The 1,014,195-nt window shown below is 44.0% G+C and overlaps 2 protein-coding genes and 1 long non-coding RNA gene across 4 annotated transcripts in view; 2 read left to right on the top strand and 1 right to left on the bottom strand.

Moving 5' to 3' along the window:
* Window positions 1-42,545: 42,545 nt before the first annotated feature.
* On the top strand, window positions 42,546-658,617 carry GALNT1 (polypeptide N-acetylgalactosaminyltransferase 1). The gene is made up of 12 exons (XM_040431282.1): window positions 42,546-42,743; window positions 212,616-212,845; window positions 266,226-266,400; window positions 325,518-325,684; window positions 380,775-380,982; window positions 513,293-513,463; window positions 522,131-522,248; window positions 530,626-530,806; window positions 557,719-557,858; window positions 579,015-579,113; window positions 580,817-580,951; window positions 657,534-658,617. Exons 2-12 carry the CDS (start codon window positions 212,710-212,712, stop codon window positions 657,678-657,680), a joined length of 1,677 nt encoding a protein of 558 aa, XP_040287216.1. The 5' UTR covers window positions 42,546-42,743; window positions 212,616-212,709; the 3' UTR covers window positions 657,681-658,617.
* Window positions 658,618-707,983: 49,366 nt separating this feature from the next.
* LOC121001488 lies at window positions 707,984-723,981 on the bottom strand. The gene is made up of 3 exons (XR_005779071.1): window positions 723,871-723,981; window positions 723,524-723,525; window positions 707,984-708,000 (listed from the first exon to the last, which is right to left on the bottom strand). It is a non-coding gene; the product is annotated as an uncharacterized LOC121001488 (long non-coding RNA).
* A 247,512-nt stretch (window positions 723,982-971,493) lies between these two features.
* MTRR (5-methyltetrahydrofolate-homocysteine methyltransferase reductase) overlaps window positions 971,494-1,014,195 on the top strand; it is a 1,123,497-nt gene continuing 1,080,795 nt past the window's right edge. The window contains exon 1 of one of the 2 annotated variants that reach the window (XM_040431866.1): window positions 971,494-971,573. In XM_040431866.1, coding sequence (XP_040287800.1) covers window positions 971,500-971,573 — 74 coding nt within the window. In that variant the 5' untranslated portion in view covers window positions 971,494-971,499. Of the gene's footprint in view, window positions 971,599-1,014,195 lie in introns of both variants that reach the window. The other variant, XM_040431867.1, reaches the window with a different exon arrangement.

The following is a 1,014,195-nucleotide window of genomic DNA, read 5'->3' as shown; positions in this document are numbered from 1 at the left end:
CTTCTTTCCGCAAGTTATACAGTCCTTGGTAATATTCCGTGAAAACCTTAGATATCTCTGAGACATCTGTAGTAGTTTGACCCTCTGGGGTCCTCATTTGTTTAATATATGTTTGTTCGATTTGTTTTTTAATCATAGCAGACATTACTTTGCTACCCCTATTACCATGAATATAGTGTTTATGTTTAGCTCTTAAGAACGCCTTAGCAGCCTTAATGTTAAGTAAGGACTTGAGTTCCTGTCTAAGTTCCACTAACTGCTTATGATCTTTGAGCGCTAGGAATTGTTTGTGTGTTCTATCAAGTAGGGAAATGCGGGTCAATAATTCCTGCATCTGTTTTGTTCTCTCCCTTTTTACATGTGAACCCAGGGCTATGAATTCCCCCCTAATGACCGCTTTGTGTGCCTCCCACGTGATTGCAGGCGTAGTTGCTGTATTCACATTCACATCAAAATACTCCTGCAATTTCTGCGAGATCATATCTACTTTTGACTGGGTATCCAATAGTGTGTGATTCAGCCTCCAAGACCATTCCCTACTGCTCAGACTCGGGAATTGCATGGCGCAATGAACCATCGCGTGATCAGAGACTGTTATACAATCTATCGCAGTCGACCGTATCAAATCTAAATGGTTCTCTTGTATCATAAGGTAGTCTAACCTCTGGTAAGATCTGTGAGGATTTGAATAAAAAGTGAAGTCTTTTCTATCCCCATGTACAGATCGCCAAATATCTACAATATGGATATCCCTCATACGTGTGTGAAGTGCCTTCAGCGCCCTGAACGAGATAGCCGTCTTCCCACTTGAGGAGTCTAGTAAGGGATTGAGGGTTAAGTTAAAATCGCCTCCAATTAGAAGCCAACCAAAGGCAAAAGCAGCTATCTTGTCCAGGGTTTCAAGCAACCAATGAACCGTTTTAATATTTGGTGCGTATAAGTTACATAAGGTAACTTTAGTATGTCCTATCTCACAGTTGACCAATAAATACCTGCCCTCTGGATCCACTAGTTGTGAATGGAAGGTAAATGGGACACTTTTCTTAAGTCCAATGCTAACCCCTCTCGCTGAAGATGTATTTGAACAGGAATGGTACCAATAATGAAAGGATGAGTTACCCAGGTTCGGTATATGGTGAGTAGCGAAATGTGTCTCCTGTAGCATAATGATATCTATGGATTCTTTTTTAATAGACCTAAAAATATGACTTCTCTTAACGGGGCTATTGCAGCCATGTACGTTATAGGTGGCGACATTAAGTATTAACGGTGCCATTTTTGTGTTAGTGATAAATAAAGTAACCTTGCAATTACCAGTAGTACCAGGAGATGGAGCAAAAACAAAAAACTATATAACTCATTGCGAATTATGCATAATAGGGGTAACACTAAAAACCCCCATGCATCTTTCTTTATGGGGGGGGGGGGGGAAACATTTTCCATAAGTATTTCCTGATCGGCCTAGATTTCGACTACAGCCCAATGAATATGAAGTTAAGCTAATAGACTACCCATAACTACATATTCTCGAGTATTAATCCTCAGGTGTTAGGCGTTAGACCCTTCTAACTGAACATATAAAATGTGCTGAAAAGTATAAAAACATCAGAAACACACGTGAAATAATGATGTGGGTCTCACTGATCGTATGAAAAGTGAACATGCGGGCACCTGAGGAGTTAAAGTAAAGCAAAAGGATACCCTGATAGGTTGACGGATACACCGCCGATAATTAAATGACTGTCAAGTCTCAGGCGTCTGTCCCTCTGTTTGCTCCTCTTCTACCTCGGACGTTTCGCTGTTGTTTCGGCTTCAGCCATGTTGAGGCCTGTGGCAAGGGAGGTAAATCTTCTTCTGGAGGTACTGGTAGCCAGGATGGAACATCTACCGGAGTAAGGTCCAGCATTTCCCAGACTGGTGGTAAATCAGTGGGAGTACGAACAGTGAACCTGCGATTCCCGGCAGTAATCAGGATGCCAAATGGAAATAGCCACCTGTAAGGAATCTTGGAAGAACGGAGGAGATCTGTAAGTGGTTTCAATATTCTTCTCTTCTGAAGTGTAGAGGCCGCAAGATCTTGATATATTTGCACGCTTCTCCCCAGTAAGTGAATCTCTTTCTTTTCTCTCGCTTTTTGTAATACTTCTTCTGTATCTCTAAAGCTCAGGATACCACATATAATGTCCCTCGGATTTTCAGAAGAACTAGGCTTTGGCCGAAGTGCTCTGTGCACTCTCTCTACAGTGACATCTTTAGCCCTCTCTGGACCGAGTAGTGAGGAAAATAGTAGGCCCATTACATTCATCAGATCTTCCTTCTCTTCCGCTTCTGGGAGCCCTCTTATTCGTATGTTTCGACGACGGTTCCTATTTTCTTGATCCTCCATTTGTGAGAGCAGGCTGTTCATGGCCCTATTATGAGCCCCTAACGATTCTCTAACCGCCGCATTAAAGGTCAACATGGAGTCTTGTACCGTCTCAAGGGATTCGACCCTGTCCCCAATATGGCGGACGTCTGCCTTTATAGTTGCTAAGTCAGCAGCGATCGGGGCCAGCGCTCTGTAAAGTGCCTTCTCTAAGAAGTCGCGGGTAAGTGCTGTCGCTTCATTTCCGACTTGCGGTTCGCTCACCTCCTCTGTGTCAGCTGGCAGTGTATCCAGGCTCTGGCCTCCATGAGCTCCTTCTTCCTCATTCCGCTTCAGCGCCATTTTGCTAGTACGTGCTGGCGTCTGGGAAGCTTGCTTCTGAAGGTATTTCTCCATGTGTAAATGCTGAGACGAGTCTCTCTTGTGATCAGACAAGACTCTGGGGGGATCTTTAGGGTGAATTTTCCTCGCTGCTCGTGGGTAGTGCTTTAAAACAGGCTGTAGTGAAAACTAGTAGCGGGAGCTCCGCACTCAAGCAGCCGCCATAGAGCTCGGTCAGGCCACGCCCCCCGGGAGCCAGCGTTTTTTTAACCATCTCCCCGTTCGAAAAATCTATTCAATAAATGGACCCCAGATTGGGGATGTAACAGGGATTAAACTGATGAGAAGAGAACTACAGAAAATACCACTCATATCGGGTGTGACAGTAAATTGCACGGCGCAGACGCAGTGACCGTGGATTCAAACAAAGGGGAGGGAGCCAGCGTTTTTTTAACCATCTCCCCGTTCGAAAAATCAATTCAATAAATGGACCCCAGATTGGGGACGTAACAGGGATTAAACTGATGAGAATAGTACTACAGAAAATACCACTCATATCGGGTGTGACAGTAAATTGCACGACGCAGACGCAGTGACCGTGGATTCAAACAAAGGGGAGGGAGCCAGCGTTTTTTTTAACCATCTCCCCGTTCGAAAAATCAATTCAATAAATGGACCCCAGATTGGGGACGTAACAGGGATTAAACTGATGAGAAGAGAACTACAGAAAATACCACTCATATCGGGTGTGACAGTAAATTGCACGGCGCAGACGCAGTGACCGTGGATTCAAACAAAGGGGAGGGAGCCAGCGTTTTTTTAACCATCTCCCCGTTCGAAAAATCAATTCAATAAATGGACCCCAGATTGGGGACGTAACAGGGATTAAACTGATGAGAAGAGAACTGCAGAAAATACCACTCATATCGGGTGTGACAGTAAATTGCACGGCGCAGACTCAGTGACCGTGGATTCAAACAAAGGGGAGGGAGCCAGCGTTTTTTTAACCATCTCTCCGTTCGAAAAATCTATTCAATAAATGGACCCCAGATTAAGGACGTAACAGGGATTAAACTGATGAGAAGAGAACTACAGAAAATACCACTCATATCGGGTGTGACAGTAAATTGCACGGCGCAGACGCAGTGAGCGTGGATTAAAACAAAGGGGAGGGAGCCAGCGTTTTTTTAACCATCTCCCCGTTCGAAAAATCAATTCAATAAATGGACCCCAGATTGGGGACGTAACAGGGATTAAACTGATGAGAAGAGAACTACAGAAAATACCACTCGTATCGGGTGTGACAGTAAATTGCAGGGTGCAGACGCAGTGACCGTGGATTCAAACAAAGGGGAGGGAGCCAGCGTTTTTTTTTTTGTTTTTTTTCAAATTTTTATCAATACAAAACAGTACAATATAGTAGAACAACATCATAACTGCTCCATATGTAATACATATCATCACTGGCCATTTGAGTCAATAATTGAGTATACATGCAAGGGTACAATACAATTAGGTATAAAAGCAAATGACAACCTATTTCCATCAAATCCTATCCACTCCAGTACATGGTGAAGAAGCTTCATTAATAATAATGTATTCTTAACTCCCATCTCAGATATTCAACTATCTCATAATGAGGATGTGAGTTTGCTAGTCCCTTACTACTCCTATAACTTTCATAAGACGTAAGCTAGGGTTCTACTACTCTAGAGCTCCTTGGGGAGTTCTCCTCTCTATTCTCCGTCCGATGCAGTTTTATACCATTCTTTCCACTTTCCCCAAGTTAAAAGGAATTTGTCATGGGACAACGATTCCCAGCTCGTTAATTCTTCAAGTTGGCACAATTCTTGAACTTTATACTTCCATTCCTGCATATTAGCGGTTTCCTTGGCCAGCCAGTATTTTGGGATCAACAATTTAGCTGCTGAAATCAGGTGTGCTGAAAGAGAATGTGCAGATAACTTGTAATTGCAGTCTGGTACATTAAGAATGGCTACTAGTGAAGTGATAGGAGCCCCTATCTTGCAAATATTTTGCACCCTACTAGACACCTTATCCCAAAAGACCTTTATTAGTGGACAGGACCACCATATGTGAAACATAGTGCCTCTAGCAGCCCCGCATCTCCAGCAGTCTGCGGATACAGAGGGAGAGATTTTATGTAGTTTATCAGGGGTCTTGTACCACCTGGTTACAATCTTAAAGGAGTTCTCTTGTATTTTTATGCACCTTGAAAATCCATGAGTATGGTTGAGTATTTTTTCTGATGTTATATTATCAATAGGAACTCCTATATCCTTGGCCCATTGCTCTACGAACAGCGGTTTGGAGTCAGGATTAAATTCTAGGATTTTGTTGTACAGACGGGAGATTGCACCTTTATTACTTGCTGACTGACTCCAAATTGCATCATACCATGTAGAAACATAGTTTCCCTGAGTGATATCAAGATAATTCTTACAAATCTTGGTGAACTGTGAGATATGTGATAAGGACCAAGGAACCCTATTAAAGGATTCTTTTAAAAATGCTACTTCTGGAATCTGACGATGAGTTAATAGATCACCTATTGCTATATCTCCCAAGGCCTCCCATAATCCCATGTCATCCCTATATCCATCTATAATTAAGTAAGGCAAAAGTCTAATAGGTGTCATGGGAGAAATCATTCTAGAGGGATACAGAAATGGGGATAATTTACTCCAAGAGTCAACGACACCCATTAATGTAGCAGGTATGTTTTCTTTATGTGTCATTTTCCTACCAACTTTCCATAACAGAGCTAGACCCTTGGATCCTAGTTGTTTCCTCGCTATCTGACATCCTAACTTGTTAATTTTAGGGTTTATTAATTCTGAGTGGAGTCTCAATTGTATGGCCCTATAGTATCCACTTACGTCCGGTAAACCAAAACCACCCTTATGTTTTGGTAAAACTAATCTCCGATAAGCAATTCTGGGTTTGGCTTGGTTCCATACAAAACAGGAGAAAGTTCTCCTAATCTGTCCCAAAAATTGACGGGGTAAAGCTACTGGCAAGGCCTGCATTAAATATAATAGTTTGGGTAGAACATACGTTTTAATAACATTCTTTCTCCCCAACCATGTTAAGAAAGGTATCTTAAGGTCTTTTAGTTGTTTTTTGAGGTCATCTAACAATTTGGGGTAATTCTGGGAGAAAAGTTGTTCCGGATTCTTAGTTATTTGGACTCCTAAGTAGGTGATATGGTCTGATTGCCATTGGAACGGGTAATTGGTTTTGAGGTGAGATATGGTCGACTGCGGGGTATTAACTCCTAAGGCTACACACTTGGCTAAATTAATTTTAAAATTGGATAGTGCCCCGAAGTGCTCTAGTTGCTCAAGAAGCGCAGGAAAAGCCACTCTCGGGTTAGAAAGCAAAAGAAGCATGTCATCAGCGAAGGCTGCAACAGTATGCATTTGAGAACCTACTCTAAGTCCCTGAATGTCTTCATCTTGTCTAATAGCTTGTAAGAAAGTTTCTAAACACAATATGAATAGGGTGGGGGATAGTGGACATCCCTGCCTGGTCCCGTTTCTGATAATAAAAGGAGAGGTGAGATTCCCATTAACTTGAATCCTCGCCGTAGGGGAGGAGTATAGGGACAGCACAGCCGCAACAAATTGAGACGGAAAGCCAAACTTGTTAAGGGTGGCTGCCATGAATTGCCAGTCCACCCTATCAAACGCTTTTTCAGCGTCAGTACTTAATAAGGTATTTTTTTTACCATGAGATAAGGCATATTGTTGAGCTAGAATAACTCGGAGTGTGCTATCCCTACACTCCCTGCCCCCCACAAAACCAGATTGCTCCTGCGAGATCAAGTTTACCAGAAAGGATGAAGTTCTGTGAGCCAGAATCTTCGCCCAAAGCTTGATATCAGCATTGAGCAAAGAGATTGGGCGATAACTGGAAGGTAAGTTGGGGTCTTTACCCTGTTTCGGCAGGATCGTTATGTGGGCCTCTAATGACTGCTTGGGAAGGGGGGAACCACTTAACAGAGAATTGAAAAGCGACTCCATCTGTGGTCCTAAAATTGGGAGGAATTTTTTATAATAAGCTATAGTCAATCCGTCGGGACCTGGACTTTTCCCATTTGGAATCGACTTAAGTACCTTGCGAATTTCCCCAAGGGTTATTGGGGCGACTAAGCTCTCTTTCTCTACCTCTGATAGTACCGGTAGATTTAAGTCCTGCAAGTAAGAGGAAATCTTATCTTGTCTAATCCGTAATTCCTCACTATTTTCTTCTTTCCGCAAGTTATACAGTCCTTGGTAATATTCCGTGAAAACCTTAGATATCTCTGAGACATCTGTAGTAGTTTGACCCTCTGGGGTCCTCATTTGTTTAATATATGTTTGTTCGATTTGTTTTTTAATCATAGCAGACATTACTTTGCTACCCCTATTACCATGAATATAGTGTTTATGTTTAGCTCTTAAGAACGCCTTAGCAGCCTTAATGTTAAGTAAGGACTTGAGTTCCTGTCTAAGTTCCACTAACTGCTTATGATCTTTGAGCGCTAGGAATTGTTTGTGTGTTCTATCAAGTAAGGAAATGCGGGTCAATAATTCCTGCATCTGTTTTGTTCTCTCCCTTTTTACATGTGAACCCAGGGCTATGAATTCCCCCCTAATGACCGCTTTGTGTGCCTCCCACGTGATTGCAGGCGTAGTTGCTGTATTCACATTCACATCAAAATACTCCTGCAATTTCTGCGAGATCATATCTACTTTTGACTGGGTATCCAATAGTGTGTGATTCAGCCTCCAAGACCATTCCCTACTGCTCAGACTCGGGAATTGCATGGCGCAATGAACCATCGCGTGATCAGAGACTGTTATACAATCTATCGCAGTCGACCGTATCAAATCTAAATGGTTCTCTTGTATCATAAGGTAGTCTAACCTCTGGTAAGATCTGTGAGGATTTGAATAAAAAGTGAAGTCTTTTCTATCCCCATGTACAGATCGCCAAATATCTACAATATGGATATCCCTCATACGTGTGTGAAGTGCCTTCAGCGCCCTGAACGAGATAGCCGTCTTCCCACTTGAGGAGTCTAGTAAGGGATTGAGGGTTAAGTTAAAATCGCCTCCAATTAGAAGCCAACCAAAGGCAAAAGCAGCTATCTTGTCCAGGGTTTCAAGCAACCAATGAACCGTTTTAATATTTGGTGCGTATAAGTTACATAAGGTAACTTTAGTATGTCCTATCTCACAGTTGACCAATAAATACCTGCCCTCTGGATCCACTAGTTGTGAATGGAAGGTAAATGGGACACTTTTCTTAAGTCCAATGCTAACCCCTCTCGCTGAAGATGTATTTGAACAGGAATGGTACCAATAATGAAAGGATGAGTTACCCAGGTTCGGTATATGGTGAGTAGCGAAATGTGTCTCCTGTAGCATAATGATATCTATGGATTCTTTTTTAATAGACCTAAAAATATGACTTCTCTTAACGGGGCTATTGCAGCCATGTACGTTATAGGTGGCGACATTAAGTATTAACGGTGCCATTTTTGTGTTAGTGATAAATAAAGTAACCTTGCAATTACCAGTAGTACCAGGAGATGGAGCAAAAACAAAAAACTATATAACTCATTGCGAATTATGCATAATAGGGGTAACACTAAAAACCCCCATGCATCTTTCTTTATGGGGGGGGGTGGGGGAAACATTTTCCATAAGTATTTCCTGATCGGCCTAGATTTCGACTACAGCCCAATGAATATGAAGTTAAGCTAATAGACTACCCATAACTACATATTCTCGAGTATTAATCGTCAGGTGTTAGGCGTTAGACCCTTCTAACTGAACATATAAAATGTGCTGAAAAGTATAAAAACATCAGAAACACACGTGAAATAATGATGTGGGTCTCACTGATCGTATGAAAAGTGAACATGCGGGCACCTGAGGAGTTAAAGTAAAGCAAAAGGATACCCTGATAGGTTGACGGATACACCGCCGATAATTAAATGACTGTCAAGTCTCAGGCGTCTGTCCCTCTGTTTGCTCCTCTTCTACCTCGGACGTTTCGCTGTTGTTTCGGCTTCAGCCATGTTGAGGCCTGTGGCAAGGGAGGTAAATCTTCTTCTGGAGGTACTGGTAGCCAGGATGGAACATCTACCGGAGTAAGGTCCAGCATTTCCCAGACTGGTGGTAAATCAGTGGGAGTACGAACAGTGAACCTGCGATTCCCGGCAGTAATCAGGATGCCAAATGGAAATAGCCACCTGTAAGGAATCTTGGAAGAACGGAGGAGATCTGTAAGTGGTTTCAATATTCTTCTCTTCTGAAGTGTAGAGGCCGCAAGATCTTGATATATTTGCACGCTTCTCCCCAGTAAGTGAATCTCTTTCTTTTCTCTCGCTTTTTGTAATACTTCTTCTGTATCTCTAAAGCTCAGGATACCACATATAATGTCCCTCGGATTTTCAGAAGAACTAGGCTTTGGCCGAAGTGCTCTGTGCACTCTCTCTACAGTGACATCTTTAGCCCTCTCTGGACCGAGTAGTGAGGAAAATAGTAGGCCCATTACATTCATCAGATCTTCCTTCTCTTCCGCTTCTGGGAGCCCTCTTATTCGTATGTTTCGACGACGGTTCCTATTTTCTTGATCCTCCATTTGTGAGAGCAGGCTGTTCATGGCCCTATTATGAGCCCCTAACGATTCTCTAACCGCCGCATTAAAGGTCAACATGGAGTCTTGTACCGTCTCAAGGGATTCGACCCTGTCCCCAATATGGCGGACGTCTGCCTTTATAGTTGCTAAGTCAGCAGCGATCGGGGCCAGCGCTCTGTAAAGTGCCTTCTCTAAGAAGTCGCGGGTAAGTGCTGTCGCTTCATTTCCGACTTGCGGTTCGCTCACCTCCTCTGTGTCAGCTGGCAGTGTATCCAGGCTCTGGCCTCCATGAGCTCCTTCTTCCTCATTCCGCTTCAGCGCCATTTTGCTAGTACGTGCTGGCGTCTGGGAAGCTTGCTTCTGAAGGTATTTCTCCATGTGTAAATGCTGAGACGAGTCTCTCTTGTGATCAGACAAGACTCTGGGGGGATCTTTAGGGTGAATTTTCCTCGCTGCTCGTGGGTAGTGCTTTAAAACAGGCTGTAGTGAAAACTAGTAGCGGGAGCTCCGCACTCAAGCAGCCGCCATAGAGCTCGGTCAGGCCACGCCCCCCGGGAGCCAGCGTTTTTTTAACCATCTCCCCGTTCGAAAAATCTATTCAATAAATGGACCCCAGATTGGGGATGTAACAGGGATTAAACTGATGAGAAGAGAACTACAGAAAATACCACTCATATCGGGTGTGACAGTAAATTGCACGGTGCAGACGCAGTGACCGTGGATTCAAACAAAGGGGAGGGAGCCAGCGTTTTTTAAACCATCTCCCCGTTCGAAAAATCAATTCAATAAATAGGCCCCCCAGATTGGGGACGTAACAGGGATTAAACTGATGAGAAAAGAACTACAGAAAATACCACTCATATCGGGTGTGACAGTAAATTGCACGGTGCAGACGCAGTGACCGTGGATTCAAACAAAGGGGAGGGAGCCAGCGTTTTTTTAACCATCTCCCCGTTAGAAAAATCTATTCAATAAATGGACCCCAGATTGGGGACGTAACAGGGATTAAACTGATGAGAAGAGAACTACAGAAAATACCACTCATATCGGGTGTGACAGTAAATTGCACGGCGCAGACTCAGTGACCGTGGATTCAAACAAAGGGGAGGGAGCCAGCGTTTTTTTAACCATCTCCCCGTTCAAAAAATCAATTCAATAAATGGACCCCAGATTGGGGACGTAACAGGGATTAAACTGATGAGAAGAGAACTACAGAAAATACCACTCATATCGGGTGTGACAGTAAATTGCACGGCGCAGACACAGTGACCGTGGATTCAAACAAAGGGGAGGGAGCCAGCATTTTTTTAACCATCTCCCGGTTCGAAAAATCAATTCAATAAATGGACCCCAGATTGGGGACGTAACAGGGATTAAACTGATGAGAATAGTACTACAGAAAATACCACTCATATCGGGTGTGACAGTAAATTGCACGGCGCAGATGCAGTGACCGTGGATTCAAACAAAGGGGAGGGAGCCAGCGTTTTTTTAACCATCTCCCCGTTCGAAAAATCAATTCAATAAATGGACCCCAGATTGGGCACGTGACAGGGATTAAACTGATGAGAAGAGAACTACAGAAAATACCATTCATATCGGGTGTGACAGTAAATTGCACGGCGCAGACGCAGTGACCGTGGATTCAAACAAAGGGGAGGGAGCCAGCGTTTTTTTAACCATCTCCACGTTCGAAAAATCAATTCAATAAATGGACCCCAGATTGGGGACGTAACAGGGATTAAACTGATGAGAAGAGAACTACAGAAAATACCACTCATATCGGGTGTGACAGTAAATTGCAAGGCGCAGACGCAGTGACCGTAGATTCAAACAAAGGGGAGGGAGCCAACGTTTTTTTAACCATCTCCCGATTCGAAAAATCTATTCAATAAATGGACCCCAGATTGGGGACGTAACAGGGATTAAACTGATGAGAAGAGAACTACAGAAAATACCACTCATATCGGGTGTGACAGTAAATAGACGCAGTGAACGTGGATTAAAACAAAGGGGAGGGAGCCAGCGTTTTTTTTAACCATCTCCCCGTTCGAAAAATCTATTCAATAAATGGACCCCAGATTGGAGACGTAACAGGGATTAAACTGATGAGAAGAGAACTACAGAAAATACCACTCATATCGGGTGTGACAGTAAATTGCACGGCGCAGACGCAGAGACCGTGGATTCAAACAAAGGGGAGGGAGCCAACTTTTTTTAACCATCTCCCCGTTCGAAAAATCAATTCAATAAATGGACCCCAGATTGGGGACGTAATAGGGATTAAACTGATGAGAATAGTACTACAGAAAATACCACTCATATCGGGTGTGACAGTAAATTGCACGGCGCAGATGCAGTGACCGTGGATTCAAACAAAGGGGAGGGAGCCAGCGTTTTTTTAACCATCTCCCCGTTCAAAAAATCAATTCAATAAATGGACCCCAGATTGGAGACGTAACAGGGATTAAACTGATGAGAAGAGAACTACAGAAAATACCACTCATATCGGGTGTGACAGTAAATTGCACGGCGCAGACGCAGAGACCGTGGATTCAAACAAAGGGGAGGGAGCCAACTTTTTTTAACCATCTCCCCGTTCGAAAAATCAATTCAATAAATGGACCCCAGATTGGGGACGTAATAGGGATTAAACTGATGAGAATAGTACTACAGAAAATACCACTCATATCGGGTGTGACAGTAAATTGCACGGCGCAGATGCAGTGACCGTGGATTCAAACAAAGGGGAGGGAGCCAGCGTTTTTTTAACCATCTCCCCGATCGAAAAATCAATTCAATAAATGGACCCAAGATTGGGCACGTAACAGGGATTTAACTGATGAGAAGAGAACTACAGAAAATACCACTCATATCGGGTGTGACAGTAAATTGCACGGCGCAGACGCAGTGACCGTGGATTCAAACAAAGGAAAGGGAGCCAGCGTTTTTTTTAACCATCTCCACGTTCGAAAAATCAATTCAATAAATGGACCCCAGATTGGGGACGTAACAGGGATTAAACTGATGAGAAGAGAACTACAGAAAATACCACTCATATCGGGTGTGACAGTAAATTGCAAGGCGCAGACGCAGTGACCGTGGATTCAAACAAAGGGGAGGGAGCCAACGTTTTTTTAACCATCTCCCGGTTCGAAAAATCTATTCAATAAATGGACCCCAGATTGGGGACGTAACAGGTATTAAACTGATGAGAAGAGAACTACAGAAAATACCACTCATATCGGGTGTGACAGTAAATAGACGCAGTGACCGTGGATTAAAACAAAGGAGAGGGAGCCAGCGTTTTTTTAACCATCTCCACGTTCGAAAAATCAATTCAATAAATGGACCCCAGATTGGGGACGTAACAGGGATTAAACTGATGAGAAGAGAACTACAGAAAATACCACTCATATCGGGTGTGACAGTAAATTGCAAGGCGCAGACGCAGTGACCGTGGATTCAAACAAAGGGGAGGGAGCCAACGTTTTTTTAACCATCTCCCGGTTCGAAAAATCTATTCAATAAATGGACCCCAGATTGGGGACGTAACAGGGATTAAACTGATGAGAATAGTACTACAGAAAATACCACTCATATCGGGTGTGACAGTAAATTGCACGGCGCAGACGCAGTGACCGTGGATTCAAACAAAGGGGAGGGAGCCAGCGTTTTTTTAGCCATCTCCCCGTTCGAAAAATCAATTCAATAAATGGACCCTAGATTGGGGACGTAACAGGGATTAAACTGATGAGAAGAGAACTACAGAAAATACCATTCATATCGGGTGTAACAGTAAATTGCACGGCGCAGACGCAGTAACCGTGGATTCAAACAAAGGAGAGGGAGCCAGCGTTTTTTTAACCATCTCCCGGTTCGAAAAATCTATTCAATAAATGGATCCCAGATTGGGGAAGTAACAGGGATTAAACTGATGAGAAGAGAACTACAGAAAATACCATTCATATCGGGTGTAACAGTAAATTGCACGGCGCAGACGCAGTGACCGTGGATTCAAACAAAGGGGAGGGAGCCAGCGTTTTTTTAACCATCTCCCCGTTCGAAAAATCAATTCAATAAATGGACCCTAGATTGGGGACGTAACAGGGATTAAACTGATGAGAAGAGAACTACAGAAAATACCATTCATATCGGGTGTGACAGTAAATTGCACGGCGCAGACGCAGTGACCGTGGATTCAAACAAAGGGGAGGGAGCCAGAGTTTTTTTAACCATCTCCCCGATCGAAAAATCAATTCAATAAATGGACCCAAGATTGGGCACGTAACAGGGATTAAACTGATGAGAAGAGAACTACAGAAAATACCACTCATATCGGGTGTGACAGTAAATTGCACGGCGCAGACGCAGTGACCGTGGATTCAAACAAAGGAAAGGGAGCCAGCGTTTTTTTAACCATCTCCACGTTCGAAAAATCAATTCAATAAATGGACCCCAGATTGGGGACGTAACAGGGATTAAACTGATGAGAAGAGAACTACAGAAAATACCACTCATATCGGGTGTGACAGTAAATTGCAAGGCGCAGACGCAGTGACCGTGGATTCAAACAAAGGGGAGGGAGCCAACGTTTTTTAAAAAATCTCCCGGTTCGAAAAATCTATTCAATAAATGGACCCCAGATTGGGGACGTAACAGGTATTAAACTGATGAGAAGAGAACTACAGAAAATACCACTCATATCGGGTGTGACAGTAAATAGACGCAGTGAACGTGGATTAAAACAAAGGGGAGGGAGCCAGCATTTTTTTTAACCATCTCCCGGTTCGAAAAATCTATTCAATAAATGGACCCCAGATTGGGGACGTAACAGGGATTAAACTGATGAGAATAGTACTACAGAAAATACCACTCATATCGGGTGTGACAGTAAATTGCACGGCGCAGACGCAGTGACCGTGGATTCAAACAAAGGGGAGGGAGCCAGCGTTTTTTTAGCCATCTCCCCGTTCGAAAAATCAATTCAATAAATGGACCCTAGATTGGGGACGTAACAGGGATTAAACTGATGAGAAGAGAACTACAGAAAATACCATTCATATCGGGTGTAACAGTAAATTGCACGGCGCAGACGCAGTGACCGTGGATTCAAACAAAGGAGAGGGAGCCAGCGTTTTTTTAACCATCTCCCGGTTCGAAAAATCTATTCAATAAATGGATCCTAGATTGGGGAAGTAACAGGGATTAAACTGATGAGAAGAGAACTACAGAAAATACCATTCATATCGGGTGTAACAGTAAATTGCACGGCGCAGACGCAGTGACCGTGGATTCAAACAAAGGGGAGGGAGCCAGCGTTTTTTTAACCATCTCCCCGTTCGAAAAATCAATTCAATAAATGGACCCTAGATTGGGGACGTAACAGGGATTAAACTGATGAGAAGAGAACTACAGAAAATACCACTCATATCGGGTGTGACAGTAAATTGCACGGCGCAGACGCAGTGACAGTGGATTCAAACAAAGGGGAGGGAGCCAGCGTTTTTTTAGCCATCTCCCCGTTCGAAAAATCTATTCAATAAATGGACCCTAGATTGGGGACGTAACAGGGATTAAACTGATGAGAAGAGAACGACAGAAAATACCACTCATATCGGGTGTGACAGTAAATTGCATGGCGCAGACGCAGTGACCGTGGATTCAAACAAAGGAGAGGGAGCCAGCGTTTTTTTAACCATCTCCCGGTTTGAAAAATCAATTCAATAAATGGACCCTAGATTGGGGACGTAACAGGGATTAAACTGATGAGAAGAGAACTACAGAAAATACCACTCATATCGGGTGTGACAGTAAATTGCACGGCGCAGACGCAGTGACAGTGGATTCAAACAAAGGGGAGTGAGCCAGCGTTTTTTTAGCCATCTCCCCGTTCGAAAAATCTATTCAATAAATGGACCCTAGATTGGGGACGTAACAGGGATTAAACTGATGAGAAGAGAACGACAGAAAATACCACTCATATCGGGTGTGACAGTAAATTGCATGGCGCAGACGCAGTGACCGTGGATTCAAACAAAGGAGAGGGAGCCAGCGTTTTTTTAACCATCTCCCGGTTCGAAAAATCAATTCAATAAATGGATCCCAGATTGGGGAAGTAACAGGGATTAAACTGATGAGAAGAGAACTACAGAAAATACCATTCATATCGGGTGTGACAGTAAATTGCACGGCGCAGACGCAGTGACCGTGGATTCAAACAAAGGGGAGGGAGCCAGCGTTTTTTTAACCATCTCCCCGTTCGAAAAATCAATTCAATAAATGGACCCTAGATTGGGGACGTAACAGGGATTAAACTGATGAGAAGAGAACTACAGAAAATACCACTCATATCGGGTGTGACAGTAAATTGCACGGCGCAGACGCAGTGACCGTGGATTCAAACAAAGGGGAGGGAGCCAGCGTTTTTTTAACCATCTCCCTGTTCAAAAAATCAATTCAATAAATGGACCCCAGATTGGGGACGTAACAGGGATTAAACTGATGAGAAGAGAACTACAGAAAATACCACACATATCGGGTGTGACAGTAAATTGCACGGCGCAGACGCAGTGACCGTGGATTAAAACAAAGGGGAGGGAGCCAGCGTTTTTTTAACCATCTCCCCGTTCGAAAAATCAATTCAATAAATGGACCCCAGATTGGGGACGTAACAGGGATTAAACTGATGAGAAGAGAACTAAAGAAAATACCACTCATATCGGGTGTGACAGTAAATTGCACGGTGCAGACGCAGTGACCGTGGATTCAAACAAAGGGGAGGGAGCCAGCGTTTTTTTAACCATCTCCCCGTTCGAAAAATCAATTCAATAAATGGACCCTAGATTGGGGACGTAACAGGGATTAAACTGATGAGAAGAGAACTACAGAAAATACCACTCATATCGGGTGTGACAGTAAATTGCACGGCGCAGACGCAGTGACAGTGGATTCAAACAAAGGGGAGGGAGCCAGCGTTTTTTTTAGCCATCTCCCCGTTCGAAAAATCTATTCAATAAATGGACCCTAGATTGGGGACGTAACAGGGATTAAACTGATGAGAAGAGAACGACAGAAAATACCACTCATATCGGGTGTGACAGTAAATTGCATGGCGCAGACGCAGTGACCGTGGATTCAAACAAAGGAGAGGGAGCCAGCGTTTTTTTAACCATCTCCCGGTTCGAAAAATCTATTCAATAAATGGATCCCAGATTGGGGAAGTAACAGGGATTAAACTGATGAGAAGAGAACTACAGAAAATACCATTCATATCGGGTGTAACAGTAAATTGCACGGCGCAGACGCAGTGACCGTGGATTCAAACAAAGGGGAGGGAGCCAGCGTTTTTTTAACCATCTCCCCGTTCGAAAAATCAATTCTATAAATGGACCCTAGATTGGGGACGTAACAGGGATTAAACTGATGAGAAGAGAACTACAGAAAATACCACTGATATCGGGTGTGACAGTAAATTGCACGGCGCAGACGCAGTGACAGTGGATTCAAACAAAGGGGAGGGAGCCAGCGTTTTTTTAGCCATCTCCCCGTTCGAAAAATCTATTCAATAAATGGACCCTAGATTGGGGACGTAACAGGGATTAAACTGATGAGAAGAGAACTACAGAAAATAGCACTCATATCGGGTGTGACAGTAAATTGCATGGTGCAGACGCAGTGACCGTGGATTCAAACAAAGGAGAGGGAGCCAGCGTTTTTTTAACCATCTCCCGGTTCGAAAAATCAATTCAATAAATTGATCCCAGATTGGGGAAGTAACAGGGATTAAACTGATGAGAAGAGAACTACAGAAAATACCATTCATATCGGGTGTGACAGTAAATTGTAAGGCGCAGACGCAGTGACCGTGGATTCAAACAAAGGGGAGGGAGCCAACGTTTTTTTAACCATCTCCCGGTTCGAAAAATCTATTCAATAAATGGACCCCAGATTGGGGACGTAACAGGGATTAAACTGATGAGAATAGTACTACAGAAAATACCACTCATATCGGGTGTGACAGTAAATTGCACGGCGCAGACGCAGTGACCGTGGATTCAAACAAAGGGGAGGGAGCCAGCGTTTTTTTAGCCATCTCCCCGTTCGAAAAATCAATTCAATAAATGGACCCTAGATTGGGGACGTAACAGGGATTAAACTGATGAGAAGAGAACTACAGAAAATACCACTCATATCGGGTGTGACAGTAAATTGCATGGCGCAGACGCAGTGACCGTGGATTCAAACAAAGGAGAGGGAGCCAGCGTTTTTTTAACCATCTCCCGGTTCGAAAAATCTATTCAATAAATGGATCCCAGATTGGGGAAGTAACAGGGATTAAACTGATGAGAAGAGAACTACAGAAAATACCATTCATATCGGGTGTAACAGTAAATTGCACGGCGCAGACGCAGTGACCGTGGATTCAAACAAAGGGGAGGGAGCCAGCGTTTTTTTAACCATCTCCCCGTTCGAAAAATCAATTCAATAAATGGACCCTAGATTGGGGACGTAACAGGGATTAAACTGATGAGAAGAGAACTACAGAAAATACCACTCATATCGGGTGTGACAGTAAATTGCACGGCGCAGACGCAGTGACAGTGGATTCAAACAAAGGGGAGGGAGCCAGCGTTTTTTTAGCCATCTCCCCGTTCGAAAAATCTATTCAATAAATGGACCCTAGATTGGGGACGTAACAGGGATTAAACTGATGAGAAGAGAACTACAGAAAATACCACTCATATCGGGTGTGACAGTAAATTGCACGGCGCAGACGCAGTGACCGTGGATTCAAACAAAGGGGAGGGAGCCAGCGTTTTTTTAACCATCTCCCCGTTCAAAAAATCTATTCAATAAATGGACCCCAGATTGGGGACGTAACAGGGATTAAACTGATGAGAAGAGAACTACAGAAAATACCACACATATCGGGTGTGACAGTAAATTGCACGGTGCAGACGCAGTGACCGTGGATTAAAACAAAGGGGAGGGAGCCAGCGTTTTTTTAACCATTTCCCCGTTCGAAAAATCAATTCAATAAATGGACCCCAGATTGGGGACGTAACAGGGATTAAACTGATGAGAATAGTACTACAGAAAATACCACTCATATCGGGTGTGACAGTAAATTGCAAGGCGCAGATGCAGTGACCGTAGATTCAAACAAAGGGGAGGGAGCCAACGTTTTTTTAACCATCTCCCGGTTTGAAAAATCTATTCAATAAATGGACCCCAGATTGGGGACGTAACAGGGATTAAACTGATGAGAAGAGAACTATAGAAAATACCACTCATATCGGGTGTGACAGTAAATTGCACGGCGCAGATGCAGTGACCGTGGATTCAAACAAAGGGGAGGGAGCCAGCGTTTTTTTAACCATCTCCCCGTTCAAAAAATCAATTCAATAAATGGACCCCAGATTGGAGACGTAACAGGGATTAAACTGATGAGAAGAGAACTACAGAAAATACCACTCATATCGGGTGTGACAGTAAATTGCACGGCGCAGACGCAGTGACCATGGATTCAAACAAAGGGGAGGGAGCCAGCGTTTTGTTAACCATCTCCCGGTTCAAAAAATCAATTCAATAAATGGATCCCAGATTTAGGATGTAACAGGGATTAAACTGATGAGAAGAGAACTACAGAAAATACCACTCATATCGGGTGTGACAGTAAATTGCACGGCGCAGACGCAGAGACCGTGGATTCAAACAAAGGGGAGGGAGCTAACGTTTTTTTAACCATCTCCCCGTTCGAAAAATCAATTCAATAAATGGACCCCAGATTGGGCACGTAACAGGGATTAAACTGATGAGAAGAGAACTACAGAAAATACCACTCATATCGGGTGTGACAGTAAATTGCACGGCGCAGACGCAGTGACCGTGAATTCAAACAAAGGGGAGGGAGCCAGCGTTTTTTTAACCATCTCCCCGTTCAAAAAATCAATTCAATAAATGGACCCCAGATTGGGGACGTAACAGGGATTAAACTGATGAGAAGAGAACTACAGAAAATACCACACATATCGGGTGTGACAGTAAATTGCACGGCGCAGATGCAGTGACCGTGGATTAAAACAAAGGGGAGGGAGCCAGCGTTTTTTTAACCATTTCCCCGTTCGAAAAATCAATTCAATAAATGGACCCCAGATTGGGGACGTAACAGGGATTAAACTGATGAGAATAGTACTACAGAAAATACCACTCATATCGGGTGTGACAGTAAATTGCACGGCGCAGACGCAGTGACCGTGGATTAAAACAAAGGGGAGGGAGCCAGCGTTTTTTTAATCATCTCCCCGTTCGAAAAATCAATTCAATAAATGGACCCCAGATTGGGGACGTAACAGGGATTAAACTGATAAGAAGAGAACTACAGAAAATACCACTCATATCGGGTGTGACAGTAAATTGCACGGCGCAGACGCAGTGACCGTGGATTCAAACAAAGGGGAGGGAGCCAGCGTTTTTTTAACCATCTCCCCGTTCGAAAAATCAATTCAATAAATGGACCCCAGATTGGGGACGTAACAGGGATTAAACTGATGAGAAGAGAACTACAGAAAATACCACTCATATCGGGTGTGAAAGTAAATTGCAAGGCGCAGATGCAGTGACCGTAGATTCAAACAAAGGGGAGGGAGCCAACGTTTTTTTAACCATCTCCCGGTTCGAAAAATCTATTCAATAAATGGACCCCAGATTGGGGACGTAACAGGGATTAAACTGATGAGAAGAGAACTATAGAAAATACCACTCATATCGGGTGTGACAGTAAATTGCACGGCGCAGATGCAGTGACCGTGGATTCAAACAAAGGGGAGGGAGCCAGCGTTTTTTTAACCATCTCCCCGTTCAAAAAATCAATTCAATAAATGGACCCCAGATTGGAGACGTAACAGGGATTAAACTGATGAGAAGAGAACTACAGAAAATACCACTCATATCGGGTGTGACAGTAAATTGCACGGCGCAGACGCAGTGACCATGGATTCAAACAAAGGGGAGGGAGCCAGCGTTTTGTTAACCATCTCCCGGTTCAAAAAATCGATTCAATAAATGGATCCCAGATTGGGGATGTAACAGGGATTAAACTGATGAGAAGAGAACAACAGAAAATACCACTCATATCGGGTGTGACAGTAAATTGCACGGCGCAGACGCAGAGACCGTGGATTCAAACAAAGGGGAGGAAGCTAACGTTTTTTTAACCATCTCCCCGTTCGAAAAATCAATTCAATAAATGGACCCCAGATTGGGGACGTAACAGGGATTAAACTGATGAGAATAGTACTACAGAAAATACCACTCATATCGGGTGTGACAGTAAATTGCACGGCGCAGATGCAGTGACCGTGGATTCAAACAAAGGAGAGGGAGCCAGCGTTTTTTTAACCATCTCCCCGTTCAAAAAATCAATTCAATAAATGGACCCCAGATTGGGCACGTAACAGGGATTAAACTGATGAGAAGAGAACTACAGAAAATACCACTCATATCGGGTGTGACAGTAAATTGCACGGCGCAGACGCAGTGACCGTGGATTCAAACAAAGGGGAGGGAGCCAGCGTTTTTTTAACCATCTCACCGATCGAAAAATCAATTCAATAAATGGACCCCAGATTGGGGACGTAACAGGGATTAAACTGATGAGAATAGTACTACAGAAAATACCACTCATATCGGGTGTGACAGTAAATTGCAAGGCGCAGACGCAGTGACCGTGGATTCAAACAAAGGGGAGGGAGCCAACGTTTTTTTAACCATCTCCCGGTTCGAAAAAATCTATTCAATAAATGGACCCCAGATTGGGGACGTAACAGGGATTAAACTGATGAAAATAGTACTACAGAAAATACCACTCATATCGGGTGTGACAGTAAATTGCACGGCGCAGACGCAGTGACCGTGGATTCAAACAAAGGGGAGGGAGCCAGCGTTTTTTTAGCCATCTCCCCGTTCGAAAAATCAATTCAATAAATGGACCCTAGATTGGGGACGTAACAGGGATTAAACTGATGAGAAGAGAACTACAGAAAATACCACTCATATCGGGTGTGACAGTAAATTGCATGGCGCAGACGCAGTGACCGTGGATTCAAACAAAGGAGAGGGAGCCAGCGTTTTTTTAACCATCTCCCGGTTCGAAAAATCTATTCAATAAATGGATCCCAGATTGGGGAAGTAACAGGGATTAAACTGATGAGAAGAGAACTACAGAAAATACCATTCATATCGGGTGTAACAGTAAATTGCACGGCGCAGACGCAGTGACCGTGGATTCAAACAAAGGGGAGGGAGCCAGCGTTTTTTTAACCATCTCCCCGTTCGAAAAATCAATTCAATAAATGGACCCTAGATTAGGGACGTAACAGGGATTAAACTGATGAGAAGAGAACTACAGAAAATACCACTCATATCGGGTGTGATAGTAAATTGCATGGCGCAGACGCAGTGACCGTGGATTCAAACAAAGGAGAGGGAGCCAGCGTTTTTTTAACCATCTCCCGGTTCGAAAAATCAATTCAATAAATGGATCCCAGATTGGGGAAGTAACAGGGATTAAACTGATGAGAAGAGAACTACAGAAAATACCATTCATATCGGGTGTGACAGTAAATTGCACGGCGCAGACGCAGTGACCGTGGATTCAAACAAAGGGGAGGGAGCCAGCGTTTTTTTAACCATCTCCCCGTTCGAAAAATCAATTCAATAAATGGACCCTAGATTGGGGACGTAACAGGGATTAAACTGATGAGAAGAGAACTACAGAAAATACCACTCATATCGGGTGTGACAGTAAATTGCAAGGCGCAGACGCAGTGACCGTGGATTCAAACAAAGGGGAGGGAGCCAACGTTTTTTTAACCATCTCCCGGTTTGAAAAATCTATTTAATAAATGGACCCCAGATTGGGGACGTAACAGGGATTAAACTGATGAGAATAGTACTACAGAAAATACCACTCATATCGGGTGTGACAGTAAATTGCACGGCGCAGACGCAGTGACCGTGGATTCAAACAAAGGGGAGGGAGCCAGCGTTTTTTTAGCCATCTCCCCGTTCGAAAAATCAATTCAATAAATGGACCCTAGATTGGGGACGTAACAGGGATTAAACTGATGAGAAGAGAACTACAGAAAATACCACTCATATCGGGTGTGACAGTAAATTGCATGGCGCAGACGCAGTGACCGTGGATTCAAACAAAGGAGAGGGAGCCAGCATTTTTTTTAACCATTTCCCGGTTCGAAAAATCTATTCAATAAATGGATCCCAGATTGGGGAAGTAACAGGGATTAAACTGATGAGAAGAGAACTACAGAAAATACCATTCATATCGGGTGTGACAGTAAATTGCACGGTGCAGACGCAGTGACCGTGGATTCAAACAAAGGGGAGGGAGCCAGCGTTTTTGTTAACCATTTCCCCGTTCGAAAAATCAATTCAATAAATGGACCCTAGATTGGGGACGTAACAGGGATTAAACTGATGAGAAGAGAACTACAGAAAATACCACTCATATCGGGTGTGACAGTAAATTGCACGGCGCAGACGCAGTGACAGTGGATTCAAACAAAGGGGAGGGAGCCAGCGTTTTTTTAACCATCTCCCCGTTCGAAAAATCAATTCAATAAATGGACCCCAGATTAGGGACGTAACAGGGATTAAACTGATGAGAAGAGAACTACAGAAAATACCACTCATATCGGGTGTGACAGTAAATTGCAAGGCGCAGACGCAGTGACCGTAGATTCAAACAAAGGGGAGGGAGCCAACGTTTTTTTTAACCATCTCCCGGTTCGAAAAATCTATTCAATAAATGGACCCCAGATTGGGGACGTAACAGGGATTAAACTGATGAGAAGAGAACTACAGAAAATACCACTCATATCGGGTGTGACAGTAAATAGACGCAGTGACCGTGGATTAAAACAAAGGGGAGGGAGCCAGCGTTTTTTTTAACCATCTCCCCGTTCGAAAAATCTATTCAATAAATGGACCCCAGATTGGGGACGTAACAGGGATTAAACTGATGAGAAGAGAACTATAGAAAATACCACTCATATCGGGTGTGACAGTAAATTGCACGGCGCAGATGCAGTGACCGTGGATTCAAACAAAGGGGAGGGAGCCAGCGTTTTTTTAACCATCTCCCCTTTCAAAAAATCAATTCAATAAATGGACCCCAGATTGGAGACGTAACAGGGATTAAACTGATGAGAAGAGAACTACAGAAAATACCACTCATATCGGGTGTGACAGTAAATTGCACGGTGCAGACGCAGTGACCATGGATTCAAACAAAGGGGAGGGAGCCAGCGTTTTGTTAACCATCTCCCGGTTCAAAAAATCAATTCAATAAATGGATCCCAGATTGGGGATGTAACAGGGATTAAACTGATGAGAAGAGAACTACAGAAAATACCACTCATATCGGGTGTGACAGTAAATTGCACGGCGCAGACGCAGAGACCGTGGATTCAAACAAAGGGGAGGGAGCCAACGTTTTTTTAACCATCTCCCTGTTCGAAAAATCAATTCAATAAATGGACCCCAGATTGGGGACGTAACAGGGATTAAACTGATGAGAATAGTACTACAGAAAATACCACTCATATCGGGTGTGACAGTAAATTGCACGGCGCAGATGCAGTGACCGTGGATTCAAACAAAGGGGAGGGAGCCAGCGTTTTTTTAACCATCTCCCCGTTCGAAAAATCAATTCAATAAATGGACCCCAGATTGGGCACGTAACAGGGATTAAACTGATGAGAAGAGAACTACAGAAAATACCACTCATATCGGGTGTGACAGTAAATTGCAAGGCGCAGACGCAGTGACCGTGGATTCAAACAAAGGAGAGGGAGCCAACGTTTTTTTAACCATCTCCCGGTTCGAAAAATCTATTCAATAAATGGACCCCAGATTAGGGACGTAACAGGGATTAAACTGATGAGAATAGTACTACAGAAAATACCACTCATATCGGGTGTGACAGTAAATTGCACGGCGCAGACGCAGTGACCGTGGATTAAAACAAAGGGGAGGGAGCCAGCGTTTTTTTAGCCATCTCCCCGTTCGAAAAATCAATTCAATAAATGGACCCTAGATTGGGGACGTAACAGGGATTAAACTGATGAGAAGAGAACTACAGAAAATACCACTCATATCGGGTGTGACAGTAAATTGCATGGCGCAGACGCAGTGACCGTGGATTCAAACAAAGGAGAGGGAGCCAGCGTTTTTTTAACCATCTCCCGGTTCGAAAAATCTATTCAATAAATGGATCCCAGATTGGGGAAGTAACAGGGATTAAACTGATGAGAAGAGAACTACAGAAAATACCATTCATATCGGGTGTAACAGTAAATTGCACGGCGCAGACGCAGTGACCGTGGATTCAAACAAAGGGTAGGGAGCCAGCGTTTTTTTAACCATCTCCCTGTTCGAAAAATCAATTCAATAAATGGACCCCAGATTGGGGACGTAACAGGGATTAAACTGATGAGAAGAGAACTACAGAAAATACCACTTATATCGGGTGTGACATAAATTGCACGGTGCAGACGCAGTGACCGTGGATTCAAACAAAGGGGAGAGAGCCAGCGTTTTTTTAACCATCTCCCCGTTCGAAAAATCTATTCAATAAATGGACCCCAGATTAAGGACGTAACAGGGATTAAACTGATGAGAAGAAAACTACAGAAAATAACACTCATATCGGGAGTGATAGTAAATTGCACGGCGCAGACACAGTGACCGTGGATTCAAACAAAGGGGAGGGAGCCAGCGTTTTTTTAACCATCTCGCGGTTCGAAAAATCAATTCAATAAATGGATCCCAGATTGGGGACGTAACAGGGATTAAATTGATGAGAAGAGAACTACAGAAAATACCACTCATATCGGGTGTGACAGTAAATTGCACGGCGCAGACGCAGTGACCGTGGATTAAAACAAAGGGGAGGGAGCCAGCGTTTTTTTAACCATCTCCCCGTTCGAAAAATCAATTCAATAAATGGACCCCAGATTAAGGACGTAACAGGGATTAAACTGATGAGAAGAAAACTACAGAAAATAACACTCATATCGGGAGTGATAGTAAATTGCACGGCGCAGACACAGTGACCGTGGATTCAAACAAAGGGGAGGGAGCCAGCGTTTTTTTAACCATCTCGCGGTTCGAAAAATCAATTCAATAAATGGATCCCAGATTGGGGACGTAACAGGGATTAAATTGATGAGAAGAGATCTACAGAAAATACCACTCATATCGGGTGTGACAGTAAATTGCACGGCGCAGACGCAGTGACCGTGGATTCAAACAAAGGGGAGGGAGCCAGCGTTTTTTTAACCATCTCCCCGTGCGAAAAATCAATTCAATAAATGGACCCCAGATTGGGGACGTAACAGGGATTAAACTGATGAGAAGAGAACTGCAGAAAATACCACTCATATCGGGTGTGACAGTAAATTGCACGGCGCAGACTCAGTGACCGTGGATTCAAACAAAGGGGAGGGAGCCAGCGTTTTTTTAACCATCTCTCCGTTCGAAAAATCTATTCAATAAATGGACCCCAGATTAAGGACGTAACAGGGATTAAACTGATGAGAAGAGAACTACAGAAAATACCACTCATATCGGGTGTGACAGTAAATTGCACGGCGCAGACGCAGTGAGCGTGGATTAAAACAAAGGGGAGGGAGCCAGCGTTTTTTTAACCATCTCCCCGTTCGAAAAATCAATTCAATAAATGGACCCCAGATTGGGGACGTAACAGGGATTAAACTGATGAGAAGAGAACTACAGAAAATACCACTCGTATCGGGTGTGACAGTAAATTGCAGGGTGCAGACGCAGTGACCGTGGATTCAAACAAAGGGGAGGGAGCCAGCGTTTTTTTTTTTTTTTTTCAAATCTTTATTTTCAAATTTTTATCAATACAAAACAGTACAATATAGTAGAACAACATCATAACTGCTCCATATGTAATACATATCATCACTGGCCATTTGAGTCAATAATTGAGTATACATGCAAGGGTACAATACAATTAGGTATAAAAGCAAATGACAACCTAATTCCATCAAATCCTATCCACTCCAGTACATGGTGAAGAAGCTTCATTAATAATAATGTATTCTTAACTCCCATCTCAGATATTTAACTATCTCATAATGAGGATGTGAGTTTGCTAGTCCCTTACTACTCCTATAACTTTCATAAGACGTAAGCTAGGGTTCTACTACTCTAGAGCTCCTTGGGGAGTTCTCCTCTCTATTCTCCGTCCGATGCAGTTTTATACCATTCTTTCCACTTTCCCCAAGTTAAAAGGAATTTGTCATGGGACAACGATTCCCAGCTCGTTAATTCTTCAAGTTGGCACAATTCTTGAACTTTATACTTCCATTCCTGCATATTAGCGGTTTCCTTGGCCAGCCAGTATTTTGGGATCAACAATTTAGCTGCTGAAATCAGGTGTGCTGAAAGAGAATGTGCAGATAACTTGTAATTGCAGTCTGGTACATTAAGAATGGCTACTAGTGAAGTGATAGGAGCCCCTATCTTGCAAATATTTTGCACCCTACTAGACACCTTATCCCAAAAGACCTTTATTAGTGGACAGGACCACCATATGTGAAACATAGTGCCTCTAGCAGCCCCGCATCTCCAGCAGTCTGCGGATACAGAGGGAGAGATTTTATGTAGTTTATCAGGGGTCTTGTACCACCTGGTTACAATCTTAAAGGAGTTCTCTTGTATTTTTATGCACCTTGAAAATCCATGAGTATGGTTGAGTATTTTTTCTGATGTTATATTATCAATAGGAACTCCTATATCCTTGGCCCATTGCTCTACGAACAGCGGTTTGGAGTCAGGATTAAATTCTAGGATTTTGTTGTACAGACGGGAGATTGCACCTTTATTACTTGCTGACTGACTCCAAATTGCATCATACCATGTAGAAACATAGTTTCCCTGAGTGATATCAAGATAATTCTTACAAATCTTGGTGAACTGTGAGATATGTGATAAGGACCAAGGAACCCTATTAAAGGATTCTTTTAAAAATGCTACTTCTGGAATCTGACGATGAGTTAATAGATCACCTATTGCTATATCTCCCAAGGCCTCCCATAATCCCATGTCATCCCTATATCCATCTATAATTAAGTAAGGCAAAAGTCTAATAGGTGTCATGGGAGAAATCATTCTGGAGGGATACAGAAATGGGGATAATTTACTCCAAGAGTCAACGACACCCATTAATGTAGCAGGTATGTTTTCTTTATGTGTCATTTTCCTACCAACTTTCCATAACAGAGCTAGACCCTTGGATCCTAGTTGTTTCCTCGCTACCTGACATCCTAACTTGTTAATTTTAGGGTTTATTAATTCTGAGTGGAGTCTCAATTGTATGGCCCTATAGTATCCACTTACGTCCGGTAAACCAAAACCACCCTTATGTTTTGGTAAAACTAATCTCCGATAAGCAATTCTGGGTTTGGCTTGGTTCCATACAAAACAGGAGAAAGTTCCCCTAATCTGTCCCAAAAATTGACGGGGTAAAGCTACTGGCAAGGCCTGCATTAAATATAATAGTTTGGGTAGAACATACGTTTTAATAACATTCTTTCTCCCCAACCATGTTAAGAAAGGTATCTTAAGGTCTTTTAGTTGTTTTTTGAGGTCATCTAACAATTTGGGGTAATTCTGGGAGAAAAGTTGTTCCGGATTCTTAGTTATTTGGACTCCTAAGTAGGTGATATGGTCTGATTGCCATTGAAACGGGTAATTGGTTTTGAGGTGAGATATGGTCGACTGCGGGGTATTAACTCCTAAGGCTACACACTTGGCTAAATTAATTTTAAAATTGGATAGTGCCCCGAAGTGCTCTAGTTGCTCAAGAAGCGCAGGAAAAGCCACTCTCGGGTTAGAAAGCAAAAGAAGCATGTCATCAGCGAAGGCTGCAACAGTATGCATTTGAGAACCTACTCTAAGTCCCTGAATGTCTTCATCTTGTCTAATAGCTTGTAAGAAAGTTTCTAAACACAATATGAATAGGGTGGGGGATAGTGGACATCCCTGCCTGGTCCCGTTTCTGATAATAAAAGGAGAGGTGAGATTCCCATTAACTTGAATCCTCGCCGTAGGGGAGGAGTATAGGGACAGCACAGCCGCAACAAATTGAGACGGAAAGCCAAACTTGTTAAGGGTGGCTGCCATGAATTGCCAGTCCACCCTATCAAACGCTTTTTCAGCGTCAGTACTTAATAAGGTATTTTTTTTACCATGAGATAAGGCATATTGTTGAGCTAGAATAACTCGGAGTGTGCTATCCCTACACTCCCTGCCCCCCACAAAACCAGATTGCTCCTGCGAGATCAAGTTTACCAGAAAGGATGAAGTTCTGTGAGCCAGAATCTTCGCCCAAAGCTTGATATCAGCATTGAGCAAAGAGATTGGGCGATAACTGGAAGGTAAGTTGGGGTCTTTACCCTGTTTCGGCAGGATCGTTATGTGGGCCTCTAATGACTGCTTGGGAAGGGGGGAACCACTTAACAGAGAATTGAAAAGCGACTCCATCTGTGGTCCTAAAATTGGGAGGAATTTTTTATAATAAGCTATAGTCAATCCGTCGGGACCTGGACTTTTCCCATTTGGAATCGACTTAAGTACCTTGCGAATTTCCCCAAGGGTTATTGGGGCGACTAAGCTCTCTTTCTCTACCTCTGATAGTACCGGTAGATTTAAGTCCTGCAAGTAAGAGGAAATCTTATCTTGTCTAATCCGTAATTCCTCACTATTTTCTTCTTTCCGCAAGTTATACAGTCCTTGGTAATATTCCGTGAAAACCTTAGATATCTCTGAGACATCTGTAGTAGTTTGACCCTCTGGGGTCCTCATTTGTTTAATATATGTTTGTTCGATTTGTTTTTTAATCATAGCAGACATTACTTTGCTACCCCTATTACCATGAATATAGTGTTTATGTTTAGCTCTTAAGAACGCCTTAGCAGCCTTAATGTTAAGTAAGGACTTGAGTTCCTGTCTAAGTTCCACTAACTGCTTATGATCTTTGAGCGCTAGGAATTGTTTGTGTGTTCTATCAAGTAGGGAAATGCGGGTCAATAATTCCTGCATCTGTTTTGTTCTCTCCCTTTTTACATGTGAACCCAGGGCTATGAATTCCCCCCTAATGACCGCTTTGTGTGCCTCCCACGTGATTGCAGGCGTAGTTGCTGTATTCACATTCACATCAAAATACTCCTGCAATTTCTGCGAGATCATATCTACTTTTGACTGGGTATCCAATAGTGTGTGATTCAGCCTCCAAGACCATTCCCTACTGCTCAGACTCGGGAATTGCATGGCGCAATGAACCATCGCGTGATCAGAGACTGTTATACAATCTATCGCAGTCGACCGTATGAAATCTAAATGGTTCTCTTGTATCATAAGGTAGTCTAACCTCTGGTAAGATCTGTGAGGATTTGAATAAAAAGTGAAGTCTTTTCTATCCCCATGTACAGATCGCCAAATATCTACAATATGGATATCCCTCATACGTGTGTGCAGTGCCTTCAGCGCCCTGAACGAGATAGCCGTCTTCCCACTTGAGGAGTCTAGTAAGGGATTGAGGGTTAAGTTAAAATCGCCTCCAATTAGAAGCCAACCAAAGGCAAAAGCAGCTATCTTGTCCAGGGTTTCAAGCAACCAATGAACCGTTTTAATATTTGGTGCGTATAAGTTACATAAGGTAACTTTAGTATGTCCTATCTCACAGTTGACCAATAAATACCTGCCCTCTGGATCCACTAGTTGTGAATGGAAGGTAAATGGGACACTTTTCTTAAGTCCAATGCTAACCCCTCTCGCTGAAGATGTATTTGAACAGGAATGGTACCAATAATGAAAGGATGAGTTACCCAGGTTCGGTATATGGTGAGTAGCGAAATGTGTCTCCTGTAGCATAATGATATCTATGGATTCTTTTTTAATAGACCTAAAAATATGACTTCTCTTAACGGGGCTATTGCAGCCATGTACGTTATAGGTGGCGACATTAAGTATTAACGGTGCCATTTTTGTGTTAGTGATAAATAAAGTAACCTTGCAATTACCAGTAGTACCAGGAGATGGAGCAAAAACAAAAAACTATATAACTCATTGCGAATTATGCATAATAGGGGTAACACTAAAAACCCCCATGCATCTTTCTTTATGGGGGGGGGGGGGAACATTTTCCATAAGTATTTCCTGATCGGCCTAGATTTCGACTACAGCCCAATGAATATGAAGTTAAGCTAATAGACTACCCATAACTACATATTCTCGAGTATTAATCGTCAGGTGTTAGGCGTTAGACCCTTCTAACTGAACATATAAAATGTGCTGAAAAGTATAAAAACATCAGAAACACATGTGAAATAATGATGTGGGTCTCACTGATCGTATGAAAAGTGAACATGCGGGCACCTGAGGAGTTAAAGTAAAGCAAAAGGATACCCTGATAGGTTGACGGATACACCGCCGATAATTAAATGACTGTCAAGTCTCAGGCGTCTGTCCCTCTGTTTGCTCCTCTTCTACCTCGGACGTTTCGCTGTTGTTTCGGCTTCAGCCATGTTGAGGCCTGTGGCAAGGGAGGTAAATCTTCTTCTGGAGGTACTGGTAGCCAGGATGGAACATCTACCGGAGTAAGGTCCAGCATTTCCCAGACTGGTGGTAAATCAGTGGGAGTACGAACAGTGAACCTGCGATTCCCGGCAGTAATCAGGATGCCAAATGGAAATAGCCACCTGTAAGGAATCTTGGAAGAACGGAGGAGATCTGTAAGTGGTTTCAATATTCTTCTCTTCTGAAGTGTAGAGGCCGCAAGATCTTGATATATTTGCACGCTTCTCCCCAGTAAGTGAATCTCTTTCTTTTCTCTCGCTTTTTGTAATACTTCTTCTGTATCTCTAAAGCTCAGGATACCACATATAATGTCCCTCGGATTTTCAGAAGAACTAGGCTTTGGCCGAAGTGCTCTGTGCACTCTCTCTACAGTGACATCTTTAGCCCTCTCTGGACCGAGTAGTGAGGAAAATAGTAGGCCCATTACATTCATCAGATCTTCCTTCTCTTCCGCTTCTGGGAGCCCTCTTATTCGTATGTTTCGCCGACGGTTCCTATTTTCTTGATCCTCCATTTGTGAGAGCAGGCTGTTCATGGCCCTATTATGAGCCCCTAACGATTCTCTAACCGCCGCATTAAAGGTCAACATGGAGTCTTGTACCGTCTCAAGGGATTCGACCCTGTCCCCAATATGGCGGACGTCTGCCTTTATAGTTGCTAAGTCAGCAGCGATCGGGGCCAGCGCTCTGTAAAGTGCCTCTGTAAAGTGCCTTCTCTAAGAAGTCGCGGGTAAGTGCTGTCGCTTCATTTCCGACTTGCGGTTCGCTCACCTCCTACGTGCTGGCGTCTGGGAAGCTTGCTTCTGAAGGTATTTCTCCATGTGTAAATGCTGAGACGAGTCTCTCTTGTGATCTGACAAGACTCTGGGGGGATCTTTAGGGTGAATTTTCCTCGCTGCTCGTGGGTAGTGCTTTAAAACAGGCTGTAGTGAAAACTAGTAGCGGGAGCTCCGCACTCAAGCAGCCGCCATAGAGCTCGGTCAGGCCACGCCCCCCGGGAGCCAGCGTTTTTTTAACCATCTCCCCGTTCGAAAAATCTATTCAATAAATGGACCCCAGATTGGGGACGTAACAGGGATTAAACTGATGAGAATAGTACTACAGAAAATACCACTCATATCGGGTGTGACAGTAAATTGCACGGCGCAGACGCAGTGACCGTGGATTCAAACAAAGGGGAGGGAGCCAGCGTTTTTTTAGCCATCTCCCCGTTCGAAAAATCAATTCAATAAATGGACCCTAGATTGGGGACGTAACAGGGATTAAACTGATGAGAAGAGAACTACAGAAAATACCATTCATATCGGGTGTAACAGTAAATTGCACGGCGCAGACGCAGTGACCGTGGATTCAAACAAAGGAGAGGGAGCCAGCGTTTTTTTAACCATCTCCCGGTTCGAAAAATCTATTCAATAAATGGATCCCAGATTGGGGAAGTAACAGGGATTAAACTGATGAGAAGAGAACTACAGAAAATACCATTCATATCGGGTGTAACAGTAAATTGCACGGCGCAGACGCAGTGACCGTGGATTCAAACAAAGGGGAGGGAGCCAGCGTTTTTTTAACCATCTCCCCGTTCGAAAAATCAATTCTATAAATGGACCCTAGATTGGGGACGTAACAGGGATTAAACTGATGAGAAGAGAACTACAGAAAATACCACTCATATCGGGTGTGACAGTAAATTGCACGGCGCAGACTCAGTGACCGTGGATTCAAACAAAGGGGAGGGAGCCAGCGTTTTTTTAACCATCTCCCCGTTCAAAAAATCAATTCAATAAATGGACCCCAGATTGGGGACGTAACAGGGATTAAACTGATGAGAAGAGAACTACAGAAAATACCACTCATATCGGGTGTGACAGTAAATTGCACGGCGCAGACACAGTGACCGTGGATTCAAACAAAGGGGAGGGAGCCAGCGTTTTTTTAACCATCTCCCGGTTCGAAAAATCAATTCAATAAATGGACCCCAGATTGGGGACGTAACAGGGATTAAACTGATGAGAAGAGAAGTACAGAAAATACTACTCATATCGGGTGTGACCGTAAATTGCACGGTGCAGACGCAGTGACCGTGGATTCAAACAAAGGGGAGGGAGCCAGCGTTTTTTTTAACCATCTCCCCGTTAGAAAAATCTATTCAATAAATGGACCCCAGATTGGGGACGTAACAGGGATTAAACTGATGAGAATAGTACTACAGAAAATACCACTCATATCGGGTGTGACAGTAAATTGCACGGCGCAGACACAGTGACCGTGGATTCAAACAAAGGGGAGGGAGCCAGCGTTTTTTTAACCATCTCCCCGTTCGAAAAATCAATTCAATAAATGGACCCCAGATTGGGGACGCAACAGGGATTAAACTGATGAGAAGAGAACTACAGAAAATACCACTCATATCGGGTGTGACAGTAAATTGCACGGCGCAGACTCAGTGACCGTGGATTCAAACAAAGGGGACGGAGCCAGCGTTTTTTTAACCATCTCCCCGTTCAAAAAATCAATTCAATAAATGGACCCCAGATTGGGGACGTAACAGGGATTAAACTGATGAGAAGAGAACTACAGAAAATAACACTCATATCGGGTGTGACAGTAAATTGCACGGCGCAGACACAGTGACTGTGGATTCAAACAAAGGGGAGGGAGCCAACGTTTTTTTAACCATCGCCCGGTTCGAAAAATCAATTCAATAAATGGACCCCAGATTGGGGACGTAACAGGGATTAAACTGATGAGAAGAGAACTACAGAAAATACCACTCATATCGGGTGTGACAGTAAATTGCACGGTGCAGACGCAGTGACCGTGGATTTAAACAAAGTGGAGGGAGCCAGCGTTTTTTTAACCATCTCGTGGTTCGAAAAATCAATTCAATAAATGGATCCCAGATTGGGGACGTAACAGGGATTAAACTGATGAGAAGAGAACTACAGAAAATACCACTCATATCGGATGTGACAGTAAATTGCACAGCGCAGACGCAGTGACCGTGGATTCAAACAAAGGGGAGGGAGCCAGCGTTTTTTTAACCATCTACCCGTTCAAAAAATCTATTCAATTCACCTTTCGGGGACCCTTGGTGTTGTATGTGGCTGGGTGGAGGAAGAAACCTTCAATGACATCAACGGGACATGGCTAGCTTGGTATCCAACCTTGTGCAAATGGGGAGTTTGCGGTTGGGCAAATGGACTGTTTGCGGTTGTTTGCGGTGCATTAAAAGGGGAGTTTGGTCTGTCAATGTCTGAGAAGCGGGCGTAACCCTTACACTACCTGATCGATACAACATCATACCTGATCGTATACACACACTGGATGTTTTAAACCACGTTGTTCAAAAAAATGTAGGATTGTTAGGTGATTTATGGATTAAAACCCAACTCTGCGTCAACTATGTAATTTTCCATGGGAGTTTTGCCATGGATCCCCCTCCGGCATGCTACAGTCCAGATGTTAGTCCCCTTGAAACAACTTTTCCATCACTACTTTGGCTAGAAAGAGTCCCTGTGGGTTTTAAAATGGCGGTTTACCCGTTCGCGAACATTTGCAAAAAATCGCGTTTTGCCATTCGCAAACGGAAAATTTTATGTTCGCGACATCTGTAGTTCCGATCACCACCCGCCGCGCGGCGGTGATCGAAAATACACAGGGCGTACAGGTACGACCTGTGTTCTTAAGTACCAGGACATAAGGGCGTACCTGTACGCCCTATGTCTGGAAGAGGTTAAGAAAAAACTCCCGATACCAGAGTGCGACAACATCGCCGGCACAACGCAGGGAGTGACAATATCCCAAGGTTCGGTAAAGTCTGATTCGATGGAAGCTGGATTAAAGGTAAACAAATAATCGCTTGCAAGCTGTTAAGTAGCGGGACGCCGCTACCCATCCTGTTTTAGCGGGTTGCACCTCGGATAAATGCGCAGGGGGGTCCCGTGACCACCCCCCCGTGTCGGCGATCGCAGCAAACCGCAGGTCAATTCAGACCTGTGGTTTGCTGCGCTTTCTGCAGTTTCTGATCCCCGTGTCCCTAACCGCGGGGATCAGAGACTTTAATATGCCGAAATTATAGATTATTCACCCCCCCTGCACCCCTGAATGATTTCATGCCGGCGGGTGGTGCAGGGGGGGTGTTGCAGGCGGTGCGGGAGGCGGGATTGTGATCCCGCGCCCGCCTCCTCTTGAATATTCATTGGTGTCCAGTGGTTATACCAGAGTGTCAGCACATTGCTGACACTCTGGTATAAATGGCTGACATCTGTGCTGCGATGTCAGCCGTTTAACCCTTTCCATACCGCGGTCCGTACAGACCGCTGTATGGAAAGGGTTAACAGTCAGGGAGCTCCCTCCCTCTCCCATTGGGGGGCTGCTTTGCCTTTGCAGCCCCCAGACAGGATTGGGTCACAGAGGGAGGGAGCCCCCCTCATTACCCTTCCTTGTCTGCTCAGTTGTGGCAGACGGGGAAAGTTCCCATGGCAACAGGACGCCTGCTGTCCATGGTGCTGAACAGATCTGTGCTAAAGGCATAGATCTGTTCAGACAAAGTGTAAGTAAAATACAGTACAATACACTATATAGTGTACTGTACTGTATTATACAGACATCATAATACAGATCTTCAAGAACCAAGTGGGTTTGGGTCCAATTTTTTTTTAAAAAGTGAAAAAAGTAAAGATAAAAAAAACACATTTATCACTGAATAAAAATTAAAAAAATAAAATACACTACACATATTAGGTATCGCCGTGTCCGTAACGACCTGATCTATAAAACGGTCATGTTACTTTCCCCGCACGGTGAACGCCATAAAAATAAAAAAATAAAAACTATGAGTAAATTGAAATTTTGCCCATCTTACTTCCCAAAAATGGTAATAAAAGTGATCAAAAAAGTCGCATGTACGCCGACATAGTACCAATCAAACTGTCATCTCATCCCGCAATAATCATTTCGCCCAAAAACTGAAAAAACTAAGGCTCTTAGACTATGGAAACACTAAAACATGATTTTTTTTTGTTTCAAAAAGGAAATCATTGTGTAAAACTTACATAAATAAAAAAAAGTATACATATTAGGTATCCCCGCGTCCGTATCGACCGGCTCTATAAAAATATCACATGACCTAACCCCTCAGGTGACCACCGTAAAAAATAAAAATAAAAACGGTGTAAAAAAAGCCATTTTTTGTCATTTTACGTCACAAAAGGTGTAATAGCAAGCGATCAAAAAGTCATATGCACCCCAAAATAGTGCCAATCAAACCGTCATCTCATCCCACATAAAATTAGACTCTACCTAAGATAATCGCCCAAAAACTGAAAAAACTATGGCTCTCAGACTATGGAGACACTAAAACATGATTTTTTTTTGCTTCAAAAATGAAATCATTGTGTAAAACTTACATAAATAAAAAAATTGTATACATATTAGGTATCGCTGCGTCCGTGACAACCTGCTCTATAAAAATACCACATGATCTAACCTGTCAGATGAATGTTGTAAATAACAAAAAAAAAAAACGGTGCCAAAAAAGCTATTTCTTGTTACCTTGCCTCACAAAAAGTGTAATATAGAGCAACCAAAAATCATATGTACCCTAAACTAGTACCAACAAAACTTCCACCCTATCCCGTAGTTTCTAAAATAGGGTAACTTTTTTAGAGTTTCTACTCTAGGGGTGCATCGGGGGGCTTCAAATGGGACATGGTGCCAAAAAAACCAGTCCAGCAAAATCTGCCTTCCAAAAACCGTATGGCATTCCTTTCCTTCTGTGCCCTACCGTGTGCCCATACAGCAGTTTACAACCACATATGGGGTGTTTCTGTAAACTACAGAATCAGGGCCATAAATAATGAGTTTTGTTTGGCTGTTAACCCTTGCTTTGCAACTGGAAAAAAAATATTAAGATGGAAAATCTGCCAAAAAAGTGAAATTTTTAAATTGGATCTCTATTTTCCATTAAATCTTGTGCAACACTTAAAGGGTTAACAAAGTTTGTAAAATCTGTTTTGAATACCTTGAGGGGTGTAGTTTCTTAGATGGGGTCACTTTTATGGAGTTTCTACTCTAGGAGTGCATCAGGGGGGCTTCAAATGGGACATGGTGTAAATAAACCAGTCCAGCAAAATCTGCCTTCCAAAAACCATACGGCGCACCTTTCCCTCTACGCCCTACTGTGTGCCAGTACAGTAGTTTACGGCCACATATGGGGTGTTTCTGCAAACTACAGAATCGAGGCAATAAATATAGCATTTTGTTTGGCTGTTAACCCTTGCTTTGTTACTGGAAAAAATTGATTAAAATGGAAAATTTGCCAAAATATCTAAATTCTGAAATTTTATCACCATTTGCCATTAACTCTTGTGGAACACCTAAAGGGTTAACGATGTTTGTAAAATCAGTTTTGAATACCTTGAGGAAGCATTTTGCGAAACGATCGTCGGGCGGCTGTTTCAGACCAGGGTCAGTAGGTATTCATTGCACTTGCACTTTAAACTGTGTTTTCTCCCCCCCCTCTTCCCTTGCAGTCTCTGCTTGGTGTGGGCGGCACCCAGGCTTACACTCCCTTAAATGTTTGGAGTGTTTGTTTATGTATGCTCTGGATGCTATTATTGCTATATGCGCCCCACCAGGCTGATACTGCTTTATTGTGTATGGGGGGATACTAGTCCCTTATTGGTTTGGAGCTTACTCTGTTTTTATACATTTATTGTAACACCGTTGTGTTCCCAGTATGTGCTGTTTTTGTATATGTTTTAATTGATATACCATATAATGTGTTGGATATCCAATAAAGAATAATTAATGAGAATTGCTCTCTGTGTGGTTGCTCTTTGAGCTGTGTAGGTGATAATACCTTGAGGGGTGTAATTTCTAGAATGGGGTCATTTTTGGGTGGTTTCTATTATGTAAGCCTCACAAAGTGACTTCAGACCTGAACTGGTCCCTAAAAAGTGGGTTTTTGAAAATTTCAGAAGAATTTCAAGATTTGCTTCTAAACTTCTAAGCCTTGTAACATCCCCCAAAAATAAAATATATAACTATTTTTGTAGGTATTACTATGTATTATAGAAGTAGAGAAATTGAAACTTGGAAATTTGCAATTTTTTACAAATTTTTGGTAAATTTGGTATATTTTTATAAATAAAAATTATAATTTTTTTTACTTCATTTTACCAGTGTCTGAAGTACAATATGTGACGAAAAAACTATCTCAGAATGGCCTGGATAAGTCAAAGTGTTTTAAAGTTATCACCACTGACAGGCTGAGGCAGCAGCCGCACAAAACACACACACTGTGATCTACGAGACCCTGGTGTATTTAAATCTCATTTAGCATGTCTTTCAGAAAAGTTTCTCCTGGGATTGGAACTCACGACCTTTCACTGGTCAGATTTGCAAAAAATGGCCTGGTCCTTAAGGTGAAATAAGACTGTGTCCTTAAGGGGTTAATTGCGGCCTAGTCTGGATCTGTACATGTGAGATACACACTTGAGATACTGTGGTTATATTCTTCAATTAATAAAACAACCTTTTTGGGCAATACACAATTTTACAGCCCTTGCTGCATCAGCACGTGTGAAATTCAAACGTTATATACAGCTTTCAAATTCTGTTAGTAAAAAACACACTTTTTTGGCAATATACATTTTGCATGATTAGACAGTGTGCAATTTAAGCTAGAATCACAGCCATAATTTTCTGGGTTTTTAAAAACACCCTTTTTGTGCAAAATACACTATTTTACAGCCCTTGCTGCATCAGAACGTGTGAAATTAAAGGTTTATATACTGCTGTCTTATTCTGTTATTAAACAAACACCCATTTTGGGCCATAAACTTAATTTTGTAGCCTTTGCTGCATATGTCATTGTGAGATACACACTTTAAATACTGTGGTTATATTCTTCTATTAATAAAACACCCTTTTAGGGCAAAATACACAATTTTACAGCCCTTGCTACATCAGCACGTCTGAAATTCAAGGGTTATATACTGCTGTCATATTCAGTTATTAAGCAAACACCCATTTTGGGCCATAAACTTAATTTTGTAGCCTTTGCTACATATGTCATTGTGAGATACACACTTTAGATACTGTGGTTCTATTCAGTTATTTGAAAAACAGCCATTTTGGGCAAAAAACTTTAATTGCGTGCAAGTATCTTTGTCAACACAAGCGAATCTACATTTTGGCGCCCCCCCCCCCCTTTCCCCATCATTTCACATTTCTGCCCCTCATGATTCATATCCATTTCTTGCCCCCCCACCATCATTTCACATTTCTGCCCCTCATGATTCATGTCCATTTCTTAGCCCCCCGCCATCATTTTAGATTTCTGCCTCTCATGATTCCTGTCCATTTCTTTCCCCCCCCATATGCCAATATCATAGTGCCATCCTCTCCCCCTGCCCCCTAATGTGCCAGTATCAAGTGCCTCTCTCCTCCCCCCTCCATGTGCCAGTATCATGGCCCCCCTACCCCGTGGCAGTAAAGTAACAGTCCGGTATTAAAAAAAAAAAAAAAAACACTTTTATACTTACCTCCATGTCAGCGATGCGATGCAGGCCTCTTCCGGCCTGTGTTCCCACCAGCTTCTAGTGTTGAAGATTTGGTGCTTGTGTTCTTATTTAGCCTGTCTTTGTGAAAAGTTTATGCTGGGATTCGAACCCATGACCTTCTGTATCAGAGGCAAGGCACTTACCCACAGAGCTATTAGAGCTATATAGCTAGTTGCTTAAAAAAATATAAATATAAGACTTCTACTGTAGATAACTTTCATACCTAGTGTACATCCATACACATGTCAGCTACCCCAGCACACTGTGTATGGATGTAGCAGAGCTGGGTGTGTTGGGGCAGCTGTCATGTGTATGGATGTACAGTACAGACCAAAAGTTTGGACACACCTTCTCATTCAAAGAGTTTTCTTTACTTTCATGACTATGAAAATTGTAGATTCACACTGAAGGCATTAAAACTATGAATTAACACATGTGGAATTATATACATAACAAACAAGTGTGAAACAACTGAAAATATGTCATATTCTAGGTTCTTCAAAGTAGCCACCTTTTGCTTTGATTACTGCTTTGCACACTCTTGGCATTCTCTTGATGAGCTTCAAGAGGTAGTCCCCTGAAATGGTTTTCACTTCACAGGTGTGCCCTGACAGGTTTATTAAGTGGGATTTCTTGCCTTATAAATGGGGTTGGGAAAATCAGTTGCGTTGAGGAGAAGTCAGGTGGATACACAGCTGATAGTCCTACTGAATAGACTGTTAGAATTTGTATTATGGCAAGAAAAAAGCAGCTAAGTAAAGAAAAACGAGTGGCCATCTGTCACGAGGGTATCAAGAGCCACGTCTGACTCCGTTATACCCGGGGTCAGGAGGTCGCAGCGGGTGGCTGCGCGCTCTATATCTAAAGATCACGTTGTTTCTTAGTGATTGTTTTCTGTGTTTGCCTTGCTATCCTTTTTGTCTCAATCAGGGATCCGTAGCTTCTCCTCCTCAGCTGTTTCTTGTCTGCCACTCCCAACCTCCTTATATTCTCCCCTCACACTTCTCTAGTTGCCAGTTATAGAGCTTCCAGCCTGGACATCTATACTGACCCACTGGAGTTGTGAATCCTGGTTGTCGTTCCAGATTGCTACCCTCCGGATCCCTGTTGGGCTTCTTGTTGTCTCCTGTTGTCGCCCACCTGGGATTATATGTTGAGTTTGTATTGTCTGTCCTTCCCTTGGTGTTTTCCTTTAGAGCTAGTGGTGCGGACTAGTGTTCCCACCGCCCTGTTCACTATCTAGGGCTCAGCTTAGGGAAAGCCAGGGCTTTAGGCACGTGATCGGCGTACGGGTGAGGAACCCGTCTAGGGACGTCAGGGCAGCCAGGTGCCAGCCTCTAGGTGAGTCAGGGGTCACCACCTTCCCTCTCACTTGGGCAGGGCCTTCCTTGTTCCCTCCCTCTGCGTCACGTATGTGATAGTCACGCCGACCGTGATACCATCATTACTTTAAGAAATGAAGGTCAGTCAGTCAGCCGAAAAATTGGGAAAACTTTGAAAGTAAGGGCTATTTGACCATGAACGAGAGTGATGGGGTGCTGCGCCAGATGACCTGGCCTCCACAGTCACCGGACCTGAACCCAATCGAGATGGTTTGGGGTGAGCTGGACCGCAGAGTGAAGGCAAAAGGGCCAACAAGTGCTAAGCATCTCTGGGAACTCCTTCAAGACTGTTGGAAGACCATTTCAGGGGACTACCTCTTGAAGCTCATCAAGAGAATGCCAAGAGTGTGCAAAGCAATAATCAAAGCAAAAGGTGGCTACTTTGAAGAACCTAGAATATGACATATTTTCAGTTGTTTCACTCTTGTTTGTTATGTATATAATTCCACATGTGTTAATTCATAGTTTTGATGCCTTCATAGTCATGAAAATAAAGAAAACTCTTTGAATGAAAAGGTGTGTCCAAACTTTTGGTCTGTACTGTACACTAGGTATCAAAGTTACCTACAGTAGAAGTTATATATATATATATATATATATATTTTTAAGTATTTGGCTATACAGCTCTCATATCTGTGTGGGTAAGTGCTTTGCCTCTGATATGAAAGGTCGTTAGTTCCAATCCCAGGAGAAACTTTTCTGAAAGACATGCTAAATGAGATTTAAATACACCAGGGTCTCGTAGATCACAGTGTGTGTGTTTTGTGCAGCTGCTGCCTCAGCCTGTCAGCTGCGCGCCGCTCGCTCTGTGACTGAGACAGCGAGGGGCGGCCGGTCTGCGTCGTGGCACACAGGCTCAGCGGAGCAAGTGTAAGTTACTTGTTTTCCGCCCAGGCGCCCCCTTCTCTGCGCCCTCAAGCAGCAGCTTGGGCTGCCTTATGATAGAGCCGACCCTGGACATAAATCATGAGGGGCAGAAATGTGCAATGATGGGGAAAGTGGGGGGGGGGGGGCAAAATGTAGATTCGCTTGTGTTGACAAAAATCCTTGCACCGACCCTGCTCCCAGCTTTCTGCTATCACAGTTCAATAACCAGACCAGGTACAGAAAAGGTGCCTACAAATAATGGGAAACAGCCAGCTCCTGTACAGTCCACTATTTCCATACTCCATGTAGAAGGGCTATATACTATTTCAGTTCAGGACCTGACCACTAGGGGGCAAAAAGGTCTTTCCCAGTGATGGGAAATAGCTCACACTGAATTGGCTATTTCCCGTCAGTGGTAAGGACCAGGTCCTTACCGAGTATAGCATTTAGTCAATAAACATGCTTTCTCTGGGCCTGATACCGCCAGTTATAAGCGCCTCAGAACTATGAAGTTTCCGCCTCTGACTCTATAGACACCACGCCGCAGCATGATCTCACGCCAGTGCTCGACACAAGTGACGTCACCGCGCCCATCCCTCGTAGCTGGTGGTCAGTAACGTGCCATTCACGCCCCTTGTAGGAGGGCTTGAGAGCGTGTTCTCTTGTGATGCGTTGCTAGGACAGGCGGAGGTAGTGTGTCCTGTGGGGCGCACCGTATGGGGGGTGGGGACAGGAAGTAGTCGGGATTTCTGTACGGCTTGCTTGGCTTTTCAAGGGAAAGTAATTGTGTGTGTTCCTCGGCGAACTGCATATGGACTACGGGAAACCACGGAAAGTGTGTCCGGAGTGAGAAGAGAGGGCGCGGATTATGGCAGTGCTGCGGGAACAGTTACAGGTGAGCGGAGTTCTATTCTGTCACTTGCTGGGTCTACCGTCTAGAGCCCTAGTCACCATCACTTTTGTGTGTAACACAAGGGGCGTCCTGCGGCTGCTTCACTCAGTCTTCACCCAGGCTGTGTGTCTAATAAAGCTGTGTGCCCGGGAACCTGGATGTAAATGGCTTGTTGTAGGCAGCCGGCCGTCGAATGTTGCGGGGTTTGTCCACACACAAGCTGAGGTTTGTGTCCACCACGGTTCTGTGTGACCTGCTGTGCATTGCCTCTGCCCTGGGGTGGCCTTCTCGTCTTTATTTTCAGGATGTTTTGCATATTTGATACAGTTTAGTGCGAGTTCCATTAGCTCCATTGGGTTGTGTCCTATAGCTGCGGTATGTTGCTTCCTCTTCTCTCTTGTCCTAGGAGACGTCATAGACTGGGCTTTAAATGACTCCTGATTGTATCTTGGGCGTGATCGGCCTGCATCAAAATGCTGTTTGTGGTGATCACTGCATAAGAGAAGAAATACGTTTGTCTGGTAACACCCCATTAATAAAGTGCTTAAGGGCTCTTTCACACTTGCGTTGTTCTGTTCCGGCATAGAGTTCCGTCGTCGGGGCTCTATGCCGGAAGAATCCTGATCAGGATTATCCCCATGCATTCTGAATGGAGAGAAATCCGTTCAGGATGCATCAGGATGTCTTCAGTTCCGGAACGTAACGTTTTTTGTCCGGAGAAATTACCGCAGCATGCTGCGCTTTTTGCTCCGGTCAAAAATCCTGAACACTTGCCTCAAGGCCGGATCCAGAATTAATGCCCATTGAAAGGCATTAATCCGGATCCGGCCTTAAGCTAAATGTCGATTCGGCGCATTACCGGATCCGACGTTTAGCTTTTTCTGAATGGTTACCATGGCTGCCAGGACGCTAAAGTCCTGTTTGCCATGGTAAAGTGTAGTGGGGAGCAGTATACTTACCGTCCGTGCGGCTCCCGGGGCACTTCAGAGTGACGTCAGGGCGCCCCACGCGCATGGATGACGTGATCGCATGGATCACGTCATCCATGGGCATGGGGCGCCCTGACGTCATTCTGGAGCGCCCCGGGAGCCGCACGGACGGTAAGTATACTGCTCCCCCGATCCCCACTACTACTATGGCAACCAGGACTTTAATAGCGTCCTGGGTGCCATAGTAACACTGAACGCATTTTGAAGACGGATCTGTCTTCAAATGCTTTCAGTTCACTTGCGGTGTTACGGATCCGGCGGGCACCTCCGGCAAATGGAGTACACGACGGATCCAGACAACGCAAGTGTGAAATAGGCTTAATAGAGACATTATCCATAGGGATCCTATATAGACGCTAGTTTTCAGTTATTCCCCATAAGCATACGCCTTTGGCTTGTTTAACAGGTTTATGAAACTTCCTTCTTAGAAATCATAGTATACCAGAACTAGATGTTATTACTGAAGGCAGAATTCTGCACCTTAACGTTCTAACATTACAGTAGTGAAAATACACTGGTAAAATAGTTTTCTGCTTGACATATCTCCTCCGAAGCAGATGTAGTGTGTGTATATATTAGCCATCAAAGAGGGATTCCAGGACCCCAACCACCACAGACTAAAACAGTAGGTCATTTTCTGTTGACACGTTCCTTTTATACAGAAGTACAGAAGAAGGCCCCATGTGCGTACCCATTACAGCCCTGTAAAGAACAAGGTCACATTATGTTTTCACGTTGTAGGGTACATTTACATGCATCTTTCCATTATCTTCCACTTTGTTTTGCATTACAAAATACTGACTAAAATACTCAAATATAAAAGGCAGGAAGCAAGTGGAGGATGGTAATGCTACATAACTACACAGATGTAGAGAACTGCGTATCAACTTTTATTGGCCAAAAAAACAAACTCCCAAATTAAATATTTCAAGACGTGTTATATATGTGCAGTTTCTTTGTACTTATGGTGTGACACATTTTCTGTTGCCTGTTACCATTTTTTTTTTTTTTCCTTTTCCATATTGCATTACTACACTGAACAAAAATATAAACGCAACACTTTTTCGGTTTTGCTCCTATTTTGCATTAGCTTAACTCAAAGATCTGAAACCTTTTCTACATACACAAAAGACCCATTACTCTCAAATATTGTTCGCAAATCTGTCTAAATCTGTTTTAGTGAGCACTTCTCCTTTGCCGAGATAATCCATCCAACCTCACAGATGTGGCATATCAAGGTGCTGATTAGACAGCATGAATATTGCACTGGTATGCCTTAGACTGCCCACAATAAAAAGCCACTCTGAATTGTGCACAATTGCCTTACTGGTGGCGGGGTCACTATCTGGTGTGGCCACCATTTGCCTCACGCAGTGCAACACATCTCCGTCGCATAGAGTTGATCAGGGTGTTGATAGTGGCCTGTGGAATGTCGGTCCACTTCTCTTCAATAGCTGTGCGCAGTTGCAGAATATTGACAGGAACTGGAACACGCTGACATATACGCTGATCCCCCAACACGCTCAATGGGTGACCTGTCCGGTGAGTATGCTGGCCATACAAGAACTGGAATGTTTTCAGCTTCCAGGAATTGTGTACAGATCCTTGCAATATGGGGCCTTGCATTATCATTCTGCAACATGAAGTGATGGTCGTGGATGAATGGCACAACAATGGGCCTCAGGATCTCGTCACGGTAACTCTGTGCATTCAAAACGTCGTCAATAAAATGCACCTCTGTTCTTTGTCCATAACATACGCCTGCCCATGCTATAACCCCACCGCCACCATGGGCCACTCGATACACAACGCTTACATCGGCAAACCGCTCACCCACACATGCTGTCTGCCATCTGCCCTGGACAGTGAAAGTCAGAGGGCGAGAAGAAAAGGAGAGGGTTAATCACCAGATCTTCGGATCGAGGGTCCGAGAAAAACTTTGCAGGGCGCCAAAGGAGGGCAAAAAGGGGGGTTGCTAATAATAGATAATGAAAAGCAAAGATCAAGTGGATGGGCAGGCTGCCACTGGTCACAACCTAACCCTGATGACCACAGGGTAGGTGATTGGGAAGGAAAATGGTAGTGCGTCAGAACGCTTAAAGACCAGGCAGAGGGCGCCAAAACCCTTGAATACGAATACAGGATAAAAGTGGGTCCCTTTTTAAGGCTAAACCCGCCAAGTATGTAAACTTGCCCAACAAGTATGTAAAATCAGATGTTAAAAGTAAATAGTTTCATATAAAATCACCTATAATCACATATAAAGTCGAAAAAACATAATATAAATCAAAAAATATATATAAAAAGATATATTATTGATGACACACTTCACCCAGGAGGGTAATGTGGGATAAAGCTCAAGACACCCACACCACACCTCGTGCGCCTGGGTCGCACGTAGAGATGTCAGAATCGGACAGAGACACACTCAGGAGTCTTTTTTTCCTTTTTTTTTCTTTTATTCCAAAGCCAGGGTGGGGGGAGTGGACAGCTCAACGCGTTTCGGGGCCTCTAAAAGGGTCCCCTTCATCAGGAGAAGATACAATCAGAGTGGCAGGCACTCATGTTTAAATAACAAACAAGAACCGCCAAAAAACACTTACAATTATGTCACTTCCGGTGTCCATGTGCGTTCCACGGTGGAATGCACCAGAAGTGACACTCACAGATGATTCAGTCAAAACATACCAAGTTGGGGTTAATAAATTCTAGCAAATCAGAACAACACAAACATGTAAAAAAGAAAAACATATAGGGATGTAGCATGACCCTTAATGTCTAGGGTACCGTCTGCTGGAGCCTTCTGTTATCTCCAAAGCTCATATTCGTTTGCGCTCCCTGTGGAACGCACCCGGACTTCCGATGCATTCCAGTGTGGAACGCGACCGGAAGTAAACTCAGAGCGATCGCAAAACTTAGAGGGATAGTAGTTCCTTCTTTCTATATAAATGACTGATGACGGTCACCAAGGTTGAATGGTCTAATATCTCCAAAAGAAGAACAGTCACACTGGTATCTCCAGTGCTCATATTCATTTGTGTACCCTATACTTCCGGTGGGTTCCACAGTGGAACGCACCCAGACCGGAAGTGCACTCCAAGAGATAATAAAACCTTCTTATTACCTAATTGACCAATAGCGGTCAGCAAGAGTGGATAGTCAAGTGTATTAGAGAGAGGGTTCTAGTTAGAAAAGCTCGTCAGTGGAAAATACTGGGCATAAAGTCACGTGATCGGGAGCCAGCATCCCCACTCACGGCCTTGTTAGTAATGGACTATGATGTTATAGGTTTCATTAATAAAAATTAAAAATTAATGTTCAACTGATAATCATTGGGACTCTAGGGGGCTGGCCTTAGGTAGACAAATATTAAATAATATACACAATACATATACAGTACAGACCTAAAGTTTGGACACACCTTCTCATTCATAGAGTTTTCTTTATTTTCATGACTATGAAGGCATCAAAACTATGAATTAACACATGTGGAATTATATACATAACAAACAAGTGTGAAACCACTGAAAATATGTCATATTCTAGGTTCTTCAAAGTAGCCACCTTTTTGCTTTGATTATTTCTTGGCATTCTCTTGATGAGCTTCAAGAGGTAGTCCCCTGAAATGGTCTTCCAACAGTCTTGAAGGAGTTCCCAGAGATGCTTAGCACTTGTTGGCCCTTTTGCCTTCACTCTGCGGTCCAGCTCACCCCAAACCATCTCGATTGGGTTCAGGTCCGGTGACTGTGGAGGCCAGGTCATCTGGCGCAGCACCCCATCACTCTCGTTCATGGTCAAATAGCCCTTACTTTCAAAGTTTTCCCAATTTTTCGGCTGACTGACTGACCTTCATTTCTTAAAGTAATGATGGCCACTCGTTTTTCTTTACTTAGCTGCTTTTTTCTTGCCATAATACAAATTCTAACAGTCTATTCAGTAGGACTATCAGCTGTGTATCCACCTGACTTCTCCTCAACGCAACTGATTTTCCCAACCCCATTTATAAGGCAAGAAATCCCACTTATTAAACCTGTCAGGGCACACCTGTGAAGTGAAAACCATTTCAGGGGACTACCTCTTGAAGCTCATCAAGAGTGTGCAAAGCAGTAATCAAAGCAAAAGGTGGCTACTTTGAAGAACCTAGAATATGACATATTTTCAGTTGTTTCACACTTGTTTGTTATGTATATAATTCCACATGTTCATAGTTCATAGTTTTGATGCCTTCAGTGTGAATCTACAATTGTCATAGTCATGAAAATAAAGAAAACTCTTTGAATGAGAAGGTGTGGCCAAACTTTTGGTCTGTACTGTATATGTATTATGTATATTATTTAATGTTTGTATACTTAAAGCCAGCCCCCTAGAGTCCCAATGATTATCAGTTGAACATTAATAAATTTTTATTAATGAAACCTATAACCTCATAGTCCATTACTAACAAGGCCGTGAGTGGGGATGCTGGCTCCCGATCACGTGACTTTATGCCCAGTATTTTCCACTGACGAGCTTTTCTAACTAGAACCCTCTCTGTAATACACTTGACTATCCACTCTTGCTGACCGCTATTGGTTAATTAGGTAATAAGAAGGTTTTATTATCTCTTGGAGTGCACCTCCGGTCCGGATGCGTTCCACAGGAGCGCAAACTAATATGAGCTTTGGAGATAACAGAAGGCTCCAGCAGACGGTACCCTAGACATTAAGGGTCATGCTACATCCCTATATGTTTTTCTTTTTTACATGTTTGTGTTGTTCTTATTTGCTAGAATTTATTAACCCCAACTTGGTATGTTTTGACTGAATCATCTGTGAGTGTCACTTCCGGTGCGTTCCACCGTGGAACGCACATGGACACCGGAAGTGACATAATTGTAAGTGTTTTTTGGCGGTTCTTGTTTGTTATTTAAACATGATTGCTTGCCACTCTGATTGTATCTGCTCCTGATGAAGGGGACCCTTTTAGAGGCCCCGAAACTCATTGAGCTGTCCACTCCCCCTACCATGGCTTTGGAATAAAAGGAAAGAAAAAGGAAAAAGACTCCTGAGTGTGTCTCTGTCCCGATTCTGACATCTCTACGGGCGACCCAGGCGCAGGAGGTGTGGTGTGGGTGTCATGAGCTTTATCCCACATTACCCTCCTGGGTGAAGTGAGTTATCAATAATATATCTTTTTATATTATGTTTTCCCCCCTCGCCTATGACAGCACCCATGGATAGCATCCGCCCCCTTCCTCAGGACAGGAAACAGGAAGCACAGCTTCTTCAAAAGGGAGGTACAACCCCCAACATGCCAGTTCTGTTTCCTGTCCTAAGGGACAGGGTGGATGCACAGCATTAAGAGACGGAGCTGCGGGAGCCCCTTGGTTTTGTTACCCGTGGGAGGAGGGCCTACCCGAGCGGCGTAAGCCTTCCTTGGAAGCCGCTGCTGAAGCCTGGACCTCTGGACTCCCCCTCGTTCCGGTCACTCCCCCGTCGGGGCCGCCCTGTGTGTCCCCAGCGCGGCGAACCGCTGCGGCCGTGCTGTATGTTCGGCTGCGGTTGGCGTTCGCGTGGAGCGCGACGCCATCACTTCCGGGTAGGTCAGGCCGGCGCTGACGTCATTAGTTGGCGCCGGATCCTGGCCTCCGGATTCTGCAGTGGGAGGAGGCGTGGCCTTGGGCCGGAAGAGGAGGGTGCCGGTTCGCGCCCGGCAAGTTCAAATCCAGCCAGCTCTCACTACAGGCTGGTGTTTTGGCCTGCAGTGACCTCCATAGATGAAAGCCAGTGGCAGAAAATGGAGCCCACACAGCGCGCAGAACCCACTGAAACCACCAACGATTCCTTGGTACCGGTGGGGGTAAGAGGGGTGAATGCCCTGTTTTCTTTCATTCATTTCAGATCTTGATGGGAGTCTTTTGTTTATTTTATATGTTTTAGACTTCCAAAGAGAAAAGGGGGTCAAGGTCCAAGGAACGGGGCTGTGCTATTTGCAAAGGAAAGCTACCGTCCGGTTGGGGTAAACCTGCCTGCCAGGCCTGCGTAAGCAAATTGCTGGAGGATGAGGCCCCTTCTCTCTTGTCAAGCCTAAAAAAGATTATCAAGGATGAGGTTAAAGAATCAGTGAAGAAGTCCTTGAGTAATCTACTTGAAGATCGCCCTTGCACTTCCACTGCTGTCTCTAATCCCGCTTCAAGTGATCAGGAGTTGTTATCGGGATTAGAGGAGGAAGGAGAACTTCCGTCCTCGGATCACTCCCAGGATGAGCAACTGGCAGGGAGACCTCTGTTCCTTCCAGAGAACATTAATTCCCTAGTTGGGATTGTCAGGGCAACTATGGGGCTTGACGATCAGGCAGAACCCCAGTCCATGAGAGATTCCATGTTTGAGGGCTTAGGGCCTAGGAGGCTGAAGTGTTTTGATCTACATGAAAACATAACTTCAGTAATTAAGAGTGAATGGAGTAGGCCAGATAGAAAATTTTTTGTGCCGTCTGCCTTAAAAAGGAAGTATCCCTTCGAAGACAAAGCCTCAGCTGACTGGGATAGAGCCCCGAAGCTAGATGCTCCGGTAGCAAAAATCTCTAAGAAAGCAGCACTCCCGTTTGAAGACTCGGGTACTCTGAAGGATCCAATGGACAGAAGAGCCGAGGTTTATTTAAAAAAGAACTGGGAGGCTACAGCTGGCTCATTCAGGCCCGCTATAGCCGCCACTTCTGTTGCTAGGTCTTTGAAGGTGTGGATGAAAGAGATGGAAGAGCAAATAAGGATGGGAGCGCCCGTGGAACAATTGCTCTCGTCATTTCCAACTCTGTATAGCGCCATGGACTTTTTAGCAGATGCCTCAGTGGACTCCCTGAAGCTGTCAGCGAGAGCCGCAGCTCTTTCAAATTCCGCCCGCAGGGCGATTTGGTTAAAGGATTGGAAGGGAGATGCAGGTTCAAAGGCGAAATTGTGTGCTATTCCCTGTCAGGGAGAATTCCTCTTCGGGCCCACGTTGGACGATCTGCTGGAAAAGGCTTCTGACAGAAAGAAGGGTTTCCCTTCTATGTATCAGCAGCCTCCTAAGAAGCCCTTTCGTTCTCAGGCATCCAGATTTAACTTCAAGAGAAGAGAAGCCCCTAGACAATCTGGTAACGCGGCTAGAAGAAACAAGGGGTTTCTTTTTTCAGGAGGAGAGGCCTCTAAAAAACCTCCACAATGACGCCAGACCCCCGGTTGGAGGTCGCCTCTCCCTCTTCACAGAGCAGTGGCGGAAGATCTCGAACAGCCCTTGGATTCTTTCAATCATTTCAGAGGGCTATTGCCTGAACTTCCTAAGAACTCCTCCAGAGAGATTCGTTTTGACGGACTATCGCTCCAGCCCAGAGAAGCTAGAAGCATTAAGTCTGGAGATTTCGGATTTACTGAAGAAAAGGGTCCTGCAGGAGGTCCCAGCTCAAGAGAGGGAGACGGGATACTATTCAACGCTTTTCCTTGTAAAAAAGCCAAATGGCACCTTCCGTGCTATAATAAATCTGAGGTTGCTCAACAAATACCTGGTGTACGAGAGGTTTCGTATGGAGACTATCAGTTCCATAATCCCAAATTTATTTCCAGGCTGCTACATGGCGACCCTGGATCTCAGGGACGCTTATTACCACGTTCCAATCCATCCCAGTCACCAGAGGTATCTAAGAGTAGCAGTTCAGTTCCCGGACAGACTCCTTCATGTACAGTTTCGGGCCCTGCCGTTTGGGTTGTCTCAGGCACCCAGGCTTTTCACAAAGATCGTAGCAGAGATGATGGCTCATCTGAGGGAGAAGGACCTGATTGTCATTCCCTATCTAGACGATTTCCTCCTTCTCTCTCGAGAACCAGATCAATTAATCAATCAGATTTCCTGGTTCAGGGAGGTGCTGGGGAAGTTGGGTTGGGAGTTAAATCTCCAGAAATCCAATCTTGTGCCAAGCCAGATATGCACCTTTCTGGGGCTACTCCTCGACTCCCAGAAGCAAACATGTTTTCTTCCAGCGCGGAAGATTTCTCTGCTAGTCTCCAGGGTTCAGGACATGGTAGCCCGCCACTCCATCTCTTTAAGAGAGGCTATGTCAGTTCTAGGCCTAATGACGGCCGCAATCCCGGGGGTGGAATGGGCCCACTTCCATTCGAGGTCACTTCAATTGCAGATCCTGGGGGTTTGGGACAAAGATCCCCAATCCTTGGATTCTCTCTTTTTCCTTTCAACCCAAACGTTAAACGATCTAGAATGGTGGACGGTACCTTCCAACCTTCAAAAAGGAGTCCCTTGGTCAAGGAAGGATTCCCTTACTCTGACTACAGATGCAAGCCCTTGGGGTTGGGGAGCTCACACAGATTCTCTACTTCTGCAGGGGCAGTGGAATCAGGAGATAGTTCCCAAATCTCACAATTTCAAGGAGCTTCTAGCGATCCTCATGGCCTTGAAGAGGAGCCTCCACCTCTTAAAAGGCAGAAATATTTTGGTCTACTCAGACAACATGACGGCAGTAGCTCATATCAATCGTCAGGGGGGGACCAGATCTCCAGACCTAATGTCCCTCTCCAAAGAGATTTTCGGGTTAGCAGAGATTTTCCTTCCATCAATCAGAGCAGTACACTTAAAGGGAAAGGAGAATGTGACGGCGGATTTTTTGAGCAGGCATTGTGTTCGACAGGGGGAATGGTCCCTGAATCAACAGGTCTTCAGCGACATTGTGGCTCTTTGGGGTCTCCCGGTGGTAGATCTCTTTGCCACAAGGGGAAACAGAAAAGTGAAAAGTTTCTTCTCTCTGTCCCCATCAGAGCGGCCCGCGGCAGTGGACGCATTGGCCCAATCATGGAGAGTAGGCCTCCTGTACGCCTTCCCTCCTATAAAACTACTCCCAAGGGTCCTGAGGAAGATTCGGGAGGAGAAGGCCCTAGTAATTACTATAGCCCCCTTTTGGCCCAGGAGGGTCTGGTTTTCCTGGCTAAGGAGGATGTCAGTAGCGGATCCCTGGGTACTTCCTGTCTTCCCGGGGCTACTAGTGCAGGGGCCGATACTTCATCCAGAATTAGAGAGCCTGCACTTGACAGCCTGGCTGTTGAGAGGCGGATCCTAGAGATGAAGGGTCTCTCTGGGGAAGTGATAAACACCCTCTTGTCCAGTAGGAAAGCTGTCACTTCTAAAATCTATTTGAGGGTTTGGAGGGCCTTCCTTAGATTTGCAGATAAGCCAGTTAATGTCTTGGAGCCCCCTGAATTACCTCTAGTCCTTAACTTCCTCCAGGAGGGCTGGAATAAAAAACTAAGGCCTAGTACTTTGAAGGTTCATATCTCTGCCTTAAGTGCTCTCTTTGAGTATAAGTTAGCAGACCACCCCTGGATTAAAAGATTTGTAATTGCCATTTCTAAACTTGCTCCCGTCCAGAAGTCTAGAGTTCCCCCCTGGGATCTAAATTTAGTCTTGTCTGCCTTAACCAGGGATCCCTTTGAGCCTATTGAGGATATCTCATTGAAGATCCTAACCTATAAATTAGTTTTTTTGCTAGCCATTACTTCAGCTAGAAGAGTGAGTGAGATATCGGCCTTCTCAATCGAGAGACCATATCTTAATATTTTAGATGATAGGGTTATTTTATCTCCTGACCCTGCCTTCCTTCCAAAGGTTTCATCATCCTTTCACCGGTCTCAAGATATAGTTTTGCCTTCCTTCTGTTCCTCACCCAGGAATCAGAAGGAAAGGGAATTCCACTGCCTTGATGTTAGAAGGTGTCTAATTCAATACCTTTCTGCCACTCAGGACTGGAGGTCGTCCTCTAAACTGGTGGTTTCCTTTCAGGGACAGAAGAAGGGCTCCCCTGCTTCCTCTCAGTCCATTGCCAGATATATAAAGCAAGCCATTTATCTTGCATATTCCTCTAAAGGGGTTCCTCCTCCTGCCGGGTTTGGAGCACACTCAACAAGAGCGGTGTCTACAACCTGGGCAGAAAGAGCTTCCGCTTCTATTGACCAGATTTGTAGAGCTGCTACGTGGAGCTCTTCTCATACCTTCTTTAAGCACTATAGACTGCAGCTTCCTTCACAGGAAGGTTTAGGGTTTGGGCGTAAAGTCCTCCAAGCAGTTGTCCCACCCTAGATAATCTCGCCTAGATATCCATGGGTGCTGTCATAGGCGAGGGGGGAAATATAGGATTACACTTACCGGTAACCATTTTTCCTTGAGCCTATGACAGCACCCGCCTAATTCCCTCCCAAATAAGGAAATAAATAAATAAATAAATAAATAAATAAAAAAAAAAAAAAAGAAATTAAAAAAAAAAAAAAAAATATATATATATTTATATATATATAGAGATGTACGTGTGTGTTTACATATACTTCTATATACACACGGATATAAGCATTTGTTCTGTTGTAGATTTGTTGCGGTGTAGTCTGGTTTTTTGTCTCCTTAGTTCTTGGAATAGGACTGGCATGTTGGGGGTTGTACCTCCCTTTTGAAGAAGCTGTGCTTCCTGTTTCCTGTCCTGAGGAAGGGGGCGGATGCTATCCATGGGTGCTGTCATAGGCTCAAGGAAAAATGATTACCGGTAAGTGTAATCCTATATTTTTCGACTTTTTATGTGATTATAGGTGATTTTATATGATACTATTTACTTTTAACATCTGATTTTACATACTTGGTGGGTTCAGTCTTAAAAGGGACCCACTTTTATCCCGTATTCGTATTCAAGGGTTTTGGCGCCCTCCACCTGGTCTTTTAGCGATCTCACGCACTACCATTTTCCTGAACAGTGAAAACCGGGAATCATCCATGAACAGAACGCCTCTCCAACGTGCCAGACGCCAATGAATGTGAGCATTTGCCCACTCAAGACGGTTACGACGAGGAACTGCAGGCAGGTACAGACCCGATGAGGACATCGAGCATGCAGATGAGCTTCCCTGAGACTGTTTCTGACAGTTTGTGCTAGGGTTGTTGTGGGTATCTAAATTTCGATATCCAATCAATACTTTTGTCCCGGTATAGATATGATACCAGGATTTCTTTTTCAATACTGGGCTGCGCAGTCTAGTATCACAGAACATGAGCGCGCTGCTGTCAGCACGCTCATGTTCCCTCAGCAGCACAGGGGAGAAGGAAGCAGTCTCTCCCTCCCCTCTGTGCCGCGCTGCCAATAAAGAGAGAGGGGCGGAGAAGGGGCGGGCGTACTGTGCCACCAATGATAAGAGGACATTTCATAGGTCTGGACTTTAAGTAGCAGGCTACATAGAGCGGCACCCAGGGATCTCCCTGTACTTACTATTATTCCTGGGCGCTGCTCCGTTCGGCCGCTGTGGGCCAGTTACCGTCTCTTGGTCCGTTTGCTAATTACTACTATCGGAGCAATGGGCAGGAGACAGCGCTACAGGCAGGGAGAAGGAATACCCAGGAGAGAAGTTGATGTCTCCTCCCCATTGCTCCTATGGTAGTAATTAGCATACGGAGCAGGAGACGGTAACGGGGACACAGTGGGCGAACGGAGCGGCGCCCAGGAATAATAGTAAGTGCAGGGAGATCCCTGGGTGCCGCTCTATGTAGTCCGAACCCATGAACGGTCCTCTAACTTTTAATACAGGAGGCAGGTGCCGGCAGCAGAATCGCATAGCCGGCACCCTGCCGCTGACAGGAAGCTGCGATCAGCGGCAGTAAAAACCCCTCAGGTGTGGTACCTGAGGTGAACTGCCATTGATCTTCTGCCGGGACCTGCCTCCTGTATTAAAGGTTAATTGGAGACTGCTTATAGTAGAGAAATTAACATTCATTGCACGGGCAACAGCCCTGGTAGACATTGCTGCAGTCAGCATGACTATTGCATGCTCCCTCAAACGTTGCGAAATCTGTGGCATTGTGCTGTGTGATCAAACTGCACATTTCAGAGTGGTCTTTTATTGTGGGCAGTCTAAGGCACACCTGTGCAATATTCATGCTGTCTAATCAGCACCTTGATATGCCACACCTATGAGGTGGGATGGATTATCTCGGCAAAGGAGAAGTGCTCACTAAGGCCTCTTTCACACGACAGTATGGCTTTTTCAGTGTTTTGCGGTCCCTTTTAAACGGATACGTTCCGTTTTTTGTTTCCGTTCTGTTTTTCTGTATGGCATATACAGTAATTTCATAGAAAAAATTGGGCTGGGCATAACATTTTCAATAGATGGCTTTGCAAAAAACGGAATGGATACGGAAGACATACGGATGCATTTCCGTATGTGTTACATTTTTTTGCGGGCCCATTGACTTAAATGGAGCCACGGAACGTGATTTGCGGGCAATAGGAGGACATGTTCTATCTTTTAACGGAACGGAAAAACGGCAGTACGGAAACGGAATGCATACGGAGTACGTTCCGTTTTTTTTGCGGACCATTGAAATAAATGGTTCCGTATACGGAACGCAAAAAACGGCCTGCAAAACGGAAAAAAAAAAACTGTTGTGTGAAAGAGGCTTGACAGATTTAGACAGATTTGTGAAGAATATTTGAGAGTAATGGGTCTTTTGTGTATGTAGAAAATGTTTCAGATCTTTGAGTTAAGCTAATGCAAAATGGGAGCAAAACCGAAAGTGTTGAGTTTTATTTTTTTTGTTCAGTGTAGTTGGAGGATGAGTGGGAGAGCAGGAAAATGTGTTAAGTGTGGTCTGCGTTTAACAAATCTCACCATTCCATGACAACATGCATGTGCTAAGAGAGTTTGTTAAAAGCACCACTTTACAAAGCGTTGGTGCGGCCTCATCTGGAATATGCAGTTCAGTTCTGGGCACTAGTTCATAGAAAGGACGCACTGCAGCTGTAAAAAGTACAGAGGAGAGCGACTATACTGATAAGGGACATGGAGGGTCTTGGTTATAAATTCATTTCTTTTAAGTCTTGAGAAGAGACGTCTAAGGGGGGACATGATTAACCTATACAAATATATAAATGGGCCATACAAAATATACGGTGAAAAACTGTTCTATGTCAAATGCCCTCAAAAGACAAGGGGGCACTGTCTCCGACTGGATAAGATAGTTTAGTCTCCAGAAGCGTCATAGCTTCTTTACTGTAAGAACTGTGAATCTGTGGAATAGACTTCCTCAGGACGTGGTCACAGCAGGAACAGTGGACGGTTTTAAAAAGGGTTTTAGATGAATTCTTAAAAGTAAACAACATTATTGCTAATAAAAATGTGTAGAAATCTGAGTCTCACTTCCTTCTGGGATTCCCGTCCCCACCCATCCCTTGGTTGAACTTGATGGACTAAGGGCTCTTTCACACTTGCGTTGTTCTGTTCCGGCATAGAGTTCCGTCGTCGGGGCTCCTATGCCGGAAGAATCCTGATAAGGATTATCCCCATGCATTCTGAATGGAGATAAATCCGTTCAGGATGCATCAAGATGTCTTCAGTTCCGGAACGGAACGTTTTTTGGCCGGAGAAAATACCGCAGCATGCTGCGCTTTTTGCTAAGGTCAAAAATCCTGAACACTTGCCGCAAGGCCGGATCCGGAATTAATTCCCATTGAAAGGCATTAATCCGGATCCGGCCTTAAGCTAAACGTCGTTTCGGCGCATTACCGGATCCGACGTTTAGCTTTTTCTGAATGGTTACCATGGCTGCCAGGATGCTAAAGTCCTGGTTGCCATGGTAAAGTGTAGTGGGGAGCGGGGGAGCAGTATACTTACCGTCCGTGCGGCTCCCTGGGCGCTTCAGAGTGACGTCAGGGCGCCCCACGCGCATGGATGACGTGTCGCATTGATCACGTCATCCATGCGCATGGGGCGCCCTGACGTCATTCTGGAGCGCCCCGGGAGCCGCGCGGACGGTAAGTATACTGCTCCCCACTACTACTATGGCAACCAGGACTTCAATAGCGTCCTGGGTGCCATAGTAACACTGAACGCATTTTGAAGACGGATCTGTCTTCAAATGCTTTCAGTTCACTTGCGGTGTTACGGATCCGGCGGGCACTTCCGGCAAATGGAGTACACGACGGATCCGGACAACGCAAGTGTGAAAGAGGCCTTATGTTGTTGTGTGTTCTTTATTTATTATTTTATTTTTTATTAACCGTATCAACTATGTAACACACATGACTGTCAGATTTCACCTATATAAATTTGCAGGACTTTGTCTTCCGCATGAGAAGCAGCTGGAAACCTTGCCTTCTGAACGATTAAGTCCTCATTCACACGGCCGTGTGAAAGAGACCTAACATTGATTAAGTGTGTAGCTGAAAGTTTTAAAAAAGCCGGTCCTGTGTACAATGACCTCCTCACTGTGACACTATTTATTGTGTGGCTGGGGATATATATATATATATATACAGGGAGTGCAGAATTATTAGGCAAGTTGTATTTTTGAGGATTAATTTTATTATTGAACAACAACCATGTTCACAATGAACCCAAAAAACTCATTAATATCAAAGCTGAATATTTCTGGAAGTAGTTTTTAGTTTGTTTTTAGTTTTAGCTATTTTAGGGGGATATCTGTGTGTGCAGGTGACTATTACTGTGCATAATTATTAGGCAACTTAACAAAAAACAAATATATACCCATTTCATTTTTCTTTTTACCAGTGAAACCAATATAACATCTCAACATTCACAAATATACATTTCTGACATTCAAAAACAAAACAAAAACAAATCAGTGACCAATATAGCCACCTTTCTTTGCAAGGACACTCAAAAGCCTGCCATCCATGGATTCTGTCAGTGTTTTGATCTGTTCACCATCAACATTGCGTGCAGCAGCAACCACAGCCTCCCAGACACTGTTCAGAGAGGTGTACTGTTTTCCCTCCTTGTAAATCTCACATTTGATGGACCACAGGTTCTCAATGGGGTTCAGATCATGTGAACAAGGAGGCCATGTCATTAGATTTTCTTTTTATACCCTTTCTTGCCAGCCACGCTGTGGAGTACTTGGACGCGTGTGATGGAGCATTGTCCTGCATGAAAATCATGTTTTTCTTGAAGGATGCAGACTTCTTCCTGTACCACTGCTTGAAGAAGGTGTCTTCCAGAAACTGGCAGTAGGACTGGGAGTTGAGCTTGACTCCATCCTCAACCCGAAAAAAGGCCCCACAAGCTCATCTTTGATGATACCAGCCCAAACCAGTACTCCACCTCCACCTTGCTGGTGTCTGAGTCGGACTGGAGCTTTCTGCCCTTTACCAATCCAGCCACGGGCCCATCCATCTGGCCCATCAAGACTCACTCTCATTTCATCAGTCCATAAAACCTTAGAAAAATCAGTCTTGAGATATTTCTTGGCCCAGTCTTGACGTTTCAGCTTGTGTGTCTTGTTCAGTGGTGGTCGTCTTTCAGCCTTTCTTACCTTGGCTATGTCTCTGAGTATTGCACACACCTTGTGCTTTTGGGCACTCCAGTGATGTTGCAGCTCTGAAATATGGCCAAACTGGTGGCATCTTGGCAGCTGCACGCTTGACTTTTCTCAGTTCATGGGCAGTTATTTTGCGCCTTGGTTTTTCCACACGCTTCTTGCGACCCTGTTGACTATTTTGAATGAAACGCTTGATTGTTTGATGATCACGCTTCAGAAGCTTTGCAATTTTAAGAGTGCTGCATCCCTCTGCAAGATATCTCACTATTTTTGACTTTTTTGAGCCTGTCAAGTCCTTCTTTTGACCCATTTTGCCAAAGGAAAGGAAGTTGCCTAATAATTATGCACACCTAATAGAGTGTTGATGTCATTAGACCACACCCCTTCTCATTACAGAGATGCACATCACCTAATATGCTTAATTGGTAGTAGGCTTTCGAGCCTATACAGCTTGGAGTAAGACAACATGCATAAAGAGGATGATGTGGTCAAAATACTCATTTGCCTAATAATTCTGCACGCAGTGTGTATGTGTGTGTGTATGTATGTATATATATATATATATATTTTTTTTTTTTTTGGGCTGCACGATACATCAAAAAAATAATCTCATCGCGATAATCGCCTATGGCGATTTGGCCGACTTGAAAATGCCGCGATTATATATGAAGGGGCCCCTATTGATAAAATGGCCTCTCTCCTATTGATAAAATGGCCAGCCTCTGTACTCGCTTTCACGATGAATGCACTGCAGCGAGCGAGCCGGCCGGCGCGTGACTGACGTCACTTAGTCACGCTACCGTGCATTCATAGTGAAAATGAGTACAGAGGCTGGCCATTTTATCAATAGGAGAGTTATGTGCGCAGTTTAGGACACATAGGGCCATGAGGGGGACCAGCATAAGATGCTATATGTGTGTGTTATGCTGGCCCCCCTCATGGCCCTATGTGTCATAGCACACATCCCCTATAACGGCGCCATCCCCAGATCCCCCACATAACGGCGCCATCCCCAGATCCCCCACATAACGGCGCCATCCCCAGATCCCCCACATAACGGCGCCATCCCCAGATCCCCGACATAACGGCGCCATCCCCAGATCCCCCACATAACGGCGCCATCCCCAGATCCCCCACTTAACGGCGCCATCCCCAGATCCCCCACTTAACGGCGCCATCCCCAGATCCCCCACTTAACGGCGCCATCCCCAGATCCCCCACATAACGGCGCCATCCCCAGCCGCGTCAGCGGCTCATATGGGAAAATCTAAGCTAATAGACCTCTAGCACAATTCCCTTTTAAAATATTGCATCGCATATCGTTATCGCAATTTTTAGGGCCCTAATCGCACAAAATTCCCATATCGTGCAGACCTTATAGAGATCTAGCTATCTCTATCTAGATTTGATTTCCAGCCATTATCCGTGTTACCTTGATATGGAATGCTGAAGGAAATTCTAGCTTTTCTGCAAAATGTAGACAAGAAAAAAGACAAAAAACACAGCGCCTCATGTCACAACAGCTGTATATGCCTTAGCACCAGCATCAGGGAATGCTGCCTGGGCCTCTTCCTTTCTCGGTAGTTCCAGGAAAGTAAGTATGCAGAAAATCATAAAAATATCAGACCACTATCCGGCGCTGCTGGCATATAAATCAGTCCTTGGGATGAATAATATTCTTTTATTTAAAGTCAACGCGTTTCAAGGGCGAAGTGCCCCCTTCGTCAGGACAATTTAAATTTTCTGCAAAATGCAGCTGCCCCATTTTCTGCAAAATGTGTGATTTCACTCGACAGAAAATAAATGTGAAGATCATTTGTTCCCCCAGCCATCATGACTGCTTTCAATCTAGAAACCACAGTTTACACATGTGCTGTGAGTGTGTGTCAGATAGCCTTATTTGCTTTCACTTTATGTTGCCGCTGTGTGTAGTATACTTGAGTTATAGATTTACTGCTGTATGTCACAAGCAGCTGACACATGAATTTGGCTTACCTGCTAGGTTCTTGCCCTCAAAGGTTTGCTTAACCACCTCACATCCGCCCATAGGCTATAAACGTCCTATGGGTGGATGTTTAAGGCTCCATTCACACGTCCGCAAAATGGGTCCGCATCCTTTCCGCAATTTTGCGGAAAGGGTGCGGACCCATTCATTCTCTATGGGGATGGAATGGATGCGGACAGCACACAGTGTGCTTTCTGCAGCCGCAATTGCGGAGCGCGGCCCCGATTTTGGCTCCGCAAAAAGATAGAGCATGTCCTATTCTTGTCCGCAGCTTGCGGACAAGAATAGGCATTTCTATGGGGGTGACGGGCGGGTGTGTTGCGGACCCGCAATTTGCGGGTCCGCAACACACCACGGACGTGTGAATGTAGCCTAACTCTGGACGTTCTGGAACGTCCATTCTGAGATCGCAGCAGCAGGGCAACCCAGAGAGAAGGCAGGGACAGCGCTATGCGCTTCCTGTCCCGCCCGGTGGTCATGTGACTGCCGGGGCCGGGAGAGTGTAGGAGCTGTGTCGGGTCTTTCACAGACCTTGATTAGCCCTGGACTGAGGCTGTACATCCCTGTATTGCGCTGTACAGCCTCTTTGGAGGGGGGGGGGGCTACTATGTCAGCCTCAGTTACAGGAGAAATCAATAGTGGAAAAAAAAAAAATGTTCCCCAGAGGTCTTGTATGACCTTTTTATGGGGGACACAAAGTGTAAAATAAAAAAATAAAGTGTTTTAAAAAAAATAATAATAAAGAAATAAATCCCCAATTAAGTAATTTTTTTAATTAAAAATAGAAAGAAAGAAATAAAATAGACATATTTGGTATTGTAACGGCCGGCTCTATAAATATATCACATGATCCACCCTGTCCAATAAAAATCATAAAAAATAAAAACTGTGTTTAAAAAAAAAAAAGCTATTTTTGTCACCTTACATCACAAAGTGCAACACCAAGTGATCAAAAAGGCGTATGTCCCACAAAATCCAGAGGAAAAAACAGGCTGGTTTTGAGAGCTTCATTTATATAAGCAGGCATATAACGCGAGTTTGCGCGTCGCGTGTTTGATTTGTGTGTGTTGTATAAGTGTGTGACTTTAGATTAAGTGACCTCAGATTCAGGGACTTCAGTGGGGGACTGCAGTAAATCAGTTTCTGATTACTGCATTCTATTGTATTTTTCGCTTTCGTTGTGTAATCCCCATCTAGTATGTCTTCCATTATTGACAGCGCAGTCCAGTGCACATCCTGTCTGATGTATGCAGTCTTGGAACAGCCGTTCGAGGGTGTATATCATTGTTAAAAATGTGAGAAAATTACCTGTTTGGAATGGCACATCAAGTATTTAAACGGGCACGTTTCAACACTGAGAGGCGTTAACAATTTGGAAAAGAGTTTGCTGCTCTCTGAGCAAGCACTCTATGGGGTAGATGAGGGGGAGGGTGATGGCGAGAAGGCTGAGGAAAGTGAGGTAACTAGCAGGGTAACAGAAAGCAGGGTAGAGTGCCAGGGAGGCTAGCCCTGATCAGTCATGCCCCAACAAGTTTGCACGGTTGGCAGATGAGGGGGATGTTGGTTCAGGGACAGCACTGCTGCAGCCGTACACTTCCTCTGCCAGTCAGGGGAATGTCCGCTCCAGTGAGCAGGAGAGCAAGGCAGGGCAGACAGGTGCTGTAGTGGGAGACTCTATTATTAGGGGTACAGAAAGGGCAATCTGTCACAAAGACCGTGATCGCCGAACAGTGTGTTGTCTTCCTGGTGCTAGAGTTTGACACACCGCGGATCAGGTTGACAGATTACTGGGAGGGGCTGGAGAAAATCCAGCGGTCATGGTTCATATCGGACCAATGACATTTAGAGGAAGGTGGAGAGTCCTTAAAAATGATATTAGGGATTTAGGTCGAAAGCTTAGGGCATGGATCTCAAAGGTAGTGTTTTCCGAAATACTGCCTGTACAACGAGCTACACAAGGCTGCAGGAGATTAGGGAGGTTAACAATTGGCTCAAGGACTGGTGTAGGAAGGGGAGGTTTGGGTACCTGGAGAACTGGGCCGACTTTTGTCAGCTACAGGCTCTATCGTAGGGATGGGCTGCACCTCAATAGGGAAGGGGCAGCTGTGTTGGGGCGGGGGGGGGGAGATGGCTAGAAAGTTGGAGGAGTGTTTAAACTAGGGCCTGGGGGAGGGTAATTAAGTTATAGGATGGGAAGATGGTGCAGATAGAGACCGGGGGAAAGGTAGTGGGACTGGGGGAGGAATGGAAGGAGGGACTAGAACAGTTCAGAAGGAAAGGTGTAGGGTAAAAAATATACATAAACCTCTTAAATGTATGTATACTAATGCCAGAAGCCTGACTAATAAAACCGGGGAACTGGAATTAGTGATGTGTGAGGAGGACTAGGACATAGTGGGAATAACCGAGATATGGCTGGATAAATAACTATGACTGGGTAGTTAATGTACAAGGCTACAGTCTGTTTAGAAAGGAACGTCAAAACCGGAGAGGGGAAGGGGTCTCCCTTTAAATAAAGTCCTGTCTAAAGCCCACTGTCCGAGAAGATAGAAGTGATGGACATGAACATGTAGAGTCACTGTGGGTAGAAATATATTGGAGGCAAAAATAATAAATTACTAATAGGAGTTTATTATAAACCACCTAATATACCAGAGTCCACAGAAAATCTACTACCAAACGAGATAGACGAGGCGGCAAATCATAATGAGGTGGTTATTATGGGGGACTTCAACTACCCAGATATAGACAAGGAAACTGAAAGCTGTACATCTCATGAAGGAAACAGGTTCTTGGCAATTATTAAAGACAATTACCTTTCCCAACTGGTTCAGAACCCGACTAGAGGAACGGCCATACTGGACTTGGTATTAACCAATAGATCTGCAGGTAGGGGGACACCTGGGAAATAGTGACCATAAAGTAATAACCTTCCAATTATCCTTCAAACAAGCGTTTCTACAGGGAGGAACAAAAATGCCAAACTTCAAAAAAGCTAAATTTAACCAACTAAGAGAGGCCATAGGCCTAACTAACTGGGACAAAGTCCTCAAAAATAAAAATACTGCCACAAAATGGGATATTTTTAAAAGCATCCTAAAATCTAATTGTGAGAGGTACATACCTTTTTATAGGAATAAAGGATTAAGGAATAAGAAGAAACCGATGTGGATAAATAGAACTGTAAAGAAAGCAATAAATGACAAAAAGAAAGCATTTAAATCACTAAAACAGGAGGGAAGACAGGAAGCACTCAAAAACTGTAAGGAAAAAAATGTGTAAAAAACTAATAAGATCAGCCAAACTAGAGACCGAGAGATTCATTGCCAAAGAGAGCAAAACTAACCCAAAAATGTTCTTCAATTATATAAATGGTAAAAGGTATAAAGCTGAAGGTGTAGGCCCTCTCCAAAGTAATGAGGGGATAGTTACAGAGAGCGACGCGAAGAAAGCAAAGCTATTAAAAAAAAAAAATCTCTCCATTGTATTCACTGAGGAAAATAAACTGTCAGATAAAATGTAGAATGTAAAAGTAAATTGCCCATTGAAAGTGCCCTGTCTGTCCCAAGAAGAAGTACAAAAGCGACTTAAAAAGATTAAAATAGACAAATTGCCAGGACCAGATGGCATACACCCCCGTATCCTAAGAGAATTATGTAATGTCGTAGCCAGACCCTTATTTCTGATATTTGCAGACTCTATACTGACAGGGAGTGTTCCACAGGATTGGCACATACCAAATGTGGTGCCAATATTCAAAAAGGGTGCAAAAACAGAGCCTGGAAACTAAAGGCCGGTAAGTTTAACATCTGTTGTGGGTAAACTGTTTGAAGGTTTTCTAAGAGATGCTATCTTGGAGGATCTCAATGAAGATAAGAAAATAACATCATATCAGCATCGCTTCATGAGGGGTTCGGTCATATCAAACTAATTTAACCAGTTACAATGAGGAGGTAAGTTCTAGACTTGAAAATGGTGAATCAATGGATGTCATATATCTGGACTTCTCCAAAGCATTTGACACTGTACCACATAAAAGGTTAGTATATAAAATGAGAATGCTCGGACTGGGAGAAAATGTCTGTATGTGGGTATGTAACTGGCTCAGTAATAGAAAACTGTGGTTATTAACAGTACACACTCAGATTGGGTCACTGTCACTAGTGGTGTACCTCAGGGGTCAGTATCGGGCCCTATTCTCCAATATATTTATTAATGATCTTGTAGAAGGCTTGCAGAGTAAAATATCAATTTTTGCAGATGACACTAAACTGTGTAAACAAAGTAATTAACACTGAAGAGGCCAAATATAATGGATCTGGTTAGATTAGAGGCTTGGGCAGAGAAGTGGCAGATTATGTTTAACAGTGACAAATGAAAGGTTATGGGAAGGAATAATGCAAATCACCTGTACATGCTAAATGCTAAATGGTAAAACACTGGGTAAGGGTCCATTCACACGTCCGTTTTTTCTTTCCTGATCTGTTCCGTTTTATGCGGAACAGATCTGGACCAGTTCTACACCTATTCATTTTCAATGGGTCCTGGAAAAAAATCGGACAACACAATGTGTGCTGTCCGTTTCCGTTGTTCCGTTCCGCATGTCTGAAAAAATATAAAACTTGTCCTATTCTTTTCCGCAAAAATCGGATCCTGGACCAATACAAAGTCAATGGATCCGCAAAAAACGGAAGACATTCGTATGTCATTACGTATGTCATCCGTTTTATACGGATTCCGTTCCTGGAAATTAAATGGCACCTGAGGTAACACATAACTAGACTTTTATTCACTTTTTTTTCAAAGAAATCCAAACAACTTTATTTGCTTATTGAAATTTATACATGTTTCCGTTTTTTGCGGATCCTCAAAAAACGGATGACATACGGAAACATTTTCAGGAACAACGGATCCGCAAAAAAACGGACAGAAAATCGGGATATAGAAAAATACTGACGTGTGAATGTAACCTAACACTGACATGGAAAAGAACCTAGGAATTTTAACAGCAAACTAGGCAGTAAAGACCAGTGTCAGGCAGGTGCTGCCAAGGCCACTAAGATAATAGGTTGCATCAAAAGGGGCATAGATGCCTGTGATGAGAACATAGTCCTACCACTTTACAAATCGCTAGTCAGACCATACATGGAGTATTGTGTACAGTTCTAGGCTCCTTTGAAAAAGGCAGACGTAGCAGAGCTGGAGAGGGTTCAGAGGAGGGCAACTAAAGTAATAACTGGAATGGTTATTACTTTCCCTCTCCCTCTCCCTCTTCAATACATATGGTAAGTGACATGGCATCCTCCAGAGAAACAGGAGTTTCATGAAATGCCAAAGTTTCCTTCAGCCTCCCTGATAACCCCTGACAAAACGCTACGGAGAGCCGGATCTTTCCACTCAGTATCCGTAGCCCACCTTCTAAACTCGGAGCAATAAATCTCAGCAGAACGATCTCCCTGACGAAGGCAACACAGCTTAGTTTCGGCCAGGGATGTCTGATTCGGGTCGTCATAAATAAGACCCAAATTTTAAGCAATTAAATAACCACACAGACTTGCCGTTTCTGATTCCCCAGATGAGTTTGGATGTAGCCGAAAATACAGTTTGCATGGCTCCCTAAACAAAATGAAATTATCACGTCCCCCACAGAATCTGTCCGGGAGGGTAACTTTAGGCTCCAGATAGGTCTGGTGTCTTCTACCACCACCAGGACCCAACAGCCTGTGGGCTCTGCATCTGCGAGAGAGTCGTACGGAGGCCAGCTACTTCCAAAGACAGCCCTTGCAACTGTCCTGCGGTGCAGCAATTTTGTCTATGGCTGGACTTAAACTGCCAAAACCATCTTTTTTTTTTCTTATCATGTCACGCTCTAGTGTGGGAGGGAAACCCCCCACCGGACATAGGAGGGAAAGGGGAAAATAAATAAGGCCTTAAAACTAGGGAGGGAAGATGGACACATCCTAGTGAAAACCCTAACCAAAGCCCTGACTGACTTCCAGTATGAACAGACCCCAAAGGTAGGTGAATTCATACATAGGAATACCTAAAGTCCTTTCTAACCATAAAGGACCCTGGTACTAATGACAGGAATGAGACAACCTGTTCCTCCAAAAGTTAGAGAAATATTTAGGTTACAACATTGCTACAAAAATGCGCAATCCCAGTGTAGAGCAGCCTATAATGACGCCCTAAAAAATGCTAACTCACTGGAAACAGATAAACCTACAGCGAAACAAAGGAGTCCTTAGACGGCAATATATACAAAAATAAAAATACATTTTATTGAATACATAAATATAAAACGACGCACAAAATGTGTGACACTTCCCAGTGGACAGAGTATACATAAGCCAATAAATGCAAAGTGAGCACAGAGCCTGCAAGTGTCTATATACTGAGCAGTTTATAAAGTGCCAAGTGCAACAAGTATACAGCCTAAAAAAGCAGGGACCAATCAAGGTTTTATGATGGCACCCACATTAAGTGAAATATATGCATATACTGTAACTACAGCTTACCCATAATGATGCTGTTACCACAAGGAGGACCACACTCCCCAGCGCGCGTTTCGGCAGAAACACCTTCTGGGGGCGTGGTTCTCCCCAATGGCGAAAGTCATTTAAATAGTAATCCACCAATCGGAAACCAAACGCTTTAATAAAGATAACTCATTACCGGTGTGTTGATATGAGGAACAAGGAAGCATGTTGTATAATGGCAGTTTACTGGGGTAAGCGCCGCCCAACATGATGACCAGTTCAATGGGCGGGCACTGACTAGCCTATAAAAGCAGCACTCCAAGTTCATAAAGCTGTGTAGTTCGTAAATGTCAGACACAAAGTGTGTGGGGTGGGGGCCGAACTCCACCCCGTGATGGCCAGTCACAAGGGCAAGCGTCCGCCCCCGTGTGCCCGACTTAAAAAAGAGGCCGCGATGGCCAGTCACGTGGGTCAGCGCACACCCTCGGTTGCCTGGAGACATTACAGCATTGCATCATGTGGACGGAAGCGATGCTCGGCCACATGATGGCCGGTCACGTGACCTGTGGCGCACCCCGGCCACAGATTACATGGAAAGAGGAGCATAATTAGATCACCACATGATCCGAAAAAATGCTTAACATAACAAGTGTAATAAATGGTGATGAGTGGTAAGTGCGAAACAACGCTCAGTCAGTCACACTCCTCCCACTTCATTAATGAAGCAGAAGCGCGACTGACTGAAGTCATGCACCGGCCGGCCTGCTCGTTGCAGTGCATTCATAGTGAGTACAGAGTTTCAATAGGAGAGGGATTGTTTCAGCAGTAAAGAAAGACTTTGTATGTATGCAAAGACAGTTATGTGTGCGGGGCCTGCCACGACTTGCCTCCAGCCCCTCCCCGCACTGTAACTGATGTATCGCCGGCCGCGCTGTGCAGCACAGTGGCCGGTGATACATCAGTGTCAGCCACTTAAAAAGTCAACCTTCGCTTTGAGACTCACAGCGTGTCTTTTTATAAAGCGAAAAATAATCGCAGCATTTCGGGTCGGCCAAATCGCCATATTGCGATTATCGAGATACGATTGCTTTGGCGATTATATCGTGCAGGCCTAGTGGGGACGCAAATCCCAGAAGGAATTGAGACTCAGATTTCTACACATTTTCATAAGCATTCATGTCATTTACTTTTAAGAATTCATCTAAACCCTTTTTAAAACTGTCCACTGTTCCTGCTATTCCACAGATTCACAGTTCTTGCAGTAAAGAAGTTTTGACGCTTCGGTAAACTAAACTTTTTCTTCTCCAGTTGGAGGCAGTGCCCCCTTTGTCTTTTGAGCGTATTTGACATGGAACAGTTTTTCACCGTATATTTTGTGTGACCCATTTATATATTTGTATAGGTTAATCATGTCCCCCCTTAGACATCTCTTCTCAAGACTAAATAAATTTAATTATTTTAATCTTTCTTAATAACTAAGACCCTCCATGTCCCTTTATCTATTTAGTCGCTCTCCTGTGTACTTTTTCCAGCTGCAGAGCGTCCTTTCTATGGACTGGTGTCCAGAACTGAGCTGCATATTCCAGATGAGGCCGCACCAATGCTTTGTAAAGTGGTAGTATTATATCCCTGTCCCGCGAGTCCATGCCTTGTTTAATGCATGACAATATCCTGGTAGCCTTAGAAGCAGCTGATTGTCTTTATATGCTGTTCTTTAATCTACCATCTACAAGGACACCCAAATCCTTGTTTGGTTATAGAGAATTAAGTGACTCTCCCAGTGTTACATCCCCTAGGACATATGATGCACGGAGATTATTACTACCAAGATGCATTACTTTACATTTGTCCACATTGAACCTAATTTGCCAAGTTGATGCCCAATCACTACACCGCTTAGTGTCATCTGCAAAATTGGAAATGGTGTTAATAATCCCATCCTCAATATTGTTAATAAATGCATTAAATAATCGAGGGCCCAGCACTGAACCTTGGGGTACTCCACTTATAACCCAGGTCCATTCTGAATAGGAATCATTGACTACAACTCTCTGGACATGGTCCTTCAACCAGTTTTCAATCTAATTACAAACTATACTTTCCAAGCCTACATACCTTACTTTACCTATTAAATATCTATGAAGGACAGTATCAAAAGCCTTTACAAAATCCAGAAACGCTACATCCACAGCTGCCCCTCTGTCCAGGCTTCTACTCACCTCCTCATAAAAACAAATCAGGTTTGTCTGAAAACTTCTGTCCTTGGTAAACCCATGTTGGTTATCGCTTATAATATTTATTCCCTTACGAGTCCTTCAAACATTTTTCCCACAACAGAAGTTAGGGTACTTTCACACTTGCGTTTATCTTTTCCGGCATAGAGTCCCGTGCCAGGGGCTCTATACCGGAAAAGAACTGATCAGTTTTATCCCCATGCATTCTGAATGGAGAGTAATCTGTTCAGTTTGCATCAGGATGTCTTCAGTTCAGTTGTTTTGACTGATCAGGCAAAAGAGAAAACCGCAGCATGCTACGGTTTTATCTCCGGCGAAAAAAACTGAAGACTTGCCTGAATGCCGGATCCGGCATTTTTTCCCATAGGAATGTATTAGTGCCAGATCCGGCATTCAGAATGCCGGATCCGTCCTTCCGGTATGCGCGTATGCGCAGACTGAAAAAAAGGTGAAAAAAATAAATGCCGGATCCGTTTTGCTGGATGACACCGAAAAGACGGATCCGACATTTCCATGCATTTTTTTTCGACTGATCAGGCATTTTTAACACTGATAAGGATCCTGATCAGTCTTACTAATGCCATCAGTTGGCATACATTTTGCCTGATCCGGCAGGCAGTTCCAGCGACGGAACTGCTTGCCGGACCTCTCTGCCGCAAGTGTGTAAGTACCCTTAATTATTACTGGATGTCCTAACAGCTCCAGCACCACACATCTGCTCCTTTCTCTCTTTCTTTCTTTTTTTTTTTTTTGTATATACAGAGCTAAAAAAAAACATTTAGTATCTCTGCCTTTTCCTTCTCTTCAGTGACTAATGCCCTTTTACCAATTTTATATATTTACATTTTTTGGGGATTTGTTTTGCTCTTTTGCCACCTGCTGTTCCTTTTTGTATTTTTGCTAATTTTATCTCCTTTTCTACAGATTTTCTTAAGCCCTTTGTAAATTTCAAAGGCTACATCTGACCGCTCAGATTTGTATTTTTTAACTGCCCTTTTTTTTTGTCATTTATTGCCTTTTTATGTAGCTTTTTATTAGTTTATACTTGTTACCTAAAGGAAATTTTTATTGCAATTTGTACTGTGGATTTCAGTAAAAACTTATTCCTTTAGGTAACAAGTATAAATGGCTAAAATTAACCCTGTCCCATGGCTTATAGCTACTGTAAAAAGGTCAAATAAAACACATAGGCATGGGTCCGCGCTAATTGTTTTTCCCTAGAGGAATGTTCAAAAGCAGTCACTCTCCTGGAGCAGTCAGAAACCTTTTCTTCCTTCAAAAGGACATAAATATATTACAGACCCGCTAAAAAGCCAGGTTCACAGTGCTTTTATTGTACTTACAAGAACATTTCTTACCACATCACATATAAAAGTTTTTAGTTTTTTTTTTTTTTGGATCTTTGCCCGACCCGGGTTTCGCTACCAGCTTCGTCTGGGGCGTTCTGATTTCACATTCATTGGGGTGGTATTTATTATCCGTCCCACTAATCACGTATTCCACGTGTTCTCCCAACCCCCTTTATCAACGGGATTTGGCTTTGATACATTCGCTATCCATAAAAAAACAACTCGCACATATCCATTTCAACATTAAAAATAGACATTACAATTATGAATACATATCGATCTCCCACAAAAAACTCATATCTAATGCAATTTAGGCTACTTTCACACTTGCGTTCAGAGAGGATCCGTCTGGTGTCTGCACAGACGGATCCTCTCCTATAATGCAGACGTTTGGATCCGTTCAGAACTGATCCGTCTGCATTATAGTTTAGAAAAAATTCTAAGTGCGAAAGTAGTTAAGACCATCCGTCCAGACTTTCCATTGAAAGTCAATGGGGACGGATCCGTTTGAAAATTGAGCCATATTGTGTCATCTACAAACGGATCCGTCCCCGTTGACTTACATTGTAAGTCTGGACGGATCCGTTTGCCTCCGCACGGCCAGGCGGACACCCCAACGCTGCAAGCAGCGTTCGGGTGTCCGCTTGCTGAGCGGAGGCTGAACGCTGCCAGACTGATGCATTCTGAGCAGATCCGCATCCACTCAGAATGCATTGGGGCAGTACAAGCGGAGCCCCGAACGCTAGTGTGAAAGTAGCCTTAGCATTCTCCCGATTTTCTTTTCAAACCACTCTTCTTCCACACCTACTTCCTTTAAACTTCTTACAATTTAAAACATCCCTTATAAAGGTATATATAAAACGATAATAAAATAAACATTTTATTCTAGATCTTCCGTCTGACTCACGAGCTCTCGTCTCCTCACGGGCCATACCATATTCTCCTTAATAGCAGTCCCCTCAACAAGAGCCAACCTTATTTCTTCTAATAGGGCACCTATCCTCGGATGTCTGCTCCACGTTTTCCAGAGCTTATTTCTGGACATGCGTGCAGAACAATTTAAAGGTAAGATAACTACACACCTCCTATATTTAAACCCTAAACACCTAACCTTTTTATAATCGAGTTAAAATCAAAGTATACTCTCTTCATCCCTTTACTAGCTTCCTTAAAAAGGAATACGCATTCCTTTGCCTTTAGAATCTTTAGATCATACAGACTAACTTTATATCCCATTCAATATACATACCTGCGGACTGTAAGGTATTTATACCAATTCTACCACCATAAATTTCAGACCTGCCGGGTTTTTCTGATGTACTTTCTTAAAATGACGCACTACTTTTAAGAAAGTACATGAGAAAAACCTGGCAGGTCTGAAATTTATGGGGATAGAATTGGTACAGAAAAAATGGAGGGAAGGAGACCCGGTAAAGCAGATTAATAAAGTAGAAGCCCAGTGGATATATAATATGAAGGAATACCTTACAGCCCGCAGGTATGAATATTGAATGGGATATAAAGTTTGTCTGTATGATCTAAATTTCAATTTCTCTACTTTTACAATAGACAGTAATAACTCCAAATATAGTTATTACTTTACATTCCCAATATATCTACTTTAATTTTTTTGAGACGTTAGAAGGCTTAGAAGCAAATCTGAACATTTTTAAGAATCCAAACCCCAATTTTCCATTTCGTCCACCATGACTGCTCTACTATGAGATTGACCCTTGACCTCTGTAGGGGCAGGAACACAGAGTTTAAAAGGCCACCACCCACTCTCACCGTCAGTGTTTTCCTGTCCCTAGGGGGTCAACTCACAGAGAGCCCTCCTGATGGAGGTGAACAACGTTTTATTATTTTAAAAATACCTGAGGATTTGTGTCCTCTTCCTCTGCCCTCCTGCGGTCCAGTCAAAAGCTGGGCAGAGGATACATGTGGAGCCGATCTCGTTCCTGTCTGCAGGAGCCTGTATCTCTCCCACAGTGTCGGTCCCCCTTCCCTATATTGAGGAAGCTGACCGCACGAAAGCAGAAGCATGCTGCACGCCGACTCCTGTAGAAAGCCTCAGCACTACACTCTGCTCTCGGCTGGCAGGAGGCGGAAAGGGCGGAGCTTGGATCAGAGCGCACTGTGATGACGACAGACGCCGTGCTGACTATTTGAAGCAGCGGTTTCAAACGAGCAGTGGCACACACCGGTCTTTCTCCTGGAGCATACACGCACAGATGTCTGCCCCCGAAGCTCCTGAAGCCCCCTCGGCTACTCCCAACAGTGAGTTCCCCTGTGGGGAAAGGACAAATGATGTATCATTTTTTTCTTGACTTGTTTGATTATCTTGTCTATTGATACCTGGCTGCTCCTCTCTTATAGGGAGTTAAAGAGCCCAGAACAAGAAATAAAGTTCAGAGATGTGTGACTTGTAGCAAGAGGCTTCCTGAGAATTATAAAAAGAAGCTCTGCCAAGGTTGCATAAATGATCTTATAAAAGAGGAGCAACCGTCCATTTAGTCAGAGGTCAAATCACTAATTCAAAATGAAATTAAGTCTTCTCTGGTCTCCCTCAGATCAATCCCGCCTACACCTCCGGCGAAAAAACCTAGATTGTCGGTCCCATCCTCCTCTGTTTCAGAGGATATGGACGAGGAGGCCTCCACCTCTACACAGAATGTTGATCTGACGCTCTATCAGAGGGTGAAATCATGGAAGATAGTAAATACTTTTTTTTCCCCTCCCCACGACAGCACCGCTGAGAGATGGCTCCGCCTCCATGGACAGGAAACCTGTAGCATAAAAAAAGGTGGAGCCACTCTCCCACCTCAGTGAGGTTTCTTATCCTGGAGCAGGAGACTTGTAGCAAGTTTTTCTTCTAGGGACCCATGGCTTGGAAATCCTAGGAAAGCCTAGAGAGCCATGGGTCATGCCAGTCTTAACCAGGTGCAGAGTTTACCTGAGGGATGGGGGTTGGTCCAGGCCAGCCGTTCGTTCTGAGACTCAAGACACCGGTCCCTCAAAGGAGTGTGACCGCGTGGGGCCGCGATGCAGAGCGGCTGATGGAGGACACTCCAGAGGGCGGCTGTCCCAGGCGCGCACCCCGGAGGGACTGCAGGCTGAAGCCGGAGCAGTGGAGCACGCTGGAGCGCCAAACCGGAAGTCGCGGGAATGACGTCAGGTAAGACGTGCGTTCCACAGTGGGGTTCCGGTCAGGTGACTGGAAATAAAAGGATGATGTCTCAGTTCGGCAGTTCTCGGAGCGCATTGAGGTCGGCGGACCTCACTACAACTCTGGGCCACCAGTTTTTCTCCTCCTCAGCGTCTCTAGGCGGATCAGAAGGGTGAGAGACAGACCACTTCGGTTTCAGGCAAAGCGCTCCCAGGGAACATGTGGAACTCTCAGAGGAGAGGTGCTGTTCCCTGCGACATATTTACTATTATCCTCTATGCCTCCAGGATGGAAGAGGATAAGAGACCAGAGGAAGCAGAAACTGAAAAACAGACGCCGGTATAGAAGATGCTTCTAAAGGGGTAAGACACAGGATTTTAATGAAGATGCTAATGTATGTCATTCGTATCTATCGTTTGGTTTTTTAGATGGCACCTAAAAAAGTTGTATCAAAAAAGAAATATAAGGAATGTGCATTGTGTAAATGCCCCTTGTCTACTTCTTATACCAAAAAATTATGCCAGGATTGTATTGAGAAGACCCTGGCGGAAGAATCCCCAAATTTCATGAAGGACATTAGAGAGCTAATTAAAACGGAGGTTAAGGAATCCCTTAAACATCTAAAAAGGCTAAAAGATCAGTAGAAAAGACGGATTCAGATGTAGAGTCTATAGGTATTAGGGAGGAGGATAGGGATGAGAGGTCGGAAGATTTATCCTTAGAGGAAGAGGAACAAGAGAAAAAATGTATATTTCCGGTAACTGATACGGAAAAATTGCTTAAAACTATTAGGGCTACGCTAGAGCTAGAGGACATCAGAGAAGACACGTCTATGGCGCACACAGTCTTTGAGGGATTGCGTGAAAAGAAAAGAAGTTGTTTTCCCTTACATAAGAGCATATCGGCTTTAGTTGAAAAGGAATGGAAAAAGCCGGACAAAAAAGCCTTTATTAGTAAAAATTTTAAGAGAAAGTACCCCTTTGAAGAGGAGGCTACTGCTTCATGGGATAAAGCACCTAAATTAGACGTGGCCATTTCTAAAGTTTCCAGGAGATCTTCTTTACCATTTGATGACATGGGATTTTTAAAGGACCCACTAGACAAAAAGATAGACTCTTGCCTCAAGAATACTTGGGAAGCATCTACAGCTTCTTTTAGACCTAACATAGCAGCTACAGTTACGGTCAGTTCCTTAGCCTTGTGGATGGAGAGACTAGAGGGACAGTTAAGAGATAAGTGTCCTAGGGAACAAATTTTAAATTCATTGCCAACCCTGCAGAAGGCGGCGGATTTCCTATCTGATGCTTCCGTTGAGGCGGTTCGGTTGGCAGCCAGATCTGCTTCAACTTCAAACTCTCCCCGTAGAGCCCTTTGGCTTAAGAACTGGAGGGGAGGCGACATGGCCTCTAAACAACAGTTGTGTAGTATCCCCTGTCAGGGGCAGTTTTTGTTTGGCCCAGAGCTGGATGCCCTCTTAGAAAAAGCAGCAGATAGAAAAAAGAGAATCCTTCTCACAGTTTAGACCTTACAGACGTCCCTTTCAGAATACCTCCAGGTTTCAGGGAAAGAGACAACCGGGGGATAGAGATCAGTTTCCCAGACCAAGGGGATCAGGCGGTAGAGGCTTCATGTTTGGAAGTTCCTCCTCCTCCCAGAAGGACAAGCTGTCGAAAAAATGACGCCAGACTACAGGTAGGAGGGAGACTAAAATTCTTTCCCTCCGCCTGGAGAGAAATTGCAGGAAAATGGGTGACTGGAATTGTAACAGAGGGTTTAAAACTGCAGTTCAGAGGACATTGTCGTCAAAGATTTGTGGTTACAGAAAAATCAAAAAAATTGTCAAATGAGGTGGATAAGCTGATAGAGAAAAAAGTGTTATTACCGGTACCAAGGGCAGAACAGGGGGAGAGCTTCTACTCTACTCTGTTCTTAGTCAAAAAACCGGACTGCTCCTACCGAACAATTATAAATTTAAAACAACTAAACAAAAATCTGGTGATAAAAATATTCAAGCTGGAAACCATAAAGTCTGCAATTAATTTTAGTTTTTCAGGGATGTTTCATGGCGGTGTTAGATTTGAAAGACGCATATCTTGATTATAGCAAAAACATGAGAGAAATGTCGGAATTCTGTCCAGACTGTAATTCAGATCCTAGAGCATCTGGGCTGGATAATCAACTTAAAGAAATCCAAGTTAGAACCCAGCACAAGCCAGACATTCTTGGGATTACAGCTGGACTCTGTGCAACAAAGGACGCTTCTTCCATCAGAAAAGATAGCCAGAATCCAGAACGAAGCCCGAAGAGCTCAGGAGAATCCGAGTATGTCAGTCCGAAAGGCAATGTCTCTATTAGGATTAATGACTGCCTGCATCCCAGCAGTACGATGGGCACAGTTTCATTCAAGAGTATTACAGGGGGAAATATTGAATACAACAAGACTAAGGAAAATAACCCTGGACTCCCAGATGTATCTCAGCCAGAAAACCCTTATCTCCCTCAACTGGTGGTTGGAGGTCGAAAACTTAGACCAGGGTATACCGTGGAATTACCCCGATCCAGTAGTGATTACAACAGACGCCAGCCCATGGGGGTGGGGCGCACATTTCCGGGGTCAGTTGAGGCAGGGAATCTGGTCCCCATTACAGAGGCAGTTCTCTTCCAACAGGAAAGAATTAAGAGCAGTATTATTAGCCTTAAGGACAGCCCTTCCAGAACTGCAGCACCAGCATGTCGGGATCATGTCTGACAACAGAACGGTGGTGTCATACCTAAACCGTCAGGGAGGTACCAAATCCCGATCTTTAAAGAGGGAAACAGAGATGATATTCTCAGTGATAGAAGGGGGTTTAACTCACATATCCGCTCTGCATATAAAGGGGAAGGAGAATGTCCAGGCCGACTTTTTAAGCCGTCATCGTTTGAAACAGGGAGAATGGTCCCTGGACCCATCAGTATTTGCGAAAATCGTGGATCTATGGGGGTTACCAGAAATAGATCTTTTTGCCACCAGGTAGAACAGACAGGTAGCAAGGTTTTGCTCCCTCAGCCCTTACGAATCCCCATTTGGGGTGGATGCCTTCCTCCTAGAATGGAAATTTCATCTGGTATATGCCTTTCCCCCTCTTCAACTCCTTCCCAGAGTATCAAAAAAAATAAGGGAAGAAAAATCAAACATGATAGTGATTGCCCCCTTTTGGCCAAGGAGGGCATGGTTCTCTCTTCTCAGGTCTATGTCGGTAGCAGAACCATGGGTTCTTCCCGAGATTCCGAATCTCCTGAGGCAGGGCCCAGTAATGCACCCAGAGGTAGAATCTTTACATCTTACGGCATGGAGATTGAGACGGCACACTTAATTAAGGAGGGATTCTCAGAAGCACTAATTTCTACTATTCTTAGTAGCAGGAAAAAAGTGACTAACACTATTTATGCCAGAATATGGAAGAGATTCCTATCCTTTGCAGGTCTTGACACCAGTATTTGGCCAGAGAGGATTTCCACCAGACAGGTCTTAGAATTTTTACAGAGAGGGTTATCTTTAGGATTAGCAAAAAGTACCCTGAAGGTTCAGGTTTCGGCCCTCTCAGGTTTAAGCAGTAGGAGCCTGGCCATGGATCCCTGGATAGTCCGCTTCTTCAGGGCAGTGGATAGGGTTGCACCATTCAAGGGACCCAGATTTCCCCCCCTGGGACTTGAACTTGGTTTTAAAAGCCTTGACCACTCGTCCATTTGAGCCCATTGAAGATTGCTCGATTAAAAATCTCACGTTAAAGTTGGTTATGTTGATGGCTCTTATTTCAGCACGTAGAGTTAGCGAGCTTCAGGCCATATCTATTAATCCCCCGTTTATGACCATACGCGAGGATAGGGTGATACTAAGACAAGATCCAAAGTTCATTCCTAAAGTACCTTCTAAAACTAACAGGTTGCAGGAGATAGTTCTCCCAGTCTTTTTTCCAGAGCCAAAATCTGAGGATGAAGAAAGATGGCACTTATTAGACGTAAGAAGGTGCCTGATCCAGTACCTAGGGAGATCCAAGGACTGGAGAAAATCCTCATCCTTGTTAGTCTTGTACGCTGGGGCTAGGAAAGGTAATGCTGCCTCCAAAAGTACCATCGCCTGGTGGATTCGGGAGCTAATTTCTTTAGCCTACTCCTGTTCTGGTCTTTCTTCTCCACTATCTTTGAAGGCTCACTCTACTAGGGCGGTGTCTACCTCCTGGGCAGAAAGGTCTAGTGTTTCTATTGACCAAATCTGCAGGGCGGCCACGTGGGCTTCTCCCTCTACCTTCTATAAGCACTATAGACTTAAACTTGACTCCATCTCTGACCTACTTTTTGGTACTAAGGTATTAGAGGTTGTCACCCACCCTTGAATTCTACGTAATCTCTCAATGGTGCTGTCGTGGGGGAGGGGAAAAATTATGATTACACTTACCGGTAATCTGATTTTCCTGACCCCATGACAGCACCCGTCTAATTCCCTCCCTAAGGTGGTGGTGGTTGGTGTTAAATTTCACGAGGTGAGATGCAAAAAAATATATAGATATTGTATTAACCAAAAGGGAGTCCCTCTCATACTCTGTAAACCCACTGAGGTAGGAGAGTGGCTCCACATTTTTTATGCTACAGGTTTCCTGTCCATGGAGGCGGAGCAATCTCTCAGTGGTGCTGTCGTGGGGTCAGGAAAATCTGATTACCGGTAAGTGTAATCATCATTTTCTTCCGAGGACATGGAGGAGCTATTGGGAGCTGTTAGAGCAACCATGGGGATTGAGGAGGTGAAAAAACCAAGATCCGTCCTGGATGAAATGTTTGGGGGACTCTGATCCAAAAAATTTAAAGTTCTCCCAATGAATGAGAACCTAAAAGATATGATACTGGATGAATGGACCGACCCCGAGAGAAGACTGGGGGTATCCAGAGAATTCAGAAATAGGCTGTTATTCGACCCAGCGGATGTCAAACTATTTAACGAAACCCCCAAAATTGACATCCAGGTAGCAAAAGTAGTGAAAAAGACTTCCCTCCCATTTAAGGACTCTTCACAGCTACAGGACCCAATGGAAAGGAAGGCAGACTCTCTCCTAAAAAAAAATCCTGGGAGGCATCTATGTTTGGGGTTAAAACCAACATAGCCGCGACGTTGGTTGCTAGATCGATGTGTTTTTGGCTTAACGAGTTAGAAGAACATATCAAAAACAAAACCCCTAGAGAGGAAATATCCCACTCCTCAGATCTGCCACTGCCTTTTTGGCGGAGTCGGTGAGGTTCGCCGTTAAGGATGCGGCCCTCACCAATTCTGCTAGAAGGGCATTGTGGATGAAAGCCTGGGGAGGGGATAGAGCATCAAAAGCTAAGCTATGCTCTATAGCAGTGATGGCGAACCTATGGCACGGGTGCCAGAGGCGGCACTCAGAGCCCTCTCTGTGGGCACCCGCACCCTGGAAAAAGTCTATGGTGTACCAAATTGCCTTAGATGTTTTCTGCCATCATCAGCGCAGGGCGTACTATGAACAGCACAGGCAGCGCATTGAATGTAGGCAGGCTATTATAGCTAAATGATAAAGTACATATAAGATATACTACATTAGACTGTAGTATTCAGGTTACATTGCTGTGTTGCCACTTAACGATAAATAAGTGGGTTTTAGGTTGCAGTTTGGGCACTCTGTCTCTAAAAGGTTCGCCATCACTGCTCTATAGCTTTTTCTGGGGAATACGTCTTTGGACCAGTATTGGACTCTATCCTGGAAAAGGCTGCAGATAAAAAGAAGGGGTTTCCGGAAGAAACTAAAAAGAAGCCCCTTCGTTCCTTCAATTCCCAGACTAGACCCTATAGGGTCAAAGGGAAGGGGGGTAGGTGGAGTTACCAAAAAGGGGGGAAAAGGCAGAGGGTTCCTTCTTAACCCCCAGAATAAGCAGTCAGATAAACAATGACGCCAGAGTGGGGGGAGGGAAGACGGGGGAATTTTCTGTCCCGGTGGGAATCCATCACCAAAAATCCATGGGCCTTAAACATCATACGTGATGGCTACCGGATAGAATTCTCCTCAGCCCCTCCAAAAAAGTTCAGAATAACTTCACACAGCCCAGGAAAAAACTAGCAAGGGGTAGTGACCGAAGTCCCAAGTATGGAAAGAGGAAGGGGCTACTACTCCAGTTTATTTCTGGTGCAAAAACCAGATGGTACCTTCCGCACCATTATAAATTTAAAGGGACTAAACAAAGCGGTCACATACAGAAAGTTCAGGATGGAATCCATAACATCCATCATTCCCTTGATCAAAGCAGGAGACTTCATGACGTACATAGACTTAAAGGACGCTTACTATCTCGTCTCCATAAACAAGTCCTCTCAAAAATTCCTTAGATTCGCCCTAGTGGACAGTTTAGGAGAAGTAAAACACTTCCAGTTCACAGTGTTACCCTTTGGAATCTCATCTGCGCCAAGGGTATTCACGAAGCTCGTAGTAGAAATGATATCCCCCCTGAGAGCAGAAGGAATAAAAATATTCCCATACTTGGACGATTTTCTGGTCCTAGGACCCTCGGAGCAAGAAACAACCAGCATTACCAAAGATCTGATGCGCAGATTTTCAGACCTAGGTTGGGTAATAAACCTAAAAAAATCATGTATAATCCCTTCAACCAAAATGAAATTTCTGGGAGTGATCCTGGATTCAGTCTCCCAGTTTATATCCCTCCCTTAGGAGAAAATAACATCCTTTGTGGACAAAACAAAAAAAATTCCAAAGTCAATCTCAGTGCTCCATTCGCAGTGCCATGAGCCTCCTGGGTATGATGACTTCCTGTATAACAGCAGTATCTTGGTCTCAGGCTCACACCAGGGTTGTCCAGTCGTGGATCCTGAGAAATTGGGACAAGAGACAGTGCTTTCTAGAAAAAAGAATCCCCATTCCAAATCACGTAAGATCAGATTTAAACTGGTGGACGAAAGAGAGAAACCTGCTAAAAGGGATACCCTGGGTAAAAAATCCAGAGATACAAATAAACACGGATGCAAGCGGTACAGGATGGGGAGTAGAAAATCGGCTCGCTAAATTACCAGGGCACTTGGTCAGGCACCATGACAAAAAGATCATCAAACCACAGAGAACTGAGGGCGATCTGGGAGGTGCTGAAGGTGTCACAAGACAAGGTCTCCGGAAAACACCTGAAAATCTTTTCGGACAATGTAACAGCTGTCGCATATCTGAAACATCAAGGGGGCACAAGATCAACAAGCTTAAAAGAACTGGCGGAAAAAAATATTCTCCTGGGCCGAAAAGAATGTTCTCTCCATCACAGCTATCCATTTAAAGGGTACAGAAAACATACAGGCGGACTTCCTCAGCAGGATGACCATAGATCCGGGAGAATGGGCCCTAAACTCAGACGTATTCCATCAGATCACCAGGAGATGGGGGACCCCCCAGATAGACATGTTTGCGTCAAGAAAAAACGCAAAGGTCCATCCGTTTTTCTCCCTGAACCCAAGGGACAACCCTTGGGCAACAGATGCATTCTCAATCAGGTGGACTTGGGATCTAGCCTACGCCTTTCCCCCTTGGCCGCTAATACCCAGAGTACTGCAGAAAATAAGGTCGGACCCAAACCCAGGGTTTGTCCCATACTGGACAAAAAGAAATTGGTTCCCAGTACTAAAAGAGCTAGCTCTGGAAGAACCCTGGAGAATCCCCCCCCAGGAGAACATTTATTTCTCAGGGCCCAATTCTTCACCAGAATCCAGGTCTGTTCAAATTATCAGCCTGGATCCTGAATGCGAGGTCCTAAATAGCAGAGAAGGTTATAAATACCCTTAAATCTAGCAAGAAAGAAGTCACCTCTGCGATATATTTTAAAATATGGAAGAAATACTGTAGTTGGCTGGGCCAGAGCCCTCCGGTACACTCTTCCCCAAATATTGAGAAAATACTAGATTTTCTCCAACAAGGTTTAGATCTGGGCCTCAGACAAAGTACTCTTAAAGTACAGGTCTCGGCCTTGGGGGCTTGCTATGATACGGACCTAGCCAGCCATAGGTGGATAAGGAGGTTTATAAGAGCTGCCTCCAGGTTAAGGCCATCCCTAACCCCTAGGACGCCTCAATGGGACTTAAACTTGGTCCTGAGAACTCTTACAAGTTCACCATTTCCTCCTATCCAGGATATCTCACTCAAACACCTAGCATTAAAAGCAGCTTTCCTAGTGGCGATTACTTCAGCCAAACGACTGGGCGAAAATCAGGCACTGTCCTGCCGGGAACCATACCTTACTATCTTCCCAGACAGAATAGTTTTACGTTTGGATCCGGGTTTCCTCTCGAAAGTGGTGTCGGACTTACACAGAGATCAGGAAATTATTCTAACATCCTTTCCCAAAGACTGTCCATCACAAGATCAGTTCCAGCTCCTGGATGTTCGGGATACTATCATACAATACCTAGATTCAACAAAGGAATTTAGGAAGGATGACAATCTTTTTGTTCAATACGCAGGTCCAAACAAGGGGGAAAAAAGGCATCCAAAGCCACCATTGGAAGATTGATCAGATCTACCATTCTTTCTTGCTATCATAAGTCGGGTCTAAACAGCCTCACAAATATAAAAGCTCACTCTACAAGAGCTATGGCTTCTTCGTGAGCAGAGAAAGGGGGTGTCTCCTTAGACAAAATTTGTAGAGCGGCCACCTGGTCGAGTATAAATACCTTTTTATAAAACATTACCGAATTAATGTTTCGGCTTCTGCGGACTTAACCTTCGGTCAGAAGGTTCTGCAAGCAGTTGCCCACCCTATTTAATAATCTGGTAGTTCTCATAGTAGAGCCGTCCTGGTGGACGAAATGGAAAAAACGTAATTAGACTTACTGGTATTTCCGGTATTAAAAAAAAAAATATATATATATATATATGGACAAAAAATGGGCAGCACTCCGGACTTGTAGAAATTCAGTGATGTTTATTCAGTGCAATGCAGCATTTCAGCCCTCACAATGGAGCCTTTGTCAAGCTAATGGACTAGTGCTCTCAAACATATTTAAATAGGTGCTTCTCATTACAATTACATAATTGGTCATTAAAACATATTTCACAAATATCAATACAAAACATGATTATACATATCATTGAAATACATCAGTGTACATGAATCATCATTACATCAGCATGGTATACACATAGTGAAAAAACGACTTTATCACATGCCCAAACCCGTGCCCCATGTCACCTGCTCCTACATCCATCAACCACACCTAGCCTCCTCTGCCCCATCAAAAACACTGCAAAATCTCTGACAAATGCCATGCAATTCATTGGTCTCGGATCCTAAGTCATGAAAAAGAAGAAGAAAAAATATGGAAATGGAGAGGTTTATACAAAAAGTGAAAAATACATTCAAAGGACATATACAATGATCGCAGGAGGATTTCATGTTGGGCACTGTCCTCTCAATTAAGATCAAATTCTCCATCATGGTGATCTATAGAGAGGGAAGACAAAAAGAGAAAATAAATGGAGAGCACAATCTTAACCTATACACTCTCAGATAAAAGACACGCATCCCACCGGTACCAAGCTAAGTCACCCTAAAATCAACATTAAGTCTGCGGGGTTTCAAGGTTTGCAATTGGAAAATCCAATATAATTCCCGCTGCTTCAGCATCACCGACCTGTCACCCCCCCCCGTCGTGGCATGGCGATCTGGTCAATGACCCTGAAGCGCAGGTCTTTTTCAGTATGTGATGCTTCCGTGAAGTGTTTAGACACCGGTAGATCTAACCTCTTTTTCCTGATGGTGTATCTGTGATGATTCAATCTCGTCTTGACGTCCCATGTAGTCTCCCCTACATAGAGGAGACGACAGGGACACTCCAACAAGTATACTACATAGGAGGAGTCGCAAGTCAAATGATGTTTAATCATGTACTCCTCTCCTGTCTGTGGGTGCACAAAGTGTGAGCCCCTTAACATGAGTGGACAGTTCACACACCCATGACAGGGGAAACAGCCTTTCCTGGATGCACCAAAGTATGTACTGAATGCAATCTTTTTAGTCCCAATGTCAGCCCGTACAAGATGATCTTTGATATTACGTGTACGTTTATATGACATCATTGGAGGATTGGCAAACTCGGGAATATTTCTGAAGTTACTGCCCAATATGGGCCAATGTCCCTTCAGAATATTGCCGATTTTGTCACTGAGGGGTTAAAACCGGGTTATGAACGGGATACGTTTTGTGTCCTTCACCTCATTTATCCCCTTTTCCAAGAGGGTTTTCCTAGGCTGTTGCATAGCCCTCACCTTATGCTGTTCTATCAGTTTTTTAGGGTATCCTCTTTTGATAAACTTCTCACCCATTACGGTGAGTCTATCAATAGTATCTTCCTCCCCTTGCACTATTCTCCTGACCCTAAGCAGCTGGCTATAGGGTAATGATTTCACCATGCTTCTAGGGTGACAACTGTTGTATTGAAGTAATGTATTTTTGTCTGTTTTTTTAAATGAAGAGATCAGTATGTAGAGAGTCTCCTCGTCTACACACTGCCACATCAAGGAACTCGATACGGGTTTCAGAAGACACCAATGTAAATTTGACCTCAGGATCAATCCCATTGAGGAAGTCACCAAATTGATGCAACCCCTCAATGGAGCCTGTCCACAGCAGGAAGATGTCGTCTATGTAACGCCACCACCCCAGCACTTGTCTGAAGTGGTGGCTAACATAGACGTACACCTCCTCAAGATGGGCCATGTAGATGTTTGCGTAATTTGGCGCCACATTCGAGCCCATTGCGGTCCCACGCAATTGGATAAAGAACTCATCCTGAAACAAAAAATAGTTGCAGGTGAGCACAATATCCAAGAGCGTGATCAGAAACTCTCTACATTCCATTGAGTATGGTGAATCAGCCAGACAATTTCTGACTGCATCCACCCCTCTAACATGTGAAATGGATGTGTACAAACTCACAACATCAAATGATGCTAAGATAACATGTGCCGGGAGTTGTACATTGCTGATTTCATTTAGGAAGTGTGTAGTATCCCTTATGTATGATTTTGCCTTCAAAACATAAGGTGACAGAATTCTGTCTAGAAAGATGGCAATCTGAGAAAATGGTGAGCCAATGCCCGATACTATCGGCCGACCGGGTGGAGAAACCAATGACTTGTGGATTTTTGGTAGCACATATATTACCGGAGTTCTTGGTCGTTCCACATAGAGGAAAGAATGCAATTTGTCATCAATTACACCCTTCTCCCTAGCGGAATCCAGGACCCTACAGATTTTCTTCAGAAACTCAAACTTAGGGTCACCTGGAAGCTTGCGATAAACATTTTCATCATTCAGTTGGCGATATATCTCATCCACATAGTCAGTTGAATTCATAACCACCACAGCCCCACCCTTGTCTGCCGGTTTAATGGTCAGACAAGGGTTAGTAGAAAGTTCCTTAAGGGCTTTGGTCTCCTCTGCTTTCATATTTCCCTTCACACACATCCCTTCAACCCCGGATGCTTTCAAGGACTCTAAATCTAACCTTACTGCATTCATGAATGTATCCAAGGCCACATGGTTAACAATAGGTGTAAAATCACTTTTAAGGTGGAGCTGTACATCATTAAGTGTAAGTTCTGATCTACTGATGGACCCAGCTGCTGGAACCTCAGTGGACTGTTTATTGAACCAGATCTTCAACTTAATGGCTCTAAAGAATCTATACAGATCTAACTCTAGTTGAAACCAGTCGATGTTCCTAAATGGACAAAAAGAAGGTCCTTTCTCCAAAACAGACAATTGTACAGGGGTAAGCACAATGGATGATATATTTACCACAGTTGTCTCTTCCGCATGGTTCTTTGCGGTTTCATCTGCCCTGCTTTTGCGCCACCTCTGTTGTCTCCTCCCACCTCGTCTGGTCCGGTGGGATCTAGACCCAGACCTAAAAAAGAGGTAGTTGCAGTAGGGGTATTAGCGCCAGTTGCTGTGGTCATATCTGGAAGATTGTCCATTTCTGGAACTATAGGGTCAGCCCTTCGATTGGAATATCCCGTTTTTTTACTCCCCGGGGAAGGTCGTTCCATCCTTTTGAGGCCTTTTTTAACAGTCATTTGGTGACTTCCTCAATGGGATTGATCCTGAGTTCAAATTTACATTGGTGTCTTCTGAAACCCGTATCGAGTTCCTTGATGTGGCAGTGTGTAGACGAGGAGACTCTCTACATACTGATCTCTTCATTTAAAAAAACAGACAAAAATACATTACTTCAATACAACAGTTGTCACCCTAGAAGCATGGTGAAATCATTACCCTATAGCCAGCTGCTTAGGGTCAGGAGAATAGTGCAAGGGGAGGAAGATACTATTGATAGACTCACCGTAATGGGTGAGAAGTTTATCAAAAGAGGATACCCTAAAAAACTGATAGAACAGCATAAGGTGAGGGCTATGCAACAGCCTAGGAAAACCCTCTTGGAAAAGGGGATAAATGAGGTGAAGGACACAAAACGTATCCCGTTCATAACCCGGTTTTAACCCCTCAGTGACAAAATCGGCAATATTCTGAAGGGACATTGGCCCATATTGGGCAGTAACTTCAGAAATATTCCCGAGTTTGCCAATCCTCCAATGATGTCATATAAACGTACACGTAATATCAAAGATCATCTTGTACGGGCTGACATTGGGACTAAAAAGATTGCATTCAGTACATACTTTGGTGCATCCAGGAAAGGCTGTTTCCCCTGTCATGGGTGTGTGAACTGTCCACTCATGTTAAGGGGCTCACACTTTGTGCACCCACAGACAGGAGAGGAGTACATGATTAAACATCATTTGACTTGCGACTCCTCCTATGTAGTATACTTGTTGGAGTGTCCCTGTCGTCTCCTCTATGTAGGGGAGACTACATGGGACGTCAAGACGAGATTGAATCATCACAGATACACCATCAGGAAAAAGAGGTTAGATCTACCGGTGTCTAAACACTTCACGGAAGCATCACATACTGCAAAAGACCTGCGCTTCAGGGTCATTGACCAGATCGCCATGCCACGACGGGGGGGGGGGGGGGTGACAGGTCGGTGATGCTGAAGCAGCGGGAATTATATTGGATTTTCCAATTGCAAACCTTGAAACCCCGCAGACTTAATGTTGATTTTAGGGTGACTTAGCTTGGTACCGGTGGGATGCGTGTCTTTTATCTGAGAGTGTATAGGTTAAGATTGTGCTCTCCATTTATTTTCTCTTTTTGTCTTCCCTCTCTATAGATCACCATGATGGAGAATTTGATCTTAATTGAGAGGACAGTGCCCAACATGAAATCCTCCTGCGATCATTGTATATGTCCTTTGAATGTATTTTTCACTTTTTGTATAAACCTCTCCATTTACATATTTTTTCTTCTTCTTTTTCATGACTTAGGATCCGAGACCAATGAATTGCATGGCATTTGTCAGAGATTTTGCAGTGTTTTTGATGGGGCAGAGGAGGCTAGGTGTGGTTGATGGATGTAGGAGCAGGTGACATGGGGCACGGGTTTGGGCATGTGATAGTCGTTTTTTCACTATGTGTATACCATGCTGATGTAATGATGATTCATGTACACTGATGTATTTCAATGATATGTATAATCATGTTTTGTATTGATATTTGTGAAATATGTTTTAATGACCAATTATGTAATTGTAATGAGAAGCACCTATTTCAATATTTTTAAGAGCACTAGTCCATTAGCTTTACAAAGACTCCATTGTGACGGCTGAAATGCTGCATTGCACTGAATAAACATCATTGAATTTCAACAAGTCCTGAATGCTGCCCCTTATTTTTCCTTTTTATTAATGCTATTCCTTGTCCAGGAGCATTTGTGGATTTGCACCCGGCAACCTTAGAGTGCTGCTGATTACTTTTATATATATATATATAAAAAAAAAGAAAAACAATGGCGGCACCGGAGGAACAACACAGAAGTCCAGGGATGTAGCAGCTTACCCCGTAAATAAAAGATGAAAAACGGACAGCACTCCAGGTAAAAGTAGATGGTGTTTATTCACCCATGTGGATGGCAACGTTTCAGCTCATACAAGAGGCTCTTGTATGAGCTGAAACGTTGCCATCCACATGGGTGAATAAACACCATCTACTTTTACCTGGAGTGCTGTCCGTTTTTCATATATATATATATATATATATATATATATATATATATATATAATAGATTTTTTTTTTTATTTATTAATCCTAAATTAAGGCTGCACCCATTTGGTTATTTGGAAAGCACTGAGGGTGAGAGTGGGTGGTGGCCTTTTAAACGGTGTGTTCCTGACCCTACAGAGGTCAAGGGTCAATCTCATAGTAGAGCCGTCATGGTGGACTCAAGGAAACAGAATTACCGGTAAGTCTAATTACGGGATTTTGCAGGACCAGTTCAGTTATGAAGTCACTTTCTGGGGCTTACATATTAGAAACCACCCATAAATCACCCCATTTTAGAACTACACCCCTCAAGCTATTCAAAACTGATTTTACAAACTTTATTAACCCTTTAGGTGGCCCAGCTATGTCGCATATGAAGACACCTTGAGGTGGCCCTACCCCCAAAAAGTGACCCCATTCTGGAAACTGCACCCATCAAGGAATATTTCAAGGTGTGTAGTGAGAAAAGTGAATTCATGGAATTGGCTTTGAAAATGAAAAAAAAAATAAAAAAATTTCCAGAAAAAGTTGTTTTAGACCCACATTTTTCACTTTCACCCCCCATTTTTCACTTTCACCCCCCATTTTGTTCCCCATTCCCACCTTCCCCTGAATACGCCAACACCCTATATGTGCTCAAAAAATTATGTATAAGTGCACAGCAGGGCTCTAGAGTCAAACGGCTAAATATGGATTTTGCTGACCTGAATTGACAGACATTTATTTTAGGTGCCATGTCGCATTCAATAAATTTCTAAGGTCCCCAGAAATGGAAAAACCCCAAGTAGTGACCCCATTTCGGAAAGAGCACCCCTGGAAAGGGTACTTCTTAGCAAACGGGTGTCTCACAGAAGGCAGAAATACCAGAGAAAGCATTTCAAAGCACACATTTGTAAAAATTACTAGCAGACCCCAATTTTTCACTTTCACAAGGGTTTAAAGGAGAAAATGCACCCCCGTATATGTTCCCCATTTTGAAAACACACCATATGTGCTTGTAGCCTGTTGTATTGGCGCACAGCAGGTCTCTAGAGGCAAAGTGCAAAAAAATTTTTTTTGCAGACATGTATTTTAGGTGCTATGTCGCATTAAATACATTTCCTGAGGTCCCCAGAAATGAAAAACCCCAAGAAGTGACCCCATTTTGGAAAGAGCACCCCCCTACAAACGTTTTAAGATGTGAAAAGGGCACTTTTGACCTAAGGCCTCTTTCACACTTGCGTTGTCCGGATCCGGCGTGTACTCCACTTGCCGGAATTACACGCCGGATCCGGAAAAACGCAAGTGTACTGAAAGCATTTGAAGACGGAGCCGTCTTCAAATTGCTTTCAGTGTTACTATGGCAGCCAGGATTCTATTAAAGTCCTGGTTGCCATAGTAGGAGCGGGGAGCGGTAAACTTACAGTCCGTGCGGCTCCCGGGGCGCTCCAGAATGACGTCAGAGCGCCCCATGCGCATGGATGACGTGATCCATGCGATCACGTGATCCATGCGATTGGGGCGCCCTGACGTCACTCTGGAGCGCCCCGGGAGCCGCACGGATGGTAAGTATGCTGCTCCCCCGCTCCCTGCTACACTTTACCATGGCTGCCAGGACTTTAGCGTCCCGGCAGCCATGGTAACCATTCAGAAAAAGCTAAATGTCTGGTCCGGCAATGCGCCAAAACGACGTTTAGCTTAAGGCCGGATCCGGATCAATGCCTTTCAATGGGCATTAATTCCGGATCCGGCCTTGCGGCAAGTCTTCAGGATTTTTGGCCGGAGCAAAACGCAGCATGCTGCGGTATTTTCTCCGGCCAAAAAACTTTCCGTTCGGGAACTGAAGACATCCTGATGCATCCTGAACGGATTTCTGTCCATTCAGAATGCATTAGGATAAAACTGATCAGGATTCTTCCGGCATAGAGCCCCGACGACGGAACTCTATGCCGGAAGAAAAGAACGCAGGTGTGAAAGAGCACTTACAGGTCTTTCAAAGAAATGAATATGTAGTGGTTGGTGAAAAGTGGATATGTAAGTTATGCAGACTAAATCAGATATAGGGTGGTAAAACTACAGGGTACATCAAGGATGAATCTAAATGAATGCTCCATGGATGAATGGTAGACTCTTAAGCAATCTTTGATACACAGGCCAAGTTTTTCTGGGCAGGTTTCACAATGGTAAATGGTGTCTTTCTTTATCCCGCTTTTTTGGAACACGCCCTGCATCTTTTTGGGGTCCTTCCCTTCCTCGCTGTTTGGGGGACTTCACCAGGGAAATGTTGCCCTGGTACAACTCGGGCACCGTAACTTGCTGAAGTACTGGGGCCCTCCATTGCTTGATTTGGAAGAATTAGGGCTTTTATCACCACCTCTTGAAATTGTAGGAATGTTCTTGTCTGGCCTCTAGATCTAAATATTACTTATGCATTGTACAGCACTATTTGTACGAGGTGCACGGCCAGCTTTTTGTACCACACTTTTTCGTTCTTTGTTTGGCACTTTAGTGCTTCAGAACTTGATCTGAAAAATCAACCCCACCCATCTGCCTGTTGTAGTCCAGAATGCAGTCTGGTTTGGGGACAGTGGTAGTGGTACTACGTACAGCGGCAGGGGAGCTGGTGTTACTGTGAATAGTGGTCAGTACAAGGACATCCCTTTTGTACTTAACCACCAACATGTTCCCATTGAGGAGAGCATGGCTGTCTCCTTTTCTTAGTGGGTGCCCTACCAGGGATCTAGGGTGGCCTCTCTGATTTTTGCCTACTGTGCCGCACGCCACAGTACCTCTGGAACTTAATAACCGGAACAGTGGTAGACTCGTGTAGTAATTACCCGCGTATACAGTTGCAAGAAAAAGTATGTGAACCCTTTGGAATTATATGGATTTCTGCACAAATTGGGCATAAAATGTGATCTGATCTTCATGTAAGTCACAACAATAGACACTCAGTCTGCTTAAACTAATAACACACAAATAATTAAATGTTACCATGTTTTTATTGAACACACCATGTAAACATTCACAGTGCAGGTGGAAAAAGTATGTGAACCCTTGGATTTAAGAACTGGTTGAACCTATTTTGGCAGCAATAACTTCAACCAAACGTTTCCTGTAGTTGCAGATCAGACGTGCACAGAATTATTGACCATTCCTCTTTACAGAACTGTTTCAGTTTAGCAATATTCTTGGGATGTCTGGAGTGAATCGCTTTCTTGAGGTCATGCCACAGCATCTCAATTGGGTTGAGGTCAGGACTCTGACTGGGCCACTCCAGAAGGCGTATTTTCTTCTTTTTAAGCCATTCTGTTGATGATTTGCTTTATGCTTTGGGTCGTTTTCCTGCAAAATGTCTTTATAAACTTGGGAATTAATTTTTCCTTTGATGATGGCAATCCGTCCAGGCCTTGACGCAGCAAAGCAGCCCCAAACCATGATGCCCCTACCACCATACTTCACAGTTGGGATGAGGTTTTGATGTTGGTGTGCTGTGCCTCTTTCTCCACACATAGTGTTGTGTGTTTATTGCCAAACAACTCAACTTTTGGTTTCATCTGTCCACAGAATATTTTGCCAGTACTGCTGTGGAACATCCAGGTGCTCTTGTGCAAACTGTAAACGTGCAGCAATGTTTTTTTTGGACAGCAGTGGCTTCCTCTGTGGTATCCTCCCATGAAATCCATTCTTGTTTAGGCCTAGTTCACACGACCGTATGTCTTTTTCTGTGTTTTCCGGTCCGTTTTTCCGTATGGCATATACAGTATACAGTAATTACATAGAAAAAATTGGGCTAGGCATAAAATTTTCAATAGATGGTTCAGCAAAAACGGAACGTATACGGAAGACATACGGATACGGAAGACATACGGAAGGGACAGGGATGGAGGGTGGTTTAAGAATCTGGAACAGCTGCAAATGAAGAAAAAAAGTCAGTGCATCTTTTCCTGATATTCTTCCTCCTTTTGTTCTTTTCTTCTTTCAGCAGGAAAGGGTTAAATCACAGTGGTGGTGCACCACAAGTCCCAGAAAGCCAACAGCTGCCCAGAAAGACACAGAACCTCTCTGCACGCAGTCACCAGCTACAATGGCTGCATTTGGGAAAGTTTTGCCTCTTCCTGTGCAGCTCTAGCGCTGCCATTGGCTGGAGCGTTGTTCCAGCTAATAGCAGTGCTGGCAGGGGACCCAAAACACTGGTGTCCCCTGCCTGACCTAGGAGGAGACAGGTGCTGACTTGTTCAGTACCGGTCACCTCCACATGACACCACCCGCACCCAGACCCCCCTCCTCCCACCCCTCCCTGCTCCGTATTGCAGCCGGAGCTGCGATGTGCATGTCTGCGGAATCCAGCCAATAGCAGCGATCGGGGCTGCAAGGGGGGCAGAAATGCCTCCCTGTCCCCCTAGGAAACATGGCTGCCTGCCGTACAGAGAAGCCATTGTACCCCGGTCACCGAGCGATTTCGCTCAGGGACTGGGTGTACACAGCGCTGTAGCTCTACAGCGCTGGGATTTCAGACCCTGCTTCCAGCTCCGTACATGTACGGCGCTGGTATCCTAAGGGTTAAGGACTCTTTCACACGAGCATGTCCGGATGCGTTGCGGCAAACCCGCGCGAGTAGGTACACAATTGCAGTCCGTTTTGACTGCGATTGCGTTCCGTTGTTAAGTTTTTATCGCGCGGGTGCAATGCGTTTTGCACGCGCGGGATAAAAAACTGAATGTGGTACCCAGACCTGAACTTCTTCACAGAAGTTTGGGTTCAAGGTTGTGTAGATTGTATTATTTCCCCTTATAACATGGTTATAAGGGAAAATAATAGCCTTCTGAATACAGAATGCATAGGGCAATAGGGCTGGAGGGGTTAAAAAAAATAATTTAACTTTCCTTAATCCATTTGTTTGCGCAGCCGGCATCTCTTCTGTCTTCTTCTTTGAGGAATAGGACCTTTCACGTCAATACGCTCATCACATGGTCCGTCATATGATCCATCACCATGGTAAAAGATCATGTGACGGACCATGTGATTAGCGTAGTGACGTCATCAAAGGTCCTATTCGTCAAAGAAGACAGAAGAGATGCCGGCTGCGTGAACAAGTGGATTAAGGTAAGTTAAATTAATTATTTTTTTTTTTAACCCCCTCCAGCCCTATTGTACTATGCATTCTGTATTCAGAATGCTATTATTTTTCCTTTATAACCATGTTATAAGGGAAAATAATAAAGATCGGGTCCCCATCCCGATCGTCTCCTAGCAACTGTGCGTGAAAATCGCACAAAATAGAGCTTGCTGCGATTTTCACGCAACGCACAAGTGATGCGTTAAAATCAGCGCTCATGTGCACAGCCCCATAGAAATGAATGTGTCCGGATTCAGTGCGGGTGCAATGCGTTCAACTCAGGCATTGCACCCGCGCGGAAAACTCACCTGTGGGAAAGGGGCCTAAGAATAAAATATTAAGGCTGTATGAACCTCTAAGAATCTTATGACCCTCTTAGAATCTTTAAGAATAAAATCAGTAAAATAAAAGACTGACAAAATTTAAAAGCTTTATTAATCACCATCAGTATGTATAATTTAATGTAATAAAAACAATATTTCCAGTCCGTAGTTAGATGGAATGTGCAGCGAGTCTCCAAAGTGATGTGGGTTCAATTCACACAGAGGGTCAATGGGTAATTGAGACTGCGCATGTTTCAATCCTCCCAAATACAGGTATGATCACTCACCACGCCATGAAGAAACCAGGATCCACAGACGTCCTTTGCTTTAAAACATCCTGTGGAACATCAAAGTGTGCTGATGGTGAAGCACCGCTATTTTGATCTTAATAAAATTGCACTGTTATACTCGCGCATCAAGTGAATTCAAGTCTCCTTTTATCTTTAATATCGGCTCAAACGATTTATCATCCTAGGAAAAAAGGTTGCTTCCATAGTGAAATACCATCAATCACTATATATAAAAGAGGTTTATTGTACTCTCAAGCGTCTTTAAAAACAAGCGTTCACAACATAAGTCCCGCTCCCTCAAACAGTCCTGTTTGAGGATGCGGGACTTATGTTGTAAACCATTGTTGCTGACAACCGTAGAGGGGATATTTAACTCTGCCATCGCCTGCATAAATGTGTCCCATCCAGTCGGTATATTCCTTTTGGTCATGCTGTGGTTTTGTGTTGTATTACCCAGTAAGTCCAACATATTAAGCTACTTTCACACTTGCGTCAGAGGATTCCGGCAATCAGTTCCGTTGCTGGCACTGCCTGCCGGATGCGGCAATCCGGACGCAAACGGATGCGTTTCTTAGACGGATCCGGAGTTGGATCCGTCTGACAAATGCATTAAAATACCGGATCCATCTCTCCGGTGTCATCCGGTATTTTTTTTTTTTCACAGATTTAACCACTTCAGCCCCCATAGCTTCAACACCCTTAAAGACCAGGCCACTTTTTACACTTCTGACCTATACTACTTTCACCGTTTATTGCTCGGTCATGCAACTTACCACCCAAATGAATTTTACCTCCTTTTCTTCTCACTAATAGAGCTTTCATTTGGTGGTATTTCATTGCTGCTGACATTTTTACTTTTTTTTGTTATTAATCGAAATTTACCGTTTTTTTTTTTTTTTTGCAAAAAAATGACATTTTTCACTTTCAGTTGTAAAATTTTGCAAAAAATACGACATCCATATATAAATTTTTCTCTAAATTTATTGTTCTACATGTCTTTGATAAAAATAAAAAAATGTTTGGGTAAAAAAAAAATGGTTTGGGTAAAAGTTATAGCGTTTACAAACTATGGTACAAAAATGTGAATTTCCGCTTTTTGAAGCAGCTCTGACTTTCTGAGCACCTGTCATGTTTCCTGAGGTTCTACAATGCCTAGACCAGGGGTGTCCAAACTTTTTTCGAGGAGGGCCAGATTTGATGAAGTGAACATGTGCGAGGGCCGACCATTTTGCCCAACAGTCTTTGAACCATTAAAATTACATGCAAATTAACTATTTTATGCAAATTTTATTGCAAACGGCATACCTTTCATTTTGTGACTTGGATGACAAATCTAAACAGGTGTTAAATCACTCTGCCTTCAATATAAAAAACAGGAGGCAGAAATATGTTGGAAACAGTACATTACAAGGTTGTCTGTTTACTTTTAAATTCCAAAAATGTGAACAGGAACATAACACCAAGTATACACATATGTTCAAATATATTTATAACTGATTGACCAACTGACATTAAAGGGAACCTGTCAACTTTATTCCGCCCATACTATACTAAAGGCAGAATAAAGCAGAGACAGGTGAGTTGATTTCAGCGGTCTGTCATTTATAAGTTAAAAGTAAGTGGTTGCCGAGAACCAACATCACAATCATTGCAGCCTGGGCCTGGAGAAGAGTCCCGGCCACCTGAGAAAAGTCCTGGTTATTAATAGATTCCTGCTCTCCTGCTGATGACTGACAGGCTTCTACCTAGTTCCCTTTTTCTCTAGGAGAGAACTGCCAATCATCAGCAGATGGGTGAGAGAGCAGGACAATATGAATAACCAGGACTCTTTTCTCAGGTAGATTTGACTCTTTTCCAGGCTCAGTCTGCAATGATTATGATGGTGGTTCTCAGCAACCACTTACTTGTAGCTCATGAGGGGCACACCGCTGAAATCAGCATTTCTGTCACTAATTTATGCTGCCCTCAGTGAGATTAGCATAAAGTTGATGACAGGTTCCCTTTAACTGAGATTTTACAACGTATTCATCTCAACTGAAAAAAATCTTGCCTGCACTAATGTGAAGGGTGAAACTGAGATCTGGACTGCAGCAGATAGGCTAGATCTGGTTCAAAGGCTGTGGTTTTGATGCACAAAATATCACGCAAGTGAGACTCACTTAGTCTTGTCCGCATGCGATTCTTGTTAAGGTTCATAACAGAGAATGTCTTCTCACACAAATATGTTGAGCCAAACAAGCTCAGCATTTTCTTTGCCAATGTTCGAATCTCTTTAAAACGGCTCTTATCCAGTTGGCTGTAAAACTTCACAAGAGAGAGCTGTTGGTGCCGACTGCGTAGCTCACTGTCACAATGCAGGTCAATGAGCTCGAGCTGCAGCTGATCTGGAGCATTGTCGGGGTCAACAGAGAATGGAGAGGAGAAAAGGGTGATCTCCTTTTCAATAGCTGCAAAATCTTGAAAGCGCCGTCTAAACTCCCCAGCAAGAGATACGATGTCTGCTGCATACCTGCTCGCTTGTGCACTGATATCATCCTGTGGAAAACTGTTCATTATTTCCTGCAACGCTGAAAAATGAATGGTATTGGGCGGTGTTTGTGACAAATGCTTTTGGAAAAGTTGCAGCTTTGTTCCAAAGGCTTTGAGGTGTGACTAAAGCTGGTTCACCGCTGCATCTTTGCCCTGAAGACTCGTGTTCAGTACATTCAGATGCTTTGTTATGTCGACTAGAAACCCTAAGGGCTGTTTCACACGAGCGGATGCCGTGCGTGACATCCGCTCCATGAATGACAGCCAAGACCCGATGCAGACTGCAGAAGCACGGAGCATTAACATGATTGATAATGCTCCGTGCCTCTCTGTGATGTCTTTACTACGAAATCACAGTGACAACTTTATCTCACTGTGATTTCTTAGTAAAGAGATCACAGAGAGGCACGGAGCATTATCAATCATGTTAATGCTCCGTGCTTCTGCAGTCTGCATCGGGTCTTGGCTGTCATTCACGGAGCGGATGTCACGCACGGCATCCGCTCGTGTGAAACAGCCCTAAATCAGCCAGCCAAATAGGATCAGATAGTTCTCGCATCGGTTGTCCCTTTGTTTCAAAGAATTCTCCAATTTCTTTTCTGAGAGAGTAGAAACGCTGCAGTGCAGACCCTCGTCTGAGCCATCTTACTTCGTTATGATATAAAACATCTTCGTATTCAGCCTGGATATCCAGTAGAAACTGTTTAAACTGGCGGTGGCACAGGGCTCTAGAGCGAATAAAATTAATGGTCTTTAACACCGGTTTCATAACATGGTCATATTTGAGATGTTTAGCTTGTTCATGAATGATACAATGCAGTTTAATAGCTTTGCCTCCTTCTTTGATCACCTTGTTACAGATTAGGGTTGATAATCCACTTCGTTCACCAGCCATGGCAGGTGCCCCATCAGTAATTATCCCAGTAACTTTGTTCCAAGGCAGTTTCATGTCATCTATGGCAGAACTAACAGAAACAAATAAATCTGTTCTTCTTGTTTGGTCCTTAAGGCTCTGGAGGTCAAGTAGCTCTTCAGTCACATTCATTTCATCGTCCACCCCTCTCAGAAAAAATCAGCAACTGAGCTGTGTCGGAGAGGTCCGTGCTTTCATCACAGGCTATTGAAAAGAAGTCAAAATCAACTCCTTTTGACGTTAACTGTCTCTTAATATCTGATGAAATTTCTTCTACTCTCCGTGCTACAGTGTTACGAGCCAGGCAAATGTTGGAAAACTCTGACTTCTTCTCGGGACAGATATTCTGCACCATTTTCATAACGCAAAAGATTTGCAATTTTTAGCAATTAACGTTGCTACCTCATAGCTAGCCCTTGTGGCATTTTCATTTGACTCACGTGCTCTTGTAAAAAAAATCGCTGTTGTGACATTAAAACAGCTTCAAGTTGCTGCACCTTGTCACTGCGGTCGCGCCCTGTTAGCTTAACGTATGTGCTGTGTCTCGACTGGTAGTGTCTTTTGACATTAAATTCCTTATTAACAGCCACAGTCTCTTGGCATATTAGACAAACACAGTGATTCCGTATTTCAGTGAAAAAATATTCCGCTTTCCACCTGTCCTGGAAGCGGCGTCCCTCACTGTCAACTTTTCGTTTCTTATTTGTAGTTGCCATTATTAAAATTGGCCAGATGGGGAGAAGTTATTTGTAGAGAGTACTAGGAGCACAATCAGATAATCAGATTCTAGCCCAGTGACGTACAGTGAGGGGTTAATGAAGGGTATGACAGCTTGCTACCACTGATTCGGATTGCCCCCTTTTCTGCTTTAGTTCACAGCCCAGCCTGCAAGTGTGTGTTTTTTTTCCTCAATAGACTCAAATAGGCTCAATAGCCCTTATGGTCGCCCTGGCCTTGTGGCTGTAAGTGTGGAGGCGCAGGGAGAAGGAAAGGCGACGTTAATTGGTGATGACTTTGATTATGATGTTTGGACTTGGAACTCAGCCAGAAACGTTTTAATAAATTTTTTCTTCTACATTTGTGACCTTCACACTGAATAAATGTCCTCTGGGGGTAATGTGATCCGTGGAGGTAGGAGACCTCAACAAACTGCTACTTAACCGATCACAATTATGTTTTATGTGCAGTAAGATAATTTGGGCCGATATTCTGGCCTTACAAGAGAAGAAAAGCCGAGATCTCGAGATGTCCGAGATCTTGTGACGTCAGAGATCTCGTGACATCTGAGATTTGGGCTTTCCTTCTCCCTGAGCCCAAATCCCGCGAGATCTCGGACGTTGTGAGATCTCGGCTTTCCTTCTCTGTGAAGGCAAAGACCAAATCCCGCGTGATCTCGGACGTTGCCGCGAGATTTGGCCTTTGCTGATGCAGCCTCTTCCTGTGAAGCTGTGGGCTCCCGATGAGTAGCTGGCGGTGACTGGTGAGAGGGGCCGGGGGCCGGAATACCCATGATTTAATCAAACCTCTGGGGGGCCGTTTTACTCCGGACTGCGGGCCACAATTGGCCCGCGGGCCGGACTTTGGACATGCCTGGCCTAGACAGTACAAACACCCCACAAATGACCCCATTTTGGAAAGTAGACACCCTAAGGTATTCGCTGATGGGCATAGTGAGTTCATGGAAGTTTTTATTTTTTGTCACAAGTTAGTGGAATATGAGACTTTGTAAGAAAAAAAAAAAATCATCATTTTCCGCTAACTTGTGACAAAAAATAATAAATTCTAGGAACTCGCCATGCCCCTCACGGAATACCTTGGGGTGTCTTCTTTCCAAAATGGGGTCACTTGTGGGGTAGTTATACTGCCCTGGCATTCTAGGGGCCCAAATGTGTGGTAAGGAGTTTGAAATCTAAATCTGTAAAAAATGGCCGGTGAAATCCGAAAGGTGCTCTTTGGAATGTGGGCCCCTTTGCCCACCTAGGCTGCAAAAAAGTGTCACATATGTGGTATCTCCGTACTCAGGAGAAGTTGGGCAATGTGTTTTGTGGTGTCATTTTACATATACCCATGCTGGGTGAGAGAAATATCTTGGCAAAAGACAACTTTTCCCATTTTTTTATACAAAGTTGGCATTTCTCTCACCCAGCATGGGTATATGTAAAATGACACCCCAAAACACATTCCCCAACTTCTCCTGAATACGGCGATACCACATGTGTGACACTTTTTTGCAGCCTAGATGCGCAAAGGGGCCCACATTCCTTTTAGGGGGGCATTTTTAGACATTTGGATCCCAGATTTCTTCTCGCGCTTTAGGGCCCCTAAAATGCCAGGGCAGTATAAATACCCCACATGTGACCCCATTTTGGAAAGAAGACACCCAAGGTATTCAATGAGGGGCATGGGGAGTTCATAGAAAAAAAAATTTTTTGCCACAAGTTAGCGGAAATGGATTTTTGGGGTTTTTTTCTCACAAAGTCTCCCTTTCCGCTAACTTGGGACAAAAATTTCAATCTTTCATGGACTCAATATGCCCCTCAGTGAATACCTTGGGGTGTCTTCTTTCCAAAATGGGGTCATTTGTGGGGTGTTTGTACTGCCCTGGCATTTGAGGGTCTCCGCAATCATTACATGTATGGCCAGCATTAGGAGTTTCTGCTATTCTCCTTATATTGAGCATACGGGTAATGAGATTTTTTTTTTTTCGTTCAGCCTCTGGGCTGAAAGAAAAAATGAACGGCACAGATTTCTTCATTCGCATCGATCAATGTGGATGAACAAATCTCTGCAAAAAAAAAAAAAGGAGGGGAAAGGCGTCTGCCAGGACATAGGAGCTCCACCCAACATCCATACCCACTTAGCTCGTATGCCCTGGCAAACCAGATTTCTCCATTCACATCAATCGATGTGAATGAATAAATCATTGCCGGGATTTTTTTTTTATATATATATACAAAGTGTTTGCCAAAGTATATGAACACCGCCACCTCCTCAGCTCATATGCCTCGGCAAACGTATTTTTTACTGCAGAGGAGAAATCTCGTCTTGCAGCGCCGCATACACCGACTTTTGTGTAATCTGACAGCAGCGCAATGCTTCTGTCAGAATGCACATCAGTGCTGCAGCTAGTCGATCGGTTGGTCCACCTGGAAGGTAAAAAAAAAAAAAAAAAAAAAGGAAAAACCAGGCCGCAACGCAATAAATTTATTAACTTTATAATAACTTTTGAACAGAACATATAAACTTTTTTTTTAACTTTTTTAACTGAACGTTAACTTTTTTACTTGCCGGTAATTTTTTTTTTTTTTTTTTTACCTTTATAGAACAAACCTCTCCTTCCCCATGGGACAATGTGCAAAGCGCAAATCGCCCAAAGATGTGGCGAAGTACGTTATGCACTTTATCCCAGGTGAAAGGAGAGGTTTGCAGCAGCTGTGAGTAAAAGGGCCCTAATAGCCCTGTGTGCCTGTCCTGTCAGATGCAATCCCTATGCTAAGTGTACCTGGGTGTGGTACTTCCGGAAACACTCTCCAAAGCATAGGGCAGGGTGGTCAGGACAGAAATAGCGGGTGTCACGCCTTATTCCACTCCTGCTACAGACACTACCTCTTTTTCGGGGTGACAATTGGGTTGAGGTACCAGGAACGACACTGGGGAAATGTCGCTCGTGTAGACGGCTAACTACACTGGTGGATGGGGCCACGGAACCTCCTGGATACAGGAGGTTCTCTATGATCTCTTCCTGGAATTTGAGGAAGGATCCTGTTCTCCCAGCCTTACTGTAGAGAACAAAACTATTATAGGCAGCCAATTGAATCAAATATACAGACACCTTCTTATACCAGCGTCTGGTGCGTCGGGAAACTAAATAGGGAGCCAACATCTGGTCATTGAAGTCCACCCCTCCCATGAGCGTATTATAGTCGTGGACTGAGAGGGGCTTTTCAATGAGACGGGTTGCCCTTTCAATTTGTATGGTCGTGTCTGCGTGAATGGAGGAGAGCATGTAAACGTCACGCTTGTCTCTCCATTTCACCGCGAGCAGTTCTTCGTTACACAAGGCAACCCTCTCCCCCCTTGCAAGACGGGTGGTAACGAGCCGTTGGGGGAAGCCCACGCGACTAGTTCGCGCGGTGCCACAGGCGCCAATCTGTTCTAGAAACAAATGCCTGAAGAGGGCCACACTTGTGTAAAAATTGTCCACCTAAAGATGGTACCCCTTGCCAAATAAGGGTGACACCAAGTTCCAGACTATCTTCCCACTGCTCCCCAGGTAGTCAGGGCAACCGGCCGGCTCCAGGGTCTGATCTTTTCCCTCATAGATCCGAAATTTGTGGGTATAGCCTGTGGCCCTTTCACAGAGCTTATACAATTTGACCCCATACCGGGCACGCTTGCTTGGGATGTATTGTTTGAAGCCAAGGCGCCCGGTAAAATGTATTAGGGACTCGTCTACGCAGATGTTTTGCTCGGGGGTATACATATCTGCAAATTTCTGGTTGAAGTGGTCTATGAGGGGCCGAATTTTGTGGAGCCGGTCAAAAGCTGGGTGGCATCTGGGACGAGAGGTGCTGTTGTCGCTAAAGTGCAGGAAACGCAGGATGGTCTCAAAACGTGCCCTGGACATAGCAGCAGAGAACATGGGCATGTGATGAATCGGGTTCGTGGACCAATATGACCGCAATTCATGCTGTTTAGTTAGACCCATGTTGAGGAGAAGGCCCAGAAAAATTTTAAGTTCGGAAACTTGGACTGGTTTCCACTGGAAAGGCTGGGCATAATAGCTTCCCGGGTTGGCGGATATAAATTGTGTGGCATACCGGTTTGTCTCTGCCACGACTAAGTCCAAGTGCTCCGCAGTCAAGAACAGCTCAAAAATATCCCAGGGCCGAACCGATCTGAGCTGTCTCAACCCGAACTCCAGACTGGGCGGTGAAAGGGGGAACTACAGGTGCGGCTGAAGTTGGTGACTGCCAATCAGGGTTTGCCAGCACCTCAGGGACTCTAGGGGCTCTACGGGCCTGTCTTTGCGGTGGCTGCGACGGGGTAACTATTGCACGTGCCACCGTACCAGCTTAAACTGCCCTTCTGGTGCTCGCCACTTCACCATGTTGTACGGCAGTGCTGGTACTAGGTCCAGGGAGGGCTGCGCTGCTGGTGTATGCCTCACCACGTGATCCGACAGCGCCAACCCCACTCTGCTGCCCTTGAAACGGATCCTGCACAACCTGTGGTCTAGCGACACGGGGCCTGGTACGCCTGGTGCTATCGGGGACCTCAACCTCCTCGTCCGAACTTTGGGTCAGACTGCCACTGCTTTCTACAGGTTCATATTCTGACCCGCTAGATTCGTCAGATGAGGGTTCCCATTTCTCATCTGACTGGGTCAGAATCCTGTAGGCCTCTTCAGAAGAATACCCCTTGTTTGACATTTGGACTACTAAATTTAGGGGTATTCCCTGAGACTACCCAAGAAAAAAAGCAAGCCTGTCTTACAAAGGGGAGGCTAGCGAAGTACCGGAGGCCGCTGCGGTTGATAAAAAATATCAAAACTGATTTTTTTTTTATCGCCGCAGTGCGTGTAAAGTGATTGTGCAGTGATCAAAAAATATAATATTTTTTGGCACTGCGGTGGGGCGGAGCGTGGGTGAACGCACGTGTGGGCGACCGATCAGGCCTGATCGGGCAAACACTGCGTTTTGGGTGGAGGGCGAGCTAAGGTGACACTAATACAATTATAGATCTGACCGTGATCAGTTTTGATCACTTACAGATACTATAAAAGTACAAATGCTGATTAGCGATAGGCTGACTGCGGTGCGGTGGGCTGGGCGCTAACCGATCGCTAACTACCTAACCAAGGGGCCTAAACTATCCTAAAACCTAACAGCCAATACTAGTGACAGTTTACACTGATCACTTTTTGTCTTTCACTAAGTGATTGACAGGGGCCATCAAAGGGGTGATCAAAGGGTTAATTGGGGTTCAGGGGGTGATCTGGGGCTAAAGTGTAGTGTTTGTGCTACTCACTGTGAAGCCTGCTCCTCTGCTGGATCCAACCGACGAAAAGGACCAGCAGAGGAGCAGACAAGCCATATAACAGATCATATTTACTAATATGATCTGTTATATGGCTTGTGATTATTTTTTTTTTTTTATCGCCAGCCTGCCAGCCAATGATCGTTGCTGGCAGGCTGGTGACGAACTTGTCCTCTAACTTTTGCCGGCCCGCAATGCGCATGCGCGGGCCGGCTTTGAGCGAAATCTCGCGTCTCGCGAGATGACGCGTATATGCGTGACTCTGCGCAGCACTGCCACCTCCGGAACGCGATCCTGCGTTAGGCGGTCCGGAGGTGGTTAAAAAGCTGCGCATGCGCGGAACGGAAGAACTGATTCGTCAATGCGTCAATTTTAATGCCAGATCCGGCACAAATACATTTCAAGGAAATTAATGCTGGATCCGGCATTCCGGCAAGTGTTCAGGATTTTTGGAGAGAAAAATACAGCATGCTGCAGTATTTTCTCCAGCCCAAAAAAACATAAGATTGACTGAACTGATGCATACTGAACGGTATGCTCTCCATTCAGAATGCATTAGGATAAAACTGATCAGTTTTTTTTCCGGTTTTGAGCCCCTAGGACAGAACTCAATACCGGAAAAGAAAAACGCTAGTGTGAAGGTTCCCTTAGATCAGGCATCCTCAAACTGTGGCCCTCCATCTGTTGTAAAACTACAACTCCCACAATGCCCTGATGTAGGCTGATACCTGTAGGCTGTTCAGGCATGCTGGGAGTTTTGCAACAGCTGGAGGGCCGCAGTTTGAGGATGCCTGCCTTAGATCTAGGAATCGCATCATCCTTGTAAATAAATTCTTCGTTATCATTCCACAATGTGATTATCAGGCTTTTGTAGCATCCGGTTTAATAAAAATTCAGCATTTTATATATATTTTTTTAATGTGTTTTAGGCATTCACATGACCATATGTGTATTGTCGCCCGCAAAACACTGATACCAGCCGTGTGAATGTAGCCGGCCCTATGATAGAAGTGCCTACTCTTGTCCGCGATTGCAGACAAGAATAGGACATGGTCGATCTTTTTTGCGGGGCCACGGAACGGATCTATGGATGCTGACCGCACAGCGCATCTTTACGGCCCCATTGAAATGAATGACTCCGCATGCGGAGCCAAAAATACGGTCGTGTGAATGCACCCTTAACCTGATTTTACAAATTCATGGGTGGCATCAGACTTTTCAGGTATTGAACTTGGCTGCTGCTAATGATTAGAAGTTGGAGAAGCAACAAGATTTAAAGTCGCTAGTTTTGTGTCCTGTTTAGCATGAACCAAGTATCTTTGCAGAACATCTGTGTATCTTTTAATTGTAACATTGTCAGGAAAGTTTCTTCTCTGTAAAATCCTATTAATTTCATCATAAAGAGCTTGAATAGCGCTCCTACGAATGTTGGGTTTTCGCGTAAGGATCGGTTTTAAATTGTTCAGCTCACTTTTGGGGACCTGGAACGTTTTTTCTGCATGTTCTGCTGATGATTTTGCAAAATTCACTTAGAGACAAGTTTTACACAAAGTAGTAAGCAGATGGCTCACTCTGATTTATCACGACAGGTGCACAAGTTCAAAGAAACACCCCCTGATTCTGATTGGTATAAATGTAGATTGGATGGAACCGGCACTCAAACAATAGGAATTCACGTGGAACTTGAACAATATTAAAATATTTATTAAACAGTAAATAATGTATCCTATGTGCACAAGGTTAAAATTAATCTAAAAAGCATATACAATCATGTGTATCAATCAGATGTCTATAGCTGGAACACAAAAACCTGTAAACTACGACACAGAGGGATGCATCCGTGTCCCCCAAATTGGGTTTGGCTGTTAGATCCCACTGAGGAAGAGATAAGATATCTCGAAACGTGTCTGGACGTACTACCTGTGAAGTAACTATCTCAGCGGTGCATGGCCATGTACTAAAGGACGAAAAGATTCATCCACTTCCAACTCACGTAAGACCAAGTTTGGCTGTAGGACTCACGAAAGTGAAATTCCTGATACAGGTCTCCCGCGAGAATAGAGACGGGATCTAAACCTAGACCTGACCTGATACAAATCAAGCGGAGAAAGGCTGAAGCGTGGAACGCCACGAGAAGTAACCCTTCCACGGAATCTATTCAGTGAGCCTACTTGGGACACAGTGAGTAAAGATACAACACAAATCTAAGTGAAGCTGTACTGAATCGCTGAATAATAGGCGATATAAGTACGGAAGCAACATACTTGCTGGACAATTGACTTTTTCACACATGGCGTACTCAGACCTTTGAGACGACCCTAACAAACAGATAATTCACACATAGTGTGAACTACGGACTTACTCCGAATATCTTATATCCTACATCCTATAAGGTGGCATAAGATTTTATTGATATGCATTATTAAGTATGTGAAATCTGTATGAAAACTACATGCAATTGACTATATCCGGAACACAACTATATAGTTTATCCTGTCTTGCTCTGCCACAGACGGCTGCGATCTAACAGCCAAACCCAATTTGGGGGACACGGATGCATCCCTCTGTGTCGTAGTTTACAGGTTTTTGTGTTCCAGCTATAGACATCTGATTGATACACATGATTGTATATGCTTTTTATATGTTTTTTAGATTAATTTTAACCTTGTGCACATAGGATACATTATTTACTGTTTAATAAATATTTTAATATTATTCAAGTTCCACGTGAACTCCTATTGTTTGAGTGCCGGTTCCATCCAATCTTCACTTAGAGACAATTTTCTTTTGTATGCAGCTGGTAAATCTGGGGGGAACAATCCTGTTATTAATCGCAGCTCCTCTGGAGTGGGGGGCTCTCAAATCTACTAAGGCTACTTTCACACTCGTATTTTGTGCGGATCCGTCATGGATGGATCAGTTCAGATAATACAGCCGTCTGCATCCATTCAGAACTGATCAGTTTGTATTATCTTTAACATAGCCAAGACTGATCTGTCTTGAACACCATTGAAAGTCAATGGAGGACAGATCCGTTTTCTATTGTCTGTGAAAACTGATCCGTCCCCATTGACTTAAATTGTGTGCCAAGACCGATCCGTTTAGCTCAGTTTCATCGGACGGACACCAAAACGCTGCAAGCAGCGTTTTGGTGTCCGTCTCCAAAGTGGAATGGAGACTGAACTGATGCATTCTGAGCGGATCCTTTTCCATTCAGAATGCAAACTGATCTAGAGTTGTTGCAATACCAAATTTTTTATTAGGTTCCAATACCATAAAAAAGTATTGCGATACTCTATAGCATTCGATACAACGTAAAAAAAAAAAAAAAAAAAGCCACGTGCATTCCGCATTTTAAAAATGTCGAATTGCGCAGTTTATATTTTTATTTTCTGTTCCGGCATTCACTGTGACGGGTTGTGTGTTTTTTTTTTTTTTTTTTGTTGTTGTTGTTTTTTTCACTTGCCAATATGTGATATGTTTATTTATAATTTATATGTAAAATTAGGAAAGGGGGTGATTTATACTTATACTTAAAGGGGTTCTGCACTTTGTTTGTTTAAACTGATGATCTATCCTCTGGATAGATCATCAGCATCTGAGAAGCATCAGCTGTTTGAGAAGGCAGCGGCGCTCCAGCAGCGCTGCGGCCTTCTCACTGTTTACCGCTGGCCAAGTGACGTCACGACTTGTATTAACTGGCCTGGGCGGGGCTAAGCTCCATTCAAGGGAACGGAGCTTAGCTGCTCCCAGGCCAGTGATGCTAGTCGTGACGTTACTGGGCCAGCGGTAAACAGTGAGAAGGCCATGGTGCTGCTGGAGCGCCTCTGCCTTCTCAAACAGCTGATGGGCAGGGGTCCCAGGTGTCAGACCCCCGCTGATCAGATGCTGATGATCTATCCAGAGGATAGATCATCAGTTTAAACAAAGTGCAGGACCCCTTTTAATATTTTGGTGTGGTATTTTATTTAATAACAATTTCCCCTCTTAGGGGCTAGAACCTGGGATATTTTCATCCCTTGTCCTATTGTCCTGATAGAACTCTATTAGGATGAATAGGACCTCACACTCTCATTGCTGCCCTGTGCTCTGTTCACACAGCAGCAAGGAGCTGACCATGGCAGCCAGGGCTTCAGGGCTGCCATGGTAACCAGTCGGAGCCCCAGGATTACACTGCTGGGGCTCCAATCAGAAGCGGCCACTGCCACCAATGAAGAGGGGACCCTGTGGCCACTGCCACCAATGAGAAGGGGAGGGGACCCTGTGGCCACTGCCACCAATGATTTTAATACTGGGGGGGGGGGGGGGGGGGGTGGCGCACTGCGCCACCAGTGATAATTAACCTTTAATACAGGAGGCGGGTGCCGGCAGCAGATCAGCGGCAGTTAACCCCTCAGGTGCCGCAGCTGAGGGGTTAACTGCCGTTGATCGCAGCTCCCTGTCAGAGGCAGGTTGCCGGCTATGTGATTTTGCTGCCGGCACCTGCCTCCTGTATTAAAAGTTAAAGATGACCTTTCATGAGTCCGAACTTAGTTAAGTTAGCAGGCTACATAGAGCGGCACCCAGGGATCTAACTGCACTTACTATTATTCTGGGGCGCCGTTCCGTTAGCCCGCTGTGTCCCTCTGTATTTTCGGTCTCTTGGTAAAACTGGGAGGAGCCTGCCCTTTTTCTCCCTGGGCGTTCCTTCTCTGCGCTGAGATTGAACAGCGCTACAGCCTGGGAGAAGGAACGCCCAGGGAGAAATAGGGCAGTCTCCTCCCAGTTTTACCAAGAGAACGAAAATACCGAGGGACACAGCGGGCGAACGGAGCGGCGCCCCGGAATAATAAGTGCAGTGAGATCCCGAGGCGCAGCTATACACAGCCTGATGGTTACTTTTTCAATGTTCAGACCGATGAAAGGTCCTATTTAACTTTCATTGGTGGCGCAGTGCGCCCGCCCCATCTCTCCTCATTGGTGGCAGTGACTGCACAGGGGGGAGGGAGAGAGTGACTCCTTCTCCCCTGTGCTGCTGAGGAGAACACGGAGCGCACTGACAGCAGTGCGCTCCATGCTGTGATATTAGGCTGCGCAATAGTGAAGCCTAGTTTCGAAAATTGTCAAATCCTGGTATCGAGGTCGATACTGGACAAAAGTATTGATTGGGTATTGAAAATTCGATGTCCGCAACAACCCTAAACTGATCCGTTTAGGACAGCTTGTGAGAGCCCTGAATGGATCTCACAAACAAAGCCAAAACGTGAGTATGAAAGTAGACTAACAAATATCCGTAAGGAGCACATTTGGCATTCTCAAACACTTCTAAAAAGAAGCACGATTTCCCCATAGACATCTGTCTCGCTAATGTCACAATCTGTAATTTATCACGGGGGTTATTAAAAAAGTACCAGTGTTCTAGGTAGATTATGCTTAGATTTACTTGGTAAATACTTTTTCTATTTTGCAATTTTCACTAGCGCTTTCCATGAGATCATCATCAACAGTCAAATTTACCTTGTCGGGTTGAAAGAGGCCATCGTCTACAAATGTATGCGGGAGGCCTTCAATAAACCTGATGTTGTGAAAATTTTGAGACCGTTCATCATACTGTATAGTTTTTGCCAGCATGCATAAAACCAAACAATATTATCGCGTTTGTACGATAAAAGAACATCAGCATTGTGTAACAGTTGTTTCACAAATTAACTTTTTCCAGAATTTGACGGTCCTGCTAAAATACATGAGAAAGGGTTCTGTAAGCATATTTCCATGTTACTTATAACCTAAAGGCCCCTTTCACACGAGTGAGTTTTCCGCGCTGGTGCATTGCGTGACGTGAACATTTAATTTCAATGGGTCTGTGTACATGAGTGTTGTTTTTCCCTTTCATCCTCCATGACTGCATACCATGAGATGACCCGCCTCCAACCAGGTAGGGACAGGAAGTATAAATTAGACCCTCCTCCAGCTCTTCCTCAGTGTCTTCCTGTCCCTCCAGGTAGATGGATCATCCTCATGGCACATGCTATGAGCCCGTTTCTGTTTCAGGCAGGCAGAGGCGGTAAGAAGAAAATAAATACCTAGCACATGAGGGAAGCAGACAGCACCCGTGCCCTAGTTGGGTATTGTGGGGCTGTAAAGACTGTCAGGACCCCTGCTCCTTACCTCCCGCATGGTTTGTCGGGCGTGGAGGTCCATGTGCTACCGGACACTCAGGGAGTCCCTCCGGTCTGTCCAACAGCTCCGCATTGCGATCTGATAGTTTCGGCTCTCGTAAAGAACGCCACCAGAAGTCCTATGCGGTTCACGTGCGTTCCAATCGAAACTTCTGCTCTTTGGAGCGCACGCGGTGGGGGCGGAGCAGCACATCGGCACGCTGATCATTGTGGAAGTCGCCCATTGATCTGAGGTCTGCAGGTGAGAGTATTTAAGGGGAGTTTTGTAGAGCAGGTTGCTGCAACATGTCTAAACAACCTGGCCAGATGGAAACCTCTCAGGGACCCTCTATTGTAAGTAAGGTGCTGGGGGTTGGGTGAGTGCTGGTTGTTTTACCTTGCTAACCCCAGTATGCGCCTCTCATCTCTTTCCCCCTCTATGGCTCTCTCTGTATGAATGCAGAGTGACAAGGATATAGCTCAGAAAAAAGTTAGTCCAAAAACTAAAAAAATGTGTTGTGTTCAGCTAAATTGCCCAACGCTTATAACAAAAAACTTTGCAAAAAATGTACCTGGTGAAGGACTTGGTAACGTCAATTAGAGAGGAGCTACGAGATGTTATACGGGAAGAAATGAGATCTGCTATGGCAGAAAGTCCGGTCGTTACTCCTTGGACATCTAGCTCTAAACACAGAGATCCTAAATTGAGCATCTCCGTGCCATCCTCTGACTCAGAGCCTGAGTCTGATTCGGAGGATGAAGATTCCGAAATCTCTTCTGGGTCTGACTCGGAATATAAAAACTTCCTTTTTTCCTCTGAGGACACGAAAGAGTTAGTAAAAGCCATTAGGGCTACTATGGGGCTCTCACATGAGAAAGTGCAGAGGTCTGTCCAGGACCAAATGTATAGTGGTCTAAAACAAAGGAAAAAGAGGGTATTTCCGGTCCATAAAAACATGATGGAACTAATTAAAAGAGAATTGAAATCCCCAGATAAAAAACTATTTGTCCCAAAAACAATGAAACGTCGCCTCCCATTCTGTAAAGAAGACGAGGCCCTATTAACAACTTGCCCCAAAGTGGATGTATCTCTATCTAAACTATTGAAAGGGGCTAATGCTCTCCCATTTGAAGATATGGGGACCTTAAGGGATCCCATGGACAAAAAAAACTGATCAGGTCCTTAAAAAAATCTGGGAGGCCAGCACAGCACTATTCAAGCCTAATCTGGCGGCCACATCTGTATCAAGGTCTTTAAAACAGTGGCTGTTACAGTTAGAGATTCTCCTGAAAGAAAGAAAGAGAAAGAAAAAACTCCTTTCCCCTACTAGTGAAAGCAGTTGATTTCCTGTCAGACTCCACGGCAGAGTCAGTCAGAATGGCCGCTAAGACTTCGGGCCTAGCAGTTGCAGCTAGGAGAGCTCTCTGGTTAAAATCCTGGTCCGGTGATACCGGTTCAAAAACAATGCTTTGTAGTTTGCCCTTTCATGGGAACCTACTGTTCGGCCAAGATCTTGAATCCATCTTGGAGAAGGCTGCGGACTCAAAAAAATCATTTCCCAAAGATACAAATAAAAGGAAATTTCTCTTTCGTAGGAATAAAAAAGGGAGTTCTTTCCAGGCCAAGAGAACCTATAACAATCTGTTTTCGACTTGCCAAACTCTGTACCATACAGGGTGGCTAATAAACTGGAAAAAGTCAAATCCTTGCCCATCCCAGAACCTAACCTTCCTGGGGGTTCGTCTAGATACCAAGAGACAGTTCTTACAGACCAGAAGGTAATGGGGATAAGCGAAAAGGTAACAAATTTCCAAAATCAACCTGTATGTACGGTCAGAGAAGCAATGAAACTACTGGGCTCTATGACATCATGCATCCCGGCCGTAAGATGGGCTCAGTTCCACACCCGGATCCTGCAACAATGGATTTTAGAGAGTTGAAACAGGAGCCTGGAGTCTCTAGAGGAAATAATTAAAATTCCCGGACCAATGTTTCAGTCGCTACAGTGGTGGAAACAATCAAACCATCTGTTAAAGGGAGTTCCTTGGAACCCCGAACACTTAGTTGTTATCACCACGGACGCAAGTCTTTGGGGATGGGGAGCGCATTGTTCTCATCTCTATTCCCAAGGAGAGTGGTCTGGCACTCAAAAATCTGTCGTCAAATCAAAAAGAACTCACGGCAGTCTGGGAAGCGATAAAGGCGTTTTCCCACCTTGTACAAAACAAAGACGTTCAGGTAAGAACGGACAAAACAACAGTCGTCGCTTACCTGAACCATCAAGGCGGGACAAGAAGCTTGGCATTGGACAAACTAACAGAAAAAATATTCTCCTGGGCGGAGATTCATTTAAGATCCCCATCATCAATCCATCTAAAAGGATCCCTAAACATAGAAGCAGACTTTTTAAGCAGAACTTCCTTAAAAACAACAGAATGGAGCCTAGAAAGACAAGTCTTTCTCCAAATCACAAAATTGTGGGGAAGCACACAAGTAGATCTTTTTGCTTCAGCCTCAAACACAAAACGAAAGTTTTTTTTTCTCTAAATCCATTCGACTGAAACATAGGGGTAGATGCACTGTCCCAAAAATGGGACTTTCAACTAGCATATGCCTTCCCCCCCCTTTTCAATTAATTCCTAGGGTCCTAAAAAAGATTCGGCTAGACAGGGCTCATGTGATACTAATAGTCCCCCTATGGCCAAAAAAAACATGGTTTCCGTTACTGAAAACTCTTGCAGTCCAGGGCCCATGGATCCTTCCTTGGCAACAGGATCTACTATCCCAGGGCCTGATCTACCATCCCCAGATAGAAAGGTTACACCTAACGGCTTGGAACCTGAAAGGATGATTTTGAGGGCTAAGGGCCTATCAGAAGCCATAATTAACACTGTCAGCCAGCAGAAAAGACGTAACTACTAAAATTTACCGTAAGGTGTGGAATAAATTTTGCCGTTGGTGCATCCAGGAAAAAACTTCTTCACAGAAATTCTCAGTCCAAGCAGTTCTAGGTTTCCTGCAGTCCGGCTTTGAAAAAGGCTTACGCCCAAACACACTAAGAGTTCATATATCATCCTTAAGCGCAGTGTTCGGTGAAAAAATTGCAGAACATCCTTGGGTGATCCGGTTTCTAAAAGGAGCAGATAGGTTAAGACCGTTCTAATACCTACAGTTTCCCCTTGGGATCTCAATGTAGTGCTATTAGGTTTGACAAACGCCCCGTTTGAACCTCTGTCAGAAACCTTGTTGATATATTTATCTCTAAAGACTTTATTCCTGGTATCAATCACCTCAGCGCGAAGAGTGAGTGAGATCCAAGCACTAAAAATAGCAGAACCTTTTTGCACTATATTTCCGGACAGAATTGTATTCACCCTGGACAATTCTTTTCTTCCTAAAGTGGTATCAAACTTCCACAGGCAGGAGGAGATTATTGTCCCATCATTCTGCTCAAACCCAAAAACAGAAGGGGAAAGGAAATTTCACAATTTAGATGTACGTAGGGCTGTGTTACTCTATCTAGAGGTTACAAAAACACTCAGGAAAACGAACTATCTATTTGTCCAGTTCAGCGGAACACACAAAGGGCAAAAAGCCACAAAAAACTCATTATCCAGATGGATAAAAATGGCAATTTCAGAGTCATATAAAGTATCAAATATGCCTCCACCAAAGTCCTTTTACAGCACATTCCACAAGATCTGTGGCTGCATCCTGGGCAGAGAGGGCAAGTGCCTCATTAGAACAGATATGCAAAGCAGCGACATGTGCAAGTCCTCATACATTTATTAAACATTATAGAGTGGATACTACAGCTAGTCAGGAGCTTGCTTTCGGCAGGAAGGTGCTTCAGGCCATAGCCCCCCCCCCCCCCCCCTCCCTATAATAAGAATTTTAATCTGTTATATCTCATGGTATGCCGTCATGCAGGATGAAAGGGAAAAACCAAATTACTTAACGGTAATTCCCTTTTAATGAATCCTCCATGACGCCACGGATTTCCCACCCTAATTACGTACAGTACAGACCAAAAGTTTGGACACACCTTCTCATTCAAAGAGTTTTCTTTATTTTCATGACTATGAAGGCATCAAAACTATGAATTAACACATGTGGAATTATATACATAACAAACAAGTGTGAAACAACTGAAAATATGTCATATTCTAGGTTCTTCAAAGTAGCCACCTTTTGCTTTGATTATTTCTTGGCATTCTCTTGATGAGCTTCAAGAGGTAGTCCCCTGAAATGGTTTTCCAACAGTCTTGAAGGAGTTCCCAGAGATGCTTAGCACTTGTTGGCCCTTTTGCCTTCACTCTGCGGTCCAGCTCACCCCAAACCATCTTGATTGGTTTCAGGTCCGGTGACTGTGGAGGCCAGGTCATCTGGCGCAGCACCCCATCACTCTCGTTCATGGTCAAATAGCCCTTACTTTCAAAGTTTTCCCAATTTTTCGGCTGACTGACTGACCTTCATTTCTTAAAGTAATGATAGCCACTCGTTTTTCTTTACTTAGCTGCTTTTTTCTTGCCATAATACAAATTCTAACAGTCTATTCAGTAGGACTATCAGCTGTGTATCCACCTGACTTCTCCTCAACGCAACTGATGGTCCCAACCCCATTTATAAGGCAAGAAATCCCACTTATTAAACCTGACAGGGCACACCTGTGAAGTAAAAACCATTTCAGGTGACTACCTCTTGAAGCTCATCAAAAGAATGCCAAGAGTGTGCAAAGCAGTAATCAAAGCAAAAGGTGGCTACTTTGAAGAACCTAGAATATGACATATTTTCAGTTGTTTCACACTTGTTTGTTATGTATATAATTCCACATGTGTTAATTCATAGTTTTGATGCCTTCAGTGTGAATCTACAATTTTCATAGTCATGAAAATAAAGAAAACTCTTTGAATGAGAAGGTGTCCAAACTTTTGGTCTGTACTGTATATGAATAAATATATGTAGGAATATGTACATACAGGCCCACATATAGGCCCAAAAATTAGGTGAAGGTGTGTGTGGGTGTGAATGCAAAAATAAATAATATAATTGTAGATATATAATAATCCTTTATATGTGAGGATAAGACTCTCTAGGCTATCGGTCCAGAAAGACACTGAGGAAGAGCTGGAGGAGGGTCTAATTTATACTTCCTGTCCCTACCTGGTTGGAGGCGGGTCATCTCCTGGTATGCCGTCATGGAGGATTCATGAAAAGGGAATTACCGGTAAGAAATTTGGTTTTTCACGCATCACTTCTGCGTTGCGTGAAAATCGCAGCATGTTCTATATTCTGTGTTTTTCACGCAGCCCTGGCTCCATAGAAATGAATGGGGCTGCGTGACTAACGCATTGCATCCGCAAGCAGGTGCTGTTGCAATGCGTTTTTCACTGATGGTTGCTAAGAGAGCTTGTTAGTAAACCTTCAGTTTATCACGCGTGTGAAAAACACATCAAAACGCATTGCTGCTGCGCTGAAAAAAACTGAACTGAATGCAATCGCAGACAAAACTGACGGAACTTACTCTTAAAATCTTGTGCGTTTCACTGAACGCACTCTGCACGCATCTGGACCTAATCTGTATCGTTCGTGTGAAAGAGGCCAAAGGCCTTGTAAATCCCTCTAAAAAGAGACTCCTTACAAGCAATGCACAATAACGCTTTTTTTTTTCCCATTTCATCCTCCTCTACAGCATATCATGAGAGATGACCCTCCTCCAACCAGGTAGGGACAGGAAGTTTAATAGTAGGCCCTCCTCGATCTTACCTTGTGTCGGCTTGTCCCTCCAGGTGGGGAGAGGCCAACTCTCATGGCATTTGCTATTGGACCTCTCAGGGGACAGTGAAAAAAAGAAGAAAATCTGCCCACCTGCATGGAGGCAGACGGCAGCCCAAACCCCTAGCTTAGGGTACATGGTGCCCGTTCGGCGTCTGTTCTTTCCTTCCTGCAGGCGAGGCAGGAAGCCTCATGCAGTGACGGTCACTCAAGGAGTGCCTCCGGTTGAGACGTGAAGCTCCCCCTGCCATCCATTAGGTTGGCTCTGGCAGTGATCCACTGGGGAGAAGGCCATGTGAATCCGGCCTGCAGCGGTCCCGGTGTGTGGCCGTGCGCATTATGTGTGGGCGGACCTAAAAGATTTGACAAAAGCGCGCCAGCCTGGAAGGAAGCCCAGCTGAGGTCTGTAAGTAGAGGGGTATACACTCACCTAAAGAATTATTAGGAACACCTGTTCTATTTCTCATTAAAGGGAACCTGTCACCGGGTTTTTGTGTATAGACCTGAGGACATGGGTTGATAGATGGCCGCTAGCACATCCACAATACCCAGTCCCCATAGCTCTCTGTGCTTTTATTGTGTAAAAAAACCGATTTGATACATATGCAAATTAACATAAGTCATATCTTACTTGTGTGACCAGAGAAGAGTCATATTTTCAAGCTCTGACTCATCTCAGGTTAATTTGCATATGTATCAAATCCGTTTTTATACACCATAAAAGCACACAGAGCTATGGGGACTGGGTATTGCGGATGTGCTAGCGGCCATCTAGCAACCCATGTCCTCAGCTCTATACCCAAAATCCCGGTGACAGGTTCCCTTTAATGCAATTATCTAGTCAACTAATCACATGGCAGTTGCTTCAGTGCATTTAGGGTTGTGGTCCTGGTCAAGACAATCTCCTGAACTCCAAACTGAATGTCAGAATGGGAAAGAAAGGTGATTTAAGCAATTTTGAGCGTGGCATGGTTGTTGGTGCCAGACGGGCCGGTCTGAGTATTTCACAATCTGCTCAGTTACTGGGATTTTCACGCACAACCATTTCTAGGGTTTACAAAGAATGGTGTGAAAAGGGAAAAACATCCAGTATGCGGCAGTCCTGTGGGCAAAAATGCCTTGTGGATGCTAGAGGTCAGAGGAGAATGGGCCGACTGATTCAAGCTGATAGAAGAGCAACGTTGACTGAAATAACTACTCGTTACAACCGAGGTATGCAGCAAAGCATTTGTGAAGCCACAACACGCGCAACCTTGAGGCGGATGGGCTACAACAGCAGAAGACCCCACCGGGTACCACTCATCTCCACTACAAATAGGAAAAAGAGGCTACAATTTGCGTTAGCTCACCAAAATTGGACTGTTGAAGACTGGAAAAATGTTGCCTGGTCTGATGAGTCTCGATTTCTGTTGAGACATTCAAATGGTAGAGTCCGAATTTGGCGTAAACAGAATGAGAACATGTATCCATCCTCTGGCTACTTCCAGCAGGATAATGCACCATGTCACAAAGCTCGAATAATTTCGAATTGGTTTCTTGAACATGACAATGAGTTCACTGTACTAAAATGGCCCCCACAGTCACCAGATCTCAACTTAATAGAGCATCTTTGGGATGTGGTGGAACTGGAGCTTCGTGCCCTGGATGTGCATCCCTCAAATCTCCATCAACTGCAAAATGCTATCCTATCAATATGGGCCAACATTTCTAAAGAATGCTATCAGCACCTTGTTGAATCAATGCCACGTAGAATTAAGGCAGTTCTGAAGGCAAAACTTTAGGTGAGTGTATATTCTGGCTTCATTTCAGCTCCCTGCAAATGTGAGGATGACTGATCTTGGAGCTGGAGCCATGGAGACCCCTGTGGGCCCTTCTGCTGTGAGTTTTTTTATTTTTTTAAGGGGATATGCACTATTTATTATGTACAAATAATTTTTTTTTTTTTCTCGGTTTAGCACATCTACCACTTTTTTTATTTATATTTTTTCTCTCTCTCCATGTGTGCGTGTAGAGTGATAGAGTGCTTATAAGTCTAAGGCAACTGCTAAAATAAGGAAATGTGCAGTATGATCTTCTAAATTGTCAGAATCTTCCCTAAGCATATGTTCCAGGTGTACTAGTAACATCACTAAAGATATTGTTTCTTCCCTTAAGGAAGAACTTGGGGAAGTCATTTAACAAGAAATGTGGTCTGCCCTGGAAGGTTTTTCAGTTTCTGAGCCCTCTCCCTCTTGTTCGGTTAAAAAGAGAGTCAAAAATAGTGATTTCTGACTTTTTGGACTTAAACTGTGATTCAGAGATAGTCGGTTGACACAGACGATTCATCTGCATCTTACTCTGAGTTTAAGCGCTATTTGTTTTCTTCTGAGGACACCAGAAAGCCGTCAGAACCACTATGAATCTTTCAGACGAAAAGATACATAGATCTATACATGACGAGATGTTTAGTGGCATAGAACAAAAGAAAAGGAAGGTTTTTCCTGTTCAGAAAAGCCTACATGCTTTGATAAAACCTGAATGGAAAGTTCTGGATAGAAGACTTTTTGTTCCGAAAACTTAGACGTAGACTCCCCTTTAGTGATGAGGATAAGACAATACTAACCCAATGCCCTAAAGTGGACGTTTCCTTAACTAAACTAGTTAAAAGCGCTAATGCTCTTCCCTTTGAGGATATGGGTTCACTGAATGATACCATGGATAAGAAGGTGGATGCATGCCTTAAAAGACCTTAGGATGCTGCGGCAGCATTGTTTAAACCAAATCTAGCTGCCACTTCGGTAGCCAGATCGTTAAAAAAGCGGTTGTACCAACTAGAAACCCTTTTAAAGGTTAATACCCCCTTTGACTCTCTCAAAGACTATTTTCCGTTACTCATTAAAGCTGTTGATTTTATATCGGTCAGGATGACCGCTAGATCTACGGCACTAACAGTTTCAGCTAGGAGAGCTCTCTGACTGAAATCTTGGGCAGGAGATTTGTCATCTAAAATTAAATTATGTAGTATCCCCTTCTACGGCGAGATGTTGTTTGGTCAGGATCCTTAAAAAAAATCCTGTAAAAAGCCTCAGATACAAATGTTTTCCCTTGGGAAAGCGGAAATTTTATTTTTGTAAATATAGGAGGAATTTCTTTCAATCCAAAAAATAGACAAAAATAAGAACCACAAGTCCAGGAAAAGTATATGTTTTCTGTTCAACACCAAAACCACTGAGTCGTCTAAGCAATGACGCCAAATATGCAGTGGGGGAAAGATTAAAAGCTTTTTTCCACGAATGGGGAAAAAATTATATTGAATCCCTGGGTTCTAGACATTGTAAAATCAGGTTATGGAATTTCCTTCAGCCGTCCCACTCCATTAAATGTATTTCAGATAACTCCAGTCCAAAAATCCTCTCTTCTTCAAAACGAGTTTAAAACGAGCATAAGGGAGCTTTTAGATCTAGGCGCGATCGCCCGGTCCAGTGAAAAATAGCGCCTCATAATAAATCTAAAAAATTAAACAAATTCATCAAGTATCAGAAATTCTAAATGGGAACTCTATCTTCCACGTTGAATCTTCTAAAATAAAAATTGGACTTTATAGCGTCTCTAGACTTGAGAGACGCCTATTAACATATTCCAGTCTGTTATGCAGACCAAAAATAATAAGGAATGGCTGTATTCCTGGACGGGAGGATGCTCCATAATTTCCGATTTCAAGTCCTCCCTTTCGGAATAATGTCCGCACCCGGTGTGGTCACAAAAGTAATAAAGTAATGATAGAGGTTGTCACTCATTTACGAAGGCAGAATATTATCCCTGTTTCGTATTTGGACTATTTGCTGGTAATCGAAAACTCCTGCAGTACTATTGGAACAAAACCTGTTTCTGTCCTGTCAACTACTTTATCAGCTGAGGTGGCTAATACACTGCGAAAAATCCAATCCATTTTCCTCTCGGCAGATAAAGTTTCTGGGGGTGTTGCTGGATACCACCAAATAGAAAACTTTTTTGCCTCCCCAAAAAGTAGATTCCTTAATTTCCAAGGTATCCAGTTTCCAGAAACTCCCGTTCTGCCCAGTCACAGAGGCCATGTCCTTACTGGGGTCACTGGCAGCGTGCATCTCTGCCGTCAGATGGGCTCAGTTGCACGCCCTTATTTTTCAAGATTTGTTGCTGAAAAGCTGGGACAGGGATCAAAACTCCCTGGAGGAAAATATTGCAATTCCCAGTTGTGTAAAATACTCCCTATTCTGGTGGCTTAATCCTGTCCACCTACGGAAAGGAGTTCCTTGGATCTCCAAAGACCTAATAGTAGTTACTGCAGATGCAAGTCTGGGACTGGGGGGCTCACTGCCTGCAATTCTCTGTCCAAGGTCAGTGGCTTACCTATCAGAAGATCTAAGAGATTGGCTGCATGTGATGTGATCTGACAGCCTCTTAGATTTCATTTGTTTGTGTTGTTGCAGGTTATGACCACACCTCTTGTCTCGGGTGTAGCTTAAATGGTCATTCCAACTCCTCTATTTAGTCTGGTCTCACCCATAATGCTATGCGGTTGATAGCCCCTTTCTGGTTGTGGAACTACTGGTGTTTGGTTCTCCACTGATTTCCTGCTTGTCCGTGTACTTCGGAGTTAAAGAGGACCTTTCATCAGGCTAGCTCTAGTCTAATTATTATCCTACCTTTTTATAGGGCTGCCCCCACTGATGCAATGGCACATTTTTTTTTTCTACTGAACCCCTTGTTATACTAGGCGGAGACTTGTATTTTCCTTTGGAATGGTTATCTTCAACCTGGCTGTGAGTGCATCCAATCAAAGCGCCCCGCTCTTAGCCAGGGAGAATGAGCTCAAGTTCTCACGAGAATTGCAATAACTTGAGCGTGTAGACATCCTTGAGCTCATTCTCCCTGGCTAAGAGCGGGGCGCTCTGATTGGATGCGCTCTCAGCCAGGAGAAGATAACCACTCCCAGGGAAAATATAAGTCTCCTCCTAGTATAACAGAGTCTCCTCATTATAATATAAGACGCCAAAATATATACGGGGCCAACAGCGGATGAACGGGGGTTCTGTAGGAAAAAAAAAGTGCCGTGGCATCAGTGGGGGCTAGCCTGATGAAAGGTCCTCTTTAAGTGTATTTTCCGATTTCTAGTTTGTTGTATTCCCCTATCTTTTGGTATTAGGCCTGAGGGAGTCTCCTGTACCTTCAGCTGGAAAGGAACAGGACACCTTTGTCCTGACACTTTTTCCAGGGCCCTTTAGGGTCAGATAGGGCTCTAGGTTCCAGCGTATGAACATTCTTACCATCGAGGTCTGTTCATACTGATGATGGTCAGGGCTTGGTTTAGGGATTCACTAGGTGGTGACCTTTCCCCTTTCACTAGTTTCCAGGCCTAGTACCTTTTTCTCTTCCCTCCTGTGTTCGGTGTGGAGTTTACCTCCCACACCGCGCTGTGACATTACTCTTCTGAACGACCTCGCCTCAAATCAAAAAGAGCTCTGGGAGGCACTAAAAATCTGGTCTGATCTGCGGTCGGGAGTTCAGATAAGATCAGACAACACCTCGGTTGTTGCTTATCTAAATCGACGGGGGGGGGGGGGGAAGTCAGATATCGGAAAATATTTTTTTCTGGGCAGAAACATCTGAGGTACCAGTCAGCAGTTCATCTAAAGGGGAAGTTATACTTAAAAGCGTTTTTTTTTTTCTCAGCATGGTTCAGTTGCTGTCAGGAGAGTGGAACTTGCATCAGGAAGTGTTCCATCAGATCTGTGTAAAATGGGGATTTCCTCAGATAGGTCTGTTCACGAAATATCTAAACGCAAAAGTTCTGAGATTCTTTTCCCTAGACCCAAGAGACGGGAATGTAGGAGTAGGTGCCCTCTCGCAGACATGGAACTTCTCCCTAGGCTATGTGTTTCCTCCCCTTCCGCTAATCCCAAGGGCGTTGAGGAAAATTGGGGAGGAAAAAACACAGCTGATCTTGATTGCTCCCCTGTGGCCAAAAAAGCCCTGGTTTCCGTTGCTAAAAATCATGTTGTAGAGCAGCCCCAGGGTTCTTCCATGGAGGAATGATCTTCTGAACCAGGGTCCAGTTTTCCATCCATATGTGGAAAGCTTACACCTTGCTGCTTGGAATATGAGGTTAACATAAACATATTGGCTGCTAGCAGATAATTTACTCTAAAGTTTGGAAGCGGTTCTTTTCTTTTCCTGGTGTTTAGTCTGTTATCCCTGTCTTTTTCCATCCAGACAGTTTTGGGGTTCCTTCAGGCTGGGTTTAGCAAAGGCAGACGTCCCAACACTTTGAGAGTCCATATCGCAGCGTTATGCTCAGTGTTTGTCAAAATAGCTGACCATCAGTGGATAATCAGGTTTCTCAGAGGAGCAGACAGACTTCGTCCCACACTAAGGGCTCATGCACACGAATGTTTTTTGCGTTCCGTATACGGACCGTATTTTGATTCCATATACGGTCTGTATACAGAACAATTCATTTCAATGGGTGCGCAAAAGATGCGGACAGCACTCTGTCTGTTGCTCCGTTCCGTGATCCCGCAAAAATTATGAGACCTGTCCTATTCTTGTCTGTTTTGCGGACAAGAATAGGCATCTCTATAATGGGCAATTATAGGCAAATTGCGGAAGTCACACGGGTGGCATCCGTTTTTTGCGGATCCACAATTTACGGACTGCAAAAAAAATGCACGGCCGTGTGCATGAGCCCTAAGACCTATAGTGCCCCCCTGGGACCTAAATATAGTTTTGTCAGGCCTCACAGAATCCCTGTTTGAACCTCTGTCTAAGGCCTCTCTTCATTTGGTTACACTCAAAGCTGTTTTTCTGGTAGCCCTCACCTCAGCCCGTAGAGTCTGTGAAATCCAGGCTTTAAAAATGATTGAGCCATTTTTGCAGGGTTTTCCTTGACAAAATAGTATTCTGCTTGGATACCTCCTTTCTTCCAAAGGTCGTGTCCAAATTCCATAGACAGGAGAAGATCTTCATTTCCTCGTTTTGTGAGAATCCTAGATTCTCTGGGGAATGTAGATTTCACTCCCTTGATGTGAGATGGGCAGTATACCAGTACTTTGAATCTAAAGGTCCATTTAGGGAGTTTGATTTCCTTTTTATCCAGTTCCAGGATGGCAATCAAGGGAGGGGAAAAAGCTACGAAAGGGTCTATTTCTAGATGGGTAAAATCCGCCATTTCTGAGGAATACAAAACTGGGAAAGATCCACCTTGTTTTCTCGAAGTTCACTCTACCAGATCCTGCGTTAGACGGTCCGGAGGCGGTTAAGGACCAGGCCATTTTTTGCAAATCTGACCAGTGTCACTTTAAGAAGTGATAACTTTAAAACGCTTTTACTTATCCAAGCCATTCTGAGATTGTTTTTTCGTCACATATTGTACTTCATGGCACTGGTAAAATGAAGTAAAAAAAAAACATTTTTATTTATAAAAAAAAATACCAAATTTGCCCAAAAATTTGGATAAATTAGCAAATTTCCAAGTTTCAATTTCTCTACTTCTATAATACATTGTAATACCTCCAAAAATAGTTATTACTTTACATTCCCCATATGTCTACTTCATGTTTGGATAATTTTGGGAATTACATTTTATTTTTGGGGGATGTTACAAGGCTTAGAGAATTTCTCAGAAATTTTCAAAAACCAACTTTTTAAGGACCAGTTCAGGTCTGAAGTCACTTTGTAAGGCTTACATAATAGAAACCACCCAATAATGACCCTATTCTAGAAACTACACCCCTCAAGGTATTCAAAACTGATTTTACAAACGTTGTTAACCCTTTAGGTGTTCCACAAGAATGAATGGAAAATAGAGATACAATTTCAAAATTTCACTTTTTTGGGCAGATTTTCCATTTTAATATTTTTTTTCCAGTTACAAAGCAAGGGTTAACAGCCAAACAAAACTCTATATTTATGGCCCTGATTCTGTTACTTACAGAAACACCCCATATGTGGTCGTAAACTGCTCTACGGGTATACGGCAGGGCGCAGAAGGAAAGGAATGCCATACGGTTTTTGCTGGACTGGTTTTTTGACACCATGTCCCATTTGAAGCCCCCTGATGCACCCCTAGAGTAGAAACTCCCAAAAAGTTACCCTATTTTATAAACTACGGGATAGGGTGGAAGTTTTGTTGGTACTAGTTTAGGGTACATATGATTTTTGGTTGCTCTATATTACACTTTTTGTGAGGCAAGGTAACAAGAAATAGCTGTTTTGGCACCGTTTTTTTTGTTCACAACATTCATCTCACAGGTTAGATCATGTGGTATTTTTATAGAGCAGGTTGTCACTTATTTATGTAAGTTTTACACAATGATTTCATTTTTGAAACAAATAAAATGATGTTTTAGTGTCTCCATAGTCTGAGAGCCATAGTTTTTTTTTAGTTTTTGGGGGATTATCTTAGGTAGGGTCTCATTTTTTTGCGGGATGAGATGACTGTTTGATTGGCACTATTTTAGGGTGCATATGAATTTTTGATCGCTTGCTATTACACTTTTTGTCATGTAAGGTGACAAAAAATGGTTTATTTAGCACCGTTTTTATTTTTTACGGTGTTCATCTGAGGGGTTAGGTCATGTAATATGTTTATATATCCGGTCAATACGGACACGGCGATACCTAATGTCTACTTTTTTTTACAACTTTTACTTTTTTTTTTGTCCCACTTTGGGACTTCAACTTTTGGGGGTCTAATCCCTTTTACAATGCATTCCAATAATTCTGTATTGGAATGCTTTGGCTGTATGAGTAATACTGTGTGTTACTCGTAAAGCTTCCTGCCTGTGAGATCCAGGGGGCTGGATCTCACAGGCTCGTCACCGGAAGGCAGCGCTGATGCCTAAGGAAGGCATCGCGCTGCCTTCCATGCCATCGGGTCCCCCCTACAGTCGCATGGGGTTCCAATGGCATCGCCATCCCCGCATAAGGTAAAAGCCGCAAACTGCAGGTCTGAATTGACCTGCAATTTGCGGCAATCGCCGACAAGGGGGGGGGTCATGGGAACCCCCCTCGCATTTAGCCAAGGTGCCTGCTCAATGATTTGAGCTGGCACAGGGTTCTGATCACCACCCGCCGAGTGGCGGTGATCGGAAATACATAGGACGTACCGGTACGCCTTGTGTGCTTAAGGACCGGGACATCAGAGCGTACCGATATGCCTTATGTCCGGAGCAGGTTAAATATTGTAAAATAAATCTATAGTGGCTCTCCCTCTCTTTCAAACGTGGTGCTGGTGCACTGTTTTGAGAGACTCGCCCTGTCACAACCAAAAATTCGTATAAAAAGGAAGAAGAAAAACAGGCACTCGCCATCTGGATTTTGAGTAAAAATGTATAGATATCTTTATTATACTTGTCCACATAAAATAAAAATTTAAATATCGAGCTACTGCTTTTTATGATCACTTGTAGAGGTAGTTTCTCGTTCCTGGACTGAAGATCACTAATATACAGTACAGACCAAAAGTTTGGACACACCTTCTCATTCAAAGAGTTTTTTCTTTATTTTTATGACTGAAAATTGTAGATTCACACTGAAGGCATCAAAACTATGAATTAACACATGTGGAATTATACACATAACAAACAAGTGTGAAACAACTGAAAATATGTCATATTCTAGGTTCTTAAAAGTAGCCACCTTTTGCTTTGATTACTGCTTTGCACACTCTTGGCATTCTCTTGATGAGCTTCAAGAGGTAGTCCCCTGAAATGGTTTTCACTTCACAGGTGTGCCCGGTCAGGTTTAATAAGTGGGATTTCTTGCCTTATAAATGGGGTTGGCACCATCAGTTGCGTTGAGGAGAAGTCAGGTGGATACACAGCTGATAGTCCTACTGAATAGACTGTTAGAATTTGTATTATGGCAAGAAAAAAGCAGCTAAGTAAAGAAAAACAAGTGGCCATCATTACTTTAAGAAATGAAGGTCAGTCAGCTGAAAAATTGGGAAAACTTTGAAAGTAAGGGCTATTTGACCATGAAGGAAAGTGATGGGGTGCTACGCCAGAGTGAAGGCAAAAGGGCCAACAAGTGCTAAGCATCTCTGGGAACTCCTTCAAGACTGTTGGAAGACCATTTCAGGGGACTACCTCTTGAACCTCATCAAGAGAATGCCAAGAGTGTGCAAAGCAGTAATCAAAGCAAAAGGTGGCTACTTTGAAGAACCTAGAATATGACATATTTTCAGTGTTTTCACACTTGTTTGTTATGTATATAATTCCACATGTGTTAATTCATAGTTTTGATGCCTTCATAGTCATGAAAATAAAGAAAACTCTTTGAATGAGAAGGTGTCCAAACTTTTGGTCTGTACTGTATATTAATACAAATGTGTATTGCCAATATGTATATACTCTTAGGGAAATAAATCTACGTATATAACCTAAAATCTCATAAATATTGTGCCTATATTCACACCATGAATTATAAATGCTTGATTGCTGAGTACATAATACAAAGCTGAATACATATAATTTAGTGCATAAAAGGTTGAGTAGATTCACCGTGAATTATGAGTGTTGAATAGCTGAGTACATAGTTAAAAAACTGAATAAATATAATATGTACAAAAAACGCTGAGTACATACACTGTAAATTAGTAGCATTTGATAGCTGGGTACATAATTGTAAGCCATTTGCTTATATTGTACATAAGGTAAAGGCTGAATACATATAATAAATAGATAATTGTCACTAACCTAGATGACCACATATTTTGTTGAACTAACTTTGACGTCAAACACTGTCTAACTACAAGATGGGATTTTGTGGTATCTGACAACTGAGAATGTGTATCTATGATTACAACTAGGAGATTGATCATTGCATGACCTGTCTGACTTTTTTTTCTATTACTTTGCGTGGTATATTTGTTTTTTGTTTTTCCTGTATCTTTAGTCGCTAGCTATCATCATAATGACTAACCAATAGGATAGTATATATTAGGTACCAAGGACATTCCGACTCAGGGCCATCCGAGGGTGCTCAGGAGGTTCCTGATTCAGGATCACCCCCATCAGGCGGCTATTCAGTTTATAGGCAGGGCACTAATAGTGACAGGGTCAGCTGTAGGAATAGAGCCCATAGATAAATATCAGGCCCAGCATTGGCCTTTCTAAGCCCAAAAATCAAGCATAAACCTATTATTATGTAACTTTTGTTTTAGAGGGTCTTTTTGTTTTAAACTTTAAAGTTTTATGGGTGCTAGCCTGTGAATATGGTGTGAATATAGGCACAATATTTGAGATTTTAGGTTATATACGTAGATTTATTCCCCTAAGAGTATATACATATTGGCAATATACATATTTGTATTAATATAATGGCCTGAAGATCACTAATATTTTCTATATTTTCTATATATATATATATATATATATATATATATATATATATATATATAATATAATAATTTTTTTAAAAAAATATTAGTGATCTTCAGTCCAGGAATGAGACACTACCTCCGCCAGTGATCATGATAATTCATGAAGCAGCAGCCGGCTCACTGCGCACAGTGCTTCTACTTCCAGCGGCTGCTTCATGAATTATTATCACAGGGATCGCAGGTCAGTGAATGTAACGGAGCATTAGATTGCATAGAAAGGGGCAATATAAATGTAATTTTCAAAGAAGGAAAAAAATGGAAGGCTCAAAACACCTTAATGGAAGTTAACAGTGGGTGCTCTATTCTCTGGGTCACCTACCCAGTATGAAAGTTATAGAATAAAAAGCAAAGGATAAGTAGGCACAACCACTTTCTGGAGTGTATACTAGAGATTTATTCAGCGCACAGGTATTATAACCTAAAAGATAAAACACACATATAATAAAATGGCAATCTTAAAATAGTAGTATACAGCAATATAGCACAGCAAATAATCAATGGATAACAATACACAGCAAATAATCAATGAATAACAATGGTAAAATCGCAGCAATCAATGATAAAATATATAGTAGCAATCGATATATAGTAGAATTGTAGCAGCCAAAGTCTCTAGATGTAGCAGCAAATATATGACAGTCAAGAAATTCCCAATATGTTAAGATATAGGTGAGGAAGAAAAATGCCCAGTGTGTATGACACTTATATCCGTATGTCACGTAGAATGTAGTCACATCAGTCTTCACTAGTATGTGTACAAAGTATCCGTGCTTATTGTAGCCATGCCTGATTATAGCACAAAGTCATTCACCGCTCCTTCTCTCTGCTTTGTAAATATATATGGCATATAATGCCTACTCACATGTATCGCAGTCCAAGAGGTGCGGGCACTTGGTTTTTCGTATGAACTCTCAAGACGCTGGAGACACGTGTGTCCTAAGCAGTCGTGCCGTCAAGGACCTTCTGCTGTGTCATCCAGTGGGAGTGTCCTTGATGATATGTTCAGTCAGATGATCCAGGTCCTAGGCCGATATAGACAGAACACTTTGGATTCTCACAGGTCCTTTATATAATTCTAATTTCTTTTAAAGGGGTTATCCGACTTAAATAAATCTATTCTAATTGCATTTATTGTAGACCAGTGAAAGATTCTTAAAATCACTTTCATTACCTATCTATCACTGTTTGGCCAGTTCAGTTCAGGGTCATGTTACACCTGACGTCAGTACCTTTCATTTACAAGCTTCTCCCTGCTTGAGGGAGTGTCCAGGCTGTGTAAACTAGACGTCAGAGCCTCTGGTGCCCTTCCCCCTCCCCCTCCAGCTCTCCTCACACTGCCCGGCTCTGCTCTGCTGCTGATGTCTCATTTACAGCCGTCTCCCTGCTTGAGGGAGTGTCCAGGTTGTGTAAACGAGACGTCAGAGCCTCTGGTGCCCTCCCCCCTCCAGCTCTTGTCACTGCCTCAGCTCTGCTATGCGATCTCTTCTCCAGCAGCACAGGGTATGTTTGTCCCTCCTGCATTCACTGGGGCTAGAGGTGGCAGTTTGTAAACGTTCCCCTCTGCATCTGGGGTTTGTTATTACAGCCCTGGTCCCCCCCCCCCCCACACTAGTACACATTGAACACCCCCTGGGAAATATAAATAAATTATTGGCCATCATTATTATCATCATCATCATCATCATCATTATTCAGCTATATAAAATCCTTATCTGCCACCAATATATGGATTTATCTAAGCAATATCCATATTGAATATATATTTGAATAATATAGATATTGCTTAGATACAGATAATGCTAATGATATTTTCACACTAGCGGCAGGACGTATCCGACAGGCTGTTCACCCTGTCGGATCCGCCTGCCGCTATTTGCCCGTGCCGCTGGACGGATCCGTTATTGCAATGCATTTCTAGATGGATCCGCACCTGGATCCGTCTACAAATGCTGTCACTTGTCACACTGATCGGCGGATCCAGCAGGCACGCAGCATCAGACGGATCCGCTCCGAACGCTAGTGTGAAAGTAGCCTTACACTGTGCAGCTGCAATGTGACAGGAAGATCTTCTGCCCTGTGTGTGTATTTATTTATTTTTATGCAAAGTGCAGAGCAGGGTGGGGGGAAGGTCAGGTTGTTCACGCCCAGAAATATTCATGAGGCAGAGCTCAGGCTTTGTTGTTATACGCCCCCTCACCTTGTACTGCAGCATGTAAACAAAGCAATGACAGGACCATGAAAAGGTGCAAATATGGGTTTTAACTTGATGAAATCAAGCTTAACCAAATTATATGTATATCCTGATGGATTTTAAGTGTTTTTTTTTTATTTATTTTTTTTAATTAACTCGGATAACCCCTTTTAATGGAATTTTCTGTGCGCACATATACTCCTGTTGAATCCGCTACCGCAGTTACCTGGACTAGACGCGTTTCGAGGCTACTTGCCTCTTCCTCAGTAGATCCAGCACTGCGGTTTTCTAATCCTTTATATAGGGCGTCTTCTAATTAAGGGTAGGGTGGAAAACATGACTCCAGATCCATACACATTGGGAATGAGTCTTAATTTTGTCCTATATACAGGGAGTGCAGAATTATTAGGCAAGTTGTATTTTTGAGGATTAATTTTATTATTGAACGACAACCATGTTCTCAATGAACCCAAAAAACTCTAATATCAAAGCTGAATATTTTTGGAAGTAGTTTTTAGTTTGTTTTTAATTTTAGCTATTTTAGGGGGATATCTGTGTGTGCAGGTGACTATTACTGTGCATAATTATTAGGCAACTTAACAAAAAACAAATATATACCCATTTCAATTATTTATTTTTACCAGTGAAACCAATATAACATCTCAACATTCACAAATATAAATTTCTGACATTCAAAAACAAAACAAAAACAAATCAGTGACCAAGATAGCCACCTTTCTTTGCAAGGACACTCAAAAGCCTGCCATCCATGGATTCTGTCAGTGTTTTGATCTGTTCACCATCAACATTGCGTGCAGCAGCAACCACAGCCTCCCAGACACTGTTCAGAGAGGTGTACTGTTTTCCCTCCTTGTAAATCTCACATTTGATGATGGACCACAGGTTCTCAATGGGGTTCAGATCAGGTGAACAAGGAAGCCATGTCATTAGATTTTTTTCTTTTATACCCTTTCTTGCCAGCCACGCTGTGGAGTACTTGGACGCGTGTGATGGAGCATTGTCCTGCATGAAAATCATGTTTTTCTTGAAGGATGCAGACTTCTTCCTGTACCAATGCTTGAAGAAGGTGTCTTCCAGAAACTGGCAGTAGGACTGGGAGTTGAGCTTGACTCCATCCTCAACCTGAAAAGGCCCCACAAGCTCATCTTTGATGATACCAGCCCAAACCAGTACTCCACCTCCACCTTGCTGGCGTCTGAGTCGGACTGGAGCTCTCTGCCCTTTACCAATCCAGCCACGGGCCCATCCATCTGGCCCATCAAGACTCACTCTCATTTCATCAGTCCATAAAACCTTAGAAAAATCAGTCTTGAGATATTTCTTGGCCCAGTCTTGACGTTTCAGCTTGTGTGTCTTGTTCAGTGGTGGTCGTCTTTCAGCCTTTCTTACCTTGGCCATGTCTCTGAGTATTGCACACCTTGTGCTTTTGGGCACTCCAGTGATGTTGCAGCTCTGAAATATGGCCAAACTGGTGGCAAGTGGCATCTTGGCAGCTGCACGCTTGACTTTTCTCAGTTCATGGGCAGTTATGTTGCGCCTTGGTTTTTCCACACGCTTCTTGCGACCCTGTTGACTATTTTGAATGAAACGCTTGATTGTTCGATGATCACTCTTCAGAAGCTTTGCAATTTTAAGAGTGCTGCATCCCTCTGCAAGATATCTCACTATTTTTGACTTTTCTGAGCCTGTCAAGTCCTTCTTTTGACCCATTTTGCCAAAGGAAAGGAAGTTGCCTAATAATTATGCACACCTAATATAGGGTGTTTATGTCATTAGACCACACCCCTTCTCATTACAGAGATGCACATCACCTAATATGCTTAATTGGTAGTAGGCTTTCGAGCCTATACAGCTTGGAGTAAGGCTGGGTTCAGACCTGAGCGTTCGGGATGTCGCGCTCTGTATGTGCGATTCTACGGGCGTCTGACATACGCGGCTCCGGAACAAGCGAACGCCTATTGTCGCGCGTTCCCGCTATGTCTATGTACGGGAACGCGCGACAAGACGCCCCAAAGAAGCTCAAGAACTTTTTTGAGCGTCGGGCGTTTTACAGCGCGATCGTACGCGCTGTAAAACGCTCAGGTGAGAACCCTTCCCATAGGGAAACATTGGTTCTTGCCTGTTGAGCGTTTTACAGCGCGTAGGAACGCGCTGTAAAACGCTCAGGTCTGAACCCAGCCTAAGACAACATGCATAAAGAGGATGATGTGGTCAAAATACTCATTTGCCTAATAATTCTGCACGCAGTGTATATTAAACTCTTGCGATGCTGCATAGGTTCTACTTACACATACATGAATACATTATAATATGCCTTTTTTCAAAAAAATACATAAAAAGTTAAAAGTTTAAAATAATTGGGAATATATCTCTGTCACTTGCGGTTTCATTGCGTTTTCTCTAAAGTCCCATATGGTATAATAGATGGAGTTGTGTGCTGAATAAATCTCTAGTATACACTCCAGAAAGTGGTTGTGCCTACTTATCCTTTGCTTTTTATTCTATAAATGTAATTTTAACTCCTAAGACTCCTGTGCCCGGCCTTCTTTCTCCCAGGGAAGCACGGGAGGCAGAAGCACAGCGTCTGCACAGCCTGTCTCCCCCCTTTTTTTAATAGGAGACGGATGGCCCTTAGCAACGCTTTTTTGAAGAGTGCTGCTACGGGCCATTTCAGCCTGGTTTCTACCAAAAATAAATGTTTTGGCTAAATAAAGTCTATTGCAAAATTGTTACTTATCACTTGTCCTACACTTTAGAAAAAATAAATAAAAAATATGACAGTTATCCTTTAAGATTCACATCTAATTAGGGCTGCAGTAAACTATTATTTCAGTAATCGAGTCTTCTATTGATTATTTTTTTACGGTTAATCGAGTAATCTAATAGGAAAAAATGAATTGATAGACTGTTTTCCTTTATAAAAACTCATCAGACCCCCTGCCATCAGTCCCCAACACCCTTCGTTCCCCCATGTGTGATCACCACAAGTGCATCAGTGCCATCAGTTCCCCCCCCATCCCAGTGCCATCAGCTCTCCCCACCCCAGTGCCTTCTGCTCCATTCCCCCAGTGCCATCAGCCCCTCCATGCCATCCATTACCATGTCCCCCAGTGCCATCAGATCAGCCCCTCCATGCCATCAATTGCCAGCTGTCCCCCTTCAGTGCCATGTCCCCAGCGCCAGTGAAATAAAATACTTATCTTTCCTGTAGGGGCGCTGCTCCACAGCTCCTTCCTCTTCTTCTCCGCGCGCTGCACTGGATCCTGACATCAGTCGGGTTATAGTGCGCGCTTACGTGCACTATGACCTGACTATGTATCAGGATCCAGTGCAGCGTGGTACGGGCCAGTGGGTGACCACAGAGCAGTAAGTAATAGCAAGCGCTTCACTTCTGCTCTGTGGTCACATGACACAAACGAATCCTCGATGCAAATTTTTTGCATCGAGGTTTATTTTTGTCTACTCGATTTCAATCGAGTAATCGTTTCAGCCCTACATCCAATATAAGCAAGCAGTCAATACAATTCTTGAACCTGAATATAGAAGTTGCTTCAGCACCTAGAGGCTCGGTCTACTCGCCCTTTGGCACACACAGGTCCCGTTGATTGACTGTCGAGTTCTCCTTATCGTCACGTAAATTCCGCGCCTGCGCCGTCCCGTTTAGTATTCGGCGCAGAGAGTGAAGGACGCGCTCCTGGTGCCGACTTCCTCACTGCGTCTGCGCCGAAGGAAGGAAGCCAGCACTAGGAGCTCGTCCTTCACTCACTGCACCTGCGCCGAATACTGCGCAGGCGCCGCATTTACGTGACTATGAGGAGAACTCGACAGTCAATCAACAGGACCTGGGCGTGCCAAAGGTTGAGTAGACCGAGCCTCTAGGTCAGTGATGGTGAACCTTTTACAGACCGAGTGCCAAAAGTGTAACCCAAAATCCCACAACTTTATCGCAAAGTGCCAACGCGGCAATTTAACCTGAATACTACAGTCCAATATAGTATATCTTCCATGTACTTTATCCTTTAGCTATAATAGCCTGCCTGCATTCAGTGCGCAGCCTGTGCTGTTCATAGTGCACCCTGCGCTGATGAATGGCATATTGGTACACCATAGACCTTTTACAGGGTGCGGGTGCCCACAGAGAGGGCTCTGAGTGCCGCCTCTGGCACCAGTGCCATAGGTTCGCCACCACTGCTCTAGGTGCTGAAGCAACGCCCCAGTAGCGCCTAGATGTTTATTAGCATATTTTAAAAGTCTTTATTTAACCACCTCAGCTCCCCTAGCTTAAACCCCCTTAATGACCAGACCACTTTTTACAATTCTGCACTACACTATTTTCACGGTTTATTGCTCGGTCATACAATTTACCACCCAAATGAATTTTACCTCCTTTTCGTCTCACTAATAGAGCTTTCATTTGTTGGTATTTCATTGCTGCTGACATTTTTACTTTTTTTTGTTATTAATCGAAATTTAACGAAATTTTTGCAAAAAAATAACATTTTTCACTTTCAGTTGTAATTTTTTTTTTAAAAAACGACATCCATATATAAATTTTTCTCTAAATTTATTGTTCTACCTGTCTTTAATTAAAAAAAAAATGTTTGGGTAAAAAAAAAATGGTTTGGGTAAAAGTTATAGCGTTTACAAACTATGGTACAAAAATGTGAATTTCCGCTTTTTGAAGCAGCTCTGACTTTCTGAGCACCTGTCATGTTTCCTGAGGTTCTACTATGCCCAGACAGTAGAAAAAAAACCCAAATGACCCCATTTCGGAAAGTAGACACTAGGGATCGACCGATATTGATTTTTTAGGGCCGATACCAATAATTTGTGAACTTTCAGGCCAATAGCCGATAATTTATACCGATATTCTGGGTATTTTTAATTTTGAGAAAAAAACAATTTCCTACACAAATCTGCAGAAAATTTATATATTTATTGTTAACATGTATTATATATATATTTTTTGTAAATCTTTTTCATTTATACTTAAAATTTTAGTGTTTTTCCCCTTAGGGACTAGAACCCTTGTCCTATTCACCCTGATAGATCTTTATCAGGGTGAATAGGACCTCACACTGTCCCTGCTGCTCTGTGCTCTGTGCACACAGCAGCATGGAGCTCAACATGGCAGCCAGGGCTTCAATAGCGTCCTGGCTGCCATGGTAACCGATCGGAGCCCCAGGATTACACAGCTGGGGCTCCGATCGGGGGAGCAGGGGAGAGGGGATCCTGTGGCCACTGCCACCAATGATTAATACTGGGTGGGGGGGCGCACTGCGCCACCAATGTTTTTACTATTGGGATTGGGATGGGGGTGGGGGGGCGCACTGCGCCACCAATGATTAATATTGGGGGGGGGGGGGGCGCACTGCGCCACCAATGAAGATAAGTCTCTCAATCATTCATATATAGGAGGCGGGAGCTGGCTGTAGAATCACATAGCCGGCTCCCGACCTCTATGAGCGGTAGCTGCGATCCGCGGCACCTAAGGGGTTAACTACCGCGGATCGCAGCTACCGCTCATAGAGGTCGGGAGCCGGCTATGTGATTCTGCAGCCAGCTCCCGCCTCCTGTATATGAATTAATGAAGGACTTATCTTCATTGGTGGAGCGGTGGCCACAGCCCCTCCCCTCCTCTTGTTCTCCCTCCTCTCATTTGCGGCAGCATCAGCACAGGGAGAGGGAGACACTGCTTCTTTCTCCCCTGTGCTGCGGAGGGAACACAGAGAGCGCTGAGAGCAGCGCGTTCTGTGTTCCCAATACGTTATCGGTATATCGGCAAAATAGATGCCGATACCGATAACTGTCAAAATCCTCAATATCGGCCGATAATATCGGTAAAACCGATAATCGGTCGATCCCTAGTAGACACCCTAAGGTATTCGCAGATGGGCATAGTGAGTTCATAGAACTTATTATTTTTTGTCACAAGTTAGCGGAAAATGATTTATTTTATTTTTTTTCCTTACAAAGTCTCATATTCCACTAACTTGTGACAAAAAATAAAAACTTCCATGAACTCACTATGCCCATCACGAAATACCTTGGGGTGTCTTCTTTCCAAAATAGGGTCACTTGTGGGGTAGTTATACTGCCCTGGCATTTTAGGGGCCCTAATGTGTGAGAAGTAGTTTGAAATCAAAATGTGTAAAAAAAAAATGCCCTGTGAAATCCTAAAGGTGCTCTTTGGAATGTGGGCCCCTTTGCCCACCTAGGCTACAAAAAAAGTGTCACACATCTGGTATCGCCGTACTCAGGAGAAGTTGGGCAATATGTTTTGGGGTGTCATTTTACATATACCCAATGCTGGGTGAGAAAAATATCTCGGTCAAATGCCAACTTTGTATTAAAAAATGGGAAAAGTTGTCTTCTGCCGAGATATTTCTCTCACCCAGCATGGGTATATGTAAAATGACACCCCAAAACACATTGCCCAACTTCTCCTGAGTACGGCGATACCAGATGTGTGACACTTTTTTTGCAGCCTAGATGCGCAAAGGGCCCAAATTCCTTTTGGGAGGGCATTTTTAGACATTTGGATCCCAGACTTCTTCTCACGCTTTAGGGCCCCTAAAATGCCAGGGCAGTATAAATACCCCACATGTGACCCCATTTTGGAAAGAAGACACCCCAAGGTATTCAATGAGGGGCATAGCGAGTTCATAGAATTTTTATATTTTTTTTGGCACAATTTAGCGGAAATTTTTTTTTTTTTGTTTTGTTTTTTTCTCACAAAGTCTCCCTTTCCGCTAACTTGTGACAAAAAATTTAATTTTACATGAACTCTCCATGCCCTTCACAAAATACCTTGAGGTGTTTTCTTTCCAAAATGGGGTCACATGTGGGGTATTTATACTGCCCTGGCATTTTAGGGGCCCTAAAGCGTGAGAAGAAGTCTGGAATAGAAATGTCTAAAAAATTTTACGCATTTGGATTCTGTGAGGGGTATGGTGAGTTCATGTGAGATTTTATTTTTTGTCACAAGTTAGTGGAATATGAGACTTTGTAAGAAAAATAAATAAATAAAAAAATAAATAAAAAAATATCAATTTCTGCTAACTTGTGCCAAAAAAATGTCTGAATGGAGCCTTACAGGGGGGTGATCAATGACAGGGGGGGGTGATCACCCCCCTGTAAGGCTCCATTCAGAGGACCGTATGTGTTTTGCGGATCCACGGATCCATGGATCGGATCCGCAAAACACATACGGACGTCTGAATGGAGCCTTACAGGTGGGTGATCAATGAAGGGGGTGATCAATGAAGGGGGTGATCAATGAAGGGGGTGATCAATGACAGGGGGGTGATCAGGGAGTCTATATGGGGTGATCACCCCCCCTGTAAGGCTCCATTCAGACGTCCGTATGTGTTTTGCGGATACGCAAAACATATACGGACCTCTGAATGGAACCAGCCTTACAGGGGGGTGATCAATGACAGGGGGGTGATCAGGGAGTCTATATGGGCTATATGTCATTGATCACCCCCCCTGTAAGGCTCCATTCAGAAGTCCGTATGTGTTTTGCGGATCCATGGATCGGATACGCAAAACACATACGGACGTCTGAATGGAGCTTTACAGGGGGGTGATCAACGACAGGGGGGTGATCAGGGAGTCTATATAAGGTGATCAGGGGTTAATAAGTGACGGGGGGGGGTGTAGTGTAGTGGTGTTTGGTGCTACTTATTACAGAGCTGCCTGTGTCCTCTGGTGGTCGATCCAAGCAAAAGGGACCACCAGAGGACCAGGTAGCGGGTATATTAGACGCTGTTATCAAAACAGCGTCTAATATACCTTTTATAGGGGTTAAAAAAATCGCATCTACAGCCTGCCAGCGAACGATCGCCGCTGGCAGGCTGTAGATCCACTCACTCACCTTCCAATCCTGTGTGCGCGTGTTCACAGAAAATCTCGCCTCTCGCGAGAGGACGCGTATATGCGTCCACCCAGAATAGCAGGGCCGCCGCCAGGACGCAATCCTGCGTACGGCGGTCTGGGGCGGTTAAAAGAAACTGTACCACAGGAGGATCAAATTGAAAAATAGGCAGCATCTATGAAGGCCCTATTTCTGGAGAAATGATTCATTAAACAAAGTAAGAAAATTGAGAAGACAAACAATAGAAAAACCAGACAAGGAAGCAGAACATATATCTAAATTAATATTACTAAGAAAAGACCAAGGCAGCACACAAATATCCGTGAAAAAAAGGGTATTTTATTCACCCATGTGTAGACAGCAACGTTTCAGCTCACTCCATGGAGCCTTTGTCAAGCCACGGATATTTGTGTGCTGCCTTGGCCTTTTCTTACATATATCTAGTAGGATCAAGTCCGTGATCCCCCTCAAGGTATTGCACCGCTTTTTTGGGGGTTTTGTGTGCTGCTTGTGTGCTGCTTTTTCTATACATAAATTAATATTACCCTTTAACCCCTTAAGGACTCAGCCCTATTTCACCTTAAAGAGGACCTTTCACCGATTCTTACCCTATGAACTAACTATACAGATATGTAGAGTGGCGCCCGGGGATCTCACTGCACTTACTATTATCCCCGGGCGCCGCTCCGTTCTCCCGTTATGCCCTCCGGTATCTCCGCTCACTAAGTTATAGTAGGCGGAGATACCAGTCCCTAAGTTATGGTAGGCGTAGTCTGCCCTAGCGCTGGCCAATCGCAGCGCAGAGCTCACAGCCTGGGAGGTTATTTTCTCCCAGGCTGTGAGCTCTGCAATGCGATTGGCCAGCGCTAGGGCAGACTCCGCCTACCATAACTTAGGGAACGGAGATACCGGAGGGCATAGCAGGAGAACGGAGCGGCGCCCGGGGATAATAGTAAGTGCAGAGAGATCCCCGGGCGCCGCTCCACATGTCTGTATAGTTAGTTCATAGGGTAAGAATCGGTGAAAGGTCCTCTTTAAGGACTTGGCCATTTTTTGCAAATCTGACCAGTGTCACTTTAAGTGCTGATAACTTTAAAACGCTTTGACTTATCCAGGCCGTTCTGAGATTGTTTTTTCGTCACATATTGTACTTCATGACACTGCTAAAATTGGGTCAAAAAAGTTAATTTTTTTGCATAAAAAAATACCATATTTACCAAAAATTTTGAAAAATTTGCAAATTTCAAAGTTTCAGTTTCTCTACTTCTGTAATACATAGTAATACCCCCAAAAATTTTGATGACTTTACATTCCCCATATGTCTACTTCATGTTTGTAGCATTTTGGGATTGATATTTTATTTTTTGGGGATGTTACAAGGCTTAGAAGTTTAGAAGCAAATCTTGAAATTTTTCAGAAATTTACAAAAACCAAATTTTTAGGGACCACTACAGGTCTGAAGTCACTTTGCGAGGCTTACATAATAGAAACCACCCAAAAATGACCCCATTCTATAAACTACACCCCTCAAGGTATTCAAAACTGATTTTACAAGCTTCGTTAACCCTTTAGGTATTGCACAAGAGTTATTGGCAAATGGGGATGAAATTTGAGAATTTCATTTTTTTGCCTAATTTTCCATTTTAACCCATTTTTTCCACTAACAAAGCAAGGGTTAACGGCTAAACAAGACTGTATCTTTATTGCCCTGACTCTGCCGTTTACAGAAACACCCCATATGTGGCCGTAAACTACTGTACGGCCACACAGCGGGGCGTAGAGTGAAAGGTGCGCCGTTTGGTTTTTGAAGGGCTGATTTTGCTGGACTGTTTTTTTGACACCATGTCCCATTTGAAGCCCCCCTGATGCACCCCTAGAGTAGAAACTCCAAAAAAGTGACCCCATTTTAGAAAGTACGGAATAAGGTGGCAGCTTTGTTGGTACTAGTTTAGGGTACATATGATTTTTGGTTTCTCTATATTACACTTTTTGTGCGGCAAGGTAACAAGAAATAGCTTTTTTGGCACGTTTTTTTTTTTTGTTATTTACAACATTCATCTGACAGGTTTTATCATGTGGTAATTTTATAGAGCAGGTTGTCACGGACGCGGCGATACCTAATATGTATACTATTTTTTTTATTTATGTAAGTTTTATACAATAACTTCATTTTTAAAACCAAAAAAATGTTTTATTGTCTCCATAGTCTAAGAGCCATAGTTTTTTCAGTTTTTGGGCGATTATCTTGAGTAGGGTCTCATTTTTTGCGGGATGAGATGACGGTTTGATTGGCACTATTTTGGGGTGCATATGACTTTTTGATCGCTCGCTATTACACTTTTTGTGACGTAAGATGGCAAAAAATGGCTTTTTTTACACCGTTTTTGTTTTTATTTTTTTACAGTGGTCACCTGAGGGGTTAGGTCATGTGATATTTTTATAGAGCCGGTCGATACGGACGCGGCGATACCTAATAATATGTATACTTTTTTTTTATTTATGTAACTTTTACACAATGATTTCATTTTTGAAACAAAAAAAATCATGTTTTAGTGTTTCCATAGTCTGAGAGCCATAGTTTTTTCAGTTTTTGGGCGATTATCTTGAATAGGGTATGATTTTTTGCGGGATGAGATGACAGTTTGATTGGTACTATTTTGGCGTACATGCAACTTATTTGATCACTTATTACCTTTTTTGGGAAGTAAGGTGGGCAAAATTTCAATTTTCTCATAGTTTTTATTTTTTTATTTTTATGGCGTTCACCGTGTGGGGAAAGTAACATGACCGTTTTATAGATCAGGTCGTTACGGACGCGGCGATACCTAATATGTGTAGTGTATTTTATTTTTTTAATTTTTATTCAGTGATGATAAATGTTTTTTTTTTTTTCTTAACTTTTTTCACTTTTTTTTTGACCCAGACCCACTTGGTTCTGGAAAATCCAGTGGGTCTGATGTCTGTATAATACAGTACAGTACAATATATATTGTTCTGTACTGTATTTTACTTACACTGAACAGATCTATGCTTTCAGCACAGATCTGTTCAGCACCATGGACAGCAGGACGCCTGAGCAGGCGTCCTGTTGCCATGGGAACCTTCCCCGTCTGCTCAGAACTTCGCAGACGGGGAAGGGTAAGCACAGGGCTGAGGGGGGCTCTCTGGGGGCTCTCTCCCTCTCCATCGGGGGGCTGCAAAGGCACAGCAGCCCCCCGATGGAGAGGGAGGGAGCTCCCTGACCGATGACAGTTAACTTTTTCCATACAGCGGTCCGTACGGACCGCGGTATGGAAAGGGTTAAACGGCTGACATCTGCACAGATGTCAGCCGTTTATACCAGGGTGCCAGCAATGTGCTGGCACCCTGGTATAACCACTAGAAGCCAACGATCATTCATGGGGAGGCCGGCGGGGGATCGCGATCCCGCCTGCCGCACCGCCCGCCTCCCGCAATGCCCCCACCGCATGCGACACCCCCAAAAATATTGATTATAGGCACTCAAAAGTTTCTGATCGCCGCGGTCAGGGACCGCGGGGATCAGAAACTGCAAAAAGCGCAGCAAACCGCAGATCTGAATTGATCTGCGGTTTGCTGCGATCGCCGACACGGGGGGGGGTCACATGACCCCCCCTGGCGTTGTCACATGACCCCCCCTGGCGTTGTCACAGGATGCCGGCTGAAGGATTTCAGCCGAAATCCCGTTCTGATTAACCCCTGGGGTGCCGGAATACTGATTTCAAGTTAGGACGTACCGGTGCGCCCTGAGTCCTTAAGGACTCGGGAAATAGGGCGTACCGATACGCCCTGCGTCCTTAAGGGGTTAAAGGGAATCTGTCACCTGCTTTTAGCATTTTAAGCTGTCACCATTGCCGTGTTCACTAAAGTACCTTATTTCCTGCAGTCTGATTACTTTATTTCGTTTTGTCATTTTGATAAAAAAAAAAAGCCCTTTTTATGATATGCTAATGAAGCTCCAAGGTGCCCAGAGGAGCGTTTTTTTTCCTCTGGTGCCCAGTGACGCCCCCCTGCAGTGCCCAGCCCGACTTAATTTGAATCCCAAGAACGCCTCCTGATCCTGAAATAATCTCCCACAGCCCCGGCAAACGGTTCCTCCCCCTCCCCACGTCCTCTTCTACCTTCTAGAAATGCCCCGTCCTTCTTCCTGTCGGCGGCCAGAAATCTCGCACAGGCGCAGTACCGCCTGCGCGATCATCAAGCTCCTAAAGGGCAACAGTCTCAAAAGTCTCACTGGGCATGCGCCGAGCCCAGTGACATAATCTGAGCGCTCTTGCCCTGAGGAGGTTGATGATCGCGCAGGTCGCAGGTGGTACTGCGCCTGCGCGAGATTTCTGGCCTCCGACAGGAAGAAGGACGGGGCATTTCTAGAAGGTAGAAGATGACGTGGGGAGGGGGCGGAACCGTTGCCGGGGCTGTGGGAGGTTATTTCAGGATCAGGAGGTTATTCCGGAACACTTGTTGAAATGCCGGATACAGCATTCATTTCCGTTGAAATGTATTAATGCCAGATCTGGTACCAATGTTCTCAAAACATGCGCAGACCTTTTAAAAATGTGAAAAAAAATAATAATTCTGCATCCGTTTTTCCGGATGACACAGAGAGACTGATCCGGTATTTCAATGCATTTGTCAGATGGATCCGGAAACAAATACTATCCGTTTGCACACGGATTTCCGACAACTGAACTGCCTGCCGGATTCCTCTAATGCTAGTGTGAAAGTCCCCTAAGCCGTCAACATCATGACCTGTTCGACTATAGTGCACAGTATCTGCATTATTTGCTAAGTATAACAAATAGAGACTAAAACCACCTGACCACTGTTGGGGCAAAGACCCCAGTGCCGGATGAGCGGTGGACTCCAAATTAGAAGTTATGAGTACTCCTAGAGAAACTGACAACAGTGCTTTGTATCAAGTGTTTCTAACTTTATTAAAAGTAAGCAGAGGCTAAGGGTCTATTCACACGTCCGCAATTTAGTTCCGCACTTTGCGGAACGGAATTGCGGACCCATTCATTTCTATAGGGCAGCACTATGTGCTGCCCGGATCCGGTATTGCGGATCCGCACTTCGGGGTCCGCAATACCGATCCCGAAAAAAATAGAACATGTCCTATTCTATAGAATAGGCATTTTCTATTAAGTGCCGGCGATGTGCGGTCCGCAAAATGCGCACCGCGCATCGCCTATGTCTGTGTTTTGCGGATCCGTGGATCCGCAAAATGCACATGCACATGGACGTGTGAATGGACCCTTATATAGCATTTTTCTGGATAATTTCCAACTGGAGGCATAGTTAACCATTTACATCATAAAACTCATTAAAACCACAATCTGAAATGAGCATCTCCTGGCTTCATGCCTGGAGCGTCTCCTTGATTCTAACACTGGGTGTTAACCACTTCCCATCTGAGCCATTTGTCCCCTTCCTTACCAGGCCTAATTTTGCAAAACTGACATCTCACTTTGTGGTAATAACGTTGGAACGCCTTTACTTATCCAAGTCATTCAGAGATTGTTTTCTCGTGACACATTGTACTTCATGATTAGTCATAAATTTGAGGCAATATATTTCACCTTTTTATTTATGATTTTTTTTTTTCTTAATTTAAATTTCTCTGCTTTTAAAACAAAGTGATACCTCATTACATTTTTATTACTTAACATTCCCCATATGTCTAGTTTTATGTTGGCATCATTTTGGAAATGTCATTTAATTTTTTTAGGACGTTAGAAGGCTTAGAAGTTTAGAAGCAATTCTTCAAATTTTTTAAGAAAATTGCCAAAACCCACTTTTTAAGGACCAGTTTAGGTCGGAAGTCACTTTGTGGGGCCTACATAGTTGATACCCCCATAAATGACCCCATTGTAGAAACTACACCCCTCAAGTTACTTAAAACCGATTTTACAAACTTTGTTAACCCTTTAGGCGTTCCACAAGAATCAAAGGAAAATTGAGATCAAATTTTTAAATTTCACTTTTTTGGCAGATTTTCCATTTTAATCCAATTTTTTCTTGAACACATCGATGATTAACAGCCAAACAAAACTCAATATTTATTACCCAGATTCTGCCGTTTACAGAAACACCCCACATGTGGTCATAAACTGCTGTATGGGCACACGGCAGGGCGCAGAAGAAAAGGAACTCCAAATGGGACATGGCATCTAAAAACCATGTGAAGCCCCCCTGATGCACCCTTACAGTAGAAACTCTCAAGAAGTGATCCCATTTTAGAAACTAGAGGATAAGGTGCCAGTTTTATTGGTACTATTTTTGGGTACATATGATTTTTTGATCATTCATTATAACACTTTATGGGGCAAGGTGACCAAAAAATTGGTTGTTTTAGCACAGTTTTTATTTATTTATTTTTACAGCGTTCACCCGAGGGGTTAGGTCATGTTATTTTTTTATAGAGCTGGTTTTTACGGACGCGGCAATACCTAATATGTATACTTTTTTATTTTTTTTTATTTATTTCACTTTAACACAATAATAGCATTTTTGAAACAAAAAAATGATGTTTTAGTGTCTCCATGTTCTAAGAGCTATAGTTTTTTTTTATTTTTTGAGAGATTTTCTAATATAGGGGCTAATTTTTTGCTGGATGAGGTGACTGTTTTATTGGTACCATTTTGTGGGACATACGCCTTTTTGATCACTTGGTGTTGCACTTTTTGTGATGTAAGGTGACAAAAATGGCTTTTTTTGACAGTTATTTATTATTATTTTTTTATGGTGTTTTTTGGACTGGGTCGATTATGTCATATATTTATAGAGCCGACTGTCACGGACGCGGCAATACCAAATATGTCTATTTTATTTTTTCTATTAACTTTTTTCTTTTACATGTGAAACCTTTTTTTTATTTAATTTTTTTAACACATTTTTTATTTTACACTTTTCGTCCCCCATAAGGTCGGGATCTTTCTCTGCTGGCCCTGTTTGCATTCAAAATCTGGCGCCTGCGCCGTACCTGTCTTCAGTCGGCGCAGGCGCACTGAGAGGACGACACTCGCTCGGCGCTCCTTCCTCAATGCGCCTGCGCTGGGTGTAGATGTGACGTCATCGTTGCAGGCTCATTTAGGATGGAGCGGCCGAGCGAGCGGCCTCCTCTCAGTGCACCTGCGCCGAATGAAGACAGGTACGGCGCAGGCGCCAGATTTTGAATGCAAACAGGACCAGCAGAGAAAGATCCTGTCCGCTGGCCCTGTCAATCAACATGCGGAGGGGGCGTCTTTAGGATAGGAGGATGCGGCTGCTACCAGCAAGTAGCCTCCCTACTTGCTGGTAGCAAGGTAATTTGCATATTTTAAAAGTACGTTTTTAACATAATCTGCTGAACCCAAATCAAATAGCTGCAAGTAACAAAATGGCCACAAGTAACAATGTAGCTACAATTAAAACAATACTGTCAAATAGGTAAATGGGTACCAATTGATATATAATCCCAAACGTAATTGATACTTGCAAAAATATCCTGGAAAAAAATCAATATATGTTCCTGGTATAATGTCACAAATAGTATCCTGTAAGCCAAATGGAAACAGTGTGTGCATACACACAGAGGTAGCGGCGTCTTGCTATATGATGTCACCAGCGGTGTCCCACTGGGGAAAACTTTCTTGTGCTTCTTGTGACAGCCTGCCCGAAGAATAAGAACGGTCTTACCGTGTAAGTGAATGTCCCACAAATGCTCGGCTAGGTGGTCCTGTGTTTGTCAGGCCAGTACTCACGAGAGTCTCTCGTCCCCGTTCTCCCGCGCTGATGGTTTGCCACGTGCAGCTGGACTCCGGCTTGTATGGTTAGTCTTGCGCTGTATAGTTCAACCTTCCATTCGCGCGGCAGACTGTATTAAAATCTACGGCAGGCTGGTCACAACAACTGGGGTCCTGTTCCTCAGTAGCTGTCGGACCCTTTGGATAACCCTCTCTTTTATAGTCCATGGGCTACTTCAAAACCCGGCATGGATTTTGGGCAAATAGATGGTCTTTCCGCTTATTCTTCATAATCTTGAGTATTTGTAAATTAAAGAGGTCCTCCTCCCATAGTAAATTATCACGTAGTGGACTTTTCTAATATAAATTCCACCTCATGACAGTCGTATGCATATATCTCCCAAAATAGCATCAACGCAACCTTCTGCATAAAAAACCTCCCATACAACTGTTTATGGGTATCCATTACTGCCATACCACTCAAACACATCAACGCCGATGCGGTTCCGTCGCGTTTTTTCATATCATCACCCTAAAATCAATCCTATATCCGTTTGGTATTATGTTAGGTAATTAGAAATAAATACCTTTTATTATACAGAATACTCCTAAAACTCTCTTTTTTCCCATAGAATATCCTAGTTATAAATATATATGTATAATGCCTAAATCTAAAATAAATCATGACTGGATAAAATCTGAATAACTATATAAAAAAAACTATATGACAAAAAAGGAAACTATAAAAAAGGCTATAAAAAGTATTAAGTATTAAAGTGCTTCATACAACTGGATACAACAATACTCTTAGAATTCTTCAGATCAATAGGGAATTGGATATAGGTGGAAGCCTATAAGGCCTCTTTCACACGGGCATTGCGGGAAAATGTGCGGGTGCGTTGTGAAAACACCCGTGATTTTTCCGCGCAAGTGCAAAACATTGTAATGCGTTTTGCACTCGTGTGAGAAAAATCACGCATGTTTGGTACCCAGACCCGAACCCGGACTTCTTCACAGAAGTTCGGGCTTGGGTTAGGTGTTCTGTAGATTTTATTATTTTCCCTTATAACATGGTTATAAGGGAAAATAATAGCATTCTGAATACAGAATGCTTAGTAGGTGATCAATTGAGGGTTAAAAAAAAAATAAAAAAAATTAACTCACCTTCTCCTCTTGTTCGCGGGGTTCCCGGTCTCTACTTTACTTTAATGATGAGCTGTGGGCTAAAGGACCTTTGGTGACGTCAGATCACATGCTCCAATCACATGGTCCATCACCGTGGTGATGGACCATGTGATTGGAGCATGTGATCTGACGTCACCACAGGTCCTAGCCGATAGTTCATCTTTTGAGAAGTAAAGAAGAGACCGGGAACTACGCGAACAAGAGGAGAAGGTGAGTTAATTTTTTTATTTTTTTTAACCCTCAATTGATCACCTACTAAGCATTCTGTATTCAGAATGCTATTATTTTCCCATATAACGATGTTATAAGGGAAAATAATACAGTGAATAGACTGTCACCTAGCAACCATGCGTGAAAATCGCACCGCATCCGCACTTGCTTGCGGATGCTTGCGATTTTCACGCAACCCCATTCACTTCTATGAGGCCTGTGTTGCGTGAAAAACGCAGAATATAGAGCATGCTGCGATTTTCACGCAACGCACAAGTGATGCGTGAAAATCACCGCTCATGTGAACAGCCCCATAGAAATGAATGGGTCGGTATTCAGTGCGGGTGCAATGCGTTCACCTCACGCATCGCATCCGAGCGGAATACTCGCCCGTGTGAAAGGGGCCTAAAAGAGAGGGTTATCCAAGGGGTCTGACAGCTACTGAGGAAGCGGTGACCAGATACTATGAAAGGCATTTAGCCAGGACCCCAGTTGTTGTGACCAGCCTGCCGTAGATTTTTAATACAGTCTGCCGCGCGAATGGAAGGTTGAACTATACAGCGCAAGACTAACCATACAAGCCGGAGTCCAGCTGCACGTGGCAAACAGGACCACCTAGCAGAGCATTTGTGGGACATTCACTTACACGGTAAGACCGTTCTTAGTCTTTCGGCAGGCTGTCACAAGGAGCACAAGAAAGTTTTCCACAGTGGGACACCGCTGGTGATATCATATAGCGGGACGCCGCTACCTCTATGTGTATGCACACACTGTTTCCATTTGGCTTACAGGATACTATTCGTGACATTATACCAGGAACATTTATTGATTTTTTTTTTTTCCAGGATATTTTTGCATATAGATTACGTTTGGGACTATATATCAATTGGTAGGTACACATTTACCTCAAATAACAGTATTGTTTTATTTGTAGCTACATTTTGTTATTTGTGGCCATTTTGTTACTTGTGGCTATTTGATTTGGATTTTGCATTTATCCCCATATTTTAACCACTTCCCATCTGGGCCCTTTGCCCCCTTCCTGACCAGGCCAAATTTTGCAAAACTGACATATCTCACTTTATGTGGTAATAACTTTGGAACGCCTTTATTTATCCAAGTCATTCAGAGATTGTTTTCTCGTGACACATTGTACTTCATGATAGTCATAAATTTGAGTCAAAATATTTCACCTTTATTTATGAAAAAATCCCAAATTTACCCAAAAATTGGAAAAATTCGCAATTTTCTAAATTTCAATTTCTCTGCTTTTAAAACAGAAAGTGATACCTCATAAAATATTTATTATTTAACATTCCCCATATGTCTACTTTATGTTGGCATCATTTTGGAAATGTCATTTTATTTTTTTAGGACGTTAGAAGGCTTAGAAGTTTAGAAGGAATTCTTCAAATTTTTAAGAAAATTGCCAAAATCCACTTTATAAGGACCAGTTCAGGTCTGAAGTCACTTTGTGGGGCCTACATAGTGGATACCCCCATAAATGACCCCATTGTAGAAACTACACCCCTCAAGGTATTCAAAACCGATTTTACAAACTGTTAACCCTTTAGGCGTTCCACAAGAATTAAAGGAAAATAGAGATCAAATTTCTAAATTTCACTTTTTTGGCAGATTTTCCATTTTAATCAATTTTTTTCTTTAACACATCGATGGTTAACAGCCAAACAAAACTCAATATTTATTACCCAGATTCTGCGGTTTACAGAAACACCCCACATGTGGTCATAAACTGCTGTATGGGCACACGGCAGGGCGCAGAAGAAAAGGAACTCCACATGGTTTTCAGATGCCATGTCCCATTTGAAGCCCCCTGATGCACCCTTACAGTAGAAACTCCCAAGAAGTGACCCCATTTTGGAAACTAGGGGATAAGGTGCCAGTTTTATTAGTACTATTTTTGGGTACATATGATTTTTTGATCATTCATTATAACACTTTATGGGGCAAGGTGACCAAAAAATTGGTTGTTTTAGCACAGTTTGTATTTATTTATTTTTACAGCGTTCACCTGAGGGGTTCAGTCAAGTGACATTTTTATAGAGCAGATTGTTACGGACGTGGCGATAACTAATATGTATACTTTTTCTCATTTATTAAAGTTTTACACAATAATAGCATTTTTGAAACAAAAAAAATTTGTTTTAATGTGTCCATGTTCTGAGAGCTATAGTTTTTTTATTTTTTGAGAGATTTTCTTATGTAGGGGCTCATTTTTTGCGGGATGAGGTGACGGTTTTATTGGTACTATTTTGTGGGACATACGCATTTTTGATCACTTGGTGTTGCACCTTTTGTGATGCAAGGTGACAAAAATTGCTTGTTTTGACACAGTTTTTTTTTTTTACGGTGTTCACCCGAGGGGTTAGGTCATGTGATACTTTTATAGAGCTGGTTTTTACGGACGCGGCGATACCTAATATGTCTATTTTATTTTATTTTTTTTCTATTTTTTTTTTTTTTTTTTATTCCTTACTTGGGAACTTTTTTTTTTTTACATTTCAAACTTTATTTTATTTTATTTTTTCAACCCTTTATTTTTTTTTTTTTTTTTTTTTTTTTTTTTACACTTTTCGTCCCCCATAAGGTCATACAAGACCTCTGGGGGACATTTGCTTCACTTTTTCTTTTTTTTTTCACTGTTGATTTCTCCTGTAACTGGGGCTGATATAGTAGCCCCAGTTACAGGACAAATGCACCGCTAGAGAGGCTGTACAGCAGCAATCCAGCGCTGTACAGCCTCACAGCAGGGCTGAGCGAGGTCTCTGAGAGACCTCACACAGCCCCTGCACTCTCCGGTCACGGCGGTCACATGACCGCCGGGCCGGAACAGGAAGCGCACAGCGCTTCCTTCTCTGCAGACACAGCGCTCGGTGAGCGCTGTGTCTGCAGCGATCGTGAAGGCAGGGACACCTGGGCACTGTCCCTGCCTTGTCTTAGGGTTGCCCTGCTTTCACTGACAGCGGGCAACCCGATCAGCAGCTGCACGATTAGCGTGCAGCTGCTATTTCTGACAGGACGTTCTAAAACGTGCTGTCAGAAATAGACGTCCACCCATAGGACGTTTATAGTCTATGGGCGGACGTGAAGCGGTTAAGGATATTTTAGGATTTTCTTGTTGATATTAATATTCCTGTCTTTTAGGAGAATTTATGGGTAGCGGATATTTCAGAAATTTGTATTACACTAATTTGTGTTTTAATCTATTTGTGTAGCAATAAATTCTTTATGGTCTGATTAGCTTGAGAGTGCCCAGGTTCCCCTTTTGTTACACGTATAAATTAGCACGACTGTAAAATTACCTTATTCTCTGCCCGACCCCTGAACAAGACAAATGCTAGACAGGGAGGTAGAGACTACTTGTAAGAAAAAGCTCTTACCTAAGCGCTGATTTTCGTCTGTTTGTCCCGGTATGACATGTCCAAGTTTCGGGAGTCTCAGCAGGAAGGACTTAGTGCCCCACGTTTTTGGGCACCAAGTTTCTGTTGGGGCAAGAGCCCTAGTGCTGGATGAGCGATGGACTCCGAATTAGAAGTTATATGAGTACTCAGATAAACTGACAACAGGCGCAGTGCTATGTATCAAGTGTTTCTAACTTTATTGAAAGTAAGCAGTGGCTAATATAGCATTTTTCTGGATCATTTCCAACTGGAGGCATAGTTAACCATTTACATCATATAACTCAATAAAGCTATAATCTGATATGAGCATCTCTTGTCTTTATGCCTGGAGTGTCTCCTTGATTCTAACTGTGGGTGTAAATCACTTACTAGTCTTTCTAGTAATTATAGAAATTCCTTACTAGACCAGGTTGGTGGGGGCTAGGAGTCACCTTGAGGTTATAGCAACTAAACATATTAGGATTATCAAGCCCCAAGGAACCGGATCAGATTATTTCAACTACAAGAAATATTTCTCTATCATCCTAATGGCCATCGCATTTGCCCAATATCGTTTTTTTGCCGTCAACGTAGGTGCCTATGGACGCACCAATGATCAAAGGTATTTATTTATTTTTTTATATAGGCCGCAGTCTACAGTATATTTCGCCCTATAAGACGCAGTTGCCCATAAGACGCACCTAGGTTTTTGAGGAGGAAAATAAGATTTTTTTTTTTTTTTTTTTTTTTTTTTTAACCAATAGATGTGCTTTTGGTGGGTTTTGAACTAATGGGGATCTGTGGGTGACACTGTTATGGGGGATCTGTGGGTGACACTGTTATGGGGGATCTGTGGGTGACACTGTTATGGGGGACCTGTGGGTGACACATATTTAGCATCTTATGCTATGTGTCATACACAGATCCCCTCCATAAGTGTCCTTTATGGAGGGGATCTGTGTATGACAGGGGGTGGGGGTCGCATCTGGTTTTATAATGACAACGGGGCCCGTGCAGTGACTGTATTCTACTACACGGGCCCTGCTCACTGTATATAATCTTATCTATAATTGTAGGCATTGTTAATATATAAAAATTCAGGGTAATCAGCGCCTGTATTACTTACAAGCGCTCAGTAGCAGAGAGGAGGAAGGAGGCAGGCCGGGAGGATGGGTGCTGGCAGCGTGAGTCACTACGTCACGCGCCTGCGCCGCCCACTTTATAAATGAAGCAGACGGGGTGGGCAGATGCCGACCCCCAGCCCCTCCTCCCTCTCAGCTGATACACGCGCGGCATCGCGGCACGACGTATCATTTAACACTGCCAGGTACAGATGCCCCATCCATGCCGTTTGTGTTGGTTGGTGATGAGGCCTTCCAAATCATATTCCATCCTCAGATTAAATAAATTTAAAAAAACGCGCATTCAACTACCCATTGACCAGGGCTCGAAGGATGGTGGAATGCACATTCGGGCTTTTGGTTGCAAAATGGAGGATTTTCACTAAACCCATTCATATGAAAGTTTAAACGGCAACGAGGTAAAGTCTGCTGTTGTGTTACATAACTACCTCCTTAAAAAAGAGCACCTAAATTTGGAGCACATACCGGAGGACAGCGAGATGGCCAGCATTCAAAATTTTGGACTGTGGTCAAGTGTAGCGGTTGCAAGGTTGAGAGACTCTTTAGCAGATTATTTCTTCTCTGATGCTGGAAGAATGGACTGGCAGGACCGATTTGTATAAACCATTTGTGATTCATTTTCCATGAACCGTTAATGTGATTGTTTGGTTGCCTGTTTATGTGGGTGGTTACAGTGGGGTGTATTGTATATTTAATTTTTTGTTCATTAAATTTTATCACCGTACATTGAATCTTGTTTCGTATATTCATGTCCCCACGCTTGAGGAGCGACACATACTTGTGTCGCTCCACTGGCGCTGGGAGATTGTCAGGCCGGTTATACACACTATTGTTTATCTCCCAGTGCTGGTGGAGCGACACAAGTATTGGTCGCTCCAAAAGCGATGTGAGCTGTTAATTCGTTGTATACACTTAAAAAAAAAAAAAAAAAAAAAAGACAAAAACAAATACATTTTCAAAACTAAATAACTTTTATTTTTAAATACAATTTTTGTAAAAAAATATAAATAAAAAGGAAACAAAAAAAACTACAAATGCCTATATGAAGGCCTAGTAGGAGTAGAAGGTTGGGGGGTGGAGGGCAGAACACATTTTGGTCCCCCTCTGTCCTGTTCTTGTGCCCCTGTGGACATATAACTGTGTTGTGGGAAGTACAACAGGAGGAGTGTGCAATCTTGAGGATGGGGCAGGAGAAGGAGTTGACCAAGCAAGAGTTGAGGGAGTGGTGAAAGTGTTGAGTAAAGAGCTCATTGGTTTGGGGAAGGGAATGCTGGGATGGGGGCTGAGGAGGTTGGTATGGGGAACGAGGAGGTTGGGAAGGGGGATAGGTAGTTTTGGAACGGGATGTTGAGGTTGGCATGGGTGATAGGGCATGGACAGGGGATAGGGCTGGGGCATGGGAAGGGATGTGGGGCGGTGTTGTACTTGCCACAAGACTCTGTCCATCTGTCTTCGGGCCTCAAACAGCTGGTCGGATGTAAACCTTTCCATCACTGGGAGCAACGATAACCAATAGTGATGCACCAGACCCAACTGCGAGGTCAGCACCGCTCGTAAACGAGCCTTGTGAGATCCTCGTAGTCCGCCTGACGGCTCCTACTAGTCCTCTGGCGATGCATGAGGGCCTCAAAAAGCGGTGCTAATGTATCTATCGTTGCGTCGCCAGAGGGCACATGTAGGGGAACATTGAGGTCCTGACCAGCGGTTAGAGTAGGACCCGCGGTGGGCAGCTTTTCAGGGACTGCCTCTGGTTGGACTTCGCGAGGAGCGCCGAGCGCCCGAGTACTGCTTGATGTGCTGTAAAGCAAACAAAAAACTAATTCATGTAAAAATTTGAGAACCTCAGGATAGAGGCGAGCAAGGAGACTTGGGATGATGCATGTAAAGTTGCATACCAAAAAAAAAACAAAAACATACTGTACAAAGATAAAGCCCATACATTGTAGTGGTGTACAGAGAAGTGTCTACAGTCGTGGCCAAAAGTTTTGAGAGTGACACAAATATTAGTTTTCCCCTCACCCATGACGGCACCCCATGCGACCAGGGAGCTCCCATCCAGGACAGGAAACCTGAGAAGATAAAAGGTTCCCACCCCCACCAAGCACCAGTTCAGGTTTCCTGTCCTCAGGATAGGAAGTTCCTGGGAAGTTCTTAAGGATGGTTCTCACCTGCAGCTGGGGGTAGGCCCAGGTTCTGATCCGGTAGGTGGCTTCCCCCAGGTGGCTAAAGGCTCTCCGGTGCTGCCTATAGTCTGCCTTTACCCCGCATTCCGACGCCGATCCCGAGGGAGCCGCTGTGGCTGTGTTTAGGCGGCTTCCCTCATGCTGTTCGGCGTCTCTGCCCGGCTTCCTGTTGGCGTCAGGGAGGCATCTGCGCATGCGCGCGCTTCCGACGCAGCGGGGTGGGGCTTAACCCGGAAGTAGGGAAAAAAGCGCCGAAATAGCCTAGGCGTGTCCTTTTAAAATATAAATGTGGCTGCGGGGGGAATCCAGCCAGCTGATGTAGCACACAGTGCTGTGCTGAAGAGGCTCTTTTTCTTGCAAAAATGTCTGAGCCAGCAGATGGACGCGCAGAACCCCTGGAACCCTCGAGACCTGCCAGTCCGGTACCAGTCCTGAGGAGTGGGGACAAAGATCAGTGGTGAGGTGGATCTTTTTTATTAATGGGGTGGTGTTTGTTTGGCTTGTTTTAGGTTGCAAACACCCCCAAAAAAGCGGCTTCAAAAACGAAACATAAGGAGTGTGCGGGTTGCAGAGTGGCCCTGGCATCCTCTTATTCTAAACCATTATGCACGCCGTGTATTGATAAGTTGGTGGCGGAGGAATCTCAGAGCCTCTCCAAAAATATGAGGTCCTTAATAAGATCCGAGGTCAGTGCCTCCTTAAAGTCTTTGAATAAAGGCCGCCATAGGTCACTAGAGAAGTCCCTGGAGGTTAGGGATTCTGATATAGACCTCTCTGACGGGGAGGAAAGAGAAGCGGGTCAGTTATTTTCTAACGACGCTACATCGTCAGAAGATGAGGAAGCAGGGAGTTCCTTTTTTTCACCTGAGGACACCCAAAACCTTTTTAAAGCTGTCAGAGCGACAATGCAACTGGAAGATGTGAAACAGGCTAAGTCAACAGCAGATCTAGCTTTTCAGGGATTAGGCCCCAGGAAGCATAGGGTTTTCACCATTCACGAAAACGTCCAAGCATTAATTAGAAAGGAATGGAAAAATCCTGATAGGAAGTTTTTTTTTATCCCAAATTCAGTTAAAAGGAAATATCCCTTTGATGAGAAAGTAGCAGCTATTTGGGACAAGGCCCCTATAGTAGACGCCCCGGTAGCAAAGATCGCCAAGAAGTCTGCTCTACCGTTTGATGATTTGGGTAGCCTGTCTGACCCTTTTAGACAAAAAAGCTGATTTTTATTTGAAGAAAGCGTGGGAATCGTCCTCTACCTGCCTGAGACCTGCTGTTGCAGCATCATGGGTTTCAAGATCACTGCATATCTGGTTGGAACAGTTAGAACAGCATCTCAGTGAAAAAAAGCCAAGAGAGGAAGTTTTGGCCTCCCTTCCTACCTTTTTTAAGGCCGCTGACTTTCTAGCAGATGCCTCCACGGATATGATTAGGTTTTCGGCCAGATCATCCGCCATGTCCAATGCGGCTAGGAGAGCGATTTTGGCTGAAATCCTGGAAAGCAGATCAGGGCTCGAAGGCCAGACTGTGCTCCATCCCTTGTGAGGGTGACAGGCTTTTTGGGTCGTCTCTTGACGACATACTTGAAAAAGCCTCATACAAAAAGAAGGGCTTTCCGGTTTCTCAACGCCCCCCCTTTTTTCGTAGATACCAGAATAAAAAACAAAGGAGTAGACAGTACGACAGAAGGGAAAAGGATAGATTTTCTAAAAAATCTGTCGGTTTCCTTTTTAAGCCCCAGGACCCAAGACCTAAGGATAAGCAATGACGCCGAATCCCAGGTAGGGGGAAGATTCTCTTTTTCTCCCAGCCTGGAAAATGGTAACCAAAAACGGTTGGATCCTATGAGGGATTGGAGAAGGGTTCTGGTTGGAGTTTCTGACCCGTCCCCGGGATTCATTCGTTCAGACAGACTGCCCCAAGGAGCAAATCAAAAGACAGGCCTTAGAGTCAGAGGTGTTGCTTCTTCTACGAAAGGGGGTAGTAGTCCCGGTTCCACAGGCAGAGAGGGGCAAGGGATTTTACTCTCCTCTTTTCTTTTTTTTTTTTGTGACAAAACCCAATGGCTCCTTCTGAGTAATCCTAAACTTAAAGAAACTAAACAGGTTCCTCAAATACAAGAAGTTTCGCATGGAGACCATAAAATCAACCATAGATCTCCTAGCAAGAGATTGCTGGATGGCGACTCTGGACTTAGATGACGCATATTACCATGTGCCAATTCATGTGTCCTCCCAAAAAATTTTAAGGACAGCTGTCTGGGTCCAAGGAGAGTGTCTACACCTGCAGTACAAAGCCCTACCTTTTGGGGTTTCACAAGCTTCCAGAATCTTTACAAAAGTGATTGCGGAGGTGGCTTCCTTTCTAAGATTGTCAGGGGTTCCGTTGCTGCCATATCTAGACGACTTCCTGTTTATTTCCCAGACCAAAGAAAAGTTAAACCAAAACATCAGTGTTTCCTGCTCCCTGTTAAAAAAAAAAAACCTGGGCTGGAAAATAAATTGGAAAAAGTCTTGCCTGTCACCATCTCAGACTTGTGTGTTTTTAGGCATCCTGTAAGATTCTCGGGTAGAAAAAACATTCCTCCCGTCCACCAAAATAATCTCCATCAGGGAACATGTTTGGGATCTTTTCAGGTCTTGCCTCTGCTCGTTCAGAAGGGCGATGGCAGTACTGGGCCACCTGACTGCAACAATTCCGGCTGTCCCATATGTGCAGGCCCATACGAGGAAGCTACAGTCATGCATCCTGCACCAATGGGACGGCTGCAAACAGTCGTTAGACCAGTCTTTCCATTTATCTGCGGAAGCGAGGATGTCTTTTCTTTGGTGGACAGTGCAAGAGAATCTTTCATTAGGGGTACCCTGGTCTTTTCAGGATCCGATACTAATAACTACGGATGCCAGCCCATGGGGGTGGGGGGCTCACTCGGAGAACAAAGGCTGGCAAGGGAGGTGGGATTTGAACACGAGGAAAGCCACCTCAAACTTCAAATAACTAAAGGCAGTGGAAATGGCGTTAAAAGCGATAGTTCCGGATATATCCCACAAGAAAATAATTCTATACTCGGACAACTCAACAGTCGCATACGTCAACCATTAAGGTGGAACAAGGGTACCTTCTCTGGCAATACTCTGTCACCAGATTTTTCAGCTAGCAGAACAGAAACATCTATTCCTGTCGGCAGTCCACATAAAAGGGAAGGAGAACATAGTGGCCGATTTTCTGAGCCGCGTCCAGCTAAAACAGGGAGATTGGTGTCTAAACCCAGATGTATTCTCCCAGTTAACTCAAAAATTCGGCCTCCCCACGGTAGACCTGTTTGCCTCTAGGAAGAACAAGAAAGTAGAGAGATTCTTCTCCCTAAATCGTTTGGACGATCCAACAGCCCTAGACGGATTGGCTCAGGACTGGTCTCAGGAGGAGGGTTATGCCTTCCCTCCTTTTTCCCTAATTCCACAGGTCCTAAAGAAAGTATAGAGGGAGAAAGCGATAATTACCCTAGTTGCCCCAGTATGGCCGAAAAGGTTCTGGTACTCCTGCCTCCTAGACTTAGCGATAGCCCCTCCATGGATTCTGCCTACCTGGGAGGATCTATTCTATCAAGGCCCAATCCTGCATCCCAATCCAAAAATCTTGCACCTGGCAGTGTGGAGACTGAAAGGGGGATTTGGTTAGGTCGGGGTCTGTCCCAATCAGTAGTGACCACCATTCTGGGAAGTAGGAAAGCTACTACAGCTAGGAAATATAATAAGATCTGGGAGGTCTTCTCCTCCTTCTTAGGGATCAATTCTGACCCCTTCTCTCCTCCAAATGTCTCAAGAGTCCTAGACTTTCTACAAGCTGGTCTGGATAAGGGGCTTAGGGCTTCCACCCTGAGAGTGCATGTGGCAGCTTTAAGTTACTTTTTAGATATGCAGCTGGCCCTTCATCCTTGGGTAAAAAGGTTTCTTTCAGTGGCCTCCAGGATCCACCCTTCGATAAGACCTTTGTCCCCTCCTTGGGACTTAAACACTGTCTTGACGGCCCTGTCACAGAAACCTTTTTAACCCCTGTCAGAAATCCCCATAGATATGCTCTCCTTTAAAATGTCCTTTTTACTGGCCATTACTTCAGCTAGAAGTATTTCAGAGATTCAAGCCTTTTCGGCTTTTCCACCGTATACCCAGATCTTAGATGACAAAGTTATTATTAGGCCTCTCCCGTCCTTCCAGCCAAAAGTGGTTACGGACTTCCACAGAAGTTAAGATGTTGTTCTTCCATCTTTCTGCACAAATCCTTCCAATAATTTAGAAAGGGAGTATCATTGCCTGGACGTCAAAAGATGTCTGTTAACTTATTTGGAGTCTACCTCGGCCTGGAGGTTGGAAGAAAACCTCCTTATTCAGTTTTGGGGTAGAAATAAGGGGCGTAAAGTGTCCACTGCAGTCATTGCTAGATGGGTCAAAAGGGCCATTTCCGAAGCCTACCTAGCACAGGGTCTCTCACCCCTTTCAGGGTTTGGAGCTCACTCCACCCGAGCGGTGGCTACGTCCTGGGCCGAGAAGGCGGATGCCTCTCTGGCTCAAATTTGTAGAGCAGCAACGTGGAGTTCTCCACATACATTTTTAAAGCATTACAGGCTCCAACTTCACGCGGATACCGCCTTTGGTAGGAAGGTGCTTCAGGCGGTGGTCCTTCCCTAATTTTCTCATTAATAGTCTATCTCGCATGGGTGAGGGGAAAACAACATTGCTTACCGGTAATTGGTTTTCTTGATACCCATGACGGCACCCCCAAAATTTTTCCCTTCCCCAAAAATAAATAAATGATTTATAGGTATTATAGTTACCTTAATAGGTTTAATATGGAGTAGCCTGCTACTCCTCGGCAAGATTCTTAGGGAAATTCCCTAATGAACAGTCTTGTTCAGAAGAGATATAATGTACCGTATTGGGTCTCTGTCTCTGTCTTCACCTCCGGAGTACTGTTTATTACTATCACTGGTGCTTGGTGGGGGTGTGAACCTTTTATCTTCTCAGGTTTCCTGTCCCGAATGGGAGGTCCCTGGTCGCATGGGGTGCCGTCATGGGTATCGAGAAAACCAATTACGTGTAAGCAATGTTGTTTTCACAAAGATCTTTTGTTTCAGTTGTTTCTGTGATGTAGTGAAATATAATTACACGCACTTCATACGTTTCAAAGGCTTTTATCGACAATTACATGACATTTATGCAAAGAGTCAGTATTTGCAGTGTTGGCCCTTCTTTTTCAGGACCTCTGCAATTCGACTGGGCATGCTCTCAATCAACTTCTGGGCCAATTCCTGACTGATAGCAACCCATTCTTTCATAATCACTTCTTGGAGTTTGTCAGAATTAGTGGGTTTTTGTTTGTCCACCCGCCTCTTGAGGATTGACCAAGTTCTCAATGGGATTAAGATCTGGGGAGTTTCCAGGCCATGGACCCAAAATGTCAACGTTTTGGTCCCCGAGCCACTTGATTATCACTTTTGCCTTATGGCATGGTGCTCCATCGTGCTGGAAAATGCATTGTTCTTTACCAAACTGTTGTTGGATTGTTGGAAGAAGTTGCTGTTGGAGGGTGTTTTGGTACCATTCTTTATTCATGCTGTGTTTTTGGGCAAAATTGTGAGTGAGCCCACTCCCTTGGATGAGAAGCAACCCCACACATGAATGGTCTCAGGATGCTTTACTGTTGGCATGACACAGGACTGATGGTAGCGCTCACCTTTTCTTCTCCGGACAAGCCTTTTTCCAGATGCCCCAAACAATCGGAAAGAGGCTTCATCGGAGAATATGACTTTGCCCCAGTCCTCAGCAGTCCATTCACCAAACTTTCTGCAGAAGATCAGTCTGTCCCTGATGTTTTTTTTTGGAGAGAAGTGGCTTCTTTGCTGCCCTTCTTGACACCAGGCCATCTTCCAAAAGTCTTCGCCTCACTGTGCGTGCAGATACGCTCACACCTGTCTGCTGCCATTCCTGAGCAAGCTCTGCACTGGTGGCACTCCGATCCCGCAGCTGAATCCTCTTTAGGAGATGATCCTGGCGCTTGCTGGACTTTCTTGGACGCCCTGAAGCCTTCTTAACAAGCATTGAACCTCTTTCCTTGATTTTCTTGATGATTCTATAAATTGTTGATTGAGGTGCAATCTTAGTAACCACAATATCCTTGCCTGTGAAGCCCTTTTTATGCAACGCAATGATGGCTGCACGCGTTTTTTTGCAGGTCACCATGGTTAACAATGGAAGAACAATGATTTCAAGCATCACCCTCCTTTTAACATGTCAAGTCTGCCATTTTAACCCAATCAGCCTGACATAATGATCTCCAGCCTTGTGCTCGTCAACATTCTCACCTGAGTAAACAAGACGATTACTGAAATTATCTCAGCAGGTCTTTTAATGACAGCAATGAAATGCAGTGGAAAGTTGTTTTTTTTGGGATTAAGTTAATTTTCATGGCAAAGGACTATGCAATTCATCTGCTCACTCTTCATAACATTCTGGAGTATATGCAAATTGCTATTATAAAAACTTAAGCAGCAACTTTTCCAATTTCAAATATTTATGTAATTCTCAAAACTTTTGGCCACGACTCTATGTACAGTAGTTTTTTTTTTTTTAGGACACTTTTTGCAAATCTGACCAGTGTCCCTTTAAGTGGTGATAACTTTAAAACGCTTTGACTTATCCAGGCCATTCTGGGATTGTTTTTTTCGTCATATATTGTACTTCATGACACTGGTAAAATGAAGTAAAAAAAATTCATTTTTATCTCTGAAAAAAATGCCAAATTTACCCAAAATTTGTTAAAAAAACAATTGCAAATTTCCAAGTTTCAATTTCTCTACTTCTATAATACATAGTAATACCTACAAAAATAGTTATTACTTTACATTCCCCATATGTCTACTTCATGTTTGGATCATTTTGGTTATGATATTTTATTTTTTTGGGGATGTTACAAGGTTTAGAAGTTTAGAAGCAAATCTTTAAATTTTCCAGAAACCCTTTAGGTGTTCCATAAGAATTAATTTTTTAATTCTTTTTTTTTTTTTTTTTTTTTTTTTTTACACTATATTATCTTTTTATAAACAAAAAAATAAAACATTTTAGTATCTCCATAGTCTGAGTCTTTTTAGCCAATTATCTTAGGTAAGGGCTAATTTTTTGCGGGATGAGAGGACGGTTTTATTGGCACTATTTTGGTGGGCATATGACTTTTTAAAAGCTTGCTATTACAATTTTTGTGATGTAAGGTGGGGGGGGGGGAGTATTTTTATAGAGCAGATTATTACGGACTTGGCGATACCTAATATTTCTATTTGTATATATGTCTATGTATATATATTTTTATTTTTACGAAATATTTTTGAAAAGTTTTTTGTTTTAGTGTCAAGTCTGAGAACCAGTTTTTTATCCGATTGTCAGTGGCTAAATTGGGATATAAATTTAGTACTCCATGGAAGTGTGGTACTCCCTGAAGCAACCAATAATGCAGAGGCCCGGATGATCGGGGCACGTGTCACATTGAGTAGTGGTGTCCTTCCGCATCCCCCTCCTGTGACACACTCTGCACTTTTTTTGGGTCCGTCCCTTCTTTCCAGTATGGGGGACCACACCTGGAAAGTGTTGGCCAGGGACGATCCGGGCGCCTAAAGTTCCTGAGGTACTCCGGCCTGCTCTTTACCGGTCAGAAAAGATCAGGGCCTTGAGGACTGCCTCATAGAACTGAAGGAATGTCCCTGTGTTGCCAGCGCTCTGGGACAGCACAATTGAGTTGTACAAGGCAAACCTGTACCAAGTAGACTGCAACTTTTTTGTACCATGCCTGTTTTTTGCGCATGGCTTTATATGGCTTGAGGACTTGATCAGAGAGATCAACTCCTCCCATATACCGATTGTAGTCGACGCTACAATTGGGCTTGAGGACAGTTGCCGCGGTACCTCGCACAGGGACAGGGGTGATGCCATTACCATGAATTGTGTACAGTACAAGGACATGCCTCTTGTCCTTATAGCTGACCAGCAACAGGTTTCCAGTGGTAAGGGCACGGGTCTCACCCCTGGAGATGGGTACCTGGAGGGGGTGGGTTGGGAGGCCGCATTGATTTTTCCGCATGGTCCCACAAGTGGACGTGGATCTGGCGGCAAGGGACTGGAACAAGGGGATACTAGTGTAAAAGTTATCCACGTACAGGTGGTAACCCTCAACTAGCAGTGGGTGCATAAGGTCCCACACAAGTTTCCCGCTAACACCCAGAGTGGGGGGACATTCTGGGGGTTGAATACGGGAATCTCGCCCCTCGTACAAACGAAACTTGTAAGTGTACCCTGAGGTACTCTCACAAAGTTTGTACAGCTTCACGCCATACCTCGCCCGCTTAGAGGGAACATACTGACGGAAAAGGAGTCTTCCCTTGAACGCAATGAGAGACTCATCAACCGCGACCTCCCTTCCAGGTACATAGGCCTGTACAAATTTGGCCCCAAAGTGATCGATGACCGGCCTGATTTTGTACAGATGGTCATAGGCAGGATCACCTCGGGAAGGGGACATGCTGCAATAATGCAGGCATTACCAGATTACCTCAAACCGAGAGCGTTTCATGGCCGTACAGTAAAGTGGAGCCTGGTAGAGGACGTCCCCACTCCAGTAATGCCTGACACTAGTTTTCTTGACTAGGCCCATATGCAGCACGAGGCCCCAAAATGTCCTCATCACGGCTGCACTGACCGGAGTCCAGCTACCGGGCCTAGCCAAAAAGGAGCACGGGTGTTGAGCAACAAACTTTTGGGCGTACAGGTTTGTTTGCTCCACCATTAGATTTACAAAGTGGTCACTGAAGAAGACTAAAAAAGTCATATTCAGTGTAGCCCACTGTGGAAATCAGGAATCACGGGCTCATAACGCTCTGTGGTATACCAGACAAGTTCACCGGCAGGGGGCTCCGGTGGGTTTAACTGGTGGGCCGGAAAACTAGTACGAGCCCCAGAGCTGCTCGTACTAGTGTGGGCCACAGGATCCCTAGCATGGCGGTCCCCTTTCTCCACCTGGCCACGTCTTCGCCGCCTTGGGGGCTCATCATCATCGCTAGATGATGAGGAGGACGCGGATGACAAAAGGAAAGTGGGGTCATCCTCTAACTTACTGGGACTCTCGGACTCAGAGGCACTCTGGGCGTATGCCTCCTCGGCCGAGAACATCCGGCGGGCCATAGGGGAGTGTGTGTCTACGTGTGTGTAAATCTTTTTTTGGTGTGCATGTGTGTGGGGGCACGGGTGTTCGCGAACTCACCCTAAACCTAACAGACAAAAAAAAAAAGACAATAAAAGGGTAAAATGTAAAAAAAAAAAAAAAAAGTTCGAAGTTGATCAGCGGTGGGGTGTATGATGCTCTAACAGTGGCCGGACGCTAAGAGTGCTGGCCACATTCAGCGTATGCACAAAAAAATGCCTGCACCCCAAGAAAGTTGTGAAGGGGGGGGGGGGGGCAGTGGGGCACGCTGCAGCACTCCTGGGGGTCTAGGGTCACACAGCGGTGCTGTGGACCCCAGACACCCAGTTTAGGGTGATGCAACCAAAACCTTTTTTTTTTTTTTTCAACTAACTTTTCCGAAATATCCCTGCCTAATCTAACTTGTCCCTAGCCTTTACCTAAATACCTGGGGGTGCTGGTGCACAGATGGGGTGCTGGATTCTGGGCTCTGAACAGATGGTGGGTGCTGGCTCTGAGACACAATCCAGCCCTCCTCTCTCCTCGGGCTCCGGACTGAAAAGGAGGAGGAGAGGAGCGCTGCGATAATTTGAATGAACCAGCCGACCAATGAGAGCGATCCTGAGAGGTGATGTCACCATCACCTCTCAGGATCTAAGGATGGTGATTGGTGGTGTATTATCACACCACCGATCACCATCCTTTTCCGGGTTATTGGGTCCCCAGAGACCCGAATAACCCGGAAACGCATCAAACCGGAGGTCTGAATTGACCTGCGGTTTGCTGCGATCGCCTACCAGGTTCCCCCTCCCCCTCGCTTTTAGCCAAGGTGCCTGCTCAATGATTTGAGCAGGCATCGGGTTCTGATCACCGCCCTGTGTCCTTAACGATCAGGAAATCAGGGCGTACCAGTACGCCCTATGTCCGGAACAGGTTAAAGCAACTTCAGATGTATCATCTCAAGCACGCTTTGCTCATCTCTACTCCACCCAATCCATATGTGGATGTCCCGGACAGAGTGCCAAATGACAGTCTGCCTGGGCCGCACACATACATTGGAGATCAAAATTCATAATTGGTATAAACATTATATCTTACCTTCGCAGCTGTCTTGGGAACCCCAATGCGGATGAATATATGTATGGCCGCTTTCGTGTACCTAAAAAAATAAAATTGATGTTAACTATCTGTAGCAGTGAACCACTTCAACCAGACAGAAAACCAATTTTGGCTAAAAAGCAGACGTAAGCAGTATACAAATTAAATACGATATATTTAGGGCACTCCTCCCGTTGACTTTCACTGATTTCGTCCCAATTAGGCACTATCGCCTCACAAATCTGGAGCCAGAGGAGCCGGGTTGCGTGATGGTCTGCGTGGCAGCGGTCTGTGTGGTCCCACAATGATGGTCGGTCCTCCACAATCTGGATGAGGAGGTCGTTGTTGATGTCCTCCTCATCCGTTCTGGTGGAGCCTCGGGAACCCTAAAAAAAAAAAATAAAGTTTTATCATAATCTTTGAAACATTTGGAATTAAAAAGACTGTTTGAAAATACTCACACGACCATGACCGCCGCTTGCTCCCCGACTTCATCTGGCTGAGGCTCGACGACCTCTCTCTGAGTCAACAGGACGAGCTGACTGTTCTAAGGCCCCTTTCACACGAGCGAGTATTCCGCGCGGATGCGATGCGGGAGGTGAACGCATTGCACCTGCACTGAATACCAACCCATTCATTTCTATGGGGCTGTTCACATGAGCGGTGATTTTCACGCATCACTTGTGCGTTGCGTGAAAATAGCAGCATGCTCCTCTTTGTGCGTTTTTCACGTAACACAGGCCCCATAGAAATGAATAGGGTTGCGTGAAAATCGCAAGCATCCGCAAGCAAGTGCGGATGCGGTGCGATTTTCACGCACGGTTGCTAGGAGACGATCCGGATGGGGACCCGATCATTATTATTTTCCCTTATAACATGGTTATAAGGGAAAATAATAGCGTTCTGAATACAGAATGCATAGTAAAACATCGCTGGAGGGGTTAAAGAATAAATAAATGCCGGGCATGACGTCATTCCGGTCATCACATGATCCATCACCAATGGTAAAAGATCATGTGATGACCGGAATGTCGTCACCAAAGGTCCTGTTGCTGCACAGAGATCAGATGAAGCCAGAAGGAGATGCCGGGCCGCGAACAAGTGGACTAAGGCGAGTTAAATTATTTTTTTTTAATTTTTTTTTTAACCCCTCCAGCGATGTTTTACTATGCATTCTGTATTCAGAATGCTATTATTTTCCCTTATAACCATGTTATAAGGGAAAATAATACTATTTACAGAACACCGATCCCAAGCCCGAACTTCTGTGAAGAAGTTCGGGTTTGGGTACCAAACACGCGCGATTTTTCTCACACGAGTGCAAAACGCATTACAATGTTTTGCACTCGTGCGGAAAAATCACGGGTGTTCCCGTAACGCACCCGCACATTTTCCGGCAACGCCCGTGTGAAAGAGGCCTAAAAGAAAAATTTTTTTTAACTTACATACACAACATATTTATGAGATTAAAAAAAAAAAGACAAAAAAAGACAAAAAAAAAATATACCACTTGCTGTCCTCCACCCACGACTTCCTCCTCTCCTGCCATCCCTTGGCCGGGAAGAATCTACTCCACAGACGATGACTATGAAATAAAAAATGAAAATTTTTACAATACTGTCATAATATTACAATGGGGAATGGTTCAAAACTTGACATACCGTATCATATCGACGACGTCGTGTTGCAGGAGAGCTCTTGGCCTCACTTGAAGATGATGTGCGTGTAGAAAAAAAAAAATTACTTGATTTAAGCTATTCATAATGCAACACACCCACAAAAATATTACTTTATTATTTTTGTATTGAGTTGCAAAAAATGTGGCGGTCAGGCTGTCTATTTCGCAGGCAAGCTTGGTTGCAATTAGTCTTTAGAGCAGGCTGGCAAGGGTGCTTGCGGGCATGGCAGTCGTGCAGGGTGTTCTGCTTCAGAATTATATATTTTTTTTCTTTGGCCTACATTAGAAAAAAATAATAGGAGTGTTATTCATGTTTTAAGACTACTACTCCTATCATCCACTATGTACTTGCACCACCTGCAGTTTCTATGCAAAAGTACATGGGGCCCGCAGGTAGTACAAGTACATAGTGGATGCTAGGAGTAGTAGTCAACATGACTACTACCCCTATCATCCACTATTTACTAGAACCACCTGCAGTGCCTATGCAAAAGTACATGGGGCCTGCAGGTGGCACAAGTACATAGTGGATGCTAGGAGTGGTAGTAAACAGGACTACTACCCCTAGCATCAACTATGTACTTGAACCACTTGCAGTCCCTATGCAAAAGTACATAGTCCCCGCAGGTGGTACAAGTACATAGGTGATGCTAGGAGGAGTAGTCCTGTTGACTACCACTCCTAGCATCCACTATGTACTTGTGCCACCTGCGGGCCCTATGTACTTTTGCATAGGGACTGCAAGTGGTTCAAGTACATAGTTGATGCTAGGGGTAGTAGTCCTGTTGACTACCACTCCTAGCATCCACTATGTCATACAGCTCCTATGTATAAGCACATAGGAGCTGCTTATATTTATTTATTGTTCACCAACATAAAAAAAAATAAAAAAATGAGTTGTACTCCCCTTTAATGGCGTCCTCCCTTCTCCCTCGCAGGCTGGAACGAAGAGACAAACAGGAAGTAGACTGCGCCCACAGCTCCTCCTATTTGATTGCGCAGACTGCAAATCCGGATCCGGCAAACGACGGAACTCTTTTGGATGGATCCGGCATTAATGCCGGATCCGTCGTTCCGGCAACCTTTTATCTTTTGCCTGATCAGTCACAAAGACTGAACTGAAGACATCCTGATGCATCCTGAACGAAATGCTCTCCATTCAGAATGCATGGGGATATAACTGATCAGTTATTTTCCGGCATTGAGCCCTTTTGATGGAACTCGGTGCCGAAAAAAAAAAACACAAGTGTGAAAGTACCCTTATAAGAGACTGTTTCAACAAGTGGTAACTGTAGGACTTCATTACTACATTTGATACATCTAATGGCTACAATATCCTTACGACAAAGTAACTAACAACATCAAAGTGAGAGTCCGTATGAGCAAGTTACCGGATTAGCCTCTCCTAATTTTGCTGTGGAATACACTTATTTTGAAGTAGTGTGTGAGCTCCACACTACCTGTTCATAGAGGGACAGTGACTGTACATCATTTTATTTTTGTTTAGCTTTTGTATTTTTATATAGATTATAGTGTTCATTGTATATTCTATGAAATTTTTTATTTGGTAATAAATGTGGATGCATGATTGATAAATAGCCGACTATTTATTACTAATTAGATTAATTTTTTTTACATACAGCTATGACAGCACCCTTGTGAGAAACTCTCCATCCAGCAAATGAAACGGGAACTTCCGTGGAGAGCTTTGAGGAAGGGCTCTGCCCCTGTAACACCAGTTCTTGTTACCTGTCCTATGGGATAAGACATACTGTGGAGAGCTGTGTGTAAGGCTGCAGGAGCCCCTTGTTTGTTATACATGTGGTGGTTACCTGGTGCGGTGCAAGTCTCCACTAGGAGCCGCTAGCAAAGTCTGGGGCACTCCCTCTGGATCCTGAACCTGTGTCGGGCCGGCGTTCCTAGGCAGTGCCAGCATGACTGTGAGGTTGTGCTGTCACTGAAGATCCTCCTTGCAGTGTTGAGGAGGTCCGGGGCCTTTCTTTTCTCTTCACCTGCCTGCCTGTACTTTCCTCTAGGCAGGGGGCGGGCTGAGAGTTTACTTGCGTAGCTGTGTGTGGTTGCCGGAAGTTGCACGACACGTGACTGCTGGCATTTGGAACGAATGTGGTTTCGAGTAAAATGCGTTCTGGAAGTGAAAACTGCTCCTTCAGGTTTTTGGCCGCATGGGAACACTGGTAGGGACTCGGCTTATTTTTTATTTTTTTTTAAAAGCCTTAAATAATCAACAGCATGCTGCCAGAAGGATCCCAGCCAGCCTGTGAGTGTCTAATGAAAATTGGAAGGCAGGCAGAGCGCTTATGTCCATGAGGGTCTTTGAGTCTATTAGGGCTTATTCTTTTATTTTAGAATACCAAAGAGGGCCTTAGGAAGGTCACAGCTAATTCTAAGGGAACAGTGTGCAGTATGCAAGAAAAACTCGCTCTTTGCTGGTCCAAAATGTCATGTCAGCATTGTGTTAACAAAGTGGTTGAGGAGGAATCCCCATCTCTGCTTACAGTATTAAGGACATTGTTAAATCTGAAGTCTCTGATTCAATTAAAGCCTTTAAAAATGCCTCCCTTCCATGTCTGTGGACAAGCAGGGTCACTGCAGAATGAGCAGAGAGAAATCCTGGATGATTCAAGCTCGTCCTCTGATGAAGAATCCAGGGGTAGAACATTATTTTCCCCTGAGGATACATATTCCTTGCTCAAAGCTATTAGAGCCACTATGAAGATGGATGAGACCAGAGAGCAAAAATCTATTTAAGACATAATGTTTAGAGTTTTTCCCTGAAATGAAAATATTTAATTCAAAAGGATTGGAAAAAAAATCTGCTAAGAAATTTTTTTTATTCCAGAAAATACCCTTTTCCCTGGCCCCTCCACAATGCCACTCTCAGGAGGATTTCCCCGCCTCCCCTGAATTGGAAACAAGGTGAGGAGTTTTGTTTTTAAGTTCGCACGGCCTGTTTGTTTTTTGCCCCATTTGGAAGGGCCGGTGCAGAGGACGTGAGCTTGGGAGGTCTTTGACCTTTGCTCCGCTTTTTTTTGGCTTAAGTCCTTCAGTGAAGGCAGCCCTGGGCACCCGCTTCCCAGCGTAAATCTGCTGTGGGGAGCGATGGGTCGCGCGCATGCGCAGTACAGGCTAGGATTCTCTGGGCCGAGAATTTCGTTAGCAGGTCTCTGTTCGTCACTTCCATCAGTACATGACGTCTGAGGTCTGGCGGATATGAAATGGGAGTGTCGGGAGCATGGAGCGCAGCAATTCGGCATGCATAATGTCGGCTCCTTTGGATTCCTCTGACATGCCCCGCAAGCCTGTACTGCCGCCCAGAGCCTGGTAAGCCTCTTTCTAAACTGGTGCCAGCAGCTATTACCTCTTCCTATTTGGAGGGGGGAAGGGGGTTGCACGGTTTTCATGGAAGAAGTTTTGTTTTTCCCCCCCCACTGGTTTTTGGTGCTGGACCTTTTTTAGATCATTACTATCTTAAGCCCTGATTTACTATTAATGAATTATTGGGCAGAGAGGCCAGCACCATAAAATCCTCTGGCAGAGAATCTGGGCAAAAAAAAAAAAAGCCATTTGTAAGTAAACACTGCCGTCAAAAACGAAAAAGTCGCTTTGTCCCAGATGTACGGATGAAGTAATGATGGAGGAATCCCTTTCCTTGCTAGAGTCTATTAAAAAGCTAATTGAAGGGGTTGTCCAGGTTCAGAGCTGAACCTGGACATACTCTTATTTTCACCCAGGAAGCCTTCCTGAGGCTAGAATCGGAGCATCTCCTGCTCCGATGCTCTCCCTTGCCCTGCGCTAAATCGCGCAGGGCACGGGCTCTTTTATTTATTATAACACACTGCCAGGCAGAAACTTCCGCCCGGCTGTGTGTTCGGTGACGTCACCGGCTCTGATGGGCAGGCTTTAGCGCTGCCCTAGCCGTTTTACTGGATAGGGCAGCGCTAAATCCTGCCCATCAGTGTAGGTGACATCACCGGGCTTCCTGGCAGCCCCATGGAGAGCCCCGGTACTTCACCGTATCTCCAAAAAATGCTTTTGCCCTGCACGATTTAGCGCAGGGCAAAGGAGAGCATCGGAGCATGAACTGCTCCGATGCTCAAGTCAGGGGGGCTGCCAAGGTGAAAATGGAGGTATGTCTGGGTTCAGCTCTGAACCCGGACAACCCCTTTAAGGAAGAAGTAAAAGCGGTAATAGATTCAAGGTTACCGCCGTGCTCCCCCCAACCATCAACCTCGCATAAATCGCAGGTGTCAGATTTTTTTTTAGGGAAAACCAGACTCTGATGATGATGAAATATTTTCAGATACATACAGTACAGACCCAAAGTTTGCACACACCTTCTCATTCAAAGAGTTTTCTTTATTTTCATGACTATGAAAATTGTAGATTCACACTGAAGGCATCAAAACTATGAATTAACACATGTGGAATTATATACATAACAAACAAGTGTGAAACAACTGAAAATATGTCATATTCTAGGTTCTTCAAAGTAGCCACCTTTTGCTTTGATTACTGCTTTGCACACTCTTGGCATTCTCTTGATGAGCTTCAAGAGGTAGTCCCCTGAAATGGTTTTCACTTCACAGGTGTACCCTGTCAGGTTTAATAAGTGGGATTTCTTGCCTTATAAATGGGGTTGGGACCATCAGTGGTGTTGAGGAGAAGTCAGGTGGATACACAGCTGATAGTCCTACTGAATAGACTGTTAGAATTTGTATTATGGCAAGAAAAAAGCAGCTAAGTAAAGAAGAACTAGTGGCTATCATTACTTTAAGAAATGAAGTTCAGTCAGTCAGCCGAAAAATTGGGAAAACTTTGAAAGTAAGGGCTATTTGACCATGAAGGAGAGTGATGGGGTGCTGCGCCAGATGACCTGGCCTCCACAATCACCGGACCTGAACCCAATCGAGATGGTTTGGGGTGAGCTGGACCGCAGAGTGAAGGCAAAAGGGCCAACAAGTGCTAAGCATCTCTGGGAACTCCTTCAAGACCATTTCAGGGGACTACCTCTTGAAGCTCATTAAGAGAATGCCAAGAGTGTGCAAAGCAGTAATCTAAGCAAAAGGTGGCTACTTTGAAGAACCTAGAATATGACATATTTTCTGTTTTTTCACACTTGTTTGTTATGTATATAATTCCACATGTGTTAATTCATAGTTTTGATGCCTTCATAGTCATGAAAATAAAGAAAACTCTTTGAATGAGAAGGTGTGTCCAAACTTTTGGTCTGTACTGTATTCTGAATCCTCAGAAGACGGTTCGGGGAAACCTTTGTGTCTTCCAGAGGATACAGAACAATTATTAAAGACCATCAGAGCCACTATGAAGATTGAGGATGTACAGTGAGGAACAGAAGTATTTGAACACCTGAGAAACAGCAAGAATTCTGGCTCTCAAAGACTTGTTACTGTGCCTTTTAAAAAGTCAACCTCTACTCCACTCATTAATCTAACTTAGTAGCACCTGTCTGAGCTCTTTAAAGACCCCTGTCCACTCCACAGTCAGTCAGACGCCAACTATTACCATGGGCAAGACGAAAGAGCTGTCAACAGACGCCAGAGGCAAAATTGTGGACCTCCACAAGGCTGAAAGGGGCTACGGGGCAATTGCCAAGCAGCTTGGTGAAAATAGACCAACTGTTGGAGCAATTGTTAGAAAATTGAAGAGGCTTAAGACAACTGTCAGTCTCCCTCGGACTGGGGCTCCATGCAAGATCTCACTTCGTAGGGTATCACTGATGATAAGAAAGGTGAGAAATCAGCCCAGAACTTCAAGGAAGGAACTGGTCAATGAGATGGAGAGCTGGGACCACAGTTTTAAAGGTCACTGTCGGTAGAACACTACGCCGTCATGTTTTCAAATCATGCATTCCACGGAATGTTCCCCTGCTCAAGTCATCACATGTCCAGGCCCGTCTGAAGATTGCCAATGACCATCTGGATGATACAGAGGAGGCATGGGATAAAGTCATGTGGTCACATGAGACCAATGTAGAAATTTTTGGTCTAAACTTCACTTGTCGTGTTTGGAGGTAAAAGAAGGACGAGTAGCATCCCAAGAACACCATCCCTACTGTGAAACATGGAGGTGATAAAATTATGCTTTGGGGGTGTTTTTCTGCAAAGAGAACAGGACAACTGCACTGTATTAAGGAGAGGATGAATGGGGACATTGTTTGTGAAACTTTGAGCAACAACCTCCTTCCCTCAGTCAGAGCATTGAAGATGGGTCCTGGGTTCTTCCAACATGACAACGACCCGAAGCACACAGCCAGGATAACCAAGGACTCCCACAATCTTATGTCCCATCTTCCTCAAGATAAACAGACTTCCCTCTCTGAGAGTCTCGCTATTTTGAGAATCCAGGATAATATCCACGAAGAACATCATGACCCCGTAGGCCATCTAACTTCCTTCATTTCAGCAGTCAGGTGGGCTCAACACCACACAAGAATGCTACAGGCATGTCTTCTAAACGCCTGGGATGGAAATCATAACACTCTTGACAAAAAAAGTTAAAATTACTTTAAAAGTAAAAGTCTCTTTTTTTAGTGGAAGATCAGAAGAAATCTTCAGAGAGGAGTGTTTGGCGACATTCAAATAAAGTCGTTATTACCACAGACGCCGGCAGTCGATCTTTGGTGTGGCCCCCCCACCCCCAAGTGGTGTGAGGAATATGGAGTTCAAAAGGTTGCAGCAGCATCCTCCAACTTAAAAGAATTGATGGAAGTTTTCAAAGAACTTCTTTCTCGGCAGTCGGCCATAACATCCCAGCATGTAAAAATTCTGTCCGACAACTCCACCACCATGGCCCATCTAAATCAACAAGTAGGAACAAAGAGCAAAGTGCTACGGGAACTTTCAGGAAAAATCTTTCTCTGGGCAGAAAGGAACTTGTCTTCATTAACTGCTGTTCATTTGAAAGGCTGAGAAAACATAGTAGCGGACTTCCTCAGCAGAGAACGTTTGAGAAGAGGAGAATGGTCACTAGATCCCAACATGTTCAAAGAAATATCAGAAAAATGGGGTACCCCAATAGTGGACCTTTTTGCAGATCGAAAGAACAGACAAATAGAAAAGTTCTGTTCCCTCTCCATTTGGGATCAACCTCTGATGGTAGACACTCCATCTTCTCCATGGCCAGGGGGTCTACTTTACGCTTTTCCACCCTTTAGCTTAATTCCAAGGGTACTGATGAAGGCAATAGAGGAAAAGCACAATTGCTGCTGATTGCACCCTTCTGGCCAAAAAGATCCTGGTTTCCTCTCCTATTCGATCTTGTGGCAGGGGAGTTCTGCCTCTCCCCTCGTATCCAGGTCTACTGCATAAGGACCCAGAGTCCCATCCAAGCATATCCCAATTACATCTAACAGCTTGGAGACTGAACAAGTTATGTTAGAACAGAAGGGTCTGTCTAAGCCAGTGATTTCCACTCTTTTATTGAGTAAAAAAGACACGACTTCCAAAATTTATTTAAGAAATAGGAAAGCCTTCTTAAAATTTGCAGGGGATAGATGGTATCACAGCCTGGATTCTGATATACTCCTTATGTTAGATTTTCTCCAATCAGGCCTAGATAAGGGTCTCAGACCAAGCACCCTCAAGGTTCAAGTATCAGCATTCAAGTATGAGCATTAAGTAAGTTCCTGGAAATAACATTGGCAGACTTGGGGGTTCCTAAAAGCACAGCAAGACGGTTTCCATATTTTCATTCTACCATCCCTCCTTGGGATTTAAACCTTGTGCTTGAAGTTCTAATGGGTCTGCCCTTTGAACATTTTACAGAGCATTCCTCGGAAACTTTTAACATACTAAACCACCTTTTTATTGGCAATCACATTAGCCAGAAGAGTGGGGGGGGGGGGGGGGGGGGGAGATCCAGGCTTTTTCTTGTAGATCTCCTTACCTCAAAGTTTTGTATGACCGTATGATTCTTAGACATACCCCTATGTTTCTGTCTAAAATCCTATCCAGGTTTCATTGCCATCTTCAGAAACAGATAAAAAATATCATAATCTGGATGTAAGCCGATGCATACTAACTTAACAGGAAGTCTCTAAAGAATTAAGGAATCTTCTTCAATATCAAGGCCATCATAAGGGTTCAGCAGCAAGCAAGAATACCATCATAAGATGGATAAGAAGTACCGTTGAGTTGTGTTACCTTCAAAGGGACTTGACTCCCCCTAGGAGTCAGATGCGATTGGTAGACGGGCGGAGGTGTACCTTAAAAATGTTTGGGAAGCTTCTACCCAGGGTTTCAAGGCAAATATAGCAGCAACTTCTATAGCTAGATCCTTAAAGCTATGGTTGCAGGAATTAGAGACCCATGTCCAGAATAAAACTTCCAGAGATCAGCTTCTAGCAGTTTTTCCCACAATCTTCAAAGCAGTAGACTTTTTCTCTGATGCCTCGGCGCATGCAATAAGATTAAACGCCAGATCAGCAGCTCTGTCTCCAGTTGGTTACCACCCCTCTGTACCCTTACTGCAGACTGCTAGCTATTCATTTATAACTTCTAGTAGAAATAATAAAGGTATAGCGCAACCTAAGAATAGATGTTTCAGTTATTGCATGGGTGTCACTCTTTGGTGTGGGAGGGAAACACCACACCGAGCATAGGAGGGAAGGGGGGTACAGGGAATCAGGCAGAAGATGGACACCTCCTAGTTAAAAAACCCTAATCAAAATCCTGACTTGACTACCAGTATGAACAGACCCCAAAGGTAGGTGAGTTTATACGCAGGAATACCTAGAGTCCTATCTTGCTCTATAGGACCCTGGTACTAATGGCAGGGACAAGACTACCTGTTCCTCCAAAAGGAAGGACGAACAGGAGTCTCCTTCAGGCATAATACAAACAATAGGGAAATACAACACACAACCCGAACAAAATACAAAAGGGAAAGGAAAGACAACTTCAAAGGGGCTATGGAAGAACCAGGAACTCAGCAGAGATCCAACCACAAACTATCCACAGGTCCAACAGAAGCTATAAACCGCACAGAAATGTGGGAGAAGCAACTATAAATAAGGAAGGTTAAATGACAACATTAGCAACACCTGGAGGCAAGGAGTGTGGCCATTAGCAGAAACAACACAGACCCCTATTGATCGACGAGGAAAACCTGCCAGATCAAACCATGCGTTGCCAGTCTGACAGATCTCCTGCCACTCACTGTCGCCAGGGCGTCCATATGTCTCGGTACGTCTATGACCATGGGGAATGCATAAAGCTATTAAAACAGGCATGACAGGAGTGATGAAAGGTCCTCTTTAACTCCCAATCTGCATCAGGGCCGAAGTCTAGCCAGCAATGACATTTACTATCCTGTGGGGGAAGACTATCTCTCTTTTTTTTGCGGGCTTGGGGGAACATTGCCGCAAGCCCTTGGATAAGAGGTATTTAAAAAGATGGTTTTCGTCTACAGTTTGTCTCCCCTCCACAGGAAAGATTCAGAATCACATATCTAACTCCAATTTCTGCGAAAAACTCTGCTTTAAAAGAAGAAAAACTAAAGAAATGAAGCTCAAAATACCAAAGAATAAAAACATATTTAAAAGAAGAAGTTTTTTCAGTTAGGGAAAAAGGTTTTCGTTCCAGTCCCGGACTCAGAAAAAGGAAAGAGGTTCTACTCCTCTCTCTTTCTAGTACCCAAACCATACAGATCTTTCCGAATAATCATAAACTTAAGAGACTTAAATAAGTATCTCGAATACAAAAAATTAAAGATGGAATCCATTCATTCCATGATAAAACATATTTTCAAAGACTGTGTAATGACCACTATAGACATAAAGGACGCGTACAGTACTCTCATCGATTTTAAGAAGTACTGTATCTGAGGATAGCAGTATGTATAGAGGGTCAGATGCTTCATCTACAATACTGGGCCCTACCATTCGGACTCTCACAAGCTCCCAGACTGTTCACAAAGTTGATGTCAGAAGTAATAGCTCATATTGTTCCGTATTTGGACGACCTGTTGGTGGTAGCAGAATCTCCAGGACTTCTTTTATTCTCATCTTTTTAGAAGTGATGGAAATTCAAAAAAAAAAACTGGGATGACAGATAAACTGGGAAAAATCAAACCTTGTCCGTACCTAAAGGTGTGTCTTCCTGGGGATTATCCTGGACTCAGTAAAATAGCAATGTGTTCTTCCTCAGGGCAAAGCATCTCACCTGAGGGAGAAGATGCAGAGCCTTGTTGCTTCAAGAAAACAGACTATCATAGAAACATAGAATGTGTCGGCAGATAAGAACAGTTTGGCCCATCTAGTCCAATATACTGAATACTATGAATAGCCCTTGGCCCTATCTTATATGAAGGATGGCCTTATGCCTATCCCATGCATGCTTAAGCTCCTTCACTGTATTTGCAGCTACCACTTCTGCAGGAAGGTTATTCCATGCATCCACTACTCTCTCAGTAAAGTAGTACTTCCTGATATTACTTTTAAACCTTTGCCCCTCTAATTTAAAACTATGTCCTCTTGTAGCAGTTTTTCTTCTTTTAAATATTCTCTCCTCTTTTACCTTGTTGATTCCCTTTATGTATTTAAAAGTTTCTATCATATCCCCTGTCTCGTCTTTCTTCCAAACTATACATGTTAAGGTCCTTTTAATCTTTCCTGGTAAGTTTTATCCTGCAATCCATGTAGGATTCATTAGCTGCAAGTACTACCATGTAGGATTCATTAGCTAATTCATTAGCTGCAAGTACTACCTTCAAGTACTACATTAAGTACAGTGAAGAGATATTGCAGGAGACTGAAGAGATTGAAGAGATACTGCAAGAGATTGGCTTGGAGTTTGCAACTGGCTCATCTGTTTTTTTTTTTTGCTGACCATTGCTTGAGAAGAGGAAAGGAATTTGGTCAGGTGTTTGCTATTGTGCGTTTGCTAATGACCCTAGCACATTAAGGTGTTACATTTGTTGCTGGGGGAGGAGCTTGTGAAGGAGTGTGTATATATAGAGACAGACTCATTAGCTGGCCTAATTCATTAGCTGCAAGTACTACCTTCAAGTACTACATTAAGTACAGTGAAGAGATATTGCAGGAGATAGTCAGGAGGTAGGCTGGAAGGTGGAAACAATACAAAAAAAAAAAGGTAAGATTTGTTTGATTTGATTTTTTCTTTTTTTTTCTTTCTCTTTAAAATGGCAGACTTGGTTCAGTGCAGGAATTGTTGTGCATTTATTTCATGTTCCACTCTTTGGAGATTCGGATGCTGTCAGATCTGTAGACAGTTCTCCTTACTTTAGCAGGAAATTGCATTTTTGAAATCTGAGATATTTAAATTATCTGTTAAACAAACTCCCGCTAGGACTGCTGCAATGCCACTGCCACAGAGGACCCCCAGAAATGGCAGATGGGTTACTGTAGGTTCTGGAAGACTTAGAGTGGAGGATAGAAGACATGTCCCACAGTCGGTGGTTCTCCATAATTCATTTGCAGCACTCTCAGAATGTAAGGACAACATGGATATGGACTCAAGCACAGAGGGTGAGAAACCATTGACTCCTATATCTAATGTATGCAAGACTGCAGCCAAGGACAAAAAAGATAAAGTGAAGTCTCAAAGGAAGCAGCTGTTGCTGGGTGATTAAATCATAAGAAGTGTGGAGCTTAAAGAAAATGGTTTTGTGAGATGTCTCCCTGGGGCTACTGCTAGAAGAGATAGAAGACGTATTATTAATATTGTTAAGCAAGCAAAGCGGGAAGGGGACGTGGATGTTCTTGTCCATCTAGGGACAAATGACCTGGCTTGCAATGAAGTGTCAGAGGTGAAAAAATCTTTTATCACACTCGGTAATGACGTACAGGATTTTGCATCCACCATTTCATTTTCTGAAGTTCTGCCTGTGCATAATGTTCAGAATGATAGGCAGAGGCGCATAAAGGAGTTCAACATATGGCTTGGTAAATGGTGTCAAGAGCAAGGATTTGGCTTTGTTTCTCATGATAGCTCTACTTGGAATAGAAAGGAACTGTACAAAAAAGATGGTTTGCATCTTTCTCTCAAAGGAACAAATGTACTTAGTGAACAACTCCAAGAATTTGCAAAAGAGTATTTAAACTAGGAAGGGGGGGCAAAAGAGTGAAAATAAAAGAGTCCAATTGCCCCCCGAAACAATGCCAGAACAGGTCAGAAGCACAGAGGTTAAGAAATGATAAGCTCAGAGTCCTGTCTACAAATGCTCGCAGTTTAGGTAAAAAAATCAATGAACTTGGGTCAATAATGGCATCTGAGAATGTAGATTTAGTGGCTGTTACGGAGACATGGTTTAATGAAAGAAATGACTGGGACATAACCATACCAGAGTACTTTTTATACAGAAGAGACAGAGAAGGCAAGAAAGGAGGAGGAGTGGCCCTGTATGTGAAAGATAGCATTAAATCTAACCTAATACAAGTTGGTGAGGCCAACATAGAGTCAGTTTGGGTTACGTTGCAGTTTGCTAATCATGCAGTAACTCGTGTAGGTGTGATATATAGACCACCTGGTCAAGTTAAAGAACTAGATGATCTACTAGTTGAAGAAATAGCTAAAATGACAATGAAAGGAGAAGTTATCATTATGGGAGATTTCAATCTTCCAGATATAAACTGGAAAACCAAAATAGCAAGTTCTACCAGGAGTACAGATATTCTAAATTCCCTACTGGGGTTATCTCTACAACAAGTGGTTGAGGAGCCAACCTGGAGGGAGGCCATTTTGGATTTGGTATTCACAAATGGGGATTCGGTATATGTCATTGTAGGCGAAACCTTGGGATCTAGTGATCACCAGTCAGTGTGGTTTAATATAAGAACTGTGAAAGAGTCCCACCACACAAAAACAAAAGTTTTAGATTTTAGAAAAACAGACTTTTCAAAAATGAAATTAGTCATAAATGAGTCCTTATCAGACTGGAACGGATTACATGGAGTCCGGGAGAAATGGGACTACTTAAAAGGTGCATTATTGAAGGCAACAGAAAATTGCATTAGACTTGTCAGTAAAAGCAAAAAAAGGAAGAGACCACTGTGGTACTCAGCAGAAGTGGCCCAAATCATTAAAAATAAAAAGCTAGCATTTTGTAATTATAAAAAAAAACAGAGCAATGAAGATGAGGAAATCTACAAGATTAGGCAGAAAGAGGCCAAGCAAGTTATAAGAACTTCTAAAGCGCAGGCAGAAGAAAAACTAGCTCAGTCTATGAAAAAAGAGGATAAGACATTCTTCAGATATATAAATGAAAAAAGGAAATTAAAACAAGGAATAACTAAATTAAAAACAAAGGACGGAAGGTATGTAGAAGAGAATAAAGGGCTAGCCGACTGCCTTAATGAATATTTCTGTTCAGTTTTTACAAAAGAAAAAGGACCTCCACTAGAAAGGATGACTAATAAATCGTTTGATGCATGTGTCTTTACAGAGGAAGATGTTCTAAGTTTGCTGTCTAAAGTGAAGACAAATAAGTCACAGGGGCCTGATGAGATACACCCAAAATTATTAAAAGAGCTTAGTGGTGAGCTGGCAAAACCGCTAACAGATTTATTTAACCAATCATTAGTAACAGGAGTCGTCCCGGAAGATTGGAAATTGGCAAATGTCGTGCCCATTCACAAGAAAGGTAGTAGGGAGGAATCGAGCAACTATAGACCAGTGAATCTGACATCAATAGTAGGCAAATTAATGGAAACCCTATTAAAGGATAGAATTGTGGAACATCTAAAATCCCATGGATTGCAAGATGAAAAACAACATTGGTTTACTTCAGGGAGATCATGTCAAACAAATCTTACAGATTTTTTTGACTGGGTGACTAAAATAATAGACGGTGGAGGTGCAGTAGACATCTTACTAGATTTTAGTAAGGCTTTTGACACTGTCCCACATAGAAGACTTATCAATAAACTGCAGTCATTGAGCATGGACTCCCATATTGTTGAGTGGATTAGGCAGTGGCTGAGTGACAGACAACAGAGGGTTGTAGTCAATGGAGAACATTCAAAACAAGGTCATGTTACCAGTGGGGTTCCACAGGGATCTGTACTGGGACCAATTTTGTTTAATATCTTAAGTGATATTGCAAAAGGCCTCGATGGTAAGGTTTGTCTTTTTGCTGATGACACAAAGATATGTAACAGGGTTGATGTTCCTGGAGGGAAACGCCAAATGGAAAAGGATTTAGGAAAACTAGAAGAATGGTCAGAACTCTGGCAACTGAAATTTAATGTGGTTAAGTGCAAGATAATGCACCTGGGGCGTAAAAACCCAAGGGCAGAATATAGAATATTTGACACAGTCCTGACCTCAGTATCTGAGGAAAGGGATTTAGGAGTAATTATTTCAGAAGACTTAAAGGTGGGAAGACAATGTAATAGGGCAGCACGAAATGCCAGCAGAATGCTTGGATGTATAGGGAGAGGTATAAGCAGTAGAAAGAGTGAAGTGCTTATGCCGCTGTACAGAACACTGGTGAGACCTCACTTGGAGTATTGTGCGCAGTACTGGAGGCCATATCTCCAGAAGGATATAGATACTCTAGAGAGAGTTCAGAGAAGAGCTACTAAACTAGTACATGGATTGCAGGATAAAACTTACCAGGAAAGGTTAAAGGACCTTAATATGTATAGCTTGGAAGAAAGAAGAGACAGAGGGGATATGATAGAAACTTTTAAATACTTTAAGGGAATCAACTCGGTAAAGGAGGAGAGCATATTTAAAAGAAGAAAAACTACCACAAGAGGACACAGTTTTAAATTAGAGGGGCAAAGGTTTAAAAGTAATATAAGGAAGTATTACTTTACTGAGAAAGTAGTGGATGCATGGAATAGCCTTCCTGCAGAAGTGGTAGCTGCAAATACAGTGAAGGAGTTTAAGCATGCATGGGATAGGCATAAGGCTATCCTTCATATAAGATAGGGCCAGGGACTATTCATAGGATTCAGATATATTGGGCAGACTAGATGGGCCAAATAGTTCTTATCTGCCGACACATTCTTTGTTTCTATGTACTAGTTTAGTAGCTCTTCTCTGAACTCTCTCCAAAGTATCAATATCCTTCTGGAGATATGGTCTCCAGTACTGTGCACAATACTCCATATGAGGTCTCACTAGTGCTCTGTAGAGAAGCATGAGCACCTCCCTCTTTCTACTGGTAATGCCTCTCCCTTTACACCCAAGCATTCTGCTAGCATTTCCTGCTGCTCTGACATTGTCTGCCTACCTTTTAAGTCTTCTGAAATAATGACCCCCTAAATCCCTTTCCTCAGATACTGATGTTAGGACTATATCACTGATTTTATATTATGCTCTTGGGTTTTTACGCCCCAGGTGCATTATCTTGCACTTATCAACATTAAATTTTAGTTGCCATATTTTTGACCATAGTTTTCCTAAATCCTTTTCCATTTGGTGTATCCGTCCAGGAACATCAACCCTGTTAAAAATCTTTGTGTCATCAACAAAGAGACACACCTTACCATCGAGGCCTTCTGCAATTTTGCTGATAAAGATATTAAACAATATCGGTCCCAGAACATATCCCTGAGGTACCCCACTGGTAACAAGAGCATGGTCTGAATATACTCCATTGACTACAACCCTCTGTTGTCTGTCCCTCAGCCACTGCCTAAATCATTCAACAATATGGGAGTCCAAGCACAAAGACTGCAATTTATTGATAAGCCTTCTATGTGGGACAGTATCAAAAGCCTTACTAAAGTCTAGATAAGCGATGTCTACTGCACCTACGGAATCTATTATTTTAGTCACCCAATCAAAAAAAATCAATAAGATTAGTTTGACATGATCTCCCTGAAGTAAACCCATGCTGTTTTTCATCTTTCAATCCATGGGATTTTAGATGTTCCACAATCCTCTCCTTAAGTATGGTTTCCATTAATTTCCCCACTATTGATGTCAGGCTTACTGGCCCATAGTTGCCCGATTCCTCCCTACTACCTTTCTTGTGAAGGGAAATGAGCAAATGTTGTGCCCAATCTTCTGGGACGACTGGTTAACTCAGACACCTCCTCCCCTGCTGCACTCTCTTATAGTGGATTTCAATTCACTCACACCCCCCGCCCCGGCTGCAAACATGGTGGAGGAGTTGGTCTTCTCCTATCAGACACCTGCTCCTACAGCCCAACTCCACTGCCACCCTCCATTACGCTCACCTCATTTGAAGTACACTCTGTTCGCATCTACTCTCCCTCCAACCTTCAAGTAGCAGTCATTTACCGCCCTCCAGGCCCAGCCACCATCTTTCTTGACCACTTTAACACCTGCCTACTACACTTTCTTTCTTCCGACATCCCCACTATCATAATGGGTGACTTCAACATCCCTATTGACACATACCACTCGGCCGCCCCTAAACTCCTGTCACTCTCTTCCTCCTTCAGCCTATCCCAGTGGTCTTCAGCTCCCACCCACAGAGATGGTCACACTCTGGATCTGATCTTTACCCGCCTCTGCTCCCTATCTAACCTTTCTAATTCGCCTCTCCCCCTATCCGACCACAACCTACTCACCTTCTTTTCACTGGTCTCTTCTGCAGCTCCCCCGGTCCACACACTGGCACACCCCCGCAGGAACCTCAAACATCTCGACTTTCACTTGCTTTCTGACTCTCTTCTCCCACTCTCTACCATCTGTTGCCTCCAAGACCCAGATGCTGCTACCACCCTATATAACACCACAATAAGTACAGCTCTCGACACTGTTGCCCCCCTCACACACAACAAAATCCAGAAAATCAACAGACAACCCTGGCACACCAACTTGTCCAAAAAACTCAGACAAGCTTCCAGGGCTGCTGAGCGGCAATGGAAGAAATCCCATTCAAATGATCATTTCACCGCATACAAGCAATCCCTCCTCATATTCACATCCTCACTCGCTAATGCAAAACAGGCCTACTTTTCATCTCTCATATTTTCCCTGTCACACAGCCCTAAACAACTTTTTAACACTTTTAACTCCCTTCTCCGTCCCCCAGTGCCCCCACCCTCTCCACTCTTCTCAGCTGAGGACTTTGCCAAATATTTAAAACAAAAGATAGTCCACATCAGAGAAAGCTTTACTGCACAGTCCCCACAGACCCTCTACACAACTGCTCGGTCCTCTTCTCCCAAAACCCGCTTCTCCACCATTACAGAAGAAAAACTCTCCACTCTACTCTCCAAATCTCATCTGACCACCTGTGCACTTGACCCAATCCCATCCCACCTCATCCCTAACCTCACCACAGTGTTTATCCCAGTCCTAACTCATCTCTTCAACCTATCACTAAACTCTGGTGTCTTCCCCTCTGCTTTTAAACATGCTACCATTACACCCAAATCCTTCACTTGACCCATCTTCCTTGTCCAGTTATCGCCCCATATCACTTCTTCCGTATGCCTCAAAGCTACTTGAACAACATGTCCATTCAGAACTGTCCTCCCACCTCTCCTCCTGCTCCCTCTTTGACCGCCTACAATCTGGCTTCCGACCCCACCACTCGACCGAGACTGCCCTTACCAAAGTCACCAATGACCTACTGACAACCAAAACCAAGAAACAATACTCTGTCCTCCTTCTCCTTGACCTGTCCTCTGCCTTCGACACTGTTGACCACTCCCTCATCTCAAGATTCATTAGTCTTCTTTCCTAACTGAGGTCCTTTTTCTTAATTTTACTTTGTAAAAACTGAACAGAAGTATTCATTGAGGCAGTCAGCTAGTTCTTTATCTTCTTCCATATACCTTCCTTCTTTTGTTTTTAATTTAATTCCTTGTTTTAGTTTCCTTTTTTTTATTTATGTATCTGAAGAATGTCTTATCGCCTTTTTTCACTGACTGAGCTCATTTCTCTTCTGCCTGTGCTGTAGAAGCTCTTATAATTTGTTTGGCCTCTCTCTGCCTAATCTTATAAATTTTGCCTGTCATCCTAGTTTTTTTTAATTTTTATAATTACTAAATGCTATCTTTTTGTTTTTAATGATTTTGGCCACTTCTGAGTACCACAGTGGTCTCTTCCTTTTTTTTTTGCTTTTACTGACGAGCCTAATGCAATTATCTGTTGCCTTCAATAGTGCTACTTTTAAGTAGTCCCATTTCTTCTGGACTCCATTGAAACTGTTCCAATCTGATAGGGACTTGTATACCACTAATCTAATTTTTGAAAAGTAAGTTTTTCTAAAACTGTACTTATAGTAAACCACACTGACTGGTGATCACTAGATCCCAAGCTTTCCCCTACATCAATATCACATACCAAAATCCCATTTCTGAATACTAAATCTAAAATGGCCTCCTTCCGGGTTGGTTCCTTCACTACTTGCTGTAGAGATAATCCCAGTAGAGAATTTAGAATATCTGTACTCCTGGCAGAACTAGCTATTTTGGTTTTCCAGTTTACATCAGGAAGATTAAAGTCTCCCATAATGATAACTTCCCCTTTCAATGTCATTTTAGCTATTTCCTCAACTAGTAGATCTAATTCTTTGACTTGGCTATGATTATCAAGCTGCAAGGTAACCCAAACTGACTCTAAATTGGTCTTGCTAACTTGTATTAAATTAGATTTTCTGCTATCTTTCACATACAGGGCCACCTCTCCCCCTTTCTTGCCTTCTCTGTCTTTCCTATATAGAGAGAACTCTGTTAAATCCCAGTCATTACTCCCATTGAACCATGTCTCAGTAACAGCCTATATTCCCAGATGCCGTTATAGACTCAAGTTCATTGATCTTATTCGCTAAACTGCGAGCATTTGTAGACAAGACTGAGCTACTTAACCTATGTGCTACTGGCATCTTCTGGCATTCGTCCGGGGGACAGTCAAACTGCTGGATTATCACTCTTTTGCCCCCCTTTCCTAGTTTAAATGCTCCTTAGCAAATACTTTGAACTGTTCACTGAGGACATTCGTTCCCTTGAGAGAAAGATGCAAACCATCTTTCTTGTACAGTTCTTTTCCATTCCAACGAGAGCTAACATGAGACACAAAGCCAAACCCTTGGTTCAGACACCATTCACAAAGCCATACATTGAATTCCTTAATGCGCATCTTTCTGTCATGATGAAGGTTATACACAAGCAAAACTGCAGAGAATGAAACAGTTGATGCAACCTCCCGTATATCATTTCCAAGTGTGTGAAAAGCTTCCTTCACCTTTGAAACCTCATTGTAAGCCAGATCATTTGTCCCAAGATGGACAATAATATCCTCCTCCCTTTCCTGCTATGCTTGCCTAACAATATTAATGATGTGTTGTCTGTCCCTGCTAGCGGTAGCACCAGGGAGACATCTCACAAAACAATTTGCCTCAAACTTCACACCTCTTATGATAGAATCGCCCACCAACAGCTGCTTACTATCAGTCCTCATCTTATCCTTTTTGTCTTTGGCTGCAGTATTGCATACTTTAGGCATGGGAGATGATTGTTTCTCACCCACTGTACCTGAGCCATCCTCCATGTTGCTCTTGCGCTCTGAAAGTGCTGCAAATGAATTATGGATAGACACCGACTGTGGGACATTGTCTTCTATCAACAACTCTGTCTACCATAACCTGTAGTAACCCATCTTCCATTTCTAGGGGGCCTCTGTGGCAGTGGCATTGCAACATTCCCAGTCTGAGTTTAACAGTTAATTTACAAATCTCAGATTACAAAAATGCAATATCCTGCTGCATTATGGAGAGCTGTCTACAGATCAGACAACATCCAAACCTCCGAAGAGTGGAACCTGAAATAAAAGCACAACAATTCCTGCACAGAACCAGACAGGAAATGTTGGTCTTGGGCAGAATGACACATACAATTCCAGTGGTGAATTGGTCTCTTTCATTCCAGGATGCTTTAATGGCAGATTCTGAAAGAGTGGCAGGGTTAATTGTTTTCCACTTCATTCCCCACTTCTTACAATTCCGGTCATACAGTCCCTAAACTGGTGGCTAAACCCATCAAATCTGACTCCGGGTTTTCCATGGATACTGCAAGAACAGATAGTTATCACCATGGATGCCCTGGGAGTTCTGCAGGGAGTTTGGAGCTTAGCAGAAAGTCGGATTTTCCAAAACATGAAACAATTAAGAGCAGTCCTTCTAGCTTTAAAAGGTTTCTGGCCCAGATTACAAGGAAAATGGATAACAAATTTTATCACACAACGCTACAGTAGTAGTAATGTCCTTAACCACAGAAATGTTTTCACTAGTTATGCCTCTTGTTCCTTTTATCAAGACATCATCTGATAGACCTATTTGCAAGCAGACAAAACAAAGTGCAATCTTTGCTTTTCCCTAAATCCCAAGGACCTTCTGTTAGGGTTAGACACCTTATCACTTCCTTGGCCGGATCAACTTCTGTATGCTATTCCACCTCTAAGACTACTTCCAATAGTATTGCAGAAGTTGAGGCAGGAACGGACAAGGCTGATTTTAATCGCCCCTTTTTGGCCAAGGAGAAACTGGTTCACTTGGCTGAGGAAGCTGTCTCTTTCAGAACCCCAAATCCTTCTGACCAGGCAGGACCTTTTTTATTTCAGGGCCCTTTTTTACACCCAGAAGGGGAAAACCTTTACCTAACAGTCTGGTATTTGAGAGGGAAATCTTAAAACAAAGAGGTTTATCAAATGAAGTAATTCCTACCCTTTTGTCCTGCAGAAAGATTTAAGAGTTGTGTGATAGCCAGACCCTTATTTCTAATATTTAAAGACTCTATACTAACAGAGTTTTCCACTGGATAGGCGCATAGCAAACGTGGTGCCAATATTCAAAAAGGGTCCAAAAACAGAGCCCGGAAACTATAGGCCGGTTAGTTTAACATCTGTTGTGGGTAAACAGTTTGAAGTAACATATTATATAAGGCCAAAAAAGACATTTGTCCATCCAGTTCGGCCTGTTATCCTGCAAGTTGATCCAGAGGAAGGCAAAAAATAATAATAAACTGAGGTACTAGCCAATTTTCCCCACTTAAGGGGGAAAAAATTCCTTCCCGACTCAAATCAGGCAATTAGAATAACTCCTGTACTGTCCCCTGAAATATTTATACATAGTAATTAGATCTCCCCTCAGTTGTCTTTTTTCTAAAGTGAATAAACCTAATGTTGATCGTTCAGGGTACTGTAGTTGCCCCATTCCAGTTATTACTTTAGTTGCCCTCCTCTGAACACTCTCCAGCTCTGCTATGTCAGGTTTTCTAAGAGATGCTATCTTGGAGTACCTCAATGAAAATAGTCAAATAACACCAGCATGGCTTCATGAGGGATCGGTCATGTCAAACTAACTGAATCAGTTTCTATGAGGAGGTAAGTTCTAGACTTGACCGCCGCGAATCAATGGATGTCGTATATTTGTAAGCACTTGACACTGTACCACATAAGGCTCCATTCACACGTCCGCAACGTGTTGATCCGCAAAACACGGAAAGCGGCAATGTGTGTTCCGCATTTTGCGGACCGCACATTGCCGGTACTAATAGAATATGCCTGTTCTTGTCCGCAATTGCTATGTTCTATTTTTTTGCGGAACGGAAGTGCGGACCCGGAAGTGCGGAACGATGTGCTGCCCCATAGAAATTAATGGGTCCGCAATTCCATTCCGCAAAATGCGGAACGAAATTGCTGACGTGTGAATGGAGCCTAAAAGGGTAGTATATAAAATGAGAATGCTTGGACTGGGAGAAAATGTCTGTATGTGGGTAAAAAACTCGCTCAGTGATAGAAAACAGAGGATGGTTATTAACTGTACACACACAGATTGGGTCACTGTCACTAGTGGAGTACCATAAGGGTCAGTATTGGGCCCTATTCTGTAATATATTTATGATCTTGTTGAAGGATTTCACAGTAAAATATCAACTATTGCAGATGAGGACAGTATACTGCTACAAAGGGGTCTGGATAGATTGGAGGCTTAGGCAGAGAAGTGGCAGATGTAAGGTTATGCACATGGGAAGGAAAAATACAGGTCACCCGTACATACTAAATGGTACAACACTGGGTAACACTGACATGGAAAAAGGACTTAGAAATTCTAGTGAACAGCAAACTAAGCTGTAGAAAGCAGTGTCAGGTAGATAATGGGTTGCATCAGAAGGGCCATAGATGCCTGTGATGAGAAGATAGTCCTGCCACTTTACTAATCACTAATTAGACCACACATGGAGTACTGTGTACAGTTGTGGGCTTCTGTGAACAAGCTGAGAGATGATTCAGAGAATGGCACCTGAAGCAATAATTGGAATGAGTGCATTATAGTACCCAGATAGATTATCAAAATGAGGGTTATTAATGTTAGAAAAAAGACGAGTAAGGTGAGATCTAATCACTATGTATAAATATATTAGGGGTCAGTCCAGAGATCTCTCCCATCATCTACAGTCATGTGAAAAAATTAGGACACCCTTTGAAAGCATGTGGTTTTTTGTAACATTTTTAATAAATGGTTATTTCATCTCCGTTTCAACAATACAGAGAGATTAAAGTAATCCAACTAAACAAAGAAAACTGAAGAAAAGTCTTTTCAAGATCTTCTGTAAATGTCATTCTACAAAAATGCCTATTCTAACTGAGGAAAAAGATAGGACACCCTCACATGTATTCCCTCTTAAATTGGCTCAGATCTCACACAGGTATATCACACCAGGTGCACATAATTAGTAGATCGTTACTCTGCATGTTGAATGAGGCTTGCCCTATTTAAACCTCAGACATTTAGTTTGGTGTGCTCCTGACTGTTGAAGTGAGAGTGAGCACCATGGTGAGAGCAAAAGAGCTGTCAGAGGACTTCAGAAAAAAGATTGTAGCAGCCTATGAGTCTGGGAAGGGATTTAAAAAGATCTCAAAAGATTTTGAAATCAGCCATTCCACTGTCCGGAAGATAGTCTACAAGTGGAGGGCTTTCAAAACAACTGCCAACATGCCCAGGACTGGTCGCCCCAGCAAGTTCACCCCAAGAGCAGACCGCAAGATGCTAAAAGAGGTATCCAAAAACCCTAAAGTGTCATCTCGAGAACTACAGCAGGCTCTGGCTACTGTTGATGTAGAAGTACATGCCTCTACAATCAGAAAGAGACTGTACAAGTTTAACTTGCATGGGAGGTGTGCAAGGAGGAAACCTTTGCTTTCCAAGAGAAACATCGAGGCCAGACTGACATTTGCCAGCGATAAAGTTGACAAAGACCAGGACTTCTGGAATAATGTTCTTTGGACAGATGAGTCCAAAATTGAATTATTTGGACACAACAGCAGAGGACATGTTTGGCGTAAACCAAACACAGCATTCCAAGAAAAGAACCTCATACCAACTGTGAAGCATGGAGGTGGAAGTGTCATGGTTTGGGGCTGCTTTGCTGCAGCAGGACCTGGTCAGCTCACCATCATAGAATCCACGATGAATTCTACTGTGTATCAGAAGGTGCTTGAAGAACATGTGAGACCATCAGTTAGAAAATTAAAGCTGAAGCGGAACTGGACCATGCAACATGACAATGACCCAAAACATACTAGTAAATCAACCAAAGATTGGCTGAAAAAGAAGAAATGGAGAGTCCTGGAATGGCCAAGTCAAAGTCCAGATTTGAATCCCATTGAGATGCTGTGGGGTGACTTGAAAAGGGCTGTACGTGCAAGAAACCCCTCAAACATCTCACAGCTGAAAAAGTTCTGCATTGAGGAGTGGGGTAAAATTTCCTCAGACCGATGTCGAAGACTGGTAGATGGCTACAAGAACCGTCTCACTGCAGTTATTTCAGCCAAAGGAGGTAACACTCGCTATTAGGGGCAAGGGTGTCCTATCTTTTTCCTCAGTTAGAATAGGCATTTTTGTAGAATGACATTTACAGAAGATCTTGAAAAGACTTTTCTTCAGTTTTCTTTGTTTAGTCGGATTACTTTAATCTCTCTGTATTGTTGAAACGGAGATGAAATAACCATTTATTAAAAATGTTACAAAAAACCACATGCTTTCAAAGGGTGTCCTAATTTTTTCACAAGACTGTATTTATCCCCAGGACTGTGATGAGGGGACATCCTCTACATGTAGTGGAAAAAAAGTTTCTACACAAACATAGAAGATGTTTCTTTACGGTAAGAGCAGTGAGACTTTGGAACTCTCTGCCTGAGGAGGTGGTGATGGTGAATTCACTAAAAGAGTTCAAGAGGGGCCTAGATGTATTTCTATAGTTACTAGAGATGGGTTATTGATCCAGGGAGTTATTCTCATTGCCTGATTGGAGTCGGGAAGGAATTTATTTGGGGTGGGGGGCCAGATGGATAGTGGGGGCTATTTCATTAGCTTATTCTTCAGCGGGTGAGTCTCCACCTTTTGGGATTTGGAGCACACTCGACAAGATCCATCTCTACCACCTGGGCAGAAAGGACTGATGCTTCTATAGAACAAATTTGTAAGGTTGCCACCTGGAAGTCTCCATGTAACTTTTTCCGGCACTATAGATTCGATTTGTACTCTAATGACCTTTTATCCTTTTGGAAGGGAGGACTTACAAGCAGTTGTTACCCCCCTAAAATAAAGTTACTATTCTAGTCGTCTCTCAAGGGTGCTGTCATGGGCTCATGCAAAAACGATTACCGGTAAGTGTAATTCTAAATTTGCATCATGTTATACACTGCTCGTTTCCATGATTACGACCACTCTGCAATCCATCAGTGGTGGTCTTGCTTTCACACTATAGGAGAAGGTTCTGGCCTCTCTGGTGGACCTGGACCATGGGAACTCACATAGGCTGGTGCTTTTTCCTATATTGTGCAAGCATGGGCACTGCTGCTTGATTGCAGGGTAGTCGTAACCTTGGAAACAAGCAGTGTATAATGTAATGCAATAATAATTCACCCAGCAAAGGAAGCAATATGGATAATAACAATACATTAGTAAGTGACTTTTATTAACTTCCTCTTCATAATGAATGCTATTTTCTGAAGTGAGACAACGCTTTAAGCATACAACCTAATTGGTTTTCTTCGATAAAATCACCTCCACCCTCTCCAAGACTTTAGCTAAATCCTTAGCATCCAGATTAATAAGAGATATTGGCCTACAGGAGCTACAATAGTCTGGCGGTTTCCCTGATGTATGAATCACTACAATTGTAGCCTCAGAGAACGGCTGAGGCAGTGTCTGTCAAAGGCATATTCAAACAAATGTAACATGAAGACATATGAGCTTTTATTATCTTGGCTTGGAAAAGCCAACATACTGTTATTCGTTGGTGGTTCAGCTTATGTTGGCTTGGAAAAGCCAACATACTGTTATTCGTTGGTGGTTCAGCTTATTATTATGTTGATTTGGAAAAGCCAACATACTGTTATAAGTTGGTGGTTCAGCTTATTATGTTGGCGTGAAAAAGCAAACATACTGTAATTCGTTGGTGGTTCAGCTTATTATTATGTTGGCTTGAAAAAGCCAACATACTGTTATTTGTTGGTGGTTCAGCTTATTATGTTGGCTTGGCCTGGGAGAAGGAGCTAGGTCAGTCCTTCTCTCTCACCCAATGGTCTACTGCCATTAGAGTCGCCATGTCTCACCTCCACTGTGCTACCCATTTAGAATCATATATGAAAACGGTGTTGAGATGGTACTTTACTCCTCTCAGACTTAGGCTAATTTACCCTGGTGTTTCCCATACCTGCTGGAGGGGATGTGGCGGAAAAGGATCCTTGCTTCATATCTTATGGGATTGTCCCTATCTTAGAGATCTATGGTCCCAGGTCTTTCAAAAAGTTTCTTTACTGACTAAAGTCCCAATTTTGCCTGATCCTGCTCTCGCACTTTTATTCTTAAAGATAAATGAGATCCCCAGAGAGGCAAGAGCGATCAGCTTACACATTTTTCTAGCTACAAAGTTACGCATAGTGACCTACTGGAAAAGCACGAGAATACCATCCCTTTCTGAAATAATAAAATCAGTGGCCACTACTTCTGTTTATGAAAAAATGATGGCGTACAAGGATTCTAGGATACATAAATATGAGATAGAATAGGCCAAATGGGAGGTTATACAGGCTCGCCCCGAGAGCCCATCCTGATCCCCAATCCATTCCATTCTATATGGTGCACTCATGTAGGTCAAATTATCCTTATTTAAGCTTTATCATAATGGCTGGTGTAATGTAATGTGATTATATTTGTATGCAATGATGTGACTTACGGATATGTTTACTCTACTCAGATACCCCAATCCCTTCTCCTCCCTTTCCCTCCCCCCCTCTTTTCATCCCCTACCCCCCTCTTTTCATCCCCTACCCTCTTTTATATCTAGTTTATATATCATTTGATTTATGATGTAAAACTCAATTGAGATGGAGTATATGTTATCTGTACTGCTTTTTCCTGAATAATAAAAAAAACATTGACAAGTAAAATTTATTACGTGGGCAGAGTCTACAACGGCCAATTTAATTTTAGTCAGTTGTTTAAATGGGGAAATTTAAAACTGCCGCTGATCTTACACTGTTAATGGCAGGGTCCCAAAACTTGGTACAGTTGGACAATTTAGGATTAGGATTCTTTAAAGTGGGCGGGGCCAAAAACAACCAATCAGATTTCTTTGATTTCAATGGGAAAATTGAAAAATCCTTTAAATTGAAAAATGCTGCCATTATTAATGTCAGGGGCTTGAAATATCAGAAATCAGGTCATAGATTACTTCGGCTTAAAAATTTTTAAAAGTGGGCGGAGCCAACAACAACCAATCAGATTTTCCCTATTGACTTTAATGAGAAACCTTTAAAAAGCTGTCATTCTCACAGTATTTAAGCCACAGCACCCAAACTCGGCAGGGTGGGTCAGTGTGTGACAAAGGTTAAAATTTATAAAAAGTGGGCGGAGACTACAACGGCCAATCAAATTTTAGACAGTTGTTTTAATAGGAAAATTTAAAACTGCCGCTGCTCTTAGACTTTTATTGGCACAGTCTTCAAAGTTGGCACAGTCGGTCATTGGAGGACTGGGATTCAAATTCAAAAAAGTGGGTGGAGCCACCCCGACCATTAGGTGCACCCACCCCGACCATTAGGTGCAACCACCCCGACCCTTAGGTGCACCCACTCCGACCCTTAGGTGCAACCACCCCAACGATTTAGGTGCACCCACCCCGACCCTTAGGTGCAACCACCCCGACCCTTAGGTGCACCCACTCCGATCCTTAGGTGCAACCACCCCAACGATTAGGTGCACCCACCCCGACCCTTAGGTGCACCCACCCCGACCCTTAGGTGCACCCACCCCGACTTTTAGGTGCAACCACCCCGACTTTTAGGTGCAACCACCCCGACTTTTAGGTGCAACCACCCCGACCCTTAGGTGCACCCACCCCGACCCTTAGGTGCACCCACCCCGACCCTTAGGTGCACCCACTCCGACCTTAGGTGCACCCACCCCGACCCTTAGGTCTACCTACTCCGACCTTTAGGTGCACCCACCCCGACCCTTAGGTGCACCCACCCCGACCCTTAGGTGCACCCACTCCGACCCTTAGGTGCACCTGACCCTTAGGTGCACCCACCCCGACCCTTGGGTGCAGCCACCAACAGCCAATCAGATTTTAAGCAAACATCCTGTGATTTCTTCAGAAACGACACTTTCTAGTTATTATTATTCTTGGCGCCCCCTCACTTTCTAAACGCTACTCCTCCTACAGTTTTGGGTGTACTTACCCCAAACTTTCCACACTTCTTTGCCCTATAGCAAACTTCGTTGCTTGTGCTTTAACCTCCTCAGGACCGCCGTACGCAGGATTGTGTCTTTGCGGCGGTCCTGTTGTTCTGGGTGGACGCGCCGGTGCGTCCTCTCGCGAGACGCGAGATTTCGTGCATTGCCGGCCCGCGCATGCGCATCGCGGGCCGGCAAAATTCAAAGAACAAGTTCGTCACCAGCCTGCCAGCAACGATCATTGGCTGGCAGGCTGGCGATTTTCAAAAAATCCAATCAAAAGTCATATAACAGATCATATTAGTAAATATGATCTGTTATATGGCTTGTCTGCTCCTCTGCTGGTCCTTTTCGTTGGTTGGATCCAGCAGAGGAGCAGACTGAACTGTGAGTACACCAAACACTACACCTTAGCCCCAGATCACCCCCCTGCACCCCAATTAACCCTTTGATCGCCCCTGTCAATCACTATTGAAAGGAAAAAAAGTGATCAGTGTACCTAAGGGTCGGGGTGGTTGCACCTAAGGGTCGGGGTGGTTGCACCTAAGGGTCGGGGTGGTTGCACCTAAGGGTCGGGGTGGTTGCACCTAAGGGTCGGGGTGGTTGCACCTAAGGGTCGGGGTGGTTACACCAACTGTGCCAAGTTTGAAGACTGTGCCAATAAAAGTCTAAGAGCAGCGGCAGTTTTAAATTTTCCTATTAACCCCTTAAGGACCGGGCTCATTTTCACCTTAAGGACCAGGCCATTTTTTGGAAATCTGACCAGTGTCACTTTAAGTGCTCATAACTTTAAAACGCTTTGACTTACCCAGGCCGTTCTGAGATTGTTTTTTCGTCACATATTGTACTTCATGTCACTGCTAAAATTGGGTCAAAAAATTTAATTTTTTTGCATAAAAAAATACAATTTTTACCAAAAATTTTGAAAAATTAGCAAATTTCAAACTTTCAGTTTCTCTACTTCTGTAATACATAGTAATACCCCCAAAAATTATGATGATTTTACATTCCCCATATGTCTACTTCATGTTTGAATTGTTTTGGGAATGATATTTTATTTTTTGGGGATGTTACAAGGCTTAGAAGTTTAGAAGCAAATTTTGAAATTTTCAGAAATCTTCAAAATCCCACTTTTTATGGACCAGTTCAGGTTTGAAGTCACTTTGTGAGGCTTAGATAATAGAAACCTCCCAAAAATGACCCCATTCTAGAAACTACACCCCTCAAGGTATTCAAAACTGTTTTTTCAAACTTTATTAACCCTTTAGGTCTTCCACAAGAGTTAATGGCAGATGGAGAAACAATTTTGAAATTTCTAGTTTTTGGAAAATTTTCCAATATAATCAATTTTTTCCAGGAGTAAAACAAGGGTTAACTGCCAAACAACACTCAAAATGGGTTGCCCTGATTCTGTAGTTTGCAAAAACACCCCATATGTGGTCGTAAACTACTGTTTGGCCGAACGGTAGCACATAGAAGGAGGGGAACACCATATGGGTTTTGGAAGGCAGATTTGGCAGGACTGGTTTTGTTTATACCATGTCCCATTTGAAGCCCCCTGTTGCACCCCTAGAATAGAAATTTCAAAAAAGTGACTCCATCTAAGAAAGTACACCCCTCAAGGTATTCAAAACTGGGTTTACAAACTTTGTTAACCCTTTAGGTGTTCCACAAGAGTTAATGGCAGATGGAGAAACAATTTTGAAATTTCTATTTTTTGGAAAAGTTTCCAATATAATACATTTTTTCCAGGAGTAAAACAAGGGTTAACTGCCAAACAACACTCAAAATGGGTTGCCCTGAATCTGTAGTTTGCAAAAACACCCCATATGTGGTCGTAAACTACTGTTTGGCCGAACGGTAGCACATAGAAGGAGGGGAACGCCATATGGGTTTTGGAAGGCAGATTTGGCAGGACTGGTTTTGTTTATACCATGTCCCATTTGAAGCCCCCTGTTGCACCCCTAGAATAGAAATTTCAAAAAAGTGACTCCATCTAAGAAAGTACACCCCTCAAGGTATTCAAAACTGGGTTTACAAACTTTGTTAACCCTTTAGGTGTTCCACAAGAGTTAATGGCAGATGGAGAAACAATTTTGAAATTTCTATTTTTTGGAAAAGTTTCCAATATAATCAATTTTTTCCAGGAGTAAAACAAGGGTTAACTGCCAAACAACACTCAAAATGGGTTGCCCTGATTCTGTAGTTTGCAAAAACACCCCATATGTGGTCGTAAACTACTGTTTGGCCGAACGGTAGCACATAGAAGGAGGGGAATGCCATATGGGTTTTGGAAGGCAGATTTGGCAGGACTGGTTTTGTTTATACCATGTCCCATTTGAAGCCCCCTGTTGCACCCCTAGAATAGAAATTTCAAAAAAGTGACTCCATCTAAGAAAGTACACCCCTCAAGGTATTCAAAACTGGGTTTACAAACTTTGTTAACCCTTTAGGTGTTCCACAAGAGTTAATGGCAGATGGAGAAACAATTTTGAAATTTCTATTTTTTGGAAAAGTTTCCAATATAATCAATTTTTTCCAGGAGTAAAACAAGGGTTAACTGCCAAACAACACTCAAAATGGGTTGCCCTGATTCTGTAGTTTGCAAAAACACCCCATATGTGGTCGTAAACTACTGTTTGGCCGAACGGTAGCACATAGAAGGAGGGGAACGCCATATGGGTTTTGGAAGGCAGATTTGGCAGGACTGGTTTTGTTTATACCATGTCCCATTTGAAGCCCCCTGTTGCACCCCTAGAATAGAAATTTCAAAAAAGTGACTCCATCTAAGAAAGTACACCCCTCAAGGTATTCAAAACTGGGTTTACAAACTTTGTTAACCCTTTAGGTGTTCCACAAGAGTTAATGGCAGATGGAGAAACAATTTTGAAATTTCTATTTTTTGGAAAAGTTTCCAATATAATACATTTTTTCCAGGAGTAAAACAAGGGTTAACTGCCAAACAACACTCAAAATGGGTTGCCCTGATTCTGTAGTTTGCAAAAACACCCCATATGTGGTCGTAAACTACTGTTTGGCTAAACGGCAGGACATAGAAGAAGGGGAACGTCATATGGTTTTTGGAAGGCAGATTTTGCTGGACTGGTTTATTGACACCATGTACCCTTTCAAGCCCCCTGATGCACCCCTAGAGTAGAAACTCCATAAAAGTGACCCCATCTAGGAAACTATGGGATAAGGTGGTTGTTGTTTTGGGACTATTTTAGGGGTAAATTAGATTTTTGGTTGCTCTATATTACTCTTTTTGAGGCAATGTAACAAAAAAATTAAATTCTAAAATTGTTTCTACATTCGCTATTTAGTTTTGTGGAACACCTAAAGGGTTAACGTAGTTTGTAAAGTAACTTTTGAATACCTTGAGGGGTGTAGTTTCTTAGATGGGGTCACTTTTTTGGAGTTTCTAGTCTAGGCTACATCAGGGGGGGCTTCTAATGGGACATGGTGTCAAAAAAAAAACTGTCCATCAAAATCTGCCTTCCAGAAACCATATGGAGTTCCCTTCGTTCTATGCCCTGCCGTGCGGCTATATAGCCATTTACGACCACATATGGGGTGTTTCTGCAAACTACAGAATCAGGGCCATAAATATTGAGTTTTGTTTGGCTGTTAACCCTAGCTTTATTACCGGCAAAAAGGATTCAAATGGAAATTTTGCCCAAAAATGGGTGTTTTGGCACCGTTTTTATTTTATATTTTTAACACCGTTCATCCGAGGCGTTTGGGCAAAAGTTATTTTTATAGCGACGACTTTTACGCACGCGACGATGCCCAATATGTATGGCTCTCAGACTTTGGAGACACTAAGCAGGCATCCTAAAAACTGCGGCCCTCCAGATGTTGTAAAACTACAATTCCCACCATGCCCTGCTGATGGCTGTAGGTTGTCTGGGCATGCTGGGAGTTATAGTTTTACAACATCTGGAGGGCTGCAGTTTGAGGATGCCTGCACTAAAACTAATATTTTTTTGGGAAAAAAAAAATGTTTCCGTGTCTCCAAAGTCTGAGAGCCATAGTTTTTTATGTTCTCTAGTGGACTGTTGGGGATTATAAAAATTTAGTACTCCATGGAAGTGTGATACTCCCTGAAGCAATCGATAATGCAGAGGCCCGGATGATCGGGGCACGTGTCACACTGAGTGGTGGTGTCCTTCCGTATCCCCCTCTTGTGACACACTCTGCACTTTTTTTGGGTTCGTCCCTTCTTTCCAGTAAGGGGGACCACACCTGGAAAGTGTTGGCCAGGGACGATCCGGGCGCCTCCAATTCCCGAGGTACTCCGGCCTGCTCTTTCCCGGTCCGAAAAGATCAGGGCCTTGAGGACTGCCTCATAGAATTGGAGGAATGTCCCTGTGCTGCCAGCGCTTCGGGATAGTACAAAAGAGTTGTACATGGCAACCTGTACCAAGTAGACCGCAACTTTTTTGTACCATGCCCGGGTTTTGCGCATGGCGTTATATGGCTTGAGGACTTGATCAGAGAGATCAACTCCTCCCATATACCGATTGTAGTCGACGATACAATCGGGCTTGAGGACCGTTGCCGCGGTACCTCGCACAGGGACTGGGGTGGTGCTGTTACTGTGGATTGTGGACAGCATAAGGACATCCCTCTTGTCCTTATACCTGACCAGCAACAGGTTTCCACTGGTAAGGGCACAGGTCTCACCCCTGGGGATAGGTACCTGGAGGGGGTAGGCAGGGAGGCCGCGTTGATTTTTCCGCACGGTCCCACAAGCGAACGTGGATCTGGCGGCAAGGGACCTGAACAAGGGGATACTGGTATAAAAGTTGTCCACGTACAAGTGGTAACCGTTATCCAGCAGTGGGTACATAAGGTCCCACACGAGTTTCCCGGTAACACCCAGAGTGGGGGGACATTCTGGGGGTTGAATACGGGAATCTCGCCCCTCGTACACACGAAATTTGTAAGTGTACCCTGAGGTACTCTCACAAATTTTGTATAGCTTCACGCCATACCTCGCCCGCTTTGTGGGAATGTATTGGCGGAAACTGAGTCTCCCCTTGAACGCAACGAGAGACTCATCAACCGCGACCTCCCTTCCAGGTACGTAGGCCTCCATGAATTTGGCCCCAAAGTGATCGATGACCGGCCGTATCTTATACAGCCGGTCATAGGCAGAATCACCTCGGGGTGGACATGCTGCATTATCGGAATAATGCAGACATTTCCGGACGGCCTCAAACCGGGAGCGTGTCATGACCATACTGTACAGTTGTGTCTGGTATAGGACGTCCCCACTCCAGTATTGCCTGACACTGGGTTTTTGGACTAGACCCATATGCAGCACGAGGCCCCAAAATGTCCTCATCTCGGCTGCACTGACCGGCGTCCAGCCACCGGGTCTAGCCAAAAATGAGCCTGGGTTTTGAGCGACGAACTGTTGGGCGTACAGATTCGTCTGCTCCACCATCAGATTCACCAGTGGGTTACTGAAAAAAAAACTAAAATAGTCAATTTCAGTAAACCCCACTGTGGGAATCTGGATTCCAGGATTGCCAGCAAAATCCGGAATCTCAGGCTCAAAGTCCACTGGGGGACACCAACTAAGTTCATCGGCAGGGGGCTCCGGTGGACTTATTTGGTGGGCCGGGAAACCAGTACGAACCCCAGGGCGGCTCGTACTAGGGTGGGCCACAGGATCCCTAGCATGTGGGGCCCCTGGCTCCGCCTGGCGGCGTCTCCGCCGCCTCGGTGGCTCATCATCATCCGATGATGATGAGGAGGATGCGGATGACAAAAGGAACGTGGGGTCATCCTCATCCTCACTGGGGCTCTCAGAGTCGGAGGCAATCTGGGCGTATGCCTCCTCGGCCGAGAACATCCGGCGGGCCATGGGTGTGTGTGCGTGTAAGTGTGCGTGTGTGGAAACCTTTATTATATGTGCGTGTGTGTGGGGGCAACGGGTGTTCACGTACTAAAAAAGGCAAAAAAAGAAAGGGCAAGTGTTAGGAAAAAAAAGTTCAAATTTGCTGATCAGCGGTACAACGCTGATCAGCGGTCGGTGGGGTGGTGCGGTGGTGGGGTGGGCGATGCGCTAACAGTGGACGGACGCTAAAAAGTGCCGGCCAGTCAGCGCACGCAGAAAAAAAAAAAAAAAGTGGGGGTGAGGGGAAGGGGGGCTGGTGGGGGGTGGGGGGGCTGGTGGGGGAAGGGGGGCTGGTGGGGGTGGGGGGGGGGGGCGGGGCTGGTGGGGGGGTCTGGGGTCTGATGGATCAAAAAAAGTTTTGAAATAAAAGAACTTTTTTTTTTTTCTAACTTTTCCCTTCTTTCCCTGCCTAACGGTGCCTCTCCCTCACTGACCCTAACCTACCTGGGTGGCGATGGGTGCAGGAGGGTGATGGATGGCGATTAGGGGGACGCAGGAGCTGGTGCCGAACGGTGCTGCACGGTCAGGGTGCTGGACAGGAAGAGGAGGGGAGAGAGGAGCGCAGGAAGTTTGAATCTCGCGCCTCTCTCCCCTGCTCCAATCAGCACCCTGGACAGCGGCGTTCAGCACCAGGGCCAGCAACGCCTCTCCAAATCCTCGGACTGCGATAGGTGGTGTATAATTACGCCACCGATCGCAGTCTTTTTCCGGTTCATCGGGTCACAGGACACCCGAATGGACCGGAAACGCAGAAAACCGCAGGTCTGAATTGACCTGCGGTTTTCTGCGATCGTCGATACGGGGGGGTCAAATGACCCCCCCCTGCATTGTTACGGGATGCCGGCTGAATGATTTCAGCCGGCATCCCGTTCCGATTAACCCCCGCGGCGCCGGAATGCCGATTTTAAGTCAGGACGTACCGGTACGTCCTGTGTCCTTAAGGACTCGGGAAATAGGGCGTACCGGTACGTCCTATGTCCTTAAGGGGTTAAAACAGCTGACTAAAATATGATTGGCCGTTGTAGACTCCGCCCACTTTTTTATAATTTTTAACCTTTGTCACACAGACCCACCCTACCGAGTTTGGGTGCGGTGGCTTAAATACTGTGAGAATCACAGCTTTTTAAAGGTTTCTCATTGAAGTCAATAAGGAAAATCTGATTGGTTGTTGTAGACTCCGCCCACTTTTTAATGTCCCCAAAATGTGACACAAATTTTCAGGTTGACCCCATGACTAAGTGACCCAAGTTTGGTGAGTTTCACTCTGAAGCTGTATGAGTGACAAACGTTTGCATTTTTCCAATAAAACTCTATGGGGAAAAAAAGAGGTTTTCGGGGGCCCGCCCCAGGGGCCCGGAGGGTGGGATCGGTTAACAAAGCACAAGCAAGATACTCGGGTATGTGCTGACCAAGATTGCAAAGTTCGGTATTTATACTCCTAAATCTGTGGGAGGAGTAGCAATTTGAATGTCTCATTATAGTCAATGGGGAGAATTTGATTGGTTCTGTGTGGCCCCGCCCACATTTTAGGGTATCCGAAATGTTCTAACAAATTGCGCGTTGACCCCATGACTAAGTGACCCAAGTTTGGTGACTTTAGTTTCAAATCTGTGCGACTGGGAGCGATTTGAAAATTTTCCCTGTCAAAGTCAATGGGAAAAACGTGGATTTTGGGGGCCCGTCCCAGGGGCCCGGAGGGTGGGATCGGTTAACAAAGCACAAGCAGGGTACTAGGGTGGGTGCCGACCAAGTCTGCAAAGTTTGGAATTTGTTCTCCTAAAAATGCGGGAGGAGTAGCAATTTGAACGTCTCATTACAGTCAATTGGGAGATTTTGATTGGCTCTGTGTGGCCCCGCCCACTTTTTGGGGTCCCCAAAATGTGCCAAAAATTTTCGGGGTGACCCAAGTTTGGTGACTTTAGCGTCAAAGCCTGGCGAGTGGGAGCGATTTGAAAATGTACCCTGTCAAAGTCTATGGGAAAAAAGGGGGCTTCCGGGGCCCGCCACGGGGGCCCCGGGGGTGGGATCGCTTATAAAAGCACAAGCAACTCGAGTCGCTATAGGTCGAAGAAGTGTAGAAAGTTTGGGGTATGTAGCCCCAAAACTGTAGGAGGAGTAGCGTATAGAAAACGCGGCTAAGAATAATAATAATAAAAATAATAATAATAAGAAGAATAAGCTGAAACGCTTTTTGACTATCGAATAACAGTATGTTGGCTTTTTCAAGCCAACATAATAAGAAGAATAAGCTGAAACGCTTTTTGACTATCGAATAACAATGTTGGCTTTTACAAGCCAACATAATAATAATAATAAGAAGAATAAGCTGAAACGCTTTTTGACTATCGAATAACAGTATGTTGGCTTTTTCAAGCCAACATAATAAAAATAGGAATAAGAATAAGCTGAAACGCTTTTTGACTATCGAATAACAATATGTTGGCTTTTTAAAGCCAACATAATAATAATAAGAATAAGCTGAAACGCTGTTTGACTATCGAATAACAGTATGTTGGCTTTTACAAGCCAACATAATAAGAAGAATAAGCTGAAACGCTTTTTGACTATCGAATAACAGTATGTTGGCTTTTTCAAGCCAACATAATAATAAGCTGAAACGCTTTTTGACTATCGAATAACAATATGTTTGCTTTTTCAAGCCAACATAATAATAGCGGTCTATCCAACACTACTGTAACACAATGTATACTGGATTAGAGCCAGGTTACATGACAAGATAATCGCTGTACATGTAATTTATATGGGGGAGGGGGGGGCGTTCTGAGACCAATCCACTTAAGGTGTAGCACCATTCCAGATCAGCCACAACCACAGATATCATATGTGGCTATAATGTCGGTGCTGCGGTCACGAGTCCTGAAGGCCAGACTGAGGTGTGTTCCACATCCTGTTGGGCAAAAGTGATCATATACCAATGTCAGTGCGATGTTCAACAGTATTATACATCAAAATGGCTATGATATAGTGCACACTCAGTGTGAAGGTATAATACACCCCAATCAGACAGCGTTCCTGTCTTCTCACTGTGAAAAGTCTTGATAAGACCCACACTAGGATCAGAAAGACAGGGTCACCACTAATAGATCGATAGGTGCGTACTGGTCCATTCAATGCATTTAGTCAATTCAACTTACATCTTACAGGCTTACCTTCGATTCACGCTCCCCCTGGTAAGCGATATGCTGACATGCTGCAGGTGTATTTAAAGCGCTACCAATTAGCGCCACTGAAACCATTGGTGGACAGCAGGGCTTCCGGGATGACATCTCTTCCCGGTCTTGGAACGCAAAAGCGTTCCAAGAAGTAGTTTCCGGTCCCCGGGTGGCAAGTTCCGGCCTTTGGAACGCATTGCATTCCAGGTCATACATCCGGTATGCAGATACCCCCAGCCACATGTCCCAATCACATGAGCCATCCAGATTCCTGTTGGTGAGCCGCAAATTTAGCTCCTATCATCTGCATCTTGCGTTCCACATGCATCTAATCGCTTATTGAAGATGCAAGCGGTGCTGATTCATAGATGCATCCTGTCGTGGGTGATATAATCACTAGTCAAACCCCATTTATTTCAGAGCAGATCAACCAGGCATCTATGCGGTCATGTGATCGCGAAATATGGTTCAAAATTACAAAGTAGCTTAAATACAGTTATGCCACAGTTATGTAATTTTTCTTAAAGACTATCAACAGTCAGTGCTCATCTGAGGACAATGACAAATAAAAGTCACTAATGTCCATTCCGATATATCAAATTTTAATGCTTCACGCATCAGGCCTAATTTTTTGAAACGCTTCAAAATTCACAATGAAGCTAAGCCGTCAATCAACAGACAAAAACATCACAGGGACAGTCACACTCATAAGAAACAGGAGAAGGTCAGTCTTTCATTTATGCCCATTGGGGCCTGGGATCTAAACGATGGATCCATGTGCATTCTTTCTGTAATATTTTCCTGTACCAGTCCCCGCCCCTCGGTGACGGTTGGACCAGTTCCAGGATGGAGAATTTCAGGCATCCAGGATTCCCCCCCGTGAGTTTCATTGACATGTGAGGCTACTGGAGTGATGTTCTTTTTAATAACATCATTCACATGTTCGCATACTCTCCTCCGTACCTCTCTAATTGTCTTGCCTATGTAATCCTTTGGACAAGGACACTGGCAGATATATATTGCTCCCTTGCTACGACAATTACAGAAATCCCTAATTGTGAAAACTTGTCCAGTGACCGTGCATGTTATTGTCTTGGAGGTTAAAATGTACTTGCATGATCCACACCTAAACATCCCCGCAGGTTTGCGGTCAAGCCACGTACCTTCCCTAATGGGGGGGTATAGTGGCTGTGGACAAGGCGGTCCTTGAGACTCTTACCACGTCTATAACTAACGCTCGGTCTCTGTCATGATGTCACATAGATCTGGGTCCACCCGAAGTATGGGCCAATATCTATTGAGTGTCATCACGACTTGTTCGTTAGCTGAGTCAACGGTGGATACAATTCGGGGTGGTTGATTCTTGTCATGATCTCTATGCTTAGGGACTAGGAGGCTAGTTCGATCCTGGTGTGCTGCATTTTTAAAGGCTTTATTTAGATGCTTCTGAGGATAACACCTCTCTCTGAACCTCATTTGCAGTTTCTTCGCTTCATTATAGAAAGTTTGATTGTCCGAGCAATTCCGTCGTACACTGAGATATTGTCCCCCGTTTGAGGGGCACGGGGTGATGACTCTCCCAGTGTAAAGGGAATTAGTGGCAGTCGCCTTTCTATGGATGTCAGCAGTTAGTTTGTCACCAATCATCGTAACACGGACATCCAGAAAGGCGATCGTCTTAGGATCAATCTCAAATGTAAATTTGAGGCCAATTTGGTTGTCTTTGAGCTCAGTTACAAACTTTCTGTATTCATCTGACCCACCTTTCCAGACCACAAAAATCTTGTCGATATAACGTGTCCAGACAATGATTTTGTCTGTCCACCACACAGTCTGGTCTGGAGAGATACAGGCAGTGGCGTACCGCCAATAGAGGCAGGGTACGCCACTGCTATGGGGCCCGCGGCACCGGGGGGACTGGAGCGCTCGGAAGGCCCTACCCCCTGCAACTGCGCTCACTGCAGGCTCAGAGGCGGTCTGCACACTTATAATTGGCTCCCAGCGCCGCCGATAATACACGCCCCACCCGTCTGACTTCTCATTGACTGTGTGCTAGGACCCAGCCGCGCTCCCTCGGCTCGTGCGTCTGCTGCGCCTGCACTGCTTCACATACTGGGCCAATCAGCATTAGCAGTGTGTTAAGATCCTGCTGCTGATTGGCCCAGCCAGTGCAGGCAGCAGGCGCGCACCCAGCATGGAAGAACTTTTAGAGTGAGTTGTGCTGCCCGCCCGCTGGCCGCGACAGACGCCAGTGCCACCCAAAACCAGCATCTCACAGCCAGTCCGGACCTGTGCCACTGCCAGTCCGTCCACACAGTAGGACTATATCTTTACAACCGGGATCATTAATGAAAAAAATGTCTGTACTAATAACAGTCTGTACTAATAACAGTCTCTCTTAGCACTGGCGTAACTAGAAATGACTGGGCAGTGGGCCCCACAGGAAATTTTTGAACGGGCCCCCCCCAGCTGTTTGGCACCTCTGACCGGCAGAGACACTTGACTTCTTCCCTAATACAATCCAAATTCTAATTATTGTCCAAAAGACAAGTCATGGAAATATATGTATACTGTAGTATGATATTTTGACAGTAAAGGTAAGAATAAAGGTCTTCTGGTTAGTACAGTATACTTTCTATATTTCCATGACTTGTCTATTGGACGATAATTGGACTGTATTAGGGAAGTCAAGTGTCTCTGCTGGTCAGAGGTGCCGGACAGCTGGGAGGGGGGCAATTCAAAAATTTCCTGTGGGGCCCGTTCAAAAATTTCCTGTGGGGCCCAGTCATTTCTAATTACGCTAGTGCTAATAGAGACTGTATAAAACGTTCCAGTTCCAGAACTTCATGTATAGGACTTTCTGAGGGCAGCAGCAAGCAGAGTTCCTGTGGGGGTGGGCGGTACTGTAGGCTCATAGAGGACTCAGGAATGTGCCACCCCCCTCGCCCCCCCATGAACTCTGCTTGCTGTTAAAGGGAACCTGTCACCTCAAAAACACAAATAAAACTGCCAGCATTAGTCGTCCCCAGTCTGTTCATAATTAGAGATGAGCAAATTTCATATTTTAAAATTCGTTCACGCTTCGTTTGGTGGTAAATAGTGAATTGCATTATGGATTCCGTTACCATGGACCATAATGCAATTCCATGACGGAATGCATAACTGAATGCCTTTATAGGCAGTTTTATAGGCATTCTATAATTCATTTTGTCATAATATAAGTCTAGGGCCTGCATAACGGATCCGTCCGGTTTGCGTTATGCTGGAGTCCTCAGTAGGTCATGTATACATTTCTTTATTGGCAAATGGGGGTGTGGCAGGGCAGGAGCCAGGGCAGGTGGGATGGGCCAAGGTAGTGGGCGAGGTTAAGGGGCCCAATTCAGATTCTTGCTATGGGGCCCAATGATTTCTATGTACGCCCCTGGATACAGGTGTCCTCCCACCAGCCCAGGAAGAGGTTGGCATAGGTAGGGGCACAAGGGCTCCCCATCGCTGCCCCCCTGAGCTGGTGGAAGAAACGCCCATTAAATAAAAAAAAGTTGTGGGTCAGTATGAATTCAAGAAGCCTCAGGATAAAGCCTTGTCGGTCTTACAATGTGTCCCCCTGGTCTTAAGAAAGTATTCCACTGCAAGGAGCCCTCTTTCATGCGTTATTGAACTATAAAGGGACTCGACGTCAATACTCACTAGGAGGCATCCCGGGTCGAGACTGATGGTGTCAATTTTGTTGAGAAAGTCCATTGTGTCCCTCGTGTATGCTGGTAGGGACACGACGAACTGGCTCAAAACACGGTCAACATATTTGCCACTATTCTGAGTAAGGGAGTCCACGCCCGAAATGATTGGTCTACCCTTCAATGGGTTGGTCCCCTTTATGGACTTTTGGTAGTCCTGTAAAAAGTGGCAGTACAGGGATAAGTGGGAAGGAGAAAATCATACTCCGCTGGAGAGATCACCTTTTCAAGAATGCCTACATCTAAGATGCTCTTAAGCTCCGTCCTAAACTGAGTGGTAGGGTTCGCTGATAGTATACTATATCCCCCTTTGTCCTCAAGTAGATCCATACATATTCGGATATACAGTGATTGATCTAATATCACTAAATTGCCTCCCTTGTCAGAAGGTTTAATGATTAGTGATTGATCACGTTCCATTGACTGTAGTGCATGCATCTCTGTTTGTGAGAGATTGTACTTATTGGGATGTATATTCTCCAATTTCTCCAAATCCGAGGTCACCATTTGGAGAAAGATGTCCATGCATTCATAGTTAAACGGCGGGGGCATCCTTTTACTCTTTTGTTTCAGATCAGTGTATGGACCCTGACCTGGGTCTCGTCTCCCCTCCTCCTCGAGGTCCATAAGTGCTCGAAAATCGGCATAATCTGCTACATCAAGTCCCAGGCTCTCACATGTTTGTCTATTAGAATGTTTGAAAAATTTCTGCCATTTCAGACGTCTACCAAATAATTGTAGATCTTTACATTCCCCAAACTCGGATCACATATTGTTAGTGTCACCCCGAACAAAACTGTGAATTTTGGGGGGACACCCCAAAGTGGGCGGAGCTAGCAACGGCCAATGAAAATGTAGCCATTTTCTATACGCTACTCCTTCCACAGTTTTAGGAGTACAATTACCAAACTTTGAACACTTGTTCGGCACATACCCGAATAGGTTGCTTGTGCTTTAAGCGATTCCACCCTACGGGCCCCTGGGGTGGCCCCCGAAGATCCAATTTTTTCCCATAGAATTTCATTGGAAACTTTTAAACTTTTGCCACTCGTACAGCTTTTAAGTTAAATTTGCCAAACTTGGGTCACTTAGTCATGGGGTCAACCTGAAAATTTCTGTCACATTTTGGTGACTCTAAAAAGTGGGCGGAGCCACAACAACCAATCAGAATTTCCATATTGACTTCAATGAGAAAATTGAAATTGCTGTCATTCTCACAGTATTTAAGCCAAAGTACCCAAACTTTGCTCCATTGTTCAATGGGTGATTGAAGTTAAAATGTATGAAAAGTGGGCGGAGTCTACAACGGCCAATCAAATTTCAGCCATTAGTTTAAAGGGGAAAATTTAAAACTGCAGCTGCTCTTAGACTGTTAATGGCAGAGTCCTGAAACTTGGCACAGTTGGTCACTGGAGGACTGTGAGAATGTCTGTCTCATTTTGGGGACGCTAAAAAGTGGCAGGAGCCATAAACAACCAATCAGATTTTACCTATTGACTTCTATGAGAAACCTTTAAAAAGCTGTCCTCACAGTATTTAAGCCACAGCACCCAAACTCGGCAGGGTGGGTCAGTGTGTGACAAAGGAGTCTACAACGGCCAATCAAATTTTTGTCAGTTGTTTAAATAGGGAAATTTAAAACTGCTGCTGCTCTTAGACTTTTATTGGCACAGTCTTCAAACTTGGCACAGTTGGTTCCTGGAGGACTGGGATTAAAATTCAAAAAAGTGGGTGGAGCCATCAACAGCCAATCAGATTTCAAGCCAACATCCTGTGGTTTCTTCAGAAACAACACAGTCTAGTATTAAGTTTTTACCCTTCCACCGGAAAGCCATCTGGATCTAGAGACTTCTGTAAGGCCGTATACTGTAATTAATAGCACTCTGAATCTCAGTTATGGTAAGGGGAGAAGCTAACTCCCGACTAGCCTCCCTGGTTAGAACAGGGAGCACAATGCCACTTAAGTAGTGACTGAAATCTTCCTGAGAAAAGGACATTTTTTTAGGCATATTGGTCTGTGTAGTGAGATAAAAATTGTTCAAAGGAAAAGAGAAGTCCAGCTCAGGTCAGGTGTGAATACGTGGCTTCTTTATTTCAGTTGTTGTAAAATTCCACATAGCAAGGTGCATGTTTTGTCATGCATGACCCTGATGTTATAGAGGTCTGAAACGCGTCACTTGTTGCACCTTGCTATGTGGAATTTTACAACCGCTGAAATAAAGAAGCCACGTATTCAAACCTGACCTGAGCTGGATTGTCTTTTCCTTTGAACTGCTTGTACATTTCTGCATCCAGGTGCGGTGTCCGTGGCCGGAGGGTGTCGTGGAGCAGGTGAGAGCTGCCTTACACCTAATTATTAAGATACAAATTGATTACAAACATCCTTGGGATTTCTGAATCTCTCTCCTTGAGCTGGCAGAATACTCAAAAGCACAGTTTAGTGTCTCCATTCTAGCCAGTTAAGCTAGGACCCTCTCATTTTTGTCCCTTTCTAAAAAAAAAAACACGTTTTTGTGCTAACAGTTTTGTTTTGTGTGTACTTAGATGTAAAGTTAAACTTCTTTGGGCTTGCAAACCAGTGTTTCTGATTGTTGTCCCCCGGAACCACCAGGAAGGCAGCTACCCTCAACGAGACCTCCCTTTCCAGTGTTGCCCGCATGACTCTATGCTCAGTTCGATGTGCCGCAATCACATTCATAAAAACATCACGCTTAATGGCTTTAAATGGACCCCACTCAAGGGATTAGAAGTCCTTTCATTGTCACTTTAAAATTCCTCTATTTTCTGCTGGTTTCCACTCAATATAGGCACTATATCAAGCCTGGTGCCATTGTCTTATTGGGCAGTCCACTGACTGGGTGATTACTACTGTCAAGGGTGCATGGTCTGAAATACCTCTCGGGAGATGGTTCTTAAAGTCATAAAACCCCTTAACATTTCCATAGAAGTTAAGACTAGACCTACTCTCGATAAGGAGTCTGCAGGTGCATTATGACAAGAAAACTGTTGCAAAGTAGGGTGAACTCTCCTCCATGCTTACAATAAATTGTGCCTCTGCCCAGCATCCGGTTATGGTCAACAGAGGGCACAAACTATCCAAGTGAGGGTCTAAAGTAACAGAATATCTGGAAACATAACAATTTTCCATAGTATTTTATCTAAGACTCCCCTATGAAAAGGATGAGGGATATAGATGTGCAGTAAGCCGGATTGGGGTTATGCACACTGACGCTATAATATGCAATGACTGGGTCAGGTGTAAGAAAAATAAACGAACTAGCACCTCCATAATAAGTGAATATGAGAACGCAGGTCCACGCTACCTTGGCTGAAACACAATTGGATTAGTAGAACTACAGGTAACAGCACTCTGCTAGTCAATTGCACAAAGATATAAGCAAACACTGAAAGAATAAATGCTTGGTGGTCATACTTGGCAGTCACTGCCACTAGGGGGGTGGCTCCCCCTGGTGGTGAGATTGAACCGTGCACCACCAGCCCATTTACCATGTGCTTTTAATTAGATAGCTTGTACAGCTGTATTCTACTCAGCCCATACTGCAGGCTCACATCCTGGGAGAGGCATGTGTAGGATACAGCTTGGTACTACTTTGCCCAGATTGTAGTCTGTAAGCCTAGGAGAGGCATGTTAGAGTAGGACCCATCTGATTAGAAGCTACCTTGTCGACTGGTAGATGGGCCCGAAATATTTTTGATAAATTATATTCGCAAAGAGCTTCTAGCTGCATTTGCAGTAAGTATGACCACCAAGCATTTATTCTTTCAGTGTTTGCTTATATCTTTGTGCAATTGACTAGCAGAGTGCTGTTACCTGTAGTTTTACTAATCTAATTGGGTCAGGTGTAAATGATAGTTACGTTTTTGTTTGTGACGCCAATTGCAGCGTGCGCAGGGTACAGTCTCAGGGCCCTTTAAGGCGTTGCAACTCACGTACCAGGTTAGGAATGCCAGAGTGGGGTAATGTGTCTGTGTAGTAGTAGGTCAACGGTGTCTCCTACCTGGGTACGGCTGGACTCATGGATCCTGGCTCACTTTCAATAAATGAGTGTGTTGCTAGTAGGAGTAATTGAGGAACTTGGTAGCAATGAATGAGATCCAGACTTGGAATATAATTCAAACTGATCTTTACTGGATGCAGCAGTAATCCATATGAGCTTCAGCAATAGTCTTTGATCCCAGCAGGTATTGGCAATGTATGGCAGGAATCTGTCTTCTGCTTCTATCTATCTTCTGCTGTATTGGGACTGGCTAGCTGAGGAGGAATTTGGCTTCTCCTGGTCTCTGGATGTTACTCAGTTAGCTCACAGGGTATTGTTCTTCCTGGAGTTCTGGAGGTGGCTGCTTCCTTGTCACCAGCTGAGGCTGAAGGCTCAGACTGGGAATGATGATCTTTGGTCTCAGCCGAGACACGGTCCTGGTCTGGGATCCCTATATCTGGGAGCTCCTACCAGCACATCCTTCCCCTAGCTGGGGTGGCTGGCACACTAACTGAACTTCCTTCTCCACCCATGAGGCAGGATGTGAGCACATTCCACACCTCCTCAAAGAGTGGGGAGCTAAACTGGAATGTACTATTCCAGTCTAGAAATACTAAACTGTTACTAAAGCCCTGCTGACACATTGCTGCCACCTGCTGGTGTACATGGAAATGACAGCAAAATACATGTAACAGGCTTAGAATATGCACATTTGTGAGAATATAAGATAAATCACATTAGATGACCGTACGAATACACTTAACAGGTTATAGCGGGGTAAAAGAGTTTAGTAACATAACTCTGGGATGTTACAGATGCACCACAATCAAGTACTCTTTTCCCCTGATAACATATTTACCTGACCTGTCTATATGAACCGATCTAATCTGGAAAGCGAGAGACTTTGCAACTAGAACAGAAACTTCCCACACAAAACTAGAGTACACTGCATGATAGGCATGTCTCACCGATGGGCATTTAAGTGACAGTACCTTCTGACCCCTCTGATGTGCTTCTTGAAAAATATTAGGACTTTCAAATTATTAAATACCATGGGACTGTTCATAGAGTAGCCATGGTTGGCATAAAAATAGTTAGCATTCACACGTATTCAAAGAAACCAAATACAAACCTTGTCCCCCACCCTGCCCAAACCTACCCAATTTGTTTGAGCTCAAGATCCCGAACTTGAAAATATACAGTACCATGTTACCACAAATCAAAGAGTATATAACTGGAGAATATTTTCAGTCAGGAGAACAAAGGAGAACAAAGCACAACACAAGTTAAAAAGAAAACAGTGTAGGATTGATTTAGGCCTAACCCCCCCCCCCCCCCCCCCCCCCCCCCCCACCCCAGAGTTAAGCTAGGTACGGTCGGGTCGAAATAGAATAGCTGCATCATGATACATTTCAGGGACTCCTATCAAGCCAGTACAAGGCCATCCTGCACTCTGTCTCATTGGATAAAGCATGGCATATTTTATCATCTTTTCCTAAAGGCGGGTCTGCACTTGGGTACACTGGTCTCTTTTCCTCTGAACTTCGATTGTGAAATCTGGGTGAAGGAGAGCCTGGTGTTAAATTTAATCTAGCCTTTTTCCATGCTGAAATAAGAATAGTATCTCTGTCTCTGTAATTCAATTCACAGAGGTTTGGTAGGTATTCTATGTGCTCTTTCAACAACAAAACATAAGTTGAGGGTAATATGCCTGGGTCATAATTCTCTACCTGTTCCAGCACACAAGAATATGGAGATATTTCGCTATCATGTTTTTTGGTGTCCTGTGGCCTGTAAAAGATTCAGCTGCTGTTGAAACGTGTGGGTGGCATGTTTCCCTGCATGTACCAGATCTTCCACGTCATTGAGCCTGCACTCCACCTTTGTGGTCCTATCTCTTATTTTATCAATGCCTAAGGCAATTAGCATCTTTAAATGGTCAATTTGGTAGTTAAAATAGCTTGGCAGAAGGCTATGGCAGCCATGATTTTACCATTTTCAGAAACATGTCCTATAGGAGGCTGCTCTTTATAGTCACCCTCTGACTAGAGTCTAAGTGCATCTAGGCTTAGGTGCCATGTTAGTTTTGTGGCCCATACAGTCAAAATCTCACTGTAACATCAAGCACACAACCCCTCACAGAATATGGCATTCGATACACAGGTTCTTAGTACTACAAGTTCAAGTGAAACTGTGTCAGTTTAAACTGTTGGAAAGTATAGGTAAGGGTCCATTCACACGTCCGTTGTTTCTTTCCTGATCTGTTCCGTTTTTTGCGGAACAGATCTGGACCAGTTCTGTACCCATTCATTTGCCATTCAATTCAGACATTGAGCTGTCCGATTTTTTTTTTTTCAGTACCCATTGAAAATGAATGGGTACAGAACTGGTCCAGATCTGTTCCGCAAAAAAAACGGAACAGATCAGGAAAGAAACAACAAACGTGTGAATGGACCCTAAGAGGAGACAGCGCAGGAGTACTGAAAGTGCCAGCAAGCAATAGCAGCTGTAATTCACCATTCGCCCACAGTGCCAGCTCAGTCCCAGTTTGTATCCAGTAATGTTATTGAGAGATTGTAGGCCGTGGCAATATTGTAAGCGTCTAGCAGCCTGAAGCAAGATGGCTGCTGCCACGAGTTGCAGGCTAGGGAGATCTGTCAGTAATCGGAGCAGAGGAGCAGAGATCCACCGGAGGGTTCACAGCAAGATCACTTCACTCCAAAAATCTTTTTGGCTAAAATATATCCTGTAGGGTTCTAAAAAACTTTTTTCAATTTAGAATGGAAGAATGCTGGGCAACCCTTTGTGTCTTACAGTCTGTGTATATAGATTCATTTTTGACTGTACAACCCTTACAATCTATAGATTAAAGGGGTTGTCTGGTTAAAAAAGAAAAATCACCTAATGAAGGTGACTACTCCTGGTCTACTCATTTGACCTCTGGCACTTATGTGGGAGCAGCATGTAATCACTTAGTGCCCAGTTCAGATGGTAGCTGTAGCGCTGGATTAGTGGGATCTTCATAAAGTGAATTTTTTTTATATATTTTTTTTAATACCCCCTTCTCTCACCCTACAGGTTGGTTGCACAACCCTATTAAACTTTTTGTTAAACATTACTGTTTATGAATATATTTTTTTCTGTTCTTACAGTGAAATTCGTTTTTTTGTTTTTTCTTTGTTTCAGTTTATAGAAGACTAATGAAGCTGGATTCCTAGTTCACACCTGTTTATTTTTGTGACAGTTTTTTTATATATATATTTTATTTTATTTTTTTACTATGAAGAAATTTGCCTATTTTAAGGTGGTCTTGGCCACCTCATTGGTTTGGGTCTTCTTGGATATATTTCTATTGCTGTACTTCAGTGAATGCAACAAATGCGAGGATAAGGAGCGGGGCCTTCCTGCTGGAGATGGTAAGTGTACTTAGTTTCATTTTCTCTTCTTGTAGCCTGTTGCCTTTACCTGATCCCCCTCAGCTGTGTAAGCGATTTGACCGGTGATGTTTTATGTTAAATATGCTTGTTGCTTATTATAATGGTAGTATAACTGGTCTGTGAAAGCATCAAATGACAAGTGCAATCTATCTGATGCTTGGGTAATGATAAAACACTACTTTGATGTGGGAAAAAGGGGGTAAAAACAGACTGAGCAGCCACTGCTTGTGTCTGAAACCCTGCTAAGGACCAGTTCCTATCACTGTTATTTTTTCGTTCTTCTGATCTGTCAGAAGAAAAAACAAACCAACAAAAAAAAAAATGCATCCCATAACATAAAGGGTCTATGATGGAGGTGGCTCAAACAGAGGCCAAATGTGCTTAACTGATACTCAGGATCTGTGTTGTAGTGCATGTCACGGTGGTTTTTCTCACTGCCTCAAGGCAAGTGGAAAATCGCTAATATATAAAGGAACACATTATAGTCAGTGGGTAAGTTGAACATGGACAGCACCTATCCGTGATTCACTTCTGTGTAAAAGAACTCTAATGCTGGGCTTCATGTCACCATGTAGCTTGTGCTTTTGCATCTAATATTTTTATAAAAGAAATCACGATCTGACAAATAGAAAAAACTTAAAGGGCTTCTGTCAGCCCACTAAACCATATTTTTTTTTTGTTTACTAATAATCCCTATACTGCGAGCTCTGCATACATAAGTTAAATAATCATTTTGGTTCAGTAGAATTTGATAAAAAGCTATTTTTAAAATATGCAAATTACCTTGCTACCAGCAAGTAGGGCGGCTACTTGCTGGTAGCAGCCGCATCCTCCGATCCTAATGACGCCCCCTCCGCATTGTGATTGACAGGGCCAGTGAACGGAATCGTTCTCTGCTGGCCCTGCCTGTTGGCATTCAAAATCTGGCGCCTGCGCCGCGGCCGTACGTATCTTCAATCTGCGCAGGCGCACTGAGAGGCGGCCGCTCGCTTCCTCAATGCGCCTGAGCCGGGTGTAGATGTGACGTCATCGGCGCAGGCGCATTGAGGATGGAGCGGCCGAGCGAGTGGCTGCCTCTCAGTGCGCCTGCGCAGATTGAAGATAGGTACGGCCGCGGCACCGGCGCGAGATTTTGAATGCTAAAATTAAATTTTTTTATTTTCAGAAAAAGTTGCTTTACACCCACATTTTACACTTTCACAAGGGAAAACAGGACAAAATGCACACCACATTTTGTTCCCCATTTACCCCCGAACATGCCAACACCCCATATGTGCTGAAAAAATGATGTATGGATGCATGGCGGGGTTCAAAAGGGAAGTAGCTCCATAGGGCTTTTGGAGGACAGATTTTGCAGGATTGGCTTTTGGGAGCTATGTCGCATATAAAGACACCCTGAAGTACCTCTACAGTTGAAACCCTCCAAAAGTGACCCTATTCTGGAAACTACACCCCTCAGGAACATTTCAAGATGTGTAGTGAGAGCTTTGTCCTCCAAGGTGATTCATGGAATTGGCTGTGAAAATGAAAAATTGCAATTTTTTCCAGAAAAATTTACTTTAGGCCCATATTTTTCACCTTCACAAGGGGGAACTGGACAAAATGCACCCCACATTTTGTCGTTCCCCCCCCCCCCCCCCCCCTGAATATGCCAACACCCCATATATGCTCAAAAAATGATGCAGGCTACAGAGTGGAAGGAGCACCATATGGCTGTTAGGAGAGAGGACTTGGCTAGAATGGTAATTGGGAGCTATGTCGCATATGAAGACACCCTGAGGTGGCCCTACAGTGGAAACACCCAAAAAGTGACCCCATTCTGGAAACTGCACCCTTCAAGGAATATTTCAAGGTGTGTAGTGAGCACTTAGACCCATCGGGCGTTTCACAGAATTAGGAAATGCTTGGCTATGAAAATAAAAAATGACAATTTTTCCCAGAAAAAGTTGCTTTACACATTTTTCACTTTCACAAGGGGTAACGGGACAAAATGCACCCCACAGTTTGTTCCCCATTTCCCCCCGAATACGCCAACACCCCATATGTGCTCAAAAAATTATGTATGGGCGCATGGCAGGGCCCTAGATACAAACAGCTAAATATGGATTCTGCTGACCTGAACTGGCAGACATGGATTGTAATGCATTACATTAATGTCGCATTACATAAATTCCTGAGGTTCTCAGAAATGAAAAACTCCAAGAAGTGACTCCATTTTGGAAAGAGCACCCGCGTACGAACATTTTAAGTGGTAGAAAGGGTACTTTTTAGCAAACAGGTTTTTCACAGAAGGCAGAATTTTTCACTTTCACAAGGAGAAAATGCACCTCAGTATATGTTCCCTATTTTCTCCCCATTTTGTGAACACCTCATATGTGCTCGTAGCCTGCTGTATTGGCGCAAAGTGCAAAATATGTTTTTTGCAGGCTTGAATAAATAGACATGGATTTTAGCTGCTATGTCACATTTAAAAAATTTCCTGAGGTCCCCAGAAATGAAAAACCCCAAGAAGTGACCTTATTTTGGAAAGTGTACCCCTGTACGAACATTTTTTGACCTAACAGGTGTTTCATAGAAATGAATATGTAGTAGTATGTGAAAAGTGGATATGTAAGTTATGCGGACTAAATGAGAGGTATAAGGTGGTAAAATTACAGGGTACATCAAGGATGAAATTAATACTCCATGGATGTGTGGTAGATTCTAAAACACTCCTGCATGCACAGGCCAGGTTTTTCAGGGCAGGTTTCGCAGTGGTAAATGGTGTCTTTCCTTATCCCCTTTTTGGAACACACCCTGCATCTTTTTTTGGGTCCTTACCTACCTTGCTGTCTGGGGGACTTGACCTGGAAAATGTTGCCCTGGTACGACGCGGGCACCATGACTTCCAGAAGTACTGGGACCCTCCCTGGCCTGGCTTTGAAAAATTAGGGCCTTGATAACCACCTCTTGGAACTGGAGGAAAGTTCCTGTGTGGCCTGCAGATTCAAATAGCACGTACGCATTGTACATTGCCACCTGTACAATGTGTACAGACAGCTTTTTGTATCACACCTTTTGTTTTTCCTGTGGGCTTCAGAACTTGATCTGAAAGATCAACCCCTCCCATGTGCGTTTTGTAGTCCAGGATGCAAACTGGTTTGGGGACAGTGGTACCTCGCACATGAGCAGGGGAGCTGGTATTTGTGTGAACGGTGGTCAGTAAAATGACATCCCTCTTGTCCTTGTACTTAACCGCCTATCATGGAGGATAGCTCTGCTTTCACCCATTCTCAGTGGTTGCCCTACCAGGGATCTAGGAAGGCTTCTCTGATTTTTGCGCACTGTGCCGCAAGCCACAGTACTTCTGGCAGTTAGGGACCTGAATAGGGGTATGCTGGTATAATAGTTATCCACATAGAGGTGGTAACCCTTATCCAGCAGTGGGTGCAACAAATCCCACACAATCTTTCCACTAACTCCTAGGATGGGGGGGCATTCTAAGGGTTCTATGCAGGAATCTTTCCCTTCATAAACGCGGAGCTTGTTTGTATACCCAGAGCTACTCTCACAAAGTTAGTAATTTTTCTATGCCATACCTTGCCCGTTTTCTAGGCAGGTACTGACTGAATCTAACCCTCCCTTTGAAAAGTAAAAGGGACTCATCTACATATACATTTTTATCAGGGGTGTACACTTCAGCAAACTTGGTGTTAAAGTGGTCAAGGACGGGCCTAACATGGAACAGATGGTCAAATGTCGGGTCATTTTGGGGTTGGCACTGTGTATTGTCGTTGTAGTGTAGGAATTTCCGAATTGAATTAAAACACTTCCGGGTCATAGAAACATAGAAACATAGAATGTGTCGGCAAATAAGAACCATTTGGCCCATCTAGTCTGCCCAATATACTAAATACTATGGATAGCCCCTGGCCCTATCTTATATGAAGGATGACCTTATGCCTATCCCATGCATGCTTAAACTCCTCCACTGTATTTGCAGCTACCACTTCTGCAGGAAGGCTATTCCATGCATCCACTACTCTCTCAGTAAAGTAATACTTCATTACTTACTGGCCGACTCAGTATCAGAGGCAAGATAGGCGTCTGCCTCTTCAGCTGAGTAAACTCGTTGGGACGGATGGGCCATTTTTATTTTATTGGGGTGTTTTGTGTAAAATGTATAAAACTTTATTTAGTATGGGGTGTGTATGTTTTATTTTCACACGTGAAGGGGCTTGTTATAAATTTGAAATAATAGAGAAAAGAGTAGAAAAAATTTAATAAAAAATTTGATAGATGCACGCATAAACCTACACTAACACTACCTAACAAAAATTGATTTCAATATATATGTATATGGAGATTTATATATATCGATAAAACTAACTACACAAAAAAATAAAACAAAAAATGTGCACAGTAAACTGAGCAGAACGATTAAAAAAATGGATGTTTCTGATCAGCGCTCAACAGGTGCAGGACGCATGCATGCACACAGATATTATGTGCGTGTAAAAATCTACACTAACCATACCTAACTAAAATTGATTTCTATATATATTTATATGGAAATACATATGATTTTTATATATATATATATATATATATATATATATAATAGTGTGTGTGTGTGTGTATATATATATATATATATATATATATATATATATATATATATACACATACATACATATATACACTGCTCAAAAAAATAAAGGGAACACTTAAACAACACAATGTAACTCCAAGTCAATCACACTTGTGTGAAATCAAACTGTCCACTTAGGAAGCAACACTGAGTGACAATCAATTTCACATGCTGTTGTGCAAATGGGATAGACAACAGGTGGAAATTATAGGCAATTAGCAAGACACCCCCAATAAAAAAAGTGGTTCTGCAGGTGGTGGTAATCACAGACCACTTCTCAGTTCCTATGCTTCCTGGCTGATGTTTTGGTCACTTTTGAATGCTGGCGGTGCTTTCACTCTAGTGGTAGCATGAGACGGAGTCTACAACCCACACAAGTGGCTCAGGTAGTGCAGCTTATCCAGGATGGCACATCAATGCGAGCTGTGGCAAGAAGGTTTGCTGTGTCTGTCAGCGTAGTGTCCAGAGCATGGAGGCGCTACCAGGAGATAGGCCAGTACATCAGGAGACGTAGAGGAGGCCGTAGGAGGGCAACAACCCAGCAGCAGGACCGCTACCTCCGCCTTTGTGCAAGAAGGAACATGAGGAGCACTGCCAGAGCCCTGCAAAATGACCTCCAGCAGGCCACAAATGTGCATGTGTCTGCTCAAATGGTCAGAAACAGACTCCATGAGGGTGATATGAGGGCCCGACGTCCACAGGTGGGGGTTGTGCTTACAGCCCAACACTGTGCAGGACGTTTGGCATTTGCCAGAGAACACCAAGATTGGCAAATTCGCCACTGGCACTGTGCTCTTCACAGATGAAAGCAGGTTCACACTGAGCACATGTGACAGACGTGACAGAGTCTGGAGACACCGTGGAGAACGTTCTGCTGCCTGCAACATCCTCCAGCATGACCGGTTTGGCATTGGGTCAGTAATGGTGTGGGGTGGCATTTCTTTGGAGGGCCGCACAGTCCTCCATGTGCTCGCCAGAGGTAGCCTGACTGCCATTAGGTACCGAGATGAGATACTCAGACCCCTTGTGAGACCATATGCTGGTGCGGTTGGCCCTGGGTTCCTCCTAATGCAAGACAATGCTAGACCTCATGTGGCTGGAGTGTGTCAGCAGTTCCTGCAAGACGAAGGCATTGATGCTATGGACTGGCCCGCCCGTTCCCCAGACCTGAATCCAATTGAGCACATCTGGGACATCATGTCTCGCTCTATCCACCAACGTCACGTTGCACCACAGACTGTCCAGGAGTTGGCAGATGCTTTAGTCCAGGTCTGGGAGGAGATCCCTCAGGAGACCGTCCGCCACCTCATCAGGAGCATGCACAGGCGTTGTAGGGAGGTCATACAGGCACGTGGAGGCCACACACACTACTGAGCCTCATTTTGACTTGTTTTAAGGACATTACATCAAAGTTGGATCAGCCTGTAGTGTGTTTTTCCACTTTAATTTTGAGTGGGACTCCAAATCCAGACCTCCATGGGTTGAAAAATGTGATTTCCATTTTTTATTTTTGTGTGATTTTGTTGTCAGCACATTCAACTATGTAAAGAACTTATTTTTGTGTTCCCTTTATTTTTTTGAGCAGTGTGTATATGTGTATATATATATATATATATATATATATATATATATATATATATATATATATATATATATATATATTCTAATATTATATATATATATATATATATATATATATATATATACACACTGCTCAAAAAAATAAAGGGAACACAAAAATAACACATCCTAGATCTGAATTAATTAAATATTTTTCTGAAATACTTTGTTCTTTACATAGTTGAATGTGCTGACAACAAAATCACACAAAAATTAAAAAATGGAAATCAAATTTTTAAACCTATGGAGGTCTGGATTTGGAGTCACACTCAAAATTAAAGTGGAAAAACACACTACAGGCTGATCCAACTTTGATGTAATGTCCTTAAAACAAGTCAAAATGAGGCTCAGTAGTGTGTGTGGCCTCCACGTGCCTGTATGACCTCCCTACAATGCCTGTGCATGCTCCTGATGAGGTGGCGGACGGTCTCCTGAGGGATCTCCAACCAGACCTGGACTAAAGCATCTGCCAACTCCTGGACAGTCTGTGGTGCAACGTGACGTTGGTGGATAGAGCGAGACATGATGTCCTAGATGTGCTCAATTGGATTCAGGTCTGGGGAACGGGCGGGCCAGTCCATAGCATCAATGCCTTCGTCTTGCAGGAACTGCTGACACACTCCAGCCACATGAGGTCTAGCATTGTCTTGCATTAGGAGGAACCCAGGGCCAACCGCACCAGCATATGGTCTCACAAGGGGTCTGAGGATCTCATCTCGGTACCTAATGGCAGTCAGGCTACCTCTGGCGAGCACATGGAGGGCTGTGCGGCCCTCTAAAGAAATGCCACCCCACACCATTACTGACCCAATGCCAAAACGGTCATGCTGGAGGATGTTGCAGGCAGCAGAACGTTCTCCACGGCGTCTCCAGACTCTGTCACGTCTGTCATATGTGCTCAGTGTGAACCTGCTTTCATCTGTGAAGAGCACAGGGCGCCAGTGGCGAATTTGCCAATCTTGGTGTTCTCTGGCAAATGCCAAACATCCTGCACGGTGTTGGGCTGTAAGCACAACCCCCACCTGTGGACGTTGGGCCCTCCTATCACCCTCATGGAGTCTGTTTATGACCGTTTGAGCAGACACATGCACATTTCTGGCCTGCTGGAGGTCATTTTGCAGGGCTCTGGCAGTGCTCCTCCTGTTCCTCCTTGCACAAAGGCGGAGATAGCGGTCCTGCTGCTGGGTTGTTGCCCTCCTACGGCCTCCTCCACGTCTCCTGATGTACTGGCCTGTCTCCTGGTAGCGCCTCCATGCTCTGGACACTACGCTGACAGATGCTCGCATTGATGTGCCATCCTGGATAAGCTGCACTACCTGAGCCACTTGTGTGGGTTGTAGACTCCGTCTCTTGCTACCACTAGAGTGAAAGCACCGCCAGCATTCAAAAGTCACCAAAACATCAGCCAGGAAGCATAGGAACTGAGAAGTGTCTGTGGTCACCACCTGCAGAACCACTCCTTTATTGGGGGTGTCTTGCTAATTGCCTATAATTTCCACCTGTTGTCTATCCCATTTGCACAACAGCATGTGAAATTGATTGTCACTCAGTGTTGCTTCCTAAGTGGACAGTTTGATTTCACAGAAGTGTAATTGACTTGGAGTTATATTGTGTTGTTTAAGTGTTCCCTTTATTTTTTTGAGCAGTGTATATATGTGTGTGTATATATATGTGTATGTGTGTGTGTATATATGTATATGTATATGTATGTATATATATATATATATATATATATATATGTATATATATATATATATATATATGTATATATATATAATATACTCACCTAAAGTATTATTAGGAACACCTGTTCTATTTCTCATTAATGCAATTATTTAGTCAACCAATCACATGGCAGTTGCTTCAATGCATGTAGGGTTGTGGTCCTGGTCAAGACAATCTCCTGAACTCCAAACTGAATGTCAGAATGGGAAAGAAAGGGGATTTAAGCAATTTTGAGCGTGGCATGGTTGTTGGTGCCAGACGGGCCGGTCTGAGTATTTCACAATCTGCTCAGTTACTGGGATTTTCACGCACAACCATTTCTGGGGTTTACAAAGAATGGTGTTAAAAGGGAAAAACCTCCAGTATGCGGCAGTTCTGTGGGCGAAAATGCCTTGTTGATGCTGGAGGTCAGAGGAGAATGGGCCGACTGATTCAAGCTGATTGAAGAGCAACGTTGACTGAAATAACCACTCGTTACAACCGAGGTATGCAGCAAAGCATTTGTGAAGCCATAACACGCATAACCTTGAGGCGGATGGGCTACAACAGCAGAAGACCCCACCGGGTACCACTCATATCCACTACAAATAGGAAAGAGAGGCTACAATTTGCACGAGCTCACCAAAATTGGACTGCTGAAGACTGGAAAAATATTGCCTGGTCTGATGAGTCTCGATTTCTGTTGAGACATTCAAATGGTAGAGTCCGAATTTGGCGTAAACAGAATGAGAACATGTATCCATCATGCCTTGTTACCACTGTGCAGGCTGGTGGTGGTGGTGTAATGGAGTGGGGGATGTTTTCTGGGCACACTTTAGGCACCTTAGTGCCAATTGGCCATCGTTTAAATGCCACGGGCTACCTGAGCATTGTTTCTGACCATGTCCATCCCTTCATGCCCACCATGTACCCATTCTCTGATGGCTACTTCCAGCAGGATAATGCACCATGTCACAAAGCTCGAATAATTTCAAATTGGTTTCTTGAACATGACAATGAGTTCACTGTACTAAAAATGGCCCCACAGTCACCAGATCTCAACCCAATAGAGCATCTTTGGGATGTGGTGGAACGGGAGCTTCGTGCCCTGGATGTGCATCCCTCAAATCTCCATCAAGATGTAAGATGCTATCCTATCAATATGGGCCAACATTTCTAAAGAATGCTATCAGCACCTTGTTGAATCAATGCCATGTAGAATTAAGGCAGTTCTAAAGGCAAGAGGGTCCAACACCGTATTAGTATGGTGTTCCTAATAATTCTTTAGGTGAGAGTGTGTGTGTGTGTGTGTATATATATATATATATATATATATGTATGTATGTGTGTGTGTGTGTGTGTGTGTGTGTGTGTGTGTGTGTGTATATATATATATATATATATGTGTAGGTATTTCAAAGAAGAGGCAGCACTCCAGAATAAGGTGAAAAACGACCCGCTTTATTTCCCCTGTGCAACGTTTCAACTGCTCATTGCAGTCTTATATGTGTATATATATGTATATATGTGTGTGTATATGTGTGTGTGTGTGTATATATGTATATGTGGTGTGTGTGTGTGTGTATATATATATATATATATATATGTGTATATATGTGTGTATGTGTATATATATATATATGTGTATATATATATATATATATATATATTTCAAACTATTACTTCTTAAAAAAAAAATATGTATCTGCGCCAAACAAAATAGAGCCCAGGTGCTGAGCAGTGAAGTATGGACTTGGTGCAGAGCAGGAAATTTTAATTTTATTTATAAAAGTGACAAAAAAAAAAAATCTAAATTTCTTTACCACAGGCAAAATTGGACGGAAGGGGGGGGAGGAGGGAGAGTGGGGGATAGGGACAGGGATTGGGGGGGGGTGGATTAGGGATCTGGAACTTCTGCTGCAGAAAAAATAAATAAAAAATCACTGCAGCAGATGTGCCAGATGTTATTCTTCTTCTATCCAGTTCGTCTTCTATGTTTGTGTACAAACCTTCTTTCTTTCAGACGCAGAGGATGTCCCCTCGTCACAGTCACAGTCCTGGGGATAAATAGATGATGGGATAGATCTCTGTACTGACCCCTGATCTATTTATCCATAGTAATTAGATGTCCCCTCAGTCGTCTTTTTTCTAAAGTGAATAACCCTAATTTTGATAATCTTTCAGGGTACTGTAGTTGCCCCATTCCAGTTATTACTTTAGTTGCCCTCCTCTGGACCCTCTCCAGCTCTGCTATGTTTGCCTTGTTCACAGGAGCCCAGAACTGTACACAATACTCCATGTGTGGTCTGACTAGCGATTGGCCTTGGCAGCAGCTGCCTGACACTGGATTTTGCAGCTTAGTTTGCTGTTTATTAAAATTCCTAGATCCTTTTCCATGTCAGTGTTACCGAGTGGTTTACCATTTAGTATGTACGGGTGACTTGCATTATTCCTTCCCATGTGCATAACTTTACAGGAGCAGTAAAGGCAGTGAAAGCTTTGGTAGAACCACAAATCCCAGCAGATCGGGCACAGAGACTCTCAGCATGCAGTCACCGGCTAGAATGGCTGCATGCAGGTAGTTTCTGCCCTTTCCTGTGCAGCTTTAGCACTGCCATTGGCTGGAACGTTGTTTCTACCAATCGCAGCGCTTTTAGGGCACCCAAAACACTGGTGTCCCCTGCCTCACCTCGGAGCTGATCGTTGCAGACCAGTTCAGCATCGGCGACCTCCCCCCGCCCTGCCCCGCAGCTTACATGTGCTTTCGGCGCTGCGATGTGCCGTTATCACTGATCGGCCAATCACAGCACTTGGAGCATCAGGGGGGCCAAAACAGCCGATGCTGCACTTACCCGGCATGGCTGCCTGTCAGTAAGAACAGTCATTGCGCCCCGAATCCCCCGCGATTTTCTCACAGAGCCCGTTAAGTCAGAGCCCGTTAAGTCACATCCTGTAGCGCTGTACATGTACGGTGCGGGTCCTCTATGGGTTAAATGAATGGCCATTCATTTGGATGCCTAGCATGCTCAATTTCACTTGTGAAATCTGCTGCAGAGTAAATGCATAGTGACATAAGTTTTCTCCCAGTGATAAAGCTCCTTTTTAAATTTCTTGTGTTTAGGCTGGGTTTACATGTTAAGGTTTTTAAATACAATTTCAGAAGGCAAAACCAGGTGGAGAGCATGTAAAGGACAGATATAATTTTTCTTTTTTTCCTGTTAGTCACTGGTTTTGGATTCAAAAACTGCATCCAAAATCATGAACATGTGAGCCTAGCCTTAACAAATTTGGCCGCAGCTTATTTTGATACTTAGAGTATTACCTGTGTAATAGCAAATCTGGATCATCTATTCTTATGACTCTGTTGTGGAATTCCTTTTTTACTCCTGTTAGAAGTTATGAATGAATTACTACCAGTTTGCAATGAAGGTCCAGATGGGTGTTACCAGTTAGGTCTGTGTCCCTGCTCAGTGTATCTAGTCAGTACTACCAACGTCATACTGTTCAGACCCCCCTTCCCCCCCTCAACTGTTAAAGGGGTTCTTCGGGCTCTCTTATATTGATGACCTATCCTGAGGATAGTTCATCAATATCAAATCGGTGGGGGTCCGACACCCGGCACCTCTGCTGATCAGCTGTATTAGGAGATGGTCTGCGCACATCCCGCCTCCCTTCTCTCTTCCCGCTCTGTTGCTGCTTTGCTATAGACAGCAGCCTTGAGCAGGATGAGAGACTAGAGACTGCACGTTCAGTCTCCTCATACAGCTGATCTGATATTGATGCCCTTTCCTGAGGATAGGTCATCAATATAGAAGAGCCCAGAGAACTCTTTTAGCACCCATCTGGACCTTCATTGAAAAGTGCTAGCAGGAATAATAAAGGAATGGTACAACATGGAGTCATGAGAATAGATGCTCCCGTATTATTACATGGGGAATGCAAGTAGTTACTAAAACAGACATGTCAGGAGAGGATAGAGGATACAGGATCTCTAATTCCACTGTAATTTTTTTTTTTGAGTTTTTGATATGGTTTCACATAGGTTTTACTTATCAAAAAGTGCAATGCAGGATAAGCAAATAAATAAAAAATGCCTATTTAACCTATTCTGTGAAATGTACAATGTTGGATCTGCTACATGTTCTTCCTTTTTCTATTTATTTTTTAAGCCACCCTTGCCACCGTTGATATTTTAACCCCTTCAGGACCCTGACATTTTTCACCTTAACCCCGTAAGGACTCAGCCCTATTTCACCTTAAGGACTTGGCCATTTTTTGCAAATCTGACCAGTGTCACTTTAAGGCTGGGTTCACACTTGAGCGTTTTACAGCGCGTTCAAACGCGCTGTAAAACGCTCAACACATGAAAACCAATGCTTCCCTATGGCCCTGGTTATCACTTGAGCGTTTTACAGCGCGTTTGAACGCGCTGAAAAACGCCCTACGCTCAAACAAGTTCTTGAGCTTCTTTGGGGCGTTTTGACGCGCGTTTGTGGTCATAGGACACTGCAGTCAATCACACAAACGCGCGTCAAACGCGCGTTTACTATTGCAAAACACGCGCGACAAAAACGCGCGTTAAACGCGCATATCAAATACGCTCAGGTCTGAACCCAGCCTAAGTGCTGATAACTTTAAAAGGCTTTGACTTATCCAGGCTATTCTGAGATTGTTTTTTCGTCACATATTATACTTCATGACACTGGTAAAATGAAGTAAAAAAAATTCATTTTTATTTATAAAAAAAAAAAACAAATTTACCAAGAATTTGTAAAAAATTGCAAATTTCCAAGTTTCAATTTCTCTACTACTATAATACATAGTAATACCTCCAAAAATAGTTATTACTTTACATTCCCCATATGTCTACTTCATGTTTGGATCATTTTGGGAATGATATTTTATTTTTTGGGGATGTTACAAGGCTTAGAAGTTTAGAAGCAAATCTTGAAATTTTTCAGAAATTTTCAAAAACCCAATTTTTAGCGACCAGTTCAGGTCTGAAGTCACTTTGCGAGGCTTACATAATAGAAACCACCCAAAAATGACCCCATTCTATAAACTACACCACTCAAGGTATTCAAAACTGATTTTTACAAACTTTAACCCTTTAGGTGTTCCACAAGAGTTAATGGCAAATGGTGTTAAAATTTCAGATTTTAGATTTTTTGGCAAATTTTACATTTTAATCCATTTTTTCCAGTAACAAAGCAAGGGTTAACAGCCAAACAAAATGCTATATTTATTCCCCCGATTCTGTAGTTTGCAGAAACACCCCATATGTGGCCGTAAACTACTGTACGGGCACACAGTAGGGCGTAGAGGGAAAGGTGCGCTGTATGGTTTTTAGAAGGCAGGTTTTGCTGGACTGTTTTTTTTGACACCATGTCCCATTTGAAGCCCCCCTGATGCACCCCTAGAGTAGAAACTCCATAAAAGTGACCCCATCTAAGAAACTACACCCTTCAAGGTATTCAAAACTGATTTTACAAACTTTAACCCTTTAGGTGTTGCACAAGATTTAATTGAAAATAGAGATACAATTTCAAAATTTCACATTTTAATATTTTTTTCAGTTACAAAGCAAGGGTTAACAGCCAAACAAAACTCATTATTTATAGCCCTGATTCTGTAGTTTACAGAAACACCCCATATGTGGTCGTAAACCGCTGTACGGGCACACGGCAGGGGGCAGAAGGAAAAAAATGCCATACGGTTTTTGAAAGGCTGATTTTGCTGGGCTGTTTTTTTTGACACCATATCCCATTTGAAGCCCCCCTGATGCACCCCTAGAGTAGAAAACTCCAAAAAAAGTAACCCCATTTTAGAAACTACGGGATAGGGTGGCAATCTTGTTGGTACTAGTTTAGGGTACATATGATTTTTGGGTGCTCTATATTACACTTTTGTCACGGACGCGGTGATACCTAATATGTATACAATTTTTTTTATTTATGTAAGTTTTACACAATGATTTCATTTTTGAAACAAAAAAAATCATGTTTTAGTGTTTCCATAGTCTGAGAGCCATAGTTTGTTCAGTTTTTGGGCGATTATCTTAGCTAGGGTCTCATTTTTTGTGGGATGAGATGACTGTATTATTGGCACTATTTTGGGGTGCATATGACCTTTTGATCGCTTGCTATTACACTTTTTGTGAAGTAAGATGGCAAAAAATGGCTACGGACGCGGCGATACCCAATATGTGTACTTTATTTTTATTTGTGTAAGTTTTACACATTTTTGAAACCAAAAAAATCATGTTTTAGTGTTTCCATAGACTAAGAGCCATAGTTTTTTCAGTTTTTGGGCGATTATCTTGGGTATGGTATGATTTTTGCGGGATTAGATGACTGATTGGTACTATTTTGGCGTACATGCAACTTTTTTGATCACTTTTATTATCTTTTTTGGGAAGTAAGGTGGGCAAAATTTCAAGTTTTAATTTTTTTATTTTTATGGCGTTCACCGTGCGGGGAAAGTAACATGACCGTTTTATAGATCAGGTCGTTACGGACACGGCGATACCTAATATGTGTAGTGTATTTTATTTTTAATATTTTTATTCAGTGATAAATGTGTTTTTTTTTTTTTTTTTTTTTTTTATCTGAACTTTTTTCAATTTTTTTTTTTTGACCCAGACCCACTTGGTTCTTGAAGATCCAGTGGGTCTGATGTCTGTATAATACAGTACAGTACACTATATAGTGTTTTGTACTGTATTTTACGTACACTTTGTCTGAACAGATCTATGCCTTTAGCACAGATCTGTTAAGCACCATGGACAGCAGGATGCCTGAGAAGGTGTCCTGTTGCCATGGGAACCTTCCCCGTCTGCTCAGTTGAGGCGACAACTTCGCAGACGGGGAAGGGTAAGGAGGGGGGCTCCCTCCCTCTGTGACCCCATCCTGTCTGGGGGCTGCAAAGGCACAGCAGCCCCCCGATGGGATAGGGAGGGAGCTCCCTGACCCTGACAGTTAACCTTTTCCATACAGCGGTCCGTACGGACCGTGGTATGGAACGGGTTAAATGGCTGATAGCTGCACAGATGTCAGCCATTTATACCAGAGTGTCAGCAATGTGCTGAAACTCTGGTATACCACTGGCCACCAACGAATTTTCAAGAGGAGGCGGGCGGGGATCAGAAACTGCAGAAAGCGCAGCAAACCGCAGGTCTGATTTGACCTGCGGTTTGCTGCGATCGCCGATACGGGGGGGTCATATGACCCCCCCCCCCCGGCGTTGTGACAGGATGCCGTCTGAATGATTTCAGCCGGCATCCTGTTCGGATTAACCCCCGGGGCGCTGCAATCGCGATTTAAACTTAGGACGTACCGGTACGCCCTGAGTCCTTAAGGATTTGGGAAATAGGGCGTACCGGTATGCCCTAAGTTCTTAAGGGGTTAAAGGGAACCTGTCACCTGGACTTTGTGTATAGAGCTGAGGACCTGGGCTGCTAGATGGCCGCTAGCACATCCGCAATACCTAGTCCCCATAGCTCTGTGTGCTTTTATTGTGTAAAAAAACCGCTTTGATACATATGCAAATTAACCTGAGATGAGTCCTGTCCCTGACTCATCTCACATACAGGACTCATCTCAGGTTAATTTGCATATGTATCAAATAGTTTTTTTTACACAATAAAAGCACACAGAGCTATGGGGACTAGATATTCCCGGTGACAGGTTCCCTTTAAGGACCAGGCCGTTTTTTGGGAATTTTTGCATTTGTCACTTTAGGCTACTTTCACGCTCGCGTTCAGAACGGATCCGTTTGTATTATCTTTAACATAGCCAAGTCGGATCCGTCTTTAACACCATTGAAAGTTAATGGAGGACGGATCCGTTTTCTATTGTGCCAGATTGTGTCAGTGAAAACGGACCCGTCCCCATTGACTTACATTTTTTTGGCGTCCGTCTCCAAAGCGGAATGGAGACTGACCTGATGCATTCTGAGCGGATCCTTTTCCATTCAGAATGCTTTAGTGCAAAACTTATCTGTTTTGGACCGCTGTGAGAGCCCTGAATGGATCTCATAAACGGAAAGCCAAAATGCAAGCGTGAAAGTAGACTTATGTGGTAATAACTTTGGAACGCTTTTACTTATCCAAACCATTCTGAGATGTTTTTCTCGTAACACATTGTACTTCGTGATAGTGGTAAATTTCAGTCAATATTATTAAATTGTACAATTTTTTAAAACTTTTTTTTTCACTTTTTATTTTTGTCCCACTCTGGGACTTCAACTTTTGGGGTCTGATCCCCTCTGCAATGCATTACAATACATCCTGTATTGTAATGCATTGGCTATCAACTTGTACACCCTGTTCTAAATTATTATTCATGATGATATTTTTCTCATTTACCTAAATAATTGATGTAACTAACAGTCAGCATAATTCTTATCAACTATTAAGAGTACAACTCAAATTTTATTGAACAAACCTCCTAATGATAACCGTATATATTTTTTTTAAACATAATAAAAGTACAATGCACTGTTCCAAATTATTACTTACAGTAAGTTTCAAAACACTTTATAGCTTGTAAAGAACTGAAAATTGTCATTTGTTGTGTTTGCAGCTTATTTACTGAAATCAAAAGCTTTCAATCAAACTTTTAACAACATTTTAACTTTTTAAACATTTTATCAGGTCACGTTACATTTTAACATAGGACCCCTTATTTGATAGCAGCTTCACAAGTCTTGCATCCATTGAACTTGTGAGTTTTTGAACAGTTTCTGCTTAAATTTGTTTCCAAGATGTCAGAATAGCCTCCCAGAGCTGATGTTTGGATTTAAACTGCTCTCACCCTCATAGCTCTTTTGATTGAGGATGCTCCAAAGGTTCTCAATAAGACTGAGGTCAGGGGAGGATGGAGGCCACACTATGACTTTCTCTCCTTTTATCCCCATAGCAGCCATTGATGAAGAGGTATTCTTTGCAGCATGAGATGGTGCATTGTCATGCATGAAGATGATTTTATTACAGAAAGCATAGTTCTTCCTTCTGTACCAGGGAAGAAAGTGGTCAGTCAGAAACTCCACATACTTTAAAGAAATTATCTTTACACCTTTGGGGACCCTAAGGCCCCTTTCACACGGGCGAGATTTCCGCACGGGTGCAATGCGTGAGGTGAATGCATTGCACCCGCACTGAATCCGAACCCATTCATTTCTATGGGGCTGTGCACATGCGTTTTTCACGCAACGCAGGCCCCATAGAAGTGAATGGGGCTGCGTGAAAATCGCAAACATCCGCAAGCAAGTGTGGATGCAGTGCGATTTTCACGCACGGTTGCTAGGAGACGATCGGAACCCGATCATTATTATTTTCCCTTATAACTTGGTTATAAGGGAAAATAATAACATTCTCAATACAGAATGAATAGTACAATAGGGCTGGAGGGGTTAAAATAATAATAATAATTTAACTTCTCTTAATCCACTTGTTCGCGCAGCTGTGCAGGAAAAGAACCTGTGGTGACGTCACTACGCTCATTACATGGTCCGCCACATGATCCATCACCATGGTGATGGATCATGTGATGGACCATGTGATGAGTGCAGTGACGTCACCACATGTCCTTTTCCTGCACAGCAAAGATGAAGACAGAAGAGAAGCCGGGCTGCGAGAACAAGTGGATTAAGGTGAGTTAAATTATTATTTTTTATTTTATTTTTTTAACCCCTAACCCCTATTGTACTAAGCATTCTGTATTAAGAATGCTATTATTTTACCTTATAACCATGTTATAAGGGAAAATAATAAAATCTACACAACACCTAACCCAAACCTGACCTTCTGTGAAGAAGTCTGGGTTCGGGTCTGGGTACCAAACATGCCGATTTTTCTCATGCGCGTGCAAAACGCATTACAATGTTTTGCAATCGCACGGAAAAATCACGCATTTTCCTGCGACGCACCCGCATCTTATCCGGGCCAAAAACATGACGCTTGTGTGAAAGAGGCCTAAAAGGGCCGACCAGCTCTCTTCCCCTGATTCCGGCCCAAAACATGACTCAATTACCGCCTTGCTGACGTCGCAGCCTTGTTGGAACAGGGTGGCCGTTCACCAACCATCCACTACTCCACCCATCTGGACCATCCAGGGTTGCACGGTTCTCATCAGTGAACAGGACTGTTTGAGAATTAGTCTTCATGTATTTTTCTGCCCAATGCAGCCGTTTATGCTTGTGAGCATTGGTTAGTGGTGGCCGAATAGGTTTATGCACAGTTGCAAGACTCTGGAGGACTCTACACCTTGATGTCTGTGGGACTCCAGAGGCACCAGCAGCTTCAAAAATCAGTTTGCTGCTATGTAATGCTATTTTAGCAGCTGCTCTCTTGAGCCGATGCATGGATCTGGCAGAAATCTTCCTCAATGTTCTTTTATCTGCATGAACCAGTCTGTGCTCTGAATCCGCCACAAATCTCTTAATAGTGCGATGATCACACTTAAGTTTTCGTGAAATATCTAATGTTTTCATACCTCGTCCAAGGCATTGAACTAGTTCTCTCTTTTCGGCAGCAGAGAGATCCTTTTTCTTCCCCATACTGCTTGAAAATGGTGCTCTACTTATTAATGTGGAACACCCTCCTTCAGTAGTTTTTCCTTAAATTGGGCTTAACTTCAAATCTAATTATCCCAGGTGTCCGCGATTGTTTTCATTGATCAAAGGAGCTGTGAGACACAATGCCATCCATGAGTTAAACTGAAAAACTAAATATTGAATCATGGTGACACTTAAATAGAATTGCATAATAATTTGGAACAGGGTGTATGCTGACAGCCTGCCTGTGAGACCCAGCCTTAGGTTCCATTCAGATGTAGAATGGGTCCGGATCCGTTCCACAACGTTGCGGAATGGATCCGGACCCATTCATGTTCAATGGGGACGGAAAGGATGCGGCCAGCACACAGTGTGCTGTCCACATTTCCGGTCCGCTGCCCTGAACTTTTGGTCCGCTGCCCTGAACTTTTGGTCCGCAGCTCAGGAAAAAAAATAAAGCATGCCCTATTCTTGTCCGCAGCTTTGACTGCGACATACAAGGGGTTAATACGCCGGCATATGTGTTTTCACCGATGTCAGCGTATGCAGCAGGGACCCGGCTGTCAGTGACTGCCGGGTCCGTGCCGCTGATCGGGCGCAGCTGCGGCACCCGCCCGTCAGCCCGCTGTACATGTACGGCGCTGGTCTTTAACCTCCTCAGGACCGCCGTACGCAGGATTGCGTCTTTGCGGCGGTCCTGTTGTTCTGGGTGGACGCGCCGGTGCGTCCTCTCGCTAGACGCGAGATTTCCTGTGAACGCGCGCACACAGGCGCGCACGTTCACAGGATCGGAAGGTAAGCGAGTGGATCTCCAGCCTGCCAGCGGCGATCGTTCGCTGGCAGGTTGGAGATGTGATTTTTTTAACCCCTAACAGGTATATTAGACGCTGTTTTGATAACAGCGTCTAATATACCTGCTACCTGGTCCTCTGGTGGTCCCCTTTGTTTGGATCGACCACCAGAGGACACAGGCAGCTCAGTAATATGTTGCACCAAGCACCACTACACTACACCCCCCCCCCCTGTCACTTATTAACCCCTTATTCACCCTTGATCACCCCTGATCACCCCATATAGACTCCCTGATCACTCCCTGTCATTGATTACCCCCCTGTCATTGATCACCCCCCTGTAAAGCTCCATTCAGATGTCCGCATGATTTTTACGGATGCACTGATAGACTGATCGGATCCGTAAAAATCATACGGACGTCTGAATGCAGCCTTACAGGGGAGTGATCAATGACGGAGGTGATCACCCCATATAGACTCCCTGATCACCCCCCTGTCATTGATCACCCCCCTGTAAAGCTCCATTCAGATGTCCGCATGATTTTTACGGATCCACTGATAGACTGATCGGATCCGTAAAAATCATACGGACGTCTGAATGCAGCCTTACAGGGGAGTGATCAATGACTGTGGTGATCACCCCATATAGACTCCCTGATCACCCCCCTGTCATTGATTACCCCTCTGTCATTGATCACCCCCCTGTAAAGCTCCATTCAGATGTCCGCATGATTTTTACGGATCCACTGATAGACTGATCGGATCCGTAAAAATCATACGGACGTCTGAATGGAGCCTTACAGGGGGGTGATCAATGACAGTTGGGTGATCACCCCATATAGACTCCCTGATCACCCCCCTGTCATTGATCACCCCCCTGTCATTGATCCCCCCCCCCCCCCCTGTAAGGCTGCATTCAGTCATTTTTTTGGCCCAAGTTAGCGGAATTTTTTTTTTTTTTCTTACAAAGTCACATATTCCACTAACTTGTGACAAAAAATTAAATCTCACATGAACTCACCATACCCCTCACGGAATCCAAATGCGTAAAATTTTTTAGACATTTATATTCCAGACTTCTTCTCACGCTTTAGGGCCCCTAGAATGCCAGGGCAGTATAAATACCCCACATGTGACCCCATTTCGGAAAGAAGACACCCCCAGGTATTCCGTGAGGGGCATATTGAGTCCATGAAAGATTGAAATTTTTGTCCCAAGTTAGCGGAACGGGAGACTTTGTGAGAAAAAAATAAAAAATATCAATTTCCGCTAACTTGTGCCAAAAAAAAAAAATTTCTATGAACTCGCCATGCCCCTCATTGAATACCTTGGGGTGTCTTCTTTCCAAAATGGGGTCACATGTGGGGTATTTATACTGCCCTGGCATTCTAGGGGCCCCAAAGCGTGAGAAGAAGTCTGGTATCCAAATGTCTAAAAATGCCCTCCTAAAAGGAATTTGGGCCCCTTTGCGCATCTAGGCTGCAAAAAAGTGTCACACATCTGGTATCGCCGTACTCAGGAGAAGTTGGGCAATGTGTTTTGGGGTGTCATTTTACATATACCCATGCTGGGTGAGATAAATATCTTGGTCAAATGCCAACTTTGTATAAAAAAAATGGAAAAAGTTGTCTTTTGCCAAGATATTTCTCTCACCCAGCATGGGTATATGTAAAAAGACACCCCAAAACACATTCCCCAACGTCTCCTGAACACGGCGATACCAGATGTGTGACACTTTTTTGCAGCCTAGGTGGGCAAAGGGGCCCATATTCCAAAGAGCACCTTTCGGATTTCACTGGTCATTTACCTACTTACCACACATTAGGGCCCCTGGAAAATGCCAGGGCAGTATAACTACCCCACAAGTGACCCCATTTTGGAAAGAAGACACCCCAAGGTATTCCGTGAGGGGCATGGCGAGTTCCTAGAATTTTTTATTTTTTGTCACAAGTTAGTGGAAAATGCTGATTTATTTTTTTTTTTTTTTTTTCATACAAAGTCTCATATTCCACTAACTTGTGACAAAAAATAAAAACTTCCATGAACTCACTATGCCCATCAGCGAATACCTTGGGGTCTCTTCTTTCCAAAATGGGGTCACTTGTGGGGTAGTTATACTGCCCTGGCATTCTAGGGGCCCAAATGTGTGGTAAGGAGTTTGAAATCAAATTCTGTAAAAAATGACGAGTGAAATCCGAAAGGTGCTCTTTGGAATATGGGCCCCTTTGCCCACCTAGGCTGCAAAAAAGTGTCACACATCTGGTATCTCCGTACTCAGGAGAAGGTGGGGAATGTGTTTTGGGGTGTCATTTTACATATACCCATGCTGGGTGAGAGAAATATCTTGGCAAAAGACAACTTTTCCCATTTTTTTATACAAAGTTGTCATTTGACCAAGATATTTATCTCACCTAGCATGGGTATATGTAAAAAGACACCCCAAAACACATTCCCCAACTTCTACTGAATACGGAGATACCAGATGTGTGACACTTTTTTGCAGCCTAGGTGGGCAAAGGGGCCCACATTCCAAAGAGCACCTTTCGGATTTCACTCGTCATTTTTTACAGAATTTGATTTCAAACTCCTTACCACACATTTGGGCCCCTAGAATGCCAGGGCAGTATAACTACCCCACAAGTGACCCCATTTTGGAAAGAAGAGACCCCAAGGTATTCGCTGATGGGCATAGTGAGTTCATGGAAGTTTTTATTTTTTGTCACAAGTTAGTGGAATATGAGACTTTGTATGAAAAAAAAATAAAAAAAATAAATCAGCATTTTCCACTAACTTGCGACAAAAAATAAAAAATTCTAGGAACTCGCCATGCCCCTCACGGAATACCTTGGGGTGTCTTCTTTCCAAAATGGGGTCACTTGTGGGGTAGTTATACTGCCCTGGCATTCTAGGGGCCCAAATGTGTGGTAAGGAGTTTGAAATCAAATTCTGTAAAAAATGACCTGTGAAATCCGAAAGGTGCTCTTTGGAATATGGGCCCCTTTGCCCACCTAGGCTGCAAAAAAGTGTCACACATCTGGTATCTCTGTATTCAGGAGAAGTTGAGGAATGTGTTTTGGGGTGTCTTTTTACATATACCCATGCTGGGTGAGATAAATATCTTGGTCAAATGCCAACTTTGTATAAAAAAATGGGAAAAGTTGTCTTTTGCCAAGATATTTCTCTCACCCAGCATAGGTATATGTAAAATGACACCCCAAAACACATTCCCCACCTTCTCCTGAGTACGGAGATACCAGATGTGTGACACTTTTTTGCAGCCTAGGTGGGCAAAGGGGCCCATATTCCAAAGAGCACCTTTCGGATTTCACAGGTCATTTTTTACAGAATTTGATTTCAAACTCCTTACCACACATTTGGGCCCCTAGAATGCCAGGGCAGTATAACTACCCCACAAGTGACCCCATTTTGGAAAGAAGAGACCCCAAGGTATTTCGTGATGGGCATAGTGAGTTCATGGAAGTTTTTATTTTTTGTCACAAGTTAGTGGAATATGAGACTTTGTAAGAAAAAAAAAAAAAAAGAAAAAAATCATCCTTTTCCGCTAACTTGTGACAAAAAATAAAAAGTTCTATGAACTCACTATGCCCATCAGCGAATACCTTAGGGTGTGTACTTTCCGAAATGGGGTCATTTGTGGGGTGTTTGTACTGTCTGGCCATTGTAGAACCTCAGGAAACATGACAGGTGCTCAGAAAGTCAGAGCTGCTTCAAAAAGCGGAAATTCACATTTTTGTACCATAGTTTGTAAACGCTATAACTTTTACCCAAACCATTTTTTTTTTTTACCCAAACATTTTTTTTTTATCAAAGACATGTAGAACTATAAATTTAGAGCAAAATTTATATATGGATGTCGTTTTTTTTTGCAAAATTTTACAACTGAAAGTGAAAAATGTCATTTTTTTGCAAAAAAATCGTTAAATTTCGATTAATAACAAAAAAAGTAAAAATGTCAGCAGCAATGAAATACCACCAAATGAAAGCTCTATTAGTGAGAAGAAAAGGAGGTAAAATTCATTTGGGTGGTAAGTTGCATGACCGAGCAATAAACGGTGAAAGTAGTGTAGGTCAGAAGTGTAAAAAGTGGCCTGGTCTTTCAGGGTGTTTAAGCACTGGGGGCTGAGGTGGTTAAAGGGCTTCTGTCAGCCCACTAAACCGTTTTTTTTTTTTTTTTTGTTTACTAATAATCCCTACACTGCGATCTCTGCATACATAAGTAAAATTATAATTTTTTCGCAAAATCGCCTAGCCCTATGCAGAGATAAAGATTTTTGGTGAGATAGGAACATTTCAAGGATCCTGTTGCTACTTACCAAATCCATCAAGTCAGCTATGAGCCTACGGTTTTGTCCCCTCCTCCACAGGAAGGCTAGCATGAATACAAAATGGCAAAGACGAATCACATTAAGGACGAAAAAAAATTAGCATTCACCTTAATGGAGCTTGCAGAAATCCATGTGCTTGCTGCCTCATTCATATATATGGAACTGATTTTCAATCTCAGAATCTGCCGTGTGTGAAGACACCCTTACTATGACCTTCCAGCACCGATCTCTCTATATGGCAAGTATTCAGCGTACAATACTGATGGCAAGGGAGGACATGAACATGATTAGTATTAACCCCTTAAGGACCCCCACCATACATGTACGGCGCTGGTGGATGTGACTTAGGCTACTTTCACACTAGCGTTCGGAGCGGATCCGTCTGATGTTTCATCAGACGGATCCGCTCCGATAATGCAGACGTTTGCATCCGTTCAGAACGCATCCGTCTGCATTATAACTTAGAAAATTTTCTAAGTGTGAAAGTAGCCTGAGCGGATCCGTCCTGACTTTACATTGAAAGTCAATGGGGAACGGATCCGCTTGAAGATTGAGCCATATGGTGTCATCTTCAAGCGGATCCGTCCCCATTGACTTACATTGTAAGTGTGGACGGATCCGCTCGCCTCCGCACGGCCAGGCGGACACCCGAACGCTGCAAGCAGCGTTCAGGTGTCCGCTCACTGAGCGGAGCGGAGGCTGAACGCTGGCAGGCGGATGCATTCTCAGTGGATCCGCCTCCACTGAGAATGCATTGGGGCCAGACGGATGCGTTCGGGACCGCTCGAGCGGACACCCGAATGCTAGTGTGAAAGTAGTCTTAAAGGGCTTCTGTCAGCCCACTAAACCGTTTTTTTTTTTTTTTTGTTTAATAATAATCCTTACACTGCGATCTCTGCATACATAAGTAAAATAATAATTTTCGTTCAGTAGAATTTGATAAAACGTTATTTTTATAATATGTAAATTACCTTGCTACCAGAAAGTAGGGGGGCTACTTGCTGGTAGCAGCCGCATCCTCCGATCCTAATGACGCCCCCTCCGCATTGTGATTGACAGGGCCAGGGAACGGAATCGTTCTCTGCTGGCCCTGCCTGTTTTCATTCAATATCTGGCGCCTGCGCCGCGGCCGTACCTATCTTCAATCTGCGCAGGCGCACTGAGAGGCGGCCACTCACTCGGCCGCTCCATCCTCAATGCGTCTGCGCCGGGTGTAGATGTGACGTCATCGGCGCAGGCGCATTGAGGATGGAGCGGCCGAGTGAGTGGCCGCCTCTCAGTGCGCCTGCGCAGATTGAAGATAGGTGCGGGATTTTTTTTCAACCCTATAGACTATTTTCGATTTGAATCTCAATTTTCTTATTTTCGTTAATTCAACATAATATTAATTAGATCGGCAGTGCAGGGGTTACTATATATAACATATATTGCACTACTCACAAAAAGTTAGGGATATTTGGCTTGTGGGTGAAATTTTAGGATGAACCTAAAATGCACTCTAACCTTTTACAGGTGAAGTTAATGTGACCTTCTCTAAACTTTTGAATAGGGTTGTTTCGGGTATCGAATTTTCAATACTCATTCAATACTTTTGTCTGGTAGCGACCTCCGTGCCGGGATTTGACATTTTTCGATACTAGGATGCGCTACTGCGCAGTCTAGTATCCCAAAGCATGGAGCGCACTGCTATCAGTGCGTGCCATGTTCCCTCAGCAGCACGGGGGAGAAGGAGTCACTCTCTCCCTCCCCCTGTGCCGCCGCTGCCACCAATGAGGAGAGAGAGGGGCAGAGGAGGGGAGGGCGCCCTGCGCCACCAATGAAATTTAACGTTTAATACTAATACAGGAGGCTGTGTGCAGCATCACCCCTTCCGCTGATCGCAGCTTCCTGTCATAGAAGCTGGGTGACGGCTATGTGATTCTGCTGCCCGCACCAATCCTCCTGTGTTAAACGTTAATTATCATTGGTGGCGCAGTGTGCCTCCCCCCCCCCCCTCCCTTCTCCCCAGTATTAAATAATTGGTGGCGCAGTGCGCCCTCCCCCCTCCTTCCCAGTATTAAAATCATTGGTGGCGCCCCCAACCCCCCCAGTATTAAAATCATTGGTGGCAGTGGCCACAGGGTCCCCCCTCCTCCTCCTCATTGGTGGCAGTGGCAGCTTCTGATCGGTTACCATGGCAGCCAGGACGCTACCAAAGCCCTGGCTGCCATGGTAAACTCCCTGCTGCTGTGTGTACTATGCAGAGGGGAGCAGGGAGAGTGTGAGATCCTATTCACCCTAATAGAGCTCTATTAGGGTGAATTGGACAAGGGATCAAAAGATCCTAGATTCTAGCCCCTAAGGAGGGAAATGGTTATTAAATAAACAGTAAAAAATAAAATAAAAAGTTTAAAAAAAACACCAATATTAAGTATAAATCACCCCCTTTCCCAATTGTACATATAAAATCTATAACTAATAAATAAATAAACATATTACTGGTACATATTGCCACGTCTGAAAAGTCCAAACTATTAAAATATAAAAAAAATCTATGTGGTGCCGTAACAGAAAAAAAAAACTGCATGATTCGCCATTTTTTTTGGTCGCCCTGTTCGATTATGGTCCGGACGTTCCATAAAATGAGGAACGCACGCCTCTTTTTTTCGGTGTTTTTATTTTTTTTGCGTGGTATGGAGTATACTTTTTTTATGGTATCGAAACCGAATCAAAATTTTGGTATCGAAACAACCCTACTTTTGATTGCAGTTGTCCAACTGTTCAATGTTTTAGTACTTTTTGCACAACTTGCTGTTCTCTAACAATAAATGTCCTGGTTCAATTAGAATTAGTATTTAAACAATCCTCCTCATCATGCTGTTCATATTTTGACAGGGATGAGCGAAGTTGTGTTTTACAAGTTCGAGTTCGGGGTTCGGATCCGTTATGCGGCCCATAGACTTCTATTATGACGGTATGCAAAATAGAATGCTTCTTAACCCTTTTGCTACCAGTGCCGTACATGTATGGCGCTAGAGCGATAGGCAAACATGACGCCCACTCTCACGTGCAGCGGGCGCCATGGCCGACAGATCTCTGCTGTTTCAAACAGCAGAGACCTGCGGCTAATTACTGTGATTGGCAATCACAGTAATTGAAGGCTTTAGATGCCGTTTAAATGCCACACAACTCCAGACACATTTAAGGGAGGGGAGAGGCACCCAAGTGTCACGTCAGACCAGTCAAAACCGTTTACATCAGCATGGTCTGAGTGCTAGACGGCTTGCAATGTTACATGACCACACCACCAGGCACAAGCGTCATTGTCTTTCATGGGCCAGGGAGCATCTACGCTGGATGAGGGACCAGTGGGCCACCGTGCTTTTCACTGATGAAAGTCTATTCACGCTGAGCAGAAATGATGGCCGCCAACTATGTTGCAGATGTCAAGGAGTGCGCTAACTGTTGTCACCAAACGAGCCTTTGGTGGTGGTGGCGTTAGAGTGTGGGCAGGTGTGTTTAGTCAATACCGAACTGAACTTCACTTTGTGAATAGTACAGTGACTAGCCCGGAGGTGGGCAAACTTTTTGACTCGTGGGCCACAGTGGGTTCATATATTGGACCCGGGGCCCGGACCAAGAGTAGATGGATGGGGCGTTTGTGTGAATTAATATAAATTAAATAAAAATTTCGGAACATTAAAGGTTTAGTTTAATTCAAGGTGGAAAAGCATAAAAAAAAGTTATTGTACAAAACTTTTATGCAATGTATTACTTTCACAACTTACTATGTATAACTCACCTTCAATTTTAGTGAAAACAGTGTTGTTGGTCTCCCTTTTTTGCTGAAGCATCAAAGTCTGAAGTTAGCTTTGTTGTTGCAATTCGCAGAATAGATACTGTTCCAGTATATAGGGCCCCCATAGTGCCCCCCATAATGTGCCAGTATATAGGGCCCCCATAGTGCTTCCCCTCTTCTCCATAGTGCCCCCCATATTGTGCCAGTATATCCTGCCCCCATAGTGCTTCTACTCTTCTCTATAGTGCCCCCCGTATTGTGCCAGTATATAGGGCCACCATACTGCTTCCCCTCTTCTTTATAGTGGCCCCCATAGTGCTTCCCCTCTTCTCCATAGTATCAATCCATATTGTGCCAGTATATAGGGCCCCCACCCCCCTTCTTGCCACAGTATACTGTACTATAAATAATCAAAACAATAAACACATATACTTACCTTATGCTGCTGTCAGTGATGCGATGCAGGCCTCTTCCGGCCTGTGTCCCGCTCTGTACGGCTCAGGCGGCGTGATGACGTCATTGCGCCGCCTCCACCGGCCTCTGATAGGCAACAGGCCTAGTGCCTGTAGCCTATTAGGGGAATGGGCAAGGGAAGCGCCTCTCCCCTGCTCCTCCGCACCATTCATCTGTATCGTATTAAATGGAAGCGCTCATCGCCACTCCTGCTGCCTCCGGACAACTCTGCGAGCCGGATAAAAAGGTCATGTGACGCAAGGAGAGCAGGTCACTGCTGTGGCCATCAATTGGCTGCGGCGATGTCAAACCTGGAAGTTTACAATGAGAAACCCGAGCTAAAGGCCAGAGAGGGAAGGAGCTGGGAGCCAGTGTCTAGAAGCAGGTAAGGCCAAGTTTACACTTCAGGTATTTGATCAGTTATTTCCATCGGTTACTGTGAGTTCAAAAAAACAGAACAGTTGCAGATCTTTCCATTATCTTATCTCTGTGTAGACTTGACTACAGGTTTTGGCTCACAATAACTGATGGAAATAACTGATCAAATAATTGAAGTCTGCCCCAGCCCCCCTCCCGTCCCAAATGTGCACAACCCCTTTAAGGCTGGTTCTCAAGTATCGCCTGTGGAGAAAATAAGGTGCACCCGATAACTGTGTAGTTTTATGGCAAATTGGTACAGAATTGCCAACAGCTGTGAGGTTTTGTGGTCATTGGCTTTATTTTCTAGCCATAGTTTTTCTCTTCGTGTGATCAACCTGTTGTTCCATGTGAAATATAGAAATGTTAAGGCCGCCTTCATACAAACTATTTTTTTCAGCACCATGAATTTCAAGCATGTTTCATAATGTTTTTGTGGCATTCTTTATTTTGTATTATTTTAAACATATGTTCTGCTGCTTTTCAAGGCCTATAAATATTGTCTATGAGAACAATTACATTCAAGGTTTTGTGCTGTAGATTGGTCCTATGCACCAAATGGATGTTTTTCTGGGGTAATGCATACTAGCATATGGTCACGGATGGTGTTACCGAAAACTAGAAGACACAAATGAAGATCTGACTGACTTGATCAAAAACTAAGGAACAAAAGGGTAAGCCCTGTAACGACGCTAGCTCTCTCCCTTACTGCTCAGCCTATGCAAAAATCTCAATGGTAGAAATTTGCATACCCTCGTTCCTCGACTGTATGACACCTGAACACCCTATAATAGTGAGGGGACACGACCACCGGCTCCCTACACTTAATACGGAGGGAGTCAGGGTCACCTAAGATCAAGCCCACAGGAAAACAGAAATAAAGAAACAGACTTATCTTGTGGATGCAGTATTAACAGCTTCTAGCATCAGCACACTCCAGGAAGTTGTATAAACCGCAAAGTGATGCAGTATGGGAGCGGATTTAAAGGGATGCAATCAGTGCAACTAGATGACAGCTGAGAGAGGGAAACGAGATGACAAAAGAAAAGCAAAACAAAAGAACCTCAAGCAGGAGGTTCTGAAGAACGTCTGTCAGAGCTTCTCAGATGTCTGGCGAGTGGACTCCGGACACTCAGAGCCCACCTTCTCAGGATGGGACCTATGGAAAGCCCTGATGAGACGAGTGGCCTTAATGTCCGTCACTGGGACCCACATCCTCTCCTCAGGACCATAACCCTCCCAATGAACGAGGTACTGGAGAGAACCGCGGACAACACGAGAATCCACAATCCTAGAGACCTGAAATTCAAGATTACCATCAACCACAATCGGAGGAGGCAAAGAGGAGGGTATAATGGGTTGGACATAAGGTTTTAATAGGGACTTATGAAAAACATTATGGATCTTCCAAGTCTGAGGAAGATCAAGACAGTAGGCAACAGGATTGATGACGAACAAGATTTTGTAAGGCCCAATAAACTTCCAGGAGGGAACCTTCAATTTGATATTCTTAGTAGACGACCACACCAGATCACCAACATTCAGGTCCGGACCAGGCACACGTCTCTTATCCGCCACACGCTTATATCTCTCACTCATGCTCTTTAGATTATCCTGAATCTTTTGCCAAATAGATGACAAAGACGAGGAGAATCTGTCCTCATCAGGCAAACCAGAAGACCCCTCTCCCGAGAAAGTCCCAAACTGCGGATGAAACCCATATGCACCAAAAAATTGGGACTTATCAGAGGACTCCTGACGACGGTTATTTAAAGCAAACTCAGCAAGGGAGAGAAAAGAACACCAATCCTCCTGATTCTCCGCCACAAAACAGAGCAGATATGTCTGCAGATTCTGATTGATGCGCTCCGTCTGGCCATTCGACTGTGGGTGGAAAGCAGAAGAGAATGACAACCGAACCCCCAAGCGAGAACAGAAAGCCTTCCAGAATCTGGAAACAAACTGCGTGCCCCTATCAGAGACTATGTCTGAAGGAATACCATGCAATTTGACAATGTGATCAATAAATGCCTGCGCCAGCGTCTTAGCATTGGGCAACCCAGGAAAAGGAATGAAATGCGCCATTTTGCTAAAACGGTCCACCACCAGAATCACAGTCTTCCCCGAGGAACGAGGCAGGTCTGTAATGATGTCCATGGACACATGTGTCCAAGGACGGGAAGGAATGGGTAACGGGAGGAGAGGACCTGATGGCCGTGAATGAGGGACTTTGGCACGAGCGCAGGTCTGGCAGGCTGCCACAAAACCCTCAACCGACTTACGAAGCGCCGGCCACCAGAATCTCTGAGTGATGAGATCCACTGTGGCTCTACCCCCCGGGTGCCGAGCAAGGACAGTATCGTGATGCTCCTTAAAAACCTTGTGTCTTAAAGCGAGAGGCACAAACAAACTCCCAGGAGGACAAAGATCAGGAGCCTCTGCCTGGGCTGCCTGAACCTCTGCCTCCAATTCAGGATAAAGAGCAGAGACCACCACACCTTCAGCCAAAATGGCACCCGGGTCTTCAAAATTCCCACTTCCCAGAAAACAACGTGACAGGGCATCCGCCTTCACATTCTTAACCCCAGGGCGGAACGTGACAACAAAATTAAACCTTGAAGAGAACAAAGACCATCTGGCCTGTCTCGGGTTCAGACGCTTGGCTGACTCCAAGTAGGCCAGATTCTTATGGTCGGTAAACACGGTAATAGGGTGTCTGGCTCCCTCTAGCCAATGGCGCCATTCCTCAAAAGCTAACTTGATGGCCAACAACTCTCTATCTCCCACATCGTAATTTCTCTCTGCGGAGGAGAGTTTCTTCGAGAAAAAGGCACACGGTCGCCATTTGGCAGGAGAGGGACCCTGAGACAAGACCGTACCCACACCCACCTCAGAAGCGTCCACCTCAACTATGAAGGGCAGAGAGATATCAGGTTGTACCAAGATGGGAGCGGAAGCAAAACTCTCCTTGATACTACAAACCGGATTCCAAAAAAGTTGGGACACTATACAAATTGTGAATAAAAACTGAATGCAATGATGTGGAGATGCCAACATAATGATGTGGAGGTGCCAACATAAATCACGGAACAAAAGTTTAAACTGAGAAAATGTACCATTTTAAGGGAAAAATATGTTGAATCAGAATTTCATGGTGTCAACATATCCCAAAAAAGTTGGGACAAGGCCATTTTCACCACTGTGTGGCATCTCCCCTTCTTCTTACAACACTCAACAGACGTCTGGGGACCGAGAAGACCAGTTTCTCAAGTTTAGAAATAGGAATGCTCTCCCATTCTTGTCTAATACAGGCCTCTAACTGTTCAATCGTCTTGGGCCTTCTTTGTTGCACCTTCCTCTTTATGATGCGCCAAATGTTCTCTATAGGTGAAAGATCTGGACTGCAGACTGGCCATTTCAGTACCCGGATCCTTCTCCTACGCAGCCATGATGTTGTGATTGATGCAGAATGTGGTCTGGCATTATCTTGTTGAAAAATGCAGGGTCTTCCCTGAAAAAGATGACGTCTGGATGGGAGCATATGTTGTTCTAGACCCTGAATATATTTTTCTGCATTGATGATGCCTTTCCAGACATGCAAGCTGCCCATGCCACACGCACTCATGCAACCCCCTACCATCAGAGATGCAGGCTTCTGAACTGAGCGTTGATAACAACTTGGGTTGTCCTTGTCCTCTTTGGTCCGGATGACATGGCGTCCCAGATTTCCAAAAAGAACTTCGAATCGTGACTCGTCTGACCACAGAACAGTCTTCCATTTTGCCACACTCCATTTTAAATGATCCCTGGCCCAGTGAAAACGCCTGAGCTTGTGGATCTTGCTTAGAAATGGCTTCTTCTTTGCACTGTAGAGTTTCAGCTGGCAACAGCTGATGGCACGGTGGATTGTGTTCACTGACAATGGTTTCTGGAAGTATTCCTGAGCCCATTCTGTGATTTCCTTTACAGTAGCATTCCTGTTTGTGGTGCAGTGTCGTTTAAGGGCCCGGAGATCACGGGCATCCAGTATGGTTTTACGGCCTTGACCCTTACGCACAGAGATTGTTCCAAATTCTCTGAATCTTCGGATGATGTTATGCATAGTTGATGATGATAGATGCAAAGTCTTTGCAATTTTTCGCTGGGTAACACCTTTCTGATATTGCTCCACTATCTTTCTGCGCAACATTGTGGGAATTGGTGATCCTCTACCCATCTTGGCTTCTGAGAGACACTGCCACTCTGAGAAGCTCTTTTTATACCCAATCATGTTGCCAATTGACCTAATTAGTGTTAATTGGTCTTCCAGCTCTTCGTTATGCTCAAATTTACTTTTTCTAGCCTCTTATTGCTACTTGTCCCAACTTTTTTGGGATTTGTTGACACCGTGAAAATTGGAATCAACTTATTTTTCCTTTAAAATGATACATTTACTCGGATTAAACGTTTGATCTGTCATCTACGTTCTATTACAAATAAAATATTGACATTTGCCATTACCACATCATTGCATTCAGTTTTTATTCACAATTTGTTTAGTGTCCCAACTTTTTTGGAATCCGGTTTGTAGAAAAGGCCTTACGCGCCTCTACCGACCAGGAGGAAAAATCTACCCCCTTTCTAGTCATATCAGTGAGTGGTTTAACAACAGAGGAATAATTCTAAATAAACTTCCTGTAATAATTGGCAAAACCCAAAAGCTCCCACTCAAGCACAGCGCGGACCTTCTCTGGGTCCATGCGAAAACCAGAAGAGGAGAGAAGAAACCCCAGAAATTGAATTTCTGGAACCGCAAACACACATTTTTCCAGTTTAGCGTACAATTTATTCTCCCGCAGGATGAGCAAGACCTGACGTAGGTGGTCCTTATGAGTTTTGAAATCAGGAGAAAAAAACAAAATGTCATCTAGATACACTAGTACAAATTTACTCATTAAATGATAAAAAATGCTGTTCGCAAAATGCTGAAAGACGGCTGGAGCATTCATCAAACCAAAACGCATAACCAAATTCTCAAAATGGCCCTCAGGGGTATTGAAGGCCGTTTTTCATTCGTCTCCTTCTCTGACCCTGACCAGGTTGTATGCCCCTCTTAGATCCAACTTGGAAAAAACTTTAGCCCCAACAATCTGGTTAAACCGGTCCGACATCAGAGGAAGCGGATAAGGGTCACGAATTGAGATACTGTTCAGCTCCCTGAAATCCAGACATGGTCTTAAAGAACCATCTTTTTTCTTAACAAAGAAAAAACCAGCGGCAACAGGTGACTTCGAGGGTCGTATGTGTCCCTTTCTCAGGCTCTCAGATATAAGCATGCATAGCGACCCTTTCAGGTTGGGAGAGATTGTATAAACGAGATTTAGGCAGCTTGGCGCCTGGGATGAGATTAATAGGGCAATCGTACTCCATGTGAGGGGGCAGCTCCTGAACACCACTCTCAGAAAACACATCCAAAAATTCAGAGAGAAAAGATGGTACAGTCTTAGTAGAAACCTCTGAAACAGATGTCGTGAGGCAATGCTCTCTGCAAAAGTCACTCCAACCATTTATTTGCCTCGCTTGCCAATCAATGGTGGGGTTATGTTTAGTGAGCCAGGGTAGCCCCAACACTAGAGGAGTAGGCAACCCGCTTAGGACGAAACATGACACCTCCTCAACATGAGTATCACTCACAATCAAACGGATATTGTGAACTATGCCCTTTAACGATTTCTGAGAAAGTGGAGCTGAATCAATAGAAAAAACAGGTATATCCTTTCCCAAAGTGCATACCTGGAAACCATGTGTTATAGCAAATTGATTATCAATGAGATTGACAGCTGCTCCACTATCTACAAAAATCTCACAAAAAATGTTCTTGCTCTCTAGCCAATAGTAACAGATGGAATGTTTTTAGAGGATTTTTTTCTTTTTGTTTCTTTATTACTCTAAAAAAAAACTGCCTGAATCTCCTAGAGGGACAAACATTTGCCAAATGATTTATACCTCCACAACAGAAACAAACCCTACTCTGAGAGCTGAATCTTCTATTGTCAGAGGCAAGCAAACCCAGCTGCATGGGCTCCTGCTCAGAGGGGATTGAGAGAGACTGAGACCCCTGCGCACTGAAAGTTCATCCGACGCGTTTCTGAGCCGTCTGGCCTGATGAAGGAGCCCGACGGCTCAGAAACGCGTCGGATGAACTTTGATCTCTGGGAGCACCAGTAGTACTTCGCGGTGACGTCACACGCACAGAAAATCCTGGACGCCGAACCCATAGTCTGCTCCCTCGCACCACGCAGCTACCGGCCGGAGCAGTGTGAATGCTAGCAGGTGAGCAGTGAAGTTTTTGCCTCTCTTCACACCCCTCTACACACAGGAACGGGAACCGTGCAAATATTTAAAGAACTTAGACTATTTCTCCAGCCCACATCCAGAGAAAAGGTAATTATCATTGCGGTGATTAATTCATTGGATTGTCAATGATATCCATCTTTTACTATAGCGGAATATTCATCCAGCCACTGTATTTTATGTGTCACATTTCTACCTACCAGCGCCAGTGTAAGCTTTTACCGTAAGGTAAATCAACATTTAAACAACCTAGGAAAGTGATGGTAAAAAAGAAAAATAGAGTGTGTTCTTTGTAAAACTGGGCTGCCATCTGAATGGGAGAAGAGGATGTGTCAATATTGTATTAATAAAACGGTGGCTGAGGAATCGCCATAATTTTATAAATGTCCACAGGCACTGGTCAGATCTGAAGTTAATTCCTCCTTATCATCTAAAAAAGTCTCTGGGACAGAAGATCCTAAGTTGAGAAGATTTGATACTACACAGGCGCATATTCTATCTGATTCTGAAGAAGATGACATACACTCCTCGTTAGGAAAGAAGACTAATGAATCTTTTGATGCATGTGTCTTTACAGAGGAAGAGGTTCTAAGTCAGCTGTCTAAAAGTAATACAAATAAGTCACAGGGGCCTGATGGGATACACCCAAAGCTATTAAAAGAGCTCAGCGGCGAACTAGCAAAACCATTAACAGATTTATTTAACAAATCACTGGCAACAGGAGTCGTCCCAGAAGATTGGAAATTGGCAAATGTTGTGCCCATTCACAAGAAAGGTAGTAGGGAGCAATCGGGCAACTATGGGCCAGTAAGCCTGACATCAATAGTGGGGAAATTAATGGAAACCATAATTAAGGAGAGGATTGTGGAACATCTAAAATCCCATGGATTGAAAGATGAAAAACAGCATGGGTTTACTTCAGGGAGATCATGTCAAACTAATCTTATTGATTTTTTGATTGTGTGACTAAAATAATAGATGGCGGAGGTGCAGTAGACATCGCTTATCTGGACTTTAGTAAGGCGTTTGATACTGTCCCACATAGAAGGCTTATCAATAAATTGCAGTCTTTGTACGTGGACTCCCATATTGTTGAATGATTTAGGCAGTGGCTGAGGGACAGACAACAGATTGTTGTAGTCAATGGAGTATATTCAGACCATGGTCTTGTTACCAGTGGGATACCTCAGGGATCTGTTCTGGGACCCATATTGTTTAATATCTTTATCAGCGAAATTGCAGAAGGCCTCGATGGTAAGGTGTCTTTTTGCTGATGACACAAAGATTTGTAACCGGGTTGATGTTCCTGGAGGGATACACCAAATGGAAAAGGATTTAGGAAAACTAGAGGAATGGTCAAAAATCTGACAACTAAAATTTAATGTTGATAAGTGCAAGATAATGCACCTGGGGCGTAAAAACCCAAGAGCAGAACATAAAATCAGTGATACAGTCCTAACCTCAGTATCTGAGGAAAGGGATTTTGGGGTCATTATTTCAGAAGACTTAAAGGTAGGCAGACAATGTCATAGAGCAGAAGGAAATTCTAGCAGAATGCTTGGGTGTAAAGGGAGAGGCATTACCAGTAGAAAGAGGGAGGTGCTCATGCCTCTCGACAGAGCACTAGTGAGACCTCATTTGGAGTATTGTGTGCAGTACTGGAGACCATATCTCCAGAAGGATATTGATACTTTGGAGAGAGTTCAGAGAAGAGCTACTAAACTAGTACATGGATTGCAGGACAAAACTTACCAGGAAAGATTAAAGGACCTTAACATGTATAGCTTGGAAGAAAGACGAGACAGAGGGGATGTGATAGAAACTTTTAAAGACATAAAGGAAATCGACAAGGTAAAAGAGGAGAGAATATTTAAAAGAAGAAAAACTGCTACAAGAGGACATAGTTTTAAATTAGATGGGGCAAAGGTTTAAAAGTAATATCAGGAAGTACTACTTTACTGAGAGAGTAGTGGATGCATGGAATAAACTTCCTGCAGAAGTGGTAGCTGCAAATACAGTGAAGGAGCTTAAGCATGCATGGGATAGGCATAAGGCCATCCTTCATATAAGATAGGGCCAGGGGCTATGTTATATTGGCATTCTGACGATTCATCCCTATCTTTGGAAGAAGGAGAAATCAGTGGTAGACCATGTTTTTGTGATACCACAATGTATTGTGGTATCATGCTGTAGTTCCTTTTAATAGACTGGCAGTATCATTTACTTTTATTCGCTCCTAGGTGGTGCAGGAACCACTTAGATATATAGCTGGGGGGGGGGGGGGTGTAAAGTTAGTGTGTCCGATGTTAAAGAAGAGATGAGGAAGTTAATGGAGAAGGTGGAATTAATTCACAAAAGATTTTACCGAATATCAGTGCAGCGCTTAATGCCAAATACAAGATTTTTTTCCACCCAAATATTTCAAAAGAGATTTTAGCGCATATTAGTGCAGTGCTTAACGCAGAATACAAGATTTTTTTCTCAAGTGAACGGGACATAGCGGAGGAAGTAGGTCCGAGCTGAAAGAGCGATAAGCGGACCTTATGCGGTTTCTGTGCTGCAGAAAAGTCCCCGTAGTGTCCAGTAAGCGGTTTCTGTGCTGCAGAAAAGTCCCCGTAGTGTCCAGTAAGCAATACCGTAGATGGATGCGGGCTGGTGTGAATTATTTCGCATTTTTGTGCAGGGTTAGTGCATAGTCTATTCACCTGTATTGGGTGCGCCGCTCTTATGGACGTCGTCACATAAGTGCGTAGTGTGTGAAACGTAAATACAAAATTTCAACACAACGTAATTCAGTCCATACCGCAAAAAAGACTTTCCCACATATAACTGAACGCTGAATATATCTTGATTTTTGTAAGGAAATACGCCACTAAAGGCTTTACCTCATATAAATGCAACTTGGAGAACGGAATATATTTTTATTTTTTTACGGATATACGTCAATAAATGTTTTTCAAGATATAAATGCAGCAGCGAATGTATATTTCTTTTTATACTGCAATACGCCAGTAAAGGTTTCACCAGATATAACTGCAACAGTGAACTGAGAATATATATTTTTTGTAGTACTGAAATACTCCCCTATACGCTTTCACCAGAAATAACTGCGCAAGTGACCTGAGAATATATATTTCTTGTTGGACTCAAATAGGCCACTATACGCTTTCAACAGAAATAACTGCAGAAGTGAACTGAAAATGTATTTTTCTTGTTGGACTGAATTAGGCCACTATACACTTTCAACAGAAATAACTGCAAAAGTGAACTGAGAATATATTTTTCTTTGTTTACTGAAATATGTCCCTATACGCTTTCACCAGAAATAACTGCAAAAGTGAACTGAAAATATATATTTCTTCTTGGACTGAAATAGGCAACTATATGCTTTTACCAGAAATGAATGCAACTGTGCAGTGCGTTTAAATGTTTTGTGTAGTATTGAAATTCCGCCCTATGCTCTTTCACAAGAAATTACTGCAAATGATTTTAACATAAATAACAACAAAAGTGACCTGCATATATATTTTTTGTATTGTATTGAAATAGGCCACTAAATTATATCAGCGCAGTTAACAGGGAAAGTGACCTGCGTATATATTTCTTTTTCCACAGATAAAAGCCAATAAAGGCATAGCATAGCATTTGCACCCCAATAACTAATTGCTGGAATGACAGAGGTATTAGGAGACTATCTGGATCCCCATGTAATGTTTCCCTGCACTTGTAAATCGATTGTTTTCACAATGAGGAATTTACTATAACTCTCCCTAGCATCTGCACATGTCTCTCCCTGACTGAAATGATTCCTCTCACTCCTTTCCCTGCACTTGTAAATCGCTGGTTTTCACAATGAGGAAATTCCAATGACTCTCCCTACTAGCATCTGCACATGTCTCTCCCTGACTGTGAAATGATTCATCTCACTTATTATAAATGATATTATAGGTATATCACACCCCTGCCTCAATCAGTTTTTTGGGGGGGCAACTGGTATATCACACCAATAGAAATTATTTGTTCCAATGGCGTTTGTCACTCTGTGGAGCTGAGGTAACACACCAAAACCGCAAACAAATGCTGCACTACCCAAATGCACTATATAGAAAGTATATTATTGGTATATAACACCACTGCCTCTATTTATTTTTTGGGGGGGAGGGGGGGCAACTGGTAAATCACACCAGTAGAAATTATTTGTTCCAATAGCGTTTGGCACTGTGTGGCTGCAGTATCGGAGCAGAACCCTACACAACTGCTGCACAATACAATTGCACTATAATATACTTTCTATGTTAGAAAGTATATCATAAGTATATTACACCCCTCAGTATGTCACACCTATCGATAGCACACCCATACCAGTCATTAAAAGGACTTTTGTGGCCCTATTAGCTAGCGTTTTGTGTCCCTAACAGTCTGTCCCTGCTCCACACAGCAACCTCTCCCTACACTGGCAAAAGACTGAATGTAAAATGGTGCCCAGATCAGGTTTATTTATAAGGTATGTCCATATGCTGAAACGTCTCAATTGGCTGTCCTGTACCACCTGATGGTTGTGTCATGGGTCAAAGTTCTTTACAATGTAAAAGAATATGGCGGGCGCGAATATCGCCATATGTTCACCCGTTGGGCGAATGAGCAAAGTTTGCCGCGAAACGACCGCCGGGTGAACTGCAAGGCCATCTCTAATGATGAGGGGAGGTGACCCTGTGGCCACTGCCACCAATGATTTTAATACTGTGGGGGTTTGGAGGGGCGCACTGCGCCACCAATAATTTTAATACTGGGGAGGAGGGGGGAGGACGCACTGTGCCACCAATGATAATATAATTAACATTTAATACAGGATGCGGATGCGGCACCTAAGGGGTTAACTGCCGCTAATCGCAGCTCCCCGCCTGCACCCGCCTCCGGTATTTGTATTAAAGAGGACCTTTCACCTGGCAAAAAATTCTGAACGAAGTATCATGATATGTACAGTGGCGCCCAGTATTCACAGAAGCAGACTATCCATTCACCAAATACATCACATATTGGGGCCGTTATATTGATGACGTTATTATTTTGTGGGAAGGCACTGAAGAAGAATTTAATGAATTCACTAAAATCCTTAATATAAATACAATAGGACTTAAATTCACTGGAAAAATTCACAAAACCAGACTCAACTTTCTGGATTTAGCCCTTAGTCTATCAGAAGATGGTACTATAACAACAGAAATTTATAGAAAGCCCACGTCAAGCAATAGCCTTCTCCACTGGACAAGCTACCACCCAACACCTCTAAAAAGAGGTATCCCAGTGGGTCAGTATGTAAGAGCCAGAAGGAACTGTTCTACAGAGGAGGGATATGAACGTGAAAGTAAAATCCTATATCACAAATTTCTTGAACGAGGATATCCAAAAAAAAAAAAAAAAAAAAAAAAGTACTACATAAAGCCTATAGGAAGGCAAAGGAAATAGATGGAAACAACCTTCTAATGGATTGAAAAACAACAAGTACTGAAAAAACCGTGCGCTGCATAGGCACATATGACATTAAACATCAAGAAGTAAGTAAGATCCTCAGCAAATATTGGAATATCCTAAGACTAGATAAAGACATTGAGAGTGTAATAACAAAATATCCTTCAATAACATACCGAAGAGGACAAAATCTCAGAGAACAGCTAGTACATAGCCATTTTCAGTGGAATTATCAAGCAGTAGAAAAAACCACATGGCTAACTACCAAAGGGTCCAACCCATGTGGTAACTGCCAATTTTGCTGTAAAATGCAAGTCTGTAAAGAATTCGTCAATCCGGTAGACCAAAAAATGTATAAAATTGCCCATTACATTAATTGTAAAACGACTGGGGTAGTATATGCGATCCAATGCAGCTGCCCCAAAATTTATGTAGGCAAAACTATACAAGAGCTCCGGAGACTAATTTAAAAACATTTTAGTGACCTTAATCTAAAAACAGACACTACTCTATCAAGACATATACTAGCAGAACACAATGGAAAAAGTGACAGCCTAAAAATATGGGGGATAACTAAAATCAAATCAGGCCTCAGACAAGGGGACATAGACAGAAAACTTCAGCAGGAAGAAACCCGCTGGATATACAGGCTAAAAAGCCTTTCACCTCTAGGCCTCAATGAAGGTTTCACCTATGCATCATTCCTGTAAAATCCAATAGTAAAGAAAGCATGGTACTAAAAACCAAAAATACATAAATTAATCTAATTGACCTCTTTGAATAAAATAATAGAGAAACGGCAAATAACTAGTATGTTAAAAAATTATAAAACTAAGAAAAATATAAATATATTCCATTACCTCCCATCAGATCCAGCAAAGTGAATCAACCTGCAGAAAAATGAGAAAAGAGGAAAAAGAAAGGAAAAAAATAAAATAATTATAGTGACATCAAACAGTTTACATAGAGGATAATATCAGCTAGAATGAGCATTAAAACCCCTAATTAAATATAAATGTACATTAAACAAATATAAATAAAATTTAAAAAAATCTTATGCTATAATAGAAAAAATGTGGTAGACAATAACCTAAATGAGCAGTAGTTCTGCACCAAATAAGTGCAGAGGTCTATAATAATAATCTTCAGATCCAAGGTATCAATAAATACACATAAATGAATATCATTGCTATTATAACAATATGTAAACATTCGGAATAGCGAGTGGCAACTAGTAAACATGCCATTTGAAATAAAGTCACTGATATTTTGAAATACCTGCAAGTCATCTAACTGATCTACTCTGGCAAAAAATTCTAAGTGCAGAGACATGCACAGGAAAACGGAACCACTACGAGGATTCAACAGGCCAGAAATCAAAAGAGCGATCAATTAAAAGATCCAAGTGTCAAGACATGCGCGAGATTACGGCAATATCGCGCGATCTTTGACGCCACCACAGAGTGAGCTAAAACAGCCAATAGAATCATGTGTAACAACTACACATTTAAAAAGAGCCAAATTCATAGGCTGTCAAACAATGATGTCACAAAACCGGAGGTAATAAATACAACCAACTACGCCGATCTCAGCGCAGACTGCCCGATCCCCTGAAGACTCCATGTATATGGCGAAACATGTCGGGGGGCAGTAATTCGATTTTAGATCACAGCCGATCCTAAAACTGTGTGCTAGCTACTGAGTAGCTGTTAGGTAGGATAACAAGTGAACGCGCCGCTATTAGTGATTAAACAGACAAGCTGAATAAGCAAAGAAGGCATACAGACCACAGCCAGTGTAGCGCATCAACCGCCGTCAGCTACAGAGTAGCATTACATGTTGTAACAATAAGTCAGTAAGCCTAGAGACAGCTAGCAGGCAGCATAGTTAGCAATGTGCTATCAATACAGCTCGTGAGCGTATACAGAGACACATAGAGAAAAGATAGGTAGCCATGCAATATACTGCCACTCTAATAAAAGCAAAGACTACAAAAGAATAAATATAAGTACAGCACACAAATGGTCGACTGTTGAAAGTTTTAAACATTGTAGGTTAGGATCAAGTATTCACTAAATATAAAAAAATAACTAATAAAAGTTACATTTTAAGCTATAATCACAATGCACATGTCAAGAGTAGGCAACCAATAGTCATCTGACTAAATGTAAATACAGGGATCTCAGTGCACTTATTATCCCTGGGCACCGCTCTATTCTCCCGCTATGTCCTCCGGCATCTTCGGGGACTTAGTTATACTGGGTGGAGACTGCCCTTGTTATCCTGGGCGTCTCCTTCTCCCAGGCTGTAGCGCTGGCCAATCGCAGCGCAGAGCTCACAGCCTGCGAGAAGGAGATGCCCAGGAGAACAAGGGCAGTCTCCGCCCAGTATAACCAAGTCCCTGAAGATACCGGAGGACATAGCGGGAGAACGGAGCGACGCCCAGGGATAATAGTGATTGCAGTGAGATCCCTGGGCGCCGCTGTACATATGATACCTAGTTCAGAATTTTTTGCCAGATGAAAGGTCCTCTTTAAACATTTACTTTCATTGATGGCGCAGTGCACCTTCCCCTCTCTCCTCATGGGTGGCAGCAGGGGCACAGGGGGGAGAGAGAGACTGCTTCCTTCTCCCCAGTGCTGCTGAGGAGAACACGGAGCGCGCTGAGAGCAGCGAGCTCATGTTCTCTGATACTAGACTGCTCAATAGCGAAGCCTAGTATCGAAAAAAGGCAAATCCTGGTATCGAGGTTGATACCAGGCAAAAGTATCGATTGGGTATCGAAAATTCGATACCCGAAACAACCCTAGTAAGTTCTAGACTTGACTGGGAATAGACAATGATTGTCATATATCAGTGGTAACAGTCCCAGCCACTCTCCTGTAGCTGTGTGGTCTCTAATCCTGGTCTCTGTCTAATTATCTCCTAGATGCCGCTGTCCTTGATGAGTCTTGGGAAACTCTTTGCAATCTTTCCAGACTCTCCTCTCATAACTCTCCATATGATTTCCTCACAGCCCTACATCGTGTAGGCACCAAGCTCTGCCCCTCCTTTCTACAATGTTTGACACAGGCTGTCTGAGCATGCTCAGTACACTCAGTCACATATAGTAATATATTTTTTCTACATAGATATATGACTTAAAGCCAACCTCGGTTACATTTTCAACATAGTAAACAGCGGGTATACAAATGTTAAGATCAGCTGCAATATATACACTACAGACGTGTTTACCCCATGTGTAACTGATTCCAACTGACTCAGTATCTTTTGTGTGAACAGGAAGTAAGTTTCTCTTTTTTATCAATGTGGGAGCTTCAGTTTCATTCTTAAAGGAAACTGACTTCCTGTCCACACATAAGACACTGTGTAAGTAGGAGAGTCAGAGTGTTGGTCACATGACGCAGTTAAAGACCAGATGGGAGATGATAAATCACAGCTACAGTCACAGTTAATAATATTACCTTCACTAGCGTTTACATCATGCACCTTTCTAAGATCAGATACACACAAGCAAATTGAATGCGATAAACTCGCAGCATGTGTCAAAGTGAGGTCTGGTTCTGGCTTCCGCTCCTCTGACAGTAGCGCACAGCATTGTACGTATTTATAATGCTGTGTGCCCCTGAGAGTCCTGGAATTTATTGTATTGCACGGACACCATTGTTCAGTAGATACCTGCATTATAAAGCAGTATAAGGGTCCATTCACACGTCCGTTTTGGTGTTCCGCATCCGTTCCGATTAAAAACGGAACGTTATGCGGATCCATTCATTTTCAATGGAATCCGCAAATAATCGGACAGCACTTATGGTGCTCTCCGATTCCGTGATTCCGTTCCGTGGGTTCTGTTATTCGGATCCTGGAAAAAAAATACCCTGTCCTACTATTTGTCCGATTTTGTGTTCAGTCATCCCATTCTAGTCAATGGATCCGTCAAAAATGCGGATGACATGCTAAAAGCATCCTCATGTCATCCAGATTTTCGGATCCGCAAAAAAACAGGAACGTTTATCTGGAAAGGTAAAAATACTGACGTGTGAATGCACCCTAATGCTGTGTGATCCTGTTATAGGTGCCGCACGGTGGCTCAATGGTTAGTACTGTTGCCTTTCAGCACTGGGTTCCTGGGTTTGAATCCAACGAAGGACATCTGCATGGAGTTTGTGTCACGACCGCTAGCCCAGCAGCAGTCGTGTCGCACCAGACGGAGGGGAAGGGGGACCCTTATCTACGGATGGGAAATAGAATGGCCACCCCTGACTAACCCTAAACTGGCACCTGTCTGCCCTGATACCCTAGACGGGGTGTGAACCCGTGCGGCGAGCAGGATGCCTAAACCCTCAGTCGCCTTAACAAGACTGGACTGGGGAAAGGCCGATGGGAGCGCTAGTCACCATCACTCACGTCTAGGAAAACAACAGGGGAAGACAGCAACAAACAAACAACAGCAGAGATAGACTTATCCAGTCACGAGCAGAGAAGGCGATCCCAAACACGACAGTCCACGCCGGACAAGAGCTCCACAGCAACACCATCAAACTATCTCCTTCCAAGGTCAGAGTAGCACTGGAAGTAAGGACTATATCTGGCAATGGCTGCAAGTGAAACTGAAACTAATATAGTAGCTGGGAGTGGCAGACAGGACTCACCTGAGAAGGATGCCTACAAACTCCCAGTCAGGACAAAAAGGTTCACAAGGCAAAACCCAGATGACATACCCTGAACCACGGAGCAAACTCACAAGCTATCGCGAGTAGCAAGTCGCTGAGACCTTCTCCTCCCAGACCTGTCTGGATCAGTCACAGTCGTGACAGTTTGTGTGTTCTCCCTGTGTTTGCATGGGATTCCTCCGGGTGCTCAAGTTTCCTCCCACATTCAAAAGACATACTGATAGGGAACTCAGATTGTGAGCCTCATTGGGCACAAAGTGATGCTAATGTCTGTAAATGGCTGCGGAATATATCAGCGCTATATAAATGAGTATAATAAATAGGAGCCGAGGCCAGAACGGAACCTCACACTGACTCGCTGCAAGTTTATCGCATTGAACTCGCTTGTGTGTTTGACCTAACTGGGTAGAGAATAAAAATGTTTGTGGGAGTGCTTATTAATGGTGAGGGCTGCAGAGACCGAACTCTATTTCTGGTGTCCGGTGCAGTTTTGCATCCTACGCAGGATGTTATGATTCATCTAGTAGTAAAAGATATGGCACTCATATACCTGGAGGACTGCTTAAACACTCGACTTTATTAAGTTCAACTAATGCAATATTTCATATGTCACAATATTTAAAAAGTCATAATATTAAAAGGTCATACAAGATACGTAAATTGTACAGAAATTAAAAAAGTCCTGGCTTGTTCCGGTCAATGTAAGAATGGAACTGTATCACTCCAGGGAGTTCTATAGTGAGCACTGATTCTTATATGGGAAGGATCTGTCTCTCAGATGGTTGATGGTAAGGAGGTAAAAATATAGGTGTTCTGCGTACGCAAGATTGGTGGTGTTTGTTCAATATATAATCGATAACCAGGTTTTATCATGGTGAATACGCCAAGTACTTACATGCTGCCTGACTTATGTGATTAATTAGTCATCCCATGCCTTAGTGCTTTTCATTCTTTATCGTCATTTTAGTGATGTTTTAATCCATTTGTTTTTTAATTTCTGTACAATTTACGTATCTTGTATGACCTTTTAATATTATGACTTTTTAAATATTGTGACATATGAAATATTGTATTAGTTGAACTTAATAAAGTCAAGTGTTTAAGCAGTCTTCCAGGTATATGAGTGCCATATCTTTTACTACTATTTAATTTAACCCTATGGTGTGTTGGAGTTAACACATAGATATTGAGCACCACTCCATCCTACTGATTGGTAGAGCCACCCCATTCTGTTAACGTTATGATTCATCTGTCTGTACCAATGAGACTTTTTGTAAAGTAAAGACATCTGGGACGCCTAAACAAACATTATTGCATTTCTGGAAACAAACATTCACAACTGTGTAAATTTGCCGGAAGGGGCAGCTGTGTTGGGGGATTAGATGGCTAGAAGGTTGGAGGAGTGCTTAAACTAGGGACTGGGGGGTGGGGAGGGTAATTACGTTATAGGATGGGAAGATAGTACAGATAGAGACCGGGGGCAAGGTAATGCGACTGGGGGAGCAATGGAAAGAGGGACTAGAACAGTTCAGAAGGAAATGTGTAGAGTAAAAAATATACATAAACCTCTTAATTGTATGTACAGTTGCAAGAAAAAGTATTTGAACCCTTTGTAATGATATGGATTTCTGCACAAATTGGTCATAAAATGTGATCTTATCTTCATCTAAGTCACAACAATAGACAATCGCAGTCTGCTTAAACTAAACACACAAATGTTACCATGTTTTTTATTGAACACCCCATGTAAACATTCACAGTGCAGGTGGAAAAAGTATGTGAACCCCTAGACTAATGACATCTCCAAGAGCTAATTGGAGTGAGGTGTCAGCCAACTGGAGTCCAATCAATGAGATGAGATTGTAGGTGTTGGTTACAGCTGTCCTGCTCTATAAAAAACACACACCAGTTCTGGGTTTGCTTTTCACAAGAAGCATTGCCTGATGTGAATGATGCCTCGCACAAAAGAGCTCTCAGAAGACCTACGATTAAGAATTGTTGACTTGCATAAAGCTGGAAAGGGTTATAAAAGTATCTCCAAAAGCCTTGCTGTTCATCAGTCCACAGTAAGACAAATTGTCTATAAATGGAGAATGTTCAGCACTGTTGCTACCTTCCCTAGGAATGGCCGTCCTGTAAAGATGACTGCAAGAGCACAGCGCAGACTGCTCAATGAGGTGAAGAAGAATCCTAGAGTGTCAGCTAAAGACTTACAAAAGTCTCTGGCATATGCTAACCTCCCTGTTAGCGAATCTATGATACGTAAAACTCTAAACAAGAATGGATTTCATGGGAGGATACCACAGAGGAAGCCACTGCTATCCAAAAAAAAACCATTGCTGCACGTTTACAGTTTGCACAAGAGCACCTGGATGTTCCACAGCAGTACTGGCAAAATATTCTGTGGACAAATTAAACCAAAGTTGAGTTGTTTGGAAGAAACACACAACACTATGTGTGGAGAAAAAGAGGCACAGCACACAAACATCAAAACCTCATCCCAACTGTGAAGTATGGTGGTGGGGGCGTCATGGTTTGGGGCTGCTTTGCTGCGTCAGGGCCTGGACGGATTGCTATCATCGAAGGAGAAATGAATTCCCAAGTTTATCAAGACATTTTGCAGGAGAACTTAAGGCCATCTGTCCACCAGCTGAAGCTCAACAGAAGATGGGTGTTGCAACAGGACAACGACCCAACCACAGCATAGAAGTAAATCAAAAACAGAATGGCTTAAACATAAGAAAATACGCCTTCTGGAGTGGCCCAGTCAGAGTCCTGACCTCAACCCAATTGAGATGCTGTTGCATGACCTGAAGAAAGCGATTCACACCAGACATCCCAAGAATATTGCTGAACTGAAACAGTTCTGTAAAGAGGAATGGTCAAGAATTACTCCTGACTGTTATGCACATCTGACCTGCAGCTACAGGAAACGTTTGGTTGAAGTTCTTGTTGGCAAAAGAGGTTCAACCAGTTATTAAATCCAAGGGTTCACATACTTTTCCCACCTGCACTGTGAATGTTTACATGGTGTGTTCAATAAAAACATGGTAACATTTAATTCTTTGTGTGTTATTAGTTTAAGCAGACTGTGATTGTCTATTGTTGTGACTTAGATGAAGATCAGATCACATTTTATGACCAATTTGTGAAGAAATCCATATCATTCCAAAGGGTTCACATACTTTTTCTTGCAACTGTATACTAATGCCAGAAGCATTGTGATGTGTGAGGAGGAATATGACAATACAGTCACAAAATGGGATATTTTAAAAGCATCCTAAAATCTAATTGTGAGAGGTGCATACCTTATGGGAATAAAAGGTTAAGGAAGAAGAAAAAAAATGTGGATAAATAGAATTGTAAAGAAAGCAATAAATGACAAAAAGAAAGCATTTTAATCACTAAAACTGGAGGGTAGCGAGAAAGCACTGAAAAACCTTAAGGAAAAAAATAGAATATGTAAAAAAACAAATAAAAGCAGCCAAACTAGAGACCGAGAGATTCCCAAAGAGAGCAAAAATAACCTTAAAATGTTCTTCAATTATATAAATGGTAAAAAGTATAAAACTGAAGGTGTCAGCCCTCTACAAAGTTATGAGGGGGGAGTTGCAGAGAGCAATGTATTACACTGTATTCACTGAGGAAAATAAACTGTCAGATGAAATGCAGAATGTAAAAGTAAATTCCCCATTAAAAGTTCCCTGTCTGACCCAGGAAGAAGTACAGCGGCATCTTAAAAAGATTAAAATAGACAAATCGCCAGGACCAGATGGCATACGTCTCCGTAGCCTAAGAGAATTATGTAATGTCATAGCCAGACCCTTATTTCTGATATTTAAAGGGTTTCTACCACCTCATTTTGACCTAATTAGCTCTCAGACACTAGCGATCTGTTAGTGTCTGATCTACCTAACAATGCTATTCTCAGACCTGTGTGTGGATCCCTTTCACTAAAAAACGAACTTTTATTAATATGCTAATGAGCCTCTAGGTGCTATGGGGGCGTCTTTTCAGCACCTAGAGGCTCGGTCTACTCACATTGTATGCCGCCCCGCTCGTCCGTTAAGCCAGCCCATCTCCTCTTGCATGCCATCCTCCATCTGAGCCAGCGGACGAATTCTCGCGCCGTGCACGTCTGTATTTGGCGCAGGTGCAGTAAATGTCTGACAGCTGCCTGCACAGACATCTCGGTCATTGGCGCAGGCGCAGTGGAGATGTCTGTGCAGGGAGCGGTCAGACATGCGCCGAATACAGACTCGCACGGCGCAGGCGCGAGAGTTCGTCCGCTGGCTCAGATGGAGGATGGCATTCAAGAGGAGATGGGCGGGCTTAACGGACGAGCGGGGCGGCATACAATGTGAGTAGACCGAGCCTCTAGGTGCTGAAAAGACACCCCCATAGCACCTAGAGGCTCATTAGCATATTAATAAAAGTTAGTTTTTTAGTGAAACGGATCCACACACAGGTTTGAGAATAGCATTGTTAGGTAGATCAGACACTAGCAGATCGCTAGTGTCTGAGAGCTAATTAGGTCAAATTGAGGTGGTAGAAACCCTTTAAGGACTCTATACTGACAGGAAGTGTTCCACAGGATTGGCGCATAGCAAATGTGGTGCCAATATTCAAAAAGGGTCCAAAAACAGAGCCTGAAATATAGGCCGGTAAGTTTAACATCTGTTGTGGGCAAACAGTTTGAAGGTTTTCTAAGAGATGCTATCTTGGAGTACCTCAATGAAAATAAGCAAATAATGCCATATCAGCATGGGTTTTATGAGGGATCGTCATGTCAAACTAATTCAATCAATTTTTTATGAGGAGGTAATTTGTAGACTTGACTGTGGCGAATTAATGGATGTCATATATCTGGACTTCTCCAAAGCATTTTACACTGTACCGCATGAAAGGTTAGTATATAAAATGAGAATGCTTGGACTGGGAGAAAATGTCTGTATGTGGGTAAGTAACTGGCTCAGTAATAGAAAACAGAGGGTTTTTATTAATGGTACACAGATTTGGGTCACTGTCACTATTGGAGTACCTCAGGTGTCAGTATTGGGCCCTATTCTCCAATATATTTTTTAATGATCTTGTAGAAGGCTTGCACAATAAAATATCAATTTTTGCAGATGACACTAAACTGTGTAAAGTAATTAACACGGAAGAGGACAGTATACTACTACAGAGCGATCTGGATAAATTGGAGGCTGTGGCAGATGAGGTTTAACACTGACAAATGTAAGGTTATGCACATGGGAAGGAATAAAGAAAGTCACCCGTACATACTAAATGGTAAAACACTGGGTAACACTGACATAGAAAAGGACCTAGGAATTTTAGTGAACAGCAAACTAAGCTGTAGAAACCAGTGTCAGGCACAGAGGTCGCAATAACGCCTGTACAAGCGTCATAGACGCCTGTTCAGGCCATTTTACTCCCTGGAAAAAGTCTAAGGCGTACCGATACGCCTTAGACTTTTCCCTGCCATTCATAAGTGTAGTGAATGCTGTGAACGGCGCAGGCAGCGCAGCGATGCTGCTGCTGCCTGAGACAACCAATAACAAGGCTCCTTACAGTAAGGAGCTTTGTTATTGGTCAGTTTGAGCGGGCTGCCGGAGCTTAGGACACACCGCTCTGAAGAGGGAGGAAGGAGGCGCGCGATCCTTACTGGCGGGGTAAGTGGTGGTCTGAGCACCTTGTTTTTACCCTATAGTAATGAGTCTGAAGCGCTCAGCCGAGCGCTCCTCCCTGCTGAGCGCGGTAGTGAAGACGGCCTCAATAGAAGGTCTAGGGGACCGTCTTCACTACCGCAGTCAGCAGTGAGGAAAAGTGGCTGAGCGCTTCAGACTCCTGCTTATAGAAGTCAGTGGGGGTCCCAGCGCTGGACGCGCCAACAGGAGACCTCCATAATGACAGACCGGTCACCCGTAGACCTCTGTCACCTGTCAACTTTCTTATGAATCCATCAAGGATTCATTGCAGCATGTTCCATCAGATGCTTATAAGGATTTCTTCTGTAATGCGGTGCCGCATGTGGCCATTTACAGCCTCCAGGACATAGTCCCTCTGCCAAGCACATGAAGTACTTCACTGTAAAACGGTATAATCCAATAACCACAGCGGTGGTGGCTTTTTTTGTGGAATTAGATAGGGCAATGGGTCATGGAAGACAAACTCCCCTTTATAGCAAGATCAAGCATAACACAAAATGACAGCCTCTAGATCAGGGATAAGCAACCTCCGGCACTCCAGCTGTGCTGAAACTACAACTCCCAGTATCCTCCTTTTACTTCTTTGGGAGTTACAAGAACAGCTGAGCAAGTGTGCATGCTGGAAGTTGTAGTTTCACAGCAGCGCTGGAGTGCCAAAGGTTGCTGCTCCCTAGATCAGTGGTTATCACTGCGTGATGTCATCATCCAGATCCACAACATGTGACTGTGGCCCTGCAAGGTATGTGCCCGGGTCTTTCGCTTGTGCCCTTGGCACCAGCATGCACCACCATCCATTGTACCTGTGTCCTGCTCCGCCAGTGCCTCAGGTCTCTTCAGAGTCTACCAACAGCCCCGGTGGCACGACATACTCACCTGAGAGCTCATCTACAAGGACGTAACTTTGGTGGGCAGCAATGGCCACGTGATGGATGGCAAACCCCAGTGACTAGCAGCACAGAAACAGCAGCACAAATTAAAGGGATTGTCCCAAGATCAACACTATTTACCTATCCATACTTGACCCAGGGAACACTAGAACATGGTAACCAAGGTGGGACCCCCAGCGATCATGTACTTGAAGGGGACATGTCTGTTTTAGTAACGACTTGCATTTCCCATGCAATAACAATTCTGGGGAGTCAATTCTTGTGACTCTATATTGTACCATTACTCTATTATTCCTACTAGAACTTATGAACTAATTGCTAGTAGTCTGCAATAAAGGTCCAGCTGGATGTTACCAGTTGACAGCACTGATTGAATAATATCAGGCTGTGCGGTGACACCCCCATCTGGACCTTCACTGCAAACTACCAGCAAATCATTCATAACTAATAACAGAAGAATGGTGCAACATAAAGTCATAAGAATAGATCCTCCAGGATTGTTATTACATGTGGGGCTGCAAGTAGTTACCAAAACAGACAAATCAGGAGAGGTGAGGGGTCCTTTGTTAACGACAGGTGATAAATATCGATCTTAGGAAAAACCCTTTAAACCTCATAAAATCACTGCAACAGTGACCTCAGCGGTGCCATCAGAGCAACAGGGACCTCAGCTAAATGTATAATGGTCTAAATTTGCCATTTATGCATGGAAGACAGTTCTAGAGTACTAGTAATGGTTTTAGTGCATAAATAGCAACCCCTTAATGTTATGTAGGCCTTCGTATTAACCATTTGAATTACTGTAACTTTCGTACTCCTCATCGGCTGAAAATACTCCTCAGAAATGGTAAGAGGAGTATTTTTACTCTTCCAGAAAAAATGTAGCGCGACCTCTGGTCAGGCAGCTGCTGCCAAGGCCAGTAAGATAATGGGTTGCATCAAAAGGGGCATAGATGCCCGTGATGAGAATATAGTCTTACCACTTTACAAATCACTAGTCAGACCACACATGGAGTACTGTGTATAGCTCTGGGCTCCTGTGAACAAAAGTAAAAAACTAAAGTAATAACTGGAATGGGGGGACTACAGTCCCCTGAAATATTATCAAAATTAGGGTTATTCACTTTAGAAAAAAGACGATTGAGGGGAGATCTAATTAATATGTATGAATATATCAGGGGTCAGTACAGAGATCTATCCCATCATCTATTTATCCCCAGGACTGTGACTGTGACAAGGGGACATCCTCTACATCTGGAGCAAAGAAGGTTTGCACACAAACAGAAGAGGATTCTTTACGGTAAGGGCAGTGAGACTATGGAACTCTCTGCCTGAGGAGGTGGTTATGATGAGTACACTAAAAGAGTTAAAGAGGGGCCTGGATGTATTTCTGGAGTGTAATAATATTGCAGGCTATACCTACTAGAGATGGGTGGTTGATCCAGGGAGTTATGCCTCAGTCAGTTTTCAGTCAGTGATTTCCATCAGCGATTTTGAGCCAAAACCAGGTGTGGCTCTAACCAAAGAACAGATGCAGATCTTTCCCTTATACCTTTTTTCTTCGGAGGCTCCAATCCTGGTTTTGGCTCATAATCACTGATGGAAATCACTGACCAGAACACTGACATGTGAATAAGGTTTTATTCTGATTGCCTGATTGGAGTCTGAAATGAATTGGATTCTACCTCACGTGTTTTTTTTTGCCTTCCTCTGGATCAACTTGCAGGATAACAGGCCAAACTGAATGGACAGATGTCTTTTTTTTCGGCCTTATAAACTATGTTACTACATATGTCCTCACACGCAAAGTGTCCCTTGCCGCATTTTTTTTGGGGGCACAAGACTGTCTTTCCTGGGATTGTTGAGGCTCCCAGCAGAAATATCCTAACTGATCCAATACTAATACTCTAACTGGGATCCCAAATACCTAAGACTTCGTAGAGCTTTTCCACATATCTTGTCCTTAGTCAGATTTCTTTTCTTTTTCTTTTAGGTCCTGGTGTCATTCAGAAGGTACATGAGGGTCCTGGAGAAATGGGGAAACCTGTTGTCCTTTCTAAAGAAGATCAAGAGAAGATGAAGGAGATGTTTAAAATCAATCAGTTCAATTTAATGGCCAGTGAGATGATTGCGCTGAACAGATCTTTACCTGATGTCCGTCTGGAAGGGTAAGTGAGTTGCAGCGTTTATCAGGATAAAAGCGGCTTGTAGTTGAAAAGGACACTACTTTGAGAAGATTGGTTGCCAAGTGCTCATTACATATGAAATTATTTTTGCTGGAGACGTCAGGCAATGCGACCTGTAAATTGCTTAAACTAAAAGGGAGTTCACGTCTGAGAAATCTATAATGTAGCATTCTTCACACAAAAAGAAATTCTGTTCACATTGTACATTGCTTAAAAGATGACTGCTGTTTGCAACATGTCTAGAAAATAAGCATCTTAAAGGAAATGTGTCATCAGAAAACCATAAAGTCCTGTAGTTATCGCCCTGGCAACTAAGGCTACTTTCAAACGGTTTCCGTTTGTGAGATCTGTTCAGGGATCTCACAAGCGGTCCAAAACGGATCAGTTTTGCCCTTAATGCATTCTGAATGGATAAGGATCCACTCAGAATGCATCATTTTGGCTCCGTAATGCCTCCATTCTGCATTGGAGGCGGACACCCAAACGTTTGCAGCGTTTTGGTGTCCGTCTGACGAAACTGAGCCAAACGGATCCATTCTGACACACAATGTAAGTCAATGGGAACGGATCCGTTTTCACTGACACAATATGGCACAATTGAAAACGGATCCGTCCCCCATTGACTTTCAATGGTGTTCAAGACGGATCAGTTTTAGCAATGTTAAAGATAATACAAATGGATCTGTTCTGAACGGATGCATGCGTTGTATTAGGCTACTTTCACACTTGCTTTTGGGGTTCCGCTTGTGAGATCCGTTTGAGGGCTCTCACAAGCGGCCCCGAACTAATCCATTCATCCCCAATGCATTCTGAATGGATAAGGATCCGTTCAGAATGCATCAGTTTCGCTCTGTTCCGCCTCCATTCCGCTCTGGAGGCGGACACCAAAACGCAGCTTGCAGCGTTTTGGTGTCCGCCTGGCCGTGCAGAGCCAAACGGATCCGTCCTGACTTAAAATGCAAGTCAATGGGGACGGATCCGTTTGACGTTGACACAATATGGTGCAATTGCAAATGGATCCGTCCGCCATTGACTTTCAGTGTAAAGTCAGGAGTCCCTATGAATATACCATCGGATCGGAGTTTTCTCCAATCCGATGGTATATGTTAACTTGAAGCGTCCCCATCACCATGGAAACGCCTCTGTTAGAATATACCATCGGATTTCAGTTAGAGCGTGAAAACTCAGATCCGACAGTATATTCTAACACAGAGGCGTTCCCATAGTGATGGGGACGCTTCAAGTTAGATTATACTAAGAACTGTGTACATAACTGCCCCCTGCTGCCTGGCAGCACCCGATCTCTTGCAGGGGGCTGTGATCCGCACAATTAACCCCTCAGGTGCTGCACCTGAGGGGTTAATTGTGCGTTAATAGCCCCCTGTAAGAGATCAGTTGCTGTCAGGCAGCAGGGGCCAGACCCCCCTGCCCCTCCAGTTTTAAATTCATTGGTGGCCAGTGCGGCCCCCCTCCCTCCCTCCCCAGTATTAAATTCATTGTTGGCCAGTGCGGCCCCCCCCCCTCCTTCCCTCCCTAGTATTAAATTCATTGGTGGCCAGTGTGGCCCCCCTCCCTCCCTCCCCAGTATTAAATTCATTGGTGGCCAGTGCGGCCTCCCCTTTTCCCCCACCCTAATTAAAATCACCCCCCCCCCCATCATTGGTGGCAGCGGAGAGTTCCGATCGGAGTCCCAGTTCAATCGCTGGGGCTCCGATCGGTTACCATGGCTGCCATGGTTACTTAGCAATTTTAGAAGCATTATACTTACCTGCGCTGTCTGTGGCCGGCCGGGCGCTCCTCCTACTGGTAAGTGACAGGTCTGTGCTATAAGCAATGCGGCACACAGACCTGTCACTTACCAGTAGGAGGAGAGCCTGGCCGGCCACAGACAGCGCAGGTAAGTATAATGCTTCTAAAATTGCTAAGTAACCATGGCAGCCAGGACTGCAGTAGCGTCCTGGCTGCCATGGTAACTGATCGGAGCCCGAGCGATTAAACTGGGACGCCGATCGGAAATCTCCGCTGCCACCAATGATGGGGGGGTGGGGGGGGGCAGAGGTGATTTTAATTAGGGTGGGGGGAAAGGGGAGGCCGCACTCGCCACCAATGAATTTAATACTGGGGAGGGAGGGGGGGCCGCACTGGCCACCAATGAATTTAATACTGGGGAGGGAGGGGAGTCTGGCCCCTGCTGCCTGGCAGCACCTGATCTCTTACAGGGGGCTATGATACACACAATTAACCCCTCAGGTGCAGCACCTGAGGGGTTAATTGTGCGGATCACATCCCCCTGTAAGAGATCGGGTGCTGCCAGGCAGCAGGGGGCAGTTATGTACACAGTTCTTAGTATAATCCAGTGTTTCTCAAATAGTGGGGCGCCAGGCTCCGTGAAGGGGGGCTTGTTCAGGGCCGGCCTTTGGGGTGTGCGAATTTCTTCTGTATAATGGCGGCAGGCAGGCCGGGCGGCCGGCGCGTCCCTCAGTGATGTCACGTGCCTGCGCCGCCTGCTTTATGAATGAAGCAGGCGGCGCAGACAAGTGACGTCACTGAGGGACGCGCCGGCCCGCCTGCCGGCATTATACAGAAGATATACGGTACTTTTAGAAGTGAGGGGGGCATGTTTAATAACTTTAAATGGCGGCGGCGGGCACACGGAATCGGTGGATGGCACAGTTAAGGGGTGGGGGTCTGTGGATGGCACATATATAACAGTGCCAGCCACAGATCCCCCTGTAACAGTGCCAGCCACAGATCCCCCCCATAAGTGTCCGTCATCCACAGATCCCCCCATAAGTGTCCGTCATCCACAGATCCCCCCCATAAGTGTCCGTCATCCACAGATCCCCCCATAAGTGTCCGTCATCCACAGATCCCCCCATAAGTGTCCGTCATCCACAGATCCCCCCATAAGTGTGTGTCCGATCCACATTTCTTTCTTTTTTTATTCTCTTATACGTTAATAAGGATACAGTGTTATGCAGAGGTGTACGTATAACAATTTTATAGACAAATGATACTATTTACAGTCGCGCGGGGGGCGCGAAATGTTTTCTTCTTCCTAGGGGGGGCATGACAGAAAATAATTGAGAAGCACTGGTATAATCTAACTTGAAGCGTCCCCATCACTATAGGAACGCCTCTGTGTTAGAATATACTGTCGGATCTGAGTTTTCACTATGTGATAACCCGGATCTGAAAAAGCTGTTATGCAGACGGATCCGTTCCGAACGGATACCATCGTTTGCATTATAGGTGCGGATCCGTCTGTGCAGATACCAGAAGGATCCGCACCGAACGCAAGTGTTAAAGTAGCCTTATCTGAACGGATGCGTTTGTGCAGATCCATGACGGATCCGCACTAAATGCGAGTGTGAAAGTAGCCTAAGCCTAATATGTGCCACTTCGTGGTCTGTACAGATCACTTTATTGTAGTTACCTGCTTATTTGTCATACTAATCCTGCCTGTAATGTGAATGGTGGATCCTGCCATATCAAGAGGTGATTGTCAAAGATTATCTATGCTTTCTCATACATTGACCTCTGCACAGGTAAAGGCATATTTACATGCACTAAGCAGCAGCAGATTGTTGAAGGAATGGTTCTTTCTTGACACCTCCACATTATGAGGATGAGGGATCACTATTGGGATCTCTCATACAGCTGCATTGTTTCTGGGCAGCAGATGGCAGTTTAGACAGCATGGTTTATGATAATTTAGGTGCCCAGATTGTCGGGAATGAGCATTTGCAGGAATGTTTGTTCCCGATAATGTGCCAGAATATCTGGGCATCTAAATCCACCTTAAGGAAGGTTTCACATCACGTTTTTGCCATTAGTTTAACCCCTTCCCGCAATATCACATACATGTATGTTGGGGAATCTGGTGCCTTACTGCATTCTCACGTGAATGTACGTGATGTGATCAGGTGGGTCCAAGAGCTGCACTCATCCGATCCGCAGCACGGGCCTGGCTGTTACTGATAGCCTGGCCCCTGCTGCATCCGCCGGCATCACTGTATGCGGTTATGCTGGCGGATTAACCCTTTCACGTGTGCAGAGTTTACAGAGGAAGGGGGCTCCATTTGACTCCATCGGCCCCCCGCGCTGCACTGACAGCGTGCCGATGGTAGTCATGGCAACTCCGATGCCTTACACAGGCATCGGAGCCTGCCAGCCACGGAAGCCTAGGAGATCCAGCCTGAGGGCTTGGTCTCCTAGGCAACTGTCAGCGTCTTACTGTGTAAGATGCTGACAATTCAATTCAATACAATACAGAATGTATTGTACTGAATTGAAACAGGGATCAAACCTTGAAAAGGTGAAGTCCCACAGTGGGACAAATATAAAAAGTGGAAAAAAAAGTGTTTTTTAATAATAAAAAAATGTAAGTTTCAATAAAAAAAAGACCCCCATAACATAAAATAGTGTTTAAAACAATAAATAAATAAGACATATTAGGTATCACCGCGTCTGTAACAACGTGCTCTATAAGAATGTCACATAATTTACCACCTCAGGTGAACGCCGTAAAAAAAAAAAATTGACCGCACCCAGCAGAGCGATTGATTAAAATTAAGTTTTTGGGGATTTCTTTGCACAAACCACTTGGACCACCAATGTTTTACCTACTAGTGACCCTTATTTAAATATTATTTTAATTTGCATGCCACATCACATGCACAGTACTGGACATGTGGAGGGGTCAGGACCTCCCCTTCCACTCCCCCATCTGTGCCTTTTTGGTGTTTTTTATGTTTTTAAGTGTGTCTAGAAGATGTTTGTATTGTATGAGCAGTCTGTACCTGATGAAGGGGTGCTTCCTGCCCCGAAACGTGTTGTACCATCTGCTAAGCCATTGATGTCCAACCTGCCCTCCAGGTGTTGCAAAACTACAACTCCCAGCATGCTCGGACAGCACACAGCTATCAGCCTACAGCAGGGCATGGTGAGAGTTGTAGTTTCCCAACAGCTGGAGGGCCGCAGGTTGAGCATCCCTGTGCTAAGCTATTAATTCAAGTTTGTGTCGTCATCAAAAATTGGTTCTTTGCGCCGTGGGAGTCTCTTCTTTCTATTTGGATCTATCCGCCTTCTTAGGGAATCCAGGCATCCCTACGTGGAAGTGCGTACATCCCTGGCTGCATGACCAGCTGCTTTGGGGGTCCATTACACCCCTTTTAAGCCTTCAGTAGTGTTGTGCCTATTGATCGCACAACCCATTAAGGTGAGCCTCCAATTTGGAGTACTTTGTTTATTTATCTGGACTGTACTAGCCTATGGTGCGCCTATTGTGTTTTTCATAGAGAAACACCGCCTGTTACTCTGTACAAAACAAAACAAAAACTCAGCAAAAAATGCCATTTTTAAAATGTCTCCTTACATTGCAAAAAGTGTAATTCCAAGTGATCAAAAAGTCAAACGCACCCCAATTCATACTAATCAAACCGTCATCTCATTCCGCAAAAAATGAGACCCTACCTAAGACAATCGCCCAAAAAACACTTGCGTTGTTCTGTTCCGGCATAGAGTTCCGTCGTCGGGGCTCTATGCCGGAAGATTCCTGATCAGGATTATCCCCATGCATTCTGAATGGAGAGAAATCCGTTCAGGATGCATCAGGATGTCTTCAGTTCCGGAACGGAACGTTTTTTGGCCGGAGAAAATACCGCAGCATGCTGCGTTTTTTGCTACGGTCAAAAATCCTGAACACTTGCCGCAAGGCCTGATCCAGAATTAATGCCCATTGAAAGGCATTAATCCGGATCCGGCCTTAAGCTAAACGTCGTTTCGACGCATTACCGGATCTGACGTTTAGCTATTTCTGAATGGTAACCATGGCTGCCAGGACGCTAAAGTCCTGTTTGCCATGGTAAAGTGTAGTGGGGAGCGGGGGAGTAGTATACTTACCGTCCGTGCGGCTCCCGGGGCGCTTCAGAGTGACGTCAGGGCGCTCCACGCGCATGGATCACGTGATCCATACGCATGGGGCGCCCTGATGTCATTCTGGAGCGCCCCGGGAGCCGCACGGACGGTAAGTATACTGCTCCCCCGCTCCCCACTACTACTATGGCAACCAGGACTTTAATAGCGTCCTGGGTGCCATAGTAACACTGAACGCATTTTGAAGACGCATCAGTCTTCAAATGCTTTCAGTTCACTTGCGGTGTTAGGTATCCGGCGGGCACTTCCGGCAAATGGAGTACACGACGGATCCGGACAACGCAAGTGTGAAAGAGGCCTAAAACATGATTTTTTTTTTTGTTTCAAAAATGCTGTTATTGTGTAAAACTTAACCAATATGTATCCTTTTTTAGATTCATTTATCACCGCGTCCGTAAGAACCTGCTGTATAAAAATATCACATGACCTAACCCCTCAGATGAACATTTTTTTTGTCACCTTACATCACAAAAAGGGTAATTCCAAGCGATCAAAAAGTCATATACAGCCTAAAATAGTACCCCATCAAACAGTCATTTCATCCCGAAAAAAAATAAGCACCTACATAAGAAAGTCGCTCAAAAAAAAAAAAAAAAATGGCTTTCAGAATATGGAGACACTAAAAAAAATCATGTTTTTTTAAATGCTTTATTATGTAAAACTGAAAAAAAAAAAAAAAGTTGCCATATTTGGTATTGTCGCGTCCAAAACAACCTGCTCTATAAAAATAGCACATGATCTAACCTGTCAGATAGACATTGTAAAGACAGAAGAATAAAAATTGTGCCAAAACAGCTATTTTTTGTCACCTTACCTCAGAAAAAGTGTAATATAGAGCAACCAAAAATCATATGTACCCTAAAATAGTACCAACAAAACTGCCACCTTATCCCATTGTTTCCAAAATGGGGTAACTTTTTGGGAGTTTCTACTCTAGGGGTGCATCAGGGGGTCTTCATATGTGACCTGTCAACTTAAAATTATCCCAGTTAAATCTGCCCTCCAAAAACCATACGGCGTTCCTTTCCTTTTGTGCCCTGCCATGTGCCCGTACAGCAGTTTACGACCACATATGTGGTAATAAATATTGAATTTTGTTTGGCTGTTAACCTTTGCTTTGTTACTGGAAAAAATTGATTAAAATGAAATATCTGCCAAAAAGTAAATTCTGAAATTTTATCTCCATTTTCCTTTAATTCTTGTGGAATACCTAAAGGGTTAACAAAATTCGTAAAATCAGTTTTGAATACCTTAAGGGGTGTAGTTTCTAAAATGTGGCCATTTATTTGGGTGGTTTCTATTATGTAAGCCCCACAAAGTGACTTCAGACCTGAACTGGTCCTTAAAAATTGGGTTTTGGAAAATTCTTCTAAGCCTTCTAACGTCCCAAAAAAAAGAAAATTGAATTTACAAAATGATCCAAACATGAAGTAGACATGTGGGAAATGTAAACAAATTACTATTTTAGGAGGTATCACGATCTGTTTTAAAAGCAGAAAAATTGCAAATTTTTCTAAATTCTTGGTAAATTGGGTATTTTTTTTTATAAATAAAATTTGACTCAAATTTATTGTCATGAAGTACAATATGTGATGAGAAAACCATCTCAGAATGGCCTGGATAAGTAAAGCGTTTTAAAGTTATCACCACATAAAGTGACACGTGTCAGATTTGCAAAAAATGGCCTAGTCCTGAAGGTGAAAAATTGCAGGGTCCCGAAGGGGTTCACCTATACGTTAATGGATGCCTCCAACTGATGCCATACAGTGTTATCTGTTCACCATAGAGTTCCATTTTGAAAAAAACTGCTATGTTTTTCCCCCCACGTATACGTAAAGTTGCATTCACACTTGCATTGTTAATTCTGGTATTGAGATCTGGCAGAGGATTCCTTTATCGGAAATTAACCACCTCCGGACCGCCTAACGCAGATTCGCGTTCCGGTGGTGGCAGCCCTGTGCTCAGCGACGCATATACGCGTCATCTCGCGATGGCCGAGATTTCCTGTGAACGCGCGCACACAGGCGCGCGTACTCACAGGAATAGAAGGTAAGAGAGTGTATCTCCAGCCTGCCAGCGGCGATCGTTCGCTGGCAGGCTGGAGATGTGATTTTTTTAACCCCTAACAGGTATATTAGACGCTGTTTTGATAACAGCGTCTAATATACCTGCTACCTGGTCCTCTGGTGGTCCCCTTTGTTTGGATCGACCACCAGAGGACACAGGCAGCTCAGTAATATGTTGCACCAAGCACCACTACACTACACCCCCCCCTATCACTTATTAACCCCTTATTCACCCTTGATCACCCCTGATCACCCCATATAGACTCCCTGATCACCCCCCTGTCATTGATTACCCCTTTGTCATTGATCACGCCCCTGTAAAGCTCCATTCAGATGTCCGCATGATTTTTACGGATCCACTGATAGATGGATCGGATCCGCAAAACGCATACGGACGTCTGAATGGAGCCTTACAGGGGCGTGATCAATGACTGTGGTGATCACCCCATATAGACTCCCTGATCACCCCCGTCATTGATGACCCCCCTGTCATTGATGACCCCCCTGTCATTGATCACCCCCCTGTCATTGATCACCCCCCTGTCATTGATCACCCCCCTGTAAAGCTCCATTCAGATGTCCGCATGATTTTTACGGATCCACTGATAGATGGATCGGATCCGCAAAACGCATACGGACGTCTGACTGGAGCCTTACAGGGGCGTGATCAATGACTGTGGTGATCACCCCATATAGACTCCCTGATCACCCCCCTGTCATTGATCACCCCCCTGTCATTGATCACCCCCCTGTCATTGATCACCCCTCTGTAAGGCTCCATTCAGACATTTTTTTGGGCCCAAGTTAGCGGAAATTATTATTTTTTTCTTACAAAGTCTCATATTCCACTAACTTGTGTCAAAAAATTAAATCTCACATGAACTCCTCATACCCCTCACGGAATCCAAATGCGTAAAATTTTTTAGACATTTATATTCCAGACTTCTTCTTACGCTTTAGGGCCCCTAGAATGCCAGGGCAGTATAAATACCCCACATGTGACCCCATTTCGGAAAAAAGACACCCCCAGGTATTCCGTGAGGGGCATATTGAGTCCATGAAAGATTGAAATTTTTGTCCCAAGTTAGCGGAAAGGGAGACTTTGTGAGAAAAAAATAAATAAAATCAATTTCCGCTAACTTGTGCCAAAAAAAAAATTTCTATGAACTCGCCATGCCCCTCATTGAATACCTTGGGGTGTCTTCTTTCCAAAATGGGGTCACATGTGGGGTATTTATACTGCCCTGGCATTTTAGGGGCCCTAAAGCGTGAGAAGAAGTCTGGGATCCAAATGTCTAAAAATGCCCTCATAAAAGGAATGTGGGCCCCTTTGCGCACCTAGGCTGCAAAAAAGTGTCACACATCAGGTATCGCCGTACTCAGGAGAAGTTGGGCAATGTGTTTTGGGGTGTCATTTTACATATACCCATGCTGGGTGAGATAAATATCTTGGTCAAATGCCAACTTTGTATAAAAAAATGGGAAAAGTTGTCTTTTGCCGAGATATTTCTCTCACCCAGCATGAGTATATGTACAAAGACACCCCAAAACACATTGCCCAACTCGTCCTGAATACGGCGATACCACATGTGTGACACTTTTTTGCAGCCTAGGTGGGCAAAGGGGCCCACATTCCAAAGAGCACCTTTAGGATTTCACAGGTCATTTACCTACTTACCACACATTAGGGCCCCTGGAAAATGCCAGGGCAGTATAACTACCCGACAAGTGACCCCATTTTGGAAAGAAGACACCCCAAGGTATTCCGTGAGGGGCATGGCGAGTTCCTAGAATTTTATATTTTTTGTCACAAGTTAGCGGAAAATTATGATTTATTTTTTATTTATTTTTTTCCTTACAAAGTCTCATATTCCACTAACTTGTGACAAAAAATAAAAACTTCCATGAACTCACTATGCCCATCAGCGAATACCTTGGGGGGTCTTCTTTCCAAAATGGGGTCACTTGTGGGGTAGTTATACTGCCCTGGCATTCTAGGGGCCCAAATGTGTGGTAAGAAGTTTGAAATCAAAATGTGTAAAAAATGACCAGTGAAATCCGAAAGGTGCTCTTTGGAATATGGGCCCCTTTGCCCACCTAGGCTGCAAAAAAGTGTCACACATGTGATATCTCCGTACTCAGGAGAAGTTGGGGAATGTGTTTTGGGGTGTCATTTTACATATACCCATGCTGGGTGAGAGAAATATCTTGGCAAAAGACAACTTTTCCCATTTTTTTTATACAAAGTTGGCATTTGACCAAGATATTTATCTCACCCAGCATGGGTATATGTAAAATGACACCCCAAAACACATTCCCCAACTTCTCCTAAATACGGAGATACCAGATGTGTGACACTTTTTTGCAGCCTAGGTGGGCAAAGGGGCCCAAATTCCAAAGAGCACCTTTCGGATTTCACAGGTCATTTTTTACAGAATTTGATTTCAAACTCCATACCACACATTTGGGCCCCTAGAATGCCAGGGCAGTATAACTACCCCACAAGTGACCCCATTTTGGAAAGAAGACACCCCAAGGTATTCCGTGAGGGGCATGGCGAGTTCCTAGAATATTTTATTTTTTGTCACAAGTTAGTGGAATATGAGACTTTGTAAGAAAAGAAAAAAAAAAAAAATCATCATTTTCCGCTAACTTGTGACAAAAAATAAAAAGTTCTATGAACTCACTATGCCCATCAGCGAATACCTTAGGGTGTCTACTTTCCGAAATGGGGTCATTTGTGGGGTGTTTGTACTGTCTGGCCATTGTAGAACCTCAGGAAACATGACAGGTGCTCAGAAAGTCAGAGCTGCTTCAAAAAGCGGAAATTCACATTTTTGTACCATAGTTTGTAAACGCTATAACTTTTACCCAAACCATTTTTTTTTTACCCAAACATTTTTTTTTTATCAAAGATATGTAGAACAATAAATTTAGAGCAAAATTTATATATGGATCTCGTTTTTTTTGCAAAATTTTACATCTGAAAAATGTCATTTTTTTGCAAAAAAATCGTTAAATTTCGATTAATAACAAAAAAAGTAAAAATGTCAGCAGCAATGAAATACCACCAAATGAAAGCTCTATTAGTGAGAAGAAAAGGAGGTAAAATTCATTTGGGTGGTAAGTTGCATGACCGAGGAATAAACGGTGAAAGTAGTGCAGGTCAGAAGTGTAAAAAGTGGCCTGGTCTTTCAGGGTGTTTAAGCCATGGGGGCTGAGGTGGTTAAACTAATCCATTTTGATTATTCACATCACGTTAGGATGCGGTTGTGTGAAATCAAAACGGAAAAAAAAGAGATCCATCACTAAATACATAGGCTCCTAAAAAACAGATCAGTCTCCATTCACTTACATTGTTTTCAGTGCGTTCAGTTTTTTTCAGTTTTTTTGACTGGACACAAAAACCACTGCCTGCAGCGGTTTTGTGTCCGGTCACGAAACGGAATGCTGCCGGAACGGAAGACATCCTGATGCATCCTGAATGGATATCTCTCAGAATGCATGAGGACTGAACAGAAATGTTTTTTTCCGATATTGAGATCCTCTGCCAAAACAAGTGTGAAAGTAGCCTTAAACAGATGGCAAAAACGTCATGTGAACCCACCATAACAGAGCATGCCTAGAAAACTCTCCCATAGAAGTCAACGAGACCTCTAGACCATTGTGTCTGTGGCAGTTTTCTTTAATACAGTCGTGGCCAAAAGTTTTGAGAATTACATAAATATTGGAAATTGGAAAAGTTGCTGCTTAAGTTTTTATAATAGCAATTTGCATATACTCCAGAATGTTATGACGAGTGATCAGATGAATTGCATAGTCCTTCTTTGCCATGAAAATTAACTTAATCCCCAAAAAACCTTTCCACTGCATTTCATTGCGGTCATTAACGGACCTGCTGAGATCATTTCAGTAATCGTCTTGTTAACTCAGGTGAGAATGTTGACGAGCACAAGGCTGGAGATCATTATGTCAGGCTGATTGGGTTAAAATGGCAGACTTGACATGTTAAAAGGAGGGTGATGCTTGAAATCATTGCAGGTCACCATGGTTAACAATGGAAGAACAAAGAAACGCGTGCAGCCATCATTGCGTTGCATAAAAATGGCTTCACAGGCAAGGATATTATGGCTACTAAGATTGCACCCCAATCAACAATTTATAGGATCATGAAGAACTTCAAGGAAAGAGGTTCATTTCTTGTTAAGAAAGCTTCAGGGCGTCCAAGAAAGTCCAGCAAGCGCCAGGATCGTCTCCTAAAGAGGATTCAGCTGCGGGATCGGAGTGCCACCAGTGCAGAGCTTGCTCAGGAATGGCAGCAGGCAGGTGTGAGCGCATCTGCACGCACAGTGAGGCGAAGACTTTTGGAAGATGGCCTGGTGTCAAGAAGGGCAGCAAAGAAGCCACTTCTCTCCAAAAAAAAAACATCAGGGACAGATTGATCTTCTGCAGAAAGTTTGGTGAATGGACTGCTGAGGACTGGGGCAAAGTCATATTCTCCGATGAAGCCTCTTTCCGATTGTTTGGGGCATCTGGAAAAAGGCTTGTCCAGAGAAGAAAAGGTGAGCGCTACCATCAGTCCTGTGTCATGCCAACAGTAAAGCATCCTGAGACCATTCATGTGTGGGGTTGCTTCTCATCCAAGGGAGTGGGCTCACTCACAATTTTGCCCAAAAACACAGCCATGAATAAAGAATGGTACCAAAACACCCTCCAACAGCAACTTCTTCCAACAATCCAACAACAGTTTGGTGAAGAACAATGCATTTTCCAGCACGAAGGAGCACCGTGCCATAAGGCAAAAGTGATAACTAAGTGGCTCGGGGACCAAAATGTTGACATTTTGGGTCCATGGCCTGGAAACTCCCCAGATCTTAATCCCATTGAGAACTTGTGGTCAATCCTCAAGAGGCGGGTGGACAAACAAAAACCCACTAATTCTGACAAACTCCAAGAAGTGATTATGAAAGAATTGGCCCAGAAGTTGATGCCCAGTCGAATTGCAGAGGTCCTGAAAAAGAAGGGCCAACACTGCAAATACTGACTCTTTGCATAAATGTCATGTAATTGTCGATAATAGCCTTTGAAACGTATGAAGTGCGTGTAATTATATTTTACTACATCACAGAAACAACTGAAACAAAGATCTAAAAGCAGTTTAGCAGCAAACTTTGTGAAAACTAATATTTTTTTTAAATCAGATAATTTTTATTAACAGAGCGACTGTAAGCATACAGCAAAAATACATACATCAAGGTACAATAAAGTATAAGTACTACAACGTGCAATAAAACATTAGTTTCATTTTACTTAGCAGATAGTGAAAACCACCTGCTTGCCAAAGAAATCATGGCTGTAAGCTTATGCTCTTATTTCTTGCTTTAATAAATTTTTATTTGAAAAATTAAACCTGCTGCGTATGCGCACCAGCTTGGCACAAGAAGCAGCAACCCCCCCCCCCCAAAAAACCCCCCCCCACAATTAACTACCCCCTCCCTCCCTCTGTGCAGTGTCCACCATGTTGTTCGCTATAACTATAGTTGACCTCAACCTACCTATGTAACCCTAAAATGGGCCCAACATTGACATATTATCTCGCACCCAGAGTCTTCTCAAATCTTGTGAAGCCAGACCAGATTGTGTAACCCAGCACTCCCATTGTTTCCTAATTTTCTTGATAGCCCCTCTCTTTTTGTATATACCCCTTTCCAACCCAACCAAGGCGTTGACGGACCCCACCCATTCTTGTTTATTCGGGCCAATGGGCTGGATCCAATGTTTTGCAATCAGACGCCTAGCACAATAAAGTGTCTTAGCAATTGCTAGCTTGCACCCTTTATCTATCCCTAGCTCCTGAACATATCCTGATACACTAATCACCGATTCCCTTGGGGTAATAATACTATATGTCAGGGATCAGCAACCTTCGGCACTCCAGCTGTTGTGAAACTACAATTCCCAGCATGCTCCATTCATTTCGATGTGAGTTCTAAGAAGAGCAGAACAAGAATGCATGCTGGGAGTTGTAGTTTCTCAACAGCTGGAGTGCCGGAGGTTGCCTACCCCTGCTATATGTATTATCTATGGTATCAAAGACATCCGTCCAAAATACACTTAGCTCCCTACAGAGCCACATCATGTGAATAAGATCTGCGTCCTCCTCTATGCATCTAGGGCACTTCGCATCAGGACGAACGCCCATTTTACATAACACTGAGGGTGTTCTATACACCCTGTGCAATAAGAAAAGCTGTGGGCGTCGCTGAGCCTCGCTGATGGACATTTTTTTTTTTTTAAACTCGTTTTATTGAAGTTTAACAACAGGCATGAATCATGACATCGTGAAGTAGTTACATCCCACGCAGGGGAGTTCCTGACTTCTCAACATATTGCATGGGTTCATATGGTAGAAAACAGCTTCCGAAACAATATTCCTTCGTATTAAATCATCAGGCATTCTAGTGCTATATATCTAATTATTTAAACATCCGTTACCACCTTGTAAGTCATCAAGCAGTGGGATATTTTATCAAGGTTCATCCGTCACAGAGTGTAAGTGAGTGTGATGCAGGGATTGAGTAGAGGAGCGCCATTCCCCCCATACCTTCTGAAATTTCTGCGGGCACTTCCTATGGGTGTAAACCACTTTTTCCATAGACATAGCATAATTTACTAATACTTTCCATTGATTGACTGTAGGGGACCTGTCCGCCATCCATCTCAAAGCTATCGCTTTTCTGGCTAGAAACAAAGTTTCTCCTAAAAAGACCCTCTGATGATGTGTCCATAGTTCCTCATCTATTACTCCTAGAATACATATTTTGGGGCAAATTATCGGGGAAGGTACCATTGTTGACAGGATCTCCACCACTCTTTCCCAAAAAGTCTGCACGTAGTTACAGCTCCATATTAAATGCCAGAAGTCAGCTCCCTCCTCATGACATCTGTGGCATCTGCTGCTCGGTGATCTTCCCATTTTATATAACCTAAGCGGAGATGGGTAACTTCTATGCAATATAAACAGCTGAGTTAATCTATTGTTTACTGAGGGGGAAACCTTAGTGGGGACTAGCAGAGCCTCCTCCCATTCTTCAGCATCAAGTGTAGGAATGGTAGTTTTCCATTTTGCTTCCACCTCCAATGGTTGGAGTAACATGCGATCCCCTAGCAGCTGTGTATATAATATAGATATGATACCCTTAGGTCCTTGAGATCTTAACACACCTATCAAGGGATACTTGGAGATGCTACGGCTCACTCCACTAAATTGCGCGTCTAAGGCGTGTCTCAACTGGAGATACTCTAGAAGAGGGTATGGGGAATCTCAAACTTCTCCTGTAATTGCTGCAAAGACCTAAATACTCCCCCGACATACAATTCTTCCAATGACACAATCCCACATCCTTTCCAAATCGTCGATCCCTCCAGGTTTACTAAGTGCGGAAACATGCGATTGTCCCCAACAGGAACAGCATCGGGCAGATCTTTGTATGCGTTTAATTTGGCGGCCTTCCAAACTTGATTTGCCAATTTATGAGCAGGAAGTAGTCTCCCAGGGACTGAACCCGGGGACTCCAACACCGGCCACAGGGTAGAAAGATGGAGATACTCCCTTAGCCAATATTCTGGCCCGGCCAACTCCCCCTTTTTCACCCATGGCGCTATATACTTCAGCTGACCAGCTAAGTAGTATAAGAAAAAATCCGGTAAAGCTGCCCCACCTTGAAGCTTAGATCTCTGCAACACCCTCAAGGAAAGCTTTCTCCTGGCCTTGCCCCAAACAAAAGCAGTCGTTAAAGAGTGCAGTCTGTCGAAAAAAGCCTTGGATACCGGAGCACATGCATGTGACAGGAGGTATAGGCCCTTAGGGAGCAGTATCATTTTAACTAAATTTAGTCTCCCCATCACGGATAGCGGTAAGGACTTCCATGTCTAAAACTTATCAATAAACAGAGATTCTATAGGGTCTATATTTCTCACCACCGATACAAGTGGATCCCTTGTGATTATAATCCCAAGATATTTAAACTGGTCTACTACTGGTAAATTATGAAAACTCTCCGGCCAGTTATGAACCCAGAGAGGCATAATAGCTGATTTCGTCCAGTTTATGTGCAAGCCCCGAAAATATACCAAACTTCTCTATCACAGCTATTGCACTCGGAAGAGTCCGCTCAGGCTCATCCATAAACAGGAGGAGATCATCCGCATATAGGCCTATCTTCTCCTCTCTATTCCCTTTAGAGATTCCCTTAAAAGTCTCATCCTGTCTGAAACGCCGGGCCAAATGTTCTATCACCACAGCAAACAACAGTGGGGAAAGGGGGCATCCCTGTCTGGTTCCCCTGTGAAGCGTGAATTAATTCGATTGGGTACCATTAACTAGTATATTAGCTTTGGGTCTCTGGTATAAGATTTCAACCCATCTCATAAACTTTGGCCCGAATCCAAATTCTTTTAAGATTTGCAGAAGGAAAGGCCACTCAACAGAGTCAAAGGCCTTAGCCGTGTCGAGAGATGCCAAGGCCCACCTTCTCCCTACCGCTACCCCTATCTGGGCTATGATCTGCACTCTTCTAATATTGTCAGAGGTATTCCTACCCGGTATAAATACAGCTTGATCTTGATGTACTATAGAAGTTATCACTTTATTCAAGCGGGAGGCCAATAGTCTAGTCAGAATCTTGTAGTCTAAATTTAATAATGAGATTGGCCTATAAGAGCCACATTCATTCGGGTCTTTGTCTGGTTTTAATATTACTACAATAGTAGCATCGTATAAGGTTTCAGGTAGCTGATGCCTCAGAAGGGAAGCCGAGTACAATTTAAGAAGTTGGGGGCTTAGATTCTCACTATATCTAGAATAGATTTCTATAGAGATCCCATCCGGGCCCGGCGCCTTCCCAGCAGGGAGATCATGAATAGCAAGCTGGATTTTTTCCAAGGATATGTCTTTATCTAGTAAATTTTTATCAACTATGCTAAGTCTAGGATGAGTCACCTCGGCTATATAATCGCTCAGCTCCCCTTCAGAGTAATGGGCTGCAGAACTATATAGTAATTGGTAGAATCGCTTGAAACCATCTAATATTCCATCTACGGATTCTACCACTTGTCCCTCTGGGTTTAGTATACGTAATACTGGGGGGGGGGGGGATTGATTGGCTCTGGCAATATGTGCTAGGAGCTTACCCGCCCTGTCTCCAGATTCAAACGACTGCTGCTTCATGAAGAATATTCTGCGTTCACTTTTTTCTTTGAGGTGCAGCATATAGGATCTGCCCCTAGCCATCCATTCTATTCTATTCACTTCCGTGGGGTCAGAGCAAAAAAAGGCCTCAGCCTCTCTACATTTGGTATGCAAATCTAATTCCTGTCGAGCCGTATCCCTCTTTACATAAGATATTGAGGACTTTAGGCAGCCCCTCAGGTACGCTTTTAGGGTGTCCCATAGTATTAAACTCTCAGTCTCATCACCTTGCATATCCAGAAAAACATGCAGCTGGTCAGGGATTCTATCATTCTGGGTTAGGAGAGAAAGCCAGAAAGGGTGGATTCTCATCTTTCCCCCTCTAGAGGCGGCCCCGGGAATATTCGGACGCGCCACAACCGCAGCGTGGTCCGAGGGTCCCTGTGGCTCATAAGTAATATCAGTTAGGTCCGTATATACTACAGCATTGCCCAGTATATAGTCAATTCTCGACAGCGCGCCTCTAGCGGGGGTAAAACAGGAGTATTCTCTTAACTGCGGATTTCTAAGTCTCCACAGATCCAGCCATCCCATCTCTGCAGCAATTCTAAATAGTGTGGTGGTCGACAGGGTCTCAACTACTCTCAGATCAGGTGAGCGGTGTCTGTCTAACTCCTCCTGCATAACCATATTAAAGTCCCCTATACAGAGTAGCCGGGCCAATGGGTATTGTGCTGCAAATCCCAATGCTATCTGAAGTAGTGAGATTCTAGCCGGAGGAGGGTTATATATATTAATAATAACATAAGGTATATGACTAATGAATCCGTATACCATCAGGTATTGGCCTTCAGGATCTACTACAGTCTGCTGTGGCTCCCATATGAGACCCTTACGGACCAAAATGGCTGCTCCTCTAGAATGTGAAGTACCGTATGTCTGTAGCGACCATTGGACCCAATGTTTAACAATTCTATGACCAGTATCAGCTGTCAAATGAGTTTCTTGAAGTCCTAAAATGTGAGGGCTATATCTTCTTACATGCGAAAATACCGCAATTCTCTTATTCGGAGCACCCAAGCCTCTCACATTCCAGGACATCACCACCAAGGACCCCATGATGTAGACATGGGGTTTTCCCCTACATAATTCAGGATTTTACTGGAAGAAAGGAGGGGTTCCCTCCGCATCATAAGGGTTCGCTTCTCATTCCCAATCTCCTCAGAATTCTGAGATGACCATGCCTTCAATAACACAATAAACATATAAGGCTACTTTCACACTAGCGTTCTGCTGTCCGCTCGTGAGCTCCGTTTGAAGGGGCTCACGAGCGGAGCAGAACGCTTCCGTCCAGCCCTGATGCAGTCTGAATGGATGCGGATCCGCTCAGACTGCATCAGTCTGGCGGCGTTCAGCCTCCGCTCCGCTCGCCTCCGCACGGCCAGGCGGACAGCTGAACGCTGCTTGCAGCGTTCGGGTGTCCGCCTGGCCGTGCGGAGGCGAGCGGATCCGTCCACACTTACAATGTAAGTCAATGGGGACGGATCCGCTTGAAGATGACACAATATGGCTCAATCTTCAAGCGGATCCGTTCCCCATTGACTTTCAATGTAAAGTCTGAACGGATCCGCTCAGGCTACTTTCACACTTAGAAAATTTTCTAAGTTTTAATGCAGACGGATCCGTTCTGAACGGATGCGAACGTCTGCATTATCGGAGCGGATCCGTCTGATGAAACATCAGACGGATCCGCTCCGAACGCTAGTGTGAAAGTAGCCTTACATAACATGTGAAGAACCAACATTTCTAAATACACATCCAGTGCATACATTATAGTGTTAGTTCTGTGGCAATGTATTCGGGGACCGGTACGGGAAAAAAAAAGGAGTGTTAAGCCCGTACTGGTGGCCGAACATTCCCTGTATATTGCAATAATACAGCTGCAGGTGCAAATAATAGCAAATATGTGAGTGTATGTATATCTAGACCATCCTTAGCTTATATACCAGCAACATGAACTAGCTTAAGGGACTCAGTGGTCTGATACTAAAAAACATCACATTTTAAGCAAATGAGGTAGAAGATTGCACCATAAAATAAGTATAAACGTAGTGGCAAGGCACCTATATTATTCGATTAAGCACCGGAAAATACTTGCGACTCAGATCTAATAGCACAATTAGCGAGGCCTTGGGCGCCTGGAGATCCAGTCCTCGGCTTTTTTCGGATCTGTAAAAAATACTGGTCTGTCCCTATCAATCACACAAAGGCGTGCCGGGTAGGCCATTGAATACTGTAAGTTCAGTTCTCTGAGACGTCTCTTAACTGAAACGAAAGTGGCCCTCTTCTTTTGCAAATCCGCCGAAAAGTCCGGGAATAGTGACACATTAGCATTATCATGCATCAGCGCTCCCTTGTTCCTCGCTTGACTAAGGATTAAGTCCTGGTCTGTCCAGTTTAGTATACGTGCCAGCAAGGGCCTCGGAGGGGCACCTGGGGGAGGTGGTCTGGCAGGGACCCTGTGCGCTCTTTCAACAGCGTAGGCCGCAGAAAACGCGGCATCGGGGAATTGGGCCTTAAACCATACCTCCAGGAAGTTAGCAGGATCTCGCCCCTCCGCTCTTTCAGGTAACCCCAGGATCCTCACATTATTGCGCCGAGCACGGTTCTCTAAGGCTACTTTCACACTAGCGTTCGGAGCGGATCCGTCTGATGTTTCATCAGACGGATCCGCTCCGATAATGCAGACGTTCGCATCCGTTCAGAACGGATCCGTCTGCATTAAAACTTAGAAAATTTTCTAAGTATGAAAGTAGCTATTTTCTAAGTATGAAAGTAGCCTGAGCGGATCCGTTCAGACTTTACATTGTAAGTCAATGGGGAACGGATCCGCTTGAAGATTGAGCCATATGGTGTCATCTTCAAGCGGATCCGTCCCCATTGACTAACATTGTAAGTCTGGACGGATCCGCTCGCCTCCGCACGGCCAGGCGGACACCCGAACGCTGCAAGCAGCGTTCAGGTGTCCGCTCACTGAGCGGAGCGGAGGCTGAGCGCTGGCAGGCGGATGCATTCTCAGTGGATCCGCCTCCACTGAGAATGCATTGGGGCCAGACGGATGCGTTCGGGGCCGCTCGTGAGCCCCTTCAAACGGAGCGCACGAGCGGACACCCGAACGCTCGTGTGAAAGTAGCCTAAGTCGTCGCACTTCTGCCTCCATAGCCCGACAGCTCTCTCAACATCCTGTAGTCTCGAGTCCAGCAGCCTAGTGTAGTCCTCCAGTGCCGACACTCGATCCTCTGTCTGTTTCACTCTCTCCCTAAGTTGATGTACGTCCTGCCTCAGCAGGCCTAAGTCCACCCGCACCTCCTCAATTTTACATGTAAGGGAGGATTGGCATGAGGAGATTGCCGTTAGGAGCTGCTCCGACATCACCTTCAGCGTAATCTCTGGTTCCCCAGTATCATCAGGTTCTGTCTGCTGTGCAGCCTGCCCGCGCATCACCGCCGCACGTGGAGTGGCGGGAGCCGCGGCGCCATTCTGATTTTCCTGGCGGGCATACTCCTTGAGCTTTTCAGCCGCCGATTGGGCCTTGCTAGGACCCATTTCTTGTTGCCTGGGCTTCCTCCTTCTCCTCTGCACTTGCCACTCAAAATTTAAAGTAGGCAGCTTGGCAGGATTAGTCAGGATTCAATACAGGGAACAGAGACGCTCTCAAGTGCGTGCGCTCATGTCGGCAGTTATCCACGCCCCCCGCTGATGGACAGTTTTGGTGTGTTCCCAAGGATGTCTTGCCACTTGGCATCATTGAGAGCTCCTATATCTTTTTCCCACTTTTCTTTAAGACCGTTTATCGGGTCTCCCAGGCATTTTCCCTTGAGAAAGCTGTACGCAAAATAAATGAGCTTATAAGACGCCGAGGCCCGCACCACATGATCAAATAAAGCTGTTTTGGCAATAGTCATGGGGGAATAGCTTCTCTTGGCATTGTGCCGCGTGCCTCAACTGTAAGAACGCATAGAACATAGGCCTGTGCAGGCCAAATTCCTGCTGAAGTTGCTGGAAGGATTTGAGGACCCCCTCATCAAATATCTGCGAAACATACTTAATTCCTTTCCTCGCCCAATCCTCCGAGCCCTCCAGCATAGATATCTCCCTCAGTTGAGAGTTGTGCCACAGAGGGGTATATTTGGAACATCCCTTAATTTCTAGCAAGTCTCTAACGGTCCACCACACTTTGTGCATGAGTTGTAGCGTAGGCATAATAGGTAAGCGTGATTTAAATGCATGTGCCTCCAACGCCCCTAAGGGAGTGTGATGGCCTGCCAGAACCTCGATCATGCCTCTCCTAGAATCTTGTATGCCTTCTTGCCCCCATCCCTGCATATGCTGGAGCTGCGCAGCCAAAAAATATGACCACGGGTGCTGCAGGGCTACTCCACCCTTATCTTTGGCCAGCTGCAATTTGCTTAATTTGATCCTAGCCACTCCCCTCTTCCACAACAGAACTCTGAACACCCCCTCTATTCTTTTAAAAAAGTGTCTGGGGATCCATATTGTAGAGTTCTGCAGGATGTACAACAGCTGAGGCATCACTATCATCTTTATCAAATTCACCCGTCTTATCAAGGAAATCGGAAGTTTACACCACTCTTCGATTTTAGGCTTCAGCTTATCTAAAAGGGGTATTAAATTGAGACTGATATATGTTTTGACATCCCTCGTGACCCATACTCCTAAATATTTAAATTTATGCACCCACGGAATTGGTATTCTGGCTAAACTAGCCAGGGCCTCACGGGAAGTCAATGGGAGCAATGCAGATTTGGACCAATTGATGGACAACCCTGAGAGAACCCCAAAGCTGTCAATGATACTCATTACTGAGGGCAGACATTCCGTTATTTTATCCACAAATAATAAAAGATCATCTGCGTAAAGGGCCACCTTCTCTTCCAAACCTTCATGTTTGAATCCCTGAACTCTGTTGGAGCCTCTTAAAATCGCCGCCAAAGGTTCTATTGCAACTGCGAATAGAAGCTGGGATAACGGGCACCCCTGCCTGGTTCCTCTCCCCAGACGAAAGGTAATGGATAACTCGTTGTTAACTCTGATTCTAGCAACCGGGGAGGAGTACAAAAGCTGAACCCATCCTGTGAAGACGGGTCCAAATCCCATTTTATTAAGTACTGCCCATAAATACCTCCACTCCACACTATCAAATGCTTTGGCAGCATCGAGGGAGAGGACCGCCTTATCTTCCACCTCCCCTGTTGTGGCCTGCAGGTTTAGGAAGAGTCTTAAGTTGATCGCCGTGGACTTTGCGGGCATGAAGCCAGACTGATCTGGGTGCACTACGGTCCCCACCACCCGGGATAGTCTTATCGCTAAGGCTTTTGCTAATATCTTTGTCAGATGTGAGGAGAGAGATGGGGCGGTAAGACTCAGGTAATGCATGGTCTTTATCTGGCTTGGGCAGCACCACAATGGTAGCTTCATACATAGAAGGAGGTAAACTTCCCGTTGCTAGGGCCTGGTCAAATACTTTGAGAAGATTTGATAGCAGCTCCTCACCAAATTCCTTGTAAATTTCAATAGGTAGCCCATCAGGGCCAGGGGCCTTATCATTTGGCATCGCACTTATTGCCCTTTGTAATTCCTCCACCGTAAGGGGAGACTCCAGCCGCTCTCTCTCCTCCGCCAACAAAGTAGGCAACTCCACTCCCCCCAAGTAAGCCTCCAGATCCCTGTCAGAATACTTGATTAACTACGGAAAAAGTAATTCGACTGGAGGCGCGGAGTTCCTCCTCGGATCCATTGAGTCCATCCATTGCGACGCAGCTTTCGGCGTGTCGAACATGTGGACTCTTCCTTCCGCTACCACCCGCAGTTTGGACGGATAAATCATGGAATATTGTAGTAGACGTTCCCTCAGGCGTCGCTTTACTTCCACAAACTTCGCCCTTTTCCGCTGAACCTCCGCAGAGAAATCAGGAAATTATGAGCACCTTCCTGCCATCTATTATCAGATCCTCATGATTTCGTGCTGAACGCAGGATGGTATCTCTATCCTTGAAGTGCAGCAGCTTGATGAGAACTGGTCTTGGAGGGGCACCCGGTGGTGGGGAGCAGAACGGCACCCTATGGGCCCGCTCAATGGCAAACATTTTAGATAGTGATTCTGTGCCAAACTTCACGGTCAGCCACTGCTCAAAAAAGGCCACCGCATCGCCTCCTTCAACTTTCTCCGGTATGCCCACCAGGCGCAGATTATTCCTGCGTAGCCTGTTCTCCAGGTCATCAGCTTATTGCCCTTTGTAATTCCTCCACCGTAAGGGGAGACTCCAGCCCCTCTCTCTCCTCCGCAGACAAAGTAGGCAACTCCACTCCCCCCAAGTAAGCCTCCAGATCCCTGTCAGAATACATAGCTCTACTTTTATATAGTGAACTATAAAATCCCTTAAACACCTCAAGAATCTCATGAGGATCGCTCACCATCCTACCTTCCGAATTCCTGAGGGTTGACACATAAGTGGACTCATGTTGGGCCTTGGCTATCATTGCTAACATGTGACCCGCCTTTTCCCCCTCAAAGTATTATTGTTTCAAAAATAGCCTCTTATTGTTGGCCTGCTCCAACACGTGAGTATTGAGTGCCTCCTGTGCTGCTTTCCAAGCTCTTAACGATAACTGAGGAATTTTTAATATACACAGCTTCTGCACTGGATACTTGATTCTGCAATTCCAGACCCAGTGCCCCCGTGCGCGTTTTGACTACGCTTATGCCTTTGCTAAGTACACCCCTCAGAAATGCTTTCATTGAGTCCCAGACTGTATTCACAGAAGCTGACCCCACATTAAATTGATGATACTCATCTATCTGCTTTTTGATCTGGCCAAGGTCAATGATCCTAAACCAGAAAGGATTCAGGCGCCACAAGTTGAGGCTCCTCACCCCTGTACCCCCCAGATTCAAAGAGATCTGCAGCGGCGAGTGATCAGATAAGGTTCTATAGTGGAATTTCACCTCTCCTACCAGACATGCAGCTTTTGTGTTACCTAATGCCAAGCATTGGCGGATCCAGAGCCTGGTCTCGGGAGGGGCACTTTCAGATTATTTTCTGTCCGCCGCCATAAAACAATGGTGCTTATAGAACACTACACTACACAGTGTATAGACTACACAGTGTAGAGGTATACTGTATATTGTGTGGCACAGTGTAGGCTATATGTGTATAACAAACATATTTCACATGAAAAAACTTACAATTACTTGGCTTGGCCCTTGGGGATCTCGGGCACCACTTCAACACTTTGGCCAGGGGCTCGGCGGAGCTGTCGTGTTTTATCCTAATGAGAGAGATTTCATAATAAGGATTTGGAGAAGGGGCAGAGGAATAGCAGAGCAGGGAGAGGCTGGTGCTGCTACTAGGGGGTCATACCATGGGGGAGTAATAAAGACCACCATAATGTCCCCCCCAGTAGAAATAATTCTCCTTATAATGTGACAGTGCAAAAAATACCCCCTTGTAATGCCCCCAGTTGAGCTAATGTCCCCATAGTGCCCCCATAATGTGCCAGTATAAAACACCCCTATATAGTGCCCCTAGTAAATGCCCCCATAGTGCTCCACACCTTCCTTCCTCCTAGTGCCCCCCATAATGTACCAGTATAAAATGCTCCAGTAGATGCCCTCAGTGTCCCCCATAGTACTCCTCTCCCCCCTTCCCCATAGTACCCACCATAATGTGTCCCAGTATAAAATTGTACTGTACAGAGCGCCCATATAAAATACCCCTTCTTTGTGGCCTCAGTAGATGCCCCTATAGTGCCCCCAATCATGTGCCAGTATTAACAGCCCCCCATGTGCCAGTATTAATAACAGCCCCCCATGTGCCAGTATTAATAACAGCCCCCCATGTGCCAGTATTAATAACAGCCCCCCATGTGCCAGTATTAATAACAGCCCCCCATGTGCCAGTATTAATAACAGCCCCCCATGTGCCAGTATTAATAACAGCCCCCCATGTGCCAGTATTAATAACAGCCCCCCATGTGCCAGTATTAATAACAGCCCCCCATGTGCCAGTATTAATAGCGGCCCCCCTGTGCCAGTATTAATAATGGCCCCCCTGTGCCAGCAATAATGGCCCCCCTGTGCCAGCAATAACGGCCCCCCTGTGCCAGCAATAACGGCCCCCCTGTGCCAGCAATAACGGCCCCCCTGTGCCAGCAATAACGGCCCCCCTGTGCCAGCAATAACGGCCCCCCTGTGCCAGCAATAACGGCCCCCCTGTGCCAGCAATAACGGCCCCCCTGTGCCAGCAATAACGGCCCCCCTGTGCCAGCAATAACGGCCCCCCTGTGCCAGCAATAACAGCCCCCGCCAGTAAAAGTATTGTATATATTTAAAAAAAAAACACATACTTACCTCCATGTCAGCGGTGCGATGCAGGCCTCTTCCGGCCTGTGTCCCGCGCTGCATGGCTCAGGCGGCGCGATGGAGCTGCCGGCCTAGTGCCTGCAGCCTATCAGAGGAAGGGAAAGGGACACGCCTCTCCCTCCCCTGCCGCAACACAGGCATCTGTATCGCTGCCCTGAGGACGGCGATACAGATGACTGGAGATGAACGCTTCCACAATGGAAGCGCTCATCTCCCTGTGCCCCCCCGCCGCCGCCAGCCTGGGGGGGGGCAATTGCCCCGTTACCCCCCCCCCCCCCTGGATCCGCCACTGATGCCAGGTCTATTCTGGACAGAGAGGAGTATGTAGCAGATGCACAGGAATATTCCTTTAATACCGTGTTCTTCAGCTTCCAAATATCGGACAAGCCCAGTTCAGTAATTAGCCTGCCAAAAGCAGTTATGGTGCATAAGGGAAGTGGAGCCCTCACCGGATGCTTGTCAACAGCTAAATCAGGATAAGAGTTAAAGTCCCCCATAATTAACAGCGGTATATGCGGACAGTCTGCTACAAACTGCATCACCGTACTCGGCCTAGAGTGTGAAAAAGGCGGTGGAAAGTACACAAGGATAATAACACATTCTACATTTAGTAAAAGACAGTGCACCGCGACATAAGAACCCTCCCTGTCCACCTGTGACCTGATGGGAACAAAAGGTACATTTTTGTGGATCAATAGGCTCACTCCCCTAGAGTAAGAGGAATATACCGAGTGATATTCCCAACCCACCCATGGCTTATGAAGACAGCTGGTAGTGTCAGAGGTCATATGCGTTTCCTGAAGACCCACCAATGCGGGCGGCAATTTTTTCAGATACTCAAATAGGGCAAAACGCTTAGTGACATCACGGGCTCCCCTGACATTCCACTATATAATATCTATGTTCCCCATTTTACATTTTCCAAGAACATATAACACTCCTTACCACCCACAAGGGTCCGCGTTATTATCAAATAACTGCCAGCCAACCATACTTCCTTCCCAGGGACGTATTAAGAACACTGCAGAGGTACTGACCCCCCACCCCAAAACTTTTGAAGACAACTTCAGCTCTCCGAGGAGAGACAGGGCTGTGAATTGGCACCCAGCCCGGAATAATAAAAGCAAACATTAACAATATTAACTTTTGCATTTGTGACATTAACTCCATGCTGATATGCCTGTATCGCGACTCATAGGAGATAGACACTACCGTAGCGGGAGGCAGTGCGCCCCAAATTGAGTGCAGCTGAGAGCTACTACTCAACTCCCCCGCCACAACCGTGCCCTCCCCCGGGACTCGCCTCATAGAGACCATCAGGATGTAGAACCCATCCTTTATAATAGCTGTCATTTGTAACCGTCATAAGTATGTTGAGCGACAATTAAACATATCCGTAACCTATACAGAACCTGCTTATAAGAATTCCTACGGCAACCAATGGATAAGCACCTTCCTGCCATCTATTATCAGATCCTCATGATTTTGTGCTGAACGCAGGATGGTATCCCTATCCTTGAAGTGCAGCAGCTTGATGAGGACTGGTCTTGGAGGGGCGACCGGTGGTGGGGAGCGGAACGGCACCCTATGGGCCCGCTCAATGGCAAACATTTTAGATAGTGATTCTGTGCCAAACTTCACGATCAGCCACTGCTCAAAAAAGGCTACCGCATAGCCTCCTTCAACTTTCTCCGGTATGCCCACCAGGCGCAGATTATTCCTGCGTAGCCTGTTCTCCAGGTAATCAGCTTTTTGAAGCAGGTATGAGACGTCCTGAGTAACTTTACCCAGGTCTTTCTGTATAGTGTGTATGGTGTCTTCCAGATGGCTTACCCGGTTCTCCACTTCTTTGATCTTCTCAGACACTTTCTTGAGGTCATTTCTGATAAAAGACATGCTTTCTTGTAAATGTCCTATTTGAGTATTGAGAGCGACTAGCGCTGTACTGCAGTTTGTGACCGCATTAAAGACATCTGTTATGGTAGGCACAGATTGCACCTGTGCAGGGCCTGTCACAACCTCCTCCCCTTCAGCCGCCATAGGCATGGATCCCCCAGCAGCAGCTATTCGGCCACTCTCTTCACTCAAGCCATCCACACTCTGGGCAGCAGAGACAGACCCCTCTCCGGTGCCTCAGGAGCCACCCTGGCATATTGTTCCAGGCGCGCCGCCACATAGAAACATAGAAACATAGAATGTGTCGGCAGATAAGAACCATTTGGCCCATCTAGTCTGCCCAATATATCTGAATCCTATGAATAGTCCCTGGCCCTATCTTATATGAAGGATAGCCTTATGCCTATCCCATGCATGCTTAAACTCCTTCACTGTATTTGCAGCTACCACTTCTGCAGGAAGGCTATTCCATGCATCCACTACTCTCTCAGTAAAGTAATACTTCCTTATATTACTTTTAAACCTTTGCCCCTCTAATTTAAAACTGTGTCCTCTTGTGGTAGTTTTTCTTCTTTTAAATATGCTCTCCTGCTTTACCGAGTTGATTCCCTTTATGTATTTAAAAGTTTCTATCATATCCCCTCTCTCTTCTTTCTTCCAAGCTATACATATTAAGGTCCTTTAACCTTTCCTGGTAAGTTTTATCCTGCAATCCATGTACTAGTTTAGTAGCTCTTCTCTGAACTCTCCCTAGAGTATCTATATCCTTCTGGAGATATGGCCTCCAGTACTGCGCACAATACTCCAAGTGAGGTCTCACCAGTGTTCTGTACAGCGGCATAAGCATTTCACTCTTTCTACTGCTTATACCTCTCCCTATACATCCAAGCATTCTGCTGGCATTTCGTGCTGCCCTATTACATTGTCTTCCCACCTTTAAGTCTTCTGAAATAATTACTCCTAAATCCCTTTCCTCAGATACTGAGGTCAGGACTGTGTCAAATATTCTATATTCTGCCCTTGGGTTTTTACGCCCCAGGTGCATTATCTTGCACTTAACCACATTAAATTTCAGTTGCCAGAGTTCTGACCATTCTTCTAGTTTTCCTAAATCCTTTTCCATTTGGCGTTTCCCTCCAGGAACATCAACCCTGTTACATATCTTTGTGTCATCAGCAAAAAAGACAAACCTTCCCATCGAGGCCTTTTGCAATATCACTTATGAAGATATTAAACAAAATTGGTCCCAGTACAGATCCCTGTGGAACCCCACTGGTAACATGACCTTGTTTTGAATGTTCTCCATTGACTACAACCCTCTGCTGTCTGTCACTCAGCCACTGCCTAATCCACTCAACGATATGGGAGTCCATGCTCAATGACTGCAGTTTATTGATAAGTCTTCTATGTGGGACAGTGTCAAAAGCCTTACTAAAATCTAGATATGCGATGTCTACTGCACCTCCACCGTCTATTATTTTAGACACCCAGTCAAAAAAATCTAAGATTTGTTTGACATGATCTCCCTGAAGTAAACCCATGTTGTTTTTCATCTTGCAATCCATGGGATTTTAGATGTTCCACAATCCTATCCTTTAATAGGGTTTCCATTAATTTGCCTACTATTGATGTCAGACTCACTGGTCTATAGTTGCTCAATTCCTCCCTACTACCTTTCTTGTGAATGGGCACGACATTTGCCAATTTCCAATCTTCCGGGACGACTCCTGTTACTAATGATTGGTTAAATAAATCTGTTAACGGTTTTGCCAGCTTCACCACTAAGCTCTTTTAAGAATTTTGGGTGTATCTCATCAGGCCCCTGTGACTTATTTGTCTTCACTTTAGACAGCAAACTTAGAACATCTTCCTCTGTAAAGACACATGCATCAAACGATTTATTAGTCATCCTTTCTAGTGGAGGTCCTTCTCCTTTTTCTTTTGTAAAAACTGAACAGAAATATTCATTAAGGCAGTCGGCTAGCCCTTTATTCTCTTCTACATACCTTCCGTCCTTTGTTTTTAATTTAGTTATTCCTTGTTTTAATTTCCTTTTTTCATTTATATATCTGAAGAATGTCTTATCCCCTTTTTTCATAGACTGAGCTAGTTTTTCTTCTGCCTGCGCTTTAGAAGTTCTTATAACTTGCTTGGCCTCTTTCTGCCTAATCTTGTAGATTTCCTTATCTTCATTGCTCTGGGTTTTTTTAGAATTACAAAATGCTAGCCTTTTATTTTTAATGATTTGGGCCACTTCTGCTGAGTACCACAGTGGTCTCTTCCTTTTTTTGCTTTTACTGACAAGTCTAATGCAATTTTTTGTTGCCTTCAATAATGCACCTTTTAAGTAGTCCCATTTCTCCTGGACTCCATGTAATCCGTTCCAGTCTGATAAGGACTCATTTATGACTAATTTCATTTTTGAAAAGTCTGTGTTTCTAAAATCTAAAACTTTTGTTTTTGTGTGGTGGGACTCTTTCACAGTTCTTATATTAAACCACACTGACTGGTGATCACTAGATCCCAAGGTTTCGCCTACAATGACATCATATACCAAATCCCCATTTGTGAATACCAAATCCAAAATGGCCTCCCTCCGAGTTGGCTCCTCAACCACTTGTTGTAGAGATAACCCCAGTAGGGAATTTAGAATATCTGTACTCCTGGTAGAACTTGCTATTTTGGTTTTCCAGTTTATATCTGGAAGATTGAAATCTCCCATAATAATAACTTCTCCTTTCATTGTCATTTTAGCTATTTCTTCAACTAGTAGATCATCTAGTTCTTTAACTTGACCAGGTGGTCTATATATCACACCTACACGAGTTACTGCATGGTTAGAAAACTGCAACGTAACCCAAACTGACTCTATGTTGGCCTCACCAACTTGTATTAGGTTAGATTTAATGCTATCTTTTACATACAGGGCCACTCCTCCTCCTTTCTTGCCTTCTCTGTCTCTTCTGTATAAAGAGTACCCTGGTATGGTTATGTCCCAGTCATTTCTTTCATTAAACCATGTCTCCGTAACAGCCACTAAATCTACATTCTCAGATGCCATTATTGACGCAAGTTCATTGATTTTTTTACCTAAATTGCGAGCATTTGTAGACAGGACTCTGAGCTTATCATTTCTTAACCTCTGTGCTTCTGACCTGTTCTGGCATTGTTTCGGGGGGCAATTGGACTCTTTTATTTTCACTCTTTTGCCCCCCCTTCCTAGTTTAAATACTCTTTCGCAAATTCTTGGAGTTGTTCACTAAGTACATTTGTTCCTTTGAGAGAAAGATGCAAACCATCTTTTTTGTACAGTTCCTTTCTATTCCAAGTAGAGCTATCATGAGAAACAAAGCCAAATCCTTGCTCTTGACACCATTTACCAAGCCATATGTTGAACTCCTTTATGCGCCTCTGCCTATCATTCTGAACATTATGCACAGGCAGAACTTCAGAAAATGAAATGGTGGATGCAAAATCCTGTACGTCATTACCGAGTGTGATAAAAGATTTTTTCACCTCTGACACTTCATTGCAAGCCAGGTCATTTGTCCCTAGATGGACAAGAACATCCACGTCCCCTTCCTGCTTTGCTTGCTTAACAATATTAATAATACGTCTTCTAACTCTTCTAGCAGTAGCCCCAGGGAGACATCTCACAAAACCATTTTCTTTAAGCTCCACACTTCTTATGATTGAATCACCCAGCAACAGCTGCTTCCTTTGAGACTTCACTTTATCTTTTTTGTTGCATACATTAGACATAGGAGTCGATGGTTTCTCACCCTCTGTGCTTGAGTCCATATCCATGTTGTCCTTACATTCTGAGAGTGCTGCAAATGAATTATGGAGAACCACCGACTGTGGGACATGTCTTCTATCCTCCACTCTAAGTCTTCCAGAACTTACATTAACCCATCTGCCATTTCTGGGGGTCCTCTGTGGCAGTGGCATTGCAGCAGTCCTAGCTGGAGTTTGTTTAACAGATAATTTAAATATCTCAGATTTCAAAAATGCAATTTCCTGCTAAAGTAAGGAGAACTGTCTACAGATCTGACAGCATCCGAATCTCCAAAGAGTGGAACATGAAATAAATGCACAACAATTCCTGCACTGAACCAAGTCTGCCATTTTAAAGAGGGAAAAAAAATAATAATTGTAAATTTAAATTTGAACAAATTTTACCTTTTTTTTTTTTGTATTGTTTCCACCTTCCAGCCTACCTCCTGACTATCTCCTGCAATATCTCTTCACTGTACTTAATGTAGTACTTGCAGCTAATGAATTAGGCCAGCTAATGAGTCTGTCTCTATATATACACACTCCTTCACAAGCTCCTCCCCCAGCAACAAATGTACCACCTTAATGTGCTAGGCTCATTAGCAAACGCACAATAGCAAACACCTGACCAAATTCCTTTCCTCTTCTCAAGCAATGGTCAGCAAAAAACACAGATGAGCCAGTTGCAAACTCCAAGCCAATCTCTTGCAGTATCTCTTCAGTCTCCTGCAATATCTCTTAACTGTACTTAATGTAGTACTTGAAGGTAGTACTTGCAGCTAATGAATTGAAACGTATGTAGCTTTAAGCCCAGAGCTGGTGCCATATTGCTTAGAGCGCGGTACAGGCCCACTTTCTTTGCACTCCTTCTCCTTTCTCCCTTGGCGCGTCATGACCGGGATCAACGGCTCGCTCAGCCTCCGGTGAGTACAGTCGTGGCCAAAAGTTTTGAGAATGACACAAATATTAGTTTTCACAAAGTTTGCTGCTAAACTGCTTTTAGATCTTTGTTTCAGTTGTTTCTGTGATGTAGTGAAATATAATTACACGCACTTCATACGTTTCAAAGGCTTTTATCGACAATTACATGACATTTATGCAAAGAGTCAGTATTTGCAGTGTTGGCCCTTCTTTTTCAGGACCTCTGCATTTCGACTGGGCATGCTCTCAATCAACTTCTGGGCCAATTCCTGACTGATAGCAACCCATTCTTTCATAATCACTTCTTGGAATTTGTCAGAATTAGTGGGTTTTTGTTTGTCCACCCGCCTCTTGAGGATTGACCACAAGTTCTCAATGGGATTAAGATCTGGGGACTTTCCAGGCCATGGACCCAAAATGTCAACGTTTTGGTCCCGAGCCACTTCGTTATCACTTTTGCCTTATGGCACGGTGCTCCATCGTGCTGGAAAATGCATTGTTTTTCACCAAACTGTTGTTGGATTGTTGGATGAAGTTGCTGTTGGAGGGTGTTTTGGTACCATTCTTTATTCATGGCTGTGTTTTTGGGCAAAATTGTGAGTGAGCCCACTCCCTTGGATGAGAAGCAACCCCACACATGAATGGTCTCAGGATGCTTTACTGTTGGCATGACACAGGACTGATGGTAGCGCTCACCTTTTCTTCTCCGGAAAAACCTTTTTCCAGATGCCCCAAACAATCGGAAAGAGGTTTCCTCGGAGAATATGACTTTGCCCCAGCCCTCAGCAGTCCATTCACCAAACTTTCTACAGAAGATCAGTCTGTCCCTGATGTTTTTTTGGAGAGAAGTGGCTTCTTTACTGCCCTTCTTGACACCAGGCCATCTTCCAAAAGTCTTCGCCTCACTGTGCGTGCAGATGCACTCACACCTGCCTGCTGTCATTCCTGAGCAAGCTCTGCACTGGTGGCACTCCGATCCAGCAGCTGAATCCTCTTTAGGAGACTATCCTGGCGCTTGCTGGACTTTCTTAGACGCCCTGAAGCCTTCTTAACAAGAATTGAACCTCTTTCCTTGAAGTTCTTGATGATCCTATAAATTGTTGATTGAGGTGCAATCTTAGTAGCCACAATATCCTTGCCTGTGAAGCCATTTTTATGCAACGCAATGATGGCTGCACGCGTTTCTTTGCAGGTCACCATGGTTAACAACGGAAGAACAATGATTTCAAGCATCACCCTCCTTTTAACATGTCAAGTCTGCCATTTTAACCCAATCAGCCTGCGATAATGATCTCCAGCCTTGTGCTAGTCAACATTCTCAACTGAGTTAACAAGACGATTACTGAAATTATCTCAACAGGTCCTTTAAAGACAGCAATGAAATGCAGTGGAAAGTTTTTTTTGGGATTAAGTTAATTTTCATGGCAAAGAAGGACTATGCAATTCATCTGATCACTCTTCATAACATTCTGGAGTATATGCAAATTGCTATTATAAAATCTTAAGCAGCAACTTTTCCAATTTCCAATATTTATGTAATTCTCAAAACTTTTGGCCACGACTGTATATTCTCCTAGCAGTGAGGCTTTAACAGCCGCGTAGGCGATGGATGCAGGAGGATTACAGGAGACTCGTCCGGGAGAGTGCGATTCAGCGTCTAACTATATGCCGCGCTAGGCCACGCCCCCGTGAAAACTAATATTTGTGTCATTCTCAAAACTTTTGGCCACGACTGTGTTTCTCTAAATGCTGATAAGAACAGCTCAGGCAAGATGGCAGCTCCCATAATCATGTTCAAAAATAGAAAAAAATAAAACATCAGAAAATAAAAATTGATTAAAAAAAAAAAGGATGTGTACTGCTATCTGGTTTTAACTGGCAGACATTTTTGACACATTTCCTTCAAATTTTCACTTCAAATGTTCTGTTTAAATGCTGGTTGTTCTGGCTCAGTCATCTGCAGTATTTGTCTGGATTGGATGTCAATAGATATTATTTTGGTTAAACGGTTTCCTCTTATTAGGAAGTGCCTGATCTACTTGTTTAAGATGTCCATACCTATTAGAGTAATTTCAGTTAGCCCTGCTGACAATCTAATGTTTAAGAGGTCCTCCCAATTGTTATCTGGTTGCAGGGGGAACAAGGATTGGGCATGTTACTTATAATTTCTGCTATAGGCTTAATTAGTTACCGGGAAGAAGTATTCCTAGGAACGCTTGTTAATGATTGCATCAGCGATGTGTTCACCTGATGAACAAGCAGCTTTACACAGGACAGTCACCAGACGGTCTCGTTAGTGAGGCCCACACAATTTGTTCTTGTTAATTGCCTACTCGGCAGCATGGGTCAGAGCTTTGTTTATATGCAGCAATCCCTTCTGCTGTATATAGATGAGGGATCGCAACTGCAGTTGTTCATACCCTAGAGAATCATTGTTTTTGGACAGAAGATCGCTGTTTACACAGCCCACATTGCTGCCCAGAAACAGTGATTTAGGTGACTGCATAAGCCATGCTTTTACCCAATGACCCAGGTGATCGGCGTTACCTTTTTACACAGGGCAATTATCTGGAATAACTGGGTACCCAGAAGTGTGGTGATGCATACACAGTCAGCATCTCTACTGCTCAGGTTACAAGAGTAGAGCCTCTATGGTTGCTTTGCCACTCAAAGCAACGGCACGGGCATGAAATGTCTGGCCCTGTCAATTAAGGGAGAGGGCAGAGCTTCTTTTGAAACTGGGCCAGCCCATCATTGTGCAAGAAGTGTGTTTTGATGAACAAATCTATTTGCACAAATTGATTAGCTCATCTCTTGGCATTCTATTGGGTTCTATTGTTGTCTGTTATTTTGATAGGAAGGATAGTTATTTTTGAAGGGCTGTTCCTCACATCAAGTATCAGGGAATTTGTGAATGGGGCCTTAGGGTGGGTTTGCGTCATGTTTTTCCCATCTGCTTAACATATACAACAAACTCAAACAGATGCCATACAGTGGCATGTGTTCACCAAAGAGTTCATTTGTAAAAAAAAAAATATATATATAAATATATATATATATATATATATATATATATATATATATATATACTGTATATATGTAAAGGATTTTTCTTTCTAAGTTTACTTTAACACTCGCGTTTCGGCTTTCCGTTTGTGAGATCCTTTCAGGACTCTCACAAGCGGTCCAAAACAGATCAGTTTGCATTCTAATGCATTCGGAATGGAAAAGGATCCGCTCAGAATGCATCAGTTTGCATCAGTTCAGTCTCCATTCCGCCTTGGAGACTGATACCAAAACGCTGCTTGCAGCGTTTTGCTGTTCGCCTGATGAAACTGATCCTGACACACAATGTAAGTCAATAGGGACAGATCAGTTTTTACTGAAAGAATCTAGCACAATAGAAAACAGATCCATCCTCGATTTGACTTTCAATAGTGTTCAAGACGGATCCGTCTTGGCTATGTTAAAGATAATACAAACTGAACCATTCAGAATGGATACAGACGGCTGTATTTTCTGAACGGATCCGTCTGTGCAGATCCATGACGGATCCGCACAAAACGTGAGTGTGAAAGTAGCCTTATGTATGCATAAAACTTCATGTGAACCCACCCTTAGAGATTTTTCTGAAAATCACACCCCGTGCTTTCTGTTAAGTCTGTGTTAGGCTTTTTGGTTATAAACATTGGTCAGGGAGGAGTAAGAGAGCACCAGCTTGATCCAATATTTACAGGAGATTGGTCTTGGACTACATAACTCTCCCTGTAGGTACCGTAGCTAAACTGTTGTAGATAACAGTTCTGCCCTAATGGAGCTGAGCTATACAGCTGTGTGGCAGGATATGTTGACAATAAATGGCCTATAAGCAACACACAAAGGTTAATGACAGTGGTCATTTTTGCATCGAGAATCTGTTTGTGCCATGTGACCATAGAGCATGAGTGAAGTGCTTGCTATTACTCACCGCTCCGTGGTCTCCCAAGGGCCCACACCACTCTGCACTGTATCCTGACATACACACATCGTCAGGATATAGTGCACGTAAGTGCCCACTGTGACCTGACGCTGTGTGAAGTAAAGTCCCAGTGCAGGGCGTGAAGAAGAGGATGGAAGATCCGTGGACTGTCGGCGGCGCCCCTTCAGGAAAGGTAGGTATTTGAATTTACTTGCGCTGCGGCCAGGGAATTGTTGGCTAGGAGGGGGAGTGGGTGAACTGATGGCTTGGAGGAGTTCATGGCAGTGGGGTGAGCTGGTGTCACTGGGGGAGGGAGCAACTGATGGCATGAGGGAGAGCAATTGATGGCATTGGTGAGCTGATGGCACTGGGGAGGGGTAACTGATGACACAAGGGTGGTGGAAACTGATGACACAAGGGTGGTGGAAACTGATGACACAAGGGTGGTGGAAACTGATGACACAAGGGTGGTGGAAACTGATGGCCCTTTGGAGGGAGGAGTTGAAGGCGTGGGGGGAGACTGATGGCATCGGGGGGACTGATGGCAGGGGCGATGGGACTGATAGCATGGGGGGCTGGCGATGGCATGAGGGGCTGATGAGTTTTTATACAAAACGTTCTTTTAATTCGTTTTTTTCTTACTAGAGTACTCGATTAATCTTTGGATTAATCTGTACAATACTTGATTACTAAAATAATCGATAGCTGCAGCCATACATATGACTAACACCGTGTGTCATGGTGTTGTGGCACAATTAGTTACCATGTCCGTTCCCATCTGTTATTCATGGAGGGAACATTGACCAACCTTTATGTCCAGGACATAATGAGATTTGTTCTACTGCTTTAGTTAGGAGACGTGGTGTTCCAACAAAATAAGACCCACCCACACACTGCCTGCAATGCACAACATTCCCTTCAGGGTATCCAGCAGCACCCCTTGGCGAGCTTGATTTCCCTCTCTCTCCCCCATGGAGAGTGTCTGGAATTGGATGGAGCAACAGATCTCCCATGCACAGCAGCCAGCTACTACTGCTACCTCGGTTAAAATATGGGTCCAAGTTGAATGAGATACCACAAGAGGATATCCAGCATCTGTATGACCGTTACCATGACAGAGTGACAGCCTGTATCGCAGCAAGCAGAGATCCCACTCAATATTAATGTGACCCTGCCTCAACATATATACCCTGCTGCAGAACCCAAAAAATATGCACCACCTTGGTTGTGTGATAATTGACCAAACACTACCCCAACAGCTTATACTTTGTCAATCTAGGCTTAATTACATTATTTTCTTTTTTCTATTTTCCGCTAATTTAAGATATTTTAATGTTTTTGTCGAGTTGGATTGATTTCATATTCTATATTTATCTGCCTACTAGACCTGTTTTAAATATATTCTGTAGTCCTATGCCTGTTTTAGTGGTTTTCTAATGCTATCATTTTTATTGATGCCTTCTAAACACAATTAGAAGTTATTGCATTTCCATTGCATTTATGGCACTATCTTCAAGAATATGCTAAAGTAAAACTATCCACACTAATGTGATCCCCGTCTTTCATTGAATCCTGTCTTGTGCATACACAATTAAATGTTCAAGTCTTCTGTTAATGGGAAGTCTGAACTTTAGATCAATACAGCTTGGATTGTAATACTATCCTTGTTCAGTCCTGATCAAAAGTTTAAGACCACTTGAAAAATTGCAAAAAATCATATTTAGCATGGCTGGATCTTAACAAGGTTCCAAGTAGAGCTTCAACATGCAACAAGAAGAAATGGGAGTGAGCCAAAACATTTTTTGAGCATTCAATTTAATGAAAACAACGAATAAACTGAAACTGGCTGTTTTCCAGCTGATCAAAAGTTTAGGACCACACCTCCAAAAAAAAAATAAAAACCCCCAAAACAGAAATCCAACTTCCAAACATGAACTCAGTAATGAGTAGCTCCGCCGTTATTGTTTATCAATTCGTTTTGGCATGCTTGATGCAAGCGTTTCCATGAGGTGGGTGGGAACATGTTGTCCATTTTTGTAAACTTCCCTTGCCATCCATCCCCAAAGGTTCTCAATTGTATTTAGATCAGGGGAACACGCAGGATGGCCCAAAAGAGTGATGTTATTCTCCTGGAAGAAGTCCCTTGTCCTGCGGCCATTGTGTACTGTAGCGTTGTCCTGTTGAAAAACCCAGTCGTTACCACACAGACGAGGGCCCTCAGTCATGAGGAATGCTCTCTGCAACATCTGGACATAGCCAGCTGCCGTTTGACGCCCCTGCACTTCCTGAAGCTCCATTGTTCCACTGAAGGAAAAAGCACCCCAGATCAAATTTTTTGGGGTCTTCCACTCGACTTTTTTGTTCCATAACCCTCAGGATCATTTAAGAAATTCCAAATGACTGTCTTACTGTGTCCCACCTCAGCAGCGATGGCGCGCTGTGAGAGACCCTGCTTATGCAGTTTAACAACCCGACCACGTTCAAAAAGGGAGAATTTTTTTGCCTTTGCCATCACAACGTGTGACTACCTGACAGAAAATGACAATGAATCCACATCTTTGCACAGATTTGACCTTTTAAAGGCATGTGGTCCTAAAATTTGGATCAGCTGAAAAACAGCCTGTTTCAGTTTAAAGGGATTCTGTCACCTCCCTTAACCGAAATTCCGATTTTAAAGCATTCATGTAGCACAGCTTACCTTGAATAGGCTGTGCTCTTTTATCTTCTAATCCGTCCAGTAGTTTTTGATAAAATCGACTTTTATCTTTATGTAAATTATCCCTGAAGGTGCCCAGAGGGGCGTTATGTTTGCTTTAGTGTGCCCAGTACCGCCCCTCATTCGGTGCACAAAACGCCTTCCTTCTGACTTGCTAACCGCCCCACAGCCTCTCCTCCCTCTCCTCCCCCTCCCTCACGGCCGAACGTACTCTCGCGCAGGCGCAGTACCCACTGAGGGCTGCGCCAGTGCGATCTGCAGGAGACTAAGGGCATGAGCTTCATCTTTGTCACTGGGCATGCGCCGAGCCCAGTGACGTCAGACGCTCGCTCTTCCCTCAGTCAGCCTGGTGAGGAAGCGCAGAGGATTGCCGATCGGCTGATGCACCCTGCGTTTTCTCCAGCCTGTCTGCCTGCCAGCGATTTCCTTCCCCTCCCTCCCTCCTGGAAAGAAATCAGTATTTTTTTTGAGAAAATAGGTATTCTATGAACAAAAGGTTTGTTTATCGGCAATCCTCTGCGCTTCCTCACCAGGCTGACTGAGGGAAGAGCGAGCGTCTGACGTCACTGGGCTCGGCGCATGCCCAGTGACAAAGATGAAGCTCATGCCCTCAGTCTACTGCAGATCGCACTGGCGCAGCCCTCAGTGGGTACTGCGCCTGCGCGAGAGTACGTTCGGCCGTGAGGGAGAGGGAGGAGAGGCTGTGGGGCGGTTAGCAAGTCAGAAGGAAGGCGTTTTGTGCACCGAATGAGGGGCGGTACTGGGCACACTAAAGCAAACATAACGCCCCTCTGGGCACCTTCAGGGATAATTTACATAAAGATAAAAGTCGATTTTATCAAAAACTACTGTACGGATTAGAAGATAAAAGAGCACAGCCTATTCAAGGTAAGCTGTGCTACATGAATGCTTTAAAATCGGATTTTCGGTTAAGGGAGGTGACAGAATCCCTTTAATCGTTATTTTCAATTAATTGAATGCTCAAAAAATGTTTTGTCTCCCATTTCTTCTTGTTGCATGTTGAAGCTCTACTTGGAACCTTGTTAACCGCCTCTGGACCGCAGGATCGCCTTCCGGAGGCGGCAGCTGCAGGCAGAGTCACGCATATACCCGTCATCTCGCGAGACCCAAGATTTCGCTCAAAGCCGGCCCGTGCATGCGCATCGCGGGCCGGCAAAAGTTCAAGGAGTATTTCGTCAGCAACCTGCCAGCCAATGATCGTTGCTGGCAGGTTGCTGATTTTTAAAAAATCGAATCAGAAGCCATCTAACACCTTATATTTATAAATATAAGGTGTTAAATGGCTTCTCTGCTCCTCTGCTGGTCCTTTTGGTCGGTTGGTTCCAGCAGAGGAGCAGACATCACAGTGAGTACACCCAACACCACACTTAGCCCCCAGATCACTCCCCATCACCCCAATTAACCCCTTGATCACCCCTGTCAATCACTAGTGAAAGGGAAAAAAGTGATCAGTGTAAACTGTCACTTTTTTTCCCCACTAGTATTGACTGTTAGGTTTTAGGATAGTTTAGGTCCCTTGGTTAGGTAGTTAGCGTCAGTTAGCGCCCAGCCCACCGCACCGCAGTCACTTATTCGCTGATTAGCGTATCGCTAATAAGCATTTGTACTTTTATAGTATCTGTAAGTGATCAAAACTGATCACAGTAAGATCTATAATTGTATTAGTGTCACCTTAGTTCACCCTCCACCCAAAACGCAGTGTTTGCCCCGATCGGTCGCCCACACGTGCGTTCACCCACGCCCGCCCCACCGCAGTGACAAAAAAATATATATTTTTTTTGATCACTGCACAATCACTTTACAAGCGCTGCGGCGATAAAAAAAAATCAGTTTTGATATTTTTTATCAATCGCAGCGGCCTCCGGTACTTCGCTAGCCTCCCATTTGTAAGACAGGCTTGCTTTTTTTCTTGGTAGTCTCAGGGAATACCCCTAAATTTAGTAGTCCAAATGTCAAACAGGGGGTATTCTTCTGAAGAGGCCTACAGGCTTCTGACCCAGTCGGATGAGGAATGGGAACCCATATCTGACGAATCTAGCGGGTCAGAATATGAACCTGCAGAAAGCAGTGGCAGTCTGACCCAAAGTTCGGACGAGGAGGTTGAGGTCCCTGATAGCACCAGGCGTACCCGGCCCCTTTTGCTAGACCACAGGTTGCGCAGGATCCACTTCAAGAGTGGGGCTGGCGCTGTCGGATTACGTGGTGAGGCATACACCAGCAGCGCAGCCCTCCCTGGACCTAGTACCAGCACTGCTGTACAACATGGTGAAGTGGCGAGCACCAGAAGGGCAGTTGAAGCTGGTACGGTGGCACGTGCAATAGTTACCCCGTCGCAGTCACCGCACAGACAGGCCCGTAGAGCCCCTAGAGTCCCTGAGGTGCTGGCAAACCCTGATTGGCAGTCCCCAACCTCAGCCGCACCTGTAGTTCCCCCTTTCACCGCCCAGTCTGGAGTTCGGGTTGAGACAGCTCAGATCGGTTCGGCACTGGGATTTTTTGAGCTGTTCTTTACTGCGGAGCTGTTGGACTTAGTCGTGGCAGAAACAAATCAGTATGCCACTCAATTTATAGCCGCCAACCCGGGAAGCTATTATGCCCAGCCTTTCCGGTGGAAACCAGTCCAAGTTTCCGAATTAAAAAAAATTCTGGGCCTTCTCCTCAACATGGGTCTAACCAAAAAGCATGAATTGTGGTCATATTGGTCCACGAACCCAATTCATCACATGCCCATGTTCTCTGCTGCTATGTCCAGGGCACGATTTGAGGCCATCCTGCGTTTCCTGCACTTTAGCGACAACACCACCTCCCGTCCCAGAAGCCACCCAGCTTTTGACCGGCTCTACAAAATTCGGCCCCTCATAGACCACTTCAACAACAAATTTGCAGATTTGTATACCCCTGATCAAAACATCTGCATAGACAAGTCCCTTATACATTTTACCGGGCGCCTTGGCTTCAAACAATACATCCCAAGCAAGCGCGCCCGGTATGGGGTCAAATTGTATAAGCTCTGTGAAAGGGCCACAGGCTATACCCACAGATTTCGGATCTATGAGGGAAAAAATCAGACCCTGGAGCCGGTCGGTTGCCCTGACTACCTGGGGAGCAGTGGGAAGACAGTCTGGGACTTGGTGTCACCCTTAGTTGGCAAGGGGTACCATCTTTATGTGGACAATTTTTACACAAGTGTGCCCCTCTTCAGGCATTTGTTCCTAGAACAGATTGGCTGCTGTGGCACCGTGCGACCTAGTCGCCGGGGCTTCCCCCAACGGCTCGTTACCACCCGTCTTGCAAGGGGGGAGAGGGCTGCCTTGTGTAACCAAGAACTGCTCGCGGTGAAATGGAGAGACAAGCGTGACTTTTACATGCTCTCCTCCATTCACGCAGACACGACAATACAAATTGAACGGGCAACCAGTGTCATTGAAAAGCCCCTCTCAGTCCACGACTATAATGCGCTCATGGGAGGGGTGGACTTCAATGACCAGATGTTGGCTCCCTATTTAGTTTCCCGATGCACCAGACACTGGTATAAGAAGGTGTCTGTATATTTGATTCAATTGGCGATGTACAATAGTTTTGTTCTCTACAGTAAGGCTGGGAGAACAGGATCCTTCCTCAAATTTCAGGAAGAGATCATCGTGAACCTCCTGTATCCAGGAGGTTCCGTGGCCCCAACCACCAGTATAGTGAGCAGTCTACACGAGCAACATTTCCCTAATGTCGTTGCTGGTACCTCAACCCAACCGTCACCTCGAAAAATATGTTGTGTCTGTAGCAGGAGTGGAATAAGGCGTGACACCCGCTATTTCTGTCCTGACTGCCCTGACCACCCTGCCCTATGCTTAGGGGAGTGTTTCCGGAAGTACCACACACAGGTACACTTAGCATAGGGATTGCATCTAACAGGACAGGCACACAGGGCTATTAGGGCCCTTTCACTCACAGCTGCTGCAAACCTCTCCTTTCACCTGGGATAAAGTGCATAATGTACTTCGCCACATCTTTGGGCGATTTGCGCTTTGCACATTGTCCCATGGGGAAGGAGAGGTTTGCCCTATAAAGGTAAAAAAAAAAAAAAAAACACCGGTAAGCAAAAAAGTTAACGTTCAGTTCAAAAAGTGAAATAAAGTTTATATGTTCCGTTCAAATGTTATTATAAAGTTAATAAATTTATTGCGTTGCGGCCTGTTTTTTTTTTTTTTTTACCTTCCATTTGGACCAACCGATCAACTAGCTGCAGCACTGATGTGCATTCTGACAGAAGCATTGCGCTGCTGTCAGATTACACAAAAGTCAGTGTATGCGGCGCTGCAAGACGAGATTTCTCCTCTGCAGTAAAAGATACGTTTGCCGAGGCATATGAGCTGAGGAGGTGGCGGTGTTCATATACTTTGGCAAACACTTTGTATATAAAAAAAATAAAAAATCCCGGCAATGATTTATTCATCCACATCGATTGATGTGAATGGAGAAATCGGGTTTGCCAGGGAATACGAGCTAAGTGGGTATGGATGTTGGGCGGAGCTCCTATGTCCTGGCAGACGCCTTTCCCGTCCTTTTTTTTTTTTTTGGCAGAGATTTTTTCATCAACATTGATCGATGCGAATGAAGAAATCTGTGCCGTTCATTTTTTCTTTCAGCCCAGAGGCTGAACGGAAAAAAAAAAATCTCATTACCCGTATGCTCAATATAAGGAGAATAGCAGAAACTCCTAATGCTGGCCATACATGTAATGATTGCGGAGACCCTCAAATGCCAGGGCAGTACAAACACCCTACAAATGACCCCATTTTGGAAAGACGACACCCCAAGGTATTCACTGAGGGGCATATTGAGTCCATGAAAGATTGAAATTTTTGTCCCAAGTTAGCGGAAAGGGAGACTTTGTGAGAAAAAACAAAAAAAAATCAATTTCCGCCATGCCCCTCATTGAATACCTTAAGGTGTCTTCTTTCCAAAATGGGGTCACATGTGGGGTATTTATACTGCCCTGGCATTTTAGGGGCCCTAAAGCGTGAGAAGTAGTCTGGGATCCAAATGTCTAAAAATGCCCTCCTAAAAGGAATGTGGGCCCCTTTGCCCACCTAGGCTGTAAAAAAGTGTCACACGTGGTATCGCCGTACTCAGGAGAAGTTGGGGAATGTGTTTTGGGGTGTCATTTTACATATACCCATGCTAGGTGAGAGAAATATCTCGGTCAAATGTCAACTTTGTATAAAAAAAATGGGAAAAGTTGTCTTTTGCCGAGATATTTCTCTCACCCAGCATGGGTATATGTAAAATGACACCCCAAAACACATTGCCCAACTTCTCCTGAGTACGGAGATACCAGATGTGTGACACTTTTTTGCAGCCTAGGTGGGCAAAGGGGCCCACATTCCAAAGAGCACCTTTAGGATTTCACAGGTCATTTTTTACACATTTTGATTTCAAACTACTTACCACATATTAGGGCCCCTAAAATGCCAAGGCAGTAAAACTACCCCACAAGTGACCCCATTTTGGAAAGAAGACATCCCAAGGACTTTGTGATGGGCATAGTGAGTTCATGGAGGTTTTTAGTTTTTGTCACAAGTTAGTGGAATATGAGACTTTGTAAGGAAAAAATAAAAAATAAAAAATCATCATTTTCCGCTAACTTGTGACAAAAAATAAAAACTTCCATGAACTCACTATGCCCATCAGCGAATACCTTAGGGTGTCTACTTTCCGAAATGGGGTCATTTGTGGGGTTTTTCTACTGTCTGGGCATTGTAGAACCTCGGGAAACATGATAGGTGCTCAGAAAGTCAGAGCTGCTTCAAAAAGCGGAAATTCACATTTTTGTACCATCGTTTGTAAACGCTATAACTTTTACCCAAACCATTTTTTTTTTACCCAAACTTTTTTTTTATTAAAGACATGTAGAACAATAAATTTAGAGAAAAATGTATATATGGATGTCGTTTTTTTGAAAAATTTTACAACTGAAAGTGAAAAATTACATTTTTTTGCAAAAATTTCGTTAAATTTCGATCAATAACAAAAAAAGTAAAAATGTCAGCAGCAATGAAATACCACCAAATGAAAGCTCTATTAGTGAGAAGAAAAGGAGGTAAAATTCATTTGGGTGGTAAGTTGTATGACCGAGCAATAAACGGTGAAAGTAGTGTAGGTCAGAAGTGTAAAAAGTGGCCTGGTCATTAAGGGTGTTTAAGCTAGGGGGGCTGAGGTGGTTAAGATCCAACAATGTAAAATATAATTTTTTTTGCCATTTTTCAAGTGGTCTTAAACCTTTTGATCAGGACTGTATTATCTACTTAAAGAGCCAGATCCTTTGCTTAGCTCTTTCTAGTATATGTGCTGCTTGCATTTTATAATCGCTGGCGATAATATACCCCTGAAATGTTTCAGGTGTGAGATGTATAAATGAGTTTAATGAAGCTAGTTATTTTTTATCATATTTTTTTATTGACTTTAGTCAAGGAAGTTTTGTCTATGGTCTAATTGCTGCAAAGAACCTCTACTGAGGAACAAGAGACTGAAAAGAATGGTTTCTACATGTGTGGTCCGACTGTGAAGCCTAGAGGAGGAGTTGTGATGATATAGGGTGACACTGATGATTTTATTCAAAATTCAAGGCAAACTTAATCAGCATGCCATCCCATCCCATCTGATTTACTCATTGTTTGTTTTTCAACAGGACAGCAACCCTCAAACACACTTAAAGGGAATGTGTCATCTGAAAATGACCTATTGTTTAAATCATGTATTTTTTACATGTTTTTAATTTTCCATATGAACATCTGTTTAAACAAAAACCATAAAATCCTGAAGTTTTTTCACTAGCTTATAGCTACATAATAACAGACACTATTTCTTGGTTTACCGGTATAAAGATCACTTTACTGCAGTTACCTATTTCTGTCATTCTAATCCTGCCTGTGGTATCACTTCTGTGTATAGATAAGACAGGGTCCACCATTCACAATAAGTGATTGTCAAAGCTTTCTATTCTTTCCTTTTACAATGACCTGCACAGGTCACAGAGCATGCCTAGACAACTGTCCCATAGAAGTCAATTAAGTCCCCTTCTGACCACTATCTATGGCCCATGGGGCTGCCATAAAGCAAATTTATTTAATGCTGTGTAAGTGCTGCTAAAGGGGTTATCTGAAACTATAAACTGCCCCCCCTCCCCCCCATGTGCCGTGACCCTCTCACGGAATATACTTACCCCTCTCCCTGCGTCGCTCCTGGTCCCCGCACTGCCGCTACTGATTCTCCCCGTGTGCAGGGAGAAGCAGCAGCGGTGGTGTGGGGACCAGGAGCGGCACAGGGAGCGGAGAAAGTATATTCTGTGTGAGGGGCTCGGCACGTGGGGGCCAGTTTTATAGCTTAGGATAACACCTTTAAGAACAGCTCAGACAAGATGGCAGCCCCCATAATCATGTTCAGGAAATGGAATAAAAAAACTGCAATCAGAAAATAAAAACAGATTAGATAAAAAGGATATGTGTCACTGTCTGGGTTTAACTGGCAGATACAATTTTTGGTGACCCATTCCCTTGTAAAGCTATCTAAGGGCTATCTGACCAAGCAGGAGAGTGATGGAGTGCTGCATCAGATGACATGGCCTCCACAATCGCCCATCCTTAACCCAGTTGAGATGGTTTGGGATAAGTTGGACTGCAAAGTGAAGTAGTCACTGCACCTCTGGGAACTCCTTCAGGAAAACCACTCAAGGCGGTTACTTCATGAAGCTGATTGAGAAAATGCAAAGCAAAGAGTGTGCAAAGCTGTCATCAAAGCAAAAACTTTAAAGAATATAAAACATAAAATATATAACGCTTCTTTAACACTTTTTTTGTTTAAAAATGTAAAGTTATACCCTATCCACAGAATAGGTGGGGTTCTTACCGCTGGGACTCCACCAATCATGAGAACGGGCACCATGTACCCTGTGAAGACCCACTACAATAAATGAAGAAGAAGGTTGCTTTATTAGTTTCTATGGGAGTGGAGATAGCAGAGTACAGTGTTCATTTCAGGGGACCTCCATGGGGTAGGGGACAGATTCTGATCTAATTGTTATCCCGTTATGTACATAGGGGATAATGTTACATAACTGTGATACCCTTTTTATTCAATGTGTGTGCCTTCATCTTTTTTATGTCATCTGTGGGTAGATTTATTAAAACTGATGTAAAGGACACCTGACTTAGTTGCCCCTAGCAACCAATCATATTCTACCTTTCATTTTTTCAGAGGAACTCTGAAAAATGAAATGTGGAATCTAATTGGTTGCTATGGGCAACTAAGCCATTATTTTTTTCTTTACACCAGTTTTGATAAATGTACCCCGTTGTGTTTTCATTATATAGTTTAACAGACCTGTAATGTGCATGGATTGCCTATACATTGTAATTGTACCGGTAGATGCATTTGGTCTGATATAATAAATTGGTACATTTACCAGGTAATTTCCTTTTGGGAAAAAAACCTCCTCTGATTTTTGTGCGATTTTCCTATAAGAATAATGTTGCAGCTACACATTTCCCCTGCAGTAGTGATAGAAACCTATCATTCCATGTCAGCCATCCAACTGTATGGGCGTCCTCGTGATCTATAGATGCTCTAAGCCTCCAGGGTTGGAGTGAGTAGCCTTTTTGTGATGTCAATATTTCTTAAAGACGACCTTTCATCTGTTTAGCCCTAGTCTAATTAGGGTCTTACCTTATAGGGCGATGACATCACACTTTTTTTTTTTTCAAAAGCTCATTCTCCCTGGCTATGAGCGGTGCGCTCTGATTGGATGCTCTCACAGCCAGGGAGAAGAGAACTGCTCCAGTCTCCGCCTAGTATAACCAAGTTGGATAATTAGAATATAAGGTGCCGAAATCAACGGGGGACAACAGCGGACGAACTGGTCTTTGAAGAAAAAAAAAAAGTGTGATGACATCAGTGGGGGCTGCCCTATAAGGTAAGACCCTAATTAGACTAGGGTTAAACAGATGTGTGAGGAATATGGATTATCATTACTGGCAGCCCTGATTGTCATTTGATTCACCTTTTGGCTTGTACACAGTCAGTGTACATGCAAAATATGTTCTCACCCCCCAGTCATCGGCTGTCAGCTAGCAAGGGAGAAAGCCCCAGGGGTCCAGGCTTCATGGAGGCCCCAGGTGGATAGTAACACCTCAACCAGCCATTTTGGGGGCAAGCTAATCCTGCAGGAGATCTCACACTTTGCCCAGGATCAATGATACCTCCCAGACATCTTGGCACCTACATTTCATACGGAATTATGAATCGTCTGTCCATCCTAGGCATAATTAGGTTATCTTTTTGCCATCCTGGGGCAAAGCCAAACATCCACGTAGCCCTGGCTTTGATGCTAGGATGCCCCGGGAGGGGAGATATACCTATCTCCCCACAGAAACCAAATAATGGTACCATGCTTGGACTCTAGTTGTAGCCGGAACCCAGGCGGATTTGGGCCCAGGACCATCTTCCTGCAACATTCTGTTCCGGGGCTATGAGCCCTAAGGGGTTTTATTGGTCTTTTGCTGCCAGCACCAGAGAAGGAGGGGTGGACACCTACCCATAGGCGAGCAGGGGAGCGGCCAGCTACAGGTCATAAGCCCATGCAAGCCAGCGGACGGTGTCTTTTCTGAAGGGGGTCACATCGTGCCAATGTGTTTGGAGAGACCGGGAACCAGCTGACCTCACTGCCCCCACGTGACTGCAGCCAAGGACTATTCCACCATTCTAACCTAAAGGAACTTTATTCTTACCCGGTAACTGCATTTTGCTCTGCTTAACCCTGTTGTACCTATATCACCGGTATCTGTAACCACAGACCACTGTATATATTCTCTGTGTATATTGTGTTATATCTAGTGTGCCCTTAAGGCGATTTAAATAAATAATTTAATCTTGTGCTACCTTTTTCTCGATCACGAATCCCCATGTCCGTGTTTCGGCCTAGTTATAAGCTACTGCGGGTCGGTTTCTCACCCTATATAATCCCATTAGTGGACCGGGATTATATCAGACGAGAAGCTGGTGGCAGCTTTCCCAGGCTGAGAAGTCGCTGTTTCACGGCGGAGGTGAAATGGCTCTCTCAGCTTGTTGACTCTCTGTGCCCGAGTGGACAGGAGGTGTCTGTGTAAACTGTACCAAGCTGACCTTAACAGCTTCTCTGGAGGGCGTAACGTCACGCTTGGGTAACCCGTGACCATACTGCGTCTTGTGAGACGTAAGCGGGCACGAGGCGTGGTATTCGTCACAAGATGAAAGGTCCTCTTTAAAAGGTGTGTGTGTGTGTGGTTCCGGTAATAATTAATTTTTATCTAATTCCTTCCTCATGAAACAGAAAATGTATACTTACCTGCTCCCCAACACATCAGTCCTCTGCGCTGTTTCTGCTGCATCCATTTTCCCATCCCCACAGTGTTTACCTGCAGCGCTGCATGGTCACATGCACTGCTACTGCCAATAACTGGCTTCAGTGGTTATGTGCCGACTTCTCAACATTGAAATTGTGACACAAAGAAAAGGCACATGCAGAAATATGTGTACGTACTTGCCTTTGCAAGCTTAAAATTGAATTGGGCTGCTTTTCTGAGGAATGCTAAAGGCACTTGGGCATGCATAATATAAGAATCCTTTGCTGGCAGTTCCCTTTGCAATTGCCAACCAATGACATCCCAGATATGCTTGATAGGAGACAAATCCAGAGACACTGCAGACCATGGTAACGCGTTTAGCCCAAGCAAGCTGCTCACTGTAGCACAAGCAACATGCAGCCTGGCCTTGTTCAGTTGAAAAACGGCTCCTGGGACATTTTGGATAAATCAATGTAATACCGAGCAGTAAGTGTATGTAAGGGTACTTTCACACTTGCGTTAGAGGAATCCGGCAGGCAGTTCTGTTGCAGGAACTGCCTGCCGGATCCGGAAATCAGTGTGCAAACGGATAGCCTTTGTATCCGGATGCGGATCCGTCTAACACATGCATTGAAATACCGGATCCGTCTCTCTGGTGTCATCTGGAAAAACGGATCAGGTATTTATTTAAACATTTTTAAAGGTCTGCGCATGCATTAATACATTTCAATGAAAAATAATGCCGGAAGCGGCATTATGGCAAATGTTCTGACTGACTTAACTGAAGACATCCTGATGCATACTGAACTGAATGCTTTCAATTCAGAATGCATTAGGACAAAACTGCAGAGTTTTTTTTCCGGTATTGAGCCCCTAGGACTGAACGTAATACCGGAAAACTTTAACACTAGTGTGAAAGTACACTTAAAAGAAGAGTCCAGAGTAGGACCAGTGTGATGTTCTTTTGTGAAGTCGTCTTCATGGCTTTGCCCACGTGTTCTACATTCCAATCTGTCATTGCATCTAACACAAAAATGGGACTCATTGCTGATAACTTTTTGAAAGTAGTGGCTTGAGGTCAATGGAACACCTGTCTCTGGACATCTGGTTCGTAGCACACTGTCGTTCTAACGACTGTCGTTTATGTAGACACTGCTGCCGTAGGCTCGCGATATGACTTCCAATTTCACTTGCAGTGCAGAATGGATCACTGCGCGCACAATTCTTCTAATCAAATGATCTGTCTGTGCAGAGGTTCGCGTCTGTGCATCTCTTGTCATTCCAGTTGGACTGTGACTGTGCATACTGCGAAACAGAAAGAGAAACAAGCTGAAGTAAAGGATTGCACAGTAGTGGTTAAAATGTGAATCCAAGGTGTTAGTCACGTAAAGGTGTAGTGTCAGCCACAACACTTATGTACAGAGGCTTAGTACGTATGTGTATATCTCTGACTGCTGCCCAGAAGGAGCAGGAATTTAACCCCTTAACCGCCTCCGGACCGCCTAACGCAGGATTGCGTTCCGGAGGCGGTCGATTCATTCCTCCTTGACACGTCGGCGCGTCATCTCGCGAGAGGCGATATTTCCTTTGAACGCGCGCATACAGGAGCGCGCGATCACAGGAACCGGAGGTAAACGAGCTGATCTACAGTCTGCCAGCGGCGATCATTTGCTGGCAGGCTGTAGATGAGATTATTTTTTTTAACCCCTGAAAGGTATATTAGACGCTGTTTTGTTAACAGCATCTAATATACCTGCTACCTGGTCCTCTGGTGGTCCCTTTTGCTTGGATCGACCACCAGAGGACACAGGCAGCTCTGTAAAGTAGCACCAAACACCACTACACTAAACCCCCCCGTCACTTATTAACCCCTTATTAACCCCTGATCACCCCATATAGACTCCCTGATCACCCCCCTGTCATTGATCACCCCCCTGTAAGGCTCCATTCAGACGTCCGTATGTGTTTTGCGGATCTGTGGATCCGCAAAACACTGACACCGCGGATCCGCAAAACACGGACACCGGCAATGTGCTTTCCGCATTTTGTGGATCCGCACATTGCCAGAACTATATAGAAAATGCCTTTTCTTGTCCGCAATTGCAGACAAGAATAGGACATGTTCTATAGGCTCTACAAAAAACGCAGTGTTCGCCCGATCAGGCCTGATCTTGTGCGCACGCTTGCGTTCAGTCCGCCCCACCGCAGTGACAGAATTTTTTTTTCTGATCACTGCAAAAACACTGTAAAATCGCTGCGGCGCTATAAAAAGATCACTTTTGAGGGGCATGGCGAGTTCACAGAAGATTTTTTTTTTTTTTTGGGCACAAGTTAGCGAAAATTTCCTTTTTTTTTTTTTCTTTCTTCTTACAAAGTCTCATGTTCCACTAACTTGTGACAAAAAATAAAATCTCACATGAATTCACCATACCCCTCACGGAATCCAAATGCGTAAAATTTTTTAGACATTTATATTACAGACTTCTTCTCACGCTTTAGGGCCCCTAAAATGCCAGGGCAGAATAAATACCCCACATTTGACCCCATTTTGGAAAGTAGACACCCCAAGGTATTCGCTGAGGGGCATATTGAGACCATGAAAGATTAAACTTTTTGTCACAAGTTAGCGGAAAGGGAAACTTTGAGAAAAAACAAAAAAAATCATTTTCTGCTAACTTGTGCCAAAAACAAAAATCTTCTATGAACTCGCCATGCCCCTCACGGAATACCTTGGGGTGTCTTCTTTCCAAAATGGGGTCACATGTGGGGTATTTATACTGCCCTGGCATTTTAGGGGCCCTAAAGCGTGAGAAGAAGTCTGGAATATAAATGTCTAAAAATGCCCTCCTAAAGGGTACTCATTGGAATTTGGGCCCCTTTGCGCACCTAGGCTGCTAAAAAGTGTCACACGTGGTATCGCCGTACTCCGGAGAAGTAGGGCAATGTGTTTTGGGGTGTATTTTTACATATACCCATGCTGGGTGAGAGAAATATCTCTCTAAAATGACAACTTTGTATAAAAAAATGGGAAAAGTTGACTTTTAGAGAGATATTTCTCTCACCCAGCATGGGTATATGTAAAAAAAACAAAAAAAAAAACCACATTGCCCTACTTCTTCTGAGTACGGCGATACCACATGTGTGACACTTTTTTGCAGCCTAGGTGCGCAAAGGGGCCCAAATTCCAATGAGCATCTTTACGATTTCACAGGGCATTTTTTGCGCATTAGGATTCCAAACTACTTCTCATGCTTTAGGTCCCCTAAAATACCAGGGCAGTATAAATACCCCACAAGTGACCCCATTTTGGAAAGAAGATACCCCAAGGTATTCCGTGAGGGGTATGGTGAGTTCATGTAAAAAAAAAAAAAAAATGTCACAAGTTAGTGGATTATGAGACTTTGTAAGAAAAAATAATTTAAAAAAATAAATCATTTCCCGCTAACTTGTGACAAAAAATAAAAACTTCCATGAACTCACTATGCTCATCAGCGAATACCTTAGGGTGTCTACTTTCCGAAATGGGGTCATTTGTGGGGTGTTTCTACTGTCTGGGCATTGTAGAACCTCAGGAAACATGACAGGTGCTCAGAAAGTCAGAGCTGCTTCAAAATGCGTAAATTCACATTTTTGTACCATAGTTTGTAAACGCTATAACTTTTACCCAAACCAATAAATATACACTTATTGCATTTTTTTTTTAATCAAAGACATGTAGAACAATACATTTTGAGGAAAATTTATATAGAAATGTAGTTTTATTAGAAAAATTTTACAACCGAAAGTCAAAAATTTCATTTTTTTTGCAAAAATTTCGGTCAATTTCGATTTAATAACAAAAAAAGTAAAAATGTCAGCAGCAATGAAATACCACCAAATGAAAGCTTTATTAGTGAGAAGAAAAGGAGGTAAAATTCATTTGGGTGGTAAGTTGTATGACCAAGCAATAAACGGTGAAAGTAGTGTAGTGCAGAATTGGAAAAAGTGGTCTGGTCATTAAGGGGGTTTAAGCTAGGGGAGCTGAGGTGAGTACCATGCCCATTTTTATTTTTGCATTTAGTTTTTTTTCCCCTCCCTGTGTTCCAATAGCCATAACCTGTTTAATTTTCTATTCATATAGCCATATGAGGTCTTATTTTTTGTGGGGTAATTTGTAATTTTTTAATGGCACGATTTAATTTACCATGTCTTTGTACTGAAAAAAAGGGGGGGAGGGGGAGAAATATTTGTGGGGTTAAATTGAAAAAAAAATGACCACGGTTCCGACAAGGTTTTTTGGGGTTTTGATATTACAACGTTCACTGCATGCAAAAACGACATGACGTCCTTATTCTGTGGCTGAATTGGAGTACAGCGATGTAAATGTGTACACTTATTTTTTTTTTTTTTTTTTTTTTACTACTTTAAAAAAAATAACCTTTTGAAAAAAATCTTCATTTTCTTTGCATACTCATTTTCTGTCAGCCATACTTTTTTTTTGTTTCTATCCACAGAGGGCTGTATGAGGGCTTGTTTTTTAGCGTGATGACCTGTAGTTTTTATTGGTATCATTTTTGGGGTGCATACAACTTTTTGATCACTGTACATGTGGAGGCCATTTGGGTTTGTTTGAGGGAGACAGTGGCAGAAAGGCTTGTGTCCTGTTGTGGTTCCCAGACCTATTTGCAGTTCTTTCACAGTCATAGGAAATGATAGCAGAGTCTGGAGCTAGTCGCTATATGTGTGTGTGTGTATGACAAGTCATCGGATCCACTGGTGTGGACAAGGAGAGGGTCACAGTGCTAATGGTGTCATAGTACACACAGATGCCTGTAGCTCCCTTGGAACTCTGTGCAGCTCTATGCCACCTGTAGCCAGAAGGCTGTTGCGGGCCTATTCATTCTTTCAGTGGAGTCTTTGCTTTTATGACCTCTCTGACTTGTCATAAATGTCAGTGATTAAGTACAGGGAAGATGCACTATATTGGACTGTACATTATCACTTCGCTATAATTGCCTGCTGTGCATTCACTCCAGCCCCCCCTCCCTGAGTCTTATTGGCCATATGCTGAAGCGTGGGGTTGATGTTATTTACCTGGGACTGTATGTTGGAAGAGCTGGAGGGATGGAGTGATGTTGTTTACATGGGATTATATGTTGGAGGAGGTTGAAGGCATGGAGAATCCCGTTTGGGATCTTGTCTTTTGCCTTCATCTCTGGGACCCAACCCTATCTCAAGAAAAAGGCTGTGCCATGAATGATGAGCCACATCATGCCTGCATCCTCTCTATTCACTGCTATGGGACTTGGCTATTTTTAAAAGTCCCTTATAGGTGAATGGAGGTTTGAGGCCCCTTTCTAATATAGGAGTGGGTCCGTGTGGCGGGCTCCGCATCTGTTGGACATTTATTTCATATCCCATCATCTCATAAATGTCCCAGATGGGAATAAAATGGACCCATTCCCAAGTCCCTTGCTGTATTTAATTTGCCCTGTATGACCTGGGAGAAAATAATTTTTCTGGAATATATTATCCACAGTTAAGGAACGTTCACCTCTGTGCTTGTTGTTGCCTTTCTACTCATTAGAGGAGCAGGAGAATAAACATAAAATTATAATAACATAAGATTTAGCACAGAACTGAAACCAACAGAGCCAAACAGATCCCATTGATTATAATGGTGCCCAATTAATTTCCATTTGGGTGTCTGCTTTTTTTTTTACTGGAAAAAAAGTTCTGCAGGCAGGACTTTTTTTGTTCGCTATTTTTGTCGAAATCTGCAAAAGAGGCCCCGAATGGAGACTCCAATGCGTATATGAACATGCTCTTAGGCAGCTGCTTGTGCTAAGGAGATTGTCCTCTTGGAACTGAACTTGCATATCTTGTGTATGTTGGACAGAATCAATGTGTTCACTGTTGACACAACTGCTTACATTGTTGAACTCTGGGTGCTAAACAACAAATATTGTGGTTGTTCTCCAGACGTTGTGCGGACTGTGGCAATAAGCTTGCAGGAAGCCGTGAGGAAGTATTTGCGTGTGTTCCAACGTTTGCTGATATTTTTCCAGGCTTCCTCACCACTGGCAAAACAAATAAACCTCCCGCATCTGTTATTTTATCATACCACTTGGTATTGCTCATTTCCAGGAGATCTCGAATGTCAGCTGTGTAAGTTTTTTTTTTTTTTTAAGTAGATCAGTAATTTTTTCTTTTTACTTTAACTTTGTGTTGTGCAGGTCATCTAACAAACCTTATGTCTAAAAAAAATAAAAAATAAAAATTATTTAAGCTATATTCTTATCAGTAAGATAAGAATTTAGCTACATTGAGTGTTTATAAGGTCAGAGATTAGAGATAAGGAGCTATCAGCTGAGCTGCCTGACAGAACAGAAAATTCTGATCTTGCTACTAGAGAAGCTCAGCCCTGTACAGAGAAAAGGGTTCAGATTATTTAATAAATACCAATTGAAAAAATCATTTTAGCTCAAAATGAGTACAATGTAATAATCTAAAAATAATTTCCCTCAAATGTGTCTTTAACTGTTAACTTTTTACTTTATGACTGCATAGTTCCATACCAGGCCAATTGGCCATTTTGACCAGGGGTGCCCAAACTTACAGTAGGACAAAGGGAGCAGTGAATACAGCACTCCCTGTGCTGACTCTACTCACCGCTGATAGGTGTTCTTCTGCAGGTGTCACACGCTGTGCAGTTACTGTGAACAGAGTGAGGACAAAAGCTTGCTCTGTGACCTCATGCTGCGCAATGTTGGGTCACAGCGCAGCAGGAAGAGCACTGGATCTCGGGAGCGGCAGTGGTGTTTGGAACAGGAGAGGTTGGGGGACTGAGTTGAGGTGTGATTAACATGGGGGGGCGGGTCTGCTTAGGCCTCTGAGGTATGAATAACATTAATTACCTTTAATTAACAAAAATATTTTTCTCTACTAAAACCTACGTGCCTCTTATTTTGTATATGATGAGCTGTGTTTCTCATATTTGCTTTCTTTTTTGCTGGTTATGTTGTGTTTCAGCACATATAGACACCCCATGATTGGTCAGTTACTTGACATTGAATTGGTGGTTCCCTCTCTCTCTCTTAACAATTAGGATATGGCTTCTTCTTTTTATGATACAGCTTTAACCTGCATTTGTGGATTGCACAGAAAACTGTTTTCACAGACAATGATTTGTGGAGATGTTCCTGAGCCTATGCAGTGATTTCTAGTACAGAATCATGACTGTTTTAATGTCTCCTGAGGGCCTCTACATCACGAGCATCCAAAAATCGGCCTTGTCTGTTGTGAACATTGATTTCTCCAGATTATCTGACTCTTTTGATGATACTATGTACTGTAGATGGTGGGATATGAAAAAAGTATTTGCAATTTCATATTGAGGAACATTCTTCTGAAATAGTTCCACAAGTTTTTAATTTTTTTTGCAGATTTGTGAATCTCTGCCTGTCTTTGCTTCTGAGAGACTCTTGCTCTCTAAAATGCTTTTTTATATCATATATGTGTTTATTTTTTATTTATTTTTTATCACCACTTTTCCAGCCTTTCGCATCTCTTGAAACATCTGATGTGTTCTATGATCTATTGTGATTAAAATGTGAGTCTCATTGCATTTGGTTATTATTTACATATATTTACATTTTACATAGCATCCAACCTTTTTTTTGCAATTGGGGTTGTATATTAAATACACTGCTCAAAAAAAAATAAAGGGAACACTTAAACAACACAATGTAACTCCAAGTCAATCACACTTCTGTGAAATCAAACTGTCCACTTAGGAAGCAACACTGAGTGACAATCAATTTCACATGCTGTTGTGCAAATGGGATAGACAACAGGTGGAAATTATAAGCAATTAGCAAGACACCCCCAATAAAGGAGTGGTTCTGCAGGTGGTGATCACAGACCACTTCTCAGTTCCTATGCTTCCTGGCTGATGTTTTGGTCACTTTTGAATGCTGGCTGTGCTTTCACTCTAGTGGTAGCATGAGACGGAGTCTACAACCCACACAAGTGGCTCAGGTAGTGCAGCTTATCCAGGATGCCACATCAATGCGAGCTGTGGCAAGAAGGTTTGCTGTGTCTGTCAGCGTAGTGTCCTGAGCATGGAGGCGCTACCAGGAGACAGGCCAGTACATCAGGAGACGTGGAGGAGGCCGTAGGAGGGCAACAACCCAGCAGCAGGACCGCTACCTCCACCTTTGTGCAAGGAGGAACAGGAGAAGCACTGCCAGAGCCCTGCAAAATGACCTCCAGCAGGCCACAAATGTGCATGTGTCTGCTCAAATGGTCAGAAACAGATTCCATGAGGGTGATATGAGGGCCCGATGTCCACAGGTGGGGGTTGTGCTTACAGCCCAACACCGTGCAGGACGTTTGGCATTTGCCAGAGAACACCAAGATTGGCAAATTCGCCACTGGCGCCCTGTGCTCTTCACAGATGAAAGCAGGTTCACACTGAGCACATGTGACAGACGTGACAGAGTCTGGAGACACCGTGGAGAACTTTCTGCTGCCTGCAACATCCTCCAGCATGACGGTTTGGCATTGGCTCAGTAATAGTGTGGGGTGGCATTTCTTTGTAGGGCCACACAGCCCTCCATGTGCTCGCCAGAGGTAGCCTGACTGCCATTAGGTACCGAGATGAGATCCTCAGACCCCTTGTGAGACCATATGCTGGTGCGGTTGGCCCTGGGTTCCTCCTAATGCAAGACAATGCTAGACCTCATGTGGCTGGAGTGTGTCAGCAGTTCCTGCAAGATGAAGGCATTGATGCTATGGACTGGCCCGCCCGTTCCCCAGACCTGAATCCAATTGAGCACATCTGGGACATCATGTCTCGCTCTATCCACCAGCGACACGTTGCACCACAGACTTAGAAAAAATTCTAAGTGTGAAAGTTGTTCAGACGGATCTGTCCAGACTTTACATTGAAAGTCAATGGGGGACGGATCCGTTTGAAAATTGAGCCATATTGTGTCAACTTCAAATGGATCCGTACCCATTGACTTACATTGTAAGTCAGGATGGATCAGTTTGCCTCCGCACGGATCCCTCAGGAGACTGTCCGCCACCTCATCAGGAGCATGCACAGGCGTTGTAGGGAGGTCATACAGGCACGTGGAGGCCACACACACTACTGAGCCTCATTTTGACTTGTTTTAAGGACATTACATCAAAGTTGGATCAGCCTGTACTGTGTTTTTCCACTTTAATTTTGAGTGTGACTCCAAATCCAGACCTCCATGGTTTGAAAAATTTGATTTCCATTTTTTTTATTTTTGCGTGATTTTGTTGTCAGCACATTCAACTATGTAAAGAACAAAGTATTTCAGAAGAATATTTAATTAATTCAGATCTAGGATGTGTTATTTTTGTGTTCCCTTTAATTTTTTGAGCAGTGTACCTGTAGCCTGACCACGATCAGTTTCCATGGTCATAAGACTCTTGCATTAAATAAGGAACATGAACCATTGCATGGATCCTTCTGTATTCAACCCATAGACCCTTGCTGCCATCTGCTTCCTGATGTGGCTTTCCTCTGTTTCTGTTACAGCTAGTCAGCCATTTCGTGTTAAAATGTACTTGCCAAATGATCTGTTTGTTCTTCGGAATACTTTAGTTGGACATTCAGACATCTGGACATTCAGACATCTTTCCGGTTTCATTTTTACAAATCTCGTTTTATACTGGGATGTAAATGTCTTTGTCATGCTAGTGATCAATAGTGTTAGATCAATTTTAAACTTTTAATTGTAAACTTGTTCTAAAATTTGATTTATTCATTTTTGGTTTTCTCTTCAGATGTAAAACAAAGGTCTATCCAGATAATTTACCAACCACAAGTGTTGTGATAGTGTTCCACAATGAAGCCTGGACAACCTTATTAAGGACTGTGCACAGTGTTATTAATAGGTCACCGCAACATCTTCTTGAAGAGATTGTACTTGTGGACGATGCCAGTGAGAGAGGTTAGTGTCAGAAAACAGATCTATCATCCAGTCTTAGAAGCAGTACCTCCAGAAAGGCAGCCATCAGAGAAAAATTTAAAGTTGTAGCCTCCTCTGTATAGATAACACTCTGTGACTTTTGTTTTTAAGGAGTGGTATCTCTCCCACACTAGCATAGTTTAGTACAATACTAAAGAACAAGTTCACCCTTGTTCCAGATGTCCCTGGATGGAGCACTCTGACCTGGTGCCAGGTTTTCTTTAAAGATGGTTTTCACCCAAAAATGTTACAAACTGATCATATACCAGTAAAGCAGACATTAGAGCAGCAAACATTTGGTATCTGTTTGCCTTATTTAGTGCTATTGGCATTTTATTGCTTTGTTGTACGTGCCATTTTTGCTAGTGTCAAAAGGAAGTGTAGCTATAGTGATTGTTACATCTGAAGTGAGATTGTCACTGTGATATCAGTAATTTTGACAGTCACCACTGGGCTTTGAGTATTGGGATGACATATAATCAGTGGATACATGTAAACAATGACTAGCAGTGTCTAATGAACTGATGGAATTGAGTAGTTGATTTGAAAGGTGACTAAGGCTACTTTCACATCTGCATTTTTAATTCAGGCTTTGAGATTCGGCAGGGGATCTCAAAACATGAATTAAACTTAACAGTTTTGTCCCCATTCATTGTCCATAAAGACAGAACTAATCAGTATGCATCAGTTCAATTGTGTTTTGGGCTGGAGACAAAACTGCTGCAAGCAGTGTTTTTGTGTCTGGTTTGCAAAATGCAACAAACCGGATCTGGCATGAAAATCAATGTAAGTCGATGGTGGTGGATCCGTTTTTTTTTTTTCATTACCTAAAAAACTGGATCCGGTACCCATTGACTTAAAACGATTTTCATACCGGATCCGTTTTGTTGCGTTTTGATTTAATACAACCGGATCTGGCTGAAACGGAGCCATCTGCATGTATTAAATGCACCGGATAAGTTTAATTCAGGTTTTGAGATCCTCTTCTGGATTTCAAAACCTGAATTAAAAATGCAGATGTGAAAGCAACCTAAATCTTTTTGTCTGTAATTAGGGATGAGCGAATTGACTTCGGATGAAACATCCGAAGTCGATTCGCATAAAACTTTTTTCCAATACTGTACGAAGCAGGAGCTCCGTACAGTATTAGAATGTATTGGCACCGATGAGCCAAAGTTATTACTTTGCAAAGTCTCACAAGACTTTGTGTAATAACTTCATAAATTAATTTGTACTGTAAAAAAACATTTCCCGAACACTGGTTAGGTTCCAAGGACTTCATCCAAAGTCGATTCGCTCATCCCTATCTGTAATACATGTGTAATGTATTTAAAATGTAGGGCAGAAAAACCCTTTTAAGCTAAACGCTTAAAGTGTAACTGCCATTTCACTACCAAAAATGAAATTCCTAACATATGTGATACTGAAGGGAAGATATTCATGAAGCTGCATTTTTCAGCTATGGATGTAACATGGTTAGCACTCCTTTTCTCTGAGATTTCTGAGTTTGGTTATCTAATCTAAGCAAACACCTTTAATTGCTTTTCAATGGCTTTTGTCTCAAGATAATGAAATGAGTTAACTACTTCAGCCCCCCTAGCTTAAACACCCTTAATGACCAGGCCACTTTTTACACTTCTGACCTACCCTACTTTCACGGTTTATTGCTCGGTCGTGCAACTTACCACCCAAATGAATTTTACCTCCTTTTCTTCTCACTAATAGAGCTTTCATTTGGTGGTATTTCATTGCTGCTGACATTTTAACTTTTTTTGTTATTAATCAAAATTTAACGATTTTTTTTGCAAAAAAATGACATTTTTCACTTTCAGTTGTAAAATTTTGCAAAAAAAACGACATCCATATATAAATTTTTCGCTAAATTTATTGTTCTACATGTCTTTGATAAAAAAAAATGTTTGGGTAAAAAAAAAATGGTTTGGGTTAGGCTACTTTAACATTTGCGTTCGGGGCTCCGCTTGTGAGCTCCGTTTGAAGGCTCTCACAAGCTGCCCCGAACGCATCCGTACCTCCCCAATGCATTCTGAGTGGATGCGGATCCGCTCAGAATGCATCAGTCTGGCAGCGTTCAGCCTCCGCTCTGCTCAGCAGGTGTTCGCCTGGCTGTGCGGAGGCAAACTGATCCATCCTGACTTACAATGTAAGTCAATGGGGACGGATCCATTTGAAGTTGACACAATATGGCTAAATTTTCAAACGGATCCGTCCCCCATTGACTTTCAATGTAAAGTCTGGACGGTTCCGTCTGAACAACTTTCACACTTAGAATTTTTTTTAAACTATAATGCAGACGGATCCGTTCTGAACGGATCCAAACGTCTGCATTATAGGAGAGGATCCGTCTGTGCAGACACCAGACGGATCCTCTCTGAACGCTAGTGTGAAAGTAGCCTAAAAGTTATAGCGTTTACAAACTATGGTACAAAAATGTGAATTTCCGCTTTTTGAAGCAGCTCTGACTTTCTGAGCACCTGTCATGTTTCCTGAGGTTCTACAATGGCCAGACAGTACAAACACCCCACAAATGACCCCATTTCAGAAATAGACATCCTAAGGTATTCGCTGATGGGCATAGTGAGTTCATAGAACTTTTTATTTTTTGTCACAAGTTAGCGAAAAATGATTTTTTTTTTTTTTTTTCTTACAAAGTCTCATATTCCACTAACTTGTGACAAAAAATAAAAACTTCTATGAACTCACTATGCCCATCAGTGAATACCTTGGGGTGTCTTCTTTCCAAAATCGGGTCACTTGTGAGGTAGTTATACTGCCCTGGCATTCTAGGGGCCCTAATGTGTAGTAAGTAGTTTGAAATCAAAATCTGTAAAAAAATGGCCGGTAAAATCCAAAAGGTGCTCTTTGGAATGTGGGCCCCTTTGCCCACCTAGGCTGCAAAAAAGTGTCACACATGTGGTATCTCCGTACTCAGGAGAAGTTGGGCAATGTGTTTTGTGGTGTCATTTTACATATACCCATGCTGGGTGAGATAAATATCTCGGTCAAAATGCCAACTTTGTATAAAAAAATGGGAAAAGTTGTCTTTTGCCAAGATATTTCTCTCACCCAGCATGGGTATATGTAAAATGACACCCCAAAACACATTGCCCAACTTCTCCTGAGTACGGAGATACCAGATGTGTGACACTTTTTTGCAGCCTAGGTGGGCAAAGGGGCCCACATTCTAAAGAGCACCTTTCGGATTTCAACGGCCATTTTTTACAGATTTTGATTTCAAACTACTTACCACACATTAGGGCCCCTAGAATGCCAGGGCAGTATAACTACCCCACAAGTGACCCCATTTTGGAAAGAAGACACCTCAAGGTATTCCGTGAGGGCATGGCGAGTTCCTAGAATTTTTTTATTTTTTGTCACAAGTTAACGGAAAAAGATTTTTTTTTTCTCTTACAAAGTCTCATATTCCACTAACTTGTGACAAAAAATAAAAACTTCTATGAACTCACTATGCCCATCAGTGAATACCTTGGGGTGTCTTCTTTCCAAAATGGGGTCCCTTGTGGGGTAGTTAAACTGCCCTGGCATTTTAGGGGCCCAAATGCGTGCAAAGTAGTTTGAAAACAAAATCTGTAAAAAATGGCCGGTGAAATCCGAAAGGTACTCTTTGGAATGTGGGCCCCTTTGCCCACCTAGGCTGCAAAAAAGTGTCACACATGTGGTATCGCCGTATTCAGGAGAAGTTGGTCAATGTGTTTTGGGGTGTCTTTTTACATATACCCATGCTGGGTGAGATAAATATCTCGGCAAAAGACAACTTTTCCCATTTTTTATACAAAGTTGGCATTTGACTAAGATATTTATCTCACCCAGCATCGGTATATGTAAAATGACACCCCAAAACACATTGCCCAACTTCTGCTGAGTACGGCGATACCAGATGTGTGACACTTTTTTGCAGCCTAGATGCGCAAAGGGGCCCACATTCCTTTTATGAGGGCATTTTCAGACATTTGGATCCCAGACTTCTTCTCACGCTTTAGGGCCCCTAAAATGCCAGGGCAGCATAAATACCCCACATGTGACCCCATTTTGGAAAGAAGACACCCCAAGGTATTCAATGAGGGGCATGGCGAGTTCATAGAAATTTTTTTTTTTTGGCACAAGTTAGCGGAAATTGTTTTTTTTTTTTTTTTCTCACAAAGTCTCCCTTTCCGCTAACTTGGGACAAAAATTTCAATCTTTCATGGACTCAATATGCCCCTCAGCGAATACCTTGGAGTGTCTTCTTTCCGAAATGGGGTCACATGTGGGGTATTTATACTGCCTTGGCATTCTAGGGGCCCTAAAGCGTGAGAAGAAGTCTGGAATATAAATGTCAATTTTTTTTTTACGCATTTGGATTCCGTGAGGGGTATGGGGAGTTCATGTGAGATTTTATTTTTTGACACAAGTTAGTGGAATATGAGACTTTGTAAGAAAAAAAAATAAAATTCTGCTAACTTGGGCCAAAAAAAATGTCTGAATGGAGCCTTACAGGGGGGTGATCAATGACAGGGGGGTGATCAGGGAGTCTATATGGGGTGATCACCCCCCTGTCATTGATCACCCCCCTATAAGGCTCCATTCAGACGTTCGTATGTTTTTTGCGGATCCGATCCATGTATCAGTGGATTCGTAAAAATCATACGGACGTCTGAATGGAGCCTTACAAGAGGGTGATCAATGACAGGGGGGTGATCAATGACAGGGGGGTGATCAATGACAGGGGGGTGATCAATGACAGGGGGGTGATCAGGGAGTCTATATGGGGTGATCACCCCCCTGTCATTGATCACCCCCCTATAAGGCTCCATTCAGACGTTCGTATGTTTTTTGCGGATCCGATCCATGTATCAGTGGATTCGTAAAAATCATACGGACGTCTGAATGGAGCCTTACAAGAGGGTGATCAATGACAGGGGGGTGATCAATGACAGGGGGGTGATCAGGGAGTCTATATGGGGTGATCAGGGGTTAATAAGGGGTTAATAAGTGACAGGGGGGGGGTGTAGTGTAGTGTGGTGCTTGGTGCTACTTATTACTGAGCTACCTGTGTCCTCTGGTGGTCGATCCAAACAAAAGGGACCACCAGAGGACCAGGTAGCAGGTATATTAGACGCTGTTATCAAAACAGCGTCTAATATACCTGTTAGGGGTTAAAAAAATCGCATCTCCAGCCTGCCAGCGAACGATCGCCGCTGGCAGGCTGGAGATCCACTCGCTTACCTTCCGATCCTGTGAACGCGCGCGCCTGTGTGTGCGCGCGTTCACAGGAAATCTCGCGTCTCGCGAGATGACGCATATATGCGTGACTCTGTGCAGGGCTGCCGCCTCCGGAACACGATCCTGCGTTAGGCGGTCCGGAGGCGGTTAAGAAATTTGAGTTAACAGCGGGAATGCTAACCCTGCTACATCTGTAATTTTACCTTTCTGATGTCTGTATTCAGCCCTTAGCAACCATATTTCTCTGTGCCTCTATTTCAGCAACTTCCTAAGATGGCCTCTGCTGCTCTTCCTGTGATGATCTTTGCCCTTCCTTGAGACCATCCTGTATTTCCCCCGCTTCCCATAAGCCCTTGCTCTCCTCACATGAACTAGCAAGACAAATCAGAACGCAGATAACTTTCCACAGTACCCAGAGCAGTGTGTATCCTCACATACAGCTAACCAGAGACAAGCCCTGCAATTACATTAACCCTTTAACGCAAAACACAGTGCATGTACAGCGGGGGATGCATTGCCAGAAGGCATTCTGCCGTACATGTACGGCGGGCTGATCAGGCGGGTGCAGGAGCTGCGCCCACCCGATAACTGCAGGGGTCTTGCAGTCCCTGGTAGCCGGGCCCCTGCTGTATCCGCCGACATCACTGTTTACAGCGATGCCGGTGGATTAACCCCTTCTATGCTGCTGTCAGCACTGATCGCAACATAGAAGTGGTTTGCGGCGGGTGAAGGAACACATCGAGTCCCCACTCTGCTGTGGCGGGGACCCGATGCGTGACGAGGCAGCCCTATGCCGTGCAGAGGCTGCCCAATGCGTTGCACGGCATCAGGACCTGCCTTCTTCGGGTGCCCAGGAGATCCAGCCTCAGGCTAGGTCTCCTAGGCAACCTGTTAGTGTATTACTCTGTGTAATACACTAGCAGGCAATGCATTACAATACAGATGTATTGTAATGCATTGCAGAGGGGATCAGACACCCAAAAGTTGAAGTACCAAAGTGGGACAGAAATAAAGTATAAATAAAAAAAGTTAAGTGTTTTCAATAAAAAAAAATAGTTTCAAGTTAAAAAAAAGATAAAAAACGCCCCTTTCCCCTGATTTTATAAGAAAAAAGAAAAAATTCACGTTGGGTATCGCCGCATCCGTAACGACCGGCTCTATAAATATATCACATGATCCACCCCCTCCGATAAACACCATAAAAAATTAAAAATAAAAACTGTGTGAAAAAAAAGTCATTTTTGTCACCTTACATCACTAAAAGTGCAACACCAAGCGATCAAAAAGGCGTATGCCCCCAAAAATAGTACCAATCTAACCGTCACCTCATCCCACAAAAATGAGCCCCAACATAGGACAATTGCCCAAAAAAAACAAAATAAAAACTATGGCTCTCAGACTATGGTGACACAAAAATATTGTTTTTGTTTAAAAAATGCTGTTATAATGTAAAACTTGTACAAATGTACATAACATCTTGATTCTGACATAGTTAGCATTGGTATCTTACAATTACAAGTATATTTGTATAACTAGAAAAGCTACAATTTCTGGGGAAATTGTGTGAAGTGTTCTTGCCTCCACCAGTAGCTTACAACTGGAGTGGGCGGAGTAACTGGGTGGATTGGCTGGAGTAACTGTGGAAAGGTTGGACTGGGCAGAGTAACTTTATGGACCTAAGGGTCGGGGTGGGTGCACCTAATCGTTGGGGTGGTTGCACCTAAGGGTCGGAGTGGGTGCACCTAAGGGTCGGGGTTGTTGCACCTAAAAGTCGGGGTGGGTGCACCTAATCGTTGGGGTGGTTGCACCTAAGTGTCGGAGTGGGTGCACCTGAGGGTCGGGGTGGGTGCACCTAATCGTTGGGGTGGTTGCACCTAAGGGAAGGAGTGGGTGCACCTAATCGTTGGGGTGGTTGCACCTAAAAGTCGGGGTGGGTGCACCTAAAAGTCGGGGTGGGTGCACCTAATCGTTAGGGTGGTTGCACCGAAGGGTCGGAGTGGGTGCACCTAATCGTTGGGGTGGTTGCACCTAAGGGTCGGGGTGGTTGCACCTAAAAGTCGGGGTGAGACCTATTTCATTATTAAATGCAGATTTAAAGCTTTTTGCAAAAATTTTGGCATCTCGTATTAATACTTATCTCCCATGTTTAGTAGATCCGGACCAGGTGGGCTTCGTTCCTGGGAGGCAATGTCGAGATGGAACCAGAAGAATGCTTGACTTGATCCAGCTTGCGGACAGTTCCAGGAGCCCCACATTGTTTCTCTCTCTTGATGCTGAAAAAGCATTTGACAGGGTGCATTGGGGGTTCCTGGAAAAAGTTCTAGGTAAATTTGGGTTTCACGGACCTATATATGAGGCGATATTAGGATTATACTCTGTGCCTTCTGCAAGAGTCTTGGCTTCTGGTTTCATCTCCGACCCGTTCCCAATAACGAATGATACTCGTCAGGGGTGCCCCTTGTCCCCGCTCATATTTTCTCTGGTTATAGAGCCCCTAGCATCCCGTATACGCACCTGTCCTCAAAAACGAGGAGTTTCAGATGGCAATTCATAGGACTTTATGCTGATGATGTAATCCTGACCATAACAAATTTAGAAGGCTCGTTAGCTGCTTTGTCAAACGTTCTCCAGCAATATTCACAATGCTCCTTCTACAAACTGAATGAGAAGAAAACCAATGTTTTGGATTTCCATGTTAATGACGAGACCAGATCTGACCTTCAACTGCGATATCCCTTTCAGTGGGCTGCCACTTCAATTACTTAACTTGGAGTGGAGCTGGCACGCTCTGTTCCCAAAACCCTCTCCATTAATTTGTCCAACTTGAGGGCTGATCTCAAGAAGGATTATATGAAAATGTCCCAAGTCCACTTATCGTGGATAGCTAGAATTAATGCTGCTAAGATGCTATCCCTTCCCAAAATATTGTATTGTTTCAGGTGCTTACCAGTACTGGTCCCCAAAGCCCAGATTGCTCAGCTCCAGCGTGACCTTATGGCGTTTATCTGGGAAGGTAAAAAACCCAGAATATCTAAAGATGCATTGCACCCCCCTATTAGAAGTGGAGGACTAGGAGTACCTGACCTATACAAATATTACCTGGCAAGCCTGGCGGAACAGGCATTTGAATCCTGGTCCCCTACCTCCCCCCAAAAATGGCATGAGATAGAAGAATCCTTTGTAAAATCCCGCTCTTTGAGAGCTTTGCTTGCAGCCTGTAGTCTGAAAGCTGTTCAATTTTCCCCCCTACTCTGCACCACTCGGGCTATGATGCATATTTGGAAGCAGCTCATAGATTCTTTCCAGTTATTCAATGTGCCCCTAACTGCTGCCCCTTTAACTGCGCTGGAATATCATATTCCTGAAATGTCCCTAGAAATATGGAGGGCTAGGGGTATCAAGCACCTTGGTTGCTTGTACTCTAGGACTGTTCTAGTGGAATTTACCACTCTACACACCAAGTACGCGCTCCCAAATACCTGCTTTTATCAATTCTTGCAAATCCGGCATTTTCTAAACTCATTGGCCAACCGCCAACTGCCCACTCCTAATTCCTTCCAGCTCTTTATCAGGGAGTCTTGCCCCCTTAGGCCCAAAATCTCTACATTTTATGCTGCCATTCTTCCTGCGGAATTGGCGTTTAAGCAACCCTTTGCCCATCGGTGGGAATTGGAATTGGGGAAAGTATTCTCTGTACGGCAATGGAACGCAGCTTTACATTGGTCCTACAAATGCACCAGATGTATTAACCATGTTGAGCAGGCCAGGCGGATTCAATTACGCTGGTACCTGACGCCCAATAGACTGGCCCACCTGGTTCCAGGTTACTCCCCCCTTTGCTGGAGAGGTTGCAGGATGGTGGGCACCCCCTTGCACATGTGGTGGTCATGTCCCTCAGTCACCTCTTTTTGGTCAGATGTTGGATCCCTCCTTAGAGAAGTCACTGCCACACAAATAGATCTCTCCCCTGAACTGTCAATCCTAGGTATAGGATTGGAAAACTCCCCTCCCAAGATAAAGGAGACTGTAGCGCATGTACTTAGCGCTTCCAGGAATGTTATAGCCCGCCAATGGAAGTTGGCGAAGTCTCCGGAGATAGCTGCGGTGGTGCAATCTGTTAATGAACATATGCATTGTGAAATGGTTTATGCAGAAAATGTACGTTCCAGAATACGAATACATAATCAATGGGTTACGTGGTTATCCAGTCACTTTGCTACTCCTCTAACGGCCTCTATACTTTGATAGTGTTGCATTGTTACTGAAGTTCTCACTGTCTGTCGCTCCATATATATGTACTTAGACTGTGCTGCACATGTTTTATCATGTACGCCTTTTCTTTTCTTTTGCACTATATTGTTATTATTTGTAATACTGTAATTGCGCTATTCGCGCCTATGTATACTGTGCTGTCCTTTTTTTTGTTATAACTCAATAAAAACTTATTGAACACCTAAAAGTCGGGGTGGGTGCACCTAATCGTCGGAGTGGGTGTACCTAAGGGTCGGAGTGGGTGTACCTAAGGGTCGGAGTGGGTGTACCTAAGGGTCGGAGTGGGTGCACCTAAGGGTCGGGGTGGTTGCACCTAAAAGTCGGGGTGGGTGCACCTAATCGTTGGGGTGGTTGCACCTAAGGGTCGGGGTGGGTGCACCTAAGGTTTGGGGTGGTTGCACCTAAAAGTCGGGGTGGGTGCACCTAATCGTTGGGGTGGTTGCACCTAAGGGTCGGAGTGGGTGTTTCCAAGTTTAGTGACTTTGCCATTGACCCTCTAAGAGCAGCGGCAGTTTTAAATTTTCCCATTAAAACATATGGCTAAAATTTGATTGGCCGTTGTAGACTCCGCCCACTTTTAAACATTTGAATTCTAGTCACCTATTAACCGAATATATTAAGTTTAACAACCCTGCCATTAACATTGTTGAAATGGCAGCAATTAAAAATTTTCTCATTGAAGTCAATAGGGAAAATCTGATTGGTTGTTTGTAGCTCCGCCCACTTTTTAATGTCCCCAAAATGTGACAGAAATTTTGAGGTTGACCCCATGACTAAGTGACCCAAGTTTGGTCAGTTTCACTCCGAAGCTGTATGAGTGACAAATGTTTGCATTTTTCCAATTAAACTCTATGGGAGAAAAAAAGAGGTTTTCGGGGGTCCGCCCCAGGGGCCCGGAGGGTGGGATCGGTTAACAAAGCACAAGCAAGATACTCGGGTATGTGCCGACCAAGAGTGCAAAGTTCGGTATTTATACTCCTAAATCTGTGGGAGGAGTAACAATTTAAACATCTCATTATAGTCAATGGGGAGAATTTGATTGGTTCTGTGTGGCCCCGCCCACATTTTAGGGTCTCCGAAATGTTCTAACAAATTGCGCGTTGACCCCATGACTATGTGACCCAAGTTTGGTGACTTTAGTTTCAAATCTGTGCGACTGGGAGCGATTTGAAAATTTTCCCTGTCAAAGTCAATAGGAAAAACGTGGATTTTGGGGGCCCGTCCCAGGGGCCCGGAAGGTGGGATCGGTTAACAAAGCACAAGTAAGGTACTCGGGTGGGTGCCGACCAAGACTGCAAAGTTTGGAATTTGTACTCCTAAAAATGTGGGAGGAGTAGCAATTTGAACGTCTCATTACAGTCAATGGGGAGATTTTGATTGGTTCTGTGTGGCCCCGCCCACTTTTCAGGGTCCCCGAAATGTGCCCAAAAATTTCGGGTTGACCCCATGACTAAGTGACCCAAGTGGGAGCCTGGCGAGTGGGAGCGATTTGAAAATTTACCCTGTCAAAGTCTATGGGAAAAAAGGGGGCTTCCGGGGCCCGCCACGGGGGCCCCGGGGGTGGGATCGCTCCACAAAGTAATAGCAATCCGATCGGGAACAATCTGCACGTTTTGGTAAATTTTTGTCTATGTAGTGTAAAAACTGTGGGAGGAGTTATGGTGGCAAATTTGGCTATAATAAGAATAATAAGAATAACTAGAAAAGCTACAATTTCTGGGGAAATTGTGTGAAGTGTTCTTGCCTCCACCAGTAGCTTACAACTGGAGTGGGCGGAGTAACTGGGTAACCTAATCGTTGTGGTGGTTGCACCTAAGGGTCGGAGTGGGTGCACCTAAGGGTCGGGGTGGTTGCACCTAAAAGTCGGGGTGGTTGCACCTAAAAGTCGGGGTGGGTGCACCTAATCGTTGGGGTGGTTGCACCTAAGGGTGGGAGTGGGTGCACCTAAGGGTCGGGGTGGTTGCACCTAAAAGTCGGGGTGGGTGCACCTAAGGGTCGGTGTGGGTGCACCTAATCGTTGGGGTGGTTGCACCTAAGGGTCGGAGTGGGTGCACCTAAGGGCTAGGGCAGGTGCACCTAAGGGCTAGGGCTGTTCACCTGGTAGTCCGGGGGGGGGGGGGTCACCTGGTGGTCTAAGTTAAATGGCTGAAATTTGATTGGCTATTTTTGGCTCCGCCCACTTTTTAAAATTTGAATCCCAGTCACCCATTGACCAACTGTTCCAAGTTTAGTGACTTTGCCATTGACCCTCTAAGAGCAGCGGCAGTTTTAAATTTTCCCATTAAAACATATGGCTGAAATTTGATTGGCCTTTGTAGACTCCGCCCACTTTTAAACATTTGAATTCTAGTCACCTATTAACCGAATATATTAAGTTTAACAACCCTGCCATTAACATTGTTGAAATGGCAGCAATTAAAAATTTTCTCATTGAAGTCAATAGGGAAAATCTGATTGGTTGTTTGTAGCTCCGCCCCCTTTTTAATGTCCCCAAAATGTGACAAATTTTGAGGTTGACCCCATGACTAAGTGACCCAAGTTTGGTGACTTTAATTTCAAATCTGTGCGACTGGGAGCGATTTGAAAATTTTCCCTGTCAAAGTCAATGGGAAAAACGTGGATTTTGGGGGCCCGCCCCAGGGGCCCGGAGGGTGGGTTCGGTTAACAAAGCACAAGTAAGGTACTCGGGTGGGTGCCGACCAAGTCTGCAAAGTTTGGAATTTGTACTCCTAAAAATGTGGGAGGAGTAGCAATTTAAACGTCTCATTACAGTCAATGGGGAGATTTTGATTGGTTCTGTGTGGCCCCGCCCACTTTTCGGGGTCCCCGAAATGTGCCAAAAATTTTCGGGTTGATCCCATGACTAAGTGACCCAAGTTTGGTGACTTTAGCGTCAAAGCCTGGCGAGTGGGAGCGATTTGAAAATGTACCCTGTCAAAGTCTATGGGAAAAAAGGGGGCTTCTGGGGCCCGCCACGGGGGTGGGATCGCTCCACAAAGTAATAGCAATCCGATCGGGAACAATCTGCACGTTTTGGTAAATTTTTGTCTATGTGGTGTAAAAACTGTGGGAGGAGTTAGGGTGGTAAATTTGGCTATAATAAGAATAATAAGAATAATATATATGTGAGATAACATTAAGTGGTCTTGCTATGCAAGAACACTTAATAATAAGAATAATATATATGTGAGATAACATTAAGTGGTCTTGCTATGCAAGAACACTTAATAATAATATATATGTGAGATAACATTAAGTGGTCTTGCTATGCAAGAACACTTAATAATATATATGTGAGATAACATTAAGTGGTCTTGCTATGCAAGAACACTTAATAATAATAATAATAATAATATATGTGAGATAACATTAAAGAGGACCTTTCACTGATTCTTACCCTATGAACTAACTATACAGACATGTGGAGCGGCACCCGGGGATCTCACTGCACTTACTATTATCCCCGGGCGCCGCTCCGTTCTCCTGTTATGCCCTCCGGTATCTCCGCTCACTAAGTTATAGTAGGCGGAGATACCAGTCCCTAAGTTATGGTAGGCGGAGTCTGCCCTAGCGCTGGCCAATCGCAGCGCAGAGCTCACAGCCTGGGAGGTTATTTTCTCCCAGGCTGTGAGCTCTGCAATGCGATTGGCCAGCGCTAGGGCAGACTCCGCCTACCATAACTTAGGGAACGGAGATACCGGAGGACATAGCAGAAGAACGGAGCGGCGCCCGGGGATAATAGTAAGTGCAGAGAGATCCCCGGGCGCCGCTCTACATGTATGTATACTTAGTTCATAGGGTAAGAATCGGTGAAAGGTCCTCTTTAAGTGGTCTTGCTATGCAAGAACACTTAATAAGAATAATAATAATAATATATATGTGAGATAACATTAAGTGGTCTTGCTATGCAAGAACACTTAATAATAATAATAATATATATGTGAGATAACATTAAGTGGTCTTGCTATGCAAGAACACTTAATAATAATAATATATATGTGAGATAACATTAAGTGGTCTTGCTATGCAAGAACATTTAATAATATATATGTGAGATAACATTAACCCCTTAAGGACCAGGCCATTTTTTGCAAATCTGACCAGTGTCACTTTAAGTGCTCATAACTTTAAAACGCTTTGACTTATCCAGGCCATTCTGAGATTGTTTTTTCGTCACATATTGTACTTCATGACACTGGTAAAATGAAGTCAAAACCTTTTTTTTTTTTTGCACAGAAAAATACCTAATTTACCAAAAATTTGAAAAAAATTAGCAAATTTCAAAGTTTCAGTTTCTCTACTTCTGTAATACATAGTAATACCCCAAAAAATTGTGATGACTTTACATTCCCAATATGTCTACTTCATGTTTGAATTGTTTTGGGAATGATATTTTATTTTTTGGGGATGTTATAAGGCTTAGAAGTTTAGAAGCAAATCTTGAAATTTTTCAGAAATTTACAAAAACTCAATTTTTAGGGGCCAGTTCAGGTCTGAAGTCACTTTGCGAGGCTTACATAATAGAAACCACCCAAAAATGACCCCATCTAAGAAACTACACCCCTCAAGGTATTCAAAACTGATTTTGCATACATTGTTAACTTTTTAGGTGTTGCACAAGAGTTATTGGCAAATGGGGAGGAAATTTGAGAATTTCATATTTTTGTCAAATTTTTCATTTTAACCCATTTTTTCCACTAACAAAGCAAGGGTTAACAGCCAAACAAGATTGTATCTTTATTGCCCTGACTCTGCCGTTTACAGAAACACCCAATATGTGGCCGTAAACTACTGTACGGCCACACAGCGGGGCGTAGAGTGAAAGGTGCGCCGTTTGGTTTTTGGAAGGCTGATTTTTATGGACTGGTTTTTTGACACCATGTCCCATTTGAAGCCCCCCTGATGCACCCCTAGAGGAGAAACTCCCTAAAAGTGACCCCATCTAAGAAACTACACCCCTCAAGGTATTCAAAACTGATTTTACATACGTCGTTAACCCTTTAGGTGTTGCACAAGATTTAATGGAAAATAGAGACACAATTTCAAAATTTCACATTTTTGGCAGATTTTCCATTTTAATATTTTTTTTCCAGTTACAAAGCAAGGGTTAACAGCCAAACAAAACTCAATATTTATGGCCCTTATTCTGTAGTTTACAGAAACACCCCATATGTGGTCGTAAACCGCTGTACGGGCACACGGCAGGGCACAGAAGGAAAGGAATGCCATACGGTTTTTGGAAGGCAGGTTTTGCTGGACTGTTTTTTTTTTACACCATGTCCCATTTGAAGCCCCCCTGATGCACCCCTAGAGTAGAAACTCCAAAAAAGTGACTCCATTTTAGAAACTACGGGATAGGGTGGCAGTTTTGTTGGTACTAGTTTAGGGTACATATGATTTTTGGTTGCTCTATATTACACTTTTTGTGCAGCAAGGTAACAAGAAATAGCTTTTTTGGCACGTTTTTTTTTTTTGTTATTTACAACATTCATCTGACAGGTTTTATCATGTGGTAATTTTATAGAGCAGGTTGTCACGGACGCGGCGATACCTAATATGTATACAATTTTTTTTATTTATGTAATTTTTATACAATAACTTGTTTTAGTGTCTCCATAGTCTAAGAGCCATAGTTTTTTCAGTTTTTGGGCGATTATCTTGAGTAGGGTCTCATTTTTTGCGGGAGGAGATGACGGTTTGATTGGCACTATTTTGGGGTGCATATGACTTTTTGATCGCTCGCTATTACACTTTTTGTGACGTAAGATGGCAAAAAATGGCTTTTTTTACACCGTTTTTGTTTTTATTTTTTTACGGTGGTCACCTGAGGGGTTAGGTCATGTGATATTTTTATAGAGCCGGTCGATACGGACGCGGCGATACCTAATACTTTTTATTTAATTTATGTAAGTTTTACACAATGATTTCATTTTTGTAACAAAAAAAAACATGTTTTAGTGTTTCCATAGTCTAAGAGCCGTAGTTTTTTCAGTTTTTGGGCGATTATCTTGAGTAGGGTATGATTTTTTGCGGGATGAGATGACGGTTTGATTGGTACTATTTTGGCGTACATGCAACTTTTTTGATCACTTTTATTACCTTTTTTGGGAAGTAAGGTGGGCAAAATTTCAATTTTCTCATAGTTTTTATTTTTTTATTTTTATGGCGTTCACAGTGCGGGGAAAGTAACATGACCGTTTTATAGATCAGGTCGTTACGGACGCGGCGATACCTAATATGTGTAGTGTATTTTATTTTTTTTATTTTTATTCAGTGATAAATGTTTTTTTTTTTATCTTAACTTTTTTCACTTTTTTTTACATTTTTGTGACCCAGACCCACTTGGTTCTTGAAAATCCAGTGGGTCTGATGTCTGTATAATACAGTACAGTACAATATATATAGTTCTGTACTGTATTTTACTTACACTGAACAGATCTATGCTTTTAGCACAGATCTGTTCAGCACCATGGACAGCAGGACGCCTGAGCAGGCATCCTGTTGCCATGGGAACCTTCTCCGTCTGCCACAACTTCGCAGACGGGGAAGGGTAAGCACAGGGCTGAGGGGGGCTCTCTGGGGGCTCTCTCCATCGGGGGGCTGCAAAGGCACAGCAGCCCCCCGATAGGGAGGGAGCTCCCTGACCGATGACAGTTAACTTTTTCCATACAGCGGTCCGTACGGACCGCGGTATGGAAAGGGTTAAACGGCTGACATCTTCACAGATGTCAGCCGTTTATACCAGGGTGCCAGCAATGTGCTGGCACCCTGGTATACCCACTAGAAGCCAACGATCGTTCATGGGGAGGCGGGCGGGGGATCGCGATCCCGCCTGCCGCACCGCCCGCCTCCCGCAACGCCCCCACCGCATGCGACATTATTGATTTTAGCCACTCTAAAGTTTCTGATCCCCGCGGTCAGGGCCCGCGGGGATCAGAAACTGCAAAAAGCGCAGCAAACCGCAGGTCTGAATTGACCTGCGGTTTGCTGCGATCGCCGATACGGGGGGGTCAAATGACCCCCCCCTGCATTGTTACGGGATGCCGGCTGAATGATTTCAGCCGAAATCCCGTTCCAATTAACCCCTGGGGCGCCGGAATACAGATTTTAAGTCAGGACGTACCGGTACGTCCTGGGTCCTTAAGGACTCGGGAAATAGGGCGTACCGGTACGTCCTGGGTCCTTAAGGGGTTAAGTGGTCTTGCTATGCAAGAACACTTAATAATAATAATAATAATAATATATATGTGAGATAACATTAAGTGGTCTTGCTATGCAAGAACACTTAATAATAATATATATGTGAGATAACATTAAGTGGTCTTGCTATGCAAGAACACTTAATTACAAATTTAAGCCTTAAATTGTAATGGCATCATTTTTTAGCTTAAATATTTGAACTAATAAGCTTCCTGTTCACATTGTAGTAGTAATAGTTACTGTAAAGTGCATATGCTTTTTTTTTCTGCCTGAATGATCTCTATAAATGTTTAGAAACCATGGCCCAGATTTACTAATGTCTGTGCCAAATATCTGTCTAAAAAAGTGGTAGTTGTATCTATGTTTATTCAATATGTTGTCCAATGTTGTCAATCACTGAAGATAGAAATGAGGGTGCTTCTCCTTTATATACATCCTACTCATAACTATATGCGATTTGGCAAATAGCAGAGCTCAGAAAATGACACATTTTTCTTTTGTCCTGTTTTGGCTATAGTACGGACCTGTAGCTACAATATGCTGCCTTACATAGGACAACATACTGTACTCTGCTGACAGATTAGCGTAATGCTTCTACATGCTTTCTTATTTCATCTGCGTAGGAAGGTGTCGGACAACAAAGTACTGCTGCTTGATCATTTGTTTATGCACAGATGGATGATTATTTTGGGTGGTTTAGTTTGTATTGTCATTAGGAGTGATTATTATTAAGCAGATTTTCTCTGTGCTTGAAAACGTATTTTGAATGCAGAAAAAAAGATGGGATCAAATGCAATATAGATTTATTCTTTTACAGGTTTAAAAGTTTTTTGTTTGTTTTTTTAACCCCTTCAGTACAAAGCCACTTTTCACCTTAAAGACCTGGGCAAATTTTGGAAGTCTGACATGTCACTTTGTGGTAATAACTTTGGAACGCTTTTACTTATCCAACTAATTCTAAGATTGTTTTTCCGTGAAACGTCATACTTCATCTGAGTCGATAGGTTTTACCTTTATTTTATTTTAAAAATCCTGAATTTACAAAGTATTTATCAATTTTCTAAATTTGAAATTCTCTGCTTTCAAGATGGATAGTAATACGTCCTAAAATACTTATTACTAGTGTTGAGTGAAGCGATCTTCGGATGCTACATCCAAAATCTCTTCGCTCAAAACTTTTGATTAAGGCCGAATGCACACGGCCGTGTTTCACGGCCGTGAGTGGTCCATGGTAACACAGGCTGGATTGCCGTGCGCTCCTGCTCTAAGCAGGAATCCAGGCCGTGTTCCCACGGACCGCTCACGGCCGTGTGCATTCGGCCTAATGCTGTAAGGAGATCCGTCTCCATACAGCATTAAAATGTTCCTAGCTCCGATGAGCCAAAATCAGTTATTCACAAAATCGTGCGAGATTTCATTGAATAACTTCGGTAGTTGATTTTTTAAACCACTTTAAAACTTGGAACCGAACTCTGCTTCGGTTCTGAGGTACCAGTTTTTAAAGTTGTTTTCCACTTTAAAAATCAACTACCGAAGTTATTCAACCAAGTCTCGCATGACTCATCGGAGCCCATACATTTTAATGCTGTATGGAGACTGATCTCTGTACAGCATTAATCCGAATTTTGAGTGAAGCGAATTTGGATGTAGCATGGGCAGTCTTCTTAACCTGTTCCGGACACATGACGTACCGGTACGGCATGTTGTCCCAGTACTTAAAGGGAACCTGTCATGTGGATATTTGATTATAATCTAACTAATTATATACAATCATTAACTACTAAAAAGTACCTTAGATGTATTCACTTACTGGTGTGACAGATGGTTATCTCATAATATACACGCAAAGATGCCGCATGCTAATGAGCTGATTGGAGTCCGGCGTGATGTCATTGAGTCCAGTGTATATTTAATTCAGAGCTATAGCCACTCCCCTGCCCACCTGCTGCTGGTTCATATGGAAACAAACTGTCATTCAGCAGCAGGTGGGCGGGGAGAGTCAGGAGCTCATGAATATTCATGACTCATCATTATCTCTTCCTGGGCTGGTGGGAGGACACCTGCGTGTTTCCAGATGCTGTGACTTGGTGGTCCGACAAGATCACCTTCTGGACACGCTATATAGATGACATTTTCGTGATTTGGAAGGGTGGGTCAGAGGAACTCCGGGAGTTTGTCGGGTCCCTCAACAGCAACGACTGTGGTTTGCGGTTCACCTTTGAGTTTGACCTTCACTCTATCCCTTTCCTTGATGTACGGGTAACCAGGGAGGGGGAAAAACTTATTGCCAACATGTTTAGGAAGGACACCGCAACCAACTCGTTGCTGCATTGGGAAAGCCACCACCCCATACCGCTCAAGCGCGGTATACCAAGGGGCCAATATTTGAGGACCCGGAGAAACTGTTCTGGGGGTGAAGCGTTCTACAGTGAGGCCAAGAAGTTACAGATGAGATTCAGGGAGAGGGGGTACCCCCAAACGGTCCTTGGGGGCGCGTTCCAGAATGCTTTAAGCAAGGAACGTACTGAACTCCTTGTCCCCAAACTTAAGCCACAGAGTGGACAACAACCGATACGCCTGATATCTGTGTTTGACTGCGCAAATATGGAAGTAATGTCAGTCCTGAAAAGGTACTGGCCAATCCTTCACATAGACCCTGACCTGAAGGACGTTTTAACTAAGCAGCCGAGTGTCACCTACAGGCGGGGGAGGAGCCTAAGAGACCGCCTGGTCCATAGCCACTACACTACACCAAGTGGAGTGGGGACCTGGCTGGACCGTAATCCCTGCGGTATGTTTAAGTGTGGCTCCTGTAAAGCATGTGCTTTCATTTCCACCGCAAAATCAATTATTTGCTCAGTCACTGGTCAAGCCTACCAAATCAGGGATTTTTTATAACTGTAGGAGCAAGGGTGCGGTGTATATATGCCAGTGCCCTTGCCCTATGGATTACATAGGCAAAACCATAAGAGAGGTCAGGCGTCGGATCTGTGAACATGTGAACGACGTGGTTAAGAAAAAGATCACACCGGTCGCGTCACATGTAATCGACGTCCATGGCGGCGATCCCAGTTGTCTGCGATTTTCGGTCCTTGAAACCATCCCTCTTTCACCAAGGGGTGGAGACTGGGACCGGAAAATCCTTCAAAAGGAATGCGTCTGGATTCATCGTTTTCGATCACAGGCACCACGTGGGATCAATGAGAGACTCACTTTCTCTTGTTTTCTGTGATCAGCAGGAGTTGGCCCTGTATGTGTATGCTCCTCCTATCTTTCTGTTTAAGAATAACGCCATTTCGGTAATTTTATCTAGGTCCAGATGAAATAATTAGGATACATTCTGTATCCAGACAGCACATTTAAATATCTAATGTGCACTAGGTGTCACCTTTATCACAGGGAACACACCTGAGTGAAAGAATATGATAATGAATATTTATGTATCATCTTTTCACACTCAATTCCCTTTACCCTTATCAACAGCTTTGTATAATTATATAGCTCTATACCTGACGATTATTGCTGATGTAAATCTCCATATTCAATATCGCCTGGGTTGTGGGACCGCCTCCTATGACAGAGCATTTCGATGCCCTGTGAATGGTACCGCCTACATGCCGGACGTGACGCAATCGTGCGTTTCACAGGACCGGATGTGGCCGTTCTGTGCGTTCCACCTGGATCAAACGTCGCACAGACCGGAAGTGACGCAAGTATGCGTTCCACCTGACCGGATATGCGTTCCACCTGACCGGATATGACGGACTAGTGCGTTCCACCTCACTCAGGCGGCGCTCGGCACTGTTAGGAACGCCTCTCTTCTCTGCAGGGTTCGGTAGCCACACGTGCATGTGACGCACGTACCGGCAGTGACGCCGGCGGTGGCGCCTTACTTCCGGACATGCCCTGATCTATGGACTAATCAGCGCGAATTTTGAACAGGTGGCAAGTGGGTATATAGGGGGCGTGAGAGTGAGTGTGAATGACGAGAGGAACAGGACGCTATTGGGACGCAGTCTAACTGTAAGTAAGGACCGTTTAGTGATAGCTGCATATGATCATCTTGATATGCAATGTGCTTCATAGTGTATATAAAACTTTGTTTGCTCACAGCTTTATGGGTGAAGTATTGGCCCGTATCCCTTTGGGCCCTCTGGCTTCCTGATTGCACAGGACATTAAGTAAGTGCTGATTTACAGGAGTCTCAGGGTATATTGTATACCTGACACCCACGTTTACAATGTCTTTATTCTCTACAGGTGGGACATATCAAATTGGTCCTTTGGTCCTATGCTCATCATTACCTGCGTCTCTGGTCCTGTGTCCTCCACTAATATCTTAAGTATAGTTTATTTATCCTGTTATTTGACGATGGTTGTATCCCTGACCGCTAATGCCCCCTGATGAACCTAGCAATAGGGGAAACGCGTAGGGGCTTATGGGGAACCAGCCTGGGAACGCACTCCTTGTTGCCCCTGTGCTTGGCTCCTTAGTATAGGTGATATTTATCCTATTCACCACAATTTATTTGGTCTATATATATGTATTGGTGTCCCTTAGGGTATCAAATTACTAGGGACGCCCTACTACACCCGTCAGCTGTCTGGGGAGCCTATTTATTGTTGGAGAGGAGGGTAAACGCAGGGCAGTCAGCCCAGGCACGAGGACAGGGAGTCTCCACGATCAGGGGACGTCCCTGGGCTGAGGTTTTAGCCAGGGTGAGTGTAGGGATAGGACAGTTTCACCCACTGCTCCCCTTAGCTGCCGTGTGTTTACTCACCACCTAACCAGTCTATTTACGGCTGGCTCCCAGGAGCATTTTTGTATCTGTAATTATTTTGTTCGTCTCACTATTTTTCACTGGTGAACCACCACTGTGGTAATATTTTATAAGATTATAAGTAAAAGTTACGTTTTAAAGGGATCAATACTGCTGGACACTACATGATTCTATGATCCTTTCATTAATGTATATTGATTTAGCTGGACAATCTCATCATTATCAGCTGGAGCTTTTCAATACAAGATGTTGGCAGATTGACTGGGTCAGTTAAAGAAAGTGACCCAGCATTGTGCTAAGAGAATCAATCACTTATTTATGTTGCCCTTAGTTAGGACACCATAAAACTGGTGACAGGTTCCCTTTAAGGACACATGACGTACCGGTACGTCATGTGTATTTCCGATCACCGCCGGTGATCGGAACAAGATGCCTGCTCAAATCATTGAGCAGGCACCTTGGCTAAATGTGCGGGGTGGTCCCGTGACCACCCCGTGTCGGCGATCGCTGCAAACCGCAGGTCAATTCAGACCTGCAGTTTGCGGCTTTTACATACGGCGGCGGTTGCGGTCGGCGGTGCCATCTGGTCCCCATGCGACTGTAGGGGGGACCCGATGGCATGGAAGGCAGCGCGATGCCTTCCTGAGGCATCTGCGCTGCCTTCCGGTGAAGAGCCTGTGAGATCCAGCCCCCTGGATCTCACAGGCAGGAAGCTGTATGAGTAATACTCACTGTATTACTCATTCAGCCAATGCATTCCAATACAGAACTATTGGAATGCATTGTAAAGGATTAGACCACCGAAAGTTGAAGTCCCAAAGTGGGACAAAAAATAAAGTGAAAAAAAGTTGAAAAAATTAAGTTTTCCCCCAAAAATTTTCAAGTAAAAATAAACAAAAACATAATTTCCCCCAAATAAAGTTAAAAAAAAATTGGTAAAAAAAAGTATACATATTAGGTATCGCTGCGTCCGTATCGACCGGCTCTATAAACATATCACATGACCTAACCCCTCAGATCAAAACCGTAAAAAATAAAAACTGTGCTAAATAAACCATTTTTTGTCACCTTACATCACAAAAAGTACAACAGCAAGCAATCAAAAAAGGCGTTTTACCACCAAAATAGTACCAATCTAACCGTCACCTCATCCCGCCAAAAATAAGCCCCTACCTGAGACAATCGCCCAAAAAATAAAAAAAAACTATGGTTTAGAATATGGAGACACTAAAACATCATTTTTTTTGTTTTAAAAAAGCTGTTATTGTGTAAAACTTACATAAATAAAAAAAAGTATACATATTAGGTATCGCCGCGTCCGTATTGACCGGCTCTATAAAAATATCACATGACCTATTGCCTCAGATGAACACCGTAAAAAATAAAAACTGTGCTAAATAAACCATTTTTTGTCACCTTACATCACAAAAAGTGTAATAGCAAGCCATCAAAAAATCATATGCACCCCAAAATAGTGCCAATCAAACCGTCATCTCATCCCGCAAAAATCATACCCTACCCAAGATAATCGCCCAAAAACTATAAAAATTATGGCTCTCAGACTATGTAAACACTAAAACATGATTTTTTGGGCTTCAAAAATTAAATCATTGTGTAAAACTTACATAAATAAAAAGTATACACATTAGGTATCGCAGTATCCGTAATAACTTGCTCTATAAAAATATCACATGACCTAACCCCTCAGGAGAATAACGTAAAAGAATAAAAACTGTAAAAAAAAGCCGTTTTTGTCACCTTACATCACAAAAAGTGTAATAGCAAACGATCAAAAAGTCACATGCACCCCAAAATAGTGCCAATTAAACCGTCATCTCATCCATCAAAATCATACCCTACCCAAGATAATCGCCGAAAAAACTGAAAAAATTATGGCTCTCAGACTATGTAAACACTAAAACATGATATTTTATTTTTGTTTAAAAAAAGAAATCCTTGTGTACAACTTAAATTAAAAAAATTTATACATATTGGGTATCGCCGCGTCCGTGACAACCTGGTCAGATGAATGTTGTAAATAACAAAAAATAAAAACGGTGCCAAAACAGCTATTTCTTGTTACCTTGCCTCACAAAAAGTGTAATATAGAGCAACAAAAATCATATGTACCCTAAAATAGTACCAACAAACTGCCACCCTATCCCGTAGTTTCTAAAATGGGCTCACTTTTTTGGAGTTTCTACTCTAGGGGTGCATCAGGGGGGCTTCAAATGGGACAAGGTGTCAAAAAACCAGTCCAGCAAAATCTGCCTTCCAAAAACCGTATGGCATTCCTTTCCGTCTGCGCCCTGCCATGTGCCCGTACAGCGGTTTACGACCACATATGGGGTGTTTCTGTAAAGTACAGAATCAGAGCCATAAATATTGCGTTTTGGTTGGCTGCTTTGTAACTTGCCTTTCTTTGTAACTGGAAAAAAATTATTAAAATGGAAAATCTGCCAAAAAAGTGAAATTTTGAAATTGTATCTCTATTTTCCATTTATTCTTGTGGAACACCTAAAGGGTTAACGACGTTTGTAAAATCAGTTTTGAATAGATTGAGGGGTGTAGTTTATAGAATGGGGTCATTTTTGGGTGGTTTCTATTATGTAAGCCTCACAAAGTGACTTCAGACTTGAACTGGTCCTTGAAAAGTGGGTTTTTGAATTTGAATTTGAAATTTGATTTGCTTCTAAACGTCTAAGCCTTGTAACATCCCCAAAAAATAAAATGTCTTTCCCAAAATGATCGAAACATGAAGTAGACATATGGGGACTGTAAAGTATAGGCTATTTTTGTAGGTATTACTATGTATTATAGAAGTAGAGAAATTGAAACTTGGAAATTTGCTAATTTTTCCAAATTTTTGGCAAATTTTGTATTTTTTATAAATAAAAATGTTTTTTTTTACTCCATTTTACCAGTGTCATGAAGTACAATATGTGACGAAAAAACAATCTCAGTATGGCCAAAGCGTTTCAAAGCGTTTTAAAGTTGTCACCACATAAAGTGACACTGGTCAGATTTGCGAAAAAAAATGGCCTGGTCCTTAAGGACCGGGCTCATTTTCACCTTAGGCTACTTTCACACTTGCGTTCAGAGCGGATCCGTTTGGTGTCTGCCCAGACGGATCCGCTCATATAATGCAGACTTTGGATCCGTTCAGAACGGATCCGTCTGCATTATATTGTAAAAAAAATTCTAATTGTGAAAGTAGCTTCAGACGGATCCGTCCAGACTTTACATTGAAAGTCAATGGGGGACGGATCCATTTGAAAATTGAGCCATATAGTGTCAAATTCAAACGGATCCGTCCCCATTGACTTACATTATAAGTCTGGACGGATCCGTTTGCCTCCGCACGGCCAGGCGGACACCCGAACGCTGCAAGCAGCGTTCAGGTGTCCGCTTGCTGAGCGGAGCGGAGGCTGAACGCTGCCAGACTGATGCATTCTGAGCGGATCCGCATCCACTCAGAATGCATTAGTAGCTGGACGGATGCGTTCGGGGCCGCTTGTGAGACTCTTCAAACGGAGCTCACAAGCGGAGCCCCGACGCTAGTGTGAAAGTAGCCTTAAAGGAGTTAACTGAACTAGCAGCTGACTGCCGGGAAGGAACACTAAATCCACCTTAATTTTCTTGGCCCATGTTGCATTTGAAGACCTCTTGATGCACCCCTAGAGTGGAAACCCCTAAAAAGTGACTTCATGTTGGAAACTACACCCCCAAAGAATATGTGGGGGTTTTTTTGTACCATTTTGGGGTACATATGACTTTTTTTTTATCACTACTTATACCATTTTTTGGGAGGTGAGGTGGGCAAAAATTGCAGTTCTATCAGTGTTTTTTTTTTTTATGGGGTTCTCCATGTGCTATATATTATATGATAACTTTATGCTGTGGGTCAATGAAGTTATGGCGATACCACATTTATGTATAATTTTTTTCATGTTTTACCAACTTTTTAGAGTAGAATAATATTATTATTTTTTTATTAAAAAGAAGTTATATTTTGCATCCACACATTCTAACATCCAAAATATTTTTATTTTTCTGCCATCCTGATGGCTTGTTTTCTGCCGGATGAGCTGCAGCTTTCTGCTGAATGAGCTGCAGGTTTTATTGGCACCATTTAGGGGTACATTTAGGGGTTTTTGATAACTTTTTTTAAACAATTTTTTTGTAAGGCTACTTTCACACTGGCGTTTTGGCTTTACGTTTGTGAGAGCCGTAATGGGCTCTCACAAGCGGTCCAAAACTGATCAGTTTTGCCCTAATGAATTCTGAATGGAAAAGTATCCGCTCAGAATACATCAGTTTGCCTTAGTTTGCCTCCGTTCAATTTCCATTCCGAGGTGGACACCAAAACGCTGCTTGCAGCTGCTTTCATACTGAGCCAAACGGATCCGTTCTGACACACAATCTAAGTCAATAAGGATGGATCCGTTTTTTATGACACAATCTGGCACAATAGAAAACTGATCCGTCCTCCATTGACTTTCAATGGTGTCCAAGACGTCTTGGCTATGTTAAAGATAATACAAACGGATCCATTCTGAACGGATGCAGATGGTTGTATTATCTGAACGGATCCATCTGTGCTGATCCATGACGGATCCACACAAAACGCGAGTGTGAAAGTAGCCTTAGTGAGGTGGTCAAAATTGCAGTTCCGTCAGTTTTTAAAAAATTTTTATGACAGTCACTGTGCAGGAAAAGTAACATGATCCTTTTATAGATCAGCTCATTACAGACTCGATGATACCAATCATGTGTAGTGTCATTTATTTATTTTTTAACTAATTATAAATTTCGGATATCGGAAAATTATTGGATTTTTTTTTTTAAACACTTATTGTACCCAGACCCACTTGGTTCTTCAAGATCCAGTGGGTCTAATGGCTCTACAATACACTGCAATAGTCAGGAAGGATCTGTTATGCTTTGGGTAAGGAATCCAGTTGCCATGGTGACCATCAGGACACTACCAGGGCAGCGTGATGGGCGAGGGAGCTCCTTCTCTCTGTTAACCCCTCAACCATCGTGACACTGCCATGGCAGCACAGTGGCCCAATGGGAGAGGGAGCTCCCTCCCTCTGTTAACCTGTTACATATAGCGGTCTCTATGGATCGCAGCATGGAAAGGTTAAATGGTTAAATCTGTTCTAGCACCGATGTCGGCCGTTGCAGCAGTGTGTCGGCTGTCTTACATATGACACTCGCTGCTGAGGCCACCAGCCATGCTGAAACTGGGGGACAGCAGGGGAACATTGGGGGCTTTATTTGGAGGATCAGGGCACATTGGGGGCTGCAGCGGGTGAATCGGGGTACAATGGGAAACACATGGGACTGCAGGGGAGGCCATCTGGACATTTGACCAGTTTCTGATCCCCACAGTCACGAAATGTGTTGATCAGAACCTTTTAGCCGGCATTACAATCCTCTGATTGGCTAGTCTGTACTGACTAGCCAGTCAGAGCGATTACCAGTTCTGGACTGCCCTCATTGGTTCCGGGCTAGTTAGCTGAGATCCCTGGCAATCTCAGCAAGGTCACTATGTATAAAGTAATGTCAAAACTGTATGTCTTAGTGAATTAATGCACTGCAGTCAATGACGTACAGGTATGTCATGGTGGATTAAGGGGTTAATAGGTAAACCAAAATTCAGTCTAAAACAACCACTAACCTTTTTTACTGTGAGATACACATTTCCAATGTATAATATCTACAAATATCAGCAGGACCACATGTCTGTATGAATTGATAATTTATTAAAGCTTATCTGAGTTTTCAAACAAGTTTGCACAATGGCTGTGTACAATCATAAACGTGCTGCTAAGGAGGGAGACATCAGATTTAAAGACACACAGGAGCTTCTCTGCTCTTCAGAAGCAGTGTGTAGGCAGTGCTTGTATTGGGCTTAGGAGCTCAGCTAGCTCTGACACTTCCTCTCAGCCGTTGTCTCTGTTACCATGAAGCAATCTTGCCTGACAACGGGCATGGACTGCAAATTAGCTTTTTTTCAGGTTGATGCAGGCATATTTTTAAACAAAATTATTTAGAAATTTGTTAGTTGCCCCATTCTCTATTAAATTATGTGAAAATACAGTGACTCTTAAAATCCACACTTGTCTATGGATCCTCAAGAATGACAGGGCACATACTGATAATGAAAATATCAGTTCATAAAGTGCAAACCTGCCAGCCTGGATCCCAACAAACAACCGCACTATAACTATGTAACCAATGGAGGCAAATATAGTTAATGCCTGGATACCTGGTGTCTGTCCTGTGTGTCTCCACACTGTGCATAATGAAGTAGGTGCTCTCCAGCCCTCAAGCAAACTGTGATGCTGTCATCATTAGTACCAAGGCAGAACCTGCTTTTATCACTGAACACTATTGTTTGCCATCGATAGCAGCATTAGAGGTCGCAGTGGGGCTGGAACTGGAGACCGCTTACTGCCATAATACACAGTGTGGTGACACACAGGATCAACACCAGGTATCATGGTGTAGGGGCACCATTAGCTACCATGGACATTTCTGTCTGGTATTCATGAAAGGAATATTGACTAGCCTGGGTTTCGCAGTACACAGCATGCCCTTCAGGGTATCCATCAGCTCTCCTGTCCAGCTAAGTCGACAGATCTTTCCCCCCTTGTGAATGTCTGGGACTGTTCTCCCATGCACAGCAGCCAACAACCACCTTGGCTGAACTACGCATCCAAGTTGAAAGAGCTTGTAATAACATACCATGGAGGATATCCAGCATTTGTATGACTGTTACTAGTGTTGAGTGAATCGGGTTTGGAATGCTCTATCTGGACCCGATTAGCTTCAAAACTTTGTTTATAATATGCTCCATACCGCAGTAAAATGTATAAGCTCCGTGGAGGGCTTCTAGCCACAAGTAATGTTAGACTTGCTTAGTCTCGTTCCTGGGACGTTACAGTTCGATTCTGCACATACATTACTGTTTCAAAATCCAAAGCCAAACAAAGTTTTTTGCCTCATTAACGAAGCAGAGTTCGGCTTCGGATTTTGAAATGATAATGTATCCGCAGAACTGAACTGTAATGTCACAGGCATGAGACTAAGCAAGTCTCGCGTTACTTGTGGTTAGAAGGAGGCCTCAGCAAAGCCAATACTTTTTACTGCATTACTGAGCGCATATTATAAATAAAGTTTTCCCCGGCGCCTCCACAATGGCAGTTACATAAGAGGAGTTCCCACCTCCCGAGGACAGGAAACAACACGGAAGCCCACATTTAAAAGCCTCCTTCTTTTTACCTGGTTCAGTTTGTTGTTTTCTGTCCTCACGGGATGCGTGGAAGTCCTCTTCCTAACATCAGGTCCGCAACAGCCTTGATATTAACACCGATCAGGAGGGCTGTTGCAGGGAACAGGATTGCGGGGTCGCATTTGCATCCCTCCCTAGTTCCTTGGCACAAGCCCTACTATGTAGGCAGCCCCGGGCTTTACCATGCTGGAACTCCAAGGGATCTTTCTCATCGCGAGACTTCAGATGGGATTATTGTCACAGGCAAGGCCAGGAACTGGATATTAGGGGCAGAGGAGCTCATTCATGGCGCCACTAGCGTGCAGTTCGCAGCGTTTCTGCATCTGGTGATGTCGCTGATACTCCTCGCAGGTCTAGGCATCCTTGTTAAGCCATTAGCCTGGTAAGACTCCTCCATTTACTGTATACTTAAATATCTCACTTCAGAGTGTTGTGTGCAATTTGAATCACCTAGTGGGTCCATAGACACGAATCCTGCATAGTATCTTATCCTATAACAAATCTGTTCTGGGGGAAAGAGTTGGCCTCTAAGTCAGAGGCAATAGTCTCAAAGAAAAAATGTGGTTTCTGCAAAAAAGCCCTACCTCCTGACTATAGGAAACCAAATGTTCTGAAAAAGTTGCATCAGAGGAGACACCGTCCCTCCTGGATTCAATGAGAACTCCTGATTAAAGAAGAAGTTAACTCTGAAATAGATTTAAAATTGCCTACAGTGTTGCCACTTCCATCCACATCTAGTAATGCTAGATGACGGTGAAGTGTTTTCTGATCTAGACTCAGATTCCTCTGAATATGGTTCAGGTTGACCCCTTTGTCTACTTGAAGAAACAGACTCTTTATTAAAAACTGTTAGAGCGATGATGCAAATTGAAGATAACAAGGAGCCTCAGGATCACATGTTTCAGGGGCTAGGTGAAAGGAAAAGAAGAGTTTTCCCAATCCATAACAATATTAAAACCCTAATATCCAAAGAATGGAGGCACCCCACGAAAAGAACAGCCATCTCTGGATCATTTAGATACCCTTTTATGGATCAGGATTCTGCGCTCTGTGATAAAACACTGAAAATTGATGCCCCTGTAGCCTGTCTCTCCAAAAAATCCTTATTACCCTTTGAAGACATGGGCCTACTCAAAGATCCCATGGATAAAAAAGGTGAAAGTCTCCTAAAACACTCCTGGTAAATCCACACAGCCGCCACCTGTACAGCAAGAACTTTGTTGGTTTGGCTTGGGGAATAGGAAAATCACCTGGCCTCAGGTACTCCTAGGGAAGAATTCCTGGCTTCCATTCCTACCCTCAAACAAGCATCCAATTTTTTATCCGATGCCTCTGCTGACTTAGTTAGGTTATACGCTAGATCTGCGGCTCTCTCAAATGCTACCCGCTGTGCTGGTCAGGAGATGCTGGCTCAAAATAACGTCTTTGATCCATCCCCTGTGGAGGTGACCATCTGTTTAGCTCCACTCTTGATGACATCCTTGACAAAGCCTCAGATAAAAAGGGATTTCCCCAAGAGACAAGGTTTTACAACTCCAGGAAGAATTTTCGTAAACAAACAAGACCAAGACAGGACCTCAAAAAGAAGGGAAATTCTGCCAGATGGCAACAATCTAAAGGCAGAGAGAAATGGTTTATTTTTAATCCTAAAAACAATACATGACGCCAGAATTCAGGTAGGAGGCAGATTAAGATTTTTTTTCTTCAGCTCGGGAATCTATTACTTCTTCCCCATGGGTCCTAAATACACTTAAAAATGTTTTTTTTTATTGCGTTTGCCTCCCCTCCTTTTAATCGGTAACTGTCAAACAATCTTTTGTCCACTCCTCAGCATCAGTTAGCTTTGGAATTGGGCCTGCTGCTAGAAAAACCAGTCCTGATCTCTGTTCCTCTGAGCAAACAGGGATCAGGATTTTATTCTCCATTTTTTCTAGTAACAAAACCTAATTGTGCTTTTAGATTAATTATTTAAAAACCTTGAATAAATGTGTAAAATATAAAAAGTTTAAAATGAAGTCTATTAAATCCACCACTAACGTCCTGGGGAAAGACTGGTTTAGGGTAAACATGGACTTATCAGATGCCTACTATCATGTTCCCATCTCTCCAGAACACCAGAAATATTTAAGGATAATGTAATGTTTAAAATCAAATTGGGCCATTTCCAGTTCCAGGCACTTCCCTTTGGCCTCTCCTCAGCTCCCAGATAAAAAAAAATAATAATTATGGCCGAAATTACTGGATACCTACATCTACAAAGAATTCTCATTATCTCCTACCTGGATGCTCTTCTGATTGCAGCTCCTACCCAAGAGTCTATTCAAAAGCAGATTAATGTTGTCCAAGGTAAGATGGATCATTAACCTGGAAAAATCTGATCTCATTCCAAGCTGACAAACCTTTTTAGTAATAGTTCTGGATACTCACCTCTCAATGTCCTTCCTTCCACAGGAAAAGGCCTCATGCACATGAACGTATGGATTCCGTTTCTGTATTGCGGACCGCATATGCAGATCTGCAATAAACGGTCACTATTCCGTGTGCGTTCCGCATCACTGATGCGGACCCATTAACTTGAATGGGTCCGCAAAACTGGAGATGCGGATCGGTTCAGAACGGAACCCTACAGAAGCACTACGGAGTGCTTCTGTGGGATTCCGTTCCGCAAAAAGATAGAACATGTCCTATCTTTTTGCGGAACAGACGAATGCAGACCCATTCAAGTTGAATGGGTCTGTATTCATCCCGGCGGCCGTACGGAGGTTGTCCGTGCATTGGGGACAGCAAATTGCGGTCCCCAATGCACGGAACGGCCCACCTCCGGCCGTGTGAATGAGCCCAAAGAAAAAGATTTTCCAGAAAGTGTCATCCTTCCGCCAGCTAAGAATCAGCTCTATTCGCAACATAATGAAACTTCTAGGTCTTCTCACTTCTACTATTCCAGCCGTAAGATCGGCCCAGTCACATACAAGAATACTTCAAACATTTCTGCTGTCGTCTTGGGATGGAGCAATCTACTCCCTAGAGAAGAAGGTAAGAATCCCGGCTTCGGTAAAGTCATCTTTCTGTTGGTGGTTGATTCACAAACATCTCCCAACAGGAGTTTTTTTTATCATTTCAAGAACCAAATTATAATCTCTACGGATGCCAGCAGCACAGGCTGGGGTGCACACACTTCTGACCAGGTAGTCAAAGGCAGCTGGGACACACATCTATCTATAGATATCTATAGAGCCTCATCCAATGTCAGAGAACTCTCTGCGGTTTTTCAGGCTTTGTCTTCCTTTCAGTCCTCATTAAGAGGCCAGCGTGTAAAAATATTTTCTGATAATACCACCACAGTGGCTTATATAAACAGACAAGATGGAACCAAAAGTAAGACTTTATCAGAAGTAGCAAGAAAAATGGTCTTCTGTGCAGAAAAAAAATTATTATCCATTTCAGCGGTCTACCTAAAAGGTGAAGAAAATATGGTTGCTGATTTCTTAAGTAGAAAATTACTTAAAGGGATTCTGTCACCTCGTTTTAGCCTATAGAGCTGCGGACATGCACGGCTAGATCACCGCTAGCATGTCCGCAATATACCTGTCCCATAGCGCTGTGTCCTTTTATTGTGTTTAAAAAATGATTTAATAGATATGTAAATGAGCCTGGTAAGGAGCCCAAGCGGCTGTACTAACCTTTTTGGAGCTCAGCCACGCCCCCTGTGAAGGAGCCCAGCACCGCCTGTGTCCTCCGAATCTCCTCCTTGCTCACAGTTAGATCGCCGTAATCTCGCGATGTGCAAACTCGCGCATGCGCAGTTCCTTCCCTGAGGCTGATGCCAGCACAGGGAAGGAACACTATGCCGGCACTGCGCATGCGCGAGCTTTTGCATCGCGAGATTAGGGTGATCTAACTGTGAGCAAGGAGGAGATTCGGAGGACGCAGGTGGTGCTGGGCTCCTTCACAGGAGGCGTGGCTGGGCTCCAAGAAGGTTAGTACAGCCGCTTGGGCTCCTTAACAGGCTCATTTACATATCTTTAAAATTATTTTTTAAACACAATAAAAGGACACAGCGCTATGGGACAGGTATATTGCGGACATGCTAGCGGCGATCTAGCCGTACATTTCCGCAGCTCTATAGGCTAAAACGAGGTGACAGAATCCCTTTAAAGAAGGTGAATGGTCCTTAAATACAGTGTAACGTAGTTTAGGCAGCACTCCAAACCCAAATAGGGTACAGTTCATTTAAAAAAAAAACTCTACTTGGTACATGGTGAAGGTCCATGGGGTAGGTGGTGCACGCGGGTGGAGACCAAGGCTCAGTGGTCCCAACAGACAAATTAGATGTAGTGAATCCACAGCACTCAGTATTTCCAAATGATCTTGTGGTTTATTGAAGAGCAACAGACATGTCTTTTGCTCTTCAATAAACCACAAGATAATTTGGAAAATACTGAGTGCTGTGAATTTACTACATCTACTTGGTCCTTAAATACAGACATATTTCGACAGATATGCTCAAAATGGGGTCAACCTATATTGGATTTATTTGCATCTAGAGAAAATAGGAAAGTTTTAGATTCTTCTCTTTTTCCTCAGGATCATCCAGAACAAATAGATGCCTTAAAGGGATTCTGTCACCAGGTTTGACCCCTGTCAGCTAAACATATGCTGATGTTCAGGGCGTCTTCACGATTCCTAATGTGGGCTTATAAATGTCATCTGTGGGCTTATTTAGCTAAAAAACAGCTATTACTAACCTGTCAGTCAAACAAATAAGGTGCCCAAGGGGATGTTAATGGGTGCAAGATGCCCGCCGTGCCCAGCGCCGCCTTTCTCGACTTCTGCGCCGCCTCCTAATCCTCTGTGCCGCCTCTAGCTCTCCCTCCTTCCCCCCTCCTTCTGCTGTAAGATCTCGCGCTTGCTTACAGGGCTCTGCCTGATGCGCCCGTGCAGACTTCTCCATTTGGCTTCTTACAGCGAAGTGCGCATGCGCCGGCACTTCGCTTAACCCCTGTATGCGCGAGATCTTACAGCAGGAGGAGGGGGGAGGGAGGCAGAGCGAGAGGCGGCACAGAGGATTAGGAGGCGGCGCAGAAGTCTGGAAAGGCGGCGCTGGGCACGAACGGCGGTGGGTGCGGCGGGCATCTTGCACCCATTAACATCCCCTTGGGCACCTTATTTGTTTGACTGACAGGTTAGTAATAGCTGTTTTTTAGCTAAATAAGCCCACAGATGACATTTATAAGCCCACATTAGGAATCGTGAAGATGCCCTGAACATCAGCATATGTTTAGCTGACAGGGGTCAAACCTGGTGACAGAATCCCTTTAACTGCTCATTGGCCGACAGGCCTCCTATATGCTTTTCCTCCACTTTGCCTAATCTCAAAGACTCAAATGATCTTCTTTGCTTTTTACTGGCCAAAAAGATTGTGGTTTCTGCTTCTCCTCTGGCTGTTTCAGTGCCAGTTCTGGATTTTCCCACAATCAAAGCATCTCCTACACAAGGGGCCTGTTTCTCACCCAAATTATGTGGGTCTTCACCTCAAAGCTTGGAAGCTGAACGCTTGTGTTTAAAGGGTAAAGGCCTTTCTGAACCAGTAATCACTATTCTTCTGGCTAGCCGTAAACCCATAACTTCTAAAATATACCTTGGGACCTGGACATTTTTTGTCCTTTTCTGAGGGAAGCTGTGATCACTCTACTAGACCTCCTGAAATATCTTTGATCCTAGATTTCTTACAGCAAGGATTAAATAAGGGTCTTAAGCCTAATACCCTGAAGGTAGAGATTGCAGCATTAGGGGCCTTCCTAGATACTAAACTTTCAGGTCATCCCTTAATCCAAAGATTCATTAAGGACGTTATTAGGTTATGTCCTACAGTAAGATCCTCAATTCCCTCATGGGATCTTATCTAGTCCGGTCTGTCTTAATGGATCCCCCATTCGACCCCATAGCCGCGATAGGGTTAAAATTACTCTCATATAAAATGTCCTGTCTCTTAGATCACTATGGCTAAAAGAATTGGGGAAATCCAGGCCCTCTTCTGTAAAGCTCCCTATCTCAGAATATTTGATCACAAAGGCATATTAAAACATTCTCCTAATTTCCTTCCTAATGTTGTGTCTAAGTTTCATTGTGGGGAAGAAATTTCCTTACCCTCCTTTTTTCCAAATCCCTCTTCAGCCCAAGAAGTAAAATATCACAATATTGATGTCCATAGATGTGCCCTTGCCTATCTGGAGGTCAACAAATCCTTTAGGAAGTCAGATCATCTCCTCCTACAGTTCCAAGGAAAGAATAAAGGCCAAAAAGCCAGTAAAGCTACTATTGCCCATTGGATTAAAACCACAATTTTCTTTTGCTACGAACATAGGGACCTTTTTCCCTCCATTAGGACTTAAAGCTCACTCCACTAGTGCTATTTCCACATCTTGGGCTGAAGGATCTTTGGACGTAAGGTCCTGTCAGTAGTTGTTCCTCCCCCTAATATTTTTTTTACTCTGTTAAATCTCATGTAACTGCCATTGTGGAGGCATCGGGGAAAAGAGCAAATTACTCTTAACTGGTAATTGGATTTTCCAGTAGCCTCCACAATGGCACTGGTAATTATTTCGTTTTTGGTTATTGATTTGTCTAATACAAGCATATGTTTTTAAACTCCCGTGTTCTTTGTAATTAACTGAAGCAATTAAAGGAGAGGAGGCTTTTAAATGTTGGCTTCCGCGTTGTTTCCTGTCCTTGGGTGGAGAGGACTCCTCTCATTTAAGGCTGAGTTCACACGGGCGTTGCGGGAAAATGTGCGGGTGCGTTACGGGAACACCCGCGATTTTCCCGTGCGAGTGCATAGAAACATAGAAACATAGAATGTGTCGGCAGATAAGAACCATTTGGCCCATCCAGTCTGCCCAATATACTAAATACTATGGATAGCCCCTGGCCCTATCTTATATGAAGGATGGCCTTATGCCTATCCCATGCATGCTTAAACTCCTCCACTGTATTTGCAGCTACCACTTCTGCAGGAAGGCTATTCCATGCATCCACTACTCTCTCAGTAAAGTAATACTTCCTGATATTACTTTTAAACCTTTGCCCCTCTAATTTAAAACTATGTCCTCTTGTAGCAGTTTTTCTTCTTTTAAATATTCTCTCCTCTTTTACCTTGTTGATTCCCTTTATGTATTTAAAAGTTTCTATCATATCCCCTCTGTCTCGTCCTTCTTCCAAGCTATACATGTTAAGGTCCTTTAATCTTTCCTGGTAAGTTTTATCCTGCAATCCATTTACCAGTTTAGTAGCTCTTCTCTGAACTCTCTCCAAAGTATCAATATCCTTCTGGAGATATGGTCTCCAGTACTGAGCACAATACTCCAAATGAGGTCTCACTAGTGCTCTGTAGAGCTGCATGAGCACCTCCCTCTTTCTACTGGTAATTCCTCTCCCTATACACCCAAGCATTCTGCTAGCATTTCCTGCTGCTCTATGACATTGTCTGCCTACCTTTAAGTCTTCTGAAATAATGACCCCTAAATCCCTTTCCTCAGATACTGAGGTTAGGACTGTATCACTGATTTTATATTCTGCTCTTGGGTTTTTACGTCCCAGGTGCATTATCTTGCACTTATCAACATTAAATTTTAGTTGCCATATTTTTGACCATTCCTCTAGTTTTCCTAAGTCCTTTTCCATTTGGTGTATCCCTCCAGGAACATCAACCCTGTTACAAATCTTTGTGTCATCAGCAAAAAGACACACCTTACCATCGAGGCCTTCTGCAATTTCGCTGATAAAGATATTAAACAATATGGGTCCCAGAACAGATCCCTGAGGTACCCCACTGGTAACAAGACCTTGGTCTGAATATACTCCATTGACTACAACCCTCTGTTGCCTGTCCCTCAGCCACTGCCTAATCCATTCAACAATATGGGAGTCCAAGCCCAAAGACTGCAATTTATTGATAAGCTTTCTATGTGGGACAGTATCAAAAGCCTTACTAAAGTCTAGATAAGCGATGTCTACTGCACCTCCTCCATCTATTATTTTAGTCACCCAATTGAAAAAATCAATAAGATTAGTTTGACATGATCTCCCTGAAGTAAACCCATGCTGTTTTTCATCTTTCAATCCATGGGATTTTAGATGTTCCACAATCATCTCCTTAAGTATGGTTTCCATTAATTTCCCCACTATTGATGTCAGGCTTACTGGCCTATAGTTGCCCGATTCCTCCCTACTACCTTTCTTGTGAATGGGCACAACATTTGCTAATTTCCAATCTTCTGGGACGACTCCTGTTGCCAGCGATTGGTTAAATAAATCTGTTAATGGTTTTGCTAGTTCAACGCTGAGCTCTTTTAATAGCTTTGGGTGTATCCCATCAGGCCCCTGTGACTTATTTGTATTAATTTTAGACAGCTGACTTAGAACCTCTTCCTCTGTAAAGACAAATGCATCAAAAGATTCATTAGTCTTCTTTCCTAACTGAGGTCCTTCTCCTTCATTTTCCTTTGTAAAAACTGAACAGAAATATTCATTGAGGCAGTCAGCTAGTTCTTTATCTTCTATATACCGTCCTTTTGTTTTTAATTTGGTAATTCCTTGTTTTAGTTTCCTTTTTTCATTTATGTATCTGAAGAATGCCTTCTGGCCTTTTTTCCCTGACTGAGCTAATTTCTCTTCTGCCTGTGCTTTGGAAGCTCTTATAACTTGTTTGGCCTCTCTCTGCCTAATCTTATAAATTTGTCTGTCATCCTCCTTTTTTTTTTTTTTTATAATTCCTAAATGCTATCTTTTTGTTTTTAATGATTTTGGCCACTTCTGCTGAGTACCACAGTGGTCTCTTCCTTTTTTTGCTTTTACTGACAAGCCTAATGCAATTTTCTGTTGCCTTCAATAGTGCCACTTTTAAGTAGTCCCATTTCTCCTGGACTCCAATGAAACTGTTCCAGTCTGATAGGGACTTGTATACCACTAATCTAATTTTAGAAAAGTCTGTTTTTCTAAAATCTAAAACTTTTGTTTTTGTGTGGTGTGACTCAGTCACTGTACTTATAGTAAACCACACTGACTGGTGATCACTAGATCCCAAGCTTTCCCCTACAGTAATATCAGATACCAAATTCCCATTTGTGAATACTAAATCTAAAATGGCCTCCTTCCGAGTTGGCTCTTCCACTACTTGCTGTAGAGATAATCCCAGTAGGGAATTTAGAATATCTGTACTCCTGGCAGAACTAGCTATTTTGGTTTTCCATTTTACATCTGGAAGATTGAAGTCTCCCATAATGATAACTTCCCCCTTCAATGTCATTTTAGCTATTTCCTCAACTAGTAGATCATCTAATTCTTTGACTTGGCTAGGTGGTCTATATATCACACCTACACTAGTTACCTTAAGATTATCAAGCTGCACGGTAACCCAAACTGACTCTAAATTGTTCTCGCTAACTTGTATCAAATTAGATTTTATGTTATCTTTCACATACAGGGCCACCCCTCCCCCCTTCTTGCCTTCTCTGTCTTTCCTGTATAGAGCGAACCCTGGTATTGATATATCCCAGTCATTACTCCCCTTGAACCACGTCTCAGTAACAGCCACTACATCTATATTCTCAGATGCCATTATAGCCTCAAGTTCATTGATCTTATTCCCTAGACTGCGAGCATTTGTAGACAAGACTCTGAGCTTGTCATTCCTTAACCTTTGTGCTACTGGCCTCTTCTGGCATTGTTCCGGGGGGCAGTTGGACTGCTGGATTATCACTCTTGCGGTCATCATGTGATGACCGGAGTGACGTCACTACAGGTCCTGTAAAGCAAAGGAGACAGAAGGAGATGCCGGGCTGCGCGATCAAGTGGACTAAGGTGAGTTAAATTATTTTTTGTACTATGCATTCTGTATTCAGAATGCTATTATTTTCCCTTATAAACATGTTATAAGGGAAAATAATAATGGTCGGGTCTCCATCCCGATCGTCTCCTAGCAACCGTGCGTGAAAATCGCACCGCATCCGCACTTGCTTGCGGATGCTTGCGATTTTCACGCAACCCCATTCACTTCTATGGGGCCTGCGTTGTGTGAAAAACGCAGAATATAGAGCATGCTGCGATTCACGCAACGCACAAGTGATGCGTTTAAATCACCGCTCATGTGAACAGCCCCATAGAAATGAATGGGTCGGTATTCAGTGCGGGTGCAATGCGTTCAACTCACGCATCGCATCCACGCGGAATACTCGCCCGTGTGAACTCAGCCTAACTGTCATTGTGAAGGCTATTGGAAAATCCAAATACCAGGTAAGAGTAATTTGCTCTTTTGAAACTAATCTGGTTGAGATAGAGCAGTCCGAACCAGAGAGTGGTAGCGTGCATCACGGCAAGGATGCGATCCAGTATTATTGTGACCCTGCATCAACATTTACCCTGCTGTAGAACCCAAAACAAAGAGTGCAGTATCTGGGCAATGATCATGCAAGCAAAACACCCCTAGCAGTTTATACTTTGTCGATCTCAGCTCAATCGCATTAAGTTTTTTTTAAATTTTCCAGTATTGTGTATAAATTTCAGCACAAGAACATAGTAATATCCCATTGAATGATATATATATATATATCTACAGTATATGTAGTTGGCAGTGAAAGAATTTGAACACTAGTTACAACTTACGAAATATATTAGAATATGAACATCAGGAATCTGAAGATACAAGTAATATCCAGCAATTTGATACAGCGCATAAACACTTGTTTGCAAGAATATTTTTGTCTGCTGATTAGAGATGTTGCGAACATAAAATTTTCCGTTTGCAAATGGCGAACGCGATTTTACGCAAATGTTCACGAACAGGCGAACCGCCTTCGACTTTAATAGGCAGGTGAATTTTAAAACCCACAGGGACTCTTTCTGGCCATAGTGATAGATGGAAAAGTTGTTTCAAAGGGACGAACACCTGGACAGTGGCATGCCGGAGGGGGATCCATGTCAAAACTCCCATGGAAAATTACGTAGTTGACGCACAGTCTGGTTTTAATCCATAAAGGGCATAAATCACCTAACATTCCTAAATTGTTTGGAATAACGTGCTTTAAAACATCCAGTGTGTGTATACGATCATGTATGATGTTGTATCGATCAGGTAGTGCAAGGGTTACGCCCGCTTCACAGTGACGGACCAAACTCTGACAAACCAAACTCCCCCTTTAACACACCACAAACAACCGCAAACAGTCCATTTGCACAACCGCAAACTCCCCATTTGCACAAAGTTGGATACCAAGCTAGCCATGTCCCGTTCCTTGTCCACACTGATGTCATTAAAGGTCTCTTCCTCCACCCAGCCATGTACAACACCAAGGGTCCCCGAAAGGTGACAACAAGCCCCCTGGGATGCCTGCTGTGGTTGGTCTTCCACCTCCTCAAAGCCACCTTCCTCCTCTGACTCCTCTTCTTCAGACTCCTCTCTCTGCGTTGCCGCCGGTACAGCAATCGACGACAACAAGGCTGCTTCTGGTGGTGATGGTGACCACAACTCTTCCTCTTCATGCTCATCTACGGCCTGATCCAGCACTCTTAGTAGGGCACGCTACAGAAAAAACGCATATGGGATGAGGTCGATGATGTTGCCTTGGGTTTGACTGACCAGGTTTGTCACCTCCGCAAAAGGACGCATGAGCCTACAGCCATTGTGCATGAGCGTTCAGTAACGCGGCCAAAAAATACCCAACTCCGCAGAGGCTGTCCTTTTTTTTTTTTTTTTATAAAAAAAAAATCGGTTCTTACCAGTTTAATCTCTGTTTTGTCCCCTATCAGGGGCCGGTCTATGGAATAGATTTTAGGAACCGGGAGATGGATAAAGATGCTTGGTTGGTCCTCCTACTACAAATTTGGGGCACGGCGCGTGCGCCGTGCAATGTACTGTGCCACCAGATATGAGTGGTGTGTTAATTAGTTCTATTCCTATCAGTTTAATCCTTGTTACGTCCCCTATCAGGGGATGTGTATGGAATAGATTTTAGACAACCGCAAAGAGTTGTCAATAGTTGACACACTCATGACATAAATTTTATTCCTCTATGCGTCAATCTTGGTGTAGTGATGACTGTGCTCGTGCGCACGTTTGGGAGATTGCAGGTGATGGCGGTTTTTCAAAGCCTATGGTCGTGCTGAGGTAGTTCAGTGACAGTAAGTGACCCAGAAAACAATGATTCTGCAGTGTGGGCCCATTGTTGGCCTAGTAGGCTTTAATGATCACCTTAGATGATCACAAAGAAAATTAATGTTTTTTCTATGCAAAATTATCCAGCCGATCGCTTTTGGTCTGTTCACAATGAAGCAACGACCTTATCATCTGGGGTGTGCCAACATTGCCATTGCCAATACACTCAAAGAGGTGGTCGCTTCATTGTGATACGCAAGCCCCTTCACCACAACAAGGTAACGATCACGAAGGGGAATTGACACATGTATGTGCCATTTTTTTTGTTTTGTTTTTGCAGCCACAGTGCAGCACCAGAGGCCAGAAAAATTAGGCATGTACACATGCCTGAAAAATTAGGTATTGTTGCAGCCGCTGCACACCCAGTAGTCAAGGGGTTCATCGCTCCTCAGAGTGTCAATATCTGCAGTTAAGGCGAGGTAGGCGACCTGTCGGTCGAATCGTTCTCTAAGGGTGGACCCCAAAGGGATGTGGCTATGCGTAGGACTTAAAAAGCTCTGCATGTCCTCCATCAACAACACGTCTGTAAAGCGTCCTGTCCTTGCCGATGTGGTCGTGGTAGGAGGAGGATTACTTTCACCTCTTCCCCTGTTAGATTCCCGTTGTGCTGTGACATCACCCTTATACGCTGTGTAAAGCATACTTTTTAATTTATTTTGGAACTGCTGCATCCTTTCCGACTTCCGGTAATTCGGTAACATTTCAGGCACTTTCTGCTTATACCGGGGGTCTAGTAGCGTGGCCACCCAGTACAGGTCGTTCTCCTTCAGCCTTTTTATACGAGGGTCCCTCAACAGGCACGACAGCATGAAAGACCCCATTTGCACAAGGTTGGATGCCGAGCTACTCATGTCCCGTTCCTCGTACTCACTGATCTCACTGAAGGTCTGTTCTTCCCCCCCAGCCACGTACAACACCACGGGTACCAGATAGGTGACAACGAGCACCCTGGTGTTGCCTGCTGTGGTTGGTCTTCCTCCTCCTCAAAGCCACATTCCTCCTCTGACTCCTCTTCCTCAGACTCCTCTTCCAGCGTTGCCGCAGGTCCTGCAAGCGATGCTGATAAGGCTGTTTCTGGTGGTGATGGTGACCACAACTCTTCCTCTTCCACTTCACGCTCATCTACGGCCTGATCCAGCACTCTTCGCAGGGCACGCTCCAGGAAGAAAACAAATGGGATGATGTCGCTGATGGTGTCTTCAGTGCGACTGACTAGGTTTGTCACCTCCTCAAAAGGATGCATGAGCCTACAGGCATTGCGCATGAGCGTCCAGTAACGTGGCAAAAAAATTCCCAACTCCGCAGAGGGTGTCCTAGCACCCCGGTCATACAAATACTCGTTGACTGCTTTTTCTTGTTGGAGCAGGCGGTCAAACATTAGGAGTGTTGAATTCCAACGTGTCGGCTGTTGCAAATCAAGCACCTCACTGGCATGTTGTTTCGCCGCTTAATATCTGAAAAGTGCGCCATGGCCGTGTAGGAACGCCTGAAATGGCCACACACCTTCCTGGCCTGCTTGAGGACGTCCTGTAAGCCTGGGTACTTATGCACAAAGCGTTGTACAATCAGATTCAACACATGTGCCATACACGGCACATGTGTCAACTTGCCCAAATTCAATGCTGCCAACAAATTGCTTCCGTTGTCACACACTACTTTGCCGATCTCCAGTTGGTGCAGAGTCAGCCACTGATCCACCTGTGTGTTCAGGGCGGACAGGAGTGCTGGTCCGGTGTGACTCTCTGCCCTTAGGCAAGTCAACTTCAAGACTGCGTGACACTGTCTTATCCGGGATGTGGAATAGCCCCTGGGGAGCTGGGGAGTGCAGTTGATGTGGGGCAAGACGCAGCAGCAGAAGAGGACTCAGCCGAGGAGGTTATCGAAGAGGATGGAGTAGGAGGAGTAGAGGAGGTGGCAGCAGGCCTGCCTGCAAGTCGTGGCGGTGTCACCAACTCCTCTGCAGAGCCACGCATTCCATGCTTGGCAGCCGTCAGCAGGTTTACCCAATGCGCAGTGTACGTGATATACCTGCCATGACCGTGCTTTGCAGACCAGGTATCAGTAGTCAGATGGACCCTTGCCCCAACACTGTGTGCCAGACATGCCATGACTTCCTTTTCCACAATAGAGTACTGGTTAGGGATTGCCTTTTGTGAAAAGAAATTTCGGCCGGGTACCTTCCACTGCGGTGTCCCAATAGCTACAAATTTTATGAAGGCCTCAGACTCCACCAACTTGTATGGTAAAAGCTGGCGGGCTAAGAGTTCCGACAAGCCAGCTGTCAGATGCCGGGCAAGGGGGTGACTCTGTGACATTGGCTTCTTACGCTCAAACATTTCCTTGACAGACACCTGACTGTGGGCAGATGAGCAGGAACTGCTCAAGGCGAGAGACGGAGTGGCGGATGGTTGAGAGGGGGCAAGGAGGACAGCAGTGGTTGACGTGGCTGAAGATGCTGGACCAGGAGGAGGATGGTGGCTTTGAGTTTGTGTGCTGCTTGTACTCTCACTGGCAGGCAACTGCAATTAAATTAGAGGAAAAATTAAATAAATTTTTTAACAGCAAGATGCTGTGCTGCCCTATATGGGCATGTGGCCTTGCTATGAGCACCAAAAATAGAATTGCGCAAAAAAGAATATGTCCAATGGCTATGAAATAGGCCAGATTGGGAATATGGATGAAGTCCCATTAACCTTTGATGTTCCATCGAACAGAGGCGCCTAAACCGTAATGTTGAAGACTTCAGGACACAAGAAAACCCATTACGCGGTTGGATGGGACCAAACTGCCACCAATGCTGATTTTCAAGAGGAAAAACATGCCAAAAGAGGCAATTCCAAGAGGCGTAATCAGGGCTGGCCTTAGGTGTTCAGGCGCCCTGTGCGAGCTAATCTTGTGCCCCCCCCCCCGGTTAACCTAAACATACCCAAAGAGGAAAACAATCTTTGTAACAAACAGTTTTTTTTTATTACAGATAATTTAAGTGCAAGTGCAAATAAGTACAGTCATACCCAGTGTCACCCATAGCCAGTCTCCTGCCCCCCTTAAAGGGAACCTGTCACCGGGATTTTGGGTATAGAGCTGAGGACATGGGTTGCTAGATGGCCGCTAGCACATCTGCAATACCCAGTCCCCATAGCTCTGTGTGCTTTCATTGTGTAAAAGAACTGATTTGATACATATGCAAATTAACATAAAAGAGTCATATCTTACTTGTGTGACCAGAGAAGAGTCATATTTTCAAGCTCTGACTCATCTCAGGTTAATTTGTATATGTATCAAGTCGGGTTTTATACACAATAAAAGCACACAGAGCTATGGGGGACTGGGTATTACGGACATGCTAGCGGCCATCTAGCAACCCATGTCCTCAGCTCTATACCCAAAATCCAGGTGACAGGTTCCCTTTAAGCATACCCTGTCACCTTTGCCCAGTCCCCTGCCCCCCTTTAATCATACCCAGTGTCACACATAGCCAGTCCCCTGCCCTTCTTAATCATACCCAGCTTCAGCCTTACCCAGTCCCCTGCCCCCTCAATTAGACCCTGCCCCCCTTAATCATACCCAGTGTCAACCAAAACCAGTCCCCTGCCCCTTAATCATATCCAGTGTCACCCTTATCCAGTTCCCTGCCCTCTTAATCATACCCAGTGTCTGTCACCCTTATCCAGTCCCCTGCCCCCCTTAATTAGACCCTGCCCCATTTAATGAAATATATTTGGTAAAAAAACTAAAACAATAAGAACAGGTACTCACTATTTGAAGTCTTCTGCTCCCTCCCTGTCTGCAGAGCACCGGCCGCCGCCCTCACACATTGAGCGGATCCTTCCGCAGCTCTCTGTGAAGGCGCAGCACTTGGACGCTGCGCCTGCGCCCTTAAGCTCCTCCTCCACACTCCTGAACCTGACCTGGCAGCTGCAGCGGCTCAGCTCGTCAGGCTCGCCTCACACAATCTCGGGCCAAACTGCTGTAAGAGACCGACTGCGAGCTGTGTCGGCCGCCAGCCGCCCCTGTTGCCATGGCGCCCTGTGCGGCCGCACAGCTCGCACACCCCAAAGGCCGGCCCGGGGCGTAATTGTGCATGTACACGACAAAGGGTGGATGGAGGGCTTCTGAAGAAACCGGCCCTACTTGTGCTTGACCATTTTAGGGCATATATCGGTGAACCCACAAAAAAGAGGTTCAAGGACGTGAACACTCATCTAGCGGTAATTCCTGGGGGACTTACCAGCCAGTTGCAACTTCTGGATGTTTAAATCAACAAGCCATTTAAAGTTTTTATGAGAGAGGAGTGGAATAAATGGATGGCTGTTGGGAATCACAATCTCACACCCAGTGGACGGATGAAAAGGCCCACTGGCAGGCAACTGCAATTATATTACAGAGGAAAAAATTTGATGAATTTAACAGCAAGGTGCTGTGCCACCCTATAGGAGTAGTGGGCACACAGTACAGTCTGTGGGCCTGTGGCCTCTCACACACGGGCAGGCAACTGCAATATATATATAGAAAAAAATAAATAAAAGCAGACTGATGTACCAGCCCTAAAAAGGGCTTTTTGGGGTGCTGTCAGGACGCTGTCCTTACAGCAGATGAGTCTTTGAGGACTGGAGTGGACACAGAACACTGGCCTAGCTAACTATTTCCCTATTAATTCAGCAGCAGCACTCTCCCTGTTCTAACTAACACTGCAGCTTCAGAATGAATCTAAGAGGGCTGCCGTCCTTGCTTTTTTAGAGGAGGTGGGAGGGTCTGGGAGGGAGGGTATGCTGATTGGCTGGAATGTGTCTGCTGACTGTTAGGTACAGGGTCAAAGTTTGCTCAATGATGATGTATAGGGGGCGGACCGAACATCGCATATGTTCGCCCACCGCGGCGAACAAGCGATGTTTGCCGGGAACTGTTCGCCGGCGAATAGTTCGGGACCTCTCTACTGCTGATGTACATGTTATTAAGCGATAGAATAATTAGAAAAATCCTTGTATTTATTTCAGCAATGATATCTATTCCAAGTTAAAGAATGATTCATGTGGCAGCTCCTTTTTCTAGATAAAGCTTGGCAAATTACAATTGCATTTAAAGGGCTTCTGTCACCCCACAAAAGTAATTATTTTTTTTTTGGATAGTTACATTCCTTATAGCGCGATATAGGAGAATATAATCTTATCACTTACTTTCATGCGGCCGTTTCTTTAGAAAACGAAGTTTTATAATATGTAAATCCGGTCTCTACCAGCAAGTAGGGCGTCTACTTGCTGGTAGCCGCAGCAGAAAACCGCCCCCTCGCCGTGTTGATTGACAGGGCCAGCCGCGATCTCCTCCTCCGGCCGGCCCTGTCAGTATTTCAGAAATCGCGCGCCTCTGTTCATTCGGCGCAGGCGCTCTGAGATGAGGAGGATCGTCTCCTCAGAACTCCCTCAGTGCGCCTGCGCCGATGACATCACCTAAAGAGAAGACGTCATCGGGGCAGGCGCACTGAGGGAGTTCTGAGCGCCTGCGCCGAATGAACAGAGGCGCGCGATTTTTGAAATACTGACAGGGCCGGCCGGAGGAGGAGATCGCGGCTGGCCCTGTCAATCAACACGGCGAGGGGGCGGTTTTCTGCTGCGGCTACCAGCAAGTTGACGCCCTACTTGCTGGTAGAGACCGGATTTACATATTATAAAACTTCGTTTTCTAAAGAAACGGCCGCATGAAAGTAAGTGATAAGATTATATTCTCCTATATCGCGCTATAGGGAATGTAACTATCCAAAAAAAAATATATTACTTTTGTGGGGTGACAGAAGCCCTTTAAGCAAAGTAGAAAGAATTGTATTTTCAAAATAAACTTGTGTATGTCTTGCATCTTTTGACATACTAACATGAACCCAGCCTCAGATTTGGCCATTTTTGAAATAAAAAGCATTTCAGCTGTCTCAAGGGCTCCTTTTCCTGAAATCATGTCTCATGGCTCCTGTTTCATTCTTAGACGAGAGTTTATCACTTAAGCTGCTTTCACATCTGCATTTTGAAATCCAACAGGCTGTTCCGGCTGTTTAGGTAAAAAAAATATAAATTTCTGCCTTCCCTGGATCATGGACTCTAGAAATCTAGTAACTGTAACACGTAATAAAATTACACTCCAGAAATGCATCCAGGCCCTGCTTGAACTCTTTGTGAGTTTACCATCACCACCTCCTCTGGCAGAGAGTTCTATATTTGCACTGCTGTTACAGTAAGGAATCCTCTTCTATGTGTAGAAATTAGAGTTGAGCGGACACCTGGCTGTACGGGTTCGGTCAAACGTCAAAAAAAAAGTTCGAATTCGGGACCGGAACTTGACCCCGAACCCCATTAAAGTAAATAGGAACCCGAACTTTTAAGCACTAAAATGGCTCTAAAAAAGTCATGGGAAAGGCTAGAGGGCTGCAAATGGCAGCAACATGTGGTTAAGAGCATGGCAAGTGCTCTGCAAACAAATATGGATAGGGATATAACTTAAAATAACACAAAATACGCAAAAATAAAAAATAATAATCTTGATCTAGGAGGATCGTCCATATGGAGTAGGAGGTTGAAAAGGCAGTGGATGTGGCGGTGTAGGTGGAAGAGGAGAAGGTAGCCAACACTGGTTTTTAGTTTTATTTATTTTTGTTTAAATTAGGCTACACCCCAAAACATTTTATAATCTAACCTGTGATAACCGCCTCCAGCCGTGCTAAACAAACTTTCAGACTATACACTGGCTGCAGGTCAGGCCAGCACCTCCAAGGCGTAAAGGGCAAGCTCAGGCTATGTGCCCAATTTTAAGACCCAGAAGTTGAAGGGGGGAGACCCATCAGTCAGTACGTGTAGGCATGTGCACACATACTGCTCCACCATGTCGCACGTCCCCTTGATGTCCACAATCCAATTGGATATCTGCTCTATCAACTTTCGATGTTCTTTTACCATGTTGCTCACGGGTAACGGGGAATCGGGGTTCCAGGCCGGAGAGGGAGCCTAAGAAAGGGATACCGCATCCAAGGGAGGTCAATGGAGGAAATGTGATTGAGCGGAAATATGGGAGAAGTTATCAAAGTGGAAGGATCGAATGAAAGGAGGGTGCGCACGGCAATTACCCACTCCCTACTTGGGGAGGTAGTGACGATAAATAACAATAAAGGACTCTTAAGAAGCCCTGTTATTGGAATGATTAATAAAAAATTATAGGAAATGTCACTGGGGTATTTTGGATTTGGAAACGTTAGACCAGAGAGGCCCTGCTGCCGCTTTGTTGACTCTAGATGACTTCTGCCTGATCGCACGTGTCATGATCCAATTGGATATCTTGTCTATCAAGTTTCGATGTTGTTTTCTGCGCCTACCATGTTGATTACGATACCAAACACAGCGCTGTACATGATAGTGCTGTGCTTGGTATCGCAGCTCAGCCTCATTTACTTCAATGAGACTGAGCTGCACCTGGGTCATATGACTTAAAAAGATTAAAATGGAGAAATTGCCAGGACCGGATGGCATTTACTCGCGTATCCTAAGAGAATTACCGTATTTTTCGTTTTATAAGGTGCACTTTTTTCCATCCAAAGTGGGGGGAAAAAGTCACTGCGTCTTATACAACGAACATGACGCAAATTAGGTGGCTCAGGAGCTCTCACTAAAAGCTCCTGAGCCTGCCATTAACTGGTGGGCCAGCCGGTGGCTTCACTGAAGGTTTCTGCCGCCAGCCTGCGCTTCCTTAACAAGTCCGAACCACGGGCGATTTAGCGTCTTCACTTAATGTGCTCTGCGTGCCGCCAGCCTGCACGTCCATTGAGCTCCCCTATGGTTGTAAAGTGTTGGGCGGACTGGCGGCCTAACGTACTGCGCTCCACTACTGCAAGCCCGCACATCTATCTTACCAAAGAACTCCTGAGGCCATGGTTGGGGGGGGGGGGGGTTGGTGGCTTAACTTACTGCGCCAGCCCGCGCTTTATTACTTCAGCTGATTGCTGAGTGCATCCGGCAGTTTTGTGGATCTAGTCCCTGGGTGAGTCGAGCTCAAGGGCTATAAATGTGTGTCATAAATGACTAGAACTACCCTCATCCATAGGTATCCACTCATATACTGCAGTATATGAGTGGATTCCTATGGATGAGGGGGGTTATAGTCCTATTTAATATAAACACTAGGGACAGTTCTGTAATTGGCATGTGTTTATATTAAATATGACTATAAACCCCCTCTTCCATTGGAATCCACTCCTATACTGCAGTACATGGGTGGATTCCTTTGGATGAGGGGAGTTATAGTCATATGCCAATTACAGAACAGTCCATGCACAGTGTTTATATTAAATATGACTATAACGGTGGGTCATCCACAGATCCCCCCCCCATAACGGTGGGTCATCCACAGATCCCCCCTTCATAACGGTGGGTCATCCACAGATCCCCCCCCCCCATAACGGTGGGTCATCCACAGATCCCCCCCCCATAACGGTGGGTCATCCACAGATCCCCCCCCCCCATAACGGTGGGTCATCCACAGATCCCCCCCCCATAACGGTGGGTCATCCACAGATCCCCCCCCCCCCCATAACGGTGCTTCATCCTCCACAGATCTCCCCCCCCCCCCCCCCCCCCCATAACGGTGCTTCATCCACAGATCCCCCCCCCCCCAATAACGGTGCGTCATCCACTGATATTCTCACCTACAGTGTCCCCATGACTATGAAGGACACAATGTTGACAGTTCTTTTATTACTGTATTTTGTTGTAGAAAACTACCGTACTGTAGTCTCCTGCTGCATCCAAATTTAGAAAGATGTCAAAGCAGAAAAGGTTTTCTTATAAGATCCCTTTCTAAACTGGAGGTAATAAAATGCACCAAAGAACATGGAAGCGGGGCAGCTGGGAGACATTTCGGGCCGCCTCCAACTGAAAAAATGATACGGGAGTGGAGGAAGCAGGAGGATCAACTGCAAAAAGCAGATAAAAGCAAACACACTTTTCGTGGGCGTACTGCAAAATGGCTACAGATTGACGTGGAAATTAAAGAGTGGATCACACGTCACAAACAACGGCTTCTCAGTATCTACAAAAATGATCATATATGAAGCCAAGCGTCTAGCTGTAGAGAAAGGCATTGATGAGTTCACTGGATCCCCATCATGGTGCTTACAGATTCATGAGGGCATGTGGCCTTGCTATGAGCACCAAAAATAGAATTGCGCAAAAAAGAATATGTCCAATGGCTATGAAATAGGCCAGATTGGGAATATGGATGAAGTCCCATTAACCTTTGATGTTCCATCGAACAGAGGCGCCTAAACCGTAATGTTGAAGACTTCAGGACACAAGAAAACCCATTACGCGGTTGGATGGGACCAAACTGCCACCAATGCTGATTTTCAAGAGGAAAAACATGCCAAAAGAGGCAATTCCAAGAGGCGTAATCAGGGCTGGCCTTAGGTGTTCAGGCGCCCTGTGCGAGCTAATCTTGTGCCCCCCCCGGTTAACCTAAACATACCCAAAGAGGAAAACAATCTTTGTAACAAACAGTTTTTTTTTATTACAGATAATTTAAGTGCAAGTGCAAATAAGTACAGTCATACCCAGTGTCACCCATAGCCAGTCTCCTGCCCCCCTTAAAGGGAACCTGTCACCGGGATTTTGGGTATAGAGCTGAGGACATGGGTTGCTAGATGGCCGCTAGCACATCTGCAATACCCAGTCCCCATAGCTCTGTGTGCTTTTATTGTGTAAAAGAACTGATTTGATACATATGCAAATTAACATAAAAGAGTCATATCTTACTTGTGTGACCAGAGAAGAGTCATATTTTCAAGCTCTGACTCATCTCAGGTTAATTTGCATATGTATCAAGTCGGGTTTTATACACAATAAAAGCACACAGAGCTATGGGGGACTGGGTATTACGGACATGCTAGCGGCCATCTAGCAACCCATGTCCTCAGCTCTATACCCAAAATCCAGGTGACAGGTTCCCTTTAAGCATACCCTGTCACCTTTGCCCAGTCCCCTGCCCCCCTTTAATCATACCCAGTGTCACACATAGCCAGTCCCCTGCCCTTCTTAATCATACCCAGCTTCAGCCTTACCCAGTCCCCTGCCCCCTCAATTAGACCCTGCCCCCCTTAATCATACCCAGTGTCAACCAAAGCCAGTCCCCTGCCCCTTAATCATATCCAGTGTCACCCTTATCCAGTTCCCTGCCCTCTTAATCATACCCAGTGTCTGTCACCCTTATCCAGTCCCCTGCCCCCCTTAATTAGACCCTGCCCCATTTAATGAAAGATATTTGGTAAAAAAACTAAAACAATAAGAACAGGTACTCACTATTTGAAGTCTTCTGCTCCCTCCCTGTCTGCAGAGCACCGGCCGCCGCCCTCACACATTGAGCGGATCCTTCCGCAGCTCTCTGTGAAGGCGCAGCACTTGGACGCTGCGCCTGTGCCCTTAAGCTCCTCCTCCACACTCCTGAACCTGACCTGGCAGCTGCAGCGGCTCAGCTCGTCAGGCTCGCCTCACACAATCTCGGGCCAAACTGCTGTAAGAGACCGACTGCGAGCTGTGTCGGCCGCCAGCCGCCCCTGTTGCCATGGCGCCCTGTGCGGCCGCACAGCTCGCACACCCCAAAGGCCGGCCCGGGGCGTAATTGTGCATGTACACGACAAAGGGTGGATGGAGGGCTTCTGAAGAAACCGGCCCTACTTGTGCTTGACCATTTTAGGGCATATATCGGTGAACCCACAAAAAAGAGGTTCAAGGACGTGAACACTCATCTAGCGGTAATTCCTGGGGGACTTACCAGCCAGTTGCAACTTCTGGATGTTTAAATCAACAAGCCATTTAAAGTTTTTATAAGAGAGGAGTGGAATAAATGGATGGCTGTTGGGAATCACAATCTCACACCCAGTGGACGGATGAAAAGGCCCACTATCACCCAAGTCTGTGAGTGGGTGAAGTCTTCATGGCTGTCAGTGAAAGATGAAACAGTTCTAAAATCCTTCAAAAAATGTGGCATCAGTAATGCCTTGGATGGTTCTGAGAATGGTGTCCTGTATAAATACACTAGTGATAGTGATGCCACTGAGCTTGAGTTTGGACAGTAGTGAGGAGTTTTTGGTGTTTCCAGATGACTAGAGGTGTATTGTTCTAAATCTTTTCTCATCTGTTAGCGTTAATTACAGTAATAATGGTTCTAAAGAAAGCCATATCAGCATAGCTTATTGAGGGATCAGTACTGTCAAACCAATTTCATCAGTTTCTATGAGGAGGTAAGTTCTAGACTTGACTGGGGTGATTCAATGGATGTCATTTATCTTGACTTCTCCAAAGCGTTTTGGTACAGTGCCTCATAAAAGGCTAGTATATAAAATGAGAATGCTTGGACTGGGTGAGAATGTCTGTATGTGGTAAGTAACTTGCTCAGTGATGGAAAACAGGGGGTAGTTATTAACAGTACACACTCAGATTGGGTCACTGTCACTAGTGGGGTACCTCAGGGGTCAATGTTGGGCCCTATTCTTTTCAATATTTTTATTATCTTGTAGAAGGCTTGCACAGTAAAATAAAATTTTTTGCAGATAACACTAAACTCTATAAAGTAATCAACACAGAAGAAGAGAGTATACTACTCACTTGAATGGGTCTGCAAATATGGAAGATACGGTTCGGTGCGGAACGGAGGCACGGATCGGAAGCCCACTGAAGCACTATGGAGTGCTTTCGTGGGTTTTCTATCCGTGCCTCTGCACCGTAAAAAAGTAGTGCGTGCAGTACTTTTTAGCAGTGCGCACCATCTGATGCAGAACGCGGACCCCATTCAGTCGTGTGCATGAGGCCTAATACTGACATGGAAAAGTACTTAGTTGTTTAAGTGGGCAGCAAACTTAAAGGGGTTGTCTGGGATTGGAGACATGGGTTTACATGTACAATGGTCCCCTAAATATAATATAAATATTCATGCCTGTGCTTCCCTTACCAGACATTTCTGATGGCCCTTTTTCACTTCACAAATTTTCAGGCGGAGGTATAGTTGCGGCAGGAGGCGGTATATGATTTAGGGGGGTGGCTGCATGGAGGAGCAGGCACACACTCGAAACAACGCGATGCTGCGCTGAGACCCAGAAAGCATCAAGACAGGAAGTTACCGCACACAAACAGAGAGGTAAACAATCAGTGGGGGACTGTAGGAGCCCTGCTGAAGTGTAAAAATAGCTAAAAACATCTGGGGGGACCTTCAAACCGCTATTAATAGTGATTTAACTGTTTTTTTAAAAAAAATCTTTATCCCGGACAACCCCTTTAACTGAGACCAGTGCAAGATAGCTGCTGCCTAGGCCAAATGATTATGGGGTGCATCAAAAGGGACATAGATGCACACGATGAGAACATAGTCCTGCCAATTTACAAATCAGTAGTCTGACTACACATGGAGTATTGTGTACAGTTCTGGGCTCTTGTGAACAAGACAGACATAGCAGATTTAGAGAGGGTTCAGAGGAGGGCAACAAAAGTAATAACTGGAACGGGTGGGCTACAGGGACGAGAAAGATTATCAAAATTGGGGTTATTCACTTTAGAAAAAGGAAGACTGAGGGGAGATCTAAAAACCATGTATAAATATATCAGGGGTCAGTACAGAGGTCTCTCCCATCATCTATTTATAAGCAGAACTGTGACATTATCTGCTTCTGGAGGAAAGAAGGTTTGAACTCAAACATAGAAGAGGATTCTTTACTGTAAGAGCAGTGAGACTATGGAACTATGTCTGAGGAGGTGGTGATGCTGAATTCACTAAAAGAGTTTGAGGGGCCTGGATGTATTTCTGGAGTGTAATAATATTACAGGTTATAGTTATTAGGCTAGTTTCACACTAGCGGCAGGGGACGCCGGCAGGCTGTTCGGGCGGGTGAACAGCCTGTCGGATCCGTTCCGCTGCTAGTTCACGTGTGCCACCCGGACTGGCTGAAGTGGATGGACAGGTGTCTTTTTTCAGCCTTACACACTATGTTACTATGTTAGGGTCCATTCACACGTCCGTTGTTTCTTTCCTGATCTGTTCCGTTTTTTGCTGAACAGATCTGGACCAGATCTGGACCCATTCATTTTCAATGGGTCCTGAAAAAAATCAGACATTGAGCTGTTCGTTTTTTTCCAGGACCCATTGAAAATGAATGGGTCCAGATCTGGTCCAGATCTGTTCAGCAAAAAACGGAACAGATCAGGAAAGAAAAAACGGACGTGTGAATGGACCCTTACTCTCCCGTGTTCCTAGGTTGCCTTCTATATTATATTGTCTGGTTATACCTGTTTTCCATCTGCTTAGTCTGCAGCCATAGTTCCAGGAGATTTACATTTGTTGTTCAGTAAAATACAGTAGCATTAGCATGCGGATAAACATTAGTTGTTGCCAACTGATTTATGCAGTATCTTAAAAGTATGCCTCATATTTTATACCATTATGTGTATGTTGTACTACTGCAGTATATTATCCTCTAAAAGCATTGATCTAGGGGAAAATGCCCCATGGAGGGATTATACATCTCCACATGGAATGTCTATGATTTTAATGTATGGACCTCTAGTGACTCCATATACCACTGCACAAGGTCACTTCATGAAACTTTTCAAAAATGAATGATTAGTTATTAATACTTTGCCAAGCTCCTGCTTTCTGTTCAAAGGGGGTATCCAGGTAAATATATTAATGACTTCTCCTCAGAATAGGTCATTATTATCACGTCAACGGGGGTCCAAGTCCCAGAACCCCCGCCAATTATCTGTTTCAGGGAACTGCTGTGCTCACGGCAGCTTTCCAAGCACAGTGCTTTATGCTGTATAGCGGCTGTGCTTAATAGCCCCATTGATATGATAGGAGCTGAGCTGCAACTATGCGGAGGGTAGGTCATCAATATCTTTTCCTGGATAATCCCTTTAAGATTGTTATTTTAAGTACCTAACTCCTTAAACATGGTGTCTGCTTTGTTAAATCTGTATGCACAGTGCTTATATTTTGATTAGTTATGTTGTATCTAGTTATCTAATTTTTCATTGAGGCAGTATTCATTGTTTTCCAGATTTTTTGAAAAGGCCACTAGAAATATATGTCAGAAAATTAAAAGTACCAATACATGTCATTCGCATGGACCAGCGATCAGGGCTGATCAGAGCCAGGCTTCGAGGTGCAGCTGCTTCCAAAGGACAGGTCATCACATTTCTGGATGCTCATTGTGAATGTACAGTAGGATGGCTTGAACCATTGCTGACACGAATCAAGCATGACAGGTATTCATAATACTCATGGTTTATGTTGGCTCCTTTCATTGATCAGAATTATTTCACGGTTTTGCATCTTGAGACTTTACTTCAGTAAGCGTACAGCCACATGGTCAAGTTTCTGCATGCAGTTTTGGTAAACAAAACCAGGAGTGAATAAAAAAAAAAAAAGAAAGAGAAATATCTGTTTATACTTTTTATCCCTTTGTGATACACTGCTGATTTTGGCTTCCAACACTGCATGCATCTACCTGACCGTGTGAATGTACCCTAAGTGGAAACATTTATATCCATTTGCTATCAGTCTGATCTGATTGTGTGCAACTGATACAGTTTGCATGACATGTTAGAGTTTATCCAGGTATATAAAAAGTATTTTTTCGTTCTAGACTGCACTGCAGTTTTCCATGTGTTTTTGCCAGTCAGCGTGGTGATCTTGAGGTCCATAACTTAGTATAGAAGATTAAAGGAATTTCAAGATCTTAAATATTGATGGTCCGTTTTTGGAATAGGCCATCAATATTTAATCAGTGAAGTTCTAACTTGTGCTGATCAGCAGAATGAAGACTTCTACATTTGTACTGTATAGCAGCTCAATCTCATTCAAGTGAATGCAATGAGCTGCTGTAAACATAAACATGATTGGCTAAAAACAGACAATTCAAAAAAGTTAACACATATAGTGGTGGTCTGGAGGCAGGATAAACATATGTAAAGTGCTAGTGCAATAATAAGGTAACTGGCGGTAACGTTATGTAAAAGAACAGTGTTGCTATAAATCACAGCTATTGAATATATGTGACTGAAAAAAGGCTAATATAAACATGGTTTACTTGGAACCTATGGGCATATATGAGTAGATAAATAAGTAATATAAATCACATAATCAAAATAATAATACCATCCAAAAATGAATGATCCGGCACTACAGCAGGCCACCACCATGCCCCGACGCATGTTTCTCAGTCAGCTTTCTCAAGGGTAACCGTTTTTATATCACCATATTCTGACCCCCATAACTTTTTTTTATAGTTATGTCTACTGAGCTGTGTAGGGGCTCATTTTCTGCTTTATAATCTGTACTTTTTATTCATACCATTTTGCCGTGTTTGTGACTTTTTGATCACGCTTTATTAAATTTTTTTGAGTAAGATAACTAATGAAAAAATGGCAAATTGCCCATTTTGACAGTTTTTCCCGTTACGCCATTCACCGTATTGGAAAAATATTTTTATATTTGAATAGTACGTGTGTTTTCAGTTGCGGTGATACACATTATTTTTATATTTGTTATTTAGGTAATATATATTTTTTTGTAATGATTTTGAAGTTCATATGAGCCTATAAAAATCTTTTCTTTTTTTTTTTTTGTTTTCATCATTCTCTTTTTATTTATCAAAACAAAGAGCAAATGAATATATAAACAGATGATCTTCAGGAAAGGCAGGACCAGTGCAACTGGTCAAAAGGCATTACATTGAGATTCACAAATATGACATATAGCAATATCTGGACTATGGGTCAGCTGACCTTGCTTATCACGCATCATGAATCTTAGGATTTCTAAAACAGTCTCGTTTCCAAGATCTGAGCAGACCAGAAATCAACAAAAAGCACAAATAAACAGAAAAAGGGAAATAGTCGGACATGTTCACATCTTAATCTTAACTGACATTGACATATATTGTGTTACTACTTGGTGTTGTATCTACAGTCGTGGCCAAAAGTTTTGAGAATGACATAAATATTGGAAAAGTTGCTGCTTAAGTTTTTATAATAGCAATTTTCATATACTCCAGAATGTTATGAAGAGTGATCAGATGAATTGCATAGTCCTTCTTTGCCATGAAAATTAACTTAATCCCAAAAAAAACTTTCCACTGCATTTCATTGCTGTCATTAAAGGACCTGCTGAGATCATTTCATTAATCGTCTTGTTAACTCAGGTGAGAATGATGACGAGCACAAGGCTGGCGATCATTATGTCAGGCTGATTGGGTTAAAATGGCAGACTTGACATGTTAAAAGGAGGGTGATGCTTGAAATCATTGTTCTGCAAAGAAACGCGAGCAGCCATCATTGCGTTGCATAAAAATGGCTTCACAGGCAAGGATATTGTGGCTACTAAGATTGCACCTCAATCAACAATTTATAGGATCATCAAGAACTTCAAGGAAAGAGGTTCAATTCTTGTTTAGAAGGCTTCAGGGCATCCAAGAAAGTCCAGCAAGCGCCAGGATCATCTCCTAAAGAGGATTCAGCTGCGGGATCGGAGTGCCACCAGTGCAGAGCTTGCTCAGGAATGGCAGCTGGCAGGTGTGAGCGCATCTGCACGCACAGTGAGGCGAAGACTTTTGGAAGATGGCCTGGTGTCAAGAAGGCCAGCAAAGAAGCCACTTCTCTCCAAAAAAAACATCAGGGACAGATTGATCTTCTGCAGAAAGTATGGTGAATGGACTGCTGAGGACTGGGGCAAAGTCATATTCTCTGATGAAGCCTCTTTCCGATTGTTTGGGGCATCTGGAAAAAGGCTTGTCCGGAGAAGAAAAGGTGAGCGCTACCATCAGTCCTGTGTCATGCCAACAGTAAAGCCTCCTGAGACCATTCATGTGTGGGGTTGCTTCTCATCCAAGTGAGTGGGCGCACTCACAATTTTGCCCCAAAACACAGCCATGAATAAAGAATGGTACCAAAACACCCTCCAATAGCAACTTCTTCCAACAACAGTTTGGTGAAAAACATTGCATTTTCCAGCACGATGGAGCACCGTGCCATAAGGCAAAAGTGATAACTAAGTGGCTCGGGGACCAAAACGTTGACATATTGGGTCCATGGCCTGGAAACTCCCCAGATCTTAATCCCATTGAGAACTTGTGGTCAATCCTCAAGAGGCGGGTGGACAAACAAAAACCCACTAATTCTGACAAACTCCAAGAAGTGATTATGAAAGAATGGGTTGCTATCAGTCAGGAATTGGCCCAGAAGTTGATTAAGAGCATGCCCAGTCGAATTGCAGAGGTCCTGAAAAAGGCAAAACCACCAAATGTGGGATAAGCTGCCTGTGTCCTCGAGGCACCTCCAACACTTACTTGATTTACTTAAGTGAATTGTTTACAGGAATTCAGGCGTGCGGTACCATCTAGTAAGGGTTTTAAGTGAATTCTCTTGTACCCGGGCACATCTGGAGAACCTATGTGAGTGGGACAATATGAAAGATCTACTAGACTCTTCTAATCTGATGCCTAGCTCGTGTTCCCAATCCCTCAAGTAAGAAGGAGGTTGATTGTCTCTTTTCGCCATGATCTGTCTGTATATCAGTGAGAGACTCTTAGGTGGCAACTTTGGTAATAGGACCATGGTCTCCAGCTAAGTGGGATCCGTCATCAGAAGATGTTTGGATGACTTAAACCTCTTGCACGTGGCCTCAAAGTCCCATCTTTGTATAGCAGTACCTACCCTCGTTGCCTCGCCAAGGAGGGACTTGTAATAATCAGAGGAGGCTAACAACCTCGAGAGATCACCCAATCTGAGCTCCGAAACGGAGTCCCACACCAGATTAGTCTCAACCACTCTGTCAGAGAGCACATGAGGCAACGCGTCCAGTGCGGTTACTGGGGACAAGCGGCTGTTACTTAGATTCAGCGCAGGGGACTTCTGGCACCAAATAATAGTGCTTCTGGTAATTTCACTTATAAGCCCTGAGGTGCCTGGTGTAGGAACTTTGTGCCATAGCAAATGCTCACTCTGCTTCCCTAGAACCGCTCTTTCCATACGCACATGCAAGAGTGCATCTCTCGGTCTGACCAAAGCTAGCCATCTCTCCAAATGTATAGCCTGGATATAGGCATATATATCTGTAAGTGAAATCCCTCCCTGTTTCCTCTTCCGCATGAGTAGAGAGTAGGGTAATCTAGCTTTCCTATTGGCCCACAGGTATTTCCCCATAATGGACCTCAACTTGTCTAGAAAAGATTTAGATACGGAGATTGGCAGGGAACTAAGTACATATAACAGCTACGGAAGGATGTATGTAGTTAACATGTTTTTCCTACCTATCCAGGATATCCTGGGTATCAAGGATTTGTTCAAAAATGTTTGTACTTTCGCTACTAGGGGAGAGTAGTTTAAACGAATCATATGGGCGGGGTTAGCTGATATCAACACCCCTAGATATTTAATAGCAGAGGTAGGCCATTTGAATGGGGATATTTCTTTAATCCATCTCAGTTGGGTGGGAGTTAATGAGACGCCCAAGGCCTCAGATTTCTCAAGGTTAATTTTAAAATTAGAGATCTCTCCAAAGGCCGTGAAGGTATCTAATACCCGTGGCATGGCTTCACTAGGATTGGTGATCATCAGTAACAAGTCATCGGCAAAGGCCGCCATCTTGTGCATGAAGCCCCCTAGTTGGACTCCTTTGATGGCAGAGTCCTGTCTAAATTTCAGCAGCAATGTTTCTAGGACTAATATGAAAAGAGTTGGAGAGAGGGGGCATCCCTGTCTTGTACCGTTTCTAATTATGAAAGGGTCGGACAGGGACCCATTTACCATAATGCAGGCCGTGGGAGCTGAGTACAAAGAGAAAATAGCTGCTATGAATTCCGATGGGAAACCAAAAGCCATTAACGCGCTACGCATGTAAGTACAACTTACTCTGTCGAATGTCTTTTCGGCATCGGTCCCCAGTAGGACTAAATGCATGTTTTTCTTCCTAGCATAACAGACAGCGTTCACCACCCGACTAATATTATGTCTCCCCTCTCTACCTTGCATGAATCCCACTTGTTTCTCTCCCACAAGCCCAGGTAACAAACCGGATATGCGGTGACTTAACATCTTAGCCCACCACTTTAGATCCGTATTAAGGAGCGAAATCGGTCGGTAGCTTCCACAAGCCTCTCGATCTTTCCCCTCCTTGGGGATAACAGTAATATTTGCCTCCTGGGCCTGTGGAGGAAGATCTGAACCACGCAGTAGGGAATTACATTGAGCCCATACTTTACTAAGTTGTGTATCTGCAAATTTTTTATTGTATACTATAGGGAGACCATCAGGCCCTGGGCTTTTCCCTAATGGAATACTATGGAGAACCTTAGCAACTTAATCTTCTGTAAACGGTTTTAATAGGTCTGTTTTATCCTCGACAGATAAGGTAGGTATGGCAATGGATTTTAAAAAATCATCAATGCGGGATTACAAATGAAGATTCTCATGGGTTCTAGTCCCATCATTCTCCAAGTTATAAAGAGAATTATAGAACCTACAGAATTCCTTCGCAATTGCCGGGGTTGCGGTTAATCTAAGTCCTTCTTTAGACTTAATTACTGGGATAAAGGATTTATTTCTCTGAGACTTCAACAGGTTCGACATTAATTTGGAACTCTTGTCCCCATGGGAGTAATATTTAAAACACAATGCCTGAAGTATTTTAGCAGATTTAACATTCAGTTTATCCTTCAGTTGAGACCTAAGGGATTTAAGCTGATTCAATACCTCGGCAGTCTGAGCTTCTTTATGTAATTTTTCTAAAGTGGAAATTTCCAAGAGCAGGGAGTCTATAATCTCGGTCCTATGTCGTTTAACTTTAGTTCCTAAGCTGATAAGTTCTCCTCTTACTACCGCCTTGTGGGCTTCCCACAAAATCCGGTCCGAAGTCTGGGGAGACTCATTGAGACTAATGTAATCCAAGAGTACCTTATTAACACGTTCCCTGTGTGCATTCTCCTCTAACAGATTGGTGTTCAACCTCCAAGACCAGGACTTCCCAGGGATGTCTCTAATTTGTAACTTCATGCTCACAGGGGCGTGATCCGAAATTGTGATAGACCCTATGGAGGTATTCAAAACCGAAAATATAGCGTTATTAGAGAAAAATAAATAATCTAGGCGCTGGTAAGTGCCATGGACTTTGGAGAAGAAAGTAAAGTCTTTAACCTCTGGGTGAAATTATCTCCATTCATCAGATAATCCCATGTCTGCCAGAGCCGTCTGAAGTCTGCGCTTTTGTTTCTCTGATAGATGGGGTGTGACAGACGTGGAATCAACCACATGATCCAACGGGAGATTGAAATCACCTCCTAATATTAAGATGCCTTTCAGTGAAGCTTTTCAAGGAATCAAACATCTGAAGGAGCCATTTAATCTGTCCCTTATTCGGGGCGTAAATAGCAGCCAAAGTGACCATTGTATTTAGGATTTTCCCTTTAAGAAACAAAAACCTTCCATTGGGGTCTATCAATTTCGCTGTTACCTGAAGGGGGAGGATTTTACTCAGGCCAATGGAGACGACTCTTGATGCCGAGGAGTGAGTGCTGCCATTCTGGGAAATGCTTACTAGTCATATTGGGAAAATGGTTGTGTCTATAATGTGTCTCTTGTAAAAATACTATGTGGCGAAACCAACCTCGCCACTGTGTTTTGGAGGGGGCTGTTTGCCAGCCTCCTGCCCCAGGATTATGGCCCATACTAACTTTGAAGGAGAAGACAGACCGGCCATGCTTGCGGCCGGCCAAATGTGACTTCCATGGAATTCGGGAACCCCTGCTTGGATCTGGGTGATTTTTGGGATATGTTGTTCACCCAGATCAGAGCTATCCATGGATGTATACATTATGGGGATGTGTGGGGTTTTGAGGTGTTTTCTGTGTGTTGGGAAAAATGTGTGTTTTCTGTCTGGTAGTGATTAAGTTAGCCCATTACGTTTGGTAATTGTATTTTGTGGATTGCGTCTCAGACAATGCTAGTGTGTTAGTTAATTGCGTCTCAGACAATGCTCATTGTATTTTGTTGATTGCGTTACAGACAGAGGGAAGGGGATTTTGTGTACAATTGCTGGGAGGGTTTCAATACTATAAATGCATGTGATTGGCTAAAATATTAACTGTCAGTCTTTTACAAGGGCCCCAGGGGGAGTGTCCCTTGCTAGGAGACCTGCATAAAAGGCTGAAAAATAACCCATTAAATAGTTCCTGCTTTGCCCCTTTATGAAGTCTTGGCTTATGTTTGGGGGATGGGATAACTACACTCTTGGGGATTGCTATATCATAATACTCCCCTGAGTATAAGCTCTTGTAAGAGCTGGTTCCTGTCTCTGCATTTAGGAGAGGTTCACCCACTGGAGCCTTGGCGTAGGTCCAGGGTGGGTAGGAGACGGCGAGACCTCCACCAAGCTTCAGCGGTTCGTGGGGTCTGCAGTGCTGACGGTGTCAATTGGAGTGCTTGGAGTCCTCTGGAAGCACTAGGAGCATTTATCAACGGAGGTACCCGGTCGGAGTGCTAGGTGTTCCGTTACATACTATATCTGGATTTTCCTTCCTAAGCGTATGATAAACCTGACTAAGTTTCTGTGGAATATTCATTCCATTCACATTAAGCGAGAAAAGTGTGATGTGCGCCATGTCATTGTATCATTGCACAAGCACCTAATTCCATTCTATTGGTTGTGAACCATGTTACTCGACTCAGAAAAACTAAGTAACAAGACAATAAAACAGTTATTAACAAGGTGAAAGGGCACAGGGGCCCCATAGGCGCAACATAGCGCAGTAGAGCCGAGAATTACTGAAGATAAGAGATTATGGGACATAGGTAGAGTCTTCTATAAAAATCGAGTTCTTCCATTCACCCGATCTCTTATGTTAAATCATATATTTTGACCAATCTGATTCAAAAAGCTAAGCTTAGGAACTGATAGGCGGGAGGTGTGAGCTGGTCAAGACTGCTGTCCTACCATCTCATGAGAACATGTGGCAATGCTAAAGCACCAAAACCGCCCCTCACTTCCAAAGCATATCATATTAAGCATTTGAGCAAAGTGCAACAAGAAATGTGAGCACTGGCAACCCCTAAATCTAAACAACATAAGGCACTTTTATAGCAAAGTGGAGATAACTTATCTCACTAGAACTAGGAACGTCATTGAGGAAAGCTGGACCTGAGAACGTTAAACACAATAACCTCCGGATTCAATAACTCAGTCCCCTGCCTGCGGCTTCTTCTTCGGTTGCTTTTGCTTGGACATTGCTTGCCATGGCGCCAGGGCAGTAACCTTTCCATGTTGGCAGAAGGAAACCATGATGGGACATCAAGCGGGGAGATCTCAAGTGCCTCCCAAATCTTGGGAAGGTTATCTGGGTGGCGGATGACTATCTGTCGGCTGTTAATTGTGGTGCTAAGGCCAAAGGGGAAAAGCCACCTCATGGGGAGCCTCCTCTCCCTCTATTCAGCTGTAATGGGCTTCAGCACTTTACGTTTAGCTAGGGTGCTAGCGGCTAAGTCCTGAAACAGCAGGATTTTGTTTCCTTCAAATAGGACATCTTCCCGTTCTCTCGCTGCTTTGAGTACCGCAGCTGTGTCGAGGTAATTCAAGAGGGCACATATTGTATCCCTAGGCGGGTCACTTGCTGCAAGTTTCAGCCTGTGCGCTCTTTCTATGGTGATGTTTTCGGCCCGCTCTGCACCCACAAGTATGGCGAATATCTGCCTTACACTGTCTGTCAGTGCCTCCGCTGCTACAGATTCGTGAATGCCCCTTAGCCTCACATTTTTTATTCTTCCTCTATTCTCCTGGTCTTCCAGGTGAAGAAAAACGCTGTTAACTTGGAAGCTGAGTGATCTTATTTGGGTTTGGCGTCCCTTACTGTGCTGCACCAACACTGTCTGAAAGTCCTCCAGCGCCTCTACCCAGGGCCGGCGCCACCTGTAAGGCGACCTAGGCAGCCGCCGTGCGGTTTAAAAAAAAAGCGTTGCCGCAAGTTTTTTTTTTTTTTTTTTTTTAATTTATAAGTACGGCGGGCCTTTACCCTTACCCTTTATTTATAAGTACGGCGGGGGAATGAGAGTGACAAAGGAGGGGGAAAATGAGAGTGACAAGGAAGGGGGGAGAGAGTGACAAGGGAGGGGGGGGGGGGGAGAGAGTGACAGGGAGGGGGGGGGGGGGGAAGAGAGTGACCAGGGAGTCCCCAGAGCCAGACTGCAGCCAGAGACCAGATCATCTTATTGTCCTGGTGGTAAGTAGACAATGCAAAATGTTTTTTATTTAATTGTTTAGTTATTAATACTACATTGGAAACTAATTTACCTCACATTAAGGCTCCATTCACACGTCCGCAACGTGTTTTGTGGATACACGGAGCCGCGGATCCGCAAAACACGGAAAGCGGCAATGGCGTTCCGCATTTTGCGGACCGCACATTACCGGCACTAATAGAATATGCCTGTTCTTGTCCGCAATTGCGGACAAGAATAGGACGTGTTCGATTTTTTTGCGGAACGGAAGTGCAGACCCGGAAGTGCGGATCCACAAATCCGTGTCCGGTCAGCACATCATGCTGCCCCATAGGAATGAATGGGTCCGCAATTCCGTTCCGCAAAATGCAGAACGAAATTGCGGACGTGTGAATGGAGCCTAAAAGGACACTATAGTCCCAGAACCAGTACAGTTTAATGTAGTGGTACTGGTGTCTATAGCCTGTTCCTGCAGAGAAAAGACACTGTGCAGTACTGGTGGTAAAGGAGCACTATAGTGCCAGGAAAACAAACTCATTTTCCTGGCACTATATAGTTGTTAAAAGTGGGGCACCCTCGTGTCCCCCTCCCACTGGGCTGAAGGGGTTAAAACCCCTTCAGCCACTTACCTTTCTCCAGCGCCGGCACTGGGAACTCTTCTCTTCGATCCTCCGCTCAGCTGCGAATGCGCATACGCACGCATTCAAAACTATGTTCCGCGTCTTCCCACTGTAATTTTCACAGTGAGAATCGCGAAAGCACCTCTAGCAGCTGTCAGGGAGACAGCTACAAGAAGCTTGATTAACCCTAAGGGAAACATAGCAGTTCTTTTAATTTAACCCCTTAAGGACTCAGCCCTAATTCACCTTAAGGACTTGGCCATTTTTTGCAAATCTGATCAGTGTCACTTTAAGTGCTGATAACTTTAAAACGCTTTGACTTATCAAGGCCATTCTGAGATTGTTTTTTCGTCACATATTGTACTTCATGACACTGGTAAAATGAAGTCAAAAAAATTAATTTTTATTTATAAAAAAATACCTTATTTACCAAACATTTGTAAAAAAATGGCAAATTTCCAAGTTTCAATTTCTCTACTTTTATAATACATAGTAATACCTCCAAAAATAGTTATTACTTTACATTCGTCATATGTCTACTTCATGTTTGGATCATTTTGGGAATGATATTTTATTTTTTGGGGATGTTACAAGGCTTAGAAGTTTAGAAGCAAATCTTGAAATTTTTCAGAAATTTTCAAAAACCCAATTTTTAGGGACCAGTTCAGGTCTGAAGTCACTTTGCGAGGCTTACATAATAGAAACCACCCAAAAATGACCCCATTCTATAAACTACACCCCTCAAGGTATTTAAAACTGATTTTACAAACGTCGTTAACCCTTTAGGTGTTCCACAAGAATTAATCGAAAATAGAGATATAATTTCAAAATTTCACTTTTTTGGCAGATTTTCCATTTTAATAATTTTTCCAGTTACAAAGCAAGGGTTAACAGCCAAACAAAACTCATTATTTATGGCCCTGATTCTGTGGTTTACAGAAACACCCCATATGTGGTGGTAAACAGCTGTACGGGCACATGGCAGGGCGCAGAAGGAAAGGAATGCCATACGGTTTTTGGAAGGCAGGTTTTGCTGGACTGTTTTTTTTTTTTGACACCATGTCCCATTTGAAGCCCCCCTGATGCACCCCTAGAGTAGAAACTCCATAAAAGTGACCCCATGTAATAAACTACACCCCTCAAGGTATTCAAAACTGATTTTACAAATGTTGTTAACCCTTTAGGTGTTCCACAAGAATTAATGGAAAATAGAGATACAATTTCAAAATTTCACTTTTTTGGCAGATTTTCCATTTTAATATTTTTTTTTCCAGTTACAAAGCAAGGGTTAACAACCAAACTCATTATTTATGGCCCTGATTCTGTGGTTTACAGAAACACCCCATATGTGGTCGTAAACAGCTGTACGGGCACACGGCAGGGCGCAGAAGGAAAGGAATGCCATACGGTTTTTGGAAGGCAGATTTTGCTGGACTGTTTTTTTTTTCTTTTTTTTACACCATGTCCCATTTGAAGCCCCCCTGACGCACCCCTAGAGTAGAAACTCCAAAAAAAGCGCCCCATTTTAGAAACTACGGGATAGGGTGGCAGTATTGTTGGTAATAGTTTAGGGTACATATGATTTTTGGTTGCTCTATATTACACTTTTTGTGAGGCAAGATAACAAGAAATAGCTGTTTTTGCACAGTTTTTATTTTTTGTTATTTACAACACTCATCTGACAGGTTAGATCATGTGATATTTTTATAGACCAGGTTGTCACGGATGCGGCGATACCTAATATGTATACTTTTTTTTTATTTATGTAAGTTTTACACAATGATTTCTTTTTTGAAACAAAAAAAATCATGTTAGTGTTTCCATATTCTGAGAGCCATAATTTTTTCTGTTTTTGGGTGATTACCTTGGGTAGGGTATGATTTTTGCGGGATGAGATGACGGTTTTATTGGCACTATTTTGGGGTGCATGTGACTTTTTGATCGCTTGCTATTACACTTTTTGTGATATAAGGTGACAAAAAATGGTTTATTTAGCACAGTTTTTATTTAAAAATTTTTACGATGTTCATCTGAGGGGTTAGGTCGATACGAACGCGGCGATACCAAATATGTATACTTTTTATTTTATTTATGTAAGTTTTACACTAACAGCTTTTTTAAAACAAAAAAAATGATGTTTTAGTGTCTCCATATTCTTTTTTATTTTTTGGGCGATTCTCAGGTAGGGGCTCATTTTTTGCGGGATGAGGTGACGGTTAGATTGGTACTATTCTGGTGGGCAAACGCCTTTTTGATCGCTTGCTGTTGTACTTTTTGTGATTTAAGGTGACAAAAAAATTGTTTATTTAGCACAGTTTTTATTTTTTATTTTTTACGGTGTTCATCTGAGGGGTTAGGTCATGTGATATGTTTATAGAGCCAGTCGATATGGACGTGGTGATAACGAATATGTATACTTCCCCCCTATTTTTTACCAATTATTTTTTACTTTATTTGGGGAAAATGACGTTTGTTTATTTTTACTTGAAACTTTAAATTTTTTGGGGGAAAACTTTATTTTTTAAACTTTTTTTCCACTTTATTTTTTGTCCCACTTTGGGACTTGAACTTTTGGGGGTCTAATCCTTTACAATGCATTCCAATACTTCTGTATTGGAATGCATTGGCTGTATGAGTAATACTGTGTGTATTACTCATACAGCTTCCTGGGCCTGTGAGATCCAGGGGGCTGGATCTCACAGGCTCTTCACCGGAAGGCAGCGCAAATGCCTCAGAAAGGCATCGCGCTGCCTTCCATGCCATCGGGTCCCCCCCCCCCCCCCACAACCCCATGGGGACCCGATGGCACCGCCGCCCGCACAGTAAAAAGCCACAAACCGCAGGTCTGAATTGATCCCGGGACCCCCCCGCGCGCATTTAGCCGTGTTGCCTGCTCAGTGCCTGCTAAATAGAATTAAAATTGGGGAAGGGGATTCTAAATTTAGTACTCCATGGAAGTGTGGTACTCCCTGAAGCAACCGTCAATGCAGAGGCCCGGATGATCGGGGCACATGTAACACTGAGTGGTGGTGTCCTTCTGTATCCCCCTCCTGTGACACACTCTGCACTTTTTTGGGGTCCGTCCCTTCTTTCCAATATGGGGGACCACACCTGGAAAGTATTGGCCAGGGACGATCCGGGCGCCTACAGTTCCCGAGGTACTCCGGCCTGCTCTTTCCCGGTCAGAAAAGATCAGGGCTTTGAGGACTGCCTTATAGAACTGGAGGAATTTCCCTATGTAGCCAGCTCTTTGGGAAACACAAAATAGATGTACAAGGCAACCTGTACCAAGTAGACCGCAACTTTTTTGTACCATGCCCAGGTTTTGCATATGGTTTTTTATGGCTCGAGGACTTGATCAGAGAGATCAACTCCTCCCATATACTGATTGCAGTCTACGATACAATCGGGCTTGAGGACCTCTCACAGGGACTGGGGCGATGCCTTTACTGTGAATTGTGGACAGTACAAGGACATCCCTTTTGTCCTTATATCTGACCAGCAACAAGTTTCCACTGGTAAGGGCATGGGTCTCACCCCTGGGGATAGGTACCTGGAGGGGGTGGGTAGGGAGGCCGCGTTGACTTTTCCGCACGGTCCCACAAGTGGACGTGGATCTGGCGGCGAGGGATTGGAACAAGGGGATACTACACTGCTCAAAAAAATAAAGGTAACACTTAAACAACACAATGTAACTCCAAGTCAATCACACTTTTGTGAAATCAAACTGTCCACTTAGGAAGCAACACTGTGACAATCAATTTCACATGCTGTTGTGCAAATGGGATAGACAACAGGTGGAAATTTATAGGCAATTAGCAAGACACCCCCAATAAAGGAGTGGTTCTGCAGGTGGTGACTACAGACCACTTCTCAGTTCCTATGCTTCCTGGCTGATGATTTGGTCACTTTTGAATGCTGGCGGTGCTTTCACTCTAGTGGTAGCATGAGACTGAGTCTACAACCCACACAAGTGGCTCAGGTAGTGCAGCTTATCCAGGATGGCACATCAATGCGAGCTGTGGCAAGAAGGTTTGCTGTGTCTGTCAGCGTAGTGTCCAGAGCATGGAGGCGCTACCACAAGACAGACCAGTACATCAGGAGACGTGGAGGAGGCCGTAGGAGGGCAACAACCCAGCAGCAGGACCGCTACCTCCGCCTATGTGCAAGGAGGAACAGGAGGAGCACTGCCAGAGCCCTGCAAAATGACCTCCAGCAGGCCACAAATGTGCATGTGTCTGCTCAAACGGTCAGAAACAGACTCCATGAGGGTGATATGAGGGCCCGATGTCCACAGGTGGGGGTTGTGCTTTACAGCCCAACACCGTGCAGGACTTTTGGCATTTGCCAGAGAACACCAAGATTGGCAAATTCGCCACTGGCGCCCTGTGCTCTTCACAGATGAAAGCAGGTTCACACTGAGCACATGTGACAGACGTGACAGAGTCTTGAGACGCCTTGGAGAACGTTCTGCTGCCTGCAACATCCTCCAGCATGACCGGTTTGGCATTGGGTCAGTAATGGTGCATTTCTATAGCGTTTTTTTTTGTTTTTTTTTTGTTAGTGTTCACCGCACAGGAATAAAAAATAAAAAAAAATTGAAATTTTTATAGTTCAGACCTTTTCGGATGCGGCGATGCCCAATATGTTAATTATTTTTATTGTTTATACCCTGAACAAAAATATAAACGCAACACTTTAGGTTTTGCTCCCATTTTGCATGAGCTAAACTCAAAGATCTATCGTTTACAAAAAAGGGGTGAGGGGACTATCTCTTATTCACTATATCTGCAGAGCGTGAACATAGGGGGGCAATGTGTGGATAGACTAATGTAAGCAAACTACCTGTAGTTCACTGCAAATACTGATTAAATGGAATAGGTAACTGTGCTCCTACACACAAAAGTTCACAGCACACTTGTCTGACACTACGTCAGTAGCAGTTAAGACGCATTCACCCACTGCACACACGCTGCTAATCGCTCCACCTAATTCTGCCAAAACCCCTGAAGAAGCCAGTGATCTAGTGAAACATGTTGGGGGGCAGTTGATTTTTTTAAACAATTGTTGTCCACTCCAATATTGCTTATTAACTTAGTCCTTGTGTAGGACATTTCATTCAATATAGAAAGGTTTTTTGAGCTAGGTGGAGTGCTTAACAGCGTGTGTGCAGTGGGTGAATGCGTCTTGACAGTATATTTATATTTATATATATATATATATATATATATATATTATTTTTTTTTTAACAAAAAGGATTTTTATTGTGGAAAAGTAGTAGAGCTATATGTATTTGGTATCACTGTAATCGTACTGACCCAGAGAATAAAGCTGTAGTCATTATGCTGAAAAACCAACGCCACAAATTTATACCGTAAAAATTCAGTGGCAGTGTTGCTGTTTATTCCCATCCCCCAGACAGAGTTAATAAAAGTTAAATGGATTGTCTGGGTTCAGAGATGAACCCAGATATAGCCTCCTCTTTACTAATTTACTATATATGAGTGAAGCATGGGAGCATTTTCTTGCTCTGATGATCCCCTTTGCCTTGCGCTGCATTGCGCAGGGCAAGGTCTATTTGTTTATTGCTGGTGACTTAGTCTCTTGACTATGCTAGACAGAGACTTCACCAGTAAATGACATGAAAACAACCCAGAAACAATAGTGCAGGACCACTCCATGGTCAGCCGCGGATCCAATCGGCCAGAGAATACGTGAAAATCAAACAGCGGTGGCAGCATCTCCCATCATTCCATCTTTATTAGGTCTTCACAGCATACAAAAAATCCGCAAAGTCAGCAACGTTTCGGCTGTACAACAGCCTTTGTCAAGCATAAAAAACATATGGCAAAATTGCATATAAATACCCACACCCAGGAACACCCACAATTGTCAGAACCAATTAAACATAGCCATATCATCCACCCATCCCAATACCTCTCTGCACACAGACTCCCATACTAATCACATCACCTGTAGTTACCCTCTCCTTATCCGCGATGGTTTCAGCTGTCCGCGGTCCCAACTCACTGACGCTTCTGCATTCCCTAGGTAACGCAACGCCTAGCTCCATGTCTGCGCGGGCGGGCGGAGTCTCTGTGACGCTGTGGTCAGTTGTTTCTGACATCGGCTATCGCGGTACTTCGCTCCGGGCGCGCGTGTGTGACGTGGAGCGGGGCCAGTCAATACATGGACATGCGCAGTGTGATTTTGAGGACGCCGACCACAGCTGAAACCATCACGGATAAGGAGAGGGTAACTACAGGTGATGTGATTAGTATGGGAGTCTGTGTGCAGAGAGGTAATGGGAAGGGTGGATGATATGGCTATGTTTAATTGGTTCTGACAATTGTGGGTGTTCCTGGGTGTGGGTATTTATATGCAATTTTGCCATATGCTTGACAAAGGCTGTTGTACAGCCGAAACGTTGCTGACTTTGCTGATTTTTTTTTTTAATGCTGTGAAGCCCTAATAAAGATGGAATGATGGGAGATGCTGCAACCGCATTTTGATTTTCATGAAAACAACCCAGGTGACAGTGGTGCACAGCAGAATCTTTAGCAGTCCTGCTGAAGAGCCTCACGCTAGCTTCTCAAGAGTAGGGAAGAGCAAACCTGGACTGCCATGTTTGGAACCGTACCGGACATTTGAGTGTCCGTATCCAGGTTTGTTGTTCGTACTTTAAATAAAGCTTGTTGAAAGGCTGCAGTGCAGCCAATCAACAAGCAATTAAGATGTGGGCATTTGGAAGCCATCACAGTCATGCCTAGTATTGGCATGGCTGTGATTGGTCGGCGCACCATGTGTCCATGCATGCATAAGTGCTGGATCACATGGTGTGCCGCCGTTCTGCTCTGACTATTGTAGGGACAGGATGCTGTTGCAGGCAGGGGAAGTGTTAGGCTTTTATTATTTTTAAAAAGTCTGCTGGTGACCTGTAGGCATTCTTAATTGGTGCAATACAGCTCCTTTGCACCAGTGAGACAGAAATACCATACTTAATTGTGCTGTTCAGTCTGAGGGTGACCTGTTGGCATTTTTTTCGGTGCAATCCTACTCCTTTGCACCAGTGACGAGGAAATATAATAGTTAATTGGGTTGGTGTGAGCTACCTATTTTATTATTTTTTTGTTTACACTGTACTTGCCACTGTCACAGGGATATATAATATTCAGCCAGTAAATTGGGTTCGTGTGACCTACCTATTTTTTTGGTTGAAAAAAGACTGTACTTGCCACCATCACAGGGATATATATAATAGTTTTTCAGCCGATTAATTGGGTCAGTGTGACTTACCTATTTGTTTTTTGCTAAACACCTCTTTTGCATATCTGACACGTGTATACAATTGTTTGTCTGTCATGCAATTTTGTGGATGACTGTAACAAAATGAGGAGCGCATCAACTAGGGGCCGTGGTCGTGGTGGTGTTGGTGGTGGAGCTCCTTCTGCAGGGAGAGTACATTGTCGATCTGTGCCAGCTACACTCCCAAATGAAATGCCTTCCTCTGGTGCACGAAGGCGACAGAACGCTCTGTGACATTTTGTAGACCCGAATACCGCTCTAAGAATGGTGAGGTCAGAACAAGTAGAGGTGGTAGTAGATTGGATGGCTGAGGTCAACCAAGCAGTCTGAGCCCCAAGTCATGCAGCAGTCATTTATGCTTTTTGGTGACTCTGCTGGCGGTGTTTTTGTAGCCCATCCACCTAGCCCTGCCCCAGAAGTGACAGATTGAGTGCACTGATGACCAACCACTTATGTTTGAGGATGAGGACGTGGGAGAACCACCGCAGCACATCTCTAATGACGATGACGAAAAACATGTGTCAACTGTTGGGGCTTTCTGCAATGTGCAGACCGGCCAGGAGGGCAGTGGTGATGAGTGGGTTGATGGGGAGGATGATGAGGTCCTAGATCTTACATGGCATCCAGGTCATGCCAGTGGCATGTGCAGTTCGGCGTAAGAAGAGGGGGGCACGCATCACCAGCCGCACAGCAAAAGAGGAAGCAGGGTGAAAAAGCAAAGCGGCCGTCCCTTAGCCAGTACACCTGCAACTGCCCAACGCGCCAAGACACACCAAAGCCGGCACAAAGGAGTTTACTGGCATGGCATTTATTCAGGCAGTGTACTGATGACAGGACACGGGTGGTTTGCATGCTGTGCAGTCAGAGCCAGAAGCAAGGCATAAATGTTCTAAACCTGAGCACCACCTGCATGATCCGGCATCTAACTGCAAAGCATGAGCTGCAGTGGAGTCGACACCTCAATAACCACGAAAGATCAGAGACTCCTCCTGCTCCCTCTTCTGCTGCGGTCTCGGCCTCTTCCTCCCCCTCTGGAGCGACAGGGGCACCTGCCACCCCGCAAACAGAGGATGCGGCAGCAGCACCACAGTCACTGTCAGCCAGCATCTCCACACTGTCCGCCAGCATCTCCACACTGTCCCATGGAAGCGTTCAGCTGTCCATCCCACAAACACTGGAGAGAAAGAGGAAGTACCCCCCACCACCACCCACCCGTGAGCCCTGAATGCCAGCATTTCAAAATTGCTGGCCTTTGAAATCCTGGCATTCCATCTGGTGGAAACTGACAGTTTTAAAAATGTAATAACTAGCCACGTTTTAGGGCGCGTTATCCCTGCGCAGTGCCATCAGTGGCAAGGTCCTTATAACCAACAACACGTGGACCAGTAAGTACAGGCAGGGACGTTATATCTCCCTAACTGCCCACTGGGTAAATGTAGTGTTGCCTGGACCTGAGGCGGACAGTGGTTTGGCGCATATCCTTTGGCCACCAAGGATTGCTGGACGTTTCTCCTGTTGCCTCCTCCTCCTACTCCGGTTCCTCCTCTACCGCCTCCTCATCACATCAGCACAACACCTGCACAGCCAGGGGGAAACGGCAAATTCATATATTTGGGGAAAAGACCCCACACTGCGCAAGAGCTGTGGGCGGGCATGGAAGAATAGACTAATGAGTGGTTGGTGCCACTGAGCCTCAAGCCCGCCCTTTTGGTGTTCGACAAAGGGCGAAATCTCGTAGTGGCTCTAGGGCTAGCCAGTTCGAAGCACATCCCTTGCCTGGCGCATGTGCTGAACTTGGTGGTGCAGAGGTTCCTGAAGAATTACCCCGATATGTCAGAGCTGCTGCAGAAAGTGAGGGCCGTCTGTGCGTGCTTTCTGTGTTCTTACCCTGCTGCTGCTAGATTGTCTGCAGTGCAGCGTAACTTCGGCCTTCCCGCTCACTGCCTCATATGCAACGTACCCACAAGGTGGAACTCCATCTTGCACATGCTGGCCAGACTGTGTGAGCAGCAGCAGGCGATAGTGGAGTTTTAGCTGCAGCACGCATGGGTGAGTCGCTCTGCAGAATAGCACCACTTCACCACCAATGAGTGGGCCTCCATGCGAGACCTGTGTGCCTTGTTGCGCTGTTTCGAATACTTCACCAACATGGCCAGCGGTTATGACGCCGTCATGAGCCTTATTATCCCACTTCTATGTTTCCTTGAAAAAACGCTTCAGGGGGCTGATGGATGAGGATGTGGAAAAGGAGCAAGAGGAGGAGGAACAGGGATCATTCCCACTGTTATCAGGCCAGTCGTCCACAGGTGGCTCAGAGGGTGGGTTCCTGCCCCAACAGCAGCCAGGTACTGAACTGTCTAGCCAGGGCACAGTTTTGGAAGATGATGATGAGGATCGACCGCCATTCTAACTGGTGCAGATTACTGGGTGGCTACCCTGCTGTATCCCCGCTACAAGGATAACGTGCTGTCCCTACTTCCATCACTGAAGCTTAAACTGAAAATGCGCAAGTACAAGCGAACACTGGTAGAGGCGCCACTGATGGCGTTCCCACCTGACAGCAGGGCTCAGTGAAAGCACAAGGCGGAGGAGGAGGAAGTCGCCAGCGCAGCAGGGGCACAGTCAGCACCTCAGAAAGGAGGGTTAGCATGGCCAAAATGTGGAAAAGCTTTGTCTGCACGCCACAATATATAGCACCACCATCTGATACAGACCGTCTTAGCAGGAGGCAGTGTTTCAGCAACATGGTGGAACAGTACTTGTCCACATGTCTGCACGTACTGACTGATGGGTCTGCCCCATTTAACTTCTGAATCTTCAAATTGGGCACATGGCCTGAGCTTGCCCTTTATGCCTTGGAGGTGCTGGCCTGCCCTGCGGAAAGTGTATTGTCCAAACATGTGTTTAGCAAGACTGGTGGTGATCACGGACAGGCGCATCCGCCTGTCCACAACCAACGTTGACAAGCACACGTTTATTAAAATGAGCCTGGCATGGATCCCACAGGACTTGTCCGTACATTGGCCAGAGTAGAGAGGTATACCAGCCATACCCAGCATTTGTTATATTACAGCGCAGCTTCTGCGTTCTGTTTTGGGGCCTACACAAACCAAAAAAAAAAGCTTGTGGCCTCTTCAGTCTGCACCGCCACGTCCGTCTCTTTCGTCTGCACCGCCATGTCTGCCTGCACAGCCACTGGAACCTCCGCCTCCAGGCTCAAAATTATTATAGAGAAGTATACCGGGCGCACCTAGCCATTTCTCTTCTTTTATAATAGATAATAATGCCTCCAAAAATTATTACTTTACATTCCCCATATGTCTACTTCATGTTAGGATCATTTTGTAAATGCCTTTTTTTTTTTTGGGGACGTTAGAAGGCTTAGAAGTTTAGAAGCAAATCTTGAAACTCTTGAAACTTTTAAAATTTACAAAACCCACTTTTTAACGACAACTTCAGGTCTGAAGTCACTTTGTGAGGCTTACATAATAGTAAACACCCAAAAATGATCCCATTTTAGAAACTACACCCCTCAAAACTGATTTTACAAACTTTGTTAACCCTTTAGGTGTTCCACAAGAATTAATGGAAAATGGAAATGCAATTTCAGATTTTCCATTTTAATCCATTTTTTTCCAGTAACAAAGCAAGGGTTAACAGCCAAACAAAACTCACTATTTATTGCCCTGATTCTGTAGTTTACAGAAACCCCATATGTGGTCGTAAACTACTGTACGGGCACACGGCAGGGCGCAGAAGGAAAGGAATGCCATATGGTTTTTGGAAGGCAGATTTTGCTGGACTGGTTTTTTGACACCATGTCCCATTTGAAGCCCCCTGATGCACCCCTAGAGTAGAAACTCCAAAAAAGTGACCCCATTTTAGAAACTACGGGATAAGTTGGCAGTTTTGTTGGTACTATTTTAGGGTACATATGATTTTTGGTTGTTCTATATTAGGCCTGCACAATATATCGCCAAAGCAATCGCAATAAATCGCCATATCGCAATCGCCAATTGGCCGACCCAAAAAATGCTGCAATTGTATTACCATATTTTTCGCTTTATAAGACCAACTTTTTTTCCCCCAAAAGTGGGGGGAAAATGGCAGTGCCTCTTATAAAGCGATGGTTTACTTTTTACGTGGCTGACACGGATGTATTGTCTGCCGCTATGTTGCACAGCGCGGCCGGCGATACATCAGTTACAGTGCGGGGAGGGAGGAGGGGCTGGAGGCAAGTTGTTATTTTAATGAACAAATGTTCTTCTATTTATTCTGTTTATCTGTTCTGTGCAGTGCTATTAAGAAAATGGCAAGTTTTGTATTTTGTACTTTTGCAGTAATGCAAATATGTTATTTAATTTAGTAAAAGATGTTTTATTTTGAAAAACTCTGTGCATTTCAGTTCTTGAGTTAAGCATAACTACATTTCAGCATTATCCGTAATTTCTGTGTGCTTTTGCCTTGAAAATCCAAGCAAATAGACCTCTAGCACAATTCCCTTAAAATATCGCATCGCATATCGTTATCGCAATTTTTAGGGCCCTAATCGCAATCGCACAGCCCTATTCTATATTACACTTTTTGTGAGGCAGGGTAACAAAAAATAGCTGTTTTGGCACCGTTTAAATTTTTTGTTATTTGCAACATTTATCTGACAGGTTAGATCATGTGCTATTTTTATAGAGCAGGTTGTTACAGACGCGACAATACCAAATATGACTAATGATTTTTTTGTGTCTCCACATTCTGAAAGCAGTATTTTTTTTTTTTGGGCTACTGTCTTAGGGCTCTTTTACACTTGCGTTCTTTTCTTCCGGCATAGAGTTCCGTCGTCGGGGCTCTATGCCGGAAGAATCCTGATCAGTTTTATCCTAATGCATTCTGAATGGAGAGAAATCCGTTCAGGATGCATCTGTATGTCTTCAGTTCCGGACCGGAACGTTTTTTGGCCGGAGAAAATACCGCAGCATGCTGCGCTTTTTGCTCCGGCCAAAAATCCTGAACACTTGCCGCAAGGCCGGATCCGGAATTAATGCCCATTGAAAGGCATTAATCCGGATCCGGCCTTAAGCTAAACGTCGTTTCGGCGCATTGCCGGATCCGACGTTTAGCTTTTTCTGAATGGTTACCATGGCTGCCAGGAAGCTAAAGTCCTGGCAGCCATGGTAAAATGTAGTGGGGAGCGGGGGAGCGGGGGAGCAGTATACTTACTGTCCGTGCGGCTCCCCGGGCGCTCCAAAGTGACGTCAGGGCGCCCCACGCGCATGGGTGACGTGATCACATGGATCACGTCATCCATGCGCATGGGGCGCTCTGACGTCATTCTGGAGCACCCCGGGAGCCGCACGGACGGTAAGTATACTGCTCCCCCGCTCCCCACTACTACTATGGCAGCCAGGACTTTAATAGCGCCCTGGGTGCCATAGTAACACTGAACGCATTTTGAAGACGGATCCGTCTTCAAATGCTTTTAGTTCACTTGCGTTTTTCCGGATCCGGCGGGCACCTCCGGCAAATGGAGTGCACGACTGATCCGGACAACGCAAGTGTGAAAGAGCCCTTATGTAGGGGCTCATTTTTTTCAGTATGAGATGACAGTTTGATTGGTACTATTATAGGGTTTATAGGACTTTTTGATCGCTTGGTACACTTTTTGTGATGTATGGTAACACAAATTTTTTTTTTTTTACGGTGTTCACCTGAGGGGTTGGGTCATGTGATATTTTTATACAGGAGGTTCTTAAAGACACTGCGATACCGAATATGTCTACTTTATATTTATTTAAGTTTTACACAATAATATTTTGTAACAACAAAAAATTATTTTAGTCTCCATAGTCTGAGAGCCACAGTTTTTTTATTTTTTGGGTGATTGTCTTAGGTAGGGGCTCATTTTTTGTGGGATGAGGTGACTGTTAGATTAGTACTATTTTTTGGGGGAATGCACCTTTTTGATCGCTTGGTGTTGCACTTTTAGTGATGTAAAGTGACAACATTTTTATTTTTTTAGCACAGTTTTTATTTACATTTTTTGACCGTGTTCACCTGAGGGGGATAGGTCATGTGATATTTTTATAGAGCAGGTCATTACGGACGTGGCAATACCAAATTTATGCATATTTTTTTTAAAGTTTTACACAATGATTTCATTTTCTAAACCAAAAAAATCATGTTTTAGTGTCTCCATAGTCTGAGAGCCATTGTTTTTTTATGTTTTGGGGCGATTGTCTTACGTAACTAGGGGCTTTTTTGCGGGATGAGGTGATGGTTAGATTGGTATGATTTTGGGCGGCATATGCCTTTTTGATCGCTTGGTGTTGCACTTTGTTATGTAAGGTGACACAATTTTTTTTTTTAGCACAGTTATTGTTTAAAAAAAAATTTATGTTCAACTGAGGGGTTAGGTCATGTGATATTTTTATAGAGCCGGTCGATAATGTCTACTTTTCTTTTTATTCCTATTTTTTACAATTTTATTATTTTTTGGGAAAAGGACGCTTTTTTATTTTTACTTGAAACGTTGTTGTTTTTAGTAAAACTTAATTTTTTTTTTTTTACTTTTTTTTACGCTTTTTTTTTTTGTCCTACTCTGGGACTTCAACTTTTGGGGGTCTGATCCCCTTTACAATGCATCACAATACTTCTGTATTGTTATGCATTGTTTGTAAGTGTATTACACACAACCTGCTTGCCTGTGAGATCCAGGGGGCTGGATCTCACATGCTCTCCCGGAAGGCAGCCACGATGCCTAAGGAAGGCATCGGGCTGCCTTCCATGCCATCGGGTCCCCGTCACAGTAGCACGGGGACCCGATGAAAGCTCCAATCCCTGCACGGACATCGCATGTAACGCGGTCAGCGCTGACCGCGGCACATCATGGGTTAATGCGCCGGCATCAGGGATTTCACTGATTTCAACACATGCAGCAGGGGTCCACCTATTAGTGACTGATGGACCTCTGCCACGGAACTGGCGTGCGCGTCTCCTGCACCAGCTTGGTCACAGCGCTGTACATGTACGGCGCTGGTCCATAAGTCACAGATATCTGAGCTGTACATGTACAGCGTGGGTCCACTATGGGTTAAGTCATGTCCCTATCCACATTTGTTTGCAGGGCAATTGTACTGCTTTTATGCCCACTTTGGAGCCTTTTGCAGCCCTCTAGCCCTTTCTATGACTTTTAGTGCCCCAAAGTTCGGGTCCCCATTGACTTTAATGGGGTTCGTTGTTCGGAGTCAAGTTCGGAACCCGAATTGAACTTTGAAACGAAGTTCAGCCGAACCCCTCGAACTCAGACCGCTCATCCCTACTCAAGAGCTACGCGTGAGCTATGTGCTACTTGTTGGGGAATTTGGGCTTAAAGTAAATAAATTCCTAGATAAATTTAATTTGGTGAAATTTTAACTTTGCTGAAACTTGTTGTGCAGATGAATAGCACTTATTGATTTTGGCTAAAGCAGACGCCGCTCTTCCTATAGTTCTGACAGAAATCATGTTTGCATTTTGTCTAAACCAGATCTCTTATGTATTGCCTATTCTTGGCATGTTGCCAAACTGAAGCTGGAATCAATAAGACAATGTTAAAATTGTACTTCAATGACTACCATATGGGTTATGTGGGTTTGGCGCGTTTTTCTGTTTGAGGCGGTCCCCATTCCTGAGAGAAGGGGCGACTGGGACCAGAAGATCCTCCAAAAAGAAACAGCATGGATCTATCGATTCCAGTCCCAGTCCCCCCTTGGTCTCAATGAAAGACTAAATTTGATGTGTTTTATTTGAATCCCTGGTCCATTTAATATATATCCTGATTCAGTAATCGTATGTGGCCTTCTGACTGGCAATATAGATGCGTAAAGCATCTTGTAATTGGCGAACAAATATCAGTTCGCCATATCTTAACAATTTGGTGTCCTCTCCCCTTCTTTGTTGTTATCAAGGGGGTGACCCAAGTGCATGACATCCTTCTGTGATTATCTATTACAATTATGGGAGACATTTGTTAGTGTATGTCCCACTATTTTCCTGGCCTTTTTCAGTTGCTAATGTTAAAACATGGATTTTATCTATGATCAATACCTTGTTTCTAAGACCATAGTTAAATAATGAATACATCATCGCTACACTATCCTTGGCGTCTTTGAACGCAATTTGCGTATCAGTATGCGTTCCACCGTAAAACCGGAAGTGATATACAAGAACTTCCGGTCTCTGGGTCTGACACACAGTAACAATGTGCGGTTCACGGAGCGTTCCATTTCACCGGAAGTTACCTAGAAAGTAAGGTGTGCGCACCGGTCTGAATAAATGGCACGACTGCGGCCAGGTATACTATGACTCAAGCAAATTGGTTTTGGGACTGTATCATTCGTCCACATGTGAGTAGGTCTTTCTTTCTGATTGGATATACTCTGGCTTTCTATGAATATATATCTTCTCTAGATGATGCCGATTCATTACTGACTGAATACATATATCCTCTATAAGTACCTACAGTAGGACAGCCATATTTTTGGTGGTCAACAAAACCATCTATATTCATCATTGAGCTAAGTATCATATTTCTATCTTTATGACCTGTTTTGAGATCACCCCCTGATGAGCCTAAAAAGTTCTAGGTGAAACGCGTCGGAATCTCCTTTTTCTATTTGGAATGTTTTAGTGGTACCCATTTGCTGGGATAACCATTGACACCCGTTATTGAATTATCTTCCCCTTTCTAGGGTATAACAGGGGGTCGCCCTGGGCTAAGAAGTCTGTAGGGCAATTAGGGTGAGATTTATCTACCCCTGCCGATTCTATAGACATTGGTTTCTCCCTCGAATCTTCTCTATCCTGTCACTATGGATGTCTTCTTGGGGGTTTTTACTCCCCTGTAAGAAATTAAAGTTTTTGCACGTCTCTTTGCACATTGTATGTGGTAAATATATACCTATACCCTTTCTAGTATAATAAAGGTAATTTTAAAAAGTCACTTTTTTTAGATGATTAATCTAAAATTGCACATCTCGTTGTCCATGCTATCATGAATTTGTGATTTGACAATGAGTGCTTAACCTTAGCAAACTACTTCTAAAACTTGATTGTAATTATTAGCAGGTACTTAAAGAAAGGTCACGACTGCCATCAATTATAGCTGCTGAGAAAAGGCTGCAGAGTGCCTTTTTTGTGTTACTTAAGACAAGTGGCAGTGGACCTTCATAGTCTAAAATTTCAAGTTTAAAAAGTAGTATTCCCTTCACATGAATCATTTCCTTGACCTGTGGCTTCTGAGTCCCAAAGTGGCATTTGGATAAATATTACGGCTCATTTTTCATTTAAAAACAGTGTCCCAGATTCACTAATGCGTCTTTGTCAAAAAACTGTCTAAGGCTACTTTCACACTTGCGATGTTGTTTTCCAGTATTGAGATCCGGCAGATCTCAATACGGGAAAAAAAAGTTTTACGTTTAGTCCCCGTGCTTTCTGAATGGAAAGAGAATCATTCAGGATGTATCTGGATGCCTTCCGTTCCATCAGCATTCCTTTTTGTGACCGGACAAAGGAAAAAAACGCATCCATCACCATTGACTGACATTGTTTTCAGTGACGGATCAGTTTTTTTTTGTTGATTTCACACAACCGCATTCCTAACGGAACGGATATATTCTTACATGCAAAATCAAAACAGATCCGTTTAATTCAGGCATTAAAATCCTCTGCCAGATCGCAATATCGGAATTAACAACGCAAGTGTGAAAGTAGCCTAAAAGGTGGTTCAAATTGGTGTAGTTTAACACATCTAGGAATCCTACACAGAATGTCATATCTTCACGGGGAAGGTTGTGGGGCCTAAGATGTGCCATTTTGCTCCAAAATTGTGCCACAATTCTTGCATAAAAATCTGTCTCAAAAAAAGCCAACCAATAGTTGGTAGAGGTTCTGAGAAAAATCTACCCCTACGACAGATTTATCATCCAGCCTGAGCCAATGTAATAAATCTGGTCTAGGTCTAGACAACTTATCTAAGCTTACCCCAGAAGCTGTGTCTGCTTGATCCAGGCCTCTGCTGTAACTGCCGCCATCAGAGAGAACTTCGATGTCAGTGGTTTAACCCCTTAGATGTGGTTGGGTTATCGCGGAATCTAAGTGGTTTGCAGAGGGAAGGGGCTCTATATCACAACATTGATTCCCCACAATTTGATCGCTAGGATGCCAGTGGTTGCTTTGGCAACCAGGGGCCTTACATAGGCCTTTGGCCTGCCAGCTACGGGAGTCTGTGAGGCCAAGCCACTGGATGATGGTGATGATAATGTCTGTAATGCTCTGCGGTATGTCAGCGCTATATGTGAGTAAAATTAATAACCTTTCACCACTCCTGAAATGCCTATTTTAATAGGTTCATGCATTCCCCATGTAATAATAATTCTGGCGCATTTATTCTTCTGTCTCTGTGTTGTGACGTTGTTTTATTATTTCAACTAGAAGTTATGAATGAATTGCTAGCAGTTTGCAGTAAGGGTACAGAGGGGTGGTAACCCGTTGGGGGGGGGGGGGGGGTACCTGCACAGTCTTAAAATGGCAGCACTGATTGGATAGAGTGAGTCGTTGCAGGTACACTCCCCCAACTGGTTACCACCCCTCTGTACCCTTACTACAGACTGCTTGCAATTCATTCATAACTTCTAGAAGGACTAATAATGTAATGGCACAACATAGAGCCATAAGAATATACGCTCCAGAATTGTTATTACATAGGGAATGCATGAAGCTATTAAAACTGGCATGTCAGGAGGGGTGAAGGTTCCACTCTGAAGGAATTTTCCCATCTCGGACAATGGACGCATATCGCTAGGTTATGCACCCGTTGTCTGATAGGTGCGGATCTCTGAGTCACCTACACCGATAACGGAGCCCTGAAAGTGGTGGAGCACGCACTGCGCTGGCTCAGCTGTTTCCGTCAGCCCCATAGAAATTAATGGGAGCGGTGGCCGTTCAAGCGCGGTGTGCTCCCATTTACTTCTAGGGGAAGCCAGTATAAATAGACCCCGTTAACGGAGGGCAAAACTCATTAGAGATATTACTATAAACTTGCCATTTGTCTACCTTGCCCAACTTGCCCCTAACGTTTACAGTAATTAAAAAAACAACCTTTATTACAATAATATTAAAACACTGTAATACTGAATGTGCGTTCAGATTAACCCTTTAAGGACTTAGGACGCCCTATTTTCCGAATCCTTAAGGACTCAGGGCATACCGGTACGCCCTAAGTTTAAATCGCGATTGCGGCGCGGTGGGGGTTAATTGTGACAGGATGCCGGCTGAAATCATTCAGCGGGCATCCTGTCACAATGCCGGGGGGTCCCGTGACCCCCCGTGTCGGCGATCGCCGCAAACCGCAGGTCAATTCAGACCTGCGGTTTTTCGGCTTTTACCTGCGGTTGCTGCGATGATCGGCGGTGCCATCGGGTTCCCATGCGGCTGTAGGGGGGACCCGATAGCATGTAAGGCAGCGCGATGTCTAAGGAAGGCATCGCGCTGCCTTCCGGTGACGAGCCTGTGAGATCCAGCCCCCTGGATCTCACAGGCAGGAAGCTGTATGAGTAATACACAGTGTATTACTCATACAGCCAATGCATTCCAATACAGAAGTATTGGAATGCATTGTAAAAGGGATTAGACCCCCAAAAGTTGAAATCCCAAAGTGGGACAAAAAATAAAGTAAAATAAAAAAGTTAAAAAAAGAAAGTTTTCCCCCCCAAAAATTAAAAGTTTCAAGTAAAAATAAACAAAAACTTCATTTTCCCCAAATAAAGTTAAAAAAAAAATTGGTCAAAAATAGGGGGAAAAAAAAGTATACATATTAGGTATCGCCGCGTTCGTATCGACCGGCTCTATAAAAATATCACATGACCTAACCTCAGATAAACACTGTAAAAAATAAAAACTGTGCTAAATAAACCATTTTTTTGTCACTTTTTTTTTTTTTTTTAATATATATATTTTTATTTTCCACATCATGATATTAGTACATAAAACAGTAATAGTCACAACGGTATGCCTAACATGGCAATCATAAACGTCCTTACAAAAAGAAAAAATCTATACAACATCCTAAGAACACCCTCACGACAATATATAATATCTATATCCTCCCCCCCCCCCCCCCATTGGCTGCCGTCCACTCCATTCATCAATGTGTAAAATAATATTAATTATGGCTATGTAGATCTGCGTGTAATTCTCCGTTTCCTTTCAATGTCCTCATAGACTCAAATTTTTTGAAGATATGACCCCCACTCCCTTGTTGAGGGCGGGGAGACAGAGCCCCAATACTTTATCAATATAGCTTTAGCGACCATCATTTCCCGCATCCAAATCCGTCTGACCTGGGCCAGGACTTCCACTTCTGACCCGGGCCAGGACTTCCACTTCTGACCCACATTCTCCAAAAAGCACTATCAAAACCCCCGGGTTATAATTCATTGAGCTCTCCCTTTGTAGGGTAGCGAAAACCTCATCCCAATAGCTTCTTATTTTGCTGCAGCTCCAAAGCAAGTGGACATAGTCCGCATTAATATATCCACATTTGGAGCAGCAGCAATCCCGATCTTTATTTTGGGGAAATTTTCCTTGGATTTTAGGCGTATAATAAAGTCTGTGGAGGATCTTAAATTGGATTAACCTGTGCGCACTGGAAACTGACGCCTTTCTCACATTCCTATAAATAGTAGACCACTGTAGTGGGGGGCAATTCAGCTCTTGCTCCCACTTATTTGTGCTTTTGAAAGGTGTTACAGTTGCCAGTGATATTCAGAGTTTTGCATAAAGTCTGGATAACTTCACTTTTTCATACTTCTGAGCGTCACAAAAATCAAAAAATATATTCTCTCGTGGATAAAAGGGGCCTCTATTCCTAGAGGCTTCAAATATATGTTTCAAACGTGAATACATAAATAAATCTAATGGTGAACTATCAGTAAAACCAAATTCCAAAAGTGATTTAAACCGACCCATATAAAAAAGGTCAGACACCCTATTGATACCATTACGTACCCAATAACCAAAATCTGTAATTTTGAAGAACTCCTCCAGCTCCCTGTTCTCCCACAGAGGGGTGAAAACAAACGGACCGGAAGATTTAAGGATCTTCTTCAGTCTGTTCCAAACCCTCTGCAGTGAGCACGGGATCAGCAGGGACCTCCTCATTCCCATAAACCCAGTCTCCAAACATGCAAAAATATTATCAACTGGTTTATCAAAAACTTTAGTCAAATATAGTGAAAGTAAACTCTCCTTAGGGCTCTTTCACACCTGCGTTATTGTCTTCCGGCATAGAGTTCCGTCGTCGGGGCTCTATGCCGGAAGAATCCTGATCAGGATTATCCTAATGCATTCTGAATGGAGAGTAATCCGTTCAGGATGCATCAGGATGTCTTCAGTTCCGGTACGGAACGTTTGTTGGCCGGAGAAAATACCGCAGCATGCTGCGCTTTTTGCTCCGGCCAAAAATCCGGAACACTTGCCGCAAGGCCGGATCCGGAATTAATGCCCATTGGAAGGCATTGATCCGGATCCGGCCTTAAGCTAAACGTCGTTTCGGCGCATTGCCGGAGCCGACATTTAGCTTTTTCAGAGTGGTTACCATGGCTGCCGGGACGCTAAAGTCCTGGCAGCCATGGTAAGTGTAGCGGGGAGCGGGGGAGCAGTGTACTTACCGTCCGTGCGGCTCCCCGGGCGCTCCAGAGTGACGTCAGGGCGCCCCAAGCGCATGGATCACGTGATCGCATGGATCACGTCATCCATGCGCATGGGGCGCTCTGACGTCATTCTGGAGCGCCCCGGGAGCCGCACGGACTGTAAGTACACTGCTCCCCCGCTCCCCGCTCCTACTATGGCAACCAGGACTTTAATAGCGTCCTGGGTGCCATAGTAACACTGAAAGCATTTGGAAGACGGTTCCGTCTTCAAATGCTTTCAGTACACTTGCGTTTTTCCGGATCCGGAGTGTAATTCCGGCAAGTGGAGTACACGCCGGATCCGGACAACGCAAGTGTGAAAGAGGCCTTAGAACAGCAACAACGCTGAATCTGTGCACACAAATAATAACCTTGAAAAAAGGGTAATGACAGCCCACCATCTGCCTCCGACAACCATAGATATCTCTGCTTTATGCGAACCCTCTTCCTTCCCCAAATTAAATCATTGATCATAGCCTCTAACCTATGAAAGAAAATATCTTCTATCCAGATGGGGGAGGCTAACAACGGAAATAAAACTATCGGGAGGATAATCATTTTAATCAGGGCTATTCGATCCACCTGTGCCAGTATCAGCTTCCGCCAAGCGCAGATTTTGTCCCTGACTTTATTCAGAACAGGGGCCAGATTAAGATCATAAAACCTATTTATAGGGAGGCCAATCTTAACCCCCAAATAATCTAATGTGTCATTGGGGACCAAAACACGGACTCGCCTCCCCTCGTCTACAGCTTTCCGGTTTAGCGGGAGGAGCGATGATTTTGACCAGTTGATTCTATAGCCTGATAGTTTACCATAATCTTCTATTACCTCTATGACGTACGGGAGAATTTTCCACCCCTGATCCAGAAACAGAATCACGTCATCAGCATATAGACTTATTTTATCGCCCGCTCCCGCTACTCCAAAACCGTCTATACGGCTATCCCAGCGAATCCGAGAAGCCAATGGTTCAATAAAGAGAGCGAAAAGGAGAGAGGGGGCAACCCTGTCGCATCCCTCTTTGCATCGTAACGGGGGAAGATCTAATACCATTGACACTAATACATGCAACAGGATGTGCATATAGCATTTGAGTCATTTCCAAAAAGGGATTCCCAATGCCAAAATGGGACATTGTAGCCCACAAAAAAGGCCACTCCATCCTGTCAAACGCCTTTGCGGCGTCCAAAGACAGAATGGAGTGGTCTATACTACCCCCAACAGACAGATTCAAGTAAACCCTATATAGACTCATCTGTATTTACCGTCCCGGAATAAATCCCGTCTGATTGGGGTGAACCAAACCCGCTATAACCCTCTTTAGGCGATTAGACAAAATTTTGGCGAAAATCTTATAATCCGTATTCAGAAGTGATATGGGTCTATATGATCCCATATCACACGGATCCTTGTCCTTTTTCAAGACCAAAATAATCACTGCTTCCCCAAATGATGGAGGTAAAGAACCGCATGCGCGAGATTCATTCAGGACTAGAAGCAGGATTGTCAAGAGTGCGCTAGCGTGGTACCTATATAGATCAAACGGCAATCCATCTGATCCAGGGGCTGATTTATATTTTAGAGAGGAAAGAGTCGCCTGGAGTTCCTCTAACAGAATAGGGGAGTCCAAGCGCTCTCTATCTTGAGAACATAACTGGGGGAGCTCTAATTTTTGAAGATATTGATCCATAACGGTGCGACTAAACATAGACTCAGATTTATAGAGGGTAGAGTAATATCTCCCAAATTCCTCCCTTATCTCCTCTGCAGAGTTCACCCCAACACCCTGTGAGTTCCTGATTTCTCTTATACTGGTAGACTCTCTCTGGTTGGCCACCAGACGAGCCAGAAACCTGCCCGTTTTACCAGATTCGCAAAAACGATTCTGGCCTTGATATAGGAGCTTATGTTGTGCTTTTTTATAAAGGAGCGTCTTAAGCTGTAAATTGGCCTCTTTTAACTGTTTAATAGATTGCTCCGTATAGGAGTCAATTAATGCGGCGCGTAAACTCCTTATTAAGTCTGTCAATTGTTGTTCCCTGCGCCGCACTTCCGTTCTAAACCTATTAATTTTACTAAAGTATAAGCCCCTTATATGAGCCTTCAAAGCGTCCCACACATAGTGAATATGTGCCGATCCTACATTAAGGTCCCAAAATTCCCGAATATCTTGGTCTATTCGGGATTGCTCCTCTATCACATCAAACCAGTGCGGGTTCAGTTTAAAAGTTCTACCTATATTTGGAGCCTCCTTAAACACAACAAGAACTGGGGAGTGATCCGAGATTCCGTGGGGCTCATATCTCATTCTCAGGACTCGACCGCAAAGATCACGACTTGCGAATGCCAGATCTATACGGGACATTGACCCGAATGACTGGCTAAAACATGAAAAGATTTTTTTTATTGCCATATAGGTGGCGCCAGATATCGACCAGCGCCAGCTCCTGGCATACAGCAGTCAAGGGGGATCCCGCGCGCCCGCGCCCGGAGAACGACGAGAACCGGTGCAACTCAGGATCAGGTACTGCATTAAAGTCACCTGCCACTAAAAGCGCGCATTGATTTTTTGTGGATATATATTGAACTAGCAGTGCAAACACCGTTGCTTTAAATGGTGGGGGGATATAAATAAAAGCCAGTATGACCTCCTGCCCTTTCCAATACCCATGGAGAAATACAAATCTTCCCTCTTTATCAATCAAATTATCTAGCGGTTGATACTCCATCCCGTGATGAATATATACGCTAATCCCTCTTGCATAAGAGGAGTAGCAAGCGTGGTACTCAAGAGAAGCCCATTTCCTTTTCAGTGTGTAGATCCTATCTACTGTAGCGTGGGTCTCCAGTAGTACCACAATCGCCGGCAGGTGGCGGACTACAAGGTCAAACACCACTGTCCTCTTCACCCTGTCTCCCAGCCCTCTCACATTCCAAAATAGAATGTTGCACGGCATATCCTATGAATAAAAATTTCCAAAACCCCCTTCCTTAACGGAGAAGCATATCCACACAGCAAACGACGGCAGCCAATCCCTCCCTTGAACCCCCCATCCCAAAAAATAAAAAAAACCCTACTTGGTTGACAGTGCATTCCACAATACCAATCAACCTCTTTCCTTCCTCCAAACCTCCCCCCCACCATCACTCCTCATCAACCTCCCCCCTCGGGATTTATTTATATTTTTATTTTATTTTATTTATTTATTTATTTTTTATATATATATATATTTTTTTTTTTTCCTTCCATTACTCTTCCGTTATTCTTCTTTCATAGGCCCATCGAATCCAACCATTGCACAGCCTCTGCCTGTGTAGAGAAAAACCTAACAGAGTCCTTATAAACCACCCTTAGTTTGGCAGGGTATAACATCGCATAGCTAATTTTGGCTAGAATTAATCTTTTTTTTTCACATCTACAAAGGATCTCCTTCTAAGTTGGGTCTCTCGTGAGAAGTCAGGGAATATTAATATAAGATTACCATCAAAATGTATATCTGCCACTTCTCTTTTGCGTCTAAGAACCCAGTCTCGATCCTTTGAGCAGAGGAACTTTACCAAAATAGATCTAGGTGACGCCCCTGGAGGGGGTTTTTTAAAAGGTATTCTATGAGCCCTTTCCACACAGAAGGTAGATGAATTGACACCTGGCCCTAAATTTTCAAGGAACCATTTTTGAATAAAATTTACAGGGTTATCCTGTTCTACCCCTTCTGGAAACCCTACCAGGCGCAAATTATATCTACGAGACCTATCCTCCATTTCTACCACTTTCTTTTTTAACCACCCATGCTCCTCATCTACTTCTTCTAATCTCTTTTTTAAAACACCGTTCTCTAAAGTGACAGAATTGACTACCATTTCTAGTTCCTTCACTTTTGTTCTCAACTTTGTCATTTCGTCTCGTATTATCGTGACATCTCCCTGTGCTACTGCCAGGGAGGAAGTCAATTCTGCAACTGAGTTACTGGTTAGGTTTACTACTCCCAATATATCCTCGAGTTTTTTGTTTATATTCTCAAGGCCTTCACTCTGGGGCAAGCTGGTTTTTACTGAGCTCTGTTCTAAATGGTCCATTCTATCTGACCCAGATTCGGTCTGTGGGGCATCCCTCTGTACACCTCCTCTAGTTTTTGGAGGCGGTGACTTCAGGAATTTATCTAATCGGGTCTGTGGGCTCCCCCCAGAACCACTTTTTGGGGAAGTCACACCACCCGATTTACGATACTTTGGTGGCATTTTTATAGAATTTTGACTGCAAAACGGTGGGTACAAGCTATAAAACTGGTGACCAATAATAATTTCACTACTGGTACGGGTCTATCTACACCAATAGCTTATTTAACTCTGAGCCCGCAACCAGTTTTGTTACATACATATACATGGAAAAGGATAAATGCATAAGTAATCAGTAAATACAAATCAGATAGACATAAATAGTAAAATCGACATGATTGTGAAAGAATAAAGACTGCGAACCAGACAATATAATATAATACGGTCGCCGTCCCGCATACCAAAATGTCATTGACACAGATATGGCCTTTCCAGCCACGTAACTAAGTTATCGAAGGCCCCAGAAAGCCTGACCCCCCAGGACAAGATAGCTGGAGATCATCACACAACGCAAACATAAACCCCCCAAATACTCAGGGTAGTTCAGCTTTTCAGAGGTTGAAGCGTGGCGACGGAGACAGGGAAAAGTAGATGCAGGTGCTTGTTGGAGTCAGAGTTATAAGTTATAACATAGGCATCCAATGCAATAAATGCAGTAGCGGTCTTTTTACACAGTCCCCCATCCAGCAGCCGAAAGAAGGGCCCCTCAGATATAAACTTCCCATCCAAGTGCTGAATTGACCACAGGCCTAACTGAATACCCACCCTAGCACCCAGTGTCTTGCAGGGGGATAAGCCCGGTTGATGGTCACCTTGGCGTGCACCGCCAATCACAGGAGGTCATTTGGGGGGTTGCGAACAAGGACCAGTACCTCAAACTCCTTGGGATCAGCCACCAACCTCCACGGAATGCTTCAACACGGCCAAAGCCGGGATTCTGGGCCAACGGCGACCACCATCCTCCACGGCAGGCTTCACAGGGAGATTCACAGCAGACTCAGCCGGCGCTCAGGGTGCGTAGCAGATCGTCAGATCATCGTGACACCACTCCACTGGTGCCTCAGGAGGAGCAGAAAGAGGGAGAACCCCACATCAATCGACACCGCAGGCTCGGATCCACTTCTCCTCCCACGGAACACAGGTGAGTGCCGACGAGGGTCCTACCCCAGCAGCAAAACGCCACGCCACGCTCCGGCGTCTCAGGTCAAAGAAAGCAGAGACAGCGAGTAACAAGGCTCGGCTACTCACAGGTGAGCTAGAATCAGCCGCGCCTCACATCGGGAAGTCAGCTGTGCGTCGGGCCAGGGAATCAGCTGTCCCATAATCGGCTGTGCCTCACATCACAGCTGAGGGTGGAGAGAGAGGGGGAGAGGAAGGCAGGAGGAGGAGCGCGGCACACCTACACCATGCCGCTAGTGATCAAAAAGGCATTTTCCCACCAAAATAGTACCAATCTAACCGTCACCTCATCCCGCAAAAATCATACCCTACCCAAAGTAATCGCCCAAAAACTGAAAAATTTATGGCTTAGACTATGGAAACACTAAAACATTTTTTTTTGCTTCAAAAATGAAATCATTGTGTAAAACTTACATAAATAAAAAAAAAAGTATACATCTTAGGTATTGCAGTGTCTGTAATAACTTGCTCTATAAAAATATCACATGACCTAACCCTTCAGGTGAATACCGTAAAAAAATAAAAATAAAAACGGTGTAAAAAAAAGCCATTTTTTGTCACCTTAAAACACAAAAAGTGTAATAGCAAGCGATCAAAAAGTCACACGCACCCCAAAATAGTGCCAATAAAACAGTCATCTCATCCCGCAAAAAATCAAACCTTACCCAAGGTAATCGCCCAAAAACAGAAAAAATTATGGCTCTCAGACTATGGAAACACTAAAACATGATTTGTTTTGTTTAAAAAAAGAAATCATTGTGTAAAACTTACATAAATAAAAAAAAAAGTATACATATTAGGTATCGCCGCATCCGTGACAACCTGGTCTATAAAAATATCACATGATCTAACCTGTCAGATGAATGTTGTAAATAACAAAAAATAAAAACTGTGCCAAAACAGCTATTTCTTGTTACCTTGCCTCACAAAAACTGTAATATAGAGCAACCAAAAATCATATGTACCCTAAACTAGTACCAACAAAACTGCCACCCTATCCCGTAGTTTCTAAAATGGGGTCACTTTTTTGGAGTTTCTACTCTAGGGGTGCATCAGGGGGACTTCAAATGGGACCTGGTGTAAAAAAAAAAGAAGCAAAATCTGCCTTCCAAAAACCGTATGGCATTCCTTTCCTTCTGCGCCCTGCAGTGTGCCCATACAGTGGTTTACGACCACGTATGGGGTGTTTCTGTAAACTACAGAATCAGGGCCATAAATAGGAGGATGCGGCTGCTACCAGCAAGTAGCCGCCCTACTTGCTGGTAGAGAGGTAATTTACATATTATACTGAACGAAAAAGAGTAAGAGGACTCTATATTGATAGATCGCAGTATAAGGAATTTAAGTAGTCAAAAAATGAAAAATTACTTTAGTGGGGTGACAGAAGCCCTTTAAGGGGTTAAAAATTTGCCAGGCTAAATGCATTTCCTTCAGTGGATGCAGCTAGGAATAGCAGGTGTGCACTACCTGTATAATCCCTATACTGCTGCATATAATGCTTATTTGACTCACAATTCAGTTCACTTCACTGACTGGATAAATATATAACTAGCATCAGCGTGGCACCTGTAACTTAACCACTGCCCCCCAACATTTTTTGACAGCTGCACAGGCTTCATCAGGGGTAACGGGTAGAAATGGTAAGGACGCAGTGAAGCTAACTTATAAAGCCAACTAACTATTCTCCTCCCTACTAACTGAATAACCTATAGGAATAGAGCAACGTCATCTGGTTGGCAAAAAATGTGACGTCCCCTATGTTGTGCTTATCTAATGATGACCAGTATAGACTGTATGAACCCACCTGAACTAATGATGCTGTGGGCAGGTGCCAAATGACAGCGTGCACAGAGGATGCCTGCGCTTCAACTTAGAGTAGTGAGCGAGGCTCTTTTACAGTGCAGCTGCACATGGACTTTGCTCTGTAAGTACCACTTACTTGAACAAGTGCGGCTGCACTGGGACTTAAAACCGAAGTCCTGCTTGCTAGAAGAGATGCGAACGCGTGAAAACTTAGAATTAAGAGTCTCACTTGCTATAGAAAATGCGGCTGCGCAAGGACTTAGAACTTTTGGGCATTAGATCATATAGGTAAAGAAACTACGCTGCAACTTAAAAAAGATTGACATTGCATTTCTCCCTTTCTATAGCACACATACTTAGAAATAAATCCGCTGTATAGTGCACTTTATATTAATAAAATGAGAATAATGTTAGGCTAACATGCGCTTATTATGAAAAAGAGAGATGGATTTAAATATTACAACCTACTAGTGGGATATGCAAACAAAATAGAATTTAATGTATAAAGTTGTACTAGGTTACCTCTCCTTGGTCCCAGGGATCACAGTAGTGCCATCATTCTAAAATATAACTTTTAATGTTAGCGTATAAAAGTCAAAACACCCTTATAATTGTTAGATAATGAGAAAAATACATAAGGAAAAAATAGAGAAAATAATAGAATCTGGGGTCAAATAGAGGTCCCTAGTGCAGGATGTCTGCAGTATGATTAATTGATGTTAATGGGGCCTAATGGGAAGATGTCCCTAATTTTAACCCTGATGTTAGTAGAGCCCTGCCTGGATACGGAATAGCCGCCCCGATAGGGGCGATCCCGTTTCTCGTACCTCCTGGTGTCCCTGGTTAACCCCTAGCAAGGAGTGGATACCTATACAGGGGGAGGGGGACCCTGAAGGATTGCCAGAGCTATTCTACACAATAGAAAATAAAAAGTGATTAAGGTGAATACCCAAGGTGGATAAACAGACAACACCATACAGAGATATGTGAAATACAATAAAATCAATTGTCCATAAAGGTCCCTATGCGTTTCGCCTGGTTGGTGTCAGGCTCATCAGGGGACATACATGGCAAAAGAGTGCCTATCACCAAAGAGAATCACCTAAGTGATACGAATATTTCTATAAACATCCAGATTGAGTTAGATAGTATTTTTCTCTCTTTTATGGTAATTAGAGAGGTTTGGGCACATATGCAGAAAAAATGCCGATAATACACAATGCTAGTCAATCCCAGATTGAGTTAGATAGTATTTTTCTCTCTTTTATGATAATTAAAGAGGTTAGGGCACATATGCAGAAAAAATGCCGATAATACACAATGTTAGTCAATCACTAGATGAAAGAATCAACGTGGTTACTGTACCAGAAAGCATTAACTAAATATAAAATGATCCATGATAGTCCAGAACCATTAATGTATCTCGTACAGTTGGTACCGGCCCGTGTTGTATATACCAATTAATATATTCTAGGTATATCACCAACACATAAGAAGATAATCAGATTCTACCCAATCGGTATACAACAGACCACAGATAGAGCCAATGGAGTATGCTCTAATGTAACAACACCACCCCCCGCTGGTGTAGGTGGTTTAATAATTATTCAAATAGCCCATGTATAATAACATCAATCATATATAGCAACCATGATCAGTATTGACTGTTAAGGAATGGTTTAGGGCGATACTTGCGTGCCCGTCCATGGCTAATTGCGTGGCCCAGTGGTAATGTGATGGAGATGTGGATGCCGAAGTGGATAGCGGCGTCACGGGCCCCAGAATCTGGTTTTGTCCGGTAGGTAGGCGGCGCGATCTTACCGGCGTTGCTGCCTCTTAAAGCATTGCTATTTCCGGGTAGGACGTCACGTGAAGGGATCACATGATGTGAATGCCCAAATCGCGTCTGACGTCAGACGCCGGAGACGTAACTGATGTGAATGTCCGAATAGCGTCTCACGTCAGACCCCGGAGACATGGACACGTGATCAGCTGGTGATGGTGTGTCGCGTCTGACGTCTCCGCTGTATGGGCACATCGGTCGGATGATTCTATGTTAAGGCCGGTCACATGATCATGATGTAGATCCGGTTACACAGAGTGTCCCAACAAGAAAAAGGGGGGGGGGGGGCGGGGGAGCAGAACCGGAGAAAAATAATAGGATTACTTAATAGGTACTATTTAAGTATATCCCACTTGATTAAATCTGTGGCCATATAGTTAGAATATTATATATAAATAAGCACACAATGGGGTTACTAAATGTACAACTATTCAACTTTACCACATTGATCAATTGTTACCGATTGGATAAATAATTTGGGTAATATAAGGGTGATTGGCAAATATACAGTTGGGGTCCATTGTCAAAACGGCTATCCCCAATATTGATAAACAAAATGATATAAAGGATATGATGATCCTCAGACATAATAGAATAGGACGTCTTAAATAAAGCACGCAAAATCTATGGATTCATTTAGACCCGTTGGTGTAACGGTGCCCAGTCTAAAGATCCACCTAGATTCCTTTTGTTTCAATAGTTTGTCTAAGTCCCCGCCCCTTTTAGATATTTTAATTGCCTCAATCATAGAGAAATGTATGGTATTTACAGATCCAGCATGTTTAATCCATACATGTCTTGAAATTGGTTTATCGCGTTTGTTGCGAATGTCACCAATATGTTCAAGGATCCGTTGGTCCCAGCATTTTTTGCATACACCCCAAAATCTTAAACTACGAAGATTACCCTCATGGTATTGTCTCACGTTTCTGGAAATTGTCCGATCAGCTTTCGTTCTGATACTACTGAGATGTTGACAGATTTGTCTACAAAATTCTTGCGTGGTCTTGCCAACATAGATTTTTGGGCAAGGGCATTGAGCGATGTAAACTATACCCGTTGTTTGGCAATTAATAAATTGCTTTATTGGATATTTTTTGTTATCCACCGGATTGATAAATTCCTTGGTTTTGTAGATGTACAAAGTGTCTTTAAGATTTTTGCCTTTCCTGTAAGTAATACTGGGTTGGGTGGCTAATACCTCCCTCAGATCAGATTCCTATTCAGTTATTCAGTTAATAGGGAGAATAGTTGGCTTTATAAGGCTACTTTCACACTACAGTTTTGGCTTTCCGTTTGTGAGATCCGTTCAGGGCTCTCAAAAGTGGTCCAAAACGGATCAGTTTTACCCTAATGCATTCTGAATGGAAAAGGATCCGCTCAAAATCAGTTTGCCTCCGTTCAGTCACCATTCTGCTCTGGAAGCAGACACCAAAACGCTGCCTGCAGTGGAGCCATACGGGGGACGGATAAGTTTTCTATTGTGCCAAATTGTGTCAGAGAAAACTGATCTGTCCCCATTGACTTACATTGTGTTCCAGGACGGATTCGTTTTCTCTGACACAATCTGGCACAATAGAAAATGGATCTGTCCCCCATTGACTTTCAATGGTGTTCAAGACGGATCCGTCATAGCTATAAAATACATAATACAAACTGATCCATTCATGACGGATGCACGTGCTTGTATTATTGTAACAGAAGCGTTTTTGCAGATCCATGACGAATCCGCAAAAAAAATAGCCTAAGTTAGTTTCACGGCCTCCTTACCATTTCTGCCCGTTACACTTGATAAAGCCAATGTAAATGGCGAAACATGGCAGTGGTTAGGTTTTAGGTGCCACGTTGAAGCTAGTTATATATTTATCCAGTCAGTGAAGTAAACTGAATTGTGAGTCAAATAAGCATTATATGCAGCAGTTGGGTTTATACAGGTAGTGCACACCTGCTATTCCTAGCTGCATCCACTGAAGGAAATGCATTTAGCCTGGCGATTTTTTTTTTTTTTTTTTTTATCTAAACGCACATTCAGTATTACCACGTTTTAATATTATTGTATTAAAGTTTTTTTTGTTTTTTTATTACTGTAAAGGTTAGGGCCAAGAGTTGGGCAAGGTTGCCAAATGGCAAGATTTCAGTAATACTTCTAGGGGAAGAGCACTTGGTGGTCCTCCGGCCACCACCTTCCCCATGCCGCTCCCCATATATGTGCGGGTCACAGCGGTGGGACCAGCACATCAGACAATGGGGACATATGCTACTGATAATCCCCCATTGTCTCAGATGGGAATACCCTTTTAAGTTCTTTAAATCTCTCCTGATGTTTTATGCTTCAGACCGTCCACCGTTTTTGTAGCCCGCATTTGCACTTGTCCATTTGATTTATATCTTTTTGTGCATGGGGGGTCTCCAGAACTGGTCACAATATTTCAGATATAGTGTCACTAGCGCTCCATGCTCCCGCATCACAATTTCTGTTTTCTTACTGGTTATACCTTTAGCTATACAGCTAAGCATTCTACTTGCTTTTCCATCTGCCTGCCAACATTGTGCTCATTTTGAAGCTGTCTGAAAGCAGGAGCCCTAGAAAAATAGTTATAGCTCTGGGAAGGTAGGGAGTGAAAAATGAAAACATAAAATAGCCACGTCAGGAAAGGGTTAAAAAGCATGTGATCAGTGATGTCACAAACCTCCTCCTAACAAATCCTTTCTAGCTTCTACCCAGCAGTGTGGTAAGAAGGTGGAGGCGCACTAGGTTCTCACTCCTCACAGAAGGTCCTGACGCTAGCGTCCTGATGTTTTGAGCACTGACTAAGGTTGGACTTGCTGCATTGAGCAGGCCTATAGATGTCCTGAGCGAGTTAGGGTTAGCATATTTCCCAACAAAAAATACTAGCCAAGTTTACAGAAGTTATAAAGGTTGGTGTGGGTTAAACACAGGTTTGATCATATTTTACATTTTGCTGCTCTTTTTTTTTTTTTCCCAATAAAGTCAACCTTTTCACTGTTTGAGACACCCTGTGTATTTAAGTTTTACTTAGACTTTAGTTTGTAGAGCTTTAGAGCTCAATGTTAAACTGTTGCACATACAGTGCTGCCCATAATTATTCATACCCCTGGCAAATTTTGACTTAAAGTTACTTTTATTCAACCAGCAAGTAATTTTTTGATTGGAAATGACATAGGTGTCTCCCAAAAGATAATAAGACGATGTACAAGAGGCATTATTGTGGGGGAAAAAAAAAAACATTTCTCAGCTTTTATTTACATTTGAGCAAAAAATACAAGATGTTCCACACTGTGGAAAATCTCAGAGGACGTGGTCGGAAGCCAAAAGTGACACCTGTGCTGGCAAGGAGGATAGTTAGAGAGGTGAAAAAGAATCCAAGGATCACTACCAAGGCCATCCTGGTGAATCTGGACTCTGCTGGTGGCAATGTCTCAAGGCAGACAATGCAACGGACTCTTCACACTGCTGGGTTCCACTTCTCCAGATAAGGCACACGAAAGCTTGCTTGGCCTTTGCAAAAGCTCATCTGGACAAAGAAGAAGACTTGTGGTCTTCTGTGTTATGGTCAGATGAAACAAAGATTTAATTGTTTGGTCACAATGATGTTTCCTTCATTTGGCGTAAAAAAGGAGAAGCCTTCAACCCAAAGAACACCATCCCCACTGTCAAACATGGTGGTGGGAACCTAAAGCTTTGGGGGTGTTTTTCAGCCAATGGACCAGGGAACCTAATCACAGTAAACCGCACCATGAAAAAAGAGCAATACATGAGGATTCTCAACGACAACATCAGGCAGTCTGCAGAGAAACTTGGCCTTGGGCACCAGTGGACATTAAAGCATGACAATGACCCAAAACACACAGCAAAAGTGGTGAAGAAATGGTTAGCAGACAACTAATGTTGAATCCAATTGAGAATCTGTGGAGGGAGGTAAAGATCAGGGTGATGGCAAGAAGACCCTCCAACCTGAAAGATTTGGAGCTCATTGCTAAAGATTAATGAGCAAAAATACCTGTGGAGACATGCAAAAAGCTGGTCTGCAATTATAGGAAGCGTTTGATTGCTGTAATAGCCAATAAAGCCTTTTCTATTGATTATTGAGAAGGGTATGAATAATTTTGGACTAGACACTTTTTGCTCAAATGTAAATAAAAGCTGAGAATTTTTTTTTTTCCGACAATAATGTACATCGTCTTATTATTCATGCTAGTTGAATAAAAGTAACGAAGTCTAAATTTGCCAGGGATATGAATAATTATGGGCAGCACTGTATGTTATGGCTAAAAAGCTCATAGTAGTTTCTCATGTATTATGTATTCATATATATCAGAAGCATTTTTTTTGTAACTACATATTCTGTGCCATGCATTTTATATTTTTTTTAATTACTAAAAAAATATGATGATTCTTCTGCTGCATATGAATATCTAATACATGAGAATCTACTATGAGGTATCTCTACAGCACTTTTTAACATTGAGCTCTAGAGCTACGTGGTTAAGGTTCTCGCCTTTTAATGTAGATGTTTGTAAGTTCGATTTCCCACAGAAACATTTCAAAAATAGAGGCTAAATAAAACTTAAATACACAGTGTGTGTGTCCCCCCCACCCCCCAAGCATACTGACAATGCTTGGGGAGATACCCCTTTCATAGCACAGACTCCATATATGGACATAGAGCAGGGACTCCCAAGCCATACATTGAGTCAGAGCACGGACTCCTAAGCCGAAACTGAACACTGCCAGAGTCCTGACTCCCTCGTATTTAACCCCTTCTCGCATTATCACGTACATGTGGGAATGTGGTGCATTACCGCATTCCCACGTGCATGTACGTGATGGGATCGGGTGGATGCAGGAGCTGCACCCACCCGATCCGCAGCACGTGCCCGGCTGTTACTGATAGGCATCTGCCGGCATCGCTGTATGTGGTGATTCCAGTGGATTAACCCTTTCACATGCAGGGTTTACAGTGGGAGGTGGCTCCCTCTGACTCCATCGGCCCCCTGCGCTGGCAGGGGGCCGATGTTTGCCATGGCAGCTCCGATGCCTTACACAGGGCTCGGTCTCCTAAGCAACTGTCAGCGTCTTACTGTGTAATATAATGTATTGTACTGAATTGAAACAGGGATCAAACCCTGAAAAGGTGAGACAAATCAAAAAAGTGAAAAAAGTTTTTTTTTTATAATTAAAAAAATTTAAGTTTCAAGTAAACAAAACAAAAAGCGTCCTTTTCCCAAAATAAAGTAAAAATTTGGAAATAAGAAAAGTTGACATATTAGGTATTTCCACGTCCGTATCAACCGGCTCTATAAAAATATCACATGACCTAACCCCTCAATAAAATTAAAACTGTGCTAACAAAAAACATTTTTTGTCACCTTACATCACTAAAAGTGCAATATCAAGCGATCAAAAAGGCGTATGCCCCTTGAATAGTACGAATCTAACAGATACCTCATCCCGCAAAAAATGAGCCCCTACCTAAGACAGTTGCCCCTAAAATAAAAAAACTATAGCTCTCAGACTATGGAGACACTAAAACATGATTTTTTCCATTACGCCCCATGACAGCACCTGTGAGAGATCCTCCCCCTTCCGGACAGGAAACAGGAACTTCCCAGATCTTTAAATTGGTCCCTTGCCTTCCATTGCTCAGTTCTTTCCTGTTTCCTGTCCAGGGACAGGAGGATTTCTTTCCAGGTCTATTTTCCGGCTGCAGGACCTCTAGGGTTAAAGAGAAACCTAGTGGAGGTACCTGTCGGCGTAAGTCTCCACTAGGAGCCGCTGAGAAGCCCGGCGTCTGCTGTTTTTTCCCTGCTTCTGTAGCCATGGGGGGATGCCTGTAGCTGCCTTGTGACCCTGCCTGCCCGCGAAGTTGCGGCGTCTTCTCCTCTCATTGAGGCTGGCTGAGCTGGGCGTGCGTGTCGCACCGGAGTGACGCGTGCGTTCCAGCGGCCGAAGGGGGAGGAGCTTAACATGGCGGGCGCTGCGCGGCCCATTTGAAAAAGGGAACGCCGACCAGCCAACGTGGAGGGAGCAGCAGCAGGCAGATACTGACCGGACGCCGGGCGGCACCTGCAGCCCTCCATTGGCCCCCCTTGAAGCAGCATTATCATGCAAGAAAAGGGGGAAGTACAACAACGCACCGACAGACAGTAGCAGCTTTCCGAATCCAGCATGGTACTCCTGGGGGTAAGAGGGGTTAACCCCCACCATCTCCCTTTGGGGAGTTTATTATTATGGTCAGATTAGACTGATTAGGCTGTTTTTATTATATGCAGGTTAAAAAAGCCCCAAGAAAAGCTTTCCCCAAACGAGAGCTAAGGAGTGTGGAATTTGCAAGCGGAAGTTGAATCCATCTTACCCCAAAACATGTTCTCAACCATGTCTGGATAAGTTAGTGGCAGAGGAGTCGCCATCTTTATTGCAAAGTATCCAAGATTTAGTTAAAAATGAAGTCCGTTCTTCTGCGGAGGAGCTTAAAAAATTCCTGCTTAGCTCATCCAGACATAAGAGGGCCCAGGCGATAGTGGAGGATACCATGGACTCTGGGTCCGAGGAGGGCACTATTGCAGACTCAGATTCCTCCTCTGAGGATTTGACAGGGAAGCCGTTATTTAGAGCGGAAGATACTGATCTGCTATTGAAGGCGGTTAGATCCCCGATGGAGCTTGAGGAAGAAAAGGAGTCCAGGTCTAGACCAGAGCTAATGTTTGAGAGCCTAAAGAGTCTAGGGTGTTCTCCATTCAGGACTGTATCAAGGACCTGATTAAACGTGAATGGGAGGAGCCCGATAAAAAATTATTTATCCCTAGAGCGGTCAAGAGAAAGTACCCCTTTGACGATCAAGAAATATCAGCTTGGCAGGAGGTACCGAGGGTAGACGCTCCCATAGCTAAAATAAATAAGAAGTCAGCTCTCCCGTTTGAGGATTTAGTGTCCCTTGAAGATCCCATGGACAGAAAGGCTGATGCATACTTAGGGAAGAATTGGGAAGCTTCCACTTCTGCCTTTAAACCAAATATAGCGACTACCTTGGTGGCAAGGTCATTAAAGCTCTGGTTAGAGGAATTAGAGTCTCCTATAGAGAACAAGACTCCTAGAGATCAGCTGCTGGAGGCTATATCAACTATGTCCAGTGCAGTGGACTTTATCTCTGATGCCTCCGCTAACGCTTTGAGGCTTTCCGCTAGGGCGGTTGCACTGTCCAATTCAGCCAGAAGGTTGTTATGGTTGAAGGGGTAGAAGGGCGATGTAGCTTCAAAATCTAAGCTTTGTGCCCTCCCTTGCCAAGGAGATTTTTTGTTTGGGTCAGCCTTAGATGGCATTTTAGATAAGGCATCTGATAAGAAAAAAGGATTTCCAGCACCGTCCTTTCCTAAACAAGGGAAGCCATTTCGGAGTAATGAAAGAAGGAAAGGTTTTGGGGATCAAAAGGACAGGAGGGAGTGGAGATCTGATAAATCAAAAAAGTGCTGTTTAAATCCAGTCCTCAAACATCAAGTTCCACTCAACAATGACACCAGACCCCAAGTGGGCGGTCGTCTTTCTTTGTTTTTTCCGGCCTGGCTAAATATTACCGCAAGCGCCTGGGTAAAGGATATTATAAAGGAAGGCTATCGCCTAGACTTCAAGAGACTACCACCCAGGACATTCAAAATTACTTCATTAAACCAAAATTCTCCTAAACAGGTGGCATTTTCGGAGGAAATAAACAACCTCCTGGAAAAGGCAGTCCTTGTTCCAGTCCCAAAGGATGAACAAGGAGAGGGTTTTTATTCAACCCTATTTCTGGTCCCCAAGCCCAACGGTACGTTCAGGCTGATAATAAACCTGAAGGGTCTTAACCAGTATCTGTCCTACCAGAAATTCAGGATGGAATCCATCTCCTCCACGGTCCTCCATCTGTTCCCCAACTGCGTGATGGCTTCAATAGACATAAAAGATGCCTACTATCACGTGCCCATTCATCCTTTGTCCCAAAGATACCTGAGGGTAGCAGTGAAGATGGGAGAATCAATTGTCCATTTGCAGTTTAGAGCACTTCCTTTTGGGATATCGCAGGCGCCGAGGCTCTTCACAAAGCTGATGGTGGAGGTAATGGCAGAAGTAGGAAGGTCAGACATCATTATAATCTCCTACCTGGAAGACCTTCTCTTGGTAGGGCAGTCCCCAGAGCTGTTGAAATCTCAGATACAGAAGGTCCTGGGGATCCTGATGAGCCTGGGCTGGTTAATAAATTGGGACAAATCATCCCTGATTCCAACATCCAAATGCGTTTTTCTAGGCATTCTATTAGATTCTCAGACTCAGAAATCTTATCTTCGGGCAGACAAGAAGGAGGGTATTCAGCAGAAGATCAGGTCTTTCAGCAAAACCAAGGAAGTCTCCCTAAGGAAAGCTATGTCTATTCTGGGTCTGATGACGGCTTGTATTCCGGCTGTGAGGTGGGCCCAATTCAGGTCCAGAATACTTCAATGGCTCATTTTGTCCAAATGGGACGGGAGGTCGCTATCCCTGGATCACAAGATTGTGGTCCCGGGGTCAGTAACCCGGTCCCTAGCTTGGTCGCTAAAAACTTCAAACCTCAGTCAGGGGGTAGACATGACCCCTTAATAATAACCACCGACGCAAGTCCTTGGGGATGGGGGGCCCATTCAGTTTTGTTTTTTTTTCCCAAGGTCCTTGGTCAAGTGACCAGAGTGCTCAGTCAAAAAAATGCCAGGGAGTTAAGAGCAGTCCTGTGCGCACTAAAGGAAAGTCTCCCATTTTTGTCTCAAAAACATGTCGGGATCCTATCAGACAACACCTCGGTGGTAGCTTATATAAACAAACAAGGCGGAACAAGATCCTATCAACTAATGCAGCTGGCATCCAGGACTTTCTTGTTAATACAGGGGAAAGCTTTCTCTCTCAGCGGTTCATTTGAAAGGCTCAGAGAATCACCAGGCGGACTTTCTCAGTAGACACAGATTCAGTCAGGCGAATTGGTGTCTGAATCAGGAAGTGTTTCACCAAATACAGGCCCTATGGGGATCCCCTACGATGGATCTATTCGCTATTTCTCTCAGCAGGGAGGATCAGTCGATAGGCACAGACGCGCTCTCACAGACATGGGGGAAGGGCCTAGTCTATGCCTTCCCTCCCATCAGCCTTTTGCCCAGAGTGATCCAGAAGATCAGGGGGGAACAGGCAACAGTGATACTAATAGCACCATTCTGGCCAAGAAGAGTCTGGTTTGCTTGGTTGAGGAGGCTATCAATAGCCGATCCCTGGGTGCTTCCAGAAAGACAGGACCTATTGTATCAGGGCCCTCTACATCATCCAGAAGTCAAGAACCTCCACCTGACAGCTTGGATTTTGAGAGGACATTCCTTTGGGAGAAAGGTGCTGCAGGCTGTAGTCCCTCCCTAATAGTTATCTAGTCTAGTCTCTCACAGGTGCTGTCTTGGGGCGTAATGGAAATACTTCAATTACTCTTACCGGTAATATGTTTTCCATGAGCCCATGACAGCACCTACATAATTCCCTCCCTAAAAAAAAAAAAAAAAGATAGATAGATAGATATATATATATATATATATATATATATATATATATATATGTATAATGATAAAAAAAAGGAAAATCTATTCTTTAGTATTGTGCCAAAGAGGAGGTATGCCGGGCATATATTTGACACAGAGTTTTTTTCTGGTATGCTTTCTCGATTGGGTTTTTAGTTTTCACTATATATAGGTGCATTGCTGGTCCCAGGAATCTTGTCAAATACTGAGCGGTGGAAGGCAAGGGACCAATTTAAAGATCTGGGAAGTTCCTGTCCGGAAGGGGGAGGATCTCTCACAGGTGCTGTCATGGGCTCATGGAAAACATATTACCGGTAAGAATAATTGAAGTATTTTTGTTTCAAAAATGCTTTTATTGTGTTAAATGTAAAAAAAAAAAAAAGAGAGATATTAGGTATCAATGCATCCGTAAAAACCTGCTCTATAAAAATACCACATGACCTAACCCCTCAGATGAACACCATAAAAAAGATAACAAAAACAGTGTCAAAAAAGCCATTTTTTGGTCACCTTACATCACAAAAAGTGTAATAACAACCGATCAAAAAGTCATATGCACCCAAAATGGTGCTAATCAAACCGTCATCTCACATGATACCCTACATAAGACAATCGCGCCCCCCCCAAAAAAAATAAAAAACTTTGGAGACACTAAAACATGATTTATTTATTTTTGTTTCAAAAATATTGTGTAAATAAACAAACAAAAGTATACATATTAGGTATTGCCATGTCTGAAACTACCTGCTCTATAATCCCTCAGGTGAACACCGTAAAAAAAAAAAAAAAAAAGTCTTTTTTTGTCACCATACATCACAAAAAGTGTAATATAGAACAACCAAAAATCATATGTACATTAAAATAGTACCAACAAAACTGCCACCTTATCCCATAGTTTCCAAAATGGGGTAATTTTTTTTGGAGTTTCTGCTCAAGGGTGCATCAAATGTGAAATGGCAACTTAAAATTATCCCAGTGAAATCTGCCTTCCAAAAACCATATTGCATTCCTTTCCTTCTGCACCCTGCCATGTGCCCATACAGCAGTTTAGGACCACATATGGGGTGTTTCTGTAAACTACAGAATCAGGGTAATAAATATTGAGTTTTGCCTGGCTGTTAACCCTTGCTTTGTTAGCGGAAAAAATGGATTAAAATAGAAAATCTGCCCAAAAATTGAAATTCTGTAATACACAGTATTACTCATACAGCCAATGCATTCCAATACAGAAGTAACCCCTCAGATGAACACAATAAAAAATAAAAACTGTGCTAAAGAAACAATTTTTTTTTGTCACCTTACATCACAAAAAGTACAACAGCAAGCGATCAAAAAGGCATTTGCCCACCAAAATAGTACCAATCTAACAGTCACCTCATCCCGCAAAAAATGAGCCCCTACTCGAGACAATCGCCCAAAAAATAAAAAAAAATATGGCTTAGAATATGGGAGACACTAAAACATATTTATTTTTGTTTTAAAAAAGCTGTTATTGTGTAAAACTTACATAAATAAAAAAAAGTATACATATTGGGTATCGCCGGTTCCGTATCGACCGGCTCTATAAAAATATCACACGACCTAACCCCTCAGATGAACACCGTAAAAAAAGTAAAATAAAAACTCTGCTAAATAAACCATTTTTTGTCACCTTACATCACAAAATATCTAATAGCAAGCGATCAAAAAGTCACACGCACCCCAAAATAGTGCCAATGAAACAGTCATCTCATCCCGCAAAAATCATACCCTACCCGAGGTAATCTCCCAAAAACTGAAAAAATTATGGCTCTCCGACTATGGAAACACTAAAACATGATTTTTTTTTTTTGCTTCAAAAATTAAATCATTGTGTAAAACTTACATAAATTAAAAAAAAGTATACATATTAGGTATCGCCACGTCCGTGACAACCTGGTCTATAAAAATACCACATGATCTAACCTGTCAGATGAATTTTGTAAATAACAAAAAATAAAAACTGTGCCAAAACAGCTATTTCTTGTTATCTTGCCTCACAAAAGTGTAATATAGAGCAACCAAAAATCATTGTACCCTAAACTAGTACGAAAAAAAATTCCACCCTATCCCGTAGTTTCTAAAATGGGGTAAATTTTTTGGGGTTTCTACTCTAGGGGTGCATTAGGGGGGCTTCAAATGGGACATGGTGGGAAAAAAAAACAGTCCAGCAAAATCTGCCTTCCAAAAACCGTATGGCATTCCTTTCCTTCTGCGCCCTGCCGTGTGCCCGTACAGCAGTTTACGACCACATATGAGGTGTTTCTGTAAACTACAGAATCTGGGCAATAAATATTGAGTTTTGTTTGGCTATTAACCCTTGCTTTGTTACTGGAAAAAATGGATTAAAATGGAAAATGTGCCCAAAAATTTAAATTCTGAAATTGTATCTCTATTTTCCATTAACTCTTGTGGAACACCTAAAGGGTTAACAAAGTTTGTAAAATCAGTTTTGAATACCTTGAGGGGTGTAGTTTCTTAGATGGGGTCACTTTTATGGAGTTTCTACTCTAGGGGTTCATCAGGGGGGCTTCAAATGGGACATGGTGTTCAAAAAAACAGTCCAGCAAAACCTGCCTTCCAGAAACCGTATGGCATTGCTTTCCTTCTGCGCCCTGCCGTGTGCCCGTACAACGGTTTACCACCACATATGGGGTGTTTCTGTAAACTACAGAATCGGGGCCATAAATTTTGAGTGTTCTTTGGCTGTTAACCCTTGCTTTGTAACTGAAAAAAAATGATTAAAATGGAAAATCTGCCAAAAAAGTGAAATTTTGAAATTATATCTCTATTTTCCATTAACTCTTGTGGAACACCTACAGGGTTAACAAAGTTTGTAAAATCAGTTTTGAATACCTTGAGGGGTGTAGTTTCTAGAATGGGGTCATTTTTGGGTGGTTTCTATTATGTAAGCCTCGCAAAGTGACTTCAGACCTGAACTGGTCCCTAAAAATTGGGTTTTTGAAAATTTGCTTCTAAACTTCTAAGCCTTGTAACATCCCCAAAAAATAAAATATCATTCCCAAAATGATCCAAACATGAAGTAGACATATGGGGAATGTAAAGTAATAACTATTTTTGGAGGTATTACTATGTATTATAGAAGTAGAGAAATTGAAACTTTTATTTTTTCAACTTTTTTTTTTCACTTTATTTTTTGTCCTACTTTGGGACTTGAACTTTTGGGGGTCTAATCCTTTACAATGCATTCCAATACATCTGTATTGGAATGCTTTGGCTGTATGAGTAATACTGTGTGTATTACTCATACATCTTCCGGGGCCGGTGAGATCCAGGGGGCTGGATCTCACAGGCTCTTTACCGGAAGGCAGCGCGATGCCTTCCTTAAACATCGCGCTGCCTTCCATGCCATCGGGTCCCCCCCACAGCCGCATGGGGACCCGATGGCGCCGCCGGATAAGGTAAAAGTCGCAAACCGCAAGTCTGAATTGACCTGCGGTTTGCGGCGATCGCCGATACGCGGGGGTCACGGGACCTCCCCCCGGCGTTGACAGGATGCCCGCTGAATGATTTCAGCAGGCATCCTGTTCCTATTAACCCCCGCCGCAATGAAGTCCTTAATGGGTTAATGGCCCCTGAATAACTGCCATAAAAAAAAAAAATAGGACATGTCCTATTTTGACTGTTTTCACGGACCGACAACCCTTATACAGTTCAAGAGCGGGCATTTTTAATTACATGTTTTCAGAAAGACATCTGTGAAAAACGAACGTAAAAAATGGACTGTTTTGCCATTTTTAATGACTGTTTTGTTTTTTTCCCCTGTCATGTGAATGTAGCTTTATTAACGTCTGTATGCAAATTGAATGCATATAATCCTGTCATACTGCCATTTTTACTGTCCCATATCTGTTTTACTACAATTATGTTTTTATTTCCACTATGGCAAGAACTTATACAGTGATCCCTCAGGGCGCACTATGAACAGTACAGGCAGCTACTGAATGTAGGCAGGCTTTTATAGCTAAATGATAAAGTATATGGAAGGTATACTAGACTATAGTATTCAGGTTAAATTGCTGTGTTGGCACTTTGCGATAAAGCGTTTTGGGTCGCAGCTTGGACACTCGGTCTGTAAAAGGTTCGCCATCACTGCAATAGTGTTTTATGACTTATCGTAAGTTGTAACTAGACTCGGCATACAATGCCACAGATTTAGATCCAACCAATGAAGGCCACTTCTCTGGTAAACTAGCTGTATTAGTTGCTAGTTAGCAGCTATTCCTGGCTGTTATAGGTTAGGACTGTCTTGGTTATCTGCTTGTTTTATGTGTACAACTAAAAGTCCCAGCTGTACAATGACACCGCTGATACACACAGAATCTTCCACCTACCAGTTCTTGTGCAATGCTCTGCAGAACTCCTCTAGTCTGTCAGCTCCTGTGCCCAGCATTTGTCTCCTCACTGCCTGCAGCTACTCAGTAAAGTCTTCAGCCCTGAGTCTGTGCTACTGAAGGGGTTAAAGTTTTTCCTGAAGTATCCGGAGAGAGAGCAGACGGCAGTGCAGGCGGGCGTGGCCAGCACAGTAATGTCTCGTGTACAGACACATCTGCTCTCTCAGGCTTGTGCACGAAACATCATCAGAACAGGGAGAGAAGCTGACATCACAGGTCATGTGACCCTCAGTGAAATCTGACAAAGTAGCAACTGTAGATGCAGTAAGTGCATGGTAAAGCTGTTACATTTGATTTAGTTAGAAACCTACAAAGAACAAAAAAATAACTCGGACAACCCCTTTAACCACCTCAGCTCCCCTAGCTTAAACCCCCTTAATGACCAGACCACTTTCACGGTTTATTGCTCGGTTATACAACTTACCACCCAAATGAATTTTACCTCCTTTTCTTCTCACTAATAGAGCTTTCATTTGGTGGTATTTCATTGCTGCTGACATTTTTACTTTTTTTGATATTAATCAAAATTGACCGAAATTGTTGCAAAAAAATGAAATTTTTCACTTTTTCCGGTAAAATTGTTCAAATATAATTACATTTCTATACAAGTTTGTGTAAGAATTTATTGTGCTACATGTCTTTGATTAAAAAAAATCCAATAAGTGTATATTTATTGGTTTGCTTACAAAATAAGGACAATAAACATTTATCAATAAAATCAACAATCCAACATTTAAAAAATCGATAGAATTCGATAAAAAACAATATATCGATAAAACGTATTAATCTATTATACCAAAAATGTCGATGGTGCGTTTTTTTAGACTGAGATTTGGGACTATTGTAAGAGCAAGTGTATGGAAGGTTTTTTATTTTAGAGACTGCTAAATACTGAATATGCAAGATTTAAAATGTATTGACATTTGTATGCCCATAAGAATAATTGTGAGGTTCTTTGATGTATGATCGGACATACAGTGGGGGAAATAATTATTTGACCCCTCACTGATTTTGTAAGTTTGTCCAATGACAAAGAAATGAAAAGTCTCAGAACAGTATCATTTCAATGGTATGTTTATTGTAACAGTGGCAGATAGCACATCAAAAGGAAAATCGAAAAAATAACTTTAAATAAAAGATAGCAACTGATTTGCATTTCATTGAGTGAAATAAGTATTTGAACCCCTACCAACCATTAAGAGTTCTGGCTCCCACAGAGTGGTTAGACACTTCTACTCAATTAGTCACCCTCATTAAGGACACCTGTCTTAACTAGTCACCTGTATAAAAGACACCTGTCCACAGAATCAATCAATCAAGCAGACTCCAAACTCTCCAACATGGGAAAGACCAAAGAGCTGTCCAAGGATGTCAGAGACAAAATTGTAGACCTGCACAAGGCTGGAATGGGCTACAAAACCATTAGCAAGAAGCTGGGAGAGAAGGTGACAACTGTTGGTGCGATTGTTCGAAAATGGAAGGAGCACAAAATGAACATCAATCGACCTCGCTCTGGGGCTCCACGCAAGATCTCACCTCGTGGGGTGTCAATGGTTCTGAGAAAGGTGAAAAAGCATCCTAGAACTACACGGGAGGAGTTAGTTAATGACCTCAAATTAGCAGGGACCACAGTCACCAAGAAAACCATTGGAAACACATTACACCGCAATGGATTAAAATCCTGCAGGGCTCGCAAGGTCCCCCTGCTCAGGAAGGCACATGTGCAGGCCCGTCTGAAGTTTGCCAATGAACACCTGAATGATTCAGAGAGTGACTGGGAGAAGGTGCTGTGGTCTGATGAGACCAAAATAGAGCTCTTTGGCATTAACTCAACTCGCTGTGTTTGGAGGAAGAAAAATGCTGCCTATGACCCCCAAAACACCGTCCCCACCGTCAAGCATGGGGGTGGAAACATTTTGCTTTGGGGGTGTTTTTCTGCTAAGGGCACAGGACAACTTATTCGCATAAACGGGAAAATGGACGGAGCCATGTATCGTGAAATCCTGAGCGACAACCTCCTTCCCTCTGCCAGGAAACTGAAAATGGGTCGTGGATGGGTGTTCCAGCACGACAATGACCCAAAACATACAGCAAAGGCAACAAAGGAGTGGCTCAAGAAGAAGCACATTAAGGTCATGGAGTGGCCTAGTCAGTCTCCGGACCTTAATCCAATCGAAAACCTATGGAGGGAGCTCAAGCTCAGAGTTGCACAGAGACAGCCTCGAAACCTTAGGGATTTAGAGATGATCTGCAAAGAGGAGTGGACCAACATTCCTCCTAAAATGTGCGCAAACTTGGTCATCAATTACAAGAAACGTTTGACCTCTGTGCTTGCAAACAAGGGTTTTTCCACCAAGTATTAAGTCTTTTTTTGTTAGAGGGTTCAAATACTTATTTCACTCAATGAAATGCAAATCAGTTGCTATCTTTTATTTAAAGTTATTTTTTCGATTTTCCTTTTGATGTGCTATCTGCCACTGTTACAATAAACCTACCATTGAAATGATACTGTTCTGAGACTTTTCATTTCTTTGTCATTGGACAAACTTACAAAATCAGTGAGGGGTCAAATAATTATTTCCCCCACTGTATACAATCAAACATAATAACTATTTGCTCTGGTTAAGATTTCCACAGAGTCTCAGAATATTTATAATTCGAAGTATCTAAAAATTCGGATGATCCGTGACCAGGATTTGCCAATAATTAGTAGCCCTATAAAGGAGGAGCTACAACAGGGGGACATTAGCCACTGATGAAGGGGTCAACTGCTCTAACCCCGAAACGCATATGGTAAACAGACCCCACACTTGGAATAGAGATTGAGACTTTCGGTCGATTTTGGAGGCAAATGTTTTAACATCAAAACGATCCTGTCAACGCCCGCTGTAGGAGGTCTTTGCTGGACAAGGGAAACTCACCTTCAGCGAGACTACGTGAACTTCCGGGGGTGGCATGGGATTCTCTTGAGGAACAAACAGAGCTCATGATCGAGGCACCGATTAAAACCAAACAGGTGCAGCGAGACGAGGGTAGGAGACCCCTACTAAAAATCCTCCGGGTAAGACCGAACTGTCTTTGAATTAAGCGATCGCTTTTGAAAATTACAGCTGGATGCCACTGTAGCAGGCTAAGGAGCAGGACGCCGCTCTATACATAACTGCTAATTAATCGAGATTCAAATATTGGAGTGTTAAACAATCGAGAACTGAGATTGAGATTCAATATTAGACTGGAGTGTTATTACCAATGTGGATTTCCAGAGCTTAAAGCAATTTTTGGTATATTCGATTAATACGTTTTATCGATATATTGTTTATCGAATTCTATCGATTTTTTAAATGTTGGATTGTTGATTTTATTGATGAATGTTTATTGTCCTTATTTTGTGAACTAGTCCACAATGGCGTTTTAATTTATGCTGCTATACAAACAACATTGTGATCCTTTACTGTTGAGCCACATATTTTAAAGATACCAATAAATTTGCATGTTCTAATATCCGCTGTTCCCATTACTTCAGAGAGTGCCCTTCTACTTTTTATTACATATTATACCCTCCTTTCAGATTTGGTGATCTGTGAGTTGGTGCACCTCACGTGGTTCCCTGTTCATTCTAGTGCGACATATCTTTTTGTCAGATTTATTGGTTTGCGCAAAAGTTATAGTGTTTACAAACTATGGTGCAAAAATGTGAATTTCCGCATTTTAAAGCAGCTCTGACTTTCTGAGCACCTGTCATGTTTCTTGAGGTGCTAGAATGCCAGGATAGTATAAATACCCCCCAAATGACCCCATTTTAGAAAGAAGACACCCCAAAGTATTCGCGGAGGGGCATGGTGAGTTCATGTATGATTTAATTTTTTGTTCACAAGTTAGCGGAAAATGACACTTTCTGAGGAAAAAAAAAAAATAATAAAGTTTCCATTTCTGCTAACTTCTGTCCAAAAAAAAAATAAATCTCCCACGTACTCACTATGCCCCTCATTGAATACCTTTGGGTGTCTACTTTCTGAAATGGGGTCATTTGTGGGGTGTGTTTACGGTTCTGGCATTTTGGGCGGGGCTAAATTGTGAGCAACCCTGTAAAGCCTAAAGGTACTCGTTGGACTTTCGGCCCCTTTGCGCATCTTGGCTGCAAAAAAGTGTCACACATGTGGTATCGCCGTACTCAGGAAAAGTAGGGCAATGTGTTTTGGGGTGTATTTTTGCATATAGCCATGCTGGATGAGGTAAATATCTCTGTAAAAGACAACTTTTCCCATTTTTTATACAAAGTTGTCCTTTTACAGAGATATTTCTCTCACCCAGCATGGGTGTATGTAAAAATACACCCCAAAACACATTGCCCTACTTCTCCTGAGTACGGCGATACCACATGTGTGACACTTTTTTGCAGCCTAGGTGCACAAAGGGGCCCAAATTCCAATGAGTATCTTTAGGATTTCACAGGGCATTTTTTATGCATTTGGATTCCAAACTATAGCAGTATAAATACCACACAAGTGACCCCATTTGGAAAGAAGACACCCCAAGGTATTCCGTGAGGGGCATGGCAAGTTCCCAGAATATATATTTTTTTGGCACAAGTTAGCGGAAATTGATTTATTTTTTATTTTTATTTTTTTTCTTACAAAGTCTCATATTCCACTAACTTGTGACAAAAAATTTAATTTTACATGAACTCACCATACCCCTCACGGAATACCTTGGGGTGTCTTCTTTCTAAAATGGGGTCACTTGTGGGGTATTTATACTGCCCTGGCATTTTAGGGGACCTAAAGCGTGAGAAGTAGTTTGGAATCCAAATGCTTAAAAATGCCCTATGAAATCCTAAAAGTACTCATTGGAATTTGGGTCCCTTTGCGCACCTAGGCTGCAAAAAAGTGTCACACATGTGGTATCGCCGTACTCAGAAGAAGTAGGGCAATGTGTTTTGGGGTGTATTTTTACATATACCCATACTGTGTGTGAGAAATATCTCTGTAAATGACAACTTTTTAAATTTTTTTATACAAGGTTGTCAATTTACAGAGATTTTTCTCTCACCCAGCATGGGTATATGTAAAACCCCAAAACACATTGCCCTACTTCTCCTGAGTACGGCGATACCAAATGTGACACTTTTTTGCAACCTAGGTGCGCAAAAAATGGCAAATGTGGTGCCAATATTGGCAAATGTGGTGCCAATATTGGCAAATGTGGTGCCAATTTTCAAAAAGGGTCCAAAAACAGAGCCTGGAAACTATAGGCCGGTAAGTTTAACATCTGTTGTGGGTAAACTGTTTGAAGGTTTTCTGAGAGATGCTATCTTAGAGCATCTCAAGGGAAATAAGCAAATAACACCATATCAGCATGGCTTCGTGAGGGATCGGTCATGCCAAACTTATTTAATCAGTTTCTATGAGGAGGTAAGTTCTAGACTTGACAGCGGCGAATCAATGGATGTCGTATATCTGGACTTCTCCAAAGCATTTGACACTGTACCACATAAAAGGTTAGTATATAAAATGAGAATGCTCGGACTGGGAGAAAACGTCTGTATGTGGGTAAGTATCTGGCTCAATGATAGAAAACAGAGGGTGGTTATTAACGGTACACACTCAGATTGGGTCGCTGTCACTAGTGGGGTACCTCAGGGGTCAGTATTGGGCCCTATTCTCTCCAATATATTTATTAATGATCTTGTAGAAGGCTTGCATAGTAAAGTATCAATTTTCGCAGATGACACTAAACTGTAAAGTAATTTACACTGAAGAGGACAGTATACTACTACAGAGGGATCTGGATAGATTGGAGGCTTGGGCAGATAAGTGGCAGATGAGGTTTAACACTGACAAATGTAAAGTTATGCACATGGGAAGGAATAATGCAAGTCACCTGTACATACTAAATGATAAAATACTCGGTAACACTGACATGGAAAAGGATCTAGGAATTTTAATAAACAGCAAACTAAGCTGCAAAAACCAGTGTCAGGCAGCTGCTGGCAAGGCCAATAAGATAATGGTTTGCATCAGAAGGGGCATAGATGCCCGTGATAAGAACATAGTCCTACCACTTTACAAATCGCTAGTCAGACCACACATGGAGTACTGTGAACAGTTCTGGGCTCCTGTAAACAAGGCAGACATAGCAGAGCTGGAGAGGGTCCAGAGGAGGGCAACTAAAGTAATAACTGGAATGGGCAACTACAGTACCCTGGAAGATTATCAAAATTAGGTTATTCACTTTAGAAAAAAGACGACTGAGGGGAGATCTAATTAATATGTATAAATATATCAGGGGTCAGTACAGAGATCTATCCCATCATCTATTTATCCCCAGAACTGTGACTGTGACGAGGGGACATCCTCTGCGTCTGGAGGAAAGAAGGTTTGTACACAAACATAGAAAAGGATTCTTTACGGTAAGAGCAGTGAGACTATGGAACTCTCTGCCTGAGGAGGTGGTGATGGTGAGTACAATAAAGGAATTCAAGAGGGCCCTGGATGTATTTCTGTAATAATATTACAGGCTATAGCTACTAGAGGGGGGTCGTTGATCCAGGGAGTTGTTCTGATTGCCTGATTGGAGTCGGGAAGGAATTTTTTATTCCCCTGAAGTGGGGAAAATTGGCTTCTACCTCACGGGTTTTTTTTTTGCCTTCCTCTGGATCAACTTGCAGGATAACAGGCCGAACTGGATGGACAAATGTCTTTTTTTGGCCTTATGTACTATGTTACTATGTAAAGGGGCCCAAATTCCAACGAGTACCTTTTAGGAGGGCATTTTTAGGCATTTGGATTCCAGACTTCTTCTCACGCTTTAGGGCCCCTAAAATGCCAGGGCAGTAGAAATACCCCACATGTGACCCCATTTTGCAAAGAAGACACCCCAAGGTATTCCGTGAGGGGCATGGTGAGTTCATAGAAGTTTTTTTTTTTTTGGGCACAAGTTAGCGGAAATGGATTTTTTTTTTTTTTTGTTTTTTCTCACAAAGTCTCCCTTTCCTCTAACTTGTGACAAAAAGTTCAATCTTTCATGGACTCAATATGCCTGTCAGCGAATACCTTGGGGTGTCTACTTTCTGAAATGGGGTCATTTGTGAGGTGTGTTTACTGTTCTGGCATTTTGGGCGGGGCTAAATTGTGAGCAACCCTGTAAAGCCTAAAAGGTACTCGTTGGACTTTCGGCCCAGTTACGCATCTAGGCTGCAAAAAAGTGTCACGTGGTATCGCCGTACTCAGGAGAAGTAGGGCAATGTGTTTTGAAGTGTATTTTTACATATACCCATGCTGGGTGAGAGAAATATCTCTGTAAATTGACAATTTTGTATAAAAAAAAATTAAAAGTTGTCATTTACAGAGATATTTCTCACACACAGTACGGGTATATGTAAAAATACACCCCGAAACACATTGCCCTACTTCTTCTGAGTCCGGCGATACCACATGTGTGACACTTTTTTGCAGCCTAGGTGCTTAAAGGGTCACAAATTCCAATGAGTACTTTTAGGATTTCACAGGGCATTTTTTACGCATTTGGATTCCAAACTACTTCTCACGCTTTAGGGCCCCTAAAATACCAGGGCAGTATAAATACCCCACAAGTGACCCCATTTTGGAAAGAAGACACCCCAAGGTATTCCGTGAGGGGCATGGCGAGTTCCTAGAATATTTATTTTTTGGCACAAGTTAGCGGAAAATGATTTATTTATTTATAATTATTTATTTATAATATTTATAAATTTTACTTGAACTCGCCATGCCCTTCACGGAATACCTTGGGGTGTCTTCTTTCCAAAATGGGGTCACATGTGGGGTATTTATACTGCCCTGGCATTTTAGGGACCCTAAAGCGTGAGAAGAAGTTTGGAATATAAATGTCTAAAACATTTTACGCATTTGGATTCCGTGAGGGGTATGGTGAGTTCATGTGAGATTTTGTTTTTTGTCACAAGTTAGTGGAATATGAGACTTTGTAAGAAAAAACAAAAAAAAAAAATTTCCGCTAACTTGTGCCAAAAAAAAAAAAAAGCTTCTATGAACTCGCCATGCCCCTCAAAAGTGATCTTTATAGCGCCGCAGCGATTTTACGGTGTTTTTGCATTCATCCGAAAAAAAATTATTTCGGTCACTGTGGTAAAGCGCACTGAACACAAGTGTGCGCACAAGATCAGGCCTGATTGGGCTAACACTGCGTTTTTTGTAGAGCCTATAGAACATGTACTATTCCCGTCCGTAATTGCGGACAAGAAAAGGCATTTTCTATATAGTTCTGGCAATGTGCGGATCCGCAAAATGCGGAAAGCACATTGCCGGTGTCCGTGTTTTGCCGATCCGCGGTGTCCGTGTTTTGCCGATTCGCAAAACACATACGTACGTCTGAATGGAGCCTGACAGGGGGGTAATCAGGGAGTCTATATGGGGTGATCAGGGGTTAATAAGTGACAGGGGGGGGTGTAGTGTAGTGTGGTGATTGGTGCTACTTATAGAGCTGCCTGTGTCCTCTGGTTGTCGATCCAAGCAAAAGGGACCACCAGAGGACCAGGTAGCAGGTATATTAGACGCTGTTAACAAAACAGCGTCTAATATACCTTTTTGGGGTTATTATGGGGGCTGACATCTTGCCTGAGCTATTCCTAATAGCCTTTACAAAGCATTAAAAAATTGCTTTACGGAAGCCCCATGGGCCTTAAACAAAATGGACAGGAAGGGACCCTTTTGACTCACATGGGAACGTTTTCTAGTCATGCTCTGTGATATGTGCAAAGGACATTGTACAAGGAAAGAATCAATACGATTTGACAATGACCTATTGTGAATGGTGGATCCTGTCTTATCTATACACAAAGGTGAGATCATTACAGGCAGGATTAGAATGAGTTAACTGCAGTAATGTAATTTGTACAAACTAAGAATTGGCGCCAATTATTATTAGACATAGTGGCCAGTGCAAAAACTGCAGGGTTTTTGTTTGTTTAGTGTTAAAAAATAACATCAAGAATTATTTTAAAATATGCTGTTACTGGAGAATATGGTTCCCAGCTAGAGTCTCAGTCCAAGACCACTCAAATATGATATGGCATATACTGATATTTTTCTGTGAGTTTCACCCATTGAGTGATATCAGTATGGCCAGAAGCCATTTGGTCATTGTGTCCCTTGTTAGCATATCAAAAGGCAGGAAGGGCACATTGTAAAAGCAGTTGGACAACATTCTCTTGGCCAACAGATTGGGAAGATATTTGGGTGGTCATAGGGTGGAGTCCATGGGGGGGGCTGGGACACAGGAACATACACTGCGTGCAGAATTATTAGGCAAATTAGTATTTGGACCACATCATCCTCTTTATGCATGTTGTCTTACTCCAAGCTGTATAGGCTCGAAAGCCTACTACCAATTAAACATATTAGGTGATGTGTATCTCTGTAATGAGAAGGGGTGTGGTCTAATGACATCAACACCCTATATTAGGTGTGCATAATTATTAGGCAACTTCCTTTCCTTTGGCAAAATGGGTCAAAAGAAGGACTTGACAGGCTCAGAAAAGTCAAAAATAGTGAGATATCTTGCAGAGGGATGCAGCACTCTTAAAATTGCAAAGCTTCTGAAGCGTGATCATCGAACAATCAAGCGTTTCATTCAAAATAGTCAACAGGGTCGCAAGAAGCGTGTGGAAAAACCAAGGCGCAAAATAACTGCCCATGAACTGAGAAAAGTCAAGCGTGCAGCTGCCAAGATGCCACTTGCCACCAGTTTGGCCATATTTCAGAGCTGCAACATCACTGGAGTGCCCAAAAGCACAAGGTGTGCAATACTCAGAGACATGGCCAAGGTAAGAAAGGCTGAAAGACGACCACCACTGAACAAGGCACACAAGCTGAAACGTCAAGACTGGGCCAAGAAATATCTCAAGACTGATTTTTCTAAGGTTTTATGGACTGATGAAATGAGAGTGAGTCTTGATGGGCCAGATGGATGGGCCCGTGGCTGGATTGGTAAAGGGCAGAGAGCTCCAGTCCGACTCAGACGCCAGCAAGGTGGAGGTGGAGTACTGGTTTGGGCTGGTATCATCAAAGATGAGCTTGTGGGGCCTTTTCAGGTTGAGGATGGAGTCAAGCTCAACTCCCAGTCCTACTGCCAGTTTCTGGAAGACACCTTCTTCAAGCAGTGGTACAGGAAGAAGTCTGCATCCTTCAAGAAAAACATGATTTTCATGCAGGACAATGCTCCATCACACGCGTCCAAGTACTCCACAGCGTGGCTGGCAAGAAAGGGTATAAAAGAAGAAAATCTAATGACATGGCCTCCTTGTTCACCTGATCTGAACCCCATTGAGAACCTGTGGTCCATCATCAAATGTGAGATTTACAAGGAGGGAAAACAGTACACCTCTCTGAACAGTGTCTGGGAGGCTGTGGTTGCTGCTGCACGCAATGTTGATGGTGAACAGATCAAAACACTGACAGAATCCATGGATGGCAGGCTTTTGAGTGTCCTTGCAAAGAAAGGTGGCTATATTGGTCACTGATTTGTTTTTGTTTTGTTTTTGAATGTCAGAAATGTATATTTGTGAATGTTGAGATGTTATATTGGTTTCACTGGTAAAAATAAATAATTGAAATGGGTATATATTTGTTTTTTGTTAAGTTGCCTAATAATTATGCACAGTAATAGTCACCTGCACACACAGATATCCCCCTAAAATAGCTAAAACTAAAAACAAACTAAAAACTACTTCCAAAAATATTCAGCTTTGATATTAATGAGTTTTTTGGGTTCATTGAGAACATGGTTGTTGTTCAATAATAAAATTAATCCTCAAAAATACAACTTGCCTAATAATTCTGCACAACCTGTATATCCGAGGTGAAACTTGGGGGTCTCTCTCTTCCTGACACCCTCTGGACTAACAGCACTTCAGGAGCAAGCTAAGTTATATCATATGTGTGCTTTCTGTGTATGTATATAAATATAATATCCCAGTAGACTTTATATGTGTACATATAGATATTTGTAGTCTGCAATTGTATACCATTATATGTGTTTACAGATGTGTAGATTAAATGCGCTATTTATGTATGAGTCTCTATATGTACATGTACTAATGGTCAGGTACTGGATGTGAGTTGGGTTGAAGTGTAGATCCAGTAGACTGTATATTGGTGGACTCTGGATATACTTTATGTACATACTGTACTTATTATTAGCGACATTTGTTTAGCATCCAGGGAGGGCAAGAACGGAGGCAGCTGTGTGTGGTGGTGTCCTCTATGTATTGTGTTATAATGTCTGTATCTTTATGTATAATGCCCATTGCTTTGTCATCTCTATGTTGTCAGTAAACAATTTTTTTATATAAGTATCTGCAAGGGTTGTATGTTGCTCCTGGGGTGTATGAAGGACTGGAGAGGGTGTATATAATACACAAAGTAATCGAGTTATAAAGTGAATAAGGGCAACAGTCTAGGAACAGAATAGAAGGGACGGAATACAGGGATAGATGTCGTACTTTTATTCCGGCCGCCTCTCGGCATGTTTGCCGTGCTGTCGCCGGAACTCAGGCCCGCCCCCATTATAGTCAATGGGGCCAGAGCGGTAGTCCGGGGCACGCGTGCACTAGAGGCAGAACGGATCAGACAGGCTGTTCACCCAGTGGAACAGCATGCCGGAGTTCCATGCCGCTAGTGTGAAACTAGCCTTATTCTGATGGAAAACGGCTACTAAATGCTCAAAGCAAACCAGACTGAAGAGGGGAGGGCTGCTTTAGCTGCTCATATCTTAGGATTGGTACAAGCTAGAAATATGGTGGCTGACGTTTCAACCTTTCAAACTATACCAGAACCACAGCATTATATGCACTATATCAGAAGATATAGCCGTTAGAAATCGAGTCAGGAGTGAAAGCTGTTTTTAGTTTCACTTTCAGATGCGCTCACAGGATCGCAAGGTAAACTAGTTGATCTACAGCCTGCCAGCGAATGATCACCGCTGGCAGGCTGTAGATCAACTAGTTTACCTTGCGATCCTGTGAACGCGCGCTCCTGTGAGCGCGTGTTCACAGGAAGTCTCGCATCTCGCGAGATGACGCGCCGATGGGTCAACGAGGAATAACCCGGCCGCCCGCAGGACGCATCCCTGCGTTAGGTGGTCGAGAGCTGGTTAAGTTACAATGGTTTCAAAATACAATGGTTATCCTGGAACCAATTAATTTTGTAACTTGAGGGACCACTGTATTGTGTTTGGATGTTATTATCCATGATTAATGGAATCCAGCAAATATTTAGTAAGATCTGTTCAGCTGAGCTCTCTTGTTCACACATATTAAGGTAATAAGCAGATTGATTATTATATGCACCAACATTATTACTTTCTCATTTGAATAAATTGGATACTGTGATTGGCTATGTATCTGTATTCCATGTCCAGGAAAAGCACTTTTGGGGTGTATTCACACATCCATAGTGCAATGCGGATCCGCAATACACCCGGCCGGCACCCCCATAGAAATGCCTATTCTTGTCTGCAATTGCGGACAAGAATAGAACATGTTATATTTTTTTCGGGGGCCGCGGAACGTATGCGGACCCATTATGACGGATGTGTGAATGGAGCCTAATTCTGCTGAAAAACAGCTCCCAAGTGCCCATCTGAAAGTGAAACTAAAAACAGCTTTCACTCCTGACTCGATTTCTAACGGCTATATCTTCTGATATAGTGCATATAATGCTGTGGTTCTGGTATAGTTTGAAAGGTTGAAACGTCAGCCACCATATTTCTAGCTTGTACCAATCCTAAGATATGAGCAGCTAAAGCAGCCCTCCCCTCTTCAGTCTGGTTTGCTTTGAGCATTTAGTAGCCGTTTTCCATCAGAATAAGGCTAGTTTCACACTAGCGGCATGGAACTCCGGCATGCTGTTCCACTGGGTGAACAGCCTGTCTGATCCGTTCTGCCTCTAGTGCACGCGTGCCCCGGACTACCGCTCTGGCCCCATTGACTATAATGGGGGCGGGCCTGAGTTCCGGCGACAGCACGGCAAACATGCCGAGAGGCGGCCGGAATAAAAGTACGACATCTATCCCTGTATTCCGTCCCTTCTATTCTGTTCCTAGACTGTTGCCCTTATTCACTTTATAACTCGATTACTTTGTGTATTATATACACCCTCTCCAGTCCTTCATACACCCCAGGAGCAACATACAACCCTTGCAGATACTTATATAAAAAAATTGTTTACTGATAACATAGAGATGACAAAGCAATGGGCATTATACATAAAGATACAGACATTATAACACAATACATAGAGGACACCACCACACACAGCTGCCTCCGTTCTTGCCCTCCCTGGATGCTAAACAAATGTCGCTAATAATATGTACAGTATGTACATAAAGTATATCCAGAGTCCACCAATATACAGTCTACTGGATCCACACTTCAACCCAACTCACATCCAGTACCTGACCATTAGTACATGTACATATAGAGACTCATACATAAATAGCGCATTTAACCACTTAAGGACCACAGGTTTATACCCCCCTAAAGACCAGGCCCTTTTTTACAAATCGGCACTACACTACTTTCACCGTTTATTGCTCGGTCATGCAACTTACCACCCAAATGAATTTTACCTCCTTTTCTTCTCACTAATAGAGCTTTCATTTGGTGGTATTTCATTGCTGCTGACATTTTTACTTTTTTTGTTATTAATCGAAATTTAATGATTTTTTTGCAAAAAAATGACATTTTTCACTTTCAGTTGTAAAATTTTGCAAAAAAAACGAGATCCATATAGAAATTTTGCTCTAAATTTATAGTTCTACATGTCTTTGATAAAAAAAAAATGTTTGGGTAAAAAAAAAATGGTTTGGGTAAAAGTTATAGCGTTTACAAACTATGGTACAAAAATGTGAATTTCCGCTTTTTGAAGCAGCTCTGACTTTCTGAGCACCTGTCATGTTTCCTGAGGTTCTACAATGCCCAGACAGTACAAACACCCCACAAATGACCCCATTTCGGAAAGTACACACCCTAAGGTATTCGCTGATGGGCATAGTGAGTTCATAGAACTTTTTATTTTTTGTCACAAGTTAGCGGAAAATGATGATTTTTATTTTTTATTTTTTTTTCTTACAAAGTCTCATATTCCACTAACTTGTGACAAAAAATAAAAACTTCTATGAACTCACTATGCCCATCACGAAATACCTTGGGGTCTCTTCTTTCTAAAATGGGGTCACTTGTGGGGTAGTTATACTGCCCTGGCATTCTAGGGGCCCAAATGTGTGGTAAGGAGTTTGAAATCAAATTCTGTAAAAAATGACCAGTGAAATCCGAAAGGTGCTCTTTGGAATATGGGCCCCTTTGCCCACCTAGGCTGCAAAAAAGTGTCACACATCTGGTATCTCCGTACTCAGGAGAAGTTGAGGAATGTGTTTTGGGGTGTCATTTTACATATACCCATGCTGGGTGAGATAAATATCTTGGTCAAATGCCAACTTTGTATAAAAAAATGGGAAAAGTTGTCTTTTGCCAAGATATTTCTCTCACCCAGCATGGGTATATGTAAAATGACACCCCAAAACACATTCCCCACCTTCTCCTGAGTACGGCAATACCAGATGTGTGACACTTTTTTGCAGCCTAGGTGGGCAAAGGGGCCCATATTCCAAAGAGCACCTTTCGGATTTCACAGGTCATTTTTTACAGAATTTGATTTCAAACTCCTTACCACACATTCGGGCCCCTAGAATGCCAGGGCAGTATAACTACCCCACAAGTGACCCCATTTTGGAAAGAAGACACCCCAAGGTATTCCGTGAGGGGCATGGCAAGTTCCTAGAATTTTTTATTTTTTGTCACAAGTTAGTGGAAAATGATGATTTTTTTTTTTTTTTTTTTTTTTCATACAAAGTCTCATATTCCACTAACTTGTGACAAAAAATAAAAACTTCCATTAACTCACTATGCCCATCAGCGAATACCTTGGGGTCTCTTCTTTCCAAAATGGGGTCACTTGTGGGGTAGTTATACTGCCCTGGCATTCTAGGGGCCCGAATGTGTGGTAAGGAGTTTGAAATCAAATTCTGTAAAAAATGACCTGTGAAATCCGAAAGGTGCTCTTTGGAATATGGGCCCCTTTGCCCACCTAGGCTGCAAAAAAGTGTCACACATCTGGTATCTCTGTATTCAGGAGAAGTTGAGGAATGTGTTTTGGGGTGTCTTTTTACATATACCCATGCTGGGTGAGATAAATATCTTGGTCAAATGCCAACTTTGTATAAAAAAATGGGAAAAGTTGTCTTTTGCCAAGATATTTCTCTCACCCAGCAGGGGTATATGTAAAATGACACCCCAAAACACATTCCCCACCTTCTCCTGAGTACGGGGATACCAGATGTGTGACACTTTTTTGCAGCCTAGGTGGGCAAAGGGGCCCATATTCCAAAGAGCACCTTTCGGATTTCACAGGTCATTTTTTACAGAATTTGATTTCAAACTCCTTACCACACATTTGGGCCCCTAGAATGCCAGGGCAGTATAACTACCCCACAAGTGACCCCATTTTGGAAAGAGGAGACCCCAAGGTATTCGCTGATGGGCATAGTGAGTTCATGGAAATTTTTATTTTTTGTCACAAGTTAGTGGAATATAAGACTTTGTATGAAAAAAAAAATAAAAAAAAAATCAGCATTTTCCACTAACTTGTGACAAAAAATAAAAAATTCTAGGAACTTGCCATGCCCCTCACGGAATACCTTGGGGTGTCTTCTTTCCAAAATGGGGTCACTTGTGGGGTAGTTATACTGCCCTGGCATTTTCCAGGGGCCCTAATGTGTGGTAAGTAGGTAAATGACCTGTGAAATCCTAAAGGTGCTCTTTGGAACATGGGCCCCTTTGCCCACCTAGGCTGCAAAAAAGTGTCACAGATGTGGTATCGCCGTATTCAGGAGAAGTTGGGGAATGTGTTTTGGGGTGTCATTTTACATATACCCATGCTGGATGAGAGTAATATTTCGGCAAAAGACAACTTTTCCCATTTTTTTATACAAAGTTGGCATTTGACCAAGATATTTCTCTCACCCAGCATGGGTATATGTAAAATGACACCCCAAAACACATTCCCCAACTTCTCCTGAGTACGGCGATACCAGATGTGTGACACTTTTTTGCAGCCTAGATGCGCAAAGGTGCCCAAATTCCTTTTAGGAGGGCATTTTTAGACATTTGGATACCAGACTTCTTCTCACGCTTTGGGGCCCCTAGAATGCCAGGGCAGTATAAATACCCCACATGTGACCCCATTTTGGAAAGAAGACACCCCAAGGTATTCAATGAGGGGCATGGCGAGTTCATAGAAATTTTTTTTTTTTGGCACAAGTTAGCGGAAATTGATATTTTTAATTTTTTTCTCACAAAGTCTCCCGTTCCGCTAACTTGGGACAAAAATTTCAATCTTTCATGGACTCAATATGCCCCTCACGGAATACCTGGCGGTGTCTTCTTTCCGAAATGGGGTCACATGTGGGGTATTTATACTGCCCTGGCATTCTAGGTGCCCTAAAGCGTGAGAAGAAGTCTGGAATATAAATGTCTAAAAAATTTTACGCATTTGGTTTCCGTGAGGGGTATGGTGAGTTCATGTGAGATTTTATTTTTTGACACAAGTTAGTGGAATATGAGACTTTGTAAGAAAAAAATAATAATAATTCCGCTAACTTGGGCCAAAAAAATGTCTGAATGGAGCCTTACAGAGGGGTGATCAATGACAGGGGGGTGATCAATGACAGGGGGGGTGATCAATGACAGGGGGGTTGATCAATGACAGGGGTGGTGATCAATGACAGGGGGGTGATCAGGGAGTCTATATGGGGTGATAACCACAGTCATTGATCATGCCCCTGTAAGGCTTCATTCAGACGTCCAGATGCGTTTTGCGGATCCGATCCATCTATCAGTGCATCCGTAAAAATCATGCGGACATCTGAATGGAGCTTTACAGGGGGGTAATCAATGACAGGGGGGTAATCAATGACAGGGGGGTGATCAGGGAGTCTTTATGGGGTGATCACCACAGTCATTGATCACGCCCCTGTAAGGCTTCATTCAGACGTCCGGATGCGTTTTGCGGATCCGATCCATCTATCAGTGGATCCGTAAAAATCATGCGGACATCTGAATGGAGCTTTACAGGGGGGTGATCAATGACAGGGGGGTGATCAGGGAGTCTATATGGGGTGATAACCACAGTCATTGATCACGCCCCTGTAAGGCTTCATTCAGACGTCCGGATGCGTTTTGCGGATCCGATCCATCTATCAGTGCATCCGTAAAAATCATGCGGACATCTGAATGGAGCTTTACAGGGGGGTAATCAATGACAGCGGGGTGATCAGGGAGTCTATATGGGGTGATCACCACAGTCATTGATCATGCCCCTGTAAGGCTTCATTCAGACGTCCGGATGCGTTTTGCGGATCCGATCCATCTATCAGTGGATCCGTAAAAATCATGCGGACGTCTGAATGGAGCTTTACAGGGGGGGTAATCAATGACAGGGGGGTCATCACTGACAGGGGGGTGATCAGGGAGTCTATATGGGGTGATCACCACAGTCATTGATCACGCCCCTGTAAGGCTTCATTCAGATGTCCGGATGCGTTTTGCGGATCCGATCCATCTATCAGTGCATCCGTAAAAATCATGCAGACATCTGAATGGAGCTTTACAGGGGGGTGATCAGGGAGTCTATATGGGGTGATCACCACAGTCATTGATCATGCCCCTGTAAGGCTTCATTCAGACGTCCGGATGCGTTTTGCGGATCCGATCCATCTATCAGTGGATCCGTAAAAATCATGCGGACGTCTGAATGGAGCTTTACAGGGGAGTAATCAATGACAGGGGGGTAATCAATGACAGGGGGGTGATCAGGGAGTCTATATGGGGTGATCACCACAGTCATTGATCATGCCCCTGTAAGGCTTCATTCAGACGTCCGGATGCGTTTTGCGGATCCGATCCATCTATCAGTGGATCCGTAAAAATCATGCGGACGTCTGAATGGAGCTTTACAGGGGGGTAATCAATGACAGGGGGGTAATCAATGACAGGGGGGTGATCAGGGAGTCTATATGGGGTGATCAGGGGCTAATAAGGGGTTAATAAGTGACGGGGGGGGGTGTAGTGTAGTGTAGTGGTGCTTGGTGCTACTTTACTGAGCTACCTGTGTCCTCTGGTGGTCGATCCAAACAAAGGGGACCACCAGAGGACCAGGTAGCAGGTATATTAGACGCTGTTATCAAAACACCGTCTAATATACCTGTTAGGGGTTAAAAAAAACACATCTCCAGCCTGCCAGCGAACGATCGCCGCTGGCAGGCTGGAGATCAACTCTCTTACCTTCCGTTCCTGTGAGCGCGCGCGCCTGTGTGCGCGCGTTCACAGGAAATCTCGGCTCACGCGAGATGACGCCTATTGGCGTTAGTGTGACCTGGGAGCGCCGCAGAAATGACGCCTTTCGGCGTTAGCGTGGCGGCAAGAGGTTAATCTACACATCTGTAAACACATATAATGGTATACAATTGCAGACTACAAATATCTATATGTACACATATAAAGTCTACTGGGATATTATATTTATATACATACACAGAAAGCACACATATGATATAACTTAGCTTGCTCCTGAAGTGCTGTTAGTCCAGAGGGTGCAGGAAGAGAGAGACCCCCAAGTTTCACATAGGATATATGTTCCTGTGTCCCAGCCCCCACCATGGACTCCACCCTATGACCACCCAAATATCTTCCCAATCTGTTGGCCAAGAGAATGTTGTCCAACTGCTTTTACAATGTGCCCTTCCTGCCTTTTGATATGCTAACAAGGGACACAATGACCAAATGGCTTCTGGCCATACTGATATCACTCAATGGGGGAATCTCACAGAAAAATATCAGTATATGCCATATCATATTTGAGTGGTCTTGGACTGAGGCTCTAGCTGGGAACCATATTCTCCAGTAACAGCATATTTTAAAATAATTCTTGATGATGTTATTTTTTAACACTAAACAAACAAAAACCCTGCAGTTTTTGCACTGGCCACTATGTCTAATAATAATTGGCGCCAATTCTTAGTTTGTACAGATTACATTACTGCAGTTAACTCATTCTAATCCTGCCTGTAATGATCTCACCTTTGTGTATAGATAAGACAGGATCCACCATTCACAATAGGTCATTGTCAAATCGTATTGATTCTTTCCTTGTACAATGTCCTTTGCACATGTCACAGAGCATGACTAGAAAACGTTCCCATTTGAGTCAAAAGGGTCCCTTCCTGTCCATTTTGTCTAAGGCCCATGGGGCTTCCGTAAAGCAATTTTTTAATGCTTTGTAAAGGCTATTCGGAATAGCTCAGGCAAGATGTCAGCCCCCATAATAAGTTTCAGGAAATAAAATAAAATAAAGAAATCTGTAATGAGAAAATTAGATTAGAAAAATCAAACATCATATTGTACATGACAATTAGAAAAAAGATGATGTGTTACTATCTGGTTTTAACTGGCAGATAAAAATTTTGGTGACACATTTCCTTTAACCCCTTCCCGACACATGACGCACTATTACGTCATGGAAGCCACTGCGTTCCCTCAATTTGACGTAATAGTACGTCATGGTGATTGGACCGACACCGGAGCGTGTGCGCGCGCCATCACTGCAGGAGCCCGGCAGTCCTTGGTAGCCGGGCCCCTGCTGTATCCGCCGGCATCGCTGTAAAAGCTGATGCCGGAGGATTAACCCCTTCTATGCCATGATCCGTGCTGACCGCAACATAGAAGGAGTTTGTGTCAGGTGAGGGAGCACATTGAGTCGCCGCGCTGCTGTGGCGGGGACTCGATGTGTCAGAAGGCAGCCCAATGCCGTGCAGAGGCTGCCCAATGCCTTGCATGGCATCAGGGCCTGCCTTCTACGGGTGCCAAGGAGATCCAGCCTCAGGCTGGGTCTCCTAAGCAACCTGTTAGTGTGCTACTCACTGTAGTACATGAACAGGCAATGCATTACAATACAGATGTATTGTAATGCATTGCAGACGGGATCAGACCCCCAAAAGTGAACATCAGAAATAAAGTAAAGAAAAAAAAAAGTGTTTTTCTCGCCCATATTCATTGGGGGACACAGGAACCGTGGTATAGCTATGTCTTCTAGGAGGCGTTGACACTAGTAAAAGCTGTTAGCTCCTCCCCTGGCAGCTATACCCCCTCCAGCCTGGAAAGAGAGCTCCAGTTTTTTGTAGTGTCAATAGGAGGCAAGACCTCGCTGCTCAGGGTACCTCCTGAAGATTTTTAATTTTATTTTTATTTTTTTATTTCTTTCCGGTGGGAAACGGTGGTCGCCTAGCCTCCCTGTTCTCCCGGGGGAGCACACCAGCGTTGGTCTGCCACACTGCCTCCTCCCCCACAAGAAGACAAGGTGGACCAGGGCAGCCTCGCTCCCCTGCATCCCGCCAGCAGAAGGGTCACCCATCCAAGCCCCCTTCCAGCGTCCTGCCACTACGGTGCCAGTAGCTGAAGAGGTGACCCTGCTGGAGAAGAGGAAGGGTGAAGATGGCGGCAGGACAGAAGATGAGGTGAGTACACAGGACTAGGTAGGTATTCACCTCTTCCCCCTCCATCCCTCTTGGCATAGTTCTCACCTGGTGCCCTTAACCATCCCTCCCTCCCTCTTGGCATAGTTTTCTCCTGGTGCCCTCAAGGGTTAACTGAGGGGGACACAGCAAGGCAAAAAGCTGCCAGGGGCCTTTATTATCATAGGATGGATGGCATTCCAAGACCCCTAAAACAGTCCCTCTCACTCCCCCTCTAGGCCTACGGACAGCTCCTAGGGGGTTAATATGGCAGACTACTACTAAATCAGCGGGAGAGAGAGGAGCGCACGGCTCCTGCTCCCCACTATCCAGCTCCATATTCCGCCCCTGTCAGGAGCGGGCGCCAAGCGCTCCGCTCCGATAGGGTTAATGGCGGACAAGACAATCGCTGACGCCTCGTGCGCCGCATGGCTCCTTACCGCATGGGGGACTCCGGCTGCAGGGGTGACTACCTCTGCCCGACCTGCATCCAACGGCAGTGTCAGTTTCCTCCCGGGGGCGGGCACCGGTGGGGGGGATGCACGCGGAAGATCTGCTCCGCTCCAGGCCCCCTTTTCCCCTGGGCCATCCGGCAGTGCTCCCGGCAGCCGCGTGTTAATTTAGGCCCCGGTTTTGCGGCAGACTAGGCCGCAACTCTCCCCTGGTGTGTGCGGGAGGGGGCGGCGAGCTGGCGCAAATTCTTCCCGCCTAGCTTTTCCCCTCCCCCAGAAGCCAGCTAAGCACCGCCCCTGTTCTCTGCACTTTTAACCCTTCGTGGCCAGCCATTTCTTTTAGCCGGTGCCGGGTCTTCAAGGAGTTAGAAAACTGTGCAGTTACTTACTCAAGAAGTAACCCTTACTCTTCTCCAGTATTAAGAAAGAAGCATTTAATACGGTCCCCGGTCCCCTCAGCACACATTCTGGGAAAGTGGTTATGCATAACCGTGCGGTACCAGACTGGGCCCGTACCCTGTCCCGGTCACAGGAGGACCTCTCATAGTGCCAATCCGCCCTTCACGGCCGCTTGGTTGATACTTCTGCATACACCTGCGCAAAACAGGGTACCCTGAAGGATTCCCTATACGCGCTCCGGGGCCGTTGGCTGACAATCCTCCACCTGTTCAATCAAAGAAGGACCTCTGACATTCTCAATCCACCCTCTCGGGTCGTTTGGTTAATAATTCTCCGCCTGCGCAATTTAATAGAGGACCTCTGACATTCCCAATCCACCCTTCTGCGTCGTTTGGTTGATCTGAATGATTCCCAATCCACCCTTCTGGGTCGGTTGGTTGATTTTTTTCCACCAGTGCAATTCATTACAGGACCTCTGACTTCCCAATCCTCCCTTCCGGGTCGTTTTGTTGATAATGCACCGACTGCGCAATCCGGTGGACGGACCTCTAGAAGTTCCCACTCCACCCCCTGGGTAGTTTGGTTGATAAGTCCCCACCTGCGCAGTCCGCTACTGCCAGGGGCGAGATTCTGAGGGGTAGACCTACGCGCAAGCGGACCACAGCAGGACATCTTCTCCTTGAATATCTCCGCACCCCCACCCTTCCTCCCTGGGTCATGCTCAGACCCCCCCTACCTCCCCGGAGAGGGTCAGTCTAAGTGGGGGAGGGGGAAGGGAATCACTGATTCAGACCCTGACATGATTCCAAAGCAATCTCCCAGGATTGCATCTACGGTGGCCAGCAGTACTTGTCGTATGCATTGCCCCCTTCCATGGGCGGAGTAATTGCACTACTTTGGGACACAGTACTTGCCTTATACATGGTCCGGTGCCATAGGTGGACTAAGTACCGGTACACTGGTTTCAGTGCCGGGTGTATACATTCCCCCTTCTGTAGGTGGTGGAATTGCATCTCCATTGGGTTCAGTGCCTGCCGTATGCATTAGCTCTTTCCATAGGTGGCGCAGTGACATTATCTCTGGTTACATTGTGTGCTGTAGGCATTACCCCCTTACGTAGGTGCAATAATTGCACTCCCAGGACTCGCCATATGCACTAGTTCTCGCTGTAGGCATTGACCCCCCTTCATAGGTGGAGTATTTTCCCTACCACTGGCTTAAGTACTTGCCGTATGCATTCCACCTTCCATAGGTAGAGCAATTGCACTACCATTGCATATGGTCCCGACTGTCGCGCTATCCCTTCCATAGGCGGAGTGTTGCACTTCATCGTGCTTCCTGTTGCATTAACTCCTTCCGCAAGTGATCCACTAGCGGGGAATAACTAAACATCTTGGGATGTTGCAACTCAACTACGCCACGGCTCTAGGTGCCTTCGCTTTCACAAGGGGGCGTGGCAGGTTGGTACTCCTACTCTAGTGGTATACTGGTGCCGCCAGTGGATAGGGTGAATATTCCTTCCTTCTTTTGGTGTGGTTTTGGACATGCTCATCCTCAGTCTTTCCAGGGAGTTGCCTAGTCACTTATGTGTCCCAGAGACCCCCCCATCTCCTCGGGCCTCCACCATTCCGGTGGGTCATGAATTGTCCGCATGCATGCACCAATGTACATATTTGGTGAGTACGTACCAGCGAGTCGAGTGTTTCATTGACTTTGTATTCTCTATCCACCACTCCTCCTTCTCTGGGAAAGTGGTTATGCTGGCGCACTCTTTGGCAGTTGCTCCTGTTAAGCGCCCTTCCAGGTAGAGTTTTTAAGTTAGCTCTACTTAACTCGGGCAGTATGGTACGTGGCTTCTACGGATAGTCTCAGGCCTCCCCCTCAGTTCTGCGCTCACGGGAAAGTGTTGACTACTACTGTGGGAGTGGTATTTGCGTTACCACTACATACTTCGGTTCTTCTGCAGCTCATTCTTCAGGTGGTGGACTCTTTTAGCACTGAATTCGGTGACCTCTGCGGGTGACCCCCTCCTCTGCTTGGGTATGGGGCTAGCAATACAGTGTGACTCCTCTTGCCTGGCTTCCTCCTCAGGCAGTGTTTTTGCACAGCAACTTAATCTTTGGCTACTCTGTATAGCGCCGGTCTCAGATCGGGAATGGACTTAGACCTAGCCTATTCTTCTCCGGTCTTTTTCCTCCTCTGGCTCATGGTTCATAGTCACCCCACATGCCTTGGTAGTTCCCACATTACTACCTTCCCTCATCTGCATTTTCACAGGGTATTCGTTTGGTGGCCTTCCATTTCCAGGCACAATCTGGTCCCGACTGGTGGGCTGTGGCGCCCTCCACATCCCTCCTTCTACAGGAACTTCTTCCATTGTCCAGTTGTGCTAACCACTTTTCTCTCCCGAACAAGAGTTCCGGAAGCATGCGGCGTGGACCCCCTGATATCTCCTTGGCGGGAGTTCTCCCTTACGTGTTTTTTCCCCTTCCTCTCCTACCCAGCTTTCTACGGAAGAGCAAGATGCAGGGCATTCCGACGAATCCTAGTTGCTCAGGATTGGCCCCGTCACGCGTGGTACGCCGACCTCGTTCTCCTTCTAGGAGACCTCCCTTGATCACTGCACTCAGAGACGACCTTCTTCACAGGGTCCAGTCCTACATCAGCATTTAGAGTCTTTGGTTGACGGCGTAGCTATTGAAACCGCCATTCTGACGTGGAGAGGGTTTTTGACGGACGTCATCCACACTATGATTCAGGCCAGGAAGCCTGCATCGCCCAGGATTAGGGTTGAGCGAACCCGAACTGGAAAGTTCGGGTTCATACCGAACTTTCGGATTTTTGGATTCTGGACCCGAACCTAAACATTTCAGTAAAAGTTCGGTGTTCAGCGATTTCTTGGCGCTTTTTGAAAGGCTGCAGAGCAGCCAATCAACAAGCGGTTAACTGTCTGACCTTAGAAGCCATCACAGCCATGCCTACTAATGGCATGGCTGTGATTGGCCAGTGTAGCATGTGACCCAGCCTCTATATAAGCTGGAGTCACATGGCACTGCACGTCACTCTGCTGTGCTTAGTGTAGGGAGAGGATGCTGCTGGTGATATCAGGGAGAGAATAGAACTGATTCTTTGCTCAAACTCTGAATCAAACTCAGCGATCTACATACATTGTGTTTTGTGGGTGCAGTGCACAACTTTTTTATCCTGCCCTGAGCCCAGTGACCGAAAAAAAAGAACTTTAATAAGTCTGCTAGGTGGGCGGCGGCGGCCATTTCATGCAAGCTCCGTGCACTAGCACTGCATCTGAGCTTTTGGGACATTAAAAATCCAAATTTTTAGGGCAATTTACAACATCTGGTGCATTTGCAGGCTTAGTCAGTGTGCAATTTAAGCTAGAAATACAACCATCATTTTCTGAGTTTTTAAAAACACACTTTTTGTGCCAAAAACCACTATTTTCCAGATCTGCAAGTGTTAAATTCAAGTTTAATATATACAGCTTTCATATTCTGTTACCAAAAAAAAACACTTTTTTGGCAATATACAGTACAGACCAAAAGTTTGGACACACCTTCTCATTCAAAGAGTTTTCTTTATTTTCATGACTATGAAAATTGTAGATTCACACTGAAGGCATCAAAACTATGAATTAACACATGTGGAATTATATACATAACAAACAAGTGTGAAACAACTGAAAATATGTCATATTCTAGGTTCTTCAAAGTAGCCACCTTTTGCTTTGATTACTGCTTTGCACACTCTTGGCATTTTCTTGATGAGCTTCAAGAGGTAGTCCCCTGAAATGGTTTTCACTTCACAGGTGTGCCCTGTCAGGTTTAATAAGTGGTTGTAGACAAAAAAAAGGGAGAAGGCGCTCATAGGGTGAGTATGTAAATGATTATTTCCCCTTTCTTACGGGAGGTAATATGCTTACCTGTCAGAGTTGCACCAATTGGGTGCAACTACAATGAAGGCTAAGTACTCGTGGGGGTTGGTTGGTGCCGCCGGCTTTGTCCAAACACCCTTCGGTCGGTGAGTACGCGCCTTTTTTGTGAACACCGATCGCATCAGATGCCCCACGTGCTGGGAAACGAGCGGCCTCCACTGTGATCCACCAGACTTGACAAAGGGGTCATGTACCCCGAAACGCGTTGTCCTGATTAAACCAAACTGTTTTCTACCATTGGTTGTGGATTTGCGCCCGTTACTCTGTCCGTTCCTTTTGGACTTTCTTGGTCCACCAAACTCACAGGTTTAATAAGTGGGATTTCTTGCCTTATAAATGGGGTTGGGACCATCAATTGCGTTGAGGAGAAGTCAGGTGGATACACAGCTGATAGTCCTACTAAATAGACTGTTATAATTTGTATTATGGCAAGAAAAAAGCAGCTAAGTAAAGAAAAACTAGTGGCCATCATTACTTTAAGAAATGAAGGTCAGTCAGTCAGTCGAAAAATTGGGAAAACTTTGGCCTCCACAGTCACCGGACCTGAACCCAATCGAGATGGTTTGGGGTGAGCTGGACCGCAGAGTGAAGGCAAAAGGGCCAACAAGTGCTAATCATCTCTGGGAACTCCTTCAAGACTGTTGGAAGACCACTTCAGGGGACTACCTCTTGAAGCTCATCAAGAGAATGCCAAGAGTGTGCAAAGCAGTAATCAAAGCAAAAGGTGGCTACTTTGAAGAACCTAGAATATGACATATTTTCAGTTGTTTCGCACTTGTTTGTTATGTATATAATTCCACATGTGTTAATTCATAGTTTTGATGCCTTCATAGTCATGAAAATAAAGAAAACTCTTTGAGAAGGTGTCCAAACTTTTGGTCTGTACTGTACATCTGGATTAGTCAGTGTGCAATTTAAGCTAGAAATACAGCCATCATTTTCTGGGGTTTTTTTTGCCAAAAACCACTATTTTCAGGCCTTGCAGCATCAGCACGTGTGAAATTACAGGGTTATATACTGCTGTTAATTTCAGTTATTAAACAAACACCTGTTTGCGCAAAAAAAAAATTAGTTGGCAGCCTTTGCTGCAGATGTCATTGTGAGATATCTCCTTTACATACTGTCTTTCTATTCAGTTATTTGAAATAAAGCCATTTTGGTAACAATTCTTTGATAGCGTCCTAGTGTGGATCAGGCTGTGTGAGATACACCTTTTAAATACAGGGGTTTGATTCAGGTATTTGAAATACAGCCATTTTGGGCAAAGAAATCTTTAATTGAGACCTACTGTGGGTCAGGCCGTGTAAGATACTGTCACTGATATAGTAGGGGAGAACACCAAAAGACAACAAGAAGGAAGGGGAAAGACACTAGGCCTCACCGCTAGGGAAGGAAAAGGGTCACCACCTATAAAACCCTGCTCCTGGCCCTAACTCCTATCCGTATGGGCACCTCTCGATGGTAGAGATACCCATACACAGGAACCTAGAAAACCCTGGTGACCCTCAGATGCCCTAAAGATAATGACAGGGCAGAGACCACTAATTCCTTTCCTGGTGAAGGAACTAGCGTTTCACTGAGGCCTAGTAAACAACCGGGGGGTGGGGGATACAAAACACAACAAGCGGAACACTTAACTTCAGAGGATGATAGATGAACAGCACTTTAGCACGAACCACACTCCAGCTCTTCCAAGACCAAGTGAAGCTATCCCAAGCAAGGAGTGATGGGAAAAGTCAGACTAAATAGGGCGAGGTAAAGGTCACATGATCCACACCTGAACAGGAGGTGTGGACATACCAGCAACACACAGACAAAGTGAAACCGAAAGAGGCTGTCAGATCACTAATCCGTAGATAATCTTTCAGACCTTCTGAGACCTGTCACAGATGTGACAGTACCCCCCTTCTACGGGTGACCTCCGGGCACCCAGGACCAACCTTATCAGGATGAGCTCTGTGGAATGCTCTCACTAGACGACTAGCATTAACATCAGTCGCTGGAATCCACATCCTTTCCTCTGGTCCGTACCCTCTCCAATGAACGAGATACTGGAGGGATCTCCGGAGAACTCGGGAGTCCACAATCTTGCTGATCTGAAATTCTAAATTGCCGTCCACCATGACAGGAGCTGGAGGCAAGGAGGACGGCTCAACAGGTTTGACACATTTCTTTAGCAACGATTTATGAATTACGTTATGGATTTACAATGCCTGAGGAAGTTCAAGACGGAAGGCTACAGGGTTAACAATGGCAGTGATCTTATATGGACCAATAAATCTTGGGCCCAACTTCCAAGAAGGTACCTTAAGTTTTTAATGTTTCTTGTAGACAACCACACAGAATCACCCACTCTCAGGTCCGGACCACTCGTACGTCTCCTGTCTTTCCGCCAAATAGAAGACAAAGAAGAGGAAAATCGTTCCTCCTCAGGAATGCCGGAATTTTGAGCACCAGAAAATGTACCAAACTGTGGATGGAACCCATATGCCCCAAAAAATGGCGACTTATCAGTGGACTACTGTCTACGGTTATTTATAGCAAACCCCGCTAACTACAAAAATAAAGACCACTCTTTCTGATTCTCTGAAAAAAACATCTCAAGTAAGTCTCCAGATTCTGATTTAGTGCGCTCCGTCTGTCCGTTCGACTAAGGATGAAAAGCCGAAAAGAAGGACAATTGTACACCCAGATGAGTACATAGTTTGTTTCCAGATTCTGGAAAGCGTTGAGTCCCTCTATCAGACACCACATCAGAGGGAATGCCATGTAGTTTCACGATGATGTCGAAAAACACCTGTGCAAGAGTTTTAGCATTGGGTAGACTAGGTAATGCAATTAAGTGTGCCATTTTACTAAAACCACCAGAATCACAGTTTTTCCCGAAGAATTCGGTAAATCCGTGATAAAATCCATGGACGAATGGGTCCAAGGTCTGGACGGGATGGGCAATGGAAGCAGAGATCCGGAAGGCCGAGTATATGTCACCTTAGCACGTGCACAGGTACCACAGGCTAACACATAGTCCTCAACACACTTACGCAACCCTGGCCACCAAAATCTGCGAGAGATGAGATCGACAGTCGATCTGCTCCCAGGGTGCCCAGCAAGCACCGTACAGTGATGTTCCTCAAACACCTTGTGACGTAATTCGGAGGGAACAAACAACTTTCCCGGAGGACAATAGTCCGGAGCATCCTCCTGTGCCTCCAACACCCTGGCCTCGAGATCGGGATAAAGAGCGGATATGACTACCCCTTCAGATAAAATGGGACTAAGGTCATTAGACTCACCCCCCCCCCCCCCCCCCCAGGAAAGCTACGCGACAAAGCGTACGCCTTCACGTTCTTAACCCCAGGGCGGAAAGTGACGATGAAGTTAAATCTGGTGAAAAACAATGACCATCTGGCCTGCCTTGGGTTCAGTTGCTTAGCCGACTCCAGGTAGGCTAGATTCTTGTGATCCGTAATTCCAACCAATGCCGCCATTCCTCGAACGCCAACTTAATGGCCAGCAATTCCCTATTCCCCACATCATAATTCCTTTCATCAGTAGAGAGTTTTTTTTAGAGAAAAATGCACATGGGCACCATTTACTAGGTGAAGGACCTTGCGACAAGATTTCTCCTACCCCTACCTCGGACGTTTCAACCTCAACAATAAATGGCTGAGTCACGTCCGGTTGCAGCAGAATAGGGGCCGAAGCAAAACATTCTTTCACAGCAGAAAAGGCCTGTAATGCCGCATCAGACCAGACAGAAATATCCGCACCCTTCCTAGTCATGTCTGTTAAAGGTTTAACCACCGATGAATAGTTCAAAATACATTTACGGTAGTAGTTGGTAAACCCCAAAAACTGCATAAGCGCTTTCAGATTTTCGGGTCGATCCCAGTCCAACACGGCACGGACCTTCTCGGGATCCATACGAAAACCTGAGGATGAGAGAAGGTAACCCAGAAATTGCACTTCCTGTACAGCAAATACACACTTTTCCATCTTAGCATACAACTTATTCTCTCTTAGGATCTGTAACACCTGTCTCACATGATCCTGATGAGTCTCCATATTAGGCGAATAAATTAGTATGTCATTAAGGTATACAACGACAAACCTCCCCACCAGATGATGAAAGATGTCATTGACAAAGTGTTGAAAAACCGCAGGAGCATTGGTTAACCCAAAGGGCATGACCAGGTTTTCAAAATGACCCTCAGGGGTATTAAATGCGGTCTTCCACTCATCCCCCTCCTTGATCCTTACCAGATTATATGCCCCCCTCAGATCCAACTTAGAGAACACCTTGGCACCGACAATCTGACTAAACAAATCCAAAATCAAAGGAAGGGGGTAAGGATCATGGACGGCAATACGATTGAGCTCATGGAAGTCCAGGCATGGTCTCGGGGTACCATCTTTTTTCTTTACAAAGAAAAACCCAGCAGCCACTGGGGACTTGGATGGTCTAATATGTCCCTTTGCCAAACTCTCGGTAATATACTCTCGCATGGCCTTTCTTTCGGGTTCCGATAGATTATACAACCGAGATTTGGGCAATTTAGCTCCGGGAATAAGATTGACGGGACAGTCATACTCCCAGTGCGGAGGCAACTCCTGATTACCAAATCAGAAAATTCTGAAATGGACGAGAGTACAGTTTTAGTGGTCACTAAGAATGATGCATTAAGACAGTTGTCCATGCAAAAATAACTCTAATCGAGAATCTGTCTCACTTGCCAGTCAATGTTAGGGGTATGTTTGTTTAACCATTGTAAGCCCAACACCAACAGAGCAGGCAGACCCTCCAACACATAACAGGAGATAGATTCCTGATGCAAATCACCCACTTTTAAATGAATGTCATTCACTACCTGCGAGAGGCATTTTTGGGTGAGAGGTGCTGAGTCAATTGCAAAGACAGAAATACTTTTCTCTAATGCATTAGTAGTCAACCCATGAATGCGTACAAACTGTCCATCAATCAAGTTAACTTTTGGCCACTGTCGATAAATGCTTGGATTTTCATAGTTTTGGACTGTAACGCCACCTCAGCAGACAGGAGATAACGAGTACTACCAGTAAAAGACAAAAGTAGGTTTTCTTGCTCCCCATCCACACCACCAATAGTAATTTGAGGATTAAAAGTTTTTTCCTTTTTGTTTACACCTTGATGCTGCAAGTACGGACTAATATTCACAAAATTTCCCTTCTTGCCACAATAAAAGCAGATTCCTTTCACATGACCCAAGCTTTTGCCAGGAGTAGCTCATCCTAACTGCATAGGCTCATCACAAGGCGCAACTACCAGTGTCTCTCCACCATAAGTGTCAAAGGAAGCAGTACCCTTATTGGACAGTACGTCCTGAAGGTGAGGACCCCTAGATCTCTCCCTCAGGCATCTATCTAGATGTACAGCAAGGGACATAGCTGCCTCCAAGGACACAAGATTTTCATGAAAAGCCAACACGTCCTGCAGTCAGAGAGACCCTGACAGAATTGGCTGCGAAGAGCAGGATTGTTCCACTCAGTATCTGTAGCCCATCTCCTAAATTCAGAGCAATAGGTCTCCACGTAACGCTCTCCCTGCCGCAAACTCCGTAACTTGGTTTCGGCCTGAGAGATCCGACTCGGGTCATCGTAGATGAGACCCAAGGCTCTAAAGAATTCATCTTCCGACCGGAGGGACAGTGATCAGGTCGGCAGAGAAAAAGCCCAAGATTGGGCGTCCTCTTTAAGCAATGAAATAATCATACCCACACGTTGACACTCATCCCCAGAAGATTATGAATGCAGCTTAAAGTATAATTTACATGACTGCCTGAACCGGATGAAATTGTCACTACCCCCGGAAAACCTGTCCGGGAGAGCCACCTTCGGTTCAAGGACAGGCCTGGGACCCACCACCGGAACCAGCAGCCTGTGGACTCTGAATCTGCAAGACAGTTGTGCTGAGGTCTGCTACCTCCAAAGTCAGATTCTGCAGCTGTTCGACCAGTGCAGACATAGTATCCATAGCTGCACAGATCAGAACAAAAATGGCGGTATTGGCTCTTCCAAGACCAAATGAAGCTATCCCAAGCAAGGAGTGATGGGAAAGTCAGACTAAATAGGGCGAGGTAAAGGTCACATGATCCACACCTGAACAGGAGGTGTGGACATACCAGCAACACACAGACAAAGTGAAACCGAAAGAGACTGTCAGATCACTAATCCGTAGATAATCTTTCTGACCTTCTGAGACCTGTCACAGATGTGACAGATACACCCTTTAAATACAGGGGTTGGATTCAGGCATTTGAAATACAGCCATTTTGGGCAAACAAATCTTTAATTGAGGCCTACTGTGGGTCAGGCCGTGTGAGATACACCCTGTATATACAGGGCTTATATTCTTTCATTAATATAACACCCTTTTTGGGGCAAAATACACAATATTTTAGTCCTTGCAGAATCTTGACGTTTGAAATTCCTGGATTATATACTGCTGCCATATTCAGTTATTAAACAAACACCCGTTTGGGCAAAAAAAGTTTATTTGGCAACCTTTGCTGCATATGTCATTTTGAGATACACCCTTTATACATTTGGGTTATATTCAGATATTTGAAATACCGCCATTTGGTGCACAAATCTTTAATTGAGGCCTACTGTGGGTCAGGCTGTGTGAGATACACTCTTTAAATACAGGGGTTTGATTCAGGCATTTGAAATACAGCAATTTGGTGCACAAATTTTTAATTGAGGCCTATTGTGGGTCAGGTGTGTGAGATACACCTTTAAATACAGGGGTTTGATTCAGGCATTTGAAATACAGCCATTTTGGGCAAAGAAATCTTTCATTGAGGCCAACTGTGGGTCAGGCTGTGTCAGATACACCCTTTAAATAGAGGTTTGATTTAGGTATTTGAAATACAACAATTTTGGGCAAACAAATTTAATTGAGTCCTAGTCTGTTTCAGGTCGTGTGAGATACACCCTTTAAATACAGGGGTTTGAATCAGGTATTTGAAATACAGCCATTTTGGGCAAACAAATCTTTAAAGGGTTTCTATCACTTCGTATGACATAATTAGCTCTCAGACACTAGCGATCCGCTAGTGTCTGCTCTGGCCAACCATCCTAATATAACTGTTTATTGGGCAGCCGTTTTGCTAAAAAGATAACTTTTATAAATATGCTAATGAGCCTCTAGGTGCTATGTGGGCGTCATTAGCACCTAGAGGCTCCGTCTACCTTCATACACAGCCACCGCCCAGCGCGTCCCTCCAGCCCGCCCATCTCCTGCTGAATGCGATCCTCCGTGTGACGCAACGGACGAATTCTCGCGCATGCGCCGTGCGCGGCTGTATTCGGCGCATGCGCAGTGAATGTCTGACCGCTTCCCTGCTCAGACATCTCCACTGCGCCTGTTCCTTGGAGCACTATGACGTCATCGGCGCAGGCGCAGTGGAGATGTCTGAGCAGGGAAGCGGTCAGACATTCACTGCGCATGCGCCGAATACAGCCGCGCACGGCGCATGCGCGAGAATTTGTCCGTTGCGTCACACGGAGGATCGCATTCAGCAGGAGATGGGCGGGCTGGAGGGACGCGCTGGGCGGTGGCTGTGTATGAAGGTAGACGGAGCCTCTAGGTGCTAATGACGCCCACATAGCACCTAGAGGCTCATTAGCATATTTATAAAAGTTATCTTTTTAGCAAAACGGCTGCCCAATAAACAGTTATATTAGGATGGTTGGCCAGAGCAGACACTAGCGGATCGCTAGTGTCTGAGAGCTAATTATGTCATACGAAGTGATAGAAACCCTTTAAATGAGGCCTTGTCTGGTTCAGGCCGTGTGAGATACACCCTTTACATACTGTCATTCTGTTCTACTATTAATTAAACACCCATTTAGGGCAAGATCCTAAATTCGAGAAATATGAGGAGAGCGTCAAATAAGGTCCGTCATGGCCCAGGTCGTGGTGCTGCTGGTGGAAGTCTTGGTGAATAAACCCCTGCTCTGCATAGGTGACTGGGAATAAAATTTCTGAAATGCTTCTTTAACCAGCTCCGGACCGCCGTACGCAGGATTGCGTCCTGGCGGCGGCCCTGTTATTCCTCCTGGACGCATATACGCGTCCTCTCGCGAGAGGCGAGATGTCCTGTGAACGCGCGCACACAGGCACCGAAGGTAAGCGAGTGGTTCTGCAGCCTGCCAGCGGCGATCGTTCGCTGGCAGGCTGTAGATGCGATTTTTTTAACCCCTAACAGGTATATTCGACGCTGTTTTGATAACAGCGTCTAATATACCTGCTCCCTGGTCATCTGGTGGTCCCTTTTGCTTGGATCGACCACCAGGGGACACAGGCAGCTCTGTAATAAGTAGTACCAAACACCACTACACTACACCCCCCCTGACACTTATTAACCCCTTATTAACCCCTGATCACCCCATATTAGACTCCCTGATCATCCCCCTGTCATTGATCACCCCCCTGTGTGTTTTGCGGATCCGCAAAACACATACGGACGTCTGAATGGAGCCTTACAGGGGGGTGATCAATGACAGGGGGGTTATCACCCCATATAGACTCCCTGATCACCCCCTGTCAGTGATCACCCTCCTGTAAGGCTCCATTCAGACGTCCGTATGTGTTTTGCGGATCCGATCCGTGGATCCGCAAAACACATACGGACCTCTGAATGGAGCCTTACAGGGGGGTGATCACCCCATATAGACTCCCTGATCACCCCCCTGTCATTGATCACCCCCCTGTTAGGCTCCATTCAGACGTCCGTATGTGTTTTGCGTATCCGATCCGTGGATCCGCAAAACACATACGGACCTCTGAATGGAGCCTTACAGGGGGGTGATCAATGACAGGGTGGTGATCACCCCATATAGACTCCCTGATCACCCCCCTGTCATTGATCACCCCACTGTAAGGCTCCATTCAGACATTTTTTTGGCACAAGTTAGCGGAAATTGATATTTTTTTATTTTTTTTGTTTTTTCTTACAAAGTCTCATATTCCACTAACTTGTGACCCCATTTTGGAAAGAAGACACCTCAAGGTATTTTGTGAAGGGCATGGCGAGTTCATGTAAAATTTTATTTTTTGTCACAAGTTAGCGGAAAGGGAGACTTTGTGAGAAAAAAATAAAATAAGAAAAATTTCCGCTAACTTGTGCCAAAAAAAAAAAAAACTTCTATGAACTCGCTATGCCCCTTACGGAATACCTTGGGGTGTCTTCTTTGCAAAATGGGGTCACATGTGGGGTTTTTATACTGCCCTGGCATTTTAGGGGCCCTAAAGCGTGAGAAGAAGTCTGGAATCCAAATGCCCTCCTAAAAGATACTCATTGGAATTTCGGCCCCTTTGCGCACCTAGACTGCAAAAAAGTGTCACACATGTGGTATCGCTGTACTCATGAGAAGTTGGGCAATGTGTTTTGGGGTGTCTTTTTACATATACCCATGCTGGGTGAGAGAAATATCTCTCTATAATGACAACTTTGTATAAAAAAATGGGAAAAGTTGACTTTTAGAGAGATATTTCTCTCACCAAGCATGGGTATATGTAAAAATACACCCCAAAAGACATTGCCCTACTTCTCCTGAGTACGGCGATACCACGTGTGACACTTTTTTGCAGCCTAGGTGGGCAAAGAGGCCCAAATTCCAATGAGTACTTTTAGGATTTTACAGGGCATTTGGATTCCAGACTTATATGTAAAAATACACCCCAAAAGACATTGCCCTACTTCTCCTGAGTATGGCGATACCACATGTGTGACACTTTTTTGCAGCTTGGTGGGCAAAGGGGTCCAAATTCCAATGAGTACTTTTAGGATTTTACAGGGCATTTTTTACTCATTTGGATTTCAGACTTCTTCTCACGCATTAGGGCCCCTAAAATGCCAGGGCAGTATAACTACCCCACAAGGGACCCCATTTTGGAAAGAAGTCACCCCAAGGTATTTCGTGATGGCCATAGTTAGTTCATGGAAGTTTTTATTTTTTGTCAGAAGTTAGTGGAATATGAGACTTTGTAAGGAAAAAAAAATAAAAAATCATTTTACGCTAACTTGTGACAAAAAATAAAAGTTCTATGAACTCACTATGCCCATCAACGAATACCTTAACGTGTCTACTTTCCGAAATGGGGTCATTTGTAGGGTGTTTGTACTGTCTGGGCATTGTAGAACCTCAGGAAACATGACAGGTGCTCAGAAAGTCAGAGTTGCTTCAAAATGCGGAAATTCACATTTTTGTACCATAGTTTGTAAATGCTGTAACTTTTACCCAAACCATTTTTTTTTTTACCCAAATTTTTTTTTTTATCAAAGACATGTAGAACAATAGATTTAGAGAAAAATTTATATAGAAATTGAGTTTTTTTTTTAAAAATTTTACAACTGAAAGTGAAAAATTTCATTTTTTTGCAAAAATTTATATCAATTTCGATTAATAACAAAAAAAGTAAAAATGTCAGCAGCAATGAAATACCACCAAATGAAAGCTCTATTAGTGAGAAGAAAAGGAGGTAAAATTAATTTGGGTGGTAAGTTGTATGACCGAGTAATAAACCGTGAAAGTAGTGTAGTGCAGAATTGTAAAAAGTGGTCTGGTCATTAAGGGTGTTTAAGCTAGGGGGGCTGAAGTGGTTAATTGATGCGCGCCACCTCCTTTGATTCAATGCTTAAACTTAAACAAGTTGTACCACATTTGCACTTCAATAATTTGTCCCACATTTCCACTATAATCTTTTGGCCAACATTTGCGCCTCAATAGCTTTTCCCACATTTCCGCTTGACTCTTTTGGCCCACATTTGGACATCTGTAATTTGTACAACATTTGCGCCTTAATAGTTTTCCCCCCATTTCCGCTTGACTCTTTTGGCCCACATTTGGGCTTCTGTAATTTGTCCCACATTTGCCCCTCAATAGCTTTTCCCACATATCTGCTCGATCACAAATTTTTTAAATAAATTTTATCTCCCTTAAATTTGGTCTCTCTTTCTTACGCGCTCTCTCTGCCTTGAAACCCTGATTCCAACATCGAAAGTTGATAGAGCAGATATCAAATTGGATCGTGAACATCACGCCTACACGAACTGACTGACAGGGGTCAGCCCCTGCAACTTCTGGGTCTCCAAATTGGGCACATGGCCTGAGCTTGCCCTTTTTCCCCTTGGAAGTGCTGGCCTGCCCTGCACCCAGTGTATTGTCTGAACGTGTGTTTAGCACGACTGGAGGGTTATATTTCCCAATGTTTTGGGGTGTCCCCTAATTTAAAAAATAAAATTTAAAACCAAAAACCAGTGTAGGCTACTTCCTCCTCCACCGCCGCTTCCACCTACACCGCCACATCCACCGCCTCCTCAACCTCCTACTCCATATGAACCTTGTCCTCCTAGATCAAGATTATAATTTTTTTTTTTGTCATTTTAAGTCATATCCCTATTTGTTTGCAGAGCACTTGCCATGCTCTAAACCACATTTTGATGACATTTGCAGCCCTCTAGTCCTTTCCATGACATTTTTACAGTCATTTTAGTGCTCAAAAGTTCGGGTCCCCATTGACTTCAATAGGGTTCAGGTTCGGGATCAAGTTCGGTTCCCAAACTCAAGCTTTTTTCTGAAGTTCGGCCGAACCCGTCAAACCCGAACATCCAGGTGTCCGCTCAACTCTACCCAGGATCTATTAGGACCTGGAGGTCCTTCCTGGGCTCCTGTGAAAGCCGGGACATCCCCTCACTCCGTTTTTTTCTTTCCCCGCGGTCCTATCCGTTCTACAATCAGGGTTGGACCTGGTTTTGTCACGAGGGTGTCAAGAGCCACGCCTGACTCCGTTATACCCGGGGTCAGTAAGTCGCAGCGGGTGGCTGCGCGCTCCATGTCTAAAGACAGTGCTGTTTATTAATGGTAGCTTTCTGGGTTTGCCTTGCAATCCTTTTTGGCTCACTCAGGGATCCGTAGCTTCTCCTCCTCAGCTGTTTCTTGTCCAGCAATCCCAACCTCCTTATATTCCCATCTCTCACTTCTCTGGTTGCCAGATATAGAGCTTCCTGCCTGGACTTCTATACTGACCCACTGGAGCTGTGTAGCTGTGTTCCCTGGTTGTTGTTCCAGAACGTTACCCTCCGGATCCCTGTTGGGCCTTGGTGGTCTGCTGTTGTCGCCCACCTGGGATTATATGTTTGTCTGTATTGTCTGTCCTCTCCTTGGTGTTTTCCTCTTAGTGTCAGTGGTGCGGACTAGTGACCCCACCGCCCCGTTCACTACATAGGGCTCATCTTAGGGAAAGCCAGGGTTTAGGCACGTGATCGGCGTATGGGTGAGCAACCCGTCTAGGGACGTCAGGGCAGTCAGGTGCCAGTCGCAAGGTGAGTCAGGGGTCACCATCTTTCCCTCTCCCTTGGACAGGGCCTTCCCATTTCCCTCCCTTTGCGTGACATCGGTCATTACAGGTTTCCAGTGTACTCTGGCTTCCCTGATGCCCATGGAAACCTTCCTTCACGGAGTGGCACATATGGTTCCTCCGTACCATCCTTTACCGCCTTGGGATCTGAATATAGTTCTCCTAGCATTCCAGTCTTCTCCCTTTAAGCCCTTGCGGGAGATCTCACTCCAGCTCCTGTCCTAGAAGGTAGTCTTTCTTGTGGTTATCACATCCATCAGACGAGCGTCCGAGTTGGGGGCGCTCTCTTGCAGAAAACCCTTCTTGGTTCTTTACAAGGATAAGGCGGTTCTCCGGCCCATTCCTTCTTCTCCTGAAGGTGGGCTCTGACTTCCATATCAATGAAGAAATTGTCCTTCCTTCACTGTTCCTCCCCTTCACACCCTACGGAAGGGAGTTGCATTATTGGATGTTGTCAGAGCTCCGATCATTATTTGGCAGCCTCCAGTCTCTACCGGCTTACGGAACCCCTTTTTGTCTTCCGAAGGGTCCTCACTAGGGATTGGCAGCCTCCAAGGTGGCCATTGCACGTTGGATTCGGTCTGCAATTGCTGAAGCATACCGCTCCCGGAGCAGGGTTCCGCCCTTAGGTGTCACGGCTCACTCCACAGAGCGGTGGGCGCTTCTTGGGCTCTGAGGAATCGTGCTTCGGTTGCTCAGTTGTGTAAGGCGGCTACTGGTCCTCCTTACACACGTTCACAAAATTTAACCAGGTACAGTCAGGTCCATAAATATTGGAAAATCGACACAATTCTAAAATTTTTGGCTCTATACACCACCACAATGGATTTGAAATGAAACAAACAAGATGTGCTTTAACTGCAGACTGTCAGCTTTAATTTGAGGGTATTTACATCCAAATGAGGTGACCGATGTAGGAATCACAATAGTTTGCATATGTGCCTCCCACTTGTTAAGGGACCAAAAGTAATGGGACAATTGGCTTCTCAGCTGTTCCATGGCCAGGTGTGTGTTATTCCCTCATTATCCCAATTACAATGAGCAGATAAAAGGTCCAGAGTTCATTTCAATTGTGCTATTTGCATTTGGAATCTGTTGCTGTCAACTCTCAAGATGAGATCCAAAGAGCTGTCACTATCAGTGAAGCAAGCCATCATTAAGCTGAAAAAACAAAACAAACTTATCAGAGATAGCAAAAACATTAGGCGTGGCCAAAACAACTGTTTGGAACATTCTTAAAAAGAAGGAACGCACCGGTGAGCTCAGTAACACCAAAAGACCCGGAAGACCACGGAAAACAACTGTGGTGGAAGACCGAAGAATTCTTTCCTGGTGAAGAAAACACCCTTAACAACAATTGGCCAGATCAAGAACACTCTCCAGGAGGTAGGTGTATGTGTGTCAAAGTCAACAATCAAGAGAAGACTTCACCAGAGTGAATACAGAGGGTTTACCACAAGATGTAAAACATTGATGAGCCTCAAAAACAGGAAGGCCAGATTAGAGTTTGCCAAACGACAGCTAAAAAAGCCTTCACAGTTCCGGAACAATATCCTATGGACAGATGATACCTAGATCAACTTGTACCAGAGTGATGGGAAGAGAAGAGTATGGAGAAGAAAAGGAACTGCTCATGATCCTAAGCATACCACCTCATCAGTGAAGCATGGTGGTGGTAGTGTCATGGCGTGGGCATGTATGGCTGCCAATGGAACTGGTTCTCTTGTATTTTTTGATGATGTGACTGCTGACAAAAGCAGCAGGATGAATTCTGAAGTGTTTCGGGCAATATTATCTGCTCATATTCAGCCAAATGCTTCAGAATTCATTGGACGGCGCTTCACAGTGCAGATGGACAATCACCCAAAGCATACTGCAAAAGCAACCAAAGAGTTTTTTAAGGGAAAGAAGTGGAATGTTATGCAATGGCTAAGTCAATTACCTGAACTTAATCCGATTGAGCATGCATTTCACTTGCTGAAGACAAAACTGAAGGGAAAATGCCCAAGAACAAGCAGGAACTGAAGACACTTGCAGTAGAGGCCTGGCAGAGCATCACCAGGGATGAAACCCAGCGTCTGGTGATGTCTATGCGTTCCAGATTTCAGACTGTAATTGACTGCAAAGGATTTGCAACCAAGTATTAAAAAGTGAAAGTTTGATTAATGATTTGTATTCTGTCCCATTACTTTTGGTCCCGTAACAAGTGGGAATCGCATATGCAAACTGTTGTAATTCCTTCACTGTTTACCTGATTTGGATGTAAATACCCTCAAATTAAAGCTGACAGTCTGCAGTTAAAGCACATCTTGTTCGTTTCATTTCAAATCCATTGTGGTGGTGTATAGAGCCAAAAATGTTAGAATTGTGTCGATGTCCCAATATTTATGGACCTGACTGTACATATTTATGCATTTGCGGTCGCTGCCTTGGGCCGCGTGGTCTTGCAGGTGACAGTTCTTAGATGCCTGCAGGGACGCTTGCTCCCATGGGTCTGTGGTTTTTCCTTCACTGTTGACTGCTTTTGGACGTCCCACGGTTCCTGTGTCCCCCAATAAATATGGGCGAGAAAAGGAGATTTTTGTATAACTTAACAGTAAAATCTCTTTCTCTTCATTGGGGGACACAGCACTCACCCAGTATTGTTTTTCGACCACAGTTGTAGCTGTTGCTGGTAAGAACCCCGTTGGGTCTTTTGGAATGGTTGGTGTTCCATGTTTTTTCTTTGGTTGGCTTGCTTCTCCTACTGCTTGTACACAAACTAAAGCTCTCTCTCCAGGCTGGAGGGGGTATAGCTGCCAAGGGAGAAGCTAACAGCTTTTGCTAGTGTCAACGCCTCCTAGAGGACATAGCTATACCACGGTTCCTGTGTCCCCCAATGAAGAGCGAGAAAGAGATTTTACTGGTAAGTTATACAAAAATCTCCTTTTAATAAAATTAATAACGTTTTTAAGTTTAAAAAAACAACACCACATATTCGGTATCGCCGCGTCCGTAATGACCGGCTCTATAATTATATCACATGGTCCACTATGTCCGATAAACAACATTAAAAAAAAGTGTAAAAAAAGAAATTTTTGTCACCTTACATAGCAAAAAGTGCAACACCAAGCTATCAAAAAGTCATATGTCTTACAAAATGGTATCAATAAAACTGTCACCTCATCCCGCAAAAAATGAGCCCCTACATAAGACAATCGCCCAAAAAATAAAAAATTAACTATAGCTCTCAGAACATGGAGACACTAAAATATAATTTTTTTGTTTCAAAACTGCTATTATTGTGCTAACGTGAAATACATAATAAAAAAATATATACATATTAGGTATCACCACTTCCGTAACAACCAGCTCTATAGAAATATCACATGACCTGACCCCTCAGATGAACAGCGTAAAATAAATAAAATAAAAACAGTGTAAAAAGAAAATCCATTTTTGTCACCTTACATCACACAAATTGCAGCAGCAAGCGATCAAAAAGGCCTATGCCCCCCAAAATAGTACCAATCAAACTGTCGCCTCATCCCGCAAAAAATAATACCCTACCTAAGACATCCGGTCAAAAAATAAAAAAGCTATGACTCTCAGACAATGGAAACACTAAAATATGATTATTTTTTGCTTCAAAACTGCTATTATTCTGCTAAAGTTAAATAAAAATAAAAAAAGTATACATATTAGGTATCGCCACGTCCGTAACAACCAGCTCTATAAAAATATCACATGACCTAACCCCACAGGTGAACACCGTAAAAAAGAAAGAAAGAAAAAAATGGTGTAAAAAATACGCCTATAAAAGGCATATACCCCTAAAATAGTACTAATCAAACAGTCCCGCAAAAAATGACAACTTACCTAAGACAATCTGTCAAAAAATAAATAAGCTATAGCTCTCAGACTATGGAGACACTAAATTATCATTATTTATTTCAGTTTAAAAAATGCTATTATTGTGTAAAACTTAAATAAGAAAAAGTGTACATATTAGGTAATGCCACGTCCGTAACGATCTGCTCTATAAAAAAGTCACATGACCTAATCTCTCAGGTAAACGCTGTAAAAATAAACAAGTAAAAACAAATTTTTTGTTTTCAAAAATGCTTTATTATGTAAAACTGAAACAAACATCATAGATAGTAGACATATTTGATATCATTGCGTTCATAACAACCTGCTCTATAAAAATAGCGCATGATTTAGCCTGTCAGATGAATGTTGTTAAAAATTAAAACTGTGCCAAAACATTCATTTTTTGGTTACCTTGCCTCACAAAAAGCGTTATATAGAGCAATTAAAAATCATATGTACCCCAAAATAGTACCAATAAAATGGGCACCTTATCTCGTAGTTTCCAAAATGTGGTCACTTTTTTGAGTTTCTACTGTAGGGGTGCATCACGGGGGCTTCAAATGGGACATGGCATCTAAAACCAGTTAAGCTAAATCTGCCTTCCAAAAACCATATGGCGTTCATTTACTACTGCGCCCTGCCGTGTGGCCATACAGCAGTTTAAGACCACATGTGGGGTGTTTCTGTAAACCGCAGAATCAAGGTAATAAATATTGAGTTTTGTTTGACTGTTAACACTGGCTTTGCTACTGGAAAAAAATGGATTAAAATGTAGAATCTGCCAAAAAAGTGAAATTCTGAAATTTCATCTCCATTTTCCATAAATTTTTGTGGAACACCTAAAGGGTTAACAGAGTTAGTAAAATCAGTTTTGAATACCTTGAGGGGTGTAGTTTCTAAAATGGAGTCATTTTTGGGTGGTTTCTATCATGTAAGCCTCGCAAAATGATTTCAGACCTGAACTGGTCCTTAACCCCTTAACCACCTCCGGACCGCCTAACGCAGGATCGCGTTCCGGAGGTGGCAGCGCTGCGCACAGTCACGCATATACGCGTCATCTCGCGAGACGCGAGATTTCCTGTGAACGCGCGCACACAGGCGCGCGCGCTCACAGGAACGGAAGGTAAGAGAGTTGATCTCCAGCCTGCCAGCGGCGATCGTTCGCTGGCAGGCTGGAGATGTGTTTTTTTTAACCCCTAACAGGTATATTAGACGCTGTTTTGATAACAGCGTCTAATATACCTGCTACCTGGTCCTCTGGTGGTCCCATTTGTTTGGATCGACCACCAGAGGACACAGGTAGCTCAGTAAAGTAGCACCAAGCACCACTACACTACACTACACCCCCCCCCCCCATCACTTATTAACCCCTTATTAGCCCCTGATCACCCCTAATCACCCCTGATCACCCCATATAGACTCCCTGATCACCCCCCTGTCATTGATTACCCCCCTGTCATTGATCAACCCCCTGTAAAGCTCCATTCAGACGTCCGCATGATTTTTACGGATCCACTGATAGATGGATCGGATCCGCAAAACGCATCCGGACGTCTGAATGAAGCCTTACAGGGGCATGATCAATGACTGTGGTGATCACCCCATATAGACTCCCTGATCACCCCCCTGTCATTGATTACCCCCCTGTCATTGATTACCCCCCTGTAAAGCTCCATTCAGATGTCCGCATGATTTTTACGGATGCACTGATACATGGATCGGATCCGCAAAACGCATCCGGTCGTCTGAATGAAGCCTTACAGGGGCATGATCAATGACTGTGGTGATCACCCCCCTGTCATTGATCACCCCCCTGTAAAGCTCCATTCAGATGTCCGCATGATTTTTACGGATGCACTGATAGATGGATCGGATCCGCAAAACGCATCCGGACGTCTGAATGAAGCCTTACAGGGGCATGATCAATGACTGTGGTGATCACCCCATATAGACTCCCTGATCACCCCCCTGTCATTGATTACCCCCCTGTCATTGATTACCCCCCTGTAAAGCTCCATTCAGATGTCCGCATGATTTTTACGGATGCACTGATAGATGGATCGGATCCGCAAAACGCATCCGGACGTCTGAATGAAGCCTTACAGGGGCATGATCAATGACTGTGGTTATCACCCCATATAGACTCCCTGATCACCCCCCTGTAAAGCTCCATTCAGATGTCCGCATGATTTTTACGGATGCACTGATACATGGATCGGATCCGCAAAACGCATCCGGTCGTCTGAATGAAGCCTTACAGGGGCATGATCAATGACTGTGGTGATCACCCCCCTGTCATTGATTACCCCCCTGTAAAGCTCCATTCAGATGTCCGCATGATTTTTACGGATGCACTGATAGATGGATCCGATCCGCAAAACGCATCCGGACGTCTGAATGAAGCCTTACAGGGGCATGATCAATGACTGTGGTGATCACCCCATATAGACTCCCTGATCACCCCCCTGTCATTGATCACCCCCCTGTCATTGATTACCCCCCTGTAAAGCTCCATTCAGATGTCCGCATGATTTTTACGGATGCACTGATAGATGGATCGGATCCGCAAAACGCATCCGGACGTCTGAATGAAGCCTTACAGGGGCATGATCAATGACTGTGGTGATCACCCCATATAGACTCCCTGATCACCCCCCTGTCATTGATCACCCCCCTGTCATTGATTACCCCCCTGTAAAGCTCCATTCAGATGTCCGCATGATTTTTACGGATGCACTGATAGATGGATCGGATCCGCAAAACGCATCCGGACGTCTGAATGAAGCCTTACACGGGCGTGATCAATGACTGTGGTTATCACCCCATATAGACTCCCTGATCACCCCCCTGTCATTGATCACCCCCCTGTCATTGATCACCCCCCCTGTCATTGATCACCCCCCCTGTCATTGATCACCCCTCTGTAAGGCTCCATTCAGATATTTTTTTGGCCCAAGTTAGCAGAATTTTTTTTTTTTTTTTCTTACAAAGTCTCATATTCCACTAACTTGTGTCAAAAAATAAAATCTCACATGAACTCACCATACCCCTCACGGAATCCAAATGCGTAAAATTTTTTAGACATTTATATTCCAGACTTCTTCTCACGCTTTAGGGCCCCTAGAATGCCAGGGCAGTATAAATACCCCACATGTGACCCCATTTCGGAAAGAAGACACCCCCAGGTATTCCGTGAGGGGCATATTGAGTCAATGAAAGATTGAAATTTTTGTCCCAAGTTAGCGGAACGGGAGACTTTGTGAGAAAAAAATTAAAAATATCAATTTCCGCTAACTTGTGCCAAAAAAAAAAAAATTTCTATGAACTCGCCATGCCCCTCATTGAATACCTTGGGGTGTCTTCTTTCCAAAATGGGGTCACATGTGGGGTATTTATACTGCCCTGGCATTCTAGGGGCCCCAAAGCGTGAGAAGAAGTCTGGTATCCAAATGTCTAAAAATGCCCTCCTAAAAGGAATTTGGGCACCTTTGCGCATCTAGGCTGCAAAAAAGTGTCACACATCTGGTATCGCCGTACTCAGGAGAAGTTGGGGAATGTGTTTTGGGGTGTCATTTTACATATACCCATGCTGGGTGAGAGAAATATCTTGGTCAAATGCCAACTTTGTATAAAAAAATGGGAAAAGTTGTCTTTTGCCAAGATATTTCTCTCACCCAGCATGGGTATATGTAAAATGACACCCCAAAACACATTCCCCAACTTCTCCTGAATACGGCGATACCACATGTGTGACACTTTTTTGCAGCCTAGGTGGGCAAAGGGGCCCATATTCCAAAGAGCACCTTTAGGATTTCACAGGTCATTTACCTACTTACCACACATTAGGGCCCCTGGAAAATGCCAGGGCAGTATAACTACCCCACAAGTGACCCCATTTTGGAAAGAAGACACCCCAAGGTATTCCGTGAGGGGCATGGCGAGTTCCTAGAATTTTTTATTTTTTGTCACAAGTTAGTGGAAAATGCTTATTTTTTTTTTTTTTTTTTTTTTCATACAAAGTCTCATATTCCACTAACTTGTGACAAAAAATAAAAACTTCCATGAACTCACTTTGCCCATCAGCGAATACCTTGGGGTCTCTTCTTTCCAAAATGGGGTCACTTGTGGGGTAGTTATACTGCCCTGGCATTCTAGGGGCCCAAATGTGTGGTAAGGAGTTTGAAATCAAATTCTGTAAAAAATGACCTGTGAAATCCGAAAGGTGCTCTTTTGAATATGGGCCCCTTTGCCCACCTCGGCTGCAAAAAAGTGTCACACATCTGGTATCTCCGTAATCGGGAGAAGTTGGGGAATGTGTTTTGGGGTGTCATTTTACATATACCCATGCTGGGTAAGAGAAATATCTTGGCAAAAGACAACTTTTCCCATTTTTTTATACAAAGTTGGCATTTGACCAAGATATTTATCTCACCCAGCATGGGTATATGTAAAAAGACACCCCAAAACACATTCCTCAACTTCTCCTGAATACAGAGATACCAGATGTGTGACACTTTTTTGCAGCCTAGGTGGGCAAAGGGGCCCACATTCCAAAGAGCACCTTTCGGATTTCACAGGTCATTTACCTACTTACCACACATTTGGGCCCCTAGAATGCCAGGGCAGTATAACTACCCCACAAGTGACCCCATTTTGGAAAGAAGAGACCCCAAGGTATTCGCTGATGGGCATAGTGAGTTCATGGAAGTTTTTATTTTTTGTCACAAGTTTGTGGAATATGAGACTTTGTATGAAAAAAAAAAAAAAAAAAAAAAATCATCATTTTCCACTAACTTGTGACAAAAAATAAAAAATTCTAGGAACTCGCCATGCCCCTCACGGAATACCTTGGGGTGTCTTCTTTCCAAAATGGGGTCACTTGTGGGGTAGTTATACTGCCCTGGTATTCTAGGGGCCCAAATGTGTGGTAAGGAGTTTGAAATCAAATTCAGGAAAAAATGAGGAGTGAAATCCGAAAGGTGCTCTTTGGAATATGGGCCCCTTTGCCCACCTAGGCTGCAAAAAAGTGTCACACATCTGGTATCCCCGTACTCAGGAGAAGTTGAGGAATGTGTTTTGGGGTGTCTTTTTACATATACCCATGCTGGGTGAGATAAATATCTTGGTCAAATGACAACTTTGTATAAAAAAATGGGAAAAGTTGTCTTTTGCCAAGATATTTCTCTCACCCAGCATGGGTATATATAAAATGACACCCCAAAACACATTCCCCACCTTCTCCTGAGTACGGAGATACCAGATGTGTGACACTTTTTTGCAGCCTAGGTGGGCAAAGGGGCCCATATTCCAAAGAGCACCTTTCGGATTTCACAGGTCATTTTTTACAGAATTTGATTTCAAACTCCTTACCACACATTTGGGCCCCTAGAATGCCAGGGCAGTATAACTACCCCACAAGTGACCCCATTTTGGAAAGAAGAGACCCCAAGGTATTCGCTGATGGGCATAGTGAGTTCATAGAAGTTTTTATTTTTTGTCACAAGTTAGTGGAATATGAGACTTTGTAAGGAAAAAAAAAAAAAAAAAAAAAAATCATCATTTTCCGCTAACTTGTGACAAAAAATAAAAAGTTCTATGAACTCACTATGCCCATCAGCGAATACCTTAGGGTGTGTACTTTCAGAAATGGGGTCATTTGTGGGGTGTTTGTACTGTCTGGGCATTGTAGAACCTCAGGAAACATGACAGGTGCTCAAAAAGTCAGAGCTGCTTCAAAAAGCGGAAATTCACATTTTTGTACCATAGTTTGTAAACGCTATAACTTTTACCCAAACCATTTTTTTTTTACCCAAACATTTTTTTTTTATCAAAGACATGTAGAACTATAAATTTAGAGCAAAATTTCTATATGGATGTCGTTTTTTTTGCAAAATTTTACAACTGAAAGTGAAAAATGTCATTTTTTTGCAAAAAAAAACGTTAAATTTCGATTAATAACAAAAAAAGTAAAAATGTCAGCAGCAATGAAATACCACCAAATGAAAGCTCTATTAGTGAGAAGAAAAGGAGGTAAAATTCATTTGGGTGGTAAGTTGCATGACCGAGCAATAAACGGTGAAAGTAGTGTAGGTCAGAAGTGTAAAAAGTGGCCTGGTCTTTCAGGGTGTTTAAGCACTGGGGGCTGAGGTGGTTAAGGACCCGGCTCATTTTCACCTTAACCACCTCCGGACGCGTCCTGGAGGTGGTTGATTGATTCCTCCTGGACGCGCCGGCGCGTCCTCTCGCGAGACGCGAGATTTCCTGTGAACGCGCGCACACAGGCGCGCGCGTTCACAGGAACGGAAGGTAAGAGAGTGGATCTCCAGCCTGCCAGCGGCGATCGTTCGCTGGCAGGCTGGAGATGTGTTTTTTTTAACCCCTAACAGGTATATTAGACGCTGTTTTGATAACAGCGTCTAATATACCTGCTACCTGGTCCTCTGGTGGTCCCCTTTGTTTGGATCGACCACCAGAGGACACAGGTAGCTCAGTAATATGTAGCACCAAGCACCACACTACACTACACCCCCCCCCCCCCCGTCACTTATTAACCCCTTATTCACCCCAGATCACCCCATATAGACTCCCTGATCACCCCCCTGTCATTGATCACCCCCCTGTCATTGATAACCCCCTGTAAGGCTACATTCAGACATCCGTATGATTTTTACGGATCCACTGATAGATGGATCGGATCCGCAAATCACATACGGACGTCTGAATGGAGCCTTACAGGGGAGTGATCAATGACGGAGGTGATCACCCCATATAGACTCCCTGATCACCCCCCTGTCTAAAGCTCCATTCAGATGTCCGCATGATTTTTACGGATGCACTGATACATGGATCGGATCCGCAAAACGCATCCGGTCGTCTGAATGAAGCCTTACAGGGGCATGATCAATGACTGTGGTGATCACCCCCCTGTCATTGATTACCCCCCTGTAAAGCTCCATTCAGATGTCCGCATGATTTTTACGGATGCACTGATAGATGGATCCGATCCGCAAAACGCATCCGGACGTCTGAATGAAGCCTTACAGGGGCATGATCAATGACTGTGGTGATCACCCCATATAGACTCCCTGATCACCCCCCTGTCATTGATCACCCCCCTGTCATTGATTACCCCCCTGTAAAGCTCCATTCAGATGTCCGCATGATTTTTACGGATGCACTGATAGATGGATCGGATCCGCAAAACGCATCCGGACGTCTGAATGAAGCCTTACAGGGGCATGATCAATGACTGTGGTGATCACCCCATATAGACTCCCTGATCACCCCCTGTCATTGATCACCCCCCTGTCATTGATCACCCCCCCTGTAAAGCTCCATTCAGATGTCCGCATGATTTTTACGGATGCACTGATAGATGGATCGGATCCGCAAAACGCATCCGGACGTCTGAATGAAGCCTTACACGGGCGTGATCAATGACTGTGGTTATCACCCCATATAGACTCCCTGATCACCCCCCTGTCATTGATCACCCCCCTGTCATTGATCACCCCCCCTGTCATTGATCACCCCCCCTGTCATTGATCACCCCTCTGTAAGGCTCCATTCAGATATTTTTTTGGCCCAAGTTAGCAGAATTTTTTTTTTTTTTTTCTTACAAAGTCTCATATTCCACTAACTTGTGTCAAAAAATAAAATCTCACATGAACTCACCATACCCCTCACGGAATCCAAATGCGTAAAATTTTTTAGACATTTATATTCCAGACTTCTTCTCACGCTTTAGGGCCCCTAGAATGCCAGGGCAGTATAAATACCCCACATGTGACCCCATTTCGGAAAGAAGACACCCCCAGGTATTCCGTGAGGGGCATATTGAGTCCATGAAAGATTGAAATTTTTGTCCCAAGTTAGCGGAACGGGAGACTTTGTGAGAAAAAAATTAAAAATATCAATTTCCGCTAACTTGTGCCAAAAAAAAAAAATTTCTATGAACTCGCCATGCCCCTCATTGAATACCTTGGGGTGTCTTCTTTCCAAAATGGGGTCACATGTGGGGTATTTATACTGCCCTGGCATTCTAGGGGCCCCAAAGCGTGAGAAGAAGTCTGGTATCCAAATGTCTAAAAATGCCCTCCTAAAAGGAATTTGGGCACCTTTGCGCATCTAGGCTGCAAAAAAGTGTCACACATCTGGTATCGCCGTACTCAGGAGAAGTTGGGGAATGTGTTTTGGGGTGTCATTTTACATATACCCATGCTGGGTGAGAGAAATATCTTGGTCAAATGCCAACTTTGTATAAAAAAATGGGAAAAGTTGTCTTTTGCCAAGATATTTCTCTCACCCAGCATGGGTATATGTAAAATGACACCCCAAAACACATTCCCCAACTTCTCCTGAATACGGCGATACCACATGTGTGACACTTTTTTGCAGCCTAGGTGGGCAAAGGGGCCCATATTCCAAAGAGCACCTTTAGGATTTCACAGGTCATTTACCTACTTACCACACATTAGGGCCCCTGGAAAATGCCAGGGCAGTATAACTACCCCACAAGTGACCCCATTTTGGAAAGAAGACACCCCAAGGTATTCCGTGAGGGGCATGGCGAGTTCCTAGAATTTTTTATTTTTTGTCACAAGTTAGTGGAAAATGCTTATTTTTTTTTTTTTTTTTTTTTTCATACAAAGTCTCATATTCCACTAACTTGTGACAAAAAATAAAAACTTCCATGAACTCACTTTGCCCATCAGCGAATACCTTGGGGTCTCTTCTTTCCAAAATGGGGTCACTTGTGGGGTAGTTATACTGCCCTGGCATTCTAGGGGCCCAAATGTGTGGTAAGGAGTTTGAAATCAAATTCTGTAAAAAATGACCTGTGAAATCCGAAAGGTGCTCTTTTGAATATGGGCCCCTTTGCCCACCTCGGCTGCAAAAAAGTGTCACACATCTGGTATCTCCGTAATCGGGAGAAGTTGGGGAATGTGTTTTGGGGTGTCATTTTACATATACCCATGCTGGGTAAGAGAAATATCTTGGCAAAAGACAACTTTTCCCATTTTTTTATACAAAGTTGGCATTTGACCAAGATATTTATCTCACCCAGCATGGGTATATGTAAAAAGACACCCCAAAACACATTCCTCAACTTCTCCTGAATACAGAGATACCAGATGTGTGACACTTTTTTGCAGCCTAGGTGGGCAAAGGGGCCCACATTCCAAAGAGCACCTTTCGGATTTCACAGGTCATTTACCTACTTACCACACATTTGGGCCCCTAGAATGCCAGGGCAGTATAACTACCCCACAAGTGACCCCATTTTGGAAAGAAGAGACCCCAAGGTATTCGCTGATGGGCATAGTGAGTTCATGGAAGTTTTTATTTTTTGTCACAAGTTTGTGGAATATGAGACTTTGAATGAAAAAAAAAAAAAAAAAAAAAATCATCATTTTCCACTAACTTGTGACAAAAAATAAAAAATTCTAGGAACTCGCCATGCCCCTCACGGAATACCTTGGGGTGTCTTCTTTCCAAAATGGGGTCACTTGTGGGGTAGTTATACTGCCCTGGTATTCTAGGGGCCCAAATGTGTGGTAAGGAGTTTGAAATCAAATTCAGGAAAAAATGAGGAGTGAAATCCGAAAGGTGCTCTTTGGAATATGGGCCCCTTTGCCCACCTAGGCTGCAAAAAAGTGTCACACATCTGGTATCCCCGTACTCAGGAGAAGTTGAGGAATGTGTTTTGGGGTGTCTTTTTACATATACCCATGCTGGGTGAGATAAATATCTTGGTCAAATGACAACTTTGTATAAAAAAATGGGAAAAGTTGTCTTTTGCCAAGATATTTCTCTCACCCAGCATGGGTATATATAAAATGACACCCCAAAACACATTCCCCACCTTCTCCTGAGTACGGAGATACCAGATGTGTGACACTTTTTTGCAGCCTAGGTGGGCAAAGGGGCCCATATTCCAAAGAGCACCTTTCGGATTTCACAGGTCATTTTTTACAGAATTTGATTTCAAACTCCTTACCACACATTTGGGCCCCTAGAATGCCAGGGCAGTATAACTACCCCACAAGTGACCCCATTTTGGAAAGAAGAGACCCCAAGGTATTCGCTGATGGGCATAGTGAGTTCATGGAAGTTTTTATTTTTTGTCACAAGTTAGTGGAATATGAGACTTTGTAAGGAAAAAAAAAAAAAAAAAAAAAAATCATCATTTTCCGCTAACTTGTGACAAAAAATAAAAAGTTCTATGAACTCACTATGCCCATCAGCGAATACCTTAGGGTGTGTACTTTCAGAAATGGGGTCATTTGTGGGGTGTTTGTACTGTCTGGGCATTGTAGAACCTCAGGAAACATGACAGGTGCTCAAAAAGTCAGAGCTGCTTCAAAAAGCGGAAATTCACATTTTTGTACCATAGTTTGTAAACGCTATAACTTTTACCCAAACCATTTTTTTTTTACCCAAACATTTTTTTTTTATCAAAGACATGTAGAACTATAAATTTAGAGCAAAATTTCTATATGGATGTCGTTTTTTTTGCAAAATTTTACAACTGAAAGTGAAAAATGTCATTTTTTTGCAAAAAAAACGTTAAATTTCGATTAATAACAAAAAAAGTAAAAATGTCAGCAGCAATGAAATACCACCAAATGAAAGCTCTATTAGTGAGAAGAAAAGGAGGTAAAATTCATTTGGGTGGTAAGTTGCATGACCGAGCAATAAACGGTGAAAGTAGTGTAGGTCAGAAGTGTAAAAAGTGGCCTGGTCTTTCAGGGTGTTTAAGCACTGGGGGCTGAGGTGGTTAAGGACCCGGCTCATTTTCACCTTAACCACCTCCGGACGCGTCCTGGAGGTGGTTGATTGATTCCTCCTGGACGCGCCGGCGCGTCCTCTCGCGAGACGCGAGATTTCCTGTGAACGCGCGCACACAGGCGCGCGCGTTCACAGGAACGGAAGGTAAGAGAGTGGATCTCCAGCCTGCCAGCGGCGATCGTTCGCTGGCAGGCTGGAGATGTGTTTTTTTTAACCCCTAACAGGTATATTAGACGCTGTTTTGATAACAGCGTCTAATATACCTGCTACCTGGTCCTCTGGTGGTCCCCTTTGTTTGGATCGACCACCAGAGGACACAGGTAGCTCAGTAATATGTAGCACCAAGCACCACACTACACTACACCCCCCCCCCCCCCCGTCACTTATTAACCCCTTATTCACCCCAGATCACCCCATATAGACTCCCTGATCACCCCCCTGTCATTGATCATCCCCCTGTCATTGATAACCCCCTGTAAGGCTACATTCAGACATCCGTATGATTTTTACGGATCCACTGATAGATGGATCGGATCCGCAAATCACATACGGACGTCTGAATGGAGCCTTACAGGGGAGTGATCAATGACGGAGGTGATCACCCCATATAGACTCCCTGATCACCCCCCTGTCATTGATCACCCCCCTGTAAGGCTGCATTCAGATGTCCGTATGATTTTTACGGATCCACTGATACATGGATCGGATCCGCAAAACGCATACAGACATCTGAATGCAGCCTTACAGGGGGGTGTTCAATGACGGGGGTAATCACCCCATATAGACTCCCTGATCACCCCCCTGTCATTGATCACCCCCCTGTAAGGCTGCATTCAGATGTCCGTATGATTTTTACGGATCCACTGATACATGGATCGGATCCGCAAAACGCATACGGACATCTGAATGCAGCCTTACAGGGGGGTGATCAATGACAGGGGGTGATCACCCCATATAGACTCCCTGATCACCCCCCTGTCATTGATCACCCCCCTGTCATTGATCACCCCCCTGTCATTGATCACCCCCCTGTCAGGCTCCATTCAGACATATTTTTTTGGCCCAAGTTAGCGGAAATATATATATTTTTTTCTTACAAAGTCTCATATGCCACTAACTTGTGTCAAAAAATAAAATCTCACATGAACTCACCATACCCCTCACGGAATCCAAATGCGTAAAATTTTTTAGACATTTATATTCCAGACTTCTTCTCACGCTTTAGGGCCCCTAGAATGCCCGGGCAGTATAAATACCCCACATGTGACCCCATTTCGTAAAGAAGACACCCAGAGGTATTCCGTGAGGGGCATATTGAGTCCATGAAAGATTGAAATTTTTGTCCCAAGTTAGCGGAACGGGAGACTTTGTGAGAAAAAAATAAAAATATCAATTTCCGCTAACTTGTGCCAAAAAAAAAAAAATTTCTATGAACTCGCCATGCCCCTCATTGAATACCTTGGGTGTCTTCTTTCCAAAATGGGGTCACATGTGGGGTATTTATACTGCCCTGGCATTCTAGGGGCCCTAAAGCGTGAGAAGAAGTCTGGGATCCAAATGTCTAAAAATGCCCTCATAAAAGGAATGTGGGCCCCTTTGCGCATCTAGGCTGCAAAAAAGTGTCACACATCTGGTATCGCCGTACTCAGGAGAAGTTGGGCAATGTGTTTTGGGGTGTCATTTTACATATACCCATGCTGGGTGAGATAAATATCTTGGTCAAATGCCAACTTTGTATAAAAAATTGGAAAAGTTGTCTTTTGCTGAGATATTTCTCTCACCCAGCATGAGTATATGTAAAAAGACACCCCAAAACACATTGCCCAACTTCTCCTGAATACGGCGATACCACATGTGTGACACTTTTTTGCAGCCTAGGTGGGCAAAGGGGCCCACTTTCCAAAGAGCACCTTTCGGATTTCACAGTTCATTTACCTACTTACCACACATTAGGGCCCCTAGAATGCCAGGGCAGTATAACTACCCCACAAGTGACCCTATTTTGGAAAGAAGACACCCCAAGGTATTCCGTGAGGGGCATGGCGAGTTCCTAGAATTTTTTATTTTTTGTCACAAGTTAGCGGAAAATGATGAATTTTTTTTTTCCCTTACAGAGTCTCATATTCCACTAACTTGTGAAAAAAAAAAAAAACTTCCATGAACTCACTATGCCCATCACGAAATACCTTGGGGTGTCTTCTTTCCAAAATGGGGTCACTTGTGGGGTAGTTATACTGCCCTGGCATTTTAGGGGCCGAATGCGTGAGAAGTGGTTTGAAATCAAAATGTGTAAAAAATGGCCGGTGATATCCGAAAGGTGCTCTTTGGAATGTGGGCCCCTTTGCCCACCTAGGCTGCAAAAAAGTGTCACACATGTGGTATCTCCGTACTCAGGAGAAGTTGGGCAATGTGTTTTGGGGTGTCTTTTTACATATACCCATGCTGGGTGAGAGAAATATCTTGGCAAAAGACAACTTTTCCAATTTTTTTTATACAAAGTTGGCATTTGGCCAAGATATTTATCTCACCCAGCATGGGTATATGTAAAATGACACCCCAAAACACATTGCCCAACTTCTCCTGAGTACGGAGATACCACATGTGTGACACTTTTTTGCAGCCCAAGTGGGCAAAGGGGCCCACATTCCAAAGAGCACCTTTCGGATTTCACCGGCCATTTTTTACAGACTTTGATTTCAAACCACTTCTCACGCATTCGGCCCCTAAAATGCCAGGGCAGTATAACTACCCCACAAGTGACCCCATTTTGGAAAGAAGACACCCCAAGGTATTTCGTGATGGGCATAGTGAGTTCATGGAAGTTTTTATTTTTTGTCACAAGTTAGTGGAATTTGAGACTTTGTAAGGGAAAAAAAAAAAAAAACATCATTTTCCGCTAACTTGTGACAAAAAATTAAAAATTCTAGTAACTCGCCATGCCCCTCACGGAATACCTTGGGGTGTCCTCTTTCCAAAATGGGGTCACTTGTGGGGTAGTTATACTGCCCTGGCATTCTAGGGGCCCAAATGTGTGGGAAGTATTTTGAAATCAAAATGTGTAAAAAATGGCCGGTGAAATCCGAAAGGTGCTCTTTGGAATGTGGGCCCCTTTGCCCACCTAGGCTGCAATAAAGTGTCACACATGTGGTATCTCCGTACTCAGGAGAGGTTGGGCAATGTGTTTTGGGGTTTCATTTTACATATACCCATGCTGGGTGAGATAAATATCTTGGTCAAATGCCAACTTTGTATAAAAAAATTGGAAAAGTTGTCTTTTGCCAAGATTTTTATCTCACCCAGCATGGGTATATGTAAAATGACACCCCAAAACACATTGCCCAACTTCTCCTGAGTACGGAGATACCACATGTGTGACAATTTTTTGCAGCCTAGGTGGGCAAAGGGGCCCACATTCCAAAGAGCACCTTTCGGATTTCACCGGCCATTTTTTACACATTTTGATTTCAAACTACTTCTCACACATTTGGGCCCCTAGAATGCCAGGGCAGTATAACTACCCCACAAGTGACCCCATTTTGGAAAGAAGACACCCCAAGGTATTCGCTGATGGGCATAGTGAGTTCATGGAAGTTTTTATTTTTTGTCACAAGTTAGTGGAATATGAGACTTTGTAAGAAAAAAAATCATCATTTTCCACTAACTTGTGACAAAAAATAAAAAGTTCTAGGAACTCACTATGCCCATCAGCGAATACCTTAGGGTGTCTACTTTCCGAAATGGGGTCATTTGTGGGGTGTTTGTACTGTCTGGGCATTGTAGAACCTCAGGAAACATGACAGGTGCTCAGAAAGTCAGAGCTGCTTCAAAAAGCGGAAATTCACATTTTTGTACCATAGTTTGTAAACGCTATAACTTTTACCCAAACCATTTTTTTTTTTACCCAAACATTTTTTTTTTTTATCAAAGACATGTAGAACAATAAATTTAGAGCAAAATTTATATATGGATGTCGTTTTTTTTTGCAAAATTTTATAACTGAAAGTGAAAAATGTCATTTTTTTGCAAAAAAATCGTTACATTTCAATTAATAACAAAAAAAAGTAAAATGTCAGCAGCAATGAAATACCACCAAATGAAAGCTCTATTAGTGAGAAGAAAAGGAGGTAAAATTCATTTGGGTGGTAAGTTGCATGACCGAGCAATAAACGGTTAAAGTAGGGTAGGTCAGAAGTGTAAAAAGTGGCCTGGTCATTAAGGGTGTTTAAGCTATAGGGGCTGAGGTGGTTAAGGACCAGGCCTGTTTTTGCAAATCTGACCAGTGTCACTTTATGTGGTGATAACTTTAAAACGCTTTGACTTATCCAAGCCATTCTGAGATCGTTTTTTTCGTCACATATTGTACTTCGTGACACTGATAAAATGGAGTAAATTTTTTTATTATTATTTATTAAAAAAATACCAAATTTACCAAAAATTTTGAAAAATTAGCAAGTTTCAATTTCTCTACTTCTATAGTACATAGTAATTCCTCCAAAAATAGTTATTAATTTACATTCCCTATATGTCTACTTCATGTTTGGATCATTTTGTGAATGCCATTTTATTTTTTGGGGATGTTACAAAGCTTAGAAGTTTAGAAGCAAATCTTGAAATTTTTCAGAAATTTTCCAAAACACACTTTTTAAGGATCAGTTCAGGTCTGAAGTCACTTTGTGAGGCTTATATAATAGAAACCACCCAAAAATGACCCCATTCTAGAAACTACACCACTCAAGGTATTCAAAACTGATTTTACAAACTTTGTTAACCTTTTAGGTGTTTTATTTATTGCCCTGATTCTGTAGTTTGCAGAAACCCCATATGTGGTCGTAAACTGCTGTACAGGCACACGGCAGGGCACAGAAGGAAGGGAACGCCATATGGTTTTTGGAAGGCAGATTTTGCTTGACTGGTTTATTTATACCATGTCCCATTTGAAGCCCCCCTGATGTACCCCTACAGTAGAAACTCCCAAAAAGTGACACCATTTTGCGGGATGAGATGTCGGTTTGATTGGCACTATCTTGGGGTGCATATGACATTTTGGTTGCTTGCTATTACACTTTTTGTGATGTAAGGTGACAAAAATGGCTTTTGACACCGTTTTTATATTTTTTTTTTTTTTGCTGTGTTCACCTGAGGTTTTAGGACATGTTTTATTTTTATAGAGCAGGTTTTTACAGACGCGGCTATACCTAATATGTATACTTTTTTATTTATTTAAGTTTAACACAATAATATCATTTTTGAAATTTAAAATAAAATCATGTTTTAATGTCTCCATAGTCTGAGAGCCATATTTTATTTATTTTTTTGGTCGATTATCCTATGTATGGGCTCATTTTTTTGCGGTATGAGATTGCGGTTTGATTGGTACTATTTTGGGAGGCATATAACTTTTTGATAGTTTGCATTACACTTTTTGTGATGTGATGTGAGGTGACAAAAATGGCTTTTTTGACAGTTTTTATAAAAAAAAAAAACGTATTGTATTTACCTGAGGGGTTAGGTCATGTGATATTTTTATAGAGCAGGTTCTTACGGATGCGGCGATACCTAATGTGTATAGTTTTTTTATTTATTTTACTTTAACACAATAACAGCATTTTAGGGGGAAAAAATCATGTTTTAGTGTCTCCATAGTCTGAGAGGCTTATTTTTTTTTAAACTTTTTGGTGATTATCTCATGTAGGGGCTTTTTTGCGGGATGAGGTGCCGATTTGATTGGTACTATTTTGGCGTACATATGACTTTTTTTATTACTTTTATTACCTTTTTTTGGGAAGTAAGGTGGGCAAAATGTAAATTTCATCATAGTTTTTATTTTTTTTATTTTTTATGGCGTTCACCGTGCGTGGAAAGTAACATGACCGTTTCATAGATCAGGTCATTATGGACGCGGTGATATCAAACATGTGTAGTGCATTTTATTTTTATTTTTTTTAATCAGTAATAAATGTGTTTTTTTATTTTTCCTTTTTTTTCACTTTTATTAAAAAAATTGGACCCAGACCCACTTGGTTCTTGAAGATCCAGTGGGTCTGATGTCTGTATAATACAATACAGAACACTATATAGTGTACTGTACTGTATTTTCACTTTACACTTAGTCTGATCAGACTTCTGCCTTTAGCAAAAGTCTGATCAGACTTAGCCTTCCCATGGCAATCCGGAAGCCTGTGAAGGTGCCCAGTTACCATGGTAACCATCACCCGCTGCCACAACAGAGCAGCGGGTGATGGGGAGGGAGGGGGCCTCCTCCCTCTGTGATCCCATCAAGAATCGGGGGCTGAAACGGCACAGCAGCCCCCGATGGGAGAGGGAGGGAGCTCCCTTCCTGTTAACCCCTTCCATACAGGGGTCCCTACGGACAGCGGCATGGAAGGGGTTAAACGGCTGACATCACAACACAGATTTCAGCCGTTTCAAGCAGTGTGTCAGCAATGTGCTGACGCTCTGCTAAAACTGCTCGGCTATCCTGGAAATAATGAGGGCGGGGGGTGGGCGGGATGATGACGCCCCCGCACAGCACGATGTTCAGATCAGAAACTCCCGAAATGCCCCCCTTGGCATTGTCACAGAGTGCCTGCTGAATGATTTTAGCAGGCACTCTGTTCCGATCCTTGCCTGCCGCACGGCGGTGATTGGAAATACACAGAGCGTACCTATATGCACTGTGTCCCCAAGAGGTTAAAAAGTGGGTTTTGGAAATTTTCTGATAAATTTCAAGAAAATAAAGTGGCATTCACAAAATGATCTAAACATGTATTAAACATATGGGAAATGTGAAGTTATAACTATTTTTGGAGGTATTACTATCTGTTCTAAAAGTAAAGAAATAGAAATTTGGAAATTATGCTAATTTTTTCAATTTTTTTGACACAATTTTACCACTGTCATGAAGTTCAATATGTGACGAGAAAACAATCTCAGAACGGCCTGGATAAGTATAAGCGTTTTAAAATGATCATTACATAAAGTGGCGCATGTCAGATTTGCAAAAAATGGCCTGGTCCTTAAAGGGAGTCTGTCACCACATTTGAGCCTATTAGACAGATCCAATAGCGTTAATAGTGCCACCCAGAAGTTTAAAACGGTACCTTTGTTGCATATACCGGAGTCTTGTTTGAGCCAAAAATGAACTTTGTAGGTTCTGTAAATGCGCCGTCTCAAGTGCCCAGGGCGGCGTCTCAATCTTCCGAGCCCAAGACCGGACCTCCCCAACGGCTCATAACCCCGCCCTCCTTGTGCCTCTGCCCGCCCGTTTACACTCCTCCTCTCTCCTTTTCCACTGCGCCGCAGGAGAGAGGAGGAGTGTAAACGGGCGGGCAGAGGCACAAGGAGGGTGGGGTTATGAGCCGTTGGGGAGGTCCGGTCTTGGGCTCGGAAGATTGAGACGCCGCCCTGGGCACTTGAGACGGCGCATTTACAGAACCTACAAAGTTAATTTTTGGCTCAAACAAGACTCCGGTATATGCAACAAAGGTACCGTTTTAAACTTCTGGGTGGCACTATTAACGCTATTGGATCTGTCTAATAGGCTCAAATGTGGTGACAGACTCCCTTTAAGGTGAAAAATGGCAGGGTCCTAAAGGGGTTAAGATAATTTGGGGACAGCCTCAGCATTATTGAATCCTGGGGGTGGAGACCTCCTCCACTAAACTATTTTATAGGAACAGAAGACAGGCAGGCATCGGGGACGGACGGCGCATGCGCGATTCAGTTACAGGATCGCGCTGCTACTGAGGCCGACGGCGCATGCGCCGCCTGTACAAGCGCGGTACCGGCGACTGAGCCGGGTGTCAGTTACACTGCTTAGAGGAGGGGTTAGGGCAGGGGAGTTACAGCCCGGAGTGAGGGAAGGGCTACCCCCTTGACTTCTAGCGTGACTTCAGGAGCTGGAGACGAGGACTTTATAAGTCGTTTTTTTCATCAATATACATCCCAGGAAAGCGGCACAAGAATGCATTGAAACAGAATGAGGATAATCTATAAGGTACTGGAAATAGTTTATCAAGTGAAATCCAGGTGAAAGGTTCGCTTTAAAAATATGATAGGCATTACTGGCTTTTGTGATGCTACCCCTTTATGGCGTAACCCTCAATTGTCTGAGATATTTCGTCTGGAAGGTTTTTCTTCATGGGAAAGGATGGGTCTATTGTTCTTTGGACAACTTCAATCAGATGGAGTTTTTAAATACTTTACGCAGTTGCAGGAGGAGTTTAGCTTGCCCAACAAGTTTTTTTTACAGTATTTACAATTGAGGCATGCGTTTCAAACACAATTTCCCAAGGGAGTGCGGATTTTTGACTCTCCCCCTGTGGTTAAGCATTTATTAAATGACTCCTTCACTAAAGGCCTCATATCTTTGCTATATAGACATATTATTGATACTTCCTCCTCTTCTACTACCATTAGGGCAAAGGTCCAGTGGGAAAAGGATCTTGGAGTGTTGTCCCAGGAACAATGGACAGATATTCTGGCCCTTACTCCTTCTTTGACGGTTAGTGAATCCCAGCGACTATCACAACTGTACCTTATCCATAGAGTATATAGAACCCCACAATTTCTATTCAGGATCGGTGTGCGTTCAGATTCAAAGTGCCCTAGATGTGGGGAAGAGGATGCGACATTGCTCCATATGATTTGGAGCTGCCCACGGCTGCGATCCTATTGGGAGGATGTCAGAAGTATTATAGTGACGGCAACTCGCATACGTTTACCTGATGACCCTAGGGTCTGTATACTGGGGCTACTCGATTTTCCGGGACAGGTTGACAGGAACTCCTTATGTATTCATAGACTCCTGTTCCAGGCAAGGGTACTGATAGCTAAACACTGGATATGAGAGGCTCTGCCCACAAGGCAAGAGTTTGTTAATAGGATTAATGTAATCCTGAGATTAGAAAGGGGCGTATATACTAAACAAAATTGTCCAAATAAGTTCTTATCTTTATGGCAAGGGTGGGTTGAGTCAGCGCAACTAGCTTCACAGGCGTTCGTTCAAGATTGTATACGGGGACAATACAAATGTCCTTCGTACACTCCCTCTTCAGGGGATCTACATAGTTACTGTGTAATGTTTGAACGGCTGAGCCATCATATCTAGACAGAACTGTCTTGATGCCCAAACGTATGATTGTCCTTAAATTTACAGACATTGATGTCTCTCTGCTCAAGTTGGGAAGGGGTGGGGGGGAGGGTGTTATTGTGTTATTGAATACAATGTTACGGTACTTCGATCATTTCAATGCTGTATTGTTCATATAAACCTTGACTTTCCATAATTGTCTTTTGTGTGTGCGTACACCCCTATCTTTGTATCTTGTTGAACTTATTTTCAACTGTACAAAAAACTAAGAACTCCTTTTTGATGTTCATGTGATAATGGTTATTTCAATAAAAATAAACTGATTTAAAAAAAGAATGATGAAACTGGGCATGTGCAGCCATCTCAGTGAGCTCGACAAAGGAATAAGAAAAAAACACCAGGTGAGCAGGTGAGGCTATATAGATAGATTTCAGTGAACAGCTCGGTCGCTATGCTAAATTTTTAATTACATGTGATGAGGTGTATAGTGAGGTGCTAAATCAAATAAGTCAAAGTTAAAATACAGTCCTGATCAAAAGTTTAAGACCACTTGAAAAATGGCAAAAAATCATATTTAGCATGGCTGGATCTTTACAAGGTTCCAAGTAGAGCTTCAACATGCAACAGGAAGAAATGGGAGTGAGACAAAACATTTTTTGAGCATTCAATTTAATGAAAACAACGAATAAACTAAAACAAGCTGTTTTTCAGCTGATCAAAAGTTTAGGACCACACCTCCAAAAAAAACTAACCCCCCCCCCTCCCCAAAACAGAAATCAAACTTCCAAACATGAACTCAGTAATGAGTAGCTCCGCCATTATTGTTTCACTTCCAAAATTCGTTTCGGCATGCTTGATGCAAGCGTTTCCATGAGGTGATTGGGAACATTTCTCCAAGTGGTGAAGACGGCCGCACGAAGGCCATCTACTGTCTGGAACTGTTGTCCATTTTTGTAAACTTCCATTGCCATCCATCCCCAAAGGTTCTCAATTGGATTTAGATCAGGGGAACACGCAGGATGGGCCAAAAGAGTGATGTTATTCTCCTGGAAGAAGTCCCTTATCCTGCGGGCATTGTGTAATGTAGCGTTGTCCTGTTGAAAAACCCAGTCGTTACCACACAGACGAGGGCCTTCAGTCATGAGGAATGCTCTCTGCAACATCTGGACATAGCCAGCGGCCGTTTGACGCCCCTGCACTTCCGGAAGCTTCATTGTTCCACTGAAGGAAAAAGCACCCCAGACCATTATGGCGTACCCTCCACTGTGGCGCGTAGAAAACATCTCAGTTGGGATCTGCTTGTCATGCCAGTAACGTTGGAAACCATCAGGACCATCAAGGTTACATTTTTTCTCATCAGAGAATAAAACTTTCTTCCACCTTTGAATGTCCCATGTTTGGTGCTCTCTTGCAAAGTCCAAACGAGCAGTTCTGTGGCGTTCAAGAAGACGAGGTCTTTGAAAACGTTTTTTGTTTTTGAAGCCCTTCAGTCTGATGCCGTCTGATGGTTATGGGGCTGCAGTCAGCCCCAGTAAGGGCCTTAATTTGCGTTGAGGATCGTCCAGTGTCTTGACGGACAGCCAATTGGATCCGCCGGCTTTTTTGGGTCTTCCACTTGACTATTTTGTTCCATAACCCTCAGGATCTTTTAAGAAATTCCAAATGACTGTCTTGCTGCGTCCCACCTCAGCAGCGATGGTGTGCTGTGAGAGACCCTGCTTAAGCAGTTCAACAACCCGACCACGTTCAAAAAGGGAGAGTTTTTTTGCCTTTGCCATCACAACGTGTGACTACCTGACAGAAAATGACAATGAATCCACATCTTTGCACAGATTTGGCCTTTTAACCACCTCAGCTCCCCTAGCTTAAACAGACTAAAACAAACAAGTGGAAGTAATGTATCAAAATATAATTTATCATAAAATATAAAGTATGGGGAGACAACAGGATGGTATACAGTGTACGGAGAAGCACAGGGTCAATGACACCAAAAAACTACCAGTCAACCTGTGCAGTGTAAAACACAGGTAAGTACAACCAAATAAATCAAAGCGTTAGCTCAAGGATAACCAGGATAGTATGACACGAGAGGGTCGCCACAATAGGGCTATGTACACAAGGTACAAATGACCATACCTGGTAAACCATGAGCTATCACACACATACCAAAATGCATAGGCGCCGAGACTAACCAATAAAATTGATAAATCCTGAATAGGAATCAATATCTGAATCTCAAAGATAACATGCACCTAGATATAAGGGACCCACTATGGACATATATACGGAGGTACCCTATAGGAAATGTGAGGCTGTACTAATGACAGGACGTACCTGAAGACATGGTAATGAAGTGGATGCCAGACCCTGAGCGCGAGACCTCGACGCGCGTTTCACCTCAGCGGCTTCGTCAGGACTAGCTTAAACACCCTTAATGACCAGACCACTTTTTACAATTCTGCACTACACTACTTTCACGGTTCATTGCTCGGTCATACAACTTACCACCCAAATTAATTTTACCTCCTTTTCTTCTCACTAATAGAGCTTTCATTTGGTGGTATTTCATTGCTGCTGACATTTTTACTTTTTTTGTTATTAATCGAAATTGACATTTTTCACTTTCAGTTGTATTTTTTTTTTAAAAACTACATTTCTATATAAATTTTTCTCAAAATTTATTGTTCTACATGTCTTTGATTAAAAAAAATGCAATAAGTGTATATTTATTGGTTTGCGCAAAAGTTATAGCGTTTACAAACTATGGTACAAAAATGTGAATTTCTGCATTTTGAAGCAGCTCTGACTTTCTGAGCACCTGTCATGTTTCCTGAGGTTCTACAATGGCCAGACAGTACAAACATCCCACAAATGAGCCCATTTCAGAAAGTAGACACCCTAAGGTATTCGTTGATGGGCATAGTGAGTTCATCGAACTTTTTATTTTTTGTCACAAGTTAGCGGAAAATATTTATTTATTTATTTATTTTCTTACAAAGTCTCATATTCCACTAACTTGTGACAAAAAATAAAAATTTCCATGAACTCAGTATGCCCATCACGAAATACCTTGGGGTGTCTTCTTTCCAAAATGGGGTCACTTGTGGGGTAGTTATACTGCCCTGGCATTTTAGGGGCCCTAATGCGTGAGAAGTAGTGTGAAATCCAAATGTGTTAAAAATGCCCTGTGAAATCCTAAAGGTGCTCTTTAGAATTTGGGCCCCTTTGCCCACCTAGGCTGCAAAAAAGTGTCACACATGTGGTATTGCCATACTCGGGAGAAGTAGGGAAATGTGTTTTGGGGTGTATTTTTAGATATACCCATGCTGGGTGAGAGAAATATCTCTCTAAAAGACAACTTTTCCCATTTTTTTTATACAAAGTTGTCATTTGACCGAGATATTTATCTCACCCAGCATGGGTATATGTAAAAATACACCCCAAAACACATTGCCCTACTTCTCCTGAGTATGGCGATACCACATGTGTGACACTTTTTTGCAGCCTAGGTGGGAAAAGGGGCCCAAATTCTAAAGAGCACCTTTAGGATTTCACAGGGCATTTTTAACACATTTGGATTCCAGACTTCTTCTCACGCATTCGGGCCCCTAAAATGCCAGGACAGTATAAATACCCCACAAGTGACCCCATTTTGGAAAAAAGTAACCCCAAGGTATTTTGTGATGGGCATAGTGAGTTCATGGAAGTTTTTATTTTTTGTCACAAGTTAGTGGAATATGAGACTTTGTAAGAATTTTTTTTTTTTTTAAATCATCATTTTCCGCTAACTTGTGCCAAAAAAAAAAAAAATTCTAGGAACTCGCCATGCCCATCACGGAAAACCTTGGGGTGTCCTCTGTCCAAAATGGGGTCACTTGTGGGGTATTTATACTGCCCTGGCATTTTAGGGGCCCTAATGCGTGAGAAGTAGTTTGAAATCCAAATGTGTTAAAAATGCCCTGTGAAATTCTAAGGGTGCTCTTTAGAATTTGGGCCCCTTTGCCCACCTAGGCAGCAAAAAAGTGTCACACATGTGGTATCTCCATACTCAGAAGAAGTAGGGCAATGTGCTTTGGGGTGTATTTTTATTTTTTTTTATTCGCTTTATTGAACACACAAAGCCAAATATAATGACAATCATTGTACATATTCCACTTCATAGTGTACATCAGTATAGTCCATTAGTTATATAAAAAAAGTACATGACTTTGCATAGCAAACAATACAATAAACAATGTGCTGTATCCTCTTGCATGCCTTTTTTTCTTTGTCCAAACATGAGGTAATTGTCTAAATGAACAAAACATTCTAGATATGGCTTCACCTACTTGGCCAGTTCTTTCACCTACACCCCCTGTTTCTCATTATCAAAGTGAGCATCTATTCAATTTGTTCTGCATTCAAAGCTCCAGTCAACCCTCGAACAGAATACGCAGTCCTAGGAGACGCGCACCATGCCCCCCACACTTTTTGAAACTTGGTCGAGCAGCCTCTGTTTTTGTACACTATGTTTTCGTATGGAATGATAGTGTTAACCAGTTGTTTCCACTGCGTCAAGGTAGGTGTCCTATCACCCATCCATCTCAAGGCTATTGCCTTCCGCGCTAAGAACAAAGTCTCCCTCAGAAATATCCTAGTGTGATGAGAGTATGTAGTTTCATCCAATATTCCGAAAAGACAGGTTTTCGGGTGTAATGAGATTGTGCTTTCTAGTAAATCAGAAAGCAATTTCGTTACTTCATCCCAAAATGATTGTATAACTGGACATGCCCAAATAAGGTGCCAGAAATCAGCACCCTCTGATGTGCATCTATGGCACTCGGGATGAGTACGTCTACCCATCTTGAATAGTCTGGATGGAGTTAGGTAACTTTGATGTATCATACATACTTGTATAAATTTATTATTTATGGCCGGAGACACAAGTGTGGGAGATTCCAGTACGCCCTCCAGATCTTCATTGGAGAGATCGGGAATCAGGACTTTCCATTTATCTAATACTAGCATCGGGGAACCTTTCAGCTTGGCATCTAAGAGGTGAGTATATAGTGTTGATATGAAGCCACGTGGTCCTTGAGAGCGTATTACACCAATCATTGGGAATGAGGACAAGAGGACCGGGGTGTGTCTATAGTGCGTCTGCATAGCGTGTCTCAATTGTAGGTATCTAGAAAATGCTTGTCTCGGAAGTTCATATTTACGGCTCATGGATTCGAAATCACCGAAAACATTATCACTATAGATATTTCCCATTGCGATAACCCCATGTTCCTTCCAGAATGTCCTGCCTTGCAATGTCATCAGATCGGGGAACATGGGGTTATCCCAAATCGGGGTCTCCAGCAGTTCCGTCTCCATTTTATGTAGCCGTTTGCATGCTGTCCACACCTGAACTGCCACTCTATGAATTGGCAACAGTCTACGTGGGAATAACTTTGGCCGTTCCAGAACCGGCCATAGGTTAGTGAGTCCCAGATAGTCAGCAAGTTGTTTTTCCTGCCTACAGAGAGAACCTGCCGGGTTTAACCATGACTTGATATTCCTCAATTGCCCCGCAAGGTAATACATGTGAATGTCTGGCAGGGACATCCCCCCTTCTTTTTTAAAGCGAGTTAAGTTCAACATTGACAGCTTGGGCCTGTTTGCCCCCCAGATGAAAGGCGATATCAGAGAGGTAAGTTTCTGAAAAAATACTTTTGGAATCAAGTAGGGAGCGTGCTGTAGGATATACAGACACTTTGGCAATATAATTAGTTTTATCAGATTTATTCTCCCTGACACTGACAGAGGCAATCCCTGCCACACCCTACATTTATCTTTGCAGTATGTTATAAGTGGCTGAATATTTAAGGCATGATAGGATGTGACATCTTTTGTTATGTATATCCCTAGGTATTTATAACTTTCTACAATAGGTAGATCCTGTCGGCCCACAACATCCCCCATCTGATATAGTGGGCACAGAGTCGACTTGGACCAGTTTATCCGTAATCTGGAGAATTGGCTGAACTGTTCAATTATAGCTATCGCCCTAGGGAGTGTGGTTTCCGTCTGTGACATGAAGAGCACCATGTCATCAGCGTACAAACCCACTCTATCTTCCTGTTCCCCTATTCTGGTGCCATGGAACTGCGAGTCTGCCCTGATTCGTATAGCCAACGGCTCTATAGCTAAGGCGCACAATAATGGCGATAGGGGACATCCCTGCCTGGTACCTCGTCCTAATCTAAAACTTTCAGAAAGCATTCCATTCACCAATATATCCGCTCTTGGATGTTTGTACAACATTTCCACCCATTGTATAAATTTAGGTCCAAAACCAAATTTCTTAAGAACCAGGAATAAATAAGGCCATTCAACAGAATCGAACGCCTTTGCTGTGTCCAAAGACGCTAAGGCCCATTTTTCTTGCCTTTGGAGCCCAATCTGTGTCACTACTTGCACTCTCCTAATGTTATCGGTGGTGGATCTCCCTGGTAAAAACCCGGATTGATCAGGATGGACCAAGGTGCAGGCTACCTTGCCGAGTTGTATAGCTAAAATCTTTGCAATGATCTTATAGTCAATATTTAATAAAGATATCGGGCGATAAGATCCACACTCATCCGCATCCTTTCCCGGTTTCAACAATACAACTATAGTTGCGTCATATAGTGACGGTGGGAAACATCTATTTTTAAATGCGTCTGTATACATACTTAACAGCACCGGATTGATATGGGAGGCATATTTAATATAGACTTCAAGTGGAAGTCCATCGGGACCAGAAGCTTTCCCCCTTGCTAACTGTGTTATGGATTCCTGTAACTCTAGGGCAGTTATTGGGGCTTCCAGGTTCTCCACTGCCTCCTGTGTCAGAGTAGGGAATTCCAGGTCCTCAAGATATTGTGTGACATCTTCTATCTCGTAGTTTACCCTAGACTCGTATAGATCCCTGTAATATTCCTGAAATCTATTCGATATAGATTCCGGCTCAGACAGTATCTGTCCATCTTGTGCCTTGACTCGTAATACCGCAGGGGAATTCTGATTTTGTTTAACAATGTGAGCCAAAAGCTTACTTGATTGATTACCCAGTTCAAAGTATGTTTGTTTTGTAAAAAACATTTTCCTTTGAGCTTTTTCTCTGAGTAAGGCTAAGTATTGTCTCCCCATTGTCAGCCGAGCATCTCTGTTCACATCGCTTGGATCAGCTATGTATGCTGTTTCTAACCTTGTGCATTCTTTTGCTAATCCTTCCTCCTGTCTAGCCGCCGACTTTTTAATATATGATATAGTGGACCGCAAGCAGCCTCTAAGGTAGGCCTTCATGGTTTCCCATAATAACATATTATCTGTTTCTTCTCCATGGCCCTCCAGAAACACCGCTAATTGATCGGGAATGCGGTCAGACGGTCCAAACAGGGTCAGCCAAAAAGGATTGATCCGTGTTGAGCGTCTGACCGCACCCCCACCCAACATCAGTCTCAGCAGCACTGGCGCATGATCGGATATACCTCTAGATCCGTATTCATGGTGCGTTTTCTCGCCGTCCCCAATCCTCTCACGTTCCAGGACATTACTCGCAGCTCTGACATGGTGATTTGGTTCTAAGGACCTCATTTACCTCTCGCCCCTCTTCCTTCACAACAGCATGACTGACACAGCACATAACGGATAACGAGTAAACTGTCAGGATTCTCCTGACATGAACTGTGAGTGCCCACATGGTGTACCCTTGAAGCATACACTGCACTCTTGGCATGTAACAAGCAAATCTATACCACGTTTGTTAGGTGGCACCACAAGTAAACGGGGTGTGCATTTGGTAATTTCCCAGTAGCACTATAAATCTAATAACTGATATGAGAGTGAACCGTGTCTAACTCGGGAACTCATTCCCTAACTTCTAGCGGGAGCCGGTCTATGCCCAGGATAACTTAGTCAGCGGGAGACTATACCCCTGTCCGGGTCTCTCAGCTCGTTTGATCAACTTCCAACACATGGGAAATAATAGACCTGTTCTCTTAATTCTTTTCCTATCGCTTTTCCTTTCCCCCTCTCTAACCCTGTCCGGGTATGAACATGTATGCGAGAGATAACAAAGGAGAAATACTATAACAGCAAATAAGAGTATCCTAGCTTTCCCAAAGCTGAGTTCATACACATGCATATAACTTTACCGCTGACAGTATGTTTAAGTCCCCGGCTCTCCTTGCCATGCCGACAACAAATCTTCAGTGTCCATAGCTTCATCTGGGAGCTCTTGCATTTCTCCCCCTTCCGTCCAGCCAGTCAGTGGCCTCTTCAGGGTTGTTGAAGAAGCGGCTCACCTCCCCATCCACCACTCTTAAACGGGCCGTGTATACCATAGAATAGGGCAGATTCCTCTCTCTTAGCCTCCTTTTCACTGAACTAAACGTCGCCCTTCTTTTCTGCAATTCAGACGAAAAGTCCGGGAAAACCATGATGTTGCTGTTTTCGTACTTGAGTTCCCGCTTGGTACGTGCCATCTGCAACACATAGTCTCTGTCCATTGAGTTTAGAAGCCGTGCAAGCAGTGGTCTCGGTGGGGCCCCCGGTGGAAGAGGTTTGGCAGGTACGCGGTGTGCTCGCTCTATAATAAATGCTCCTGAGAAGGTCGCCTCTGGAAAAGAGCTGCGCAGCCATGTAGTGACGAATTCACATGGATTGTTGCCCTCTGCTTTTTCGGGCATTCCGATAATCCGTAAGTTATTGCGGCGTGTACGATTCTCATAATCGTCACACTTTTGTTGCCAGAAGCTGACTTTCTGCTCCAGCTCTTGCATTTTCGTGGGTATTGGTTGTAGGCCATCCTCCACATCAGATATTCTGGTCTCAGCTTCTTTTACGTGATCCCGGATAGCCTGCATGTCATGGCGGAGTAGGCCTATGTCCACCTTCACCTCCTCCAGTTTCCCCACCATCGATGTACGACAGGTAGCTATTGCGTGCAGTAGTTGTTCAGTAACTTGCTTTAGGGATGGTTCGGTGGTCGCTTGCTCCACTCCAACTTGCGCAGGATCCTCCGTTACCACCTCTGCTGATGAGGTGCGTGCGCCCGCGCCATCTTGGTCATCTTCGCGGGCAAATTCTCGGAGACGATCTACAGCGGACTGCGCTTTGTTCCTGGACATATTTATGTTACGGGTCTTTCCCGACCTCCTGCTGGTTTTGGAAGTAATTTTTGCGGCAGGTATGTATCAGGATAAAGTAGAAGTTAGGGATTTGGGTCCGGAGTTCTTCTACATGCGTCCGCTCATATCAGCTTCCGGACACGCCCCCCTTTGGGGTGTATTTTTACATATACCCATGCTGGGTGAGAGAAATATCTCTCTAAAAGACAACTTTTCCAATTTTTTTATACAAAGTTGTCATTTGACAGAGATATTTATCTCACCCAGCATGGGTATATGTAAAAATACACCCCAAAACACATTGCCCTATTTCTCCTGAGTACGGCAATACCACATGTATGACACTTTTTTGCAGCCTAGGTGGGCAAAGGGGCCCAAATTCCTTTTAGGAGGGCATTTTTAGACATTTGGATTCCAGACTTCTTCTCACGCTTTAGGGCCCCTAAAATGCCAGGGCAGTATAAATACCCCACATGTAACCCCATTTTGGAAAGAAGACACCCCAAGGTATTCCATGAGGGGCATGGCGAGTTCATAGAAGTTTTTTTTTTTTTGGCACAAGTTAGCGGAAATTGATTTTTTTTTGTTTTTTTCTCAGTGTCTCCATTTCCGCTAACTTGGCACAAAAATTTCAATCTTTCATGGACTCAATATGCCCCTCAGCGAATACCTTGGGGTGTATTCTTTCCAAAATGGGGTCATTTGTGGGGTGTTTGTACTGCCCTGGCATTTGAGGGTCTCCACAATCATTACATGTATGGCCAGCATTAGGAGTTTCTGCTATTCTCCTTATATTGAGCATACGGGTAATGAGATTTTCTTTTTCCATTCAGCCTCATGGCTGAAAGAAAAAATGAACCGCACAGATTTTTTCATTCGCATCGATCAATGTGGATGAAAAAATCTCTGCCAAAAAAAGGAGGGGAAAGGCGTCTGCCAGGACATAGGAGCTCCGCCCAACATCCAAACCCACTCAGCTCGTATGCCCTGGCAAACCCGATTTCTCCATTCACATCAATCGATGTGGTTGAATAAATCATTGCCGGGATTTTTATTTTTATTTTTTTTATGTACAAAGTGTTTGCCAAAGCATATGAACACCGCCCCTCAGCTCATATGCCTCGGCAAGCGTATCTTTTTTACTGCAGAGGAGAAATCTCGCCTTGCAGCGCCGCATACACCGACTTTTGTGTAATCTGACAGCAGCGCAATGCTTCTGTCAGAATGCACATCAGTGCTGCAGTTCGTTCATCGGTTGGTCCACCTAGAAGGTAAAAAAAAAAACAGGCCGCAAAGCAGTAAATTTATTAACATTAAGTTTATATAACATTTGAACAGAACATTAACTTTTTTGCTTACCGTGATTTTTTTTTTTTTTTTTTACCTTTATAGGACAAACCTCTCCTTCCCCATGGGACAATGTGCAAAGCGCAAATCGCCCAGAGATGTGGCGAAGTACATTATGCACTTTGTCCCAGGTGAAAGGAGAGGTTTGCAGCAGCTGTGAGTGAAAGGGCCCTAAAAGCCCTGTGTGCTTGTCCTGTGAAACGCAATCCCTATGCTAAGTGTACCTGTGTGTGGTACTTCCGGAAACACTCCCCTAAGCATAGGTCAGGGCAGTCAGGACAGAAATAGCGGGTGTCACGCCTTATTCCACTCCTGCTACAGACACAACATTATTTTCGGGGTGGCGGTCGGTTTGAGGTACCAGCAACGACACTGGGGAAATATCGCTCGTGTAGACGGCTCACTACACTGGTGGATGGGGCCACGGAACCAGGAGGTTCTCGATGATCTCTTCCTGAAATTTGAGGAAGGATCATGTTCTCCCAGCCTTACTGTAGAGAACAAAACTATTGTATATAGTCAATTGAATCAAATATACAGACACCTTCTTATACCAGCGTCTGGTGCATCGGGAAAGTAAATAAGGAGCCAACATCTGGTCATTGAAGTCCACCCCTCCCATGAGCGAATTATAGTCGTGGACACAGAGGGGCTTTTCAATGACACTGGTTGCTCGTTCAATTTCGATTGTCGTGTCTGCGTGAATGGAGGAGAGCATGTAAACGTCACGCTTGTCTCTCCATTTCACCGCGAGCAATTCTTGGTTACACAAGGCAGCCCTCTCCCCCCTTGCAAGACGGGTGGTAACGAGCCGTTGGGGGAAGCCCCGGCGACTAGGTTGCGCGGTACCACAGCAGCCAATCTGTTCTAGGAACAAATGCCTGAAGAGGGGCACACTTGTGTAAAAATTGTCCACATAAAGATGGTACCCCTTGCCAACTAAGGGTGACACCAAGTTCCAGACTGTCTTCCCACTGCTCCCCAGGTAGTCAGGGCAACCGACCGGCTCCAGGGTCTGATCTTTACCCTCATAGACACAAAATTTGTGCGTATAGCCTGTGGCCCTTTCACAGAGCTTTTACAATTTGACCCCATACCGGGCACGCTTGCTTGGGATGTATTGTTTGAAGCCAAGGCGCCCGGTAAAATGTATAAGGGACTCGTCTACGCAGATGTTTTGCTCAGGGGTATACAAATCTGCAAATTTGGTGTTAAAGTGGTCTATGAGGGGCTGAATTTTGTGGAGCCGGTCAAAAGCTGGGTGGCCTCTGGGACGAGAGGTGCTGTTGTCGCTAAAGTGCAGGAAACGCAGGATGGTCTCAAATCGTGTCCTGGACATGGCAGCAGAGAACATGGGCATGTGATGAATTGGGTTCGTGGACCAATATGACCGCAATTCATGTTTTTTTGTTAGGCCCATGTTGACGAGAAGGCCCAGAAATTTTTTTAATTCGGAAACTTGGACGGGTTTCCACCGGAAAGACTGGGCATAAAAGCTTCCCGGGTTGGCGGCTATAAATTCAGTGGCATACCGATTTGTTTCTGCCACGACTAAGTCCAAGAGCTCCGCAGTCAAGAACAGCTCAAAAAACCCCATTGCCGAACCGATCTGAGCTGTCTCAACCCGAACTCCAGACTGGGCGGTGAAAGGGGGAACTACAGGTGCGGCTGAAGTTGGGGGCTGCCAATCAGGGTTTGCCAGCACCTCAGGGACTCTAGGGGCTCTACGGGCCTGTTTGTGCGGTGGCTGCGACGGGGGAACTAATGCACGTGCCACCGTACCAGCTTCAACTGCCCTTCTGGTGCTCGATACTTCACCATGTTGTACGGCAGTGCTGGTACTAGGTCCAGGATGGGCTGCGCTGCTGGTGTATGCCTCACCACGTAATCCGACAGCGCCAGCCCCACTCTGCTGCCCTTGAAGCGGATCCTGCGCAACCTGTGGTCTAGCAACTCGGGGCCGGGTACGCCTGGTGCTATCAGGGACCTCAACCTCCTCGTCCGAACTTTGGGTCAGACTGCCACTGCTTTTTACAAGTTCATATTCTGACCCGCTGGATTCGTCAGATGAGGGTTCCCATTCCTCATCCGACTTGGTCAGAATCCTGTAGGCCTCTTCAGAAGAATACCCCTTATTTGCCATTTGGTCAACTAAATTTAGGGGGTATTCCCTGAGACTACCCAAGAAAAAAAGCAAACCTGTCTTACAAATGGGAGGCTAGCGAAGTGAAGTGATTGTGCAGTGATCAAAAAAATATATATTTTTTGTCACTGCGGCTGGGCGGCGTGGGTGAACGCACGTGTGGGCGACCGGTCAGGCCTGATCGGGCAAACACTGCGTTTTGGGTGGAGGGCGAACTAAGGTGACACTAATACTATTATAGATCTGACTGTGATCAGTTCTGATCACTTACAGATACTATAAAAGTACCAATGCTGATTAGCGATACGCTAATCAGCGACTGCGGTGGGCTTGGCGCTAACCGACGCTAACTACCTAACAAAGGGGCCTAAACTATCCTAAAACCTAACTGTCAATACTAGTGGGAAAAAAAACTTTTTTCCCTTTCACTAGGTGATTGACAGGGGTGATCAAGGGGTTAATTGGGGTGATGGGGGGTGATCTGGGGGCTAAGTGTACTGTTTGGTGTACTCACTGTGATGTGTGCTCCTCTGCTGGGACGAACCGACGAAAAGGACCAGCAGAGGAGCACAGAAGTCATTTAACACCTTATATTTATAAATACAGTGGGGGAAATAATTATTTGACCCCTCACTGATTTTGTAAGTTTGTCCAATGACAAAGAAATGAAAAGTCTCAGAACAGTATCATTTCAATGGTAGGTTTATTGTAACAGTGGCAGATAGCACATCAAAAGGAAAATCGAAAAAATAACTTTAAATAAAAGATAGCAACTGATTTGCATTTCATTGAGTGAAATAAGTATTTGAACCCTCTAACAAAAAAAGACTTAATACTTGGTGGAAAAACCCTTGTTTGCAAGCACAGAGGTCAAACGTTTCTTGTAATTGATGACCAAGTTTGCGCACATTTTAGGAGGAATGTTGGTCCACTCCTCTTTGCAGATCATCTCTAAATCCCTAAGGTTTCGAGGCTGTCTCTGTGCAACTCTGAGCTTGAGCTCCCTCCATAGGTTTTCGATTGGATTAAGGTCCGGAGACTGACTAGGCCACTCCATGACCTTAATGTGCTTCTTCTTGAGCCACTCCTTTGTTGCCTTTGCTGTATGTTTTGGGTCATTGTCGTGCTGGAACACCCATCCACGACCCATTTTCAGTTTCCTGGCAGAGGGAAGGAGGTTGTCGCTCAGGATTTCACGATACATGGCTCCGTCCTTTTTCCCGTTTATGCGAATAAGTTGTCCTGTGCCCTTAGCAGAAAAACACCCCCAAAGCAAAATGTTTCCACCCCCATGCTTGACGGTGGGGACGGTGTTTTGGGGGTCATAGGCAGCATTTTTCTTCCTCCAAACACAGCGAGTTGAGTTAATGCCAAAGAGCTCTATTTTGGTCTCATCAGACCACAGCACCTTCTCCCAGTCACTCTCTGAATCATTCAGGTGTTCATTGGCAAACTTCAGACGGGCCTGCACATGTGCCTTCCTGAGCAGGGGGACCTTGCGAGCCCTGCAGGATTTTAATCCATTGCGGTGTAATGTGTTTCCAATGGTTTTCTTGGTGACTGTGGTCCCTGCTAATTTGAGGTCATTAACTAACTCCTCCCGTGTAGTTCTAGGATGCTTTTTCACCTTTCTCAGAACCATTGACACCCCACGAGGTGAGATCTTGCGTGGAGCCCCAGAGCGAGGTCGATTGATGTTCATTTTGTGCTCCTTCCATTTTCGAACAATCGCACCAACAGTTGTCACCTTCTCTCCCAGCTTCTTGCTAATGGTTTTGTAGCCCATTCCAGCCTTGTGCAGGTCTACAATTTTGTCTCTGACATCCTTGGACAGCTCTTTGGTCTTTCCCATGTTGGAGAGTTTGGAGTCTGCTTGATTGATTGATTCTGTGGACAGGTGTCTTTTATACAGGTGACTAGTTAAGACAGGTGTCCTTAATGAGGGTGACTAATTGAGTAGAAGTGTCTAACCACTCTGTGGGAGCCAGAACTCTTAATGGTTGGTAGGGGTTCAAATACTTATTTCACTCAATGAAATGCAAATCAGTTGCTATCTTTTATTTAAAGTTTTTTTTTCGATTTTCCTTTTGATGTGCTATCTGCCACTGTTACAATAAACCTACCATTGAAATGATACTGTTCTGAGACTTTTCATTTCTTTGTCATTGGACAAACTTACAAAATCAGTGAGGGGTCAAATAATTATTTCCCCCACTGTATAAGGTGTCAGATGGCTTCTGATTAGATTTTTTGAAAATCGCCAGCCTGCCAGCGATGATCATTGGCTGGCAGGCTGGTGACTAAACGCTCCTTTAACTTTTGCCGGCCCGCAATGCGCATGCGCGGGCCGGCTCTGACCGAAATCTCGCGTCTCGCGAGAGGACGCGCCTGCGCGTCCAGGAGGAATAACAGGGCCGCCGCAAAGACGCAATCCTGCATACGGCGGTCCTGTAGTGGTTAAAGGCATGTGGTCCTAAAATTTGGATCAGCTGAAAAACTGCCTGTTTCAGTTTAATCGTTATTTTCAATTAATTAAATGCTCAAAAAATGTTTTGTCTCGCTCTCATTTCTTCTTGTTGCATGTTAAACCTTGTTAAGATCCGACAATGTAAAATATGATTTTTTGCCATGGTCTTCAACTTTTGATCAGGACTGTACCATCTTTATTATGAAATTATGTCAAAAACACATGAATCACTCAAAAGAGCCAATACATGATAAAAATTCACGAGGGGTGGGCCAGCAACAACCATACATACACAACCTGTGCAAAGCCAGTTAGTACATAGATCACAAGGCAACACCAATAACAATGTGTAAGAAGCACAATATGTACAGGTACGTATTATACTCAAAGGCAGATCTTGGTGGTCAGAACTGCAGATATTTAAATGACCAAAAGCCAATGACATTGTTCAGATGATTTACTACATATACCACATGTAGCCAGCAATTAATTAAACTTGGAAGACCTTCAGACAAAGCAGTTGGCGAAAAGTGATTCAAGTTTGGTGAGTGAGCTCTGCCTTTGAGTACATGATGTACCTGTACACTTTGTGCTTCTTGCAAATTATAATAGCGCTTGCTATTGTGATCCATGTACTAATTGGATTTACACAGGTTGTGTATGTGTATGACGTTTGTGGGTTCACCCGCTGTGGATTTTTATCATGTATTGCCTCTTTTGTGCGAGTCATGTGCATGGGTGGATTGAAAAATCACAGAATAGAGTGAGGGTGGATTGGCCTTAGACTCTACAGAGAAATAACCCAGTGGGCTGATGCCCAGGGGCCACTTAATCCCTCCTCTTAGCCGTCAGCAAGGTACATAAAGATCTGATGCTCTCAGCATTAATTAATGTAGGAGCATCGGGCACAGCTTCATACTGTGGAGTGGGCGGAACAGTGGCGGATCCAGAGCCTGGTCTCGGGAGGGGCACAGTCTGTCAGACTGTCATTGGCACCACCGCAGTTGTGGTGTGGTCCCATCCCTGTACTGACTCCCGCGCGGCGCTCCGCTGTTCCAGACTTCTAGTTCCTGGGCCCTGAACTTGGTGGGCGGGCCTAATTAGAACGGCGCCGGGTTGTACCGGCTTGATTCTGGTTGGCTGACAGTAAGGTGCTTTGGGGGGAGTGTAAGGGACAGGACGGGCCACCAATGTCGCCGCAGCGCCAGTCTATGTGAAGGGGCCCTAAAAAACTTATTAAAGAGGATCTTTCATGGGTGCAAACATTGTAAGATAACGATATGTTTATGTAGCGCGTTGCCCAGGGATCTCACTGCACTTAGTATTATCCCTGGGCGCTGCTCCGTTCGTCTGATGTGGCCCCGTTACCTTCTCTATCAGCTGTATGGTAATTGCTACTATCGGAACACCAGGGAGGAGTCTGCCCTGTTTCTCTCTGGGCGTTCCTTCTCCCTTGCTGTAGCGCTGTTCAATCGCAGCGCAGAGCTCACAGCCTGGGAGGTTTTTTTCTCCCTGGCTGTGAGCTCTGCGCTACGATTGGACAGCGCTTCTCCCAGGGAGAAACAGGGCAGACTCCTCCCTGGTGTTCAGATAGTAGCATTTACCATACAGCGCAGGGGAAAGTAATGGGGCCACAGCGGGCGAATGGAGCGGCGCCCACTCTCACTATATTCTGACCTGGATCCACCAGTGGGGCGGAAGTATGTATATTGTGCTGGACTTTGGTATTTGGTTCTGCTGGGGTGGTATTTCGTCCTGCACTACGGTACTGATGGCCTCACCACCCTGTCCCACCTTCTATAAATTGTGACCCTCCTACAACATAGGGCAACTTTTAGTGTTTTTTCCAGGGCCACTTTAAGTTCCCAGTGTGCCCCTGGTCATTTGTTTATAATGTAATTTCATAAAATTTTGACTTAAGTCTAGAACCTCTTCAGTTTTTGGTGGTCTATTTGCTATCTGGTGCATTGTGGCTTGTCATGCAAGCAGAGGGGTATTTCTTTGTTTGATTTATTTATCCACTATGTCTCTAAAATTTCTAATGTTTTTCTGTTTACACAGGAGTACTGTGGTTTGTCCCATCATTGATGTCATTAGTGATGATACATTTGAGTACATGGCAGGTTCGGACATGACCTATGGTGGTTTCAACTGGAAATTGAATTTCAGATGGTACCCTGTTCCCCAACGAGAAATGGATCGGAGGAGAGGAGATCGAACTCTCCCTGTTAGGTGAGGTGGTGGATTGATTTAGTTGATTTGGTTTTGCTTTGCATTAGAGTTGCACTGGGTACCGAATTATCAATACCCAATACATTTTGCATCGGTATCAATTCGATACCAGGATTTGCCTTTTACCGATACTAGGCTGCGCTGCTGCGCAGCCTAGTATCTGAGAACATGGTGTGCGCTGCTCTCAGTGCACGCCATGTTCCCTCAGCAGCACAGTGGAGAAGGAGTGTCTCTCTCCCTCCCCACTGTGCTGCTGTCGCTGCCACCAATGGCAGGAGAGAGGGGATGGGTTGTGTCCACTGTGCCACCAATAAAGATAACTAAACATTAATACAAATACAGGGGGCGGGTGCTGGCGGCAGAATCACATAGCTCTATAACAAGGCGCTGCAATCCGCGGCACCTGAGAGGTTAACTGCCGCTGATCACAGATCCCTGTCATAGAGGTTGGGTGCCGGCTATGTAATTCTGCCGCTGGCATCCGCCCCCCTGTGTTTGTATTAATGGTTTACTTATCTTAGTTGGTGGCGCAGTGCCCCCAACCCCAGTATTAAAAACATTGGTGGCGCAGTGGCCACAGGATCCCCCCACCTTCATTGGTGGTGCAGCAGCAGTGTAATTGCGGGCCTCCGATCGGTACCCATGGCAGCCAGGACGCTACTGAAGCCCTGGCTGCCATGGTAAGCTCCCTGCTGCTGTGTGCACAAAGCACAGGGCAGCAGGGACAGTGTAATCTCCTATTCACCCTAATAGAGCTCTATTATGGTGAATAGGACAAGGGATTAAAAGATCCCCAATTCTAACCCCTTAAGGGAGGAAATAGTTATTAAATAAAAAAATAATAATATTAAGTATAAATCACCCCCTTTCCCAATTTTACATATAAAATATATAAACAATAAATAAACATATTACATATTGCCATGTCCAAATATCCCAAGTCCAAACTATTAAAATATAAAAATATATCTCCAATGCAGTGAACGCCATAATAGAATTTTTTTTTTATAAAAACTGCGCGATTCACAATTTTTTTTATCACCTTGTCCCCCAAAAAATAGGATAGGACTGTTTGATTATGAGCTGGATTTTTCTGCATGGTATTGAGTATCGCAATACTTTTTTATGGTAGCGAAATAGAATCAAAATTTTGGTATTTTGACAACCCTACTTTGCATTCAATGAATTCAGATGTGCTTTGTACAGTATATTGACAGTTATTGAAATGGGAATAGTGGCTTAAATTATATGGAGTATAATTTAAATTATACCAAATATGCTCCATCATGCAGTAACATTTTATGCACATATGAAATAACTTTAACACATATGCAAAATTAGAAGACAATACTTTTCTCAGCATTTTCATGTTGGTGTCACAGGTGTTTTTTTCTCCTTTTTTTCTCCTATTTGTACAAATGTAAATTTACCATACTGCTCTGAGAGGAAATGACATCACAGGGGGTGCATAATTTCCTATATACAGTAAATGCACAATGTGCAGAAAGCCATAAGAAAAAAAAAACTGTGCTCAGACATACTGTTTGGCCAAAAATGCCTATGCTTAGGTGGGTTTTTTTTTTTGCGTTTCAGGCATGGTCCAGAATGCCCAGAGTCAGCATTGTATTGAATCTGGCTGATTAATTTTTGTAGTTTCCAGTGCCTGCATACTGCAGCTTGGCTCCCATTCACTTGGAGAGGAGCTGGGTGCAGTACACCATCACGGCCACTACACAGTGGAAAGAGCCTTCTGCTTCTGTATCTGTCCTCTATGTAGTTTCTGGCTGCTCCCAAATGTTGGACACCCATCTATTTGATATTGATGACCTATCCTTTAGATAGGTCTTCAATATCTAAGTCTCGGAACGCCCCTTTTACCTTTTAAGCTAGAAGTGTAATTCTCTTCCAGTGTGTAGAGATTGATGATGTGATATATACCATGTCATAGACCCCCCAAGACACACAGACCAAGAAGTCTGTATATAAAATGTGTCAAATGCTGTAGACTAGTGGCTGCAGGCCAAAGCTTACATACTGTATTTTTCGCCCCATAAGACGCACTCCCCCCCTTCCCCCCAAAAGTGGGGGGAAAATGCCCCTGCGTCTTATGGGGCGAATGCTGCCATTTTACATCACAGTCTGCGATGCTGCAGCATCACAGACTGCAAAAGTATCAGGGGGAGGGAGGAGGGGCCGGTGTCATGCAAATGCGGCGGGGCTGGTGCGGTCACTGTACTCCGCCCCCGCCGCTCACTCACTGCTTTATTGCCTAAACCTTTTATAATAATAACTTTAAATGAAGTTCTGATCCCCATCTGTACTACTTACTAAATGTCCAGTAGCAGGCAGAGCAGGGGGGCGGCCGGCCGTAACTCACTGATGTCACGTGCTTGCGCCGCCTACTTCATTCATAAAGTAGGCGGTGCAGGCACGTGACATCAGTGAGTTACTGCCGGCCGCCCGCCCTGCTCTGCCTGCTACAGGACATTTAGTAAGTAGTACAGATGGGGCTGGGGATTGGAACTTCAATCAAAGTTATTATTATAAAAGGTTTAGGCAATAAAGCAGTGAGTGAGCGGTGGGGCCGGAGTACAGTGACCGCACCGGCCCCGCCACATTTGCATGCCACTGGTCCCTCACACAGGTTTAGCTCTGGCATATTAGGGCATCTGTGGATGCCACTATTATGGGGTGGGGGATATGTGGATGGCACTGTTATGGGGTGGGGGGTCTGTGGGTGACACATATATACAGTAGCAGTGCCATCCACAGATCCCCCCTCCATAACCGTGCCATCCACAGATCACCCCCCCATAACAGTGCCATCCATAGATCACCCCCCCATAACAGTGCCATCCACAGATCACCCCCCCATAACAGTGCCTTCCACAGATCACCCCCCCATAACAGTGCCATCCACAGATCACCCCCCATAACAGTGCCATCCACAGATCACCCCCCCATAACAGTGTCATCCACAGATCACCCCCCCCATAACAGTGTCATCCACAGATCCCCCTCGTAGCAGTGCCACCCACAGATCCCCCATAACAATGCCACCCACAGATTCCCCCCCCCCAACAATCCACCCACAGATCCCCCCCATAACAGTGCCATCCACAGATCCCCCATAGTAGTGTCACACACAGACCACCATTAATTCAAAACTCACCAAAAGCACACCTTTTGGTTAAAAATATTTTTTTTCTTATTTTCCTCCTCAAAAACCTAGGTGCGTTCTATGGGCCGGTGCGTCTTATAGGGCGGAAAATACGGTAATAATCACTGCTGCAAGAGAGGAGGGTTTCATGTCTGCTTATTGTAAGGACAGTGCATGCATTGTTTCTTGGATGCTGTAGATGTGTGAGCACAAATTAGTAGCAGCACACAAGTATAAAGAGATTCGATGTCTTGGGAAAATGTGGCGCACTAAATTGCGATTCGAAAATAACGACGTTTGCTTAGTTTTTTTTTCCCGGATTGAAAACCCACAGTAATATAAATATTTTATTCTGGTTCTGAAAAGAGATTTTTTTTTTTCCATTAACTTCCAGTCATGTGACTTCTACTTGCAATACCACCTTTGTAGGTGCCTGTCCACACACAACGCAATTTCTGCATATTTGCTGTCCAGATATGCATTAAAGTACCTGTAAAATTAATTAGATTTTTGCTAATTGCTTCCATGTGCTGCATATGTTCTGTAGGGAAAAATTATCTGTTGTGCAGTTTTTTTTTATTCCACAGATGTCCATTTTTGACTAGCAATTGTCACTGGATTGTTGGTCCTTTTTCCTATTGACTTCAACAGGGAAGTTAAAATTTGCAGCAAACCCCAATTATTGCAAATATTCCTGTGGACTACCACATGTGGATATCGTTGCGAGAGGCCAGTTGTACAGAAATTGACATGGGACCAGGCAGGGGAGCCTTGGAAGTACCACGGTAGCGGAGTATAGTGTTTCTAAGTATTTTTACTGCTAAACTGTTTTCGGCAGATGATCTTAAGCAAATTCTGTCAGGAATATGATAGATGCAGCAATTTTGGTATTCAGGTCCTATGCCGGAACAGGATACCCAAATTTAAATGGTAATGTGAGCTTAGCCTTAGGTACTTCTAAATGTACATGGTCTATAAATTCAGTCAGAGATATATATATATATATATATATATATATATATATATATATATATATATATATATATATACAGTACAGACCAAAAGTTTGGACACACCTTCTCTTTGAAAGAGTTTTCTTTATTTTCATGACTATGAAGGCATCAAAACTATGAATTAACACATGTGGAATTATATACATAAACAAGTGTGAAACAACTGAAAATATGTCATATTCTAGGTTCTTCAAAGTAGACACCTTTTGCTTTGAATACTGCTTTGCACACTCTTGGCATTCTCTTGATGAGCTTCAAGAGGTAGTCACCTGAAATGGTCTTCCAACAGTCTTGAAGGAGTTCCCAGAGATGCTTAGCACTTGTTGGCCCTTTTGCCCTCACTCTGCGGTCCAGCTCACCCCAAACCATCTCGATTGGGTTCAGGTCCGGTGACTGTGGAGGCCAGGTCATCTGGCGCAGCACCCCCATCACTCTCCTTCATGGTCAAATAGCCCTTACTTTCAAAGTTTTCCCAATTTTTCGGCTGACTGACTGACCTTCATTTCTTAACCACTTCCCATCTGGGCCCTTTGCCCCCTTCCTGACCAGGCCAAATTTTGCAAAACTGACATATCTCACTTTATGTGGTAATAACTTTGGAACACCTTTATTTATCCAAGTCATTCAGAGATTGTTTTCTCGTGACACATTGTACTTCATGATAGTCATAAATTTGAGTCAAAATATTTCACCTTTATTTATGAAAAAATCCCAAATTTACCCAAAAATTTGAAAAATTCGCAATTTTCTAAATTTCAATTTCTCTGCTTTCAAAACAGTAAGTGATACCTCATAAAATAGTTATTATTTAACATTTCCCATATGTCTACTTTATGTTGGCATCATTTTGGAAATGTCATTTTATTTTTTTAGGACGTTAGAAGGCTTAGAAGTTTAGAAGCAATTCTTCAAATTTGTAAGAAAATTGCCAAAACCCACTTTATAAGGACCAGTTCAGGTCTGAAGTCACTTTGTGGGGCCTACATAGTGGATACCCCCATAAATGACCCCATTGTAGAAACTACACCCCTCAAGGTATTCAAAACCGATTTTACAAACTTTGTTAACCCTTTAGGCGTTCCACAAGAATTAAAGGAAAATGGAGATCAAATTTTTAAATTTCACTTTTTTGGCAGATTTTCCATTTTAATCAATTTTTTTCTTTAACACATCGATGGTTAACAGCCAAACAAAACTCAATATTTATTACCCAGATTCTGCGGTTTACAGAAACACCCCACATGTGGTCGTAAACTGCTGTATGGGCACACGGCAGGGCGCAGAAGGAAAGGAACTCCACATGGTTTTTAGATGCCATGTCCCATTTGAAGCCCCCTGATGCACCCTTACAGTAGAAACTCCCAAGAAGTGACCCCATTTTGGAAACTAGGGGATAAGGTGCCAGTTTTATTAGTACTATTTTTGGGTACATATGATTTTTTGATCATTCATTATAACACTTTATTGGGCAAGGTGACCAAAAAATTGGTTCTTTTAGCACAGTTTCTATTTATTTATTTTTACAGCGTTCACCTGAGGGGTTCAGTCAAGTGACATTTTTATAGAGCAGATTGTTACGGACGTGGCGATACCTAATATGTATACTTTTTCTCATTTATTAAAGTTTTACACAATAATAGCATTTTTGAAACCAAAAAATTATGTTTTAATGTGTCCATGTTCTGAGAGCTATAGTTTTTTTATTTTTTGAGAGATTTTCTTATGTAGGGGCTCATTTTTTGCGGGATGAGGTGACGGTTTTATTGGTACTGTTTTGTGGGACATACGCGTTTTTGATCACTTGGTGTTGCACCTTTTGTGATGCAAGGTGACAAAAATTGCTTGTTTTGACACAGTTTTTTTTATTTATTTTTTACGGTGTTCACCCGAGGGGTTAGGTCATGGGATATTTTTATAGAGCTGGTTTTTACGGACGCGGCAATACCTAATATGTATACTTTTTTTTATTTGTTTCACTTTAACACAATAATAGCATTTTTGAAACCAAAAAAATGATGTTTTAGTGTCTCCATGTTCTAAGAGCTATAGTTTTTTTATTTTTTGAGAGATTTTCTTATGTAGGGGCTCATTTTTTGCGGGATGAGGTGACGGTTTTATTGGTACCATTTTGTGGGACATACGCGTTTTTGATCACTTGGTGTTGCACCTTTTGTGATGCAAGGTGACAAAAATTGCTTGTTTTGACACAGTTTTTTTTATTTATTTTTTACGGTGTTCACCCGAGGGGTTAGGTCATGTGATATTTTTATAGAGCTGGTTTTTACGGACGCGGCAATACTAAATATGTCTATTTTATTTTTTCTATTTTTTTTTTTTTTTTTTTTATTCCTTACTTGGGATTTTTTTTTTTTTTACATGTGAACCTTTTTTTTATTTTATTTTTTCAACACTTTATTTTATTTTTATTTTATTTTACACTTTTCGTCCCCCATAAGGTCATACAAGACCTCTGGGGGACATTTACTTCACTTTTTTTTTTTTTTTTTCACTGTTGATTTCTTCTGTAACTGGGGCTGACATAGTAGCCCCAGTTACAGTGGAAATGCACCCCTATAGAGGCTATACAGCAGCAATCCTGCGCTGTACAGCCTCACAGCAGGGCTGATCGAGGTCTCTGAGAGACCTCACACAGCCCCTGCACTCTCCGGTCCCGGCGGTCACATGACCGCCGGGCCGGAACAGGAAGCGCACAGCGCTTCCTGCTCTGCAGACACAGCGCTCGGCGAGCGCTGTGTCTGCAGCGATCGTGAAGGCAGGGACACCTGGGCACTGTCCCTGCCTTATCTCTGGGTTGCCCTGCTGTCACTGACAGCGGGCAACCCGATCAGCAGCTGCACGATTAGCGTGCAGCTGCTATTTCTGACAGGACGTTTTAAAACGTGCTGTCAGAAATAGACGTCCACCCATAGGACGTTTATATCCTATGGGCGGACGTGAGGCGGTTAAAGTAATGATGGCCACTCGTTTTTCTTTACTTAGCTGCTTTTTTCTTGCCATAATACAAATTCTAAGGCCCCTTTCACACGGGTGAGTATTCCGCGCGGATGCGATGCATGAGGTGAACGCATTGCACCCGCACTGAATACCGACCCATTCATTTCTATGGGGCTGTTCACATGAGCGGTGATTTTCACGCATCACTTATGCGTTGCGTGAAAATCGCAGCATGCTCTATATTCTGCGTTTTTCACGCAACGCAGGCCCCATAGAAGTAAATGGGGTTGCATGAAAATCGCAAGCATCCGCAAGCAAGTGCGGATGCGGTTCGATTTTCACGCACGGTTGCTAGTAGAAGATCGGGATGGAGACCCGATCTTTATTATTTTCCCTTATAACATGGTTATAAGGGAAAATAATAGCATTCTGAATACAGAATGCATAGTAAAACCGCTCTGGAGGGGGTTAAAAAAAAAGAAAAAATAATTTAACTCACCTTAGTCCACTTGATCGCGTAGCCCGGCATCTCCTTCTGTCTCCTTTGTTGAATAGGACCTGTGGGGAGCATTAAATACAGGAACAGGACCTTTGATGACGTCACTCCGGTCATCACATGATCCATCACATGATCTTTTACCATGGTGATGGATCATGTGATGACCGGAGTGACGTCATCAAAGGTCCTTGACCTGTAATGGACGCTCACTACAGGTCCTGTTCAGCAAAGGAGACAGAAGGAGATGCCGGCATCGCGATCAAGTGGACTAAGGTGAGTTTAAATTTTTTATTTTTTTAACCCCTCCAGCGCTGTTTTACTAAGCATTCTGTATTCAGAATGTTATTATTTTCCCTTATAACCATGTTATAAGGGAAAATAATACAATCTACAGAACACCGATCCCAAGCCCGAACTTCTGTGAAGAAGTTCGGGTTTGGGTACCAAACATGCGCGATTTTTCTCACGCGAGTGCAAAACGCATTACAATGTTTTGCACTCGCGCAGAAAAATCGCGGGTGTTCCCGCAACGTACCTGCACATTTTCCCGCGACGCCTGTGTGAACCCAGCCTTACAGTCTATTCAGTAGGACTATCAGCTGTGTATCCACCTGACTTCTCCTCAACGCAACTGATGGTCCCAACCCCATTTATAAGGCAAGAAATCCCACTTATTAAACCTGACAGGGCACACCTGTGAAGTGAAAACCATTTCAGGTGACTACCTCTTGAAGCTCATCAAGAGAATGCCAAGAGTGTGCAAAGCAGTAATCAAAGCAAAAGGTGGCTACTTTGAAGAACCTAGAATATGACATATTTTCAGTTGTTTCACACTTTTTTGTTATGTATATAATTCCACATGTGTTAATTCATAGTTTTGATGCCTTCAGTGTGAATCTACAATTTTAATAGTCATGAAAATAAAGAAAACTCTTTGAATGAGAAGGTGTGTCCAAACTTTTGGTCTGTACTGTATATATATATATATATATATATATATATATATATATATATATATAAAAATTGTTTTTGTTTTGCAGGACTCCTACAATGGCAGGGGGCCTTTTTTCAATCGACAGAGATTATTTCCAGGAGATTGGGACATATGATGCTGGAATGGATATCTGGGGAGGGGAGAATTTAGAAATTTCATTTAGGGTACGTATAATTGTATTAACATCATCCTACAGTGTGGTAAGATATCCATGATTTGTTTTCCCCTGATTTAACCTAAAGATACATTTAGGTCCATATATATTCGGACACTGACACAAATTTTTATTACCTGTTTACTAAAATATATTCAAGTTATAGTTATATAATGGACATAAATTTCAGACTTTTAGCTTTCATTTGAGGGTATCCACATTAAAATTGGATGAAGGGTTTGGGAGTTTCAGCTCCTTTACATGAGGCACCCTTATTTTTAAAGGGACCAAAAGTAATTGGATAATTGACTCAAAGGCTGTTTCATGGGCAGGTGTCAGCAATTCCTTCATTATTTCATTCTAAATTAAGCACATAAAAGGCCTGGCATTGATTTGAGGTGTGGTGCTTGCATTTTGAATATTTTGCTGAGAAGTAAACATGCTGTCAAGGGAGCTCTCCATGCAGGTGAAACAAGCCATCCTTCATCTGCGAAAACAGAAAAAAAAACATCCGAGAAATTGCTATACTTTTAGGCCTCTTTCACACGGGCGTTGCGGGAACCTGCGCGATTTTTCCGCACGAGTGCAAAACATTGTAATGCGTTTTGCATGCGTGAGAAAAATCAGCATGTTTGGTACCCAAACCCGAACTTCTTCACAGAAGTTCGGGCTTGGGATCGGTGTTCTGTAGATTGTATTATTTTCCCTTATAACATGGTTATAAGGGAAAATAATAGCATTCTGAATACAGAATGCATAGTACAATAGCGCTGGAGGGGTTAAAAAAATAATAATAATAATTTAACTCACCTTAATCCACTTGCTCGAGCAGCCCGGCTTCTCTTCTGTGCACAGGAAAAGGACCTGTGGTGATGTCACTCCGGTCATCACATGGTCCGTCACATGATCCATCACCATGGTAAAAGATCCTGTGATGGACCATGTGATGACTGGAGTGACGTCACCACAGGTCCTTTTCCTGTACACAGCACAGAAGAGAAGCCGGGCTGCGCGAGCAAGTGGATTAAGGTGAGTTAAATTTTTATTTTTATTTTTTTAACCCCTCCAGCGCTATTTTACTTAGCATTCTGTATTCAGAATGCTATTATTTTCCCTTATAACCATGTTATAAGGGAAAATAATAAAGATCAGGTCCCCATCCCGATCGTCTCCAGCCCCATAGAAATGAATGGGTCCTGATTCAGTGCGGGTGCAATGCGTTCAACTCACGCATTGCACCCGCGCGGAAAACTCGCCCGTGTGAAAGGGGCCTTAGGAGTGGCAAAATCTACAGTTTGGTACATCCTGAGAAAGAAAGCAAGCACTGGTGACCTCAACAATGCAAAAAGACCTGGACGCCCACTGAAGACAACAGTGGTGGATGATTGCAGAATAATTACCATGGTGAAGAGAAACCCCTTCACAACAGCCAACGAAGTGAGCAGCACTCTCCAGGTATAGGCGTATCAATATCCAAATCTACTATAAAGAGAAGACTGCATGAAAAATAAATACAGAGGGTTGACTGCACAGTGCAAGCCACTCATAAGCCTCAAGAATAAGAAGGCTAGATTGGACTTTGCTAAAAAAAAAAAAAAAAAAACATCTTAAAAAAACAGCACAGTTCTGAAAGAACATTCTTTGGACAGATGAATCCAAGATCAATCTCTACCAGATTGATGGAAAGAATAAAGTATGGCGAAGGCATGGTACAGCTCATGATCCAAAGCATACCACATCATCTCTAAAACACGGCGGAGGCAGTGTGATGGCTTATGCATGCATGGCTGCCAGTGGCACTGGGTCCCTAGTGTTTATTGATGATGTGTCACAGGACAGAAGCAGCCGGATGAATTCTGGGGTTTTCAAAGACCATACTGTGTGCTCAAATGCAGCCAAATTGATTGGTCGGCGCAGTGCAGTTTCTAGGTAAAATTTCTCTCAGGGCGAGTGTCAAAAAAAACTCCCCCCCCCCCCCCCCCCCCCCCCTCCCGTCCTTCCCAAAACTGCTCGATAAAATCATATCAGAAGAGTACTTGCAACCGTCTCACCATATATATATATATATATATATATATATATTTTTTTTTTTTTTATGCAAATTGCGGGTCCACAACACCCGCCCGGCACCCCTATAGAAATGCAGCTGCGGACAAGAATAGGACATGTTCTATCTTTTGCGGAGCTGCGGACCCGAAGATCGGGGCCGCGCTCCGCAATTGCAGATGCAGACAGCACACTCTGTGCTGTCCGCATCCATTTCGTCCCCATAGAGAATGAATAAGTCCGCACCCGTTCCGCAAAATTGCGGAACAGATGCGGACCCATTTTGTGGACGTGTGAATGGAGCCTAACCCCTACACAGTGTAGAGGTATACTGTATATTGTGTGGCACAGTGTATGTTATGTAGGCTATGTGTGTATAACAAACATATTTCACATGAAAACTTACAATTACTTGGCTTGGCCCTTGGGGATCTCGGACGCCACTTCCACACTTGGCCGGGGGCTCGGCAGAGCTGATGTGTTTTATCCTAATGAGAGAGATTTCATAATAAGGATTTGGAGAAGGGGCAGAGGAATAGCAGAGCAGGGGGAGTAATAAAGCCCACCATAATGCCCCCCAGTAGAAATAATTCTCCTTTTAATGTGACAGTGCAAAAAATACCCCCTTGTAATGCCCCCAGTTGAGCTAATGTCCCCATAGTGCCCCCATAATGTCCCAGTATAAAATACCCCTATATAGTGCCCCCAGTAAATTCCCCCATAGTGCTCCTCTCCCCCCTTCCTGCTAGTGCCCCCCATAATGTACCAGTATAAAATGCCCCATATATAGTGCCCCAGTAGATGCCTTCAGGGTCCGGCCTCTGATAGGCTGCCGGTTTAGTGTCCCCCATAATGACCCCCAATAATGTGCCAGTAAGTGTCCCCATAGATGCCCCCCCATCTTGTGCCAGTATCAAGTGCCCCTCTCCTCCCCCCCCCAAATGTCCCATTATCATAGTGCCATCTCCCCCCCAATGTGCCAGTATCAAGTGCCTCTCTCCTTCCCACCCCCCATGTGCCAATATCATAGTGCCAAACCCCCCATGTGCCAGTATCAAGTGCTTCTCTCTTCCCCCCCATGTACCAGTATCATAGTGCCATCTCCCCCCCCAAAAAAAGTGCCAGTATCAAGTGCCTCTTCCCCCCCATGTGCCAGTTTCATAGTGCCATCCCCCCCAAAAGTGCCAGTATCAAGTGCCTCTCACCCCCCCCCCATGTGCCAGTATCAAGTGCCTCTCTCCTTCCCCCCATGTGCCAGTATCATAGTGCCATCTCCCCCCCAATGTGCCAGTATCAAGTGACTCTCTCCTTCCCACCCCCCATGTGCCGGTATCAAGTGCCTCTCCCCCCCATGTGCCAGTATCATAGTGCCAAACCCACCCATGTGCCAGTATCAAGTGCCAACCCCCCTACGTGCCAGTATCAAGTGGCTCTCTCCTCCACCCCCATGTCCCAGTATCAAGTGCCGCTCTCCTTCCCCCCATGTGCCAGTATCATAGTGCCAACCCCCCCATGTGCCAGTATCAGGTGCCAACCCCCCTCCCCCCCCCCCATGTGCCAGTATCAGGTGCCTCCGTCCTTCCCCCCATGTGCCAGTATCATAGTGCCAACCCCCCCATGTGCCAGTATCAGGTGCCAACCCCCCTCCTGTGCCAGTTTCAGGTGCCAACCCCCCCCCCCCCCATCAAGTGACTCCCGCTCCCCTCCATGGCAGTAACAGTCGAATATAAAAAAAAAAAAACACTTATGCTTACCTGTGTCGCCCTGTATGTCCATATATGGAGTCAGTGCTTGTGTATTCTAATTTAGCCTGTATTTCAGAAAAGTTTCTGCTGGGATTCGAACCCAGAGGCAAATCACCTAACCACACGGCCATAAGAGCTGCCTTGCTACTGACTGAAAAAATATGAGACTTCTACTGTTATAGCTGGCTAAGTGTACATCTATACACATGACAGCTGCCCTAACACACCCAGCACTGCTATATCTCTATATGACAGCTGTCCCAGCACACTCAGTTCTGCTACATCTAGTACACATGACAGCTGCACCAGCACACTCAGCTCTACTATATCTCTATATGCCAGCTGTCCCAGCACACTCAGCTCTGCTATATCTCTATATATGATAACTGCCCCAGCACACCCAGCTCTGCTACATCTATATATCTCTAAGTATTGCTATTCAGTAGATAGATACACTGCTCAAAAAAATAAAGGGGACACAAAAATAACACATCCTAGATCTGAGTTAATTAAATATTCTTCTGAAATACTTTGTTCTTTACATAGTTGAATGTGCTGACAACAAAATCACACAAAAAAAAAAAATGGAAATAAAAATTTTAATCCATGGAGGTCTGGATTTGGAGTCACACTTAAAATTAAAGTGGAAAAACACACTACAGGCTGATCCAACTTTGATGTAATGTCCTTAAAACAAGTCAAAATGAGGCTCAGTAGTGTGTGTGGCCTCCACGTGCCTGTATGACCGCCCTACAACGCCTGTGCATGCTCCTGATGAGGTGGCGGACAGTCTCCTGAGGGATCTCCTCCCAGACCTGGACTAAAGCATCTGCCAACTCCTGGACAGTCTGTGGTGCAACGTGACGTTGGTGGATAGAGCAAGACATGATGTCCCAGATGTGCTCAATTGGATTCAGGTCTGGGGAACAGGCGGGCCAGTCCATAGCATTAATGCCTTCGTCTTGCAGGAACTGCTGACACACTCTAGCCACATTAGGTCTAGTATTGTCTTGCATTAGGAGGAACCCAGGGCCAACCGCACCAGCATATGGTCTCACAAGGGGTCTGAGGAGCTCATCTCGGTACCTAATGGCAGTCAGGCTACCTCTGGCGAGCACATGGAGGGCTGTGCGGCCCTCCAAAGAAATGCCACCCCACACCATTACTGACCCAATGCCAAACCGGTCATGCTGGAGGATGTTGCAGGCAGCAGAACGTTCTCCACGGCGTCTCCAGACTCTGTCACGTCTGTCACATGTGCTCAGTGTGAACCTGCTTTCATCTGTGAAGAGCACAGGGCGCCAGTGGCGAATTTGCCAATCTTGGTGTTCTCTGGCAAATGCCAAACGTCCTGCACGGTGTTGGGCTGTAAGCACAACCCCCACCTGTGGACATCGGGCCCTCAAATCACCCTCATGGAGTCTGTTTCTGACCGTTTGAGCAGAAAAATGCACATTTGTGGCCTGCTGGAGGTCATTTTGCAGGGCTCTGGCAGTGCTCCTCCTGTTCCTCCTTGCACAAAGGCGGAGGTAGCGGTCCTGCTGCTGGGTTGTTGCCCTCCTATGGCCTCCTCCACGTCTCCTGATGTACTGGCCTGTCTCCTGGTAGCCCCTCCATGCTCTGGACACTACGCTGACAGACACAGCAAACCTTCTTGCCACAGCTCGCATTGATGTGCCATCCTGGATAAGCTGCACTACCTGAGCCACTTGTGTGTTTTGTAGACAACGTCTCATGCTACCACTAGAGTGAAAGCACCGCCAGCATTCAAAAGTGACCAAAACATCAGCCAGGAAGCATAGGAACTGAGAAATGGTCTGTGGTCACCACCTGCAGAACCACTCCTTTATTGGGGGTGTCTTGCTAATTGCCTATAATTTCCACCTGTTGTTTATCCCATTTGCACAACAGCATGTGAAATTGATTGTCACTCAGTGTTGCTTCCTAAGTGGACAGTTTGATTTCACAGAAGTGTGATTGACTTGGAGTTACATTGTGTTGTTTAAGTGTTCCCTTTATTTTTTTGAGCAGTGTATATAGAGATATAGCAGAGCTGAGTGTGCTGGGGCAGCTGTCATGTGTATAGATGTAGCAGAGCTGGGTGTGTTTGGGCAGCTGTCATGTGTATAGATGTAGCAGAGCTGGGTTTTCTGGGGCAGCTGTCATATATAGAGATATAGTAGAGCTGAGTGTGCTGGTGCAGCTGTCATGTGTACTAGATGTAGCAGAGCTGGGTGTGCTGGGGCAGCTATCATATATAGAGATATAGCAGTGCTGGGTGTGTAAATGCTTTGCCTCTGATACTGAAGGTCATGGGTTCGAATCCCAGACAGGTCGGCAATACAAATGACTATACCTGGGATTCGTAAATGCCGGCAGCAGCGCTCATCTCCTGCTGTGTCTTGCCAGCGCCCCCCTTCTGACAGCGCCCCGGGCAGCTGCCCAGCCCGCCCGCCCCAAGAAACGGCCCTGGGTCGGCGTTTCATAATACAGATGGACAATGACCCAAAACATTAAAGCCAATGCGACCCAGGAGTTTATTGCCGCTGCAGTAAAGGCCTGGCAGAGAATTAAAAAGGAGGAGACACAGCATCTGGTGATGTCCGTGAGTTCAAGACTTCAGGCAACCAAAGGTTTTCAAGCAAGTATTAGAAATTAACATTTTATTTACAATTATTTAATTTGTCCAATTACTTTTGAGCCCCTGAAATGTTGCTTTAGTTCCTCACATTTTTATGCAATCATTTTGTTCAACCCACTGAATTAAAGCTGAAAGTCTGAACTTCAACTGCATCTGAATTGTTTTGTTCAAAATCCATTGTGGTAATGTACAGAAAACAAAACAAAATTAGAAAAATGTTGTCTCTGTCCAAATATACATTTGCAAGAAAAAGTATGTGAACCTTTTGGAATGATATGGTTTCTGCACAAATTGGTCATAAAATGTGATCTGATCTTCATCTAAGTCATAACAATAGACCATCACAGTCTGCTTAAACTAATAACACACAAATAATTAAATGTTAGCATGTTTTTATTGAACACACCATGTAAACATTCACAGTGCAGGTGGAAAAAGTATGTGAACCCCTAGACTAATGACATCTCTAAGAGCTAATTGGAGTGAGGTGTCAGCCAACTGGAGTCCAATCTATGAGATGAGATTGGAGGTGTTGGTTACAGCTGCCCTGCCCTATAAAAAAAAAAAAACACAAGTTCTGGGTTTGCTTTTCACAAGAAGCATTGCCTGATATGAATGATGCCTCGCACAAAAGAGCTCTTAGAAGACCTGTGATTAAGAATTGTTGACTTGCATAAAGCTGGAAAGGGTTATAAAAGTATCTCCAAAAGCCTTGCTGTTAATCAGTTCATGGTAAGACAAATTGTCTATAAATGGAGAAAGTTCAGCACTGCTGCTACTCTCCCTAGGAGTAGCCATCCTGCAAAGATGATTGCAAGAGCACAGTGCAGACTGCTCAATGAGGTAAAGAAGAATCCTAGAGTGTCAGCTAAAGACTTATAAAAGTCTCTGGCATATGCTAACATCCCTGTTAGCGAATCTATGATATGTAAAACACTAAACAAGAATGGATTTCATGGGAGAATACCACAGAGGAAGCCACTGCTGTCCAAAAAAAACATCGCTGCACGTTTACAGTTTGCACAAGAGCACCTGGATGTTCCACAGCAGTACTGGCAAAATATTCTGTGGACAGATGAAAACAAAGTTGAGTTGTTTGGAAGAAACACATAACAGTATGTGTGGAGAAAAAGAGGTACAGCACACCAACATCAAACCCTCATCCCAACTGGGAAGTATGGTGGTGGGGGCATCATGGTTTTGGGCTGCTTTGCCGCGTCAGGGCCTGGACGGATTGCTATCATCGAAGGAAAAATTAATTCCCAAGTTTATCAAGACATTTTGCAGGAGTGTCCACCAGCTGAAGCTCAACAGAAGATGGGTGTTGCAACAGGACAACGACCCAAAGCATAGAAGTAAATAATGAACAGAATGGCTTAAACAGAAGAAATTACGCCTTCTGGAGTGGCCCAGTCAGAGTCCTTACCTCAACCCGATTGAGATGCTGTAGCATGACCTCAAGAAAGCGAAGACCTCAAGAAAGCGATTCACACCAGATATCCCAAGAATATTGCTAAACTGAAACCGTTCTGTAAAGAGGAATGGTCAAGAATTACTCCTGACCGTTGTGCACGTCTGATCTGCAACTACAGGAAACGTTTGGTTGAAGGTTTTGCAGCCAAAGGAGGTTCAACCAGTTATTAAATCCAAGGGTTCACATACTTTTTCCACCTGCACTGTGAATGTTTACATGGTGTGTTCAATAAAAACATGGTAACATTTAATTCTTTGTGTGTTTTTAGTTTAAGTAGACTGTGATTGTCTATTGTTGTGACTTAGATAAAGATCAGATCACATTTTCTGACCAATTTGTGCAGAAATCCATATCATTCCAAAGGGTTCACATACTTTTTCTTGCTATTGTATATGGACCTAACTGTACATGTAATATTTGTTGTAGTTATTAAACAAGTCATCATGGTTTGGTTCATGTTCTGTACAATTTCTTCCTTTAGATATGGCAGTGCGGAGGAACACTTGAAATAGTTACTTGTTCACATGTCGGTCATGTTTTTCGCAAAGCTACTCCATATACCTTCCCAGGTGGTACAGGGCAAATTATCAATAAAAACAATCGAAGGTTGGCAGAAGTTTGGATGGATGAATTCAAGAACTTCTTTTATATCATTTCACCTGGTAAGAATATTTTTATTATAATAATTGTAGAGTGTGTCTCATTACAAATTACAGTCATGCTAAATGGTTCATACATAATGTAATTATTTAAAGGGAACCTGTCATGTGGATATTTGATTATAATCGAACTAATTATATACAATTATTAACTACTAAAAAGTACCTTAGATGTATTCACTTACTGGTGTGACAGATAGTTACCTCATAATATACACACAAAGATGGCACATGCCGCATGCTAATGAGCTGATTTGAGTCCAGCATGACATCACTGAGTCCAGTGTTTTTTTTAATTTAGAGCTATAGCCACTCCCCTGCCCACCTGCTGCTGATTCATATGGAAAATAACTGTCAATCAACAGCAGGTAGGCGGGGAGAGTAAGGAGCTCATGAATATTCAGGACTCACCATTATAAGCTGGAGCTTTTCAATACAAGATGTTGGCAGATTGACTGGGTCAATTAAAGAAAGTGAGCCAGCATTTCGCTAGGAGAATCAGTCACTTATTTATGTTGCCCTTAGTTAGGACACCATAAAACTGGTGACAGGTTCCCTTTAATATGTTCAGCAAAAAGACAGCTGGTAATGAGTGTAGCCATGCTTTTAATCAAATCACCTTTTTTCAAATTACCATATTTTTTGCTCTATAAGATGCACCTGCCCATAAGACGCACCTAGGTTTTAGAGGAGGAAAATAAGAAAAAAAAAAATTCATCAGCACACCAATGTTAATAAAAACCACTGCTCAGACCCCAGATCAGACAAAAATAAATAAACTCTCCTTTCCTATTCCAGACACAGCGACCATCATTAGTATTTGTTCTATAAGACACATTGCCATTTTCCCCCACTTGGAAAAATAAAGCAAAATATTTATAGTCTTATAGGGCAAAAAATAAAGCATTTTTAGACATATTTTGACAAATTGGAATAAAATAAATACACACATACTTTGCAATTATGTATTTCATTGATCATGGTAGTATTTATTTTAAAGGCTATGGACACCTTTGCATTGTACTCATTTAGAGCTATAATCATTTTTTTTCAGTTGGTATTTATTAAAAATTGTTGTCTCCTTTTTCTGGATAGCCTTGAAATTCTCTAGTAACATGCTATGTGTTTTTACTGTGTTCCGTCAGGTACATCATCTGACAGCTTCTTATCCCTATTCTCTGAGCTTATAAGCACCCATTATAGCTCTATTCTTATCCTCCTTAATTAAGTATTTTTGAGCTATTAGTTCGAGATTAGGGTTATTAGATGACCGCACAAAGTGAAAGTAATTTTTTCACAGCTGTTAATCCTTCATGACAAAGGTACTGAATATTTTTTAGTAAAGACCAATTGAAAAAATCATTTTAAGACCAAGATGAGTAAAATGCAAATATAAAAATAAAAAATGCCCCCAAAGGTATGCAAAGCCTTTAAGCTTGGTTTCCTGAGTTGTTGTTTTCTCATGACACATTGTACTTCATGACAGTGGTAAATTTGAGTCGATATATTTCACCTTTATTTATAAAATAATGCAACATTTATGAAAGTTTTATTAAGATATTAATACCTCATAAAATTGTTAACAGTCAACATTCTCCATAAGTCTGCTTTATGTTGGCATAATTTAGTAAATGTCAATTTATTTTTTTAGGTCGTTAGAAGGCTTAGAATTTTAGAAGCAATTTTTCAAATTTAATTTTTTTGTATAATTTTTTCATAATCAATTTTTTTCTTTCAACACAGCAAGGGTTTACAGCGAAATAAACCTCAATTAACATTATTTTGATTCTGCGGTGGTAGTAAACTGCTTGTCGGGGCACATGGCAGTAGTCAGAAGAAAAGGAGCGCCATATGGTTTTTGGGCACTACTTTGTATTTGAAGCGACCCTGATGTACCCCTACAGTGGAACCCCTTAAAAAAGTGACCCCATTTTGGAAACTACACCCCTACAAAAATATATTAAGAGGTGTACTGAGCACTTTGACCCCATAAGCATTTTACAGAATTTGGAAACACTTGGCTGTGAAAATGAAAAGTTTAATTAATTCTAATAAAGTGTTGCTTTAGCCCCAAATTTTTCATTTTTACAATGGTTAACAGGACAAAAAGCAACCCATAATTTGTTGCCCATTTTCTCCTGAATATGGCAACACCCTATATGTAGTGGAAAAAAGCTACTGCACATGGCAGGACTCAGAAAAGAAGGAGCGCCATATGGCTTTTGCAGTACAGATTTTCATGGATTGGTTTACGGGTGCCATTGGTTTTTATTTTTTGAGTGATTGTCTTGTGTGGGGGTTCATTTTTTGTGGGATGAGGTGACTTTTTCATTGGTACCATTTTGGGGTATACTGTATTTTTCGCCCCATAAGACGCAATGTTTTTTCCCCCAAAGTGGGGAAAAATGCCCCTGCGTCTTATGGGGCAAATACTAATGAAGCGCTTCCATTTTGGAAGCGCTTTATTAGTACCTCTGCTTGACTGTCTGCTGTGCAGGGCTGCGCACCATGTGACCTCACTGTGTGCAGCCTTCAAAGCAGCCGAGAACCAGGAAAAAGATAGAGATTATTGGTGGTGAGGAGCGGTGGCGTCCAGGAGCAGGAGAGGCAAGTTATTTTTATTTTATTTTATTTGCGCTGATGGCTGACATGGGGGGTGCCTGATGGCTGACATGGGGGGGGCTGATTAACATTGGGGGTCAGATTGCTGGTCTGACCTGAGGTGTAATGGAAAATATTTTTTTCTTATTATCCTCCTCTAAAACCTAGGTGCGTCTTATAGGGCAAAAAATACAGTAAATGACTTTTCGATCACTCGATATTGTGCATTTTGTAAGGCGAGGTGACAAAAAATTACTGTTCTGGCATAGTTTTTATTTATTTTATTTTTACAGCATTCACCTAAGGGGTCATGGCAATACCGAATGCATGCATTATTTTTATTTTTAGGTTTTACACAGTAAAATATTGTTTTTGTGTTGCCATTTTTTATAAAAAAATTTCAGGCGATTTTCTTTGGTAGAGGCTCTTTTTGTTGTTGGATGAAATGACTGTTTGAATGGGACCATTTTGGGCTACATACACCTTTTTGATCGCTTGGTATTACACTTTTTGTGAGGCAAGGTGACCAGAAAATGGCTGTTTTGGCACTTTTTTTTTTTTTTTACGGTGTTCACCTGACTAGGTGGATCATGTGATATTTTTATATAGCCGGTCGATATGTACACGACGATACAAATATGTCTACTTTTCTTTTTTTTCTCTATCTTTTACAAAAAAAAAATTGTGCTGACCGCGGCATAGCGAGGGTTAATGCTCTGGCATCGGTGTGTTCACTGATGCAGGGGCTCGGCTATCAGTGACTGCCGGACCCCTGCCGCTGATCAGTTGCACCTTAGCTGTATGGTGCTAGTATCCTATGGGTTAAATGGAGTTTATCATGGATGCTTACTGTATAAACACTAAAAGTGGTCAAATACCTTGCACAGCTGTCGGCAAAACTCTCATTCGGCCCCCAGCTATCACTTCCAACTCACACATACACACTCTGTCGAGCATTTGGGGCAAAAGGATCGGGTGAAAAATTTCAGTTTGCCTCATCCTTATCTCCCAGACATCAGGGCTTTAGTACACTGCCTGCACTGTGATATAGATGAGGAAAGGAGAGTGACAGCCCAGGCAGGTATCAGACTAAGGGTCCGTTCACATGTCCGCAAAATGGGTCCGCATCCGTTCCATTGCCCATTACGGGTGCGGACCCATTCATTTTCAATGGGGCTGAAAAAGATGCAGATAGCACACTATGTGCTGTCCGCATTCCCATTCTGCGGCCCGCAGAAAAATAGAACATGTCCTATTCTTATCCGCAGGCACGGACAAGAAAAGGTATTTCTATCATAGTGTCGGCAATTTGCAGACCGCAAAACAATTGTGGATGTGTGAATGGACCCTAATATCCTGAGATAAAGGCAGTCACAATGTGACTCACGTTAAACTCAATGTTGCTGTGATATGGGATAAATGATTGGGTTACTTTATTATTAATGTGAGACACATGGTGTTATTAATGTAGTACCTCCATGTGTCTCACATTCATAGTAAGTATCCCCATCTTGTACCTCCCACATTAACCCCAAGATAGTAAGGTGCATTACTTAGCAGGTTAAAGACCTAGGACAAGAATGTTCGCCCTAAACAACTGTTACTTTGCACCCCAGGACGAGCATTCTTGTCCTGCGGTCTGTCCCCTGCCCCATGTGCGGTGCCGCAATCAGCTGCAGGTGCCCGGCTGTTACTGACAGCTGGACCCCTGCTGCATCCACCAGCATTAGTGATAACGCCGGGGGATTAACCTTTCATATGCCGCGGTCAGCGCTCCCTCTCCTGATCCATCAGGTCCCATTGTTGTGGTGGCGGGGACCCAATGGTTGCCATGGCACCCCCAAGCCTTTCAAAGGCATTGGGGTCCGGCAGCTATGGAGACCTATGAGGGCCAGCCCCCAGGATGGGTCTCATAAGCAAACTATCAGTGTATTACGCTGTGTAATACACTGATAGTCAATGTAGTACAATACAGATGTATTGTACAGCATTGAAACAGGGATCAGACCCTGTAATTTTGAAGTGCCATAGTGGGACAAAAAAAAAAGTGTTTTTAACAATAAAAAAAAGTAAAGTTTCAAGTAGAAAAAAAATATGCAGTCCATAATGACCGGTTCTATAAAAATATCACATGATCCACCCCGTCTGGTCAACAGCGTAAAAAATAAAAACGGTGCCCAGAAAAGCCTTTTTTGAGACCCTACATAAGACAATCTTTCAGAAAATGGAGACACTAAAACATAAATTTTTTTGTTTCAAAATAACTATAAAAAATAGACAAATTGGGTATCGCCGCGTCCAACTTGCTCTATAAAAAATATCACATAAATTACCTTGTCAGGTCAAAAAAAAAATATATTTTTATAAAAACCGTGCCAAAAAAGTGTAATACAAAACCATCAAAAATTTGTATGTACCTCAAAAGAGTACTAATCAAACAGTCACCTCACGACGCAAAAACTGAGCCCCTACATAAGATAATCCTCTAAAAAATAAAAATAAATATGGCTTTCTGAAAAAAGACAAAACATGATTTTATTTATTTAAATTCTTTATTATATAAAACTGAAACAAAATAAAAATAAAAGTAGACATATTTGATATTGTCGCTTATGTAACAACCTTCTCTATAAAAATATCACATGATCTAACCTGCCAGATGAACACCGTTTTTAACAAAAAATAAAAACTGTGCCAGAACCTTGCCTCACGAAAAGCGTAATATAGAGCAATCAAAAATAATATTTTCCCCAAAATAGTACCAATAAAACCTCATCCAGTTATTTCCAAAATGGGGTCACTTTTTTGGAGTTTTTACTCTAGGGGTGCATCAGCGGGGCTTCAAATGTCATATGGTAGCTTAAAGAGGACCTTTCATGGGTCCAGACATTATGAAATAATTACCAGGATATTTAGGGCATAGTGCATTGATGTAATATTGCTTACTATTTTTTCTGGGTGCCGCTCCGTGCCCCCCTGCAGTTTTCCCGGCTGGTATGCTAATGAATAGTATCGGTACAGGGAGGAGGAGACTGCCCTGTTTCTCAGTGGGAGTCTCCATCTCCCTGGCTGTAGTGCTGTCCAATCACAGCAGAGAGCGTCACAGGGAGAAAAAAAAACCTCACCTTCTCCCTGGCTGTGACGCTCTCTGCTGCGATTGGATGCTATTCATTTGCATACCAGCCAGGAAAACTGCAGGGGGGCACAGCGGGCGAACGGAGCGGTGCCCCCAAAAAAATAGTAAACAATATTACATCAGTGCACTACGCTCTATATATCCTGCTAGTTATTTCCTCATGTCTGGACCTATGAAAGGTCCTTTTTAAAATTATCCCAGTGAAATCTGCCCTCCAAAATCCATATGGCGCTCCTTTCCCTCTGCGCCCTGCTGTGCGCCCATACAGCAGTTTACAACCACATGTGGGATGTTTATGTAAACTGCAGAAGGGTAATAAATATTAAGTTTTCTTTGGCTGTTAACCCTTGATGTATTACAGGAAAAAATGAATTAAAATGGATAATCTGCCAAAAAAGTGAAATTTATAAATGTAATCTCCTTTTTCCTTTAATTCTTGTGGAACACCTAAATGGTTAGCAAAGTTTGTAAAATCAGTTTTTGAATAACTTGAGGGGTGTAGTTTCTACAATGGTGTCATTTATGGGTGGTTTCCACTACGTAAGCCCCACAAAATGACTTCAGAATTGAAGTGATCCTTAAAGTGGCTTTCAGACATATTTTTTTAAAAATGTAAACATTTGCTTCTAAAATTATAAGCCTTATAAGATCCTAAAAAATGTAAATGAAATTTATAAAATGATGCAAACTTGAAAGTGGACATATGCGGAATGTGAAGTAATGACTCTTTAATCTAATCTTTTAAAAGGCGAGAAATTAAAATTTTTAAAATTGCAATTTTTCCCAATTTTCGGTTAATTTTAGATTTTTTAATAAAGTTGAATTATATCGACAAAAATTTTCCACTACTATGAAGTACAATATATCACGATAAAACAGTCTCAGAATGGTTTGGATAAGTAATAGCATTTCGAAGTTATTACCACATAAAGTGACACGGGAATTTCCAAACAACTGCCTGGTCCTTAATGTTACATAGTTAATACGACTCAAAAAAGACATACGTCCATCAAGTTCAACCAAGGGATAGGTGGTGATGCGAATCCCAAAAGGAATTGAGACTCAGATTTCTACACGTTTTCATAAGCATTAATTAGTTTTTTACTTTTAAGAATTCGTCTAAACCCTTTTTGAAACTACTGTTCCTGCTGTGACCACATCCTGAGGAAGTCTATTCCACAGCTTCACAGTTCTTACAGTAAAGAAGCTTTGACGCTTCTGGAGACTGAACTTTTTCCTCTCCAATTGGAGGCAGTGCCCCCTTGTCTTTTGAGCGCATTTTACATGTAACAGCTTTTCACCGTATTTTTTTGTATGGCCCATTTATATATTTGTATAGGTTAATCATGTCCCCCCTTAGAAGTCTCTTCTCAAGACTAAATAATTTCAATTCTTTAAATATTTCTTTATAACTAAGACCCTCCATTCCCCTTATCAGTTCAGTCCTTTAAAAATGGCAAGGTCCTTAACCTGATGTCCCGATACTTAAGGACACAGGGCGTACCTGTACCGGGGCGGATCGGAACTGGGTGCCTGCTGAAATCAATCAGCAGGCACCCTGGTTCAATACCGAGGGGGGTCCTGTTACCCCCCCCCCCCTTCCCCGTATCGGCGATCGCTACCGCGGCATAGAAGGGGTTTGTGTTTGAGGGAGCCCATCGAGTCCCCGCGCTGCTGTGGCGGGAACTCTGTCTCAGAAGGTAGCCCGATGCCGTGCAGAGGCTGCCCAATGCCTTTTACGGGAGCCGAGGAGATTATACTCTGTGTAATACACTAACAGGCAATGCATTACAATACATATGTATTATAATGCATTGCATAGGGGATCAGACTTCCCCCAAAAGTGAACGACGTTTCGACCTTCATCGGTCTTTCTCAAGCATTGCTTGAGAAAGACCGATGAAGATCAAAACGGTGCTTTTACCATGCTGATTTGTGAATAAATCACCACTTGATTTTCCACACTGGCGAGTGCTGCAGATTTTTGCATTTTCCTAGACGTTGGGACCACTGGCCAGGATCCCCATCTGCATGCACCAGCACCTTTAAAGGTACCTTTAATGTTTTTCCCATCATGGGATCAGTAGTGCTGCCAAAACCTCTAAGTATCATAAGCAGGTCACACACAGTACGTGGATGAGCGCATCAGCGTGCACCATTATTAGACTCAGTTCAAACTTCACTTACTTGGTCGTTACTGGTCCAAAACACAGAACAGGTGCAGATCTTATTATGATTCGTTATCTGTGAGTAGGATTGGCTCCTGATTTTGGCTCGCCATACAGTAACTGCTGGAATTAACTGACCAAATAACTGTAGGGTCAATGTTTGCATCAGGTATAGTGTACTTAACCATCTGTGGCCCAAGATTCTACTATTGAGTAAAAGAGCGGTCTCATTTTACACCATATGCTGTTTCCACATAGATTGGTAGTTAACCTGTTAGCCACTTATTCTATTAAATTGTGAAATAGCTGTCTCATTTCACCCATGACAGAGTGGGAAGGGTGTCAGTAGTAAGTTTGTGTTGACATACATGTTTATTTTTCCCTTCTTCTGATCCGTCAGAAGAACAACCCAAAAGAAAACGTATCCTGTCTTGAGTATCCGCCTTCACATGGTCAGTATGTGGTCAGTAATTGATCAGTATTGGTAAGACAAAAACAGGAGTGGGTCCAAATCAGAGATGACACGTGAAGGATGAAGGAAATATTTGTATGTCTTCTGTATTTTGTACCCACTCCTGCGTTTGACTTCCAAATCATGATCAAATCTTGATGCAAAATACTGACCATGTGATAGAGACCTAATGCTCAATTTACATGAGTTTTGGTCATTTATGTCTGGCATCGGTTTTACTCAGATGTAAAAGAAGTCCTGCATGTAGGACTTTAATGGCTTCTATCACATGGTCAGTATTTGGGTCCAAAACAGAGATGACAAGTGATGGAAATATTTGCATGTCTTCTGTGTTTTGCGCCCACTCCTGCTTTTGCCTTTCAAATCATGATACAAAATATTGACCATGTGATAGAGGCCTTATAGATGCTCCAAAAACAGGATCAGTTGTGTTTTTCATTTTATGGTTCTTCTGACATATCGGGAAAAAGGTAAAATAAACTGTGATGTCAACAAGACCAATCTAGTGTCCCCAGAACTGACTGGCGAGGGTGGCAACAGCATGAGGAGTCAACATAGTGGCCCAGTCACAGAGTGGGGAGGTGGAGAGCAACAGCAATGGCAGTAACAGCACAAGATGGTGGCAGTAGGAGATGATGGCAGCAAGTGTGTGACTTCAGCCGGGTGGCAGCATCAGAATAGTGGCTAAAGCACGTGGCCAGAAGTAACGGGACATTTTACACAATGTTCTGGTCAGAACATTACTGCCAGAATGATCTAGTCCAGGGCTGGGGAACCGTTTTGCGAGGGCCATTTGGATATTTAAAAACAACCAAAAAAACTAACACACATAAATGATGAATAATTATATCTTTATTATTACAAAATATTCATTAAAGTATGAAATATAAAAACAGCAATGTTGGAGGTACTGATCAACACAGGTGTGTCACAGCGATACTCCCAGTACATAATATGACCTAACCAAATAGACACTGGTGAATATCATTGAACATATTACACAATAGATATATGTTAATGGTATATCCGCGCAGGCTCTTATTAATTCAGGCAGTGTATAACCTCCCTCACAAGTTCCTCTAAATACGCATGTACAATCGTGTCGCTTCCTACCTTTACAGTGTAGCGATTTCTTGTTGCAATTCCTTATTCTTCTGTATGGACATGCGCCGGGAGCTTGTTGCGGGCTGTTTTAATCTTCAGCTCAACTGCTGTTTCACGTGCTGCCCTGGCCGGTGGCAGACGCGCGCGCGCAGGAGCTGCTGTGTACCTGGAAAGCGTGTGACGTCACACTCGTTCCTACTGATACCTCCGTGGGACAATTCTCACCCTACACGTTTCGGGGCCTATGGGCTCCTTCGTCAGGGATGTTCGGGTATTGTTGTCCTGCGGGGTATATAAGCATTCTGTCCCCATGGTAACCGCTTGATTTACCAACACTCCCTTTGCATTCTGCCATTCAATTGCCTTTAGTATCCATTTATTTAATGTTCATTCCCTATAATTCAATGTCCATTTTCTGTCAGCTCCGCTTTCATTATTTATTGGAATGCAAAGAGTTCCATCTCCTGGTTTAGTCCTTTCGGGGCAAGGCTGTCTAGTCTAAAAATCCACTTGCTTTCGTTTCTTGACATTTGTTTTATAAAGTCTCCACCCCTCATATTGATTTTAACCTTTTCTATTCCTCCAAAGTCTGAGCCAATTAATTTTCCTTCATGATACTCTGCATAGTGGCACGATAGCGGATGTCCTTTATAGGACAGTGTATTACATTTATTCTAAGACATAATTATTTTAAATACGAAAATGCTTTTTACCTCCAGACGTGGGGGACCGCGATAGGGACCCGATTCACACCAAGTTTCGCTAACCTGTATGTTGGGAGATGGGAGGAGTCCACCATCTTTCCATCTAGTGAGCTCGGTGCAGGTGTGGTCCTCTGGCGGAGATTCATAGATGATATTGTTTTTATTTGGAAGGGTGGGGAGACCACGCTGATACAATTTTTAGACATATTAAATAAAAATGACTTATTTGCATTTTACTTGTAACTGGAGCCAAAAAGTGAGAAACTTTTTAGATTAAACTATATTCATTGAAAATGGGAAAATACAAACTAAGATGTTCCATAAACCAACAGACAGCAACAGCTATTTACCTTTAGATAGCTGTCACTTATCCACTTGGCTAACTAACATACCCCGCAGTCAGTACATAAGGATCCGGAGAAATTGCAGTAGCATAACACACTTTGAAGAAGAAACAGAGGAACTGAATAAGAAATTTATGGAGAAAGGATTCAAACTGAGGGACTTGACACCAACTGTAAAAAGGGTGAAGGGGATGGACCGCAATTAATTATTGCGGGACAAAAAAAAGAAAGGAATAGGATGGATCAGTTGAAAGAAGAGGATGATAGTGACGAATTAAAAATCCCAATAATAACCAAATATAGTGAAGGGGTAGGTAAATTTAAAAGAATTGTGAGAAATCACTGGGAAATATTAACGCAAGATAAACTGATTGGCGACAAAATTCCCACACACCCTACCTTTACATTTAGGAAGGCACGAAATTTAGGTAATTTAATAGCACCCTCTATAAAATTGGAAAAACGCCAAAAGAAAACGGGTATGAATATGAAAAAAGGGTTTTATCCATGTAAAATGTGCAAAAACTGCAAAATTACGAAAAATCCGATACTTGAGATAAACTGAGGCACTGATAAATATACAATAGAGGACTATATTACATCTAGTACGAGGGGAGTGATCTATATTACATTCCCATGCAAAAAAATCTACGCGGGGAGGACTAAACGTCTATTAAAAATCTGTATTAATGAACATATTAACAATATCCGAAAAAAATTTGAGGGCCATCCGTTATCGCGGCACTATGCAGAGTATCATGAAGGAAAATTCATTGGCTCAGACTTTGGAGTAATAGAAAAGGTTAAAAACAATATGAGGGGTGGAGACTTTATAAAACAAATGTCAAGAAACGAAAGCAAGTGGATTTTTAGACTAGACAGCCTTGCCCCGAAATTACTAAACCAGGAGATGGAACTCTTTGCATTTCAATAAATAATGAGAGCGGAGCTGACAGAAATTGGACATTGAATTAATAGGGAATGAACATTAAATGAATGGATACTGAAGGCAATTGAATGGCAGAATGCAAAGGGAGCGTTGGTAAATCAAGCGGTTACCATGGGAACAGAATGCTTATATACCCCGCAGGGCAACAATACCCGAACATCCCTGACGAAGGAGCCTGTAGGCCCCAAAACGCGTTGGATGAGAATTGTCCCACGGAGGCATCAGTAGGAGCGAGTGTGACATCACACGCTTACCATGTACACAGCGACTCCTGCGCGCGCATCTGCCACCGGCTGGGGAGGCACGTGAAACAGCAGTTGAGCTGAAGATTAAAACAGCCCGCAACAAGCTCCCGGCGCATGTCCATACAGAAGAATAAGGAATCGCAACAAGAAATCACTACACTGTAAGGTAGGAAGCGACACGATTATACATGCGTATTTAGAGGAACTTGTAAGGGAGGTTATACACTGCCTGAATTAATAAGAGCCCGCGGATATACCATTAACATATATATAAATACAGTACAGACCAAAAGTTTGGACACACCTTCTCATTCAAAGAGTTTTCTTTATTTTCATGACTATGAAAATTGTAGATTCACACTGAAGGCATCAAAACTATGAATTAACACATGTGGAATTATATACATAACAACTAAGTGTGAAACAACTGAAAATATGTCATTCTAGGTTCTTAAAAGTAGCCACCTTTTGCTTTGATTACTGCTTTGCACACTCTTGGCATTCTCTTGATGAGCTTCAAGAGGTATTCACCTGAAATGGTTTTCACTTCACAGCTGTGCCCTGTCAGGTTTAATAAGTGGGATTTCTTGCCTTATGAATGGGGTTGGGACCATCAGTTGCGTTGAGGAGAAGTCAGGTGGATACACAGATGATAGTCCTACTGAATACACTGTTCGAATTTGTATTAGAAAGAAAAACGAGTGGCCATCATTACTTTAAGAAATGAAGGTCAGTCAGTCAGCCGAAAAATTGGGAAAACTTTGAAAGTAAGGGCTATTTCACCATGAAGGAGAGTGATGGGGTGTTGCGGCAGATGACCTGGCCTCCACAGTCACCGGACCTGAACCCAATCGAGATGGTTTGGGGTGAGCTGGACCGCAGAGTGAAGGCAAAAGGGTCAACAAGTGCTAAGCATCTCTGGGAACTCCTTCAAGACTGTTGGAAGACCATTTCAGGGGACTACCTCTTGAAGCTCATCAAGAGAATGCCAAGAGTGTGCAAAGCAGTAATCCAATCAAAAGGTGGCTACTTTGGAGAACCTAGAATATGACATATTTTCTATTGTTTCACACTTGTTTGTTATGTATATAATTCCACATGTGTTAATTCATAGTTTTGATGCCTTCATAGTCATGAAAATAAAGAAAACTCTTTGAATGAGAAGGTGTGTCCAAACTTTTGGTCTGTACTGTGTGTGTGTGTGTATATATATATATATATATATATATATATATATAAAAGAAAGCGTATGGCAGCACCAATTCACACCATGTAGATAGGGTGCTATGTCCAGGGAATTCACTGCTTACCCTTGCATATAGTCGGAAACGGACAGCAACTCCAAAGGTACAAAAAATAGAAATTTATTGGGCCACAGTGGCACAGAGGCGACGTTTCGGCTCAAAATCCAGAGCCTTTCTCAAGCATCAAAACACAAGTGCAAGTGCACATATATAAATGGGTGTACATGATTGGAACATACCAATAATCAATATTAACAATTAGTGTATACAAGAATAAATAAACCGTGCATGGTACATATAGCAGTGACAGCATATAAAAACAAATCCAGTGATACATGATTATGTATACGATTTACAGCAAATTAATGTAAACTGACATAATCCAAAATATAAATATAAGTGGCTCCAATATATATCAGCTGCTTCAAATATCTTTAATGACATTACATAAAAACAAGGAGGAGCAAGAGGGGACAATGGTCACATACCACAGAGTCAGCGTGTGTCCACAGCTCCGCAATGGCTACAGTTGGCGTCTAGTTCATTCAAGTGCGCAGGCGTCGAGATGCATCCGGCGAAATCGCGTCATGTTACGCCAAAATCCGGCGTCACACGTCACAACCTGCGCCGCGGAGTGTACAATGCCCACCGGTCTTCAGTGCGCATGCTCACAGCATTATGACTGCAAGCACGCCATATTTGATATTGGACAGGTTGCCCATAGTTGGTTTAATACATATAATACGTGGCAAAATAGAGGCGAAACAAGGGAACCACACCACCCTATCAAGGGGTCATGGTACCCTATATTGGGCATGCAGTATGAGCCAGATCCGCACCTCCGTGCCGATCGTGCACCAAATGCCGCCCCAATAACGCCTCCTAAAGCTGCCACAAACAGGGTTCTCCTTATAGATATATGTTATTGAAAGAGATTTTCTGCCGGAACACAGTCCGGTATGTGACCATCGTCCCCTCTTGCTCCTCCTTGTTTTTATGTAATGTCATTAAAGATATTTGAAGCAGCTGATATATATTGGAGCCACTTATATTTATATTTTGGATTATGTCAGTTTACATTAATTTGCTGTAAATCGTATACATAATCATGTATCACTGGATTTGTTTTTATATGCTGTCACTGCTATATGTACCATGCACTGTTAATTTATTCTTGTATACACTAATTGTTAATATTGATTATTGGTATGTTCCAATCATGTACACCCATTTATATATGTGCACTTACACTTGTGTTTTGATGCTTGAGAAAGGCTCTGGATTTTGAGCCGAAATGTCGCCTCTGTTCCACTGTGGCCCAATAAATTTCTATTTTTTGTACCTTTGGAGTTGCTGTCCGTTTCCGACTATATATATATATATATATATATATATATATATATATATATATATATATATTATTTTTTTTTTTTTTTTTTTATTCCACTGCCAGCCCTATCAGGGGGACTGGAATCCATATCCAGCAGCGGCATCCTGCTAGCGTTAGCAGGATACAACATAGGATTTGTAAAACGGGAGCGCAGAGGTGTATTTTTAAACCAATATTACACATTATAATCCAGGCCTTTTTTGTCTTATAAGTAGCTACCACACCATGTCATTAAATTCATCAATTGCCATACAGATTAGTTGCACTGTTGTAAACATATACACAAGGAGCAAACGTCCTCAAAATGCGCACCACAGTACAAGTAAAAATACCAAGGCAATACTCTTGCCTATGATGCATGTGCGAAAAAGCTATGGGACACAATCTCCCACAGGTAATTCCCACACCATGTCACTGATTGTATATAGTATCATACAAATCAATTGTACCGCTGTAAGCATATATGTTTGGATATTTGTAACATTGTTTGCGGGCCGTACAAAATTCTCAACTTAAAGGATAACTGTCGCACTTAGACCCTAATTTCAATTTTCATATATGTAGTTACTAATAACATGATATTCCAGAATCAGTTACTATTAGACTGACTTACCCCATATTAATGAGATTCAGCCCTTTGCAACCAGTCTGCATAAAACTGCAATTTCACTATTCAGTTAAGATGGCCGCCACTGCCCTCCCCCTGAGGCTAATCCCGCCTGCCCTTACTAGCCAGTAACAATAGCCCCCCAAAAGTGTCAGTAACCAGAGCCCTCCCCCCTAAAGGGTTAATCTCCTGCAGCACAAAGGGGTCCTCTTACCACATGTTGCTTTCATTTATACACTAAGCATATGGCAGATCTCCTTTCCCTTGTCTGCTCTGCTCCAACTCTGCATTCTCCAGCTCTGCTGAGTGAGGGAGCGTCTGCCAAGCACAGGGACTGGGAGAAGTGCACACAGCCCAGGCACTGTTATCAGCTGCTGGGGAGGACCTGGCTTTAATCATTTACTTAGTCCCTGGCTGTCAGTAATGTGACCTTGCACGCAGCCTGCTTCTGCATCCTCCGTTCTTCAACAGATAGACGACCATGCCTAGCAACCCTATTTTAAGCACAGGTAAAAGTAGGCAGTACAGGGAACAAAAATGTGGAATTAGGGGGTAATTGAATACACAGTGAAAAGTTTAAATAGGGCCACCAAGGAGATATTAATCACCACAATCCAATACTCCAAAAACTAAAAAATACGACAGTTATACTTAAAAAATTTGACTGCTATATTAGGGGTAAGTTATAGAAATTGCACTTTAATAAAAAAAAAAAAATCTAGAGCGCTGTATTTTTGCAGCACAAACTGGCGCCTGCACTATACAGTTGCAAGAAAAAGTATGTGAACCCTTTGGAATTATATGGATTTCTGCACAAATTGGTCATAAAATGTGATCTGATCTTCATCTAAGTCACAACAATAGACAATCACAGTCTGCTTAAACTAATAACACACAAAGAATTAAATGTTACCATGTTTTTATCGAACACCCCATGTAAACATTCACAGTGCAGGTGGAAAAAGTATGTGAACCCCTAGATTAATGACATCTCCAAGAGCTAATTGGGGTGAGGTGTCATCCAACTGGAGTCCAATCTATGAGATTGGAGGTGTTGGTTACAGCTGCCCTGCCCTATAAAAAAACACGCACCAGTTCTGGGTTTGCTTTTCACAAGAAGCATTGCCTGACGTGAATGATGCCTTGCACAAAAGAGCTCTCAGAACACCTACGATTAAGAATTGTTGACTTGCATAAAGCTGGAAAGGGTTATAAAAGTATCTCCAAAAGCCTTGCTGTTCATCAGTCCAAGGTAAGACAAATTGTCTATAAATGGAGAAAGTTCAGCACTGCTGCTACTCTCCCTAGGAGTGGGCGTCCTGTAAAGATGACTGCAAGAGCACAGCGCAGACTGCTCAATGAGGTGAAGAAGAATCCTAGAGTGTCAGCTAAAGACTTATAAAAGTCTCTGGCATATGCTAACATCCCTGTTAGCGAATCTACGATATGTAAAACTCTAAACAAGAATGGATTTCATGGGAGGATACCACAGAGGAAGCCACTGCTGTCCAAAAAAAACATTGCTGCACGTTTACAGTTGTCACAAGAGCACCTGGATTTTCCACAGCAGTACTGGCAAAATATTCTGTGGACAGATTAAACCAAAGTTGAGTTGTTTGGAAGAAACACACAACACTGTGTGGAGACAACATCAAAACCTCATCCCAACTGTGAAGTATGGTGGTGGGGGCATCATGGTTTGGGGCTGCTTTGCTGCGTCAGGGCCTGGACGGATTGCTATCATTGAAGGAAAAATGAATTCCCAAGTTTATCAAGACATTTTGCAGGAGAACTTAAGGCCATCTGTCCACCAGCTGAAGCTCAACAGAAGATGAGTGTTGCAACAGGACAACAACCCAAAGCATAGAAGTAAATCAACAACAGAATGGCTTAAACAGAAGAAAATACGCCTTCTGGAGTGGCCCAGTCAGAGTCCTGACCTCAACCCGATTTGAGATGCTGTGGCATGACCTCAAGAAAGCGATTCACACCAGACATCCCAAGAATATTGCTGAACTGAAACAGTTCTGTAAAGAGGAATGGTCAAGAATTACTCCTGACCGTTGTGCACGTCTGATCTGCAACTACAGGAAACGTTTGGTTGAAGTTATTGCTGCCAAAGGAGGTTCAACCAGTTATTAAATCCAAGGGTTCACATACTTTTTCCACCTGTACTGTGAATGTTTACATGGTGTGTTCAATAAAAACATGGTAACATTTAATTCTTTGTGTGTTATTAGTTTAAAGGGATTCTGTCACCAGTTTTCAACCCTGTCAGCTAAACATATGCTGATGTTCAGGGCCTCATCACGATTCCTAATGTGTGCTTATAAATGTAGTCTGTGGGCTTATTTAGCTAAAAAACAGCTTTTACTAACCTGTCAGTCAAACAAATAAGGTGCCCAAGGGGATGTGAAGCGATGCCAGGTGCCGGCCGCACCCGCCGCCGTTCGTGCCCAGCGCCGCCTTTCCGGACTTCTGCGCCGCCTCCTAATCCTCTGTGCCACCTCTCGCTCTCCCTCCCCGTCCTCCTGCTGTAAGATCTCGCGCATACAGGGGTTGAGCGAAGTGCCGGCGCATGCGCACTTCGCTGGAAGAAGCCAAATGGAGAAGTCCGCACGGGCGCATCAGGCAGAGGCATGTGCGCACGCGCGAGATCTTATAAGCCCACATTAGGAATCGTGATGAGGCCTTGAACATCAGCATATGTTTAGCTGACAGGGTTGAAAACTGGTGACAGAATCCCTTTAAGCAGACTGTGATTTTCTATTGTTGTGACTTAGATGAAGATCAGATCACATTTTATGACAAACTTTTGCAGAAATCCATATCATTCCAAAGGGTTCACATACTTTTTCTTGCAACTGTATATATTACATATAGTACAGGCACATATAGCAGTCTAATTTTTATGTTCAGAATGTTATATATTTAGTTCTTTATTTGGCGTTAATGGCAGCCAAGTTCATCCCAGGGGATCCAGAGAGGGGTTCACCCAACTTTCACTCTCCCTACCTTTGTACCTTTTTTTTCAGCCTCAGATCTGCCCCCAACCTCCATCAGCCTCCTATCAGACCCCCCAGCCTACATCAGACTCCCATCAGACCTTCCAGCCTCAGATTAGACCCTAATCAGACCCTCCATAGCATCAGATCAGCCCCCCATCAGACCTTCCAGCCTCAGATCAGACCCTCCCTGGCCTCAGATTAGCCCCCATCAGACCCCCCAGCTTTAGATCCGACCCTCCCCACCCTCCATTAGCCTCAGATCAGCCCCAATCAGACCTCAGATAAGACATTTAAATAAATACTTATCTCTCCAGCTCCGAATGGCACTGCCTCTTGGCAGATTCACTTACCCTTCCTGGTCTTCTTCCGGCTGCTCTGTACTGTGACCTGACAGCGCACAGCGTCAGGTCATAGTGCATGTCTATGAGCACTACGTCCTGACGCTGTATGTGTCAGGACACAGTGCAGGGCTGGAAGAAGGCCAGGGAAGGTGAGTACAGACAGTGCAGTTCTCGCCTTACTGTGCCTCCCAACGCTTCGAAAAATGTTCTGGCCGAGGAACACGTGAGCCAGAGGTTCCCGACCCCTGATCTAGTTTGATGCATCATGTACCAGTGTATGGAAATCCTGGCTGATCCACGCCAAAAGTTAATCTCTCAACATTTGTGTTTGAAAGTCAAGTTCTCTTTGGGGTAACTATGCACCCCGCTGCATTAAACAACCGCTCTGATGCCACACTAAAGGCCGGGCAGGAAAGCTTGCCCAAGGCAAACTCTACCAGTTGCGGCCACAATTCAAGTTTGCCTGCCCAGTAGTCCAGGGGATCTTGGATGTGGAGTGACAGGGTGCACTCCAAGTAATCCAACACCTGCTGGTTCATGTTCTGCTCCATGTCTTTCATCTGCTGGGTGGTTTCTTCAGTAGGCAGGTAAAGAAACATGTTAATCAGAGACTGAAGACTCAAGTTATTGCTGACTGAACTGGTGCTGCTCCTGCTCCTGCTCCACCACCCCTATCCAGAAGTCATGGCAGTGGATCGTGAGTGCAGAGGGTTCCCTCCGGTCAGACCTTCGTGAGGATGGGCAATGGCGCACATAGTGTTCCTAAGAGCAGGAGTCCTAGGATAGAGCCTTGCGGGACGACTCCTGAAGAAGCAAACGCGAAACGTAGAGGGGCACGCCAGCCAGCAACAGCTCATCCTGATTCACATACACCTGGGGCATCGGGTAAGAGAGGTTTAGATCGATATACCACATTCCCTGGACACAGCTCTGATTGGTGTCAGTTCTGACCTTGATGTATATGGTGCTTTCCATTCCACTTTTAGGGAATGCTTGGGTGGTAGCTAGTAAGCTTTGCAGCATGTTATACCGGATGCCCGTTAGGTCAGCATTATGTTTGATTGTTAGGACTCATTGAGAGGAGATATATATCTATATGTAGATGGTCATGCTCTGTTTATGGTAGTCCACATTCTATGTTGTATGTGACATCATAGGATTTATATGAGCTGTCGCCCCTGGCTCTTTATGTTGTTTCCACGTGTCTGTATATGTGTGTGTATGTTTTTTATGTATATTTAATAAATCTTGATATATTGGGTATTATCGGTACTTGATCTCTTTGTTGATTATAATTTAGGAAGTACACCCTTGCATGCACTGGTGGTGTTGATACAGTTGAATAATATTATACAGTATGTCAGACTGACAGTTGACAGGCCCTTCAAAGGTAACGGGCAGTGGGCAAAATGTTTGTCGCAGGCAGCAGAAGGAGGGGGGTGGCAGTAGGAGTCGCAGCGAGAGGCCTGAGCTCCTGGTGCTTTTTAGCGGTCATGTCTTGACCAGCAACTCAGCGGTGCTTGAATGGTTGACTCTGTTTTCTACCTCGTCATCAGACACCCCTAGCCAAGAAGAAAGAAAAACAAACGAACCAGCACCTCCATAATAAGTAAATTTTAGAACGCAGGTGCACGCTTCCTTGGCTGAAACACAATGTGATTAGTAGAACTACAAGTAACAGCACACTGCTAGTCAATTGCACAAAGATATAAGCAAATACTAAATGAAAAATAAGCTGCTTTGTGGCCATACTTACTGCAAGGGCAGTTGTGCTTTTAATTAGAAAGATGGTATAGCTGTATTCTACTTTGCCCATATTGCAGGCTGACAGCCTGCGAGAGGCATGTGTAGGATATAGCTGGGTGCTACTTTGCCCAGATTGTAGTCTGTAAGCCCAGGAGCGGCATGTTAGAGTAGGCCCCATCTGATGAGAAGCCACCTTGTCATTCGGTAGATGGGCCTGACCAATTTTTGATCAATTATATGCGCAAAGAGATTCTAACTGCCCTTGCAGTAAGTATGGCCACCAAGCAGCTTATTTTTCATTTAGTATTTGCTTATATCTTTGTGCAATTGACTAGCAGTGTGCTGTTACTTGTAGTTCTACTAATCACCCCTAGCCAAGAGTCGGTGGGTTCCTCTGACACGACGCTTAATTGGCATGGGCCGGGCGCAGGCTCTGTGCTCCCACCTGTCCTGAACCTTCCTCTGTCATTTTCAGTTCCCTCAGGGCGAGAAGTATTATATGCCATAGTCTCGCCTCCACTTTTCAGCGAGGACGAGCTACTAGAGGACAGTCAGCAGCTACTGCCCAGCCAAGATCTGGAGGAGACATTCGCCGCTTCCTCCAGTAGACAGGCAAGTAGTGATGATGTAAGTCGCATGGGAGCAGGTGTTGTGAGCGGTCAGGCTCCTGGCCCTGAGACCGTTGAGGGGGACTTCAGTGACTTTCAGACAGTAGCGGATTATGATGATGATGATCGCACTTGGGAACTGGGTGAAGATGGGGCTTCATCAGGAAAGAGGGTGGCAAATTGCGTGCAAGGCAGCGTGCGTGGCAGTGAGTCAGCAAGGTGGCAGCAGTGGGAGGAGCCAAACGTGCTCTGGGTAGACCACCAGCCGAGCTGAGGTGGAGAGTCCCAAGCCGTCATTTCTTTGCGAATTAGGCAGTACCAGCCCTGCACACATATGTAGAACAGAAGGTGGGCCAGACCTTGAGCCTGTCGGTGTCTGCCAAAGTGTACGGCAATGCCAACGTGTGGAGCTGTAACTATGGTCAAGGACAATATATGTCCTTTACGGCCCACTGGGTAAATGTGGTTCCCGTCCAGCCACACCAGCAACTTGGCCAGGTGATGCCGCTTCCCCCTCCACATTGTCACGCTGTTGGTCCTGCGACAATGTCCGCCTCTGCCTCCTCATCCTCCACCGTGTCCTCATCCTCCACTGCATGGACAATTCACAGTGCCCCTCCAGCATACCACATGTGCAGGGCACGGCTGTTCTGCACCTAGTTTGCCTGCATGGTGCACGTGTTCAATCTGGTTGTAAAGCGGTTTCTGAAGTCTTCACCCCATCTGCAAGACATCCTAAAAATCTCCAGGATACTTTGCATGCACTTCAGCCACTCGTACACCACAAAGTACACCCTCATTGAGCTACATCGGCAGAATGGCGTCCCCCAACATACGCTGGTATGTGACGTTTCGACCCGTTGGAATTCCACCCTCCATATGTTGAATCGAATATATGAACAGAGAGAGGCCATAAACGATTTCTTAATGATAAAGGCGGACAGAGGTACTCCCCTGTGTAACTGCGATGTTAGCCAGTGGCAGCTCATGCGTGACACCTCCCATTTGCTCGGGCCTTTTGAGGAGGCCACTTTATTTGTCAGCCGCCAGTACTACGGATGAACAGTGTCAATCCACTGCTTCATATCCTGGAACAGATGCTGCTAAATCTGGCTGGCCAGGGGACAGGAGACTTGGCTACTACATCTCACAGCCACATGAGTCCTGTGGGGGCTGAACTAGAGGAGGAGGAGGACATTGGAGCACAAGCAATGTGTAGCGAAATGGGTGGTTTTTCTACACAGGTGACAGGAGAGGAGGAGCAGGACCAGCCAGAGGAGCTACAGGACGATGAGGCAGAGGACTCAGACACACCATGGCAGTATGCAGTGGAGATGGAGGCAGGGAGTCCCTCCGAGTCACTTGCACAAATGGCTCGATGTATGCTTACTTGCTTGCGTAGTGACAGCCGAATTGTCACCATTCGGCAAAGGGATGACTACTGGCTCTCCACCATGTTAGAACCTCGCTACCGGTCGAAAATGGGGGCCTTTTTTACACCCGCTGAGAGCGAGGACAAACTGAACTACATCCTATGTAGTCAGTTAGCCGCTGCCTATGTGCGCCATCGCCCATCCTCACGCAAGTCTGACTGGGGGGGGCCCTCTGCGCTCACGTTACACTCACATGGCTTTTGGGGGAGGGGGCAGGAGCAGTACTAGCTCCATCAGCAGCAACTTAAGTCTAGAGTCGCTGATGAGCAGCTTTCTTCACCCGCCTACTAAAGAAACTACTCACCAGCAGCAGCAGAACCTGAACCAGCAGGTTGTGGCATACTTGGAGTGCAACCTGCCACCCCACATCGAAAATCCCCTGGACTACTGGGCAGCCAAACTCGATTTGTGGCCGCAACTGGCAGAGTTTGCCCTGGACAAGCTTTTCTGTCCGGCCAGCAGTGTGGCATCAGAGCGGGTGTTTAGTGCTGCGGGGGCCATAGTTACCCAAAGGAGAACTCGCCTTTTCACCCAAAATGTGGAGAAACTGACCTTTGTGAAGATGAATCAGGCCAGGATTTTCAAATACCAGTGCCTGATGCATCAGACTAGATCATCCATGGTGCCACACCAACACTTTGACAAAAGAGACCTGTTTCTTCTGGCTACCTGCTTCAGCTACTATTCTGATGCTGCCACCCAGCTGATGCCTCACCTGCTGCCAGGTGCTCCTACTGCCAGCCACTATCTTCATCTGCTGCCACCTCACCACACTGTGGTCTCCTCATGCTGCTGCCACAACACTACTCTGGTCTCCTTATGCTGCTGCCACATGACTACTCTGTGGTCTCCTCATGCGGCTGCCACATCACCACTCTGTTCTCCTCATGCGGCTGCCACATCTCTACTCTGTGGTCTCCTCATGCTGCTGCTACCTTAACACTATGTCACTGGGCCACTTTGTCGTCTTCTCATGCTGCTGCCAATTCACCTCCTGTGGCCTCCTCATGCTGCTGCCACATCACCACTATTTCACTGGGCCACTCTTTAGTCTCCTCATCCTGATGCCACCTCCCCCACTATGTTACTGAGCCACTATGTTGTCTCCTGTTGCTGCTGCCACATCACTACTCTGTAATCTCCTAACGCTGCTGCCACTTCTCCCTCTGTGGTCTCCTCATAAATACTCCATAAACCCATCAGGGAAATAGAGACATTAAAGTTTAGCACAGACATACAGTATTTTACAAAAGTGAGTACACCCCTCACACTTTTGTAAATATCTTATTATAGATATTCATGGAACAACACTGAAGACATGACACTTTGATACAATGTAAAGTACTCAGTGTACAGCTTGTAGAACAGTGTTAATTTGGTGTGCCCTCAAAATACCTCAACACATAGCAATTAATGTTTAAACCGCTGGCAACAGAAGTGTGTACACCCATAAGTGAAAATGACCAAATTGTGCCCAAACTGTCAATATTTTGTGTGGCCACCATTATTTTCCAGCACTGCCTTAACTCTTTGGCATGGAGTTTACTAGAGCTTCACAGGTTGCCACTGGAATCCTCTTCCACTCCTCCATGATGACATCATGATGCTGGTGGATTTTAGAGAGAGACCTTGCACTTCTCCACCTTCCGTTTGAGGATGCCCCACAGATGCTCAATAGGGTTTAGGTCTGGGGACTTGCTTGCCCAGTCCAGCACCTTTACCCTCAGTTTCTTTAGCAAAGCAGTGGCCTTCTTGGAGGTGTGTTTGGGTTCGTTACCATGTTGGAATACTGCCCTGCGGCCCAGTTTCCGAAGGGAGGAGATCATGCTCTGCTTCAGTATGTCGCAGTACATTTTGGTATTCATGGTTCTTTCAATGAACTGTAGCTCCCCACAGCTGGTAGCAATCGTGCAACCCCAAACCATGACACTCCCACCACCATACTTGACGGTAGGCAAGACACATCTGTCTTTGTTCTCCTCACCTGGTTGCCGCCACACATGCTTCACACCATTTGAACCAAATAAGTTTGTTGGTTTCATCAGACCACAGGACATTGTTCCAGTAATCTGCTTGTCTTCAGCAAACTCCGAGCTTTCTTGTGCATCATCTTTAGAAGAAGCTTCCTTCTGGGTGTATGGTATGAGCACTGTTCTGTTCTCACAACATGTACCCCTGGGGTCTATATGCAGTTCAACAGGCAGATATCACCATTCTACTAGTTAAAAAGATGAGACTTGTTTCTGTAGTCTGTGGTTTTTATTAACCGGCAGTAGATAAGGTAAACTATAAGAAAATGAACATACAAGTACTGAATATACAGCACAATGTACACAAAACTTATGCAAAATCATTAATTAATCCCTTACCGACGATGCTTTAGTAAGAGACACACAATGTGCAGCTGCTCCTTCCATGAGGTGAAGGGAAAAGGAAGAAGTTGCCTGTCTCTTTCCCGGAAAGCACTGTGAGCAGGAAGTCAGGTGACCTAATGAATATGCATAGTTTAACAAGGCAGAAGATGCACTTACAGCTAAAGGTCACTAGATGGTGCTGAAGGCACACATATGAACACACACATTAACAACTATGCAATAGTTAGTAAAGAGAAGACGGTACAAGCACTGACAGGCTGACCCCCCACCTCTTTAACCTCTGCAGCAATGCTGGCAGCACTCATATGTCTATTTTGAAAAGACAACCTCTGGATACGGATGCTGAACATGTGCAAGGTCGACCATGGCAAGGCCTATTCTGAGTGGAACCTGTCTTTTTAAAATGCTGTATGGTCTTTGCCACCAAGCTGCATCTCAGTTCCAGGGTGTTGGCAATCTTCTTATAGCCTAGGCGATCTTTACATAGAGCAACAATTGTTTTTATCAGATCCTCAGAGAGTTCTTTTGCCATGAGGTGCCATGTTGAACTTCCAGTGACGAGTATGAGAGTGTGAGAGGTATAACACCTAATTTAACACACCTGCTTCCTATTCACACCTGAGTCCTTGTAACACTAACAGGGAGGGAAAATGGCTAATTGGGCACTGCATTATGGGGGATCCCTTGTTCCCGGGCTTCTTACTTTCATTTGTAACACATATAGCCGCCATTTTGGGGAAAAAATCGATTTGTTACAACAAATCACCAGGCAATTCAGATTCGTTGTGAATCAAATTTTTCCTAAAAATTCAGATCGAATTCCTCTTCAGATGCATGTATTCTCTCAACACTAGATACAATACGTCATTATAATGCTCATTGATCAGATAGTGATCTTACAGCACACAAGTCGTTACTAAAAGCACATGGATAATCTTGGTGATGTCACAATGCTGGGATAAAGCACACACCATACATTTATAATAAAGAGTGTGTTTGCAGTATATCACAGAATGGGTTATGGAAAAAGTAATGGTGCATAACGTATATAATAATGTGGAGTCATATGATTAGGTTATTGACTACAGCAGTGTCACTGTGTTGTAATAATATGTGCTTATTAATGCCATACATGTGAATAAGTAACACAGATCCATAATGCAAGGATAATGGTCACAGTGTCACTGTATGAAAACTGATGCTTCCTTTTGTGTCATAGAAGCTATTGCACACTTGCATCATAGTACCCAACTGCAGCTGCTGCTGCTTCTGCACCCCTATAGTTATGACTCTGGTTTTGTGTTGACTGCTTCTATTCAGATCTCCTTTTTTTTTTTTTTTTACTAAAACAAAAGAAAACTTGGGTTTTGTGATCATGCAGCATATTTTCTTCAGTCTGCTCCCTACTTCTTGTTACCATAAATTAATAAGATTAACAAGATGTTTAAAAACGATAAAACCAAATATACAATATATTATTTTGCTTTTGGTATCCACCAGTTGGACTTTGATTTTGGGACAAAAAACATAAAAAAAATCATGCCTGTTTTCTTTACCTTGGATCGTATGAATGTCATATAGCCTTTAGCTTCATATACACTCCTCAACATTCAAATTGCAACACAATAAGGGAGAAGCCGTAAACTTATGCCAATCGAGGATGTAGCAGGTGTTAAGGTCTGCAAATAACCACATTTTCAAGCACCTAGCTTAAATCTGTGGCATTTGGAAGAGTGTAAAAGCCTTTTTGAAAGCAAAGAGTTTTTTTTTAGCTACATGAAATCTAAAAAAATCATGTGGGATGATTGTGTTATGCCTTGATGTGACAGTTATTGTCACTTTCAGCAAACTGAGGTGGACAGAATCCTTGAATTGAGAGTCCTTGGTTTTTCACTCTGTCAGATCGCTCGCTACCCGCCTAGGCTGAGATGTCAGCAGTGTTCAATGTTGTGAATCCTGGTCTTTGTGTGAAAAATGACGAACTGGAATGATAGCAAGAGGTGCACAGAGGGGAACTGGTATGTTGTGATCCATTCTATACTGCTAGTGAATTTGGACATCACATTCAAGACTAGGGAGGCAAACAGTATCTACACAAAACATCAGAAGGCTTTTGCACATGAACCAGTGATGACGTGCCATATGTGTTGTGCATGTGTCCCCATCCCCGACCGTGGCAACCAGGTGTCAGCAGTATTACACACCAGCTGTACATGTTGCAAAATCCATGCTTTCCTCCTCCAGGTACTTTTATTACAGCCTTCTGGCTCTCTTCATAAGGTTGAAAATAGTTACGACAACAGAAACAGTGCAACAAATAATGTCTCTTCTACAAACATACATCTAAATTTACACCTAGCTAAAGCAGACAAGGCCTTACCTTTCAGCTCATGGTTAGCATTTGATACCAAGCTAATTGTAGTACATCTTATATTTTCAGGAGTGACTAAAGTAGACTATGGGGACATATCTTCAAGAGCTGGCTTGAGATTCAAACTTCAATGCAAACCATTTTCTTGGTACTTAGAAAATGTATATCCTGATTCCCAGATACCTCGCCATTATTTTTCTTTGGGAGAGGTAAGATCTATAAAATGTTGTTATACATAGAAATCTTGATGCCTATAGAAAAATTTAATGTTCGCGAATATTAAACCTAAAATGCATTGTAATAGGAAAAGTTTCCATGTCATCCTGTGTTGGTTTTGGACTGACATGTCTATCCAACTGATCTACATTGATTAGTTTTCTTTTCATCTGTCCAGTTATCTATACACAAAGATGTAAATTTCCTTTAAAGGAAATGTGTCATCAGAAAATGACATATTGTTTAACTCACGAATTTATGTTTAACATTTTTTAAGAATTTTTTATATTTTTCATTTTCCATGTCTATCTATAGTTAAACAAAAAACATAAGCCTAATAATAGACACCACTTCTTGGTCTGTACAGATCACTTTACTACAGTTACCTGCTTATCTATAATAATATCATCATTGGCAGGATTAGAATAATGGTGTCTATGGACCATCGGGCTGCCGTAAAGCAATTTCTTTAATGCTTTCTAAATGCTGTTGAGAACACCTCAGGCAAGATGGCAGCCCCCATAATCCTGTTCAGGAAATACAGTGAAAAAATAGGAGATGTGTTACTATCTGGTTTTAAAGGGCTTCTGTCAGCCCACTAAACCGTTTTTTTTTTTTTTTGGTTTACTAATAATCCCTATACTGTGAGCTCTGCATACATAAGTTAAATAATCATTTTGGTTCAGTAGAATTTGATAAAAAGCTATTTTTAAAATATGCAAATTACCTTGCTACCAGCAAGTAGGGCGGCTACTTGCTGGTAGCAGCCGCATCCTCCAATCCTAATGACGCCCCCTCCACATTGTGATTGACAGGGCCAGGGAACGGAATCGTTCTCTGCTGGCCCTGCCTGTTAGCATTCAAAATCTGGCGCCTGCGCAGCGGCAGTACCTATCTTCAATCTGCGCAGGCGCACTGAGAGGCGGCCACTCGCCATGACGTCACATCTACACCCGGCGCAGGCGCATTGAGGAGCAAGCGGCCGGCTCTCAGTGCGCCTGCGCAGATTGAAGATACGTACGGCCGCGGCGCAGGCGCCAGATTTTAAATGCTTAACAGGCAGGGCCAGCAGAGAACGATTCCGTTCCCTGGCCCTGTCAATTACAATGCGGAGGGGGCGTCATTAGGATCGGAGGATGCAGCTGCTACCAGCAAGTAGCCGCCCTACTTGCTGGTAGCAAGGTAATTTGCATATTTTAAAAATAGCTTTTTATAAAATTCTACTGAACCAAAATGATTATTTAACTTATGTATGCAGAGCTCGCAGTATAGGGATTATTAGTAAACAAAAACAAAAAAAACGGTTTAGTGGGCTGACAGAAGCCCTTTAACTGGAAGAAAAAATATTTGGGTGACACATTTTCTTTAAATATACTTTATACTTGAGTATGACCACATGTGTCATGAGCAATGTGGCTAAAAAAAATGTCAAATCTGATTTGCACACTGCAAAACTTTCTTCAAAAAATCTGCAGATAACTTGACATGCTGTTTTTAAATTCGTATCATGCCAATTTATTTGCAGTACAAACTGAAATTTGCGTCATTTCTGCAATGAATTATGCAACATGTATTGTGTTGCATAATTCATTGCAGAAATTACGCAGATTTCACAGTTTGTACTGCAAATAAATTGGCATGATGCGAATTTAAAAACCGCATGTCAAGTTATCTTCAGATAACCATATGGTGTGGATTTTGCTGCTGTGGAATATTGCTACATATGCTGCATACCCGTTGCGTGTGAGGGTCTTAAAGGGCACATGTCCAACTGTTAAATGTTTTTATAGATATATTTATATATATGTAGTTAAGGCTGCCGTGCAGCCTGTATTTGTGGGAGGGGCATAGGCCCCGGCCCCTTGGCTATAAGACCCACGGAGTGCAAGGGACGGGACGTGCAGCCAGTTACCTGGTACTTCTGGTTCACGTCTGACTCCTGCACGTCCCGCTCTTTTTTGTCTCGGTCTGGGTGAGTATTGGTCGGCGTCGGCTCGTCGCGTGCTGTCGGTCAGGTAAGCGGGGGGTATCCGATGCCGGTGCGGCAACATGGTGACCGCACGGCGTGTCGGGTCCTCACCCCAGGGGGGGGCAGCGCTCGGCTGGCCATGTTCTTACCGCGGGCAGGCACGTTGCGGGGATGCCGTTGCCGGGCAGCGTGGGCTTGTTTGTGCGGGCGGGCGTTCCGGGGGCAGCCGCATATGCCGGTTGCTAGGCACGCTCTGCGGCTCCACCCCTTGGTAACGCTCGCACCGTGTTGGGAATCCCGCCCACAATGTTGTTCAAAGTACCGGCTGGCTCCATAGTACAACGTTATTACTTTTACTAAATAGTCAAGATAGCCGACAGTTCCTGGTGATATACCTGTAGATTATGATTACTGTTGAGCAAGATGTAATTGCGCTTGCATATATGTTGTTACCACATATATATATTTTTTAGTCCCCTCTGAGGACTAGAACCTGCAATCTTTGATCACTTATGTTGCACTTCTGTATTCCAGTGCATAGTAATTTTGAAAGGCAGGATGTATTAGTGGCCAGGATATGGGAGGCCTAGGGTCCTTTGAAGTTCCCTGGTTGCCATGCCAAGTCCTTGGCACCCCACGATTCTGTTCTAAGAGCGATGTGCTTAGAGCAGAGGGGACTCCCTCCCATTGCCTTTCCACTCAGATGCCGCAGTTGCTATTGTCTGGTGCTGGAACGGCAGGGTTCAGACCCTGCTTCATTACTGTGACGTTCTATTATGGCACAGGGTATTAAAGACCAGCCTGGGACGTAATGGTACGTCACAGAGTGGGAATGGGAATTTACATTTGGGTCCTTGCTCTTCTATTTCGGATATCAGTCGGCAGACCTATGTGGGGTTCCATAGTTCCTGGTTATATGTGGCCACTGGGACAGAGGCGCATGCGCATCAGCACGTGCACTTGGTGGGGTACGTGGCTGGGTGTTCATGGGAGCGGTTACCCAGTCACCTTTTTTCTGGCTGTAAGTGTCATATGGTATATCGCAAGATTCTAGAGTCTTTTGCTTTCCTGCTCTAGAGCGGCGTTGTTGGGCTCTCCGTGCGGGAGCAGCAGTGCCGGTGTTCTGAAAAAAAAAAAAAAAAAACTTTACCTTTTTTGTCTTGCATCATCATATTGCAGTGTCTGCTTCTGGTCGGTTATCGGTCGCTCCACTCCGGCTCAAGGATTCATTACTTGCAGTAGGTAATACGTCCTGTCTTCTATACGGGTATGGTATGTGTCAGGGGGGTTTGGGCCGCAGGCACTTTCACATGTTCCATATGTGATGTCCACCACACCCATGGCAGGTGGTTCCTCGTGGCACATCCAGGTGGTCATACCTCTCTCTCTCCCTCGTTGCTCGTCTGCTTGAGACGTTCAGGCGCCATTCTGTCAGCCACCCCGGTGGCACATGATTTTTCCTGAAACATCTAGGGGGTCACCTTGTCTTTTGTGGTACGTCTGCTTGAAACGTTCAGGCTTTGTGGCGTCAAAGGTTGTCTTCTTGTCCCTTGTTACACGTTTGTCTGAAGCGTTCAGGCAATGTCGCGTCAGCCGCCCCGGTGGCATGGTGTCCTGTCTAAGTACGTCCTAGGGTTTTTTTTGTTTCACCAATCTTGGCACACCTCCGCCCATAGCAGCATGCTTGACCTAGCAGCACGCCCAGGGGGCACGTCGTCCTAGTATTTTGGCTCTTCTGTCCTCAGCATTGTTGCCAAAAAAAAGATTTTCATACTTGTTCTTTGTTTATACGGCAGCACGTTTGGGGTTTTGGTGCCAGCAGTTTTCCATAAGCAAGGCCTCCACCTCAATTGGTGGTACGAGCCTCCGGTACGGTATCGTTGTCATTTTCACCAAATTCCATAACCAGGTGAGTATCAATTCAGGTTCGTTAGGCTGGCCAGAATCTAGGGGCGGTTTTTAAAAAAAAAAAAAAGGGCCCATCGGGTTGTCCTAGACACACCTGGGTCCGCATAAGTAACAAAGGTTTTGTCCTCAGGTCTTATCCAGGACGTAGAGGTGTACAGCGCGGTCAACATGTCCCAGGCCTCAGACATCAACGATGCCTCGTCCATCTCCGGGTCCATGGTTTCCGGTCTGGCTGGTCATGGATCTCTGAGGAGCTGGACAATTCCAAAACTGGTGGCCGAATTAAGTAGAAGGGGCATTAGTCACCCGGCTTCGGCCAGGAAAGCCGAACTTTATAGGCTACTGGTATCTAGCCCGGTTCCAGGTAGTGCCTTCTATCCAGTCATCACTGGCTCAATTAAATGCCACTATGGGGAGTCTGGCTGCCTCGGTAGCGGACATCCAGCACAGGGTCGTGGAGCTGGAGTCCAGGGCCTCCACCTCGCCGCAGTCAGTAGCGACCATGTCGGCAGTATCGGGGCCGTTGGCAGGTTCCCTAGGTATGTCTTCTACTCCGCCGGCCATTGTCCCAGCTCATTTTGTGGCAGAAAATATCAGGAGGGATATACTGGCAGGCAAAGAAGTCAACCTGGCATCTATCCTCATAGCTTCCCACGATGCTAGTGAGCACAGAACCATTGATTGCGGGGAGGTGTCAGTGGTGATGAAGTCTAAAGATGCCAGGTTGAATCGCAAGCTGTCTATTCCAGAATTTGTTCTCGCTTTTAGCTTGTTCAGAGACGTCATCTGCTCGGCGCAGCCTAATAAGAGGGAGGAGCTGGACGCCTATTTGTATCAGGTTACTGATTTGGGTCACAAGTATGGGGGCTCGGTTTTCTATGACTATCACCGATCCTAAGCGGCTAAAGCCGCTGCCTCCTTAACACAGTTCCAGTTTATGACTAATTGGGCTGTGCTGGATATGGAGCTCTTCTGCAGGCACTTTGCTGGTCTCCGAGCCCCCACTTGTGGCTCATGCCAGTCCATTTTCCATGCCACGGAATGGTGCCCCAACGAGGCGTCTGCCCGTCCGGACAGAGCCCTTCCAGGTACATCGGGTGTCCCCAGGGGCCCGGCCCTCATGGACAAGTTTGGCAGGCCTATTGTGTATCTGGGCAAAAGCCAGATATGCAATAACTTCAACTTCGGTCACTGCATGTTCAGCGGGTGCAGGGCCCTTCATGTGTGCACGGTCTGCTTTCGGGCACATCCCAGGTCCTCCTGTCCCAAAAAATCTGCCAAACAAGCATGACTGACCGACGTCAACGTGGATCTCCTGGAGGCACTCCTGGAAAGTCATGTCGACCGGCAGTTCGTGCAACACTTGGTCACTGGCCTGTCACTAGGGTTCCACACAGGATTGGTGGCCCTGCCACATTCGAATTGGGAGTGTGAGAACCTCCTCTCGGCCAGACAAGATCCTGAGGCGGTGCAAGCAGTATTATCCTCGGAATTGGAAAAAGGCTTCATCATCGGCCCTTTTGACTCGATTCCTTTTGAAGTTTGGAGGGTCAACCCAATTGGTGTGGTGTCAAAGAGAGGCTCAAATAAAAAAAGGCTGATCTATGATCTCTCGGCTCCTCATTCCTCACACATTCCTAGTATTAACTCGCTCATACCATCAGAAGAGTTCAGCATGAAGTACTCCTCTATCGATGAGGCCATTCAGTTCATTCTCAAGGCAGGCAGGGGGGCCTGGTTGTCTAAAACTGATATTGCCGATGCCTTTAAATTGTTCCCAATCCTCCCGCAACTGTGGCAATATTATGGCATCAAATGGGCAGGAAGATATTACTTTGCCAATCGTCTTACGTTTGGCTCTAAAAGCAGCCCATGGCTGTTTGACCAGCTGGCCCAGGCCCTGCATTGGATTCTGGTCGAACATGGGCAGGCTCCTATGTGTATCCACTACCTGGATGATTTCCTGCTGGTGGAGCACCCCTCCAGTCAGCCCTCCGGTTTATCCTCTCTGCTGGAGTTGTTCTCGGCGCTCCAGGTTCCTGTCGCCACGGGGAAGACGGTCGGTCCTTCCTCAACGATCACCTTCCTAGGGGTCATTCTGGATTCTGTGAAGTTGGAAGCAAGGCTCCCGGAGGAGAAGTTACAGCAGATCCGGTTAGCCATCCAGGAGGCTGCCAAATCCTGCTTCCTGACCAGAACGAGTCTCCAATCCTTGCTGGGCCGGCTGAATTTCGCCATGAGGGTCATGCTCCAGGGGCGCACCTTCGTGTCTCGGCTCTTGTTGCTCCTGCCATCAGCCCCGGAACAAGACAGTATCATTCGTCTAGACCAACAGGCCATGGCGGACCTGTCCATGTGGAGCACGTTCATGTCCTCTTGGAATGGCGTCAGGTTGTTTATTCCCCCCCGGGACTCATCCTCTCCCACGGTCTATTCCGACGCGGCCGCATCCAAGGGCTTTGCAGCCATATTTTGCAACCACTGGCTGGCCGGTGCCTGGCCGTCTCAGATTATGCTGGACGGGCAGGCCCTCAGGTCTTCTCCCTTCTTGGAGTTGTATCCAGTGGTGGCAGCGGCCCATGTATGGGGCCACGTTTGGTCTAACTCAAGGGTATTATTCATTACTGATAGTCAGGACTTGGTCGACATCATCCGCAATGGCAGAGCTAAATCCCCAAAAATCATGGCTCTTATGCGTAGGCTGGTGTGGTTATCCATGGTACACAATTTCTGCATTGAGTGCTCCCACATACAGGGTTCCAAGAATACGGCTGCTGATGCGCTGTCCAGGTTTAACGTCGATGTCTTCTTTCAGAACATGCCGCTCGCGGACGCAACGGGGGCAGACGTTCCGGCGTACAGCGACCTGCTGTGGGACTGGCATCTTTAATCACCAAGGCAAAGGACCTGTTGCACCAGAGCCTGTCTGAGAATACAGTCAGGAACTATCGGACGGGCTGGAATCTGTTTAAGAAATTCACCGAGAGTCATCAACAGGGCGACGTGGATGACGTGTCGTTCATCATGGCCTTCATCGCGCATTGTCATGCCAACCTCGGGCTCGCTCACAATACCATCCGCCTGTATTTAGCAGGGGTGCAACATCAATTCACGTTGGACAATCCGGCCCGGATCTCTTTCTTAACTTCACAGGCAATCAAGGCCACACTCCGGGGCATTGAGAAAGCCGGTGCAAGCAGGCCGGTGGTCCGGCAACCAATGACCGGCTCCTTATTTAGGCTATTGTCCTTGGCTCTGGATGGTGATCCTTTTGGGCCCTTCATTAGCACAATCATTAAGGCCGCCCTTTACCTGGGGTTTTACGGGTTCCTTCGTCCAGGGGAATTCACCACCTCCGTCCGCAGCGGTCGTCATCTCCAGAAGCAGCACTTGACCTGGCATCAAGACCAGTTTGTTCTGAGCATTCCATCTACCAAGACCGCTCAGACAGGACCTCCAACCTTGGTTTCCTTCTACCCCTCGCACAACGACTGGTGCCCGGTCAAGGTGCTGCGGCAGTTGGCGGTGGCTCTGCAGGCGGCAGCAGCTGATAGTCCCCTACTCCCTTTCAAAGGGGGGCCATTGTCCACGCCCCAGTTCATGTCACATGTGCGGTCATTGGTGGCGGGGTTAGGTCAAGACCCAAAGAGCATCTCGGGACACTCTTTTCGTATTGGGGCAGCCTCTGCGGCATCAAGGCACCAGATACCTCCTCATGTCATCAGGAGCATGGGGCGCTGGAGGTCGTCATGTTTTTCTAGATACATTCCTAACCCTCAATCAGAGATCCGTGAGGCTTTCTGTTCTCTTGCCCTGTAACAGTGCAATAAAGAATCTGTCCGTATGTTTGTCTCCTTTTTGGCCCCTTTTAGGCCTATCCTCGTTACAGGCTTCCGGCATTTCCAAGCCAGATGTTGGCGCTAGCTCCTACGTCCAGGGACCGGCGCCCTGACCACAAGTAGTTAAGGCTGCCGTGCAGCCTGTATTTGTGGGAGGGGCATAGGCCCCGCCCCCTTGGCTATAAGACCCACGGAGTGCAAGGGACGGGACGTGCAGCCAGTTACCCCCACCCTCCCTTCCCTTTTTCTTAGCTCTTCCTTAAGGATAGGCCCCCTTTTAGGCCTATCCTCGTTACAGGCTTCCGGCATTTCCAAGCCAGATGTTGGCGCTAGCTCCTACGTCCAGGGACCGGCGCCCTGACCACAAATATATATATATATATATATATATATATATATATATATACACACTGCTAAAAAAAATAAAGGGAACACTTAAACAACACAATGTAACTCCAAGTCAATCACACTTCTGTGAAATCAAACTGTCCACTTAGGAAGCAACACTGAGTGACAATCAATTTCACATGCTGTTGTGCAAATGGGATAGACAACAGGTGGAAATTATAGGCAATTAGCAAGACACCCCCAATAAAGGAGTGGTTCTGGAGTGGTAACCACAGACCACTTCTCAGTTCCTATGCTTCCTGGCTGATATTTTGGTCACTTTTGAATGCTGGCGGTGCTTTCACTCTAGTGGTAGCATGAGACGGAGTCTATAACCCACACAAGTGGTTCAGGTAGTGCAGCTTATCCAGGATGGCACATCAATGCGAGCTGTGGCAAGAAGGTTTGCTGTGTCTGTCAGCGTAGTGTCCAGAGCATGGAGGCGCTACCAGGAGACAGGCCAGTACATCAGGAGACGTAGAGGAGGCCGTAGGAGGGCAACAACCCAGCTGCAGGACCGCCACCTCCGCCTTTGTGCAAGGAGGAACAGGAGGAACACTGCCAGAGCCCTGCAAAATGACCTTACAGCAGGCCACAAATGTGCATGTGTCTGCTCAAACGGTCAGAAACAGACTCCATGAGGTTGATATGAGGGCCCGACGTCCACAGGTGGGGGTTGCGCTTACAGCCCAACACCGTGCAGGACGTTTGGCATTTGCCAGAGAACACCAAGATTGGCAAATTCGCCACTGGCGCCCTGTGCGTCTGGAGACGCCGTGGAGAACGTTCTGCTGCCTGCAACATCCTCCAGCATGACCGGTTTGGCATTGGGTCAGTAATGGTGTAGGGTGGCATTTCTTTGGAGGGCCGCACAGCCCTCCATGTGCTCGCCAGAGGTAGCCTGACTGCCATTAGGCACCGAGATGAGATCCTCAGACCCCTCGTGAGACCATATGCTGGTGCGGTTGGCCCTGGGTTCCTCCTAATGCAAGACAATGCTAGACCTCATGTGGCTGGAGTGTGTCAGCAGTTCCTGCAAGACGAAGGCATTGATGCTATGGACTGGCCCGCATGTTCCCCAGACCTAAATCCAATTGAGCACATCTGGGACATTATGTCTCGCTCTATCCACCAACGTCACGTTGCACCACAGACTGTCCAGGAGTTGGCAGATGATTTAGTCCAGGTCTGGGAGGAGATCCCTCAGGAGACCGTCCGCCACCTCATCAGGAGCATGCACAGGCGTTGTAGGGAGGTCATACAGGCACGTGGAGGCCACACACACTACTGAGCCTCATTTTGACTTGTTTTAAGGACATTACATCAAAGTTGGATCAGCCTGTAGTGTGTTTTTCCACTTTAATTTTGAGTGTGACTCCAAATCCAGACCTCCATGGGTTAAAAAATTTGATTTCCATTTTTTAATTTTTGTGTGATTTTGTTGTCAGCACATTCAACTATGTAAAAAACAAAGTATTTCAGAAAAATATTTAATTAATTCAGATCTAGGATGTGTTATTTTTGTGTTCCCTTTATTATTTTGAGCAGTGTATATATATATATATAAATATAAATCCAGAAAATGGACGGCACTCCAGTCAGATGAAAAAAATGTGTGATTCCTTTTTTCAACCATCTGGTGCAACGTTTCGGCTCTAAATGAGCCTTTTTCAAGCAGAGATACAATGTGAATGAGAACAATTTTATAGGTGAATCAATTAGTGAACAAATCATAAAGACACACCCCACTCTGGGTGTGTTTTTACAAAGATACCAAAGAAATGTGAACAAATCTTAAAGACACATCCCACACTGGGTGTGTTCACAAAAAATGTCAGTGCAGCAATGACAGGTGAAAATGAACAAAACAGAACAATAAATAATAATGCAAAAAGAGGGAACATGCATGTCCTATAATTGCATATTACAAGTGCGTTACATATTCCATATTTCATGTGGATATAGGGACAGACCCATCGATCGGGCACATAGGGCTAATCGATGCGTGTGTCCGGTACCATGTGTGAACAGAGGGCGGAACAGGGAGACAATCGTGTGGACATACCAGACATCAGCTGGAGACGTATTCCATGCGGCTGTTCGGCGTTGTGTACGCCCCAGTGCCCAGGCGCGGCGTTACACCCATCAGGGACTTACAGCATCATCAGAGCTTGCCAGCATCATTACGCCATCAAGACGCCCTTCAATACAGCCTCAATGTATTAAAGCGCATGCCCAGTGTCGATCTTATTTACAAAGCACCATCTTGGATACTGGAGGAATGCCCTGTACCCATGTAACTGTATGTATAAGCATCGAACCTGTGTGAAACTAGAGTATAGCGATCAAGACAAGTAGGGACAACCTGGTAGACTAGTGTGTCCACATACTATACCCAAGTGTCAACCCATGACACGCACGGAAAACCGCAGTGTGAAAACAGGTATATAACAAGGGTGTCATATCGCAACCATACTCAAGAGGGCTCTCCTCTTACAGGTATACAGATGCCACAGGGGGCAAATCCAACCAGCCAAAATGGAAAATCTGGGCAGCACCACCAAAGGCTAATATAACGGAATATATATATAGGTCCCAGGGTGTTCGCCGGGTCCGGCAATAAAAAATTTGCAAATAAAAAAACAATAAGAGAATAATGATGTCACAAAACACATAGCCCATAGGAATAAAGCTCCTGCATATGATGCTGCGTCCATTTGATCCACTTGCTCCTGTCCAGAAAGTGCTGAGTGTGAGTGAAGTGTAGAAAAGTAATCTGAGAATTAAAAAGAGAAATATAGGAGTATATATTTTAAAAAAAATCTTGAAATAGATAATAATCTCATAGTGTATACACAAGACACAGAACATTAACCCGACGATCAGTGGACGCAAGCCACCCCTCATACCACATCACCAAAATTGAATTCAATGTTTAATCCTTTTGGTTTTAAGCTGTCCAGCCTGTGGATCCAGCTTAGTTCCCTGCGTTTAAGCATCTTAGACCTATCACCCCCATGTCTGGGCTGGGGTATGTGATCGAGAATCCAGCACTTCAGATCACTCTCTTTGTGTCTGGCCTCAGAGAAATGCTTGGATACCGGTAGATCCAAACGTTTCTTCCGAATACTCAGACGGTGGTTGTTCAACCAGGTCTTAAGGTCAGTCGTCGTTTCACCCACATACAGCAGGTTACACGGGCAAGATAACACATAAATGACATAGCTTGAGTTGCATGTAAGGTGAAACAGAATGTCGTGAGGTACACCTGTGCTGGGATGCACAAATGTTTTCCCTTTTCGAATGTATCTACAATTGACACACCCCAGGCAAGGAAAACACCCCAAGCCGGGTTGTGTCAAAGTAGTCTGTCTAGAGGACCCCTTCGGACCTATGTCGGCTCTAACCAACTGCCAACTGGTCCCGTAAATTTCTTGAGCGCCGATAGGAGAAAAGTGGTGGACATTGGAACTCCGGGATACCCTTAAAACAAGAGCCCGGGAGGTCCCAGTGTCTCCTAAGTACCCTGTTAATCTGAGGGCTGAGTTCACTGTATATAGACACAAAAGGAATCCTGCCAGTTTTCTTAGTTTTACGCTGTGACAGTAATTCACCCCGGTTTAACCCGCAAACCCTGTCCATGTGCTCATTCAATAGTCGTTTCGGGTATCCCCTGTTACGAAACCTATTGGCCATGCATTCAAGGGTCGCGTTGGACACGTGTTCGTCGGACACAATACGTTTCACCCTAAGAAACTGGGAGAACGGCAATGACTCAACCATTCTCCTAGGGTGAGAACTGTTATAACACAGAAAGGTATTGGTGTCGGTGGGCTTGACATATAACTCTGTGTGTAACACACCCCCTGTGACCTTGGTGTCTAAAAATTGAATGTCAGTTTTCGAATGGACGAGAGTGAATTGTAGACTGGAGTCATGGCTGTTCAAAAAGCCATGGAAGTCAATCAACTCCTCCTCACTACCAGTCCATATGAGGAAGATGTCATCAATGTATCGCCACCACCTCAGCACATGTCTGAAGTGGTGGGATAGAAAGACGACATCTTCCTCAAAACCCCGCATAAAAATATTTGCGTACGTGGGGGCCACGTGGGACCCCATGGCCACACCACGCAACTGCAAATAAAATGCATCTTGAAAAAGGAAATAATTGTGACGAAGAACAATGTTAAGTAAAGTGATGATGAACTCAGAAGCATGAGGGGTATATGATGATGTCAGTAACATTTTCTTAACTGCCTGGATACCACTTTCATGTACTATGGATGTGTACAGTGAAGTTACATCAAATGATGCTAGTGTCAAGGAGGACTCATGCGACACATCAGTGTCCCGTAATTTAACGAGAAAATCTGATGTATCTTGTATGTAGGAGGACCCCCCAATGGAAAACTCCCGCAATATTTTGTCAAGAAAGATGGCTATGTTACTGGAGATGGAATCCGACCCCGAGACGATGGGACGTCCCGGGGGTTCGATGAGGGTCTTGTGAATCTTGGGCAGCACATAAATCACCGGAGTGACCGGATGTGCCACCTCAAGAAATTCACACAGACCCCCATCGATAATACCAGAAACCACAGCATCTCTCAAGCAACTGCGTATGGTAGCAGCTATTTTGAATCTAGGGTCAGAATCCAAGACTCTGTACACCTGTGGATCCCCTAATTGCCGCATGATCTCCTTGACGTATTTGTGGGTATTTATAACTACGACCGCCCCACCCTTGCCTGCTGGTTTCAGAACAAGGGTGGGGTCGGATCTAAGTGCGTCAAGGGCCTCGATCTCAGCGCTAGTCAGATTGGGGCGCCTGAACTTCAAATCTCCCTGAACGGAAGACCGGAGCTCAGACAGCCCCCGTCGGACAGCACTGATATAAGCTTCTACCGCAGGTTCATTGATATTAGGTGAAAAATTGCTCCTCTGAAATAAATTGAGAGAGCCCAGAGTGAACTCACTGGTCTGGGGTCTCTCAACACTAATCCTGTTATGGAACCAAATTTTCAATTTAATGCGGCGGAAAAACGAAAATAAACTGGACTCCAATTCGAACCAGTTCACAGTGGAACTGGGACAGAATGAAAAACCTTTTGATAGGACACTCACTTGTATGGGGGTCAAGTCCTGGGAAGACAGATTGACAACGGTCACTTTTTCTTCCCCACATTGGTTTTGGATGTCGCAGGCCGAGCCTTGTTGCTGCGTAGCCTGCCTGTGCCCTCTGTGTCCGCGACCGCCTCTTCTGATACCTCGCCGCGTCTCTTTGGTATCTGTGGGGCCTTGTCTAAAAAAGAAGCCTGTTCACCATTGGAAGATGACTGTGTTATCTTCCTTCTCTTTCTGACGTCCCTCTGTTGTGTGTTGTACTGTCTCTCTGACTGCCAATTGTAGATATTGCCCTTTTTATAATCTTCGGTGTCTCTACACCACTTGATTCTTTTATTCTCCTCGGAATCCGCTTGAAACAGCTTCATTTGTATAGATATGTCTATATCTATACAAATGAAGCTGTTTCAAGCCGATTCCGAGGAGAATAAAAGAATCAAGTGGTGTAGAGACACCGAAGATTATAAAAAGGGCAATATCTACAATTGGCAGTCAGAGAGACAGTACAACACACAACAGAGGGACGTCAGAAAGAGAAGGAAGATAACACAGTCATCTTCCAATGGTGAACAGGCTTCTTTTTTAGACAAGGTCCCACAGACCACCAGAGAGACACGGCGAGGTATCAGAAGAGGCGGTCGCGGACACAGAGGGCACAGGCAGGCTACGCAGCAACAAGGCTCGGCCTGCGACATCCAAAACCAATGTGGGGAAGAAAAAGTGACCGTTGTCAATCTGTCTTCCCAGGACTTGACCCCCATACAAGTGAGTGTCCTATCAAAACGTTTTTCATTTTGTCCCAGTTCCACTGTGAACTGGTTCGAATTGGAGTCCAGTTTATTTTCGTTTTTCCGCCGCATTAAATTGAAAATTTGGTTCCATAACAGGATTGGTGTTGAGAGACCCCAGACCAGTGAGTTCACTCTGGGCTCTCTCAATTTATTTCAGAGGAGCAATTTTTCACCTAATATCAATGAACCTGCGGTAGAAGCTTATATCAGTGCTGTCCGACGGGGGCTGTCTGAGATTTGAAGTTCAGGCGCCCCAATCTGACTAGCGCTGAGATCGAGGCCCTTGACGCACTTAGATATGACCCCACCCTTGTTCTGAAACCAGCAGACAAGGGTGAGGCGGTCGTAGTTATGGATACCCACAAATACGTCAAGGGGATCCACAGGTGTACAGAGTCTTGGATTCTGACCCTAGATTCAAAATAGCTGCTACCATACGCAGTTGCTTGAGAGATGCTGTGGTTGCTGGTATTATCGATGGGGGTCTGTGTGAATTTCTTGAGGTGGCACATCCGGTCACTCCGGTGATTTTATGTGCTGCCCAAGATTCACAAGACCCTCATCGATCCCCCGGGACGTCCCATCGTCTCGGGGTCGGATTCCATCTCCAGTAACATAGCCATCTTTCTTGACAAAATATTGCGGGAGTTTTCCATTGGGGGGTCCTCCTACATACAAGATACATCAGATTTTCTCGTTAAATTACGGGACACTGATGTGTCGCATGAGTCCTCCTTGACACTAGCATCATTTGATGTAACTTCACTGTACACATCCATAGTACATGAAAGTGGTATCCAGGCAGTTAAGAAAATGTTACTGACATCATCATATACCCCTCATGCTTCTGAGTTCATCATCACTTTACTTAACATTGTTCTTCGTCACAATTATTTCCTTTTTCAAGATGCATTTTATTTGCAGTTGCGTGGTGTGGCCATGGGGTCCCACGTGGCCCCCACATACGCAAATATTTTTATGCAGGGTTTTGAGGAAGATGTCGTCTTTCTATCCCACCACTTCAGACATGTGCTGAGGTGGTGGCGATACATTGACGACATCTTCCTCATATGGACTGGTAGTGAGGAGGAGTTGATTGACTTCCATGGCTTTTTGAACAGCCATGACTCCAGTCTACAATTCACTCTCGTCCATTCGAAAACTGACATTCAATTTTTGGACACCAAGGTCACACTCAGTGGGGGTGTGTTACACACAGAGTTATATGTCAAGCCCACCGGCACCAATACCTTTATGTGTTATAACAGTTCTCACCCTAGGAGAATGGTTGAGTCATTGCCGTTCTCCCAGTTTCTTAGGGTGAAACGTATTGTGTCCGACGAACACGTGTCCAACGCGACCCTTGAATCCATGGCCAAAAGGTTTCGTAACGGGATAACCGAAACGACTATTGAATGAGCACATGGACAGGGTTCGCGGGTTAAACCGGGGTGAATTACTGTCACAGCGTAAAACTACTCAGAAAACTGACAGGATTCCATTTGTGTCTATATACAGTGAACTCAGCCCTCAGATTAACAGGGTACTTAGGAGACACTGGGACCTCCTGGGCTCTTGTTTTAAGGGTATCCCGGAGTTCCAATGTCCACCACTTTTCTCCTATCGGCGCTCAAGAAATTTACGGGACCAGTTGGTTAGAGCCGACATAGGTCCGAAGGGGTCCTCTAGACAGACTACTTTGACACAACCCGGCTTGGGGTGTTTTCCTTGCCTGGGGTGTGTCAATTGTAGATACGTTCGAAAAGGGAAAACATTTGTGCATCCCAGCACAGGTGTACCTCACAACATTCTGTTTCACCTTACATGCAACTCAAGGTATGTCATTTATGTGTTCTCTTGCCCGTGTAACCTGCTGTATGTGGGTGAAACGACGACTGACCTTAACCACCTCAGCCCCCCTAGCTTAAACACCCTTAATGACCAGGCCACTTTTTACACTTCTGACCTACACTACTTTAACCGTTTATTGCTCGGTCATGCAACTTACCACCCAAATGAATTTTACCTCCTTTTCTTCTCACTAATAGAGCTTTCATTTGGTGGTATTTCATTGCTGCTGACATTTTAACTTTTTTTGTTATTAATCGAAATTTAACGATTTTTTTGCAAACAAAGGACATTTTTTACTTTCAGTTGTAAAATTTTGCAAAAAAAACGACATCCATATATAAATTTTTCTCTAAATTTATTGTTCTACATGTCTTTGATAAAAAAAAAATGTTTGGGTAAAAAAAAAAAATGGTTTGGGTAAAAGTTATAGCGTTTACAAACTATGGTACAAAAATGTGAATTTCCGCTTTTTGAAGCAGCTCTGACTTTCTGAGCACCTGTCATGTTTCCTGAGGTTCTACAATGGCCAGACAGTAGAAAAAACCCACAAATGACCCCATTTCGGAAAGTAGACACCCTAAGGTATTCGCTGATGGGCATAGTGAGTTCATAGAACTTTTTATTTTTTGTCACAAGTTAGTGGAGTTACAGTCTCATATTCCACTAACTTGTGACAAAAAATAAAAACTTCCATGAACTCACTATGCCCATCACGAAATACCTGGGGGTGTCTTCTTTCCAAAATGGGGTCACTTGTGGGGTAGTTATACTGCCCTGGCATTTTAGGGGCCCGAATGCGTGAGAAGTAGTTTGAAATCAAAATCTGTAAAAAATGGCCAGTGAAATCCGAAAGGTGCTCTTTGGAATGTGGGCCCCTTTGCCCACCTAGGCTGCAAAAAATTGTCACACATCTGGTATTGCCGTACTCAGGAGAAGTTGGGCAATGTGTTTTGGGGTGTCATTTTACATATACCCATGCTGGGTGAGATAAATATCTCGGTCAAATGCCAACTTTGTATAAAAAAATGGGAAAAGTTGTCTTTTGCCAAGATATTTCTCTCACCCAGCATGGGTATATGTAAAAAGACACCCCAAAACACATTGCCCAACTTCTCCTGAGTACGGTGATACCAGAGGTGTGACACTTTTTTGCAGCCTAGATGCGCAAAGTGCACCTTTCGGATTTCACCGGCCATTTTTTACAGATTTTGATTTCAAACCACTTCTCACGCATTCGGGCCCCTAAAATGCCAGGGCAGTATAACTACCCCACAAGTGACCCCATTTTGGAAAGAAGACACCCCAAGGTATTTCGTGAGTTCATGGAAGTTTTTATTTTTTGTCACAAGTTAGTGGAATATGAGACTTTGTAAGAAAAAAAAAATAATCATCATATTCCGCTAACTTGTGACAAAAAATAAAAAATTCTAGGAACTCGCCATGCCCCTCACGGAATACCTTGGGGTGTCTTCTTTCCAAAATGGGGTCACTTGTGGGGTAGTTATACTGCCCTGGCATTCTAGGGGCCCTAATGTGTGGTAAGTAGGTAAATGACCTGTGAAATCCTAAAGGTGCTCTTTGGAATGTGGGCCCCTTTGCCCACCTAGGCTGCAAAAAAGTGTCACACGTGGTATCGCCGTATCCAGGAGAAGTTGGGCAATGTGTTTTGGGGTGTCTTTTTACATATACTCATGCTGGGTGAGAGAAATATCTCGGCAAAAGACAACTTTTCCCATTTTTTTATACAAAGTTGGCATTTGACCAAGATATTTATCTCACCCAGCATGGGTATATGTAAAATGACACCCCAAAACACATTGCCCAACTTCTGCTGAGTACGGCGATACCAGATGTTTGACACTTTTTTGCAGCCTAGATGCGCAAAGGGGCCCACATTCCTTTTATGAGGGCATTTTTAGACATTTGGATCCCAGACTTCTTCTCACGCTTTAGGGCCCCTAAAATGCCAGGGCAGTATAAATACCCCACATGTGACGCCATTTTGGAAAGAAGACACCCCAAGGTATTCAATGAGGGGCATGGCGAGTTCATAGAAATTTTTTATTTTTGGCACAAGTTAGCGGAAATTGATTTATTTTTATTTTTTTTCTCACAAAGTCTCCCTTTCCGCTAACTTGGGACAAAAATTTCAATCTTTCATGGACTCAATATGCCCCTCACGGAATACCTTGGGGTGTCTTCTTTCCGAAATGGTGTCACATGTGGGGTATTTTTACTGCCCTGGCATTCTAGGGGCCCTAAAGCGTGAGAAAAAGTCTGGAATATAAATGTCTAAAAAATTTTACGCATTTGGATTCCGTGAGGGGTATGGTGAGTTCATGTGAGATTTTATTTTTTGACACAAGTTAGTGGAATATGAGAAAAAATAAGAAAAAAAAATAATAATTTACGCTAACTTGGGCCAAAAAAATGTCTGACTGGAGCCTTACAGGGGGGTGATCAATGACAGGGGGGTGATCAGAGAGTCTATATGGGGTGATCACCCCCCTGTCATTGATCACCCCCCTATCATTGATCACCCCCCTATAAGGCTCCATTCAGATGTCCGTATGTGTTTTGCGGATCCGATCCATCTATCAGTGGATCCGTAAAAATCATGCGGACGTCTGAATGGAGCTTTACAGGGGGGTGATCAAAGACAGGGGGGTAATCAATGACAGGGGGGTGATAAGGGAGTCTATATGGGGTGATCACCACAGTCATTGATCACGCCCCTGTAAGGCTCTATTCAGACGTCCGTATGCGTTTTGCGGATCCGATCCATCTATCAGTGGATCCGTAAAAATCATGCGGACGTCTGAATGGAGCTTTACAGGGGGGTGATCAAAGACAGGGGGGTAATCAATGACAGGGGGGTGATCAGGGAGTCTATATGGGGTGATCACCACAGTCATTGATCACGCCCCTGTAAGGCTCTATTCAGACGTCCGTATGCGTTTTGCGGATCCGATCCATCTATCAGTGGATCCGTAAAAATCATGCGGACGTCTGAATGGAGCTTTACAGGGGGGTGATCAAAGACAGGGGGGTAATCAATGACAGGGGGGTGATCAGGGAGTCTATATGGGGTGATCACCACAGTCATTGATCACGCCCCTGTAAGGCTCTATTCAGACGTCCGTATGCGTTTTGCGGATCCGATCCATCTATCAGTGGATCCGTAAAAATCATGCGGACATCTGAATGGAGCTTTACAGGGGTGTGATCAATGACAGGGGGGTAATCAATGACAGGGGGGTGATCAGGGAGTCTATATGGGGTGATCAGGGGTTAATAAGTGACGGGGGGGGGTGTAGTGTAGTGTAGTGGTGCTTGGTGCTACTTTACTGAGCTACCTGTGTCCTCTGGTGGTCGATCCAAACAAAGAGGACCACCAGAGGACCAGGTAGCAGGTATATTAGACGCTGTTATCAAAACAGCGTCTAATATACCTGTTAGGGGTTAAAAAAAATCACATCTCCAGCCTGCCAGCGAACGATCGCCGCTGGCAGGCTGGAGATCAACTCTCTTACCTTCCGTTCCTGTGAGCGCGCGCGCCTGTGTGCGCGCGTTCACAGGAAATCTCGGCTCACGCGAGATGACGCCAATCGGCGTTAGCGTAGCCTGAGGGAGCCGCCGCGATGACGCCTTTCGGCGTTACAGTTGCGGCAACTGGTTAAAATGCATAAATAAGAAAAAAAAATTGGGCTGTATCTTTAAAGGGAACCTGTCACCGGGATTTTGTCTATAGAGCTGAGGACATGGGTTGCTAGATGGCCGCTAGCGTATCCGCAATACCCAGTCCCCATAGCTCTCTGTGCTTTTATTGTCTAAAAAAAAAAACATTTGATACATATGCAAATTAACCTGAGATGAGTCCAATATGAAGGAGCCCAGCCCCCCCCCCCGCATCCTCAGAATCTCCTCCTTGCTCCCTAACGTCAGAAAGCTAGAGCGCCGTAATCTCGCGAGCTGGAGCATGCGCAGTGTCGTCATAGTGTTCCTTCCCTGTGCTGGCATCAGCCTCAGGGAACGAACTGCGCATACGCTAGCTCTCTCATTGCGAGATTACGGCGCTCTAGCTTTCTGACGTCGGGGAGCAAGGAGGAGATTCAGAGTATGCGGGGTGGTGCTGGGCTCCTTCACGCTGGACTCATCTCAGGGACAGGACTCATCCCAGGTTAATTTGCATATGTATCAAATTGTTTTTTTTTTTTGCCCAATAAAAGCACCCAGAGCTATGGGGACTGGGTATTGCGGATGTGCTAGCGGCCATCTAGCAACCCATGTCCTCAGCTCTATACACAAAATCCCTTTTGTGTTAAAGAATCTTAAAAATTCCTATATAGTAGGTGTTGGAAAAAAATCTCACTCTCTGCTATTTCAAAATGGATTTTGAAGTAAACAAATATACTTTGTCTAAACAACTAATATTAGCTAAACGTTCATTCTCCGTCACTGCCTTTGTATATTTTCTCCTTGTTCTTAGGAGAAATGCTTATCGTTATGCTTCATTTCTGTCATTAATGGGGAGCGCTTGATAATAAAATAGTCCTTCTCGCTACCTAAGGGGTTTTCTCATCAAGTGCAACTCTTTAATTATGGGAGCCACTGATTCAGGTTTCGAAAGCTACAGCAGACAGCTTATTTTGTGAGCCTGAGATTTTTCCAGCAGCAGACACTGGCTGCTCATAAAGACAGGATCCTGAGGTAGAAGGCCCCAATTTTGATGTCCATATTTAAGTCATCGTCTAGGACTGGGAAAAAGTTGTTGTCTGCAGAGATTGTCCAGCATTACAAAAGTACCATTCCTGTCTGGCTGTTTTTGCTACTTTGGCCTTGTCTCATTCAATTGAAAGGCAAATCCATACACATTTCTCAGAGGGAAAAACGCAGACTATCTTTTGTAATCCTGGCCAATCCATGCAAGCATATATATGACATATATGCTTGAATGGATTGGCCAGGATTACAAAAGATAGTCTGCGTTTTTCCCTCTGAGAAATGTGTATGGATTTCCCTGTCAATTAAATATATGTGTATAGTGCTTCAACAAAAAAAATTCATTTTAAGAGATTACACCACACTCATCAGAGCCACAGCTGTCTCATTCCTGTCGATCCAGTAAGCTTTGGCAGTAGGTAGATTGCATACCATAAGTGTTGGCACTGTTTAATGTTAGATACAGTCTCCTAGTCTTATTAGGCTTTTGCATATAGTTGAATTATCGTAAACTGTTTGTATATTAGTCTGCTTACTCTGATCTTTTCTACCCAGATCAGAAATGTTGAAACAAATCAGTGTTTGGACAACATGGCAAGGAAAGAGAATGAAAAAGTTGGTATTTTCAACTGCCATGGAATGGGAGGAAACCAGGTATTATTTGCATTTTTTGCGACCCTGGGTCCAAGTGTGATCCGTAAAAAATGTGGATCAGACACGGACTGTAAATATAGTCATGTGAATGCACCCTAACTATATTTTTGCTACTGATTATATTCTACACTGCTCAAAAAAATAAAGGGAACACAAAAATAACACATCCTAGATCAGAATTAATTAAATATTCTTCTGAAATACTTGGTTCTTTACATAGTTGAATGTGCTGACAACAAAATCACACAAAAATTTAAAAATGGAAATCAAATTTTTCAACCCATGGAGGTCTGGATTTGGAGTCACCCTCAAAATGACCTCCCTACAACGCCTGTGCATGCTCCTGATGAGGTGGCGGACGGTCTCCTGAGGGATCTCTTCCCAGACCTGGACTAAAGCATCTGCCAACTCCTGGACAGTGTTGGTGGATCGAGCGAGACATGATGTTCCAGATGTGCTCAATTGGATTCAGGTCTGGGGAACGGGCGGGCCAGTCCATAGCATCAATGCCTTTGTCTTGCAGGAACTGCTGACACACTCCAGCCACATGAGGTCTAGCATTGTCTTGCATTAGGAGGAACCCAGGGCCAACCGCACCAGCATATGGTCTCACAAGGGGTCTGAGGATCTCATCTCGGTACCTAATGGCAGTCAGGCTACCTCTGGCGAGCACATGGAGGGCTGTGCGGCCCTCCAAAGAAATGCCACCCACACCATTACTGACCCAATGCCAAACCGGTCATGCTGGAGGATGTTGCAGGCAACAGAACGTTCTCCACGGCGTCTCCAGACTCTGTCACGTCTGTCACATGTGCTCAGTGTGAACCTGCTTTCATCTGTGAAGAGCACAGGGCGCCAGTGGCGAATTTGCCAATATTGGTGTTCTCTGGCAAATGCCAAACGTCCTGCACGGTGTTGGGCTGTAAGCACAACCCCCACCTGTGGACGTCGGGCCCTCATATCACCCTCATGGATTCTGTTTCTGACCGTTTGAGCAGACACATGCACATTTGTGGCCTGCTGGAGGTCATTTTGCAGGGCTCTGGCAGTGCTCCTCCTGTTCCTCCTTGCACAAAGGCGGAGGTAGCGGTCCTGCTGCTGGGTTGTTGCCCTCCTACGGCCTCCTCGACGTCTCCTGATGTACTGGCCTGTCTCCTGGTAGCGCCTCCATGCTCTGGACACTACGCTGACAGACACAGCAAACCTTCTTGCCACAGCTCGCATTGATGTGCCATCCTGGATAAGCTGCACTACCTGAGCCACTTGTGTGGGTTGTAGACTCCGTCTCATGCTACCACTAGAGTGAAAGCACCGCCAGCATTCAAAAGTGACCAAAACATCAGCCAGGAAGCATAGGAACTGAGAAGTGATCTGTGGCCACCACCTGCAGAACCATTCCTTTATTGGGGGTGTCTTGCTAATTCCCTATAATTTCCACCTGTTGTCTATCCCATTTGCACAACAGCATGTGAAATTGATTGTCACTCAGTGTTGCTTCCTAAGTGGACAGTTTGATTTCACAGAAGTGTGATTGACTTGGAGTTACATTGTGTTGTTTAAGTGTTCCCTTTATTTTTTTGAGCAGTGTATATTATTACCATATTACCAACCATATACTATATTATTACCATACTATCAACTATTTTAACATGGATTGTCCTCAAGATGTCTAGTAAACTTGGCTACATATTTGTTTTTCCAAGGTGTTTTCCTACACGGCTAGCAAAGAAATCCGAACGGATGATTTATGTTTAGATGTCTCCAAGCTTAATGGCCCAGTCATAATGCTTAAGTGCCACCATTTAAGAGGCAATCAGCTATGGGAGTATGATCCAGTAGTAAGTATTTTGCGTGCAGTTTTCTCTTTCCAAACCGTAATGTAATTATTAGTCTTTGATTGCAAAAATTTTGCATAAAATTGCAATTTACAATGCTAAATAAAATCAAGTTTTCCCCCATCAATCTACACAATTCTAGTAATTTTTGCAAATTGATTAAGAAGGAAAAACTAAAATTTTGCATGGACACAAGTATTCAGACCCTTCGCTTTGAAACTTATCTCTGGGGGCCTCCCATTTTCTTTGCTCTCTCTACACTTTGATTGGAGTCAACCTTTTGTAATTTAAGTAAATTCAGTTGATTGAACATGATTTGGAAAAACACATCCCTGTCTAGGTCTTACAGCCTACAATGCGTATCAGAGCATAAACCAAGCCATAAGGAGGAAAAAAATGCCGGTAGAGCTCAGAGACAGGATTGTGTAGAAGCACAGATCTAGAGAAGGGTACAAAAACATTTCTGCCGCACTGAAAGTTCCCAAGAGCACAGTGGCCTACATAATGCTTAAATGGAAAAAGTGTGGAACAACCAGGACTTCACCTAGAGCAAACTAAGTAATTGGGTGGAAAAGGCCAAGAATCCAATAGTCACTCTGGCTGAGCTCCAAGGATCCTGTGCCCAGATGGGAGAAACCTCCAGAAGGTCAACCATTACTGCAGCATTCCTCCACTCTGGGTCATGGCAGAGTGCCCAGAAAGAATCCTCTCCTCAGTAAAAGCCACATGAAAGCTCCCCCTGTAGTTTGCATAAAAAAACACCTAAAAGACTTTCACACTGTGAAAAACAAGATTCTCTGGTCTGATGAAACAATAGATAGAACTTTTTGGCCTCAATTCTAAGCGTCATGTCTGGAGGAAACCAGGCACTGCTTATCTACCTGCCTAATACCATCCCTACAGTATATGGTGGTGGCAGCATCATGCTGTGGGGATGTTTTTCAAATGCCGGGAGACTGGTCAACATAGACAGAAAGCTGAATGGAGCAAAGTACAGAGATTTTCTTAACGAGATCCAAAGTGCTCTGGACCTCAGACTGTGCTCAAGGTTCACTTTCCAATAAAATACTGACCCTAATCACACAGCCAAGACAACAAAATTAAAAGTGGTGCCCGAAATGTTTAAATACTATACCAACAATTGTCACATTCAGTCAGTTCAGAAGGCAGTATTCAGAGACCTGCAGTGCTGATCTCTAGGACTTCTAGAGGCATTTCTAGGGTCTTAAAAGTCAGAATGTATATGTTTCGCCACACACAGCCGTTTTAATATTGTTATCAAATAATACCACTATACCAGAATCAAATATTACCACCCTACAGTAATTAAATCTTACCTCCTTAAAGGGTTTCTATCACTTTGTATGACATAATTAGCTGTCAGACACTAGCGATCAGCTAGTGTCTGCTCTGGCCAACCATCCTAATATAACAGCTTTTGGGGCAGCCGTTTTGCTAAAAAAAGAACTTTTATAAATATGCTAATGAGCCTCTAGGTGCTATGTGGGCGTCATTAGCACCTAGAGGCTCCGTCTACCTTCATAAACAGCCGCCGCCCAGCGCGTCCCTCCAGCCCGCCCATCTCCTGCTGAATGCGATCCTCCGTGTGACGCAGCGGACGAATTCTCGCGCATGCGCCGTGCACGGCTGTATTCGGCGCATGCGCAGTGAATGTCTGACCGCTTCCCTGCTCAGACATCTCCACTGCGCCTGCGCCGATGACGTCATAGTGCTCCAAGGAACAGGCGCAGTGGAGATGTCTGAGCAGGGAAGCGGTCAGACATTCACTGCGCATGCGCCGAATACAGCCGCGCACGGCGCATGCGCGAGAATTCGTCCGCTGCGTCACACGGAGGATCGCATTCAGCAGGAGATGGGCGGGCTGGAGGGACGCGCTGGGCGGCGGCTGTTTATGAAGGTAGACGGAGCCTCTAGGTGCTAATGACGCCCACATAGCACCTAGAGGCTCATTAGCATATTTATAAAAGTTCTTTTTTTAGCAAAACGGCTGCCCCAAAAGCTGTTATATTAGGATGGTTGGCCAGAGCAGACACTAGCGGATCGCTAGTGTCTGACAGCTAATTATGTCATACGAAGTGATAGAAACCCTTTAATGTTACTGAACAAAATGTTCTACACAAAGAACAAAGTTACTAATAATACCACTATACAAGGTGCAAATAATACCGCCACACCATGACTACCACCACATAGTAACCGAATAATATTAGCATATTGCTGCTGCTGAAAAAAAAAATCCTCTACACAAAGACCAATATTACCATATACAATTACTATACAAGGCCCAATTAATAACGCCACATCATGACAACATATTACCAACACACAGTTGGTATAAATGACTGAATAATATTACTACCGTATTCTATTAAGTAACACTAAACACTGTAAAAAGGCAAATATTACCAATTTTACCTCTATACAAGGCCCAAATAATATATTCACACCATGGGACAGAGCCCCATTTTGTGGTCCACACTGAAATAATTTATTTTCAGTGCTTACACACAGAAATGGTGCCCTGTTCAAACCCCAGACAGGAACAGTGCTCCTCCTTGTACCTGACATAATACCCTTTTGTGCCCATCACACAGCAAAAATGCCCACCTTTCTGTCTGTGCCAAGTAATAATACCCTTTGTACCTCCTATAAATGATAGATTGGACATTTTGATTTTATGGGAGCACTAAGTGGTATGTCATTAGTGTTTCTGGGCAGAAGGGGGTATTATAGAAAGAACGTCAGGCAAGGAGCCCAGTCAAATGAATTAGTATATACCTACAGTACATATAGTGCACATAGGTACAGTAACATAGTTTATAAGGCTGAAAAAAGACATCTCTCCATCCAGTTCAGCCTGTTATCCTGTAAGTTGATCCAGGGGAAGACAAAAAAAAACAAAACCTGTGAGGTAGAAGCCAATTTTCCTCACTTTAGGGGAAAACAAATTCCTTTCCGACTCCAATCAGGCAATCAGAATAACTCCCGGGATCCACAACCCATCTCTCATAGCTATAGCTTGTAATATTATTACACTCTAGAAATACATCCAGGCCCCTCTTGAACTCTTTTAGTGAACTCACCATCTCTACCTCCTCAGGCAGAGCCTGGCAGTAGATGCCAATATATATAATACACACAAGTATAATTTTATATATACACTGCCTGTCCAAAAAAAAAAGTCACCACCTGGATTTAACAAAGCAAATAGGTATAAGCCTCCTATTGGATAATTACTGCATGGGCGATTATCTTTCAGCTGGCAACAAGTTATTTAACCCCAACTGGTGCAATGAGTTGCTTCTCATTTATTAAACAACCATGTCGAAAGACAGATCTCGTGGTCGTGGAAAAGATGTTAGTCTGTTTGAGAAGGGTCAAATCATTGGCATGCATCAAGGAGAGAAAACATCTAAGGAGATTGCAGAAACTACTAAAATTGGGTTAAGAACTGTGCAATGCATTATTAAAAACTGGATAGTGGGGACCCATTGTATTCGAGGAAGAAATGTGGCCGGGAAAAAATCCTGAATGATCGTGATCGGCGATCATTTAAACGTTTGGTGAAATCAAATTGAAGAAAAACAACAGTAGAACTCGGGGCTATTTTTAATAGTGAAAGTAAGAGCATTTCCACATGCACAATGCGAAGGGAACTAAAGGGATTGGGACTGAACAGCTGTGTAGCCGTAAGAAAACCACTAGACAGTGAGGCAAACCAGAAAAAAGGCATCAATTTGCTAGGGAGCATAAAGATTGGACTCTGGAGCAATGGAAGAAGGTTCATGTGGACTGATGAGTCCAGATTTACCCTGTTCTAGAGTGATGGGTGCATCAGGGTAAGAAGAGAGGCAAATGAAGTGATGCACCCATCATGCCTAGTGCCTACTGTACAAGCCTATGGGGGCAGTGCTATGATCTGGGGTTGCTGCAGTTGGTCACGTCTAGGTTCAGCAGTATGTGCTCCAAGAATGAGGTCAGCTGACTACCTGAACATACAATGACCAGGTTATTCCATCAATGGATTTTTTCTTCCCTGATGGCATGGGCATATTCCAGGATGACAATGCCAGGATTCATCGGGCTCAAATTGTGAAAGAGTGGTTCAGGGAGCATGAGACATCATTTTCACACATGGATTGGCCACCACAGAGTGCAGACCTTAACCCCATTGAGAATCTTTGGGATGTGCTGGAGAAGGCTTTGCGCAGCAGTCAGACTCTACCATCATCAATGCAAGATCTTGGTAAAAAATTTCTGCAACACTGGATCAAAATAAATCTTGTGACATTGCAGAAGCTTATCAAAACAATGCCACAGCGAATGTGTGCCGTAATCAAAGCTAAAGGCTTTTTTTTGGTGGCGACGTTTTTTTTGGACAGGCATTATATATGTATATGTGTATATATATATATATATACTCACAGGTGAAACCTCCATTACTTTGAGTTGTTCATTCCCACCGTCTATAGCAAAGAATCCCACTCTCAATTAACATTGCCATCCGGTAGCTTCCACCAATACTGTGCCTGCTGCTGTCCCATGTGCCTATATAACTATACTTTCAAAATAAAAGTGCCCAAGGATACAGATACAGAGCGAGAAATGATGGGTCCTAAAGGAGACTTTAGGCATCAAATCTCAGAACAGATCCAAAAATAGATAAACTACAAACCCAACCCCAAAATAGATTCAGTCCCCAGGTCAAAACTCTAAATTCAAAGGGGTTTTCAGCCATGTAGTGTTTTATAAACTCCTTAGAAAGTTAGTTATTAATACTTTTATTATTTTATAATTGATCCCCTGACACTCACTTCCCAATGACTTGCCACAGTAGTCACATGTCTGATTCGAGCAGGACACAGGAAGCAGCTGCACTTCTTTTATTATTTTATGACCTTCTAATTGGTGTTGAAAAATAAATTCTACATGGCTGGACAACTGCTTAACACAGACCCCCTCATACAGTGTTTATTTTAGGACATGGTCAGATATCATAGTCAAGTATCAAAATAATGCCAGTGTGCCACCTGGCTCTGACACCACCTGGCTCTGACACCACCTGGCTCTGACACCACCTGGCTCTGACACCACCTGACTCTGACACCACCTGACTCTGACACCACCTGACTCTGACACCACCTGACTGTGACACAAGATCGTCTATTGCTGAGCTTATAGCTCTGTTCCTAAAATGCTGTAAGCTAAAACATTACAGTGTTATATGAGCGCATAGCTGATAGCTCAGTGGTAATTCAATTACCTCATATCCAGTGTTTCTTTTTTACATTTTATTAAGCCTTAGATAAGAGGCAAATTCAAATGATGTCTGATGCTGATATCTGACTTTCCTCACTCGCCAGGGTCCCAATAACTTTTAGGTTTACTATGTTTTTGGTATACTACATCTCATAGATAAAAAAAAAAAAACCACCTTTGTTGTCTAAAGCTATAATTCAGTGGTTAGACACTTGCTTTGCATGTAGTGTTCATGGGTTCAAAACCCCTTTCAGGCTTTTAATAAAATTAATATTTTTATTTATATATTTATATATTTTATTTTTTAGGAAGGAGTCTAATTATCAGATCTGTAAATCACTTTATTGAAATTATTTGTTGGCATCCACCCAAACATAAGCTCCTCACAGATCTGCAAACCAACTTATCTTCTAAATGTGCTCTCCCTCCGCTATATTACATGGCTCATACATTGATTCACCTCTCATTGATTCACCTCTTGCTCAGTAATTAGCAAGAGTCACTATTTTTCTGGGACTCCTGGAAAATTTGAGTAGTCACTATATGCAGAGTTGTGTCCTGGTTTATACATATCTACTGTATATTTATGTGTATTATACACTGTGTGTATAATACACACTGCTTCACCATACTGAGATCTCAAAAAGCTAATATTCATATCACTGCTTTATTCACAGACACAATATTTGCTGATGCAGACACCAGTACTGTGTGATAGCTTATAAGTAGGGTTGAGCGAACCCGAACTGTAAAGTTCAGGTTCGTACCGAACTTTAGGATTTTTGGACTCCGCACCCGAACATTAAAAAAGTAAAAGTAAAAGTTTGGGTTCAGGGTTCGGTGATTTCTTGGCGCTTTTTGAAAGGCTGCAGAGCAGGCAATTAACAAGCGTTTAACTCTGTGGCCTTAGAAGCCATCACAGGTATGCCTACTAATGGCATGGCTATGATTGGCCAGTTCAGTATGTGACCCAGCCTCTATATAAGCTGGAGTCACGTAGCACTGCACGTCACTCTGCTGTTACTAGTGTAGGGAGCGGATGCTGCTGCTGTGAGGGAGAGAATAGGAAAGAAACTTTAATCAGAACTGCAATTGAACTCAGCGATTTACATAGATTTAGTTGTGTGGGTGCAGTGCACAATCTTTTTACCCTGCCCTGAGCCCAGTGACAGAGAAAAAAAACTTTTATCCGTCTGTGAGGTGGGCGGTGGCGGCCATTTTATGCAATCTCAGTGCACCAGCACTGTATATGTGCTTTTGTGACATTGAAATCCAAGCTTGAAATACTGTAATAATAATAATCTGGGTTTAAAAAAAACACCCATTTTCGGCAATATCCTGCAATATGCTGCATCTGTTATTGTTAAAAACAAGCTTGAAATACTTCAATACCTTTGAAAAAACACCCATTTTTGGCAATACCCTCCATCTTGGGCCTCTGCCGCATTAGTCAGTGTGCAATTTAAGCTAGAAATACAGTTTTATTTTTCTGGGTTTTAAAAAAAACACCCTTTTTGGGCAAAATACTAAATTTTACAGCCCTTGTTGCATCTGTACGTGTGAAATTCAAGCGTTATATACTGCTGTCATATTCTGTTAGTAAAAAAAACACCCATTTTGGGCAAAGTACTTAATATTGCAGTCTTTGCTGCATCTGTTATTGTTAAAACAAGCTTTAAATACTTCAATAATTTTCTGGCTTTGAAAAAACTAAAATTTCCATGACAGCACCTGTGAGAGATCCTCCCCCTTCCGGACAGGAAACAGGAACTTCCCAGATCTTTAAATTGGTCCCGTGCCTTCCACCTTCAGTTCTTTCCTGTTTCCTGTCCAGGGACAGGAGGATTTCTTTCCAGGTCTATTTTCGGCTGCAGGATCTCTAGGGTTAAAGCGAAACCTAGTGGAGGTACCTGTCGGCGTAAGTCTCCACTAGGAGCCGCTGAGAAGCCCGGCGTCTGCTGTTTTTCCCTTCTTCGGTGCCATGGGGGGAATCCTGTAGCTGCCTTGTGACCCTGCCTGCCGGCGAAGTTGCGGCGTGAGGGGGGAGGTACGTCTTCTCCTCTCATTGAGGCTGGCTGAGCTGGGCGTGCGCGTCGCACCGGAGGTGACGCGTGCGTTCCACCGGCCGGAAGGGGAGGAGCTTGAACATGGCTGGCGCTGCGTGGCCCATTTGAAAAAGGGAGGGAGCAGCAGCAGGCAGATACTGACCGGACCGGACGCCAGGCGGCACCTGCAGCCCTCCATTGGCCCCCCTTGAGGCAGCATTATCATGCAAGAAGAGGGGGAAGTACAACAGCGCACCAACAGACAGGAGCAGCTTTCGGAACCAAGCATGGTACTCCTGGGGGTAAGAGGGGTTAACCCCCACCATCTCCCTTCGGGGAGTTATTATTATGGTCAGGTTAGACTGATTGGGCTGTTTTATTAAATGCAGGTTAAAGAAGCCCCAAAGAAAGCTTCCCACAAAAGAGCTAAAGAGTGTGGAATTTGCAAGCGGAAGTTGGATCCGTCTTACCCAAAAACATGTTGTCAACCATGTCTGGATAAGTTAGTGGCAGAGGAGTCGCCATCTTTATTGCAAAGTATCCAAGATTTAGTTAAAAATGAAGTACGTTCTTCTGTGGAGGAGTTTAAAAAATCCCTGCCTAGCTCATCCAGGCATAAGAGGGCCCAAAAGGCGATAGTGGAGGATTCTATGGACTCTGGGTCTGAGGAGGGCGCTATTGCAGACTCAGATTCCTCCTCTGAGTATTCGACAGGGAATCCGTTATTTAGAGCGGAAAATACAGATCTACTATTGAAGGCGGTTAGATCCACGATGGAGCTTGAGGAAGAAAAGGAGTCCAGGTCTAGACCAGAGCTAATGTTTGAGAGCATAAAGCCTAAAAAGTCTAGGGTGTTCCCCATTCAGGACTGTATCAAGGACCTGATTAAACGCGAATGGGAGAAGCCCGATAAAAAATTCTTTATCCCTAGAGCGGTCAGGAGAAAGTACCCCTTTGACGATCAAGAAGTATCAGCTTGGCAGGAGGTACCGAAGGTAGACGCTTCCGTAGCTAAGATAAATAAGAAGTCAGCTCTCCCGTTTGAGGATTTAGGGTCCCTTACAGATCCCATGGACAAAAGGGCTGATGCGTACTTAAGGAAGAATTGGGAAGCTTCCACTTCTGCCTTTAAACCAAATATAGCGACTACCTCGGTGGCAAGGTCATTAAAGCTCTGGTTGGAGGAATTAGAGTCTCATATAGAGAACAAGACTCCTAGGGATCAGCTGCTGGAGGCTATACCAACTATGTCCAGTGCAGTGGATTTCATCTCTGATGCCTCTGCTGACGCATTGAGGCTTTCCGCTAGGGCGGCTGCATTGTCCAATTCAGCCAGAAGGTCGTTATGGTTGAAAGGGTGGAAGGGCGATGTAGCTTCAAAATCTAAGCTCTGTGCTCTCCCTTGCCAAGGAGATTTTTTGTTTGGGTCAGCCTTAGATGATATTTTAGATAAGGCATCTGATAAGAAAAAAGGATTTCCAGCACCGTCCTTTCCTAAACAGGGGAAGCCATTTCGGATCAATGAAAGAAGGAAAGGTTTTGGGGATCAAAAGATAAGGAGGGAGTGGAGTTCTGATAAATCCAAAGGTGTGCTGTTTAAATCCAGACCTCAAACACCAAGTTCCACTCAACAATGACGCCAGACCCCAAGTAGGCGGTCGTCTTTCCTTATTTTTTCCGGCCTGGCGAAATATTACCGCAAGCGCCTGGATAAAGGATGTTATAAGGGAAGGCTATCGCCTAGACTTCAAGAGACTACCACCCAGGACATTCAAAATTACTTAATTAAACCAAAATTCTCCAAAACAGGTGGCACCTTCGGAGGAAATAAGCAACCTCCTGGAGAAGGTAGTCCTTGTTCCAGTCCCAAAGGACGAACAAGGAGAGGGTTTTTATTCAACCCCATTTCTGGTCCCCAAGCCCAACAGGCTGATGATAAATCTGAAGGGCCTAGTCTATGCTTTCCCTCTCATCACCCTATTGCCCAGAGTGATCCAGAAGATCAGGAGGGAACAGGCTACAGTGATACTAATAGCACCATTCTGGCCAAAAAGAGTTTAGTTTGCTTGGTTGAGGAGACTATCAATAGCCGATCCCTGGGTGCTTCCAGAAAGACAGGACCATTTATATCGGGGCCCTCTACGTCATCTGGAAGTCAAGAACCTCCACCTGACAGCTTGGATTTTGAGAGGACATTCTTCAGGTCTAGAGGCCTATCAGAACAAGTCATTGGGACTCTCCTGGCTAGTAGGAAAAAAGTCACCTCCGAAATCTATCTGAGAGTATGGAAAACCTTCCTTCGGTTTGCAGGTCCAGGCTTAGACTTGAGCTCACCCAACATCCCGTTAATTTTAAACTTTTTACAGGAAGGCCTTAACAAAAAGCTTAAACCCAGCACTCTCAGGGTACAGGTCTCGGCACTGAGTGTCCTGTTTGATTTTCGATTACGTACTCATACTTGGGTCAAAAGGTTCATTAAGGGATCCTCTAGACTATGTCCTATAGTTAAATCTAGGTCAGCCCCATGGGACCTTAACCTGGTTCTTTCTGCTCTAACCAAGGCTCCGTTCGAACCTCTGGGGGACATCCCCTTAAAGATGCTGTCCTATAAGACCGTATTTTTAGTGGCCATTACATCTGCCAGACGAGTAGGAGAACTATCCGCTTTGTCCTCTTCCCCACCATATACTCAGATTCTGGAGGATAGAATTGTTTTCAAACCGGATCCTGCATTCCTGCCCAAAGTAGTGTCGGTATTCCATAAGTCTCAGGAATTAGTTCTCCCTTCCTTTTGTCAGGACCCAAAGAATGAAGGAGAAAGATCCTTTCATACTTTAGATGTTAGAAGGTGTGTCTGTGCATATTTAGAGTCTACGAAGGGCTTTAGAAAAACCCCGCAACTCTTTGTTCAGTTTCAGGGTCAGAACAGGGGCTCGAAAGTTACAAGCCGTACCTTAGCCAGATGGATCAAGAGAGCGATAGGTCTGGCATATTCAATATCAGATTGTCAGGTTCCTTCAGATTTTTCAGCCCATTCCACCAGGGCAGTAGCCTCTTCCTGGGCAGAAAAAGGGTGCGCTACCATCGAACAGATCTGTAGGGCTGCAACGTGGAGTTCTCCCTCTACGTTTTACAAGCACTATAGGTTGGACCTTTCATCTGTGCAGGATATGTCTTTTGGGAGAAAGGTGCTGCAGGCTGTAGTCCCTCCCTAATAGTTATCTAGTCTAGTCTCTCACAGGTGCTGTCATGGGGCGTAATGGAAATACTTCAATTACTCTTACCGGTAATTTGTTTTCCATGAGCCCATGACAGCACCTACATAATTCCCTCCCTTAATAAAAAAAAAATTATATATTTTTTTTATTTATACATAAAGAATGATGAAAAAAGAGAAATCTACTCTTTGGTATGGTGCCAAAGAGGAGATATGCCTGGCATATATTTGGCGCAGAGTTTTTTTCTATTATGTTTTTCTCGCCTATGTTTTTAGTTTTCACTATATATAGGTGTGTTGCTGGTCCCAGGAATCTTGTCAAATACTGAAGGTGGAAGGCACGGGACCAATTTAAAGATCTGGGAAGTTCCTGTTTCCTGTCCGGAAGGGGGAGGATCTCTCACAGGTGCTGTCATGGGCTCATGGAAAACAAATTACCGGTAAGAGTAATTGAAGTATTTTTGGCAATAACCTCCATCTTGGCCCTCTGCCGCATGAGTCAGTGTGCAATTTAAGCTAGAAATACAGCTATAATTTTCTGGGTTTTAAAAAACGCCCTGTTTGGGCAAAATACTAAATTTTACAGCACTTGTTGCATCTGTACGTGTGAAATTCAACTGTTATATACTGCTGTCATATTCTGGTATTAACCACCTCCGGACCGCCTAACGCAGCATCGCGTTCCGGAGGCGGCAGCCCTGCGCAGAGTCACGCATATATGCGTCATCTCGCGAGACGCGAGATTTCCTGTGAACGCGTGCACACAGGCGCGCACGTTTACAGGATCGGAAGGTAAGCGAGTGGATCTCAAGCCTGCCAGCGGCGATCGTTCGCTGGCAGGCTGGAGATGCGATTTTTTTAACCCCTAACAGGTATATTAGACGCTGTTTTGATAACAGCGTCTAATATACCTGCTACCTGGTCCTCTGGTGGTTCCTTTTGCTTGGATCGACCACCAGAGGACACAGGCAGCTCAGTAATAAGTAGCACCAAACACCACTACACTACACCCCCCCCCCCTGTCACTTATTAACCCCTTATTCACCCCTGATCACCCCATATAGACTCCCTGATCACCCCCCTGTCATTGCTCACCCCCCTGTAAGGCTCTATTCAGACGTCCGTATGTTTTTTACGGATCCACGGATACATGGATCGGATCCGCAAAACACATACGGACATCTGAATGGAGCCTGACAGGGGGGTGATCACCCCATATAGACTCCCTGATCACCCCCCTGTCATTGCTCACCCCCCTGTAAGGCTCTATTCAGACGTCCGTATGTTTTTTACGGATCCACGGATCGGATCCGCAAAACACATCCGGACATCTGAATGGAGCCTTATAGGGGGGTGATCAATGACAGGGGGGTGATCACCCCATATAGACTCCCTGATCACCCCCCTGTCATTGATCACCCCCCTGTCATTGCTCACCCCCCTGTAAGGCTCTATTCAGACGACTGTATGTTTTTTACGGATCCACGGATACATGGATCGGATTCGCAAAACACATACGGACATCTGAATGGAGCCTTACAGGGGGGTGATCAATGACAGGGGGTGATCACCCCATATAGACTCCCTGATTACCCCCCTGTCATTGATCACCCCCCTGTCATTGATCACCCCCCTGTCATTGCTCACCCCCCTGTAAGGCTCTATTCAGACGTCCGTATGTTTTTTACGGATCCACGGATACATGGATCGGATCCGCAAAACACATACGGACATCTGAATGGAGCCTTACAGGGGGGTGATCAATGACAAGGGGGTGATCACCCCATATAGACTCCCTGATCACCCCCCTGTCATTGCTCACCCCCCTGTAAGGCTCTATTCAGACGTCCGTATGTTTTTTACGGATCCACGGATACATGGATCGGATCCGCAAAACACATACGGACGTCTGAATGGAGCCTTACAGGGGGGTGATCAATGACCCCATATAGACTCCCTGATCACCCCCCTGTCATTGATCACCCCCCTGTCAGGCTCCATTCAGAAATTTTTTGGGCCCAAGTTAGCGGAAATTTTTTTTTTTTTATATTTTTTTTTTCTTACAAAGTCTCATATTCCACTAACTTGTTTCAAAAAAGAAAATCTCACATGAACTCACCATACCCCTCACGGAATCCAAATGCGTAAAATTTTTTAGACCTTTATATTCCAGACTTCTTCTCACGCTTTAGGGCCCCTAAAATGCCAGGGCAGTATAAATACCCCACATGTGACCCCATTTCAAAAAGAAGACACCCCAAGGTATTCCGTGAGGGGCATATTGAGTCCATGAAAGATTGAAATTTTTGTCCCAAGTTAGCGGAAAGGGAGACTTTGTGAGAAAAAAATAAATAAAATCAATTTCCGCTAACTTGTGCCAAAAAAAAAATAATTCGATGAACTCGCCATGCCCCTCATTGAATACCTTGGGGTGTCTTCTTTCCAAAATGGGGGTCACATGTGGGGTATTTATACTGCCCTGGCATTTTAGGGGCCCTAAAGCGTGAGAAGAAGTCTGGGATCCAAATGTCTAAAAATGCCCTCATAAAAGGAATTTGGGCCCCTTTGCGCATCTAGGCTGCAAAAAAGTGTCACACATGTTGTATCGCCGTACTCAGGAGAAGTTGGGCAATGTGTTTTGGGGTGTCATTTTACATATACCCATGCTGGGTGAGATAAATATCTTGGTCAAATGCCAACTTTGTATAAAGAAATGGGAAAAGTTGTCTTTTGCCGAGATATTTCTCTCACCCAGCATGGGTATATGTAAAATGACACCCCAAAACACATTGCCCAACTTCTCCTGAGTACGGCAATACCACATGTGTGACACTTTTTTGCAGCCTAGGTGGGCAAAGGGGCCCACATTCCAAAGAGCACCTTTCGGATTTCACCGGCCATTTTGTACAGATTTTGATTTCAAACTACTTCCCACACATTAGGGCCCCTAGAATGCCAGGGCAGTATAACTACCCCACAAGTGACCCCATTTTGGAAAGAAGACACCCCAAGGTATTCGCTGATGGGCATAGTGAGTTCATAGAACTTTTTATTTTTTGTCACAAGTTAGTGGAATATGAGACTTTGTAAGAAAAAAAAAATCATCATTTTCCGCTAACTTGTGACAAAAAATAAAAAGTTCTATGAACTCACTATGCCCATCAGCGAATACCTTAGGGTGTCTACTTTCCGAAATGGGGTCATTTGTGGGGTGTTTGTACTGTCTGGCCATTGTAGAACCTCAGGAAACATGACAGGTGCTCAGAAAGTCAGAGCTGCTTCAAAAAGCGGAAATTCACATTTTTGTACCTTAGTTTGTAAACGCTATAACTTTTACCCAAACCATTTTCTTTTTTTACCCAAACATTTTTTTTTAATCAAAGACATGTAGAACAATAAATTTAGAGAAAAATTTATATATGGATGTCGTTTTTTTTTGCAAAATTTTACAACTGAAAGTTAAAAATGTCATTTTTTTGCTAAAAAATCGTTAAATTTCGATTAATAACAAAAAAAGTAAAAATGTCAGCAGCAAAGAAATACCACCAAATGAAAGCTCTATTAGTGAGAAGAAAAGGAGGTAAAATTCATTTGGGTGCTAAGTTGCATGACCGAGCAATAAACTGTGAAAGTAGTGTAGTGCAGAAGTGTAAAAATTGGCCTGGTCATTAAGGGTGTTTAAGCTAGGGGGGCTGAAGTGGTTAAAAAAAAAAAAAAAAAACATTTAGGTCAAAAATCTTAATTTTTCAGCCTTGTCTGCATCTGTATGTGTGAGATACACCCTTTAGATACTGTTGTTCTATTCTGGTATTAAAAAACACCCATTTTGGGCAAGATCCTAAATTTGAGAAATATGAGGAGAGCGTCAAATAAGGGACGTGGCCCCGGTCATGGTGCTGATGGTGAATCTCCTGTTGCAGGGAGAGAACGTAGTCGATCTGTGCCAGCTACACGCACAAGTGAAACACCTTCCTCAGGTGCGAGTAGGCGACAGAACCTTCAGAGGTATTTGGTCGGGCCTAATGCGGCTCTACGAATGGTGAGGCCAGAAAAAGTACAGGCGATAGTAGATTGGGTTGCTGACAGTGCCTCCAGTTCCTTCACATTGTCTCCCACCCAGTCTCCTGCTGAAAGATCAGAGTTGGCACCTGCAGATCATGTCCATCAGTCTTTCACCTCAGCCCCTTGCAAATCAGCCAAGCAGTCTGAGCCCCAAGTCATGCAGCAGTCTCTTCTGCTTTTTGATGACTCTGTTAGCAGGGTTTCCCAGGGCCATCCACCTAGCCCTGCCCCAGAAGTGGAAGAGATTGAGTGCACCGATGCCCTACCACTTATGTCCTCGACCCCACATGGAATCAAGGTCATGCGAGTAACCTGTGTGGTTCGGAGGAAGAGGCGGTGGTCGCACAGAGCCACCAGCACAGCAGAAGAGGGAGCAGGGTGCAAAAGCGGAGCAGCTGTCCCCTAGACAGTACACCTGCTACTGCCCACCGTAGCAAGGGACCGAGCACACCAAAACCAGCTCCAAGGAGTTCCCTGGCGTGGCAGTTCTTCAGACAATGTGCTGACGACAAGTCACGAGTGGTTTGCACGCTGTGCAATCAGAGCCTGAAGCGAGTCCTAAACGTTCTCAACCTGATCACAACCTGCATGACCAGGCATCTAAGTGCAAAGCACGTGCTGCAGTGAAGTAGACACCTCAAAAACCAAGAAAGGTCTCTGGCTCCTCCTGCTTCCTCTTCTGCTGCAGTCTCGGCCTCTTCATCCACGTCTGGAGTGACAGTGCCACCTGCCACCCCGCAAACAGAGGATCTGCCAGCAACACCAGCACCTGGGTCACCAAGCATCTCCACAATGTCCCACGAAAGCGTTCAGCTCTCCATCTCCCAAACACTGGAGCGGAAGAGGAAGTACCCCACCAACCTACCCGCGATCCCTGGCCCTGAATGCCAGCATTTCAAAATTACTGGTCTTTGAAAATGCTTTCATTCCGTCTGTTGTAGACGGAGAGCTTTAAAAGGCTTATGGCGGTGGCTGTTCCACAGTACATTGTGCCCAGCCGCCACTACTTTTCCAGGCGTGCCATCCCTTCGCTGCACAACCAAGTGGGGGACAAAATCAGGTGTGCACTGCGCAACGCCATCTGTGGCAAGGTGCACCTCACTACGTATACGGGGACCAGTAAGCACGGTCAGGGACGTTATATCTCCATAACAGCACACTGGGTAAATGCAGTGACGGCTGGGCCTGAGGCAGATAGCAGTTTGCCACATGACCTTCCACCACCGAGGATTGCAGGGCGCTTCAGTTTGCCTCCTGTTGCTTCCTCCTCCTATTTATCCTCCTCCTCCTATTTCGCTTCCTTATCCTCTACCGGCTCCTCATCCGGTCAGCGTAACACCTTTCCCACCAACTTCAGCACAGCCAGGGGTAAACGACAGCAGGCAGTTTTAAAACTTATCTGTTTGGGGGACAAACCCCAGAACCGCGCAGGAGCTGTGGACAGACCGATGAGTGGTTGGTGCCAGTGAGCCTCAAGCCCGGCCTGGTGGTGTACGATAATGGGCGAAATCTCGTAGAAGCTCTGGGACTAGCCAGTTTGACGCACATCCCTTGCCTGGCGCATGTGCTGAATTTGGTGGTGCAGAGATAACTTAAAAATTACCCCGATATGTCAGAGCTGCTGCATAAAGTGCGGACTGTCTGTTCGCACTTTCGGCGTTCTCACCTTGCTGCTGCTCGCCTGTCAGCGCTGCAGCGTAACCTCGGCCTTCCCGCCTCATATGCGACGTGCCCAAAAGGTGGAACTCCACCTTGCACATGCTGGCCAGACTGTGCAAGCAGCAGCAGGCGATAGTGGAGTTTCAGCTGCAGCACGCTATGGTGAGTCGCTCTGCGGAACAGCACCACTTGACCACAAATGACTGGGCCTCCATGTGAGACCTGTGTTCCTTGTTGCGCTGTTTCGAGTACTCCACCAACATGGCCAGTACCGATAACGCCATTCTCAGTGTTACTATCCCATTTCTGTGCCTCTTTGAAAAAACGCTGCTGGCGATGATGGAAGAGTATGTGGCACAGGAGGAGGAGGAAGAGGGATCATTTCATAGGGTTTCCGGCCAGTCATTCACAAGTGGCTCCGAGGGTGGGTTACTGCACCCACAAACGCCAGGTACACAATTGTCCAGCCAGGGCACAGTTCTGGAGGATGACGAGGTGGAGGAGGAGGAACCATGTTCACAGCAGGGTGGCACCCAGACCAGCTCATGGCTATCACTGGTGCGTGGCTGGGGGGATGAAGAGGACACAGACGATACACCTCCCACAGAGGACAGCTTTTCTTTGCCTCTGGGCAGCCTGGCACACATGAGCGATTACATGCTGCAGTGTCTCCGCACTGCCCACATTACAACTTGTGCTGATTACTGGGTGGCCACGCTGCTGGATCCCCGTTACAAGGACAACGTACCGTCCTTAATTCCATCACTGGAGCGTGCTCGTAAGATGCACGATTATAAGCGCACGCTGGTAGACGCGCTGCTGGTGGCATTCCCATTTGACAGCGAGGGCACAGTGGTAGCACAAGGCAGGCAGAGGAGGAGGAAGAGGTCGCCAATGCAGCTGGGGCACTGCCAGCACCTCAGAAGGCATGGTTAGCATGGCCTAAATGGGAAAAGCTTTGTCAGCACGCCACAACAACCAGCACCACCAGCTGATATGGAACGTCTTAGCATGAGTCAGCATTTCACCAACATGGTGGTGCAGTATATGTGCACATGCCTACACGTACTGAATGATGGGTCTGCCCCCTTCAACTTCTCGGTTTCCAAATTGGGCACATGGCCTGAGCTTGCCCTTTACACCTTGGAGGTGCTGGCCTGCCCTGCAGCCAGTGTATTATCTGAACGTGTGTTTAGCACGGCAGGGGGCGTTATCACAGACAAGCACAGCCGCCTGTCCACAGCCAATGTGGACAAGCTAATTTTCATTAAAATGAACCAAGCATGGATCCCACTGGACTTGTCCGTACCTTGTGCAGAATAGACATGTATACCAGCCTTAACCAGCTATTGTTATACTACAGTGCAATTGCTCATTCTTGTATTTTGGATATTTCACACTCTTCTGGAGTGTACCCTAATTTAAAAAAAAAATTATAATTAATTTAAACCAAAAACCAGTGTTGACTACCTCATCCTCCTCCACCGCTGCTTCCACCTACACCGCTACGTCCACCGCCTCCTCAAACTCCTACTCCATATGGACCTCCACCTCATAAATCATGTGTTTTTTTTTTGTTTTTTTTTGTACGTATTTTATTTTATGTAATTTCACAAATTTTTCTGTTACATTCTTGGGTTGACATTTTATCATTTTTGCCGTGAATAAACCCCTGCTCTACATAGGTGACAGGGACCGAAATTTTTTAAACTAATCTGTTCCATTGATGGGTCACATTAACCCATTTCTGGCGATGAAAAACCCCTGCTCTGCATAGGTGACAGGGACTTAAATTTCAAAAATTCGTCTTTAATTGGCCCTTTTATTCGATCCTTCTGCTTTAATAACTTGTCCCACATTTCCGCTTCATCCCATTGCAGCCATTGACCTCCCTTGGATGAGGTCTCCCTTTCTTACGCTCCCTCTCCGGCATGGAACCCTGATTCACCGATAACCGTGAACAACATGGTAGGCTCAGAAATGAACATCGAAAGTTGATAGAGAAGATATCCAAATGGATCGTGGATGTCACATGGACGTGCGATCAGGCAGAAGTTATCTAGAGTCAACAAAGCGGCAGCAGGGCCTTTCCTGGCTAACGTTTCCAAATCCAAAATACCCCAGTGACATTCCCTATAATTTTTTTATTAATCATTCCAATAACAGGGCATCTTATGAGTCCTGTATTGTTATTTATCGTCACTACCTCCCCGAGTCGGGAGTGGGTAATTGCCTCGCGCCCCCTCCTTTCCTTAAATTTTTCCGTTTTAATAGCTTCTCCCACATTTCCGCTCGATAACAATTAAATTTCATCCATTGATCTCCCTTGGATGTGGTCTCGCTTTTTTACGCTCCCTCTCCGGCATGGAACCCTGATCAACATGGTAGGCACAGAAAAGAACATCGAAAGTTGATAGAGCAGATATCCAATTGGATTGTGAACATCACGGGGACGTGCGACATGGTGGGGCAATATGTTTGCACACGTCTACACTATCTGACTGATGGTTCTGCCCCCTTCAAGTTCTGGGTCTCCAAATTGGGCACATGGCCTGAGCTTGCCATTTACGCCTTGGAGGTGCTGTCCTGCCCTGCAGCCAGTGTATTGTCTGAATGCGTGTTTAGCACGACTCTAGGGGGTTATCACAGGTTATATTTCCCAATGTTTTGGGGTGTACCCTAATGTAAAAAAATATAAATAAATTTAAAAACAAAAAGCAGTGTAGGCTACCTCCTCCACCGCCGCTTCCACCTACACTGCCACATCCACCGCCTCCTCAACCTCCTACGCCATATGGACCTCGTCCTCCTAGATCAAGATTATTGATTTTTATTTTTATGTATTTTGTGTTATTTAAAGTCATTTCCCTATCCACATTTGTTTGCAGAGCACTAGCCATGCTCGTAACCACATTTTGCTGGCATTTGCAGCCCTCTAGACCTTTCCATGACATTTTTACAGCCATTTTAGATCTCAAAAGTACGGGTCCCCATTGACTTCAAGGGGGTTCGGGGTCAAGTTCGGGTCCCAAACATCCAGGTGTCCGCTCACCTATACTTATAAGCATAGAGAAACAAAGCATCTTTATGTGCTGATGCTATAGCTGAGAGGTTAAGCCAATAGTTTTGCATGTAGACTTCCCTGGTTCAAGTCCCCAGAGAAATCTGTCTACTTTCTATCTTTTATTTTATTTAAAACTATATTAATAGGATATACTATAATAAACTCTGGGCTCCAGTGAACAAGGCAGACATAGCAGAGCTGGAGAGGGTCCAGAGGAGGGCAACTCAAGTAATAACTGGAATGGGGCAACTACAGTACCCTGAAAGATTATCAAAATTAGGGTTATTCACGTTAGATAAAAGACGACTGAGGGGAGATCTAATTACTATGTATAAATATATCAGGGGTCAGTACAGAGATCTATCCCATCATCTATTTATCCCCAGGACTGTGACTGTGACGAGGGGACATCCTCTGCGTTTGGAGGAAAGAAGGTTTGTACACAAACATAGAAAAGGATTCTTTACGGTAAGAGCAGTGAGACTATGGAACTCTCTGCCTGAGGAGGTGGTGATGGTGAGTACAATAAAGGAATTCAAGAGGGGCCTGGATGTATTTCTGGAGTGTAATAATATTACAGGATATAGCTACTAGAGAGGGGTCGTTGATCCAGGGAGATATTCTGATTGGAGTCGGGAAGGAATTTTTATTCCCCTAAAGTGAGGAAAATTGGCTTCTACCTCACAGGGTTTTTTTTGCCTTCCTCTGGATCAACTTGCAGGATGACAGGCCGAACTGGATGGACAAATGTCTTTTTTCGGCCTTATGTACTGTGTTACTATGTTACTAAACAAAACATTATTATTAATAATAATTATAAGGCCTTACTATATTAGGAATATTGTATTTTATTTATTTTTTTGCTAAGACTTATTACTGGTTTATTCATAGACACTATTTATAAAAAAAAAAAAAAAAACAGTAATATTTGTTAGCTTTCTAAAAAAACTATTCTCAATATGACAAGAACATAGAATTGTCTTATGGGATAAATGTGGAACGAAAAAAAACTTAAGTCTCTTCTGAGATTCAAACCTAAAATCTCTAATTTTAAAACCAAGAGCTAAAAGGGGTTGTCCGGGTTCAGTGCTGAACCTGGACATACCCCATTTTCACCCAGGCAGTCCCCCTGACTTGAGCATTGGAGCATCTCATGCTCCAATGCGCTGCTTTGCCTTGCGCTGGATCGTGCAGGGCAAGGGCTCTTTTGTTTGCAATAACACACTGCCAGGCTGAAACTTCTGCCCAGCAGTGTGTTCGGTGACGTCATCGGCTCTGATGGGCGGGCTTTAGCGATGTCCTAGCCGTTTTACAGGCTAGAGCAGCGCTAAAGCCCACCCATCAGTGCAGATGAAGTCACCAGGCTTCCTGGCAGTCCCATGGAGAGCCCATTTTGTCACCAGAACCCCAGAAAATGCCTTTGCCCTACAAAATTTAGCTATAGCATTACCTGAAGATTTTAAATTAAAATAATTTCCTCTCCATCTGTCGGATGAAGGGGTGTTATTAATAAAATAAAATTCAAGATTTTCACAAACACTCCAAAAAAGAATTTCCTCTCCCACAAAAATTAGTCGGATGAAGGGGTTTTCTTAATTTTTTTTTATTTTTTTTTTATTCATGACTTTCATACATACTTCACAGAGGAATTTCCTCTCCCACATTAGTTTGATGGATACAAAATAGGTTATCTTATTACAACTCTTTATTTATTTAATTTTTGGAGGGGGGAGGGTTGGTAACTGTCGCCTACCAAACATTGGGAGATGGTAAAGAGAACGCACAAACTGCTCTGGAGTACAACAATGGCTAGGTGCGCCTGTTATACTTCTCTACTCTGCCAAAATAAGACATAATATTCTTGAGCCTGGAGGCAGAGATCCCAGTGGAGGAGGAGGTGGACGTGGCAATGCAGACAGAGGAGGTCACCAATCTTATTTTATTATATTTTATTTTATTATTTTTATATTTTTTTCCATATCTTTTGGTTTGTGGAGGCCCAAAAACATTGGGAAATAGTGAAGAGAACGCTCAAACTGTGCTGGAGTACAACAATGGCTGGGTGCAGCCAATATACCCCTCTACTCTGGCCAAGGTATAGACAAGTCCTGTGGATCCATGCCTGGTTCATTTTAATGAATGTGAGCTTGTCCACTTTGGCTGTGGACAGGCAGATGCGCCTGTCTGTGATCACCCCCCCCTCCCCCCAATCGTGCTAAACACAAATACAGACGATACACTTGCCACAGGGCAGGCCAGCAGCTCTAAACATAAAGGGCAAGCTTAGGCCATGTGCCTAATTTGGAGAGCCAGAAGTTAAATGGGGCAGACCCATCAGTCAGTACGTGCAGACGTATGCACATGTACTGTTTCACCTTGTTGCTACAACGCTGCCTCCTGCTAAGACGGTCAGTATCAAATAGTGGTGCTGTATATTGTGGCATGCTTTTCCGCTGGCCATATTGGTGGAGTACTTGAAGCAGCAACACGGTACACAAGTTCCGCATGGAGGCCCACTTGGTGGTGAAATGGTGCTGTTCCACAGTGTGACTGACCTGTGCATGCTGCATCTGATACTCCACGATCGCCTGCTGCTGCTCACACAGTCTCTCCACCTTATGCAAGGTAGAGTTGCACCTTGTGGGTACGTCGCATATGAGGTGTTGAGCAGGAAGGCCAAAGTTATGTTGCAGCGCAGACAGATGAGCTGCAGCAGGGTGAGAACGCCGAAACCGTGCACAGACTGTCTTCACTTTCTGCAGTAGCTCAGACATATTGGGGTGGTAATTCTTCAGGAACCTCTGCACCGCCCAGTTCAAGGGCAAAGGATGTGCGTCAAACCGGCTAGCTCCAGAGCTGCTATGAGATTTCGCCCGTTCTTGCACACCACCAGGCCGGACTTGAGGCTCAGCGGCACCAACCACTCATCGGTCCGTTCTTCCATGCCCGCTGAAAGCTCCTGGGCAGTGTGGGGTCTCTCCCCCAAACATATGAGTTTCAGAATAGCTTTTGTTTCTCCCTGGCTGTGCTGAAGTTGGTGGTGCAGTTGTTGAGCTGACCGGATGAGGAGGCATTAGAGGAGGAAGCGAAATAGGAGATGGTGGCAACGCGAAACATCCAGCAATCCTAGGTGGCGGTAGGACATGCGCCAAACCTTGGTCTGCCTCAGGCCCAGCCGCCACTACTTTTACCCAGTGGGCAGTTAGGGAGTAATGACGTCACTACCCTTACTTACTGGTTCACGTATCGTTATTTGGACCTCGCCACTGATGCCGTAACACAGCGCACACCTGATTTTTCAGGCCACTTGTTCTTGCAGGGCTGCGATGGTCGGCCTGGAAAAGTTGTGGCGGCTGGGAACCACGTACCATGGGACAGCTGCCATCGTAACATTTTTAAAACTGTCAGTCTCCAAATGGAATGGCAACATTTGAATGGCCAGCAATTTTAAAATGCTGGCATTAAGGGCCAGGGCTCGTGGGTGGGTAGGGGGTACTTTCTCTTTCTCTCCAGTGTTTGTGGGATAGACAGCTGAACGCTTTCATGGGACAGTGTGGAGATGCTCGGTAATGGTGGTGGTGTGGCTGCCACAGCAGAAGAGGGAGCAGTAGTGTTGAGAGCGAATATTCTAATTGCGAATTTTTATCGCGAATATCGGCACTTCAAGAATTCACTAAGATCTAGAATATAGTGCTATATCTTCATAATCGGGAATATTCTAGATTTTTTTTCATCAGTACCCATGATCCCTCCCTGCTTCTTGCTTGTGGACCAATGAGAAGGCTGCAATGTCTTTGTCTGAGCTTAGCAACATCCCGCAACCAATATGAAAGTTGCCTACCCCTTACTATATAGGAAACTCACCAGCAGCCATTTTCTGCAGTTTTTTTGCAGTTCTGAGATAGAGAGAGCAGTGTCATTGAGAGTAGTGCATGTGAGAGAGATTTCTCTGCTGTCCATACATACATGCTACAGACATAGTGCTGTGATGTCACAACAATACTTAGTGCACCAATCAGTAATATCTACTCAGACCTGATAAAATGTGAAGTTGTATGAATTGCGCAAAAATATTCACATCATTCTTGCCGATTTGCGCAATCTTGAATATTTTGGAACACTCTATCTGCATATAAAGCTATTGTTCTACCGTGCCAACCATTTTAGTCTCGGGAAACTTCTAGCAGCTTGAAAAATGTAGCAAAAGTGAACCACGCCTGTATTGGGCACGCAATCCGCACATATCACATTGCCGATTTTCACAATCAAGAAAATAACTGGAGATCATGAATTCTCGAATTTGCTAATTTATGGCGATTATTAGGCCAAAAATGTGCGAAATATCGCGAATTCGAATATTGCCTATGCCGCTCATCACTAGGGCGCAGGAGGAGCCTCCGATTTTTAATGGTTCTTCAGTTGTGTACTCCACTGCAGCTCGTGCTTTACGGTTAGATGCCGGATCATGCAGGTGGTGCTCAGGTTTAAAACATTTATGCCTCGCTTCAGGCTCTGACTGCACAGCATACAAACCTCCTGTGTCCTGTCGTCAGCACACTGCGATAAATTGCGTATGGCAAAGGCATTTTCAGCAGATTCGGTGACGTACTGGGCTCTCCATAGGGCTGCCAGGCGGAGGCTTCCGTTCAGCAGTGAGCCCGGTGATGTCACCGGAAATGATGGGCGGGCTTTAGCTATAGCCGACCCATCAGAGTCGGTGACGTCACCAAACACACTGCTGGCCGGAAGCCTCCGCCCAGCAGTGTGTTGTTGTAAATGAAAAAGCCCTTGCCCTGCGCAGAGCAAGGGAACGCATCGGAGCATAACATGTTCCAAAGCTAACATCAGTTGGGCTGCCTGGGTGAAAATATGGGTATGTCCGGGTTCAGATCTGAACCCGGACAACCCCTTAAACCCCTATGCTGGTTAAAACTATACCTTTCTTCTCTCTGTATGCTAAACGGCTGCAGAGAAATATTTATTCATATGTAAATGAGCAATTGGAGCACTAAGAGGCGGGGTTGAACACCCCCTGTGCTCTGTACACTTCCCCTCCCATTGATTGACAGGACTAGACATCAGGCTGAGGGCAGAGCTGTGTCCTGGTTTTATACACACTATGTACTATAGCTTCATCACTCTGAGATCTTCTCAGAAAGATAATCTATGTATTACTGCTTTATTCACAGGGACAATATATGATTATAGACACCACTACTGTGTTAGCTTATCAGTAGATATGAGCGAATTTCTCAAAAATTGGATTCGGCTGGTTCGCCAAATTCTTTGAAAAGATTTGTTTCGGTCAGAATTTATTTGTGGCGAATCGCGTTAAAAAAACTTCTATTTCTGGGCTGTTGAGAGCCTTTATAGTGGTGTAGAACACTGTGCCTTGCAGTAATATGCATAAGGATGCTATACTGTGAGTCAGTATGACATGCAGATGACAGGCGTTGCTCTTAGAATCACTGCACACTTCACTTATTTGGGCAGCCATGGGGCCAAAACTGACCAAATAACTCAAGTATGAACTCAGCCTTAAAGGTCGATGTTAGCGTCCAGAAGAAGCACACTCCTTTTACACCGTCGCCATCTGTTTCCATATAGATGTCTACAGAACCTGTTCTATTAAACGCTTATACATGTAGAGCCCCCCTGACAGAGTGGAGAGGGTGTCCGCAGTAAGTTTGTGTTGACATCACTGATTATTTTACCCTTCCCTTGATCCGTCTGAACAATAATCCACAAAAAACTGATCCTGTCTGTGGAGCATAAGCCTTCACTTGGTCAGCATATGCGCAATAATCTAACAGTATTGCTAATGCCAAAAAAAAAACAGGAGTGGATCGAAAACAGAGATGACACATGAATAGAATATTTGCATGTCTTCTGTGTTTTGTACCCACTCCTGATTTTGGCTACCAAATTATAAGTCAATTCTTATGGGACCATACAGGCCTTACAGTTGCTACACAGATAGGATCCGTTGTGCATCTCATTTTTCCTTCCTTCCGAGAGATCAGAAGAAGGGTCAAATAAATGATGGTTAGCCAGGCCGAAAGGCAAAATAGTGGCCCAGTCATGAAGTGGAGAGGATGGGAACAGCATGAGAAGTCCACAGAGTGGCACTATGACATAGTGGTGAGGTGGAAGCAGCATGAGGAGACCACAGAGTGGCCCAATGACAGTCTGGAGGTGGCAGCAGCATGAGTAGGCCACAGAGTTGCACAATGACAGTCTGGAGGTGGCAGCAGCAGCATCAGGATACCACAGAGTGGCAAGGTGACATAGTGTGGCCTCCATCAGGCCAAATGTGCTGGGCATGGCGGTGTCACACTGTTCTGCACCTAGTTTGCCTTGGCAAACGGAATCACACAGGGGAGGAACTGCTCCGCGTCCTCCATCAAGAAATCGAATTCTGGCTGTCTCCTCACCAACTTAAAATCGGAACCATGGTCACAGACAATGGGAAGAACATTGTGTCGGCGCTGCATCAAGGAGGGCTAAGCCATGCGCCCTGCATGGTGCACATGGTTAATCCAGTTGTAAAGCGTTTCCACAAGTCTTCCACCCATCTGCAAGACATCCTGAAAATGGCCAAAAAACTGTGCATGCACTTCAACCACCCTTTTAAACTGCAAAGCACACCCTTCTTGAGCTGCAAAGGCAGAATTGCCCCCAAAATTTCCTCATAAGAGTTGTTTCCACCCGTTGGAACTCTACCCTCCACTTGTTGGAACGACTTGAGCAGAGGAAAGCCATAAACGATTTTTTTATGATTCAGGTGGACAGGAGCACTCCCCTGTTGAAAATTGACGTTAGCCAGTAGCAGCTCATGCGTGACACCTGCCGTTTACTCAGGCCCATTGAGGAGGCCACTTTTTGTCAGTCACCAGGACTATGGAATAAACGTCATTCTACTGCTTCATGTCGTGGAACAGATGCTGCTAAATCTGTCTGGGCAGGGGACAGGAGACGTGGCGCCTACATCTCACGGCCACCTGAATCCTGTGGGGACTGAACTGGAGGAGGACGACATACACGCACAAGCAATGTATACAGAAATGGGTGTTTTTTCTGCACTAGTGACAGGAGAGGAGAAGCAGGAGGAAGTAGAGGGTGATGAGGAAGATGATCCCGAGACACAGTGGCAGTATAGAGTGGAGATGGAGGCAGGAAGTCCCTCCAAGTCCCTTTCTCAAACGGCCCGATGCATGCTCAGTTGCTTGTGTAGTGACAGTCGAATGGTCACAATTATGCAGAGGGATGACTACTGGATCTCCACTATGTTAGACCCTTGCTACTGGTCCAAAATGGGGGCCATTTTTACACCCGCTGAGAGGGAGAATAAACTGAGCTACTACTGAGACATCCTATGTAATGAGTTGGCCACTGCCTATGTGCGCCATCGCCCATCCTCACAGAGGTCTGACCAGGGGGTCCCTCTGTGCTCACGTTCCACTGCCATGGCTGCTGGAGCAGGGTGGGAGGGCGGGAGCAGTACAACTTAAGTCTAAAGTCTCTAAAGAGCACTTTTTTTCACCCGCCTACTGAAGAAACCACCCACCAGCAGCAGCAATACATGGAGCAGAACCTGAACTAGCAGGTTGTGGCATACTTGGACTGCACCCTGCCATCCCACATGGAAGATCCCCTGGACTACTGGCAGCCAAACTTGATTTGCGACGGCAACTGGCCGAGTTTGCCCTAGACAAGCTGCCCGTCCAATAGTGTGGCATCAGAGCAGGTGTTTAGTGCGGCTGGGAGCATAGTTACCCCAAGGAGAACTTGACGAGACTGACCTTTGTGAAGATGAATCAGGCGTGGATCAGCCAGGATTTCCACACGCCAGTGACTGATGCATCAGACTAGATAATTCTGGGTGCCACATGCAAACTTTGTCAAGAGACCCGTTTTTTCTGGCCACCTGCTTCAGCCACTATTTGGATTTTGCCACCCGCCTGATGCCACACCCCTGCTGCCATGTGCTCCTACTGCCACCCACCATCTTGTGCTGTTACTGCCACTGCTTTTGCCCCCCACCTCACCACTCTGTGACTTGGCCACTGTGTTGAATCCTCATGCTGTTGCCACCTTACCAATCCGTGACTGGGCCACTGTGTTGACTCCTCATGCTGTTGCCATCTCCCCACTCTGTCACTGGGCACTGTGTTGACTCCTCATGCTGTTGCCACCTTACCAATCTGTGACTTGCCCGCTATTGTCCCTGTTTGGCCTTGTTGACATCCTCTTTTTTTTTACCCCCTTTCTGATCTGTCAGAAGGACATTAAAATGAGAAACACAACGGATCTGGTCTTTGGAGCATCCGTAAGGCCTGTATCACATGGTCCTTATTTTGCATCAGGATTGGATCATGATTTGGAAGCCAAAAGCAGCAGTGCGTACAACACACAGAAGACATGCAAATATTCCATTTACATGTCATCTGTTTTGGATCCACTCCTGTTTTTTTGGCCTTTAGCAATACTGATGGATTACTGAGCAAATGCTGACCATGCGAAGGAGGATGCTAAAAAGACAGGATCTGTTTTCTGGGGGTTGTTCTTATGACTGATGAGAAGAAGGGAAAAATAAACAGTGACGTCAACACAAACTTACTACTGACACCCTCTCCACTCTGTCAGGGGGAAACTACTTGTCTCTGTGTAACAGAACAGGTTCTGTTGAAATCTATATGGAATCCGCTGATGATGTTATAAAAGGAGTGTGCTATTTCACTCTATAGTAGAATCTTGGGCCACTGCATGGTTCTTTATACCTGACGCTAACATTGACCTGTAAGGCTGAGTTCACACTTCACTTATTTGGTTAGCCAAAACTCAAGTGGGGAGTGATTCTAAGAGCGACGTCTGTCATCTGCGTTTCATACTGACTCACAGTACTGTTTCACTAGCACAATGGACTGCCTATGCACGTTTCTGCAATGTACAGTATTCTACACCACTATACAGGCTCTCAGCAGCAAGTAAATAGCTGTTTTTTTAACGCTATTCGTCATGAATAAATTTGGATTGAATCAAATCTTTTTGGAACCATCCGAATCAAGGTTTTGAGAAATTTGCTCATCTCTACTCCTAAAGGAACTAAAAATGAGTTGGCCGTTTTCTCATCTTCACAGACAGGATTACATTGAAAGGTATCACCTATATAGATAACACAGGACAATAGGTGTTATTCACAGCTCATCCACTTCTGCTTACTACAAAATGACCCGTGAACAGTAATATCTAGATTACTCGGTCATAAAAATCAACAGGTCCCTGCTGGTCTCTGCTATCTGGTTCTTCTATGTAAAACAAGAAAAGAGGAATGCAGCGCCACATGTACGGTGTCACTTTGTAGAGAGTGGTTTGATAAAGGTTAGGGTACGCTTACCATCTGTGGTTGTGAGGAGTCTCAACCACTGTAGAGAGCCTTGCTGGTAATTATAGTTCACCGACCAGCACACCGGCTTGTTCCAGGCTGCAGCCGCGGTCACTCTGTGCGGTGCCCCAGTAGATGAGGTGTACACGGTGCATTTTCCGATTTTTCGGAAAAAAACGGCACAACGGCCACGGATGCACACAACGGTCGTGTGCATGAGGCCTTACTGATGGAATTTTAGGGAGTATACTTATTACTGGGGGCACTATATGGGATATTATAAGAGGCAATATATTCCAGAGACATTTTTTTTGTACAGTATAGTATTTAGAGGGAGCACAGTGAGAAAATGGGGAGGATAATGAAAAAGTGAGGCTCTCTGCAGAGATGAGACACACATGGCCGAAAGTAATCGGTCTAGTTCCGAAAGAGGATGAGGAAGGTGAGAGTCTACATCAGAGCTGACTCCAGAACTGGAACAGAAGGGGGGGGGGGGGCAAGTGCAAGAAAGCAGGTAAGTAAGCTTCCCTTTACAGGTCTGACCATGAACACCGCTTTCCCCCCATGCTTGCACAAGGACATCTCGTTACTTGTCCTCCATGGTGAATGTTGAAGAATAAATAACAATAACTGAATTGCTATTTTTGGTCATCTAAACTCTCAAGAACATGGTATGAAAAGTTATCAAAAAGTCATATGCTCTCCAAAATGGTAGTAATAAAAACTATACCTTGTCCTACAAAAAGCCCAGCCGCCTGGGTATTGTGATATGGAAAAAAAATTGAGATTTTATGATGCCAAAGTGATAAAGCAATTAAATATTTGGTAATGTCATACTCAACCCGCAAAATAAAGTTAGCATCTTATTCACCTGCAAGGTGAACCCCATAAAATGAGTTCACTAAGTAATGTTATATGTAATAGGTGACTACCTAACAATAAACGTTTCACTATGATATTTGTGATCGCTAAAATGTAACTTTTATAAAATTATCTAGAAAAGACGTGTGGAGGTTCTCAAATACACATATAAACTAGACATGCACACTATCCTTGGTGGCACACACTACATTTGCACATGTAATACTGGCCAAACCCAAGACTATATATATCGCATGGGGGGGCAGACTTGTGACCAAATCAGAAGGGGGGATGGACTAATTGTGGTATGTATTCCTCCATCAACCCCTATTAATCAGTAGTACGGTCACTGACTATAGTTTGCACTCCTACTTGGGGCTATATAAATCGGCTACTTAATTGTGTCCCCTATAGACTGATAGGCTGCTTTCCCTCTATAGTTCAAGGAAAGCAGCCTATCTCGCTCGACACGTTTCTCTGGTGACTTTTACTGCCAACAATTCATCAGGAGCGCTTGTAGACACACACAAACACAAAAAACTGTGCTGACACGCTCTGGTGCATAGCATGCAGCACGTAGCCTGCGGCACTGGGACGGCCGTAGCGCGGCCGCCCTACACTGCCGCTGAAAAAGAGAACACCACGCCCCCTAAGCCGGATGTCATCTCGCGGGAACCAATAGCTCCGGGGTGCCGCTAGACACAAGCGCGCCCCTGTCCCGCCTCTGTACAGTATTCTCGGAAGTATAGGAGGTAGGAGACATTAACGAAGTGACTAATAGATGGTTTACTTAATACCAGGTATAGTATTGCTCACTAAAGATACTAGCCAGGAACCCTGTTAAGAAACATGTGCGCCAGAAAAAACGCTACAGCTGGCATGTGTGAATGGTTGCCAAGCGAATGAACGCTTGGAAACACATGAAAGCAAAACAATGCTCATATGGCATAATCACAGCCACATGGGCAAAATGCATAACAGCAATTTTATATAAGAATAGACCAGTCTAACGCAGTCAGTAACCCCATAAAATAGGCATAATTGTTATTATTTTGCCGGCCTAATAATTGAATAAAAAAAGATCAACAATGACATTTGTACCTCAAAATAGTACCAGTTGAAACTACAACTTGTCCCACAAAAAATAAGAACTCCTAGAGCTCTGTCAACAGACTTTTTTTTTTTTTAAAGTTATGGCTCATAGAATATTGTGACACAAATTACAAATGTGTTTTTTAAAGTGATATCTTAATCATGTCAATCAGCAGACTAAAGTGATGTTGATTACAAGGTGAGATGAACCCAATGAAAAAAAAACACTGCATTGCAATTATTTGGCCACCATGGTACCAATAAAACTACAGACCGTCCCGCAAAAATAAGCTTTCATACAGATGCCTATGGTGATGTAAAATACAATGAATTTTTAATAAAAAAAAATATGATTTTATGATGCAAAAGTAGCCTTCATACAGCTGCCTTGACAGGAAAATAAGTGTTAAAGGGAACCTGTCACTTTGAACATGGTGTCTGAGCTGAAGGCTGCATCTTAAAGAGCAAGAAGAGATGAGCAGATTGATATATACACTGCTCAAAAAAATAAAGGGAACACTTAAACAACACAATGTAACTCCAAGTCAATCACACTTCTGTGAAATCAAACTCTCCACTTAGGAAGCAACACTGAGTGACAATCAATTTCACATGCTGTTGTGCAAATGGGATAGACAACAGGTGGAAATTATAGGCAATTAGCAAGACACCCCCAATAAAGGAGTGGTTCTGCAGGTGGTAACCACAGACCACTTCTCAGTTCCTATGCTTCCTGGCTGATGTTTTGGTCACTTTTGAATGCTGGCGGTGCTTTCACTCTAGTGGTAGCATGAGACGGAGTCTACAACCCACACAAGTGGCTCAGGTAGTGCAGCTTATCCAGGATGGCACATCAATGCGAGCTTGTGGCAAGAAGGTTTGCTGTGTCTGTCAGCGTAGTGTCCAGAGCATGGAGGCGCTACCAGGAGACAGGCCAGTACATCAGGAGACGTGGAGGAGGCCGTAGGAGGGCAACAACCCAGCAGCGGGACCGCTACCTCCGCATTTGTGCAAGGAGGGACAGGAGGAGCACTGCCAGAGCCCTGCAAAATGACCTCCAGCAGGCCACAAATGTGCATGTGTCTGCTCAAACGGTCAGAAACAGACTCCATGAGGGTGATATGAGGGCCCGACGTCCACAGGTGGGGTTGTGCTTACAGCCCAACACCGTGCAGGACGTTTGGCATTTGCCAGAGAACACCAAGATTGGCAAATTCGCCACTGGCGCCCTGTGCTCTTCACAGATGAAAGCAGGTTCACACTGAGCACATGTGACAGATGTGACACAGTCTGGAGATGCCGTGGAGAACGTTCTGCTGCCTGCAACATCCTCCAGCATGACCGGTTTGGCATTGGTCAGTAATGGTGTGGGGTGGCATTTCTTTGGAGGGCCGCACAGCCCTCCATGTGCTCGCCAGAGGTAGCCTGACTGCCATTAGGTACCGAGATAAGATCCTCAGACCCCTTGTGAGACCATATGCTGGTGCGGTTGGCCCTGGGTTCCTCCTAATGCAAGACAATGCTAGACCTCATGTGGCTGGAGTGTGTCAGCAGTTCCTGCAAGACGAAGGCATTGATGCTATGGACTGGTCCGCCTGTTCCCCAGACCTGAATCCAATTGAGCACATCTGGGACATCATGTCTTGCTCTATCCACCAACGTCACGTTGCACCACAGACTGTCCAGGAGTTGGCAGATGTTTTAGTCCAGGTCTGGGAGGAGATCCCTCAGGAGACCGTCCACTACCTCATCAGGAGCATGCACAGGCGTTGTAGGGAGGTCATACAGGCACGTGGAGGCCACACACACTACTGAGCCTCATTTTGACTTGTTTTAAGGACATTACATCAAAGTTGGATCAGCCTGTAGTGTGTTTTTCCACTTTAATTTTGAGTGTGACTCCAAATCCAGACCTCCATGGGTTGAAAAATTTGATTTCCATTTTTTTATTTTTGTGTGATTTTGTTGTCAGCACATTCAACTATGTAAAGAACAAAGTATTTCAGAAGAATTTTTTAATTAAGTCAGATCTAGGATGTGTTATTTTTGTGTTCCCTTTATTTTTTTGAGCAGTGTTCTTTTATGGGAAAAGATTCAATAGATAGCTATAAATAAATATAGGTATATGTATGCATGTATTTTATTCATCTAAATTCCTGCTTATTTTTGGCTTTTAAGTCAAGGAGTCCCTCTATGACTGTGCATACAGAGATAGCTGTCAATCACTGATAGGACCGCCTCCTTGACTTTAAAGCCCAGAATCAGCAGGAATTTGAATTGAAAAAAAAATTTTTTATATATATATATATATAGAAAGGAAAAAAGCCAGCAGCACTCCAGATAATTGAAGAAAACGTGTGGTTTATTGACCCAAAAATGAAGCGTCGCTTCATTTTTGGGTCAATAAACCACACGTTTTCTTCAATTATCTGGAGTGCTGCTGGCTTTTTTCCTTTCCATTTACTGGACCCAGGTGCTGGTCCACATTGGCCGGTCGTGCACCCCTCGTATCTACAGTGTGCTGCTTCCTCATTTTCCAAAGGTGTGTGTATATATATATATATATATATATATATATATATATATATATTTATTTATTTTATTTTTATCTCTGCTGTTTCACAGACAGCTGGTGGTCAGGACTGTGTCTCCTCTTGCCTTAGTAACGCAAGATGAGACAACCCCTTTACATGAATGAAATAAAAGTTATACTGAATCTTTTCCCACAAACACATATAGGTGAAACTCGAAAAATTAGAATATCATGCAAAAGTCCATTTATTTCAGTAATGCAAATTAAAAGGAATTGCATTAATGCAGCTTAAAATTTTAATTTTGTGAAAAGGTTCAATATTCTAGGCTCAAAGTGTCACACTCTAGTCAGCTAATTAATCCATACCCCCTGAGCAAAGTGTACCTTTAAAATTGAGACTTTGGGGTTTCATAAGCTGTAAGCCATAATCATCCAAATTATAACAAATAAAGTCTGTGAATGTTCTCATTTATCCAGGTCATGGTATATCTGTAAAGAATAAATCAAGGCAACTGGACGTACTGTAGATTTCTTGAAAACGTTTCACTCGTTCTTCCAACGAGCTTTCTCAATTCTGAGTGACCGTACAAGAATTTTCTGGGAATAAATATGTAACTGAATCAACATCTGGTAATTATACCCAGCATGGGGTCAGAGGTCATTATACCCAGCATGGGGTCAAAGGTGTTGATTCCATTATCCTAATTGGAGTCAGTAGGTGATAAAGACTTCCCAGAAAAAGGTGTCAAGACAGCATTGTATGTGGCAGACAATAGATGTCTAACCCCCCCCCCCCCCCCCCCCCCCCGCCTCTATTCAAGCTTGGCTTCTCCATTTTTACGTAGATGGACTCCTTCACACCTCGTTTGTACCATTCGGCCTCCTTATCCAAAACACGTACTTGACTGTCTTCGAGGGTGTGACCTGTTTCTTTTAGATGTAAGTACACGGCTGAATCTTGACCAGAGGTTTTGGCTCTTCTGAGATTCAGCCGTGTACTTACATCTAAAAGAAACAGGTCACACCTTTGAAGACAGTCAAGTACAGTCGTGGCGAAAAGTTTTGAGAATGACACAAATATCAGTTTTCACAAAGTTTGCGGCTAAACTGCTTTTAGATCTTTGTTTCAGTTTTTTCTGTGATGTAGTGAAATATAATTACACGCACTTCATACGTTTCAAAGGCTTTTATCGACAATTACATGACATTTATGCAAAGAGTCAGTATTTGCAGTATTGGCCCTTCTTTTTCAGGACCTCTGCAATTCGACTGGGCATGCTCTCAATCAACTTCTGGGCCAATTCCTGACTTATAGCAACCCATTCTTTCATAATCACTTCTTGGAGTTTGTCAGAATTAGTGGGTTTTTGTTTGTCCACCCGCCTCTTGAGGATGACCACAAGTTCTCAATGGGATTAAGATCTGGGGAGTTTCCAGGCCATGGACCCAAAATGTCAACGTTTTGGTCCCCGGGCCACTTAGTTATCACTTTTGCCTTATGGCACGGTGCTCCATCGTGCTGGAAAATGCATTGTTCTTCACCAAACTGTTGTTGGATTGTTGGAAGAAGTTGCTGTTGGAGGGTGTTTTGGTACCATTCTTTATTCATGGCTGTGTTTTTGGGCAAAATTGTGAGTGAGTCCACTCCCTTGATTGAGAAGCAACCCAACACATGAATGGTCTCAGGATGCTTTACTGTTGGCATGACACAGGACTGATGGTAGCGCTCACCTTTTCTTCTCCGGACAAGCCTTTTTCCAGATGCCCCAAACAATCGGAAAGAGGCTTCATATATATGACTTTGCCCCAGTCCTCAGCAGTCCATTCACCAAACTTTCTGCAGAAGATCAATCTGTCCCTGATGTGTTTTTTTTGGAGAGAAGTGGCTTCTTTACTGCCCTTCTTGACACCAGGCCATCTTCCAAAAGTCTTCGCCTCACTGTGCGTGCCGATGCGCTCACACCTGCCTGCTGCCATTCCTAAGCAAGCTCTGCACTGGTGGCACTCTGATCCCGCAGCTGAATCCTCTTTAGGAGACGATCCTGTCACTTGCTGGACTTTCTTGGACGCCGTGAAGCCTTCTTAACAAGAATTGAACCTCTTTCCTTGAAGTTCTTGATGATCCTATAAATTGTTGATTGAGGTGCAATCTTAGTAGCCACAATATCCTTGCCTGTGAAGCCATTTTTATGCAACGCAATGATGGCTGCACGCGTTTCTTTGCAGGTCACCATGGTTAACAATGGAAGAACAATGATTTCAAGCATCACCCTCCTTTTAACATGTCAAGTCTGCCATTCAGCCTGACATAATGATCTCCAGCCTTGTGCTCGTCAACATTCTCACCTGAATTAACAAGACGATTATTGAAATGATCTCAGCAGGTCCTTTAATGACAGCAATGAAATGCAGTGGAAAGGTTTTTTTTGGGATTAAGTTAATTTTCATGGCAAAGAAGGACTATGCAATTCATCTGATCACTCTTCATAACATTCTGGAGTATATGCAAATTGCTATTATAAAAACTTAAGCAGCAACTTTTCCAATTTCCAATATTTATGTAATTCTCAAAACTTTTGGCCACGACTGTACGTATTTTGGATAAGGAGGCCGATTGGTACAAACGAGGTGTGAAGGAGGCCATCTACGTAAAAATAGAGAAGCAAAGCTTGAATAGAGGCGGGGGGGTTAGACATCTATTGTCTGCCACATGCAATGCTGTCTTGACACCTTTTTCTGGGAAGTCTTTATCACCTACTGACTCCAATTAGGATAATGGAATCAACACCTTTGACCCCATGCTGGGTATAATTAGCAGATGTTGATTCAGTTACATATTTATTCCCAGAAAATTCTTGTACGGTCACTCAGAATTGAGAAAGCTCGTTGGAAGAACAAGTTAAACGTTTTCAAGAAATCTACAGTACGTCCAGTTGCCTTGATTTATTCTTTCCAGATATAACAAAGGCTTGAAATATTTTGCTTTCTATTTAATGAGTCTATCTCATTTGTTAGTTTCACCTTTTAAGTTGCATTACTGAAATAAATGAACTTTGTACGATATTCTAATTTTTCGAGTTTCACCTGTGTGTGTGTGTGTGTGTGTGTGTGTGTATATACATTCACATAAAGAATTATTAGGAACACCATACTAATATGGTGTTGGACCCCCTTTTGCCTTCAGAACTGCCTTAATTCTACGTGGCATTGATTCAACAAGGTGCTGATAGCATTCTTTAGAAATGTTGGCCCATATTGATAGGATAGCATCTTGCAGTTGATGGAGATTTGAGGGATGCACATCCAGGGCACGAAGCTCCCGTTCCACCACATCCCAAAGATGCTCTATTGGGTTGAGATCTGGTGACTGTGGGGGCCATTTTAGTGCAGTGAACTCATTGTCATGTTCAAGAAACCAATTTGAAATGATTCGAGCTTTGTGACATGGTGCATTATCCTGCTGGAAGTAGCCATTAGAGGATGGGTACATGGTGGTCATGAAGGGATGGACATGGTCAGAAACAATGCTCAGGTAGCCCGTGGCATTTAAACGATGCCCAATTGGCACTAAGGGGCCTAAAGTGTGCACAGAAAACATCCCCCACACCATTACACCACCAGCCTGCACAGTGGTAACAAGGCATGATGGATACATGTTCTCATTCTGTTTACGCCAAATTCTGACTCTACCATTTGAATGTCTCAACAGAAATCGAGACTCATCAGACCAGGCAACATTTTTCCAGTCTGCAACAGTCCAATTTTGGTGAGCTCGTGCAAATTGTAGCCTCTTTTTCCTATTTGTAGTGGAGATGAGTGGTACCCGGTGGGGTCTTCTGCTGTTGTAGCCCATCCGCCTCAAGGTTGTGCGTGTTGTGGCTTCACAAATGCTTTGCTGCATACCTCAGTTGTAACGAGTGGTTATTTCAGTCAACGTTGCTCTTCTATCCGCTTGAATCAGTCGGCCCATTCTCCTCTGACCTCTAGCATCCACAAGGCATTTTTGCCAACAGGACTGCCGCATACTGGATGTTTTTCCCTTTTCACATCATTCTTTGTAAACCCTAGAAATGGTTGTGCGTGAAAATCCCAGTAACTGAGCAGATTGTGAAATACTCAGACCGGCCCGTCTGGCACCAACAACCATGCCACGCTCAAAATGGCTTAAATCGCCTTTCTTTCCCATTCTGACATTGTTTGGAGTTCAGGAGATTGTCTTGACCAGGACCACACCCCTAAATGCATTGAAGCAACTGCCATGTGATTGGTTGACTAGATAATTGCATTAATGAGAAATAGAACAGGTGTTCCTAATAATTCTTTAGGTGAGTGTGTGTATATATATATATATATATATATGTGTGTGTGTGTATCGATCTGTTCAGCCCCTCCCTTTCTATAACATGCTGCCTGCAGATTATTTTCCATTAATGAATGATTATCAAGCAAATTTGAATATCACACAAAGATAACCTGAGTAAACATAAAAAGCAGTTTTTAAATGATTTAAGGGGAAAAAGCTATCTCAAACAACTTGGCCCTATGTGAAAAATAATCTTCCCCCAACCCCCCCCCCTCCCCCCCCCTATTAATTAACTGTGATTAACCACAGTTTTTGGAAAGCTGAGTTCCGTTTCACTAGCCACACCCAGGCCAGATTACTGCCAGACCTGTAGAATCAAGAAATCACTGAAATAGAACCTGTCTGACAACATGAAGTGGGCTAAAAGATCTCAAAAAGCTATACATCATGCCCTGATCTGAAGAAATTTAAGAACAGATGAGAAAGAAAGTCATTGATATCGGTCAGTCTGAAAAAGGTTACAAAGCCATTTCTAAAGCTTTGGGACTCCAGCGAACCACAGTGAGAGTCCACAAATGAAGAAAACATGGAACAGTGGTGAACCTTCCCAGGAGTGGCTGAGCTATTAAAATTACTCCAAGAGCATATCGGAGGTCACAAAAGAACCCAGAAAAACTTCTGAAGCACTGCAGGCCTCACTTGCCTCCGTTAAAGAGGACCTTTCATTGTTTTATATTTAATTGAGATAAATACCTTTACTTGCAGGGTACACCCCCCCCCCCCCCCCCCCCCCCCGCTGATGCCCCCCTGAAAATATCGCTCCTATACCCCGCTGTGCCCGACCTGTAGTTTTCCCGCCCAGTATGCGAATACTGAGCATCGGTACAGGGAGGAGGAGATGCCAGGGTTTCTCAATGGGTATCTCCTTCTGTGATTGAATTGAGACTCCCATTGAGAAACCCTGGCGTCTCCTCCTCCCTGTACCGATGCTCAGTATTAGCATACTTAGCGGGAAAAATACAGGGGGGTACAGCAGGGAGTAGGAGCAATATTTTAACCCCTTCAGAACCCTGGGATTTTCCATTTTTGCGTTCTCCCACCTTCCCATAGTCCTAACTTTTTTGTTTTCCATTCAAATAGCCTTATGATGGCTTATTTTTTGCGGAACAAGTTTTACTTTCTAATGGCACCATTTACGGTTGCATACCATGTAGTAGGAAGCGGATTTTTTTTTCCAAATGGGATAGAATTGTTAAAAAAATGTTTTTATTTTTTACACTGTACACTATGTGGTAAAATTGACCTGTTATCTTCATTCTCCAGGTCAGTACAGTTACAACTAAACCACACTTGTATAATTTTTATTGCATTTTAATACTGAAAAAAAAATATTTGAACCTTTGAGGAAAAAAAATTTTTTAGAACCATATTCTGACCCCTATAACTTTTTTGTTGTTATGTGTACTGGTATGTGTGAGGGCTCATGTTTTGTGGGACGATCTGTTCTTTTTAATTATACCAATTTGAAGTTTGTGCGACTTTTGATCACTTTTAATTTTAAAAAAATTGGGTAGTTGAAGTGAAAGAAAAGGGCAAATTGGCAGTTTTTCTCCCCCCGTTACGCCATTTGCCATATGCCATTATATATTTTAATTGCATGGGCATTTTAGCACACGGCGATGCCCATGATGTTTATTTTAATTTTTTTAAGTATTTTTATTTTAAGGAAAGTGGGGTGATTTGAACTTTTTTTTTTTTTTTGGGCTATTTCAGCAATGTAACAGATTCCCCGATCTCAGTCGGGAAACGTTGTTACGACTTCCGCTTCCGGAGTGATAAAGGTAAAATGTATGCCTTATGGCTGACCGCATACATGTGCCGTGGGTCTCTGCTATTTAAAATAGCAGAAACCCAGCGGCTATGGCGCCCGCTGCATGTGCAAGTGAGCGCCATGATTAGGGACCGGACTTCCGCCATACATATACGGCGGAGGTCCTTAACCTGTTAGGGACACAGGTCGTACAGGTACGCCCTGATGCCCTGGTACTTAAGGACACAAGGCGTACCTGTACATCCTGTGTAGTTCTGATCACCGCCGCCCGGTTGTGGCCGTGCCATCGGGTCCCCGTGCGGCTGTAAGGGGGACCCGATGGCATGGAAGGCAGCGCGATGCCTTCCTTAGGCATCGGTGCTGCCTTCCGGTGACGAGCCTGTGGGATCCAGCCCCCTGGATCTCACAGGCCGGAAGCCGTATGAGTAATACACACTGTATTACTCATACAGCCAATGCATTCCAATACAGAAGTATTGGAATGCATTGTAAAGGGGATCAGACCCCAAAAGTTGAAGTCCCAAAGTGGGACAAAAAATTAAGTGAAAAAAAGTTGAAAAAATAAAGTTTTCCCCCCAAAAGTAAAAGTTTCAAGTAAAAAACAAAACACAATTTCCCCCAAATTAAGTAAAAAAAAATTGGTAAAAAATAGGAAAAAATAAAAATAAAGTAGACATATTAGGTATCGCCTTGTCCGTATCGACCGGCTCTATAAACATATCACATAACCTAACCCCTCAGATGAACACTGTAAAAAATAAAGACTGTGCTAAATAAACAATTTTTTTGTCACCTTACATCACAAAAAGTACAACAGTAAGCGATCAAAAAGGCGTATGCCCATCAAAATAGTACCAATCTAACCGTCACCTCATCCCACAAAAAATGAGCCCCTATTTAAGACAATCACCCAAAAAATAAAAAAAACTATGGCTCAGAATATGGAGACGCTAAAACATCATTTTTTTTGTTTTAAAAAAGCTGTTATTGTGTAAAACTTAAGTCAATTTAAAATAGTATACATATTAGGTATCGCCGCGTCCATAATCTCCTGCTCTATAAAAATATCACAGGACCTAACCCCTCAGGTGAACACTGTAAAAGAAAATATATAAAAACTGTGTACAAAAAAACATTTTTTTTGTCACCTTAGATCACAAAAAGTGTAATGGCAAGCGATCAAAAAGTCATATGCACCCCAAAATAGTGCCAATCAAACCATCATCTCATTCCGCAAAAAATGAGACCCTCCCTAAGATCGCCCCAAAACTGAAAAAACTATGGCTCTCAGACTATGGAGACAGTAAAACATGATTTATTTATTTTTGTTTCAAAAATTATAGTATTGTTTAAAACTTATATAAATAAAAAAAGTATACATATTAGGTATTTCCGCATTCGTAACAACATGCTCTATAAAAATATCACATGACCTAACCCCTCAGGTGAACACCGTAAAAAAAAAAAATATATAAAAATGGTGTAAAAAAAGCAATTTTTTTGTCACCTTACATCACAAAAAGTGTAATAGCAAGCGATCAAAAAGTTATATGCACCCCAAAATAATGCCAATCAAACCGTCATCTCATCCCGCAAAAATCATACCCAAGATAATCGCCCAAAAACTTAAACTATGGCTCTCAGACTATTTTTTTTGTTTCAAAAATGAAATCATTGTGTTAAACTTACATACCGTATTTTTCGCCCTAAAAGACGCACTTTTTCCCCCCCAAAAGTGGGAGGAAAATGGCAGTGCGTCTTATGGGGCGAATGCTGCCGTTTTTACACTGATGCACCGCCGACCGCAAGCTGCACAGCGCGGCCGGCGTGTGTATCAGCGAGGGGGGAGGAGGAGCTGGAGGCCGGCCTTTAGTTTTGTAATGGCAACGGGGCCCGGTGCTGTCACTGTATTCTATTGCAACGGGCCCTGCTCACTGTAAGCGTAACTTCCTACGTCACGTGCCTGCTCCGCACACTTTATGAATGAAGCAGGCGGCTCAGGCACGTGACGTAGATGGTTACGCTGCCAGTGCTTGCCCGCCCAGCCTCCTGCCTCCAGCCTGCTATGATCGTAAGTAAAGGCTGCTGGATCGAACATATTTATCGTTAAACATTGCCTGCCTGCAGTTACAGTAGATACCATTAGTACAGTGAGCAGGGCCCGGTGCAATAGAATACAATGACTGCACTGGGCCCCCGCTGCCATTTAAAAACTAGTGTAGATGCCAGCCCCCACCCCCTGTATTAGGGGTCAGTCACAGTGGATGGCACTGTTATGGGGGCATCTGTGGATGGCATGACTCTGTTATGGGGGGGATCTGTGGATGTCAAATAGCTTAAGATGCTATTTATCTGTCATCCACAGTTCCCCCCCCCCATAGCAGTGCCATGCCATCCACAGGCGCCCCCATAACAGTGCCATCCACAGGCGCCCCCATAACCGTGCCATCCACAGGCGCCCCCATAACAGTGCCATCCACAGGCGCCCCCATAACAGTGCCATCCACAGGCGCCCCCATAACAGTGCCATCCACAGGCGCCCCCATAACAGTGCCATCCACAGGCGCCCCCATAACAGTGCCATCCACAGGCGCCCCCATAACAGTGCCATCCACAGGCGCCCCCATAACAGTGCCATCCACAGGCGCCCCCATAACAGTGCCATCCACAGGCGCCCCCATAACAGTGCCATCCACAGGCGCCCCCATAACAGTGCCATCCACAGGCTGCCCCCATAACAGTGCCATCCGCAGGCTACCATTAGTTCAAAGCCCACCAAAAGCCCACCTTTTTGGTTCAAAATATTGTTTTTCCCCCCTTTAAAAACCTCAGAGAGGTTTTTTCTCTCAGGTTATGAGCTATGCACTGCGATTGGCCAGCACTTCAGCCTGGGAGAAGGAGACGCCCAGGAGAACAAGAGCAGGCTCCTCCCAGTTGAGCCAAAAATCTGAAGATACCGGAGCCTATACCGGGAGAAAGGAGCGGCGCCCAGGGATAATAGTAAGTGCAGGGAGATCCCTGGGCGCCGCTCTCCATGTCTGTATACTTAGTTTAGATTTTTTATTGGAATGAAAGGTCCTCTTTAATTAAGTTTTTATAGCTTTAAAAATAAAATGCTATTAAGCTTGTATTAACCTCCTATTAAGCTATTATAAATATTAACAATAGCTATTTGATCTGTCTAGGATCCTAAAACTAAAAGACCTTTGATGATGCCACCGCAGGTCCTTAAAAGGTGACTGTTGCATTCCCTTTGTTAGTGGACCCCGCGATCTTTGAAATTTGCTTTTAATTATGTATGATCCTGTGTAATAAAAATCGAAGGCGGCCCTGATCTATCTATCCAGCATCTATATATCTATCTATTAACTAAAGAACCTTTGAGTCCTTTTCCCCGCCGATAAACCACCCAAGCCTCCCGCGAACCCACACAGCCCCGCCCAAAGCTGATGTCACCGCAGGTCCTTTAAAAGTTAACTGTCGCAGTCCTTTTGTTAGCGGACCTGCGATGTATGAAATTTGCTTTCATTATATACGATCGTGTTTAACAAAATCGAAGGCGTCCGTGATTTAAGCAAAATATTTGATCACCGCATCTAATGCAGATACATATCATTTATAAATATTAACAATAGCTAATTGCGGCACCTAACTTTCCCATGGGGCCAATTCTGCGTTCGTTTTGTGAAATACGGCCCCACATTTTGCAAAGCACGTCAGGGAATGCCCAAGCATGATGAAGGCATGTTCGGACATGTCCTAAGACGTTATTTAAGGAATCTTGCTTCGTTACGAAATTATGTTTAATTAAAATCAAAGGCGTAGGTGATTTAAGCAAAATGTCTTTATTTACGACGCATCAAGGTACATTTTTCAATAAAGCAGTAGGGTAGACACGTTTATCCGTAATTACAGGAACATATACATAACTATTTCATGCACTCTGTTACAAAGGAGTGTACAACAAGGTCATTTTTCTAAAATCACTCGTAAATATTTTTAATACATTTATCAAAAGACATTCCTTTAGATAACACGTTCAAGACATGTTCGGGCATGTCCCTAAGACATACCGTCAGTAATTCAGATGTCCTAAGATGCTATTTAAGAGCACCAGCCGCAGCACCTAACTTTCCCGGGTTATGATTCAGCGTTCGTTTTTTTAAATACACCCCACCCCCTTTCCATTTTGCGAAGTCGACTGTATGAGCAGCTGACACAATCACAGACCTGATTAAAGCTAATGTCCTTTCTATCTATTAATCTATCAATTTATCTATTAGATAGATATAGATAAATTGCTAGATAGCAAGTTCATAGATATATAACCATCTATCTAACATGTTATCTATTTATCTATCTATCAATTTATCTAACTATCTAACAACCCATTTAATAGATAAATATTTTATCTATTATCTATTTTATTATGTCAGATTATACAGTCTTGTGAAAAAATTAGGACACCCTTTGAAAGCATGTGGTTTTTTGTAACATTTTTAATAAATGGTTATTTCATCTCCGTTTCAACAATACAGAGAGATTAAAGTAATCCGACTAAACAAAGAAAACTGAAGAAAAGTCTTTTCAAGATCTTCTGTAAATGTCATTCTACAAAAATGCCTATTCTAACTGAGGAAAAAGATAGGACACCCTTGCCCCTAATAGCGAGTGTTACCTCCTTTGGCTGAAATAACTGCAGTGAGACGGTTCTTGTAGCCATCTACCAGTCTTCGACATCGGTCTGAGGAAATTTTACCCCACTCCTCAATGCAGAACTTTTTCAGCTGTGAGATGTTTGAGGGGTTTCTTGCACGTACAGCCCTTTTCAAGTCACCCCACAGCATCTCAATGGGATTCAAATCTGGACTTTGACTTGGCCATTCCAGGACTCTCCATTTCTTCTTTTTCAGCCAATCTTTGGTTGATTTACTAGTATGTTTTGGGTCATTGTCATGTTGCATGGTCCAGTTCCGCTTCAGCTTTAATTTTCTAACTGATGGTCTCACATGTTCTTCAAGCACCTTCTGATACACAGTAGAATTCATCGTGGATTCTATGATGGTGAGCTGACCAGGTCCTGCTGCAGCAAAGCAGCCCCAAACCATGACACTTCCACCTCCATGCTTCACAGTTGGTATGAGGTTCTTTTCTTGGAATGCTGTGTTTGGTTTACGCCAAACATGTCCTCTGCTGTTGTGTCCAAATAATTCAATTTTGGACTCATCTGTCCAAAGAACATTATTCCAGAAGTCCTGGTCTTTGTCAACTTTATCGCTGGCAAATGTCAGTCTGGCCTCGATGTTTCTCTTGGAAAGCAAAGGTTTCCTCCTTGCACACCTCCCATGCAAGTTAAACTTGTACAGTCTCTTTCTGATTGTAGAGGCATGTACTTCTACATCAACAGTAGCCAGAGCCTGCTGTAGTTCTCGAGATGACACTTTAGGGTTTTTGGATACCTCTTTTAGCATCTTGCGGTCTGCTCTTGGGGTGAACTTGCTGGGGCGACCAGTCCTGGGCATGTTGGCAGTTGTTTTGAAAGCCCTCCACTTGTAGACTATCTTCCGGACAGTGGAATGGCTGATTTCAAAATCTTTTGAGATCTTTTTAAATCCCTTCCCAGACTCATAGGCTGCTACAATCTTTTTTCTGAAGTCCTCTGACAGCTCTTTTGCTCTCACCATGGTGCTCACTCTCACTTCAACAGTCAGGAGCACACCAAACTAAATGTCTGAGGTTTAAATAGGGCAAGCCTCATTCAACATGCAGAGTAACGATCTACTAATTATGTGCACCTGGTGTGATATACCTGTGTGAGATCTGAGCCAATTTAAGAGGGAATACATGTGAGGGTGTCCTATCTTTTTCCTCAGTTAGAATAGGCATTTTTGTAGAATGACATTTACAGAAGATCTTGAAAAGACTTTTCTTCAGTTTTCTTTGTTTAGTTGGATTACTTTAATCTCTCTGTATTGTTGAAACGGAGATGAAATAACCATTTATTAAAAATGTTACAAAAAACCACATGCTTTCAAAGGGTGTCCTAATTTTTTCACATGACTGTAGATATATAACAGATCGCTATATAATAGATAAAATATTTATAGTATTTTATTAAGCAGGATTATAGAAAGATAATAGATAACAGCTTGATATATAGATAGATACAATATTTATAGTATTATTTTATAGACAATAGATAAATAGATGGATAGATGATACATAAAATATGATAGATTTTTGGGCTAGTTAGGTAATTATATAAATAACAGGTATATAGAAAGATAAATGTGGTAGATAGATAATAGATAAATATTTTATCTATTAAATGGGTTGATAGATGGATAATATATTTATTAATAATCTTGTAGAAGGCTTGCATAGTAAAATATTAATTTTCGCAGATGACACTAAACTGTGTAAAGTAATTAACACTGAAGAAGACAGTATACTACTACAGAGTGATCTGGATAGACTGGAGGCTTGGGCAGATAAGTGGCAGATGAGGTTTAACACTGACAAATGTAAAGTTATGCATATGGGAAGGAATAATGCAAGTCACCCGTACATACTAAATGGTAAAAAACTCGGTAACAATGACATGGAAAAGGATCTAGGAATTTTAATAAACGGCAAACTAAGCTGCAAAAACCAGTGTCAGGCAGCTGCTGCCAAGGCCAATAAGATAATGGGTTGCATCAAAAGGGGCATAGATGCCCGTGATGAGAACATAGTCCTACCACTTTACAAATCATTAGTCAGACCACACATGGAGTACTGTGTACAGTTCTGGGCTCCTGTGAACAAGGCAGACATAGCAGAGCTGGAGAGGGTCCAGAGGAGGGCAACTAAAGTAATAACTGGAATGGGGCAACTACAGTACCCTGAAAGATTATCAAAATTAGGGTTATTCACTTTAGAAAAAAGACTGAGGGGAGATCTAATTACTATGTATAAATATATCAGGAGTCAGTACAGAGATCTATCCGATCATCTATTTATCCCCAGGACTGTAACTGTGACGAGGGGAATCCTCTGGGTCTGGAGGAAAGAAGGTTTGTACACAAACATAGAAGAGGATTCTTTACGGTAAGAGCAGTGAGACTATGGAACTCTCTGCCCTAGGAGGTGGTGATGGTGAGTACCATAAAGGAATTCAAGAGGGTCCTGGATGTATTTCTGGAGTGTAATAATATTACAGGCTATAGCTACTAGAGAGGGTTCGCTGATCCAGGGAGTTATTCTGATTGCCTGATTGGAGTCGGGAAGGAATTTTTTATTCCCCTAAAGTGGGGAAAATTGGCTTCTACCTCACAGTTTTTTGTTTTTTTTTTGCCTTCCTCTGGATCAACTTGCAGGATGACAGGTTGAACTGGATGGACAAATGTCTTTTTTCGGCCTTATGTACTATGTTACTATGTTACGTGTCCGGACACGTTTTGACAACCATTTAAACAGTGCTGACTTCTAAATTTGTTAGGTGTTTGTATAAATTGCTGGACAGACGGCGTATTAGAAGATAGATACACGTTATCGGCACCGGGGAAAGTTGGGTGACTCAATTAGCTTCTGTTAATATGTAGCATTTATAAATATCTGTGTTAGATATCTGTCGAATATCTGTGATAGATGCGGCTAGGAAATATGACAAAATGGGCAGACAGAATCGGAACCCAGGAAAGTGGGTGCTGCAATTAGCTATTGTTAACCCCTTTCGGACACAGCCTTATTTCACCTTAAGGACCAGGCCATTTTTTGCTAATCTGACCAGTGTCACTTTAAGTGGTGATAACTTTAAAACACTTTGACTTATCCAGACCATTCTGAGACAGTTTTTTCGTCACATATTGTACTTCATGACACTGGCAAAATGAAGTAAAAAAAATTCATTTTTATTTATAAAAAAAATACCAAATTTACCAAAAATTTCAATTTCTCTACTTCTATAATACATAGTAATACCTACAAAAATAGTTATTACTTTACATTCCCCATATGTCTACTTCATGTTTGGATCAATTTGGGAATGATATTTTATTTTTGGAGGATGTTACAAGGCTTAGAATTTTAGAAGCAAATCTTGAAATTTTGCTGAAATTTTCAAAAACACACTTTTTAGGGACCAGTTCAGGTCTGAAGTCACTTTGTGAGGCTTAAATAATAGAAACCACCCAAAATGACCCCATTCTAGAAACTACACCCCTCAAGATATTCAAAACTGATTTTACAAACATCGTTAACCCTTTAGGTGTTCCACAAGAGTTAATGGCAAATGGTGGTAAAATTTCAGAATTTAAATTTTTGGCCAAATTTTCAATTTTAATCAATTTTTTCCAGTAACAAAGCAAGGGTTAACAGCCAAACAAAATGCTATATTTATTGCCCCGATTCTGTAGTTTGGAGAAACACCCATATGTGGCCATAAACTACTGTACGGGCACACAGTAGGGCGTAGGGGGAAAGGTGCGCCGTATGATTTTGCTGGACTGGTTTTTTTGACACCATGTCCCATTTGAAGCCCCCCTGATGCACCCCTAGAGTAGAAACTCCATAAAAGTGACCCCATCTAAGAAACTACACCCCTCAAGGTATTCAAAACTGATTTTACAAACTTTGTTAACCCTTTAGGTGTTCCACAAGATTTAATGGAAAATAGAGATACAATTTAAAAATTTCACTTTTTTGGCAGATTTTCCATTTTAATTATTTTTTTTCCAGTTACAAAGCAAGGGTTAACAGCCAAACAAAACTCAATATTTATGGCTCTGATTCTGTAGTTTACAGAAACACCCCATATTTGGTAGTAAACTGCTGTACGGGCACACAGCAGGGTGCAGAAGGAAAGGAATGCCATACGGTTTTGGAAAGCAGATTTTGTTGGACCGTTTTTTTTTTACACCATGTCCCATTTGAATCCCCCCTGATGCACCCCTAGAGTAGAAACTCCAAAAGAGTGACCCCATTTTAGAAACTACGGGATAGGGTGGCAGTATTGTTGGTACTAGTTTAGGGTACATATGATTTTTGGTTGCTCTATATTACACTTTTTGTGAGGCAAGGTAACAAGAAATAGCTGTTTTGCACCGTTTTTATTTTTTGTTATTTACAACATTCATCTGACAGGTTAGATCATGTGAAATTTTTATAGACCAGGTTGTCACGGATGCAGCGATACCTAATATGTATACTATTTATTTATTTATTTAAGTTTTACACAATGATTTCATTTTTGAAACCAAAAAAAAATCATGTTTTAGTGTCTCCATAGTCTGAGAGCCATAGTTTTTGGGCAAATATCTTGGGTAGGGTATGATTTTTGGGGGGTGAGATGACGGTTTGATTGGCACAATTTAGGGGTGCGTATGACTTTTTGATCGATTGCTATTACACTTTTTGTGATGTAAGGTGACAAAAAATGGGGTTTTTTTACACCGTTTTTTTTTTTTACGGTATTCAACTGAGGGGTTAGATCATGTAATATTTTTATAGTGCAGGTTATTACGGACGCAGCGATACCTAATATGTATACTTTTTTTTATTTATTTATGTAGTTTTACCCAATTATTTCATTTTTGAAACAAAAACAAAAAAATCATGTTTTAGTTTCTCCATATTCTGAGAACCATAGTTTTTTCAGTTTTTGGGCGATTATCTTAGGTAGGGTCTCATTTTTTGCGTGATGAGGTGACGGTTTGATTGGTACTATTTTGGCGTACATACGACTTTTTTGATCACTTTTATTACCTTTTTTGGGAAGTAAGGTGGGCAAAATTTCAATTTCATCATAGTTTTTTATTTTTATGGCGTTCACCGTTCGGGTAAAGTAACATGACCGTTTTATAGATCAGGTCGTTACGGACGCGGTGATATCAAACGTGTAGGGAATTGAATTTTATTTCATTTTTAATCTGTGATAAATATGTTTTTTGATTTTAACTTTTTTTCAAATTTTTTTTACTTTTTTTTTTACCCAGACGCACTTGGTTCTTGAAGATCCAGTGGGTCTGAAGTCTGTATAATACAGTACAGTACACTATATAGTGTTATGTACTGTATTTTCACTTTACAAAGACTGATTAGACTTCTGCCTTTAGCAGAAGTCTAATCAGCACCATGGACAGCCTCTGATCAGTTACATGGACAGCCTGTGAAGGCCCCCGGTTGCCATGGTACCCATCACTCGCTGCCACAGCAGAGCAGTGGGTGATGGGGAGGGAGGAGGGCTGAAAAGGCACAGCAGCCCCCCACAGGCCGCGGCATGGAAGGGGTTAAACGCATGGCATCTGTGCCAGCACAGATGTCAGGCGTTTCGAGCAGAGTGTCAGCAATGTGCTGACACTCTGCAAACCGCTCGGCCAGCCTGAGAGAGGAGGCGGATGATCACATGCCTGCCCGCCCCCCCCCAAGCACCGCCCGTCCTCCCTGCCGCACTCCCCGCACCCCCCCCCCCCCCCCCGCAGATAACAAAGAGGGCAGCAGGGGGGGTTAAACATTAAAATAAAGCTTATTTGAAGTTTCAGAAACTTCCGAAACTGCAGCAAACCGCAGGTGCATAATTTGCCATGACCCGTTCTCTAGCATGATCCTAAAGGGAGTCTGTCACCACTATATGACCATATACAGCACTTACATGGCGCTGTAGCACACCTATACATGATTATAATGGTACCTTTGTTATTATCTTTAGACATCCAGAAGTAAGAAAAACAAAGTTTATTTCATATGCAAATGAGCACTCGCAAGTGACCAGGGGCGGTGTTCCGTGTGTAGGTGCCCAGGCTGCTCTGCCTTTTTAACCGTTACTCTTCCCCCGGCCTCCTTTGCCCGCCCTCCTATTCACTTGTATCATCCCTAGGTCCGGCCGAGATCCCGCGCCTGCGCACTGCTTCGCCGGCTGGCATATGCGCACTAGTTGAATTGATGCCGTACCCAAAATGGGCATTGCAGTGTGCATGCCTCGGCCCGGCGAAGCAGTGCACAGATGCAGGTTCTCGGCCGGACCTAGGGATGATACAAGAGAATAGGAGGGCGGGCAAAGGAAGGTGGCTGGGGGAGGAGTAACGGTTAAAAAGGCAGAGCAGCCTGGGCACCTACACACGGAACACCGCCCCTGGGCACTTGCGAGTGCTCATTTGCATATGAAATAAATGTCGTTTTTCCTGCTTCTGGATGTCTAAAGAAAATAACAAAGGTACCATTGGAATCAGGTATAGGTGTGCTACAGCGCCATGTAAGTGCTGTATATGGTCATATAGTGGTGACAGACTCCCTTTAAACTCATGCATCTGCTCGGGCGTCATTGAGTCCATCAAACTGATTATGCTTAGCCCATAATGGTAGTTTGGGCTGCGTTGAATCGCCGACTCTGCCCCCTCCCAGTGGTGAATCAAGTCAGCACTAAACTCCTTCTGATGTTCGGCAAAACCTTCTAGAGCGTCGGAAACTACCTCTACAAGGTTCGCATAATCAGTTCGATTTGGCCTACTGGATCTCTGCCTGCTCACCAGGGCTCTCAAATTTTGGCGGCAACCAAAGAGCCTCTGTGGAGCGGAGGGATCCGGTAGGGGACCCGGATTGTCCTGAGCCGATGCATGAGAGTCAGGAGGGCTGGTGCTGGCAATCTGCTCCGGTTCCGCCTCAGGCTCCCGAGTGCTGCAGGCACTTCTGTAGAAAAAAAAAAAGGAAAGTAAAGAATTGTCCTTTAAATAAAACATCCATGTTCTATGCTATGTTTACCTTATACCATAGGGGGCTGGCCAAAACAGGGGAGCCAAACGCTCCGCTGTCTCAGACTGCCCCTTTAAAAAAATTATTTTTACAGTAGTTAAAAATATTTACCCTCTTGGTGCCATTGTCTGTCGTAGGAACCCCAGGGCCGCCGTATGTATGTGGTCCCTGAGGCTCCTCCGGAGCCACTCTGGGCCTGAACCTCCTTGTTAAAATCCCTCCTGAAGCGGTCCCGGATAGATCACCAACGCGTGGTAACCAGATTGACTATAGAAAAAAACATAAAAATTTTATTTTGCATGATGTAAGGAAAAGAACAATATGAATGTAGTAAAATACATATTGTTGTACTTAACATATTTCTCCTGAGCTGCCGCATTTAGATCCCCCCAGGTCTCAAAAAGTTGCGAACATACAGTACAGACCAAAGGTTTGGACACACCTTCTCATTCAAAGAGTTTTCTTTATTTTCATGACTATGAAAATTGTAGATTCACACTGAAGGCATCAAAACTATGAATTAACACATGTGGCATTATATACATAACAAACAAGTGTGAAACAACTGAAAATATGTCATATTCTAGGTTCTTCAAAGTAGCCACCTTTTGCTACTGAGCTTCAAGAGGTAGTCCCCTGAAATGGTTTTCACTTCACAGGTGTGCCCTGTCAGGTTTAATAAGTGGGATTTCTTGCCTTATAAATGGGGTTGGGACCATCAGTGGCGTTGAGGAGAAGTCAGGTGGATACACAGCTGATAGTCCTACTGAATAGACTGTTAGAATTTGTATTATGGCAAGAAAAAAGCAGCTAAGTAAAGAAAAACGAGTGGCCATCATTACTTTAAGAAATGAAGGTCAGTCAGTCAGCCGAAAAATCGGGAAAACTTTGAAAGTAAGGGCTATTTGACCATGAAGGAGAGTGATGGGGTGCTGCGCCAGATGACCTGGCCTCCACAGTCACCGGACCTGAACCCAATTGAGATGGTTTGGGGTGAGCTGGACCGCAGAGTGAAGGCAAAAGGGCCAACAAGTGCTAAGCATCTCTGGGAACTCCTTCAAGACTGTTGGAAGACCATTTCAGGGGACTACCTCTTGAAGCTCATCAAGAGTGTGCAAAGCAGTAATCAAAGCAAAAGGTGACTACTTTGAAGAACCTAGAATATGACATATTTTTAGTTGTTTCACACTTGTTTGTTATGTATATAATTCCACATGTGTTAATTCATAGTTTTGATGCCTTCATAGTCATGAAAATAAAGAAAACTCTTTGAATGAGAAGGTGTGTCCAAACTGTTGGTCTGTACTGTATGTCCTTCCAGAGCCGCTGGGTCCGATGATGATCGGCGTGGTCCCATAATGATGGACACGCTTCCACCAGTTGAATGAGGAGCTGGTTATCGATGATCGGGACCCCGAACTCCTCATCTTCCCTGGTGGAGCCTCTGGAACCCTGAAAAAAAAGGAAATACAAAATTAACTGTAAATCCGAATACAAAATGCAAATTAGAACTACCTAATCAAGACTTACACGTCTACGACCGCCACGCTCATTCCCGCGGACTCTGGAGGCGACTGGGGGATCCTCGTTGGTGGCTGTAGGTGCAGATTGCTGAAACAAAAACAAAAAATGTTTTAACCAGAATGTATTTAAATTTAAAAAAAAGTAAATATATACACTCACCTAAAGAATTATTAGGAACACCTATTCTATTTCTCATTAATGCAATTATCTAGTCAACCAATCGCATGGCAGTTGCTTCAATGCATTTAGGGGTGTGGTCCTGGTCAAGACAATCTCCTGAACTCCAAACTGAATGTCAGAATGGAAAAGAAAGGTGATTTAAGCAATTTTGAGCGTGGCATGGTTGTTGGTGCCAGACGGGCCGGTCTGAGTATTTCACAATCTGCTCAGTTACTGGGATTTTCACGCACAACCATTTCTAGGGTTTACAAAGAATGGTGTGAAAAAAGAAAAACATCCAGTATGCTACAGTCCTGTGGGCAAAAATGCCTTGTGGATGCTAGAGGTCAGAGGAGAATGGGCCGACTGATTCAAGCTGATAGAAGAGCAACGTTGACTGAAATAACCACTCGTTACAACCAAGGTATGCAGCAAAGCATTTGTGAAGCCACAACACGCACAACCTTGAGGCGGATGGGCTACAACAGCAGAAGACCCCACCGAGTACCACTCATCTCCACTACAAATAGGAAAAAGAGGCTACAATTTGCATGAGCTCACCAAAATTGGACTGTTGCAGACTGGAAAAATGTTGCCTGGTCTGATGAGTCTCGATTTCTGTTGAGACATTCAAATGGTTGAGTCCGAATTTGGCGTAAACATAATGAGAACATGTATCCATCCTCTGATGGCTACTTCCAGCAGGATAATGCACCATGTCACAAAGCTCGAATCATTTCAAATTGGTTTCTTGAACATGACAATGAGTTTACTGTACTAAAATGGCCCCCACAGTCACCAGATCTCAACCCAATAGAGCATCTTTGGGATGTGGTGGAACGGGAGCTTCGTGCCCTGGATGTGCATCCCTCAAATCTCCATCAACTGCAAGATGCTATCCTATCAATATGGGCCAACATTTCTAAAGAATGCTATCAGCACCTTGTTAAATCAATGCCACGTAGAATTAAGGCAGTTCTGAAGGCAAAAGGGGGTCCAACACCGTATTAGTATGGTGTTCCTAATAATTCTTTAGGTGAGTGTGTGTGTGTGTATATATATATATATATATATATATATATATATATATATATATATACTTCTTGACAGCCCCGGGGTGGGCTTGGACCACCTCCCCTGGACGCTGGCGATTCCACCACTGGTGAGCGGGCCCCGGCAGGAGAGCCCTCCGATGATGATTAAGAAATCTACAGTATAATAAGAGCACATACTGATTAGTGCAACGAATCAAACAGTACAAACTCCAAGCGTTGATTTTATTCTTACCGGCCACTGAATAAGACTGCGCCTTCTGGGTGGGTGTTTCCAATCTATGGTTGGTTTCTTGGATGACATCTGTACGCAACATAATACCAGACAAAATGCATATAACGTTAAAGGAACTTGTTTAGAGCACTATTTCCACATATATCAACAAAATCTTTTTTTTTTTTAATACTTACTTTTTACAAGATATATTGGTACTTGCCCACCTCAGAACTTTCTATAAATTTTTCGTTAGTTTTTTTTTGGACGACCCTAATAATAAAATGATTACAAAAATTAATCCGACAGGAGCCATAATCCCCCCCAGAGACAGCAGCCCCGCATAGTGCCTGCAGCCCCTCACAGTGCCATCAGCCCCCCCAGTTCCAACCAACCCCCCCACAGTGCCCTCAGCCCCCCCAATGCCAGAATTCCCCACAGTTCCAGCCACACACCCCCCCGCAGTGCCAGCAGACCCCCCAGTTCCAGCCACACACCCCCCCGCAGTGCCAGCACCCCCCAAAGTTCCAGCCACACACCCCCCCCGCAGTGCCAGCACCCCCAAAGTTCCAGCCACCTTCCCCCACCCCCCGCAGTGCCAGCAGACCCCCCAGTTCCCGCCACAAACACCCCCGCAGTGGCAGCAGCACCCGCAGTTCCAGCCACACACATCCCCGCAGTGGCAGCAGAACCCACAGTTCCAGCCACACACATCCGCGCAGTGCCAGCAGCACCCACAGTTCCAGCGACAAACACCCCTGCAGTGTTAGCAGCCCCCACAGTTCCAGCCACACACCCCCCCCCGCAGTGCCAGCAGCCTCCAAAGTTCCAGCCAACCCCCCAAGTGCAAGCAGCCCCCACAGTTTTAGCCACCCCCCACCCCAGTGCCAGCAGCCACCCCCAGCAAGCAGCAAGCAGCGTTTTGGTGTCCGCCTGCAAAACGGAACGGTGACCAAACGCAGCCCAACTGATGCATTCTGAGCGGATCCTTATCCATTCAGAATGCATTGGGGCTGAACTGATCCGTTTTGAACCGTTTGTGAGATCCCTGAAACGGATCTCACAAACGGAATTCAAAACACCAGTGTGAAAGTAGCCTTAGATAGCTTGATAAATAGATAAAATAGATAAATTAATGGAGAGATATCTAACTAGCTATCTATCTAACAATGAATCTATTTATCTAACATTTTATATATTTATCTATTAGCTAGATATCTATGAACTATCTAAGTTGATGGACAGATAGGGCATTAGCTTGAATCAGGTCTGTGATTGTGACTCTTGTCATCTGCTTGCTATTGTGTCAGCTGCTCATACAGCAGGATAACTATTAGACCCTTTTGCCAGCTGCGTTCTATTGTGTCAGCTGCTCATACAGCCGGCTGACTAGTAGATATGTTGAATATCTCTGATAGCAGCGGCTATGAAATTGGGTAAAATGGGAAGACAGAATCGACCCCCGGGAAAGTTGGGTGCCGCTGCTGGTGCTCTTAAATAATGTCTTAAGACATCTGAATTACTGACTGTACATCTTAGGGCGTGCCCGAACATGTCTTGAACTTGTTGTCTAAGGCCTCTTTCACACGACCATATGGATTTTTCAGTGTTTTGCGGTCCGTTTTTCACGGATCCGTTGTTCAGTTTCCATTGTGTTTCCATTTCTGTTCCGTTTTTCCGTATGGCATATACAGTATATAGTAATTACATAGAAAAAATGGGTCTGGGAATACAATTTTCAATAGATGGTTCCGCAAAAATGGAACGGATACGGAAGACATACGGATGCATTTCCGGATGGGTTCCGTTTGTTTTTTCGGACCCTTGACTTGAATAGAGCCACGGAACGTGATTTGCGGGCAATAATAGGACATGTTCTATCTTTCAACGGAACTGAAATACGGAAACGGAATGCATAAAGAGTACATTATTTTTTTTTTTTGCAGAACCATTGAAATGAATGGTTAACGTATAAGGAACGCAAAAAACGGCCCGTAAACGGAATTAAAAAAATGGTCATGTGAAAGAGGCCTAAAGGAATGTCTTTTGAAAAGTATATTAAAAATATTTACGAGTGATTTTTAAAAAATGACCTTGTTGTATGCTCTTTTGTAACAGAGCGCATGAAACAATTATGTATTGTTGCTGTAATTACGCACAAACGTGTCTACCCTACTGCTTTATTGAAAAATGTACCGTGATGTGTCGTAAATAAAGATATTTTGCTTAAATCACCTATGTATTCAAATTTTATTAAACATAATTTCGGAATTAAGCACATTTCCTAACTAAACAAAATTATTTTGACGCTCTTAAATAATGTCTTAGGAAATGTCCAAACATGCCTTCTCTGGGCATTCTCTGACGCGCTTCGCAAAATGTGGGGCCATATTTCACAAAACTGGAAAGTTGGGTGCCTCAATTAGCTATTGTTAATATTTATAAATTATATGTATCTGCGTTAGATGTGGTGATCAAATATTGTGCTTAAATCACGGATGCCTTCGATTTTATTAAACACGATCGTATATAATTAAAGCAAATTTCTGCGACAGTTAACTTTTAAGGATCTGCGGTGACATCAGCTTTGGGCGGGGCTGTGTGGGTTTGTGGGAGGCTTGGGCGGGGAAAAGGACTCATCAAAGGTCCTTTAGCTGATAGATAGATGCTGGATAGATTAGCTAGATAAATTTATAATCTGTTGATTTATTTTTGCTTAAATCAGGACCGCCTTCGATTTTTTTTAAACACGATCGTATATACCGGTAATTAAAAGCAAATTTCAAACAACTAACAAAGGGAATGCAACAGTCACCTTTTAAGGACCTGCGGTGACCTCATCAAAGATCTTTTAGTTTTAGAATCCTAAATGGATCAAATAGCTATTGTCAATATTTATAATAGCTTAATAAGAGGTTAATAAAAGCTTAATAGCATTTTATTTTTAAAGATTTTAAAACATAAATTATTGACACGATATCAGATATAACAGAATAAAAGGGGTTTTGAATGGGCGGTATTTAGGTTTGGGGCGTGCAATGGGAGGCGCTTTGGGAGGGGTTGTGGCAGGAGTGGACAGGGTTATGGGAGGGGAAAGGGGCGTGTTGACCTGTCACTTTTAGTTTGAGGAGCCTCTTATTATTTATAGTAGTATTGAGGGGGGGGGAATATTTTTTGCTGTCCAATGTTAATACATTTTATGAAAAACTTTTTGGGTCAAAGAAATAACTACACTGCTAGCTGAATTCCTTTGGGTGTGTAGTTTCCCTAATGGGGTGATTCCTTGGAGGTTTTCAATGTATTGGTACCTCAGTGACATTGCAAATGTACCATGGTGCCCCTACCTATTCCAGAAAAATGTGTGCCTTAAAAGCCCTATGCCTTTCCTTTCCTTCTGAACTCTGCCATTATGGACCACATATGGTGCATTGTAGTACTAAGGAGAAAATACAATTTGTGGGGTTCTTTTTCCTCCTGTTAACCTTTGAGAAAATGTAGTTAAAAGTACATAGTATTGTAAACCTCTAATTTTCAGCCCCAATTTAAATAAAATGTGTCAAAATGCTCACTACACCTCTAGATGGATTCTTTGAAAGGTATAATTCCAAAATGGGGTATTTTAGGGTGTTTCTTATGTTTGTTGTAGCTGCTCCAAGCTTCTGCAAACCTGAAATGGTGCCTGAAAGACATCCTAATAAAGATCCAAAATGAGCACCTACATTTTTGAGACTGGTATTTGAGCACGCTAGGGCCACTTATGTGATATTTCTAAAAACTGCTGAATCAGGGTCATAAATTGGAGTTTTATTTTATTTTTTAATCGCCTGTAGTGTTCCAAAATAATGGAATAAATTTAAAAGTCTGCAAAAAAGGAAATTTTTATTTCACCTCCATTTTGTGTTAATAATTGTGAAACACCAAAAGTGTTAAAAGACTTTGTAAATGCCATTTTGAATACGTTTAGTTTTTAAAATAGGGTAATTAAGGGAGTTTCTAATATATAGACCCTTCAAAGCTATTTCAGGACTGAGTTGGTCCATAAAAATGTTATGGAAATGTTATTAAAAATGTAAAAAAATTGCTGCTAAGCAAGTCTTTTAGTGTCTTAAAGGGGTTGTCTCACTTCAGCAAATGGCATTTATCATTTAGAGAAAGTTAATACTGGCCACTTACTAATAAATTGTGATTTCCACATTGCTTCGTTTGCTGGCTAGACTCATTTTTTCCATCACATTACTCTTCTCGTTTCCATGGTTACAACCCCCCTTCATTCCAGCATTGGTGGTTGTGCTTGCACACTGTAGGAAAAAGCGCCAGCCTATGTGCATTCCTATGGTCCCGGCCATCAAAGAGGCCAGGGCTTTTTCCTATATTGTGCAAGCATGGCCATTGCTGCTGGATTGCAAGGTGTTCGTAACCATGGATACGAGCAGTGTATATTGTGATGGAAGAATGAGTCTAGGAAGCAATATGGATAATACATTAGTAAGTGCCTTGTATTAATTCTCTCTACATGATGAATGCTATTTGCTGAAGTGAGACAAACCCTTCCTGACGCATGATGTAATAGTAAGTCATGGTGGCAAGTGACTTGCCACATTTTGATGTACAGTCGTGGCCAAAAGTTTTGAGAATGACACAAATATTAGTTTTCACAAAGTTTGCTGCTAAACTGCTTTTAGATCTTTGTTTCAATTGTTTCTTTGATGTAGTGAAATATAATTACACGCACTTCATACGTTTCAAAGGCTTTTATCGACAATTACATGACATTTATGCAAAGAGTCAGTATTTGCAGTGTTGGCCCTTCTTTTTCAGGACCTCTGTATTTCGACTGGGCATGCTCTCAATCAACTTCTGGGCCAATTCCTGACTGATAGCTACCCATTCTTTCATAATCACTTCTTGGAGTTTGTCAGAATTAGTGGGTTTTTGTTTGTCCACCCGCCTCTTGAGGATTGACCAAAAATTCTCAATGGGATTAAGATCTGGGGAGTTTCCAGGCCATGGACCCAAAATGTCAACGTTTTGTTCCCGAGCCACTTCGTTATCACTTTTGCCTTATGGCACGGTGCTCCATCGTGCTGGAAAATGCATTGTTTTTCACCAAACTGTTGTTGGATTGTTGGAAGAAGTTGCTGTTGGAGGGTGTTTTGGTACCATTCTTTATTCATGGCTGTGTTTTTGGGCAAAATTGTGAGTGAGCCCACTCCCTTGGATGAGAAGCAACCCCACACATGAATGGTCTCAGGATGCTTTACTGTTGGCATGACACAGGACTGATGGTAGCGCTCACCTTTTTCCAGATGCCCCAAACAATCGGAAAGAGGTTTCATCGGAGAATATGACTTTGCCCCAGCCCTCAGCAGTCCATTCACCAAACTTTCTACAGAAGATCAGTCTGTCCCTGATGTTTTTTTGGAGAGAAGTGGCTTCTTTGCTGCCCTTCTTGACACCAGGCCATCTTCCAAAAGTCTTCGCCTCACTGTGCGTGCAGATGCGCTCACACCTGCCTGCTGCCATTCCTGAGCAAGCTCTGCACTGGTGGCACTCCGATCCAGCAGCTGAATCCTCTTTAGGAGACTATCCTGGCGCTTGCTGGACTTTCTTAGACGCCCTGAAGCCTTCTTAACAAGAATTGAACCTCTTTCCTTGAAGTTCTTGATGATCCTATAAATTGTTGATTGAGGTGCAATCTTAGTAGCCACAATATCCTTGCCTGTGAAGCCATTTTTATGCAACGCAATGATGGCTGCACGCGTTTCTTTGCAGGTCACCATGGTTAACAAATTGACATTTACAAAATGATGCCAACATAAAGTAGACATTTGTAGAATGTTAAGTAATATTTTATGAGGTATCACTTTCTGTTTTAAAAACAGAGAAATAGAAATTAATTTTTTTTTTAATTTTTGGTAAATTTGGGATTTTTTTTCATACATAAAGGTGAAATATATTGACTATAATTTATGACTGTCATGAAGCACAATGTGTCATGAGAAAACCATTTCACAATGCCTTGGATAAGTAAAAGTGTTCCAAAGTTATTACCGCACAAAGTGACACGTCAGATTTGCAAAAAATGGCCTGGGCAGGAGGATGAAAACTGGCCTGGGATAGAAGGGGTTAAGCAAATGCTTTTGAAAAATGATGCCAACATAAACTGTACATATGGTAAATATTAAAATTTTTGTGAGATATCAATGTTTTAAAAAAAAAATCAAGATTCAAATCTGAAAAATTGCAATTTTTTAAAAATCTTTATGGATTTTCTAAATTTCCTTTATGAAGAAAAAACCATTTTTAGTTTTGTTTGACAGTCTGCAGTTAAATCACATCTTGTTCGTTTCATTTCAAATCCATTGTGGTGGTGTATAGAGCCAAAAATTTTAGAATTGTGTCAATGTCCTAATATTTATGGACCTGACTGTATATCAAGCTGACAGCTCAAAGGAAGTGTCTTTTCTGCTGTAGCTCAGGAGGCGTGTCTGTTCTGCTGGTGCTCTCTCCTTATCACTGCTCAGAAGATAAAGGATGAAACTGAGCATGTGTGGCCATGTCAGTGAGCTGGACAAAGAAATAGGAAAAAGAACAAAGAGCAGGTGGCGCTATACAGATACATTTTATTGAATATCTCAGTGGCTATGCAAAAATTTTTGTATTCATATTCAGGAGCTATTTTGAAAACTGTAGAATATTTTTTATGGTACTACCCATTTAAGGTGTTAAAACATTAAATATTTTTGCAATGGTTGACATGCTAATTAATGTTTGATGCTCTTCTTCAGATGAAGGTATTAAAGTCTAAATATATTATGTAGCGGTCAGAGGAGGGAGAGACCGCAAGGCAGGATTCACGTACAGTACAGCAGACAAGGAGACTGAAGATAAACCGGCTTTATTAAAGAACAAGAAGTAACTGCCGGAAAATTGGATTAACAGTATAAACAGGTTTACACAGAATACTTGAACAAGAGTTAGAATAAATGCGTTCCACAGCAAACACATCAGAGTCTAGGCTACACTCAGCTTATATACTCCTATCTAGCCCTGCTACCCAGGGGACGCTTCTACAGCGCACTGACTAAGTCCCTGACTCTATAACCTATCACAGATGAGAACCGGTGCCATAAACAGTTCTGAAGATTCTCCTGGATCCAATAAGATGCAGTCTGGCTCCAGGTCCAGTAGCTGGCTTGTCTGTCTTTCTCTCTCTTGTTACAGCAGATGCAGATCTTCACCTAGTTTTAGCTCTGGCAGGAAGGATCCTGCTTGTACTGGTCTATGACACACGGTCCCACTCCTCTGGAACACACGGTACAGTCCTCTGTGTGCTGCTCCACAGCTGTCAGGGAAAAATTAGCTATTATAGCCTCCTGCTGCTTCAGTCTTTTACTGTTATATATCAGCAGTCCATCTCTCCCTGTTATCTCAGCAAGCCCCCAGCAACTTCTAGAACAGCCCGGGAAAACTTCTTAATTCTTTCTTAGCCTCTGGCCAGCACAACTCAGGTTCCTGCTCAGTCACAGTGGCCTCTGGTGGCCGGAGGGAAACATGACAGTCTGCATAGATATAAGTGCTGGAAATGCTGCTGGTTGATTCAGGGCTGCCTCTTACATGCCTCCCCACTTAAAGGTGGCCATCCTCGGCCTAGCTATATAGTCCATAGAAAGATAATGGTTAGTGCAATTTTTATACAGCAATACCACATTGCCCACAATACATACAGGTGGACCAAATGAAATAATCAGCAGCGTACCTGTTTGGTGGAACCCTTGCAGTAGACCTACTGGATCTCCGGAGGTCTTGACTATCTGCTGGGACCTGACTTTCTCCACTGGGAGTTGTTAACCTGGGCTCTTCCATTGCAGCAGGAGATCTGTGTGTGGTCGCGGGTTCCTCCTCACTGTGAGACGGTAGTGGTTCTGTAGCAGGAGTTTCATCACCTACGGCCTGGGTACCTTCCGCAGTGTCAGGAACGGTCCACCAGTCTTCACATTCGTTTCCATTGGAGATAACACGTTCTGGGTATGGGGCAGGAGGAGAAGGTGTCCTCTGAATAGGTGCAGGATCTGCGGACCGGTATGGCCGTAGCATAGTCCTATGTAAAGTCTGTGAAGCAAACTCCTCATTTTCAACCTGCACTTCGTAAACCGGACCATTAGGGTACACTCTCTTGATCACTTTGTATGGCTGTACTTCCCAACGCTCACTCAATTTGCCTCTGGGGCGTTTCTCTCGTACCAGGACCCGGTCTCCAGGCTTCAGTGGCACCTTCTGGACTGGAGGGTGGTCCGTATGAGTTCTATCCTGTAACCGCTGGCCTGCCAAACAGCGGCTGGTCTGGAGTCCCTGACAGTGTTCTTTCACCCATGAGATGGTTGATCGCTCCATTAGGTCTTCTTGCTGTTCCAGGTTCAATTCAACGATTTCTCTACCAGCTCTCCCAAACATTAACATATACGGGGTGTAACCGGTAGTGGTATGGACCCGATTATTGTAGGCCCAGACTAGTTTCAGCAGGTAATCAGGCCAGTGTGCCCTCTTGTCTTCCTCTAGCATTCTCAGCATTTGTAGCAGAGTCCGGTTGAAGCGCTCACAGGCCCCATTCCCTTGGGGATGATAGGGGGTCGCCCTGGATTTTTCAATACCGTACAGTTGGTGTAGCTCCTCCATTACTTTCCCTTGAAAGCACACCACTTGATCTGAGTGGATCCGCTTTGGACACCTGTAGACCCGGATGAAATCCTGACAGCGCGTGCTGCGGACTTTGCCGTCTTATCCCGAGTTGGGGAGACTACTGCAAACTTGGAGAAGTGGTCAACCATAACCAGGCAGTACTGTGGACCTCTTGATGATTGTTCCACGAGGAGGTAGTCTATTATCAATAATTCCAGCGGTTCTTTGGTCTGTATGGACTGGAGGAGTGCTTTTAGTGAGTTCACACACTCGACACTGTCAGCAAACTTCCTCCACCACGGCCTCCAGTTGAGGACAATACACATAACGCTGCAGCCACTAGTAAGTCTTGGTGGGCCCGAAGTGAGCTCCAAATTTATGGGCTTCTTTGGCTCTCACATGCCACGCTTCCGGGTATGACTACTTGCCACAAGGTCATTGGGCTGTTGTCACTTGCGGTACAGAACAGCTCCGTGCATTTCCAGTCTGTCCCATTGATGTAGAACCGACTTCATCTCGGCATCCAGGTAAGCCCTTACTTCTCTGTTGGGCTTCCTTCGCTGGGTTACTCAGCTTTTCATCTGCCGCAGTCCAACATCTTCATCCTGTAATCGGCCCCAGTCCTCATTAGTCCTCCCCAATGCCTTGGTTAGCTTACGGGACTCCCCACTTGTCTGGGCCGCAACTGTGGGCACAACGAACGTGCGGAAATCCGGAGTTTCATCTTCTTCCTTTTGTTTATCGACATCCCCTACTGGGGTCTCAAAAATGACCCTCGACAGGCCATCGGCATTATTTTTCTCCGTAGCGTTACGGTAGCGAATTGAGAAGTCATATTTTGCAAGGCGAGCTGCCCAGCGTTGCTCCAGGGCTCCAAACTTGGCAGTATCCAGATGGGCCAGGGGATTGTTTTCAGTCCGTACAAAGATCTTAGCTCCTGTCAAATATCCTGCATAACTTCTCCGTCATAGCCCACACCAGGGCAAGGAGTTCTAGCCGGAAGGAACTGTAGTTGTGGGGGTTTCACTCCTTCTCTTGCAAGGATCTACTGGCGTAGGCAATCACTCTTTCATGTCCATCTTGTACCTGCGACAGGACTGCCCTGAGTCCGTAGAGACTGCCATCAGTAGATAAGAGAAATGGTTTATCAAAGTCAGCATAAGCCAATATGGGGGCCGATGTCAGAGCTTCTTTCAGGGCCTGGAAGGCCTTTTCCTGCTTCTGCCCCCAGGGAATACTTTGGCCCTTGGGTTGCCCAGCCGTTCCTCTCAGCAACTCGTTCAGAGGGCCCGCTATCTTGGCATAGTCTTTGATGAACCACCGGTAGTACCCGGTCAGTCCAAGGAAGGCCTTCAACTCCCGCAGCGTTCTGGGCACTAGCCATTGTCGTATTGCAGCCACTTTGTCTTGGGACGGCAACACTCCATCTTGGGACACCCTATGGCCCAAGTACTCTATCTCCCTCTTGAAGAGATTACACTTTTTTGGCTTTACCTTCAGGCCATGGGATCGCAGTCGCTCGAGTACCTGCCCTAGCCGATTCAGGTGTTCTTGAAAAGTAGCAGAGTATACAATGATATCCTCCAGGTATATCAGAGTGGCTTGAAAATTCAGGTCTCCCAGGCATCTCTCCATCAGCCGCTGGAAGGTCCCCAGTGCATTAGTCAGCCCAAATGGCATCCTGTTGAATTCAAATAGTCCCATGGGGAGTATGAACGCCGTCTTTGCCTTGTCTTGCTTGGACATTTGTACTTGCGAGTACCCGCTTGCCAGGTCCAATGTAGAGAAGTATTTGGCTTCTCCTAGAGCCGTCAGAGACTCCTCGATATGTGGCAGAGGATATGAGTCTCGTGCAGTGCATGCATTCAACCGCCGGTAATCCACACAAAACCGAATAGTGCCATCCTTCTTAACAAGCACCACTGTGGCCGCCCAAGGGCTCTGGCTACCCCGCACCACTCCGGAATCTATCATCTGTTCAACAACGTTTTCACTTCCTGGTACAACTTGAGCGGAATCTGCCGATATCGCTCCCGAATTGGAGGAGTGTCCCCCGTCGGTATCTCATGTGTGATAGCATCCGTGCAGCCAAAGTCATCGGCGTGATGGGCGAATGCAGCCTGATTCTCCCACAGCATGTTTTCAACTGCTTGCCGTTGGTCCGTACCGAGAGCCTTCACATCTATTTCTATTTGATCCAAGATGGTTCTCCCATTCCATTCTGGGGTCGGCACCTCTTCTACACTGGCAGTAACTGCCAGGGTACAAACAGCATCACCTACAGGAGCTAGTCACTTCTCTCTGACTCAGTACTTCTCCCCGATGTAGGTACACACTAGCCAGTTCCACTCCTGGTGTCAAGGAAACTTCTAGATGTCCCATATTCACAGCTCTTATGGGTACTCGTCCATTCTGGACCACCCACAGTGTTCGAGCTACCAGGACATCCGGACCCAACTCTCCTAGGGCCGTCGGTTCAATGAACACCTCCATACCTTCAAGATTGCGGAAGGTTCCCACAGGTAACGTCAACACGGTCTCCCGTCCAGGGGGAAGGATGAGGGTAGCCTTTCCTGGCGCTCGGATCGTTCCCACAGACTAGTGTGCTGGGACACTTTTCTGTGTCCCACAGAATCAGATCAGCCGTTGAAACGCTTTCTGAGTAGGTTTGTGCGTAGTGGCTTGCTTCCAATAGCCCGGCCCCCGTTTGGTGAACATTATCTGATCCAATTCTCGCAGAATAGTCATACCCATTATCACAGGCACATCTTCTTTGAACGTCTCAGGGACCAACAGGATACCTTTCTGTCCTACTTCTTGCCCACATAGCCGTACAATCATCCACACGACTCCTGTGTCAGGGATCTGTTTTTGATTAGCCGCTGTAACCCGGACCAGCGTCTCTCGCTCTGGCTTGGCCAGCGCTTGGAAGTAATGGTAGAAGAGTGACTCAGGCATAGTGGTTACTTGTGACCCGGTATCCACTAAGCAGTCGTCCGGAATGCCTTTAAATTCAGCTCGCAACCAGGTGTTCGGAGCCATACTGGGTATCTTGGCTCTCCACCTCCCCCGTAGTACGCCCCACTACTGCGGGGGCAGGAAGTTTAACGGTGGCTCTGGGCATCCAGCCACATTACTCTGACACTCTCTGGCATAATGTCCATAATTTCCACACCGCCAACACTGTGCCCCTTGACGGCCTTCTCCTTGTCTGCGTATGGGGGGTGCCCTTAGGACTTGATTGATGGGCCTCCTTGGAGGATATTGAGGAGCTTGGATATTGGGGGCGCCTGATAAATTTGTTGTCCGGCCAGGTAGGCAGTTTCAGGGGTTAAGCGCGACTCCATCCGTTTTTCCAGGTGTGTCAATTTTTCGTGCATAGCACTCAGAGAGCTCTGTAAGTCTTGTACTACTCTGACTAGGATCTCTTCGCTCTTTGAAACCCCGAGGGAGGTGACGGCCCAGAGAGTCCCAGAATGAATTGTTCCCGCAGGATCCGATCTGCAGTTCCCATGGCGGTTACTCCGTCTTCCTCCTTTTTTCTGCACCTCGGCCAACACTTCCTGTAGCGCCATTGCATACTGCGAGACACCTTCGTCTTCCCGCTGAATTCGGTAAAAGAATTTTGCCCTGAGGTGCCCTGCGCTGGCCGTTTCACCATATATTTCTTCCAGGAATCGCTTTCAATGTATTGCGCGTGGCTTCCGGTTGTAGTAGAACATTTTGACGGCCTCACCCTCTAGAGCAGCCAAAGCGATTTCTACTTGTAGTTCTGGGCTGACATTGTAAATCCTAGCAGCGCTCTGTAATCTTGACACCCAGTCCTACAATGACATGTTCTGGCCATCAAATTTGGGTAGCAAGTTAAACAACGTGCCAATAGGGAGGGCCCTTGCAGGGGTTCCACCATTGCCTGAGGTGCTCACATACGCATCATGCACATTGCCTTCAGCCGCCTCCATCTCTGTTATTGTACTCTGCTCGCAGCGCCACTTGTAGCAGTCAGAGGAGGGAGAGACCGCAGGGCAGGATTCAAGTACAGTATAGCAGACAAGGAGACTGAAGATAAACCGGCTTTATTAAAGAACAAGATGTAACTGCCGGAAAATCGGATTAACAGTATAAACAGGTTTACACAGAATACTTGAACAAGAGTTAGAATAAATGCGTTCCACAGCAGAGTCCAGGCTACACTCAGCTTATATACTCCTATCTAGCCCTGCTACCCAGGGGACGCTTCTACAGTGCACTAAGTCCCTGACTCTATAACCTATCACAGATAAGCACCGGTGCCACTCACAGTTCTGCAGATTTTCCTGGATCCAATAAGATGCAGTTTGGCTCCAGGTCCGGTCGCTGGCTTGTCTGTCTTTCTCTGGTTACAGCAGATGCAGATCTTCACCTAGTTTCAGCTCTGGCAGGAAGGATCCTACTTGTACTGGTCTCTGACACACGGTCCCACTCCTCTGGAACACTTGGTACAGTCCTCTGTGTGCTGCTCCACAGCTGTCAGGGAAAACTTAGCTATTATAGCCTCCTGCTGCCTCTTTTACTGTTATCTCTCAGCAGTCCATCTCTCCCTGTTACCTCAGCAAGCCCCCAGCAACTTCTAGAACAGCCTGGGAAAACTTCTTAACTCTTTTTATTAGCCTCTGGCCAGCACAACTCAGGTTCCTGCTCAGTCACAGTGCCCTCTGGTGGCCGGAGGGAAACATGACAGTCTGCATAGATATAAGTGCTGGAAATGCTGCTGGTTGATTCAGGGCTGCCTCTTACATTATATCTACAGCTAAGATTCTTTATTCTGTTGTCTGAATTTGTCTGATACCTCACTTTCACAAAGGTGTGCTGTTTGCCAGTGACTATTTCAAGAACATACTTTCATATAATTTCAGACTTTGTCCTTAAAACCTAATTTGACTATAGTTATAACATTACATTTTCCCCAGTTTCATTTATTTTATGTAGCATTGTCACAATACCAGAATTTTGATTCAATTTAAGTACTAAGAAAAAATATTGCGATACTTAATACCATTCTATACCACACCATAAAAAACAAGGCACAAAAAATACCCACACATGAACTTTATGTAGCCGGACAATGTGAGGTTAATGTATAATTATTTTTTTTATTTTTATTTTGCATGTAGTATGATGGGTTCATATACTATGGGTATACTCACTATAGTAACCCTGTCAACTACCTCCTCACATAATGGACAGGGTTACTTACTGTTATTGAGGCACATGGTTTTATAAATATGGACCCCTATTTGCCTTACATTGATAGTAAATAACCCTATTAACTACCTCACATTAACCAAATGTTGCCCATTGTGAGGTACATGATGGGATCACTGTTACTCTTAATGTGAGGCACATCGAGGTCCAAACTGATAAAACCATGTTCCTCGCATTAAGTAATCCCATCATGTACCACATCAAATAATGGGCAACGTGGGGTCAATGTGAGGTACATGTTGGGATTACTTACTATTAATGTGAGGCACATGGTTTTATCAGTTTGGACCACCATGTGCCTCGCATTAATAGTCGATAACACCATCATGTACCCATGTTGTCCATTATATGAGGAGGTACATTATGGAGTTGTTATTAATGTGAGGAGCATAGTGTTAATTTTTAACTGCCACGTGCCTCATATTAATAGTAAGCAACACCATCATTAACCCCATATTGCCCATAATATGAGGGACATGATCGGGTCACTATTACTAGGCACATGGAGTTACTAAAGTCATAAGACCATGTGCCTCACATTAATACAGGCTTACAGCATGAAGCACATACCTGTAAAAACAGCAGGAAACTTCTACAGCAAGATCATTCTGGATGATGTCATCGCTGTCTGATTAGTCACAAGTGGATGTTATTGGTCACATGGAGATGACATCATTAAAGGTCCTTTGAGCATTGAGGACTGCGGTAAGTTTGTCTCTGCCCTGCCCTCCGATTTCCCCTCCTTGACACTCTCCCCCCCCCCCCCCCCCCCCCCCCATCGGTCCACTCGGTTTTTTCATTTGTGGCATTGTCCAACCGTGTTAGTGGGGAGGTAGCTCTCCCTCCTTCACTGTGCGACAGCTTATGAGAAGGCATGCTCTTTGCGCACGCCATGTTCTCTGATAACTACTGATATTAAGCTGCAGCCAGGTCCAAAAGTATTGAATAGGTATTGTTAATTCGATACCTGTGCAACCATATTGCAGAGAGCCCTATAAATAATGGATTAGCAATTACTGGACTCTGTTCCCTAATATACTGAATATCAACAAGTTCCCCCCATAAGAAAAAGAAAACCTCAGACTCAAGTGATGTCCATTCTTCCCATCTTGCAGGGCGTTGTCCTTACTGTACTACTTGAAGTAGTCTAGAATGCAGGAACTTTTAGGCAGGATTGATTTTTTCAATTTCTTTTAGTTTATTTTTAAGTAAAAAAAAGCTTTCACATGCCGTTATAAAGTGTATAGCAGATTATTCAAAAGTGTAAATACAATGTTTATTTTCTATTTTTCTGCATTTTTTTTTTACTTAACCACTTAAGGACCACAGGTTTATACCCCCCTAAAGACCAGGCCCTTTTTTACAAATCGGCACTACACTACTTTCACCGTTTATTGCTCGGTCATGCAACTTACCACCCAAATGAATTTTACCTCCTTTTCTTCTCACTAATAGAGCTTTCATTTGGTGGTATTTCATTGCTGCTGACATTTTTACTTTTTTTGTTATTAATCGAAATTTAACGATTTTTTTGCAAAAAAATGACATTTTTCACTTTCAGTTGTAAAATTTTGCAAAAAAAAACGAGATCCATATAGAAATTTTGCTCTAAATTTATAGTTCTACATGTCTTTGATAAAAAAAAAATGTTTGGGTAAAAAAAAAATGGTTTGGGTAAAAGTTATAGCGTTTACAAACTATGGTACAAAAATGTGAATTTCCGCTTTTTGAAGCAGCTCTGACTTTCTGAGCACCTGTCATGTTTCCTGAGGTTCTACAATGGCCAGACAGTACAAACACCCCACAAATGACCCCATTTCGGAAAGTACACACCCTAAGGTATTCGCTGATGGGCATAGTGAGTTCATAGAACTTTTTATTTTTTGTCACAAGTTAGCGGAAAATGATGATTTTTTTTTTTTTTTTTTTTCTTACAAAGTCTCATATTCCACTAACTTGTGACAAAAAATAAAAACTTCTATGAACTCACTATGCCCATCACGAAATACCTTGGGGTCTCTTCTTTCCAAAATGGGGTCACTTGTGGGGTAGTTATACTGCCCTGGCATTCTAGGGGCCCAAATGTGTGGTAAGGAGTTTGAAATCAAATTCTGTAAAAAATGACCTGTGAAATCCGAAAGGTGCTCTTTGGAATATGGGCCCCTTTGCCCACCTAGGCTGCAAAAAAGTGTCACACATCTGGTATCTCTGTATTCAGGAGAAGTTGAGGAATGTGTTTTGGGGTGTCTTTTTACATATACCCATGCTGGGTGGGATAAATATCTTGGTCAAATGCCAACTTTGTATAAAAAAATGGGAAAAGTTGTCTTTTGCCAAGATATTTCTCTCACCCAGCATGGGTATATGTAAAATGACACCCCAAAACACATTCCCCACCTTCTCCTGAGTACGGGGATACCAGATGTGTGACACGTTTTTGCAGCCTAGGTGGGCAAAGGGGCCCATATTCCAAAGAGCACCTTTCGGATTTCACAGGTCATTTTTTACAGAATTTGATTTCAAACTCCTTACCACACATTTGGGCCCCTAGAATGCCAGGGCAGTATAACTACCCCACAAGTGACCCCATTTTGGAAAGAAGAGACCCCAAGGTATTCCCTGATGGGCATAGTGAGTTCATGGAAGTTTTTATTTTTTGTCACAAGTTAGTGGAATATGAGACTTTGTATGAAAAAAAAAAAATCATCATTTTCCACTAACTTGTGACAAAAAATAAAAAATTCTAGGAACTCGCCATGCCCCTCACGGAATACCTTGGGGTGTCTTCTTTCCAAAATGGGGTCACTTGTTGGGTAGTTATACTGCCCTGGCATTTTCCAGGGGCCCTAATGTGTGGTAAGTAGGTAAATGACCTGTGAAATCCTAAAGGTGCTCTTTGGAATGTGGGCCCCTTTGCCCACCTAGGCTGCAAAAAAGTGTCACACATGTGGTATCGCCGTATTCAGGAGAAGTTGGGGAATGTGTTTTGGGGTGTCATTTTACATATACCCATGCTGGGTGAGAGAAATATCTTAGCAAAAGACAACTTTTCCCATTTTTTTTATACAAAGTTGGCATTTGACCAAGATATTTCTCTCACCCAGCATGGGTATATGTAAAATGACACCCCAAAACACATTCCCCAACTAATCCTGAGTACGGCGATACCAGATGTGTGACACTTTTTTGCAGCCTAGATGCGCAAAGGTGCCCAAATTCCTTTTAGGAGGGCATTTTTAGACATTTGGATACCAGACTTCTTCTCACGCTTTGGGGCCCCTAGAATGCCAGGGCAGTATAAATACCCCACATGTGACCCCATTTTGGAAAGAAGACACCCCAAGGTATTCAATGAGGGGCATGGCGAGTTCATAGAAATTTTTTTTTTTTGGCACAAGTTAGCGGAAATTGATATTTTTAATTTTTTTCTCACAAAGTCTCCCGTTCCGCTAACTTGGGACAAAAATTTCAATCTTTCATGGACTCAATATGCCCCTCACGGAATACCTGGGGGTGTCTTCTTTCCGAAATGGGGTCACATGTGGGGTATTTATACTGCCCTGGCATTCTAGGGGCCCTAAAGCGTGAGAAGAAGTCTGGAATATAAATGTCTAAAAAATTTTACGCATTTGGTTTCCGTGAGGGGTATGGTGAGTTCATGTGAGATTTTATTTTTTGACACAAGTTAGTGGAATATGAGACTTTGTAAGAAAAAAATAATAATAATTCCGCTAACTTGGGCCAAAAAAATGTCTGAATGGAGCCTTACAGGGGGGTGATCAATGACAGGGGGGTGATCAATGACAGGGGGGGTGATCAATGACAGGGGGGGTGATCAATGACAGGGGGGTGATCAGGGAGTCTATATGGGGTGATCACCACAGTCATTGATCACGCCCCTGTAAGGCTTCATTCAGACGTCCGGATGCGTTTTGCGGATCCGATCCATCTATCAGTGCATCCGTAAAAATCATGCGGACATCTGAATGGAGCTTTACAGGGGGGTAATCAATGACAGGGGGGTGATCAGGGAGTCTATATGGTGTGATCACCACAGTCATTGATCATGCCCCTGTAAGGCTTCATTCAGACGTCCGGATGCGTTTTGCGGATCCGATCCATCTATCAGTGGATCCGTAAAAATCATGCGGACGTCTGAATGGAGCTTTACAGGGGGGTAATCAATGACAGGGGGGTAATCAATGACAGGGGGGTGATCAGGGAGTCTATATGGGGTGATCACCACAGTCATTGATCACGCCCCTGTAAGGCTTCATTCAGACGTCCGGATGCGTTTTGCGGATCCGATCCATCTATCAGTGCATCCGTAAAAATCATGCGGACATCTGAATGGAGCTTTACAGGGGGGTAATCACCACAGTCATTGATCATGCCCCTGTAAGGCTTCATTCAGACGTCCGGATGCGTTTTGCGGATCCGATCCATCTATCAGTGCATCCGTAAAAATCATGCGGACATCTGAATGGAGCTTTACAGGGGGGTGATCAGGGAGTCTATATGGGGTGATCACCACAGTCATTGATCATGCCCCTGTAAGGCTTCATTCCGACGTCCGGATGCGTTTTGCGGATCGGATCCATCTATCAGTGCATCCGTAAAAATCATGCGGACATCTGAATGGAGCTTTACAGGGGGGTGATCAGGGAGTCTATATGGGGTGATCACCACAGTCATTGATCATGCCCCTGTAAGGCTTCATTCAGACGTCCGGATGCGTTTTGCGGATCGGATCCATCTATCAGTGCATCCGTAAAAATCATGCGGACGTCTGAATGGAGCTTTACAGGGGGGTGATCAATGACAGGGGTGTAATCAATGACAGGGGGGTGATCAGGGAGTCTATATGGGGTGATCACCACAGTCATTGATCACGCCCCTGTAAGGCTTCATTCAGACGTCCGGATGCGTTTTGCGGATCCGATCCATCTATCAGTGGATCCGTAAAAATCATGCGGACGTCTGAATGGAGCTTTACAGGGGGGTAATCAATGACAGGGGGGTAATCAATGACAGGGGGGTAATCAGGGAGTCTATATGGGGTGATCAGGGGCTAATAAGGGGTTAATAAGTGACGGGGGGGGGTGTAGTGTAGTGTAGTGGTGCTTGGTGCTACTTTACTGAGCTACCTGTGTCCTCTGGTGGTCGATCCAAACAAAGGGGACCACCAGAGGACCAGGTAGCAGGTATATTAGACGCTGTTATCAAAACAGCGTCTAATATACCTGTTAGGGGTTAAAAAAAATACATCTCCAGCCTGCCAGCGAACGATCGCCGCTGGCAGGCTGGAGATCAACTCTCTTACCTTCCGTTCCTGTGAGCGCGCGCGCCTGTGTGCGCGCGTTCACAGGAAATCTCGGCTCACGCGAGATGACGCCTATTGGCGTTAGTGTGACCTGGGAGCGCCGCAGAAATGACGCCTTTCGGCGTTAGCGTGGCGGGAAGTGGTTAAATACCGCAGAAAAAGATATATAGCCATACCCTTGGGGTCCTTTTACATTCACAATTAAGTTGTCAGATCAATGATATAGCAAGTCGAATGGCACCTGAATTTTTAGCATACTAGCAGAAGGACCCAGCTTTGAACGGGTACATTTCATCTATTTCATTTAATGTTTGTGTGTGTCGTTAAAAGATATCGACAGTATCCCCCCCCATAACGTGACCTCTACAGCACTCCACCCCTTAACACTGAACCCCCGCCCCCCCCACAGTGCACCGCCGACTTAAAATGGGACCTCCACAGCAACACACACCCTTAACTTCGACCTTCACAGTAGCCTGTCCCTTTAACAGTGGGTTCCACAGCACCTACCTTCTTGACAGTGACCTCCACTGGGACCCCGTCCCCTTAACAGTGACCTCTCCAGCACCCCGCCCCTTAATACTGAACTCCATAGGGGACAGACTCCCCATTCCCTGCCCCCTTAACAGAGACCTCCACAGCGCTTGCCCCTTTTATAGTGACCTTCACAGTGCCCGCCCCTTTAACAGCGACTTCCACAGAGACCTGCCCCCTTAGGCTACTTTCACACTAGCGTTCGGAGCGGGTCCGTCTGATGTTTCATCAGACGGATCCGCTCCTATAATGCAGACGTTTGCATCCGTTCAGAACGGATCCATCTGCATTATAACTTAGAAAAATTTCTAAGTGTGAAAGTAGCCTGAACGGATCCGTCCAGACTTTACATTGAAAGTCAATGGGGGCGGATCCGTTTGAAGATTGAGCCATATAGTGTCATCTTCAAACGGATCCGTCCCCATTGACTTACATTGTAAGTCTGGACGGATCCGCTTGCCTCCGCACGGCCAGGCGGACACCCGAACGCTGCAAGCAGCGTTCAGGTGTCCGCTCGCTGAGCGGAGCGGAGGCTGAACGCTGGCAGACTGATGCATTCTCAGCGGATCCGCGTCCACTAGGAATGCATTAGGGCTGGACGGCTGTGTTCGGGGCCGCTTGTGAGCCCCTTCAAACGCAGCTCACGAGCGGACACCCGAACGCAGTTGTGAAAGTAGCCTTAACAGTAACATCCTCAACGTCCACACCTTTAACAGTGACCTCTGCATCTGCCGACCCTTTATTTGTGACCTCCACAGTACCCCGTCTCCTTTAACAGTGATTTCCAAAACACCCCACCCCCTTAACAGTAACCTCTACAGCACCCTGCCTCTTGCACACAAATGTTTTTTTTTTTTCATTTCCGTTCCGTTTTTGCAGATTGTGGTTCGTATGCGGAACCATTCATTTCAATGGTTCCGCAAAAAAAAAGGAATGTACTCCATTCTGTTTCCGTATTTCCGTTCTGCTGAAGGATAGAACATGTCCTATTATTGCGCGCAAATAACGATCCATGGCTCCATTGAAGTCAATGGGTCCGCAAAAAAAACGGAATGCATCCATATGTCTTCCGTATCGGTTCCGTTTTTGCGGAACCATCTATTGAAAATTTTATACCCAGCCCAATTTTTTTTATGTACTTACTGTTTAAACATTATTGTATGCTTCTGTTTCCGATCTGCAAAAAACGGATCACAAACGGAAAAGCAAAATGGAAACACTACTGAAACGGATCCGTTTAAAATGGACCACAAACCCATACGGTCACGTGCAAGAGGCCTAACACTGACCTCCATAGCGGATCGTCCCCTTAACTGTGACATCCACCGTTCCCTGGCCCCTTAACAGAGACCTCCACAGTGCCCGCCCTTTTTACAGTGACCTCTACCTGCTCCTGCACCCTTAACAGTAACCTCCACAGTGGCCCGCCTCTTTAACAGTGACCTGCACAGCTGCTGCCCCTTTATTAGTGACCTCCACAGTACCCCATCTCCTTAACAAGTGATTTCCACAATAATCTGCCCCATTAACAGTGACTTCTAAAGCACTCTGCCCCTTAACTCTGACCTACATAGCGGACCGTCCCCTTAACTGTGACCTCCACAGCAGCCTACTCCCTTAACTTTGACCCCCACAGCACATCCACAGTGTCATCCACAGTGTCATGCCCCTTTAAATGCGACCTACAGCAGTGAAGTAAAATGGCTGGGTTGTTATGGAAACCTGGAGTAAAACGGTGTATGTCAAGACCAAAGGCCTGCCAGCTTCTATTGGCTGATAAGGGTCATGTGACCGTGTGTATGGCAGTTGGGATATGAATGAAAGACCTGTGGGCTTCTATTGGCTAATCCAGGTCATGTGATGGTGTCATATTTGCATTTTTTGGGGAATATCTGAGGAACGGTACGTCCTAGAGAGCTGAGTCAGTCATACAAGTGTAATATATCAATTCTTGCATTGCAAAATATAAACCAAATGCGTTTTGGAGCTTACATGCTCCTTCAGTAGCTCACTGAAGAAGCATGTAAGCTCCGAAACGCGTTTGGTTTCAATTTTGCAATCCTAAATATCTAAAATAAGCGAGGACTCATATGGACTGAGAACAATAAGCAGAATTATATTTATATTAACTTTTTTATATCATTTTATATTATGGAGATTATCAGGTTATTTTTATAAATGTTCTTTTTAGTATATTTTAATTGGGGAGATTTAGGGTATTTAGAGACATCTTGTATTATAAATTGGTATTATTAAAGGATTGATGGATTACACTTATTTTTGTATACCATGATTATCATCTCATATATATATATATATATATATATATATATATATGTTTTTTCCTGTAAATATACTCATTTGAGCAATGCGTTTATCCCTCTCCCACATACAGTTTACTTTACAAGCAAAAGATGCTTGTTTATACAAAGGGATGTTCTGCCAACATATGAGCATTCTTGTGTAAGCATAAAAGATTCCATCTATACCAAATAAGTGAATTATAATGTGTCTTCTAATCATGGGGAACATTTACACTGGGAAGATCATTCATATTCGAATTGTTTGTGCAATTATTGCCCCATATAAAAGGCCCTTACATTGGCGGATAGATATATTATAATAAATTAATTCTATGTGAAGACCTTTTGTATCCATGCATTGTTACGATACACATGTACTAACTTGTTGGTTTTACAAAGAAAACATGCAGTTGGGGATTTTGTTGATGTTGTTTGCATTTTAACTAGTAGTGTGTTTTATTCTATTAAATGTGTTTTATGTTTCTTTTCTCTAGAAATTAACATTAATCCACGTGAATAGCAACCAGTGTCTGGACAAAGCTGCAGAAGAAGACAGTCAAGTACCCAGCATTAGAGACTGTAATGGCAGCCACTCTCAGCAGTGGCTTTTGCGTAACGTTACGCTTCCAGAAAACTTTTGAAATATCTTATTATTGGCAAACACATTGAGAGAATACAGAACATTAAATAAACTAAAAGAATTGACTGCGCTACCTCTGCACATTTAACTTGCACATCCTTGAGCATCCAGAGATTGAAAAGAAACTATTTTCTGCACTTCTGAAATGTCGGGGGCACATATCGGCTATGACATCCTTGTAGGTGTTCCCGAAATTGTGAAATGGATCCCTAGTGAGGATGTGAAGTGGTATACTTTGTATCGGAACTGAAGTTTACAAGAAAGATCAAAGTCTTTATGGAATAATCCAGGAGAACTAAAGAAAATGCAAACAATTTTTAATCCCCAGGAAAGCTGCATATCTGTACAGTTCAGTGTACAGTGCACTGGTTTTAGTGAACTGCTGATTCCCAAATGACATTTCCTATTCATGCCCATTGTTTCTATGTGCAGAAAACAGGGTTAAAAATAAATAAAAATCACGTATATCAAAAGTACAATTTGTTATAACAAAATATCAGATTTATATGAAGGGTTTTGTTTTTTTGTTTTACCTCTGCTGGGAAAATAACATTACAGAAAAGAAATGTGATTTTACGTAGTTAAGTGATAGAATATATTTTTCATTAAGGAAATTGTGTTCATTTCAAGAGAAAAGGAGACCTGGGGATAGGAAAGTCAGTTTGGGGCTTGCTTTTCCTAATTCTTGTTTTTTTGCTTGGGTACTGTTGTTATATTCACATTGCCTTCTAAAATTCAAGATTAATAATACCTTGCAACATATATTGTTGTATTAATTAATTGAATTCAACTTTGGTTGAAAATCCTAGACGGAGATAAATAGATTCAAAAACACACAAGAATTGCAGCAAAGTATAACTGTGTATTTGTAGAGCTCAAAATTCATTCTACTGTACATTTTTTTACAACAGCAATAAATCTAGTTTGTTCTAGCCAAATTCCATCTTTGTCTAACAAAATATTGTTATGAAATTGAATAATAATGTACCACTTATGTGCCACATGATTCAGAAAAGGGTATAATTCAAAGAGGACCTGTCACCACAAAATGCAATGCAAACTGCAGCCAGTATGTTATAGAGCAGGAGAAGCTGAACAGATTGATATCAAATTTTGTGGTAAAAGATTCAGTAAAATTTATATTTGATACATTTATATTTCAGCTTTTTCCCAAATTAAGGGTACATTCATACGATAGTGAAAAAATTGCTATTTTTCAACCATTTTTGCTGCCATTTTCTGGCCATCTGTTTGTTTTTAATGGCCATTAAAACGAATGAATTCAATTGGCTTTTTTTTTTTTTTATCCCAACCCTTGCAGTGCCCACGGTATTCATAATGCCCCCTGGACATCAAATTCCCTCCATAGTATTCCCCCAGTATTACTCCCATTTGTGCTATCCAGTATTATTAATGCCTCATTAGTGACCCCCAGTATTACTAATGCCCCAATTGGTGCCCCCACAGTATTATTCATGCCCTTATAAGTGGCTCCTATTATAAAGAATGCACCCATTTGGCCCCTATTCTGCCTGTTAAAAATAACTTCAACAACTTGCAAGTGTGGGACACTCGCTCGCTACCCATTGAATGCAGCAGGACCTGCACTCTGTGTAGTGATGTAATCACGCTGGGAATGCAGGTCCTGCTGCATTCAGTGAGGAGTGAGTGTCCTCTGCATGCAAGTGGTGGAGGTATTTAACTCCTGAATGGGTTTTTTAACATCATTGTACCCTGTCTTAAAGGCCGTTAAAAAAGGACCCATTGATATCAGTAGGGTCAGTCTGGCCATTTCCTATTTTTTGTCCCTCCTTTATTGACTGGCCGTTAAAAAAAAACAGCCATGTGAATGGCCCCAATGTCTTCAATGAGTTCTAAAAATGGCTATTACATGACCGTTTTTCCCATTCCTGTGAATGTAGTTTTAGGCAACAGCCGTGGACAGCTTTCAGTATGCAGGGGAGTTAATATAATTCACTGACTGATAGCATTCTGTTTCTAAAGGTGGATTTGTTGGGAAGGAATCATTTACATGCAACAATCACCTCCACAGTATGAGGTTGAGTGATTTGCTATAGCGATTGCTCATCCTCATACAGCTACATTGTTTCTGGGCAGCAAATCGCTGTTCAGACAGCATTACCTACTTCCCATAAATGATAATTTAGCTGCCTGCATGAACAACAGTTTCACCTAATGAACGAGCGTTTTGCTAGTTTGTTAGGTGATCTGCTGCACCTTTTAGACGGGCCCGATAATGTGCCCGATTATCTGGCTGTCTAATTCCAACTTGGTGTATACATAGGTAGCTGTCAGTCACTGATAACACTTCTATATGTTCTGAGAGTATTTTAGAAAATGCAGAGATATAAATTATAATTTTTACTGAATCTTTTCCCGCAAAATTATATATCAGTCTGCTCAGCTTCTCCTGCTCTAGAACATGTTTCCTGCAGATTGTGATACATTGTAACGTAAAGTGAATTTGAAAGATTTGAGATTGAATAAGCTTACGCAGGCTATGTGAATAAATATATTTACTAAGTGATGAAATATACAATAACACAAAGAAATCACATACAGAATAATAAAAAATAAATAAACATCACAAGCCTAAATGGGGTAGAGACTCCGTCAATCATGCTATAACCCATGGCTGTCTACCCCTTTATAACACATGACCGACACCCCAGGGTGTACAAGAGAAATATGGTATGTCATACTCACATCCTGCAGCACGCATATTTCTGAGATCACTCAGGAATGTGGTCTTATCAGCACAATGGGGATGGGTACTATCTCTAACCCACTACATTACAAGGGAAACTTATAAACTATTAAACAAAATTAAAGGGGAGAATCAATCAGTCACTTAAAAATACCATTACAATACACTCCACCCCTGGTTCTTCCACTTTAATTCATTTTCAACACCCAATATCAGAACCTATTCTACATATATAGCCTAATCTTTTGACAGAAAACTATTTCTGGACCATTGGATCTCTAAAAAAAAAAAACTTAAAAAAACTGTGCATTGGACTAACAAGAAGTGTCTCACTGAGATCTTCTTTACTTCTGATCTTCTTGGATAACAAAGTCTCTGGTGCTTAGTCAATTGTCCATTTCTTGATGATCTATGCACCTGCATGGCCTGTTTTTCTGGTGTTGTTACAAACTTCAGTCTATGACCCCTCTTTTAATTCAAAGGGGTTTTGCAGGTGTAATAACAGTGCAGGTCTCAGAGCCTCTTAGTGTGTGTTAGACAGTCCATTACCTTTTCTTTGGGAGGAGCTTTGACACAAGGGCCTCCCCCCCTCACTGGTCTGCAGATTGTTGCATCAGCCAGGCTGGTTGGTCAGGAAGTCTTGGGAAGACTATTACCATTGAGGTCCACCCCTGGACAGGTGTAATACAAGCAGCAAGGCCTTGTTCAGCATGGCAGACTAGTGGTTGAAGCCTTTTTTTGTTGGGTGACAGTCAGGTCACCAAAAACCTTTTCTTACCACACTTGGTTATGATGACTTTGGCAGCCCCTGGACTTTTCTGAGGTTGCCAGTCCAGGCTCAGTTTAAGAGCTGATACAACCTGCACTTAGGAAAGATGTATTTGAATAGTTCTACACAATCTAGAAGATGTAAATTCAAAAAGCTCAGTCCATAATTTAAACTCTGTCCATGTCAGGGAAAAGTCTCAGCTTTTAATATCTACTTGTATGACTAGCCAGTATAGTCAGTGGTATATCCGTTTGGTGCATTTTTTCTGTGATTTATATGATTATATTTTCATCCGCACAATGCTTCGTTGTGTATAGGATGCCTTTGTGGTGCATGTGGACCGCGCTGTCATCCTCCATTGTATGCATTTTATTTTGCTGGGGATAGTCGGTTACTGCGGTCCACATGCGGTGGGACTGCTCCCCCAATGTAAAACACACTACAGTGTTTGGGGTTTGAACAGCTCCCCCATATTTGCCACTATATTTCTGTGATTTTGTTCTATATGTAGTGTATGTGCCTTCACCTGGCATTTAAACATTCTTTTGCACCTGGTAACTTCTATCACATGGTCTGATATGGGCGTGGCTTACAGTCTTGCTTTGTTCACATTGCATTAGTTGTCCTGCTATGCGGTTGTGTGGAAGCTTGGCTGTGAGCTGGATTTCATCAACTTCAGACCTTGTTCACACCATAGTTAGCGTAGTGGTAGGACCCCTTGCCATGCTGAGTGACCGTGACGTGGTGCATGATGGGCTCCGATATTTTCCTGACAGTAATATATTGGCAAAAGTCTCAGCTTTTAATATCTACTTGTATGACTAGCCAGTATAGTTAGTGGTATATCCGTTTGGTGCATTTTTTCTGTGATTTATATGATTATATTTTCATCCGCACAATGCTTCGTTGTGTATAGGATGCCTTTGTGGTGCATGTGGACCGCGCCGTCATCCTCCATTGTATGCATTTTTTTGCTGGGGATAGTCGGTTACTGCGGTCCACATGCGGTGGGACTGCTCCCCCAATGTAAAACACGCTACAGTGTTTGGGGTTTGAACAGCTCCCCCATATTTGCCACTATATTTCTGTGATTTGGATCAAATAAACAAACAAAAGTCCTTAGAACTTTTGTCACTCCAATACTGTATTTAAATAACTCTTTCCAATGGTGCCATAGAGGTCTTTTGCCAAAGCAAAATAAACAGGTAAACCCTGAACCTCGTCTAATTATCTGTATCCTAACATACATATTATTTTCACAAGTAAGGAGGAATGCACACGGCCGTGTTTCACGGCCGTGAGCGGTCCGTGGTAACACGGGCTGGATTCCTGTGCATTCGGCCTAATAGAGATCTTTGTCTTCATACTTCAACACATTAAAACAATAGCAATGCATTGGTATCTTTTTCAAAGTAAACCGATTAACCAAATAAAACACAACATCATTAATATCATTTTTATTCCTTACCCTTCTTAAGATACCTAATGCTGTTTGAAGTTACTCTGCATTTAATACCCTTTGGCATTTTGGTTTACAGAAGTACCCAGCTTTTCCTAATGTGGAAATTAATAGACTTTTTTTTTTTTCTCTTGAAAAGACACAGGACTTCTCATCTTTCATGGGAGTGTCTTCTAATTAGGGGATGGGCACAACGACTGTCTTTGTGTCTGTGACGTCCACCCTGTCCTCCTCCCTCCCCTCTAAGTCCACCCCTTCCGGTCAGACGGTGTGATCCTCCTTCTTTTAGTCAGTCTTGTCTCAACTGATCATGAGGACAGATCTCTGGTGTTAGCAGAACATATAACACATAACCACAAACATCGAAATGAACAGATCCGACAATACAGACATGAACACATGAAAGACCAGTAGGAAATGTTTCATTGACTTTAATTGAAAAAAATGTAGAGCTCAATCAAAACTTTTGGCACCAATAAAAACCAAAAAAATTTCCAAGAAAAATAAAAACTTTCCAATGTGCATCATATGGAAAAGAGTATATATCATACTCAATACGCATTCATTTCTTGCTGCAGCATCATTTATTCATATCAACACACAGCTCATAACCACGCCGTTATACTTGAAGTACAGACTGCACACACACCCAGGGCCGGTGCAAGGATTTTTGTCAACACAAGTGAATCTACATTTTGGCGCCCCTTCCCCATCATTTCACGTTTTGCCCCTCATGATTCATGTCCATTTCTTGCCCCCCCACCATCATTTCACATTTCTGCCCCCCATGATTCATGTCCAGGGCCGGCTCTATCATAAGGCAGCCCAAGCGGCTGCTTGAGGGCGCAGAGAAGGGGGGTCGGCGCCTGGGCGGAAAACAATTAACTTACACTTGCCCCGCTGAGCCTGTGTGCCACGCAGCCCGGCCGCCCCTCACTGTCTCAGTCACAGAGTGAGCGGCACGCAGCTGACAGGCTGAGGCAGCAGCCGCAGAAAACACACACACTGTGAGCTACGAGACCCTGGTGTATTTAAATCTCATTTAGCATGTCTTTCAGAAAAGTTTCTCCTGGGATTCGAACTCGCGACCTTTCACATCAGAGGCAAAGCACTTACCCACACAGCTATGAGAGCCAGTTACTTTTAAAAATTTTTTTATATATAAGACTTCTACTGTAGGTAACTTTGATACCTAGTGTACATCCATACACATGATAGCTTCCCCAACACACCCAGCTCTGCTACATCCATACACAGTGTGCTGGGGTAGCTGTCATGTGTATGGATGTACACTAGGTATGAAAGTTATCTACAGTAGAAGTCTTATATTATTTTATTTTTTTAAGCAACTGGCTATACAGCTCTAATAGCTTTGTGGGTAAGTGCCTTGCCTCTGATACAGAATGGCATGGGTTCTAATCCCAGCATAAACTTTTCTGAAAGACAGGCTAAATAAGAACACGAGCACCAAGTTATTACACATCACAAGACTTACTAACTTTGTCTTACTCCTCATACCCCCACCATTGCCAACATCTATCTAAGCATTGTTTGCCTAGCCAACTATATGTTACTTAAGTCTTCTCTGTTAAGGCTGGAGGATGGAATCAGCCCACCACAGGCGTCAGCCCACTTTTCCTGATTCTTACCTCTCCAAGATTCATCCAACTTTCCTGAGACTTCAGCAATGGAGAGAAACAAAGCTAGACAGACTAGGGGGGTGGGACTATAAAATACCACTATCTGTTTGTCTATATCCCTTAACAGCCCAGACAAACCAACTCTTGTTTAAAGGTAGTGCATTGTTCAAGGTTCAACCTTCTTAAATCTTCTTCAAGGTTTTTCAACTTTTCACACCAACATATCTTCTCACACTCTGGAAAGCAGAACTATTTCAACAGAGATATATTTCTAAAACCTTCATATTCGTAATGCTAACCGCACACACTAGGTACAATACTTTTTTTATTAACTAACCATCCTTTACTTCTCTAATCTCTAATGCTATGGCTACAGGTTATTCCTACTTGGACACACACATAGCATTAGGCTAACAAAACAAAACATAAACAGTTCATTTCTTAACTTGCAACAAAAGTGCGGTTCTGATTGTAGACACACGCTTTCTCTCTTGCTAGTGCCATAAATGAACATCCTGACACTGGTCTGTTTTTTAACTCATCAGAATCCTCCTCAACATCACAGGAGCTCTGATGTCCACAGTCTGCAAGCTCTAACTTCACAGAGTCTTAAAGATTTTCACTAGAATCTGCTCAGTTCTCCAACTTTCAAAAGAACTTTGCAAGATTCTACCAAGCCCACTTCAGCTCATAGCATATTCATGTGCTCAAATCCCACCGCTGCCACTATTTGTAACGTAAAGTGAATTTGAAAGATTTGAGAATGAATAAGCTTACGTAGGCTATGTGAATAAATATATTTACTAAGTGATTAAATATTCGATAATACAACAAAGTCGCATACAGAATAATAAAAAGTAAATAAACATCACAAGCCTAAATTGGGTGGAGACTCTGTCGATCATGCTATAACCCATGGCTGTCTACCCAGTTATAACACATGACCGACACCCCAGGGTGTACAAGAGAAATAGGGTAAGTTATACTCAAATCCTACCTAGAATGGAGGGCCTGGTGGAGTCTGCTAAGTGAATGTGTGTCATAATGTTTTAACCTTTTAGCCCCTCCTCCAGTGTGCAGCATGCATGTCTCTGAGATCACTCAGGAATGTGGTCTTATCAGCACAATTGGGGATGGGTACTATCTCTAACCCACTACATTACAAGGGAAATGTATAAACTATTACATAGAGTATTAAACAGAATTAAAGGGGAGATCCAATCCATCACTTAAAAATACCCTTACTATTTGATGGACGAACATCGGCCGGGACGGTTCGCGATCGCGATCAAATGTTCGGCGGGCCCCATTCACTTTAAAGGCAGGCGAATCTGGAATACCTTCAGGTCATATTCGAAGCCACCAAATACATAATAGAAGTGCACAAATAGTCCCACAACATGAACAGTGACATACGAGATGTATTATTCAAATTTGCAATCTCCATTCATTATTTTTTTCAATGCAAAATATCGGCAATGTAATTTTCGCCGATGTGCATGCGCAAAATACGCGTGGCCTACTACAGCAACTGGGTTTCCACCAGACCGAAGTTGGATGCGATCAGAAAAGATGGTTGGCAATAATTTTCGTGACGTTGAGGAAGAATTGCTGATCACTGTAAGTAATTTGACATTAAAGCAGTGTATTTGATTACATTTCACGTGCATGTTATAACAATCGCTGTATATGCAGATCGAGTGTTTAAAAAAGCGCCATTGTGAAAATCCATAATGATGCGATTTTTTTTTTTCGTTGTACACAAGACTTCACATTTTATAAGGTCTCATGAGATATTAGTGATTGGTGCACTAAGTATTGTTGTGAGAACTTGCCACTAAAGTACAGGCCCCAAAAATTAGCCAATAGGCATTCACCTGACAGCACACAACTTTGTAGTATTCTGTGACTGGAGGTACATTAGACGGTCACAGGATAAATATGTAACTGTCGGCCAGTACAGGCCCCAAAAGTTAGCCAATAGGCGTTCACCTGACAGCAAAGAACTTTGGATTCTGTGGCTGGAGGTACATTAGGCATTCACAGGATAAATATGTAACTGTAGGCAAGTACAGGCCCCAAAAATTAGCGAATAGGCATTCACCTGACAGCAAAGAATTTAGGATTCTGTGGCTGGAGGTGCATTAGGTGGTCACTGGATAAAAATATAACTGTCGGATTCTGTGGCTGGAGGTACATTAGGTGGTCACAGCATAAAAATTTAACTGTTGGCCAGTACAGACCCCAAAAATTTGGCATTCAATGGACATAAAAGGCCTTTTATGCCGCTGTATTTACCTAAGACAGGGGCCATGATTTGTTCTGGGTGGTGGCGGATATTTGTGGGCTGTTATGAGGAATTTCAATCAAAAATGGTCGACTCACCACATGTGTTGAATGCCTCCGGAATCCATGCCTCATTCATTTTTAGAAATGTGAGGAAGTCCACACTGTCGTGAGCTAGGCAAGTGCGCTTATCGGTCACGATCCCCCCTGCTGCGCTGAACATCCTTTCGGACAGGAAACTGGATGAGGGGCAAGGCAACAGTTCCTTGGCAAATTGTGCCAGCTATGGCCACAGGCCAAGCCTGCAGACCCAGCAGTCCAGGGGTTCATCGCTTCTCAGAGCGTCCAAATCGGCCGTAAACCTGATGTAGTCGGACACCTGTTGGTCTAGGCGTTTCCTGAGCCTGGATCCGGAGGACAGCTGTCGATGGGTTGGCTGATCCCATATTCGAAGTGACCAACACATCTTCAAACCGCCCTCTTCTTTCATGCACTGTTGTATTGGTACCCGCAACTGTTTCTCTGTAAGTGAAAATTCCTCTGCTAGCGCCCGCAAAAGCAGAATGCAGCATTTCTCGAATCAATGCCTGGAAGTGCTGCATTCTGACAGCCCTCTATGATGGTGATAACATTTCCGCGATTTTGTGTTTGTACCGAGGGTCTAAGTACGTTGCCACCCAGTACTGGTCCTTGCCCCTTTATGCTTTTTATACGAGGGTCCCTCTTCAAACACTGGAGCATTAAGGCCCCCATTTGCACTAAACTGGAAGCGGTGGAGTCGTCCTTGTTCTCCTCCCCCATCTATGGACAACACGAGGGATCCCAGAACAGTTTTAAAGCATGCTCTTCTTGCTCCTCCTCTGCCTCGACAGCATCCTCCTCTGACTCCTTTTTAGATTCCTATTGTTGACTTGTCTCAGATGGAGTAGCCGCCCCCTGGGAATTCATCCAGCATTGCGACTTCCTCATCCTCCTGCTCCTAGACGGCTTGATCAATGACCCGACGCAATGCACGCTCCAGAAAGAAGGCGTAAGGTACGATGTCACTGATGGCGCACTGGCTGCGACTGACCAGTTTGGTGATCTTATCAAATGGCCGCAGAAGTCTGCATGCATCGCGCATGAGCAGCCACTGGCGCGGTGAAAAAAAACAAGCTGCCGCTGAGTTCGTACAGGTAGCCATTAACTGCACGTTTCTGCTGGAGCAGCCTATCAAGCATATACAAGGTGGAGTTCCATCGCGTCAGGCAGTCACACATCAGATGTCTGACGGGTAGGTGGTGTCGCCGCTAAATGTCAGCAAGGCGAGCCATGGCCATATAAGATCTTCTAAAAATGCCAGAGATTTTTCTGGCCTGCCGCAAGACGTCCTGGATCTTGGGGTATTTGGAAACCAATTGCTGCACGACTAAGTTCAGGATGTGTGCCATGCACGCACGTGTGTCATTTTGCCCTGTTTTAGCGTGCTCAGCAGATTGGCACCGTTGTCGCACACCATTTTACCAACTGTCAAATTGATCGGGGTTAGCCACTGATCTGCCCGTGACCGCAAAGCTGAAAGGAGTGCAGAATCGGTGTGGCTCTTGGCTTCCAGGCACAACAGACGCAGCACAGCATGGCAACGTCTCACCTGGCACGTCGAACAGGATCTGGTGATCTTGGGGGGCACAGCGGAAGAGACGGTAGCAACGGAAAAGGAGGAGTCAGCCGAGGAGGAGAGGGAGGATGGAGTAGGTGGAGGAGAAGAAGAGGCAGGCCTGCATGCAATCCGTGGCGGTAACACCAAATCTACACAGGTGCCACGGGTTGCATGCTTGATGGCCGTCAGAAGGTTCATCCAGTGGGCAATAAAAGTTATTTACCTTCCCTGCCTGTGTTTGCTAGACCACATGTCTATGGTCAGATGTATCTTGGCACCGACACTGTGTGCCAGAGATACATTCACTTGCCGCTGAATGTGGCCATATAGCTCTGGGATGCCCTTCTGGGAGAAATATTTCCTCCGGGGACCTTCCATTGTGGTGTTCCAATGGCCACAAATTTTCCAAAGGCCTCCGAGTCCACCAGTTTATATGGCAGTATTTGGCAGGCTAGCAGTTCTGACAAGCTAGCAGTCAGCCGTTGGGCATCATATTTTTTCACTCGAACATTTGGGGCAAGGAAATCTGCCTTTTGCCAGATGAACGCGACGACGGCACGGTGGAAGGTGGAGTGGAGGGTAACTGGGAGGAGAAGGAAAAGAGGCAGGACGGTGAGCGCCGGGAGTGTGGCTTTGTGGGTTCTGATAGTGTTGCTCCCACTGGGAGGCCAGGTGCCTTCTTAAGGCGGTCATCCCTAGGTGAGCGTTGGGCTTTCCGTGACTTAGGCGTTGACAGCACAGGCTGCAGATAACAACTCTATTGTCAACAGTGGACACATTAAAAAAAGCCCACACTGCGGAGCCATGTGCCGGCATCCTGGGAGCGCTGGATGTGATGTGCTTAGTGGATGTTTCGTTCCAGATACATTAGCAGTCTGCTTTTTGCCTCCTGTGCACTGTAAGTTCTGCCTGCTTCTCCTCCCTTTCTGCTGCTCCGTCTCTCCCTCTGAACTCCCCTCCTCTTCCTCTCTTGTGGACACCCACGTGACGTCCATCAACACGTCATCATCGGATTCGTCACCTTCACCACCACTGACATTAGAGATCTTTGAGTAAGCAGTAACCAACCTCCTTGGGCTGATCTGGGTACTGTCGTCAGACTGCTGTGTGGCGACCGTTCATACCTCCATTTCCCAATCCGATGCCAAGAATGGCTGCGCATCAGTAAGGTCTTGTAATGTATGGGAAAATAATTCCTCTGACTCGAGCGGAGGGGATATGGTGGTCGTGTCTTTGGGGGAAGACACAGCAGAGAGTGAAGAGGGTGCAGATAGAGAGGATGAGGAGGGTCTGGTGCGTCTTTTGACGTAATCGCACGCACTTTCTGCAACTTGCCACTTAGGCTCCGGCCTGGTGCACCTGCCCGACCCCTACCACCCCTGCGGAATGGCCTGCCTCTTCCTCTGCCTGTCATTTTCGACCCTGTGACAAAAGTCCCTATAGAAGAGCAGTATTTGTGGAAGAAGGTATATCACACCCCTGCCTCAATCAGTATTTTTGGGGGGGCAACTGGTAAATCACACCAGTAGAAATGATTGGTTCCAATAGTGTTTTTCACTCTGTGTAGATGCGGTGACGCAGCAAAACCGCAGACAAATGCTGCACTACCTAAATGCACTATATACACTCACCTAAAGAATTATTAGGAACACCTGTTCTATTTCTCATTAATGCAATTATCTAGTCAACCAATCACATGGCAGTTGCTTCAATGCATTTAGGGGGGTGGTCCTGGACAAGACAATCTCCTGAACTCCAAACTGAATGTCAGAATGGGAAAGAAAGGTGATTTAAGCAATTTTGAGTGTGGCATGGTTGTTGGTGCCAGACGGGCCGGTCTGAGTATTTCACAATCTGCTCAGTTACTGGGATTTTCACGCACAACCATTTCTAGGGTTTACAAAGAATGGTGTGAAAAGGGAAAAACATCCAGTATGCAGCAGTCCTGTGGGCAAAAATGCCTTGTGGATGCTAGAGGTCAGAGGAGAATGGGCCGACTGATTCAAGCTGATAGAAGAGCAACGTTGACTGAAATAACCACTCATTACAACCGAGGTATACAGCAAAGCATTTGTGAAGCCACAACATGCACAACCTTGAGGAGGATGGGCTACAACAGCAGAAGACCCCACCGGGTACCACTCATCTCCACTACAAATAGGAAAAAGAGGCTACAATTTGCACAAGCTCACCAAAATTGGACTGTTAAAGACTGGAAAAATGTTGCCTGGTCTGATGAGTCTCGATTTCTGTTGAGACATTCAAATGGTTGAGTCCGAATTTGGCGTAAACAGAATGAGAACATGTATCCATCCTCTGTTGGCTACTTCCAGCAGGATAATGCACCATGTCACAAAGCTCGAATCATTTCAAATTGGTTTCTTGAACAGGACAATGAGTTCACTGTACTAAAATGGCCCCCCACAGTCACCAGTTCTCAACCCAATAGAGCATCTTTGGGATGTGGTGGAACAGGAGCTTCGTGCCCTGGACGTGTATCCCTCAAATCTCCATCAACTGCAAGATGCTATCCTATCAATATGGGCCAACATTTCTAAAGAATCAGCACCTTGTTGAATCAATGCCACATAGAATTAAGGCAGTTCTGAAGGCAAAAGGGGGTCCAACACCGTATTAGTATGGTGTTCCTAATAATTATTTAGGTGAGTGTAGAATGTATATTATTGATATAACACCACTGCTTCAATCAGTTTTTTTGGGGGGCAACTGGTAAATCACACCAGTCGAAATTATTTGTTCCAATAGCGTTTGGCACTCTGTGTGGCTGCAGTATCACAGCAGATCTGCACACAATTGCTGCACAATACAATTGCACTATAATATACTTTCTATGTTAGAAAGTATATTATAAGTATATTACACCCCTCAGTATGTCACACCTATCGATAGCACACCTATAGCAGTCCTTAAAAGGACTTTTGTGGCCCTATTGGCTAGTGATTTGTGTCCCTAACAGTCTGTCCCTGCTCCACACAGCAACCTCTCCCTACACTGGCAAAGGACTGAATGTAAAATGACGCCCAGATCAGGTTTATTTAAAAGGTAGGGGGTATGTCCATGTGCTGAAACGTCTCAATTGGCTGTCCTGTACCACCTGATGGATGTGTCATGGGTCAAAGTTCTTGACAATGTAAAAAAACATGGCAGGCACGAATATCGCCATATGTTCGACGAATCGCAAACGGGCAAAGTTCGCAGAGAACCGACCGCCGGGCGAACTGCAAGGCCATCACTACTTACAATACATACATTTTGTGGTAACAGGTCCTCTTTAATGATCCATAGTTAAATGTCAACATTGTGTATGGCTAAGTAGACAACATGTGACCAGGGTTTACAGAAATCACTATATAACATTTTGTAACAATACCACTTTAAACTCTTAAGGACACAGGGCATACAGGTACGCCCTGATGTCCTGGTACTTAAGGACACAGGGCGTACCTGTACGTCCTGTGTAGTTCCGATCACCGCCGCACGGCGGGCGGTGATCGGAACTGGGTGCCTGCTCAAATCACTGAGCAGGCACCCTGGGACAATGGGCCGGGGGGTCATGTGACCCCCCCTAGTGTTGGCGATCACAGCAAACCGCAGGTCAATTCAGACCTGCAGTTTTCTGCGTTTCCGGGTTGTTCAGGTCTCTGGGGACCCGATAACCCGGAACAGGAAGGTGATCGGTGGTGTGATAATACACCACCAAGCACCATCCTGCGATCCTGAGAGGTGATGGTGACATCACCTATCAGGATCGGCTCTGATTGGTTGCAGGGGCGGGTGCTTCAAATTAGTGCAGTGCTCCTCTCCTCCTCCTTTTGTGTCCGAGAGCCGAGGAGAGAGGAGCAAGCTGCACGGATCTCCAGGGCCAGCACCCCAGCATCCCCATCTGTGCCCCAGCACCCCCTTCTGACCCTCCACAGTAAAAGGTATTTAGGGAAAGGTTAGGGACAGGTTAGGTTAGGCAGGGATATTCAGGGAAGTTTTGGATTGCATCACCCTAAATCGGGTGTCTGGGGTCCACAGCACAGCTGTGTGACCCTAGACCCCCCCCCCACAACTTTTTTGGGGGCGCAAGCATTTTATTTTTATTTTTTCTACGTACGCTGACTGTGGCCGGCACTCTTAGCGTCCGCCAACTGTTAGTGCATCACACACCCCACCACTGATCAGCGAGTTTGAATTTTTTTAAATATTTTTTTGCCCTTTTTGTTATTTAGTTTATTTTTTTGTCTGTTAGGTTTAGAGTAAAGTCCGTGAACACCCGTGCCCTCACACCAAATAAAGTTTAGCACGCACGCACACACACAAACACACTCTCCTTTGGCCCGCTGGATGTTCTCGGCCGAGGAGGCATACGCCCAACTTGCCTCCGAGTCCGAGAGCCCCAGTGAGGATGAGGATGGCCCCACTTTCCTTTTGTCATCCGCGTCCTCCTTATTATCTAGCGATGATGATGAGCCCCCAAGGCGGTGGAGACGCCACCAGGTGGAGCAAGGGGACCGCCATGCTAGGGACCCTGTGGCCCACACTAGTACGAGCAGCTCTGGGGCTCGTACTAGTTTTCCGGCCCGCCAGATGAGCCCCCTACCGGTGAACTTGTCTGGTGTACCCCAGAGCATTTTGAGCCTGCAAATCCTGATTTTGTTGGTCAACCAGGAATCCAGATTTCCACAGTGGGCTTCACTGAATATGACTATTTTAGTATTTTTTTCAGTGACCACTTTGTAAATCTGATGGTGGAGCAAACGAACCTGTACGCCCAACAGTTTGTTGCTCAACACCCGGGCCTTTTTGGCTAGGGCCGGTGGATGGACTCTGGTCAGTGCAGCCAAGATGAGGACGTTTTGGGGCCTCGTGCTGCACATGGGCCTAATCAAAAAACCTAGTGTCAGGCATTACTGGAGTGGGGACGTCCTCTACCAGACCCCACTTTACAGTACGGCCATGACACGTACCCGGTTTGAGGCCATCCGGAAATGCCTGCATTATGCAGATAATGCAGCATGTCTCCTCCCCCAAGGTGATCCTGCCTATGACCGCCTATACAAAATCAGACCAGTCATCAATCACTTTAGGGCCAAATTTGTGCAGGCCTATGTACCCGGAAGGGAGGTCGCGGTTGATGAGTCTCTCATGGGGAGACTCATTTTCCGCCAGTATGTTCCCTCTAAGCGGGCGAGGTATGGCTTGAAGCTGTACAAACTTTGTGAGAGTACCTCAGGGTACACTTACAAGTTTTGTGTGTACTCGGGTCGAGATTCCCGTATTGAACCCCCAGAATGTCCCCCCACTGTGGGTGTTAGCAGGAAACTTGTGTGGGACCTTATGCACCCACTGCTAGATAAGGGTTACCACCTGTACGTGGATAACTTTTATACTAGTATCCCCTTGTTCCAGTCCCTTGCCGCCAGATCCACGTCCGCTTGTGGGACCGTGTGGAAAAATCAATGCGGCCTCCCTACCCACCCCCTCCAGGTACCTATCCCCAGGGGTGCAACCCGTGCCCTTACCAGTGGAAACCTGTTACTGGTCAGATATAAGGACAAGAGGGATGTCCTTGTACTGTCCACAATTCACAGTATCGGCATCACCCCTGTCCCTGTGCGAGGTACCACTGCAACAGTCCTCAAGCCCGATTGCATCGTCGACTACAATCGGTATATGGGAGGAGTTGATCTCTCTGATCAAGTCCTCAAGCCATATAATGCCATGCGCAAAACCCGGGCATGGTACAAAAAAGTTGCGGTCTACTTGGTACAGGTTGCCTTGTACAATTCTTTTGTGCTGTCCCAGAGCGCTGGCAACACAGGGACATCCCTTCAGTTCTATGAGGCAGTCCTCAAGGCCCTGATCTTTTCTGACCGGGAAAGAGCAGGCCGGAGTACCTCGGGAACTGGAGGTGCCCGGATCGTCCCTGGCCAACACTTTCCAGGTGTGGTCCCCCATACTGGAAAGAAGGGATGGACCCCAAAAAAGTGCAGTGTGTGTCACAGGAGGGGGATACGGAAGGACACCACTACTCAGTGTGACACGTGCCCCGATCATCCAGGCCTCTGCATTGACGGTTGCTTCAGAGAGTACCACACTTCCATGGAGTACTAAATTTATATTCCCCTTCCCCAAATTTAGCCACTGACAATCGGATAAAAAACTATGGTTCTCAGACTTGAGACACTAAAATGAAAAAAAATATATATATTATTTAGTAAAACTAAAATAAATAAAAAAACATATTAGGTATCGCCACATCAATAAGAATCTGCTCTATAAAAATACCCTATGACCTAACCCCTCAGATGAACACGGTCAAAAAAATAAAATAAAAACGGTGCAAAAAAAGGTATTTTTTTTGTCACCTTACATCACAAAAATTGTAATAAGCAAGCGATCAAAAAGTCATATGCCCCCCAAAATAGTGCCAATAAAACCGTCCTCTCATCCCACAAAAAATGAGCCCCTACCTAAGATAAACTGCTAAAAACTTTTAAAAAACTGACTCTTAGACTAAGGAGATACTAAAATGTTTTTTTTTTGTTTTATAAAAAGATAATATAGTGTAAAATAAATAAATGTAAAAAAAAGTAGACATGTTAGGTATCACCGCGTCCGTAAGAATCTGCTCTATAAAATTACCCCCTGACCTAACCCCTCAGATAACCACGGTCAAATTATTTTTATAAAAACAGTGCCAAAACAGCAACTTTTTGGAAAATTTTCCATTTTAATCAGTTTTTTCCAGTAAAAAAGCAAGGGTTGACCGCCAAACAAAACTTAACCACCTCCGGACCGCCTAACGCAGAATCGCGTTCCGGAGGTGGCAGCGCTGCGCACAGTCACGCATATATGCGTCATCTCGCGAGACCTCCTGTGAACGCGCGCACACAGGAACGGAAGGTAAGAGAGTTGATCTCCAGCCTGCCAGCGGCGATCGTTCGCTGGCAGGCTGGAGATGTGTTTTTTTTTAACCCCTAACAGGTATATTAGACGCTGTTTTGATAACAGCGTCTAATATACCTGCTACCTGGTCCTCTGGTGGTCCCCTTTGTTTGGATCGACCACCAGAGGACACAGGTAGCTCAGTAAAGTCCCACCAAGCACCACTACACTACACTACACCCCCCCCCCCGTCACTTATTAACCCCTTATTAGCCCCTGATCACCCCTGATCACCCCATATAGACTCCCTGATCACCCCCCTGTCATTGATTACCCCCTGTCATTGATCAACCCCCTGTAAAGCTCCATTCAGACGTCCGCATGATTTTTACGGATCCACTGATAGATGGATCGGATCCGCAAAACGCATCCGGACGTCTGAATGAAGCTTTACAGGGGCGTGATCAATGACTGTGGTGATCACCCCATATAGACTCCCTGATCACCCCCCTGTCATTGATTACCCCCCTGTCATTGATCACCCCCCTGTAAAGCTCCATTCAGACGTCCGCATGATTTTTACGGATCCACTGATAGATGGATCGGATCCGCAAAACGCATCCGGACGTCTGAATGAAGCCTTACAGGGGCGTGATCAATGACTGTGGTGATCACCCCATATAGACTCCCTGATCACCCCCCTGTAAAGCTCCATTCAGATGTCCGCACGATTTTTACGGATGCACTGATAGATGGATCGGATCCGCAAAACGCATCCGGACGTCTGAATAAAGCCTTACAGGGGCATGATCAATGACTGTGGTGATCACCCCATATAGACTCCCTGATCACCCCCCTGTCATTGATTACCCCCCTGTCATTGATCACCCCCCTGTAAAGCTCCATTCAGATGTCCGCATGATTTTTACGGATGCACTGATAGATGGATCGGATCCGCAAAACGCATCCGGACGTCTGAATGAAGCCTTACAGGGGCATGATCAATGACTGTGGTGATCACCCCCCTGTCATTGAATACCCCCCTGTCATTGATTACCCCCCTGTAAAGCTCCATTCAGACGTCCGCATGATTTTTACGGATCCACTGATAGATGGATCGGATCCGCAAAACGCATCCGGACGTCTGAATGAAGCCTTACAGGGGCGTGATCAATGACTGTGGTGATCACCCCATATAGACTCCCTGATCCCCCCCCTGTCATTGATTACCCCCCTGTCATTGATTACCCCCCTGTAAAGCTCCATTCAGATGTCCGCATGATTTTTACGGATGCACTGATAGATGGATCGGATCCGCAAAACGCATCCGGACGTCTGAATGAAGCCTTACAGGGGCATGATCAATGACTGTGGTGATCACCCCCCTGTCATTGATTACCCCCCTGTAAAGCTCCATTCAGACGTCCGCATGATTTTTACGGATGCACTGATAGATGGATCGGATCCGCAAAACGCATCCGGACGTCTGAATGAAGCCTTACAGGGGCGTGATCAATGACTGTGGTGATAACCCCATATAGACTCCCTGATCACCCCCCTGTCATTGATTACCCCCCTGTCATTGATTACCCCCCTGTAAAGCTCCATTCAGACGTCCGCATGATTTTTACGGATCCACTGATAGATGGATCGGATCCGCAAAACGCATCCGGACGTCTGAATGAAGCCTTACAGGGGCATGATCAATGACTGTGGTTATCACCCCATATAGACTCCCTGATCACCCCCCTGTCATTGATTACCCCCCTGTAAAGCTCCATTCAGATATCCGCATGATTTTTACGGATGCACTGATAGATGGATCGGATCCGCAAAACGCATACGGACGTCTGAATGAAGCCTTACACGGGCGTGATCAATGACTGTGGTTATCACCCCATATAGACTCCCTGATCACCCCCCTGTCATTGATCACCCCCCTGTCATTGATCACCCCCCCTGTCATTGATCACCCCCCTGTCATTGATCACCCCTCTGTAAGGCTCCATTCAGACATTTTTTTGGCCCAAGTTAGCGGAATTTTTTTTTTTTTTTCTTACAAAGTCTCATATTCCACTAATTTGTGTCAAAAACTAAAATCTCACATGAACTCCCCATACCCCTCACGGAATCCAAATGCGTAAAATTTTTTAGACATTTATATTCCAGACTTCTTCTCACGCTTTAGGGCCCCTAGAATGCCAGGGCAGTATAAATACCCCACATGTGACCCCATTTCGGAAAGAAGACACCCCCAGGTATTCCGTGAGGGGCATATTGAGTCCATGAAAGATTGAAATTTTTGTCCCAAGTTAGCGGAACGGGAGACTTTGTGAGAAAAAAATAAAAAATATAAATTTCCGCTAACTTGTGCAAAAAAATAAAAAATTCTATGAACTCGCCATGCCCCTCATTGAATACCTTGGGGTGTCTTCTTTCCAAAATGGGGTCACATGTGGGGTATTTATACTGCCCTGGCATTCTAGGGGCCCCAAAGCGTGAGAAGAAGTCTGGTATCCAAATGTCTAAAAATGCCCTCCTAAAAGGAATTTGGGCACCTTTGCGCATCTAGGCTGCAAAAAAGTGTCACACATCTGGTATCGCCGTACTCAGGAGAAGTTGGGGAATGTGTTTTGGGGTGTCATTTTACATATACCCATGCTGGGTGAGATAAATATCTTGGTCAAATGCCAACTTTGTATAAAAAAATGGGAAAAGTTGTCTTTTGCCAAGAAATTTCTCTCACCCAGCAAGGGTATATGTAAAATGACACCCCAAAACAAATTCCCCACCTTCTCCTGAATACGGCGATACCACATGTGTGACACTTTTTTGCAGCCTAGGTGGGCAAAGGGGCCCATATTCCAAAGAGCACCTTTAGGATTTCACAGGTCATTTACCTACTTACCACACATTAGGGCCCCTGGAAAATGCCAGGGCAGTATAACTACCCCACAAGTGACCCCATTTTGGAAAGAAGACACCCCAAGGTATTCCGTGAGGGGCATGGCGAGTTCCTAGAATTTTTTATTTTTTGTCACAAGTTAGTGGAAAATGCTGATTTTTTTTATTTTTTTTTTATACAAAGTCTCATATTCCACTAACTTGTGACAAAAAATAAAAACTTCCATGAACTCACTATGCCCATCAGCGAATACCTTGGGGTCTCTTCTTTCCAAAATGGGGTCACTTGTGGGGTAGTTATACTGCCCTGGCATTCTAGGGGCCCAAATGTGTGGTAAGGAGTTTGAAATCAAATTCTGTAAAAAATGACCTGTGAAATCCGAAAGGTGCTCTTTGGAATATGGGCCCCTTTGCCCACCTAGGCTGCAAAAAAGTGTCACACATCTGGTATCTCCGTACTCAGGAGAAGTTGGGGAATGTGTTTTGGGGTGTTATTTTACATATACCCATGCTGGGTGAGAGAAATATCTTGGCAAAAGACAACTTTTCCCATTTTTTTATACAAAGTTGGCATTTGACCAAGATATTTATCTCACCCAGCATGGGTATATGTAAAAAGACACCCCAAAACACATTCCTCAACTTCTCCTGAATACAGAGATACCAGATGTGTGACACTTTTTTGCAGCCTAGGTGGGCAAAGGGGCCCATATTCCAAAGAGCACCTTTCGGATTTCACAGGTCATTTTTTACAGAATTTGATTTCAAACTCCTTACCACACATTTGGGCCCCTAGAATGCCAGGGCAGTATAACTACCCCACAAGTGACCCCATTTTGGAAAGAAGAGACCCCAAGGTATTTTGTGATGGGCATAGTGAGTTCATAGAAGTTTTTATTTTTTGTCACAATTTAGGGGAATATGAGACTTTGTAAGAAAAGAAAAAAAAAAAGAAAAAATCATCATTTTCCGCTAACTTGTGACAAAAAATAAAAAGTTCTATGAACTCACTATGCCCATCAGCGAATACCTTAGGGTGTGTACTTTCCGAAATGGGGTCATTTGTGGGGTGTTTGTACTGTCTGGCCATTGTAGAACCTCAGGAAACATGACAGGTGCTCAGAAAGTCAGAGCTGCTTCAAAAAGCGGAAATTCACATTTTTGTACCATAGTTTGTAAACGCTATAACTTTTACCCAAACCATTTTTTTTTTACCCAAACATTTTTTTTTTATCAAAGACATGTAGAACAATAAATTTAGAGCAAAATTTCTCTATGGATCTCGTTTTTTTTGCAAAATTTTACAACTGAAAGTGAAAAATGTCATTTTTTTGCAAAAAAATCGTTAAATTTCGATTAATAACAAAAAAAGTAAAAATGTCAGCAGCAATGAAATACCACCAAATGAAAGCTCTATTAGTGAGAAGAAAAGGAGGTAAAATTCATTTGGGTGGTAAGTTGCATGACCGAGCAATAAATGGTGAAAGTAGTGTAGGTCAGAAGTGTAAAAAGTGGCCTGGTCTTTCAGGGTGTTTAAGCACTGGGGGCTGAGGTGGTTAATATTACCCTGATTCTGCAGTTTACAGAAACACCCCATATGTGGTCGTAAACTGCTGTATGACCAAGGCGCAGAAGGAAAGGAACGCCATATGGTTTCTGGAAGGCAGATTTTGATGGCCTTTTTTTTGTCACCATGTCCCATTTGAAGCCCCCCTGATGCACCCCTAGAGTAGAAACTCCATAAAATCTACCCCATTTAAGAAACTACACCCCTTAAGGTATTCAAAACTGATTTTACAAACTTTATTAACTCTTTAGGTGTTCCTCAACAGTTTATGGCAAATGGAGATGAAATTTCAGAATTTCTATTTTTGGTAACCTTGCCTTACAAAAATGTAATATAGAGAAACCAAAAATCATATGTACCCTAAAAATAGTACCAACAAAATTGCCACCTTATCCCGTAGTTTCCAAAATGGGGTCACTTCATCAGGGGGGCTTCAAATGGGACATGGTGTAAATAAACCAGTCCAGCAAAATCTGCCTTCCAAAAACTACACAGCGCACCTTTCCCTCTACACCCTACTGTGTACCCCGTACAGTAGTTTACGGCCACATATGGGGTGTTTCTGCAAACTATCAGGGGGGCTTCAAATGGGACATGGTGTCAAAAAAACGGTCCAGCAAAATCTGCCTTCCAAAACAGTATGGCATTCTCTTCCTTCTGTACCCTGCTGTGTGCCCGTACAACGGTTTACGACCACATATGGGGTGTTTCTGTAAACTACAGAATCAGAGCCATAAATATTGAGTTTTGTTTGGCTGTTAACCCTTGGTTTGTAACTGGAAAAAAATTATTAAAATGGAAAATCTGCCACAAAAGTGAAATTTTGAAATTGTATCTCTATTTTCCATTAAATCTTGTGGAACACCTAAAGGGTTAACAAAGTTTGTAAAATCAGTTTTGAATACCTTGATGGGTGTAGTTTCTTAGATGGGGTCATTTTTATGGAGTTTCTACTCTAGGGGTGCATCAGGGGGGCTTCAAATGGGACATGGTGTAAAAAAAAACAGTCCAGCAAAATCTGCCTTCCAAAAACCATACGGCGCTCCTTTCCCTCTACGCCCTACTGTGTGCCCGTACAGTAGTTTATGGCCACATATGGGGTGTTTCTGCAAACTACAGAATCAGGGCAATAAATATAGCATTTTGTTTGGCTGTTAACCCTTGCTTTGTTACTGGAAAAAATTGATTAAAATGGAAAATTTGTCAAAAACGACATTTGTAAAATCAGTTTTGAATACTTTGAGGGGTGTAGTTTCTAGAATGGGGTGGTTTCTATTATGTAAGCCTCACAAAGTGACTTCAGACCTGAACTGGTCCCTAAAAAGTGGGTTTTCAAGATTTGCTTCTAAACTTCTAAGCCTTGTAACGTCCCCAAAAACTAAAATGTAAATCCCAAAATTATCCAAACATGAAGTAGACATATGGGGAATGTAAAGTAATGACTATTTTTGTAGGTATTACTATGTATTATAGAAGTTGAGAAATTAAAACTTGGAAATTTGCAAATTTTTCCTACATTTTGGTAAATTTTGTATTTTTTTTATAAATAAAAATGATTTTTTTTTACTTCATTTTACCAGTGTCATGAAGTACAATATGTGATGAATAAACAATCTCAGAATGGCCTGGATAAGTCAAAGCGTTTTAAAGTTATCACAACATAAAGTGACACTGGTTAGATTTGCAAAAAATGTGTACTGGGCTAACTGAGGGCAGCAAAAACTGGTGATAGAGATCATGAGCAAACCCTGGGTAACTTTCTTGAATTGACCCAGCCATTTTTCTAAAATTGGTATTTAGCAGCTGGAATCTGCGCAATAGAGCACGTGCTAGGGCACATTCTCTGTACTGAGCAGACTCCAGCGCGTCTTGATACTAATTAGTAAAACAGCTGGGTCATTTCAAGAAAGTTATCCAGTGTTTTTCTCAGGGTCCCTGTCATCAATTTCTGCTGCCCTCAGATACAGTAGGGCAGTATATAAACTAGTGGCACATTCCCTTTAAAGTGTGTCTCCAGGTATAAATGAAATCTCATATGCTGCAGTACTGACCATAAACTTTAAAGGCATTGTCTAAGGTGTTCCTGCAGCAATGATGTAACATACAGCAGTCATTTACTATAAATGCACCCAGACAACTTATTCTGGCTTCTAGATTTTTCCATAAATACTTCCATTAACTTGACCTTTTATTTTCTTTTTACATCACCCTTTGGAGAACACATCCAGCAAGCTTTGCAGCCCCTTCAGTTTGCTGATCAGTGATTGTCCTGTCCAAGGTCCTGGAAAACAGCTTTAGCAATACTTTGTGGAAGAGACTATGTCCTTTAGTCATATTCAATACATTAACCAATTTTGGGGTACTTCTGTGGCCAACAGTTAAGGGTCCTGACTCCTGAGCAGATACAAATCTCAGCAGTTTTTTTATATTGCAATTAAATCTGTGAAATATATTACCCAGTCCTCTCCTTGACAGCACACCTGAGATTGTATTTTTCCTGTCTTATCAGAGAGAGGTAGAGAAGTTAAATCCCCACCCATTCCTCCCCTCTCCAGTGTTTTTCCTGTCCTTTTTCAGAGTACTTTCCTCCTTAATATGCCTCTGCTTGGACACTGCATTGTAGTCTCCCTTGTGAAGAAGCTCCCCCAAACAGCGTCCTATGCAGGTCTAATGTGAGGAGGTAGTTGAGCTTGATACTGAATTTCTGGGTAATGTGGGATGTCACACAGTGCCACACATCACTTCTGGTGGGCGTATTAGGAGCATTTAAGTGGCAGATACGCTACCGTTGGTGTGGATCACAGCTTTTCACTGCAGAAGAAGAAGAATCGTTTCTTGTGTGGTGGCGACTGGTAAAATGTCTACCATGGCTAAGCCAAACTTGGATTCAGGTGAGCCTTTCAGGGTCAAGTGAGTAGCCTGGCGGCAAGTTTACATTCACAGGCTTTTTATTATATTAGGGCACTGTGGCTGACCCTTCTCTCCATTGTGCTCCAGGGAGACAAGGAGCCATCCTCCTCTAGAAAACCCAGATCCAAGTAATGTACACAAAAACCTATACAAAAGCTGTTTCTTACACGTTTGCCTTCTGTTTAAAAGTACAGTCCTTGCACAGGGGTTTAGTATAAAGTGGTGTCACAAAAACCCAGTCATTGACCATATTAAAATATTGATTGAGGAAATTCGGTCTGCCTTGGCTACCCGGTCCTCTCTAGTAGACCCTACTGCTTCGGGTGTATCCTCCAAACAGCACTCTTTTTCAGGTTTGTTACTGAATATAACACATCGGGCTCTCCCCCAACATCTAAAGCTTCAAGAGTAACCTGAAAACCCACCCTTTCAGGAAAGCCTACCATCTGCAATGAGCATGCTGCCACCACACAGCCACACAGCCACAAGAGCAGCCTATACCCTCACCTACTGTGCTCTACCCTTCCCTTATAGATTGTAATCTCTTGCAGGCAGGGTCTTCTATCTCAGTCTGTTTTTTATTTCTGTGTAAGCCCAGCTGGATGTACAGCGCTTTAAAATAAATAATAATAATATATCACAGATTGATGAGAGTAAAAATATTGATGTTTCCTCAGAAGAGGACTCTGTAGATACTGATGAATTCATTTTTAATAGAAGCTCTGTTTGATTTATTAAAGGTTCCATAAAACCCTTGGTAGATTCAGGATGAATTTTTTGGATTTATAGGGTGAATGGCTGGGGTCGTGTGTTCCCTATACCTGGCAATATTCAGAAGATGATTAAGTCAAAGTTTAGTAAACTGAAAAAAAGGGTCTTTCATTCCAAGAGGTCTGAAAGGCATTATCCTTTTGTCGTAACTGATTTTAATGACTGGGACTTTGTTCTTAAAGTAGATGACCCAGTTTTAATAGTCTTCAAGTGTACCTCTTTACCTTTTCAGAATGCTGCATAGTTAAAGAGGACCTTTCACTGCTCGTGACATGTCTGTTTTAATAGCTACATGCATTTCCTATGTAATAGCAATTCATTCATAACTTCTGGTAGAAATAATAGAGGAATGGGGCAACATACAGACATAAGAATAGATGCTTTAGAATTGTTAGTACATGGGGAATGCATGAAGCTATTAAAACAGACATGTCAGGAATGGTGAAAGGTCCTCTTTAAGGGATCCCAAGGACTAGAAGGCAGAGTCGCTCCTTAAGAAATCCCAGGAGGATGCCTCAGCGGGTTGAAACTATACATAAAATGTGGTAATGGCAACGTTAGATTGCATATCACTGTATTCTAAAACATCAGTCATCCCAAAAGTGTAAGATTTGCAATCCCATCAAAAGGGTTCAACACTTTATTTTGTTAAATATACAAGGGACTGAAGACAAACAATGTCAGAAGTAGTGACAGCTCTAAGGGCTCATGCATACAAACGTATTTTCTTTCCAGGTCCGTTCCGTTTTTTTGGGGGACCATATGCGGAACCATTCACTTAAATGGGTCCGCAAAAAAAACGGAAGTTACTCCATGCAAATTCCGTCTCAGTATGTCCGTATTTCCCGTCCGCAAAAAAATAGAACATGTCCTATTATTGTCTGAATTACGGACAAGGATAGTACTGTTCTATGAAGGGCCAGCTGTTCCGTTCTGCAAAATACGGAATGCACACGGTTGTCATCCATATTTTTTGCGGACTTCAAAATACATACGGTCGTGTGCATGAGCCCTAAGACTGAGGTACATTTTAGTCATACCCTATCTAGATGATTTTCTGTTAGTGGCAGAATCTGCAGAACAGTTGAAACAAGGTCTACAAACAACAATGTGCCTTTTAAAATCCCTAGGTTGTATAGTCAGCTGGGAAAAAGACCTGGGAGCAGATTTGCAGAAGAGGTTTCTCGGGGTTGTTCTAGACTCTGTAAACGAACAGCCTCTATTACTATCAGAGAAAGTGGTATCCCTTCAGCAGCTGATGAGGGGATTCATCAAATTTCCATATTGTTTCATAAGATGTCCCTCTCTGTGCAAAGACCTTACATAGATGGTGTTTTTGAACCCACATTCTAAAGAAAAGAGTTCCATGGACTCGGGAACAAGTAATTTCCATATTTACGGATGCAAGTGCCTGGCAAGTGCAATGGTCCATACCAACCTAATGCCTTGTCAGAGCACTTGGTCCCTGAAATTCAATGATTGAGATGAGAACTATTAGCAATCTGGAAATCCCTTGAAATGTAAATAATGGAGGACATAATCAGTAACCTCCACGTCCTTATATATTCAGACAACACAACAGCGGTGGCATTCATTCTTTTTAAGGCGGTGCAAGACACAGCCACCTCCAGTCAAGTGGGTGTTATCCCTAGCTGCAGTTTATCTAAAGGGGACACTAAATGCCAAGGTGCACTTTCTCAGTCTGCAGACTCTAGATCTCTGAGAATAGTCACTTTGTCACAGAACATTTCCAAATGAAAGGGAAGTGAATCTCTTCGCATCAAGGAAAAATCACAAAGTAAAGTTTTTCTCTCAATCCCAGGGACCGTAATTTTAAGCTTGCTTGTGCCTATACACCAATTCTGTTTATCCGGATAGTTCTACAGAAATTCCAGAAAGAGAGTTGTATGGTAAATTTCATAGCTCCCTTTTGTTGAAAGAGAAGTTGGTTCGCTCTTCTGAAAAAACTCTGTTTGGAGGAACCGATAATACTTCAAGAAGGTTGCAATGATCTATCCCAGGGACCCTAAATTATCACAACTTAGGGAACCTTCATCTGTCTGCTTAGATAACGCAAAATAGATACTCATAAGAAAGGGATTGTCAAAAAAAAGTAATTAAAACTATTCTTCTTGATGGGAAACTTTGTATCCTGGAATGGAGGAGATAATTTTGATCAAGCAATTTTGGATGATTCTCAGATACTGGATTTTCTTCAGGAAGGCCTTGATATCATACTTGTCCCTAGTACCCCTTAGGGTCCAGGTATCTGCCCTTAGTGCCCTCTATGACAACAAGCTGCAGGAGTCACCTGAATAGCTATATGTTCCTTAGAGCTGTGGATAGGTTGAAATAAAAAGAAAATCTGATGCTCCCTTGGAACCTCGATTGGGTTTTATCTGGTTTATCAGATCTGCTTTCTCAGCAACCCTCTCTGCACTTGCAAACCTCGCTTTCAGTTTCTGTGGCTTGAAACTGAATAGGTAAAATAAGGTCTATAAGCTTAGAAAGTATAGTTTGAAATAGGATTGATAACTGGCTGCATCATCTATTTATCCCCAGGACTGTGACTGTGACGAGGGGACATCCTCTGCGTTTGGAGGAAAGAAGGTTTGTACACAAACATAGAAAAGGGTTCTTTACGGTAAGAGCAGTGAGACTATGGAACTCTCTGCCTGAGGAGGTGGTGATGGTGAGTACAATAAAGGAATTCAAGAGGGGCCTGGATGTATTTCTGGAGTGTAATAATATTACAGGATATAGCTACTAGAAAGGGGTCGTTGATCCAGGGAGATATTCTGATTGCCTGATTGGAGTCGGGAAGGGATTTTTTATTCCCTAAAGTGAGGAAAATTGGCTTATACCTCACAGGGTTTTTTTGCCTTCCTCTGGATCAACTTGCAGGATGACAGGCCGAACTGGATGGACAAATGTCTTTTTTCGCCTTACGTACTATGTTAGGACCATGTCCAGAGAGTTGTGGTCTATTCTGAATGGTCATAAGTTATATAAAGGTTATAAGTGGTGTACCCCAAGGTTCAGTGCTGGATCTTTAGCTAATTTTTAAATGATATTGAGGATGGGATTAATAGTACTGTTTCTATTTTTGCGGATGACACCAAGCTATGTAGTACTGTGCAGTCTATGGAAGATGTCCATAAATTACAAGCTGACTTACAGTAGACACTCTGAGTGTTTGGGTATCAACTTGGCAAATAAGGTTCAATGTGGATAAATGTAAAGTTATACATTTGTGTAGTAATAATTTGCATGCATCATATGTCCTAAGGGAATTATAGTGACTAGGATAGTCACTTCGAGAGAAGAATTTGGGGGTACCTGCACTTTATAGCATACAATGTCAATCTGTTGTTTCTAAGGCTAGTATGGAATCACAGGACAGGGATGTAATATTACCACTTTACAAAGCTTTGGTGTGGCCTCATGAGGAATGTTCAGTTCTGGGCACCAGTCCATAGAAAGGATGCCCTGGAGCAGGAAAAAGTACGATCAAGAGCAACTAAATTGATAAGGGGCATGCTTGGTCTTAGTTATGAGTATGATCAGAAGCTTGCTTCGCTCAACACTAGATCCGAAGTCGCATTGGTCAAAACTTCATTTGAATGCTGTACGGAGATTCTTTTCCGTACAGCATTCAAATGTGTTGGCTCCGGCAAGGCGAAATGAGTTATCAGCGAAGTTTTGTGGGACTTTGAATCCATCAAATCCCAAAGTCATTCACCAAAGTCTGCTTCGGTACAGAGGTTTTAAAGTTTAAAAATCGATGTCTGAAGTTATTCAACAAAGTCTTGCATGACTTCAGTGATAACTCATTTTGCCTCGCTGGAGCCCATGCATATACATAGACTGGTCTCCATACAGCATTAAAACGAAATTTGAAGTGAATCGACTTCAGATCTACATTCTAAAGCTCAATTCTCTCAACACTAATTATGAGGAAAGATTAAAAGAATTACATTTATTTAGTCTTGAGAAGAGGCATCTAAGGGGGGAAAGGACATGACTAACCTATACAAATATATAAATGGGCCATACAAAAAAAATATGGTGAATAGCTGTTCCATGTAAAATCCCCTCAAAAGACAAGGGATCACTGTCTCCATTTGGAAGGGAAAAAGTTCAGAGGTGTCAAGGCTTCTTAACTGTAAGAACTGTCAATCGGTGGAATAGTCTACCTCAAGATTATCTTTAAGTAAGATCCTTCTTCCATAGATCTCAAGATAGTAATATATATAGTAACTCCATCATTTTGTGCCAACCCATAAAAAGTGTTCAAGAAGAAGGATTTCATAGGAATCGTCCTTCACTACATTGAGGCCACTAAACAGTAGAGGACAGATTAAAAAAAATATATATTTAGTTTTGAGGTGCAAACAAGGGAAAAATTGCTGCTAAAATTTCCATATCAAGATAGATTCACTTAGCCATCATGGAGACTTATAGAGCTAGGGACAAACCAGTCCCTGTTGGTCTCAGAGCCCACTTTACTAGGGCTGTTTCAGTCTCTTGGGCATAAAGGGTTTCTGCTTCAATTTAACAAATCTGCAGGGCAGCCAAATGGAAAATAACCCATAAATTCTAAAAACATTACAAGATTTTCTTGCCAATGAGGATGTAGCACTGGCAAATAAGAGATGGGTTATGATTGTGTATAAACACGATAATGTATGGATTTATCATTTGCAATGCTTTTAATATAATTTTAAAAAATTTTGTTTCTGGCATTGCGCAAAAATGTATGGTTAATGCTAGTTTTAAATTCCCTGCATGAGCAATGTGGCTGCGTCCTAGTAAAAGTTAGCGTGCCACGGGGTTACCTGGTGTCCTGGCTGCTACATTTAAAAATGCGTAAAAATTGTCTACTTGCTGAAACAGCCCTACTTTTCAAAGCGAAGTGGGGTGGTGTAGCTCACATAAATTGAAAAGATTTTTTAGAAAGTCGCATATAACATCACTTGCAACTTTTTCACACCAGAAGTCATAACAGTCATGATAAATGTCCCTCTTAATGATGAGGCTGTGTTACAAAACAAAACTTTTCAAAACTTTACAAAAAAAATGTAAATTATATAAAAATGTTTTTTTGTTTTTTTTTTGCCTTCCTCTGGATCAACTTGCAGGATAACAGGCCGAACTGAATGGACAAATGTCTTCTTTCGGCCTTATGTACTATGTTAAAGCATGCGTCTTGCACTTGTGACTGGTGAGATCATTGATTGGTTGCTGCAGTCTAGAGAACAAAAAGGGGTTCTAGTCACTACCAGTCTGGTGAGAACCACCGGAAACCAAGGCAGTGGGAGTACTTTAAAAAAAAAAAAAAAAATTTACTCATCTTTTAATTAGGCTGGACAACCCTTTTTAAAATTCAAGAGGTCATATCTGGTAGCTATCTGGTTGCTGAACAGCAGTTAATGCAGTTGACCAAAGCCATGTTTAACCCTTAAAAGACAGAGCGATTTTCAGTTTTTGTGTTTTGTTTTTCACTCCCTGGCTTATTTTGTGGTGGAAAAGTTGTACTTTCTAATGGAACTATTTATGGTTGCATACAATGTAGTGGAAAAAAAATCCAAATGGGGTGAAACCGCAAATCTGCCACAGTTTTTTTTTACGGCGTTCACTATGCACTATACCTTCAATCTCCAGGTCAGTAGGATTACGATACCACACGTAGAGTTTTTCTTGCATTTTAATACTGAAAAAAATGTAAAACATATTCTGACCCTATAATTTTTTTTAAAGTTATGCATATGGAGCTGTTTGAGGGCTCATTTTTTTCAGGGCGATCTGTACTTTTCAGTGATAAGATTTTTAAGTGTATGTGACTTTTTCATCACTTTTTATACATTTTTTGGGGGGAATTGATGTGACAAAAAATAGTGAATTTTGCCATTCGCCATATGGGATTAATATACTTATATTGTAATAGTATTATGTCTGTATTTTGTATGTATACCTCTTCTCATATGTACAGTGCTATGGAATGAATGGCGCTTTAATAATAAATAATAATAATAGTACAGGCATTTTTGCACATGGCGATTCCCATTATGTGTATTTTTTTTAATTGGTTAAGTATTATTTTGGGGAAAGGAGGTGATTTGAACTTTTATATTAACTCCTTGGATCAACAACCCTTCTCTAGGAACCTGTAATATTATTGCTAGAGATGAGCGAATTTTCGCCGAATTATTGTAAAAAAATTTGGTTCGATCCGAATATATATGAATTTCATTAAAAAACGTCTATTTCCTGGCTGCAGAGAGCATTTATAGTGGTGTAGAACACTGTGCATTGCAGTAACACGCATGGGGAGTCTGATTTGGTAGTGAAATAATACTGTGAGACATGCAGATGACAGGCGTTGCTCTTAGAATCACAGCACACTTCACTTATTTGGGCAGTCACGGGGCCAAAACTGACCAAATAACTGAAGTATGGACTCAGCCTTAGGCCTCTGTCACGGATGGTGTTGCAGAAAGCTGGAACTTATAAATAAACATCCGACTGGCTTGATCCCAAACTAAGAAGCATATGGGTGAGCCCTATAAAACCCCTAGAGCTCTCCCTGACTGCTATGCCCATGCAAAGGTCTTTATGGTAGACGATTGCATGCCCTCGTACCTTATACTATGTGACACCTGAAAACCCTATAATAGTGAGGGGACACGACCACCGGCTCCCTGCACTTAAAGGGCTTCTGTCACCCCACTAAAGTCATTATTTTTTTTTGGGCTAGTTAAATTACTTATATTGCGATATATGAAAATATAATCGTCTTACTTACTTTGATTCAGCAGTTTCTTCTAAAAACGAAGTTTTATAATATGTAAATTAGGTCTCTACCAGCAAGTAGGGCGGCTACTTGCTGGTAGAAGCTGCAGAAAACTGCCCCCTCATCGTGTTGATTGACAGGGCCAGCCGGGATCTCCGCCTCCTCAGCACTCCCTCAGTGCGCCTGCGCCGATGACGTCTTCTATTTCGGTGATGTCATCGGTGCAGGCGCACTGAGGGAGTGCTGAGGAGGCGAGCCTCCTCATCTCAGAGCGCCTGCGCCGAATGAACACAGGCGCGCGATTTTTGAAATGCCGACAGGGCCAGCCGGAGGAGGAGATCCCGGCTGGCCCTGTCAATCAACGCGACGAGGGGGCGGTTTTCTGCAGCTGCTACCAGCAAGTAGCCGCCCTACTTGCTGGTAGAGACCTAATTTACATATTATAAAACTTCGTTTTTAGAAGAAACTGCTGAATCAAAGTAAGTAAGACCATTATATTTTCATATATCGCAGTATAAGTAATTTAACTAGCCCAAAAAAAAAAAAAGACTTTAGTGGGGTGACAGAAGCCCTTTAATACGGACGGAGTCAGGGTCACCTACAATCAAGCCAGCAAGGAAACACAAATAAAGGAAACAGACTTATCTGAGGAATCAGGAGAAGCAGCCTCCAGCAATTAACACAATCCAGGAAGAAGTATAAACCGCAAAGTGAGGCAGTATGGGAGGGAATATAAAGGGAGACAATCAGTGCAAATAGGTGACAGCTGGGAGAAGGAAAGGAGATGAGAAAGTGAAACCAAAACAAAGAACATCATACAACAGGTAGAGAAGAACGTCTGCCAGATCTTCTCACAGAGCTGGCGGTGACAGCCTCCTGCACACGAACGCGTGCACCCCGTTTCCATATGGCGGACCACATTTGCCGATCCGCAATACACGGGTGCCGTTCTGTGGGCATTCCACATCACAGAGGCGGTGCCATTCACTTCAATGGGTCCGCAAATCCAGAGATGCGGAATGGTGCGGAACGGAAGCACGGAACGGAACCCTACGAAAGCACTAGGGAGAAAGAACATGTCCTATTTTTTTGCGGAACGGCCAGATCGTGGACCCATTAAAGTGAATGGGTCTGCGATCCGCTGCGGCTGCCCCACGGACGGTGTTCGTGCATTGCGGCTCCCACAGGGCGCACTTGTTCGTGTTCAGGAGGCCTAACAGGTCGATGTTCACTCCAAGAAGAAGCGCACTCCTTTTAAACCGTCGTCAGCTGATTCCACATAGATGTCTACAGACCCTGTTCTATTAAGCGCTTATACAGTCCTGATCAAAAGTTTAAGACCACTTGAAAAATGGCAAAAAATCATATTTAGCATGCCTGGATCTTAACAAGGTTCCAAGTAGAGCTTCAACATGCAACAAGAAGAAATGGGAGTGAGACAAAACATTTTTTGAGCATTCAATTTAATGAAAACAACGAATAAACTGAAACAGGCTGTTTTTCAGCTGATCAAAAGTTTAGGACCACACCTCCAAAAAAAAACTAAACCCCCTCAAAACAGAAATCCAACTTCCAAACATGAACTCAGTAATGAGTAGCTCCGCCGTTATTGTTTATCACTTCCAAAATTCATTTCGGCATGCTTGATGCAAGCATTACCATGAGGTGAGTGGGAACATTTCTCCAAGTGGTGAAGACGGCCGCACTAAGGCCATTTACTATCTGTAACTGTTGTACATTTTTGTAAACTTCCCTTGCCATCCATCCTCAAAGGTTCTCAATTGGATTTAGATCAGGGGAACACGCAGGATGGGCCAAAAGAGTGATGTTATTCTCCTGGAAGAAGTCCCTTGTCCTGCGAGCATTGTGTACTGTAGTGTTGTCCTGTTGAAAAACCCAGTTGTTACCACACAGACGAGGGCCCTCAGTCATGAGGAATGCTCTCTGAAACATCTGGACATAGCCAGCTGCCGTTTGACGCCCCTGCACTTCCTGAAGCTCCATTGTTCCACTGAAGGAAAAAGCACACCAGACCATTATGGCTCCCCCTCCACTGTGGCTCGTAGAAAACATCTCAGGTGGGATCTGCTTGTCATGCCAGTAACGTTGGAAACCATCAGGACCATCAAGATTAAATTTTTTCTCATCAGAGAATAAAACTTTCTTCCACCTTTGAATGTCCCATGTTTGGTGCTCTCTTGCAAAGTCCAAACAAGCAGTTCTGTGGCGTTCAAGGAGACGAGGTCTTTGAAGAAGTTTTTTGTTTTTGAAGTCCTTCAGTCTCAGATGCCGTCTGATGGTTATGGGGCTGCAGTCAGCACCATTAAGGGCCTTAATTTGGGTCGTGGATTGTCCAGTGTCTTGACGGACAGCCAATTGGATCGTCCGACTCAGTGCTGATGAAATTTTTTTGGGTCTTCCACTTGACTTTTTTGTTCCATAACCCTCAGGATCATTTAAGAAATTCCAAATGACTGTCTTACTGCTTCCCACCTCAGCAGCGATGGCGCGCTGTGAGAGACCCTGCTTATGCAGTTCAACAACCCGACCACGTTCAAAAAGGGAGAGTTTTTTTTGCCCTTGCCATCACAATGTGTGACTACCTGACAGAAAATGACAATGAATCCACATCTTTGCACAGATTTGGCCTTTTAAAGGCATGTGGTCCTAAACTTTTGATCAGCTGAAAAACAGCCTGTTTCAGTTTAATCGTTATTTTCAATTAATTGAATGCTCAGAAAATGTTTTGTCTCACTCTCATTTCTTCTTGTTGCATGTTGAAGGTCTACTTTGAACCTTGTTAAGATCCAACAATGTAAAATATGATTTTTTGCCATTTTCAAGTGGTCTTAAACTTGATCAGGACTGTACAAGTAGAGCCCCTCGACAGTGTGGAGAAGGTGTCAGCAGTAAGTTTGTGTTGACGTCACTGATTTTGCCCTTCCTCTGATCTGTTAGAATAATAATCCACAAAAATGGATCCTGGCTGTGGAGCATCCGCCTTCACTTGTTCAGCATTTGGTCAATAATTCATCAGTAAGTGCTAATGCCAAAAAAAAGGAGTGGATCAAAAACAGAGATAACATGTGAATGGAATATTTGCATGTCTTCTGTGTTTTGTACCCACTTCTGCTACCAAATCACAAGCCAATTCTGATGGGACCATACAGGCCTTACAGCTGCTACACAGACAGGATCCGTTGTGTGTCTCAATTTTCCTTCCTTCTGACAGATCAGAAGGGTCAAATAAATGATGATGTCATCCCGGCCGAAAGGCAAAATAGTGGCCCAGTCATGAAGTGGGGAGGGTGGGAACAGCATGAGGAGGCCACAGAGTGGCACAATGACAGTGTGGAGGTGGCAGCAGCATCAGGAGGCCACAGAGTGACAAGGTGACATAGTGTGGAGGTGGCAGCAGCATCAGGAGGCCACAGAGTGGCAAGATGACATAGTGTGGAGGTGGCAGCAGCATGAGGAGACCACAGAGTGGCAAGGTGACATAGTGTGGAGGTGGGTGGCTATACCAGTACCCGCTGAAAATGGTGGGTGAAAGAAGGAGCACTTGGCATCAGAATAGTAACTGAGGCAGGTAGCCAGAAGAAACTGGTCTCTTTTGTCAAAGTGTTGGTGTGGCACCATGGATGATCTAGTCTGATGCATCAGGCATTAGTGGGTGGAAATCCTGCCTGATTCATCTTGACAAAGGTCAGTCTCTCCACATTTTGGGTGGATAGGCGAGTTCTTCTTGCGGTAACTATGGCCCCCGCCACACTAAACACCCGCTCTGATGCCACACTACTGGCCGGGCAGGACAGCTTTTCCAGGGCAAACTCTGCCAGTTGCGGCAACACATCCAGTTTGGTTGCCCAGTCGTCCAGTAGATCTTGAACTTGGGGTGGCATGGTGCTGTCCAAGTATGCCACCACCTGCAGATTCTGACTATGTCTAGCTGCTGGTGAGCAGTTTCTTCACTATGAGGGTGAAGAAAGCTGCTGATCACTGACTCTAGGCTGCTGCTTATAGAGCTGGTACTGCTCCTGTCGCCTCACCCCTCCCCAGCAGCCATGGCAGTGGAACGTGAGCACAGAGGGCCCCCTCCTCAGACCTGAGAGAGGATGGACGATGGCGCAGATAGGAAGCGTCTAACTGACTACATAGGATGTCTCTATAGTAGTTCAGTTTGTCCTCCCTCTCAGAGGGTGTAAAAAAAGCCCCCATTTTGAACCGGTAGAGAGGGTCTAACAAGGTGGAGAGACAGAAGTCATCCCTCTGCCAAATGGTGACAATTCGGCTGTCACTTCCCAAGCAAGTCAGCATGCAGCGGGCCATTTGCGAGAGTGACTTGGGGGGACTCCCTGCCTCCAATCTCCACTGCATACTGCCATGGTGTGTCTGGGTCCTCTGACCTCATCGCCCTGTAGCTCCTCTGGCTGCTCCTGCTCCTCCTCTCCTGTCACCTGTGTTGAAAAAACATCCATTTCACTACACATTGCTTGTGCTCCAATGTCCTCCTCCTCCAGTCAAGTCCCCACGGGGCTCATGTGGCCGTGAGAGCTAGGCGCCAAGCCTCCAGTCCCCTGACCAGCCAGATTTAGAAGCATCTGTTCCAGGACATGAAGCAGTGGAATGATATCGTTCATCCCGTAGTCCTGGCGACTGACAAATAACGTGGCCTCCTCAAAGGGCCTGAGCAAACGGCAGGTGTCGTGCATGAGCTGCCACTGGCTGACATCGAAGTTACACAGGGGAGTACTCCTGTCCTCTTGGATCATCAAGAAATCATTGATGGCCTTTCTCTGTTCGTATAATCGGCCAACATATGGAGGGTGGAATTCCAACGGGTGGAAACGTTGCATATCAGCCTATGTTGTGGGATGCTGTTCTGACGCTGCAGCTTAAGGAGGGTGTGCTTTGCGGTGTACGAGTGGCTGAAGTGCATGCAAAGTTTCCTGGCCATTTTTAGGATGTTTTTCAGATGGGCGTCACCGCCGCCCCCTGGGAGAGATCTTAGAAGTTCAGATAGACGGAAGGCTCAGGAGTCTATCTGACAGATCTCTCTTGTATTCATTGTTGCTGACAGATTTCCACCCTATCGCAGATGCTGCTCATTATCAGTCAGGTGGCTCTTTAAATGTTCCGCCTCTCACTTATTTCCCTGCGGCTGATAGTTCTTCTGTGGAGTGCTCTGTTTGTGTGGTGGTTCTCCTGTTCCAGTTGCTTCTTAAGCTAAGTCCTTTTACCTTTTCTTGGTGTGTCTGTTCTGACTGTTTGTGAATCAAAATATCAGTGTTTACTCACACAAAAGGCAAAAGAAAAATGACTCATTACAGTCTTGGTGTTAATTCACACAATGAAAAGTCCATAGAACAGACACGTCACGTTTCTAGCCGTTTTATCCCAGGCAGTCCACAGCAGGCGTTAGAGGGCCTGTTTCCCAGCGTGCAGCCCTCATGCGGCTCTCAACCTTCCAGCACAGCACCATGCTTCAGATACCAAAACAGAGACTCAGCTGCTGAGCCCAGCTGCCTATTAAAAAGACAGTATGGTGCTCCCAAAACCCGGACCGGCACTTAAAGGGTTTCTGTCACCCCACAAAACTCTTTTTTTTTTTTTTTGGATCGTTAGATTCCTCATAGCGCGATATAGGAGAATATAATAGTCTTACTTACTTTCATGCGGCCGATTCTTTATAAAACGAAGTTTTATAATATGTAAATGAGGGCTCTACCAGCAAGTAGGGCATCTACTTGCTGGTAGCCGCAGCAGAAATCCGCCCCCTCGCCGTGTTGATTGACAGGGCCAGCCGTGATCTCCTCCTCCGGCCGGCCCTGTCAGTAATTCAAAAATCGCGCGCCTCTGGTCATTCGGCGCAGGCGCTCTGAGATGAGGAGGCTCGTCTCCTCAGCACTCCCTCAGTGCGCCTGTGCCGATGACATCACCGAAAGAGAAGACGTCATCGGCGCAGGCGCACTGAGGGAGTTCTGAGGAGACGAGCCTCCTCATCTCAGAGCGCCTGCGCAGATTCAACACGGGCGCGCGATTTTTGAAATTCCGACAGGGCTGGCCGGAGGAGGAGATCCCGGCTGGCCCTGTCAATCAACAAGAGGAGGGGGCGGATTTCTGCAGCAGCTACTACTTGCTGGTAGAGCCCTCATTTACATATTATAAAACTTTGTTTTATAAAGAATCGGCCGCATGAAAGTAAGTAAGACTATTATATTCTCCTATATCGCGCTATGAGGAATCTAACTATCCAAAAAAAAAAAAGAAGAGTTTTGTGGGGTGACAGAAACCCTTTAAACCCTGGTCTGGTATTTGATCTCACCTGGCTGGAAATCGGCCCAGCTGCCCATATTGGGAGGAAAATACCTGCCTTCCCAAACAAAACCCCTTGCTATGTCACATACCCCCCCCCCTTTTGTTCAACCCTGAGGGGGTGAACAGATGCCAGACAGTGTACCCGGGACAGGGCATCCGTGTTTCCCTGTAACCGGCCTGCCCTGTGTTCTACTGTAAACTTAATGTTTTGCAAGGACAAGAACCATCTGGTGACACGAGCATTCCTCTCTTTGGCCTGGCTTAACAACTTGAGAGGGGAGGGAGTGGTTGGTCACTAGACGGAACTTTCTCCCCAACAGATAATAGCGGAGAGACTAGAGTGCCCACTTGATGGCCAGGCACTCACTCTCTCTCCACTAAACTGTATCGGGTCTCGGCTGGAGTGAGCTTACGGTTGAGGAAGACAACGGGATGCTCCTCGCCGTTAACTTCCTGAGACAGTACAGCACCGAGGCCTACTTCGGAGGCATTGGTCTGTACTATAAACTCCCTTTTGAAGTCGGGCGTCACCAAAACCGGGGACCCACACAGGGCCGATTTCAAAGTGGAGAAAGCCTCTTCCGCCTGGTCATTCCAGCGGACCATCACGGACTTCCATCCCTTCAAGAGCCCTGTCAATGGAGCTTCTAAAGTGGCAAAAAGGGGAACGAACCTCATATAATAGCCCACCATTCCCAGGAATGACTTTATTTGCCTAGAGCTATGTAAAGAAAGTTGTTGAGCAGCACAAACGGACCTCATCGACCAATCCCGGAATGCACCAGCCGCGACAAGACCACAGATCCACAGAAGTCCAAGGAATAGTAGGGGGAAAAAAACGAGGATCACAGCAGCATATCTGGTGTGTCTTTTATTGGAAGCCTTGAGTGCACACACAAGCAAAAATACGACGTTTCGGCTACACAGTAGCCTTTATCAAGCATACATGTAATAAAACGTGCAACCATAAATACTCATGAGTGACCACTCCTACATCATAATGGAGCCAATCATCTAAAAGCTCCACTCAATCAACACATGTGTATAATTAAAAGCAGCCCAGAAAATAATCAGACTGTCTGTGACTCATTATAACAAAATGTGTACCTTATCCATATTAAATAGCATCCGGCCGTATCGCATGTAATAGCGCTCCATGTCGGCGTCCCACTGAGTGTACTGCCCATGTCCATTACGTCACCGCGTCATGTTAGCAGCGCGCCACCGTCCAAGTCCAGAGAGATGCGCGTACGTCTCCTGCTCTCCAACTTTCCCGAGTACCTCCTAGGGCCCCTGCCATCTAGCCAGGAACTTACTGTCCACGGTCAGTACCAGAACCAAAACCCGATCACCCGGGTTAAAGATCCGGACCCAAGTCTGCCGATTATAGATCCGACTCTGGGCTCGCTGAGCGCCCTCCATATGTTCCTGACAAGAGGCAAAACGGTCTCTATCCGCTGTTGCATCTTGATAACATACTCCAGGACACTTTTATGCGGAGTGGGTTGCTGTTGCCTGGGGTACCTCTTGCACAGCGAACATGAGATAGGGCAGAAGAAGGTCCCAATCCTTCCCATCTTTAGACACCACACTTTTTAACATAGTTTTTAGCGTTTTGTTAAACCTTTCAACCAGACCATCCATTTGCAGATGGTACACGGACGTCCGTAACTGTCTGATATGCAGCAACTTACAGAGTTCCCTCATGACCTTAGACATAAAAGGGGTCCCCTGGTCAGTCAGAACCTCTTTAGGTAGCCCCACTCGGAAGAACATCTCCATTAGCTCCTTAGCTATAAGCTTCGCCGATGTATGACGCAGTGGCACTGCTTCCGGGTACAGAGTGGCGTAGTCCAGGACAACCAAGATGTGTTGGTGTCCTCTAGCGGACTTCAGTACTGGGCCTACGAGGTCCATAGCGATTTGCTCAAACGGCACCTCGATGATCGGGAGAGGTACCAGGGGACTGCGGAAAAGGTGCTGGGGGCTAGTTGCCTGGCAGGTCGGGCAAGACTTACAGAATTCTTCCACCTCCCTAAACACACTGGGCCAGTAAAACTGTTGTAGTATCCTGTCCTGTGTCTTCTGCATTCCCAGATGACTCCCAAGAACATACTGGTCAGTTAACTCTAACACGAGTTTGCGATAAGCCTGGGGCACCACCAACTGTTCAATGGATTCACCTCGCAGCTGGTTTACCCGGTACAACATATCCTGCTGAACCACAAAACGGGGGAACACCGACTCTGCCCAAGCTTGTTGTGGTTCACCATCTACTATTAATACATTTTCCCAGGCTCGGGATAGGGTTGGGTCCCAGTGTTGGGTGGTAACAAAATTATCCCCGGAGATATTGAGGTCTGCCAGCTAAGGGCCCGGTGGCAAGTCCTTCATGTCTCCCACCATCACACTTAGCGGGGTTGTCTCCCCCTCTTCCACCGAAGTGGCGGTCACCCCCTACCGCTGGCCCTTCGGACTCAGGTTCCCAGGGTTCTGGTCTCCCTCCTGAGCTGGGTCACTCTGCTAGGGTTACCCCAGTCTCATGGGTATCAGTCACCGGGAAGCCCGGGAAGTCTCTCCCTATTATAAATTGTAGTGTAGATTGGTGGTGACAGCCACCTCGTGGGTCCACCTGCTGGCAACCATGGATAGAGACATCATAGCAGTGGGGTAGTCTTTTAAGTCTCCATGAATACACATGACCCCGACTTTACGGCCAGTATACCCAGTGGACCGTACCAGGGGAGCCCTTACCAGGGTCACCAGACTCCGTGAGTCCAGCAGAGCCTCTGCTGGAGTGTCTCCCACCTCCACCTGGCACAGCTGATTCAGAGTCTCCGTGGCACCCACTCCACACAGCTTCCTAGCATATAACGACTGACGGAAGCCATAGTTCATGTCCATGGGTTCCACCTGATGTGGACAGTCAGCTCGTACATGGCCAGGCTCCTGACACCACCAACCGACTATCGGAGCTGGGACCACAGGGGGTATATCCCGGGCAGGTTTGGTGGGCACAAATCCCCGGGTCTGGGGTGGAGAGTTGTGGGATTTTACTATCCCCCTCCCAAAAGAACCCCCCTGCAGATTCCAGGTAGCCTCATAGCGCTCCACCAGGTTGACCATCTCGAGAGCATTACCTGGAGAGGCCTGGCTGATCCATTGCTGGAGAGGGGGTGGCAAAGCCCTCCAGAACATATCAGCCAACAGAAGGTCCAGCATAGCAGTCAGGATGCAGCCACTTTTGCAAGAGGTTAAGTAAGTTATAATACTGGGGTCTCACAGGCTCAGTTGGCTTAAACCCCCACTGATGCACCCGCTGGGCCCGGACCAACACATTCAGTCTTGCCAGAATCTCACCCTTGACTTTCTGGTAGTCAGCCGCTTGATCGTCTGGCAAGTCAAAATACACCGGCTGGGAATCGGATGTCAGGAACGGAGTGACGACCTCTGATCTCGGGGTAGATTCTCCCTTGTGGCCACCTTCTCGTACATCGCCAGGTAGGTTTCAACGTCATCTGATGTGTCATCTTGGGGATCGCCGCACGGACTGCTTTCCGGACATCATGGACACTCTGGAATGCTCCTCCCGTCTGTAAAGCCATCACGTGTTGTATTGCAGCTGGTTTGTTTCTTGCTGGTGTTGGTTAGCCTCCATGAGAGCTTTCATTACAGCCTCCATTTTTGACATTAATACACGGCAAACAGGGGGCGGAGCTTGCCAATGGCGGAGTGAGCAGCACACTGCCTGAGCTCCTGAGCACCGCCGGCATTTACAGCCCCATATAGCATCCAGAAGCCCACAGATTTTTCATGGGTCGCAAGAGGGGCACAGCTAACACCCCGGCACCCGCATCACGAGAATCGGGGGACATCACAAAGTTCCTGTGCCCGTCCAGCCAGCCTGAAAGCCTGAGATCCGGCGCCACAACCTCCAAGATGGCGGAGCAGGCGCGGGAAACGAGCGCCTCTACTCCTCTGACTAGAGGGAAAACTGCGGCCCTCACCTCCAGGAACCAGGGGGAACATAGCACCGGAGGACCTCCGGTTTCATATGCAGCAGTGGCAGCAGCGGTGAGTCCTACCTTGGGGTCCGTCCCTTCATCGCCAGCCTCCAGGGGTTCAGAGGCCTATTCAGGCCCACAGCTCTCCCACCACAGCTCCCCTGCCTTGTCGGCTGCCTCCAGTAGATCGCCCACTGCCCTCTCCCATGAGGATGACTGGGACTGGAAGCTCCATTTAAAATCCCTTCCCACTACTGCTGAGGTAGATGCTTTGCTCAGCAGGATGGAAGCTTCCCACAAGCAAGATATTGCGGCCTTGCATCAGGATATCAGGCATGTGGGGCAGAGGGTAGAGGAGGTGGAGAACAAACAGGAGCAGATCTTTAATACTCTGGATTGTCACCGTGCAGTCATTAATGAGCACGCTGCTCAAATGCAGGACATTCTAACCCACATGGACGATATTGAAAACCGCAATAGGAGAAACAACCTCCGAATAAGGGGGGTCCCTGAATCTGTAGAAGATCTGCCATCCTGGGCGCAACGCCATTTTGCCTCACTTTTGGAAATTAATCCGGACAGGATCATTGAGATAGATCGGATCCATCGGGCGCTGGGCCCAAAATCAACGGACCTGAAACGTCCCAGGGACATTATTTGCCGTATTCACTTTTACAAGGAGAAGGAGTCCATCCTCAAAGCTGCTCGAGCTGCGGCTGGCCCTGAATCGGGCCCGAATACCATCCAGATCCTCCCGGACCTAGCACGCCGCACCTTACAACTTAGGAAGGCCTTGAAACCGCTTCTATCCACACTCAGGGACAATGAGATCCTGTATAGATGGGGGTATCCCTTCCAGCTCTCGGCCAAAAGAAACGGGAAGTCTGCTACGTTCAAATCTCTTGAAGACCTCCCCAGATTTCTGGCTACACTAGATCTCCCCGCGGTGGAGCTGCCTGACTGGCCCAGACCCCTCATGGTGCCGCCCGTTAGTGATCGTGAAGAATGGCAAGAGGCGATCCCGAAACCGCAGAGGCATCCCAGACGCCATTCCAGACCACCTGTTTGAGCCTAATTGGCTTTCGTGGGACTTCACATATTATCCCAATGCGCTGGTTCAGTGTATAGTATTCATGTTCTAATGTTTTATGCTATATGTTATATATCTTTGATATTCCTTTTTATATGCCGGGGGTCAGTGGGGCTGCTGCCTTGCCCTTGACCTCTCCTCCCCTCGTTAGGGGTATCGACACCTGGTGTCGAACGTGACTATAGTCACTTACTAGTCTACCTCGGAGCCATAGTTTTTGGCTCTCTCTTATAGGAGGTTTTTCTTTTGTTTTGTTTTTTTCTTTTCTTTTTCTTTGTTGTTTTATCTGCGTGTTGCTTGTTAGTCCTTGTCTCTTTCCTTTTGTTTGGATCCTCGTGTTCCCTCCCCCACTTAATCCAGTTTCCTCTCAGAGGTCGGTAAGATGTCCCCTCTCTCTTTTTGTACGTATAATGCCAGGGGCCTAAATAAACCAGAAAAACGTAGCCAGATTCTATATCGCTTTCACCGGAAGCGGGTCATGCTTATTATGTTCCAGGAGACCCACTTTAAGCTTGCCTCGGTTCCCAGGTGTGACCGTGGGTATTACACGACTTGGTTCCATAGTCCCAACCCCGTCAAAAAAGCAGGAGGTGTATCTATTGCATTCCACAAATCTTTTCGGCCTACGATTTTGGCTACAGATATTGATAGTAGGGGGCGCTATGTATTCCTCAAGCTGTCTGATGGTCCACGTGTATACACGGTTGCTAATGTCTATTTTCCCAACCAGGGGCAGATTCCATATGGCTCCAAGATTCTCAGGAAACTGGCTCGCTTTGCAGATGGATCCTCTATCATCCTGGGCGGTGATCTGAATATGGTGATGGACCCGGATCTGGATTCTTCGTCTGGTAGGTCAGCTATCTCTCCGGCATCCCAGCGTTCCTTTAGGGAAATCCTGTCCTCTCTCCGCCTTGTAGATCTCTGGAGGGTGCTGCATCCGGGAGTCAGAGATTTCAGTTTTCATTCTTTAGCCCACAATAGCTATGCCAGACTAGACCATTTATTTATTTCACAATCTTTGCTTGAGGAGGATCCACTTAGCTCAATGGATGGCTTCCTTTGGTCTGACCACACTCCAGTGTATGGCCTACTGAGATTTCAGCAGACGCCTTCCCGTCCCTTCACGTGGAGATTGAATGACAATCTTCTTAATGACCTGGTGTGCATGTCAGACATTAGGAAGGCCATCTCTGAGTTTACAGTTAACCACCAAACAGACCCCTCTCCCCCGCCGATTAAATGGGAAGCCCTTAAGTGTGTGCTCAGGGGGATTTTCATATCTCATGGCGCTAGACTCAAAAAGGAGAAGTCCGCTAAACTCTCCTCCCTACTTTCACAACTCGACAGGAAAGAGACCTCAAATAAATTGACCCCCTCTGATCAGTTGAAAGCTGATATCTCGCTGCTCCGCCAACAAGTAATTCAAATTCTAGACCAAAGATCACTATGTTTGCGTGATAAGGTAAAATTTGGATTTTTTGAATATGGCGATAAAAGTGGGAAGTGGCTTGCCAGAGCTCTACATCCTAGGTTACCCCAGACCCAGATATCCTCACTTAACACATCCGACAAGGGAATTGTTTATGCTCCATCCGAAATCTCATCAGAATTCCGCACCTATTATAGCTCTCTTTATGACTTGAACACAGGGAGGGACTCAGCGTCTGCTTCCTTTACACAGGATACTAAAGATTATCTAGACCAATTCGGCCCTGAAAAGATTCCTAGCGTAGATTCTTTGGCGCTGGAAGATGACTTTTCATCCCCAGAAATTGCGGGAGTTATAAGAGATCTCAAAAATGGGAAAAGCCCAGGCCCAGATGGCCTTACCCCACGCTTTTATAAGCTTCTTATAGATGAGCTATCCCCCTTATTACTCGAATCTTTTAATTCCATAGCAGTGGGAACTCCCTTCCCTCCCCAAACTTTACAGGCCCATATAACGGTTATACCTAAACCTGATAAAGATCCCTCTTATTGCTCCAATTATAGGCCTATTTCTCTTTTAAACGTGGACCTAAAGGTGTACGCTAAATTACTAGCCTTACGATTACACCCCCTCATCCCGAAGTATATCCATCAGGAACAGGTGGGCTTTGTCCCGGGCAGGGAAGCTCGAGATAGTACCTTGAAGACCTTGGGCATCATAGCTAGAGCTAGGAATACTAGGTCTCCTCTGTGTTTACTTTCAGTGGATGCAGAGAAGGCCTTTGACAGGGTCAATTGGGGCTTCTTAACCTTAACCCTGGAGCATTTAGGACTCGGTTCTAAAATGATTAAACGTATTATGGCTCTCTACTCTTCTCCCTCAGCTCAGGTAAGGGCTAATGGCCTTTTATCCACACCTTTTGCTATCAAGAATGGTACACGCCAGGGTTGCCCCTTATCCCCCTTCCTATATATTCTGACCATGGAATCCTTAGCTAATGCGCTGCGCAATAATCAAGATATAAAGGGGGTGAGAGTTGGAACTAAGGAGCATAAACTTTCCCTTTTTGCCGATGATTTGCTTCTCTATCTCTCGGACCCCAGAATAGGCCTTCCTTCGGTCCTGCGGGAATTTGAGAGATTTGGGAGGCTTAGTAACTTCAAAGTTAATATCCAGAAATCTGAAATCTTGAATATTTCGTTACCACGCAGGGAAATTTCTCATGTTAAAGAAAGCTTCTCGTTTAAAGTAGCCTCGGACTCGATTCGCCACTTAGGCATTAACCTCCCAGCAAACCCCAATCTCCTCTTTCAAATGAACTACAAACCCTTATTTAGGAAGGTAGAGGCTTCTCTCCAGAAGTGGTCCCCCCTGCAGATTTCTTGGTTTGGTAGAATAAATGCCCTAAAGATGGATATCTTACCCAAATTCCTCTACCTGTTCCAGACTGCCCCGTGTATTATACCAAATAGTTTTTTTGCCCAATTGCGGTCATTAGCTTCTAGGTTTATCTGGAATGGCACTAAGGCCAGGGTGAGTTACAGAGTTTTATCCAGAGCGAAGAGTGTGGGGGGAGCTGGCCTTCCTGACTTCCAGGCATATTTTAGAGCTTCCATTTCTAATTGTGTTCTAGACCTTATACACAAACGATCTCTGAAACTTTGGGTGGACATAGAACACACCCTCGAGCCCCATATGGTACCTGGGATATTTTGGCTCCCTATAGCAACACTAAATAGCCTTCTACATACTCTTTGTTCTCCCCTACTTCAGATCCTGATCAAACTATGGAGTAGATTTGCCTCCAAAATCAAGTTAATCTCCGCACCGGGTCCTTTGACGCATATTGTGGCTCATCCTGGCCTCCCCTCACAGATCAAGAATCTCCCCTTCTTCCGCACAATTCCCCCGCCCCGGATCCTAATTAGGGACATCTTTAACAGCTCAGGGCTCCTACCTCTCGTGGATCTATCACACATATTCCAAAACTCCCCGAGCCGCTGGTTCCACTACTTTCAACTTCGTAGCTTCTTGGGCTCTCTGGCTCCCGGATCGCAGTTGTCTGCCCCTCTGACAAATTTTGAAAAGCTCTGTGTTGCCAACACAGGCCCAGATCATGGTATTTCTTTGATATATGGCTTGCTGGGTGCCGGTGGAGATGGGGACCTATCACTCGTTGAACAGATGAGAGGTGTTGGGTTTGCCTCTGGTTGGGAGAGTGAACTGACGTTCTCCCTGTCCTCTGAGCAATGGAATCGTTCCCTCTTATTTACGCATAAATCATCCAGGTCCTGTCGTTTACAGGAGTTGAACTATAAGATCCTTACTCGTTGGTATAGGACGCCGGTTAAGTTGCATCATTTTTATCCATCGGTCCCCAACACCTGTTGGCGTTGCCATTCAGAGGTTGGTTCCATGCTACATATCTGGTGGGACTGCCCTGGGGTCGCCCCTTTGTGGCAAGATGTTTTTTCTCTGTATAATGCACTTTACCGGTCTACTATATCTCCCTCCCCTTTGATTGCCCTGCTCTCTATATTCCCGGGTAGGATCAAACATGTCAAAAAGGGAGTACTTAAAACATTTGTCCTTTCTATGAGACAGATCATACCACGCCAGTGGAGATCCTCAGACAGTTTGCAGAGAATTACGTGGATACGTGCCCTGGATGCCTTATTCAGGATGGAAGAAATGGAAGCTGAGGCCTGTAACCAAGTCCAAACATTTGCACTAACCTGGGAACCTTGGAATCAATTTAGGAGCTCCTCTCGTTTTCAAACCTGGTTGGTCTCAGGTGACTGTACCTGGGATACGTGATATGATGTCTTGTCCTTTCCCCTTCCCCCCCGCCCCCCCTACTTTCCACCCCCCCTCCCTCCCCTGTCTTTTGTTTCGTCGTGTTTTGTTCTTGTCTGTCCCCCTGTCTCTCCTAGGTTAACGATTTAATCTGTTTCACTTAAGAGTTACATATTAGTAGCCCTTTGTTCAAAACGCCATCACTGAGTATCTCAGGATTGTGTCCTAAGTTCCTTTTGCCTTCCCTTTCAGTAGTCAAGGTTCTTCATATCGCACTGTATGTACCTAATATTGCTGAACCTCTCCTTTAGCATTTATTTGATGGCATTTGTTTTCTCTGGTCTTCATGGTTGCGTCCCAGAGAAATATGGTGGTCTCTGAATCCATCTGTGCACTTTATTTTATGTTTTACATGGTCTTGGAAATGGAATTGGAGATATACTTTTCATACAATGTCTTGGTTGCTATGTATGATTGTTGTGTTCTTTTTCTATTCAATAAAAATAGATTCAACACTAATACACGGCAAACAGGACTTTATAATATATAACTGCACCGCTGAACGGCTATTACGCCCTAATTTTTTCCACTTTTCCACTACACAAGACTTTTCAACATATAAGTGCAATGCTGAACGGCAAAAATATTTTTATTTTTCCACTAATACACGGCAAACAGGGCTTTCGAACATATAACTGCACTGCTGGATGGCAATTAGGCCCTAATTTTTTTCCACTTTTACACTACATATGGCTTTTCAACATATAAGTGCAACGCTGAATGGCGAATATATTTTTATTTTGCCACTAATACACGGCAAACGGCTTTATAATATATAACTGCACTGCTGAACGGCAATTAGGCCCTAATTTTTTTCTACTTTTAGACTACACAAAAGGCTTTTCAACATATAAATACATCGTTGAACGGTGAATATATTTTTCTTTTGCCACTAATAAATGGCAGACAGGGCTTTAGAATATATAACTGCACCACTGAACGGCAATTAGGCCCTAATTTTTTTCCACTTTTCCACAACACAAAAGTGCAATGCTGAACTGCGAATATATTTTTCTTTTGCCTCTCATAAATGGCAGACAGGCCTTTAGAATATATAACTGCACCGCTGGATGGCAATTATGTCATAATTTTTTTCCACTTTTCCACTTCACAAGGCTTTTCAACATATAAGTTCAATGCTGAACGGCAAAAATATTTTTATTTTTCCACTAATACACGGCAAACAGGGCTTTCGAACATATAACTGCACCGCTGGATGGCAATTAGGCCCTAATTCTTTTCCACTTTTCCACTACATATGGCTTTTTAACATATAAGTGCAACGCTGAATGGCGAATATATTTTTATTTTGCAACTAATACACAGCAAACGGCTTTATAATATATAACTGCACTGCTGAACGGCAATTAGGCCTAATTTTTTTCTACTTTTAGACTACACAAAAGGCTTTTCAACATATAAGTGCAACGCTGAACGGCGAATATATTTTTCCTTTGCCACTAATAAACGGCAGACGGGGCTTTAGAATATAAACCGCTAAACGGCAATTAGGCCCTAATGTTTTTCCACTTTTACACTACATAAGGCTTTTCAACATATAAGTGCAACACTGAACGGCAAATATATATTTTTTTTGCCACTAATACACTGCAAACAGGGCTTGATAATATATAACTGCACCGCTGAACAGCAATTAGGCAATAATTTTTGTTCCACTTTTACACAACACAAAAAGCTTTTCAACATATAAATGCAACACTGAACAGTGAATATATTTTTCTTTTGCCACTAATACACGGCAGACAGGGCTTTAGAATATATAACTGCACCGCTGAACGGCAATTACACCCAAATTTTTTACACTTTTACACAACGCAAAAGGCTTTTCAACATATAAGTGCAACGTTGAACAAAGAAAATATATTTTTTTGCCATTAATATACCGCAAACAGGGCTTTAGAACATATAACTGCACCGCTGAATGGCAATTAGGCACTCATTTTGTTCCACTTTTATACTACATAAGTCTTTTCAACTAGGGTTGAGCGAACCCGAACTGTAAAATTCGGGTTCGTACCAAACTTTTGGATTTTTGGACCCCGGACCCGAACCCGAATTTTTCAGTAAAAGTTCAGGTTCGGTGTTCGGCAATTTAATGGCGCTTTTGGAAAGGCTGCAGGGCAGCCAATCAACAAGCGTTTAAGGCTACGTTCACACTGGCGTTTCTGGTCCGCTTGTGAGATCCGTTTCAGGGTTCTCACAAGCGGCCCAAAACGGATCAGTTAAAGGGGTATTCTCATCTCGCTATTTGAGCTTCCCCTGCAGCAGCTCTGCATTTCACTTCCTGCTTTCCAAGCTTCTCAGGCTGGGCGGGCTTAGGCAGTTTAGGTGAAGGCCAGCCACGCCTCCTTATGACATCACTCAGAGCTCAGTCCTTGCGTGCTCGTTCATGAGGAATGTATGACTCATCTCTCTGGCAGCCTGCCGTCTATGTGAAGCAGCTTCTGCTGTTCAATCCTCACTCTCAGAGCAATGCTAATGCACCATGAAGGAAGTGCCCTAGACAAGTACAGCCCCCAATATGCCTCCATCAGCCACGCCCAGTGCCTTCAATACACCTTCAATACCCCCGCCCGCCCCGCAACAAGCCCCACCCCCGCCGAGCCCCGCAACAAGCCCCGCCCCCACAACAAGCCCCGTACCCCCGCAGAGCGGCAGCACTGATCCTCTCCCTATCTGATGCGGCATGAATGTTCTAATGCGCATGCGTGGGTGCCGGCGTGCGCGCTCCTGAGCAACAGACCGGCTGCCTGGGTGAAACAAAGGTCCGCTCTGCGCAGCCGCGGCTCAGAGATGTGGCAGAGGAGTGGGCCGTATCCTTTGGATACAGGATACAACTGTGGCACTACATAAACAGAATAATTAGAACATGGGTGAGTTTTTTTTTTTTTTTTAAACTCGTTTTATTGAAGTTTCAATAAAAGGCATACATTTAGGCATCAAAAACAAAACTGTAGCAGCCCGCGCAGGGGAGCTCCAGGTATCATGGCATTTTACATGAAAATCACATATGGGCAAATACAGTAACTCGGAATAGGAGCATATACAAGCGAATAAGCATATCATCATGCTTCATAAAGCACTGAGCCAGGCATTAAATACATCATTGCACAGTATTCATCAAAGGGGTGCATCATGTAGACCTTGCTTATATAGAGTGCATGTGCATGGGTTGCAAAGTCAAAGGTGAGGAGCACCACTCCCCCCATACCTTTTGAAATTTCTGCGGGCACCTTCTATGAGTGTATACTACTTTCTCCATAGACATGGCTTGATTCACCAGTGCTTTCCATTGATTGACAGTTGGAGGCCTGTCTGCCATCCACCTCAGCGCTATTGCCTTCCTAGCCATGAATAAAGCCTCTCCTAAAAATATCCTCTGGTGATGTGTCCACTGCTCCTCATCCAGGACTCCCAGGACACAAACTTTAGGACAAACAGCTAGCTGAGCAGGGACCATTGTTGAAAGAACGTCCACAACCCCACCCCAGAAGGCCTGAATATAGCTGCATCCCCACATCAAATGCCAGAAATCAGCCCTTTCCTCTTGACACCTATGACATCTACTACTGGGAGACCTTCCCATTCTATATAACCTTAGAGGAGATAAGTAGCTCCTATGGAGAATAAATAGCTGGGTTAGTCTGTTGTTCACTGAAGGGGAAACCCTAGTGGGCACCAGCAGAGCCTCCTCCCAATCCTCGGCATCAAATGTAATGATGGAGTCTCTCCACTTTGCCTCTACCTCCAGAGGTTGGAGTGCCATGCGCTCTCCCAACAGATGAGTATATAACACAGAAATTACTCCCCTGGGACCCTGTGACCTTAATACCCCTATCAAGGGATACTTAGAGATGTTCTTACTCTCACCTCTAAATTGAGCAGTTAGGGCATGCCGCAACTGAAGATATCTATAGAATTGTGTATGAGGAATCTCAAACTTCTCTTGCAATTGCTGTAGAGATCGCAAAACGCCTCCTATATATAAGTCCTCCAAGGTCCGAATCCCTTGCTCTTTCCAATCCGCTGCTCCCTCCAAATTCACCAAATGTGGAAACATAGGATTATCCCAAAGAGGAGCAGTATCTGGCAAATCCTTGTATGAGTTAAGTTTGGCCGCCCTCCAGACCTGGTTGGCTAACCTATGGGCAGGGAGAAGCCTACCAAGCACCTGATTGGGGGCTTCCAGCACAGGCCACAAAGTGGAAAGGTTAAGATACTCCCTCAGCCAGTATTCCGGTCCCGGCAGTTCCCCCTGCCCCACCCATGCCGCTATGTATTTCAGCTGACTAGCTAAGTAATACAGAAAAAAGTCAGGCAGGGCCACTCCACCGTGAAGCTTGGACCTCTGTAGGACGTTCAATGAAAGCTTCCTCCTAGCTCCCCCCCAGACAAAAGCAGCTGTTATCTTGTGCAATCTGTCAAAGAAGGTTTTAGAGACCGGGGCGCATGCGTGTGACAGGAGATAAAGACCCTTCGGAAGTAAAACCATTTTGACCAAATTCAATCTACCCATTATCGAAAGCGGTAAGGACTTCCATGTTTTAAATTTGTCAATGAATAAAGATTCTATAGGGTCTATATTTCTTGCCACTGATACATGTGGATCCCTAGTGATCACAATGCCAAGGTATTTAAATTGATCCACCACTGGTAAGTTAAGTAGCCTTTCGGGCCAGTCATGTGTCCAGAGGGGCATGATAGCAGATTTTGTCCAATTTATGTGCAAGCCCGAATAAGTACCAAACCTCTCTATCACTTCCATCGCACTTCGGAGGGTTCTCTCGGGCTCATCCATAAACAGGAGCAAATCATCAGCGTAGAGCCCTATTTTCTCTACTCTATTCCCTCTAGAGATCCCCAGAAAGGCCTCATCCTGTCTAATGCGTAGCGCAAGATGCTCTATCACAACCGCAAACAGCAGCGGGGAAAGGGGACAGCCCTGCCTCGTGCCTCTGTGAAGCGCAAAGGAATCAGATTGAGTGCCATTCACTAGTATATTTGCTTTAGGGCTCTGATACAGTATTTCAATCCAGCTTACAAACTGAGGGCCAAAGCCGAAATCTCTTAAAATCTGCAGCAGGAAGGGCCATTCCACAGAATCAAAGGCCTTAGCAGTGTCTAGGGACGCCAAGGCCCACCTCCTACCTTCCGCCGCCCCGATCTGCGCTATTACCTGCGCCCTTCTAATGTTATCAGAGGTCGTCCTGCCCGGCATAAATCCAGCCTGATCCTTATGTATTATGGATGTCACCACTTTATTTAGGCGTGAAGCCAAAAGCCTAGTCAATATCTTGTAGTCTAAATTTAACAATGAGATTGGTCTATAGGACCCACACTCATTTGGATCCTTGTCTGGTTTTAAAATTACTACAATGGTGGCATCATACAGGGAATCAGGTAATAGACGCCGCCGAATCGACTCTGAATACAGTTTAAGGAGTTGGGGTCCTAGGATATTGCTGTATCTGACATATACTTCCACAGGGATCCCATCCGGGCCTGGCGCCTTCCCTTTAGGTAGATCCTTAATGGCTACTTGAATCTCCTCCAGTGTTATATCTGCATCCAACAACCGTCTATCCTCCGCGCTAATCTTAGGGTGGGACACCTCAGCAATATAGTCACACAGCTCTCCAACAGTATATTGAGCTGAGGAACTGTAAAGCGACTTATAAAAGCATTTGAAAGTATCTAGAATACCCTCCACTGATTCCAGCAGCTGCCCTCTAGAGTTTAATATGCGCAGAACAGGGGGGGACATCTGATTGGTTCTTGCAATCTGGGCGAGGAGTTTGCCCGCTCTATCCCCAGATTCAAATGACTGCTGCTTCATGAAGAACATTCTGCGCTCGCTTTTTTCTTTAATGTGCAGCATATAAGATCGACCCCTCGTCATCCATTCAATTCTATTCGCCTCTGTGGGATCTAGACAAAAAGAGGCTTCTGCCTCCCTACACTTGGTGTGTAGCTCAAGCTCCTGACGGGCAGTGCACTTTTTTACATAAGAAATGGAGGACTTCAGGCAGCCCCTCAGGTAGGCCTTCAAGGTGTCCCACAATAACAAACCTTCCGTCTCATCTCCCTGCATCTCCAAGAACACCTCCAGTTGGTCAGGAATCCTATCATTCTGAGTAAAAAGCGTGAGCCAAAAGGGGTGAATCCTCACCTTACCCCCCCCAGAGGCGGCACCAGGGACACCCAGACGCGCTACTATTGGAGCATGATCTGAGGGGCCCTGTGGCACATAGGTAATATCAATCAGATCTGTATACACTGTGGCATTGCCCAAGACATAGTCGATTCTAGACAGCGCGCCTCTAGCGGGGGTGAAGCAGGAGCACCCCCTCAACCGTGGGTTCCTAAGTCTCCAAAGGTCCAGCCATCCCAATTCTGCAGCAATTCTAGATAATGCAGTGACAGAGGAGGATTCATTTATCTGCATCCCGGGTGGGCGGTGCCTGTCTAGCTCCTCCCCCATGACCATATTGAAGTCGCCCATGCAGATTAATCGGGCCGAGGGATATTGTGCTGCAAATCCCAATGTCGTCTGCAAGAGTGAAACCCTGGCCGGAGGGGGGTTGTATAGGTTAACAATAACATAAGGCACATGATTAATAAACCCGTACACCATTACGTATTGCCCCTCAGGATCCACAGCAGTCTGCTGTGGCTCCCATATTAGGCCCTTACGAACCAGTATTGCTACTCCTCTAGAGTGTGAGGTGCCATACGCCTGCATAGACCATTGCACCCATGATTTAACTATTCTGTGCCCAGTGTCTGGCGTCAAATGAGTTTCCTGAAGTCCCAGAATGTGAGGGCAGTATCTCCTGACATGCGAGAATACCGCGATCCTCTTATTTGGTGCGCCCAATCCTCTCACATTCCAGGACGTCATTGTTAAAGACCCCATGGCTCAGCCATCAATACATCTACCATACTAATGAGGGTCACTCTGTCAGATCCAGCACAGTACCCCACTTTCCTAAGCAGTCTCTTCGCCTCCTTAGCCCATGATAAATATGCAGATGCCCATGCCTTAATCAACAGTATAAACATAGAACATAACATATGATGAATTAACAACTCTAGATATTCATCCAGTACAACCATTAATGCGTTAGTTTCGTGGTAACGTGTTCGGGGACCGGTACGGCAAAGAAGTTGTTCAGGCCCATACCGGTGGCCGGACATTCCCTGTACATGTTGTAGTACAGCTGTAATTATTAAGAGGAACAGCGGATAACAAAATATATAATGCACAACCGGGCCTCATACCAGCTATTAATGAACAACAGTAGCCAGCATTAAAATTCTAGAAGGCCCAGCGGCTGAGAGTGTCCGTGGCATACAAGTGAGAAGGAGAACACAGCATCACATACACTTGGACACTGCGGCAGGTACCATATTACTCAGTACAATACCCCATAATACTTGCTGCGCAGTCCCAATGTCCCGGTTAGCGCGGTCTTGGGCGCCTGGATAACCAGTCCTCTGCTTCCTTTGGATCAGTGAAGAAGAGCGGTCTGTCCCCATCGATCACGCGGAGACGAGCTGGGTAGGCCATCGAATATTGCAAATTTAATTCACGGAGACGTCTCTTTACCGAGACAAAAGTGGCCCTCTTCTTCTGCAATTCCGCAGAAAAGTCCGGAAATAATGATATGTTAGCGTTGTCGTACATCAGCGCTCCTTTGCATCTTGCCTGACTTAGGATTAAGTCCCGGTCCTTCCAGTTGAGCATACGGGCCAGCAATGGTCTCGGCGGGGCTCCCGGGGGAGGTGGTCTGGCAGGAATCCTATGCGCTCTCTCCACCGCGTACGCGGTCGAGAACGCGGCATCGGGAAACTGGGCCTTGAACCATGCCTCCAGGAAATTAGCAGGATCCCTTCCCTCCGCTCTTTCGGGAATACCTAGAATCCGCACGTTGTTGCGGCGGGACCGATTCTCCAGGTCGTCGCACTTCTGCCGCCATAATCCCACGGATCTCTCCACCTCCTGCAGTCTTGTGTCCAGGGGCCTAGTATAATCCTCCAGCGCCGACACCCGATCTTCCGTCTGCTTAACCCTCTCTCTCAGCTGCTGTACGTCCTGCCTCAACAGGCCCAGGTCCACCCGTACCTCCTCGATCTTACACGTGAGAGAGGACTGGCAGGAGGAGATTGCCGTTAGAAGCTGCTCCGATACTGCTTTTAGGGTAATTTCTGGTTCCCCAGCATCATCAGGCTCTATCTGTTGCGCGACCTGCCCGCGAGTCGCCGCACGTGGAGTGGCGGGAGGGCCGGCGCCATGCTGGTTATCTTGGCGGGCATATTCCTTCAGCTTCTCAGCTGCCGATTGCGCCTTGCTGGGGCCCATTTCGAGCTGCCTGGGCTTCCTCCTTTTCCTCTGCACTTGCCACTCGGTATTTGGCATAGACAGCTTGGCAGGATTGATTAGGATTTAGTACAGGGAACGGAGCCTCTCTCAGATGCGTGCGTTCATGCCGGCAGTCAGGCCACGCCCCGGGTGAGTTTTTTTTAATGACATTAAATTAGAAAAATGACGGAGGGCATCAGTTGGATCATATGAGATATGATCTTAAAGATGAGAATACCCCTTTAAACCCCAATGCATTGTGAATGGATAAGGATCCATTCAGAATGCATCAATTTGGCTGCGTTTGGCCTCCGTTGCGTTTTTTAGACGGTCACTAAAACGCATCTTGCAGCGTTTTGGTGACCGTCTGACTATGCGCAGCCAAACGGTTCGTCTAGACTTACAATGTAAGTCAATGGGGACGGAACCATTTTTCACTGACACAATATGGTGCAATTGAAAATGGATCCGTTCCCCATTGACTTTTAATGTAAGTCAAGACGGATCCGTTTTGACTTAGACTTTTTTTTTTATGAATAATGCAAACGGATACGTTATTAACGGATACAAGCGTTTGCATTATTGGTGCAGATCCGTCTGTGCAGATACAAGACGGATTCACACCATCTTCATATTCCGTCCCTTCTATTCTATTCCTAGACTGTTGCCCTTGTTTCCCATACAACCCGATTACTTCTTTGTATTTTATACACCCTTCCAGTCCTTCATATACCACAGAAGCAACATACAACCCTCGCAGATACTTATATATAAAAATAGTTTACTTATAACATAGAGATGACAAAGCCATGGACATTATACATAAAGATACAGACATTACAAATAACACAATACATAGAGGACACCACCACACACAACTTCCTCCGTTCCTGCCCTCCCTGTATGCTAAGCAATGTGGCTAATAATGTGTATGTACACTGCTCAAAAAAATAAAGGGAACACTTAAACAACACAATGTAACTCCAAGTCAATCACACTTCTGTGAAATCAAACTGTCAACACTGAGTGACAATGAATTTCACATGCTGGTGTGCAAATGGGATAGACAACAGGTGGAAATTATAGGCAATTAGCAAGACACCCCCAATAAAGGAGTGGTTCTGCAGGTGGTGACAACAGACCACTTCTCAGTTCCTATGCTTCCTGGCTGATGTTGTGGTCACTTTTGAATGCTAGCGGTGCTTTCACTCTAGTGGTAGCATGAGACGGAGTCTACAACCCACACAAGTGGCTCAGGTAGTGCAGCTTATCCAGGATGGCACATCAATGCGAGCTATGGCAAGAAGGTTTGCTGTGTCTGTCAGCGTAGTGTCCAGAGCATGGAGGCGCTACCAGGAGACAGGCCAGTACATCAGGAGACGTGGAGGAGGCCGTAGGAGGGCAACAACCCAGCAGCAGGACCGCTACCTCCGCCTTTGTGCAAGGAGGAACAGGAGGAGCACTGCCAGAGCCCTGCAAAATGACCTCCAGCGGGCCACAAATGTTCATGTGTCTGCTCAAACGGTCAGAAACAGACTCCATGAGGGTGATATGAGGGCCCGACATCCACAGGTGGGGGTTGTGCTTGAGACGCCGTGGAGAACGTTCTGCTGCCTGCAACATCCTCCAGCATGACCGGTTTGGCATTGGGTCAGTAATGGTGTGGGGTGGCATTTCTTTGGAGGGATGCACAGCCCTCCATGTGCTCGCCAGAGGAAGCCTGACTGCCATTAGGTACCGAGATGAGATCCTCAGACCCCTTGTGAGACCATATGCTGGTGCGGTTGGCCCTGGGTTCCTCCTAATGCAAGACAATGCTAGACCTCATGTGGCTGGAGTGTGTCAGCAGTTCCTGCAAGATGAAGGCATTGATGCTATGGACTGGCCCGCCCGTTCCCCAGACCTGAATCCAATTGAGCACATCTGGGACATCATGTCTCGCTCTATCCAGCAATGTCACGTTGCACCACAGACTGTCCAGGAGTTGGCAGATGCTTTAGTCCAGGTCTGGGAGGAGATCCCTCAGGAGACCGTCCGCCACCTCATCAGGAGCATGCACAGGCGTTGTAGGGAGGTCATACAGGCACGTGGAGGCCACACACACTACTGAGCCTCATTTTGACTTGTTTTAAGGACATTACATCAAAGTTGGATCAGCCTGTAGTGTGTTTTTCCACTTTAATTTTGAGTGTGACTCCAAATCCAGACCTCCATGGGTTGAAAATTTTGATTTCCATTTCTTTATTTTTGTGTGATTTTGTTGTCAGCACATTCAACTATGTAAAGAACAAAGTATTTCAGAAGAATATTTAATTAATTCAGATCTATGATGTGTTATTTTTGTGTTCCCTTTATTTTTTTGAGCAGTGTATATAAAGTATATCCAGAGTCCACCAATATACGGTCTACTGTATATACTCTTCTAACCAACTCACATCCAGTACCTGATCATTAGTACATGTACATATAGAGACTCATGTATAAATAGCTCATATAATCTACACATCTATAAACAGGTATAATGGAGTACAATTACATACTACAAATATATATACACTGCTCAAAAAAACAAAGGGAACACAAAAATAACACATCCTAGATCTGAGTTAATTAAAAATTATTCTGAAATACTTTGTTCTTTACATAGTTGAATGTGCTGACAACAAAATTACACAAAAATAAAAAAATGGAAATCAAATTTTTAACCCATGGAGGTCTGGATTTGGAGTCACACTCAAAATTAAAGTGGAAAAACACACTACAGCTTGATCCAACTTTGATGTAATGTCCTTAAAACAAGTCAAAATGAGGCTCAGTAGTGTGTGTGGCCTCCACGTGCCTGTATGACCTCCCTACAACGCCTGTGCATGCTCCTGATGAGGTGGCGGACAGTCTCCTGAGGGATCTCCTCCCAGACCTGGACTAAAGCATCTGCCAACTCCTGGACAGTCTGTGGTGCAACGTGACGTTGATGGATAGAGCGAGACATGATGTCCCAGATGTGCTCAATTGGATTCAGGTCTGGGGAACGGGCGGGCCAGTCCATAGCATCAATGCCTTCATCTTGCAGGAACTGCTGACATACTCCAGTCACATGAGGTCTAGCATTGTCTTGCATTAGGAGGAACCCAGGGTCAACCGCACCAGCATATGGTCTCACAAGGGGTCTGAGGATCTCATCTCGGTACCTAATGGCAGTCAGGCTACCTCTGGCGAGCACATGGAGGGCTGTGCGTCCCTCCAAAGAAATGCCACCCCACACCATTACTGACCCAATGCCAAACCGGTCATGCTGGAGGATGTTGCAGGCAGCAGAACGTTCTCCATGGCATCTCCAGACTCTGTCACATTTGTCACATGTGCTCAGTGTGAACCTGCTTTCATCTGTAAAGAGCACAGGGCGCCAGTGGCGAATTTGCCAATCTTGGTGTTCTCTGGCAAATGTCAAACGTCCTGCACGGTGTTGGGCTGTAAGCACAACCTCCACCTGTGGATGTCGGGCCCTCATATCACCCTCATGGAGTCTGTTTCTGACCGTTTGAGCAGACACATGAACAGCGGTCCTGCTGCTGGGTTGTTGCCCTCCTACGGCCTCCTCCACGTCTCCTGATGTACTGGCCTGTCTCCTGGTAGCGCCTACATGCTCTGGACACTACGCTGACAGACACAGCAAACCTTCTTGCCACAGCTCGCATTGATGTGCCATCCTGGATAAGCTGCACTACCTGAGCCACTTGTGTGGGTTGTAGACTCCGTCTCATGCTACCACTAGAGTGAAAGCACCGCCAGCATTCAAAAGTGACCAAAACATCATCCAGGAAGCATAGGAACTGAGAAGTGGTCTGTGGTTACCACTCCAGAACCACTCCTTTATTGGGGGTGTCTTGCTAATTGCCTATAATTTCCACCTGTTGTCTGTCCCATTTGCACAACAGCATGTGAAATTGATTGTCACTCAGTATTGCTTCCTAAGTGGACAGTTTGATTTCACAGAAGTGTGATTGACTTGGAGTTACATTGTGTTGTTTAAGTGTTCCCTTTATTTTTTTGAGCAGTGTATATATATATATATATATATATATATATATAATTTATTTTTTTATTTAAATACATTCTGTTTAAAACATTTTTTGCTTTTTTTTCAGCAATCTGCACCTAGAGCCGCCAGCGAGGATCCCCCAGTCGCCTCCAGAGTCCACGGGAATGAGCGTGGCGGTCATAGACCTGTAACTCTTGAATTAAGTCGTTTTAATTTGCATTTTGTATTAGGATTTACATTTAATTTAGTATTTCCTTTTTTTTCAGGGTTCCAGAGGCTCCACCAGGGAAGATGAGGAGTTCGGGGTCCCTACCATAGATAACCTGCTCCTCATCCAACTGGTGGAGGCGCGTCCATCATTATGGGACCACTCCGACCGCCACCACGCTGATCATCATCTGACCCAGTGGCTCTGGAGGGACAACTGTGCGAAAATTTTTGAGACCTGGGGGGATCTAAATGCGGCGGCTCAGGAGAAATATGGTAAGTAAAACAATATGTATTTTAATACATTAATATTGTTCTTTTCCTTACATCATGCTAATTTTATGTTTTTTTTCTATAGTCAAACTGGTTACAACGCGTTGGCGATCTATCCACTTCAGGAGGGATTTTAACAAGGAGGTTCAGGCCCCGAGTGGCTCCGGAGGAACCTCAGGGACCACATACATCCATACGGCGGCCCTGGAGTTCCTACAAAAGGCAATGGCACCAAGAAGGTAAATATTTTTAACAACTATAAAAAAATATTTTTGTAAAAGGGCTCTCTGAGACAGCGGAGTGTTTGGCTCCCCTGTTTTGGCCAGCCCCCTACAGTCAGAGGGACAACGGTTCTCTCCGTCTGAGAGTAAGGGGCTGTCTGAGACAGCGGAGCGTTTGGCTCCCCTGTTTTGGCCAGCCCCCTACAGTCAGAGGGACAACAGTTCTCTCCGTCTGAGTGTAAGGGGCTCTCTGAGACAGGGTAGCGTTTGGCTCCCCTGTTTTGGCCAGCCCCCTACAGTCAGAGGGACAACAGTTCTCTCCGTCTGAGTGTAAGAGGCTTTCTGAGACAGGGTAGCGTTTGGCTCCCCTGTTTTGGCCAGCCCCCTACAGTCAGAGGGACAACAGTTCTCTCCGTCTGAGAGTAAGGGGCTGTCTGAGACAGCGGAGCGTTTGGCTCCCCTGTTTTGGCCAGCCCCCTACAGTCAGAGGGACAACAGTTCTCTCCGTCTGAGTGTAAGAGGCTTTCTGAGACAGGGTAGCGTTTGGCTCCCCTGTTTTGGCCAGCCCCCTACAGTCAGAGGGACAACAGTTCTCTCCGTCTGAGTGTAAGGGGCTTTCTGAGACAGGGTAGCGTTTGGCTCCCCTGTTTTGGCCAGCCCCCTATGGTATACGGTAGACATAGCATAGAACCTGGATGTTTTATTTAAAGAATAATTCTTTACTTTCCTTTTTTTTTTTTTCTACAGAAGTGCCTGCAGCACTCGGGACCCTGAACAACCCCCTGAGGCAGAACCGGAACAGATTGCCAGCGCCAGCCCTCCTGTCCCTCATGCATCGGCTCAGGACAATCCGGGTCCCCTACTGGATCCCTCCGCTCAACAGAGGCTCTTCGGTTTTCGCCAAAATTTGAGAGCCCTGGTGAGCGGGCAGAGATCCGGTAGGCGCAGGGACGGCGATACAGATGTCTATGCTGCGGCAGGGGAGGGAGAGGTGTGTCCCCTCCTGTTCCTCTGATAGGCTTCCGTCCTAGTGCTGGCAGACTATCAGAGGCCGGTGCAGGCGGCGCGATGACGCCATCGCGCCGCCTGAGCCGTATAGCGAGGGACACAGGCCGGAAGAGGCCTGCATCGCATCGCTGGAGGTAAGTATACGTTTTTTTTTTTTTTATATATAGGTACAATACTGGCACATAATAAGTGGGGAGTACTGGGCTGGCACATGATAAGGGGGGACTACTGGGCTGGCACATGATAAGGGGGCTACTGGCACATAAGGGGGCTACTGGCACATAAGGGGGACTACTGGCACATGATGGGGGGGCTACTGGCACATGATAAGGGGGGCTACTGGCACATAAGGGGGCTATTGACACATAAGGGGGGCTACTGGCACATAAGGGGGACTACAGGCACATGATAAGGGGGGCTACTGGCACATGATAAGGGGGGATACTGGCACATGATAAAGGGGGCTACTGGCACCTGATAAGGGGCGGCTACTGGCACACAAGGGGCGGCTACTGACACATAAGGGGGGGCTACTGGCACATAAGGGGCGGTACTGGCACATAAAGGGGACTACTGGCACATAAGAGGGGGCTACTGGCACATAAGGGGGACTACTGGCACATGATAAGGTGGGGCTACTGGCACATAAGGACGACTACTGGCACATGATGGGGGGACTACTGGCACATGATAAGGGGGGCTACTGGCACATGATAAGGGGGGCTACTGGCACATAAGGGGTGGTACTGGCACATAAAGGGGACTACTGGCACATAAGAGGGGGCTACTGGCACATAAGGGGGACTACTGGCACATGATAAGGTGGGGCTACTGGCACATAAGGACGACTACTGGCACATGATGGGGGACTACTGGCACATGATAAGGGGGGCTACTGGCACATGATAAGGGGGGCTACTGGCACATAAGGGGGGCTACTGGCACAAAAGGGGCAGCTACTGGCACATAAGGGGCGGCTACTGGCACATGATAAGGGGTGGCTACTGGCACATAAGGGGGGGCTACTGGCACATAAGGGGGACTACTGGCACATGATAAGGGGGGCTACTGGCACATGATAAAGGGGGCTACTGGCACATGATAAGATGTTGCTACTGGCACACAAGGGGCGGCTACTGGCACATAAGGGGCAGTACTGGCACATAAAGGGGACTACTGGCACATAAGAGGGGGCTACTGGCACATAAGGGGGACTACTGGCACATGATAAGGTGGGGCTACTGGCACATAAGGACGACTACTGGCACATGATGGGGGGACTACTGGCACATGATAAGGGGGGCTACTGGCACATGATAAGGGGGGCTACTGGCACATAAGGGGCGGCTACTGGCACATAAGGGGCGGCTACTGGCACATAAGGGGCGGCTACTGGCACATAAGGGGCGGCTACTGGCACATAAGGGGCGGCTACTGGCACATGATAAGGGGCGGCTACTGGCACATAAGGGGCGGCTACTGGCACATAAGGGGGGTTACTGGCACATAATATGGGGGGGCTACTGGCACATGATAGGGGGGGCACTCTGGCTACTGGCACATGATATGGGGGGCTCTGGCTACTGGCACATGATGGTGGGGGGCTCTTATTACTGGCACATGATTGGGGGCATCTATGGGGGCACATCTTACTGGCACATGATTGGGGCATCTATTGGGGCACTTATTACTGGCAGATTATTGGGTGGCACTATAGGGGCATCTACTGAGGCTAAAAAGAAGGGGTATTTTATATAGGGGGCTCTGTATAGGGGCATTTTATACTGGGACACATTATGGTGGGTACTATGGGGAAGGGGGGAGGAGCACTATGGGGGTCATCTACGGGGGCACTGAGAAGGGGTATTTTATATTGGCACATTATGGGAACATTAGCTCAACTGGGGGCATTACAAAGGGGTATGTTTTGTACATTATAAGGAGAATTATTTCTACTGGGGGGGCATTATGGTGGGCTTTATTACTCCCCCATGGTATGACTCCCTAGTAGCAGCACCAGCCTCTCTCTGCTCTGCTATCCCTCTGCCCCTTCTCCAAATCCTTATTATGAAATCTTTCTCATTAGGATAAAGCACAACATCAGCTCCGCCGAGCCCCCGGTCAAGTGTTGAAGTGGTGTCCGAGATCCCCAAGGGCCAAGCCAAGTAACTAAGTTTTTATGTGAAATATTTTTATGTTTGTAGTTGATCTTTATTATCGATTTTACATTGCAGATTTTTTATTTTTTTTTGCAGCATATGGGTGAGATTATATAAATATTTTTATTATTTGGTCGAAAGGCTCATTGGGGGGGATTGTACCAGGACTGCCGTATAATATCTAAAATAGCTGGTCAAGTAAAATGTCGCATGCAACAATCATTAAATAGGTGGCCAACAAAAAAGGGGCGGGTCAAAGGGCGTGGTAAAACACTGTCTGAGCATGCTGAGAGTTATAGTTTTGCAACAGTTGGAGGTATCCTGGTTGGGAAACCACTGTGATAATATGAACAATGGGGGTTCAACAAAAGAGCTATTGTGGGGCAAAGTTCATATTCGTGTTTACACACGTGTTTTAAAATGAATGCTTTTTCCTATTATAAACAAGTAAATAATGACGCATTGCTGTGGGGCTGGTATGCAACTTTTTTCAGGGCTGGTTTTTATTCTCAGTTCAGCCCTGGGTAGGACAAATCAAACTGATTATGCGAACCTTGTAGAGGTCGTTTCCGATGCTCTAGAAGGTTTTGCCGAACATCAGAAGGAGTTTAGTGCTGACCTGATTCGCCGCTGGGAGGGGGCGGAGTTGGCGATTCAACGCAGCCCAAACTACCATTATGGGCTAAGCATGATCAGTTTGATGGACTGAATGACGCCAGAGCAGTTGCATGAGTTTAAGATGATGCTAGAGAATGGGTCATGGGAAATTATGCACCGCCCCCAACCCCCCCCACCCCCATCCCACACCTATCCCTATCCCACACCAGTGGCCAGTACCGCCAACCTTTCCCTTCCAACCCCCCCGAGCATATGTTGCCTTCTGTCTCTTATTCTTCTCCTCCCCAGTATTTTCCTTCTACTTCTTTTCAAACTCCCTCCACCTCTAAACATGATCGGGTCCCCTCCTCCTCAGACCCTTCCTTTCTCCAAAGCCCACAATTACGCCCTGCATCCTTTCCTATGGCACTAATAAAATAGAAAAACTCCAGTTGTTTTGTGAATCAAATGGTATTTTGTTTATTTTGACGTGCGGCTTCAAAGTGACGTTTCGGCCTAGATGGCCTTTATCAAACCAATGCCCCTATAGGGAGCTGTGTCAATATGCACTGCGCTAGGCTGGTAATGGCGTGTGTCCACACGCCTCTCTGGGGATGCGACTCCAATTGATTACTTCCAGAGTGCCAGGAGGTTATATCTCTACTTGACTTTCCTGTGGCACGTAATTTAATCTCAGTAGATCGACAGGACAGGGGGGCTACCATTGCCAGCCCCAGACCACCAACCCCACGACAGTCCACCTCCCCTCATCATTATCAAGAATTGTAAAAAAAAAATGTTTATATTTTTTTACTGTTTAAAAAATAAAAATAAATTATAGTTTACTGCACTGTGTCTGTGTTTTTATTGTCCTGTACAGGGTAACCTTGGCACTACAGCTGTGTTGAAATTAAAACTACCCTAGTCTCACTACTGTGCGTTTATTATAACACCCTTGGTAGTTTTTATTTCAAAACAGCATTAGTGCCAATTTTGTAAGAACCATTAACATGACCATCAATAATGAACTATCTTTTGGCTCTTTATTGATCGTAGACCCAAATGCTTGTTCATTGTTCAATCTTGTGCCCTTTCATATGAGCCCTTGTGGGAGTCACGGTCCATCAGCATCATCAGGAATTCATTAATAAATTGTAATTTTACAGTTTAATGATTTCCCTATGAGGCTCGAATATAACTAGTGTGATTACCGCAAGGGACATACAGTTTTTAAAGGGGTATACACAATGGGGGGATTTCGCTTGAATATGCCCCCATTGTCTGATAGGTGTGGGTAACATTGGTAGGACCCGCACCTATATCGAGAACGGAGCGGGGAGCACTGTTGCTGGAGGACAACAAATTTCCCGTGGTACGTCCACCACCAAGCGCTAATCCCCGCCTCTCCCATAGAAATGAATGGAGGGCGGCAGCGCAGTGCGCCCTCATTGACTTTCTCAATATATGTGAGGGTACCAGTGGTGGGACCCGCACCTATGAGACAATGTGGGCATATCCTAGCGGTATGCCCCCATTGTCTGAGATGAGAAAACCCCTTTAAGGCCTCTTGCACACGACTGTATGCCCCCAGAGACATACGGTCCGTGAGCGGGCCATATGTCCCGTAGTGGCATTGATCGTGCGCACAAGAGTACACAGCATCATAGGGATATTGTCTTGCACTAATAGATCATATGAGTGCGGGACAATAGCCCAGTGTGCGGCATCATGATGCTCTGTACTCCCGTACGCACGATCAATGACGATCAGGGACATATGGCCCGCTAACGAATACTATACATCTTTAAGTGCATGTAGTCGTGTAAAAGAGTCCGAAAGGTGTGGTCCATTATCAAAGCCGGACCAAATTTGAATTTCAACAAGATAGCCCTGGAGAAATATAGGAGAATGACAACCCTGGGGATCTGAATACATGAAGATGGGGGAACCTAGAGATGCTACTCATTCCAAAACAGATCCGCTAAACGGATGCAAAAATGGAAACGAACGTGACAAACAGATCCGCAATACAGACGGATCCGTTTGAACGGATCCGTCTGAATGGCTTCCGTTTGTCTCCGTTTAGTCATTTTATTGACGGATCCGTTTCAAATGCGTTTCAAACGGATCCGTGAAATGCCAGTGTGAAAGTAGCCTAACTTAGCAGGAAGAGAGAGAGAGACTCCCAAGTTTCATGTCACCTATATGTTCCTGTGTCCCAGCCCCCACCATGGACTCCACTCTGTGACCACCCAAATATCTTCCCAATTGGTTGGCCAAGAGAATGTTGTCCAACTTCTTACAATGTGCCTTTCCTGCCTTTGATATGCTAACAAGGGACACAATGACCAAATGACTACTGGCCATACTGATATCACTGAATGGGTGAATACCATTGGATATCAATATGCACTATATCCAATTATTAGGCATATTTGTGTGGTCATCAGGCTGAGGTTCTGGCTAAGAGACATACAGTATTTTCCTGTAACACACATAAAGTGACAATTCAGATTTGCAAAAAAATTGCCTGGGCAGGTAGGTGAAAACTGGATCGGTACTGAAGGTGTTAAAGAATCCTTTTTTATGTTTGTGTACAAACACTCTTTCCTCTAGATGCAGAGGATGTCCCCTCACCACAGTCACGGTCCTCGGGATAAATAGATGATGGGAGAGATCTCTGTACTGACCCCTGATATATTTATACATGGTTATTAGATCTCCCCTCAGTTGTCTTTTTTCTAAAGTGAATAACCATAATTTTGATAATCTTTCTGAGTACTGTAGTCCCTCCATTCCAGTTATTACTTTAGTTGCCCTTCTCTGAACTCTCTCCAGCTCTGCTATGTCTGCCTTGTTCACAGGAGCCCAGAACTGTACACAGTACTCCTTGTGTGTTCTGACCAGTGATTTGTAAAGTGGCAGGAATATGTTCTCATGGGCATCTATGCCCCTTTTGATGCTATCCATCAAAATTATTGGATAGCCTTGTCAGCAGCAGCGTGACACTCGTTTCTGCAGCTTAGTTTGATGTTCGCTAAAATTGATAATTCCTTTTCCATGTCAGTGTTTTACCATTTAGTATGTATGGCTCACTTGCATTATTCCTTCCATGTGCATACAGAATAACAGAATAAAGTGGTGTTAAAAGACAGAAAATGCTGTTGCGCCACTAATACACAGCAAACAGGGCTTTAGAATATAAAACTGCACTGCTGAACGGCAATTAGGCCCTCATTTTTTCCACTTTTACACAACAAAAAGGGCTTTTCAACATATAACGCTGAATGGCGAATATATTTTTATTTTGCCACTAATACACGGCAGACAGGGCTTTAGAATATATAACTGCACTGCTGAACGGCAATTATCCCCTAATTGCTTTCCACTTTTACACTACACAAGGCTTTTCAACATACACTCACCTAAAGAATTATTAGGAACACCATACTAATATGGTGTAGGACCCCCTTTTGCCTTCAGAACTGCCTTAATTCTACGTGGCATTGATTCAACAAGGTGCTGATAGCATTCTTTAGAAATGTTGTCCCAAAGATGCTCTATTGGGTTGACATCTGGTGACTGTGGGGGCCATTTTAGTACAGTGAACTCATTGTCATGTTCAAGAAACCAATTTGAAATGATTCGAGCTTTGTGACATGGTGCATTATCCTGCTGGAAGTAGCCATCAGAGGATGGATACATGTTCTCATTCTGTTTACGCCAAATTCGGACTCTACCATTTGAATGTCTCAACAGAAATCGAGACTCATCAGACCAGGAAACATTTTTTCAGTCTTCAACAGTCCAATTTTGGTGAGCTCGTGCAAATTGTAACCTCTTTTTCCTATTTGTAGTGGAGATGAGTGGTACCCGGTGGGGTCTTCTGCTGTTGTAGCCCATCCGCCTCAAGGTTGTGCGTGTTGTGGCTTCACAAATGCTTTGCTGCATACCTCGGTTGTAACGAGTGGTTATTTCAGTCAACGTTGCTCTTCTATCCGCTTGAATCAGGCGGCCCATTCTCCTCTCACCTCTAGCATCCACAAGGCATTTTTGCCCACAGGACTGCCGCATACTGGATATTTTTCCCTTTTCACACCATTCTTTGTAAACCCTAGAAATGGTTGTGTGTGAAAATCCCAGTAACTGAGCAGATTGTGAAATACTCAGACCGGCCCGTCTGGCACCAACAACCATGCCACGCTCAAAATTGCTTAAATCACCTTTCTTTCCCATTCTGACATTCAGTTTGGAGTTCAGGAGATTGTCTTGACCAGGACCACCCCCCTAAATGCTTTGAAGCAACTGCCATGTGATTGGTTGACTAGATAATTGCATTAATGAGAAATAGAAAAGGTGTTCCTAATAATTCTTTAGGTGAGTGTATAAGTGCAACGCTGAACAAAGAATATATAATTTTTTTGCCTCTAATACACCGCAAACAGGGCTTTAGAACATATAACTGCACCGCTGAACGGCAATTAGGCACTCATTTTTTTCCACTTTTACACTACATAAGGCTTTTCAAATAGGGTTGAGTGAAACCGAACTGTAAAGTTCGGGTTCGTACCAAACTTTTGGATTTTTGGACCCCGGACCCGAACCCAAATTTTTCAATAAAAGTTCGAGTTCGGTGTTCGGCGATTTACTGGCGCTTTTTGAAAGGCTGCAGGGCAGCCAATCAACAAGCGTTTAAGGCTACGTTCACACTGGCGTTTCTGGGTCCGCTTGTGAGATCCGTTTCAGGGTTCTTACAAGCGGCCCAAAACGGATCATTAAACCCCAATGCATTGTGAATGGATAAGGATCCATTCAGAATGCATCAATTTGGCTGCGTTTGGCCTCCGTTGTGTTTTGTAGACGGTCACTAAAACGCATCTTGCAGCATTTTAGTGACCGTCTGACTATGCGCAGCCAAACGGTTTATCTAGACTTACAATGTAAGTCAATGGGGACGGATCCGTTTTGACACAATATGGTGCAATTGAAAACGGATCCGTTCCCCATTGACTTTCAATGTAAGTCAAGATGGATCCGTTTTGACTTAGACTTTTTTTTAATGAATAATGCAAATGGGTCCGTTATTAACAGATACAAGCGTTTGCATTATTGGTGCAGATCCATCTGTGCAGATACAAGACGGATCCGCACCAAACGCGAGTGTGAAAGTAGCCTAACTTGTGTCCCCTTAGAAGCCATCACAGCCATGCCTACTAATGGCATGGCTGTGATTGGCCAGTGTAGCATGTGAATCACAGAAAAAATGCACCAAACGGATATGCCACTGACTATACTGGCTAGTCATAAATGCAGATATTAAAAGCTGAGACTTTTGCCAATATATTCCTGTCAGGAAAATATCGGAGCCCATCATGCACCACATCACGGTCACTCAGCATGGCAAGGGGTCCTACCACTACGCTACAGTGTTTGGGGTTTGAGCAGTTCCCCCATATTTGCCACGATATTTCTGTGATTTTGTTTTGTTTTATATGTAGTGTATGTGCCTTTACCTGGCATTTAAACACTCCTTTGCACCTGGTAGCCTCCATCACACGGTCTGATATGGGTGTGGCTTACAGTCTTGCTTTGTTCACATTGCACTAGTTGTCCTGCTAGGCGGTTGTGTGGAAGCTTGGCTGTGAGCTGGATTTCATCACCTTCAGACCTTGTTCACACCATAGTTAGCGTAGTGGTAGGACCCCTTGCCATGCTGAGTGACCGTGACGTGGTGCATGATGGGCTCCGATATTTTCCTGACAGGAATATATTGGCAAAAGTCTCAGCTTTTAATATCTGCATTTATGACTAGCCAGTATAGTCAGTGGCATATCCGTTTGGTGCATTTTTTCTGTGATTTATATGATTATATTTTCATCCGCACAATGCTTCGGTTTGTGTAGGATGCCTTTGTGGTGCATGTGGACCGCGCCGACATCCTCCATTGTATGCATTTTTTTGCTGGAGATAGTCGTTTGCTGCGGTCCACATGCGGTGGGACTGCTCCCCCAATGAAAAACACGCTACAGTGTTTGGGGTTTGAGCAGTTCCCCCATATTTGCCACGATATTTCTGTGACAGTGCAGCATGTGACCCAGCCTCTATATAGGCTGGAGTCACATAGCGGCGCACTTCACTCTGCTCTTACTAGTGTAGGGATAGGATGCTGCTGCTGTGAGGGAGAGAATAGGAAAGAATCTACCTGTTATCAGAACTTATTTTTAACTCTGCGATCTACAGCGATTTTTTGTGTGGGTGCAATGCAACATTTTTGTACCCTGCCCTGAGCCCAGTGACACAGAAAAATAAGTTTTATCCGTCTGTTAGTCAGGTGGGCGTCGGCGGCCATTTTGTGCAAGTTCAGTGCACCAGCACTGCATATGTGCCAGGGACAATAATTTAATCCTGTTATTTTAGTTCAGTGGGCAACATATACCCATTTTTTAAGTGCACCTGCACTGCATATGTGCCAGGGGAAGGGAAAATATTATAGGGAATTCGTCTGTGAGTTCAGGGACTCAGGGGGTGATATATTCACATTTTTTTCTGTAAAGTACAATCCAAGTAAATCCATCTGTTAGATTTTGTCGGGACAAATTTCAATTTTTTTGCTAAAAAGTACATTTGCGCCCCTGCACTGCATTTGTGATAGTGGGAAAGAAAATCAGTTAAATCCATCTGTTTAATTGTGGGTGAAAAAATCATATATTTTTTTCCATAAAGTACCTTTGCGGCTTGCACTGCAAACCTGATATATAAAAATGGCCCTAGTAAGCCCCTAGCCCCTAGGCCCCTGACTTTCAGGTGATGACTATATAGATCTATGTGTTTTTGACTCATTATAAAAGTATATTATAAGTATATCGCACCCCTCTGTGTATCACACCTATCCATAGCACAACCTATACCAGTCCTTAAAAGCACTTTGTGGCCCTATTAGCTAGCGTTTGGTGTCCCTAACAGCCTGTCCCTGCTCCACACAGCAACCTCTCCCTACACTGGCCAAACACAATGTAAAATGGCGGCCAGATCAGGTTTATTTATAAGGTAGGGGGTATGTCCATGTGCTGAAACGTCTCAATTCGCTGTCCTGTACCAGTGGCGTTGCTAGGGCTGGTGTCACCCAGTGCGGTAGAAAATGGTGTTACCCCCCTCCCCGAAGCAATAATTTTTTAGCCATATATGGGGGCTATGGTGGTGCTACTGCCATAGGGGGCATCCGTTAGCTCAGCAGACCTCCTCTAGCAGTCAGAGCCTGGTCTCGGGAGGGACACTTCTAGATTATTTTCTGTCCGCTGCCACAAAACAATGGTGCTTATAGCACAGACTACACAGTGTAGCGGTATACTGTATATTGTGGGGCACAGTGTAGCAGTATCAAGTGCCTCTCTCTCCCCCCCCATGTCCCAGTATCATAGTGCCTCTCTCCCCCCCCATGTCCCAGTATCATAGTGCCTCTCTCCCCCCATGTGCCAGTATCATAGTGCCAAACCCACCCATGTGCCAGTATCAAGTGCCAACCCCCCCACGTGCCAGTATCAAGTGCCTCTCCCCCCCCAAAAGTGCCAGTATCAAGTGCCTCTCTCCTCCCCTCCATGTGCCAGTATCATAGTGCCATGCCATCTCCCCCCCAAAATGTGCCAGTATCAAGTGCCTCTCTCCTCCCCCCCAAAAAGTGCCAGTATCAAGTGCCTCTCTCCTCCACCCCATGTGCCAGTATCATAGTGCCATGCCACCTCCCCCCCCAAAAGTGCCAGTATCAAGTGCCTATCTCTTCCCCCCCCATGTCCCAGTATCATAGTGCCATCTCCCGCCCTCCCATGTGCCAGTATCAGATGCCAACCCCCCTCCCCCCATGTGCCAGTATCAGGTGCCAACCCCCCTACCCCCATGTGCCAGTATCAAGTGCCTCCCGCTCCCCCCATGGCAGGGTATAAAAATAAAAAAACACTTCTACTTACCTCCATGTCAGCGATGCGATCCAGCCTCTTCCTGTGTCCCGCCCTGTATGTCCATATATGGAGTCAGTGCTTGTGTATTCTAATTTAGACTGTATTTCCCAGTATCATAGTGCCATCTCCCCCCCCCAAAAGTGCCAGTATCAAGTGCCTCTCTCCTCCCCCCATGTGCCAGTATCATAGTGCCATGCCATCTTCCCCCCAAAAGTGCCAGTATCAAGTGCCTCTCTCCTCCCCCCCCCAAAAAAGTGCCAGTATCAAGTGCCTCTCTCCTCCCCCCCAAAAGTGCCAGTATCAAGTGCCTCCCTCCTCCCCCCATGTGCCAGTATCATAGTGCCATGCCATCTCCCCCCCAAAAAAGTGCCAGTATTAAGTGCCTCTCTCCTCCCCCCCCAAAAAGTGCCAGTATCAAGTGCCTCTCTCTTCCCCCCCATGTCCCAGTATCATAGTGCCATCTCCCGCCCCCCCCCATGTGCCAGTATCAGGTGCCAACCCCCCTCCCCCCCCATGTGCCAGTATCAGGTGCCAACCCCCCTCCCCCCATGTGCCAGTATCAAGTGCATCCCGCTCCCCCCATGGCAGTAACAGTCGGGTATTAAAAAAAAAAAACACTTCTACTTACCTCCATGTCAGCGATGCGATGCAGCCTCTTCCTGTATGTCCATATATGGAGTCAGTGCTTGTGTATGGGTGTGCTGGGGCAGCTGTCATATATAGAGATATAGCAGAGCTGAGTGTGCTGGGACAGCTGTCATATAGAGATATAGCAGTGCTGGGTGTGTTGGGGCAGCTGTCATGTGTATAGATGTACACTTAGCCAGCTATAACAGTAGAAGTCTCATATTTTTTCAGTCAGTAGCAAGGCAGATCTTATGGCTGTGTGGGTAAATGCTTTGCCTCTGATACAGAAGGTCGTGGGTTCGAATCCCAGCAGAAACTTTTCTGAAATACAGTCTAAATTAGAATACACAAGCACTGACTCCATATATGGACATACAGGGCGGGACACAGGAAGAGGCTGCATCGCATCGCTGACAGAAGGTCGTGGGTTCGAATCCCAGACACATCTTTCCCTCTCCTGAGGGATGACTTGTAAATGCCGGCCCTGCTGGTGTCACCCCATCAATGGTGTCACCCGGTGCGGTCCGCAACGCCACTGTCCTGTACCACCTGATGGATAAGTCATGGGTCAAAGTTCTTCACAGTGTAAAAGAATATGGCGGGCGCGAATATCTCCATATGTTCGCGCATATGTTTGACAAATTGCGAACAAGCAAAGTTCGCCGCGAACCGCAAAGCCCTCACTAAATTTGCGGCCTCTTTATGACACCGACACTGCCTTACTGTCAGTGAACTTAATTGTTGACCATTGGCAGTTACATTGTCGCCTGACATAAACCATCTGTTAGTTTGGTGGGTGAACGCAAAGAATGAGGAGAGCGTCAAATAAGGGACGTGGCCTCAGTCGTGGTGCTGCTGGTGTTTGGTGGATCTCCTGTTGCAGGGAGAGGACGTGGTCGATCTGTGCCAGCTACACGCACAAGTCAAACACCTTCCTCAGGTGCAAGTAAGCGACAGAACCTTCAGCGTTTTTTGGTAGGGCCGAATGCGGCTCTACGAATGGTGAGCCCAGAACAAGTATAGGCGATAGTAGATTAGGTGGCTGACAGTGCCTCCAGTTCCTTCACATTGTCTCCCCCCCAGTCTCCTGCTGAAAGATCAGAGTTGGCACCTGCAGACCATGGCCATCAGTCTTTCACCTCACCCCCTTGCAAATCAGCCAAGCAGTCTGAGCCCCAAGTCATGCAGCAGTCTCTTCCGCTTTTTGATGACTCTGCTAGCAGGGTTTCCCAGGGCCATCCACATAGCCCTGCCACAGAAGTGGAAGAGATTGAGTGCACCGATGCCCAACCCCTTATGTTTCAGGATGAGGACATGGGAAGACCACTGCAGCACCTCTCTGATGATGACGAAACACAGGTGCCAACTGCTGTATCTTTCTGCAGTCTGCAGACCGACAAGGAGGGCAGGGGTAAAGAGTGGGTGGAAGATGATGTGGAGGATGATGAGGTACTAGACCCCACATGGAATCAAGGTCATGCAAGTAACGTGTGCAGTTTTGGTGGAAGAGGCGGTGGTCGCACAGAGGCACCATCACAGCAAAAGAGGGAGCAGGGTGCAAAAGCATCTGTTACATTCTTGGGTGACATTTTACCATGTTTGCCATATACAAACCCTGCTCTGCATAGGTGACAGGGACCTAAATTTCAAAAAATCGTCTGTTCCTTTGGTGGGTGACATTAACCCATTTTTGCTGATGAAAAATCCCCGCTCTGCTTAGGTGACAGTGACTTAAATTTAAAAAATTGGTCTTTAATTGACGCGCACCCCCTCCTTTCATTCGATCCTTCCGCTTTAACAACTTGTCCCACATTTCCGCTCGATCACATTTCAGCCATTGACCTCCCTTGGATGTGGCATCCCTTTCTCACACTCCCTCTCTGGCATGGAACCCTGATTCCCCTTACCCTTGATCACCATGGTAGACGCAAAAAAGAACATTGAAAGTTGATAGAAAAGATATTCTATTGGATCCTGGACTTCACGGGGACGTGCGATCAGGCAGAAATTATCTAGAGTCAACAAAGCGGCAGCAGGGCCTCTCCTGTCTAAAGTTTCCAAATCCGAAATATCCCAGTGACAGTCCCTGTAATTTTTTATTAATCATTCCAATAATAGGGCATCTTAAGAGTCCTGTATTGTTATTTATCGTCACTACTTTCCCGAGCCGGGAGTGGCTAATTGCCGCGCGCCCCCTCCTTTACTTGGATGCTTCTGCTTCAATAACTTGTCCCACATTTCCGCTCAATCACATTTCAGCCATTGACCTCCCTTGGATGTGGTATCCCTTTCTCATGCTCCCTCTCCGGCATGGAACCCTGATTCCACGTTACCCATGATCACCATGGTAGGCGCATAAAAGAACATTGAAAGTAAATAGGGAAGATATCCAATTGGATCGTGGACATCACGGAGACGTGCAATATGGTGGAGCAGTATGTGTGCACATGCCTACACGTACTGACTGATGGGTCTGCCCCTTCAACTTCTGGGTGTCCAAATTGGGCACATGGCCTGAGCTTGCCCTTTATGCCTTGGCGGTGCTGGCCTGTATTGTCTTTGTTTAGCACGGCAGGAGGGGGCTATCTAAGAGAAGCGCAGCCGCCTGTCCACAGCCAATGTGGACAAGCTCACGTTCATTAAAATGAACCAGGCAGGGATCCCACAGGACTTGTCCGTACCTTGTACAAAATAGACATGTATACCGGTAGCCTTTGTTATACTCCAGCGTACTTTCTCTTTGTTTCGAACAAAAAAAATATAATAATAAAAAAATATATAATACAAATCCAAACACCAGTGTTGGCTACCTCCTCCTCCTCTACCACCGCTTCCACCTACACCGTCAAATCCACCGCCTCCTCAACCTCCTACTCCATATGGACCTCCTCCTCCTAGATCAAGATTATTATTTTTTGTTTTACGTATTTTATGTTATTTTAAGTCATTTCCCTATCCACATTTGTATGCAGAGCACTTGCCATGCTCTTAATCACATTTTGCTGCCAATTGCACCTCTCTAGCCCTTTCCATGACTTTTTTAGAGCAATTTTAGTGCTCCAAAGTTCGGGTCAATGGGGTTCTGGTTCGGGCTCAAGTTCGGGTCCCGAACTTGAACTTTTTTGTAAAGTTCGACTGAACCTGTCGAACCCGAACATCCAGGTGTCTGCCCAACTCTATTTTCAACATATAAGTGCAACTCTGAACGGCGAATATATTTTTCTTTTGCCACTAATACATGGCAAACAGGGCTTTAGAATATATAACTGCACCGCTGAATGTCAATTACGCCCTAATATTTTTCCACTTTTACACTACACAAGGCTTTTAAACATATAAGTGCAATGCTAAATAGCGAATATATTTTTCTTTTGCCAATAATACATGGCAGACAGGGCTTTAGATTATATAACTGCACTGCTGAACGGCATTTAGGCCCTAATTTTTTTCCACTTTTCCACTACATAAGGCTTTTCAACATATAAGTGCAACGCTGAACGGCGAATATATTTTTCTTTTGCCACTAATACATGGCAAACAGGGCTTTAGAATATATAACTGCACCACTGAACGGCAATTCCGCCCTAATATTTTTCCACTTTTACAGTACATAAGGCTTTTCAACATATAGGTGCAACGCTGAACGAAAAATATATATATTTTTTGCCACTAATACACGGCAAACAGGGCTTTAGAACATACACTCACCTAAAGAATTATTAGGAACACCATACTAATACGGTGTTGGACCCACTTTTGCCTTCAGAACTGCCTTAATTCTACGTGGCATTGATTCAACAAGGTGCTGATAGCATTCTTTAGAAATGTTGGCCCATATTGATAGGATAGCATCTTGCAGTTGATGGAGATTTGAGGGATGCACATCCAGGGCACGAAGCTCCCATTCCACCACATCCCAAAGATGCTCTATTGGGTTGAGATCTGGTGACTGTGGGGGCCATTTTAGTACAGTGAACTCATTGTCATGTTCAAGAAACCAATTTGAAATGATTCGAGCTTTGTGACATGGTGCATTATCCTGCTGGAAGTAGCCATCAGAGGATGGATACATGTTCTCATTCTGTTTACGCCAAATTCGGACTCTACCATTTGAATGTTTCAACAGAAATCGAGACTCATCAGACCAGGAAACATTTTTCCAGTCTTCAACAGTCCAATTTTGGTGAGCTCGTGCAAATTGTAGCCTCTATTTCATATTTATAGTGGAGATGAGTGTACCCGGTGGGGTCTTCTGCTGTTGTAGCCCATCCGCCTCAAGGTTGTGCGTGTTGTGGCTTCACAAATGCTTTGCTGCATACCTCGGTTGTAACGAGTGGTTATTTCAATCAACGTTGCTCTTCTATCAGCTTGAATCAGTCGGCCCATTCTCCTCTGACTTCTAGCATCCACAAGGCATTTTTGCCCACAGGACTGCCGCATACTGGATGTTTTTCCCTTTTCACACCATTCTTTGTAAACCCTAGAAATGGTTGTGCGTGAAAATCCCAGTAACTGAGCAGATTGTGAAATACTCAGACCGGGCCGTCTGGCACCAACAACCATGCCAGGCTCAAAATTGCTTAAATCACCTTTCTTTCCCATTCTGACATTCAGTTTGGAGTTCAGGAGATTGTCTTGACCAGGACAACACCCCTAAATGCATTGAAGCAACTGCCATGTGATTGGTTGACTAGATAATTGCATTAATGAGAAATAGAACAGGTGTTCCTAATAATTCTTTAGGTGAGTGTATAACTGCACCACTGAATGGCAATTAGGTCATAATTTTTTACCACTTTTTCACTACATAAGGCATTTCTACATATAAGTGCAACGCTGAACGGCAAATATATTTTTCTTTTGCTATTAATAAACGGCAGACAGGGTTTTAGAATATATAACTGCACCGCTGAACGGCAATTACGCCCTCATTTTTTTCCACTTTTACATACCACAAGGCTTTTCAACATATTAGTGCAACGCAGAACGGCGAAAATATTTTTATTTTGACGCTAATACACGGCAAACAGGGATTAGAACATATAACTGCACCGCTGAATGTCAATTAAGCCCCAATTTTTTTCCACTTTTACACTACACAAGGCTTTTCAACATATAAGTGCAATGCTAAAGGGCGAATATATTTTTCTTTTGCCAATAATACATGGCAGACAGGGCTTTAGAATATATAACTGCACCAGTGAACGGCAATTAAGCCATCATTTTTTTCCACTTTTACACTACATAAGGCTTTTCAACATATAAGTGCAACCGCTGAACAAAGAATATATTTTTATTTTGCAAATAATACACTGCAGACAGCGTGTTAGAACATATAACTACACCACTGAACGGCAATTAGGCACTAATTTTTTCCACTACATAAGGTTTTTCAACATATAACGGCTGAACGGCGAATTAATTTTTCTTTTGCCACTAATACATGGCAAACAGGGCATTAGAATAAATAACTGCACCGCTGAATGGAAATTAGGCCCTAATTTTTTTCCAATTTTACACAACGCAAAAGGCTTTTAAACATATAAGTGCAACGCTGAACGACGAATATATTTTTCTTTTGCCACTAACAAATGGCAGACAGGGCTTTAGAATATATTACTGCACCGCTGAACGGCAATCACGCCCTAATTCTGTTCCACTTTTACACTACATAAATCTTTTCAACATGTAAGTGCTATGCTGAAAGGAAAATATATTTTTCTTTTGCCTTAATTTTTTCCCACCTTTACACTAAACAAGGCTTTTCAACATATAAGTGCAATGCTGAACATCGGATATATTTTTATTTTGCCACTAATAAACGGCAGACAGGGCTTTAGAATATATAACTGCACTGCTAAACGGCAATTAGGCCTTGACTTTTTCCACTTTTCCACTACATAAGGCTTTTCAACATATAAGTGCAACGCTGAACGGCGAATATATTATTCTTTTGCCACTAATACATGACAGATAGGGCTTTGGAATATATAACGGCACTGCTGATCGGCAATTATGCCCTAACTTTTTCCACTTTTACACTACATAAGGCTTTACAATATATAACTGCATCGCTGTACAGCAATTAGGCCCTATTTTTTTCCATTTTACGCAACACAAAAGGATTTTCAGCATTTTCAATATAAGTGCAATGCTGACCTGCGAATATATATATTTTTTTGGCACTAATAAATGGCAGACAGGGCTTTAGAATATATTATTGCACTGCTGAACGGCAATTACGCCCTAATTTTTTTACACTTTTACACTACATAAGGCTTTTCAACATATAAGTGCAGCGCTGAACGGTGAATATATTTTTCTTTTGCCACTAATACACAGCAAACAGGACTTTAGAATATATATAACTGTACCGCTGAATGTTAATTAGGCCCTAATCTTTTTACACTTTTACACTATATAAGGCTTTTTAACATATAAGTGCAACGCTGAACGGCGAATATATTTTTCTTTTGCCACTAATACACAGCAAACAGGGCTTTAGAATATATATTACTGCATTGCTGAACGGCAATTAGGCCCTAATTTTTTTCCACTTTTACACAAAACAAAAGGCTTTTCAACATATAAGTGCAATGCTGAACGGCGAATATATTTTTCTTTTGTCACTAATACACGACAGACAGAGCTTTGGAATGTATAGCTGCACTGCTGAATGGCAATTACGACCTAATTTTTTTCCACTTTTATATAACACAAAAGGCTTTAGAACATATTAGTGCAGCGCTGAACGGCGAAAATATTTTTATTTTGCCACTAATACACGGCAGACAGGGCTTTAGAATATATAACTGTACTGCTGAACTGCAATTACGCCCTAATTTTATTTTCACTTTTACACTACACAAGTCTTTTCAACATATAAGTGCAATGCTGAAAAGCGAATATATTTTTCTTTTGCCACTAATACACGGCAGACAGTGCTTTAGAACAGATAACTGCACCGCTGAATGGCAATTAGGCCCTAATTTTTTTTCACTTTTACACTACATAACGCTGAACGGCGAGTATATTTTTATTTTGCCACTAATACACAGCAAACAGGGCTTTAGAATATATATTACTGCATTGCTAAATGGCAATTAGGCCCTAATTTTTTTCCACATTTTCACAACACAAAAAGCTTTTCAACATATAAGTGTAACGCTGAACGGCGAATATATTTTTCTTTTGCCACTAATAAATGGCCGACAGGGCATTAGAATATATAACTACACTGCTGAACTGCAATTATGCCCTAATTTCTTTACACTTTTACACTACACAAGGCTTTTCAACATATAAGTGCAACGCTGAACGAAGAATATATATTTTTTTGCTACTAATACATGGCAAACAGGGTTTTAGAAAATATAAGTGCAACGCTGAACGGCGAATATATTTTACTTTTGCCACTAGTAAATACCAAAAAAGGCTTTAGTACATATAACTGCACCGCTGAATGGCAAATATATTTTACTTTTGCTACTAATGCATGCCATAAAAGGCTTTAGAACATATAACTGCACAGCTGAATGGCAAATATATTTTACTTTTGCCCCTTGTACATGCCACAATAGGGTTTAGAACATATAACTACACCGCTGAACGGCAAAGATATTTATTTTTTGCCACTAATACACTCCACAAAAGGCTTTTGAACATATAACTGCACCGCTGAACGTCAAATATATTTCTACTTTGCCATTTGTTCACGCCACAAAAGGCTTTAGAAAATATAACTGTACCACTGAAAGGCAAATATATTTTATTTTTGCCACTAATGCATGCCAGAAAAGGCTTTAGAACATATAACTGCAACACTGAACTGCAAATATATTTTTCTTTTGCCACTTATACATGTGACATAAAGCTTTAAAACATATAACTGCACCGCTGAACGGCAAATATATTTTAATTTTGCCATTATTACACAATAAAAATGGCTTTATAACATATAACTACACTGCTGAACGGCAAATATATTTTTTCTTTTGCCACTAAAACACGCCACAAAAGGCTATAGAACATATAACAGCACAGCTAAATGGCAAATATATTAAACTTTTGCCACTATTACACGACAAAAGGGCTTTAGAACATATAACTGCACTGCTGAACGGCAAATATACTTTTCTTTTGCCACTTATAAATGCCACAAAAGGTTTTAGAACATATAGCTGCACCGCTGAACTGCAAATATTTTTAACTTTTACCACTAGTACACGCAACAAAAGGCTTTAGAACCTATAACTGCACTGCTGAACAGCAAATATATTTTACTTTTGCCACTAATACATGCCACAAAATGCTTTGAAACATATAACTGCACTGCTGAACGGCAAATATATTTTTCTTTTGCCACTTATACACGAAACAATAGCCTTTAGAACATATTACTGCATTGCTGAACTGCAGATATATTTTTATTTTGCTACTTTTACACGACAAAAAGGAATTTATAACATATAACTGCACTGCTGAACGGCAAATATATTTATCTTTTGCCATTAACCACCTCCCGTCCGCCCATAGACTATAAACGTCCGGGAGGTGGTTCTCTATTTCTGAGCGGACGTTCCAGAACGTCCGTTCAGAAAGTGCAGCTGCACGCTAATCGTGCAGCTGCTGATCGGGTTGCCCGCTGTCAGTGACAGCAGGGCAAACCAGAGAGAAGGCAGGGACAGTGCCCAGGTGTCCCTGCCTTCTAGATCGCTGCATACACAGCAGCTTCCTGTTCCGGCCCGGCGGTCATGTGACTGCCGTGACCGGAGAGTACAATAGGTGTGTGAGGTCTTTCACAGACCTCGATCAGCCCTGCTCTGAGGCTGTACAGCCTCTCTGGGGGGTGCATTTCTTCTGTAACTGGGGCTACTATGTCAGCCCCAGTTACAGGAGAATTCAACAGTGAAAAAAGAAAAAGTGAAGTAAATGTCCCCTAGAGGTCTTGTATGAAAAGTGTAAAATAAAAAAAATAAAAATAAAGGGTTGAAAAAATAAAATAGAAAAAAGGTTTCACATGTAAAAAAAAAAATTCCCCAAGTAAGGCTACTTTCACACTAGCGTTCGGGGCTCCGCTTGTGAGCTCCGTTTGAAGGCTCTCACAAGCGGCCCCGAACGGATCCGTCCAGTCCTAATGCATTCTGAGTGGAGGCGGATCCGCTCAGAATGCATCAGTCTGGCAGCGTTTGTCCTCCGCTCCGCTCAGCAGACGGACACCTGAACGCTGCTTGCAGCGTTCGGGTGTCCGCCTGGCCGTGCGGAGGCAAACGGATCCGTCCAGACTTACAATGTAAGTCAATGGGGACGGATCCGTTTGAAGTTGACACAGTATGGCTCAATTTTCAAACGGATCCGTCCCCCATTGACTTTCAATGTAAAGTCAAAACGGATCCGTTTGCATTATCATGAACAAAAAAAAAAATAAAATTTTTTTTTTTTGTTCATGGTAATGCAAACGGATCCGTTCTGAACGGATCTAAGCGTTTGCATTATAGGAGCGGATCCGTCTGTGCAGATACCAGACGGACCCGCTCTGAACGCTAGTGTGAAAGTAGCCTAAGAAATAAAAAAAAAATTAAAAATAGAAAAAATCAAATAAAATAGACATATTTGGTATTGCCGCGTCCGTAAAAACCAGCTCTATAAAAATATCACATGACCTAACCCCTTGGGTGAACACCGTAAAAAAAAAAAAAAAAGGTGTCAAAACAAGCAATTTTTGGCACCTTACATAACAAAAGGTGCAACATCAAGTGATCAAAAACGCGTATGTCCCACAAAATGGTACCAATAAAACCGTCACCTCATCCCGCAAAAAATTAGCCCCTACATAAGAAAATCTCTCAAAAAATAAAAAAACTATAGCTCTTAGAACATGGAGACACTAAAACCTCATTTTTTTTGGTTTAAAAAATGCTATTATTGTATTAAAGTGAAACAAATAAAAAAAAGTATACATATTAGGTATTGCCGTGTCCGTAAAAACCAGCTCTATAAAAATATCACATGAGCTAACCCCTCAGGTGAACACCGTAAAAAAAAACAAAAAAAAAACTGTCAAAACAAGCAATTTTTGTCACCTTACATCACAAAAGGTGCAACACCAAGTGATCAAAAACGCGTATTTGTCCCAAAAAATGGTACCAATAAAACCGTCACCTCATCCTGCAAAAAATGAGCCCCTACATAAGAAAATCTCTCAAAAAATAAAAAAACTATAGCTCTCAGAACATGGACACATTAAAACATAATTTTTTTGTTTCAAAAATGCTATTATTGTGTAAAACTTTAATAAATAAGAAAAAGTATACATATTAGGTATCGCCACGTCCGTTACAATCTGCTCTATAAAAATGTCACTTGACTGAACCCCTCAGGTGAACGCTGTAAAAATAAATAAATAGAAACTGTGCTAAAACAACCAATTTTTTGGTCATCTTGCCCCATAAAGTGTTATAATGAATGATCAAAAAATCATATGTACCCAAAAATAGTAGCAATTAAACTGGCACCTTATCCCTTAGTTTCCAAAATGGGATCACTTCTTGGGAGTTTCTACTGTGAGGGTGCATCAGGGGGCTTCAAATGGGACATGGCATCTAAAAACCATGTGGAGTTCCTTTTCTTCTGTGCCCTGCCGTGTGCCCATACAGCAGTTTATGACCACATGTGGGGTGTTTCTGTAAACCTCAGAATCTGGGTAATAAATATTGAGTTTAGTTTGGCTGTTAACCATCGATGTGTTAAAGAAATTTTTTTATTAAAATGGAAAATCTGCCAAAAAAGTGAAATTTAAAAATTTGATCTCCATTTTCCTTTAATTCTTGTGGAACGCCTAAAGGGTTAACAAAGTTTGTAAAATCGGTTTTGAATACCTTGAGGGGTGTAGTTTCTACAATGGGGTCATTTTTGGGGGTATCCACTATGTAGGCCCCACAAAGTGACTTCATACCTGAACTGGTCCTTAAAAAGTGGGTTTTGGCAATTTTCTTAAAAATTTTAAGAATTGCTTCTAAACTTCTAAGCCTTCTAACGTCCTAAAAAAATAAAATGACATTTCCAAAATGATGCCAACATAAAGTAGACATATGGGGAATGTTAAGTAATAAATATTTTATGAGGTATCACTTTCTGTTTTAAAAGCAGAGAAATTAAAATTTAGAAAATTGCGAATTTTTCAAAATTTTTGGTAAATTTGGGATTTTTTCATAAATAAAGGTGAAATATTTTGACTCAAATTTAGGACTGTCATGAAGTACAATGTGTCACGAGAAAACAATCTCTGAATGACTTGGATAAGTAAAGGCGTTCCAAAGTTATTACCACATAAAGTGAGATATGTCAGTTTTGCAAAATTAGGCCTGGTCAGGAAGGGGGCAAATGACCCAGATGGCAAGTGGTTAAAATACACCAAAAAAGGTTTAAGAACACATAACTGCACCACTGAATGGCAAATGTATTTTTATTTTGCCACTATTACATGACAAAAAGGGCTTTATAATATATATCTGCACCGCTAAATGGCAAATCTATTTAACTTTTGCCACTATTACATGCCACAAAAGGCTTTAGGACATATAACTACACCGTTAATCAGCAAATATATTTTACTTTTGCCACTTATACATGCCACAAAAGGCTTTAGAACATAGTACTGCACTGGTGAACAGCAAATATATTTTACTTTTGCCACTTATACACGCCACAAAACGATATAGAACATATAACTTCAACACTAAACGGCAAATATATTTTTACTTTTTCCAAGTATACATGCCACAAAATGCTTTAAAACACATAACTGCTCCTCTGAACGGTAAATATAATTTTATTTTGTCACTATTGCCACTATTACATAACAAAAAGGGTTTTGTAATATATGACTGCACCGCTGAATGGCAAATCTATTTAACTTTTACCACTATTACATGCCACAAAAGGCTTTAGAACATATAACTACACCGCTGAACAGCAAATATAATTTACTTTTGCCACTAATACATGCCGCAAAAGGCTTTAGAACATATTACTGCACCGCTGAACGGCAAATATATTTTACTTTTGCCACTCGTACACGCCACAAAAGGCTTCAGAACAAATAACTGCACCGTTGAATGGCAAATATATTTTTATTTTGCCCTATTACAGGACAAAAAGGGCTTTATAATATATAACTGCACCGCTGAACGACAAATATGTTTTACCGTACTTTTGACACTTATACACGCCACAAAAACGATTTTGAACATATAACTTCAACACTAAACGGCAAATATATTTTAACTTTTTCCAAGTACACATGCCACAAAATGCTTTAGAACACATAACTGCTCCTCTGAATGGCAAATATATTTTTATTTTGTCACTATTGCCCAACAAAAATGGGGGTTATAACATCTAACTGTACCGTCGAACGGCAAATATATTTTACTTTTGCCACTATTAGATGACAAAAAGGGCTTTATAACATATAACTGCACCGCTAAAGTGCAAATATATGTTTCCTTTGCCACTAATAAACGAAACAAAAGGCTTTACAACATATAACTGCACTGCTGAACGGCAAATATAATTTTCTTTTGCCACTTAAACATGCCACGATAGGTTTTAGAACATATAGCTGCTCCGCTGAACGGCAAATATATTTAACTTTTACCACTTGTACACGAAAGAAAAGGCTTTAGAACATATAACTGCACCGCTGAACAGCAAATATATTTTACTTTTGCCACTAATAAACGCCACAAAAAGCTATAAAACACATAACTGCAGAGCTGAATGGAAAATATATTTAACTTTTGCCACTAATACACGCCATATAATGCTTTAGAACATATAACTGCACTGCTGAATGGCAAATATTTTTTACTTTTGCCACTAATAAACTAAACAAAAGGCTTTAGAACATATAGCTCCACCGCTGAACGGCAAATCTGTTTAACTTTTGCCACTAATACATGCCATAAATGCTTTAGAACATATAACTGCACTGCTTAACAGCAAATATAATTTACTTTTGCCACTAATACACGCCACAAAAAGCTTTAGAACATATTACTGCACTGCTAAACGGCAAATATATTTTACTTTTGCCACTAGTACATGCCACAAAATGCTTTAGAACAAATAACTGCACCACTGAATGACAAATATATTTTTAATTTGCCCTATTACATGCCACAAAATGCTTTAGAAAACATAACTGCTCTTCTGGACGGCAAATATATTTTTATTTTGTCACTATTACACAACAAAAAGGGTCTTATAACATCTAACTGTACCGCTGAACGGCAAATATATTTTACTTTTGGCACTATTAGACGACAAAAAGGGCTTTATTACATATAACTGCACCGCTGAAAGGCAAATATATTTTTCTTTTGCCACTAATAAACGAAACAAAAGGCTTTAGAACATATAACTGCATCGCTAAACGGCAAATATATTTTTATTTTGCCACCATTACACGACTAAAAGGACTTTATAACATATTACTGCATTTGCCACTAATATACGCCAAAAAATGTTTTAGAACTGCACCGCTGAATGGCAAAAGTATTTTTATTCTGCCACTATTTCATGACAAAAAGGACTTTATAATATATATCTGCACCACTGAACGGCAAATCTATTTAACTTTTGCCACTATTACATGCCACAAAAGGCTTTAGAACATATAACTACACCACTGATCGGCAAATATATTTTATTTTTGCCACTTGTACATGCCACTAACACACGCTGCAAAAAGCTTTAGAATATATAACTGCACCGCTAAATGGCAAATATATTTTACTTTTGCCACTAGTAAATACCAAAAAAGGCTTTAGTACATATAACTGCACCGCTGAATGGCAAATATATTTTACTTTTGCTACTAATGCATGCCATAAAAGGCTTTAGAACATATAACTGCACCGATGAACTGCAAATATATTTTACTTTTGCCACTAATACAGGTCACAAAACGCTTTAGAACATATAACTGCACAGCTGAATGGCAAATATATTTTAGTTTTGCCCCTTGTACATTCCACAATAGGGTTTAGAACATATAACTACACCGCTGAACGGCAAAGATATTTATTTTTGGCCACTAATACACTCCACAAATGGCTTTTGAACATATAACTGCACCGCTGAACGTCAAATATATTTCTACTTTGCCATTTGTTCACGCCACAAAAGGCTTTAGAAAATATAACTGTACCGCTGAAAGGCAAATATATTTTATTTTTGCCACTAATGCATGCCAGAAAAGGCTTTAGAACATATAACTGCAACACTGAACTGCAAATATATTTTTCTTTTGCCACTTATACATGTGACAAAAAGCTTTAAAACATATAACTGCACCGCTGAACGGCAAATATATTTTTATTTTGCCACTGTTACACAACAAAAATGGCTTTATAAGGGGGGGGCGTGGCCTGCGCTTGGAGGAGATGGCCGCTTGAGCTCACAGCTCTCTCCAGCCATAACGGTTAAAGCAACTAAACCCCAACATACGGTGCCTTAATCCATCAGCCGGGACCTTAATTTAAGAGCCAAGATGCCCAAGAGAAGAAAGACCAATGTAGGTCCGAAGAAAATATCGGACTTTTACTTCTCACAGCAGCATGACTCAGCGCGGGCGGGAGCGTCATCACCTGCTTCTTCTCCGGCATCCGAACCTGCTCCGTGCACAGAAGATGAGGAGATTCAGTTCTCTAACAGGAGACGCAGCGGATCGGAGCCTAGAATCCTTCCTGCACATGCGGGTAAGCAGAGGAGCCCTTCAGCACACTTGGGGGGTCAGGATGTAACACACAGCGGCAGCCATTTTGATGGCGCTAGCAAGCCGCGATCTCCTGCCCTGCATAATGCCTCCGAACGCAGAGAGGCTTTGGAGGAAGATACCGCTGCTCTTCTAACACCAAAATTCGGCTGTGTGTTTGAAGACATACCAGCCTCAGAGCAGAATGTCACTGAAATCTCACTTAAGAATATGCTGCAAGCTTTTAAATATTCTCTACACTCATCAATGAAAGATGTGGTCCAGCCGCTCAAAGCAGCAATAAATGAGGTGGAAAACAGAGTGGAGCATACGGAGACTAAAATGGGGGAGTTAGTCTCCTCACATAATGAGCTGATAGATGCGCATTATGCTTTGAAAGAGGAGGTTAAGATGATGCAATCTAAGATGGCCGACTTAGAAGACAGATCGCGCCGGAATAATGTTAAACTCAGAGGAGTGCCTGAGTCAATCGCACCAGCAGATCTTCAAGCATACCTACAAGAGCTTATTAAACTTCTTATACCTCAGTCATTGCCAGCAGATCTTGTCATAGACAGGATACACAGAATAGCTAAACCTGCATTCCTAGCTGATTCAGTGCCTAGAGATGTGCTTGCACGTGTGCATTTTTTCCATGTAAAAGAGCGGTTACTTCAGGCTGCCAGGAACCAAGTCCCGCTACCTGAGCCATATAGCAAAGTTGCACTCTACTCAGATTTATCGGCAGCAACCCTGCGCCAGCGCAGGGAATTTCTACCAGTCACTACAGCTTTGAAAGAAAATAATATTCTATACAGATGGGGCTTTCCTACACGTTTGATCATCAAGTACAACAAAGATCTGCATGTGATCAAAAACCTCACCGAGGGTACTAAGCTCCTCCAGGATCTCCAGATCAAAACATCGGCGGAAGTAAAGAGAAGACCATCTCCGCAGCACGCAGTACAAGATTGGCGCCGTGCACCAGATTGATGGAGTACTTTATCCAGTGCTCCGGATTTTCTCAGTTATTGGTTGGAGGGAACCTGTTCGTGTTCAAGTTGAACATTCCCCTTTCCGTTTAGGATGGAAGATGAGGATATGGACTCAACCCATCCTTATTACCAGATAAGCTTTATTACAGATCAGTCTCTGCACTATAAGCTTTTTGTTCCAGCAAAGAGTCGAAACAACAGAGACGGTGCTTTATTTGCTCTACTTGTCTTTGTCTGTTCTATATGTTTTACTTTATTATTTGTTATAACAGTCGACAAGAGATCAGTGATGATGTGTATGAGAATAAGAGATATGTGGAGTATCAGTGATGTGGGTTTGAAACCTCCGGACATCCTCTGGATATTAGCTAACATTCACATACTAAAATGGTTCTGCATATAACGGCTCTTAATGTAAATGGGTTGAACAGCCCATATAAGCGGAAACAAATGTGGAAAGAAGCAATGAACCAAAAAAGTGATATTTTTTGTGCAGTTGAAACACATATTCTGCTTAAGGATGCACATCGCTTACGGAACCGGGGATTTCCGGAAGTGTTCCAATCCCACTACTCTACTAAATCCAGAGGCGTCTTAATTGCAATAAGAAATACTGTAGCATTCAAGTTAATAGACCAATACAAGGATGATAAAGGCAGATATGTAATCTTAGTATGCTCCCTTAATAGTGCTGTTTACACAATAGCAGCGATATACGCACCAAATAAATATCCAATACGCTTCTGCACAAAAATTATGAACCGTATAAATAAGGTGAAGCAAGGTAAGCTCCTTGTATTGGGAGATTTTAATTGCATAGTAAACCCTCAATTAGACACGACAACACCTTCTAGATATGCGTCTACTAAATCATTGAGGGAGATGATATGGCGAGAAGGTCTGTTTGATGTATGGAGAACACTACATGAGTCAGAGAGGGATTATTCATTTCACTCGGCATCACACAACAGCTACTCCAGAATTGATATTATATTAGTAGACAAAGATGTACTTCTACAGACCACCAAAACATCTATAGGTATAATCTCATGGTCGGATCATGCCCCAATTAGCATTACGTTAGAAGAAAGATATAGAAATACGCCAGCCTCAGTGTGGAGGTGCAATTCATACCTTTTGAGTGATCCATCATCCAAAAAAAGTATTGAACAAGATATCAAAACATATTTTGAGCTCAATCACAACTCAGTTAATGATCCGTTCTGCCTCTGGAATGCACACAAGGCAGTTATCAGAGGGTCATTTCTAAAACTGAACTACTCAGTAAAGAAATCAAGATCCCAGAAACTGAAATTATTGACCCAAGAAATACAAAAACTTGAATCCCAGAACAAAACTCTTCAAACTCAAACTCTCCAAACACAATTACACACCCTTAGGCTACAATTAAGAGATCATTTACTAGCAGATTATAATAAGCAACTATTCTATACTAAAGCACGGTATTATTCACAAAATAATAAAGCTGGGAAGCTACTAGCTACCAGACTTAAACAACAGATTCGAAAATCCCGGATTCCTTACCTGATAGACCAACATACTAAAGGGAAAATTTCACATCCCACAAAAATTGCTGAACAATTTAGATGTTATTATGAGTCTCTATATAATTTAAAATCGGATCCACTTATCACGCAGCCTTCTACATCTGATATCCAAGCCTTTTTGCAAAAGGTAAACCTTCCATCCCTCACAGATAAACAAATAGACACTTTAAATGAAGAAATTTAGCTAACGGAGGTAACCTCAGCTATACGGAATTTACTAACAGGGAAATCGCCGGGTCCAGATGGACTGACGGGAGAGTGTTACAAAGCGTTTACTCACTTATTAGCGAAGCATCTCCAAGTGATTTACCAACAGGCTATGGCTGGAGGTTCATTTCCGCGAGAAAACCAAGAAGCACTGATAGTTACTTTACCCAAGCCAGGTAAAGACCCTGATAAACCACAAAATTTCAGGCCAATATCTTTACTGAATATAGATTTAAAGATATACGCTAAGATTTTATCTATGAGAATAGCTCCTCTATTATTGAACCTCATACACGAAGATCAAGTAGGTTTTGTTAAGACTAGACAAGCATTTGATAATACCAGAAGAGTGCTGAATATATTGCATTATGTCACATCTTCTAGAATTCCATCTTTGATGGTATCTTTGGATGCAGAGAAGGCGTTTGATCGCATAGGCTGGTCGTACGCTTTCTCGGTCCTATCTAGGTTTGGATTTAAGGATGGAATTTTACAAGCTATCAAGGCCCTATATTCAGCACCTTCGGCTAGGGTACTAACTAATGGAACACTATCAAATAGATTGGATATCACAAACGGCACACGTCAAGGGTGTCCGTTGTCACCATTGATATTTGTGCTATGCATGGAACCATTAGCTGCTCTCTTGAGGTCTGACCCAGAAGTAAAGGGGATAAGGATACGGGATCGGGAACACATTGTTTCCCTATATGCCGATGATGTTATCTTGACATTAGCAAACCCGGAAAGATCATTGGCTAAATCACTGGAGTGGATCCAAAAATTCGGGCAAATATCATTGTACAAACTTAATACTTCAAAATCTCAGGCTATGCCATTGGGCCTTACATCCCATCTTGTAGAAAGGTTAAAAACCCAGTTTCATCTGGATTGGCAAACTGAAAGTATTGGTTATTTGGGTGCAAAAATCCCTTCCACATTTAGTCAACTCTATAAAAATAACTATTTACCTATGCTATCTAATATTAAAGAAGAGTCAATTCGACTGTCCAAATGTGAGATATCGTGGACCGGAAGAATAGCGGCCTTTAAGATGCTATTGCTGCCAAAGCTACTATATTTGTTTAGAACAGTACCCATAAAATTACCGACTAAATTTTTCACAGATCTTCAAAAGTGTATATCTAGGTTTATATGGGCAGACAGAAAACCTAGGGTTAAATATTCATTATTAACCAAACACAAATTGTGTGGGGGATTGGGAGTTCCCAATATGGAAGCATACTACATTGCAACGCAAGTGGAAATGATCGCAAAATGGAAAAGAGAGGAGATTACAAACTGGATACATATAGAGAATAGCCTTATATACCCAATAACATTGCACGCCCTTACTTTTGAAAGTAGGGATATAATACCTGAGCTAGCACGAATTTCTCCTTTGACACGAACTACTTTGCAGTGTTGGAGGGCCTTTCATAGGAAAGTGGATGGGAAGGGTAATACTTCCTGGGACTCAGTACCATTACAGTACTTGAATTTACATATCAGGGACCTAGATCTTTCAAACTGGAGGGAAAAAGGTATTTCATGCATATCCCAATTATATGAAGCGGGAATGTTACAGGCTTTTGAGCACTTAGCACAAAAATATCATATTCCTAACACTGATTTTTTAAAATACTTACGTATAAGACATTTCCTTAGCAGTCATCATGAAGGTATTAACACTGGTGATACGCAGATAGCGTCTATTCATAAGATTAAATCTAAAATTACGAGGTATGCTTATGGCTTGATAGATTCTCAATTCTCCTTCCACAAATCACAACCATTTATAAGTTGGGAAAAAGACTTGGATGGTACTTTTGAACCTAAACAATGGGAATCCGCTCTTAAAACAGTGCACCTAGCATGCAAATGCAGTACACATTATGAAGCAGCAATGAAGACGTATTTACGATGGTATATGACACCTGATAGGTTGCACAAGATATACCCTACAACGTCACAGTTATGTTGGAGAAACTGTGGTCAAATAGGTTCCTTATTACATACGTTATGGGAGTGTCCCGTTCTTCGGAATTACTGGGAGGAAGTGTTTCGCATCTTGTCTTCCACTGTGGGAATCACCATTCTTAATAAAGCTCATATAGCATTATTATATTTGGATCTAGGGGAATTACCTCTATATAGTAGAATACTAGCATGCAAGATCTTAGTAATAGCCAAGCTGGTGATTACCAGACATTGGAAGGAGGTGGTGGCTCCTGCAGTGGAGGAGATGATATCTGCTATAAACACTACTTGGCAGTATGAGAGAGCATTAACCCGCTCTATCTTATCGGCAAAATATCTAAAGAATGTTTGGCAGGTGTGGTCTACTAACATACTTAGCAAGTAACCTTATAAAACCAATAGGTAGACAGTTTTACAAATGTTATTGGACATAAATGTCTCATACTCATAGATACTGTAACACAATGTAAATCAAGATATCGCTGATCTAGTCAATATTGTTCTTGTCGACCTTTCTTTTCCTTTTTATGTGTGCTTTTATTGTTCTTTTTGTTCTGTTTGTTTTAACTATACTTTATTAGTATATCAAGGGATATATACGCCAGGGGTACCATAGAGTCTAACTAATCGAGGAGATGCATGCATTATACACTATATATTAAGGTGTTTAATTATTAGCAAAGTGTTGGTCAAGTCACATGTCAGTGGCTATAAACACTTATGTGCTAGAATTCCAGGTTGTTACATCTTAGTGGATGTCCGGAATTTCATTTATAATGTAAAGAATGTAAACCTTGCTTTACTATCTGAAACTTATGAACATGCCAATGGTGTTTTTTCCTTTATTGATATGGATATCCCTGCGGCTGCGTCCGCTACTTTTGCTTTATATTTGTCTGAAAAATTAATAAAAAACTATTGGATTTAAAAATGGCTTTATAACATATAACTGCACCGCTGAACGGCAAATATATTTTTTCTTTTGCCACTAAAACACGCCACAAAAGGCTTTAGAACATATAACTGCACGGCTAAATGGCAAATATATTTAACTTTTGCCACTATTACACGACAAAAGGGCTTTAGAACATATAACTGCACTGCTGAACGGCAATTATACTTTTCTTTTGCCACTTATACACGCCACAAAAGGTTTTAGAACATATAGCTGCACCGCTGAACGGCAAATATATTTTACTTTTACCACTAGTACACGCAACAAAAGGCTTTAGAACCTATAACTGCACTGCTGAACAGCAAATATATTTTACTTTTGCCACTAATACATGCCACAAAATGCTTTGAAACATATAACTTCACTGCTGAACGGCAAATATATTTTTCTTTTGCCACTTATACACAAAACAATAGCCTTTAGAACATATTACTGCATCGCTGAACTGCAGATATATTTTTATTTTGCCACTTTTACATGACAAAAAGGAATTTATAACATATAACTGCACTGCTGAACGGCAAATATATTTTTCTTTTGCCATTAATATACACCAAAAAAGGTTTAAGAACATATAACTGCACCGCTGAATGGCAAATGTATTTTTATTTTGCCACTATTACATGACAAAAAGGGCTTTATAATATATATCTGCACCGCTAAATGGCAAATCTATTTAACTTTTGCCACTATTACATGCCACAAAAGGCTTTAGAACATATAACTACACCGTTGATCGGCAAATATATTTTACTTTTGCCACTTATACATGCCACAAAAGGTTTTAGAACATAGTGCTGCACCGCTGAATGGCAAATATAATTTACTTTTGCCACTAATACACACCACAAAAGGCTTTAGAACATATTACTGCACCGCTGAACGACAAATATATTTTACTTTTGCCACTTAAACAAAACGATTTAGAACATATAACTTCAACACTAAACTGCAAATATATTTTTACATTTTCCAAGTATACATGCCACAAAATGCTTTAGAACACATAACTGCTCCTCTGAACGGCAAATATATATTTATTTTGTCACTATTGCCACTATTAAATGACAATAAGGGCTTTATAATATATATATATATATAGTCCAGCAATTGTACGATGAAAGATAGTGTTGGGTCAAAAATACATAATCATCCTAATCCAGCAATAGAGTCAACCCTTATAAAAATGTAAGTACTTTTATTGAAATTCAAACACGTATGACAAGACAAACTCCACTACACTGTTTTAAGGTAGATCCTGAAATGGCTGGGTGAGCTGATAGTGGGTGGGGGAATAATGTCCCTACACTGATAAGCTGAACTACACCTCAGCCCAGAGACGCCCCCTGATGGTGGGGACTCCCTGTCCTCGAGCCTAGCCTACCACCTCCTTCCGTTCCCTCAAAAAGTGACAGGTGGTGGATGCTGGCTACGTGGTGCGCTACCAAATAAACAGACAGACAAACATATAGAAGAGGTGCCCTATGTATACAACCCTGTTGATGTGCGGCCACATCAAGAGGTACAAGGTGCACCAAGTAATCTAAAAAACACCCAAAAAATAAGTGTGATAGTTATGATAGTGATCTGAAAAAACCCTGACGCGTTTCCCCCACGATGTGGGATCATCAGGGGGTGATGAAAATAGATATATGGGTAATCAATAAAAACAGATAAACTTAGATAGTCAGAGAACGGAGAGCAGGTGAATAAACCGAACTCCGTTGAACGGGTGTAAAACACCGTAGTTGATACCTCGGTGCCATTACATGTTATATTAGACCCAGCAATATTATTTAAAGGAGGAAGAAACACATACGGTCCTGTGACTACTCAAAGAACGGATAAGAGTCTCGAAGCGGTCATGGATAAAGGGAGAGCCTCTGTGAAAGAGAAAGACATATATATATATATATATATATATATATATACCAAGGAAAAAAGGCGGCACTGGTACAAAATCAGTAGAGGTTAGGGTGCACGTCCCAAGGGGAATAGGCTTCTTACCCCAATGTGTAAGTCCAGAAAAACGGGCGGCACTCCAAGAGGTAAAAGAAAGAAAGTGAACCTTTATTCACCCAGGTGGTGCAACGTTTCGGCTCTACAGGCTTGAAAAAGGCTCAAGTGTAGAGCCGAAACGTTGCACCACCTGGGTGAATAAAGGTTCACTTTCTTTCTTTTACCTCTTGGAGTGCCGCCCGTTTTTCTGGACTTATATATATATATATATATATATATATATGCTTGTGTATTGGAAACGCTGAAATATAAGATGCATTAAAGGTATGACCATCACCAAAAATCACCGTGATCAGAGGGGCAACTCACTGTGTCCATAGGGTGCCCAGTCTCCAATTCAGTGCGGCGTACTGGGTAAATGATAGTAAGGCAAGTTTAGCTACGATGGTCAAATGGCAACCATATTTGTTACCCTGCGGGTCGAATTTCGGACCAGGTGACGCAATTTAAGAATTATGGCTGTGTGTCATGGTCTTACCTTCTTGCTGTTCTCCTTCGTTTGACATGTGCTGGCGGCCATCTTGGTTTCTGGGTTTCTTGTAGCCTTCCACCCTGCGGCTCCTCCTTCCCACTGGGAGGAGCTGGATGCCTAGCTCATATATATAGGAGGTCTGTGGCTTCAGTTCCTTGCTTGGTCCTCCTGTGTTCACATGCTTCTAAGACTGCTGCTGCTTCTGGTTCCTGATCCTGGCTTCGTCTGACTACCCTGCTGGTTCCTGATCCTGGCTTCGTCTGACTACCCTGCTGGTTCCTGATCCTGGCTTCGTCTGACTACCCTTCTGGTTCCTGACCCCTGGCCTCTCAAAGACTCTGCTTCGGTTTCACCATCCGTTTGGACTTTTGCTTTACAGCTTTATTTTCAATAAAGCCTTCTTATTTTAACTTATCTCTTGTTGTACGTCTGGTTCATGGTTCCGTGACATTAGGACCAAGCCATGAATTCTGACGGTACAGGGCCATCCTCGCTACCCATGCTGGTTGCCAGACTTGATCAGCAGGATCACCTGTTGGGTCGGTTCGCTGTGGCGTTGCTAACCCTGCTTGAACGCACGGCTCATTTCGCTCCCGTTGCCGATGGGTCGGTTGTCGCTCCTACTGCCGCTCCGGTTGTTGCGCCAGAGTCTACCCCGACACCTGTTGTTGCGCCTGCGGTGTTTCGGGGTATGACCGGTTCTGCCCCTCTTCCACAGTGCTTTGGGGGAGAGCCAACTCAGTGCCGAGGTTTCCTTAACCAGGTGGGCATTTATTTCGAGTTGCTGCCACATGCCTTTCCTACTGAGAGATCAAAGGTGGGCTTCTTGATCTCGCTGCTCTCGGACAAGGCCTTGGCCTGGGCCAGCCCTTTATGGGAGAACAACAATCCGGTGGTTGCCGAGTTTTCCGGTTTTGTTGCTTCTCTTCGGAAGGTATTCGATGTGCCGGCTCGTGCTGCCTCTGCTGCGAAGCTCCTTATGTCCATCAGACAGGGTTCACGATCCGTAGCTGAATACGCCATTGAGTTTCGTACCCTGGCAGCAGAGGTGGGCTGGAATAATGAGGCTCTGGTCGCTGCTTTCTCTCATGGTCTCTCGGATGCCTTGAAGGATGAGGTTGCAGCTAAGGACCTACCAGTGGAGCTCGAGTCTCTTATTTCTTTCCTGATTTTGATTGACACCAGACTCAGGGAGAGACCTTCCTTTAAGGAGAGCCTGCGGAGTTCTTCTAACAGATTGGCGCCTACGTTTGCTGTCCCACCCGTGCCTCCCTCTCCTCCCACGCCTCCTGGGGATGACTTGTCTGGGGGTGAACCCATGCAGCTGGGGTTTGCTCGCCTGTCCGAGGGGGAGAGGGTACTCCGGAGACGCGAGGGCCGATGCATGTACTGTGGTCTCGGTGGGCATTTTCGGTTGGCATGTCCGAACCGTCCGGGAAACGCTCGTACCTGAGATCCTGTCGGGGGCAGATCTCGGGTGGAGTCTCCTCGTCCCCGGTTTCCCGTGTTGACAAACCACTGATCACTGTTGTCCTCTCCTGGGTCGGGGGCTCGGTGACGACTCAGGCGTTGGTGGACTCTGGTGCTGGTGGTTTGTTCATTGATAGTGTGTTCGCTGCCGCCAATTCCATTCCTCTGCAGGCTCGAGGTTCCCCACTGGCTCTTGAGGCGATAGACGGCAGACCCCTTCTGCCGCCACACGTGACTCATGAGACCCTTCCAGTGGGGATAGCCATTGGTGCCGTTCACAGAGAGTCGGTCTGCCTCCAGGTTATTTCGTCTCCACACTACTCGGTGGTCTTGGGGTACCCCTGGCTCCAGAAGCATAATCCGACTTTCGATTGGAGATCGGCCGAGATCCTCTCGTGGTCACCGCAGTGTGGGGCTAGTTGCATCCATGGGTCTGTCAAGTTGCTGTGTACTTCCTCAGACTCTCTGTTGCCTCCTGAATACGAGGAGTACCGGGATGTATTCGATAAGGTGCGCGCGGTTGCCCTACCTCCGCACCGCCCATACGATTGTGCCATAGAGTTACAACCTGGTGCCGTTCCTCCTCGTGGCAAAGTCTATCCACTGTCGGTAGCGGAGAATGAGGCCATGGAGGAGTACGTGAGGGAGGCGCTTTCACGCGGACACATTCGCAAATCCTCGTCCCCGGCAGGGGCTGGATTTTTCTTTGTGAAAAAGAAGGGCGGTGAGTTGAGGCCTTGCATCGATTACAGGGGTCTCAATCGCATCACGATCAAGAACGCTTACCCGATATCCTTGATTTCCGAGCTGTTCGATCGCCTTAAAGGGGCCACGGTCTTTACCAAACTCGACCTGAGGGCGGCATATAACCTGGTAAGGATCAAGGCGGGCGATGAGTGGAAGACCGCGTTTAACACCAGGACCGGTCATTATGAATCCTTGGTTATGCCCTTTGGGTTGTGCAATGCGCCCGCAGTCTTTCAGGAATTCATCAACGATGTTTTCCGTGACCTGTTGCAGCAGTGTGTGGTGGTCTATTTGGATGACATCTTGGTATATTCTGAATCCATGGAGGCCCACATTCTGGATGTCAGACGAGTGTTGCAACGGTTACGAGAGAACAAGCTGTTCGGTAAGCTTGAGAAATGCGAATTTCACCGATCCCAGGTAACCTTCTTAGGTTACATCATTTCCGCTGAGGGGTTCTCCATGGATCCTGAGAAGGTTTCGGCTGTCTTACAGTGGCCCCAGCCCAGTGGTCTTCGTTCCCTGCAGCGCTTTTTGGGCTTCGCCAATTATTATCGGAAGTTCATCAGGGACTTTTCCATGCTGGCCAAGCCTCTCACGGATCTGACCAGGAAGGGCAGTAATTCCCAGGTCTGGCCGCTCGAGGCCATCCGAGCTTTTGAGGCCCTAAAGTCCGCTTTTGTGTCGGCTCCGATTCTGTCACATCCCAACCCTGGGTTGCCCTTTGTCCTCGAGGTGGACGCGTCTGAGACGGGAGTAGGCGCCCTTCTGTCTCAGCGTAGAACACCAGAGGGTTCTCTGCTTCCTTGTGGGTTTTACTCCCGGAAACTGTCTTCCGCGGAGTGCAACTATCAGATTGGTGACAGGGAGTTATTGGCCATCGTGCAGGCCCTTAAAGAATGGAGGCACTTGCTCGAGGGTTCGGTGGTTCCGGTTCTCATCCTGACGGACCATAAGAATCTGACCTACCTTTCTGAGGCCAAGAGATTGACACCACGTCAGGCCAGATGGGCTCTGTTCTTGTCACGTTTTAATTACGTGGTCTCCTACCTACCCGGTTCCAAGAACATCAGGGCGGATGCCCTATCACGGCAGTACTCCGAGCTGTCCAGGGAGGAGTCGATTCCGACTTCGGTCATACCTCCGAATCAGATCCTGGCCGCCATTCGCACCAGCCTGACCTCTCCCCTGGGTGAGCAGATTTTGGCGGCTCAATCTGGTGCTCCCTCTGGGAGACCCAACGGCAGATGTTTTGTGCCTGAGGAGTTGCGCACTCGGTTGTTGCGAACCTACCATAACTCCAAGACCGCGGGGCATCCTGGAAAGAATCAGCTGTCCTGGGCTGTTTCACGTCTGTTCTGGTGGCCTTCCCTACGTTCCGACATCGCCGCATATGAAGCAGCATGCTCCGTTTGTGCCCAGAGTAAGTCCCCTCGGCACCTTCCGTTGGGCCTTCTGCAACCCATAGCCACCGGGGAGCGCCCATGGTCACACCTGGGGATGGATTTCATTGTGGACCTCCCTGCATCCCGAGGCCATACGGTCATTCTCATGATTGTGGATCGGTTTTCCAAAATGTGCCACTGTGTTCCTCTCAAGAAGTTACCCTCTGCACAAGAGTTGGCCACGATTTTTGCCAGGGAGGTCTTCCGGTTGCACGGTTTGCCCAAGGAGATTGTGTCGGATCGGGGGAGTCAGTTTGTGTCCAGGTTCTGGCGCGCCTTTTGCTCCCAGTTGGGGATTCATCTCTCCTTCTCCTCGGCCTACCACCCTCAGTCCAATGGGGCCGCAGAACGATCCAATCAGGCCTTGGAGCAATTCCTTCGTTGCTATGTCTCCGATCACCAAGACAATTGGGTTGACCTCCTGCCTTGGGCTGAGTTTGCCAGGAACACGGCGGTGAACTCTTCCTCTGGGACGTCTCCCTTCATGGCCAATTATGGGTTCCAACCTGCCGTGTTACCGGAGGTATTCTCTCCCCAGGATATTCCGGCTGTGGAGGATCACCTTTCCGTCCTACGTGCTTCTTGGGTACAGATCCAGAAGTCCCTTGAGGCCTCTGCACAGCGCCAGAGACTCCAGGCTGATCGCAGACGAGCGCCTGCTCCTTCCTACCAGGTCGGAGACCGTGTATGGTTGTCCACCCGCAACCTCAACCTTCGAGTGCCCACTCCCAAGCTGGCGCCTCGCTTTGTTGGTCCCTTCCGAGTGCTTCGCAGGGTAAACCCGGTAGCCTATGCCCTTGCGCTTCCTCCTGACATGCGGATCTCTAACGTGTTTCATGTCTCCCTGTTGAAGCCACTGGTGTGTAATCGTTTCACTTCCTCGGTTCCTCGGCCTCGTCCGGTCCGAGTGGGCAATCGTGAGGAGTATGAGGTGAGCAATATCCTGGACTCACGCCTGGTCCGCGGTCGGGTGCAGTTTTTGGTCCATTGGCGTGGTTATGGTCCAGAGGAGCGTTCCTGGGTTCCCTCCGCAGATGTCCATGCTCCTGCCTTGCTCCGAGCCTTCCACGCACGCTTCCCTCAGAAACCGTTGTTTGCTCCGCGGAGGAGGGGCCCTTGAGGGGGAGGTACTGTCATGGTCTTACCTTCTTGCTGTTCTCCTTCGTTTGACATGTGCTGGCGGCCATCTTGGTTTCTGGGTTTCTTGTAGCCTTCCACCCTGCGGCTCCTCCTTCCCACTGGGAGGAGCTGGATGCCTAGCTCATATAGATAGGAGGTCTGTGGCTTCAGTTCCTTGCTTGGTCCTCCTGTGTTCACATGCTTCTAAGACTGCTGCTGCTTCTGGTTCCTGATCCTGGCTTCGTCTGACTACCCTGCTGGTTCCTGATCCTGGCTTCGTCTGACTACCCTGCTGGTTCCTGATCCTGGCTTCGTCTGACTACCCTTCTGGTTCCTGACCCCTGGCCTCTCAAAGACTCTGCTTCGGTTTCACCATCCGTTTGGACTTTTGCTTTACAGCTTTATTTTCAATAAAGCCTTCTTATTTTCACTTATCTCTTGTTGTACGTCTGGTTCATGGTTCCGTGACACTGTGGAATGAAAACATTTGACTTTGCTAATAAAGACGGTTCATAAATCTAACCTATATAAGTTAATACAACATACCAAATTTACAGAAGGCTACCTTATAATTCGCCCCTCAATGGAAAAATCCAGACAGATGTCGGACAACTGATTGCGTTGTATCTCCTGTGTTATGTTATAAAGGGTGCCCAGTTACCAATCATCCATATCCTTAGAGTAAAGATAAGGTGCCCAGAGCGTACTTACATACGATATCGGCCGTGTCTGATCCTCCATAGAGTCTCCTCCTCTGGGTCCAATACTGTGTTCACCAGTCCTCACCCTGTTTAAAACTCCTTCCTACACTAGTCCCAGACGTAATTTCCGCCCGGCTATAACGTTGTCACTTCCGCTGGCCGGCGGTAATACTCAGTAGACGCGTGCGTTCCACTGTGGAACACACGCAGAGGCGCCTACTTCCGGTAAGTGAATACCTGCCTGTTCACATGCCGTGACGTAAATCCGGCCGTTGGACCACACTGCACTTCCGGTCCCTGGTCATATGCGCTCCATCTCAGATGAAGAAGGCGTGTATATCCGCGAGTGGGCGTTATCGAGTAGACAGGGAAAGAATGGCACAAAACCAGAGAGCCAGCATCGTCCTCTCATGGGACAGAAGCAGTTTTATTATGGGAGGTGCAAAATAAAACCCCTATGTAAGGGCCGGATAGAGGGGAGATCATAGAGAGGGAGAAGGGGAGAGCAAACTAGCGATATAGGGGAGAGCGTCGGTTTAACTGATACATGCTAACCCTTCATGATAAGAGGGGGGCATACTAGTACAAAATGAACCAGTTAGTGTCCATTTTATAAGATAATTAGACATTAGGGCGCTTTGCGCACCCAGGCAAAGTTAGGGGGACAAAGCTTTCATGATAGCCTAACATGCTAGCGGGACTGGGGAAAGAGGGGAGGGGGGAAAAGGGGTAAGGGGTAAGAAGGGAAGAGATATCCCGCTGTTGGGCCAGATGGTCAGGCACAGAAGATGATGATTAATAGTAGGGGAATATAGGGGAAAAGGACTTATTTAGAAACAGATAGGTGGATGGTCCAGGGAGAAGGGGATAAGGGAATAAAAGGAAGAGCGAAAGTGCCCCCAGCCTACATATTCAGAGAAAACATGAAAATGTTAATCTCTCGTTAAGGCCACGGGGGACTGGGATCGAAGTCTGTGGATCCATTCGCTCTCCTTTTGCAGGATCCTCCTGTCCCAATCACCCCCGCGAGGGGAGGGAGGTACCAGCTCCAGGACCGTGAATTGGAGGGATGAAGGGTCGCCCCCATGACACTCATTAACATGGGTGGCTACTGGTGTTTACCTCCTTCTTGATCACATCATTAATGTGCTCAAGTATCCTCCTTCTTAACTCTCTCACGGTTTTCCCGACGTAATTCATGGGGCACAGGCATTGGCATAGGTATACAACACCTTTAGACCGACAGTTGATAAAATCTCTGACATAAAAGGTTTGCCCCGTGGCAGAGCAGGTGATAATTTTGGCAGTGGACACGTAGTCACACGCCTTGCATCTGCCACATTTAAAAACACCCATGGGTTTGCGGTCTAGCCAAGTACCCGTTTTCGCGGGTGGTGAATAGTGGCTACAGACGAGACGATCTTTCAGGCTCCTGCCACGTCTAAAAGAAACAGCAGGATGCTCAGTAACAATGTCTAAGAGGTCTGGGTCCATCCGTAAGATCGGCCAGTATTTGTCAAGCACCTGCCTGACTTCCCGGTTAGCAATATCGAAGTCGGCGATGATCCGTGCCGGCTGAGGGCAGTCCACAGACTTGCGTCTAGGGACTAGCAAGTCAGTCCGAACGCTTGCCGATGCATGCTTAAATGCATCTCGAAGTACTGGTTGTGGGTATCCCATGGCCCTGAATCTCTCCTGCAAACCCCTTGCCTCACTGAAGAACGATGCATACTGGAACAGTTCCTCTTCACCCGGAGGTATTGACCCCTGGGTATGCCTCGTTTGAGAGGAGTCGGGTGGTGACTGCTCCAGTGAAGCAAAGAGTTTGTGGCCGTACTCTTCCTATAGATGTTTGTGGAAAACCTATCCACTAGCTTGGTGACTCTCACGTCCAGAAAGGTGATACTCTCTGAATCAAGTTCATAGGTGAACCTGAGACCTACCGCATTTTTATTGAGATCGGAGACAAACCACTTGAAGTCTGCTGGTCCACCCTTCCACACCGCGAACACGTTGTCAATGTAGCGCGTCCAAAACTGGATGTTATTGGACCACCAGACGACGTGATCGGGAAAGACGTGGGTGTCCTCCCACCAGCCCAGGAAGAGATTGGCATAAGATGGGGCACATAGGCTGCCCATTGCTGTCCCCCTGAGCTGGTGGTAGAAACGCGCATTATAAAGGAAAAAATTATGTTTCAGGGTGAATTCAAGCAGTTTCAGGATAAAGTCATTGTGTGAAGCACATTGAATCCTCCTGGTGCGGAGGAAATAACGGCTCTAAGTCCACATTGATGTGAGATGGAACTATATAATGATTCGACATCAATACTGGCCAACAGGCAATCTGGATCGAGGTTGAGGGTGTCAATTTTGTTGAGGAAGTCCATTGTGTCCCTCGTATAGGCCGGGAGGGACACGACGAACTCCGCCAAAACACCCGATCGAGATACACCCCACAGTTCTGGGTTAGAGAGTTGATGCCCGAGACTATAGGGCGACCTCTAAGGGGGGCTGTCCCTTATGTATTTTGGGAAGCCCGTAAAAGGTGGCTATCAGAGGTTTAGCCAGTAAAAGAAAGTCGAATTCGGTCGTACTGATGACTTTGTTGTTTAAGCCGGTTTGTAATATCAGTCTCAGATCTGCTAGAAATGATTGGGTCGGGTTAGTGGGTAGGATCTCATAACCCTCTTTGTCCTTCAGGAGATCCAGGCACATACGCATGTATAGGTCGCAGTCAAGGACAACTAGGTTGTCGCCCTTGTCCGACGGTTTAATGACGATAGTATCGTCTTTTTCAAGTGACCTTAGTGCCTGCATCTCCGTGACGGAGAGATTAAATGATTTGGGTCTCATTTGTCCTAATTGTTCCAGATCGCTCGTAACCATCTGAAGGAAGATGTCGACGTGTTCATAGTTGTCCGGGGGTGGCATCCTTTTACTGATGGACCTCAATGTGGTAAAAGGGCCGATACCGGGGACATGGTTATGATCCCTGTTAAGGTCAGTTAAGATTTGCAAGTCGCCGAAATCACCTTCATCCAGACCCAGCCTATTACACATCTCCCTATTAGAGATCCTGAAGAACTTGTGCCACTTAAGTCTCCTGCAGAAGAGGTGGAGGTCCTTAGTCCAGGTAAAGAGGCTGAAACTCGTGGTCGGTACAAATGACAGTCCCCTCTTAAGGACCCCCACCTCTTCCGGACTGAGACTCCTGGCAGACAAATTGACAATCTGGAGGTCGGCTACTGTCCCCTGTCCGGACGGCCGCGATCCCGAAGTTGGCATGGGATCACGCTCTTCTCTAAAAAAGAAGGCTGTTGTTGCGGCATGGTACTGTTGAAGGGACCAGAGGGAGGTGAGGAGGAGGAGGTATTCTGATAACCCGATCCTCGTGTCGCTCGTCCCCTGCCTCTGTAGCCTCCACTTCTCGGCCATCCTCGTCCTCCTTTATAATATATGACTGCACCGCTGAATGGCAAATCTATTTAACTTTTGCCACTATTACATGCCACAAAAGGCTTTAGAACATATAACTACACCGCTGATCGGCAAATATATTTTACTTTTGCCACTAATACATGCCACAAAAGGCTTTAGAACATAGTACTGTACCGCTGAACGGCAAATATAATTTACTTTTGCCACTAATACACTCCAAAAAAGGCTTTAGAACATATAACTGCACCGCTGAACGGCAAATATATTTTACTTTTGCCACTAGTACACGCCACAAAAGGCATTAGAACATATAACTGCACAGTTGAACGACAAATATATTTGCTTTTGCCACTAATACACGCCACAAAATGCTTTACAATATACACTCACCTAAAGAATTATTAGAAACACCTGTTCTATTTCTCATTAATGCAATTATCTAGTCAACCAATCACATGGCAGTTGCTTCAATGCATTTAGGGGTGTGGTCCTGGTCAAGACAATCTCCTGAACTCCAAACTGAATGTCAGAATGGGAAAGAAAGGTGATTTAAGCAATTTTGAGCATGGCATGGTTGTTGGTGTCAGACGGGCCGGTCTGAGTATTTGACAATCTGCTCAGTTACTGGGATTTTCACGCACAACCATTTCTAGGGTTTACAAAGAATGGTGTAAAAAGGGAAAAACATCCAGTATGCGGCAGTCCTGTGGGCAAAAATGTTACAACCGAGGTATGCAGCAAAGCATTTGTGAAGCCACAACACGCACAACCTTGAGGCGGATGGGCTACAACAGCAGAAGACCCCACCGGGTACCACTCATCTCCACTACAAATAGGAAAAAGAGGCTACAATTTGCACGAGCTCACCAAAATTGGACTGTTGAAGACTGGAAAATGTTGCCTGGTCTGATGAGTCTCGATTTCTGTTGAGACATTCAAATGGTAGAGTCCGAATTTGGCGTAAACAGAATGTATCCATCCTCTGATGGCTACTTCCAGCAGGATAATGCACCATGTCACAAAGCTCGAAACATTTCAAATTGGTTTCTTGAACATGACAATGAGTTCACTGTACTAAAATGGCCCCCACAGTCACCAAATCTCAACCCAATAGAGCATCTTTGGGATGTTGTGGCACGGGAGCTTCGTGCCCTGGATGTGCATCCCTCAAATCTCCATCAACTGCAAGATGCTATCCTATCAATATGGGCCAACATTTCTAAAGAATGCTATCAGCACCTTGTTGAATCAATGGCGAGTAGAATTAAGACAGTTCTGAAGGCAAAAGGGGGTCCAACACTGTATTAGTATGGTGTTCCTAATAATTCTTTAGGTGAGTGTATAACTGCACCGCTGAGTGGCAAATACATGGCAAATACATACTAATACATGCCACAAAAAGCTTTAGAACTAATTACTGCACTGGTGAACTGCAAATATATTTTTCTTTTCCCACTAAAACATGCCACAAAATGCTTTAGAATATATAACTGCACCGCTGAGTGGCAAATATATTTAACTTTTGCCACGAATATATGCCACAAAAGGCTTTAGAACATCTAAGTGCACTGCTGAATGGCAAATATATTTTTCTTTTGCCACTTGCACATGCCACAAAAGGCTTTAGAGCATATAACTGCACAGATGAACGGCAAATATATTTTACTTTTGCCACTTGTACATGCCACAAAAGGCTTTAGAACAAATAACTGCACCGCTGAACGGCAAATATATTTTTCTTTTGTCACTAATAAATGCCACAAAAGGCTTTAGAACAAATAACTGCACCGCTGAATGGCAAATATATTTTACTTTTGCCACTAATGCTTGCTACAAAAGGATTTAGAACATTTATCTGCACAGCTGAACGGCAAATATATTTTACTTTTGCCACTAATACACGCAACAAAAGGCTTTAGAACATATAACTGCACCGCTGAATGGCAAATATATTTTACTTTTGCCACTTGTACATGCCAGAAAAAGGCTTTAGAACATATAACTACTCCGCTGAATAGCAAATATATTTAACTTTTGCCACTTGTACATGCCACAAAAGGCTTTAGAACATATAACTGCACCGGTGAACGTCATATATATTTAACTTTTGCCACTAGTACACGCCACAAAAGGCTTTAGAACCTATAACTGCACCGCTGAACGGCAAATATACTTTTCTTTTGCCACTAATACATGCCACAAAAAGCTTTAGAACTAATTACTGCACTGCTGAACTGCAAAAATATTTTTCTTTTCCCACTAAAACACGCTACTAAATGCTTTAGAATATATAACTGCACCGCTGAGTGGCAAATATATTTAACTTTTGCCACTAATACATGCCACAAAAGGCTTTAGAACATATAACTGCACCGCTTAATGGTAAATATATTTAACTTTTACCTGTAATACATGCCACAAAAGGCTTTAGAACATGTAATTGCACCGCTGAACCGCAAATATATTTAACTTTTGCCATTAATACACGCCACAAATGGCTTTAGAACATATAACTGCACCGCTGAACGGAAAATTTATTTAACTTTTGCCAGTAATACTGGACACAAAAGGCTTTAGAACATATAACTGCACCGCTGAATGGCAAATATATTTTACTTTTGCCACTTGCACATGCCACAAAAGGCTTTAGAACATATAACTGCACCACTGAACGGCAAATATATTTTACTTTTGCCACTTGCACATGCCACAAAAGGCTTAGGAACAAATAACTGCACCGCTGAACGGCAAATATATATATTTTTTGTCACTAATAAATGCCACAAAACGCTTTAGAACATATTACTGCACTGCTAAACTTATATTTTTCTTTTGCCACTAATGCATGCCACAAAAGGCTTTAGGACATATAACTGCACTGAGGAACTGCAAATATATTTAACTTTTTTCACGAAAACAGGCCACGTAAGGCTTTAGAACATATAACTGCAGAGCTGAATGGCAAATATATTTTACTTAGCAACTATAAAACAACAAAAAGGGCTTTATAAAAGATAATTGCACCGCTGAACGACAAATATATATTTCTTTTGCCACAAATAAACGCCACAAAAAGCTTTAGAACATATAACTGCATCACTGAACGGCACTTATATTTTTCTTTTGCCACTAATGCATGCCACAAAAGGCTTTAGGACATATAACTGCACTGAGGAACTGCAAATATATTTAACTTTTTTCACGAAAACAGGCCACGTAAGGCTTTAGAACATATAACTGCACCACTGAATGGCAAATATATTTTACTTTTCCACTTGTACATGCCACAAAAGGCTTAAGAACATATAACAGCACCGCTGATCGGCAAAGATATTTAACTTTTGCACTAATACACTACACAAACTCTTTAGAACATATAACTACACTGCTGAACTGCAAATATATTTTACTTTTTCTACTAGTACATGCCACAAAAGGCTTTAGAAGATATAACTTCACAGCTGAACGGCAAATTTATTTTACTTTTGCCACTAATGCATGCCACAAAAGGGTTTAGAACATATAACTATATCGCTGCACTGCAAATATATTTTACTTTTGCCACTAATACACTCCACAAAATGCTTCAGAATATATAACTGCACTACTGAATGGCAAATATATTTTACTTTTGCCACTAGTACATGCCACAAAAGGCATTATAACATATAACTGCACCACTGAATGGCAAATATATTTTTCTTTTGCCACTTATGCATGCCACAAAATGCTTTAAAACATAACTTCACTGCTGAACGGCAAATATATTTTTATTTTGACACTATTACATGGCAAAAATCTCTTTATAATATTTAAATGCACCGCTGAACGGCAGATATATTTTTCTTTTGCCACTAATACATGCCACAAAAGGCTTTAAAACATATAAATGCACTGCTGAACGGCAAATATATTTTAGTTTTGCCACTAATACACGTCACAAAAGGCTTTTTTTTATAATTTTTTTTTTAAGTACTTTATTCTGAGTCATGAGCAAAAAATACAAACGATACATCGACCCCACAATAGGGTACTTATTACCATATCATACAGTCTGAGATGCAAACATATTCAAGTACCTACAGTAATGGGGAAGGGGGAAAGAAGGGAAAAGAAGGGAAGGAAATAAGGAGGGGGGAGGGGGGTAGGGGGACTTCCTACTAACCCTATATCTCCTGATTCAAAGCCCTGTCTACTTTAGGAGGAGAAACCTCTGTATTTTTTCCATGGGGACCACGTGGCTTCGAACACCTGTGTTCTTTTGGACTCCCAATCTGCAATCTGCTCGAATCTATACAGTGCATCACACTTCGCAATCCACTGGGAGATGGACGGTGCCCTGCGGCTTTTCCAATTAAATGCTATTAGAACTCTCGCAGCTGCGAAGAGTTGGCCTAATAAGGAGGAGATATGTCTATTTCCTTTAACCTTTCCTATTAAGCCTAATAAGCACCCTTTAGCTGAGGGTATAACCTTTATACTACTGATCTGTGAACTTATTGAGCAGACCTGATCCCAGTACCCAGAAATAGCAGAGCATGACCACCATATGTGCAGCAGGGAACCTTTTGCATTAAGACACCTCCAGCACTTGGAATCACAATCCGGGTAAATGAGACGTAATTTTTGGGTGTGTAGTACCACCTAGTGATCAACTTGTAAAGGTTTTCCTGCAACTTTACACATCTGGATACCTTGGGTGCGTTAGAACAGATTTGCGCGACCTCCCTTTCTGAGAATTGGACGTTTAAATACTTTTCCCACCTACGGACGAAGCTATATGAGTCGGGTCTGGTCTGGGAAACAAGCACAGAGTATAGCCGTGCCACTTTTTTCATAGGGGGCACCTTGGAAAGTATCATTTTTTAAAACTGTGTCATAGAGGCTGACAGAGAGATTTTCTTTTTCCCCAAATATTGCTTAATGTACAGCTTGTGGATAAAGGATAACGCTTGCAATTTAGGGTGAGTATCCCATCCGTCTACTAAAAGTCCCGAAGGGTCTAATAGGTCAACTAACTGAAGGGACATCTCTTTAATACCTCCTGGCAAAGTAGAGCCAAAGATTCCCCCTAGAACTCCACAGAATATCCCTCACCTGAAGCACAGGCGACACTTCGTGGCTTGAAAGCAGCACCTTAGATAGATCAGAATGCCATAGCTTTAATGTATTTTTCGTCATGATGCTAAGTGGCCTGATCTGCTGAGGCATATCTCTAGGGGGCGAAAGAAGGAAAGATCTCAGAGGGAACCTAGTATCACCTGCTTCTGCCAGAATATCAAGTCTGTTTTCTGAACTTCTAATCCACTCCAGACATCTTGTCCCCTGAATAGCCCTGTAATACTCCGCCATATCAGGAAGACCTTTTCCCCCTAGCCTGTTTGGCTGTATCATTGTTGAGTGTGGGATACGGGGTCTAGATTTTTTCCTGAGAAATCTAGAAAAACACTGTCTCATTTGGGCAAAAAAGGATTTTGGCAGGTGGACAGGCAATACCGACATGTAGTACAGTATTTTAGGGACTAATACTGACTTAATCAGTGTACGTCTTCCAAACCACGAAGTGAAGGGGATGCTCCATGAGTCAATAGTGGCTGATATAGATTTAGGTAAGTTACGGAAATTTTCCTCAAATAGATCACTTGGGACTGAGGTTATGTTTATCCCTAAAAATTTAATGGAACGCGTTGTCCAGACATATTTATATTGCGTCTCTAAGGACGACTGTAAGTCCCTACCGGCCGTGACATTTAAAGCTTGGGATTTCGTGGGGTTAATAAGGAAGTTGGACATGGTACCAAACTTCTGGAACAGGTCCTGTATAGCGGGAAACGCCTCAGCTGGATTGGTTATGATAACCAAAAGATCATCGGCGAAGGCCGCCAACTGGTGATAGGTGTTTCCCACCCTCAGGCCCTGGACTTTATCCTCCTGACGTATCGCTTGAAACAAGCACTAGAGGATAAAGAGCAGGGGGATAGGGGGCAACCCTGTCTTGTACCATTGCCAATAATAAAGCTGGGAGATAGCGTGCCATTTACCATTACTCTGGCCGTGGGGGAAGCATACATAGCCATTGTAGCACTAATGAACTGGGGCGGAATCCCGAACTTAGCCAAGGCCAGACGCATAAAATGCCAATCTATGCGATCGAACGCTTTTTCTGCGTCTGTCCCTAGGAGGACCAGAGGAATGGATTTCTCCCTGGCATGATGTATAATATTGACTATCCTAGTAGTGTTCATTCTGCCCTCCCTGCCAGCCACAAATCCCACGTGTTCCTCATTGATCAGTCTGGGTAAAAAGGGTTGTAACCTAAGAGCAAGCATTTTCGCATACAATTTCAGATCCGCATTCAAAAGCGAAATAGGTCTGTAGCTGGCACAGGATGAAGGATCTTTAACCTCCTTCGGCAGGATAGTAATTAGGGCAGACAACATTTGTGTCGGGAGCGGATTACCCTTATATACTTCATTATATACTTTAAGCATTCTGGGTAACAGTATCCCGCGGTTAATCCATCAGGTCCAGGGCACTTATGCCTAGGGACTGTACTTAACGCCTTGTTTAATTCTTGCAACGAAAAAGGCTTAGCAAGGGACTGAGCTTGATCCTGGGAAATAACCGGGAGGCGCAAACCTGAAAGCCACATTTTAATGTCCCCTGACCTTATTTAATTTTCTGCCGTACTACCACTCTCCCTAAGATTATATAGCGAGCTATAATAGGTACAAAATTGCTTTGCAATAAGGTCTGTGGACATAAGTGATCTAGCAGATGCATCCTGAATAGAGTGTATATAAGATTTGAGTCTACGCTTTTTCAGACTGGACATCATGAACTTCGATGCCTTATCCCCATGTGCGTAGTATTTATATTGCGCCGACAGATAAAGTTTGGCCACCCGGTTATTCAGTATGTTCTTAAGCTCTGCCCTTAATCTATTTAATCTGTCCAACACTTCTGGCGAAATCAGTTTTTTGTGTAATAATTCCAATTTTTTAATCTGGTCCTGCAATGACACAATAGAGGCTTCCCTTTTCTTTTTGATATGTGAATTTAGCGCAATAAAACCACCTTGTGAGCTTCCCAAACCAGACCCGGCGACATATCCTCCACCTCGGTGAGACTGAAGTATTCCTCAATATGCTTACGTATATCTAGAACATGTTCATGTTTGCTCAGCAAAGTCTCATCTAATCTCCAAGTAAACTGTGTTCTGGGGAGAGATTTAACCCTAATTGTCAAGTATACAGGGGCATGATCTGACAATAAAATACTGCCTAACGAAGCTTGGGAGCAATCGCCCAGAGACCTTGGGGAGACAAATAGGTAATCTAGTCTCTGATAGGAAACATGCGCTACTGAATAGTATGTGTAGTCTTTCGAGGTTGGATTCATAGCCCTCCAGACATCCACTAATCCTAGATCAGCTATTTTTTTCTTAATCCGCCTAATAGTGACCTGGGATAGTGACGAGGAGCCCGTTGATGTATCCAGATATGGATTCAAGGCTGCATTAATGTCACCCCCTACTACTACGGTACCCTCAGCAAAATCCTGCAGCTTTGCTAAAGTGCTTTCAATCCACACTGCCTGGGCCACATTAGGAGTATACAAATTGCCTATTGTAATTGTCTGGTTGCCCAAGGTCCCCTTCAAAAACAGATAACGGCCTTCTTCATCCTGGAGGGTTGAGTGCACCACCAACGGAACATTTTTATGAATCGCTATAGAAACCCCTTTCGAGGCCCCAGAAGAAGAGGTACTATGGAACCACTGGTTGTATACCATGTGTGATAGACGTGGAACATGTTCTCTCTTGAAATGGGTCTCCTGCAAGAGAGCGATACTCACTTTTTGTCTATTAAGAAGCTGGCAAATTTGAGTACGTTTGGGTGGTGCATTCAATCCTCTCACATTATAAGTACACCGTTTTAACTCAGCTATACTGAAGATATAGTGGTCGCTACCAGTCCATAATACATTCTTTTTTATCAAATCTCATTTTATTGTTATGACAAACATGTTACAACAACAAGAAAAGAAAACCATAGTACTCCATATTCGAACAATGGTCATTAAAGCAAGAATACAATATAAGATATTGAGTGTTGAATATAAGATATTGAGTGTTAAATGCAGGATGACAGCATAGTAAATCATACATAAGTAGACAGCCTCCATGGACGAAATCTTTGGTACTGCACATTTAGTTCCACAACTTTAGCCAACCAGACATTACAGCAATAGACTAACTCCCCTTGCTCCCTACCACACAAGACAGCTTCTCCTAACTATTGCGTTCCTTATACCAATCCACCCATTTCACCCAAGTCAGAAAAAATTTGTCATGAGACAATGATTCCCAACTCGTCAGTTCCTCTAGTTGGCATATCTCCTGGACCTTATTGACCCACTCTTGAAGACTAGGAATATCTTTGGATAGCCAATATTTAGGTATGAGCAGTTTCGCCGCAGCTATAAGATGTGCCGACAGTGAATGTCTGGCAAGTGGGTAATTGCGGTCAGGCAAGTTCAGGAGGGCTACAGTCGGGGAGATAGGTGAACTTACCCGGCAAATGTCCTGTACTGCTTTACTAATCTTATCCCAATACCCTGAGATAACGGGACAAGACCACCAAATGTGGAACATAGTTCCGCTGCTTCCGCCACACCTCCAGCAGTCAGCTGAGTTCGTAGGAGAAATAGAGTGCATTTTCACTGGGGTTTTGTACCATCTGGTTATTATCTTATAGGATTTTTCTTGTAATTTAATACATCTTGAGTGGCCATGTGAGTGGGATAATATTCGGCTTGTAATCTCTTCAGTCAAAGGCTGCCCTATCTCCTTCTCCCACTGCTCAATAAACCAGGGTCTGGTGTCAGTACTAGACTCCAAAATTTTCCTATAAAGAAGTGATATCATGCCTTTCTTACCCACAGATTGGTTCCACACTGCATCATACCAAGTGGGGGTATAACTGCTTGGAGAAGTGGATAAGTATAACTTACAGTACCAACTAAGCTGGGAGTATTGTGGAGTCGTCCAGGGGATATGCCTAAATCGAGACTTCAAATCCGACACGATCAGTGAGGAAGTCTCCGATTGCCACATCACCTAGCGCTGCCCATAAACCTAGAGCATCCTGAAAGTCAGCATTAAACAAGTAGGGTAGATGCCTAACAGGTGTGAGAGGCGACATTGAAGTGGAGGCGCTTAAATGACTTGACAATTTGTGCCAACAATCTACCACTCCCTTCAATGAAGCAGGCAATCTAGAGATATGTTGGGAAGGCCCATTTGGGTCCCACAGCAGCGCCAGAGCTCTTGACCCCAATACTCTCCTAGCAATTAAACATCCTAGTTTATTAACTTTGGGATTTATTATCTCCGAGTGTAATCTCAGCTGTATAGCCTTATAATAGCTGCTGATATCCGGCAAACTGATGCCCCCTTTAAATCTAGGAAGGGTCAGCCTCCGGTAGGCTAGCCTAGGACGAGTCTGGTTCCATACAAACGCTGAAAAGATTTTCCTAACTTGCGTCAAAAAATGGTGGGGTAGTTGCACTGGTAGAGCCTGCATTAAATAAAGTAGTTTGGGGAGTATATAGGTCTTTAAAACATTTTTTCTCCCCAACCAGGTCAGGAACGGTATTTTCAGCTCTTTCAATTGAAGTTTAATGTCAGCTAAAAGTTTAGGATAGTTCTGGGAGAAAAGTTGTTCCGGATCTCTAGTAATTTGGACCCCTAAGTAGTTGATGTGGTCTTTTTCCCATTGGAAGGGGTAATTCTTCTCTAAGTGGGCTATAGTCGCCGGAGGGGTATTAACTCCCAATGCCACGCATTTGGCCAAGTTTATTTTAAAATTGGAGATATAACCAAAGACATCTAGTTGTCTCAGCAAAGCGGGGAACGCTACATTGGGGTTAGATAGTAGAAGAAGCATATCGTCCGCAAATGCCGCTATAGTATGCGACTGGGACCCTATACGTAGGCCTTGTATCTCCTTGTCCTGCCTAATAGCCTGCAGTAAAGTCTCCAAACAGAGAATGAAAAGTGTGGGGGAGAGTGGGCAACCCTGTCGGGTCCCATTCCTTATTTCAAAATGAGGAGTGAGGGTGCCGTTTATGCGAATTTTAGCCGTGGGGCAGGAGTACAAGGACAGCACAGCAGTCACAAATTGAGGGGGAAACCAAACTTGTGTAAGGTGGCTTCCATGTAGCACCAATCTACTCTATCAAATGCCTTTTCGGCATCTGTACTTAATAGGGTAAGTCTCTGACCATGAGTCAAAGCATATTGCTGTGCTTGTATTACGCGAAAAGTGCTGTCCCTGCACTCCCTACCGCTCACAAACCCAGACTGCTCTGGGGAAACCAGATCCCCTAACCAGGCTGCTATGCGGTAAGCCAGGATCTTCGCCCAAAGCTTGATATCAGCATTAAGCAATGAAATTGGGCGATAGCTAGATGGGAGGTTTAAGTCCTTTCCAGGCTTAGGTAAGACCGTGATGTGGGCCTCTAATGACTGTTTGGGGAGTATAGTCCCATTCATTAGGGAGTTGAACAGTGACACTAAGTGGGGACCTAATGTAGTGAATTTTTTTTTATAGTAGGCAACGGTTAGGCCATCTGGTCCTGGACTCTTACCCTTAGGGGTCGATTTTAGGGCTTTCCTAACTTCATCCAAAGTCACTGGGGCCACCAGCGCCTCCTTGCCAGCATCTGGTAAGACTGGCAAGTTGAGAGACTGCAAGTATGCGGTCGTTTTATCCCGACGATCGTTATGCACTTCACTAATGTCATTTTTCCGTATATTATACAAATCATGGTAGTACGTGGTAAATACTTGGGACAAAACTTTAGCGTCTGTGGAGAAACGACCATCCGGTGTCATCATTTGTCTAATATACGACTGCTCTGCCCTCTTTTTGATCAGCGCCGTCATTACCTTACTACCCCTATTCCCATGGATATAATGTTTGTGTTTGACCCGTGTGTAAGCTTTAGCCGCCTTAACATTTAGCACCGACTTCAATTCCTGCCGGAGTGACACAAGTTGGTTGAATTCCCGCTCTGCTAGGGACTTTTTGTTTGTTCTTTCTAGTTGGGATATGCGTTTCGCCCTTTCTTTATTAATATATGAACCCAATGCAATGAACTCCCCTCGAATCACCGCCTTATGCGCCTCCCAAGAGACAGCCGGGGATGTAACAGAATTCACATTTAGTTCAAAATAGGTTTGCAGTTTTTTCGTGATCGACTCTATATGAGCTTGCGTGTCCAGTATTGTGTGATTCAGTCTCCAGGTCCACTCTCTCCCAACTAAGTCAGGAAGCTGAATGACACAAGACACTAAGGCGTGGTCTGACACAGTTATATTATCTATGTTGTCAGATTTCACTAAAGACAAACTATTCTCTGGCAACATGAGATAATCCAGCCTCTGGTACGACCTATGTGGGTTGGAATAAAAAGTATAATCTCTTCTGCTCCCATGCACAGACCTCCAGATATCGGCCAATTGCAATGCCTGTAATCGGACTTGTAAGGATTTCAGGGCCCTAAATGAGATAGCTGAACGCTGAGTCGAAGAATCTAATAAGGGGTTCAGAGTTAAATTGAAGTCGCCCCCTAGCAGGATTTCACCAAATGCAAAGGCTGAGATTTTGTCTAGTATCTCAAGTAGCCACTGGACTGTTCTAACATTGGGGGCATATAAATTGCATAGCGTAAATTTTTTATGACCTATCTCACAATTTACTAGTAAGTAACGCCCCTCCGGGTCAGTCAGCTGGGAGTGCAGAGTAAATGAAAGTTGGAATTACCCAAATTGGGAATATGATTAACCGTGAAATGTGTCTCCTGTAGCATAACAATGTCTACCGATGATGTCTTGATAGACCTGAAAATCCTACTCCGTTTCACCGGGCCCTTACAGCCGTGGACATTAAATGTTGCGATGTTAAGAACTAACGGTGCCATTCCTGTTCCTCATAGAAGAAGTCACCCTGCTTATGCTTATTAGGACCAAACTTGGAGTACATAACATAAAACATTTCAAGATAACAGATAAACATACAATATAAGAAACAGGCAAAAATACTCTTGGGCCAGGCTCCTGGGCATGACCCTGTACCTTGGGGGGTGATCATCTGTAACATAAACAAACCCTGATCGGCCTAGATCCTTTTTAGAATAAAAATCAAACCCCGTCAGGAGTAACATTCCATTGTGCATACAATCCCAAAACCCATAATGCGGCAATAAACCATACAATGAAATGAAATTGTAAGGTGCTATAGCGCGTCTTGCAACTCACAGCCGCATAAAAACTGACACTAGCGGGTAATGGGAAGAAGGAATAGACAATACGAGCGATACTTTCCTGATGAACAATCAAAGAAAAAAGTGAGAACAGTCCTTCAATAGGTATAAACTCTGGCTAAGGCTAATTCTAATGACATCAAATATCCATATCTTTACTGGCCGCTTTCCTGTGCCGCCCGCTCCTCTGCTGCTTAGGCTTCAGCCATGGAGAGATCGCCGGTAGAGGCGGCAGTTCTTCTTCTGCAGGAACCGGCAACCAGGAGGCGATCTCCACAGGGGTTATATCCATCATATCCCAGAAGGGGACTAAGTCTGCAGGTGATCTCACTGTAAAACGGTGGTTACCAGCTGTAATCAGGATTCCAAATGGGAATAACCACCGATACGGAAATTTCGAGGTACGCAGCAGATCCGTTAAGGGTTTCAATATTCTCCTTTTTTGGAGAGTAGATGCTGCCAGGTCTTGAAATAACTGGATGCTCCTGCCTTGCAATGTCACTTCTTTTAGCTCTCTGGCCTTTTGCAATATTTCCTCAGTGTCCCTGTAGCTCAATATGCCACATATGATGTCCCTGGGGTTCTCTGAGGCACTCGGTTTGGGTCTCAGTGCACGATGGACCCTTTCCACAATGACACTCTGGGCTCTCTCTGGGCCCAACAGGGTGGCAAACAATGAGACCATTACTTGCATCAGGTCCTCCTTATCTGCTGCCTCAGGAAGGCCCCGTATCCTGATGTTACGACGGCGGCTCCTATTTTCCTGATCTTCCATTTGTAAAAGCAGGTTGTTCATTGCTCTAGAATGAGAGCTTAGTGAGTCCTTGACCGCTGTATTAAAAGTGAGCATGGAGTCCTGTACATGTTCTAAGGACTCCACTTTGTCCCCAATATGCCGGACATCCGTCTTTATGGCGGCTAAGTCTGCAGCGATAGGTGCCAGGGCTCTTTGTAATGCCTGTTCAATAAAGTCCCTAGTGAGCGCCGCTCTCCCCGGCTCTGCCTGCGCCCCGCTCACCTCGTTCACATCGTCATACTGAGCTCCTGGGCTTGAGGCCTCACAGGCGTCTCCTTCACCCTGCCGCTTCGGCGCCATCTTTGTAGTGCGCGCGGGGGCCTGAGAAGCCGGCTTCTGAAGGTATTGCTCCATATCAGATTGGTGCGGTGAGTCCCTCTTTTGCTCTGAGGTAACTCTGAACTGTTCCTTGGACTGAATCTTCATCTCTGTGGTTCGGGTATCGCTTTTACAAGGTGTAATTAGGATCTAGTGTCGGGAGCTCCGCTCTCAAGCAGCCGCCATCAAGCTCGGTCAGGCCACGCCCCCAGCCCATAATACATTCTACCAATATAACGTCTGGATATTGCATCAGGAGTAGGAAGGAGGGAAAGGAGAAAGGGGGAAAAAGGTACAAAACATACAAAACATATAGACCTCATTAAGCTTATCAAAAATAAAGCTTCAATGACCCGCTGCCTGATTTTAACAGCGCATTTGATAACCTGAAATGGAACCTTGGTCATCAAGAGGGGGTAGAGAGGACCAGAGAACGGGTCCTAAATGTGAAGAACGAGTATGTAAATGTTAATGGTAAGACAAAACTGTAAATTAACATGTCAATGGAATCATTGGTGAATTAACCCCACAGCAAGCTGAAAGAAACCCCGAGGGGGCAGTGTTGTTACTATCGTGGTGCAAGGAACATGTATATACCAACCAAAGGAGAATGTGAATGAAAAAACTTAACTCCCAACTGTCCATAGTGACGGACAACTCACGGAATCTCAGGTACAGGTAAAGGCCCTGTCAAGCCCTTAAGAAAGTCCCACATCTGGTGAAGAATGCAGCGAGTCTCGTCACTGTATATCCATTCCTGGTGTAGACATCATGGGGTCTCCCGATCTCCTTCACCTGCGGCAGTCTTTCGGACGGCTCACCGGGATCCACGGATCTACTCCTGGTAAGTCCGGTAAATCTGTCAGGTCTTTCGCTGAATGCCAAATAGGGATGTCCAAAGAGGCTATTTCTAATACATCGCACACCAATGGAATGTCGGCCGGAGAACGCACAGTTAACTTTCGGTCTGGCGCATTTATCAATAATCCGAAGGGATGGAGCCAACGGTAAGTAATGCTCTTGCTTCTTAAAACATCTAGGAGCGGTTTCAACATCCTTCTTTTTTGAAGGGTAATCGGGGATAAGTCCTGAAAGATCAGCACCTCTGCATCTCCAAAAGGGATAGATTTCTTGGATCTGGCTGCCCTCTAGTGTTGAGCGCGAATATTCGAAAAGCGAATTTTTTTCGCGAATATCGCAATTTCGAGATTTCGCGAATATTTCGAATATAGTGCTATATATTCGTAAAAACGAATATTCGTATTTATTTTTATTTTTTTTAACAAAATTACAGTACACATATAATTGATTGTTTCCCAAAGGTCCAAAAGCTCAGATCTTAGTCACATTGCCGAGAAAGTGATTGAGGTGCGAATCTTCGTAAGGCGATTATATTAGCGCATAGGCGAATATCTGCACTTGTCCCAGAACAGAGGCAAAGGGCTTTGCATTCATACTTTAGTGAATTGAGTTGCGAATCTTCGTAAGGCGATTATATTAGCGCACAGGTGAATATCAGCACTTGTCCCCAGAACAGAAAGGCAAAGGCCTGTGCATTCATATAGTATAGCACCATATTCGCGAATATTTAGAACTTCGAAAATTTCGACTTACGAATATTCGTATTTTTTATTTTAGTTTCCACCGTACAGATTACATTGATCTGTACTCTGTCAACTACTTTCATCACCCCCCACTGTATCTCGATTGTTTCCCAAAGGTCCAAAAGCTCAGATCTTAGTCACATTGCCGAGAAAGTGATTGAGGTGCGGATCTTCGTAAGGCGATTATATTAGCGCATAGGCGAATATCTGCACTTGTCCCAGAACAGAGGCAAAGGGCTTTACATTCATACATTAGTGAATTGAGTTGCGAATCTTCGTAAGGCGATTATATTAGCGCACAGGCGAATATCAGCACTTGTCCCCAGAACAGAGAGGCAAAGGCCTGTGCATTCATATAGTATAGCACCATATTCGCGAATATTTAGAACTTCGAAAATTTCGACTTACGAATATTCGTATTTTTTATTTTAGTTTCCACCGTACAGATTACATTGATCTGTACTCTGTCAACTACTTTCATCACCCCCCACTGTATCTCGATTGTTTCCCAAAGGTCCAAAAGCTCAGATCTTAGTCACATTGCCGAGAAAGTGATTGAGGTGCGGATCTTCGTAAGGCGATTATATTAGCGCATAGGCGAATATCTGCACTTGTCCCAGAACAGAGGCAAAGGGCTTTACATTCATACATTAGTGAATTGAGTTGCGAATCTTCGTAAGGCGATTATATTAGCGCACAGGCGAATATCAGCACTTGTCCCCAGAACAGAGAGGCAAAGGCCTGTGCATTCATATAGTATAGCACCATATTCGCGAATATTTAGAACTTCGAAAATTTCGACTTACGAATATTCGTATTTTTTATTTTAGTTTCCACCGTACAGATTACATTGATCTGTACTCTGTCAACTACTTTCATCAGCCCCCACTGTATCTCGATTGTTTCCCAAAGGTCCAAAAGCTCAGATCTTAGTCACATTGCCGAGAAAGTGATTGAGGCGCGAAATTTCGTAATGCGATTTTATTAGCGCACATGCGAATATCGGCTCTTCGTGAGGACACTAATCCCTCCCTCATTTTATATTGTGGGCCAATGAGAAGGAGTCCAACAGGTTAGCAACATCCCTAGCAACCAATCAGAAAGTTGCCCACCCCATTACTATATAAGATTTTGTCACGGCAGCCATTTTGTGCAGTTTCATGTGGTGGTGATTGAGAGAGGAGCTTGGAACTGTGCAGTGCTTTGCTTTTTTAAAAGCAAATTCTAAATCGAATTGTTGAATCTGATAGTGTTAGATAGGGTAGGTTAGTGTAGCTGATAGGTTAAAGATTAGGGTACAGAGTTAGGAGAAAAATAATAATTTATTTAGGTTAGTGAATAGATTAGTGTAGCTGATAGTTTCTAGTGCAGGGTGCAGTGTAGGGCCTAGTTAGGAGAAATAATCATTTATTTAGGTTAGTGAATAGTTAGCTGATAGTTTCTAGTGCAGAGTGCAGTGTAGGGCATAGTTAGGAGAAATATAATAATTTAGGTTAGTGAATAGTTAGCTGATAGTTTCTAGTGCAGAGTGCAGTGTAGGGCATAGTTAGGAGAAATATAATAATTTAGGTTAGTGAATAGATTAGTTAGGTGATAGTTTCTAGTGAAGGGTGTAGGTTAGTTATAGTGTAGGCTTTTGTTTTCCTTTATTACTGTTTAGTTTGTGTCGTGTCAGTGTCTACGTCCTTTAGTGTAGTTTATTAGTTTTCCTTTATTACTGTTTAGTTTGTGTCGTGTCAGTGTCTACGTCCTTTAGTGTAGTTTATTAGTTTTCCTTTATTACTGTTTAGTTTGTGTCGTGTCAGTGTCTACGTCCTTTGTTAGTTAAAAAAAAAAGACAAAAAAAAGTTTATTCGTTTTAGTGTTTTTCTTTTACTTGTTATTCGGTGTATTGTCCGCGTGGTTTTCTTTATTGTACGACAGTCCCCATCCCAATAAACTTTTTCCCAAAATCAAATTATATTATTTAATTTTTCTATAAATTCAAAAAATAAAAATAATGAGGTCTTCACGAACAAGCAGCAGGGGTAGGAGAGTAGTTGGTCCCAGTGCTGGACAGCTGCCAGCACGGGGCCGCTCCTCTACCCACCGAGGTGCGGACGCAGGTGTCAGGGGCGTCAGCCTTATTCGTGAATATTTTGGGACTGGCAGCAGGAGAATTACCTCACAGGATGCCGAGGAAGTTATGTTTCTCGTGGCACAAGGCAGTGCCACAGAGTCCTCTGCCCCGTCTCCGAGCAGCAGCTGCACTTCGTCTCCTGCAGGACCAACCCCCAGCCCCCAAGAATCGTCCCTGCTCCTGTTTGACAGCGACAGTGAGAGGGACATCTTGGGGGAGGTAATGCAGGAGGCTGATTTGCAGTTCAGTCCTGAGGGTCAGGACCTTATGGAAGGGATGGAGGAGGAGATGGAGGGGGTACCACCTGTATGTACCCCAGTGACATCCCTTCCAACAGGTGCGGGCGGTTTCAGCCAGCAAAACCCCACACCTAATCAGACCCAGGCGTCAGCGAGGGGACAGAGGAGCCAGATCAGGGGCCCCACGTCTGCTGTTCGCCTCAGTCCACCACTGGTTGGCCCGGTGTCTGACATATCGGGGGACGAAGAGGAGGGTGATCGAGAATGGGTGCCACCTCCCTTGTCAGGCATCAGCAGCACTGATGAGGAGGAAGGTAGGCACCAGAGGCAAATGGTGCGACAGGTTGCCAGTGAGCCCAGAGTCAGGGGCTCCACTGGTAATGGCAGTAGGAGGAGGCAGCAGCAGCCACCTCCACCTGTCCGCACCGAGCCCGAGCAGGCGCAAGTCAGCACCGCCCCATCTGACAGGAGGGTGGTGCGTAAGTCACCTGTTTGGGCTTATTTCACCCTGGCACCAGATGATGCCACAATTGGCATTTGTAATCTGTGCCATGCCAGGGTGAGGAGAGGGAGGTCTGCGGCTCGGCTGGGTACCACTGCCCTCACCCAGCACCTGAGAGTCAACCACTGGCGGGAGTGGGAACAGATGCGGGGTGGTCACAGCAGTGGTGCCACCAGCAGTGCGCAGGGGACAGCAGCTCCTGCCACTGTTCTGCAGCCACCCCAACCACTTCCAACAAGGCGTTCCCACTCCCCCGCACCCTCTCCTAGAGGTACTGGTACCGGCATGCAGACCTCTGCCTCCACCGCACCCTCCTCTATGTCCTACACTGCCGTCCGGCGCCAGCCCACGGTTGCTGACCTTTTTGAACGCACCGCGCCCTATGCCCCCGGGGACCGACGCGTGCGTTCACTCAATGGGCTCCTGGCAAGGGTTATCGCCCAACATCTGCTGCCCTTCAATATTGTGGACAGCAATCCATTCCGGCAGATGTTGGAGCAGGCACAACCCAGATGGCGTGTCCCCAGCCGCCATTTCTTTGCCAGGACTGGCGTCCCTGCCCTACACCAGCACATTGTGCAGAATGTATCCCTGTCGCTGGATCATGCTGTCAGTGACAGGGTGCATCTGACAATGGATGCTTGGACCAGCAGGCATGGGCAGGGACGCTATATCAGCTTTACTGCCCATTGGGTTTCCCTCCGAGGCGCCGGGGAGGGAACGGCGGCATCTGACTTTGTGGTGCCGCCCCGGGGTGTCCAGGGGAGAACTGCTGCTCTCCCCTCACAAGCCACTGTCTCCACTGCTGCTGAGCCCCCCAGCAAGCATCCCCGTAGCTACACAAGTGTGGTGCACGTCCACTGCCAGGCCGTGCTCCAGCTTGTGAGCTTAGGGGAACGGAGACACACTGGAAGTGGCTGACACCCCGAAGGCTCCAGGCAGGTATGGTTGTCTGTGACAACGGCAGCAACCTCCTCGCCGCCCTCCATGCTGGCAGTCTTACCCACGTACCCTGCATGGCACATGTCCTCAACCTAGTTGTGCAGAAGTTCCTCAGAACATACGAAGGGTTGAGTGACATTGTGCCAAGGGTACGGAGGATTGCCAGCCACTTTAGACGCTCCCCAACTGCTGCCGCGTCCCTGTCCAGACTGCAGCGGGACAACAGCCTGCCACCTCACAGGTTGATTGTTGACAGCGTGACGTGGTGGAACTCCACCCTCCACATGCTGGAGAGGTTGTGGGAGCAGCGAAGGGCAGTGAGGGAATACCTGCTGGACCAAGGCACTCCAGGGCCAACCAACCCACTCCCATACATCACTAATGCGGAGTGGGGGCAGATACAGCAGGTCTGCCACGTGTTGGCCCCATTTGAGCAGGCGACCAAGATGGTCAGCGGGGAGCATGTCGGCCTCAATGACGTGCTCCCCATAGTGTTCCTGCTGGACAGGACACTAGATCGCCTGCTCGAGGCTGGGGAGAGTGCCTTGGTGGAGCAAGAGGAGGCAATGCTTCACCAGGACGAGGAGGAGGAGGAGGACAATGATGATGTGGACGTCCAGGAGTCTGGGCCTGGTCAGGAGGGAGAGACGGTGTTGGGGGCACCGTTAGTCTGGGGGTGGGGCAGCTCCGACCGGGAGCAACAGCAGCAGGAGGACCAAGAGGTCATGGTCCTGGGCATCCATGAAGAGTCACAGCGGGCTGTCCTCTTCCCTATGGCTGCCCACATGCTGCGATGCCTCCGGAGGGACCCCCGGATCAAGAGAATCAAGGAGAGGGAAGATTATTGGTTGGCCACCCTTTTAGACCCTCGCTGCAAGGGGAAACTGGAGCAGTTCATCCTAGCCTGCCGTAGACAGGCCCGGATGGATCAACTGCGGGCCTGTCTGATCAAGCGGCTGGAGAAGGCCAACCCTCGGCCTCACGCTCCAGTTCTCCCCGCCCATCTCACCCAGCAGGTGGCTGGCCCCAGCAGCACCAGCCGAGCAGGTGACCTTATGGGTGAGATGCGGTCGTTCTACCAGTCTGCGCGACCCAGTAGCAGCAGCAGCAGCAGTCACCACCAGCGGCTGGCCCGCATGGTGGCAGACTACATGGGGTCCGTTGGTGCTTCCGACAGCATGAGCACCGACGACCCCATGGAGTACTGGGTTGCCAGGCTGGACACCTGCCGCGAGCTCGCTCAGTATGCGCTGGAGTTACTATCTTGCCCCCCCTCCAGCGTACTGTCTGAGCGGACATTTAGCGCGGCAGGTGGGGTGGTCACGGACAAGCGGACCCGTCTGTCCACAGAGTCAGTGGACAGACTTACATTCATTAAAATGAACGAGTCCTGGATCGGCAGTGACTTCTTGTCCCCCGCTGTCGGTTCAGGCCGTTGAAGGGTCCCTTGTCCATCCCTCTCCTTGTCTCTCCCTCCAAAACTTCGTTTTTTTTAAATTTTTAAAAAAATATTTATTTATATATTTATTTATTTAGATATTATAAATATTCAATTATGAAATTTGTCTGATTTGTATTTATTGTTGTGTATGAATTATAAAATTATTGATGAATTATTAAATCTTATTATTGATGTATATATTACTTTTTAATTATAGCTTTTATTTATTATTATTTATTTTAATGATTTGATATATTATTAGATTAATTAATTTTCATTATGTAATTTGACTTAAATTGATTGTTACCAATCCAAAAACTAAAGATAAATTAAATGGACACGCCGCATGCATCGGTAGTCAACAATTTATTCTTTAAAGCATATTGAGTCAGTATCAGAACACTGCGGCTACACAGCCAGCCTAACCGTGTGATGATTCCTACACGCCAGAGGGCACTATGGGCTTACCATGGCCTGTTGGTTTCCCATTCAGCAGTAGACATTGCTGCTGCCAACTTTGAACCTGCTGCTGACTGACATGTCATATTTCATTTATGGGCTTACCATGGCCTGTTGATTTCCCATTCAACAGTACACATTTCTGCTGCCAACTTTGAACGTGATGCTGTCTAAAATATCTTATTTCATTTATGGGCTTACCATGGCCTGTTGGTTTCCCATTAAGCAGTACACATTGCTGCTGCCAACTTTGAACCTGCTGCTGACTGACATGTCATATTTCATTTATGGGCTTACCATGGCCTGTTGATTTCCCATTCCGCAGTACACATTGCTGCTGCCAACTTTGAACGTGATGCTGTCTAAAATGTCTTATTTCATTTATGGGCTTACCATGGCCTGTTGATTTCCCATTCAGCAGTACACATTGCTGCTGCCAACTTTGAACGTGATGCTGTCTAAAAAGTCTTATTTCATTTATGGGCTTACCATGGCCTGTTGATTTCCCATTTAGCAGTACACATTGCTGCTGCCAACTTTGAACGTGATGCTGTCTAAAATGTCTTATTTCATTTATGGCTTACCATGGCCTGTTGGTTTCCCATTAAGCAGTACACATTGCTGCTGCCAACTTTGAACCTGCTGCTGACTGACATGTCATATTTCATTTATGGGCTTACCATGGCCTGTTGATTTCCCATTCAGCAGTACACATTGCTGCTGCCAACTTTGAACGTGATGCTGTCTAAAATGTCTTACTTCATTTATGGGCTTACCATGGCCTGTTGGTTTCCCATTAAGCAGTACACATTGCTGCTGCCAACTTTGAACGTGATGCTGTCTAAAATGTCTTATTTCATTTATGGGCTTACCATGGCCTGTTGGTTTCCCATTAAGCAGTACACATTGCTGCTGCCAACTTTGAACCTGCTGCTGACTGACATGTCATATTTCATTTATGGGCTTACCATGGCCTGTTGATTTCCCATTCCGCAGTACACATTGCTGCTGCCAACTTTGAACGTGATGCTGTCTAAAATGTCTTATTTCATTTATGGGCTTACCATGGCCTGTTGGTTTCCCATTAAGCAGTACACATTGCTGCTGCCAACTTTGAACCTGCTGCTGACTGACATGTCATATTTCATTTATGGGCTTACCATGGCCTGTTGATTTCCCATTCAGCAGTACACATTGCTGCTGCCAACTTTGAACGTGATGCTGTCTAAAATGTCTTATTTCATTTATGGGCTTACCATGGCCTGTTGGTTTCCCATTAAGCAGTACACATTGCTGCTGCCAACTTTGAACCTGCTGCTGACTGACATGTCATATTTCATTTATGGGCTTACCATGGCCTGTTGATTTCCCATTCAGCAGTACACATTGCTGCTGCCAACTTTGAACGTGATGCTGTCTAAAATGTCTTATTTCATTTATGGGCTTACCATGGCCTGTTGGTTTCCCATTAAGCAGTACACATTGCTGCTGCCAACTTTGAACCTGCTGCTGACTGACATGTCATATTTCATTTATGGGCTTACCATGGCCTGTTGGTTTCCCATTAAGCAGTACACATTGCTGCTGCCAACTTTGAACCTGCTGCTGACTGACATGTCATATTTCATTTATGGGCTTACCATGGCCTGTTGATTTCCCATTCAGCAGTACACATTGCTGCTGCCAACTTTGAACGTGATGCTGTCTAAAATGTCTTATTTCATTTATGGGCTTACCATGGCCTGTTGGTTTCCCATTAAGCAGTACACATTGCTGCTGCCAACTTTGAACCTGCTGCTGACTGACATGTCATATTTCATTTATGGGCTTACCATGGCCTGTTGATTTCCCATTCAGCAGTACACATTGCTGCTGCCAACTTTGAACGTGATGCTGTCTAAAATGTCTTATTTCATTTATGGGCTTACCATGGCCTGTTGGTTTCCCATTAAGCAGTACACATTGCTGCTGCCAACTTTGAACCTGCTGCTGACTGACATGTCATATTTCATTTATGGGCTTACCATGGCCTGTTGATTTCCCATTCAGCAGTACACATTGCTGCTGCCAACTTTGAACGTGATGCTGTCTAAAATGTCTTATTTCGGCTATGGGCTTACCATGGCCTGTTGGTTTCCCATTCAGCAGTACACATTGCTGCTGCCAACTTTGAACCTGCTGCTGACTGACATGTCATATTTCATTTATGGGCTTACCATGTCCTGTTGATTTCCCATTCAGCAGTACACATTGCTGCTGCCAACTTTGAACCTGCTGCTGACTGACATGTCATATTTCATTTATGGGCTTATCATGGCCTGTTGATTTCCCATTCAGCAGTACACATTGCTGCTGCCAACTTTGAACGTGATGCTGTCTGTCCTGATAAGTTATTCAGAGCTATGTTTAGGCCTTTTACTAGACATTTTCCATCTTCCATCCTGTTGATGCTGCTATTGAATTTGCTGATCAGGCTGATTTTGGTTTAGTCCTTACACTACATCATTATATTTAAATGTTGATTATGCATTTCCTACTGAGTTGTGCCAAGTTATGTTTAGACCTTATGCTCAACCATTTCAAACTTCCATCTTGTTGATGCTGCATCTGTCTATCCTGAACATGTAGTTATAATTACTCTTTATTCTTCAATTTTATCATTAAATTAGGATGCTGCCTATCCTGCAGGGTTAGGCGAAAATAATGTAGACCTTTTACTATGGTGTTTACATTTACCTGCTTTTGTCTGCCCTGTTCCTGCAGAGTTTAGTTTACCTATCTGTGGCCTTTAGACAACAGATTTTTCTATTTATTTTTTTTAACTCGTTTTATTGAAGTTTAACAACAAGCATGGTTCATCACATTCCGGAGCAATGGCAGCCCTCGCAGGGGAGCCACTAGCTCCATACAATACAGTCATGATACATAGTGCGTCAGGTAATTATCGGGGACATTACCACAACTTGGCATCAGAGGTACTATATATTTACGTTCTAGTATTCAAACACCCAACGCAGTGGGGTCCTCCGACACAGAATGCAAATGCCTAGATTGTAAGGAATGAGTTGAAGAGCTCCACTCTCCCCACACTTTCTGAGATTTCCTTGGGCACTTTCTATGAATATATACCACTTTCTTCATACTCATTGCATGATTCATCAAGGTCTTCCATTGGCCTACCGTGGGAAGTCTTTCCGCCATCCACCTCAGCGCCACAGCCTTCCTAGCTAAGAAAAGAGCCTCCCCCAAGAATATTCTCTGATGATGTGTCCACTGTTCCTCCTCTAATATCCCCAGTATACATATTTTAGGGCAGACTTCTATCGAAACAGGCAACATTGTGGAGAGAATTTCTACAATTTTACCCCAAAAAGCTTGTAGGTATCTGCATCCCCACATCAAATACCAGAAATCAGCACTCTCCTCTTGACATCTATGACACCTGCTGCTGGGCATTCTCCCCATTTTATACAACCTAAGAGGTGACAAATAGCTCCTATGCAATATGAACAATTGTGTCAGTTTATTATTTACCGATGGGGGAGACCTTAGTAGGTACCAACATAGCCTCCTCCCAGTCTTCAGCCTCAAGAGTTGGAATATTAGCCTTCCATTTCGCTTCTATCTCCAATGGTTGAAGAATCATGCGATCGCCCAGTAAATGTGTATACAGTATAGAAATAATGCCCTTAGGTCCCTGTGATCTCAGCACCCCTATCAAAGGATATTTAGAAATACTGCGATTCGTCCCCCTGAATTGAGCATTCAGGGCGTGCCGTAATTGAAGGTATCTATAAAACAAAGAATGGGGAATCTCGAATTTCTCCTGTAGTTGCTGCAAAGTCCGCAATACACCCTCATCAAATAACTCCGCCAGTGTCAGCACCCCGTATCTTTCCCATGATTCGGCACCCTCCAAGTCCATCAGATGCGGCAACATGAGATTATCCCAAAGCGGAGTTGCATCTGGTAAGTCTACATATGAATTGAATTTGGCAGCTTTCCATACTTGGTTAGCTAGTCTATGAGCAGGAAGTAACCTCCTGGGGACTAAACTCGGAGACTCCAGCACAGGCCATAGAGTAGAAAGATTAAGATATTCCCTCAACCAATATTCCGGTCCTGGTAGTTCTCCCTGTCTAACCCATGCAGCCACATACTTCAACAGACCTGCCAGATAATATATAAAAAAAATCAGGTAAAGCCATCCCCCCCCTTGTCTTAGACCTCTGTAGTACTTTCTGTAAAAGCTTCCTCCTAGCTTTGCCCCACACAAAAGCCGTAACCAGGGAATGCAGCCTATCAAAAAAGGCCTTTGGTACCGGGGCGCATGCGTGCAACAGGAGATACAGACCCTTGGGAAGCAAAATCATTTTTACTAAATTCAGTCTCCCCATCACTGAAATCGGCAATGCCTTCCATGTTTTAAATTTATCAATGAATACGGATTCCATCGGTACTATATTTCTCGCCACAGACACGCAAGGTCCTTTGTGATCACAATACCAAAATATTTAAACTGGTCTACTACCGCTAAATTATGTATACACTCCGGCCATCCATGATCCCAAAGAGGCATAATAGCTGATTTCGTCCAGTTTATGAGCAAGCCCGAGTATGTGCCAAATTTCTCTATTACCTCAATTGCACTGGGGAGGGTCCGCTCAGGCTCGTCCATAAACAGAGGGAGATCATCTGCGTACAGACCTATTTTCTCCTCTCTATCTCCCTTAGAAATCCCCTTGAAGGACCCATCCTGTCTGATCCGCAACGCTAAATGCTCAATTACCACCGCAAACAAGAGGGGGGAAAGGGGGCAGCCCTGTCTGGTGCCTCTATGCAAAGTAAATGAATCCGATAGGGTACCATTCACTAGTATATTTTCCTTAGGTCTATGGTACAGAATCTCTACCCACCGTATGAACCCCGGCCCAAACCCAAATTCCCTCAGGATCCTCAACAGGAAAGGCCACTCCACAGAGTCAAAGGCCTTGGCCGTGTCAAGTGACGCCAAAGCCCATTCACGACCCTCCGCTACTCCTACCTGAGCAATGACCTGGGCTCTCCTGATATTGTCAGAGGTGGTCCTCCCCGGCATGAACCCTGCCTGATCCTGATGAACTATGGACGTAATTACTTTATTTAAACAGGAAGCTAACAGCCTAGTCAGAATTTTGTAGTCTAAATTAAGCAATGAAATCGGCCTGTAAGAGCCACACGCCGTTGGATCCTTATCCGGCTTTAATATAACAACAATAGTTGCATCATACAAGGTCTCAGGTAGCTGATGGCCCCGATATGACGCAGAGTACAGCCTAAGGAGTTGGGGACTAAGAATTTCACTGTACCTGGAATAAACCTCAATCGGAATCCCATCCGGGCCCGGTGCCTTCCCAGTTGGTATATCATGAATGGCTAACTGGATTTCTTCCAGGCAGATTTTTCTATTTTAATGGTAGTTTCAGTAGTTATCCTTAATTGTTTGGCCCTTTGATTTGTAAGCCTTCTACTGTTGCGTTACTATTTCACTGCTACTGTTTGGCCTAATGCAGCCAAGTAATGTGTCTGAAATATAGTAAATTATTAAAATCGAACTGTGGATTTTTTTTTTTTTCAAGATTATGCAAAGGAGAACCAGCATGGACCACTTATTAGCCCTTGTAATATGACAAGTATTGAGTATTATTATTTTCATAAAATGGTGTTCATGTTTAATATTTGCGAATGTGCACTATTCATCGTATATTGTCAAGAATTTGATTGGAATATAGATAGAATAAAAACGTTTTTGTTTAATACATTCATGTGCTTTTACGCTTCATTCACCAAAATAATTTATTTTATTTTATTTTAAAATTTTTTATTTTGCTTTAATTGGGTTGTTGGCGTCCATGTTGTGGTTCTTACTTTAGCAAGGTGGGGACCGCATGTGGGCTTCCATTTTCAAAAGGTTTTGTGCACTTAACATTGTACAAGACTGATTGATAAACCTAATAAAAGTTTTTTGTTTTATTTATAATTTTAATACGGACTTAGGTTCTAACATGGTGTTGTCGGTTGTCCTGGAAAGGATGCCTGGCTTCCGTGTTGACCTCTCTACATGGTTGGGTGTTACTGGCGTTATACTCATCCGTGTGGTAATCCGGTTTTGGTAATGGAGCGTTATTGCCACATGTATATATAGATATATACATTTATATGTAATCTTACTTCTTGACAATTATATAATGATTATTTTCACATGCAAATGTAATATAATTCAAGATTGTAATCTTTCAAAATTAACTGCTGACAGTATAATAATCTTGAAGCCATGTCACCATTTTGTGAGTGATTCTACTCATTGCATCACATGTTGATGTCTTTATTGACGAAGCTATGCTCCGACATGCCCAGTTTAACAAATGGACACGATATCTGATTCATGCTAGTTATTTCTTTGTTGACTCGTCAATTTTTTTTTTTTTTTCAGACACATTTGATCTTTACAATTTTTACAAATGATGTAACTAATATAACTTAAGACAATTTTACTATGCAATATTGTCTTATTGAGGTTGAAATTAGGATCACAGAATGGATAGTTGGATAATTTTTTTTATAATAAGATACTTTTTTAAAAGTATCGATTTATTTTTTGTTAAAATTTGGTTGATACTCTATATATAATACATTTTTAATGTAGATTTGTATTTTGTAATCTAAAGCTTTGTTCAATAATACATTTGAAAGGTAATAGTGTGTTCACACAAAGGAGAATTAATGTGCGTTAAACAATAATTTTCTATTATAAATTACGTTTTTCTTTTAGATAAATGATTTATTGTACACTGCTCAAATAAATAAAGGGAACACAAAAATAACACATCCTAGATCTGAGTTATTAAATATTCTTCTGAAATACTTTGTTCTTTACATAGTTGAATCTGCTGACAACAAAATCACACAAAAATTAAAAAATGGAAATCAAATTTTTCAACCCATAGAGGTCTGGATTTGGAGTCACACTCAAAATTAAAGTGGAAAAACACACTACAGGCTGATCCAACTTTGATGTAATGTCCTTAAAACAAGTCAAAATGAGGCTCAGTAGTGTGTGTGGCCTCCACGTGCCTGTATGACCTACCTACAACTCCTGTGCATGCTCCTGATGAGGTGGCGGACGGTCTCCTGAGGGATCTCCTCCCAGACCTGGACTAAAGCATCTGCCAACTCCTGGACAGTCTGTGGTGCAACTTGACGCTGGTGGATAGAGCGAGACATGATGTCCCAGATGTGCTCAATTGGATTCAGGTCTGGGGAACGGGCGGGCCAGTCCATAGCATCAATGCCTTCGTCTTGCAGGAACTGCTGACACAATCCAGCCACATGAGGTCTAGCATTGTCTTTCATTAGGAGGAACCCAGGGTCAACCGCACCAGCATATGGTCTCACAAGGGGTCTGAGGATCTCATCTCGGTACCTAATGGCAGTCAGGCTACCTCTGGCGAGCACATGGAGGGCTGTGCGGCCCTCCAAATAAATGCCACCCCACACCATTACTGACCCAATGCCAAACCGGTCATGCTGGAGGATGTTGCAGGCAGCACAACGTTCTCCACGGCGTCTACAGACTTTGTCACATGTGCTCAGTGTGAACCTGCTTTCATCTGTGAAGAGCACAGGGCACCAGTGGCGAATTTGGCAATCTTGGTGTTCTCTGGTAAATGCCAAACGTCCTGCATGGTGTTGTGCTGTAAGCACAACCCCCACCTATGGACGTCGGACCCTCATATCACCGTAATGGAGTCTGTTTATAACCGTTTGAGCAGACACATGCACATTTGTGGCCTGCTGGAGGTCATTTTGCAGGGCTCTGGCAGTGCTCCTCCTGTTCCTCCTTGCACATAGGCGGAGGTAGCGGTCCTGCTGCTGGGTTGTTACCCTCCTACGGCCTCCTCCACATCTCCTGATGTACTGGCCTGTCTCCTGGTAGCGCCTCCATGCTCTGGACACTACACTGACAGACACAGCAAACCTTCTTGCCACAGCTCGCATTGATGTGCCATCCTGGATAAGCTGCACTACCTGAGCCACTTGTGTGGGTTGTAGACTCCGTCTCATGCTACCACTAGAGTGAAAGCACCGCCAGCATTCAAAAGTGACCAAAACATCAGCCAGGAAGCATAGGAACTGAGAAGTGGTCTGTTGTCACCACCTGTAGAACCACTCATTTATTGGGGGTGTCTTGCTAATTGCCTATAATTTTCACCTGTTGACTATCCCATTCGCACATCAGCATGTGAAATTGATTGTCACTCAGTGTTGCTTCCTAAGTGGACAGTTTGATTTCACAGAAGTGTGATTGACTTGGAGTTACATTGTGTTGTTTAAGTGTTACCTTTATTTTTATGAGCAGTGTACAATGTTATATTGGGCTTTTCAATAGCATATAATAATAATAATGAACTGTTAAATTTTTTTTGCTCTAAATATTTTATTTTTGTTGGACAACAGTGTATATATATAAGCGATGAATACACATGCTGTAGTTGGGTGTTCAATCTTTTTTTAAATACTTTTATAATCGCTCTTCCACAGCCCCATCTTTTACAAAATTTTGTCTGCTGCAATATTATAACCTGACACTCTCTATTACTGCTTAGTTATGCCAAACTTTGTGTAGTAATTAGAATACTACTTTAACTTACCAACTGCATGCTGATCTTGGCCTGATACTTCAGAGTTCTGTGTGGTCATTATACTCCACCGTTAGCAATGACTGCTTCTATTCTCCTGATCATTGAGAGTTATGTGTAGGCCGTATAATCCACTGTTAATATCTAACTACTGCGGATTCTGATGCTGTCTGTTCTGATCACGGCGAGTTAGCATTCAGCCTTTTGAGAATCCACATTACCTGCTGCTGCCTGTCCTGCTGAGTTAGGATGAGATATGTTTAGGTCTTATACTCGACCTTTAATATCTACCAGCTGCAGATGCTGTCTGTCATGATCATACAGAGTTATGTCAAGCTAGTTGTTTGTCCTTTGGTAGCTATGTGAAGTCCTTATACAACACGTCAGCTGTCCTGATAAAGTTGATTTTTCTATTTACTAATCAACCGAAAATGTTAACTTTACCTACTGCTGCTGTCCAGATGAAGCTGACTTGTATGCCTCAGAATACAACATTAGATCTACCTGCTGCTGCTGTCCTGATCAAGTTGATTTGTTATGTATATACCTCATAATACAACACTATAAATATCTGCTGCTGCTGTACATTTAAAGGTGACTTGTAGCCCTCAGAATACATTAGCTCTACCTGCTGCTGCTATCTTGATCAAGTTGATTTGTTATGTATATGCCTCATAATACAACACTATCTGCTGCTGCTGTCAAGAAAAAATTAATTATGTGTAGGCCTTATACTACACTATTAAGATGTACCTACTGCTGTTGTCTGTCCGAACCCTGCTGACTTTCAACGTGGACTAAAGGCTCCTTTACTGATAACTCTGCAGTTAAAATGATACAAAAACATAACCTTATAGAAAAATAAGTATGGAATCAATATAACTTCAGAAAACTTTTTTAATAAAAGAAATATTATAATTAAATTATGGCAACTTTTGCATTTGTTCCTGCAAGCTTGCGATGTACTTTAGGTCCTCCTCATATTGGCCTTCAAATTCTTGAACCATTATGAGTGATTTGCGGATCTGGGCTCGTAATTGCTTTATTTTCTTTTGCCTCTTTTTCATTAGAGCAATTCTTTCTGAAATTTTCTTTGTTACTGTTATGAAATCACAAGAAATAAATATATCAATTAACAATAAGAGTCATTTATATAAGCTTGGGTCACGTAGCGCTGCACGTCACTCTGCTGATTCAAGCATAGGGAGAGGTTGCTGCTGCGACGTTAGGGCGAGATTAGGCAGATTAACTCCTCCAAAAGACTTCATTCTGTGATCGATCTACAGCTGTGGATCATTGAAGTGCTGATATTCAATCGCTAAGTGTTTTTAGGCTGCCAAGAGCGTTTTTCAGTCACTTTTTTCTGGGGTGATCGGCGGCCATTTTGTGGCTTGTGGTGCGCCAGCACAAGCTACCACCAAGTACATTTAACCATCAATAGTGTGGTTATTTTTTGCTATATCCTACATCAAGGTCAAGCTTTCATCAAGTGCATTTAACCATCAATAGTGTGGTTATTTTTTGGCCATATACTATATCAGGGGCAAGTTGAGCCTGTCACCCAGCGCCAAAACAATAGGCCTCACATTTATATTCATCCAAATCTGTACAGTTTTAGCTGGTCAAGTTATTTATAGTGACCATAAAAGCACAGTTTTTGTTCTGGGTTGAAAAACAATTCCCAAATTTGCCATTCTCAAAATTAGTGGTTTCTGCTGTATCAGGCCTACTTTAAATCTATCCCTAAAAGGCTATATTAGATTCAAGGTGCTGATAGTGTCATTCTGCAAAACTTAACACACATGCTACAGTGCAGATACAAGTCTAATTCTTTGTTTAAAGGTATATCTGTCACACAGCGCGAAAAAAATAGGCCTCACATTTATATTCAGCTAAATCTGTCATTACTGCTGTGCCTGTATTAGTGTAATACGGTACCTAAATAGATAGCCAGACAGTGTTAGGTGTCTGTAAAATTTTTTTTAATTAGCGTTAAAGTGAAAATGGGCATTGGGTACTGAGGGTTAATGTTTCTAAATATGTGATGTATACATAATTACAATGATGTGTGCACATATTTACCCTCCTGGTGCGGGGTGGTAACCAATGCCTGATCGTCTTCCTCAGGAGCTGGGGTGGGCATATCCTCCTCTGCAGGAGCTGGGCAAGATGTTTTCGGCCCTTCAGAGGGTCCGGGTTCATCAGATGCCACCTCCACAACATTCCCCACATCAGGTGGGTTGGTGGCACCTCTAAGACTGTGGGAGGGGCCCGCCTGCTCATCCTCCTCCTCCTCCTCCCCAGCGGAGACCTCCACCAGATCGAAATCGGCCGTGGTTAGACGGCGGCGGACCTTTGGCACTGGAAGCCCTGTAATCACACAACGTTTGGATTTAGGCTCAATTTAAACATCCGTAATGTGTTTTTCTTATCCACCCACTCAAAAAAAAAAAAAAAAGGACACCGGCAATGTGCGTGACGCATTTTGAAGACCGCACGTCAATGGCAATAATATAATTTGACTATTCTTGGCCTCAATTGAGGACAATAATACAAGGATTATTAATAAATATCATCCAAAATACAGCAAAAAGTATTTGTTAGAAGGTGTAAATATTATTTTTAATGTTCACGTTTTAAGATCGGATTGTATTGCGATTGTGGGTGGGGTCTGAGCAATCGGATATTGGCCGGCTGAGCTGAGATGTACCTGTCTAGTGAAGTGACGGTACGGTATGGGGTGTACAGCTGGTTCGCCTCCCCGTGGTGCACCCTGGGTAACGCTAAATGAACCAGAAAATAATGGCAGGAAGAAATTTTTAGTTTTTCTCCAGACCAATAAGACATAAACTCTAATAAATAGACTATGTGTTTGTATGTGGTATACAGTGTGTGGTAGGAAAATGTATATGCAATGTGCATGTGCTTGATATTTCTTTGCTGCCCATACATACATACATACTTGCTAAATAAAAAGTGCTGTGATGGCAAAACAATACTTACTACAACAATGATGAATATCTAATCAGACATAATAAAAGATGAAGTTATATTTAGTGCAAAAATATATTCGTTCATTTTTTTTAAAGAACTGATATGTGGATCCAGAAGTGCGGGTCCGCTTTTCTGGAGACGGGACGCACATCGTGCGGCCCCCTTAGAGATGAATGGGTCCTCAAGTCAGTTCAGAAAAATAAATTATGAAATTGAGCACTTGTGAATGGGCCCTTAGAGAAACAACTCAGAACTAATAATAAATGCTAAGTAAGGCTATTTTCACAATAGCAGCAGAGAGCTCTGGAACCTCGGATCCGTCCTGCCGCTAGTTTACGTGTGGCTCAGGAATACCGCTCCAGACCCATTGACTGTAGTGGGAACGGGGCGTCATACCAAGGCTACAACGATAAACCATGCTGAGAGGTGCACAGAATAAAACTAGAACATGTCGGCATGGTTTGCAGATGTTCATGCCCAGGAATAACGCCACGATCCCTTGAAAGTCAATGGTGATGGAGCTGTAGTATGGGGCCACACGTACACTAGCGGCAGGACGGATCCGACAAGCTGTTCACATGAGGGAATAGCCTGGCGACGTCCATGCCGCTATTGTGAAACTAACCTAAGTGGGGGATGTATGTAATGTAATGATGGATGGGGACTTTTATTGTAAGGCTCCTTTCACACGAGCAAGTTTTCCGCGCGGGTGCAATGCGTTACGTGAAAGAATAGCACCCACACTGAATCCTGACCCATTCATTTCAATGGGTCTGTGTACATGAGCGTTGTTTTTGACGTATCAGTTCTGCGTTGCATGAAAATCGCAGCATGTTCTATATTCTGCCTTTTTCAAGCAGCCCTGGCCCCATAGAAGTGAATGGGGCTGCGTGAAAAACGCATTGCCTCCGCAAGCAAGTGGGGGTGTGATCCGTTTTTCACTGATGGTTGCTAAGAGATGTTGTGTCTAAACCTGAAGTTTTTTATCACGCGCGTGAAAAACGCATCAAAACGCATTGCACCCGCGTGTAAAAAAACTGAATGCAATCGCAGATTAAACTGAGTCAACTTTATTGCAAAATAGTGCGAGTTTCACTGAACACACCCTGGACGTATCTGGACCTAATCCGTCCGTGTGAAAGGGGCCTAAGAGCTGTTTCACACGAGCGGATGCCGTGCGTGACATCCGCTCCGTGAATGACAGCCAAGACCCGATGCGGACAGCAGAAGCACGGAGCATTAACATGACTGATAATGCTCCGTGCCTCTCTGTGATCTCTATACTACGAAATCATAGCGAGATAAAGTTGTCACTGTGATTTTGTAGTATAGAGATCACAGAGAGGCACGGAGCATTATCAATCATGTTAATGCTCCGTGCTTCTGCAGTCTGCATCGGGTCTTGGCTGTCATTTACGCAGCGGATGTCACGCACGGCATCCGCTCGTGTGAAACAGCCCTAATACAGATTGATGATTGCTGTTTATCTAGATATACACACACACATATATTTATTATTATGTGTGTGTGCAAAGTACAAAATCAGCCGGTTACATCATACATCTCTACCGCGCTGTGTGGATAAATATATATATATATATAGACTCACAGCGAGGGAGAGATGTATGAGGTTAAAGGATGATTTGCTATGTTTCACAACAGGTAAAAATAAGTAATAATTTGTAACGGGTGATAAAAAAAAAAAGTACCAGGGCAGACTCTCTCACTGAGCTCTTTGACCCAGGCCGGGTGCCTCCTTTTCAAATCGGACCACTTCTTCACAATCTGCATTTTTTCGTGGGTCCGTCCAAATTTTTTTTTTAAATCGTTGGCGACCCCCATGACGATTGTGCTCTTCTCTGCCTGCTTCCGGGTCCTGTCATAACCCTTCTTCAACATGCGCTGCAGGATAAAGATGCAAACATGTATTCCAAAATTTAGGAAATACAAGGATTATTAATAAATATCATCCAAAACACAGCAAAAAGTATTTGTTAGAAGGTGGAAATATTATATTTAATGTTCACGTTATAAGATCTGATTGTATTGCGATTGTATGTGGGTGGGGTCTGAGCAATCGGATATTGGCCGGCTGAGCTGATATGTACCTGTCTAATAAGTGACGGTACGATATGGGGTGTACAGCTGGTTCGCCTCCCCGTGGTGCACCCTGAGTAACGCTAAATGAACCAGCAAATAATGGCAGGAAGAAATTTTCAATTCTTTTCCAGACCAATAAGCCATGGGGCCAGATTTATCATTAGCTCAAGTCAGAATAATGGAGTGAAAAAGTTGCAAGAAAATGCACAAACGCTAAAACTGCGCAGTGGGCATGTTTACTTATGTAGATGAATCTCTAGACAGATTTACTATTGGGACTATTAAAAAAGTTGCAAAAAAAATGCGCTAGTTCACTCCAGTGAGGACCATGCTTATCTTATGAGAGTTTTTAACCACTTTCCGTCCGCCCATAGGATATAAACGTCCTATAGGTGGACCTCTATTTCTGAAACCACGTTTTAAAACGTCCGTTCAGAAAGTGCAGCTGCACGCTAATCGTGCAGCTGCTGATCGGGTTGCCCGCTGTCAGTGACAGCAGGGCAACCCAGAGAGAAGGCAGGGACAGTGCCCAGGTGTCCCTGCCTTCCGGATCGCTGCAGACACAGCGATCACCGAGCGCTGTGTCTGCAGAGAAGGAAGCGCTGTGCGCTTCCTGTTCCGGCCCGGCGGTCATGTGACCGCCGGGACCGGAGAGTGCAGGAGCTGTGTGAGGTCTCTCAGAGACCTCGATCAGCCCTGCACTGAGGCTGTACAGCGCTGTATACTGCTGTACAGCCTCTCTGGGGGGTGCATTTCTTCTGTAACTGGGGCTACTATGTCAGCTCCAGTTACAGGAGAAATCAGCAGTGAAAAAAAAAAGAAAAAGTTAAGTAAATGTCCCCCAGAGGTCTTGTATGACCTTATGGGGGACGAAAAGTGTAAAATTAAAAATAAATAAATAAAGGGTTGAAAAAATAAAATAAAAAAAAGTTTCACATGTAAAAAAAAAAAAAGGCCCCAAATAAGGAATACATTTTTTTTTCTAAAAATAGAAAAAATAAAATAAAATAGACATATTTGGTATTGCCGCGTCCGTAAAAACCAGCTCTATAAAAATATCACATGACCTAACCCCTCGGGTGAACACCGTGAAAAAAAAAAAAAAACTGTGTCAATTTTTGTCAACTTGCATCACAAAAGGTGCAACACCAAGTGATCAAAAACGCGTATAACCCACAAAATGGAACCAATAAAACCGTCACCTCTTACCGCAAAAAATGAGCCCCTTCATAAGAAAATCTCTCAAAAAATAAAAAAACTATAGCTCTTAGAACATGGAGACACTAAAACATCATTTTTTGGGTTTCAAAAATGCTATTATTGTGTTAAAGTGAAACAAATAAAAAAAAATATACATATTAGGTATTGCCGAGTCCGTAAAAACCAGCTCTATAAAAATATCACATGAGCTAACCCCTCAGATGAACACCGTAAAAAAAAAATAATAATATGTGTCAAAAAAAGCAATTTTTGTCACCTTGCATCACAAAAGGTGCAACACCAAGTGATCAAAAACGCGTATGTCCCACAAAATGGTACCAATAAAACCGTCCCCTTATCCCGCAAAAAATGAGACCCTACATAAGAAAATCTCTCAAAAAAGAAAAAAAATATAGCTCTTAGAACATGGAGACAATAAAACATAATTTTTGCTGTCCATACATACATACATACATACATACTTCTTACAAAGTGCTGTGATGTCAAAAAAATACTTATTACAACAATGATGATTATCTAATCAGACATGATTAAAAATAAAGTTATATTTAGTGCGCATATATATCCGCATAACTGCGCATGCGCGAATATAGTATTAAACATACTATTGCTTAATAATTACTATACTATACAGATATGGTGCGAACATGCGTTCAAAATGTTATGACATGAAGTTTTGTACTTACGGTTAGCAGGAATTCATCCTCTTCGTCGTGGAATTTTGTGCCCACCATTATCTCTTCTCAGGAAGATTCACTCTTAAAATGGAGCTGACGTACTTGCGATAAACCACGCCTATAATGCGCGCGCGCGCACAATCACAACACACTAACAGGTGGTGTATGTAGCGAATAAACGAATAGAGAGAATAAGCGACTATATCGAATAGGCAAATTATCTAACAGGCAGCGGTTAGGCGAATATTTGAATATTTGAAAAATGCTATTGACCCTGACGTACTTGCGATAAACCACACCTATAATGCGCGCGCACGTGCGCGCGAACAATAGCATCACATTATTTTAAGTGTTTATGTAGCGAATAAACGAATATAGCGAATAAGCGAATTATCCAGCCAGCTAATAGGCGAATTTTTGAAAAATGCTATTAACCCTGCCGCATTAGTTAAAATATACCATCGGAACTGAGTTTTCACGAACGTATGGAAAACTTAGATCCGATGGTATATTCTAACAACACAGTGAAGTGGCGCTTGTCGGATTAGTGTTAAATGTATCGCATAATATGTATTATCGAATTATCGCATATGCGAAATAATAACGAATTCGAATATTCGCGAATATTTTACGAATATTCTTTCGAATATTCGCGAAATTTCGCGAATTCGAATATGGGACATGCCGCTCAACACTACTGCCCTCATTATCTGGTCTTTAGCTAAGAAGCTGGATAACCGGCATATCACATCCCTTGGAGGTTCTCCATGTTTCGGAGGGGGGCGCAAAGCCCTATGTATTCTGTCCATGGTGAGATCTCCCACAGAATCGGGGCCTACCAGCGCTGTGAACATTTCAGTCACCGCACCCCGCAAGGCCTCAGGCCCTATTTCTTCCGTCAGGCCCTTCAGCCTTAAATTATTGCGGCGACCACGATTGTCCTGATCCTCCACCATTTCATACAGGTGGTTAATGTGCGCCTGTGTTCTGTCTAGGCTGCCAGCTATTGCCGCGCTATGCAATATAATAGCTTCTTGCTGACTTTCCACCCCTTCCACTTTCTCTTTCACCTGCCTGAGATCACGCTTGAAGTCCTGCAGGTCTTTTCGGAGGGGGGAAATAGTGTCTGCCAAGAGTTCCTTCATAAACCTCCTTGATATAGGCAGGTTTTCTCCTTCAAGCTCCGGCTCATGGTCGCTTTCTCTGTCGGAGTCTGCTGAAACCTCCGATGCTGCTGGGGTTTCCGCTCTCTGCGCCATCTTGGAAGCCTGCTTGCCTCCAGCCGTGCTTTGTTTGCGGACAAATTTGTCCATTTCCCAGTGTCCGGTACCCGGTTTGTTCGGTCCCAGAGTGTCTTTGGACCTATCTCTCAATGTCTTGCCCATTTTCTGGCTTGTAAACGCTCAATAGAAACTCGTTTTCACAGGACCCAGAGCAGAGCTCACAGCAGCATGTGTGTCTCGCTCTGCTGCCAAACTCCTCCCCCGTCACAAAAGGCTTTAGAACATATAACTGCACCGCTGAACGACAAATCTATTTTACTTTTGGCACTAATACACGCCTCAAAATGCTTTAGAACATATAACTGCACAGCTGAACGGCAAATATATTTTTCTTTTGTCACTAATAAAAGCTACAAAAGGTTTTAGAACATATAACTGCACCTCTGAACAGCAAATGTATTTTTCTTTTGCCACTTATACATGCCACAAAAGGCTTTATAACATATAACTGCACTGCTGAACGACAAGTATTTTTTTCTTTTGCCACTAATAAACGCCACAAAAGGCTTTAGAACATATAACTGCACCACTGAACGGCAAATATATTTTACTTTTGTGACTAATGCATGCCACAAAAGGCTTTAGAACATATAACTGAACCGATGAACTGCAAATATATTTTACTTTTGCCACTAATACAAGCCACAAAAGCCTTAAGAACATATAACTGCACCGCTAAATGGCAAATATATTTTACTTTTGTCACTAATCTATGCCACAAAAGGCTTTAGAACATATAACTGCACCGCTGAACTGCAAATATATTTTACTTTTGCCACTAGTACATGCCACAAAAGTCTTTAGAACATATAAATGCACCTCTGAATAGCAAATATATTTTTCTTTTGCCACTCATGCATGCAACAAAAGCCTTTAAAAAATATAACTGCACTGCTGAACGGCAAATATATTTTTATTTTGCCTTTATTACACAACAAAAATGGCTTTATAAGTTGAGCGGACACCTGGATGTTCGGGTTCTACGGGTTCGGCCGAACTTCAGAAAAAAGGTCGAGTTCGGGACCCGAACTTGACCCCGAACCGGAACCCTATTGAAGTCAATGGGGACCCGGACTTTTGAGCACTAAAATGGCTGTAAAAATGTCATGGAAAGGGCTAGAGGGTTGCAAATGGCGTCAAAATGTGGTGCTCTGCAAACAAATGTGGATAGGAAAATGACTTTAAATAACATAAAATACGTAAAAAAAATAATTATAATCTTGATTTAGGAGGACCAGGTCCATATGGAGTAGGAGGTTGAGGAGGCGGTGGATGTTGCGGAGTAGGTGGAAGCGGCAGTGGAGGAGGAGGTAGCCTACACTGGTTTTTTGTTTTAATTTTTTTTTTTTAAATTAGGGTACACCCCAAAACATTGGGAAATATAACCTGTGATAACCCCCTCCAGTCATGTTAAACATTCAGACAATGTTCAGACAATACACTGTCTGCAGGGCAGGCCAGCACCTCCAAGGGGTAAACGGCAAGCTCAGGCCATGTGCCCAATTTGGAGACCCAGAAGTTGAAGGGGGCAGACCCGTCATTCAGTACGTGTAGGCGTGTGCACACATACTGCTCCACCATGTTTGTGAAATGCTGCCTCCTGCTAAGACGTTCCATATCAGCTGGTGGTGCTGGTTGTTGTGGCGTGCTGACAAAGCTTTTTCACATTTCGGCCATGCTAACCCTGCCTTCTGAGGTGCTGGCACATGCGCCAGGCAAGGAATGTGCGTCAAAGTCCCAGAGCTGCTACGAGATTTCACCCATTATCGCACACCACCAGGCCGGGCTTAAGGCTGACTGGCACAAACCACTCATTGGTCTGTTGTTCAAGGCCCGTCCACAGCTCCTGCACGGTGTGGGGTTTGTTCGCAAACAGATAAGTTTTAAAACTGCCTGGCTGTCCTGAAGTTGGTGGTGAAGGTGTTACGCTGACCGAATGAGGAGCTGGTAGAGGATGAGGAAGCAGAGTAGGAGGAGGAAGCAACAGGAGGCAAACTGAAGTGGAAGGACATGCGCCAAACTGCTATCCGCCTCAGGCCCAGCCGCCACTGCATTTACCCAGTGTGCTGTTATGGAGATATAACGGCCCTGACCGTGCTTACTGGTCCACGAATCCGTAGTCAGGTGCACCTTGCCACAGATGGCGTTGTGCAGTGCACACCTGATTTTGTCCCCTACTTGGTTGTGAAGGGAAGGGATGACTCGCCTTGAAAAGTAGTGACAGCTGGGCACGACGTACTGTGGGACAGCCACTACCATAAGGCCTTTAAAACTATCCGTCCCCACCAGACGGAATGACAGCATTTCAAAAGCAAGTAATATAGAAATGCTGGCATTCAGGGCTAGGGGTCGAGGGTGGGTAGGGGGGTACTTCCTCTTCCTCTCCAGCGTTTGGGATATGGAGAGCTGAACGCTTCCGTGGGACATTGTGGAGATGCTTGGTGACCCAGGTGTTGGTGTTGCTGGCAGATCCTTTGTTTGTGGGGTGCCAGGTGGCACTGTCACTCCAGAGGTGGATGAAGAGGCCGCGACTGCAGCAGAAGAGGAAGCAGGAGGAGCCAGAGACCTTTCTTGGTTTTTGATGTGTCTACTCCACTGCAGCTCGTGCTTTGCACTTAAATGCCTGGTCATGCAGGTTGTGCTCAGGTTAAGAACGCTTATGCCTCGCTTCAGGCTCTGATTGCACAGCGTGCAAACCACTCGTGTCTTGTCGTCAGCACATTGTCTGAAGAACTGCCACGCCAAGGAACTCCTTGGAGCTGGCTTTGGTGTGCTCGGTCCCTTGCTGCGGTGGGCAGTAGAAGGCGTACTGTCTAGAAGACGGCCGCTCCGCTTTTGCACCCTGCTCCATCTTCTGCTGTGCTGGTGGCTCTGTGCGACCACTGCCTCTTCCACCGAACTACATAGGTCACTCGCATGAACTTGATTCCATGTGGCGTCGAGGACCTCATCGTGCTCCATATCATCTTCCACCCAGTCTTCACCCCTGACTTCCTTGTCGGTCTGCACACTTTCAAAAGCCCCAGCAGTTGGCACCTGTGTTTCGTCATCATCCGAGACGTGCTGCGATGGTCCTCCCATGTACTCATCTTGAAAAATAAGTGGTTGGGCATCGGTACACTCAATCTCTTCCACTTCTGGGGCAGGGCTAGCTGGATGGCCCTGGGAAACCCTGCTAACAGAGTCATCAAAAAGCAGAAGAGACTGCTGCATGACTTGGGGCTCAGACTGCTTGGCTGATTTGCAAGGGGGTGAGGTGAAAGACTGATGGACATCGGCTGCAGGTGCCAACTGTGGTCTTTCAGCAGGAGACTGGGTGGGAGACAATGTGAAGGAACTGGATCCACTGTCGGCAACCCAATCTACTATCGCCTGTACTTGTTCAGGCCTCACCATTCGTAGAGCAGCATTAGGCCCGACCAAATACCGCTGCAGGTTTTGTCGCCTACTCGCACCTGAGGAAAGGGTTTCACTTGTGTGTGTAGCTGGCACAGATCGACCACGTCCTCTCCCTGCAACAGGAGCAACAAAAAATAGAAAATAGGACAGCACCACTTACTTGAAAGCATTCAAAAAAAAATTTTTAAAAATTTTTTTTGCGGCGGTGCTCGTGGCGTCAGGTCTCGGCCTCAGAGACCCCCAAATTACCAGTGAAGATGAAGAAAGTCACGGCACTCCAAGGCTAGTTCAATGTTCTTTAATCCACCAAATGTTCAGCAGCAACGTTTCGACAGAAGTCTTTATCAAGCTACATACAGGTTTACAAGTGACTCACATCATATTATATAAGGGTACTAATTCATACCGGTTAATCAGTGGGTGTGCTCCCGACCCTAAAACCCGCCTTCTCTCAGGTACAAACAATCATATTATTAATTCCAACCTATCAACCACAGTGTATATTCATGTAAGGCTTGCCAAGCGTTCATATGTGGGCTGTTACTCTGTGGTGTGTCCATGACGTGCGGCGTCTTCCGCATACAACTGCGGCTGCGCGAATGTTCAGACGGGATTCTCATGCATCACATGATGAGCTGTGTGATCACGTGATCAATGACGTTACTGCCGGTCACCTGACTAGTGACGCACCTAGGCGTCTAGTCGCTGTCATAGTAACCCCAGGTCCTGCAGGGAAAGTATATCATTTCATGTGATACTCTTCATTCAATGTTATTTCAAATCCGTGTACCCAAATTTTTAAGACGCCGGTCGTCGCGGACACACCAACAGAGAAATTATATCATTTAATGAGGCTATAGCTCCGTTTAGCAGTGTCATAGGAACCGATCCCAGCAGGATGTTTCAAACACCTCAATTATATCATAGCTACGGTTCGGTACCTAACTGGGTAGACGGAAGACGGAGATGTGTGATCCCACACATAGACACAGAGGGGACCCTTTAATAGAGGCTTGGAGCTGTTCAAAAGATGCGACCCAACCAACGTTCATTTATAAGGGAATGAGGTCAAGAAGTGGCATATGGGGTGGGTCCCCGTGTGCTTCACGGTACAGAGCAACCAGACCCCTACCTCCCATAAGTATATACCCTGGGGTGTATTGGTCTGATATACCCTAGATATACTGAAGAATACATTTGTACAGGGGATACTAGGGCCACAACCATCGCCCCCCTCTGTCAAAAGAGAGACCACCGATGTGTGCCCTTGCCTGGTCCGGGTCCCACCGTCAAGTGGAAGACACCCACCGCGCTTGTTCCCATTGTCTCCTATAAATATAAACATTTTGTCGTATTCTATATAGGCACCACCCCACGCCACCAAACCTCAATATAGCCCGCATATACAGATCAGCTCAAATAATTAGGGTTTGGTGAATCCACCCGTCATATATGTGGTCCACATCCGTCACGCATATCCAGTCCATGGAATCAAACCTAACACACAAATCGTGCGATAGTATAATAAACCTGCTGGACGGCTCCCAGGTCACCGCTCCCAAAGCTCCTTAGTCCCTCCTTCGCCCATATCTCGCTTGGCAGCCTTACCTATAGGTGATAAACAAAAACAGGAAAAATAAAATTTATTAATAATCTCGATGCAATATCGGGTACTGTTACTTAATACATAAAAAATAAAAACCCTTATTTTCACATCCCATATGGTGACTCAGAAGAGGGAACCCACCTTGAACTCCCGATTGAGTCCCTTGGGCTCAATGGTGTCCAATTCAAAGATCCATCTAAGTTCTAGGCGTTTTAATAATCGTTCCCGATCACCACCTCTCCGTGGTGCGGGGACGCCATCAATAATCCTGAACCTCAATTGTGCAACGCTGTGTTTGTATCTATAAAAATGTTCCGGGACCGGAAGTTCACCTTCCAACTTTTCAGACGTATTCTCCATTCTTGTAAACAATTTCCGGATGGAGTACCTATGCTGGTTAATCCTCAGTTTGCAGGCCTGTGTGGTCTCACCCACATAAATGAGACCACACGGGCACTGCAATGTATAGATCACAAAATCAGAGGAGCATGTATAAAAACCCTTTATGTCGTACTTCTTTCCAGTGTGTGGGTGGAAAAAAGTTTGTCCCTTCAGTACATTATTGCAGTTGCAACAGTTGAGGCAGGGATAGCACCCTTTTCTGGAGATGCATGGCTTAACAGGCCTCTGCAGAAAAGAATGAACTAATTGATCCCCCAGATTTTTGGATCTCCTGTAGGACATGAGCGGTGGTGTCTGGAACTCTACAATGTCTGGGAAAGAGCGTGTCAGGATTTGCCAATTTTTTCTGAGCGTGCCCGCTATTTGTCTGCTCAGATCCGAATACGTGGAAACAAAAGGTAATCTCTTGTTTTCCGTTTTCGTTCTAGTCATGGTCAACAAATGAGTCCGCGTATGCTGCCTGACTTTGTCAAGATGTCTCTTGACCAACTTTTGGGGATATTGTCTGGCTGTGAACTTAGAGCTCATTGCCTGTAGTCTATCATCTACATTTTTGTCATCTGAAATTATACGCCTCACCCTAAGAAGTTGGCTATATGGGAGAGAACTCAACATGTTTTTTGGATGGGCACTATCAAAGCGCAACATGTTATTCCGGTCAGTTGGTTTGACAAAAATATCTGTTTGTAGACCCCTCTCAGTAACGTAAACCAGTGTGTCTAGGAATTGTATAGAGTGTGGCGAGTCCACTCTAGTAAACTTCAGTTGTGTATGGACACTATTAATGTAGTCATGAAACTCCCCTAACTCCGCGTCCGTTCCTGTCCATATGAGGAAGATGTCGTCTATATACCTCATCCACCCGGACACAAATTGGAACAGGGTGGATGGGTATATAGACGACTCCTCCACATATGTCATATAGATATTGGCATATGTGGGGGCCATATTGGACCCCATGGCGGTCCCACGATTTTGAATGTAGAACCTGTCATCGAAACTGAAATAATTACACGTCAGCAGGATCTCCAACAGTGAACTAACAAATTCACATAATTCCGCGGGGTAGTCAGTGTGTCGCAAGGCCCACTGAACCGCCTCCAAGCCCCTTTCGTGTTCAATGCAAGTATATAGACTGGTGACATCAAAGGACACCAGTCTATTACCCGCACCGAATGCTAGCTGTTGGACCCTGCTGAGAAACTCAGTCGTGTCCCTCACATATGACTTTGCCCCTGTAGCCGAAGTCCTCAACAATTTGTCGATGAACACAGCTGCAGGGGCAAAGACTGAATCTATACCCGCCACTATGGGACGTCCAGGCGGGTTACAAAGGTCCTTATGTATCTTTGGTAAGACATAAAGGGTTGGTGTAACCGGATGTTTCTCTATCAGATAGCTATGGAGTTTTGCATCAATGATGTTATTGGCAAAAGCATTATCTACCAGTATTTTTATTTTTTTCATCACTCCGAATTTCGGATCTCCATTGACCTGTCTATAGATTTCTATGTCTTGCAGTTGTTTCTCTATCTCAGCAACGTACTTAGTGGTATTCATCACTACAATTGCCCCTCCCTTGTCGGCTGCTTTGATCGTAAGTTCTTTGCGCCGACTAAGGGAGGTCAACGCAGCTTTTTCTTCCTTGGTCAGGTTAGATCTCGAGACATCATCATTCTGTTGCCTCAATCTGTTAACATCTGACCGGACCAAGGATATAAAGGTGTCTATTGCTTTATGGTATATCGGGGGTTGGAAATCACTCTTAATATGTAACCCCAAATCAGTCAAGGTTAAAATACTGTGTTCAGTATTATCAGAGGCCTCAGGAGGTAATCCATCCCTAGGTCTCTGAGTCTGATCATTGAAAAAAACTCTCAACTTAATGCGCCTAAAGAAATGTAACAAATCAATCTCATTTTGGAACCAGTCAACCATAGATGTAGGGCAAAAAGAAAGACCCTTATTCAATACTCTCAGTTCCACATCTGTAAGATCATAAGAGGAAATATTTACCACCAATTGAGTCCCATTCATTGTGTCAATTTCTGTACACCTCTCCTCCCCTGTTGTAATACAGGAGTGTTGGTTCCCACTGGTGGTTTGGCTGACCGTGTTGAGCGGACATTCCTGGATGTTCCTTCTGTGGTTGCGATGTTTACACCCTCCCCTCCGTCTTCTCCTGTGTCCCTTAGTAGTCCCAATCCTAAAAAATCAATCCCATTGCCGCGTTCAGTAGAGGAGTCCGTGTCGGTGAGATCTGTGCGTCGTCCCCTCGGTCTTTGGACCCTGCGGGTCTTCTGTGATCGGAATTTGTTGATCTCTGGCTGTGTCCTTTTATAGATATTACCCTTGGCATAATCCTCCTCATCTCTAGACCACTTTTGCCTTTTAGTTTCCTCAATATTTAGACGGTACTTATGCAAATCCCCTTTGATTTGCTCAAGGAATTTGTCATAATCCTGAGCATTAGTAATTGATTTAAGTCGTTCCTCCTGTTCCTGGACCCTTGTGCTGATCTTCATTGTGTCCTTCTGTAAGAACTCCATGTTTAATAACATAATGTCCATGGAAAACCGATTCGCTATTTCCATGAATTTATTGAGAAATTCTTGATTCTCAGGGAACAAAATTGGCCTGAGGTGAGTCCTCAGACCCCGGGGTATGCGACTTACCCTGTAGTATTCTCTTAAGGTTAGGAGATGCAATTCCGTATTTATAAGTTGTTTTCTTTCATTCACCAGCCTGCGCTTGATGGAATCAGCAGTCGGTTTGTTCAGAAAGGCTCCCTCCCCCTCGTCGCCACTTAGGATGTGAGTAATTTGTTCACTTGAGTAAACAGAGCTGTTTGGTGTGGCCATTGTGCTAATGCCGCTCAAATCCATGAAAAATGTATAGAAAAAAACTATTTTCAATCCATGGACAGTGTGCAAGTCCTCAGGCCCATGCGGATCAACAAAAAATAGAAAATAGGACAGCACCAAATACTTGAAAGCATTCAAAAAATTTTTTTGCGGCGGTGCTCGTGGCGTCAGGTCTCGGCCTCAGAGACCCCCAAATTACCAGTGAAGATGAAGAAAGTCACGGCACTCCAAGGCTAGTTCAATGTTCTTTAATCCACCAAATGTTCAGCAGCAACGTTTCGACAGAAGTCTTTATCAAGCTACATACAGGTTTACAAGTGACTCACATCATATTATATAAGGGTACTTATATAATATTTATAGGAGACAATGGGAACAAGCGCGGTGGGGGTCTTCCACTTGACGGTGGGACCCGGACCAGGCAAGGGCACACATCGGTGGTCTCTCTTTTGACAGAGGGGGGCGATGGTTGTGGCCCTAGTATCCCCTGTACAAATGTATTCTTCAGTATATCTAGGGTATATCAGACCAATACACCCCAGGGTATATACTTATGGGAGGTAGGGGTCTGGTTGCTCTGTACCGTGAAGCACACGGGGACCCACCCCATATGCCACTTCTTGACCTCATTCCCTTATAAATGAACGTTGGTTGGGTCGCATCTTTTGAACAGCTCCAAGCCTCTATTAAAGGGTCCCCTCTGTGTCTATGTGTGGGATCACACATCTCCGTCTTCCGTCTACCCAGTTAGGTACCGAACCGTAGCTATGATATAATTGAGGTGTTTGAAACATCCTGCTGGGATCGGTTCCTATGACACTGCTAAACGGAGCTATAGCCTCATTAAATGATATAATTTCTCTGTTGGTGTGTCCGCGACGACCGGCGTCTTAAAAATTTGGGTACACGGATTTGAAATAACATTGAATGAAGAGTATCACATGAAATGATATACTTTCCCTGCAGGACCTGGGGTTACTATGACAGCGACTAGACGCCTAGGTGCGTCACTAGTCAGGTGACCGGCAGTAACGTCATTGATCACGTGATCACACAGCTCATCATGTGATGCATGAGAATCCCGTCTGAACATTCGCGCAGCCGCAGTTGTATGCGGAAGACGCCGCACGTCATGGACACACCACAGAGTAACAGCCCACATATGAACGCTTGGTAAGCCTTACATGAATATACACTGTGGTTGATAGGTTGGAATTAATAATATGATTGTTTGTACCTGAGAGAAGGCGGGTTTTAGGGTCGGGAGCACACCCACTGATTAACCGGTATGAATTAGTACCCTTATATAATATGATGTGAGTCACTTGTAAACCTGTATGTAGCTTGATAAAGACTTCTGTCGAAACGTTGCTGCTGAACATTTGGTGGATTAAAGAACATTGAACTAGCCTTGGAGTGCCGTGACTTTCTTCATCTTCACCTGCAACAGGAGCTCCACCAGCAGCACCACGACCTGGGCCACGTCCCTTATTTGACGCTCTCCTCATATTTTTCAAATTTAGGATCTTGCCCTAAATTGCTGTTAAATTAATAGTAGAATAGAACGACAGTATGTAAAGGGTGTATCTCACATGGTCTGAACTAGTGTAGGCCTAAATTAAATAATTATTTGCCCAAAATGGCTGTATTTAAAATAGTTGTATTTCAAATCCCTGAATCAAACCCCTGTAAGTAGAGGGAGTATCTCACAGGGCCTGAACCAGTGTAGGCCTGAAGTAAATATATCTTTGCCCAAAATGGCTGTATTTCAAATGGCTGTATTTCAAATGCCTGATTCAAACCCCTGTATGTAGAGAAGGCATCTCACACGGTCTGAACCAGTGTAGGCCTGAAGTAAATATATCTTTGAACAAAATGACTGTATTTCAAATGGCTGTAATTCAAATCCCTGAATCAAACCCCTGTATGTAGAATGAGTATCTCACAGATCCTGAACCAGTGTAGGCCTGAAGTAAATATATCTTTGCACAAAATGACTGTATTTCAAATGGCTGTATTTCAAATCCCTGAATCAAACCCCTGTATGTAGAGGGAGAATCTCACACGGTCTGAACCAGTGTAGGCCTGAAGTAAATGTATCTTTGCACAAAATGGCTGTATTTCAAATGGCTGTATTTGAAATCCCTGATTCAAACCCCTGTATGTAGAGGGGGTATCTGACACGGTCTGAACCAGTAAATATATCTTTGCACAAAATGGCTGTATTTCAAATGGCTGTATTTCAAATCCCTGAATTAAACCCCTGTATGTAGAGTAAGTATCTCACAGGGCCTGAACCAGTGTAGGTCTGAAGTAAATATTTTTTTGCATAATTTGGCTGTATTTAAAATGGCTGTATTTCCAATCCCTAAATCAAACCCCTGTATGTAGAGGGAGTATCTCAAACGGTCTAAACCAGTGTAGGCCTGAATTCAATATTTCTTTGCACAAAATGGCTGTATTTTAAATGGCTGTATTTCAAATGCCTGATTCAAACCCCTGTATGTAAAGGGGGCATCTCACACGGTCTGAACCAGTGTATGCCTGTAGTAAATATTTCTTTGCAGAAATTGGATGTATTTCAAATGGCTGTATTTCAAATCCCTGATTCAAACACCTGTATGTAGACGGGGTATCTCACATGGTCTGAACCAGTGTAGGCCTGAAGTAAATATATCTTTGCACAAAATGGCTGTATTTCAAATGGCTGTATGGAACTAGTGTAGGCCTGAAGTAAATCTATCTTTGCACAAAATGGCTATATTTCAAATGGCTGTATTTCAAATCCCTGTATGTATCTCACACAGTCTGAACCAGTGTAGGGCTGAAGTAAATATATCTTTGCACAAAATGGCTGTATTTCAAATGGCTGTATTTCAAAATCCCTGATTCAAAACCCTGTATGTAGAGGGAGTATCTCACAGGGCCTGAACCAGTGTAGGCCTGAAGTAAATATATATTTGACCAAAATGGCTGTATTTCAAATGCCTGATTTAAACCCCTGTATGCAGAGGGGGTATCTGACACGGTCTGAACCAATGTAGGCCTGAAGTAAATATATCTTTGTAAAATGGCTGTATTTCGAATGGCTGTATTTCAAATCCCTGATTCAAACCCCTGTATGTAGAGGGGGTATCTGACACGGTCTGAACCAGTAAATATATCTTTGCACAAAATGGCTGTATTTCAAATGGCTGTATTTCAAATCCCTGAATTAAACCCCTGTATGTAGAGTAAGTATCTCACAGGGCCTGAACCAGTGTAGGGCTGAAGTAAATATTTTTTTGCATAATTTGGCTGTATTTAAAATGGCTGTATTTCCAATCCCTAAATCAAACCCCTGTATGTAGAGGGAGTATCTCAAACGGTCTAAACCAGTGTAGGCCTGAATTCAATATTTCTTTGCACAAAATGGCTGTATTTTAAATGGCTGTATTTCAAATGCCTGATTCAAACCCCTGTATGTAGAGGGGGCATCTCACACGGTCTGAACCAGTGTATGCCTGTAGTAAATATTTCTTTGCAGAAATTGGATGTATTTCAAATGGCTGTATTTCAAATCCCTGATTCAAACATCTGTATGTAGACGGGGTATCTCACATGGTCTGATCCAGTGTAGGCCTGAAGTAAATATATCTTTGCACAAAATGGCTGTATTTCAAATGGCTGTATGGAACTAGTGTAGGCCTGAAGTAAATCTATCTTTGCACAAAATGGCTATATTTCAAATGGCTGTATTTCAAATCCCTGATTCAAATCCCTGTATGTATCTCACACGGTCTGAACCAGTGTAGGTCTAAAGTAAATATTTTTTTGCACAATTTGGCTGTATTTCAAATGGCTGTATTTCAAATCCCTGAATCAAACCCCTGTATGTAGAAGGAGTATCTCACAGGGCCTGAACCAGTGTAAGCCTGAAGTAAATATATCTTTGCACAAAATGGCGGTATTTCAAAAGGCTGTATTTCAAATCCCTGAATCAAACCCCTGTATGTAGAGTGAGTATTTCACAGGGCCTGAACCAGTGGAGGCCTGAAGTAAATATTTCTTTGTACAAAATGGCTGTATTTCGAATGGATGTATTTCAAATCCCTGAATCAAACCCCTGTATGTAGAGGGAGTATCTCACAGGGCCTGAACCAGTGCAAGCCTGAAGTAAATATATCTTTGCACAAAATGGCTATATTTCAAATGGCTGTATTTCAAATCCCTGATTCAAACCCCTATATGTAGAGGGGGTATCTGACACGGTCTGAACCAGTGTAGGCCTGAAGTAAATATATCTTTGCACAAAATGGCTGTATTTCAAATGGCTGTATTTCAAAATCCCTGATTCAAAACCCTGTATGTAGAGGGAGTATCTCACAGTGCCTGAACCAGTTATTTGCCCAAAATGGCTGTATTTCAAGTGCCTGATTTAAACCCCTGTATGTAGAGGGGGTATCTCATACGGTCTGAACCAGTGTAGGCCTGAAGTAAATATATCTTTGCACAAAATGACTGTATTTCAAATGGCTGTAATTCAAATCCCTGAATCAAACCCCTGTGTGTAGAATGAGTATCTCACAGATCCTGAACCAGTGTAGGCCTGAAGTAAATATATCTTTGCACAAAATGACTGTATTTCAAATGGCTGTATTTCAAATCCCTGAATCAAACCCCTGTATGTAGAGGGAGAATCTCACACGGTCTGAACCAGTGTAGGCCTGAAGTAAATGTATCTTTGCACAAAATGGCTGTATTTCAAATGGCTGTATTTGAAATCCCTGATTCAAACCCCTGTATGTAGGGGGAGTATCTCACAGGGCCTGAACCAATGTAGGCCTGAAGTAAATATATATTTGCCCAAAATGGCTGTATTTCAAATGCCTGATTTAAACCCCTGTATGTAGAGGGGGTATCTCACACGGTCTGAACCAGTGTAGGCCTGAAGTAAATATATCTTTGCACAAAATGACTGTATTTCAAATGGCTGTAATTCAAATCCCTGAATCAAACCCCTGTATGTAGAATGAGTATCTCACAGATCCTGAACCAGTGTAGGCCTGAAGTAAATATATCTTTGCACAAAATGACTGTATTTCAAATGGCTGTATTTCAAATCCCTGAATCAAACCCCTGTATGTAGAGGGAGAATCTCACACGGTCTGAACCAGTGTAGGCCTGAAGTAAATGTATCTTTGCACAAAATGGCTGTATTTCAAATGGCTGTATTTGAAATCCCTGATTCAAACCCCTGTATGTAGGGGGAGTATCTCACAGGGCCTGAACCAATGTAGGCCTGAAGTAAATATATCTTTGCCCAAAATGGCTGTATTTCAAATGCCTGATTTAAACCCCTGTATGTAGAGGGGGTATCTCACACGGTCTGAACCAGTGTAGGCCTGAAGTAAATATATCTTTGCACAAAATGACTGTATTTCAAATGGCTGTAATTCAAATCCCTGAATCAAACCCCTGTATGTAGAATGAGTATCTCACAGATCCTGAACCAGTGTAGGCCTGAAGTAAATATATCTTTGCACAAAATGACTGTATTTCAAATGGCTGTATTTCAAATCCCTGAATCAAACCCCTGTATGTAGAGGGAGAATCTCACACGGTCTGAACCAGTGTAGGCCTGAAGTAAATATATCTTTGCACAAAATGGCTATATTTTAAATGGCTGTATTTCGAATACCTGATTCAAACCCTTGTATGTAGAGGGGGGTATCTCACAGGGCGTGAACCAGTGAAGGCCTGAAGTAAATATTTCTTTGTACAAAATGGTTGTATTTCAAATGGCTGTATTTCAAATCCCTGAATCAAACCCCTGTATGTAGAGGGAGTATCTCACAGGCCCTGAACCAGTGTAAGCCTGAAGTAAATATATCTTTGCACAAAATAGCTATATTTCAAATGGCTGTATTTCAAATCCCTGATTCAAACCCCTGTATGTAGAGGGGGTATCTGACACGGTCTGAACCAATGTAGGCCTGAAGTAAAGATATCTTTGCACAAAATGGCTGTATTTCAAATGGCTGTATTTCAAATGCCTGATTCAAACCCCTGTATGTAGAGGGGGTATCTGACACGGTCTGAACCAGTGTAAGCCTGAAGTATATATATCTTTGCACAAAATGGCTGTATTTCAAAAGGCTGTATTTCAAATCCCTGAATCAAACCCCTGTATGTAGAGTGAGTATCTCACAGGGCCTGAACCAGTGGAGGCCTGAAGTAAATATTTCTTTGTACAAAATGGCTGTATTTCAAATGGATGTATTTCAAATCCCTGAATCAAACCCCTGTATGTAGAGGGAGTATCTCACAGGGCCTGAACCAGTGCAAGCCTGAAGTAAATATATCTTTGCACAAAATGGCTATATTTCAAATGGCTGTATTTCAAATCCCTGATTCAAACCCCTATATGTAGAGGGGGTATCTGACACGGTCTGAACCAATGTAGGCCTGAAGTAAATATATCTTTGCACAAAATGGCTGTATTTCGAATGGCTGTATTTCAAATCCCTGATTCAAACCCCTGTATGTAGAGGGGGTATCTGACACGGTCTGAACCAGTAAATATATCTTTGCACAAAATGGCTGTATTTCAAATGGCTGTATTTCAAATCCCTGATTTAAACCCCTGTATGTAGAGTAAGTATCTCACAGGGCCTGAACCAGTGTAGGTCTGAAGTAAATATTTTTTTGCATAATTTGGCTGTATTTAAAATGGCTGTATTTCCAATCCCTAAATCAAACCCCTGTATGTAGAGGGAGTATCTCAAACGGTCTAAACCAGTGTAGGCCTGAATTCAATATTTCTTTGCACAAAATGGCTGTATTTTAAATGGCCGTATTTCAAATGCCTGATTCAAACCCCTGTATGTAAAGGGGGCATCTCACACGGTCTGAACCAGTGTATGCCTGTAGTAAATATTTCTTTGCAGAAATTGGATGTATTTCAAATGGCTGTATTTCAAATCCCTGATTCAAACACCTGTATGTAGACGGGGTATCTCACATGGTCTGAACCAGTGTAGGCCTGAAGTAAATATATCTTTGCACAAAATGGCTGTATTTCAAATGGCTGTATGAAACTAGTGTAGGCCTGAAGTAAATCTATCTTTGCACAAAATGGCTATATTTCAAATGGCTGTATTTCAAATCCCTGTATGTATCTCACACGGTCTGAACCAGTGTAGGACTGAAGTAAATATATCTTTGCACAAAAAGGCTGTATTTCAAATGGCTGTATTTCAAATCCCTGATTCAAATCCCTGTATGTAGAGGGTGTATCTCACACGGTCTGAACCAGTGTAGGGCTGAAGTAAATATATCTTTGCACAAAATGGCTGTATTTCAAATGGCTGTTGTAATGCAAGGCACCAACAAACAGACCAGTGATGAAAGCAAAAAGGTGTTTATTCACCAGAAACATAAACGTCCAGGACACTTGCTGGTAACAAGGAATAATAACAAAAACCAGGCAAGGAGATTCCAGGAATAGTCCCAACCAGTGCTGAATGATGCTGTGCACTTGGCAGTCGAGTCACTCCAGATCTTGGGTCCGCTGCAAAGGACAAAGTTCCTGGCAGTCTTCAGTCACTAGCAATTGTGACCTATACCTGGTTGAGGGAAAATAACAGTGGGCACTGATCACCCTGAGAGACCTCCTTTTAAATGCCTGCTGACCAATCCCAGGGTGCCAAGTGTCCACTACCATAGGTGAACAAATTGCCCTGCACCTGAGTACATGGCCTAAGGCAATCACAAGTTGATTAACCCATGGCTGGCTCCCTAATCCACTTTGCTCTTGTGAGTCAGTATATTATGCGCCACTGGTCGACGAAGCGCATAAGAAGCGCGTACTCGCGACCGTGTATCCCTTTGCGAACCTGCCCTCGTGCGTACGCACGGACGCATGATTGACTCAGATGCGGACCCAGATGCGGAAACGGAAGTCGCAGGAGACACCGGAGACAACCCTGGCCGCGGCGTCTTGTCACTCGCCTGGCGACTCTGTCCCCGGGACTCCGACGGTCCTCCCCTCCGATGTCCACGCGAACGCATCCCCGCACTGGTTCGCAAAGGGGTCAGCGCTGGTGCATCAGAGACACGCATAACCTGTCCCGCAACTCCACGAGGACCCCTCTTGGTTCCCCTGGCGTGCAAAGCAGGTGAGGATCTTACATTACCCCCCCCCCCCCTCGAGGAGGCGGCTCTGAAGACTCCAAGCAAGCTTTCCCCGGATTATCCCGGTGAAAGGCTGCCACCAACTCATCCGCATGCACATGGCGAGCAGGTATCCAACATCTCTCCTCTGGACCAAAACCCTTCCAGTCCACCAAGTATTGAAGAGACCTTTGGACAAAACGAGAGTCCAAAATTCTGTTCACCTCGAACTCCGGTACCCCTTGGACCTCCAGCGGGGATGGGGTCTGAATGAAGGGAGCGGAGTCAGCTGCCGATTTGAGAAGTGAAACATGAAATGTGTTCACTCCTCGGATCAACGGTGGAAGAGCAACCTTGTACGTAACTCGGTTGATCTTTTGTGTCACTGGGTATGGGCCAATGAATCGAGGACCCAACTTGGAAGATGGCTGACGCAGCGGAATGTTCCGGGTGGAGACCCACACCTGATCTCCCACCTTAAACTTTTGCTCTACGGTGCGATGACGATCAGCAAATTTCTTCTGTTGCGCCACCGCACTGCGGAGATTCCGCTGGGCCGACGACCAAATGGGACGTCTATCCTCGAACCATTGATCCACCACCGGTGAGTCAGTGGAGGGTCCGGCCAAAGAAGAGAGTCTTGGATCCCTGCCCCCCACGCACCTGAACGGAGACATCTTAGTGGAAGCATGCTCAGAGTTGTTATAAGCCACCTCCGCAAAGGGTAGATACGCTGCCCATTCCTCCTGGCAGTCTGACACGAAGCACCGGAGATATTGCTCCAGGGTCTGGTTAGTCCTTTCCGTCTGACCGTTGGTCTCTGGGTGAAAACCAGAAGAAAAAGACAAATTAATACCCAATCGGGAGCAGAAAGAACGCCAGAAGCGAGAGATGAATTGCACTCCTCTGTCTGAAACAATGTCATCCGGCGCTCCGTGTAATCGAAAGACATGATTCAAGAACAGATCTGCCAATTCTCTGGCCGAGGGCAATCCAGGGAGTGGGATAAAATGGGCCATTTTACTAAAACGGTCCACCACTACCCAGATTACCGTACTTCCAGAGGACCTTGGCAAATCTGTGATGAAATCCATGGAAATGTGAGTCCATGGAGCCTGGGGAATTGGCAGTGGGAGTAAAGTCCCAGAAGGGGCAGACCGGGACGGTTTACATCTGGCACAAACAGTACATGCCTGGATATAGGCCTTAACATCCACGGACATGTTGGGCCACCACACGTGACGTTTAACAAGGGCAAGTGTTTTCCTAACACCCAAATGCCCGGCAGACTTTGAGTCATGAAGCTGTTGGATGACCTTCAATCGAAGGTTAATGGGTACAAACCATCGACCCTCGGGTTTGTCAGGTGGACTCTCTGCCTGTGAAGGCTCAAGAAGAGAGGACAAGTCCTCCATTACTTCTGGGGCCCCCAGGGCAGCAAGAAAACATTTAGTTGGGAGAATGGTTTCTGGCTCAGAGTCCAGGACGGAAGCAGCCTCAGGGAAGCAGCGGGACAGGGCATCTGCCTTCACGTTTTTGGAACCTGGTTTATAAGTGAGGCGGAAATTGAAGCGGGTGAAAAACAATGCCCACCGGGCTTGTCGGGAGTTGAGTCTTTTGGCACTCTCTAGATACTCCAAATTTATGTGGTCAGTGTAAACCGTGATGGGATGTTCTGTACCCTCTAGCCAATGTCTCCACTCTTGAAAAGCCAATCTTACTCCCAGAAGCTCTCTATTGCCGATATCATAATTACACTCGGCTGGAGAGAGCTTCCGAGAGAAGAAGGCACAGAGATGTAACCTCTCAGGGTCCCCAGAATACTGTGAGAGAACTGCCCCTACACCGACCTCTGAGGCATCGACCTCGAGAACAAAAGGTCTGGAGGTGTCTGGATGAGTAAGAATTGGTGCCGTGCAAAAGGCCTGTTTCAGCGTCTCAAAGGCTCTGACTGCCTCTCTCGTCCACTTAGAAGGATTAGCTCCCTTCTTAGTGAGGTTGGTGAGAGGTACTACTATCGCAGAAAAATTCTTAATAAACTTACGGTAGAAGTTGGCAAAGCCTAAGAAACACTGCAACCCCTTAAGATCCTTAGGCTGAGGCCAATCCAAGACAGCAGAAAGTTTGGATGGGTCCATAGCCAATCCCTTTTCTGAGATAATGTACCCCAGGAAAGGCAATTCCTTCACCTCAAACAGACACTTCTCAAGTTTGGCATAGAGGCGGTTCTCCCTCAGCTTCTGGAAAACCTGACACACGTGTCTCCGATGAGAGACCAGATCCGAAGAGTAGATTAGTATGTCATCTAGATAGACAACAACACATCTATCCAAGAAATCTCTGAGAACATCGTTGATGAACTCCTGGAAGACCGCGGGAGCATTACAGAGACCGAAAGGCATCACGAGATACTCGTAATGCCCGTCTCTGGTATTAAATGCGGTCTTCCATTCGTCACCCTCTCTAATGCGAACTAAATTTTAAGCACCCCTTAAATCGAGTTTGGTGAAGACTCGGGCCCCTGCCACCTGAGAAAACAGATCATCAATCAGAGGCAGTGGATACCGATTCTTCACCGTAATCCGATTAAGGGCACGATAATCGATGCAAGGTCTCAAGCCTCCATCCTTCTTCTCCACAAAGAAGAATCCAGCTCCAGCAGGGGAAGTGGATGGACGAATAAAATTCTTCTCAAGGTTCTCTTTAATATACTCCCGCTGAGCCTGAACCTCAGGCCCAGTGAGATTATAAAGATGCCCTCATGGTGGCATGGTACCTGGCAACAGGTCAATAGGACAATCATATGACCTGTGGGGAGGTAACACATCAGCCCCCTGAGGACTGAACACATCTCGGAAATTATGATACTGCTGTGGTAAAGTACTTAATACTTCCATGGAGGCTAGTGACAGGTCGGGACGAATGCACTTAGTAAGGCATTCCGTACTCCACTGACAAATAAGACCCGAGCGCCAGTCCACTACTGGATTATGGAGCCTTAACCAAGGGAGACCCAAAATCACGGGAGTGGATGGCATGTCAAGGACAAAAAGGCTTAAGGTCTCCCGATGTTTAGCCCCCACCGTTACCTGTATTCCCGGAGTCATCCACACTGCACGACCATCTTGAAGAGGGGAACCATCAATCGCGGTCACTGACATGGTGGTTTTCGGCTGGATCAACGGGATGCCAATTCGACGAACCAAGGTTGAGTCCACAAAATTCCCAGCGGCCCCAGAATCGATTAGTGCTGAAAACTCATGGACCTTGTCTTGCCACCGTAAGGATATGGATACCATCACCCGGCTTGGAGGAGGGATAATAGCACCTAGGGGGTTCTCCTCTATGCCCCCTAGGTTCATTCGTTTCCCGCCGGCAGGAGGGGACAGGTTTTAACGAGGTGTCCAGACTTTCCGCAAAATAGGCACAGGCCTTTCTGTTGGCAACGAGCTCGTTCTGCCTGTGTGAGATGGGAGGATCCAACCTCCATTGGCTCTTCGGCCGATTTAAGAGGCCCTGGATGTGGTCGAGAGGATGAAAACCGAGACGACCGTTCCACTCGCCTCTCACGGATTCGCCTGTCGGCATCGATTGCCTGAGAGATAGCCATTTCCAACGAGAAGGGGGTAGGCAAGGCCAAAAGAAGATCCCGGACCGCATCCGAAAGTCCCAAATGGAAGCGATGGCGTAGGGCTGCGTCGCCCCAGGTGGTGAAAGCTGCCCATCGCCTGAATTCTGCAGCGTATTCTTCAGCTGGGCGGCGGCCTTGTTGAATATGCTCAAGATTGGTCTCTGCGGTGCGAGTACGATCCGGGTCATCGTAAATCACAGCCATAGCCTCGAAGAAGGCGTCCACCGACGAAAAAGCTGTATGGTCTTGAGGCAAATTAAATGCCCAACGTTGGGGGTCTCCACGTAGCAGTGACATTACAATCCCAATTCTCTGCCTGAGAGTGCCAGAAGCCATCGGACGCAACTGGAAATAAAGGAGACAGGAGTCCCTGAAGTTTAAGAACTCCTGTCGCTCTCCTGTGAAGGGGTCAGGCAGAGGGATCTTAGGTTCTGTTTGATGCCTTGCGATAGTGACGGGTAGTGCTGAGGCTCCCTGGATAAGCTGCTGAACCTCCTCCATCACAGTTGTCAGTTGCTCTTGGATTTGCGCTGCAGCGGCTGCTGGTATATTTGGGCGTCGTTGGAACAGCAGGTTAACGGCTCCCGTTAATTCACTCAGCTGCTGCTGGATCTTGTCCATGGCAACTGTTAGTTGGGCCCACTGTTCTGTAATGCAAGGCACCAACAAACAGACCAGTGATGAAAGCAAAAAGGTGTTTATTCACCAGAAACATAAACGTCCAGGACACTTGCTGGTAACAAGGAATAATAACAAAAACCAGGCAAGGAGATTCCAGGAATAGTCCCAACCAGTGCTGAATGATGCTGTGCACTTGGCAGTCGAGTCACTCCAGATCTTGGGTCCGCTGCAAAGGACAAAGTTCCTGGCAGTCTTCAGTCACTAGCAGTTGTGACCTATACCTGGTTGAGGGAAAATAACAGTGGGCACTGATCACCCTGAGAGACCTCCTTTTAAATGCCTGCTGACCAATCCCAGGGTGCCAAGTGTCCACTACCATAGGTGAACAAATTGCCCTGCACCTGAGTACATGGCCTAAGGCAATCACAAGTTGATTAACCCATGGCTGGCTCCCTAATCCACTTTGCTCTTGTGAGTCAGTATATTATGCGCCACTGGTCGACGAAGCGCATAAGAAGCGCGTACTCGCGACCGTGTATCCCTTTGCGAACCTGCCCTCGTGCGTACGCACGGACGCATGATTGACTCAGATGCGGACCCAGATGCGGAAACGGAAGTCGCAGGAGACACCGGAGACAACCCTGGCCGCGGCGTCTTGTCACTCGCCTGGCGACTCTGTCCCCGGGACTCCGACGGTCCTCCCCTCCGATGTCCACGCGAACGCATCCCCGCACTGGTTCGCAAAGGGGTCAGCGCTGGTGCATCAGAGACACGCATAACCTGTCCCGCAACTCCACGAGGACCCCTCTTGGTTCCCCTGGCGTGCAAAGCAGGTGAGGATCTTACATTACCCCCCCCCCCCCCCTCGAGGAGGCGGCTCTGAAGACTCCAAGCAAGCTTTCCCCGGATTATCCCGGTGAAAGGCTGCCACCAACTCATCCGCATGCACCTGGCGAGCAGGTATCCAACATCTCTCCTCTGGACCAAAACCCTTCCAGTCCACCAAGTATTGAAGAGATGCTGTGATGCTGTGCACTTGGCAGTCGAGTCACTCCAGATCTTGGGTCCGCTGCAAAGGACAAAGTTCCTGGCAGTCTTCAGTCACTAGCAGTTGTGACCTATACCTGGTTGAGGGAAAATAACAGTGGGCACTGATCACCCTGAGAGACCTCCTTTTAAATGCCTGCTGACCAATCCCAGGGTGCCAAGTGTCCACTACCATAGGTGAACAAATTGCCCTGCACCTGAGTACATGGCCTAAGGCAATCACAAGTTGATTAACCCATGGCTGGCTCCCTAATCCACTTTGCTCTTGTGAGTCAGTATATTATGCGCCACTGGTCGACGAAGCGCGTACTCGCGACCGTGTATCCCTTTGCGAACCTGCCCTCGTGCGTACGCACGGACGCATGATTGACTCAGCGCGAGTATGCGAGCGCGTGGACCCAGATGCGGAAACGGAAGTCGCAGGAGACACCGGAGACAACCCTGGCCGCGGCGTCTTGTCACTCGCCTGGCCACTCTGTCCCCGGGACTCCGACGGTCCTCCCCTCCGATGTCCACGCGAACGCATCCCCACACTGGTTCGCAAAGGGGTCAGCGCTGGTGCATCAGAGACACGCATAACCTGTCCCGCAACTCCACGAGGACCCCTCTTGGTTCCCCTGGCGTGCAAAGCAGGTGAGGATCTTACAGCTGTATTTCAAAATCCGTGATTCAAAACCCTGTATGTAGAGGGAGTATCTCACAGGGCCTGAACCAGTGTAGGCCTGAAGTAAATATATATTTGACCAAAATGGCTGTATTTCAAATGCCTGATTTAAACCCCTGTATGCAGAGGGGGTATCTGACACGGTCTGAACCAATGTAGGCCTGAAGTAAATATATCTTTGTAAAATAGCTGTATTTCGAATGGCTGTATTTCAAATCCCTGATTCAAACCCCTGTATGTAGAGGGGGTATCTGACACGGTCTGAACCAGTAAATATATCTTTGCACAAAATGGCTGTATTTCAAATGGCTGTATTTCAAATCCCTGAATTAAACCCCTGTATGTAGAGTAAGTATCTCACAGGGCCTGAACCAGTGTAGGTCTGAAGTAAATATTTTTTTGCATAATTTGGCTGTATTTAAAATGGCTGTATTTCCAATCCCTAAATCAAACCCCTGTATGTAGAGGGAGTATCTCAAACGGTCTAAACCAGTGTAGGCCTGAATTCAATATTTCTTTGCACAAAATGGCTGTATTTTAAATGGCTGTATTTCAAATGCCTGATTCAAACCCCTGTATGTAGAGGGGGCATCTCACACGGTCTGAACCAGTGTATGCCTGTAGTAAATATTTCTTTGCAGAAATTGGATGTATTTCAAATGGCTGTATTTCAAATCCCTGATTCAAACATCTGTATGTAGACGGGGTATCTCAAATGGTCTGATCCAGTGTAGGCCTGAAGTAAATATATCTTTGCACAAAATGGCTGTATTTCAAATGGCTGTATGGAACTAGTGTAGGCCTGAAGTAAATCTATCTTTGCACAAAATGGCTATATTTCAAATGGCTGTATTTCAAATCCCTGATTCAAATCCCTGTATGTATCTCACACGGTCTGAACCAGTGTAGGACTGAAGTAAATATATCTTTGCACAAAAAGGCTGTATTTCAAATGGCTGTATTTCAAATCCCTGATTCAAATCCCTGTATGTAGAGGGTGTATCTCACACGGTCTGAACCAGTGTAGGTCTGAAGTAAATATTTTTTTGCACAATTTGGCTGTATTTCAAATGGCTGTATTTCAAATCCCTGAATCAAACCCCTGTATGTAGAGGGAGTATCTCACAGGGCCTGAACCAGTGTAAGCCTGAAGTAAATATATCTTTGCACAAAATGGCGGTATTTCAAAAGGCTGTATTTCAAATCCCTGAATCAAACCCCTGTATGTAGAGTGAGTATTTCACAGGGCCTGAACCAGTGGAGGCCTGAAGTAAATATTTCTTTGTACAAAATGGCTGTATTTCGAATGGATGTATTTCAAATTCCTGAATCAAACCCCTGTATGTAGAGGGAGTATCTCACAGGGCCTGAACCAGTGCAAGCCTGAAGTAAATATATCTTTGCACAAAATGGCTATATTTCAAATGGCTGTATTTCAAATCCCTGATTCAAACCCCTATATGTAGAGGGGGTATCTGACACGGTCTGAACCAGTGTAGGCCTGAAGTAAATATATCTTTGCACAAAATGGCTGTATTTCAAATGGCTGTATTTCAAAATCCCTGATTCAAAACCCTGTATGTAGAGGGAGTATCTCACAGGGCCTGAACCAGTTATTTGCCCAAAATGGCTGTATTTCAAATGCCTGATTTAAACCCCTGTATGTAGAGGGTGTATATCACACGGTCTGAACCAGTGTAGGCCTGAAGTAAATATTTCTTTGCACAAAATGGCAGTATTTTAAATGGTTGTAGTTCAAATCCCTGAATCAAACCCCTGTATGTAGAGGGAGTATCTCACAGGGCCTGAACCAGTGTAGGCCTGAAGTAAATATTTATTTGCCCAAATGGCTGCATTTCAAATAGCTATATTTCAAATCCCTTATTCAAACCCCTGTATGTAGAGAAGGTATCTCACACGGTCTGAACCAGTGTAGGCCTGAAGTAAATATATCTTTGCACAAAATGGCTATATTTCAAATAGCTGTATTTCAAAATCCCTGATTCAAAACCGTGTATGTAGAGGGAGTATCTCACAGGGCCTGAACCAGTGTAGGCCTGAAGTAAATATATATTTGCCCAAAATGGCTGTATTTCAAATGCTTGATTTAAACCCCTGTATGTAGAGGGGGTATCTCACACGGTCTGAACCAGTGTAGGCCTGAAGTAAATATATCTTTGCACAAAATGGCTGTATTTCAAATAGCTGTAATTCAAATCCCTTAATCAAACCCCTGTATGTAGAGTGAGTATCTCACAGATTCTAAACCAGTGTAGGCCTGAAGTAAATATTTATTTGTACAAATTAACTGTATTTAAAATAGCTGTATTTAAGATCGCTGAATCAAACCTCTGTATGTAGAGGGAGTATCTCACACGGTCTGAACCAGTGTAGGCCTGAATTCAATATTTCTTTGCTCAAAATGGCTGTATTTAAAATGGCCGTATTTCAAATCCCTGAATCAAACCCCTGTATGTAGAGGGAGTATCTCACAGGGCCTGAACCAGTGTAGGCCTGAAGTAAATATTTCTTTGCACAAAATGGCAGTATTTTAAATGGCTGTAGTTCAAATCCCTGAATCAAACCCCTGTATGTAGAGGGAGTATTTCAGAGGCCCTGAACCAGTGTAGGCCTGAAGTAAATATTTCTTTGCACAAAATGGCTGCATTTCAAATAGCTGTATTTCAAATCCCTGAATTAAACCCTTGTATGTAGAGTGAGTATCTCACAGATCCTGAACCAGTGTAGGCCTAAAGTAATTATTTTTTTGTACAAATTGGCTGTATTTAAAATGGCTATATTTAAAATGGCTGTATTTAAAATCCCTGAATCAAACCCCTGTATGTAGAGGGAGTATCACACACGGTCTGAACCAGTGTAGGCCTGAATTCAATATTTCTTTGCCCAAAATAGCTGTATTTAAAATCCCTGAATCAAAACCCTGTATGTAGAGGGAGTATCTCACAGGGCCTGAACCAGTGTAGGCCTGAAGTAAATATTTCTTTGCAAAAAATGGCTGTATTTCAAATGGATGTATATCAAATCCCTGAATCAAACCCCTGTATCTAGAGGGAGTATCTCACAGGGCCTGAACCAGTGTAGGCCTGAAGTAAATATATCTTTGCACAAAATGGCTGTATTTCAAATCCCTGATTCAAGCCCCTGTATGTAGAGGGGTTATCTCACACGGTCTGAACCAGTGTAGGCCTGAAGTAAATATATCTTTGCACAAAATGGCTGTATTTCAAATGGCTGTATTTCAAATCCCTGAATAAAACGCCTGTATGTAGAGTGAGTATCTCACAGATCCTGAACCAGTGTAATCCTGAAGTAAATATTTATTTGTACAAATTGGCTGTATTTAAAATGGCTGTATTTCAAATCCCTGAATCAAACACCTGTATGTAGAGGGAGTATCTCACACGGTCTGAACCAGTGTAGGCCTGAATTCAATATTTCTTTGCACAAAATGGCAGTATTTTAAATGGCTCTAGTTCAAATCCCTGAATAAAACCCCTGTATGTAGAGGGAGTATCTCACAGGGCCTGAACCAGTGTAGGCCTGAAGTAAATATATCTTTGCACAAAATGGCGGTATTTTAAATGTGTAACGGTCGCGTACACACACACACAGGGGGGAGGGAAGTGACCACTGCGCTCCACCCTTTCCCCTGGCCCTGCCTACTTGCCTCGCGAGTCCTAATGACAGGGGACAACTGGACGGCAATCACAAACTTGGAATAAGTGCAGGGATGACAGACAAACAACAGGACGTGAACGGACCGAGTCAATACCAGGAAAGCTACAAAGTACAAATGGAGCAAGCAGAGAATTGTCAGGAGAAGCCGGGGTCATAAATACCAGGAGAGACGTGAAGTACCAAAGGAGTCAGCAGAGGATCGTCAGGAGGAGGCCGGGGTCAGAATACCAGGAGAGCAGCAAAGTACACAAGGAGCAGGCAGAGGATCGTCAGGAATTTAGCAGGAGGTAAGTATGCCAGGAAAGACCAAATCACAGGTGGAACCTAAATTAACAGGCAACCTGTGGCCAGTAGGCTGCCTCTATTTATAGTGGGGAGTGAGGGTCATGTGACGTGGCCAGCGTCACATGACCGACACACCAACCAGACGAGCACTGAGTGATCAGCTCGGCGCTCAAGGCAGACTTAGGAGCAGGGAGCCACCCAGCTAGTAAAGCCGCCCTGGGAACGAGGTAAAACACAGATCCTCGTTCCCGAAGCTAAGCAGCAGGTCTGCGGCTAATGGGGGACCGAGTGTACCTTCAGAACCCTGTTACAGTACAAGACTTTGAAAATTTCATTTAGAACACCCTGATAGGCCATCGCCTTTCAGGGTGTTCTAAATGAAATTTTCGAACAAGTCTAGGAGCATGAACCTCCCTGGCAGGTACCCAAGATCTCTCTTCAGGTCCATACCCCTTCCAGTGAATCAGGTACTGCAAGGAATTACGCACCTTCCTGACATCCACTATTTTAGACACCACATACTCGACAGCATCATTAACAAGAACCGGCGGAGGCGAGGCTTTCGATGGTACTACCGGTTCAAAATATTTTTTAAGTAGAGACTTATGGAACACTAAGTTCTAAGTTCGATTGAACCCGGGCCCAAACTGTGCACAGTTCAGAGGAGAACCTATCCTCCTCAGGGTTAGAGGAGGAGACGGATGACCCAGAATGAAAATGAGGATGGAAACCATGGTTACAAAAGAAAGGTGAAACCCCAGCAGAAGAATTGACACGGTTATTCAAAGCAAATTCAGCCAATGGAAGAAATTTCACCCATAATTGCTGGTCATCAGCAACATACAACCTCAAGAATTGTTCGACAGACTGATTAAGGCGTTCAGTCTGCCCATTACTCTCAGGGTGGTAGGCAGAGGAAATAGACAATGAAATTTTACATTTTTGACAGAAGGCCCTCCAGAATTTGGACACACACTGCACACCCCAGTCAGAAACAATATTTTCCGGGATACCATGCAATCGAACAATTTCTTTTACAAAATTAGACGCCAGGGTCTTGGCATTCGGGAGTTTAGACAGGGGAATGAAATGGACCATCTTGCTAAACCTATCGACCACTACCCAAACTACAGTCTTACCCTCCGCCAGCGGTAGGTCAGTAATAAAGTCCATCGAGATATGGGACCAGGGTCTACTGGGAATGGGTAGGGGTCGTAGGTTACCAGCAGGGCGAGTCCTAGGTGTCTTGGATCTGGCACAAACCTCACAGGCTGACACGTAGGACTTGACATCCCTCGTTAGAGTGGGCCACCAATAAGATCTAGAAACCAGATCCTTAGTGTCCTCAACACCCGGATGTCCACAAAAGGCAGAATCGTGACACTCACCCAACAGCTGGAGACGAAATTGTACGGGAACAAACAACTTATCTGTTGGGGCGGTGCCAGATGTTGTTCAGACCTAATGCGAGCCGAGATATCCTGGGTAAGAGCTGCTATGAAGATTTTTGCTGGTAGGATGGATTCAGGTGGTACCTCAGTAGGTTGAAAAGCCTGGAAGCTCCGAGATAATGCGTCCGCCTTCACATTTTTACTTCCCGGCCTGAGCGTAATGGAAAAATAAAAACGAGTAAAAAACAGAGCCCATCTGGCTTGACGGGGATTTAACCTCTTAGCAGACTCGAGAAACATAAAGTTTTTATGGTCAGTGACAACAGTTACACAATGCCTTGCCCCCTCCAGAAAATGCCTCCACTCCTCAAATGCCCATTTAATGGCCAGCAGCTCCCTATTCCCTATGTTGTAGTTTCTCTCCGTGGGAGAGATTTTCCTGGAGAAGAAGGCACATGGTCTCAGGTTAGGGAGGGTGGCAGGACCTTGTGAAAGGACTGCTCCTGTGCCGTCCTCGGACGCATCCACCTCCACAATAAATGGTTTCTCCTGATCAGGCTGGATCAGAATGGGAGCGCTACTGAATGCCTTTTTTAATTTTTCAAATGAAGAAATGGCCTCAGTAGACCAATTCTCCAAATCCGCCCCTTTCTTAGTAAGGTAGGTCAACGGTTTAGCAATTACGGAAAAATTCATAATAAATTTACGATAGTAATTGCCGAAACCTAGGAACCGTTGTAAGGCCTTAAAGGATGAAGGTCTTACCCATTCCTTAATAGCTAGTACCTTACCAGGATCCATCTTGAAGGCGTGAGGAGTCAGAACATGCCCTAGAAACAGAATCTCCTGTACACCAAAGACACATTGCTCTTGCTTAGCGGATAGCTGATTCTCCCTCAACACCTCTAATACTTGTTTAACATGAGACACATGGGATTCGAAGTCAGGAGAGAATATCAAAATGTCGTCAAGATAGACAATAACAAATTTACCTAAGAACTCCCTAAGAATGTCATTCATGAAGTTTTGGAACACAGCTGGGGCATTGCTGAGTCCAAAAGGCATCACCTGATATTCAAAGTGTCCTACCGGAGTATTGAACGCCGTCTTCCATTCGTCTCCCTCCTTGATTCAGATTAGATTGTATGCCCCTTTCAGGTCAATTTTGAAAAACCAGGTTGCCCCCAGAACCTGGTTAAATAAATCCGGAATCAATGGGAGGGTGTATCTATTCTGGACAGTAATTTTATTTAATCTCCGGTAATCGATACATGGCCTAAGACCACCATCTTTTTTCTTAACAAAGAAAAACCCAGCCCCCATAGGAGAGACAGAAGGTCTAATATGCCCTTTACCAAGACTCTCCTTAATATAATCTTCCATGGCCTTGCGTTCGGGCTTAGAAAGATTATAAATTCGCCCCTTAGGAAACTTGGCCCCCTCTACCAGCTCTATGGTACAATCATAAGGTCTATGGGGGGGTAGAACCTCCGGGGTTGGTGATGAGAATACATCAGAGTATTCCCTAACAACAGTGGGAAAGGTATCAGACTTTACTGAGACCCCAGCCTGTACCACGGACAAGCACGAGTCACACTTAGGCCCCCATCTCAACAACTCCCCACAGGACCAATCTATAGTGGGGTTATGTAGTCTGAGCCAAGGCAACCCTAGTACCACCTCAGCCGGTAGGTTCTCCAGGACTAAAAGGGAACATCTCTCTGAGTGGCACACACCCACGGTTAGAGAAATCTCCGAGGTACATGAGCTCACCGTACCACCAATAAGAGGAGTAGCATCAATAGCCATGACATGGATAGGAGTTGGTAAGGCAAACATAGGAATACCCAGCATACAGCATACTCAGAGTCAATAAAGCTAGCCGCTGAGCCAGAATCAATAAAGGCCTTACCCGGCCATTTATCTACTCCCAGAGAAATCGTAATGGGTACCAAAAGCTTACATTTAGAAAATTCAGGGTGTACCTGGTCTTTAGGTTGCCTTGCCTTAGGAGCCTTGACAGAGAGGACCTTCTTAGGACATTGGTTGATCCAATGGTCAGGATCTCCACAGTAAAAGCATTCTCCACGTCGGGATGTAACGGGGTTCCGAAGGTGCACTCGGTCCCCCATTGCCCGCAGAACTGTTGCTTAGCTTTGGGAATGAGGATCTGTGTTTGACCTCATTCCCAGGGCGGCTTTACTAGCTGGGTGGCTCCCTGCTCCTAGTCTGCCTTGAGCGCCGAGCTGATCACTCGGTGCTCGACTGGTTGGTCTGTCGGTCATGTGACGCTGGCCACGTCACATGACCCTCACTCCCCACTATAAATACAGGCAGCCTGCTGGCCACAGGTTGCCTGTTAATTTAGGTTCCACCTGTGATTTGGTCTTTCCTGGCGTACTCACCTCCTGCTGAATTCCTGACGATCCTCTGCCTGCTCCTTGTGTACTTTGCTGCTCTCCTGGTATTCTGACCCCGGCCTCCTCCTAACGATCCTCTGCTGACTCCTTTGGTACTTCACGTCTCTCCTGGTATTTATGACCCCGGCTTCTCCTGACAATTCTCTGCTTGCTCCATTTGTACTTTGTAGCTTTCCTGGTATTGACTCGGTCCGTTCACGTCCTGTTGTTTGTCTGTCTGTCATCCCTGCACTTATTCCAAGTTAGGGATTGGCGTCCAGTTGTCCCCTGTCATTAGGACTCGCGAGGCAAGTAGGCAGGGCCAGGGGTAAGGGTGGAGCGCAGTATTCACTTCCCTCCCCCCTGTGTGTGTGTGTACGCGACCGTTACAGATTAACAGGCCCAATAACCACTGTATTATGAATCCTCTGGAGACCCTGACTGACCATGTCTCTAATCTGACGCAGAGGGTGCAGGAGTAGGGGAAAAACTCAGTTCTTTTGAGTTAAGGCAAGGTTCTTCCACTCCTCAGGCCTCCAGTCCGCATTTTGAGCCCCAGATTAAGCTCCCAGAACCCTTTTCTGGAGACCGGAAGAAGTTTCTCTCTTTTAAGGAGAGTTGCAAACTTTACTTCTGTTTGCGCCCCGTGTCCTCTGGCCCCGAGAGTCAACACGTGGGCATTATCATTTCCCGATTACAGGGTGATCCCCAGGACTGGGCGTTCTCTTTACCTGCTGGCGCCAGTTGTTTATATTCTGTGGAGGGGTTCTTTCAGGCCCTGGGTACCCTCTATGATGAACCAGACAGGGCTCTAGTAGCCGAGACGGCTCTAAAGGCACTGGTTCAGGGCAATTTACCAGCGGAGGATTATTGCACCCAATTCAGAAGGTGGTGTGTCCCCTCAGGATGGAACGAACCTGCCCTGAAGAGTCAGTTCAGGTCAGGTCTGTCTGATAAATTAAAGGATCTTCTGGTCAGTTATCAACTTCCAGAGACCTTAGAGGAGATGATGACCCTTGTTGTCCGACTTGACCGACGGGTTAGAGAGAGACGACAGGAACAACAGTTCTCTTCCCAGATGGTGGTCCAGCCAGAGGCCTATCCCAGAGACAATGCTGAGGTCTCCACCGAGGAACCCATGCAGGTTGGCATGACCCGAGGGAATCTTCGCCGCAGACGTGGAGAATGCTTTTACTGTGGAGATCCTGACCATTGGATCAACCAGTGTCCTAAGAAGGTCATCTCTGTCAAGTCTCCTAAGGGAAGGCAACCTAAAGACCAGGTACACCCTGAATTTTCTAAATGTAAGCTTTCGGTACCCATTACGATTTCTCTGGGAGTAGATAAATGGCCGGGTAAGGCCTTTATTGATTCTGGCTCAGCGGCTAGCTTTATTGACTCTGAGTATGCTGTAAGATTGGGTATTCCTATGTTTGCCTTACCAACTCCTATCCATGTCATGGCTATTGATGCTACTCCTCTTATTGGTGGTACGGTGAGCTTATGTACCTCAGAGATTTCTCTAACCGTGGGTGTGTGCCACTCAGAGAGATGTTCGCTTCTAGTCCTGGAGAACCTACCTGCTGAGGTGGTACTAGGGTTGCCTTGGCTCCGACTACATAACCCCACTATAGATTGGTCCAATGGGGAGTTGGTGAGATGGGGGCCTAAGTGTGACTCGTGCTTGTCCGTGGTACAGGCTGGGGTCTCAGTAAAGTCTGATACTTTACATTCTGTTGTTAGAGAATATTGTGATGTATTCTCATCACCAACCCCGGAGGTTCTACCACCCCATAGACCTTATGATTGTACCATAGAGCTAGTAGAGGGGGCCAAGTTTCCTAAAGGACGAATTTATAATCTTTCTATGCCCGAACGCAGGGCCATGGAAGATTATATTAAGGAGAGCCTTGGTAAAGGGCATATTAGACCTTCTGTCTCTCCTATGGGGGCAGGGTTTTTCTTCGTTAAGAAAAAAGATGGTGGTCTTAGGCCATGCATTGATTACCGGAGATTAAATAAAATCACTGTCCAGAATAGATACTCCCTCCCATTGATTCCGGATTTATTTAACCAGGTTCTGGGGGCAACCTGGTTTTCCAAAATTGACCTGAAAGGGGCATACAATCTAATCCGAATCAAGGAAGGAGACGAATGGAAGATGGCGTTCAATACTCTGGTAGGACACTTTGAATTTCAGGTGATGCCTTTTGGACTCAGCAATGCCCCAGCTGTGTTCCAAAACTTCATGAATGACATTCTTAGGGAGTTCTTAGGTAAATTTGTTATTGTCTATCTTGACGACATTTTGATATTCTCTCCAGACTTCGAATCCCATGTGTCTCATGTTAAACAAGTATTAGAGGGAGAATCAGCTATCCGCTAAACAAGAGAAATGTGTCTTTGGTGTACAGGAGATTCTGTTTCTAGGGCATGTTCTGACTCCTCACGCCTTCAAGATGGATCCTGGTAAGGTACTAGCAATTAAGGAATGGGTAAGACCTTCATCCTTAAAGGCCTTACAACGGTTCTTAGGTTTCGCCAATTACTATCGTAAATTTATTATGAATTTTTCCGTAATTGCTAAACCGTTGACCGACCTTACTAAGAAAGGGGCGGATTTGGAGAATTGGTCTAATGAGGCCATTTCTTCATTTGAAAAATTAAAAAAGGCATTCAGTAGCGCTCCCATTCTGATCCAGCCTGATCAGGAGAAACCTTTTATTGTGGAGGTGAATGAGTCCGAGGACGGCACAGGAGCAGTCCTTTCACAAGGTCCTGCTATCCTCACTAATCTGAGACCATGTGCCTTCTTCTCCAGGAAATTCTCTCCCATGGAGAGAAACTACGACATAGGGAATAGGGAGCTGCTGGCCATTAAATGGGCATTTGAGGAGTGGAGGCATTTTTTGGAGGGGGCAAGGCATTGTGTAACTGTTGTCACTGACCATAAAAACTTTATGTTTCTCGAGTCTGCTAAGAGGTTAAATCCCCGTCAAGCCAGATGGGCTCTGTTTTTTACTCGTTTTGATTTTTCCATAACGTTCAGGCCGGGAAGTAAAAATGTGAAGGCGGACGCATTATCTCTGAGCTTCCAGGCTTTTCAACCTACTGAGGTACCACCTGAATCCATCCTACCAGCAAAAATCTTCATAGCAGCTCTTACTCAGGATATCTCGGCTCGCATTAGGTCTGAACAACATCTGGCACCGGTATCCACCCCAACAGATAAGTTGTTTGTTCCCGTACAATTTCGTCTCCAGCTGTTGGGTGAGTGTCACGATTCTGCCTTTTGTGGACATCCGGGTGTTGAGGGCACAAAGGATCTGGTTTCTAGATCTTATTGGTGGCCCACTCTAACTAGGGATGTCAAGTCCTACGTGTCAGCCTGTGAGGTTTGTGCCAGGTCCAAGACACCTAGGACTCGCCCTGATGGTAACCTACGACCCCTACCCATTCCCAGTAGACCCTGGTCCCATATCTCGATGGACTTTATAACTGACCTACCGCCGGCGGAGGGTAAGACTGTAGTTTGGGTAGTGGTCGATAGGTTTAGCAAGATGGTCCATTTCATTCCCCTGTTTAAACTCCCGAATGCCAAAACCCTGGTGTCTATTTTTGTGAAAGAAATTGTTCGATTGCATGGTATCCGGGAAAATATTGTTTCTGACGGGGTGTGCAGTTTGTGTCCAAATTCTGGAGGGCCTTCTGTCAAAAATGTAAAATTTCATTGTCTTTTTCCTCTGCCTACCACCCTGAGAGTAATGGGCAGACTGAACGCCTTAATCAGTCTGTCGAACAATTCTTGAGGTTGTATGTTGCTGATGACCAGCAATTATGGGTGAAATTTCTTCCATTGGCTGAATTTGCTTTGAATAACCGTGTCAATTCTTCTGCTGGGGTTTTACCTTTCTTTTGTAACCATGGTTTCCATCCCCGTTTTCATTCTGGGTCATCCGTCTCCTCCTCTAACCCTGAGGAGGATAGGTTCTCCTCTGAACTGTGCACAGTTTGGGCCCGGGTTCAATCGAACTTAGAAAAGGCTCAAAGTTCTCAGAAACTCAAGGCCGATAGGAGACGTTCAAGGGGGGTGAATTTTCAGGTTGGGGATAAGGTATGGTTGTCCTCCAAGAATCTCTCTCTTAAGGTAGATTCTAAAAAGTTTTCTCCTCGTTTTATTGGACCATATAAGATCACGGAGGTGATTAACCCGATATCTTTTAGGTTGGAGCTGCCCGAGTCATTCCACATTCATAATGTGTTCCATAAGTCTCTACTTAAAAAATATTTTGAACCGGTAGTACCATCGAAAGCCTCGCCTCCGCCGGTTCTTGTTAATGATGCTGTCGAGTATGTGGTGTCTAAAATAGTGGATGTCAGGAAGGTGCGTAATTCCTTGCAGTACCTGATTCACTGGAAGGGGTATGGACCTGAAGAGAGATCTTTGGTACCTGCCAGGGACGTTCATGCTCCTAGACTTGTTCGAAAATTTCATTTAGATCACCCTGAAAAGCCATCGCCTGAAGTCTTGGGTCCGGTGGCCCCTCGTAAAAGGGGGGGTACTGTAACGGGGTTCCGAAGGTGCACTCGGTCCCCCATTGCCCGCAGAACTGTTGCTTAGCTTTGGGAATGAGGATCTGTGTTTGACCTCATTCTCAGGGCGGCTTTACTAGCTGGGTGGCTCCCTGCTCCTAGTCTGCCTTGAGCACCGAGCTGATCACTCGGTGCTCGCTGGCCACGTCACATGACCCTCACTCCCCACTATAAATACAGGCAGCCTGCTGGCCACAGGTTGCCTGTTAATTTAGGTTCCACCTGTGATTTGGTCTTTCCTGGCGTACTTACCTCCTGCTGAATTCCTGACGATCCTCTGCCTGCTCCTTGTGTACTTTGCTGCTCTCCTGGTATTCTGACCCCAGCCTCCTCCTGATGATCCTCTGCTGACTCCTTTGGTACTTCACGTCTCTCCTGGTATTTATGACCCCGGCTTCTCCTGACAATTCTCTGCTTGCTCCATTTGTACTTTGTAGCTTTCCTGGTATTGACTCGGTCCGTTCACGTCCTGTTGTTTGTCTGTCTGTCATCCCTACACTTATTCCAAGTTAGGGATTGCCGTCCAGTTGTCCCCTGTCATTAGGACTCGCGAGGCAAGTAGGCAGGGCCAGGGGTAAGGGTGGAGCGCAGTGGTCACTTCCCTCCCCCCAGTGAACCTAAATTAACAGGCAACCTGTGGCCAGCAGGCTGCCTGTATTTATAGTGGTGTCACGGCGGGCGTGCACTCAGTATAACAGATAACGCACCAACCAGGCTCTGGGCGAGAGACAGGGGAAGGGTCACCTCCTAGCTAATCCCTGACCTCTTTCTCTGCACTGCTCAGCCCACCTACAGACCTTGAAGGTAGATCTGAGATGTCCCCTGTGCCTGGGCTGACAAAACCCTGAATTCCCTAAGATGGTGAAGTGGGAAATAGGAGAAGCCTGCTCGCACAGAACCTGGATAGGATAGATGACACAAAACAACCAACTAGAAACAACACTTATCTTCCTGAGCTGGAACAGACAGCCAACCTTCCTTCCTAGCTTCCAAGACCACAATGATGAGTATAATCCGCTCAGGGCACTGGGCTGAGGAGCCATTTAAACTAATGACTCCACCCAGTGCACCTGATGAGGGGCGGATCCAGCACGACTCCAAAACAAACACTAAACTCGTGCTGCAATCCTGGCCGACCTCCGCACATCGTCAGAGTGGGGCATGACAGTACCCCCCCTTCTACGGGTGACCTCCGGACACCCTGGACCAACCTTATCCGGATGGGACCTATGAAAAGCCCTCACTAGTCGGCTGGCGTTGACATCCGACGCCGAAACCCACATCCTCTCCTCAGGACCGTATCCCCTCCAGTGCACCAGGTACTGAAGGGAACCCAGAAGAACTCTCGAGTCCAGAATCCTGGAGATCTCAAACTCCAAGTTTCCCTCGACTAGAACAGGAGGAGGAGGCAATGGCGATGGTTCCACCGATCTCACATTTTTTTTAGTAAAGACCTGTGGAACACATCATGTATCCTCCAAGTCTGCGGAAGATCCAGCCGAAACGCCACAGGATTGATCACCGCAGAAATTTTATACGGACCAATAAATCTTGGACCCAGTTTCCAAGATGGCACTCTCAATTTGATATTTTTAGTGGACAACAACACCAGATCACGCACATACAGGTCCGGACCAGTCATACGTCTCTTGTCAGCCATTCGTTTATACCTCTCACCCATCCTCTCCAAATTCCCTTGAATCCTCCGCCAGATAGAGGATAAGGCAGAAGAGAATCTCTCCTCCTCTGGCATCCCAGAGGAACCAGACCCAGAGAAGGTACCAAACTGGGGATGGAAAACGTATGCACCAAAAAATGGCGACTTACCTGTGGACTCCTGTCTACAGTTATTCAACGCAAATTCTGCTAAAGACAAGAATGAGGACCAGTCCTCCTGATTCTCATCCACAAAGCACCTCAAGTAGGTCTCCAGGTTTTGATTAGTACGCTCCGTCTGACCATTCGACTGCGGATGAAAAGCCGAAGAGAATGAAAGTTGAATGCCAAGCCGAGAGCAGAACGCCCTCCAAAACCTGGAGACAAACTGTGTGCCCCTATCAGAGACCACGTCCGAAGGAATACCATGCAACTTCACAATATTATCCACAAAAATCTGCGCAAGTGGTATAAAGTGAGCCATCTTACTGAAACGGTCAACCACCACCAAAATCACTGTTCTCCCGGAGGAACTCGGCAGATCCGTAATAAAGTCCATAGACAAATGCGTCCAAGGACGAGATGGAATAGACAATGGAAGAAGTGAACCAGGCGGTCGAGTATGAGTATGAGTTACGTAATTCTCAATGCTCTTACGTAACCCTGGCCACCAGAACCTCCGGGATACTAGATCACAGGTGGACTTACCACCAGGATGTCCAGCGAGAACAGTATCGTGATGTTCCTTGAACACCTTGTATCGTAGGCCCTCAGGAACAAACAACCTCCCTGGGGGACAAGAACCAGGAGCCCCCTCCTGGGCTCCCAACACCTCCATCTCCAATTCAGGGTACAGAGCGGAGACCACCACCCCATCCGCCAAAATTGGCACCGGATCTTCTGAATCACCTCCCCCAGGAAAGCTGCGAGACAAGGCATCTGCCTTGACGTTCTTGACCCCTGGGCGAAAGGTAACCACGAAATTGAACCTGGTAAAAAACAGTGACCATCTGGCCTGCCTAGGGTTCAGACGCTTGGCAGATTGCAGGTAAGCCAAATTCTTATGGTCAGTATACACCGTAACGGGGTGAGACGCCCCCTCCAACCAGTGGCGCCATTCCTCAAAGGCCAACTTGATAGCCAACAACTCTCTATCTCCAACATCATAATTCCTCTCCGCAACAGAGAGCTTCTTGGAGAAGAAGGCACACGGGACCCACTTTCCAGGAGATGAACCCTGTGACAGCACCGCCCCAACCCCCACCTCTGATGCATCAACCTCCACTACGAATGGTTGAGACACATCCGGCTGCACCAGAATGGGAGCGGACGCAAAACGCTCCTTAACAGCCGAAAAGGCCTGCAATGCCTCATCCGACCAGACAGAGACATCGGCGCCCTTCTTGGTCATATCAGTAAGAGGTTTTACTAGGGTAGAATAATTCAAAATAAATTTCCTATAATAATTTGTAAACCCCAAGAACCGCAGCAGAGCTTTCTGATTCTCTGGTCGGTCCCACTCCAGAACCGCCCGGACCTTTTCGGGGTCCATACGAAAACCGGATTCAGAAAGCATGTATCCCAAGAACGGAAGCTCTTGCACCGCAAACAAACATTTCTCCAATTTGGCATATAACTTATTCTCCCGAAGGATCGTCAAAACCTGTCTCACATGATCCTGATGGGTCTTCAGATCAGGAGAATAAGTTAAAATGTCATCCAGGTAAACTACTACGAACCTCCCCACCAAGTGATGAAAAATGTCATTGACGAATCGCTGAAATACTGCTGGCGCGTTTGTCAACCCAAAAGGCATCACCAGGTTCTCAAAATGACCCTCGTGCGTATTGAAGGCCGTTTTCCACTCATCCCCCTCCTTGATCCTGATCAGATTGTAGGCTCCTCTCAAATCCAACTTGGAGAACACCTTGGCTCCAACAACCTGATCAAAAAGATCAGAGATCAAGGGCAGGGGATTGTCACGAGGGTGTCAAGACCCATGCCTGACTCCATTATACCCGGGGTCAGGAAGTCACAGCGGTTGGCTGCGCGCTCTATGTAAGATAGGGCTGTTTCCTTATGGTAGCTTTCTGGGTTTGCTTTGCAACCCTTTTTGGCTCACTCAGGGATCTGTAGCTCCTTCTCCTCAGCTGTTCCTTGTCCAGCACTCCCCACCTCCTTATAGTCCCCTCTCACACTTCTCTGGTTGCCAGATATAGAGCTTCCTGCCTGGACTTCTATACTGACCCTCTGGAGCTGTGTTGCTGCGTTCTCTGGTAGTTGGTCCAGAACGTTACCCTCCGGATCCCTGTTGGACCTCTGTGGTCTGCTGTGGTCGCCCACCTGGGTGTATGTGTTTGTCTGTATTGTCTGTCCTCTCCCTGGTGTTTCCCTCTTAGTGTCAGTGGTGCGGACTAGCGATCCCACCGGCCCATTCACTATCTAGGGCTCATTCTAGGGAAAGCCAGGGTTTAGGCACGTGATCGCCGCACGGGTGAGGAACCCGTCTAGGGACGTCAGGGCAGTCAGGTGCCAGCCGCAAGGTGAGTCAGGGGTCACCACCTTTCCCTCTCCCTTGGGCAGGGCTTTCCCTTTTCCCTCCCTGTGCGTGACGTCGGTCATTACAGGGATATGGATCCCGGACTGTAATACAGTTCAATTCCCGTAAATCCAAACACGGTCTCAGTGATCCATCTTTTTTCTTCACAAAGAACAAACCTACTGCCACTGGAGACTTAGATGGTCTAATATGACCCTTTGCCAAACTCTCAGCGACATACTTTCGCATGACCTCTCTTTCGGGTTGAGAGAGGTTGTAAAGCTGAGACTTTGGCAACTTAGCGCCAGGAATGAGATTAACTGGACAATCATAGACCCGATGAGGGGGCAATTCCTGAGCCCCACCCTCCGAAAAGACATCCGCAAAATCCGAGAGATATGGAGGTAAAGCCGTAATGGACATACCAGAGATAGATGTGCCAAGACAATTATCCGAACAAAACTCGCTCCAACCAATGATTTGTTTCGCTTGCCAGTCTATAATTGGGTTATGTCTAGTCAACCATGGCAACCCCAAAACTTTAGGAGCTAGCAAATCCTTCATGACAAAACAAGAAATAATTTCAACGTGTGAATCACCCACCCTTAAGTGAATACCATGAACAATGTGAGTAAGGCTCCTTTGAGAAAGAGGGGAAGAATCAATTGCAAAAACACGAATCTCGTTCTCTAATGTGCAAGTACTTAGTCCCAGGCCTTGAAGAAAAAGAAAGTCAATTAGGTTTAACCCAGCACCACAATCAAGGAATACATCAACAAACACATTTTTTGACTCTAGCGCCACCATAGCTGAAAGGAGAAAACGGGAACTGCAGGGAGCTTGCATACCTGTCTGCTCCACCACACCATTCATACAACCAAGTGTGAGGGAAGTTTTTTTTTCTTTTTTCTTTTTCTCTTCCACCTGTGATTTAATATGAGGACAAGAAAAAATAAAATGGCCCCTCTTTCCACAAAAGTAACATAGATTGTGCACTTTTCTAAAGTCTCTACTATCAGAATGGCAAGATATCTGACCAAACTGCATGGGTTCCTCCCCTACCCCAGAGTTATAAGTAATATCACCCTGGGCAGTAGAAGAAACAAAACCACACGCAGGAGGGATCCCCTGCACGGAGGGACCCTTACACCTCTCTCGGATACGTCTATCCAACCGTATAGCAAAAGACATTGCATTCTCTAAAGTATCCGGATACTCATGAAAAGCCAGGGCATCCTTCAACCTTTCAGATAACCCCTGACAAAACTGACTACGTAACGCGGGGTCGTTCCACCCCGACTCAGTAGCCCACCTCCTAAACTCTGTACAGTAACCCTCTGCAGTATTTTCACCCTGCAGTAAGTTACGCAATTTCGATTCTGCCATCGAGACCCGATCTGGGTCATCGTAAATCAATCCCAGGGCTTGGAAAAATTCCTCCACTGACCGGAGAGCCAGAGAACCGGGCGGCAGAGAAAAAGCCCAGGATTGCGCGTCCCCTTTAAGCAGAGACATGATGATACCAACCCTCTGATCCTCATTACCTGACGAAAATGGACGCAGTCGAAAGTACAATTTGCATGACTCTTTAAAGTGGAAAAAATCATCCATACCCCCTGTAAATCTCTCGGGAAGAGCGACTTTAGGCACCCCACCAATTTGACCTGTACCTGATGCCAGAACCCTCTGACACTGTGTGACCGAACTACGCAGATCCGCAACCTCTAGGGATAAACCCTGCATGCGGTCACTCAGTGCATCAATTGACGCCATCACAAAAGCGCTGAGTGATGGCAGTCACAGTATGGCGGATTATAGTGTCACGGCAGGCGTGCACTCAGTATAACAGATAACGCACCAACCAGGCTCTGGGCGAGAGACAGGGGAAGGGTCACCTCCTAGCTAATCCCTGACCTCTTTCTCTGCACTGCTCAGCCCACCTACAGACCTTGAAGGTAGATCTGAGATGTCCCCTGTGCCTGGGCTGACAAAACCCTGAATTCCCTAAGATGGTGAAGTGGGAAATAGGAGCAGCCTGCTCGCACAGAACCTGGATGGGATAGATGACACAAAACAACCAACTAGAAACAACACTTATCTTCCTGAGCTGGAACAGACAGCCAACCTTCCTTCCTTGCTTCCAAGACCACAATGATGAGTATAATCCGCTCAGGGCACTGGGCTGAGGAGCCATTTAAACTAATGACTCCACCCAGTGCACCTGATGAGGGGCGGATCCAGCACGACTCCAAAACAAACACTAAACTCGTGCTGCAATCCTGGCCGACCTCCGCACATCGTCAGAGTGGGGCATGACAAGTGGGGAGGGAGGGTCATGTGACTTGGCCAGCATCACATGACCGACAGACCAACCAGTCGAGCACCGAGTGATCAGCTCAGCGCTCAAGACAGACTTAGGAGCAGGGAGCCACCCAGCTAGTAAAGCCGCCCTAAAACGAGGTCAAACACAGATCCTCGCTCCCGAAGCTAAGCAGTAGGTCTGCGGCTAATGGGGGACCGAGTGCACCTTTGGAACCCCGTTACAAAATATATTTTACTTTTGCCACTAATACACGCCACAAAAGGCTTTAGAACATATAACTACACCGCTGAATTGCAAATATATTTAACTTTTGCCACTAATACAAGCCACAAAATGCTTTAGAATATATATCTACAGTCGTGGCCAAAAGTTTTGAGAATTACATAAATATTGGAAATTGGAAAAGTTGCTGCTTAAGTTTTTATAATAGCAATTTGCATATACTCTAGTATGTTATGAAGAGTGATCAGATGAATTGCATAGTCCTTCTTTGCCATGAAAATTTACTTAATCCCAAAAAAAAATTTCCACTGCATTTCATTGCTGTCATTAAAGGACCTGCTGAGATCATTTCAGTAATCGTCTTGTTAACTCAGGTGAGAATGTTGACGAGCACAAGGCAGACTTGACATGTTAAAAGGAGGGTGATGCTTGATCGGAGTGCCACCAGTGAAGAGCTTGCTCAGGAATGGTAGCAGGCAGGTGTGAGCGCATCTGCACGCACAGTGTGGCAAAGACTTTTGGAAGATGGCCTGGTGTCAAGAAGGGCAGCAAAGAAGCCACTTCTCTCCAAAAAAAACATCAGGGACAGATTGATCTTCTGCAGAAAGTTTGGTGAATGGACTGAGGACTGGGGCAAAGTCATATTCTCCGATGAAGCCTCTTTCCGATTGTTTGGGGCATCTGGAAAAAGGCTTGTCCAGAGAAGAAAAGGTGAGCGCTACCATCAGTCCTGTGTCATGCCAACAGTAATGCATCCTGAGACCATTCATGTGTGGGGTTGCTTCTCATCCAAGGGAGTGGGCTCACTCACAATTTTGCCCAAAAACACAGCCATGAATAAAGAATGGTACCAAAACACCCTCCAACAGCAACTTCTTCCACCAATCCAACAACAGTTTGGTGACGAACAATGCATTTTCCAGCACGATGGAGCACCGTGCCATAAGGCAAAAGTGATAACTAAGTGGCTGGAAACTCCCCAGATCTTAATCCCATTGAGAACTTGTGGTCAATCCTCAAGAGGCGGGTGGACAAACAAAAACCCACTAAGGCTCCATTCACACGTCCGCAAAATGGGTCCGCATCCTTTCCGCAATTTTGCGGAAAGTGTGCGGACCCATTCATTCTCTATGGGGACGGAATGGATGCGGACAGCACACAGTGTGCTGTCTGCAGCCGCAATTGCGGAGCGCGCCCCCGATTTTGGGTACGCAGCTCCGCAAAAAGATAGAGCATGTCCTATTCTTGTCCGCAGCTTGCGGACAAGAATAGGCATTTCAATGGGGGTGACGGGCTGGTGTGTTGCGGACCCGCAATTTGCGGGTCCGCAACACATCACGGACGTGTGAATAGAGCCTAATTCTGACAAACTCCAAGAAGTGATTATGAAAGAATGGGTTGCTATCAGTCAGGAATTGGCCCAGAAGTTGATTGAGAGCATGCCCAGTCGAATTGCAGAGGTCCTAAAAACGAAGGGCCAACACTGCAAATACTGACTCTTTGCATAAATGTCATGTAATTGTCGATAAAAGCCTTTGAAACGTATGATGTGCGTGTAATTATATTTCACTACATCACAGAAATAACTGAAACAAAGATCTAAAAGCAGTTTAGCAGCAAACTTTGTGAAAACTAATATTTGTGTCATTCTCAAAACTTTTGGCCACGACTGTACACCACTCAAGGGCAAATATATTTTACTTTTGCTACAAGTTTATGCCACAAAAGGCTTTAGAACATGTAACTGCACCGCTAAACGGCGAATATATTTTTATTTTGCCACTATTACACATCAAAAAGGGCTTTATAACATAACTGCAACGGTGAAATTGCAAATTTTTTTTTAGTTTTGCCACTAATACATGCCACAAAAGGTTTTAGAACATATAACTGCTCCGCTAAATGCCAAATATATTTTTCTTTTGCCACTTATACAAGCCACAAAAGGCTTTAAAACATATAACTGCAACGCTGAACGGAAAATATTTTTTTCTTTTGCCACTAATACACGCCACAAAATGCTTTAGAACATATAACTGCACCACTGAACAGCAAATATATTTTTATTTTGCATTTATTACAGAACAAAAAAGGCTTTATCACATTTAACTGCACCGCTGAACGACAAATATATTTTTCTTTTGCCACTAATACACGCCATAAAAGACTTTAGAACACATAACTGCACCGCTGAACGGCAAATATATTTTAGTTTTGCCACTAGTACATGCCACAAAAGGCTTTAGAACATATAACTGCACCGCTGAACAGCAAATATATTTTTCTTTTGCCACTGATGCATGCCACAAAAAGCTTTAGAACATATAACTGCACCGCTGAACGGCAAATATATTTTACTTTTGTCACTAATACATGCCACAAAATGCTTTAGAATATATAACTGCACCTCTGAGTGGCAAATATATTTTGCTTTTGCCATTAAAACACGCCACAAAAGGCTTTAGAACATATAACTGCACCTCTGAACGGCAAATATATGTTACTTTGCCTCTAACACACACTACAAAAGGCTTTCGAACATATAACTGCACCGCCTAATGGCAAATATATTTTACTTTGCCACTATTAAACAACAAAAAGGGCTTTATAAAAGATAACTGCACCGCTGAACGACAAATATATATTTCTTTTGCCACAAATAAACGCCACAAAAGGCTTTAGAACATATAACTGCATCAATGAACGGCACTTATATTTTACTTTTGCCACTAATGCATGCCAAAAAAGGCTTTAGAACTAGAGTTGATCGAAACCGAACTGCAAAGTTTGGGTTCGTACCGAACTTTAGGTTTTTCGGCACTCGGACCCGAACCTGAACATTTACATAAAAGTTCGGGTTCAGGTTCGGTGCAAAGCAGCCAATCAACAAGCGTCATACTACTTGTCCCAAGGGGCCATTACAGCCATGCCTACTATTGGCATGGCTGTGATTGGCCAACTGCAGCATGTGACCCAGCCTCTATTTAAGCTGGAGTCACATAGAGCCACCCATCACTCTGTTTGGATTAGTGTAGGGATATGCTGCAGCTGCTGTGAGGGAGAGATCAGGGAGGAATCTTATGAAGAACTGCTTCTTTACTCAGCGATCTACAGAAAATGTGTTTTGTGGGTGCAGTGCACAATTGTTTTAAGCCTGCCCTGAGCCAACTACTACTGAAAACAAACTTTTTTTTCCTTCAGTTAGTCAATACATAAACATAATCAGCAGCCATTTTATGCAACGATAGTGCACCAGCACAGGATATCTGCATGTCTGCAAGTCCAGAAATACTGCTTTGAGACACTGGGGTTAAAAAACCCTCTGTTTCATATAGTGCACATCTAGAATTATTTATCGCTGCATAAGTTACTGTGAAATTTAGGCCACAAATACGGCTTTTGCTTACTGGGGTTAAATAAAAACTCTGATATACTGCATATCTGGGATTAGAGGTGCATAAGTGACTGTTCAATTTAGGCCAGAAATACGGCTTTCTCATACTGGGGCATACTGGGGTGGGGAAAAAAAAACAGTGTTTCATATAGTGCACATCTGTGATTATCGCTGCATAAGTGAGTGTTACATTTAGGCCAGAAATACGGCTTTGGCATACTGGGGCATACTGGGTGAAAATAAAAACTCTGTTTCATATAGTGCACATCTAGGTTTATCGCTGCATAAGTGACTGTTCAATTTAGGCCAGAAATACGGCTTTCTCATACTGGGGCATACTGGGGTGAAAAAAAACTTCTGTTTCATATAGTGCACATCTGTGATTATAGGTGCATAAGTGAGTGTTACATTTAGGTCAGAAATACGGCTTTGGCATACTGGGGCATACTGGGTGGAAAAAAAACAACTCTGTTTCATATAGTGCACATCTAGGATTATAGGTGCATAAGTGAGTGTTACATTTAGGCCAGAAATACAGCTTTCGCATACTGGGGCATACTGGGGTGGGAAAAAAACAACTCTGTTTCATATAGTGCACATCTGTAATTATAGGTGCATAAGTGAGTGTCACATTTAGGCCAGATATACAGCTTTGGCATACTGGGGCATACTGGGTGTAAAAAAACAACAACTCAGTTTCATATAGTGCACATCTAGGATTATCGCTGCATATGAGACTGTTCAATTTAGGCCAGAAATACAGCATTCTCATACTGGGGCATACTGGGGTGGAAAAAAAAAACTTCTGTTTCATATAGTGCACATCTAGTATTATAGGTGCATAAGTGAGTGTCACATTTAGGCCAGAAATACGGCTTTGGCATACTGGGTGGAAAAAAACCCTCTGTTTCATATAGTGAACATCTGTGATTATAGGTGCATAAGTGAGTGTTACATTTAGGCCAGAAATACGGCTTTGGCATACTGGGGCATACTGGGTGATAAAAAAAACTCTGTTTCATATAGTGCACATCTAGGATTATCGCTGCATAAGTGACTGTTCAATTTAGGCCAGAAATACGGCATTCTCATACTGGGGCATACTGGGGTGAAAAAAAAACCTCTGTTTCATATAGTGCACATCTAGGATTATCGCTGCATAAGTGACTGTTCAATTTAGGCTAGAAATACGTCTTTCTCATACTGGGGCATACTGGGGTGAAAAAAGAACCCTCAGTTTTATATAGTGCACATCTAGGATTATAGGTGCATAAGTGAGTGTCACATTTAGGCCAGAAATACAGCTTTGGAATACTGGGGCGAAAAAAAAAACTCTGTTTCATATAGTGCACATCTAGGATTATCGCTGCATAAGTGACTGTTCAATTTAGGCCAGAAATACGGCTTTCTCATACTGGGGCATATTGGGGTGAAAAAAAAAAAACTCTGTTTCATATAGTGCACATCTGTGATTATAGGTGCATAAGTGAGTGTCACATTTAGGCCAGAAATACGGCTTGGGCATACTGGGTGAAAAAAAAAAACTCTGTTTCATATAGTGCACATCTGTGATTATAGGTGCATAAGTGAGTGTCACATTTAGGCCAGAAATACGGCTTTGGCATACTGGGGGAAAAAAAAACATCTGTTTCATATAGTGCACATCTGGGATTATCGCTGCATAAGTGACTGTTCAATTTAGGCCAGAAATACGGCATTCTCATACTGGGGCATACTGGGGTGAAAAAAATAACTCTGTTTCATATAGTGCACATCTAGGATTATAGGTGCATAAGGGACTGTTCATTTTAGGCCAGAAATATGGCTTTGGCATATCGGGGTGGAAAAAACACTGTGTTTTATATACTGCACATCTGTGATTATAGGTGCATAAGTTACTGTGAAATTTAGGCCACAAATACGGCTTTTGCTTACTGGGGTTAAAAAAAAACTCTGATATACTGCACATCTGGGATTAGAGGTGCATAAGTTACTGTAATATTTAGGCCACAAATACCGCTGTCATATAGAGTTAAAAAAAAAAATTGTGCAATACCCTACATCAGGGTTTTTTATTGGCGGATAATTATTTTTAACAGACTCAACCACTTTTTACTTTGCTTGGTGAACGCTAACTATGAGGCAAACATCTAATAAGGGACGCGGTCGTGGTGGTGGTGTTGGTGGAGCCTCTGGTGCTGAGAGAGGACGTGGCCGTTCTGCCACAGCTACATGTCCTACTGAACCCAGTAGCCGCCAGAATCTACAGCGATATTTGGTCGGGCCTAATGCCGTTCTAAGGATGGTAAGGCCTGAGCAAGTACAGGCGCTAGTCGATTGGGTGGCCGACAGTGGATCCAGCACGTTCACATTATCTCCCACCCAGTCTTCTGCAGAAAGCGCACAGGTGGCGCCTGAAACCCAGGCCCATCAGTCTGTCACATCACCCCCGTGAATATCGGGGGAACCTGTCTGAGTCTCAAGTCCTGCAGCAGTCTCTTATGCTGTTTGAAGACTCTGCTGGCAGGATTTCCCAAGGACATCCACCTAGCCCTTCCCCAGGGGTGGAAGACATAGAATGCACTGACGCACAACCCCTTATGTTTCCTGATGAGGACATGGGAATACCACCTCAGCACGTTGATGATGACGAAACACAGGTGCCAACTGCTGCGTCTTTCTGCAGTGTGCAGACCGAAAAGGAGGTCAGGGAGGAAGACTGGGTGGAAGGCGATGCAGGGGGCGATGAGGTCCTAGACCCCACATGGAATGAAGGTCGTGCCACTGACTTTCAGAGTTCGGAGGAAGAGGCAGTGGTGAGACCGAGCCAACAGCGCAGCAAAAGAGGGAGCAGGGTGCAAAAGCAGAGCAGCCGGCGCCAAAACAGTTTGCCTGCTACTGGCCACCGCCACCAGGGACCGAGCACACTAAAGGCAGCTTCAAGGAGTTCCCTGGCATGGCATTTCTTCACACAATGTGCTGAAGACAAGACCCGAGTGGTTTGCACGCTGTGCCATCAGAGCCTGAAGCGAGGCATTAACGTTCTGAACCTCAGCACAACCTGCATGACCAGGCATCTACATGCGAGACACGGGCTGCAGTGGAGTAAGCACCTTTAAAATCAAGAAATTGGCTCAGGCCCCTCCTGCTCCCTCTTCTGCTGCTGCCTCGGCCTCTTCCTCTGCCTCTAGAGGAACGTTGGCAGCTGCCGCCCAGCAAACAGAGGATGTGCCACCAACACCACCACCTCCATCACCAAGCATCTCCACCATGTCACACAGAAGCGTTCAGCTCTCCATCTCACAAACCTTGGAGAGAAAGCGTAAATTCCTGTGGTGAAACCAACCTCGCCACTGGGTTTTGGAGGGGCCTGTTTGCCAGCCTCTTGCCTCAGGATTATGGCCCATACTAACTTTAAAGGAGAAGAGAGACCGGACGCACAGCTTAAATCTGTGGAACTCTTTTGGGCAGGAAAGCCATGCTTGCGGTCGGCCAAATGTGACTTCCATGGAATTCGGGAACCCCTGCTCAGATCTGGGTGACTTTTGGATATGTTGTTCACCCAGATCAGAGCTATCCATGGATGTATACATTATGGGGATATGTGGGGTTTTGAGGTGTGTGACAGAACCAGCTGTCTTTGGAATTGTATTGTATGTTATGTGAGGGTACCCAGATAGCTATGCCCTGGAGCCTGTTCGTGAAATTAAAGACTTTGGCACCATGTCGATTTTATTGTATTCGTGTAATCTGAGTTCAATTCACCTAATAATATGCACTCAGACTTGAGCTATCTGGGGATATGTTAAATGTCTGTGTTTACTGTAAGGGTTGTGACATTGTATGTTTAAATGGTGATTTCTGTCCTGTTGTCCCCACATGTGTATTGGCGATTTCCCTTTGTCCTGAGAGATAATTGAATTACTCCTCGGGTGTCTCCAGGGCAGAGACGAGGAAACCATGATGCATTGTGGGGATGTATTGTGTCTGTGTATCCTGAATTGCTGCATATCTGTCCTGTGTCACAGTCTCCCATCTGGTCCCCTAGGGGAGTGTCCACAAGATGGGAACCTGCATAAATACAGGCGGGTAGCCCTCAATAAAGAGTTCCTGTTTTATCCTTCATCATGTTGAGGCTGGTGTTTGGGTAACTGATCAACACTGGGGGATTGCTATACGCTGAAGATTTGCTATACTCCCCTGGCTATAACTACTAGCTCTTGTAAGAGCTGTTCCTGCTCTCTGGATTTAGGAGAGGTTCACCCACTGGAGCCTTGAGCCTTGTCGTAGGTCCAGGGTGGGTAGGAGACGACGAGACCTCAACCAAGTTTCAGTGGTTCGTGGGGTCTGCAGTGCTTACGGTGTCAAGTGGAGTGCTTGGAGTCCTCGGGAAGCACTAGTAGCCTCTATCAACGGAGGTACCCGGTCGGGGTGCTAGGAGATCCGTTACAATTCCCACCTAGCCACCCGATCCCTGGCCCTGAATGCCAGCATTTCTAAACTACTGGCCTTTGAAATGCTGTCATTCAGGCTGGTGGAGACGGACAGCTTCAAACAGCTCATGACACTTGCTGTCCCACAGTACGTCGTTCCCAGCCGCCACTACTTCTCCAGGAGAGCCGTGCCCTCCCTGCACAACCAAGTATCGGATAAAATCAAGTGTGCACTGCGCAACGCCATCTGTGGCAAGGCCCACCTAACTACAGATACGTGGACCAGTAAGCACGGCCAGGGACGCTATATCTCCCTAACTGCACACTGGGTAAATGTAGTGGCGGCTGGGCCCCAGGCGGAGAGCTGTTTGGAGCACGTCCTTCCGCCGCCAAGGATCGCAGGGCATCACTCTTTGCCTCCTGTTGCCTCCTCTTCCTACTCGGCTTACTCCACCTCTTCAACCACCTCCTCATCCGGTCAGCGACAGACCTTCACCACCAACTTCAGCACAGCCAGGGGTAAACATCAGCAGGCTGTTCTGAAACTTATGTGTTTGGGGGACAGGCCCCACACCGCGCAGGAGTTGTGGCGGGGTATAGACGAGTGGTTGCTGCCAGTAAGCCTCAAGCCCGGCCTGGTGGTGTGCGATAATGGGCGAAATCTCGTTGCAGCTCTGGGACTAGCCGGTTTGACGCACATCCCTTGCCTGGCGCATGTGCTGAATTTGGTGGTACAGAAATTTATTCACAACTACCCCAACATGTCAGAGCAGCTGCATAAAGTGCGGGCTGTCTGTGCGCACTTCCGGCGTTCTCATCCTGCCGCCGCTCGGCTGTCTGCTCTACAGCGTAACTTCGGCTTTCCCGCTCACCGTCTCATATGCGACGTGCCCACCAGGTGGAACTCCACCTTGCACATGCTGGAGACAGTGTGCGAGCAGCAGCAGGCCATAGTGGAGTTTCAGCTGCAGCACGCACTGCGGAACAGCACGACTTCACCACCAATGACTGGGCCTCCATGTGAGACCTGTTTGCCCTGTTGCGCTGTTTCGAGTACTCCACCAACATGGCCATTGGTGATGACGCCGTTATCAGCGTTACAATACCACTTCTATGTCTCCTTGAGAAAACACTTAGGGCGATGATGGAAGAGGAAGTGGCCAAGGATGAGGAGGAGGAAAAGGGGTCATTTCTAACACTTTCAGGCCAGTCTTTTAGAAGTGGCTCAGAGGGAGGTTTTTTGCAACAGCAGAGGCCAGATACCAATTTGGCCAGCCAGGGCCCACTACTGGAGGACAAGGAGGAGGAGGATGAGGAGGAGGATGAGGATGAAGCATGTTAACAGCGGGGTGGCACCCAACGCAGCTTGGGCCCATCACTGGTGCGTGAGACGATACGCCTCCTACAAAGGACAGCTTGTGCTTACCTCTGGGCAGCCTGGCACACGAGTGACTACATGCTGCAGTGCTTGTGCAACGACAGCAGAGTTCCCCACATTTTAACGTGTGCTGACTACTGGGTGGCCACCCTGCTGGATCCCCGTTACAAAGACAATGTGAAGTCCTTAATTCCCGCATTGGAGCGTGATCGGAAGATGTGCGACTACAGGGGCACGCTGGTAGACGCACTCCTGAGAGCATTCCCGACTGACGCCGGGGGACAAGTGGAAGCACAAGGCGAAGGCAGGGGAGGAGGAAGAGGTCGCCAACGCAGCTGTGTCAGCGCCAGCACCTCAGAAGGCAGGGTTAGCATGGCCGACATGTGGAAAAGCTTTGTCAACTCGAGGCAACAACTGGCCCCAACTACTAATATGGAGAGTGTTAGCAGGAGGCAGCATTTGAATAACATGGTAGAACAGTACCATTGCACACGCCTACACGTACTGACTGATGGTTCTGCCCCATTCAACTGCTGGGTCTCCAAATTGTCCACATGGCTAGAGCTTTCCCTGTATGCCTTGGAGGTGCTGGCCTCCACTGCAGCAAGTGTACTCTCTGAATGTGTACTTAGCACGGCAGGAGGCGTCATTACAGACAGATGCAGCCGCCTGTCCACAGCCAACGTGGACAAGCTCACGTTTATTAAAATGAACCAGGCCTAGATCCCACAAGACTTTTCTGTACCTTGTGCAGAATAGACAGTACTAACAGCCTCAACCATCCATCCTTGTAATCAAGTACACTTATTCCTTTTTTTCCCCCAATATTTTGGGGGATACCCCTATGTAAAAATGCTAAATAACACACATCTGTGTTGGCTACCTATTCCTAGTTCGCGGACGCTTTCACCTAGACCGCCACGTGACCCTACACCGCCACATCCACCGATTTACCGCCTCCTCAACCTCTTCCTCCTACATCATTCCTAATTTTTATTTTTTTAAGGTCTTTTATGTTTTTTTTTATTAATTTCCCTAACCAAATTTGTTTGCAGAGCATTTGCAGCCCTCTAGCTCTTTCCAGGGCTATTTTAGAGCCATTTTAGTGGCCAAAAGTTCAGGTCCCCATTGACTTCAATGGGATTTGGGTTCGGGTTCAAGTTCGGGTCAAGTTCGGGTCAAGTTCGGGTCCCGAACCCGAACTTTTTTTTCAAGTTCGGCCGAACTTGCCGAACCCGAACATCCAGGTGTCCTCTCAACTCTATTTAATATAACTGCACCGATGAACTGCAAATATATTTAACTTTGCCACTAATACAGGCCACATAAGTCTTTAGAACATATAAGTGCACTGCTGAATAGCAAATACATTTTTCTTTTGCCACTTGTACATGCCACAAAAGGCTTTAGAACATGTAACTGCACTGCTGAACAGCAAAGATATTTAACTTTTGCCTCTAATACATGCCACAAATGGCTTTAGAACATATAACTGCACCGCTGAACGGCAAATGTATTTTTCTTTTGCCACTAAACGCTTTAAAACTTATAACTGCACTGCTAAACGGCAAATATATTTTAATTTTGTAACTATTACACAACAAAAAGGGCTTTCTAGCATTTAACTGTACCTCTAAACGGCAAATATATTTTTCTTTTGCCACTAATACACGTCACAAAAGGCTTTAGAACATAAAACCTTTTGTGGAGTGTATTAGTGGTAAAAGAAAAATATATTTGCTTTTTAGCGGTGCAGTTATATGTTCTAAAGCGCTTTTTGTCATGTAATAGTGGCAAAAATTAAATATATTTGTCGTTCAGCAGTGCAGTTATATGTTCTGAAGCCTTTTGTGGCGTGTATTAGTGGCAAAAGTAAAATATATTTGCAGTTCAGCATTGCAGTTATATGTTCTAAAGCCTTTTGTGGCGTTTATTAGTGCCAAAGTAAAACCGCACAGCTGAACAGCAAATATATTTTACTTTTGTCACTCTTACACGCCACAAAAGGCTTTAGAACATATAACTGCAATGCTGAACTGCAAATATATTTTACTTTTGCCACTAATACACGCCACAAAAGGCTTTAGAACATATAAATTCACCACTGAACGACAAATATATATAAATTTGCCACTATTACATGACAAAAAGGGCTTTATAGCATTTAACTGTACCTCTAAACTGCAAATATATTTTTCTTTTGCCACTAATACACGCCACAAAAGGCTTTAGAACATATAACTGCACCGCTGAACGGCAAATATATTTTAGTTTTGGCACTAATACATGCCACAAAAGGCTTTAGAACATATTTGTCGTTCAGAGGTGCAATTATATGTTCTAAAGCCTTTTAATGGCGTGTATTAGTGGCAAAAGTAAAATATATTTGCAGTTCAACATTGCAGTTATATGTTCTAAAGCCTTTTGTGGCGTTTATTAGTGCCAAAAGTAAAATGGCACAGCTGAACGGCAAATATATTTTACTTTTGTCATTTTTACACGCCACAAAAGGGTTTAGGACATATAACTGCAATGCTGAACAGCAAATATATTTTACTTTTGCCACTAATACATGCCACAAAAGGCTTTAGAACATATAACTGCACCGCTGAACAACAAATATATTTATTTTTGCCACTATTACATGACAAAAAGGGCTTTAGAACATATAACTGCGCCGCTAAAAAGCTAATATATTTTTATTTTGCCACTAATACACTACACAAAAGGTTTTAGAACATATAACTGCACCGCTGAAAAGCAAATATATTTTAGTTTTGCCATTATTACAGTACACAAAAAGCTTTAGAACATATATCTGCACCGCTGAATGGCAAATATATTTTTCTTTTGCGAGTTAAACACGCCACAAAAGGCTTTAGAACAATTTAACTGCACTGCTGAATGGCAAATATATTTTAGTTTTGCTACTAAAACACGGAACAAAAGGTTTTAGAACATATAACTGCACCGCTGAATGGCAAAAATATTTTACTTTTGCCACTTGTACATGCCACAAAAGGCTTTAGAACATATAACTGCACTGCTGAACGGCAAATATATTTAACTTTTGCCACTAATACACTCCACAAAAGGCTTTAGAACAAATAACTGCACCGCTAAACGGCAAATATATTTTACTTTTGCCACTAGTACCAGCCACAAAAGGCTTTAGAACATACAGTCCTGATCAAAAGTTTAAGACCACTTGAAAAATGGCAAAAAATAATATTTAGCATGGCAGGATCTTAACAAGTTTTCCAAGTAGAGGTTCAACATGCAACAAGAAGAAATGGGAGTGAGACAAAACATTTTTTGAGCATTCAATTTAATGAAAACAACGAATAAACTGAAACAGGCAGTTTTTTAGCTGATCAAAAGTTTAGGACCACACCTCAAAAAAAAAACGAACCCCCCCAAAACCGAAATCCAACTTCCAAACATGAACTCAGTAATGGGTAGCTCCGCCGTTATTGTTTATCACTTCCAAAATTTGTTTCGGCATGCTTGATGCAAGTGTTTCCATGAGGTGAGTGGGAACGTTTCTCCAAGTGGTGAAGACGGCCGCACGAAGGCCATCTACTGTCTGGAACTGTTGTCCATTTTTGTAAACTTCCCTTGCCATCCATCCCAAAGGTTCTCAATTGGATTTAGATCAGGGGAACACGCAGGATGGGCCAAGAGAGTGATGTTATTCTAATGGAAGAAGTCCCTTGTCCTGCGGGCATTGTGTACTGTAGCGTTGTCCTGTTGAAAAACCCAGTCGTTACCACACAGACGAGGGCCCTCAGTCATGAGGAATGCTCTCTGCAACATCTGGACATAGCCAGCGGTCGTTTGACGCCCCTGCACTTCCTGAAGCTCCATTGTTCCACTGAAGGAAAAAGCACCCCAGACCATTATGGCGCCCCCTCCACTGTGGCGAGTAGAAAACATCTCAGGTGGGATCTGCTTGTCATGCCAGTATTGTTGGAAACCATCAGGACCATCAAGGTTAAATTTTTTCTCATCAGAGAATAAAACTTTCTTCCACCTTTGAATGTCCCATGTTTGGTGCTCTCTTGCAAAGTCCAAACGAGCAGTTCTGTGGCGTTCAAGGAGACGAGGTCTTTGAAGACGTTTTTTGTTTTTAAAGCCCTTCAGTCTCAGATGCCGTCATCCCATGGTTATGGGGCTGCAGTCAGCACCAGTAAGGGCCTTAATTTGGGTCGAGGATCGTCCAGTGTCTTCTGCCCTCAGGATCAGTTAAGAAATTCCAAATGACTGTCTTACTGCGTCCCACCTCAGCAGCGATGGCGCGCTGTGATAGACCCTGCTTATGCAGTTCAACAACCCGACCACGTTCAAAAAGGGAGAGTTTTTTTGCCTTTGCCATCACGTGTGACTACCTGACAGAAAATGACAATGAATCCACATCTTTGCACAGATTCTGCCTTTTTTTTTTTTTTTAGCTTTCAAGTTTTATTGATTTTTCAGCATAAGAAAATCAGACAGTAAATATGTCACTTGCATAAGCCAGAACAATGTTAAGATTTGCAAAGTACAACTTTGACATTCATATTGTGATGTTACATAGTTAATCCAACATAAGAATACCAGATAATAAATGTCACTTGTATAATCCAGCAACAATCACTAATATATGCAAAGCATATTAATGACATATACAACAGATTGTAACATAGTCAATCCAAAAACAAAACTAATAGATTGAATCCAGAACTTGTGATCCTTTTCTAAGATATAATTTATTCTATACTTTAGCGTACCACTATATAGGTTTTCCCTACACCGTTATCTATCCACCATTCTCTATCCACCACTCTCTCCTGCTATGTATGTATACCACATTATCAGTCACTACAAAGCCAAAGAGTGAATCTTAGCTGCAAACGGGCAAGAGTTCCACAATTCCCATCTTTTGTGAACTTTTAAGCGTTCAGAGTGAGATCTGCATATATATATATTCATGTTGCATATACTGATTAACTAGTGAGATCACATCGGTCACCTGAGGAGTAATGGGCAGCTTCCAGGAGGTCGCAATAAGCTTCCTTGCAGCCGAGATAATGCCCATTATAACCGGTCTATGGGAATGAGGTAAATCTCCTATTCCGATGGATAGTACAGCTAATGGAGGGTCGAGGGGGATCTGGAAGCCCGCCACTGTCGAGATAAGGTCAAAAATCTTTCTCCAAAAAGGGAGAATAATAGGGCACGACCACCACATATGTGATAAGCTTCCCTTTTCCCCACAATTCCTCCAGCAGTTTGAGCTGTATTCAGGTTTCTAAAGTAGGGTCAAGTGCATGATATGCAGTCGCTAAACCTTTCCCCTGACCTGTCTTGCTAGTAAAATATTTACTAAAAGAGGTAGTTTTATTCAATGAAATAATGGGAGGTCTCGTTCTGTGTAGCATATGCCTAACTTGTAGGTATTGATAGAAACAAGTATTAGGTATACCATAGGTCTCAAATGTTTTCATAGTATCACCTTCATACAGCTGATCCAAACGTATAATACCTGCTTTCTCCCATTTATCTAAGGAGAGATCAGGTACCCCTTACGTAAGCGCAACCAGTGGGATCTCAGATCTCTTAGGAGAGAAAAGCAAACCTTTCTCTATATAATGGCACCAGGTCCAAGCTGCCGCTTGCATAGTCAAGAGAGGGGGTGAGGATTTAGGCGCCTCTAGGGAAAGGGCGGAAAGAAAGCCTGGGAGAGAACCCAGTTTTGTGTAGGTGGATTCTAATTCATGCCATCTCTGTAGCGAGGAAGGCGCCCACCACTCTTTAGTCTGCTCAATGAGGTTCGCTTTGTAATAACGAATGAGATCCGGGACCCCGAGGCCCCCCTCTCTCAGCTTTGGGTATAGGGCTCGTCGGTCCACTCTAGGTGTTTTGTTACCCTATATAAATCTTATAAGGTCCGACTGCAGCAATTTTAATATTTTTTGTGGAATGATAAGGGGAATACATCTAAGTTTATAGAGGATCTTAGGTAGAATCATCATTTTGACTGCATTAATTCTGGCCAGCCATGACATAAACAGCTTAGAATACTCGGCATAATCTGTTAGTAATTATTTTCTCAGGGAATCAAAATTGCTTCTCACTAAATTTAGTATTCGAGGTGTTAGTAATATGCCCAGGTAAATTATGCCATCCTCTGCCCACTGAAATGGAGCTTTCGCCAGAAGCTCCCTTTTGAGAGGTTCTTGGATCGCAAATGGGAGAATATGCGATTTTGTAACATTAAGTTTATAGAAAGAGGCTTGTGCATATTCTTTTAAGACTTCCATGACATTTGGGAGAGATATCTCTGGATTCGTAAGTGATAACAGGACATCATCCGCGTACAGTCCTATTTTGTGTGATGCATTTCCCACATGTATACCCAAAATACCTGGATCCAAGCGGATTCTTTCTGCCAGGGGTTCCATCACTAGCGCAAAAACTAACGGTGACAAAGGGCAGCCTTGTCTGGTACCGTTCGTTATATCAAAGCTTTTGGAATAAAAGCCGGATGCCAATACTCGAGCTGATGGTGTCACAGCCAGACAGCTGAGAAGCTCTGACAGGAGCTTTCCAGATCCTCCTCCTTGAATTTCTTTGTTTTGGTTTAGTTCCTCATCTCGTTAGTCTATCTCAGCTGTCATGCAGTTGGACTGATTGCTGCCCTTTAAGTTCCTCCCCATAATGCAGTAGTGTGCGGCTTATACAACTTCCTGGAGTGTGTGTGCGCATGCTGTTTCTATTTCCCAGTCATCTGCAAGATAAGTGTTGTTCCTTTATTTGGTATTTTCTGTCTGCTGGATTTTAGGAGACCCTGACTCCCTCCGTGTCTAGTGTAGGGAGCCGGTGGTCGTGTCCCCTCACTATTGTAGGGTATTCAGGTATTAGATAGCCGAGGTACGTGGATATGCGCCCATCCACCTTTGGGGTGTTCGCATAGGCTGAGCAGTGAGGGAAAGTTGCAGATCTTATGCAGGGGTCTCCCTTTTGTTCCTTAGTTGTGGATCCAGTGAGTCATTGATTGTATTACATTGTCTTGTTTCCTGTACACCATCCGTGACATTATAAGCCGCCAAAAACTGTCTCAAGCATGGATCCGGTTTCACTTTTGGCTGAACGCTTCCAGGGTCTTTCATTGGAGGTAGCTGATCTCCGTAAGACTTTTTCTCAGTTTCAAGTGACCGGTTCAGCTTGCGTTCATGGAGTTTGTTCTGAGCCTAAGATCTCGCTCCCGGATACGTTCTCCGGGGGTAGTGAGTATTTTGTGCGTTTTAGAGAGGCTTGCAAACTCCATTTTCGCCTTCTTCCCCACTCCTCTGGTGATGAGGAACGGAAGGTGGGGATCATTATATCGCTGCTCAGGGGTAACGCTCAGTCCTGGGCCTTTTCGCTGCCGGAGGGGGCACGGCCCCTTCGTTCAGTGGATGAATTCTTTTTAGCCCTGGGTCAGATATATGATGATCCGGATCGTATTGCTCTGGCTGAGTCTAGACTACGTCTGTTATGCCAGGGTAAACAATCCGCAGAGATATACTGCTCAGAATTTCGGAGATGGGCAGCTGATACTGGTTGGAATGATGCTGCACTCCGAAGTCAATTTTGCCATGGTCTTTCAGAGGGATTGAAAGATGCATTTGCCTTTCATGAGAGACCTACCTCCTTGGATTCTGCTATGTCTCAGGCCGTTCGTATTGACAGGCGTCTTAGAGAGAGAGGAGAGATCTCTCCTTCCTGTCATACTCAGTCCCGGGACAGTGCAGCGGTCTCATTTTGTGTGCAGGGGTCTCAGTCGCTGTCAGCCCCTTCTGAGCAGGAGCCCATGCAGCTGGGGTTGATTGCCTCTGACAATAGAAGATTCAGCCCGCATGGGAGGGTTTGTTTTTGTTGTGGAGGTATAAATCATTTGGCAAATATTTGTCCCTCTAGGAGATTTAGGCAGTCTTCTGGGAGTAATAAAGAAACAAAAAGGAAAAAATCTTTTAAAAATGTTCCGTCTGTTACTATTGGCAGGGTTGAGGCGGAAATTGAAGGTTTTCCGTTTGCTTGTAGTTCCCGTTTTGTCCTGCCTGCTAGGGTGGCGCTAGAGAGCAAGAGCATTTTTAGTGGATAGTGGAGCAGCTGTCATTCTTATTGATAATCAATTTGCAATAACTCATGGTTTCCAGGTATGCACTTTGGGAAAGGATTTTTGCTATCGATTCCGCTCCACTTTCTCAGAAATCATTAAATGGCATAGTTCACAATATCCGTTTAATTGTGAGTGATGCTCATGTTGAGGATGTGTCATGTTTCGTCCTTAGCGGTTTGCCTACTCCTCTAGTGTTGGGGCTACCCTGGCTCACTAAACATAACCCCACCATTGATTGGCAAGCGAGGCAAATAAATGGTTGGAGTGACTTTTGCAGAGAGAATTGCCTCACGACATCTGTTTCTGAGGTTTCTACTAAGACTGTACCACCTTTCCTCTCTGAATTTTTGGATGTCTTCTCTGAGAGTGGAGTTCAGGATTTGCTTCCGCACAGGGAGTATGATTGCCCTATTAATCTCATCCCAGGCGCCAAGCTGCCTAAATCTCGTTTATACAATCTCTCCCAACCTGAGAGGGTCGCTATGCGTGCTTATATCTCTGAGAGTCTGAGAAAAGGACACATACGACCCTCGAAGTCACCTGTTGCCGCTGGTTTTTTCTTTGTTAAGAAAAAAGATGGTTCTTTAAGACCTTGTCTGGATTTCAGGGAGCTGAACAGTATCACTATTCGTGATCCTTATCCGCTTCCTCTGATCCCGGACCTGTTTAACCAGGTTGTTGGGGCTAAAGTCTTTTCCAAATTAGACCTAAGAGGGGCATACAACCTGGTTAGGGTCAGAGAAGGAGACAAATGGAAGACGGCTTTCAATACCCCTGAGGGCCATTTTGAGAATTTGGTTATGCCTTTTGGTTTGATGAATGCCCCAGCCTTTTTTCAGCATTTCGTGAACAGCATTTTTTATCATTTAATGGGAAAATTTGTATTAGTGTATTTGGATGACATTTTGATTTTTTCTCCTGATTTCAAGACTCATACTTACGTCAGGTCTTGCTCATCCTGCGGGAGAATAAATTATACGCAAAACTGGAGAAATGTGTGTTTGCGGTTCCAGAAATTCAATTTCTGGGGTTTCTTCTCTCCGCTTCTGGTTTTCGCATGGACCCCGAGAAGGTCCGCGCTGTGCTTGAGTGGGAGCTTCCTGAGAATCAGAAGGCGCTGATGCGTTTTTTGGGCTTTGCCAATTATTACAGGATTTTTTTTTTTAATTATTCCTCTGTTGTTAAACCACTCACTGATATGACCAGAAAGGGGGTAGATTTTTCTTCCTGGTCGGTAGAGGCGCGTAAGGCCTTTTCTAATATCAAGGAGAGTTTTGCTTCCGCTCCCATCCTGGTACAACCTGATATTTCGTTACCCTTCATAGTTGAGGTTGATGCTTCTGAGGTAGGGGTGGGTGCGGTCTTGTCTCAGGGTTCCTCTCCTGCCAAATGGCAACCGTGTGCCTTTTTCTCAAAGAAACTCTCCTCCGCAGAGAGAAATTATGATGTGGGAGATAGGGAATTGTTGGCCATCAAGTTGGCTTTTGAGGAATGGCGCCATTGGCTAGAGGGAGCCAGACACCCTATTACCGTGTTTACTGACCATAAAAATCTGGCCTACTTGGAGTCAGCCAAGCGTCTGAACCCGAGACAGGCCAGATGGTCTTTGTTCTTTTCAAGGTTTAATTTTGTTGTCACGTTCCGCCCTGGGGTTAAGAATGTGAAGGCAGATGCCCTGTCACGTTGTTTTCCGGGAGGTGGGAATTTTGAAGACCCGGGTCCCATTTTGGCTGAAGGTATGGTGGTCTCTGCTCTTTTTCCTGAATTGGAGGCAGAGGTGCAGGCAGCCCAGTCAGAAGCTCCTGATCTTTGTCCTCCTTTGAGGTTGTTTGTGCCTCTCGCTTTGAGACACAAGATTTTTAAAGAACACCACGATACGGTCCTTGCTGGGCACCCGGGGGCAAGAGCCACACTGGATCTCATCGCTCGGAGATTCTGGTGGCCTGCGCTTCGTAAGTCGGTTGAGGGTTTTGTGGCAGCTTGCGAGACTTGCGCTCGTGCCAAAGTCCCTCATTCACGACCATCAGGTCCTCTCCTTCCTTTGCCCATTCCTTCCCGTCCTTGGACACATCTGTCCATGGACTTCATAACGGACTTGCCTCGTTCCTCGGGGAAGACTGTGATTCTGGTGGTGGTGGACCGTTTTAGCAAAATGGTGCATTTTATCCCTTTTCCTGGTTTGCCCAATGCTAAGACGCTGGCGCAGGCATTTATTGACCACATTGTCAAATTGCATGGTATTCCTTCAGACATAGTCTCTGATAGGGGCACGCAGTTTGTTTCCAGATTCTGGAAGGCTTTCTGTTCTCGCTTGGGGGTTCGGTTGTCATTCTCTTCTGCTTTCCATCCGCAGTCGAATGGCCAGACGGAGCGCGTCAATCAGAATCTGGAGACATATCTGCGCTGTTTTGTGGCGGAGAATCAGGAGGATTGGTGTTCTTTTTTGTCCCTTGCTGAGTTTGCTTTAAATAACCGTCGTCAGGAGTCCTCTGATAAGTCACCATTTTTTGGTGCATATGGGTTTCATCCGCAGTTTGGGACTTTCTCGGGAGAGGGGTCTTCTGGTTTGCCTGATGAGGACAGATTCTCCTCGTCTTTGTCATCTATTTGGCAAAAGATTCAGGATAATCTAAAGAGCATGAGTGAGAGATATAAGCGTGTGGCAGATAAGAGACGTGTGCCTGGTCCGGACCTGAATGTTGGTGATCTGGTGTGGTTGTCTACCAAGAATATCAAATTGAAGGTTCCCTCCTGGAAGTTGGGTCCTAGGTTTATTGGGCCTTACAAGATCCTGTCTGTCATCAATCCTGTTGCCTACCGTCTTGATCTTCCTCAGACTTGGAAGATCCATAATGTTTTTCATAAGTCCTTATTGAACCCTTATGTTCAACCCATTGTACCCTCGCCTTTGCCTCCTCCTCCGATTATGGTTGATGGAAATCTTGAATTTCAGGTCTCTAGGATTGTGGATTCTTGTCTTGTCCGCGGTTCCCTCCAGTACCTCGTTCATTGGGAGGGTTATGGTCCTGAGGAGAGGATGTGGGTCCCAGTGACGGACATTAAGGCCTCTCGTCTCATCAGGGCTTTCCATAGGTCCCATCCTGAGAAGGTGGGCTCTGAGTGTCCGGAGTCCACTCGTAGAGGGAGGGGTACTGTCACAGCCAGACAGCTGAGAAGCTCTGACAGGAGCTTTCCAGATCCTCCTCCTTGAATTTCTTTGTTTTGGTTTAGTTCCTCATCTCGTTAGTCTATCTCAGCTTTCATGCAGTTGGACTGATTGCTGCCCTTTAAGTTCCTCCCCATAATGCAGTAGTGTGCGGCTTATACAACTTCCTGGAGTGTGTGTGCGCATGCTGTTTCTATTTCCCAGTCATCTGCAAGATAAGTGTTGTTCCTTTATTTGGTATTTTCTGTCTGCTGGATTTTAGGAGACCCTGACTCCCTCCGTGTCTAGTGTAGGGAGCCGGTGGTCGTGTCCCCTCACTATTGTAGGGTATTCAGGTATTAGATAGCCGAGGTACGTGGATATGCGCCCATCCACCTTTGGGGTGTTCGCATAGGCTGAGCAGTGAGGGAAAGTTGCAGATCTTATGCAGGGGTCTCCCTTTTGTTCCTTAGTTGTGGATCCAGTGAGTCATTGATTGTATTACATTGTCTTGTTTCCTGTACACCATCCGTGACAGATGGAAGGGAGTATAGATTTAAGATAGCTGATAGAATAGGTCCCCGGAACCCAAAATGATTCAACACCTCCGTCAGAATCCCCCAGTGCACCCTATCGAAAGCTTTTTCAGCATCAAGCGATATAAATATCGTGGGTGCACCGGAGGTATCCGCTATTTGGAGCAGATCAATTACTCTACGAGTTCCATCTCTACATTGACGGCCAGGGATGAAACCAACTTGGTCAGTGGACACCAATTTAGGGAGGAGGGGCTGTATCCTTAGGGCCAACAGTTTAGAGAATAATTTCAGGTCATTATTTAATAAAGATATGGGGCGGAAATTTGCTGGAGTATCATGAGGTTTCCCTGGTTTAGGGATTTTTGTGATAATAGCACATAACATTTCTTTGGGTATATTACCCGGGAGTAAAAATGTATAAAAGAGCCGCGTAAGGTATGGTAATAAGCTTACTTTAAAGGATTTATAATAGTCTCCCGAAAAGCCATCTGGGCCTGGAGCTTTATGCAATTTTAATGATTTAATAGCTGTATCTACTTCCTGTTCCGAGAAGGGGGCATTAAGCAATTTCAAATCTTGGGGGGCAATACTTGGGAGAGATACTGATTTTAAGAAATTCAGTATGGTATGTGAGGTGGGTTGTGGGGTGCCGCCGTCATTTTTCAAATTATAGAGGGAACTATAGTAATCTGCAAACACATCCGCAATATCTATCGGATGTGTATTCATCTTTCCATTATTTTGCTTCATTGATTCTATGCGGTAGGCTACCTCCCTTTTTTTCAGTCTGCGGGCTAGCATAGCCCCGGCTCTATCTCCTAAGTGATACCATTTTGCCTTCGACCTGGTTAGGGCCTTTTCAAATTTGCAGAGCAAGTGAGAGCGTAGTTGAAAGCGCAAGTCTGTGAGTTGAGCTGATAATATATCTGTAGGGGTCTCCTTTAAATCGCGCTTCTACCTCCACTATTTGAGCTAAAATGTCCTGCATCTGTTTATCTCTTTGCTTCTTAAGTTTGGATGCAGTCTGAATGAAAAGGCCTCTCATGAAGCTTTTATGGGCGCACCATAATGTGGAGACGATAATATCTGGCGTGTCATTAAGAACAAAGTATTCGTCCAAAGCTTTAGAGAAAAATTGGTGCCGATTTTCATCCCTCAGCAAGTATGAGCTAAGGCGCCAAAGCGGTGGGTTAGGATTAGGATAATTATCTGAGATGTGGAGGTAAGTTGGAGCGTGATCAGACCATGTAATATTGCCTATTGCTGTGTGAGTGGTTTTATGAAGAAGGTCTTTGGATATAAGGAAGTAGTCGATTCTAGATTGGGAGATATGAACCTGGGACATAAAGGTATAATCCCTTTCTGTCGCATGCTGGTACCTCCATATATCATGTAGGGGAGTAGTTTTGAGAAGCTTACCCAACGCAGGCCGATGACCCCCCGATTTATTGGAACAGTCCAACAAAGGGTCAATGGGCAAGTTAAAATCCCCTCCTAGAATGATGGAACCCCTGGCAGAATTCAACAATTTCTTAAAGAACCTTGTAAGGAAAGAAATTTGGTGAGAGTTAGGTACATAGACATTAGCTATAGTGTATTCAGCATGATTTATAGAGCAAAGGAGAATAATATATCGTCCCGTTTGATCAATAATAATTTGATGTGCTTTAAATTGGACCGATCGCCTAACCCCTATAAGAACCCCAGCTTTTCTAACTTCTGCCGATGCAAAATAAAGATGTGGGTAATGCCTATTAGAGCACTTACCGATATCTTTGGTCAACAAATGAGTTTCTTGAGCTAGCACTATATCACACTTGGTCCTATTAGCATCATTCCACAGCGCAGAGTGCTTGTAGGGGGAATTTAAACCCCTTACATTTATAGACATTAGGTGTAGTACCATTGTGGTTTTGTGGGGCTAAGTAAGTACTTAGCGTTAAACAGGAGAGAACGGTGGATTTCAGATGGCACGATGGATATAGTAGATTCAGGATCACATTGATTCTGGAAGAAACAACATAAGTTAACAAGATCACAAAGTAAAACTAGGCAAACATGCCTATATTGGTACGAAAACCAAAGATGAGCGCCCATGAATTTTCAGGAGCGCAAAGGTTTCCAAATTAAACAGAAAGATCCTGACAGGATCACCTTAATTTATAAGAACCGTAAGTTATTTTGAGGTTAGAGTATTCAAAAAAGATAAGAAATTTGGCATAGCAACTACAACAGTGGAGACGTTACCCATTCCAACCCACTCTATAGACAGATAAGAAGAGATGTTAGGCAGTCTATGTAAGGGTTAATGATAGATCGAGTACAGAATAGAAGGACGTAGGTGTCCCAGTTTAGGATACATTGTCGGTGGGTAATAATTCAATTAAGAATTATTAATTATGGTCATAAAAATTATTAATCATAAAAAAATTAAATTTTTAAAATTTGTCATAAATTCTTAAAATCATGACCTGGTGAATTGTAGACAACCTAATTGATACAATTCACATCTGAGTCCGACTATTTCCTCAGATAAATAAGTTCTTTTTGACGTGAGATGACGTTAATGATAAAATGTAGTTCTTCATTATACAATAATACACAGGTATTATAAAAATATGCAGATTTATTGGTTACAAGGTTATAAACATATATAAGTAATAAACATAATGATACATGCAAATGAATATACATAGCGTTAATATAAAGCATTACAAGCTTAACAATACATGTGAGTGGAAATAACTTGTCACATTATAACCAAGCTATTATTAGGTTAGGATATCAAAATATGAACATAAGTTATATACATTACTTCTGTTCAGAGAAAACCTCATGATATCAAGATGGGCATGTCTAATCCTAGACATCATTATAGAATGCTAAATACATTCCACCCCCCTCTAATCAACTACACATCACATGACTTCAAGATAGGCAAATCCATTCAAGGATATAACTTAGAAGAGATAAATGTATCCTTCTGCCCCATCCTGGACTATTTTCAAATATATGTGACTTTGGTAAGACTATTAAGACAAATAACAGGGATCTAGGATTTTGCTAGTCCATATCTTAAATGGGAAGGATTTGATATAAGTCCTTCCTGTGGGAATCCATCACTTAGCTTGGCGAAGAATGTTCTATTAATATATATATATATATAAGCAATTATTTAATGCTTTGCTAGATTATGAGTCCAGATTCTTCTGCAGGTAGAATGAAGCCTCACAATATCCTAAAACTACATCTCAATATGGAGATGATCAATTAATTTAATTATTTATTTATTCGCCAATCTAGATGGTATAATTTCACCCACACTATCAAATTAGTCTTAATAAAATGAAATATCATTTCCTGTGTCTCTTACCAAGTCCTAGTAGGAATCTCACTTCTGCTCCTAGGAAAGCTGGGTGGTCCATCATAGCACATCTCACCATGGCTTTCATCTTGATAGACCCCAACTTCTCCTCTCCTCTCTCTCACTCCTTTTCCTTTCTTTCTTTCCTCTTACTGTGTATGGCTTATGATCACAAACTTATCAGTTAGACACACCTTCCTAGTTTGGAAACTTTCCAATCATTGTCAGATGGGCGTGACCATTGATAAAAATTGTGACATCATAACCCTACCCAGAATGCACTTTTGCTACTGTTGTAATGTCACCTATTGATACCTAGGTGGCACTGCTGTATAAGCTATCTGCATCATAGTATAAAGGGTTAACTTATGTAGGTCTGAATATACATTTTGACCTTAGAAGCTTTAATTCAAAGCTATAGGGATTAATTCTGACACTTGTAGCAATTAGAGACAGACCCCTAGGCGTCTCACTTAGGGTTTCTCACACTGTTTATTTGTGGATCGTAAATTCCCTTGTTTTCTCACAAAGATATCAGTACCTCCTCTGTCATACCAAAGATGTGATTAATTGTTACAAAACACACATCTTCACAGACACTCTTCTAATGAGAAATATATACAATATACTGGATACATGTTGTCTTCGTAACATATAACAATATAATATAAACAAATATATATATGTCCTACTGATTGTCTTATGCTAAGGACTAACTAAGGCTCATTAAATGAATACATACATATTATATATTTTGCTTCATTAATAAATGCCTAATTGTATAGGTAATTATCACCAGCTGCACAGAGCTTATCTTTACCTCCCGTCATAAATTTAAAAGTAGACAAGGAGAGGCCTCTTCTCAGACTGGTACATTCATGAGAAAAATAACACTGAAGTAGAAACCTTTGTGTGACCTTAATTTGGCCTACTCAAGACATACAAAATTGTAACTATAGTCGAGCATGGCTCTTAAAGGCAATGAACATCCATTTTGACAATAATGAATTAGATATGAATGCATTTACCTATGAAAAGGCACAACAAATCCCCCCTTTTCAGCATATTCAATTTCGTTATTAGAAGGTTGAATAGGCTGAAATGCAATAAAGGGCTAAATGCTCCAAATCATTATGCATTGGGGAATGCAAGTTTTATCTTGGAATAAATTTATCACAATTTTGTGTGTACTTTTACGACACAAATCTAGCGTACAAACTTTATGATTAGTTTAACTACAAGTGTGTTACGTTCCTTGTAGTAGTGATAAACGTGTCGGTTTATAGAACGCATATTATACAATTGTTTCGTTCTTTTCTTTTATGACCACTGTAGAGAGAAAGACGTTTCGGTCGTTTTCTGGACTTTCTGGAAACGTGTCTGTAGTTAAGATCTTTCTTTGGTCCTCGAAGTAATAGCTTCCTGGCTTGTCAGCAACTTGGCAACTCGAATTAGCAAGCAGTGCTTGGCATCATATCTTCATATCTGCGATCTCGAATACTTTGTCATGTTGCATTGGTGTGATGTACTTTTGCAGCGGCTGTCGAATCTCCTGGGGCTCTGCCCACTTGTCCCTCCTGGATACATCTTGGATACATCTGGGTTGGCTCCGACTGGACGTCTCTTGCGTCACGGATAGCCTTGACCTCAGGTTCTCTTGGTTCCGGATATAAAGACTTTTAGGATACCGCCATCTGTCCTTCCATCTACACGTGATCCCATCTTGGGTCACCATCTAAACTTAAGAAAACAACAGACAGTATGAGCAACAACGCAGCAAAAACTTTATCAAACGTATACCTGCCTATTTTAGGCCTTTGACTTATGCCATACTTTAGTCAGCAGCAAGTTGAGGACTTTTATGTTTTTTGTTTGTTTTTTTTTGAAAGAAAAACAAACTACAGGGTACCATGAATAGATATAACTATTCTTCCTTTGCTAGGCTAATACAGCCTTAGGTGTTGTGCCTATTTAGGATAATAACCCAATCAATACTTTGAGACTACCTCGAAACAGAGTAATATATATGCGTCCATATATCTGCATGGAATACAGTGACGACAAGTTAGTCACAATTGATAGACAAACAATATGGTTAGTATAACTGTTCAGTATCTTTTCAGTCATACAATACCACCACCAATCATATGAAATTTATGATATGTCTCCATCTTCAAATTTTTGATTTTTCAATCTCAGTTCAGCTCTTGGCGTTTTTAGCACTGAAATAAAACTCTACACAAACATTATGTTAATGATCCTGTGGAAAAAATTGATTAGTAATCAATATCATTAATCATTTATTGACTTGGTATAATTATTAATTTAATGAAGCAGTTTGCTTCGTTTATTGGACATTCCTATGTCAGCGAAGTATTAAATAACTTTTCCTTTACTCTTTATTCACTTTATGAGATAAAGAATTTACATTCAATGAAGTTGGGAGAATCTTACTCTTCCTTTCCATTAGGCTGACTTAAGAAATCAGCTCGCAGCGCAGCTTTGCGACCTCTGACCTCTTCACTGACATGTATCTAGACTTAGGAATGTGCTCCTCACCCCTCCCTTAGGAGACTTTTTAAGGCAATTAGGGTTAGTTAACAGAGCTATTTAAATACAGTTTTGCGCTTTGCACTACTAAAACAAATTAGCAGATTCTAGATACTCTGCTTAAAAATAATAATTCACAAACAAATAAAACTAAAAAATCTGAAAAGATTAATCAGAGATTATTTAAAAAAACTATTCCCCCCTTAGAGGATTATCATATCTGAGGCAATTGCAGATTGTACATTGGGATCCTATAAGAAAGCATGGTTACATTAGCATACATAGCAATTAACCTGTTTAAAACTGTGTCTTATAGATTCTATTTATCAATAACATTGGGTCAGACTTTATATATAAAGTTCCTCTATTATCCTGTAACGCCCTGAGCTACTAAACTCAACCTCCCTGTATATGGGGGTAAATCTCCAACTATGGGAGTTAACTGGCCAGGAATTAATAGGAAGGTTCCTGAGTCAAACAAAGGACTAGAACCGGACCCTGTACCGCCTAGGCTAATGAGACCTACATCTGTTCCCTATCTTGGGACAATTTACTATTAATTTCTGGCGATACAAAAACATCAATTGTGTTTAGCATAGACAAACAACTCCTGAGTTGATTTACATGTCATGCACTGGTTGCATTCGTGTAATAACACTTTACTGCAACAACTCATCTGCGGTTCTGGTATGGGCTTAACCCCTTCAGTACCAGGACATTAATTTTGACTATGTATATACCACGCCCTTCTAAGGGTTGTAAACGTGATCTGGCTGTAGCATTCTAATGCCAGCAACAATATACACAACAATTTATCATTAATATGTAATCTCATCAATCATATCTCGCTGGGGCCTCCATTTATGTCGGTGGGTCGTAAATGCCCTTGTTTTCTCACAAAGATATCAGTACCTCCTCTGTCATACCAAAGATGTGATTAATTGTTACAAAACACACATCTTCACAGACACTCTTCTAATGAGAAATATATACAATATACTGGATACATGTTGTCTTCGTAACATATAACAATATAATATAAACAAATATATATATGTCCTACTGATTGTCTTATGCTAAGGACTAACTAAGGCTCATTAAATGAATACATACATATTATATATTTTGCTTCATTAATAAATGCCTAATTGTATAGGTAATTATCACCAGCTGCACAGAGCTTATCTTTACCTCCCGTCATAAATTTAAAAGTAGACAAGGAGAGGCCTCTTCTCAGACTGGTACATTCATGAGAAAAATAACACTGAAGTAGAAACCTTTGTGTGACCTTAATTTGGCCTACTCAAGACATACAAAATTGTAACTATAGTCGAGCATGGCTCTTAAAGGCAATGAACATCCATTTTGACAATAATGAATTAGATATGAATGCATTTACCTATGAAAAGGCACAACAACATGAGTATTCCCACATCATAATTTATTATATAAAATAATATTCATGTTATCTCCTCATCGGGTTGTTTAGGGGACAACCGATCATTCTTTCTTTTATTACTTTTCCCATGCCTGCCAGCTTGTGTAGTGGACCACGGGACCGGGGCTGGTATTACTGGAAATGCCTGTAGATTTTGGACACTGCACCAATCTTCAATGGAGATCATGGGGTCTCCCAGTGCTGATAAAAGTTCCGTAAGGTCCTCATATCGACGAATAGAAAATCTTTTCCCTGCCACCGTAGTGGAGAGTCCAAACGGGAACATCCAGCGGTATAATATTTTCCTATTTCGCAGCAAATCTGTGAGAGGTTTCAGTTGCTTCCTTTTGTGCAGAGTTATAGGGGCTAGGTCTTGGTATAGCACAAGCTGGTGATCTTCAAAGGACCAAGAGGGGCATACCCTGGCTTTCCCCAACATATCTTCCTTAACTCTGAAGTCCAGAAATCTGCAAATAATATCCCTAGGAGGATCATTAGGGTTGGGTCTTGGTCTTAATGCTCTGTGTGCTCTCTCAATTTCAATGGAGAGGGGATAATGATCTCCCAATAATAGATTATTGCGTCTATCAGATTTGGCCTTTTAAAGGCATGTGGTCAGCTGAAAACCAGCCTGTTTCAGTTTATTCGTTGTTTTCATTAAATTGAATGCTCAAAAATGTCTCACTCCCATTTCTTCTTGTTGCATGTTGAAGCTCTACTTGGAACCTTGTTACGATCCAGCCATGCTAAATATGATTTTTTGCCATTTTTCAAGTGGTCTTAAACTTTTGATCAGAACTGAATAACTGCACTGCTGAACGGCAAAGATATTTAACTTTTACCACTAATAGACGCCACAAATGGCTTTAGAACATATAACTGCACAGCTGAACGGCAAATATATTTTTCTTTTGTCACTAATAAACACCACAAAAGGCTTTAGAACATATAACTGCACCGATAAACGGCAAACATATCTTACTTTTGCCACTTGTACATGCTACAAAAGGCATTAGAACATATAACTGCACCGCTGAATGGCAAATATATTTAACTTTTGCCACCATTAAATGACAAAAAGGGCTTTAGAACATATAACTGCACCACTGAACGACAAATATATATTTCTTTTTCCAGTAATAAATGCCACAAAAGGCTTTAGAAAATATAACTGCACTGATGAATAGAAAATATATTTTATTTTTGACACTTGCACATGCCACAAAAGGCTTTAGAACATATAACTGCAACGCTAATCTGCAAAGATATTTAACTTTTGCACTAGTACATGCCATAAAAGGCTTTAGAACAAATAAATGCACCGCTGAATAGCAAATATATTTTTCATTTGCCACTTATGCATGCCACAAAAGGCTTTAAAACATAACTGCACCGCTGAACGGCAAAAATATTTTTATTTTGCCTTTATTACACAACAAAAATGACTTTATAACATTTAACTGCACCGCTAAACGTCAAATATATTTTTCTTTTGCCACTAATACAGGCCACAAAAGTCTTTAGAACATATAATTGCACCGCTAAACTGCAAATATATTTAACTTTTGCCACTAATACACGCCACAAATGGCTTTAGAACATATGACTGCACCGCTGAATGGAAAATATATTTTATTTATGACACTTGTACATGCCACAAAAGGCTTTGGAACATATAACTGCACCGTTGAACGGCAAATATATTTTACTTTTGTCACTAGTACACGCCACAAAAAGCTTTAGAACATATAACTGCACAGCTCAATGGCAAATATATTTAACTTTTGCCACTAATGCATGCCACAGAAGGCTTTAGAACATATAACTGCGCCGCTGAACTGCAAATATATTTTACTTTTGCCGCTAATACACGCCATTACATGATTTAGAATATATAACTGCACACCTTAGTGGCAAATATTTTTTTCTTTTGCCACTAGTACATGCCACAAAAGGCTTTAGAACATATAACTGCACCGCTGAACTTCAAATATTTGTAACTTTTGCCACTAATACATACTACAAAAGGTTTTAGAACATATAACTGCACCGCTGAACAGCTAATGTATTTTTCTTTTGCCACTTATACATGCCACTAAAGTCTTTAAAATGTATAACTGCACCGCTAAACGGCAAATATTTTTTAATTTTGCCACTATTACATGACAAAAAGGGCTTTATAGCATTTAACTGTACCTCTAAACGGCAAATATATTTTTCTTTTGCCCCTAATACACGCCACAAAAGGCTTTAGAACATATAACTGCACCGCTGAACGGGAAATATATGGCGTGTATTAGTGGCAAAAGTAAAATATATTTGAAGTTAAGCATTGCAGTTATATGTTCTAAAGCCTTTTGTGGCGTGTATTAGTGCCAAAAGGAAAACGGCACACCTGAACGGCAAATATATTTTACTTTTGTCACTCTTACAAGCCACAAAAGGCTTTAGAACATATAACTGCAATGCTGAACTGCAAATATATTTTACTTTTGCCACTAATACACGCCACAAAGGGCTTTAGAACATATAACTGCACCGCTGAACAACAAATATATTTATTTTTGCCACTATTACATGACAAAAAGGGCTTTAGAACATATAACTGCACCGCTAAAAAGCTAATATATTTTTCTTTTGCCACTAATACACTACACAAAAGGTTTTAGAACATATAACTGCACCGCTGAAAAGCAAATATATTTTAGTTTTGCGATTATTACAGTACACAAAAAGCTTTAGAACATATATCTGCACCGCTGAACGGCAAATATATTTTAGTTTTGCCTCTAAAACACGCAAAAAAAAAGCTTTAGAACATAAACCTTCAACGCTGAACAGCAAATATATCTTACTTTTGACATTAGTGCACGCTACAAAAGGCTTTAGAACATATAACTGCTCCGCTGAAGGGAAAATATATTTAACTTTTGCCACTATTAAACGACAAAAAGGTCTTTAGAACATATAACTGCACGCCTGAATGACAAATATTTATTTATTTTGCCACTAATATATGCCACAAAAGGCTTTAGAACATAGAAGTGCACTGCTGAATGTCAAATATATTTTTCTTTTGCCACTTGTACATGCCACAAAAGGCTTTAGAACATATAACTGCAACGCTGAACCGCAAATTTATTTAACTTTTGCCACTTATACACGCCACAAAAGACTTTAGAACATATAACTGCACTGCTGAACGGCAAATATATTCTACTTTTGTGACTAGTATACACCACAAAAGGCTTTAGAACATAGAAGTGCACTGCTGAATGTCAAATATATTTTTCTTTTGCCACTTGTACATGCCACAAAAGGCTTTAGAACATATAACTGCAACGCTGAACCGCAAATTTATTTAACTTTTGCCACTTATACACGCCACAAAAGACTTTAGAACATATAACTGCACTGCTGAACGGCAAATATATTCTACTTTTGTGACTAGTATACACCACAAAAGGCTTTAGAACATATAAGTGCACTGCTGAATGGCAAATATATTTTTCTTTTGCCACTTGTACATGCCACAAAAGACTTTAGAACATATAACTGCACCACTGAACGGCAAATTTATTTAACTTTTGACACTAATACAGGCCACAAAAGGCTTTAGAACATATAAGTACCCTGCTGAATGGCAAATATATTTTTATTTTGCCACTTGAACATAAAAAAAACCCGCTTTAGAACATATAAATGCAACGCTGAACGGCAAAGATATTTTACTTTTGCCACTAATATACGCCACAAAAGGCTTTAGAACATATAAGTGCACTGCTGAATGGCAAATATATTTTTCTTTTGCCACTTTGTGACGGTCATGTATACTACACACAGGGGGGAGGATAGTGACCACTGCACTCCACCCTCACCCCTGGCCCTGCCTACTTGCCTCGCAAGTCCTAATGACAGGGGACAGCTAGACGGCAGTCCCTAACTTAGGATACGTGCTGGGAAGACAGACAAGACAAAAAACGGAACGTGAACGGACTGGGTCAATACCTAGAGAGCTACGCAGTACTAAGGAATGAGCTGAGAATAGTCAGTAAAAGCCGAGGTCAAATACCAGGAGAGAAACAAAGTACAACAGGAGTCCGCAAAGAATCGTCAAGTGGAAGCCGGGGTCAGGATACCAGGAGAGATGCGCAGTACAGGAGGAGCTGGCAAAGGATCATCAGGGAACAGGATCAGGTAAGTATTCAGTAGTCTAACAAATAGCCAGGAACCTAGAATTATCAGGCAACCTGTGGCCAGCAGGCTGCCTGTATTTATAGTGGGGTCTGAGGGTCATGTGACGTGGCCAGCGTCACATGACCGACAGACAGACAAGTCGAGCACCGAGTGATCAGCTCGGCGCTCAAGGCAGACCTAGGAGCAGGGAGCCTCTCAGCTGGCAAAGCTGCCCTGGGAACCAGGCCAAACACAGATCCTCGCTCCTGAAGCTAAGCAGCAGGTCTGCGGCTGATGGGAGACCGAGTGCGCCTTTGGCACCCCGTGACAGTAGCCCCCCTTTTATGGGGGGCCACCGGACCCAAGACTTCAGGCGATGGCCTTTCAGGGTGTTCTAAATGAAATTTTCGAACAAGTCTAGGAGCATGAACCTCCCTGGCGGGTACCCAAGATCTCTATTCGGGTCCATACCCCTTCAGGTGAATCAGGTACTGTAAGGAATTACGCACTCTCCTGACATCCACTATCTTAGACACCACATACTCGACAGCATCACTAACAAGAACCGGCGGAGGCGAGGCTTTCAACGGTACAACAGGTTCAAAATACTTTTTAAGTAGAGATTTAAGAAATACATTATGAATGTGGAACGACTCGGGCAGCTGCAACTTAAACGATACCAGATTAAACACCTCCGTGGTCCTATACGGTCCAATGTAACCGTACAATTTCTTTCACAAAAATAGACGCACAGGGTCTTGGCATTTGGGAGTTCAGACAGAGGAATGAAATGAACCATCTTGCTAAACCTATCGACCACTACCCAAACCACTGTCTTACCCTCTGCCGGCGGCAGGTCAGTAATAAATTCCATCGAGATATGCGACCAGGGTCTACTGGGAATGGGTAGGGGTCGTAGGTTACCAGCAGGGCGAGTCCTAGGTGACTTAGACCTAGCACAAACCTCACAGGCTGACACGCAGGACGTGACATCCCTAAATAGAGTGGGCCACCAATAAGATCTAGAAACCAGCTCTCTAGTGCCCTCAAAACCAGGATGTCCACAAAAGGCAGAATCATGTCACTCACCCAACAGCTGGAGACAAAATTGTATGGGGACAAACAACTTATCTGTTGGGGTGGTTGCTGGTGCCAGATGTTGTTCAGCCTTAATGAGAGCCAAGATATCTTGGGTTAAGGCTGCTACGAAGATATTTGCTGGTAGGATGGATTCAGGCGGTGCCTCTGTAGGCTGAAAAGCATGGAAGCTCCGAGATAATGCATCAGCCTGTCACGACCGCTAGCCCAGCAGCAGTCGTGTCGCACCAGACGGAGGGGAAGGGGGACCCTTATCTACGGATGGGAAATAGAATGGCCACCCCTGACTAACCCTAAGCTGGCACCTGTCTGCCCTGATACCCTAGACAGGGTGTGAACCCGTGCGGCGAGCAGGATGCCTAAACCCTCAGTCGCCCTAACAAGCCTAGAGTGGGGAAAGGCCGATGGGAGCGCTAGTCACCATCACTCACGTCTAGGAAAACAACAGGGGAAGACAGCAAAAAACAAACAACAGCAGAGATAGACTTATCCAGTCACGAGCAGAGAAGGCGATCCCAAACACGACAGTCCACGCCGGACAAGAGCTCCACAGCAACACCATCAAACGATCTCCTTCCAAGGTCAGAGTAGCACTGGAGGTAAGGACTATATCTGGCAATGACTGCAAGTGAAACTGAAACTAATATAGTAGCTGGGAGTGGATGACAGGACTCACCTGAGAAGGATGCCTACAAACTCCCAGTCAGGACAAAAAGGTTCACAAGGCAAAACCCAGATGACATACCCTGAACCACGGAGCAAACTCACAAGCTATCGCGAGTAGCAAGTCGCTGCGACCTTCTCCTCCCAGACCTGTCTGGATCAGTCACAGTCGTGACACAGCCTTCACGTTTTTACTTCCAGGCCTGAAAGTAATGGAGAATTCAAAACGAGTAAAAAACAGTGCCCATCTAACCTGACGTGGATTCAACCTCTTAGCAGATTCGAGAAACATAAGGTTCTTATGGTCAGTGACAACAGTTACACAATGCCTTGCCCCCTCCAGAAAATGCCTCCACTTCTCAAATGCCCACTTAATGGCCAGCAACTCCCGATTCCCTATGTCGTAGTTTCTCTCGGTGGAAGAAAATTTTCTGGAAAAGAATGCACACGGTCTCAGGTTAGTTAGACTAGCAGGACATAGTGAAAGGACTGCTCCTGCGCCGTCCTCAGATGCATCCACCTCCACAATAAAAGGTCTCTCCTGATCTGGCTGGATCAGAATGGGAGCGCTACTGAATGCCTTTTTTAGTGTTTCAAACGAAGTAATGGCCTCAGTAGATAAGTTCTCCAAATCCGCCCCTTTCTTAGTAAGGTCGGTCAACGGTTTAGCAATTGCTGAAAAATTCTTAATAAATTTACGGTAGTAATTGGCAAAACCTGAGAACCGTTGTAAGGCCTTTAAGGATGAAGGCCTTACCCATTCTTTAATAGCTAGTACCTTACCAGGATCCATCTTGAAGGCGTGAGGGGTCAGGACATGCCCTAGAAACAGTATCTCCTGTACACCAAAGACACATTTCTCTTGTTTAGCGGACAAACTAATTCTCCCTCAACACCTCTAATACTTGTCTAACATGAGACACATGAGATTTGAAATCAGGAGAAAATATCAATATGTTGACAAATTTACCTAAAAACTCTCTAAGAATATCATTCATAAAGTTTTGGAACACAGCTGGGGCATTGCTGAGTCCAAAAGGCATAACCTGATATTCAAAGTGCCCTGCGGAGTATTGAACGCCGCCTTCCATTCGTCTCCCTCCTTGATTCGGATTAGATTATATGCCCCTTTCAGGTCAATCTTAGAAAATCAGGTTGCCCCCAGAACCTGGTTTAATAAATCCAGAATCAATGGGAGAGAGTATCTATTCTGGATAGTGATCTTATTCAATTTCCGGTAATCGATACAAGGCCTAAGACCACCATCCTTCTTCTTAACGAAGAAAAACCCCGCTCCCATAGGAGAGACAGAAGGTCTAATGTGCCCCTTACCGAGGCATTCCTTAATATAATCCTCCATGGCCTTGCGTTCGGGCTTAGAGAGATTATAAATACGCCCCTTAGGAAACCTGGCACCTTCTACTAACTCTATGGCGCAATCATAAGGTCTATGGGGTGATAGAACCTCCGGGGTTGGTGATGAGAACACATTAGAATATTCCCTAATGACCATGGGTAATATATCAGATTCTACTGAGACCCACAGACAAGCACGAGTCACACTTAGGTCCCCATTTTGCCAACTCCCCCCTGGACCAATCAATAGTGGGGTTGTGTAATCAGAGCCAAGGCAACCCTAGTACCACCTCGACCGGTAAGTTCTCCAGGACTAAGAGGGAACATTTCTCAGAGTGGCACACCCCCACGGTTAAAGAAATCTCTGAGGTACATGACCTCACCATACCACCTACCAGGGGAGTGGCGTCAATAGCCATGACATGGATAGGTGTAGGAAGAGAAAAAAATTGGAATACCCAGTCTAATGGCGTACTCAGAGTCAATAAAGCTGGCCGCTGAACCAGAGTCAATAAAGGCCTTACACGGCCATTTATTAACCCCCAGAGATATTGTTATAGGTACCAAAAGCTTACATTTCGTAATATCAGGGTGTACCTGGTTTTTAGGTTTCCTTGCCTTGGGAGACTTAACGGAGTGGGCCCTCTTAGGACACTGGTTGATCCAATGGTCAGGATCTCCGCAGTAAAAACACACTCCACGTCTGCGGCGCAGATTCCCTTGAGTCATGCCGACCTGCATGGGTTCTTCGGTAGAGACCTCAGCGTTGTTTCTGGGATAGACCTCAGGCTGGACCACCACCTAAGGAGAGAACTGTAGTTCCTGTCGTCTCTCTCTAACCCATCTGTCAAGTCAGACAGACCTGACCTGAACTGACTCTTAAGTGCTGGTTCATTCCATCCTGAGGGAACACACCACGTTCTGAATTGGGTGCAATAGAAACATAGAAACATAGAATGTGACGGCAGATAAGAACCGTTTGGCCCATCTAGTCTGCCCAATATACTAAATACTATGGATAGCCCCTGGCCCTATCTTATATGAAGGATGGCCTTATGCCTATCCCATGCATGCTTAAACTCCTCCACTGTATTTGCAGCTGCCACTTCTGCAGGAAGGCTATTCCATGCACCCACTACTCTCTCAGTAAAGTAATACTTCCTGATATTACTTTTAAACCTTTGCCCCTCTAATTTAAAACTATGTCCTCTTGTAGCAGTTTTTCTTCTTTTAAATATTCTTTCCTCTTTTACCTTGTTGATTCCCTTTATGTATTTAAAAGTTTCTATCATATCCCCTGTGTCTCGTCTTTCTTCCAAGCTATACATGTTAAGGTACTTTAATCTTTCCTGGTAAGTTTTATCCTGCAATCCATGTACCAGTTTAGTAGCTCTTCTCTGAACTCTCTCCAAAGTATCAATATCCTTCTGGAGATATGGTCTCCAGTACTGAGCACAATACTCCAAATGAGGTCTCACTAGTGCTCTGTAGAGCGGCATGAGCACCTCCCTCTTTCTACTGGTAATTCCTCTTGCTATACACCCAAGCATTCTGCTAGCATTTCCTGCTGCTCTGTGACATTGTCTGCCTACCTTTAAGTCTTCTGAAATAATGATCCCTAAATCCCTTGCCTCAAATACTCCTCCGCAGGTAGATCGCCCTGAACAAGAACCCTTAGAGCAGTCTCGGCTACCAGTGTCCTGTCTGGTTCATCATACAGGTTACCCAGGGCCTGAAAAAAAACCTCCACTGATGTTAAACAACTGGTGTCAGCCGGTAAAGAAAATGCCCAGTCCTGGGGATCACCCTGTAACCGGGAAATGACAATGTCCACGCGTTGACTCTCGGGGCCAGAGGATACGGGGCGCAAACAGAAAAAAAGTTTACAATTTTCTTTAAAGGAAAGAAACTTCTTCCGATCTCCAGAAAAGGTCTCAGGAAGCTTAATCAGGGGCTCTAAATGCGGACTGGAGACCTGAGGGATGGAAGTACCTGGTCTTAGCTCAAAAGAACAGAGTTTCCCTCCTAGCTCCTGCACCATCTGCGTCAGGTTAGAAATATGGTCAGTCAGGGTCACCTGAGGATTCATGATACAGTGGTTAGGTTATGGCCTGTTAATCTGTGACGGTCACGTACACTACACACTGCGCTCCACCCTCACCCCTGGCCCTGCCTACTTGCCTCTCAAGTCCTAATGACAGGGAACAACTAGACGGCAGTCCCTAACTTAGGATATGTGCTAGGAAAACAGACAAGACAAATAACGGAACGTGAACGGATCGGGGCAATACCTAGAGAGCTACGCAGTACTAAGGAATGAGCAGAGAATAGTCAGGAAAAGCCGAGGTCAAATAACAGGAGAGAAACGAAGTACAACAGGAGTCCGCAAAAAATCATCAAGTGGAAGCCGGGGTCAGGATACCAGGAGAGATGCACAGTACAGGAGGAGCAGGCAAAGGATCGTCAGGGAACAGGATCAGGTGAGTATTCAGTAGTCCAATAAATAGCCAGGAACCTAGAATTAACAGGCAACCTGTGGCCAGCAGGCTGCCTGTATTTATAGTGGGGTCTGAGGGTCATGTGGCATGGCCAGCATCTCATGACCGACAGACAGACAAGTCGAGCACCGAGTGATCAGCTCGGCGCTCAAGGCAGACCTAGGAGCAGGGAGCCTCCCAGCTAGCAAAGCCGCCCTGGGAGCCAGGCCAAACACAGATCCTCGCTCCCGAAGCTAAGCAGCAGGACTGCGGCTGATGGGCGACCGAGTGCGCCTTTGGCGCCCCGTGACATATAGAACATATAACTGCACCTCTGATTGGCAAATATATTTTTCTTTTGTCACTTATAAACATCACAAAAGGATTTAGAACATATAACTGCACAGCTGAATGGCAAATATATTTTACTTTTGCCACTAATGAATGCCACAAAGGCTTTAGAACATATAACTGCAAAGCTGAACTGCAAATATATTTTACTATTGCCACTAATACACGCCACAAAATGCTTCAAAATATATAACTGCACCGCTGAATGGCAAATATATTTTACTTTTGCCACTAGTACATGCCACAAAAGGCTTTAGAACATAAAAATGCACCGCTGAATAGCAAATATATTTTTCTTTTGCCACTTATGCATGCCACAAGAGGCTTTAAAACATATAACTGTACTGCTGAAAGGCAAATATATTTTTATTTTGCCACTAAAACACGCCACAAAAGGCTTTAGAACATATAACTGCTCAGCTGAACGGCAAATATGTATTACTTTTGACACTATTACACGACAAAAAAGTCTTTATAACATATAACTGCATGGCTGAATGACAAATATTTATTTATTTTGCCACTAATACATGCCACAAAATCTTTTGAACATAGAAGTGGACTGCTGAATGGCAAATATATTTTCCTTTTGCCACTTGTACATGCCACAAAAGGCTTTAGAACATATAACTACACCACTGAACGGCAAATATATTCTACTTTTGACACTATTACACAACAAAAAGGGCTTTAGAACATATAACTGCACCTCTGATTGGCAAATATATTTTTCTTTTGTCACTTATAAACATCACAAAAGGATTTAGAACATATAACTGCACAGCTGAATGGCAAATATATGTCACGACCGCTACCCCAGCAGCAGTCGTGTCGCACCAGACGGAGGGGTAGGGGGACCCTTATCTACGGATGGGAATAGTATGGCCACCCCTGACTAACCCTAAGCTGGCACCTGTCTGCCCTGATACCCTAGACGGGGTGTGAACCCGTGCGGCGAGCAGGATGCCTAAACCCTCAGTCACCCTAAAGCCTAGAGTGGGGAAAGGCCGATGGGAGCACTAGTCACCATCACTCATGTCTAGGAGAACAGCAGGGGAAGACAGCAACAAACAAACTTATATCAGAGATAGACTTATCCAGTCACGAGCAGAGAAGGCGATCCCAATCACGACAGTCCACGCCGGACAAGAGCTCCACAGCAACACCATCAAACGATCTCCTTCAAAGGTCAGAATAGAACTGGAAGTAAGGACTTTATCTGGCAATGACTGCAAGTGAAAGTGAAACTAATATAGTAGCTGGGAGTGGCAGACAGGACTCACCTGAGAAGGATGCCTACAAACTCCCAGTCAGGACAAAAAGGTTCACAAGGCAAAACCCAGATGACATACCCTGAACCACGGAGCAAACTCACAAGTTATCGCGAGTAGCAAGTCGCTGCGACCTTCTCCTCCCAGACCTGTCTGGATCAGTCACAGTCGTGACAGTACCCCCCTTTCTACGAGGGGCCCCTGGACCCTCAAGACCAGGCCTCTCCGGATGGGAGCTATGAAAAGCCCGAATGAGTCTGTCCGCTTTTATCTCTGATGCTGGAACCCACATTCTCTCTTCGGAACCATAACCTTTCCAGTGCACCAGGTACTGAAGAGAGCGGCGAACATATCGTGAATCAACAATCTTTTCTACCTGAAACTCAAGACTGCCATCAACAACCACCAGTGGAGGCGGTAGTGGCAATGGTTCAGGAGGTTCTACATATCTCTTAAGCAGAGATCTGTGGAAGACATTATGGATCCTTAGAGTCTGAGGTAGCTCCAGACGAAAAGCCACCGGGTTAATGATCTTAATTACCCTATAAGGACCAATAAATCTCGGACCTAATTTCCACGAGGGTACCTTCAACTTGATATTTCTGGTAGACAACCACACCAAGTCATTCACCCCAAGGTCCGGACCTTCAGAGCGCTTCCTATCAGCCGCACGTTTGTATCTACCACCAATTCTCTTCAAACTTTCTTGCACACTCTGCCACACTGAAGAAAGTGAAGACGCAAATCGTTCCTCCTCGGGAATCCCAGACGGCCCCCCCTCACTAAACGTACAAAACTGAGGATGGAAACCATACGCACCAAAAAATGGTGACTTATCGGTGGATTCTTGACGACGATTATTAATGGCAAACTCGGCTAACGGTAAATAAGATGACCATTCCTCCTGATTTTCGGAAACAAAGCATCTCAAATATGTCTCTAGGTTTTGATTAGTACGTTCAGTCTGACCGTTGGACTGTGGATGGAAAGATGAAGAAAACGACAGATGAACCTCTAAACGAGAACAAAAAGCTTTCCAAAATTTAGAAACGAATTGGGTACCACGATCCGAAACAATATCGGAAGGGACCCCGTGAAGCTTCACGATGTGGTCAATAAAAACCTGAGCCAGTGTGTTAGCATTAGGCAATGCGGCAAGAGCAATAAAGTGCACCATTTTACTGAATCTGTCAACAACTACAAGAATAACAGTCTTCCCCGCTGATACTGGTAGATCCGTAATGAAATCCATTGACAGGTGCGTCCAAGGCCTGTTGGGGGTGGCCAGAGGTAAAAGACGCCCTGCCGGACGAGTATGATCTACCTTAGAACGAGCACAGGTAGCACATGCAGACACAAAATTCAACACCTCCTGGCGCCATTTAGGCCACCAGAACCGACGAGACACTAACTCAGAGGTTGCCCTACTACCTGGGTGTCCTGCCAGTGTGGAGTTATGGTGTTCTTTTAGTATCTCCAGTCGTAAATTTTCTGGCACAAACAGTTTACCCGAGGGGCAGGAGGCCGGGGCGTCCCCCTGAGCTTCCAACACCCTCCCCTCCAAACCTGAGTGTAATGCAGAGACCACCACCCCCTTTTGCAAAATGGGCTCTGGTACCTCAACATCACCCCCTCCAGGAAAACTTCGAGACAATGCATCCGCCTTAGTATTTTTTGCCCCCGGGCGATAGGTTATTACAAAATTAAACCTAGTAAAAAATAACGACCACTGAGCCTGTCTAGGGGTGAGACGTTTAGCAGACTCCAGATATAATAAGTTTTTGTGATCAGTAATCACCGTGACGGGATGAACCGCCCCCTCCAAAAAATGACGCCACTCCTCAAAAGCCAACTTAATAGCCAAAAGTTCCCTGTTGCCAATATCATAGTTCCTTTCTGCAGTGGACAATTTCTTCGAAAAGAAAGCACACAGACGCCATTCACCAGGGGACGGGCCCTGAGATAGTACCGCTCCCACCCCCACCTCTGATGCGTCAACCTCTACAATAAAAGGAAGTGAGACATCTGGCTGTAGGAGAATAGGGGCCGAGGTGAATCTCTCCTTCAGAGATGCAAAGGCAGTTTTGGCTGCACGTGACCATTTGGAAAAATCGGATCCCTTTCGGGTCATGTCCGTCAGTGGTTTGACCACCAAGGAATAGTTTTTTATAAACTTTCTATAAAAATTGGCAAACCCCAGGAAGCGTTGCAATGCCTTCAGGTTCTCAGGCAGATCCCAGTCCATAATCGCCCGGACTTTCTCTGGATCCATGCGGAAACCTGAATCTGACAACACATACCCCAGAAATGGCAGTTCTTTTACGGCGAACACACATTTTTCTAACTTAGCAAACAATTTGTTGGCCCTTAATATCTGCAGCACTTGTCTCACATGGATCTTATGTGTATCCAGATCCGGGGAATAGACCAGGATGTCATCAAGATATATCACAACAAATCTCCCGATAAGGTGACTAAAAATATCGTTGACAAAATGTTGGAATACCGCAGGCGCATTAGTAAGACCAAATGGCATGACCAGATTTTCATAATGCCCTTCCGGAGTATTAAAAGCCGTCTTCCACTCATCCCCCTCTTTGATGCGAACCAGGTTATAGGCTCCTCTGAGATCCATTTTGGAGAACCATTTAGCACCAGCAACCTGATTAAAGAGGTCGGGAATGAGAGGAAGAGGATAGGGATCTCGGATAGTTATCCGGTTTAATTCCCGGAAATCCAGGCAAGGACGTAGGCCCCCATCTTTCTTTTTAACGAAAAAGAACCCTGCAGCCACAGGTGAAGAAGAGGGTCTGATGTGTCCCTTAGCCAAACTCTCCGAAATATAATCTTTCATAGCCTTCCTCTCCAGGCCGGAAAGATTATATAACCGGGTTTTAGGTAGTTTGGCCCCAGGTAGTAGATTAATCGGGCAATCATATGGACGATGAGGTGGTAACCCCTGACAACCCTTCTCAGAGAACACATCCATAAAATCTGACAGAAAAGCAGGTAAAGATGTTACAGAGAGTGTAGAGCACCTACTACTCAAGCAGTTGTCCTTACAATGTTCACTCCACTCCACAATCTCCCCGGCCTGCCAATCCACCACTGGATTGTGAGTCACCAGCCAGGTAAGCCCCAATACCATAGGAGCCGGAAGACCGTCCAGGACATAACACGAGATATGCTCTTTATGGAGGTCCCCTACCTGCAGATGGATATTATGAATGATCTGAGTTAACTCTTTCTGAGTAAGAGGGGAGGAGTCGATGGCAAAAACAGGAATAGTTCTGCGTATCGGTTCTGGAGTAAAACCCAGAGCCTGAGCAAACCGTGAATCCACCAAGTTGACCCCCGCCCCACTGTCCAAAAAGACGGAACAGATCTCAGTCTTATTGCCCGCCTCAACGGTAGCGGACAACAAAAACTGAGACATGCGTATGGAGGAAACGAATACGCCCAGACTGTTATCCTCTGCACAATCTGGGGACTCTAGTTTTCCCGGCGGCTCCTTTGTTTGTGGTCTCTTGGGTTCTGAGGGACAAACCTTTACAAAATGACCCCTCCCCCCACAACGAAAACAAACCTCTGACCTACAGCGGAACTTAGGAGGATTCACCCGTCTAGTGGCGCCCCCTATTTGCATTGGTTCGACTGGATCATAACAAACCGATCCCTGCCCTATAGAGGCCTCCGTAAAATGTAATAGTCTCTCCCTGAGTCGTCTGTCGATTCTTATGGACAGAGACATAGCAGCCTCCAGAGACCCAGGGACCTCGTATACCGCCAGCGCGTCTTTCAATTTTTCAGACAAACCCTGGCAGAACTGACTCCTAAGGGCCGAGTCGTTCCATAACGTATCAGTAGCCCACCTACGGAATTCGGAACAATATAGATCAGCAGACCGGTTCTCTTGCCGAAGTCTACGTAGCTTAGACTCAGCCAGTGAAACCCTGTCCGGGTCATCATATACGAGACCCAGGGCTTCAAAAAACTCCTCCACTGATCGTAAGGCCAGAGAGTCTGATGGTAGGGAGAAAGCCCAAGCCTGCGGATCTCCTTGCAGGAGAGAAATTACAATACCCACCCGTTGTTCCTCACCGCCGGAGGATCTAGGGAGTAACCTGAAGAACAATTTGCAAGCTTCTCTGAAGGTTACAAATTGATCTCTCCCTCCTGAGAACCTATCAGGTAAAGCCACTTTTGGCTCAGGAGTACCTTGGTTTCCCGTAGCAACGGTGGAAGCCAAGGATGGCTGCTGCTGCTGCCGCACTGTTGCTTTTAATCCTGCCACTTCAAGGGATAATCCCTGTAATTGTTTCGCCAAAACCGTAACCGGATCCATAGTGGACAGAAAAATACAAAGCAAAACAGCAAGCAAAAAAAAAAAAAAAAGAAAAGTCACTTTTTTTTTTTTTAAATGGCCAGATATACTGTCACGACCGCTACCCCAGCAGCAGTCGTGTCGCACCAGACGGAGGGGTAGGGGGACCCTTATCTACGGATGGGAATAGTATGGCCACCCCTGACTAACCCTAAGCTGGCACCTGTCTGCCCTGATACCCTAGACGGGGTGTGAACCCGTGCGGCGAGCAGGATGCCTAAACCCTCAGTCACCCTAAAGCCTAGAGTGGGGAAAGGCCGATGGGAGCACTAGTCACCATCACTCATGTCTAGGAGAACAGCAGGGGAAGACAGCAACAAACAAACTTATATCAGAGATAGACTTATCAAGTCACGAGCAAAGAAGGCGATCCCAATCACGACAGTCCACGCCGGACAAGAGCTCCACAGCAACACCATCAAACGATCTCCTTCAAAGGTCAGAATAGAACTGGAAGTAAGGACTATATCTGGCAATGACTGCAAGTGAAAGTGAAACTAATATAGTAGCTGGGAGTGGCAGACAGGACTCACCTGAGAAGGATGCCTACAAACTCCCAGTCAGGACAAAAAGGTTCACAAGGCAAAACCCAGATGACATACCCTGAACCACAGAGCAAACTCACAAGCTATCGCGAGTAGCAAGTCGCTGAGACCTTCTCCTCCCAGACCTGTCTGGATCAGTCACAGTCGTGACAATATATTTTACTTTTGCCACTAATGAATGCCACAAAAAGCTTTAGAACATATAACTGCAAAGCTGAACTGCAAATATATTTTACTATTGCCACTAATACACGCCACAAAATGCTTCAAAATATATAACTGCACCGCTGAATGGCAAATATATTTTACTTTTGCCATTAGTACATGCCACAAAAGGCTTTAGAACATATAAATGCACCACTGAATAGCAAATCTATTTTTCTTTTGCCACTTATGCATGCCATAAGAGGCTTTAAAACATATAACTGTACTGCTGAAAGGCAAATATATTTTTATTTTACCACTATTATAAGACAAAAATGGCTTTATAACATTTAACTGCACCGCTGAACGGCAAATATATTTTAGTTTTGCCGCTAATACATGCCACAAAAGGCTTTAAATCATATAACTGCACCGCTGAATAGCAAATATATTTTTCTTTTGCCACTAAAACACGCCACAAAAGGCTTTAGAACATATAACTGCACCGCTGATGGGCAAATATATTTTAGTTTTGACACTAATACATGCCACAAAAAGCTTAAGAACATAAAACTGCACCGCTGAATGGGAAATATATTTAACTTTTGCCACTAATACACACCACAAATGGTTTTAGAACATATAACTGCACCGCTGAACAGCAAATATATTTTTATTTTGCCACTATTACACGACAAAAAGTGTTTTATAACATATAACTGCACCGTTGAACATTAAATATATTTTTCCTTTGCCACTGTTACATGCCACAAAAGGCTTTAGAACATATAAATGAACCGCTGAACGGCAAATATATTTTTGTTTTGTCACTATTACACAACACAAAAGGCTTTAGTACATATAACTGCACCGCTGAATGGCAAATATATTTTTATTTTTCCACTATTACACAACAAAAAGTGATTTATAACATAAAACCGCACCGCTGAACGGCAAATATATTTTCATTTTGTCACTATTACAAGACATAAAATGCTTTAGAACATATAACTGCACTGCTAAACGGCAAATATATTTTTCTTTTGCCACTAGTACACGCCACAAAAGGCTTTAGAACATATAACTACACCACTGAACGGCAAATATATTTTGGTTTTGCCACTTGTACATGCCACAAATGAATGTAGAACATTTAACTGCAACGAAGAACGGCAAATATATTTTAGTTTTGCCACTAAAACACGCCACAAAAAGCTTTAGAACATATAACTTCACCGCTAAAGAGCAAATATATCTTTCTTTTGCCACTAGTACACGCTACAAAAGGCTTTAGAACATATAACTGCTCCGCTGAATGGCAAATATATTTTACTTTTGCCACTATTACACACCAAAAAGTTATTTTGAACATATAACTGCACCTCTGAATGACAAATATATATTTCTTTTGCCACTAATACATACCACAAAAGGCTTTAGAACATAGAAGTCCACTGCTGAATGGCAAATATATTTTTCTTTTGCCACTTGTACATGCCACAAAAGGCTTTAGAACATATAACTACACCACTGAACGGCAAATTTATTTTACTTTTGCCACTAATACAGGCCCCAAAAGGCTTTAGAACATATAAGTGCACTGGTGAATGGCAAATATATTTTAGTTTTGTGACTAATACACGACAAAAAGATCTTTAGAACATATAACTGCACTGATGAAAAGCAAATATATATTTCTTTTGTCACTAATAAACACAACAAAAGGCTTTAGAACATATAACTGCACCGATGAACGGCAAATATATTTTAGTTTTGTCACTAAAACGCACAACAAAAGCTTTAGAACATATAACTTCCCCTCTGAACAGCAAATATATCTTACTTTTGCCACTAGTACACGCTACAAAAGGCTTTAGAACATATAACTGCTCCGCTGAACGGCAAATATATTTTATTTTTGACACTATTACACGACAAAAAGGTCTTTATAACATATAACTGCATGGCTGAATGACAAATATTTATTTATTTTGCCACTAATACATGCCACAAAATCTTTTGAACATAGAAGTGCACTGCTAAATAGCAAATATATTTTCCTCTTGCCACTTGTACATGCCACAAACGGCTATAGAACATATAACTACACCAATGAACGGCAAATTTATTAAACTTTTGCCACTAACACAAAAGGCTTTAGAACATATAAGTGCACTGCTGAATGGCAAATATATTTTTCTTTTGCCAATTGTACATGCCACAAAAGGCTTTAGAACATATAACTACAATGCTGAACGGCAAAGTTATTAACCTTTTGCCACTAATACACAGTACAAATGGCTTTAGAACATATAACTGCACCGCTGAACGGCAAATTTATTCTACTTTTGCCACTATTATACGCCAAAAAAGGCTTTAGAACATATAACTGCACCGCTGAATAGCAAATATATTTTACTTTTGCCACTATTACATGACGAAAAGGGCTTTAGAACATATAACTGCACCTCTGAATGGCAAATATATTTTTCTTTTATCACTAATGAATGCCACAAAAGGCTTTAGAACAGATAACTGCAAAGCTGAACTGCAAATATATTGCCACTTATACAGCCACAAAATGCTTTAGAATATATAACTGCACCGCTGAATGGCAAATATATCTTACTTTTGCCACTAGTACATGCCACAGAAGGCTTTAGAACAGCGGTCCCCAACGGGCCGTGGAGGATTGTTAGCCGGGCCGCGGCGATCAGGGCAGTCTTTAACTCTGTACTAATGAAGGGCTTCCATTATGGAAGCGCTTCATTAGTACAGAAGGACCAGGGAGCGGTGAAGGATCTGTACTCACCGCTTCCTGGTCCTCGGCTCGGCTACTTTGCACTGGGGGCTGATGGCTGACCTGGGGGACATGGGGCTGACATGAGGGACATGGGGCTGACATAAAGGGGCTAATGGGGGGCTTATGGCTGACATGAGGGGCTAATGAGGGGCTAACGGCTGACATGAGGGGCTAATCATGGCTGACATGAGGGGCTAATGGGGGCTTATGGCTGACATGAGGGGCTAATGGGGGGCTTATGGCTGACATGAGGGGCTAATGGCTGACATGAGGGGCTAATGGGGGCTTATGGCTGACATGAGGGGCTAATGGGGGGCTTATGGCTGACATGAGGGGCTAATGGGGGGCTTATGGCTGACATGAGGGGCTAATGGCTGACATGAGGGGCTAATGGGGGCTTATGGCTGACATGAGGGGCTAATGGGGGGCTTATGGCTGACATGAGGGGCTAATGGGGGGCTTATGGCTGACATGAGGGGCTAATGGGGGCTTATGGCTGACATGAGGGGCTAATGGGGGGCTTATGGCTGACATGAGGGGCTAATGGGGGGCTTATGGCTGACATGAAGGGCTAATGGGGGGCTTATGGCTGACATGAGGGGCTAAAAGGGGCTTATGGCTGACATGAGGGGCTAATGGGGGGCTTATGGCTGACATGATGGGCTAATGGGGGCTTATGGCTGACATGAGGGGCTAATAGGGGGCTTATGGCTGACATGAGGGGCTAATGGGGGGCTTATGGCTGACATGAGGGGCTAATGGGGGGCTTATGGCTGACATTGGGGGGCTTATGGGTGACATTGGGGGGCTTATGGCTGACATTGGGGGGCTTATGGCTGACATTGGGGGGTTTTATGGCTGACATTGGGGGGGTTTATAGCTGACATTGGGGGGGTTTATGGCTGACATTGGGGGGGTTTATGGCTGACATTAGGGGCTGATAGATGGCTAAAGGTTTGGGGGTTGATCTGAGCCATTGGGGGTCTGATCTGAGGTCTGATTAACATTGGGGGTCTGATTGCTGGCCTGACCTGAAGTGTAATGAAAAATATTTTTTTCTTATTGTTCTCCTCTAAAACTAGGTGCATCTTATAGGGCGAAAAATACGGTACAGTGCAGCAGAGACCAGTGCAGCAGAGACCAGTGCAGCAGAGACCATTGCAGCAGAGACCATAGTCAGTTTATATAGTCATTATATAGTGTTATATATTTTAATATGCACCTTGTGTTTTGTTATGCGCGTGAATCTGTCAGCCCCGCCCACCCCCTAAGCCCCGCCTCAGAACCCCCGCCCCCTTCCCCCCCCCCCCCACCCAGTCACTGGGAAAATTGTCTTGCTTGAAACCAGTCCTTGGTGCAAAAAAGGTTGGGGACCACTGCTTTAGAACATATAAATACACCGATGAATAGCAAAGATATTTTTTCTTATGCCACTTATGCATGCCACAAAAGGCTTTAAATCATATAACTGCACCGCTGAGTGGCAAATATATTTAGATTTTGCCACTATTACACGACAAAAATGGCGTAATAACATTTAACTGCCCCGCTGAATAGCAAATATAATTTTAGTTTTGCCAATAATACATGCCACAAAAGGCTTTAAAATATATAACTGCACCGCTGAATAGCAAATATATATTTCTTTTACCACTAAAACACGCTACAAAAGGCTTTAGAACATATAACTGCACCTCTGAATGGCAAATATATTTTCGTTTTGTCACTAATACACAACACAAAAGGCTTTAGAACATATAACTGCACTGCTGAACGGCAAATATATTTTTCTATTATCACCAGTACACGCCACAAAAAACTTTAAAACATATAACTGCACAGCTGAAAGGTAAAAATATTCTACTTTTGCCACTAATACACGACAAAAAGGGCTTTAGAACATATAACTGCACCTCTGATTGGCAAATATATTTTTCTTTTGTAACTTATAAATGTCACAAAAGGCTTTAGAACATATAACTGCACAGCTAGTCTATTACACCACTGGTCTATCACACCAGTTATAATACTTTTTTTCCCAGTAACGCTTGTCACTGTACGTAGCAGAGGGAACGCAGCAAAACAGGCAAAATTTCTGCAGTACTCAAATACACTATTATGAAAGTATATTGTTATATTACACCATGCTTCAATTTTTAGTTTTGGGGGTCCACTGGTATATCACACCAGCTATAATACTTTTTTTCCAGTACCGTTTGTCACTATGTGTAGCAGAGGGAAAGCAGCAAAACAGGTAAAAATTCTGCAGTACCCAAATACACTATTATGAAAGTATATTGTTATATAACACCCCGCTTCAATCTGCCACTGGTATATTACACCAGTTATAATACTTTTTTTCCAGTAACGTTTGTCACTGTGTGTAGCAGAGGAAACGCAGCAAAACAGAAAAAAAAATTCTGAAGTACCCAAATACACTATTATGAAACTATATTGTTATATAATACCCCGCTTCAATCTGTCATTTTGGGGTTTCACTGGTCTATCACACCAGTTATAATACTTTTTTTCCAGTACCGTTTGTCACTGTGTGTAGAAGAGGGAACGCTGCAAAACAGAAAAAAATAATTCTGCTTTACCCAAATACACTATTATGGAAGTATATTGTTATATAACACCCCGCTTCAATCCATTTTTTTTTTTCGGGGCCACTGGTCTATCACACCAGTTATAATCCTATTTTTCCAATAACGTTTGTCACTGTGTGTAGCAGAGGGAATGCAGCAAAACAGGCAAAATTTCTGCAGTACCCAAATACACTATTATGAAAGTATATTGTTATATAACATCCCGCTTCAATCTGTAATTTTGGGGGGCCACTGGTCGATCACACCAGTTATAATACTTTTATTCCAGTAACGTTTGTCACTGTGTGTAGCAGAGGGAACGCAGCAAAACAGGCGAAATTTCTGCAGTACCCAAATACACTATTATGTTTAAACTTTTGTTTTTATTCAGTTCATTTATCAAAAACATTTAACATGTCCACATTTCATTCAATGAAGTACATAATATATATATATGTAACAACAAAAGTACATACCAGCAAAAGTATCTCTGCAATGTGACACGTTAATAGGGCGTGATGGAACAACCCATCACTATTTTAGAAAAGAAGATACTAAACATACAAGAAAGAGGAAAAGGAAGAAGGAGGAAAGGAAAGGTAAAGATAAAGAGAGAGAAGGGGGAAGGGGAAGGAAGGGGGGAAAGAGGGGAAGTATATGATGAGAGTGCCTGCCATTTACAAAGTGAGTACTGACAGAAGTTCTGGAGAGTCTTGAAACTCGATCCACTGCGACCATACCTTGTGGAATTTGTTCGAAAAGTCCGAAGCCTCAGCAGAAATCTCCTCCATTCTGTTTATGTGCAACATATCTTGATACCATTCTCTGATGTTAGGTGCATGTATGGTGCGCCAATGTCTAGGGATCACAGACCTGGCTGCGGAGATAAAAAATCTCAACATATTGCGTTTCTGAGAAGCGATGGAACCTGGTAGGATGGAGAGGAGCGCCACTTGAGGTGTATTTTCTATTGACTTCCCAGTCATTTTCCTATATATGTCAACGATTTTGTTCCAGAAAGGTTTTACCTTATTACAGCCCTACCAGTCCCCTTTTCTGTGCTGCATCTCCAACAGGTTTCTGGTACCGATGGGAATATCCTATGTAATCTAGCTGGGTACCTGTACCATTGAGCCATAATCTTATAGATTTTTTCCTGTGCTGAACAGGCCATTGATAATTTGTGAGAGAATATAAACGCTTTCTGTTGATCCTCCTTTGTTATGGAGGCACCTAGCTCTAGTTCCCAACCTGAAATAAAACTCGGTCTGCCCTGATATGTATCTTCCATCAGATTCCTATATAGCAAAGAAATCAGGTTAGTCGGCGGAGATGGTAACAAAAATAATTTCTCAGTTTCAGATAAGGATTTTCCAAAGGAACCTTCCTCACCCTTTGAGGAAATGTACGATTTAAATTGTTCGTATTCCAACCAGGAAATACGAACATTCAAGTGTTTTGCGGACAAGTCCTGAAAGGACGGCAAAGGAGATCCTGATAGGATGTGATAAAAGCATGGATCCGCAGAGGCCTGCATCCCCAAGAAGGAATCCCTATTGGAACTAGCTGGAAAAGCTGGATTGTGGAAGAGTGGAGTTAAGGGACTAAATTTTCTAGAACAAATGCCTCTCTGTATAAACGAGTCCCATAATTTCAAAGTTTGTTGTGTCAGTTTGTTATAACTTTTAAACTTGGGACGAGTCTCTGTCGCAATCCAAGCAGTATGGTTAAGTGGAAAGGAGTAGAGGGACTGTTCTAGTTGAATCCACTGTTTAGAACGCCTATGATGCTGCCAGTCAAGTAATCTGAGAAAGGAGGAGGCTGCGTGATAAAGTTTCAAATCTGGAAGACCCGCCCCTCCCGAGGATTTAGGTCTAGTCAATGTGGTGAGTGCGATTCGAGGACTGGACGAGCCCCATATAAATCTGGTAATTAAAGTCTGCATAGAGCGAAAAAATGCAGGAGGGGGTATTAGCGGAACTGTTTGGAAGATGTATAGGAATTTTGGCAAGATATCCATTTTTAAGACATTCATTCTCCCAAACCAGGATAAACCTTTTTTATTGTAGTTGGCAAGGTCTTTTGTCGTTCGATCTAATAGTGGGAGGTAATTTAAAGTATACAACGAGTCCGAATCTACTGGTATCTGGATTCCCAAATATTTTATTGCTGAAGGTTGATGCTTAAATTGGAACGATGTGAGCAAATTGCTGAATTCTTGTTGTGGTATGGATATATTAAGGATCTCCGATTTTGAATAATTAACCTTAAAGTTGCTTAAGTGTTCAAAGCGTTCGAACTCCTTTAAGATTAAAGGGAGAGAGATAGTGGGCATCCCTGCCTAGTGCCATTGCTTATTTTTATAGATGGTGAGAATAAACCATTTACCTTCACCTTTGCTGTGGGAGTGGAATATAATGCACGGATTCTACTTATAAATTTAGACCCTAGCCCTATTTGTCTCAGAGAGGCGTCCATAAAACTCCAATGAACGCGGTCAAATGCCCTTTCGGCGTCAATCGATAACAGGCACAAAGGGGAAGAATTACATTTCGCCGCATTGGTTAGTAATAAGGTCTTTATTGTGTTATCGCGAGCCTCCCTGCCTCTTACAAAGCCTACTTGATCCGAATGTATTATTGATGGAAGTAAAGGGGATAACCTATCCGCGAGCATTTTTGAGTATATTTTGATATCTATATTAATTAAGGATATGGGTCTGTAATTCGTTGGAACAGAGTGATCTTTACCAGGTTTAGGTAAGATACTAATGTGGGCTTCCAGGGATTGAGTGACGAATGGCGAGTTGGTATCAATGCTATTAAAAACCTTTGTCAAGAAAGGAGACAGGAGTACTTTAAATTGCTTGTAGAATGCTGGCGTGAAACCGTAAGGACCGGGGCTTTTCCCAGTGGGGGAGGCGGAAATGGCATTTGCGACTTCAGTAGCTGTAAAGTCTGACTCAATAGCCTCTTTATCCTGCGTTGAAATTGTAGGAAGTGCCGTTTCCTGTAAATATTCATCAATACGGGTGTTTAAAGCCTCAGTTGATGAATCTGTGAATTGCCCTTTTATGTTGTATAATTGGGAATAATATGAATGGAACACTTCCAGTATTTCGGTGGGATTATGAGTTTTAAGGCCATTGGATTTTTTTATGAAAGGGATAAAAGTTTGAGTCAACCTAGGGTGTATAAAACGTGCTAACGGTCTGCCGCATTTGCTAGAGTATTCATAGAAGAAGCCCTTCCCTTTATCCGTATATATTTTATATTTTTGATCAATCAGAGATTTAACCGCCTCCGGACCGCCTAACGCAGGATCGCGTTCCAGAGGCGGCAGTCCCAGGCGCGAGACGCGAGATGACGCGCTTAGCCGGCCTGCGCATGCGCATTGCGGGGCGGCAAAAGTTAGAGGGGGGTCACGTCATCAGCTTGCCAGCCAATGATCGTGGCTGGCAAGCTGATGATTTTTAAAAAAACTAATCAGAAGCCAGTTAACACATTATATTAGTAAATATGATGTGTTAAATGGCTTCTCTGCTCCTCTGCTGGTCCTTTTGGTCGGTTGGTTCCAGCAGAGGAGCAGACATCACAGTGAGTACACACCAAACACTCCACTTAGCCCCAGATCACCCCCATCACCCCAATTAACCCCTTGATCACCCCTTGATCGCCCCTGTCAATCACCTAGTGAAAGGAAAAAAGTGATCAGTGTAAACTGTCACTTTTTTTTCCCACTGGTATTGACTGATGGGTTTTAGGATAGTTTAGGCCCCTTGGTTAGGTAGTTTAGCGATTGTTTAGCGCCCAGCCCACCGCACCGCAGTCACTGATTCGCTGATTAGCGTATCGCTAATCAGCATTTGTACTTTTATAGTATCTGTAAGTGATCAATACTTATCACAGTCAGATCTATAATAGTATTAGTGTCACCTTAGCTCGCCCTCCACCCAAAACGCTGTGTTTGCCCGATCAGGCCTGATCGGTCGCCCACACGTGCGTTCACCCACGCCCGCCCCACCGCAGTGACAAAAAATATTATTTTTTTTTATCACTGCACAATCACTTTACAAGCGTTGCGGCGATAAAAAAATCAGTTTTGATATTTTTTATCAATCGCAGTGGCCTCCGGTACTTCGCTAGCCTCCCATTTGTAAGACAGGCTTGCTTTTTTTCTTGGGTAGTCTCAGGGAATACCCCTAAATTCAGTAGTCCAAATGTCAAACAGGGGGTATTCTTCTGAAGAGGCCTACAGGATTCTGACCCAGTCGGATGAGGAATGGGAACCCTCATCTGACGAATCTAGCGGGTCAGAATATGAACCTGTAGAAAGCAGTAGCAGTCTGACACAAAGTTCGGACAAGGAGGTTGAGGTCCCTGATACCACCAGGCGTACCCGGCCCCGTGTTGCTAGACCACAGGTTGCGCAGGATCCGCTTCAAGGGCAGCAGAGTGGGGCTGGTGCTGTCGGATTACGTGGTGAGGCATACACCAGCAGCGCAGCCCTCCCTGGACCTAGTACCAGCACTGCCGTACAACATGGTGAAGTGGCGAGCACCAGAAGGGCAGTTGAAGCTGGTACGGTGGCACGTGCAATAGTTACCCCGTCGCAGCCACCGCACAGACAGGCCCGTAGACCCCCTAGAGTCCTTGAGGTGCTGGCAAATCCTGATTGGCAGTCCCCAACTTCAGCCGCACCATTAGTTCCCCCTTTCACCGCCCAGTCTGGAGTTCGGGTTGAGACAGCTCAGATCGGTTCGGCCCTGGGATTTTTTGAGCTGTCACTTAGTCGTGGCAGAAACATACCGGTATGCCACTCAATTTATATCCGCCAACACGGAAGCTTTTATGCCCAGCCTTTCCGGTGGAAACCAGTCCAAGTTTCCGAATTAAAAAAATTTCTGGGCCTTCTCCTCAACATGGGTCTAACCAAAAAGCATGAATTGCGGTCATATTGGTCCACGAACCCAATTCATCACATGCCCATGTTCTCTGCTGCTATGTCCGGGGCACGATTTGAGGCCATCCTGCGTTTCCTGCACTTTAGCGACAACACCACCTCCCGTCCCAGAGGCCACCCAGCTTTTGACCGGCTCCACAAAATTCGGCCCCTCATAGACCACTTCAACCAGAAATTTGCAGATTTGTATACCCCTGAGCAAAACATCTGCGTAGACGAGTCCCTAATACATTTTACCGGGCGCCTTGGCTTCAAACAATACATCCCAAGCAAGCGCGCCCGGTATGGGGTCAAATTGTATAAGCTCTGTGAAAGGGCCACAGGCTATACCCACAAATTTCGGATCTATGAGGGTAAAGATCAGACCCTGGAGCCGGTCGGTTGCCCTGACTACCTGGGGAGCAGTGGGAAGACAGTCTGGGACTTTGTGTCACCCTTATTTGGCAAGGGGTACCATCTTTATGTGGACAATTTCTACACAAGTGTGGCCCCTTTTTAGGCATTTGTTCCTAGAACTAGTCGCGCGGGCTTCCCCCAACGGCTCGTTACCACCCATCTTGCAAGGGGGGAGAGGGCTGCCTTGTGTAACGAAGAACTGCTCGCGGTGAAATGGAGAGACAAGCATGACGTTTACATGCTCTCCTCCATTCACGCAGACACGACAATCCAAATTGAGCGAGCAACCAGTGTCATTGAAAAGCCCCTCTGTGTCCACGACTATAATTTGCTCATGGGAGGGGTGGACTTCAATGACCAGATGTTGTCTCCGTATTTAGTTTCCCGACGCACCAGACGCTGATATAAAAAGGTGTCTGTATATTTAATTCAATTGGCTGCATATAATAGTTTTGTTCTCTACAGTAAGGCTGGGAGAACACGATCCTTGCTCAAATTTCAGGAAGAGATCATCGAGAACCTCCTTTACCCAGGAGGTTCCGTGGCCCCATCCACCAGTGTAGTTAGCCGTCTACATGAGCGACATTTCCCCAGTGTCGTTGCCGGTACCTCAACCCAACAGTCACCCCGAAAAAGATGTCGTGTCTGTAGCAGGAGTGGAATAAGGCGTGACACCCGCTATTTCTGTCCTGACTGCCCTGACCACCCTGCCCTATGCTTTGGAGAGTGTTTCTGGAAGTACCACACACAGGTACACTTAGCATAGGGATTGCATCTCACAGGACAGGCACACAGGGCTATTAGGGCCCTTTCACTCACAGCTGCTGCAAACCTCTCCTTTCACCTGGGACAAAGTGCATAATGTACTTCGCCAAATCTTTGGGCGATTTGCACATTGTCCCATGGGGAAGGAGAGGTTTGTCCTATAAAGGTAAAAAAACAAAAAAAACAAAAAAAAAACACCAGTAAGCAAAAAAGTTAACGTTCAGTTCAAAAAGTTTAATAAAGTTTATATGTTCTGTTCAAAAGTTATTATAAAGTTAATAAAATTTCTTGCGTTGCGGCCTGGTTTTTTCTTTTGTTTTTTTTACCTTCCAGGTGGACCAACCGATCGACTAGCTGCAGCACTGATGTGCATTCTGACAGAAGCATTGCGCTGCTGTCAGATTACACACAAGTCGGTGTATGCGGCGCTGCAAGACGAGATTTCTCCTCTGCAGTAAAAGATACGTTTGCCGAGGCATATGAGCTGAGGAGACGGCGGTGTTCATATGCTTTGGCAAACACTTTGTATATATAAAAAAAAATAAAAAATCTCGGCAATGATTTATTCATCCACATCGATTGATGTGAATGGAGAAATCGGGTTTGCCAGGGCATACGAGCTAAGTGGGTATGGATGTTGGGCGGAGCTCCTATGTCCTGGCAGACGCCTTTCCCCTCCTTTTTTTTTTGGCAGAGATTTTTTCATCCACATTGATCGATGTGAATGAAGAAATCTGTGCCGTTCATTTTTTCTTTCAGCCCAGAGGCTGAACGAAAAAAAAAAAATCTCATTACCCGTATGCTCAATATAAGGAGAATAGCAGAAACTTCTAATGCTGGCCATACATGTAATGATTGCGGAGACCCTCAAATGCCAGGGCAGTACAAACACCCCACAAATAACACCATTTTGGAAAGAAGACACCCCAAGGTATTCGCTGAGGGGCATATTGAGTCCATGAAAGATTGAAATTTTTGTCTCAAGTTAGTGGAAAGGGAGACTTTGTGAGAAAAAACAAAAAAAAATCAATTTCCGCTAACTTGTGCCCAAAATTTTTTTTTATATGAACTCGGCATGCACCTCATTGAATACCTTGGGGTGTCTTCTTTCCAAAATGGGGTCACATGTGGGGTATTTATACTGCCCTGGCTTTTTAGGGGCCCTAAAGCGTGAGAAGAAGTCTGGGATCCAAATGTCTAAAAATGCCCTCCTAAAAGGAATTTGGGCACCTTTGCGCATCTAGACTGCAAAAAAGTGTCACACATGTGGTATCGCCGTACTCAGGAGAAGTTGGGGAATGTTTTTTGGGGTGTCATTTTACATGTACCCATGCTGATGAGATAAATATCTTGGTCAAATGCCAACTTTGTATAAAAAAAATGGAAAAGTTGTCTTTTGCCGAGATATTTCTCTCACCCAGCATGGGTATATGTAAAATGACACCCCAAAACACATTCCCCAACTTCTCCTGAGTACGGCGATACAACATGTGTGACACTTTTTTGCAGCCTAGGTGGGCAAAGGGGCCTACATTCCAAAGAGCACCTTTCGGATTTCACAGGGCATTTTTTACAGATTTTGATTTCAAACTACTTCTCACGCATCTGGGCCCCTAAAATGCCAGGGCAGTATAACTACCCCACAAGTGACCCCATTTTGGAAAGAAGACACCCCAAGGTATTCCGTGAGGGGCATGGCAAGTTCCTAGAAATTTTTATTTTTTGTCACAAGTTAGCAGAAAATTATGTTTTTTTTTTGTTTTTGTTTTATCTTACAAAGTCTCATATTCCACTAACTTGTGACCAAAAATAAAAACTTCCATTAACTCACTATGCCCATCACGAAATACCTTGGGGTGTCTTCTTTCCAAAATGGGGTCACTTGTGGGGTAGTTATACTGCCCTGGTATTCTAGGGGCCCTAATGTGTGGTAAGTAGTTTGAAATAAAAATGTGTAAAAAATGACCTGTGAAATCCTAAAGGTGCTCTTTGGAATGTGGGCCCCTTTGCCCACCTAGGCTGCAAAAAAGTGTCACACATCTGGTATCGTCGTACTCAGGAGAAGTTGGGCAATGTGTATTGGGGTGTCATTTTACATATACCCATGCTGGGTGAGAGAAATATCTCGGTCCAATGCCAACTTTGTATAAAAAAATGGGAAAAGTTGTCTTTTGCCGAGATATTTATCTCACCCAGCATGGGTATATGTAAAAAGACACCCCAAAACACATTGCCCAACTTCTCCTGAGTACGGCGATACCAGATGTGTGACACTTTTTTGCAGCCTAGGTGGGCAAAGGGGCCCACATTCCAAAGAGCACCTTTAGGATTTCACAGGTCATTTTTTACACATTTTGATTTCAAACTACTTACCACACATTAGGGCCCCTAGAATGCCAGGGCAGTATAACTACCCCACAAGTGACCCCATTTTGGAAAGAAGACACCCCAAGGTATTTTGTGATGGGCATAGTGAGTTCATGTAAGTTTTTAGTTTTTGTCACAAGTTAGTGGAATATGAGACATTGTAAGAAAAAAAAAAAATCATCATTTTTCGCTAACTTGTGACAAAAAATAAAAAGTTCTATGAACTCACTATGCCCACCAGCGAATACCTTAGGGTGTCTACTTTCCGAAATTGGGTCATTTGTGGGGTGTTTGTACTGTCTGGCCATTGTAGAACTTCAGGAAACATGACAGGTGCTCAGAAAGTCAGAGCTGCTTCAAAAAGCGGAAATTCACATTTTTGTACCATAGTTTGTAAACGCTATAACTTTTACCCAAACCATTTTTTTTTTACCCAAACATTTTTTTTTATCAAAGACATGTAGAACAATAAATTTAGAGAAAAATTTATATATGGATGTAATTTTTTAAAAAAAAATTTACAACTGAAAGTGAAAAATTTCATTTTTTTGTAAAAAAATCGTTCAATTTCGATTAATAACAAAAAAAAGTAAAAATGTCAGCAGCAATGAAATACCACCAAATGAAAGCTCTATTAGTGAGAAGAAAAGGAGGTAAAATTCATTTGGGTGGTAAGTTGCATGATCGAGCAATAAACGTGAAAGTAGAGTAGTGCAGAAGTGTAAAAAGTGGCCTGGTCATTAAGGGTCTTTAAGCTAGGGGGGCTGAGGTGGTTAATAGAATCCCTGACTTTTAGTAGTTCTATATGCGTTGTTGGGGATTACGTTCTTTTATTCCGTATTTCTAAGTTATGAGCCTGAGATAATAGTGTGGTTAATTTGAATGCCTTCTCTTTTTTTAATCTGGCCCCATGTTTGATAAATGTTCCTCTCAGAACACATTTTAATGCCTCCCACTGCATTGGTATTGTCTGTGGAGTGAATCTGAATGAATTCATTCACTGTCTTTTGGACATCTGTGGCACAAACTACGTCCTTGAGAAGATTATCATTCAGTCTCCAATTCCATGGTTTGTTTGCAGAATCAGGAAGGTCTACAGAGACATAAATGGGAGCATGGTCTGAAAACAGAATGTCTCCTATGGATGCCTTTGGATTCCATGCCAGTGTGTGATGACTGACCAGGAAAAGGTCAAAACGGCTGTATGAATTGTGTAGGGTTGAGTAGAATGTGTAGTCTTTACCTTGTGGGCAGTGGCGTAGGGATCGCTATAGCAACCATAGCAGTGGCTATGGGGCCCTACGCCACTGGGGGCCTGTCCGGACCGCATTAATTTTTTTTTTTATTAACACACACACAGTAAAAACACACAGGCAGCCAGGCCCGACCGCCCGCCCAGTGTAGTGGGCGGGGCGCGGGCGGTCCGCGGCTCGGGCCTGGCTGGGGGGAAGGCAACGAGGAGTAGTCAGGTCAGGACTGGAGGCTGAAGCAGGTGGGCCCGGGGCACACTGCCGCACGAGCAGAAGAAGAGGTAGGCGGTGGAGGGGGCCGGAATGGGTGTGTACCTGAGGGATGGAGGCGGAGCCAGGAACCAGAGCCGCAGCGCAGGAAAGATTTCCTCCTAGTAACTAGAGGGAGGAGGCGGACTCAGGCGGTGGAGGGGGCGGGGCCAGGCCAGGTCCTACTCACTCCAGTCCAGACCAGTCCTCAGTCAGTGGTCTCCAGTGTCCGGACTCCAGTCTCCGTCCAGTCCAGTCCAGTGACAGTGCCACTCCAGTCTGTGCCTGCTGTCTGTGTGACTACAGTGACAGTGACTGTAAAAGTAAGTGATGTGATTCACTTGAATTTAAAGGGACACTGACAGGCCCGATATGCATATTTAGGTATATATATGACAGTACAGGTCTTATCAAGTGTATTAGAATCATCTAAGTATCCCCCCTGTCCACCTTATAAATACAGTAAACTGAAGTTTTATAACCTGCTTGAATCGTCTTCAATCTGCCCAAGGGGCGGCGTTTCATCTCCACTTGCGCCCAGCCAGCCCCCCCCAACTGCCGTTTTGAAGCGCCGCCCAGCTCATCAATATTCACTTCGCTAGGCGGCTACTCTGAAGCGCTGCTCTGAACTGTGCCCGGCGCATCGGCCTCTGAGATGCAGACTGTGCGCAGGCGCGATGTGATCCCGGCCAGTGAGGGTGCCGGGCGCATGCGCTGAAGATGAGCCGGAGGCCGATGCCCATAGGATTGTATTGGGCATACGCCGAATCTTGCGTCGGGGACAGTAGTAGCCGCCCAGCGAAGTGAATATTGATGAGCTGGGCGGCGCTTCAAAACGGCAGTTGGGGCGAGGCTGGCTGGGCGCAAGTGGAGATGAAACGCCGCCCCTTGGGCAGATTGAAGACGATTCAACCAGGTTATAAAACTTCAGTTTACTGTATTTATAAGGTGGACAGGGGGGATACTTAGATGATTCTAATACACTTTATAAGACCTGTACTGTCATATATATACCTAAATATGCTTATTGGGCCTGTCAGTGTCCCTTTAAGGAAGTGAGATTATTGAGAACTTATGATATCTGAGATCATCTAAATTCTTAAGTTAAAAAGAGCTGCCTGCAGACTCAGAGTGGGGCCCCCAAGTCCTCAGGATTCTCTTGGGGCCCAAGAGAAGCAAGGGGCGCCCTCCTTATCATTGCAGGTATGCAGGCAGCTCTTTTTAACTTCAGAATTCAGATCATCAGACTCTCACTAATTACTAATTACAGCACACACCCTGCGCCCTGGCCTGTAGTGTCCACCATCAGACAGGGGAGGGAAGAAAAGAAACCCCAGAACTAGAGTGTCAGTGTGCCCCCCAATGTGTTGGGGGCCACACTCTAGTTCTGGGGTTTCTTCCCTCCCCTGTCTGATGGTGGACACTACAGGCCAGGGCGCATGGTGTGTGCTGTAATTAGTAATTAGTGAGAGTCTGATGATCTGATGTTAAAAAGAGATGCCAGCAGTGATAAGGAGGGCGCCCCTTCCTTCTTTTGGGGGGCACACTCCTATATGACAGATATAAAGGTACTTTTACACTTGCGGCAGGACGGATCCGGCAGGCTGGTCAGCCTGTCGGATCCGCCCTGCCTCTATTTCGCTGGACCGCTGCTCCGTCCCCATTGACTATAATGGGGGCGGAGCTCCGGCGCAGCACGGCACTGCGCGGTGAGAGGCCACCGGACGAAAATGTCGGACTTGCAGTACTTTTCGGCCGCCAGCCTTTCACCGCATACTGCCACGCTGCACTGGAGCTCTGTCCCTGTTCCCATTATAGTCAATGGGGATGGAGTGGCGGCAAGGCGAAATAGCGGCAGGACGGATCCAACAGGCTGAACAGCCTGTCGGATACGTCCTGCCGCAAGTGTGAAACTGCTCATGGCGGTGGGAGATCTAGGATGGGTGTTTTGGTGGGAGCTCTGGAAGGGGTGGTGGGAGGCCCGATAGATATGTGGGGGCTGGGGGGGGCCCATACATTTTTTTTGCTATGGGGCCCATGCATTTCTAGCTACGCCCCTGCTTGTGGGTATAAAGTTCTCCATATGTCCACAAGTTGAAGGGAGTGAATCCGCGAAAGCAAAGATCTCAATTGCCATCCTGAAGAGGAACCCAGACCCGTACTGGAATCCATAACTGGATCTAGTGTGAAGTTAAAATCTCAGCCGATTAACACCCGACCCTCCGCAAATTCAGACATCTGATCCAGAAAAGATCTGCAAATAGAAATCTGTTTTTGGTTAGGCAAATACCAATTGACTATAGTGAATAGGTTGGAATGTATTCTTAATTTGATGAAGATATAGCGCCCCTCTCCATCCACCTTTTGTCATGACCGGCGTACGCAAAGGGAGGGAAATGGGAAGGCCCTGTCCAAGGTAGAGGGAAAGGTGGTAACCCCTGACTCACCTTGAGGCTGGCACCTGACTGCCCTGACGTCCCTAGACGGGTTCCTCACCCGTACGCCGATCACGTGCCTAAACCCTGGCTTTCCCTAAGATGAGCCCTACGTAGTGAACGGGGCGGTGGGAACACTAGTCCGCACCACTGACACTAAAAGGAAAACACCAAGGAGAGGACAGACAACACAGACAAAACATAAAATCCCAGGTGGACGACAACAGCAGACAACATAAGTCCAACAGGGATCCGGAGGGTAACGTTCTGGAACAACAACCAGGGAACACAGCTACACAGCTCCAGTGGGTCAGTATAGAAGTCCAGGCAGGAAGCATCTGGCAACCAGAGAAGTGGGAGAGGGGAATATAAGGAGGTTGGGATTGCTGGACAAGAAACAGCTGAGGAGAAGGAGTTACGGATCCCTGAGTGAGCCAAAAAGGGTTGCAAGGCAAACCCAGAAAGCTACCATTAAGAATCAGCCCTATCTTTATGCATAGAGCGCGCAGCCACCCGCTGCGACTTCCTGACCCCGGGTATAAAGGAGTCAGGCGTGGCTCTTGACACCCTCGTGACACCTTTACAGGGCCGATCCTACACGGGGTGCAGTGGGTGCCCCGCACCCCAGCGCTGTCACCCGAAAGGCGCCGAGCGCAGGGCCGGACTGGCCTGCCGGGATAGCGGGAAATTTCCCGGTGGGCCGGCAAGCCTGAGTGCCGCAAGGCCGCGGCCCTGGTGACAAGTGGGGGCGGCCGCGGCCGGCGGCAGGGCAGAGCAGGAGATGAGCGCCTCCATTGCGGAAGCGCTCATCTCCATAGTCATCTGTATTGCCGTCCTCAGGACGGCAATACAGATGCCTGTGCTGCGGCAGAGGAGGGAGAGGTGTGTCCCCTCCTGTTCCTCTGATAGGCTGCCGGCTTAGTGCTGGCAGCCTATCAGAGGCCGGTGCAGGCGGCGCGATGACGTCATCGCGTCGCCTGAGCCGTATAGCGAGGGACACAGACGGAAGAGGCGGCCTGCATCGCATCGCATTGCTGGAGGTAAGTATAAGTGTATTATTTTTTTTTATTTTTTTATATAGGTACAATACTGGGCTGGCACATGATAAGGGGGGCTACTGGGCTGGCACATAAGGGGGGCTACTGGGCTGGCACATAAGGGGGGACTACTGGGCTGGCACATGATAAGGGGGGCTACTGGGCTGGCACATGATAAGGGGGGACTACTGGGCTGGCACATGATAAGGGGGGACTACTGGGCTGGCACATGATAAGGGGGGCTACTGGCACATGATATGGGGGGCTACTGGCACATGATATGGGGGCACTCTGGCTACTGGCACATGATATGGGGGCACTCTGGCTACTGGCACATGATAATGGGGGGGATCTGGCTACTGGCACATGATATGGGGGGGGGCCTCTGGCTACTGGCACATGATAAGGGGGGGCTCTGGCTACTGGCACATGATAAGGGGGGGCACTCTGGCTACTGGCACATGATATGGGGGGCTACTGTCACATGATATGGGGGGCTACTGGCACATGATATGGGGGCACTCTGGCTACTGGCACATGATATGAGGGCACTCTGGCTACTGGCACATGATAATGGGGGGGATCTGGCTACTGGCACATGATATGGGGGGGGCTCTGGCTACTGGCACATGATAAGGGGGGGGGCTCTGGCTACTGGCACATGATAAGGGGGGCACTCTGGCTACTGGCACATGATATGGGGGGGCTCTGGCTACTGGCACATGACATTTATTTTGACTTGTCAAAGCCGTTGACTAAGTTATTGTCAAAGCAAATTGGTGGGGCTGAAGTTGGGGGCTGAAGTTGTTGCCATAGAAACATTGTAAAGGGGAGGAGTTAGTAAGATAACCACGCCCATGTGGGGGCGCCAGAAATATTTCTGCACCCAGGCGCCTGTGACCCTAGGATCGGCCCTGCACCTTTACATCTTCCACCGATCCCTGCACAGATTTGTGCAATGCTATCGATACGCCCTTGGACCTAGAGTCCGAACTTGGACTGTGGAACCATTGAGAATAATATCTATCTCGGATAGATGGTATATGGTCCTTTTTAAAATGCGTTTCCTGTAATAATAATACCTGAACTTTCTGTTTATGCATATGGTAAAGAATCTGAGATCGTTTCTGGGGAGTGCTGAAACCTCGGACATTCAGAGATCCTAATTTTAGGGTAGCCATCTCTCTTCAATACTGGGAATGGGGAAGAGGGGAAGGAATGGGAAAAACAAGTAGGGGAAGAGAATTAAGTTAGAAAGGGGAGTGAAAAGGAATTAAAGAAAAGGTACAGTAGAAATAAGATAAAGTAGGGTACTAAACACGTCTGGTGAGGACACAAGGAGAAGTGTGACCCCAACTATGTGACGTGATCCCTAAGTGGGGACGGACTTTCAACAGAGGAGCTACTCCCCTCTAACCATCCCGGAGAGACCAAGAGCAAATATTCTAAATTTGATAAGTAGAGCACCAAAAACATTGCATGAAATAAACTAATTAAATACGATGTACCAGAACTACAGTAACAATAGGACCAATGTAAGTTAACGGACTCACAGGTAAGTGATCAGACCCTCATGCCTTAAATCCCTGGGCTGAGTAGACTAACACTGGCACATTACGAAACGGCGTGCATAAGCAAACCTGTCTAAAGTTGGCATACTAATTAGGATGAAACCCACTAAATTTAATGTATCCCATATTCCATCCCTAACCGCAGTCACAAGAACCACCCCCCCCCCCCCCCCCCCCCCGGCGGTCCCCCAGAAAATTCCAAGGAAACCCCTAGGGAGCAGATCCCCACAAGGCGGTCACTGACTTATCTGGCTATATTTTGCATTAATATGATCTATAATATGACTACCCTCATGTACATTTCAATACGCCCTAATCTGCCAATGTCGCTGTACTAGTATCTACTGATGTCTATGAGGAGATTCCTCGCAAAAATATGTGGTGACCCATAAAAGGTCGTGTCAGGCACACAGCTAATGCTGTGTACCGGACAAGACCCCCAACATTTCACAACACAAGGGTGTGGAGCAATCTCCAGACTACATAACATGTATAATTTGCCAGAGTACACCTATAGCTACCATGTTGGGTATGCGCCAGCTACTACAATTGACTGAGGCGTCTGAGATTTATACATAGGCTTCTTATACATTTCTAACAAATATCTGTATAACGGGACATCTATATGGAACCGTGGCCTAAACGCCAGATCTTCTACATGTCCTGTAGTGGACACGCAATTCCATGAGGCTGTCCTTTAAACACTGGGTCAGTCTTATATTCGGTGTTTTAACTAACATGTGATCTCAAGTGGAACATGACCACAGAACAAATAGGAACATTAAGCAACCAAAGAACTGACTGTGTGCATCCCATACTATATAGACATGTTAGCAATTTCAAATATCGCGCCTCTAGGATTCATGTCCCGTAGTTAGGATCGCCAGATCATACTGTGTAGGACCTGTGAGTCCTATATAGATTGATTTGTGTAAGGCGCTTACAATAGTACAGTGAGGAACCCTAGGAAATAGGGTAATGAACGTAGTCGGTTGTGGTGTGCTGCAAACCAAGGATGAGGTAGGCCTGAGAAAGAAGAGGGCCTACCCAAGGAAAAGATATGGAAAGGAATGAGTGTGAATAAGTGCAGTGGTGGGAGGGTCAAGCAGTTCAGACCTCGGACGTACAGGAGCCAGGTAAGGGGAGTGCCTTAAATAGGCTGGAGGTGGATCTCAGCCCCTCCCACAAATCCAGGCAAATTGCCTTAATACTTGTGTAAGGCGCTTACAATAGTACAGTGAGGAACCCTAGGAAATAGGGTAATGAACGTAGTCGGTTGTGGTGTGCCGAAACCGAGGATGAGGTAGGCCTGAGAAAGAAGAGGGCAAAAAATGAAGAGAACAAGTTTATTGCAGACAATCAATACACGTATTTCTCAACCAGACATGTTTTTGAAAGCAACCCTAACCTCCTGAACTGGATGGGTATGTATCGCGAGTGAGCGGATGATTTTCAGCGCCCTAATGTTTTGATGACATGAGTTGGGATGTTGGCACTGGAGGCTGTGGATGCAGCTCTTATACGAAAGGAGTGCCCTGAGTAGTTGGCCGCGTTGAGGCTTAGTTGTGAGAGGGAAGACCTGACATAAGTCATGAAGGTGGTGGTGGTGAGTACAGAACTTGCAGCTGTAGAAATGGCTGTGAGGGTAGAAGATTATGACGCTGCCTGTAGGCATCAAGAACCCTGACTGGACACCATCTGTTGTGCGTGGGGTAGTACGGAATGTTGATAGGAATGTGCTGACTGTTCCTGGAGTGAGGTAAGGTCAGTATGTAATGATCCATGTGTTTTGACAAGTGGGAGACAAGGAGAAAAGGCATAGCTTGGGTCGTGGAAGATGTAGTGAATTCACCCGGCCTTAGGAATCTGTAGAAAGCCAAGTATATCGCTGTTTTGAAGATGGAGTTTGTATCTGTGTCAAAAGGCCTTGCGTCTAGTAGGTCGGATAACGCCTTGAAGGCATGATTGTCTATGGGTAGCCTCTGGGCTGTGCGTGCGGGTTCCGCTTTCTGAATACCTCTGAGTATGGTTTTGATTTGGTGAGAGGCCATGAAACTGATGTTATTAGGGTGTAAGATTAGCATGTGGTGTTGAATGCCAGTGAGATAGAGTATGATGACGTTGTATGACTTTTGAGTTTAAGGTGGCAGAAAGAAGCAAACCCCAGAAGAGAAGACATGACAAAAGGGGGTGTGATGTTATGTTCCAGGAGGAATCTGACAACCTAGACAATAAAAGTCAGAGAAAACGATAACGTGAGAGTCACCACGTGCGAGTCACCACAAGATAATTGTATTGCAAGCCACAGATGACCGAGCCATGCGAGCGGGTCTGAAGGCAGAAAAGACATGGAACCTACTGGTTGTGGGACCACGCAGCCGGCCTCGACTGGCGGAGTTATGTGTGTGGAATTTGAATGGGGAAGCGACACGTGAGAGACTCTAATGGCGGAGCCATGCGTGAGAGACTCTAATGGCGGTGTCATATGTGTAAAAATTAATACGGAGAAGCCATGCGTGAGAAACTCTAATGGCGGAGCCATGCGTAAGGGACTCTAATGGCGGAGCCATGTGTGTAAAATTGATACGGAGAAGCCATGCGTGAGAGACTCTAATGGCGGAGCCATGCGTGAGAGACTCTAATGGCGGAGCCATGTGTGTAAAATTGATACGGAGAAGCCATGCGTGAGAGACTCTAATGGTGGAGCCATGCGTGAGAGACTCTAATGGTGGAGCCATATGTGTAAAATTAACGCGGAGAAGCCATGCGTGAGAGGCTCTAATGGCGGAGTCATGTGTGTAAAACTAGAACGGGGAAGCCGTGCGTGAGAGGCTCTAATGGCGGGGCCGTGCGTGAGAGATTCTACTGGCGAAGTCATATGTGTGACACTAAACGGAGAAGCCATGCGTGAGACTAATGGCGGTGTCATATGTGTAAAACTAAACGGCAAAGTAATGCGTGAGAGACTCTAATGGCGGAGTTATATGTGTAACACTGAAACGGAGAAGCCATGCATGAGAGGCTCTAATGGCAGGGCCGTGCGTGAGAGATTCTACTGGCGAAGTCATATGTGTGACTCTAAACGGAGAAGCCATGCGTGAGACTAATGGCGGAGTCATATGTGTAAACCTAAAACGGCAAAGTAATGCGTGAGAGACTCTAATGGCGGGGTTATGTGTGTAACACTGAAACTGAGAAGCCATGCGTGAGAGATTCTACTGGCAAAGTCATATGCGTGACACTAAACGGGGAAGCCATGCGTGAGACTAATGGCGGAGTCATGTGTGTAACACTAAAACGGAGAAGTCATGCGTGAGAGACTCTAATGGCGGAGTCATATGTGAGAGACTCTAATGGCGGAGTTATTGTGTAAAACAAAAAAAGCGAAGTGATGCGTGAGAGTCTGTAATGGCGGAGTTATGTGTGTGAAAGTAAAACGTCGAAGTAACGCGTGAGAGACTCTAATGGCGGAGTTATATGTGTAAACTAAAATGGCGAAGTGATGCGTGAGAGTCTGTAATGGCGGAGTAATGTGTGTAAAACTAAAACGGCAAAGTAATGCGTGAGGGATTCTAACGGCGGAGTTATATGTGAAACACTAAAACGGAGAAGCCGGGGGGCGTGGCTTGGCTGCCAAGTCGGATGGACGCTTAGCTGAGCAGCTCCTGCACCATAGCGACTCTGACTAAGCAAAAAACCCGCAATTCCCCCTGAATCTAGCTGAAAAGAGACCCATTCGAATCAACACACGATGGGAAAGAATAAAAGGCTACTCCCAAGGATGAACAGCGAAAATATGGAGAGATATTTCGAAAGAGGGAAAATCCAAGATGGCGCCCGGAGCCCTGAAGCTACATCAGCTCCTGCCTCACCTCCGCCGAGCGCTCCATTTCCAGCAATGACGCCAGAAAACTTCCCCTCTGCTTCATCCCCCATCTTACCGGATCCTACTCTTCTCGCTACACCGCAATTCCCCGCTACTCCGGAGGACATCAGAGCGGCAGGATCGGGACACTGGGACTCTCAAAATGGCGCCGCAGGCGCTTCCAGCTCTCCTTCCTCAAGCCCACAGAAGAGGAGACAGAGGGTAGAACCACCAGAGGACATCCAGGTTAGTCCGGTTTCCACTCCTCAGGAGACTGAACCTTTTACTAATTACCCTGTCTCTGACAAACCTGTGTCAGAAGATTCGCTGAAACAAATGCTGATAGCTTTAAAATCTGCAATGCAGCAAGACTTAGCTGCTCTAATAGCTCCCATGTCTGCTACACTACAAAGCGTTGAAAAAAGGGTATCGCATATTGAATCGAAAATGTCGGACTTTGCTACATCCCAAAATTAAATAATTGACGCACATAATGAAATGGCGGACGAGATGGAAAGCATAAAACTGAAAATGGCAGACCTAGAGGACCGCTCGCGACGGAATAACATTAAGTTTCGCGGCATCCCAGAAGATATATCTAATGCAGAGCTGCCTTCATACATTCAAAAGCTTTTTGTGTCCCTTATCCCTAAGCTTTCCTCTCATGAATTAATCGTGGACCGTGCTCACAGGGTCCCGAAACCAAAGCATTTGGGACCAGATATTCCTAGAGATGCTCTAGCACGCATACATTTCTTCACTACAAAAGAAGCGGTGATGAATGCTGCCAGGAAAATGGGTTCTCTCCCGGTTCCCTTCCAATCTGTAAGATTATACACGGATCTTTCAGCAGCCACACTGAAACAACGCCGCAAGCTTTTACCTATAACACTCTCCTTGCGTAAACATGAAATAGCCTACAAGTGGGGATACCCCATGAAATTACTCATTTCAAAAGACGGACGCTCTCACATAGTTCGTTCCCTTGAAGAAGGGAAGATTCTACTAAAAAGCTGGCAAATATCCATCTCTACCCCAGTCAACAGCAATTCATTTGCTTCCTCTTATCAAAAATGACCTACCCTGTTGTCTCCTCAAAGACATTTTCATGTTTCTTTACTATAATCAACAACCACATAATCCACTATTGTGACGAAGGGAAAACCGTTGACTCTTCGTGGGCAAGCTGCAAAGATTCACAAAGAGAAGATACAAGCTCATCTTTCTCTTCCTTCAATAGTCCCTTCAAATGTTTGTTCTCTTCAAAATGTTTGTTCTGTTCAACTTTATACCTCAGGTGGTATATTGCGTTTTTCAGCAAAACACTCAAATATATCTACTATAGGTGCTCCCTAGGATATGATATACCTATCCAAGGCTGAAAAAATTCCTACCATCAGTTTCAACAAGGAACTTTTGCCCCTACTCGTAGACACAATGATATGTCTACTCCTGTTTTTCCTTTTATTTTTTTATTTTAATTTATTTAGAAATTTTGCATTATTGCTTCACATTGTGCAGTTTTTAATTCTGCGTATGTTTCCTTCAGGTCCTCTTGAGCGGTGTGGTGGTCATCTTAAGCTCCAGGGATTAAAACCATGGGACAGACAATTCTCTCTCTCAACTCCAGGGGATTAAACTGTCCACAAAAGAGAGCTTATCTTTGGAAAGAGGCGATGTCTGGTAAAGCGGATATATTGTGTGTTCAGGAATCTCATATCTTACAGAAAGATGCTTGCAGAATTAGACACCGCTTGTTTCCAACCATAATTCATTCTCATAACACACAGAAAAATAGAGGTGTATTTATAGCTGTTAAAAACTCAGTGTCCTTTTCTATGATTTTACAGGAAATAGATCCTTGGGGCAGATACGTTGTCTTGGTATGTATGGTGAACAATATTAAATACACTCTGGTGAACATTTACGCGCCAAACGAACACCAAATCTCCTTCCTACATAGAGTAATGAAGAAAGTCCACAAAGTTAAGCAAGGTAAACTGATTATATGTGGTGATTTCAATTCCATAGTGGATCCCTCTCTTGACTCGACTAATCCTTCTAGACGATCTCCTACGGGCCTAGCAGCTTTTCTTCATTCCGAAGGTCTGATAGACGTCTGGAGGGCTCAGCACGGTCAAGAAAGGGACTACACATTTTTATCTTCCTCACATCTTTCTTACTCCAGAATCGATATGTTCCTAATTGACCAAACGACCCTCTTCCATACCCTAAAATCATCCATTGGTATTATTAAATGGTCAGACCATGCCCCAATTCTACTGGTACTCGCGGAAAAATTCCAATCATCCTCACCTCCGATTTGGAGGAATAATTCATTTATACTTTCTCATCCCAAATACAAACTCGAAATTACAAAATCTCTGCAAGAATACTTTCATTTAAATGCAAACTCAGTGCCCGACCCATACATAGTATGGCAAGCACATAAAGCTTTTATAAGAGGTATCTTGATACAAATAAACCATATTGAAAAGAAAAAGAAGGAAAAAGAACTAACAGAGATTTTAGCAAAGATTGCATCCTTAGAATCTAGAAATAAGCAATCTCCTACTGTAGAAATAACCGCCGATTTGCGTGGTGAAAGGGACAGATTAATGTGCCTCCTCAATAACGATTTTACTAAATCCCTCATGCGCTCTAAGGCCAGGTTCTATGCTCAGGGCAACAAAGCAGGAAAACTCCTAGCCTCAAAACTTAAGCATCAACAAACAAAATCTAGAATACCCTTTCTTTTGCACCCCACTACTAAAGCAAAAATTATTGATCCAAGAGATATCGCAGAGCAGTTCCGCCTTTATTATAAAGACTTATATAACCTCAAGGATAACCTTTCTCTCCCAATTGACTATGACTCACTGGTACAGGACTTTATAGAAAAGGCTAAACTTCCTAAACTATCTCAATCCCACCTATCACAATTAAATTCCCCAATTACGGATTTTGAACTAAATAAGTTAGTATCTTCCCTTCCCTTGGGAAAATCCCCTGGACCAGACGGGCTATCAAACGAATATTACAAACAATTTTATACCACCCTAGCCCCTTTCCTTCTTCCACTGTTTCAAAAAACGATGGCTGGATCCCCCTTCCCATCAGACATGTTAATGGCTTTAATTGTCACCTTACCCAAACCTGGTAAAACTCCAGACTCACCACAAAATTTTAGGCCAATATCTCTTCTAAACTCCGATATAAAAATATTCGCTAAATTAATTGCTTCCAGGTTAGCCTCAATTCTCCCCAATTTAATAGGTGATGATCAATCAGGCTTTGTAAAAGGCAGACAGGCGTCTGATAATACCAGACGATTATTCAATATTATTAATGTTGCGGAATCTCGCAATATACCTATGGTTGCGGTCACTCTCGATGCAGAAAAAGCATTTGACCGCTCCATTGGCATTATGTTTTTTCTGTTCTGGACTCTATGGGTTTTGCAGGTCCCATTATATACGCAATCCGCGGTTTATATTCAGACCCAATAGCAAAGATCTTTGTCAATGGAATTCTCTCACAAAGTTTTCACATCACTAATGGTTCCCGGCAGGGCTGCCCTCTCTCCCCCCTTTTATTTATCCTAGCCCTAGAACCCCTTGCTCAACACATTCGTCTCTCGCCCGATATTCAAGGTCTGAAAATAGGATCAAAATCCCATGTGATATCATTATACGCTGATGATATTATCCTGACAATGACGAACCCTACTCACTCATTAACTCGGGCGTTCTCCATTATCTCCCACTATGGAGATCTTTCATTTTATAAAATCAACAACTCCAAATCCCAAGTACTCCCTATTAATATTCCATTACCAGAATTGAGAATTCTAAAAAACATGTTTCCGCTGGATTGGCAAAATACACACCTCCCATATTTGGGAATCAAATTGTCATATCCCTGTTCACTTGCATACCAACACAATTACGTTCCATTACTTAACACTCTGACCAAGGACTTCGCCTCATTTAACATGCAGGAGGTTTCATGGGTTGGCAGAATTGCGTCTTTCCAAATGATGACTTTACCTAAACTCATCTACATTTTCAGAGCGTTACCCATCCCAATTCCAGATTCCTTCTTTAAAGAAGCTCAGAAGATTATAAACAGATATATATGGAAATCCAGTCGTCCTAGAGTAGCTCAATCTATTATGTACAGAAGGAGACAAGTGGGTGGACTAGGTCTTTCCTCCGTTAAGGATTACTTTTTATCGATCAATCTTTCTTTTACTAGAGAGTGGTGGAATCCTCTTTCAACTAAACCATGGGCTGAGATTGAATCATCTCTCACCCCAAATGGATCTCTGAAAGACCTACTCTATCTATCTCTACTAGAACCTAAAAAGATAGATCATCCTCTGATTATTGTGAAACAATCTATAACGCTATGGTCAAAGTTTCATCTTTCACAAGGTACAGCTAATCTTGATATTTTAACACAAATATCGATGAATGCCCTAAGTTTATACATAAATAATATTGATCTTTCAGCATGGACCACAGCTGGAATCCTAACCGCTGCCCAATTGATGGAAAAATCATCCATGATTTCCTTTGACAAATTATGCCAAATTTATGGCCTACCTTCTTCCCAATTTCTCTCATATATGAGATTAGCACACTGCCTTAGCAAACTTACCCTCACTCCACCGAAATCTCATATAGAAATGTTGAGGATTTTTAAGGCGCCTTCTCTATTTAGGTATCATACCACCCATCACTTATACAATATATTAAATGATAAAGCTAGCTTTAGCAAATCTTCTCCTTTACTGAAATGGGAGAGAGAACTTAAACTATCCTTTTCAGAGGAGAAATGGGTTGCGGCTATTCATTTTATTGGCTCCACATTTAAATGTGTTACACATTATGAAGCCGGGATAAAAACCCTCTTAAGATGGTACTATACGCCTCATCGCCTAAGTATCATTTACCCTGGCACCTCTGCGTGTTGTTGGCGTGAATGTGGCAGTATAGGTTCCCTCATACATATTCTTTGGGAGTGTCCAAAACTGACTCCCTATTGGAACGCGACATTTGACTTGATAGACAATATCACAGGTATACGACTGCCTCCCTCACCGATGTTAGCTCTTCTATTTCTCAACATAGAAGATTTACCATTCGAGAACAGACGTATAATAGGGCATATCCTGCTTAGTGCCAAATTAGTCATCACCAGACATTGGAAAGCAGTAAGTCCACCAGTTATCTCTGAAGTAATCCAAACCATAAATACTACATGTAGACTTGAGAGTCTTCTCCCAAATTCAATGTTAAACCAGAAGATAAAGGAGAAGACATGGTACCCCTGGAAGCTGAGCTCCCACTATTCACCTTGATTTATATATTATTTGCTGGTTCGACTACCGCACTGCTCAGGAGACCTTAAATGCTACAATTATTATCAATTTTAAGTTACTTCTTATATATGTAATTTATTTAATTTAGTTTATTTTCTTCCCAAAATGTACATCCAGTATGACAATTTATTACCTGTAATGTTTCTGGATTCTGTCTTTACTAAGAGGCAAATAGAGGGTTTGCGCCTCACCCTCAACTGTTTTGTTTCTCAATGTTATTGGTGTAATACCAATTGTTCTTTATACAACTTTACTTTGCATAAAATACGCTGTATGTATACAAACGCTATGCAAACTCAATAAAAACGATTAAACATAAAACGGAGAAGCCATGCGCGCGAGACTCTAATGGCGGAGCCATGCGTGAGAGACTCAAATAGCGGAGTCGTATGTATACAACTGAAACGGAGAAACCATGCGTGAGCGACTAATGGTGGAGTCGAATGTGCGTACTAAGCCACACGTGGGAGACCAATGGCGGAGTTCTGTGTGTAAAACTAAAACGGAGAAGCCATGCGTGGGCGACTAATGGCAGTTTTTTTTTTCTCTCTATGCGGCACCAATAGGACTCGCATACCCATGACCATCTCCGACAATGAACTTGAGACACTAACCCGCCTACAACCGTATAGTACCCCTAATGGACAACACGAAGAACGGTCACCGGACCCCCGAAGCCAAGGGACTGAACTGGATGACCTCACGGTGATGATAAGTAGTTAAACATGAGCCAGACCTGATGGAAAATGCATGGGCAGTAGTGATCCGAACCACGTGCACAACCGAAACATTAATCAAACCGCGAACCGTGAAAATTGAACTGATGGAGAAAACAAGAGCCAGAGGCATTGCAGCTCGCTAAGAGAAGACCCTTGTCGCGACAAACGAATAACCAACTTGTGAACATAGTAGGAACACACTCTTGTGGCCTAGAAATGAAAAGAAATGCAGCTTTAGTGGAAGCAGGGTAAAACGCATGATGTAAGAACAAGTGGGTGAATGCAGCACTGGATGTGAGTGGTGCCTCACTCTTATAGGCCTAGAAATGAAAAGAAATGCAAATCGTAAGAGCAGGTGTACGTACCTGGTGGTAGGAAATTCACAGAACACATGTGTAGAGAAAAATATGTCTATGCTAGACCGCCTGACCGGGGTTAAAAGAAAGTGGTAAGATGAGTGTGGACTGTGGTGCGAACGGACGCATGACCTTGATGGGATCATGAACGTGAGTATGAAAACAAGTACATGCTTGCGCGTGTGGCTGGTTGGATCGAGACGTGAGAAATGAGGCTTAGCCTGTGGGCTGAAATGACCGTCATGAACGTGTGACCGCATGGTCTACGTAGGCGCCATACCAGGGGTTTTTTTTTTTGGAATGCATGACCCTGAGGACTATATGGCGTTTTTTTTTTTTAACCCAGGACCTGGCCTGACAACCGGGGTGCAAGTCCGCTAGGTATGCGGTCCCCCATGAGAGCTGCTTGACCTGATGATGGCGGTATGCCTTCGACATGAAAAGGTTCCCGGAAGCAACCATGACTTGGATGCCCCCACGAACCGTGCTGCCTAACGCCGGCAGCCCCCTGTACTAGCTGCGGTGGCGGACGCCTGTCGGGATACTGCGCATGCGCCAACGGGATCCGCCGCGCATGCGCAGTACCGCCGGCCGCGCGTGCGCAGACCAGCCATGGAGACGCGGCCGGCCGCCATCAGCAGCATGACAGGAGGGACGGAGGTAACGGGAACTGAGGCAGAGGGGGCCCTGTGGCCGTGCGCGTGCCGTGCGGTAATGACCATGGAAAGGAAGTGTGTTTTGTGCAGTATATCACATGATACATTGAGCAACCGATAAGTCATGTATACAAGTGTATGAACTTCCTGGTCATGGATCAAGAAAAAGGGGCACGTAGTGTATTGAGTTTGCAGGTTGGTGGACTGAATGAGAAATAGGATGGGTGGACAATACAATACTGGAAAAACAATACCCCTGTGGTGGCTTACTGCTGGGTTAGTACCTGGAGCGGAGCTCCTGTACGGTCGCATTCCTGTGCAGGATCCTAGAAAGGCATGACAGACATATGAAATCTGGCAACTGACTTGCAAGCGAAAGCCTGACATGAGTCCAACGGTGGTGAAATGAAACTGAGTTGGTACAGGGGGACAAAAATGGTGAGGCCCCGTGCTGTATCGAATGGATGACTCCCTGTTTGACGGGCAAACGCGACCCACAGTGAAACCGGGTGGAGCAGGACGAATGGAAACAGGTATGCTCCAAATCCAGAACACCGATGGCGACGAACTTCGAGAAATTCAGCAACTCGTAAGTAATTCTCCAGTGACTCCTCAAGTGACCCTCTCTCTTCAAGCAGTTCAGACCTCGGACGGTACAGGAGCCAGGGAAGGGGAGTGTCTTAAATAGGCTGGAGGTGGATCTCAGCCCCTCCCACAAATCCAGGCAAATTGCCTTAATACATATCAAATAAATCAAGGATCTACTCTGTGTGAGACCCGTCATCCGCATCCAAGCCTCTGGGTGTGCGGTGTTTCTTCTGGCGAGGCGATCCAGAAGCTCTCTGAGGAAGCGGTGCCCCCCCCCCCTTTCATGGGGCCATTAGGTAGGGATGGCCAATCATGTACCCTCACTGGGGCAATACCCAAGGATTCTGCAAAAGATGGTATGTCCCTGGAGTGGCGCAGTGACACCAATTTGCCATTCAGGCGGGTTTGCTGTAAGACATCCAAAAGAGGGCGCAGGGCTTTCCTCTTCAGCAGGGTGACTCTGGATAAGTCCGCCAGAATTTGAATTTGCGTGTCGTTATATAGCACTTGACCGGCTTGTCTAGCCTTATTCATGATGGCTGCTTTCAGCTGGTATCTATGGACGCGGCATATAACGTCCCCAACCCTATCCGTGTTATCCGGTTTAGGACCCAAGGCTCTATGGGCCCTGTCCAGTTCCAACGGATTATCGGGTGGTGCTTGCAATATATTATTAAAAATTAGGCGCAGGGTAGTGTCCAAATCTTTAGAGGCCACAGATTCAGGTAGTCCCCTCACTCTGATGTTATTGCGGCGCCCTCTATTTTCAATATCATCAAGTAGGTCTTCAAGGTATTGCAGTTGGTATGTGTGGGACTCCATCTTGGATCCCTGTTGTTCTTGTCTGGCGGACACTGCCCCAATGTCCTGCTCCACACATGTCACTCTTTCCCCCATAGCGAGTATTTCACTTTTAATGTTATGGACCTCATTCTTATATCCTGCTTCTAATCTGGACACGTAGGACTCAATGTCATCTTTTGTGGGGATAGAGGCGACTCTGATGAGGAGGTCTCTCAATTCAGCCAGGGTAGGTGAGCCCTGGACGGGTTGAGAAGTAGCCAGCGAACCACTACAGTCCTCAGATGTAAGAAAGGTTAAAGGTGCTTTAGGGGATGGAGGGTTGGAGATGTTATTGCTCTGTATCGGGACCTGTTCCCATTCCCCCTCTCCCCATGCGTCAGACGACTCCTCTGTTATGGAGGTTTCCCGCTCTTCCTGAGGCTGGCGCTGCTGGCAAGATGGTGCGGTGAGTGAATCCCGCATCTCGCTTCCCCTCGTTACCTCCGAGATCATTGTTGGGCTGTATCGAGGCGACAGCTCCACCTCGTCAGACTCCTGGACCGCCGACTTTTCAAGCAGAGATCCCGCTCTGCAGGTCTCTGTCTGTGTATCCTGTGGATCCCAGGAAGATGGCGCCAGTGAATCGCGCTGTGAACCAGAGGTCAGGAACTTCTCGATTCCCTGCGGGGTGAGATATTCGGGTTGGCTGGAAAGCGCAGACCCACTTTTCTTTGTTCTTTTAGGTCCCATTCTGAAAGGTTTGGAATGTTTTTTGGCTATATTAAGGTCTCTCCAAAGATCCAAGAGCGGGAGCTGAAGTAACGTGCGTCTCTACTCCTCCATAGCCAGGCCACGCCCCCAAATACACTATTATGAAAGTATATTTTTATATAACACCACGCTTCAATCTTTCGTTTTGGGGGTCCACTGGTAAAACACACCAGTTATAATATTTTTTTTCCAGTAACGTTTGTCACTGTAAGTAGAAGAGGGAACGCAGCAAAACAGAAAAAAATTCTGCAGTACCCAAATTTACTATTGTGAAAGTATATTGTTATATAACACCCCACTTCAATCTGTCTTTTTAGGGGGCCACTGGTTTATCACACCAGTTATAATACTTTTTTTCCAGTAAAGTTTGTCACTGTGTGTAGCAGAGGGAACGCAGCAAAACAGGCAAAATTTCTGCAGTACCCAAATACACTATTATGGAAGTAAATTGTTATATAACACCCCGCTTCAATCTGTCGTTTTGGGGGCCACTGGTCTATCACACCAGTTATAATACTTTTTTTCCAGTAACGTTTGTCACTGTGTGTAGCAGAGGGAACGCAGCAAAACAGGATAAATTTCTGCAGTACCAAAATACACTATTATGAAAGTATATTGTTATATAACACCCCGCTTCGATCTGTCATTTTGGGGGGCCACTAGTCTATCACACCAGTTATAATACCTTTTTTTCCCAGTAACGTTTGTCACTGTATGTAGCAGACGGAACACAGCAAAACAGGCAAAATTTCTGCAGTACCCAAATACACTATTATGAAAGTATATTGTTATATAACATCCCGCTTCAATCTGTCATTTTGAGGGGCCACTAGTCTATCACACCAGTTATAATACTTTTTTTCCTGTAACGTTTGTCACTGTGTGTAGCAGAGGGAACGCAGCAAAACAGGAAAAAAAATTGTGAAGTACCCATATATCAGTCGTTTTTGGGGGCCACTGGTATATCCCACCAGTTATAATACTTTTTTTCCAGTTCTGTTTGTCACTCTGTGTAGCAGAGGGAAAGCAGCAAAAAGGGGAAAAATTCTGCACTACCCAAAGACACTATTATAAAAGTATATTGTAATATAACACCCCGCTTCAATATGTCTTTTTTGGGGTCCTCTGGTATATCACACCAGTTATAATACTTTTTTTCAGTACCGTTTGTCACTGTTTGTAGCAGAGGGAACGCAGCAAAACAGGCAAAATTTCTGCAGTACCCAAATGCACTATTATGAATGAAGATTGTTATATAACACCCCGCTTCAATCTGTCATTTTGGGGGTCCACTGGTCTATCACACCAGTTATAATACTTTTTTTCCAGTACCGTTTGTCACTGTGTGTAGCAGAGGGAAAGCAGCAAAACAGGGAAAAATTCTGCAGTACCCAAATACACTATTTTGAAAGTATATTGTTATATAACACCCTGCTTCAATCTGTCATTTTGGGGGGCCACTAATATATTACACCAGTTATAATACTTTTTTCCCCATTAACATTTTTCACTGTGTGTAGCAGAGGGAACGCAGAAAAGCAGGCAAAATTTCTGTAGTACCCAAATACACTATTATGAAAGTATATTGTTATATAACACCCCGCTTCAATCTGTCGTTTTGGGGGGCCACTGGTATATCACACCAGTTATAATACTCTTTTTCCAGTAACATTTGTCACTGTGTGTAGCAGAGGGGAAGCAGCAAAACAGGGAAAAATTCTGCAGTACCCAAATACACTATTATAAAAGTATATTGTAATATAACACCCCGCTTCAATATGTCTTTTTTGGGGGTCCACTGGTATATCACACCAGTTATAATACCTTTTTTATGTACCGTTTGTCACTGTGTGTAGAAGAGGGAACGCAGCAAAACAGGCAAAATTTCTGCAGTACCCAAATACACTATTATGAAAGAATATTGTTATATAACACCCCGCTTCAATCTGTCATTTTGGGGGTCCACTGGTCTATCACACCAGTTATAATACATTTTTTCCAGTACCGTTTGTCACTGTGTGTAGCAGAGGGATCGCAGCAAAACAGGCAAAATTTCTGCAGTACCCAAATACACTATTATGAAAGTATATTGTTATATAACACCACGCTTCAATCTTTCGTTTTGGGGGACACTGGTATAACACACCAGTTATAATATTTTTTTTACAGTAACATTTGTCACTGTAAGTAGAAGAGGGAAAGCAGCAAAACAGAAAAAAATTCTGCAGTATCCAAATTTACTATTGTGAAAGTATATTGTTGTATAACACCCTGCTTCAATCTGTCATTTTGGGGGCCACTAATATATCACACCAGTTATAATACTTTTTTTCCCAGTAACATTTGTCACTGTGTGTAGCAGAGGGAACGTAGCAAAGCAGGCAAAATTTCTGTAGTTCCTAAATACACTATTATGAAAGTATATTGTTATATAACACCCCGCTTCAATCTGTCATTTTGGGGGGCCACTGGTATATCACAACAGTTATAATACCTTTTTTCCCCAATAACGTTTGTCACTGTGTGTAGCAGAGGGAACGCAGCAAAACAGGCAAAATTTCTGCAGTACCCAAATATACTATTATGAAAGTATATGATCATATAACACCCCGCTTCAATCTGTCTTTTTAGGGTGCCACTGGTCTATCACACCAGTTATAATACTTTTTTTCCAGTAACGTTTGTCACTGTGGGTAGCAGAGGGATCGCAGCAAAACAGGCAAAAATTCTGCCGTACCCAAATACACTATTTTGAAAGTATATTGTTATATTACACCATGCTTCAATCTTTTGTTTTGGGGGTCCACTGGTATATCACACCAGTTATAATACTTTTTTTCCAATAACGTTTGTCACTGTGTGTAGCAGAGAGAAAGCAGCAAAAAGGGGAAAAATTCAGCAGTACCCAAAGACACTATTATAAAAGTATATTGTAATATAACACCCCGCTTCAATATGTCTTTTTTGGGGGGCCACTGGTATATCACACCAGTTATAATACTTTTTTTCAGTACCGTTTGTCACTGTGTGTAGCAGAGGGAACGCAGCAAAAAAGAAAAAAATTCTGCAGTACCCAAATTTACTATTGTGAAAGTATATTGTTATATAACACCCCGCTTCAATCTGTCTTTTTAGGGTGCCACTGGTATATCACACCAGTTATAATACATTTTTTTCCATTAACGTTTGTCACTGTGTGTAGCAGAGGGAACGCAGCAAAGCAGAAAAAAAAAATTCTAAATTACCCAAATACAATTTTATGAAAGAATATTGTTATATAACATTCCGCTTCAATATGTCATTTTGGAGGGCCACTGGTCTATCACACCAGTTATAATACTTTTTTTCCAGTACCAATTGTCACTGTGTGTAGCAGAGGGAACGCAGCAAAACAGGCAAAATTTCTGCAGTACCCAAATACACTATTATGAAAGTATATTGTTATATAACACCACGCTTCAATCTTTCGTTTTGGAGGTCCACTGGTCTATCACACCAGTTATAATATTATTTTTACAGTAACGTTTGTCACTGTAAGTAGAAGAGCGAAAGCAGCAAAACAGAAAAAATTTCTGCAGTACCCAAATTTACTATTGTGAAAGTATATTGTTATATAACACCCCACTTCAATCTGTCTTTTTAGGGGGCCACTGGTTTATCACACCAGTTATAATACTTTTTTTCCAGTAAAGTTTGTCACTGTGTGTAGCAGAGGGAACGCAGCAAAACAGGCAAAATTTCTGCAGTACCCAAATACACTATTATGGAAGTAAATTGTTATATAACACCCCGCTTCAATCTGTCGTTTTGGGGGCCACTGGTCTATCACACCAGTTATAATACTTTTTTTCCAGTAACGTTTGTCACTGTGTGTAGCAGAGGGAACGCAGCAAAACAGGATAAATTTCTGCAGTACCAAAATACACTATTATGAAAGTATATTGTTATATAACACCCCGCTTCGATCTGTCATTTTGGGGGGCCACTAGTCTATCACACCAGTTATAATACCTTTTTTTCCCAGTAACGTTTGTCACTGTATGTAGCAGACGGAACACAGCAAAACAGGCAAAATTTCTGCAGTACCCAAATACACTATTATGAAAGTATATTGTTATATAACATCCCGCTTCAATCTTTCGTTTTGGGGGACACTGGTATAACACACCAGTTATAATATTTTTTTTACAGTAACATTTGTCACTGTAAGTAGAAGAGGGAAAGCAGCAAAACAGAAAAAATTTCTGCAGTATCCAAATTTACTATTGTGAAAGTATATTGTTGTATAACACCCCGCTTCAATCTGTCTTTTTAGGGTGCCACTGGTATATCACACCAGTTATAATACATTTTTTTCCATTAACGTTTGTCACTGTGTGTAGCAGAGGGAACGCAGCAAAGCAGAAAAAAAAAATTCTAAATTACCCAAATACAATTTTATGAAAGAATATTGTTATATAACATTCCGCTTCAATATGTCATTTTGGAGGGCCACTGGTCTATCACACCAGTTATAATACTTTTTTTCCAGTACCAATTGTCACTGTGTGTAGCAGAGGGAACGCAGCAAAACAGGCAAAATTTCTGCAGTACCCAAATACACTATTATGAAAGTATATTGTTATATAACACCACGCTTCAATCTTTCTTTTTGGAGGTCCACTGGTCTATCACACCAGTTATAATATTATTTTTACAGTAACGTTTGTCACTGTAAGTAGAAGAGCGAAAGCAGCAAAACAGAAAAAATTTCTGCAGTACCCAAATTTACTATTGTGAAAGTATATTGTTATATAACACCCCACTTCAATCTGTCTTTTTAGGGGGCCACTGGTTTATCACACCAGTTATAATACTTTTTTTCCAGTAAAGTTTGTCACTGTGTGTAGCAGAGGGAACGCAGCAAAACAGGCAAAATTTCTGCAGTACCCAAATACACTATTATGGAAGTAAATTGTTATATAACACCCCGCTTCAATCTGTCGTTTTGGGGGCCACTGGTCTATCACACCAGTTATAATACTTTTTTTCCAGTAACGTTTGTCACTGTGTGTAGCAGAGGGAACGCAGCAAAACAGGATAAATTTCTGCAGTACCAAAATACACTATTATGAAAGTATATTGTTATATAACACCCCGCTTCGATCTGTCATTTTGGGGGGCCACTAGTCTATCACACCAGTTATAATACCTTTTTTTCCCAGTAACGTTTGTCACTGTATGTAGCAGACGGAACACAGCAAAACAGGCAAAATTTCTGCAGTACCCAAATACACTATTATGAAAGTATATTGTTATATAACATCCCGCTTCAATCTTTCGTTTTGGGGGACACTGGTATAACACACCAGTTATAATATTTTTTTTACAGTAACATTTGTCACTGTAAGTAGAAGAGGGAAAGCAGCAAAACAGAAAAAATTTCTGCAGTATCCAAATTTACTATTGTGAAAGTATATTGTTGTATAACACCCTGCTTCAATCTGTCATTTTGGGGGCCACTAATATATCACACCAGTTATAATACTTTTTTTCCCAGTAACATTTGTCACTGTGTGTAGCAGAGGGAACGTAGCAAAGCAGGCAAAATTTCTGTAGTTCCTAAATACACTATTATGAAAGTATATTGTTATATAACACCTTGCTTCAATCTGTCATTTTGGGGGGCCACTGGTCTATCACACCAGTTATAATACTTTTTTTCCAGTAACGTTTGTCACTGTGTGTAGCAGAGGGAACGCAGCAAAACAGAAAAAAATATTCTAAAGTACCCAAATACACTATTATGAAAGTATATTGTTATATAACACCCCGCTTCAATCTGTCATTTTGGGGGGCCACTGGTTTATCACACCAGTTATAATACTTTTTTCCAGTAACGCTTGTCACTGTGTGTAGCAGAGGGAATGCAGCAAAACAGGCAAAATTTCTGCAGTACCCAAATACACTATTGTATATTGTTATATAACACCCTGCTTCAATCTGTCGTTTTGGGGGGCCACTGGTCTATCACACCAGTTATAATACTTTTTTTCCCAGTACCTTTTGTCACTGTTTGTAGCAGAGGGAAAGCAGCAAAACAGGGAAAAATTCTGCAGTACCCAAAGACACTATTATAAAAGTATATTGTCATATAACACCCCGCTTCAATATGTCTTTTTTGAGGGGCCACTGGTATATCACACCAGTTATAATACTTTTTTTCAGCACCATTTGTCACTGTGTGTAGCAGAGGGAATGCAGCAAAACAGGCAGTAATTTTGCAGTAACCAAATACACTATTATGAAAGTATATTGTTATATAACACCCCGCTTCAATCAGTCGTTTTGGGGGTCCACTGGTATATCACACCAGTTATAATACTTTTATTCCAGTAACGTTTGTCACTGTGTGTAGCAGATGGAACGCAGCAAAACAAAAAAAATTTCTGCAGTACCCAAATTTACTATTGTGAAAGTATATTGTTATATAACACCCCGCTTCAATCTGTCTTTTTAGGGTGCCATTGGTCTATCACACCAGTTATAATACTTTTTTTCCAGTACTGTTTGTCACTGTGTGTAGCAGAGGGAATGCAGCAAAACAGGCAAAATTTCTGTAGTACCCAAATACACTATTATGAAAGTATATTGTTATATAAGACCCCGCTTCAATCTGTCATTTTAGGGGGCCACTGGTATATCACAGCAGTTATAATACTTTTTTTCCAGTAACGTTTGTCACTGTGTGTAGCAGAGGGAACGCAGCAAAACAGGCAAAATTTCTGCAGTACCCAAATACACTATTATGAAAGTATATTGTTATATAACACCACGCTTCAATCTGTAGTTTTGGGGGGCCACTAGTCTATCACACTAGTTATAAAAATAATTTCCAGTACCGTTTGTCACTGTGTGTAGCAGAGGGAAAGCAGCAAAACAGGAAAAAATTCTGCAGTACCCAAAGACACTATTATAAAAGTATATTGTAATATAACACCCCGCTTCAATATGTCTTTTTTGGGGGGCCACTGGTATATCACACCAGTTATAATATTTTTTTTTAGTACCGTTTGTCACTGTGTGTAGCAGAGGGAATTCAGCAAAACAGGCAGTAATTTTGCAGTACCTAAATACACTATTATGAAAGTATGTTGTTTTATAACACCCCGCTTCAAACTGTCGTTTTGGGGGGCCACTGGTTTATCACACCAGTTATAATACTTTTTTTCCAGTAACGTTTGTCACTGTGTGTAGCAGAAAGATCGCAGCAAAACAGGAAAAATTTCTGCAGTACCCAAATACGCTATTATGAAAGTATATGGTTATATAATACCCCGCTTCAATCCATCGTTTTGGGGGGCCACTGGTCTATCACACGAGTTATAATACTTTTTTCCAATAACGTTTGTCACTGTGCGTAGCAGAGGGAACGCAGCAAAATAGGCAAAAATTCTGCATTACCCAAATACACTATTATTAAAGAATATTGTTATATAACACCCCGCTTCAATCTGTCATTTTGTGGGGCCACTGGTCTATCACACCAGTTATAATACTTTTTTTCTCAGTAACGTTTGTCACTGTGTGTAACAGAGGGAACGCAGCAAAACAGTCAAAAATTCTGCAGTACCCAAATTCACTATTGTGAAAGTATATTGTTATATAAAACCCCGCTTTAATCTGTCGTTTTGGGGGTCCACTGGTCTTTCACACCAGTTATAATACTTTTTTTCCAGTAACGTTTGTCACTGTGAGTAGCAGAGGGAACGCAGCAAAACAGAAAAAAAATTCTGAAGTACCCAAATACACTATTATAAAAGAATATTGTTATATAACACCCCTCTTCAATCTGTCATTTTTTGGGGGCCACTAGTCTATCACACCAGTTATAATGCTTTTTTCCAGTAACGTTTGTCACTGTGTGTAGCAGAGGGAACGCAGCAAAACAGAAAAAAAAGATCTGCAGTACCCAAATACACTATTATGAAAGTATATTGTTATATAACACCCGCTTCAATCTGTCATTTTGGGGGGCCACTGGTATATCACACCAGTTATAATACCTTTTTTCCCCAGTAACGTTTGTCACTGTGTGTAGCAGAGGGAACGCAGCAAAATAGGCAAAATTTCTGTAGTACCCAAATACACTATTATGAAAGTATATTGTTATATAACACCCCGCTTCAATCTGTCTTTTTTGGGGGGCCACTGGTATATAACACCAGTTATAATACTTTTTTCCTGTACCGTTTGTCGCTGTGTGTAGCAGAGGGAACGCAGCAAAACAGGCAAAATTTCTGCAGTACCCAAATACACTATTATGGAAGTATATTGTTATATAACACCCCGCTTCAATCTGTCGTTTTGGGGGACCACTGGTATATCACACCAGTTATAATACTTTTTTTCCAGTAACGTTTTTGTCACTGTGTGTAGCAGAGGGAATGCAGCAAAACAGGCAAAATTTCTGCAGTACCCAAATACACTATTATGAAAGTACAGTACAGACCAAAAGTTTGGACACACTTTCTCATTCAAAGAGTTTTCTTTATTTTCATGACTATGAAGGCATCAAAACTATGAATTAGGGGGGCGTGGCTTCGGCATGGCAGCGTGAGGACGCTCCGTGACCTGCTTCAGGGAATCAAGCGGGACCACCTTCTCACTCTCCTCCGACAGGCCATGACTAAGAGGAGAAGGTCTAAGAGCCAACCCGCAGTACCTCCCGAACACTCTATAGGCCGGTTCCTCCGTTCCACCCAGCAAGGAGACCCAGGGTCGCCAATAATGGCCGCCGCGTCCTCATCATTGCGGCCTGCGACACAGCCGTCTCTTCCGGCGCCAACTCCAGAGGCCCGGCTTACTAGCGTGCAACACTCAGGTGAACGATCTCCATGTTGCTCAGCCCCGGCCTCCCTGAGTGAAATCGCCGCCCGTCCGGGTTCCCCGCTAGGCCACGCAGCTCCGTACCCGCCGGAGCTTCCAGACACCGCCTCTCAGGTGAGATCGGGGCCTAATGAAAGCGGAGGCCTGCAAGCCTGCTCCTACGCGCCTCACTCAGCTTTAAATGGCTCACGGCACACTCCCGGGAGAGATATATCCCAGATACACTCTCCTGTGGCTAGCCTTACACGGGGCTGTACTGAGGGGACACCACCGACTCTGCTGGACCCTGCTTCTACTCACCCACGGCCTGCCCTGGACACTCACTCCCTCAGCCAAGGCATACCTGCCATTTTCTCCTCACAGTTGCAGCATCATGAGGAATCACAGGGGCTCCCCCCACCCCCATCTACTATTGATCGCACGTTGGCAGAGCTATGGGAAATGGTGAGGGCATTGCCCACAAAGTCGGATTTGGAGGCACAAGTGGCTTGCATAGAAACTAAACAAGCCCAGGCTCTTCAAGTGGTTCGTGATGATGTCCATCAGCTAGACGCCCGCCTGTCATCGCTAGAACACCGCTACGCCGCCACGGCATCCACAGTCCACTCTCATTCCGCGACCCTGTCTGCTCATACCTCTCAACTGCAGGACTTTTCTTTACATCTTGACGACGTGGAAAATAGAGGCCGCCGGAACAACCTTAAGCTCCGTAACATCCCGGAGTCTGTCCCCAGCGATCAACTACATTCCATTGTAGTTGACATATTCAACTCGGTCCTTGATAATCCACCTTCGACTAAGATTGAGCTAGACAGAGTCCACAGGACCGCTGGTCCCAGAAATCGTGACCTAGAGAGGCCACTTGACGTCATCTGCCGGGTACATTTTTACACGGTGAAAGAGCGAATTCTACACAAAGCCTGGGAGAAGAAGGAACTCTTCTTTGAGGACACTCCGATTACTATCCTGCCAGATGTGTCCCGCCTAACCCTATCTATGCGAAGAATGGTTAGGCCCCTGCTAGAGGCTATTAAAGAAGATGGAGCATCTTACCGCTGGGGGCATCCGTTCCACCTCATCGTCCGATACTCTACCGGTCAGTCAATGCTGGTCCGATCTCCTACTGACCTCCCAGATCATTTCAAGTTCCTGGATATCCATCCATTTGCTGTTCCAGATTGGACATTGCCTCCTCTCCTGCAAGGACCACCACAAAGGCCAGATTTCCCTCGACGATCAACATCTCCGTCATCAAGACGCGCATCTCCTGGCCGTTCCAGCTCTTCCCGCGGCCGTCCCTCCAGACCTCACTACCCGCCTGCAAGACGTCTACCGCAATCTCCCCGTTGATCCACCGTTTTCGTCTCTGATGGGGCGATTCTTCACCTGCATTCCTGAAAGGGACTTAGCTGTGAAACTCTCCATGTTTCTTCAACCGCAGGGGATGTTATTGGTCTTATGACTTTGTTCTTATTCTATCCTCTATGTTTTTCTATTATTTCCTGTGCTTCCTCCATTTTATCTGCCTTGTAGGTATAAACCTATTCATCCATCCTTACCTCTCTCCGCTGTCAATGTTGCTGTTCATTTTAGGAAGGGGTCTCCCGGAAGTAAAATTATTCTGTCTCTTTTTCAGGTCACTAGGAGTTCTCTTTGAGATTAAGTTTCATTCCCTCTCCTAGTCGTTTTCCGTTCTACCTCCCCTACTAGGGCACTGTGAGTCCTTTCCTTAATACCCTTCTGACGGGTTACTCACAGTTACTTCTGCTTTTGCAGTTTTTTCCTGCTCATAGCTAGGATCCCTCCCCCTCCCCATTTTCCACTCTTTTCCGTCCTTCTCCTACCCTACTCCCGTTCTCCTCCTTCCCCCATTGACAACGCACTTCTTTCTCGCAAAGGGGTTTTATACGCACTTGCTTTTTATTCTTTATTGTCCAATATGTCTGACATTTTGTTGGTCTCCCTTAATGTACAGGGTTTGAACTTGCCTGAAAAGAGATCTTCTCTCCTGCGTCTCCTCTGGAAAAAAAGAGCTCATGTGTCATTTATCCAGGAAACACATTTCCGCTCATCCTCCACTCCGAAGCTCTCCGATAGACGTTTCCCACATGTCTACCACAGTTCTGATCCGGATTCCAAGACGAAGGGTGTCTCAATCCTTATCTCGAACGCAATCTCATGGGACCTGATTGAGTCTCGCACTGATGGAGCCGGCAGGTACCTGTTTGTTAAAGGAAGGTTAACAGGTACATTAGTTACATTGGCGTCTATTTATGCCCCTAACACGGGACAGATTAGTTTCCTATCCAAGACCCTTAGAGCCTTGGAGGACTTCACCGAGGGCCTCCTGATTCTGGGGGGTGACTTTAACATTGTTCTAGACCCTCGTCTGGACTCCTCCAAGGGTCAGGTTTCTTACCGTCACTCAACCATTTCCAAGCTTAAAGAGCTCCTTTTCTCTCAACAACTTGTGGACACATGGCGCGTTTTAAACCCGACATCCCGAGATTACACGTTCTTCTCACACCCACACAATTCCTACTCCAGACTGGATCTTTTCCTCCTGAATCATGCTAGACTAGACCTTCTTACAAGGGCGGAGATCGATCCAATAGCTTTCTCTGACCACGCCCTAATCTCCATTTCGCTCTCTTTCCCAACCCACCAAAACAGGGCCTGGCATTGGCAACTAAATGAATCAATCCTACATGACCTACAGGTCTCCTCTGTAATCCGGAAGGACCTGACTGAATATTTTGTGACTAACGTGACCCCCTTACTATTTGGGAAGCCCATAAATTCTTTATCCGAGGCTCCTTTATAAAACTAGGATCCCATTTGAAAAAAGAGAGAGCCGCAAAAATAACTTCCCTTTTGTCACACATTCACGTGTTAGATTAACAACACAAACAGACCCTGGACTCGCAGCTGGGAGCAGAGCTTGCCCAGCTCCGTGATCAGGTTCGTTCACTTTGCCTCTCAAAAGCAAAGGCATCCTTAACTAAATGCCGTAGACACTACTATGAACATGGGAATAAACCAGGCAGAACCCTGGCTCGGGCTCTACGGAAAACTAGGCTATGCTCTTATGTTCCACACGTATCTACCCTCTCCGGTTCTAAGGCCTCCCTCCCGCGGGATATAACAGAGGCGTTCAGATCCTACTATCACACACTATATAACTTAGGGGACTCCCACCAGTCCAATGCCCATGGATCTATGCCCTCTATGAGGTCTTACCTTGAGTCTGCTGGCCTGCCGTCTCTCCCTCCTGAGGCGGCTTCAATATTAGAGTCACCCATATCACTATCTGAGTTACCGGCTGCTATTAAAGATTCTCAAACTGGGAAGGCTCCTGGTCCAGATGGACTCACGCTACCCTACTATAAACAATTTGGGGACATTTTATTTACCCATTTTTTAGCCGCCTTTAACTCATTTGATGTGTCCCGTACTCTCCCCAATGATACCCTTAGAGCACACATTATGGTCGTCCCCAAGGAAGGGAAGGACCTTTCTCAATGCCAAAGTTACCGTCCCATTTCACTGATTAACGTGGACCTAAAATTATTCTCTAAAATACTTGCTACCCGCCTTCTCCCTCATCTCCAAAAATTAATCCATCTAGACCAAACTGGATTCTTACCTCTGAGAGAAGCTCGTGATAACACGACAAGGGCAATAAATATGATATACCAAGCTGTATCCTCTAAGATCCCGACATTACTTCTATCAATTGACGCCGAAAAGGCATTTGATAGGGTCAAATGGAAATTCATGTTTGAGACCATATGTTATATAGGATTGGGGGAGAAGATGATGTCTAGGATTACCAATCTCTACTCTAATCCCACTGCGGTTGTCAAAGAGATTGGCCAATTTTCCTCACCCCTATCCATCCGCAATGGAACGGGACAGGGTTGTCCCTTATCCCCCCTTATATTTGTGCTCTGTCTGGAACCGCTTTTGTGTCACATAAGGGGGAACTCCGATATCACCGGGTTACAGATACAGGGGACCCCACACAAAGTCGCAGCCTACGCTGATGACCTCCTATTTTTCCTTACCAACCCAAGGGTTACCCTACCTAACCTGCTGAGGGAACTTAAAATATACGCCCATCTCTCAAACTTTAAAATTATTTATCAGAAATCTGAAGAATTAAACGTTACTCTCCCGTCCACCACGGTTACATCCATCTCAGAGAACTTCCCCTTTAAATGGGCTCGCTCATCTTTAAAGTACCTTGGTATATTCCTGACCCCTACTCTCTCAGACCTGTATCAGGTTAACTACCCGCCTCTTCTTCGGGCCATAAAAGCAGACTTAGACAGGTGGCATAAGAGTACGTTCTCATGGTTTGGGAGGATTTCGATTTTTAAAATGAATATACTACCAAGAATCCTTTTCTTATTTCAAGCCCTTCCGGTTCACATTCCTAGGCTCTTTTTTCATAACCTCTTAAAGATGTTGACTCACTTTATTTGGGCCGGCAAACCATCCAGAATAGCCAGGTCGACACTCTTTCGCCCAAATTAGAAGGAGGTCTAGGGCTGCCAGACTTCCTGTCCTACCACAGGGTATCACATCTCCTTAGAATTGTTGACTGGTGCCGTCACAAAGCCTATAAGCAATGGATCTCGGTCGAACAGTCCTTTGTGTCTACTCCTCTGCCTGCTACTCCGTGGTTGTCTGATCACATACCGCTGGAGGCTCGCTTACACCCGACCATAGGCCCATCCCTGAAGGTCTTCTCTACTGTTCAAAATCTCCCCAATATCTCACCATCCCCCTCTCCTATGTTCCCTCTCCTGGGTAATCCACAATTCCCCCCTGGGATGGAACACGGACCCTTTCGTGTCCTGGTGAATTGCAATAAATTCAGGGTCCATCATATGATCGCCTCGAATTTATGGCTCACCCCCCCAACAAATCTCAGAGATGGATATTTCCCCTAACATTAATCCCTGGCAGTCACTCCAACTTAAACACTACATGGCCACTCTTCCTCCAGCACAATCTTTCGTCCGTGACAAGACGGATTTTGAGTTTCTTTGCGATCAATCAGGAGTGTCGAGACGTACCCTTTCTCGAATGTACATCTTACTACTCAATCCTCCCAACCAACCTCCTCCCAACTATATCCCTCAGTGGGAAGCAGATCTAGATATTACACTCTCATCAGAACAAAGATTAAGATTGTATACGTGCATTCACAAAACATCTATTGCTAGTAATGTCCAAGAAGCTGGATTCAAACTTATGTCCCGTTGGTATAGGGTCTCTACTAGACTTAATTCCATTTTTCCTCAAGTCTCTCCATTGTGTTGGCGCTGTGACTCCGAGAGAGGCACTATCCTACATACATTCTGGAGCTGTCCGCATCTGTCGAATTTTTGGGATTCGGTGTGGTTAATTACATCTAAATTCACTTCATATACCCTCCCTAAGACGCCTGCTTTCTTCCTGCTCCATCAGTGCGAGATTCCTCTCTCCACCTATAAAAAGTCTGTGGTTAGACATCTGGTGAACGCCGCAAGAGCTTGTATCCCGTGCCTTTGGAGGCAACCGTCTGTTCCCTCTGTGGCCATGTGGATCAACAAAATCCATGAGACCATGAGAATGTAAGACCTCACCTTGTCAATAAGACATACTGAGAAGATGTTTACTAAAACTTGGAGTCATTGGTTGGAATTCTATGACTCCGCTGAATGTAGGTCTCTTTTATCCCAGTCGTGAGATTGAGGTCTGTTGTTTATCCTTCCCTTTCCTTCTTTCCCTCCCTTCCTTCCCGCCCCTTTTCCCTTTTTTCCTTAATTATACCCCTCCCCTCTCCCTCCTTTTCTTTATATGCCTGTTGCCGCTCCAGTTTCTTCAAACTACTCCACATATGTCTATGTGATATCTCATTGGGTATTATGTGAATTTGACATAACAAATTGCCATTGCGAGATTATTCGCTTTACTTAATGTACCCTGTTCATTATCTGATTTATGTCTTGTCTTAATTGAAAAAATTCCTAAATAAAGAATTTACAAAAAAAAACTATGAATTAACACATGTGGAATTATATACATAACAAACAAGTGTGAAACAACTGAAAATATGTCATATTCTAGGTTCTTCAAAGTAGCCAACTTTTGCTTTGATTCCTGCTTTGCACACTCTTGGCATTCTCTTGATGAGCTTCAAGAGGTAGTCCCCTGAAATGGTCTTCCAACAGTCTTGAAGGAGTTCCTAGAGATGCTTAGCACTTGTTGGCCCTTTTGCCTTCACTCTGGCGTAGCACCCCATCACTTTCCTTCATGGTCAAATAGCCCTTACTTTCAAAGTTTTCCCAATTTTTCAGCTGACTGACTGACCTTCATTTCTTAAAGTAATGATGGCCACTCGTTTTTCTTCACTTAGCTGCTTTTTTCTTGCCATAATACAAATTCTAACAGTCTATTCAGTAGGACTATCAGCTGTGTATCCACCTGACTTCTCCTCAACACAACTGATGGTCCCAACCCCATTTATAAGGCAAGAAATCCCACTTATTAAACCAGTCAGGGCACACCTGTGAAGTGAAAAATATTTCAGGGATCTACCTCTTGAAGCTCATCAAGAGAATGCCAAGAGTGTGCAAAGCAGTAATCAAAGCAAAAGGTGGCTACTTTGAAGAACCTAGAATATGACATATTTTCAGTTGTTTCACACTTGTTTGTTATGTATATAATTCCACATGTGTTAATTCATAGTTTTGATGCCTTCAGTGTGAATCTACAATTTTCATAGTCATAAAAATAAAGAAAACTCTTTGAATGAGAAGGTGTGTCCAAACTTTTGGTCTGTACTGTATATTGTTATATAACACAACGATCCAATCTGTAGTTTTGGGGGGCTACTGGTCTATCACACCAGTTATAATCCTTTTTTTCCAGTACCTTTTGTCACTGTGTGTAGCAGAGGGAAAGCAGCAAAACAGGGAAAAATTCTGCAGTACCCAAAGATACTATTATAAACGTATATTGTAATATAACACCCCGCTTCAATATGTGTTTTTTGGGGGGCCACTGGTATATCACACCAGTTATAATATTTTTTTTCAGTACCGTTTGTTACTGTGTGTAGCAGAGGGAATGCAGCAAAACAGGCAGTAATTTTTCAGTACCCAAATACACTATTATGAAAGTATATTGTTATATAACACCCCGCTTCAATCTGTCGTTTTGGGGGTCCACTGGTCTATCACACCAGTTATAATACTTTTTTTCCAGTAACGTTTGTCACTATGTGTAGCAGAGGGATCGCAGCAAAAACTGAAAAAATTTCTGCAGTACCCAAATTTACTATTGTGAAAGTATATTGTTATCTAACACCCCGCTACAATCTGTCTTTTTAGGGTGCCATTGGTCTATCACACCAGTTATAATACCTTTTTTCCAGTAACGTTTGTCACTGTGTGTAGCAGAAGGAACGCAGCAAAACAGAAAAAAATATTCTGAAGTACCCAAATACACTATTATGAAAGAATATTGTTATATAACGACCCGCTTTAATTTGTCATTTTGGGGGTCCACTGGTCTATCACACCAGTTATAATACTTTTTTCCAGTACCGTTTGTCACTGTGTGTAGCAGAGGGAACGCAGCAAAACAGGCAAAAATTCTGCAGTACCCAAATACACTATCATGAAAGTATATTGTTATATAACACCCCGCTTCAATCTGTAGTTTTGGGGGGCCACTGGTATATCACATCAATTATAATACGTTTTTTCCGGTACCGTTTGTCACTGTGTGTAGCAGAGGGAACGCATCAAAACAGGCCGAAAATTCTGCAGTACCCAAATACACTATTATGAAAGTATATTGTTATATAACACCCCGCTTCAATCTGTCATTTTGGGGGGCCACTGGTCTATCACACAAGTTACAATTATTTTTTTCCAGTAACGTTTGTCACTGTATGTAGCAGAGGGAACGCAGCAAAACAGGCAAAATTTCTGCAGTACCCAAATTCACTATTATGAAAGTATATTGTTATATAACACTCGGCTTCAATCTGTCTTTTTTGGGTACCACTGGTCTATCACACCAGTTATAATACTTTTTTCCAGTAACGTTTGTCACTGTGTGTAGCAGAGGGAACGCAGCAAAACAGAAAAAAATATTCTAAAGTACCCAAATACACTTATATGAAAGTATATTGTTATATAACACCCCGCTTTAATCTGTCATTTTTGGGGGCCACTAGTCTATCACACCAGTTATAATACTTTTTTTCCAGTAACGTTTGTCACTTTGTGTAGCAGAGAGAAAGCAGCTAAACAAGCAAAATTTCTGCAGTACCCAAATACACTATTATGAAAGTATATTGTTATATAACACCCCCCTTCAATCTGTCTATTTTGGGGGGCCACTGGTATATCACACCAGTTATAATGCTTTTTTTCCAGTACCGTTTGTCACTGTGTGTAGCAGAGGGAACGCACCAAACAGGCAAAATTTCTGCAGTACCCAAATACACTATTATGAAAGTATATTGTTATATAACACCACGCTTCAATCTGTAGTTTTTGGGGGCCACTGGTCTATCACACCAGTTATAATACTTTTTTTCCAGTACCGTTTGTCACTGCATGTAGCAGAGGGAAAATAGCAAAACAGCAAACAAATGCTGCAGTACCCAAAGACACTATTATGAAAGTATATTGTTATATAACACCCCGCTTTAATCTGTCATTTTGGGGGGCCACTGGTTTATCACACCAGTTATAATACTTTTTTCCAGTAACGTTTGTCACTGTTTGTAGCAGAGGGAATGCAGCAAAACAGAAAAAAAAATTCTGCAGTACCCAAATACACTATTATGAAAGTATATTGTTATATAACACCCCGCTTCAATATGTTTTTTTGGGGGGCCACTGGTATATCACACCAGTTATAATACTTTTTTTCAGTACCGTTTGTCACTGTGTGTAGCAGAGGGAACGCAGCAAAACAGGCAGTAATTCTGCAGTACCCAAATACACTATTATAAAAGTATATTGTTATATAACACCCCACTTCAATCTGTCGTTTTGGGGGTCCACTGGTATATCACACCAGTTATAATACTTTTTTTCCAGTAATATTATTCACTTTGTGTAGCAGAGGGAATGCAGCAAAGCAGGCAAAATTTCTGTAGTACCCAAATACACTATTATGAAAGTATATTGTTATATAACACCCCGCTTCAATCTGTCTTTTTAGGGGGCCACTGGTCTATCACACCAGTTATAATACTTTTTTTCCAGTACCGTTTGTCACTGTGTGTAGCAGAGGGAACGCAGCAAAACAGGCAACATTTCTGCAGTACCCAAATACACTATTATGGAAGTATATTGTTATATAACACCCCGCTTCAATCTGTCTTTTTAGGGGGCCACTGGTCTATCACACCAGTTATAATACTTTTTTTCCAGTACCGTTTGTCACTGTGTGTAGCAGAGGGAACGCAGCAATATAGCAAAAAAAATTCTGCAGTACCCAAATACACTATTATGAAAGTATATTGTTATATAACACCCCGCTTCAATCTGTCTTTTTAGGGGGCCACTGGTCTATCACACCAGTTATAATACTTTTTTTCCAGTACCGTTTGTCACTGTGTGTAGCAGAGGGAACGCAGCAAAACAGAAAAAAAAATTCTGAAGTTCCCAAATACACTATTATGAAAGTATATTATTATATAACACCACGCTTCAATCTGTCGTTCACACTATTTATTGGTTAAACCGCTCTCACTCAATAAAAATAGTCCGCTCAGTGACCTTACCCGATGCATGTTGCAATATTGTGGGAAAACTAAAGACCTACAATTGTCTTCTAATAAGTTATCCCCTATAGCACCTGTCACTCATGCCAGAACTCATTCTGTTGTGGATGCCCCAGAAAGAATTGAAACCGAATGCTAACAACCTAATCACACACCTGATCACAGCAGCAAAGTACATTATCCCCACTAAATGGCGAAACACAGAACCACTAACTATTAAAGAATGGTTAGACAAAGTCCAACAGATTTGCCTTATTTATGGAGGAGATGGTGGGATGGGACAGGGGGAGGAGGGATGCTTTTCTAAAAATCTAGCAACCTTCCGCAGTACAGCCATTCAGATTTAGGCTGAGTTCACACGGTGATGGACCATGTGATTGGACCATGTGATCTGACGTCACCACAGGTTATTAAGCCGGCAGCTCATCATTAAAGAAGTAAAGAAGAGACCGGCAGCTACGCGATCAAGAGGAGAAGGTGAGTAAATTTTTTTATTTTTTTAACCCTCAATTGACCACCTACTATGCATTCTGTATTAAGAATGCTATTATTCTCCCTTATAACCATGTTATAAGGGAAAATAATAACATCTACACAACCCCGAACCCAAACCTGAACTTCTGTGAAGAAGTTCGGGTCTGGGTACCACAGTCAGATTTTTATCACGCGCGTGCAAAACACATTGCACCCGCGCGATAAAAACTGAACATCGGAACGCAATCGCAGTCAAAACTGCAATTGCGTTCCTACTCGCGCGGGTTTGCCGCAATGCACCGGGACGCATCCGGACCTAATCCGGACACGCCCGTGTGAACTCAGCCTTAGGCCTCTTTCACACGACCGTTTTTTTTTTTCCGTTTTGCGGACCGTTTTTTTGCGTTCCGTATACGGTCCTTATACGGAACCATTCATTTCAATGGTTCCGCAAAAAAAATGGAATGTACTCCGTATGCATTCCGTTTCCGTATTTCCGTTTTTCCGTTCAGTTAAAAGATAGAACATGTCCTATTATTGCCTGCAAATCACGTTCCGTGGCTCCATTCAAGTCAATGGGCCCGCAAAAAAAAATGGAACACATACGGAAATGCATCCGTATGTCTTCCGTATCCGTTCCGTTTTTTGCGGAGCCATCTATTGAAAATGTTATGCCCAGCCCAATTTTTTCTATGAAATTACTGTATACTGTATATGCCATATGGAAAAAAGGAAAGGTAAAACGGAATGGAAACGGAAACACAACGGAAACAAAAAACGGAACAATGGATCCGTTTAAAGCGGACTGCAAAACACTGAAAAAGCCATACTGTCGTGTGAAAGAGGCCTTAATGTCACGTCTCGGGGTGGGAAATGGACGGATTTTCCCCCGCCCTCCTCCTCTTACGCCTTTTGCATGTCTCTATTTTCTATAACACCTATACACAAAGTCATTGACATTGCTAGGAGTTATTTGGGCATTTTATGTCATCTACATCTACATCGCCCATGTGAACCACTGAGAGGAACTCATACACCTGAACAACATAATTAGTTCTCACTATTAATCAACAATCCCTAGTAGTCGCATCCGAGAGGGTGTCTCAAAGAGCCTAGTAATGACCAATGTTTTTTCCTTTTCTGTTACTTACAGGTTCTATTACTTACATGTTCTTTTACTTACATGTTGTCTATTCCTATTTTTTGACATATACCATTTACAACTTTTAACACCTTCTGAGGTACCCGTCATACTCTCAAAACTGTCTAGACTCCTAGAAACTAGAAACGTATCATTTGTATTTCTATTAACAGATATCACATAAATTACAAATGTGTAATTGTTTTCCTGCTGGAAAAACTTGCTCTCATGTGTATGGAAATTGCATTTTTCATTGTCCATCAATCAGACAGTTTGTAAACAGTCTTATATGTAATTCAGTGCATGTACCTGCTTATGTATTCTTGTATTGATAAATTCTTTTAAAATAAAGAATTTACAAAAAAAAAAAAAGAAAGTGCAATGGATGTCCCTGACATTTTCGGGATGCGCACATTTTAAACAGGAGATTTGGCGCGGATAATTTAACTGTCCGCAGCGGACAGCGTCTGTGGAAAACTGCACTGGATGTCAATAATATTTTAGGGATGCACAAAATTTAGACAGGAGATGTGGCGCGAATAATTTAACTGTCTGCAGCGGCCTATTACACAGTATTTTGCGCAGAAAAATATAAATTTTGAAAATTGCTATTCGTGCACAAAGTGCACATTCACACGACTGTTTTTTTTTCCGTTTCCGATCCGCATCCGTTTCCGCATTTAGCGGTATACATGCGGATCCATTCATTTCAATGGTTGAAAATTATGTACGGACAACGTTCAGTATGTTGTCCGATTCCGTTGTACCGTTTTTATGTTCCGCAAAAATATCAAGCTTGTCCTACTATTGACCTCAGATCTCGGTCCGATTCCTCATTCAAGTCAATGGATCCGCAAAAATCCCCTCTGGGGTTGTGGCTTAAAAATTCATATCTACCTAGCCATAACGATTTGGGAGCACCCTAAAATCAAGATGCCTAGGATTGATGTCTCTAAACTAATTGTTCTAATTCAAGAAAGGCCTAAAATCTGGGATTCAAGAAAAGATTTGTATCATGATCGGGTTCGAAAGGACCGGGCCTGGGAAGAGGTGGCGCAGGAGCTGCTGCCAGAAGATTGGGCCAGATGCAGATCAGACAAGCGTTCAGGAATTAGTAAGTATACTAATATATTCATGTAATTTCATTCTGTGTATTAAAATCTATAGTTATTTTCAAGTCTTGTAGCATCCCTGATTGCAATCTCTAGGGCAGTGTTCAGACGTCTGCACTAGAAATGACCATGGGCCTTGCAAAGTGACATAGCAGAGTATATTTTTTTGCTAAATCCTTTGATGCCTATCACTTTTTATATAATGCATCTCTGCACATTTGCAAACTTTCCTGTGTCACTTTGCTTGGCCTTTGTTTATGTCTTGTGCACACGTCTGCAAGGATGGAGCACTGAACTTGCAAAACTAATCAGGGGTTGCTATGGGACTAGCTATGGTTCTCTCTGATATGAACCTTCTAGAAAATCATCACAGATGGCTTTCAGAAATGTTCATTGGGCCTTGTAAAATGACATTGCAGACTTTTTTTTAAATTTAAATCCTTTGATGCCTATTATTTTTTTATATTGGCTACTTTCACACTTGCGGCAGGATGGATCCAACAGGCTGTTCACCATGTCGGATCCGTCCTTCCGATATTTTGCCGGACCGCAACTCTGTCCCTATTGACTATAATGGGGACGGGGGTGGAGCTCTGGCACAGCACAGCGGTGGATGGCGAAAGCCACAGAACTAAACAGTTGGATATGCTGTACTTTTAGTCCTGCAGCCTTTTGCCGTGCCCCGCCGTGCTGTGCCAGAGCTCTGCCCCCGTCCCCATTATAGTCAATAGGGACAGAGCGGCGGTCTGGCAAAATAGCGGAAGGACGGATCCGACATGGTGAACAGCCTGTCGCATCCGTCCTGCCGCAAGTGTTAAAGTAGCCTAATGCATCTCTGCACATTTTCAAAATTTACTGTGTCACTTTGCTCGGCCCTTGTTTATATCTTGTGCACACGTCAGCAAGGATGGAGCACAGTTTTCTATCCTTTGAAGACGTATGAAATAGAAGATGTCATTTAAATATTGTAAAATGAAAAAATCATTAAAAATTGAAAATAATATATTTTTTTATTTTTTTTTTGCAGTTAAACGATTAAAAACAAAGTGGAATTCCTGTCGGGATCAATTCCGACGGGAATTTAATGCCAGCAAAGGGCATAGTGGCGATGGGAAGCCCAAGAAGAAGCCCTACCTTCATACCAAGGATTTACAGTTCCTGTTGCCTGTTATGGACCTGCGACCGTAAGTTTTCAACTGTATGGAAACTGGGGAACATGGCTGTGAGCAGTCCATCGTATCCTAACCTGGCATCCTGCTGAGAGTTTTAGCGCACAGCGTCATTGTTTTCTATGACGCTGTGCGCTTTGTGCAGCTGCTGCAGTACAGTACACTAATATAGATCATACGAGTGTATTACTGTACTGCAGGGGGCTCACGAAGCGCACGGCGTCAAAGAAAACAATAAAACAACGTGCTGTCCTGCTCTCTGTAGGATCCCAGGTTGGAATACCAAGGACCACTCACATCCGTGTTCAAAGGTCATGTGCGTTTGGCATAAAAATTGATGCTGATCTATTGTTACCCTATCTGCATAGATCATTACCATATGATATTATTCAGTTTTAAAAACGTCACTAGAGTAGCGTGATGACATATTATTTTATTATATCTGACCCCATAGTAATGACATCATTAGACAATAGTGAAACAGAGAAAATGCTGCAGCGTTTATCAAGCGTCACTGCCTTGTCAAACAGCTGATTAGTGATGATCGGGATAGATCTATCAATAGCTATATATTTTTAGTTAAAATATTTACAAGTACTTTTGAACTATTTCAGGACAGTGGACAATCTTCAGGTCGATGAAGAAGATTCATCGTCCACAAACCTTGAAGAGCCTGCAACACCACCAGCATCTTTTCAAGCCAATGCTGGACCATCAGAGGCTGAGGAAAGGCCGGACGAGGAAAGCCAGCAGGAGATTTCTCCAACACAGCCAACCAGGCGCCAAAGTTCAAGAAGGAGGGGAGGAAGTTCTAGTCTACCAACAGCGCAGATGGCACGGCGAGATTTTATAGATTCCCAGGTCTTTGAATATTTAAATAAAAATAAAACGGAGACCCCGGAAGAAAAAATTCTAAGAAGCCTGGCTCCAGGCTTATCTAGAGTACCTCCTGAACATCATTCCTTGGTGTTATCATCCTTATCATCGATTTTGTATCTGTTCGAGGGGGATAATATTCCCCTTGATCTGATTCAATCAATCGATAAAGAAAAATTGAGGAAAGCCCATATCCGGGCCCAAATTAGGCCACAAATGCCATCTGCTGAAAGTGTGGCACATATTTCAGTTCCGGGCCCAACACATCCTGGCAGTTCTACCACACCTCAAATTGTTTACAGGGGAACAGGTCCATACACTAGGGAGCTGTTTGATTTATAATTTTTTTTTTGTTTGTTTTATATTTTCATAAAAAGTTATTTGTAATCTTCTATGTTGTGTCATTATTTATATTTATCTATAAAATGTAAAAATTTATTTTTGAAAACAGTTTTTAAAAAGTGCCAGGGTCCTGTTCTTCTAGGGAGGGTCACACCGGTATTAGTGTACTCCTCAAAATTAGGTTTTATACACAATCTCATATACCCTCCAGTAGAAGTAATGGTGTTGGTTGTGTCTCTGGGTAAATGATTATATCATTTATATTTTAGTATTTAGTGAATATGGAGAAGTAGTGTAGCCATTAGCCAATCCAGGGATATATTAAACGCGCTTTATTAAAAATAAAAGATTATTATTTTAGGAATAATCAATATATAGTAAGGGACTTCACTTTACATAAAATGATTAAATTTTTGCTTTAAAAAATATTTCCCAAAAATTTATGGTTCGGGCAATGTGGTATTAGAGGGTATTTTTGTAATTTTATAAAAATTCTACTCAAATTAATATTAAAATATTACATGGTCTATACTGTTATATAAATTAAAAAAGTGCATATAGGCCATGAATAGTTTAAATGAATATTTATAACGCTAATATTACAAAAAATACCCCAGCCCGCAAGCCCACGTCAAGGGTCCACATTCTCTTGCGAGTCCCTAAAGTATCTAAAAAATTAAAAAAGGGAACTAACTACCGTATATACTCGAGTATAAGCCGACCCGAATATAAGCCGAGGCCCCTAATTTTACCCCCAAAAAATGGGAAAAATTATTGACTCGAGTATAAGACTAGGGTGGGAAATGCAGCTATAATGCAGAGTGTATGTGTATATAATGCACACACTCTACATTATATACACACATCTGCAAGAGGGTGACTCAGATTGATGGGAGTCTGACTCTGACTCCCTGTATTTAATGCAGAGTGTGTGCATTATATACACACACACTCTGCATTAAATACAGGGAGTCAGACTCCCATCAACTGGGCATTTATTTATTTATTTAATTTTTTAAAATATTTATCAGGTTGTTTATTTATTTATTTTTGTTCCCCCCCTCCCTACTTCATACTTGGCCAGGGAGGGGGGCTGTCCAGGGGGAGGGGAGGCTGTGCAGGGGCCGGTACTTACTGCCGGTGTAAATCTCGCGGTCTGCTCCCAGTGTAAATCTCGCGGCCCGCGTGTCTCGCAAGATTTACACTGGGAGCTTAACAGAGGTGCCGCGCGGACGTGCTGGGAGTTGACCGGAGCAGCTGTAAAAGGTAAGTAACAGCTTCTCCGGCCCCCAACATGTCATGGTCTGTATTATGGCAATGTAAGTTGCCATAATACAGACCTAGACTCGAGTATAAGACGAGGGGGCTTTTTGAGCACAAAAATATGTGCCAAAAAACTTGTCTTATACTCGAGTATATACGGTAACTAAAATTTTTTTTATAATTTAGGAAATTTTAACACAGAGTCCAGATCAAATCAACGACCACCACGGATGGCATCCATCTGCCACGGCAATGAACCTTCTGGACTGCAAAAGTAGTCCGCATAGCGTTCCCGAACAGCTAGTCCAGCTGTTCCAGGTCTTCCATGTCGGACTTGTTCAAAATTGACAGGTGTGGTAGTCAAGTTTTGAAGCTGTTCTGCATCCAAGGGACATCGTGGATCCGGGTGAAATTGTGTAAAACGACACAAGCTTGGATCACCAGGGTGACATTTTCCGGATCCATTTGCATTGACGACATAAATACTCTCCACTTAGCAGAAAGTATACCAAAGGCGCACTCAACAAACCGACGGGCACGAGCCAGTCGGTAGTTGAATATGCGCTTTCGGTTGTCTAAATCGCGTCTGGGGAAGGGCCGTATCATATTGGGTGATAATGCGAACCCTTCATCAGCCACGATTACAAATGGAACCGGGGGACCTGCTGATCCGGGTAGTGTTCTGGGCTCTGGTAGGGCTAACTGATTGGCGCAAAGTCGCTCACCCATTCTGGAGGCACAAAAGATGCGGGAGTCTGATGTACTTCCATAGGCCCCGATATCAACAATTACAAACCTGTAATTACTGTCAGCCAAGGCTAACAGCACCACAGAAAAGTACTGTTTGTAATTAAAGTACCGGGACCCTGAGTGAGCAGGCTTCTTAACACGTATGTGTTTGCCATCAAGTGCCCCGAGGCAGTTTGGAAACTGCGCAGAATCTTGAAAACCCTCGGCGATACGTAGCCAATCTACCGCCTTGGGGGTGGGCATCACCGCTTCCCTGAGATGTTGCCATATGATTTGACACGTTTGGCTGACTATCCCAGAGATAGTAGAGACTCCCAGCAGGAACTCGAAGTGCAGCGAAGCAAAGGAGTTTCCAGTTGCCAGAAATCTGTAAGATATAAAAAAAAGAAAAAATGTATGTCAAAACTGTATGATAAAGTATTAAGGACTATTCTCATCTCATAGTATGATAGGTTATGGTTCACACCTCTTTAAACCACAACTATATCGAGAAAGGTCCGCCACCAAGCTCTTAACCCTGTCTTTCCCATAAAACTGAATTGGAGCGTGTGACCCATGTTCCTTTAAATTTTTATGAGGCTGATGGAAATAGCTGAGCTGGGCTTGGCTATATTTGTCTGGACCATTTAAAGTAATGGATGGTGGCTGCACATGCGCTGTGCGCCCTCCTTCACTTTGTGTGCTATGTTCTCAATATAGTTGTTGGTTCAAGCTGTGGGATCCACAACCACCAGACAATGGGGGTATATCCTAGCTATATGCCCACATTGTCTGAGATGTGAAAACCCCATTTACAAAAAAAAGGCATTATTAAGACTACACATTCGGGCTACATAACATCCTAATAAGTTATGTGACCCCTGCAAGTGCCAGATGCCACATTAAACAAACTACAATTACAGATCTGGCATGCCTTTAAAAAATTAGGTAGACTGATCTATCTGTCCACATGAGAAGCGGAGAGACAGGTCCGCATTTGCAATACATTTGTGAGATGGATCCATATTCGGATCAGTCTTCAAATGCTTTATGTCTGCAAGCTGATTGCGGGATCCAGCAGCCAGTTCCAGCAAATGAACTGCTTGATGGATCACTCTGCCTCACAGTACCCTAGGAATATTTTAAACGTATAATCTCATAAAACTATAACTATTTGTCTACTTGTCTATATGTCTACTTCATGTTTGAAACATTTTGGGAATGATATTTTATTTTTTGGGGATGTTACAAGGCTTAGAAGTTTCGAAGCAAATCTTGAAATTTTTCAGAAATTTTCAAAAACCCAATTTTTAGGGACCAGTTCAGGTCTGAAATCACTTTGTGGGCTTATTTAGCTAAAAAACAGCTATTACTAACCTGTCAGTCAAACAAATAAGGTGCCCAAGGGGATGTTAATGGGTGCAAGATGCCCGCCGCACCCACCGCCGTTCGTGCCCAGCGCCGCCTTTCCAGACTTCTGCGCCGCCTCCTAATCCTCTGTGCCGCCTCTCGCTCTGCCTCCCTCCCCCCTCCTTCTGCTGTAAGATCTCGCGCTTGCGCACAGGGCTCTGTCTGATGCGCCCGTGCTAACTTCTCCATTTGGCTTCTTACAGCGAAGTGCGCATGCGCCGGCACTTCGCTCAACCCCTGTATGCGCGAGATCTTACAGCAGGAGGAGGGGGAGGGAGAGCGAGAGGCGGCACAGAGGATTAGGAGGCGGCGCAGAAGTCTGGAAAGGCGGCGCTGGGCACGAACGGCGGTGGGTGCGGCGGGCATCTTGCACCCATTAACATCCCCTTGGGCACCTTATTTGTTTGACTGACAGGTTAGTAATAGCTGTTTTTTAGCTAAATAAGCCCACAGATGACATTTATAAGCCCACATTAGGAATCGTGAAGACGCCCTGAACATCAGCATATATTTAGCTGACAGGGGTCAAACCTGGTGACAGAATCCCTTTAAGTACCAGGACAACATGCCGTACCAGTACGTCATGTGTCCTGAAGAAGTTAAAGGGCACCTGTCAGCAGATTTGTGCTATGAAACTGGCTGACCTGCTGCATGTGCGCTTAGCAGCTGAAGGCATCTGTGTTGTTCCTATGTTCATATGTGCCCGCATTGCTGAGAAAAATTATGTTTTAATATATGCAAATGAGACCACATGGGAACCAACACAGATGCCTTCAGCTGCTAAGCGCACATGCAGCAAGTCAGCCAGTTTCATAGCACAAATGTTTGGAAATGTTCTTATTTATTTAAAAAGATGCTTCTAAAATTGTAAGCCTTCTAACTAGAGTTGAGCGAACACCTGGATGTTCGGGTTCGAGAAGTTCGGCCGAACTTCCCGGAAATGTTCGGGTTCGGGATCCGAACCCGACCCGAACTTCGTCCCGAACCCCATTGAAGTCAATGGGGACCCGAACTTTTCGGCACTAAAAAGGCTGTAAAACAGCCCAGGAAAGAGCTAGAGGGCTGCAAAAGGCAGCAACATGTAGGTAAATCCCCTGCAAACAAATGTGGATAGGGAAATGAATAAAAATAAAAATAAAATAAATAAAAATTAACCAATATCAATTGGAGAGAGGTCCCATAGCAGAGAATCTGGCTTCACATCAGCAGAGAATCAGTCTCTTCATGCCATAGCAGAGAATCTGGCTTCATGTCACCCACCACTGTAACAGTCCATTGTCATATATTTAGGCCCCAGCACCCAGGCAGAGGAGAGAGGTCCCGTAACAGAGAATCTGGCTTCATGTCAGCAGAGAATCAGTCTGCATGTCCTAGCAGAGAATCATGCTTTACGTCACCCAACACTGGAACAGTCCATTGTCAGATATTTAGGCCCAGGCACCCAGACAGAGGAGAGAGGTCCCATAACAGAGATTCAGGCTTCATGTCAGCAGAGAATCAGTCTGCATGTCATAGCAGAGAATCATGCTTTACGTCACCCAACACTGGAACAGTCCATTGTCAGATATTTAGGCCCAGGCACCCAGGCAGAGGAGAGAGGTCCCCTAACAGAGAATCTGGCTTCATGTCAGCAGAGAATCAGTCTGCATGTCCTAGCAGAGAATCATGCTTTACGTCACCCAACACTGGAACAGTCCATTGTCAGATATTTAGGCCCAGGCACCCAGGCAGAGGAGAGAGGTCCCGTAACAGAGAATCTGGCTTCATGTCAGCAGAAAATCAGTCTGCATGTCATAGCAGAGAATCAGGCTTTACGTCACCCAATACTGGAACAGTCCATTGTCAGATATTTAGGCCCAGGCACCCAGGCAGAGGAGAGAGGCCCCGTAACAGAGAATCTGGCTTCATGTCAGCAGAGAATCAGTCTTCATGTCATAGCAGAGAATCAGGCTTCACGTCACCCACCACTGGAACAGGCCACTGTCAGATATTTTTAGGCCCCAGCACCCAGACAGAGGAGAGAGGTCCCATAACAGAGATTCAGGCTTCATTTCAGCAGAGAATCAGTCTGCATGTCATAGCAGAGAATCATGCTTTACGTCACCCAACACTGGAACAGTCCATTGTCAGATATTTAGGCCCAGGCACCCAGGCAGAGGAGAGAGGTCCCGTAACAGAGAATCTGGCTTCATGTCAGCAGAGAATCAGTCTGCATGTCCTAGCAGAGAATCATGCTTTACGTCACCCAACACTGGAACAGTCCATTGTCAGATATTTAGGCCCAGGCACCCAGGCAGAGGAGAGAGGTCCCATAACAGAGAATCTGGCTTCATGTCAGCAGAGAATCAGTCTGCATGTCATAGCAGAGAATCAGGCTTTACGTCACCCAACACTGGAACAGTCCATTGTCAGATATTTAGGCCCAGGCACCCAGGCAGAGGAGAGAGTTCCCGTAACAGAGAATCTGGCTTCATGTCAGCAGAGAATCAGTCTGCATGTCATAGCAGAGAATCAGGCTTTACGTCACCCAACACTGGAACAGTCCATTGTCAGATATTTAGGCCCAGGCACCCAGGCAGAGGAGAGAGTTCCCGTAACAGAGAATCTGGCTTCATGTCAGCAGAGAATCAGTCTGCATGTCATAGCAGAGAATCAGGCTTTACGTCACCCAACACTGGAACAGTCCATTGTCAGATATTTAGGCCCAGGCACCCAGGCAGAGGAGAGAGGTCCCGTAACAGAGAATCTGGCTTCATGTCAGCAGAGAATCAGTCTTCATGTCATAGCAGAGTATCAGGCTTCACATCACCCACCACTGGAACAGGCCACTGTCAGATATTTTTAGGCCCCGACACCCAGACAGAGGAGAGAGGTCCCATAACAGAGATTCAGGCTTCATGTGTCACGGCTGAGGATGGGGGAAATCCTCAGCCGTGACAGTATGAACCACAAGGGTGGCTCTCACAGGCAGTTGGTATACACAGGAGGTTGCTATCAGCAAGCATGCTGAAGCAACCTACTGAGCCCTGCCAAACACCAAGGCTATATAGGCCTAAGAGGCCACACCCAACAGTCAGACCCACCCAGTGACATCACACACACTGGGAAGGGAGTTAACCCTTCCAGCACCACAGAAGGGAAACACACATACATAAAGGAAAGTGCACACAATAACATACAACACAGTGCACACAACACACACACCTAACAAAAAGGTTGCTAGGTGTGACCGCATGCCAGGCAGCAAGCTGCCTAGCAACGCTCAGGCTACTCTGCTGCTAAACCCCAACACTGGTTGCCCGCGGCAACCACAAGTGAGGCCACAGACAAGGGGCCCTCACCCGTGGTTGAAGACCCATGCAAAACCGCCGGCAACTGCATGCGGTAAGAAGTCACGGTCATGGGCCTGGCCGTGACACTCCCACCCCTCAAAGCCCCCCCACCAAAAAAGGAAACTGGTGAGGGACTCACACAAGGGGATGGGAGAAGGAGACGTCCACTCTCAGGACATGGTTCCCAGGGGGGTCACTGTCAGCTGCATCCTCTCCCAGCTCACACTAGCCAGTCCGACGAGGCCTGCAGCCCGCACCAGCGACAAGGGAATGGAACCACAGAGAGTGGACTCTCCACTAACGTCCCCACTCTAGTCGTTGCCAGCAGACCCTCCTAACCAGCAGGCAGCTGGACCACTTACGGAGAGCTGCCAGCAAACGACCAGAGATGGGAACATGGAGAGGGACGAGGGATCACCAATACGGACACGGAAGGAAAGGTGGCGGATGACAAACACAGGAGGCTGCTATCAGCAAGCATGCTGAAGCAACCTACTGAGCTCTGCAAGAGAGAGGGTCTTTATAGGCCCAAGTGGCCACACCCAAGGATTGGACACACCCAGTGACATCACACACACACTGGGAAGGAAGTTAACCCTTCCAGTAACACAGAAGGGAAAGACACAACTTAAAGGGGAAGTGCACACAAAACATAATACACAGTGCACACACCACACACACCTAACAAAAGGGTTGCTAGGTGTGACCGCATGCCCGGGCAGCAAGCTGCCTAGGAACGTTCAGGCTGCTTTGCTGCAAAATGCAACACTGGTTGTCCGCGGCAACCACAAGTGAGACCACAGACAAGCGGCCCTCACCCGTGGTTGAACGCCCATACAAAACCGCAGACAACCGCATGCGGTAAGAGGAGTCACGGTCATGGGCATGGCCGTGACACTCCCACCCCTCAAAGCCCCCCCACCAAAAAAAAAGGAAACTGATGAGAGACTCGGACAAGGGGATAGGAGAAGGGAACGTCCACTCTCAGAACATGGTTCCCAGAAAGTCGCTGTCAGCTGCATCCTCTCCCAGCACACAACACAGCCAGTCCGACGAGGCCTGCAGCCCGCACCAGCGACACAGAAGGGAAACACACATACATAAAGGAAAGTGCACACAATAACATACAACACAGTGCACACAACACACACACCTAACAAAAAGGTTGCTAGGTGTGACCGCATGCCAGGGCAGCAAGCTGCCTAGCAACGCTCAGGCTACTCTGCTGCTAAATCCCAACACTGGTTGCCCGCGGCAACCACAAGTGAGGCCACAGACAAGGGGCCCTCACCGGTGGTTGAAGACCCATGCAAAACCGCCGGCAACTGCATGCGGTAAGAAGTCACGGTCATGGGCCTGGCCGTGACATCATGTCAGCAGAGAATCAGTCTTCATGTCATAGCAGAGAATCAGGCTTCACGTCACCCACCACTGGAACAGTCCATTGTCACATATTTAGACCCAGGCAGAGGAGAGAGGTCCCATAACAGAGATTCAGGCTTCATGTCAGCAGAGAATCAGTCTTCATGTCATAGCAGAGAATCAGGCTTCATGTCACCCACCACTGGAACAGGCCACTGTCAGATATTTTTAGGCCCCGGCACCCAGACAGAGGAGAGGTTCATTCAACTTTGGGTTGCCCCGCAATATAATGGTAAAATGAAAATAAAAATAGGATTGAATGAGGAAGTGCCCTGGAGTACAATAATATATTGTTAAGGGGAGGTAGTTAATGTCTAATCTGCACAAGGGATGGACAGGTCCTGTGGGATCCATGCCTGGTTCATTTTTATGAACGTCAGCTTGTCCACATTGGCTGTAGACAGGTGGCTGCGTTTTCTGTAATAACGCCCCCTGCCGTGCTGAATACTTGTTCAGACAAAACGCTGGCCGCCGGGAAGGCCAGCACCTCCAAGGCATAAAAGGCTAGCTCTGGCCACGTGGACAATTTGGAGACCCAGAAGTTGAATGGGGCCGAACCATCAGTCAGTACGTGGAGGGGTGTGCACAGGTACTGTTCCACCATGTTATTGAAATGTTGCCTCCTGCTAACACGTTCCGTATCAGGTGGTGGTGCAGTTAGCTGTGGCGTGGTGACAAAACTTTTCCACATCTCTGCCATGCTAACCCTGCCCTCAGAGGAGCTGGCCGTGACACAGCTGCGTTGGCGACCTCTTGCTCCTCCTCTGCCTTCGCCTTGGGCTTCCACTTGTTCCCCTGTGACATTTGGGAATGCTCTCAGTAGCGCGTCTACCAACGTGCGCTTGTACTCGCGCATCTTCCTATCACGCTCCAGTGCATGAAGTAAGGTGGGCACATTGTCTTTGTACCGTGGATCCAGCAGGGTGGCAACCCAGTAGTCCGCACACGTTAAAATGTGGGCAACTCTGCTGTCGTTGCGCAGGCACTGCAGCATGTAGTCGCTCATGTGTGCCAGGCTGCCCAGAGGTAAGGACAAGCTGTCCTCTGTTGGAGGCATATCGTCATCGTCCTGCGTTTCCCCCCAGCCACGCACCAGTGATGGGCCCGAGCTGCGTTGGGTGCCAGCCCGCTGTGAACCTGCTTCATCCTCATCCTCCTCCACCTCCTCCTCATCCTCGTCCTCCTCGTCCTCCAGTAGTGGGCCCTGTCTGGCCACATTTGTACCTGGCCTCTGCTGTTGCAAAAAACCTCCCTCTGAGTCACTTCGAAGAGACTGGCCTGAAAGTGCTAAAAATTACCCCTCTTCCTCCTCCTCCTCCTGGGCCACCTCCTCTTCCATCATCACCCTAAGTGTTTTCTCAAGGAGACATAGAAGTGGTATTGTAACGCTGATAACGGCGTCATCGCCACTGGCCATGTTGGTGGAGTACTCGAAACAGCGCAACAGGGCACACAGGTCTCGCATGGAGGCCCAGTCATTGGTGGTGAAGTGGTGCTGTTCCGCAGTGCGACTGACCCGTGCGTGCTGCAGCTGAAACTCCACTATGGCCTGCTGCTGCTCGCACAGTCTGTCCAGCATGTGCAAGGTGGAGTTCCACCTGGTGGGCACGTCGCATATGAGGCGGTGAGCGGGAAGGCCGAAGTTACGCTGTAGCGCAGACAGACGAGCAGCGGCAGGATGTGAACGCCAGGAGCGAACAGACGGCCCGCACTTTATGCAGCAGCTCTGACATGTCGGGGTAGTTGTGAATGAACTTCTGCACCACCAAATTCAGCACATGCGCCAGGCAAGGGATGTGCGTCAAACCGGCTAGTCCCAGAGCTGCAACGAGATTTCGCCCATTATCGCACACCACCAGGCCGAGCTTGAGGCTCACCGGCAGCAACCACTCGTCGGTCTGTTGTTCTATACCCCCCCACAACTCCTGTGCGGTGTGGGGCCTGTCCCCCAAACATATGAGTTTCAGAACGGCCTGCTGACGTTTACCCCGGGCTGTGCTGAAGTTGGTGGTGAAGGTGTGTGGCTGACTGGATGAGCAGGTGGAAGAAGAGGAGGAGGAAGCTGAGTAGGAGGAGGAGGAGACAGGAGGCAAAGAATGTTGCCCTGCGATCCTTGGCGGCGGAAGGACGTGCGCCAAACAGCTCTCCGCCTGGGGCCCAGCCGCCACTACATTTACCCAGTGTGCAGTTAGGGAGATATAGCGTCCCTGGCCGTGCTTACTGGTCCACGTATCTGTGGTTAGGTGGACCTTGCCACAGATGGCGTTGCGCAGTGCACACTTGATTTTATCGGATACTTGGTTGTGCAGGGAAGGCACGGCTCTCTTGGAGAAGTAGTGCCGGCTGGGAACAACATACTGTGGGACAGCAAGTGACATGAGCTGTTTGAAGCTGTCTGTGTCCACCAGCCTAAATGACATTTCATAGGCCAGTAGTTTAGAAATGCTGGCATTCAGGGCCAGGGATCGAGGGTGGCTAGGTGGGAATTTACGCTTTCTCTCAAATGTTTGTGAGATGGAGAGCTGAACGCTGCCGTGTGACATGGTTGAGATGCTTGGTGACGCAGGTGGTGGTGTTGGTGGTACATCCCATGTTTGCTGGGCGGCAGGTGCCAACGTTCCTCCAGAGGAGGAGGAAGAGGCCGAGGCGGCGGCAGCAGCAGAAGAGGCCGAGGCGGCAGCAGCAGAAGAGGTAGCAGGGGGAGCCTGAGTGACTTCCTTGTTTTTAAGGTGTTTACTCCACTGCAGTTCATGCTTTGCATGCAGGTGCCTGGTCATGCAGGTTGTGCTAAGGTTCAGAATGTTAATGCCTCGCTTCAGGCTCTGATGGCACAGCGTGCAAACCACTCGGGTCTTGTCGTCAGCACATTGTTTGAAGAAGTGCCATGCCAGGGAATTCCTTGAAGCTGCCTTTGGGGTGCTCGGTCCCAGATGGCGGCGGTCAGTAGCAGGCGGAGTCTCTTGGCGGCGGGTGTTCTGCTTTTGCCCACTGCTCCCTCTTTGTCTTTTGCTACGCTGTTGGCTCGGTCTCACCACTGCCTCTTCCTCCGAACTGTGAAAGTCAGTGTCACGACCTTCATTCCATGTGGGGTCTAGGACCTCATCGTCCCCTGAATCGTCTTCCACCCAGTCTTGAACCCTGACCTCCTGTTCAGTCTGCACACTGCAGAAAGACGCAGCAGTTGGCACCTGTGTTTCGTCATCATCAGAGACGTGCTGAGGTGGTATTCCCATGTCCTCATCATCAGGAAACATAAGTGGTTGTGCGTTAGTGCATTCTATCTCTTCCACCCCTGGGGAAGGGCTAGGTGGATGCCCTTGGGAAACCCTGCCAGCAGAGTCTTCAAACAGCATAAGAGACTGCTGCATAACTTGAGGCTCAGACAGTTTCCCTGATATGCATGGGGGTGATGTGACAGACTGATGGGCTTGGTTTTCATGCGCCATCTGTGCGCTTTCTGCAGAAGACTGGGTGGGAGATAATGTGAACGTGCTGGATGCACTGTCGGCCACCCAATTGACTAATGCCTGTACCTGCTCAGGCCTTACCATCCTTAGAACGGCATTGGGCCCCACCAAATATCCCTGTAAATATCCCTGTAGTTGGTACACTAGGATGTGTGGCTGTGGCAGAACGGCCACTTCCTCTCCCAGCACCAGAGGGTCCACTAACACCACCACGACCATGTCCGCGTCCGCGTCCCTTACTAGATGTTTTCCTCATTGTTACCGTTCACCACAATAAGAAAAATATTATTCGGGCCAATGTATTGAATTCAAAATCAGGCCTTTTTTTTACAGACACCTAACACTATCTGGCTATCTATTTAGGTACCGTATTACACTAATACAGGCACACCAGTAATGACAGATTTAGCTGAATACAAATTTGAGACCTATTATTTAGGCACTGGGTGACAGGTATATGTTTACGGACAGAATTAGACTTGGATCTGCACTGTAGCGTGTGTGTGAAGTTCTTGAGAATGACCCTATCAGCACCTTGAATCTAATCTACCCTTTTAGGGATAGATTTAAAGTAGGCCTGATACAGCAGAAACCACTAATTTTGAGAATTGCAAAATTGGGAATTGTTTTTCAACCCAGAACAAAAACTGTGCTTTGTTGGACATTAAATAACTTGACCAGCTAAAACAGTAATGACAGATTTGGATAAATATAAATGTGAGGCCTATTTTTTAGGCGCTGGGTGACAGGTATACGTTTAATCACAGAATTAGACTTGGATCTGCACTGTAGCGTGTGTGTGTGAAGTTCTTGAGAATGACCCTATCAGCACCTTGAATCTAATCTACCCTTTTAGGGATAGATTTAAAGTAGGCCTGATACAGCAGAAACCACTAATTTTGAGAATTGCAAAATTGGGAATTTTTTTTCAACCCAGAACAAAAACTGTGCTTTGACGGACACTAAATAACTTGACCAGCTAAAACAGTAATGACAGATTTGGATGAATATAAATGTGAGGCCTATTTTTTAGGCGCTGGGTGACAGGTATACGTTTAATCACAGAATTAGACTTGGATCTGCACTGTAGCGTGTGTGTGAAGTTCTTGAGAATGACCCTATCAGCACTTTGAATCTAATCTACCCTTTTAGGGATAAATTTAAAGTAGGCCTGATACAGCAGAAACCACTAATTTTGAGAATTGCAAAATTGGGAATTGTTTTTCAACCCAGAACAAAAACTGTGCTTTGACGCACACTAAATAACTTGACCAGCTAAAGCAGTAATGACAGATTTGGATGAATATAAATGTGAGGCCTATTTTTTAGGCGCTGGGTGACAGGTATACGTTTAATCACAGAATTAGACTTGGATCTGCACTGTAGCGTGTGTGTGAAGTTCTTGAGAATGACCCTATCAGCACCTTGAATCTAATCTACCCTTTTAGGGATAGATTTAAAGTAGGCCTGATACAGCAGAAACCACTAATTTTGAGAATTGCAAAATTGGGAATTGTTTTTCAACCCAGAACAAAAACTGTGCTTTGATGGACACTAAATAACTTGACCAGCTAAAACAGTAATGACAGATTTGGATGAATATAAATGTGAGGCCTATTTTTTAGGCGCTGGGTGACAGGTATACGTTTAATCACAGAATTAGACTTGGATCTGCACTGTAGCGTGTGTGTGAAGTTCTTGAGAATGACCCTATCAGCACCTTGAATCTAATCTACCCTTTTAGGGATAGATTTAAAGTAGGCCTGATACAGCAGAAACCACTAATTTTGAGAATTGCAAAATTGGGAATTGTTTTTCAACCCAGAACAAAAACTGTGCTTTGACGGACACTAAATAACTTGACCAGCTAAAACAGTAATGACCAATTTGGATGAATATAAATGTGAGGCCTATTTTTTAGACGCTGGGTGACAGGTATACGTTTAATCACAGAATTAGACTTGGATCTGCACTGTAGCATGTGTGTGAAGTTCTTGAGAATGACCCTATCAGCACCTTGAATCTAATCTACCCTTTTAGGGATAGATTTAAAGTAGGCCTGATACAGCAGAAACCACTAATTTTGAGAATTGCAAAATTGGGAATTGTTTTTCAACCCAGAACAAAAACTGTGCTTTGACGGACACTAAATAACTTGACCAGCTAAAACAGTAATGACAGATTTGGATGAATATAAATGTGAGGCCTATTTTTTAGGCGCTGGGTGACAGGCTCAACTTGCCCCTGATGTAGTATATGGCCAAAAAATAACCACACTATTGATGGTTAAATGCACTTAGTGACAGGCTCAACTTGCCCCTGATGTAGTATATGGCCAAAAAATAACCACACTATTGATGGTTAAATGCACTTGATGAAAGCTTGACCCTGATGTAGGATATAGCAAAAAATAACCACACTATTGATGGTTAAATGCACTTGGGGGACAGGCTCAGCTTGCCCCTGATGTAGTATATGGCCAAAAAACAACCACACTATTCATGGTTAAATGCACTTGATGAAAGCTTGACCCTGATGTAGGATATAGCAAAAAATAACCACACTAATGATGGTTAAATGCACTTGGGTGACAGGCTCAGCTTGCCCCTGATGTAGTATATGGCCAAAAAATAACCACACTATTGATGGTTAAATGCACTTGATGACAGCTTGACCCTGATGTAGGATATAGCAAAAAATAACCACACTATTGATGGTTAAATGTACTTGGTGGCAGCTTGTGCTGGCGCACCACAAGCCACAAAATGGCCGCCGATCACCCCAGAAAAAAGTGAATGAAAAACGCTCTGGGCAGCCTAAAAACACTGAGCAATTGAATAGCAGCAGTTCAATGATCCACAGCTGTAGATCGATCACTGAATGAAGTCTTTTGGAGGAGTTAATCACTGCCTAATCTCGCCCTAACGTCGCAGCTGCAACCTCTCCCTACATTTGTATCAGCAGAGTGACGTGCAACGCTACGTGACCCAAGCTTATATAGAGGCTGGGTCACATGCTGCACTGGCCAATCACAGCCATGCCAATAGTAGGCAAGGCTGTGATGGCCTCTTGGGGCAAGTAGTATGATGCTTCTTGATTGGCTGCTTTGCAGCCTTTCAAAAAGTGCCAAGAAAGCGCTGAACACCGAACTCGAACACAGACTTTTATGAAAATGTTCGGGTTCGCTCATCCCTACTTCTAACGTCTTAAAAAAATAAAATGTAATTTAGGCCGAATGCACACGGCCGTGTTCCGCGGCCGTGAACGGTCTGTGGTATGCAGGCCTGGATTCCTGCTATACGAGTGTATTACTGTAGTGCAGCGGCGGCATGAAGTGCACGGCGTCATAGCAACCAATGACACCGTGCTCTCCTGCTGTCAGCAGGAATCCAGGCCGGCATACCACGGACCGTTCACGGCCGTGTGAATTCGGCCTTACAAAATAATACCAACATAAACTAGACATATGGTGAATGTTCAGTAATAACCATTTTGATGCGGTATCACTATCTGTTTTAACTGGTCAGCCAGTTTGTTAAGTATAAATCTGCAGAAAGATGCCCTTTATTTGTTTTCTCTAGACTTTTCATGATTTATGAAGGAGCAAGAAAAAATATAATACATTTTTCAAAAACTCCTTTTCATAATTGGTTATTTGGAATAATGCAATCTGAATTTTTTCTTTGTTTGGGGTTATTTCTCTCCATTTTTTTTATATCCCCTTACTTCTCTTTTTTGATTTTAGGACCTGGTAGATTAATACTTTTTGTGGTTTAGAAAACCAGAAACATTAAAGGGGTTATCCCATCAAAACGAATCGGTTTAAATCGGTCCGAAATGCGATATTATGAATTTTCATAAATATAATCATTTACCTATTTTTCACCATATTCAATATAATCCTCCCCCAGTTACCTCACTGTTGTTGCGTGCTCTCCCTTGGTTACGGCCACCTTTCCCCAGCCCAAAGCAATTGTCGCGCATGCGCGGCGGCCGGAACAACCCCGAGATACACTGTGGATGCCTTTCTTCCATGAACGAGCACGGCGCTCGGCGTCCGCGCATGCGCGGTTTTACAGTTTCTTGTTTAGCTTTGGAATCGTAGCTTCATGCTTTGTTTCTTGTGCAGCACTAGAGCGAGCGAACCTAGAGTACAGCCTGCAAGTCCTGGAGCAGTGACAGAGTGTCAGCACTGCTATGTAAGTGAGAGAGTACAAGAGATTTGATGCCTAAAATCGCCTGTTTCAGTGTCAAATGTCACTGCACATGTCCACAGGTACAAGTGGAGGTCTGGCCATTATGTCACACATGGAAAAAAAATGGAGAATTCATTGTGGAGCACATGGACTTAGAATGGATGTTATCACAGAGGGGAGGACAAAAAGGAGCAGAGGGACAAATGGGGGATGTCATCACAGAGGGGAGGACAATACAGAGGCAGAGGCACAAATGGGGGATGTCATCACAGAGGGGAGGACAATACAGAGGCAGAGGCACAAATGGGGGAATGTCATCACAGAGGGGAGGACAATACAGATCACAGGGACAGATGGAGGATGTCATCACAGAGGGGAGGACAATACAGATCACAGGGACAGATGGGGGATGTCATCACAGAGGGGAGGACAATACAGATCACAGGGACAGATGGGGGATGTCATCACAGAGCAGAGGACAATACAGATCACAGGGACAGATGGGGGATGTCATCACAGAGGGGAGGACAATACAGAGGCAGAGGCACAAATGGGGGATGTCATCACAGAGGGGAGGACAATACAGATCACAGGGACAGATGGGGGATGTCATCACAGAGGGGAGGACAATACAGAGGCAGAGGCACAAATAGGGGAATGTCATCCCAGATGGGAGGACAATACAGATCACAGGGACAGATGGGGGATGTCATCACAGAGGAGAGGACAATACAGAGGCAGAGGCACAAATGGGGGAATGTCATCACAGAGGGGAGGACAATACAGATCACAGGGACAGATGAGGGGTGTCATCACAGAGGGGAGGACAATACAGAGGCAGAGGCACAAATGGGGGAATGTCATCACAGAGGGGAGGACAATACAGATCACAGGGACAGATGGGGGATGTCATCACAGAGGGGAGGACAATACAGATCACAGGGACAGATTGGGGATGTCATCACAGAGGGGAGGACAATACAGATCACAGGGACAGATGGGGGATGTCATCACAGAGGGGAGGACAATACAGAGGCAGAGGCACAAATGGGGGAATGTCATCACAGAGGGGAGGACAATGCAGAGGCACAAATGGGGGAATGTCATCACAGAGGGAAGGACAATACAGATCACAGGGACAGATGGGGGATGTCATCACAGAGGGGAGGACAATACAGAGGCAGAGGCACAAATGGGGGAATGTCATCACAGAGGGGAGGACAATACAGAGGCAGAGGCACAAATGGGGGAATGTCATCACAGAGGGGAGGACAATACAGATCACAGGGACAGATGGGGGATGTCATCACAGAGGGGAGGACAATACAGAGGCAGAGGCACAAATGGGGGAATGTCATCACAGGAGGGGAGGACAATACAGATCACAGGAACAGATGGGGGATGTCATCACAGAGGGGAGGACAATACAGATCACAGGGACAGATGGGGGATGTCATCACAGAGGGGAGGACAATATAGATCACAGGGACAGATGGGGGATGTCATCACAGAGGGGAGGACAATACAGATCACAGGGACAGATGGGGGATGTCATCACAGAGGGGAGGACAATACAGAGGCAGAGGCACAAATGGGGGAATGTCATCACAGGAGGGGAGGACAATACAGATCACAGGAACAGATGGGGGATGTCATCACAGAGGGGAGGACAATACAGATCACAGGGACAGATGGGGGATGTCATCACAGAGGGGAGGACAATATAGATCACAGGGACAGATGGGGGATGTCATCACAGAGGGGAGGACAATACAGATCACAGGGTCAGATGGGGGATGTCATCACAGAGGGGAGGACAATACAGAGGCAGAAGCACAAATGGGGGATGTCATCATAGAGGGGAGGACAATACAGAGGCAGAGGCACAAATAGGGGAATGTCATCACAGAGGGGAGGGCAATACAGAGGCAGAGGCACAAATGGGGGAATGTCATCACAGAGGGGAGGACAATACAGAGGCAGAGGCACAAATAGGGGAATGTCATCACAGAGGGGAGGACAATACAGAGGCAGAGGCACAAATGGGGGAATATCATCACAGAGGGGAGGACAATACAGAGGCAGAGGCACAAATGGGGGATGTCATCACAGAGGGGAGGACAATACAGAGGCAGAGGCACAAATAGGGGAATGTCCGCTGAGGCACGCCACAATGTCCGCTGATTCACAATTGTTCTCCTGTACCAAAAATGCGATCCGCGGTTGCCAAAAAACTGGATTGGATGGAGGTAGGAGAGAAATTAGACAAAAACAATATATTTGAAAACAATGAAGATTCATTTGCATTGCCACAGGAGGATTCAGATGTAGAGGAGGACGAAATTCTAAGTGACCTTTCAGACAACAGCGATGATGAGGAAACAGACTTTGTCAATGCAAATAATAGGATTGACAATATGGATCCAATATTATCGGAGGCGGAAAATGATCCACAAGAGCCTAAATTCATTGTTTATTACAGTTGTTTGAAACAATTGATTTTTATGATTCCATGCCAGTACCATAAGTCCTGCGGTCAAAAATTAACGCATATTGGTATTAGACATTCTGCTTCAGCAATATATGTTGATGTGAGATGCTCAAGAGGTCACCAAAAATACCTTTGGACTAGCCAGCCCCTTGTTAATCGTGTACCTGCTGGAAACTTACTGATCTCCAGTAGAATTTTGCTTAGTGGTAACAATTTTTTGAAAATAAAGAACTTTTTTGAAGTTTTGAACATTTTCTGTATCTCAAAATCAACACATTACAGGCATCAGAAAAAATACTTGTTTCCAATGATTCATTACCATTGGAAAAAAGAAAGAAGTAATGTGATCTCTTCAATCGGCCAACAAGCAGTATGCCTTGCGGGCGATGGGCAATCAGATAGCCCTGGATTTTCAGCCAAATACTGTGTCTACACCATGTTGGACACAGAAACTTCAAAAATAGTAGACTTTACAGTTGAACAAATTGTTCCCCCTTTCAGCTTGGAAAAAATAGCTTTCCAGAAAACATTGGATAGAATTCTAGAATCTAATGTAAAAGTCAGAATCATTACCACCGACAGACCTGTAGCGATTAGAAAAATCGTAAGGGATTATCCTCACATCAAACATCAATTTGACCTCTGGCATATGGCGAAATCAGTTGGCCAAAAATTACTGTCTGCATCCAAATCGAGAAACTGTGAGAAAATTTCTCCATGGATACACTCAATCAAAAATCATCTATGGTGGTGTGCCAGAAATTGTATCGAGGATCCATTGGATTTAGTGGCACGTTGGAAGTCCATCTGTTATCATGTTGTCAATGTACACGAATGGGATGATGACGGGCCATACTGTAAGTGCCATCATCTAACTGGACAACCACACACTAAATGGTTACTTGAAGATTCTTCAGCATTTGCAAAATTAAAAGCTATTATTCTAAATCAAACAATCCTACGAGATTTGGAACACTTATCTTTCTTCTGTCACACTGGCGAGTTAGAAGTTTTTCATGCAAGTGCCCTAAAATACAGACCCAAGCGTGTGCATTTTTTTATGGATGGTATGGTGGCACGCACCACTTTGGCTGTTCTAGATCACGAATAGGGTGTAACTATGCACTAGATTTTGCGTATATGTATAAGGAATGTGTTTGACTGCCTGAATATACGCTTAAAAGCAATTTTATTATTTATATATTAAAAGTCGTGGCGAATCTACCACATGAATTCGTCAGGCAAAACCTGGACAGGTGGCTCACTCCACAATTATAAGAGTATAGCCACTCAATCCACGTTTACAAAAACGTGCAAAACTGGAATTATCAGCACGGCTGCAAAAAACAGTGCCGGAGGCTGTATCTCTCTTGGCTGCACGCGCGCAAATAGAAGCGTGCAGCGTTCTTTCCATCAGTGGACATAGTGCATGTGATCAAAGATTAAATAATACTGCACTGATGCCACTGTAACTCTGCTCCTGAGGACATGTCACTACTCACACAGTGACATAGAAACGCGTCGAGCAGACGCATCAATAGGCAGAGACGGTCCTTTTTGTTACTAGTGATGGGATATAAGAGATAAGAAGCAGCAGGGTTGTAAGTAGAGCTAAAACACAAAGCTCTCACCCGCAACTTATCTATTCCACTCACTACTGTTCTATTCTCACTTATAGTGTTACATTGTTACAGCCTAGGCTGTTACTTAATGTTATAGCTGGTGCTGTTTAATAAACTACTATCAACTCCAGCACACATAGTGAGCTCTTGCAAGTGCATCTGGTTACTATCAGGGTATGCATACATAGAAGTTCATACTGATAATTCCAGTTTTGCACGTTTTTGTAAACGTGGATTGAGTGGCTATACTCTTATAATTGTGGAGTGAGCCACCTGTCCAGGTTTTGCCTGACGAATTCATGTGGTAGATTCGCCACGACTTTTAATATATAAATAATAAAATTGCTTTTAAGCGTATGTTCTAGATCACAATAGAAATATTGACAGAGTTCAAGTCGCATTACAAACTTTTGAAAACAACAATGAAGAAGCAAGAAAAAAACGTTTTCGCATTGAGTATTCAAAAGCCCGTAAAGCTTGGGTGGTCAAGACACTATATGAACCTTGTTCCAACCAATTCCTGAAAGAAATTGTGAGTGACATATTTCTTTATGCAGAAAACAAGATTGACAGTGATTGGCAGTCATCTAGAACATCACTCCCCAAAAAATGTATCACCAATTGAAAAACCATCGTCTAAGGATATGATTGAAAAATATCTTTCTAGATTTGGAAGACAATAAGGTGTGTCGGTTATAGGACCTTTATTGGACATGAACAAGAAATAGTTGGTCTTTCGACCTTGCCCAATTTTAAGCTATAAAACTAATTAATTTTTGTTTAAAAAACCCTATATAGCAAATTTTTCTGTAATATTATATACAGTTGGTACAAGTAATAAAACACTAAGTTTGTTATCAAATTTTATTTTATTTATTTAAATAATTATTATAGTTATAATAAATTATCCTTTGATAACATATTCAGTATAGTTATAGTTTTATTACATTGGGTTGGTAGAACATGGAAAAAAAAATTTATGTTAGCAAAATTTTTTTATTGCATTTCTTTACACAGACATTTATTATGACCATATTAAAACTGAAGCAACAGTTACTAACTCTTGATTCCGTTAGAAGGATAACTTCTCAAGATGTCAGAATTAAAAAAAGGCATAACAATTTTTTCAAAGGTTAGGTACTGCCGCTCAAAGTTTATTTCAACTCCATTGTCTAAAATGTTTACACTATCTTTTAATAGGGCCAGTTTGTATAAAAAAAATTTTTTTCTAATCTTGGATGTAGGTAGTGAGAAACTCACACTACTTTCATGGTCGGCCCCCGCTGAGGTCATGGGCACAAGTTTTTATTTTCAAAATTGCCCCTGGTCATACGGTCCAGTCCCCGATAGTTCTCACATGCAGGGATTTCTTATATGAGGCAGGGACATGTGTATTGCGTGGGAGAGGAAAGCCACTCCCCAGACAAAACACATGTCCCAGCCTAATACAAGAAGTCAACATGATTTACACATTTACACATTTATACAAGAAATCATCAAATAGTGTGAGTTTCTCACTCCATACATCCGAAGTCAAAGGTATTCTTTAGTAACACTTAGAATAAATTCAAAAACTGTTGTTTGGTGTCGCAAACTAATATTTATAATGTAAGGTAAAGTAAAACATTGGTAAACATTTTAGACAATGCGCTTGCAGAATTGACAAATATACAATTTTTATGTCGAAAAATTGAGAAAATTATTTTTATAAAATTAAATATAAAAACTAGTTTTCATACTTGAACAATAGAAAAAAATATTTTATATATACCAATTCAATTATTATGATTCTCCATAATGTCTATTTTTCATTTTGTGTATTTTAGGCAATATTAGACATGGCTCATGTAGAAAACACTTATTCCATGTGTTATGTTCATACATACAATATATAATCCTAATAATTGAATTAGTGCTTTGAAGATTTAGACAGATTGTCAATTATACAAATTAGTAATAACAGTGTAAAACATCTATTTAATCTAAACATTATGAACATTTATCAAAAAATTTAAATCCAAATCAGATTGGGTTAGTGGCACATCTTGATAATATTGAAAACCAGTGTAAGAACCGTTTGGATCTGGAAAGTCGGCTCGAATTTGTAACACTACACAAGTTGGTATAGGTCTCCGATTATGTTTACCTAATGGGCCATGTACCCACATAGAAAATGCTCGATATGCTGCTAGACGAAGACATCTGAAATTTGAAACAGAAACGAGATGTTTAGACTGTTTTTCGTTGTTTTATAAGCATTCTTTTTTTTTTTTTTAAAGGATATGTCTCAAATACTAAAAATACGAGATTTGAAGATAATACCCTTCACATAGAATGACGGGTTTTTATAATAATAAAGATCAGTCACATCAAGTGGCAGTACAGTAATAATGTATTTCTAAAGTAACAAATTACTTACCTAGGATTTTCTATGTTGAAAGCACGACCAGTTATAATTTGCATAGTTGTAAGAAGTCAAATAATTTCCTCCCTGTCTTGACACACATCCTTGAAAGATGGATGTTTACATATGCATGTTATTTCAGGTGAGAGGAAACTTTCCAAGGCATAGATCTCGGAGCAACATAAACATTCATTCACAGATTTCATAATTTCACAGCTTCCACATGTACACCAGTCCAATTTTTTCAATCTTTTATTTGGGTCTTGTTCTTCAATACCAGAATACTCCTCCGGGGACCATAATGGGTCGGTCTAAAAACAATAGTCTTCACCAGTCATTGCGTACTTATTTTTATTTCTTAGGCGCTCAATTAGACTATTCATTTCCTTTGGAAAAAAAATATATAGATATAATATTAAATTTTAATTTTATTTATTTTAATTCTTTAGGTAATTATCAATAAATTAAAAAAATATAGTATTACATCATAGAGATTAAAAAATAAATAAATAATTTGATTGGCTGACTAGTAAAGTAAAAAAAAAAAAATTGTTCCACCTATAGAAATAGTCAAAGCTATGATGATAGAAATAGGAAAAAAAAATAATAAATGGTCATCGAGTTAATTTAAAAGAAAATTAAACGGATGAACATAAACCTATTTATTTTAGCCTGAATACAAAAAAAAAATAATTTATGGTCAGAAATGCTATTAAAAAATATTAGTGCAAATATTATTATTTATTTATTTTAAAAGAAATAGTTTAAATTTAATTGCTTGTTCATTACCTCGTCTTCTTGAAAATTTTCTTGATCAAGACTTTGATTGAGCCAACTTTCATCACTCACTGATATCTGAATTTAAAATTTAGAAAAAAATGGTTAGTAATTAGTTTTAACATACTATGTGATAACTCATATTTTTATATTATCCAACATTATAAATTAATTTTATTGTAAATAATTGTAAATTAGCGACCAAAAAAAGGCCTCTGAAGAATATATAGAGAGAGTTCTTTCTAGAAATGCTTGAAATAACTTGGTTCAGAATATGACAGAATTATTATTTTTTTAATTTATCAAACACCACTTTGTTGGATCTTGTTTTTACAGTAATCAATGCAGAATTTATGTTTTATATTTTATTAAAAAAATATGAAGAAAACTGAGTTGGGGAACAGTGTTTCCCAAACCAAAACAAATTAGTTTATTCATTGTAGAATAATTATACTATAAAGAGTATGTGATGTCTTGGGATGATCTGTTACCCAATTTAAAAAAAATTAAAATAATTTGTTTTTTGCACTGTTGCATAAAATAAAAATATAAAAATCAAGAAAATAGATGAATGATTACTCATACCTGCATTGATGACATAGTTGTCTCCAATTCATGAAGTTCTGGCTCGGAAATACCCTCATTGTAATCCTTACAATGTGCCTTTGAATCGTAAAAATAATAAAAAATACATACCATCAGTGTTCAGGCATAGAGATTTGAAACAAAAAAATATATAATTATAATAACTTTGGCAATTAAAAGTCTACACCACCAGAATTCACCACACACTGCGCCCAGAATTGTCCCCAGACTGCCACCACACTGCCCCCAGAATTGTCCCCAGACTGGCACCACACTGCCCCCAGAATTGTCCCCAGACTGCCACCACACTGCCCCCAGAATTGTCCCCAGACTGCCACCACACTGCCCCCAGAATTGTCCCCAGACTGGCACCACACTGCCCCCAGAATTGTCCCCAGACTGCCACCACACTGCCCCCAGAATTGTCTCCAGACTGCCACCACACTGCCCCCAGACTGCCACCATACTGCCCCCAGAATTGTCCCCAGACTGGCACCACACTGCCCCCTGAATTGTCCCCAGACTGCCACCACACTGCCCCCAGAATTGCCCCCAGAATTGTCCCCAGACTGGCAACACACTTCCCCCTGAATTGTCCCCAGACTGGCAACACACTGCCCCCAGACTGCCACCACACTGCCCCCAGACTGCCACCACACTGCCCCCAGAATTGCCCCCAGAATTGTCCCCAGACTGCCACCACACTGCCCCCAGACTGCCACCACACTGCTCCCAGAATTGCCCCCAGACTGCCACAACACTGCCCCCAGACTGCCACCATACTGCCCCCAGAATTGCCCCCAGACTGCCACCATACTGCCCCCAGAATTGTCCCCAGACTGGAACCACACTGCCCCCAGAATTGCCCCCAGAATTGCCCCCAGACTGCCACCACACTGCCCCCAGACTGGCACCACACTGCCCCCAGAATTGTCCCCAGACTGGCACCACACTGCCCCCAGAATTGTCCCCAGACTGGCACCACACTGCCCCCAGAATTGTCCCCAGACTGCCACCACACTGCCCCCAGAATTGTCCCCAGACTGGCACCACACTGCCCCCAGAATTGCCCCCAGACTGCCACCACACTGCCCCCAGAATTGTCCCCAGACTGGCAACACACTGCCCCCAGAATTGTCCCCAGACTGGCAACACACTGCCCCCAGACTGCCACCACACTGCCCCCAGACTGCCACCACACTGCCCCCAGAATTGCCCCCAGAATTGTCCCCAGACTGGCACCACACTGCCCCCAGAATTGCCCTCAGAATTGCCCCCAGACTGCCACCACACTGCCCCCAGAATTGCCCCCAGACTGCCACAACACTGCCCCCAGACTGCCACCATACTGCCCCCAGAATTGCCCCCAGACTGCCACCATACTGCCCCCAGAATTGTCCCCAGACTGCCACCATACTGCCCCCAGAATTGTCCCCAGACTGGCACCACACTGCCCCCAGAATTGCCCCCAGACTGCCACCACACTGCCCCCAGACTGCCACCATACTGCCCCCAGAATTGTCCCCAGACTGGCACCACTCTGCCCCCAGAATTGTCCCCAGACTGCCACCACATTGCCCCCAGAATTGCCCCCAGAATTGTCCCCAGACTGCCACCATACAGCCCCCAGAATTGTCCCCAGACTGGCACCACACTGCCCCCAGAATTGTCCCCAGACTGCCACCACACTGCCCCCAGAATTGCTCCCAGAATTGTCCCCAGACTGGCACCACACTGCCCCCAGAATTGTCCCCAGACTGCCACCACACTGCCCCCAGACTGCCACCATACTGCTCCCAGAATTGTCCGCACACTGCCCCCAGAATTGCCCCCAGACTGCCACCATACTGCCCCCAGAATTGTCCCCAGACTGGCACCACACTGCCCCCAGAATTGTCCCCAGACTGCCACCACACTGCCCCCAGAATTGTCCCCAGACTGGCAACACACTGCCCCCAGAATTGTCCCCAGACTGGCACCACACTGCCCCCAGAATTGTCCCCAGACTGTCACCACACTGCCCCCAGACTGCCTCCATACTGCCCCCAGAATTGTCCACACACTGCCCCCAGAATTGCCCCCAGACTACCACCACACTGCCACCAGAATTGTCCACAGACTGCCACCATACTGCCCACATAGTTGTCCACACACTGGCCCCATTATTATGCCCAGACTGGCCCCATAATTGCGGTTTACTCACAGGATATATGAGCTTGCGGTATAAAAACAGGATATATGTTATTGATCTTACCATGGCGATCGGGGAGCATGAAGGGAGGAGAGTATGAGGTGCTTGCTGGCAGAAGGTACGGCTGACACGGGAGCGCACACGCAGGCAGGGTAGGCGGAGTCAGTGGAGCTGCAGAGCGTTCATTCTGCTGTCAGTCAATACAGAGGACAACGCCCCATGACTGAGCGGCTTGAAGAGCGGGAAAGCGATGTGACGGCCTGAAAATTGAAAGGTGGGATAACCCCTTTAAGGCTAGGTCTACACGACGACATGTGTCGCGCGACAATAAGTCGCGCGACAGATAGGGCACAACTACACTGCAACATTTGTCGCGTGACATGTCGCAGTATGTCACCTCAGACTATCATTATAAAAATTGTCGCACGACATTGGTACGACAAATGTCGTGTAGACCTAGCCTAATTCTTGTGGCTGCACACTTGAGCTGGTTGAAAGTGATGTAGCAGCATGAAACCTAGAGCCCTGATATCCTGCATCCCATCACATGATGCATTTTGTGCACTGAGTGAAGGAAGAGCAGGATATTTTGGGGAGGGATGGGGTCCCACAGACTCTGCCAAGGAGACATAAAATTATTTAATATCTTTAGAATATTACTTTAAAAAAAACAATTGCTTTAGTGCAAATATTAACAGTGGTTTTTGCCCCCTCTGTTTGCTCTCTTCCTCCGTGGGATCCTATAAGAAACCGATCTATTTATTATGAGAGTGATATTACACTTTTGACCAGTAGATGCGCCATCTATCGCACATAATTATATAAGATAGGAGCTCCGTCTACTGGACAAAATGGACTATGACCTCCTAGAAAGTCCATCTCTTTTAATACTGTTAGGCTTTCCTCATTCCCAGTGTGTGGATGGTGTCCCTGATTTTATTTTCATGTACATAACATGTCCAGTGCCAGGAGTCTTTGAATTATGGTATGAGGTATGTGCCGGCGGCCATGTTTGTGTAGTCATAATATATGACGTAGTATGCGACCTTCATAAACATGGCGTCTTTACTATTTCCTATTTTCTCGCTTCTACATGGGAAGTGTCTCCACGCACCGTAAGTACCTTGTGATGTCAGTGTCACGTGATATACATGCTTGCGAGTTCCCGACTGTACCAAGATCAGCACGCCGACGGTGATACTAACACGGTACTACAGTATATTATGTAAGCGTCTGCATATAAATTTTTGGTAATCCGGCCCCCTCAATTAATATAATCATCATATATAAAGACTTTCACACTGTAGAAATATATATATAGTACTGTATAATTAGATACTTGAGCACATGTTTTCATCAATAGTTGCACTATAAATAAGGGTTTTTATCATTATTTTGTAATATATTATTAATTGATGAATGTGAAAACGAATTTATTGTATTGAAATGTTATGTATATTGGTTTGTTTGGTTGAGAACTTTTCCAAATTTTTTTCACGTTACACACAAAGTAGCAAATCTATGTGAAATTCTCTGGACTTTTAACCGTTAGGGTATCGAAGGTTTTTTCGTCTTTATTTTTCTTCCCGATCTTCCTGGACCCATAACTTTTTTATATCCATATAAGGGCTTGTTATTTGTGGGACAAGTTGTACTTTCCAATGCCACCATTTAATATGGCACACAATTAGTGTGGAGCGAACTTCTGTTTTAAGTTTGGCGTCTAAAGTTCGGCTTCCGGGTAGCGGAGAATCCCGATATGGATTCCAAATTCCGTTATGGTCCATGGTAGCGGAATCAATAATCGGCCATTATTGATTCCGCTACCACGGACCACAACGGAATTCGGAATCCATATCGGGATTCTCCGCTAACCGGAAGCCGAACTTTAGACGCCGAACTTAAAACAGAAGTTCGCTCCACACTACACACAATGTAGTTCGCTACTTTTCCAAATGGGGTGGAATTGGAAAGAAAACGCAATAACTCCGACCATTTTACGGGTTTTGTCCTTACGGCGTTCCCTTTGCGGCAAAACTGACCTGTGCCCTTCATTTTCTGGAACAGTACGATTACAACAATACCACATATGTATCAGTTGTTTTTTTAATTTAATTTAATTAATTTTTTTTACATCACCATGTTCTGACCCCCATATCTTTTAATTTGGTTAAGTCTACTGAGCTGTGTGGGGGCTCATTTTTTGTGGGACAATCTGTAGTTTTTATTGATATAATCTTGGAGTGTGTGTTACTTTTTGATCACTGTTAATTACTTTTTTTTTGTGTAAGAGAAGCGATTGAAAAAATGGCGAAATGGCCATTTTGATACTTTATTCCGTTACGCCATTTTCCGTATTGGAAACATAATTTTATATTTTAATAGTGAAGGCGTTTTCCGACGCGGTGATGCCCATGACGTTTATATTTTTTGTTATTTATGTGTTTATTTTTTTATTCTAAGGAAAGGGGAGTGATTAAATTTTTTTTAAATTTTTTTTTTTTACTTTTTTATGTTTTTGTAGCTAGTGTATGAGGCTACAATACTCAATTTTTTTAATTTGATATTACCATTAGGGATGATCGAATCGACTTCGAATTAAACATCCGAAGTCAATTCGCATAATACTTTGTTTGAATACTGTATGGAACGAGCGCTCCATACAGTATTAGAATGTATTGGCTCCTATGAGCCGAAGTTATTACTTCGCAAAGTCTCGCGAGACCGCATAATAACTTCAAAAATTATAATAGCTTCATAAATAAATGCTTTTGTAGCTACTGTAGGAGGCTACAATATTCACAAATTTTTTAAATTTTATATTACCATTAGCGATGAAACCGAACCACTTGAAACCAAACCCAAGTTCAGGAAATGGTCTTTTAAAGTAGAAATTAATTTATGAAGTTATTATGCGAAGTCTCGCAAGACTTCGCAAAGTAATAACTTCGGCTCATCGAAGCTAATACATTCTAATACTGTACGGACCTTTTGGCCAACATAAGAATTGCAGCTGTAATATACTGGGTCTCTTCAGAGAGACCCAGCGTATTAAAGTCAATTGCCGACATCTCCATTGGCCACACTGGGATGTGGGAATGACCTGGAAGCGCGCACTTCCAGGTTTTTGACTGATTGCCAGTCATGGTCATTAGCCGCGGGCCTCTGCTGTTTGAAACAGCAGAGACCCGCCAGCCATGGCGTCCGATGCACGCCTGAGCAGACGCCATTTTTACCTACATGTATGCCGTTGGAGCAAAAGGGTTAATATTGATGACCCATCCTCAGGATAGGTCATCAATATCAGATCGGTGGGGGCCGACACCCGGCCCCCCACGCTAATTGGCTGTATTAGGAGACGGCGAGTGCAGTGTGCATGTGCCGTCTCCTGTCTCTCTTCCTGCTGCTGCTTTGCCATTGCCATATTAAAAGCCCGGAGAACTCGTTTAAAAAAATAAAAATCTAGGAAGTGTGGCGTGCATTTGTATTCAGCCCCCCTGATTCAATATGTTGTAGTAGGACCACTTTTCACTGTAATTAAAGCTGCATGTCTTTTGGGGTACGTCTCTTCCAGCTTTGCACATGTAGAGTCTGAAATGTTTTCCCATCCTCCTTTGCAAAATAGCTCCAGCCCAGTCAGTTTGGATGGAAAGTGTCTGTGCACAGCGATTTTCAATTCTTGACACAGATTCTCAATAGGATTTAGGTCTAGACTTTGACTGGGCCATTCTAACACATGAACATGCTTTCTTCTTGCCACTCATTCATAAAGGCCAATACATGACTAAGGCCCCTTTCACACGGGCAAGAATTCTGTGCGGGTGCAATGCGTGAGGTGAACGCATTGCACCCGCACTGAATCCGGACCCATTCACTACAATGGGGCTGTGTACATGAGCAGTGATTTTCACGCAGCAAACTCTATAATGTTCCTTTTTTTTCACGCAACGCAGGCCCCATAAAAGTGAATGGGGCTGCGTGAAAAGGACCTGTGGTGACGTCACTGCGCTCATCACATGGTCCAAGGTGATGGATCATGTGGTGAGCGCAATGACGTCATCAAAGCTCCTTTAGCCAGGTCCTGAAGAAAGTAGAAAGAAGAGGAGATCTGCTACGCGATCAAGTGGATGCGGTGAGTTAAATTTGTTTATTTTTAACCCCTAAAGCCACATTTTAGTAAGCATTCTGTATTAAGAATGGTATTATTTTCCCTTATAACCATGTTATAAGGGAAAATAATAAAATCTACAGAACACCTAACCCAAACCCAAACTTCTGTGAAAAAGTTCGGGTCTGGGTACCAAACATGCTGATTCTTCTCACGCGGGTGCCAAACGCATTAAAACGCTTTGCACTCGCGCAGAAAAATCACGCATTTTCCTGCAACGCACCCGCATTTTGTCCGGCCCTCACACGCGACGCACGTGTGAAAGAGGCCTAATAGTTGTCCTGTGGATAACCTGAGCTGTGGATCTCTTCAACTCCTCCTACCATGCACATCTTTGCGGGTTCTCTAATTAGTGCTCTCCTTACCTGGACTGTCAGTTTAGGTGGACGGCCATGTCTTGGTAGGTTTGCAGTTGTGCCATACTCCTTCCATTTTCGGATGATGGATTGAACAGTGCTCTGGGAGACATTCAGAGCTTGAACAATTTAATTTTTTTTTAACCTAACCCTGCTTTACACTAATTTACAACTTTACTCTTGCCTGGTGTGTTCCTTGGTTTTCATGATGGTGTTTGATCACTGATGTTCACTAACAAATCTGAGGCCTTCACAGAACAGCTGTGTGTGTGTCTACAGGTGAAACGAAAAAAAAAATTGAATATCGTGCAAAAGTCCATTTATTTCAGTAATGCTATTTAAAAGGAATTGCATTTATGTAGCTTAAAATTTAGAATTTTGTGAAAAGGTTTGATATTCTATGCTGCAATTTTTACTCTAACACTGATATATTGCGGGCCGCGATGCTGCACAGCACGGCCTGCTATGTATCAGCAGGGAGGGAGGAGAGGCTGGCAACTGCTGTTGGAATCGTGGTAGGGTCCGGTGCAGTCACTGTAGTCTATTACAACGGGCCCCGCACAAAGCAGTATTCATATGTAAAGTGTAGGCAATCCTCTGCGGTAGCGCAATCCGCGTAGTACTCACTATGAGACTCCTGTACTAGCAGGCAGGCTGGCCGGTCACTCACTTTGTCACGCGCATGCTCTGCCTGCTTCATTAATAAAGTGGGAGGAGCATGTGTGTGACGAAGTGAGTGACCAGCCAGCCTGCCTGCTAGTATGGGAGTTTTACAGTGAGTACTACGTGGATTGCGCTACCGCAGAGGATTGCTATACATTACATATGGATTGCCTACATTTTACATATGAATACTGCTTTGTGCGGGGCCCGGTGTAATAGAGTACAGTGACTGCATCGGGCCCCGCTACGATATCAACACCAGTTGCCAGCCTCCACCCCCTGTATTGGAGGTTACTATTTACACAGGGACATTGTTTGGGGCTGGGGAAGAGGGGAATCTGTGGATGACACATATACGGTATAGCATAAAATGCTATATATGTGTGATCCACAGATTCCCCCCCATAGCAGTGTGATCCACAGATTCCCCCCCCATAGCAGTGTGATCCACAGATTCCCCCCCCATAGCAGTGTGATCCACAGATTCCCCCCCCATAGCAGTGTGATCCACAGATTCCCCCCCCATAGCAGTGTGATCCACAGATTTCCCCCCCATAGCAGTGTGATCCACAGATTCCCCCCCCATAGCAGTGTGATCCACAGATTCCCCCCCCATAGCAGTGTGATCCACAGATTCCCCCCCCATAGCAGTGTGATCCACAGATTCCCCCCCCATAGCAGTGTGATCCACAGATTCCCCCCCCATAGCAGTGTGATTTACAGATTCCCCCCCCCATAGCAGTGTGATTTACAGATTCCCCCCCCCCCCCCATAGCAGTGTGATTTACAGATTCCCCCCCCCCCATAGCAGTGTGATTTACAGATTCCCCCCCCCCCATAGCAGTGTGATCCACAGATTCCCCCCCCATAGCAGTGTGATCCACAGATTCCCCCCCCCCCATAGCAGTGTGATCCACAGATTCCCCCCCCCATAGCAGTGTGATCCACAGATTCCCCCCCCATAGCAGTGTGATCCACAGATTCCCCCCCCATAGCAGTGTGATCCACAGATTCCCCCCCATAGCAGTGTGATCCACAGATTCCCCCCCATAGCAGTGTGATCCACAGATTCCCCCCCATAGCAGTGTGATCCACAGATTCTCCCCCCCATAGCAGTGTGATCCACAGATTCCCCCCCCATAGCAGTGTGATCCACAGATTCCCCCCCCATAGCAGTGTGATCCACAGATCCCCCCCCCATAGCAGTGTGATCCACAGATTCCCCCCCCATAGCAGTGTGATCCACAGATTCCCCCCCCCATAGCAGTGTGATCCACAGATTCCCCCCCCATAGCAGTGTGATCCACAGATTCCCCCCCCATAGCAGTGTGATCCACAGATTCCCCCCCCATAGCAGTGTCATCCACAGATCCCACCCCCCCATAAGTGTCATCCACAGATCCCACCCCCCCATAAGTGTCATCCACAGATCCCACCCCCCCCATAAGTGTCATCCACAGATCCCACCCCCCCCATAAGTGTCATCCACAGATCCCACCCCCCCATAAGTGTCATCCACAGATCCCACCCCCCCCATAAGTGTCATCCACAGATCCCACCCCCCCCATAAGTGTCATCCACAGATCCCACCCCCCCATAAGTGTCATCCACAGATCCCACCCCCCCCATAAGTGTCATCCACAGATCCCACCCCCCCCATAAGTGTCATCCACAGATCCCACCCCCCCCATAAGTGTCATCCACAGATCCCACCCCCCCCATAAGTGTCATCCACAGATCCCACCCCCCCCATAAGTGTCATCCACAGATCCCACCCCCCCCATAAGTGTCATCCACAGATCCCACCCCCCCCATAAGTGTCATCCACAGATCCCACCCCCCCCATAAGTGTCATCCACAGATCCCACCCCCCCCATAAGTGTCATCCACAGATCCCACCCCCCCCATAAGTGTCATCCACAGATCCCACCCCCCCCATAAGTGTCATCCACAGATCCCACCCCCCCCCATAAGTGTCATCCACAGATCCCACCCCCCCCATAAGTGTCATCCACAGATCCCACCCCCCCCATAAGTGTCATCCACAGATCCCACCCCCCCCCATAAGTGTCATCCACAGATCCCACCCCCCCCATAAGTGTCATCCACAGATCCCACCCCCCCCATAAGTGTCATCCACAGATCCCACCCCCCCCATAAGTGTCATCCACAGATCCCACCCCCCCCATAAGTGTCATCCACAGATCCCCCCCCCCCCATAAGTGTCATCCACAGATCCCACCCCCCCCATAAGTGTCATCCACAGATCCCACCCCCCCCATAAGTGTCATCCACAGATCCCACCCCCCCCATAAGTGTCATCCACAGATCCCCCCCCCCCCCCATATAAGACAAAAAAAAACACAAAAAAAATCCTATACTTATGTGGTATCATTTGGACTGCGAATGGAAGAAACTCCAAATGTGGTGTTTAAATAGCTACTTGCGATCTGTACATTTTGAGAATGGGAATAACTCAACTACTATCTTTGAGTGAGGATCCATGGTAATTTTTTTAATACACTACTTGGCAGAAGTGAGTGTGATTTCATTTTATGTATAAAATAGGAACCTGTTTTACATACCTTGTGTGAATATATATATATATATATATATATATATATATATATATATATATATATATATATATATTGAACTCTTTGGTAGAACAAGATGTACCTAGATGGAGGAGTAACAAACTTATAGACAGGAACAAAAGTCTTCTATAAGTTCACAATATCAGAATGTGAGATATAAGTGGTCTTTCTATAGAATTGATTTTGAGTCATTGCAGCCGGATATTTGTATTATACACTGCTCAAAAAAATAAAGGGAACACTTAAACAACACAATGTAACTCCAAGTCAATCACACTTCTGTGGAATCAAACTGTCCACTTAGGAAGCAACACTGGGTGACAATCAATTTCACATGCTGTTGTGCAAATGGGATAGACAACAGGTGGAAATTATAGGCAATTAGCAAGACACCCCCAATGAAGGAGTGGTTCTGCAGGTGGTGACCACAGACCAATTCTCAGTTCCTATGCTTCCTGGCTGATGTTTTGGTCACTTTTGAATGCTGGCGGTGCTTTCACTCTAGTGGTAGCAGGAGACTGAGTCTACAACCCACACAAGTGGCTCAGGTAGTGCAGCTTATCCAGGATGGCACATCAATGCGAGCTGTGGCAAGAAGGTTTGCTGTGTCTGTCAGCGTAGTGTCCAGAGCATGGAGGCGCTACCAGGAGACAGGCCAGTACATCAGGAGACGTGGGGGAGGCCAACAACCCAGCAGCAGGACCGCTACCTCCGCCTTTGTGCAAGGAGGAACACTGCCAGAGCCTTGCAAAATGACCTCCAGCAGGCCACAAATGTGCATGTGTCTGCTCAAACGGTCAGAAACAGACTCCATGAGGGTGATATGAGAGCCCGACGTCCACAGGTGGGGGTTGTGCTTACAGCCCAACACTGTGCAGGACGTTTGGCATTTGCCAGAGAACACCAAGATTGGCAAATTCACCACTGGCGCCCTGTGCTTTTCACAGATGAAAGCAGGTTCACACTGAGCACATGTGACAGACGTGACAGAGTCTGGAGACGCCGTTGAGAACGTTCTGCTGCCTGCAACATCCTCCAGCATGACCGGTTTGGCATTGGGTCAGTAATGGTGTGGGGTGCCATTTCTTTGGAGGCCGCACAGCCCTCCATGTGCTCGCCAGAGGTAGCCTGACTGCCATTAGGTACCGAGATGAGATCCTCAGACCCCTTGTGAGACCATATGCTGGTGCGGTTGGCCCTGGGTTCCTCCTAATGCAAGACAATGCTAGACGTCATGTGGCTGGAGTGTGTCAGCAGTTCCTGCAAGACGATGGCATTGATGCTATGGACTGGCCCGCCTGTTCCCCAGACCTGAATCCAATTGAGCACATCTGGGACATCATGGTTCGCTCTATCCACCATCGTCACGTTGCACCACAGACTGTCCAGGAGTTGGCAGATGCTTTAGTCCAGGTCTGGGAGGAGATCCCTCAGGAGACCGTCCGCCACCTCATCAGGAGCATGCACAGGCGTTGTAGGGAGGTCATACAGGCACGTGGAGGCCACACACACAACTGAGCCTCATTTTGACTTGTTTTAAGGACATTACATCAAAGTTGGATCAGCCTGTAGTGTGTTTTTCCACTTTAATTTTGAGTGTGACTCCAAATCCAGACCTCCATGGGTTGAAAAATTTGATTTCCATTTTTTTATTTTTGTATGATTTTGTTGTCAGCACATTCAACTATGTAAAGAACAAAGTATTTCAGAAGAATATTTAATTAACTCAGATCTAGGATGTGTTATTTTTGTGTTCCCTTTATTTTTTTGAGCAGTGTACATCTACGACCTCAAATTTGAATTGCCGGAGCTCCTCTCCCCGCTCATACTGGTCCGTGGAGCGGGAGAGAGCGGAGCTCAGGCTGTTTTTTTGTGCCATCAGGCGCTGTAGACTGTAGGGATAGGCGGATTTCGGCAGGGATAGTGAGGGATAGATAGGGGGAAAAAGTTATATATTTTTTTTTCTTTAGCAATTTTAGCACCTTGATCGGGTGTCTGGGGTCCACAGCACTTAGCTGTGTGACCCTAGACCCCCCCCATCCCAGGGGTTCTGCAGCTTGCCCCCCCCCCCCCCCCCTCTCCCACACACTTAATTATTTTTTTGGGGTGCAAGTTTTTTTTTTTTGCATGCGCTGACTGTGGCCGGCACTCTTTGCGTGCAGCCACTGATAGCGCATTGTCCACCCCACCCCACAGTGCATTTATAATTTATTTATTTTTCTTCTTTTTTTAGCCGTAGGGCAAAGTTCGCGAACGCCCATGCCCCTACACACACTGAATAAAGATTTACACACACACGCGCGCACACACTCCTCTATGGCCCGCAGGATGTTCTTGGCCGAGGAGGCATATGCCCATCTTGCCTCCGACTCCGAGAGCCCCAGTGAGGACGAGGATGACCCCACTTTCCTTTTGTCATCCGTGTCCTCATCATCTACCGATGATGAGCCCCCAAGGCGGCGGAGACGCCGCCAGGCGGATCAAGGGGACCTCTATGCCAGGGACCCTGTGGCCCACGCTAGTACGAGCAGCTCTGGGGCTCGTACTAGTTTTCCGGCCCACCAGATCAGTCCACCTGAGCCCCCTGCCGGTGAACTTGTCTGGTGTACCCCAGAGAATTTTGAGCCCGCGATTCCTGATTTTGTTGGCCAACCAGGACTCCAGATTTCCACAGTGGGCTTCACTGAATACGACTACTTTAGTCTTTTTTTCAGTGACCACTTTGTAAATCTGATGGTGGAGCAAACGAACCTGTACGCCCAACAGTTCGTTGCTTAACACCCGGGCTCCCTTTTGGCTAGGGCCGGTGGCTGGACTCCGGTCGGTGTAGCCGAGATGAGGGCGTTTTGGGGCCTCGTGCTGCACATGGGCCTAGTCAAAAAAAAAAAAAAGGGTCAGGCAGTACTGGAGTGGGGACGTCCTCTACCAGACCCCACTCTACAGTATGGCCATGACATGTACCTGGTTTGAGGCCATCCGGAAATGCCTGCATTATGCAGATAATTCAGCATGTCTCCCCCCCCACCTTCCTCAAGGTGATCCTGCCTATGACCGCCTGTACAAAATCAGGCCGGTCATCTATCACTTTCGGGTCAAATTTGTGGAGGCCTATGTACCTGGAAGGGAGGTCGCAGTTGATGAGTCTCTCATTGCTTTCAAGGGGAGACTCATTTTCCGTCAGTATGTTCCCTCTAAGCGGGCGAGGTATGGAGTGAAGCTGTACAAACTTTGTGAGAGTACATCAGGGTACTTATAACCCCCCAGATTAACACAGTCCGGTAACACAGCAAGGGTTAACAGCCAAACAAAACTGAATATTTATTACCCTGATTCTGCAGTTTACAGAAATGCCCCATATGTGGTCGTAAACTGCTGTATGACCAAACGGCAGGGCGCAAAAGGAAAGGAATGACATGGTTTCTGGAAGGCAGATTTTTATGACTTTTTTTTTTTTACACCATGTCCCATTTTAAGAACCCCTGATTCACCCCTTGAGAAGAAACTCTATAAAAGTGACCCTATCTAAGAAACTACACCCCTCAAGGTATGCAAAACTGATTTTACAAACTTTATTAACCCTTTAGGTGTTCCTCAACAGTTTATGGCAAAAGGAGATGAAATTTCAGAATTTCTATTTTTGGTAACCTTACCTCACAAAAATGTAGACAACTAAAAATCATATGTACCCTTAAAATAGTCCGAACAAAACCGCCACCTTATCCCGTAGTTTCCAAAATGGGGTCACTTTTAGGGATTTTGTACTGTAAGGGTGCATCAGGGGGGCTTCAAATGGGACATGGTGTAAATAAACCAGTCCATCAAAATCTGCCTTTCAAAAACCACATGGCGCTCCTTTCCCTCTACGCCCTGCCGTGTGGCCGTACAGTAGTGTACGGCCACATATGCGGTGTTTCTGCAAACTACAGAATCGGGGCAATAAATATTGAGTTTTGTTTGGCTGTTAACCCTTGCTTTGTTAGTGTAAAAAATGTATAAAAATTGAAAATTTAGCAAAATATTTTAATTCTGAAATTTCATCTCCATTTGCCAAAAACTCTTGTGGAGCACCTAAAGGGTTAATGATGTTTGTAAAATCAGTTTTGAATACCTTGAGGGGCGTAGTTTCTAGAATGGGGTAATTTTTTTGTGTTTTCTATTATGTAAGCCTCACAAAGTGACTTCAGACCTGAACTGGTCCCTAAGAATTGGGTTTTTGAAAAATTTCAAGATTTGCTTCTAAACTTCTAAGCCTTGTAACGTCCCCAAAAACTAAAATTGCATTCCCAAAATGATCCAAACATGAAGTAGACATATGGTGAATGTAAAGTAATAACTATTTTTGGAGGTATTACTATGTATTATAGAAGTAGAGAAATTGAAACTTGGAAATTTGCTAAAGTCTCAGAATGGCCTAGATGAGTAAAAGCGTTTTTTTTTTTTTTTTTTTTTTTAAATTCTTTTTATTGAAAGCAGATCAGCAAAATGACAAGAACAAGGGTCATGTACAGACAAACCATACAACAATGAATTTTCCATGTTCCCACTGCGAGAACAAAGGAGTCGGTGCGGCATTTAAAGGATCATTAGCCTTAAAAATGCGCGTCTGACTGCATTTTTTAATAAAACAGTGAACAAGAACCAGGGAAGGGAAAAGGGGAGGGAGAGGGGGTCGTGGGGAAAAAGATGGGCAGGGCTACACTGCCAGAGGACCGAAGTTGTCACACAAAGAGAATTTAAGGTACCAGGAGGTATACTGATAGGGTTTGACTAGCTCCGTAATATCCGCGGGGCTAAAGTGGGCAAAGATGAAGGTTCGCCATTTGCTGAAATTTTTTGAAGCCGAGCACTCCTTGTGTCTTACTGTCTCCACTCTTTCAAAACCCATCAGCACCTTCAACTCAGAGATCACAACAGAAATGTCTGGCATGGTATCTATGAGCCTGCGTTGCAGCAGAACTCTTTTGGCTATCAGAAATATAGAATGTAAGATGATCGGGATCTTAGTCGGACGGCCAGGCTGCCCCCCATCAAGACGTATGTAGTGAAATATCAGAGCCTGGGGCTCCATAGGCAAATCTAAAAGCCAGTTTTTTTTTTTTATATAAGCGACTACGGTGACCCAGAGGTTAGCAACCTTGGTACACGCCCATATACCATGCCAGAAGTCAGTTGCCGAGACTCTGCAATTAGGACAATGAGTGATGCGATCTGGGAATTGAGAAGAGGCTGGAAAATTAAAACCAAATATTGCGTGGTGCATCATTTTAAAGTATGTTTCACGCCACATTTTGCTTATCACACACTGGCGGACCTTGCACCAGCCCTCCAGGATTTTTTCCCTGATCTCACCATCCATGGTGATGCGTTCCCATTTCTTAAACAGAGTGGATGGCTTGGCCTTCATGAAGTTACCTGAGAGTGCCCTATATAGCTTCGAGAGAGATACTGTTTGAGGAGAGAAACTAAGAATATCGTCAAAGGAGTTCTTAGTCGTCTCCTTTGACAAGTCTCGTAACCTGTGTGTACAGAAACCCAGAGTCTGCATAATCAGCAGGAAATGGGAATCAGGCAGGGCGTTCCTTAGGGGTCAGCCATCGTTTCTCCTCTCGGTGCATCAGATGTTCCACCCTGACCAACCCTCTAGACACCCACAGCTCAGAGAGTCCTGTGCTATTCCCCTGGGGGAACTCAGGATGTTCCCACAGTGGCATCCAATTAGAGATCGAGTGAGGCAGGCCAACTGTTTTCCTAATTGCCTTCCATAACATGAGCTTTGAGAGAGAGATACGAAGTCACTGGCCAGACCACAAGAAGGTGCTAAATGCCCTATTTAAAGCAGTAACATCAGCATGTTTCAGTTGAATCGGGAGCGTTTGGAGGGGGTAAAGTAATTTAGAGAAGCTCATCATTTTAATGAGCTGACATCTGCCGAGGAGAGACAAGGGAAGCGAATGCCATCTCTGTAGTTCTGATATTATTTTCGCTATGAGGGGGGGGGGGGTAGTTTAGCTGATACAGTGACCCAGGGAGCTTACCGAATTTACCCCCAAGTAGGTGATATGTCGCTTAACAGTCGCTAGGTAAAAACCAGAGGAATTCCAGAGGTGAGGGGGATTCGTGGTGTGCAACTCCAGGACCTCGCTTTTGGAAGAATTAATTCTATATCCCGAAAAAGACCCAAAACTACGGAGGAGATCCATCAAGGGGCCTAGATGTCGCTGGGGAGTAGCCATAAAGAGCAATAGGTCATCGGCATATAAAGCCAGTTTGACCTCTTTCCTACCTACAGTGATTCCCGAGTATAGCTCAGAGTCCTCTAAAAATCTAGCCAGAGGGTCGATGGCCAAGTCAAAAAGGAGGGGGGAGAGCGGGCACCCCTATCTGGTTCCTCTCTGAAGGGGAAAAATGGGGGATAAAAACCCTCCCGTATGAATACGTGCCGCGGGGCTGGTATAGAGTCCCTGTCAAAAGGTACGGTACGAAGATCTTGAATTTGTCCAACACCACCCCCAGCCAGTCCCACCGCAGCGAATCAAAAGCTTTTTCCGCGTCCAAAGCCAACAAGATAGGGGCTGGGGTTAGCGTCGAACACAATCCAAGGTTGCCAGCACTTTTCTGATGTTTGCTACCCCCGACCGCCCATTTATGAAACCCACTTGCGAGGGGCCTATCAGGGCGGGCATCAGGAGGCTCAGTCTATCAGCCAGGATTTTGGTCAAAATCTTAAGATCATGATTGATGAGCGAGATCGGGCGATATGAACCCGGATCCTGCGGGTCCTTATTGGGCTTTAGTATCAATTTAATGTAGGCCACATTGACGTGGGCGGGGAAACCGCCCGTGTGCAGGAGGTGATTGAAATATTCAACTAGGGTGGGGGTGAGGTGATCTTGTAACACCTTTTATAGAATTCCCCTGAAGACCCGTCAGGGCCTGGTGCTTTCCCGTTATGAAGGGAACGTATAATATGTAGGACTTCCTCAGCCGATATTTCGACATTCAGGATCACCTGCTGTTCCTCCGTCAGGGACGGTAGCTTGATTGCTGATAAAAAACCTTTGCCCTCCTCATGTTCCCCTGGGGTGTCCCTATAAAGCCACTCGTAATACTTTCCTAGCAGTACATTTATCAGCTTATGGTTTGTGTGTATAGCTCCATCCTCACCTTTCAATGACTTAATGACCGTGGGAGCCCTCCTTCTCTTAGCTAAATTTGCTAGCATTTTGCCCGACTTATTCCCAAATCGGAAAAGATCCGACTGATATTCTGATCGATACATGGCTTCCCGCCTATCAACCCACAATTCAAAATAGCTTCTAGCTGCCATCCAGGCATCTTTGTGCTGACCAGAGGCCACCTGGAGAAATCTAGTGTATGCTAGTCGGAGGGCCGTGCTAGCTTCCTGATATTGTTTAGCCACCACTTTGCGCAAGTTGCTCACATAGCTAAGTATCCGACCCCTCAGGACCGCTTTACCGGTCTCCCAATGGATCGAAACATCTGATGCACCCCTTGTATTGTCCCCCTGCACCCCCCCTTGTATTGTATCCTTGAAGTTGTCCTCTTTGGCCAGGAACGAAGAAAAACGCCACAAGAAATCTGTCCCTCTAGGGCCGTGATGGTGAACCTTTTAGAGACCGAGTGCCCAAACCGCAACCCCAAAACCCCCTTATTTATCGCAAAGTGCCAACGTGGCAAGTTAACCTGAATCCTACAGTCCAATATAGTATATCTTTCATGTACTTTATCATGTAGTAGCTATAATTGCCTGTCTACATTCAGTGCGCTGCCTGTGCTGTTCATGGTGCGTCCTGCGCTGATGAATGGCAGGAAAAGTCTAAGGCATATTGGTACACTCAGACTTTTTCCAGGTTGTGGGTGCCCACAGAGAGGGCTCCGAGTGCGGCCTCTGGCACCCGTGCAATAGGTTCGCCACCACTGCTCTCGGGTATGCATTCTGCAAGTAGATGGTAACGGGTGAGTGATCAGAGATAAGTAAGTCATGGATTTCAGAGGAGACTACCTTAGAAGACATATGTAAGGACACAAAGAGATAGTCTATACGAGACCAAGCATTGTGCGCGTGGGAAAAGTCCGTGTATTCCCTATCATCAGGGTGTAGAGAGCGGCAGGTATCATATAAGCCCATAGAGGCCAAGAGAGGCAGTATGACCTTGTCAGAAAGCCTCTGTGTACCCACAACCCCCTCAGCTCTTTTGCGATCTTCCAGAACAGAGGCAACTTAGTTAAAGTCACCACCTACAATCCTATTATGGGTTCCGTCCGCATGTAGTCTGTTCTCAAGAAGAGTGTAAAAAGGCGCATTAGTGTCATTCGGGGCATATACGTTGTGGATACTATATGATGTCCCCTCAAATTCAAGCAGCAACCTATGCCATCTGCCCTCCCTGGCCGAGGATCCGTAAACAGAGCCCATCCAAAATTTCTTCAATCGAAAGAAATTCTTATGTTCTAGATGGGTCTCCTGTAGGAGAACTATGTAAGGCTGGAGACGTTTTAAATGTCGCAAAATTTTGGAGCGCTTCTGTGGTGAGCGTAACCCCTTGACGTTCCAGGAGATGATTCGCATTTCAGCTCTGATAATCACTGATCCCCGGGCAGAGAGAGCAGCGGGTGGGTAGGGGAAAAGAAAGGGAGGAAAAGGGGGAAGAACACACAAAAAAATGAAAAACAATATGTAACACTGCCTGTAGATATAGCAGGTGATACCCGCCAGGCACCAAGGCTAGATGGTGTTTGCCTTACCTAAATCTGGGTGTTGATTTGTCTTTTGCCTAAGCAATAACAACCAGTAAGGCTAAATTATCAAGTCCCTGTAAATTAGATAAACTTTTGTCCAAAAGTACCCGAAATACGTCCCGTGCATGGGCCAGAAAGGCAAGATCTGCTCTCACGGGCAAGCGTGGTAGTCCCTGAGGTTAAGTCTCGCTTGAGTCTAATGCACTTCAGCGTCCACTTCTGGAGTGCCTTCCCGAGCCGTTCCATGAACGGTCACTCCCCCGGCGGGCCGTTGGTTCCGCTGATGGCTTCGGTGTAGACCGCTGAGGAGATAGGGCGACGTCACGCAGCTCCGAGTCTAAAATCCCGCCGATAGCCTCCTCCGCCTCAGAGGGGGATCTAAAAGTGACAGTACCTCCTTGTGCGAGGTGGATCCTCAGCACCGCTGGAAAAAGGAGCTGAAAGCGAAATGTTCTTATGATAAAGCTTGGCGCAAATAGGGCTAAAAGCCTTGCGTTTTTAAGCAACATCTGCCGAGAAGTCCTCAAAGAGCAAGATTCTGTGGCCTCTGATAGTGATTTGGTGCTGTCTCTTGCGAAAGCTGCGGAGCAGGGCCACCTTATCGTTGAAGTCCAGCAGCTTAAAGATAACTTGACGCGGTCGTCCATCCCCGCCACGGGGAGACGCTGCTACAGAGTCCCCGGCCAGGCCTTTTTCCGGGCCTATCCTGTGGGCGCATTCCACCCTGCATAAAAAATTTAGGCCGAGGGCCTCGGGTAGTTCCCTTTCACCTAAGTCCAGAAGCTCAGGTTGCTTGATAGATTCGGGCAGACCCACCACCCTCAGATTATTGCGGCGGGACCTGTTCTCTAGGTCATCACCGGCCCCCATTCGCAAAGATATGCCCCCATTGTCTTATAGGTGCTGGGACCAGCACCTATATCGAGAACAGAGCCTCGCAAGTGAAGAAGGGTGCTCTGCGAATGCGCAGCCACCCTCCATTAATTTTCTATGGGGCCGGCGAAAATAGCCAAGCGCTGACTCTGCTATTTCCATCGGCCCCATAGAAATGAATGGGAGCGGGGGCTGTGCCGGCTAGGTGATGGTCGGACCGGAGTCCCCCAGCCACCATCTTGCCGGGACCCACACCTATAAGACAATGGGGGGCATATCCTAGCGATATGCCCCAATTGTCCATGATGAGGCAACCTCTTAAAGTGAAATCTAAGATCTACACTCTATGGTCACTGCACTCTTTCAAGTGTTCAAGAACACTCAATCGCAATTGAGTGTTTAGAAATGTACAATGGTCTTGTCTGCTTGTAAACCTAAAGGCCCTCAAACAGATATTACACTACGTGCAGAATTATTAGGCAAATGAGTATTTTGACCACATCATCCTCTTTATGCATGTTGTCTTACTCCAAGCTGTATAGGCTCGAAAGCCTACTACCAATTAAGCATATTAGGTGATGTGCATCTCTGTAATGAGAAGGGGTGTGGTCTAATGACATCAACACCCTATATTAGGTGTGCATAATTATTAGGCAACTTCCTTTCCTTTTGGCAAAATGGGTCAAAAGAAGGACTTGACAGGCTCAGAAAAGTCAAAAATAGTGAGATATCTTGCAGAGGGATGCAGCACTCTTAAAATTGCTAAAAGCTTCTGAAGCGTGATCATCGAACAATCAAGCGTTTCATTCAAAATAGTCAACAGGGTCGCAAGAAGCGTGTGGAAAAACCAAGGCGCAAAATAACTGCACATGAACTGAGAAAAGTCAAGCGTGCAGCTGCCAAGATGCCACTTGCCACCAGTTTGGCCATATTTCAGAGCTGCAACATCACTGGAGTGCCCAAAAGCACAAGGTGTGCAATACTCAGAGACATGGCCAAGGTAAGAAAGGCTGAAAGACGACCACCACTGAACAAGACACACAAGCTGAAACGTCAAGACTGGGCCAAGAAATATCTCAAGACTGATTTTTCTAAGATTTTATGGACTGATGAAATGAGAGTGAGTCTTGATGGGCCAGATGGATGGGCCCGTGGCTGGATTGGTAAAGGGCAGAGAGCTCCAGTCCGACTCAGACGCCAGCAAGGTAGAGGTGGAGTACTGGTTTGGGCTGGTATCATCAAAGATGAGCTTGTGGGGCCTTTTCGGGTTGAGGATGGAGTCAAGCTCAACTCCCAGTCCTACTGCCAGTTTCTGGAAGACACCTTCTTCAAGCAGTGGTACAGGAAGAAGTCTGCATCCTTCAAGAAAAACATGATTTTCATGCAGGACAATGCTCCATCACACGCGTCCAAGTACTCCACAGCGTGGCTGGCAAGAAAGGGTATAAAAGAAGAAAATCTAATGACATGGCCTCCTTGTTCACCTGATCTGAACCCCATTGAGAACCTGTGGTCCATCATCAAATGTGAGATTTACAAGGAGGGAAAACAGTACACCTCTCTGAACAGTGTCTGGGAGGCTGTGGTTGCTGCTGCACGCAATGTTGATGGTGAACAGATCAAAACACTGACAGAATCCATGGATGGCAGGCTTTTGAGTGTCCTTGCAAAGAAAGGTGGCTATATTGGTCACTGATTTGTTTTTGTTTTGTTTTTGAATGTCAGAAATGTATATTTGTGAATGTTGAGATGTTATATTGGTTTCACTGGTAAAAATAAATAATTGAAATGGGTATATATTTGTTTTTTGTTAAGTTGCCTAATAATTATGCACAGTAATAGTCACCTGCACACACAGATATTCCCCTAAAATAGCTAAAACTAAAAACTACTTCCAAAAATATTCAGCTTTGATATTAATGAGTTTTTTGGGTTCATTGAGAACATGGTGGTTGTTCAATAATAAAATTAATCCTCAAAAATACAACTTGCCTAATAATTCTGCACTCCCTGTATATTGAAACTCTATTTTCCCTACGCCTCCACAACGGCACCATCTGGATGGTACCCCGCCTTCTTAGGGACAGGAAACAACTGTGAGATCAGCCAATAAGTTCCCTTCTCCAGTTGTTTCCTGTCCCTTTGAAGGCAAGTTGTGGATCAGCTTGGAGCGCAGGGCCTTTGGGTTTGTTCTCCCAGTTCGTCTGGACGGCCGCTGCAGGAGGAGGGGTCGCAGTGCAAGGTGGATCGCTCTTCCCTTCTCTCGGTATAAGTGTTGTGGCTACCCTGGGCTTTCTTCCGTGTTCCTAGATGAGGACCCGTTTAGTGCAGTGGTGGGGGGCGTTCCCACGGGCCAGGGAACACTCCCGCATTCTCCAGAACAGCGCAGCGTGATGACGTCATGACGCAGGCGTCATCACGCCAATCCAGGAAGTGAAGAAGGGAGAATGCCGGGGGTCATGAGTTCATCCCTTCTATGGTGGATATATAGCGTGCCTCCCTTCTGGCAGTATGTCCTTAGAGGCGGACATCGATTTCACCCGCAAGACCACTGACACCTCCAGCCCGGTAAGCCTCATCCCTGAGGAAGATATTTCATTTCACTTACCTTCCTCCCTTCTGTGCACAATGAGTTAGTTCCTTCTTCTTGGGTGACTGCTCTCTGTTAGGGCTAAATTTAATTAATTAGCTTCCTCTATGCTTGTGTCTTCCTAGGGGAGAGAGAGCATTAAAGGGGAACTGTCCCAAAAGAAGAAATGTTTATTATGTAAAAAGGGACTCTTGGCTTCTTCCAAAAAATCTCCTGTGCCCAAGATGTATTAACAGAGTGGTTTCTGAAGAAACTCCTACCCTGGTAGAGAGCTTAAGAGTAGAGTTGAGCGAACACCTGGATGTTCGGGTTCGAGAAGTTCGGCCGAACTTCCCGGAAATGTTCGGAATCCGAACCCGACCCGAACTTCGTCCCGAACCCGAACCCCATTGAAGTCAATGGGGACCCGAACTTTTCGGCACTAAAAAGGCTGTAAAACAGCCCAGGAAAGAGCTAGAGGGCTGCAAAAGGCAGCAACATGTAGGTAAATCCCCTGCAAACAAATGTGGATAGGGAAATGAATTAAAATAAAAATAAAAAAAATAAAAATGAACCAATATCAATTGGACAGAGGTCAGCAGAGAATCAGTCTCTTCATGCCATAGTAAAGAATCTGGCTTCATGTCAGCAGAGAATCAGTCTCTTCATGCCATAGCAGAGAATCTGGCTTCATGTCAGCGCAGAATCAGTCTTCATGTCATAGCAGAGAATCAGGCTTCACGTCACCCACCACTGGAACAGGCCACTGTCACATATTTAGGCCCCGGCACCCAGGCAGAGGAGAGAGGTCCCGTAACAGAGAATCTGGCCTTATGTCAGCACAGAATCTGTCTTCATGTCATAGCAGAGAATCAGGCTTCACGTCACCCACCACTGGAACAGGCCACTGTCACACATTTAGGCCCCGTCACCCAGGCAGAGGTCCCGTAACAGAGAATCTGGCCTTATGTCAGCACAGAATCTGTCTTCATGTCATAGCAGAGAATCAGGCTTCACGTCACCCACCACTGGAACAGGCCACTGTCACATATTTAGACCCAGGCAGAGGAGAGAGGTCCCGTAACAGAGAATCTGGCCTTATGTCAGCACAGAATCTGTCTTCATGTCATAGCAGAGAATCAGGCTTCACGTCACCCACCACTGGAACAGGCCACTGTCACACATTTAGGCCCCGGCACCCAGGCAGAGGAGAGGTTCATTCAACTTTGGGTTGCCCCGCAATATAATGGTAAAATGAAAATAAAAATAGTATTGAATGAGGAAGTGCCCTGGAGTAGAATAATATATTGTTAAGGGGAGGTAGTTAATATCTAATCTGCACAAGGGATGGACAGGTCCTGTGGGATCCATGCCTGGTTCATTTTTATGAACGTCAGCTTGTCCACATTGGCTGTAGACAGGCGGCTGCGTTTGTCTGTAATGACGCCCCCTGCCGTGCTGAATACACGTTCAGACAAAACGCTGGCCGCCGGGCAGGCCAGCACCTCCAAGGCATAAAAGGCTAGCTCTGGCCACGTGGACAATTTGGAGACCCAGAAGTTGAATGGGGCCGAACCATCAGTCAGTACGTGGAGGGGTGTGCACAGGTACTGTTTCACCATGTTAGTGAAATGTTGCCTCCTGCTAACACGTTCCGTATCAGGTGGTGGTGCAGTTAGCTGTGGCGTGGTGACAAAACTTTTCCACATCTCTGCCATGCTAACCCTGCCCTCAGAGGAGCTGGCCGTGACACAGCTGCGTTGGCAACCTCTTGCTCCTCCTCTGCCTTCGCCTTGGGCTTCCACTGGTTCCCCTGTGACATTTGGGAATGCTCTCAGTAGCGCGTCTACCAACGTGCGCTTGTACTCGCGCATCTTCCTATCACGCTCCAGTGTAGGAAGTAAGGTGGGCACATTGTCTTTGTACCGGGGATCCAGCAGGGTGGCAACCCAGTAGTCCGCACACGTTAAAATGTGGGCAACTCTGCTGTCGTTGCGCAGGCACTGCAGCATGTAGTCGCTCATGTGTGCCAGGCTGCCCAGAGGTAAGGACAAGCTGTCCTCTGTGGGAGGCGTATCGTCATCGTCCTGTGTTTCCCCCCAGCCACGCACCAGTGATGGGCCCGAGCTGCTTTGGGTGCCACCCCGCTGTGAACATGCTTCATCCTCATCCTCCTCCACCTCCTCCTCATCCTCGTCCTCCAGTAGTGGGCCCTGTCTGGCCACATTTGTACCTGGCCTCTGGTGTTGCAAAAAACCTCCCTCTGAGTCACTTCGAAGAGACTGGCCTGAAAGTGCTAAAAATGACCCCTCTTCCTCCTGGGCCACCTCCTCTTCCATCATCGCCCTAAGTGTTTTCTCAAGGAGACATAGAAGTGGTATTGTAACGCTGATAACGGCGTCATCGCCACTGGCCATGTTGGTGGAGTACTCGAAACAGCGCAACAGGGCACACAGGTCTCGCATGGAGGCCCAGTCATTAGTGGTGAAGTGGGTCTGATCCGCGGTGCGACTGACCCGTGCGTGCTGCAGCTGAAACTCCACTATGGCCTGCTGATGCTCACACAGTCTGTCCAGCATATGCAAGGTGGAGTTCCACCTGGTGGGCGCGTCGCATGTGAGGCGGTGAGCGGGAAGGCCGAAGTTACGCTGTAGCGCAGACAGGCGAGCAGCGGCAGGGTGTGAACACCGGAAGCGCGAACAGACGGCCCGCACTTTATGCAGCAGCTCTGACATGTCGGGGTAGTTGCGAATGAACTTCTGCACCACCAAATTCAGCACATGCGCCAGGCAAGGGATGTGCGTCAAACCGGCTAGTCCCAGAGCTGCAACGAGATTTCGCCCATTATCGCACACCACCAGGCCGGGCTTGAGGCTCACCGGCAGCAACCACTCGTCGGTCTGTTGTTCTATACCCCCCCACAACTCCTGTGCGGTGTGGGGCCTGTCCCCCAAACATATGAGTTTCAGAACGGCCTGCTGACGTTTACCCTGGGCTGTGCTGAAGTTGGTGGTGAAGGTGTGTGGCTGACTGGATGAGCAGGTGGAAGAAGAGGAGGAGGAAGCTGAGTAGGAGGAGGAGGAGACAGGAGGCAAAGAATGTTGCCCTGCGATCCTTGGCGGCGGAAGGACGTGCGCCAAACAGCTCTCCGCCTGGGGCCCAGCCGCCACTACATTTACCCAGTGTGCAGTTAGGGAGATATAGCGTCCCTGGCCGTGCTTACTGGTCCACGTATCTGTGGTTAGGTGGACCTTGCCACAGATGGCGTTGCGCAGTGCACACATGATTTTATCGGACACTTGTTTGTGCAGGGAAGGCACGGCTCTCTTGGAGAAGTAGTGCCGGCTGGGAACAACATACTGTGGGACAGCAAGCGACATGAGCTGTTTGAAGCTGTGTGTGTCCACCAGCCTAAATGACAGCATTTCATAGGCCAGTAGTTTAGAAATGCTGGCATTCAGGGCCAGGGATCGAGGGTGGCTAGGTGGGAATTTACGCTTTCTCTCAAATGTTTGTGAGATGGAGAGCTGAACGCTGCCGTGTGACATGGTTGAGATGCTTGGTGACGCAGGTGGTGGTGTTGGTGGTACATCCCATGTTTGCTGGGCGGCAGGTGCCAACGTTCCTCCAGAGGAGGAGGAAGAGGCCGAGGCGGCGGCAGCAGCAGAAGAGGCAGCAGGGGGAGCCAGAGTGACTTCCTTGTTTTTAAGGTGTTTACTCCACTGCAGTTCATGCTTTGCATGCAGGTGCCTGGTCATGCAGGTTGTGCTAAGGTTCAGAACGTTAATGCCTCGCTTCAGGCTCTGATGGCACAGCGTGCAAACCACTCGGGTCTTGCCGTCAGCACATTGTTTGAAGAAGTGCCATGCCAGGGAACTCCTTGAAGCTGCCTTTGGGGTGCTCGGTCCCAGATGGCGGCGGTCAGTAGCAGGCGGAGTCTTTTGGCGGCGGGTGTTCTGATTTTGCCCACTGTTCCCTCTTTTGCTACGCTGTTGGCTCGGTCTCACCACTGCCTCTTCCTCCGAACTGTGAAAGTCAGTGGCACGACCTTCATTCCATGTGGGGTCTAGGACCTCATCGTCCCCTGCATCGTCTTCCACCCAGTCTTGATCCCTGACCTCCTGTTCAGTCTGCACACTGCAGAAAGACGCAGCATTTGGCACCTGTGTTTCGTCATCATCAGAGACGTGCTGAGGTGGTATTCCCATGTCCTCATCATCAGGAAAAATAAGTGGTTGTGCGTTAGTGCATTCTATCTCTTCCACCCCTGGGGAAGGGCTAGGTGGATGCCCTTGGGAAACCCTGGCAGCAGAGTCTTCAAACAGCATAAGAGACTGCTGCATAACTTGAGGCTCAGACAGTTTCCCTGATATGCATGGGGGTGATGTGACAGACCGATGGGCTTGGTTTTCATGCGCCATCTGTGCGCTTTCTGCAGAAGACTGGGTGGGAGATAATGTGAACGTGCTGGATCCACTGTCGGCCACCCAATTGACTAATGCCTGTACCTGCTCAGGCCTTACCATCCTTAGAACGGCATTGGGCCCCACCAAATATCGCTGTAAATTCTGCTGGCTACTGGGACCTGAGGTAGTTGGTTCACTAGGACGTGTGGCTGTGGCAGAACGGCCACGTCCTCTCCCAGCACCAGAGGATCCACTAACACCACCACGACCATGTCCACGTCCGCGTCCCTTATTAGATGTTTTCTTCATTGTTCCCGTTCACCACAATTTTGAGAATGGCAAATTTGGGAATAGTTTTTCAACCCAGAACAAAAAGTGTGCTTTTACGGTCTCTACAAATAACTTGACCAGCTAAAACAGTACAGATTTGGTTGAATAGAAGTGTGAGGCCTGTTTTTTTTTGCGCTGTGTGACAGGTATAGGTTTAATCACAGAATTAGACTTGTATCTGCACGGTAGCGTGTGTGTTAGGTTTTTCTGAATGACACTATCAGCACCTTTAATGTAAGATATCCTTTTTGGGATAGATTTCAAGTAGGCCTCATATAGCAGAAACTAGTTATTTTGAGACTGGCAAATTTGGGAATAGTTTTTCAACCCAGAACAAAAAGTGTGCTTTTACGGTCACTACAAATAACTTGACCAGCTAAAACAGTACAAATTTGGTTGAATAGAAATGTCAGGTCTTTTTTTTAGGCGCTGGGTGACAGGCTCAACTTGCCCCTGATGTAGTATATGGCCAAAAAATAACCACACTATTGATGGTTAAATGCACTTGGGTGACACAGGCTCAGCCTGCACCAGATGTAGTATATGGCCAAAAAATAACCAGACTGTTGATGGTTAAATGCACTTCGGTGACACAGGCTCAGCCTTCAGCTGATGTAGTATATGGCCAAAAAATAACCAGACTGTTGATGGTTAAATGCACTTCGGTGACACAGGCTCAGCCTGCAGCTGATGTAGGATATAGCAAAAAATAACCACACTATTGATGGTTAAATACACTTGGTGATAGCTTGTGCTGGCGCACCTCAAGCCACAAAATGGCCGCCGATCACCACAGAAAAAAGTGATCTAAAAACGCTCTGGGCAGCCTCAAAAAAGTGAGCAAGTCGATATTAGCACTTCAATGATCCACAGCTGCAGATCGATCACAGGATGAAGTCTTTTGGAGGAGTTAATCTGCCTAATCTCGCCCTAACGTCGCAGCAGCAACCTCTCCCTATGCTTGAATCAGCAGAGTGACGTGCAGCGCTACGTGACCCAAGCTTATATAGAGGCTGGGTCACATGCTGCACTGGCCAATCACAGCCATGCCAATAGTAGGCAAGGCTGTGATGGCCTCTTGGGGCAAGTAGTATGACGCTTGTTGATTGGCTGCTTTGCAGCCTTTCAAAAAGCGCCAAGAAAGCACCGAACCCGGACTTTTACGAAAATGTTTGGGTCCGTGTCACGGACACCCCAAAATTTGGTACGAACCCGAACTATTCAGTTCGGGTTCGCTCATCCCTACTTAAGAGCCATGATTAAAGAGGAAGTCGGTGCGGAAGTTGAAGCAAAACTTTCGTCCGTCCCTCCTAAAGCCTCCACTTCTGAGACCGTTATTCTGCAGGAGCAGGCTTCTGACTTTGATGAGGGGGGAAGTTTCTTCTGACAGAGGCTCTTGTCTCTCAGAGAATACTTCGGGATGTCCGCTCTGTTCCATTGAGCAGGGCTGTGGGAGTCGGTAGATAAATGGTCCGACTCCTCAGTTTTTGGTACTTCCGACTCAGACTCCTCTGTATTTAATATGTGAATGTATTTTATACATTCCTTGAAGGAAAGAAAGGCAACATACATGTCATTACCACAGAACTACTAGCTAGGAAGCTGCTGCCTTCTCTTTTGTGTGCTGATCTTCTGCTGAAGATAGGGCAGTGGGAGGATCCAGGAAGGGGCAGGGGAAGGGGCATTTATTTTAAAACATGATTTCCCTAGTAGAATCCCATAGTCATGTTTAAAGTTTAAGCTAACAATCGGAGTTTACAAGTTTTTATAGCCTTAGCTGAATGACAGCAGTTTTTCAAACGGTTTACAGCTTCAGTCTTGAGCTATTGACTATCCATTCCCTTCACTTATACAAGTGTCTAGTCCTGCAAAAAACATATTTACTTAATCAGTTATCAGTGAGAGGCTAGGTTAACCATGGGCGTTGCGTTCCCTGTAACAGCGGAACACAACACAATGGAAAGTATAAGTATTGCCGCTCCTTAACTGTGCGTTGCGTGCCATATAGTGAAGCATATGAAAAGCATGCTTCTTCATGGTCACTTAACGTGTTAGTCTTGCGGTAACGTGACGCACTGCATGCATTGGCCTTTATTCTTACAGTAGAGAAGTACCGTATTTTTCGCAAAAGTGGGGGAAAAATAGCAGTGCGTCTTATGGGGGCGAATGCTGCGACCGTCCGGTGAATAGGCTGAGAGGGAGGAGGGGCTGGGGGCCGACATCTGTTTCTGTAATGGCAGCGGGGCCCCGGTGCAGTCACTGTATTCTACTACACCGGGCCCCGCTCACTGTAGTATACAGTAATCATATCTAACTTGTGGGTTTTGTTAAGTATTCCAATCATCTTAAATCTAGCGCTGTACTACTTACTACTAACTTCTTGACAGTTAGGAGGCCGGGTGGGTGCTCGTAGCGTAGCTCACTACGTCACGCGCCTGCTCCGCCCACTTTATGAATGAAGCCGGCATCGGGCCCCGCTGCCATTACAGAAACAGATGCCGGCCCCCATTCACTACACAGGGACACTGTTATGGGGGGGGGGGGATCTGTGGATGACACATAAGATAAGATGCTATATATGTGTCATCCACAGATGCCACCCACAGATGCCCCCATAACAGTGCCACCCACAGATGCCCCCATTAGTTCAAAACCCACCAAAAGCACACCTTTTGGTTCAAAATATTTCTTTTCTTATTTTCCTCCTCAAAAACGCAGGTGCGTCTTATAGGGCGAAAAATACGGTAATTAATTATAACTTTTTGTGAATTGGGACATTTAAACTTGCTTTTTTTAATTCCAATTTAAATCTAGTAGGAGTCTGAGTCGGATTTTTTGTCGACTCCGACTCCAGGTACCCAAAATTGCCTCCAACTCCTCGACTCCGACTCCACAGCCCTGCCATTGAGGATACTGAATCTCTGTTAAAAACTATCAGAGCTACAATACATTTGGAAGAACCCAAAGAGCCCCTCTATGTCCAGGATCAGATGTTTTTGGGGCTTGCAAACAGGAAAAAAATAGTTTTTCCCGTTCAAAATAATATTAAGACTCTTATACATAATGAATGAAAAGTTCCAGAGAAGAGGCAATCAGCATCTAAAATGTTTACGAGGAAGTATCCCTTTGCTGAAGAAGATTCCAGTTCTTGGGACAAACCTCCTAAGGTCGATACTCCGGTAGCAAGGATTTCCAAAAAATCCTCTCTGCCGTTTAAGGATCTGGGGCTGCTTAAGGACCCGATAGATAAAAAATGCAAATCCCTCCTTTAAAAAGAATTGGGAGTCATCTACGGCCATTTTAAGACCAGAATTATCTGCCACCTACACAGCAAGGACTCCTCGTCGTTGGGGCAGCTTGTGGCAGGCACAGCACTATGAAGTGCCTTTTGCACTCTGGCATTAGAAGAATTTTGATATCTCTGACTTTGTCTAACCAGACTTTCTATTACTCTGTAATTCCTCTAGCGCTGTTCTATAGAAACAGTAGGTTTAAAGGGTTTCTACCACTTAGTTTTCACATAATTAGCTTTCAGACACTAGCGATCCGCTAGTGTCTGCTCTACCAAACAATCCTAATATAATAGCTTATTGTGCAGCCGTTTCGCAAAAAAACTAACTTATATTTATATGCTAATGAGCCTCTAGGTGCTATGGGGGCGTCATTAGCACCTAGAGGCTCGGTCTACCTTCACAAAATGCCGCCGCCCAGCGCGTCCCTCCAGCCCGCCCATCTCCTCCGGAATGCAATCCTCCCTGTGAGCCAGCGGATGAATTCTCACGCATGCGCCGTGCGCGTCTGTCTTCGGCGCATGCGCAATGAATGTCTGACCGCTCCCTGCTCAGACATCTCCACTGCGCCTGTTCCTCGGAGCACTATGACGTCATCGGCGCAGGCGAAGTGGAGATGTCTGAGCAGGGAGCGGTCAGACATTCACTGCGCATGCGCCGAAGACAGGCGCGCACGGCGCATGCGCGAGAATTCGCCCGCTGGCTCACAGGGAGGATCGCATTCCGGAGGAGATGGGCGGGCTGTAGGGATGCGCTGGGCGGCGGCATTTTGTGAAGGTAGACCGAGCCTCTAGGTGCTAATGACGCCCCCATAGCACCTAGAGGCTCATTAGCATATAAATATAAGTTAGTTTTTTTGCAAAACGGCTGCACAATAAGCTATTATATTAGGATTGTTTGGTAGAGCAGACACTAGCGGATCGCTAGTGTCTGAAAGCTAATTATGTGAAAACAAAGTGGTAGAAACCCTTTAAAGAGCACACCAAATGCTTCAAATAACTTCTTTATTAAAGAGGACCTTTTAATCTGGCAAAAGATTGTGAACTAAGTGTCATGATCTGTACAGCGGCGCCCAGGGATCTCACTGCACTTACTATTATCCCTGGGCGCCGCTCCGTTCTCCTGCTATGCCGTCCGGTATGTTTGATCACTTGGTTATAGTAGGAGGAGACTGCCCTTGTTCTCCTGGGCGTCTCATTCTCCCAGGCTGTAGCACTGGCCAATCGCAGCGCAGAGCTCACAGCATGGGAGTTTTTTTTTTCACCCAGGCTGTGAGCTCTGCACTGCGATTGGCCAGCGCTACAGCCTAGGAGAAGGAGATGCCCAGGAGAACAAGGGCAGTCTCCTCCTACTATAACCAAGTGACCAAACATACCGGAGGGCATAGCAGGAGAACGGAGCGGAGCCCAGGGTTAATAGTAAGTGCAGTGAGATCCCTGGGCGCCGCTGTACAGATCATGACACTTGGTTCACAATCTTTTGCCAGATGAAAGCTCCTCTTTAACTTCAACTTTTCTTCATATATAACACTGCCCCCTTCGCAGCAGATAGTCCATGTATATAACACGTGTTGAAAAGATATCACAAAATGGCAGTATGCATAAATGGTGGTTCAACTGTTCAATCTTGTCATTCAACATAAAATGGTGGCTAAATTTCTCTTGAGTATCTGTACTCTCAAAAAGTTATTTAAGCACTTTATGATCTCTCTGAGAGGTATATCTGAGGTCTAACTAATAGTTAATTTGCAGTATGCAGTTAGCAGTGACTATTTGCAGATTGGTTGAGTATGCTCTGATATGGTTGTATGCAATATGTTTGTATGGTATTTGTAGTAGTTCAGTTTGCAATTTGTATTTGTACTTTTGCAATTGAATTTGTATGGTTGCAATTGGGGGAACTGTAAGTAAACATATATATCTAGTTCAGTATACAGTTCTAAACACAATACTAACAATGTGAACATTATATAACCTTGTTTTAAATACCTATATTGGCCTCTTGTTCCTATAAAACTCAGCTCTCAGTGGAGTGTATGTCTCTTTAGCTCTTGTCTCTGGTGAATAATGATTCTATGTAAAATATTTATGTAAAAATTTTTTTGTGGATAGCTCACCACCCTCCTCAGTCAGGTAAAGGTGCTCTAGTCGAGGGGCTGCTCACTCAAACAGTCCAATAGTGCAAGGTAAAATAGGTGAATGAACGACTGGCACTCACTATGTGGTACACATCAAACAACTATTTATTAATTACCCGTCCGCTCACGGTGGAGTGGTAGCAGGAAAGCATATAATTTAAAACAACATTACATTCAATATAGTTTAAAAAACCCCTAAAAGAATAAAATGCAATATCATAAAATACAATATAATGCTCTGGTTATATAAGTAGAATTAAATGGAAACGCATATATCTGGACAGAGTTTCCTGAAAAACTCTATGTAGTGCAGCACTATCGATTTGCAGTAGATGTCCTAACAATTCATAAAGAGGGTGCTGTCTCTTTAGATCGAATAGCACTTAAGTCCACTCACATCAAGCTCAGTGTCCACAGTATAATAGTTCAGTTGATCCGGATCCAAAAGAAACTACAATCAACAATGACTTGTGAGGGTAATATTAGGGAATATAATATCCTTATATTTAGAATAATCTTCAGCAGTCTTTTCACCGATTTTATAATACGGCCTTCAGTAGTTAAATAAGTAATCTATTTCAGGGAGATATCGCTTACCCCTATAGAAACGTCTTCAGCCGTCGGGTTTGACCGCTCACTGCACCGCTCGCTGCTCGGCGTCCTCGCACTCTGGTTTGAACACGTGATAACCCAGAGGTATCGCGGGACTTGAAGACTTACTTCCGCTATTCCTGCAAGAGGGTGCCTGTGATGAGATGAACAAATGGAGCGCTCCACTTATGAAGAATAATCTGAATCCTTTAGATGATATCCAGAATGATGCTGTAGACAGGGATATAACGCTAAACGCGTTTCGAAGACTTCCGTCCTCTTCCTCAGTAGCTATACCCCTGTAGAGACGTCATCCCCTTTTATATCGTCACCAGTAGGACACAAAATCTGGATTGGAATCTCGAATTTGCATGATGCGGTTTTCGTGCGTTTCTGATGCGGTTTTAAAACCGCATGTGCGTTTTTTGCTGTATTCAAACCGCAACCTCTTAATATATCCCTATAACCCCAAAGCACAATGATAGTACAGTCTAAAATCTATAAATAGTCTATAAGTCTATAAAAATATGTTAAAATGATATAGGAAGTGTACATTTAATAAACGAATAACAGCAAGATGGTAATTCATAAAAAGACTACAACGTATATGTGGGTGTCTTCCCATGTATATTCAATATCTTCAATAGCATTTGAAGTAGTGCAAAGGTAGGTGGGCCCATCATCAAGAAGGGATCACACCGCCGATAAACGGCAGAAATGCGATCCCCAATTGAGTGAGGGGCACACCTCCCAGTCTATAAGAAACCAAAAATTTCCAGTTCTGCATTTAGCCCAGCTGGCATCAAACTTCCAAAATTGTAGATTTGTTTGGATTCCGCCCTTGACATCCGCTCAATGTGGTTTCCACCCCTCCAGTGTTTGTCTATTTTTTCCAAAGCCACAAAAGACAAGCCTGTAGGGTCTTGTCCATGTGCTTCTTTAAAGTGTCTTGAAAGTGAGTGTTTCTCGTATCCTTTCTTAATGTTAGAAATGTGTTCCTAAGGTGCATAAGGACATGGAGAGTCCTCCGGGCCGCCCCATAGTATCAGGCATTGGCTCCTTAACATCTAACTTATCCAGGTATATAGATGTATGGCTACAACCTATGGTAAAAACCACTTCATCATACCTGAGAGACACCACCCAAATCATTCAGGTATTAGAAGGGTTAAACGTGGAAGAGGACTGGATTATGACAACATTAGATATCCAGTCCCTCTATACGGTAATTGACCATGGAGCTGGAATAAAAGCCATCAGAACACAATTAGAAGATAGCGAAATAATGAAAAAACAACAATTGGATTTTATTTTAGAAGGGATAGAACACATCTTACAACATAATTATTTTTATTTTGAAGGAAGTTTTTATTTACAGATCAGAGGAACGTCCATGGGCACCAGGTTTGCCCCCAGCTATGCTAACCTGTTCCTAGCACAATGGGAGCGGGCAACTATAGATTTGCATAGGGGGGGGGGGCGACCTGGTGCTCTGGCGACGTTATATAGACGATGTTATTTTAATTTGGAAGGGCGACCAAGAAAGTCTTAAGAATTTTATAGTGGAACTGAATATAAACAATCTTAATCTAGTTTTTACTCCAAAGCACCAACATGATAGAAATAGAATTTTTAGATCTGGCGATCACGAGAGCAGCCAATAAGTATATCTGCAAGACATACCAAAAACCCCCGGCCAGGAATGCATTTATCTTACACTCGAGCTGCCACCTGCCAAGTTGGTTATTAAACGTGCCCTTCGGACAGTTCCGCAGGCTGAAACGGAACTGTACCGAAGAGGCACAGTTTGAAGTGGAAGCGCTACATCTGAGAGACAAATTCCTGGCCAAACAATATCCAAGTAATATATTAGAAGGGTCATTGGAAAAAGTTAGAAAACAACCAAGGAGCTCACTACTAACTGTAAAAGCAGTAGAACAGAAAGAGTTAGATTCACAATTTAGGATTATCCTTCCCTATATGACACAAAGGAAGAAGGTGGAAGAAATTATTAAACGGCATTGGCACCACCTTCTGCAAGATAAAACAATAGGAAGACTAATACCTCTAAGACCACAAATAATATATACTAGGGCGGCCAATTTAGGTATAAAAGTAGCCCCTTCGATTAAGAACAAAAAAACTACAATTTCAAATGCTGGTAGATTGATCGATCTGAAAGGTTTTTACAAATGTGGTCAGTGTATTTGCTGCAAAACCACCAAAATTCCAAGAAACACTAAGAAGGTATCTTCCACACAAAACACTTTTGAGTGGGAGATAGAGCATTTCCTTACGTGCAATTCTGTGAGTGTGATCTATTTAGCCCAATGTCCGTGTTCAAGACAGTACATTGGACGGACTAAGAGGGCCTTGAAAGTGAGGATATCCGAACACATTTCTAACATTAAGAAAGGATACGAGAAACACTCACTTTCAAGACACTTTAAAGAAGCACATGGACAAGACCCTACAGGCTTGTCTTTTGTGGCTTTGGAAAAAATAGACAAACACTGGAGGGGTGGAAACCACATTGAGCGGATGTCAAGGGCGGAATCCAAACAAATCTACAATTTTGGAAGTTTGATGCCAGCTGGGCTAAATGCAGAACTGGAAATTTTTGGTTTCTTATAGACTGGGAGGTGTGCCCCTCACTCAATTGGGGATCGCATTTCTGCCGTTTATCGGCGGTGTGATCCCTTCTTGATGATGGGCCCACCTCCCTTTGCACTACTTCAAATGCTATTGAAGATATTGAATATACATGGGAAGACACCCACATATACGTTGTAGTCTTTTTATGAATTACCATCTTGCTGTTATTCGTTTATTAAATGTACACTTCCTATATCATTTTAACATATTTTTATAGACTTATAGACTATTTATAGATTTTAGACTGTACTATCATTGTGCTTTGGGGTTATAGGGATATATTAAGAGGTTGCGGTTTGAATACAGCAAAAAACGCACATGCGGTTTTAAAACCGCATCAGAAACGCACGAAAACCGCATCATGCAAATTCCAGATTCCAATCCAGATTTTGTGTCCTACTGGTGACGATATAAAAGGGGATGACGTCTCTACAGGGGTATAGCTACTGAGGAAGAGGACGGAAGTCTTCGAAACGCGTTTAGCGTTATATCCCTGTCTACAGCATCATTCTGGATATCATCTAAAGGATTCAGATTATTCTTCATAAGTGGAGCGCTCCATTTGTTCATCTCATCACAGGCACCCTCTTGCAGGAATAGCGGAAGTAAGTCTTCAAGTCCCGCGATACCTCTGGGTTATCACGTGTTCAAACCAGAGTGCGAGGACGCCGAGCAGCGAGCGGTGCAGTGAGCGGTCAAACCCGACGGCTGAAGACGTTTCTATAGGGGTAAGCGATATCTCCCTGAAATAGATTACTTATTTAACTACTGAAGGCCGTATTATAAAATCGGTGAAAAGACTGCTGAAGATTATTCTAAATATAAGGATATTATATTCCCTAATATTACCCTCACAAGTCATTGTTGATTGTAGTTTCTTTTGGATCCGGATCAACTGAACTATTATACTGTGGACACTGAGCTTGATGTGAGTGGACTTAAGTGCTATTCGATCTAAAGAGACAGCACCCTCTTTATGAATTGTTAGGACATCTACTGCAAATCGATAGTGCTGCACTACATAGAGTTTTTCAGGAAACTCTGTCCAGATATATGCGTTTCCATTTAATTCTACTTATATAACCAGAGCATTATATTGTATTTTATGATATTGCATTTTATTCTTTTAGGTTTTTTTTAAACTATATTGAATGTAATGTTGTTTTAAATTAAATTTTAAATTATATGCTTTCCTGCTACCACTCCACCGTGAGCGGACGTGTAATTAATAAATAGTTGTTTGATGTGTACCACATAGTGAGTGCCAGTCGTTCATTCACGAATAATGATTCTAGCAGCCGTGGCTGGGGGAATTCCCAGACAGGCTGTGTGTGAGGCTGGCTGTGATTGGTCTAGACTTCTGCCTAGCAACAATAGATTAACACTATGCTTTCAGTTGTTTCTGCTGTGTCACTGAGTTTACCTTACACTATAAAATGAATCTTAAAGGCATATTATATTTTGTGTTCACAGAAGCAGAAAAAGATAACCGTTATGACATCCAAAACATGATGTCACAGTAAATAACTCTGCTTTTGTCTTTAACACCTAAACATAGGAACTGTATTAAGGCTATTGGCAGGTTTAGTTGTATACACATATAAGCTATACTAGCAAAATAGGACAGATCTACACAGCTAGTGGAGCACATTGAGTCGGGTACTTCCAGGGAGGACATCCTTGCTTCCATCTCTATGCTTAAACAGGCCTATAACTTTCTGGCAGAGGCCCCAGCAGATATTGTAAAGCTATCAGCAAAAACGGCAGCATTAGGCCCCTTTCACACGAGCGAGTTTTCCGCACGGGTGCAATGTGTGACGTGGACGCATAGCACCTGCATTGATTTCAATGGGTCTGTATACATTATTATTATTATTATTATTATTATTATTATTTTTTTTTTTTAAACCATCAGTTCTGCGTTGCGTGAAAAACGCAGTATGTTCTATATTCTGCGTTTTTCAAGCAGCCCTGGCCCCATAGAAGTGAATGGGGCTTCAGTGAAAAACGCATTGCATCTGAAAGCAAGTGTGGATGCAATGTGCTTTTCACTGATGGTTGCTAGGAGATGTTGTTTGTAAAATAGATATTCAGTTTTTTATCACGCGCATGAAAAACTCATCAAAACGCATTGAACTCATGCAGAAAAACTGAATGCAATTGCAGGCAAAACTGACAAAACTTGCTTGCAAAATGGTGCGAGTTTCACTGAACGCATCTGGAGCCAATCCGCCATGCTCGTGTGAAAGAGGCCTTAGCCAACGCTTTCCACAGGGCGATTTGGTTGAGATCATGGTCAGGGGATACACATCTAAAAATAGATTATGTTCCCTACCATGTGAAGGCGATCGTGTGTTTGGTACTGCCTTAGACAACATTTTAGAAAAAGCCTCTGACAGATAAAAGGGGTTTCCCACTGAGTCAAAATTATTCCACCAAAAATGCTCTTTTCGTCCCCAAACACGTGCTAGATTTGAACAGAAGAAAAAAGAACCCAATTCTTACTGGCAATCACCTAAAGGGGAAAAAAAAGAGGATTCCTATTCAACCGTGAAAAATCCGCTCATTTTTCCTCCCAATGACACCAGAAGTCCGGTGGAGGGAAGGCTAAAAATGTTGGGTCAGGCTGGGAAAGAATCAATGCCTCTCCTTGGGTACTCTCAACCATAATGGCAGGGTACCGTTTGGAATTCCTGGAAGTCTCTCCAGACAGGTAACTGGAAAATTAAAACTTAAAATGAGAAAATCAGGAAGCGATGGACCAGCAGATCGCTCTACTTCTGCAGAAAAAGGCCATAGTACAAGTACTGTTATAGGAACCCTAGGAAAGGTTTTAACTCCTCAATCTTCCTAGTCAAGAAACCAGATGGTTCCTTCCAGGCTATAATAAATCTGAAAAATCTAAACAGGTACATTGTATACAGGAGATTCAAAATGGAAACAGTAAGGCCTGTAATCAATCTCCTGTCAAGACTGCTTTATGATCACGATAGATGGATTATCAAAAATATTTGAGAATGGCAGTATGGTTCCAGGGAAGATTACATCATTTTCAATTTCAGGTACTGTCGTTCGGCACCAAGAATCTTTTAGAAGATTATAACAGATGTAGCAAAGTTCTTCCATCTGGCAGGAATCTTGCTGATACCTTACTTAGACGACTTCCTAAACGCAGCTCCGACGAAGAATCACCTGCAGGTTCAACTTCAGACAGTATCAGACACCCTTTCAGATCTAGGTTGGATCGTAAATCTTGAGAAATTTTGTCATCTTCCCGAGCAGAAGAGAATATTCTTAGGAGTGCTGCTAGACTCTCATCAAATGTCTTCTTTTCTTCCATACCAGAAGCAGGAAGATTTGATCCGGACAATTCTAAGGTTTCAAAGGTTAAATATATCCTCAATCGGGGAAATTATGTTAGTTCTAGGCCTCATGACTTCCACCATTCCGTCAGTGAAGTAGTCGCAAGCCCACTCGAGGGTCCTTCGGTCTTTCCTCTTGCAGGCCTGGGACAAGAAGCAGACAAATAGTTAAAATTCCAGCAAGGGTGAAGATTCCTCTGTCGTGGTGGATCAAACGGGAAAATATGTCCCGTTGAGTGGCGACAAACGAATCAAGTGGTGATTACAACCGATGCAGGCAAGCAGGGTTGGGGAGCACACATGAAAGGTGCAATGAACCGAGGTTTATGGCAAGCAGATCTGGAACGGGCATCTTCCAAACTGATGGAGCAGAGTGCGGTTTGGCAAGCCCTAAAAGCCTTTGCTCCCTCGGTTCGGTTAAACCATGTAAGAATTCTTTCAGACAGCACCACCACTGTAGCTCATCTATGAACAAACGGGAGGGGAGGGGGGGTTGGAGACGTTCACTCTCTGTTATAGCAAAAAAGATCTTTGTCTGGGCCAAAGAGAATTTGTTGTCCCTTTTCAGACGTCCATGTAAAAGGAAAGGAGAATTTAGTGGCAGACTTTTTGAGCAGGCTAAGAGAAGTTGAATGGAGTCTGAGTCCAGTGGATCTCCAAGTATCGACTTATTTGCCTCAAGGGAGAACAGGAAGGTGAAGAAGTTTTGCTCTCTGTCTCTCAGGGATCAGCCTCTAAAAGGTGCCCTGTAGATTTCTTGGCCCGGGGGTCTCCTTTACGCCTTCCCTCCTTTCCCTCTAATTCCCAAGGTGTTAACAAAGAGCGGGGGAAGATTACTAAACTCATCCTCTCCTGCCAGATCTCTTATCCCAGGATTCCTCAGCTCCGTCTGATGGCCTGGAGGTTGAGAGAGCCATCTTGAAAAGGAAGGGCCTTTCGGATGCAGTCATCAACACACTTATGCAGAGCAGAAAACCTGTGAGATCCTGGGAAGCCTTCTTACGTTTTGTGAAAGACGCCTGGGACCCCTTCATGGCTCTAAATGTCGGATTGATCTTAGACTTCCTGCAAACAGGTCTAGACAAAGGTCTGAGAGTAAGTACTCTGAAGGTTCAGTTTGCGGCAATGAGTGCTTTCGTGGGGGAAAGGTTAGCGGATCTGGACCTTTTTGTTAGAAGATTTTTTTTAAAGGGGCATGTAGAATACGCCCAAAATTTAGATCTCGTTTTCCTGCTTGGGACTTGAATTTGGTCCTTTCTGTTTTGATGCATCCCCACTTTGAACCTATCAGTGATATTCCCCTGAGAATGTTGACACTTAAAACGTTTTTTTTTGTTGACCATTACAACGGCTAGGAGAATAGGGGAGATTCAGGCTTTTTCTATCATTCCACCTTACTTGACAATTTTTGAGGATAGGATTGTTTTGAGATATTCTTCTGAGTTTCTCCCTAAGGTTGTTTCTAGATTCCATTGTCAACAAGAAATCTCTCTTCCTTCCTTTTGTTCCCAGGCGTTTTTTTTAAAAAAAAAGGTTGTTCCAGAACCTGGACATCAGGAGATGTGTGCTTCAGTACCTAAAGTCGACTAAGAACCTGAGGAAGTCAAACCAGCTGTTGATTCAGTATCTTGGACTTAATCGGGGGAAGGCAGCTAGCAAGGGATGGGGAGGGGGGTCTGAGGCCCATGACATTAAAAACCATGCAAAGGGGGTTTACTCAACATTAAAGAATTAATGAATCCCAATAAATAATAATAGATAAATAATTTTACTAATCGATAAGTCCTAATGAATGGATATTAATAAATTAATAGATAAAATAGATAGGTATTACCCGTGCCGAATAGTACAACAATATAAGGTTACGGAGAATATAAAGTACAAATAATACACAATTAGGATCAAGGATATCATGCAATAACCTAATAAGGGGAGGGGGGGAGAATTAAAATAAATAGATAACTGGATGTATCGCATAGTATATAATATAAATGAAAGTGTGTAGTATATCGCATTATATTATATCAATATGCTCATTCATAGATAAGACCGAATGACCATAAATAAGACAAGATGATAAAATGATTATAAAAATACAGGAGTAATAAAAATTCAAGAGTATTACTCATAATAGTGACACCATATAACGAAATGAAAGGAAATATCACTTTGGAAAAAATCAGTTCAGTGAGATGTAATGAAATATCTAATATAATATAAATGTAAAGCAAATATTAGAGTAAGAATAGTGAAATAAGCTTAAAAATAACTAATACTGAAATGATAAAATTCTAAAGTGGTAGACTCCAACGTAAATTATATATACCTATATCTGTACATGTATATATGTGCATGCCCACACACACAAAACACATGTAGCTACAGTCAGGTCCATAAATATTGGGACATCGACACATTTTTTTTTTTGGCTCTATACACCACCACAATGGATTTGAAATGAAACGAACAAGATGTGCTTTAACTGCAGACTGTCAGCTTTAATTTGAGGGTATTTACATCCAAATCAGGTGAACGGTGTAGGAATTACAACAGTTTGCATATGTGCCTCCCACTTCTTAAGGGACCAAAAGTAATGGGACAACTGGCTTCTCAGCTGTTCCATGGCCAGGTGTGTGTTCTTCCCGCATTATCCCAGATACAATGAGCAGATAAAAGGTCCAGAGTTCATTTCAAGTGTGCTATTTGCATTTGGAATCTGTTGCTGTCAACTCTCAAGATGAGATCCAAAGAGCTGTCACCATCAGTGAAGCAAGCCATCATTAGGCTGAAAAAACACAACAAACCCATCGGAGAGATAGCAAAAACATTAGGCATGGCCAAAACAACTGTCTGGAGCATTCTTAAAAAGAAGGAACGCAGCGGTGAGTTCAGCAACACCAAAAGACCCGAAAGAGCGCGGAAAACAACTGTGGTGGATGACCGAAGAATTATTTCCCTGGTGAAGAAAACACCCTTCACAACAGTTGGCCAGATCAAGAACACTCTCCAGGAGGTATGTGTATGTGTGTCAAAGTCAACAATCAAGAGAAGACTTCACCAGAGTGAATACAGAGGGTTCACCACAAGATGTAAACCATTGGTGAGCCTCAAAAACAGGAAGGCCAGATTAGAGTTTGCCAAACGACATCTAAAAAAGCCTTCACAGTTCTGGAACAACATCCTATGGACAGATGAGACCAAAATCAAGTTGTACCAGAGTGATGGGAAGAGAAGAGTATGGAGAAGGAAAGGAACTTCTCATGATCCTAAGCATACCACCTCATCAGTGAAGCATGGTGGTGGTAGTGTCATGGCGTGGGCATGTATGGCTGCCAATGGAACTGGTTCTCTTGTATTTATTGATGATGTGATGTCTGACAAAAGCAGCAGGATGAATTCTTGTGTTTTGGGCAATATTATCTGCTCATATTCAGCCAAATGCTTCAGAACACATTGGACGGCGCTTCACAGTGCAGATGGACAATGACCCAAAGCATACTGCAAAAGCAACTAAAGAGTTTTTTAAGGGAAAGAAGTGCAATGGCCAAGTCAATCACATGACCTGAATCCGATTGAGCATGCATTTCACTTGCTGAAGACAAAACTGAAGGGAAAATGCCCCAGGAACAAGCAGGAACTGAAGACAGTTGCAGTAGAGGCCTGGCAGAGCATCACCAGGGATGAAACCCAGCATCTGGTGATGTCTATGTGTTTCAGAGTTCAGGCTGTAATTGACTGAAAAGGATTTTCAACCAAGTATTAAAAAGTGAAAGTTTGATTTATGATATTCACTTTTTGACGAGAGGCCATCTTCTTTGGTGCCGTTGTTTGTTGTACAGTGTTGCTGCGTGGTAGAGGACCTTCAATATTCGGAACGCCTTCTTCCGACCAGCCAGACGACTTCGGTTCAGTTTCAATGATGATGGTTCTCTCTTCCGTGGTGTAGGTGATGACTTCTCTCCAGTCTTCAGTGGTTGTGTAAGGGAATCAGAAAATATTAATACACAAAAATCAGACAGATTATAAATTCTCTGCTAGAGATTTTGATCCATGTTTGGTTCTGTAAGGAAGAATCGCGCTACCTGTCCGAACTATCAGGTCCTATAAGCTCAGAAACCGCTGACCGCGTCTCTCTTGCCTGATAATTCACAGTATAAGCGATCCTTAGCCTCCAGACCAAATACGGATGCAAAATCTACACAGTGGGCCTGGCTCGCCAATGTTAAAGGAAATATGAATTATTGAGATTTATGCAAATCTCAATAATATTCATAAAAAGGGTGTGAGTCGTCTAGTGATGCCTCCGCCTATTTATACCAATTAAACAAAAACTACTGATTACCTTACTCTACACTGAACTGCCTACGTCTATTGCTACAATAAAATACTACACACGGTGATTAAATAAAAGGTATTTATTAAAACACTACGTTATAGTCTAATATTTGCTTATAATTATATATATATATATATATATATATATATATATATACACATCTCTATCTATCTATCTCAATGGAATAGATATATATATTTATAGCAGCACACAACAATATAATATGTAAACAACTATAACAACACACTAATACGGTACTAACTACACTAGACACAATCCCACTTCCAATACTCACCCCCAAAATCTAGCTTTACCTAACACTTACATACACGTTAACAGTCCACCCACCCTGGCTCTAAGCTGTCCCTAAGGAAGTAACGAGGGGTTAATACACACTCAGCTGCTGCTGGGGTATGCAAGGCAGCCGTGAAGGGGTATCGAGGGGTACCAGGGGATCAAGGGTAGATGATGGGTTGAGCAGGGGATACCAGGGGAGGTATTACAGGGGTTAACAGGGGAGAATCCAGTGGAACTGTGCAGGGGGTAACCCAGGAAAGGGTTAACACTTAATGCAGGGGAATTAGGGGAATAATAAGAATAATAAGGGTTAATGAATGATCGTTGGTGGTAAAGGGCAGGGGTACAATAATGGTTAATGTATGATATAATGATATATCGTTGGTGGCAGGGGGTTAGTGCAGGGGATCGTATGGTATAGGGCAGGGGAATAACAAGGGTTAAATTATATTGTTGGTGGTATAGGGCAGGGTAATGCAGGGGATCGTTGATGGTATAGGGAGGGTTAAGGATACTCAGCCGGTAATATGCTCGTTGTCCAGGGGGTGCTCGTTTCTACAGGGGATGATCCTCAATGCAGATGGTGGTAAGTAAATCTATTGAGCCTAGCGCCGCCGGACTATTTAAGCTCGGCGGCGCTTGCTTCCGCACCACCAATGCCGCAGCGCACATGCGCGCCACCGGCATGAACACATTAGCCTGCGCTGTGATATGACGTCACCGCGCCGGCCCGCGCATCCCAGAGCGTGCTTCCAGGTGGGGGATCCTTTGATCCTCCCGCCTGTGGAGCGGATGCACACCTCCGGCACTGTAATTACAGCGCCGGTGGTCAGCCACACACAGGGGCATGGGAGCTCTTTGTTCCCATGTCCCTGTTAGACACGCCATCTCTGGCGCTGCCAGAGATGGTGACAAAGGGCAGAGGATCTTATTGATCCTCTGTCCTTTGAAGAGGCTGACACTGGACATAATTGTCCAGCTGTCGGTCTCTTTCACCCCCCCCCCCCCCCCCAGCAGGCGCATTCCAGAGGGGGGGGGGGGGGAGGGGACACTGGCCATAATTCCTTTGCCAATACATGTTTATAGATACTTGGGGCACATCTATAAACATGGGCACTCTTATACCTGGTTCACAAAGTTAGCAAAGTGACACTATTTATTAATGACAATTAATACACAGATCGTCACCATACATGAATGAATATATATGTATCCTAAACAGAATATTACCCTAAAAAATGCTGCAATTAAAACACCAAATACAATATCAGATAAAAATTATAAATGGATCAGTCCACTGATAAAACTACTAGATGGGGATGGCCGGAGTTGACCAGGCTTCATGGGAATAAGCAGACTGAGTGTCCTCTATTAATTATAGCAGTGGCCAATGCCGGGAATTTCTCCAGATAAAACGTAAAAATAATTATATATCGACGTGTGTACATATAAACATATAGTGCAATAGAAACCAATAGTGATATAAAACAATTGTGTAGAGTGAAAAAACCTGTAAGGTAAAATACAATGATTATGTGATTAAATATAGCAGTGCTCAAAATAGTCGCGTAATAAATAAAACATAAAGTGTCACTGGAGACTCGGCAGTATAAGAGGGCAATAGGTCTCACTGATGGTTCTATTCCTAAAAAGCGATCTTCCTGTTATACCATAGGTCTCCTAAGAATCAGCTTAATATAGCACTATTCGGTCGGCACAGTTCATCAATGTACTATATTGCACAATGTTGCGATCCAGCAGTATAGCTAGTTAGGCATACTTTTCATTCCAAAGTGGCAGTGCGGTGTGAAGGAATTATTGTGCAGCAATGCATATATTTTCAGCAGTATTCAGTTTGTTACTCACGTACAATCCTGCAAGCCCCACCGTGGTGTCCCACGTGGTGTAGAATCAGGGTGAGTTGCTGCTTTACTGCTGGATACAAGTACTGCGTAAGGGGTCTTTCAATTTTGCAGAGACGGCTGTGAGTAGAGGCACTAGTTCTCTTGCACTCCAGATTCACAGATTCACATTCAGTTGCATTAATTAGAGTAGGTGTTCCACCTGTCTTAGTCAGCATAGGTGGTTCAAACTCACCCGCCCCTCACTGCACTGTGTCCAAAGGGCTGCGGTTTTTAGTTCTCCTTAGGAAGCGCTTCCTTAATCCAACAGATATATTAAACTGTTATAGTTGAAAAAGCCGGTTGGTTGTCAGTCCAATTGGTCCACGCCAGACGCGTTTCGAAGGTTGCCCACCTTCTTCCTCAGTGGCTCTGTTTGGACTAACTTACTTGCCGGCTATTTATTAATTTTCACAGCCAAAGGGACTCTATCTTAAACACGCACTGGATCTAGAAGGATCTGGATTTCACAGGTGCCTTTTTCATGTATTGCGGTATATCTGCGGTTCCTCTGCGGTTTTTTCGGACATACATGCGTTTTATGTGTTATATGGTC

This window comes from Bufo bufo, chromosome 5 (genome assembly GCF_905171765.1).
Source record: "Bufo bufo chromosome 5, aBufBuf1.1, whole genome shotgun sequence".
NCBI classification, from domain to species: domain Eukaryota; kingdom Metazoa; phylum Chordata; class Amphibia; order Anura; family Bufonidae; genus Bufo; species Bufo bufo.
This window is presented reverse-complemented; position numbering and strand designations above follow the sequence as displayed.

Bases quoted from the DNA above. Each gene is read 5' to 3' on its own strand.
- GALNT1 (XM_040431282.1), top strand. From the start codon at position 212,710: ATGAAGAAATTTGCCTATTTTAAGGTGGTCTTGGCCACCTCATTGGTT. The intron at 325,685-380,774 runs GTTAGTGTCAGA...ATTGTTTTCCAG, and splicing joins GGACGATGCCAGTGAGAGAG to ATTTTTTGAAAAGGCCACTA. The intron at 513,464-522,130 runs GTGAGGTGGTGG...TTTGTTTTGCAG, and splicing joins GATCGAACTCTCCCTGTTAG to GACTCCTACAATGGCAGGGG.